Below are 1,153,433 nucleotides of genomic sequence, written 5' to 3'. Positions count from 1 at the left end.
TTCAATCCAGCCTTAGCCAAGAACCCCAAATCACCCCATCCACAGACTCTTCTTGAGACATGCAACCCAGGTTCTGCCTCTCTCTCTGCCTGCACCCTTCCTTGACCTCCCTGTGTGGCCCCCCAAAGGCATGCTATGTACTTCCTCCAGAACCTGTAATAAACTTCTCTATTTCACTTTCTCTTGTGATCTTTTGCAGAACTGTGACTCACCATTGGCACCCTTGGCTCCACTTAACAAATGTTAATTTTAAAAAGTCATAACAAGCCCTTAGTATGTTATTCATAGTTATTTTAAATTCCTGTTCTAATAGTTCCAAAATCTTTATCATATATGACTCAGGTTCTGAGTGTTTGTCTGAGTGCTGTGTTTGTCTCTTCACACTGTGTTTTTTGCCTTTTAGCATACCTTATAGATTGTTGTTGAAGACATGATGTATCAAGTAAAAAGAACAGAGGGAGATAGGCCTTTTGTATGAGATTTTATGTTTTTCTAGCTAGAGGTTAGATTATATTTCCTGTTTGCTGTAGTTGTGGTGTCAGAGACTAAAATTTCCTCTACTGTGCCCTTTTTGTCTCCACTGTTGTCTCTGAGTTTTCCTAGATATTTCTTAAATAGAGTTTGCGGTTTGCAGTTTTTTTTAGCTGCAAAGCCCTGTTATTATACAGGAGGCCTGTTGATGTGTAGGTGAGGTGTAGGGGCAGAGATGTGTTTTCTAGTGCTATGGTTAGGTCTCAGTCTTTTAGTGAGACTGAATTGGATATTTCCCTTCCCCCATGTCAAAAGCTAGAGGGGGCTGGAGTTGGGTATTTCTCTTTCTCTAGGTTGATTAGGTTCAGGTAAAATAGTTTCCCTTATGGGAAAGGAAGGCCTTATTAAGGAAAACAGAGAGCTCTGGGCATATTTCAAAATTGTTATTTTTCTCTTCCCCTTGCTAGAAACAAAAGGGGATTTTTCTCATATCTTAACAGTGAGAATCTGATAGGGATCCTGGAGGTTAAAACTTTCAAAAGTATGGGGGCCCTCCTAAGACTAGCTTAGAGTTAAAAACTCCCAGGGGGCCCAGTCTCAGGAGGGAGGATTTTCTTTTACCTGTAACTCAAGTCAAATTGGTGGGTTGTGGTACAAGTGGTGGGGTTCAAGAGAACGTCTTAGAGAGTTTGAATTGGTGTCTCCTAGCATTTATCCTGACACCAGGACCTGATACCTGACTGTTGGACAGAGGAAACGAAAAGTGCCCACCGAACTGAGAAGGTAGCTTGAGACCAAAAAACGAGTCAGGCAACTCCATATAATCAACAAATCAGTTTATTATAGGGTAACTTACTCACAGGGTGGGATCAGTTGAACAACAAAACAGAAGCATTCACAGTGACACGCCACACCACCAAGGGGCCATTGGAACAGTTCTGTAGTTAATTCTAGGGTATACGGGTACATGCTTGGAAACGGGAAGTGCATGCCTAAGTCAAGATTTATGCATTGTAATTAGGCTCGTGGGCATTAGGAATACGTCAGTGAAGGTCTTCATCATTGTTTGGGGACTAACAGAGCAGAGGCCACCTGGTCCTAATGACTATTAAACAGTATCTGTTAAATACAAAGCCCTTGATGACAGAGAAGTGATTTACCACACAGTACAGTCCTGGGTAAGGTCAGTGGAAGAACAGGAGGAGCTGGACAGGCCCAAGATGGTGTAGTTATGCTAATAGCCGTACACTGACTTACACCTGAAGGGTCTAACAGCAAGAGCTGCTCTAATGACAAAGTCTGGTGCAACAAAACAAATGTGAGTTTTCTGTGCAGCAACTGAAGATTCAGTGGAAGGAAACCAGAGACTAGTCATCATGCAGAAACTCTAGAAGGGGTAGGTGCGAAAAATTAAGAAACTTTACCATGTCCCATGATCCCAAGTTCAGCTGAGATAGGAGAGATTTAACAGGAAGATTGTTTGAAGTCTCTTGATTATTAGACTGGATTAAATCATTTATTACCTGAAACTGACAATAAAAGCTATGAGAGATGGCAGAGATTTCACCTAAGGGGTTGAGGAGTGGTGGTATAAGTTGAGAGAGTAGATTTAAAGGAGCTTTGTTGAGAAAGAATGGAATTACTTTCTGCTCCTATAGAGTCCAGTTAATTCAAGCCAGTTACACTTAAAATAAGGCCATAGAAGGCAAACATGAAGACTTGAATTAAAGTTGATTGTGTTACAGAAGGATCTGGTATACAGGAGCCTTAAGAGTGCTAGATCGTTTACATCTAAGGTGTGAAGTAAAGCCATAGTAGTACTTCTAGATCTACTGTGTATCACTGGGGCCAGTTTTGGGCAGCGGAAATAAGTGCTCCCTTTATGGGATGAGACTGCCAAGCCCTCTTTAAACAGCTGGCTGTTATTTCATTATTCAACATATCTTCCCTTGATACTTCTCTCTCTGACAATTATTGCTGCAGATATAGTATTTTATCTGGGAGAAATTATCGATATAGTTTTTGAGAAAGAGTATCCAGAGGTGTGAAGGATTTTTCTCTGTTTCTTTATCCACCTTCCAATCTGCACCTGAAATTACGTTGGAGATAAATTGACTGATTTCAACCATTGACGGATCACAGAGAACTACATAAGCAATCTCCATGATTGATCTTGTTGACTTAGTACTAGTACTGACTATCTCAAATCCTCTTTGGAGTGACATAGAGACAATTAATTGGCTATATAGCTATATATATCTTACAATGAAAACTTAGAATTTCACAGCTGGAAAGAATAGTTAAGTTCATCTGCCTCCCATCTAACAGAGAAATCAAAGCTATTTCATGTGACTGATGTGGATATTTTGTAAGCAGAGTAGAACAAGAGGAAACTGGCATCAGGACTCTATTTTTTACAACTTCCAAGCCTTGCTTCTTTCTTGGTAGACTTTTTCTTGGACAGTAATTCCCCACACAATGTAAAATAAGACCATGGGTAACTCTAGGCTTGTAATATCCTGCAGTTAGCCATCCAAGAGAAGAGTGTCACTTTCAGAATGATTCCAAAATAAGTCCTAGGGAGAACGTTTGCTTGTCATGGAGTTCATGCCTGGAGCCAGGAGTGGTGTCAGCCCCACACAGACTGTGAGGACTAAAGATGAGAAAGGTGTGCTGATCAAAAAAGATTCTTATTAGATAAAGACGTGTTCACTCCACCAAAAAAAATTTTTATATCTTCTATTTAAAAAAATATTCTTTATCCCCTGCTCACTCTCTTTCCTCCATTGAATTTCTTCAGTGTCTCCCAGAGCCAAGGGGATATGATGGTACCTCCACTGAATAATATCTCCTGCATCTTGGCTTCCAAAAAAATTCCAAAGAATTTCTCAAAAGCTGGAGAAATTCATAGAACTTCAGGGAGTGACAGGACCTTGTATTACACTTGACTTTAATACTCCTGTCGTTGTAGGTTTAGAGATCATTGCAGTGTGGTTTAGTACCAGGTTCATCACTGACAGATCTTGGGATCTTGATAGCATCTTTTTGGGCTTTAGCAGATTGAGTGAAATCAGAGACTCAGAAACTACTTCAAGAACTTTGGCTCACAATTTTTAGACATAGACTGAGTTATAAGCAAACACATGGGAAATCTCTAGGTCATTGAAAATTAAGGCATTATAGACATGAGAAATGATTTTACCTCTCAGATTAAAGTGAGATTGATTGGCCCTTCTGTAGAACCTACATTTTTAAAAGATCTAAATGATAGTCATACATATCATGTGGTGAGGGGTAGACCAATATCAAATATTCTATTCCATTATTCCCATAAGTATACTCATATTGTTAGACAATGTTTCTGGAACTCAAACAACATGGTCCCCAGAATTTAAGCTAGATTCTTATTGGTAACTTTATTATATCAGAAGCCTTTACATACACTTACCACAAGTTTCAAGGGAACTTTTAGTCCTTATTTCTAAAGGAAATTTAAAATGTTTCTGGGGAGGAAAGCAGCATCCAGTTGTCCTTAATGGTAATTATCTAGATTTTCTTGCCTAGACCATGGCACCTTTGCTGTAGAGACATATTTGGTGTCATTTCCCTGTCTTAGGGAAAGGGTTATGAGTAAAGGTCGGTGAGGTCCAGGTGAGTTATATCTTTGTAGGCAAGCAGGAGAGAATAAACTTGAATTCAGGTGTCTTATCAAGGTGGTTCTACCCGTTCGCTGGACATTTGAACCACCTGACTGCTTTTAAAATTACTGACTTCCTCTTCCTTCATTTCCAGCCCAGACCAACTAAATCAGAATTTGGGGACTAGGGAATCTGAAAAGCTTCCCTAGGGATTCTAATGATCTTCCAGGGTGGAAAACCAGGTTTAAGAAATGTACAAAAGCCAGATCTAAAATATGTGTTAAGCTAATTACAATTGAAATTATCAAATAAAGAAGAAAAGATTTGGGCAAGCTTTCTGCTACCATGTATTAAGCATGTAATATATGCATATGTACTATGCTAGATACTTTCTAAAACATATCTGGGAGGTAGAAATAATTATTCTCCTTTTGACAACTGAAGACACTAGGGAACAGCTTAGGTAGGTTGAACAAGATCACATAGCTAGTAGGTGGCAGAGCCAGGATATCTGGTTGATGCTAATGAACCCGTTGAAGGTAGGGACTGTCTTACTCATTTTTCATCTCCTCCACTTTCTACTGCACCCATCTCCAGCCTCTAGCAAAGCATCTGCTCTAGAATAGGGCTTTTGTAGAAGTTCACTTGATTGAATAAAATGGACCGTGAATGTCCTACGTGCATGAAACAGTATATGTATGAAGCAATAGTTTTTTCTCCTATAATCTACTTCAAATACCTCTTCACAATAATCAGCCAAGGCAGCCTATAGTGAGATTGAGTTCTGGTACCTTCCATGTAGCTTAGTGCTTAACATACTATCATACCTGGGATCAGGAAAAAGGCCAGTCAGCTCCAGGTTAGTGAAGGTCTTGAACACTGGCAGAGACAAGAGCACAGCCAGGAACAGTTATCCAAGGAACTGGTGTGTGGAGATGTAGGTTCAGATAGTAGATTCAAGTCTGGAGCTCAGTTCAAGTGTAAGTCATGAGTTAGATGAAGGTCAATGTGAGATAAAGATCTCACTAAGTAGGTGAGAAGCAATTTTTTTTTTAAAAGTATAAATCTTAGGGAATCGGAATTAGGATACCATAATAATCAAGTGTCAGAAGCCAAAGAATTCAGAATTTGTAGCCAATTGCTGGAATCATGAAAACAGTGCAGTGATGCAACAATTGGGGTGCAGGGTGTTGGACACTGGGAAATCAAGTTAACTCAAATTCTACAGATCTTTATCAAGTAACTATTATATGCAAGCCGCTGCAAATTGTAATGAAAATGTAAAGATAAATAAGACACAGACTTTATCCTGAAGGGATAAGAGAAAGGAGTAGAGGGACATAAGAGAAAGGTGTTAATGGGAGTACATATGAGGGAGATAACACCGAAGATTTAGGGGTGTTAAAAGCAGTTATTACAAAATGTTTCATGGAAGAGGTGAAATTAGAAATGTGTCTTGAAGAATGGGTAAGATTTGATAGGCACACTTAGAGGTTAAATGAGAATTTTTTAAAGGTGGATGGACATCTCAGGCCCTGTTATACTAAATTTCACAAACAGGACCTAGATTTTGGAAAATTGATATTGCAAAGTTAGCAGCATGACTGATTTACCTGGGCCATAAGACTATTTTAAATACATATAGAGAATGAATGGGAGGCAAAGGCAAATGGCCAAATTCTTTCTTTGAAGGGGAATGTGCTTTATCCCTGAATCACTGACATATGCTCCAAAACACAGTGCACACCAGGGGCTCAAGAAAGTTTGACAAATTAATTTTTGTCAGAGATTGGAGAACATGTGAGGACATTCATAATTCAATGTTAACTCAAAATCTTTTGGTTATTTAGCCACTGAAAACACTACCAACAAAGCATTTTGGGGAGGGCATTGTATATTTTAGAGAACAAACCCTTCAACATGATGCAAGGAATTCATTCCTTTTCCTGCTTTGTTAGCTTTTGAATGAATTTAGTGTCTAGAGTAACAACTCAGGGAATTGCTTAAGCTTAAGAATTTGGAACTAACATGAGATTTTTTTTTTACACCTGCCTATGACTTTCAGCCAAAAGTCAATTTGTTAGCATTGTAACAACAAAATATTTTCAAACTTACTGTGGTGAAATCCTGATTTACAGTATAAAAAAACTAAATGTTATTTTAATGATTATGAGTTATTTCTTCCAGTGGTATTTTCTTTTAAAAACATTGTTTTTGCATGTCCAAGGTGGATTATCATCATTGTGGGTTCTCAGTCATTACGTTAGCTGTGTGTCAAGAGGCTCTTACCCTTGTACTATAAATATGGACATTTTGTACACCATTTTTCTCTCATATATCGAGATGACTTTTTATATTTCATCATGTCACAGCAATTTCAAAATCGGTAGCAAGCGTTTCATGCGTTACCGTTGAAAAAACAGCAGGAATCTCAGTTTGGTGCCAAATTGCAGCCATTCACTTATTTGCCATTTGGCAAAGGATTTCATCTATTACCATCACACCCTAGCGACTATACTGATTCCCTTTCAATCTCCTAATTCTAAACACCTAGGAAACCTGGGTTACCATAGAAATTACTTTTCCACTTATGTATAATTTAACTCACCTAGGTTATTTTTTCTAAGCAATTCCAAATTTGATCATTGTTAAACTACAATCATGATCTTTCCTATAATGAATTCACACCTCTCGGATTCTACTCTCTGGGTAAAGTTACAGCTTTTATGACCAGATTTGTACAGTAGTACGTTTGAAAAGGTCAGCCACAGAGGGGCTTTTCAGTCTTTGATGTGCATTGTAATCACCGGGAGACCTTGTTCAAATGCAGATTCTGATTTAGTAGATGGAGGGTGGAGCCCGGGATTCTGCATTTCTGACAAGCTTCCAGATAACGCTGATGCTTCTGCCCTCAGATCACACATTGACGAGCAAGGGGAAGAAGAATCTACTTTGTTGTTCTTTAGAAATTTTAAGTGATTTAAATTATTTTAATAATACTTTCTATTTGATGTTTGGAAATATATCAAAGTTTTACACGTTTCTTCTTTCTATTGATCACAAAATAAGTTAATAGAGCAAAGATACATACCGCTATATCAATTGGAGACCTGAGAACAATGCAGCTTAAGTAACATAATAGGAACCGCCAAGTGGTCCTACCTCTTTATCACATTAGCACTTGCAGATCAAGTCAATAAATGTCTTCTTCTTGGAAGTTTAAGAATGGCATTTATCATAGGTATAAACTCTGCTGATATAGTCAGTTCAATGCAGGGATGCAAGAAAGAAATATCTCTAGTAGAGGAAATGTTTATTTCATAAGAATTAAGAATTTTTTTCTTCTGGCCCCTAATTTAAATATAGAATACTGATTTTCATAGCATCAATAATGACGCTGGTGTCCGGCTCCAAAAGTATTCTCCTGATACTAGCTGGTAAAGTGCTATTTCTAAAAAGCTAAAAATATTTTGCAGCACCACCTCTGCAAAAACAGGTAGAAATATAAAGGTATGATTCCTGTCTTTTGGAAGCTGAATAGCTCTTCTCCAAGGAAACACTTATAGAGAGTGAATCAAGGCCCTCTTCTCAGTGTAACTGGAGAGACCCACGTGAAGACAGTGAAACTGACTAACAGGTTTTAAGGGTCTGTCAGTCATGGATGCCTTTGCTGAGACTACAGCATCTAGCTTACCTGCTCCAAATTCTTGCTTTCTGTAACCAAGTCTTCAGTGGTTCGAATTGAAAATATAAACAAGACAATCAAAATAAACAGCTTAGCCTTTGCATCTCCCAGATGGAATAGCAGTAATGATTTTAGATACTACTTCTTCAGTAGCTTAATACCAGTAATGTCATCTCCCATTTGAAATAATGTTCTTGTGGAGTAGACAACTCTAAGGTACATAAAGTGACAGTACCGTGGACTTAAAGTAAATATAGTGGATTATTCCTTAAGGAAACATGGAGTCAAAGGCAGACAAGCCAGGTAGAAAAATCTTTGCTTTAGTTGCACAGTAAGAATAAGGGGCCTTAGGCAAAGCTTCCCTTGCACCCCAGTCCATTCAAAAAAAAATCTTCAACAATCCTTATATCCAAAAGAAAGGTAAAAGGAAAATTTCCACTCACCCATAGCTACATCAGTTTTAAAAGGTTCAAAATTTTGATGAAAGTTCAGTTTTTCATTTTCAGCTGATCAACTTTGCTTCCACAGTGCCCCATCATTTTCTAGTTTCATGCTCAATCTCTCGAAGAGACCTGTATTTGCTTTTTCTCTTCTTTTAACTTTAGAAAAGCTTAGGCTGCATAGAGATGTGACTGTTCACCTTGATGACACCTGTCTTTTGATGGTTCTCCATCACTTAGAGTCCAAATACCATAGAATGGCATAATAGCCTTGTCATTATTTAGTCTGAAGTTTCTATCCTCACCTCAGCCTCGGTTTCTATCACCCTCACCACCTCTTCTTACCCACATTATGGAAGAAACCCTGGCCCTTACACAAGGACAGCAGGGAAGTGAGACGTAGAGGCCATACACATGACATACTCAAGACATCTGTCTCTTTCAAGTCTTCATTCCTAGAAAACCAGCTCTGATCTGTATTTAAAAACTTTAAATAATGTCCCTTCATCTTAGGAAGTGAAGTTTTTTGGAGGGGAACCTATAACCTTAAATATTATTGGAGATTTGAAGGTATAGGTCATTGTTCTCCTTGTAGAACTCACCACTCCTACCAATTTATTTACATCTTTTTCTCTCCATCAAGACCTTGTGCTTCCTACAATCAGATGCATATTATATTCATGTTTATTACAAAAACAACGAGCACAGGATTCAGCAAATAATGTTCTTTAAAAAAAAACCTTTAATGCATAAATGAATATAATACTGTTTCTCCTGGCAGATTTTGTGTACAAGAGTTAGGAATTAATTTGTCATTTTCACTGAAGGTTTGTCAACAATATGTAGATCCCCTTAAAATGTGTTTAAGTTCTGTAGATTTTAGGTGCCTAGTGCCTTGAACCACATGGCATTTTTTTAAGATTGTGAAATACATTCATACATTAGAAGAGAGTATAAAACCTACATGTGTATTTTAAAGAATAATAACTAAGCCAACATCAAAGTAGCCAAAACGCTCATTAAGAAATAAACATTACCAGTAACTTACAAGTCCCTGATCCAGTTGTCTTTGACGGTATATCCTCTCTTCCTATACCTAAGAATAACTACTATCCTCACTGATGTGAGAAAAATTTGGTTGCTTTTTATGATTTAAGCATCTTATGTATGTGCCCCTAACAATGTATTATTTGGTTTTGCTTGCTTTTGAACCTAATATAAATGGAAATATACCATATGAATATTTTAAGTTATATATCTTTCATGCACTCTTATGTTTGTGAAATTCAGCTCTGGTGTTGTTTGTAGCTGTAGTAAATTCATTTTCATTGCTGTATTATGTCATTGAAAGATGATATCCCACTTTATATATTCAATCTACTCTATTGAGATCTATGCTGTTGTGAATGCATATGTATTCTGTATGCATAAATAAGAATTATCTAATTTATTGAAACCTAGTAATAGAATTGGTGGGTCATGGGGCACGTGTATTTCATATTCAGTAAAACCAATTCTTTTATAGAAGTTTTGCAATTTATGATTCATTGAACAATGTATGAAAGTCTCTATTGATTCATGTCTTCTCTGATGTTTGATAATATATAGACGTAAACTTTTTACTTGTTTAGCGGGTGTGATATGGTATTTCATGCTAATTTTTATTTGCATTTCCTTGATTATTACTGAATCTGAGTATATTTTCTCTTGGTTATTGTTTATTCCAATTTCCTCTTCTTTGAAGTACCTATTCAAATATTTTGCCCAATAATCTATTGAACTATTTAAAATTTTCTTCCAGATGTTAGTCATTTCTAAACTATGGTGTGTAAATATATTCTCAAATTTTGTGATTTGACTTTTCACTTCCTATAGAGTGTCTTGATGAGGGAAAAATCTCATTTTTTTATACAGTCACATTTATTAGTCTACATTTTGCTTTTCACAATTAGTATTTTAGTCTATCCAGACTTGATTTTTTGGTTTGGTAAGAGTTAGAAATATAATTTTCTTTTTTCCTCCAATGTATTAGTACCATTTACTGCAGCGTCCATTGCATTTCCCCTCCTTGATTTCCAATAGCATGTCTGTCAAGTAACAAGTGTGCATATATATGGAAATCTGTTTCTGGGCTCTCTGTTTCAGTTTTTCATTGGTCTTCTTGTCTCATAGGATAACTTAACTAGAAAAGAGAGAAGTAGCACATGAAAATGAGGAAAGAGCCACACATATTTTAGAACTAATTTATGGTTGATTGTAATATAAGTATTAGGACTATTTATTTTTTAACACCAAAAGCACCACTTCATAGACTAATTGGGCAGACCTATAAGACAGATTAAACAAGACCACCTATATGATTTGGAGAACCCAGTGAAAAATGGAAATACAAGGCCCCTGGTTAAAAAGTATTAAGAATTTCAAGCAGGTGGTATCAGAGCATTAAACCAAGCATGGGCCCCTTCTGAGTATGGGGCCTGTGAAACTGCACAGATCAGGTATCCTTGATGTCAACCCTGCAGATAAAATATGATGAGCTAGTTCCCTTTTTCTGTGAGAACTAGAACATGATGCAAGAGTAAGCCCCAGATTCTTACAGAAAATCATTTTCAATCAGGAAAAATAGATTATCCAAAAGAAAGTAAAACACCTAGCATGGAATCAGATAGAATTTTTACACTAAATTACATTTAATACTAGTCAATATACCTGTAATGTCAAGGGCTCCTACAACTAACAAGGGGAAGAATTAATCTTTAATTGGTCTGCTTTTATTCCTCATTCTCTAACTACAAGTTTGAACCTCTGACTTTTACACATTCTTATGCTTTTGCTTGACTGCCACACCATATTACACGTAACAGTCTTAGATTCAGTGCCGTAACACACCAAACTGAATATACTCTTTACCTAGTTTCCTGCTGTGTTTACTTTATGATGTCTTAAATAAATGTTGAAAGGAATTTATAGCCCCGCAGTACTTGTTCATGTGGCAAGAATACTTAACTGAAACATTATTTGAATTGGTGCCTGTGGATATATCCTCTTATAACCTCTTATTAGATGTTTTTGTATTTTCTAAAAGAAATAAACTATTTGTATTATTAAAAGTTGGCTCAATTTTATATAGAGTGTATTAAATAATGCCTCTATTATTCAGTATTATCATGGACTCTTGTATTGCATGTAATTACATTTTAAAGAATACCAAAAATTGTAATTTAACCTTTAAAACAACATTTTACCATTCTTTTTCTACATAAAAAAAAATCTTTCTGATCTTTATAATTCACTACCTTGCCTTTCTAAACAGAGTATTTCAAACATTATTGGCCCTTTTCTCTATAGTTTGGTTATATTTATGAGCTTTATTTTGAACATAAATTACTGAGCTAGGTTGTAACATCTCAGTCATCTGTGTATGTAGTTGTTGAACCTAATTTCATTGATTCTTCTGCCCACTGATTCTTGGTTAGATTGTCAACTGCTGCTTGAGCATATTGGTGTGCCTTCGGATTGTAATCTATTCTAATTTGCTTTTCCTAGTATGGTTAGGAAAATGCTTATTAGTTTATTAGAATTCTGTGTCAAATAATTGAGAGGTTTCAAAGAAGCAACCAACCTAGACAGAAGTGCGTGAATTTTAGTAATCGGTCTTTCGACTGATTTTAGATCACTAACCAACCTTCCATTCTTAAAGTTTTGATTCACTGCTCTGCTCTCATGGTGCCTAAGAAAGAACTCTATAGATGCATGTGGTATTGTAATGAGTAGTTAATTCTCAGTATTTGACTTATTCTTAGTTTGCAGACTTCTTATTCCTTTAGTATTTATTATATTTCCTTCCTGCTGCCTGGATTTTTGTAGCTCCTATGCCCAAATGTGTGCCAAATAACTCAAGTAAATTTGTTCATGTGTATGTATAATTACAAGGAAATAGCAGTTATTGTATATCTACCCATGAATGAGCTGATTATTTATCCACATGCAAACATATAAAAACAAGAAAAATTATTACTGTCTTATAGATCATAAAACCAAACCTCAGAGAAGTTATAAAAATTACCCGTGTTTATACATCCATCAAAAACTAACAAAGCACGTGCCAATTGGAGAGGTTCAACAAATATTTCTTAAATAAGTGAACGTTGTTGAATGCATTCAATATCTGGCTTCAAAACACAAGGTATTATCACAACATAAGGGGATGAGCAGGGATGGTGACTTTAGTTGAAAGCAGCTTTGGGATTATCCTTGGTTTTCACTTAATTATGACAACCTTTCTGTGGCAGAGACAGTATCAAAAATGAATTTGCTATGTAGTGAAAATTAAAAGAGGTTCAAAATGAGTCTCAGAGTCGTAATCCACAACCTTCCACAACTATAAGAAAACAAGATAATCCAGGATATTCACCTGTAATTCTGGTTAATATTTACAAATAATCTGTTATAGGCAGTTTTTATAACTGCAGAGCCTCTTAAATTCAGAAATGTTAGTTTTCCCATGCTGAAGACTACTGAATAAGATTGAATGGTTCCTATTAGGATTAACTGATACTTAGAAAGCTTTATTTTATCGAAATGTTTCAAAATAAAGAAACTACAACTTCTTTCCTTGTTTATTGATGGTGACTTTTTTCCTTCCCATTTTATTGAGATATAATTGACACACAACACTGATTAAGTTTAAGGCGTACAGCATAATGATTTGACTTATATATATCATCAAATGATCACCACAATAAGTCTAGTGAACATCCATCATCTCATATAGATACAAAATTAAAGAAATAGAAAAAAAGGTTTTTTTCTTGTGATGAGAACTCTTAGGATTTACTCTCTTAACAACTTTCATTCATAACATGCTGCAGAGTTAATTATAGTAATCATATTGTAACTATTTATCTTATAACTGGAAGTTTGTATCTTTTGACTGCCTTCATCCAATTCCCCCTGCCCTACATACCTGCCTCTGGTAACCAAAAATCTGATCTTTTTTTCTATGTGTTTGTTTGTATGTTTTTGAAGTATAATTGACCTAAAATAACATGTTATTTCCTGGTATAAAACATAGTTATACAATATTCGTATACATTTCAAAATGATCATGAGGATAAATCTAAGTTACCATCTGTCACCATACAAATATATAATTATTGACTATATTCCCCCATGCTGTACATTTCATAAACATGACATTTATTTTGCAACTGGAAGTTTGCACCTCATAATCTCTATCACCTATTTCTCGCTTTCCAAATCCTCCTCCCCTCTGGCAACCACCTGATTCTCCTTTGTATCTATGACTCTGTTTCGGTGTTGTTTTGCTTCATTTCATTCATTGTTTTGTTTTGTTTTGTTTAATTTTATTGTATTTATTTATTTTCATACAGCAGGTTCTTATTAGTCATCTGTTTTATACATATTAGTGTATATATGTCAATCCCAATCTCCCAATTCATCCCACCACCACCACCCCACCCCACCCCCTGTTTTCCCCCCTTGGTGTCCATACATTTATTCTCTACATCTATGTCTCTATTTCTGTCTTGCAAACGGGTTCATCTGTACCATTTTTCTAGATTCCACATATATGTGTTAATATACGATATTTGTTTTTCTCTTTCTGACTTATTTCACGTAGGATGATACACTCTAGGTCTATCCATGTTGTCACAAATGGCAAGATTTCATTCTTTTTATGGCTGAGTAACATTCCACTGTATATACATACCACATCTTCTGGCTTCCATATCTTGGCTATTGTAAATAATGCTGCAGTGAGCATAGGGGTGCCTACATCTTTTCTAATTAATATTTTTGTTTTCTTCAGATACCCAGGAGTGGAATTGTTGGATCATATAGTAGTTTTATTTTTAATTTTTTTGAGGAAACTCCATCCTTTTTTCATAGTGATTGTACCAAATTACATTCCCACAAATAGTGCATGAGGGTTTCCTTTTCTCCACACCCTCACCAACATTTATTATTTGTTGCCTTTTTGATGATGGCCATTCTGACAGGTGATATCTCATTGTGGTTTTGATGTGCATTTCCTTCATGATTAGTGATGTTGAGCACTTTTTCATGTGCCTGTTAGCTATATGTAGGGCTTCTTTGGAAAAATGTCTATTCAGATCTTCAAGTCATTTCTTAAATAGGTTGTTTGGTGTTTTTTGTTTGTTTTGTTTTGTTTTTGATGTTGAGTTGTATGAGTTCTTTGTATATTTTGGATATTAACCCCTTGTTGGACATATCGTTTGCAAATATCTTCTCACATTCAGCAGGCAGCCTTTTCATTTTGTTGATAGTTTCCATCACTGTGCAGAAGCTTTTTGCTTTGATGTAGTCCCATTTGCTTATTTTTGCTTTGGTTTCCATTGCCTGAGGAGACATATCCAAAAAAAAAAACATTGCTGAGACTGATGTGAAAGAGTGCACTGCCTTTGTTTTCTTCTAGGAGTTTTATGGTTTCAGTTCTTACATTTAGGTCTTTAATCCATTTTGAGTTTATTTTTGTTATTTTTGTATATGGTATGAGAACATAGTCCAGTTTGATTTTCTTCCATGTAACTGTCCAGGTTTCTCAACACCATTAATTGAACAGGCTGTCTTTTCCCTGTTGTATACTCTTGCCTCCTTTCTCATAGGCTAATTGCCCATATAAAAGTGGGTTGATTTCTGAGCCCTCAATTCTGTTGCATTGGTCTATGTATCTGTTTTTGTGCCAGTACCATACTGTTTTGATTAGTGTAGCTTTGCAGAATAGTTTGAAGTCAGGAAGCATGTTGCGTCCAGTTTTGTTCTTTTTTCTTAAGATTGTTTTGGCTATTCAGGGTCTTTGTGTTTGCATACAAATTTTAGAATTATTTGTTCTAGTACTGTGAAAAATGCCATTGGTATTTTTTTTTTTTTTTTTTTTATAAATTTATTTATTTTGGGTGTGTTGGGTCTTCGTTTCTGTGCGAGGGCTTTCTCTAGTTGTGGCAAGCGGGGGCCACTCTTCATCGCGGTGCGCGGGCCTCTCACTGTCGCGGCCTCTCTTGTTGCGGAGCACAGGCTCCGGACGCGCAGGCTCAGTAGTTGTGGCTCACGGGCCTAGTTGCTCCGCGGCATGTGGGATCTTCCCAGACCAGGGCTCGAACCCGTGTCACCTGCATTGGCAGGCAGATTCTCAACCACTGCACCACCAGGGAAGCCCGCCATTGGTATTTTGATAGGAATTGCATTGAATCTGTAGATTGCCTTGGGTGGTATGGTGATATAAATAATACTAAATCTTCTAATCCATGAGCACATATTCCATTTGTTTGTGCCGTCTTCATTTTCTCTCATCGATACTTTACAGTTTTCAAACTACAGGCCTTTTATCCTTTACTCCTCAGTTAGATTTATTCCTAGGTATTTTTTGATGCAATTATAATGGAATTGTTTTATTCACTTCTCTTTCTGAGAGTTCATTGTTACTGTGTAGAAACAGATTTTTTGTATATTACTTTTGTATCCTGCAACATTACCAAGTTCATTGATGAGTTCTAGGAAGTTTATGGTGTTATCTTTAGGATTTTCTATGTTTAGTATCATGTCATCTGCAAACAGTAAGAGTTTTACTTCTTCCTTTCCAATTTGGATCCCTTTTATTTCTTCTTCTTTTCTGATTGCTGTGGCTAGGACTTCCAATACTATGTTGAATAAAAGTGGCAAGAGTGGGCATCCTTGTCTTGTTCCTGATCTGGAAGGAAATGTTTTCAGATTTTCACTGTTGAGTATGATGTTATCTGTGGCCTTGTCATATTTAGCCGTTATTATGTTGAGGTATGTTCCCTTATGCTCACTTTATTTAGAGTTTTTATATTTATAAATGGATGTTGAATTTTGTCAAAGGCTTTTTCTGTACCTGTTGAGATGATCATAAGATTTTTATTCTTCAATTTGTGAATGTGATGTTTCACACTGATTGATTTGTGGATATTGAAAAACCCTTGCATCCCTGGGATAAATCACACTTGATCATGGTGTATGATCCTTTTAGTGTATTGTTAAATTTGGTTTCCTAATATTTTGTTGAGGATTTTTGCATCTATGTTCATCAGGGATATTGGCCTATAATTTTCTTTTTTGGTGATTATTTTTCTGGTTTTTGTATGAGGGTGATGCTGGCTTCATAGAGTGAATCTGGAGGGATTCCATCTTCTGCAAGTTTTTGGAATAACTTGAGAAGGATAAGTGTTAACTCTTCTCTAAATGTTTGGTAAAATTCACTTGTGAAATCAACTGGTCCCAGACTTTTGTTTCTTGGGAGTTTTTAAATTACTGATTCAAATTCATTACTGTTCATATTTCCTACTTCTTCCTAATCAAGTCTTGGGAGATTATACATGTCTAGGAATTTATCCATTTCTTCTAGGTTGTCCATTTTATTGGCATATAGTTGTTCTTATTAGTCTCTTATGATCCTTTGTATTTCTGTGCTGTTGGTGTAACTTCTCCTTTTCCATTTCTGATTTAATGATTTGGGCCCTTTCTCTTTTCTCTTGAGGAGTCTGGATAAAGGTTTATCAATTTTGTTTATCTTTTCAAAGAACTAGCTTTTACTTTCATTGATCTTTTAAATTTATTTTTTAGTTTCTATTTCATTTATTTCTGATCTGATATTTCTTTCCTTCTACTAACTTGGTTTGTTAGTTCTTTTTCTAGTTCCTTTAGGTATAAGGTTAGGTTGCTTATTTGAGATTTTTCTCGTTTCCTGTGTTAAGCTTGTATCTCTATAAACTTCCCTCCTGAAACTGCTTTTGCTGCATTCCATATAATTTGGATCATTGTGTTTCTGTTTTCATTGTCTCTAGGTATCTTTTAATTTCCTCTTTGATTTATTCAGTGACCCATTTGTTGTTTAGTAGCATATTGTTTAGCCTCCACATGTTTGTGTTTTTTGCAGTTTTCTTCTTATAGTTAATTTCTAGTCTCATAACATTGTGGCTGGAAAAGATGCTTGATATGATTTCAGTCTTCTTAAATTTACTGAGACTTGTTCTGTGACCTAGGCTTAACTCCCAGTATCCATTGGTTGGGGGTGGGGTGGGGTAGGGGATTGGGCTTGGAGGGAGAGGGGCGCTAGTCTCTGACTGTATGCTGGATCATGGTTCCTCTCAATACAGATGCTCCAGCAGCTCCTCTGTGTTCAATTCCTTTCTTGTACTTCCAAGTTCTTCATTGATTCTGGACTAAGGAATCAGAATTCTCAGGGATTCTTGGAAATTCCCCAAATCATAAGTTAATTTGTATTTTTCATAGAGATTCATCTGAGTGCTTTTAAATGATAATGAGTGACCATAATAATAAGTAGTAAATTATTTTTCTGTGATAGAGTCAAACTAAATTTGCAGAGGTTTGGGGTAAAAGATAGTAATAAACACATAGTTTATTGATTATTATGAATCAATATTATTTTGAGAAGATTATATATTTTAATAACATATAAAAATGATTTTACTAGATATAGACATTTGACATTAAAATATCAAAAGAAGGAAACACAAAATAAAAGTAAATGCTAAATAAATATCAAAGTATTTGAAAGATAACACTACAAATATGTAAAATATTTTAAAATTATTTTCCTTAAAACTAAATTTTAAAACATACAAAGCACTTATAGTTCTATCCATTAGTCTTAATCTTTATTTTGTAACAAATATTACATTTCATAGAAAAATTTCTTTCATTTTGTGACAGTGTTGGTAGAGTGAGTCCAAAAAAATCTTCAAGTTGAACTTTAGGCTATATGTTACTTCATGAAATCTTCTTTCCTTTTTTAATAATGAAAATGTTTTGCTCACTTGCCCTGATTTGGTTTTACCATTGAAATCTATATTGCTTTTGCTGATTCAGATTTTAGATCAGTTACTAATCCTCTGTCTAATATTCTACAACAATATTCTTTTCTTCCCCTTGCATTTCTTCTGTTAAAGTATTTACAAACCACTGTAGCCTATGGAGTATTTTTAAATATTGGAAAAAGTGAGCTAACATTAATGAGTTAACACAATATTCTTATATCCTAACACAGTTAATAGCACTATACAGAATCACGTGTGGAAATTGCCAACTTAAGAACTTATTTTGCTTCCAGAACTGTTATTTCTTGGAACAACAGTCTAAGGATTTATTTAAAGTATACTATGCATATATGTGTATTGATATTTATTTCATTGGCAAGAATGACACACCCTTTGCAGTAGATGGGGTCACAAACACACACTTACAGCATAGCAACAGCCCTTGATTAGATCTTGACTGCTTCACTCCTCTCTGCTCATACCCTAGTTCTGGAAATGTCAATCTTATCCTTCAACTCTGCACCTCAGTGATTCCTCCACTTGCTCCCAACTTGACATCAGTCTATTTCTTCAAACTAGTAAACATCTCTGTGGTGATTATTAAGCTTTAATTCTAGTAGGGGAATTGTAATTCTTTTCCCAACCGATTTTTTCTCTGGATTCAGAAAAACATAAATTTTCCCCAAATTGCTAGAAAAGAATCCCCTGTGGAAACTCTATGTATCACCCTTCATTCTCCCTATCTGGGGTGCCTCCAATCATCAAGGCTCTCAGAATTCCATGGAGTAAATTGGCTCATTCATTACTCCTCTCTGCAGATAATTAGCTTAAACTTTATTCTCCTAAACTGATTATTATTTTCCTTTTGCTTCTCATCTCCCCACATTTTATTGAATCTCTGATCTGCTGTTTTCTTTTTTCTAGTTATTTTTGTTCTTGTGGATTAATATCTTTACGCTAATATCAGTGATATTTGGGGGGTTGAAAAGAGACAAATGTGAGACATGAATCTATCATTTTTACTCATGCCCTTTGTCACCCTTTCTGTGGGTTAACTCAGGGATCCCCAACCCCCAGGCCACAGACCAATACAAGTCTGTGGCCTGTTAGGAACCAGGCCACACAGCAGGAGGTGAGCGGCAGGCAAGCGAGCCAAGCTTCATCTGCCGCTCCCCAGCACTCCCCATCGCTCACATTACTGCCTGATCCATTGCTCGTATTACTGCCTGAACCATTCCCCCCTGCCAGTCCATGGAAAAATTGTCTTCCACGACACTGTTCCCTAATGCCAAACAGGTTGGGGACCGCTGGGTTAACTTACCTACCCACAGCTGATAAGAGAAAACCTTATGTATTACACAACTCTACCCTGTCCCCCACATGTCACAGCTTAGAGAACAAATAATATACTCTAGACACAAGCTGTATCTGTCAGATTCTCTCAGATATTTTAAACTGGTATTAAGTAAAAAATAATCAGCTAGAATAATCTCTAAGGTAGAAATAACTGACCCCTCTTTTTCATGTATCCCCATTTTTTCATTAATTTATTCAGCACTTAATTAATTGAGCACCTTTTATGTACCTAGTTTGTGTAAGTACTATGATTACAAAATGAATGATTCATAGTATCTGCCATCCAGTCTCATCTACAAGATAAACAAGTCAACAAATAATTATCCCATCGTGGCTAACAAGGATATATTTACCAAATGTTTATAACACAGAGACAGAAGTGCTTATCTTCCAGACTGTCAAGAAAGGCTTCACAGAGGACCAGAACATTGAGCTGTGACAGATAAGATGGAGGTGGGCAATACAGGGACAAAATAAAAAATCTAGATGGAGAAAAGAGCATATCAACATCCTAGAGGTGAGAGAGAAAAGGATGTGTTCAGGATGAGCACAAAGTACCACAGGACTGGAGAATAAGGTGTTTGGGTGGATGGTACCATGTTTGTAGATTACAAATGTAGCCTGGAAAAGATAAGGAAGGAGAAGTTTGGTATTTATTCTGAAGACAGGAAATTTTAGGCATGAGAGTGATGTGATTGTATTTGCATTTTTATAAGACAGTAGTGATGTTGTGGGGTTTTTGTGAGCAGCTGAGAGAGGTGCCAGGTTGAAGATTCTAAGAAAGCTCTCACATTAATTCAGCAGAGAGGACACTGGCCCAAAAGTTATAGCTTTTTTTTTAGTGGGGATATCAGAAAAGTAAGTGTAGGTTTCACATTCTCCAAGAAGACTTTCCTGTCCACCCCATAAATCTGGGTGATATCTCGCTCTCTTGTTTTATAACCTCCTTATAATACTCACACTACCAGAATTCCATATTTAGCTTTTAGGCATGTTGAAAGCAATGATGATCTAAGTCTTATTCATACCTGTATATTTAAGGCCTAGTGAGACTATATGGGTACTCAATAAGTATTTATTGAGTAAACGAATAAATGCAAGGTAGCTGTCTGAGACTCCTCAAGCTGTCACTACCCTCTCCTGACTGCTAGGAAATAGGAAGTGGCATATTTACATCAACAACATAAACACCAGAGCATCTCATGAGTGGTAGCCAGACCAGCAGCAGCTGTATCACCTGGGAACTGGTTAGAAATGCAAATTCATGGAAACCACCCAGGCCTATTGAATCAAAAACTCAGGGGTCAGGGGCCCAACAGTTGGTATTTTAACAAGCTCTCCAGGTCATTCTGATGTAAGCTAAAGTTTGAGGACCACTGATGTATACCATTGCAAAAGTATCATATGCCCTTGCAAAGAGATTATGTGCTGTAAGTTCTTTTACTGCACTTGAAATCCTGTCTTGGTGTTCTGTAGCCCCAAGTCTGTAAACAAGGTTCCACAGGACAAGAAGGGTATGAAATGAAGACTTTTATTGTCATTGTCCTGAGTAGAAAACTCAGTAATCAATACTTATCCAGTTATAAAAGATCTACATGCTAATTAACTTTATTTCATGAACAAGTACTCATTGCATGGGACCAACGCAATGACTCTCCTGGGAAGTATAATTGAACCACATCACTCCTTAAGCCGACAGTTCTGACTTGCATTGAATAGATGTGTCAAATCAGACCAGATTGCCACATTGACATTCTATGGACTTTTTTGGTTCAATTCTCTAATAAATGAAAATGTGGCAGTTGCTGTATTAGAATCAGTGATATCTCATCAAAATGTATACTTGATCAATTTTATTTTCATTTCTTTTGATAACTGCCAGAATTCTAGCTCTCTCTGTCAGCCAGGCCAGCAGGATGTCCTAATCTCAATCTGAGTTAAAGTCTTTAAGGAAAATACTGCCAAGATGGTCACAATTTTTTGATTGTGACCAAATGAAAATGATAGTGCTAATAAAGACATGTTATTCTCATTCAAGCAAAGAGTGACAGTAAAAGTCACTCTAGGAGGGCTTATTCAAAAACAATTTCTTTTGCTCACTTTTTTGCATCCGTAGTACTATAATCATTTCTTGTTCTGCTATGTTCCACCTTCACAGTGAATATACATTACATAGCTCAAGCATACTGATTTTCACTTAATGAATCTATAAACCCTATAATTCTTACCCAAAACCTGGTAGTTTAACCTGTCTTTGGAGGAATGATTTAATAACAGAGACATGTAATGAGAGCTCTTATCGCTAAAATGTCACTGTATTTACAAAATATACTACAGGGCACTTACTAATATACTACAAAGTGCTGTCATAAATCATTTAGCCTAGGCTACACTTTAAAACATACATTAATAAAATAGAAATGGTTCAGTATCCTTGGCTTTAAAACATCCATTTTTTTCTAATCTGAAATATTTTGAGCGCTCTCAATTACCACTTCATGTCTTTTCTTTGTTCAATACTCTCTTGTTAATAGTTTTTTACCAAGCACTAGTTTGGGGATAGCTTACTGTACACTTTTACTGTATTTTTAGATAATACTAGTTATATGGGGAGTTAAGGAGAAAAAGAAAGGAAACAACTATATATGGAATAAATGCTACTTATATCAATACTAATAACACTTCCATTGGTCTTTATCAACTATGTGAGAAGAACAGCACATAATCTCACATGCCTAGTATGGGTAGGGTGTTAAGTAGATATTTAACATTCACAAGAAACTTGTAAAGTAGGTATTAAGGGTTCCATTTTGTAGGACAGAAAACTAAGGCATAGATAAGGTAAGTGCCCTACCCCAGGCCTCAGGGCTAACTGGTGACTAAGAAAGGATTGGAACAATAGTCTGCTTGATTCTGAAAGCCATGTAATTCTAATGTGCTGTGCAATCTCTCACTCGTGTCTTGGGTATAGAGAGTGAGGGGTTTACATTTGCCCTTTGAATAAACAGGAGAATGAATAAATGGCCACTTGAGTTGGTGGCAAGAAGACATCCTTCCAGCTTATTTTTTGAGTAGAATCAGGGAACTCTGAGATCTATAACCTCAGAGGAATCATAAAGAGTGTTATGAAAAGAAATCAGAATTTTGACTAAATTTTCCAGAGAAAGAGGGAGAAACTGTTTTTCTATGACATCTTTGAAAATACTGAGAGAAGCAATCACAAGCACTGGCATCGTGAGCCTGGACACTTAACGCTGTGCTCCTTTACTAAGCACTCTCTTTCAACATCCACAGTTTTAGTCCTCAAAGAAGAACACCTAACATTCTAGGGTTGGGGGGTGGGCAGCGAATAACAAATTAGAGAGTGTGACTAAAGCAGTTTCTTTTCTACCTCCATTCTTATCCTGGTTTTTCTTAACAATTACATGAACTTAGATCACCTTAGGCCTTTACTGCAATCAAGCCTTAATAAAATTTTCATTATTAAAGTTGCTTTCCTCAAAAAATAAAGACAACCAGACATTAGCTGCTTCCTGATAAAGGGACAAAACTTCTGAAGCACTCTTGCCAAAAATTAAATCAGGTTTTTATCAAAACTCTAGATTGACCTAACAATATTAAGAAATGTAAGGGATAAAGATACATATTAAGCAATAAATAGGGTACAGTCAGCAAAATGCAGAATATGAGACACTCCGCAGAACAAAAGACCCAATTTCTTCAACAAATAAATTACAAGGAAAAAAAAAAAAGAGATGATGGAGAAACTTTTATATTAAAAAGACAAATCAACCAGTTGCAATGTGTGGACCTTGTTAAGATACTCATAGAAACTTTAAAAGAAATTATAAAAATATTGAGGCAATATTTGATGATATTATGGGCTTGTTAATTCTTTCAGGCATGATCATGAAATATTAGAAATGATTTTGAGTCCTTATTTTTTAGAGATATGTACTGAAATATTTATAGGTGAAGTAATAAGATTTTTGATACTTCCTTCAAAAAAACTCCATGGAATTTATGAGGGAAAAGGTGGAAGTATAGGTAAAATATTACAGGTCATATGGGGATGATTGCTGGAGCTAAGTCATGGGTAGTGTATGAGGGATTCATTATTATTCATTAGTCTCTACTTTTGTATATGCTTGAAATTTTCCATAATAAAGTTTTTAACATTGTTTTATCTACTTTAAAATCAACTTGCTATGTGTTTCACATGAAATAGATAGTGATCTGAGGGAAAAAAGATATTAAAATCTCACCAGAGATAAGATATACAAGTATATGCAATAATTCACAGCAATTTCCTGAGTGAATTCTATTATACTATTTATAATATTTGAAGAAAACTAAGAAAATCATTACTCCAAAGTTATACAGGTCATCCATCATACCAAGTTACTTTTGTTTTGACTGAAATAATATCAACTCAGTGTTACTAACATGGTTATCTTATTTTCAAAAGTATGTTAGGTAAAATTTGATAGGAAAAAATCTTTCAAGGTAGTGGTATTCCATGTGAGGTTGAGGGATTTAGTAATTGGTTCTCTTTAACTAATTATTATAAAACCTTGGTGCAATGGACAGAATTATGGCACCTTGATCTTGAACTTTCCAGCCTCTAGAATACGAGAAAATGAATTTTCATTGTTTAAACCACCCAGTTGACACTACTTGTTAAAGCAGTCTGAGCTAAGACACTTAGTGTACACAAGTGTCACCTGTAGAGATCGTTTAAAAGAAACAAAGACAAAATTTAAAACATATAATTGTACATTCAGACACCTAGGCTCTGCCCAAGTCCCACCCATGCATCTGGAGTTGTAAGAAGCTCACAGGTGACACCAGTGCCCACTGGAGATCGTGTTCATACCAATACTGTGTATGTGTGGGAGAGCTTCCACAACCAAGGGAAAAGCTCTGAGATTTGTGCTATCTCCCTCACCTGTTTCACACTACATTCCCAGACAAGCAACTGGAATGGCACTCATTCCTCTTTGCAAATCAGATGATCAATTTAATAATGTTTAAAGAACTTTCCTAACCAAAGCAGTTAGGAAGCCTAAAATGTTCTCTCTAAATGGAAATAACTGCCGAAGTTTCATGTAGCGCTTTACACACAATGCTTTCTAGCTGCCAACCCTTCAATGGAGCGGAACTGCACTCTTAGCTCATGTACAATTAATTGATAAATTAATGTCCAGAAGCTTAGAATTCCAGAAATTGAATAGAACAGTTAAGCTTTTCAGACACCGAATGGGGATGGGTCTGCTTTTCGTTTTAGTAATATTCACTAATAATTTTCACTCCAGATTAGTTTCCCCACTGAATCAATGGTTCATGAAAGAAACCAGATTTACAAAGTTAGAACTAAAATAACACTGTTCTCCCATATTTTAAAATTGAAAAACAATTCAAACATACAAAAAAATACAAAGGTCAACATAGTGCTAATGTGTTTACTGATTTAAAAAAAATAATGCTAAAATTGACCATACTTAATGAAAACATTTATCTCATGGCTTTATCAAAGTATAATTTTCGTATAATTGAATTAACCGATTTTAAGTATAAATTTAGATGTTTCAACAAATATATACTGTCATGTAATCACCACCACAATCATGATATGAAACATTTCCATCACCCTCAGAAATTTTCTCTCCTTCCTCTTTGCAACCAATGCTCTCCCACCCTCCTAGCTCCTAGCAACCACTGATATGCTTTAAATGAAACAGCAAGCCATGGAAAAGAAAATATTTGCAAAATATATATCTGATAAAGGATTTGTACCTAAAATATATAAAGAACTCTTACAACTCAATAAAACGACCCATGGAGGGGTGGGGGTGGGGAATGAGCAAAAGATTTTAATAAAAACACTTTCCCAAAGAATAGAAGTAGAAAATTAAAGGATACCCAACATCGCTAGTATTAGTCAAATGCCTATTAAGGCCACAATAAGATACCACTACATACATTCTACTGATGATACACTGGCCAGCATCACCCTGATACCAAAACCAGATGAAGACATCACAAAAAAAGGAAATTCCAGGCCAATGTCCCTGATGAACATAGATGCAGAAATCCTCAACAAAATGTTAGCAAGTCAAATTTTACAATACATTAAAAGGATCATACATCATGATCAAGTGAGATTTATCCCAGGGATGCAGGGATGTTCTAATATCTACAATTCAATTGATATGACACAGCACATTAACAAGTTGAAACATAAAAATAATATTATCATCTCAATAGGTACAGAAAAATCTTTTGACAAAATTAAACATCCGTTTATGATAAAACCTCTCAACAAAATGGGTATAGAAGGGACATACCTCAATATATTAAAGGCCTTCTAATGACAAACCCACAGCCAACATCATACTCAATGGTGAAAACCTGAAAACATTTCTTCTAAGATTAAGAACAAAGCATGTATGCCCACTCTCACCACTTTTATTCAACATAGTATGAAAAGTCCTAGCCAGAGGAAACAGACAAGAGAAAGAGATGAAAGGAATCCAAACTGGAAAGGAAGACGTAAAACTTTCTCTTTTTGCAGATAACAAGATTCTATATATAGAAAGTTCCAAACATGCTGCCAAAAAATATTAGAACTAGTAAATGAATTTCAGTGAAGTTGCAAAATACAAAATTAATATACAGAATTCTGATGAGTTTCTATACACTAACAATGAACCTTCAGAAAGAGAAATGAAGAAAACAATCCCATTTACAATTGCATCAAAAAGAATAAAATACCTAGGAATAAATCTAAAAGGAGGTAAAAAATCTGTACTCAGAAAACCATGAGACGTTGACAAAAGAAACTGAAGACAATAGAGACAAATAAAAATATACTGTGCTCAGGGACTGAAACAATTTATATTGTTAAAATGACCATACTACCCAAGGCAATCTACAGATTCAGTGCAGTCCCTATCAAAATAACAATGTCATTTCTGACAGAACTAGAACAAATAATTCTATAAATTTTATGCAAACTCAAAGACCCCAAATAGCGAAAGAAAAACAAAGCTGGCTGAAGGTATCACAGTCCCTGATTCAAATTATACTACAAAGTTTCAGTAATGAAAACATTATGGTACTGGCATAAAACAGATTCATAGATCAATGGAACAGAATAGAGAATCTAGAAATGAACCCACACTTACATGGGCAATTAATCTACGAAAACAGAGGCAAGACTGTACAATGAGGAAAAGACAACATGTTCAATTAACAGTGTTGGGAAAACTGGACAGTTACATGCAAAAGAATAAAACAGGACTACTTTCTTACACCATATACAAAATTAACTCAAAATGGATTAAAGAGTTAAATGTAAGACTGGAAACTATAAAACTCCTAGAAGAAAACATAAGTAGTAAGCTCTTTGACATCAGTCATAGCAATATTTTTTTGGATATGTCTCTTCAGGGAAGGGAAACAAAAGCAAGAATAGACAAGTGAGACTACATCAAACTAAAAAGCTTTTGCACAGTGATAGAAACTATCAACAAATCAAAAACCACATCTACTGAATGGGAGATGATATTTGCAAAGGATATATCCAACAGGGGGTTAATATCCAAAATATTACAAAGAACTCATACAACTCAACATCAAAAAAACAAACAACCTGATTAAAAAATGTGCAGAGGACCTGAACAGACATTTTTCCAAAGAAGACATACAGATGACCAACAGACACATGAAAAGATGCTCAAGGTCATTAATCATCAGGGAAATGCAAATCAAAACCACAATGAGATACCATCTCACACCTGTCAGAATGACTGTTATCAAAAAGACAACAAATGACAAGTGTTTGCAAAGATGTGGAGGAAAGGAACCCTCATGCACTGTTGGTGGGCATGTAAATTGGTGCACCTTCTATGGAAAATAGTATGAAGTTTCCTCAAAAAATTAAAATAGAACTACCATACAATCCAGCAGTTCTACTTCTGGCTATTTTTCCTTATAGAACAAAAACACAAATTTGAAAAGATATGTGTGCCCCTATATTCATTGCAGCATTATTTACAAGAGCCAGGATGTGGAAGCAACCTAAGTGGCCATCGATAGATGAATGGATCAACATGTGACATACATATATATATATATATATAATGCAATATTACTGAGCCATTAAAAAAAAAATGAAATCTTACCACTTGTGACAACATGGATGGGCCTAGAGAGTATTATGCAATGTGTAGTAACAGCTTCCTCCTGTTACCAACCCTACGAGTGCTTTACCATCCCTTGTCAGTTTCTCTTAACCCTTACTCTCAGCTCTGTAAACAGTCCCTTCATTAAACGCTCTTCAGTTACTTCTTTTGAATGTGTCATCTGTTTCCTGCTGGGACCCTGACCAATACAATGGTTTTCAATTTACATATCCACACTTGAGAATTCCTGTTTCATCCTTGCCAATACTTGATATAAACAGATTTCTTCATTTGTGTCAGTTGGATAAGTGTGAAATGAAGACCCAAGATTATCTTAATTTGAATTCCCTGATTAGAATTAGAGCATCTTTTCATGTTTATTTTGGTTATTTAGATCTCTTCCTCAGGGAATTATCTTTTCATCTTTATTGTCCATATCTTATTGCATTGTTTATCCCTTTCTGATTTGTAGAAATTATATATATGTCCTAAAAACTAATGCTGTGTCAGTTATGGGTGTTGCAAATACCTTTTAATACTTTGTGGCTTAAAAGAAAACTTTATTATGATATCTTTCTTAGTGCAGAATTTTTTGAATGGCATCTAATTTATCAATATTTATATATTCATGGTTTTGGCTTGCTTAGGAAGTTTTCCATGCTTCCATATCATTAAATCATCCTCCTCTTATTTTTCTAAATTAAAAAAAATTCATCTTACATGTTTTATGCATCTGGAGTTTACTTTTGTTTACAGTATGTTGATAATAATGTTATTATCTTCCATATGGATAGCCAATTGTTCTAACATCTTTCAACGAATAGACTATTCATTTCTCATTGAGTTGTAATGACACATTTGTCATTCAATAAGATTCTTATGTGCATTAGTCTGTTTCTATGCTCCATATTTTGTCCTACTTTTATATTTGTCTGACACTGCACCAATATCAATGAGTATAAATTATTCTAGCTGTATAGATATTTCATAACAGGAAATTCTATTTCATTTTTCCTTAAATTTTAAAAATTATTTTGGCCATTTATTTTCCTATGTGAATATTACAAGAAGCTGGCTAAATTCTCCAAAAATAAAAATCTGCTAGAACTTTTACAGTGAATAAAAGTTTTAGATTAAAACCAGTGGATCTGACTTCTTTATAATATTGACTCTTGCCATTCTTCCATGATCACTGTATCTGTATGTGTGTGTCTATATATATATACATATGTATGTGTTTGAGGGACAAACAAATATGTGTTTGTCCCTCATTTAGTTCTCAATTTTGAGAACTCTTTCTGTAAAAATTTTGCATGTTTTTTTAGATTTATTCCTGAGTACCTTATAAATTTTTGTTACTATTGAGGATGAGATCATTATATTCTCTAATTGATTGTTCCTGGTACCTAGGAATGCTATGTACCAAAATTTCTATTTTGAGATTTAATTCAGCAAATTGTCTGAACACTTTTATTAGTATTTTGATTCAAATACTTTATTAGATTGATTTTATTTATGTATAATCTTATCATTTGCAACAGCTGTGATTATATTTCATCCTTTGCAATTCTTAAACTTCCACTTTTTTCATTGTTGCTTTATTTTCTTTTCTGATTGCACTTCTACATTCTCTAATAAAATGTTTAATGGTAGGTATAAAAACAGGTATACTCATCCTAACTCCAACTTTAAAGAAAGTGCTTCTAACCTCTCCCCATTAAGTATGATGTTCCTTGTAATATATTCGCAGGTAACTTTTGTGAGGTTATGGAAAATAATTTTTTTACAGACTGCTAAGAATTTGTATCATGAGTTGGAATTGAACTTTTTATGTACTTTTTCTACATCTATTTAATTTATCATTCTTCTTCTTTTTTACTCAATGTCATCTCTCCAATGAATTGTATTAAGATATTAAACTATTCTTTCATTCATTGGGTAAATGTTTCAGTCATTACATTTGATGTACTTATATTTTATTATTTTTGTATCTATGATCATAAATGATATTGGGCCACAATTTTCCTTTCTTACGTTGCCCTACCCATGTTTGGTAATGTATACTTTTGGTTGGGGGGTGAGGAGTATAGGAGTGGCTTACAAGGTTATTTTATTTGTCTTTTTTGTTGTTGTTGTTTGGAATTTTTACTAATAAGAATCTAGATATAGAATTGTTTTAATTTCTCAATCAGGTAAAGTAAAAGGGCTTCATCAAAATGATGATTCATGCTTTTCATTAATTCTGGAAAATTACTTGCCATTACACCATAGATTAGAATACCATCTTTACCACATTTTCTCTCTGCCTTCCTTTTGGAATTCCAATTTTGGTTATTCTCATTCTGGCCCCAATGCCATTTGATATCTCGTATGTGCCATTTCTTTATCTGTATACTGAATTCTAGTTCATTTTTCAGGTCCATTTTCCAATTCACGAATTTTTCCAATCATCTATGTCAAATCTGCTAATTAACACATTCCTTGATGTCATTTCAATGACTTTTGTTCATTTTTTCAATTTCATTTTATTTTTTTTACACAGCAGGTTCTTATTAGTTGTCTACTTTATACATATTAGTGTATATATGTCAATCCCAATCTCCCAATTCATCCCACTACCATCACCACCCCCCACCACTTTCCCCCTTTTGTGTCCATACATTTGTTCTCTACATCCTTGTCTCTATTTCTGCCTTGCAAACCAGTTAATCTGTAACATTCTTCTAGATTCCACATACATGCATTATTATACGATATTTGTTTTTCTCTTTCTGACTTGCTTCACTCTGTACGACAATCTCTAGGTCCATCCACGTCTCCACAAATGACCCAATTTTGTTCCTCTCTATAGCTGAGTAATATTCCTTTGTATATATGTACCACATCTTCTTTATGCATTCGTCTGTTGATGGGCATTTAGGTTGCTTCCATGACCTGGCTATTGTAAATACTGCTACAATGAACATTTGGGTGCATGTGTCTTTTTGAATTATGGTTTTCTCTGGGTATATGCCTAGTAGTGGGATTTCTGGGTCATATGGTAATTCTATTTTTAGTTTTTTAAGGAACCTCCATACTGTTCTCCATAGTGGCTGTATCAATTTACATTCCCACCAAGAGTGCAAGATGGTTCCTTTTCTCCACACCTTCTCCAGCATTTATTGTTTGTAGATTTTTTGATGATGGCCATTCTGATTGGTGTGAGGTGATACCTCATTGTAGTTTTGATTTGCATTTCTCTAATGATTAGTGATGTTGAGCATCCTTTCATGTGTTTGTTGGCAATCTGTATATATTCTTTGGAGAAATGTCTATTTAGGTCTTCTGCCCATTTTTGGATTGAGTTGTTTGTTTTTTAAATATTGTGCTGCATGAGCTGTTTATATATTTTGGAGATTAATACTTTGTCCATTGCTTTGTTTGCAAATATTTTCTCCCATTCTGAGTGTTGTCTTCTCATCTTGTTTATGGTTTCCGTTGATGTGCAAAAGCTTTGATGTTTCATTAGGTCCCATTTGTTTATTTTTGTTTTTATTTCCATTACTCTAGGGGGTAGGTCAAAAAAGATCTTGCTGTGATTTATGCCATAGAGTGTTCTTCCTATGTTTTCCTCTAAGAGTTTTATAGTGTCCAGTCTTACATTTAGGTCTTTAATCCGTTTTGAGTTTATTTTTGTGTATGGTGTTACAGAGTGTTCTAATTTCATTCTTTTACATGTAGCTGTGCAGTTTTGCCAATACCACTTATTAAAGAGACTGTCTTTTCTCCATTGTATATCCTTGCCTCCTTTGTCATAGATTAGTTGACCATAGGTGCATGGGTTTATCTCTGGGCTTTCTATCCTGTTCCATTGATCTGCATTTCTGTTTTTGTGTCAGTACCATACTGACTTGATTATTGTAGCTTTGCAGTATAATCTGAAGTCAGGGAGTCTCATTCCTCCAGCTCAGTTTTTTTTCCCTCAAGATTGCTTTGGCTATTCGGGGTCTTTTGTGTCTCCATACAAATTTTAAGATTTCTTGTTCTAGTTCTGTAAAAAATGCCATTGGTAATTGAATAGGGATTGCACTGAATCCCTATCCCTAGATTCCTTTGGGTAGTATGGTCATTTTCACAATATTGATTCTTCCAATCCAAGAAAATGGTATATCTCTCCATCTGTTTGTGTCATCTTTGATTTCTTTCACCAGTGTCCTGTAGTTTTCTGGGTACAAGTCTTTTACCTCCTTAGGTAGGTTTATTCCTAGGGATTTTATTCTTTTTGTTGCAGTGGTGAATGGGATTGTTTCCTTAATTACTCTTTTTGATCTTTTGTTGTTAGTGTATAGGAATGCCAGATATTTCTGTGCATTGATTTTGCAACCTGCAACTTTCCCAAATTCATTGATTAGCTCCAGTAGTTTTCTGGTGGCATCTTTAGGATTCTCTAAGTATATTATCATGTCATCTGCAAACAGTGACAGTTTTACTTCTTCTTTTTCAATTTGTATTCCTTTTATTTCTTTTTCTTCTCTGATTGCTGTGGCTAGGACTTCCAAAACTATGCTGCATAATAGTGGTGAGAGTGGACATCCTTTTCTTGTTCCTGATCTTAGAGGAAATGGTTTCACTTTTTCACCATTGAGAATGATGTTTGCTGTGGGTTTGTCATATATGACCTTAATTATGTTGAGGTAGGTTCCCTCTATGCCCACTTTCTGGACAGTTTTTGTAATAAATGGGTGTTCAATTTGTCAAAAGCTTTTTCTGCATCTGTTGAGGTGATCATATGGTTTTTATTCTTCAGTCTGTTAATATGGTGTATTACCTTGATTGATTTGTGTCTGTTGAAGAATCCTTGCATCCCTGGATAAACCCCACTTAATCATGGTGTATGATCCTTTTAATGTGTTGCTGGCTTCTGTTTGCTAGTATTTTGTTGAGGATTTTTGCGTAGTGAAATTGGTCTGTAATTTTCTTTTTTTCTAGTGTCTTTGCCTCGTTTTGATATCAGGGTGATTGTGGCCTCACAGAATGAGTTTGGGAGTGTTCTTTCCTCTGCAGTTTTTTGGCAGAGTTTGAGAAGGATGGGTGTTAGCTCTTCTCTGAATGTTAGATAGAATTCACCTGTGAAGCCATCTGGTCCTGGGCTTTTGTTTGTTGGAAGATATTTAATCACAGTTTCAATTTCATTACTTGTGATTAGTCTATTCATATTTTCTATTTCTTCCTGGTTCAGTCTTGGATGGTTATACCTTTATAATAATTTGTCCATTTTTTCCAGGTTTTCCGTTTTATTGGCATAGAGTTGCTTGTAGTAGTCTCTTAGGATGCTTTGTATTTCTGCGGTGTCTGTTGTAACTTCTCTTCTTCATTTCTAATTTTATTGATTTGAGTCCTCTCCCTCTTTTTCTTGATGAGTCTGACTAAAGGTTTATCAATTTTGTTCATCTTCTCATTGAACCAGCTTATAGTTTTATTGATCTTTGCTTCTATTTCATTTATTTCTGCTCTGAACTTTATGATTTCTTCTACTAACTTTGGGTTTTGTTTGTTCTTCTTTCAGTAGTTGATTTAAGTGTAAGGTTAGATTGTTTATTTGAGATTTTTCTTGTTTCTTGAGGTAGGATTTTATTGCTATAAACTTCCCTCTTAGAACTGCTTTTGCTGCATCCCATAGGTTTTGGATCATCGTGTTTTCATTGTCATTTGTCTCTAGGTATTTTCTGATTTCCTCTTTGATTTCTTCAGTGATCTCTTCGTTTTTTAGTAACGTATTGTTTAGTGTCCATGTACTTCTGTTTTTTACATTTCTTCCCTGTATTTAATTTCTAATCTCATAGTGTTGTGGTCAGAAAAGATGCTTGATATGATTTCAATTTTCTTAAATTTACCAAGTTTTGATTTGTGACCCAAGATGTGATCTATCCTGGAGAATGTTCTGTGTGCACTTGAGAAGAAAGTGTAATCTGCTGTTTTCAGATGGAATGTCCTATAAATATCAATTAAATCTATCTGGTCTATTGTGTCATTAAATCTTTTGTTTCCTTATTAATTTTTTGTCTGGATGATCTGTCCATTGGTGTAAGTAAGTTGTTAACATCCCCCACTATTAATGTCTTACTGTCAATTTCCCCTTTTTACAGCTGTTAGCAATTGCCTTATGTACTGAGGTGCTCCTATGTTGGGTGCATATATACTTAATAATTGTTATGTCTTCTTCTTGGATTGACCCCTTGATCATTATGTAGTGTCCTTCCTTATCTCTTGTAACAGTCTTTATTTTAAAGTCTATTTTATCTGACATGAGTATTGCTACTCCAGCTTTCTTTTTATTTCCATTTGCATGGCATATCTTTTTCCATCCCCTCACTTTCAGTCTGTATGTGTCCCTAGGACCACATCTTCTTTATCCATTCATCTCTCGATGGACACTTAGGTTGCTTCCATGTCCTGGCTATTGTAAATGGTGCTGAAATGAACATTGTGGTCCATGTCTCTTTTGGAATTATGGTTTTCTCAGGGTATATGCCCAGTAATGGGATTCCTGGGTCGTATGGTAGTTCTATTTTTAGCTTTTTAAGGAACCTCCATGCTGTTCTCCATGGTGGCTATATCAATTTACATTCCCACCAAGAGTGCAAGAGGGTTCCCTTTTCTCCACACCCTCTCCAGAATTTATTGTTTGTAGATTTTTTGATGATGGCCATTCTGACTGGTGTGAGGTGATACCTCATTGTGGTTTTGATTTGCATTTCTCTAATGATTAATGATGTTGAGCATCTTTCATGTGTTTGTTGGCAATCTGTATGTCTTCTTTGGAGTAATGTCTATTTAGGTCTTCCGCCCACTTTTGGATTGCGTTCTTTGTTTTTCTGATACTGCGGTACATGAGCGGCTTATATATTTTGGAGGTTAATCCTTTGTCAGTTGCTTCATTTACAAATATTTTCTCCCACTCTGAGGATTGTCTTTTCGTCTTGTTTATGGTTTCTTTGCTATGCAAAAGCTTTTACGTTTCATTAGGTCCCATTTGTTTATTTTTGTTTTTATTTCCATTTCTCTAGGAGCTGGTCAAAAAGGATCTTGCTGTGATTTATGTCATAGAGTGTTCTGCCTATGTTTTCCTCTAAGAGTTTTATAGTGTCTGGCAGTACATTTAGGTCTTTAATCCATTTTGAGTTTATTTTAGTGTATGGCATTAGGTAGTGTTCTAATTTCATTCTTTTACATGTAGCTGTCCAGTTTTCCCAGCACCACTTATTGAAGAGGCTGTCTATTCTCCATTGTATATCGTTGCCTCCTTTGTCATGGATTAGTTGACATATGTGCGTGGGTTTATCTCTGGGGTTTGTCTCCCGTTCCATTTATCTATATTTCTGTTTTTGTGACCGTACCATACTGTTTTGATTACTGTAGCTTTGAAGTATAGTCTGAAGTCTGGCAGCCTGATTCTTCCAGCTCCATTTTTCCTTCTCAAGATTGCTTTGGCTATTCAGGGTCTTTTGTGTTTCCATACAAATTGTGAAATTCTTTCTTCTTGTTCTGTGAAAAATGCTATTGGTAGCTTGATAGGGATTGCATTGAATCTGTAGATTGCTTTGGGTAGTATAGTCATTTTCACAGTGTTGATTCTTCCAGTCCAAGAATATGATATATCTCTCCATCTGTTTGTATCGTCTTTAATTTCTTTCCTCAGTATCTTACAGTTTTCTGCATACAGGTCTTTTATCTCCTTAGGTAGGTTTATTCCTAGGTATTTTATTCTTTTTGTTGCAGTGGTAAATGGGAGAGTTTCCTTAATTTCTCTTTCAGATTTTTCATCATTAGTGTATAGGAATGCAAGAAATTTCTGTGCATTAATTTTGTATCCTGCTACTTTACCAAATTCATTGATTAGCACTAGTAGTTTTCTGGTAGCATCCTTAGAATTCTGTATGTATAGTATCATGTCATCTGCAAACTGACAGTTTTACTTCTTCTTTTCTGATTTGGATTCCTTTTATTTCTTTTTATTCTCTGCTGTGGCTAAAACTTCCAAAACTATATTGAATAACAGTGGTGAGAGTGGGCAACCTTGTCTTGTTCCTGATCTTAGAGGAAATGGTTTCAGTTTTTCACCTTTGAAAATGACATTGGCTGTGGGTTTGTCATATATGGCCTTTATTAACTTGAGGTAGGTTCCCTCTATGCCTACTTTCTGCAGTTTTTATCATAAATGGGTGTTGAATTTTGTGAAAAGCTTTTTCTACATTTATTGAGATTATCCTATGGTTTTTCTCCTTCAATTTGTTAATATGGTGTATCACGTTGATTGATTTGCGTATATCGAAGAATCCTTGCATTCCTGGGATAAAGTCCACTTAATCATGTTGTGTGATCCTTTTAATGTGCTGTTGGATTCTGTTTGCTAGTATTTTGTTGAGGATTTTTGCATCTATGTTCATCAGTGGTATTGGCCTATAGTTCTCTTTTGTTTGACATCTTTGTCTGATTGTGGTATCAGGGTGATGGTGTCCTCGTGGAATGAGCTTGGGAGTGTTCCTCCCTCTGCTATATTTTGGAAGAGTTTGAGAAGGATAGGTGTTAGCTCTTCTCTAAATGTTTGATAGAGTTCACCTGTGAAGCCATCTGGTCCTGGAATTTTGTTTGTTGGAAGATTTTTTTTTTAATAAATTTATTTATTTTATTTATTTATTTTTGGCTGCATTGGGTCTTAGTTGCTGTGCGTGGGCTTTTCTCTACTTGTGGCGAGCAGGGTCTATTCTTCATTGCGGTGCGCAGGTTTCTCATTGCGGTGGCTTCTCTTGTTGTGGAGTACGGGCTCTAGGTGCGTGGGCTTCAGTAGTTGTGGCACGTGGGCTCAGTAGTTGTGGCTCACGGGTTCTAGAGCACAGGCTCAGTAGTTGTGGCACACGGGCTTAGTTGCTCCACAGCATGTGGGATCTTCCCAGACCAGGGCTCGAACCTGTGTCCCCTGCATAGGCAGGCAGATTCTTAACCACTGCGCCACCAGGGAAGCCCTGGTGGAAGTTTTTCAGTCATAGTTTCAATTTCAGGGCTTGTGATTGGTCCATTTGTATTATCTTTTTCTTCCTGGTTTAGTCTCGGAAGGTTGTGCTTTTGTAAGAATTTGTCCATTTCTTCCAGGTTGTCCATTTTTCTGCTATATAGTTGCTTGTAGTAATCTCTCATGATCCTTTGTATTTCTATAGTGTCAGTTGTTACTTCTCCTTTTTCATTTCTAATTCTGTTGATTTGAGTCCTCTTCCTTTTTTTCTTGATGAGTCTGGCTAATGGTTTATCAATTTTGTTCATCTTTTCAGTGATTACTTTTATTGATATTTGCTATTGTTTCCTTCATTTATTTCTGATCTGATCTTTATGATTTCTTTCCTTCTGCTAACTCTGGGTTGTTTTCTTTCTTTTTTCTCTAATTACTTTAGGTGTAAGATTAGGTTAATCAATTGAGATTTCTTGTTTCTTGAGATAGGATTGTATTGCTATAAACTTCCCTCTTAGAACTGCTTTTGCTGCATCCCATAGGTTTTGGGTCATCGTGTTTTCATTGTCATTTGTTTCTAGGTATTTTTTGATTTCCTCTTTGATTTCTTCACTGATCTCCTGATTATTTAGTAGTGTATTGTTTAGCCTCCATGTGTTTGTATTTTTTACAGTTTTTTTTCCTGTAATTGATATCTAGTCTCATAGTGGTCAGAAAAGAGACTTGATCCGATTTCAATTTTCTTAAATCTACCGAAGCTTGATTTGTGACCCAAGATGTGATCTATCCCACAGAATGTTCCATGAGCACTTGAGAAGAAAGTATTCTGTTTTTTTGGATGGAATGTCCTATAAATATCAATTAAGCCCATCTGGTCTAATGTGTCTTTTAAAGCTTCTGTTTCCTTATTTATTTTCATTTTGGATGCTCTGTCCATTGGTGAAAGTGAGGTGTTAAAGTCCCCTACTATTATTGTATTACTGTCGATTTCCCCTTTTATGGCTGTTAGCATTTGCCTTATGTATTGAGGTGCTCCTATGTTGGGTGCATAAATATTTATAATTGTTATATCTTCTTGGATTGATCCCTTGATCATTATGTAGTGTCCTTCTTTGTCTCTTCTAATAGTCTTTATTTTAAAGTATATTTTGTCTGACATGAGTATTGCTACTCCAGCTTTCTTTTTATTTCCATTTGCATGGAATATCTTTTTCCATCCCCTCACTTTCATTCTGTATGTGTCCCTAGGTCTGAAGTGGGTCTCTTGTAGACAGCATATATATGGGTCTTGTTTTTGTATCTATTCAGCCAGTCTGTGTCTTTTGGCTGGAGCATTTAATCCATTTACATTTAAGGTAGTTATTGATATGTATGTTCCTATTACCATTTTCTTAATTGTTTTGGGTTTGTATTTGTAGGTCTTTTCCTTGTCTTGTGTTTCCTGCCTAGAGAAGTTCCTTTAGCATTTTTTGTAGAGATGGTCTGGTGGTGCTGAATTCTCTTAACATTTGCTAGTCTGTAAATTTTTAATTTCTCTGTTGAATCTGAATGACATCCTTGCTGGGTAATCTTTGTTGTAGGTTCTCCCCTTTCATCACTTTAAATATGTCCTGCCACTCCCTTCTGGCTTGCAGAGTTTCTGCTGAAAGATCAACTGTTAACCTTTTGGGGATTCCCTTGTATGGTATTTGTTGCTTTTCCCTTGCTGCTTTTAATTTTTTCTTTGTATTTAATTTTTGCTAGTTTGATTAATATGTGTCTTGGTGTGTTTCTCCTTGGGTTTATCCTGTATGGGACTCTCTGCACTTCCTGGATTTGGGTGACTATTTCTTTTCCTATGTTAGGGAAGTTTTCAACTATAATCTCTTCACATATGTTCTCAGACCATTTCTTTTTTCATCTTCTTCTGAGACCCCTATAATTTCAGTGTTGGTGCGTTTAATGTTGTTCCATTCGTTTCTGAGTCTTTCTTCAATTCTTCTCGTTCTGTTTTTTTATTCTGCTCTGCAGCAGGTATTTCCACCAGTCTGTTTTCCAGGTCACTTTTCCATTCTTCTGCCTCAGTTATTCTGCTATTGATTCCTTCTAGAATATTTTTAATTCCACTTATTGTGTTGTTCATCAGTGTTTGTTTGCTCTTTAATTCTTCTAGGTCCTTGTTAAATGTTTCTTGTATTTTCTCCATTCTATTTCCAAGATTTTCAAGCATCTTTACTATCATTATTCTGAATTCTTTTTCAGGTAGACTGCCTATTTCTCTTCATTTGTTTGGTCTGATGGGTTTTTACCTTGCTCCTTCATCCACTGCATATTTCTCTGTCTTCTCGTTTTGTTTAACTTACTGTGTTTGGGTGTTCCTTTTCGCAGGCTGCAAGTTCGTAGTTTCCATTCTTTTGGTGTCTGCCCCCAGTGGGTGAGGTTGGTTCAGTGGCTTGTGTAGTCTTCCTGGTAGAGGGGACTACTGGCTGTGTTCTGGTGAGTGGGGTTGGATCTTGTCATTCTTGTGGGCAGGGCCTCGTCCTGTGGTGTGTTTTGGGGTGTCTGTGAACTTAGTATGATTTTAGGCAGGCTCTCTGCTAATTGGTTTGGTTGTGTTCCTGTCTTGCTAGTTGGTTGGCATGGGGCATCCAGCAGTGAAGCTTGCTGGCCATTCGGCAGAGCTGGGCCTTAGTGTTGAGGCAGAGATCTCTGGGAGAGCTCTCGCAAATTGATATTATGTGGGGCTGGGAGGTCTCTGGTGGTCCAGTGTCCTGGACTCGGCTCTCCCACCTCAGAGACTCAGGCCTGACACCCAGCTGGAGCACCAAGACCCTGTCAGCCACACAGCTCAGAAGAAAAGAAAGGAACAAAAGGAAGAAAAGAAAAAAAATTAAAGAAAATTTTTAAAAAATAAATAATAAAAATTTAAAAATTACAAATTAAATAAATAAAGAGAGCAAACAAACCAATAAGCAAATCCACCAGTGATAACAAGCACTAAAATCTAAAGTAAAATAAACATAAAACTCAGAAATAAATCAGTCACAGACAGCAAACCCCATGTCTACAGTTGCTCCCCAAGTCCACCACCACAATTTTGGGAACATTTGTTGTTTATTCAGGTATTCCACAGATGCAGCATTCATCATGTTTATTGTGGGGATTTAATCTGCTGCTCCTGAGGCTGCATGGAGAAATTTCCCTTTCTCTTCTTTGTTCACACAGCTCCTGTGTTCAGCTTTGGTTTTGGCCCCGCCTCTGTGTGTAGGTCACCGTTAGGTGTCTGTTCCCTGCCCAGACAGGAGGGGGTTAAAGCAGCGGCTGATTAGGGCTCTCTTGCTCTCTCAGGCTGGGGAGAGTGAGGGGTGCGGTCATAATTGGAATGTGTGGCCAGCGGTAGAGGCTGGCGTGACATTGCAACAGCCTGAGGTGCACTGCGTGTTCTCCCGGGGACGTTGTCCCTGGATCACGGGACCCTGGCAGTGGTGGGCTGCATAGGCTCCTGGGGGGTATATGTGGGTAGTGACCTGTGCTCGCACACAGGATTTTTGGTGGCAGCGGCAGCAGCGTTTACATTTCATGCCTGTCTCTGGGCTCTGAGCTTATTGTTGCAGCTTGTGCCCGTCTCTGGAGCTTGCTTAGGCGGTGCTCTGCATTTGCGCACACACAGGAAAGGAATCCCCTCTCCTCACGCACCCCGAAACAATGGTCTCTTGCGTCTTCATCAGGTCCAGACTTTTTCCCAGACTCCCTCCTGGCTAGCTGTGGCGCACTAGCCCCCTTCAGGCTGTGTTCACGCAGCCAACCCCAGTCCTCTCCCTGGGTTCCGACCTCCGAAGCCCGAGCCTCAGCTCCCAGCCCCCGCCCGCCCCAGCGGGGGAGCAGACAAGCCTCTCAGGCTGGTGAGTGCTGGTCGGCACCAATCCTCTGTGTGGGAATCTCTCTGCTTTGCCCTCCGCACCCTCTCCTCCATGGCTGCACTCTCCTCCGTGGCTCTGAAACCTCCCCCCACCCTGGCCCATGTCCACCCGCGAAGGGGCTTCCTAGTGTGTGGAAACCTTTCCTCCTTCAAAGCTCCCTCCCACTGGTGCAGGTCCCATCCCTATTCTTTTGTCTCTGTTTTTTCTTTTTTCTTTTGTCCTACACATGTATGTGGGGAATTTCTTGCCTTTCAGGAGTTCTGAGGTCTTCTGCCAGCATTCAGTAGGTGTTCTATAGGAGTTGTTCCACATGTAGATGTATTGCTGATGTATTTGTGGGGATGAAGGTGATCTCCACGTCTTACTCCTCCGCCATCTTTAAGGTGCACCCTGTTTTTCATTTTTTGAAGTTATTTTTTGAAATTCTGTCTATTCATTTTTCATAATAATCTGTTCTTTGTTTATGACATTTATTCCACTTTCTCCTCCTTATGTTTTCTGTGTCTTCCAAATTGTTAATATGGTTGATTATTATTTCACACAGTTGTGTTTTCCAAGGCGAGCCCATAGGAAAATCTTTATCCGTAGCATTCTCACAGAGTTCTGTTTTGTTTTGTACTACGTTAGGGGTTTTATTCATCACGATTTTTTTGTTTGTTAATTTCATAAATCTGGGGTCTTACACCAGATGCCTTGTGAGTAATGTGAAACTGACTCTGACACTTGTGTTGAACAGCCTTGTTATTTCAACATCTCACATACCCCAGGTGCCTTCCTTGGTTCAGCAGGGATGATCTCTCTAATCCCCTTTCATGGAGAAGGCAGCTGTTCCAAAGTCCTGGCCTTATGAAAAGTCATCACTTCCATTTCCTTCCCTTGCACATGTCCATTGCCATGCCTTTGACCCTGCATGGTAGACAAAATCTCAGGCTGTGGCATTTGGGTCTTTAACTGAGCCTCATATCTCCAAAGCTGCCCCAGTGTAGGTTCATATGCTTACTTCTCAGACTTTGAGTTTCCTCTTTGCTTTTGGCATCTGAAGATCTCCATTGTTCCTTTCAAGATGACATAGGTAGATAGATAGATAGATAGATAGATAGATAGATAGATAGATAGATAGATAATGAATATAACATTATGCAGCATATCTGTGTATTGGAGATATGAACAGTCTACTTTATCCCATCCTGCCATAGTGCTGCCATAGTGCTGGGACCAGATGTATGGAGTGCTTCTGTCCTCAACTGTCTCTCCTAGCTCTTTTCACCTCTAACCTCTGTTAAGCAAACCTAGGCATTTTGATCACTATACACTGTATAGGCAATATGGTGACAGCCCTGGCTAACGATAAGGGCTAGAAAAAACATGCTTACATCTTCTTTCCACAAATTTAGAAGAGATTGTTTCACAACGGAGATCAACACAACTTCACGGTTCTTACTGAATCCTTTGGCACATCCTGTCCTCTCTACTATAGTTAGCAACATACCAACACTTTGCAGTGTCAAGTAGCTTTCTTTGGCTCTGTCCTAAAGCAACCCGAAGCAGGAAGTCCTAGAGTGCTCCTAAAATGGCCTGTAAAATTGTCAGCTATGTTCTGAATACTCTTAGGACCAAGGTTATTTGGCTGAATTTCAAACTGAATTTCAGATTTTAAAATATGTTTCATAAGAAAATAAACAGTTCAGTTTTATTTCAAATCTTTATTTATTTTTATCAAGTACACTCCATTCATCCTAAGCTTGTTCTCTTTTCACTAATTTGCGTTAGAAACCTAACACAGCATAAACTGGCTTTGCTTCAGATGTCTTTGTTTGTCAGTGGGAAAACAGTCATCAGGATATTCAAAGGGCATCACAGTTTTCAGAAGCACCAAAAGGGACCTTTGTGGTGAACTTTAAATTTTCTATAGATTTTTTCCTCAGTGGTTGTAAATATCCTTGAAAAGCCATGTGAATTGTATCACAGTAGTTCAGGGGAAATGTTTGCTTATTTCTCAGCTGAGCTATTTCTATAAACAATTGGTCCCCATGAGAAAGCCAGACTCCCAATGTAGTTGAATAACAGTTTGCTATATTTGCCAAGTTGGAGAGTTTGGCAGTATTATATTCCTCTCTCTTACAGGGATTATTTCTTCCTTCTAACAAAATGAAATTATTTCAGAGTTATATGTAAAATCAACAGCAGGCTTCTCACTTTGGACCTCACAGTTTTAGAGACCTTTGGGTCCTTCCTGTGTCTTTATGATGTTTCTCGGTCCTGTATTTAACACCTACTGAGTTAAAGGTCCATGGCTAAAGTTCACCTGACATAAAAGAATCAGGTGAAAACAGGAGGATGCAAAGGTTCTACTTTGAACATTTTTGCCTATGCATAACACTGTCGATTTTCTTTTTTTCATTGAACAGTACTAGTTTTGTATTTCCTCTCAACGGATGTTTAGGCATATTCAATTTGAAAGCACATAAGATGGTATTTACTAAGTAGTATTTTTAAGAGCAAGACACTAGTTTAGTCACTTTCACAAGCAATGTGTTGTTTAATCTGAGCATACACCTTTTGCAGGAGTGTGAAGGAGACATCAATCCACGCCGTTACTTTTTATGGCCAATACCATTATCTCCTCTCCTATAATCTGTCTGCATTTCTTCTTTGCCTCCCTTCCCTTAATGCTAAAGTCCTCATTCTTACCTTGGTTGGAACACACACATCAAGTGGCTTTGACACTCAGGTGCAATTACCAATGATGCATTTGCCTCGATGCAAATGTCAGAATGTAGCGGCAGAAAGGCAGAAAGGTTACCTCCCCGCACGGCAGGGATAATCACTCTGAGAAGTGCCAGAGCTCTATTCACTCCACGTCCCTTTCGGTTCCAATTCCAGAGAGGTTTCTCGCATCAGTCACCGATCCCTAAATCTGCGTCTCCTGGGACAGTCACACTAATTGGCAAGCCCAGGTTTTGTTTTCTCTAAATGCTCAGGAAAGAAAGTTCCCCAATGGAAATATTAGGTGGGTTTGACTTCGTGGGACCCATTCTTGAAGGGCGTTTACCTCCTGTCTGATAAAGAGCTTCAGTCTTTAGAGCCCGTGGGTCATCTCTGTTGATATCTCAGGGGTTGAAAGTCAGCATTCATTATGAATGTCTGGAATCCCTGTATCTTTCAGTCTCTGAAGATCTCCTCTCTTTTTTGCCTGTCTTTAATTATCCCATTAAGGAGAAGAACAGGTGAGGCCAGAGGCACTTCTGGGGGCTCGGGGAGAGAGCGGGAGACAGGAAAATAGGGAAAGAGGGAGAAGATGAAGAAGGACGGCGTTTCAGCTCTGGTTGTGGTTGCTACTGTGTTCCTCTCTCCAGTTTGAAGAGGAGGCAGGGACGCACTCCTGCTGGCTTTCTCTCCAGCGCAGCTGAGACCTTTATGAAATCACTGCAGAGGCAGGGACGGCAGGCACTATTTTTATCTCCAAATTGATTCAGCTGCAGTGGCTGTGCCTCTGACTTCCTTGCTGCCCGGCCCTCCCCCTCGCAGCGCCCACTCCCTGCTTCCGGCCGATTTGGGGACCTGTCTTCATTCAGCGCCCCCCTCCGCGCCGCTCCTTTCCCTCCCAGCCCGCGGCCGATCGGCCGGGCTGCGCGCGGGCAGGGCTCTGCCGGATGCTGATAGCGGCGGGAGCAGATCGTGCCGCAGGCTCTGACAGCCCTCGGAGGCGCGCGCCGGGCAGCGGAGAGCCACTCGGGCCCCGCCAGCCTCTAATTGTTCACCCTCCAGTTTTCCCCTGCCCTCGAGAACCGAGTTCCACAAAGAAATTTCATCAGTTGGAATGCTGCGCGCCTGAACATTTGCCCAATGCGCCCCATCCGAGGAAGGTCTGGGTTTGCAGACGTTGCTGCTGGGAGGAAAGGACGTTTCCACGCCGGCCTTTTCAGCTTCTCCTCCTCCCCAGGTTGATGGGCTTCAAACGGAAGCTTTTGGAGAAGGAGACTTGCCTGCGGGACTGGGGGAGATTTCCTTGTTTGCGGACGCAAAGGCACAGGGCCGGATGTGCCGTTGGAGGCTGTCTCTCTCCTCCCTCTCCCTGAAATGCTGGGAGCTCTTCCAACACCAGATAGTTCCATTCACATCTGCATCCCCTGTGCCTAGTGAGTAGGGAGGTGGTCCTCAGAAACGTGTCAGAGTGGGACCACTGACTGGGGGTCTTATTTTAAGTACAAAAACTATGATTAGAAAAACAAAAGAACGTGTTCATAGGTCGAGGATAAGGTTGTCTCCGCCACTGCCACTCCTTGGTTAATTATCTAGACTCTCAGACTTGACATGGGTCCTGTGCTGAGCTTGGGGCCTCACAGACAGTGAAGAATCAGTGAAGGTGGGTGGGAGGGCCCGTGGGTTAAGCGAGTGACTGACTCTCATTCAGGGCGAGCAGTGATAGTCTCAGCAAATGTTGGATATGGTGGCCAGTGTCCTAGGGGCAACACCGTGGATCCCACTAGAAGGAGCCTATCACCTAGTAGGGAAGATGGAATATGAACAAGTCCAAAATGCAAGCCTCGATAGAGTTAGATAGAAGGTGAAAAGAAAGATGACAGGTAAGGGTACAAACGCAGGCTTTAAGGATAAGTCAACCTATGTACTAGATAATGATAAATGGGTATTATTTGGACATGAAACAGAAGAACAGTATTTAGGTCTGTGCTATCCAACAGGGCAGCTGCTAGCTGCATGTGGCTACTTAAATTTAAATCAATTAAAATGAAATAGAATAGTTGGTTCCTTAGTCACACTAGCCAATATTCAAGTACCCAACAGCAGCCTATGGCTGGTGGGTACCGTACTGGATAATGCATATCATTTTTATCATTGCAGAAAGTTCTCTTGTAGAGTGCTGCTTCAGAGTAAGAAAGCAACATGAATGAAGGCACAGAGACAGAAAAACCCAGGTTAAGTAAAATGAACACTCAGTATCTTGGAGTGATTGGAGCAATGGATGCATAAAAAGAAGCAATCAGAAATCTAGGGACCAAAGGATACAGGCTACTAAATAGGAGGCTCGGACATTTAAACATATTTTGCTGGTAATAGGTGATCCTTGAAGGTCCCCAAGCAGGGAGGTGACATGATCAGAACTATGTTTCTGGAAGTTACATATAAGGGATGTGCACAAGATAGTTTTGGGTGTTGTGTTTTCTGATTTCTCTATTTACACATCTACTATCTTGTTTAATTCTCAAAACAAGCCTGTGGGTCGGCAGAGCAAGTGGTATAGAAAAAAACTTTCCATGGTCACTGGAGAGATGGAAGAACCATGAAACGGGTCACAAAGAAGCGAAACAAAACAAAGCAAACTCTTATCTATGAAAAACAGCTTTCTTCCTCCACCATGTTGCCCCATAGGCAAACTTCTTCTTGTATCAGGAGCTACTGATATGTTGTAGTCCCTTCTGGGAGGTGAACTACAGTATTAGATACTGATGACCCTGAAGAGGAGGCAAAGGTCATGTGACAAAGTAGCTTCAAATTTGACATAGGAAAGACAAAAATCACAACAACAACAAGTTGTAGCCATTTCAGAGAAAACCATAGGGAGGGTTTACTAGGACCACCAGGGCTGCTGTAGGCTGTGCAAACAGCGCCCCCTGGAGTTGGTCACGCACAGTAGCCCAGATCACCGCCAGCTGGAAGAGAAAAACACTGGGGTCTCATCTAAATGCAGAGAGAAAAGTACAGCCCGAGAACACTATTGAAGATCAAGCATGATTTAAGGATTCCTGAAAAGAAAAACCCTTCTTGGAGATCCTCAAACCATACCTCCTGGGTGACTTTTAACTCAGAGTTTGGGAAGAGCATGGATCAAGTGAGCTCAGAATTGCTTCCTGTTCTCTGTATTCTTGTTGAGTGCCCCTGGGTAAACTAATTAACTTCTCTGACCCTAAATTTTCCCGTCTATAAATCTATAAAGAATTATAACTATTTCTCAGGACTGTTAAGAGGATTCAGTGTGAGCTATATAAACCTTGTACTGAGTGACCAGTATATACAGTTAAAGTTACCTGAGAATAGGTATATGTATTTTAAAATGTACATAAAAGGCAAATGGGCTATTCTGGTTCCAGATCAGGAAACATGAAGAATGTTGATCAAACTGCCATAAAATCTCCATCCCAGGTCCCCAAGAATTATCACCCCTCTTTTGAAAAAACTAGAAATTTTTTCCAGCTCCCTGGTGAGAGACAGTAAATTCTCAGACAGAATATTGCCTGTTTCCCTGCCATCAGTCTAGTTGTGGATGTGAAATACAAGTAGAGCTGGGACTTCTGGGAGAGAGCTTATATGGATTTAGTCAGGAGCAAATCCCAGTGCAAAGGTAAACTTTGATTTTTGTTACTGATATAAACCAGTTGCTTCAGGCCTAAGCTCCTGTCCCCTCCTGCTTTTAATCCTGCGTTCTTTCTAGACCCCAATAAATGGAGTGAATTTTACTGGCTTTCTCATTCCCAATATTTTATTGCCTCTTTTGTCTGCAGTGTATTCCAGGCTTAAATAAGCTGCAGGAAGTTATACGGCAATTTCCTCTTCCGGTGGCACCAGGTAACAATGGCAACATGAAATAGTCCTGACTATTTTTTTCCTCTTAGCTTCTTCTATTTGGGGAAAAGTTTTTCCTCTGATTTTCATCAAAGCAAGTCCTCTCCCAATCTCTTAGACAGCAAAGTAAATGGAAAAAGAACCTTCTTAAACAACCTAAACCAAGACCACTGTTTTAAAAGGTCTTTAAGAAATAAAGAAGATAGTATTTGAAGTAAGAGAAACAAATGCCTTTTGAAGCTTAGAAACTAAATCCCCTGAGAGGTAGGGGTAAGCAGAAGCCTTTTTCCCCCCCCGAAGCACCTCCAGTGCCTCCAAGGGTCTCACTGGCTTAACCCTTTGCTGGCCCACTCTAGCTAAGAAATAAGAAAGAGCCCAGTTAATACTACATTCATCTTCTGCGAGAGGCAGCTGAGAGCTTTGAATGCATTTTTTTCATCATCCTGTTTCTTGCAGCCCCAATTACTCTAGGCGCTTCTGAATTTCTGGCCATTGAAGATTCTTTTTTCAACAGAGCTTGGGTCGTCACTTGAGCAACCTTCCCACCGAGCCTGGGTTGTACGTGGATGAAACAAATGCTTCTTTAGCTTAGTGAATTTTGGAGGGGTGGAAGTACTTTTTCAGGTCCAAATACAACCTGTTTTTAGCATTAAGGGTGAAAAGAAAGGGAAAAGAGAGAGAAGAAAAGAGAAGTTAATTAACCTTTCCATAACTATGTTTCTAGTGTTTTCCTACCATTTTTCAATACACCTTCCTGTACTCTCAGAGAAGCTCCTCCCTCTGAAGGGTGCTGAGTGAGGGAGGCTACCTTGCCTGGGGCAAGAGAATCTGTCTCCCGTGAGCTGAATGTTAGGGTAACGTGGGTCATCACAGCCTAGATCTTTATGCTTCTCTTAAATATCTTGCAGAGAATGCCAGGTAGTACCGAAGTACACAGTCTTTAATGGTGAGGATCTTGGAGGCCCCCAAGTTAAAACAAGGTGTGATTGGGTGATGGATTGCTTATTTTTGACAAGGAGAATTGTTCAGTGAAGCTTCTATGGGAAGGACCTGGGAGAAAATCGAGGAAAAACAAATCAACCAAAAACAAACAAACAAACAAACAAAAAGCATGTTCTTTGCCTGGATACCTTTACCTTAGGAACCTTTGAGCCACACTAATGACTTTAAATGTGAAAAAATGCAGAGGCCTGATTTTAAAACAGTTTTGTTGTTGATTCTTGAGTAGTTAATTTGACCAAATTATATGAATATGGAATGAATTACCAAGTGTTCCTCTTGATTTCTAAGTATATTTCTCCATTGTGCATATGAAAGAAAATTTCAAAACAGCACAAATTAGTAGCAACTTTACTATCTTTCATAAAAAGCAGCCACAGTCCTCTCTGAGCTGGAATACTCCAGCCCAACATTGGTGGCTCTTAACGCTGATGAGAGTCGGCATGTGGTGGGTAACGCCCATAGTCCAAGTTGGTTGTGAGAATTGATGCACTCATATTACACACATATCATGGCCTTAAAGTGGGCTCCTTGCACAAGCAGGAATGTTTGTTACTGGCATGCAGTATTTTTCTGTAGAGGGATAGAAAGTATGCATGTTATAATTTCATAATTATTCTTGTGCTTTCCATGATATAAGTACATTTTCAAAGTATTAGCCATTAAAGACCATTTTTATTCACTTCAACCAAAGAAATCATAAATATGATACAGTAGTCGTAAAAGAGTTAAAAAAGTAATTGGACTTTCATTTCCGCTTCTATAATAGATGGCCTCTAAATACCTTTTTCCACAGAATTTTTATTAGATTAGATTAAATAATGAGATTAAAAAAATATTTTAAATGTATATGAAAATGCCAGTGGTAGGGACAATGTAGGTGCTCAATAAATACGGTTTTGCTTCCTTCCAAGCAGGTTAGAAATATTGCAGCCTCATTAGTGAGATCATTTATTGTGCAAAACAGATATTTCCACAGAGAAAGGCTTTGAATAATGCGAAAGACTCTTCCAGATAGCAGTACAGCCTTAGAATAGATCCTAACTTGGGAAGAGCATAAAGCTCATTCTTTTTCAACAAGGAGAACATCATGTCCATTAACCTTGGGAAGAACTGCATAAAATACTCATGTCTTTGGAGACAGGGATATGTGTGATGGAAATTAAGGACAGAAAGAGGAAGAGCTGTATAATTGATGAGCTCCATGTAACTGAGGCAGAAAAACTGAACTTTGAAACTGGTACTTTGCCCAGTTGCAGACAGGGTTTGCCCAATACGGAAGATTCCTGATGTGAGCATATTAGCATGAACACTAAGGATTGTTACTGTCAATGTGGCAGCCAGCATGTTGAAGTGAATGATGCAGTTCATCAACACTGAATCACAACAGAATAGAAACATGATCCAGCTACCTCTGCCCACAGGTGAGAAAAGATGGTAGCTAATGACAGGGTCAGTCTTGTGAGATAAGTGCATACCTCATTTAATCCCCACAACTTCAGGAGGTAAATATTAGTACCACCATTGCAAAGAGGAAGGAACTGCGGTTATTTAATTTCCCCATTAAGTAGTTGAAGAAGAAACAGGACCTGGGTATTTTTAACTCTGAAGCCCAACCTCTTATACCACACCCTTCCCTATTGTATAGTTTTATCTGGTTTTTATTTCTAAAACACTTAAAATAACTGCAAGTGAATTCTGAGGTTTATAGTATAAGACATTTTATTGTTTCCCAATGAATCCTTCAGTCGTCTCTTGAAAGCCACAAGTGAAAATATCACCTTCGGTTATTTCCAAAGATCTGAATCAAATCTAAGTGGTTCTAAGCTGATCTTTGTCATAGTGTTGAAATGATCTGATTAAACAGAACTTTTTCCTGTCACCAACTTCTTCAAGGTGGTGAAAACAAGTACAAAAAACTAACACAACATTGTAAATCAACTATATTCCAGTAAAAATTTTAAAAAAGAAAAGAAAACCTTCTTCAAAGATGTATAGTGCTTTAAGGCATTGGGTTTTCATTATCACCATCATCATCACCATTATCATCTTCATAATTGCAGTGGACTGAATGTTTGTGTCCCTCCCCAATTCATATGTTGAAATCCTAAACCTCAATGTGATGGTATTAGGTCATGAGGGTGTAGCCTTAATGAATGGGATAAGTACCCTTATAAAAGAGACCCCAAAGAGTTAGCTCTCTTGCCCCTTCTGGCCCTGTGATGATACAACAAGAAGTCAGCAGTCTGCAACCCAGAAGAGAGCTCTCACCAGAAGCTGACCATGCTGGCACCCTGTTATCAGATTTGCAGCCTCCAGAACTATGAGAAATAAATTTCTGTTTTTAATAATCCACCTTGTCTATGATATTCCGTTATAGAAGCCCAGACTGACTCAGACAATGATCATTATTTTTAGTCATTTGAGTGTAAACTGATAAAACAGAGAAAAGCAGGGCTTCTGAGATTAAAGCCAGAGAGGGGCTAGGCAAGGCCTGCCAGCACCCTTCTCTCTCTCTCTCCTGAACTACACTGAGGGGCTCTGAAGAATTTCTATTGTACAGGAGGCCCAGCTGGGAAGTTCCTACTTTAGCTATTCATTTGTGTGTGTGTGTGTGCTATTTTTTAAGAATTGTGGTAGTCTGGTCCATGCTATGAACGTAAAGGTAAGTCAGATGTGGCTCTTGACCCACCAAAGTGAACAATCTAGACATTAAGCTTCAATTTCATAATAAGTAGTGGTCAGCCTTTGTCTGTTATCACTTTTCTATGAAGGCATCATTACCTTACCCTCATATGCATTGCTCCATTTTGGCGCTCCCCTACACATCTGCCTAGAAGATTCAGTGTTGCAATATTTTTAGTGTGTATCCAGCCTGTTCTCTTATGAGTCAAAAGAGTTCGGGTGGGGAGGCTAGCTCTCTCTTCTCCCTTCTCATTTTCCTTTTGCTAATGAAACAGTTTTAAAGTATATTTGCAGTGCTCAGAATATGGATGGAACCAAATGATCAATTCTTTAGAAGTGTACTTAATATTTCTGGGTAGAAAGCTACAGTCATTTCCCAAGTTCTGAATATATAACGTACCGGTACCAGGACAGATCACCCCATGATTTCTGGGCAAGAGACTTATTCCCTAAGTCACCATGCGCCCCACTTGGTGTATACTGAGAGGTTACCGCTCTTGCTGTTTTTTCTTCCCTTGGATCTGTCCGTCAATATCTGACACGACTGCAGCAAGGAACACGGGTCATCTTTGAGCTGCCATAATCCCATCTGACCCTGCCATATGGAGCAGAATATTCTACGGAAACTATTGTACACATAGTGCTTATAATACTAGGCTAACACACTCTCTTAAACCTAGAACACACACACACACCCCACACATACACTCACAGAGTGTGGAACAAGGAAAGAGGAGATGGTGCATCAAAGAAAAGAAAGGGCAAGAATTAAGGTCTCAGTAAGTAGGTCTATTAAAAGTGGAAACGAACAATTAGTATCAACTACATTACTGGGGAAAATAGCATTTATGGCCTAACTGGGAAATCTATCTTTTTTTACTGGTATCTTTCTGGAATGCGCATATATATCTGAATTATTAGAATGCAACTGAGTTAACTTTCATATAGTCTCCTCATTAGCTGGAATTTAGAGAAGATGCCATGACAGGCCCTGATGGGGCATTTGGTGGCTTCCTGTATCATGGAAAGAGCCGATTTCCCTGCAGCTGTGTCTCAAGTTCTCTTTCTCTAGGCTCTAGAGTCAAGCTGCTTAATTTGTATTCTGCACCCTCCACCACTTAGCTGCGTGACTTTGGGCAACTTGTGATTCCCTTGTCTGTAAAATGTGGCTAGTAGTACATACTGCTTACTTTATAGGTTGCTGTGAGGACGAAATGAGTTAATGCGAGTGGCATTCCAGAGCAGTCCCTGCCAAATAGTCACTCTTCTACAATCTTTTCCTTCTCCTTTTCCTCCTCTTCCATCATCATCAACAGCAACAGCATGAATTCTCACTAGCGAACACCTTCCCAACTCCATGGTATACATCTCGTCATTTTCTATTTCCTCTTTTCGTTCCATTTAATTCTCAAAATATCTCACATCAGCAGCCTTCACCAAAGAAATTTTATTTTTCTATTCTTTTTTTTCTTCTCTTCCTTCTTTACACTCTTTCTTTGGGTAATTCCAGTCTCTCCAGCCCTTAAAGAACACATGTATGAGAATAATTTTTCCATTTACATTGCTGAATGTATCTTTCCCTCCAATATCAAGTCCCATAAATCCAACTGCTATTAACTATTTCCTAGATGTAAAGACAAAACCTCAAACCAAATCTACATAAGCTGAACTAACAGTTGATATTACCACGTGCCCTGCCACCCTCCCAGAAGCAGGTCTTCCTGCTCAGACTCTTGCAGTGACATGATCATCTCAATCTTGCACTGCCTGTGCAATCCTCAGAAAGCATTTAGGTTTCCCTCTCACCTCAGACAGTTAAGATACTTCAATTCATCCACACTAGGCCTATGAATTTTCTCAGAATGATTGATCTCAAGTAAGAATTTTTCAAATCATATAATTAATTGAAGTGTTTAGGAGTTGTTCAAAATCTGTTCTCCGTTAGAATTATAGATCTTAGTGCTTGAGGGAATTTGGGCCTTCTGCGATCTATTGTGTATCTTATCAACACCTGTCACTGAACTCAGTGTTGGGGATACAAAGAAATCCAAGACAGACCTTTCCTTCAACCACATGCTGGTTTATTAGGGTTGAAGATCTGCAAGAAAGTTGAGTATACTATTCTGTGCCAAGGTCTAAAATGGCAAATCCTATAGAAACATAAAAAAGAGCAAGCTCAGGGAATCTTAGCCCAACACCTAAACAATATACAAATATTTACGACTTGGACAAATTATAAAGATTTGTGCCGATAACTCAGAGGAAGCATAATTTCCTTATCTCCTCCCTCAGCTTTCAGTGCCTCCACGAAGCAGATTGCAAACACAGTCGCTGAAGTATCTAGTTCTTATCCACCTGAAGTTAAAATTCTCCTTCTTTCTTCCTAAATATGAGTAGCTGTACAGTAGTTAAAAACCTCTCCCTCCAAGCTTGAACCTTCTTTGAGTGTGCACAATTATTCTCTGTTGTTATAGGCTACTTGACTAAGCGGGCTTGGCCTCCTTCACTAAAAGCACTCACTGCATACTTTTGAGAGTGGTTCTGGATTCAGACACAGTTTAAATCACCACATGGTAAAAATAGCCTCTGTGTTCTTCAGATTCAAATCACTCATTCCATTTGAACGTTTAATTTTTTCATCATCTAAACAGTACATTTTATAAACATATTTAATTAACTCCTTTGTCCCACAAACCAACTCTACCTTGTAGAGCCAAAGGTAATTTAGTGTGTGGGTAGTTCTTAATAAGAACCAGGTGTTTCACTTTCTATGAACATTACTCTAGCTTTCTCAGTGTTTTCATAAGGTTTTGGCCATTCATAATATGTCTTGTGCATAACGGAAAAAAATAGAGTTAGACATATCATCATGCCCCCTACTATAGACATATCATCATGCCTACTCCTTATATTTTGATCCTTTAGTGTGAAGTTAAAACACACTATAAATTTCTTTCCTGTAGTGCACAGGGCCACTGTCACCAGAAGTCTTACCTCCTGTTATTTAAAAAATTCTACTTCCAAAGCTCCACTGCACTGAAATTTGATGTTACCATTTTATTCCATTTTGAAAGCCTGTGGTCTTCCTTCAAAAATCAAATTATCCTAATTCACAAAAACATACTTAAGGTCTTACTGTATCAGAGTACTAAACTAGATACTATAATTACCATTTAAAAAAAACCCCGCTGAGTTCTAAACTTCCATAAAATGGCAGGCATGTTTCACAGTTACCCCATCCCATGTTTACCACCATAGCACTAGGCTCACAGAGGGAGTCTTCTACCTTTAGCAAAAAAAGGAGAAATGACATTCTCTTCCTCTCATCTGTTAACTCAAATAAAATTCAGAGATTCCCCTAATACCCAGCAGATAGAGAAATGGTGTTCACTATTGGCATAGGATCTGAGGTGCACAGCACTGATGACAGTCACTATCAACCACACCAGCTGTCCCAGAAGAAGCAGTGTAGCTGGGGTGCCCATTCCATGCCAAGAACTCTGCAATTAGCACCTCTGTTATGTTTAACTAGTGAGGAGGTGGTCTTGGAAGGCACTTATACCACCAACCACCAGAAGAAATCTATCCATGCCATTGAAAGTGAGATAATATTTAAAGATAATTCCAAAGCTCACATTATTCCTAATCCATTGTAAAAAATGCTCACCCTCAAATCTCAAGTTTTGCTCCAATATGTTGCTACTTCTAAACATTTATAGTCAACAGGAGCTGAGTTGCAGTATAATTCCAGGCAAGACCCTTTGTAATGGAGTGTTAATATTTTTCAAAAGAATAATTCTGGGACATTTCCCAGATCAGCATCTGGCTTTTTCATAGCTCCCTATGGAAAGGACTTACAAGGGAAAGCAGTGGAATAATTACATTTATTAACAGTTTATTTTATGCGTGAATTTTTTTGCACGTATGTAAGCAGCCCACACTTTAAGGTACCAATTGGTTCTGTTTTCTTTTATTCGTCCCTGAGTACCTGACATGAATGATAACATCGGGCAATGCACCTCGCCCCGTACACACACACACACACACACACACACACACACAAACACACACACGCACGCACACACACACACACACGCACACTTCATGAGTATTCAATAAGATTCAGTTCCATAATGAATATCTGGAGTTTGTTAGGTGGAAACACATTTTTCCAATACACAAGTTTTTCTTTTGTAATCGAATTGTTTTCAGGAAATGTCACTAGTCACACTAATTTCAAATTAAGAAACAATTAAATAGACAAAACATGGAGAGAGTTAAGCAGCCCAGACATGGAAATAGAAATAACAAGGGGAACAGTAGTTCTTCAGCTCCCCTGAGGTAGCAAAAGGAAAACAAGTGTGACCATGCAGATGATTGCAAAATGTGAGCAATATGCTGTTTTTCTAGGAAGGGGATCTATAAAATTCACTGGATTCTCAATGAAGTCCACTGTCCTGTCTTTTATATTATTCTTTAATAGAAGTTATTAATGAATTTCAGAAGACATCATGAGAATACAGATGATATTGGATTATTTAAACCTAGGTAATAGTAAGCTGCCTTATTTGTTTCAACATAGAATTTATTAAGCTACTGGATCACCTTAATGTGAATTAAATAAGGTCTCCCCTCAGGCAAAGTATACCCTAATAAAGAAGGTATATGTGTATATAGACAAATATAATAGCAAGCATGATGACATAAATGACCTAAGTGGGACAGACATAAACTCTCTAGGAATTCTGAGAGTGCTAGATTGGAATTAGAACAGGGGGGGAAAAATCCATGAAGATGGCATCTAAGCAGAATTTTGAATAATGATTGGGATTTCAGTTGGTAGAAATGATGGGAAATGCAATCCAGTTAAGGAAGATTTAATATCACAGAAGTAAAAAGAAAGAAGTAAATGGGTTTTTTCTCACTGGAGTGTACAGTAATCTTAAAATACAACATGGGGAAGGCAGTTTGGGATAAACCTTATGTAAAAAAATCAGGAGGAAACTTGCTTATATCAAACATAGATAAGCCACTGAAGCATGGGAGAGAAGCAAAAAGATATATTTGTTATAAAGTATAACACCTGAACTGTAAGGATAACGAGTCCTATTATAGGAGATACCATTGTTTTATTACATATGTGGATAATTTTGAAGACAAAAGTTTCAAGGTGAGAGCTGGAAGAGAATTAATTATTCTGTATGAGGGAACAGATGAAAATATAAACTTTCTGGGAAAAAAGATCCAAGAAAAAGATTCAGAGGAGTCAGATTGATGCTGTTTGGGAAAAGGGTCAAAGGAGAAAAACAAATGGTTGAAGAACAGCCAAAGAGAGGTTTAAAAAAGAGAGAGAGACATCTAAGAAGACATTTTTAAGTTGTTCTCTGTAGACCTTGGGTATTGGTCTTTTGTGTGTCTCTCCCATATATAGTACATTCTATAGCAGATACAGAGGAATGCTGGGGTCTATACCCAGAGGGGAGAACTCCTAACAGGATACCTGGAAGCGGAGACCATGAAGAGTGATGATATTTGATGATATGTGTTATCCTAGGGAGGCGGGCATTGACCTTCAGGGCAAGGAGCCTGGATTTCATCCAGCAGATAACAAGGAGCTATTGAAGCTTAGCTTCTTTTGCTTGTTTGTTTTAATCAAATCTATGCTTTAGAAACATACCTCTGTCAGAAATGTACAGAATATCTTGGAAGAGTAGAGGTTGGGAAAGAGAGAAAGGGATGAGAAAACTATGAAATCTGGTTTAGAGGAACTGCTCAACTGAATTAGGACATTGGCAGTAGGAATAGAAATGGAGAGAGAGTTTTGACAAATGTTTGCCACAAAAGCCAAAAGGAATCGGCACACCACGAATTAAAGTGATGTTGAAAAAGGTGACCTCAAAGATCTCCTGGCAAAGAAAACACAAGCTGCTTTCAGTAATCTAATTGTTAGGAATATTATAGTCTTATTTCAAAATTACTTTACAAGTGAACAATTTCATTAATTAAATTAAAAATGAGTATTTTCAGCATGAGATAATAGATACAAAATTTCAAACAAAGAAATTAAGTAAAACCTTGTTATTTTACGTTTGATTGTAAATATCACTATAAGCTCACCATTTTTTTCTTGTAAGTACGTACCTATTTAGCTCTGTCCTCTGAAATTTCCTAGCAGCAATGACAAGTGATAGCAATGAGTGCTCCAGCTCTTTGATTATTGTCTCACAAAATCATCTTCATGTCAATAGGAAACAGAATCCAAATTGAAGTGGTTTCCATTGGTCCAAGATGGGCCCATTTGGCAGCAAGCATCCAAATTCAGAATGTGGAGTATTCTGCAAGACAAGTAGCACATTTTCTCCAACAAATCAATGATATATGGAAAAAGGATCAAGGTGTCATTATAAGATAAAAGACATTTAAGAAACATAATAACTAAATGCAATATATGGGTCTTGCTTAGATCTCATTAGAACAGCCCAGCTGTTCAAACTTATCTTGGATATAATCAGGAAAACATTGGATGGTATTAAGAACGCACTATTCATAATGCTTGCAAATGTCAAATCATTATGTAGTACACCTGAAATTACCATAATATTGTATGTCAACTATATTTCAGTTGAAAAAAAATAAAAAGAATTTGCTCCTAATTCTGTTAGGTGTACTGTTTGGTAGAAAGAAGGAGAAAGAAAAATGTCCTTATAAGTTGAAGATGTAGTCTAAAGTTTGTTTCTGGCGAAATGGTATATCTCATGTTTGCCTTAAAATACTGAAGGAAACAAAATGAAACAAAAGCTGTGGAGATGGGGGGGTTGTGCAGATTGAAATCAGCTTGGCAAAATGTTGAAAATGATTGACATTGAGTGATATGTATGTGCAATTCATTAAACTATTTTCTCTAAATTTTTGTATAGAAATTTCCATAAAATCATGTTTAAAGAAAAGATTACGTGTAGGTTTTACATTACAAAGTAGACTACTTCAATAACCTTGTATCTGGTCTCCTGACCTCATACACATCGCTATTCTATTCATCTCCGAAATTGTCACCATGTTCTCTGTTTTCTTGATCATGTGACTTTTCCGCGTCCATAGATTTCAGTGGTCCCACGTTGCTCATCAAGTTAAGCAGAAACTCACATAGGGCCTGCCATTTAAGGTCCTTTTATTTATTTTGCAAATTGAGATTCATATAACATAAAATTAACCATCTTATCATGAGCAATTCAGTGACATTTAGTACGTTCACAGTGTTGTTCAAACAACATCTCTATCTGGTTCCAAAACATTTTCATCACCCCAAAAGGAAAACTCAAACCCATTAAGGAGTTACTTTAGATTCTTTTTAATCTGGCCAAAACTGGGCAGTTAGCTTTGTCTCTGAATATGGCCAATGCCTTTCTCATTCCCACATTTGCTCACATTGGTTCTTCTCCAATAATGCCTTCCCCAATTACTGTCTTTAAACATAAAACTCATTTAAGGCCCAAACCGAATTCCGCCTCGTTCATGAAGTTTCAACAATGCCATCAGCTGGGCAATCTTCTACCTCCTCTGAATTCCAGCTTTGACACACCTTACAATGATGAAAGGTTGTGCTCATTGATAGAATTTTATTGAACATAGAATTTACATTTCACAGTTTATTATTTCCATGATAATAGAGAAAAAAAACCTCAGGAGAAATTAATATTTTTTTCCCAACCAGTTTTTTGGGCTACTATATCTAAGGGGAAGAAAAACAGAGGAAAACCAGAGCTCACACCTCTGCAATAGATAAATGTTCTGGAAAGAGGCTGACTTCACATTAAATCACAGCATGAGGGAGAAAGGTACCATGACTGCCAATACTGTCAAAGTGTCTGGTACAAGAGAGGGTTCCAAAAGACTTTTCAAAAACAAAATGAAACAAAACGTGTGGTGAGGCTGAAAATAATAATGAGGAAAATCTATGGGTATATATGTTCAGCATTTGAATATCCTCCACAAGGTCATTGCTGGCAAATGCATTTTGGTTGGTTTGGTCTGGCACTCAAACTGTGCGGGAGAGCCAGAGCCTTCCCGACCCACCTGGTTCCACTCCATGGCACCATCAGAGCCTGGCACAGGTGAGGATGAATCACAGAAAGCACACAAGCCTTTAGAGGGAACCGAGTCCAATCTCCTCATCCTGAAGATGAGGAAATGGGGCTCTGAGGAGGGGATATTGACTTTTCCAAATTTATTTAACTGGTCTAAAACCCGTCTTTGAACTTAGATATTCTAGTCCTGATTCCAAGACTCTTTCTGTATCAGGATCTAAGTTATTTATTTATATGTTCATTTATTTTTATTGAGTTTTAATCAACTTGCTTATTTCATTTTTCTAGGCATAGGAGTTTTCTTTAAAAGTTTAGTTTATGGTTATCTCTCTTTTCCTGGAGGAAAACAGACTCATAGACATCATATTTACTTATGTGTTTTTAAAAAAGTAAAAGACACTTTACAGCAATTTGCTATAATTTGCTAAGTACTTTTAGGTCTCTAGACCACATGGCTAACAGAGTAAAGAAGGGGGAAAAAATGAACAGTAAGGTCAACAGAAACACAACTTGCCTTGGGGAATAAGTCCAACGTCTGACTCAGTTTCTGGCTTTCCTGTGATATACACTCAAATAGAGGCCCAGCTCAGCCAAGCTGTGGGCCACAGAGAGTGTCTAAGTTTGCATCCACTGCAATGATCTTTCAATCCTGTATTATACTAATTTGATAGGGCTGCTGTAGCAAAGCACCACAAAGTAGGTGGCTTAAATAACAACAAAAAAATTATTGTCTCACAGCTCTGGAGACTAGAAGTCTGAGATCAAGGTGCTAACAGGGTTAGTTCCTTCTGAGGGCTGTTCCCTCTGTACCATGCCTCTTTCCCAGCTTCTTGTGGTTTTCTGACAATTTTAGGCATTCTTGGCTTGGAGATGCATCACCCCTGTATTAGTATTTATTTCTCACAGTTCCGGAGGCTAGGAAGTCTAAGATCAAGGTGCTGGCTGATTCAGTGTCTGGTAAGAGCTCTCTTCCGGGCTTATAGACAGCCACCTGCTCACTGTGTCCTTACATGATGGAGGGGAGTGGCGGGGGGAGAGACAGAGAGCACTCTGGTATCTCTTCTTATAAGGGCACTGCTCCTATCAGATTAGGGTCCCACCCTTATAACATTATTTGACTTTCATTATCGCCTTATGGACCTTATCTCCAAATACAGTCACATTGGGGGTTAGGACTTCAACATAAGATTTTTGGGAGGACAAATTCAGTTCATAGTAACTCCAATCTCTGCCTTCAGGATCATATGGTGTTTTCCCTGTGCATATCTGTTTCTGTGTCCAAATTTTCCTTTTTTCATAAGGACCCCAGTCCTATCGGATTAGAGCTCCACTTTAATCTTAAAAAATTACATCTACTACAACTCTATTTCCTAATAACGTCACATTCTGTGGTACTATCACAGTAGACTTCAACATTTGAATTTGGGAGGGGATACAGATCAACTCATAACCTGTGTGTTGACCCTTTCCTTGGACCAGGACATCCAACAGTTTAGGTGGTGTCTTAGTTTTTGTTCCTCCATAAACAAATCCCAAGACAAGACTTTGAGTGCAAGCAGTTATTTGGGAAGTACACAAATATGAGCAGAGAAGTGGGGAAATGACTTGAGAAGGATGCATAATTAAGGCAGCTGCCACAGTGGTGACTGGGGAAATCCTATTAATCCCATAAGGAAAATAAAGGAAGCAGAGGTATTCTTCCAGAGAGATAAGGAAGCAGGAGTATTTAAACACCAATTTCCCTGTCTGTCATTGGCTGGAAGCTGCTGTGTCCTTCCTCCTCCTCCTCCTCCCCCTCCCCCTCCTCCTCCTCCTCCTCCTCCTCCTTTTGCTTTAGCCTAGACCAACTATCCCTGGGGAGAATGCATTTACAGGAAAAAAGACACACACCACCATCGTTACCCACTTCTAGTCCTGCTCCCTTTAAATAGTAATCTGAATTTCTGCTAGTCTTCTGTCATATCTGGGAATAACACTTAGAAACATTCACATTAAAAAAGATTTTCTCTCCCATGTCTCACATCTGGTATCAAAAAATCATCCATAGCCTGGCCCCACTCTAGATACTGAGCTATGTTCCCAACTTAGAATCCTACTCTGGAAACTATGCACATCTATCTACATTCTTTATCTGAAACTAAGACAGAAAAACAAACAAGCATAACAGATGTGAAAAAAATTTAGTATCTGCTTGCTTATCATATTTGGCAATCTTAATTTGTATTTATGTCTTATCAGTGAACTCTTGCTAACAGAGATTCCATTTTCCTTTAAAATTATTTTGGCCATAAACTGTGGCTTTTCAGACCATCTCTAAATGTTCCTCAGTTCCTAGAACATTTGGCCCATGTTCATGACTATGATGAAAATAAAACAAAATAATCAACCCTAAACCTTCTAGCAAGCTTTAAAAAGACACACCCAAAAGCACAAAGAAAGACTGAGAATTAACAGCTACTTGGAAATGTCGTTTCCTCAAATTTTTTCATTAGAAATGATGAGGGGGTAAAATTTACAGGTGCTTGAAACTGAAAGTGGCAGATAGGAGGCAGCGGTAAACTGTGTCGACTGCTGCAAGTTTGGGTAAAGTGAAGACAGAGAACTAGCTGTTGGTTTTGGCAAGATGCAAGATATTAGTGACTTTCATAGGAGGTGCTTCCGTGGAATGGTGCAAAGAAAAACTTAAAGTAAATTGGGCAGAAAAGGGAAAGCGAGAAAAGTGGAAACAGTGAATATTGACAAATCTTCTGAATAAATTAACTATTGGGGAGCAGAAAAAAGGAACAATATTTGGAGACGGGTGTGAGGTCAAGGGGAAAAAATATATATATATAATTTTAGGATGAACAATATCATGTCATGTTTTTAAACAAATGGAAATGATCCAATAGAGACTGATGATATTACAGCAGAAAAGGGGATAATTGGGTAAGCAAATTGGGTAGGAAAGGGTAGTAGGGATGTCGTCTCTGATAGGAAGAGAGACCCTAAGAGAAGAGAAAGCTATGTGAACAGACATAAGTGGATTTATGGGTTTGGTGGGAAGATGAGATCGTTTTCATCTGATTGCATCTATTTTACTAACCAAATGCAAGATGAGGTCACCCACTGGTGGGGGAAGAGGAGGGGAAGGGATTAGCGTTTTGAGATGAGAGAGTGTTTTAGTTTCCTAGGGTTGCACGAACATGCTGGGTTGTTCACTTTTGCCTGACACGGCCTCACTCAGTGGCTGCCAATATCAGATAATCCCAAAGACCTTGGGCTTTTGGGTTTCGAATCTCAAACCTTGGGCCTTGCCAAGTACTTTGTCCCCTCTTCCTTGAACACTCCCTACCCTTGTGAGACCCTCTGTGGTTGCTTAAAAGATGGTCCACAAATTCTCCACTTGCCTCCCCTGCTAGAGGCAGAGCTTAATCCCCTCCCCTTGAGATGGGCTGAATTTAGTGACTTAACGCCTGTTGAATATCAAAAGGCAGAATTGATGGGATAACACTTTCAAGATATGCTTATAAAAGGACTTCAAGTGGGACACTGACTCATTGCCTCATAGCAGATAGGTGAGGTTGAAGTTCAGCTCTCCCTTTGTCCAGCTGTCAACTTTCCAGTGGAAGGAGAGTACCAATTCACACAGAGGGTGTCAGGTCAGCTCCCCTCTGGCCCCCACTTCCACCACCAACGGGGCAAACAGAGTGTCAATGAGCCCCAAGCTCCACCTCCCACCACCTCATTCAGCCTTATTGATGCTGGTGAACATGGAGGTTCAGGTGTTTTTCCCTTGAGTTTGGGCTTAGGGTGGGTATTCCCACACCTTTTTTCCATGAATAGACCGCTGTTTCCCCAGTCTGTTGGCAAGAGGAAACAGGATTTTCTGGGAGCTTTTTATGTCTGTGCCTGATGGTAGTGATGGGTTGGTGGCTTCTGAGGCACTCTCTGGGATGTATAGGAGTATATAATGGAACTTGGGGAGCCCACCACCATGTTGTTTTTCTAGTCCTGAGGTCCTGGTCCTAGGCAATCAGCATTCTTTCACCTTTCAGAGACTTCCTCTGCTTGTTACAGTATGTCTAGGCTACTTTGCTGTTGTGAAGGGGAGGAGCTGGGAGGAATAGGGCTACTGCATCTTGGAAGAACTGAAAGAATCCAGTTTTTAATTTTGATCAATGTCCCTCCATGTCCTAAGTTTTGAAAGAGGAAACACAAGGTCTCAGGTTTAAGACTGCAAAGGATGGACTGACAGTGTGGCCAAGTGCAAATGTCAACGAAGATCTGAGGTGATAGTTTTCATTATGTTGTGTTCTGTTTACAGTGGTCCATAGGTTTTGAGTGATTGGTCCCAATCCTATTTTGCCTGTAAGTGCTGTTAATCTTTAGGCACTCTTTTGCAGATTACAAAGGTTTTTCTAGAGCATTTATATGATGTTAGAGCAGACATACCTATATTCTGTAATCTGAATTCATAAAGTATTTATCTTCAACAGGTAAATCTCTCCTCTCTCTTAGCACACTTACTTTAATTATCTGTTATGTATTAGCTTGATTTCCTCTAACAAGATCTCTTTCAAGTAAGAATGTCTGTCATAAGCTACTCAAGGTCAAGTACCACGCTGTAAATTTTTTCTGTTCCTATTTGTGGTCCATCTACAAGTCAGGATGTCACTTGAGAATGCTCCCTCCCAAAGGACAATGTGTTGTCCTATACTTGTCTGTGAAGTAAGATTGAACACTTCGAATATTTTACATAGCATGTAATCACATTTCATTTATCTTAAATACCTTCATGACAATAACCAGTTCAGTGAACTCTGCAGATAAAATACTCCCAAACGCAGTGTTTCCCTCCTTCCACAAATGGCTAAATTTTTTTTTTCATGTTACACCACAACCATGCTGAGTCAATAAAACAGAAACACATTCATACGTAATAATCATGGTTTTCGTTTCTTCCTTTTTGGTTGGATGAAGTGAGTATTTAGTTCACTCTAGGGAAGATGGTCTTGAGGACCCCCTAATCATTACATGTTCTTTTATTTTTAAGTACCTAAATCATTGCCCAGTTTTCTTAAAATAAAACTACTCTGTTCAAAAGGTAACACATTTGATCTCCAGTAGGCACATTCATAAAATGCCTTATATTGATACAGTCCTTTATAAAATATTTTCTCATATCCTTTCATCCTGACCTCCTCAATAGAAATAAAGGTTAAATATGTAGCAGAAAAATTTTTCAATTTTTCAATTAGATTTTTCAATTTTTCAGATGAGGAAATGGAATCTCAGTGAGGTTAAATGACTTGCCCAAATTCCACACTGAGTAAATTATGGTATCAGGAGTTAAACAGGAAGTTCTTGATATCCTTATACATTAAATCATTAGAAGGAAAGAGTATCTTTTACACATGAGCAAACTCAGGTCTGATAGTTTGGGTTATATATGCTCAAACCTTCTCAGGGACAGCGTTCTTGCTGTATTTTATGCAAAATAAATAAATAAATAAAATTTAAAAAAATAAAAGCAAAACCCCTCCTCCACCTCTAAACAAGGTCTCTCATCATTCTCACTTGTGTTTCACATGGCTGAGTTTGCTATTTAGGGAATCATCAGAGTATCATTCCAAACGGAGAAAAATCAGATAAAACCCAGTGTTCCTGGCTACAGTCTGTGTGACTATGAACACAATACTGTACTTACAGTAGGATGCCAGAGTGAATAGAGGTGGCTGCCTTTGAAAGGATGAGCATTCGTCCTGACCTAATAACTATCTAACATTGGGTACAATTATCTTTCTGCAAGTGGCACATTATTATTTGACACGTTAATTGTTGTGTCATTTCTTTCTGAAAGGCGTGTTGGGAGTCTAATACAAACCAGAGGCTTCATGAATTATCCATGTCATATGCTGCAGCACTGATGTACCTTTTTTCAAAATAAAACCAACCCAATCTCATCGCCTGTTTTCAATTACCACCGGCCGATCTGTGCCACTGTGGACCCCGAGAGCTTTCTTCCTGTATCTTGGCATTTCTGATAAACATCAGCCATGGTCCACTTACACACTACAGCTATGAAAGCATTCCTCCTCATAGGCAAACCACAGAGACATATCTTTGGTAGCAGGAGCATTCTTTACAATATAGCTTTTGCCTTGGAATTATTGCACAAGTGTGATAGGTCTCCTTTTTCTGTGTCCGTTCGACCTTGGTTCCACTCTTTTCCAGTAAGGGCTCTCTGGATGGAGAACTCTTCCCAGAGCAAAAAGACCCCAGCAAGCCCCAAACATTCAAGTCTGGATGACCTTCCCTTGCTGCAGCTGCCACTCAGCAGCCTTCAAAGCTGATGGGCTGGCGGCCCTGGGTTTGCCTCTGGGCCTGTCACTTGTCATGTTGTTAGACCGCTGATGGGCTGTCGCTGCCTGCCCGTGAAGCCTGCACTTCCCTCTTCCAACTTGGGCTGCCACTGGATGAAAAAAATCAAGCAGCCTCACAGCCCTTCATCCTCCTCCAGATCCCTTGGTTGAATCAGTCTCGAATAGGAAAACACAACCTTCCCATTGTCCTCCCAAATACACTTGGGTGTGCATATTCCACAACAAATTGCCATTTAAAAAAATCAGAATTAGAAGGCATTTGATGTTCTATACTTTGCTGCTAGTGAATGCCAAGCCACCCTGAAGACTCATCTCTTCTTTTGGTTTTAATTGGGTTCTTTTCTGTTGCTTTCTCAGTTTGCAGCTGACTGACATATACTGCTGCTGACTACCCAGTGAGTTGTTCGGTGAGCTAGAGGTATGATAAATTAAACATGCTGTGTATCACTGAATCCATCTTTGGCTGCCTCATGGTACATTATAATTTGAGAAGACACTATTAAAATAAAATATTAAAGAATAAGTAGAGGGCTTTCCTGGTGGTGCAGTGATTAAGAATCCGCCTGCCAACGCAGGGGACACAGGTTCGAGCCCTGGTCCAGGAAGATCCCATATGCCGCAGAGCAGCTAAGCCCGTGTGCCACAACTACTGAGCCTGCACTCTAGATCCCGCGAGCCACAACTACTGAGCCCACATGCCACAACTACTGAAGCCCGCACGCCTAGAGCCCATGCTCCGCAACAAGAGAAACCACTGCGATGAGAAGCCCACGCACCGCAACAAAGAGTAGCCCCTGCTCACCGCAACTAGAGAAAGCCCACGCGCAGCAACGAAGACCCAAGGCAGACATAAATAAATAAATAGATAGATAGATAGGTAGATAAATAAATTTAAAAAGAAAAAAAAAGGAATAAGCAGAAACAGCCTACTGTTAACATGTCCAATGGCAAGAGAAAATTACAGGTTTTGTTGTATATGCGGCACCATCTGCCTCTTCACCTAGGCTGAGCCTTCGGCTCTCCTAGGGGAAATCGCTGTGGATAAGTTATTCAATTAGAACAGCATTACTGGCCAGCCACCTTGGAGAATTGGGTTGATGATGTTGTGATTAACCTGCTCTACATTCCTTCATGGCTCTGGCAGGCCGCAGTGCATGGCAACTTCCTTAAGTGTTTACTGAGCCCTACAGTAGAGGTGAACAATTGGAATGAAGAATATCAAGGATTCCTGAAAGAAAATCAATTTTGAATGAACTTTTCTTGCTTAGCTACAGCTTCAATATTCTGAGTCATACTGTATTTTTGTGGACTTTCCTTGAAATAAGTGATAGAAGTGGCAGTAGAGAGGAAAGTGAGTTTCATGCTATGCATTTAACCTGTGGCACTGCACAAAATAATTCTTCACGTGAGATTACAAGGTAGAGAAATACTCAGGTGTCCTCAAATAGGATATTAATCTTAGGGATGGGAAAATCTCATAGGAGAATAATACATTTTTTAATAAAGATTTTAGCTACCCTTTAAGAACATTTGTTTTATTAAAAGTAATAATTATTTATGAGTCACTCTCTACCAGGAGGTCAGAGCACTTCCTATACAGATCATGGCATGCAACAAACTTCCTAAATGGGAGATTTGGGGGGTGTTTATTGTCATCTTCAGATCCTGTGGTTTGCAACTGAAGATCTAGTAGTATTCCTTTTGCCTCATCCAGATAGAATATACATACATTATATGTAAATATATTGTGTACGTATGTACATCATGTGTATATATATAATTTTTATATTTTTTAAAATTATAAGTGCCTATTGAAGAAAGTTGGAAATACAGAAAAATATTTAAAAATGAAAATCTAAAATCATTTATTTTCACACTTCTCATAAATATGTATATATACATACACTCTGGTGTGGCAAATATTTCCAAAGTGCTTAAATGCATCTTGGGGTCAATTGGGACCAGATTTTATGATGGCTAAATGAGCAGGAACTCAAATGTGCCCCTCATCACTGGTTCAGATGCTGATGTCTCTGGAAGGTGGCTGTCTGTATTTCAGCTTTTATGAATTATGAGAATTTATAAACTTATATTCTTTGCCCCCTTTTTCCTTGATGTGCTGGCATTTCCAGTCACTCATTTTTAAGACCTTCTTATAATATTAGGACATTAACCCTTTACTGCCAGTGCATGGTTACAGTAAAAAGCAGAGGAACTTTTATTCAGTTGTCTTACTGTTTTTAAACTTTCTATAACAATACACCCTTTTGTACCTGTAGGCAGCCAGGGCCGATAGCTCCCACCATCCTGTCTTTGGTAAGCCATTGTCTATCAGATTCTTGCCATGTAATAGATTTCCCAATATAAGTCATCCTTATATTCCGAGAAATATTTGGAAAACTCTTCTGTATATGCTCTGTTTGAAATTTGGCTGTAGATCTTTTATTTAGAATTATTGCTTCTACATTTATATTAGAAGTTGGTGTATAATTTTTGGAGGGTGAGCAGACGTCATATTTTAGTATCAGGGTTGTATGAACTACATAAAATAAATTAGGTAATTATCCTTTATTTTTTAATATTTATTTAATTTAAAAGTGTGTATGTATTATTCTAAATTCCACAAGCTTAGGAACAGTATACATGGAATGGGAATTATTAATTCCTTGAGAGCTGAAAAGAACTTACCCATTAAACTGTCTGTTTCCTTAATAACCTTTTAATTACATTTCATGTTTTTGGTAGGATTTTTACTCCTTAATAAAGAAAACAAACATTTTACTGACTTTTCAAAAATACTGATAAAGCTTTTTTTACATTTTATTGTCTGTTAGTTGCCCTCATTAGTCCATATTTTATGTACCTTGGTGAATTCTAGTGCTCCAGGATTATATTTTTCAAAATTTTGTCTGCGTTTTTTTTCAGGCTATGAGAACTTTATCATTTTTTTGCGCTTTTCTGTATTCTGATTCACTGGCTTATATTATTATCTTATCTTTATTAATTCCTATTTTGTTTTTTTCTTTAACTTTCCTTCTTTAATTTCTTTGCTTCATGAACATATTTCTTCCTCCATTTCTTAAGTTTTGAAACAATAGGGAATAAACTGGACTGTTAATGGGAGGCAGAATCATTTTCTTTATATTCTATATAATCCAATATTGTTTTAGATATTTCTTTGATGCAATCATTATTCAAGAACTCTTAAATTTCCATAGTTTTCACTTTTTATTTATTAAATTTTGTTATTACTAATTCTGTTATGGCCATTGAAGATCTCAATTTTTGTTTTGGTGTGAAGAAATTTTTGTGGCCTAGTTAATAGTCTTTTTTTTTTTAATGTTCTATGTTTGGTCATAAAGAAATTTTGTTTAAATGCATGTTTTATTAAAAATTATGTTATTTGTCTACACATCTCTGAGTCAAATAAACTGAATTTGCAAATGAAAATCGTCATTTGGCACTCCAGCATGGTTCAGACAAATTTTGCCTTTTTCAAGGACTTTCAGTAGTAATTGAATTGATGCCACATCCCTTTTTATATTTGTACTTGATATAGAAAGACCTTTGTTCAGATCTCTGCTTTGCTACTTACACACTAGCCTGTGACCCTGCAAAAGTCTGACCCCTTAGTTTCCGCATCAGTAAAATGAAGACAATGATGGGACCTACTTGAAGAGGTCTTGTGAGGATTAGATGAGTAAATGAATGTCAAGTGCAACGTGTGCCATTAATGAACACTAAAAAATGTCAGCTCTTCCTATCTGAGGACTTCTGGTGTGGGTTTCTCGTGATTATTTGTGAGACCAAGATGATTCTTTGCTCTGCCTGTTTTGAGGACACCTTTTCATTCTGCTGTCTTGGCTCTCAGTAAAGCCACCTCTACAGTCTGTCCTGCACATTAGCAGCTGGGGGAATTTTATACTATCCCTGCTTTTGATAGAAAGAATAACTGCTATTCTTATAGCACTTATAAGCTGAAATTATATCTCCCAATTCCCTGAAACATGAATTCTTTGACACTTCCTGAGCAAAAGAATGAGAAGAACAGGCAGAGAATTTTACTGCTTGGCCGCTTCACAAATTCTGTCCTGAGCGTGACAGGTCTTCACCTGATATATATCTAATCGATGAAACTTGTAGATAACTATAGAGGTCATTTGTTTGCTTTAGCAATTTTTCACACTGGAAAAATGGACACAAAACATTAGATTATTGCCAAAGCTTCTGATTAACTTACCCTTTGAGCTATGTTATAGAAACATGACTTGCTAGTCAATAAGTAAATGACCACATATTTTGAAACAACTAAACCATTAGGGAATGTTTGAATTGATTTTTTGTAAAATGTATATTTTTAGCGCAAATTTTGACACATATTAATTACTTAGCAATACTTCTTGATTTGTTGATTTCAGTTTGCAGAAGAAACACGGAAAGTCTTCTCTGTAAGCTTTAGAAAAAAGACAGTAATCATACTCTTTATTTTTACTTCGTCCAGTGCAAAAAAGCAACATGACATTACTATCTTCTTACCAAAAGTGCTTACGGTGCAGCTGCCTGTGCAAAGCCCTAAATGTTTTCAATATTCAGAAAGCATTCATCTAACGATTAATGTAGGATCTATAGCATGCTTATTGATGATCATTGTTTGTAGAGATCCTCCTGTTAATGTCACTATGTAGACATGCCAATGAGCAGAAAAGGTCAATATATGACAGTAGTTCTTTTGGCAAAGAGCATTGCCTAAATCTGAAAAGCAAATAATATGAGAGCACTTAAAGTCTTTGTGGGATTACAAAATATGAATGAAGTTTGTGAGTTAGTGAATAAACAGACTATTAGAGATGTCATCTTAAACTCAGTTAACTATCCAATAAGCTCTCATAAAATACTTCTTTCAACATAGTATGAACTTTGAAGCATAACGCAGGTATCATTATCACCTTCATTAATTACATACTTCATAGAACGATGCAAGACCTTTTACTAGACTCTAATAAACTCATCACAGTAATACTGCGAGTTATAGTATTATCTTTACTGTAAAACTAAAAAAGCTAAGTCCACAGAGCTTGTCAATGTGGGAACTGGTTTTTGAATCATGTGTGTGCATATTATATATTCTAATATATATATTAATACACACACAATGTATATACACACACGTGTATATTATACACACACGTGTGTATACTATAATAATATAGTATAAGTGTTCATACTTATACTTTAATAAAAGCAAAAAATGAAAAACTAAACCATAAAATTTAGTAAAAAGTAGATACAGTGTGGAGTGTTGGAACAGAGTGAAGAGGATAGGGATAAGAGCTAGATTTCTGAGCATATGCTTTGTTTATCATCCCTACTGGAACACCCATATCTATGTTCAGTCTAAATCTATTTATAGCTGCTGTTTTAATGACAGCAGAGACTACATCCATTTGAACTACAGCATCCAAGTTGATCAATTATCTTTATGTGGTAGCATGAATAGTATGGCCATTTAAGGGTACACTTGTATAACGATCATCTGTAATGATTTTAGGATGAACACTCAAAGCTCATTCATGGAATACAATTATGGTCTAATATCTTTGGGAAATGGCACATAGAAGAATTTTCCAGAAGTCCTAAAGAATTTCCAGAAGGACTGAGGAAGTTATGTGTAAGAAGGGAAGTATGATATGGGACTATTTGGGTGAGAAGCCAGGCCTGTTGCTCAAGCTTCAACCAGAATAGTTTCACTTCATCGTATGTATTGGCCTTCAGTGTAAGATTTTCTTTATAGAACAGGATCTGCAGCCCATAAAACAGTTTGAAAACTACTGACTTAGAGAAGAAATAAAATATTTTAATTAGAATTATCTCTCATACATTAAATCTACATAAGATTATATATGTTTTATTATTCCACAATATGGATTGCAAAAAAAAAACACAACCCAAATATGATCAATCAAATAAAAAAGGAAATAATGACAAATTCCAAGATGGAGTATAAAAGAATATATGCTTGTACCAAATGTCAACATAGTAGTTGTTGCTGCACATGAAATTGGCTCTAGTCTTCCTAGAGGTCAAAATAAACCAGATAAGTTACATAGCTCTTATTTTGAAAAAGAAAGGGGGAAATAACAGGGGATGCAAAGTGCTTCCTGTACTATATTCAGAAATAAATTTATTGGAAAATTATGTGGAAAGTAAGCAGTGACTTTATCAGTTAGAATCCCCTCAGCTGCAAGTAATGGAAATCCCAACTCGAACTAGCTTAAACAATAATGCTAACCTTGAGAAAAGAAGACCATTTCCAGAATCCCCCAGAAATCTTCTCATCATGTCTCATTGGCCAAAATTGGAGTACTTTTTCTTATATCAGTAAATTCCTGGAAAAGGAGGAAGAATCAACTACCCTAACACTTGTGTATTATAGGGGTAAATACTGTAACAAAACTGACTTCTGTTAGAAAAGAGGAAGGAAGAATGGATACTGTTATAGGCAACCCAACATGACTATGTCAATGATTTAATGGAAAATGTCCTTGTCATTTACCTTTACCGCAATCACCAAGACGTATTTTATATGATCATTTCTCTTGCATCTTTCTAAGGTGTCAGGGGCTCATATGAAAGGACATCTCAGCCAAGGCTAATGAGATTCAAATATGTAGCCTGGTTATTCAACTTTATCCAAGTGAGACTGAACTGAGAATTCCTCAATGAATGAATTGAAAGCATTTCCCTCTAACTAGAGTTTTCTAACCCAAATTAAACTTTTTTTTAATGTTAAAATTATTTTAGGTTACTTCTGTGATAAGAAACTGGGATGCTAGTATTCTGAAAAAGTAGATCCATAAGCATAAGCATGAAAACTAGTCAAAAAGAGGAAAGAGCTGTCAATCAATTATAAAGTTTTCTCACCAGGGGGAAGACCATTTTACTTCTTCACTGTAGGAGTTCCAGTAGGGAAAACCATTTTTACCTGAGAATGCTTCGTTGAATAGGCTCTAAGCAAAGTGCTTGACAGAGACCATAAACTTCCACGCTAGGGAACAGGACAGTGTACTTTTTTCCTGAGTCATTTTCAGAGGATGTGTTACCATAGTAGTGCCACAGCCATAGGGTAATCATGGTAACATCCTTGTGGGCAATTGAAGTTAAGCATCATCACCAGTGAAGGCCAGGATGGCTTATTGGCCCATTATATCTACCGTCTCGGTACCAAATAAATTTTCTAAATATGCAGAATTATTTTCAAGAGATCCATTCACGTTAGGGAATTTCTGTCACAGGATATGCTTATAGTTTTCTTACAGTTATATTTAGCACATCTTATCTGATGACAGATACCAGAATCATTTGTCTTGTAAGGCCACGCTGGTTTCATGCTGTTAAAGCTGTCATTACTTACTAGAGGGGCCCATGTATAAAGTTTATGTAAAAAAAGCAATCAGAACATTAAAGTGTAATTTTAAAAATAAAGGGGAGCAACTGAATCAACACTTGAAGTTATTTTAGAATAACTGGGAATCTGTGTTAATCTCCTGTATCTTGGCCCATAGCCATTTTCTTGTCCACAGAATCAATGACAAGTGAAAAGTTAATGAAAGCTACCAGGGGACTTACATTGATGAATTGTTCAGGATTGTATTCAGCTGCATATTACAGAAATTCGACCAACAATGGCTCAGACAAGTAAAGATTTTTTTTTTTTTTTAATCTCACATAACAAGGAATAAAGTTGAAAGCCATGTAGGACCATACACAAAGAGCCGATAGAGGCTACTGCTATCTCTGGTCATAGAAGACAGAAAGGCAGTTATACTTCCAGGCATCACATCTTTGTTCAACGAAAGAAGGACAAGATAGAGTGGCAAAAATTTACACCAATTTAGTGAGTCTGTGTATGTTTATGTGTAATGCACACTCATACTTATCACCTAAGTTATCAGAAAGCTCCATTTTTCCATGAACACCTCCACTTATATCACACTAGCTCAATCTGGAAAACATGACCACCCTTAGCTTCAAGGGAGTGTAAGAAAAGGAATATTTTAAGCTCAATACATCTCTTCCCTCCAAAAATTAGGGTTCTGTTCATAAGTAAGGGAAAAATGGATATTGGATGGACAATTAGGAGTATCTGCCTCAATTATGCTTTGGAGAGTTCTTTATCATGTTAAAAAGGGCATACTGCCAATGCAGGGGACACGGGTTCGAGCCCTGGTCGGGGAAGATCCTACATGCCGCAGAGCGACTAAGCCCGTGAGCCACAGCTACTGAAACCCATGTGTCTAGAGGCCGTGCTCCACAACAAGAGAAGCTCCCGCAATGAGAAGCCCGCGCACCGCAAGGAAGAGTAGCCCCTGCCCTCCGCAACTAGAGAAAGCCCGCGCGCAGCAACGAAGACCCAACACAGCCAAAATTTTTTTTTAAATCTTTTTTAAATAAATAAGAAGGGCATAACTGTAAATTTTAGAAAAGTTGGACCAAATCCCTACTTACTCTTCACATCATATATTGGACTAAAAAGATATTTATTTATTCACTCAAAAGTCATTATTATATGCAGATTCTGACTAGGCACTGTATTAGATGTTAAGGAGACAAATGAGACACAAACCTGCCCTCAAGGAGCTTACAATTTGGTGGATGAGAGAGAGTGTTAAAAAAAAAAAAAAGTGCAAAGGAGTAAAGGCAACCAGAATACGTTGCCGCCAAATATGCCTTTGACATAAAAATTACTTTGAGCTGAAGGCAATTAAAACTCAGCAAAGCCAGAAAAAACCTCCCCCTTTTCTGCCCAAAGGCAGGATATAAATTCTCTTTTTACTAGAGAGAGACTCTTATCAACCTAGAGACCATCTGCACATAAACCTTCCTGCATTAGTTTTCTTCCCAGTTTGCTGCCTTTGAAAGCCTAAAACTGCTGTCCTTTGACCTGTCATTTCTCTATCAAGTTATTGCCCGTTGTTGAAGATGCTAGGTGAGCTAGAATTTTAAGCCACCTTTTTGAGTTATCTTGGGTTTACTTTTCTCCCACCCGATGTGTGCTACATACAGTAATAAACTGTGTTTTTCTCTTATTAATCTGTCTTCTGGTTAAGAGTCCCAGCTGCAAACCTAAGGTGGGTAGAGGTGGTTTTGCCTCCCTTCAGTGGCTTTTGTCCAGTGACCAGCAGAAAATGTAGGAAAAGTGATGCATTTTACCTGGGGAGACTGGGAATAGGAGTGTCAGGAATGACGTCATGCCAGAGTTAGTCACGAGCAGTATCTTGAAAGGAAGTAGGCATCTGCTAAATAGATTGCCTGGGGTGATATGGAGGAAATTGCACATTTAAATAAGTTTGAGCAAAATCACATAGGACTCAAAGAGCTTAGTGTATTGCACAAAGCTATGAGGGAATATAAAAATTAAACTCAAGTGAAAAGGAAAACACTTGGTGTCATATATTCAATTAACCAAGAAACCATTTTCAAAACAAAATGGTATGAATTCCCAAACTTGCTGCTTAGAGAGGAAGCCCCAGTAAGTCTTAGATTGAATTCTCCTGAGAGTTTAAGTAAAAACGGTGGTTTTGTTTTCCTGTCCACATCCACACAATAGTGCTGAATTAGGTTGCAATAGGGGGGTTCCACACTACTGACCTAGGGGGTAAAGTAGGATCTGTAATTCCATAGTTCCTCTCTCCCAGCTGTATTGCAAAATCCATCACTTCGTCTGGCTCTAAGGGGAGGAATGTCTTTATGGAGTATCTCACAGCATTTTTATTACTCAACATTTCCATTTTCTTGGTCCAACATCTTTTTAGTGGCTAGACCCTGATTTTTTCCAGTGAAATTGAAACTTCCGTGCAATATGGATACCATTGCTGATAAGTGAATCCTTGGAATATCTGGCTAAATGTTTCTCTTTTTTTCTCTTTGCTCAACCACATACTTTTATTTTGGCTGCCATTATAACTTCCAAGCACCATTGTCCTGCCTTCATAATCTCTCGTACTAGAAAATGTAATCTACCCATCAGTCTAGTTGGTGCTTTTATTAAAAAAATCAGTTAGGAAAAAAATCAGTTCTGTTCCCTGGTAGGAAACAGAACTCATCCTCAAAGGTTCATAGAAAGAGATTCTAATAAGTGAACAATGTACAGAAGGGGTGAGCGGGATTAAAAAGCAATGAGATGATGAGGCTTCCAGAGATTAGCAATAGTCATAGCTGTTTTCAGCTGGGTCTGAAAGAACTAGGGAAAGGAAAGGCATTTCCAGAGATCAGTGAGAAAGGCAACTTGGAGGAGACCCCAGGGCAGTAGCTGTGAGTGTGGAGAGACCTGGCACCAAGGAAGGTGGGGGAACAAATGCTTTGATTTTCTTCTCTCCCCTCCCACCATCTTGTGTTGGTTCTTTCCTCTGGCCAACCCCAAGGAAAAACCGGCTGGGCAACTTTCAGGCACAAAGCAGGGAAGGGAGGAAAATAGCTCTGATAGGAGGCAGGGAAAGCAGTAACCAGGAAATCACTCTACGTATCTTTTAGGTTGACAACACTTATTTTTCATATTCCAGAAAACTCCAAGTACCAGATAGGAAATTCCACTAGGCTTCTGGTTAGGATCAGATCTCCTGGCACTTGGGCACTGAAATGATGGGAGGGATTGAGTAACATTTACTTCAACATTTTTTAAAGACTCATTTTTTTTTAACCTGGGTTTGAATTATGGCTCCACTAATTAACTTGGTTGTTACTTTGTCTCTATGAACAGTTTTCCCATTTAACAAATGGGACAAATTCATAGACTTAACAGGAAAAAGATAAATAAAATAATTTACGTTAAGCAGTCATCACAGTGACTATCACATTGCAAGTACTTTGTAAATATTGGCTATTATTGTTAGAAATTATAAACTTGGCTGTTTTAACCAAGTAGCTTAGGATACAGAAATGATACCTACATCATAACATTGTGAGAGTTAAATGAATAAATAAATAAATAAATAGAAAGCACTTGGGGGAAAAAAAGGCCAAAAGCTAGTATTGTTGTTATTATTATTATTATTAAAAATCATACTTTAATAATATATTCATTGACTATACATGTTCTTTTATTTCCTGCTTTTTAAAACATAACAAGAGTACTTTTTTTTTTTTAATAAATTTATTTATTTATTTATTTATTTATTTATGGCTGTGTTGGGTATTCGTTTCTGTGCAAGGGCTTTCTCTAGTTGTGGCAAGCGGGGTCCACTCTTCATCGCGGTGCGCGGGCCTCTCACTGTCGCGGCCTCTCTTGTTGCGGAGCACAGGCTCCAGACGCGCAGGCTCAGTAGTTGTGGCTCACGGGCCCAGCTGCTCCGCGGCATGTGGGATCCTCCCAGACCAGGGCTCGAACCCATGTCCCCTGCATTGGCAGGCAGACTCTCAACCACTGCGCCACCAGGGAAGCCTCCAAGAGTACGTTTTGAAAAGCAGGAGATATAAGAACATGTACAGTATTGTCCCATTTTTATAAAAATTGTATGTCCCATGATACCCAGTGAAGAATTTTAAAGTACTTTAGCAAAAGTTGCTAGCTGTAAGTAGTGGAAATAACACACCACCACTATGGAACATGACTCTGTTTTGGAAAGGGCACCAGGATGGCCATTTAATTTTACACACTTTGGAAAATGACCCTCATCATGGACCAGTCCGTAGATCTTGAGAAACTACCTTGAGGGGATTCTCTGTGATAGAGTGTGGTTGCTGACTTTGGGAACAGTGATGTCTGATGCACATTTAATTATCCACTTTGGCATCATACGTCTCTTACGATATAAAATTTGTCTGCAGCCCTCCTTGGGCTGCAAAAGGAGGCATTGTATCCATTTTTTGAGGTGAGGTCGTCTTAAGAAAGGTGGTGTAGGATTGAGGGCAATGATGAGAACCATGTGACTGTGAACTACAAGGAACTCTACACTGAATAAAGGAAGAGCTTTCTAAACATGAAGAAATTCAGTCCTTTATCTGCTTAAAACATTTATGGTCTATGCCTGAACGTGTACATTAAGTTGAGAAGAATTAAGACTTCAGTGAAAATCATTCATCATCCCGTTGGAGTGATATGTAAAGACTTTAGAAAGATAAAGATTGACAGGCAGACCATAATGGAAGAACATCTAGATTAAACGTCAGCATTCTGAAATACTGAAGACATTGGTTTGATTTTCCAGAGCAAGACGAAGTTGAAAGAAAAATCATGAAAGATGATGTAAATGAATGTTTTTTGCTAGAAATGATATTCACCAATTACATTTTAAACTGCTGCCATTTTTTCCATCTTCATTGTAATCACAAAGTTCAGATGTAATCATGGCTTGCCAGGACCTCCTAAAACCCTTCAATGGCTTCCATCTGCATCTTGAATAAAACTGAAACTTTATGCTCTGACATTAAAAACCCTATCAGGTGTTACTCCTGAATAGTTTGAAATCTCATCTACAAAGCTGCTTACTGACTGTGTTCCAACTGCCCTTGAATATGGGAAGATTCTTCTCCTCTCAGGGACTTCACACTTGTTCTTCCTTCAGACTGGAACACGTTCCTTCAAGATATTTGCGTTGTTGGCTTTTTCTTTTTATTGTGACCTCTATTCAAATGTCACCTCCTCAGAGAGGCTTTTGATGACTCTCATTTCTAAAGTCCTTTAATAGTTTACTTTCCCTGAGGCTTATCTCATTACATGAAATTAGAGCTTTTATTTATTTTTTCTGCTCTTGTGTCTGCCTAGTTGCCCTGGGGAGAATCACTGGAGGTGTAATATCTGGGCAGCTCAGGAGCCCCACTGGGATGGAGAGTTGATTAAAACTGGTTGAGGCTGACCAGATGCCCTCAGACATTCACTATCAGCTCCATATCAACCCCAACGCACCCTTCCCCACCACCTGTAATCCAGGTTTGGTAGCCTACAACCTAAGGGCACTGCCTCTTCTATGTCTGTTTATTTTTAAGAGGCATTACCTGACCAAGAATTAGCAAACAGAATCTTCAGTAGTGGTTCTGTGGCATTTGTATTTCTCTGTGCTAGAGTTCATCCCCTCCCCCTCCTCAGACACACACGGAAAATATAGTGAAGTATGGTACATATATTTAAAATATAAGGGGAGATGTTCAACATATATATGTAGCATATACAATACTATGATATAGTAATATATAATATTTATTTATAATATATAAAAAGAAGTTATTTTTAAAAGAGAACCATGTGGTGGTATGGAGTATAAAAAATAGAATAGGAAAATTACAGAACACAATGGTTGGGAAAAAAGTAGGATGAACCTTCAAGTAGAACAAATTAGAGAGCTGGAATATCAAGTTGGGAAAGTCCCTGATGGCAGAAGGAAAAGAAAAAAAGAGAGTGAAAATAAAATAAAGATGTGGAAGATATACATAGAATTGTCAGATCTAGAAATTAGATGCCCCAGAAGGAGAGTAAAAGAATGGATAGCATGAAATATTTCAAGAAATTCCCAAAATTAAAGGATGAAAGCCCCAAGTTTCAAAGTGCTTATAGAGTGCCAAAAAGAAGGCCCCATACTCAGACACAATACAGTAACATTAAAGAATGTCAAAGCGCAAATTTTAAAGGTTCAAAAGAGAAAGAGTAGATTATCTAAAAAGAACAACAAGATTCATACTGACATCATGCATTTCAACATGAATTCTAGATTAAAAGGACAATGGGGTAATATTTTAGAATAAAATAATTATGAAAATAGAACTAGATGTGCAACCAAATTATCATTTAAATGGGAGGGTATGATAAAATATATTCTGGTAAATAAGTCTGTAAAAAATTTTTTTCACAAGACAACCCACTTTAAAAATGCTCTTGAAGGAAATAATGAAATAAGAAGGGTAATAAATTCTGGAGGTTGTTATAAGAGATATGGGAAATAAGGATGATAAAATACCATCTAATTCCAATGTAAACATTGTTATCAAAGAAAGCTGAGATGAAACAAAAGATAATAAAAAATTTTAAGAATTCAATCAAAATTCCAGACGATATCAAAAAAGGTAGACAGAGACCAAATGAATAAGAAAATATGCTGAAATATAGATTCTATGGAGAGGGATATGTAAGCATTCATAAATTTAAAGAATTAACATGGGTAAATAAACATGAGTGTAGGGCTTATTTTGAAGGTAACTACAATAAAAACAAAGTTTAATATACAACTCTTAAACTAAGAAAACCTTGATTGACCCAATAAAAACCAGAGGAAAAGAAGAAAAAAAGTGTACAACAGTAAAAACAATATGGAAAATATGGCAAAAATAAGTCTTAAAGTTTTTTTTTTAATGTAAAGGGTTCATGATCATCAATTAAAAGACAAAGAATTCGCTTTTTTTCTTTAAGATTTTGCAGTATGTTTTCTGCAAGAGACACACTGAATATGTAAAGGCAAAAAAGGGTTGAAAATGCAAATTTGGAAAAGAGTATTTCAGGTAAATATGAACCAAAAATATCTTGGGTAGCAACCTTAATAGTTGAAAAAGAAAAGTATTTTAAATGGTAAAAAGGGAGGTTATAAACTGGTAAAGGAAAAGAGCAGGAAGATATAATTTTATGAGCATATATATATATATATATATATACATAACAATATAATTTCAAGCTGTATAAAGAAACAACTGACAGAATTTCAGGGAGAAGTTGGTAAATCTCATTAATTATAAATTTAGATTTTAATATACCCTTTGAAACCATAGGTCAAACAGACAAAAAATAAACAGTAATATCAAAGATCTGAACAAATCAGTTAAGTCAGGCTATTGGATAATATAAAACTGTACAGTAAAAATCAGAGATTACACTTATTTTATGCATACACATAGAAAATTAAAATTCCACGTATTAAGCTACAAAGAAAGCTTCATTTTATTCCAAGCATCAGTGTCATGCAAGCTATGTTCTCTGACTATAAATCAGTAATATTAAAAATCAACAACAAAACCATATGATTGAACACTAAAAATCATTTCAAGTAATTACCACTGGATTAAAAAGAAAATTATAAAGGAAACTAAAAAATGCTTAGAACTGAATATCAATGAAAACACTAAAGTACAAAAATTGTAAGACAAAAATTATGCTAAACATTAATTAGAGCAAAAGTTCAACTCTAAATAAATTTATCAGTAGATAAGTAAAAAATAGAAATTGAGCAAGAAAGTAAACTCAAAGAACCAAGAAGAAAGAAAATAATAAAGATATAGTAAAATTAATCAAATAGAGAACAAACAAAAGAATATTAACAAAACCAGTAATTGGTCCTTGGAAAGTTTAGTAACATAAACTTCTGGAAAAAGTAACCAAAAAATGAAAGAATATACAAATAAAAGTATAGAATAAAAATGATGAAATAACTACCAACTAACAGAGCTAGAAAATTAGTGAGAGAATAAGATCAACAACTATTTTTTAAAAAGCAGGTAAAGTGGATAAAAAAGCCAAAATTGAAGTGAGAAGAAATAGCAAACCTGAATAAACCAACAAGCATTAAATAAACCAAATGATTCGCCCCTCACCAAAAGCCTCAAGCCCTTATTGTTTTATAGATAATTCTGCCAACATTTTAGGGAATATTTAGCTCTTATCATGAACAAGCTATTCCAGAAATTAGAAAAAAAACTAATTAAAAAGAATTAGAGTTGCCTAATTTTTGAATCTGATGAAATATTGATTCTAAAAACAGATAAGGAAAATCAAAGAAAATAAATTATAGCCCCATTTTACTTACAAATGCAATAGCAAACATGTTAAATAAAACAGTGATTTTATAAGAAATATTTAAAATACATAATGATCAAGATTAATTATTCCAAAAATGCAAGGATAGTTCAACAGCAGAAATTTTATCAATTGCCATAATAATAACCAAAGGAGAAAAATACAGATTTACCACACTGGATGCATAAAATGATATGATAAAATTCAACATTAATTTATAATTATTAAAAGCATAGAAAATATAGAATAAAATGGAATTTCCCTAAGTTAGTAAAGATTATGTAACAAAAACTTATCACAAATATTTTTAATATAGAAACATTAAGACTGGGAAAGGACAAGAATATCTCTTTCAGCACTACTGTTTGATATGCTACTGGAGATTCTAGCCAGCACTAAAATGAAAAGATGTAAGAAGTGACATAAACTGGTGAAACTATCATTACTTTTAGATTTAAAAACATAGTCCACAAACTATTAGAAATAATAAGATCTCTACAAAGTAACCAACTATAAGATAAACTTTAAAAAACCATTAGCATTTGTCTTTACTGGAAATAAGCTAGAGAATAGATTTAAAAGTACATCATTCACAATAGCAAAGAAAGTATAAAACATCAAAAAATTAGCTCAATTAAAATGTACAGAATCTTTGATAAGTCACTAATAAATTACATATATGCATACTAATGATCCAGCAATCTCATTACTAAGGAATTTATCCTAAATATATCCTCATATACAACAAGCTGTTGTAGCATGTTTATTGCAGCACATCTTTTGTTGACAGGGAATTGCAGTCAAAGTATCCTTCAATGGGGATTAGATGCCACCACGTAGAAAGTTAGAGGCAAGGAGTAAAAATGTACACACAGAAAACCTGGGAATGTTTTAAAAGCATAATTCTGGGTGAAAAAATAAACAACAAAATGAGATTTTTACTGCAGTATCATTTATGTAAACTTAAGTTTCACGCACACAAAATAACAACACATGTTTTACAAGAACACATAAAAACAGAAAGCTGTGTGACAACGTGTTTGAATTGTTGTCTCTTGTGTCTAGGGGTAGGGAAGGGGTGAGTGTGAGGAATGGGGCCAAAAGGAAATAAATAAATTAAAGTGTAACTAAAGTAATAACAAGAAAGTAGTTTGGCACAGACAAATAAAGGTAGAATGCCATAGAACTATAATTAATCCAATCTTTTGCACCTGATACCCAGAAAAATAAGATAACCTCATTCTCTATTTTTAAGTACCTATATTCAGAGCTGCTGTAACAATGGCAGCAAAGGGAAAGTGAAATGGTTAAGGCTGGGCTGCACTGGTTACAGATCCACAAGATAAATGAGGCGAGGAAGCAGCACCATTGGTTCTGTGCTGTGTCCATCTTTCTTGCAGCAGAGCAAACAAGACAGCAACACATTGATTTACAGTAAAAGGGCCTATCTTTGCAACCAGAAGCGTTGGAAACTTTTTTTTTTTCCAATGAGAGCAAATCACTCTTTTAAGGAAGTCACTGAACATCTAAAGAGAGAGGCTTTGAAAAATAAGTTGATGAAATAGGTGGATGCCTTATGTGTCTCCTCAAAGAGCATCATAATTTTCAGCTTTAGCCATTTTTTTAAAGGTAGCCATTTTTCCTACCTTACCTGGTTTAAGTGCAACCCAGGTGATTACAGACTTTATTGGAGACCATCCTGAAATGGGGATTGCTAATGATACCCTATGTTACTAGTCTGAGTTTCCTTAAGGCATAATGAATAATACATAGCATCATTATTATGTCCTAGAAAAAGAAAGGGGGGAGGGGCCTGCTTATAGAGAGATGAAAGTAGGGACTTCAGACTGAATCTCAGAGGTGACTGGCATTTAAGGAAATGAAGGATATCATTTCCTGCAAATGATTCTTGTTTGCTGCCAAATGCCAATTTAGGATTCACATAATACAATGACTGCTTTGCCACTTGAACTCCAAAATGAAATTACCTCTCTGTCTGGGACTTCTTCAACTGCTTTCAGCTACTTTGTTTTGGTTGGCTATCTGAATTTTGTTTTATTCGTACAATCTACCTGGAGAGAAAAATTACTTGCTTTTAGCTTCTGTAGCAGGAACCCAATTTTTAAGCTCAGTGGGAAAAAAGAAAGCATGATAGATTTTGGCAAGGTTTCCAAAGTTACTTGTTTGGAGTCTGAAATGAGGTTATTAATCTCCTGGTAAAGGCATTATATTTATTCCATTAAGGGAAAAATTAAATATTTTTCTGTTTATCTAAGAACCTCCTGGGAATAGAAAGCATAACTTCAAGGAATACAAAATGTGCCAGCAGTGTACTAGGGATAATAAAATGCAACTCTTTGACTTTTATTATCTCCAACATTTTCATTGTTCAATTCAGCTCATGGTCATTGAGGATCTGATATTTCTAGGTACTCTGTGTGATACAAAATATAAATATTTCCTAATTCCTACCCTCAAGTAACGTAAATATCAGAGCTTAGAGAAGAAGATATATACACTACTAATTGTAACGCAATATATAATGCAAAAAATAACACAAAGGAAATCTAAGGAAAGTAACATGGGCAGGATAGAAGAGGGAGGAATTAGCTTCTGAGAAGGGACTCTGGAAATACTCAATGGAGAAAGTGACATTTGAGCAAAGCCCTGAAGGACGTATAGAATTTCACTAGACAGATATGGGAGTGCAAATGTATTCTGGGCAGCAATAGCAATATATACAGGGTAAGGAGTATAGATTGCACATCTGTGAAATAGTGAATACTCTCTATCATTGAAAGTATGGAACAAGTGCGTTTCTCAGGACATGACAGTATAAGACCTGGTTGCGGAAGGCTTGGATTTGATGCAAAAGAAACTGGGTTTACTATGTGGATAACACTCAGGTGCCAGAACCTTCTTGAGCAGGGTAGTGACAGAATGTGACTAATACCTGGGTAAGAGTGTGAAGGATGAATTTCAGGGAAGAGAATGGAGCTGTGGTAATCAGTTCAAAGAATTCACAGAAATCCAAGGAAGAGTACTGAGAATGGGAGGGAAGAAATACCTTCAAGAGGCCTCATGGGTACATCATTTTAACAGGGTTATGGGATGAGATGTATTAACATGCTTTCTTCTCTTAAGTTTGTTTTCATATAACTTTCTCCCTATTCAGCCAGAGGCAGACATATGACTTAGGTATTATTAGGATTGTGATAGTAAGAGTGAAAGAGAAATTAAAAGGTGAAGTTGAGCCCTTAACCATTAAAAGAGAATTTTGACGATAAAGACTAGCTCTGTCACATCAAGACTACTTATGAAAGACAAAGCAAGTGAAACCTGGAAAGGCTGAAACCTTTTTACAAAGAGACTGTTGTGAACTTGAAGGAAGTGCTTTAAACAGGAAGAGATGATATACCTCAACTTGGCAATTTTAAGTACTCACAACACCCGCCTCTCACCCACCACCATCATCAGAATTAGGAAGTTTTGAGCTCAAAAGTGATATTAGAACTCTGTAGGATACAAAGATACTTGTTTACTGCACATTATCAGTCCCCTACATAATCAACAATACTTGCTAACTGATTCAAAGGGGTGAGAGTAAAGGGTAATGAGTCAGAAGGATAAAATACGCAGAGAACGAGACGTGATGGTGAGCCATGAGCCAAGGAATGTGGGCACATCTAGGAACTGGAAAAGAGGAGCCTGACATTGACATAGATTAAGTGATGCCCAGTTCAGTGGCCCTGGCCTGTGACTGGTGTGAAAAACACAGGCAAATTCAGTGACTGCACATCTCTGTACAAGCCCACATCTCAGAGGCACCAGAGATGGGGAGAAAGAAGAGGAAGCCCAAGCAACATCATTGTTATACAAGCATGTGATCAGGGCACAGCTGTGGCACTAGGGCTGCCTAGTGGTCTGGCAGGCCATTATGTATCCAAGAGACAATTCCTGAGCAAGAAGAAGAGAAAAGACTGAATAATGGACTGGGTAAAGGCTTTGGTATCAGTAAAATATTTTTTTTTAAAAAGTAGCATCCATACATCTGAACCTGGGTTAAAGGGAGCACAATGATCCCAGTAAGCAAAGTAGGGAACAAGGTAGAGAAGTGGAACTAATAGGACCCGTTTAGGGCTCTTGACTCTAAAGCACCAATATGTAGCTAGAACTAGGAGTCTGGTTGGGGATCTCCACTGGAGAGTCATCCCATCAAATTGACTATTGAAGCTAGGAGTAAATAAAATTTACTTCCTGTCTTAGTGCAGGCTGCTGGAACAAAATACCATAGACTGGGTGGCTTGAACAACAGATATTTAATTCTCACAGTTTTGGGGTCTGGGAACTCCAAGGTCAAGGTGCCAGCAGATTGAGTTCCTGGTGTTGGCCCACGTTTTGGCTTGCAGATGGCCACCCTCTCGCTGTGTGCTCACAGAACCTCTTCTTTTCACATGTGTGGAGAGAGATTTCTATGTCTTCCTCTTCTTATAAGAGCACTTATCCCATCATGGAGGGCCCCACCCTCATAACCTCATCTACACCTAATTATCTCCCAATGGCCCCAACTCCAAACACCATCACATTGGGAGTTAGTGTTTCAACGTATGAATTTTGGGAGAGACACAAATATTCAACCCATAACACTTGCCCTGGAATAAAGTATAGGGGGAAGAGGAAAAAAGGATGAGAAAATATCTATAAAAACGAACCTTTAAGATGTGTGTGAGGGGAGGGGCAGCAGCCGTTAGGAGAACCTGAGAAGGACTGAGTTGAATCAGTCAGAGAAGGAGGAACAGAATCAGAGTATGCATGAGTGAGGTATGAAAATATCAAAGGGAAAGAGAGCATTGAGCAAGAGGAGGTAGGTATCTGGGCAAAATGCTTCAGAAAAGGTAGCTATGAAAAGGACCAGTAAAGACCACAGAGTGTGGCTTTTAATAATGGTGATATTATTTAATATGCTTTATATCTCAATACTGCCAGATGCTGTCTTAGTTGTTCTTTTTTTAATTACAATATTACACAGGCACCGTAAAAACACTTTATCTAAATCAGCTTTGCCCTCTGGTTCCTTATCTGAAGGATAAAATATAATGCAGGTTTAATCATTCAGCTAGCTTATGAACATGTTAGGAAATTAAATTAACGCTTTTAAGTCAGTGCTGCTCTGGTGACCGAAATAATGGTCTTGAGTCCTGTCCAAGTTAACAAAGCTTCCCAAGTACTTAATTAATGGGCAGATTGAATAGCGTTTGCAACAGGACATTTCCTTGTACTCTAACTTCCTCTCTGGCAGTAAGTTTTCTACAAAGGTATCAATTAGTGACCTGTAATCACTAAATGGATTTCTCGTTCCAGCTTTCACCAAATGACCCCTAAATGCACAATTGCTATAATCAGTCACTATGTTGTGTACATAGTACTTAGGACTGTCTTCGTAAAATATTTGGAAATTATTTGCTTGCTAGCATTATGAATTTGAATTCAGAATCTCCAATTAAAATTTCAAAAAGCATTACTTTACCCTTTTTAAAAAGCCAAACAAACAGGTCAATTGTGGAAGACAATCCAACAGAAGTACTTACAAAATAACCCTATGCTTGTAGCATCAAGTAAAAAGCATTCGTTATTTTAGTTCTTCACATGAACATGAAAAATTTAAACATAAATGTGGTTATATTATCAGTTAATGTTAAAGTAACAAGGAGGCTATATAGTTAGTATCTTGTCTTCAATTATTATTGATTTAAACTGACTATGAACATGTCAGTTTATAATGAGAGGCTTAAAACGATTCCTAAAGATTTCACAGAATATCTATCTAAACATCTTATGGAGTCTTGGTTTCTTTCCACAAAAAATAGCCTAAGAAATGGCTACCGAATGCTTTGTTATTGTTTTGTTCTTTTAAAAGAAGCCAATCCTGTGAGAGAGGATGGCTGACAAGAAATGATAAATCCAGTGTAGCATACCAGTACTTGGGTTATTAGGCAGCAAATGGTCAAGCTTATCATGTGCTTAATTGTAGCTTTTATTAAAGAATGATAAATAATAATAAGTAAAGGCAAGATTGATTTAACTCTTATTTTGTGCTAATATTCTAAGTGTTTGTCATGTAATATTTATTGAGTCTTCACTATACCCCCCTTCAGTAAACACTATCATTATCTATTCTAATAGATACTATACATATCACTATTTTACAGGTTAGGAAAATGAAGCCCAAGAGGTTAAACAAGTTTCCCAAAGTTGTAACACTGTGTTTGGGTTTTTAAATGATAGTTCCTACATTTCTCATCTCTTTAATGTAGCCTCTCTCTTAATATTCTGAAAAAGTTATATGGGAGAACTGATTTCTGTGAACCCATACAGGGTGGGGAAGATATCTCTTCTCCTCCTCCACCCTAAATGTGTTAGCTTTACCTTCATTATTTTTCACTTACTTTGCATCTTTCTATCTTCACTTGCTGATCTCATTTAGGTCCCAGACCAAAGCATGTTGGGTATCATAATTTAAAACAAACAAATGGACCCCTGGGTCCTCTGGAGGGAAAAAGATACATAAGGAGAAGGCTTGCTATCCTGGATATAAGATGGCGGTCAAGAATTTGGAGTGAATTCTAGCTCAGCTGTTGAATAGCTTCTGATAATTGGGAGCTCTTGATCTATTTACTAAATGAAGTGAAGGCAAAAGAAAAATTAGCTCTGAAATATTTTTAAAAATAGAAAACTCAGCATCAGTACTATCTTTCAAGAGTTGTAAATTGATTTGGATAGTCCTTTTTTTTTTAACATCTTTATTGGAGTATAGTTGGATAGTTCTTAAACACAGTACAAATAAAGCAAGATATGGTAAATATTCAGGACACTACAGCATTGCTGTTTTTAAATATTCTCATTTGCCTTTTTCTCCATAAATGATAATTTTATAATTATGAGGTTACCAATTCTACATATTATCTAGATGCTGTAGGAATTAAGTGAGATGGTAGTTCTGAAGGCATTTTGTGCACCCTAGCATATCATAAAAAGTTAAGTTGTTTTACCATAACTTGGTTGAAACAATCCACTATGGCATTAATTCTCAGTTACAGGAATATAGGTGAGGTGCTGTGAAACTACTGCTCTTGTGAGAAACAGAGGTAGAAATTACAAGCTGCTCCACAGTCCACTGAACCATGATCTTGGAGTTCACTTATCACTTAGAAGCTGCATTCTCCCCCTCCTTTCTCTCCCATACCTCTTTTTCTTCCCCTGCTTCTTTCTCTGTCTCTGATTGATTGTTAAGGCTCCAGTGACTTTAATTAGGCTCTTCCTCTGGCATATCTCAGGCTCTAAAATCTAGAGTTGTTAAGCTATTTATTTAGTTATTTAGTTATTTATACACCAATTTTCCCCCCCCATAAAGGGTTAGGAGTCCTAAGAGGTTAAATTATTTGTAAGAGTGTATTTCATTATTCAAATTATATGCATGATAAGCAGTCAGAAAGGCACCACTGCACAGAGACTAATGCCTGCATTAGACCTCAATCCCTACCCTTTTAATAAAAAGAGTGTGCTACTACTTATTGGGGCTTTTTTTAACCTGTCAAACACCATACTAGGTTATTTACTTAATTCTCTCCGTTGAAACTCTCAATAACCCTGCAAAGGAAATTTTACTTTCCCCATTATAGAGATGAGGAACTGAGGCTCAGTAAAATGAAAGTAATTTGCCCCAAATCACACAGCAGCTAACGTACAGGGGCAAGATTCAAACTTAATTCTGGCTGACACCAAAACCATTACATCGCATTAGGGGAATTTTTTATTTGTTTATTTGTTTGTTTTGAACTCATTCACTAAATTTAAACTCCAATGTGCTAATGAGAATAAAGCAACATAGTAATCCTCTTAAGGCTGTATAGAGGATCATTTGGTCTAATTCTCTATATCAGGGGTCTCCACCCCTGGGTCGCGGACCAGTACCAGTCGGCAACCTGTTAGGAACTGGGCCACACAGCAGGAGGTGAGTGGCGAGTGAGCGAGCGAAGCTTTATCTGCCGCTCCCCATCGCTCGCGTTACCACCTGAACTACCCCCTCCACCCATGTTGTTGCAAATGGCAAAATTTCATTCTTTTTTATGGCTCAGTAGTATTCCACTGTAACTGTATACCACATCTTCTTTATTCAGGCATCCATTGATAAGCAACTTAGGTTACTTCCATATCTTACCTTTTGTAAATAGTGCTGCAATGAACATAGGGGTACGTATATCTTTTCAAATTGGTGTTTGGGTTTTTTAAAAAATAAATACCCAGAAGTGGAAGAGGATTAAGAGAATCAAACTCCCAGCTATAAAATAAATAAATCACAGGGTTGTAATATACACAGAGGAACTATAGTCAATAATATTGTAACAACTTTGTATGGTGATGGATGGTAATTGGACTTAGTGTGGTGATTATTTCATGATGTATAAAAATATCAAATCACTATCTTGTATACTTGAAACTAATATAATATTTTATGTCAAGTATAACAATGAAAATAAACAGTGGCTGCACCAATTTACATTCCCACCAACAATGTACTTGTGTTCCCTTTTCTCCACATCCTCACCAACATTTGTTATTCATAGTCTTTTTGTTGATAGCCATTCTGACAGCGTGAGGTGATATCTCATTGTAGTTTTGACTTGCATTTCCCTGATGATCAGTGACGTTTTCATGTGCTTGTTGGCCATCTGTATATCTTCTTTGGAAAAATGTCTATTCAGGTCTTCTGCCTATTTTTTAATCAGGATGTTTGTTATTTTCATAATAAAAAAGAATAAAATTTTGCCACGTACAACAACTTGAATGGACCTGGAGGGTATTATGCTTAGTGAAATAAGTCAGACAGAGAAAGACAAATGCAATATGTTACCACTTATACATGAACGAATATAACAAAACAAACTCATAGATATAGAGAACAAACGAGTGGTGACCAGTGGGGAGAGGGAAGGGGGAGGGGCAAGAAAGGGGTAGGGGAGTAAGAGATACAAACTACTATGTATAAGATAAATAAGATACAAGGATATATACAGAGAATATAGTCAATATTTTATAATAACTTTAAATGGAGTATCGTCTATAAAAATATTGAATCACTATCTTGTACACCTGAAACTAATATAATATTGTAAATCAACTATACCTCAGTACAAAATATAAATTTATAAATAAATAAATATCACTGATTCATCCACCCAAATCTGAGCATTTAACCAAAACCACATATTTGGGGTTTCTTATACACACTTTTCTTCTTCTATCCACTCCTTCCTCAAGCAATGTGATCACAGTACTTAGCCATGGCTTTACTAATTGTCTACTTAATGTCACGTGATGCAGAGGTGTTCTCAGGAACAGGCCCCTCCTCTCCAGCCTTTCCTTCACTGATGATTCTCCGGAGAAACCCTCCACTGGGCATAATGACCTCTGCTGGTGAAGGGCACTTGGAATGAACAATAGCTGAGGAAACCCCACAGAAAATCTAAGCATACAAACTAGGCTATAGTGAGCAATAAGAAAGTATCCGTCTGTTTTGGAAAAGACTGGCTATCTGGTCACCAAATCCATTCCCCCTTCCTCCTGGTAACACATGTAGAATGCATTTCCCAGATTTCCTTAGTTGATTTTTACCATGAGACTGAGTCTTAAGCAGTGGAATGTGGTTAAAAATAGTTTATATTTTTATAAATAGTCACTTCCAGGTGACTCCCATGCAGTTGTCCATGATTTTGCCTCACCAGCTGGCTGGAATGGAGATGACCTTCCAGGGCACATGTTCACTGTGATAGATCCACATAAAGCCAGCAGCCTGGGCCCATGATTTATCACTTCAAGGGAAACCACTCAACACTGGCTGGACTATTACATGAGAAAAATTAAAACTTTAAAATTGTGCTAAGCTACCATAGTGACGGGGCTTATCTACCAGATTCTGGTGTTATCATAATTAATACAAAAATCTGTATCCTGAAGTGAGATGCTTTCATTGCAAAAATCTAAAACATGGGGCATTAGCTCAGTGCTCAGATGTTGGCAGGAAAGTGATGTTGGCAGAGGTTTGGAAAATGGAGATTCATGTTATGTGGGGGCAGAGCATTTGGTAAAGATGCTTCTGCTTTCAGAACAGCCAAACCATGTTGACCCCTTTCTCAGATAGCAATGAAAAATGAAAAAACAATTACGGAATGCACCAGAGAGTGAACAAAAGCAGGTAGATTCTGGAAAGGAGTCAGCACTTGAAAGAAGATAATGGCCTCAAGAAGAATTCTCCATCCTTATTACTTTTAGCCTAACAATAGGTTTCAATGGGTGATGGGTTGAGTCTAAAACACTGATAGAACACCCAGAGTCTTTCTGGGATGAAGAACCAGTGGATAGATTGCAGGTAAACACAGCTGTTGCAAAGTGAGAAAGAACCCTGGAAAGAAGAGATCCTGAGAGATGGAACCTCAAATTCCATGTGTAAACTCTGCCCAAATCTCTGGCCGACCTCGGAACCATATGTATGTGGGGAAGACGTCAAGCAGCATAACCAGTAATTAGAGAATGGAAATCTTATTTTAACTCCTACCCAAGAGATGGAGTTTTCAGTTTGAGTCCAGCACAACTACTATTACAAACAACAACAACAACAAAATCTCGAGATTTGGCAAAGCAATATGATAACATCCAGAGTCTCCACTCAAACCGTTCAAAATATCCAGGATACAACCCCAAAAAACTTTAAATACAAAGAAACAAGGAAATATAACTCATTCTTAAGAGAAAAGACAATCAATAGAGACTTGCCTCTGAGATGACCTACATGTTGGATTTAGCAAAGAAGAATTTAAAAACAGCTATTATAGCTAAGCTCACAAATCTGAAGAAAAAATGCTTGTAATGAGTAAAAGTGTAGAAAATCTCAGCAGATAGATACTATAAAAAGAACCTATGGAAATTCTGGAACTGAAAAAGGGTATCTGAAACTAAAAATGCATGGGATGGGCTTAGCAACAGAATGGAGATGACAGAGTAGTTCGTGAACTTGAAGATAGATCAATACAAATTATTTGATCTGAAAAGCAGAGAAAAGGTAGAAAGAAAATGAAAAGAGTCTTGGGGACCTGTAGAAAAATATTAAAAAGTAGAACATATGTATAATGAGAGTCCCCAGGAGGAGACAAAAAATAGGGCAGAATAAAATATTTGAATAAATCATGGCCAAAATTTTCCTAAATTTTGTAAAAGACAAAATTTTACAGGTGCAAGAAGTTTGAGGAAACCCAAGAAAGATAAACTCACATGTAACCACACTGAGGCCTATCATAGTCAACCTGGTGACCAAAGATAAAGAGAAAATCTTGAAAATCACCGAGAAAAAACGACGCATTACGTACAGGGGAACAACAATTCCAGTGACCTCAAGCTTTTCATCAGAAGCAATGGAATCCAGATGACAATGCAACAACATCTTTAAAATGCTGAAAAAAGCATTGGGGAGAGGAGAGTGGTAAACCTGTTGACCTAGAATCCAGTGAATCCTTCAGGAATGAAGGCAAAATAAAGACATTCTCAGATAAAAGTAAACTAAGAAGAAACATCCAGTAAAATTGTCGCCGATGAAGAAAGGAGGGCAGATCACATGCCTACTCTGCCTGAGACCTAGAAGTGGTGGGAGCCAGAGTAATAGTGTACACCTGCTCTCGTTATATTCTTTCAGCAAAGTATCACACGGAAGATAGAAACTCAGGAGAGGGTTGCCTGGTTTGCAGGCAAAAATGAAAAAGAATAAAGAGAAACCAGAAATTTAAGACCTTTATGGTTAGAGCAGCTAGATGGAATCTAAATGAGTGAGAAATAATATTCTCTTTTGTTAAGCCACTGAGATTTTGATATTTTTCTGTCATAGTAGTAAGATTTATCATAATTAATATGGCAATGGTAAATTTCTTTCATTTGATGAGTGTACATCTCTGTGTGTGGATAAATCAGGATGAAGAGTTTACAGATTCCTGGTTGCTTATGCCACCTAACTCTTTGACACTATTTTATGTTCATTTAGTATTTGTGAGAATGGGGACTTTCTATAATCTTTAAATAATTGTCTTTTCAGATGAATGTTCCTATACCCATTTTTAAATCACCATGGTATATAGAAAACCACAGTTTAATACATGTTGTTGATACAAATATAATAAATAAAAAGAAAACTTAAAATAAGAACAAATAAGTATCTTAAGATGGGCTTTTTATTTCATTATTATCTACAATGTAAATGTTGTTTTCTTACAGACTTGCCTAATGAGATTTAGACTAAAAATGGAGCCCCAACTTTCTAAAGTAGTCATAAAGTGTTGTATTAAAAGCAAAGGAATTAGCTGGTTTGTTGCTACAATTTTCTTCTTCAAATAAATTTATTATTCAAAAATAATTTTTTTAAATAAAATTATCTATTTTTCAACTACAGTGAAAAATCATTTTTATTCCTGAATATTCTTTTCTCTCCTAAGTAATCCAAAGCCCTGGAACTTTGTAAGAAAAATAACTCTTAGAGTCTATACAGAAATTTCTCCAAATAGAAATTTAGTTCATCCTCACTTTTCTGTGAAGTACATAAGCCAGAAAATATTGCTTAGCTAGTTTATAATAGAAGGGAAATATGGCCTCATCACTTAATAGGGCTCTAATTTCTAATTAATCAAATATCATCAGCTGAATGAAAGGTCTGAATTCATGATAGACAGACATGAAATAGTGTTATTTTTCTGTAATGGCCATTCCCAGTCCAGCACCACACAGCTATCATAGCTCTCCAATCAGCTGTAGTATTATTAAGAACTAATCTAGTGCAAAATCTCATTTTCATCTCCTATGATCTCCCCAACTCAAGCTTTGCCCATGCTAGAGGAAATTTCCTGGGGGAGGAAGGTGTAGATGCTCCTCTTATGGTCCTAGCTCCTCCACGGTAGTGGTGAGAAAAACTATGGGAAGAAAGCAGAAAGTCTTTTTCCTTAAACAGAAATGAAATCTGTTGGGTGCTCTTGTTTCAGGTGTTCATTTTAGAGCCCGTCAATGACAGATATGGAATGCTCTCAACATTTTTGTAGAAACCTTGTGAGTTTCCCAGTGTGGGAGATATGACTATGCCATGAATCTCTCTACTCATCACTTTTGGACTACATGCTGCCTAACAGTCCTGGACACTTGTAAAACCCCTGGAATAGATAATAATGTAGGAAGACTTCTGTGTGGGTTGTGGAGGTATGAGGGGGAACCCCTTGCCTCTGATCAAATTTGCAACTAGTTGAACAAACAGGGATTTTCCTAGTGGACCCCAGCTACTGCTGAATGGTGAAACAAAATTTTTATTTGTGTTAAGATGTTTTGATTTGTTATAAACTATTTTTAGAAATTTTTTCAAAACATTATGCCACTGTGCTAAACTAGAAAAATGGGATATTTAAAAGTATTTCCTGTAATGACCAATAAATTCAGAAATATGAATTCATAGAAATTTACAAATAGAAAATCTAATATTTATGTCATTATCAAACATTGAAGAAAGTTATATCTGATACACAGTCTTAGAAGGAATATATTTTGGTATATATGACAATTATGCCTTGATTGCAAAAAAAAGTTGTATACAATACAAAATGTGCTAATATGGTCAATGGTGAATTGCATATTTTATATTAAAAACTTTCAATTTTCAGTCTATAAGTAATAATATTTACTATTTATAGAATACCTTTAAGGGCCAGATTTATAATTCCTTTTTTATTCCATTAATTTGTATTATAATTTTGTGAGGAAAGCATTTCCTGCTTTTTACTGAGGTAATTAAGATTGTAAGGAACTTGTGGTGACATATTCTAAAGAGCAGCTCAATTAGGATTTAAATTCATGTTTTCTGACCTAAAAGCCTGTTCAATTACCACTATCTATCTTATTTGCAGATGAGCTGGACAGACCAGCTTGTTCTGAAATGCGTTTTAGCTCTTTTCACATCAGTTCAGAAAATACATATATATTGAAAGTATTTTGTTCAATATATAACCAAAATATATAAACAGCTATACAACTCAATATCAGAAAAACAACCCAATAAAAAAAATGTGCAGAAACATGAATAGACAAGACATGGCATTGTTACATGAATGTCTTCTTTCCAAAGAAGACATACAGATGGCCAACAGTACATGAAAAGCTGCTCAACATAGATAATCATCAGAGAAATGCAAATTAAAACCACAAAGAGATATCACCTCGCACCTGTCAGAATGGCTGTCATCACAAAGACCATAAATAACAAGTGTTGGTGAGGGATTAAGACATACAAGCTGCTATGTATAAACTAGATAAACAACACAGATATATTTTACAGCACAAAGAAATAAAGCCATTATTTTGTAATAACTTTAAATGGAATATAATCTATAAAAATATTGAATCACTGTGTTGTGCACCTGAAACTAATATAATATTGTAAATCAACTATACTTCAATTAAAAAAATATTTTGCTCAGCTAGGCATGAGGCAAATGAAGAAATTCCTGAGTAGATTGAGTGTGAAATGCTTTACCCCTTTGAGAAAATCTGAGCAGCTCGTCTAAATCTGTGCCTCATTCCCCTATTCGAGAGGTACCCCCATCAGCAACCTGGCGAAATGGAAAGGGCATGGAACTCAGAGCCTGGTGGACCTGGGGATGAATCTTGGCATTGTTACTTACTATTTGCATGACTAGATTCATACCTTACATCATAAATTATATCATTTGTAAAATGGTGTTATGAACACCGACCTTGTTTAAAGGTCAGAAATGGTGTATGTGAATCACCTAGCATAGTGCCTGACACATTACATGGCAGTCCCTCAGTTGTTAGTAATATTATTATTACATTAAGCATGTAATGGTAAGGTTTTGTTGCATAATAAAACATACCCAAACTTAGTTGCAATTTTTTTAATGATTCTGTGAATCAGCTTGGCAGTTCTTTGAGGCCAGCTCATTCAGGATTATTTTGTCCAAGACCGCTTCAGTCACATGTCTGGCAGTTGGCACCTTACTGTTCTGGGCGAACCTCATCTTGGATAATTCATTTCTACTTCATATAGTATCTCATCCTCTAGTTAGTCAACACTTCTTCACATGGGAGTCTCAGGGTTCCAAATAGGAACATGGAAGCAAGCCCCAAAATGCAAACACTTTCTGAGTCTCTGCCTACATCATGTTTGCTAGTGTCTGATTGGCCAAGGCAAATTACCAGACAGATCACAAGGGTCTAGAGTCAGTGTGGGACAGTGCTACCAAAGACATGGATAAAGGGTATGAAATGACTGCTGGACATTTTTACAATCTACCAAAATCCCTAATTATACTAGGGACATAGTATCCCTCTTTGGAGCCCATGGCACGAAACCAATTTGTAAGACTCCCTCATAATTTAACAATTGATGTGCTTAATCCATTTCATTTGGCATGAATACATCTTATTTTCTCAATCCTAATTCTGATTTCCATCAAATAGTTTTATCCTAGGGTTGTAGTACTGTGTGTGTCCTATATACCTACCACGAATTTATTTTGAAAATGAAGTCAATGCACTAATGATTTTTCTATGCAGCTAAATACATAATATCTGACTCTAAAGCCCTATCACATTGATAAGACTTAAAGAATTTTCCTAATATCTGTTGCTTGTGACTATGCTGTGGGCCTCATTGCTATTTGAAGAATGGTGCTCTGGTGCAGTAGACAGCAATTTTGCTCAAACTAAGTAACCCTGTCCTTGACTGCCTTGACTGTACATACTAGAACATTCTCTCAGCTATAGTTTCTCTGCTCTCTGCTGTGATGTTACATTGCTTCAGGCTGCGATTCAGTGAATCCTTCAAACGCATCCTTGGGCGCTCATGCTCAACCAACGTCCGAGAGATTAATCTAAGCTACTTTTCAGTGTACTTTATTCTTCCATCACTCATAATCCTAACACGTTTGAGCTCAGCAAGGGTGAATTTGATTATCTGGCTGCTAAAAGCTTTGTCTACCAAATGTTATGAAGAACAATTTGTGAGAAGTAAGAACAAATTTACCCAAATAACTGAATGGGACATTTATAAGTGTCGCAGTCACATAAATAGGAGTGGACATTTTCACATCACGTAGCTGAAAAACTATAAGGCAACAAATTCTGGACAAAAATCAGCTGTTCCCATCTCTTCAGGGATGCAGTAACATATGAATTTCAGACAATTTAAAAAATAAGATTACCAGATTTCTGGGCATGATGTAGTTTTCCACAGCTCAACTAACAAACGTGGTCTTAAATAAAAAACTGACTTCTTTCTGGAAGATTGCTGCATTATTTATAGTCTATGAAACAAGGATGATTTTCTCTTTCATGTTTGTTTATTTTAAATTTTGAAGCACTTTACTCTGAGCATGACCCAAGCTTCCTCTGTTACATGAGTTGATTTAACTCCTGGTTTGTCCTATTGTGATCATTGCCTCGTCTGGGAATCCCTAGGTTGCTTTGAATCACCAGAGGTCAGTCAAAGGAACTGGTCACAATAGCAATAAAAGGGGAAATATTCTTGAGTTTGTATAACCCATCGGGAGAACTCTCAAGACAAGCCAAAGGTTGTCGCTTTAGTCACAAAAGCTGACCTTCCTCCACCCTTGTGGTCTTCACTGCTGCACCCAGCCTGTCATTGAAGGAAGATGCTTGACTTCACCTTCACTGTGGAATGGTCACACACCTTCATTATACGTGCCGTTTCCACCAGAAAAGCAGATATGAGGCACACTCTTCTTACGAACATTTTAATTCCCTGTGGGACTCCCAAAAGATGGTTTGTTTTGCTCTCAGTTTTTTTAACACAGCCCATTCAAGTCTTAATCCCCTCACCTTGGTACCACACCACCAGCCTTTTCAAAATCCTCGATATCATTTATTCTAAGAGATCCACTAGGTATCCAGGCTAATAGGACTCTTATGGCTGAGGATAGCTGTTCCTAAGTTCCCAATATTATGACGATTAGCTTCTCAAAACTTAAATCCTGCTATGCCATTAAGGGCCAACCTTGTGCCTTACTCACTTTTCTGACCATTAACCTCTAAAACAGTTTTATAGATGAAAATCACTTTTGTTCCTTCAGTAATTATATTCCATTGGATGAGATTTAAAATGAACTCCTTACTTTGTAGTAAAGTAGGGCACACTTGGGGTTCCACTGGACCCCGTCTCTAGATTCTGCTCTGACCTCCCTCCCATGTACATCATTCTCTTTTTCAAATCCTCTCACAACTTTTCCCCATTGTCTTATGTTTTTCTTCCCTCTACTAATTATGGGTTCCTCTCCCTCCAATCCTCTTCTCAGTGACACAGTACTGTTCTCCTTCTGTACAGTAGGAAAGATTTCTCGACAGCATAACCTCACTTTCTGTATGTGAATCTGTGTGTATGCACACATATGGGTGCATGCCTTACTTAGTCCATTCAGGCTGCTATAACAAAAGTGCCATGGACTGGGAGACTTAAACATTTGTTGTTCGGCCTAGGAAGTTCATGATCAAGGCACTGCCAGATTTGGTGTCTGGTGATGATCTGCTTCCTGGTTCATACAGAGCTGTCTTCTCGACATGTCCTCATGTGGCAGAAAGGTCAAGGGAGCTCACTTTGGTCCCTTTTATAAAGGAAGTAATCCAACTCATAAGGACTCTGCCCTCATGCCCTAATCACGTCTCAATGCCCCACCTCCTAACCTCCTACTGAGGGTTAGCATTTCAACATATGAATTTGGAGGGTTACAGACATTCAGTCCATAGCACTGCAGGTGTGCATGTGTGGTGGGAATGGGTATGGTGGGAAGTGGAAATAGTGATGGTGGTGGCCATCAAGGCGGAAATCTATCGCATGGGTTTTGTAAGTGAGTTTATTTAAATATTTTCGCCCAAAGGAATCCATTGGACCTATGTTAGCACAAAATAATGAAGAGGGATTCCTTTCAGACTTAATTCAGAGTCTTTAAACATTTAGTGAAACGTATATTTGCCCTTCCAAGGCTCTTAAATACTGAAATACATAATTTATTCAAATAATGATTACTTAATGTTTTCTGTAAGGTAAGTTTCATATTATCCTGCTCTCATTTGCTATTTTCTCTTCAGCAGCATTCCCTACCTGATCTGTCATGTACCTTTTCAGTGAGGCTCACTGAGGTCATTACAGTGATGAATACAGGAATCTGTACATTTGTACTGCACAGTCCTCGCTGAATTAATGAGAGCCATGCCAGTGGGGCTAAATCAAGCCTGTCATTTCTGAAAGGCTTTGATTTTTGGACATTCATACCAATTATCATGTTTTTGTTGACTAGACAATGAAATATCCAGCATAACATTGGTCAAAATTATTTTTACTGAAGGGAGATGACTCATGTGGACCCAGATGTAGTATTAGTTTTTCAAAGGGTAAAATATTTTATGGAGAAAAAAAATGAAGGGAAAAAACCTTTTAGCTTCCATTGGAAATGAAACATAGCTATACTTTGATTTTTCATTTCATTCAAGCTAGAGTTGGTGGAAGTCAGCAGGGTAGTGCTGGGGACATTCTCCAATTTCCTGGTCTTGTTCTTCAGAAGCATATTAAGCTTTCTAAAACATCAATCAGGAGACAAAGAATTGGTTTTTTGAGGTAAAAACAGAAGGTATTACCTTTTCTCCTTCCTATGTTTCTTCCTCTCCTCCCTACTACCTGCTGTTCTTTTTTTCTCTCCTTCCCCTGTCAGACTCCTTAATGACCACATACACTCTACTTACTGCTACTCTCTGCTTTCATACCAAGGTTCAATACTGAGGTTGCTGTATGGTTATCTGGTCATTCATTCATTTATTCTGTCAGTCAGTTGTTCATCAAACATATGAGTATGTACGATGGATGGGATGTTAGTATCTGATTAGTATTTATGTTCTTTGTATACTTTTATGAAATAAAAGCACAACTACTTTATGATTTGGTAAGCATATAGCAGACACACTACAAAACCATTTTCTACCATGGAAGCTCGCCAAAGATGACAACTATGAAAGCTAGAAGTTAGAAGAAATTAAGTGGAGTTTGAGAAACAAATGGGAATATTGTTTGTTGAGATTAGTTGTCCTTCTTCTCCTGAAACTGGTCTATAAGTTTGCTTCAAGGAAATTCAGTGGGGTCCACAACTTCCAGTTTTATTTCAACTCCTGGTGGGCTTTTTGTGTCATGAGCTTGGCTGATCTGGAAGAGAAAGAGTAAGCTTTCAGATGTCTGAGTAGCCAATTAAGGCAACAAGTCAAAAATGAAAGAGGTACATATCTATTCTTTTTCAGATTCTTTTCCCTTATAGGTTATTACAAAATATTGAGAATAATTCCCTGTTCTATACAGTAGGTCCTTGTTGTTTATCTATTTTATGTATAGTAGTATGTGTATGTTAATCCCAACCTCTTAATTTACCCCTCCCTGCCCTTTCCTCTTTGGTAACCATAAGTTTGTTTTCTATGTCTGTAGGTCTATTTCTGTTTTGAAAATAAGTTCATTTGTATCTTTCTTTTGTTTTAGATTCCACATATAAGTGATATCATATGATATTTGTCTGACTTACTTCACTTAGTATGATAATCTCTAGGTCCATCCATGTTGCTGCAAATGGCATGTAACTGAATCACTGTGCTGTACACCTGAAACTAACACAACATGTAAATCAACTATACATATGCATATATATATTAAAGGAAGAGGTAAGCCTTTAAACATTTGCTCCAGATGGTATAAGCAGGAGTTCAATACTGGACAAAGCACTGTTCCATTTTCCCCCATGGAATGTCACCTCGATCCAGGGTCAGGTGGACCAGCACAGAGGTGAGGTCGTCTCCATGAACAAGGCTCTGGAAGTTTTATGCACTCTGGGGTCATGGGGAGGGTGACAGGGAAGGACTAGGAGTGGAAGAGTAGGTACTGAGTCACAGTGGGGAAGGATTTCAGTTTCTTATTAGAAGTCCTGCTTCCTTCCTACTCCATTCCACTCCAGGAGATCCTAATCTCTTAGATTATCTCTAGCGCTAAATTACCGGTTTAATTCTGTCTTCTCAAGGATAAGTGGCATGGATGGATGGACGCATGTGGCATTAGGAGAGAACGTGCGTTTTGGAATTAGTGCTGCAACCTCAGACAAGTTACTGAATCTCTGTCTCTGTCTCCTCACCCCTACATTGAGGCTAGTCATACTGAACTAATACCTACATAGTAGTGGGGAGTAAAGGAGATAATCAATGTGCCCATCACATCATACTCAGTTATTTAATGGTAGGTTTTGTTCCCCTTCCTTAGTTCCAAGAGTGCCAAGTAAATTTCTATGTGAAAAGTTTCTAGTCATGTATCATGTGTGTAGGTGGCAAAAAAGATATAGGAGAAGAAGGGATAAAGGTATTTGTGATTCAAGTTTTGATTCCAGCCTGAAGATTATGTTCCAGAATTCGGGTTGTGAGGGCTCTCTGGTGATCTTGAGATGATATTTAGAGACTGGATTAGCTGGAAAAGCCTCATGATATCACTAGTAACCTGACTTTAGAAGCTCTAAACGTAGGGTATAACAATGTCCCTATGTGTAAACCAAAATAAAAATACACTAATCTACAAAATAAATGTAGTGAAATATTTTTTCTTATACTTTCTACTTTGATGCTTTTTAAGAAACAATATTAAAGACAAAATTCTTTTGAAAAAATTTGGTTTAGTTTTGCTGGTGGTATATGGGAATTTGCTTATTAGTCTTCTTAATTGGAAATTTAATCAAGAAAAGGCCTAGATCCTTTCCCTTGACTTTTATTTCCCCACACTTCACTATAGCTGCTATGCTTAAAAGTCCACTGTTCAAAACACTTTGGTGCAATTCTAGTTCCAGACAAGACTGAGAAATTGAGTCCTTTCCACTTCTCCCACTGAATGCAAATACAAAATCTTAAAAGAAGTCAAGCAACTATCTGAGGACTCTGAAAAGCAGATGATACCAAATATCCTCACATCCTGAACTGAGGAACAGGAAAGAGAACTCCTGAGAGTCAGAGGGAGTGAAAGAGAATCCCCTGATGGCTTTCTTTTCCTTTATCATTCTCTTGTCCCTGAACCTCCAAGAAATCAGGCAGCCACAGGGCAGCAATAGAGGCTGTATATGAGCATAAAACCCTAAGAGAGCAGAATCTTTTTCTCTGTCCAGAGTACTTACAGTCCCAAGATCACGGGGGAAATGCCTATTGGGTTATTCTCTCTCTCTTCTCCCAACACCTAACCCAGATATGCAGACACAGTCACAGGAAGTATGTGACAGAGGGGAGAAGCAGAAGCCTCAGATATTTGGCCAGAAGAGGTAAAATAGGGATCCTAGGGAACCAGAAAGTATCAAGGAGATCCTGGAGAGGAAAGAGCTCAAGAGATCTCACAAAATGGTGTATAAATTTTCTGGGCTCACTTCTGTATGCTTCAGACCCTAAACAGAATACCAGAGGCTTTAAGAATGGACATATGGGATGGAACACTTCCAAGGCCTCAGACGGGTGTCATATACATGCAGCAGATCCAAATAGCACTGCAAAGACTTTGAAGAATACATTCATATTGAAACCGCAGAACACAGAAAGTAAGCAGTAAAATAAGGAAACAGAGTTATAGCAAGTAATCCAACAAGAGAGATAAATGGAGATAAGAAATAGTACTCAATTAATCAAAAAAATTAAAGGCAAAAATATAGGAAAATAGAGCAAAGAACAGATGGGACAAATAGAAAACAAGTAACAGTTTGGTCGATATAAAACCTACCACATTAGTAATCACATTAATTCTAAATAGATCAATCCCCCAATTAAAAACAAGAAATTGTTAGATTACATTAAAAAGTATGATACAATTTACTGCTATTTCAAATATAAAGACACAAATAGGTTAAAAGTAAAAGGATGGAAAAGAATATACCATGCTAACACTAATCAAAAGAATGCTGCAATAGCTATATTAATATCAGACAAAGTAAATGTCAGAGCAAGAAAAATTTTCAGTGATAAACAGGGTCATTACATAATGATAAAATGGTCCATTCAACTGGAAGACAAAAATAACGAATCCTAACTATGTCTGCATCTAAAAACAGAGCCTCAAAATACATGAAACAAAAACTGATAGAACAGAAAAATAAATAGACTAATTCACAGTTATAACTGGAGATTCCAACACTTCTCTCTCCATAACAGACAAAGTAAATAAAGAGAAAACCAGCAAGGATGTAGAAAAACTGAACATCACCATTGAACAGTTGTATCTAATTGATATTTACAGATCACTCCATTCCACACTGAATACACATTCTTTTCAAGTGCCCATGGAACATTCATCATGATAGTGCATATTAAGCTCATGAAACAAACCTAAATTTCTTTTTTTTTTAGTTTGACTTAAAAATTTTTTTATTGAAATATAATGAACATATAGCATTATATTAATTCCAGGTGTACAACATAATGATTCAATATTTGTATATATTGTGACGTGGTCACCACAATAAGTCTAGTTAACATCCATCATCATACATAGTTAAAAAATATTTTTTTCTTGTGATGAAAACTTTTAAGATCTTTCTTAGCAACTTTCAAACATACAATACAGTATTTTTAACTATGGTTACCATGCTGCACATTACATCCCTATGTGTTATTCATTTTATAATTGGAAGTTTGTACGCTTTGACCCCCATAACCCATGTTGCCCACTGTCCACCTCCTGCTTCTGGAAACCACTCATCTGTTCTCTGTATCTCTGAACTGGTGATTTCTTTCAGAAAGAAAGAAAGGAGAAAAGAAAAGAAAAGAAGGAAAGAAAAGAAAGAAAGAAAGAAAGGGAGGAAGGAAGGAAGGAAATGAAGGGAGGGAGGGAGGAAGGAAGGAAGAAAGAAAGAAAGGAAGGAAGGAAGGAAGAAAGAAAAGGAAGGAAGGAAGAGAGGAGGGAGGGAGGGAATGAGGGAAGGAGGGAGGGAGGAAGGAAGGAAGAAAGAAAGAAAGGAAGGAAGGAAGAGAGGAGGGAGGGAGGGAATGAGGGAAGGAGGGAGGGAGGAAGGAAGGAAAGAAGAAAGGGAGGAGAGAGAGGGAGGGAGGAAGGAAGGGAGGAAGAGAGAGAGAAAGAGAGAGAGAGAGACAAAAAGAGAGAGAGGAAGAAAGGAAGAGAGGAAGGAAGGAAGGAAGAAACTAAATTTCTTTTTAAAGTATTGACATCATGGCGGAAGGTGGGACTACGAAGAAGCATTATGGGGATATTTTGGGGTGGGGGCAATGGAACTGTTCTTTATCCTGATTATGATGGTAGTTCCAGTAACTTATACAAGTGTTAAAACTCATAGACCCCACACACCAAAATATGTCCATTTCACTCAATGTTAACCATAAAAATTAAAATAATTCCATCTTTAACAAGCTGTGGTAGATATTACTAGTACTTAGCAATATCTTATTCTCCTCTCCTTTTGGGCATTATGATAATTCTTCTCCTCTGTGGTTAGACAGTGCCATGTAGACAGTGAGTTGTGAGTGAAGTGATATGTATTATTTCAGGTAAAACATAAAAGATTTGGGGACAGGTCTCCAGATGTTCTGCTGCATATACTGAGAAAGGCTGCATGTTCCAGATGGTGCAGTTTTAACAGAGTGGAGCCTCCATCAGTCTGGGTATCTGAGGGACTACAGACCAGAGTCATTCCCCTCTCCCACCTTGCCAACCCATTAAAAATTTTAAATGAATGTAGAATAAACTGTTGTTATGTTATGCCACTGGGTCACCTTGCCTGATATATAAATTAGTAATGCAAGTTGAGTGCTTCTGTTAACAAGAACCTAAAACATGTCACATTGACCTAGCAGTCATGTGTCAGCAGCAAAGAAAATAATATCAGAGGCTACAATGACAAAACATTAAGTAAAAATGATACTATTATATATAACTCAGAGGGCAGAAAATATATCTAATGTGCTTGTGGCTCTAGAACAGTGGTTCTCAATCAGGGTGATTTTTGCCCCTAAAGGAATATTGACAATGTCTGGAGACCCTTTTGATTGTCACAACTGAGAGTGTGCTAGTGGGTAGAGGCCAGGGATTCTGCTAAATTTCCTACAATGTACATGGCAATCCCCCAACAAAGAATTTTTCAGCCCAAATATTAATGGTGCAGTGGTTGAGAGACTCTGGTCTTAAGGAAGGCATTGACTGGTTGCTACTGCCCATGTTTGTTAAAATATTGCAAAATAAAGAGGAAAAACTTGACCAGGTTACAAGCAAATATGACCAAGAAGAAAGATTCCAGCAATCAGGATTTTGCAATATTGGAAGGCCAAGTGCCTTGAAATCGCAAACAGGAAGAGGTAAAATTGAGAAAGACTCACTAAAATTGAGACTTCCGGTTAGAGATTAGAAAGATTAAAGATTAGACTAAGAGTTTGGCTTTCACACGCCTAATGTTGAGACCTCTTATTGCATAAAAAAGGCACAGGTGAAAAATCAGACTATGGGTATAGCACTTGGTGAAATCTAACAGTGGGTAAAGAGGCTGGAGGGAAAAAAATAAGATTAAGGACAAGCTTTTCTTCAGAAGGCCATTATCTAATACTTAGATACCTAATATTAAGAGAGAAAACGTAAAAATATTTAACAAGTCTGTAGTATATCTCAAAAAGAACTGCACTTGTAGATTCTGGAATTTAGAAGTGGCTGGAATCAAAATAGATTAACTAATAACTTTTGTGATACTTGTAATGCAGAGAAGCTAAGGCCTGGACAAAAACAAACAAAAACAAACCAAAAACAAGAACAACAAAAAGAAAACCAAACAAAACAATCTATGACTCCTTGAATATTTAAAACAACTCTTAGATTCTCAAACTTCCTTGAGCAGAAAGTGGACTGAAAAAGTTGCACAGCCCCCAACGTGGGCATATTACTGAATGCCAACTTCTGAGATGGCCAAGAAGAATAGGGGACAATAAAAAAAAGTGCCACGAAGGCAAAGTCAGGGACCATAGAGTTCAATTGATAAAGGAACCTTCTCAGAGACTAGAATTAGTGCCAAATCACGGAACATTCCTGTTTCTGGAAATATCCTAGAGCAAGAATAAGTATTTTTTGTTCTGAGCAACTAAAATTTCGAGGGTTTGGGGTTTTTTTTTAATGCATCATTCTCACAGCAAAAGCTACCCTTACCTCACCCCCACAGTGCCAGCCCGATAGGATTTCAGAATGTAAAGACCAATGATTGCTATGTGTTTCCTATTCTTCCTTCCCAGGGAGGAGTGTTAATTATGGTTACTCTTTCCCTGTTCTGCTACTATATTGTGTGTGTGTTGAAGTCCATAGGAATGTAGGGGAGCAGCTAACTTGTATTTTTATATCAAAGTCTCCAGACCAAGACAAACCACATTCACACCTAATGTAAGGACTATTGTGAATCACCCAGAAATTGGCTTGAGTTCAATGCTATGTTTGAATGGGACTGAGTTGTCTCAAAGGAGGAGACAGAGGTCTCCTGGAGGAGGTCTTGAGGAAGAGATGATCGTGTTCCACATGTAATAGGAAGAGTCAACTCTATATTTAGTGACTAGAAGCCAGGATCTGATAAACATGTGACTCAGGCTGAAGCACACAAGCACAGGTGTGAGAAATTCATGCACCCTTTTCTCTTGCTGTGATGTCAAAGGGGCTGTGTGTTCCAGGTGGTGTAACCACAGGATGGTGGATTCTCTGATAGTCTGGATCCCTGCGTGACCACATGGAGCAGAGACCTCTCCAACACTGGCCCCTATGAACACAGTATAGACATAGAGCAGCAGTCATGTCCTGACCAGTGTACTCTTCCCCCTTCATTTTAGGGTAATAATCTCTGGTAAACCGAGAATCATCTTGGCCATTCACGCCATGACACCATGAAGGAGAGGGAGCCGATGAAACTAGCATATTGCTGAAATAGAGAAAGAGCCCAGTTCGGTCATCTGAGAGTGACACACACAAATAGCCATTTAAAATGAAGTTATGGTGCCCTCATGCCATAATACTCACTGTTCTGCATACCCGCATATGTAAAAATGTATGGCCTTGCATACACAGCTCATTTCTAAAACCATTTCCACTACAAGCCAACTACAGGTGAGATGTATGGTTATAAAGCCAGAGCTTACAGAGTAATTGTTCCCCACAAAGTAACATGAAGAGAGTAATTCATATGTGCATGCCTCTATTCACCAGTTCAGTTTATGTCCACATTTTAACTTTTAGGTTAAATCCAATACTTACCAGCAAAGCTCTGCTAATAGAAGAGTTTAGTACTTTGCTCTTTAACCTGTGTTAATTCTTCTTCAAGTCAATAGAGTTGGGTGTGAGAGGAGACTGACGATCAGCTCTCTTTCTGGTAAATCTAAGTTTCTACTGGGTTGACATGGGGAAATTTTTTTTTTCCATTTTTCTACTACTGCATCTGAGACTTTATTAGTTTCATTTTGATAGATGGAAAGAAGATGAACAAATCACGAGATTTATTTTTCAGGGCATATTTGATAGAATCAGAGACCTTTTACCCTTCTATCTACTGCCTGGAAAAGCCAAATCAGACCAACATAATATGGTTTGGTCTCCTCAGACTTTGTTAAAGAAGCTAGGTTTGATAGATAAAACTGTATTGGGCTGCTTTTTTTTTCTTTGATGAAACACTAGTCTAAGACAAAGCCATAGATCAAAGGCTACATGAAATATATCTGGTTTTTCTTCATAAAAGATTTTCTGTGATGGTATAGATAATGTATACAGTCTGCATGAAATACATAAAATCTTGGCTATTTAACTCAACAAAGCAGTATCCCTGAAAGATATATCCAATTTCTAAAATGTATTCACTGGGAATAACTATCCCACTGTTGAGAATTGAAAGAACAGGTAACAAAGACATGTGTGAAAACTATATCTCAAAACTGCCTCCTTGTTGTCCCAGAGTTCCAAAGTCAGAGAGTTGGGATTAAAGACCTGTGAGTCTCTACTGGTGGCCTAATAACAGTTTTTCATTGGAAAGTCTAGTAAAATTTGTGGCTACCAGAGTGAGGAACTAAGTGGTTAGGGAATAGAGTAGACAGATTTTTCCTTATCTGTTTATAACTTTGACTTATGAATATATGTAAATATATTATCTAAACAAAAACTAACATTTAAATATTTTTGAATGAATGAAATAAAAGCCAATCAAAATGTATTTGATGTTATTCAGCAGGGCCTTGATTATTGACCAGCATCATGTACAGACCCCTGGACACTTTAGTTCATTCCACACTTACCCTAATCCTCCTGGCTAAACCTTCTTTGGATGAGCAATTCCAGCTAGGTCAGAGTGTGAGGCCCACGGTCTTTCTTCACTCTACCATACCCTCTCTTCTTTCTCACTCCTCTCTCCTCCCCTAATTCTTCTCTCATTCTCTCTTCTCATCTCCACGTGTTCTGTAACACTAAGAGTTCACACTGATTGCCCTTTTTCAAACTTCAAAAAGAGGACAGGAAGGGAAGGGCTGGTGCAAACAGAGGAAGGATGGAGTTGAGGGTGGGTGGAGGAGTTCGGGAAATCAGTCCTCTTCTATTACTTGGCTGTGCTGACCCACTAGCGAGAAGCTTAGAAAGATGGATTTCAAATCAATAAGGAAAACAAACCACTTGACTGCCTCAAAATTGGTCTGTCCACAAGGACAGTGTGTTTTCTTTCATGAGGAACGTGAGCGGAGGCTGGATAAGTTGGCAGGGTGTTGTAAAGGGAACTTAAAGGCGTTCATGTTGGAAATAATGCCCCAGAACTGCTTCCGCTTTGAAATTTAAAGATAATTCTATAATTCTTATGGTATACTTTATCTCTTGTAGAATCCCCTCCTCTATTTTCTCATTGTAACTTGTGGTTCTGATCTAGTCTAAGACTAATATCTCTCTGCTAAATGGAGTGATTAATTAGGAACAGGAATCTCTGACATTAGCCCCATCATCTGTAATTCTCAAAATATGGGATGCTATTCAGAGGTTGCCCATGTCTACACATTTATTGACATATTATAACTGGATTCACCTATCTTTGTGCTTCAAAGAGACTATTCTAAAATGGAATTTATGGGTTTAAAATAATTAATAGCTCCTCTTTATTTGGCCACCAAACACTTGTGCAAAATCAGACTTTCACCACAATTTTTGTACATAATCAGGTGACACTGAAAGAGAAACATTAGCTTATAGCTTCTAAGTTTTAAACTGTATCAAGTTTTTAAAATGTATAGACTATAATTACAAAATTACACTGTAAATCCTTAATTATTTTTCAAAGGAATGAAGACTTTGAAAACTTATCAAATAGCTACAACTAACTTCCCATCAAATTATTCTTGCTGTAGTTGAGTGAATGAAGAAACCGACAAGGAAAATAATTTCTTCCCTTTGCATAAAAAAGAAAATTTATACTTACAGTAGATTACATTTTTAGGCATTTTGATTGTAGACTTTTTCTTTTTATCTTTGTTTTATTTTGTTTTTATTTTTGTTTGTCAGCACGTAATATATATTTGTTGAGTCATATAATCAAAATTATTCCAACTATATCTAAGAAATGCTGCCATATAAATTAGCAGAAAATAGTCTAAATTATACCATACAATAGATAAATTAGGGAAGAATTGTTTTCAGTTTGCAGAAGAATTCTTTTAAACCAAGATTCCTTTAAAGACCAAAATCCCCTATTTCCCTTAAAGTAGAATTCCAACTACTTTCCATTTACATCCAACTTTTCCAGGATACTCTATCATATAAGTTGAAGGATATTGATTGTTTTCATACTAAGATTTTACAGTTACCTGATAGAATTTTTTTCCTATTTTCATGTCCAAACTGAATCTTTTAATATTGTCAGAAATTATCATATACTATAACATCTTAATTTTACACTTGCTGCCAAAGCTGAAATCAAGTGAATAGCTCACATTATCAGAACTTATTCCTATGGGAGAATAAAACTGTTTTTCTTTACCTCTGTAGACCCCAACTGTAACTGGATTCATGTTCATTTGGAGTTAGAACACTTTGGAAATGATGTTACCATGAGGTAAACAGCTCATGGAGGTCTGAACTTTTCAACTTCTTTTGGAAGGAATGGAAGACCAGTAGCCATAACAGGAATCTGACTTGAAAAGAGAGTTTTGGTAGAGATGTTAACAAAGACTTTTTTGATAAAAAATCATCACAAGAATTCTTAAGAAAACCAAATTTTTTACTCCTTTGCATTCATCTTTATCATATTGAAAACTCTAGATACATGTTTTGTATGTCTCAATCTATCTTTTATTTAGGTTAAAAAATGAGGCAGGTTAACTTTTCAAAACAAATGTGCAAACTGCTGGAAAGCATATGTTTCAATTAAACATGACTCAAAGTAGGTTTTTACAACAGTGAGCTGAGTACCAGGGTCATTAAGCATTTTATATTTCCTTTGCTCATTATCCTATAATTCATTGTCCTAGTTGTATGTGCAAATTACTGAATACTGCTTAAAATATTTACATCTTTATCCATTGCTGATTTAATCCACCTTCACTCTTTTGGCTGTATATATGCATAAACTATACTTTTGAGAAAAAATATTTGCTTTATAATCTTACACTAAAAGGAATATATTTCCTTTACAAAATAAATATTTGTTCCCTATTTTTCTGTATTGCCTGTGGAAAAAATTTATACCATAGGTATGCCAAAAAGAGAAGGAGCTGTTAGAAAACAATCTACTCTAAATTAGGATTTCAGTATCTCTATCTTCTGAGCATGAAAACTATTAACATCTACTTTAAGTTTAACTCTTATTTTATATTTATTATTATAGTAGAGTTGGGTTGTGAGGAGTTTAAGTTTTGCACACAATGCAACTTACAACACCATTTTAATCCTCAGAGATCTAAAGACTACATGACATGAAAAGGAAGCAGAAGAATCCTTCTGGTTCATAGATATCTGAAGTCAGTCTGTTAATCTAATCTTGAAGGAAAGCATTCCAGAAATCATGAAGGACCCCTTCCCCGCACCTCGCATTATTCTAGCTGGATCACAAATTGTATATATGACTTGCAACGTTTCGAAAAAAGTTGTGGCCTAAGAATCCACCCCAGTGTTAAATCCCAACTTCAGCAACAAGTAGGTAATGGCATCTCACTTCGCACTTTTGAGTTTCTATTCCCTTCATAGATACTCCTCTTTTATTCTGTGATTTCTCCATCATTTACTAGTTTGTTAGCTTATTTATCTGTCTAACAAACATTCTGTGAACATCTGCTTTGTGCTGAGCTTGGTGAAGGATGTGACCATGGGAATGAATGGCTGAAGAGGGGAGGAGTTGAAGGTCTAGTGTTCAAAAAGCTTAAAATGCTGAACTTATGTAACACAGACTAGCCTGTAAGTGGGCCATTCAAAGTATGGCCCACGAACTGGTCCACAACATGGTAGATATAGAATTTGTAAGTAAGTCTCTGAAACTTTTATAGCAATTTGATTCTGATGTGATCAATGGACTCATCCTGTTGAACGGGGTATAGACCCTTTTGGTGTGGTTGAATTTATGAGGTTGATTACCTGTGACATGAGCTGTGCACTAGTTACACATGGTAGGACTGCATGTGAGATATTTCCAGAAGCACTGGTCTGAAAGAAATACATAACAACTTTCAGACTGCAAAATCTCTTTTACTTTCAATTAATCCATGTTCCCTAATGACTTTTAACAGTTGATCTGATGTGTAGAGATCTGGGGAAACAACACAGAAGGCAAGATACTAACAATTTTTGCCATTTTACCAAATATTAATTTTAGGCAAGTTGGCATAGCTTCCTAGAGCCACTATTATCCCAACTTTCTAGCAAAACTGACAAAATAATAATAACCAAAATTAAAAATCTACTTTATTTTTTTTTAAGATTTTTTTTTTTGATGTGGACCATTTTTGAAATCTTTATTGAATTTGTTACAGTATTGCTTCTGTTTTATGATTTGGTTTTTTGGCCACAAGGCATGTGGGATCTTAGCTCCCTGACCAGGGATCAAACCCACACCCCCTGCATTGGAAGGTGAAGTCTTAACCACTGGACCGCCAGGGAAGTCCCTAAAAATCTACTTTAGATTCAGTGTGTTTTAGACACACTCTAGATCTATGAATGTGCTTATTTTAAAGTGTAATAATCAGTTAGACAAGCCCTAATAAGGCCATACTTTCCCTTGCATTTGGTTTGAAATCAAAAGCTTTGTCTAAAAAGTGTTATCAGGATATTCTTGTTTCAAACATTGACAGGAATCAAATATTTATGGTATTTGTCAACCTTTATTTTTTGAGGACAGAGTTCAAAAATCTTAGATCTTATAAAGGTAAAAATTCTCAAAGGTATCATTTAATCATCATGTTCTTTAATGATCTTAGGTACAAGAACACACAAATGTGGAAAGTATATGTTGTTCAATATGCTTTCCATGTAAAATCTCTGAGATAAAGTAGAAGGTATTTTTTTCATTCCATCAGCAAAACTGTTGAGGGTCTGCTATGTGACAGTTGCTCTAGACAGTCTTGGGGGAAATATACAAAAGATGTTCCTATTCTACAAAAGCTCAATAGTCTCACATGGGAGACAGGCATATATAAATAATGACAACCCCAAATGACAGGTATTGGGTTGACACAAAATGCTATCTACAGGCAGTTCTTGCTTTGCACAGTCATATGGAAGAGTAAAAATGACTGTGCAAGCTGAAATTGTGCAAGGCAATCTCAATAATCAATAGGAAAACATTAAAATTTTTCTGGGGCCCTTACATTTTTTTCTGAAAACATTGAAGCTGTCTTACTGTTGGTTATAAACATATAGGTAATTGAAAAAATAGTAAAACGAACATTTATTTAGTACACTGTAATCTTACATATTAGAAGCTTTGAGAACTAAAGTGTTTCATCTCATTTTAAACAATTGTCAAAGTAGTTTTAACAGTGCTTCCCTTCTTCTCATTGATTCGGAGCGAGGATCTTGTTAATGCTTTGGTCAGTTGCCATATTCCCTCCTAAGTGTGAATCGGCTTCTAACACTTTATCATTTTTGCTGTCAGTGTCATGAAACTTCTTCAAGAATTCCTTTAATGTAATGCTTTTTTTTGCCATTGTCACTTCTTCTGGGACATCTCCATCCTTTGCTCATCACCACTTTCCTCATTTATATTGATCAGTTCACCTTCACTAAATTCCTCTGGCAGTACATCTAGAGTGTCATGAACGGTGGCCGTGTTCAACATTCCTTAGTTAGATATTTCTCCTCTAATTCTATGTGCAATTCAAATTTCATTTCAAGCTTTATCACTTTTTATTTCTTTGCTACACTTTCATTATTGATGACCAATCCCTCTCTCATTATCCATTGTATAAAATGTCATGTGGGTTTATCACTGGGACACAAGGAGACAATGCAAATACATGCTTTACAGTCCATGCAGAACTGAATAAGAGATGTGAAATGACCAATCATGAACAGATTTTAAAAGAAGCACATGACTGGTCACTGATCGTGATACACATATGTTATTTAAGTCGTGATTTGTACACTGAAGAGCTAGCAGAAAAGGTTGTACATTATACAATTAATTACTCATAGTTGATCTACCCTGATAACTAAAATTTGAATTGTGTTGTTGAGGGACTAGTGTTATTTAACTAAACCATAATAATTGAATTCATGCAGAGTGGAATGTTGAAAATCGAGGACTGCCTATACATAAAGACATGGACACCTTAAAAAATAATAAAAGAATAGTGCATCTGGGGATGGCCAGTCAGTCTAGCTGGAACCAAGGTTGTAGAAGGAAAACGGGGGTCATGCAGAATTTGTAAAGATGAGGCTTGAGACAAGATTGTGAAGGTTCTTTGGCATAAAATCCCATGTAACCATTGCTGCCCTGCCTGGAAGGAAACCACTCTTAACTTCATTCCTACCTTACCTAGTTCCTTCCCCATTCTCACCAAAGGTTACCCAGACGTCAAAACTGCAGTCCATGTCACCCTTTCCTTTCATCGTTTTAACCTGGCCCTTCTGCCAGGTCTGAGAATGCCGGCTAACATTTTCTTCTCAGTGCCAACATGTAGCTTTACAGCCAGGTACAGATGATAGCAGAATCCAACCCGGAGCTGTCTCAACTATTTTGTTATGGAAAATTCTTTGCTTTTCCCCCCATGTAGTGAGAATCGCAGATACTAACGATAGGTGTGGTCATCTGAATCTGACTCTGGCCATTGAGAGGAACAGTGAAAAACCCAGTGGACTCAGTCCAGCTGTGTGTTTCAGTTCCTAGTCCGCCAGTTACTTTGCTGGGGCAACTCATTTCACTTCCCTGGGCCTAAGTTTCCATACTGATAAAAAGATCTCACACTTATCAGATATGCTTCTCTAAAGGCTGTGGCTTTCTCTGGTTTATATGTTTTCTCAAAGATGCTATTTCATTTGTAAGCCTGAAACAAGAGAGAAAAAGAGATTACAAAGCCAAATAGAATACATGCTATTAAGAACTGATGAAGGCTCCTTTGAAAGCTATTTTCAGAAGCAATGGCTCTTTCTCCAGAAAAATCTTGAACAGTGTTGGTAGTTTTCCTTTTCCCAAACTGCCAAACAGCTGAGTCTAATCTTCCATACGGTAGTCATGTTCTGCCTTAGTTCTAGATCGTTAGCAAATTCCCTCCAACAAAATATCCCACTTGTATCCTCCCACTACAAAGCCCACTTAGTTCTTTTCACAGAAGAGGACATGCGCACCTAAGTGTCCACTGACAGATGAATGGATAAAGAAGATGTGGCACATCTATACAATGGAATATTACTCAGCCATGAAAGGAAACAAAATTGAGTTATTTGTAGTGAGGTGGATGGACCTAGAGTCTGTCATACAGAGTGAAGTAAGTCAGAAAGAGGAAAACAAATGCCGTATGCTAACACATATATATGGAATCTAAAAGAAAAAAAAAATGGTTCTGAGGAACCTAGGGGAAGGACAGGAATAAAGATGCAGACATAGAGAAAGGACTTGAGGACACGGGGAGGGGGAAGGGTAAGCTGGGACAAAGTGAGAGAGTGGCATGGACATATATACACTACCAAATGTAAAATAGATAGCTAGTGGGAAGCAGGCGCACAGCACAGGGAGATCAGCTCGGTGCTTTGTGACCACCTAGAGGGGCGGGCGGGATAGGGAGGGTGGGAGGGAGCCGCAAGAGGGAGGACATATGGGGATATATGTATATGTATAGCTGATTCACTTTGTTATAAAGCAGAAACTAACACACCATTGTAAAGCAATTATACTCCAATAAAGATGTTAAAAAAAAAAAAAGAGGACATGTGCTATGGACCAAGATTTTTTTTCACCTAGTGTTAAATAGCTTAATTGTGAGGTAAATACATATACACGTGTATTAAAATATATATAAATGGAGCCATCTAAGGCACAGAGGAAAAGAAACAGAAATGATTTGAAATAAAAAAGGATTGAGGTTTTCAGAAGAATGTGAGAGACTAAATTTAAGTAAGTGTGATAAAAATGAGGAGCAAGAATAAAGTTAACTTGGAGCATGTGTAGGAGAGGGAAATTGAAGGTGGAAGTGGTGACATGTGAATAAGGACTAGAGATGTTTATTCAAAAGCTAACTCTGTCTTTGCAATCTCCTAGGTTATTGTACTAGGAGAAAATGTTACCCAGCATTCTCAGACCTGGCAGAAGGGCCAGGTTAAAACAATGAAATGAAAGGGTGACACGGACTGCAGTTTTGATGTCTGGGTTATTAGGAACTGAGGTTGGAACCCAAGAAACAGAAAGCACAAGGCATTATCCTTGACTGTGTCTACATACATGTATAATGAACTTTGAAAATACAAGGGAAAGGAGGTATTTGAAACAAGCAACTTGAGTTGGATGGGTTTAGTAATCCCACAAAATGAGCTAACAATAGCCATGGAACTAAATAGATCTTCTCTTCAAGAGCGAATCTTGATTTGAGGAATTTCTCAAGACTACAGCGACAAAGACAGAATGCAAAGTTTGTTCATTTCCTTTCACTGTATGTTTTTGCACACTTAAGTGGGATAAATGCTGCTTTTCTGTCCTTCACTGAGAAGGTACAGCACTTGAAAATAAGATTGAGTGCCTAAAACAGCAGGAAGTGAAAGAACCACACCTCAAAATAATGTTCTTCCACTGTATTTTTAAAGAAGTTTCCACCTACCCTAATGTCACAGTCATTTTTTCCTGTTTGTCTTCATTTTTTTTTTCAAAGTATGACTTAACTAACAGTGACGCCTGAATTTCAGTAGATCTTGCCAGTTAAAGATTGGCTATACAAAGTAGGAGGGATAAACTAGAGGTCATTACTGTCCTTACTTATCAACAAACCAGATAAACCAAACAAATCAAAAAAATAAAATAAAAACAAGCAATTGGAAAGTTTGGCTTATTCACAGATTGGCAGGGATATTTAGTTTGTTTTTATTCAGGATTTTCTAAAATTTCTCCCTTTTTAATGACCTCTGTACATTAGCATAGAAAAAAGAAAAGGTAGAACTCTGGAAATCTATTAGAATTATGAAAATGCTCTCATTATAAAGTCTTTGGGCTCATGTACAAAATAAACATGTAATCTTACTCCTGAGAAACTATTTTATGGATAATCTCAACTCATTGAAATCTCTCAAGTGGCATGAATGAGACCTACTAAGAGGGACAATGTTGCCTCAGACCCTGCAAAGGTGATTTTTACATGGATATGATAAGAAGTGAATTTCAAAGCTTCAGATCCTCCCAAAAGAGACTCGATTTCTGTTTTGAGAAATAGATCTCATAAAAGAGACCATGAGTTGCAAACAACTGCCTTAGAGTATATCACACAAGTTATGGTGGAGTCTACATTTTGTAGCCCTAATTTTACTATGCAGTTAAAATGTCAGATCACTCAGAAGTGCTGTAATTTGTTGTTGAATAAGATTATGTTATTTGCGTTTTGAGATCATTTCTGTCTAGGTTTCTGTTGAAGCCATGGCAGTTACAATAATTGATCAGTATTTGGTATTGCAAACCATTTCTTTCAGTTCCACATATACATGTCTACTTGAGTTGGCTCAGAAAAAAAAAAAGAAAAGTAGTAGACTGGAAAAAGTCATTAAGGAAGGACAAAATTTACCCATGCATAGGAGATCAATGGCTACAGAAGTGCTATGAAGTCATGGGCATTTTTTTCTTCCTCATGAACTTTCACTTGGTTGGCAAATCTTCTTTTTAAACTTTGTTATTGTCTGGTCATAGAAACTGCTTCAGGATTTCCTATAGCCTGTTTTATCTCCTTTGAGTCCTTTATTATAAGTTTTAATTTGCATAAATCACATTTTAAAAAATTAAAAGATATATGCATTTAAAAAATATAATATTGCTTGTTGTTTCCAAACACTGTATCCCAACCAAGACAGAATTGAAGAAAAGGCTTATCCTTGCAATTCTTTTATTCCCATTTGCTTTTCCTTAAATTTAGCCTCCTCATGTAAGTTGTGGCATATTATTTTACTTATAATTATTTCTTCTATGCCCCTTGAATCATATTACAACATGAATTTCATTTCCCTCACTTGGATTTATGAAGTTCCTTAAGAGCTGAAATTGTGCCTTCTAATTATTTTGTATGATATGTAACCATAAGGTAATAGAATTGATGTTTTTAATTGTATTGAAGAATAACCTTTATGTAGAAGTGTACATAAATCATAAGTGCATAGTGCTCTGAATTTTAAAAATTAAATACATCCATGTAAACAACTATCAAATCAAGAAACAGAACATGACCGGCATCCCCAGAAGTTCTCTTCATACTTCCCTCCATCACTTCACCTCAGCCAAGGGTAACCACTATCCTGACTTCCTAACATCATAGATTAATTTTGCCTGATTTTGAACACTAAATAAATAAAATCATACATTAAGCACTCTTTGTGTCTGGCCCTTTTTGTTGTTTCTCATCATGTTTGTGAGATTCATCCACGTTGTCACATATAGTTTCTGTTCATTAATTATCGTCTCTATATAAGATTCTATTGAGGGAATATACCACAATTTACTTATCCCTTCCATTCTTGACACTGGCATTTGACAAATTCCAGCTCTTGGCTAATATAATTATTGCTGCCAAGAACATCCTTGTACATGTCTTTTGGTGAAAATATATACTCATTTCAGTGGGATATATATTTAGGAGTAGAATTTTTGAGTCATAGGTTATGTATATTTTCAGCTTAATAGATACTACCAAAGAGTTTCCAAATGGCTGTACCAATTCCTACCCCCACAGCAGTATTTGAAAGTTCAGATTGCTCCACATCCTTGTCAACACTTAGATTTGTCTTTTTCCTTCTTAGTCGCTCATGTGAGTATGTAGCGCTATTAGCATAGTGCTTTTAATTTACATTTCCCTCATGAGTTTCTCTCAAAGTTTGGCACCTTTTAATGTGTTTATTGCTATTTCATGTGTCATTATTATTTCATATGTTTATTGGCCATTTTGATGTGCTCTGTTGTGATATGCCTTCAAGACTTTCGTCCACTTTTCTTTTGCGATGTTTAACTCTCATTGATTAATAGGTATCCTTTGTGTATTCTAGATACAGTCTTTTTCAGGTATATGAATTGGAAATATCATATCTCATGATGAGGCTTTTCTTCTCAGTTTGTTAAGGTGTCTTTTTAAAAAATGAAGTTCATAATATTAATATAGTTAAATTTATCCATTTTTTACCTTTAAGAGTTAATACATTTTGTGTTCTATCAAAGAAATCTTTGCCCACTTCAAGGTCTCAAGGATACTCTCCCATGTTTTTATCTGAAAGTCTTTTTATTTTTACCTTTAGATCTGCAATACATCTGGAATTGGTTTTCGTGTATGATGTGAGGTCAAGCTTAATTTTTTTCCAAATGGATGTCAATTGAACCAGCACCACTTATTGAAAGGGCCTTCCAATATACTGTAGTGTCACCTTTGACATCAATCTGGCATCTGTGTATGTGTGGATTATTTCTTAGGAGAAGAGGGTAGTTTCTCTCTTCTATTAATATATTGGTCAGTCTAGTTGTCTATCCTTGAGCCAATACCAACTGTCATAATTAGCTTTCAGTAAGTCTTGATATCTGGTAGGGTAAATCCTCCTACTTTGTTTCTTGAATTGAAATTGACTTAACTATTCTTTGCCTTCCCATTTCCATATAAATATTATTAAAGATTGTCATTTACCACAAACAACTTCCTGAGATTTTAATTGAAATTGTGATGAATCTATACAACAGTTTGAGGAAGTTTGACATCTAAATAATTTTGTCTTCCAATCCATGAGCACGATGTATCTGTTTATTTCAATAATGTTATTTTCAGTGTAGAAATCTTAACTATCTTTCTTAGATTTCTTGCTAGATACTTGATGCTTTTTGAATCTATTGTAGGTGGTATCTTTTAAAATTTTATTTTCATTTTGTTACTGGCATATAAAAATAAAATTGATTTTTTATATTGATCTTTTATTCAGCAACTCAGTTACTAAGTTCTAGTAGTTTGCCTATAAATTGTTTGCATTTTCTACATACACAATTACGTGTTCTGTCAGAAAAAAAAAAGACAACCTACAGTCCTATTTCTCAATTATTTCACCATTTTGGGGGGAGAGAGGATTATGTGTTTGCTTGACTAATTGCTTTGGGTAGAACCTCCAACACACTGTAATAGTAATTATCTTTGGCTGTTCTCAAGCTAAGGGAAAAGCTTTGGATGTTTCACCATTAAGTGTTATGTTTGTGGTAGTTTTTCTTAAACTGATTTTTGAACAAATATTAGATTATGTATCCAAATGAATGTCTATTTCAAAGTGGTTTAGGAGACAATATGTTAACTTCATTACTCAGAATATTTCAGTCTTCTTGTTGGGGCTTGCTACTGGAACATCGTATAAGATACATATAATATTATAGGAGATATAGATACATACACATCAGCATTATTATTAGAAATTTAATGCCTTGCTTTAAATCTCAAAATGAAGGTGACTTCCTTTGTTGTTTTTTCTACCCCTTATATTTCCCATAACTTCTTTCTAAAGTTTTTTAGTTGCTTGTTTTTCAACAAATATGTTTTAATTGATGGCAAATCAACTCTGAGTCCTCCTCTCCTTTTCTAAAACCAAATTTGTAACACTGCTTTATTGTAGTTTACTGTAGCTCCCTCTTCTTTACTTTTCTAGTGCTGAGATTCCAACATCAGGCTCCCTCTATTCACTATATAAGATCTAGTTACCAGCCATAGTCACTGCATACTTTGGGAAAAAAAAAAAAAAACATTGGTTAGGCCCTTTGCCAAACACCACACTTAACCCCCCTGTACACTTTCAATTGCTATGCTTTTGGAAGTCCTGGGGTCTCTGGGAATTCCTGGGCCTTAACTTGGTTACTTCTAACAACAATTTCTTATTCTCAGTGAACTCCCGGTCTCACTCATGTTATTGTTACCCTTGGCAAAGATGGCTAATTGTCCCCCAGTATCCATTTTTACTCATTATTTGAAGTAGAATCCCCTCCTACCAGGTTTCAGCAAGGCACACCATTGGTCAGATAGAGACTACACTTCCCAGTTTCTTTTGTACCCACATGGGACCATTTGACCTAGTTCTGGCCAGTGATATTTAAGAGGAAACAATGTTTGCAACTTCTGAATCATGTCCTTCAAAAAGGAAGCTGTTTGCCTTCTGTTCTCTTTTTCACTTTCTGCTGGTTAGAAGTTCGTAATAATAGAATAGTCAGCTTGGACCCATAAATGCTCACTAACTTGGGTCCCTTGATGGCCTGGTGCAGAGTTGCCTTCCTGACTTGGACTGGTGGTTGACCCGTGGACTGTAAGATGACAGAGAATTGAACTTCTGTTTTATCTAAGCCACTGTGTTTGTGTGTTCTTTGTTACAGAAACTTAGCTTGTATTCTATATTATACCTGTTCTCTTCTCTCTGTGCAATACTGGTTAAGGCATGGAAAAAAGGTCCTTTACATTGATTTTGTGAAAACGCTACTCAATCAGGATGTGATAGAAGTTGATTGAAGATTTGGGGATAACAGCACTAGTCACATTAGACACAGAACAGCTCTGCTGAGAGCCCAATACAGAATATTATATATCACTCTCTGTATGAAAGTATCCAAGTCATACCTGCTGTTATGGACTGAACTGTGTCCCCCAAAGAAATATTGAAGTCTTAACCCCTGGTACCTATGAATGTGACCTTATTTGGAAATAGGATCTTTGCTGATGTAATCAAGGTAAGGTGAGGTCATTGGGGTGGGCCCTAATCCAACATTATTGGTGTTCTTATAGAAGAGGAAAGCACTATGTGGAGATTCAGACACACAAGGGAAACACCATGTGACCACCAAGGCAGGGGTCACAGTGTTATAGCTGAAAGCCAAAGAACACCAAGGATGGCCAAGGATCCTAGAAGTTGGAAAGAGGCAAGGAAATATTCTTCCCTACAGGTTTCAGAGCAAGCATAACCCTACCAATACCTTGATTTTGGACTTCTAGCCTCCAGAACTATGAGACAATAAATTGCTATTGTTTTAGGTCACCCAGTTTGTGATACTTTGCTATGACAGGCCTGGTAAACTAATACACAGCCACAAGAAGTGTCTCCCAGGCCAACTATTTTCTTCCTAATGTCCTTAAGCCTCTCATCAAGATGCCACTCCCGTCTCTCCCCAAAATATTCTGTCTTCCCAACTCCCCAGTGTTCTTCTATAGCAAAGAGAAAACAGAGATTCCAGAATGCCATTTCAGTTTGCATAATTCTGAGACAAAATTTCTAAAGTTTCGTTTATATGAAGTTGCTAACAACAATAAAAAATACCAATTGTATGGTAGCTGTGATTAAGAAAATTTTTAATTTCTCCAAAATATCCCCAAGCATACTTTGGCACATGCTTTTTTTTCTTTACTGGTGCCATTCCTACAATAATGCCAAAATTTCCAAGTTCAGAATAATATGTTTTCATACCCCAGTGAAGTAACCATATGTGTATATATATATATATATATATATATATATATATATATATATATATATATATGATGTAGCCATATATATGTGAGTGTGTATGTGCATATATACACACATATACATATATATACAATAAAATATTTTATATATGTGCTATATATAATATTATATACATATATATTTTATTATATATATTTTACTGTGAAAAAAATCAATTATTTTCAAAACCTAGTATTTGGTATGACTTTGGCTTCCTAAATAAATACACATTTCTTGAGCTGAATAAAGCTGAACTGGATTGAATTGAACCAAATTGAATCAAATTAAATTGTGGAACTATGCTTCACTTATTTGGTGAAGGTGAGCCATAGAATAGAATTAAAAACTTAACTTTAAAAAATATTCTGTTTGGGGGAATTCCCTGGTGGTTCAGTGGTTAGGACTCCACGCTTCCATATATATATATATATATTTTTTTTTTCTGTTTTTATCATGGACACACTGTTATTATTAAATGATCTGTTCATTGCTGTCCTGTTACTTCATCATTGTTCTATGTTAGAATCTTAGCAGCTAAAGATAAGTTTATTTTATTCCCTGGTGATGTCTTTTTTTAGCTACTGACATTGAAGTGATGCATATTATACAGTCTGCTCATCAGAATGAAAGTCAAAGTCCTTCTTGGATATTTTCTGATCTCCAATTTTGTGTAGTTGAGCTAAAGTTACATAGCATCCCTGTGCTGTAAAGTGCTGATTATGTCAATGTCCTGTAATTTTTAAAACAAGTAAGACCAGAACATAGCAGACAGTTGCAGTACTAGAAATGGAATGCTCAGTTATGCAAAAATCAAGTAAATGATATTTTTTCTTCTCACTTCATATTCTGACAAAGCTGGAGACCAACAGCATTTCAGTTCCACTTCGATAGGCTTTGGATCTCTCTACTGTGTAAATAAATATATGTAAACAGGTGTATATATAAATTTAAATATTGTTTACAATTCTCATCTCCCTCTTCCTACCTCTAATCATTCAAAATAATGTTTTCTTATTTATGAGAATATGACTTCCTTAGAGGAAAAATGCCACCAGACTCATTCATAGGCATAATTGTTTAGTAGAAAAAGTTTGTGGTTTGCCCCCTCAATATACACTTTCCATTTGTCCCCTCCCCTTCCATGTGTCTGCTCTTTTGATCAGGACCATCTTCATTGCCTGTAGCCATTTATCACCCTCAACCTGGGTCTGTAACTCAGCACATCCATGTCTTTCTGGACCCTTTCCTTCATCACTTCCACATTTCCATGAAGTTACTTATTTTCTGCTCCATTTTCTTAGGTCCCGAATTTTCTTATCCTTCACAAAATTCTCAAGAGAGTTTTCTACATGCACTTATTTTTTCTGTGTCTCCCACTAACTCTCTAACACATTTCCAGGATAACTTCTTTCTGATCACTTCATTAGAATTGCTCTCATGGAGGCCATTGATGACCTCCATCGCCAAAGTGTAAAAGATATTTTTCAGTCCTTCTAGGGGCTGACATCTCAGGCACACCCAAGATAATCCACTGTTCCCCTTTTCTTTAAACGATCCCTTCCCTTGGCTTTTGTGACCCAACACTGCCCTGATTGAAATGTATCAGGATTCTTTTCTTCTTGTTCTATACTCTCTCTGTGTGATCTTCCTACACTCGTGCCTTCTGTTACATGTAAAATTATACATTCGTACAATGAGATGCCCCATGATGGAGGGAACATGGTATAGCCAGAGACTGGTTGAGTAGAGGGAGATAAGATTATAAAACCAACAGTAGTAATGAGGCTCTAGCATGCTGAGAAATAAGAATAAATTTTTTTATGAAATGATGACAAACAGGAATAGCATCCAAGGTGGGTAAAGAGTAAGGAGATAAAGGAAGAGAAGGAGGAAGTATTGGCAGAGCGGGCAGGAACGGGAATAGTGAGGTAGGGGTTTATGTTACCTTTTCCCTCTCTCTTGCTGTCTCACACACCTTGCCACCAATGAGCTCTAAAAAGAGATAATAATTATAGATAAGGACCAGGAACAGGTAAGCTAGGTAAGTAGGGAACAGTGATAAGGAGCTAAAAGAGGGTGATATGATCTAGGATCTGCAAAAAAAAAGGAGGAAAAGGAACCAAAATCAATTTGTGGAAGCAGCATCTGCAATAGTAACAGGGCATCTCTGCTGGAGTATCCAATTATATGTGAGAAGTACATTGTGTGTTAATTAGGGTAATGCCAGCAGTTGGAACAAATGAATTCCAAAATGTATAATGGCTCACGCACAAGAGAAATTTGTTTCTCATTTATGTAAAGACCAAAACAAGCATTCCCGTCTAAAGGACAGCCCCCTTCAAACAGGGACCCAGGCTTCTTTATATTTTGGCTTCTCCATCTTCAAAACATGGCTTCCAAGTTCGCTGTGCCCATCTGCCTCAAGCCAGCAGAAAACATAAGAGTGTGGAAACTCATGCCTGGGAAGATGTCATGGGCCAGGTGTGGAGGTGGAACACATTTCAGTGACCAAAATTCAGTTACATGGCCGGACCTAACTGCAAGGAAGACTGGGAAATATAATCTGACCACATGCCCAGGAGGGAAAGGAAAACAGCTAATTGAACACCTAGTAAGTCTCTGACACACATTGTAAAATGAGAATGTGTGTGCTTCTGGAAAGAGTGCACTTTAAGTATAATGTGTTCATCAGCGGCCAGTGATTTATTTCCAACCCCCCCAAAATAGTCAGAAGAACCTAAGGGCAAGACGGGAATAAAGATGCAGACCTACTAGAGAATGGACTTGAGGATACGGGGAGGGGGAAGGGTAAGCTGGGAAAAAGTGAGGGAGTGGCATGGACATATATACGCTACCAAATGTAAAATAGCTAGCTAGTGGGAAGCAGCCGCATAGCACAGGGGGATCAGCTCCGTGCTTTGTGACCACCTAGAGGGGTGGGATAGGGAGGGTGGGAGGGAGGGAGACGCAAGAGGGAAGAGATATGGGGACATGTGTGTATGTATAACTGATTGACTTTGTTATAAAGCAGAAACTAACACACCATTGTAAAGCAATTATACTCCAATAAAGATGTTAAAAAAAAAAAAAAAAAAGGAGCAATGGCATGTTGAGATGCTGCAATGAAAATGGGTCCGCCGAGCCCATTTATATATTCTTGAAATTGAGGCACCCAACATAGTTCTGTCTTAAGTCCTAGTACAAAACAGCATGTCACGTTTGATATGTTCCGTGTTATCCATCACACAGCATCATTGTGTATGCAGGGATATTTGGTAGTGTGCTTTTTCTTTGTGTGTTTTCCAATTCCAAGTCCCCCCAAAAAGTCCTTTAACTTCTAAAACAATGGCTCTCCATCCCCAAGATTTTAGACTTCTTTGCACCTCAGAGCCACATCTGTCAAAGGATTAACTGAGAAACAAAGAAAGCACCAGGAATTCATTAGCTCTAGAAAGAAATCACCCGGCCACTTCTTCAGTTGCAAATGCCATCATTCTCCTATGGTGATAGAAGATTATTTGAAACCAGTTTCTTACTAACTGAGATGACAATAAAAACAAGTTAGCCCTGCTGGCTCATTTTCTCTTTTATGTGGATTTTTGGCCATGAGGCGTTAACCTTTCCCAGTAAACACGACATTTTGGAATTCTATATGGTGAAAGCATACAGCAGTTGGTATGCGTTTATTACCAGTGGCATTCATATATTTTTAGATGAGCAATTGACTAGCATGCCCTGCACAGAGAAAGTGTTATTAGAGATATTAGTTGAGTGAATTAGGACTTAGAGTAGCATGGTGTATCTTTCACTGGCTGGGAAATAGATTTGGGGCATTTACTTGTATGTATCTCTAAATGTAGTATAATTCATAAGCAAAGATCTTTGGTACTTTTTTGTATATATCAACTGCACTTACTAAAATAAAGCTGATCTTTCTCAATATGAAAACGTAGAAATAAGGAAAGGGATGGAATTCCAGAAACGAGGAGTTCAATGACAAAGAAAATCAATGCTTACACATTCTAAGAAAGACATCCTTGTCTTTTAATTATTTATTTCTTCATTCAATAAATCTTTCAAGGTCCTATAGAACCTTGTTAATCAAAGTGCAGTCTACAGAGCTGCCACAGGGGCAAACCTTACAGCTTGTTAAAAGTGCACCATCTTAGGGTCCAACTCAGATTTCCTGAATCTGGCATCTAGTGGGTAGAAGCCAAGGATACTGTGAAGCATCCTACAAGGCACAGGACAGTCCCCACAACAAAGAATTATCCTGCCCCAAATGTTAATGGGACACTGGTGAGAAGCCAAACTTTAGCATGTATTAGAATGACATAGAAGGCTTGTTAACATGCAGATTGCTGGGCTCACGCCCAGAGTTTCTGATTATAGGTCTAGGGTGAGGTCTGAGAATTTTGTTTCTAGTAAGCCCCTAGATAATTCTAATGCTGCCACTCCTGAAGCCATACTTTAAAAAACACTGGTATAGAGTGATGGGAGATACTGCTTGGCCCATGGGGGCCTTTTGCTTTAGCCTCCTCATGGCTCTGGAAACTCCTGGCAAGTTAACTAGAGCCTGAGGTGCCTTGATGGTTATAGGTTGACAAGAGAAGCTGAGGGTCGCTTGAGGTGCGGGGGTGGGTGCAGACAGGACTGAGTCAACAGAGAAAATACAGTGCCGTGGTCATTTACAGATGATACCAGATGGCAGCTAAATTCAGAGTCCAGACTGCCTGAAGGGCTTGCTAATTACAAGAGACTTCAGCTGCAGGAAACACCCTAATCACCCCAATGGCAGCTGGGCAGCCCCAGGGAAGGCACGATTGCCAGTAAAAATTTTTGTGTAGTCTAAAGTAGGACTCAAAGGGTAAAAATGACAAGTTCAATTTGGACCATATTTAACAGAGAAGAGAGGGAGAGGGAAGTATATTTATGATGGGGGTGGTAGGGAGTGAACAAGCGGGACAGTTCTGTTCGATAGGAATCAGCACGTAAGATGACAAACAGCTGGAGCCCAGGCTGGGCCCCTGAGAGACCATCCCCCTCACAAACGTCCCAGGTATCCCTGTGCACCACACCCTGTAGGATGGCCATGGCTGGTTCTACAACAAAGACTTGAAGGTGGAATTTGTGGTTCTGACTTACACCTGCTGGATGCCCTCTACTTCTTGTTATTTCTTTCAAAAAAAAATGCTATTGATTTCTCACCCTTTCGGGAGGAAGGAAGACATCTTCTGCTTTGTTGAATCAGCTCACTGCCTTTCTTTGGTTGGCAGCGAGCACTGAGATAATTTTGTTCTACGGGCAGCATTTAGCGAAACCCCAGGACTGTGAATGAGGGAAAAGCAGCAGGGCGGGAACAACTACCCGAGCAGCTGTTTCTGGGCTACACCCCAACTCGGGGTTTGGGCCAACTTCATGATATTCTCCTCTGCTGGAAACTTTAACAAAAGTTCCTTCAAGTGGGAGTAAATTGGAGAAATGCACCTAAAATAAAATTGTTTACAATTTAATATAGTGGGATATGAGATGTTTAAATCGACTTTTTTTGAAATTTGATTTTACAACAGTAACAAAAAAAAAAAGGAGGAATAGAATTCCAAGTGTATTCACATTTGAAAACCACTTCGGACTTTATTTTATGCCTCTCTCTTCTCCCCTGTAATTTTGCAAAGGGTGTACAGAGAGATACAATCCATTTCTGGAGAGAAAATGTTAATAAATAGTCCTTCTCAGTCTCTGGGCCCCTTTCAGTGCATGCCCAATACGGCACAGTCCCAACGGTACAGCCGGGGGCCCCTTTCCTGTCTCTGTCTCATTCTTCTTCCTCTCTGCAATACTGCTGAGATTCTGATCACACCCTTCATCCCAGGAGGGTGGGGATGAAGTTCCTATGCAGCCACCTTGCTTATAGGCTCCCATCTTTCAGATTCTTCATAAACGTGACTCTGCCAATCAAATTAAGCTTTCTCTTGTTAACATGGAGCGGTGAACTCATAGCTCATAGTTACGCTAAAACCCTCCTTTCCTATAATCTTGAAGAGCAGTTTCTGGTCCAGAATGTGGAAGTCGCAACTCTGTCCTAACAACAAGGAGAAAGCTGAACAAACTGAAGAAAACAACTCCTGTTAGATCCATAAAAGAAGTGAGGTCACAGCACAAACCGTTGGCCCCAAATTGGAGAGACTGACAAGCGATGACAGAGAATCACAATTTACTGGCACAGAAACCTCCCTGGGAACCAGAGCAGGGGTATCAGCATGAAGAGAGACTGGGTAGACCCCAGTCTACCAGCCTTTTATTCAGCCACACACCCCCTTTCTGCTTCCTGCCTACTTCCCCACCCCTACTGCAGATAGACTGAGTGTTTCACTCTGGCTACTAAAACTCTGAATTTATAATTTTGGGGTCGATATTAAAGGGCATTCTTTACATGGAAATGGTACTTTGACCAGTGGTTTCCTTTGTAAGACATTCCTAAAAATATAATCATTTCTTCTGTGGGAGCAAACTTTTTTCACTTAGAGACAAAAACTTGGTCCTCAACTGATGGACAAAACAGCATCAAGTTCTCCCATCAAGCCCTTCCTGTAAAACCCCAGGAAGATCTCTATTCGGTGCACAACCAATGCCCATGTTCATATGTTGTTTACCCTGAAAATCACACCATGGGTACCAAAAAAGCTTCCACCTCCTTTGTGGGCATGTGCACATTGTGGAGGTGTCCAGACAACTGGAAACTCAGCAAGTCCTGAATTGCAGCTGCTACCAAACTCAGGTTGCCTTGGAATTTCAGTATTTTGTTAATAAAAACACAGAGCTCACAGTTTTCCATAGGATTTAATTATAAACACATTACACACATATCAATATAGCAAGCTTGAACTTAATTTTTAATAGACACAATGCAATTTTTGTGATAATTATAAAGAGAATTCAGGGTAACTTCTCTATGTTGCCACATGTCTAATGCTGTTAAGCAAAAGTATTGAGCTAAGATGCAACCAATAAAGCTTCAAATTTTAGGCTATGGTTATTTTGCCATTAAGAGATCTAGAAGTATGATCTTACCCTATCCCAAAGGTATGGATACATTTAAAATTCTCCATTCTCTTTATTAAAGATGTTCACTTACCTGCAGTAGGTTTCCTGAGTCCTGGCTCTGGGGCTTACATATTTAAATGTTGTATTATGAATTCAACTCTGTATATTTCCTTTTTCTCCTTAACTAACTCCTTCATACAATCTCCCTCTAATTAGGGGGAAGAACTCATAAAGTTATGCTTAGTTCGAGAACCACATGGAAGGCAGGATAGTGACTCAGAAGAAGCAAAAGGAAGTCATTAATGGTGCCCAGCCAAGTTTGGAGTTCTGAGAATTTATAGTACTTAAATAATGTTCAAGCACATGGGAACATTTCTTTAGAATAAGACGCATAAATCAATTTGTAGCAGCTCAAAAAGTTTTTGTTCTAGTCATCCCCTTGAAATAGAAAAATTTTACCAGACTAATAGGCATAATTTCTGTGAAAGAGAAACTTGCTTTAGAAACTAAGAAGGAAGAGGGAGGCTTTACTAGAAGCACTGATGTCTCAGTATTAACCACTAACCATTTGAAAGTATTTAAGAATTCTTAACAGTAGCTTGGTATATAACAGAGATGAAAAATACTTTCATAAGGCAAAGTGAGATAAAACAGTGGCTGGGTATGGTAATTTTCCCCAGAGGCTTAATTTTCTTACTTTTGTGAATCCAAATCTTTATTGTAGACCATATCCCTGGGTGTATTTGATGTTTGAATCTTTATGGCTAAGGATAATTGACTTAAAAAAAATATGGAATAATTTTGACCTTACACCCACATATGCACATTCACAATTTTGTAGCAAAAATGAGAAGTTTTACCAGAAGTCCGTATATTGCCCATTAAAATGGTAAGGGGAAAAGATAAGAGAGGAAAATGTGTTTTAAATTCAAATCATCCAACAGTGATTCTACCTGGCTTTTTCCTAAGATTTCCCTGTAGTCCCTCAAAGGCTTCCTCTAAACTTCCTCCTCTTCCACCAGGAAGATATGTCAGCTTCCTTCCTTCCTCTCTTGGTTTCTCTTAAAAACTGCTTTTTTTCCCCATTTAACGGCACTTTTGTTTTTTTTAATTGAAGTATAGTTGCTGTACAATATCATATAAGTTACAGGTGTACAATATAGTGATTCACAATTTTTAAGGTTATACTCCATTTATAGTTATTATAAAATAGTGGCTATAGTCCCCATGTTGTACAGTATATCCTGGTAGCGTATTTCATACCTAATAGCTGTACCTCTCACTCCCCTACCCCTATCTTGCCCCTCTTCCCTCTCTTCTCCCCACTGGTAACCACGAGTTGGTTCTCTATATCTGTAAGTATGCTTCTTTTTTATTATATTTACTAGTTTGTTGTATTTTTTAGAGTCCATAGATAAGTGATAGCATACAGTATTTTCTTCCTCTGTCTGACTAATTTCACTCAGCATAATACCCTCCAAGTCCATCCATGTTGTTGCAAGTGGCAAAATTTCATTCTTTTTTTATGGCTGAGTAGCATTCCATTGTGTGTGTGTGTGTGTATCACATGTCTTCATCCATTCATTTGTTGATGGACACTTAGGTTGCTTCCATATCTTGGCAATTATAAATAATGTTGCTATGAACATTGGGGTGCATGTATCTTTTCAAATTATTGGGGTTTTTTTTAGGGTATATGCCCAGGAGTGGAATTGCTGGGTCATATGGTAGTTCGATTTTTAGTTTTTCAAGGACTCTCCATGCTGTTCTCCATAGTGGCTGAACCAATTTACATTCCCACCAACAGTGTAGGAGGGTTTCCTTTTCTCCACGTCCTCGCCAACATTTATTATTTGTGTTCTTTTTGATGACAGCCACTCTGACAGGTGTGAGGTGATATTTCACTGTGGTTTTGCTTTGCATTTCCGTGATTATTAGCAATGCTTTCTTCTTTGACATTTTGCCTCAAGCCCTGGGTAACATGTAATTTTCATTGACATAGAGAAGGGGCACCAAAAAGAGAGCAGATAGAAAAGGGAGGACCACCTGAATGTGTTTCTGCAGCCAGTGCCTCTCTGAAGAGTGCTGGCCTTAAAGATTCAAGCCAATGCTGCCTGAGTACTATGTCTGAGCTAAGCACTCTTCCAGGTGTTTTGTATCGATTCACTTAGCACTCATGAACCTCAAGGAGGTGGGTAACTGTTATTCCTATTTTACAGATGAGGAAACTGAGACACAGAGAGGTTAAATGATGCTTATTAACTAAGGTGCTGTGCCTAGAGATATCTGGAAGTCAGTGATTCCTGAAGCTGACTTCCACAGTTTCATTTTACTTTTTTTCTTTAACTGAGGGAAGAAGAAAAAAAAAAAAGAATGAGAATTCAAGCACATAAATGACTAAAAGGAGATATAGCAAACAAACCTCACACCCCTAACCCACGACAAGAGGGTTTCACACAGTGTAAGAACATCTACCAATTAAAACAAAACAGATGATTTTTATCAGCATTTGTTTTTCTTCAGGATGTACTTCAAACAAATTACCTAGTTCCTGAGCTGCGGGGTCAGTTTCCACATCTATAAAATGAGTATACCAATAAATAATTCCTGCCTGGTCTACCTCCTGGAGTTGCTGAGAATCATGTGAGATAAAGTGTGTAGAGATCTGTCATCACAATGTGGTATAAGTTCTTCTTCCACATTATAAAACATTTCCCCTAGGAAGTTTCAGATTCAGTGTTGATTCAGGGGACTGCCTAGATAAGATTCCTTCATTGTAATAATGATAGCAAATAATTGTGGAGTACTTCCCATGTACCAGACACATCAATGTGTATTAATTTATTTAATTCCCCAATAATCTTATGAGGTAGGTACGATTATCATCCCCACTTTACACATGGGAAAGTGAAGGCATGGATAGGTTACTCTGCCCAGGGTCACATTGCTAAGAAGAAATAGAGCACAGTTCCTCCCCCAAGCATTTAGAGTCTCCACCTAATAGAGATTTCAAGAAGTCCTTAGTACTTGGTAAATTTTTAAATGATAAAATGATAAAATCTCTTATAAACTAGATTATAAATGAGGATAAAATGGAAACCTAATAAATGAGAAACTAAGCTTTTAAGAGTCAGGTGCCATTCTGTAGGCATTTGTTGAATATCTACTTACTGTCAGGAATATAATCATGTGTTCTTCACCTTGAGAAGTTTAAAGTCTAGTAAGAATGATAGACTATTAAATAAATCATATCAATAATATATGACAATACTGTATGTAAGTAAAAAGAATTATACACAGGATGCTTATGGAACACATAAGAAATGGGAGCTCATAAATTAATTCTAAATAGGAATTAGGAATTAGCTTGGTTAACTACGAGAAAGTTTTAGATGAAACTATGTAAAATCATTTGATGTGTAATTTTGAGTTTGATATACTGGGGGGAAAGATGGGGAAGGAAGGGGGAGAGAGAGAGGGAACAAAGGAGGAGGAGGAGGAAGAGGAAGGAGGAAGAAGTGAAACGAGGAGGAAGAGTAATAAGAGGAGGGGGAGTCTTTCAACATTAATTATATTAACCGTGATTTTTTCATAAATGACTTTTATTGAGTTGAGTAACTTTCCTTCCTTTACTAGTTTTTAAGTGCTTTTATCATTAAAGGGTGATGGATTTTGTCACATACTTTTTTTGCATCTATTCAGATGATCCTGTGATTTTTTGTCTTCCTTATTCTATAAATATGGTATATTACATTGATGTTCATATGTTGGACCAGTCTTGCATTCCTGGGATAAATCCCACTTGTCATGGTGCATAATCCTTTTTGTGTGTTGCTGGACTCAGTTTAATCGAATTTTGTTGAGGCTTTTCACATCTACATTTACAAATGCATACTGGTCTGAAGTTTACTTTTCTTCTGATATAATTGTCCAGTTTGGGTATTAGGCTAATGCTGACTTCAGAAAATAATTTAGGAAGTGTTGCCTTCTTTTTCTTGGAAGAATTTGTGATGGATGGGGTTAATTCTTCTTTAAACTGTTGGTAGAATTCACTAGTGAAATTAGCTTTTCTTTCTTTCTTTCTTTGATTATTAATTCAGTCTCTTGTTATAAGTCTACTCAGATTTTCTATTTCTTCTTGAATCAGTTTCAGCAGTTTATGTTTTTCTAAGCATTTGCCTGTTTCATCTAGGTCACATAATTTGTTGACATATAACTGTTCATAATATTCCCTTATAGTTCATTTATTTCTGTAAGGTCAATAATAACGTCTCCCCTTTCATTCATGATGTTAGTCATTTGAGTCATCTATATTTTATTCTTGTTTTTTTTTCTTAGTTTGCCTCATTTATTGTTTTTTTTAAATAACTAAGTTCTGGTTTTATTGATTTTTCTCTTCTCTATTTCAATTATTTTCTTCCTTCTGCTTGTTTGAGTTCTGTTTCTTCTTATTTTTCTGATTTCATTAGATGGAAAGTTAGGTTATTAATTTAACATGTTTCTTTTTTTTAAAATATAGATGTATACAGCTATAAATTTCCCTCTAGGCATCGTTTCTGCTACATTATATGTTTTGGTGTGTTGTATTTTAGTTTTCATTCATCATGTTTTCTAATTTCTCCCGTGATTTATTCTCTGAACCACTGGATGTTTAATTTCCACATATTAGTGAATTACCCAAATTTATTTGTTATTGATGTCTAATTTCATTCCCTTGTGGTTGGATAACATATTTTGTATGATTTCAATAATTTATATTTATTGCATCTGGTTTTATAGCTTAGCACATGGTCTATCCTGAGAGAATATTCCATGGGCATGAGATATTTTCTTAGTGTTTGTGCTGAGGATTACTATTGACATCTTAATTTGTAACAATCTTTTCTGGATTAATAACAACTTAATTTCAATGACACATGAATACTTTGCTCCTATATAGCTCCATTCCTTCCCCCCACCTTTGTGCTATTAGTGTCACACAACTACACCTTTATACATCATGTGTACAACACTCTTTTATAATTAGTCCTTTATGCTATTTTCCTTTTTTTCCTTTAAATCAGGTAGGAGAAGGAAAGTTTTTTAAGCAAGACATACATTTAAATTGTCCTTTATATTTACTTATACAGTTACAGATTTATCAAGGCTCCTTATTTCTTCATTTGGATTCGAGTTACTGTCTAGTGTCTTTTCATATCAACCTGAATTATTTCCTTTAGTATTATTTATAGGGCAGGTCTGTTAACAACCAATTCTCTCTGTTTTTGTTTACATGGGAATGAATATCTTAATTTTTCCTTCTTTTTTGAAGGATCATTTTGCAGGATATATAGAATTATTAGTTGACAGTATTTTTTTCAGCAGTTTTAATATGTCATTGACTGCCTTGTGGCTTTCATAGTTTGCAATGAGAAATTATTTCTTCCTCTTATCAAGGATGACTTATACGTGATGAAATGCATTCTTCTTGCTGCTTTCATTTCTCTCTTTGATGGTGTGATTTTTTTTTTAATTTTTTTAATTTTTAAAATTTTTTGGCTGCGTTGGGTCTTCGTTGCTGTGCGTGGGCTTTCTCTAGTTGGGGCAAGCGGGGGCTACTCTTCGTTGTGGTGCGCGGGCTTCTCATTGTGATGGCTTCTTTTGTTGAGGAGCACAGGCTCTAGGCACGCAAGCTTCAGTAGTTGTGGCCTGCAGGCTCAGTAGTTGTGGCTCGTGGGCTCTAGAGCGCAGGCTCAGTAGTTGTGGTGCATGGGCCTAGTTGCTCCATGGCATGTAGGATCTTCCCAGACCAGGGCTCGAACCCGTGTCCCCTGCATTGGCAGGCAGATTCTTAACCACTGTGCCACCAGGGAAGCCCTGATGGTGTGATTATGATGTATGTAGGTGTATGCATTTCTACAAGTTTATTCTATTTGGGGTTAATTTAGCTTCTTGCATGTGTAGATTAGTATTTTTCATAAAATTTGAGAAATATTTGGCCATTATTTTCTCAAAGATTCTTTTTGCTGCTTTCTCTCTCTTTTCTGGGACTCCCATTATGTATATTTTGATACACTTTATGGTTTTCCACAGGTCTCTGAGATCTGTTTATTTTTATAAACTAATAGATTTTCTTTTTTAGAGTAGTTTTAGGTTTACAGAAAATTGAGTAGAAAGCATAAACACTTTCCATATACCTGTTCATCTTGGCCTCCCACACACAGTTTCTCCTATTAGTACCATCTTGAATTAGTGTGGTACATACATTTGTTACAACTGATAAGCCGATATTGATACATTATTATTAACTAAAGCTTACATTAGAGTTCATTCTTTGAACTGAACATTTTAGGGTTTTAGCAAATGTATAGTGATATGTATCCAGCATTACAGTATCATACAGAATAGTTTCATCTCCCTATTCATCCTCTCTCCTTCTCCCCAGACCACTGGTAACCAATGATTCTTTTACTGTCTCCATAGTTTTGCCTTTTCCAGAGAGTCATATAGTTGGAATCACATAGTACATGTTACGTAACATTTTCAGATTGCCCTTTTTCACTTACCAATGTACATTTAAGATTCCTCCATGTCTTTTGTGGCTTGATAGCTCATTTCTTTTTATTATTGAATGATATTCCATTGTATGGATATACCACTGCTTATTTATCCATCACCTACTGAAGGACATCTTGGTTGCCTCCAAGTTTTTGACAATTATGAATAAAGCTACTATAAATATTAATGTGCATTTTTTTTAACGTGGATGTAGTTTTCAATTTATTTGGATAAATGCCAAGGAGCACCATTGTTGAATTACATGATAACAGTATGTTTAATTTTGTAAGAAACTTCCAAATTGTCTTCCAAATTGTCTTATCATTTTGCAGTCTCCTCAGCAATGAATGAGAGTTCCCATTGCTCCACATCCTCGCCAGCATTTGGTTTTGTGAGTGTTTGGGGGTCATAGCCATTCTTATAGGTATGTAGTGATATCTCGTTGTGTTCATTTGCAATTCCTTAATGACATATGAATTTGAGAATCCTCTCATATGCTCACTCACCATCTGTATCTCTTCCTGGATGAGGAATCTGTTCAGATTCTTTGCCCATTATGTAACTGGGTCATTTGTTATAATTATTGAATTTTAAGTGTTTTTTGTATATTTTGGATACCAGTCCTTTATCATATGTGAATTTTGAAAAGTTTTTCTCAGTCTGTGGCTTACCTTTTATTCTCTTAATGGCATCCCTTTGTAAAAAATATTTATTTATTTATTTGGCTGTGGCGGGTGTTAGTTGCGGCACACGGGATCTTTAGTTGTGGCATGTGGGATCTAGTTCCCTGACCAGCAGTTGAACCCGGGCCACCTGCATTGGGAACACGGAGTCCTAACCACTGGACTAACAGGCAAGTCCCAATGGCATCCTTCATAGAGCAAAAATTTTTTATTTTAATGAAGTCCAACTTCAAAAAAAAAGAACTTACCATTTTTTTTCTTTCATGAATCATGCTTTTGGTGTTGTATCTAAAAGTCCATTTCCAAGTTCAGGGTCACCTAGATTTTCTTTTATGTCATCTTCTAGTTTTATAATTTTGTCTTTTACATTTAGATCCGTGGGTTGTCTCTCCATTCATTTAGATCATCTTTGATTCCTTTCATCGGAGTTTTATAGTTTTCCTCATATAGCTCTTTTACATGTTTTGTTAGATTTGTATCCAAGTGCTTCTCTCTTTTTTGTGTGTGCTAATATAAATGATATTGTGTTTTTTAATTTCAAATTCCAAATGTTCATTGCTGGTATATAAGAAAGCAATTGATTTTTATATATTAATCTCCTATCCTGCAACCTTGCTGTAAATGCTTATTAGTTCCAGGAGGTTTTTTCATTAATTTTGTGACATTTTCTACATAGGTAATTATGTCATCTGCAAACAAAGTTTTATTTCTTCTTTCCCAGTCTGTATACCTTTTATTTCCTTTCCTTATCTTACTGCATTAGCTAGAACTTCCAGTACAATGTTAAATAGGAGTAGCGAGAGGGGACATCATTACCTTTTTCCCAGTCTTAAGAGAGAAAGCATTTATCTTGTCACCATTGAGTCTGGGGTTATCCATAAATTTTTTGTAGATGTTCTTTATCAAGCTGTTTATTTTTTCATTGTTCTTTTTTATTTCTATTCGTTAAACCAGATAATCTCAATTGATCAGACTATCTTCAAGTTCTCTGATGCCTTTTTCTGCCAGGTCAATTCTGCTATTGAACCTCTTTAGTAAATTGTACTTTTCAACTCCAAATTTCTTCTTTAAAGTTTATATCTCTTTATTGATAGTCTCTACTTGGTTAGAAAATCCTGCTCAGAATTTCTTTTAGTTCTTTAGACATTATTTTCTTTTGTTCTTTGAACATATTTATAATAGCTGATTTAAACTGTCTAGTAAGTTTGACATCTGGCCTTCTTAGGAATTGTTTCTATTGATTGCCTTTTTTCCCTGTGTGTGGCTCATACCTTCCTGTTTCTCCAGATGTCTCATAATTTTCTGTTGAAAAATGGACATTTTAATTAATATACTGCAGCAACTCAGCAACAATAAGATTTCCTCTCTTTCCCAGGGTTTGTTGTTGTTGCTGTTTGTTGTCGCTATTGTTGCTGCTGCTGCTTGGTTGTTTAGTGACTTTCCCAAGCTAATTCTCTTAAATTTCTTTTCTTTGACATGTGTGGCCACTGAAGCCTCTGGTCAGTTAGCTTAGTGGTCAGCTAATATTTGGACAGAAATTTTCTTAAATACCTTGATCCATAAGTTTCACAGCCTTTGCTAATGTGTTTTGTATGAGTATTAGAGCACATGTTCTACATGCCTTAATCTTTCATTTATATTTGTGCTAAGCTTCAAGGTCAGCCAGAGGTGAAAGATGGTGATGTCTTAGGTCTTTCCTGGGCACATGCACAGCCCTGTACCTGTGCATGATCTTTTAGCTTCCCAGAATTATATCAGAGCATTTCAAAGCCCCCTTTGGATATTTCACACCCAGATTCTGCCTTAAAGTTTTTTGGTCTGCCTCTTGTTTGCCCAAAATATTATTTCTGCCTCAAGTGCAATACTAAATGATAGCCATTGATTGTTTTCAACAGTTGCCCCACAGTGAGTGAGTTTTGAGTCAGGTCAAATAAAGATGAGCGTTGCAAGTAGGAAATTCCAGGGAAATGCCAAACAGGTCAAATGACAGTTACCTAGGAATGGGGCTTTGAAGGAAGCTCCATCCCCTCCAGTAGCTCCTAATCTGTTGTTTTTCACAGATACATTAGTTGTGACGATACTGGTTTTCATAAGTACTGCAGAGCTGGGTAGAGGGTGTGGGAATATGACACATTTCAATACCGAAAACTTCACTGTTCTTACTGATACTCGGTCATTTTTCTTGAAGAAATGCTCTTCATATTGTTGCAAATTTTTGGTTAATTTTCAGAGTTCTGAAAAAGTTGATCTTGAGAGTTCTGCCGGAGTCCTCATTGCTTTTACAGAGGAGTGGTTTCCAGAGGTTCTTTGTCACCATTTAAAAAAATGCTTTTGCTACCACTGATTCTTACAGTGCAATAGCAGTAGCTTTATTGCCCCAGTAGTGTGGGATAAAAGTGTATGTCCCTGGGGAATATGTGATAGAAACCCCAGAAATGTAGAAAAGGTATGGAATTGGGTCAAGGCACCCAGTGATCCAGGACTGCTTAATCCATGAAAAGGCAACTACTCTCCAAGTATTTGCTCATCTCTGTTTTGTGCATTTACTCTTAGTTTCTAATATAAGTTTATTGTTAAGAATTGTGATCTTATCTCTGCTGAATTAATCAGGAAAGATATTTTCCGCATTCCAGTCGGGTGATCATCAGCCCACAGTTGACTGTGGTGACAGTCAATTCCAGAAAATTCCAGAAGCGAGGATGGACAGACGTGCTACAAACACCCAGGGAGGGCAGACAGGGCAAGCTTGGGGAGTTAGTTCCTTCCTGTGCTGGCTTGTCCTTTATGTTATAATGAGAGAAATAATCTGTACCATTCCTAGAAATAAGCACTGAAATTTTTTTCACAGTAAATATAAACTTTGATTCTATAGTAGTAATTTTCCTCTTTTTTTTTTTACAGAATTTGAAATAAAAACACTATGGGAGGAGTTCTGTTTTAAAGTAACCTATTCTTTGTAAAATTTAAAATTTTTCACAAAGAACATGGACTTCTTGAAGAATTTGCACACAAGAAAATAAGAATAACAGTATAAGACAGTACAGAAAATTAAGGGTAATATAAGGCCAGAGGTCAGAAAGTTCTTTTTAATCTGTTTATTACTCATCTTATATAGGGACCGTCTTTGCTGGACACTGGCTAGAAAGTTGAAAATGCCACAGTTTGTGTTTCAGGAACTCACAGCTTAGCAGGGAAGAAAAATGTACAAACAATTATAATACATCATGAACAGTGCTGATTGCAGAAGTGAGTCTAGGGCAACACAGAGAAGGAGGTAGGAAGTGCTCAGCTTGTGGGCTTAGGGAGAACATCTCACAGAGACACACTTCTCTTTTCTGTCTGGTGGTAGTTTCTCCACGTGAATCTGCCTCTGGCACACAGGGCAGAATTTCAGTCAAGTTAGGTACGGTGCCTTGTTGGACCTCATCGCTTTAAAAGCCCTCCTCAAGGTCTCTATGGCATTTCCCATTCAAGGAGGAAATTTGTATTATAAGAGTTCAGAGAAAAGTAGGATATCCAGTTAGTGTATTATCACCATCTTATTTGCACTGCTTCGGAGCTGTCCTGGTCATGTCAACTCCAGAAATGTTGGGATAACTGGCCATGCACATTCTTTTGAGAGGAAGAACAGAAAGAAAAGAAGATGTACAAAGGAGCATGCCCACCCCTACTCCCACCTTGCATTTCCCTTCCTCTATACCAGCTGTCAGATTTCCAAAATAAAACATTAGGACATTTGGGAACATGATTATTACAGTAATCATTTCTTTACTTTGACCCCATCTTGACATGGTTTTCTCTCTTGGCCTTTGGAAAATATTTTGAAAATGATGTGAGCATAACATGTTTTTTTAAGTATTGAGTCATAAGATTATTTCATTCATTTTAATATCCTTGTTTGGAGAACTCTAGTTTATGCACACTGCAGGAATCTGCAGAGCACACATAAGCCTGTGTAAAGTTTGCCTTTTACTCTTGAACCTCATAATCCCCTCAAGATATTAACATATTTTACATATTGTGTCTTTATCCCATCATCATGCTACCACTCTCTTGTTTGGTGTGAAGGAGTAACGTGCTATAAGGAATTGTAAATTGGCCTAAATTTACCTAAAAGGTGAGGTCCATTCTAGCCCTGAGAGTGAGTGGCACAGTGTACAAAAAGAACAGATACCTGGTTTACAGCATAGGCCTCTTTCTCAGGGACACAGAGACAACATTAGTAAAGGAATCATGATTTTCTCCTGTCACTACAGAATTTGTTAAGAATATCCTCTTTCCTCCAAAAGTAGTAAAGATGGGAGAGAATACCAGGCTAGAGGCTTGTATTTTCCATTCCACTCTCAGTGGAGAGTTTAAGGTTACAATCTGATGAATTGGGATAATTTGAAAGTGGTGTGGAGTTCCCAGGTGGGGAGCTGGGGAGAGAAAAACAGCGGAAACTCACCTTGGCCAGAGTGTGGAAGGGTAGAAGCGGCAGAAGCAAGCCAAGCTCAGCAGGCACACAAAGGGGTTGGGAACAATGTGAGGGAAACCAGAAAAGCAGATCCAGGAGAGACATGTGTAGATCTTTAGATGGCTGAGGCATGTAAGTCTTCACTGGTTGTTTTCCCAAGCCTGTCATGTATAATGGTTAAGTGTCCCATGGCCCAGGACAATCAGCTATGCCTGTGAGGAAAGGTCAGTCTCCTGACCTTGATGTCAATGCAGTTCCCATCAACAGAGCACCTAATATTTCCTTCTTGAAGTCTTTACTTCAGAAAAGTAGTCATCTTTCCTATATTTCTCTTAGAAGAATGGATTACTGGGTTTCCCCCCCACCCCCAGAGCTACAGAAAATGGTTCTGGCTAAGGTACATAAAATGTATTTATTGGGAGAATTTCATGAAACTCACAAATTCAAAAGGAGGTAGGACAACAAGGCTCTAAAAATACCAGAAACCAGGAAAGGTTCAGATGCCTTGTTAGCATGAATTAAATGACAGTACCTTTAGGGCTCCACCGTGGGAAAGAATGTGTTCCAACTGCTTTTGTTCTGTTTAGTTTCTCTGTCCTTGCCTCATCCCACTCAGAGTTTGGAGTCCTGGGAGAGAGAGCGTGGGCAGCATCAGTTGAATGGTGATGCCCATCCCTGCCTGGGGAAGACAGGTGACTTTTTCAGGTAACCCCACCTCACCCACACACAACAGGAAGAGGTCACCCCCTAATGGAATTCATTACTAAAATAAGAAGGAATAGAAGCTGACAGACAAAATATTCACAACAAGAGTCATGGCAACACACTCTCCAGTTTGTTGAATTAAATAGAATTACTTTTCTAACAGTAGGAGAAATTTTTTGGTACGAGTCGGGCTTAAATAAGAGCAGTAGATAGTCGAAAATGTAGTACTGAATCTTATGGTTACCAAAGGGGAAACGTGGAGGGGGAGGGATAAACTGGGTGTTTGGGGTCGACAGATACACACTGCTATATATGAAATAGATGATCAACGGGAAGCTTCCGTATAGAACAGGGAAGAACTCTACACAATATTCTGTAATGACCTATATGGGAAAAGAATCAGAAAAAGAATGGATATATGTATATGTATGAATGAATCATTTGGCTGTACACCTGAAACTAACATAACATTGTAAATCAACTATACTCTAATATAAAATAAAATTTTTAAAAATGTAGTACTGAAAACCAGGACCAACAAAGTTAATGAAAGATAAGCATTAAATGTCAGGTTAAGTGAATTAGCCTGGAAACCCAAGGCAATGGCTCAGGCCAATCAGTGAAGACACAATCTAAGACAAAATAAGGTGAGAGAATGGAGTAACATGTAGAAGACTCTATGTTCATGACCATCTCTGGGGCACCCACTGAAGAAAAGTGATGTTGCCTAAGAAAGGTGGTCTTCTGGATGGAGGGAAAGTTTGAGTTGAAATAAAAGCAAATCCATATAAATAAATAAATAAATAAATAAATAAATAAATAAAAAGGGTAACTCTTTTCTTACAATAGTATTCCAATTAATAAAAATAAAAGAATAATGGGGACTTCCCTGGTGGTCCGGTGGCTAAGACTTCTTCTTCCAATACAGCAGGTGCCCACTCCATCCCTGGTTGGGGAGATAAGATCCCACATGCCTTGGGGCTAAAAAACCAAAACATAAAACAGAAGCAATACTGTAACAAACTCAGTAAAGACTTTAAAAATGGTCCACATCAAAAAATCTTTAATAAATAAATAAAGGACATAGAAAAACCACCATTTGTCCAAAACCATGGACAAATCACTGTTGCAGGTAAGAATCATCTTTGGATGTTAAAATTAGATGGCAAAACTGTGATGATGTAGTATCTCAAATTATCTTCCCACAAGGTACATATTAATTACAAAGGGAAGGTTGTAACTTTACAGTGGAGAACCTTGGCAGATGCCACCTTAACTAAGTGATTGAAGTTAACATCACCACTAATAAGACATATCAAAATCATGTATCTTCTGGTGTGATACACTGGAAAGGGCACAGCATCACTATTGTGATATTCTTGCCAATAACGCAGAACTTCAATTCTACTCAAATTCTACAAAATAACTAGCCAGTAATCTTCAAATTTGTAAGGTACTTTAGACAAAGAAAAAGAGTTATTGAAGTCACCATATTGAAGTCAAAGGAGACATGCCATCTAAATGCAATGTGAGATCCTGGGTTGGATCCTGAAACAGAAAAAAAGATACCAGTGGGACAATTGGCAAATTTCAAAAAAGGTATGCAAATTAGTTAATGGTATTGTATCAATGTTAACTTACTGGTTTGGATAGCTGCACTCTAATTTTATAAGATGTTAACATTTTGGGGAGGTATATGAAAACCCACAAGTATTATTTTTATAACTTTATGTCTAAAATATTTCAAAATAAAAAGTTTAAAGATATTTAGAATAGAAAGAAAAGAAGAGAAAGGGGAGAGTGCTGTTGTTTCTGTAAGTGATACTGCCAACATCACTGCTCTCCAGGTCTGGGTGCCTTAAGTGACCCCACCGAGCTCCATTCACAGCTACACCTGCTGTTATGGACTGAATGTTTATTTCTCCCAAAATTCATGAGCTGAAATCCTTACCTCCAAAGTGATGGTATTAGGAGGTGGGGCCTTTGGGAGGTGAATTAAGTCATGAGGGTGGAGCCCTCATGAATGAGATTAGTGCCCTCATAAAAAAGACATCAGAGAACTCTCTCACCTCCTCCACCATCTGAGCACACAGAAGATAGCTGTCTATGAACCAGGAAACAGGCCCTCAACAGACACCAAATCTGCAGGCACCTTAATCTTGGACTTCTCAGCCTCCAGAACTATGAGAAATAAATTGTTGTTTAAGCCACCCAGTCTATGGTATTTTTGATACAGCAGCCCTGAACAGTGTAAGACACCTACTAAGGCAAACAACCATTCATTCTATGCCTCAGTTTCTAATTGAAACAGCAATTAGCCAAAGAAATGGTATTTTCAAATAAATAAATAAATAAATAAATAAATTTATTCTATTCTATTCTGTTCTGTTCTATTCTATTCTTCTTTCCTGAATTAATGCTCAATTCTAATCTTCCTACATATGCAGAATCAAAGTATGTAAACATGTGGTGTGCAAAATGAATTTCTGCATATGAAACCAAGTCTGTTGTTTTAATTGATTTCCATTGTATGTAATGTACGTGTCCCCATAGAACAAAATTTAGCCTTCAAATGATATGCACAATTGGAGAAAGCTTTGATCAACCTCATGACGGTGGATTGACACAATAACTTGCTTTGATTTCCAATACCTTTCCAATGGAGGAATAGAGAGTCATAATCAGTAAACTAAGTAGCAATCTATATCTCAAGCACTTCTACTCATGGGTTGTCCCCACACAATTTGAATGTGTGCTGTATTTCTTTATGAAATCTTTCTGAATACCACCTCAGAGCCATTGTCAAAATATTATTGGTTATATAATATTCCAAAGTCAAGAGGAATGGTTTCTTAGAGCCCAAGAATACAGTGAAAGGCTTTAACTTAATATGTATGACATATTTGGAAGGAATTTTTTCAATAATATTTTGAATTTATTTTAGGACTTTGATGAGTATGTTGTTTCCCGATGATTGAATATAAAACCATTGAATAGCACCCCAAATGGGGGGAGAGGCTAGTGACAATTGTAGACTGGTAGAATTTGATGAGAATCTGAGATTTAAAAACCAATTCCCAAAGCAATAAAATATCTTTGTTAACGTAAATAATGTTTGCCTGTTACGACCTTTCAGATAGCATGTGCAAACCCACCTTCAGATTACCTCACATGATAGAGTTTTATTTTAAAGGATGCCCAAGGGAGTAAGACAGATTACAAACAGCTGCATAGCCAGGTTTCCAAGACACTAGGATAACTTTCAGAATCCTTCCACAATAACAAAGCTGGGCCTCATGGAGGAAAGAAATGCCGTTCGGAATACAACATGGCTGGAAAGACCTTGCTGTCATTTTATGCTCCCCGTAGCAGGCTTCCTTTATGCACTGCTCAGCATGGTTATTCAGCTACTCTCTGCCGCTGCTTCCTGAGCTCTGACTGCTCCTGAAGAAATAGTTTCTGCTCTGCAATCTGCCACACAATGCTTGCTTATTCACAACATCTGCTACCTCATAATTTCTACTGGATTATCACCGCTTACTACCTTCTCTCTCATCAGGCTCCATTTCTGCATCACTTATGTGTTTGTGTCCCTCTCTGTGTCTTTTATACTAAAACCCCTAAAAGAGAGGATTTTATCAGATTTTCTACTTAATTTTGGGGTCCAGCTCTCATGGTAGGACCCTCATTAAGTCTACTGACTAGTCTACAAATGGTTGGGTTTTAGTTGACATTCATTTCAGGTCTAGTATTTCCAGGTCAGATGGAGCAAGGCATAGTTTCTATACATCTTATGTGTAGAAATCCCAAAGAAGCCAATGTGGGCATGGCAGGTTCTCCTCAGATTCTCGAAAACAGGCTATAAGCACATTGTCTGGCTTACCCATTTGACTTTTCACACCTCTCTGAATCTAGAAAGAAAATACAGCTTTAAGTTTTTATCCGTAAAGTTGGTTCTATTATTGGGATCATCAGCAGGATATGAAACTGCCATATAGGATCTGAATCACCATCAATCATCACTAAACAAAGCAGAGTTAACTGGCTTATGGAGCTATAGAGCTTTTCCTGCTGTGCCCATTAGCACAGCTAACCAGCTCAGCTAACCAGCCCACTGGTTATAACACGTAAACACACCCTCACACCCAAACACAGCCATCACTAGCAAAGTGCATCTGTGATGAATGAGATTCAATCAGCCTTCTGGCCTTCCGGGCTCAAGATAACATTTCTGCTATTGATAGTATCAATTTATAATTTAATTTCAGGTCCTAGCTCTTAAGAGATAAGACTGTTTGCAGAGCTAAAATCTAATCCAGTAGAGGGTATTGGACAGAGTTCCATAAATTCTGATGACCACAAGATAGCCTGATTTCCGTAAAACTCTGCTAGAATACATTTTATAAACCTGAATTTCTAAAACAAGGAATAATGAAAACGGTGACACCAAATTTAATATTTGCTTATCTCATTAACCCAGATGCGTGAACTCACTGATCAGCCTGAATGTACTCTTTTAAAGAAAAAGAAGGAAGAAATCCACTTGTGATCTTTACAAAAGTGCAGGCAAATCAGGCTTCCTCTGAGAGTGGTCAGTGAAAATTGGTCTCATATCTTTATTAGCTTATTATTTGCTTTTCCTTAAGAAGACAACACTTGCTTGTGGTAAAAGTCGCAAACCATACAGAATGATAAACAGAGGTCATTATTAATCGTTGCATATCGGGCTTCTTCTTTGAGGGTCTGCCTCCTGTATATTTATTTCAGGAGATCTGCCGCTGTAAACCCTGTTACCTTCAGCTCTCCTTGACGACGGATGCTCCTTTCTGCTCCGGGATTGATGTAGGCGTAGACTAAGTTATCAGGCAGCTCCTGACCCATCCAAGGAGGATAATTTTATTTCATGTCTGTTTAACCTCTGTCTTGTGCTCTCTAGAAGGCATCAATTCTCTCAGGTGAAGAACACAAATAAAATTTAGAAATGCTCCCTCAGGCTGAGAGGTTAGGAATCATGCCAAGATTTCACTGAATGAAGTCACTCTCTGCATAATCTTCCCTGCTCTGGCCAGCTCTCACAACCGCGTGCTGCCCTTTGATTAGAGGAGTATTAAAGGCAATGGAAAGTCACTCAGAGGTTTGATTGCCAGTCATTTTCTTCTCTTATCCAGTTTCTGTTTTATAGGATAATCCCAAGGTGATCTCTTGTTCTTCCCTTTCTTTTGCCATTTTTCGCACACATGTGTGTGGCAAGTGTGCGTATGAAACCTATGAAACAAGCAACCATAAACAATAAGCATCCCCTCTGTCATTTTCTTTTCCTGAACCACACCCTCCTTCTCTCCTAACAAAGAACTTTTGAGAAATCGCCTTTCTCCTCCTAGTGTGGAGCAAAATCATTAAACAAAAATTATAGGGTGGTTTAGCCAATTTCTCCAGTCTACTGTGAATTCTTCAAAGCTGTTATCCCAGGATGCTGCCTTCATGCTTCTCCCTATTCTAAGCATCTTCCACCAAAGTATGAACAATAGTGAGTCAGTTCATCAAAATGGTCAAAAATGTAGAATTTAGCCCATGAGAATCAGCTTCCATTCTCCCTCCTCGGGACAAGTTTCATCTTTGTTAATCCCACAGCAGTGGATTCCGAAATAATACAAATGTAAGTTCCTTGTAAAATAAATTTATTCTTTGAAGAACTGGATAAGGATAAAGAACATTATTCACACTTTAGATGTAAGTACTTTAAGTCTAAATTGTGTAAAAATAGTCATCATTAATAACAACGACAAAAACAGCCACCTGAGTGGTGGGAAATTTAAAAAATCAGAAACTTTGCTAAGCCTGAATCTTGGCTAGTCTTTTAAAATGCAGATTCATTTTTGCCAGATTGCCAAATGTGTTCTGGAATATCATTGTACTGACATCCATGGAAATTGGCATCTGATCCTGGTTTTATACCTCTTCTTCATTGTGAGTTCCTGAGCAATTTGTTCTCCCTCTTTTCCTATTCCATTAAATGAGACGATTGGTTACATAGATCTCTAACATCCTTTCCTGCTTTCATATCTCATGGACATCAGGGTCGAGCCCTCAACGCCCTCCTCCTACGTATCCATAGGGAAGAACTTCCAAAAAGGATCATTCCAGGCCTCGCCCTCATATCTCTCCTAATTAACGAATTTGGAAGTCCATTCCTGTGTAGGCATCAGCCTAACCCCAAGAAGCATACTTCCTCCATTCTTCTATGCCTTAGGTTTTCCAGTACAGACCTCTGCTGGCAAAGCCTATTGTTTTCTAACTCAGACTATGACTGAGTGAGTAAATTTAATTCTGAGGTAAAGTGTAAGTGTATCTTCACATTCTGCAGAGATTAGGTAATAAAGTGGGTACTTTGATGCTCATTTGCCTGACTCCTATGGTTATCTCTTCATTGCTTCTAAACTTGAGGGGGTAGGAAAGAACCATTATATATTAACTTTCCTGTAAAATTTCAATTAGAGGAACAAAGGCTTGATGGGAACAACTAGAATCCAGGAAGGGATGGAGGGAGGGAGGGAGGACAAGTTGAAAAATATTTGTTGAATGGGTAAACTGATAGACAAGTAAATGAATGCTTCTTATTACTTCTTAACAGAACAATTTTATATAGATGCTTATTTAAATGAAGCAATCTGACATTTACTGGATTGTTGCATGCGAGTGTACATGTTTTGTATTTTTTGTCTGCATGTAAATGTATTTTATTCTGAGCAAATTCCATACACAAAGTACATTTTCAGATTACAATGTATGATAGCACATCAAGGTTTATTTGGAGTTTCTTTTATGCCCAATAAACCCTAGACTGCAAACTCTATAATTATAGAGTTGGAAACCTATTCCTTTCGGTTTTCTTATGCTTAAGATATAGCTTAGCGTTTACATTTCTTTGCTAAAATAAACAGGATGATGATTTGGAGGAGCTTCCCCAGCCCTCTCCTAACTGAGTGCTTGCTGGATGCAGATGCCAATTATCCTGAATTCTGAAACTGATTCAAAGGGAACCTTGACAGGACACTTTGAAAAGGAAGGAAGCTAGTGCTTAGCTGTGTTTGTTTATGAACATGTATCATTTATTTAATGATTAAAATCACAAATACTACTTCAATATTAGCTTTAGTTTTCAAATTAACATGTCTTCTTAAAGATAGAAATTCCTTTATACATTGTCGGTTGGAGTGTAAATTGATACAACCTTTTCTTAGAATAATTTGGCAAAATTTATCAAAAGCTTCAAAAATAGCCACTAACTTTCACCTAGCAACACCTACTTTAGAATTTATACTAAGAAAATCATTATGCCTGTGCACAAAAATTTATGTACAAAAATGATTTCTGTAGGTATTTCTTAGAATAGTAAAATTTCAGAAACTTTTAAAATGTCCAAAAATAGGAGTTTTCTTTTTTTAATAGTAAATCGGTATTTAGGAACACAATATCCTATAAAATTATGGAGCAAAAAGCACCATATATTCTCAAGTTAAGTTTATAGCATAGTGTTACTGAAGGGTTAAAGGTTTTAAAACAAATATATGTTTGTCTATACATATGCCCCTTAAGATGCCAATGTCATTGTTGTTGTTTTTTCAACCTGTATTAGTTGAAGTTAGTTCATACATTTTAGGAGATAACTTTCCATGGGTCTCTTGCATTTCTGCTTATTTTGCAAGTAGAGACACTGACTGCTATTTTTTTCAGACTGTCTTTCCAAGAATGTTTGTATTGTGAACAGCCTTGGAAGATGTAGCGTCTCCTTCTGGAGCAAAGGGTACATTGGTTTACTATCCAGTTTAATAAAGATAGTGTCTCCTCTGAGACAAAGTTCAGACAGGCTATTGTCCGTAAGAAAAGATTCAAGTTCCCTAAGCTCAGTGTCACTCTCCTGTAATACAGCTCACTGTGTTTATGGGTGCCAGTGGGCCCTCTTTGTGTTACCTTGTGGGAATTGGGGCTCAGGAACTAGTTCAAAACATGCTTATACTCTATTGTTGTAATAAACTGTCCTTTATCTCTGACAAGAAGTCTCGTGTCTTCTACCAGCATCTATAAAACTATCGCAGGCTAACTTTGCAGCTTGCAGTTCTTGATAATGTAGGTTGTTTTATCTGTGATTTTTTATACATTGCAATCTTACTACAATAAATATAGATAACTTTAGAACCAGATGTTTAATGTTACTTTTTAAAAGAATCTGAAAGCCAGGTGCAACGTCACAATAACGTGCCAATAATAGCATCAGAGGATGCTGGTCTACATGGCAGGAATAGGGGTGAGGCAGCTAAAGAGACTTTGTCTGTTGGTAAACTTGGACCTTCTGGTGATGGTTTTCGCATGTCGAGAGGCTTGAGGGCTCTGCTTTCAACTTAGAGCCTGTTGAAATCTCAGGCAATCCACTGCCTATTCTTCACGCGGTCCATGGGGCAAGGAACTGTCCCAACAAAATCAGTTGCTCTCTTGGAAAAAATGTCAGCTGCAACGTCTGACAGGGAACAGGTGTTTGGGGCATAGGACCCAGAGTCAAGAGCCTGCTGCCTTTAAATGTAACTGTCAAGTGATCAGCGTCTGCCAGCAAATGGCACTGGGAACAGAGCCCTTCTTTATAGAACAGATGAGACTTTATAGTTGCTGGAGGTTATAAATGTTTGTGAATATGACTGTGCATGCATATGTTCTCTCATCAATATCCACTGGAACACAGAAGTAAAATGTTTATGAAAATGTCTTTATCAGGTGGTAGTTTTACTTCTATAATTTGAAATAAGATGAAATGAATAGAGTGTAATTATCTAAAGATTTCTTTGGCATGTATCTCCACTGTACCTTGGAACTCAGAGGTGGTGGTTTAAGACAAAGAAAACAAAGGAAAGGAAGGGAGGTTCTTCCCTTGCCTCTTAAGCCATTGTGTTATATTCTCAGGAGGAGAAAGGGGAGGGCTGAGTCCATGTCTGATTGATTTCAGGGAATGCAGACTTAGAATAATTAAATTGGGGCTTTCTTTCATTCCTAAAAGAATTTTAAAGTAAGTATTGCTACGTAAGTCCAACCTGTAAGAAGCCCCTTTAGGTAGAAGTTGACTCTCAACCATTAAAAAAGTTAATCCATTATAAATGAGTACAAATAAACCTAATCCAGTTCCCCAGCACACAGTTGCCTCCCATTTACACTTTTAGGATTAGTGTGGATTTCTGAACCAGGCTTTGATTCCCAGTCCTCTTTCTCATGGAACGCTAGAGTCACATAAGTTTCTTTATGACACAGTGGCTATTAGTTCCTTCCACCAACATCCATCATCACTGTCTGCCTTAGTAACAGAACTCCAGTTTTATTCAGGTTGGCAACATGTCCAGGTAAAAGGCTACAGTTCCCAGGTTTTTTGCTTTGTTTTGTCGGTTTGTTTTTTGCAGTTAAATGTGGCTGAGTAACTAATTTCTGGTCAAATAGAAGAAGTACCCTGCAGATTTTCTAGGAACGTTCTTTGAAAGGGAAATAATGCTTCCTCCTCCTCCTCCTCTTTTCTTCCCCCCCCCCCTCCCCTTTTTGCTACCTCATTGTTGCAGGTGGAATTAGAGCAATTATCTTGCTGATGGAAACCAAGGAGGGCAGAAAGATGGCAGGATCCTGGTCTCTAGTGATTTTGTGCTTTCTCCAGACAGTCTCCTCTGAACTATGTTGTTATTGTGGTTGTTTACATAAAAAATAAACCCTGGGTGTAAAGCTACTTCAACAATTCTAACTGAACAAACATTCTAGCTGATACAGATTGTCTGCCCTCAGATTAGACATTTATCACAAACTCTTTGGTGAATGTCTAAAATGGATTTGAATATTTTCAGGTTTTGAAAGAGATAAAGAAATGGTGTAAGAAGATAGAAGAAAAAATCTAGGCACTGAATTAGCAGAAAGGATTACATTGTTTTCAAATTACAGAATTAAAAAGGATTCTACATTGTTCTGTATTTGAAAATAATGGATAAATACATATAAAAAGATTTTCTTCAATATTTCATTCCATTTTACTCATGTAAGAGAGGCATTATAGTGACATGATTTGAAATCAGATGGCTTGGGTTTGTACCTGGTCCCATGTTGCACCAGCCATGTGATAGCAGACAAGTTCCGCTCTCTCTCTGTTTCCCCTTCTTCATCTGAAAATAGCACCTTTTTTTATAGGCTGTTGTGAAGGTTACTTGATTTAATACAGATACATGGCTACAGTGACTGGCATATTTTGTCACCTATAATTATTATATTTATATGACCTGTATACTTTTAAATATTTTTATACATCTTTATTGGAGTATAATTGCTTTACAGTGTTGTGTTAGTTTCTGCTGTACAAAAAGTGAATCAGCTATATGTATACATATATCCCCATATCCCCTCCCTCTTGCGTCTCCCTCCCACCCTCCTTATCTCACCCCTCTAGGTGGTCACAAAGCACCGAGCTGATCTCCCTGTGCTACACACCTCCTTCCCACTAGCTATCTATTTTACATTTGGTAGTGTATATATGTCCATGATACTCTTTCACTATGTCCCAGCCTCCCCTTCCCCCCCTGAGTCCTCAAGTCTGTTCTCAACATCTGCATCTTTATTCCTGCCCTACCACTAGGTTCATTAGTACCATTTTTCTAGATTCCATATATATGTGTTAGCGTATGGTGTTTGTTTTTCTCTTTCTGGCTTACTTCACTCTGTATGACAGTCTCTAGATGCATCCACGTCTCTACAAATGACCCAATATCATTCCTTTTTATGGCTGAGTAATATTCCATTGTATATATGTGCCACATCTTCTTTATCCATTCATCTGTCAATGAACACTTAGGTTGTTTCCATGTCCTGGCTATTGTAAATAGTGCTGCAATGAACATTGTGTTAGAGTGATAATCTTTATTTTATGCCTAGCAAAGTGATAGGGCTCTACAGTTCTACATGATAATTAAAATGAAGTATATGACTTGTTTGTGTTTATGTGTATCTGAGGAGGGTGAAAATCAGAGATGATCACACTGTCAAGAACATGGAAGACATTCTTCTCTCTTTCCCTCTGAACTCCTTCCCCATCTGTCACCAACGATGCCACAAAGTAAATGATAAAGTTGTTCAAATATGTAAGAAGTGGTCCTCCTAAACAGACAACTAAATTTAATTTCTTATGTCTGCATTCAGACCTCAAAATAATAGGATTTGAGATTCCATGGAAAATTCAATCTCACTTGTCTTCTGCTATATTGCTTTGGGTTATGATAGACTCAAGGATTAAATCTGCAGCCTAAATCTTTGAATATATATTAATATTATACAGTTTACTTCAAATTTTTTATTTTTATTTAGGGAAAGTCTTACTCATTTCTAGTCATCTATAGTTATAATACTTGACTCCTTTTTTTTTTAATGGGTAATGTATTCATTATATTTTTGAATAACTAGTTGTGCACAAGACATAAAATATTCTCCAGTGTCTCCCATTGTCTTTATTGGTGACTTTGTTCATTTATATTGTACACGATGGGAGCATAAGATAGATTTGAGTGCCCTTAGTTACCTTTCCTTAGACTCACTCATCCCTCCCTTTCCTCCCTTTATGATGTTGCATTTCTAATTCTTTTCTGCTTTTATTCTCGATTACTTTCTGGTATTTCTTATTCATCTACATTAAGGTTGCATATCCTCAAAATGTATTATTCTGTGGAATTCACCCACAAAAAGGAATTATCTGTTCATCGCCAAATTATGCCCTTTTTATTAGTTCATAATTGAATATTACACCATAATTCCCTTCTGGTCCTCATTCTTACAATTGAGGATAATCACTGATGATTATTTACCTTTTTCTTTTTCTTAACCAGCTGGAAAGATATTTTATATACTGTCTTTAGGAACAGCGAACCAGTTTAGTGTATCAGTCAAAATCACATTTTAATGAAATAATTTCTTATAAAAATGCTTTCTACCACCCCTATCTAATCTGCCTATCTGCAATGCACTCAGTTTCCTTATTTCCAAATCCCTACTTATCAACAGTCTTTGCCTTATCCTGTCACTGTTGACCATTGATCATACTGTTGATATTTCCAAAGATTCCATCTCAAGCCTCTCAGTTTCAGTAGATAATGTTTTCAGAATGGAAAATGTTTTATGAGCTCTCAAACCTAAGCTATGTAGAATCCAGCTCCTTATTCATTATGTCTCAAATCAAAGAAACCAGAGTCACATTCGCAAAGTGAAGAAGCTCTCAGAGACTATATTTCAAGTGACTTCAAAAAGTTGCCATCTCCCAATTATCCTCAGTTAGGATGGACTAAAAAGTTTGAGTCGCTAGATTTCAAAAATGATTTTTAAGTCTTTGGTTTCACTTGTATCGCCCCATAAACACTTTTAACAACATTGCTTATTTGTAGCAGATCTGAACATAGCAAGTTTTCTAAATTTTGTTTTCCTTGCTTCTCTAACATTCTAGTTCTGTTGACCTAATTCTTTTCATAATTTATTATAATTGCCTCTGTTTCTCTCTCTAAGCTGTGCTTATATCATGTTTGTTGTTGTAATCACAAAGTAGGCCATAATTGTACTTCAATAAGTGGTTGTTTGAGGAAAGGAAGGAGTGGATGATGCAGAAACTAATAAAAAGACTAACAAACCTTCAAGTAGATAAGTAGAAGGAAGAAGGGGAGAGGTTATGGTCATGGTCATGGACAATCACCTGCCTATGTCAGGTTATTATATAGACATTCAGTGCTTTCATTTAAAATTAAAATGAGGCACTGACATTTGACTCCTGATAACTTTTTCTAAGACACACTGCCATTCCCCATCCCTTTTTTTGCATTAACGTGTTAATTTTTCTTCCTGCCAAAGCAGTCATTTGAGATAGGAACATTAGTTCATGGGAGCAGAAGTATGTCAATATCACTCTAGAAGGAAAAAAAAGGGCTGTATCCCATACAGAACTGGAAAAAAAAAAAAGGCACGATTTTCATCCCTTTTAAAAACCTCTATCACTTGGAACATTTATTAGAATAACAGTAAGGCTGCCAGGTTTCTCTAGGGCTGTTAGAGATTCAGGCCCATTTTTAATGGGTTTTATTGTATTTAATCCTCACAACAATTGGAATTGTGGAGAAAGGTTAAGAGTGACGTCAATGTGAACACAACAGTATCTCTAATAGAAAATAGGCTTAATTAGGAATAAGTAGATCTGAGCTCTGGTTCCAATTCTGCCACTAACTACCTTGAGGAATTAACTCAAGTGACTTGGCTCCTCTGGGACTTAATTTTCTCATCTATAAAATGAAGGGCTTAGACAGCAAGCTGTAGCTCTAAAATTCTGTGCGTATTTTTATCAAAGAAAATGCATTTCAGCCACTCATTTCAAAGCTAGAATTCTTATTACTAGAGATAGAAATAACACAGAAGGCTTAAGCATCATTGCGGAGGATAAGCTGCCTTCTTTTTACCCTTCTGAAGGTCACTCCCCTTTGCCCACTTGCTTTTGCCCAGAAAAGCGCATCGAGTTCCCTGGTCACGTTTTTACGTAGGAAATAGTTTCTTGCTTCCCTATCTTCTCTTTCCTATTGTTAATGGTCAGTATTTGACTTCCAGATAAGACATTGGAAAGGTAATATCGTGGGATCAACCTACAAAATATAAATTGAAAGGAGGGTGGTAGAAATGTACAATAGCACAGGAAACTAAGAAGAATGTCGTCTGTATACCAGAAACTTTGATGTGTTTAGAAAGGCTTGAAGGAGTCATTGTTAGCCAACTAACATGCCTTGAAAGTTAACAGAGGAGACATGGCAGAATATCCCTATATCCTCTAAACCAGAGAGAGAGGGGAGACCACAGGACAAGTACAAATAATACAGAAATGGTAGCGACTCCTCTCTGAGCTAATGGCCAGACAAGCTGACAATGGGAAAGGTTCTCCTCCAGAGAGGAGTGTTACCTAGAGGCAGGTGAACAGAGCATATTTAAATATTGGAGCAGAGCACTTTTTAAACACCCTTTCTTCTATGCAATACATATGCAAGTGCATATTTTCAGTAATAATCATGAAAGGAAGCAAATTACAATAACGACCAGGAAAAAAGTCATGGATATTGAAAATTCCTTTTAATTAATTTTGTCGTAGTTGTTCCCATAAAAATAAATGTATTAATTAAAAACAAATAAGTATTATAGGTCAGGTAGGGGCAAGATGGCGGAAGAGTAAGACGCGGAGATCACCTTCCTTCCCACAGATACAGTAGAAATACATCTACACGTGGAACTGCTCCTACAGAACACCCACTGAACGCTGGCAGAAGACGTCAGACCTCCCAAAAGGCAAGAAAATCCCCACGTACTTGGGTAGGGTAAAAGAAAAAAGAAATAACAGAGACAAAAGAATAGGGACGGGACCTGCGCCAGTGGGAGGGAGCCGTGAAGGAGGAAAGGTTTCCAGGCACTAGGAAGCCCCTTTGCGGGCAGAGACTGCGGGTGGCAGAGGGGGGAAGCTTCAGAGCCGCGGAGGAGAGCGCAGCCACAGGGGTGCGGAGGGCAAAGCGGAGAGACTCCCTCACAGAGGCTCGGCGCCAACCAGCACTCACCAGCCCGAGAGGCTTGTCTGCTCACCCGCCGGAGCGGGCGGGGGCTGGGAGCTGAGGCTCGGGCTTTGGTGCTAGCTGGGAGGGAGTCCGGGAAAAAGTCTGCAGCTGCCGAAGAGGCAAGAGACTTTTTCTTGCCTCTTTGTTTCGCGGCGCGCAAGGAGAGGGGATTCAGAGCGCTGCCTAAACGAAATCCAGAGACGGGTGCGAGCCGCGGCTATCAGCGCGGATCCCACAGCAACAGGGGCGCAGAGGGAAAAACGGAGAGATTCCCGCACAGAGGCTCAGCGCCGAGCAGCGCTCACCAGCCCGAGAGGCTTGTCTGCTCACCCGCCGGGGCGGGCTGGGCTGGGAGCTGAGGCGCGGGCTTCGGTCAGAGCGCAGGGAGAGGACTGGGGTTGGCGGCGTGAACACAGCCTGAAGGGGTTGGCGTGCCGGCAAGCTGGGAGGGAGCCGGAGAGGAGGTCTGCAGCCACCGAAGAGGCAAGAGACTTTTTCTTGCCTCTTTGATTCGCGGCGGGCAAGGAGAGGGGATTCAGAGCGCCGCCTAGACGAACTCCAGAGGCGGGCGCGAGCCGCGGCTAACAGCGCGGACCCCAGAGGCGGGCGCGAGCCGCGGCCATCAGCGCGGACCCCAGAGACTAGTAGGAGACGCTAAGGCTGCTGCTGCCGCCACCAAGAAGCCTGTGTGCGAGCACAGGTCACTCTCCACACCGCCCCTCCCGGGAGCCGGTGCAGCTCGCCACTGCCAGGCTCCCGTGATCCGGGGACAACTTCCCCGGGAGAACACATGGCGCGCCTCAGGCTGCTGCAACGTCACGAGGCCTCTGACGCCGCAGGCTCGCCCCGCCTCCTCCGTACTGCTCCCTCCCCCGGCCTGAGTGAGCCAGAGCCCTGGAAGCAGCTGCTCCTTTAACCCCGTTCTGTCTGGGCGGGGAACGGACACCCTCAGGCGACATACATGCAGAGGCGGGTCCAAATCCAAAGCTGAACGCTGGGAGCTGTACGAACAAAGAAGAGAAAGGGAAATCTCTCCCAGCAGCCTCAGAAGCAGCAGATTAAAGCTCCACAAACAACTTGATGTGCCTGCATCTGTTGAATACCTGAATAGACAACGAATCATCCCAAATTCAAAAGGTGGACTTTAGGAGCAGGATATATTAATTTCCCCTTTTCCTTTTTTTGTGAGTGTATATGTGTATGCTTCTGGGTGAGATTTTGTCTGTATAGCTTTGCTTTCACCATTAGTCCTAGGGTTAGGTTCGTCCATTTTTTTTTTTTTTTTCTAAAAAAATTTTTTTTTTCCTAATATATGTTTTCTTAATAATTTTTTCCGTATTTTCTATTTTTAGAAATTAAAAAAATTTTTAATAAGTTTTTTCATATTTTTTATTTTAAAAAATTAAAACTTTTTTCTTAATAAATTTTTTTCTTAAAAATTTTTTGCTTATTTTTTTACTATAAAAAATTAATAAATCTATTTTTAAAAATTAAAAAAAAATTTTTTCTGAATACATTTACTCTTAATTTTTTTTTCTTATTTTTTATTATAATAGCTTTATTTTATTTTATTTTATCCTCTTTCTTTTTTTCTATTTTTTTTCTCCCTTATATTCTGAGCTGTGTGGATGAAAGGCTCTTGGTGCTCCAGCCAGGCATCAGGGCTGTGCCTCTGAGGTGGGAGAGCCAACTTCAGGACACTGGTCCACAAGAGACCTACCAGTTCCACGTAATACCAAATGGCAAAAATCTTTCAGAGATCTCCATCTCAACATCAAGAACCAGCTTCACTCAACGACCAGCAAGCTACAGTGCTGGACACCCTATGCCAAACAACTAGCAAGACAGGAACACAGCCCCATCCATTAGCAGGGAGGCTGCCTAAAATCATAAGGCCACAGACACACCAAAACACACCACCAGACGTGGACGTGCCCACCAGAAAGACAAGATTCAACCTCATCCACCAGAACACAGGCAATAGTCCCCTCCACCAGGAAGCCTACACAACCCACTGAACCAACCTTACCCACTGGGGACAGATACCAAAAACAACGGGAACTACGAACCTTCAGCCTGTGAAAAGGAGACCCCAAACACAGTAAGATAAGCAAAATGAGACGACAGAAAAACACACAGCAGATGAAGGAGCAGGGTCAAAACACACCAGACCTAACAAATGAAGAGGAAATAGGTAGTCTACCTGAAAAAGAATTCAGAATAATGATAGTAAGGATGATCCAAAATCTTGGAAATAGAATAGACAAAATGCAAGAAACATTTAACAAGGACGTAGAAGAACTAAAGAGGAACCAAACAACGATGAAAAACACAATAAATGAAATTAAAAATACTCTAGATGGGATCAATAGCAGAATAACTGAGGCAGAAGAAAGGATAAGTGACCTGGAAGATAAAATGGTGGAAATAACTACTGCAGAGCAGGATAAAGAAAAAAGAATGAAAAGAACTGAGGACAGTCTCAGAGACCTCTGGGACAACATTAAACGTACCAACATTCGAATTATAGGGGTCCCAGAAAAAGAAGAGAAAAAGAAAGGGACTGAGAAAATATTTGAAGAGATTATAGTTGAAAACTTCCCTAATATGGGAAAGGAAATAGTTAATCAAGTCCAGGAAGCACAGAGAGTCCCATACAGGAAAAACCCAAGGAGAAACACGCCAAGACACATATTAATCAAACTGTCAAAAATTAAATATAAAGAAAACATATTAAAAGCAGCAAGGGAAAAACAACAAATAACACACAAGGGAATCCCCATAAGGTTAACATCTGATCTTTCAGCAGAAACTCTGCAAGCCAGAAGGGAGTGGCAGGATATACTTAAAGTGATGAAGGAGAAAAACCTACAACCAAGATTACTCTACCCAGCAAGGATCTCATTCAGATGTGATGGAGAAATTAAAACCTTTACAGACAAGCAAAAGCTGAGAGAGTTCAGCACCACCAAACCAGCTTTACAACAAATGCTAAAGGAACTTCTCTAGGCAAGAAACACCAGAGAAGGAAAACACCTACAATAACAAACCCAAAACATTTAAGAAAATGGGAATAGGAACATACATATCGATAATTACCTTGAATGTAAATGCATTAAATGCTCCCACCAAAAGACACAGACTGGCTGAATGGATACAAAAACAAGACCCATATATATGCTGTCTACAAGAGACCCACTTCAGACCTAGAGACACATACAGACTGAAAGTGAGGGGATGGAAAAAGATATTCCATGCAAATGGAAATCAAAAGAAAGCTGGAGTAGCAATTCTCATATCAGACAAAATAGACTTTAAAATAAAGAATATTGTAAGAGACAAAGAAGGACACTATATAATGATCAAGGGATCGATCCAAGAGGAAGGTATAACAATTGTAAATATTTATGCACCCAACATAGGAGCACCTCAATACATAAGGCAAATACTAACAGCCATAAAAGAGGAAATCGACAGCAACACAATCATAGTAGGGGACTTTAACACCCCACTTTCACCAATGGACAGATCATCCAAAATGAAAATAAATAAGGAAACACAAGCTTTAAATGATACATTAAACAAGATGGACTTAATTGATATTTATAGGACATTCCACCCAAAAACAACAGAATACACATTTTTCTCAAGTGCGCATGGAACATTCTCCAGGATAGATCATATCTTGGGTCACAAATCAAGCCTTGGTAAATTTAAGAAAATTGAAATCGTATCAAGTATCTTTTCCGACCACAACGCTATGAGACTAGATATCAATTACAGGAAAAGATCCGTAAAAAATACAAACACATGGAGGCTACACAATACACTACTTAATAACGAAGTGATCACTGAAGAAATCAAAGGGGAAATCAAAAAATACCTAGAAACAAATGACAATGGAGATACGATGACCCAAAACCTATGGGACGCAGCAAAAGCAGTGCTAAGAGGGAAGTTTATAGCAATACAAGCCTACCTCAAGAAACAGGAAACATCTCGAATAAACAACCTAACCTTGCACCTAAAGCAATTAGAGAAAGAAGAAAAAAAAAAACCCAAAGCTAGCAGAAGGAAAGAAATCATAAAGATCAGGTCAGAAATAAATGAAAAAGAAATGAAGGAAACAATAGCAAAAATCAATAAAACTAAAAGCTGGTTCTTTGAGAAGATAAACAAAATTGATAAACCATTAGCCAGACTCATCAAGAGAAAAAGGGAGAAGACTCAAATCAATAGAATTAGAAATGAAAAAGGAGAAGTAACCACTGACACTGCAGAAATACAAAAGATCATGAGAGATTACTACAAGCAACTCTACGCCAATAAAATGGACAACCTGGAAGAAATGGACAGATTCTTAGAAATGCACAAACTGCCGAGACTGAACCAGGAAGAAATAGAAAATATGAACAGACCAATCACAAGCACTGAAATTGAAACTGTGATTAAAAACCTTCCAACAAACAAAAGCCCAGGACCAGATGGCTTCACAGGTGAATTCTATCAAACATTTAGAGACGAGCTAACACCTATCCTTCTCAAACTCTTCCAAAATATTGCAGAGGGAGGAACACTCCCAAACTCATTCTACGAGGCCACCATCACCCTGATACCAAAACCAGACAAAGATGTCACAAAGAAAGAAAACTACAGGCCAATATCACTGATGAACATAGATGCAAAAATCCTCAACAAAATACTCGCAAACAGAATCCAACAGCACATTAAAAGGATCATACACCATGATCAAGTGGGGTTTATCCCAGGAATGCAAGGATTCTTCAATATACGCAAATCAATCAATGTGATACACCATATTAACAAATTGAAGGAGAAAAACCATATGATCATCTCAATAGATGCAGAGAAAGCTTTCGACAAAATTCAACACCCATTTATGATAAAAGCCCTGCAGAAAGTAGGCATAGAGGGAACTTTCCTCAACATAATAAAGGCCATATACGACAAACCCACAGCCAACATTGTCCTCAATGGTGAAAAACTGAAACCATTTCCACTAAGATCAGGAACAAGACAAGGTTGCCCACTCTCACCACTATTATTCAACATAGTTTTGGAAGTGTTAGCCACAGCAATCAGAGAAGACAAAGAAATAAAAGGAATCCAAATCGGAAAAGAAGAAGTAAAGCTGTCACTGTTTGCAGATGACATGATACTATACATAGAGAATCCTAAAGATGCTACCAGAAAACTCCTAGAGCTAATCAATGAATTTGGTAAAGTAGCAGGATACAAAATTAATGCACAGAAATCTCTTGCATTCCTATACACTAATGATGAAAAATCTGAAAGTGAAATTAAGAAAACACTCCCATTTACCACTGCAACAAAAAGGATAGAATATCTAGGAATAAACCTACCTAAGGAGACAAAAGACCTGTATGCAGAAAATTATAAGACACTGATGAAAGAAATTAAAGATGATACAAATAGATGGAGAGATATACCATGTTCTTGGATTGGAAGAATCAACATTGTGAAAATGACTCTACTACCCAAAGCAATCTACAGATTCAATGCAATCCCTATCAAACTACCACTGGCATTTTTCACAGAACTAGAACAAAAAATTTCACAATTTGTATGGAAACACAAAAGATCCCGAATAGCCAAAGCAATCTTGAGAACGAAAAATGGAGCTGGGGGAATCAGGCTCCCTGACTTCAGACTATATTACAAAGCTACAGTAATCAAGACAGTTTGGTACTGGCACAAAAACAGAAATATAGATCAATGGAACAGGATAGAAAGCCCAGAGATAAACCCACGCTCATATGGTCACCTTATCTTTGATAAAGGAGGCAAGCATATACAGTGGAGAAAAGACAGCCTCTTCAATAAGTGGTGCTGGGAAAATTGGACAGATACATGTAAAAGTATGAAATTAGAACACTCCCTGACACCATGCACAAAAATAAACTCAAAATGGATTAAAGACCTAAGTGTAAGACCAGACACTATCAAACTCTTAGAGGAAAACATAGGCAGAACACTCTATGACATACATCACAGCAAGATTCTTTTTGACCCAGCTCCCAGAGAAATGGAAATAAGAACACAAATAAACAAATGGGACCTAATGAAACTTAAAAGCTTTTGCACAGCAAAGGAAACCATAAACAAGATCAAAAGACAACCATCAGAATGGGAGAAAATATTTGCAAATGAAGCAACTGACAAAGGATTAATCTCCAAGATTTACAAGCAGCTCATGCAGCTCAATAACAAAAAAACGAACAACCCAATCCAAAAATGGGCAGAAGACCTAAATAGACATTTCTCCAAAGAAGATATACAGATGGCCTACAGACACATGAAAAAATGCTCAACATCATTAATCATTAGAGAAATGCAAATCAAAACTACAATGAGATATCATCTCACACCGGTCAGAATGGCCCTCATCAAAAAATCTAGAAACAATAAATGCTGGAGAGGGTGTGGAGGAAAGGGAACTCTCTTGCACTGTTGGTGGGAATGTAAATTGATACAGCCACTATGGAGAACAGTATGGAGGTTCCTTAAAAAACTACAAATAGAACTACCATACGATCCAGCAATCCCACTACTGGGCATATACCCTGAGAAAACCATAGTTCAAAAAGAGTCATGTACCAAAATGTTCATTGCAGCTCTATTTACAATAGCCAGGACATGGAAGCAACCTAAATGTCCATCGACAGATGAATGGATAAAGAAGAGGTGGCACATATATACAATGGAATATTACTCAGCCATAAAAAGAAATGAAATGGAGGTATTTGTAATGAGGTGGATGGAGTTAGAGTCTGTCATACACAGTGAAGTAAGTCAGAAAGAGAAAAACAAATACAGTATGCTAACATATATACGGAATCTAAGGGAAAAAAAAGCCATGAAGAACCTAGTGGCAAGACGGGAATAAAGACACAGACCTAGTAGAGAATGGACTTGAGGATATGGGGAGGGGGTGGGGTGAGATGTGACAGGGTGAGAGAGTGGCATGGACATATATACACTACCAAATATAAAATAGATAGCTAGTGGGAAGCAGCCACATAGCACAGGGAGATCAGCTCGGTGCTTTGTGACCACCTAGAGGGGTGGGATGGGGAGGGTGGGAGGGAGGGAGATGCAAGAGGGAAGAGATATGGGAACATATTGTATATGTATAAGTGATTCACTTTGTTATAAAGCAGAAGTTAACACACCATTGTAAGGCAATTATACTTCAATAAAGATGTTTAAAAAAAAAAAAAATAAGTATTATAATACCAGCGGGAAAGTCAATAATGGAGTAATATTGTAAATGGAAATAAAACATAAATCTACATATTGGTCTGTTACAGTAAGGAATAAAAACAGTAACAGGCCTTAACTTCTACAAATTAGAAAATGACATCTTCAAAACTGTTTTTCTTCACATATTCACGTTCATAGACAGTGCAGCCTTGTTGCTATACTTGTTCATAGCTGACCAAAAACTATTCATATTAATTTCAAAAATATTTTTTGAATAAAGCAACTGATATACATATAGGAAAAACCTTAAACATAAAGATAAGTTTTGCAGATAGTTACAAAAGTCTCATTTTACAATAAATTCCAGAACTTGCAATACTGCCTGTGTCTTTGTTTCTTCAAAATCGATCCAAGCAGCTCTCAAATCTCTCTGCAGTCAAAAAATTTCCACTAAAGTAGCTTCACCAGAAAATTCATTACATTCTGTTTCTTCCAGTTTACAATCACTATGCTCACTTGTTCATTTTGTAACTACTATTTAAATGCTGGAATATCCAGTCCCTCAGGAGTTGGAAAACTGCTCCCCAAGCAAGCTTGAATTATTGTGAACCTTTACAAATGTACTTTTCAAACAAGCACATGTAGCTAATCTCTGTGTGTTAAGAGCTGACTATATAATTTGGAGTTCTCTGAATTACCTTCCATAGAGAATATAATGTTTAACCAATGGTAAGTCATTTTAAAATGTACTAATTTGAAGCCCTGCCTATGTTATTAAAACTCAACCATAACTGTGTCAATTGCTTAGAACTTAAACCAACAGATTTTTTAAGAGAGGGGTATTTTATCATTAACATTGTTTAAATTTGCTGGTACATAGGGATAATAAAAAGCATATCAACATCCATCAGTTATTTTGTTGTTTGTGGATTCTCTGCAGTCAATGTACACCCTTATTGCCTGCACTCAAGCTGACCACTCCTATTACCTCAACCTTGGTGCACTTGCAACTTCCAATAGCTAAAAGGCAGCCCAGCATCAGGGCTTCCCCAGAAAGAAGCAAACACTAGAGAACTGAGTTAGTGTTTTGTATCAAGGTTGCTGCAAGAAACAAGGAAATTATTTCTTCAAATATTTATGTCTATCTATATTAAGATATAAAAATAAATTACAGAATAGGAGACCTTGAAGATCACTCTGTGGAAGAGAATGCAAAACCCAAAACCCAACTCTGGTCGGTTAAGAATTTGGTATATGACAAAAATGTCATTTCAAGTTGTTGAGAGAAGGCGAACTATGTGTTGGGGCAGCTGTATAAATATATGTAAAACATATAAATGTGCCTCCTTTCTCATTCCACACACAAAAAATGAAATCTAGACAATCTAAAGAGTTAAATGTGTTAAACACACACACACACACGCACAAAACAGGAAGAAAGTATAGATGAATTTTTATATGCTATTGGACTGAGAAAGGAATTTCAAGGCATAAATCAAAGATAGAAACCACAGGGAGAGAACTGACATTGTCAACCGCATAAAAATTGTTTTTATACTTTAAAACAAACCATAAACAAAATTAAAAGGCAAATGACATCCTGGGAAAAAATATACTGTGTCATGTATGACAGAATAAAAGCTTTCACAAATCAGTAAAAATTATAATAATAATAAGCATTATTATTATTATAGTAGTAATAATCCTGAATGGAAAATGGACAAATAACATGGAAAGGCATTTCACAAAATCAGGAATGTGAATTTTCAAAAAAAAAAAAAAGTTCAACATCATTATATAAAGGAAAATAAGCAAATAAAACAACAATGATGTCGTCAAACTCAGGTTCAGCTGCTTGCCACTCAAAAGCCAGTACTCAAGAGGCAAGTGTTGGTTGGAAAAAGAAAGGCTGCTTTATTCAGGGGGCCAACAACCTGGGGAGAAGGTGGACTTGTGTCCCAAAACCAACTGGGAAGATTCTGCATGACCATGAAAGTTTTTAAAGGGAGAATCACTTGGGGAGGGGGTCAGAGCCTTCCTTATCTTCCACCGTGTGCAGACTTTCTTCTGACTGGTTGGTGGTGAGATAACAGGGTGGTGTTTCAGGAATTTTGTGCTCAGCCTGAAGTTACCATCCTCTACCTGGTTGGGGGCCTTAGTTCCTGCAGAAGAACTCAAAAGCTATTGTTATGCATATTTCTTGAGGAGGAACCAGGACCCTGTCCCAAGGCTGCACTGTTGTTTCTTGACTGCTCCTCCTTTGTTTCTACATTCCCTCCCTTTTTTGATTAGCAACCATTTGAATCTGCCCTTTGGAACTCAGGGAAGGTCAAGGAGGCTGAATGAAGCTTATTTCCTGCAAACTAGAATCGGGAGACACAGAAAGGATTTGTACCTGGACCCCACAGGGTCTTACTCCATTTCAGTGAGGTATTTTACTCTTTATTTGGAATTTGTGTTACTCTCTGTCCAATGTTGATAAAGGATCAGCAAAATGAATATTATTTGATGTAATACAACATATAAATCACCCTTTTGGGTGGTTATATCTGCAGTACAAATCAAAAGCTTTAAAAATGTGCCCTGAGACTCCACTTCTAGGAATGTACACATGGAAATAATTAGAGATGCACACAAGATTTACGTACAAAAGTTTTCATTGCCCTGCTACGTTTAATATGCATACAGAAATCATCTAAATAACCAACTGGAGAAGAATGGTTAAATAAATTACAATGTATCCAGTAACAAAATACCATGCAGTCATTTTAAAAAATCATACTATTGAAGCATATGATTATACTTTTAAATGTTCATAATTTAATGTTAAGTGGAAAAGGCAAGATATAAAACTGTTTATACAAGATAATTTCAATTTTTAATAAACAAGATATTTCCATTTTTAAATAATGGTTATTTCAGGTATTGGGATTATTCGTCCTCTACAATTACCTATTATTTTTCTCCTCTAAAATTACCTGTATTTTCTACATGTTCTACAATGATCATGAAACCGAGCAGGACCCTGTGGGGCCCTCCCAGGCACAGAAGCTTTTCTGTGTCCCCCATTTCTTGCTTGTAGGAAAAAGGGTTCAGCCTCCTAGACCTTCCCTGAGTTCCAAAGGGTAGATTCAACCAGTTATTAATTAGGGGAGTGAGGGAATACGGAAAGAAAAATTAGTGCAGCAATTGGGCAGGTCCTGGTTCCTCTTCCAGAGATGTGCATAACAATCTGATACATATCTCTGAGTTCTTCTATAGGAGCTGGGGGCCCCACTCAAGTGGAGGAAGGTAACTTCAGGCTGAGCACAGGCACGTGGACCCCAGACTAGTTGGAACCAGAAGGCTGATAGAGATTCCTGGAATACCATCCTGTTACCTCCCCACCAACCAATCAGAGGAAGGTCACACACCCTGCAGCCCTCCCCCCAAAATTTGCCTATAAAAACTCTTCCCCGAAAAACATTAGGGGGTTCAGTTCTTTCTGAACGTGAGCCACCCTGCTCTCCCTGCTGGGTCCTGCAGTAAACCTTTCTCCACTCCAGACTCCAACGTTTTGGTTTATTTGGCCTCAGTGCATCAGGCACGTGAACTTGGGTTTGGTAACAATCATATAATACTTTCATAATCTAAAAGAAAACATTGCGGTTATTAGAAGGAAGAAAAGGACTAAACTTGGGATAACGCTGCTGCCTCTGGCTGCCACTCCAACCCCTGCGCTGCAAGGACTTCCTTGCTGATTTTTTTCAGAGGATGGAGGCAGTTTTCCCCAGGTTCTCCTTCCCTCCAGGGCAAAGACATATTTAAAGGCTTGGTTCCCAGTGATTTGTTCACCAAAACATTGTATAGAGAAACATGATTCTCAATCACTCCCCACCAGGGTGCTCCAATTGAGGTAAGAACTTGTTAGGACTTGAATTGTGTCCCCCCCAAAGTTCTATTTTGAAGTCCTAACCCCTAGTACCTCAGAACATGACCTTATTTGAAAATAGGATGGTTGCGGGTGTAATTGGTTAAACTAGGATGAATGAGCCTATACTGGGAGGAGGGTGAGTGGGATTGGGGTGCCCCTTATCCACTATGACTGATATCCTTATAAAAAGGGGAAATTTAGACACAGAGACATGCAGAGAGGGAAGATGAGGTGAACGCACCCAGGAAGAGCACCGTGTGAAGATGAAGGCAGAGAGCAGGGTGATGCTTCTACCAGCCAAAGAAAGCCAAAGAAGCAAGGGCAGAGCATGTTCCTTACAATCCTCAAAAGGAACCAGCCCTGCCAACACCTCAGTCATGGACTTCTAGAATTTTTATTCATTGTCTCCAGAATTGTGAGCAATAAACTTCTGTGGTTTAAGCCACCCAGTTTGCGGTACTTTGTTTTGGCAGCCCTAGGAATCTAATACAGACCCAAGCATTTTGACTTAATCAGGTGTCTGTTTCTCTAAAGGTTGAATACAAACTGGAGGGAAATTATGGTTTTGTCCATGGGGTAATCACTTTACGATCTTTCTGCCTTGGCAAATATAAAGCACAAATCTCACCCTGCAATGGCAAGACCCAAGGTCAAGAGGCTAAATCCCTCTGCAAAATAACATTGAGATGCCCTTCACCAGGGATGGAGTTGTACACTTGCCAATACTTTTCACTGAGAAACGTGCATTTCTCTCTGGTAGCAGGGAAGGGGAGGGGGTGGACTTCCTGTTGGGGAGGAATACGTGGAGGAGTGCCACTTTGGAAGAAAGAAGTACCTGCTGGTACCCAGCCTGGGGAGAAAGGGTGGTCCCTGCTGGGGAGAGTGGGTTGTGGACTGAGAAGGGTTATTTATAGTTTCCAGCTTTGTTCTCCCCGAGTTGCAAAATCTCGTCTGCTTTTCCCAAACCTTCAGGAAAATCTTAAGGATTATGGACTCACTTATCACCGTGGGGAATCAGAGGCCCGGGAATGTAATCTATGGGGGATAGATGGGAAAGGACTGACAGCCTGTTGAGAGAATCCAGTCTCAAGACCACAAGTGGTGACATGCACGAAAGCCATGCTGAGGTCTAGAGACCCTTGGTTCACTAAAGTGGCAGATGGCCGCCAGGACAGATTTGGGAAACATGTCAGTTTTCCCTGGACAATAAAACTGGTAAAAGACTAGACTTCCTGAACACTGGCAGGGTGGTACTTAAACTTTTTTTTTTTTTTTTTAGTCACTTAATTGTTGTGAGACCTTAAAACTGAGCAAGTCTGGGACACACTTCTTTTTTTTTAACTGAAGTATAGTTGACTTACAATATTATAGGATGGGACATACTTCTTTATAACACTATGCCAGGCACCCAGATTTTTCAAAAAGTTCATGCATTCGGCATTTTCTTTTCAACAGCTTTCCATAGATTTGGCCTCAGATCCGCAAAGTTAAAGGAACAATACTATCCCATTAGTATTTCAGACTATAGATTTTATTCTAAAATGTTGCTACATATTAAGAAAAAAATATAAGCTTAACCAAATGATAATAATCAGTATTTGTCTATGCAGTGCTCTCTTTTTTCTCTTTTGGTAAGATAGGTAAATCACAAATAGATTAATGTCTCTATCTCCCCCTGGCTCTAGTCCAATCCACCATAACAACCTCTGATTTAGGCCCCCTGCATCTTCTTTTATTTTCCTTCAATCCACTTTCTTTCCAGAAGTTAAATTAACTAAAAATGCTAGTTTAACTTTGTAACTTCCCGTTTAAAATTCTTTAATACTTTCTCAAGGGAAAAGAAATTTGTCAGGGGCTTGGTGCAGGCTTTATCTCCAGCCTCATCTCCTGCTCTTCCTGGGAATTCTTTTCCCCACTTTGCCTAATTCCTAATTTTTCTTTCAATTTTTAAATTTCATAGCACTTTATCAGGGGAGCCTTTATGATCCCGGATCTAAGTCAGCTGTCTAAATCATACTTTTTAGCTGTCTTCAATTAAAGCTGTACTTTCTAATTATATATTAGTTTGATAATTTATTTGTATAGTATTGATCTTCCCCATTTTTAAATACTATAAAGGCATAGATTGCTTTTCTATTGAGTTGTGCTCTGTCCCAAGGTTCTAACAGAATTTCTGGTCTATTGTAGGTGTATTATAGATGCGTAATAAATACTTGATGAATGAGTAGGTAGATGCCCTTGAAATAGTACTTAAATTGTGTCTTAAAGAAAACACTCAAATATATTAAATTATCTTTTTCAAGGCCAAGATTGTTCTTTTAAGCAAGAGGTGAAATCTGCCTACATTCTTAAAGATGGCAAGTGGAGAAGATCTTCAGGTCTAGAATTTTTCAATTTCTCAGAAGCAAACCTAGTTAATCTTCTCAGCCCATCCACCATTTTGATGAAATAAGAATATCTGGGAATCGATTTTAATGATGTACTTGACTGAAAGGCCCCCAGAATAATTTTTCTCATCCACCCCAAGACCTTGCTTGGACATGATTTTATATTTTGTTCCTCAGCTTTAAGCAAGCATCAGTCTCTCCTTTCAATTTCTTTCCTCCCTGAAAGAAAATATAATCCCTTACCCTGGCTCTAACATCAGTTAGGTATATAACTCCGGCCCCAGTTTCCTCATCTATCAAATGGGAATAACACCCAACTCCCTAACTGACAGAGCTATTTTAAGGATCAAGCGATTAATCATTGAAAATGTAAAAATTCTCATTTTATAACACATAGCAAAATGTTAGGCACAGAACTGTTCCACGAACACTATTGATATGCATAGCTAATAGTTGCATTTCCAAAGAATTTATCTAATGGGTGTCACTGGTGTTTGTATTTGTAAACATACATCTGTCAGTAAGCTTCAACCTATAGCTAATCAGATAAAAAGTCTAAGAATATAGGGAAAAAGAAAAGAAAAAAATACACACCAAGTTTGATTAATAAAATAGAAGCAATGAATTTAAGGTAGAAATACATTACCAGCTCCAGTTTTATGCATTTTATTTCTAAAGTTTATGCAAGTTCCCTTATATACAGTCTTAGTTTTCAATTTTGACAATTTTATTAGCAATACTGAAAGATTTTAAACTGTCATTACATTTAATCTTCTCCCTAAAGCTCCTTGTTTCTTTGGCAGTAAAGACATAAATTGTCATTGCCTATTCCTATTCAACTTTGAAGTATAAAATTCTTTTTGCTTAGCTAACCTAAATCATCCATGTAATGTCGCCCCTTTGGGTAATAATTATACCTGAAATATGCACCTAAGTAGAAGAAAGGAAAACATCTCAATTCCAGCTTCTTTTCATTTTGTTTTATGATAACTGATTTCTGTATTTCTTGGGTGTCCTATTATTCAACAGAAATAAACCTCTCCACCTCCCAGGATATATGTCAGTGATTTACCTAGTCCCCTCCCCTGCACACACACAATTTTAATTTTTAATAAATTATCATAAAGCACATGTTACATGTCATTATTTGACACTGTTATTCTAATAACTATATTTTTAAATAAACTTAAAAACAGCAAAATTAAATTTTAGTAAACTGCACTCTAAATGTGTTGCCAAATGTTCTATATAAATAGTTTCACTTCGGCCCCCATGTCAAAAAAATTTATGTCCTCAAAATATTTTTACTCATTATAATAATAAATTTTTCACATCGTCAATAACCTAGAGAATTAATACTAATAAAGGCATTTTATGATTATTGGGAAAATAGTTCCCCAATGAGCCATAAAAAGAAACTCTAGGTCAGTTTCAAGGTTCTTCTCATTTTTTTTTTTTTAACGTCTTTATTGGAGTATAATTGCTTCACAATGGTGTGTTAGTTTCTGCTGTATAACAAAGTGAATCAGCTATACGTATACATATATCCCCATATCTCCTCCCTCTTGCATCTCCCTCCCACCGTCCCTTTCCCACCCCTCTCGGTGGTCACAAAGCACCGAGCTGATCTCCCTGTGCTATGCGGCTGCTTCCCGGTTCTTCTCATTTTTAAATGAGGATATTAAAGGTATGAGTCTTCTGCAAAATGCTAAAACAAGATTTTGGTTTTGTTTATAGTTGTTTTTGACACTAAAAAGACAAGCAATGAGTTGATTCATCAGGGCAATGTATTTGGTGTTTAAGGTATCCTCTGGTGAGGGGTGCCTCTGGTCAGGTAGCACTGGGTGGGAGTGTAATTTACTATCAGGCTCCTTGTCATTGTGTCACACACACACCCCCCCCCCCACACACGTGTGTCTCTCTCTCTCTCTCTCTCTCTCTCATTAATCAACTTGAATGACAAAATACATAGTCACAACAAGGAACACCCTTTTGTTATATTACCTTTCCTCCCTCAGGTTGCCAGGCTGTATGTGCACTCTCACGGTATCCCCATTATCTGGCTCGACGGAAAGAGACACCTTCATGTGTGTTCACTCAGAGAATGAGATGCCATGCTCCTTTCCAAGAATATAGCTGCTAATGAGAGTCATGGTCTGTGTATACAGATAGGATCAAAATTCTCTTTGGACAATCTCTGTACACTTTTTCTAAGCTTTAAAGCCAACTCAGTGCTTCTGGAACATATCAGTGTTCATATTTGCTAAAATAATACATATCCATTGTAAAAATTTAAGCGTAATACAAAACATACAGAAACAGAAAATGGTCATAATTCTACTACCTAATGGCAAACAATTTTGAAAATTCTCTTGATATATATACTCAGTACAAATATTCAGAGTACAAAATCTCTACTATATATTTTTAAAATAGTATTTCTCATCTCTAGGTAATCATCTTGTCTACTGGCCAAAACCTTATCTTATTCAATTCAATGTAAACTCATTCCCACCAGAGTTTTGGAAGTGAATGAAGTATTTTCTCAGACAAATTAGAATTTTTTCAGTCAATTAGGTTTTCACCCTCTTCTTTATCTCTTGAATTGTATCCAATTTTTGGTTCAGCTCGCAGTACCACACTGCGGGGGACATGGGTCCTCTCCCATATCATCTGTTCACACTACATTTGTTTGTTTACAGTTACTCTTGTTGGTATTTAATGAGATATCCTATATGCCATCCAGTTTCCCTCCCCAAGGCCATGCCTTCTACATCCTCCTCTTTCTAACTGCAAACACTGTTGATTCTCCAGCTCTCAGCAATATCCAACCCTGTTTAAGGGATACGAAAACAATTAATTTGCTATTCTCCTCAAATTCTGTAGAGCTTGCCTGAAACCCTTCTGCCTGGATAAATTCTGCAGTCATTACTACTCAGCATCTTAGGGATCATGCATGACACAGGGCTTCTCTACAAAGCTTACCAACTCCCCAGTCACTCTCTGAAACACAAGACACAGGCACCTTCTGTGTCCTGCACCACCCTGCCCCAAATGTGGTTGGAGGTTCTAGAGCGCTCTGCCCACTAGCAGCTCAGTTCTAGGTTATCTTAGGGGAGTGACAGCTTCTCAGTACAAGTTTCCAAAGTAGAGTTGCATCCTCTCCAGTTTCCTCCCTCCCCCAGTTTGGACAGTACTTACCTAATGTCCAGGGATGGGCTCCTATTATATTTCCAAACTATTAGTTATAGAAGCAACTGGATGTCTTCTGGCTTAGCCTTTTAGAAATACAATATTCTGACCCTTACAGGTCAAAAGCCCTGGCTTTCAAGAATATGTCTCTGCTATGAGTCTCAAGAATGTATTTTGGAACTCAGAAGCCAAGGTACTGACATTTTGTCCTCTGTATTCAATGTAATCTCTCCCCTGAGACACTGCGTGTTAATGAATTAATAGGGGAAAGGTCAGAGCGAAAAAGGGAAATAGATTGTATTGCACAGAGAATTTCAGTTAACATAATAGGATTCTATGTATCTATCTATCTGCCTACTTACCTATTTATCTTTCTAGAGAGTGTTTTTTTTTCTCTAGAGAATTCAGACATGTCCGTTGCTTATTTCTCAGAATTTCACAGTTTTTCCACTTTGTTTGAATCTGTGCTTTAGCAAACACATAATACATTTCTTCTGCCTTCACTATTATTCCATTTTATCTGTGATTAAGTTTATTGGTTACCTTGTTTATGCCCCAAATCATAGAATTCCAGATGAAAATAGGCATTGGTTCAAAGGTAATAAGTTACTATTTTCTGAATAGTAGCATATCAGAATAGATTCTTCTTTTTCTTTTTTTCTTCTTTCTTTTTCTTTTTTCTGGGGGGCAGGGGGTGTGGGAGTGGGTGGAGTGCCTGTAACTCACACTGAGAAAACTACCCAAAAGCTTGAATGTAATATCTGAAGTAAACTTGAACATAAAAACCTCTTAGGCATTTATCAGGAATTTGCAATAAGAATTCTTCAATGTCCCTCAAAACTACTTCTTTCATTCTTACTGCTAGCCCTTTAATTAGTCTAGGTCTCCATAATTGTCATGTAGACCAGGGGTCTACAAACCTTTTCTGTTAAGGGCCAGATAGTAAATATTTCGGTCTTTGCATACTATCTAGCCTCTGTCACAACTACTTCACTCTTCTGGGGTAGGGCAAAAGTCACCATAGAAAATACCAATATATAAGTGAATGAGTACAGTTGTATTCTAGCAAACTTTATTTACGAAAACAAGCGGGAGTCAGAGCCCTGTTTTAAACTATCTAGACCCTATCTAAAAATGTCTTCCCTTTTCAGTTCTGCATTTTGAAAATGTGGTGGGCACAGCTTGCCCTGCTGACATGATATGATTTAAGTATATACCTCCTTCTCAGACTGGTGTTTAAGACCCTCTACAAGATGACTGTTAGAAAGGGAAAGAAAACTAGAACCAAGCAAAAGAAAGTGTTGGGAAAACTGATCTGCCCATAGGTTCTGGTTTTGGCAAGGACAGTTCAAGGAGACTTGTCAAAGGTATAGAAACTTAAGGCATAAACCAGGTCACTATGCCTGCTCACCTTTCTAGGAATATTGGACACCAGAGGGGAAGATCCAGATGGTCATCAAATGCTAGGTGGCCAGGAGGCATCATTTGCAATTTTTTCTCTATACGAAAGACCCTCAGCCAAGAGTACATGGGAACAAGAACAAGCTATATAGCACAGTTCATGAACCAGGCACTTGGCAAGTTTATCATCAATTCACTGTCAAGCCAAAGCTTTGTTTCTAGGCATCTGGATACCACCCAAATGGCTAGAGTTCATGGCAAAGCCAGGGGCTGGATACATAATAAGCCAAAGAACTAGACTGACCAAAGAGTTGGAAGCAAAGAGAAATGCAGTCCTAACTTAGAGCAGACACTGTAAAAATCTATTCAGAAGGATGAAATTGGTTGTGGTACCATAAAGGGAAGGCTACCTGGTGTTGGGTGGGGCCTCCCTGGGAACTGCCTCAATTAGTTAAGTCACTTCCCGGATCTGCTTTCTTCAATAAATGTGTAACCTCCCCTTCTTGACAGTGGTCAGAGAAACAGGTGATGAGAGCCTGAAAGATCATAACTCAAATGCCCCTAAGACTAGGGAAGACACGTAAATCCTGACTTGCAAACGCTGGTTGAGAAATCTAACTGCCAGGCTGAGCAGACTTCTGGTCTCAGCAAGTGTTCAGCTGCAGTCTGGCTTTAAGAGAAATCAAATAATATTAAAGACCACTTTATTAAGTCATCTTGAAAAATCACTCTCATAGACACCAATGATGTTTATCATCTTATGAGCAATTAATGTTTACCGGTAGAAAATAGTAATTGGAAAATCAAATCATAATTAGATGGTAACTAGGTAAGCATGGGATCAGTGCAGGGGTGATTTGATGTATAAATTGTTTAATGACATTAGGCTAAGATAACATAAAATACATCTACTTTGCCATAAAAAATTTTCTTGTTGTGAATGGATCCAGAACATGCTGTGCTCATTGCCTGCAATTCCTTGCATCTCTCTTCATAAGAAGGATGTCTTTCTTGGGAAGGAAGCATTTGAGTTTCAAAGTGAGTATTTAGAAGGCAAACATTCCCTTGACTGTTCTTGCATTAGCATTGTCAAAATTTATCTCCTGTAACTCTTCATTTTCTATATTTCTATAACTGGCCAATCCTGATTTTGAAAGAGATAGTCTTTATTTAAATAAATCTATATGGACAACCACATTAGATCAGGTCCTGTTGGCATGAAAACTATTCTTTACCTTTCCCATGACTTAACTTATCTCTGCTCTGGTCTATTACCTAACATTTTAACTCTCAAGGGATATTCCCTCTAATTCAATTTGCAAGATAGTAAGTCTTCACATGCTGTCAAAGGGAATACCTTGAAATGGAAACTACAAAGGCACCCAAAGGCATCTGGTTGGCAGACATGGACACTTGGGGGCCCAGCTGTTGGAGGCTAGATCAATGAATCTTGTTAAAGTAATTTAATTCCAAGACCCACTACACCAAGATCTACTTCCTGCCTCAATTAGTATTGGCTTAGGAACAGATGTGGAACTAAACCTGGAGGGGTTATTGGTAGGGGGGAGGGTACGTGAGGGTATGGAGGTTGTATGTCAGAAGATTTAGCTTCTGGGCAGCTGGTGAAAGTAGAGACAATGTGACACAGAAGGCCAGCCATAAAGCAGAGTATGAGCTTGAAGTGGGGAGAAGATGACTAATTATTGGCCTAGGTAAGGACAAGGGGAAACTAAGCAATACTCCAGGGAGCTGAGAGCAAGGAATCTGTTCTGAACACAGTTTGGAATATTAGTTACACAGGATGGAAAACAAAAAGGAGAGTGGGAGAATGTAGAAATAAGCACCTATGAACAGACTATTCTGAAGTCCTCAGTTATGGGTTGCTTAACCATGGTCAAGTCACTGATACTCACCAGCTCATTTTTAAAAAATGGGGACAATAAAACTAACTCATGGGGTTATTGAAAGACAGTCCATATAAAGTGCTTATTATAATATATTATTATTATTATTATTAAATCTGACACATGGAATACCGATAAAAACTACTTCCAAAAAAAAAAAAAAAACTACTTCCCTCTTCTCTAGTGTAGGAAATCCTTAACTTGAAATCTGTGGCCCAAGGGAGAATCATAACTGGGTGTCAGGAAGTATGTGAACCCCTTCAAATTGTTTACAGAAATTCAAGTGTGTATGTGCACTTTTCTGAGAAGAGGGTTTATATCTTTCATCTGATTTTCAAGAATGCTCATGACTGGAACAAATGTTGAGAAGCACTGTACTGGTGCACAGTGGTGACAGATGATTTCCACATCTCACTCACTAGTAGGCAAAAATGTGATCCTACCATATGAACAAGCCAGTTTCCCATTGATTCAGTCTGCGTGGGACAATACCTCAGGAAACAGTCCTTTAATTCTGACAGCTGGTTGTGGCAACTGTGCTTTGGAGTGAAGAGTAATCACAGAGCAAAGAATTCTTTGGTTGACTCAATTCCCCACTTAGGTCTGGTTGTGCTTTGGAACTTTTCTCTCCTTTCTGCTTTTTCTTCTATCATTAACTAAATTATCCTCATGACTGGCGCCTGTCCTTCTATTCCGGGATGACGAATGCTACCATACTTGTTCTGGTTCTTCCTGGTCTGAAAGCAAAAAGATAGTCATTGTAACAGAGATCAGAAATAAAGAGATTCCAGAAATATTCTCCTCCTTCTATTCAGATGATCCCTTTTGCCAATACTTATCAACTAGAACATTTTTAGCACCAGAGTGTTGATAGAGGATTATGCCAATAAAATGGATGCTTTCATTTATGATGAAAACAATGATAGAGAATATTCCATATAAGGACAGTTACAACATCTGGATCTACTTGACAAGGTAGAAGTAACATTTAGAAGTATTGAAACGGAGATTTTGCATTAATATAAAATAAAGATCAGGTCTGGTAATAACCCATCTACCATGCTTTGGAATGATGAAATCATTAATTATTCTGTATACACTGTGAAGATAGTGAATTGAGACATAAAATATGTTTTTTGTAAATTAAAAAATAAGTCAAGTCAATATAAGTTCTTTCTTCATCAAGGTTAATCTTTCTAGATAAATAGGAAAACATAGGATTAATAAATATGCAAAGGCTCATAACTCTAGATCCTTTAACATATTCATGAGCCAATTAAGAAAATATGGCTGGTATTGGTGGTGGAAGGTTTGGTTCAAAGAATAATTGGTCTTCTGGCTCATGAGATTATATGCTGAATTCTTTCTCATATATAACTGGCAGATAATTAAGGTCTATTTTATGTCCTTTTTAAAAAATAATTTTGGTGACTATCTATAAAGCAACAACAGAACATTTCTATGGACAAAATAGTGGTTTTTGTAGGTGATTCTCAATACATGAATAAGTACTTAGTGAGTATTGTATTTACAGAGCCATCAATTCCCTTCTAAAGGGGCTGCCCTATTGTGGATTGAGGCATTTGCATTTACATTGCTTTACTTGTCAATCAGTTTTACTCACTGAGCTTTAATGAAGCAAGCTTAGGAACATGAACCAGAGGAAGGAAAATGGCAAAACTTTCATTGCACCTGTTTTAATGGCTCAGAATCATGCATGTTTTAGTTGAAATGTTTTACAGGTAACCTGTACCACTGCTAGCTCAATTTTTCACCTTCAAAACGTTTTAAAAATCAGATTTGATGTAAAGATTATCATCAGTTTACAGATCAGTAAACAAAAGAAGGCCTGGTTAAGTTTGCAGATGATAGGAGCAAAAGGTAGATATGATGAAAACTGACAACAAAAGATAGATGCAAAGAGAGGTAGGATTTCACACAATGTTAAAAAAAAACAGTCTATACATTCCACATTGACAGGGATTGTGTTTAGTTCAATGTGGTATCTCCATTTCTTAGGACTATGTGTGTCATGTAGTAGGCTCTCAAAAATCTAAGTGAGTGAACTTGTGAATGATACAACTCTCTAAAGATGGATCAGACTAATATGCTAATGGAACACTCCAGCAGAGACAGAATAACAAGGTGCTAGGTATGTGGAACAGAGGGCTCAGGTTTCATGTAAGCGTTTAGACTTAAGTGACCTTATTTACAGTTCTACTCAAGTATGAACTTCTATGTCTTAACATAAGAGAAACATGGTGAATAATAGTATCTTTCCCACCTCATTTAAAATAAAAAGCAAAAGCGATATGTTTGTCTACAGAAAGTAAATTCTCAAGTTCCTTTCTGAGCCCTTCTGTAAAGGGCCAGAATAAACTGGAAACACTTCCAGGATCAACTAATAAACAAGAGGTTCGGCAAACATGCTTTATATATCAAATTTGATCACTAAACTCACTTTGATTGAGCATTTAAATTAGCAAGAACCAAACTGAGAGTAATTTTTTCAACTTTCAGGTAGATTGGAGTATTTAGCACAGTCTAATTAAGAGATGTCGGGAGCTAGTCATTATGGGTCACTAGTCACTACTAATCAGAGGCTCTTGAATATATTTGTAGAATTTTTCTACCTCAGTCTTGTACTGGTTTTCTTTCCTTTCCATAAAAATAAAAATCTGAGTTTTTTTAAATTAGTTTGTTTGAAAAGTAAAGTTTTAAACATTTTTCTAAAGAAATCACTTCTTTAGATAGTCAAATAATTTGTGATAAATTGTCAGTTTCAGTGATTGGCTTGAAGCAAGACCATAAATACTCAGCTTGACATCACAAAACATCTGCTCTTTGATTGCAATATGCTACTTTTATGATTTTGTTTCAAGAACCCTGAATTTTATTTACATGTACCAGATTACATCCTATAAAACTTGAAGTGAATGGTTAGCATTAAGACTTGCAAATAATAACAAGATATATGCAGACACGTGTTAATAAATTGGCCTTTATATTCTTCCCTTATGGTGCAATAGTTCATAGTCCCCCAGTAATTCCATGGAAGAGAAGCAAGGATCCAGAGACCTGGAGTCCATTTCAGACATGACTAATTTCATACATACATAAAAGAAGTTAATTATAGAAGAGTTCACTGCTAAGACTAAAAAGTAGGATATATGTGTGAGGGTCATGATGGAATGGGGAGACAGAGCTCTATCTCTTATGAATATTGAGCTACTCAATTCAAGAAAGAAATCGCTTTTTTGGACTGATTTGAGTCATCTTGATATATTAAGAATTCTCTTGCTTTCCATTTTTTGTCTCTTTACCAAAAAACTTATAGTTCCCTCACTACAAACTGATTCCAAGGTTTGACTTCTAAAGTGCTCTTTTCAAAGCTCTCAATTACTTGAAAATCCCTGAATTTTCTAAAATCCCCCATGTGCTACATTTATTTTAAAGGAATTATGTGTACATGCTTTGTTCATTAATCACAAGTTGAGAAGTGTAGGAAAACATAAAATATTAGCAGCTGAAAAGATGCTTCAAAAACTTTACAACTGAGAGTACTGAATAATATATCTGGAAAGGTTGGTGAAATAATGACAAGAGAAAAGCTTGGCTACCATTTTTTTTTTTTTTTTTTTATCCATCAGTGAAATTGGCTGTTCTGTTTAGAAAATATTTCTTGGAAATCTTGTTTTTCATTTAATCTGTTTGATGATGTTTTTCACTGGCAAGCATAAGAAAACAGAACAGTGATGTTTGAAGCCCTTTTCTTGAGGGTTGGGTTAAAAACAGGAAGTGATGCCCAGCATGAGATTAAAGATTCACGCCACTAACACCAACACCTCCCAAGTCAGCCATCAAATGATGAGTTAGAAACTCATAAATGAGGCTAAAATCAAGGCAAATTTTGCAGATTTGTACTCAGTTATGAATATTTTCCAAAGTTCTTGAAGTTGGCTTTTGCAAGAACTTTTCTTAATTCCTTTGAGTACCTGAAAAATATATTTGCATACAGCTCTATATAGGAAGGGTTTAAATAATGCAGGTCTACTTCTCTAATTAAGGTCTTCAAAGCAGTACTCATGGTCAAGTTTAAACTTTCAGGAAGGATTTGCCCCAAATGATTTGACTCACATTAGTATATAAATTACTTGTACCTTAACTAGAAAGTGACTCTCCTAGGAATTATTGAAATGTTCAAAACTTCCTTTATAATGCATAGTTTAGATGAGCAGAATTTTGAGTGGATACCCAGGAAGCTAACCACTTTGATTCATTTTTAATATCACAAACATAAGACACAGATTAATAATGAATAAGGTATTCTATACTTCAGTAAAGTATTTGTTGGCTTCATAATGTTAAAGAGAATGAAGAATAACCCATTCATTTATCTCACCTAACACTGTCTCGCCAAGTAAAATTTTTGTACACAACATTTTATACTTATTTAGAATCTATTAACTGCAAAATATTGAAGGAATTTAACCATCAATAGTGCTGTTAGTGATTATCATAGTTTACATTTTCTGCTTTGAAAACGAGTGCCTAGAAACTTTCCCAACAATCTTAGGTAATGTTTAACCACTATGCTTAACTCTCCTTTGTCAGTTTCATGATGACTTAGCAGGTACTCTAATTGGATGTCTTATTTCAGGATCCCTGGATGGATAATTCCTGTTTAATCATGAAAAAGGCCCTGGGGAAAAAGTAGAACTCCTGTTTACTGTTCTCCATGTGATCAAATGAGGTCTCTGATATTTGTTTATTTTCTGAATTATGCGCAAAACTGCAGTTGTAGAAATAATATCCCACACAATGTATTTCAACTAGTAGTTCTTAAATGCTGAAAATACACCCACACTATTATAATGGCACTGTGAACTATTGCATTTTCACTCCTTTGATAAAATTTTAAGAAAAAATAACAAAAAAATGTGGTTATATTCCCATTCTTGATTCTCCACTCTTTTTAATACACTGATAATCAGTCCAAATGTATTAATTTTTTTACCCATTCAGTAAATTTTTATTAAGACCCATACGTTCCGTGGATTAAATCATTCACCAAAATATTCTTGCAAGTACTCTAAGCTTGGAAGAACTAAGGACAAAGAATATTCCTTGAGTACACACAATACTCATATTAATTCTGTGTGGACACATGGATATCAAATATAACACCTCAAAAATCAACATTTGTTATCAAATTTATTATGAGAGAAAATGAGTGACATTGGAAATAACACCAAAATATTTAATAGTGGAGGTTTCAAAATGGACAACATTGAGAAAGAAATTAAAGATAGCCTCTAATACAGTGATTTCAAAGTAGTAAGCACTTGAAAAAGTCTTTGTTAAACATTACTTGGGCATTCTATAAAATAAGTGAAAACATAGGCACTACATAAACTTTCCTTAAGGAAGACATATTATTAAGATATTTCAGGGAAAAAAATAACAAAGTTCACTATGAATTGGCTTATGAAAAAACAGCTTTAAGATGTTTTTAGTCCAAAATTATGATCTTCTAAATATGCCCCCAAGGCTTTAAAGTATCTGGCTTTAAAGCCAGATTTAGCTTTACCAACGGCCTATTTGCTCCAGAGTCTACCCACTGGTCCAACAAGACCAGTTCTGAATCTTGGTTCCCATTTAAATTTGAAGAAGCCAACTGCAGCAAATGCCAGGAATACCCTCCTAAAAACCTATAAACGTAGGTTAGAATGAGCAGTAGCTTCTTCTGTAGTCAACGTACACAGTTAACCACTCTTTTTGACCTCCAGAAAACATTAAGCAAAGAGGTTCAACCAGAGGCTGATAATAAAAATCTTAAATTGTATAATCTTTTAGTATATTTAAAGTGAGATATACCTTTTAAAGCCTTTTAAGTGTTACTGAACCAAACTTGGGTCCACTTGCCCACACGCAGTAAAGCCAGTATAGTGACACGAGGCTGTAGTGAAGGAAAGTGCAGGGCACCAAGCACGGAGTCCACAGCAGCTAGTGCACAAAACACCTGAACTTCCCAGTGGGAAATGGGGTTTATCCCAGGAATGCAAGGATTCTTCAATATGTGACAATCTATCAATGTGATACACCATATTAACAAATTGAAGGGTAAAAACAATATGATAATCTCAATAGATACAGAAAAAGCTTTTGACAAAATTCAACACCAATTTATGATAAAAACACTCCAGAAAGTAGGCAAAGAGGGAACTTACCTCAACATAATAAAGACCATATATGACAAACACACAGCCAACATCATTCTCAATGGTGAAAAACAGAAACCATTTCCACTAAGATCAGGAACAAGGCAAGGTTGCCACTCTCACCACTATTTTTCAACATAGTTTTGGCAGTTTTAGCCACAGCAATCAGAGAAGAAAAAGAAATAAAAGGAATCCAAATCAGGAAAGAAGAAGTAAGACTGTCACTGTTTACAGATGACATGATAGTAGAGAATCCTAAAGATGCTACCAGAAAACTACTAGAGCTAATAAATGAATTTGGTAAAGTAGCAAGATACAAAATTAATGCACAGAAATCTCTTGCATTCCTATACACTAATGATGAAAACTCTGAAAGTGAAATTAGGGAAACACTCCCATTTACCAGTGCAACAAAAAGAATAAAATACCTAGGAATAAACCTACCTAAGGAGACAAAAGAACTTGTATGCAGAAAACTATAAGACATTGATGAAAGAAATTAAAGAGGATACAAACAGATGTCGAGATATACCATGTTCTTGGATTGGAAGAATCAACTTTGTGAAAATGACTATACTACCCAAAGCAATCTACAGATTCAATGCAATCCCTATCAAACTACCAATGGCATTTGTCACAGAACTAGAAAAAAATTTTCACAATTTGTATGGAAACACAAAAGACCCCGAATAGCCAAAGCAATCTTGAGAAAGAAAAACAGAGCTGGAGGAATCAGGCTCCCTGACTTCAGACTATCTAACAAAGCTACAGTAATCGAGGCAATATGGTACTGGCACAAAAACAGAAATATAGATCAATGGAACAGGATAGAAAGCCCAGAGATAAACCCACGCACATATGGTCACCTTATCTTTGATAAAGGAGGCAAGAATATACAATGGAGAAAAGACAGCCTCTTCAATAAGTGGTGCTGGGAAAACTGGACAGCTACATGTAAGAGAATGAAATTAGAACACTCCCTAACACCATACACAAAAATAAACTCAAAATGGATTAAAGACCTAAATGTAAGGCCAGACACTATAAAACTCTTAGAGGAAAATAGGCAGAACACTATGACATGAATCACAGCAAGATCCATTTTGACCCACCTCCTAGAGAAATGGAAATAAAAATAAATAAATGGGACCTAATGAAACTTAAAAGCTCTTGCGCAGCAAAGGAAACCATAAACAAGACGAAAAGACAACCCTCAGAATGGGAGAAGACATTTGCAAACAAAGAAACTGACAAAGTATTAATCTCCAAAATATACAAGCCGCTCATTCAGCTCAATATCAAAAAAACAAACAACCCAATCCAAAAATGGGCAGAAGACCTAAATAAACATTTCTTCAAAGAAGCTATACAGATAGCCAACAAACACATGAAAGAATGCTCAACATCACTAATCATTAGAGAAATGCAAATCAAAACTACAATGAGGTATCACCTCACACCAGTCAGAATGGCCATCATCAAAAAATCTGCAAACAGTAAATGCTGGAGAGGGTGTGGAGAAAAGGGAACCCTCTTGCACTGTTGGTGGGAATGTAAATTGATACAGCCACTATGGAGAACAGTATGGAAGTTCTTTAAAAAACTAAAAATAGAACTACCATATGACCCAGCAATCCCATTAGTGGGCATATACCCTGAGAAAACCATAATTCAAAAAGAGTCATGTACCACAATGTTCATTGCAGCTCTATTTACCATAACCAGGACATGGAAGCAACCTAAGTGTACATTGACAGGTGAATGGATAAAGAAGATGTGGCACATATATACAGTGGAATATTAGCCATAAAAAGAAAAGAAATTGAGTTATTTGTAGTGAGGTGGATGGACCTAGAGTCTGTCATACAGAGTGAAGTAAGTCAGAAAGAGAAAAACAAATACCATATGCTAACACATACATATGGAATCTGAAAAAAAAAAAAAAGGTTCTGATGAACCTAGGGGCAGGACAGGAATAAAGGCGCAGATGTAGAGAATGGACTTGAGGACCCGGGGTCGGGAGAAGGGTAAGGTGGGACGAAGTGAGAGAGTGGCATGGACTAATATATACTACCAAATGTAGAATAGATAGCTATTGGGAAGCAACTGCATAGCACAGGGAGATCAGCTGGTGCTTTGTGATGACCTAGAGGGGTGGGATAGGGAGGGGGGGAGGGAGACGCAAGAGGGAGGAGATATGGGGATACATGTATATGTATAGCTGATTCACTTTGTTATAAAGCAGAAATTATCACACCATTGTGAAGCAATTATACTCCAATAAAGATATTTAAAATAAATAAATAAATCGATATTCTTCCAAATGGAAAACAAAAGTGTTCTTGATCTTAAAAAACCATAGATTAGAGATAGAAACATAGATTACTTATAGTTATGATATGTACACATTTGTTTTTTATGGAAAATGAACAATAAGATTATATTTGTATCTTCTACTTGTATTCTAAAATTTTATCTCTCAAACTTTTTTCTTTCTATTTTTTAAGTAAAACACATATTCATTTGCTTATTTTTTTTAAATAATGAGCATCCTCCATAACCCATAACTAAGCAGAGAAGCCGGATGCTCTGTTATTTTAGAAGAGCATCCATCAGTTCAATCTATCTCAGCATGAATGATGTGTCCCTCTGTCCAAGAAAACAGAGCTCTGGAAATGCCTAAAAGTTTGCCTTTAAAGGTGGAATTAAGTATACTTGGGATTTTCTATACTTAAGCATAAACTTGAACTTATTATCCAAGTATTCATTCTATGAGTGCCTTCTGTTCTGAGGTTGCCTACAGAAGCAAAAGTCATCCTAATCTGATAACATTCCCTAATAAACTGACACCATTCCCCAGGCGACTCTAGTGTCTAGTGATATATGGGAGCACAGGTCTCTCGCTGATTTGGTGACATCTGATAATATTCAATACTATGCATATCCCTTGCAAATGGAAATTGAAGTTGAAAGGTTACTTAAACATACACAAAGTTGTTGATGAATTAATGTCCGGCAAAATTAGACTAGTCAACAATCAGTCTAGAGAAAATGGAAAGAATGATAGGAAGAGGCAAGAATGATGACTAAAAAAGTACTAAAAGAGACATTTAGGACAATTGATCTTCAGGACTAATGACTCATTTCATGGTTCTAATCCATAAAGATGAAATGAAGAGAATCTGCTTTCATATTATTTTGTCTGAAAAATTATACCAATCAAAATCAAATCTTGATTCATTCTTGGTCGTCCCAAGACAGCATACATAACATTGCATAATACATAGTTTCACTTTTTTAAGATGACATCATAATCAAACTTTTTTTTTCTTGACTATTTACCATGATATTTTGATCTCTTTTAAGCAGTCTCTTTTCTTTAAGATGTCCATTTTTCATATGCTAAAAAGACCATGGGTACATTATTTTATAATATAAACTGTAACAAAAATTAAATTCCCTTCAGGAAAGGGAGAGGGCCTGGAGGTTGAGTTAAACACCAGTGGCCAATAATTTAATCAATCATGCCTACATAACGAAACCTGTATAAAACTCCTAAACAAAAGGGTTCAGAAAGCATCTGGATTGGTGAACACATTGAGGTGCTGGGCGTGTGGCTTATCCAGAAAGGGCATGGGAACTCCATGCCCCTTCCACATACCTTGCCCTCTGCATCTCTTCCATTTGGCTATGTCTGAGTTGCATCCTTTGTAATAAACTGGTAATAGAAAGTAAACTGTTCCTGAGTTCTGTGAGCTCTTCTAGAAAATCATCGAACCTGAGGAGATGATCAGGGAACCCCAAATTTGTAGCTGGTCATCGGAAGTATGGGAGGCCTGGGGCTTGTGATTGTGTCTGAAGTTCAGGCAGTCTTGTGGGACTGAGCTCTTAACATCTGGGATTGCATGCCAGGTAGTTAATGTCAGCACTGAACTGAATCATTGGACAAAGGATGATGTCTAGTGCGTCAGAGAATTAGTCATCGATATAGAAAAAACCCACACATTTGATGTCAGAAGTCTTGTGAATAGGAAAAGTGTTTTCCTTTAATTATGAAAATAGTTCTGACTTTCTAGATTTCTAAATGGGTCCTAGGGACCTCCAGGCTTCCATGAACTGTACTTTGAGAGCCTCCACTCTATCATCATAGCAAAATGCATTGTTTTACAAAACAATACTAGACGATGGTTACACAAATATGGATAGGGAACCTTTTAAAATTTATTTTATTGAAGTATAGTTGATTTACAATGTTGTGTTAATTTCTGCTGTACAGCAAAGTGATTCAATTATACATATATGTGTATATATAGTCTTTTTCATATTCTTTTCCACTGTGATTTATCACGGGATATTGAATATAGTTCCTTGCGCTATACAGTAGGATGTTGTTTGGAATCTTTTCTAAAGAGGAGAATCAGTGTTTGGAGAAGTTCTCTGACTGAAAGCCACACCCTTTCTGAGTTTACAAAATAGGTAAATAGAACCCTGTGCATTTGCAAAGCCCATTCAGAATCCATAGGAACTAAAAAGAGCATTTTCTAAAAGAAAACTTCCTCAAGAATTCCATTTTCTTGAGTAAAGCAGCAGTGGGAAAGGATGGTGGCAGAGGGAGGGAGAAATTAATGTATGTGATCATTATTTTGTAATCAATAGAAATACCATGTTCTCTGCTAAATTTCCTGTCTTGCTCACTATGCTACATGCTTCTTGAAAGCAGGAAATGCTTTTTAATTCCTAGGCCAAATACAATGATTAGTATACAGTCAGGATTCAATAAATGCTGAATAAGTGAATGGACATAAAACAAGCTAAATATACATGCGCTATTGAACAGTGTTTGACTTCAAGGTACGCAAAACAGGAATTGACAGTTAAACTGCAAAACAGAGTTGAAATATTAAAAGATACCAGAGAAAAGGTACACGTAGAAAAATTCAGAGCACTTGGGAATTCATTTCTCCTTTGATTTTTCTTTGCATTTCTTCTCATTCCATGCAATACAGCTTTTCTCCTTTACCTAAAGCTATCTGCTTTTAGCAATTTTGCTAATGGATTTAGTAAAAAAAAAAAAAAAAAAAAAAAAAAAAATATATATATATATATATATATATATATTAGAGCAGAATACATAGATGTCATTCGAGTACAAGGCTCCCCTAGAAGTTCATACCTGCAATTACCCACGTAAGTGAATTGCTGGTTGCAAAGGGGGAAAAGCAGATCTATCTCGTAATAGAAGAATTTGAAGTCTGCACCCTTGGTTTTATGTCTGCTTCTGCCATTTGCACACTGTGTAAACTTGGTTAATAATCCTTTTAGCTCAGTTACCTCATAGATAAAGGCAAATTAACAGTCTGGGTTTTGCTTACTTTAGAAATTTATTAAGAGCAAATTTTAAGGATAATAAAATAAATTATAAAGCCCTAAGCAAACTGAAAGAGTTTTTATCATCTGCTCTACCTAGTTGTCAGTGGGGAAATTTTAGCACACGTCTAGAGCCACTCAACAGGTGGTGGAAGATGAAAGCCACACAGACTACATCTCCCTTCCCACCTGGTCCATGAAGAATAAACTTCAACACTCTCAAGGCACAGGACATTTTGTGCTGGTTTAACCCTGTACCTTCTCTCTCTTGCATTGCCCTGCCATCCAGTAATTCTTTAAGAGAAAGGATGATAGAGAACTCAGGTAAATCCCTGCACATGAGGGGAGGGTTTAGTAAAGGAGGAGAGAGAGAAGATTGTTTCTCACTCTGCGCACCTCATCCTACCTCTGGCACCCACACCGGGACCTTCCCCAAAGGCCAAAGTGTTGGCGATTGATGACTACTCTTTTTCTATGGGCAAAGGTAGGAGTGGGGGAAAGGGAGAGAAAAGAAGCAAATTTCTTCCCTATGCAACTCATTCCATTTCATTTCAAGCAATAGGTAGAAAATAAACATGGGAAAAGTATGCCTTGGACAAAAGACACATCTCATACAAATACTGCCCAAACATAAAAATATTCAACATGGTTTATAAACAACCAAGAGAACAGAATATTCAGGTACTTTTCTAAACTAGCTATGAATAGCCTTATATTATTGAATTATTGATCCCTAAATAAAAACTAATACATTTAGAATATTCACCTGGGAAGAATAATAGAAAAAATATTGATTTTATAGCACACTAATATTTTTGAAACAGTAAAAATATCAAGCTATTCCAAAATCAGCTGTAATGCAATTAAATGTAAAGGTATTTCATTGTACTTCCTAGTATCTGCCATTTATTTGAATGAAAGGTAACACAATCCTCTTGAATTGCTACTCTTCCAGAAAAAAGAAGTGTTAGAGATGATATTCACTCCTAGAAATGATATACTTAACACATTCATGCAAATGATTGTATCTTGAATCAAACATAATAACATAACATAAATACACTATCTAATACAGGTTGAAAGTATGGTCTGAACTTTTCTTAACCATTAAAGCTTTTATGGAGGTGACATGATCTTAGTGGTGAAACTGATGAAATCGCATTTGACATATACTACAAGATAAAAGAAGAATTGAGGCAAACTGGAAATCTGTACCCATTCCCCAAAATTCCACTCTCTAGTAGAGACCTGCGTTTGAGCCCTGCCAGATGTCTGTGCAAGAAGATTATCAGCTCAACAGAAATTCAAAAGAAAAACCAAACTTCAATTTATTGAAGGTTATAGAGCATTGTGACTTACAAATATTTTATTAATATTTAATGTAGTGGCATTAACCATTATATTGTTCTAATCCTTTTTGTCATGGTCCCAATGCAGTTTGGAAAAGAATTTCCAGACAAAAGGCAAAATGTAAAGAAGATAGAATTTATTAGAGGGAAGCATGGCTGCCAGAACAGCGGGCTGACCTTCTAGTGGTCTGGGAGAGTTGAGCCCAAACATGTGCTATTGATCAGTTTTTATAGCCAGGAAACAAACGAATGGTCCAAGGTGAAAATTTCATTTACTGATTGGTCAAGGCACATATGCCTTCCTTCTATAGGGTGGGAGTGGGACAGGGCATATGCCTTTCCTTATTTGGGACAGGTCCCGTTGCCCAGGTGGGGATTGCCCAAGTGGGCTCAGGAATTTCATAACCATCGCAACATGGTAGTGAGGGTGATTAAGAGTCCAGTGGGGGGAGGACCTTCAAGATGGGGGAGGAGTAAGACGTGGAGATAACCTTCCTCCCCACAGATACATCAAAAATACATCTACATGTGGAACCACTCCTACAGAACACCTACTGAAGGCTGGCAGAAGACCTCAGACTTCCCAAAAGCTGTGTGGCTGACAGGGTCTTGGTGCTCCAGCCGGGTGTCAGGCCTGAGGCTCTGACGTGGGAGAGCCGAGTTCAGGACATTGGACCAACAGAGACCTCCCGGCCCCACATAATATCAATTGGCAAGGGCACTCCCAGATATCTCTGTCTCAATGCTAAGACCCAGCTACACTCAACGATCAGCAAGCTCCAGTGCTAGACACCCCATGCCAAACAATTAGCAAGACAGGAACACAACACAACCCATTAGCAGAGAGACTGCCTAAAATAATAATAAGTTCACAGACACACCAAAACACACCACCAGATGTGGTCCTCCCTACCAGAAAGAAAAGATCCAGCCCCACCCACCAGAACACAGTCACCAGTTCCCTCCACCAGGAGGACTACACAACCCACTGAACCAAACTTACCCACTGGGGGCAGACACCAAAAACAATGGGAATTGCGAACCTGCAGCCTGCGAAAAGGAGACCCCAAACACAGTAAGTTAAGCAAAATGAGAACACATAGAAATACACAGCAGATGAAGGAGCAAAGTAAAAACTCACTAGACCAAACAAATGAAGAGGAAATAGGCAGTCTACCTGAAAAAGAATTCAGAATTATGATAGTAAAGATGATCCAAAATCTTGGAAATAGAATGGAGAAAATACAAGAAATGTCTAACAAGGACTTAGAAGAACTAAAAAGCAAACAAACAATGATGAACAACAAAATAAATGAAATTTAAAATTCTCTAGAAGGAATCAATAGCAGAATAACTGAGACAGAAGAACGGATAAGTGACCCGGAACATAAAATAGTGGAAATAACTACAACAGAGCAGAATGAAGAAAAAAGAATCAAAAGAATTGAGGACAGTCTCAGCGACCTCTGGGACAATATGAAATGCACCAACATTCGAATTATGGGGGTCCCAGAAGAAGAAGAGAAAAAGAAAGGGCCTGAGAAAATATTTGAAGAGATTATAATTGAAAACTTCCCTAACATGGGAAAGGAAATAATCAATCAAGTCCAGGAAACACAGACAGTCTCATACAGGATATATCCAAGGAGAAACATGCCAAGACACATATTAATCAAACTCTCAAAAATTAAATACAAAGAAAAAATATTAAAAGCAGCAAGGGAAAACCAACAAAAAGCATACAAGGGAATCCCCATAAGGTTAACAGCTGATCTTTGAGCAGAAACTCTGCAAGCCAGAAGGGAGTGGCAGGACATATTTAAAGTGATGAAAGGGAAAAACCTACAACCAAAATTACTCTACCAAGCAAGGATCTCATTCAGAGTCAATGGATAAATTAAAACCTTTACACACAAGTAAAAGTTAAGAGAATTCAGCACTACCAAACCAGATTTACAACAAATGCTAAAGGAACTCTCCAGGCAGGAAACACGAGAGAAGGAAAAGACCTACAAAAACAAACCCAAAACAATTAAGAAAATGGTAAAAGGAACATACATATCGATAATTACCTTAAATGTAAATGGATTAAATGCTCCAACCAAGAGCCATAGACTGGCTGAATAGATACAAAAACAAGACCCGTATATATGCTGTGTACAAGAGACCCACTTCAGACCTAGGGACACATATAGACTGAAAGTAAGGGGATACAAAAACATATGTCATGCAAATGGAAATTAAAAATAAGCTGGAGTAGCAATTCTCATATCAGACAAAACAGACTTTAAAATAAAGACTATTACAAGAGACAAAGAAGGAAACTAGATAATGTTCAAGGGATCAATCCAAGAAGAAAATATAACAATTGTAAATATTTATGCAACCAACATAGGAGCACCTCAATACATAAGGCAAATGCCAACAGCCATAAAAGGGAAAATCAATGGAAACACAATAATAGTAGGGGACTTTAACACCCCATTTTCACCAATGGACAGATCATCCATAATGAAAATAAATAAGGAAACAAAAGCTTTAAATTACACATTAGACAAGATAGACATAATTGATATTTATAGGATATTCCATCCAAAAACAACAAAATACTCTTTCTTCTCAAGTGCTCATGGAACATTCTCCAGGATAGATCATATCCTGGGTCACAAATCAAGCCTTGGTAAATTTAAGAAAATTGAAATCGTATCAAGTATCATTTCCAACCACAATGCTATGTGACTAGATATCAATTACAGGGGAAAAAACTGTAAAAATACAAACACAAGGAGGCTAAACAATACACTACTAAATAACCAAGAGATCACTGAAGAAATCAAAGAGGAAATCAAAAAATACCTAGAAGCAAATGACAATGAAAACACGATGACCCAAAACCTATGGGATACAGCAAAAGCAGTTCTAAGAAGGAAGTTTATGGCACTATAATCCTACCTCAAGAAACAAGAAAAATCTCAAATAAACAACCTAACCTTACACATAAAGTAATTAGAGAAAGAAGAACAACAACAACCAAAAAAACCCCCAAAGTTAGCAGAAGGAAAAAAATCATAAAGATCAGATCAGAAATAAATGAAAAAGAAATGAAAAAAACAATAACAAACATCAATAAAACTAAAAGCTGGTTCTTTGAAAAGATAAACAAAATTGATAAACCACTAGCCAGACTTATCAAGAAAAAAAGGGAAGAGACTCAAATCAAAAGAATTAGCAATGAAAAAGGAGAAGTAACAACTGACACTGCAGAAATACAAAGGATAGTGAGAGATTACTACAAGCAGCTATATACCAATAAAATGGACAACCTGGAAGAAATGGACAATTCTTAGAAAAGCACAACCTTCCGAGACTGAACCAGGAAGAAACAGAAAATATACACAGACCAGTCACAAGCCCTGAAATTGAAACTGTGATTAAAAATTTTCCAACAAACAAAAGCCCAGGACCAGGTGACTTCACAGGTGAATTCTATCAAACATTTAGAGAAGAGCTAATACCTATCCTTCTCAAACTCTTCCAAAATATAACAGAAGGAGGAACACTCCCCACTCATTCTATGAGACCACCATCACCCTGATACCAAAACCACACAACGATGTCACAAAAAAAGAAAACTACAGGCCAATATCACTGATGAACATAGATGCAAAGATCCTCAACCAAATACTACCAAACAGAATGCAACAGCACATTAAAAGGATCATACACCATGATCAAGTGGGGTTTTGCCCAAGAATGCAAGGATTCTTCAATATATGCAAATCAATCAATGTGATACACCATATTATCAAATTGAAGGATAAAAACCATATAATAATCTCAATAGATGCAGAAAAAGCTTTTAACAGATTCAACACCCATTTATGATACAAACCCTCCAGAAAGTAAGCATAGAGGGAACTTACCTCAACATAATAAAGGCCATATATGACAAACCCACAGCCAAATCATCCTCAGTGGTGAAAAACTGAAACCATTTCCACTAAGATCAGGAACAGGACAAGGTTGCCCACTCTCACCACTATTATTCAACAGAGTTTTGGCAGTTTTAGCCACAGCAATCAGAGAAGAAAAAGAAATAAAAAGAATCCATAGCAGAAAAGAAGAAGCAAAGCTGTCACTGTTTGCAGATGACGTGCTATTATACATAGAGAATCCTAAAGATGCTACCAGAAAACTACTAGAGCTAATCAATGAATTTGGTAAAGTAGCAGGACACAAAATTAATGCACAGAAATCTCTTGCATTCCTATACACTAATGATGAAAAATCTGAAAGAGAAATTAAGGAAACGCTCCCATTTAGCACTGCAACAAAAAGAATAAAATACCTAGGAATAAACCTACCTAAGGAGACAAAAGACCTTGTATGCAGAAAACTATAAGACACTGATGAAAGAAATTAAAGAGGATACAAACAGATGTCGAGATATACCATGTTCTTGGATTGAAAGAATCAACTTTGTGAAAATGACTATACTACCCAAAGCAATCTACAGATTCAGTGCAATGCCTATCAAACAACCAATGGCATTTGTCACAGAACTAGAAAAAAAATTTCACAATTTGTATGGAAACATAAAAGACTGCAAATAGCCAAAGTAATCTTGAGAAGGAAAAATGGAGCTGGAGGACTCAGGCTCCCTGACTTCTGACTATACTACAAAGTTATAGTAATCAAGACAGTATGGTACTGGCACAAAAACAGAAATATAGATCAAGGAAACAGGATAGAAAGCCCAGAGATAAACCCACACACGTATGGTCACCTTATCTTTGATAAAGGAGGCAAGAATATGCAATGGAGAAAAGACAGTCTCTTCAATAAGTGGTGCTGAGAAAACTGGACAGCTACATGTAAAAGAATGAAATTAGAACACTCCATAACACCATACACAAAAATAATCTCAAAATGGATTAAAGACCTAAATGTAAGACCAGACACTATAAAACTCTTAGAGGAAAATAGGCAGAACACTCTATGACACAAATCACAGCAAAATTCTTTTTGACCCACCTCCTAGAGAAATGGAAATAAAAACAAAGATAAACAAATAGGACCTAATGAAACTTAAAAGCTTTGCACAGCAAAGGAAAACATAAACAAGATGAAAAGACAACCTTCAGAATGGGAGAAAATTTTGCAAATGAAGCAGCTGACAAAGGATTAATCTCCAAATATACAAGCAGCTCATGCAGCTCAATATCATAAAAACAAACAACCCAATCTAAAAATGGGCAGAAGACCTAAATAGACATTTCTCCAAAGAAGATATACAAATTGCCAACAAACATATGAAAGGGTGCTCAACATCACTATTCATTAGAGAATTGCAAATCAAAACTACAATGAGGTATCACCTCACATGGGTCAGAATGGCCATCATTAAAAAATCTACAAACAATAAATGCTGGAGAGGGTGTGGAGAAAAGGGAACCCTCTTGCACTGTTGGTGGGAATGTAAATTGATACAGCCAACTATGGAGAACAGTATGGAGGTTCCTTAAAAAACTAAAAATAGAACTACCATACGACCCAGCAATCCCACTACTGGGCATATACCCTGAGAAAACCATAATTCAAAAAGAGTCATGTACTACAATGTTCATTGCAGCTCTATTTACAATACCAGGACATGGAAGCAACCTAAGTGTCCATCGACAGATGAATGGATAAAGAAGATGTGGCACATATATACAATGGAATATTATTCAGCCGTAAAAAGAAACAAAATTGATTTACCTGTAGTGAGGTGGATGGACCTAGAGTCTGTTATACAGAGTGAAGTGAGTTAGAAAGAGAAAAACAAATATCATATGCTAACACTTATATATGGAATCTAAAAAAAAAATGGTTCTGAAGAACCTAGGGGCAGGACAGGAATAAAGATGCAGACGTAGAGAATGGACTGGAGGACACGGGGAGGGGGAAGGGTAAGCTGGGACGAAGTGAGAGAGTGGCATTGACATATATACTCTACCAAATGTAAAATAGATAGCTAGTGGAAAGCAGCCCCATGGCACAGGGAGATCAGCTCGGTGCTTTGTGATGACCTAGAGAGGTGGGATAGAGAGGATGGGAGGGAGACGCAAGAGAGAGGATATATAGGGATATATGTATACATATAGCTGATTCACTTCGTTATATGGCAGAAACTAACACAACATTGTATAGCAATTGTACTCCAGTAAAGACGTTAAAAAAAAAAGAGTGTGGTAGGGGGTGTAGCACTGAAACTTTTTCACTCAGTGTCGTCCTTTGTCCTTGAAGCACCATTGTCCTTAGAACACCTCATTCCCCCCCTCTTTATTTATAGGGCCAATTCCTTGGCCTTATTGGATACCCTGCTCATATCTACCTAACTGCCTAATTCCCCCTCAGGCATTCGGGAACCTCTTTGTTAGGAGAAGGGGCAACGAACTTTCTCTGGCTGCTTCCTGCTGAGTGGGGTCATCGTGGGTCTGGGTTCCCATTGCCTGCTCTCTGTCAGGGTGTATCTAGGGAGGAGTGCGGGCCCCATGGAAAGTGATGGCAACTTGTTCAAGGGTTGTACGAGTGTTGTCTGGCCGGTATTCTTGTTGCTTCACCATTTGGAGGTTTATTTGTTGTATTCTGGAAGAGATAAACTTAACAAGGAGGTTAAAAATACATGGCCCAAAAATTGGTCTGGACCTTGCCGATTGGTTAACCAAAATACAGCAATCCCCCTTGAACATTGCACAGGTCCCTCCCTGATAAGCTGTTAGGAGGTCCTGAGCTCTTCTATTTTGTAAAACCACTTCTGCTAGAGAATTTAGTAGCATGTTAATTTGAGCTGCAAGGTTGGCAATCTGTTGTGTGAGTTCAAGAGAGAGCTGTCGGGCAGTGAAAATAGAGTTTAAGAGTCCTGCATAGCCTTTTCCCATCCCTGTTAGGAGGATCGAGGAACGGCAAGTGGGACCAGAGAAGGAGGTCAGGGCTGAATAAGTAGCCCCTGTGTCAATTAGAAAGGTTATAGTAGCCCCTGCCCCATCCAGGGTTACCCGGAGCTCCTCCGGTCTTATGTGGAACATAGGGGCCTGTAGTTTGAGCCTCGGGCACCTTCAGTCATCTGCATCCAGGAGCCCCAGATCTAGAGTGCAATCTGGTTCTTGCTCCTGATGGTCAAAACCACCGACAGGGGCAATTGGCCTTGACCTCGACCCAGGGGGCCAGTACCCGAAATACCCCAGGTGTTGAGTGATTGTGGAATTGGCCTACCCGGAATTGGCCTACCCACTTGAGGGTGGGAGGGACAACTCCTCTTCCAGTGGCCCTTTTGGCGACAGTAAGGGCATGGGGTATCGGGTGGTGGGGTGCAGCCGTTCCTGACAGTGTGCCCCTGCTGACCGCACTAGTAGCAGGTCAGCGGTGGTTTCTGAGACAGAAGAGGGGCTCCCGTGGGTCCCTGTTGTGGGAGGGACTGAGTAATGGCAAGAGCCATATATTGAGCGTGCCGTTTTAATTTTTCCTCCTCTCAGTTCTCGTCTATTCCTAGAAGTCTCCTCCCTATTGTTGAAGACCTTAAAGTCCACATCAATAGGACAGAAAATGGGGTCTGTGGGCCTTGCTCTAGTTTCTGTAATTTCTGTCTTATGTCTGGGGATGCCTGGCTTATAAAGTGAACTGCAAGTATAGCCTGACCTTCAGGGGTCTCAGGGTCTAGGCTGGTATATTTCCTCATAACCTCTGCTAATCGGGCCTGAAAAAGGGCTGGATTCTCCGAGGGCTCCTGTGTGACTTCTCTGGGTTTATTATAATTGACAGGTTTGATGATTGCCTTTTTCATGCCTTCTAGTAGACAGGTAATCATGTAATTTCTCCTAGTGAGCCCTCCTGCTGGCCCATTTTCATTTGCCGGGTGTCTCCATCCTGGGTCTGCCCGTGGGACTGCCTCTGCCCCCGCTCGGTTCTCATTAGGATTTCGGGCGTGTGCCTCATCTGCCCAGGCCTGAGCCAAGGCCCCGATCCTGGCCATTTCCTCATGAGTGCAGCAGGTAGTTAGGACCACAGGAATATCTGGCCAAGTTAAGTCAAAGGCTATATAGTTAGGGCCTGGAATTCCCTGATGAACATGGAGGGGTCCTGGCTAAAGGAGCCCGGTTCCCCTTGAATATGAGAGAGGTCAGACATGGGGAAGGGGACATGAACTCTGATAGTGCCTAGGTCTCCGTTAGCAACGTCTTGTAGGGGAAGCCTATTGGGACTCGATTCAGAGCGTTGGGCTGCTCGTGACTGAGTGTGGGGAGGGGAGGGAAGCTCTGCTTCCCGATACACAGGTCGGGGTTGGGGAGAAGGTTGAGGAGGAGGCTGGGGAGATCGGGGACGAGAAGGCTCGTCCAGGATACCTGGTGGAGGGGGAGATGGGGAGGGACAAGGTAGTGAAGCTGAAGGAGGAGAGGGGGGTGGACGGGACATTAAAGCGGCAATGGAGAGACACATTCGACAGGAGTCCCTCAGGCTCGGATTCTGACCGAGGGCCATGAAGGCCTGGACATGTGGAACCTCAGAATCCTTTCCTAGTTTCCGATAATAGAGATCAAGATGGAGGATCGTGTTGTAATTTAGCGTGCCATTAAGAGGCCATTGTTCTTGGTCCCCCAGTTTGTATGGGAGCCAAGCCGTATTACAAAAGAAAATGAGCCTCTTCTTTTTGAGATTGTCTGGGTCAAATTCCTTCCAATTCCTGAGAATACAACCAAGAGGTGAGTCTAAGGGAATAGATGTACCTGAACCCATTCTTAGCCTCAGTGCCATAGAATAGGCGTACTGAGAATCACTGATGGGCAGAAAGGCATCCCACTTTGTCTCAGTGACATCTCCGTGTGACTAAGGCACCAGTGAGAACAGTGTGACTAAGGCATCAGTGACCAGAGAGGGGAATTCCCGGAAGCCGGCCGGAAACTGACTCACTATTAGAAGATTCTCAGGGATGGGAAGGAGCTCCCGGGACGATCTAGAGGCGGCGAGGTCCTTTGGAGTCAATCCAAGCCAAGGAGAAAGAAGTAGAAGCGACAGAAAAGAGGACTGAGGATTCCTCCTTCTAAACCTACTGAGGAGGCAGTGGCCAAGGGACTGTGGGCTTTGTGCTTTGCTTCGTCCACGATGTGCCTCATGTTGCACGGAAGTTGTCTTGCTGGGGGCAGACGCTCTAATAACCTTGTCCGTTCAGTGACCCCCTTATCCTTTCACAGGAGTCTTCAAGCGGCAGGCACCCGAATGGCTTTTAAATGCCTGACCCGTGCCCTCACGATACCAATCGGCCCAGTCCTCAGTCAGAAGGAAGACAGAGGGATCCTCACCCATTCTGGGAGGCAGTTACTGGGTTGAAGTGAGCCATGGAGCCTTTGGAACACACCAGGGTGTGGCCCTGACCACAGTTCCTCCATTGCTTCCATGGCAGCTTGCCTGTTCACAGAGGGTCCCAGGGAATGAGGAGAGGAGGTGGGGAAAGAGATCCCCCCGGAGATCCCCGTACGGGCCACCAAATGTCGTGGTCCGAACGCGGGTTGGAAAAGAATTTCCAGACACAAGGCAGAATGTAAAGAAGATAGAATTTATTAGAGGTAAGGGTTGCTGCCAGAACAGCAGGCCGACTTCCTAGTAGTCTGGGAGAGTAGAGCCCGAACATGTGCTATTGATCAGTTTTTATAGCCAGAAAACAAAGGAATGGTCCGAGGCGATAATTTCCATTACTGATTAGTCGAGGCACATATACCTTCCTTCTATAGGGTGGGAGTGGGACAGGACAGTTGCCTTTCCTTATTTGGGAGAGGTCCCATTGCCCAGGTGGGCATCGCCCAGGTGGGCTCAGGAATTTCGTAACCATGGCAACATGGTGGGGAGGGCGATTAAGAGTCTGGCATGGGGTGTAACGCTGACACTTTTTCAGGCGGTGTCGTCCTTTGTCCTTGAAGCACCATTGTCCTTGGAGCACCACACTTTTGACAATACTAAGCTTTGAAAGCAAAAGTCAATCACTCTTTGATTACCAGTAGGAAACTATAGATTGAATTATCTCTAGGTTTAACAATTACAATTTACATCTTTTTGCTACAACTCACATTTCCTATAATAAAATAAAAGCTGATCACATCTCAACAGAAGGCCTTAATGAGTCCTGTGAAGTAAGCAAACACTGACTGTGTACAAGTGAGCTAAACTGAGTAACTACAAACACTTTAATTGGAAGCCATGGACTTCTGCTCCATTAGATCCAGATCACAAGACCAAGACAGCATTGCTCCCTTACTAACAAACTGGGGAAGCGACAAAATCACAGTCTCTTATTTGTTTTAACTCATCACAAAATTGAGTATACAAAGAGACTTAAATGAACAAAATTCCAGAAAGTAACAAATTTTTCACATGGAAGAAAAGACCTGAGTCTACTCTCATCCCTAGAAAAATAGCAGGATGATAAGGTAACCAGCCAAACCATTAGTAAGCATTTCATGGCAGTGTGGACAATCATGACAGATAAAAACTTGAAGGTGGTACAGACACAATACAGGACTACACCCACCTGAAAACTCTTTCCCAGAGATCCGCACTAAGTGGTCCAGGGTTGTATACCACCGTCTAGAGGCAGGCAGGGAAACAAGATGAGAACGACAGCAGACTTCTTGTCAGAGAGTAGTAAGCCAGAAAACAGAACAACATAAAGTACTAGAAGAAAATAACTGGCAACCTAGATTTCTATATCTAGCAGAAATGTCTGTCAAAAAATGAAGGCAAAGAGACTTTTTTTAGAAAAACAAAAGCTGAGAAAATGTGTTGCCAGCAGACCTATAATAAGAGACATGCTAAGGCTAGTTCTTCAAGCTGAAAAAATGCTACCAGATGGAAACTTGGATCCATAGAAAGTAAAGATGAGTGTTAGAAATGGTAAGCATGTGAATAAATAGGAAAGACATTTTTGTCATTTATTAACCTCTTTAAAAGATAATTAAGGGATGAACAGAAAACTCACTAAAAAGTTTTGAAAATGAAGCTTAAATTTGAAAATTTCTTGATCTCACTCAAATTATAGAAATTGAAATATAAACAATACTAAGATATGATTTTTCATATATTAGACTGGCAAAAGTTAAAAAACAAGACAGCACATTCTGTTGGCAAGACTGTGGGGAAACAGACGCTCTCATATGTTGCTCATGGGAAATTGTTTTATCCCTTCGGGAGAAAAATGTGGCAATATTTAACAAAACCACATATGCACTTACCTTTTGACTCAGAAATCCCACTTCTAGGAATCCATTCTAAGACACTCTTCTAACAATATAAAAATACATATGTATGAGGCTATTTATTGCAGTATTATTTGTACAGTTGACCCTTGAACAGGGGGCATAGGGGCACCAACCCCTGTGCAGTTGGACATCTGCACAACTTTACAGTCGACACTCTTATCCAAGGTTCTGCATCTGCAGATTCAACCAACCACAGATCGTGTAGTACTGTGGTGTTTATCAAAAAAAAATCCACCTATAAGTGGACCCATGCAGTTCAAACCCATGTTGTTCAAGGATCAACTGTATTTGTAAAATATTAGAAATAAACCAAATACCCATACATAGGAGAATCGTTGAATAAATCATGATATATTTACATAACAAAGTAGTCTGCAGGTATAAAAGAATAGGGAAGATTCCTCTATAATGATTTGGAGTTTTTCTAGGATACATTGTTAAATGAGAAAAGTGAAATGCAAAGGAGTAGTTGTAGTGTTCTACACTTCATGTAAGAAAGAAGGGACTACTAGCTTGGCTATAATAAAAAAGATGGGGCTTCCCTGGTGGTGCAGTGGTTGAGAATCTGCCTTCCAATGCAGGGGACACGGGTTCGAGCCCTGGTCTGGGAAGATCCCACATGCCGCGGAGCAACTGGGCCCGTGAGCCACAATTACTGAGCCTGCGCCTCTGGAGCCTGTGCTCTGCAACAAGAGAGGCCGCGATAGTGAGAGGCCCGCGCACCGCGATGAAGAGTGGCCCCCGCTTGCCACAACTAGAGAAAGCCCTTGCACAGAAATGAAGACCCAACACAGCCATAAATAAATAAATTAATTTTCAAAAAATACAAGAAAAATCTCCACTCCTTAAAAAAAAAAAAAAAAGATGGATAATTACAAGTTGGCAAATGTGGAAAAATTGAAACCCTTACAACACTGCTGGTGAGAATGTAAAATGCAGTTGGCGTAGTCACTTTGGATAAACAGTCTGGCAGTTCCTCAAAAGGTTAAACATAAAGTCACCAAATGACCCAGCAATTCCGCTACTAGTCATGTATTCAAGAGAAATGAAAACATATCCACACAAAATTTGAATACATATGTTCACAGCAACATGATTTGTAATAGCCCAAAAGTGGAAACAACCTAAATGTCCATCAGCTGATGAATGGATAAATAAAATGTGGTATATCCATACAATGGAATATTTTTCAGCCCTAAAAAGAAATGAAGTACTGATCCATGCATGGACGAACTTTGAAAATATTATGCTAAGTGCAAGAAATTAGTTATCAAAGATCACATAGATTAGTGGTTATCTATGGTTGGGAGTGGGGGAGGATGATGAGTGACTGATAATGGGTACAGGGTTTATTTGGGGGTGATGAAAATGTTCCAAAGTTAATGTGGTGATGGTTGAACAACTGAGTGAATACACTAAAAACCAATGGCATGTACACTTTACGAGTGAATTTTATGGCATGAGAATTATGTGTCAACAAAGCTGTTATATTAAAACAAGAAGGAAAGAAGGGGATATTAGAAACTATACTACATGGGAATTCCAGCAGTCCAGTGGTTAGGACTCCATGCTTCCACCGTAGGGGCCATGGGTTCGTCCCCCGGTGGGGAACTTAGATCCCACATGCCACAAGCATGGCCAAAAAAAAAAAAAAAAGAAAGAAACTGTACGTGTTGTGTTCACTTATGCAAAATAAACACAGGAAGTATAAATCAGGAACTAAAGATATTTGTTAACTACAGTGGGTGGGCGTGAACGAGTGGAAAGAAGAGGGAAATGGGGCTAGAGTAGTGGAGATTAAGAGAGAGCAATATTTCCTAATGATTGATTGATATTATTCTGGATGCAAGCATGAGGTTTCTTGATCAAGGCAGCTTACTATTACTTAGAGTAATAACCATGTCAATTCTAGGGCAACCATCAAACACACACTCAGAGATATAACTTAAAAATCATTACTTAAGAAAAAGTGAGATACTAAAAAGTATATGATTCACTCAAAAGAAAGTAGGATTAGGGAAACTGAGACAAAGAACAAATAGGATATATAAAAACCAAAAGCCAAGGTGGGAGACTTAAATCCAATCATTTCAATGTTACATTAAATGTAAATGAACTAATAGATAGAAATTGTCTGAGTTAGCGGCAGATATTATCTATTGGATTTTTTTAAAATGAAAGCTTATAAAATTACTGTCTTTAAAAACTCATTTTGTGTATACATATAGTGAACATTGTTCAAACTGGGACACTTTTGAGAGTGAAAGGGGGTTCTACTCATAATTATGCCAGAATAGTAGATATAAAAACCAGGACTGATGGTCACTCCGCCTGTAAACAACAGTTGGTGGTTTGGGCTTCTCCAGTCCACAGTGTTTAGATCATAAATACAGAAGGTCAGGATTTGCAAGATTCTTGTCCGTTACCTCCCTTAAGTTTTAAAATTTCCATATTTCTTATTATTCATTTAAAAATACCTATTGAGGGCCTTCTAAAAGCCAGTACCTAATAATTCAGATGTAAATAAGGCCCTGCTGTCTTCCACAGTTTCACTACCAGTGAAGGAGGCAGATCAGCAGCTGGATAAAATCATATATAAATCTGCTGATTAAGTGATATTAAAATGAATATGAACAGCACAGAGCCGAATTTTTCCAGGAAAGTTGTAGAATGTTTCTGAGACTAGGAGACATTTGAGTCTGCATCTTAAAGAATAAATAAAAATGAATAAAAAAGAGTCAGAGAAGGCTATTCCAAAAAGAGAGAATAGCAATCGAAAGGACAGTTATAAGTGGGTCTGGTGTTTTGGTTAATTGTAAAAATTTTAGCAAAGCAATAACATACATCTTAATGAGTTGAAGATTAGAAGAAAAATGATGAGAGATAAATCTGGACAGATCTGGGGAGAAGAGAAAAGTGTTAAGGATATTATAACAGTGTAACAAGTTGGATTTTGGTCCTATAGTTTGGGCAAAGGAAAACAACAGAGCTTTCCTAATCTTATCAGGATTATAAGAGTCCAGGGCCAGGGACAATATGAATTAGGTCAAAAAAAGGTCAAAATAAGGCAGTGATAGTGAAGAGGAGAATAAGAGCCAGATTCCATAGATAGATTTGTAGGGATGAGCAGAGTCAAGGCAGTCAGGCCTATAGCTTGGTAGCTTGAGTGAATTTTGTTACCGTTAAATGGGTTATAGCACCCAAGATAGAACTGATTTTGGAGAGAAAAATTCCATTCTGTAAACGCTGGTAACTCTACAATAGCTGTTAATAAGGGTAGTATGATTAGAACAGGATGTAACCTAACCTGAGATAAGTTTCTGAGCCTGTTCACTCAAAAAATCAGCCAGGAACTGGATGGGTCATGTTCCATTGAAACTGCCCAAGAAAATAGGGTGTATATGCATCATTGTGAATGAGCCTGGGGAGGTTCTGTTAATTTTCTCATATCTCTATTTCTCTTCATTTTCCTTTGCGTTTCTAAATTTTTTGTTTCAAGTAGTATAATGCTATATTATTTTTAATAATAATCATGGCTCCAAGAGCTACAGTGAGAATTGTTCCATTTAACAATTTTAAATGGTGCCTTTTGTCTTCTTTAATGTTTGTTGCTTGAAACAAAGAATGTTATGCTTGTCTTTTCTGTTTGCATTTGTGTAAAAATGCTTTCTTGCCCTTTTATATTAAACTTTTCTATATCATTTGGATTTAAATGCATCCCTTGTAAAACAGCATATAGCTGCATTTTAAATTTTTCTAAGAGTCTTTGCCTTTTAATAACATACAAAGTATAAACTATATTTCTTGAAATAGTGAATACTATCTGCTTATCGTGGTTTTTTTTTTTTTTTTTTTTTTGCATTTTCCAGCTGTTTGCCTAATTTTTTTACTTAGGTTTTCCGCTTTTTTCCAGTTGTATTTAGACTTAATTGACATGTAACATTATATAAGCTTAAGGTGTACATCATAATGATACATGTAAATATCATGAAATGATTACCACAATAAATTCAGTTTAACCATCTGTCACCTCATCATTACAAATTTTTTCTTATGATGAAATGTCTCAGATTTACTCTTTTAGCAACTTCCAAATATAAAATACAGTATTGTCACCATACATAATTACAAAAAAATTTTTTTTCTTATGTTGAGAACTTTTAAAATCTATTCTCTCAGCAACTTTCAAACATGCAATACAGTGTTATTAACTGCAGTCACCATGATGTACAATACGTCATCAGAACTTATTTCTCTTATAGTAACTGGAAGTTTGTACCTCTTGACCACCTTCACCCATTTTCCCAACCACCAACCCTGGTCTCTGGCAACCACCTGTCTGTTCTCTATGAATTTGGGTTTTTTAGATTCCACATGTAAGTGAGAGCATACATTATTTGTCTTTCTCTATCTGACTTATTTCATGTAGCATAATGCCCTCCAGGTTCATCCATGTGCTTTCAAGTGACAGGATTTCCTTCTTTTTTATGGCTGAATAATCTATTTTGTATATATACCAAGTTTTCTTTATCCATTCATCCATGAATAGACACTTAGGTTGTTTTCATGTCCTGGTTATTGTAAATAATGCTACTATGAACACAGAAGTGCAGATATCTCTTTGAGACAGTGATTTTATTTCCTTCAGATATATACCCAGAAGTGGAATTGCTGGATCATATGGTAGTTCCATTTTTAACTTTTTGAGGAAACCCCATACTGTTTTCCCTAATGGTGGTACCAATTGATATTCCCATCAACAGTGAACAAGGATTCCCTTTTCACAACATCCTCACTAGCACCTGTTATCTTGTTTCTTTTTCATGATTGCCATTCTAACAGGTATCAGGTGATATCTCATTGTGGTTTTGATTTGCATTTCTCTGATGATTTAGTGACGTTGAGCTCCTTTTAATATATTTGTTGGCCATTTGAATGTCTTTTTTGGAAAAAATATCTATTCAAGTCCTTCATCCATTTTTTAATTGGATTATTTGGGGTTTTTTGCTATTGAGTTGTATGAGTCCCTTATATATTTTGGATATTAACCCCTTATTAGATATATGATTTGAAAATATTTTCTCCCATTCAGTAGGTTGCTTTTCATTTTGTTGATCGTTTCTTTTGCTGTGCAGAATCTTTTTAGTTTGATGCAACCCCACTTGTTTATTTTTGGTTTTTTCGCTTGTGCTTTAGGTATCATATCCAAAAAATCATTGCCAAGACCAATGTAAAGGAATTTTTCCCAATGTTTTCTTCTAGGAATTTTATGGTTTCAGGTCTTATATTTACATCTTTAATCTATATCAAGTTAATTTTTGTGAGTGGTATAAGATAAGTGTCTAGTTTCATTCTTTTGCATGTGAATATCTAATTTTTCCAGCACCATTTATGAAAGAGACCATCTTTTCCACTGATTATTCTTGACTCCCTTGTCAAATATTAGTCAAAGGTATATGAAAGGTTGATTTCTGGGCTCTTGATCCTGTTCCATTGGTCTATGTGTCTGATTTTATGCCAGTACCATACTGTTTTGGTTACTATAGCTTTGTAATATAGTTTGCATTCAGGAAATGTGAGTTTCCAACTTTGTTCTTCTGTCTCTAGATTGCTGTGGCTAATTAGGGTCTTTTGTGGTTCAAAACAAATTTTAGAATTGCTTTTTCTATTTCTGTGAAAAATGCCATTAGAACCTTGATAGAGGTTGCATTGAATCTGTAGAGTGCTTTGGGTAATATGGACATTTTAACAATATGAGTTCTTCCAATTCACAAACATAGGATATCTTTCCATTTACTTGTGTGTTCTTCATTTGTTCATCAATATCTTATACTTTTTAGTGTACATGTCTTTTAACTCCTTAGTTGAATTTATTCCAATTTATTTTATTTTTTATGCTATTGCAAGTGTGATAGTTTTATTTATGTCATTTTTAGATGATTAATTGTTAGTGTATAGAAATTCAACCAATTTTTGTATATTGATTTTGTACCCTGAAACTTTACTAAACTTGTTTACTGGTTCTAAAATTTTTTGGTGTAGCCTTTAGTATTTTCTATATATAATATCAAGTCATCTGAAAATAATGACAGTTTTATTTCTTCCTTTCTGATTTGGATGCCATTTAATTTTCTTTTCTTGCCTAATTGCTCAGGCTAGGACTTCCACTACTGTGTTGAGTAGGAGTGGTAAGAGTAGAGACTTTTGTCTTTTTCCTGATCTTAGAGGAAAATCTTTCATGCTTTCACCAATGAATATGATGTCAGCTGTGGGCTAGTCTTATATGGCCTTTATTATGTTGAGTATATTCCTTCAGTACCCATTTTGTTTAGAGTTTTTATCATAAATAGGTGCTGAATTTTGTCAGATAATTTTTCCACATCTATTGAGATGATCATATGATTTTTTTCTTTTATTCTTTTATTCTATTAATGTGATGTATCACATTGATTGACTTGCTTACATTGAATCATCCTACTTGATCCTGTTATATAATCCTTTTAATGTGCTGCTGAGGTTCAGTTTCCTAGTATTTTGTTGAGAATTTTTGCATTCATATTCATGAGGGTTATAATTCTCTAGTTTTCTTTTCTTGTATTGTCCTTATTTGGCTTTGGTATCAGGATAATGCTACCCTCATAAAATGAGTTTGAAAGTGTTCCCATCTCATCAGGTTTTTGGAAGAGTTTGAGAATGACTGTCATTAATTCTCCTTTGAATGCTCAGTAAAATTCATCAGTGAAACTATCTAGTTCTGGACTTTTGCTTTTTGGGAGGTTTTTGACTACTGACTCAATATCCTTACTTGTTATTGGCCTGTTCAGATTTTCTGTTTCTTCATAATTCAGTCTTGGTAGGTTGTATGTTTCTAGGAATTTATCTATTTTTCTATTTTATCTATTGTCCTATTTGTTAACATATAGTTATTTGTAGTAGTTTCTTATGATCCTTTATATTTCTGTAATATCACTTGTAATGTCTCCCCTTTCTTTCATAATTTTACTTATTTGGGTCCTCTCTATTTTTTCTTGGTTAATATAGCTAAAGGTTTGTAAATTTTGTTTATCTTTTCAAGGATCATAATCTTAGTTTTTTAAAATCTTTTTATTGTTTTCCTGTTCTCTATTTCATTTATTTCTACTCTGATCTTTATTACTTCCTTTCTTCTGCTAACTTTGGGCTTAGCTTGTTCTTTTTTTCTAGTTCCTTGAGGTGTAAAGTTACGTTGTTTGTTTGAGATCTTTCTTTTTTCTTGATGTATGTATTTAATGCTATAAACATGACTCTTAGAACTGCTTTTGCTGCATCCCATATGCTGTGGTTCCATTTTTGTCTGTCTCAAGATTTTTTTTCCCCTTTTGATTTCTTCTTTGTTCCATTGATTGTTCATCACTGTGTTGTTTAATTTTCATGTATTTGCAAATTTTGCATTTTTCCTCCCACTATTGATTTTTAACTTCATACCATTATGGTTGGAAAAGATACTTGGTTTTATTTAAATCTTCTTAAATATGTTAAGACTTATTTTGTGGTGTAACATTTGATAAATCTTAGGAAAGGTCCCATATTCTAGGCTATACTGAGCTGTAGGCAGCCTTCAAATTTGCTTCCTGGCTCTGGCAGGGCTGTGGAACAGGCTACATGGCTAGTGTGGCTTGTTGGCTGAATCAGGCAATACTGTCCATTGAGCTCTCTGGCCAGACAGGGCTACCAGCTTGGCTCTGTTAATGGGCAGAGCTGATGGCTGGACTCTCTGCTCAGGTGCCACTGCAAGCAGGGATGTAGGATGGGCTCCGCAGCTTCCCAAGTGCTCTGATTAAACTTCATGGTCAGGCAGGAGTGAGGGCCATATTCAGCAGTAGGCATGGCCACAGACCAGCTTCCCTGCTTGGGAAGGGTGGCAGAATAGGCTCCAAGGCCAACATGGCTTGTGGTTGGGGACATGAGTCAGCCAGATCTTTCCACCAAGTTCCAAGACTTGACAAGGCCATTGGCTTTGATCCACAAATGGACAGAGCCATTGGCTGGGTTCTCTGCTCAGATGCTGTTATAAGTGGTGCTACAGGATAGGCTACACAGCTTCTCAGATGCTGTATTTAGGCTTCCTGTTCACATGGGGCTGGAAGCTATATTCAGCAGCAGATGTGGCTTCAAATTTGTTTCCCTTCCCTGGCAGAGCAGTAGAACAGCCTCCAAGGCCAGTAAGTCTCGGCTGGGGACTCAAATCAGGCAGCTCTGCCTACCAAGCTCCCTGGCCAGACAGTGCCACCAGCTCAGGTCTGCAGATGGACAAGGCCACCGTCTGGGCTCTCTGCTAGGTGCTCCTGTGAGGTCAGACCCAAGTTGGTCTCCTGGTAGAATCCCACTAAGCTGGAGGAGCCGGATGTCAACCTTGAGTTCTCTTTTTCCACACTGGAGAAGCCACAGGCCCTGAGGAGCCCCCTCAGTGTGTCACTGTGCCAGCCTGGAAGAGGTGCAATGTGGTTAGAGTGTAGCCATTCTCTTACCCTTCTAATGAGGTCCTTCTTGGTCTCTGTGGTCCAGAGGTATACTTCAGCCTCACCTCCATGTTCTGGGATTTTCCCAATGGTGTCTCATCTATGGGCAGTTGCTAGTTTGTTTTCTTGTGATGGGGATTAAAGTCAGGAATGACTTATGTGACCATTTTGATGATGTAACTCTTTTTTAAATTTAGATTATTGAATATTGTATTTGCTTTCTTCTGGTCCAATGATTTGAAACAAATGTGTTTTACTTTAATTACCCTACTGATAACCTTTAAGTTTTTCTAAAACACTTTTTAACGTAAATTCCTCTATTTATCAGAATCACTAATGAATGAATCCAATATTTCCATTTGTAGGATAAGAGCACATGCAAGTTACATAACCCAGGTTTTAAGGTCTCTATTGGGCCAGCAGTGCTTTTTATACCAGTACTTAGTAAAACTTATTTGATATATTGTTGCTCACTGACAAACAACTTGGCATGAATACAAGAAAAAAATTAAATGTTAATCTGATGTAAGGGGAACATACGTTAAAGAAATGGAAACTTATTGCTTAGAATGAAATCTGTTTAAGAGATACTCAGTGTTGGATTGTTGTTGTTATTCCACTTAATTTCACTAAGGGTATATGGGGTAAGAGCCCATTACTTTCATTCTAACCTAAATTGAGGGCACCAGTAGAGTGACTGCAATTCAATATTCAAATAGCTGGCTTTTCCTGGGGAAAAAAAGGCTCAAGTTGACTTAACAAATTCCATTTACTGAAGGCACATTCTAAGCTTCATTTTCAGCTCAGACTCTAGAAACTGACTTAGTTAATTGAGACAATTAAGAATCACCAAGTGTATAATTGCCCCTTTCATTTTGCTTTGGGAGGAAAGAGAGTGATTTATCTCAGAAAACAAGAGCCTAGGGGCCTGCAAAGAAAGAGAATGAGAACACTTTGTTTAAAGAGAAATATCAGAAAATCTCTTTTATAATCAACTCAAGAGATGATGAGCCTTCACCTTCTCTCTAGGACAATAGAAATGATGGAATGTCTAAAATCGATTGTTCTAAAACTCCTGCAACCTACGATTTCTCAAAGGGAAGGAGCCTGTTCGCCATCTTTATCAGCTGCTACCTTTGGTCAATGTTTAAAACACACACACACACACAGACTCACATGCACACACACACACACATGCACACACACAGTTATAAAAATTTACCAGAATGAATGTAAAAACTAGTGTTGATTTTACTGGGATGTTAAGAATATTAGCACTCAAATCAAAAATGTAAAAAAAAAAAAATTCTGGATTCTAGACTACCTGGAGAAAATTTTAAGGCACTCTTACAATTAGTTAACTGAATACCAATCATGTATATAGATTACATCAATAAAATTGCAAAGATCTCATTTATTGTAAATATCAAATTTGGATACCATTGAGCCTTTGATAATTTTGAGTCTCATATATCACAGCACAAACTCATGCAGATATTTGAAAACATGAACTTTCAATCTTTTATTTATGATTCTATTATTTGAGCATATCATATTTTGTTTATTGTCATTTTAAAATATAGTCCCTTAATTTCCTAAGTGGGTTGACCATGTGAATCTGGAAAAGATGAAGAATCCATCTCAGAATTAGAAATCTTTTATATTTGTTGTGCCTACCTAAAACCAAAGTACAAAATTTAGTCAGATGCTCCACTGTTTTGCCTGCACAAGGCCACCCATCTGGCTGTGAAATCTGCCTGCATCACGTTGTTCCTCTCAAAAGGAATATTTTGCGTGATAAGAATAAAAGGTTATTTTTATCTTCCATATTGAAAACATTGGAATGCCATCTAGTATTTTCTTCTGGCATAAATTTCAATTTTGTTTTAGAAAATTATGAACCATAGAACAGGTTTGATAACATTTGACTCTTGGTTTATTAGACCAAATTAAAATAATTTAAGTAAGGACCAAAAATGATTTTTCCTATGACCACTTTGAGTGTTCCATGCAAACAGTAAATCTGAAAAACTGGCATAAGTATTTGGCTAAGGCTTTTTCTGCCTTGATCTGCCTAGCTCTGCCCTTGTTATGAGAAGAAATATGGGAGATGCCCTGTGTCAAGTTATGAAAAATGACATGAGAAGGGAGAAGAAATTAGATCTATATTAGCTGTGAAGACTGAGGAAAGGAAAGTATGAAATTGGAAAAGGCAAATTTTCTACAGGCCATCTCTCCTGCCAAGTCATCTGTCCTAGTGAAAGGAGACCTTCAAGTGAACTCTTTGAAGGCCTACAGGCAAATTTCTTAGTCTGTTCCTGAGAAATGCTCATCTCCAGAGAAGGCCATATTTAAATTCCTAGATCTATATTCAGCAAATGCTTGATGCAAAAAAATGAAAGGTTGCTGTTAAGCTTTGGTCAGTCTGTCATGACTTTGCTATAGTTCAAGCATCATTTTTAATCTAAGGAGAACTAAAAATGTGTTAGATATCCCCGTAGTCACATGGCACTCCACCACAATTTCTTTTACAGATGTTCCTTCCAAAAATATTAATATAGAACCACTAGATTAATCAATTGGTTTAGCCTTTTCTCTTACCACAAAGGAACACAGAGTTGATAATAACCACGGTCCACCCTAGGTATATAAGGTATACAGGCACCAGGGAGTATAATTTTAGTGTCCTTGAAATCACAGCTCTTGTGCAAGCCTGGAAAATAAGCACAGAGTAAATTCATGTAAAAGTCTTATCTAAAATGCATATATCCTAAGTGTCCATCGACAGATGAATGTATAAAGAAGATGTGGCACACATATACAATGGAATATTACTCAGCCATAAAAAGAAACGAAACTGAGTTATTTATAGTTAGGTGGATGGATCTAGAGTCTGTCATACAGAGTGAAGTAAGTCAGAAAGAGGAAAACAAATACCGTATACTAACACATATACATGGAATCTAAAAAAAAAAGTGGTTCTGAAGAACCTGGGGCAGGACAGGAATAAAGATGCAGACGTAGAGTAAGGACTTGAGGACATGGGGAGGGGGAAGGGTAAGCTGGGACGAAGTGAGAGAGTGGCATGGACATATATACACTACCAAATGTCAAATAGATAGGTAGTGGGAAGCAGCCACATAGCACAGGGAGATCAGCTCGGTGCTTTGTGACCACCTAGAGAGGTGGGATAGGGAGGGTCAGAGGGAGACGCAAGAGGGAGGAGATATGGGGATATATGTATAGGTATAGCTGATTCACTTTGTTATAAAGCAGAAGCTAACACACCTTTGTAAAGCAATTATACTCCAATAAAGATGTTAAAGAAAAAAGTGATGTGAAATAGAGCTTATTAATAGTCAAGTGTAAGAACATATTTTTGGCAAGGTCTCGATTTTCATTTAATTCCTTTTTGAAATCACTGTTTATGTACCTATATGAACAAGAGATTGGACATCTTTGTAAATTTATGTCCTCCTTTTAGGCAAATAGGGGGAGGGCAAAGAGGTTTTGTTTGTTTGTTTGTTTTTAATCTGCTTCTTCACAATTGCCTTAAGCTCCTTATGCCAGAGTGACATATTCTGGGCATATTCTGCTACCCTTCACCATGCAGACTGCTTTCCTACACTCACACCACATCTCTAACATCTTTTGAACGATGAACTCACTGTGTGGTGTCATCTATGCAAAATTAGGAATGTGTGGAGAACTAAGATTTGTTGCATTAAATTAGATTTTTTTTCTTTTATTTGAAGGAGAGTAATACATATTTGAAGGAGAGTAACTTTTGCCAACACTTTAGCAACTATAATTTCTGTACTCCGGGGATTTAAAATTATTTATTTCCAGTTGAAGAGCTTTATTAATTAGAGTAAGTGAACAGTTGTCTGGAACAGCAATTAATGAAGTATATCCAACAGCCATTAAGTACTCTAAGAGAAGGAGATTGACATATTAAGCATCTATCATGGGTCAGTTTTAGACTTGGCATGTTAAACCTTCATCTTAATTAATTCTCACAGCCACCCTGTAAGAGAGATATTTGCCTCCATTTTATAGGACAGGAAACTGAGGCTCAGAAAGGTTAAAGAGCTTGTTCAAGGTCTTGGGTCTAATAAATAATAATCAGTATTGTGGCTTGGGTCTTTCTGACCCTGAAGCTTATGCTCTTTATATGACATAAGGCTGTTTAAATAAAATGGGATTAGGCACACACGTTCTGATAAAAAATAATACATAATGGAATTTTTGAAGGGTGGAATCTAATAGGAGGTAAAGTTTATCCAACATATTTTAATTGAGTCTCTTTTAGAAGTAGTTTAAAAATATAAAAATACCAGAATGTTCAAGAGGCAAAATATATATCAATCTATAGTTTTATTTCTCTTGGTCCAGAATTTTTAACATATTTCTATAATGATATAAATATTATTTTAAATATTCTATTTTTAGCTTTGGAAATACACTGACTGGCTGTTGCTGAACCATTTCTCCTTTCCTCTGGGTACTTAACTAGACTACAATTTGAAGTCACCCTTGTATTTAAATGTGGCCAAAAGACTGAGTTCTTGCCAATGGAATGTGGGCGAACACAATTACCTCATTTCCAGGCAAGGCCCATAAATCCTCCTGGATGGTAACACCCAGTGTACCTTTAGAAGCCACATGTTGAAAATAAAAATGTCTCTGTGAGCCTGGACCCACAAATAATTGTGTAGGTTGAACTTCAACTTTCCACCACTGTACCAGCACCTCTTTATTCAAGTAAGAAGTGAACATCTAGTGTATGAATTAAAGTGACTCTGTGTCCTACTATGCCCAGAACAGGCCCAGTTTACACCACTTGTCCCAGTATATTTGATAAAAGCTCTCCCTTTCATTCTCAAAATGCTTCAGTTTGAATAATAAATATAATCTTTTCAGTATAAGGCCACAGAGACTTACATTTATGATAAATAACATTACCTTAACTTAAATCATTGGTTATGTTTGTTTTTTTAATTAATTTTATATTGGAGTATAGTTGATTTATAATGTTGTGTTAGTTTCTGCTGTACAGCAAAGTGAATCAGTTATACATATACATCTATCCACACTCTTTTAGATTCTTTTCCCATATAGGTCATTACAGAGTACTGAGTAGAGTTCCCTGTGCTATACAGTAGGTTCTTATTAGTTATCTGTTTTATATATAGTAGTGTGTATATGTCAATCCCAATCTCCGAACTTACCCCCCCCCCTTTTCCGCCTTGGTGACCATAAATTTGTTTTCTACATCCATGGCTCTATATCTGTTTTATAAATAAGTTCATTTGTACCATTTTTTTTAGATTCCACATATAAGCAATATCATATAATATTTGTCTTTCTCTGTCTGACTTACTTCACTCAGGTTGACAATCTCTAGGTCCATCCATGTTGCTGCAAATGGCATCATTTCGTTCTTTTTAATGGCTGAGTAATATTTCATTGTCTATATGTCCCACATCTTCTTTATCCATTCATCCATCAATGGACATTTAAGTTGTTGCCATGTCTTGGCCATTGTAAATAGTGCTGCTATGAACACTGGGGTGCATGTATCTTTTCAAATTATGGTTTTCTCCGGATATATGGCCAGGAGTGGGATTGCTAGGTCACATAGTATCTTCACGTTTGTTTTATACTCTTTATTTTCTTTAGCTTATAATAGCTAAGCAGGCTGTTTTCATTTTAAAAGTTTAAAGGAAAGCAAAAGAATACAAAATAAATTGTACTTTGTTTGAATTTCTATATACATTTAAGACTCTGCACCCATTTTGCTGATGTCCGTTTCAGTGAGTACATGTGTGGGTGGAAAGGAAATAATATGTACAATTAAATTCTTGACTGATGTAAGCCTAGGTTTAATGACTGGCACATAGTAATAATCAATTTAGTATTTATTGCTAATGCTATTATTTGTTATTTTTCTATTTTTATTCTATTATTATTTCTAATCAACTGCTGATAAAAAAGGGAATTAATAAGAATATGAATTAATGCAATCCTTTTGAAAAGTAATCTGATAAAATTAGTCAGTTTTACCAATGTGTAAATAATCTCATTTCTAAGAATCTGTCCCCTTAGGTTGAAAATGAGAGATCTACAATTCAGAATAGTTTATGCATGAGGGGGAGACACAGTAGTCTGGTTACCTGAGAATTCAGGAATAAATTTGCTATTGGCACCCCTGCATAAGGGATCAATAAAGTTTGGAAGAGGTCTGTCTTTTTCTGCATCTCAATCCTTCCTCCCTCTGTGTGTTGACCTTATTCTGTAGAGACATTCTACCTACAAGGCCAGGGAGACAGCCACCAAGAATCTAGATCACATCCTCACAGTTCAGCAATTCTAACATATCAATAGTAAGTCTATCCCCCTGATAGTTCTAGCAACAGAGTCTCAGGGAGAACTCCCAATCCTGTGCCCATCTCGGAACTATCCCTGAGCCATGAGAACAGATCATTCTGATTGCCAACTTGATCTGGTTTAATGGGGGTACTTTGTTTGGCCACCTTGATATCCACCATTGTGGTGGTGCTGGTTAGGGGAGGGGGGATGATAGGCTAAATAGCCCCACCAACATCACATTGGGATGGGGAGACGGGGGAGTATTTCCTGAAAAAAAAAAAAAAAGATGGATAGACAGACAAGTCAACAATATATCTCTACAGAATGACAGATATGTAACCAAAGGCATATTTGCCCATTACATTATTACTTATGTTGGTAAAAATCCATAGCAATTTCATATCCAGGAAGAGGAGTATTTAATAATGGTTAGTGATACATCCATAAGATTTAAAATTAGGCAGGTAATAAAATTGTGGCTTTGATAAATAATTAATGATATGGGAAATGTTCATGATATACCATCCTGATGGTTACTCTTATGTGTCAACCTGACTGGGCCACGAGGTACACAGATTTTGATCAAACATTATTCTAGGTGTTTCTGTGAGGATGTTTCTGGATGAGATTAACATTGGAATTGGTAGACTGAGTAAAGCAGATTGCCCTCCCCAATGTAGGTGAGCCTCAACCCTTTGGAGGCCTAACTAGAGCAAAGAGGTGGAGTAAAAGAGAATTCCTTCACTCTCTCTGTAAGGCTGTCTTTGAGCTGGGACATTAGTCTTCTTCTGTCTTCAAGGCAGACTCAGACTTGGACTGAAACTTCTACCATCTGCTCACCTGGCTCTCCAGCTTGCTGCCTCAGCAGATCATGGGACTTCTCAGTCTCCATAACTGTGTCAGCCAATTCCTTATTATAAATGACATTCTGGTTCTGTTTCTCTAATACAGACTAATACAACTATTTTAGTAGGAAGCTCAGGATTTAATAGCAATCTTTCAAAATATCTCACAAACTCATTATTTCATTCATTGTTTCAATAAGCTTAACTTAATTATATGAATAAAATGATTATTATAATCCTCTTTATGATGTGAAGGCAGATTCACACACAATTTTATTTAACATCATTTTAAAAGACAGAACATTAGATGGAGTTTGAAAAATAAACGGTAAGTTAAACAAGAAACTATCCCTGCCAAACAGGAAATCAGAGAGGGGCTAACCTTCCTCTTTCTGTAAGAAAGTTGGATACAAAAAAAAAAAAAAAAAAAAATTGAGGTGAAATGATTGAAATACAATGGAGTAATGTTCAATTTCAGTTCGATAAACATCTGCTGTGTACCTATCCCGTGGGCAGCGCTGTGCTGGGCCCTGAGCGTATAAGGATGATAATGGCTTTGAGGAACACACTATGTCGACATGGAAAATAAATACGTAATTGAAATATACGATGGTAAAGCCAATCACAATGATGTTTAAGGATGCTGAGGAAGCACAGAAGGACTCAGGTTGCTTTAAAAAGCTTGGGTAATCCTTTCTGGAGGATGTAGTACCTGAACTAAGTCTTGAGTACTTGTTGAGGAAGGAGAAGGGGGAATAGAGAGTATTTCACATAAGGGAAAGGGCATAACCAAGACCACTGAGGATTAAAATAACGTATATTGTTTGAGGTGCTAATTCAGTATTTTTGGACTTCAGATGGGAGCCTCAGTGGACATAAAAAGAAAAGTAGGATCCAGCAAATTGCCGACTTTGTATAATACATCAAAGAAATCTCCATATCTGATAGATTATGGAGAACGACTGATAGATTTTAGCGGAGTAGCGGGTTTAGTTAATATTCATTTTAGATATACCATGCTGGTAGCAGTATGGCTGGTAAATTTGAGAAGGGCAAATTTGGAGGCGGCTGGAATGTAGTTAGGATTCAATTACAATATTCCTGGGCTTTATTACTAGGTAGCAATAGCAGGATTAGAGAAGAGGTGACAGAATCAAAATACGGTTGGTATATCATTAACATTTAGGGGTTAACTTTTAATGGAGTGGAGGAGGGAAACAGGAAGGGAGAGAATGGTGAGAAACAGGAAGTAGTTTAAGATGACTCCCAGATGTCTCTATTGGTTGACTAGGTTTATGGCAACATTATGAACTGGCTAATGGAGAAGCAGGATTCTGTTTGAGGATTTGAGTGAGGGAAAAAAATAAGTTTAGTCTCAGATGTAGCAAATTCAAGGAGACTATTGGTCTTCCAGTGTCCAGAAGTTATTTAACATGCAGTTTGATGTTCTAAGGAGAGGTTGGCCGGAGATACATATTGTTAAACTTTCAGTATATGGATTTTAGTTGAACCTCTAAGAGTTCACGTGGAGAGGGCAGTGTAGAGTGGAAATAGTGGAGAGCTTTGGCACCCAGTGAAGAGTGAGAGGAGGGAATAAAAAGAGGATTCCATAGTGGAAACCAAGAAAAATTGTCAGAGAGGTGGAAGGAGAGGCAGGAAAAATTCCTGTAAAAACTATCTAAAAGAGCAGAGAGTTCCAAGAAATAGGTAGTCGCAACAATACTGTGGTCAAACAGCTAACTCTCCATTGAAAAAATGTGTGCTTCCCTTTCCTTAGTAGAAGTTGTACCGGCCACTCAGCCAGGTCTATACAGATCTTCCTCAACTTACCATGGGGTTACATTAACATAAACCCATTTTAAGTTGAAAATATCGGAAGTCAAAAATGCATTTAATACACCTAACCTGCCGAACATCACAGCTTAGCCTAGCTTACCTTAAACATGTTGAGAACACTTACATTAACCTCCAGTTGGGCAAAATCATTTAACACAAAGCCAACTTTATAATGAAGTGTTGAATATCTTAACGTAATTTATTGAATACTGTACTGAAAGTGAAAACCGGAATGGCTGCAAGGGTACAGAATTGTTAGTGTATCCGTTGTTTACCTTCATGACTGTGTGGTTGCCTGGGAGCTGCAGCTCTCCGCCCTGCCCAGCATCACACGAGGGTATCCGACTGCAGATCACCAGCCCGGGAGATCAAAATTCAAAATCTGTGGTACAGTTTCTACCGAACGCGTATCGCTTTCACGTCATTGCAAAGTTGAAAAATCATAAGCCAAGTCATCGTAAGTCAGGGACAGTCTGTAGCGTCATAGGTATAATAAAAGCTGAAAATCGTCCTTTGAATTTGCCTAGGAAATGGTTGAAAACACAGGAAAAATTGAATAGTAGCTAAACAGAGATGCAAAGTCAAGGAAGGTTTTTGTTCTAGTATTAGGACCAGAAGGAGATTTAATCATGTTTTACGGGCTGAGCAGAAGAAGCCGTTATAGGCAGAAAGAGTGTAGAAAGAGAGGGAATCAATCCAGGAGCAAAGGTCACGGAGGAGATCCTAAGGCGGTGACGGGGCGTGGTGACCTTGATCACAAGGATAAATACCTCTTCCTATGACTGTGAAAGGATGATGAACTGTAAAATGATGAATAGATATAGAAGTAGATAAGTCTGAGAAACACTCTAAGATTTCAGTTAAATTATAACCGTAAATAATAAACATCGAGGTTTTACATATTTTGGCAATTAAATGCTCATTATAATACTTTAAAATGTGCAAATCCTGTACTGGTGTCTATACACTGTCATTTCCTACTCACCATTACTGAAAAGGGGACCTTTTACATTTACATTTACATTTCCTCAACTTGCTCATTCTAATTTAATTGTACTTTAAAGGTGATATATAAGATAAAGATCCCTTCCCACAAAACAATATCATCACCATAGATCTAACATCAAATTCTGTCCCTAGAAGAGAATTGCATATTAAGAATAATTCTCTCTAGCTTTGACAGACTTCTTCCCAACTGAGAGCAACATGACAAGGCGATCTGATGATTCATCTCGGTAGTTTGTAACGTTTCTGGCTTACAGATATATTTATCTCTATACAGCCCCACTGTATAGGGGGCTGAATAGGGACTGAATCTGAAATAACCAACACGAAACTAAAAATGTCCCCAAGTGCTGGAAATGATGGAAATGAATGAGGAGATGGAGGACAGGAAGTGAAGGGGGAGGTAGGGAGAAAGAAAAGCAGTGCTCAGTGTCTGTTATATTCAGTTTCTGAAAAAAACACCTATACGTCCCAGTCTAAACCCCCATTTTCACGTATTATTACATTTTCATGATAATGCTTTTTGGTCATTTATAATAAATACGTTTGTGTGATTGGGGTGAAACTTTTTTGTTAAGTGGACAGGATTTATGATCATGAAGCAATTTTATCCTTTCTCAGATGGTCCCTCTAAACCCTCTCTCTGATTTTTTTTTTTTTCTTCCTCAAAGAAATCTCAGGTAGGTTCCAAAGCTTTTCGAGACCCTCTCAGTCACTAGGAAAGTCCCATGTCAGCTAGGAAAATAAGCAGATCAATGAAATAAGGACAAATTCTAACATCCTTCAACCCAAAGCTTTTCCCTGCAGCTCAGGAACCCTTGCCCCACCTCTCCTAAGTCCAGCTCCCTGACCCTCACCAGCCAGCATCACACCAAGCAGGAGAGGGCCCCTGGGGAAACAGCACACTCTTAGGGTGCAGAGGTAGTTGTAACGGGCCATTGATTCCTTCTAGACAGGGGCCACTGTACAGTTTCTCCTCACTTTCATGGAGCACGCTTGTGGGGTATTTCTTAGGGGAGGGGAGGAAGCGTAACCCTGCACCATCTCTCTGGGGTAGATCTTACCCTCCTCAACTGACTTTAGGAACCCCTCTCTCAACCCATGGGGGCATCTGCTGGTCCGCATCACGCTTGTCTTTCAGAGGTCCATCTCCTCCTCCAGGCAGTGTGCTTGAGCTGTTCCATGGGGCCACTGGGCCCACAAGAGAACTCACTCGTCCTTATCCAGCACTTTGGTAGAAGAGAGACTTCTCCCAGAGCAGTACTTTTCTCTTTGCTACCAGACAGGCAGCACAGCCCCCTCTGCAGTCTCTCAGCAGGAGTGAGAGGGCATTCCCCCACTTCCAGGAACATATGTCAATCAAGCCCTCCACGTGGTTCTCTTAAAGCCCTGACAACCGTTCCTATGGAATTCTCATTCTCTCTCTCTCTCTCTTTCACTCTCTCGTTCTCACCCCTTCGTTCTTGATCTCAATTACATCTCCACTGTTTTCTGGGTGGGAGGTGGGTAGTAGTGACAAAGACCCTTTGTTTAACCAAAATTTAGTCAAATTCCTGAGACCTCTCCTAAGCCCATCTGTGCGTTTCCTTCTAAAATCTAGTTATAGAAAGATTTCTTGATACCTGATCTCCCTCCATATCGAACCGGGTTCCTCCCCTCCACCATCTCCCAGATGATGTCTCATCACCCTGGCCTGTCTTCACCAAGAATCCTGTTAGGTCGTTTTAACCAGAACCACTCTTACCCCTGATGTTTTTTTTCTCTTAGTAATTTTCCATCCACTGACCCACACCCTGGTCCCTGGCTATAAATTCCTACTGCCCATGCTGTATTCGGAGTTTCGGAGTTGACCCCAATCTCCCTCTCCCTCTCTCTCTCTCTCTCTCGCTCTCTCTCTCTCTCTCACTCACACACTGTAAAATCCCATTGCTGTGGTCCCTATACCTATCATGATGGTCTTGAATAAAGTCTGTTTTAACATCTGTAACAAGTGTCATGGAATACTTTTTTTCTTTACCAGTAGTTGACACTGCTACTGGCAGAAAGGGTTTTACCGCTGGCATCTGCTACATGTGTGGTCTCTCCCTTCCCTTAAGGATATTGAGTTACATGGTAGTCCTCGCGTCCTTCTCATTTTTGAGAGAGGAAACAAGGACAAAAAGAGTCCCATTACAACATCTTGTACATTATTTCTACCGCCCCCCCCCCACCCAACACCACCCTCCAGACTGAAAGCTCCACGAGGGCAGAGACCTTGTCTGATTGTGCACTATTGTGTTTCTCAGTGCCCAGTACAGTGCCTGGTACATAGTATGTACTCAGTAAATACTTGTTAGATGAATTAATTCTGTTCTATTTATTCATTTCTGAGGGAAAAGAAACACTTTTTTTTAACATGATTGCCCAAAGCCCAGATCAGCAGCAGCAAAGTATGACCTGGCTTTAAGAATCGGAACCTTTTATCGTATATTAACGCATATATGTGGAACCTAGAAAAATGGTACAGATGAACCGGTTTGCAGGGCAGAAATTGAGACACAGATGTAGATAACAAACGTATGGACACTAAGGGGGGAAGTGGCGGCGGGGGGTGGTGGTGGGATAAATTGGGAGACTGGGATTGACATATATACACATATGTATAAAATGGATAACTAATAAGAACCTGTTGTATAAAAAAATTAATTAAATTTTTAAAAAAAGAATCGGAACATTTTATTTCTCTTTGCCACACAATGATAAACCTTTATATTGACTTGCACTAATTAGAGAACTTCTCCATCATTAGCAGGTGCTTACATGAGGTGACTTTGGAAATAACCTAGCTACTCAATTTAAATGACAGAGATTGAGTGACTTGTGCAAAATCTCAAGACCAGCTAGTTCTCGGCAGGGCAGAAGGCAGAACCTAGACTGCTCTCAGTACAGCATTTTGGCATGTTCCTTCCACTAAAATGAGGAAGTCTCCATGCTACCTCATAGAATGCTTGCCAACCAGATCAAGTTAGTTTGTATTTTGAATACAGTTGACAGACCTCACCATTAGTAATTTTCTTGGTATAGTGGAGATGTTTTTAAAATGTATGACTTTCTTATACAATTCTAACCAAACTGGACATATTGATTATTTAGCTAACTGAGCCTGAAGTGTTTGAAAGGGATTTTTTTTTCAAGTCCTTTAAAGTAATTATTTAAGATAGAAATGTGATCATAGGAAAATTGTCTCTATTTTTTAACTTTGCCATCAGTTGTTTTCATTAGCAAAAATGCATTGATTATACATCTAGTAGCATGGAGAGTTTTCTCTCCTTCCACAGAATTCCCGTAGAAGTTATGGCTGGAACTGGAAACCTGCTGTAGCAGTGGTGGGTTATGGCTAGTTTGTGTCTACTGCCAAGCATATTTCTTACCCGCTCTGTTAGATTATAAGCAATATGTCAACAATGTATACAACTTTGTATCATCTCACAGCACCCAGCACAGAATAAATATTCATTAATATATTATTGAATGTATGCATCAAAACTTAAAATTTGTATAGTTTCTCTCTTGGAACTACTGCTTCAACTTTTTAAAGTAGTATTTTGTCAGTATCTTAGAAAATTTAAATTTTAAAAGTGATGAAAAATCCCTAAGAAATTCAGAATTTTCCTTTATAAATAAATTGTCTTTTTTCCAAAATTTACTTCTTTATAACTTTATGGTATTCCTAGACTTACGAATAATGTGCCTGTTACAGGGATTTTTGTCCTTAGTATGACTGCAAATGCACACAATTTTGTTTTGAACTTATGGAGCTCGTCCCAAGTTATTGTCTTGTAACAACTTTCTGAGCTCACACCTCACACCAGTTCTTCCATTCAACAATCCCGGAGGAGCAAAGCATCTAAATGATGTTGAAGGCATTGGCTTTTTTCAGAAATCGCTGGATTTATATCTTCGTTCCTTCTTTTACTGCTTTATAACGTTGACAATTTAAGTAATTTCTCTAAGTCTTAGTTTCCTCTTTGATAAATGGAGATAATAGTAGAACCTATCTCATAGAATACTTATGGTAATAAGCAAAGGGAGGGCTGTAAAACATTGGGCACGTTGCCTGATGCTTAAGTACTCAATAGACTTTTTTAAAATTTTCGGTCACGATTATCAGAATTTAACTAATTTTCATTATACTAACTACATTCTTGATCTAAAGCCAACAAATTGCAAGGGATCATATGCAAATAATTCCATAATGATATTCTGAGCATCACTGTATATAAGTGATGGTGACAGGGGATGAAGGTTATGCAAGTGAAGCTTCTTAAGAATGTATGATTTCATAAGGAAGATTCACATGTGCAACCAAGTACAGGAAGGACAGTTACAGTAATAGTTGTCAAAGTCAAGGTTCTTAGAAATGCTATGGCAGTTCAGAGGAGAAAGTGATCACTGCCTGTTAAGAGATAGTAGGAGACTGGTCCAAACAGGGCTTTGCTAGAGAAGTGGAATGTGAGTTGGGTCTTCAAGGGTGAGTAGGATTTAGGGAGAGAACAATAGGGATAATTGCACTGCCATCTGAGGGAATCCTGGAAGGAGCCTGAAGGAAAACACTGGGAGTGTTTACTGAGCTTCCTTATGTTGGTGGAGTGTGGTGACTGCAGAAAGTAGAAGGGTAGATCGATGGGCAATCAGAGTTCTAAATGTCTTACCAAAGGACCGTGGCCTTTCTTCTGAAGGTAGTTTGAATCTATTGCAGATTTTAGAAGCACGACTCTGGTAGTAGTAGACCAATGGAGGGAGAAAGAAAAATTTAGAGAAATAAACTAGTATTGAAGTTACAACAATAGTACAATTGGAGAACAATGAGGATCAGAACCAAGGCTGTGTCAATGGAAATGGAGAGAAAAGCGAGACTAACAGTGGATTTGGCAGCATGGTTACTACTCAGAAAACTGGCAATTAGACGATAAAGAAATAGTCATTTACCTTGCTCTTCTGTACACACTGTATTTCAGGGTAACCAAATAGCCCTAAATGATGTGAGAATGTTATTTTTTCAGATAGATCGTAGCTAAAATATATGGTAGGATAATATTAATAGAAATTACATTTTGCAACCCTTAATAAAATAATTGATTCAAGCAACAATGATCAGTGGATGAAACCATTAGATGAAATGTCAGTTGGAACTTTCCAATGGAGAGTTCTGGCTGTCCCACTAAAAGTAGAAAACCAGAAATGTGGTTCCTCCTGATATGATGTAACACATAGCCCACAGCTCCCCTGATTAAGTACCCCAGCCAAAAAATTGTGTACCTAAATCTATTTAAATTTCTAGAGCTGCCCTTTATTTATAGAGATTATGGAAGATCCAGGAGCAAATTAAGTGACACCGCAAGAAAGCAAACAGACAAATCTGAAATGTGAGAAATTCTGCAAGACAAGAGTAAATCCAGTATTACTGGATTCAGTTTCAGTAATAAGTCAATTACAGGGGAGAAAAGGGGGAGTGGGAAGAAGGGACTGAGATACATGAAGAGCTAAATCAACCAAATGTGATTTGTAAGCATTGTTTGGATTTTTATTCAAACTAGTCAAATGCAAAAGACATTTTTGAGAAAGTCTGGGAAATTTTTTATGAGTTGGTTACTAAATGATACCAAGAAATAATATTCTTAAGTCAATTACATGTGATAATGGCACTGTGGTTACATATGAAAAGCTTCCCATCTTGTAGAGATGCATACTGAAGTATGCGGGGGTGAAATGGCATGATACCTGGGATTTGCTTTAAGATTCTTCAGTAAAGTAAAGGGAAAAAAAGGAAGGAAGGGAAGGAGGGTAGGAGAGAAGGAAAGAAGGACAGAGGAAGCCTAAATGGGAAAATCTTGATAACGCTGTAATCTAGGCAATGGTTATATTGAGGTTCTTTGTATTTCCTTCTTTTGTGTGTGCTTGCAATTGTGAATACAAAAAAAGAAAAAGAAAACATTTTTTGCTTGTTATATAACTTGATGCTTTACGTTCCATATCTAGGAAAGCAGATGCTGATACTTTTGTTGATCTTGTTTTGCAGAATGTTTTTTCTCATTTCAGTAGTTGTGACACTCTGCACTGAAATACTGACTTCTTAAAATTTATTTTATTGAAGCATAGTCGATTTACAATGTTGTGTTAATTTCTGCTGTACAGCAAAGTGATTCAGCTATTCATATATATACATTCTTTTTCCATATTCTTTTCCATTCTGGTTTATCACAGGATATTGAATATAGTTCCCTGTGCTCTACAGTAGGACCTTGTTGTTTATCCATTCTATATATAATAGTTTGCAACTCCTAATCCCAAGCTCCAAACCCATCCCTCCCCCACCCCACCTCCCCCTTGGCAACCACAAGTCTGTTCTCTGTGTCTGTGAGTCTGTCCCTGTTTTTGTAGGTAAGTTCATTTGTGTCATAGTTTAGATTCCACATATAAGTGATATCATATGGTATTTGTCTTTCTCTCTCTGGCTTACTTCACTTAGTATGACAATCTCTAAGTCCATCCATGTTGCTGCAAATGGCATTATTTCATTCTTTTTTATAGCTGAGTAATATTCCATTGTATATACATACCACATCTTCATTATCCATTCATCTGTTGATGGACATGAAATGCTGTTTTAAGAAATCTTGTTCTCAGCATATATTGACCCTCACTAAGGACAGAGAATTATAGTAGGATGTATTGAAAGTAAGACAAAGTATACAAAAATATGTGGACCTTAAAAATGAATCAACATAGTTACTCCTATATTCACTAAATCAACATTGTCTTGATTTTCATTTTGTTATGGCAAAGGATTGGGTCATTACATCAGTAATGGATTTAGATGCAAGGAAAAACATGATCAGTTTTGCTGCCTACATGACAATTTTAAAAAACTGTGGGCTACAAAATATTTAATTACATCTGATTCCTCTACTGCTTGGTACTCAATCTATGGCAACAATCTAGCATCTTTGAAATGATTATAACAAAAGTGCCGCCACATTTATCTTTGTTGATCTTGGCCATTTTGTGTTCTTAATAAAGGAACAAAATGCATTTTTTTGTATGTTTCAACCATCCGAGTAGTAAATATTTTCTCACAATCCTCAAGTGTGAGATACAGCTAAATTACGCACTAGTTATTTTTCCTTAATATTACCACAAAATAAGCAGAAATTCCAAAGATGATGAATAACCCAAAAATGAAAGCTAATTGTGAGACTTAACATGAGAACATAAGGTATCTTTGAGATAGTTTTCCCAAGTCAATAATTTTTTAAATGCATTCTAATTCAGGTACTTGCAATTGTGAAAATACTGCAGAAATATAACTTGCCAAATGCCTTAGGCAATGATGAAATTAGTCATTCACTCTGGCATCAATCGATAAACCATAGTTGATTTATTAGTCATATATTACCTTATAATTATGCAGTGCTTAACAGCTTACAAAGCACTTTTACATACATTGACCCATTTTTATCTCACAACAGGCCTTAGAGAGGACTCAGATTATTGTGTTCATTTTACAGGAGGAAGTGGCTTCACAGAGGGCTTAGGGACCTGTCTGTGGGTCTACTGCTGGCGGGAGGGGGAACACTGAGACCCAGATTTAGAACCTGCAGCCTAAAGTTCACTCAGTCACATGTGACAGTAGCAGGTTCCCAATATTAGGAACAGTCTCTGACACAGATGGGGCTCTTAAAGGGATCAGAGACACCGTCTCCTCACAAACTCCTAAACTAATTTGTGGATTACAAGCCAAACAAGTGAAATTCTTCATAATAACACAAGACAGGAATTCAGGAGTGGTCCCCAACCAAACCACGATGCATTTCCAAATGAATGAAGGAGAAATACTTACTGACTGAAGCTGTTTTACTGTCAATGTTCTTAACTTCACAAAATATAGGAGGAAGCGGTATATGTAAAGCTTGTTACATTTCTTTCCTTCTTATAAGATACAACTATGGATTCATGAGTGATTATAGTAAGTTATAATTGGCAAGATAAAGTATAAGTAATATACTATGCATTTTGCACTGTATTTTCTCAGTCAGTCAGCAAGACAATCCTGAGGGTATGTTATTGTTATACGTTTTGCTGACAGAGAAGGTGAGTCTTAGATTAAGCAATGTTTCCATGAAAGCATAGTTAGTGAGACTGAAGCCCAGAACTGTTAAATTCTAAAGCCCACATTCCTCACCACATAACTATGCTTTTCCTCCCTTCTCCATCCCTCCCTGCAAATAGTAATAATAGCACCATTCCAAAGGTTTTGCAGAGAGAAAACTTCTTCAAATAAAATGATTCATTGATTTATTCCAGTAACATTTGTACTGAACCTCTTCCTTATGCATAAATATATGTTACATGGTTCCTGCTGTACAAGATTTGCTCCCTATGTGAGAAGACAACACATACAAACACACACACACATCACAGCGCATTACTACTACTACTACTAATAATAATTGCTTCTCGTCACCAAGATCTTACTATGTGTCCAGTTGTTTAAATGCATCCCACGTGGTAATATATTTAATTCTCACAGTCCCATGATAGATCATTCCATTTATCTGATTGAATATTATGTTGACTTGTGTTTCAGGTTACGACTTTCTCATTTCTGAAATGGTATGATAATAGTTCATTTTATAATAAATCTGAACCCAGATTGCCATTTTAAGGAAGCCGTTTTACAGATATTCTTACTTTAAATAATTCCCAACTATGTAGCTTTGTAATTTTCATATCAAATCATTCATTCATTCAATAAATGTTAATGAGTATTTCTATATGTACAGCCTTGGGCTAGTTGCTATTAAGGATACTTAAGTATAACATAAGCAACTCCAAGGAGATTATTATCTAGGAATATAATGATCAAACCAACTTGTGTAGTATCAGAAACGATGCAGCATGTCACTCCTTGCCTTGTTTCTCCTGCATCTGCCTATGACAGTTATTCATGTGGGTGCCCATTAACAACCCCAGAAGGCAGACTCGGCCCTGTTATGTTTCCTAAGATAATCTTAAAGCACCTAAGATGGGCTTCCCTGGTGGCACAGTGGTTAAGAATCTTCCTGCCAAGGCAGGGGACACGAGTTCGAGCCCTGGTCCAGGAAGATCCCACATGCCGCGGGGCAACTAAGCCCGTGCGCCGCGACTATTGAGCCTGTGCTCTAGAGCCCGCGAGCCACAACTACTGAAGCCCGCACACCTAGAGCCGGTGCTCCACAACAAGAGAAGCCACCACAATGAGAAGCCTGCGCACCGTAACGAAGAGTAGCCCCCGCTCCCTGCAACTAAAGAAAGCCTGTGCGCAGCAAAGACCCAATGCAGCCAAAAATAAAATAAATTTATTTAAAAAAAAATAAATAAATAAGCACATAAGATGATGGATACCTCGGCCCCACCATTTGGTGGGTCTTGGTAACCACTTGCATCCTGCATTTACATTTTTTTTTAAGTGACTTCCTTTTTAAAAAATAAATTTATTGATTTATTGATTTATTTTTGGCTGTGTTGGGTCTTCGTTGCTGCCCACGGGCTTTCTCTAGTTGCAGTGAGTGGGGGCTACTCTTCGTTGCAATGCGCGGGCTTCTCATTGCAGTGGCTTCTCTTATTGTGGAGCACGGGCTCTAGGCGCGTGGGCTTCAGTAGTTGTGGCATACGGGCTCAGTAGTTGTGGCGCATGGACTTAGTTGCTCCACGGCATGTGGGATCTTCCCGGACAAGGGCTCAAACCCATGTCCCCTGCATTGTCAGGCAGATTCTTAACCACTGTGCCACCAGGGAAGTCCCCCTGCATTTAAATTTAATGGTCAGTTACGTGTTCATCTGATATTTATTGAGCATCTACTATGTGCCAAGCACGGTACTGGGCCCTGAGAACACAACAGGGGACAAAGCCTTGCCCTCATAGAGGTGGCATTCTGGCATTAGGAAACAGAAAATCAACAAAGAAATACATAATATGACAGCTCTTTAAAATGGCTATGGAGAAAAACAAAGAGGGGAAAGAGAATGAAGTCTTCTCCAATAAGATGAAATTTGAGCAGAGTCTTGAACTAAGTGAAAGAATAAACCATGTGGACATTTGCAGGAAGAGCTTTCCAGGCAAGGTTGTTGTGTGTGCAAAGGCCTTGATGAAAATATGTCCAGCCTGTTTGAGGCTGCAGTTGGGTGAGCAAGAAGGGGAGTGTTCACAGGTGAGGGCAGAGCTGAGCCGGAGCAAAACCATGCGTGTTCACTTCACGTTGCCCCCAAGAGCCCAAATAGAGCCTGGACACACACGCCAGGAAGGAGAACTCGGTGTGCACATAGGCCCCAAATAACCCCGCTAGAATTCGGCTTTGCCTAAATTTTAATTCTGTGGTCTGCCTGCTATCCCCACTCAGAATCGAGCCTCGAAATAGTGAAGTGGACATGAGGGGGTGGAGTAGCTACATTCTAAATGCATGCAAATCATCATCATCATCATCATCCATTATTATTCTTTAAAGTCAGGGACCCATCCTTCAAGACTGCATAGTCTGGATGGAATCTAAATACCCTGCCTAGCTCTTATCATTTCCTTTTTCCTGTATCAAGATGTCCAAAAAGGGGCTCTGCCATGATTAGCAAATCTCCCAGGAAAGCAATACCGCCACCCTTGCCTAGCTCCTGATATACACCTTCCATCCTCCACTCTTTTGGAGGCCTCATATCAACAACATCTGAATTCAGTTGTGAAACTTTTGTTTCCCTTGGACACTGAGCCCAGACTGCCTGATTACCCTCCAGGACTAATATTTTAAGTCCACCAGGTTTCCTTCAAATCCCTCTGGCCTGAGGACCAGGCACTACCGAGTCCTCCCAGGTCATAGCAGAATAAGGCAAGTAGCAAATGGATGGAAGCAGAGTGCAATAAGCAGGCACTCCAGTTTGGGTGATGGTAAGGGCTTTTTGGAGGAAGTGACAGTAGAACTGTCCTTGTCGCTCGGCTACTCCAGCTCCCTCACAGCTGAGACCACTTGTGCCCACACTTCCTTCCCTGACTTGTTCAATAGGTCCTATTCAGTTCTTGACCCGCAATCAATCAAGGCAGGAAATGTGTCAGAAGCCTCCTATTAAATTCCATTGGTTCATGGAATTAAGTCTCACTTGCAGAACTGGAATCAGAAGACTTGCATTTCATCCCCTTCATCCTCCAGCCCTTTCACCTCTAACTGTTCAAATGATTTTGACAAGCCATTCCTTTGATTCAACAGGGATGTCACATGGAAACATTACCAAGACAAGTTCCTCAGTGCCAGCTGTTCCCCATCAGGGAACTATAACTCACCAGGCTGGAAGCAGGAGATACGGCCTCTTTGGTCCTTCATAATGCCTTAGTACAAGTAATGTGAGTCAATGATAGATGGAACCACCAGTAGTGTCTATTCAATGCCCATTCACTGGATAGTATTGAATAACAATATTCAATTTAAACCCATAATATTTATCTGTCTTCTCCCCTATAAGGAACTGTATTTTATTCGTTTTAGTCTTAGTTCCTGATACATAAATGATACTCAGTAAATACCAAATAGATTACTGACTTAATTAATTGATATACAAGCCAGATGAAGGCTATGAGGTGCACAGCTGGAGTGATCTCACAGCTATAGCACTCCCTATTCATCTCTTTCTTGTCCCTGTACTTGGGAATAGACTTCTACCTTGTTTATTCACTGTATCATTAGCCTACTTACCCTACCTGGTAGTTCAGTTCCTTTATAGGACTGGAATTCTACCCTAAAACCAAGCTGGTGACTAGGATTTGAAGGCCAATCAATTTTCAGCCACCATTCTTTCAGAGGATTGAGTCGTATTCCCTGTGTTCCCATCTCTTTAGCAAGCAGGCTTGCTCTATTTCAGATATCTCCCAAATCCACTGCAATCCCACAAGACTTCAAGGTTAAGAGTCACCTGGAGTTTGGGTGGGACTTCCTGCACCTCTGTCTAAACCATACTTTGTCTTTCCATGTCTTTTAGACACTAGGCCTTAGACAATTTCTGCTGTCTCCTTGGTCAGTATCTCTTTCCATCCTGTGCTCTACAAAGTGGATCACTACCAAAACTCAGCATCTTTTTCTCCCCACACTTACTCAGTGCAGAGGAATGAGCACATTCAAGTGAGTCCTTGAAAGATGGACAGTATTTTGTTAGACATATATTTAAAGGTGTTTCAGTAAAAGGGGTAAGCAAGAATATAGAGTCCAAAAAATCCATTTGATTTCTTTTGGGAATGGAGAGTAATCTTGTTTGGAAAATAAGGTTTATTTTAGACATTAGATAGAAATGATTAATGTGACATGAATATTGATGACTATATATAAGCTAAAACCCCCAATGTATGGAAATCTTGCATATTAATTCAAATTACTGTCAAGATGGAACATTGAAACCTAAATATATTAATACATTTTATAAAATAAAGCTATAATATTCTGAGAGTAGAAATGGAGCATCTTTAGATAAGCAAGACATTCACTGGTCAAGAGTTTGGCGATTATGGTTTGGGCATAGGGTGGTGGCTAGTATGAACATGAGAAGGTGCCAAAATATTCAAAGCATGCAAAGCAAAATAGATGAGTTAGGCAAGACCTTCCCCACAGCAGGTGCATCCTCTCTGATATGTTAAGATGCACAGGTAGCTTTGCATCACTGTATCCCTTGCAAATAAATTCAGTCCAGGTTACAGGGCACAAGAATTAGTTAGGCGAGATCTGCGTTCAAATTTTGGCTCCTTTATACACCAGCTGTGGGTCCTTGAGCTGTTCCTATAAGCTCTCTAATATTGTTTTCTCCTTTGTGAATATAATACCTACTTCACAGATTGATAGAAGGATTACATGAAATAATCTAAGTACAAGTGTCCAACACAGTGCCTGGAATATAATAAATGCTTAGCAAAAGTCAGGTTTTTCTCACCCTCTTAAAAGAATTTATTCTTTCATATATCCATGTTCACACTCAGATAGTGATTACATCTACTTTTACTATTGAATAAAGAACTAAAGAGGAGAATTGTAATTGTGATTATACTTTAACCAATTCTATCAACATTAATAAAACTATTAATAACCATATCATCAGTTTTAAAACCTTAAACATCAACATGGTAGGATGAGAAGTAAATGAGAGAAATGGGAAACATGGATGGGATAAAAAAGAGCCTCAGGCAACAAACTCTAAACAAATAAGTTCAAAAAGTTATCAAAATTAGGAGCTTGGGATTAACAGATACACACTAGTATATGTAAAATAGATTAAAAGACAAGGTCCTACTGTATAGCACAGGGAAATATCTTCAATATCTTATAATAACCTGTAATGAAAAAGAATCTGAAAAAGAATATATATATATGTGTGTGAGTGTGTGTGTGTGTGCGTGTAACTGAATCACTTTGCTGTACACCTGGAACTAACGCAACATTGTAAATTAACTATACTTCAATTTTTAAAAAGACTAATATTATCCAGTAGGTCCTTTCTTATTGCTTACACACATATTTTTCTATTTTCACCATTTTCTGGCACGTTTCACGTCCAGTTTCCTTTATGTGTTGAGAACCTGCTCCATACCAGATACTGTGCTAGGGACTCAGGATACCACAGGCAGACAGGGTGAATTCCCTCCCAGTGGTTAAAGAGAGCTATTAAATACCATGGTACATGTAGGAGAGTTATTTACAGGGTGCTATGAGAGCAGAGATAAAGTGGAGCCTGGTTTTGCCTAAGGAATGAAAGATATTTCATAGGTGGGGTGATAACTAAACTGAGCCTTGAAGATTGAGTATGAGTTAGACAGCTAGGCAAGGAGATTTCAGTTACAGTGTGTAACTATTTTTTCTCCTGCTATCATCCACCCAACCATCAATGCTTGTATAAACACATGCACACACACACATACACGCACGCACACAGTCGTGTGTAATCCTTCCTTCCCATTCTCTTACTTCTGCTATTTTCTAGAAATTTAAATTTACTGATGGAGGAAAAGATCTACTAATCAATGACATAATTTAGATCAAATTTTGAGAATTCTTGAAACTTGAAGCAGTAAATGTCATTTAAAAGATGGCAACGTCAGTGGTTCTTGTGAAGTGATTACAGCATCACCAGAAACCACTACCTTTCACATCACACCTACTGAACAGAGACTAAATAAGTGAGTGGATCACAAATGTGGGAGTAAATCAGAATCTTCAAGGAGCCATGAAAATACTCATATATACAAGCATTCCTCTTCCCTCCATCCACATTTCTGAAACCATGTCTTTGCCCAGACCTGTTGAATCAGAATTTCTGGTGATAGAAATTGAGTTTAAGAAACTAAGAAATAAAATTCTCCATATAAATTAACAGCTTTCTTATTAAGATATTTGCACCCGTGTATATTTCCATTTGCATTTTCTTGCTATTATGTAGACATGCCCTTAGAGAATAATGAGTTTTGATTTTTATGAAGGGAAACAATTTTTTTCTTAATATTAATAAATTATTAATGTTCTATAACATCCGAACCACAAGTTGTTAATTTAATGGAATATTGTCAAAGTAATTTTAATTGTATCTAGTTATAAATATTTTGTGTTTATACTTTTGTAAGAAAAATGTCTTTTTTTACATAATTTCTAAGCACAAGTAATTTCTAAAAATTGTTAGAACAGAATTCCCATAGACTACAAATGTTTATTTTTTTCTCTCCTCATTATTAAAACTTGCTGAGTCAAAATACAATAGCTTATTAAAAAAACAATCAATGATAGGTCACATAATTTTGTTGTACAGATGACTATTTTGAAAAAATAAAAAAGAGCAGATTAGAAAGACATTTCATGAAGAAGTGGCTATCCAGCTGGAGATGTAATATAAGGTGAGCTGTTTTGCTATCATTGTTGCTATATAATTTAATTATTTTAGTAAATGATTCTATCATTTCATATCCTGAAGCTTTAGGAAAATAACTTGAGAGGAGTGAGTGAGAATTTCAAACATAGACATGCTTAAATGAATTAATTATGTAGTATTTTGGATTAAGGTGGGATTTTTTTTTTTACCATAAAAAGTATTGCTATCAGTGTATTCGTTTTCTACGGCTGTGTAAAAAATTACAACAAATTTAGTGGCTTAAAAGAGCACACATTTATTGTCTCACAGTTTCTGTGGGCCAGGAGTCCAGGCTTGGCTTAGCTTAGAGTTTCACAAGGCTACAATCAAGGTGCTCACCTGATGTGTTCTCATTTGGAGGCTTGACTGGGGAAGAATTAACTTCCAAGCTCACCCTGGTGGTTGGCAGAATTCATCTCCTTGCAGCTTTATGACTGAGGACCCACTTCTTACAAGCTGTCAGCTAGAAGCCACACTTGAGTCCTGGGGGTCACCACAGTTCCCACCGACGTGATCCTCTCCATAGACAGCTTACAACATAGACATTTGCTTCTGCAAGGCCTGTGGTAGAATCTCTCTCTACAGTCTGCTGAAATGGAATCTAGCATAAAGTAACATAATTATGAAAGTGACATCCTATCATCTTTACCTTACTTGATGGTTTAACACAAGCCTGCCCACACTCAAAGGGAGATTACACAAGCTCAGGGATAAATAGCAATCATCCTAAAGTGTGTCTCCCAAAATTAGAAATTTTGTTGCACATTTTTAATTTACTTATTTATTGTCTTCTCTCTGTCCTGGAATATGTGTGCCTTGACATCAGGAAACTGTCATTAAAGTCATATTAAAAGGAAACTTACTTTGTTATGAATAAAATTTAGCCACAGAATATGTTCAAATATTTGTTTTAAAAATTACTGATAATTAACTACAGACAAACTACAAACAAAAGAGAACATGAGTTATTTCCATATTTTATTAATTTAGTGTGCTTTTAGACATGCTGACTTCAATACTTGCTCTGAGTTTTCTGACTTCATCAATTATCTAGACCTTCTAATAATCAGTCACAAAGAAATATATTTAATAACAGTACTAATTAGGATAAAAGCTAAGAAGATGTAGCAAAGAAGCCAATAATACAGTAATTAAAGTAAGGTAGAAGTTCATTTCTCACACAACAAATTGGCCAGTATAAACTGGCAGGGCACCTTGGTTCCATAAAGTCATTCATGGATCGAGGTTCTTTCTGTCTTCCAACTATGTCATCCCTACAGTATTATCCTTCTCTCCTTGGGCAAAAGAAAAAAAAAAAGGCCAGGGACATACTTATTTTCCAGAAAACAGGAAGGAGGAAAGAGTCTAAGTCCAGGGCAGTAACTTCTGCTCATATCTCATTGCTCAAGCATAGTCACAAGGACAACATAGCTGCAAGAAAACAATGAAGTCTAGATGCTAGCTGTATAGCTGTGAGCCCAGGACAAAGGGAGAAACAGATTATGGGGAACAAAGAGTAACCTGCATTAATAGTAAAACAATTTAACGGAGTTTCTCATTAAGATAACAAATCAACTTCAAATTACAACAGCTCTCTGATAACATGGATTATTGCATCACACCCAGAATGCAAGTGTGAGTCTCCTTTGAAATATATGTATTTACTCACCTACAAAATAGAATTAATATAGATTTTCCTGTGTTTATCTTACAAGGTTGTTGTGATGAATAATCAGAGGCTAGCTTTTTTAAAATATTGCTCTCTTGAGCTTAATAGACTGACTCTAATATAATACTTGCACAAAGTCATTATATAAGGATCACAATTTTCCTTTTTGACCAATAAAAGATTATTTTTCTCTAGAAAATAAAATTAAAATGTTAGCACTCTTCATTTTATATAAAGGTGTAAGAAATTCTCTTTTTGAATATTCATGGCTTTTAATTTTCAAATTCTTCATTTCCCAAATTGTACCTAATTGTGATTTACCAAACTATTACATTCTGGTTTTTACAAGTCCCATTTGGCTTGTTATAGACAGTACAAGCAAAATTCTTTCTCTATACACAAATGTCATCTTGAACAAATTGTCTCCTTTATAATTCTGGAAGAACTAAGCAGAGGTCTTTTTTTTTTTCCCTGAAACAGCAAGTTATTATTTTTTTCAACCTGAATATTTAAACTCCATAAGTCATCTGTACATGTCCTAAATAATAATTATAACTGTAAGATATTGTCTTCTTATGTAGTGACTCTAAAGAGTCTTGATCCCACAGAAAGAGTATGTTCAGGTATAAGAAAGTGCAAAGGCACTGTTTATGAGTGTAGATGAAACATAGTACACATATATCACTGTAACTTTACATTAGCCACAAAGAAAGGGCAAGAGAGATAGAATAAAAATAGGCATTCAGGCACATAATACTTAAAAATCTATCAGTACTGGCCCAGCCCACTGAGTTGAGGTGTCAGCACAGCCATTCCTCACTAGGCATTCTGATCTGAAGTGCCGGGTGTGAGGCCTCTGCATGAAGCACCCTGTGAACAAGTGAAACTAGACAAAGCACAAAGAAAAAGAAAAAAAAAAACAACAACAACAAGGTACAAACCCTCTGAAAAAATGCCTCTGCAACCCTGGCTCTTACGGAGACTGGCATCTTCAGTGGAGTGTCCTATTGAGGAGGACCTTCAAGATGGCAGAGGAGTAAGATGTAGAGATCACCTTCCTCCCCAGAAATGCATCAAAACTATATCTACATGTTTAACTCCTACAGAACACCTACTGAATGCTGGCTGAAGACCTCATACTTCCCAAAGGGAAGAAAATGCCCACGTACTGGGCCATGAGGACTGACAGGGTTTTGGTGCTCCAGCCTGGTGCAAAGCCTGAGCCTCCGAAGTGGGAGAGCTGAGTGCAGGACATTGGACCACCAGAGACCTACCACCCCCACATAATATCAATCAGTGAGAGCTCTCCCAGAGATCTCTGTCTCAATGCTAAGACCCAACTACACCCAACGGCCATAAAGCTCCAGTGCTGGATGCCCCACGCCAAACAACTAGGAAGACAGGAACACAACCACACCATTAGCAGAGAGGCTGCCTAAAATCATACTAAGTTCACAAACACTGCAAAATGCACCACCAGACACATCCCTGCCCAACAGAAAGACAAGATCCAGCCCCACCCACCAGAACACAGGTACCAGTCCCCTCCACAAGAAGCCTACACAAGCCACTGAACCAACCTCACCCACTGGGGGCAGACACCAAAAACAAGACAAATTTTGAACCTGCAGCCTGCAAACAGTAAACCCCAAACACAGTAACTTAAACAAAAATGAGAAGACAGAGAAATATGCAGCAGATGAAGGAACAAGGTAAAAACCCACCAGACCAAACAAATGAAAAGGAAATAGACAGTCTACCTGAAAAAGAATTCAGAGTAATGATAGTAAAGATGATCCAAAATTTTGGAAATAGAATGGAGAAAATACAAGAAACGGTTAACAAGGACCTAGAAGAATTACAGAGCAAACAAACAATGATGAACAACACAATAAATGAAATAAAAAATACTCTAGAAGGAATCAATAGTAGAATAACTGAGGCAGAAAAACGGATAAGTGACCTGAAAGATAAAATAGTGGAAATAACTACCTCAGAGCAGAATAAAGAAAAAAGAATGAAAAGAATTGAGGACAGTCTCAGAGACCTCTGGGACAACATGAAATGCTCCAACATTCTAATTATAGGGGTCCCAGAAGAAAAAGAGAAAAAGAAAGGGTCTGAGAAAAAATTTGAAGAGATTATACTTGAAAATTCCCTTAACATGGGAAAGGAAGTAGTCAAGTCCAGGAAGCACAAACAGTCTGATACAGGATATATCCAAGGAGAAACACACCAAGACACATATTAATCAAGCTATCAAAAATTAAATACAAAGAAAAACTATTAAAAGCAGCAAGGGAAAAGCAACAAATAACATACAAGGGAATCCCCATAGGGTTAAAAGCTGATCTTTGAGCAGAAACTCTGCAAGTGAGAAGGGACTGGCAGGACATATTTAAAATGATTAAAGGGAAAAACCTACAACCAAGATTACTCTACCCAGCAAGGATCTCATTCAGATTCAAGGGAGAAATTAAAACATTTACAGACAAGCAAAGTTTAAGAGAATTCAGCACCACCAAACCAGCTTTACAGCAAATGCTAAAGGAACTTCTCTAGGCAGGAAACACAAGAGAAGGAAAAGACCTACAAAAACAAACCCAAAACAATTAAGAAAATGGTAATCAGAACATACATATCAATAATTACCTTAAATGTAAATGGATTAAATGCTCCAGCCAAAAGACATAGACTGGCTGAATGGATACAAAAACAAGACCCATATATATACTGTCTGCAGGAGACCCATTTCAGCCCTAGGGACACATACGGACTGAAAGTGAGGAGTTAGAAAAGATATTCAATGCAAATGGAAATCAAAAGAAATCTGGAGTACCAATTCTCATATCAGACAAAATAGACTTTAAAATAAAGACTATTACAAGAGACAAAGGACACTACATAATAATCAAAGGAACAATCCAAGAAGAAGAGATAACAATTATAAATATCTATCCACCCAACATATGAGCACCTCAATACATAACGCAAATGCTAACAACCATAAAAGAGGAAATCAACAGTAACACAGTCATAGTAGGGGACTTTAACACCTCACTTTCACCAATGGACAGATCATCCAAAATGAAAATAAATAAGGAAACACAAGCTTTAAATGACACATTAGACAAGATGGAGTTAATTGATACTTATAGGACATTCCATCCAAAAAAAACAGAATATACTTTCTTCTCAAGTGTTCATGGAACATTCTCCAGGATAGATCATATCTTCGGTCACAAATCAAGCCTTGGTAAATTTAAGAAAATGGAAATCATATCAAGTGTCTTTTCCAACCACAATGCTATGAGACTAGATGTCAATTACAGGAAAAAAAACCTGTAAAAATACAAACACAAGGAGGCTAAACAATACACTACTAAATAACCAAGAGATCACTGAAGAAATCAAAGAGGAAATCAAAAAATACCTAGAAACAAATGACAATGAAAACACAACGACCCAAAACCTATGGGATGCAGCAAAAGCAGTTCTAAGAGGGAAGTTTATAGCAATACAATCCTACCTCAAAAAACAAGAAAAATCTCAAGTAAACAACCACCTTACACCTAAGGCAATTAGAGAAAGAATCAAAAAACCCCAAAGTTAGCAGAAGGAAAGAAATCATAAAGATCAGATCAGAAATAAATGAAAAAGAAATGAAGGAAACAATAGCAAAGATCAATAAAACTAACAGCTGGTTCTCTGAGAAGATAAACAAAATTGATAAGCCATTAGCCAGACTCATCAAGAAAAAAAGGGAGAAGACTCAAATCAACAGAATTAGAAATGAAAAAGGAAAAGTAATAACTGACACTACAGAAATACAAAGAATCATGAGGGATTACCACAGGCAACTCTATGCCAATAAAATGGACAACCTGGAAGAAATGGACAAATTCTTAGAAAAGCACAACCTTCCTAGAAAAGCACAACCTTCTGAGACTGAACCAGGAAGAAATGGAAAATATAAACAGACCAATCACAAGTATTTTTTAAAATAATAACTATATATTATATATTCATGAAATGGAAAATAATATACAGAAGTTCAAATGAATAAGTCAGAGCTACATTTAACAACATGTATATATATCATAAACGTATAATGGTAAATAAAAAACCATTATTTTCTGTGGATTCATACATATGCTCTGAAAGTATAATGGCATGCATGGGAATGAAAATCACTACGGTGTTCACGCTGGTTAGGAAGGGTTACACATATCAGCAATCGATACGTGGGATGTTACATGTATTTGTACAAATTTGCTTTCTAAGCTTAAAGGTGTCCAATAATTATTTATTATATCATTTATATGTTCAAAATAATTCATAATTAATTCTGTTCCCACAGACCTGTAGACAAAACTGAAAAATTTCATGCTTTGCTGTAGTTCATGATTAACCAAAGACATTCCACATCAGAGGTGTCCTGACTGGTCACATAGATAAACCACAATAATCTGCAGACATTTTCTGTTTCCAGCCAAAGTTTTTGGCCATCTTATTTTTACTATATTTTAAATAGACTATTTTTAAAAGCTAGTTTGAAAGGTTCCCAACACTTTAGTATCTCCAGATATTCATCATTAAACCCTCCCACCAGAATTATATTTCTAAAATTCAAACTGATCACTTTATTCCCTACCTCACATTCTTCATTCACTTCCCATAACCAAAAGGAACAAACAAGAAAATCATTTGTGTGCTATCATGGCTATGCATCACTTTTCTTTGCCTATGTCTATAGTCCATCTCTCTACCATAGGTATGTCTTGTTTTACTTTCTTCCCCATAATGGCAATGACCTTTTAGCTATGCTAAATTACTCATATTTCATTCAGTGTCTCATGACCTTGAGTGTACTACTCTCCTTGCTGTTTCTCTCACCTTATATTAAGAAACTCTTTATTTAACAAGTTTGACCTCGAATGTCACTCTCCTTTAATCATTATATTGACAGATATTTTTTTCTGTGCTTCCATAACATAGAGTTCAGGTCTTATCGTTGCCTTATCACAATTCATGTTAATTATAAGACCCATGAGTCAGATTGTTATAATTCACATTCCTACCAAGCACAGTTTAAAACACAAAGAATATGCTTAGAAAATGTTTATTAAAATAATAAAGTCAATGATGTGATATCAACATCCAAGGTAGAGATACATCTGCTTACGGTTTCACTTTTCACAGTACTCTCCTGCTCAGTGAACAAAGCAAGCGTGGGTTGTCTAGAAGGATGGCAAGTTTATCCTCTACCCCATAATATCAAAAGAATTACCTTGGCCTTCTCTGCTTCTCCTGCAAGAGGTCCCAGATGCAAGAACATAACAAATGGACAACCTAATTAAGGTCAACTATCAGCTGTATTCAGGACTTATGTGAATGAATTTATTACAAATATCCAGAGTGGGTTAGAGCATTTAGAAAAGGATACCAGTTCTATTTCTACCATTAATTTAGTAGAGGGCAGTTGTCAATTTATCTAAATATTCTAAGTGTTTATCATTGACAGAATGGGGATAGAAATAGCAAATATAAAGACATGTTTTATGTGAATTAATGAATGAATATTTGTATAGCACTAAAAAAAGTGCCCAGTAAATTGTGAGCTTTCAATTAACATTGAGTTTGTTGTTTTCATTGCTGTTATCATTAATAGCCAGTGGTTGGCAGTTGTGCCAGAGAGAGAACAGTCTCTGGGGTGTCTTTTCTCTACTGAGTTTTGTAGGAGCAAAAATGTATTCCAGGAATAAATCCAAATATTATAAATGTATGTTTTAAGTTCATAATGGATAACCTATGAAATGAGGCCTATTATTATTTTTCTCATTTTACCCATGAAGAAACTGAATTATTTGCCCCAAATCATACAGCTAGTTTGGGATTTAAAACTAATCTAGTGGGTTTTATGCCTATGCTCTTGACCACTGTGTTATGCCTCCACTTCTGTTAGTTGGCAACATTTTGTTTTTTGTTTGTTTGGGTTTTTTTTAACACTATTTGAGGAATCATATGTGAGCAGTAGATATACAAATAAAACAAACATTTCCTCACAAGTATTGAAATTGAAACTGTGATTAAAAATCTTCCAACAAACAAAAGCCCATAACCAGATGGCTTCACAGGCGAATTCTATCAAACATTCAGAGAAGAGCTAACACCTATTCTTCTCAAACTATTCCAAAATATACTGCAGGGAGAAACCCTCCCAAACTCATTCTACAAAGCCACCATCACCCTGATACCAAAACCAGACAAAGATGTCACAAAAAAGAAAAGTACAGGCCAATATCACTGGTGAACAAAGATGCAAAAATCTTCAACAAAATACTAGCAAACAGAATCCAACAGCACATTAAAAGGATCATACACCCTGATCAAGTGGGGTTTATCCCAGGAATGCAAGGATTCTTTAATATATGGAAAGCAATCAATGTGATACACCATATTAACAAAGTGAAGGATAAAAACCATATGATCATCTCAATAGATGCAGAAGAAGCTTTTGACAAAATTCAACACCCATTTATGATAAGAACTCTCCAGAAAGTAGTCATAGAGGGAACCTACCTCAACATAATAAAGGCCATATATGACAACCCACAGCCAACATCGTTCTCAATGGTGAAAAACTGAAATCATTTTTTCTAAGATCAGGAACAAGACAAGATTCCCACTCTCACCACTGTTATTCAACATAGTTTTGGAAGTTTTAATCAAAGCAATCAGAGAAGAAAAAGAAATAAAAGGAATCCAAATCGGAAAAGAAGAAGTAAAGCTGTCACTGTTTGCAGATGACATGATAGTATACATAATCATAAAGATGCTACCAGAAAACTATTAGAGTTAATCAATGAATTTGCATTCCTATACAGTAATGATGAAAAATCTGAAACAGAAATTAAGGAAACACTCCCATTTACCACTGCAACAAAAAGAATAAAACACCTAGGAATAAACCTACCTAAGGAGACAAAAGACCTATATGCAGAAAACTATAAGACACTGATGAAAGAAATTAAGGAGGATACAAACAGATGGAGAGATATACCATGTTCTTGGATTGAAAGACTCAACATTGTGAAAATAACTATACTACCCAAAGCAATCTACAGATTCAGTGCAATCCCTATCATACTACCAATGGCATTTGTCACAGAACTAGAACAAAGAATTTCACAATTTTTATGGAAACACAAAAGACCCTGAACAACCAAAGCAATCTTGAGAAAGAAAAATGGAGCTGGAGGAATCAGGCTCCCTGACTTCAGACTATACTACAAAGCTATAGTAATCAAGACAGTACAGTACTCTCACAAAAACAGAAATATAGATCAATGGAACAGGATAGAAAGCCCAGAGATAAACCCATGCATCTATGGTCAACTAATGTATGACAAAGGAGGCAAGGATATACAGTGGAGAAAAGACAGTCTCTTCAGTAAGTGGCGCTGGGAAAACTGGACAGCTGCATGTAAAAGAATGAAATTAGAACACTTCCTAATGCCATACACAAAAATAAACTCAAAATGGATTAAAGACCTTAATGTAAGGCCAGACAGTATAAAACTCTTAGAGGAAAACAAAGGCAGAACACCCTATGACATAAATAACAGCAAGATCCTTTTTGACCTACCACCTAGAGAAATGGAAATAAAAACAAAAACCAAAAAACAAATGGGACCTAATGAAACGTAAAAGCTTTTGCACAGCAAAGGAAACCATAAACAAGACAAAAAGACAACCCTCAGAATGGAAGAAAATTTTGCAAATGAAGCAGCTGACAAAGGATTAATCTCCAAAATATACAAGCAGCTCATGCAGCTCAATATCAAACAAACAACCCAATCCAAAAATGGGCAGAAGACCTAAATTGTCATTTCTCCAAAGAAGATATACAGATTGCCAACAAACACATGAAAGAATACTCAACATCACTAATCATTAGAGAAATGCAAATCAAAACTACAATGAGGTATCATCTCACACTGGTCAGAATGGCCATCATCGAAAATCTACAATCAGTGCTCAAGAGGATGTGGAGAAAAGGGAACCCTCTTGCACTGTTGGTGGGAATGTAAATTGATACAGCCACTATGGAGAACAGTATGGAGGTTCCTTAAAAAACTAAACATAGAACTACCATACGACCCAGCAATCCCACTACTGGGCATATACCCTGAGAAAACCATAATTCAAAAAGGGTCATGTACCACAATGTTCATTGCAGCACTATTTACAGTAGCCAGGACATGGAAGCAACCTAAGTGTCCATCAGCAGATGAATGGATAAAGATGTGGCACAGATATACAATGGAATATTACTCAGCCATAAAAAGAAACAAAATTGAGTTATTTGTAGTGAGGTGATTGGACCTAGAGTCTGTCATACAGAGTGAAGTAAGTCAGAAAGAGAAAAACAAATATCATATGCTAACACATATATATGGAATCTTAAAAAAAAAATGGTTCTGATGAACCTAGGGGCAAGACAGGAATAAAGATGCAGACGTAGAGAATGGACTTGATGACACGGGGAAAGGGAAGGGTAAGCTGGGACGAAGTGAGAGAGTAACATTGGTATATATACACTACCAAATGTAAAATAGATAGCTATTGGGAAGCAGCTGCATAGCACACGGAGATCAGCTTGTTGCTGTGTGAGCACCTAGAAGGGTGGGAAAGGGAGGGTGGGAGGGAGACGCAAGAGGGAGGAGATGTGGGGATATATGTTTATGTATAGCTGATTCACTTTGTTATAAAACAGAAACTTACACAACATTGTAAAGCAATTATACTCCAATGAAGATGTAAAAAAAAAAAAAAAACTATCAGTACCAAATCTAATCCCAAACTCCCCACTCACCAAACACACACACACACCCACGCATATCATGCAATTTGTGTTCTCATCTAGTTCTTTGCTGAAACTAGCTTCCCTGTGGCTTTGTCTTTGGATCCTATGTTCCCCAAGCTAGCTCATATTCATTTTTTAAAATTTTTATTGGAGTATATTTGATTTACAATGTTACGTTAGTTTCTTCTGTAAAGCAAAGTGAATCAGTTATACATATACATGTATCCACTCTTTTTTAGATTCTGTTCCCATATAGGTCACTACAGAATACTGAGTAGAGTTCCCTGTGTTACACGATAGGTCTTTATTAATTATCTATTTTATGTATAGTAGTGTGTATATGTCAGTTCTGTCTCACAAATGCAAACTGTTTCCCATTGTGTTCTCTGCCCTTGTCACTCTCCTTCATTGGTGCCACGTTCAAACCCCTGTTTGCCTCTCTCAGGTCTAGAATACCACTGCCCCTCCTTCAAAAGCAACATCTCTTTTTCAGCTCAAGTGCAACCTCTTTCAAGACGTCCTCCTGAAGTAGTATGAATCACAGTGGCCTCTTCATTTCTTAACCCTGTTTCTCTTAGAGTTGGACCTTCACTGTGCAAAATTTTGTTACATACACTCTTCCGTGTTTGTTGTCCCAACTTGATTAAAAGTGCCTATAGGAGAGGCATTATAATTCATAATTGATCTGTACCTTAACTTCACAGCATCTGCCACAGAACTGGTTGTGTAGCCAGCGCACAAAAAATATGTATTCATTTATTAATGGATTTAGTGGGGTCAAATAACTACATGGGACTGGATATGCCAGATTGATTTTCTTAGCATGAAGTATATGTATTTAAATGTTCAAATTGCTAAACTTCTCCCAAAGGGAAATTTACTAACAGCCTATAGCCTCTTAGCACATTTTAAAAAATCAAGACTCTAAACTCCTCAAGGTTTGATATTTACATAATCATGATAATAGTCCTGACATAGATTTCCTGTGTATTTATTTCTTATAAAGTCACTGAAAGTCATCTCTTTAAGAAGTACCAGGAACACTTTAGTGAAGACTGAATGTTCTTTCTTATTTCAAGAGAGTTCATCATAAATGCTGAGTAGGGGACAGCCTCAAAAATAGCACTACTCAATCTATTTCATTTATATTGCAAAGCATTTGAAAATGGAATATTTTTATGTGCTGAACCAATTTGACTTCTCTGTATGATTTACCATTCATATTTTTTCTTTTTCCTCTCAAGCCTATGATTTCAGTAGTGATTATATACAATGACAAATACGTGAATGAGAGTGGAATGGAATTTGTCATTATTCTTGATAGAAACAGTATGCTACTTCATGAAAATTTGATATTAAAATTCACTCCGTGATAATCATAGGAAGAAACTAAGCTGGCTATCTTGACAATATTCATTAAAATATCTGGAGTAGGTGTTCTCAACTTTTAGGGGTTATTATTTTGTATACTAATTATTTCTCATTTGCACACTGTTTTGCAGTATGTCAACTTTTGTTTACCTCATACCTCCTATCACTAGTACCCAATATGTATGTGTCCCTTAAGTACTTGATGGGAGGAGTTATTGGAGTTTTGTTTTTTTTTTTAAGATTTTTTTGATGTGGACCATTTTTTAATTTATTAATTTATTTATTTATGGCTGTGTTGGGTCTTCATTTCTGTATGAGGGCTTTCTCTAGTTGTGGCAAGCGGGGTCCACTCTTCATCGTGGTGTGCGGGCCTCTCACTATTGCGACCTCTCTTGTTGCGGAGCACAGGCTCCAGATGCGCAGGCTCAGTAGTTGTGGCGTATGGGCCTAGTTGCTCCATGGCATGTGGGATCTTCCCAGACCAGGGCTCGAACCCGTGTCCCCTGCATTGGCAGGCAGATTCTCAACCACTGCGCCACCAGGGAAGCCCAGAGTTATTGGAGTTATGATGTTAGTTTCCAAAAGGAGCAAGAACGAAGATGCCTCTCTATGATAATATCTGGAAGAAAATACTATCCAAGTGAACCAATCATACTCCATCATAAATTTTAATCCCCAATAGGAGAAAGTTAATAGAGGAAGGAAGGGGTTGTAAGCCCCTCTCTATACCCTCCCCACCCAGGGATGCTGGAAGTTCTAAATACCAACACTCAGCAACCCCAGGTCTCAGCCCCTAGAGGAAGTAAAGAAATAGCTCTGTGGCTCAAAGTCATTAAGATAAATGATACGGAGAAGAGATAGGAGGAGCAAAGACAGGGGAAAGGAAACGAGGACACTATGCTGACCAGGGGCCATGGGTCACCCTCCGTTTCCAAACTCAGGAGCCCAATGGACCAGACAGCTGTTTGCAATGCGGCTCACTGGGCTGGCTTCACCACTCACTCAGGGCACCACAGGAACTGAAGAACTCTGGACACCGAGGATGCTTGTCCCCAACTATGGAGGCTCAGACCCACAGCAGGCAAGCAGGAGAGAGGCGGTTGGATTCCGGCACATCTGAGCAGGGAAAACAGAAAAATCAGACAAGCAGAGAGGAGAGAGACCCACAATTACCCAGCCCACCCAAAGACAACCATTGTTAATATATTGAGACATATCTATCTATCTCTGCAGGGAGAGCACAGAGTCCTAACCACTGGACTGCCAGAGAATTCCCAGTCAGCGCTACTCCATGGGAGAGACCCAAGGGCATAAATGCCAGGAAGTGAGAATCACCGGAGACCATCCAGGGCTGGCTACCACTCCCAGGAACTCTGGTCGGAAAGGCCAGGGGTGAGGGCCCTGCACAAACAGCACCCTGTGAGCCAGTGAAACCAGATAAAGCACAAAGGGGAAAAAGAAAAAGGAAAGAGATCTTCACACAAACAGATTCTTACTGGCTGGTGTGAAGAGTCATTCCAAGCCACGTGGCCGACAGGGTCTTGGTGCTCCGGCCTGGTGTCAGGCCTGAGCCTCTGAGGTGGGAGAGCTGAGTTCAGGACATTGGACCACCAGAGACCTCCCAGCCCCATGTGATATCAATTGGCGAGAGCTCTGCCAGAGATCTCCATCTCAACGCTAAGACCCAGCTCCACCCAAGAGCCAGTAAGCTCCAGTGCTGGACGCCCCATGCCAAACAACTAGCAAGACAGGAGCACAACCCCACCCATTAGCAGAGAGGCTGCCTAAAATCATACTAAGTTCACAGACACCGCAAAACACACCAGCAGACACAACCCTGCCCACCAGAAGGACAAAATCCAGCCCCACCCACTAGAACAGAGGCACCTCCACCAGGAAGCCTACACAAGCCACTGAATCAAACTCACCCACTGAGGGCAGACACCAAAAACAATGGGAACTATGAACCTGCAGCCTGTGAACAGAAGACCCCAAACACAGTAAGTTAAGCAAAATAGGAAGACAGAGAAATATGCAGCAGATGAAGGAGCAAGGTAAAAACCCACCAGACCAAACAAATGAAGAGGGAATAGACAGTCTACCTGAAAAAGAATTCAGAGTAATGATAGTAAAGATGACCCAAAATCTTGGAAATAGAATGGAGAAAATACAAGAAATGGTTAACAAGGACCTAGAAGAATTAATGAGCAAACAAACAATGATGAACAACACAATAAATGAAATTTAAAATTCTCTAGAAGGAATCAATAGCAGAATAACTGAGGCAGAAAAACAGATAAGTGACCTGGAAGATAAAATAGTGGACATAACTACCTCAGAGCAGAATAAAGAAAAAAGAATGAAAAGAATTGAGGACAGTCTCAGAGACCTCTGGGACAACATGAAACGCACAAACATTCGAATTATGGGAGTCCCAGAAGAAGAAGAGGAAAAGAAAGAATCTGAGAAAATATTTGAAGAGATTATAGTTGAAAACTTCCCTAACATGGGAAAAGAAATAGACAATCAAGTGGAGGAAGCACAGAGAGTCCCATACAGGATAAATCCAAGGAGAAACAGGCTAAGAAACATATTAATCAAACTCTCAAAAATTAACTACAAAGAAAAAATATTAAAAGCAGCAAGGGAAAAGCATCAAATAACATACAAGGGAATCCCCATAAGGTTAACAGCTGATCTTTGAGCAGAAACTCTACAAGCCAGAAGGGAGTGGCAGGACATATTTAAAGTGATGAAAGGGAAAAACCTACAACCAGAATTACTCTACCCAGCAAGATTCTCATTCAGATTTGACAGAGAAATTAAAACCTTTACAGACAAGTAAAATTTAAGAGAACTCAGCACCACCAAACCAGCTTTACAACAAATGCTAAAGGAACTTCTCTAGGCAGGAAACACAAGAGAAGGAAAAGACCTACAAAAACAAACCCAAAGCAATTAAGAAAATGGTAATAGGAACATACATATTGATAATTACCTTAAATGTAAATGGATTAAATGCTCCAGCCAAAAGACATAGACTGGCTGAATGGATACAAAAACAAGACCCATATATATGCTGACTACAAGAGACTCACTTCAGAACTAGGGACACATACAGACTGAAAGTGAGGGGATGGAAAAAGATATTCCATGCAAATGGAAATCAAAAGAAAGCTGGAGTAGCAATACTCATATCAGATAAAATAGACTTTAAAATAAAGACTATTACAAGAGACAAAGAAGGAAACTACATAATAATCAAAGGATCAATCCAAGAAGAAGATATAACAATTATAAATATTTATCCACCCAACATACGAGCACCTCAATACATAAGGCAAATGCTAACAGCCATAAAAGGGGAAATCCACAGTAACACAATCATAGTAGGGGACTTTAACACCCCACTTTCACCAGTGGACAGATCATCCGAACTGAAAATAAATAAGGAAACACAAGCTTTAAATGACACATTAGACAAGATGGACTTAATTGATATTTATAGGACATTCCATCCAAAAACAACAGAATATACTTTCTTCTCAAGTGCTCATGGAACATTCTCCAGGATAGATCATATCTTGGGTCACAAATCAAGCCCTGGTATATTTAAGAAAATTGAAATCGTATTATGTATCTTTTCCGACCACAACGCAATGAGACTAGATATCAATTACAGGAAAAAAATAGTAAAAAATATGAACACATGGAGGCTAAAAAATACACTGCTAAATAACCAAAAGATCACTGAAGAAATCAAAGAGGAAATCAAAAAATACCTAGAAACAAATGACAAAGAAAACACGACAACCCAAAACCTATGGGATGCAGCAAAAGCAGTTCTAAGAAGGAAGTTTATAGGAATACAGTACTACCTCAAGAAACAAGAAAAATCTCAAGTAAACAACCTAACCTTACACCTAAAGAAATCAGAGAAAGAAGAACAAAAAGACCCCAAAGTTAGCAGAAGGAAAGAAATCATAATGATCAAATCAGAAATAAATGAAAAAGAAGGAAACAACAGCAAAGATCAATCAAACTAAAAGCTGGTTCTTTGAGAGGATAAACAAAACTGATAAACTACTGGCCAGACACATCAAGAAAAAAAAGGAGAAGACTCAAATCAACAGAATTAGAAATGAAAAAGAAGTAAAAACTGACACTGCAGAAATACAAAGAATCATGAGGGAATACTACAAGCAACTATATGCCAATAAAATGGATAACCTGGAAGAAATGAACAGATTCTTAGAAAAGCACAACCTTCTGAGACTGAACCAGGAAGAAATAGAAAATATAAACAGACCAATCACAAGCACTGAAATTGAAACTGTGATTAAAAATCTTCCAACAAACAAAAGCCCATAACCAGATGGCTTCACAGGCGAATTCTATCAAACATTTAGAGAAGAGCTAACACCTATCCTTCTCAAACTCTTCCAAAATATAGCAGAGGGAGGAACACTCCCAACTCATTCTACAAGGCCACCATCACCCTGATACCAAAACCAGACAAAGATGTCACACAAAAAGAAAACTACAGGCCAGTATCACTGATGAACATACATGTAAAATTCCTCAACAAAATACTAACAAACAGAATCCAATATCACATTAAAAGGATCATAGACCATGATCAAGTGGGGTTTATCCCAGGAATGCAAGGATTCTTCAATATACACAAATCAATCAATGTGATACACCATATTAACAAATTGAAGGAGAGAACCATATGATAATCTCAATAGATGCAGAGAAAGCTTTTGAACAAAATTCAACACCCATTTATGATAAAAACCCTCCAGAAAGTAGGCATGGAGGGAACTTACCTCAATATAATACAGGCCATATATTACAAACCCACAGCCAACATCGTCCTCAGTGGTGAAAAACTGACTCCATTTCCTATAAAATCAGGAGCATGACAAGGAGGCACACTCTCTCCACTATTATTCAACATAGTTTTGGAAGTTTTAGCCACAGCAATCAGAGAAGAAAAAGAAATAAAAGGAATCCAAATCAGAAATAAAGAAGTAAAGTTGTCACTGTTTGCAGATGACATTATAGTATACATAGAGAATCATAAAGATGCTACCAGAAAACTACAAGAGCTAATCAATGAATTTGGTAAAGTAGCAGGATACAAAATTAATGCACAGAAATCTCTTGCATTCCTATACACTAATGATGAAAATTCTGAAAGTGAAATTAAGAAAACACTCCCATTTACCACTGCAACAAAAAAGAATAAAATACCTACTAATAAACCTACCTAAGGAGACAAAAGACCTGTATGCAGAAAACTATAAGACACTGATGAAAGAAATTAAAGAGGATACACACAGATGGAGAGATATACCATGTTCTTGGATTGGAAGAATCAACATTGTGAAAATGACTCTACTACCCAAAGCAATCTACAGATTCAGTGCAATCCCTATCAAACTACCAATGGCATTTTTCACAGAACTAGAACAAAAAATTTCACAATTTTTATGGAAACACAAAAGACCCTGAATAGCCAAAGCAATCTTGAGAAAGAAAAATGGAGCTGGAGGAATCAGGCTCCCTGACTTCAGACTATACCTCAATGCTACAGTAATCAAGACAGTATGGTACGGGCACAGAAACAGAAATATAGATCAATGGAACAGGATAGAAAGCCCAGAGATAAACCCATGCACATATGGTCACCGTATCTTTGATAAAGGAGGCAAGAATATACAATGGAAAAAAGACAGCCTCTTCAATAAGTGGTGCTGGAAAAACTTGACAGCTACATGTAAAAGAGTAAAATTAGAACACTTCCTAACACCATACACAAAAATAAACTCAAAATGGATTAAAGACCTAAATGTAAGACCAGACACTATAAAATTCTTAGAGGAAAACATAGGAAGAACACTCTTTGATATAAATCACAGCAAGATCCCTTTTGACCCACCTCCTAGAGAAATGGAAATAAAAACAAAAATAAATAAATGGGACCTAATCAAACTTAAAAGCTTTTGCAGAGCAAAAGAAACCATAAACAAGATGAAAAGACAACCTTCAGAAATGGAGAAAATATTTGCAAATGAAGCAGGTGACAAAGGATTAATCTCCAAAATATACAAGCAGCTCATGCAGCTCAATATCAAAAAAACAAAAACCGAATCCAAAAATGGGCAGAAGACCTAAATAGACATTTCTCCAAAGAAGATATACAGATTGCCAACAAACACATGAAAGGATGCTCAACATCACTAATCATTAGAGAAAGGCAAATCACAACTACAGTGAGGTATCACCTCATACCGGTCAGAATGGCCATCATCAAAAATCTACAAACAATAAATGCTGGAGAGGGTGTGGAGAAAAGGGAACCCTCTTGCACTGTTGGTGGGAATGTAAATTGATACAGCCACTATGGAGAACAGTATGGAGGTTCCTTAAAAAACTAAAAATAGAACTACCATATGACCCAGCAATCCCACTACTGGTCACATACCCTGAGAAAACCATAATTCAAAAAGAGTCACGTACCACAATGTTCATTGCAGCACTATTTACAATAGCCAGGACATGGAAGCAACGTAGGTGTCCATCAACAGATGAATGGATAAACAAGATGTGGCACATACATACAATGGAATATTACTCAGCCATATAAAGAAACGATATTGAGTTATTTGTAGTGAGTTGGATGGACCTACAGTCTGTCATACAGAGTGAAGTAAGTTAGAAAGAGAAAAACAAATACCGTATGCTAACTCATATATATGGATCTAAAAAAACAAAAAAAAGTGGTTCTGCTGAACCTAGTGGCAGGACAGGCATAAAGACGCAGACGTAGAGAATGGACTTGAGGACACAAGGAGGGCTAAGGGTAAGCTGGGATGACATGAGAGAATGGCATGGACACACATACACTACCAAATGTAAAATAGATAGCTAGTGGGAAGCAGCCGCATAGCACAGGGAGACCAGCTTGGTGCTTTGTGACCACCTAGAGGGGTGGGATAAGGAGGGTGGGAGGGAGATGCAAGAGGGAGGGGATTTGGGGATATATGTATACATATAGCTGATTCACTTTGTTATACGGCAGAAATTAGCACAACATTGTAAAGCAATTATACTGCAATAAAGATGTTAAGAAATAAAAAAAGATAAATGATAAAAACCTAAAATGTATTGAGTACTTACTCTGTGTCAGTCACGGCACTAAGTGCTTTGCAGGCATTATCTCCTTTTAACTTCATCACAGACTAATAATGTAGATGTTGTTTTATGTCTATATCGCAGCTGAGGAGCTGAGAGCTACTGAGTCCTGAGGCATTAACCTAGACCCCCCCCAAACTTAGCTTTCCTCTTCCCCAAGAAAATTCCTCTCCACGGGCTCTTATCTTAGCACTTATTCTTCAACATATGTCATGGCCTGTATCCCAACCCCCAATGGCAAATTTCCAAAACCTGCTACTATAACTAGTTAACATAACCTAATTCATTTGTCCACAATCTTATATGTAGCCAGTAGTCTTTTGCATTACCCTTGCTCACCATCTTCCCTTGTGAAAGGTTTATCTTCTTTTTTGTTAACGACAATACATTTTATTTTATTTTATTTTTATTTTTTTGTTAGTAATACAAGGGGTTTTTAAAATTGAAGTATAGTTGATTTACCATGTGTTAATTTCTGCTGTACAGCAAAGTGATTCAGTTATACATATATATACATTCTTTTTTCATATTCTTTTCCATTATGGTTTATCATAGGATTTTAATTATAGTTCCCTGTGCTATACATTAGGACCTTGTTGTTCATCCATCCTATATATAAAAGCTGACATCTGTCAACCCCAATCTCCCACTCCTTCCCTCCCTCTGGTATCTTCTGATAATATACGAACCACTATCAAACATGATCTCCGTCCTAGAAATTTAACTCAGCCTTCTCTTCCCTAATTGAAATGAAACTCCAATGTCTTATTTAACTTTGTCCTTTGTCATAATACAAGCAACCTGCCCATCCCATCTTCAGAACTAAGCTCCAGGTGTTAGTCCAATCTGCTGGACTCACATCCTCATCTTTGTCTCCCACAATGGACTCTTGTGGTATCGCCTGGTCCCTAGTGTCCCCTCTCCCAGGGACCCAGTGAGGTTGGTTCTCCCCCTCTGCTCACTCAGCTTCCATCCTCACAGAGAGGATAGTCACTGCCTCAGTCTGTCAGGGTTTCCTTCTCCCCCAAGAAATAAACTTTCAGAAATCTGTCTGGCTCCAAACCCGATATGGATTATACTTTCAAACTCAATATTCATTTAGCAGAGGTATTATTCTCGAATGGAAGTATGAGTTTGTGCCCCAAATTGTAATATAATTAAAATTATCTTTCAGCATCCTTTGGTGTCCCCCAAATAGATTACATCTAATGAATCAAGCCAGCAGGGTCATCCTTAGGTATGTAGAGCCGTGGGGAGACGTGAACTCAAATTCCTCAGGCTTCCCCTTTTTCACTTTCTTCCTCTATTACATTCCCTCTCCACAAAAGAAAAGTCCAACTGCTGCCAGATTTGGCACCTGAATCAGGTCTGCCCTCCTTGGGCTCTATACTATCACGTAAACTTACTTTCACTTCTTTATTTCACTCAAACAAGCAAACAAATGACTCCTAACTTTTTCTCAATCAGCCTCCTTTGACAAACACATTCCAGTGGCAATTACTTATAACAGCTTCATGTTCCATCCTCCTTGATAACAAATGTATATTTAATGTGCACATTTGGAAAGCAAACCCAACCACATAACCCAAAAGAATATATTGCTGGTTCTGAAGTTTCAGGAAATGTGATAAAAGATAAGTTCAAGTCAGGGAGATTTTCTTTATGTGTCTAAATAAGACCAACTGGAAACAGCTCTGTTGTTCGACCTTGGAGTTATGCTTCCAAATTTCATGAAAAGATACACCATCTTTAGAGAAGAGAAATGATATTTCTTGAGCACTCACTCTATGCCTAAGTATTATGAGTTTTGCATACACAATTTCATTTAATCCCTAATAGCAGTCATTCAACAGGTATTATTATCCCCCATTTTACCGTTGAAGAAATTGGGGCTTGACAAGATTAGTTAGGTCCCACATTTTTCTGCATTAAGTAATAGACCCAGAATTGGAACCCAGGTGTGCCTACCTCCTAACAATGGTCTTTATTCACGCTGCTCAATTTAACCCTGTCCACTGATGGGTATGTTACCTAAATGATTGCTATGTAATCATCACAGATATATCACTGTGTAATATGTTACTTTACGTGGTAAAAGGGACTTTGCAGATGTGATTAAGTGTATGGACCTTGAGATGGGGAGATTATCCTAGATTATCCAGGTGGACCCAGTTTAATCACATGAATCTTAAAAGTGAAGAGCCTTTCCAGGATTTGTTCTGAGGGACAGATGAAGACAAAAGAAGTGTTTAAGGGAGATGCAACATTTCTGGCTTTGAATCTGAAGGAAGATGGGAGTCTAAAGCCAAGGAATGCAGTGGCCTCAAGAAGCTGGAAGGAGGACTTCCCTGGTGGTGCTGTGGTTAAGAATCCTCCTGCCAATGCAGAGGACACAGGTTCTACCCCTGGTCCGGGAAGATCTCACGGGCTGCGGAGCAATTAAGCCCATGCGCCACAACCATTGAGCCCACGTGCTGCAACTACTGAAGCCAGCATGCTGCAACTACTGAGGCCTAGGTGCCTAGAGCCCATGCTCTGCAACAAGAGAAGAAGCCACCGCAATGAGAAGCCCATGCACCACAACGAAGAGTAGCCCCTGCTTGCCACAACTAGAGAAAGCCCATGCACAGCAACGAAGACCCAACACAGCCAAAAAAAAGAAGAAGAAGAAGCTGGAAGAAACAAGGAAATAGATTCTCCCCTAGAGTCTCCAGAAAGGAACATAGTCTTGCTGACACCTTGATTTTAGCTCAGTGTGACCTGTGTCTGACTCCTGAATTTTTGAACTGTAATTCTAGGGAATTTAGGGGTCCTCAGTATAACCTTACCACGATAATTACCTTTTCTTGCAACCAATTGTGTTAGAAGTAGATATTCTTCTATGAGTTGTTACTTTTTCTATGAGTAACAATGGAAAACATATAAGTAGCAGTTAACTATGTTTCAGAATCTTTTCTAAAATCTTTACATTTATTAAATAGTTTTGTCTTCACAGGAACACATAAGGAGATGAGGTAAAGATAATTGATAAAATTGTACCACCAGAGAGTAACAGAGAATAAGAGATCCCAGACAATCTTGGTCTAGAGTTCAAGCTCTATCTGTTCTATTATAATCTCAATAGTATAATAATAATAACAAGAAACACCATTCAGACACTTAGGAACACAATCTCATGCCTGGGAGAAAGGAATATTATTCTTCTCTACTGGATCTCCAGTTTTAACAGTGGAAGATAAAACTAAAGGAAAGAGAAACTTGAAAGAAAAATAAAGACACATGTCTTGGAAGTGAGTTGTCAGATAAGCAATGAGATGATTTTTCCAAGAGCATAAAGCAAGTGTCACAGCTGTGTTTTAAGTTGGGATTTTCACTAGAGTTTGGTCATATGTCTATATAAGAACAATGTCAAATAAAAGCTAGAGAATCACTCATTTTTACAAGGTGACTACTGTGTGCAAGCACTTCTGAGGGATCTAGGATTTACACACCTTTCAATCACAGATAAATACAGAGCAGCTCTCAATGTAGCCAAGAACTGTCTCTTCACGTGGCTTCCTGCCAAAACATGCTCAGCTTCCCTCCTCTGTCTGCTGCCCGCCCAGAGAGAATATGAGGGTTCTGTGGCCTTTTGGGTCTCCTAGTGGAAAATTTCTACAAACTAAGCAGATAGAAAGTTAGCACAAAGTGGACGATTTGCAAACGGACACCATTCCACGCCAAAGGCCCTCAGATTCTAAAAAGCAGCAGACCCCTATGGTGTGAATCTGCTTGCTTCATACCATAAACGGAAACTGTTTTTAAAACCCAAAGGGGTTGTGATGACTGAGCATCAATACGGTTTGTCTTTATCCTTGATGCAAAAATGATAAAAGGAAATGATTTCACACCAGCCAAGGAATGATTTAAAGAAACTCGATGCCGCATCAAAGGGCACCACAAAACACGAAGAGCATCATTTCATTGCTGTTTTAAGCCTGTACATTTGTGGCAATTTTTTACAGCAGCAATACAAAACTAATATAGTGGCTTAATATTTGTAGAACCAATAAATGAATTAATCCACAGGTTGACCTTGTTTTTATAAACTGGACACCCATGTCAAGGATCAAAAGTGCAAAGATTTAACTCTCAGTAGTCTTTTGTGAGTAGCCAGCTTTCCATGGAGTTTGCTAAATTGGGAGTTTATGACTCAGTGAGATTTACATCTATTTAATTTTGTTCTACATTGTATATTTCAAACAATGCTCAAAATATATTTGCCTTTGGGTGGATCTAATCAAAGGATCACAAAGGCCCATGTACTGAGAACTATGAGCTTAATTACACTTGTTTTTACTCTACTTGATCTCAGGGTCATGTAAAATCAAGCTTCAGACCAGGCTGATTGCCTTTGTCCTAAAAGAGGAAACACATTTGTTCTTTAATGGTGTCTAAATGAGTCTAAACACAAGAATAAGCTAGAGAGATAGGAGTATTGAAGATTCTTGACAACACACTCCAGTGGACACAATGATCCTCAGATACAATACACCAGTATCTTACATGCCCTAGAAATGAGAGCTCTTTCCTTGCTGTAAAAGGATAGTCTTTTCTAGACTTGGAAGAGTTTGTTGTCACTTTTGCACATTTATTTCTATTTAACCAGAACACTCTAAGTGAAATAATCATTAAAATTTATTCTGGGGTTCTTAAATATGACTAAAAAGAGTTTTAAAATGCACCATTTTTTAAAACCAAAGGAGCACTTATTTGGCAAGTGCAAAACAACTAAAAATGTAAGAAATCTTATCTGAATTCTCAAAGTCAAAGATCAACAGAGAATAAGAAGGAATAGAACAGAAGAATTTAAAGGAAAAAGTAAAAATCATCCAAGAGACTAAGGGGTATTTTAAAGCACTGTATGAGCTTATTTTTTAAAAAGTCCAAGAAAGTTTATCTTCTGGAATTCCAGGGTCAGAAGTTTAGAAAGAAAGGAAGAAAAGAAAGAAGGTACAGAGAAGGAAGGAAGAGAAGGAAAAGGAAATGAAGGGAAGGAGAAGGAAGGAAACAAAAAGGAGGGGAAGAGAAGGAGGAAGGATTTAGGCAGTTGTATTAAGTAAAATAAAAGATGTCTTACATACTGTTTTTTAAAATCTACCTGGGGCAATTTTCTTCAGGAGAATTGCTACAAAGACTTTTCAATTCACTGTGCTTTAGCGAGTTTAGCACAAAACCTTAATTTATTCTAAAGTTTAACGCCCAATCTTTTTAATACTTCAGCATTTACCACTCTGTATCTATATGACCTATTATCAAGCTGTCTGTAATAATATCGGCTCTATTTAGAGATGATTTCCTTCTTTAGTATCCAAAGTATCGATACCATGCATACATTCCCCCAAATAGGCAGAACCGAATGATTAAGGTCATTGAGGTTTCTCCCGTGGATACTAGAAGGTTACACTGAATGAAAATAAAGCTGATGTTTTTAAGTACAAAGTGGGTACATGGGGAATGATTAAAAAGGAAAGGAGAGTTAACTTTCCTGTGACTAGGACATAGGTAAGGTAGGCAAGTGGCTGTGGTTCTACAAGTGGTGAGAGCCTACGCCGAAGTTAAGAATCTCTGATGAGATAGTATGGCACCTGGGTGCTGAAGGACTGATCACAAAAAGCTGAAGCCTTGGAAAGGATGAAGACCCCCAGGTTCTAAAGAAAGGAGCGACCATGTTGGATCCTGATGGCTATGACTACAGACAAGCTGCAACTCTGCTGAGCCCAAAGGCAGTGCACAACTCTACCCCAGAGTTCGACATCTTACTCTTGGTTATTCATCCATTGTTCTCAGTTGGGGTCTTTTTTTTTTTAACATCTTTATTGGAGTATAACTGCTTTACAATGGTGTGTTAGTTTCTGCTGTATAACAAAGTGAATCAGCTATACATATACATATATCCCCATATCTCCTCCCTCTTGCGTCTCCCTCCCACCCTCCCTATTCCACCCCTCTAGGTGGTCACAAAGCACCGAGCTGATCTCCCTGTGCTATGCGACTGCTTCATTGGGGCCTTCTTGAAGAATATTTCTTAAACCTCAAAATGTCAGTGGTTAAGGATGCTACTAAATCACCCCCCCCGCAACAATCGCTAGCTGAGTCAGGACTCTGCAACCCCAAGCTTGAGAGCTCCCATAAGTGTTACTCCAAGTCCAAACCTCTTCTCCCATCTCCAGTGCTGCCACCCAGGTAACAGTGAAACCCAATGTCAGGGAACCGGAGCATGACCACGGTGCCACTGCAAGATTTCCACAGCATGATGCTCCAGCCATCACATGTTACAGACCTTTATTACGCACACACACCTTTCTCTCAGGATGCATGATGCATCATGGTGGCTGGACTGGAATGGACTTCCCAATCACCTGCCTTGCACTAACACCCAAAACATTTCTCTCCGACACTCAGGTTTGTTGTTCAGTCTAGCTTACTGCATTTAATGCCGTCTTCATTTAACTCTTAGTGGCTTCCATTTTTTTTCTCCCTGAAATTGCATTTCCACTAGGTTCACCCCGACCCATTAGCCAAAACTGCATACGTCCAAACATCAGAGTTCAACGGTGGTGCGGGGTAGTTTCCAGATAGATCCTCAGCCTCCGTGTAAATCAGTGGGTATGTCAGCAGGGTTGGGGGGAGTCCTAAAGTGAAGGTTCATAGAGGTAAAAAAGAGGATCTTGTGGTTCCAGAAGAGTGAATATTAAAAGAAAATAATAGGATTCGAGTGGGTTGCTGAGAGAATGAGTAAGGACAAATTGAAGACAGTAAGTGTAGTAACTCATAAGGAGGTTTGCTGCAAAAGGGAGCTGAGAAAACTTTTGATGAGGCTCTGTTTGCCCCCCTGGATCGCTTTCCCTGATGTGCTGATTTATGTACTGGATTTGCTTTATCAGTTTTTACTATTTCGAGGGACTGGAGGTTATGGTGATCGTTAGTGCAATTTACTAAATATTTCTGGTTCTCCTTCAGAGCACACAGTAGGATTGAGCTTGCTTTCTCCCCATGTGACCTGTTGGAGTGATGTGTGTCACCTCCAGTTGGAAGCTTTAAGAATTAGTACAGGGACTGGTCCAGGGGTTAAGACTCCATGCTTCCATTGCAGGGGGCATGGGTTCAATCCCTGGTTGGGAAACTAAGATCCCGCATGCCGCATGAAGTGGCCCCCCCAAAAAAGAATTAGAGCAGAATTCACTACACTTTTTTCCCACCAAAGAACAGCAAACAACAACCTTCAAAACAGGGTCTGCTCCTTCAGCCTGGGTCCTGGAGTGAGGACGCATGAACCAGGGTCTTCAATCGAGTCCTGACTGGCAAGTCGCGTGCATAAGAAATAAATCTTTGTGGCTGAAAGCCAATAAGATCTCGGATTGTCTTTTACCAGAGCATGACCTAGACTAACTCAACTGACACAAGAATGTATCAAATTTACTTATATTTTTAACAATATATAGAAAACAAAATTTAAAGACTCGATCTGCATTTGTTATCTAAATAAGTCACCTAAAATGAGGTTAACACCATATCTATCCTACCTATTGTAATAAATTACAAATATTACATTCAAATGTTATCTCCTAAAGCTGTGTCATGTTTTATGGATGTTGTATTTCATTAACCTGATTGAATGTAACCCCCATTTAAGTGGCAGTTTTAGGAAAAAAATCATGTTAGTTTCAAAGTACATAATCTTAAGTAAGGATAATAGTAAAATATCACAGTTGGAAATTCCCTGGCGGCCCAGTGGTTAGGACTCGGTGCTTTCACTGCTAGGGCCCGGGTTCAGTCCCTGGTCGGGGAACTGAGATCCCGCAAGCTGCACAAAATGGCTATATACATATATATGTATGTATATGTATGTATATATGTGTGTGTGCATGTGTGTGTGTGTGTGTGTGTGTGTGTGTGTGTATCATAGATTCTGTGTTTTTTTAGCTCCTTTCAGGAACCCCAAGAACACTTGAAAGCCTCTTCTGCCTAAAAAAGACAAGTGGAGTGATCTGTCATGTTTATAATCAGTCACCGAACTGTCACCTTAATCAGAACAGATTCAGATTATGACAATATAAAACTTCCCTGAACCCAGCTTTAAAGAAAAGAAAAAGAGACAATATTGAACATTTTTAGATCATCTTTTAAACACACAGACACAGCCATAATCCTTCACACTGAATAAGAGAAAAATTTTGTCTTTCAGCATGTTATCCATGGACTCATCCTTAATTATGTCAAAGAATGCACACACAGAGACACACACATATCCTTACAAGAATTTCAATAGATTTTCCATTCTCAGCAATGAAATGATGCTCTTCGTGTTTTGTGGTGCCCTTTGATGCGGCATCGAGTTTCTTTAAATCATTCCTTGGCTGGTGTGAAATCATTTCCTTTTATCATTTTTGCATCAAGGATAAAGACAAACCGTATTGATGCTCAGTCATCACAACCCCTTTGGGTTTTAAAAACAGTTTCCGTTTATGGTATGAAGCAAGCAGATTCACACCATAGGGGTCTGCTGCTTTTTAGAATCTGAGGGCCTTTGGCGTGGAATGGTGTCCGTTTGCAAATCGTCCACTTTGTGCTAACTTTCTATCTGCTTAGTTTGTAGAAATTTTCCACTAGGAGACCCAAAAGGCCACAGAACCCTCATATTCTCTCTGGGCGGGCAGCAGACAGAGGAGGGAAGCTGAGCATGTTTTGGCAGGAAGCCACGTGAAGAGACAGTTCTTGGCTACATTGAGAGCTGCTCTGTATTTATCTGTGATTGAAAGGTGTGTAAATCCTAGATCCCTCAGAAGTGCTTGCACACAGTAGTCACCTTGTAAAAATGAGTGATTCTCTAGCTTTTATTTGACATTGTTCTTATATAGACATATGACCAAACTCTAGTGAAAATCCCAACTTAAAACACAGCTGTGACACTTGCTTTATGCTCTTGGAAAAATCATCTCATTGCTTATCTGACAACTCACTTCCAAGACATGTGTCTTTATTTTTCTTTCAAGTTTCTCTTTCCTTTAGTTTTATCTTCCACTGTTAAAACTGGAGATCCAGTAGAGAAGAATAATATTCCTTTCTCCCAGGCATGAGATTGTGTTCCTAAGTGTCTGAATGGTGTTTCTTGTTATTATTATTATACTATTGAGATTATAATAGAACAGATAGAGCTTGAACTCTAGACCAAGATTGTCTGGGATCTCTTATTCTCTGTTACTCTCTGGTGGTACAATTTTATCAATTATCTTTACCTCATCTCCTTATGTGTTCCTGTGAAGACAAAACTATTTAATAAATGTAAAGATTTTAGAAAAGATTCTGAAACATAGTTAACTGCTACTTATATGTTTTCCATTGTTACTCATAGAAAAAGTAACAACTCATAGAAGAATATCTACTTCTAACACAATTGGTTGCAAGAAAAGGTAATTATCGTGGTAAGGTTATACTGAGGACCCCTAAATTCCCTAGAATAAAAGGTTCAATTACAAACCAGCTGAGAGAGAGCCACTACTTCAACAGAGAAGTTAAATAGCACTCCTTCACCCTTATAAATCTTTCCTTATCTAGCTAATAAACACTGATCTTTAATGTCCAGATCAGCTTTCACCACAGTCCTCTGGACATGAGGCCAGTGAAGCTCACTGAAATAAAGCCTATATCTGCATAGCCCCATCTAATCACAATTCTCACAGTGTATGTGAAAGGAGGTCCATAACCACCTCTACGGACCTGTACACACTTGGCAATGCAACAACTCACAGAGTAAAATCAGCAGTTTCTGTGAAGTAAAATGGCATATCAAGTTATTATCGCTGAGCCCTTCAGAGGCCACAGTAAAAAGCAGAATATTGTCATCTTTGGTTCTAAACATCAACCCATTTTATTTTATTTTTTTTTTAATTTTTAATTATTTATTTATTTATTTTTATTTATGGCTGTGTTGGGTCTTAGTTCCTGTGCGAGGGCTTTCTCCAGTTGTGGCAAGCGGGGGCCACTCTTCATCGCAGTGCGCGGGCCTCTCACTATCGCGGCCTCTCTTGTTGTGGAGCTCAGGCTCCAGATGCGCAGGCTCAGTAATTGTGGCTCACGGGCCCAGTTGCTCCGCGGCATGCGGGATCTTCCCAGACCAGGGCTCGAACCCGTGTCCCCTGCATTGGCAGGCGGATTCTTAACCACTGCGCCACCAGGAAAGCCCCCATTTTATTAAGTTATTTATTCATTTATTAAATTACTCAACTAAAAATAAATTAATCAAAGACAAATGTTGAGACTTCCATTTTCACTAGGGAAGAACTCAGTAATTATAATAATCTCTCTCATTGAGGAAACTAAAAATTCAGGATAAAATATTTTTTTGATTTCTCCAAAACAACAAAATCTAACAAGATGGTGAAGAATTTTCTGATCAAAACCCACAGAATTGAGAAACAGAAAGATAAGCTAGGCACGCAAAGTTTCTTTAACCTAAGGTTATTTGTTAATTTGGTGGGGTGGGGGAGGGGAAGATCATCAGAACAGAGTTGCACTTTTGCAGGCTACTGGAGCTGTCAAAGCCTAGGGCCCCAAATCTGGACCTCTGATAAACCAGGCCCCAATTTCAGCCCCAAAAATCTGAAATTGAGAACTGAATGGAGAGATTTTGCATAGGTTAGACATAGCTGAAGAGAGAATTCATGAACTGAAAAATAGATAATAAAGAATTATTCAGAAAGTAAACAAATAGACAATGTAGTGAGCAGAAGGATAGGTCTGAGAGAATGAAATAAAGGCATTATTGAAAGATATACTTAATTCCCAGAGCTAAGGAGAAACATCAATTCACAGAGCCAAGAATCCCAAGAAATCACCCACAGGGTAAATGAAAAGATATCCATATTTAGATACATCATAGAAAAACTGCAGAAAAACAGAGATAATTAATGTCATCTCATCTAATAAGGCAATTACAACATAAGAAGTTATGGGTGAGAGTAGGGTATGTAAGAGACACGTTGCCAGCCTCGTTTTATGGTCTGGTTTTGTTTTGATATTGCACAATTAAACTTTACACACAAACCACTTTTCCTCTGTTTGCTTAAATGCAAAAGAACACTTTCACTTTTACTTAGCTCAGGATACAATAGTGAATCCACAGGGCAAGTCCAGCTTCCCTGGTCTCCCTCAGTTCCACAGTGACACTCAGAGCAGCAAATACAAATCTGAGAAATCTAAGAAGGCCTCATCAGTTCTCAACAATGCAAAAGTATCTCACAGCCCATTTTCATGTCAGCATTGAGAAGGGGGAATCTACAAAAAGACCCCACACACATATAATCATTTCTGAGGGAGACACACAGGTGGCATTTCTACTTAACAAGTAACATCCAATGCATTTCTCTTAACAGGACACATTCAACTTAATAAAGAATACATTCAAAATGCATATAATATTTTTACTCCCAAATAGAAAATGAAAACTAAGTCTTGTAATTCCTTACGTATTAGTACCCAGAAGAATGTTCTACACACAAGAAGCTGATTTATAGTGTAGTTATTGTAGTATAATATGGAGTTTATCATTCTTCTCCAAAACCAATGATTTAATAGGGAGCATCATGTAATGGGCCCAGACAGACTCGAGTTCCAGTGTCAGTCCTGCCATTTATTAGCAGTGTGGTCTTACAAGATTTCATTACCCTCCTCTCTGGGCCTCCATTTCCTTGTCAAGATATTTGTGCAGTAGACAACAGTGGGACTGAGTCTATGACATATACCCCTGACCTACAACCTCAAGGTAATATCTTTCCCCAATTCTATATAATGTTTTCAGTTACTGCCATGTCATGTAATAGACTCTGGAACCAGAATGCTTGGGTCAAAATCCTGGTATTTACACTTATGTGATCATGGGCAAGTTAGTTAAACTCCCTGTGCTTTAGTTTCCTCATCTATAAAATGAAGATGATTATAGCATCTAAATTGTAAGGTTGTTGCAAATGTAAATGAGTAAATATCTGTAAAGTGCTTAGAACAATGCTCGGCACATAGTAGGCACTCAACTATATTACTATTACTATTAACTATAATTATTAGATTGAATGATGAAATTGCCATTCTTTCTTAAGCAAATACTGGCAATTTCATATAGTTCAACATTATATTGTATGACCCTGCCACATGTCTCTTGTGGGTACCTAGCCAAAGCTGAGCTAATGACTCTCTTCCTGGGCATTTTTTTTTGAGTTGGGACCAAGAGAAGAGTAGTTATGCTGAAAGATGTAAAACTCAGGAGCCATTAGCAATAATATTTCCTATCATGTAGAGAAAACCAGTAATAAACAGGAGAGAGAGAGAGAAACTAAAAGTCCACAAGCAGAGCAGCAACGATAGACAGTATCCTGATGGCCTTGAGATCTCATTCTATGAAGCTGTCTGCAAAGCTCAGCTGCAGTCTCACAGCTGGTTTATTCTGAGATGACCCAGCATACTTCCCCCTACAAATTAAGCTTTTGCTTAAACATTTTCAAATAAGGTTTCTCTTTCTTGGAACTAAAGAGCTCCTACAAATATATTGTGTATATAAGCTTAAAATAATCACATCTATCCTGAAGGATTTTGAACTTATTAAAGGAATGGACATAATGTATATGATGATTCACTCAAAGTATCTGACAAGAGAGAAAACATGAATAAATGGTGGCTTTTATTAATTCTATCACTGTAATCTAAATTATCAGGTACACATGTTGTCAAAGACATAGGCCAATACAGAGGGTTAGATTATACCACATAAGATGTAGATGTGATTCAAAACAGTTGGAATAAAATGTTTTGCCTGGCCATTATTTTGTAGAATTTCCAAGAAAGCACATCTCCAAGTTCTAGTTCCATGTAAGTTTTCCAACTTCAAGCTTTCCCAAGTAGATTAATCACATTTTTATTATGAAATGAAGTTCATCCAACCCCAAATTGTGTTTATGTTAAGGCTTTGTTCCAACTCATCTAATCTCCTTTCTTTTTTAAGAGACTTCCGGAGATGGCTGACCTATTACTTACTTCTGGTCTTTGCCTTCATGTTTCATGTTGCCTTCCTCATTGGCCTGACTCCTAACCACTGGCATTCCCTTGGAATTAATAATTGCATTTAGCAAGGTCACTAGATACAAGGCCAATATTATGTTTCAAAGCAATTTTATGTTTCTATAACAGCAACAAGTAAGTATAAAATAAATTTAAGAAATCACATTTATGATAGCAACATGACACATAAAATGTGATAATAAATGTAATTTCAAAAACTAGCACAATCTCTACACAAAGACTACATAACATTTTTAGGAGAAATTAAACAAGACCTAAATAACTTTTCACAATTTGGAACACTGAATCCTCTCCAAATTGATCACTTCAACCCATCTCCAAAAAGAAAGTCCTCAGATTATATTTTATGGAAATGTATAAGCTTCATCTAAATGACCAAGAATAACTGAGATAATCTTAAAGAAGAAAAATGATGGAGGATTTTAAAGGTTTTACAATAAAGCTGTGCTAATTAAGACAGTGTAGTATTAGTGCAAGGATAGAGAAGGTCCAGAAAAGAAATTACAGAAATAGAACAAAAGAGAAAATCCAGAAACAAACCCAGACATATAAGGACACTTGACATAACAAAAATGGTACTGCAAAAAATGATACTGGGAAAGGATGGACTTTTCAGTAAATGATCCTGAGTTAACTGGGTAATCATATGGAATCAACTGAACATTGACTCCTAAATAAGACCATATGCAAAAGTCAATTCCAGATGGATTATTGATCTAAGTGTTAATGGTGAAACCATAAGGCTTCTAGAAACTAATGCAAGAGAATGTCTTCAAAACTTTGCAATAGGCAAAGATTTCCTAAACAGAACTAAAAACTTATTAACATAAATTGAAACTAAGAAATTCTGTTTATCAAAAGAAACCTTCAAGAGATTTTAAGAGATTAGCCACAGATTGGGAGAAAATAGTGTCGGAAACACTTATAAACGAGTGACACTTATGCCAAATATATAAAGAACTCCTCAACAGAAACATGAGCAAAAGTCTAAGACACTTCATGAAAGAGGATATACAAATGGCCAGTAAACATAGAACAACATGCTATTCTCATTAGTCACCAAGAAATGAAAAATAAAAGATGAGATAACACTACACATTCCAAATAAAACCAAATTTAAAGAGCCAAAATTAAGAAGCTTAACAAAACTAAGCGGTACTGAAGATATGGAAGAACTGGAAATTTTGTATACTGCTGGAGGGAATGCAAATTGGAAAAAAAATGTTTTGGAAAACTGTATGACAATAGAGGGAGGTAGGAGGAAACTTTTGAAGTACTGGGACTATGCTGTTTCTTGATCTGTGTGGTGGTTATTCATCAAGCTATAGTCTTGTGATTTGTGCAAATATCACAATGTGCAGTATGTATGTTATACTGCATTGAATATATTTTTTGTTTAGTTTTTTTTTTAAAACTGGCCAAGTTCTTTTCACACATTGATTAGGTATTTTATGGTAAGTTGATGGTAAATTGGATTTTATTTCTTATTTTCAATGACAGTATAATCTCAATGATGAAAATTTGATCTTAAAAAGATACTACAGCCAAATTAGAAAAAAAATGCATATACCAACCATTATAATAGATAATATTACTGCATTTTAACTTCAGCAATGTAATCATCCTCAAAAACTACTTCTACAGGGAACCTCTGAGCAAAGGTAAAAACAGTGAACCAAACATGCTCTCTGATCTCTGAGATAGATCAGTCAACAAATATTTATTGGCTCTTTATCATATATAACATGAGATACTATAAAGAACTCAAAGAAACTTGGACTTGATCTCTTCCTAGGAGGTTTGAAATGTGATGGGGAACAAATTGCACTTAAGTACTTGAAAAAAAGCATTTATTAATCCAATGCATTAAACGATTATACTAAATTGTACAATTTGCCAAGAGAAAGAAAGCCTTGTAGATGGGTCTGGTCAAGGAATACTCTCTGGTGGAGGTAGTTTTAGCACGATTATGATGAATATATTAAGGGTGCATTGAGTGCTGAAGGCTAATGATTAGATAAGGTTGGAATGCTTAAAATTAAGTCATCATTGAATAAATGAATGTTGGATATAGATTGTGTAAGCCTAAGGAGAGTAGGGAACCACTGAAGGCTTTGAGCCAAGAAATGATATGATTTGCTCCTCAAGAAGAAGTTAATCACTCGTTCCTCCCGTAACATGTATCTTAATCTAATTCTGATATGAACTATAGTTTATTCTTCCTATGCTTAATTTGCTCATTAGATAGTAACTAACCCTCTCAAAGTCAAGCATCAATTAACAGTCATCTCTCTTTATCCTAGAACATCCAGATTAGAGCCTTACACATGGTTAGCACTCTATAGTTGTGTGTTGAGTAAGTTAATCAGTCAATACTACAGGTAAAATAAAGATACCCATCAACAAACATATAATAAATCTAGAGTAGTGGCTTTAATGAGTTAATTGTGAGGTTATAAAAATGAAAAGAGGTGATTGGAAAAATTAGAAAAAAGCAAAATAGGTTCCTAGTGAACCTAGGAGAAAAGAAGACTCTGAGTTGTCTGGGGGGAAATCTGCTAGAGAGCTTAGAAGCTGTCAAGAGAGTCACTGCTTGAAGACTTCCTGGCTCCTGAATTGGTAGTGAGTATGAAATGCTTTGTATATTGGGCACCAGCTCCTTTAGCACCAAGTAGGTTGGTATTTATGTACTCTTACCATAACTGTATTTACTTTCTTTTGGAAATTAATAGATAAATCTAGTATTGTAATTAGTTTGGGAAGTCATGAGATGAAACATGCTCTGTAAGAAGAAGCAAATTATATACCTTCAACCATTTAGCTGTTTTCAGCTTCTAATCATTACTACTGAAAATATTCAAAAATAGGCAATAAAAAGAGAAGCATTCATTTTTCTTATAGCTTTTAACCGACTTAATGATCTTTAAAGTGGCTTTTGTTGTATTTAAATGGAGAAGGGTTACTCTGTAGATTTAGCAAAACAGACCTGAGTAAACCTGTCTCCTCGACGATGATCAACTTGCATTTCCTTTTTACTTATCAGTGTCGAAAAGAGCATTAAGTGCGCTAAAGCACAGCACCTAGTATATAGCTAGATAATAGTAGGTATTCAATAAATGTTCATTTTCCTTCAATTATGCTAAACCAGGTAAAACACAAGTTAATACACTATGGATCAGGTAAAGACTTTTTCCATGCAGATGTTTTGCTTTCAAATAGCTCTGACCCTACTAAGCAAATATTATTGTGTATGTCATTAAATTATTATAATAATTAAATTATATTTGTTAATGAAATTAAATAATAATTCAGTTAACTTATTATGACAACTGAATTATCTTTCATAACTTGACATCCAATCCTTCTCATCTTTATCATCTTTAACTTCTTGGAATCTCATATTAAATACATTCCAAATAGATGTACTCTTTTTGGAAAGTCAAATGCATCATCCTTCATTACCAACATCAAAGCAACTACTACAGAAACCTAGTCAGTCTTATAGAACTAAATTAGCAAGGAGAAACCATATAGCTTTGCACCAGGGTTTAAAACTATACCAGATATAATAGGAATCTGATGCAACTCTAGTATCTGTATTACCGTGTAGATAGAATACTGAATCAAATATAAACTTTGTCTTAGTATAATAAAGTTGAGTATGACCAGTTGACTATTGCAGCCAATGTCTAACTGCAGTTACCAAAAAGGGAATCACAGGATATAGTTCCAGCAGAAAACAAACTCTTTCTAGGTTATTGCTTTGGCTCCCGTGGGGCTCAGTGCATTTCCTATAGTCAGTAACTATAAAGTCATAATTGTACAGACTTCTAAATGTCATAAGTCTAATCTGTACCTCATCTAATTAGCCATCCTGTTAAACTACTTTGCTCATTGGTGTTTTGGTATAACTAAATAAATAAACAAACCAACAAACGAGTTATTAGGATAATAAGCTAACATACCTCCTGGTAAATTCTGAGATCATGTATATGCCGTGTTTTCTTCCAGGTCAAGCATTTCTTTGATGTATTTATTTATAATATGTATAGCAAGAGCTGCATTTATTATGTTCACTAAACAAGATAGGCCATGGTCTATTAATATACAGCTTTAAATTACAGATTATTTCTAGTTATTAGTAGGGAAAAGAAGTGTTAGCACTACACTTCCTGCCTGTGTTTATATTAGTGCCTTCTAATATGACTGTCTAATGCCGCGTGAGCTTTGTCTGAGCAGACTGTCAGTTATGTGGGAGGTTTCTTTTTTTTCCACCTCCTCTCTCTCTTTCCTTGATGACTGTTGTTTGATGGATACTGTGTGAGGGAGAATGTGGTGTTTGGTTGATGTGTGGTGGGCAAGGAAAGTACTGCATTCTCAAATAAATGACAGAAATTCCTTCCTGACAGAAGAAGTGAACATTAGAAATGAACTCTCTGAATATATCTGCAGTTGATAAACAGACCACATCATATAAGTAATGCCTTGATTTCTCTATGACGACAAGTGTCCGTTAGTTACCAGTGAGAGATAATCCCGAGGTAAGAACAAATCTCGATTTTATGTGCATCCCTGCTGCTACTGAAACTCAAAGCTCAGAGGATGCTTTCTTCTCTCATGCATGTTGGACCTACAGCTGAAAATAAAATACATGTGTAGTTAACCATATCTGAAAGGTACAACTGTACAGTTTGTGGCACGGTTAGGGAAGCAGGCAAACCTTTCTGGGAAACCTGTGGACTTAGTCTGTAAATAATGCCTGCTTTGAAATATTCATCCTAAAATTAAGGATCATAAGACTTCCTCTACAGGGCATGAATGCCAAGTCAGACTCACAGAGCAAATTTAAATTGCGATGATTGAGTGTCTAAAACATCTTGAGTAATTTTCAATAATACATAGTGTGGCATATATATAACTTTATGAATTACATGATCCTAGAAAGATTAAACGATCATTCATCTGATTCCAAGGTGAGAGGAGAAATTGCAGAAGATGATATTTGGGAATTAACTGCGAAGGGTCTCAAGATCCAGCCTTCCTTGAATTCAAAAAGGAACCTCCTTTTTTCCCCAAGTTCTTTTTCGGTACATTCCAAAGCACCTGGAGCCTTCTAAGATTACGTTTTTTTAACTTTCAAAAACCATGTTTGCCATAGGACAGAGGTGATAGAGTAGTGAAAAAGACAGGAAAGCACTCCCACATTCATACTTGTGTATGAAAGCAATGGAGGTCGCTGGACGATTGGTAACACTGTTCTTTACTAGCCTGGAACTTTCATTCAGAAAACAGAATTTTCATTCAGAAAAGTAAGGTTGGCATACTCAATATTCAGAAAAAAATTAAATTCATGATATTTAGAAAAATCATTTTCCTTTTCAATCAGAAAGATGTTTTGCAGCAATGGGAAAAAATATTTAAGTTGGACTTTTAATAAACTAAACTTTTCAGTCCTAAGGTTGTTTCTTTACTTTTGTTCCAGTTTCAGAATTTTAAATGAAATTGCATAGAGCTCTTAATTCTCTTTCATCAATTTAAAAATCTACCTTGTTTTGTTTTTCCATTAAATAGAACCTTGGTAATCCAGACATCTCCTTGGGTTGATAATTGCCCTTTCTCTTTTCTTCTTTTCCCCAACCTCTTTCTTTCGGGGCTTTTAAAGCATGTACATTCTTGGCCTAATAAGAAGGTTTGTACTTAGAAATTGCCATAAATGCTATGCCTCAGAAATTATCTTTGAACTGCTCAATATCCGTTACAGTTGGAGCCAAGAAACACTGGTTACTAATGTCTTGTGAGTGTTTTCGTATTTTCCTAACTATGTTAGGTTACCTAGAATCTAATTGAAGAATTTTCAGAGAACCTTATTTTACATGACATTACCCTACCTTTGAGATATAATCTAGTGATGTGATCTTCAGTTTTTATTTACTTCTTCAAAGATCCTTTGGCATTTATTAAATTTCAAACCTCTTTTTATTTTGTATAACTAAATTTATTCCTTCCATATTTACACAATCAATGCTTCTGTAACCTCGATTTTTCCTCACTTAAAAAAAATAGATTATTTTGATCTATGTGTAATAACTTATTCCAATGGTTTCTAATCACACTTGAGTTTTGACAATGATTATATTTGATTAATCAATGCATTCCATTGCTTTCCCACCTATATGTGTTTGAATTAAGTCAAATACAATTAATCTTGTTTTGAGACTTTCCACAATACATTTTGACATACCCAGACACACTTGCATGCAAAAGCAGTTCTTCAGAATTTACTGTTTCCAGTGCTAGCCATGCTGTAGCCTGGGTAATATCTTCCAGATTCAAAAATTATATCTGGATTAGAGTTGACTCCCTGTGCATCCCTAGAATTCTTGGAAAACAAAGGTTATGGGCACATAAGAGTTTAGACTAAGAAGAGATTGTACCAAACCCCTCATCTTTCAGAGGAGCAAACTGAGCCCTACGCAGTAAAGGGACATGTCCAAGGTCCAGGTTCCCGTTCACAGGACCAGGAGCCAGAGATTTTGGTAGTGTTCCTTGCCCTGTTTCTGAGTTGAAGACTAACAAGTTAGTCAACTTGTACCATAGCCTCTTTACTTTAAAATGACTGGTTCGTGCCTCTTAGGGAACATGTGTCTCATGAGGACACTTTAAAACAACTTCATTCGCTTAGAGAAAGAAATAACTGAATATGTGCTAATGTAAAGGGTAGGAAAAATGGCAGCTAATTCTTTCTTGCCAATGTTTTGCTAATCTTTTGCTAATTATATAGTTTTGGAGCCTCTGTTTCCTCTTTAGAGAAATGAGACTAACAAGTAATACCTGATTTGTTTTTTGCTGGCATTTACCAGCTATGAAAATAAGTGCACTGTAAAAACATAAAAGCACAAGCTAAACCTGTGATACCAACCATATACAGAATTAAATTATCACATATAAAACTATTCCATATTTCATAATTCCATATGAAAAAATAAACTATCCTATGTGAACTTCTGTAGAATTTTCATTCTAGACTATTCCACATGAATTTCCATATCAACTATATTCACCTTCAAACACACTTCTCCAGAGGCAAAAATATATATGTATGTGAGAGTGTTAGTAGATAGATAGATAGATAGATAGATGATAGATAGATAGATGATAGATAAACATAGATAGATACGCACACATACATATACAGAAAGGAAGACTCTTCAACTTGACCTACACAAACTGTCCTACAAAAAAATTGTGAAATGTTTAGCTGATCTCCAAGATTTGTAGACAAGTATCTTGCATGTTTTATAGATAAATATGATAATTATACTACTACCAGTCATTATGCTTTTTCTCCTAGCCTCGTTTTGCAAATTCAGTAAAACTCCCACTGGAACATGATTCAAAAAGTTCATTCACAAAATGTAGGGTTGCATTATTGTGAGGGTAAGAGTTGTTGGGTTACCTCCATTTTGGTGATATTCACTCGCCCTCCATTTCAGCAGCTCACTCCCCTAACCCACACTCTGCCTAGGAATTATGGACTGAACTGTGTCCCTCCAAAATTTGTATGCTGAAGCTTTAACCCCCAATGTGACTATATTTGGGGATAGGGCTTAAGGAGGTAATTAAGGTTAAATGAGGTCATAAGGGTGGATCCTAATCCAGTAGGACTGGTGTCTTTATAAGAAAAGGAAGAGACACGAAAAATGCCAGCCTACAAAGGAAAGGCCATGGGAGGACTTAGAGGGAAGGTGGCATCTGTAAGCCAAGGAGACAGGTCTCAGGAGAAACCAGCCCTGCGTCAATCTTAGACAGCACCTTGATCTTGGACTTCTAGCCTCCAGAACTATGAGAAATAAATTTCTGTTGTTTAAACCACGTAGTTGGTACACTTGGCGTGACCTTTAAAACCATAAAGTTCAAACTGTTCTTTTACCACAACTACCCATCCTTCCACCTTACCACTTTACAACCCCAATACTCTTCTCTCTAAGCTCAGTGAGAACTCCAGTCCCCAAACACTGATTTTCATCTCATGTTAATCTCTCTAGAGCTGTTCATAAGATAGGTCCAGTCAGTAGGAAGCACCTTTATGCATCAGGTGACAGTTCACAACACATGTTAGTATGTGAACCCCTGTACTAAACTTGTTCTTTCCAGCATTACTAATGATCTCCATATTACAGTCAAACTCATGGGTATTGGTATGATCCTTACTTCACTTGACATCTCTCCAGAATTATCCTCTAGATCACTCCTTCTTCTGGAAGCTCTTCTCTTCCCCATATTTTGTAACACTACTCTTCTCTACGTTTTATTTTTCTTCTGTCTGAACATTTTTTTTCTCTCTTTTCCTTTCTGGACCCCTCCACTCCAGCTGCCCCTTAAATGTCAGTGTTCCCCAGGCTCCCAGTCCGCTCCCTTCTCTTCACATTATTAAATTCACTCTTTCATTGGATGATCTCATCCACGTTCATGGCCTCAACAACAATGCAGATACCCACATCTTCCAGTGTGCAGCCCCATCTTTTATCCTTGATTTCTCTTCTGACCTTTAGATGGAAGTATAATTGTCTTTTCTGTCTAGATATTTCAGGAGCATTCAAATGTAACTTTTGCTAGACTAAACCTAGCATATATCCATGAAATCTTTTTCATCAATCAACAAACAACAATTCATCCATTTATCGGGATCAGAAAGCAATCCACAAATTGCCCTACCTAGAGGTTTCCATTTTCCCTTTGCTCACACTCTCAATCTCTCTCTCTCTCTCACACACACACACACACACACATTTACCACTTGCCAGTACTGTTGAGTCTATCTCCTTAAAATTTCTCATATCTATTTACTTTTCCCCAGCCCCACTACCTGAGTTCAGGTCTTGGTTGTTTCTGTCCTGGACTATTATGCTAGCTGGCCATGCTGGGTACATTTTTTTCCCATCATCTTCCCACCTCAAGATACTTTCTCTCCATTTCTCTACCCTCCTCTATGCCTCAAGAGGCTAACCTCTACTTACTGGAACTCCCAGCTTTCCTCCTCTGTGGCTTCCCATTGCGTTCAGCTTCTGGTAATAGGAATAAGTCAGGAACAGCTTCCTACCATTGTGGTTCCCTGGGTGCTTCACCATCCTTTGTTAATTCCCTTAACCCTGCTCACAGCCCTGTAAACAGTCCCTCAGTAATCTCTCTACAGTTAAGGACTTTGAAAGTGCCATCTCTTTCCTGCCAAGATTCTAACTGAAACTCAGGCTAACTCATATCCCTGGTTCCAGTCTGTTCCCACCCATCCTATGCTACCTCTAGACTAATAGAGCTTAGTCACAAATCCGATGATAGTTCCTCAATGACCTATAGTGATGTTCAAGTTAAAGTCCATATCCCTTGGCTTAGCCCACAAAGCCCTCCATGATTTGATCGTATCTATGATCTAGCCTTATCTTCCACACTGCTCTTTTCTTCCATAATGGAAAACTATATGCTTTTCCTCAAACAAACCATGCTAGTCATTCCTCCTTTTCTTTCCTTTCTGTTTTCTTTTAATAGAATTCTTTCTCTCTCTTCAGCTAGCTAAATTCTATTTTGTAAAAATTCAGCTCAAATGCCCCCTGGGATCTTCCAGTCTTGTTGAGATGCCCATCAATGTGTATATAAATATATATATATAATATATATATATCATATTTTTATCTGACTTCAGTAGTAATTATGGATTAATATTGTCTCCCCCTCCCGCGTATGAAACATCCTGAGGGCAGGGTACGTGACTTCTTTTACCCTGTAGATCCTAGAAAGATTTGATCCAGAAACTTACCTATAACTCAGGCATGTGCCCAGTGACCACACACTCGGTGTTGAAACCCTTGAATGGTATGTCCCTCCCCTTAGTAGAGACAAAATAAGAAAGGGTTCTCTCTCCTTTCTCTCTCTCTCTCCTTTCTGATCACTGTTAAAAATGCTCCTAAATCTCTCAAAACTCTAATCTAGGGCCTTGAATCCTCAGTATTACTCTACATAATGGGAAAATGATCACTAGTTATTCTTCCCAGACCAGAGTCTGAGAAATAATAATAAAGGAATCTCTCTGGAGATCATATTCTCAGCAGCCACTCCTGCTCTTGCAATGGATCGATTAGCCTCCTTCCAAGGAACATGGCTAAGAATGGGAGTCTGGGAGGACTCGGAGGACAATCGCAGCTGAGCAGGCTTTGCACTAGACATGGATTTCCCAGTTCCTCCCTATGGGAATTTTTGTGTGTGTGGATTTGCTTGTCTTTAAGAGACCAGAGAGTCAAGTTCTTCGGAGAGCTGACACGAGATTCTTAAAAAGACAGTCATGGGACTTCCCTGGTGGCGCAGTGTATAGGACTCCAGGCTCCCAATGCAGGGGGCTCGGGTTCGATCCCTGGTCAGGGAACTAGATCGCACATGCATGCCGAGGCTGGGAGTTCGTATGCCGCAACTGAGAAGCCTGCCTGCCGCAACTAAGACCCAGTGCAACCAAATGGATAAATAAATATTAGAAAAAAATAAAAATAAAAAAGACAGTCACACCTGTCATCATCCTGGTCCTTGTTTGTAGTCCTAAATTTAAGAGAAGGAGATAGAGAGACACAGACAGACAAACTGACAGACAAAGAAAGGCAGACAGACAGAGAGGTTGACACTCATTAGTAATGTGATATTATTGTCATTTCCTGAATGACAAATCTAATCGTGAAAATGTTCCTCTTTTTACAAAAACATAACCTTCCTCTACATCAAAAGTTTCTGTCTCAGGCAGTAGAAATGGTTGCAGAGGGGATGCAGGAAGTCTAAACATCGCCCTATTACTTTTTCTCAGTCACCGAAATCTCACATCCTCAAATTACGCACTTGATTTTGGTTTATAAATCACCATGGTAATAAGCACGACACAAATAACTCTTAGAGTTCAATCAGAAAAACACTAATGATGAAAATGAATGATGAAGTAAGGGCTTTGTGCACTAGTTCCAACTACACTGCTCAGAATAAATAAAGCACTTGTGCTTTCTTGAATCTGTGGGTACTGGCCCTTTTTGCCTAGAGAGAATAAGGACAGAAGAAGTAATAGAGAGAAAAATGGATTTACTGAGTCAAACATAGTTTAAAAATAAGAAAGATAGCCTGAAGAGTTAACAGGGGAAATAAGAGCACCTTCAATAAAAATAAGCTAAAGAAAAACAAAAAAAAATTTTTTTAACTTTTAAAAGAAAAACATCTCCCAACAGGTTAGAGTTAAATATAAAATTAGTGACTAAAGTGGAGCCAAACAAGCCTAAGAAATGGTTAATAATGTTTTGTAAGTTCAGTCATGATAGCATTAACTAGGAAAAGTCTGTCTTTCAATATTTTGGCAAAAGCCTGAGAAAGAACCAACAGGGGTTTTCACTCAGCACCTTAAAAGCCTGTCTTTTCCTTGGGGTTTCTGCAGCCAATGAAAGTTTGTCATGATGATGTAATGCTCCTGAGTTGTGTTTCAGCACCGAGTGTGTGGTCACCGGATACCATGCCTGAGATATAGGTAAGTTTCTGGATCAAATCTTTCTTTCCAGCCTGTTCCCCTGCTTAAACTAATTTCAGCAGAGATCATTTGTTTCTCTTCTATTTTGCTATCTCTGAACAATATTTTTAATGTGGGCTAGGGTGATTATAGGATTGTAAAGACAGCTGGTAAACAAAATGATGGGATCTTTGAGTCAATTTTCCTCTGTTATTAGTATGAAGGCTTTTACTCCTCAGCAATTTATCATCACCTCAGAGGGAAAGAGCAGCAAACAGCGTTAATGTTTTATTTGTTAAGGGAATCCTAGTCATTTAACAAACATGTTGTACTAGAAAGATGTTTTCAGGGAGATGGAAAAGATTTCTTTTTAAGGATCCAAACTGAATTTGACTTATATTATTAAGTGAGCCCCATAGAACTGTAAGCAAAGAATAAAGTTTCAATGTTTATTATAAGTAGAGAATATATAGGTCCTGCCCTCCCAAAGTTTAAACCCGAGAGAGAGAGAGAGAGAGAGAGAGAGAGAGAGAGAGGCAGCACACTATTTTTTCTCAATTTTTAATTTTAAAACAATTTAAAAAGAAAAAAAAGCTGAAGGTTAGTGACCTGTAATAGCCTAATAGTTATATGAAGTTAAATGGAGAAAAGTTAACTCTAACTAAATAAGCCAATTCCAATACCTGACTGTGCAGATACTTTTATATGTTAGCACCATTTTAAAATTTGGAATATTTCAAAAATTTGAACTGGGTAACCAGCACAACCAATGAAAATGTAGTTCTTTATTTTCTTTCCATGATACCCTCTGCAAATGTGGAGATTTTAAAAGAACTCTTACTGATACCAGTCAAGCTACGTATGTTCAAATAACGTGAATTACAGAAAACAATTATCCAGATAATTCAAGATTTTTTTTAAAAATTCAAGAGTGCTACTGGGCAAAAAGAGAATGAGTGGGGAGAGAAAGCCCCGGGGAGGGTAGGAGTTTAACAGTGTGTTACGAGAGACACTGATTGAATTATCCAGATAATTAGTCATCTTTCACCTTAACTCTGATCATATAGACACAGACTCTGAGAAGAGCCTCTAAAATAAAAGTGTGGAAAAGAATTATCCTCAGCCATGAGGAATGGCAGAAAATGTTAAGTGTTGTAGAATTTCTTACAGGAAAAATATTTTTTCTTGTTTTGTAGAAACTGATGTCTGATGGGTACTGTTGCATGTTTTCTTTTATTAAAAACTTCTCAACTTTCTAGTCTGAAAGCTACTCTACTTTCAGCTGAGTTTATCAATTACACATCACTTTCCACTGAATTTTCATTCACTTTTCTTCTAAAGAACTTGTCATCTCTCTACCATACTTCCTAAATTGTTCAGAGAGACTCACCCCTTACATTAAATTATCCTCTTCTCTTTTCTTCCATGGTTAACTCATTTTTCTCTCAACTTAATAACTGAAATCCCAAATATTTGTTATTATAAAGTAAACCTTATATAATTTTTAAAATGTATTAATCAGCATAATGTTAAATGACTCATTTTCCTTTTTTAACCATAATTTTCCATATTATTGCTCTGGTACAGTACTTGGTACTGACACGTGGGACTTAATAGATGAAATTCCATACATCAGTAGCATCTTATGCTTTGTTTTCTGCACCATCCGTTCTGAACAGGGAACGAATATGGCAACAAGAAGGGGTACAGAGTCCCGCTCTAGAATTGAGAGAATGAGAGGTGCTTTAGAAGGACTGATGATAGAAGGAGAAAACATTTCCAAGAAAGAGAAACAGAATGGATAAGGTGGAGAATAATGAGAACAACAGGAGATGACCTGGCTTCTGATACAGAATTTATTTGGTTTGGGGGCCTTGGTCTATGCTGAAATCCCAGGCCTTTATCACAGAGCTTTGGTGTGGCAGGCTTAGCTCATCTGACTTGGGCTCCCAAGTCTCCCAGCACCCAGATGGAAGCAGAAAGGGCATCCATGTGGAGTAAAGCAGGCTCATTAGTTGTCAAGTGGGCCTTTGGAGAGGCCCAGAAGGAATCTCCTGGGGTTCTGCTTGATCTAGGGAAACTCTTTGATCCTCACTCTGAGATGTAACCATGCAGAAAAAATCAAGAATTTTTAAACTCTGTCTCATAAGGAAGATATTGCTTCAGGGAAGACTTTAGGATGTGATCTGAGCACAGACAGGGACCAAGAACATGCCCTTGTGATTCATTTTGAGGACAGAGTGGACCTTGGAAAAGACTATCCAGGGTAGATCTCTTTGTGCTCATAAGATCAGAAGGTTTCAGTCCAATTCCAGCATTCCTGGAATCAAAAGGTTTTATCTATTTGAAAGACAGCCTAGAGGATTTGTAAGTTCCCAAACTCCGGTAACTCAGAAAGGAAGTTTTGTTGGGAAAAACCACTAAAACTACCATAGTACTCCACAGTATATAACAAAGTAGGTGCCATTTGATTTTAAGAACTATCTTTTAAAAATACCTTACTTTCTATTTCACCCTAAAAGCATTATTTTTATTTATTTATTTATTTTAATTAATAGCTACTTTATTTATTTATTTTTGGCTGTGTTGGGTCTTTGTTTTGTGCGAGGGCTTTCTCTAGCTGCGGCAAGCGGGGGCCACTCTTCATCGCGGTGCGCGGGCCTCTCACTATCGCGGCCCCTCCCGTTGCAGGGCACAGGCTCCAGACGCGCAGGCTCAGTAGTTGTGGCTCACGGGCCCAGTTGCTCCGCGGCATGTAGGATCTTCCCAGACCAGGGCTCGAACCCGTGCCCCCTGCATTAGCAGGCAGATTCTCAACCACTGCGCCACCAGGGAAGCCCCCAAAAGCATTATTGCATTAAGTAATAGCATCTTCCATAAATAGAAATGGTCTAGGCTTATTTAGTTTTTTACCTTACCCATCTGTACAATGGGGAGGGAGGCACATTGGTGCCACTGTCAGAAGAAAAGAATGATGATAAGCAAGGAGAAAAGGAGTTAGCTATACCTTCCCCGTATGAATATTGGGAGCTAGAGCACTTCCTAAATACATGGAAAATTTAAATGTGGGAGCGTATGTGAGGAGGAAGGATAAAGAATTTAATAGTCATGCTCAATTAGAATTACACAGTGAAGGTCCACGGGGCACCTACCATGTGCCAAGCATGAAATTAGATGCTGAGTACACAAAGAAGACACCTTTTCTATACTCCAAGAGCTTTCAGTTTTCCTTGAATTGTTAAGTGTTAAAGAATAAAATAGTTTTTCATCAAGCACAGAAAAGTAGAAGTGTGTGATAACATGAGGATGGCCATACGTCCCAGTTTGCCAAAGATGGTCCCAGTGTATGCCTCGTGTCCTGGCATAATTATCAACCGCACTTCTGTGCATTTGCAAATGTTCCCTGACTTGTCACTAACAGATGAGGGACCATTAAGAGATTTAAAATATGAGTTAAAGGAGGGGGACCATTAATCCAGGTGAGATATTCGGAGGCCCTGACCCAGGGCAGTGGTCATGGTGATGACCATGGAGGGGAGCAAACAGCATCCATTTCTCCTTCTTTTAGAAGCAGCCTCCCCACCTCCTTTGGGAGACTGTCTCCTGTCCCTTTATGTAAATTAAGGGCACTCTGCTTTCTCCAAGCCAAGGGGTGGCATGAGGCCAGTGAGCCAATGGGACACTCTCTCCTGGAACTCTGCCCCTTGAGCAGAATGAGGAGATGAGAGAAGACCAGTGGTGAGGGGGAGCTTGGAGAGCGTGCAATCTCGCAGCAGTGCACTGACTCAGTCTCCCCATGTGGTTCCTGCTGCAGAGACCCCCAGAATGGCATGGGCCCTGTGGTCTGGGAGTCAGTTTCTTCAGCCTTTCTTTCATTCTGTGAGTTTCCTCATAGCCTTCCAATCAATATCTTTTTGGTTTAAAGTAGCCAGAGTTCGGTCTCTGCTACTCACAACAAATGAATCCACACCCATCCCGGTGTTGTCAAGAGGCTGTACTTACAGCTGGAGGGGAAGAGGGAAGGAAAAGTGATACACTCACTAGCCAGCACTTTTCTTTTTCACTCTGTATCTTAACCATTATGTTTGTAAGTGAATGCCATGCCATAATCTCCCTCTATCACTGTATCCCTGTAAAATGCTCTATCTACTTCATTGCTCATTTTCTATCATCTACGTATATGTACACAAATGGAGTGTGCTTCGTAAAAAAGATAATTGTTAGTATTGAATCTGAAGATCTTGCCTCTGCCACTGAGGGTCCACTAGCCCAGGATTTGTTTCCTTACCTCCTGTGATGGTTCCAGTACTTCCGCAGGGGCTGCAGAAACAAAACGCTAGGATTTCACTTAAAACAAACAAAACTTACTTCTCAAACAGACCTCTTCCTGGAGGTTATTTGTCAATGAAACGAATGCGCATGGGTGACCTGAAGGAAATTTTTATTTTGGCACTGTTCTCCTTTAAACCATTCGAGGCACGGAGTGTTGCCTCTGCGGTTCTAACGTGGCTGGAGGGTGCTGAGCCGTGATCTAACACAGGCAGCGCACACTTGCTTCAGGTAGGGGAACAAATGAAAATTGGGGAGGGCAAGACTACACACTGCGATTGGTTGGATTTTGATGCAGCAAACACTCCAACGTCCTGAAATATGGGATGCAGGATGTCTCCACAGAGGCACTGTGCTACAGTTCTTGAAAGGCAGGCACAAATTTAAACTGGGTTTTGTAAAAACAAATGACATCATTTCTGCATACTCTGAAACGCTGCAGCCCCAGTGGAACATTTTCTCATTTTCCCCTTTGCTCTGTATGTGTCTGACTGCAGGGCTTCAGGTTTTGATGCTGCACATTTCACTGGCTAAATCTTGCAAGGAATAACCTTTCATCACTTGCCTCTAAAAATAATCAAATCCAAGAAGAAAATATAGAGGCATGTAAAAGTTCATTTAAACTCACATTTAATCTCCATGCACTGTTATCTAGAGACATGACAGCACATGGGAAGAATTCTAGGGATTTGAAGGAAACAATAACAAAATGCTGTTTGGGGGACTGTCATCATGGAAATTATGGCACCAATTTATCTTGGATGGCCTTCGTCGTACAGCGTGTGGTGTGGGGACTTGGAGGAGTAGGATTTCCATGTAGGGATTATTCTGAGTTTGCACTGTTAGCTGCAAAAGTAATCAGGGATCTGTTATAGTTACGGTAGTCGGTTAAGAGCTATACTGAAATACTGTTCCTCGTTGTAGAGTTCTACAAAAAAATAAAAGACGTGCAAGTTCAAAAGTTTTTTTTAAAACACAGCAGAGTTAGCTGACTTTCAGAGCGTGGTTTTTTTTTCATCTTCAGAAGCTAGACACCTAGAAATGTAATAGTGAATCATCAACATATCAAAATGCGATGGAAATTTTCTCACCAAGAAAACATTTGTTTAATCACTGTCTTTAGCCAAAGGATGTCCCAGGAAGCTCCCTATTTGTCAATGTCAGTCCTGTAGGAGCAAGTGAATGGGCAAGAACAGTGAGAACCCACCAAGGCTTGAAGCCTACCTGGTTTTCTCAGTTCCATCCCAAAACCCAGACCCTACTGTTCACCTTCCTAAAACCAGTTCCCGCAGCTAATTCTGGAAACTGCTTTTCTTTGTTGAGCAGACTATTAAAATCTTTTTAGTTCAATTTTCTACAATATTATGATGAAATGGAAAACAAGAAATGAATTTCAAAGTACAAAGATGAATTTTATGTTAAAAATTACATTTAGTGACTTCCGAACTGAGGTTTGACACCATATACCCTCAAACTTAACGGTGATTTTTTTAGGAAGTAGGGGCAATATGATGGTTGCCTTTCTCTCTGAAATGAAACCAGCCTAGGGAGAATCTTCAGGAGAAATGTAGAAACAAGTCCATACATACACCCCTGTCCTCCCCCGTGAATATTAATTTTAATCTCTGTTCTCGGTTCTGCATATACTCCCTTTGACCTTCAAAGCCTAGAGGTCATCTTTGAGAACCCCACTCTTATTTATGCCATTATGAATCAAATGATGGCTACTGTGTAGACCCAAATAAAGTCGTATACCAGCAATCAGAAACAATCTCTAACTAGAGTTACATTCACTAGTGAGGAAATGCAATAGACTATCTGATTAAATAAACATTTCTTTATTATTAAGGATGATACCATTTATTTATTTCCATTGCCCTCCTCTTCAAAATTTCCCTCTCATTCTGAAAGAAATTTTTAAAAATATTTTTCTGCATCAGTTTTTCCATTCAACTGAAATTGTTTCCACTTTAGAAAGAAACCCAACTAGGTCTTCTTATGGAACTAAACGTGACTTCCTCTTGCTGTAATTATTTTTCCTACTAGAGATACTTTGTACATATAGGAATTCTGCTTTATTCTTCCCAGTCTGGGAAAAGGAAAAGAAAGAGCTTTCTAGCATTTCTCTCTCTCTTTCTGACCTTCTAGTACCTCTCTTCCTCTTTCTTATTTTGTCTTTCTTTCACCTCCCCTGAACTGCTGGAGCTGAAAACACAGAGCTAGAAACTTAGAGCCATAGTGACTGCTCTTGCCTAAAGTCACCAGAGACTTAAAATTTTTTTAAAAACACTTTTTTTTTAAAGAAGAAGTAGAAAATAGGAAGGACACGACAATTTCTAAGTTCTACTCTCTCTGCTTTGAAGTCCCTCCCTGGCATGCACATGCTATTGGAATTTCCTTTCAAAATATATCTTACTAGCACTTAAAACTGAGAGTTTATAAAAAGGGAGGAAGTATTAGGAGATGTGAAGAAACTTAAATTTAATTTGCTTTTGCTGATAATTTTTGTGTAACCTAAGACAAGTTGATGGTATTTAGAATACAATGGAAATTCTACCACTAATTAAATTTACCCAAATTTTTATAGAAAAGAACCCCATGATGCTGACATCATCATGTATATGTTCTACTCCAGTGTATAAGGCAAGTGAATAAAAAGGTATTGTGAGAGGCATATATGGGGTGCAAGGACAGAAAATCACCAGAGAAGCAAGCACTAGTCAGATGCTATGGCTCTTCTGTTCAGAACTTTCCACGGCTTCCCATCTCTTTCTGAAAAAGCCCAGTGCCCTTGCGAAGGCCTTGATTTCCTTCTGCACTCTGCCCCTCCTTCCTGTCTGACCTCAACTTCTCCCCTCTCCTTCTCATTCCTCAATTCCAGCCACACTAAACTTCTTGTTGTTTATTGGACAGTCCAAACATATGTCAGCTTCAGGACCTTTGTATAAACGAATTCCTGTGCCTGGAGCAATGTTTGTCCAGACAGCCAAGCGCTAGCTCCTGCGTTTCCTTCAGATCTCTGCTCCAATGCCATCTTTTCCATTAGACTTTCCCGGACCACATTATCCGTCAACAGTACTTGCTACTTCCAGTATCTTGATCCCCTGTAGCCTTCTTTGTTTTTCCAGAGCACATATAAACATCTGACATTCTGTGTATTTGTTGATTTGTTTATGATCTACCCTACCCCTTTGGAAGGCAAGCTCCATTAGAGCACGGACTTGGCTTTGTTCTCTGGTGTTGACAATCATGCCCAGCACAGAGAAGGGACTTAGCAAATATTTGTTGAATAAATGAATGAAGAATGAATGAACTTCCAACTTTGAAATACTGAGATAATATCATATTTCTAAGACCTCTTTATTTTTGTGTCTTGGCAGCAAAATCATACTTATCTTTGTTGCTGAAGCTTAAATCAGTGATGTTGGAATCAGACATGTTTAACATTAAAATATAAACTCAGTTTTTTTTCATATTTAAAATTATACATTGAAGTTAGTGACATTTCTTTCTAATATAATCCGCTTTTGTTCCTTCACTGTTATACATATTGCCTTTTCTCTTCTTCCGTTGCTTAAAAACTAAGACAGTATTGCTCGCTGGTCTTTCCAGTAAATTCTCACGCAGTAATTTCCTTGATTATGTGTTTCATTGGGCTCCGGCTCAGAAAGCTCTCCTCCACCTTCTTTTCATTCCTAACGTTCCCTCCATTCCTGTCCGTGTCTCTGAAGCCCTCGAAACTGTGAACTATGAAACTATTCTCTCTCAATTAATTTTTTAAATTTCCTTCTACCTTGGTCCTCGCCTTACCCGCTACATTGCCTTGTCTTTCCCTGCTGGGAACTCTGCTCTTTGGGGTTCCTCTGACTATAATCTTTGGGCAAATACAGTGGACTGAGAGCTCTCATGGAATTGAATTCTCATGAAGCTTTTGAGGAAAGTAATCCCTGATTTCAATGAGTCATGTAAAAGATGGGCTTCAAAACAAGCTGGCTTGTTCCTTTCCTTAATAGTAATAAGTTGAGAAGGAGAAATACGTTAAATAAACAGCTGAAAGTTAACGTAATTTTTATCCTGTGTTTCTGCATTTCTTTTTTTTTGCTTTTTTTAACTCATCAGCATAAAAATGTTTTTTTCTATTTACTTTCCTCTGAATATTTTAATTTCTTGTTTTTAAAATTTTTTAAATTGACGTATAACTGACATACAAAATTATATTAGTTTCATGTGTACAACATAATGATTTCATACTTGTGTAGATTGTGAAACGATCACCACAATAGTCTAGGTAACATTGTCACCGTACATAATTACAAAAATTTTTTTTTCTTATGTTGAGAACTTTCTTAAGCAACTTTCAAACATGCAATACAGTATTATTAACTATAGTCACCATGCTGTATATTACATCCCCAAGACTTATTCATCTTATAACTGGAAGTTTGTACCTTTTGACCCCCTCATCCATTTCTCCCAGCCCCCAACCCAACCTCTGCAATCATTAATCTCTTCTCTGTATCTATGAGCTTAGTATAAAACTCTTTATAGTGTTCTAAACTGCAAAAGAATTTAGGACATTATACTTTTCCATCTTACATAACTTCACAAAGTAACACTTGCCAATAAAATCCTGCCATTTTAGCCTCTCTTCTTTTTCCCTACGCCCAACTCTCACATGGATCTGAATTTGTGTAAAAATATTGCTGAACTTTCTGCAATGATGGAAACGTTCTATATCTGCAGTGTTCGATACACTAACCGCTAGCCACATGTGGATAGAGCATTTAAACATGGCCAGTGCAACTGGGGAACTGAGTTTTTAACTTCCAGAGGCATCTTTAATGAAGATAAATTTCACCACCAAACACGGATATAGTGGATGACACGCAGCCAATTTACAATCTACGTCTCTAGTCACCTGCAAACCCCATATCCTTATCTTCTCTCGGTCACACACTTTATTACTCCCAATAGTTTTCAGGCAAATTTCTTAGGAAAAATAAAACTGCCAAACTACTTTGACAGTCAACCCTCAGGTATCTGTAATGAGAGTGTACATTTATCAATAATAAAATGAAGCCAGGACGTCACATTAACTTTGGGTTTAAAAATCTTGTGCATTGACTCTGCTACTGCAATTGTAGACTGTAGTTAATTTCATTCCTGTTGACCACACTGTACAGGTAGTTATAGGCCATGATTTCCAGATGGCAAAATTCAGAACAGAAAGAGAAAGTGACATCAAGACCTCGAAACGAGACTTCTGAAATATCACAAATTTTTTTTTTTTTTTTGGCAGTGTTGGGTCTTCGTTTCTGTGCGAGGGCTTTCTCTAGTTGTGGCAAGCGGGGGCCACTCTTCATCGCGGTGCACGGGCCTCTCACTATCGCGGCCTCTCTTGTTGCGGAGCACAGGCTCCAGACGCGCAGGCTCAGTAATTGTGGCTCACGGGCCCAGTTGCTCCGCGGCATGTGGGATCTTCCCAGACCAGGGCTCGAACCCGTGTCCCCTGCATTGGCAGGCAGATTCTCAACCACTGCGCCACCAGGGAAGCCCTCACAGATGTTTGATTATATAACATTTAAATTCTCCCATTTTTGTCAATTCACTATTATTACCTATGATATTTTGCCATGAGTTGAAAATTAACAGTGTTCTTTGCAATACCATGGTTTTAAAACATAAAACTTCAGGCTTATCCGAATGAACTCATTCAACTTAAAATGTGTTTATGATACTGTAGAGGATTCATTTGATTCTTAAATTTTCAATCTTTATAATTAGAGAACCCTTCTATATCATGGGTCATACCAAAGTTCTCTTTGTCTTTGCCTCTTTGTGTTTTTACATGGGATATCTTTTTTATTACTCTCTAGACATCAAGTCTGCACTGAGATGCTACAATGGTGCCACACCAGTGAGTAGGAGCTTAGCCCTCAGTCACACAAAATATATTGAAAGTCCAGGGGCAAAAAACACTTCCCCGAGTGCCACAGTGCCTACTCTGCAGATCAGTATTTTTTAGATAACCCCTAAACAAAACAAATCAAAAAGACAGCAACTATACTATCCCAGGAGAGCCATGATAAACATTGACATAAAGATTCTGGAAAGTCCAGTAGCAAAGAAACCTATAGACTATTTTTCAAACTCAGTGCTTTTCTGTGACTTTAACCTTTGAACACTTTATCTTCTCACCTGACATCTCTTAATAGCCTATGGAACTAATGTTCCAGGGAATACACTAGGCCTTAAGGTATTTCTAAGTATCAATTTCCTGTTTCCAAATATTCTGGCTTATTCTAGATCTATGTACATTCAACAGGTTCAGAAACCCTATCAATTCAACAGAATGCCAGGTTAAGAGGTTTCCAAGAGATCGATAAGACCATTAGATAAATAAATAAACTAATAAATAAATAAATAACTTCCACTGGGTATTCCTAGAGTCCACACAGAGAACTTCTCTGACAGTTTACAGTTGCTTTGCCAAGAGGCTTCAAACATATCTGGGATCACAATTGCTCTTCAAGCTACAGATTTGTCATTAATTGTAGATGCAGTTGACTGCATGATTATTGCCTATAAGCAGGCTCTTGTAGACAAGATTTCCTCTATTGAAAATACCTAGAGGGTCTGTTACAAATAGCAGTTCCCCAGACCAGATAACACACAGTAGTTTTTTATGACTTGCCTTAGTTTTAGCTTGATTTCTTTGAGACAGCAGGAAGGAACTCTCGTACATAATTTAGTTTAGAAAATTATCTGTGTGAGGACTGCCTATGAAACTACTGTGTGGTGAAAATGAAAAGTATCTTTGAAAGTCAAAAAGGCATCATTAAAATGGTTTTCCCTCAGGAATAAGACTGCTTAACGGCTTCTTCAAAACAAATAATAAGTGAAAAGGAAAGGATGTACAAGGTGTCCAGATTTTAGAATTTTACAGTTCTGAGCTATGTTTTATCTACCTAATAATTACTATCTCCAAACCACTTAAATATGTGACTCTCGCAGAGAGTGCCTTTATCTGTGTCTAAATTCTTCTCTAGGAAAAATTTCTATCCATGCTTTTAATCTATATTTAAGAAGAAGTTGAAACCAGGCTATGGAAGCAGATTGCATGAGATAGTACTGTGTAGAAGACAAACTGAAGTCAGAAAGACATAGGTTCAAATTCCTACTCTAACAATTGTAAACTGTGTAACCATACAGGATATTTACCTTTTCTGAATGTCAGTTTCTCTATCTGTGAAATGGATATCACAGCACCCTACAACAAAGGATAGTCAAGAGAATCCTATGAGACAGTGTATGTAAAGCATTTAAAATCAGGCCTGGAAAATAGTAAAATATGTTAAAATATGCTAGAAAATGGGGATTATTACTCTAAACTATTATTTTGGTCTAAGAGATCTTTCAGAATTATTTTTTTCTATGTAGTTTCTGGAATATAATATTCAAGCGTCCATTTCTTTAAACTATGTACCACATCGATTCCCTTCCTTTATTAAACAAATGCTCAAGTCACGAAGGATCAGGAGATAAGAGAAAGTCCTGGCCACTGAGAGGTCACCATCGAGTCGAGAGACAGCTGAGGCCCACATCCTGGCAGCGCATCACAGCAAGTGCATAATGGGAGAGGTGTGATCACGGTGCTGTTGGAAGACAGGAAGAGAGTGGCAAGCTCTGCCCAAGTATGCAAGCTCTGCCCAAGTATGCAGGCTCTGTCTTCTTAGGGAAGAAAGAAGAGAAGCTGGACCTTGAAGGACCAAGGGGATTTGCCAGGTGGAGGAATGGGATGGGTCTTTCAGCAGATGCATCGGGAAATGAGATGTTCAGTGGAGCTAGAGAGTGCATATGTGCGGCTTGTAGGCAGTGGAGGAAAGACAGGAAGAAAGAGTTTCAAGAGTGTTCATATAAGGGGCTTAAAAAGCCAAAAATGGTCAGACCGGAAAGAAAAAGGAAAAAATGGTAATTAAGTTACTGAACACCTACTATGGCTGGCACCGTATCAGATACTTCACCTACGACTTTGCATCTAAATCATAGGACGACATTCTGAGATAAGCGATATTCTCTCCATTGTGCAGATGAGGAAAGTGTGGCTCTCAGAAGTTAAGCAAGTTGCTCAAAGTTACAGAAAAAGAAATTGAAGAAATTCGGATTCCAGCCCAGGTTTGTTGAACCACAGAGACGACGCCAACCTCTATTTTAAGCAAGAGGAACCAGTGGGGGGTCTTTAAAAAAGGAAGTGACCTCATCAAAAAAATGTTTTTTGAAAGGAAAGTATGGTGACAGAATATAAGATGATGGACTGGAAAAAGAGAAGGCTGGAGATTAGGAGATTAGGTCGAGGTTATTGCAGTTTTGCAGGGGAAAGATGAGGGAGGTTCCAGCGAGCCAGCTCCTGTGCAGATGGAAAGGAAAGAAACACTTCTTAGAGAGACTCCAAAAGACTTGGGTACCAACTGGATGTGAATATACCTAGAATAAAATCTCTGAGCTTTATGATAGAATGTACGCAAGGGAGAATAGTGAACTGCTTTATTTTAAAACGGTATGTTAATTTGGAAGAGCAGAGTCAAACACGCGGCATTATGTCATCTAAACCCGTCCTATCCAAAGTGTAGTCCACAGGCCAGCACATCACTACACCCAGAAGTTTGTCAGAAATGCCAGATTTCATGCCCTGCTCAGGACCTTTTGAAACAATCTGCATTTTAACAAGATCACCATGTAAAAGCAGCACTAAACTAAAAGATCTAAAATTGAGGGTAATAGAGGAGGAAGGTGTCAGAGAAGAGAGGTAATTTTCTTTAAAAATAGGCTCTAAACCCTGAATTTTGACCATGAATCTATAATCTTTCAAAAGCATTCTGGTTAACAGTGATCTTATTTCCTATTACTTTTATTATGTTAAGAAGTTTCTAGAAGAAGCAGCCACAGGTGCTGACATAGCCAAGATGTAAAAGGCAGATGCTCATTCAATTCAGTATTTTATAAAAGACTGCCAAATCCAAGCTGTAACCAAATGATTAGGTGGCATTTGATTTGCTCATTTGGAATGTCAGCAGGGATAATGCTTACATAAGCTCTGTGCTGTCTTATATTGTCCTTCAGTTACCAGGAAAAGAGAAATCCAAAGAGAGTATATTTTATCATCATGACTGACTGAAAGGGGGGCAGAACGGAAAGATCTTAAAATATTTTCTGAACTTTCAATCCATTCATTCAATACATGTGTGTATTAGAGTGTGTGTCTGTGTGTGTAATGTTGAGAAGGTCTTGAATGCCGTCCTGAATTTATTTTTCTCTCCAACTGTTATGGATCCAAAGTCTGTAGATTGTACCCAATGATTAATGAGAACCAGAGCCAAGACAGATAGGTTCAGTAGAGCCTGGAAGTGAAAAAAAATAATACAACTCAGAAAGGTACACCAGCTAAAATTCTTCACCCAGGATTTGCCCTGGAATCTCTTCTAAACCACTGGCCCAGTGATTTGTACCAGCTTTCTCCCATTCCATCTACCCTGATGAACACTGATATCCTTTGTAAAGAATAATGGGACTATATATTCTCCTTGTCTTATAATTTGATCCTTTAGCTGTGATGGGCAAATTTAAATATTTTGTCTAAAGTTTGTATACAATTTAAACATTGGCAAGTGGCCAATACGATGTTTCCTCTCTGGTCCTTGCATCCTCTTCCCTGTAATGGCAGTATCCTGAAAAGTGTAGGGTTCCATTGCTCTTTTCATCATCACTGTTGTTTGTTAGCAAACTTTTCTGAGAAGTATGATCAAGCACTGTTCTAGGCTCTGGGGCACAGAGGTGACCAAAGCCACTGCTCACACACACCTGACATCCAGGTGAGCAAAACAGATAATGAACAACTGGAAAATACAACCATAAGGTAATGTTTAGTAGTGATAAGTGACAACAAAAAAAGCATAAATGTGGGGTCATGAGGAAGAGAGCAATAGGGATGCTGTTTTAGACAGGGTGTTAAGTCAGATTTCTCTGGGGAGCTGAGACCTGAATAAAGTAAAGAGGTCAGGCTTGGGAGGAGAGGAGTTCCAGGCTAAAGGAGCTGCAAAGGTAAAGACCTTTGGGCGGAAGCGCGTTCGGCATGTTTGGGAAATGGCTAGAAGGTGAACATGGCTGGAGCAGAGGGAGAGGGAAGAAGAGTGAGAGAAAATGTTCAGCCAGATGCTATCATGTAGGTCCTTGAAGGACATTGAAGGTCATAATAGAGTTAAAACAAAAACAAACAGGCAAAAAAAATCTTTCATTTACTGAGAGAGGCACTACACTAATTAGACATATATATGTTAGTCTAATCCTCACGATAATCCTATATATGGGTATCATCATTATCCTTCAAGAAAAATGAGATTTAGAAAGACTAATCAACATGACCAAGGTCAGACAGCTACTGAATGTTGGAGCTGGGATTTGAACCCAGGTCTGTCTGATACCAGAGGCCATTATACTTTCCACAATGCTGTTACGACAGCTGGATCTCTGGAATCAAAATTTACATGCAGTTAATTGATGGAAATACTGTGAAATTCAAGTAAAATAGACATGGCTGTGATCCTTCTAAGTTTAATGAAAGGGTAGAATTATATTCTCTAGTCTTGACCACAATTAAATTTTGTTTTTGGCCACGTTTTTCATGCTCTTAACACAGTAGGATTCTCACTGAATGATCAAAGTCCACAATAATTTTGTACAAGCATTTATTTAAGTTATAAGATAATCAAATCTTTATAACATCTAGTTAACCTCTCATCGGACTCAGCAGACAGTAAGCCATCATACACAGCTGTGAAGACATTTTCATTTCAAAAATATTTGATATTGGGTACTGAATTTGAGAGACGGATGTTCAAAATATGTAGTAGTTTCTACTTCTTCCTAATTTACATCATCATTGCTAATTTGTGCACCTGCTCTTCTAAATTTAATCTCACAATACATATATCCACTCGAGGAGGTCTGTTCTGTATGTACCCACCCTTCCCTGTCTCATTCTCCCAACCAGAACTCTTGTTCTTAGAACTTGTTCCCTCTCTGCCCATTAAAATCTGCCTATTCCTTTCATGCCCTGCCCTTCTCACTGGTGCATTTAATACACTGCCCTGCCTGTGTGATGGATTAACCTTCCTTAAATACATTCTGCTTCAACAACTGGCCATGGGCGGGTGGCTTGACTTTGTCTTCTAAGTCTCTGAGGGCCCATTCATAGATTATGAGACTTTTGGAACAGCAACCTTTATTTCTGGCTTCCCAACCACACTTGTATCTTCTGTTGACCAGAATATTTATTTGACTCTTTCGGTTAGTTGAATAATCCCTAATTCATACAGAGCTGATTTATCTGATTGTCACCTTCCCTACAAAGTAGTGTGGTTTTCAAACCTATTTGCAGGCATTTTCCTCGGAAAAGCCCTAGAATCTGAGTGACCTGGACACACATTTTAACGACACAAAAACCTACTTGATTTTAAAAAATAAAATCCACTTAGGATAAAAATAAGCCAGGTAGGTCTCCTTTCCTCCAATACCTTCTCTCCTACAAACTGCTAAGTTTTAGAGCTAGTTCTTTTTAGGAAGCTCTGCTCCATGGGGCAATAAGTTTTTGTAAGACAAATGGTATAATTTTGTTTTCCATTAGGTCACTGGTGACAAAATTAAGCTTAGTAGCACCTTTCTATGAACACTTCAGTAAAAGTTCTGTTCACGTAGTTCTTTTTTAAGCAAAAAGCAGTCTTTTCTTATGCTGATTTTATACTGAAAATAGACCTGGTGTCAGAGGCCATGTAAATCAGGTATAAATTATAAAAGGTTTTTACTTATTTTCAGGACGACAGTGTTTAAAATACTCTAGGTGCTCCAACAGTTGGTTGACGTGCAGAAGCTGCAGAAATTCTGGGCTTGTAAAGAAACTGCAGTGTCTAAAACTCTTCAGAAGCACTCAGAATGACAGAGCTCTTAACCAATAAAATGTGAGATTCAAGGAAAACATTGTCACAACTCAGCAAATAATAAGGAGCAGGTATAAGTATGACATCATTGAAAAACACTCTCATTGGCGGTTCCTCTGTGTGCAGTTACTGTTCTATTTGTGGAAGCAGCAGCCTTATTCAAATTAACCTTTTCACGCAGAGGGGAGGAGGGAGGTGGTGAGTAAATACGCTGCAGTCCTTTCCGTGAAGGTGGTGTGCTCTCAAATTCACTTTACATTGCCTGTGAGCAGGCAAAATAAAAATAAATTCAGCTGTGGCAGTGTTTCACAGGGATAATAGCTGCTTGAATTAGATCAGGTCAGTGAAAAGGAATGGACTAGAAGCTGTTGCAGAGTTCAAACAAATTTCTGAATTTTCTCTTCCCTTTTATTCCTTCCCCCCACTTATTATTTCTCCGTGTCTCGTTCCTGGACTCAATTGCTACATAGACTAAACTTGGTATCCCTCCAATCAGCCATTCGAGAGAGGGATTTCTTTGAATACTAATACCTCCAGCCTGTGCTGTCTAGCAGACAGTTCAGATTAACAGATAGTTCTCTGGCGTGATAGAAATACTCAGGAGTATGAAGCTGATGAGGTAATTTAGTCACATTTACTGTAGTCAGCGAGGAACTGTCGTTTTCCATCCTATCCCTGTTATATAACATAGGGCCTCCAGCTACCTCTATGATACACAGGAGAGCCCACTCTGTTTTCGACTTGGTTCTTTGCTTTAATTTAGGAGCGCTCCGATGCAGGGGGCAGTTCCTATGTCTGGTCCCAGTCTAGATCGGCTTCTAGTACTTTGTACAACTTTGCTCAAATGAAATGCTTTGTGTCTTTGGCTTTATTTCTTTTACAACTTCAAATTTCAGTTTGACTCTCTCTTGTCATCTGTGAAGACCATTCAGGATACAAACCATGTAAAATTTTGAATCCTGCTTTAGAGTAAACCTGCTTTGGTAATTTCTTGTTTCCGATATTTCTAGTTTCTTCCCTTCCCTTGTCGCCTCTTCCTTCCTACCTCAAAATACCTCTACTTGTCAAGACAAATTTAAAAATGCAAGTGACAAAGGTCTCCAGAAAGTTGACAATCAACCTGTGATCTCTACCACAATATGGGTTGTCACTCTGTTTGGGCACTCTTAACAAAATGCCACAGACTGAGTGGCTTATAAATGGCAGAAATGTATTTCTCACAGTTTGGGAGGCTGGAAGCCTGAGATCAGGGTGAGGTGAGGGACCTCACTCAGTGCAGATTTCTCCTTGTCTCCTCCTTGGGTCCTCACACGGTGGAAGGGGCTAGGGAGCTCTGTGGGTCTCTTTTACAAGGGCACTAATCCCATTCAGGGCCCCACCCTCATGACTTAAGCATCACTCAATGGCCACCTGGGAATACCATCATCTTTGGGGGTTAGGATTTCAACATATGTATTTGGGGGTGGGGGGAGACACAAATATTCAGACCAAACATTAGGCAAAAATGGTTGTATTTCAGGTCAGAAATAAGTTGCTACAGGCAAAGAGCTAGTTCCCACTGCTCCAAACATGCTGCACTATTGCATGTCCTTAAAGAGGTGTTAACCTCTGAGATCTTCCCTTGCTACTCCCCTAAAAATATTAATAATCTTGTCATCAAACGTTAATGACAATGGCACCAGCATGATACCACATGTTACAATCTCATTTGGACTGTCTGTACTTGTTTTGCCTCTGTAACTTACAATTCTTTTACATTTATCTGGGTCTTGTAGCTGTTACTGTGTTCTGAACAAAACTATACAATTTAGAAAATAGTAGCTTGTGTGAGGAAGGTAAGAGCATTCCGATTTCATCACTGCTGAATGAATAATGCAAGAGAAGGTGAACCGAAGGAGCCCTGGGAAGATGGTTGACCCGTGGGGAGCAGGTGTGCGCTGAGGCGAGGGGCGGAAACGAGGCAGGAAGGATGGGGCGTAGACTAAGTCACTGTCACCCTTACGAACTGGTCCTGCCCAAGCCCTGCCAGTTTTCTGCCAGGAACCACTGAGAACTATGGGCTCTTTCACGGGGAGCTGCTGAAATCCCAGGAACCAGGTGTCTGGAGCAGTTTTCAGCACAGCTCTCTGTAGGTCGTTGAAATCCAGCACTCCTGTGTGCCCAGCTTTTCATTTTTTGACTTTTTGCACCTTTCCCTGCCTAATCCCAACCCTTCCTTTGAAAGGAGACCGTTCCACGGCCAACCTTGGCAAACCACTCCAAGAGAGGAGCTCAGAGGTCGCCGGCTTGACCTGGCGCACCTCGCGTCCTCAGCTTACGCCGCCTGAATGCAGCATTGTTCCCGTGCTGAATGAAGTTTTAGAAAATGACTTTCAGATGTTACATTCCCATTCTGGGGCTGTTTTACCCCCTTGCCGTTTATAATCGCGTAAAACTCATCACCTTTGTTTGGCTCTGGACAAAAATGAAAACAACTCATAAAATAGCATCCTAGATGAGAGGAAATGATATCAGCTGGCAATGCTTCACCTTAAGACCACTACCAAATAATTGGATGATTGCCCTTCCACTGTATTTACCTTTTTAGTTTGTCTATTTGCTCCTTTTGCTGTACCTGTCAAATCCACTGGCTTCTTTTAGGCAGTGCCCGCAAGTGACTGTGACCCTCTTTATCTCAACTCTGATCAGAAAGCTGCCTAGTTCTCCTCAGGTTTTTTTCCTCCCGCCGCCCCCCACTTCAAACCAGAAAAGTAGCTGCTGAAAGCAGAACAGTTGCTATGGCAACCTCTTGGCAGCTTCCTCAGTGAGTAACAGTGTTGATTTCCCGAGGAGGCCCGGTGGGAGGGGGTGGAGCTCTGAGGAGGGAAAGGAAGGTTACCGTGCACTTAGTTAATATGCAAAACCACTTTCGCAGTGCTGGATGCGCTGTGAATAAGCGCAAACAAAGCCATGCTTGATCAGCTAACACGGACTTTGCACACTAGTTGATCTGTCCAAGGATGCAGATGTTGGCTCTGAGAGAGATTTTGCCATTGGACAGTAAAGGGCACAAGAGGTAATCCGACAAGAGGTTAAACACTATTTTTGTGATGGTTGGCGAATACGGAAGAAATAAACAGACCTGAGGTGTAATTGCCTTGCTCCTCTTTGCTTTGTTCAAAGAAAAACATAGCAATCTAAATCGCAGGGATGGTGTTTTCTCAGAAAAGCTAACACACTGAAGTTCAAGTTTGCATCAATTAAACTCTATGTAAGATAAACCAATATGTTCAGATATAAGCAAGTATAGCATAATTGGGTTTGTGCTGGAACAAAACATACGGCTCAAGTAGCATCTTTCACCTCGGAGTTTTCAGACAAAGAAGCAGCATATAGTAACTTGGGGCAGGGAGTAGGGGTGGATACTATTGGTTCTCTCCTCTCTCCGGCTCCCCTCTAACTCTGATGCATCCCTGCTTGTTTCCTGGGGGCTGGACAGGTTGGAAATCAACCCCCGAGAGAGTACTACGGTGACTGAGTGCAGTACAGTCCTGGCAAAGGTCACCTGCAGGAGAAATTAGCAGACTGTCTGGGAGCAGGGGAGGCTGATAGCCAGCCCCTTACCTCCTGGCCTGCAGCTTTGCATGTTAAAGAAGAGGTAGGTGGATGGAGCCTGCAGCAGTGAGCTGAGGTCTGCCCAGCAGGTGTCACTAGGGATTTAAAGCTTACCAGGCCTTTTGGGACAAGGCCTAGGAAACAGCCGAGTAATGATTAATGAAGCTTACTTTAAAATATTTTTGAGGGGTGGGATGTGAAACAATTCCAAGGAGTTCTCCTTCCAAGGGACGTTAAAACGATAGCTACAACTTGGTTTAAATGATTTCTGGACCATTCTCTCCAAGGCTCTATCTCCATTTCTGAGCCCCCATTCCAAAAACCAGACATGGCCATAAAACACACTGAATCGAACACAGTGGGGAAATTACACAGGCAAAGCGAAAGCAAGTGCAGAAAATCATTATTATGGGTAGATTCCCGCTTACAAAATCAGCTTCCATGTCCTAACACCATAGATGTTGATTTTGTGAGTCATCTCAGGGTTTAGATCAGAGTTCACTGTAAAAATGCAAATGTCCCCAGGAGTCACTGTATACGTGAGGTCAGTTTGTATTTTATCCATGGTTAATATTTGTTAACAAAGCCATATGAAGACTATCTCTACTTTTGAAAAAACTGCATATAAGATGTTATCCACCTCTTAATTTAGGCAACTAGGAATATGCATATGATCACTTTTTTTTCTAAGAATTAAGAGTGGGGAAAATTTGTCTCCCCTGAATACTTCTTTGCTATTTCCCTCTTTGTCTTTGTCTGCCTGGAAGCTCACTATTACATTTCATCATGAATTTCAGTAGCTTCCCAAGCTTAGATTTTCTTGTATAATTTCTCCTCCATTCATTTTACACTCAAATAATGGCTTCCTACCTTGTTTTAATCAGCTTATAGTCTTAACGTATCTGTACTTTTCACTGTGTATATCAACTCACATCCATTTTGGTGTGACATACCCACTTAGAAAGAAGGGAAGGAGAAGAGTGAGGGAGAGAGGAAAGGGAAGAAATAACACGACTCCGTTATCAACACTCAACATCTTACGATGAACCTGTTAATCACATTCATCTTCAGTTACCTTTTAGAAGGTGGAAAGAGGGAGCTAGAGTCTTGGGGGAGCTGAGCTTGAATGTGCACAGGAGGCTCCCTGTGCCTAAGAAGAAAACTTATGGACTCTGGGCATCTGAATTGGGAGCAGAGGTGTGAACGCACCAAGGAAGTACACCTGCTTCAGGGCTTGGCTGAGCATTATCAGGGAGTGTTTATAATTCTTTTCGAGCACTTTAAAAAGCATCATTATGTGCAGTTTTACTTGCAAGCTAAATGAAGTTTCTGCCAAATAGATATAATCCCACCCATATCACAGATGAGCAAAACTGAGGTTCAAGGAAGTTGTCATGTAGTCCAGGGCATTACGTAACAGAGTCAGGACGAGGAACCAGCCCCCTGCTCACATTTATGCTAACTGATGCTAACTCCAGCCTGGGAAGAATGAAACAAAAGCACAGGACATGCAGGGACATCATGAAGAAACCCTTTGTTTTCTGTTCTTTCTCCTGGGGATGCCCCATCGCACAATATCGCCAAGAAAACTCTCCCACAAATAAAAACACCAGTCTGCAGTTATGCAATTGGAATGGAATTTCATTACCATCTTAGCCAGTCATTATATTTACTTCTGTTTTATGAGGGAAAGAATAAATGACTTTAGCAGTGTTGATGTCTACAGGCCCATTTTCTAACCACAACTCTAACCATTCTCTAACTTAACTGATGTTGTTTTAATGAGAGCTATTGTTATTATGCATTATTAACAAAGGACCACCATTGCTATTAATATCACTTAGGGAAGATTCTATAAAGAGATTTGAGACTGCAGATGCAGTTAACAAGAAGCCAAATTCTCCATGGTGTGAAAAATATCAGGTAGGGCTGGCGACACATGTTTGATCTTATAAAAGTGTTAAGGGGGTGAGAAGTGGATCTCACATGCCCACAAGGAAAACCATGAACCCCAAGAAGATTGATGTATGTGGTAACTTGTCCTCCTCCATAGAGGAGAAAGTTGATGAGTTGAGAGGGACTTTCATAAACCTCTGATCTCATGACCATGACAATGGAATGAATGAATGTAGTATGTCACATTTCAGGGAGTTTGGGCTTGCCTAAAAGGTCATATTCATAATGGGTGAAAATAAACATATTTACACTTTCAAGTAGGGATGTTGGATGTTGGATAATTCTATGACATATTCTAAATATACTGTGAAGCCCATCATTCTCATGGGCTTCATAGTATATCTGAGAGCTGAGACCACAGGAGTGGGGCAAAGGCCCCTTACCCATGTCCTGCCTTCAATCATATTCCCTCTGAAAGGCCCTCCCCTGGCCTCCAAAGCTGCCATTGCTTACCAGGCTCAGAGATACAGGATCACTCTTTTGTTGGGGAGGGATGAATTAGAAGGAACTTCTAATTCCTTCACAGCCAGAAGGAACAGAGCCTCAGTCTCTGAGTCTCTTATCCCGTAAATGGGAAAGGAAGACTGGGCTGTGGTCCCCTCATCTTCAAGGTGAGGATGGAGTTCTGCACGCTAACAAAGGGATGACCTTAGCGGAGTGAGCCAATTGACTCACCATCCTGGGAACTCTGTGTTCCACAAGAAGCATCACACTACTTTACATTTGTTCTCTGAGAAAAGAGGCTTATTCCACAGTGCCTGAGGGTTACATTTGGAATAACAACACTCTCACATCCTCTTCTAAGACTTTTTCTTTCTGAGTCTGTATTAACCATTTGCCAACCCCGGATTTTTTCACCTGGCATTCAGCCTCTTTGTGTGACCAAAAGGCCCAGGTCAGCTGGATGACCCGGGGGCATGAAGGGTAAGTCTATCTGCAACAAGATCATAGGCAGACATGAGCATTTTTAAGGGTTCTGAGAAACTAACAAGACTTTTAGGCATGCTTTAAGATTATATTTTTGCTGAAAGCCTCAGTCTCATTGAAATACCAAGAATCATGTATTTTTACTGGGAATACATAGTCTTTAGCACTTTTAAAGTCTATAATTTAATCTCACATTGATCAAGTGAATATCATTATCCTCATTTTAACAGATATGGAAATAGAGGCACAAGGCTTAAGAGCGGAGAAAGTCATAGAGTAAAAAAAAATGGAAGAATCCAAAATAAAATCCAAATTCCCCTGACTTCTAGCCTAATGCTTGGTCTACTCATTAACATATGCTCTCTTTTTAATTAATAAAAACTCAAAACACCTGTGAAGGAGTGTCTGCATGGAAATGTAGTGTGACTCTTTAGTTTATGCCTCGTCTGGAAGCATTGATTTTTCTAATTTATTAATGCAAGACTCTTGGGTTATTCCATTGGACTTATTTGCATTTTTACTTGTTTTGTTCTTTTCCAAATTATGGCTCAGCAGGTAAAAGCTACAAGGCTTTCACAAAAGTTTTGGATTATGCCAATAATATCTTCCTAGTAGTTTTATTAATCAAAGGAAAACATCTTGTTAATGGTATAATATCCATGAAGTAACCATTGGAAATAGATAGTAAGTATTGAAACAATATAGTCTTGAGTTTTTGGAAGATACTTTCTAGCTGGCTTAGATGATTTACACAGATAGGATTTTTCTGTGCAGGTTGTAGTCTGTGTTTCCTCTGGAATCTCCAGTAGGTTAGGTTGGGAACTAATGTGCATATTGTTAGTTTTTAAGGTAGAAGAACTTTGTGAATTTTAAGTCTTTTTTTGGCCACTTTTAAACTAATGTTCTTGTTAAATCATTATAATACGTCATCAAGAATCAAGCACACTTGTGTTGTGCCGTAATAAACCCTACGAACATACTGAAAGTCAAAATATGAGTGTAGAGACAATCGAATAGGATGTTAGAATTATAAAATACCACATGAATCATACAATCAAAACACACCCAGGAGAGAAACCGTGACCCAGAGAAATTAAGTTCCTCACCCTCAGTCACACAGGATTCAGGAACTGAATTCAAACCATCATGAAGGTCCCCAACCTCTGGGACTCATCCCTGTGTCATTACCCTTCCTACTTATTCTTGGTTCTTCGGTTCATTTCTATTCTTTGGTTCACTTTTTCTCCTCCTCCATGAAGTCATTATTCTCGTATTTCCTTTTCTGCACATGTTGTTGTTCAGTCACCCAGAGATGTCAATTTGTATCACACTGTCTCTCAGAAGAGTCACCTCCATCACACTGAGGTGCCAAGATCTTAACACTGTCACCCTGTAGCCCTAGGGAACCTCGGACCAACATCATGCTTTGCCCAACTCCTGCAGGATGACTCCACAGGAAACACTGACGATAATGTGTGTTAACATGGAGGGAATACAGAGATCCGATTGCCCAGATTCATAAACCACATATACGGCAAACAAAAGCACTGGATTTCAAAGTCTTGCCGCCAAGGCAGCATCTTAATCACATACCACCTGCTTAAATGTGCAGAATCTTAAGGCTGACTTTTCTACTAAGCTGTGAGCTCTGAAGACGAATATTAAACTAGGATTTGGAAAGGAGAGTGTGCTCCTTCATAGAAAAGCACTTTGATTTTAACGTTTAATTATGAAGCTGCCCCACAGAGAAGCTCTGAGCTTGTTGCCATTAGAAACTGAGTCATACTTGCCAGGGCTGTGGTCAAATTGCAAATCCCGCCCTCACCTTCCGCCAGCGTCCTCCAATCATTGACTGACCTTCCTAAGGTTGACTGGGCTGAACTTTGAAACGGTCCCAGGTGTCCAGTGGCTGAGCTGCGCTTCTCAAGGTGCGTGGAAAGGACATTGTTTTGATGGCAGAAGGGAGCCCTCGCTGACAAGAATTTCCAAGGAAAGCTTTCAGTTGCAGAAGCTAGCAGTGCTTAGCAGAAACAGTTTTACATCTGCCTGAAGAAAATATCGACAAAGTTTTCATTTATTTCAGACTGTTGTGAGAGATATTGAATTATTGTGCAGGAAAAAATATTTTCCATGCCCACCAAGAAGATTGCAACAATCTTCCAAAATGGGGAATGTCTTGTAACCAAGCACATAGATCAAAAAGTGATTTATGTGAGCCCCTGAGTTTGTACATATTTTGACACTATTCACTTTTATAGTCTTATTCTATTACCTTGACAGAAGAAAACTCTCATCTGCTTCTAACTTAGAGTCTAGCTAATTTTGTAAATGCATTTACAGTTTTTATATAGTTAAAAGCAGTTTAATGTATTTTGCAACAAAATATATAACCTTGTGCTTATTTTATTCATATTTATCTAAAACAGGAACTGATTTTTTTTTACTAATAACTATATTCATATCCAATATTTAAATACCTTTCATCCCTACTTGTCATGCCAAAATACTTTCATATTCCATATACCTTAATTCTTGTTGTCTCAAGACTTGTTTGTTTGTTTGTTTCCAATTATTAGCACCTTTAATTATTTATTTATTTATTTGGCTGTGTTGGGTCTTCGTTTCTGTGCGAGGGCTTTCTCTAGTTGCGGCAAGCGGGGCCACTCTTCATCGCGGTGCGCGGGCCTCTCACTGTCGCGGCCTCTCTTGTTGCGGAGCACAAGCTCCATACGCGCAGGCTCAGTAGTTGTGGCTCACGGGCCCAGTTGCTCCGCGGCATGTGGGATCTTCCCAGACCAGGGCTCGAACCCGTGTCCCCTGCATTAGCAGGCAGACTCCCAACCACTGCGCCATCAGGGAAGCCCTGTCTCAAGGTTTTGAGGGGAAGAGGGACTAGAATAACTTTTCAACTTTTCCTCTGATGACGGTCACTGCAAAAGTACTTTAGCATCCCAGCGTGGAGGGCAAATAGCACCCCCAGCAAGTGACATTTCTACCTGAACAACTCATGAAGTGTGGTGAGAATTGTGTGTGGACTTCTCCAGAAGAGACTTGGTAAAAAAATAAATACACAGATAAATAAAGAGGAAAGTTGTAAACATCATCCTTTAAAAGGAGAAGGTTAAAAGAAGGAAAACTGGGCAGAAAAATAAAATATAGCAAAATATGGACAGCCAAGAATGGGGGAGGTAGAAGTCTAAGAGAAGCATGACGACCAATTAGTAATAAATTACAGATTTTACTCACTGTCAATTAGTCACGGGAGAGAATACCAGATAGACAAAAAGTAGTGACTATCTGATCTTGGTTTCAGAGAAAGTTAATATGTTCTTGAATTTATTTTCTCTCTTTTTCTCAGTTTTTATGGCTAGAAAATGTGAGTGTGATTTCTATACACAGCTAGATATTTTTCTCAAAAGTCAGTTAGGAAAAAGAGTAGATAGAAGTGTTCACAAAACAGCATTTCCTATGATTCTCTGTTATGTCAGACTGTTAGGTCCGACCCCATCCACTAGGGCACTTTCTACCATCAACTTGCAGAAATCTAGGGAATGTGGCCAGAGATGGTGTTTTGACGCAAGATCCATTTCCTCACTGTGTCTCTTTTGTTAGTTTCTCCCACCACACTCAGAGCCGTGCAGTTTTCGCTACCATGGGATACAATCTATACAGACTTGTAAACTTACAGTGCGCATTTTATTGTACTACAGAGTAATCAGGTAATAGTGCAAGCCCACTTCCCTGACCACACCTTTATTAGCATTCTAAGGAACAGAATTAAGTTAAGCCTGTTTCCAATTGTTTCAGTGACTTCAACATCGAGGGGAGCAGGGAGGAAGCAGTTCATCAGTCTGTCTACCCAGAAAGAACATTAGACCATACCAGGTTTCAGTCCTGGTTCTGGAAACTTGGACTCCTTAACTGCTCTGAGTACCTGTTTCCTCATCTATAAAGGAAAAATGAGAATGACATATAGCTTTGTGAGGATTGGTAATTATTTCTATGACACACGGTAGGAATGTAATAAATGGTAACAATTACTAATCTGCTCATCAACCACGCAGGATCAATTTTAAAAAGATTCTCATGCGCATTTTCAATCCTAGGGGTATCCCGCAGTGGATTGTAGCAAGAAACATTACTGCTAAAATCCATTCCTTGTTCTGTGGTCCACACTGATGACATTCAACCCTTCCACTGTTCTCAGATTAAGATAACATCCTTGTACACATCACTCCTTTCAGAGACTCTCATTTGTTTCCATATATTTGCCCAAGCCTTAGATTCTCTTTACCCATGAGAATTAGTTCAAGCTTCTTAACATGGAATTTAAGGGTCCTTAAAATCTCAGCCCAAACAAGCTTAACAACACTTGACAATGCCCATTATGTACTCTGTGCTCTTTCTCTACTGAGCCCACCGTGAAACAGCCCTCTGATGTATTTCCCTGTGTGATGTGTTTTTGTTCCAGCTAAACTCTCCGACTGTAATGCTATCCACCCTTTTGTTCATTGGTTACGGACCTGATGTTCCCGTCTCTGTGCTTGTTCAGCACTTTGATTGTATTCCTCAAAAAGCACTGGTGTCCAAAGAAAATGTCAACAGAATTTCTACTTATTTCAAACTATTGTGAGAGATACTGAATTATTGTGCAGAAAAAAATATTTTTCTTACCCACCAAAAGTTAGACCACACTCTATCAATGTGAAGAGTTTGTTTCAGAATGTTAGTTAACATTTCTTCCATGCAGAGTCCTAGCCAAGAGCCTAAGCACAAATATATTCCTTTAGATAGAGCTGTCTAGTAGCAACTAAATTAAAGAGCACAGTGGGACTTCCTATCTCCTATTATGGTTTAACAACCTAACACAGTGATGAAAGAAACTCTCCCCAAGGGGAATTTTTTTTTTAATAAATTTATTTATTTATTTATTTATTTTTATTTTTTTTATTTTTTTTAGCTGCATTGGGTCTTCGTTGCTGCACGTGGGCTTTTTCTAGTTGCAGTAAGCAGGGGCTACTCTTTGTTGCAGTGCGCGAGCTTCTCATTGCGGTGGCTTCTCTTTTGCGGAGCATGGGCTCTAGGCATGTGGGCTTCAGTATTTGTGGCATGTGGGCTCAGTAGTTGTGGCTCACGGGCTCTAGAGCACAGGCTCGGTAGTTATGGCGCATATGCTTAGTTGCTCCACGGCATGTGGGGTCTTCCTGGACCAGGGCTCGAACCCATGTCCCCTGCCTTGACAGGCAGATGCTTAACCACTGTGCCACCAGGGAAGTCCCTCCCCGTGGGGATTTTAAGGACATGTATGTCCAAGAGGAAAAGAGTTTAGTCTAGAAGTTGTTTAGGCAGAGAACCCTGACCCACCAATACATGCGAAGTGGCACAAAGGATATGAGCTGTCTTCAGTTTCACCAATCAGTGTTGATACCACCATAGCTTCTTTGGTAGCAGTGGGAAAAGATGTACTGCCCCCTTCTGGAGAAAGCAGCTAAAGTGATCTCCCCACTATAAAAATATAATGATCCAAAGAATAAGCATTCCTACTTAACCATTGTTATAATATAGATATGTAACTTGATATTAAAATGGGATTCTCTATCTCTATTTTGACTGAAGCATGAAAATAATAGATGCTACAATTCAAAGTGAGACTTGAAAAAATTAGGATGGCGGACTTCCCAGTTAGGCATCCGCCTGCCAATGCAGGAGACACAGGTTCGATCCCTGGTCGGGGAAGATCCCACATGCCGCAGAGCAACTAAGCCCATGCGCCACAACTACTGAGCCTGCGCTCTAGAGCCTGCGAGCCACAACTACTGAGCCCGTGTGCTGCAACTACTGAAGCCTGCGCTCCTAGAGCCCGTGCCCCACAACAAGAAGCCACCACAATGAGAAGCCCCCACCTGCCACAACTAGAGAAAGCCCGCACGCAGCAATGAAGACCCAAAGCAACAAAAAATAAATAATAATTTAAATAAATAAAAGGCTAAGTTATGAAGGTTTCATTTTTTAAAAAAGGGCTAAAAAAATTTAGGGTGGCAAAAAAATTAATTTTGCAGCACCTGAGATGACAGCACGTCTTTAAAAAGTTAGGAAGAGTTGAGAAAAGTGAGGAGCATTTTTGGAGAGATCTATATGGGGAGGTGTGGTATTACCCTCTGCCTCAAGTCAAGAGACAGAGTTTTAAAGTGACAATTGGAAGGATTCAATATATGTTCTTATCTGTTTGGGGGATACAGTGGACTGATGCCTGATTCTTGCTTGGAAATCTAAAGTGTAAGAGGTGGGCTGACAAGTTCCTTTGTAGAAGAGTGAAATAGTTGTTGCTGAACTAAGATCAGTATGTAGACCCAGAATTTACTGAAGTAGGGTAGCCAGGATGAGGGGGAACAGTAGGCAATGAGAGCATGAAAGTTTCCATTGGACCAGATGTAGTGAAATAAGCAAAAGAGCAATTATCTGGGGTCATCTTAGGTCTTGACCTAGAAAGCTACCCAAAGTAAGAACAGACTCACCAGAGAGAAACTGGCTGTATCACCAGATTTCTAGGGCTGAGTGAGCAGGAAATAGCCAGCCCGAAGAAAAATAGAAATCCTCAGTTATTGGTTGAGGCAAGGGAAGGGATGCTGGGAAAGTAAGGAAGCTGGAGGAGGGAGAGGTTCCAAAGAACCCATGAGGGACTTCCCTGGCGGTCCAGTAGTTAAGACTTCACCTTCCAATGCAGGGGGTGTGGGTTCGATCCCTGGTCAGGGAGCTAAGATCCCACATGCCTTGCAGCCAAAAAAAAACATAAAAATAGAAGAAGCAATATTGTAACAAATTCAATAACGACTTTAAAAATGGTCCACATCAAAAAAAATCTTTAAACAAAAACAAACAAAGAACCCTTGAGAGCACCTGTAATAGAAAGTACCAGCATTAAGCACCCACCAAGACCAGAGAACGGCACTTCATGACCCATAACAGTAGTCACATAACAGACCTTAAGGATTATCTTGCCCCAACCTCTCTCTTCTCCTACCTTTCTCCCCCGCCAACTCTGATTCTGAAGGAAAAAGAAAATACTATTAATAGGAGGAGGTGGAGAGGTCGAGGTGTAAGGTGGGGAAGGAGAAGCCATCTTCTCTCTATCCCTCAATTTCAGGTGGTCAGAGATGCCTCAACTTCACAGCAAGGCTGAAGTTGTGTGTGACATTCCATAGGACATATTCTAATTACCAAATTGAGAAAGGGTTTTGTGCCCTAAGAGTGGATTTTAGAAGTTATAACGCCTGCCTGATTTTCATCCAGGAAAAAGAGAAGGGCAGGCCCTACAGAGCTTAGTTTAAGGGGCTCCAGGAAAAAAATCACAGTGGCTTCACGATTCCAACCCTCGAGCCATGTTTGTTTTAATATATTATTTTTATATGCCTCTCTGCCCACTTTGGTATCCCTGATGGCAGCTACTCTGTCTTGCACTTGTCATTTTTGTACTCTCAGTACCTAGTCTAGTAACTGGCAGATAGCACTGAGTATTTGCAGGGTAACACAAGGGAGAATATCATGGCTACCTGGGAAGAGATAAAGAGAATTACAAGGGTGTGAATGAGAGAGGAACCACATCCTGTTGGATAGATTAAGACTTCATGGACATGGTCATATATGACATGTAAGATTAATATCATTCCACCAGGTACTCATTTAGACCAACAGAATTCAAGAAAAAATGCAGTAGCAGGAGAAAAAGTATCAAGATGAAGAGATGCAGTTAGCCTTCTATGTTGTAGATGGCAATGTGAAGATATGTATAGTCCCTTTATAGTAAATGAGAACAGAGAGTAAGAGGAGAACCACAATGAGATTGGAGAGGCTGAGGCCATCAGGCTGCTGGCAGGTCCCCAAACAGAAACAGACGAAGCTTATTTTAAGAGAGTAGACTGGGAAACCCACCAGAAGCCCATCAAGGGCACTGCTATGTCCATCGTCCAGAGGATGCTGCCAAATCAGGGGTCAAGTTCAATGAGGAAGGCAATGTCTACCTGAAGTTTATAGAGCAGATTCATTTTCCAGACATAAAAGGACTTGGCTTCTCCAGTCATCAGCTTTGCAAATAAAAGAGAATTAACTCACCCTAAGTGCAGGATTTAAAGGTAAAACCATGAGGACAAAAGACTCAGCTCAAGTATAGAGAAGAAGCCAATGGGAAGAGAATGAAGTGAAAAGATGGGTTTGGCTGTGTCAAACCAACTGGGTTAAATAAGATTGACAGTTATCTATTCTGTATATAGTTTGTTATTACCCCCGAATTCCCTAACTCGATTATAAACTTTTTGTTTTTGTTCATTCAAATGGTTGACTCTAATGTCTTGCTGATATGGATGCTACTTCAGATAAAACGAGAAGGGCAAGGCTGTTTTTCACAGTGGTGAAATCTTTTGAGGTGAAATCAATTCTCCCCATTGATGGAAAGAGAAAGTTATTTCAATGAAGTGACATGATAGAGATCATTGGAATGCCTTTTTTGAGAAGTTGTCTTCTCAAATAATGTTAATTATTTATTAACTTTTTTAATGATTTAAAGAGAATCATTTTATATAAGACTGAGAAAATAGATGAAAAAGTAAAATGTAAAGGCTCTAGAGAGCCAAAAGTCTTTGGGTACCAGGTAGAAACATCATCTACTTTTCATCTTGGATCTGCCCTGGGAAGATGAAACATAGACTCCAAGGTTAGCAGGAAAATATAAATCACTAGAAAAGTCAAGAAATAAAAATGTACTGAATGACTATTTTGTGCTATCTTCTACATAAATTCCCTCATTTAATCTCTGTAAAACCCTCTAAGGGATTATTACTATCATCATACCATTGAGGAAACTAAGACTCAAACAGGTTAAGTAAAATTTTTTTTTAAAATTAATTAACTTATTTATTTATGGCTGTGTTGGGCCTTCGTTTCTGTGTGAGGGCTTTCTCTAGTTGTGGCAAGCAGGGGCCACTCTTCATCGCGGTGCGTGGGCCTCGCACTATCTCGGCCTCTCTTGTTGCGGAGCACAGGCTCCAGACGCGCAGGCTCAGTAATTGTGGCTCACGGGCCCAGTTGCTCCGCGGCATGTGGGATCTTCCCAGACCAGGGCTCGAACCCGTGTCCCCTGCATTGGCAGGCAGAGTCTCAACCACTGCGCCACCAGGGAAGGCCAGGTTAAGTAAATTTTAAGGCAATATAAACAGCAGAACCAAGATTCAAATCTAGAGCCATTGAAAACCAAGACCTTGCTTTTTTTTTTTTTTAGTTCAAATGTAAGCAACAAAGAAAATAGAAAAACACTAGTCCTCCACATAATGATTAATCATGAAAAAATTATTTTTTATAATACTGAAATCAGGTTTAGACAAATAGCAAGGTATCTTAAAAAACTAAAATAAACTTAAGAAATGTGCAAGACCTAGATGTGGCAAATTACAAAGTTTTACTAGAGGACTTTAATGAGTCTTAAATTACTGAAAGACAGTATTGTACAGATTTAAAGTCTTGCTCAAAATAATCTGGGTAGTTAATTCAAACAGCCAAAGCCAATAGATTTTTTTTAACTTGATAACATTAAAGTTTATATGGGAAAAAAACATGCCCAAAAAGAAGCAAGAAAAATTTAAGAAAATACTAATAAAAAGGAATCTGCCCAACTAGATTTTAAATATATGTTAAGGCACAGAAGTAAAACAGTATTGTATTTATGCAAGAAAAAGTCAAGAGACTAAAGCAAACACAATGAAAGTTCCAAGTATATATTAACTCTAAGTACACATAAGAATTTAATAATTTATACAAGTTGCATCAAAGAAACCCCACAAGCTTCTATCTATAGGAAAAAAAAAAAGATTATTCAATAAATAATTTGAAGTCAACTGATGAAACCAGAATGGAATAAAAAATAATTCTGTTAAAATGCAAGTCAAGTCACATGACTTTGGTGCTTAAAACCCCCAATGGTTTCCCATTTCCCCCAGAGTAAAAGATGCATAGTGACCTTGAAGGCACAGGGCCACATGGCCCGTATTTTCTTCCTGACTTCTTTTCTTTTTTCTCTCCCCCCTTTAATCATTCTGCCTCAAACATAGTGACCTTTTTACTGCTCCTCAAACAACACAGAAAGTTTCCAGTTACAAGGTGTTTGCATTTGTGGTTCTCTTCTCCTGGAATTCTTCTCCCCAAAATATGACTATGGCCCCCTCTTCATCCGCTTCAGATCTTTGCTCAGATGTCACCTTCTCCATGATGCTTTCCCTATTTCTCTGAAATTATAAAAGTTCTAAGAAAGAAAATATATGTGAATATTTACATAATCTTGGGGTGTGAATAGCCTCCTTAGCAAGACTCACAAATTACTGGGTAATAAATTTTACTACATAAAAATTAAAAACATCTGCTGGTTCCAAATATGACAAATAGAATAAATAGCAAGCAACAAGTTGAAGAAATATACTCGTAATATGTGCCAACTAAAGGTTAATTTCTTGCCTGTAAAAAATCTGTCACATATGAGAGGAACACCAACGCAAAAATGGGCAGAGGAATGAAAAAGAAAATTCTTACACACACATAATAATAAATTACCAACATACATGAAAAAATATTCCACCTCAATGATAAGAAAGGTGAAAATTAAAATAGTGCGACACTAAAATGTCAAAGATAAAAGGAATGATAATTGGCAAGGGTAAGAAGAAACTTTTGTTTCCTACACAGCCAGTAAATGTAGAAATAAACGCAATCTATCTCAGGAGCAAGTTGGCAATATGAATTTTAGAAAAATTTAAAATGTGCTTACATTTTGACCCAGGACTCTCACTCCTGGAAATTGGTCATAAGGAAATAATTAGGAACAGGTGGAAAGATTTAACTACAAAGATGAAATAAAACAGTAATGTACCACCTTAGAAGGAATAAGGAATGTAAGAGGAGGCAAGGCAATTTTTTTGTTGGTGTTGATGAGGGCAGAGAAAGGGGATCTCTGAGCTGATTACATGTAAATAAGCTTCAGGTCTTTTTTTTTTTCTCTAAGGACCATCTGGAAGTGGCAGCTGTATTGCATCTTCACTAAAGTTAGAAGAGGAAGTAGTGGGCTTAAGCTTTCACATAGGGATTTAGGTTAACTATAAGAAAGTATTTCCTTACAAGAAGATTTGTAAACATCGGTATTGGGTAAGTAGGAGGCGGTATATTCACATTCCCTGGAGGACTTTACCGCAGAAGAGATTTTTGTCAAATTAAGATGATTTTTGGTGTATGCCTACAAGAAGCAGGTTTGATGTTTAAATTCATGTTCAGTCTTCTATTTTTAATGATATTTCAATGTCTGATCGGTCTATTGTTCATTGTGTGGTATGGGTTCATGTTAAAGTAACTGTCACCTCATCTCATTAAAATAATACTTGGAATTACTCCTTATTATCCAAATGAAATAGGCTTCTCAGTAAGAATCAGGGTGGGGTACTCTGTCTTCAACCCACCAGCTGCCATGCATTACATAATCTCAGTAATATTTGAAATCCTTTGGGTGATCTTGGCTTTTCCCAGAAAGCTGTAAGTCTGAAATCAATTTATCAACCCTCTGAAAGGCCAAAATTATTCCAATTTTCAGTTATAGTGGGAATAAGTTTTCCAGTTCACGTAACTTTAAGTTTGTCATTATTGCTGTTATAGTATTTTTACTGAGCACTAATCCCTAAAATTATAACAAATATTAGACACAATTCTATTAGAATATAACGGATTTGGATATAACCATTGGGAAGATCTGATGTAAAGGGAAAATTTCACAAGTATGAAAAACAGATTTGTACATACTCAACAGAAAAACTGGGTATCAAAACCGTTACAGGAATAGGTTAACAGTAAGTCAATTCTAATCATTTTTTAAGCAGTACAGATACATTTACCAAGGAAAAAAATGAGCCTAAGAAGAAAGGAATATAAATTGCTTATGTAGAAAGTAGAAGGGCTATTACTGTATTATTTATAACTTAAAGAATCATGTGTTCATATTTAATAAACTTCAAATATTCTCATTTTTTCAGACAAAATCTGACATCATTTCTCCAGTTGCATCATAGCTATATGCCACAAAATAAGGAATTCTGTGATGACTACCTAGTGATTATTTCTATCTTTAGATTTTTCCAGGCAGGAACGAAAAAACTAAAATGAGCACTATTTGAAATTATACTAGTAGAGCACACCCCTTCCAAAAGGAAAAAGAATACTGCGTTTGTGGTTTCCCAGGCTCATTCGACCCACATTGCTTCATTTATTTTAAAGCAATATATGGTCCTTCCCTACATCCCAACCTTTACAGCTTGTCTATCCTTTTTAAAATTCACTTTTACCTTTATTCCTTGGTGACACCTAGTTTATCTTGCTCAGAAATCCAGGTATGTGGCATATCAAAGTTTTTCTGTCGACATATCAGACCCCTCTCTTGGCTTCAAAAAAATTTTGCTCCTCAAATTGCCTGAATTAAACCTGACAATATTCCTTGAATCATTCACTCTCCCTTCTGGACACACACCTTCATTCTAAATATTTATGATTGAATTTTTCAAAGTATCCTTTATTCCTTTTTTTAAAAAAAATATTCATTCATTCATTTATTTATTTATTTGGCTGCATCGGGTCTTAGTTACAGCATGCAGGATCTTCGGTGAGGCATGCAGGATCTTTCGTTGAGGCGCATGAGCTTCTCTCTAGTTGTGGCATGTGGCTTTTCTCTCTAGTTGTGGTGCGTGGGCTCCAGAGTGGGTGGGCTCTGTAGTTTGCGGCACGCAGACTTTCTCATTGAGGCGCGCGAGCTCAGTAGTTGTGGCGCGTGGGTTTATTTGCCTTGCGACATGTGGGATCTTAGTTCCCTGACCAGGGATCGAACTCGCATCCCCTGCATTGGAAGGTGGATTCTTTACTACTGGACCACCAGGGAAGTCCACATAATATCCTTTATTCCTGCCTCCCAATTGGATAAAGAGTTCCTTTTGTTTCTTCCAACTCTCTACTCGCACCTTCTCTAAATATTCTGCCTTTGTCACTTCCTAGGTCAGTGTTAACCCCCGAACCCTATCCTCCTTTCCAGAGCTTCACACCTAACCCCTGCAATCTTGTCTTCAGGCCCTCATGTGAAGAGATATTTCCTTCTCAAAAACTTTAATATGACAGCTATCTTACTTACAACTTATAACGCTTAAGTTTGACACAGTAGCACTGCGGGTTCTCAATCCACACAATTATTTTTAAGATTTCCTATACTGCCCTCCCAATTTGCTCTTCAATGGAAATCCATAAGATTGACCAGTGGTATGAATCTCCATCAAAGGAACATAAAGGAAGTCTAAATATTATCCTACATGAAGATTTAGCCATTAAACAAGTACTAAATTGAGTATCCATCTATTAATCAGCTGTTCAATTGGTAGAGATATAAAATAAATCCCAGATTAGATAGGAATTTATTAGATAAGAATAATTACAAGTAGCTCATAAAAGGTAGGGAAAACAACACTCTAATTTTCTTTATGACTCTGATTTTTATTTGTGATGATGATGTATGCAGCAAATAAATGAACTACATTCCCAGACCCCCTTGTAGCTAGGGTTGTCAAGGAACATAGTTCTGGCCAATAAGATATAAATGGAACTCAGAGGGCATTCCATAATAGCTTTTTTAAAGGGACTGACTACACTGGCATGAGTTCTTTGCCCCTTGCCCTTTACCATTCTTCCTCGCCAAAATGTTGGTTGCCATGCCCATGGGGGCAAGAGTTATCTTGCAATAATGAGGAAGAGAGCATATATTCTGGGGAAAAGTTAAAAGGAACCTGGATCCCTGATGACATTGTGTATACCATACTTGGCCTGCCTACTACCAGACTTCTTTCACACGAGAGAAAATTTAACCCCTCTGTTTTACGCCATTGTTTTTTAGGTTCTTATGGCCAGCAGTCTAACACATCCTTAACTGATAGAGTTGGTAAAAAGTTTGATATGAAATTTTAAGCAAAGATATTTCAGGAAGTGGCCTAGGAGTAAAATTTAAATTATTATTATGAATGGAGTTCATTAATTATTTTTTCTTCAGAGTTTCTTCTGCTTCACAAGTGTCTGTTCTCTGTGATATGAAAATACAAAATGTTCCTACTATTTTTGGCTTTTTTACTATTTGTTATAAGTCTGCTTAGGGAAGAAAAGAAAATGGAACGATTAGAGGCTTCAGATCAATGTCCAAAGCTTACCCTTAGTTCCTACTAAAGCTTTAATACGGTTTCCCTCTATTACTAATTCTATCTATCAAGATGTTTGATTGCAAACAACAGAAAGGTGTTTTAACTAACCTAAGAAAAGTAGGAATTTACTGGAATCATTTCAGGTGTGCAATATCATGATTTATAAGAAATATATATTTGGTCATCAGATGACTAAAATATATTACCCATGTATATTTGGTGTTCATCCATGGTGCCTGGCTCACAGCTCCAAAAACCCTTGGAATCTCCTAAGTGATGAGAGCAATAAAGATGTCTTTTGTTATGCTAATGAGGTGATTTGGGGACCACACCTAAGGATGGGGACTGGTTGCCAGGAGAACCGACCATATGATTAGAGGATTCAAACTTTCAGCCCCACCCCCCAACCTCTGGAGTTTGAATCAATCGCTAATGTCCAGTGATTCAATCACTCATGCCTATGTAATGAAACCTCCATAAAAACCAAAAAGTACTGTGTTCTGGGAGTTTCTGGTTGGTGAACACGTGGAGATTGGGGAGAATGGTGCACCTGGAGAGATCATGGAAACTCCAAGCCCTTTCGTCATACCTTGCCCTTGAAAGAGACCAGCTTCTCTTTCATCTAGCTGTTCCTGAGTTATATCTTTTTAGAATAAACCAGTAATACAGTAAGTAAAATGTTTCTCTGAGTTCTGACAGGCCACACTAGCAAATTAATCTAATCAAACCCAAAGAGAAAGTTGTGGGAACTTCTGATTTATAGCCAGCTGGTCAGAAGCACAGGTAACAACCTAGGCTTGCAACTGGCATCTGAAGTTCCGGTTGTGGGGGATGGTCATGGAGGGCGGTCTTGTAGGACTGAACCCTTAACCTGTGGAATCTGATGCTATCTCTGAGTAGATAGTATCAGAACTGAGTTGAATTCTTGGACACCCTGCTGGTCTCTAAGGATTGTTTGTTTTTGGTGTAGGGAATTCCCCCTCCTCACACACACTGGAAATTGGTCTCAGAACACCCCGCAAAGGAAATTGACAGGAAAGCTGAATGCAATGAAATTCTGAGCTTAACTGCCCAGAATTAGGTCAAATTTCATGTTAAGGGCACAGTCCACCACAAGACTCCCCTCTCTTCAGACACCAGTCACAAGCTCCAGGGTTCCCAGGCCACCCACATTTCTCCCCATCTGGCTAAAAATTCAGAGGTTCCTATTAATCCCTCAGGTTAGATAATTCACTGGAAAACTCACAGAACTCAGGAAAGTGATATACTACTTACAAATACAATTTTATTTTAAAGAATACAAATCCAGACCAGCCAAATGAACTGATGAATATGGGATCTGTGAAGATCCAAAACACAAAGCTTTCATGTCCTCGGGATGTTTCACACTCCAAGCACATGGCTGTATGATTACCAACCAGGGAAATTTCCTAGAGTTAGAGTGTCCAGGGCTTTTACTGGGGCTTCCTTCCATAAGTGTGATAAGTTGAATCACTGGTCGTGTGATTGAACCAAATCTCCAGCTCCCTTGCCTCTGTGAAGGTCAGGTTGATATCATGTAGCTCAAAGCACCAAACCTCTAATCACATGGTTGGTCTTTCTGGTATGAGGGCCTGATCTATCTCATTAGTGTAAGCCATCTAGGGGTCTACCATCAGTCTCCTCGCTAGTATAAACTATCAAGTGTGGTCTGAAAGGCCAACCATGAATACCAGAGACACTCCATCACTCAGGAAATTCCAAGGGTTTAGAGTTTCCCTCCAAGTAACCAGGACAAAGCCCAGCCAAATTCTATTTTATACAACACTGAGGAAAATCAGGACGTTTTCTTCAGGAAATCAGCAGGAAGCAGGATTCCAGTCAAGACCTCTCCACTGAAATGGCTGTCTTAGGACACACCTGCCACCTCTGCAGACTGCCCTGGAATTCTCCACTGACATTGCCACAGCCAGCACCATATTCACTACACCCCCAACAGCACTAATGACGCCTTCAAAATGAATGAATATGGTCTAGCTCCTTTGCATTATTTCTAGTTTCAAAACTCCTCGATATGAGCCTTTCGCTATCCAAGTTTAGGTCATGTGCACACACCTAGCTCACAGAGAAATAGGAACATTTATCCCATGGGGGCTTCTAAGGTGGAAGTATCTAATCCTTATTTTGAATCTCCAAATAATGAAGGAATCCCCTAACTTAGGAACTTGAGACCGTGGGCAGCAAAAATATGCCAAATATCCCTATACTCCACCTATTTCACTAACTAAAATCCTTATACACCCTTCTTCTCCCCAAAATCTGCTTCTGTAAAATATAATACTATCACTTGTATAATTAAAACACACTTTTCTACTCTTAGAACATGGAGACCATCCAAAGTCCTATTATGTGCAAATCCAACTACATGCCTCAGATCTTTGGGTAGCATCCTTCCTTCTCTAGTTTTGCCTCCATTCCACAGAAATATCCCATATAAATACTGTTCAGCCTCTGGACTAAATATGCCCTATATATAATAGTGGGTACAAATGAGCAGGAAACCAAAGATACATTAGTTAAATATGTAATGTATATATTATATATAGTGCCATATACACATGGAGAGAGAGAGAGCCACTAAGATCATATAAAAGGGACTACAGTCCCTGTTTATGTAAAACCATATCAACAAATATGCCTCTTCCACTACCCACTGCATGTTCTCTTTGCCATCAGCCAGCACAAAAGCTGGTTGAGTAAACTTACCCTAGGATACTTCATACCTTTATTCCTAAGAGTTCTGTGTCTTGGATGATCCTACTGTATAAGACTGAAGCCACCTTTAATCTTTTTTTTACTTCTAGAAATGGCCATACAAAGATCTCCACCCCTACCCTCAGCTTAGTTGGTTCTGTCCACATTCTTTTCTGTCTCCATTGTGAAGTAGCAACTCCATTTTTCCTTCGGTGTCAGGATTAATCACCCCAGACAGCACCATAATCCCTCTTTTCGATATATTCGACTCATGGTGAAGAACCTAAAAGGCCAGTGGCTGTCCCAGCTACCAACTCAAAAGAATCCTTATTACGATGCCTTGTGGGTACATTCATCCCTTGTTTACCAAATCCTCGAAGCCAGAAGTGTTGGAAGTTAGCACAGTTTTCTGGAGTACATTATGAGTAATAATGAGTAATCTTGAGTCACACCAAACGTTCTGTCATTCACTCTTCCCTAGACTCATCTATTCCATCTATGAGATAAATGGGTCCTCATATTGTTCTCCTGAACATTCACTCCGATCTCACACATAAGATCTCCTGGCTGGGACCCAAGGGGAGCCTTCCATAGGCCACGCAACCATTCTACAAATGAGCTGCTTTAGGATGATGGCTACACGATAAAACCAATAATCCCATGAGCAGCAGCACATTGCCTCATTTTACTCACTAAAAACCAATTGTGTGGCCAGAGAAACGTGGAACACAATCTTCTGATGAAGTAAAAGGCGTGTGTTAAGTCCACAATCAATGGTGCTTTCAGAAGTATAACAGGCAAGAAAAGCAAATCCATGTACTGAATGTTTATTGGAAATTGTCCAAAGTAATCAACCTGCCAGGACTTTCACCCATGTCCTAAGCCCTTTGCTCAGCGTGAACAAAGTCTACTGGAAAATGGAGCCCTCCACAATGCCAGCAATAAAATAAGCCTAATGTAGAGAAGTCCCAATTCTTGGTATATTCATTCCTTAAGTGCCGTAATAAATTACCACAAACCTCGTGGTTTACAAAACAAAACTTCATCTCTCACAGTTCAGAGACCAGAAGTTAGAAATCAAGGTGTCAGTAGGTTCTATTCCTTCTGAAATCTCTAAAGGAGACTCCTTCCTTGCCTCTTGTGACTGCAGGTTAACCTTGGCTTGTGACTGTATAACTCCCATCTCTGCCTCTATATTCACATGGCCATCTCTGTGTCTGTGTCTTCTCTCCTCTCTCATAAGGACACTTGTCATTGGATTTAGGATCCACTCAGATAATTCAAGGTAATCTCAGCTCAAGATCCTTAATGTAATTACATCTGCAAAGACCCTTTCTCAAAGCAATCATATTCACAGGTTCTGGGGGTTAGGACAAGGATATATTTCATGGGAGCAACCAACATTCAACCCATTGTAATAAATTCCATCACTATAACCATTGCTACACCACTCATGAGACTACTAAGTCAACACTGAGGAGAAGGAGAGAGGAAGCTGACTGACATTCAGAGAGTAGATCATTGTATCTATTTTGACCTTTTAGAGAGTCTTGATAATCATTTAAATGGTATACTAATATTTTCCCACCTGGATCCATCCCAAATGGTTTAGCTACATACCTCTACCAAAATAGTCTTATTACTTTCAAATTTCTGACCACCTGCTCACACCACTAACCACTAACTATTGGTTTGTGTTATTACTTAACTCAATCCATGACTTTTTCCAGGCAAATTAGACAGGATGTACCTCCCTTTAGAAACACTACTGAAATGAATGGTGCAGTAAGGTAGCATTAGATCCACCTAATATTGGTCCCAGAACACCAGGAAGAAATGAAGAAATGTGTGTGTGTGTGTGTGTGTGTGTGTGTGTGTGTGTATCTGGCTTCTCAAGCTGCTAAGTGGTCGTGGGGACCCCTCCATGAGGTCATTCCCATGGTATTGAGAGAAAGCAACAGTGCAGCAGGAAGACACCTCTGGGGAGGACACACATCCTCCTTGTACAATTTAACTTATGCATTCAAGATTGGCTTGGGTCCATTCCTTATATGGATGTATCCCTGAATGTATATTCCACTTGATGGACTACACTGGGTATGCCTCGCTTTATGATTTGGTGGATAAGCTGATAACCAGTTCATAATGGGAAGCTCAGTTCACAAAATCAGGCATTGAGGCTCTACTGAGATCCAGTAACAATTCAAGAGTTATTTCTCAAAATAGGAATAGTTACTTGCTGAAGAGGCCATAGCTTATATTTCAAAAACAATAATAGGGGTCTTACCTGTGAATTTACTATTGGGGCTCCATAAGGAACCCCAGTCTGCTACAGACTGTTCAAGTTTCATTGGATCTGCTGGGTCCTCTGGGCTGCCTGGTAGAGCCAGTTGCACTGCAGCCTGGACTGATTGCCAGGGGCTGCATTGATCTGAGTTAGTAAGGAAACAACATCTGGAACAGCAGCTGCACTTGGAGGCTTCACCTAATTAAGCTTATGATAATCCGCTCTCATTCTCCAAGACGCATCTGTCTTCCCCATCAGCCTAATTGGAGAGTTAAATGGAGCTGTGATAGAAATGACCACTCCCTGTCTTTCTAGTTGTTGATGGTCACACTAATCTCTGGGATTCCACAGGAATGTGGCATTGCTCTTGGTTTGCTCTTTTAGTGAGGAAGGTGAGATCTAGGTCTTCCATCCTTGGTCCTTCCCTTCGTAATAATTCTTATTCTGAGTCGAGAAGCAACTGTCAATATCAGGCCGTTGCCTAGGATATCTTTTTCCCAGAATACACTCAGGAAATGGAGGGGAAAAGAAGAGGGTGGGTCTGCAGGCCCCGCTGTGCCTACTGTGTGCTGTACTTGGCTCAAGATTCCATTCATCACCTCATCACCAAAAGCTTCCACTCTGACTGTTGAACCACAGTGCCATTTTTCTTTGCCAGGAATGTGTTATTTTGGATCCATTATCCAAAAATAGGTGAAAGGTCTACTTATATTCCTTTCCTCAGAGTATATTTACGCCAGAAAATGACCACAGGTCTAGAAATAGAGATAATGACTGTCTCCCTTTTGGTGAGCTCTATCAAAAGACATGGATTTTTTAACGCAAATTTGTTAGGAACTTTGTGAGTTGCCCATACATTTCCATAGACTCAGTGATCAATAAACCAATGTGAAATACCCATGTGTCTATTAGAGAAAGCACAACTATCTAGCCTCTGGAGGTTAAGTGCCTGACTTGGTTTCTGTACCTGCCCACCTCCACCAAAGAATCTTCCCATCTCTGTTTTAATCAGGCAGATCAGTTCAATATTAGTGTCTCCCAAAAAATATCCTTGAACTACAAGAAAAACCACAATCACACTTTTTAAAGATACCAGTGGTTCCCTCTTCAAAGTATTTCTCAAGGCTTAATAAGGAGAGGGCTTTCTATGCCTATTAAGGGAACACAGAAAGTATGTAGGATTCATATTATAAATCTAGTCTGTTGATTGCTTTCTGTATATTATGGCAAATCATTTATGGCATCTTAACCTTCTTAAGCATAATCACCATTCAGTACAGCTTTCTGTCAGTCAACCTACCTAAGAATTAAAACTAACTTGCCTTCTCAATGAATGCAGATAATTGCACTTATGTTAAAAAAAAAAAAAAATCAGGTTAACCTAAAACTATACTTTTTCTCTCTTTAGCATGTTTGGAATTTAGTCCCATATATTTTCCTCTATGTATGTTATAATATAAATTGCTAAATATATTTATTTCATTTTTATTTTATTTTATTTATTTATCTATCACTAAGGTAAACAACATAGTTGAATGTTCTGAAATCTAACTCTAGTTATCAATTTGAGATGAATATTGGAGAAAAGAGGCTTAGGACCTGAGGAGAACTGGCTCAAACGAGGAAGGACTAGCCCACTAAGACCAAGAAAAGAATCTCCATGAGCTACTTTGGTTGTATCCACGGGCAAAGGAAGCTTAAAGAATCTGGAGTTTGTGGATATTCCAAGCCCTTCAAATCCTCCCATAATTCTTATTTCAATATTCTGGGCCTTACTCTGTCCCATTAAATACTTTAACTTTCCCAGAAGAAACCTGGAGAGAGGGCATATTAAATAATGTGTTAACTTCACAATCCATAGCCAGCCTTTTCCTTTGTTTGTTGGGTACCTCAGCTCTGCAGCTGTAAGAGTCAAAAGATTCTACCAACATCATCAGATAGAGTCTCCTGGGTTTAAGTTGGTGACTTGAGAGTTTCATATTTAATCTTGTTATTCTCTTTTTTCAAAGCCACCTAGTGTGGCTAAAAGCAGCCACTCCCAGCCCCACTTGAATTCTTTCATGTTGTTATGTAACAGCAACAAGTTGATACCCAAAGCCTTATCTTCAATGTGCACTTGATTCCAAGTGACAGCAGGAAAAGGAACTGTTTCACCACTGCTTACCATAATCTGTCACCTTTCTATTGCTGACAAAGACTGCACTTTCACTAATTTTAGCCCAGTTAGGACAGGTAAAAATCCCAGATTTCCTTCTTTTTTCAGAGGTCTGATACAATAATCTACTCCTGGAAACAAATTCCATACCACTCAAGGCTCTTGATTGCCCAGAATACAAATGTACATATTTGTTAATATGTAGTCTTTACATGTTATTTAAAGATGGAGACTTAAATATAGTCTCTTACATGATATTTTGCCCCTTTATCACTTCCTTTATTATCTTTTTTTTCAGATAGCATTCAAAAAAAGCTAGCAGGCTTCTACCCAATCTTGTTTGACTAGTAAGGGCAAATGAAATTGAATGCTTAAGCCAAAGTACTTTTTATTTTAAGATTTAAAAAAATTTTTAGGCTCTGTTTAGAAAATATGTGCATATATATATTAAGGAAATTGAGTCCACAAACAGATAAAATATATAGATGTGAAGACAAAGATATTCTTATGTTCTGTCTATTCTCTAATTGTATATTTTTACCAGGTAAACATAACACATTTCAGAGTAATTTTCCTTGTACAGTGATTATTGATATTATTCTGTTAAACACTAGGTCTTTTCAAAAGCGTCTGTTATTTTAATGCATATTGCTCTAAACTGATTAACTTGTTTTGCATTTTTAAAATTTAGTTTGCTTTGCTCCCATCACCTTTTTTTTTTTTCAGAATTAATGACTGCAAATCTTGTGCTTGCTTTTGCTCCTTGAACTAATTTGTTTTTTTTAGTGTGTCTTAAGACCAATTGGCACACATATCCCAATATTTTTTATCTTTCCAAGCATTCCCTACACATTCAGAATGTGTCTATTTTCAGTAACTTCATTATCCTTCCTAATCACAGGATATATTTCTTCATTGTTTTTCTATCTGAAACCCGATTTTATTACTTAGGCTCTCTCCTGCAATTAATTTACTCTAGTTGAATTGCTGTACTTCATCTGGAGAGAGCAGCATGCCTCTGGTGGTCCAAGTTATCTCTTACCAAAGCATGCAGTATGGGGCCTTGGAGTCATCAAGTTAATTTATTTACAAACATTTGGAAGCTCCTACTGTATGAAGTACATTGCATATAGCACTCCAGAGGGGATACAAGAGAAATAATCTCCACTTTTAATAGATTTGTAAATTCATGAGAAAAACACCCAGAAGAAGTAAGATCAACCCTTCTTTAAAATGTGAATCAGCCCCAAATGGCATAGTTTATTCATACAATGATTCAGCAAATTTTAATCAATGCCTACTATGTACCAGTCCCTGGGCCAGATTCTAGGAATGCAGTAAAATCATGGTACTTGACCTCATGGCCTTTGAAGTGTATCCTGGAAGGCTGGTGGTGAACAGAAATTACAAATCACAAAGGACAAGCATTGAATGATCTGGGAGCAGGCAATATGGAAATTGAATCTAATCACGGGCTCAGAAAAGGCTTCCTTGAATTAATGCTTTTTACACTAAAAAGATTAATAATGTTGGATAGGTAAAGGGGAAGGGGTAGAATACAAGGGCTGAGTGGGTATTGACTAAAGGATTTAGTGCAGAAAAGACCTTTGGAAAGAGATAAGCCCTGAGATAGTATGTAAATCAATCTGAAAAAAAATTTTTTTTAAAGCATTAGCTATGTTCTCTATAAAAAAGTTCTGTGTACTAGGAAGAACACAGATTAATGTAAACCACTGATGACCGTATTCCAAGCCGAAGGAACAGCTTAGCAGAGAATGAAAGGCAAAATTATGTGCATGGATTGGCTTGATCATACAAGGAAAGCTGAGGAGTAACGTGAAATGAGGTTGCACAGAGATGAGGAAAGTCAGCAGAATATCTTCTAGAGCATATTTCCTTCAATATCTAAAGAAATATGCTCTAGAAGATAAATATAAAATAAATGAGAGTTCGAAGAATTAGAGGCTAGAAGGGGAATCCTTGGAACAATGGGAGTATTCTTGCCTGGATTAGGGTAGTACGGCAGATGCTCTTGGTGCCCTGCCCGAATCACTTTGGCATCACCAATCCCGTCTCCACACACACCACCTGCTACCTACCACAAGCATCTGTGACTCTCTGCCCTAGGGCTTTCTCTGGTCACAGGAGCATGCCTGGCCTATCCAGGGTACGGGCCGGACGTTTTGAGGAGTTCATGCTTGTAAGCAGGACAGGATAGCAATGTAGTGCATCAGTACCCCGGTTCTCTCGCTCCAGCAGAGGGGGCAACTCCAGGGCAGGTTGTCCTCAGTCTTCCAGACTGCCAGCAGAAGGGAACACTGAGTACCTTCTGGTAGCTTTCTTCTCTGTGTTACTTCCCCACTCTCCTACAGTCCTCCTGGGATCCCATGCAAATACGCTGCTTGTACCAAATCCTCATCTCATGGCCTGCTTCTGGGAGAACCCAAAATGAGCTGTCAGTTACTGAGGAGGCTGAGGAAGAAGAAGTGTTTGGACATGGTGATAAAGAGATAATCCCTTATTGGGTATCTAACCTATGAATTAGTTGCCCATCCCCATAACCTACAGACAGCTCCATTTTCTCCTAGTAACAAAGATCTTCTAAATCGCACTGTTTATCCACTAAGTGTAGAGTTGTGGATCACCAATGCTAACAGTGACAAAGAGACATGATCCTTAATTTACACAAATTTACAAAAGTATATTGTTTAGTGCTTTACCTAATTCTGTCCCGGTTACTGATCTCAGGTTGTTTTGGTTACCACCCCACAGAGAATGAGTGCCCATGGAACCAGGACATCTCTGCATTAATAAAGACCTAAAAGACACGTAGTTGGAACACTCATTTTACAGGTAAGGCAACTGAGGTGCAGGGAAGAGAAATGTCTTCGGCGAAGTCACGCAGTCGGTGAGTGGAGACCTGTGAATAAGATCTAGTTTCTCTGTCAAGTGCAAGCAGCCCCACAGCTGTCTGCCATTTGGGGGTGTGGGCAGGGGGGAACCTTCAAAAATAATAGGAAACTATTGTTTTAGCATATACAGGGTAACGGACTAGACAAACTGTTTGAAGGCAGTTGTTCTTAGTGCTCATAAAAGAGCAGATTTTAGACACAAAAATGACGATTCATAAAATTCTAAAACTTGTCCTTTTGCCACATATGGTTTTTTTCCCCCTGACTTGAAAGATAATAGAAGTCAATGTGTAAAAGAAGCAGTTCAGTACCCTCAGGTAATGATAAGGTATATCTCTAAGTGACCTGTGTTATTTAATACAAACCAGACTGTTCAACTAAGACAGAGAGTAGCTGTTAGTTACTTCTCAAAACACCACTGACCAGAATTCAGAAATGAAAATCAAAAAGGGAAAGATGGGATCGAGCTGAACGCACCTAGAAAAAGGCAACAGGGCGCAGTGGCAACTGTGGTGCAGTGGTTAAGAATCCACCTGCCAATGCAGGGGACACAGGTTTGATCCCTGGTCCGGAAAGATCCCACATGCCGTGGAGCAACTAAGCCCGTGCGCCACAACTACTGAGCCTGCGCTCTAGAGCCCGCGAGCCACAACTACTGAGCCTGTGTGCCACAACTACTGAAGCCTGCACACCTAGAGCCCGTGCTCCACAACAAGAGAAGCCACCACAATGAGAAGCCCGTGCACCGCAACGAAGAGTAGCTCCCGCTCGCCGCAACTAGAGAAAGCCTGCATGCAACAACGAAGACCCAACGCAGCCAGAAATAAATAAATTTTAAAACAAACAAACAAACAAAAATATATATATAAAAAAAGGCAACAAAGGTACCCAGTGCTGCACTGGAGTCTGATGGGTGTTAATACAGTCGCCCTGTGGAAACTGATTTGGGTCCACAAAATCAGACATATAAGTGCATCATTTTTATTAATCTGTAACCAAAATTGCTTTCCATATGAAGCTCACAGTCTCCCAGGTGACAAAACTTAATTTCCATCCAATTATGACCTTCTGCCAGGGTTGCATCTAAGTTTGTACGGGCAATGGGGGATGGGGTCTGACAAAGTACCAGAGCATCACTGGAAGTGAGTGGCCGGTGAGATTTGGATCTTGGTTATCGGTCCACACATTTTCCTGCATCTGCCTCACACTCACATCAGCCTACACGAGGCCGGCTGGCTTTCTGTGCACATTTGCATCACTCTGGGCATCAAGGGAAAGTGGTCTGCTTTCCTCACACCAGCTGGGGAGTGTGGACCCTGGGGAACTGACGCAGGTCCACCTGCCTGGGCACCACTCGTGACATGTCTTGGGCTCCCGAGCCATGCTGTTTCCCAAGCCCTCCTCGGGGAAGGTGGCACCAGGCTCTGCTCTGTCTCAGGTTTCCAGCCTCTTCCAGATCCTGGGCCTCTGACCAAAGAATACAGGCAGGAGGGTTTCTAGGGAACAATCCAAGCTCTACTACTCTCACCTCCCCCGGGCCACACACCTCCCCCAATCTAGACTCTCTAATTGGGAAAACTAACCCTGAGTGATTAAAACTTCAATCAAATTTTGCCTTATATTTTGAACTTAACTTTTGAAGATCCCAAAAGCCAAACTTTTCACTCTTTTTTTCTCTGTTGTTCGGTGCCTCATGGATCAGTGGCTTGAATAGAGAAAGGATCATGAAATAACAAGTGCTATGGTCAAAAAAGTGAAGAGTAATCACCAATTAATATATAAAACTATGTCTCCAGCGACACTGACACCAGTTTTTATCCTCATTCTGCCTTCTCACGTGTAATATAAAATTTAAAGTGCGATTAAAATTGAGACTGCTGGATGATAGTGAGTCTCTCTGCAAATCCTGGGCCATTTCCAAAACAGTATGGCAACAGTTAGGCAAATCTTGGAAAAAAGCACTCTTCAGAATCTTCCACTGATAAAAGAGAAGCTTAACGCTGATAAACCCACCCCCCCATCCTCCACCCCCACCAGTGAGCAGAAGTGCCAGCTCTGCTCCGCTAATTCCCTGGGAGACTAAAGGCCTCTTGATCCCACCCACTGTGATCTACCCGTTGGGTTGAATGGCCCTTGCTGATTCTTTCAATAGGATTATTTTACTGCACTGACCTTGAATACAGTCTCACCCAGATCCACACTGGTCCTCAACTTTTCATCATTACAAAAAGGTCAGAAGGGCAAGTTTCAGCCTCTTGATTTGTCATGTCCAGGACCCAGAACCATGAAGCAAGGCAGTGGCGGACCTGGGACTAGAGTTCAGGCATCTTCTTAAGTCATGTGTTTGGCGTTTGTTTTGTTTATTCTTCTTCTTGTTTTTAGTCACTGGGCCATGCTGATTCCAGTCTTACTCATTATCAGAGACTTAAGCCAAGTGTACCTTAAACTTGAAACTGTTCATTCTTGACTTCTTGACAAGAACTTGGTAACGTCTCAGTAGATGCTGACATTAGATTGGAACTAAGAAAACTTTATTTGAAATTTATGGAAATACATGTTTCTCCTCAATATACAGCAGCAGTCACTGGATAGAGTTACTTTTCCTGTATATCTAACCATCTTATTTAGCAAGAAATTATTTCTTTTTCTTTTTCTTTTTTTTTTTTTTTGCATAGTGCTTTTGTTTTTTTATATTTATTTTATTGAAGTGTAGTTAACTTACAATGTTGCATTATTTCTGCTGTACATCAAAGTGATTCAGTTATACATACGTATATGTACACTTTTTTTCATATTCTTTTCCATTATGGTTTATCACAAGATAATGAATATATTTCCTGCTGCTATACAATAGGACCTTGTTGTTTATTCATTCTACATATACTAGTTTGCATCTGCTAATCCCAAACCCCCAATCCTTCGCTCCCCTCCCCCCCTCCCCCTTGGCAACCACAAGTCTGTTCTCTATGTCTGGGAGTCTGTTTCTGTTTTGTAGATAAGTTCATTTGTGTCATATTTTAGATTCCACATATAAGTGATATCATATGGTATTTGTCTTTCTCTTTCTAACTTACTTCACTTAGTATGATGATCTCTAAGTCCACCCATGTTGCTGCAAATGGCATTAAAGAAAGTATTTCTTAGAAAATAATTTCTAGACTAGGGGCACAATTTTAATTAAATAGAAGCCTTTCGATATAATAGAAGCTACAAATAATTGCTCTGTGGATGTTCTTCTCTGGTTAAAAATAATTTGATCAAACACCTTCCTGAAATTATATCCATCTGGGGTCTCACAACATCATGCAATTGAAAGCCAAATGCAATTCTGATGAGTAGGCTGCTGCTAAATGATACAACATGAAAAGCTAAATGCCAAATAATTGATGAGCAATTAAAAACTCAACTAGTCTATATTCCTTAAGCAAATGAATATACTTCAAAAACAATGCTGTGATATCTCATTATTAATCTCAAACGTACACTCTAGATCACTCAAGGTACCGAGCAAAGGTTTTTTTCTTTGTGCCCAAACACCCTCCCTTATCAACTTGGAGAAAGGTTCGTTCTCACTTATTAACCTGTATTTACTGAGCACCTACTTGGAATGAGTTACCATGCTAAGCATTATAGGACCTTTAAAGGGATAATAAAAGTGTCCCTTCCTTAAAGTAGTTTACTAGATATTTGTTAAAGAAGATGTGTTTTTAAAATGCTAAATTTCTAAAAATAAGTTCTAGATGTTAGCAAGAGCATCTTGATAGACGCAAAAGCAGCCAACTCTTGCAGGCACCAATCTTCTCTCCTGATGTTCTTCTTCGCTGGCTAACAAACCAGTTGCTGCATTCTGAGTGGAGAAACTGTTCTCCATTTAGCTCGATGGCCCAGTTATGGCTGTCTTATCTTTTCTTTAATTACTCATAGAATAACTGAAGTAAAGCCTGCATATTTGAATGTGGTTAAGTAGCAGTTAAGGGACAACAGAAGACAAAATAAACACACACACGCACACACCATGGCACAAGATCATGTGCCCTGGAATGTATATGTATTTATCTTCAGCTTGGGGGTTTCCTCCCTTCTACTCTTACTCTCTCTTCATCTGGAAGGGGCCACTTTCAAACTTTACCTCCTTGGGAGCCCCCTCAAGGCCTTTTAGAATCAGCAGACAATGAACAGAATGATCATGATTATGAGCTTAGAGGTCAGATAGATATGAGTTCAAATCCCAGTTTGGCTACCGTACCTGCATAGATTTAAACCAGTAGATATGTATTACCTTTTGGACAATAGCATGAAGAATGCCTTCTTCATCGGGTTGTTTTGGGAATTAGAAGAAATAACAAGTACTTAGCACACTGCCCAGCTTAAGTGCACAATACATGGCAAGTATTATCATCATCAAAATAATAATGATCATTTAAAACCCGTAAAAGATAGCAAGACCCAGAGTGAATGGAGTTCCCTCTCTATTTACCTAAAGCCTGACGTCTCAATTTTCATTTTCTGTCTCAGAACCTGCCTCATCCTAACTAACTGGCACCAGCAAAATCCACTCCCATCAAAAAAACTATGCTTGCACTTGGCAATAGCCATATTAACAGGCGTGAAGAGGACAATTCACTCAATAAAATACACCAAACACACAATCATACATGACACGTACATATACTGATCGGAGATAATTTAGTTACAAGTGCATAAAAGGATGAACAATAATTAATGTAAGTGATAGTTCAAGGCTCCAAATGATTAATTAGCAAACATAAAATATATAAACAAAAGAGAGAGAGAAGAGTTGATAAATGTTATGCTTTTGAAGAAGGCTTATTGGTCAAATAAGTTTCAGAAACCCTGATTTTAAAAAGGCAAAAAGTTTATTAGTGCAAGGTTCATCATAATCTATAATAAGCTATGGAGCTTAAATAGTGAATATATAAATCATACTATTTCCCTAATTTATGTATGCAGGACTTTCACAAACATGTCAATCTTTTTCTATGATGGCAGGGATAGTTCAAGAACTTGTTTTCTATGGAACATTGAGAAATATTGGTAAATTCAAAAAAGCATTATTATTCTAGAAGGCAGACAGCTCTGTGGGCTCTAAGAGGCTGGCAAGTTTTAATGGGAAAGAGATTTAATCTCTTTGAAGAATGGATAGGATAAAACATTCGATTCCTATTAAGAGGAAAAATAAATAAACTGATACATAGCTACTTAAATATAGTTTTTACATATTCACTTATTTATATCCTTCCATTTTTATTCACTCATAATTTTAATATCCACAAGGGATTTGAGGTGTCTCCCAGACACACGTTTACACCTCCCTACCACTTCGCTCCCACTTCGAAATAGTCCTTTCCCCTGCGTGATGCACTGCGGTTTACGAATTCTTCATCTGCAGGGTTCCGGAAATATAATGTGCTTAAGACTGATAGGAACTGGGGAAGCAGTCTTGTCAGTAATACTGGTTCTCAGCGCAAATACAGATTCCTGCACTTTTAGCTAGCATCTCAGATGACTCCGGGCAGGTAATGTAAGACTGTGCTTTTTGAGTGTTGTTTTAGATTAATGTTACTTAGAAAAGATATCTAATTACAAATGTTAATCTCTAATCACACTCTAAAAACATAGATATTTCTCTAGAGAGATGATGATACGTAGATAGATGATAGATGGATCCCAAGAGTTTTTTTTAATTGAAGTACGGTTGATGTACAATATTATGTAAGTTATAAGTGTACAATGTAGTGATTCACAGTTTTAAGGGTTTTACTCCATTTATTGTTATTATAAAATATTAGCTATATTCCCTGTCTTATACAATATATCCATGTAGCTTATTTTTTACCTAATAGTTTGTACCTCTTAATCCGTTACCCCTAGATTACCCCTCCCCCCTTCCCTTTTCCCACTGGTAACCACTGGTTTGTTCTTTATATCTGTGAGTCTGCTTCTTTTTTGTAATCTTCACTAGTTTGTTTCATTCTTTAGATTCCGCATATAAGTGATAAAAGTATTTGGATCCAAAGAGTTTTAAAAACAAAAATTATGAATAGGGATAATTTAGACTAGAGATTTCTAATTCTATGCCGGAATGATCTATCCTAGCAAGGAGGTGGATGATTCAAACTTTTAACTTCTTTATTGCAAAGTTAGAAATAAAGAAAGGAAGAAGGGAAAGAAGAAACGAGGGAGGGAGAGGATGGTGAGAAGGAGAGAACAGAGCTGATAGTTGTAGTTAAATATTTCTGATTTTGTTAAGATGGTTAAAAAAGGAAGAATTTACCCTATATAATCATGGTTAGTTATAATAAATAATTTGATTTAGCGCCACTGAATCCAATGCCTGTAGAAAGTAATCGTTAAATCTCATAGAATCTCAGAGGTTTTGTTCCATTAGTTTGAGTAGCCAACCCTTCCTCCTCATTTCCAAATGGAGTCCTGGCACAGTTATATGCTGAAGGTCATGGAAGCAGGGAGTTACAGTGATACAGTCAGTCTTTTATTGTGATGGTTGTGTCCTGGTTGAGTCTAAGAACAGGGGGGAAAGGAGATGTGTCTGAAGCAAAGCCTGGGGTGAGGGATGGACGACATTTCTATGGCAGACCCTGCAGTTGTGAGCAACAGCCCACGTCCTCAGATCTAAAGAGCAGGTGAAGTCAGCTGACCCTGCTGGCAGCCCCATCTGTAGGGTTCTTTGGAGGCAGGAGCCTAACAAGAATCATCCAAGGGTAAAGAAGTTTTGGGTTAATATCTATAAGCCTCTGGAAAATAGCATTAGCGATGCTATTTTTCAATATGATTTATTAACAATTAAGGGATAACAAAAGGGAAATAAACACACACAAAACATGGCACGTTATGGTGTAGCTTGCATGGTCCTTGAGAAAAGGGGCCCCTGCCTGTGTGAATCAGAACCCCCAGCTGTCAATTTCAGCCTATCCCAGCCCCATCCCCCCTCCCACAAAGATCACCTGCCTTGTGTGTTGTCAGCTGTACCCATCTGGGCACCAAGGACTGACTCAGCCTAGCAGAATTAGAAGCTTTCCCCTGCCCACTTGCAAGTGGGGTCTGGAAGCTGTCCATAGCTGTCTTAAGTCATAGAGCCTGGAAGTCAACAGAATCCTCTGGGCCACGAAGAATAATGCTACCTGGCCCTTCAGTTCAAGTTTGCAGTGTGTGATTTCTCTTGACAGTATCTTCCTCATTATGGGGAATCAGGAACCTGATTTTGAACACCAGCCAGCCAATTCAGGAGTTGGACATTTCTTACCTGACAGAGGAGAGTAGGAAGATGGGAGAGGATAGGAGAATTTTAATCCCCAAGGAGAAGGAGGTGGGAAGGCGGAAGCAATGCACTGGGAACTTAGCCAAGCAGACTGTGGTTTCAGGCAGGGGCCCAGTCACAGTGAAGATCTGGATAGTAAAAACCCACACTACAAAAAAAGCAAAAATTAAAAAATCTAAGATGAAGATTGCAAGGAAGCCCTCAGTTTAGTGAGAACTTGGACACCTGGGTAATCTATCTAGATATATCAGACACCAGGCTCAGGTCTATAGTGAAGAAGCGTTCATTAAACTGGTACCTAGGGCAAGGTCATATGGGAAGCAGGTGTGGCTGTATCTAGGAGATGGAGATCCTGGGTACTGTTGAGAAGAACTGATAAGACTGGGACTGACTTTCATTGGTGGTATTAAAACAGCAACACTTTTCATTAATTATTCTTTGAATGTTGACATGTTTTCTCTATCATTCTGGCACATCTTCTGCTCACTGCTTTTTCAGTGTGGTGACTAATGCACATAATGGTTAGAAGAAAAACATAAAACTACGCAATACTGGGTTCATTTTTATTGCAGCCTTGATATTTTTTGAAGTTTGATGGAATAAGACCATCAGTCCCTGGCGTGTTAGGCATAATGAGTGCCTGAAAGACATAACACAGTAATTGAATTGCCAGAGTTCCTGCTCCCAGAAAAGGGCTTAATCTCCTTCACGGGGAAGCCAGCTTTGGCCTGCTTTGCCCTCACCTCTTCTCTAAGGCATTCTTCAGCACTTCCTTTAGTGGTCTCTGATGGTTCTAACCTTTTGCTTTTTCTATATCCACCCCCCTCCTCAGCTTCCCTTCCCTCGTAAGTCCTCCACGGTTCCCTTCTGGGTACCTCCCTCCTTTCACATGCTGGTTCTTGTCTGCATCCCGTCTGCTCACAACCTCGCAGACATCTCTGTGCATGATTTTAAGATCTCTCTGGAATAGTTGGACATTTCTGTCACCAAAATTTCTTACTACCTAAAGCACAAAGAAAACAGATCTACTCCTTTTTCCAGGCACAGAGCTCTGTGTTTTTAAAACTCCTTGTCCTCATCATACTCATTTTTGACAGACTAATCCTACCCCAAATTAGTCAACATTCTCTCTCAAAGCATGGTTTCCTCCATGGATGCATTCACTTATTTATTTATTTTATTGCGATATAATTGAGCTATAACATTATATTAGTTTCAGGTACACAACATAATGATTCATATTTCTACATATTGCAAAATGATCGCAACTATAAGTCTAGTTAACATCCGTCATCATACATAGTTACAATTGTTTTCTCTTTTTGTGATGAGAACTTTAAAGATCTACTCTCTTAGCGACTTTCAAGTATACAATACAGTGTTATTAACTATAGTCATCATGCTGTACATTATGTCCCCAGGACTTATTTATTTTATAACTGGAAGTTTGGTGTATCCATTTGTTTATTGGTTTCATATTCGTTTGGGTCTGACTATCTCTTGCTTTGCCTTGGTGTAATGACCTCTCACTCTTTCCTCCAAACTTACCTCAGTACCTCAGACGTATGGCATTAATATGTCTCAAATATGTCTCATTACCGAGCCCCAGATCCAGTAGCTCCAGCAAGGCTATCGTGATCACAAAGTTTGGAGGCCATTGACTGACCTGATTACCAAAGAGAGAACTTGACCTCACAGGGTGGAACACCTACCCTCTGCCCCTCCCCCAGCCTCAGGGAGACTCTCCCAGTGATGCATCAAGAATGATGAACTTCCAGAAAATATCTACTGACTCCACCTACTCAATCAAGGAATAATTTCAGAATCTCCTCTTTATGATATTCACATCCAAAAAACCAAGGAACCCATAAAGCATTTCCCAGTCAAGTACTCCTCAAAAGAACAGCGAGGAATAAATTTAAGTATTTTCTATGTAGTATTAAAGAAAAAAACTTATCAGAACTTTCAGGTTCCATATGTTTTCCAACTATAATTATGGTTGATGAAAACCAAATTTTTAAAGTAAGAAAGCTTGTTTTTTCCAACTCTCACCTACTGTGTTCAAACTCCTCCTTCTCTGCCCTAACCCCCACCTAAACCCACCCCTGGCCCAAGCTGTTGGGAGAAATCCCTGAGAAGCTTCATGGTCCAGACTCACCTACTCCCAATGCATCAGGCCCAGCTCAATGTTCTCTTTTCAGCAAACATTTATTGTACTGGGGTGGGATTTTGTGTGTGTGTGTGTGTAAGAGAGAGACAGAGAGAGACAGAGAGAAAGAGAGAGAAAGAAATGCCCCTCCTTTCAAAGCATTTACTGTGTAGTAGAAATGCAGGAGTTGACATTTACTGAAGTATCAAATACGTGCTATACACTGTGCTAGTTTATTTACATCCTTTACACCACCTAATCTTTGTAGCTTTTTAATATTATTATTCCCACTTTAGAAATTAAAAATATAAGAACCTGAGACTGAGAAAAACTAAATAACTTCCATCGTCATATAGCAAATTTCAGGAAGTGGTTTTGTTTTGGACCCACGTTTGCCTGGATTTTCTCAAACAGCCCACTTGCCCACCACCATTTCCCATCTTTCGAATTCATCCTCTAGTACCACTATTCCATCAATCCTTCAGCCTCCCTGAATCTGACAGTCCATTGATCCTACCATTTTTTTCACTCTCCCTCACACCTCTTCCTTCCCTCCTTCCCCAGCTTAAAACCCACGGTCAGTCATCATGAACATCCTTAGCACACACCTCCCATTCCTTTGTGGTTTGTCCCCTTTGCATGCTCACTTGGCAAAACCCCAACCCCAATGAGACCCAACCCTCCACCTCCTCTGTGTCTGCTGCCTCCCAGCTGCTTGCTCAAGGCAGGAGAGAAACACGCAACCAAGAGGACTGGTCTCTTGTGAGACAAAGACCTTAAGTCAGCCCTTAATGGCAGGCAATTCTACAATTGTGGCGACGTGTGCCTAAATGACTGGCCAGAACATAAAACTGAATGAGATAAGTTCTACAACTTCGCAAGTGCTTCCTAAGACTAAGCCTAGCTTATACATAGATTACTAATCACTGGCTGAAACTGTATTAATTGATGGGGGCTATTTCTCCTACTTTCCTTAAGCTCTCTTTGTTCTTCCTAGTAACATATGAAGCCTACTTTTCGAATCAATGTCCCCACCTTCACTAAATTTATAAAAAGAGAAACTAAATGGCTACTACAGAAGTGTGAATAGTCTTTCCTGGCCAATGGTGTTGCACACAAATGTCATCAGAAGAAAACAGGCTGGTGGCAACCTGTTTTCCAAGTTGACATTTGGAGGCAACCTGTCCTCACAGCAAGAGCATGTTTACCCTCAGCCTCTCAGGCTCAAAAACCTAATGTTTTCAGGGCACCAAGAGCAAATATAAGCTCTCAGTGTAAACTCACAGTAATCAAACTTGTAAACAGATGTATAAATCCAGAATCCAACTACAAATAGGTCTATTACAAAGTCTGCAACATGGAAATTAGTATAACCACTATTCCTCTGCTATATAGGAAGCCAAATCATAAGCAGGAGTTTGGCTGGTGAGTTTATAATCAAAGGCAGAGAAATTACCTTAACTGAGTGTATGTTGTCATTAGTTTAAGGTACCCAGGGCCTCCAGTGCCACAATACCAATAGCCTTGCCAATAAGACTGGAAGTTCATCATCAGGTGACCCCCACTCCCTCTCCTTGACATAGTGTTTGGATGAACCCTTGTCAGTGTTGGCCTCTGTGATCCTCCTTTTGTAATAATGAAAATATCTCTCGACAGTAACATCAATTCATTCAATCTGGTTACTGTTAAAAGTCTCATAGACCTAAAACCATTCTGCCTACAATAACTTGACATAACTCTGATTTTTCATTCATTGTTTTCATAAGTGAATTCTCAGAGTTCAATTGTATACCATAAATTTAAAAATTCTTGGGAATCCCTTTCTGCGGCCTCCACAGGACATCAGTGAGGGTTCCAGAATAAGTAGGGAGCAAGTAAAACTTGAGGTCAATTTGGGAGATAAGAAAAATCAGGTAGGATGCTTACTATACTTCATCTCCCTTCTTCACCTAGGTACAAAATTGGTACCTCTTGATACTTGCCAGAAAACTGATCACAGAGAAAAATTCAATTAATGGTAGCAAAGATCCCTTCAAATCGCTCATATGTCTCTGATATTTTTTTCATAGTGTTATCATCACAGTGAAATGTTCCTATTTAATCCATGTCATCCTTGTGCACCAGAGAATCTGTAACAGCAAGGAAACGATTTTATATTATATGGGCTTTTCAGTTCAAAGCAATCTAAACTATCTTTATCACCAAGAGCATTTGTGATATCCATTTTACTGCAGTGTAATAAGCAAGATATCAAAGATATTTTCTCTGCTTTGTCTTTTCCGCACTCTCAATTTCTTTTCTTTGAAATCCGGTCAAAAGAACATAGCTTACTGCCTCCAAACTCATTATTAGTACAATAAGATAATTTTCACAGAAAGCAATAGCTATGGATGGAATTCAAACTACTGATGTCTATATGAAGATCATATTTTTCAACTAAAAGAGTCTTTTCTTAAATTAATCACGGAATACCAGTTAATTCCTCTGAGCATTTAGATTTTTTTACCCTAAGTAATTAACTCCTCTGACCCTCCTTAGCAGCGAGTCAGAAGTGCTTTCTCATACTTGCCACACACAGATGCAAATCTCAGCCCCAGCATTCTGACTCCTAAATGGAGACGTGCACGCCTCAGCTGAGACCCCCTTTCTTTGGAGGCTTCCTGCACTTAGACTCCGATTTCGGAAGAAAATGCCACCAAGGTGATCTTCACCATCTGTCCAGCGTTTCTGGGGAGGCATCGTGGGCACATGTTGGAGGGAGGAAGAGTTGATGTTTCCCTCACGTTGGTCTGTGCTATTTTTTCCACCCACAAAGCCAGGAAGCTGCACAAATCTCTGGCAAGCAGCCACTTTCAGTTTTCTCAGAAGCCGAGAGAGTGGTTCCCTGTATTTTAAAAAAGGCAAATGCTGCCTTATTCAACCTCATCATTACTTGGAGAACAATCGCAAAAGAATCCAGCCCACTGCCTTTTATGCCTAAAGAATAAGCCTGGGCGGCATTCTAAATGCTTCCACTTCTCTTTGCCAGAAGACAGAAAAGTCGTGTAGGAAACGGGCTCTCCACCAGGGGAGCCGCCCAGCTGCTGACACTCTGAGTATTAGAACGTGTTATTTCTACTCCATCCTGGAACTCCCAACCGGAATGGGGCCAAACCCTGGTACCAGGTGACCCTCCTAGAAAACGACACCGTTGTCGTCCACTTCAAGCAGGATGCACCATCCACTTATAACAGAAGCAGGTCTGAAATCTCTGACTGTTTCTTCTGCCATCAACGACTGGGGTTCTAGCGCTGATGTTGAAGTGTGGGCATTTGGAGAAGGCAGGCCTGGGTGTGGTGTCAAAGAAAGAGGATTGGGGCACTGACGTGAAAGAGGATTTGAAAAAGAGAACTCTAAGAGCAAGGAAAGAAGTTCCCAAGGGAGGTGAACAGGGTCCAAAACTAAACCTTTTATGCAGAAGTGTCTGGGGAAAAGTTACTGATAATTCCCTTTGCAATGGATCTTAGGTGGTTATTTTTCCACTGATACTTTAAGATACATGGCTGTGATTTTTTTTTAATATTCCACTATTAAGCTTACATTTTAACCTGATCTTCCCAAAATAAAGTTGTCCACTCTTATTTCCAAGAGGCAATTTGTTATTAATTTATTTATTTAAAAAACTGAATTGAGTAACTGCTCTTTGTGAAACACTTTGCTATATGCCATGGTAGATGGGAGACTCATAAAACACTACAGATTTGATTGATATATTGAGATCATTAAAATATGATAAGAAAACTCAACCAGGAATAAGAAAACAGAAGTGAGAAGTGTTCTTAGCACAATCCTTTTTTCTTTGTTAACCTTGACTTCTTAATTTATAAAATAAGAAAATATGTTAGAAGGTCTGTAAATTTGTTTACAGTGTTAACATTCCATCATAGATCTTTCTTTCTTTTCCCTTACTAGCTCTGCTTTCTTTAGGCCCTCTTTTTTTTTTTTTCCTTCCATGAAACACTTTCTCCTTCTGACCCTATATTAGTTCCTTGGGCAATTTCATCAATTCCCATAACTTTGATTTCCACTTATAGACTTATGATTCCCAACTGTAAATAGATAAATGATAGATAAAGGACAGGTAGATAGATAAATGATAGATAGATAGATAGATAGATAGGTAGATAGATAGATAGATAGATATAAAGGAGCAAACTTATCTCCTGGTCTCCAAAACTGATGTTTAGCGTTCTACCAAATGTCTCCAACTGTATGTCCCAAATTCATCTCCAACTTTCATGTGTGAAATTGAAAATCTTCTATTTTTGTATCTATTGCAATAAATAATAATGCTATCTACTCAAATACCAAAACCAAAAACTGAGAATTTTCTTCAATAGTTTGTATCGCCACCCAGTTGGAACCCAGAACAGTCCATTCTTCCTTTTCCATCCCCAAGCCTTCAATCCGTCTCCTGAGCCACCATCAGAGTGACCTTTCCAAATTCCAGTGATGGTAATACACTCCTTTTCTAAGTTTAAAACATTTAACCACAAGTTTGTTGCTACTACTATCTTCTTCAAACCCACCATTGGTTCCCCATCCCCAGGTGTGTTTCTCAATCTGTAATATACAGTCCCCAGGAGTCCTGGCACTGTGCCAGGGGAACTGAACACCTCAGGATAACATCTTCTGGGAAATTCAATTTTACTTGATGGCAAAAAGTTTAAAATATGATTTTAGTATTGAAACCAGTAGAGTACACACACAGTAGAAAGCAAAAATATGAAAGGAGACTTCAAATAAATTTTTTCACTTGCAATGGCCCACTTCAGACTATTCACTAAAAACCTATGGTAGGAGGATATTCTTCTTTCCTCTTTGGAATACTTTGGAACAGACAAAATGTTTGAGAAGTACTGACAATGAAGAATAGAACCAATAAACAACTAGGTCCTACTGTATAGCACAGGGAACTACATTCAATATCCTGTGGTAAACCATAATGGAAAAGAATATGAAAAAGAATGTATATATAACAATCACTTTGCTGTACAGCAGAAATTAACACAACATTGTAAATTAACTATACTTCAATAAAATTTTTTAAAAAAGAATAGAATCAAGACTTCTTCTTGGTATAGCACTTGCAATTCATCTATTATCTCAACAACCCCGTGTTCTTCTCCCACTTCCCTCCCACCCAGGGCTCCAACTATAGCAAGTTACCTTTATCTCAACAGGCTGTGTTGTTTCATGCACAAAGCCATGAGTTAGACAAGGGTATAGAATACGGGAGAACAATGAGTCATTCATGACGGCGTAAGCTTAGGGGTTGGGAGTAGAATGTAATGAGTTTGGAAGAAAGTGGGGAAGAATTATTGGGGCCAGCTTGTGAAGAATATTGTCTCCCACAGTGAGACTTATCTTGTAGGCAATGGGGAGTCCCTGAATGTTTTGAGACAATGTCAGGATCACCTGTCTTTCAGAAGTGAGAGCTCTAAGCTACAGCGCTACCTCTAGTGGTAACATGGTGTATGGCTCAAAGACTGGAGTGGAGAATTTCGGGCAAGAGTCCAAGTGAAAGATAAAATTCTTAACAATCACTGAAGAGTTGACCTGTGGGAATATAAGTGACACTTTTCAGTCTAGGGGTTTGAGGTTAAAAACAAAAAATTCAACCACAACAGGAACCGCGATAATGATTCACTTGGTAAACATCCTGTAGTAGATGTTTCAGATACCCCTATTAGTGAAAGCACTTCAGCTTTTCTAACTCCAACATATATAAATCAAAAACAATGAGACAGATGACAAGGTGTGCCATTTTCAGGCCTCTTTGGCATTGCATGTACATTCTGTTCCCGTTGGTAAGGATGCCCTTATCACCCTGGACCTTATTCCACCTGTGGAACCCTTAACTCTATTGCAAAACCCAGGCCAAAAGATACCCCCTTAAAGAATGCTTTGTCAGTGCCACCCGCTGTGGTTCCATCAGGAGCCTCCATATTTATGTGCCCAAAAGTTCTGTGTCCACGTGGTCCAGATGGCCTCACCTCGCTGTAATACAAGTATGTTTCTGCATGTTCATCTCCACTCTAGACTGTGAGCTCCTTGAGAGTAAGGTCACACCTTCTTCCCCTTTGAATCACCAGCATCCGGCCCTAGGACTGGCACATGTTAGACACAGTTAATCGGATGAGTACATCGAAGAATTAAAACTCAGAAAGAAACTTTGTTACACCTCATATATACATATATATGTCAAAGAAAATGCAAGGATGTGTAAGCTCATTTCAAAATAAATGCCTATCTTACAAGACTAAATGTACCTTCTATGAAATCTCACTGTTCAACAGAGAAATATTTTCTATAAGTAGTAAGATCATTAACAAACATTTTCTATTTGAGGGAAAATTGAGTCACAATAGTGCAAATGTGCAATTTAAGTTGTCTAATTTAATTTTCAAATAACATTCTGAAAAGTAAGCAGAAGAGTTTTAATATTCCTACTCTAGAGATTCAGTAGCTGAGAATCAGAGTGGATGTGTATATCTGAATTTTGCTGCCAACCTTCTCTTTCATATACGCTGTTAAGAAATTTGTACTTAAAACAAAATGCCAGAATAACAATATTTAAGGGGATGAATATAAGTTTGATCTTTTGTCTCTACTTTCATGGATGTGCCTTTCCTGCTCCAAAGGAGAGAAATACTTCCCATAAAAGGATAACTTTTTTTAATTGTAAAAAGGAAATAGAAATAAGTTGTTATTAATAGATGAAGATCTTACCTCACCTGTACTACTTCACAAATATATATAGACAGGGAGGAAGATCAATTATAACAGATGTATGTATTTTGGTCAAAGATGTTTTCTAACTATTTTCCTCTTTATTTCTCCTCTGTCTTTTGTAATTGCAGCCACTGAGATACTACATCACTTCAAGTAATAAATCTAAATCATAACTACTAAACTTTTAAAATGAACATAGGGAAAGGCAGTTTCTATATAACAACTATAACATTTATTGAATACTTCTTGAGCAGAACTGAGATAAACTCTTTACATATGTTATTTAATATAAACAATATTTAATATAAACAATATTCTGGTTTCCCTTACCAGTACCTACTGCAAATAGTTGCATGTGCTTTGTAACATGAATATAATGCCTTGGTGATTTATACCAAGTGTCAAAACAAAGGGAATGAAAGCCTGATTTTTTGCTTTAGTCAACAGGGTTAAAATAGCCTCTATGGCCCTCAAAGCTGAAATGCATCTGCCTTCATGAGTTTGGTGGTAAACACCCCCAGTAACTGTCTCTTTAAAAACCAGGGAAGAAATGGTCATTTAATCCATTTTGGTTTCTTGCATCTAAACTATATTATGTCACATTTGAAGATTTTTTAAATGTGTATACGTGTATTTAAATACATATACATACACTATAATACTCAGGAGAAGACTTGAGAACTACCTCTGTCTCCAATATTACATGCCATAAATGTAAACCTTTTCAGAAATTCCAAGTAAAAGAGACAGACGTTTCAGTTAAAATCCAAAATAGGCATATATATGTGTATATATGTAGGTAAAATCCAAAACAGATATATATATATGACACATATATGTGTGTCTATATACATATATATATAGACATATATATTTGCATTGTATGTATATAATGGTCTTGAGCAGTGAAAAGAAATTTTAGAAAGATACCTCTGAAGCGTTTTTCAGAATTCCAAATAAGAGTGGCAAAACCTGAAAAGCTTAAGTAAACATACTGAATGGTTTTAAAATGTATGTATAGCCAAACAAATTAATGACTTTTCCTTTTTTGCATAATGACTTCTCCTTTCCTCCAGGAACCTTTCTTATTTCTGGCATAATTCTGTTAGCTTTTGAAATCTGTACAGCTTTTAAATGTAGCCTAATACATTAAGGATTGCATAGTATCAGTTATTGGACATTTACAGTGTGACATGCAGTGTTTTATGTGATTTGCCAACAAAATCTCATTTTAATGAGGTAGTTGTTCTTATACATTCTTCACAGATGATGATAATAATGTTCAGGGAAAAATAAATCTACTTGCTTAGGTTCACACAACTTTTATAATTTGCATAGTTCAGATATGAACTCAGATCTTTCCAATTCTAAAACTTCAATTGTTTATTTCTCTGTCTTCAAATAGAATATTCAGCCAGCTGAAGGATCTCAGTATACTTTTTAAAGTCATTTTTAATTGAATATTATCATGTTTTCTCAAACTACAATGTGTAGCTGGAAACAAAGGTATTGCACTTAATTATTACAGATGCCAAATCTGCATGGGCAAAATATGTTTCCAGAAGAACTGCTAACAATAATGCTTTTTCCCATTGCTTACACAATACTCTCCCCAAGGCACTCACGTTCTTCTGGCTGTGGATATGTGAAACAGGCCTCTGCAGGGCCTGTTGCCCACCGCAGGAATACTTCTCAAGGTATGTAGTGAATGGAGCAGGTCAAGGTTGCCAGGCCATGGGATCAGATCGATAGAGGAGCCTTTAACAGGTTGCAGAGTCTTGTGCAAAAAGGTCTTGTCCCACTGATGGCTGTAGCTATTCATGTATTCAGGTATTCATGTGAATACCAAAGGAGTAGCTTCATCAAAGTGTGAGCCTGTGATTTGTTCATTTGTTTGGTTTAATGAGTGATCCTTTGTCTATAAGCCAGGTTCACAGTGGTCCAGTCAAGTACCAGGGAATCAAAACTCCCTAACACTAAGCAGAGGGGCCCTGTTGTGTTTGACAGTGATCTTGGTGAGACTGTGTACTCTGTCATTTAGATCTGCCCCTGGAAAGAGAAAATGTGATTCTATTGCAATTGTTGTCAACCTACCTGGAATGGCACAAATAAAAATTCTGATGTCAGACAGTAGAGGCCTTTCGCTTTAAAAAGTTTTTGAAACAGTGCTGTAAAAATACTTTTGTTTGTGTAGGTTCAGCTATCAGAGGTTAGAAACCCTCAAATCTGGACAGGACACTCTTCTTGGAATGTAAAGGAAATTTCTCAAAAGGTTTTACTGGGCATCTTTTAGAGTCATAGAATTATGTAGAGATGTGAGAGCTTGAATGGGTATGAAGACATAACAGGAACTAGTTTCTTATCACAGTCTAGTTCAAGCCATGGGATAAACTTACATGAGGCAATAAACTATCACGGTCAATTTTTTGTGGCAGAAACTGAAACCGCCAAGTGGATCCATAACAGGGACCCTTTCAAAGAATCATGAATGTCTACTTGACCACCGTTATCAATTTGGAAAGAGTAAAGCTGTTCAGAAATGTATTTCCATATCATCTTAATCTTCTGCACACTTTGGAAATGTAGAGCTTTATTGTTGCTGCTGTCACTGTTATTTTTGTTGCTTAATAAGCCATTCTCTACAAAGCCCATAATGCAATCGACGCTGCCTCCATCCTCCTTTCCACTCTACCCACAACCTCTTCCAATGTTAACATTGGTCTGAAGGAAGATGACTACTTACTAGGTAAAGTAAATTAGTTTATGTTACTCGCAGATCTTATCACATTGTGAATTCATCTAGCACACACAGCTTCTAGCATTTTAACGTCAATTCTTGCTATTATCAATTCACACCAAAAAATTAAATTTCTTTTGAATATTTAATAAGTTAGATGCTTTCTGCCAATTTTTCTCCAGAGTACACAGACCTAATGTAATAATGAAAACCAATAACCAAATCAGATTTCCTAGACAATAGACCATTTTCATTCACAGATTTAAAATTTTTGATTGAGATGATTTGAAAGCATATAATAATAATTTCTATTTCCGAGGTTCTATAGTGAATGATGTGTAATCTGAAGATGGTATGCAGAAAAGGGGCTCTTTGTTAGGAGGGTCCAAGCTGGCTGCCAAGCTTCCATGTCCACTTTACCTGGTTTCCCGTAATTTCAAATCTTGGTCTTCACAGGACATATTTCCAAAAATGACATATATTGTAGAATCACAACTTGGGATAGACAAGCCTGCAGACCCCCAAACCTTTATGCAACATATGACATAACAGGAAAAGCATGCTCTTTGGAGCGACAAGGTTGAGTTCAAGGCCAAGCTTCCAATATGACTGTCCTTATGACCTTAAACAATCCTTTAACCTCTCTGGGTCTCAGTTTATAAGTTTGCCTTACCTCTCTGGATGATGGTTTTGTTTAGCAAATAAAATGATGCAAAGTTAAGAATGAAATAAGGCATTGTTACAAATATCCAAGAGGTTAAGGGAGGTTGTGGCAAGTGATTCACATATTTCTTCCTCCTCTTTCTTCTCTTAGAGTTTAATGCTTAGCAGAATATTTATTGTCTGCTAAATTCCATTGATTAACATCAGAGATTCATAGATAAAGCGACTTGGTCCTTGCCCTGAAGTAGTAACAATGTGACATGACCTGACTTTCATTTACAAGGATCACTCTGGCTGCTGTGTTGAGAATGCATGATAGGGAAGTAAAGGCAGAAGCAGAGATGCCTGGTTTATAGACCCCTGTATCATTTTGGGCAAAAAATGATGCTGCCTTGTGCAAGAGTGGTAGCAGTGGAAGTGGTGAGAGTTCAGATAAGATGAGGGTTGATAACTGCATCTTGGATTTAGCGTGGCAAAAAAAAGAACCAGTATCTTTGTGGCAGAGACAAAGTTCAATCAAAGCAAAGCAACTAAGAGAGGATTACTTAAAAGAGAATGAAAATTTCATAAGCATATTGGAAATATTTGGGAGAGAAGCCAACAGGAGAAGGAAGAGTAAGAGGGAAAAAGCATCAGGTTTAGAAAGTCTTGCTTTGGAGGGCAATGGATAAAGGCCTGACAGACATGAATATGTGGAATGTCCATGAGGCTAGCTCAATGGGGATGTGGTTCCTCTGAATAGAACTCGTCTCAGGTATGAAGGGGAGAAAATCTTCTGTGTTCACCATCACTCATTTTCGTGCAAAACCAGCTGCTGTCCATTTGGTTAGGGGACTAAAATAAACATGGTAGAACTGAAGAGGTCTGAATTGGAGCTAAAAAATCCTAGTTCTCGAATAAGGTCTTTGCCACGTAGTTGAGGAGGTGAAGCATATATAATTATGTTTGTTATGTATTGAGTACCTATTCTGTGTCTGCCACTTTAAACTCTCACAACAAAAACCTAAAAGATAGATGTTATCATCTCATACTAGAGATGAGAAAATTGCGTCTCAGAGAAATTAAATAGCATACTCATCCACCCATCTTCCCACAGTGAGTGACAAAACTAGGACTCTACTCTCTCTCCCTCTCTTTGCATTACACTTTGAAGGGCCGTGGGGACGCATCTTTCAGAAGGTGAAGAGGTAGGATTAGTTGGAAACACAACATGGGGTACACTGGGGAGACAGGACTAAAAGAGTCTATATAAGAAATAAAAATAGAGTTACCATATAATCCTGCAATCCCACTTCTAGGCATATAGCTGGAGAAAACTATAATTTGAAAAGATACATGCACCCCAATGTTCATTGCAGCACTATTTATAATAGCCAAGATATGGAAGCAACCTAAATGTCCATCAACAGATGAATGGATAAAAAAGATGTGGTATATATGTACAACGGAATACTACTCAGCCAAAAAAAAGAATGAAATAATGCCATTTGCAGCAACATGGATGGACCTAGAGATTATCATACTAAGTGAAGTAAGCCAGATAGAGAAAGACAAATATAATATCACTTATATGTGAAACATAAAAAAAAAGATACAAATGAACTTATTTACAAAACAGAAATATATCCACAGACATAGAACAAACTTATGGTTATCAAAGGGGGAAGGACAGGGAAGGTATAAATTAGGAGTTTGGGATTAGTATATACATACTACTATATATAAAATAGACAAACAACAAGGTCCTATACCTTGTTGTATAGGGAACTATACTCAATAGTTTGTAATAACCTATAAGGGAAAAGAATCTGAAAAAGAATACATATATATATATATATATATATATATAACTGAATCACTGTGCCATACAACTGAAACTAACACAACATTGTAAATCAACTATACTTCAATTAAAAAAGAAAAAAAGAAATGAAACTGAATTGGGGTCAGCTGTGGTTTTCAGCCTTCTAGACCAATCTTCAAAGCTTCCTCAGGTTCAGCCACTGGTTGTTAGTGGCTCACAGGCTGCTCTCAGGGACCTATGAAAAAATTGCCAAGTATAAGTTACCTTTTAAGTTTGGAATCTAAAAGAAGTTATTATTTTAGATGACTTTCCAGGTGTTAGTAGGAGTGAATAATTTTATTTAATTAAGACTCTCATCATAGGCTCCTACCTCTTCCAAATTCTCACCCTTTTAAGTCTGACAAGGAACAAAAAATGTTGTTAGCATGCATCACCTTCACCGGTACTTCCCTACTTTTACAAGAAGCTGTGCACACCATGGGCTCAGGAAAACAGAGAATTACTGCCAAGCACAGGTTGGACCTGGGAACCCTGAATATTCAAAACCATGAATAATGAGTCCAGAGGTAGAGGACATTTATTTTTGGCCAGGATTTCACTCTTCAACAATGTATTCTTCAGACCACTTAGGGACATATTGCTTATTATATATTTTTACCTTGGTTCAAAGCCTTTGTTCCTGAAGGCTATCTCCCCTATAATTTCACACAAGGATAATGCAACTTTGATGATAAGATCCAAGAATTCAGGAAGCCAGGAGTATAGCAACTTTATTTTTGCTCAAAATATACTGCCATCCCAACTAGCAACTCTAAAGAAGCTTATTTGTTTCCTTGTTTGTTTTATTTTTTTAAGATGTTACACATTATTACATGTTTTAGCATGTAAAGTTCAGATCATAAGGATTCATTATATTTAACTTTAAATGGCTACATGTACTGAGGGTTCTTAATAATTGATAATGGAAATTTAAATGATATTCAAATTATTCACTAAGTGTGGAACACCACTGTTTGGTTTTCTTCATTTTTCTGGTTGGCCTATTTAAAGAAGACTATGAAAACTGATAAAGTACAAAACATGTGATGTTTACATTGAAAAAATAAACTAAGGGGCACAGAAAAACGAAGACAAATAAACTTTGTGTTAGTTATGAAGTGTCAGATTTGGGGGAACAGTTTTGATTTTGAATATTCTGTTTCACTGTTTCCATTTAAGTCAAATCAGACTGTCATAATATACACCCTAGTTTTAAATTCAGACAATATAGACACCATACTATAAATAAAAAGCGACATAGATCTAGAATCAGACACATTAAATTCTCATTCAACCTCTGCTACTAATTTCTGTGTGACCTTGAAAAGGGAACTTAACATTTCTAAGCTTCATATTTCCTTATCCATGAAGTGGTACAATTGGTCTAGATGACCTCTGAAATCTCATCTTATTCTAAAATCTTATCTATATATAATACTTTATGGGAAAATGATACCTAAATACTATTTCAAGGATTAAAGAAATGTAACCCACTATTTTAGAACATAACATGTCCAGCTTTCACTGGTTTGCTTTTCCAAAATATATTATTTTCATTCCAGTCCAGTTTGTGACTCTTTTTCAAGTTAAGTCTTGAATGTTTCCACTATGTAATATAGTTTCAGAATTTTCAGTACACAGTGCACAAAGTATGACAAAATGCTCTATAGCAAACTGTATAAGAGAAAGATAATATTCCTTAGACATGGATAGTTATGAATTTCGCCCAAGTAGACAGGTAAAATAAACTTAGGGAAAAGAAAACTGACATTTAAAATTGGTAGAGATACAAGTATTTTTGCAGAAATAACATCTTATACTTCCACAGCATCTGTCTTCTTTTCTTTCTTCCAAACACATGAAAAAAGGCATTTCGAGTTACTGATTAACTTCAACATGTTGATCTTTGATTCTGTCTAAGGTCCATGAAAATTGATTAGATTTCCTTCTACCAGAGAGGAAAAACTAAAAAATTGAACACATTTTTTAAAAGATTAGATTCTCTGTTATTCTGATATATCAGCCTAAATCTCATTTGGTTGGACTATATTTTTATTTGTTCCTTTTTCCCAAAGAAATTGGGAATGTCTTAAGAGCTATTTTCTAAATATGACACTGTATTTTATTATCAGAATAAACTATACATTTTTATGGGTTATCCTCTTTCTCTTGATACTTTCCACTTTAGAATGAGAAGGATAGGATTGTGGGGAGTTGATTCTATAACCACTGGGGTTCTTAACTATTGTTAGCCTTGGCTATAGATGAAGATAAAAGGGGAAAAACTTTAAGCAGGGAGTTGCTTTGACTAAAAATGGAAAAACTTTGATCAGGGAATCAAAATGAATATACCAAGTGAAAATCAGTTATCATGTATGACTTTATAATGTTAAAAAGACAAAAATATGAGGGGGTATAGACAATGTCTACCATTATTAGTCAACCACTCTGTAAGAGGCAGCATGGTTCAGTCTGGAGTAATACAGAAGTGGACAAGGCAGCTTTTTTCTCACAATTCATGTGAGATAAACCACAAACACTCATTTAAAGCATAACATGGGTTAGTGCTGTGATAGAGGTACAATGCTCTGTAGGAGTACAGATTGCTGATATTTGAGCCATTCTTGAGATTAAGAGGATTGCAAAAGGTATGAACAGATGGGAAGGGTATTCCAGGAAGAAAGAACAAAAGCACCATTAAGGCTGTGAAGAGAGCCAATTTTGAGGAAAGGCAATTGATTCTACGTAGAAGGCATGGGAAAGAAAAGACTTAAGGAAAGAGTAGCATTGAAAAGGAAGGGCTTTATACTATATGTAATAAGGAGGGGCTTAAAAGATTTTTGAGCGAAAGGATGATGAGACATGATTAGACAAGTACTTAATTAGGACAAATAGTCTGAGAGCAACAGGCAGAAAACCTTGGAGTGGGGAAGACTGCAGGCAAGGAGATATGTTAGGAAACTATTTCACTAGGATTGTGAGTACATTGGGAAACAAACAAATGAATATTTTCGCTTCCCAATCCCTATCAGCCCAGGAGAAAAGTTAGTCTCCTGTGGGTCAGGTATGGTACTAGTTACTGAGTCCAAGCTCTCTCTTACTGCTCACCACACAACAGGCCAATAAATCAAGAGACGAGTTGTTGGGGCAAGGAATAGCGACTTTATTTGGAAAGCTGGCAAACCAAGAAGATGCTGGACTAGTGTCCCAAAGAACCATCTTACCCGAGTTAGAATTCAAGCTTCTTTTATACTGAAAGGGGAAGGGGTGTGTGGCTGGTTGTTTAAAACTTCTTGGTGCCAGAATCCTTTGTTCTTATAGCTGTCCCCATAGATCAGGTCAGGATGTTCCTATAAACCTCCAAAAAGACAAATGTTCTCTGTTCTGCAACTTTTTTTTTTTTTAATTATTATTATTTATTTATTATTTATTTTTGGCTGTGTTGGGTCTTTGTTTCTGTGCGAGGGCTTTCTCTAGTCGCGGCAAGCGGGGACCACTCTTCATCGCGACGCGCAGGCCTGTCTTGTTGCGGAGCACAGGCTCCAGACGCGCAGGCTCAGTAGTTGTGGCTCACAGGCCTAGTTGCTCCGTGGCATGTGGGATCTTCCCAGACCAGGGCTCGAACCCGTGTGCCCTGCATTGGCAAGCGGATTCTCAACCGCTGCTCCACCAGGGAAGCCCTGCAACTTTTTATCTCTAGGTGAATGGAAAATTGTTACACCTTTAAAGGTCAGAGCCTTGAGAATGGGCTATCATGTATATTTCAGGCTAGAGGCAGCATTCTTTTACAAAAGGTGCAGAGCCAGCATGACTAAGCACAGGCAACAGAGCACCAGGGTTAGAGCTAAAGGAATAGATTCAATATGGAGTCAGGTTTGTTCTTCTCAGACACAGAATATCCAGGAATGAAAGTTAGGGTCCCTTCTTCAGTCTAGTTGGAGAGACATGGGTTGATCTTTTTTGTTGTTGTTTTTATCGAAGCCCCTGGCTTTTAGCAATGATCAATTGCTAATGATTTTGTAAAACTCCATCCCTAGTCTTTTGCCCAGTACAGACTCCTATCCCTCATTGTCGAATGGACATGTCCACATAAATGTTCCACAAACTTGTTAATTGGACACATAAGATCAAACTCATCTTCCTCTCTGCTAATCTACTTCTGTTAGTGTCTTTCATTATTCACTCAGTCTTCCAAGCCAAAAATTCCAAAGATATCTATCCAAACCATTAGCAAGTCCTGCCTATTCTTGCTCAGAAACTTCTCTTGAGATTTTTCCCTCCTTTTCTTCCCAAGATACTGCTTTTTCTTCCTTCAGATCTCCATCAACTCTCACCTGGATTATTACGTTGGTTTTCTATCTGATCTTATTGCAGTTTCCTCCTCAAGGCCATCCTCCACACAACTTCCAAAGGTATCTTCCTTTTAAAAAATACATTCCCATCGTTCACCTGCTTAAAATTCCAGATATTTATATGTGCCTGAAAAACAAAATTCAAGCTTCTGATTATGGCGTGAAAGGACACTTTAAATGTGACTGTAATACAACTTTCCAACAGCTAGTCAACATACTCCAAGTTCCAGCCACATTCAATGTATCACTATCTTTGATGAATTGCCACAAAGATTATCCTTCCATGGCCATTGCACATGCAATTTGGTCTGCCTCAAATGTCCCCTTTTTCTCTTCTCAGGCTGGACATCTTTTCATCCTTTAAGAACCATACCAAAACTTAGTTTTTCTTCCCCAACACTGCCTGACAAAATGAGTTTCTGCCTATAACCATAGAGTAAATTGTTTCTACTTTTATTCCTGTTTTATTGTAACTTCACCTGCTTATATATCAGAGCTCTTCCAACAGACAACAAGATTCTCAAGGGATGGGATGGATTTCAATTACCTTTTTATCTCCAGGTCTCAAATTAGCCTGGTAAATGGAATGTGTTCAATAAATGTCTGTTGAATGAATGACTGATTATCACTATCACTATTGAATGTGGTACAAAAAAGTAATTACCCATTAGGAAAAATTACAGTGTAGTCCACGACTACATGCAATACTTCATGGAAAAGAGATAGGAAATAGATCTAATGGAGATTTAGAGATTCATCTACAAGGAATGTTTTGAAAAAACATAACTATATCTTTGTTAACAACATAGCTTTGATAGCAAAGAATCAAATAACACCTTTAAGGTAGGGTGAAATCAAGACTCTGGTTGTGGAGGAGAACTTAGGGATACTCATTCTAGTCCTGGGTATCTTCTTTGTAGAGGTGGTAACTGAAACTTTGGAATAGGATGGGGATATCAAAGCATCAAGTGTAGGGAGAGAAAAGTACATACATAATCCAGGATGATGTTCAAATTCTTCCTGAAGTTGCCACAGTCAAAACATTTCTATTTCTGAAAAATGATTGTAGTGTTATGTTTTAGTTTCTGCTTAATTCTGTTATGTTATGTCATTGATATTCCCTAAGTTGTATGCAATCAAGGAGAAAGCCATTTAGGAGTAAGAATGCTTAGTAAAATTACAACAATATTCATCTTAAATTCAACATGTTCTTCATAATATTTATCCATTGTACTTATTAAGAACTGGTTATATGATAGTTTGAGAGAAAAAAATTTCAGAATCTCACAATGACAAAGTGCTCCCACTCTAGTATAGCTTTTCATGCACTGTGTTCCCATTGACCTAATGGAGATTTAAAACAGACAGTTCCAAGCAGCTACATGCTACAAAGTACTATGGGTCTTATATGTAATGAAACTTGGGAAGAGTTCAAACACTAGGGAAGTGAAGGAAAAAATATTTCCTCTCTTTTGATCTCTATTATTTAGCATCAGTTAATCGCATTGCATGGTAGGATAGATTGGTTGGCTTAACAGTGTGTTGATTTTTCCCACATAGAAAGTTAGAAGATCCTGGATTTTATAGATCTCACTAGCCTGGGCATCAGAAATCCTGGGATCAGGGTTTCTAGGATCTAAGAAACATATTTATATTGTTCATTCCTTTATTCCCAGTAGGTAGCCCAGGGCCTTAAATAAATTCATTTTTGAATGAATAAATGGTCAGACCTCTTATGTTTCTGCAGATGGTCAATAGAAATGTTGATTACATTGTCTTATTTATCAAGTCATTAGTGCACATACATTCTGAATTATTGGGAGTTGCATGAGGTAGGATGACAGTATTTATGGGAACATGATACCACACCTATGACGGATTCCCTCCCTAGGGTGAAAGATCAAAGTTACTGGGGAAGATTTTGTTTCTTAGGGGAAATACACAATAGGAGAGCAGATAGGAGGGGCAGCTAACGTCTCAGTTGTTCGTTACATAAGGTCCTCTTCTGGTAAAGGAATGCTGTTCCTTACTCCACAGATGGTAAACATGGGAAAGTTAAACCAAGAGAAAGTGCAGGTGTACATAATACAGAACTGGTGACTGCTGGTCAAACCCACATGGTTATGGAGGCCCACAGAACAGCCACACTCAACTGGATCCATTGCAGTACGGTTAGCAACATAGAGGCAAAACTCCAAAGCTGAAAGGAAAGCAGGGAAAATTGACAGAGACCGATCTGTTTGGGGGATGTCTTTACATTGAGGCAGCTCAGCATTGACTGCCCAACAGAAAAGGGGTGGAAAATGGCTGCTCTGAGCTTTTTGGACCATAGGGAAGTCCATCTTCTATTCCTATTCCATTCAGGTCATATACACGAGAAGGCCTTACTGGATCCTAGAGACAGTTCAAGATCTTTAGCCCTTAACATAAGAAAATGTCCCTCACCATCATTTGGAAACTGTCTTTGTCGTGTTGGGGAAAAGCTAGAGAGGAGTTCCCAGCCAACTCCAGATTAAATGAATACAAAAGTCTATTAACTATGCTGGGATGCATCAACTGTCACAAGAGCCTAAAGAATTAGGTTAAAGTCCTCAGTAGATTTTGATAGTTCTACCCACAAATTCCCAGATATTACTTGTAGCACCTATGGTTCCATCAACTCCGCACGAAGTCATGCTCTGTAATAGAAGAACCCAACTGTGTATTATTTAAACTATTTACAATACTTTTGTTCACTCATAAAATGCTACCCTTCCTTGCCAATTAAATTAAGCCATTTTAAAATTTGCAAAGCACCACAAAAAAGATCCAGATGTTTAAAGAAATAAAAAGAGTGGGGTATTATGTGCTTGTTGCCTTCATTTCTTGGATTATTTGCTTAAAAATACTTTTTTTGCTTGTTAAATCAACTGGGATTAGCAGTTTCTTCTCTAGGGTTTATAGACCAAGAAAGCTATTTCTAAAAAAAGGAATTAACTTTTGTTAAATTCCACTGTTGATTCATTCTATATTGTTGAGTTCCTAGTCTGTGCCAGGCACTGTGCTAGTTTTGGGAATATGTTCAGAACAAGACCAACATGATCGCTGACTCATAAAACAACATATTTTTCTTTTTAGTTAGTTACAAACAAATTTTACTCTTGTGCAAACTTTATGCAATATTATTTTATTTGGACTATCTAGTGGCTGTATCAATTTACATTCCCACCAACAGTGCAAGAGGATTCCCTTTTCTCCACACCCTCTCCAGCATTTGTTGTTTGTAGATTTTCTGATGATGCCCATTCTAACTGGTGTAAGGTGATACCTCACTGTAGTTTTGATTTGCATTTCTCTAATAATTAGTGATGTTGAGCAGCTTTTCATGTGCTTCTTGGCCATCTGTATGTCTTTTTTGGAGAAATGTCTATTTAGGTCTTCTGCCCATTTTTGGATTGTGTTGTTTGTTTTTTTAATACTGAGCTGCATGAGCTGTTTATATATTTTGGAGATTAATCCTTTGTCTGATGATTCATTTGCAAATATTTTCTCCCATTCTGAGGGTTGTCTTTTTGTCTTGTTTGTGGTTTCCTTTGCTGTGCAAAAGCTTTTAACTTTCATTAGGTCCCACTTGTTTATTTTTGGTTTTATTTCCATTACTCTAAGAGGTGGATCAAAAAGGATCTTGCTGTGATTTATGTCAAAGAGTGTTCTTCCTATGTTTTCCTCTAAGAGTTCTATAGTGCCCGGTCTTATATTTAGGTCTCCTTTGTCATAGATTAGTTGACCATATGTGCGTGGGTTTATCTCTGGGCTTTCTATCCTGTTCCATTGATCTATGTTTCTGTTTTTGTGCCAGTACCATATTGTCTTGATTACTGTAGCTTTGTAGTATAGTCTGAAGTCAGGGAGTCTGATTCCTCCAGCCCAGTTTTTGTCCCTCAAGACTACTTTGGCTATTCGGGGTCTTTTTTGTCTCCATACAAATTCTAAGATTTTTTGTTCTAGTTCTGTAAAAAATGCCATTGGCAATTTGATGGGGATTGCATTGAATCTGTAGATTGCTTTGGGTAGTATAGTCATTTTCACAATATTGATTCTTCCAATCCAAGAACATGGTATATCTCTCCATCTGATGATATCATCTTTAATTTCTTTCATCAGTGTCTTATAGTTTTCTGCATACAGGTCTTTTGTCTCCCTAGGAAGGTTTATTCCTAGGTATTTTATTCTTTTTTTTGCAATGCTAAATGGGAGTGTTTCCTTAATTTCACTTTCAGATTTTTCATCATTAGTGTATAGGAATGCAAGAGACTTCTGTGCATTAATTTTGTATCCTGCAACTTTACCAAACTCATTGATTAGCTCTAGTAGTTTTCTGGTGGCATCTTTAGGATTCTCTATGTATAGTATCATGTCATCTGCAAACAGTGACAGTTTTACTTCTTCTTTTCCAATTTGTATTCCTTTTATTTCTTTTTCTTCTCTGATTGCCATGGCTAGGACTTCCAAAACTATGTTGAATAATAGTGGTGAGAGTGGACATCCTTGTCTTGTTCCTGATCTTGGAGGAAATGCTTTCAGTTTTTCACCATTGAGAATGATGTTTGCTGTGGGTTTGTCATATATGGCCTTTATTATGTTGAAGTACGTTCCCTCTATGCCCACATTCTAGAGAGTTTTTATCATAAATGTGTGTTGAATTTTGTCAAAAGCTTTCTCTGCATCTATTGAGATGATCATATGGTTTTTATTCTTCAATTAGTTAATATGGTGTATCACATTGATTGATTTGCGTATATTGAAGAATCCTTGCATCTCTGGGATAAATCCCACTTGACCATGATGTATGATCCTTTTAATGTGTTGTTGGATTCTGCTTGCTAGTATTTTGTTGAGGATTTTTGCATCTATATTCATCAGTGATATTGGTCTTTAATTTTCCATTTTTGGAGTATCTTTGTCTGGTTTTGGTATCAGGGTGATGGTGGAGGAATGAGTTTGGGAGTGTTCCTTCCTCTGCAATTTTTTGGAAGAGTTTGAGAAGGATGGGTGTTAGCTCTTCTCTAAATGTTTGATAGAATTCACCTGTGAAGCCATCTGGTCCTGACCTTTTGTTTGTTGGAAGATTTTTAATCACAGTTTCAATTTCATTACCTGTGATTGGTCTGTTCATATTTTCTATTTCTTCCTGGTTCAGTCTTGGAAGGTTATACCTTTCTAAGAATTTGTCCATTTCTTCCAGGTTGTCCGTTTTATTGGCATAGAGTTGCTTGTAGTAGTCTCTTAGGATGCTTTGTATTTCTACAGTGTCTGTTGTAACTTCTTCTTTTTCATTTCTAATTTTATTGATTTGAGTCCTCTCCCTCTTTTTCTTGATGTGTCTGGCTAATGGTTTATCAATTTTGTTTATCTTCTCAAAGAACCAGCTTTTAGTTTCATTGATCTTTGCTATTGTTTTCTTTGTTTCTATTTCATTTATTTCTCCTCTGATCTTTATGATTTCTTTCCTTCCACTAACTTTGGGTTTTGTTTGTTCTACTTTCTCTAGTTCCTTTAGGTGTAACGTTAGGTTGTTTATTTGAGATTTTTCTTGTTTCTTGAGGTAGGCTTGTGTAGCTATAAACTTCCCTCTTAGAACTGCTTTTGCTGCATCCCATAGGTTTTGGATCATCGTGTTTTCATTGTCATTTGTCTCTAGGTATTTTTTGATTTCCTCTTTGATTTCTTCAGTGATCTCTTGGTTATTTGGTAATGTATTGTTTAGCCTCCATGTGTTTGTGTTTTTTACGTTTTTTTCCCTGTAATTGATTTCTAATCTCATAGCGTTGTGGTCAGAAAAAATGCTTGATATGATTTCAATTTTCTTAAATTTACCGAGGCTTGATTTGTGACCCAAGATGTGATCTATCCTGGAGAATGTTCCATGCACACTTGAGAAGAAAGTGTAATATGCTGTTTTTGGATGGAATGTCCTATAAATATCAATTAAATCTATCTGGTCTATTGTGTCATTTAAAGCTTGTGTTTCCTTATTAATTTTCTGTCTGGATGATCTGTCCATTGGTGTAAGTGAGGTGTTAAAGTCCCCCACTATTACTGTGTTACTGTCGATTTCCTCTTTTAGAGCTGTTAGCAGTTGCCTTTTGTATTGAGGTGCTCCTATGTTGGGTGCATATATATTTATATTTGTTATATATTCTTCTTGGATTGATCCCTTGATCATTATGTAGTGACCTTCCTTGTCTCTTGTAACATTCTTTATTTTAAAGTCTATTTTGTCTGATATGAGTATTGCTACTCTAGCTTTCTTTTGATTTCCATTTGCATGGAATATCTTTTTCCATCCCCTCACTTTCAGTCTGTATGTGTCCCTAGGTCTGAAGTGGGTCTCTTGTAGACAGCATATATATGGGTCTTGTTTTTGTATCCATTCAGCAAGCCTGTGTCTTTTGGTTGGAGCATTTAATACATTCATGTTTAAGGTAATTATCAATATGTATGTTCCTATGACCATTTTCCCACTTAGAGAAGTTCCTTTAGCATTTGTTGTAGAGCTGGTTTGGTGGTGCTGAATTCTCTTAGCTTTTGCTTGTCTGTAAAGTTTTTGATTTCTCCATGGAATCTGAATGAGATCCTTGCTGGGTAGAGTCATCTTGGTTGTAGGTTCTTCCCTTACATCACTTTAAGTATATCATGCCACTCCCTTCTGGCTTGTAGAGTTTCTGCTGAGAAATCAGCTATTAACCTTATGGGAGTTCCCTTGTATATTGTCATTTTTCCCTTGCTCCTTTCAATAATTTTTCTTTGTCTTTAATTTTTGCCCGTTTGATTACTATGTGTCTCAGTGTGTTTCTCCTTGGGTTGATCCTGTATGGGACTCTCTGTGCTTCCTGGACTTGGGTGGCTATTTCCTTTCCCATGTTAGGGAAGTTTTCAACTGTAATCTCTTCAAATATTTTCTCGGGTCCTTTCTCTCTCTCTTCTTCCCTATAATGCGAATGTTGTTGCATTTAATGTTGTCCCAGAGGTCTCTTAGGCTGTCTTCATTTCTTTTCATTCTTTTTTCTTTATTCTGTTCCGCAGCAGTGAATTCCACCGTTCTGTCTTCCAGGTCACTTATCCGTTCTTCTGCCTCAGTTATTCTGCTACTGATTCCTTCTAGTGTATTTTTCATTTTAGTTATTGTATTGTTTATCTCTGTTTTTTCTTTAATTCTAGATCTTCGTTAAACATTTCTTGCATCTTCTCGATCTTTGCCTCCATTCTTTTTCCGAGGTCCTGGATCATCTTCACTATCATTATTCTGAATTCTTTTTCTGGAAGATTGCCTATCTCCATTTCATTTAGTTGTTTTTCCGGGGTTTTATCTTGTTCCTTCGTCTGGTACATAGCCCTCTGCCTTTTCATCTTGTCTATCTTTCTGTGAATGTGGTTTTTGTTCCACAGGCTACAGGATTGTAGTTCTTCTTGCTTCTGCTCTATCAAATTTTCTATTTGAGTGAATGTTAAATCTCTCCATGTCTATCTGAAATTTTAATGCAATTATAATCAAAACTCCCATATGACTGTTTCAGAATTATCCATTGATTATGAAGTTTTTCTGGAAAATAAGTGGGACAACTAACTAAGCTATTTTGAAAAGGTAGAATAATGGGAGTAGACATGCCCTATGATATCAAAATACAGCACAAAATTCCAGTAATTAAAGATGTGGTAGCAGTGTAGGCCCTGATGACTAGAAATACCTAGGAATAAAGATTCCAGAAACAAATTTGTGTACTCTTTATAAAAGATAGTGGGATTCAGATGTTTACTCTGCTCTTTCCTATGAAAATTACCAAAACATCTGAAAATCAAAACCATAAACTATTAAAAAAAAAAAAAACTAAAAATACAGAGAAAATTTATCCAAACTCAAAGAAAATAGCGAAAGTTAGCTTACTGCCCTCCAAATCTTGGTTAAAGTATAGATTTCTCTAAAAAGAAAATTAGAGTGCCCCAAGGGGCTAGCCAACATTTTTTTTTAATGTAACTACAAGAATTGGGATAGTGGGTGGGGAGGGAGAGAGTGAAGGGCAAATTCTACACTGTCAACTGGTGGGGGTCATAAGAGGATAAAACCTATGTAGAAATACATATGAAATTCTACATAGACAGCCATATCAATTCTCTCTCTACTCTCACCCAACTAACACTGGAAAAATAGCTTTCACGTGTGGGGAGGTAAAGTGGAGAAGGGAATCAGCAGGCAGAATTAATTAAGCACAGAGAAATCACCACATAAATGACCTGTGAGCTATAGGGCTTCACAGTGGAACTTGGTGACCTCCTACCTGTGTGACCTGCCCGTCCTGAAATGTAAGCTCCTGAAGTGGTGAGTGCTGGGGTCCTCAGACAGAGTAGACTGGCAGAAGATTGTTCTGAAACAACAAACGCAAATTGAAGCTGTTTCCCAGTTTCCCAAGATCATGCTCCCCAGAGTTATAGTATTAGCTGATAAAACTGCCTCTTTTCAGTGGTCTGCATCACTAATCATCAGGGAAATTCAAATCAAAACCACAACAAAATATCACTTCATACCTGTTAGAATGGCCATCATCAAAAAAATAAGAGATAACAGGTGTTGGTGAGGATGTGGGAAAAGGGAACCCTCAGGCACTGTTGGTGAGAATGTAAATTGGTGCAGCCACTATGGGAAACAGTGTAGAGGTTCCTCAAAAAATTAAAAATACAACTACCATATGATCCAGCAACCCCATTTCTGGGTATATATCCAAAGGAAATGAAAACAGGATATTGTAGAGATACCTGCAATCCCATGTTCACTGCAACATCATTGTTTACAATAGCCAAAAATATGGAAACAACCTAAATGTCTATCAACAGATGAATGGATAAATAAGATGTGATATATATACATATATGAATATTATTCAGCCATGAGAAGGAAATCCTACTGTTTGTGATAACATGGATGGATCTTGCAGGCATTAGGCCAAGTGCAATAAGCCAGACAGAAAAAGATTAATATTGCATGGTACCACTTATATGTGGAATCCAAAAAAAAAGGTCAAACTCTTAGAAACAGAGAGTAGAAATGTGGTTTCCAGGGACTGAGGGATGGGGAAAATAGGGAGAGTTTGGTAAAAGGGTACAAAGTTTCAGTTATAAGAGGGTTCAGATCTGAGGATCTAATGTATAGCATGATGACTAGAGTCGATAACACTTGTGTAATTGAAATTTGCTAAGAAGGTAGCACTTAAATGTTCTCACAAAAAAAAATAAATGTGTGAGGTGATGGATGTACTAATTAACTAGATGAGGAAATTCTTTACCAATGTATATGTATATCAATTCATCACAGCTTATGCTTTATCTAACAATTTTATTTATCAATTGGACCTCAGCAAAGCTGAAAACAAAACTTCCTCTTTTCAAATCTAATATTGACTCCATTAATAGACCCAAGGCATATAAATGAGACCTAATAACCTGTTACAATATAGAATGTGTTACAAACCATGAGAACTAGAAATATATAAGAAAAAAATGGAGGACTAGGAATGTGTAAGGAAGAATAATTGTGCTAATTTCTTCTTTTTTATGTTAGAGAATTAATGATTTCCTGTAAAGTTTATATGTCAAGGAAATTAGGTTTAAGTAAATTAGTGTTATAGAAGTAACACTAAAGATGACATTACAGGCTGCAGAGTTTCCAAGTGACCCAAAAGGTGGAGGAAAACTAACAAGAAAAAAAACACATAGCCCAAATAATAAAAAAATAAAATCAAAGGAAGCATTAAAAACAGAAAATATAACTTTATATTTTTTTAATGACTATATGTGTTGTATAAGCTTTCAGTGATAGCAGGTTATGCAAATGAGAAAAATTGAGATAAAATATTTTAAAGAATCTTTTAACAAACAGTATTGGAGAGGTGATAGGATAATGACTTGCTTTCTGGACAAATCTAGAATATGAGAATGCAGAGAACTAAGGAAAGTACTCAAAGTCATTTTTCTACACTATAATCAAAATTAATAACAAAGCATGAGTTCACCAGCAACTGAAACATAAGGAAAGAAAGACTTGTTAACCCAGAAGTTTCATCAAAAAAATTACCAGAACAATGCATCGAGAGACAAAAAGTTGGAAAATGCAGAAGAAAAAGATATAAAACTTATAGTGAGAAAGTTCCAGAATAGGAGGAAGTTGAAGCAAATGCAAGACTTAAGAGATAATGACTAAGAAACTTCCAGAACTGATGAAAGATGTTGGATTTAAGAATCAAGTTAAAAAAGAAAAGAAATCCACCCTTGAACACATTTGAGTGAAACACATTTGTGGAAAACCAAAGAGAGAATGCTTGAAAGCAGCCAAGGAAAATAAATAGATTACCTTCAAAGAACAAGTTAGACTGAGAACTGATTTCCCAAGAACAACAATCTTACTCAGAAGACTGTAGAGTATTTCCTTCAATGGACTAATCTGGATTCTGTCCACAGCAGAAATATCATTCAATAATAAATTGAAATAAAGACAATCTCAGAAAGTTAATAGACAAACAGTAAAGAATTTTTTTTTTAATTTTTAGAATAAAATGTACTCACCCATAATTCTCCAATCCTGGGAATTCATCTTAAAGTAATAATAGGACAAACATTAAAAGATACATTTACAAGATGTATATAAATTGTTATTGGTTTCCTTATTTTATCAAAAATATGGAAACAAGTGAAATGTATATTAATAGGGAACTATTGAAATATAATATGATGCATTCATAATTTGCATTAAGATTTCACACATCTTTGTGTATTCACGTGGAAATATAATCTCAGTATTACAATAAGTAGGAAAAAAAGAAAAAAGCATACTATGGAGAAGCAGGTTTCATATGATTCAATATAGGTTAAAAATTATAAATTTCTATTTGTTATAAGTTTACATATCCAGAAAAGTTGAAAAAGGCATATATATATAGTTATTACTCCTGGGGTGTGAAATGCAAGGGAAATTTGTCACATTTTGTTTTATTTGCTTTCTTTACCACCATCATTTTCGTTTAGAAAAACAAAGAACAAAAGCTTTTCAGGAGTATCACATATTTATTGAGACCTTTACTAGAAACATTGCTTTTATGCAGCTAACGGCACGGTATTTTAGAGCTAGCCTTGTTCTTTCGTTTGGGTAGGCCACGATGGTAATAAAGCCTACTCTGAAGTTTGCTTCCTGTGTAGGTCAGTTAGCTCTGCACACAGAACAAAACGACTCTTTTGTGCATTATCCATCAACCAAGGAGCCAGGCTTTCAAGTCCTTACCTTTGTCTCATGGTAAGAGAATTTGTGTGGATGTTACAAACCATAGAAAATGGAAAAACAACTCAAACCATGTGAACCGGGAGTGGGGGGTGGGGCAGTTAGTGTCACTTTCACCTACAAAGAAGGACTCATATCTTCCTTTGATATTCCCAGACCACGGTGTTTCCCAGGTTACAAGTCCAATCAAAACAAAACTGCATTCAGCAAGAAACTCATTTTTTAGAGCTCCCTTTCCATTTGCCTCATTACTTTCTCCCACTTTCTCTGCTCAAGAGGATTTCCCCATTTTTACCATATTCATTCTCATAACAAATGACCTCAAGAAATGGAGGCTGACCTAACCACTCTCCATGGCCTCAGAAAGGAATTCTAATTTTTTTGCATTATGGTGAGGAACACCAACGGCTGGGGGATTCTAATCTCACCATTTTCTGGCCTGCAGTTTTACCCCTCAACTTTACAGCAAGTAAATCCTGGTAACAGTTTTTGGAGGTTTATCTCTTATGAAACCTGACATAGAAACATACAGCTTCATTCCAATCTGAATACATCATTGTCAGCTTATAACCCGAATCATGGAAGGAATTTGAGCAGCTAGTTGGAATGTTTATACTGAATACCTGGAGAGTTGGGCTTATACATTCCAGCACATCATTGTAAATGATGTACTAGGTAAAATTCTAAACAAGTCATTTTAGAATTCTGAGTATTGGTTTGTTTCACTGGAAAGAATACTGAGCATATGGATACATTGTGAGGAGAAACGAGATCTTACTGCATTATCCATGTTCCTTTTGTAACATGTCCTGGGCTTTGTGTTAGCAACTAACAATTTTTCAGTCGTCTTTATTTTATGAAAGGTGTTTTACACTTTTATAACAGTCATACTACCAGTAGTGTTTGTAGGGCAATGTTTTTCTTACAAAACCTATTTTCTAACATTGATATTCTGATAACCAAGAAGAAAAATAAATAAGTTCCCAGAAATTTATGGTTTGGGTTTTTCTCTTAGAAATCCCTGGATATTTCCTAAACGTTTTCTTCTAGGGAATATGGAAGAAATATATGTGGTAAATAAAATCATTGTCAAGGTATGTTTTTCAAATATTCTGATTGCTAGCTAGATAATTAATATAAAGCCATAAATTTCCATAGAAAACTGCTCCAGAGATGAAAGTGCTAAGTGAATTCATTGTCAATCAATCATATTTATTTTTGAAACTCTTCCTCCTGTCAAGGTTGGTTAAGACTTCTTGCTACAGAGGATTTTAATTAGGGTGAACATACATTCTGGCTTCTGGAACAGTCCTGATTGGTTTAAGTCCATTGCCCCTGTGTAACTATTAATAGTGTCCCTTCTCATTTTCAGAAGTTGGAAACAAGAATTACATGATCACTCTATTTTAATAGTTTGATAACCCATTTTTACAGCTTTCCCTTCATTACGTCTCTTGATGTACACTCCTCTGAGAAAATCAAGATAAATGAAGAATGCAGAAGCACTACTACCCACCCTGGTCCTTCGCCTAGCGCATCTGCTGAGGCTCAGTCAGGTCTACCATGTTGCCCAGTTCTCAGGGGTGCCCTTCACACCATGATCTGTATGGCCAGTGGCCCCCACTCCTTTTCTTGGACTTATCCTGTTAGGGGAAACATGTATTTACATGGATACAGCTAAGTTAAATAATTATTAACTCTATATCTCTTTCTTCTTTCTCTATGTGCGACTGTGCCCAAACCCTCAACTCAATCCCATGTGAACAGAGTTTATCATCTCTTTTTAACTAATCTCATTTTCCAAATGAAAAAGCCTTTGCAAATGTCGTGTTAATGGTAGAATCTGGTGTCACATGAAAAAGTCTGGTGTTCATGTTTGGCTATTTTTTATTCTAATTTCAGTCCAAACTAACACTGTTTTGTGTACATAGACTATGTTCCTCCATTCTAGTGATATTTAGTAATCACTTACTTAGGTACAACATTACCTTAAATACATGACTGAATTTCGTTGTATGAGAAAATCTGAATAACATATTTCTATATACACAGTACAACAAGCAAGGTTTAACTACGGTATGCTCTTTCTAGAACACTATATATGGATAAAATAGTGTTAAAAGATGTCCGTATAATGTAATACACAAAGCTTGTAATAAAAATTGTCATGAGTATTTCTAAGTTTATAATTTAAGATAAATAGGGCTTCCCTGGTGGCGCAGTGATTAAGAATCTGCCTGCCAATGCAGGGGACACGGGTTTGATCCCCGGTCCGGGAAGATCCCACATGCCGTGGAGCAACTAAGCCCGTGTGCCACAACTACTGAGCCTACGCTGTAGAGCCCGCGAGCCACAACTACTGAAGCTCGCGTGCCTAGAGCCTGTGCTCCGCAACAAGAGAAACCACCGCAATGAGAAGCTTGCGCACCGCAACGAAGAGTAGCCCCCGCTCGCCGCAACTAGAGAAAGCCCACGTGCAGCAACGAAGACCCAACACAGCCAAAAATAAATATGTTTAAAAAAAATATTTTTAATAAGTAAATAAAATAAATGAACATCTAACTTGTGACCAGTGAAAGAGCAGGCAGGGGCCAGGTTATGTGGTGCCCTCTAGGCACTGTGAAGGAAGGTGGATTTTATTCTAGGTGCCAAGGAAAAGTATTGAACAGTTAAGAGTAAGAAACATAGTTTGACTCACACTATTGGATTCACATGGGCCAAATACATAGCAAGGAGTTCATTTAGGAGGTTGTAGCAGTAATTCTGGCAAAAGAAGGTGGTGGCTTCGACAAAGACATGGAGACGGAAAGTTTTGGAAGAATTGAGATCTATTTTGGAGTGAAAACTGGCAAGACATGCTAATGGATTGGCTGAGAGTGGGGAAACTGTGGAAGGACAGTTTATCTGGCTGTTCCTGAGTTATATTCTTTCATAATAAAGTGATAATCTAGTAAAAAATGGAGTAAAATAAATGAACATCTAAACATCTCACACACACACACACACACACACACACACATCAAAGGCAGAAGCCATAAAGGAAAAGGTTTATATGTTTGACTAAATTGATTTACTTTTTACTTCCAGTTAGACATGGCCAATGGAACAAATGCATTTTTTTTAAATTTATTTATTTATTTACTTTTGTCAGTGTTGGGTCTTCGTTTCTGTGCAAGGGCTTCCTCTAGTTGTGGCAAGCGGGGGCCACTCTTCATCGCGGTGCGCGGGCCTCTCACTGTCGCGGCCTCTCGTTGCAGAGCACAGGCTCCAGACGCGCAGGCTCAGTAGTTGTGGCTCACGGGCCCAGTTGCTCCGCGGCATGTGGGATCTTCCCAGACCAGGGCTCGAACCCGTGTCCCCTGCATTGGCAGGCAGATTCTCAACCACTGCGCCACCAGGGAAGCCCCAACAAATGCATCTTTTAAGTACCCAACCCCCCTGAAAGCAGATTAAATGGATTTTCTTTAAGGTATAAATCCATACATACATAAAAGAGAGAATGACAAGGACTTAAGAGTGTAAAAGAGACCGTAGAGAGAAGGGGAGGGTTCTGCAACAAAATAGCCAGGTCTCCAAGAGCTGGACCCATCAGGCAGCAGGTTCTAACCACAAACACATGTTCAAGGCCTTTCTTAAATATAAAGTTTTGAAGCTTACCTGAAATTTGAGGAAAGCATCTAATTTCATAATAAACAGAGACCCAAACGTACAAAAAGGAACTCAAAGGAAACAAAGATATGATAGGGTTAAAAAAAACATTAAAGGTCCTAAAATTATTATCCTCAGAGTTTTAAGGAAAGGTATTGCAGCCGTGGAATAATTACAAGATACAAAAGAGGAATAATCAGAGAACAATTTTATTTTTATTGTAAAATAAAAATAAGGTTGCTAAAATTAAAAAGTCAACAGAAGTGTAAGAAGATAAAGTGGGGCCCAGAAAGCATAATAAAAAGACAAATATACGAAATATTGGAGCAGAAAAATAAGGTAATTTAAAAAATGGTTTAGGAGATAAAGTACCCAATAACTTGAGTTCAAGAAAGAGACTATATCTGGGGGCAGGGGGGAATAAGAGAGAAAGACATTATCAAAAATTATTTCAAGAAAATGTTTCCAAAATTTTAGAATATGAGTTTGCAAAATGAATCTCAACAAAATAAATTTTAAAATACCCATTTTGATGCGCATCTCCTTGAAATTTCATCCAGAGCACTAGAGATAAGTAAAATACTATAAATGCTATCAGAGAGAAATAAATTTTGAAAAAAGTTTCTGCGATCAGAGTATTACCAGACAACACTACAACCACATTTGAAGCTAGAAGATGATGAAACAATGCCTTCATATTTCTGAAAGAAACTTTTATTAAACCTAAAATTCTGTTCTCAACCAAACTATCAATCTATGTCAAACCAGCAATCAAGTATAACAGTATATTAAAACATTGACAGACATGCAAGCCCTAAAAAAAATTATCTCCCATGCACGTCATTTTAAGAAGTTCCTGGACAATGAGGGCATAAACTAAAATAGAGGAAGAAACCAAATCTTCAAAACAAGGGACTCAGAACAGGAGAAAGGAGAAGTTCCAGGTCAATAGCTTTGCATTAGCTCTGAAGAGAAACTAGTCCATGTTGGAGGAGAAGGATGAAGAGCTCCAGCTTGGATGCTTCCAAAGGGCTGGGGGTAAAAACTGATAAAGCACCAGATGTTTTTGACCATATGGAAACTGGAAACCAAAAGGGTCCTATTGATCAGTTGGAGAGTGTGATATAATGAATGTGATACATATATAAACCTAGGCAAACAAAAATAAAAATAAAAACAAAGGTATTATTAACTCTAGGGAAAACAAAAATTGCACAAGATGGAAAATATAGTTATAATATTTGGCTCAGCTCTGAACAACACTAACATAGTCATAGTAAGATAAATACTGATCATGAATTCAACAAAACTAATTGATCTATGTATATTGAGACAATAGAAAAAAATATGAAATGAGGTAAGAGCTCTAAATCCTCATCTCATAAGAAAAAATATATAATAACTAAAACTGACAAGTTAAGAAACAGCACTATAAAATACAAGAAATTAAATGCCAAAGGAAATAGCCAGAAGGTTTGTGAAAGAGAACACAGGAATAGGAAATTTGGGGCTTGGGGAACTATTTTTCAATATCAGTCTTGTAAAGTTATTTGACTGTTTAAACTACATATGTTTATTACTCAGAAAAAATAAAAACAATATTTCAAATAGAATAGAAACGATTTAAACTTAGAAGGAAGAAAGGAAAGTAGGAGAGAAGGAAGGAGAAGGATGAAAGGAAGGGAGGGTGATTCCATCCATGTATTTCATTATATCAATCAGTTAAAAGAAATAATATGAATGGTCCGTTCTCTAGATGCTGAAAAAAAATTGATAAAATTCTGTACCCATTGCTGATATAAATAAAAGAAGTCTCATAACAAAATAGCTTCCAGAAACCCACAGCAACCACTATGATATTAAAATGACAAACAAATGAGAAGGACAGTTGCTCTCAACACTAAAATTCAGCATTGTACTCACAATCATAGCCAATGCCACAGACAAAGAAATTTTTCATGTTGTCATGAAAAATGGCCATAGTAAATTGTTAAATGGAAAAAAAAGCCTTAGTATGCTCCCATTTATATATGTGTGTGTGTGTGTATGTGTGTGTACATAATATTATAAAGAGATATGAAACAAAATTTAACATAGGTTATCTCTGGGTAGAAGACTTGTAGGTGACTATTAGCTTTTATTTGCTGATATATGTATGCATTTTTTTCTACTATCTCAGTGTTTTCTAAATTTTCTACTATGTGCTACATATAAAAATTATATTTTACACGTACAATTTTTATTAGTACCACCCTCATTTTAATTATAAAGACTTTCTTATTTTATTACTTTCCTGAAAAATATGTTCTTATAACCAATCTCCTTCTTCTCTCTTCCTTCCATGTTTGTTAATAAATAACTTAGGATTGTTACCAAAACATTGAATTAAAATATTTATTTTTACATCACTTCTTTATGTTGTTCTGCACTTTGGAGAAGGATTGATCCTGGGAGTAACTGTAGAATAAGAGAAATTTGTTTTCAGTAGCTCCCTATCACCCCTTTATTTCTGCCTCTCCTACCTCCATTTCAGTTTTCCAGGGTTCTCTTGTACTCCCCACTATTTCCTCTCCCATCCTAACTAAGCAAGACCAATTCTACTAAAGCTATTATAATTTCACGTTTCATTAAGTTTGTTGTGGTTTCCACTTAGTTTTTTAAGTCTCTCATCCCATAGTTGATGCCTCCCAAGGTTCTGACCTGAGCCCTACTTAATCTAATATCAATTGTTCTGAGACTCTGTGCCCATAACATCTCATGCATACCTTGGTTTTAGTACTGAGGAAGTTTTCTCAATGAAACTCCAATAATATACCTAAGCTAAATGATTGATATTGTGCATTCCTTTGTCAGATATGATGGCTGATGTGCAAAGCATGCTAAAATCTCCCAGCTTTCAGCTGTTCTCCAGTATAACAACGAACTTCTGTCCTACCAGTTGAGTTGTATGTTTCCAAAAACTTGATAACATTTCTTCCAAACCAGTCATCTTTGCTATTTTAATTACATAATTAAATTTTATGTTGGAACTAATGAAATACTCTATGAAAAGAGAGTTGTGTTGTGATAACATATGCGAATACTTTTGAAAGACTGGATAAAGTTGAGTTGTTAAAAAATAATACTGTTGAATTAAGTATTAGCAAGATAACTCAAATACTCATTTACAAAACTAATACAACCTCAGGAGGATCTGTGCTCATAACTTTGCATGTTTGTCTAATTTCTCATTCCACTTTAAAAAATACAAACATTAAACCACATACCTTGCATTATGTATATGGTTTATATAAGAAAAATCATGAAAAGAAAAGGCTTTGACATATCAAAAGATCAGTGAATGTAGAATTTTATGTTTTAAATTAAAATATTAAAAGGCACTTTAAAATTCCCTCCTACAAGCACATTTTTATTTGGTTAATAAATCAATTTCTAGACCAAATTGCATTAGATAAAAGAGCTTCAACTGAATATAAAAAATCACTTATTTGTGTATCCACCTCCCCTACTGGAATGTTAGCTCCTTGAGAGCAAATATCACAACATCTTATTATTCTTTGTTCTCTAAGATTAATGAAATGCGTGGGCAATTAATAAATGTTTCCCTCTTAAAATTTTTCAATGGATCTTCCTCAGATGAATACTGTGAAATTTTTTATTTTTACATTCAAGTGTCCCATGAAATTTTTTAACTCCATAACCCAAATTGAAGCCCATAGGCCAACAGTTTTTGCTTGACTTCCTTCAAAAATAAAAAATTTAAAAAGCAGCTATTTATCTGCCTCTCCTCATGTGGTTCTTCTACTTGGAATGCCGTCACCAACTTCAATATCCTATCCAACCCAAACCCTAATGGAGACAATCACCCAGTATGAATGTTTCCTCCCCTTAGATCACTTCCCTGACTCCTTGCAACTGACATGATGGTTGGCTATTTTCATATTTTAGTATTGAAGCACAAGTCATGATAAGTCAGGACCTGTAGAAAATTTGGGGACTGGCTGATGACCTAAACACTGGACTGAGAGAACAGACCAGGCTCCGAGCTAAATACAGAAGTTCAGAGATGCCTGGCAGCGTTATCAGTTAAATCATGTTTCAGACAAGAACCAGCCCCAGATGTCCAAAAATCCCAGAGCATAGCAAAGACGTTCATAAGCTAAGGAACACAATAATGAACCTGGATGGAAGGCTGCCATCATCCCTTGGTTGCCTTGTGAGCTTACAGACCTCACTAGGAACTCAGACCCTGTGCAGGCTACAGGACCATGTAATAGGTGTGACCTCTCTCCTCCCAGCCTTCACTGGGCAGGGTTACGGGCCCAACTTTGGTGCTTAGAGAGCAGTGCAAAAGCCAAATCAAAATAAGCTACACAGGCCTGTGAGCCGGCAGACAAGCCAGGACTTGAAGGTAACATGGACACATAGTGGGATCCCAAGGGAACACTGGATTTCAGGTCTGGAGCCCAACAGAAATAACAATTATTATGAGAGCTCAAAAAACCAACCAGATCACCAGGTCCCATGTCTGGAGTAGTGACTAAAGCATAAACCAGAAAGAATGGGGAACTAAAAAAGAGGCACTGAAGCTATAGATATTACCCTCTGTTAGAAAATGCACAGAAAATGGCTGGATCATACCTTGCATGGAAGGTATCTGTCCTGCCAGATTTTATGACCTTGGAAGAGACGTAGATGGGGAAAATAGCATTGCCTCACAGTTAAAAACACTTTAACTTAGAAATGGCTGATGTTATTTTGTAGTGTAGCTAACCCAGAGATTAATGGGCCAGTCTTCTAAAGTATATTTTAAAATACAGAAGGTTTTAGAACCTTTGAACAGGTTTTGGTGGTAAGCAGTTGGGTGGAGGGAAGCATAATTCTACTGAGCTCAGCACCTTTCAAGAAGTTTCTTGATTCACCAAAATAACTTTTAAAAATTTGTCAGTTACCAAACCAGCAGGTATTAGAACCATGTGTCTGGATTCCTAGAGAAGGTAGTTTCCTGTGACTTGATAAAAACCTAAATCAACCACTTTCAGATTCTTTAGCTATTAGTTAAGAATGGGAAGGCAGTCTTTCTAAACTTATTGCACTAATGTCTTGAGTTTTTTCATTCTCAATTTTAGAATTTTGTCACCCCAAGGAATTTTGTAAAGAATAAATTCTAACGCAATTCTTTTTTTTTTTTTTTTAATTTTATTTATGGCTGTGTTGGGTCTTCGTTTCTCTGCGAGGGCTTTCTCTAGTTGCGGCAAGCGGGGGCCACTCTTCATCGCAGTGCGCGGGCCTCTCACTATCGCGGTCTCTCTTGTTGCGGAGCACAGGCTCCAGACGCGCAGGCTCAGTAGTTGTGGCTCACGGGCCCAGTTGCTCCGCGGCGTGTGGGATCTTCCCAGACCAGGGCTCGAACCCGTGTCCCCCTGCATTGGCAGGCAGATTCTCAACCACTGCGCCACCAGGGAAGCCCGCAATTCTTACGTATGCAGCAAAAACCTACCTTCTTCCACGAAATACTATCTGGTTTGAGGCATGTTTTTAAGAGCTACAAATCAATTTCTCTTATTTAATCAAAGAATTGGAAAAAATGTATCAACACTACAGCTTGGTCCTTATCTTTTTATCTTGGTTTTATTGTATCTGTTGCTTAGTGTTAGTTGCCTCAAATCTTTTTGAACATAGGCAGGTGGCAAATAATAATGTAGTTAATAATTATTGAGCATTTATGTGCAAGAATTTATGCTGGGCACTTTATTTACATTATTAAATCTAATCTATACAAAATTTCATCAAATATGCACTCGTATATCTGCCATTTTGCAAATGAAGAAACGAAGGTCCATGCAGGTTAAGTAACTTGCCCAGGATCACACAGGTAGTAAGAGGTAGAGCTGGGATTTTTAACCCAGGTCTCAAATTTTTAACTTGTACATTTAACCACCGCAGTGCATGTGCGTGTGCATGTGTGTGTGTGTGTGTGTGTGTGTGTGTGTGTGTGCAAGATACTAAAATGTTCTCTCTTTCCTTCATTTCTTTATGAAAAATTTATTTTCTCTCACAGAAGTTTACTGAGTATTTTGTGCACTAGCCAATATACAGGGTATTCAATAGGAGTCAGAAAAGCTTAAAAATCAATCTCAGTGCTCAGAAGCTTATAGTAGATATTAAATATTTTCCAATTAAAATGACAGCTTTTTAGTTGGAAAAAATAAAGAGGACTGAATGTTTAGCCCTCAGAGTTAGCCTAGGAGATTCAGATATCACAGGAAGTAAATTAAGTGGCTCTCACTGCACTTCACAGAGAGTAACTTGAACATTGTAAAGAGCTGAATCCAGTATCTATTGAATACAAATGGGGTTTGTGTCATTATCCTTGGCTGTGGAACATATTTTTAATATGTTTGTCTGTGTGATAAGATTGTAAGTTCCTTAAGTGTTGAGCCTCTTTTTATACTTCCACACTGCCACAAAGCCTGGTGTGCTGTTGTGTCACTCAGGATTGTGTTTAATTAAATTGAGATAGGATCTCTTATCAGTATTTAGTGCATTTTCATGAAATACTTGGGAAATTTCTCATGTTTCTTTCTTTCTTCCACAGCACTTAGGCCACTGCAAAGATAACAAAGCTAGAGTTTGCCCACAATTCTCCTTCCCAAGGCAAAATTAAACTCTGCCCCTTCTCTCTTTCTTAAGGAAGTGTTTCATACACTTTTTTTTATATGACCTTTTTCCTGGATTATAACAGGCCTTTTCCATTACATTGAGAATTACGAATCCAAAAGATTTTCTGACAACCCATTTTGATAAGAAAGTAGACATTTGAAAGATTACTATTTGAATTTCGGGACTCTGCCTTTCAACAAAATGATATATAATCTCCTTACTGTTATACTATCACTACCAAAAATATTAACATTAGAAAAATTCTCAGACAAAATATGCATCTGTTTTTTAAAATATACATTCAATTTTGTAGTGCTTTATTTTTCTTTTTTTGCTAATTACACATGATTGATTGGTGATAGATTGGCCACCAAGAGTTCAAATCCTTGAAGCACCATATTGCAGCACTCTGAATTATCTGTTGGCAAGATTATGTTACAAGGTTTTAGAGCCAATTCTCTCTTGAGATTTCAACGATATACTTTGGACAGATTTTACAGCAAAGAGACAATCTCTTTAATGTATTTGATTCTAATAACCGAAACTTGTAGGATCACATTATTACTGTGAAAATATATATATATATACTATATTGAAATATATACATATTTTTTTCAATGTGTCATACCTCTTGACCTAACCAATGATGGTCTTGAATTTGAACATTCATAATGTCAAAAGAGAATTAACTTCTTTGAACTTAACTAATAGCTGCATTTTTTTCTTTTTCTTTTTCTTTATTCTATAAATTCTTTATCCTGTGTTTTTTGTTCATTGAGCTTAAGGTAAAAAAACATCCGATTTGGGGGTTTGGGGATGGCGAAAGTGGGTGAAAGGTCAAAAGGTACAAACTTCCAGCTGTGAGATAAATAAGTTCTGGGAGCATAATGTACAGCATGGTGACTATAGTTAATGATACTATACTGTATATTGGAAAGTGGCTAAGAGAGAAAATCTTGAAAGTTCTCATCACAAGAAAAAAAGTGTAACTGTATGAGGTAATGAATGTTAACTAAACTTATTGTGGTAATCATTTTGTAATATATACATATATCAAATCATTATGCTGTATACCTTAGACTAATTTAATGTTATATGTCAATTATATCTCAATAAAATTGTAAAAAAAAGAATGTCTAATTCAATGAGGAGTCAAGATCTGTAAATACATCCGACAAACATACTTATAATTCACTTAATCACTTGGAGGACAACAGAGCCGCATAGCAGGGATTATATTTTCTACTTTTCACCATAGGCTCAGATGGCAAAGTGATTGACTTTGAATTAAGAGATCCTTATAAGATAAGAAAAGAACAGTTAAATAAGCATATGCCCTAGTGGTTTGAAAAGTAAACAGGCTGTCACTTGATTTGAGGATGGATGGAAACCTCTTTCTAGCATTTCCTGCGTGACCTGTCCTGAGGCACGAGGACCATTGTACTTCCCTGTCCCATACTGTGTGCTGTGTATGACTTATATAAGGTTTGCAAAGAACAAAAGTTCATTAGTTCGTTATATTATTATTGGCAAAGAGGCAGATGCCAAATGTTTAGAAACTCTTGAAGACTGGCTTTAGATTCTTAACTGTTCTGGGTTTTGTTCTAACGCACAGGGTTAAATGAATGACCAATGTGCTGTGTTGTACTTTGTTTTGTTTTCCGTAATCCTATGCATAGTGAGCCTGCTGTCTCCCAAGAAAAACAAAGTATAGCTTAAACTACCACTTCTTACCCCAGGCTCTTTCATTCTCATTCTAGAATCAACACTTTATACTTTCCTTGTTAGAAAATTAGCAATGCAGCTCCTATCCCTTGGATCGGTGGATGAAGGGAAGAGAGCATGTGTATAGATTACTCAGTTTCCTGTGGGTGAATGCAAACACAAAAAGAAGCGAAGAATAGAGAAGGAAAATACCAGAGTAGCCAGAAACAAATGGGCCACTCAAAAGTGGTTGCCTGGAACGTGGGGAATGAAAGCCTGTGGTAATTGTTTGAAACTGAATAAGCCAATTGTTTGATACTATTTTAAAATATTTAAAAGTTCATAACCTCTAAGTATAGTCAATGTTTTTATAACCAAGATAACCAGAGTAGTGCAAAACCAACACTCCTTCTAAAAACATTTAAAATATAATTATTACAGTTAGTTTATAAAATATGTTGTGTAAAGCATCCATTGTCAATTTTTTAATGTATTCTAAAATAGGAAGTGGCCTCTAATGGGGAATGAAAGCAGGTGAGACCTTCTTTCTTGACAGCTAGATTCTTAGGTTGCATCATGGTTGGGTACCATTACATAAAATTGAAGTTCTGGGTAATGAAATGTATCATAACCAAGAATAGGAAGAAAAGAAAGAGAGAAAATGATCTCTTCAGTATGACTATTTAATTCAGATGTCCTATGAACAAACCTGTATCTTGTGTCATCTCATGTAAGACACTACCTATGAGATAACTAAAAGCCTGATCTACCACATTTGGAAACCATTAATTTCTGGGGACAGAGTTCATATTTGACAGCTCTTTCCCACTACTGTAATATGAAAATCTCTACAGTCTGGAGGAAAGACTCATCCTTTTACAACCACCATGGCCCTTCATCCTTAGTGTAAGCTTCAAATTCAGCTAAGCATGTCCTCACATTCTGAGACCAGAGTTTCAGTCTCTAGAATTGTTTTAATTCTGTTCAGTTCTGCTATAAATGATATAGAGAGAGAACCAAGGCCTTTCTCTCTGTCCACGTGAGGGTCAGGAAAGTTACATGGGCAGGTCAAAGGAAGTTAATCCTTAATCATACATGGTTAGCAAAGCTTTGTGTGTTTGCACGGGTCCAAGAACATGTTTGCTGAGTCAGAGCCAGTCAACATAATCTTTTAGGTAATTTTTTCTTTACTTAGTACACTTGGGTAGAAAGAAGGTCTCACAACTTAGAGCCCACGTGACTGGCTGGACCTCTCAAAAACCTCGGTCTACATGTCGCCTTCCCCAAAAGCCTAGTAAATCTCAGAAATAAAGATTCCAGTTGTCTGAAAGAGTTACTTTTCATTTCACACCATATTTGTTCATAAAGAACTTCATCTGACAACATTTTCTGATGCAGTAAAATCTGCTTGTTGTCTTAATTATGAATTTATTACACTGGCTTAATTTGACAAACTGTATTTACTGTATTCATTCCACTCTGAGTAAATTTGCTGTCAGTCTATGCCCCTCAGGAACTTACCCTCTAGCTAGTGTAGATGACCACTAGGGAAACAACTTTTTAGAATATTTACACAGCAAAATATAACCAAGGACCAAAAAATATAGGGCAGCTATGTCAAGGTCAAGGGAAGTTCACTTTCTAAATATCACAATAAAGGGTAAATGGGAAGATAACTCGATGGTCATTTTCTGTCATCAGCATATGCCCAGTGATTTATTTTAGACTGGCTCTGGCTTTGTAAGAAGCCCAACAATCAAAGGGCTGGAGAGATTCCTGAAGTTTGCAATAGCAGTAATAAACTTTAAAGAAGTTGCTAGCAAGATGCTACAGAGACCAAAGTAGCCCAAATATCCCAAACATGCAGCAATGGTGGTGTAATAATCCACCCAACCACAAATTCCTGAAGTTCCTCCAGATGCCACACAGAAACCTGGGTTTCTGAATCATCCAAGTAATAGCCAGCCTCATACACAAAATAAGATCCTCAACATGTTTTTAAATCTGAAAATTGCTTAAGATTTAGAGAAAAATGGAAGTCATTCAACTTACTCCTCAAAACTACAGAGAATTCACCACAAATGGTAGGGTGAGATTTCTAAAAATCTAAATAATTTTAGCGGGAAGGATTTTGTGGTTGACAGACTTTCAGACTCAAGGGGAAATGAATTGGGAAGAATGATTTTATAATCATTTATAAGAAAACCAAGAAGAGTCCTTACAGGTATTTTTATATTTACTAACAACGTGTTTTTAAAATGATAGCTATCATTTCAATGCTTTCCATGTGCCAGGCACTTTGCATACGTTTTCTTGGTTCTTACAGTGACACCAAGCAACACCCCTATTGTCTGCAGGAAGTTTTAAAACTTGCCCAAAGTCATACATAGAGTAAATAATAAAACTAGAGTTGTATCACTTCAAAGCCCATTCTACAGCAGAGATGATGGGAGCACTGCAAGATTTCATATAATATACTCCCCATAATATCTCCATGCTCTTCTGGAGTTTCTTCCTTAAGCTTTTCAGAAACAACGTCCATGTCGTCTCCATGTCTTCTTTTGAACGTCTTTCTGCATCCAGTCATTCAAGCTTTGCTTCTTCTGAAGCTCCACCTATGTGCTGTTCAAAGTAGAGTCTTCAGGGACTGAATATTGATAAAGCTGTTTTAAAATTGGCAACTGCCTCGTATATTGTTCAGTGGGAATGGCTGGGTGATACTGCAGCTCTCTGCCCCTGTAACCTGAGTGCTGGGTCGGCCCTCTACTTGGCAGTCGAGTTTCTCTGCCATAATTAATGTCATGTGTCCTGTGGGTAGGAGAAGGGTATTTTAAATCTTCTTTGCCAAGGAGAGTCACTTCCTGCTTATACTCCACCAGGCTGAATACAGATTCTCACATTACATAGAATCATAACACTTCCTGTTTTTCACCGTTATACATCTCAATGGCAGCTGCAATTTATCAGCATTACCTTTAATTACCTTATCCTAATAACCAGGTTGCTTGGATCCTAACAGGAATCACAGTGAATCATAAAGGTCTTATTAAAAAACTTTTTGTTAGGGAATTGAGGCTTGATTTTTTACTATGGGTGCTATTAATTTGTAAATCTGAGGAGGGAAAATCTCTCTAAAAAGAAGTAGTGTTCCATCCAAAATTCATTTTGCCACCGTCCTTTTTTTAATGTTAATTGCGGTATTGTTTAAAACAGCATATTATAGAATCTCAACAAATCCTAATGAATCAGAGGATTTATTTCAGTCTAACAATGGCTAAGTACTTTTTTTTTAATTGAAGTATAGTTGCTGTACAATATTATATAAGTTACAGGTATACAGTATAGTGATTCACAACTTTAAAGGTTACACTCCATTTATAGTTACTATAAAATATGGCTATATTCCCCGTGTTGTACAATATATCCTTGTAGTTTATTTTATACCTAATAGTTTGTACCTCTTACTCCCCTACCCCTATATTGCTCCTCCTCCCTTCCCTCTCCCCACTGGTAACCACTAGTTTGTTCTCTATATCTCTGAGTCTGCTTCTTTTTTTGTTATATTCACTAGTTGTATTTTTTAGATTCTACATATAAGTGATATCATACAGTATTTGTCTTTCCCTGTCTGACTTATTTCACTTAGCACAATGCCCTCCAAGTCCATCCATATTGCTGCAAATGGCAAAACCTCATTCTTTTTTATGGCTGAGTAGTATTCCATTGAATATTTATACCATATCTTCTTTATCCATCCATCTGTTGATGGACACTTAGATTGCTTCCATATCTTATTTTTCCACCATCTTTTTGCATCTGGTCTTATTCCAGGGTGGAGAGAGCAGAGGTTCTCAAGCAATAGATTGAAATCTGCAACCGATGAACAATGACTCCCAAGCCAATTATCTCCAGCCAGATCTTGCCCTCAGCTCTAGATTTGCGTTAGTATTTGCAAAGGTATATCATCTCCCAGATACTGCCATGCATTCTTCAAACTAAATATACCGAGAAATAAATGCCAAAATCAACTACCTCTTGGTCTCTTAATAGAACCCCATCAAACCTATTCATGTAAACCAGAAATCTAAGTGTTTAAATCGATCATTAAGTTCTATTCTGTCATTCGCATCTCCTACATAGCTTTCAGTTAAATCCCTTCCTACCTTCTGCCACTTCTTTTGTTGGCAATATCATTACCCAACATGCTAGTCATGCTGCCTGCCACGCCCACACAGACTTTCCCCACCTTGCCTCTTTTATGAAAAGAAGTATTAGCCCCTTTTTTGAACAAGGACTGCCAGTAAATGGACCAGAGCAGACACACCTGTGCCAAGAGTCTAGCGGGTGATTAATGAGGTCACTTAACTCAGAACATTCTGTTCAAAAAGAGGCAGCAGCACCTAGCAGATTAGTTCCTGCCATAATTTGGATGTGGAATATGGGAGGAACTGACCTATCAATAGAAGGAGGAGGGCAGAGCAGACATTGCTGAGTGAAGCCAAGAATTTTGTGTCAGAAGAACAGAGGGAGATGTTGGTCCTTAGAGGTGCTGTATCATAGACAGATTGACGATTGCAAATCTGGCACACAAGAACACGTCAATGAGCACTCATTTGTATTAAGGTAATTAGTCTTTTTATTAAGGAAATAGTTTCTCTGCCTTGCAACCAAAAGAAAGCAGCTAACACAAATAGAGGGGTCAGGAGTATCCCTGCACCCACAGTCCCTTACAGGGGGTGCGGATCTGTTGGTAGGGTTGTGGAAGACTGGACAACCTGTTAAATGGATGGAGGAGCAAGCAATCCACGTGTGGCAAAGGTAAAGTGGATTCTGTCCTGGCCAAAGCAAGGCTTGGTGCTTTTGCTTTGGAGAAATTCCAAGGAAATGGGAAATGCAAGTGAAATTCTTCCTCTCTCTGTATCTTTCTCCTTGTACTGCCCTTTCTAGAAGAATAGGCACCAAGTTGTTAAAAGTGGTTACTTTTGGATGATGGAAATATAAGAGGCTTTTAAGATCTTTCAAGTTACCTGTATTTTTCCCCAACAATGTACATGCTCTGATTTTTGATAAAGAAATAAGAAAGAAAAAATGAAAAAAAAAGAGAAATGAAATTCAAGAATCCCAGAGCTGGATGACTGCCTCTCATACGATTAGACGGTTGCATTGGGAAAGCACATGCTCTGGTCCAAGGTTGCCTGGTTGAAAGCAGATAAAGAAACACAGGGCCACCACATGACTTGGCTTCAGGAAACCCTTTCTATGTGTAACCAGTATTCTGAGACCACTTAAAATCAGATCCAGAACTAATAGTACCCACTGCTGAATTTCAACGTCAAGCTGAATTGTCTGACTTGCCAGGTTTCTATGGTTAAAATTAATGCCCTGATTGGCAAAGACTGTCATACTAGCAATTGGAACCATCTGAGAGGAGCCAACGCAGTCTGGATTTCCCAACTCCCGGGTCCCTTTGAATTATACCTCTGCATTCATCTGCTTCCCCCAAGAGTGGAATGAGGTGCAGGCCAGTCATAAGGATTCAAACACAGCATTAGATCCAGTGGTGTGCTAAATCCGAGTGTGGGAAAAAAAAAAATACTATCAAAAATATTATAGGAGTTGTCTCAGGAGTATGGGGAAGAGCTTCATGAGAATATGTAGAGATGAATTTTACATTTGCTTAACTAAGGGGTACAAAACATTGTCTGAGAAGATCTAGCCAAATTCATTCCAAGCTTGAGATGAGAAAGGAAGGGGATGAAGGGGAAGCAGAGGCAAATGGTTTCACCTCTTCAGGCACATGTGGAGCTCTGTGGTAGGTTGTGACCAACACAGACAGAGGGCTGAAGTAGGCTTGCAGACAACAGATCTTTGGAGGAAATGTGAACTTGGTTGCAGGGTTGTGGAAGACTGAGGAACCTTGGGGACAGTGCCTCCCAAACATTAGGTTGGGATCTGCCATCTATAGTCAATGACTCCTAAGTCAACTATCTCCAGCCAGACTTCTACCCTGAGCAAACTTCTGTGGTTCCAAAGGTTGCTGGGATCAGCTGAGACCCAGCCCGTAACAGTGAAAAGCCAGACCACCAATGGTCCGTGTGAAAAAGGTTTACAAATGATACAGAAGATAGGAATACTTGAATGCTTCTCTATCTTTGTGTCCTACTGAACTGCTCCAAACTAGGCCCCCCATCTGGGCTGGAAGACACACCCTTCTCTGGATCATTAAAAAGAGTATAATAAGAGAAACCACCTTGGCAGTGAAAACTACTTTCCTGATGAGGCTTCAAAGACAGGGAAAGGAGACAGCTATTTTAAAAAACCAAATAGATATTGTGAGTAAATCTGCACTAAATAAAATAGTAGCACCCAAGTAGGTATGGCATTCTGGTGCTGTAGGATGAAGCCTAAATCTCATTTGTCTATGCTTTGAGATCCAGGACTATGAAGAAACCAAATTAAAAGAAAGTTCAATAAAGATCATCCTTGTAGGGAAAAGACTAATATGCAAAACATCTTCTAGAAATTGGAATAAAGAAAATGGGAAGAATGGGCTGTTCCATGGAGAGGGAGAGTGTATAACCACAGAGAGAAGGAGAAACTTTCAATGAGATTGAACTCATGTCACAGACATGAGATTAGCCTGTCTTGATGGTTTCTGTGTTCAGTTTGCCTATTAAGACATCCTCCTTTTTTTAAAAAAACAATCTGAGTGAGTCTGATTTGGACAAACCAAAGATCCAGGCTAGCATCTGTCATTAGGTCTTATGTAAGCTAGTCTTATGTTCTTTTATCTTCAGTCTTTTCCCACTCTACTCTACCTGCTATGTTACTTCTAGAATAATATTCATCAAAAATAAAAATCCAGTCAGGTTATTCTGCCTTCAAACCTGTCTATGACACTCAATATGATCCTGCAGAATTTTCCCGTTCCTACTCTTCACACATCATCACAGAGGCTCTTGGCTCTAGTCACGGAACCATCTCAAATCACTTAAGTGCATCAACTCTATTGCCTTGGTAAACTTAGACCTAGCTTTTCTCCTCTCCTGGCTTCAGTTCCTGCCTGATTCTCCCAGCCATGCTTGGTGCATACTGCATGACACAAGCCTCAGTCCAGAAGATCACTGCCTCCTAGGCCTAGAAATAGATGTTTCCCTTCTTCTGTTCTTCTAAAGCTCCCTTCACTCTTGTTAATGGCACCAATTCCATTGTGTCTTTGTTTACCCTCGTGCTTCTCCCACTGGAATGTAATCTCCTTAAGAGTGGGAAGAATCTCTTTGAATCTGTAAATTATCTTTAAATATCTTGAAATGCCCAGCACTTGGCACAGTTACTAGGATGCTATCATGTTTATTGAAAGAATGACTAGTGATCATTACCTACCAGATGTCCCCAAAAGGCACAGGCAATGTCCTAGACAGAGCTTGGGATTGTTCAGATGAAGTCTCTGTGTGGAGTTCAGGGGCAAGTCACCCCCCTGTCTATTGTATCACATCCTTTTGAGAAGCTCAGTGACTCCTTAAAAGTAGATTAAATTTGACTCCCCTTTCCCAAGGCAGATTCCTGTGATTTGGAAAACTTCCTATCTGACCATTTACTCAGGGCTTTATTGTCAATCAACATGGTCATGACTCTCTTACCTAATTCATTTATTTCATCTAAAATATTGGGCAATGGAAGTGAAGTGCTTGAGCCACCAAGTGTGGAGTAGCTTTGCAGGTCCTGTGCATCCTCATTCTGTTTATGTGTCTATTTTTGAAATGTGACATTTTTTAAAGTTCCCTTTAATATTTCAGTAAGCCTTTATTAAGAGTGTACTATATGCCAGGCATGATTTTTATTTTCACAATTTATTGGGCTTATGGCAGGGCCAATTTACGCACTACCAGTCAGGTGTGAAAGAAATGTAGTTTATTTTCTACACCTAACTTAATTTTGCTCCCAAGCTATTGCACTGCTGGGTACTGAGAGAAAACATGACTGTTGAATGACAGTATATAATCTCTTTGGGGCAGTCATTTGAGAGTAAATCCTCGGTCCTTTTGTTCTCTACCCTCATTCCCAGGATGGTTTGTGAATGTATGGGGGACTTTCAAGGCCACAAGTTACTGGGACAGAAGACACTTTGGGACCACCCCCACAGGTCCCAGGAATGGATGACTTGTGGTCCTCATTGACTTCTACAGTGATTTCTGCCAGTCATGGGATGTCCTATGGGCCCATGGTACTGATGTCTGGGTCTGGTGGAATCATGCGTTGTTCTCATACTGGTTCCATGAGTTATTCTCATACTGGTTGCCTCTCCCTGGCTTTGTGGACCCACCTGAGTGTCAGCCAAGCCCTTCCTCCTGCTCTGGTTTAAGCCATCTATCCTGCAGCCTGTGCAGTGGAGTCTGTTCTTGTTCGCATTGCCAGCTCATGGATTCTCATTCCAGGGACTTTCTATGTCTCCTCCTGACCAAGCACACTTACTTCTGGATTTCTCCCATGGCCCATGCATGTGGAAGGAGTTGGAGGAGAGTGAGGAGTTTGACCTCCAGCCCTCTATCTCACCCCTCGCTCAGCCACTTGTAACATTTCCTTCAGGACATCACTCCTCAAACTATAGTGGATTCCCACCCCTGCCCCCAATCCACAGCAGACCCATATTTTTGTAAAGTGCAATAAAAATCAATTATTAGACAAATAAAATAGTAAAAAGGCACACAATACAAGCCCCAGTTTTTAAAAATAATTAGTTGAGTCAACAGGTATAAAATCAGTTGTCTTAGTCCATCTGGGCTCCTAAAAGAAAAATATTATAGGTTATGTGGCTTATAAACACCAGATATTTATTTCTTACATTTCTGGAGACTGGAAGTCCAAGATTAGGGCGCTAGGAGGGTCAGTTCTGGTGAAAGCCCCCTTCCAGGATGCAGACCTCCAGAATCTCATGTTATCTTCACACGGAGGAAAGCAGAGTGGAAGCAAGTTCTCTCCTGACTCTTCCCAAGGGCACTAACCCCACTCATGAGCTCTCCACCCTCATGACCTGTCTCATCCTAATCACCTCCCAAAGGCCCCACCTCCTAATGCCATCACATTGGGGGATGGGATTTCAACGTATGAATCTGGGGGGACACAAACATTCAGTCCATAACACTAGTCTATCAAATTGGTATAAAAGTTTCTAAATGCTTACTCCCCATTTCAGAACTGATCTCAGTGTGCACTGGAGGCCAGCACCTTCTCAGGACCACACTTTGAGTAGCACAGGCCTAGAATGTGCCATGTTGGGCCAAGAACTTGTCTAAGGTGGTCTTTAGTCTTAGGCAGTGCCCAGGGAAGGGAAGAGCAAGTCCCACTACACCAGAATTTTGCACAGTTTCTCTGTTTTATTTTGCCTAACAGCCTTCAAGCGCCACGCCCAGCTATACTTACTTTCAACATGCCCCAGGGTTTAGCCTCAGGGGTAAGAGAGGACACCTTCTTTCCTGACCCTGGTCCCTCTCAGCATCTGCCTCTCTGACCAGGAGCCTCTCCATTTTCTCCCCTTGCTTTCCATCTGCTTGGGGTTGATAGACAAAACTCTCTGTCTTTGCTTTTGATATGTGACCAGTAGGGATTTTTTTCCCTTCTCTTGTTCTTCTTTCTTTCTTGTTTTCTTTCTCTCTCTGTCTTTTTTTCTTTTTGGCATTCTAGAAAACCCTTTTCAGTCTCTAAAAGGCTCAACCCTCTTGCTGGATTTTTTTTTTAAGTTGGCTTTGGAACTCAAAGCTGATCAATGCCCTCTTTGTTCCAGCTGGTACCCGCCCTCCTTCTGAGAGGACAACTGCCATTGACAAAGTGGGTGGGGAGCCTCGGAGGCAACAAAAAAAAGTACAGGGTATGAAAATATTTCATAAAATGCCTATTACACTGACATCTGGGTGATACAAATAGGAGTAATTAAGAAGGATTTTAAAACTCTTCATCAGATCAACATATACACACTACTATATATAAAATAGATAACTAATAAGGACCTGCTGTATAGCACAGAGAACTCTGCTCAATACTCTGTAATGACCTATATGGGAAAAGAATCTAAAAAAGAGGGGATGTATGTACATGTATAACTGAATCACCTTGCTGTGCAGCAGAAACTAACACAAAATTGTAAATCAACTATACTCCAATAAAAATGTTTTTAAAAAATTTTAAAAAAACTGTTCATCACTGTTATGTGATACCTGATTGATAATTGCATAAAATGATGCTTTCGATGCAAACATTTATACATTCCTTTACTGTACCCTCATCTCACAACAAGACAGGAGGAGTTTTCAGGATACATATCTTTATATGTATGAAACCAAAAATAATAGCACTAGTAGAAAATACAGTAAAAATTGTAAAAGTTATTCAGTGTGTGTGTGTGTGTGTGTGTGTGTGTGTGTGAACAACTGGCAAGAGAATTCGTTTTTAACTGAGGGATCGTTATGCACTCTTGGGATTTTAACTTCACATACAAATTAACCTCTGCTTTACTCTCAGGAAAACTGAGTTGCCCAAAGAAAATTGGATGGTTCCTCCTGGATATTCTTAAATTTCAAAAATTATAATTTTGTAAAGATGCCTGCAAACTTACTTTATAGAATTCAAAATAACCATCAAAAGAAACTAGACAATCTAGACAGTGTTTGTACATTTTTTTCTTCCTATTATCAATTATTTATTATGACCACATAAATAATTCTAGTCATTATTTCTATTTCAATAGCTATTACATACTTGAAAGTGTTGTAAAAAATAAATTCCAGTTTTCTGAGATCTTATCTCTTTAAGACTTAGAGATGAACACAGGTCACATTCATTGTACTATTTGAAATTTTTGCTCAGGGCCTGGAATAGCAAAGAAACCAAATAAATCTTCACCAAATTAATTAATTATTAGAAGTGAAAGCTCACCTTCACCTAACTTCTACTGGAAACACTATCCTTCAATGTGTGCACATTTTAAATTAAACCAACATTTTAAAAGATGTAGGAAACACAATTTTTAAAAAAATTCTAAACAAATGTTGCTACATATATCTACAGTATCTTTCAACAATGGTATTAGTCAGAGTCTAGGTAGGAAAGAGATGGCACAGTCAAGCTGTATATTTGGGGAGAATTTAATTAAGGGATTACTTTCAAGGATGTGGTCTGGATTTAGGGAAACTACAAAACATAGTGCTATACCACAGAGCTAGTTACCAGGAGCATTGTTACCATCCTCAAGCTAAAGAACCCCAGGGGAGCTGAACCCCAAGACGGAGAAAGCTTCATAAACTGATCATCCTCTGAAGACTCCAGCAAAAAATGGAGAAACCAAGCTAAAGAACATAAACATACATTTCTGTTACAGATACAAGTAGCATTTTAAACAACATGAACATTTAGGTTGTTTAAATGTCCATCAACAGATGAATGGATAAAGACGATGTGGTACCTATATACAATGGAATATTACTCAGCCATAAAAAAGAAGGAAATCATACCATTTGCAGCAACATGGACGGACCTAGAGATTATCATACTAAGTGAAGTAAGTCAGAGAAAGACAAATAACATATGACATCACTCATATGTGAAATGTAATTTTAAAAATGATACAAATGAACTAATTTACAAAACAGAAACAGACTTACAGATATCAAACACAAACTTATGGTTACCAAAGGGGAAATGTGGGGGGAGGGATAAATCAGGAGCTTGGGATTAATTTAAACACACTACTATAGATAAGATGGATAACCAGGGACCTATTGTATAGCACAGGGAACTCTACTCAATATTCTGTGATAACCTATATGAGAAAAGAATCTGAAAAAGAATGAATATATGTATAGGTATAACTGAATCATTTTGCTGTACACCAGAAACTAACACAACATTGTAAATCAACTATACTCCAATAAAATTTTAAAAATAGAACAAATATGGAGTTTGTTCTTCTTTCCCACTACTTACTGTCACCTCTCATTGACAATATTGTAAACATTATGTGCCTTTGGATCGAGGGATGCAACCAAGCCAAAGTGATCCCTGCACCCTGCAAGAAAAGAGCCTGGGGAATAAATATCTGTCTTTACTCCCCTTCCCTCTGATGTCCTGCTGAGGGTTCCCACTGGAAAACTCGACCAGGAGTCAGAGGTTAAGGAAGCTGCTACTGTCAGTCAAAGTCCTAGTCTCCAGAGAAGGGTGGAGGAGAACAGAAAGTGAAGATTGAGGGAAAAACACAAGACATCTAACACACTCAGTGTGCTGTCTTGCAATGTACACATGGTTGTGTTTGTGCTCTTTAAAATATTTTGTACCTGATGTGTGCTTAAAAAGTATGAAAGAGCTAACGGAAGGATATAGGCGTACTTATCAAGAGTAACCTAATTTATCTCATTTTCTTTTCATAATACCTGTGGTAACAATAGTAAATCCATTTCTTGAGCTATCGTTAAGTCCCAGGTACCATACATTTTCGGATTGTAGTAGGTCTGTCATGCTTTGTGGTCACCAGCCATAGAAAAATCTCCTTAAATTTATGGACTTTCCCTCTTTGTGAGTCTTGCTTCCCATGGTCAAAACCAGGGCTGAGTTTCCCAGCCTCAGTCATGGAGCCTAGGTTAGGCTAATCAGACTCCTCCAAACAAGCCTGGGTTTGGAAGAGAGCAAAGAGAGAAGGAGACTGCACAGGCCGCCCCGTCCCTGGCGCTCATGTGGTGTCAGGGCACAGAGGCGAGAGGGACAGCGTTCATAGCAGTAAGTATCCTTTGCTCAGCCTTGTAGCATGGACTTCTGGGCCCTCGCCCAAGCCGGGAGTGAATTCAATATTTTTCTTGGCTATGAGGCCGCCATGTCTGATTTTCTGGCCTTTCCAAAGATTCTGTAAACCATCTTTAATAACTTTCTTCTCTACTAAAACTAGCTACATTAAGTTCTGGTTTTTGTAAATGTTTTTTTAAAACATCTGGCGGATACAAATTTTCAAAAACATTTTAATACAGTCTTATGAAATGTTGTTGCCAATAAAGAAACGGGAGCTTGGAAAAGTTAAGATTATACAATTCATAAGCAGCCAAAGGGCTGACCACAGAAATCCACTCCCCGCAGTGGCCTCTTTGCCCCCTGTGCCAGCTAATTCACCTGCAGAGTCAACGACAAACTCCGCAGAAGAAGGCAGTCCTGAAGGAGATGCTTTAGAGAGAGTTGAGGAAAGCAGATAATTATCAGTTGAGAGGCTTTTATAGATCAACTTGTCTATGAAAAAGAAATAAACGAACGAATCATTATTTTTCAATGGAAGTAGGAAAGGAATGTCATCCGGGAGTGACAGCTACCTCAAACTGAAAACATTAGAGTTTCTTTTGTCTGTTTGTTTGTTTGCTTTCCCCTCTCTTTGAGTATCTTAGATGTCATCCCGACTACTTTTGGCCCTTGGAGCATAACATATATTTGGTATCATCTCCATTAATTCAAATTGGCAAAATTGTCCATAAAATTCTGTTCCATTCACTCTGGTCTGGTTCCTGAATTCATGCATGCTTTCTCTGTACACAAAAATCACCCCCTTCACCTGTTTTCACTACTCCTTTTATTTTTTTTAAAAAAAAAGACTTTATTGGCACATTAAAGGGTTACATCGTGTATCACGCAAATTTTTCACATCTTACCTCCTTTATTCTTGTCCTCCCTTCTTTCATCCTTCCTTCCCAGTTTGCCCCCAGTTCTCCAAATTATGTTCCCTTCAGGAAAAAAGAGAAATGAAGTCATTCCCTTACTACAAACATTTATATCCAGACCCATTAAAATGTTCAGCAGAACAAAAGATCATCATCCACTTAACGAAACACATGTCCTCAGAAGGCTAGAACAAAAGTCAAAGAAATCAAGCTGAAGAACACAAACATACATTTCTGTTACAAATACAAGTAGCCTTTTCAACTATTTAATAAGGATGCATTAGCAATCACCAGGATCTTCCCTCAGACAGAAGAGACCAGAAGAAAGGGAGAGAATCAAAATCCTAAGGGCACTGGGGCAAAGGGGGAAGTGGCCGAGATTGGAGGCAATGGGTAAGCTTAAAATCCTGGCTTCCTTCCACATCTTTACTAGCTCTTTAAGAAGAAAGGTTCCTTAAAAGCGTTTTCAATCTGATTCTAACCTAGAAGGCTATCTATGTTGTGTGTGGGTCTGTGGTAACAAAATTTGAGAGGTGACACCAAGTAGTGGGAAATAAACTCCATGTCAACAAAATTGGCTTTCTTTGAAAATATATGTATTTTAAGAATTTTTCAAATTATATGGGGGAGTCCATAGATTTGTCTAGCTGCCCAAAATGTCCATGGCATGAAAATAATCTCGACATTGCAACTTTTTTTAATGAAAGGCATCAAAATGCAGATAATAGCTTTGCCATTGAACTGGCAACTTGGACCCATTTTATAAGTGTGTCAAACTACAGAAATACAAAGTAATGAAACCTAGCTCATGACACATACAAAAACCCACATCATTACCTTGTAATCACATCTCACACTATGTGAAGCCAAAACATAATAAACATTCATAAATCATATTACAGAGCCTCGACACCTTACAAATTCATAATATCTTTTTAACGGAGTCAATGGGGGTTTTAAGATATGCAGAAAGTGATTTTTGTAAAGTAAAACTAGGGGCTGTATTAATACTGGATAGGGAAGATCAGGCATCCTAGACTAGTTTAAACTGTAACTTCCACTCCTGGGAGTTTAACATACTGTGTTTTTTTAAATACATAATGTAGTTTGTAAAAGGAATTGAACTGGAGCAACCAGTCAAAAGCAACATTTGGGGAGGAGAGAGGATACTAACAGATTACTTGGTTTAAGTTTCTTGTAGGTCCAGTGTTGGTAATTTGCTACTGTTTTCCTTTTTCAAAAAGAAAGGATTTTTTTTTGTACACTCATTTTAATAGCAGCAGTATTCACAATAGCCAAAAGGTGGAAGCAACCCAAGTGTTTGTCGACAGATAAATGGATAAATAAAAGATAAAAAGGAGGACAGTTTTTAAAATAAAAAAGAAATTAATAAAATAATTCAAAAGAAAATGACACTGAAAATAAGCAAAGAAGATCTGACAGAGATAATGGGAATCCCTATAAACCACAAAACCAAGTAAAGAGAATCATGCTTAAAATTTTTATTTCAAGGGCTTCCCTGGTGGCGCAGTGGTTAAGAATCTGCCTGCCAATGCAGGGGACGCGGGTTCGAGCCCTGGTCTGGGAAGATCCCACATGCCGCGGAGCAACTAGGCCCGTGAGCCACAACTACTGAGCCTGCGCATCTGGAGCCTGTGCTCCGCAACAAGGGAGGTCGCGATGGTGAGAGGCCCGCGCACTGCGATGAAGAGTGGCCCCCGCTCGCCGCAACTAGAGAAAGCCCTCGCACTGAAACGAAGACCCAACACAGCCAAAAATAAATATAAATAAATAAATAAATTTATTTTTTAAAAAAAAAGAAAAATTATATTTCAAGAAATCTATCCCCCGCCAAAAAAAAAAAAAAAGAATTAAAATGTAGTCAATCTCTAAGGTTCTCTTCTTGATTTGTTCTTCCGCTCTCTGGGGAAGGACACGTTCCTCAAGTGCTCATCAGTTTGCTGCCTTCTGTTTACAAGTCTTAGTTATCAGAAGTTCGAGTGTGTCTGCTGAGGTTTGAAAATGGACAATAAACCGAAAAGCCATGACGTCCAGTCAACACAGGTGATTTGAAGTGAAAGGAGAAAATCTCAAACCTTAACAATTTCTTTCAAAAACTGGAATCATAAAAATTCAAAAGAGAGGATTTAAATCATTTGTTTTTCAGGTGGAACTGGTGAAGATAAAAATTATTATTCCTGGGGGGAGGGTAATATTTTACAGTTTCTATATACCAAATATCTGCCCTCAATGGGCCAGTCTGACACTCAAAGAAGTTCTGTCTCAAGGGTGTTAAGGCATGACCCCCCTGGTGTGAGTCAGGGGCTCTGCACCTCCTAGCCCGTCCTCTACACAGGCCTGTGGACAGAGCTGGGCAGCCCCCCAGTGAGAATTTCTTCAGGGCGATCCCAGGAAACGCCGAGAACACTTGTTTCCTTGTAGCAAGAGACCTTCTGAATCCCAGATGCAGAAACATGTGCCTCTCCTTAATCTGAAAGGAATTCGGCTTTTTGTGAGGCAAGCATCTGCAGCTGGAGAGGCAAGAGCAGAAATGAGCCCCTCCCAGGACGGCATCACGATGCTCGGAGCTAGATTGTTAAACACAAGCGGAAAGAAAACAAATTTAAACCAACCAAAGACAAAGGTTTTCAAAGCTTTGGGTATTTCTCTCCCGTGGCATTACGAGTGGACAAGAAGAAGGAAAATTCTATCTCGTGATAAAGCAACAATAAAGGAACTTCAGAGGCGGCTGAGGCAGATAGGAAATGATAAATCAGCCACCTGTATGCCCAGATGCCAAGCTCTTTGACTCTCCTTGCTAATTCCAAAAGAGAATATACTGCTTGTCACATGCTTCACATAAAATCCTTTGAAAAGGGAATTCATTAGAGAGAGAGCTCACAATATAATGAAGCAGACGTTTATTGCTAAAATGATTGCTGACCTGACTTTTCAGTTATTGTGGTTCACATTAAGATACTCCTGGCTTCTGGGTCAAAAGCATATTGAGGGACTTTTCCGGTGGCACAGTGCTTAAGAATCCGCCTGCCAGTGCAGGGGACACGGGTTCGAGCCCTGGTCTGGGAAGATCCCACATGCCGCGGAGCAACTAAGCCCGCGAGCCACAACTGCTGAGCCCACATGCCACAACTGCTGAGCCCGCATGCCACAGCTACTGAAGCCCACACACCTAGAGCCCATGCTCCACAACAAAGAGAAGCCACCGCAATGAGAAGCCCGTGCACCTCAATGAACAGTAGCCCCTGCTCGCCACAACTAGAGAAAGCCCGTGCACAGCAACGAAGGCCCAACGCAGCCAATAAATAAATAAATTTATTTTTTTTAAAAAAAGCATATTGAGTGTAAAGTAATGGGCAGTGGTGCCGTGTGCTTCCAGAGGTCACATGCAGAGCAACCCCAGACCACGAGAACACATCTGGGAATCCAAACGTAAGTGGAGAAAAGGGTCTTTGAACAGTGAAGAAAACAGTTGTCACAAAGCTCATACCTTTTCTTCTGGAGGTAGGAGAGGGTTGATATGGCCATTGGAACAGTGAATCCCAACTCTGCCATATATATATAGCCTATCAGTAAAATTTAACAGTAAGATGCAAGTAATAATATCTACCACTAAGGTCTCTATAAAGATTTAATCAGATAATGCATACACACATCTACCTGAAACACAGAAGATACTTAATAAATGGGAGCTATTAGAAGTTAGTATTTTGAAGTCTAGGAACCTCTTTCATGCCCTCCTTCAGTTGATAAAATGTTAATTAAGGAACCAGATTAGAAGCCAAGAGGATATTCACGTACACAAAAAGCCACAGCTGAAAGAAATTAAGTAGCCAGAAAAACAATAGAGGCACAGTATTCAGAAACCAGTCCCACTCCTGGCAAAAAGCCTCTAGTCCTCACTACCCTTTAATGTATCACCGCATTAGAGCACAGAATTCATGTCCATTATGATGACAGCTAAACGTCAAAGAACCATTAGAAGGATTAACTTGAATATAAGTTGTACAAGAGGGCAAGAGAAATATGCAATATATTCTTGAATGATTTCTATAAAATTTTTTCAATTAAAAAACCCTATTGCTTCTTCAAGGGATAAATTCCAAATTTATACTAAGATATCTTTTTCACCTATTAGATTTGCAAAGATCAAAAACTTTGGTACAGGGACTTCCCTGGTGGCACAGTGGTTAGGAATCTGCTTGCCAGTGCTGGGGACGGGGGTTCGAGCCCTAGTCGGGGAAGATCCCACATGCCGCAGAGCAACTAAGCCCGTGCGCCACAACTACTGAGCCTGTGCTCGGGAGCCCGCGAGCCACAACTACTGAGCTCGCGCACCACAACTACTGAGCCCGCGAGCCACAACTACTGAAGCCTGAGCACCTAGAGCCTGTGCTCTGCAACAAGAGAAGCCACCACAATGAGAAGTCTGCGCCCCTCAACGAAGAGTAGCCCCTGCTCGCCACAACTAGAGAAAGCCCGCGCACAGCAACAAAGATCCAATGCAGCCAAAAATAAATAAATTAATTAATTAAATTTTTCTTTTAAAGTTTGGTACAGTGCTGTCATGGGTGTAGGTGAAAGAAGCACTTTTAAATATTATTGGTGGGAGTGTGTATTGGTACAACTCCTGTTATTACCTTCCACAGGAAGAATTTGACAATATCTATGAAATTACTAATGCATATACTTTGACTGAAAAATGCTTTAAAATGCATACGGCCAACATACTCTCAAGGATGTGAGTTGATGAATGTGACCACGTTACTCTTTGCAACAATATTTACATACATACAATAGCAAAATATTGGAAATAATGATGTCAATCAGTAGTGTACTAGTTAAATAACTTATGGCACTAAGTGTTTGGTGGAATATTTTGCACACAGTAAGCAAAAAAGAATGTGGAAACTCCTCAGGGACTGGTCAAAAATAATCTCTGATACAACTTGCTAAGGGAAAAAAAGGTGTGAAAAGTATTATAATAGACATTGGTGGGTGGAGAAATATACATGCATATGTTGCTTGTATATTGCTGGAAGGATACACCAGAAGTTAGCAACATTAATTGTACCGGGTATTTGGAGAACTGACGTGGAAGAGGGATTTTTCACTCTTCTGTACCTCTTGAATTTTGAACCATATAAATATACTACCTATTCCAAAACAAAAGCAAAACAACTTTTTGTTTCAATAGTCTTCTGTGTGAACAAGCCTAGAGAAAGAGGATGACTGACATGGAGGATGTTGAAAGGGGGGTGTTGAGTAGGGGTGGTTCCACATACAAGGTCAGGTCCATGGAGTAAGGGAGGTGCAGATGTGTCCGTTGCCATCAACAGAAAGAGAGAGGCATCTCACTGCTGTGAAGAAGAATATGTGTCAAATACAGACATTGTTTAGGAAGGAAAGCTATTGATCTCAGGTGCATTTTTATTGTCCTGTCATTCATCTTACAAAACAAGATGAAAAATTGGTTCTTCAATTTTTTTTCTCTTACAAGTCTACCATTGTCTATAATTCCTTTATGCCCTGAAATATTTTTTTTTTCCAAAATGTGTTCAGTAAAACAATTGTCCAAAAAAAGGATCCACTAGAAAGAGGGTTCCATGATCAAATAGGTTTGGGAAATCCTGAGTATTAGTCTTCATGCTTGGATATTCAGGAAGCACAGATATATTTTCAAAATTATTTATGCAGGAAATTCACTTTTTGCTTTTAAGCTGAATACCTATTAACAGTTCATGGAAAATAATATTCAAAATTCTGGTTTAGAGAAATTGGCCCCTGTTAACTTTTTTTTGACAGGCACGATAATTGAGCCACAATTTCATAGACATATTTTTCTAAAGAAATAATAACGTTTTTCAATTATATTTACAATTTAGTAAAGATTATGGGATTTAGAGCCATAGAACATTCCATTATTGAATTTATCAACTTCATGGTATTTTAAGAAAAGTATTATGATATTGAAGTAATGCAATTCTGATGTAAATTTTCTGTTGTACAGCCTAGTTGATATAATTTTGATCTGTTTTGTTCACCGATGTGTCCTCAACTCCTAGAATAGTGCCTGGCATATAGTAGGGAGTTAATAAGTATTTGTTAGACAAATAAATGACAGCATGAATAGAATACACTAATTAATATACTTAGTAATGCACTAATTATCTAACAATTAAGTACACAAAACCCCAAAACTATGTTAAACCACTTTTTCTCTTCCTATTTTTGTTATTCCAAAGATACTCCCAAACCTTCTGCTACCTCAGAGGGACAGCACTGTAAACATTATGTTTGTTATATAGACTTTTTTTAAAGAAATTATTGTCATTTAGGAAGCTCATTAGAAAGTCACATGTATTGCATTTTGTGGGCAATGTTAAATAACTGTATTTTCTTCTGGCTACACCCCAATCTGCAGGAACTCTCAGCACCTTGGGACTGACCTGGCTTGGGTTCGTCAGTGTCTAAAACCATGAAATGTGTCAGAGTTGGGATCATGTCAAAGTCAGATGGTGCCCAAGCAGCTTAGCATATCACTGTCAGATGTTGGAATGAGGGTTTGCTGAGTCATCCTGGCACCCTTCAGGGAGCAGGAAAATATTATACAACCTCTGTGGCCCCCAGTCATCCCTGGGGCAAATCAAACATGGACAAATTAATTAAGTCATATGTCCATTCAGTCATTCATTAAATATTTACTTACAATCTACTATATTCCCAGTGGAATGCTGGGTATTAAATCGTTCCGTATAAGCTCCCTACTAACAACAAAATCTCATCAGTGGTTACTATGTACCTAGACTTGTGCAAGAATTTTACATGATATCTCATTTAACCTCACAGCAACCCTCTGAGATCACTACTCTGTAAAACCCATTTTACAAATGAGGATAGGAAGGTACACAGAGGTTATATAGTTTGCACATGGCCACAGCTAGTAAGAGATGGCAGGATTTTACCCAGGTTGACTAACTGCTGAGCCTACAGTCTTAATCTCAGCAATAACGGACTCTGCCCTCCCTAGAAGTAAACATATACATCAACGTTGTTTTAATTTTTATTTTATACTGGAGTATAGTTCATTAACAATGTTGTGTTAGTTTCAGGTGTACAGCAACATTTTAACATAAGGGGAACTAAAATTTGTTGAGCATCTTCTATGCGCAGTCCTGTGTTTTACATTTTTTGTATGGTATCTCATTTAATAGACTTACGCATTGAAACAGTAAAGAGCAGAAATTAAGAGGACAAGATTAGTTAGCTAAACTCCTGGGTTCAAATCTCAGCTCTTTCACTTACTGGCTATGTCCTTAAACAACTTCTTTCATCTCTCTGTGCCTCAGTTTCTTCATCTGTAAAAGAGGAAAGTACATACCTTATAGAATCAATATTATTAAATGAGTTAATACATGAAAAAAATACTTAGAACATGTCTGGCTCAAAGTAAGCACTATACTTCTTAACTATTTTTCTTTTATTTTAGGTAAAATGTCATTTAAGTAAACAAATAAAGGCACTTTAAAAAAAATCAAGGCGGGAAATGCGTGGGTTGGTGGAAAACCAAAAGATAATTTCTCTGCTCTACACGCCACCCTGGGATGCTGTGTAGACAATATCCTCAGCTCCGACATCAACTAGATGATATGTCTCTAAACCTCTGGATGCTTTTGGTCTCCACCAAATGCACCCTCCACCATCACCCTTCTGAGAATTTCCAGCCACTTTGCCCCAAGCTGTCTCAGGATCCAGGGATACTGCTTGGTCTTTTGGGGAGGACTCTAGCCCAGGACCCACCTATTCATTCTATCACATCTGAAAATAGGGCTCTGGTTAAGTCTTCATGGTCTCGTATAAATATCTGGGAAAGGAAAGATGGCTAAGGAAGAAAAATTGAACCTACTAAGCTTGAAGTGAAATATTTTACAATTGCCACAGATTAAAATGAACATATGCCAGCAAAAGAAACTGTTTACAAATCTTAAAGCATTGTAGTTTCTTATATATATATCTCAAGGGGAAAAAAACTTTTTTGAAAATATGGTCATTAGGATTGTGTTTCTGAGTTATTTGTTGCGCTCATTTTTTGAAGAGTCTGGTGATCACTGTATGATTGCACACTTGAAAGAAACAGTATCAATTAGTGTGTATAAAAACCTCAGTACTTTAAAGTCCTTCATCAATCATGTCATAGCAACAATCTTAGCTTATCACTTTTCTGATTACAGAACTCCAGGTGACCTACAGCAAATTCAAGAGGTCTTATGAGTCCAAGACATTAGTTTGGCCAGTGTTAGCACCATTTCAAGCTGAAAGCTCCAAGACTATCACTTGACTCTTGCTACCTCTTCCCACTGTTCTCTGCAACAGCTCAAACTTCTTTGGCCCTAAACTAAGCCTGTCAACTCACAATGCATAGTAAGCTGCCATATGAAGTTGATCAAGTCAGAAATAAATATTGTTGACTGACTGAAATATTTACTGATGAACTAGTTACTGCATTTGCCAGCCTCACTCCATCCTTGGTCTCGTTCGTTGTTTTTGAGGCCTCTCTGATTTAAGTTTATTGCTCTAAATTCTGAGACTATTTAGGAACACTGGGGGATGAGAGAGAAAGATCTCAATAAAGAATTTTTTAGTATATAATTGACTGCACAGGAAAAAATATTTATTTTGTTGTATGTAGTTTGTTTCTCAATGTAGCTTAAAAAAAATATTGGCACACATATAGAATCCATTGGGAAACTTGACTCCATCTTGCCTGTCCTAGACTAGAATAGTAAAGATAAACATTACACAGTCGATAAGTTCCTAAGAGCATAGGGCCATATTTATCTACATCACTAGTACCTGATTAAAGAGGCACTTCAGACATACTTTTTTATGATGGTGAAGTGTTTACAACAAATCACTATGTAAAATTTGCACCCACTTTGTACTTCAGTAGTAAAATATCCAATCTTAAATAAATTTAGTAAAGTAAAAAATTACTGTATATTTTAGTCAAATACTGTAGTTTTTCTACATAAAAACTAATTGCAAAGTTAACTATTGTTTAAAAACAGAACCAATAAAAATATTTTTATTTCTAGTTTGGCCTTCTGGTCAACAGTATTCTATCGGTTATTGTGCTACTGACTACTGTGTCTCCCAGCTCCAGTAGATTGTTGCAGCCTTCTGTGAACGCAGCCATTAGCCTACTATGGATCGCACTAAGCTTGCATGCTAATTACAAAGTCTCCAGTAATTATGGTTTATCTCTGCATACTTTTGAACATTTTATAATGGAGAAAATATTTGCTGGGAGAAGTTCTCATCCAAACATTATTTGCAAGAATGCTGCTTACACAGTTCTTTCTCAGTGCATATTACTGTGTTCCATAAATAACAGTGTTAAATATTGCAGCATCCTTGGAAGGTAGTCAAGTGGGAATATATTCATTTTTTTATGGTTTGGAAAAACTAAAACCTTTCCTGATTTACCATATTGAGTTAGCCACGCCCATTTCTGAGCTTTCATAGCAGTTTGTCATCCCTAAAAGAAATCATTATTATTGAAGTACAAAATTTGACATAGAAGCTTTTCTGATAAGATTGTTCTTCAACTAATACGCTTTGTCTCTGAATGAATAAAAGAAATGTACTGTATAAGCCCCTTTTACCACTTAGCCTATTATGTATGTCTGTTATATGTTTGAACAAAATGGAAGAATTATTATATCAGTTGGAATAGTATAGATAATTTAAATATCAGTGTAAGAACTAGAAATAAAATAATTTACTCTCATTTATATTTAACAAGATCTATTAAGTATCTACTACGTATCTGATAAGGCATTGGAGAGATAAAGATGGGAAATTATGGTCTCTGTCTCTATAATCTAGCAAGAGAAGAGCTTCAGAAATAAATGAAAGCAACAATGTAATAGCTGTGATGATACTATGGGCGCATGAGAGGGGGAATGATCCCTCCCTCTTGGGAAGAATCAAGGGTGATGCCAAGATGGGTGACAGCTGATAAGTAACATGTGGATGACTATTATGATTCTGCTATAAGTCAGGCATTGTGCTAAGAACTGCCGGAAATGGGATAGTACAATGGAAAACTTTAATATCTATTCAACAAATGTTTCTACTTTATTCACTGTAACGTAATAAGTTATCATCTCTATTTCAAAAAGTTTATAGTCTAATTTAGGAGACAAGACATATACATCAGTGAGTGTGTTTGTGTGTGTGTGTGTGTGTGTGTGTGCATGGGTGTATGAACACAGAAGTATTTGAGTGTTAAATGAACATAGTGCAAATAAGTGGTAAAGGAGGGAGGGAGCACCATGAACTCAGCTGATCCAGGAAGGATGCAGGGTGATGGCAGAACTTGAGTAGGCCCTGGTCAATGGAAAGGTGGCTATTTTCTCTTTTTTTTTAAGAATTTTTTTTTTTTTTTTTTGGCTGCATTGGGTCTTCGTTGCTGCACGTGGGCTTTCTCTAGTTGCGGCGAGCGGGGGCTACTCTTTGTTGCGGTGCACGGGCTTCTCACCGCGGTGGTTTCTCTTGTTGGGGAGCATGGGCTCTAGGCACACGGGCTTCAGTAGTTGTGGCTCGTGGGCTCCAGAGCACAGGCTCAGTAGTTGTGGCGCAGAGGCTTAGTTGCTCCACGGCATGTGGGATCTTCCCGGACCAGGGCTTGAACCCGTGTCCCCTGCCTTGGCAGGTGGATTCTTAACCACTGCGAAAGTGGCTATTTTCATTGGAGAGAATGCCAAGGCAAAGACCTGGGCACAGGATTATATCACTTAGGATATTTCAAGCGCAAGAAACAGAAACTTAAGACAAATTGGCTTGAGCAGCAAAGGAAATTTGTCCTCAGAGAACTGAAGAGTGAAAAGGTAGGGTAGGCTTTAATGCACTTGGTCCCAGGTCTTTGGCTCATTTCCTTGTGCTTCTCTCAGTTCTGCCATCCTCAATATCCTGCTTTGCTCTAGGCTGGGTTTTCTCAGTGGCAGAAATGGCTACCGTATATCACCAGGCAAAACATTCCAGGCATAATTCCTGAGATTCGTCCTACCTGGGCTGGCTCAGGCCATTCGCTGCTCCTGAATTTGTCCTTGTTCAAGGGGATGGAAGGTGCTGACTAGATTAACACTGGTAGAGTCAGCTTTCCAGGAAACACAAGAATTTTTTGAAGCAGAAATAAGGGGACCGTTGGGGAGTGAGGCATGGATATCAGATAGGCAGTCAATGAGTGGCAGCTACAGCTTGTTCACAGGATGTTTCCTTGACTTTGGGACACATTGTCACCATTCTTTGTGCCATCATTGCCAAGTGCCATGTTCATATGGCTTGGGAACCTGGAACCTGATTACTCGCTTTGTGTCTGATTCCTCTGGTAGAGTAAGAACTTTCTGAGGGCGGTGACCGTAAGTCCTGCTCATCTTTGTATCTCCAGCAGCAAGCAGAGGGTAGGCCCGCAGTAGGCCCTCAATAAATCAGTGCTATTCAATAAATCAATGTACAAAAGAACTTTAATATGGCTTTGGCAGGCACAAAAAGAAAGAGAGACCAAAACTAAGAGCCCGTCGTACACTTGAGGCTTGAGTTGAAAATGGTTTGCTCAAGGGCAGCATTTTCCAAAGTGTGTTCCAAGAAACACGAGTCTCACATGATGTTCCTGGAAAAAGAGTCAGTGGTCAAAACAGTTTGGGAATTACTTCATTCAGATTCCCACCGCTGCCCCAACACGCTTCCTAGGAGGCTTGTCATGTGTATTAAAGAAGTATGACCTACATATTACATCATGTGGAAAAAAAATGCTAATGCATTTAACCAAGCACTTCTCAAACTTATCTGACATATGCCCGTTCCTCGTGCTTCTCCACGTAATGTCTATTAATGTTTGTGGAAGCAGTATCTTGGTTTCTGTAAGGAAGTTTATCACTTGTTTCTTCACAGGAATGCCAAGAACATTTCTTTCCCTGTGCATTCTTACCTGACAGCAAAAAGGAGATGCTCTTCTTAGGTGAACTGTCCATCACAGTTAGAGGGGATTCCTGGCTTCGCTCAGTGGCTGGTGAAGACCGGGAGGGGCTCCCGATCCCAGGCATTCCTTCCCCTCGCCTTCCCCACCAAAAAAGGTAACAGAAAAGCATTCTTCCCCTCACATCCTCACTGAGGTACCAGAAAGTGAAATAAACCCTGCCCCCTCCCCCGGGATTACTGCAGCCTGGGGCAGACCATAATATATACTAGGTTGCTTGAACAGATTCAAACCTAGTGAAACAGTACTACAATTAGCTCAGCCTCTAATTGTGTGCTAACCGTGGACAGAGAAAATAAAATCACCCATGGACAGAAGTGACTGCAGCTTTATGTGTGGGTCTCTAAAAGCGACCCCTTACTAAGAATGCCTAAACTAAACAACTAATACAAGGAAAGGAAGTTCCCCATTCGTGTATTTGCTTATTTCTAAGGCAATGAATTTAGATGATATTTTTTATTGTGGAAAATTTTCAAAAGAATAAAAGCAGAAGGACAAAAAAAAAAAAGCAGAAGGACAGTATTAAAAAAAAAAACCACCTTTGTACTCATCACTCAGCTTGAACAAATATGATATTTGTCAGTTTGTTTTTATTTTTACCCTTCCACCCTTTTTGTTTGTTTCCTACACTATCTTAAAGCAAACTCTGAACATTATGCCATTTCCACTGTAAATTCTTTGTTCTTCATCTATAGATAGATAGATATCATGCCACTATTAAATCTAACATAATTAATAGTAATTTCTTAATATCATCTGATAACTAGTTCAAATTCATGACCCCCAGATTATCTCAAAGATACATTTATACAGTGTGTGTAGTCAAATCAAATCAAGTCCCAAACAAGGCTCTCATTCATTTGGTTGTTATTTCTTATGTCTCATTCTCAATTTTAAGTCCCCTTTGCCCTTTTTTCACCTTTGTCATTATTTTCTACATTTCTTTTCTTTTATGCTAGATGCATTTTTAAGATATTTTTCAGCACTTACCATTCTAACATACGTAGTCAAAGGACATGAAAAAATCAAATAGGTAGATCATCTTTTAAATTGGGGCAGAGAACATACAAAATTAAATGGGCTTTATGTTTTACCCTTTAGGTTGTGAATGTCCCTTATTTATCCTCAGATATTTCTGTGTAGGGGAAAAAAGCAATAAGCTCAGGAAGCATAGTTTCTGAGTAATAGTTATATTTTATGATTTTATATTTATAATTTATAATTAATCATTCCTGGAAGTGAGAGAAAACAATGACCCAAATCTACTCATTCGTGGGATAACAACACCCATTCTTGATGAAATAAGACAAAATCTTGTGTTCTTCTCAAAAGATTTGTCTATATGCATCTCAATTTCTTAATTTATTTTAAATTATTAGAGTTGTTTAACTCATGCATGTTTCAACTTTCCTATGCCATGATTGGGAAGAAACTCAAAAAAAAAAATCTGATAATGATCTTCAGAAACAGGATCCAGCCTTCTTAAGAGTTTTGCCAGTTAGTCACCTTTGTTTCAGAAAAGCTACATGCTAAGTGGGTCACTTCATTGGCAAAGGCAGTCATTTCTGAGGCTTTACTTAGAAGAGATGAGGAAAGAAAGATAAATTGTGAAGAGAATTAGTAACACAATTTTTCAATTGCAAGTATTTCAATTGATTAACTGTCAGACCAAGCATTTCCCTAAACTCAGCAAACCAACTCAATCTGTCTTTTGACATATTCTTTGCAATTTGTTAAGGCTTTTGGCCCAATCGAGAACACCAACCAGCGACTATTAGTTTAGGTTTGATTTGTAGGTTGGAATTATTTTCCATAGAGAAATCTATATATTGCATGATAATTGCACAACCCAGTTAATCAAAATTCTTATAACAACAACAGCAACAAAAAACTCTTATAACATCCAAGGAATGTGCCAGAAAGTCTTAAAAAAGCATACCAATGATTTGTAAAGATATCTTTATTATTTTCTTGCCCATTTGTTGCAACTATGATACTCCTTCATGCTCTGAACTTTTAATAGAATAACTCCCCTGTAAGCCATTCCTTTCTAACAAGGGTAAGAAACTTTCTCCTCCTTTAAGTACAAGCTAATTATATAATCATTCATCATTACCAGATGCTGATTTGGGGGACTTTTTGGAAAAGAGAGGTTGTATACCTTCAGTCTCATTGCTTAGGACGTATTAAAGTAACTATGAGTTAAAAGCTCTGTGCACTCACTGAAACAAAAAAGAGGGATATAGCTGTTGGTTTTCAAGTCATATGGAATACGCTGTTCTCCAGTGTTGATCTTGATAAAGCAACCTCAGTTTCATAAACCACTGAAAAACCAGACTTTAACTAGCTGACAGAAGAACCATGACATCAATATGTCTTTAAATGGAGGTCAGGGAGAAGTTAAATTACTGACCAAATGGGTAAAAGTCTTTCCCCTGACATACAGCCTAATTTTTTAGTACATCTCCAGGCAAGATTGTGTGGCTTCATTCATTTAAATCATTTTGCTTCATACTAAAAGGAGGATGGGTAAGATGTGACATTGGTGCTCAAAAAGGACAGTTATATATAAGTAAGAGCACCTTCCTTGCCACAGTTCTGTTTTCAGAGAAGCCACCATTTCTCCTGCAGGACGGATACAACCAATCAAGTTGAATGTATATATGAGTCACCTTATGATTTTATTCATCTCTGCCAATAGGCATAGCTCTCAGCCTCTGCAGTTGTAATGGCACCTGTTCAAATGGGCTCTCACTACACACATGAGGCTTTCTTGGCTCTCTCTTCCTCATAACCAGAGGCTTATGGGTCATGGAATCTAAAGTCTTTGGCAGGAAGGACCTGAGTGTTAGGTCTGATGGTCCAGGCTGGCAGCCTAGGTTTGCGCTGTGCCCAAAGGAAGGGAGATTCAAAGGACTAGAGAAGTTTGTAGCACATGGAGCATAGTAGACGCTCAATAAATACTACTGACCAGCAACTGACTGTATCTATAATCTCATTTTTTAAGAAAAAGGCAGAGGTTGTATTTTTTAAAGTAAAAGGAAACACTAACTAAAGAGTAACAGATTATGTTCACAACACTGGTGGTGGGGCAAAAATGAGATACCAGTACTTCCAGTGGGTTACTAGTGAGTAAGGTATTGCAGGAAGACTCTGGGACTGGAGACGGTCAAGCGGAAGAACTTCCCCTCACACAGGGGTTGTCCTGGGCTCAGTTTCAACCTATAGATTGGGGTACATATAGGAATGAGAAAACTTTCTTAAAACTAAGGAGATGAACCAGCCTCTACCGATAAATGAAAGAAACACTTTTATAGTGAGATGATCTTTCTTCTGTGACATCTTCATTCAATTTTCTAAAATTTAATACTAACTTGAACCCTCTGTTCTTGTGAGTACCACAAAGAAGCACAAGGAAAACCTCTAATATTTCTAAGGCAGAGATGCTCAAAACAATCAAGGTATAATGATATCACCTCCCTCCCTCATTTTTTTTTTTTTTTTTTTGCACAGCAGGCCAGGTTCAGCCTGCTTGTACAGTGGCAGCACTTGCTCTTGTACTGGGTGCTATTCTAGCAGAGCTTGCTCTCATGCTCTGTGGGTCCCACATTTCTTTGAGAAAGCCTGTCAAAGTTGAGAACATCTTCCTGGAAAATTCCTCTCTCCGCCGACAGACATTCACATAAGATCTCAGGGGGATCCTGGACCCTCCAAGCCCATGCATGGCCTTGAGTTAAGAACCTTTGGATGGGGTAGGTGGTGCCAAAGGGCTTGCTCAGCTCTGCCCTTAGCGGAAAGGCAGTGTGGGGCAGTGGTGAGAGCATGGCTCTAGAGCCTGCAGCTTGGGCTCCAACCCCTGCTCAACCCACCTCCCTTTTCTAGATGCCATGGCAGACACTGCTAAGAGTTGCCCTCTCAAAAGAGTTGCTCTTTTTCCTTGTAAGTGAACACTGATTGTTTTCTGGCTTGCAATGCGTGTAAAGAAAACATTGCTTCTCCCAGTCATACTTCCACCAGGGGACAATGTGATGAAGCAACAGTCCGCTGAGTGGAGCTTTTGGGGAACTCCGCACACAGGGACACAATCGGCCAGAGTACATCCTTTGCCCTTTGATTCTCCTCTTTGACCTTTATGGAATTTGCACCCAACTCTGGTTGGTAGCTCTGAGGTGAAAGCCATACTGTCTAATACTGGCTGTTATAACAACGTATCACAGACTGGGCAGCTTATAAACAGCAGAAATGTTTTACTCACAGTTCTGGAGGCTGGATGTCCAAGATCCTGGTGCCAGCATGGTAGGGTTCTGCTGAGAGCCCTCTTCCAAGTTGCAGACTGCCAACTTGTCGTATCTTCACATGGTGGAAGATGGGAGGAAGCTTTCTCGGGCCTCTTTTAAGGGTGCTAATCCCATTCTTGAGTGCTTTGCCTTCATGACCTAATCACCTCCCAAAGGCCCCACCTCCTAACAGCATCACCTTGGGCATTAGGTTTCAACATATGAATTCTGGGGACACACAAATGTTCAGCCTGTAGCACAGACATTAAGAAAAATTGCAGAGCAGAAAGCCAGAAGGAACTGACAGCCTGGTGGCATTATAAAATGCTATATCATTAGTGATATAACAACTGACTCTAGCTTTCTTATGTTAGAAAATAAAAGTCCTAATGTATTTAAACCTAGGTTTTAGAGGTTTCTCTTGCTCACAGTCAAACACAATCCCCAAGTGTATTTCATTTGTTAATATAATGTACTGCATACATTAGCTCATTAACATTTGACGATCTAAAATCCTCTGGGGTAGGAATTATTATTACAAAACCAAAGTGAATTACCTGGCATCAAATCTGTTAGTTATCTTGAATTTTTCTCTCTCTCTTAAATGATGAATCTGATTTCCCCCCAGGTCTTTCTGGCCTCTCTTCTCCACCTGCACCATCATAGCCTTAGATCAGACTTTCCTCACCTGAACTGCTGCAAAGACCTCTGGATTATTCTCTCTACTTCCAGTCTCATTCATTCATTTACACCTGCAGCAACTCTTTATTAAATGTCAAGTGCAGTAGTAGATGCCAGGGGAAAAAGTAGTGAAGGAGGTGTGGCTCATGTCATTAAACATTTCAGATTCTTCCGACTTACAGTCATCATTGATCCTCCAGAAATGTATATATGATCACATCATTCCCTGTTTAAAATCCTAAAATGACTACCCATAACTTATAGGTAAAATTAAAACTTTATATTTCATGTAAGATCTTTCAGAACCCTGCAACATGCTAACTTTCCAACCTCATCTTACCACCTTCCATCACCTTTTTCTCCCAGGTTCCCTATTTTCAAGTTCACTGAACCGCTTGCTAGGTAATGTATTTAAAGCACCTTACGCAAGGCCAGCAAAAATAGGCACTTAGAAAATGTAGCTTGCTTTCCTCAGCCCTTCCTCAAGAACACCATACGCTTTCACACCTTCTGAATTTGCTTATAATTTTGCCTGAAATTGTTCACCTTGTTCACTTTCCCTCCCAGAAGACTTTCTATTCAGAGTTCAAGATTCAGCTTCAATACTATGAACTCTAAGTGTCCCTGATGATGTGGAGAAACAATCTTGATGCTTAGTACCTTCCTTCCACATCCTAGAACAGGAAAGTCATGAAAAATGTTTAAAGGAGTTACTGATAAGTGCACTTACTTCGCTTCAAATAAATTTGATATTGACCATTGGTAGTAAAGCACTGTTAGATCAAGGAAGATTCTTTAGAGTTGGCTATCGTGGGAAGCTGATTGTATTAGATTCCCAGTAACCCAAAGGTGGCTAAAATGCTCAGCTCTACTATGGTCTGAGGCAATGATATCATCTAATACAGGAAGTGCAACTAATTAATTCTATATTATTAAGTACCTAATGCGTGGACCTCAGTGGAGTTGTTGACAAAGTAGACATTGATACAAAGCAGCAGTTTGGGGGCTTCCCTGGTGGCGCAGTGGTTAAGAATCCGCCTGCCAATGCAGGGGACATGGGTTCAAGCCCTGGTCCGGGAAGATCCCACATGCCGCGGAGCAGCTAAGCCTGTGCGCCACAGCTACTGAAGCCCACGCGCCTAGAGCCCCTGCTCCGCAACAAGAGAAGCCACTGCAATGAGAAGCCCGCGCACCGCATTGAAAAGTAGCCCCCGCTCACCGCAACTAGAGAAAGCCCGTGCGCAGCAATGAAGACCCAACGCAGCCAAAAATAAATAAATAAGATAAATTTATAAAAAAAAAAAAAAAAGAATAAAGCAGCAGTTTGCCTGGAAAGGTGGGGAGGAAAAGGTGTAAGTATAAAGAGGCAAGAGAATGGAGAGTAAGATAAGAGAGTAAATTATCAGGTCCCCGAGTTTAGATTAGATATAGAAGGAAATGAACCTCCAAACAGGCTGACAAAATTGGGAGAAAAAATCTAGAGATTAAGCACCTGAATGTCTGAATACAATCAAAGAATCCATTTAGTGGACGTAATAGGTGAAAATACTAGGAGACAGTGATTCGAAAATAGGAAACAAACTTATGATTAACAGGGGGTAAGGGGGAGGGAGGGACAAATTGGGAGATTGGGATTGAAATATACACACTACTATATATCGAATAGATAACTAATAAGGACCTATTCTATAGCACAGGGAACTCTACTCAATACTCTGTAATGGCCTATATGGGGAAAGAATCTAAAGAAGAGTGGATATATGTATATGTATAACTGACTCACTTTGCTGTACACCTGAAACTAACACAACATTGTAAAGCAACTATGCTCCAGTAAAAATTTTTTCAAAAAAGAGAATGGGAAATCCAAGTTCAAGGTTTCAGTGCCAAAGCAGTCTCTGGGGATGAGCAGTCAAGTGTATAGAGTGGAATGAGATTAGCAGACATTGAGGTGAGGAAGACAAGGCACCATGATGTTAGAACGGTGGGCTTGTCCACATGGACAGCCAAGTCATCTAGAATAATGGCTAGACAAGGGGTGAGGATGAAGAACTTAAGTCAGATGAAAGCTTCTAGATCATCTGTGAGGAAACATAGAGGGTACACAAGCTGAATGGTTTAACCCTCACAGGACAAAGGCTATTTACACAATGATGGGAGAACAATGCTTTCCAGCCATCCTCGGGATTCCCTCCCCTTCCAATCACTCCCACGTATGCACCAAAGCCTAATGCTGAAAAGGAGGAATGATTGGTTTTAGTGAAAACGGCTAAGGGAAATTGTATTCTTGGGAGAAAACCAGGTTTAAATCAAATCAAGAAGGTGTAATGAGTCTTCTGTTGAAGATGATTAAAATGATGGCATTTTTCATCACCATGAAATGAGATTTCTTGAAAATGTAAAATATTGCGAGACAGTTTGATAGTAGTGGGCTGGCCGGGGGAAGGAAACACAGAAAATCAGCAATATAAAAAATGTGAAGAGACCAGATGGCCCGAGGAGTTTCCTTTTTCTACAAGGATGCTGGGTTGTAAGGCACAGTGAATTAGCTGGCATCAAGATTTTAAGGAAACAAGGGGACAGGTGCTTTGAGGGCTGGCTCAGGCTAAGTTTCATGTATGTCCTAGGACAGGTAGAGTAAGCCTTCCATGACCTTTGTTCTGGGTTCATATGTGAACATTGTTGAGAAGTTGTGATGGTGTCTCTATAAGGAAATTCTAACCCAAGTGGTTTAGAACTGAAATCACCTAGGGTCCATATACTTACCTTCCAACGAGAGGGATGACTTAAGCTTTGGAAGGAATATTCTGTGGCCTGGATTGGATCTCATCTTGGGGATGCCCCCGGCAGCATCGATCAGAGATGAAATCCAGGAAAAGGAGAGCCTCACTCTCAGAGACATAAAATGGTCAGAAAATCAACTAATCGTGTGGCTGACACATGAGAAGGACAAAAAAGAACTTGTTGACTGAAATAATATGACTTAATTTAACAGTAAGTTTTAATGCTCTGTTAGAAAATAGAAGCTTTGATAGCACATTTTCAAACTGTTTAAAAGGACAGTGGGAAATACTTCTCATTCTTTCTGGCTACTTTGTATCTGAGCTGCTTCTCTACTTGGGGGAGTTCCCATTTTATGAGTTAGAGGTAGAAACTAATGACAGTTCCTCATTTATCCCAGCCTCCCTTGCAGGTTGAGAGCATGCATGAGACCTAGGCTCAGCCCAAAGAGATGCACCTTCCCAGGCTTTACCCTGGGATCTGGAATGTGGAATAGCAAAGAAGTATTTCTTGTGGCAGGGGCTATGGCAGCAGATTAACCTCCCAAAGTAGTATTCGTAAGTGTGGCAGTGACGGCACTGTGCGCTCCATACTGGTGACATCAGCAGGATGAGCTGCAGGTTGTTTTCACCCAGCCGTTTCTGCATGTGCTTCGTGCCATTGTTCCTGACACATCCTCTCCTCCTGGTCTTGCATGCCCACATGATTCCTACCCACTATTCATTCAGCAAATTCAATTTCTCCTTAAATCAGATAGATTGGGTTTATTATTCTGACAACTAAAAACTCTGACTGATACAGATGTTTGATCCGGAAGTGGGGTACTGAAAGCAACAGAACATAAAATGAGGAATTGGGTAAATGGTGGTGGGGAACCTGACTGGTAAGATAGTAACTCTTTTTATCAGGCTGTGAAGCAATAGGTTAAATTATCCGTTGCTCTTGAACACAGCTCATGGGCCTAGGGAGATTTCTGTATTAGGGGAAATGGTAGGAAGATCCATGGATGCCTTTCAGTGAAGTTCCATGGGAAAGAAACAAGTTAAAACTAAGGATGAACTATCTTAAAGAGGGAAGCAGGAGATTTAGCAACAGCTGGTAAATTTGAGCCAAAAGACAAGTGTAATCTTCCAGACCTGTCTTAAACAATTTTTATAAAGTTGTTTCTGCCTGATGAAGAGAAAAACCCAGATGGCCAAGACTGGATTATGAGTATGGCCTTTCTACCCAAGGTTATTGTTTTAAACTGTCTCAGGGCAGAGGTCATTAATCTGAGGTCTAGGAGGACTGGCATCATGTAGAAGTCCCTGGCATGGAGTCCTGAATTCTCAGGCTCACAATCTATTTCTAGAAAAGATCTTTGGCTGTGTTATTAGCCCATGGAGTTGACTGGAAGCACCTGAATCCTACTGAGTTCTTACAGGAATTGTATTACCAAAGAAAGTCCAAGGTTAATAAACAATGGCTTGTGACTACTCTGTCTCTAAGGCAAATCCCTGAGCTCCTAAACTCCCACCAACAGGATATAGAATAATACACTGTGCAGCCCCCAGTAAGAGCATTTTCCCCAATGTTCATCTCTAACGTCGCTGTAAGGGAGAATTATATTGGTACAGGTAGGGTGACTGCCATAACAAATAGACCCAATATTTGCCATAACAAATAGACCTAATGGAAATTTTATTTCTTTTTATTTTCTTTCACATCTTTATTGGAGTATAAATGCTTTAAAATGTTGTGTTAGTTTCTGCTGTATAACAAAGTGAACCAGTTATATGTATACATATATCTCCATATCCCCTCCCTCTTGAGCCTCGCTCCCACCCTCCCTATCACATCCCTCTAGATTGTCACAAAGCACCCGAGCTGATCTCCCTGTGCTATGCATCAGCTTCCCACTAGCCATGCATTTCACATTTGGTAGTGTATATACGTCAATGCTACTCTCTCACTTCATTCCAGCTTCCGATTCCCCCCACCGCATGCCCTCAAGTCCGTTCTCTACGTCGGCTTCTTTATTCCTGCCCTGCAATAGGTTCATCAGTACCGCTTTTTAGAATTCCATATATATGCATTAGCGTACGGTGTTTGTTTTTCTCTTTCTGACTTACTTCACTCTGTATGACAGACTCTAGGTCCATGCACCTCACTACAAATAACTCAATTTCGTTCCTTTTTATGACTTAGTAATATTCCGTCTTATATATGTGCCACACCTTCTTTATCCAGTCATCTGCTGTTGGACATTTAGGTTGCTTCCATGGCTTGGCTATTGTAAATAGTGCTGCAATGACATTATGGTACATGTATCTTTTTGAATTATGGTTTTCTCAGGGTATATGCTCAGTAGTGGGATTGCTGGGTCATATGGTAGTTCTACTTTTAGGTTTTTAAGTAGCCTCCATACTGTTCTCCATAGTGGCTGTATCAATTTACATTCCCACCAACAGTGCAAGAGGGTTCCCTTTTCTCCACAGCCTCTCCAGAATTTATTGTTTGTAGATTTTTTGATGATGGCCATTCTGACCAGTATGAGGTGATACCTCATTGTGGTTTTGATTTGCATTTCTCTAATGATTAGTGATGTTGAGGATTTTTTCATGCATTTGTTTGCTGTCTGTATGTCTTCTTTGGAGAAATGTCTATTTAGGTCTTCTGCCCATTTTTGGACTGGGTTGTTTGTTTTTATGATATTGAGCTGCATGAGCTACTTGTATATTTTGGAGATTAATCCGGTGCCAGTTGCTTCATTTGAAAATATTTTCTCCCATCCTGAGGGTTGTCTTTTCGTCTTGTTTATAGTTTCCTTTGCTCTGCAAAATCTTTTAAGTATCATTGGGTCCCATTTGTTTATTTTTGTTTTTATTTCCATTTCTCTAGGAGGTGGGTCAAAAAGGACCTTGCTGTGATTTATGTCAAAGATTGTTCTTCCTATGTTTTCCTCTAAGAGTTTGATAGTGTCTGGCCTTACATTTAGGTCTTTAATCCATTTTGAGTTTATTTTTGTCTATGGTGTTAGGGTGTATTCTAATTTCATTCTTTTACATGTAGCTGTCCAGTTTTCCCAGCACCACTTATTAAAGAGGCTGTCTTTTCTCCATTGTATATTCTTGCCTCCTTTGTCAAAGATAAGGTGACCATATGTGTGTGGGTTTATCTCTGGGCTATCTATCCTGTTCCATTGATCTATAGTTCTGTTTCCGTGCCATACCATATGGTGTTGATTACTGTAGCTTTGTAGTATAGTCTGAAGACAGGGAACCTGATTCCTCCAGCTCCGTTTTTCTTTCTCAAGATTGCTTTGGCTATTCAGGGTCCTACTGTTTTCCACACAAATTGTAAAATTTCTTATTCTAGTTCTGTGAAAAATGCTGTTGGTAATTTGATAAGGATTGCATTGAACCTGGAGATTGCTATGGGTAGTATGGTCATTTTCACAATATTGATTCTTCCCATCAAGGAGCATGGTATATGCCTCCATCTGTTTATGTTACCTTTGATTTCTTTCATCGGTGTTTTATAGTTTTCTGAGTATACGTCTTTTGCCTCCTTAGGTAGGTTTATTCCTAGGTATTTTATTCTTTTTGTTGCGATGGTAAATCGGATTGTTTCCTTAATTTCTCTTTCTGATCTTTCGTTGTTAGTGTATAGGAATGCAAGAGATTTCTGTGCATTAATTTTGTATCCTGCAACCTTACCAAATTCATTGCTTAGTTCTACTAGTTTTCTGGTGGCATCTTTAGGATTTTCTATGTATAGTATCATTTCATCAGCAAACAGTAACAGTTTTACTTCTTCTTTTCCAATTTATATTCCTTTTATTTCTTTTACTTCTCTGATTGCTGTAGCTAGGACTTCCAATACTATGTTGAATAATAGTGGCGAGAGTGGACATCCTTGTCTTGTTCCTGATCTTAGAGGAAATGCTTTCAGTTTTTCACCATTGAGAATGATGTTTGCTGTGGGTTTGTCATATATGGCCTTTATTATGTTGAGGTAGGTTCCCTCTATGCCCACTTTCTGGAGAGTTTTTATCATACATGGGTGTTGAATTTGTCAAAAGCTTTTTCTGCATCTATTGAGATGATCGTATGGTTTTTATTCTTTAATTTGTTAATATGGTGTATCACATTGATTGTTTTGCGTATCTTGAAGAATCCTTACATCCCTGGGATAAATCCCACTTGATCATGGTGTATGATCCTTTTAATGTGTTGTTGGATTCTGTTTGCTAGTATTCTGTTGAGGATTTTTGCATCTATGTTCATCAGTGATATTGGTCTATAATTTTCTTTTTTTGTGATATCTTTGTCTGCTTTTGGTATCAGGGTGATGGTGGCCTTGTAGAATGAGTTTGGGAGTGTTCCTCCCTCTGCAATTTTTTGGAAGAGTTTGAGAAGGATGGGTGTTAACTCTTCTCTAAAGGTTTGATAGAGTCTGCCTGCGAAGCCATCTGGTCCTGGATTTTTGTTTGTTGGAAGATTTTTAATTACAGTTTCAATTTCATTATCTGTGATTTGTCTGTTTATATTTTCTAATTCTTCCTGGTTCAGTCTTGGAAGGTTGTACTTTTCCAAGAATGTGTCCATTTCTTCCAGGTTGTCCATTTTATTGGCATATAGTTGCTTGTAATAGTCTCTTATAAACTTTTGTATTTCTGTGGTGTCAGTTGTAATCTCTTTATCTCTTTTTTCATTTCTAATTTTATTGGTTTGAGTGCTCTCCCTTTTTTTCTTGATAAATCTGGCTTAAGGTTTATCAATTTTGTTTATCTTCTCAAAGAACCTGCTTTTAGTTTTATTGATCTTTGTTATTGTTTTCTTTGTTTCTCTTTCATTTATTTCTGCTCTGATCTTTATGATTTCTTTCCGTCTACTAATTTTGGGTTTTCTTTGTTCTTTTTCTAATTGCTTTAGGTATAAGGTTAGATTGTTTATTTGAGATTTTTCTTGTTTCTTGAGGTGAGTTTGAATTGCTATGAAATTCCCTCTTAGAACTGCTTTTGCTGCATCCCATAGGTTTTGGATCATTGTGTTTTCATTATCATTTGTTTCTAGGTATTTTTTAGTTTCCTCTTTTATTTCTTCAGTGATCTCTTGGTTATTCAGCAGCGCACTGTTTAGCCTCCATGTATTTGTGTTTTTTACTCTTTTCTTCCTGTAATTGATTTCTAATCTCATAGCGTTGCGGTCGGAAAAGGTGCTTGATACGATTTCAATTTTCTTAAATTTTCCAAGGTTTGATTTGTGACCCAAAATTTGATCTATTCTGAAGAACGTTTCGTGTGCACTTGAGAAGAAAGTGTGTTCTTCTGCTTTCTGGTGGAATGTCCTAAAAATATCAGTTAAGTCTATCTGGTCTATAGTGTCATTTAAAGCTTGTGTTGCATTATTTATTTTCTGTCTGGATGATCTGTCCATTGGTGTAAGTGGGGTGTTAAAGCCCCCCACTATTATTGTGTTACTGTTGATTTCTCCTTTTATGGCTGTTAACATTTGCCCTATGTATTGAGGTACTCCTTTGTTGGGTGCATAAATATTTATAATTGTTATGTTTTATTCTTGGATTGATCCCTTGATCATTATGTAGTGTCTTTCCTTATCTCTTGTAACAGTCTTTATTTTAAAGTCTATTTTATGTGATATGGGTATTGCTCCTCCAGCTTTCTTGTGATTTCCATTTGCATGGACTATCTTTTTCCATCCCCTCACTCAGTCTGTATGTGTCCCTAGGTCTGAAGTGGGTTTCTTGTAGACAGCATATATAAAGGTCTTCTTTTTCTATCCATTCAGCCAGTCTGTGTCTTTTGGTTGGAGCATTTAATCCATTTACATTCAAGGTGATTATCAATATGTATGTTCCTATTACCATTTTCTTAATTGATTTGAGTTTGTTTTTGTGTGTCTTTTTCTTCTCTTGTGTCTCCCGCTTAGAGAAGTTCCCTCAGCATTTGTTGTAAAGTTGGTTTGGTGGTGCTTGATTCTCTTGGCTTTTGCTTGTCTGTAAAGCTTTTGAATTCTCCCTCGAATTTGAATGAGATCCTTGTTGGGTAGAGTAATCTTGGTTGTAGGTTTTTCCCTTTCATCACTTTAAATATGTCCTGCCATTCCCTCTGGCTTGCAGAGTTTCTGCTGAAAGATCAGCTGTTAACCTTATGGGGATTCCCTTGTATGTTATTTGTTGCTTTTCCCTTGCTGCTTTTAATATTTTTCTTTGTATTTAATTTTTGATAGTTTGATTAATATGTGTCTCAGCATGTTTCTCTTTGGGTTTATCCTGTATGGAACTCTCTGCACTTCCTGGACTTGATTGACTCTTTTCTTTCCCATTTTAGGGAAGTTTTTGACTATAATTTCAAATCTTCAAATATTTTCTCAGACGCTTTCTTTTTCTCTTCTTTTTCTGGGACCCCTATACTTCGAATGTTGGTGCATTTAATGTTGTCCCAGAGGTCTCTGAGACTGTCCTCAATCCTTTTCATTCTTTTTTCTTTTTTCTGCTCCCTGGCAGTTATTTCCACCATTTTATCTTCGAACTCACTTATCCGTTCTTCTGCCTCAGTTTTTCTGCTATTGATTCCTTCTAAAGTATTTTTAATTTCAGTTATTGTGTTGTTCATCACTGTTTGTTTGCTCTTTAGTTCTTCTAGATCCTTGTTAAATGTTTCTTTTATTTTCTCCATTCTCTTTCAGAGATTTTGGATCATCGTTACTATCATTACTCTGAATTTTTTGTCAGGTAGGTTGCATATTTCATCTTCATTTGTTTGGTCTTGTAGGTTTTTACCTTGCTCCTTTGTCTGTAACATATTTTTTTGTCATTTCATTTTTTTGTTGTTGATGGGTGGGGCTGTGTGCCTGTCTGTCTTACTGATTGTAAGTAATGCCTGAGGCATTCAGCACTGGAGTTTTCAGGCAGATGGACAGAGCTGGGTCTTTGTGCTGAGATGATGACCTCCTGGAGGCCTCACTCTAACATTCCCTGGGGTCTGAGGTTCTCTGTTAGTCCAGTGGTTTGGACTCAGAGCTCCCACCACAGGAGCTTGGGCCGAACGTCTGGCCTGGGAATCAAGATCCCACAAGCTGCGTGGTGTGCCAAAAATAAAAATAAAAAAAAGCAAGCAAGAAAAAAAGGAGCAGTACAATAACAAAGAATAAAAAACAAAATAAAATTAGAAAGATAAAAAATATTTTAGGAAAAAAAATATATAATTGAAACAACTGCAACAAGGTAAAATAAAACCATAACAGAAAAAGGAGAAAAAGAAAAAAAAAGGGGAGGGGGGAACAAGCCAAAAGGAGAGAACAATAACAAAGTATAAAGAATAAAATAGGGCTTCCCTGGTGGCGCAGTGGTTGAGAATCTGCCTGCCAATGCAGGGGACACGGGTTCAAGCCCTGGTCTGGGAAGATCCCACATGCCGCAGAGCAGCTAGGCCCGTGAGCCACAATTACTGAGCCTGCGCGTCTGGAGCCTGTGCTCCGCAACAAGAGAAGCCGTGATAGTGAGAGGCCCGCGCATCGCAATGAAGAGTGGCCCCCACTTGCCACAAATGGAGAAAGCCCTCGCACAGAAACGAAGACCCAGCACAGCCATATATAAATAAATAAATAAAAATAAATAATTAAAAAAAAAAAGAATAAAATAAAATTAGAAAAATAAAAGATTTATTAGAAAAAATAAAAATATAAATGAAGCAACAACAATGAATCAACAAGGTAAAACAGAACCCCAATCTAAAAGCAGAAAAAAGAAAAAAAAAAGCCTTGGCTATGGGGGCGGAGTTTAGGTGGGGGTGCAACTTAGGCAGGGATGGGGTTTAGGGTGGGGCGGGACCTAGGCGGGTTGGGGGGTGACGTTTGAGTTCGGGGCAGGGCCTAGGCTCAGGACCCACACAGCCAGAAAAGGCCTTGGGTGGGGGACCTAGGTGGGGCAACGTTCAAGCATGGGGCAGGACCTCTGCTTAGGACCTGCATGGAAGCGGAGAGGCAGCACGTGGAAAGGAGGGCCTCTGGAGTGTGGGGTTCCGGAGTTTGGAGGTAGGACTCTGAGTGAGGGTGTGTGGGTGGGGTTTAGGCCCAGTGCGTTGGAGGGGGTCTCAGAGGGGGTCTCCGAGTGTAGAGGTGGGGTCCTGGGTGGGGGGGTAGGGGCGGGGCTTGGGCTCTGCTCGGCAGGAGGGAGGCTCCAAGGGCACAGGATTAGGCCCAGGAGCCCAACAGGCTCCCTGGTGCCTAAGTGGACAGGGAACGCACTGGCCGCGTTCCCTTCTGTTCCTCTGCACCGCCCCCATCTCCCCCAGGGTCTCCCCCATCACGGCTTGGACCCCTAACAGTGCGTGGGTCTCACTGGGTGTAGGAACTCCTCCCCTCCCCCAGCCACCCCTCAGGGGTGCCGGTCCTGGAGGTCTGGCCTTTACATTTGCTCTCCCTTCCCTCCCTCCCACTCCCTTTGGACCCGCCTGGCTGGAGGGGGCCTAGGTGGGCAAAGGATCAGGCCTGGGATCTCAGCAGGTTGCTGGGGGCCCAAGTGGGCAGGGGAAACCTGGCCATGCTCCCTTTTGATCTTCTGCCCTCCCAATTTCCCCCTTCGGGCGTGGGATCCCTTCCCCTCCCCCAGCTGCCCCTCAGGGGCGCCAGTCCCGTCCCGCCTCCACTTCTCCTTCCCCTTCACTCCCCTCATGCCCCACGTCCTACCCGGTCGCTGGGTGTTCCTCCCGTCCCCTTAGGTGTCCGTGGTCCCCCACTGGTGCTTGGTAGGTGCCCTAGTTGTGCAGAGACACAAATTCCACGTCCTCCTAGCCCACCATCTTGACTCCACCCCCTGGAAATTGTATTTCTTTCTTTTTTTTTGAATTTTATTTTATTTATTTTTTTATACAGCAGGTTCTTATTAGTTATCCATTTTATATATATTACTGTATATATGTCTATCCCAATCTCTCTTCTAGGTGTTTGTTCTTTAATTCTTCTAGGTCTTTGTTAAACATTTCTTGCATCTTCTCGATCTTTGCCTCCATTCTTTTTCCGAGGTCCTGGATCATCTTCACTATCATTATTCTGAATTCTTTTTCTGGCAGGTTTCCTATTTCCACTTCATTTAGTTGTTTTTCTGGGGTTTTATCTTGTTCCTTCATCTGGTACATAGCCCTCTGCCTTTTCATCTTCTCTATCTTTCTGTGAATGTGGTTTTTGTTCCATAGGCTGCAGGATTGTAGTTCTTTGTTGCTTCTGCTGTCTGCTCTCTGGTGGATGAGGCTATATACGAGGCTTGTGCAAGCTTCCTGATGGGAAGAACTGGTGGTGGGTAGAGCTGGGTGTTGCCCTGGTGGGCAGAGCTCAGTAAAACTTTAATCTGTTTGTCTGCTGATGGGTGGGGCTGGGTTCCCTCCCTGTTGGTTGTTTGACCTGAGGCAACCCAACACTGGAGCCTACCGGGCTCTTTGGTGGGGCTAATGGCAGACTCTGGGAGGGCTCACGCCAAGGAGTACTTCTCAGAACTTCTGCTGCCAGTGTCCTTGTCTTCCTGGTGAGTCACAGCCACCCCCCCACCTCTGCAGGATACCCTCCAACACTAGCAGGTAGGTCTGGTTCAGTCTCCTATGGGGGTCACTGCTCCTTCCCCCTGGGTCCCGATGTGCACACTACTTTGTGTGTGCCCTCCAAGAGTGGAGTCTCTTGTTTCTCCCAGTCCTGTCGAAGTCCTGCAATAAAGTCACGCTAGCCTTCAAAATCTGATTCTCTAGAAATTCCTCCTCCCGTTGCCGGACCCCCAGGTTGGGAAGCCTGATGTGGGGCTCAGTAACTTCACTCCAGTGGGTGGACTTCTGTGGTATAATTGTTCTCCAGTTTGTGAGTCACCCACCCAGCAGTTATGGGATTTGATTTTATTGTGATTGCGCCCCTCCTACCATCTCACTGTGGCTTCTCCTTTGTCTTTGGATGTGGGGTAACTTTTTTGGTGAGTTCCAGTGTCTTCCTGTTGATGATTGTTCAGAAGTTAGTTGTGATTCCGGTGCTCTCGCAAGAGGGAGAGTGCGCACGTCCTTCTACTCTGCCATCTTGAACCGATCTATTTAAGTAACAGGACTGAGCAACTGAAGAAGTGGGTGGCACAGCTTTTACCTATGCAGTAATTTGGGGATCCAGGTTGAAAGAGGTTCTACCATATTCAACATCATCTTTTAAGCTTATCTTATCAAGTATCTCCACTTGAGATACTTGATAGTGAGCTAGAAGGAGGAAAAAAAAGACCTGTAATCACACATGCTGGTGGTTTTATGAGCCCAGCCTGGAAGTGATGCATGGCACTTCCACTAATATTCTATGGGCTAGAATGCAGTCTACATGGCTACAACTAAGTGCTAGAAAGGCTGAAAAAGTGTCCTAGTTGTGTGCCCAGGAAGAAGAAGGAGCAGGTGTTGCAGAGCAGCTAACCATCTCTGCCACAACAGAGGAAAGAAAGACCAGTCCTGAGAGTAACACTGGGGCTGTACAATTGGATGACCAAGTACCTCTCTCTACTGCCAGGATAAGAAGACTTGCTACTCTCATTCAGCAGAATGTAAGTGCTAGGGACCAGTGACTGTTGTCAGGTGTTTCTACTCTTTCCTTTTCAGAATTGGAATTGATTTGGTGAGAGGATAAGGGGAGAATTAATTGTATTTTACATTAGGTATTCTAGTGATGAACATTTGTTTTTAGCCATATGTGCACAGACTATGATAGAAGAATAAAAGTCTAGAAATCCCCGATGTAGATTGGGTGTATTGACAGATGAGATTTGGGGCTGTCTCCCATTCAGAATGTAGTGGGTATATTTTATGTAGGTCTGAGCATTTTTTACCAAGTGTGAATGGGACAAAGTGTATATATTTAGCTGATGGTTGGGCAAAGGGTAAACCTGGGGAGGCATTTTTTAAATTGCTAGCCCACTATCAATTCCCCTGTTTCCCCCATTTTTTACAGAGCTAAAATTTTGTTTGGGTAGCCCATTCTCTTCTTCTTTTTTTAAAATATTTATTTATTTGGCTGCTCCGTGTCTTAGTTGCGGCACGCGGGATCTTTGAGTTGCGACATGTGGAATCTTTAGGTGTGGCATGCAAACTCTTCATTGCGGTATGAGGGATCTAGTTCCCTGACAAGAGATCAAACCCGGGCCCCCTGCATTGGGAGCATGGAGTCTTAGCCACTCGACCACCAGGGAAGTCCCTAGCCCATTCTCTTCTTGACTTCAATGAGTCAACTATGGTCATCTCATCCCCTTTTTCTGCAGTACAGCAAAGGATACGTGATGCAATTATAGCCAATGAAACATTAGGAGAAATCTGCTGAATGGCTTCAGAAAAAAATTTTTCATTACTAATAAAAGGAGACTCATGGGGAAAAAGAAGTCTCTTTTTCCATTTGACCTTGTTCTGCATGTGCGCAATACGTGGACCGATGCCAACACTGTGTGACCATGAAGGGAGCTGGACTGAGGCTAAGGCCACAGGAACAGAACAGAGCCAAAAGATGGAAAGAACCTCAGCTGCAATCCCAATGTCTTTAAGCCACTAAACTAACTGGGCTTGGAAACACCTAATAAGAGGCTACAGACTTCTTATTACATAGAACAATGCATTTTCATTAGTGTTTAAGATATTTTTGAGTCAGGTTTTTCTGTTACTTTTAGTTGAAAACTTCCTAACTAATAAGATCCTTTGTGTTATCCAATCCAAACATCTCTCATCATACATGGGGAACCTAAGGTTTAGTGCCTTGTCATAGAAAATACACTGTCTATATCTGGTAAGTGTGTACTTTCCTTTGTAGACAAATATAATCCTGGAAGCACATGTCCGTAAAGAATGTGTGTGTGTGTGCTCATGTGTTTCATGAGGGTGATAAATTTGGATGGGTCCATCTACATTTTCTCAACCAGTTCTCCTTGTAACTGAGAACATGTATTTGATATCCAGTTGACTGGGGTCAATGGTAGAATGCTTGGTTATGAAATGGATTGAAGTTATGTCAGCACAGAACACATTGTCCTGGACCCATTAAGACGCTGGGCTAAACGTCAGAAGTTTATGCTCACTCTGAAAGTAAAAGAAAAAAACTGCATTATAAGCCCTGTAACATGGAAGGAATTGAGAATTCTCCTTCAGGTTCTATTTTACACTCACTCTATTTCTTTTTTTTGAATTTTATTTTATTCATTTTTTTATACAGCAGGTTCTTATTAGTTATCCATTTTATACGTATTAGTGTATATATGCCAATCCCAATCTCACTCTATTTCTTTGGACCAATAAGTAGCAGAAATAAAGCTTTGCAGATGTGGGTGGCTTAACATGGTATTTTAGGATTCAGTGTTTGTGTTGGGGTTTTTTTAGCAGCTGAACATTTCCTATGAATGTTTCTGGAGTTACTGCAGATCATTTTCTTCCCACTCTATTATATTTTACTCCACTTCCACCTTTCAATTATTGTGAATATGTAATGATGAAAATAACTACTATAAAGAATGCATTGACTTTTTATATCTTCTTTCCAACAAAGAGAAAAATTCATGCTGAGCTGCAGGGAGAACAGGGTAGCAGCTGCGGCCATTTCTCAATAGGCAAAGATGTATGGACCATTTGAAAAGAAGCAGTTTGTCCTCCTATTTCAGATGAAATGGGAGGGAATGTGGATAGTAACCATCTTGATGTTCCACAACTGCACCTTCACCCCCATTTTTAACATGGGGGTTCTCCTAACTGAAGGTGTAAAAAGCTGAGAATGACAAAAGCAGTGTTCCTTTGCTTTTCCTTCTTTCTCAGGAGTTAAGGATCTTCAAGAAGGTGATATTGGCAATAGCATGGATTTGCCCAGCCTTGGGCAGACAATGCAATAGTTTTACTCTTTGAGGCAGGGCATTAATTGAGTACAATCTTAGCTCACCTTATTCTCAAGAGATGGATCATTCTGGAAGCAACATGGAATTTGGAATCAGGAGACCCGGGGCAAAGCCCCAGCTTGGCCATGTATGAGCTTAATAACTTTGCTCAGGTAGCTTCACCTATCTCTGAAATTAAGACAATAATAGCCAAATTATTCTTTCATTCATTTCTTTATTTTCTCATATGGATCCTCTTTCAGAACATTTGAAGCAGATTATGAAAAAGTATATGTGCAATAATCACCTGAGGCTGATGAAACAGAAATAGAAAAGCAGAACAAAGAAAAAGGAGAAAGCGTTCTAACACTAAAGATTGATATAATAGCCATAAAGATTCATTACATTAGAATCTGAGGTTCCTAGAAGCCAGGGCATGAAGGGAAAAATGAGGGTACATATACTGGGTTTTCATTAAGGAAAGTGAACGTCAGTTCCTCTGAGGACATACAGCATTTTCCTGGCACTGCATTCTACAAGAAATTGAAACCATATAAGGAAAACAGTGCCAAACTCCCAGGGTTGTTAAGTGCATTAAGTATATATAAAAGCCTTTATAAATTGCAAACTATTATTTAACACTAATTAACACATAAATATTGATTAAACCTACTTCCAGAGATAAGTTGAAAGCAGAGAACAGAGTTTTAACGTCTTACTCTTTTTTAGTGGAAAGAATTTCCATAACATACTCTATACTTTCCTATCTTCCTCTCTTCTAGAGCAGAACACACAGGGCATAATATCACTTTCAGAAGGGATTTGAGAGTTCGTGATTATAAATATCAATGATAGTAATTTGCAGTACATATAGGTATAAATATAGATGTGAGAAAATTATGTGGCATATAGGGATGAATGGAAAGGACTCCACCAATGAGTCTGACACTTGCTTTCTAGGGAAAAAAATCACCAATATTTGTTTGCTTTTAAACAATTTGACTCTCATAAAGGTGGAGTGAAAAATGTGCAGCTGTTGACCCTTTGGGCAGCGTAACACAGCTGCTTTTCTATAAAACTAATTAGAGAACTAAAGCTGAAGCAACTCTAACCTTTGGGCCTTCTCCCCAGTGATTTTCTCCCCCGCAGACAATCTTCACAGTCACTGTGTCTCTTCCTCCTCAATGACATTCAAAGCTTCATTCTTAGTTTCTTGATCACAACTCTATGGTCCAGGAGTGTCTCCTTGTCAGTTCGTCATTCCTCTTTTACCTCATGTACCTAGTTTGAGGATGCAGTGTGTACAAGGAGCATATCTTAGCACTTGAAGAAGTTGTCCAAGGGCAAAGGGTATAGTCTATTCCAAAGCCTGTTGACAATATTAGCAAGACCTAACAGTTGTATATTAGTTTAAAAGCTCACAGAATGCTTCTGTTACTAAACTAAACTTGAGTCCACTCGCCCAAGTGCAATGTACTGACACTGAGTTGTGTGTAGTGAAGGAAAGTGCAGTGTTTATTGTAAGGCGCCAATACAAGCAGAATGGGTAGCTCAGTGGCTCGTGCTCAGAAACCCGAACTCCAGAAAGGGTTTCAGCAAAGCATTTTTAAAAGCCAGGTGAGGGAGGGGCATCGCAGGGTATGTGACCAGCTGGTGCCCAATTCTCTGATTGGTTGGTGGTGAAGTAACAGGGTGGTGTCCCAGAGGTTAACATTATCAATCCTTAGGCTCCAGTAGGTCTGGGAGCTACATACTCATGGTCATCAAGTAGTTAACTTCTTCCATTTGGTGGTGGTTTTAGCATATGTAAAACAACTCAGGAAATGTGTATCAGATACTATTATCTAGACACTTCAGAGAGGAGTTAAAGCAGAGGACTTGGGGGGAGGCGTCTGTCCCAGAAAGCCCGCATAGAACCCTACTCAGTTACACTTCCTTATACATAGTTCCATTCAATCTTCGCAATTTCTCCATTTTGCGGATAGAGTAAGACATATCTGAATTTGAATCTTGTTTCTGCTCCTTATTAGCTATGGGAGCTCTGGCAAACTATTTAATATTTTTATGAATCCATGTCCTCACCTATAAAACAGGAATAAAGACTGAATAAGGTAATATCTGTGACATATCTTCAGAGAGTCAGACATAGAGCAGGTACATAATAATGGAGATTATTATTGTTGTGTTACCTGAACAGAACTCTTGTAGCCACAAAAAATTATAAGTTACATATTAAAATGCTACAATATTCTTGAAAGTCACAGTTGTGTTCTATTAAAATCTTTCCTCAGGTAATATAATTTTCCTAGTAATACTTTGATCCATAGTTTGAATTAATGGACAACACTAGTTTAAAAAGAGTCCCCAAACATAAACCTATTTCTTCAGAGTAAACCATAAAATCTTCTAGGACTCTTCCCATGAAGCTACCAAAAGGTGATGAAATCAGTGAGAAGAATTTCTGTCTAAAGCCAGCATTGGTTTGTGCTCTGTACTCAGTAAATACAAGGCAGCTACAATGCTCCAGGACTATGAATTTTAATCCCTAATATTTTCATATTATAAGAGCCTCAACCATTGGTGCACAAAGATCTTTTCTTATTTGATTCATCCCAGAGACATCAGATTATTTTCTAGGTATCTTCTAGGTTAGAATTACCAAAATAGCCCAACCTCTTCAGGCTGGTAAATTGTTTAAAGGTGATTTATCTGAAAACAAGCCACAGTTATTTTTCAGCAGCCTCCTAATGTGCTGAGTCTTTGTCACTAGTTACTTCCATTTCTAATAGCACACCTCATTCTAAATGGCCAGCCCCGGCCTTGAGAAAGTGCACTAACTGTGGCCACCATGTCTGCTGATATAGCCCAGCTTTTCAGCCAGCACTGGGTCAGACTTGGGGAGCACTTTGATCTTTTCACTGAGAGGCACATGTTCTCTTTGTCAAATATCACCAGTGGCACTATTTCACAAGTTGTTGTGCCCAAGTTGGCATGAGGACTGGACAGGAGTTAAAATTCAGAGTCAGGGTTAGGTGTACACAAGCAAACACAGAGAGCCGAACACGCCGGTGCCAAAAGAGAGTTGTAATACAGGGAGCAATATAAGATACAGAGCCAGAGTCCAGTCCGGGGTCAGAGAGAAGAAACAGGCTGCACAGCAGCTAAAACTGCCATCCCCTTGCTAAAGCTGTTCATATTGGACCACCTTGAAGTATAGTGACTCACATAAAGGGGCCCGCAGTGTCTCACAGACGCCACTTACAGCAGAGATGGTTCAGGATGCAAAGAATTTGAACCACCGTTTCAAAGCCTTGCTATGTTATCAGGTAAATACACCTAAAACTCGTTGGCTTAAGGCCAGCTCAGCCAATGGTAAAGTCACTGATTTGTATATGAAATGAAATATTCATTTCATTTTTGATATAACCATTCCAACCAATTTTGGAAATTTTTGAATTCTAATAATTTTTTTTTTTAATTACTGGTTTTGACTCATTTAAGGATGCTTAGCCAGCTTGTCTAAGCATTCTTTCGCTTTAATGTCATATTTTTAAAACATACTCATGGTAACTTTATAGATGATTCATTAAATGCATCCTTTGTGAGTGTCTTGCATTCCTTAGTGAATACTTTTACCAACTGTATAAATTGATCAAAAGTAGATTAACAAATACCTTGCGTTTGCTCCCTTCTAATGAAGGATTGCTGTTTTGATGATAATAAAGAGAAGATCTGTTATGATTGTATTATGTAGATGTCAGGAACAATGAAGTGCAATGGAGGATTAAATTCAATGGAGAATTAAATTAAATATGAGATTAAGTATAAAATCACAGTACCTGGCATATGTTAGCTACTTTGTTAATACTAGTTCTTTTTAGAGAAATGAGAAATTTATTCTCATTACCAAACTGACTTGGTTGATATTTCATATACCTCAGACTCGCCAAATTTTTGCTAACTTTTCATTTCACGTGAAATACTACTAGTCTTGTTTTTTATGATATGAAGAAGTGTGAAAGTAGATAAAGAAATATTCTTTAAAATCTGTGTGGTTCCAGTTTGTTCTATTTATTTCCCTAACTCCAATTAGAAACAGCCTCTGGGTAAAGGAGCTATTTCCACTTGACCCTGTACTGGTTCCAATGTTCCTAATACTAAACCTCTAACCTTCTGTCTTCTCCCTGCTGGCCTCTGTGAGCAAAAAAGGGAGGTATACCAGATGTTCCAAGGCTTGCCTCTCTCCACAGCATGTGCTGTGGGCAAGGAAGCCAAATCAGTTATGCCCTAATGCATTCTTTGCTTGAGCACCTCTGTGAGGTAGCTGGCCAGAGGAAGAGGCAGAGAATAAAGAGAAAAGAATTAACAAGACACAGGCTCAGAGTGTGTGAATGTGGAAGAAGAAACTGGAATTTATTAGAATGAAAGCATTCAAGGTGAGCAGAGAGAAGGATCGATACATAGTTCTAGTTTGGTGAAAGAAAAAAATATGGCTTTATTTGCCTACATTTGCTTCTGCATAATGACGAAGGCACGACATATCGGCCGCAAATATCTATGAAGAGAAAGAATGGAGAGAATCAAAGTGTACGTTGGGCAGGGGAGCTTGGGCGATATAAATCGGTGAGATAACCTGGGCTTCAGTGGGAGAAGAGCCAACTGTTGGCGCATATATTTGAAAACGGTTAAAGGCATGGAGAAATTCCAGTTAACTGTTGTTAAGTATCAAAAGTGCAGTACTGTGTATTCAATATTAGAACAAAGTCAATGGTGAGTCAGAGTCTAAAGAACAAAACAAATCTGAAAGGTAATTAGTAGACACAGAAAAACGGGGGGAAAATCAGTGCAGAAATAGGATTAAAGATAAAATAAATAATGGAAACAAATGTTAGGGGGAAAATGTATAAAAAGTGACATAAAGAGGACTTAACTACTATATTGGTTTTTCCAACAGAGATAAGCTTTTAGCTTTTAAGAAGAAAGTTTTATACCTTCTCTAGATTTTGCCCATATAGGTCTCTTAGATGTCACAAGTCTCTCTGTTAGTTGTCGACCCAATGGTCATTATGCCTTTCCTACATACTAAGAGAAACACCATTTTGAGTGTCAGAGATCTGATATCAGGCAAGGTAGCATCCTGACTTAGCCCCGGGGAATGAGCCATTATTGGTCTAGGTCATTTATAATAATCTCGTTCCCTTCTGTTAGTGGGTCTGGTCCCAAAGTGGCATGTGAACCAGTTCTGGTCAATGAGACATCAAGGGAAACCTGGTATTTCCCTTCTCACCTCAAAAGTAGTGTACAGGAACTTATCCCTTCCTGTTTGTGATACCAATGTAAAGACATAATGCCTGGAGATGTGGCAGCTATCTTGAAACCATGAGGCTACAAATACAAAAGGATGGCAAAGTAGAAGGGTAGAAAGAGTCAGACTCCTGGTTGATCCCATTTAATAGTTGAGTCTATTTTAGCAACTGCCAACTACCAGATGTGTTACATGCGTAAGCCATAATTTAGCTGGATTTTCTGTTATTTAAACCCAAAAGCATTTAGTATCTCAATCATATCTGGACTGGGCAATCAAGCTATAACCTTCATTGCATCTTTTAGGCTTTAAAAGAACACATTTGTTTAGTAGTTCAGGAAAGTATTTTAATAAGCCATCTCAAATTAACATATTTAAAAATAATTTAGCACATTGTCTTGTTGTCACAGATCCAGAGAACTTAAGCATGACAAGTTGTTCTACCTATTTTCATGTGTTATCACCTTCTACTGGGGATACAAAAAGAAATATACAAGAAAATTGAAATATGAGTAAATTGCAGTGAAAACCTAAGTATAGGAATAAATACAGATAAATAAAATAACATTGCCATGTTGACTCCTGATTAATCAAGTTAACTAAAATTTATTTAAGTATACATAAAGTCTTAGAGAGCAAGAAGGCCATAAATATGCTTTTTTTTTACCTTGGGAACAAAATAGAGGGTTTGAAAGATCTAGCGGTGATCATATCAACTAGACAGCAGCAAGCAGGACTAGAATGTAACCCTTCCTTCAGGCCAAAGCCTTTCTGTTCCATCATACTGGCTTCCAAAGGAGACATAGAAACACTGTCATAATTATTAAAATCTGTTCACTAGAAAGCCATGGCCAGATGTGGCCTCTCCTGAAACGCACCTCTTCTTGGTCTTCAATTCTTTCCTTATTATTTCTTGCTCTTTTTCTTATGCATCATGCTGATATTTCTTCTTTTTTCATTTTTCTTTCTTATTTTTTCCCTATTTTATTTGTTTCTTCTATTCTGATGACCTCAACTTTCCCTTCCCTCTTCTTCTGACTACCCATTCTCATTTTACCTACTTCCTTTCACTCTTATCTCCACTCTTCCACCAAATCCTGGCATCAAGTCCCCTATCCACTCATCCACTTTCTCTTCTGAATATAAACTCATAGGACTTTAGCAGCTCATTTACTTTCCTTGGTTCTTTTAATTTATTTTTGCCTGGTTTCTTTGGTATAATCTAGTTTCATTTGTAAGCCCTTCTTTTACACATGCTTTTAAAAATATAATTCTAACTTCATAATTATTATTTTATTCAGTATATCCTGTCATTTTCCTATGTTAATAGAGCAGTAATAGTCATAAGGACCTGGACCTGGCACTCTAACCGATGCCACTGATGACCTGTAATTCCACACTTGGACCTGCAGACCTCTGCCACGGATGGCAAATAAAGATTGAAAATGCTGACGAGGGTGGTGAGGAGAAGCAAGCAGAATCCAAAGAGGTAAGAGAGCAGTGAGGAAGAGAAATAAAAGAGAAGAGCAAATAAACAGCATTATACCCTACTATTTCAGAGCCCTATTATTTCACATACACACACACACAGGCAAGCTTCCAGGTTGTTAAGATGGACTTCAGGAGGAAGACACAGGGAAACCCAAAATTAAGCATCTGGCTTATTTTACAAACCAGACCTGAAGAGGTCAGTGCTAGGGCTGAAAGAACCTGGGTTAAAGGTTAAAGATAAAGGAGACACTGGTCAAGGTCTCTGCAGCGTTGATCAACCTGTGTTGCCAAACTGGAGGGTTCTTTTGTAGTGTCATTCGTCCACTGTGTTGGAGGAGGAGGAGGACATTGGACAAACAGCAGGGAGAAGGAGAATGTTATGAGATTAACAGATGACTTGAACACATAAATTACATCCTTTAGAAGAAAGGCTCAATGCTCCTAACTTTGCCGTGATTACATGTTTCATTGGTTTGCAATTCTATAGTAGAAAACTCTCTCTTTTGAAAATGGAAGTAATGTCTTTTGCTGCCACTTTCCCCGTGTTCACTCCACCACGGAATTTGTGTACCTTATTATAATTAATTCTACATGATAGGAAAAATATTTTCTTATAAAAGAAGTTGCCAAAATGATAGAAATAAAAACACATTCATTTAAAGTAGAATAATTTAAAATTGTGTCTTCAGCTTACTCAGGGAATGAAAAGAGTTATTTTGAATATTTCTTATGACTCTTCCTGACCCTTGAGTCTTTATCTGTGGGTCCTTTTGGGTGTGTTGTTTGTTTATGTATAAGGAGTGCTTGAAGAAGGAGAGGTGAGGAGAAATGAAAACTAATCTCTATTCAATTGCTAACCAAATAACTACGCAGCCCATATTTCCATGGGCCACCCTTGCCTGGATCTAAAATTGAGGAATATGGTGATGTGTTAGTCTCCTAGGGAGGCTATGACAAATTGCTACAAATCTGGTGGCTTAAAACAATAGAAACTGATTCTCTCACAGTCTGGAGGCCAAAAGTGTTAAATCATGGTGTTGGCAGGGTTGGTTCCTTCTGGAGGTTCTGAGGGAGAGTCGTTCCTTGCCTCTCTTCCAGCTTCTGGTGGCTCCTGGCAACCCTTGGCATTCCTCGGCTTGTAGCTGCCTCACTCCAATCTCTTTCTCTATCTTCACGTGGCTTTCTTCTCCTGTGTCTCTGTGTGTGTCCAAAGCGCACTCTCCTTTCTCTTATAAAGATACCACTTTTCGGATTTAGGGCCCATCCTAAATCCAGGATGATTTCATCTTAGAACTTTAACTAATTACATCTGCAAAGACCCTGTTTCCAAATACAGTCACATTCTGAGGTTCTGAGTGTATATGAATTCGGGGGGGGACACTATACAACCCACTACAGGTTATAACAGCAATTCTTTTTTTTTTTTTTTTTAAACATCTTTATTGAAGTATAATTGCCTTACAATGGTGTGTTAGCTTCTGCTTTATAACAAAGTGAATCAGTTATACATATACAATATGTTCCCATTTCTCTTCCCTCTTGCATCGCCCTCCCTCCCACCCTCCCAGCAATTCTTAAAATATGGCTCAGCACAGACTAACAGATTTGCAAAAACTCCAGTTCAACCACCTTTCCCATATCCTCCTAGTCCAGCTTAATGAAGCCTCACCAGAATGCATCCAAAACACCCTGGAATGTCCCAGACTGACACACTCGCTCCATCCCACAGATGTCTCCCACGTGAGTGACGTGGCGTCCTATTTATCCTGCCACCTGTGGTCCCATCGAGGCTGCTCCCCTGCTCTGCTCTGATGGATGCCTTGGTGAAGAGGGTGAGAAGGAGCTTTTCCGTCCTCATGTTTATCAGAACTTTAAAAATTTCCACAAACAGTGAGCTTTGTGTACTTGCACTTTAGGTTAATTAGAGCTGACCATAACCTGACTGAAATTCAAACATTCTGGGTCAAAAGTTCTCTTGAGTCAACTACTCAGAATTATTCCTCCCACTGACCTCGTCCAGTGTGTCCCCCACTTTCCATGTCCCCCAACTTTCCTACGTTTCTTCCCTTTCCATTCCATATGCGTCTAAGACTAAGGGTGAACCCAGTAACCTGATTTCTCAAGGTGGGGCTGCAGGGAAGGAGCCCAAAGCCTAAGTGTCCCCTCATCATTTTTTATCTCCCTCAGGTTCATTTGGCATTTACATAAAGAGATTTTGTTTGTTCTCTGCTGAGACCTTCCATTAAAAAACAGAAACATCGCTGTAGACAGATTTCCTAGTTCTCTTCTCTCTGCAACAGAGAATATACAAGAATATATCCCACTTGTTTATATTTAGGGAGCATTTAGTTACAAGGTGGTGTAAATAAGATTGGTATGAGAGACCTACCAGCTGGCTATTTTAGACTGAGTTCCATTGTCTGTTAGGGTATCAGTAAGGTCTCCATGGGTCCAGAATTTCATCTTCAGTGTTCAGAAGGAAAATATACACGCAAAGAGTACGGGAACATGTACCATCATGCCATGGTCCTACACTAAAGAAGACACTCTGTTCCTTACATTTTTAAGTTCTGCAATTGGATTTTTTTCCTATTCTTGTTTTTCTTTTTTTTTTTTTTTTAATTTATTTTGTTGAAGTATAATTGATTTACAGTGTTGTGTTAGTTTCTGCTCTACAGCAAGCTGATTCAATTATACATATATACATGCATACATTCTTTTTCATATTCTTTTCCATTATGGTTTTTTACAGGATATGATATCACTTATATGTGGAATCTAAAATATGTGATTTTATCTATGAACTTATCCACGAAAGTGGATGAACTTATCCACGAAACAGACAGACTCACAGATATAGAGAACAGACTGGTTGTCGCCAAGGAAATGGGGGTGGGGGAGGGGTGGACTGGGAGTTTGGGGTCAGCAGATGCGAACAATTATATATAGAATGGATAGACAACAAGTCTTACTGTATAGCACAGGGAACTATATTCAATATCCTGCAATTGGATTATTAATTCTCTCTGCTGAGCTTATTCACATTAATCAAATTGCAAAGCATTGATAAGCCAAAATTCCAATTTATTAACTTACACTGAAAAATGTTACTGCCAGGTAGATTGCAATGCTCACTTTGGTTAGTTAGAGTAGTACCTTCTCAATAGAAATGTGTCCTTGAGAGATAAAATCAAAATTAGAGGATATCTTGGATTATTGAATGAGAGTAAAAGAAATGAATGACCTTAAGGCATATAGCAGCTTGTCTACCTTGGGGTTACAGGGGCCATGCATCAAAACTTCTCAGTTGCTCCAGAGTACGTGCAAGTAATAATGGAATGTATGCCTTATCCGGCTCTCAAGTTTCAGTGTTCTTTACTATTGTGCAAAAGTTTCTGTGACTAAAATTGCACTTAGTGTCAGAATATTCGGCATTATTACATCCATATCTCCCCCCTTGATCTTCAGAACGTTTTTCGTTTTGGGTTTCCTTGATGGGAATTCAGGAAGGTTGCATTGTTATCTTACCTGTGACACTCTCATATGACCCATCTTAATGTGACTTTTCATTTTTGGAAAAATATCCTTTCCGAAAGGCTACACTCATTCCTTTGTGTGAACTGTTGTTATTTTAGTCAGACCGAAGGGTGCACCCTTTTTTGGAATCCGCAGTCCTTTGTGTTTGCCACACAAGGTCTCAAGGACACATGTGGACAAAGTGGTCTCCGACGTACTTAATTCCTAGAAAGAACATGGCCAGTGGGACGTGCAAAGAACTAAGCTTCAAGATATCTGGGTTCTGGTCTCAGCTCTGCCTCGAAGTGCCTGAGACGTAGGAAACTCGTGCCTGTTTCCTCGTATTTAGACATAGAACTGGGGTAGCTCATTTTCCAATCCCTCTGACTAGCACACAATAGGTACCCGTGCTGGTTAATCAACCAATCATCTCTAATAGCTCTTTTAACTCTAAAAATTTTACCAAACCTTGGTGAATTAAAATCCAGATTGGTGAAGGACTTTTTACAAATTTGTTTTTTCTCTAATAGATTTTCATTTATTCATTCAGTGAACATTCATTGCAGGCAAGATTCCTGACCATGGAGAGCTTATTGAAATTAATGTTTTCAAGCTTTTTTCCTCATACTCTACATCCTTCTTTCCCCCACTCAATACTGGATATCCACACATGATCTTCTGTTTTTTCGAATAATCTGATCATCTCTCTTTACAACCAACTCCCTCTCTCCTCCGTGTTTCCCTTTCCCATGATCTCCCCGAGATTTATTTTTCTCAGGGACTCACTTGCTTTGAACTCTTTTTTCCTCAAGAAGTCTGCCGACGGCTTTGTAATCCAAGTTCAGAAGTTTAGGAGTAGCAGATTCTAACCAAAAAGCAGGAGTCTGAGTGAAGGATTCCAGTGGCCTTCCACTTACCTAGTCCCGGAACGTGAATTGCTCACATCTGCAACACTGAAAGGTCACGCAGGATTTTTCATCCTCGTGGAAGATTGCTCCAAGAACTCAGCACCTCCCAGGTCGCCTCCATCTTACACGCCCCCTTGAAAATCCCCTACAGGGTGGCTGGGAAGGAATCCAGCCCAACTTCCTGCGGCCACACATGTGTCTTCACTTATACTCCAGCCCCCGCAGGTCGCCACCCTCCCAAGGACCTCCCAGACCACCCACAGGGCCCTCCCCTGGAGTCCTGAACGTCTCCTCCCTGGCTCTCTCATCTCAGCCATGCCTGAACCTGCACGGTCTGCGTCTGGGCTCCACTTATTTCCGCCAATGTCATTATGAAGATTTTAAAGAGAAACACGATTTTAAATGTCATAACACTTCATATTTGAATAAGAGCAAACCAACAAAGTGCAGCAGAAGCAGCAGCAACTCACACAGCAATGAATACAAGAATGAACCAACGAGGACCTACTACTGTATAGCACAGGGAAATATACTCAATATTTTGTAATAACCCATAAGGGAGAAGAATCTGACAAAAAATAGATATGTATGTATGTGTAACTAAATCACTGTGCTGTACACCTGAAACGAACATAACATTGTAAATCAACTATACTTCAATAAAAATTTTAAAATTTAAAAAATTTAAAAAAAGAATGAAGAGGGGAGAGGCACAGGAAACAAAAAGGGGGCTGTCCCTAGGGCAGGGAAGGGGGTTGATTGTGAGTTTACTTGGTGAGTGCCATCAGAGACAGCAGAGTGTCTACAGACTCAGTAGGCATCTTCCCTCGTGGCAATTAACCAAGACCCAAGACAACCGGAGTCCCCAGATCCCCTGTTTAATGGTTTTCTCTGATCCAAAGAATTGGCCTATTCCAGCATGTTGACCTTCTCGGTCCAGTATTTTAGGGCATGATGAAGATTAATGACAAGACTGGGGTAAAGTTCAGGATTTTGTAATGGAGCCACAAGAAGCTTAAGGGATCAGGCAGAATATGGCCGTAATTTGACTATCTCCAGCAACCCCTGTGAGCGCCTCGTTTGCTCTGTACTGGTACTTGTGTCCACCTTGTTGTGGGCTGCTGCTCTACATTGGGGCGGGGCGAGGTGGTGGTGGGGGAAACACAATCAACTTCCATGCCCTCCCTGACAAAAGTAAAATCAGGGCTACAGGAAACATGTTTTTAAAAATTCAACAATTGTTTCTCTAAGTAATCGGCTCCTGAGCGGTAGAATAATGTGATTTTACAGATGCCTTCAGCCCTGCTCTGGGGCACTTGGCTATAGAATCAGGTAAACCAGTGTTTGATTAGATGAGTTCTGCAAGTTCTCTGCAAGTTCTGCAGGTTTTTTTATGACAAGAAATCTGTCATAAAAAGACAATTGGGGGGAAAAGGGTACATGTATAAGAGTTTTATTACAGCATTTTATATATTTGCAAAATTTGATGGATAAACCAAATATCAATTGATCCATAAATTGTCATGTATACATATCACAGGACACTAGGCAATCATTAAAAGTGTATACCTTTATTCATTGATAAAGAAATCCCCTGTGATTCACTGTTAAATGCACAAAGAAAGTCAAAAAACAACATGTATGATGCCATTTATGATAAGTTTGTACTAACACACCCACCCCACACAGATACAGAAAGATATTAACCAAAATATTGAACACTCCCTGAGATATCCCCAAAGTGGAATTTCAGATGATTTCAAATGTTTTTATTTTTATTTTTCTGTATTCTTTGAATTTTCTACAGTAAAATAAATAGTTTTTTAGGATTGGGGGAAAAAACTTAATTAGCTATCTGTATTTTGAGGATAAGAAAAGGGAAGTATATGGGCTTTAGAATCAGACTGAGGTGATTTCAAATCCTGACTCTCACTTACTTGTTATAGGAACCTGGACAAGTCATTTAACTACACTGAGCCTCACGTGCTTCACTTATATCATTAGTTATTCCTTACCTACCACGAAGGTTGCTTCGGGATAGTATGAGAGAGAGTGGCAAAATGTTTTGAAATACTACCCGATGTATCTTTCTTTTAACTCTTTTTCAATGCTAGAGCCCTTCCGTCACTCAAACTAGATGCGGAAAGCAGAGACTCAGGAAAAAGAGGACATAAAACAAAATAGTGAGAAAAATATGTTGGAATCAGCAGTCACATTTTTGTCTTTAAATTCTAAAATTATTGAAATTTTTAGAAGAGACAAAAGACTTGAAAAGCAAAGTGCCGTTTAAACAATTCCTTTCATGCTTTTTTAATGTTCTCATATTGCAAGTACTACTCTTGAAATGAAATATCTTTAATTTTAAAAGAAAATAGTTGAATCTCGAACTTCCAGACAAATCTCCAAATAAACCAAGTTCAGTTACTTGTCACAGGACACAACACTTCATTCATTCATTCAGCAAATTATTCTTTCCAGGCATTCTTCTAGGCACTGTGAATGTAGTTGTGAGTAAAGCAAACAAAAATTCTGAATTTTTAAAATTTACTTTGAACAATAGGCAATACACTCTTATGATACATACACATATAAAGGGGAAGGTATAGAGCAGAGAGGATGGGAAGAAACTGGAACTGATGTATTGCTGATGGCTGATTCTAAATGGATTCAACTCCTGTGGAAGACAACTTAATATTATGCTGCAAGGTTGAATGTCTGGTACTCTATGACACAGCAATCCCGCTCCCACGTATATTCCCAAGAGAGGTAACTTGCACACATGTATCAGGAGACTTATACAAGATTGTCTGCGGCAAAGATGTTCACAAGAGCAAAAGACGGAAAACAATCCAAATGTTCACAAACAGAAGTATGGATTAATAAAATGAAGTATTTTCGGACAATGATGAAAACAGATAAACCACAACTTACTTTTGAAAGGTAATTGTGGCAGAGGATATTTTTCAAAAATGGCCACAATATTAGTTCTGGCCCCAAATGTTCTTCCAGAACCTTCTCCACCCTCCCCTCCACCTCCCGTTAAGAGGTAGAGTCTGTGTTTTCTCCCTTTGAATTTGGGTGGGTCTTTGTGACTGCCTCGACTCATACAAGACAGAAACTATGTGACTTTTGAGGGCTGGTCATAAAAAGGCAATGTAGTTTCCTCCTGGCCTTTGGAGTCCTAAGCTACTCTGTAAAGAGTCTGATGACCCTACAGCCACCAAGCTGGAGAGACTCCATGGAAAGAATACATAGAGAAGGAGATAGAGGTAGCCTGAGAAGCTGGGCTTGTGTTACCAGCCCAGGCAGCAGGAATGTGAGTGAAGATGTCTCAGAGATGACTCTGGCTCTAGAAATCATTTGACTCCAAACACATAAGAGACCCTGAGCCATGCTTCTCTCAAACTCCTGAGTCCAGAGACAGCATGAGATGTCTGCTTATGTCCATCAACTACAAATGACGTTTGTTGTTTTAAGCCACTGAGTTTTGGAGTGATGCATAAGGATAGACGACCAGAACGATGACAATGGGTGAAAACAAATAAAAAGTCCCAGAAAAGTTCTTACTGTATAATATCATTTTCTTAGTGCTCAAAAATAAGTCAAACAAAACAATAAAACTTTTTAAATAATTGAAAAAATAAATGCAATATCTTTTAGATTTTGATATTTCTGATTTCATTGCAGTAGAATCAGAGAATATTTGTATTATTTCTACTTTTCAAAATTTATTAAGGTTTTCTGTGTAGCATAATAGGTGATCAATTTTTGTGAATGCGACTTGAGCACTTGAACGTGTATTTGCTATTTTCAAGATACAACATTTGATATATACATCTGTAGGTATAAATCAGATCTACCCTACTAATTATACTATTTAAATCTTTTAGTCACTTAATTTTGATCTGTGAGAAAGGTGAATTAAGGACTTGTAGTGCTAGTATGTTTCTGCCTCTTTTGTAATTTTTAAAATTTCTGCTTTATTGCTATTCTGCTTTTGTTTTGGGTGGGGCACAAATATCCATACCTGTATCTCCCCTGTGAATTATAAAACTTCTTAGTTTTATTTAATGCTTATGGGCCTGAAACCCCATAACTGATACTAAGATCATGACTCTTTTGCTTTCTTTAATTTTTGTTTGTTGAAAGGGTGCCCAACTTTTTATTTACAATCCTTTTAAATCAGAATGTTTTAGGTATGGCTCACTCGTAGCATAGCTTTGGCTTTTCTTTGAGATCGGTCTGAAATCCTTCTTCTTTCATAGAGAGTGAAACCTTTTTATATCTATTAATGAGAGATATCCTAGTTCTGTCACTTATTCAGTCAGTTAATATTTTTTGAGTTCTTCTACTCCAGGTATATATAATAGGAGCTGGAAATACAGAAGTGACAGATGATAGATAGATAGATAGATAGATGATAGATAGATAGGTAGATAGATAGAGGCACCATTCTAGGCATCAGAAATGTGAGTGAAGGAGGATTATCTATCTACCATCTTTCTATCTACAATCACTTCTGTATTTCCATTTCCATGTAGCTTGCAATCTAATGGGAGGAGACAGACTAAACATAAATTCATGTTTTCAGTTTTATAGGCTACTTATTTAAACCTTTAACTCTATGGTCTCTATTCTTCATGTCTGTGTGTTTGTGCAGTTCTTCTATTATTTAGAAATGTTGTATTCTTACACTAGCAGAACCTTTATAATTATAACGATATAATATCCTTAGTTTTTCATTTCTTTAGACAGTCCCTATTAACTTTCCATTATGAACAATGATAAAATTAGCATGTTTCCTGTTTCCTCCCTCCTCTCCCTCTTTGTCTCTATTATCTTTTTAAATGTTTAATAGTATGGTTACATGTGCTTATATTTCTATCACTCGATCTGTCAACTTGAAATGACATCTCCTCACTCTCAACTATTATAGACGAAGCAATCAGCAAACTGACTCTAACGCCCATTTTCCCTTTTCCTCTCCAAATTTTTATTAGTTAAATACTTTTTAAACTGTTAGGGCAGATAACCCATATGTCTGTTCTATCACCACGTTCCATCACATTTGGTTTAATCTTTGCCTGTAGTTAAACCAATTCAATGCTTCCTGCCATTGCATCAGCTAAAGTTTCCAAAGTCATCTCCAGGAATTTCATCAAGGAGAGTTAATTAGAACAATATTCCCTGTGTGCCTCATGTTCAAAACAGCCTGGACAGACTTTAGTCTTTATATTCGAAGGATAGTTTGGCTGGATATTTAATTTTTCACTTACACTTCCCTCTGGGAATATTGTAGAAGTATTCAAAATATTGACAGTTTGATGCCCGCTGTTTATCTGCTGGGAAGATTTGCTGTTCTTTTACATATTTTTCTTTCTTAGAATATCTTTTCACGATGCTGTAGCACTTGAGATTTTTGCTGGAGATCATGGAGTCTGGAAGGCTACCCTGGAGGATCTTCCCAGCAGGAACATTTCTTCCCCTGTTCTAGCACAGAGGGAAGCGAATTTCTGCAGTTATAGCTCATCTGTGTGACTGTTTAACTCTACCTTTTCTGTTTATCTGAACCAAAAGGATCTAAAGGACCTCTACTACAGCCCTGCTCACCCCAGTTCCTGACCCCTTCTTCTAAATAAATGAAGTAGTATTTGCACTTTAGGAGAGCCCCTTATCTTCAAGAGGTGGCTCAATCCAAGCTCTGGAATTTTCTGGGCTTCTTGTCTCCACCTCCTCCTGTGACTTTTGGTCATTCTTACATGATTTTGAAGTCAGCAGATTTTAGTGGATTATATGTGTAATTTCATGAAAAATTAAGTTTGCAAGGTCCATTTTTAATGCCTTAGGCTTTTGCCCTTTTCCTAGGAGAAGGGGCAAAAAGCTGACTTATGCAACCCTTTTTTGTGTCAAATATTTCAAAGCACTTTTGGTTTGCCAGAACTGGACTTAATGAGAAAGAAGTGGATTTGTGGGTTCCAAAGATCCAGAGCTTGGCTCACTCAGAGCATAGATTTTATACCATAAACTATACTGTAGAAAACCCATACGATGATTACAGAGCAGGTTCCCTCAACCCAAATGTGATAAGAGAAAAATCAGATGGCTGGAATGAATTGATTTGGAGGAAACATGACTAGATCATACAGAAGCTCTAAGAAGTGCCCAGGACTCTGTCCCAATTTAAAATCTGAATTATGAATAGAGATAGCAGCATAAACTCTATATTCGGGGGAGATTCTCAGAGCAGGACTACGGCTTAGCTTCCCAAGATATAACTTGGGAAGGTGTGTTTTGGAGAAAGTCTCCAACATAGCACCTGAAGAATGGGAAAGAGGGGCTGAAGAGTTTGTCTCTGCAAAAAGTTCCCATGGGCACAGAAGTGGCACAACCAAGAAAGAAGCAAGAAAGAAGCATAGACTCTGAGACTAGAGGCCGTGGAGGAACCACAGGTACCAGTAACAGATGCCACGGCACTACAACAGATCATTCAGGTGAGATACATCTCCTTGGAGGCCAGCGAGTTCAGAAGATATCACTTGGACTGAGCACCTCTCCCCAATGCCAGAATGATGCAAAAGCAACAGCATTCCTCCCAATGCAGATTATCCCAGAAAAGAAGGAAGGAGAGGAAGGGAATATTCAAGTGACTGAATATTTAACTTGATTTGGCCACACAAAAGTTGTAAATGACTGAGTCATCTTGAATTGCTCAGATTATCTTTCTATGACCTTTAAAAGGGGAGCTTTAGAACTGAATTAAGTTCACTTCTAGAAAAATAAATACTATTAGAGATTTGCACCCATAGGTTAGTGAGTGTAAAACTTTAAATCTGTGACATTTGGGGGCTTGCCTGAAATTCCAAGGAACATTCATGTAAGGCATACTTGCACCATGAACCTTAGACAAGAACTGGAGCAAGTCAGGACCATGATGCTGTGAGAGAACTGTATGCAGAAAGCCAAAGTTTGGAGCCCCAAACTGTGATATTAACTGTGACTCGGAAACACCAGCAGAATAAATCTCCTACTCATAGAAGGAAGGCTGATTCTAGGGATACCAGTTCAGGCCATAAATGTGGTGATGGCAGATATTTGAAGAGTTTGACTTTGGAAGAAGAAACAAGCTGTGAGGAGAACTCATAGCTGGTGATGTAGAAGCTCAATAAACTAGGGAGGGGGTTCTTGAGACCTGGAGAGTGGAGACACCATGATATTGCAAAAGCCAAAGATGGATTAGTCAGTGTCTATCATCCGTTTAACCAGATTGCCTGGACACAGTGATGGGAGAGTCACTACTCCCGGGAACCAGTGGGTATCCCAGGAGATTTAGACTGGGGGGGTCCTATACATCATTTCCTATAATCCTAAACAAAGACACCTTAGTTATCCCAGCATCATGATAGCACCTTTTGTAGTACAGACTACCTCAGAGGGGAAAGTGAGCAAAGAGAAATTCTTGGGAAAGCAGTGACGATCTTCCAGTGGAAACAAGTGACAACTTCACCCATGATCCACATGTAACTCAATAATCTCAGAGACTCTGGCGCATATATTATGGGTAAACAAAATTTGAACAGGGACTTAGCTATGATACTCTTAGCAAAATATTTCCCTTCATAGGAATGCAAATACTTATTAAGGGGATAAAAGAAAGAAGATAATATTTTTGAAAATTTAATTAATACAATTTATGTTTGTAGTCATTCTTTTTTTTTTTTTGGATGTTTGTATTTTATTTACATTTCTAGAACTGTTTAAAATACAGAAGAATACAAAGGATTAAACACTAAATACCTATATTCCTATCATCCAGAATTAAAACTTTTTAAAAAAAATTTTAAATTTTATTGTATTTATTTTTTATACAGCAGGTTCTTATTAGTTATCTATTTTATACATATTAGTGTATATATATCAATCCCAATCTTCCAATTCATCCCACTGTAGTCATTCTTAAGTTCTCAATAGTCTCAAGACTTTATTTACTGAATAAATAGTATTCATTGCTTTAGGAGGGGACCAGATCCAATTTAGAACAAAAAAGTCACCATTCCATTTGGTGGTAGAAACTTAAAAATATCTCAAGTAGGCAAGCAAGAGGGTAAATTCAAGAGGGTCAGTGATGTCTAGAAACCCAAGATGGGGGGCAATAGGTTCAGAGGTGAATCCTAGGAGAGAAATAGCTTAGCTTCGCCAGGTAAAGCCCACACACTGAAAATTTTCTAGAGGTTTAAATCCAACATCAAACCAAATGCTGTTAACTAACAGTGGTTGAATAAGATCTCTGAGTTCTTGGGCCTTTGAAGTCCCTGACCTGAGTGTGGTGTGGAGAAGGCCATTGGCAGCTTGCGTTGAGAGAACAGGTGGACCAAAGGACACCTCATGTTTGGAACAAGGAAGATGAAGAAAGCATGGTTTGACAACTGGGGGCCACTGGAGGGAAATGGATCAACAGTGGATATACAGGCACTTAAGTCCAGGCAGGACCAGCTATAGCTTGCTGGACCAAACAAGCACAGAGGATAACACCTGGATCAGATGACTCATCCCTAGGCCAGGACAACATCTTTACCAGTGTCTCCCTCTTTCTGACCCAGGTCTTAGTTCACCCTCTGTCTTGAAACAGAATGAGGGAGAATCACAGATTGACTGATTTGAAGCTTTAAATTGACCACATTGAATTCAGGATATTACTGAGTAAATTTGAATTGGCAACACGAAAATTTCCACCATCAGAGAGACCAGGAATTCTCAAGTTTAAGTAGTTTCAGTTATGGACGAAAGAAAATCATTTTCATATTTAACACCCAGATTTTGTGACTATGTGAAAATTAAACCCAATGTATGTGTTAAGAGTGACAGATATATAGCAAACATTTAATAAATGATAGCTGCTAATAGTTATATTATTACATCTTTCCATTGTTATCTGAAATGTATGCTTTGGTCCTATCAACTTTTAGGTCTTAAGAGACCTCCATAAAAGCAAACATCTTTAAAATGTCCTGTTTATCAGGTGGCACAAAAGTACTGGCAAATAAAATCTTTGGTTCTTAGGGTGGAAATACAATTATGGGAACGGGGTGGAGTAAAAGGCAGAAGGTAAAGACGAACGTCTGAGAGGGGAGCATTCTAGAAATTTTGCCTGGATAGGAAAACAAACTCATCTGGCCCCCAAGTCACACATGAATTATTTGTACCAGGATGACATTTAAATAATTAATAATGAGAAACTTAGCTTAATATTCTTGCCAACCAGCTGTATTGAGAAATCAAAATTTTTTAAATGGCTCGCTAAATCTGGGATCAGAGTAAATGTGTTGGGTGGTCTTGCAGGCTATTTTCAACACATTGTAGGAGCCCAGTGGCCTGCTTTTCTCTCCATTAAAGGACTGTACCACGGCATCTATTTATATTCCAAAGTCAAGCCACCCGCTTTCTTGGAAAATGCTGCCAAAAATGAAACACTGCCATTATGAATTGCCTCTTCTTATGCTTTAAGAGTGCCACCACTTTTCACTTTGTATTTGTTCACCTCATCTTTTTCTTTTCAACATGTATTTTTAAAACACTGCAAATTAATTACAGATTTTTAAATTCCTAATATTTTTGGTTGGTTACATTGATCAGCATATATAAAGGGCTACCTTTATTCTTCATGTTGTAACTCCAAGTCACACTGGTGATAGGTTCCTTCTGTCAAGTTCCTGAATCATGTATTTATAAGTTTCAATCATTTCCTGGTCAGAATTTCTTACTGTTCCTTTGACTTTCTCCTAGGTTTAGGGATTCTCCTTAGTTTGGGGTTTGTATAGTTTTGCCTATTGACTATAAATGCCTAATCACATTTTATCTAGTTAGAATTCCAACTTTAAATGTAAATGATGATATGAAAATGCCCCCAAAATGCCATTTTTTCCTGCTCTCAAGACTTATTTTTCAGAACTATTAATCTTCAGTCTTCAGTCTTCTCTCAGACCCTAAAGCCAATTCTCTCTCCACACTTGTAATCGCCTAAACAAGTTTATATTCATAGAACTAACTGTGAAAAAAAAAAAAAAACCTCACCACCTATTATAAATCCTAAAATTAGTTGTCAGGGATAGAGCAGTACTATTTTATTATATTACAACTGATTAATAATGATACCAGAAATTTTGTCTTTCAATTCATGGAAACAAATCTCTCTTATTTAAAATACTAATGCTCCGTGTATGAGTGTTCATGGATGGTGATATTTGGGTGGGAAGAATTCCTTCAACATGTATTAAGAGGTATTCATTAGTTCGTTCCATAATGAATTCAGTAGATAGTTATTAAGTGCCAACTCTATTCCAGGCACTCTTCTGGGCATTGTGAATACATTAGTGAACAAAATAGACACAGATATCTGTCCTTCCTGAGATTACAACCTAGTGGGGAGGAGAGAAAAAATAAAAAATAAACGAATTAATGTTTACCATTGATGTTGATATATGGAGAGAAATAAAGCAGGGAAGGGAGGTGGAACTGGGTGGGGAAGAAGGACTGTTTTTCAAAAGGTGGTCTAGGAAGGCCTCCGTGACTGGGTGAGCAGACACCAGAGGTGAGAATGCTCACCAGGCACAGATCTCAGGGCAGAGCATACCAGGCAGAGGGGGTAGCAAGTTCATGGTCCTGGGGCAGGGAGGCCTGGTGTGTTCAGGAACAACCAGGAGGCCAGAGTGGGTGGAAAAGTGTGAAGGAGAAAAGTGGGAGATGGGTTTTGGAGAGGCAGCAGGTAGCCCTGACATAACCACTTTGGAAGCCTGTGTGAGGACTTTGCTTATAAAGAGTGAGAGGGGACACCACTGTGAGGGCATTGAGCCAAGGAGTGATAAGATCTGACTTATGTTTTAAGAGGTTCCCTCTGGATAGTGTCCTGAGAAGTGTCTGTAAAGAGGGGAGGATGGAAGCAGAAAGTCCATTTAAGAGGCTTCCGCAATAACCTGGGTGAAAGGTGAAGGGTAGTAACAAAGAGATGGTGGGATAGAACTTGAAAGAAGAATCAATAGGACTTGCTGGCTGATCATACATGAACTCTAAGAGAATGAGTCAAGAACGTTACTAAGTTTTTTTTGTTTTTGTTTTTTTAATTTATTTATTTTTGGCTGTGTTGGGTCTTCGTTTCTGTGAGGACTTTCTCTAGTTGCGGCAAGTGGGGGCCACTATTCATCGCGGTGCGCGGGCCTCTCACTATCGCGGCCTCTCTTGTTGCGGAGCACAGGCTCCAGACGCGCAGGCTCAGTAGTTGTGGCTCATGAGCCCAGTTGCTCCGTGGCATGTGGGATCTTAACAGACCAGAGCTCGAACCCGTGTCCCCTGCATTAGCAGGCAGATTCTCAACCACTGCACCACCAGGGAAGCCCAAGAATGTTATTAAGTTTTTTACCCTAACGACTGGGGAATAGAAGTAATTGCTATCTACTGGGATGAAGAAGGTGACTAGGAATGGTTAGGGTTAGGGTGGGGACAGGTAAGATCTGGAGTTCAGTTTTAGATAAGTTAATTTTAGTTATCCATCATACACATGAGTGTAGCTATAGAATAGAGAGTAGACTATATAAATCTGGAGTGAAGGGCACCTTGAGATATACATTTGAGAATGATCAGCATAGAGAGATGCCATTTAAAGCCATCAAGACTGGATGAGATCACCAAGGGAGTGGGCAGAGCCAGTTGAGAGACTGAACAGTGAAATGTGGGCACTCCAACACGAGGAAACTTGGGAAAACAAAAAAAGAATGAGATAATGTGGTGTTCTGGGAAGCAAGGGAGGAAAATGCTTCAAGGAGGAGAGGGTGTTTTACTATCTCTTTCACTTCTGGTTAGTGTTTGTGTTAAACTTCATCTTCTTGACCTCTCTGTGCCACGTGCTGCTGATAGGTCAAGATGATGCAGACTGAGCATTTACTACCAGATTGAAACACCAGATTTAATTTTTGTTGACCTTAAATGCAGTTTTGGTAGAGCGGTGGGGATCAAAGCCTTAATGGAATTGTTTTCAAGAGAGGATGGGAGAAGAGAGATTGAGTACAGAAAAAAATAGAGCACATCTTGGTGGGCTTTTGTTATAACAAAGAGTAGAGAAAGAGGGTAGGAGCTGGAGGAGACTGCGGGTGGTCAGGAGAATGGTTTTAAAATTCATTTCGAAGACTTGGTAAATTACAGGATGTTGTATGCTAAAGAAATTGATTCAGTGGAGAAGGAAACACTGGTGATGCAGAAGTGAGGAAACAATTATGGCGCAATATACATGAGTGGGTGAGAAGAGAAGGAATTTCATGCTAAAGGGGGAGGAACTGGCTTTAGATATGAGCACCATGGTTTATCCATGGTACCAGGAGGGAAGGTGGAGCTGTAAGAAGATGGGTAGCTGGAGTGTGTAAGCCTATATGTGGAAAATTCATTCCTGAGGGCTTCTGTTTTCTCAGGGAAGTAAGAAGCGAGACTAGCAGTGGAGAGTGAGGATGGAAGAAGAGTATTGAAAGAGGTGAGACAGGATGTGTAAACAGTCAACGGGCCAGGAAATGTCCTAGGGTTGTTGGGCAGGACTTACACCCCAGAGGAGCATTTTGGAACTCAGGTTCCTTGGGAAAATATTCCCAGAGTATTAAAAACATGTTTGAAAACCAGGTGATTAAATATTTTGGAGAACTACTGTAGTTCTACAGTAGTAGAGTTCTACTAGAGTAGACAGGCTCTGTCGGCCCTGTCTTCCAAAGTCACAATGTCAGTTACGAGGTGAAGAGCAACTACAGCATTCTCTTCAAAGAAAGATGTTTAACACTGTATCATCAAAATTTTCCCAAATGTTTGAGGCACAGAACTCTTTGTGTCCCATTACCTACTAGCATCCTTCAGAACAGTGTTCCATGGACTCCAGTTTGGAAAAAATCACTGCCATAACTACAGCATCACCAAGGTGTTCATTAATTCCCCGAGAGAGGCTCTTGCAGTCACTGCTATGCCACCTATAAGGGGCAACATCTGAACCAGATGCAAAACTCAAGAGACTCCAGGTAAACAATTAGGGAAGAGCTCATTAACTTTTTCTGAAGTTCCTCATTCATGACCCCTAATGGGGTATAGAAAGCCTTCAAGGACAATTCAGTCTAATGGGAAGAACAACGTGCTGGGATCCAGGAACTCAAAGCTGAAGTGCATAGTCTGGGCAATTTCAGCAAGAATTCAGCACTCAAGTATCTAAATGTTCACTAGCAAGTTTCCTCCACCAGTTGTGAGTACAGAATACACAGTGATTAAGAAGACTCATCTGCCATCCGTCAAACCAGGGACAAATCTTATTTCCATCTCCTACTAGCTGTGTCACCTTGGAAACAAGTTAATATCCATGGATCTCAGTTTTCTTCTTTGCAAAACAGAGAAGACGATATCACCTACCTCACTGGCTATTATGAGGATTAAATGAGAAAAAAAAACACCTCACTTAGCACATTGAACTTTTACCTGTATATTGTAACAAGCAATAACTGATAGGAAGCACTTTTCTAAATTAAAAGTCTTGTGAAATTGTAAAGCAGCGTTAGTTCTGTATTAACAGTGTGGCAAAGGAAATTAAATTAAGAATGTTTTTAAAAGAAAACATATAAGTGGCTGATTTGGTTCTGAAAAGTATGAAGTCAATGCACTGCTCCTTCCTAATCTGTTTTCTCTTCAGTATTTTGACAAAAGTCTACATCAGAGGTTTATTGAACTTGTACTGCATTATTGCAGAAAGGAATAGCTTTTCTGTTGGGGATAATAATAGTAATAAAATAATATTATTTTAGATTTGTGGTCTAGCATTTCCTTTACAAGCAGGTATTGTTCCTAATGGGAAAATAAAGAATACGAAGGGTTAACTGACTTAGTGAAGGTCAACAAAAAGTCACATTCGGTCCACTCATAGAGCGGCAGGAAAGTCTGTATTTCTGACATATTTATAACTCTATGGTTAAGATGTTTGTTTAATGTTCTCTTTTATTCAAAGGTCTCTGACCATTTAAACCTTTTCCCCCTTTAACTTAGATGTGCTTTGTTAGTTATTAGCGTCCTTTAAGTACCTGCTTCATGCTCACTTTAAGATCTGGACCTACCAATTTTCAAAGACTTCTACTTTGACAAAATTCCAAGATAATTACAGCAATTTTTAAAAACATGTTCTAGTGAAAAATAAAACCTTCCTTTAGATTTGAAATTTCAAAGAATTAGGTTTGCTTGCTTCTTGTAAGAAGATAGTTCTTAGACTTTGTGATACTAAGACTAAAAAATACACTATATTTTGCATATAGGTTTAAAATGTGTTTGAGTATGTTTGCTTTAACCGTGGAACCTGATCCAAGACCAGGCTCAGAAGTAGGAGCTAAAAACCTGAAATCTAGGTTTTATTGTCAAATCCATGGAGGATTGCATATCTCCTTTCTAACTGATACTTCTAGATAAAATGGCAAAATATTTCATTGCTGCTTGATTACATGTTACTAAATAAAAGTGGTATTTATAAGTATCGTTGGGGTGAAATTATATAAATATTTTTATTAGCACATGATTGTAAGAGATACAGATCCCAAATGTAGATGCGCATGAATGACACAAGTCAATACACACACACAAAAAGAGATAGAATTACGAACGGTGTGCGTCTAGATTTTCGCAGCCGACCCAGCCATATGTTTCTTGTCTAGGTGGCTGCTCAGGGAACTCAAGCATGTGGATAACAGTTCTAGCGGCAAGAAGCCATATAAACAATGAACATAACTCAAAATGAAACAAAGAAGCATGCTAATAGCAAATTGTATCATTGTAGAATACTACTCAACCAAACTTTTTTGATGAGTGATAAACGGATAAATGATATAGAATCAAACCAATGAAAAAATAATTAAGTGTTTGATGGAAGAACCACATAGCATTTTGTACTGTAAGATGTGACAGTCCCATTTTCTCTCTCTGATTTTTGTCTACACTTGCCTTCATTGTAACCTCCCCGGAGTCAGCCAGGACAAACACGATGCCTGATACCCAGTGGTTAAATTCTACAAAACATTTTGTTTATTTTGTCACTGTAATAGGAAAGATCTGCTTCCAGCTTCAAAGAAATAAATAATGGAATTTAAATTCTTTTTCTTTTTATGTAACAAATAGAATGTTTACTTTCTGTTAGTTTGTGGGTGGGGTGGGTAGTGTAATAAAGCTATAGAATTTCATTCACATGGGAACGTTTTGATATATTAAGAGTAAGCCTTATGTTTTACCTGATGCTTTTTCTGAGAAAATACAGTCACCCTGCTTAATTCAATGAGAAAAATACTTAATAATTGATGAGGATTTGTGGAGTTGAAAGTTGTAAACAAGACAGTATTTCAATACAACAGCTCTAAAATAACTAAACAGACTTCCTCTGTTGAATTTATTTACCCTTTCTATAGCACCTATCATCTTAATACTTAGGCATAAAAGTACCAGGCATAATGTGAGAATGAAAATATTATGATTCTGTCTAATTTTTCTCTCTCAGTGAGTTAAAATACAGTGTTCAACCATACATTTATTCCCCTTTGTTACACTTAGTTCCTGAGACTAAGGAATTCCTTATATACTACAAATACACAGTGATTGGTGTGAAAGAGAGATGAAGGCATGACACTGTCTGTTAATTCAAAAATCAGTCAGTAGTTTAACTACAAATAGTGTACAAATATGCAGGTATAGTAGCAGTAGCTAATGGCCATGGATTCAATTTTTTCTGTCCTGGTTTCATTCTCATTTTCAAAGAAACTCTCTCTCATGATCTTGTGATAACCAGTTGAGTTCCTGAGACCAATATTTATCTGCTGGGTCTGTTGAGGTTATCAAGCTCTTTCATGTCAACAAGATATATGGAAAGGATTTATATCATAACAATGAATGACAAATTATACAACAAACTTACAATAGTTTTAAAGACAAAGTGATACTAAAGCATCAGATGCCTCAGAGTTTTCATCTATGCAATGGGAATTGTGTTAATACCCAAATATTTGCTGAGTGCCTACTACATTCCAGGCACTTTTCTAACCCAATGGGCTGCAACAGTGAACAGGTGAGAAAAATCCTCTGCTCTTGTGGAATTCTTACTCTAGTGGTGGGGCAGATAGACAGTAAGCAACAAAAATAAAGCAAAATATGTAGTGTATTAGACGGTGCTAAGTGCTGTATAGAGAAAGATAAAAGGAGAGGTGGATCAGAGTGCTCCTGGGGCTTGCAACTTAGTTGCAGTAGTTGGTGATGCTTTCCCCGAGGAGGTAAAAACAGTAGAGGTTCACAGAATTCTTGGTAAGATTGAATGAATTATATGCAAAATGTGTTGAGCAGTGTATGGCACATAGTAAAGGGTTAATAAATGTCAGGTTGAAAAAGAGGGTGTGACACATAGGGTTATTTTGAGGAAGATTTTTGTTTGTTCTGCAGACTTTCCTTTATTGGCCATGGCCATTTTTATCTGGAGTTAAGAATGGAATTGTATTTGACTTTTGCATAAAACGTTCATAAAGCTAATTTGTAAACTGGATAAAAATAAATAACTGGAAGACCTAGGTCTTCATGGATCAGTTATCCACAGTTTGTCCCTGTCTTAAAAAGAGAGAAAGAAGGAGGAAGGAGTGGGGGCATGGCGAGGGAGAAAGGGAAGGGGAGAGGGAGGAGAAGGAAAGAAGGAAGGGAGAAAGGAGAGAAGGAAAGAAAAGCTCTTTAAGAGTCCATCTTAAGAATAAAATTGTTTTAAGGCATACAGTTTAAATTACTTTAACTTTATACGTGACTAACTTGAAAGATGGCTCAGTTAAAACAGATCTAAATCCAAATCTAGGAAAATACTAATCTTTAGTAATTGAATTAATTGGGTTCTAACATTTTGTTGAACTATATAAAATCTATAGAGATCTCATATATTCCTTAAGATTATTTTTCTTGACCAACAACTTTATTATTCTAGAAGGTGACTATATTTAGGTGTATTTTAATAGTAAACAAACAATGAGTTATTTGTATTAAAGAAGTTAACAGTTCTAGCTAATAGAAAAGAAAAATAAATACTCATAGGGCACCCACAATGTGCTAGGCAATTTGGAAGTTACTTTCATTTTTCCATGAAAAAGTTTTGAGGACTTGTGTGTTGGGTGCTGAGTGAGACATTGGTGGGATAACTAAGAAGTGGTCACACACAATTCTTGCCAAGTTTCAGAGAGCTTACAGTCTTGAAGGAGAAGGTATATAAGACCTCATTCGTTCTCCACATCTTTGTAAAGAAGGCGCCATCCCAGTTGTACAGGGAGGAAAACTGAAATCAAGAAAAATTAAGCAAGCTGTCAACGGTCACTCAATCAAGTGATGAAAATCCATAGTCAGTTCAGGACTTTTTGGTTAACAGGTATGAGCTCTTTCGCTGCTGATTCACTAGTATTTGAGTATGAAATACGAATGCAGTTTATATTTACCTTTCCGATTGTGACTTGCTTATCCAACTTTTAAAAATTAATGTTCATTTCTCAAAGACATGTAAATCGATAGAATAGAAAGATGAGCCACAACCAGACTATGTTACTGGGTGAAGCTAAACTGGGATTCACGTTTGCCTTAGGTAAATCACACATGGATTAATCTTAAATTGGCTACATTATGGTTTGTGTACTTTAATGATTTTTTAAAAATCACACTGCGGGGAAAAGTATATGTTAAGAAATATCACAAAGTCTTTTTTTTTTGTCTTTTATGAAACGGTGTCCTTACAGTGACTGTGTCAATAACTTGTCAGCGTATGATATGTTTTTCCTTTTTTAGCTGTCAGCCAGCAAGAATTCAATAGAGAGTCTCAGTAATATAATGGTTTGCAATTTAAAACATTATGCGAAATTAGATAGCAAAAAGGTAGAGACTGTCAGTTGGCTGTCCCAAATTCCATCTAAGATGTTCTCTGTGTCCACTTTCCTGTGATGGATCTCTGGGAAGCCATGTGACCCAATCTTGGCCAATGAGATATAAGCAGATGATATGGGTGAGGCTTTGGGAAAAATTTCTAAAAGGAATAGATCTGGCCTCTATCTTTAGCCTTTCTCCCTCTTCCTACTGTGGAGGGAAAAAAGAGTTACACTTTCAGAAGGCAAGCAGGAAAAGAAAATGGACTTGGAGGCCCTCGGGCACCAGAGAGCAGCTTCACAGCCTTGAGCTCTGGCTGTGTACCTTTGGACTTCTTGCTTCATTGCAAGGGCATTGGGTGGGGTGGGGGTGGGGGAGCAGGGGGAAGGGTATGTATCCTAAGCAGACATTAGTTGGGTTTTCTGTTGTTTGCAGATGAAAGCAAAGCACTACTGATCAGTACCCTGATGTTTCTCCCTCCGTTTCCTCTTCCTTCCCTTTCTCTCCCCTTATTTTCATTTCATGTTATTTTATTCCCATGTTTCTGGCTAGGTTTTACTTCTTTCTTTCTCTCTCTTCTTCTCTATCAGCTATCTAATTTGTTATTTTAGCTTCCAACGTGGTAGAACTAAATATCTATTTAGATGCCTTACAAATTTCTCAAAAGTAAAAACAAGTATGAATTTCATAAAGACACTTTTTTTCTCTTATTACCAGGACTTGAAAATTGAGACAAAGTTTCCTATTTTCTTTCCTTTGTACCCCTTCCCCTAAATACTCAAGTTGTTGAATTTCAGAGTCTGAATTTGTAATGTCAGCTGTTCCAATGTTGATTTCCTATTGTAGACAGACTGGCATCCTCTTAGTCGGGCTGTGGCAACAGCAGTTTGGCTCAGTCCCAGCATCCTGAACACCAATTTCACATGTATATTCCTAGAGTAGAGTTCAATCTCTACTAATCAAACAATTAAAATTCAAGCTATTCTTGTTTACCAACCTAAGGTTTTTTTAAAATTTCAAAACACCACCCAATCTTAGCAAGAACACAGGAAAATAGCACTCTCATATATATGGTGTCATGGTAAACTGGTAAAATACTTTTGAAAAATAATTCAACAGTATGTTTCTAGAATAATAAAAACAAATTCATAAGCTTTGTTTCAGTAACACTATTGAAACTAGGGGAAACTATCTAAAAGTTATTTTTTAAAAGAAAGAAGCCAAGGCGTTTACTCTAATGTAAGTACCATTGCAAACATTTGGAAAACTTCAAATGTGGGAGGGACAGTACCCTAAATAGATAATAGTAAATCACTATGAGGAATAATAATGATATGAAGACTTTATGTCAAATCAAAAATATTAATAATAAAAAACTGCGATGAAAATTTTCCCCCAAGTTGAAAAATAGTAACCCCTGAAGGGACAGGAGAGGGATGCAACTGGGATGACCACAGTGGGTGGCTTAGAAAGTACTGGAAACACTATGTTTCTTAAGTGTGGGAGAGGCCACATGTACCTGATATATACTATTTCACATACATGACACACTTCATGTTATTAAGAAATAAAAATATCCTTTCCATCTTTTAAGTGCAACCTTCTCCACAGTGTTTCCAAACAGATATAACTTTATCCAGAGTATTTTAATTGTACCTCGTGTTATTGTTATTCATTAGTTTTATCTGAGCTCATCTTCATAAGCTTGTAATACTGAGGCTAGTCCCTTGCATTCAGCATGAAATTAAAGTGGTATTCTGTAAACGATCTATACTTTAGCTGAGCTAAATTGTTTCCATGAGGGTACAATTTTCATTTGTACAAATTTAAAAGACAAGGATAACTATAGTTCAAATCTGATATGCCTCAATTTGTTATATTTAAAATTGTAGATTATCTCTATCACAAAATTATAGCTCCAATGTTTGCAACCTAAAAAGTTGCAAAGTGCCATTTTAAAAAACAAATTTGCTGTGAATTTCCTCTCTGATATTGAAGAATTGAATTTTTAGTCAATACAGTATAATTCTAATTCTAATAAAACAAAAAAGTAGTATAATTGATTGGATAATTTTTAAATGATTACATATGATAGGGACAATGAAATTAGGTAAAAATGCTTCAAATCTAATATATTCCTTTATGTAAAAACTTCTAACTTAGAAGAAAGTTGAAGAATGTTGCCAGAATTAATGTTCAGAAGGTATTTGTCAACATATGCCAGAATTTTATTTTCAATATACGTACACAAATGGAAACTCAGGTTTTCTTCTATATTGTATTTAATGATGTCATTCTAATTTTCATAATTGTTTAATAGATTCAACTATAGTGCTCATTAATTCCCTACTATGTGCAAAATAGTGTGAAGGGTGAAAGGAAGGCTAAATAAATGGTTCAGGTGCCACTCTTGTTCACAAAGGGTTATCTGTGATAGGACAGCCAACAATACTTAATGAAAGCAGAAAGGTGTAAGTACCTTAAGAATAAGTGAGGGGGGCTTCCCTGGTGGCGCAGTGGTTGAGAATCTGCCTGCCAATGCAGGGGACACGGGTTTGTGCCCTGGTCTGGGAAGATCCCACATGCCGCGGAGCAACTAGGCCCGTGAGCCACAACTGCTGAGCCTGCGCGTCTGGAGCCTGTGCTCCTCAACAAGAGAGGCCGCGACAGTGAGAGGCCCGCGCACTGCGATGAAGAGTGGCCCCCACTTGCCACAACTAGAGAGAGCCCTCGCACAGAAACGAAGACCCAACACAGCCATAAATAAATAAATAAATAAATAAAATTTAAAAAAAAATAATAATAATAATTAAAAAAAAAAAAAAAGAATAAGTGAGGGAATTAACATTTGCTGGATGCCTGCTCAGGCTAAATATATCTCACGTTGGTCCAAATAAGCGTCCAATAAATGTTAATCCTTCAATATGAGGGAAATATTATTTAAATAGGTAGAACAATTGAGAATCAGAAAAAGGATGAAAAAACCATCTGGTCAGTGGCTGAGGCACTCTTTCCATTATACCAGAAGAAGCTCAAAGAAGGGAAAGATGAGTTTTGGGTGAGGGAATAAGAGATGCATACATGTGTATGTGGTGTCATGGCATCATCTGGTGATGATTCCACAGGAGGAAAAGGAGGGGGACTATTAAGTAAAGGTATCCAGGATGGATGGGGCGTTGTAAGATGTCCACATGTGCTGGGAGGGGAAGTATGAGATATGAAAAGCTAAGTGGGGCCCTTAAGTGTCATCGTATTGTATTGAAACTAATTTGTGCCACTTTGGGTTTCTAAATATAGGTATGCTATAGTCAAGGTTTTGCTGTAGGAGAGGTGGACTGCATTTGAGAGGAGGGGCTAGAAGTTCAGAGCTGGGGTACCAGGAGGGCATGTGGTAGTGGGGGCAGGGGGAGACTTGAATGAAAGTGACTATGCAGGAGCTTGGAAAAGAAGAGACACATCTGAGGATGTGAGGAAGATATTGAAGCTAGAAGGACCAAAAACTGTATTGACTGCAACAAAACAAAGTTATGAAATGTCATTTTCCCCCAATTTCTAGATAGCCCCTCACTCAAATCAAAACATGTTGTTTACCATGTAATCATATAATAACACCAGCTGTTTGCATTTGTAGTAAGGTTTTTAGATGCCTTTCTCATGCAGGAAAATTTCCCTTTGCAGCACATTATTGCCAAAATATGACACAAGGAAAAAAAAAAAAAAAACAGGCATTGAAAACCTAATAGCACATATTCACTTCAGGCCCTAGGAAAAATCAAGGTTATATTTTTACATTTATTTAAAGCACCAGGAATCACCTTTCATTTTCACTTCTAGTCAGTTCTAGTCTTTCAACACAGCTTTTACTTCTGAAAATGGACTTCATCCCCCCTCCCACCCCCCCCCCCCCCAAATTATACTAGTGTTAAATCATCCATGCAATCTTTGGCATCATGCAGCCAATGGCTTAAGAACTTTACATGTACATAGATATTGAAGAGAGTCTTTACCTTAGAGAAATCAGGCTATGGGACAGGTAATACTCTTAATACTGTAAAAGAGTTCCTGTCACTGACACAAATTTTTCAAAGAGTATCACAACTGGTGAAGTATAAGAAGATCTGGCAAAAAATTTCTGGGTAGGTAACATTTACATTAACAACTTAACATCTCTAGTTGTAAATTTAGCTGTATATTTACATTGAATTAGGTATATTATTTGCTTCGAGGGTGCATGTGTATGGTTTTTTTTTTTTTTCTTCTGGCCAACATGTTAGGGAAAAGAAATCCAACGTGTGTCCTGTTTATGTATATAAGAATGTCAGAATACAAACCTTCATCCTCTTTATTTTATTTTTAAAATTAATTAATTTATTTATTTTTGGCTGTGTTGGGTCTTCCTTTCTGTGCGAGGGCTTTCTCTAGTTGCGGCAAGCGGGGGCCACTCTTCATCGCGGTGCGCGGGCCTCTCACTATCGCGGCCTCTCTTGTTGCGGAGCACAGGCTCCAGACGTGCAGGCTCAGTAGTTGTGGCTCACGGGCCTAGTTGCTCCGCGGCATGTGGGATCTTCCCAGACCAGGGCTCAGAACCCGCGTCCCCTGCATTGGCAGGCGGATTCTTAACCACTGCGCCACCAGGGAAGCCCAAACCTTCATCCTCTTTAATTCATTCTTCTGGTATTTGCAATAATAAAGACTAAATAAATGAAGTATATAAACTTAGGAAAACAGGTCATTATCTTTGACCCAAATCATCTTGCTTTTAAACAGAACTATAGTATCATATAGAATTAGATTTGACAGATACTTTCAACGCTGAAATTTTATGATTCTGTAATTTCAACACACTCTTTTATGCAGACAGAATTATGCGTTCTTGGTAAAATAACTTTGCCATCTTGACTTTTTCTGCTTTTTCACAGCCCTGTATACACATGGAAGTAGAAGAGAAAGGACTAAACATAAAAGATGTGCACATACTTTTGCCAGGGTATGTGGACTTTTTCCTACCTCCTTCCAGCTGTTCACACCTTAGTTTGTTTAAATCCAAGTTCTATGCAGAGATAGAATTATACGAACTGAATTGGAAATGTATGCCTGTACACAGACACACACTCACATATAATTGTCTCCAGTATCCTAAGTGCCAATAATACCCTGCTTCTTTATTCTCTTACTGTTTTTGCCCTTCCACATCCATCCCCAGCTCACACAATGAAGTGATTCTCTCTCTTAAACCTTTTCCTGTTTCTATCTGGGGAGTTGCCTTAATTTAACATTTCTATTCTTTCTTATGTCAACAATTTAACAAAATCTGCTAGTATTTTTTTTTTTCCTAATACTTGATATACTTCTCTCTTTTAACCACACTATACAGTTTCTAGATATCAACCTTGACCTATCTCTATTTTCCTTATCCCTCTGGAATGGATTCTTGTACTTTGTTTTCTTTTTTTTTAATAAATTTATTTATTTTTGGCTGCGTTGGGTCTTCATTGCTGCATGCAGGCTTTCTCTAGTTGCAGCGAGCGGGGCTACTCTGTGTCGGTGCGCGGGCTTCTCATCGTGGTGGCTTCTCTTGCTGCGGAACACGGGCTCTAGGCGAGCGGGCTCAGTAGTTGTGGCTCCCAGGCTCTACAGCACAGGCTCAGTGGTTGTGGCATACGGGCTTAGTCGCTCCGCAGCACGTGGTATCTTCCCGGACCAGGACTGGAACCCGTGTCCCCTGCATTTGGAGGCGGATTCTTAACCACTGAGCCACCAGGGAAGCCCCGTACTTTGTTTTCTATCTTTCATCATTCTATTAACATGCCTATGGCTGGAGCCACAGGAAGGAGGTGCAGTCTGGAATACGTTTCCACGTGCAGAAGCACTTGCTCTAGAATATATTTATGGTAAGTCCGCCACTCAGCTCTCTCTGAGAAAGAGCTGTTAGTACAAGAACTGCCACGATGACATCATGTCTTATAGCATCCTTCCACTCTTAACAGTTAAACTCACTTCTTTCACTCCCTGCCCCACCTAGAGGAAAACTTTACAGTTTCCAGTAGAGGCAAGTTTTTCGTTTAAATGCTGTGCATCTGTTGATGTTCTACGGTTTTTCAAACTTGTCTTTTCATGTTGTTTTTATCCAGAGGTAGAGGAATGTAAAGGGCTGTTTACCCGGCGCCCAGGATCAGGCCAGGGGGTGGGGTCCGGGGCTGCTTTCCCCGGAAGAGACCCCACCCCATGGAGGGCCCCTCAGCCCCCAGTTTCCATCTTCCTTTGGGCTTCCTAATTCCCTTGCCGCACCCACGTCTTCGGATGTGGGCTTCCATCGCCTTCCCGCTCGCGCTGCTTTCCTAGTCTAAGGATACTTCGCTTAAGGAGTGGGGCACAATTTTCGGCCACCTTCACTTATTTGTTCTTCGACACCCTAACACCAGGACAGACCCCCTCCTCTTAATCCTGATTTCTCAGGCGCAGGCCCACTGATTCATCCCGTCAGGACTAGAAGTGGGCTGTGCTCCGGTCTGGACCACCTTGCCCATCTTCCTCACCTACAGAACGTGGCAGGAGGTAGACAGCACGCCAGGCAGTGCGCTGCCTTTGTTTTCATTCATAACGCACACCGGGCCTCTAGAAGTGTTTGGAAAATGCCACAGAAAATGTAGAACATGGCTTTTCCTGGCTAGAACTCGTCCCTTCACTCATTTCCCGTTTCTCGGCCTCTGCCTCCTTTTTCTTCCCACCCTACTTCGTGCCACACTTGCGAATCTCTCTTCCCTTAATGTAAACTTCCTTTTCGCGGCCTTCCCACGGCCGGGGCGGTTTCCCACGAGGGGCGGGCTCAGGGGCGCCGCGCCGGGGTGTCCGGCGGCCTGGGCGCCCCAGCGCGCTCACGCAGCTTTGCAAGAAAGTGGCGCAAGCGATCGCCACCTCGGCCCGCCGCGCCCGGCCCGCCCGCTCCCAGCCCTGCGCGCCGGCTTCCGCCCCCGCCGACCCTCCAGCGCCGCGCTGACCCCGCGCCCTCGGGGCCACCGCGGGAACGCCGGGCCGCACGGGCTGCCTCTTCCCCCTCCCGCCCCAGAATCGCGCCGATCCGCTCCCCCGGGCGCGGAGGCGGGGAGGGAGGGGCCCCCGGGAAGGGCGTGAAGGACGCGGCTCCTGGCCGCCCGCATCTCGGGGCGCAGAGCGGGGCGGGGCGGGGCGGGGCGGGGCGGGGCGGGGGGTGGTGCCTGACTTCCCTCTCCAGCCTCTCCTCGCTCCGGGTCTGCAGCTCCTGCTTCCTGCCCCTCCCGCCCGCAAGTCCGCCCGCCTGCCTAAATTCCGAGCGAGGGCGGACGCCCCTTCTCCCCGGGCTCCCGAGCCGGCCGCGCGGCTCCGCCTCGCCCCCATTCATCCCGCCAAGGTGAACCGCTGGGAGGGAGGACGCCCCCGCCTAGCCCGCAACGTGCGTCGCTCCAGAACCCAAACAATGCTTCCCCCGCCTTCCGCGTGCGGCCCTCCGCCCAGCCCAGCCTCGCACGCAACCCCGCGCGCAGGGCACCGCCTGCCCGGGCCGGGACCCCATTGTTGCCCGGCGCGGGTGATGCCCGGCGTCCGGGGGCGGTCCCCGCGAGCGGTCCCGCAGCGTCCGCCGGCCGCCGGAGCCGGCTCCGCCCACACCTTTCCAAGTTAGCTGGTGGGTGAGCCGCGGGGACGGCTCGGGCCCCCGGCCCCCTCCCTGCACGCTTCCACCCGGGCGGGAGGGGAGGGTAGAGGAGCGGCGGGGGCTGTGGGCCGAGCGGGCTCCGCGCTTTATTTGTCTCCGAATTCCCCTCCTAAGGCTGCCTAGCGCGCTGACACAAAAGAGGGGACTTTCTCGCGTCTCCGCGCGAGTCCTCTCCAGACGAGTTGAAATCGGGGGTTCCTCCCGCCGCGAGGCCCCGCCGGCACCCCTCTCCCCGCGGCTCCCAAAGCGGCGTTGGCCATGTGTAGGTTATTTTGGGTGCCGCAGCAAGGTGGTGCAGGTGATCGGGAAGCTCCGCCGCGGCCGAGGCCGGGGGGCGGGGGCAGGGGTGGGGCGGGGTGGAGGTTCCGCGGACCCACCCCCCAGCCGGCGGCCCGGGCGCCGAGGCGAGGGCCGGGCAGTGGGTGTTGCCTTCTACCTCTGCGAGCGGGGAGGGGTTAGTTTCCCACAGGGGATTTCAACCATCACACTCAGAGCCCGCCTCCTAATCCTCGGGCGGAGCGGCTCGGGGGCCCCATTTTATGGCAATAAAGCGACTTAGCGCCTGCTGAGCGAGCCCCTCCCCGCCGCCGCCCCCGCCCTCGGCCCCACCCCGGGGCTCGCCCGCAGCGGCGGGGCTTTGTTTCGGGGGAGGAGGACCCGGAGCTCTTTTGTTTGGGGGTTTGGTGTTTTCACCTCCCCCCCACCCCGCTCCCCCAACCCTCCCCCCCTCCGCGCTTCTCCGGTTTCCTGAGCTGCGGGCTGCAAGGGAGGAGAAGCGGCGTCTTGCAACCCCCTCGGCTGGGCCCCGGGGTAATTCGATGCGGGCCTGGCGAGGCTCCCCCCGCTAGACCCGGGCTCGCGTCTCGGCAGCCTCCACCCACCGGCCCACCCTACATTTAGCGCATCATGTGATCCGGGTAAGTCATTTGCAAGTACAACAGTTCCCTGGGTTGCCCCCCATTCATTTCCTGAGAACTGCAGAGAGCAGCTGAGAGGCTCTGCCCGTGCGTGTGCGTGTGCGAGTGTGCGTGTGAGTGTGCGCGGGTGACGCCGTGTGTGTGTGTGTGTGTGTGTGTGTGTGTGAGTGTGCGCGCGCGCGCGCGCGTGTGAGAGCGAGAGAGAAAGGGAGAGAGAGAGGGGGACTCTGTGTGAGGGAAAGAAAACAATTTCTCCTGCTCTGCAGCTTCTGTTCAGGTCTGTGCCGATTCCGTTTCTTATCAAAATAAACAACCCCCTCCTCTTTTTTTTTTTTGTGCCATCCCAGATCAGACCGTAGTCTCTTAACATGTTTTATTTTCCTTCTGTCATCTGCTCAAGTTAAATCATTTTGGTTGGTCTGTGTTCGTAAAGGGGGAAAGTGTTGGGAAGCGGGAGGGGGGCCGAGGGAGGGCGATGCTACTGCAGAGCAAGTAGCGTCGGTTGGATTCGTGGAGAAGAAAGAAGGAGGTTTCTCTCCCCCCCCCGCAATTTTTTTTAAAAAAGAACTTATCAAGTAGCGTGAATTAAGCAAATGTTTTTCTACCCCTAGTGGAATTGTTGGTTGCAGTGCTTGCCTGACAGTTGCCAAGGATGAGAAATAAAACACCAGGGCTGAATTGGGGGGGGGGGGCGCTTGTGGAAGTAGTGTGCCCCCAGGAATAGAGCGAGTTGGGTGAAGAGCTGCCGCACCGGGCCTTGTGGGCTTGGGTGTGCACTGGAGAGAGCGGAGGGGAAGGGGTTAAGGCGGAGATGACACTGCTGGCATGAATAGTGGTCCTGGTGCTACATTCATTATTGTCTCTGGTCGTAATGATGTGTAACTGTCACTTGCTACAGTGCCTGGTCCATGGAAGTAGCCAGGGACTGGCCCGTGGCTGTTATTTTCAATTACGGGGGGCCTGACCGGAGTTGACAAGGGGCAACTTTGCAGGGCCACCCGGGCCGGGAAGCCCGCGGGGCCGGCCTGGGAGCCACTTCTTGCCTTAAGAGGCTCGCTCCGAGGACTCGGACTTGACCTCCGCGACATTAGTTGGTGTTCGCGTTAGATGCTTCCCTACGGGGAGAATCAATCCTGCTTTTGTTGGGTGGAGAACTGCCTATTAGAACTTTGAAAACTTTTATCTTTGGGGAGAAGGGTGGGGTGCACTCAACAGTTCTGTTTCGAAGTGCATTTGAGGCAAATGCTTGGAAAAAGTACCAATTCCTTTGTTATATGCCCTGCAGCTTCCCAACCCCCTTCACCCTGCGCTTCGAGTTTTGCATACTTTAATAGTAACAGCCTTTATTCAGCTGATAAAAGCTGACTGTGTTGAGTTAAAGAGTATTAGTACAACGGAATGTGTAATCTGGATAAACAGTTTGTGTGGTTAGTATTGTCGGCTCTCTAATTTAACTGTACAGATGGTTTAAGTGTCGTGCTGTATGGATTGTTTTAAGCGATTCCACTGGCCAATAGAATCCTCAGCCGAGCACTCGGATATTTTATTTTAAATCAGCTCTAATATTCTCTCAGTTTCCCTGTAACACCAGGGAGAGGGGCAGCTCTATTTACGTTTAGTGCGTGTGCATCTAGTGGTTTCGGTAGACATCTGCCAATCAACGCACGTCATTCTGCAAATCCACCTAGACGCCTTCATGCCCTTTTCTTACTGGAGGATAGAGTTGTTTAGATAAGTTAACGCTTTGAAATAAATTTGGAGGCTTTTAACGGGCAGCAGATTGTGATGGGGAATAGGAGTGGTCACTTTGAAGGGTGGGTGTATTCCATCTTCTAAGAAATGCTCTATGGAATTGGCATTCAGTAAAAACAATGACCCCTCACCTTAAAAAAAAAAAAAAAAAGCCTGATTGTGCTATTTGCAGACCTCATTCAGATGTTGTTTACATTTTTAAAAACCACATAGAAATTGGTTGTGATAAAGGGGTATACTTTTAGGCTAGAAAATGTTTAACTTTAGAAGCTTAGAAATAGGTTGTTGAAGGACAAACATTCGGTTGCATAAGTTACATCTTTATGGCTGCAGCCTGGTCAGTTAGAGTAGGTTAAGCTCCTCCGAGTTGGGGAGAGAGGGTTTTGAACATACAAGAATTGACAGAAATTTGTAATGTAGTCAGGGAAGAGGTTTGTTATTTTTACCTTCTAATTCATAACTATTATGAAATATACTTACGCTGGTAAAAGTTGGGATGCTTTCACATGAAATTTTAATCATTTATGCACTAAAACTACTATAGCTGTGTGAGGTAAAGAAACATCCTTGAGGGGTTTCTGTTTATTTTTGAAGTGCTTCAGTTATTTATCTATTACTTAGTAATGCATATTTAAAAGAAACTTCTGTCAGCTAAACTTTATTTTGGAATGCGTTGAATTACTATTTACTGAATGAAAATTGTTGCGCTAATGGGCCCTTAATATTTTTTTTTTCCTCCAGAAAATTCCTTTTCCACAACTGAATGTCATTTGGGAGAAAATTGGTCCTGGTATAGCATTTGAGACCTTGACCTTAGCAACTCTTGGCTGGCGCTTGTTTACTACAGCTGCAGCCTATGTGTGTACAGAAGGGGAGGGACTGCGAAGAGTGGTGCGCTCTCTCTCCCCAGACCAAGGGAAAAACAAATCAGGATGCTTGACGGTCATTCCGAAGAAGCACCCATCAGGCATGTAATAGCATTGGTGTTCTGGTCGTTTTAAAAAAAATCTATGTCCCTCCGGGATTACTTTCCGGCCTCCTGGGAAAGGTAAACATGCACTTCAACAGACTCAGAATGAGTTTTAGATGTCATATCATGAAGCAGGCTGCTATCAACGTAATGAAATAATTTGCTCTTAAATATAGGTGTGTTTTCTATCCCCACAAAGATGACATAAGTGCTTAGGCCTCTAGGCCCATATGAGGGCATTTTGAACTCAAGCCAGTGTTGGTTAATCTAGAGTATTGAGTAACTTGACCAGCGAGGTGATGTTGTTAACTAGTCGAACATATAAACGTCTTGGGTATTTTCATCATGGTACAAAATGGAAAGTGTGGAATTTCATATTTCTGCGAATTACTATGAGACTAATCACATTAAATTGGGGGCGTCAAATGGTTTGTTTTCTTTATATTGTGAGAGTAACAGTCCTCTTAGGGTCAACTTCATAAATCTAGCTATAGGTGATCTGTGTACTAATACAAAGTTTGTATTCTGCAAAACTAGAAGTGGCACAAAGTTATTTGAAAAGTTATTCTTTTTTTGGATAAATAAGTTTCCTCGCTTGTGCTTCCATGTTGATTAATGAACAAGAGCTCAAAATCTCCAAAGAGTTTTATTCAGAATCAACGCCATGGTTATCTTTTTCTTTTAGAAAACAACTTTCATTTTTGTAAATAACTCCTAAAATAGATGGCAGTGGCTCACCTTTGTCATTTACATTTTGAAAATACCGTGTGGTACTGGAGTGGAAATATCTGTATTTTTGCCCAGTGTTCGTTTATTTTCCATTTTAAAATTCACGTTTATTTATTTTTTCAGCCTACACATTATGCACGCCTTTCAGTCTTAAGTATGGACAAAATGTAAGGGTGAAAATATTCAGATTAAATCCCTGGCAACACCCTATAACCACAGCCTTAAGTCATCCACCGCCACCAGGGCTCCCCAAATCAAAAGGCAAGTAAACAGATGGACCTCCCCTGTGCCCAGAAGGGCAACAGCCTTAGGCTCTGTGAGACCTGCTTGGTTTCTAGATCCCAACCCCTTCCAGAGAACTGTCTGACTTCAGCTGGCCAGAATCCATTGTCAGGCCCTAGAGCAGCGAAACCCCATCTGATGTCAGCTTTTGAGTTCTTGCGGTAGGGAACACATGCTGTGGATTAAATGGTTACTTTCTCTATATATTCTCAGTAATTATGTTACAAAAGGATTTTTCGCTTTGGGGTGTTTATTGTCATCAAAGTGGCTACTTGAGTAGTTCTGTTGCTCCATGAAAATTTGTTTTGGTCTGGCAGTAGATTATAGGATATTCAGTCAAAGAATTCTGCTCTGGCACGGGCTTTCCTCCTGTCTTTTTTTCCAACTCAAAGTCATACTTTTAATTTTGTGGCTAATTGAATGGTATATATTTTTGAATTTTTACTAAAAGCATAGTAATTGGACTGGTCCAAACAGTGTTGCTTTTTAGGTACGGATGCAGTAGCAGAAAGCCCTTGCTGCTGTATTCCGACGTGGAAGACGAGTGGAAAAACTACAGAGCTTTGGGGTAGTTTTCCCACCCCCATCAGAGGCCGTAGAAGCTGCCACTATCACAAATTGTTGGCCTCCACAGCCAGGAATTGTGTTTCACGTGCTACATTCACCGTGCTTAACAGTATATATGGCTTTTCACAATAATTACTGGCATGATGTGTATGTATATACCATATATAAAAATATAGCCACTATTTTAGGTATGTACATATATATGTGTACATACATAGTATTTATATTTATGAATGTGAGTTTTTATATTCTCTACCTGTATAGGTACATACCCCATACATAAACCGTGTACGTTATGACCACGAATTATGGTAAAAAGCCCCCTTCCCACTTGCATAAAAAAGGAGAAGAACAGGCAGAGTTTGTTTTTTCAAATTCTATGTTTAGTAATACCGTTTTCACTTTAGTTTAACAAGCAGACTTAAAACATGAAAACAACCCTGCCCCAAAGAAAACAAACCAACAGACTTAAATGACAACCAAGGTAAATGATTGTAAAAAATGAAATAAATAACTGTAAAGAAAACCTTCATTCATTTCATAATCGGGTGTCTGCTAAGATTATACATCCTGGAATCAGGACTGATTTAAGCAGAGATGTTGCAGTTTGAGCCTGGCTCTCTTGCTTACTAACTCTGGATGACCTTTGTTAAATTTCTTCACTCCTCTGAGTCTGTGAAATGGGAAAAATCATATGCAGTTTACAGGGCTGTGGTGAGGGTAAGATGAAATAATGTAGGTAAAAATCACTTTGTAAAACTGTAAAGTATTGGTGTGGCAACTGATTTGACAGGAAAACCACTACCTCCCCATCCCCCCACCCCCTGCCCTAAAAGGGATGAACTTTCCAGCCTCTCAAAGTGAGCATATAAATTACGCTTATGGAGAAGGAATTTCCGAGTGTGGGTAGAAAACTCCTGGCAGTCAAAGGTCATGAATTCCATTCCTGTCTCACCAGAGATTTGCTCTATGACCTTGAGATCAAGTCACTCTTAAAAAAAGTTTTTATGTAGCTGTTATAAAAGTTACTGACTGTTAACATTTATATAATGCAGGTGAAGTATCTGAGCTTTTCCAAAGAAAAATACATGAAAATACAGTTTCCATGATCATTTATAGAAAATAGAAAATAAAGATCAGCAAGGATTATTTAGATTATAAACCTCCAGGCTACTTCTTCAGTGAGTCAACTGAAACCTCTATCGACTGGTCATTGAAAATGCCCTTAATGTTTTTTTTTATGGAATCATTAAATTTGTGCTGTTGTACTATAATTTAGAACAGCCTATTGAACTTCAAATCCCTAGTTAAGCCAAGATTCTGTTGATTAAGTTATGTCTGATTTATGGTTTAGTCTCTTGGTTAGACTCAGATGTTGCTGCAGTATAACACGTGAACAATAAAGGAAGGTAGATGATGGGGATCTTAAATGGATATTTGAAAATTTATTGCACACATTTTTTTATATGCACACATTTCCCGCCGTGTACATTTTTTAAACACACACACATTTGTGAGAAAATTAAGAACAATAATAGTTTACATAATTTCTCCCCAGCTACATTTTCTCCAGTTAAGAAACAATTGTTTTTCACACTGCACACTGCTATGCTTGCAGTAGCAAAGAAACAGACTCAAGCTAGCTCATCAATATAACTCTTTCCGTGTCACACATACACCTTGCCTACCTCCTATTCATGTTACAACTGTCACTGTAAACATCACCTTCTGTGGGACTCTTATTTACCATCCCTTGCTTGAAGAATACACCAGGTTCCAGCCTGTAATCTATGGCCCCATAGCACACGATGTTCCTTCTGGTGTAATTGCTTGTTGATTTGTCTTGTCCCTTCCCAATAATAAGCCCCTTGAGAGCAGGAAATGAATCTTCTTCATAGTTACTTTCATGGCTTCTAACATAGTGGTTGATCATATAGTGCTAAAATACTTACTGAAGGAACAAATTGAGGAGTACAGTCCATATGACTATCCTTTCAGTGGCTAAGTGCCAAATATCATGGTCATTTCCCCTTGCCTTTTCATCTCTAGTCAATATATTCATGTCTATTAACCATTCCACAATTCACTACATTTTCCTGAAAATTTTTTTCTCCTTGCCACATGAAACCTTGCAGTGGAGTTAAATACTACTGGATTTGAAACCTTAAGCTACCCAGTTTTTAGCCGTCTAACTGGGCAAGTTGCTTCTGCAAGTCTTAGTTTACTCATTGGTAAATAAAAACAAAAACAAGAACAAATAATGTCAACATTGCAGAACGTTTTTGAGGATCAGAATTGTGGTAATGCCTGCAAAGCATCCGGTATATAGAACCTTGTACATACTTAGTTCTCAGTAAATATTAGTCTGCTCAAAAGGTACAAACTTCCAGTTATAAGATAAATAAGTACTAGGGATGTAACATACAACACGATAAATATAATTAATACTGCTGTATGTTATATAGGAGAGTTAAGAGAGTAAATCCTAAGAGTTCTCATCACAAGGAAAAAATTTCTTTTTCTTATGTTTTTGTATCCATATGAGATGTTGGATGTTTACTAAATTTACTGTGGTAGTCATTTCATGGTGTATGTTATACTTTAAACTTACACAGTGCTGTATATCAGTTATATCTCAATAAAACTGGAAGAAAAAAACTTTCATCTCTTCCAGTATATTGATGCCTCTCTTAAAAGCAGCCACTGAGAATGAATAGCAGCAACAAAACAATTACTATTTATTGTGCAGCTACTATAATACAGAAATTAGGCACTGTGCTTTTCATTTCTTAGCTTATTTATTTACTGTAAAGATTTTTTTGGGATGTGGACCATTTTTTTAAGTCTTTATTGAATTTGTTACAATATTGCTTCTGGTTTATGTTTTTGGTGTTTTGGCTGAGAGGCATGTGGGATCTTAGCTCCCCGACCAGGGATCGAACCCACACCCCCTGCGTTGGAAGGCGAAGTCTTAACCACTGGACTGCCAGGGAAGTCCCTTAGGTTATTTAATATGTACTATTTAGTAAACAGGCATGTCTAGTTGACTTTCAAATAATTGACACTTTGAATACTCTATGTGGAGACCGCCGAAATACCTTTTGTACACTGGATTTTGACTTATGGACGTCATCAGTTCATGAATGAATGCATTTTTTTAAGCTCTTGTAAGATGGGGCCACGTAACAGTCTTTCCCCTCCCCCCAACCCTGATTCTGCCATTTTTGATAATAATTTTGAAAATTATTTGTGAATTTTACTGTTTTTTTGCCTTTCATTAACAAACTGAGTAGAAAAAGGGGAGAATGAAAATCTTGATTCTGGTTTTGAGAAACAGGGCTTATTATCCAGTTGAGACAAAGAAATCATTAGGTGTGCTGAAAACTGGTGAATCTTTATTGAAAGTGCTTAGTGGAGGTAAGCTAATGAATTGTAAAAAATAATAAGATGACAGAACATACAAAATGCTGTATACATCTGTTGTTTTTTTTTTTTTTTTAATGAAAGCTTCTTTATTTATTTATTTTATTTATTTTTGGCTGCGTTGGGTCTTCGCTTCTGTGCGAGGGCTTTCTCTAGTTGTGGCAAGCGGGGGCCACTCTTCATCGCGGTGTGCGGGCCTCTCACTATCGCGGCCTCTCTTGTTGCGGAGCACAGGCTCCAGACGCGCAGGCTCAGTAGCTGTGGCTCACGGGCCCAGTCGCTCCGCGGCATGTGGGATCTTCCCAGACCACGGCTCGAACCCGTGTCCCCTGCATTGACAGGCAGACTCCCAACCACTGCGCCACCAGGGAAGCCCCTATACATCTGTTTTTAATGACACTAATAGATTGTGTATAATTACAGATTTTGTAATATTCCTTTGTCTCTGGGAATGGGTATCCTTTAAAATGTAAGTCTAGTCCCTTGACTTACACATATTTGAGTTTTGTACAAGTTTGTTGGAGTGCATTATATATTAGAAACATGAGATTCCTTCCTCCCTTCCTTTATTAAATATTCATTGAGTACATGTGTATATTATGGTTTCTATTTTATAGATGTGGAAACTGATTTTCACAGAGTAATGCCATCATTATCAATAACCAGTTAGCTTTAAAGCAAAGATTTGAAGACTGGAAAACCTTTGAACTGTCCTCTGTGTTACTCTTACCTCCCTTCAGCATTAAATATGCTATTCCAGTTAGTCTTATCGTAGATAATTAGAGCAAAAGAATGGGGGTATTGTACAAATAAATATTGTCTTTAGAGGCTGTTTTATTTGTAGATTATATTGATATACATTTACTAGAATACCTTTACTAGAATATTTACTTCAGTGTAGAAGCCAATTCTGTGTTTAAGAGACTTAATCCAAAAAATTATTTTAGGAGGCAGCTGCTACAGGATGTTCCATAATGTTAATAGTAGACCAATAAATTCTGGCCAGTATGCATTCTGTTTGATAAAGCGATTAAAGTCAGAGACATAATAAAATTAATAAAAAATATTATCTATATAAAAAATGCCTTACTTTCTCATTGGACTTATGCTTATTTAGCTCCTACCATGTATCTGGAATTGTATATGAAAATGGGTAGGACATCACCAATGAGCTGAAAATCAAGTAGGAGAGGTAAGACTTCTGTAGAAAATTATAATTCAAAGTAATTTGTGATACATGCATCAAGTGCTATAAGATGCTTAAACAAAAGGCAGGGGAGAAAAATTGCTCCTAGCTGGGATATCAAAGGTTTCAAGGTTTCAGTGGATAGGTGGCACAAATCCTTCATGGAAAAAGTTTTACGTTTTATAGAAAAGAAACAGCAAACCTGTAAGTGGAAGAGAGCAAATTAAAAACAGCTATTTTGGCATCTGTGGTGATTTCACACCTCTTTTTCTGTTATCTTTTAGAGCTGATGGCTTTATGGTGTTTTGGCAAACTTCTATCATTTGCTGTATCACCAGAAAATTTTCTTTTCCAAAAATAGATCCCAGGATATGCTTGGCTAGTAGGGCACACAGTGTTACAGTGAACTTAGAGAAGGTTTATTTGGATAAACAAAAATAATGATGGTTGATTAATAAAAATTTAAAAGTACACTTTATATGAAGTTATCTAATAAAATTTTTGCATATTGCTGAAGAGGTTTGATATATGTTTTATTTATAAATGTTGGGAATTTTAGCCTTGACCAAAAGCCTTTACATATAGGAATAAAATCTTTTTTTTTCTATGTAAGAACAATGGAAGGGAAAACTTGAAAACTGATCAGTTTTACAGAAGGTCAGAGTCAGTTGAAGGGATATTTAGAAAGGAACTTTACAGTAGAGTGGTTGAATATTTAAAGAGTGATATCCTCTGGAATGTGCATTAGCTGTTCTGCTGTAGGTATAAATACAGGACACTTAAGCAAACACACGAAATACTTCATTTTGAGAGATTGTATAATAAGAAACAAATGAACTCTTAATGAGTCTATAAAGAGCATTGATGGTATTTTTATTGTCCACTGAACTTTCTGTTGAGTATATTGGGACTATACCAAGGCTCCAGACTGAAGCAGTTGTGTTTTATGTATAAGTAGCTTTGTAATTAAGACAGTTTAGAATACTTGAGAAGTAGGGGCCAGCAAAAAAAGAATTTCTTAGTGCTTGGTGGTTTACAGAGTGGTTTTAGTTTCATCCTGACAATCCTATAAGGTAGATTGGACACAGTGAAGGTAAAATAACTAGAAGGTAGCCAAGTCAAAACTAGAACCTTGATTTCCAACCCCAGTAAAATAATTTGTTCCCATTTCATTCCACTGCTGTCTTCCTAACTTTCATTTAGTCTTAATAAGCCAACATTTTGAAAGTCCACATTGCACAAAAGAGGTGCTGCTCAGTGAATATTATTGGATGAATTCTTATCTCCTTCCAAAACGTACTTTAAAGGGGTATATAAAACCCCAAATATAACAGCTTGGAGAGATCAACCCAATTAATCCTAGAAGAGACTGTGCAATTGGAATGCATCCATACTTTGAAGAAAATTAGGGAGATACTTCATCACTTGGCACATAGCAGGGCTTATATTAGGTGCTGAGAATACTAAGATAAATAGAACATGGGCTTTGTCCCAACGTATAGGCAGATTGGGGAAAAAGCAGCACAGTTAAGCCCAAAGGAAGGGCCATGCTAGTGTATTCTGCTTCAGTTTATTTTCTTCATATAGATCTTTTATGTGTCTAAAAATAATACACTAGATATTCTTAGATTTATGTTATAGTCTCTTTTAAGTACTTTCAGTCTTACTGGAAAACCTTTTTCCATTTAAACGTGGTTTTCTAAGTGTTTTCTCTTTCAAAAATGTATATTGCACATTTACTGTACATAAAATGTGTATATACATTTTAAAGGTATTATTTAATGTTTACAACCAACTCAAAGCTAGATATTTATAATATTTACATGTGAATTTATTCTTAACCTTTATGACTTAGTTTTTCAAAGGATTACCACTTAAGATCTATAGGAAATAAGCTGTGTTTTGCAGAAACTCACTTGTTGGGCAGGGTTTACAAATCTCTCTCTCTGATAAAAGTAGGTACACCTGTGTGGAGACTTTAAACTTGATTTTATAGTGAACTCCTTTCTCTTTTTTTTTTAACGGCTTCCCTTCTTCCTCTAGCCAACAATAGCATTATATTCCCTCATAACCCTCATCATAACTATCAGTATTATGTGTCTTAATATTTTTTCTCCATATCCATAAGTGTTATAGATGCATCTGCACACACGGTTTTTTGATCACGTTTACAAAAATGAGATTTTTTTTTGGAGACTCTTTTTTTTTTTCATTTCGTCCTGCCTAAGGGAAATCCTTCCGCTTAGCTGCAACAACTCTAATCCATTAAAAACAAAACTGTTGCATATATTGCAAGGTATGGTTTATAGTCTTAACTGTTAACTTACTGATGGGCAATACTTTGTTTCCAGGTTTTGCTACGAAAACCAATATTGTAATAAATATCTTTATATTACAGACTTGTGGGATCGATCACCACCAGGGTGGCGTTATTGATTCAGAATGTTGCCACCAGCAATGCAGGGCAATACCCTTTCCCTTAAACTCCATCAGCAATAGATGACACTTTTCTAGTATGATAGTTGTGTAGGGGTATCTCATTGTTAACTTCAGTTATTATTTCATGACTTCTAGTGACCTGGAGCGTCTTTTCCTGTGTTTGTAGGTAAATTGCTATTCTTCTAAGTGTTGCCCTTTATTCTTTGTTCATTTTTCTATTTGGTTATTATCCTTTTGTGAGAGTTATTTATATATTACAGCTATTAACCATTTGCCTGATGCCTGCATTGCAGATAATTTTTTCAAAAACTAATCTTTGGTCTCTTGTCTGTTTAAGAAGTATCTTTTGATATGTTAACATTTAAATTTTAAAAAATTTTTATTTATTTATTTTTGGCTTTGTTGGGTCTTTGTTGTTGCGTGCGGGCTTTCTCTAGTTGCGGCGAGCGGAGGCTACTCTTCCTTGTGCTGTGCAGGCTTCTCATTGCGGTGGCTTCTCTTGTTGCGGAGCACGGGCTCTAGGTGCGTGGGCTTCAGTAGTTGTGGCACGTGGGCTCAGTAGTTGTGGCACACGGGCTTAGTTGCTCCGTGGCATGTGGGATCTTCCCGGACCAGGGCTCGAAACTGTGTCCCCTGCATTGGCAGGTGGGTTCTTAACCACTGCACTACCAGGGAAGTCCCTAAAATTTTAAATTTTAATATAATCAATTTTTTTCCTCTCTGTTTCTCTGGCTTACTGTTTTTGTTTTACGTTTTTAAAAGACTTTCTCCATTGATAAAATAGACATGTAATGTCCTATACTTAGATTTAATTTTTCTTTCCACTTTGATCTTATCTTTAGTCCATTTGGAATTTTTAGTTGTATATGTGGTATGAGAGGGGAGGGAGGGGGTCCACTTTTACTTACTTTCAGATGCATATCCAGTCCATTGTATCAGAACCATTTTTAAGGTAATGTATCCCTTTCCCAGTAAATGTAAATTACACAGTTGTTTTCATATATCCTATGATAGTACTGGGTTTTTTTTTTTAACATCTTTATTGGAGTATAATTGCTTTACAATGGTGTGTTAGTTGCTGATGTATAACAAAGTGAGTCAGCTATATGTATACATATATCCCCATATCTCCTCCTTCTTGCGTCTCCCTCCCACCCTCCCTATCCCACCCCTCTAGGTGGACACAAAGCACCGAGCTGATCTCCCTGTGCTATGCGGCTGCTTCCCACTAGCTATCTATTTTACACTTGGTAGTGTATATATGTCCATGCCACTCTCTCACTTCGTCCCAGCTTACCCTTCCCCCTCCCCATGTCCTCAAGTCCATTCTCTACGTCTGCGTCTTTATTCTTGTCCTGCCCCTAGGTTCTTCAGAACCTTTTTTTTTTTTTTTTTTTAGATTCCATATATATGTGTTAACATATGGTATTTGCTTTTCTCTTTCTGACTTACTTCACTCTGTATGACAGTCTCTAGGTCCATCCACCTCACTACAAATAGCGTAATTTCGTTTCTTTTTATGGCTGAGTAATATTCCATTGTCTATATGTGTCACATCTTCTAGTACTGGGTTTTTTTTCTTTTAAAACTGATTTTCTTAGATATTCTCAGACATACAACTAGGGTTCATATCTTAGGAATATTGTATTCATTGTTCACCTCCCCTGGGCAAAAGATACATAAAAACCCTATTGTGATTTTAATTGCACTAAATTTATGTATAATCTGGGGACAATTAATATTTTAATGTTATCTCTATTTCTAATGTTATTTCATTTTATCATCCCAATTCAAAAATATGGTTGTCTTTTCATTTGTTCAATCTTATTTTTTATACTTCAAATAGATTTTAATATATTTTTGTAATGATTGTTTCCTCTTTAATTAAATTTAATTCTAAGTACATTATAGATTTTTGGCTATTTTATATCTATTGGGATAATATAATTTCTTGTTTTAGTTTGTTGATACAGTGAATTAATTGCACTGCTTAAGTTTTGAACGTTGTACCAGACATTCCTTATTCCTTGTATAAGCCTTACTTGGTCTTGATGCATTATCTTATTATGTATAGCTATATTTGATTTTCTAATATTTTGTTACGAATTTTTTAAAAGTTAGCTTTTATTCTTGTAATGTCTTTATCTGATTTTTCTTTCAGGGTATTTGTAGCCTCCGAAAATAACTTGGGAAGTGTTCTGTCCTGTTCTTTTTTTGGGATACTTTGTGTAGAATTGGTATTTTTTCTCCCTTGGAAGTGTGGAAGAATTCACCAGAGAATTCATGTGGATTTAGAGGCTTATTTTTCTTTCTAGGAAGGTTTTCAATTTATTTAATGCATATAGGGCTATTTAGGTTATAAATTAATTTTTGAGTGAACCTTCTTAGTTTGTGATTTTGAAGGAATTTGGCTTTTTATATGTTATAGAATTTATTGGCATAAGGTTGTTCATATTACCTTATTCTTTTAATATTTGTAGGATGTGCACTGATAACACTTTATTACTGATTTTGGTGACTTGTGACTTTCTATTTTTGTCTTGATCAGTTTGGCTAGAGGTTTATCAATTTTATTGATGTTTTGAAAGAACCAGCTTTTGGTTTTGTTAATTTTTTCCTCTAGTATTTTACTTTTTTCTAATTCATTGATTCCTGATCCTTATTATTTTCTTCTTTCTTCTTGTTATAGGTTTACTTTTTCTTTTTGTAGTTTCTTAAGATGCGAACTTAAAATATTGGTTTGAGACCTTTTTTTCTTATGTAATGTATGTAATGCTATAAATTTTACTCTGAGCTCTGTTATTTTACATTTTTATTCAGTTCAAAAGATTTTCTAATATCCATTGTGATTTCTTCTTTGATCTTGGATTATTTAGAATTATGTATTTTAATATTCAAATACTTGGGCATTTTGAGATATACTTCTGATATTGGTTTCTAGTTTAATTCCATGGTTTTCAGGGTATGTATGATTTTGGGTTTTTAAAAATTTGCTGAGATTTGTTTTATAGCTCAGAATGTGGTCAGTATTGGTGAAGATTACATGTACAATTGAAAACAGTGGATCCTGCATTGTTGGGTAGAGCAGTCTATATGTATATTAGACCTATATCCTACAATTGTCAGTTTGGAAAGTTGGTTAATGTTCTTCAAGTCTTCTACATTGTTAACTGATTTTTTTTTGTCTCCTTGTTCTGAAGGTTTTTGGGAGAGCGGGGTTTAAGTATTTAAATTCAATTGCGAATTATTCTAATTCTCTTTTCAGTTCTATCAGCTTTTGTTTATGTATTTTGAAGCACTGTTATTAGGTGCAAACAAATTTAGGATTGTTATGTTTTCTCCATGAATTGACTCATACATCATCATGTAGTATCCCCCTTTTTCTCGTGTAGACAACGTATAATTGGGTGTTACTGTTTTTAATACAATCTTACTATCTCCAACTTTTACTTGGAATCATTTGATCATTTACATTAAACATTTTGATGTGATTAGGTTTCTATCTACTAACTTGCTATTTGTTTTCTATTTGTCTCATATATTCTTTGCTATTATTTTCCTGAGTCTTGCCTTCTTTGGGCTTGATTATTTTTTAATATTCTATTTTATCTTCACTTTTGGCTTATTAATTACAGCTCTTTGTTTTATATTTTTAGTGGTTACTCTAGGGTTTACAATATACATCATTAACTTCTCACACTTCCTGTATGATGTCAGAATTTTACAATGGTATACTGGTGTTTTTTCCTCTCACTTTGCTTATGCTATTTTCTTAATATATTTTACTTATACATGTTATAAACCATAATTTCCTAGATACTATTTTTGCTTTAAAGAGTCAATTACATATATATACATATATGTATATTTTTTTTTTGTGTGTGTGTTTACTGATGTCTTTTCTAGTTCCAGCGTTTTTTATTTGTTTGTTCTAAGTTTCTATCTAGTATCATGTTACTTTTGCCTGAAGAAATTTCTTTCGTATTTCTTGTAGAGCAGGTCTGCTGGCAATGACTGTTCTCAGCTCTTGCTTGTCTGAAAAAGTCTATCTGCCTTTGCTTCTGAAATATTTTATTTGGGTTTTGAATTCTAGGCTGACAGTTTTCTCCCCATTACTTTAAAGATATTGCTCTATTATCCCATAGCTTACATAGTTTCTGAGAGATGTCTTTTAGTATTCTGATTTTTGTTCTTCTATAAGTAATATTTCTCTTTTTCTCTGGCTGCCTTCAGGATTTTTTTTTGAACTTTTTTTTTTACCTTTGGCTGTGAAGTGCATAGGTGTGTTATCATTTGTAATTGTCCTGCTTGGGGTTCTCTAAGCTTCTTTGATCTGTAGCTTATTGTCCTTCCTAATTTTTCACCCATTATCTTTTTGAATATTTCTTCTGCTTCCTTTCTGCTGCTTCTTGTGGACTATTTTGACAAGTACATTAGTCTAACTGATACTGTTTCATAGGTCTTGGATTCTCTGCACTCCCCCCTTCAGTTTTCAGTCAGAATAATTTCTATTGATCTGTCCTCAAATTTACTAATTCTTCCTGTTGTGTCTAGTCTTTTGTAAGCTCAGTGAAGGCATTCTTCATCTTTGAGATAAAGTAATTTGTCTAGTATTTTCATAGAACTTAAAAAAATTTTCCACATCTTTGCTGAATTTTTGTTTATTCATGTTGTCTATCTTTTTCTCTAGATTTTTAAGCATCTTAATTACAAAGTCTCTATATGATAGTTTCAACATCTCTGCCATCTCAGGATCTGATTATGTTGATAGCTTTATCCCTTGACATTGGGTATCTTTTCTTGCTTTGTTTTGGTGTCTTGTAATTTTTGATTGGCTGCATGACATTATGTAAAAGAATAGTACATAGTGAGATAAAAAGTTATTATGCTAAGACGTGGACGTGCCTCTAATTCTGCAAGGTGTTAGTGTCTGTCGAGGGGGGTAAATGAATCAGTTTGTTCAGTATATGTGCTGAGTTACTGCTTTGTCATTGCTAGTGAAGTGTCATATCACCAGAGACTTCAAGTTCCTCCAGGAATGCATTGTTTTACCTGGAGACTTCTGTGAGACCTGGAGTGTCACAGAATTTTTCTTCTCAGTGTTCCTGCTATACCCTCAACTTTCCGCTACTCCTGAACTCCAGTGACACAAGGGACCCCTTTCTGTGCTTTTTGCGTCTATCTTGGAAGTAGTTTGGGTGAAGTTGTGGATGGATGAGTGTGTGGGGTCTCAGTTTCCCTACACCAGATGCAGTTTTAGGCTGGCCTGGATGACTAAGTCTGAGCTGGCACTTTGTCAGCATGTCTGTCCCTTTCTCTTGTGGTAGCCAAACTGCCTTGTGTCAATGGTAGGCTTTTGTGCCAGTGAGTTTTCTATTCTTACATCAGTATGGCTGATGTCTTATTTGTATCGCTGTAGAATTGTGGGCCTCAGTGAGTTTCTTGCCTTACCCCAGGAGCAGATGAGTTTTACCTAGTGTTCAGTGCAGGGCAGTTGTGTTCATGACTTTTGTTTCTCACTCAGCGGCTGCTATCCTTTGAACCTCGGAAGAGGGCTAGGCAGAGGGTCTCTCTCTCTCTCTCTCCCAGTGGCAGATAACTTCTTCTCCTCCTCTAGCACAGTCCACCTTTGCCTGGAGGGAGCAGGAGTATTTACTGTCCCTTTCTCTGTGGCAGATGGCTTTTGCTTCATTTGATGTTAGAGTCTTGGATGAAGCCAGTTTTTATGCTTGTCCCCCAGTGGTAGCTGATCCCTACCTGCATGCCAACATTTCCAAGAGTAGCTCTCTTAGGTCTCCTGTTCTTTTTCTAGTCTTTTGTCTTAACACCTGGAGGAGGATTATGCAGAAGAGTAGGTGAGTGGCTGTGGCGTGTCCTTGCATCTGGGGCTTCCTGGGATACTAAGTGACTTTGCTAGCCCACATTTAGCTTTTAAAAATTTATTACAATTTTAGTGGTTTTATATTGCTTAAAAATTAAAAGAAAAATTTTAATTGTAGTAAAAATAAAAACACCTAACATAAAATTTACCGTCTTAACTATTTTTGAACTCACAGTTCAGTCATGTCAACTGTATTCACATTGTTGTGCTTCACATCTCAAACTTTTTCATCTTGCACAACTGAAACTCTGTACCCACTGAACAGCACCTTTCCATTACCCCCTCTCCTGGGACCCTGGCAACCACCCTTCTGTTTTGTGTTTCTTATCCGCTCTTCTGACTGTTCACTCTTTTTCCATTATCATGGCCAAAGGCAATTCCTATTTCTCTATGAAGGGTCAGTCCTATGAACCGGAACCTAGTTCACCTGGTTGCCTTGTGACTTAAACTTTTTGGTCTCAAAAACATTATGAATTTGTAGGGTATTCATCTTACATAAGTTATTTTCTTTCTATATCTGCTTAGCTTAAATGTGCTTAGATTTCATTCTTTTCTTTTCCTCTGGTAATACCTGTTGGACTGTGTGTGTGTGTGTGTGTGTGTGTGTGTGTGTATAATCTACTGATGGAAAATTTTTTTTCTCCTTTAGTTGACTGTTATCAAGCATTGGAGGATTTGCTAGTAGTGAACTATCCTTGCATTAGGAGCAAACCCTTTTAAAAAAATAATTTATTACTTTTTATAACTTTGCTTGATTCTATTTGATAACTTGGAAAGATATTTAGAATATGTACATCTGTATTCACAAGTGAGATTGGTCTATAATATTTTTCTTGGTGCTGAATCAGATTTTTGTATAATAATTTTGGTGGATACATAAATTAACTTAGAAAGTATTCATGTCTTTCCTTGCTCTGTAATTGGAACTGTCTCTTAAAGGCTAATACTCAGGTGTGAACCACTGCATCATAGTTGTTTTTTTTTTTTTATGTTACCCCAGTGGTACGTATGTAATCTTCTTTCCAATTTCGTCTGTATATCTGTCCATTAAAGTTTTCAGCTTCTTTTCGGATCAAGTTTTGGCTAGGAAATATTCCATTTGCTTTTTAAAATTATTTATTTTATATTGGAATATAATTGACATGTATTACATTGTATTAGTTTCAGGTGATTTGTGAAATGATTACCACAGTAAGCTTAGTTTACATCTGTCACCACACATAGTTAAAATCGCTTTTTTCTTGTGAAGAGAACTTTTAAGATCTACTCTCTTAGCAACATTCAAATAATCTGATACCTTACTGTTAACTGTAGTCAGCTTTACATTACATCCTCAGGACTTACTTATTCTATAACTGGAAGGCTGTACTTTCTGACCACTTTCACCCATTTTGCCCACCCCCATACTCAACCTCTGGCAACCACCAGTCTCTTCTCTGTATCTGTGATCTCTGGATATCTGTATGTACCCATTTGCTTTATAGGCTTTTAAATTTGTTACCTTGGGATAACATGTATTATAGTATTCCCTATGCATAATTACATTTCTGCTGTAACACACTTTTTTCTTATTCCCAATATTGTCTTTTTTTTTTAAACTGTTCTTTCCATAAATGGTCCATGTGTTGCTTTGCTGTTTTATTATTTTTCTTTTATAAAAATTCTTTTGGTTTTTTTAAATCATTTCTACTCTGTTTTTTCCTTGTTTTCTTTTTCATGACTTTTTGCTTATATTTTTTCAATTCTCTGTCCTCATCTATTTCTTTTTGCTTTGTCTTTTTTTCAAAAAAAAAGAAAAAAACCTTTAACTATGAAGGCATTGACATTAGAAATATTGTTCTGAATATATCCTTTGCTATATTCTATGTGTTTTTATTGAGGAATTACTCCCCTTTTCATTGTTTTTAGATAGTTGGTAATTTTATTTCTTCTTTGAATCAAGAATTTCTAGGAATGTGTTTTTAAATTTCTGATTATTATTTTTAGGTTTTCAATTTTGTATTTCCATCTAAATTTTGATTTACATTCAGAGATTGTAATCTGTAAAACATTCTCATTTTTAAATCACTAACATTTTTTTTTAGTCTAAGTATATGATTTATTTTTATAAATATTCCCTAGAGATTTGAATAACAGTATCTTCTCTATTGAGGAATGTGATTTTCTATTTTTCATCTGCTAAATTATTTGTTGATTTGTTTTAAATTATTTTATGTTCTAACTTATATCTGTTCTGTTAAATTTGATTAATTCAAAAAGTGTGGTGTATTGAGTTTTACATTCTAATCATATTTTTACATCTTCATTAAACTTAAAATTTATTTTTTGTTATTTTAAATTGTTGTGAAATATAAGTGACATAAAACTTAACCATTCCTCTCCCCATAGCCCTTGGCAATCACCACCATACTTTCTGGTGTTTTGAGTTTGACTATTTTAGATACCTCATATAACTAGCATCATATATTATTTGTCTTTTTGTGTCTGGCTTATTTCAATTAGCATGATGTTCTCAACGTTTATCTATATTATAGCATGTGTCAAGATTTCTTCTTTTGAGATTGAATAATATTACGTCGTATGTATGCTACATGAACATGGATGTTTGAATGTCTTTTGAGTCCCTGCTTTAAATTCTTTGGGGTATATAAATGGAAGTGGAATTACAGTATATTGTTGTAATTCTTCGTTTAATTTTTTGAGGACTTGCTATACCATTTACCACAGTAGCTACACCACTTCGCATTTTCATCAGCAGTGCAAAAGGGGTCCAGTTTCTCTGAATCCTGGCTAATACTTGTTATTTTCCGGACTTTAAAAAAAAGCCATTCTGATGGGTTTGAAGTAGCATCTCATTGTGGTTGTCATTTGAGTTTCTGTAATAATTAGTGACGTTGAGCATCTTTTCATGTGCTTACTGACCATTTGTGTATCTTTGGAGGAATGTCTAAGTCATTTGCCCATTTTTTAGTTGGATTTTTGTTGTTGTTGAATTGTAGGTGTTCTTTGTATATTCTGGGTACAAACCTCTTATCAAATACATGATTTGCAAATATTTTTCTACCATTCTGTGGGTTGCCTTTTCACTCTGTTGATAGTATCCTTTTGATACACAGAAGCTCTCAGTTTTGCTTTAGTGCAGTTTATCTGTTTTTTCTTTTGTCGGCTATGCTTTTGGTGTCATATCCAAGAAATCATTGGCAAATCCATTATCATGCAGCTTTTCTCTTGTGTTTTATTTTAAGTTTTATAATTTTATGTCTTCATTAAATTTTGGTAGATTTGCTTGTATATTTACCTGTGTATTGTTAGGGATATATAACTCCATGACTCTTTTTAAAATTATCCTTCTTTTTTGTATTGAATGCCTTTAAAATTAAATTCATCCTAGACTGATGTTAATACTGCCATTCCTGTTTTTCTTTTTGAGAAAGACTTTAAATACATCTGATTTTACTGTACTAAATGACTTATTCTGTCATTAACTTTTACTTTTTAATTTGTTTTGTTTTATAATATAAAGTAGTGTTTTTTTCAGCATTTTGTTTTTTCTTTTACCCATTTTATTATCTCAGCTTTTTAATAGTCACATTAACATAATAACTGTCCCTGTGTTTTTCCTAATTATGATTTTTTTATTCATTTCTTCATACTTTTGTGAATTTAATCAAATTGATATTTATAGTCTTTTATTTCCTACATGACCCCCATCAATTTGGAAGATATGCTTCACTGTGCTGTTTGACTACTAGTATTCCAACCCCAACTTCATGTTTATAGCTCGTGTAGTGCTTGTGTAGTGCTGATGTGTGAGAAAGAAAATGCACCATTTCCTTAAGACAACTCTGTTTGACAAAAATTTTTTTTTTTTTTTGGTAATGTACTGCCATTGCCAGAACATTTTAGTAACTGGTATACAAATCTCTGGTGTCTACAGTGTGAAGGGCCCCCTCTTAGATGTGATACCATTGGTTGCCTGTTGCTTGCTGTGGTAAGAGTTAGGAAATAACTTTTCCACTACGTCTTACAGCAAGGTGCTTGCCATTTTTCTTAAAGTCTCTCCTTTGTGAGTTTTCATTATATTGGCACCCTGATATCGTGGAGTACTAGGGATGTTTTATTCTAAGGTTAGGAGTCTATGGACACATTGTACTGCTAGTACTATTTTCATAATTTGCTAGAGGTTTCTATTTTAAGAGTACTTCATTGATCTCTTCAAACCTTGGGCAGAAAAATTACTTTAGCCCTAATTTATTTTTAAAAAGATTTGAGATTGTTATCCCAGTTTCTAACCTTAACTTGGAAATCATAACAATCTTTGATCTCCATATAGTTAAAATATTTTCTGAAAAGTCTTGTTGTGAAATCATAAACTGTGTACTGGGAACAATCACAGTCATGAAAATCAACTAATTCTCACTGAGTATGTATAATGCGCATGGGGTTGTGTTTAGATCTTGCCTTAGTTTGGTTGGGCTGCCTTAACAAAATGCTGCAGACTCAGTAGCTTAAGCAACACAGATTCATTTCCTCACGGTTCTGGGTACTGACAGTCCCAGACCAGGGTTGGTCTGTAGTGAGGACTTTCCTCCTGGCTTGCAGATGGCCATCTTCTCCCTGTGTCCTCACATGACAGAGACAGTGTGCACTGGTGTCTCTTCTTATAAGGACACCAGCTCTATTGGATTAGAGCCCTACCTTATTTAACCGTATCACCTCCTCATAGGCCATATCTCCAAATACAGTCACATTGGGGGTTAGGCTTCAACAAAAACATTTTGGGCAGACACACACATTCTGTCCATAACAGACCAAATGCCTAAATTCTTGAAAAATAAGGCTTTAACTCTTGGGTAAGTTTCCTATCAGAGTGAGTTGTTAATAGTTTGACTTTCAACCACGCAAGTAAAATTACACATTCATGTCCTTATATAAATAATTTGAAGAGATCAAAACCTCACCCAGAGAAGGTCTTTGTAAAATTACCATGTGAACAAGTATGTTGGTTTGTGAGAAAGGATATATAACTGGGTGTTTTTCCTCAAAATAAAGATATGGTCTCCAAAGATTTGTTGTTGGCCCTATGTAGAGTAATTCTTAGGGATCAGCAAGAAAATACTGCTTCGGCTTCTGGCTGTACCTCAGTGGTTGCTTTTCAAGCAGGGCATTAGCGAAGAAGGGAACAAAGTAAAGGCTATTCTTTATCCATTTTTCCTCTTTTTGGGAAGATGTTTATTTCATTTGGATCTAAGGCAAGAAAACACGTATTTACTGAATGCCTACTGCAGTGGGTTGAACGGTGGCTCTCAAAAAGATTTGTCCATTTCTGAATTTGTCAAACATGTGAATGTTACCTTATTTGGAAGAAGAGTTTTTGCAGATGCACTCAAGTTAAGGACCTTGAGATGAGGTCATTCTGGATTACCTGGGTGAGCCCTAAATCCCATAAGTGTCCTTACAAGAGTCAGAAGAGAGGAAGGCAGTATGAAGACAGAGGCAGGTATTGGAGGGATGCTGCCACAAGCCAAGAAACACCATGTAATGCCAACAGCCACCAGAAGCTTGAAGAGGCAAGGAATAGATTCTCTTCCAGAGCCTTCTGAGTGGTGTGGCCCTGTCACCACCTTAATTTTGGACTTCCGGCCTCCAGAAGTGTGAGAGCGGAATTTCGGTGTTAGCCACCAAGTTTGTGGTAATTTGTTAGGGCAGCTTCAGGAAACTAATCCCTACCCCATCCCCCTGCCACGGGGAAGGCATTCTGCTAAATGCTAGAGGTGCAGAATTGAGCAAGACAAGGTCCTTGTCACTAAGAAATCAACGTTTTTTGAAATGTAAACAAGAACCTAGTAAAACATTACAATAAATTGTGTAGTAGAAGTTTGTACAGGGTGTACTGAGAGCATTGAAGGGTACAGCTAACTTTGCTAATTTGGAGAGTTTGGAGATTCATTGAGGATGAAACTTTCCATCTGAGTTTGAATGAGGAGTAAGAGTGTGCCTGGAAGAAAGGGGATGAGGGAGGCACGTGTGGGAAATATCATGTCCTGCTCCTTTAACCTCCATCTGGGGGACAAGCACCCCATCTGCAAGCTCAGTATTTTCAAGTATTGAGAGGAGAGCTGTTTCTTGAAGTGACATTGTCAACTTGAAGCTGCCGGGCTCAAGTAGTTTGTCTCTGTGATAAATGTAAAAGATATTTAAGAAAATCAGTCCCTTTGGCAGCTCAGAGAGGAGTATGAAGTCAGTGCCCTACGTGTCCTGAGGCCACAGTTATAAAGACTTTCTATGCTCTGTGAATGGGGGTCTGCAAACTTTTGCATCAAGAGCCAGAAAGTAAATATTCTAGACTTTGTTGGCCATGTAAGGTGTCTGGGGGTGTGTGTGTATATATGTGTATATATACTTATTTTTCCAAACACACACACACACATATATATATGTATGTTTACAGCCATTGTGTGTGTGTGTGTGTGTGTGTGTGTGTAGATATAAAATAACCCTTTAAAAATGTAAAAATTATTTTTGGGGAGCAGGCCTTACAAAAACAGGCCATGGGTTCTGTTTGGTCTGCTGACTCTTGTTCTATGATATAACAATATCTTAAATTAGGGGTCTTTTTTTCTTTCAAAAGGAGAGCCAAGTGTTTCTGCTATGAAGAACAGATATTAAATATGAACAGCTTAAAATCTGAGCCAAGGTATGATTGATTGAACTTTATAGCTTTCTAACCTCAAACAAAGATTGAAGGAGTGTAGAAACGGCCAGATAAATGCTTAAGTTTTATTTAATATCTTTGCCTTTTTTTTTTTTATAAATGGAACCTGAAAAGTATATATTTCAAAGATCCGAAAAGAAGAGGAAGCATGCCATCTTGATGATTTCTTTAATAATACCACTTTAAAAGACTACATTTCTGTTTAGTAACTGACAGCACTTTTAAAAGACCATTTCTTTTTCGTGGCACAGATGTTTCTCTATGTGAGATGTATTGTACTTTTCAAGATGCTTCAACAAGGTTGTGTTCTTTAGGATGAATGATTAAATGGACATTTCAGATCATCTTGTGAAAGGACTTTATTATTAGATTGTCTTCTCTTTTTTCACTCACAGCTCCTGAAACATCCCAAACAAAGTGCTTTTATCTTTAGAAGCTATCAACAAATTATTGTTTTAAATTCTTTCAAGGTAAGCTGGTATAGCTACCTCAGAGATGACTTATTTTTAGTTCCAACAAAACTGTTGCAAATTAGGTGTTATAAAAACATTATACTGAGCTTAAAATGAAAAGAATATTAAGGATATTTCAAAAGCTGTCTTACAGCTCAGACTTTCTTTCAGACTGTAGTACAGTTCCCATTTGTTCTTCTTTCGCCCACTGAGTACATAGAATTCAATTGGATCAATACAAATTTCTAAAGCAAAAGGTAATTCTGGATACAAATTATAGAAATCAATTTCAAATACAGCATTAGAATACTTAGTAGTCAGTCTTATGCTTCATGTGGTATTCATATCCTGTTTCTAGGGTACAAACCCCTCCCCTACCAACACCACCAAGTCCTAACCTCAGTCTCCTTCTTCTTTTAGCCATTATCTCTCACCCTTTCCTTCTTGCAGAGGAGAATACCAAGTCAGTTAAATTCAGACCAACTGTGATGTAGTTGGGGAAATCTGGCAAAAAGAATTAGAATCCTATTTCTTCCAGGGCCTGTTTAGTTATTTACACCCACTCATCTGTAAAACGGGGACAGCGTTTATTCTGCATTTGTTGAGAGGATTACAGAAGCTGTGTGCAAAGTTTCATCACAGTGCTTGGCACAGATATGGCCAATAGATAGTAGTACATATTATTCTTAGACAATGTTCTACTCTCCAATCTAGAGGAAGAGAGAGAGAACACATTGAATAACTTGTAATGTTAAAGCTGTGAGAAGAACTGTAGTAGAGGGAAGTAATGGTAATTCCTTCTAGAGGTTCTAAGAAGCTCTGTAGAGGGATGGTCTATGAGCCACACCTTGTTGGGTGGGTTGCTTTGAATGGGTGGAGGGAGAGGAAAGGGCTGTCTAGACACAGGAAGCAGCTTGAGCTCAGGGTGAGGCAGGAAGTGCTGGGTGTGTATAGGGCTGAGGTCCACTGTGGCTGATTTAGCCCACAGCAATGCTTTCTTTGGAAATATACAATGCTTTCAAAAATTTAAGCCAACAGAGTAACCTGAGAGATTTCACTTAAATCTACATTTCCAATTTTTCTTGAAAAATTTGTTTACAGCTGTTGGTTGAAGCTTATCACCATTTCTTAGCCTCACATTGTTTTAATTAATATACTTTAGCATTTTAATATAGCTCAAATCTTCTTCCATTATTGTCACAAATGTCTTGGTTACTATTGCTGCTTTATTCAGTGTGTTCTGGTAGGCAATCTCTGTTGGCTTGGATTGATATTTTTGTCATGTTAAGGAAGCATTCTTTTCTTTCTTCACTAAGAATTATCATTAAGAATAGACTTTGAATGTTATCAAGTGTTTTGGGGCATGTTATACTATGATTTTTCTTTTTGACATGTTGATGCTTTGCATTATAGTATGTTTCTTTTCTATAGTAAATTAGTAAGTGTCCCATGTTTTTCTGTACTCTAGAGCATCAGAATGATCTTTGCTTTTAAAAGTTACTGTAAACTATATTACTACCTATTCTTTAAATGTTGAGAAACTTCATGTTTGTATCTATCTTTTTAAAATAATTATTTGTTTTTTTTCCCCCCTGCAACCCCACTGAATTGGATCTGTAGTTATTGATTCAGTCAGATTTCCTACTTCTTTTTTTTTTTTTTTTTTTAGTATTTATTTATTTATTTGGCTGCGCCGGGTCTTATTGTGGCATGCAGGATCTTTTAGTTGCGGCATTCAGGCTCTTAGTTGTAGCATGTGGGATCTAGTTCCCTGACCAGGGATCGAACCTGGGCCCCCTACGTTGGGAGCTCGGAGTCTTAACTACTGGACTGCCAGGGAAGTCCCCTTACTTCTTTTAACTCAATATTGATTAATAGCCTTGGTTACCTCCGAAATTTAGTAGCATAAATTTAAGCGTTAATATATTAAAAAAGTTTTTACTTGGTAGTTAAAAGCAATTCTTAATTGCATGATTTTTATATCTTATATCTTTGAAATAAACTAGTTTATGATTTATTCTTTTTTAATTTTTTCTTCCTGTTTTATTGAGGTGTAACTAGCATACAGCACTGTGTAAGTTTAAGGTGTACAGCATAATGATTTGACTTACATATATTATCACGTGATCACTACAAGTTTAGTGAACATCGTTTCGTGTACATACAAATATTTCCTTGTAACGAGAACTCTTAGGATTTATTCTCTTAACTTTCATATATAACATACAGCAGTGTTAATTAATCATGTTGTACATTGCACACCTAATACATACTTATCCTATAACTGGAAGTTTGTACCCTTTGATCACCTTCATCCAAATCCCCCTCTCTTCTCCTCTTATCTCTTTTTCCATGAATTTGTTTGTTTTGAAGTATAATTGACCTACAACACTATGTTAGTTTCTGGTGCACAACACAGTAATTTGATATTTATGTACATTACAAAGTGATCACCATGGTAAGTCTAGTTTCCATCTGTCACCATACAAAGACATTACAGTACTATTGACTGTATTCCTCATGCTGTACATTTCATCTGTGTGACTCATTTATAACTGGAAGTTTGTATCTCTTAGGTGACCACCTGTTCTATTAATCTGTTTCTGTTTTATTATATTTGTTCATTTGTTTTTTAGACTCCACATGTAAGTAAAGTCATATGGTATTTCTCTTTCTCTGGCTTATTTCACTTAGCATACTACCTTCTAGGTCCGTCCTTGTCACAAATGACAAGGTTTCATTCTTTTTTATGGCTGAGTAATATTCCATTTTATATATATCTTCTTTACCCATCCATCTATCAATGAGCACTTAGGTTGCTTCCATATCTTGGCTGTTGTAAATAATGCTGCTGTGAACATAGGGGTCCATGTATCTTTTTGAATCAGTGTTTTTGTTTTCTTTGGAAAAATATCCAGAGGTGGAATTGCTAGATCACATGAGAGTTCTATTTTTAATTTTTTTTTTTTAACATCTTTATTGGAGTATAATTGCTTTACAATGGTGTGTTAGTTTCTGCTTTATAACAGAGTGAATCAGTTATACATATACATATGTTCCCATATCTCTTCCCTCTTGTGTCTCCCTTCCTCCCACCCTCCCTATCCCACCCCTCTAGGTGGTCACAAACAACCGAGCTGATCTCCCTGTGCTATGCGGCTGCTTCCCACTTATTTTTAATTTTTTGAGGAAACTCTGTACTGTTTTCCATAGTGGCTACACCAATTTACGTTCCCACCAACAGTGCACAAGGGTTCAATTTTCTCCACATCCTCCTAACACTTGTTTTTTGTTGTCTTTTTGATAGTAGCCTTTCTGACAGGTGTGGGGTGATGTCTCATTGTAGTTTGGATTTGCATTTTCCTGACGATTAGTGATGTTGAACATCTTTTCATGTGTCTTTTGGCTGTCTTTATGTCTTCCTTGGAAAAATGTCTGTTCAGGTTCTCTGACCATTTTCTAATTGGGATTTTTTTTTTTTTTTATGTTGAGTTGTATGAGTTTCTTTGTATATTTTGGATATTAACCCCTCATCAGATATATCATTTGCAGATATCTTCTCCCATTCAGTAGGTGGCCTTTTAATTTTGTTGATAGTTTCCTTCACTGTGCAAAAGCTTTTTAGTTTGATAACTCATTTTACCATTAAAAAAAACATTCAAGTTTAGTACATTTTTTTCTGTTTTCTGTTGCATTTTCTAATTGGTTATTTCCAAGTGTTTGGATTTTACATTTAGTTATTTTTTAGTTAGAAAATCTGATTTACAATTTCTGCATTTTGGTATTTATTTAAAATTCTTTGTCATGGTGTATATGATTAATTTAGGTAAAATTTCTCTATATATTAAAAACAGAGTGTATTTACTGAGTATAAAATTTGATGTAAATATGCTAACTTTTGTCTTTTGCTCTTGAAGAGTTCTGCTTAGCTTCTTGAAGAAAGATAATATGTAAATGAACATTATTTAGAGTTTCTCAGAGTCGTAGAGCAATTGGAGTCAGTAGGAATTTGGTGAAAAAGTTGATCCCAAGAGATCCTAAGGAAGCCAAAATGACCTAGACATGGACAAATTATTATTGCTATTGCAGAGAATATAAATATATATATGTATTTTCAAGGCGATGAGGGACATACTTTAAAGAGCCTTTTTTTTTGATCTTTATAGAGTATTATGTATCTATAATACATTCAGTTTCTTAGGTGAATAATGCCATGTGTGGGCATCTTCACTTTGGTTCTTTCTCTTTGCTCCTGTTCTGTAGGTGCACCATGCTTCAAGTACAGGGCAAGTCTTAATGTCTTAGTGTTACTTGATTTCTTGTTTCTGATATGTGGTTTATTTCTCTAAGCTGCTTCTTATTCTTTAAATTGAGATACGTATACACACACACACGCACACACACACATATATATAATATATATATATACCCAGAGACCTTAAATTGAGATATATATACACACACACACATACATACATATATATAATATACATATACCTAGAGACTTTATACTTAAACAAGTAGAACATAAAACGATCTAAAAAGTGATGAGTTAACATTTCTTTTTACTCTTATTTCTGTAGTGATATGATTATCTTGAAATTCAGCTTATTACTTTATTTTAGCATAGTAACACTGTGATTTCAAATTTTGATTGGGAAGTTTGAAGAAAAATTTAACAGGGACTCTACCCAGGATATTTGCTCTTAGAAATTGAATCCTTAATACACGTGTGTCCCATAGAGGCGGCTTTATTCCTTTTTCCTTTGAGCTGTTTTGAAGTGGAACTAACTCCCTTGACAAGGCTTTACTATCATAATACAGAGGAAGAATAGGAAAGACTTTCTTGAATTGTTTGACTTGGCTGTATTTTGTGGTTAGTGGGAGATAGATTTGAGTTGCTAAACACCTTGCTATCTTTACAGACAGAGAAAAATACCTAACAATACTTGGGTTGGAGCTGGCGTCTAAAATCTGTTTCACATAACACAATCATTTATTTTCTAGGCAGTTACATTTTTTGAATATAATTTAATTTATGGTCTTGATGACCCAGTGAAAAAATGCACAATTTCTATCAGCAGTTTTGTTGGGTTGATTTTGGTTCTCCAGAAAATGTCACTATTTTCTGAATGTGAATGTTTTGAAAGATTTTGAACATTTGATAATTAAAAAAACAATTTATGTCTTGAAATGTAGTATTGAGTAGGAGAAATGGGAGTTCAATTATAAAGTGCCCTAAATTAGTCTGTTTTATTATGTTAGAAGCCATTAATTTCCCCTTGTAGTGAAGTATAATCACGATTTCACCAGTATTTAAAATAATAAATGAACTTTTCAGATAATTATGTGAAAATTCTATTTTAAGTATTTGAATTCAATTTTAATATCTAAGATGTCCAATTTAAAACAGAAATTGGTCCAGACAGCTGTTGAAATACCTGTATTGTCAAAACAGTCCTAAATATCAGTTTCGATAGATACCGGTTTACAGGTCTGCAAGCATTTCCTGTCTACAGGTAAAGCACAGATGAAGCGTTTAATAGCTAGGAAGCACCAAATGTGATTATGAAATATAATTGACTGTGAGTGCCTTGAGGACAGGGACAATGCTTTATAAATAGCCTTGAATTCCCAGTAACTGGGGTACAAGCTACATAGAGTAGAGGCTCAACCAAGTGTGTAAAATTCAATTACATCATTTCTTTTTAAAGCTGACAAGAAATTACTATCTCGTAACCACCTTAATTTTATTACAATAAGAGATGATGCTGAGAGCATCAGCCTCTGGGCTTGAGTCTCTCTTTTTTTCCCTCCTCTACACACTTTCTCCTTACACGTAGTATGGAAGTCATTTTCCCCGCCTTTCTCTTTGCAAAAGCCTTCTTCCTCTTTTCCTTTGGAGATCATTAGGCACAATGTGTATTAGTTTTTCTCCTTTTATTGTCAGTGCTTGAATATTGCATTATTTGAACAAGCACTTCATCCTTTCATGGAAAAAGTCCTTCAGAAGCTCTGTTTCTGTTAACACATTCAGGTTGGAAGCCAAGTAATGCTGTCTTCACTTGTACACTGATGAGAGAAGACGAGAATTCAGCCCCTGCATTCCATTCCATATGAATTTACTCTTTACCAAAGATCCTTTTCCTTTCTTTTCTAACTTCTCTTCCCCTTTCTTGCCTTCTCAGTAATTTTTTTTTTTTTTTTTTTTTGCTTTGTGGGTAAACCTTCAGTAATGTCGAATTATTCTCTGTGTATTGTATGATGTTTCTAATTAAACTATTTCAAATATAATAATGACGTGATTTTATTGTTCTTAGCTTTGCTTCCCCTTTTCCCTTCATTGATCAGATTGATATTTTCAAAAATTTTGAAGAGCCTGTGATAAAGTTAGAGATAATTAGGAACAAAACTCAATTCTGTTGGGGATACAAAACTCAGGTAGTTGTATTTCTAGAAAATACTTGTCTCTTGAGAATTCTGAAGTGGCTAAATAAGTCACTATTTTCCTTTGACAGTTATCTCCTGCTCTTTCTTATAGACCATCGAACTGCATAGTTTTGTCTTCAACTTTCTTTTTTTTTTTTTTTTAAATTAATTAATTAATTAATTTATTTTTGGCTGTGTTGGGTCTTCGTTTCTGTGCGAGGGCTTTCTCTAGTTGCGGCAAGCGGGGGCCACTCTTCATCGCGATGCGCGGGCCTCTCACTATCGCGGCCTCTCTTGTTGCGGAGCACAGGCTCCAGACGCGCAGGCTCAGTAGTTGTGGCTCACGGGCCCAGTTGCTCCGCGGCATGTGGGATCTTCCCAGACCAGGGCTCGAACCCGTGTCCCCTGTATTGGCAGGCGGATTCTCAACCACTGCGCCACCAGGGAAGCCCTGTCTTCAACTTTCTTAAGAGATTTATAAATACAGTCATCCAGTAAACCTTGTATTTATTTAGTGAAAGAACAGATCTCTCTTATCAGCACTGAAATAATCATTGACTTATGCTGTGCTTGGCCCTGATGGTGTGCTAAATTTCACGGTGACCCAACCTGCTCTGAACTGTGCAGCTTATGGTCTTAAAAAAAAAGACAATAAATAATTTCAGAAATTAATTAAATTAATAAAAGTGGCTGAAGAGCTATAGAGGAAAAGTATACAGAGCTACTGTGGAACCTATATGGAGTGTAAAGGGGGACCTAACCTACTTTAGTAGTGTTTACTCATCGAGTTTAAAATATGAGAGCCTATCTACTCCATATTTTATCTCCCAGTCACCGTGGTTTCTTATGGCTATTCTATTTCACATTGCCGGTCTGTTGCTTCCTAAACTAAATCTAATGAATTTAGAAGTTAATAGATTTAATTAGTAGCACTAATGGACTTATATACTAAACTAGGAAAATGTTTTCTTCTTAGAACATGTTGACTCCTGAAGTTGTATACTAGCTTTACTATATTATGTTTTCACTCTGTGAGACTGGGAAAATGGTGGTGTCATGAACAGAAATAAGGAGAAGCTGAGAGAAAGGTAGGGGGCTGGAGATAAACACAGTAAAAACCATATCTGACTTGACCAGCAAAGTGGGGTTCTGGTCATTCAAAACATCGGGTACATGGTTTCATTGAAACCATATGATATTGACCAAGCATTTAATCTTTAATGATTCAGAGGTCACACAAGTCAAGAAATTTTGGTATCTTACTCATCTTTATGAATTTCAATTTATGTAAATGTGCAGAGATATCATTTTGTAAAGTTACAGTTGAATGAATGTGGTATAACACAGAGCATGAGTTTAATCATTCACTGAATATCTCTACCTGTCCACAGAGGAATAATGATGCAGTACTCAAAACTGTCTAGAAACAAAGTGTACAAATCATTGAAGTAATGTATTAAAAATATATTCAACTGTGATGACTCACAAGCCCAAAAAACACCTTATCTGGGAAATTTCCTTATCTGTATATGTCTCTTTATTTTTGTATGATGTGTGTGTGTGTATGTGTATTTGAATAACAGGATAAAATCAATTTTATGACCCAATTTTAGAAAGGTAATTACTCCACTGGGAAAATTGTTCTCACCGTTCTTGTATTAAATTAACCTTTTAGGATCTATTATAGTGTCATATTTTAACTAATAACTTCACCAACCTCTAACAGAACTTCTATCGTCGTCTCTAAATCACAATGTAAACTGTGATGCTATGATAAAGTATGTCTCGTGTTGTGTTGATGAGTTATTTGTGTAATCATTGTACTTTATAGTATCATACCAGATTAAGCCTTTTGAAATTAGGCAGAATTGAATTATGGCTCATCAGTACATATTCATAGTGATTTTGAAGTTGTCTTTTTCCTTTTGGATCATTTCAGTGACAATGAAACATTTCCTTAATTGTGATTATTTTTTTCCCTCAAAAGGATCTATAAAGTCAAATACAAATAACACTTATAACTTAGCCAAATAATACCTCTAATTCAAGGTTGGACTTTGCTCTTCAGAATTCTCTGAGGGGTGTACTTGGGCCACTTTGGAGATTGTTTCTTGTTAGTGACAGTTTTGATCAGCTGGTCATGTGAGTGTATGTCGGATTTCCCTTCCAAAGTCACCATTCCCCTCTGTGTAATTGATTAGCGCTGTCAAGGGAGGTAATCTGAGATTACACCAGGGTCCTTTCCCTCATCAAAGCACCATCCACCAGGCTTGTTCTCCATTGACGGCTCTGCCTGAATCAGCCAACACAGTGATAGTTGCCAAATGGTGATTTTCGTTTTCTGTCATTCGTTCTACTGGTAATCTCCTTTATGGAGGAGCTTTCCCTTCTTCCTCATTTATTTATTTTTTTTAATGTGTCACAGATTTCTAGTTTATTCAGGGCATTACGATTCACTATTCTCCTTATTTATTTTGATGCTCATATTGTCCCAGATTTGGCAAATGGGGACCCCTTTAAAGTAGCTTATGTGTCTTTTGACACGTCCTCATCAATCTTGGAGCAATTCCTTATTTTGTGACAGAATAAGCTGTTCCAGGCTCATCTTGCCCTTTCCCTGCCCCATCCTTGCAATACGCTGGATCTCTTCAGGTGACCGTGGTTCCTTTTCTGTATGGTGTTCAGAAACTAAGATCTGGGCCCTCCCAACAGACGCTAGGAAACATGTCCGTGTGTGCACATATGCAAGCATTTTTACACCCATATACACACCCATAAACACTTCATCTATAGCTATGCGTACATCTGTGCGTGTATATATATATATATATATATATATATATATATATATATATATATATTTAAAACTAAGTTCGTAATTATACTTCCAATTCTAAACCAACGTGTCTTTCTAGCCGTTGCCCTTTCTATGTTTGTAAATACCTGCTCCAGCAGTGAGAAGCCTGGCCCTGCTTAGCCTGAGCATACGCCCTTATTTGCTCAATCATTTTACCTGTTTTCTCTATCGACTCTCTGTCACATCGTGTGCTGTCTCCTTACTGTCCACCTCCACTGCCCTGTGTCCTTAGTCACCAGTGGATAGCTGCCAGCATGCATCAGCTGCTCCCCTCTGCCCTGGGCTTTCCGGGTGCTCGGGGCCAGCGGGCATGCTCACTGGCATGTACCATCTTCTCTCCCCACCCCTGCAGCTCTCCATGTCCTTGGGTGCTTCTGGGCAAACAACGCAGTAATATCTTATGGTCAGCTTTGTACCATTTCAGCACCTTTAGCACTGTTGTTAGAATGTGTTTTCAAAGAAATTTCCAGTTTAAATCAACACTTTTTTTTTTTTTTTTCCCCAATGAAGACTTACCCTGTGTGAGGCACCACGCTGGGTGTATTACAAGAATGAAGATAGACACAGTCTCCACCCATTATGAGACCATGACTAGCGGGTGAAACAGCTGAATTAAATATGATGAATTTTACAAAAAGGGAAGAACGAATGTTGTGGATGTACATTGAACGTGCCTCCCTGGTACCCTGTATTAGTGTCTTCTTTCTCCTCCAAGATTGACTGAATGGATTATTTGGTATTTGTGGTGTGAATATGATATGTGGCCAGGCTAGAGGAAAGGCTTGGAGAGTCGCAGACTCTGGGTATGAGACCAGCTCCTTGGTTGGATGGTCTTTCATAGTCTTCCTCTCTTGGTCAGAGGAAAGGCTATTTTTATGACTCATTTTCTGCTTGGTGGGAGGGTACTAGCTGATGTTTCTGAGGCAGGTAAGATTTGTATTGTAAAAGGTTTGTATGCTTATGGGGCTTGACCCAGTGCAAAGAGATTTCTCTAAAGCCATTTATAGAATAATAATTAGGAATATAAGTCCAACAGTAGAAAAAGTCATAAAGATACCCTTTCCTAACCTTAGAAAGTAAACACCTGTTAATGAAACTTCACTCATTTGTGTTGTAAAACAAGGCCTGTAGCATATAACATGTTGTCTTTAAGGATTTGAAACTATTCAGTGTCCCATGTGAACTTGTTTACTTGTTCACTTAAATATAAACCTTTTTACATTTTGAACATAATTGCTTAATAATAGTTCAGTGCTACATAAACAAGCTAGCAAAATATTTTCTAAAAATTGTTCAGCCTATGATGAAGACTCCTTGCGTAAAAATTTGAAAACGAAGGTTACCAAGGTCTGATTTATATAATGGCTCTTTCCTGTGGTATTGACTAAATATCTGGGAAGTATGCATTCCTGCCTTATGGCAAAATCCATGTATGAGGTTTGATACGGCCATTCATTATTCAGTATACAGCTCTCCAGGGCATGAGGCCTAAAGAGTAATGGAAGCTTAAAGGAGCTTTAAATCATCTGTCTTCTGTAGATAAAGGTAAAGTGACTTGTACTAGGTTATAGAGCTTGAGTGCAGTAAAGCCAGGGGCCCAGACAGAAATTTAGCTCTCATGGCTCTAAGTCAAAATCTATGCCTGAGATTTTAGTGCTTCTGGATTTGGTGGTGATGGTAGTGGTGATAATAATAGTAACAATGAATTTCATCATCATAACAATTTAACATTTATATTTTTATAAATAACTATATAAATATATTATAAAAATAAATTACATAAATAATTATATATTATATAATTATTTAAGAATAATTATAATAATTATTATTTGATTAGCCTAACAGTTTGTAACACCAAGCTTTTGCCAGAAGGTAAGCAATACCGATGGTTAGTAATTAGCTGGACCATTTTTAGCACTTAATTAAAATGGGAGCAATGTTCGCTTGTCAATGTTTAATTTCAAGAATCTGATCAGTGAGTTCCGCTTTATCTGTGAGTGATAAGCTGAAAATCTGAATTGTCTTTGGTATTATGGCTGAAATGGTTACATTGCTGGGATCAGGATTTCTGGGCTATTAGGAGGTGAATGGTACAGAGCGAAATATAGAGCTGTGGTGTCTATCATTTGGTAGCAGATGCTGAATGTGGCCTATGAAAGTTAGTTTAGCTAGTTGTTTCCATTTCTTAGTTTCTTTTTTGGATTTTTATGTATTTTAAAAGGGAGAGAAAAGAACATTGAATTTTGAATATCTGTGTGGTGGGCCAGTAGATGCACCTCTAAGTCAAAAGGAGTATTTCAAAAAAGTATTTGGAGGAGCATTTTGTAGAGTTGGGGCTCGTAGTATGGAAAAATAAATACTAAGTTGCTGCTTTAGAGAAAAGTTGCTTTGCAATTGCAGACATTTAAATCATCCAAGCACATGAATATATGTATAACATTTTAAAGTATGCTGTGTGGTTAAATGTTTGGAAAAATACTTAAAAATGTGTTAAAAATGTTGGGATATAGTGTCTGAATCTTGTTAAGCAGCAAATCTCAGCAGCATATGTAGTGTTTGGATCTTTGGGCCAGGGTTGTGATGCCTTACACATTACTGTGATTTAATAATGGCTTTTAGAAATTTGAAACTCTTTAAACAAGCTCTACAGACGTGTTTAAAACTCATTTATGTTGTGACTTGTGCCTTAGTTTTCCTCCTGTGTTTGGTTGTTGATTAAAGAAAAAAGTCCAGGTACTGTGGACCCAGCAAAGATGTACAATAAATACTAACCATATTCTCAGGGCTAAAAAGTTCATTTGCCGATGTTGTAGAAGTGATACTCCATTGTACCTTCTGTAAATGCCTTGTCTCCCTGTAAACCCTTTAAAAGGAGAAAAAAAGAAAGCCACCCCCCCCCCCCAAAAAAAAATCACACCCTTATTTTACAATAGCATAAAGACTTTGAGAAACTACCAGTTTTGCCATCTTTGAATATAGCACTTGGAGACTCTTCAGAGACAAAATTGTTTCTGAACTTGGTATTTTGTATTCATTTTAAACCTAATTAATATCACCACAATATGAGCTAGGTATTTTTCCTTTTTTAAGAGTTAGAAACCATAGTTCAGAGTAGTGAAGTAACTTACCCAGGGAAAGAGATTTGGAATTTGAACTCAGAAATGTCTGACCCAGTGTTTCTAATAAATCCAGGTTTTAAACATTTTTTGTCTCGCCTTTCACGTAATGAGTTAAGCTAAATGCCACAAACTGTGTTGGGCACTTACTGAACTAGATCATAAACCGCTTTCCAGCTTTTTGGAGCTCTCTGGGCAGACTTTTCTTCTGTTTGTTCTTCCATCCACCCCAGGAGAAGAAGCAGGCTGGGAAAGTGATATTCTAGCTCTCTTGTCATTTCATTGTGATTTCTTTGATACTGGAAGGTCATTTTTTTCTTCTAATAGGCAGTAACCACATATGTGAGCCGAGGATAAAAGGGAAATGACACTGGTAGAGTTTCCTTGCCTTAGGTTAACCTGCTGAGTTTCCTAGGAAACAGACATGATTTACAAATATTGATTTGAAAAAGCTTGGAGGAAATCCTAGGCCATTGTTTCTGCCTTTAAAATAGTTTTTCTGAAGAGAGCAAGTTAAATAATTGAATCTTTAGTGATCACATTTTATGGAGACTGCATCTTGCATAATAGGTGATTCTGTGAAATTTGCGTTGAGGCTTGTGATTGTAATCTTTGCTGCCTGTGTGGTTTCTTTGTTGGAGAAATGGGGGACCTTTTTTTTTTTTCCTGTAGCTGAGTACACTCTAGTCAGTCACCCTTTGATTTTCTGAGCACTGTGCTGAGTGCCAGTGTGAAAGGGGCAGTGGGTACAAAGGAAGGTAAACATAATTTAAGATGCAGCTTAGCGTTTAATTAGAATGATGAACGCTCGTAGTCTGTCTTACGGCAGGCACACTTTTGGAGTTGTTTGAACTTGGTACCTTTCTGTACCACCAATTCAGATGAAAACCTTTTGAGTTTTATAATTAAAAGGGGAAGAAGAAAACCTCCAGAAACAGCCTCTGAGCACTTGTCAGCAAATTGACATAACTGAAAGGAACTGCTCAGGATGTGTGTGTAAAAGTTGAGCCTCTTCAGACCAAAAGAGCGAGCTCATGACATGATGGAAGATGGTAGGAATCCGGGTGGGGAAACCACTACCTTCATTAGAGGATTTCATGAAGGTGTGAGAGATACCAGGTGTGTGTGTGTGTGTGTGTGTGTGTGTGTGTGGGTGTGTGTGTTGGGGGGGAACTGTGTGTCCTTGATGGTATCACGATACCATGCTGAAGACAACCCAACACACCCAGTGCGATTCTGGAATCAGATATGAGGATTGGCAGAGGTCATCCCTGTAACTCGTGTTCAAAATGGTAACCCCAAGTCACTATGAATAGTTTTAAGTTTTCAGTACATTCTTTGTAAGGAATTGGAAATATGTAACGCAGCTTATAAACATGTCTTTTAAAAACTACAATAAAAAATAATGGCACTGAAAATGTTCACTGTGACAAAAATGCAGTCATCTCGGAGGACTTATTCCTTGAGGAGTCTAGATAATTGAAGTTTCACTGAATGCAGTCATAACCCCCTGACACTTCTAATCTGAAATCCCACCTGGGGTTTTCAGTCACATCTCAAGGAAAATATGGATTTGAAAAAAGGGAAATGAACTGATTTTTGTTCTACCTGGGGATTTGAAAAATGTGAACTTTTCAGGCTGGAATATGATCAGAGCCTATAAAATGCCGACTTAATTGATCAAATCTCAGCAATCTGTAATAGAACTGAGTTTTCCTCTGAAATCTGAAAGATATTGAAGTATAAAACCAATGAAAGGAAATAATACTGTACACAGTGAGTAGAGTAATCGTAGAGTGTATTACTTACGCGGGGTATTTAACGCTGAAAGCAGGTAGCTTCAGAAATGCTTAAAAAATGTAGGCAAATCAGTAGAACAGTAGATCTAAAAGCTTTTCTGGTTGTGGGAAAAAACATGTTTACTGAGTCAGTCCTATGTGCCAGCCCTGTGCTTCCTTCTGAGGATTCCTGCCCCAGTCCTTTCCCCTCAGCAGTGCACATCTGATGAAGGAGGTGACCCACGTGATCTGTAAGGGAAAGTGCAGAGCGCTGGGGAGGCCAGTTGTGCTCGGATCATTTCTTCCCCGCCACAAAGACACGTGCATTTGCTTTTTAATTTATTTTTTTATTTATGACTGTGTTGAGTCTTCGTTTCTGTGCGAGGGCTTTCTCTAGTTGCGGCAAGTGGGGGCCACTCTTCATCGCGGTGCGCGGGCCTCTCACCATCGCGGCCTCTCTTGTTGCAGAGCACAGGCTCCAGACGCGCAGGCTCAGTAATTGTGGCTCACGGGCCCAGTTGCTCCGTGGCATGTGGGATCTTCCCAGACCAGGGCTCGAACCCGCGTCCCCTGCATTGGCAGGCAGATTCTCAACCACTGCGCCACCAGGGAAGCCCGCATTTGCTTTTTAAAGCCAGGAGCTGTAGTTTTTTAAATCCGTGTATTTTAGAGTTATTAATAATAAAACCAGTGTCCTTTACTTTCCCAGCCCTCAAGGGATTAAAGTATAAATAATTTGAATAGACAAGATTTTAAACTTTTTCTGCTGTGTATGTATGTATTTGTGTGTGTATGACAGATATTTATTAGTATACACATGTAAGAGATGTGTCTAAAATATATAAAATTATATACATCAGAATCTGTAAAACATACCGATTTAAATTTTTGAATACGTGTTTGTGTAACTTAAATATGGACTATCCCCTAGCTTTTTTTAAAAATTGTTTTTCACTGGTACACCTAGAGTACTTTGAAATATTTGGGAAAACTAGTTCTTCCCTAAGGAAGGAATGACTTTCATATGTTTTTACTTGATAACTTATGTTGAAACAGAGTGGTTTAAATAGTGAATTGCTATTTAAACCAAAGTAATGCTCCTTTATGTTAATTTGTATTTTTCTTTATTTTACTTATCTAGAGAAATGGGTCTGAGGCAAATAGTCCCTCTCACTGTATATAATTTTTACAGTCATTTCTTGACACTCTGTGTGTGTGTGTGTGTGTGTGTGTGTGTGTGTGTATTTATATATACATGTATATAGCATATGATGATATATTTTCGAAAACCTTAGAATTACAACTTTAGATCTGGGATTCTTTGAAAATTAATGTAGTCTAATTCTTTAAAGTTATTTGTAAGCAAATGATAATGATTATATTATGGTGATTTATAGTTTACAAAGTTCTTTTTCATTAAATGGAGCTCCAGCTTTGCCTAAATCTATGACCTCTGTATTTTAATTTCTTTATTCTTTGTGTCATGTTATTTTGGACATTAGTGTCAGCAAAGATGACTAAAAAAAGAACAAGGGAATTTCCATGGAAAGTGGGAGACTTTTTCGATTTGTGTAAGGGTCCATGTCAAATATATTGATTAATAAAATGGGAAGTAGTTGTAAGAGCTAAGGGACACTGGGTCTGATTTCTTCATACAGGTGGTGGAAAGAAGAGGAAAGACCTGTTTTTGATAGCGGAAGGGCAGGAGTGTGGGAAAAGTGAAGAAAATAATTGAATGTTTTCTTAAAGAAAAAGTAGGAGACAAGTGACCTTTTTTTTCCCAAGTTTTGGGTTTACTGCCCCCAGTCTGTCCCCAAAGATGATTTAGCCACCTATAAAGATGTCCATGGTGACTTTTTTGTACCTCAGTAGAGCAAATGAAACAGCCATTACCATTCCTACCACTATCTAGTTTAATCTTTCGCAGATGCTTAACTCGGGGTGGTGGTGGATTATGAAGCACTACTTTGCAGTCAGTGAGGGAACTTTTCGAGGAAGGCAGCAACATGGTGAAAATAATGCGAAAAGCTTAATCTGAGCAGCATGCAGATTGGGTTTAATGAGGAGAAACGAGAATCAAGGAGACTAGGTAGAAAGTGAAAATTCTGGTCTAGAGTGAAATAAGGGAGTTTTGGAATGCAAGAAATAGGTAGAATTAAGAGCATTTCATGAAGGGTGTTTCGACTCCTGAGAATACAAATGAAGAGAAAGAGAGGGAGAGAGGAAAGAGGATTCTGAAGTTTCAGCTTTGGGTGATTGGGAGATGCCATTCACATGGGGAGATTGTGGGAGAGCTGATCTGGAGTTAGATTCTGAGCTCAGTAATGGTCAGATTATGTATGAGCTGATGGTAGGAATTTGAGTGGACCTGTGCTCACATGGTTAGAATTCTGGAACTGGAGCTCAGGTAAGATCTTTGAGCTGGAAAAAGTTTGGAGCGTAGAGTTCTGAGTGAAGCTTTGAGACATGATTCAGTACACTAGGGGGAAACATAGTTTGCCTTTCTTCAAAAATAGCTGTTTCAGCACTTGCCTCTAAGATTATATTTCTGCTCCACTTAGCCACTAGCATTTCCTAACTCTGTGATTTAGTCAATTAAGATGTGTTTGATTAGAGTAAAGAAAATGAACTCAAACTGCCTTTGATAATAAAGGAGACTTTGGTCTGATCATAGAAAGTCCAGAGGGAGGTAGGTCTTCAGGATTAGTTTGGTTTAATGTCTCAGCAGGATCATCAAGGATGTATCCAGTTTCTTTCTGTCTTTCTGTGTCAGCTTTAACGTCATTCTGGCTCTTGCTGAAGTGTGCAGGAGTGAGAAGGAAGGTATCTGGTTTTTCACTTGGAGAATAGAAGAAGTTGGCTCCTGGCAGCTCTCTCAGGTGAGGAATCTTCTTTCTCAGATGCCACTTGTGACAAAGATACTGTAATTCACCGTGACCATGGGATGTTTTCTTTCATTCATTCAGATAGTCTTTAATTTCTTTCAATAGTATTTTCTGGTTTTCAGAGTGTAGGTTTTGTACTTCTTTTGTTAAATTTATTCTTAAGTATTTTATTATTTTTGATGCAATCGTAAATAGAATTGTGTTCTTTTTTAACTGAGGTATAATTGACATAACACTATATTAGTTTCAGATTTACAGCACAATGATTTGATATTCGTATGTATTGTAAAATGATCACCACAGTAAGTCTAAACATCCATCACCACACATAGTTACAAAATTTTTTTTCCCTTGTGATGAGAACTTTGAAGGTTTACTCTCTTAGCGACTTTCAAATGTGCAGTACAGTGTTATTAACTACCAGTAGACATGTTTTTTTAAATTCATTTTAGGATTGTTCATGCAAGTATATAGAAACACAGTAGATTTTTGTATAATGATTTTTGTATCCTGCAACCTTGCTGAGCTCATTTATTCTAATTTTTAAAATGAATTCTTTAGGAATTTTTATATACAGGGTCATGTAATCTGTGAATAGAGTTAGTTTTACCGCTTTCTTTCCAATCTGAATGGCTTTCATTTCTTTTTCTTGCCTAATTACTCTGGCTAGAACTTACAGTACAGTGTTGAAGAGAAGTAGCAAGAGCAGACTTTCTTGTCTTCTTCCTGATTCGGGGGAAAGCGTCTAGTCTTTCGCCATTAAGTATGATGTAATTTGTGTGTGTGTGTGTGTGTGTGTGTGTGTGTGTGTGTGTGTTTTGTAGCTGCCTTTTAGCATGTGAAGAAGTTCTCTTCTATTCCTAGTTTGTTGAGTTTTTATCATGAAAGGGGATTGGATTTTGTCAGATGCTTTTACTGTGTTTAGTGATATGATCATGTGTTTTTTGGGTTTTTTTAGTATTTTGATGTGGTGTTATTACATTAATTGATTTTCATATATCAAACCAACCTTGCATACCTGGGATAAATCCCACTTGTCATGATATGTAATTCTTTTTCTATGTTGCTGGATTTTGTTTGCTTGTATTTTGTTGTTGATTTTGTATTCATATGCATAAAACATACCAGCCTATAGCTTTCTTGTGATGTCTTTGTTGGAAATAATTCATTTTTAAATGCCTAGTTTAGATTAGCTGGAATTTTTAACATGTCATTGATGACTAATACTTCTTTATGGGCTTATTTAAGTGCTCACATTAAATAAAATGGCATATGAATTAGTCTCTATTATCATATTTTGAAGTTTTTTTTTTTTTAGGATTGGAAAGGGAGCACAGTAGCACCTATTTTTACAGTGGAATGACAGAATTTATTGTACTCATTAACCTAGTGTGTTTTCTCTCCACAGTTTATTTATTTATTTATTTTTTTGTTTGGTGGAAGTGTTTTTTGATTGTGTGTGTGTTTATAGGACTCGTTTACCCCATCATTTACCTGAGTGTGTGTGTGTGTGTTTATAGGACTCATTTACCCCATCATTTACCTGAAAAGCAATGAATATATTATATTATGAATAAGATAAAGTTAATTTTATGGAGATTAAGCTTGGATTTGTATTTAGGGTTTTATTGCTTTTTTTGATGATTAGAACATGAGAATTTTACAAATGATAATTGCACAGTTGCACTGCAGGTAGCAGAATTAATTTATTGCACAGGTTTCTTATTTCTTAGGAGCTTGGAACACAGTACAGTTGTTTATAATACAGTCCAAAAAATTAAAGCTTATTGTCTTCAAACATCCCCATATGCGTGCAAGTTTGTTTGTTTAATCATGATTCCTTGTGAGTGATTTTGACACTTTAAAATGCTTTCACTTTTGTCATCCTATCTGGCCATCATCAAAACCTTGTAAAAATGGTAGAGTTAATATTGTAATCTGAACTTGTCAGACAAACAAGTTCAGTCATTTAGAGATCTTAAGGTTGCAGATCTATGTAGTGGCATTAGAAACACAGTAACCTAGATGTTCAGAATCCCAGCCATATACTCTTTTTGATAAACCAAATCATCTGCATAAAAGTACCATCTAATGACCATCTCTGATTTCTGAATGGCCCTCGTCTTTTTCTTTTTGTTCTTGGTGTGCTAGAACGGAAAGAAAGCCACAGTCAACAATGTCACCAGCGCAGTAGTTTCTATGGTAGATTAAATTCCTCTGAAGGATGGTATTTATCCTTAGTGGAATTTCTGAGCAGATGATTTACTAAGTAGTAAGAGTTGCTTGGCCTTTCGGCCTGATCTCACCATCTTTTGTGGAGTTTTTAGCAGATTCCTATTTCTTAGGGTCCCCTGATGTTGAGAGAGAGAGAGAGCAGGACCATACTTTGTCCCCAGTCCGTAACACCCCCTCCTCCAATCACTCATCCCTGTGAAGTTGCTAAGAATAAGAGCATATTGGTAAAACCACCCTGGATCATGCCCTCGTGAGTGCTCTCCTGCTTGAGGATGCACCTGGGTGCTCCTTTTCTGCTCATTAACTCTTTGTGTATTTGGTGGGGCTTCCTTGATAGCCCAGGTCTGGCTTCTTCCTCTGTGCAATGCACTGAGGAACACCAATTCAGTATGTGTTAGTACCTTACACTTTACAGAGATTCTCATTTAATGCTAACAATGGAAGAACTTTCTGTCTCTAATTTACAAATAAAAAACCCCTGAGGCTCAGGACCTTTAATGACAGGACCAGAAGCGGGTACAAACTGGGGCTAGGAACCTGACTTCTCTCAGATTATAAGCTTCCTGAGAACAGGGAGTACATTTTAATCAGTGTTACAGCCCTAGCACTCAGCATGTATCTTGGCTCATACTTGGATCCCCCAGATAGGTGTTGTATAAATGTTGAGCCCCCGCTCCATACTGTGTGGCTCCCCCCAACTCTGCTATTGTGAGATTGCTTATGCAGAAGATTCTAGACTCTTTACAGGGAACCTGAGGCTCTCTTCTTAGGGCCCAGGGACATCAGCTGCTTTCAGAAGTGAGAAAATCCTGCCAAGATTTTTTTTTTTTTGAAGCCATTCTGCTGTCTTGTCTCTGACCTACATAACTTCTGACAGAGGACCTGTGTCAACATTCACATCACGTGCTCTTGCTGGTGGCCAAGCTTCTGTGCCTTGTGCTACTGATGGCAGAATTCATAGAGCTGCTGCTTTGGATCTGAACTTGCATGTTGGGCCAGGCTTTCTGTTACTTACTCAACAAGTTGTGTTGTCAGAATTAACTCCAAGTGCGGTTGTTGCCAGAAACGTCATAGTTCTTCTCTAGCATCCTCAGGGGCACATACGTAGAATGTTCTAGACAGTGTATGTTTTGGAAGATACAGGAGAGAGGTATAATGGGTTTACGTCTTTAAAACAAAAGATGACCTGCTGGCAGGTGATCGTCAACCTCTCTCTGTGCTTAAAATATCAGTGATTTGTTTAGCTTATTTTTTGTTAAACAAAAACTGGTTTTTAAAATTTAAAGCACTTTTACATTTAAATAAAATATTAAAAGCTCAGTATAGTTTTCATAATTTTAATTCATAAAAAAATAGAAAGCAGGCCGAAAGTAAAATTTAACCTGAAATCTACTGCAGCTTTTCCTCATTGAGGCTAATCATCCACTGCAGGTATGGTTTTAGCAGGCACTGACAATCCCTATTCCAGTACAGATACTTGGCCTTTTGCTTGGAAAATGCATGGGATTGCGGGGTTTCTCAGGGTTGGTTCCACTGACAGTTTGCCCCAGACTTAACGAGAAGTATGTGTTCAAATGCAGAGTCCCGGGCCTAACCCCACATGACTAAATCAGAACTTTTTGGATGTGAGGCCCAGGAATGGGCATTTTTACGAGCTCCCCGTTGATTGTGGCGAGCTCTGAAGTTAGAAGCTGGCTGGCTAGTAGATGGCAGCAACGGATCAGAGTCACGGAGATCTTGGATTTAGTCGCTGCAACATTTAAGGCTGCTGCCATATCTGTATGTGGAAATAGGCATGATGTAGTTACCTGAAGGAGGTGCGGGGATCCAGCGAACTCAGTGTCTGGTCCACAGCAAGTGCTTAAGAAATTCTGGGCAGGGCGGGCACAGCCATGCTCGTTACTGTTGTCATTGCACCCAAATGACATGATAGCTGCTAGGGCTCATCGTCCCCCAAGCAAGGCTGTGAGAGTGTTAGCAGAAGAATAACTTTGGAGAGTCATGAAGTGAACGCCAGACCCACGGCCCGTTTTTACAAGGAGCGTTATTGCTGCACGGCCACCCTGTTTGTTTAAGTATCGTCCGTGGCCGCGGTGGACCCTTTGGCTTACACAGCCAATGATATTTACTCTCTGGCTCTTGACAGGGGAAGTTCGCTGACTCCCGCTCTCCTCTCTGGGAATGTGGTTTTTCCGTGGAAGCTTCAGTGACGTTCATCCGTGGTGCAGAAGCAGTCAGGCCTTGTGATAAGAGTGCTGGTGGCAGCGGCCAGTGTTCCTGTCCGGGCTCAGTGCTCCCACCACACCTGCTGCTTCGCGTCTTTACGCAGCGCCAGCCCTTCTTCGGGCCTTTCTACCACCGCCTTCTCACTCGGCCTCAAAAGCAGTGAAGGGGTCCTGGACCATTTCAGCACCCGGGAAGCTGGCTGCCTGAATGCTTTCAAGACCGCCCGGGACTCAGGTGTTAAGAGTCCCCACAAATAGCAACGTGGGAAGGGGAACCAGTTTCCAGAGAACATGCAGTCGGAGTCATGTGCCCTGGTGGGCCTTCTCACTGCCAAGTTTGAGTTTACATTGAATTCTGGAAACGCGTTATCATTCATCTCCTACCCTTTCTACGTTAGAAACCACAGCCAAGCCCAACTATCAGATGAGAAAAAACAATCCAAAATTGACGGAAAGCTGTAGAAGGATATTATTACGGAAACAATTGCAGTCTCATTCTCTAAACCTAAAAGTCCAAGTGAAGATACAATTGTTGAAATTTGTGGTTATATTTCACAAATTAAGGTCACCGCCTAGAACTTCTGTTCAGCAAGTATGGTATCAGGCTCAAGCGTACGCGCGACAATTAATTTACAACATTTTGATATTTTCCAGCAGGTTTTTTTTTTTTTTAATTTATTTATTCATTTTTGACTGCAATGGGTCTTCCTTGCTGCGTGCGGGCTTTCTCCAGTTGCGTCGAGCAGGGGCTACTCTTCATTGTGGTGCGCAGACTTCTCATTGCAGTGGCTTCTCTTGTTGCAGAGCACGGGCTCTAGGCACCCAGGCTTCGGTGGTTGTGGCACTCAGGCTCAGTAGCTGTGGCTCTCAGGCCCTAGAGCGTAGGCTCAGTAGTTGTGGCATATGGGCTTAGTTGCTCAGCAGCATGTGGGATCTTCCCGGACCAGGGTTCGAACCCATGTCCCCTGCATTGGCAGGTGGATTCTTAACCACTGTGGGGAAGTCCCAGCAGGTTTAATAACAGGAATATCTCATTTTTCCAAAAGTCCAAGTTCCATCCTTCTTGCTGGAGCCTCTAACGTTGTCCTGGGCTTTAGTTGGGAAAGAACCTCTGCACTGTGATTTTTACATTTATTCCTTAGCATAGTTCCTCATGCCCCTTGGGGCAGATGATGAGGTATCTCCATTTTTGCCTGTGTTTATGATAGTAAGACAGACATCTCTTAGTCGTCAGTAAAAATGTTTGGAGAGATTGAGAAATTAGAATGCTATTCTGTGTTCATGTGGGTTTGATTATAGGTGCTTTTCGCTTATATTTCTACTTCTTTGGTGTTTTGTGTCTTTCTCTGTGTGTGTCTCATTCCTCCTTTACTTGGTCCCCTAACTCCATTCTTCCTTTTGTCCTTTAACTAGTCATGATAGGTATGTATCCCTTGGGTCTTGCTTCTCTAACTAGTCATGATATATAGTATACCCCTTGGGTCCAGTGTTTATGAAGTATAACTAGCATAGCATTAAATGTTTCTCTTAAGAAAAAAAAAAAAGCTTCCTGCCAAACTGTAATTAAAAGTCTTTTTATGTGTCTCTTGATTAATATTTTTATTCGCTCACAGACTCTCTAATAAGGAGAGTTCCCGTCCCCTGTTTTCTTGGCCTCTTTATGTTGCTGGCTCCGGGTGTTTGATTGCTTGATGGAGCCGATAAAATTCCCCTGATGTTTCCTACTCACTCTAAATTTGGAATACACCTACAGTATTCTTTTAGGCCTTATTGTTTCCTAGACCATCTATTTAAATACAGTCCTAAAGCTTAAACGGAACACTGTTATTGTGGCTAAGAATAATATGTGTAATGGAGCAGTAGATTAGATTTCATTACCATCCTCATAACCACGCAAAAGCCAGCGCTGCCACAAAGCACTCAGTAAGTTGTCGTGATTATTAAATTTTGCCAGTACCATGGTAAGTTTATAATGGTTACTTGCAGTGATTGGTGAGTGGACTGGAGGGAAGAACTTGGCCTTTAAATCCAATGGGGCCTCTCTAAAACCCTGATGTTTGAAGCAGAAGCAGAGGTATCCATAAGGACAATAGTCAAGGGGAAATCTGTTGCCCATCACTGAACAGAAAACAGTATCATCTGATGCATGGTTTTGCTGCATCTGAGGCAGAGCAAGGAGCTTTTAGTGTATTGTGTTGTATTGAGACTTCTATGAACTTGAGAACGTTTGCAGCCCTTTCATAGGGAGTGACTGACTTGACGCTCTTATTTCAATTTCCTTTTATTGTTTATCAGAAAAGCTTTCTATTTGTTTCAGAATCCCAGATTTTAATTGGATTTTGAGACATAACATCAAATTCATCAAGTGAATGGAATATAAATTATTTTTTAATAGTGAACCTTCTGTACTGGTTCTGTGACATTAAAATACACGATTCTGTCATTTGAATTATTCTGTTACACTTTATGATCCTGTGCTTATGTTCTTGCTTTTCCTCAGCTTAAAATTCCCATCTGCTACTTCCCTCCGCACTCTATTCCCTCTTCTAACTATTCCAACTTTCAAAACCTGATTCCTAGTTCATATGCCATCTGTTCCGAGAACCTGTCCTGCTTTCCAAAGTCAAAAGTGAATGATTTCTTTTGTTTGCATTTTAATTTTTGTACTTTCTGTATGTCAGAAAGAGGCATTTTGCCTAGACTTCTATTTCACAGCTATTTTGTTAGTTTTCACTGATAGGTATCATATCAGGCATATGAAATTACCATTATTCAACTATTTTTGTGCTACAAAACATCAAGTTAATAAGGTCAAACCTCATACGTATTTCATCGTGAACTGCACAAACTTTTGAAAATAAATGATGATCTGAGTTACTTAAAACACATCTTGGACTTGGATTTACATATCTCTCTGTTCTAGAGCACTTGCTGAGTTATGGACGTGACAAATGTATTCAAGAAATGTTTGTTGAAATGAAATCAATTGGACTGTCTAAATTATCATTACTTTTTATAAACAGCTAATAATTGATTTAGAAATGAGACCTGTTCTGTGAGCCACACCCTTTTAATGCCAGCATATACAGGAGTCCACTGTATACTTTGGTGTCCATTGTCCAAACCATTACAGTATTGTCACACACGTAAAGTTAAACTTCTTGTCTCAGTCACTGTTACTTATGTTTTAGTTTTATATTGTTACCTTGGTTGAAATATTTTTCTTTCCTTTGCCTATACTTGTCTTATTTTGCTTTATTTAATGCAAAAATAAGAATTCTTTTATTTTCTAATGTTCCTCTCTGAAAATTTTTTGCCCACCTAACTCTTGGCTGAAGGTCTGTCCGTGTCCCCCTCCTCAGAAAATCCTCCCTGGCTTGCTTTATTTAGCCATGGGGAAAAAAAAAATCCTTTCCTTCCTTTGAAATATTTTTGTGCTTGCTAAAGGTCCAGTTAAATCACAGGAGATAAAAGTTGTACTGACAGCCTTGGACATTCTCTGTCGTTTGCCAGAAATAGCAAACTAGATACTCATCTTGTACAAAAATATGTGCATGTTCATCCTTACTAAAAACATCTTGTATTTGGTAGAGGGGTAGAAGTCTAAGGCAGATCGTAGTGTGGAATCTTGGGCTGGGGCCCATGAGGTGGGGTTGGAGGGGAAGAAAGGATGGTGCTGAACAAATGGAGAAAATTATGCTTTTTTTCTTTATTGACGGATTCGTTAGTTTAATAACATCTCTTTCTTAGCTACTTGCGATACAGGGTGATTTCCTCAAGACATTTCTGTTTTAGCTCACTTACGCTTTTTTCCTAACTAGAAGAAATTTTACATGAGAAAAGGTGATTCTGGAGTTGGAAAGAAAGCTCCATCTGTAAATATATTGAAATATTTTACAGCATCATGCATAAATACAGTTTTGTGAATTTCTTTTGTTCTGGTATCAACAGTTTTTCCATATTATACTTTTAGTTAGGGTAAAAATTCTGATTGGCTCTTTTACAAGCTCTTGAGGCATGTGTAGACATTTTTCATTTTTAGACAGATCCCAGTAGTTGAGGTTGCTGGAACATGAGATTCTATAATCTATATAGTTGAAATTAGTATAACAAATAAGGTGGCTTATTCTCTGATAGGAGTGGAGTAAGGGAACAGATTATTGTAAATGCGTAGAAGGAGGCTTTCCATGCCTGTATATATGTATGTGTTTCTGTTGTTTCAATGAATAATTCAGTAACACGCACTAGATCTTGTTGAGCATGGATTGTAAACTCAGGGGTCTACCTGAGTATATCAGTGTATGTCCTATGCCTAGGACGGTGCCTTGCACATGGCAAATCCATAATTATTACCTGTTGAGTGAATGGTTGAGTTGATAAATAAAATACCTACTTGCTTAATACCATGTGATGAGCTCTAAGGAACATAGAAAAAAACATATTAAACATGGTCCTTAAGGTTGTAATTTAGAAGTAGAGACAAAAATCGGTGCATTCATGGAGAGTGATTTGTACTGAAATCTATAGTACTTACAAAGTAATTTTTTTAATAAAAAAGGAGATGAGGCAACCGTAGAGATAGTGTCATTTACTAATGACCAAATACCTATTTTGCACTATTTATTGTGCTAAGTGGTTTACATATATCATCCCAGTGAATCTTCATAATAAATCTGTGATTATTATTCCTGTTATTCCTCCATGACATAATCAAGGTTCAGTATCTTTCTCAAATCACCTAGCAGTTAAGTGGCAGAGCTAAGTTGTGAGACCTATTTTGTCTGCCTATTTTACTGCTTTGCTGTATAATTGCTTTTCTAGTTTTCTAGAACTGTCTGGACCAGAATTGGCCCACGATGGTAGTTGGGTACCAGGAGTTCTCTGGACTCCACAGATGCAAAAGAAGACTTGGGGCTCTTCCTAAACCAAAAGTGTAAAGCAGATACTGCTGTCAGTGGGACCTGGGCTCCACCCATTGGCATCAGTGCAGTGATGGGGAGAGGGACTTGAAGGGACTGCCTTCGTCTCTTCTGTCATAAGTATCAGTATTAAAATTTATCCATTTTTAGTGACGTTTGTAAGAAAATCAATTTCCATTATAAGAAATAACTTTACATACACCTATAAACATTTGTTAAAAACAAACTGAAGGTTCAACATGGCTGCCATTGTCTTTGAGTTACTTTCGGTTAGGAAACTGATACAATTGATAGATCTCTGTCTGCTGGTTTTGGTCTCTCACTTGGGGAGCTTTTTACACATACTAGTATTTTAACCCAATCTCCGGAAAACCTATCAGTAGGTTTGTGATGGGGATCAGGAAGTCTATGGATTGATTACTTTTTAAAAACCATCTAACCATTTTTGAACATGCAGTTCAGTAGTGTATATTCACATTGTCTGTGCAACAGATACCCAGAACTTTATTGTACAAAACTGAAACTATATCCATTAAAACAACTCCCAATTTCTTCCTCTTCTTAGGCCCTGGTAACCAGCAGTCTATTTTCTGTTTCTATGAATTTACCTATTTTAGATTCTTCATATAAGTGAAATATACAGCATTTGTCTTTTTGTCACTGGCTTATTTCACTTAGCATAATGTCTTCAAGCTTCACCCATGTCGTAGCATGTGATAGGATTTCCTTTTTAAGGCTGAATAATATTCCATTGTATGTATATACCACATTTTGTGTATCTGTTCACCTGTCACTGTACATTTGGGGAGCTTTGACTTCTTGACTGTTGTAAATAGTGCTGCCATGATCACAGGTGTGCGACCATCTCTTTGAGACCCTGTTTTCAATCCTTTTAGATATATACCCAGCAGTAAGATTGCTGGATCATATGGTAGTTCTTTTTTAATTTTGTGAGGAAATGTCATACTGTTTTCCATATCAGTTGCACCATTTTACACATTTTATATTTCTACTAACAGTGCAGGGTTTCAGTTTCTCTGTATCTTCACCAAAACTTAATTTTATTTTATTTTTTGGGTTTTTTTTGTTTTTGTTTTTTTTTTTTGGATTGTGGCCTTCCCACTGGGTATGAAGTGTCAGAAAATCTTTTAAAAGCCCACTGGTGATTCTGATGGTAGATTAAATGTGTAAACCACTATCTGAGCACATCTTTGTGTTGTAGAGACTACAATAGTGCCAGCTTCAGGAATCAGTGTATAGAACTTTATCTTTAGTCCAGTGAGAGATGACTCAATGTTTTTTCAAAAATAGAAGTTTTTCAGGAAAAGTTACCTTATCAAGTTAGCTAATTGGCTGGGTTGAATTTAGGTACTTCCTAGCTTAAGATTTTTATTGTCTTGTGATTTTGTTTTGCATACTGTTTTTTTCTTGTGGAGATATATTTTATTATTATTTTTAATTGTGATAAAATACACATAAAATTTACCATCTTACCATCTTTTAATTGTTTAGATCAGTGGCATTAAGGATATTCAGATTTTGTGCAGTTATCACCGCCATCTTCAGAACTTTTTTCATCTTTCAAAACTAAAGCTTTGTACCCTTAAACAAGAATTCTCTGTTCCCTCCTCCTTCCAGCCCCTGGCAACTACCATTCTACTTTCTGTTGATGAGTTTGACTACCCTAGGTGTCTCATATAAATGAAATCATAACAGTTTTTTGTGACTGGCCTATTTCAAATTTAAAAAAATTTGAAAATATTTTGTTGCAACATTTTAAAAATGTTTATTTAATTAACCTTTATTGAGTCCTTTGGGAATAGAATGCCATGTATCTGCACATTCCCTCCCCCAAGAGCCTCCTCACACACCTTGTTACATCTCTGAAGGCAACTTAACATTGTATACTAGTTTAATTGACAGAGGTTTTGTTTCTTGCACATAAAATAATGGTACATTTTGCAATTGATGGGAACTTGTTTTCGATGATGGTAGGGTAGGTGATTTCCGTAAGGTAAAATGATTACCTAGAAAACATTCATTTAGGGATGCCCTTACGGTTCCCAGTAAATGTTTTAATTTAACTAAAGAACAGAAGAGCTATCTGGCATCATTAATCAGCACATTCGAATCATTACTCTGAATGATTATGCTTCATTTATTTTGTGTCAGAATGTTTTCCACACAATAATAGAGAATAAAAGTGCATCATTAATTACAGTAGAGTAGCTCACACATGTGTGTGTATATGTATTTCCATATCGTCTCACAATGAGGGAAATTTAATGTAAGAAATAATCCTTACCAGAGTTGAAGATTCAATTAAATAATATTACATTTAGGACCATTTATAATTATGCCTTATAAAAGTTTTCAGTAATGCTTGAAAAAGTTTGTAGAAACATTTCCATATACTTGTGTCTTCTATTTCTAAATGACAAGTATTTTTAATAATAATGTTCCTTCCAGCTCTTTCCCTTTCCCATAGCTGTCTGGACTCTTGTCAGAAAACCACAAAACAAACACACAAAACCCACTTGCAGTATATAATTGCACTATTATAAAAACACACAGTATTGTCCTAGGTTCAAAAGGCAGATGAAGGAAGTCAGCCCCTAGTTTGTTTCATCAGCTGCACTTACTTTCCAGAGTAGAGGACTTAATTTATAGTTCAAAAACCTCTTAAAAGACATATGTCTCTCTTTTAGAGATGAGAAGATACATAGACAAGAAAAACTTAAGTAGTTTAAGTGATGCTACAGGAAAAAGGGGGTGGAGAACAAAGTTTGAAAGGTTCTTGGAGAAAGTTACAGTCTCTCTCTGAACTCTGTCCTCTCTCTTTTTGTAAGAAAGCCAAAATAATTTCAACACTCTTTTTTTAAGCACCAAACAGTTTTCTAATGTTTTCTTAAATATTGCTTTAGCTTATTCTTACAAGGAATTTCTGATGTATAATGTTTAAGGAAATTTTGAGTAATTTGTCCAAGAATACTCACCCTAGTCAGAGCTAGGATTTGCGACCTCTGACTCTTAGGACCATTTCATTTCCACCGCATCACACTTAGTGATTCACTAATAACTTCATCACGCTTTGTTCCCTGCTCCCTCCCTAATTATATCATTTATTTCAGTATTTTAATGTTAACTTTTATAGTTAAAAATTTTTGCTGTAGGCTGTGAGTTTGAAAAGCTGTTGAAGCCAAAATTCTTCCAGTATGGAATGTACCTATGATTTTAGGAGAATATGAAAAAGAAACTAAGATTTATACTGGTATTTTGTGGAATACCTATAGTCTGTATACAACTATGAAAAAATTCATTTTTCATGTAGCTAAGAAAATAAACCTGCTTAAAAAATTTCTCTTTTTTAACAGCTTTCTTGAGATATAATTCACATGCCATATAATTCACCTATTTAAAGGATACAACTCAGTGGTTTTTAGCATATTCACAGAGTTGTACAACAATAACCACAATCAATTTTAGAACATAGAATACCTACTTTTAAAAGTAGAAGTGTTCAGGGACATCCAGGTGGTTTTCAGTTTTTGGCTATTATGAATAGAGCTGCTTTAAAAGAAAAAGTATAGGCAATTTTAACAAAATAATCTTTAAATTAATGTCAGAATCGTATGTTTGAAAACCTTTAATTATATTGTAATTATTTCTCAGCTATTTAGAGACATTTTGTGCCAGTGTGCTGAGCTGAAAAACTTAAAAAAAAATTTTTTTTTTTTTTGGTTATATCAGTGACTTAGTGTTTCTCTGTTCCTGTTTTTGTAAGTTTTTGGTCAGGAAGGTGAAGTGAACGATGTTTGCTTAAACAAATGACTTTCATGTATTACTGTAGGAGCTATAAACATACACATGGTTAGATTTCTGTTTTAGCTTATCAAGTTCACAGTGGATCGCAGGCAGAACATTTTATATAGCATTATTTATCAGGCAGTAGTTCTCAATCTAATGCAGATTAGGACCACATGAGTATTTAAAAATACCAGCACCTTTATCTCCTCCTCAGAGATTGTAATTTAATTGATAAATGTAATTCAGCATGGGACCCAAGTGCCAGGAGCTGGCCAATTTCAGGTTTCCTATATGATTCTCCTGTACGGCCAGGATTAAAAACCTGTTTTAGATTCTTGCTGTCAAAAACATTATTTGAAAATATTTTACCTGTTGTCTGTCTGAAGCCTAAGAAAAAGAACTGATTAAATCAAGGCTAGATTAGAAAGTAGGAGAGGGAACCCTAAGTAAATCACTAGGCAGCACCCCTGAAGCTCATTTCCCATACTGTTGGTCTTTCCATCCTCCGTACTTAGCAAATGCCTGCTCTGTAGAAGTTCCTTCCTTCTTTTCTTCCTTCCTTCGACATTTATTAAGTGCCTACTGTCTGTTCCAGCGCTCTTTTATACCCTGAGGATATAAATACAATTTGGAGTCCTTCTTACATTTGAGTTGGCAGAAGCTGCATGATAAATATTTGTTGAGTTGAATAGAATCACAGCTGAGCGCTCTTGGCGTGCTGTTGTGCAGTGCCTCAGATCCTTTGTAGAAATTATGCCTTTTCGATATCCAGGAACATTCCAAGCATCGTTTGTCATTTCCTCATTTGTCTGCTCAGGGACACCCCACATCTAGCCAGGCTTGAGTCATCAGGATAGAGTTGGTTAGGATGAGTAATTTAGGTCTCACTTCTCCATGTATCACAAACACTTGGGTCCCACCAGCAACTGAGTTTTGGGGAAGCTCAATGTCAAGTTAGATGACGGAGACGGGGAACACGGACTGGGGGTTGTAAATGAGAGAAGTCTGTCCCTGGAGGACTTGGTCTTAGAAACCAGGCTTCCATTCAGCCCCATGGCACATTTTCTTTTCTGAGAGCAGGGGAGGAGGAGGCATGGTGTGTTTCTGTAGGAGTTTATACATTCTGACTGGGTTGATCGTCTCTCCTGTGCTCCCCTACAGTTGCTTGACTATTTTAGCGTTGACTTTACTTACGGAAAAAAAGAGAGCTTAGAACAAAATAGTAAAATGTCCATGTGTGTGCGTGTGAGCCCAGCGCGCACACACACACACACACGCACATACATACATACATATATTTAAGAGTGAGAAAACAGAAGCAGATGGGGCAATAGTTTGTTTTGTTTTGTTTTTCTAAGCAGTGATTTTTTTTTTAACTCAGTTATTTTTAGCTTTTCCAGCCTTTCAGCATATAGCAAATACCTTCTGAATAAGAGTAAGTGGGTGTGTGTTGCTGGCTTTTGTATCTTGCTGTGGTGCTCCTGATGGAAATATAACACAGGGGAAGAAAGAAAGATCGCAAGGTTTAACAAGGCTTTCCTCCTGGTTGAGTCTTTGCTGCCACTATTGGCATTATTAAATTTATATATGCAATAGTGAATAATAATATCTAGAGTCATAGCATGTCCCATGTTTTTAGGAAAATATTTTAATAAATACATTCTGCTTTTACTTTGTAAATGAAACATTTAGTTGTTGAGGTTTTTTTCCCTCACACTGCATTCCCCCCTCAACTCCTACACTTTTTATTGGGGCCGTTTGACTTGTTTATTTTGTTTTGCAAAGAATTTATTCTCTGGACACGTGTGGATTGGCATGTGCCTTTTAAAGACTTTTGTTTGTTGGGGAGCTAGACGTATACCAAAGGAGCTTCTGTGTGGCCACCATTCAAACAAAGCTTCCTAATTTCAGTGTCATTGAGTCAGCAGCTGGTGCAGCTGAATTCAGAGGAGCAAGCATAGTTATTGACTGTTTTCTCTAAAAACAGCCTGAACAAAGCATTTCCTTAAGCAACGCTGAGCAGGATCTGGAACTTCCTATGCCTCAAAAAAGTCTTAGAAAGGTTTGCGGAAGTGCAGAGGTCAACGTTACTGCATGTAATTCCTCTCCTCCACCCCCGATCCATGGTAATTGACTCCTTTAAAAAAAATCTCGTATTTTAAAATCATAGGATCAGCATCTGTAAGCAAAAAACAAACAGAAAAACAAGAAATAATCAGTTAAGTACATGGTCATATCAGCTAGATAATCGTTAGTAATGCCAGAGGAGTGTAAAACACAAACGCTGGTTAATTTAAGAAGAAAGTTTCGAAAATTGTAGCTTAACGTTGTACTGATTTTGTGCTATTTTTACATATGTTATTTTTTTTCTTGTAGATAGTTAAGGGGAGTAATCTTTTATATAATTTGTATTTCTTCTGTAGAGATCTTTGAAATGGTATAGATCAGGAGTTGGCAAGAATTCATTTATACATTTTATTTTTAAATTTTAAAAATACATTTATTTATTTATTTTTGGCTGCATTGGGTCTTCGTTGCTGCGCGCGGGCTTTCTTTAGTTGCGGCGAGCGGGGGCTACTCTTCGTTGTGGTGCGCGGGCTTCTCATTGCGGTGGCTTCTCTTGTTGCAGAGCATGGGCTCTAGATGTGTGGGCTTCAGTAGTTGTGGCACTTGGGCTCACTAGTTGTGGCTCGCGGGCTCTACGGCGCAGGCTCAGTAGTTGTGGTGCACAGGCTTAGTTGCTCTGCGGCATGTGGGATCTTCCGGACAGGGATCATACCCATGTCCCCTGCACTGGCAGGTGGATTCCTAACCACTGTGCCACCGGGGAAGACCCATTCATACATTTTAAAAAATAATCATGCTTTCATTAATTTTTCTTTTTAGTGAGTATCTACCATATAGCAGACACTCTGTTAAGTACTCATAGGGACAAAAGAAATGCATGATAATATGCAAACAGTTAAGTAATAATAAAGGTGGAATATAATTTGGGGAGAAGGTAAGTGACATAGATCTGCTTTCATTTGTTTTATTTCCAGATACATTTGTATTTTCAGGTAAAAATTTTTTTTTTTTGTAGCAATAACTTAAGGGTTCATAAGGAGGTTTGAATACTATCCCTGCTGTCTGTACTTTTGTGATCTAAGTGTCTATGAGATATTGCCTGCTTGTTCCAGGGGGAAGGAAGATTAGGAAATGTTATTAGATTACATTGTGTTTTACGTTTTTCTGGTAACACATGTAGAACTTCTCATTCTTTTCCATTGGCATCGATTTAGAATAAAAATCATTGTATAGGGTCAGACTCATGGCCAATCAAGGAGGGTCATGTTTCTGGGTTGCCCCTTAAAATAGTCCACTGACATCTTAATTTCTTTAAACTACTACTTGGTTCCGTTGAATCCATTTTAGTTTTCTATTCATTTTTTTTTTAACTTAATAAAATTTAGTCTCACAGATTAAGGAATTATTTTATGTAGGTTTACTGCCTGCTTTACAAAATAATGACTTTCTCTTTCCTGAATCTTATGTATATTTCTCTCAGGTTTTAATGAGGTAGACCTGAGTGTACTGAGGCCAGGGTTAGATGGACAGGTTGTGTTATAAAATCATACCATGGGGGCAGGTATGATTCCATAGATTATTTGGCTTTTTCTAGACCAAGACACCACGTTATTTTTATATGGCCCTCCCACATTCTCATGATCATTAAATTGTGAGTAGGTATCGCCTTTAACATGCATTATTTAGTAAGGTCTGGTGGTTAACACTGTGAAGAGCATCACAGCTCTGTAAAGGTAATGTTGTATGCTTTATTTTTAGTTCTATTTGGGTCATGTTTAAATTTTAAAAATATTTTTGTGAGTTAAGAGTGTCCTAGAGAGATACCTTCGAGTTGTTTCATAGTGCCTTTGGGCACATTTGCTAAGTTTATTTATAACTTGCCACCCATGATGCTATTAACATCTAAAACTGATTTTTTTTTTTTTCTCCTCATGAAATGAATTATCGGGGAAATGTTACAGACCCGCTTCCAGAGTCTCAGGAGGGCCCCTGCATTGCACACAGGGGGCGTTTAAGACTTTGTTGCCTTCCTTTCTCATTCCTTTTTCCCAAACAATGCCACTCTCACCCTCATAGGTAATGTCTGTGTCACCGAGACAGTAGGTCTCTGTGTGAATAACTTTCTCAGCTTTTCACTTGATCAATTTGTGGGCTTACCACAGCCTAGCCGTTCCTTCCTTCCCATTCTGAAACAGACGAGTTCTTTGAATTGGGGGTGTCCTGACGTCGGTCCTCTTAGAATCTGGGTCCTTCCTGGCTTTTGTGAAGTCGGGCCCCTCACCTTGTCTCCCATGACTGTTTTCATCTCCTCCTCCGTTTATGAAAATCTCTCAGGTTATATCATCTTAAAAAAAACCAACTTCTTCCTTTATGTTGTTCCATTCTCTAAGAAGTACCTTCACTTTCTCTTTCACTTCAGTTGAGGGAATGTTTCTTAAAAGAGCTCTTTTCCACTTCTTGATCTTCACACGCCAACTCAAGACCCTTGAGCTTATGTACCTGCTACCAGGCTCAAACTTCCTTTGCTAATGGTCTCGTAACTGCTAAATACAGTGGTGTCATAGTGATCTTATTTGACCTTGCTTTTGCAGTTGATGTGGCGGATTGCTTGCTTCTTTAATTCCCTTCTGTTGGCTCCCATATCATTCCCAAGCTCTTGCTTCTTCCTTTCTGTTACTTCTAAGACTCCTGTATGGGTTTATCTTTTTCTTCTTGCCTCTGAAGTTGGAATTTGGAAGCGTTTCATCTTTCTCCCTCCTTTCTATATTTGCCCTCCCTGAATGTGTCCAGTTATTTCTAGCCAGCTTTTAATTAAATATCTCCCTTTGGTTATATAGTAGCATTTCAGACTCATCATGTCTACAGCTACATTCTTTATTTGTTCCTTTAGAATCCTGCATTTCCCGTTTTTATTTATTTTTTTAAATTAATTTTTATTGCAGTATAGTTGCTTTGCAATGTTGTGTTAGTTTCTACTGTACAGCAGAGTGAATCAGCTATGTGTATACATATATCCCCTCTTCTTTTGGATTACCTTCCCATTTGGGTCACCACAGAGCACTGAGTAGAGTTCCCTGTGCTATACAGTACGTTCTGAGTAGTTATCTGTTTCATACTTAATAGTGTATATATGTCAATCTCATTCTCCAAGTTCATCCCCCCTCCCCTCCCCCCGTATCCATACATCCGTTTTCTACGTCTGTGTCTCTATTTCTGCTTTGCAAATTCCTGTTTTATTAATGAATCTTTGACCACCAGGTGCTACATCCATCCCTCAACCTGGGAACCATACTTGACTCACCACTTACGTCTCTCATCCGTCACCAAATCAGGCTGATTTTACCTCCTCAATATTGTTCTTCTGTTGTTTTATTTTTTTTTAATAGGCTGTTTTCATAACCTACTGTCATACCTGGTCTCTTTCTGTATTACCTCCATCCATTTGCTAAACTGGAAAGATACTTTGCTAACATACAAGTATGATGGTGTCATTCTTTTGTTTAACATGTAATGATTCCCCATAATTTATAGTCTGAAACTTAAGTAACTTTGTCCCTCTTGACACGGCTCCCACCCTCCCTTTCCAACCTTTCCACAGTTTGGGAACTTTCGGTGTCTGGGACCCATGGTGCTCCCTCATGCGGCTCTGCTTTGGCACACGGGCTCTGTCTGCATGTGCCTGAACTCACACAGCTATAGCCTCACTGACACTATCAACACACCCTACTGCTCTTCAGACAAAGCTGTTTTCTTTTCGACGCTTCATGTTTATTTTCAGTGCTTGGTATAATGGATAGCTATTCTTTGTTAACACATCCATCTACCCCATTAAATCGTGACTTATTGAAGGGCTGAAACCTCCTTCTTCATTGTATCCACAGTCCCTGTTATACTGCCTGGCACATAGTAGGCATACCGATAAGTACAGTAGAGCTTTCTCAACAAAAGAAGTAAGAATCAATAGTTGGTCAGTTAGTCAGGAAAGTTATTAAAATAGAGAAACATAGAAATGATGTATACATATCTTAAATATTTTAAACATAAAACCTACAAATGCATTTTTTGGCAACCCTTTGATATATGGCCAAGACTTTTTCTTCCAGTTTCAATTCACAGATGGGATTCAGTATTATCTTTCATACCAAAACCAATAGTGGATTATTTGTTATTTCCAATTTGTTTATTTTTAGAGTGAAACTAAAAACCTTAGAAACACTTTTGAAGATATTTTTGATTTATTTTTCTCATTGTACAATTATGATTGCACATGCCTTATTCAGTGGCAGCTTTAAAAATTAGTATTTTATTACGGTCTAGTCTTTGAAAATCTTGAAAGCGTTCAACGTATTTTTCATAGAAACAGATATTGTGCTTCTTTTCGTACTCCAGTTTCACTGCTTTAAGTCATATATCATTGAATAAAAATCACATTATTATAATAAAGTATAACTGCTTGAACAGGTTTAGGGTCAAAACTACTCTTACTACAGATATGGCTCAGCTGATGGCAGCAGAGGCCCTTGCTCTGCTCAGGAAGGAGGCTGTTGGTTGGGAACATTCCAGGTGCATCAGTCAATATGATTTACAAAGGGAGTGGAGATCATTGGTTCATCTGGACAGTTGGTTAAGTGGAAGTTGGTTAAAAGCATTCTACCATGTTTGTCAGATTGATGCTAAAAGATGTTATCACTGTTACTTGGCGTTTTGGTAACTAAGAGAGCTGGATAGAAACCTACCTGCTTTCGTGTGCACTCTCTCCTCTACGTCATTTATAAAAATGTTAAATAAGACCACGGTGAGCACCTGTCTCCTGGACGTCCTCACGTTTTGTACGTCTGTTTCTCTGTCATTTGTCTCCTGCTTTAACCATGGCAAAATGTAATTTTTAAAACTGCTCTTTGGTTTGTTCCAGTCTGTTGGTTGCTCTCAAGTAGAATGAGTGCTCAGCAATATTCTACCATTAATTCTTGTTTGTTTTTGTCCCTCAACATGTTGTTTTCTTCACTATTTAAAAGGGCTTCATTTTGAAAATTCTGCTTCGTCATCATCGTTAGCAACTGCGTCCTTCTGTCCGGTGGCCTGTCGTAACTAGACTTTTACATTTGAGCCAACAGTTTACAAACTTCACGTTGAATCTTTAACTCCGTGATAATGCCGATCGAATTTTTGTTACATCTTGTTTAATAATTAGGTTTAGACCCGCCCTCGAACTAATGACTCTTTGATTTAGGTCCTGCAAGCCTATCTGTTTCAAAAGAAAAGTTGGTATTTGCAATATTCTTAATACTTTTCCCGATAAAGACCAAGGAAACAGTTATTCAGTTTCTCTCTTTCTGTCTCTCATCTAAAGTACATGCTTTGCAGAAAATCTTACTTTACTTCCTGAGGTTTTATCTTTTTAAGCAACATTTTTTTTTATTGGCTTTGGAGGACTTTGTAAGGTTACTGTCAAATTCTTTCTTGGCAGGCCTGATTAGTAGTTTGTCCTTGACCCTCTAATCTTTGAGGGTTTCCCTATATTCCTTGATAGGGCTCTCATTTCGGTTTTTGAAAAGCAGTTAGCTATATATGTCGCCTCCAACCCTGTCCCTGTCCCCTAAGCCTCTACCCAGGACCTAATCGTTTTGATCCTTGGCAGATGTTTATCTTGAGCTATGGGTAAGGTCTTTAAAATGGTCTTCAAAGTACCTAGGTTTATTTTCTTTAAGCTGCGTGTATCCTTTTTAGGAATAATGCCCCATTTTTAAGAGTTGGCTAGTGACCTGTTACAGCTGTCTTCCAAGGCTGGAGTGATGATGCTTTTTTTTTTTTTTTTTTAATTTTATTGAAGTATAGATGGCTTACAATGTTGTGTTAATTTCTGCTCTACAGCAAAGTGATAGTTATACATACATATATATATATATATATATATATATATATATATATATATATATATATTCTTTTCCATTATGGTTTATCACAAGATATTGAATATAGTTCCCTGTGCTACACAGTAGGACTTTGTTGTTTATCCATCCTATATATACTAGTTTGCATCTGCTAATCCCAAACTCCCAATCCTTCCCTCCTCCTCCTTGGCAACTACAAGTCTGTTTTCTATGTCTGTGAGTCTGTTTCTGTTTCGTAGATAGGTTCATTTGTGTCATATTTTAGATTGCACATATAAGTGATATCATACGGTATTTGTCTTTCTCTTTCTGACGTACTTTGTATGATAATCTCTGTTTTGGCAGGACTCCTTCCCAGTCTTTGATATTCAATGTTAGGTGAAACTCTCCTGCCTGACACCCAGAGATGTACACTCATATTGCATTACCATTATTCTTGGTGTTTTCTTTTCATTATCTTATTTAAAACTCTGAGACTGTTATCTAAAAGGATCATAAAAGTAGGACCTGATAGTTGACTATACAGACTCTTTCAGTATAATGTATATATGAGTTGGAAATGGCTATATTTCATAATAAAGGAAAATTATTTATGGATAAAGAAAAGCATGCTAGACTATTAGAACAAGTAGCTTGAGAAAGCAAGTGTTTCAAATATTCACCATCTGCTTCAGTAGACTTTTTGAGAATAATAGAGTACAGTCTAAAACCCACACACACAGGTGTTTCCATTTCCTCTTTACGTAAGTCTCACCTTCTCAGTATCACCTCTGTGTCCACTGGCCTTACTAGAGTGTGGATGTGGATGGACCGTGTCATCCACAGCAGCTCACATTTCCTGTTGATGCACCTACCTGCTCCTGTAGCACTTCCAGTCTCCTTTAAAGTGTCCCCTAATCCTTCTGTGTCTGGGTGCCCAGGGACATCTTATATGTACTGATGAGTTATTCCATCCGCTGGTTACCATGAAGAGTCTTCTCCATTTTGGTCTCTTGCTTGCTCACATCCTCTTTTCCTAAAATCCCTGAGAGGGCCTCATCATTGCTGGTTATAAGTCTTGTAAGAAAGAAGTCTAATTCTGTATGTCTAGAGACATCATTCACAGCTCTCTAGATTGTCAGCCTTTGAACATAAGGGAGAATGTCCTTTCAGGTAGCTGGGGTCCTAAGCCATGTTGATCATGTATTTCCTTCATGTCACTCCTAACACTGCTTTAGGGCTTAGAAACTGGGAATTTGTCTTGAAGCAGGTACATGTAATACTGTTCTTTGTTGCTGGTTGCTGTGCCTACCCATTCCTTACCCCATATGATGGATAACTACACAAACAATACGAATATCCTCATCCTCCAGCCAAGAAACAAAAGTCTTCATGCAAATGGATAGGTATGGGCTCAGGGAATTTCCACGTCATCATATTTACCTAGATACACCTCTTCCTTTCAAGTTAGGAACTCCTATAGAGGTAAATAGGGTCCAGGTAAATTACGACGTAGTATCAGTTACAGTAACTTTGAAATCATTACATGAGTGTCTGTTTCACATTTGAACTCACATTGAAAAATATGTATTTTAAATATGAACATGGTTTACTGCTTTAAATTTTAGTGTGTCTGTCTATATGCCAATATGTAAGTGTGTGAATATAAATAACATACACAGTATTACAAGGTGTGTGTGTGTGCACGGCACAAAGTAGTATGATACATGTGAGTAAGTTGTATGTACAGATCAAACAGTAGTGTGATTGATGCACATATGTGTATGTGTGTGTGTATGCATATGAATCAAATGTGTAAGAGTCAAATAGAGTAGTGTCATGTATATGTGTGTATGTGTATATATGAGTCCAACACAGTGGTATAATGTGTGTGTGTGTGTGTGTGTGTGTGTGTGTGTGTGTGTGAATCAGACACAGAGTAATGTGTGTGTGTAAGAATCAGGGGCAGGCAAGCATGATACGTATGTGTGCATATGTATCTTTGTATAAGATTCAGACACATCGTACTATAAAGTAAGTGTGTGTGTGAGAATCAGAGTAGTATAATTGGAAAAACACAGGATAAATAAAATTTATGATGATTCCAAAATGATAACACCTGCATGACTTTGTGTAAATCACACAACCTTTCTAGGCACGGTTTAGGCGAGATTTTTACTAGATCTAACTGCAATCTTATATGGTTCTAAAATTTGATGGTTAGTGCAGTCACTATCTGAAACTACTTAGCCTGTTCCATCATTGTGTGAGTTATTCTATATATAATGACATTTATAACTGACCTTTCTGCATTCAGAATCTCTGTTGTATCATTGTTTATTAACTTCTGTGGGAGAGAGACATGATAACTCTAATTTCACGGTTATTTTTCTGAACTATGCCCAAAATGGCCCCTGGTTTTATAATTAAGGGAATCCAACACTTCCTTGGATGTACTGTCAAAACCACATTTTCTAAATCCTTGCATTAACATAAAGAAAATGTTGCAGCAATCTGTCTCATCTTGTTAAGGCTACCTGGCTATTTAATAGCTAACTAAAAGGATTGAGTGAGTGAAAGCCTTGAAGGCAGTATTCATCTTTGTAGGCAGTACATAGATAGCCCTTGCCACATGCTACATAGTCAGCATATATTTATGGAATGAACAAATTATATGATAAAATACATTTAAATAATTCATTGTTATCTATGTGCCCATGTGTTTTCTCAAGATTCCTTTGCAATGTTTTGCTTGGAGATGGTGGAGAAGGGTGGTTTCCTGCCATCATGGTTGCAAGATGGCAGTACTATTTAGATGCTCTTGATAACTGTGACAGACAGGGTGCGGAATTGAGGGATGGTGGGAGTAGAATGTAACTGCTTTTCTTTTTCTCTCTTTTGGGAACAGTTATTGCACCCCTTTTAGAGGAACCATCTTAAATCAGTGAACCACTGATGTAAGTAGATCTGTGTCCATAAAATCATATGGGAGCTTTTCCTCTGGGCATAAATCTTGTGTCTATAGGGCACTGAAGCAGTTAATATAAATGCTCTCTTTTGGAATCAAAGTTCAGTGCGGACATAGCACTGAGTTACGGTACCGGAATGTCAGACAGTCCTACTTTTCTCTTAGAATATTCTCTTACTGCAAAAGGGAAGTGAGAAACTCTATAAGGGAAAATTATAAACAATAAAAGAAAATTTGGTAATCTAATACAAAAGAACACCCTTTTCATTGCATGAAATGCCTTGTCCTTTTTTTTTTTTAATTTCAAAAATCCATTTGAGCATTCATCACTAAAGCTTGCTGTGATGGCAAAAAAAATGCCTTTTAGAGGCCCTTAGTCAGCTTCGGCTGATTAGGTGTAGTGGTAATTAATTCTTACTTTGATACCTTGTCAGCCTTCTTATTTGTAGAAAAGGAGTAAACATGAGAAATCGGACTTTAAAAAAATGTGGGTGATTATTAGTTACCGCAAATGTTCTTCAGGAAGCTGTTTGGCCCTGAAATGAATGAAATGAGAACATGTTATATGAGGTTGGTTTCCCAAGCAGTTTTGATGTTCTTAAAGTTTTAGCATAAGAAATACTAATAGCCTCTGGATGTTTCATATTGGCTATCGGTTAGCTCTTTACCTTCAGGCCTTCTTAGAGCATTTTGAGATTTTGGCGTTAGGTGTGTGCTGACTCTAACCTCAGCAAGAAGACTTCTTCCAGAGTCAAAATGAAACTAAATATTCATATTAGAGGGTGGTGGGGAAAGAAACACTGCCTTCCTCTCAGGAGCAGACAGACTGCATGTGAGTTCTGCCAACTGGCCTGTTGGTGAGCATTAGTGAAGTCATCAGGCCAGAGCTATTTTCATACACTGACATGGTACTCCAAGGCAGCTGGAGGTGCTGCATAGAGGAAGCTCTGAGAGAGAGGTTTGCAGAAGCAGAAAATTTCCCTGCTGACTGACAGCATCCCCATTTCACACCGGCTGGGACTCCGACATCTCCAGGAAGCATGAGGGCTTGTGTAACAGCCCAGGCAGAAGGAGGACGGGGAGCGTTTCTAGCCTTTGCAGGTTATGTGAAGCGATGTCTCAATATCCAGGTGCCAGGATTGTCCAAAAGAATAGGTGGCCCTGGGTAAGGAAGATGGTGCTGGTGGAAAGCTGGAGATGAAATCTTTTGTTTATAGAGCAGCAAGACAGATTCCTTTTCCTCTCCTTTCCTTCCTTCCTTCCTTCCTTCCTTCCTTCCTTCCTTCTCTCTCTCTCTTTCTCTTTCTCTCTCTCTCTCTCCCTCTGCCCCCCCCTTCTTTCTTTCTCAAAAAGGTCAGAAATGCAAAGGCTGCCCTTTTTGCTGGCACAGTCCTGTAGGAGATTATGAGCAAAGTAAAGGAAGTGGGACGTGCATCATGTATAATTTATCAGCATATTGAAAACAAGTTGAATACTATGCTGGACAGTAAATGGCCTCAGAACAGCCCCAATGTGGGAGAAAATACTGTTCAGTTGTATTTCTTAAACGCTTAAGCAAAAGATCTATCACTTGGAAACAGTTTTTTTGTGTAACCTGAACTGCATTTTAATGTTTGGATTCTGAACTCTGCCTTGTGGGCTCTGTCGCTAAAGATCCTTCAGAAAAGCATAAATGAATATTTGATTAGAAAATCATCTACCGGATGCCGTTTTAACCACTTCCGAAATGATCTAAAAGTGTACACAGAGCTCTAGCCCTTCAGAGACTTAGAAAAAGTCCAGGGACATCAACCAAATGGAGATAAATTTAGAGATAATGAGATACTAAGCCTGAGCGTGAGAAATTCGCTCCTTTTCAGCTTCAGTGATGCAAGTATTTTCAATTCAGAAAGCAAGAGGTGTCCTCTGATAAGTAGTTTCCTACAATAGGAGTGAATCAAAGCAGATACTCTTTAGCATGAGTGCACTCAGGGGTCATGGCTGTGCAAGCTGCCATGATTCAGCCCTGTTGAGCAATGGGACGTCAGAGACAGAAAGCTGCCTTGTTTATTAGAAGTAGGGTAACCACAGTCTCAGGCAAGTGAGGAAGGTTTTGCTGGCACTTTCATTCTGAATAGCAAGCCCTAGTGCAAGGAAAAAAAAAAAAAAGCCAGAGTGTTCGGTATAGGTGTTTATATACTACTAAAGCTTACAGAGCTCTTGTTTACGTCTTAATTTTTTTAATTCAAAAGCACAGTCCTTACATTTCTTATTCAGTAACGGTTAACAGTTTAGCAAAGCTCTCATGTAAGTCAAGGACGACAGTGCATGGCCTGGATTTCTACAATACTTTACGAATTCGAAGTTAGTGAAACCTTTGTTTAGCTGGGTGCTTCCTTCAAACTATTCCAGAAGACATGTATTCAGAGATTTCCATCATGTTTCAGCAGGAAAAAGATCATTATTGCCTTAGAATTTCTGGGAAGGTCGAGGAGGGTTTGCAGAGTAATTTTCTATTATTTGGTAGAATTGGGGCCATCCTTTGGAACAGTTTCAATTACAGGTGAAGAAACTTGGACCCCAAAGTGTCTTCCTTACCTGAAATCTCGTAATCTAGGAAGTATTAATGGAAATTAGATGAATGAGTCTAATTGAGGGTTACTTTATGTTCAATATTAGACTTGCTATTTGGGTGGAAAATTAAGAAAAACTGTAATATGCTTATATTAAAGCTTTCCTGGCTATAATTTATTCTTTCTCTGGTACTTAGAAGGAACTTGAGAATCACGAAATTTGGTATAGTTTTTAAAAGCCAGGCTTGAAATCTAACTTCCCCCTTATTGCTGGGACCTTGGGCAAGTGACTTATATTTGAGGCCTCAGTTTCCTCATTTGTAAGATGAACTTAATAAAAGAACCTACCGAAAAGGATTGTTGTGACATTTTGAAAGAACAAATCTGAAATGCCTTAGTGTGGTGTCTGGTATGTAGAAAGAGCAAAATAAATCTGGCCTGTTCGGAAGATGACTAATAATGTTATTTTGTTCTACAATACCTCAAGGCCCTCGTTTGAGGGATTCATTTTCATTTCCGTCTGAGTATTGGACCCCACGAGGGACCAAGGTCTACATTTGCTCTCACCCCTGTATACTGGAAAATAATTTTCTTTCTGGTGGGCTGAAATGAATGCTCTATCAGTAATAAAGTTCAAGACATTAAAACCTGTGAATAGGGGTCAGTGAACATTTCAGAGTAGGTTGTAGGAACACCCCCAAGTTCACAATGGCAGGTTTCATTCACGGTCATCTTATATATTAAGATCTCGTCTTTTTTGCTTCCACTTCTTACTCTTGACTGTATATGGGTATGCATTTTTATATGTGATTTTTGCATATATTATTTAAATGATGATGGTAAAGTTATGAGAGATTTCTTTGTACCTGTTCTATGGATGAGAAAACTGAGGCCCTGAGAAACTAGTGAAGAAGTGGTTGCATTAACTCTGTTTCACTTTTTGTTTTTCTCTCCCCGTGTGTCTCCATCTCTCTCTTCATCCGATTCTTCTCCTCACCCTACATTCTTGGCTTCCTTCCTTTTCACCCTTCATCTTATTCTTCTCCCTTTGTATTTTATTTTATTTTGCCTCATTTTAGTTTTCTCTTGTTTTGTCTTTCCTCATTTCTCTTCTGTATGACAGAAACAACTTTTAAGAGTTGCTGTCTCTAGTGATTTTTGAATTTTATACCCATTTTTAAAGGAGAGAATACATTTTCTTTTAAAGCTGTTAAATTAAGTTGCACTTTGTGGCCAGCAGTTTAACTCGCCTCCCCTGCGTGTCCATGACTAGCTGACAGGAAAAGTAGTTTGTTATTCTTGTTTAAGAGATGGAGGCGACTCATAGATACATATCTTGAAAACTTTCTTTTTCATTGACAGCCAATTCTACTTATCCTAAGAGTGCTCTGGTTTTATAAATTTTTTTTTTTTTTTTTTTTTTTTTAGAAATTCACGTTCTTTTATTTATTTATTTATTTATGACTGTGTTGAGTCTTCGTTTCTGTGCGAGGGCTTTCTCTAGTTGCGGCAAGCGGGGACCACTCTTCATCGCGGTGCGCGGGCCTCTCACCATCGCGGCCTCTCTTGTTGCGGAGCACAGGCTCCAGACGCGCAGGCTCAGTAATTGTGGCTCACGGGCCCAGTTGCTCCGTGGCATGTGGGACCTTCCCAGACCAGGGCTCGAACCCGTGTCCCCTGCATTGGCAGGCAGACTCTCAACCACTGCGCCACCAGGGAAGCCCAGTGCTCTGGTTTTAAAAGGCATCATATAGTAGCTACCATTCTGATTGCTTTAAATCTGTCTTCTCAGAGTACAAAACCTGCTGTAACCTGTTCTTTGAGAGTCCAGTGAATTTAGCTGGACCCTTTTCAAAAGTGACGGGTGGAGGTCAGAGCTCCCTCCCGGGCTGTGGGGCTGGGCAGAGGCTAGGGACAGCTGGCCCCAGCCCTGTCTCTGTCTCACTGTCTCTAACTTGTATCCTGTTGCACTTTGTACCTCTTCACACAAGCACTCAACCCCTTGCCCTTGCTTTTTCCTTTTTATCCGAAGACCATGTAGAATTAGCTTTATGAAGATAAGGGAAACTGAAAAGTCAGACCTCCAGAAACAAAAAAAAAGCTTGGAATTGAATACTAGACCATATTTTAAAAGTTCCCTTGTCAGGATCCAACAACTTGTGCCTGGCCACCCATCATTCACCTTGACCCTCCTTCTCTCGTCCCTTAATGGCTCCCAGTAAGTTAAAAAAATAATTCTGAGCTCTTATGTTATGCAGAGCACTACACCTTTCCCTGACCCTGGTGCCCAGTTCTGAATCTCCTTTTGCTTATCTATAGAATCATTAACAATTTCTAACTCCAAATCTTTGCTTTCCCCTTTCTCTTAGAGGCCTCACAATGGAAGGGGAAGTAGGCAGATTTTTTCCCATTGAGTTGAATTTCATCCCCCTTCCCTCCCAAAGAAGGCAGACATGGCTTTTATTTTTCCAGTCCTCTTTTACATGTAGAATTAAAGCCAAAACAGATTATGTTAATCTTGGCTTTTTGGTTGAGTAGATTTTGGATGAGTTGAAGTTTACTGTAACTTTGAAAAACGTTTTTCAGTTTGACAGTATCGTCGGGTAACACAGTCTTCATTTTCACAGATTACTTTTCTGAGCCTATTTGCAGACCAAAGCATGACAAATACACAAATAAGTTTCACTTCTTTTCTCTGCATAGGAAACTCTTCATGTTAAGTAGGATTCTTATACACTCAGAGGGATATACTGCATAATTTTATACCTAGTGCCATATAAGTTGGATTTCTTATTCATCACACACCATATGCAGTGTTATTAATCTTTACTGTAAGTAGAATGACAAGTGAGCAATAAAAGCAGGGCTTAAAAAACTACCAACAAACATACAGGAAAAAAAAATCCCCTAACAGATGCTTCAGAAAGAAGTGACAGTCAGTGAAATTTGGGTTACATGTATGTTGCATAACTGATGCCCTGGTGTGTACCCTCAATATGGTCCATGGTTTTCACTTCAAATCCTTGCTTGGGCTCCATTCTTTTCTCCATTTTTCCCTCCATCTCCCTCTTTTCCTTCCTCTCCCATACTTCCCACACCTCTTAACTCCTGTTAAAAACATCTTCTCTGGGTGGGAACCGCTTGCCCCTTTCCTCTTCCTTCCCACTCTTCAGGCAGGTGTTGCATTTGTCTCTATCCATGGTCCCAAGCATGCCCGTCATCTGTATCTATGGTCCCAAGCATGCCCATCTTCTGTATCTATGGTCCCAAGCATGCCCATCATCTGTATCTATGGTCCCAGGCATGCCCATCATCTGTATCTATGGTCCCAGGCATGCCCATCATCTGTATCTGTGGTCCCAGGCATGCCCATCATCTGTATCTATGGTCCCAGGCATGCCCATCATCTGTATCTGTGGTCCCAGGCATGCCCATCATCTGTATCTATGGTCCCAAGCATGTCCATCATCTGTATCCATGGTCCCAAGCATGCCCATCATCTGTATCTATGGTCCCAAGCATGTCCATCATCTGTATCTATGGTCCCAAGCATGCCCATCATCTGTATCCATGGTCCCAAGCATGTCCATCATCTGTATCCGTGGTCCCAAGCATGCCCATCATCTGTATCTATGGTCCCAAGCATGTCCATCATCTGTATCTATGGTCCCAAGCATGTCCATCATCTGTATCTATGGTCCCAAGCATGTCCATCATCTGTATCTATGGTCCCAAGCATGCCCATCATCTGTATCTATGGTCCCAAGCATGTCCATCATCTGTATCTATGGTCCCAAGCATGTCCATCATCTGTATCTATGGTCCCAAGCATGCCCATCATCTGTATCTATGGTCCCAAGCATGCCCATCATCTGTATCTATGGTCCCAAGCATGCCCATCATCTGTATCTATGGTCCCAAGCATGTCCATCATCTGTATCCGTGGTCCCAAGCATGTCCATCATCTGTATCTATGGTCCCAAGCATGCCCATCATCTGTATCTATGGTCCCAAGCATGCCCATCATCTGTATCTATGGTCCCAAGCATGCCCATCATCTGTATCTATGGTCCCAAGCATGCCCATCATCTGTATCTATGGTCCCAAGCATGTCCATCATCTGTATCTATGGTCCCAAGCATGCCCATCATCTGTATCTATGGTCCCAAGCATGCCCATCATCTGTATCTATGGTCCCAAGCATGTCCATCATCTGTATCTATGGTCCCAAGCATGCCCATCATCTGTATCCATGGTCCCAAGCATGTCCATCATCTGTATCCGTGGTCCCAAGCATGTCCATCATCTGTATCTATGGTCCCAAGCATGCCCATCATCTGTATCTATGGTCCCAAGCATGTCCATCATCTGTATCCGTGGTCCCAAGCATGTCCATCATCTGTATCTATGGTCCCAAGCATGCCCATCATCTGTATCTATGGTCCCAAGCATGCCCATCATCTGTATCTATGGTCCCAAGCATGTCCATCATCTGTATCTATGGTCCCAAGCATGCCCATCATCTGTATCTATGGTCCCAAGCATGCCCATCATCTGTATCTATGGTCCCAAGCATGTCCATCATCTGTATCTATGGTCCCAAGCATGCCCATCATCTGTATCCATGGTCCCAAGCATGTCCATCATCTGTATCCGTGGTCCCAAGCATGTCCATCATCTGTATCTATGGTCCCAAGCATGCCCATCATCTGTATCTATGGTCCCAAGCATGCCCGTCATCTGTATCTATGGTCCCAAGCATGTCCATCATCTGTATCTATGGTCCCAAGCATGTCCATCATCTGTATCCGTGGTCCCAAGCATGCCCATCATCTGTATCTATGGTCCCAAGCATGCCCATCATCTGTATCTATGGTCCCAGGAATGCCCATCATCTGTATCTATGGTCCCAGGAATGCCCATCATCTGTATCTATGGTCCCAAGCATGCCCATCTTCCCTGCGGTGGGTTGAGAATAGCTTTTAAAGTGGTTGGGCCCCACTCACGCTCGATGCTTCCTGTCCCTGTGTCCTCTGCCTTCCTTGCCCATCTGTACAATCCCCTGTTGCTCTTGGGGTGGTGGTTTTGGCTATTGTTATTCATGCCTGCTTTGCCAACTGCACGTTGGACTCATTCCTGGGCCTTACCCTGCCGCCGTTTATCCTGGTCCTGGGCTTGGTGCTTTATAGCCCTTGCTTCCTGGCCGCCTGCTGCCTGGAGCAACTGTGTTTGGGGAAGATTTATGCTGTTGTTTTTCTTCTGTCACCATTGCTTATCCATACCCTCCTACGTTAAATGAAAACCCCTCTTTGGATGCATCTTGACTGTTTCATGCGCTGGGCCACAGCGGGCTCTGCCTGCAAAGAAGTTAAGACCTGCCCAAAGGCTGAGGGGCCTTGTAATATTACCATGGGAAGTAGGTTAAAGAATCTTGATTGTGCCTACAGTCTGTTTTCGAACTCTGGAGATGAGCATCATATGTGCACAGTGGTATAGAACCACACTTAACTGGGGCAGCAAGCCTTGTTGCTTTCTGTTACATCTTGTTAAGAACCAAGAAAGTAAAATTTACAAGGATCCTCAGATACTTTAATGGCAAAGTAAATGCCTTGCATTGATTTGTTATTGTGGCCCATTAGCACAAACATCATGTATGTTTTTCTTCTAATAAATTGCTTTGCAGCCAGGGTTTTGCTTTTTAAAGCCATTTAAGTGAATGGAATGGATTTGAGAAGTAGGAGTCTAAATTTCCAACTTGCTTGATGCTAAGACTGCAGAGCATTTTGGTGAGAGAGTAAGGGGCAGAATTTGACTTACTAAAACTTCCAGTTAACTTTTCTTTGGTAGTTTTCTTGACATGACTTTTCTGGTGATTTTTATTTTTTTTCTAATTTTTTATTTATTATTATTATTTTTAACATCTTTATTGAAGTATAATTGCTTTACAATGGTGTGTTAGTTTCTGCTGTATAACAAAGCGAATCAGCTATACGTATACATATATTCCCATATCCCCTCCCTCCTGTGTCTCCCTCCCACCCTCCTATCTCTTGGTGGACACAAAGCACCGAGCTTATCTCCCTGTCCTATGCAGCTGCTTCCTACTAGCTATCTATTTTACATTTGGTAGTGTATATATGTCCATGCCACTCTCTCACTTCGTCCCAGTTTACCCTTCCCCCCTCCCCGTGTCCTCAAGTCCATTCTCTATGTCTGCATCTTTATTCCTGTCCTGCCCCTAGGTTCATCAGAACCATTTTTTTTTTTTTTTTTTAGATTCCATATATATGTGTTAGCATACGGTATTTGTTTTTCTCTTTCTGACTTACTTCACTCTGTATGACAGACTCTAGGTCCATCCACCTCACTACAAATAACTCAATTTCGTTCCTTTTTATGGCTGAGTAATATTCCATTGTATATATGTGCCACATCTTCTTTATCCATTCATCTGTCGATGGACACTTAGGTTGTTAAGATGTCCTGGCTATTGTAAATAGAGCTGCAGTGAACATTACGGTGCATGTGTCTTTTTGAATTATGGTTTTCTCAGGGTATGTGCCCAGTAGTGGGATTGCTGGGTCATATGGTAGCTCTATTTTTAGTTTCTGAAGGAACCTCCATACTGTTCTCCATAGTGGCTGTATCAGTTTACATTCCCACCAACAGTGCAAGAGGGTTCCCTTTTCTCCACCCCCTCTCCAGCATTTATTGTTTGTAGATATTTTGATGATGGCCATTCTGACCGGTGTGAGGTGATACCTCATTGTAGTTTTGATTTGCACTTCTCTAATGATTAGTGATGTTGAGCATCCTTTCATGTGTTTGTTGGCAGTCTGTATATCTTCTTTGGAGAAATGTCTATTTAGGTCTTCTGCCCATTTTTGGATTGGGTTGTTTGTTTTTTTGATATTGAGCTGCATGAGCTACTTGTAAATTTTGGAGATTAATCCTTTGTCAGTTGCTTCATTTGCAAATATTTTCTCGCATTCTGAGGGTTGTCTTTTTGTCTTGTTTATGGTTTCCTTTGCTGTGCAAAAGCTTTTAAGTTCCATTAGGTCCCGTTTGTTTATTTTTGTTTTTATTTCCATTTCTCTAGGAGGTGGGTCAAAAAGGATCTTGCTGTGATTTATGTCATAGAGTGTTCTGCCTATGTTTTCCTCTGAGAGTTTTATAGTGTCTGGCCTTACATTTAGGTCTTTAATCCATTTTGAGTTTATTTTTGTGTATGGTGTTAGGAAGTGTTCTAATTTCATTCTTTTACCTGTAGCTCTCCAGTTTTCCCAGCATCTGGTGCTTTTTAAATATTTAGTAATGTCATCAGTGGTTGCTTTCCTGGGGCATGAGAAGTTTTGTTCACTGTTATCCATCTTGCTAGATGCTCTTGAGCAAGAAATTTAACTTCTCTTTCCCTGCCCGTAAGATTTTAATTATTATAATTTTTCCCCACTTTTTTTTTATAGGGATGTCATGATGCTTTGGAGTAGAGGTCATGCGTAAATACAAAGTACAGTATAATGGATTTTTATTATTTTCTTTAAAGTCAATCTTTGCTCACTAATTTTTAATTAGGATAGTGATGCCTTGAAGATGTTTAAGCTCGTGAGTCATTTTTCTTAATAAGATAATAGGCATATTCCTTTTGCTTTTGTTTTTTTATTAAAAAATTTTTTACTTTCTATTGGCGTATAGTTGATTTACAGTGTTGTGTTAGTTTCAGGTGAACAGCAAAGTGATTCACTTATACGTATGCATATATCTATTCTTTTTTAGATTCTTTTCCCATATAGGTTACTAGAGTGTTGAGTAGAGTTTCCTGTGCTGTGCAGTAGGTCCTCGTGTATTCCTTTTGTTTTTACTTTGGGAAATGAGGAACAAGCAGTTCTGTCAAGAATGGGAAGTACTGTACAGTGTCCAGAAAATGAAAACCCCTGAGTTAATGTAGTCGGTAAAATACGTAGGCACACTATTATGTTCAGAACACCAAAAAATTACATGAACAGTGAGGCAGCGCAGCCGCGAGAATGGCCCTGGGCTCTGATCTTGAAGTTGTCTCTCATTAGCTCTGTGCTGCCGGGTAAGTCATGAGGTATTTTCTCATTTGCAAAATGAGTCATTTCAATTTGCCAACCCCAAAGTTCCCTTGTGTTCTGTCATCTTAAAACCAAGTATCCACTTCCCTGCCTTTCCCTGCTTGCTTCTCCCATCCGTGTCAGGTCTTGGACTTGGCCCCTCCAAGGGAGCTGATGCAGACCTCAGTGAGCTGAGTCTCTGTGGCACTAAAGTTGCTGATGAAAAAACTTCAGCTCCTGACAACAAGGCCCTCAACTTGTGTTTTTGTTTTTTTTGTTTTTTTTTTTTTTGTATTCTGTATCATGTATAAATTATTTCTGGCTAAAGCGTCTAGAAGTGTAAATGATCGCTCTGAGTTAGTTGCTTTGACTTCTTTTTATGAATTGTCCTAGCTGTTTTGCCTAGCCTGGCGGTTGCAAGTCTTTGGAGTTAGGGATGGACTTTCTGTGTTTGGTTTTTAACCCCCTTGGGTCTAAGAATTTTGGTGCTGTGAGTTGTCTGAAATACATGTTGAAGATAGGAGCAGTTTTAAATTTAACATATCTTAATCCTATTTTATATGATGGAATACATGGAAAAGTTTACTGGGATTGGGATATCATATAAGAAATTATAAGTTAAATTACTTTTTTTTTTTTTGGAAGTTTTGAATTTTATTTTAATTTTTTTATACAGCAGGTTCTTATTAGTTATCTATTTTATACATATTAGTGTATATATGCCAATCCCAATCTCCCAATTCATCACACCCCACCCCACCCCAGAACTAATAAGCCTTTAAATGTTCCTAAAAATACTCTGTAGTCACTAGTCCCACAAAATGAGTTTGTCTCCCGTTTCTCAGTGGAATCTCTAGTCCCCTTTACCCTTCTGAAGAGTCACAATGATATGCCAAAAGATTTTCTCCTTTTCCTCTACCTCATCTTCCTTCTTGACAATGTAATAATATAATTTTAAAGCAATCTTTTTAGCATTTTCTCATCCAAAGAGGTTCATGGAATAATTTAAGTTTTCACGCATTCATTCTATACTTATTGAACATCTGCAGTGTGTGAAGTCCAGTACCCACGTAGGGAAACTCCACTGTTTATAAAGCATTGTTCTGGCTGTTTTGAAGCCAGTGGGGGCAGTGTGTTGAATGGTGAACAGCTCTAGCCTCTGACTGCTTGGCTTTTCATCCTGCTCCACTGCTTGTGTGACTTTGGCCAGTCTTTACCTTCTCTCTATGCTGGTTTCCTCCTCTATGAAACAGGCATGTTAACTCTGTCTCACAGGGTTGCTGAGTGTTAAATGAATTCATACATGGAAAGGACTTAATATGGTGCCTGACACATGATAATCCTTATTGTTTATTATTATATTACTATCATTCATTAACAGTAGTAGTGGTACTGTTGAAAGTGGTAGGTGGTATTTCTTGCCATCATGATTCTTGCAGTTTCATGGGAAGTTGAGAATTCTATTATAAGGAATATGTATTAAGTATAAATTATGTTTGGAATACAGTTTTTCACCACAAATGGCAAATGACATTTTTCTCTATAAATATTATATTTAATAGAATTAGGTTAGATAATAACCTACTTTGATACATAGTTCATCCTTAATTATTTTAGATATTTCAGTTTATAATAGCAAGTATCTGAACATGCTCATTGTAAACATATGGACAAAAAAAAAATCTAGATAATAGAGTTTCCTGAAACAATGGCTTTCTGCTGATGAGGTGTAAGTTAATATGCATGTGCTTTAAAAATTATTGCTGGTATGTCTGTGGTGGATGGAGAGCACAGGGCAGCTGGGAAGACTGCAAAGATTTTAGAGGGAAAGCAGAGATGATGAGGAGAGGCCTAGCAGCTGAGGAGTGGAGTATTTTGGAAATTTGAGGAAGAAATGAGCAGATTATATGCAAGGGAGAGAACGCTAGTTGCCCTGCAGCTTTTCCTCTCAGCTGTGGTAATGAGAGAAAAGGACAGACACCAGGAAGGGTGACATTTTCTAGAAGGGATTATGTTTGATTCTTCTTGATTCTTTTCTCATGGCTGTGGGTGGCCTATTCACGTCCAAGGGACACTGCCTTTAAAATTTAGGGAACTGAAATATAATGGAAACTTGCTTCGGGGAAAGAATTCTCCCATTTGAATTGTGTGTGCTGTGATCCAGGCCAAGATGATGGGGTGTGATGTTGGGCGGGGTAGGTAGCCTGCTTCCTTGGCTATTCATGTGACACTCAGCTTTGATAAATGGACCCTTTGTGATTTCCTTTCCATGGAGTGTCAGAAAACTTATTTTCAGTAGAAGTAGTCTTCTCAAGGGGGGGGACTAGTAGAAAACTTACAAAAATCACAACAGTTGATTCAAAACTGTAATTCTCAGAATTATCTACTGGGCAGCAAGTGGGTACCACGAGACTGTGTGTCTATGGCACTGTATCCCAGAGATCGGCACACTGTATACCACATTTGTGATGCCACATAAGGGCCACTTTAAATTTGGACCGTCTTCCAGTTTCTGGGCTTAAAAGCAACCTGACATTTATAGAAAATTTTCTAGTTTAATTCTCACAGTTACTCTAAGAAGAAGTTACAGTATCTTCCTTTTTTATGCATAAGGAAAATGAGGCATAGAAGGTAAAATATTTATTTTAGGCCATATACCTAGAAGATTTGGGAGCCGGACTTGAAATCCATGTCTTCTGATTCTAAATCCTCTTTTTCTTTTGTACTTGACACCACTTATATTTCTCTCTACTTCATCCCAATTCTGTCCGTCTTTCTGTCTTTGGGGGTGGGGTTTAGTGTTGAGCAGTGATGGCGTTTTTTAAAAAAATTATTTATTTATTTTTGTCTGTGTTGGGTCTTCGTTTCTGTGCGAGGGCTTTCTCCAGTTGCGGCAAGTGGGGACCACTCCATCGCGGTGCGCGGGCCTCTCACTGTCGCAGCCTCTCTTGTTGCGGAGCACAGGCTCCAGACGCGCAGGCTCAGCAATTGTGGCTCACGGGCCTAGTTGCTCCGCAGCATGTGGGATCTTCCCAGACCAGGGCTCGAACCCGTGTCCCCTGCACTGGCAGGCAGATTCTCAACCACTGCGCCACCAGGGAAGCCCCAGTGATGGTGTTTTTGATCCTCTGCTGTATACACAGTTGAGTCCATCGTGCTTTACCTCCCTTATTGACACCTGGAAGGCTCCTCTCCTGTTTCAGTCATTTCACTTCCTTTGTCTTTGACCCCCTCTCGCACTCCTCTTCCCCTGGTCACGCCCTGCTCCTCACTACCAGCCAAGCACACATTCCGATGTGGCGTATGTCCCTAGATGTGCAGGAGCCCTTGCAGCGTTGTCAGTGGTGTTTGTGAGTGTGTGTGGTTGATCTTCATACATGGTTCTATGTTATAAAACTCATTTCTCTTTTTTACGGTTCTCACCCAACACTGTATTTTTAAGTTATATCTAATTTGCTATCAGTTCTTACTTCTGCATAGTATTCTGTAACGTTCACCTACTATATTTTACTTCTCCATTCCCTAGTGTATACCTCCATGCCTTCAACTCCCATTACTACAGTGTTGCCTTCAGCGTTTCCAAACATGTGTCTTTAAGACGAGTGATCAGATAGGGCTTAAACATACTTAATTTCACTAATTACTGCCATATTTTTATTTTATTTTTTCCATAATGGCTCTGCGAGTTTAAACATGCACCAGCTGTGTGTCAAATTTTCCCTTGTTCCAAATCACTGCAAAAACTTGATATTATTCTCCTTTCTCATTCTACACCATTCCGATATGAAGTAATAGGTTGTTGTTCTGATGTGTATTTCCTTGATTTCTAGTGAGTTTTAACCTCTCTCCTACTCTCCCTGACTCATTGTACTATCCTTTGCCTTTTTATGGAAACTCATGCTCATTAACTCTTCTTGGACTGTTGAAATATCGTTCTCACTGGCGCCTCTGCCTCTCATTCCCCAGTGCCCCTTGCTCGGCACTGCCCGATTCATCCCCCTAAATGTGCCACATGGATCCTCTACCCCAGATCTCTTTCTTTTTTTTTTTTTTTTTTTTAATTTTTATTTATTTATTTATTTTAAATTTATGGCTATGTTGGCTCTTCGTTTCTGTGCGAGGGCTTTCTCCAGCTGCGGCAAGTGGGGGCCACTCTTCATCGCTGCGCGCGGGCCTCTCACCATCGCGGCCTCTCCCGTTGCGGAGCACAGGCTCCAGACACGCAGGCTCAGTAATTGTGGCTCACGGGCCCAGCCGCTCCGCGGCATGTGGGATCCTCCCAGACCAGGGCTCGAACCCGTGTTCCCCGCACTAGCAGGCAGATTCTCAACCACTGCGCCACCAGGGAAGCCCTACCCCAGATCTCTTAATGGCTTTACATCCTCTGTGTATGAGGTCAGCTCTTCTTCTGTGAATTGCCCGCCCCCATCTGCCCTCACCACCACAATGTGGTTGGTCCATGGTGTTTTCTTAGTCTTGGCTCCTACAGCCCCCCATGACCCCTGACTCATGGTAGGGTCTCCTCACTGTGCGTTACTCCACGCGGAACGCCCTCCCGCATCTGTCCGGGATCCTCATTTTGTTTCTTAGTTTTCATTAAAATTTTGTTTGCACATAGCTTAAACAGTCTGATTGACCAACGCAGCTGGGTAAGAAGCAGCAGCAAGTCTTTGCTTGTTTTCTTCACCCTGTCTTTCTGTCCTCTGAGGAACTACTCTCTTTGTTTCCCTTAGTGTTAGCCCTTACCTGCCGACTTCCCAGTGTGTAATACAGGATTGAGCCCTTTTCCTCTCCACACCCCCCTGCCTGCCCCCACCAAACCCACAGCTTTGCAGTCTCTCCAGTGTAGTTGTGTCAGCTTTGGTTCAATCCACATTAAGTGTTTACGTAATTAAACCTTTGGAGACGCTACTCGAAGTTGTGCCGGGCTCAGCGTTTACTCTTCCTTTCTTATAAATTTTGTCTGATTTTTTGTTTGTTTACTGAGTTTTGAATATTCTTATCGTTGCTCCAATCCCCAAGTTGTCTGATTCTCCTCTCTGTGCGTTTAGATTCCTGGGGTGTTGTGTCAGATCCTTCTTCTTGGGGCCTGTAGTGCTGCCCTGCCTCGTGCACAGCTCGGGTCCTGGGGCCCCATAGTTGTCAGTTCTTTCCTCTCTCTTGAGCCCTCTGTTCCCTTATCTCATGGTTCCTCCTCCTTTGTTTACCTCCTTCTTTGCTGTGCATCTCCTCCTTCCTGAGAAGGGTCCTTGTAGGAGATGTAAATTTTTGACATCTAACATACCTTTACTTTTATATTTCATTGACAGTGTAGTTGGGTCTGGAATCCAGGGTTGGACATGATTTTCCTTTGGGATTTTGAAGGCATTCCTCCATTCCAGCTTCTGTTTGGATGCCGTCATGATTCCCTGTACTTTCATTGATGACCTTTCCTCCCCCCGCCCCCCTTGCTTTTTTCTCTCTCTCTGGAGTCTTGGAGAAGTGTCTTCCTGTTGCAAGGGTTCTGAATTTCTCAATGATGTGCCTTTGTGTGATCGGTTTTCATCAAATTTTGCAGGTTCTATCATTTGCAGCTGGTTTTATAGTTCTGTCAACTTTTCAACCCTTGTTTTAGGGAAATTTCTTTTTTCAAATGCAGAAATCCCTTGTTGTCCAATTTGATTCATTTACTGAGTTCAGATAGCAAGCAACCAGATCGGAACGTGTCAGAGGATCCAGGAATAGTGTTTCCTCCAGAGAGTACTACCTCAAAATTTATTTTCATCATCTATTCAGTTCAGGCAACAAGAGTTTGGGGAGCAGGAGGGTTGTGTTTGTTTGATGCTGTCCTCATCTCCATTTTCTGTTTTCTCTTTAAGTCCCATATTCCCACATTGAACATCCTGGACTTCAATTCCAATTTTCTTCAATTCCAGTTACTGTTTTGCTCCTCTTTTGTGTTTTGTTCTGCTTTCTGAAAGAGCGTGTCATCCTCATCTTCCCATCCTTTTATTTCATTTTTCTACTGTCACATTTTTAATTTCTAAAAATCACTTGTTCTTATAGCAATCCTTTGTTAATGACGTCCTCTTGTTTTTTGAATGCATTTATAATCTCTGTAATCTCTGGCTGGAGCACTCAACAGCTTCCTGGAAGCTCTGTACTGGAATGTGGGCTTCTCAGCAGAGTCACCTCACTGGGCTACTACTTGTGGAGCCCCTGATGGCAGGAAATATCTGTAGGCTTGATTCTAGGACCAATCAGGTTCTCAGAGAAAGAGCTTCCAGACTCCTGCCTACAGGTATAGGCCAGGCAAGCCATTTGCAGCCTGACTGGGAAGAAAACTGGGCATGACACCTCAGCAGTCTGCTCCCCCCTCACTCTGTTCTCCGTATGATTCCCTCACTCACACGGTGTCCCCGGACTTCCAGTAGAAGCCCCATGTTTTCCTCTATCCGAGAGTAAACCACTGGTCTTCTAGGATTGGGGAGGGCGGTCATCTGTGTTCAATAAGGTAGGGCATCCGGAGATCTAAATAATTCTTAGAGGGATTGTCAGCCGATTTCCCTTGATACAGCTAAATTTTACCCCCTTTTCTAGAGTCGAGTGGAGCTGACAGCCTCCCAGATCCTGGAAGGTTTTGTCGGGTAAGTGAGATTGCGTCTCAGTTTTCCTCACAATTGGCTTAGCTTCTTTCAGCTTTCTAGGGTCTGCTAAATCATTTACCTTTCTTCCATCTGCTTTTTGCCTTTCCAAAAAAATTTTTTTTGCCGTGATTGACTCATCTCACATCCTATGCCAAAAGAAAAATCTATTACCTCTCATTTTATTTGAGTAGAGGAGAGAGTGAAAGTCAATGTGTATGATCAATCTGCTCTTTCTTAATCCAAAAGTCATATTCTTGTTGGCCACTTTTGTTTCCCTTTCTGTCAGTCATGTATCCATATGTTTTAGCAGATTTTTCTGTTGAGTTTCTTGTCTTTTTCTTTGTAGAATTTCTTTATATATTGTAGTTTTAATTCCTTATTGAATTTGTATCCTTATGTTAACCACTTGGGCCACATGATAAAGCTCCACTCTCAAAATTTTGATTTTCTAAAATGTGAAATTAGATGTTCATATTGCTGGATTCTAAGTGTGTGTCATTGTTGTGTGGGATTCCCAAAATGTAAGTACTGCGGTGATTTAATGCCTTAAAGTTTCTTGCTCTTAAATTACAGTCATTGAAAGAATGCCTATTACGTAGTACGTGATTTGTATAAGTTGCCTCGGTTGGAAATTGTAGACACCCAGATTGGCAGGGGCTGATTGTCCCCAAATCTCTGTTCTTTCCTTCTTCTATGACAATAGAATTTTTAGTTGTGTGCATGACTGCCCAGGAGAAAGGTGACTGACATTTTCTAGCCTCTAAATGTGGCCGAGTAGGTTCCAGCCCGTAAGAACTTCCTGTAAGTGGCTGCTACGGACCCACCTGTGAAGTCACCTAGTGCATTCCCTTTCCCTCACATCTTCCTCCCTTCTTCCTTTCTGTGTGTGGCATGTGACGCAATGGCAGGAGGTCTGGCTGTCGGATTAAACTCAGAGGGGGTTAGGCTCTAGGAATGGTGGTGCCGTGAGCTGGAATGTGCATGGTTCTGTAAGACTTGGGGGAGCAGAACTTCCATACCAGCCCTTGACCCTGCATTCTGAATGCGAGAGATAGAAACTGCGGTCGTGTCTAAGCCACTGTCCTTTTAAGTTTGCTGACACTTGCAGCTAAACCCAATCTTAACTGATACACCACCTCAAGCTTGCTTAACCAAAAACAGGTTTATGGCTTATTGGCTTACGGAATGGGTCCATCCAAGAGGTGAAGCTGTTTTTAAGTCCTGCCCCATGCAGCAGTTTAAATTATGTCGTTAGTACTCAACTTTCTCTGTTCACTTCTCAGGTTTGTCGCTTCTGCTTGCTTTATTCTCAGCCTGTTCAAGTGTGATAGCTGAATGGCTGCTGGTTGCCTCTCTCATAAAGACATTTATATTCTCAGAGAAAGAGCAAGCACTTCTTCTGATAACTTAACAGTTGTCCCTGTCACCTGTTCCCTAAACCAATCAGAGGTGACCAGGGGGAGAATGCTCAGATCAGTTAGGCCAGGGTCACGTGCCCATTCCTGGGCTCCAGGCGGAGGGACAGCCGTACCCAAACACACGGACTAAGCAGAATTTCTCTAGGATGAAGCAGGGCTGGTTCCGAGAAGATGCTGGGAAGATAAATATTACATATGTCTAGCTGCGTTATGTATAATTAAGCTTCATATTGCTGTGATTTAAAAAAATATGTATGTTAATTTCTTGCTTTTTCTGTTTTTCAGTAGTCCTTTCCAAACAATGCAGTGAATGTTAAAATGAATGATTTTATTCATTAGGCAAATCGATGACAGTAAAGAAATAAAAAATGAAATGAGTGATGTAGTAAGGAAGTACAAAGTATTCTTTGCCTATATGGAATACAGTAGTAAGATGATCAGATGAAAATATCTGTGGTAAAACAAATCATAATAATGTTTTCTAAATAGAGGTCATTTCTATTAGTGATAATTAAGCATTCCTTATTAGGGTGGTTACCCTATATCTGAGCAGACTGCCTTAACTGTAGTCAAGAAACAACCTTATATGATTCAATTCCAGTTTGTAATCTTTGCAAGTAACTCTTCTTTTTCTCCTGTGAGCCTCTCGAAAGGCCCCACGCAGTGCCACAGCTGACTCCAGTTTCTTTTTATCAGGTGGAAAAAACAAATCTCTAAGAGCCCCTCAAAATGAAACGGAATATGTTGTTTCTTTTGGAAAACAAATGGAAAAGTATAATTTTTAAAACATGTTTTAAGACTACAGGTGTTGTAGCTTGTGAACAAACTAAATACTTCTATAAACTTTTTTTTTATGGCTTTATTGAGGTATGATACACATAAAAAAACTGCATGTATTTAATGTATATAATACGATGAGTTTGAACATCTGTGTACACTCATAATACCGTTATCATAATCAAGGTAGTAAACATATCCATCGCCTCCCAAGAGTTTTTGTCTCTTCGCTTATTTTTTTAATGGTTAAGAACACTTAAAATGAGATGTACCCTCTTAACATATTTTTTTTTTTCTTTTTCTTTTTGGCTGTGTTGGGTCTTCGTTGCTGTGTGCGGGCTTTCTCTAGTTGCGGCGAGCGGGGGCTACTCTTTGTTGCGGTGTGCGGGCTTCTCATTGCGGTGGCTTCTCTTGTTGCGGAGCACAGGCTCTAGGCGCACGGGCTCAGTAGTTGTGGCTCGCAGGCTCAGTAGTTGTGGCACATGGACTTAGTTGCTCTGTGGCATGTGGGATCTTCCCGGACCAGGGATTGAACCTGGGTCCCCTGCTTTGGCAGTTGGATTTTTAACCACTGTGCCACCAGGGAAGTCCCTTAACATATTTTTAAGTGCACAGCACGATGTTGTTAACTATAGGTACTCTGTTGCACATCAGATCTCTAGAACTTGCTCATCTTGTATTACTGTAACTTTATATCCATTGAACAATAACTCCCCTTCCATAAACTTTAAAAAAACTCAGCCTTGCGTAGAAGGTTAGTCAGGCATTTTAAAAAATAAACTTTATTTTTTGAAAAACTTTAGATTTACAGAAAAAAATGTGATGATAGTACAGAGAGTTCTCGTATACCCACGCCCAGTTTCCCCTGTTACACTTTACATTTCTATGGTATGTTTATTACAATTAGTGAATCAATATGGATACGTTATTATAAGTTCATACCTGATTCCCATCTTTTCAGTTTTTATCCACTGTCCTTTTCCTGTTCTAGGATCCCATCCAGCTCCCCATGCTACATTTTGGGGTCATGCGTCTTTGGCCTCTCGCGGCTGTGGCAGTTTGTGAGACATTCCTCATATTTGATGACCTTAACAGTTTGCGGAGTACTGGTCAAATATTTTGTAGAGTGAGTCTCAATTGGTATTTGTCTGATGTCCTTCTCATGGTTAGTCTGGGGTTGTACCTCTTTAAGAGGAGGATCACAGAGCTAAAGTGCCATTGTCATGACATGAGATCAACAGTATATGCTGTCAGAATGATTTATCACTGTTGATGCTGACCTTGGTTACCTGGCTGAGATAGGGTTGGTCAGGTTTCTCCACTGTAAAGTTATCCTCTTTCCTTCTTTCCTTATGGTTACTCCTTGGAAGGAAGTCGCCCTGTGTTCCCTACACTTGAAGAGTGGGGAGTTGTGCACTTCCTCCTTGAGGGAGAAGTGTACGCAAAGATTATTTGGACTTCTTCAACTCATGAGATTTGTCTGTTATCCCTTATTTATCTGTCTATCGTTTGTCTATTTGTCTATTTTTATCTATCTATCTAAACACATATTAATATAGACTCATGGTTATTTTATACTTTTGGGTTATAATCTAATACTACTTAATTTTGTTACTCAGATTGTTCTAGCGTTGGCATTGGGGACTCTTTTAGTTGGTCCTTGTACCCCTTTGACAAACCCCCTTATTGTGTTTTTGTGTGGTTTGTTTGTTTGTTTGTTTTAGCCGTGCCACACAGCTTGTGGGACCTTAAGTTCCCTTACCAGGGATTGAACCCGGGCCCTCTGCAGTGAAAGCGTGGAGTCCTAACCACTGGACGGCCAGGGAATTCCCTGTTCTTTTTTTCTTTTTTTTTTTTCTCTTGTCTTTTCTTCCCTTTACCCTTGCCTTTCCCTCTCCCTCCTCTTCTTCCTTACTTTCTGTCACTACAGATGCTACATACTCATTTTATATAGCTCCTGCCTCCGTCCTAGAATCAGCCATTTCTCCAAGGAGACCTGGTTCCTGTTATTAGAGAATGATACTAGAAACCAAGATCTGGGTACACGGTGTGCTTGTTGCTGCCGGGGCGTTTTTATTATCCCATTTTACAGATGTAGAGTTGGAGATCCCAAATAAAAATGGTGGCAATGGAAGAGGGTAGAAGTAGTTGTGGTCACATTGTGGAATAAGAGGCCTTGTTTCTGGGTAGTTTTTCTTCCATTCCTCTGCAGTTGGGAACTAATAGGTTTTTCTCTCTCACTGATGTTTTTGTGAGGTGGTTTATTTTCCTGGGCCCTCTCATGAGTCATTTATCTAAGGGCAAAGTGTAAGAGGGTTTTTATTAATGTTCTGACTGGAGGAGTTTATTCATTTATTGACCACATCATTTTTTTTTTTTTTTTTTTTTTTGCAGTTTGCCAAAAAGGTATAAAATGAAAGATGATCTGCTCAAGAGTGTTGTTTATTGTTTCTGACAATAAGACTAGAATCCTTACAGGGTTATTGGGAAACATGGAACCCTTTAGGAGTGTTTAATGGATATAATGCTCTCTCACTCTCTTCTTTCAACCTAAACAGCAGTTGCTCTGAGGACTTGCTTAATGTATTATAACTAGATCCATAGCCCAATTTTTACATTTCTGTCTTTATTGAAAACATAAACATTATCTGGAGTAGAGAAATGCAAACCTTCCTCAAGGAACTCTTAACTTAGAGAAAAATTTAAGCCCACTTAGTCTGTCTTTGTACAGCACATACTACTTTTGTCCCTTTTCGTTAATTAATTAATCAGTGCTCTTTAGAAATGGGAGAGTGGTAGCTTTAACTGGTTGTCCTGGCCAAGGACCAGGATACTTCTGTAATCTGGATTTACTGTATTTTAGTAAAATATCAAGAAACACTGAAGCCATTATGAAGGCAGAGAGTGTACACAGAGTCATGCACACACAGAGTTTCATTTCCATTTTTCCATGAGGCCTTCTGTGTGTCTGTTAGGAAGTTGGAGTGAGTTCTTTTGTCTCAGTTTCCTTACTGCTGTGTTAGCCCGGACAGAATGGCCCTCCATCAGGCCACAATGAATTATCTTGTCCTTGTCCTCCTTCCCCATACCCATACTTAGTCATCACTAAACATATTCTATTCATTCTGTTCTTTTGAAGCATGTGAATGCATTAATTTTTGATGTTTGAAATGGTTTAATTTGTCAAAGGGTGAGGTACTTAATTTTATTTTCCTTCTGGCCATTAGGGGACTAATTAGAAGAGCTTGAGCAGTGCTAGACCCCCATTTCATGCAACCTTTCAAGTTTACAGACTTAATGAAAAAATAATATTTCACGAAGGGAATCTCAGTTTAACCTTGTGGAGAGGCTTTTCAGTCAATTAGTCAGACATTGCTTATCATGCATGGAATCTTATTTATACCTTTCTTCTTCTTTTTTCTTTTTTTTTTTTGTATTTGGATGATCTTGAGAAAGATCCTGATGAGTCTTTGCTGCTTTCTTGACACTCTGATTCCTATTTTACTCAGTTTCTCCCTACTTCGTTGTGTCTCCTGGGATGTCTGGGTACTAGAAAATCCCTGCCCATAGAGAGCATTGTGCTGTCTCGGTTTTAATTTGTGCCTCAGTTAATGCTTTTCTCATGTTCATTTAAATGCTTTATGAGTTTCTGTTCTCTGAAGCATAGATCTTAACTGTTTGATTGAATGACACGTTGCAAATATTTAATGCTTCATATTTATGAGGTCCTTCTGAATTATTTTATTACCCTTTTGGACATACTTATCAGGTCTTACTTAATTGATGTTAAGACTTGGCAATCCATTAAGGCTTCTTCAGTCAATTCAAACTCAGGCTGTAACTAGGATTCCTGTAGCCCTAACTCCTGCAGTGTTCAACATAGCTGAATCAAAACAGAGATCCTGTTCTGGGTTTGCTTCTTTTTTTAGCAGTCTTTAGGACCCTCTGACCTTTTGATATCATTGTTACAGTAAAAAGCATGGGATATTGCCTGGCCCGGGGAGACACTACCAGGTCAGATCCATTTTCAGGATTGGGTCCTTATGCTGTTAATTGCACTTGAGATCTTATCTATTAAGAATCAGCCAGTAGATAATCTCATTCTAAATATTTAAGTAAATTATTAATAAATTATATACATTCCAGAAAATAGCAGTAGCAAACACTTATATACTGTAGCACTTATTTAGCATATACATGTTTTATATGAAGGAGGTACTATGTCATAATCTTTATTTTGCAGATGATGAAATTATGGCACAGGTAATTTATATACTTTGAATGCATTCACACAATAACAAGGCAAGATTGGACCAAGGCATTCTGACTCCAGAGACTGCTATAAAAACTTGACTGTCCTGCCCTGAGGTCTGCCCCCTCCTTGGGGGTGGGGGCAGGTGGGGAGGGAGAGAAAGAGGGGGAGAGAGAGAGAGAGAGGGTGTGTGTGTGTGTGTGTGTGTGTGTAATTCAGAGGTCTGGGGGAATTTTATTGCCATATCTTTGATGTTGGATTCCTTTTTCATGAAGTTGAGCCGTGGGTGTTGGTGATTTTGATAATGAGTTTTAGGAAATCGCAGTTCCTGAGATCACTGGAACTGCTGGAGTTCCTGCCTCCCCACTCATCAACATTTTAGCCCCATTTACACAATGCTTGCATTTGAGAAGAAGCCAGCATTTTAACACGAATGGTCAAGGTCAGTTCCATTTGATAAATATTTATCAGTCATCTCCTGTGCACAGTGTTCACAGGATACGTCCTTGCACTGGGTGGGACAAGGCAAGCCTTACCCCTACAGAAAATACGTCCATAATAAATACTCAGGTGAGTAACTGCATTGCAAGGCATATGAATGGTACAAGGTATCGTGAGGGTTCAGAGATGGTAAAGAATTAGGACATAATTTCTTTGAGGAAGTGGCTTTCGAGCTAAGTTGTGAGAAGGGACTTTTGTCAGAGATATTTGAGGTGGAGGGAACCCGGTGATCAGTGGTGTTCAGGAGGAAGGGTGTGCGCGAGTAGTCGCGTGTGGTTGTTGGGTCACATGTGTACGAGGTGGGGAATAATTCTGTGGTTTGGGGTCGTAATGTGAATTTTATTTAATGTGTACGAGGTGGGGAATAAGTCTGTGGTTTGGGGTCATAATGTGAATTTTATTTAATGTGTACGAGGTGGGGAATAATTCTGTGGTTTGGGGTCATAATGTGAATTTTATTTAATGTGTACGAGGTGGGGAATAATTCTGTGGTTTGGGGTCATAATGTGAATTTCATTTAACGCCACTCTGGATGATTGTTGTGGCAGTGAGAATGGAAGAGAAGGGATCAATTTGAGAGTCATTCTCAGGACCCATAGGACTTGACAACTAATAGAATGGAAAAGATCTGGGTGGAGGAAGGGGGGTTCAGGATGGTGTCAAGCTTTTAAGTCAAGCAGGCCTGAGAGGGTGGATGGAGATAGAAGAGCTGGTTTTCATTTTAGCCTGCTTGCTGAGGCAAGGATTATTTCGATAGTCGGTATAAACATTTTTTGATCACCTCAGCTGTTGAAAACCTGGGTCATACGACCTAATATTGTTTAAAGGGAGAGGGGACAGCTCCGTAAAGGAATTGTGGAGAAAATACCTCTTCCTGACAACAGCTTTGTTGTGTAGCGCATTCACTGTTTCTGAATGAGGTATTCTAAGAGTCTCTTGTTCGATCTTAAGTGGCTTGAAAATAAGGGAGAGACGCTGTAGGCATACTGACGTCGGCACTGAGTTTATAGTACTGGAGTCCACTTCATTCCTGAGACTGTTCTTGGCTTGATGGAGGCTCCAGAGGTCTAGAGGTCTCTGGAATCCTGTGTGCCAGTCTAGGATGTTCAGTGCAGCCACTTGGAGCATCCGTGTTTTTTCAGGAGTGGTGGGCGGTCTGCACACACAGCCCTGGGTCTCACGCACAGGCTACGGAGAGCATACCTTCCTCTCTTCCTTGTAGATGCTCTCCGTGATGGCACGAATCCTGTCTGCTTTGGATGGCTGTTGCATTTTGGCACTTGGTTCCATGTCGGATACATGATAGAATCAGAAAAATGCAAGTGAAGAGATATGAGTTGTTCCCATAGTCTGTGGCAGATTAAGTTTTCAAGCATGGTATTCTGATGGCCCTTCATTAGGGAAAGTGTGAGCTAAGGAACCTATATGTCTGACTTACCATTTGTGTATTTCAGTATGTGATACCTGTGGTTGAATTATTTCAACCAGAATATCTGTTTAACACTATACTCAATTTTGACATTCATGAGTTTTTTTCCCGCCTGCAAGAGTGTCTTGGTTTTTATTGGCCCACTATACTTATGAATATATTTTTGATCAGCTGATAAGGGTCCACAAAACAAAGATAAATAACCCTTTCTGGATTCTTATCGAGGTTGCATTGAATTGATAATGACATGTTTTTGGAGAGAAATGACATCTTCAAAATAAAAAAATATTTTCAGTCTCATAACTTGGTATCTTTAATCATTTATTTAGGTCTATTTAATGTCTTGTGATAATTTTTTTTAGATAAGAAGTATTTTATTTAATGGAAACAGTAAAAATTCTGTAACATAGTAAGTCTTATTAATTTTGCCTGCATATCATTTTTTCTAGTTTTATTGAGATATAATTGACATACATCACTGTGTAAGTTCCGGTACAGCATAATGGTCTGACTTTACATATATTGTGAAATGATTACTGCTGTAAGTTTCGTTAGCATCCATCAACTCATGGATACAATAGAAAGAAATAGCAAAAAGAAGAGAGAAGAAGAAAGTTTTTTTCCTTGTGATGAGAACTCTTAGGGTTTGGTCTTCTGAGTTTGGTTATTTTTTTTTTTTTAATTAGTATTTATTAATTAATTAATTTGTTTTTGGCTGTGTTGGGTCTTCGTTTCTGTGCGAGGGCTTTCTCTAGTTGCGGCGAGTGGGGGCCGCTCTTCATCGCGGTGCGCGGGCCTCTCACTGTCGCGGCCTCTCTTGTTGCCGAGCACAGGCTCCAGACGCGCAGGCTCGGTAATTGTGGCTCACGGGCCCAGCCGCTCCGCGGCATGTGGGATCTTCCCAGACCAGGGCTCGAACCCGCGTCCCCTGCATTGGCAGGCAGATTCTCAACCACTGCGCCACCAGGGAAGCCCCTGAGTTTGGTTTTTGAACAAGCCATACTGCGTACTTTATACAGTGACTGTAAGATACTGTTTTATATTGATTTTTCGGACGATAGGTCATGTGTGAAAGTTTCGGGGCAGTGCAGGTGGTGCGGTGTGTAAGTCAGGAGTTTTGTGTAGTCAGCATTTGCCATCTTTGCTTCTGCCTGCTTGAGTCCAGTGATCATCCAAGCTGAGGCTAGAGAGATTGGTAGAATTTCCATCTTTCTCTTAATTGTGTTCAGTTTTTGAAAGCTAATATTGGTCCTTTATTATTTTCTCCTATTTCCAAAAGTAAGATTTTTTGTAGTAAATCTTTAATAAGGCCAAAGCACAATAATGGCATTATTTCTTTATTTAAAATTTTTTTACAGAATTATGTTTTCTTGTGTAGCGTTTTCCAGATACAATATCAGAAGTATGAGGGAACCCAAGGATTTGATTAGGCCAACTTATGAGAGGGACTGATAAAGTTAAGGTACTAACATATTGTTAATGGAAAATCAGAATCAGGGAGGAAGTACCTCTTAAATAAAAGATCATATTGATTTAAAGTGAAATTATTTGCTTTTACAAAACTTTTCCAGGAAAGCACATAACATGCAAAGTGAATCCATAGCTGCGTTTTAAAGAATAGCAACTTCTATTCCAAGTTAATATTCTTTCTTTATCACCCCTCAGTTTTACATGTTTTAAACTAAGCTGTAAATTTAATTTGAATAATTTTAACATTTCCAAAGACATATCTCAAAAAAGCAATTTAAAGGAAACATTGACATTTTGAAGTCAAACACAACCCCCTTTCTTATGAAAGCAGTCAGCTTATTTTAACTGAACATTTATTTGCTCTTAAGATAGAAATACCTTTAGCAGCAACTTGTCTCCAGGGTTGAGATTTTTTAATGATGTGAACCTTACGTTAATATGACCGTTTTATTCTGGTCGTACGTAGTCATTTATTTTGTGAATGGAGTGGTGATTGGCAAATACATTTGCTTTCATGTAAAGCTTGACTATGACACGTACCAATTGCAGACCCTTACTTGATCTCTGCGTGTAGAGTACCGTTGTACCTTCTCTTCCCTCCATACCTTGCTTTCCTGGTGGATGACCAGGCTGTGAGTTTCTCAAGATCAAAGGTGATATCATTTCTGTGTCGATAGCCCCAGCATGTGCAACAGTGCCAGGCAATAGTATGTGCTTAATAAACGTGGATTGAAAGAATATGACTAAATGTATGTCTGTATGTATAGCAAACAGTGTTTGCTACTGACAGGTTTTCTTTCTGAAAAATTTATTTTTAAATAATGATAGGTTCATAGGAATTCTCCCGGGTCTTGTACAAAGCAGATCTTGTATCCCTTTACCCAGTTTCCCTCGGTGGTAACGTTTTGCCTGACTGTAGTACAAAATCAAAACCAAGACATCGGTCCAATCTGCAAAGCTTGTTCAGATTTCACTAGTTTTACATGCAGTCATTTGTGTGTGCTTGTGTGTATAGTTCTGTGCAGTTTTGTCACATGTGTAGATTTATTTAACTGCTATCACAGGCACAAGGCTTCCTTGTGCTACCCTTTTATTGTTCACCTCCCCACCCCCATGAAACAGGTTTTTAATAGTGCTGACTCTGCTTTGCATTCACGTATGCATTAACTATGGCACGTACAAGAATTACGTTTCTGTTCAAGAAAAGGGAGCAGCAGTGATAGCATTCGTGATTGTTCCCTGGTCTGTAGGTCACCTCTCACCCACGAACAGTTTACATCTTTCCTATTTTAAAGAAACATTACCTTCAAGTTGGCTTCCCCAAAGTAAGGAATCATCAACATTATCATCACGGGAGTCTACTCCCATTTGTTGCAATTTAGAGACCGCGTGGTATATTCATTATCCAGAAAATGCGTGAGGTTGCAAAACATAAATCGAATGCTAAAAATGGGGATCCACAGTGTTAATGAGTTAGATATTGACAAGTGAATCTTAGGAAATGATCTTGAGGGCGAAAAACTGATGCAGGCTCATGTGCCCTGAATGGGTGTGTCCAGTGGGTTTTAGTTGGTGTGACCACGGATTCCTTGTGCATGATGGAGGCTGTAAGGTTGGATGCATGCAGTAGGCTTAGTGGGTCTAAATGTGCGACTTTCTGTGTTGAAAGGGAATCTGTCCCTTGGGGTGAATATAGCAGGCTGGGTCGCAGATATGACCACCCATGTTTATATAAGTACGGAGGAAACTTTTGGTGTAGAAGGGAAAAAACAGATGCTTGTGGACGTTTTTCCTTTAGGAAGTAGTTTGAAATTTTGAAAATGAATCTCTTTTACTCTCATATCCTAAAGATACTTTTGTATCTCGTGTCTGGGTATGAGAGAGAAGGCAGTGTTTCTCTTCCTTCCCTCGCCTGCTTATTCTCTCGCATTTCATTATGCTGGAAGGCAAAGTGGTGGAAGTGGCTTGGGAGTTTCATCACTGGCAGTGAAAGGACCCTCCGCGGCTGACTCTGCTTCTTGCCTTTCTTCCTTCTCCAGCCTCTCCCTGGACCACCTGCTGGGCCAGGAGCTATTGTGAAAGACCTGTTTTGTAAAGAAAAGCCTCCAGGTGACACTCCCCAGATCTGGGATCAGAAAAGTCCTGCCACCTCCTCAGGGTGAAAAACCTGCAACCTGTCTTGGGCACACTGAGCCCCTGTTGGGCGTGGAATGTGGGTTTGGGTGTGGAATGTGGGTTTGGGCGTGTACTCTGAGCGGATCTGGGAGACTGAAGGTGGGTGTGGGGATACCACGTCCGGGTTAGTGTTTGGCTAAGCCTTTAAAAATAGCTTGTTTTTCGTTTTTTTGGAGTATAACCTCCCTGTTCCAGTGTATTAACCATCCATTTTAAATTCTTACATGAGGTGCTGTGTGAAGTTTAAAAGAAAGCCTTTATCTTTGAGGAGCTAACAGTCTCTTCAGAGGATTTATCTACTAGTTGGGAGAAAAAAGAGATTTACGAGGAATGCAAAATAATAGGCCACGGACTATTTTAAGTTCTGAGAGAATACATTGGTAACCTGATGGAAGTGGTCTGGGTGCAATCTGTGAAGACTTAGAGAAGGGGCGTTTCCAGACAGTTCATAAGGAGTGGATGACTGCTGGGCATTGACGAAGGGGGCCCTTGGAGAGGAAGGGGGCCCTCGGAGAGGCAGGGGGCGGGGATGCGGCTAATATGTGCACTGGTGTGGAGGTGAGCAGGTGTCCTGGGTTCAGGTCCTGCCACTTGCTGGACTTGTTAATTCAAGTTGAGTTCCTTCGCTGACTATAACATCCCTGCCGTCGACTGAAAAAAAAAATATGCACAACCTAAAAGTTAAGACTTATATTTTGTTTGGTGGACAAAACTGAGGACCTGACCCCAGGATACAGCATCTCAGATAACTCTGAGGGACTGCTCCCAAGAGGCAAGGAGGGGAGCCAGGGTGTATAGGAGTTTTTGCAGCAGAGACCAGATAGTCGGAACATCAAAAGATTACTGTTAATTAAAGAAAACCAGCTGTCTCAAGTTAAAGAATTTAGCATTTTTCTATGTATGAGAAGATGCAAGAGCCTGGGCTCACTGAAGTCATTCCTTTGCTATGCACCTCAGCTGTCTGTCGCCAGTATCCTGTACTTTCTCATCCTGAGTCCCCTGAGGGTGGGTGCATCGTCAGGGGTGGCTGCAGCATTTGACTGCTAGGTGGCGGGCATCCTGTTTCTATCCTGAGTTCTCTCAAGGCTCACTGTTGTTGGGGACACTGTATGTGATGGCTTGATGGCTGCAACATCCTTTGTTTATTGATATGGCAGGCAGTATTTTTCATTCATACTGTCCTAAAGTTGTGAGTACTAAATAATGTTTACAAAAAAGCTGTCAGTCTTAGAAATCAAAGGTTTTTTATTTCTTTTGTATATGCTTTAAAACTGCAGAGCGTTGGAAAGTACACTGGTATTTACCTATATTTAAGAGCATGAAATGGTACTGAAATAACCCAATTCAGCAGATCACTTTAGGATGAAATATGTTTTCCCCTTTCAACCCGTCAGGAATGAATTTTTAGAATGATTAAGCTCCTCTTCAGCTTTTCTAAATATGTGTGAGGGAAAGATGGATTACTTCCGAAGAAGGACTGTGGAAGGACAGCTTTTTTGTTTGGCTTCAGTCTGACTTTATATTTTTCCTAGAAAAACAAATGCCAACAAACAAGACAAAAAGCTATATGGAACTAAAGCTAAAGGAACTTCCCTTCCTCCCTTGAGGACCTGTTTATATGCCAGCTACTGCAGTGGGGGTCAAAAATCCTCATCATCTCTGCCATGATTCAAGTCATCAAATTAATAAAAATAAATGTTATCATTTCCAACCGACCTCTACTGTAGGATAGAGGGAAGAATCCTGAGTGCTTTATAACAGGCACCTGTGAGGCCGCTCTCCCTGAGGAAGTAATTTGAGTACAGATGTGAAGTAAGCTGTGGGATCAACAAGCCTGGAAAGCAGAACAGAGGTATATGGATTGAGATAAAAATTAATTGCTAAAAATATGAAGCCACTGTATATGACTTGCCTTTTTATAATATTCTGCTCCGGAAGCTTAGATAAAGCCGCTTCTATATCATCCTTAATACAGTGGTTTGGCTAAGCATTATGCTTTGTCCAACCTGAGATATTTTCAGAAATAATTCTCTAAGATTTCAAATACATCTTCCTAATACTTTGCTTCATAAAACTGAGTCAGAGTAACGTATAAAAGGTACTAAAGTAAGATTTAGATGAATACTTTTATAAATCTGTATGGGTGAAGAATTTCTAAAGGATGACACTGAATCCAGAAATCATAAATTGGAAATAGATGGGTATATTTGACTCAAAAAATTAAACACATCTTTATAATAAAAATTTGGTGAATTGAAATGACAGATTAAAATGTGGGAAAAAAACTATCTGAGATATATATAGCAGTGAAAATTCATATTTTTAAGGGAAGAAATCTCTTAACCAGCATAAGGCAACTGCCCCAGTATAAAGGTGGGAAAAGATTTGAACCAGGGATTTTACAGAAGAAGACATACACATGACCAGTGAACTGATGAATTCATGGTTAGTCTCATCGATAGTCCAAGAAGTTCAAATTAGAACCATTTTTTTCTGCTGTCAGATTGGGTAAGATTAAAAAGATGACCATACCGGGATTTCCCTGGTGGTTGGTCCAGTGGCTAAGACTCCATGCTCCCAGTGCAGGGGTCCTGGGTTTGATCCCTGGTCAGGGAACTAGATCCCACATGCTGCAACTAAGAGTTCGCATGCTGCAACTAAGACCCGGTGCAGCCAAATAAATAAATATTAAAAAAAAAAAAAAAAGAAAAGAAAAAGATGACCGTACCAAACGCTGGGGAGGAAGTGGTAAATACTCATGCATGTGCATTGATGAAGCATGTGTAAACGTGTACTTTTCTGTGGAAATATGTATAAACATTTAAAATGTGAGTACCCTTTGGACCAGAAATTTTACTTCTAGGAATTTATTCCAAAAATGCGATTATGAATATGTGCAAAGATCTGGCTACAATCATGTTCACCAGAGTATGATTATCATTAAAAATTATGAAGCAATCAAAACGTCAAATAGAGATAGTTAAACAAATATGGTACATTGATAGAAGAAGCACTAAGCTGCTGTTAAAAACAACATATTTTTGAATTTATTGATAGGGAAATTTGTCAGTGAAGTGTTGTCAACTGAAGGAAGCAGATTACAAAGTGGCATTTATGTCAAGGATATATAGTAATGTTGAAAATGTGCTGTATGTTAGATCCTTTGCTAAGTGCTTTACATTGATTATCTTCTTTAATAGCCACAACGTTCCTCCTACTAAATATTAGTGGCCCCATTTTACAGATTAACAGACAGAAGCATCAGGAAGATAAATAGCTCAAGGTTGCAGCAGTAGGAGGTATAGAGCCAGGATTTAATGAGTAGCTTCTGGAATTAAACTTTTGTGTATGTGTAAGCATATATGAAAGGGCACAGCAAATATGGTAACAGTGCTTCCTATTTGTTACTAGTATGTCAAGAGATTTAAATTTTCTTGTTTATACCTTTAGGCATTCTCTGAGGATTTTAGAATATGCACATTGTACTTTTCTAATCAGAAAAGCGAAGCTATTTTTATTTTTTAATGTTTGTATTATAAGTAGCAGTTTTTAGATTTTTAAAAGGGTAGGTACACTAGCTCTAATTTGTATACAATGTGGGTCAACTTTTACTTTAAGAGGAAGAGTTATAGTTGGCGTTTTTCATAACACCCATGGGACATTGCATATTAGGAAATTAGTAAATGATGTTTTCTGTGGTACTTTTTAGGGTAGATACAACCAAAATTGAGTCTTAAAGAATAAAAACAATTGAACATTGGACACATTTATCAGTTTAAAATTTTAAGTACTATTTTGAAAAATCAAAAAAAGAAAAGAGTTCATATAAAGGTAATTTTATTTTTATCAACAAGCCGTTAAGTATTTACTGAATATGGAGAATTTCCAGGAATAAAGAAGAAGTGTAAGATGCAGAAGTAACAATCTAGTTGTAGACACAAAACGTCAGAAACAGATAATCTGTATGTATTTAAAACAGTATGTTATCAGGCGGTTAAATGATAAACTTCAGATGAAAATACGGAAATAAAACTGAGTCATGAGGGGTAGGGTTGTATATAAGTATATACTTGTATATAAAGTACTATAAAAGTACTATACAAGTATGCTTATAAAGTGTAAGATAGATAGGGTTGGATAATAATCATGTGTAATAGGGAAGGTACGTGGAGAAAGTAAGGATTGGGTTGACACTGAACGCTAGATGGGTGGCAGGTAGCCTGAGCAAGTGGTCAAAGCCAGAGTGAGCAGGGTGGGAGCAGGCGTTTAGTTCAGTAATGGTTGGCAGGAGGTGGGAAGTAAAGTAAGGCGAGGGCAGATTATAGAGAGATTCCAGTGTGAAGCATTTATGTAGAAAGTTTGACAGATTAAAAAAAAAACATTCGAGGCTGTCTACAGGCTTAATTATAATAGTTTTCCAAAAGTTTCTCTTCAGTTTGATAGATTTATTAAAGGAAGGTCCTTTAATCAAGAAGAGTCCGTGCCTGGGACTTCCCTTGTGGCGCAGTGGTTGAGAATCCGCCTGGCCAGTGCAGGGGACACGGGTTCGAGCCCGGGTCCGGCAAGATCCCACATGCCGCAAAGCAACTAAGCCCGTGCGCCACAACGACTGCGCTTGCGCTTTAGAGCCCGGGAGCCACAACTGCTGAGCCCGCGAGCCACAGTTACTGAAGCCCGCGCACCTAGAGCCCGTGCTCCTCAACAAGAGAAGCCACCGCAATGAGAAGCTCACGCACCGCAACGAAGAGTAGTCCCTGCTCGCCGCAACTAGAGAAAGCCCACGCGCAGCAGCGAAGACCCAATGCAGCCATAAATAAATAGATAGATATAGAGAGAGAGATAGAAGAGTCCATGCCTAACAGATTTGGAAGTTCCTGTTATACACCACAGGGTTTCATTTTCAGTTTTCAAACTGTGCTTTTATGCTATATTAACATCCATGGATATTGCATGAGAAGTAGTGTAGCTGATCAGTCTGATTGGAGCTCTTGTAAGTAGCGTTCTTAATTAAGAAACTCTGGTTGGATGGGGCTTTAGATGTCATTTAGTTTGACTTCTCACCTCAGTAAAGAGATTTCTTCTATGATAATCCCCAAAGGGGATTATTTCTAACTATTTGTTTAAAATGAATAGAAAGAGGAAGATGAAGACGTGTTTGATGCTTAGGCCAAAATTTGAAGTAGCCTGTTTTATCTGTTGAAACATATATTTATAACTGAAGAAAAATTTAAAAGCACACACCACATGTTTCTTTTTAGAAGATTTATACTTGGAAAGGATCATGTAGAATACTGAATTACCAGTTAAGTAATTTAATCTTTGAAATGCTTTTTTTAAAAAAATTAATTAATTACTTTTATTTAGTTTTTGGCTGCTTTGGGTCTTTGTTGCTGCACGTGGGCTTTCTCTAGTTGCGGCGAGCGGGGGCTACTCTTCGTTGCAGTGCCCTGGATTCTTATTGTGGTGACTTCTCTTGTTGCGGAGCACAGGCTCTAGGCGTGCGGGCTTCAGTAGTTGTGGCACGCAGGCTCAGTAGTTGTGGCTCGCGGGCTCTAGAGCGCAGGCTCAGTAGCTGTGGCGCACGGGCTTAGTTGCTCCGCAGCATGTGGGATCTTCCCGGACAGGCGGATTCTTAACCACTGCACCACCAGGGAAGTCCCTGAAATGCTTTTTAAAAAACCATTTAATCTTTTATTGCAACGTGAAAGAGCATCTTTAAATCTCTTAAATTGATCTGGCAAATTGAATATTGTTTTTTGTCAGTGACTTCATAAATATTTTAGTTAGCTTTCTCAAGTAACAAATGAAATGTCACTTGATCTTTTGGTGTGACTATAATGTATTAAGTATATCATGTTTATATTCTATAGATATTAACTATTTTATTTTCTTGTCTTACAGTGTACTCTTTATAATACTGGACACGTAGCTTATTAAGGGTGTATACAAGAAGTATTCACTTCCAGTTTGATAAAAGATCAATTTCTTTGTTAGTAATAATTTAAATCAAGTTGTTTGTATTTAGTAATAAATTAACAAATGCTTGTGTGCCTCACACAAATACTAGATTATTACCAGTAACACATACATCCTCTAAGTAAAAAAGAGACCTATGATGATAGTTTTTCATAAACCTAGAATTAAGATTAATCCAGTTCTTTGTACCTGAGATACACCCCCATCAAACTAAGTTGTATACTCTCCTTGATATTCAGTATACAGTGTATTGTAGGTATAGCTGGTCATTTAGAACAAAGTAGAAGACACCTTCTCTGTATTTGTTGAATGTAAATTTTATGTACCAAGCCATTCAAACAAAAGAAACTACAGGAATTGATTTTAAATCAAAGATAATATCATATACAATAGCATTGCTAGACTGATTGAATAAATAAGGAGAATTAGTTAAGAAAGACATTATGGAGAAAGGGAACAAGAATTTGAAAGAGCATAAATATGGGCATTAGTGGACCAAGGCAGGTTTACATACAGAAGGAGTGGTGAATTGTTGGAGTCTATGAACCCATCAAGACTTGGACTGTTTACCTAATCTTTACATTTACAGGATACAGCATAGTGCCTTGTACATACTGGTGCTCAGTTCTTTTCTTCTTCTCCGTCATCTCCTCCTCCTCTACTTCCTCCTCCTCCTTCTTATTAAATATAGTGCCTTTGAGATATCAAAAAGGGTAGAAAGTAGATTTTAACAACTTGCAGTATAATTTGGCGGTTCAGAATTCAGTTTGGAATTGGAGAGATGGAAGTTGACTCCTGCCTTAATTACTTGCTCCCATTTTGTGATGTTGAGCAAGTTACAAGTTACCTTCAAGTTACAGTTTCCTCAACTGTAAAGTGGTAAAGAGTACCTAACCACAAGTTCCTAACTTGTGATTTTAGTGAGATAAATCTTGCAAGCCTTTAGCACTGTGTTAGCTTAAATGTTAACCTTAAATAAAAGAGATGTGGGATACGGCAGAATGCTACTTTTGTGGTTTGCATTAACATATAAATGTATTCTTTATGGCCTGCCATAAGCTTCTAAGACGTGATGCTTAGTGGCTTGACTATTGTCTGTAGAATATGATTATTTTCTTTTTAAATTATGTTGGTTGGATATGGGCCAGAATTAGGGAGGGTGTGGGCAGTGAGCAAATGATGGCCAGGTTTTGTTCTGGAACAGTGGAGCTGTTCAAACTTTTTGTCCCTTCCCCACGTAGGTGTTTAAAAATTTTGTTAAGGCCCAATAAAGTAGGGTGCGAGATCACTGTGCTAATGCAAGGAATTGGTATTTCCCTGGGCCAGAGGTCGACATGAGTAAATACAGAGTCTGAAGCAGGGAGAGGAAAAGAGAGGCAGTGACATAGGAGGGAAGTCACCCAGTGCTGGGCAGGGCCCTGCCCACTCCTCCCCAGCTCTTGCTTTTCTGATCTCTTAATGCTTTTTCCCAAGAGGCAGCCCTTCTATCTCCAGTAGACTCTGTCGTCAGACATCTTCTCTTTCGTTTCCTGTTTTCCAATAAACCCTCTACCCTACGGGGTAAAGCAGAGCATGCGCTCCCCTCCCCCAGCTCTCAGCCCTGGCTCTGCGTCATTCTCTGGGATGTCCACATCTCCGAGGGCGTCCTGACTTTCATGTTTGCCTGTCAACTTACTCAGGTAATTCAAGACAGGTGATGACTTAAAACGATTTAAATGAAATATAAAAGAGCTACTGTGTAATTTTATGAAGAAAATTCATGTCATAAGAAAATACAGAATTTCAGATACCTTAAGACCCATGTGAGGGTGAATCATGTTCTCCCGGCAGTAGCAACTCACTCTCCTTTCCCCATGGCCTTTCACTTGGCCCTGGTTCTGCACTTAGCCATGGTCTAGAGGTAAGAGTTGATAAGGCAGTGCCTTTAGGAGATTACATTATAGAACTTAACTCAGAGGGAACCAGACATGTTGTTTAGGAAGGAGGTAACTGTTCAGGAGATGATTGAAGAGGCTGTTAATATTGGAATGCAAGGCTCCTTCTAGAGGCTGGGAATTACCTGGTGTTTAGAATAAGACATGCTTAGAAAAATGCATGAGAACAAATTGGAAGAGTGATACTGGGTGCCCTAGATGCCCAAACCTGTTCACAGATCTTCCTAAATACTTACCTTAGAAATCATGAGTGACTTAGATGCCAAAGGAAAAAGTTAAAAACATATCTGATCCAGTGTATTCTGGCAAATTGTTCCCGGTGTAGCTAAGTCTGACCTAAAGAGTAATATGATCAGGAAACATGCCTGTATTAATTTTGTGATCTTAAAGATAAAATTTCTATTTAGTTGGAAACATTTAATAGGAAACTTGTTGAAAATAAAGGAGATGACTAACCATGATGGATGAAGTTTTCTTATCGTATAGTTGAGGAGTTCTTCTATTTTAAGAAGAATAGATAAAAACACCTGAGGAAAAAGCAAATCTAGTGGGATTATATAAAGAAATAGAAGTAAAAGTGCTGCTTTTATATGGTTTATACATTTTTTTCTTTTAAAGTCGTTTAGAAAGCATGCAATAAAGGATCAGAACATGGTTCAGGTCCTAGATCTACTTTTTATTGTTGATTGGACGTCCTCCAGATAAACTTGGCCAAGTTATATTTCCTACTTAAGCTTCAGTTTCCTCATCTGTGAAATGCATTTACTAAACTTGTCTAGTTGGTAGTGTTGTACTGAGTGTGAAATGATAACTATGTAGAACATCTGGCAGGGTGTCTGGAAATTAGTACTCAGTGAGTGATGACTATTTTTTTTTTTTTGCAACTTGAAGTTTCGTATGTAGGGGACTTACTGTACTTAAAAAGAAATAAAAGAAGATCCATTATAGTTTTTTTTTTTTAATTTTTTTTTATTGGGGTCTAGTTGTTTTACAATGTTGTGTCAGTTTCTACTGTACAGCGAAGTGGAGTTCCCTGTGCTATACAGCAGGTTCTTATTAGTTATCTATTTTATATGTATTAGTGTATATGTGTCAATCCCAATCTCCCAATTCCTCCCACCCCCCCCGAGTGATAACTATTAATAATAATAAAAAGCGATAATCGCAAATTCCTTTTTTTTACGTTATACGTTATTGCTGGTTGTTTCTCTAGAGTATTGTAATTGGTCATATCATGTATGTCCTTTTTAAACAGACTGAAAAGCCTCTTTTTCTTTATTTCTCTCTTATAGTGTAATCTTTCCATAATGATGTGATTCTCTTACCTTCTTTTTCTTACACACTAAAATTTTCTGCAGTACCTAGCAAAATTCTTTTTGGTAATCCTGTTAACACGAAGACTAATTGAACATTTTGAATCTTGAAGTGTTTTCCACTTAAGAGCCATGTTTATTGTATTATTCATCATGTTAAGACAAATTGTAGGAGTGACCTTGTTAATCTTTATAGTCTTTTCAATAAATACTGCTATTTGAAATCTGTTTATTAATATTTAAAAATAGTATTAGGAAATATACTTACAAAAATATATAGTGTATGTAGTTTTTTAAAAAAAACATTATGAAGGTGTGTCAGTAATGCAAAGGTAAGGTAGGGAAGAAACCTTAGACCACCACACCACATTTATTCAACAAATACTTTTGTGTATTTTACTAATTCTTCATGTGCAGGTCATTTTTACGTAGTATTGCTCTTTTCCCCATCTTTCTTAAACGTAGTTTATATTGGTAGCATAATAGTTCATTACATTGTTTTACCATAATTAAATCGGCCATTTCCTTGTGATGAACTGGAAAAGAACTGGAACTGTTTTTGGGTTACAAATGGTGTTTCAATGAGCCTCTTATTTATTTGTTATTTATAACTTTATATTATTTATTTATTTTTGGCTGCATCAGGTCTCAGTTGCGGCACGTGGGATCTTCGTTGAGGCATGCGGGCTTCTCTCTATTTGTGGTGCACAGGCTTCAGGGCACACGGGCTCTGTAGCTGTGGTGCGTGGGTTCCAGAGCACGTGGGCTCTGTAGGTTGGGGCACACGGGCTCTCTAGTTGAGTCGCACAAGCTCAGTAGTTGTGGTGTGCAGGCTTAGTTGCCCTGCGGCATGTGGGATCTTAGTTCTCTGACCAGGGATGGAACTTGCATCACCTGCATTGGAAGGCGGATTCTTTACCACTGTACCACCAGGGAAGTCCCCCTCAATGAGCCTTTTATATGTGTAGTTTTCCTTCTTTTGTTTTTTACCCCCTCCCTTCCTCCCTCCCTTCCCTTTTTTTTAGGGGGTAGGATTAATTCAGGAATATTATTACTGGGTCACAGATTATTAACTATTGATATTTTGACTCTTAAAACATGAGTGCCTTTCAGAGGGTTCTGGTAGTTGGTATTGCCAGAGGCAGTGTACGAGTAAGATGGTTCTACCATTTTCTAACAATGAATATAATAGGTGTTTGTTTTAAATTGGCTAATTTAATTGATGCTTAGTGATATTTCACAGTTTCTTATTTCTTTACAAGGGGCAAAAGTGACCTTGTTGACATGTACTTACTTTCTGATTTAAGACAAGACATCTGGTCATGTCTTGCAGTTTTCTGGAATTAGTTGTATAGTTGTAATAAAGCACATCTTGCTGGAACTAATTTAAAGAAAAACTCTTTAATGCAACTTGTTGACTTTTATATGATGAATTTGTATGCTCACAGTTGAAACTACTTATAGGAAAAGTCTTTGAAGTTAAAAACAGTACTTAAAAAAATGTTTTTCCGGTTCATAGATCGAATTACTGATGATTTGACTTAATGAAACATTTGCTGTGACCTCTTTCTGTCTGCAGTCCCAGTCACTAAATGTAGGATTGGAAACCACTGTTTTGGTTTCATGGGTGGTTAAAAATAGCCTCAGGGGATCCTTATCTTGAGTTTTGCTCTTCAGGCCAACTACTTACTTTTCTTAGCTTGCTGTCTTTCACCTGATTTGGAGGAGGACCGATCTTAGTATTTACTCACAGTACCCTCCCACGCCCCTCCGCTCCCCTCCCCACAGCAGCTTGGATGAATAGACCTAAAGGGGCAAGGGAATGTCGTGAGATGTATAATTGGAAGGAAATTAAAAAAAAAAAAAAAGAAAGGAGGAAAGGGTGAGAACAAAAGAGGAGGACAGGGGAAGAAACTTAGAAGGGAGAAAGACCTGGACATATGGAAGGGAATAGATTTGAATTTTCATTACCTTCAAATTTCTTCACCAATTCCTCTGTAAGCCTTATGATAGGCTCAGTTGATTTGTATTTTTGGTCAAACTAATTCTGCATCTCTTTCCCTTGCTCTTTTTTCTTTACTTTTCAGATTCTTTGCTTTATTTTTAAGAAATGCACAATCTGAGTCTCTGGTTCTTTCTGCCCTGTTGTCAGTGCACCTACAGCCCTGCCTCCGTGTGAATTTGCACTTCAGGGGAACTGTTTCCTGTCAGAAACCAAAGGCAGGCCCCTGACATTTCTGGGTGGCGATTCACACAGGAAAGGACCTGAGAAGTTTCACAGGGCACATGACTTCATGGTGGGACGAACTGATCAACTTGGTGCACAAATGGGTCCCTTCTTTCCCATACCTTTTGGCCTCCCAGGGGTCTGAGGTTAGAGTGGCTAGAAAAGTTAAAAACTGATGTAACCATGTTCCAGAATATAAATTATGGAAGGTTAGATTTGATGTTTAAATTCACTTGGATTGAAATCAAGGTGAATGATACTGATATTTGATTCCAAAATAAAGTGATTTTTTTTTGGTGTGGTAGTAAAATTTGCATAACATAAAATTTACCTTTTTAATCATTTAAAAAACGTGTGACTTATTTGACAGAGTTATAGCTTTTCACACTGTGCAAAGAACTCTTCTAAATGTAGGAAATTCAAAGATGAACAGAACCTGATTCTTGTCTTCAAACAGCAGAAGTAGAGTTAAATCCATATAGTTTCAGATAACTGTATCTAACTTGGAAATATGTGTATGCATATGTAAGCTACAAAGATGAAAACCATTCCTTCCCTATTTTATGAATAGAAGAACCTCTAAATAGCACTTCATTTTTATTTTTTGATTGTGGTAAAGTATACGTGACAATAAAATTGACCTTTTAGCCATTTTAAGTGGATAGTTCAAGGTGATTTTTATTCACTGTATAATTTAAGCATCAGGGGGAATTATATAAAGTTTTATGACAGAAGCATAATGCTAAAAAAGAAGTTGATTTGCAAATCTTTTACTTTTTTTTGGAATTAAAATAACTGATTTTCTTTCCCCTTCCGCCTTTCTTCATTTTTTACACATATATTTTGGTAGCTGAATTATTGCCAAGTTATTTTAGACCTGTTTTTCCTCTAATGTGGAGATTTTTTTTTTATTCCCCATCAAGGTCTAAAAGAAAAGATAATTTTTTCATGGGATGGGTTTGCAATCCATGTGCAGTTATTTACAATAATTTTATAATAATAAAACTATGAAATCGATAATTTTGGATGTGTTTCTCTTGCCATGAATTATGTTTATTAATAAAGTTAAGCTTTGAGTAAGGTCACCTAAAAGACAGCTGTTTTTCTGGGTAAACCTTAGAAAGTCTAAATTATTTGAGGAAGGTAACCTTTGCATTATCCAAATAATATTTTCTTTGTATCATAAGGACGCTAGAGGTGTGATTATTTACGGTAGTAATCAAGTTAGATGCCTGACATATCTACTTGGTTTCTTCATTTAGCTGTATCTACAGTCATTTGGTTATCTTATCGGATCAGTCTACTGCATTTCATTTTGCTTTATTGATTGATATAATCTCTATTATTTTGTATTTATGACAGTGACTGTTTATATAAAGGCAGAGCATAAACTTTTATGATTGTGAATTCCCTTTTGTATCTTTCATGCTCAGTGTATGTTAGTAAATTATTATTATGGGCTAGCTAGACCTATGACAGTGAAGCATCAGAGCCTTTGCATCTACTTAGATTGATTTTATAAAACTGTAAAAAAAATGAAATGTCCACCATGTATAATTTACTAATGTTCATAGCTAAATTAGTAGCACAATTAAGAACCTTTAAATCGACTTTGAAGCTACAGCGGTAGTTGGGGCATCAGATGTATTTGGACACTTCACCTGAGTGGATTAGCAACTCTTCTCAGAAGGTAGAAGTAGTTGGGAAGGAATGACATTTGCATAAAGGCACTTCCTTTTGCCACCTTTGGAATTTTTTTTTTTTAGAAGTATGGTTTAATCTTACTCCTTTATTAAACCACTTTAAGCTTCTTTTCAAGTATCACAGCCAAACTGAAGGATTTATTTCCTTGCCTGTTTTTTAAAACAGTGCTGTCAAACAGAGTAAAAAAAGGCAAGCAGTAGAGATACAGCCCCCTTGTGTTTTCAGTTTATTTGCATTTGTTCATGACTTCTAAGGTATTCTACATTCCCAAAGGAGTTTGCTTGCTCTGTTATATATAAATTGTTACCTGAAAGGGTCTGTAAGAGATCAAAGTAAATGTCAGCCTAGTAAATAGAAGAGATTTTTTTTTTTCTCTCTGAGCTACATTATAAAGGGAGATTTCTTTTGCCTTATTTTTGTTTAGAACTTAATGTAGTTAGGAAAACAGTGAGTTATTAAAGTTTGAAAAACGTCATGAATCTCAAATATTTGAAATCTGTTGAAAGCAAAAAACAATCAATAAAAATTTATTTGATTACTTGGAGTTTCTCCTCATTTCCTACATTTTAGAGAGATTTTGCTTTTTTCTTCCTTAATGTTGAAAAACAAAATTTGGCTGAAATAAATGATTCTGCCCATCTCCCTTAAAATAGTATTTAAATGAACAGTACTAACTTGTTTATATTGTCAGTTAATTTATAGGATGCTTAAGGCCAAAAAAGATGACCAGGGACCAAACTAATTTGTGTCCATGGGCTAATGATTTTCATCAAAAAGTTTTTGCAGTACATGTATTGATTATACCTTCTCACTCTCCTTTTCTCTCTCTTGGCAGAAGTCCAACTGATGGCTGCTAATAGCATCATGGGGGCTCTTCTTAGTGTATCACAGAGAAGTTTTCGAGCATGACAAAATGACCCATATATTCTTTGATTTCTTTGGTTATTGGAAACAGAATGTCTGTGATAACTATTGCTAGTGAGGACGATTAATATATAAACCATTTGATGGATAACCAAAGTGCTGAATCATGGAAAGTTTATTATTTTGCTGGATATTTGTTAGAGTATGAAGTTGGAATTCAGAAAGTATTGTCCCTGAAACATGATTGGGTATGTGCTTGTTAGAGGTGGTTAATTCTACAAAGCACATTTCATCTATAATGCCTGCCTGATAAGAATGTACTACTTCCATTATAACTCTATATATGACAGTGTATCTCTTGGGAATTGTTTGAATTCTCATATCCATTTTTAGGAACATTGCTGTAACTCTGACAACAGAAATAAGGAAAGTTATACGTCACAGGCAACTTGGTATTTCAAAGGCTGCAAGTTGGAAGGGGTTCCATTGCACTGGTGGTGATAAACTCTTGGGGCTTGGAACCCCTTTCCAGGTTATCTTTTAGGGACACTCTTAACTCTAGCTCTGTTTCACACACCTCTTTATTTTCTTCGACATTCCCAGAGACTTGGCTGATCTACTACCTGTTTGCAAGCAACACCTGATGCTTCTGACCAGAGTTGCTGTTTTTTCCCCCTTCTTTCCTGCTGTGCTGGGTTGATTGGTGTTCTCCTAAAAAATTCATGTCCTTCGTGGGACCTCAGAATGTGACTTATTTGGAAATAGAACTGTTGCAGATGTAATTAACTAAGAAGCGGTCATACAGGAGTAGGGTGGGCCCTTAATGCAATATGACTGGTATCCTTAGAAGAGATATAGAGACACAGACACACAGGGGGAACACCATGTACCGAGGGAAGCAAAGATTGAGGTGATGAGTCTTCAAGCCAAGGAGCACCAAGGGTTGCTGGCAACACCAGAAACTAAGAGGAAGGCACGGGACAGATTCTCCCCTACAGCCTTCAGAGAGAGAGCATGGCCCTTTCGATACCTCTAGCCTCCAGAACTGAGAGACAATAAGTATCTATTATTATAAGCCACCTAGCCCTAGGAAACCCATAAACCTGCCAATAAGCTGCAAAGAATAGTCTCCGAGTTTCTCAACTGCAGGTCTGTTTTTGAGACAAGTGCTTAAGTAATTTTAAAGTTCCGTAAGGGTTACTCCTACTGGAAATGGGACAAAAGTAGAATATAAAATAGGGAAACTTATAATAGTTCAAGGAATTCCAAAAACAAAGCTGAGGATCTCTAGCTGGAAGAGCATTACTTTCAACCGCAGCTTTAGCTCAGTATCTTGTGGGAAAGTGTTTCCATGCCTCAGAGATTCTAATTTAGTTGGCTTAGGGTGGGGCTCTGGCATCTGTATGTTTAAGCTTCCCAAGGGAATCTGGGAACATGCGGCTTGCGGTGAGAATCAAGAGCATAGAGCTTGGAGCATAGAGTAAGAACCATTCTGTCTAGAGCAGCGGTTCTCAGCCTTGGTTGCACCCTGGAATCACCTGGGTGACTTTGAAGACCCACTGATGTCTGAGCACGGACCCCAGAGATTCTCTGGTCATTGGTCAGGGATTCCGATGGCTCAGAGGGACTTTAAAAGCTCCTAATGTATTCTGATGTGCAGCCAAAGTTGAGAAATACTGGTCTGAAGGTCTTTTTATCCGAGTGAATAGCAGGGATACTTATTTAAAAAATTTTGAGATTATGGTGATGATGATTTTTGTTATGCAATGGATAGGCTTAGATTAACGTTAACTTTCAAGAAGACAGAAACAAATTTAGTATCTGATTCTTCCTCACAATGCAAGATTTCCCAGACATCTCTGATAAAGGAGGCCAATGAATTATGTGCTGGAAGGATTGGAATGGTCCCTGCTGGCTGCATCTTGGTTAGGGTGGGGCTTGGTGTTTTTTAGATTGACTCTTCTCTCTACCATTGCTTTTTCTGCTGTTTGAAAACCTGCTTTGGACCCACATTAAAAGAGATGAGGATGAAAGTGTAGAGTTGAAAAAGTATGGAAGATACTTTTATCTAGTATCTAGTACTGATATTTAATCTAGCTAGGGAATGATTTTCTTTTGTGACATAGAAACGTGTGCATATAACGAATCCCATTCTTTTTTCTGAAATTCTGTTCATAGTGAATGTTCCCATTGTATCAAGTGATGGTTTCATGAGAGGGCATTCCTCCTGATCTTGTGGTGCCCCTTTTACTGCGCAGACTTGACAAGTGGGTTGTGCCTTTACTGTTACGGACTGAGAGCTGGTTAATACCTCTGATGCTTCCTAGTGGCTTATTTCTAGTATTTCATTGTTGCCATTTCTTACACAGGGATGGTATATTTAAAATATCTAGGAAGACGTAAAAACGACAAATTTAACCTGGGTCTGTTTCATGTTGAAGGCTCAGAATGAATGCTTCCGTGTGGACTTCTCATTTTGTGCTGGTTTCCTTGTCAAGCTTGCATGCTTTGCTATTTCCCAGTGACCTTAACTATGTTCCTTTTTGTGTTATTTGTTTCTAAACTCCACTGCTGCTCTCACAGCTGCTCTTCAGCCACTGGAAGCCTGTGGTCTGAGCCAGCGCTACCATGAAGGAGACCTCATTACTGGTGAAATTCTTTGAGGTTGCTTTCTGTGATGTATACTTGATGGCTAATTCTTGAAAGTAATAATAGTCAGAGCTCTCTGAAGTTCTTGTATGTCTACTAAGCACTCTTGTATTATTGTGTTTAATTTTCATGTGAATTTTTTGAGGAACATGTGAGTACTTCTGTTTTATTGGTAGGAGACTGTCACTGAGCATGGTAATTTGGATCTAACCAGGTATACTGATAAATAGCTTTCTGAATAAAAGCTCTGATTTGTTACCTTTGCTGATTTCCTTGATATAAATGTACTGACCATGATGAATTCCAAGCTACAAGAGTGTAGTCACAGGGTTGTGCAGAGATGTACACAGTCAGCTCTCATGTGCCTGCATGAGCCAGCTCCAACTCTTCTCTGGCTCTTACACCAAAGCTAATGTTTCTATTGTGTTTTCTGTTCTCCCTCCCTCCCTTCCTTTCTTCCTTCTCTCCTTCCCTCCTTCCCTTTCTTTCTCTCTCCTTGCTCCCCCCAAGACAGTTATTTTACAGAATCTCCTGTATCACTATCTCAAGAATATCATGTCGTGTTTGTAGCTTCTTCTATTAAGAGTTTCTTAGAGACATGGAATTATCATCAAATGTCAAGGTCCAGGACCCTTATTGCCTTAAATTGAAGTCGAATTAATAGGATTTATTATATTAAGTTGTCTCTTTATTATTCTTGATAAGAAAAGTGTTTGAGCATGCTATCAAGTGAAATGCCTGTTCATTCCAGATGTGAGCAGCAATGTTATGAACTTATCAGTAACAGATCAAACTGATTTTATTCATGACACCAACCGTTCTTTTTGAGTTTGACTCAAAACGATTTTTTCTTTCCATGCCTCCTTTTCCTCTGCATAGCCTTTACCTGAAACCACTTTTTCTCCAGGATAAGATTTGCCTGACACAGCTAATGTAGGAGCAGACTTGGAAGGGTTCTGGATCTCAGTGGTCATGAAAACCCATGAGAAAAATCAGGCATCTTTCTTCATAATTGCAAAGGAAATGGCCGGTGTTAAAATCTCCTTCCCATTGCATATTTTGATGGAAAGTCTAAACACTTGTCTAATCTCTTTCCCCTTGTCAATTTCTACCTGATTATTAATCTCAGAAAACACGTGTCTTAGACGTTCCATTTATCCTGTCTCTGGCTGTAACACTGACTTCCTTAAAAACTGGAGTGCATTCTAAATCATTGCATTTTTGTCAAATGCCCTGCCCTTGCCGAGACCTCGAGTTGGATGTATTAGGCGTTCGTGAAGTGCTGCTGCCATCTCTTTAGGATTTGCCCTGTAGTGATTACGGTGGTACCCATCTTCTTTCTTCAGCAGAGCTGTGGTAGGCGGATGGGAGTAGAGAGTGCTTGAATCCATCACTAGTGTGGACTGCTTGCTTTTTCTTCATTACTTGACTGTACAGAAGTTGCTTTAGTCCATGAGTCCTGTGTAATTTGAAAAAAAAATTGTTAAACAAAATTTCTGAAATTGCTTCTTGAAGTTTTATCTATGCATGAAAAAATACTTTAGCGAATATAAATACGAGGCTTGTAAAGTCTCCTTTATAACTAAATTCTGAGTAAGAATGGCCTCGCTTTAAAGGCAGGCTGCATTTTTCTTTTCCATCATGTCAGACCCCTTGAAGACATGGCCACAGGCCATGGGATTTCCCATTCAACAGAATGTCATTTTATATTTGATCCCCAAAGAATTTGCAATTGTTGAGATTTTATGACTGTCTGACACTTGTATTTAATGTGCAGGCCACGCCACTGAGTGATAAGAGCAGATGGGCATGGGGACCGTAGGCGGAGTTTATGTTACTATAGTATTACAGAGGACTGTGAAAGAAAACCCCAGAGGTTTCCAGTGTGGTTTGCAGTAAGGGTAATTTATTTTGCTTTTGTTGAGGAAATAAATAGTTAATGGAGTAGATTTTATCTTCTTAAATATTAAAATTGGAAGCGTTTTCCACAAGAAAAAGAAATTTCCCAGAAAAGAAAAAAATTTATTTCTCAGTCTGGTTACAAGAAGAGATGCAAAGTGAAATCGACGATCTGTTTCCTACTTTTATTTAAACATACAGATCTTTGATTGCAAGGGACTTCTAAGTTAAAAAGACCTATTACAAGTAAGCTTCTTGACAGTGAAATCTGATTTTCTATGCGAACACCGTGAATGGAAACTGCTTTCTCTCTGTGATAGTTCTACAATAATTGTACTGATTTATGAGGAATATATTTGTTATCCAAAGAGAGTTATGTCGAAACGGAATTAAATTCAAATACTTTAGAGCCAAAGAAACTCTAGGTTTGAAGTCTTCATGTGGAGAGTTAATAGTATGGGAATGGAAATACATACACTTTATGTAATTTCTATTAGTTGAATAAAGCATGCCTGACATTCGTTGTTTGATTTCATCAGTAAAAAATAAAAACATGTTGTAGCCTTTCAAAGTAACAGGTCACCTATGACAAGACTAGGATGTTGCCTAAGAATTTGAATATTATGGAGTTAGACATAATTTTTAATGAAACAGAAATGAAATGTCTGGTAAAAACTACATGTGTGAATGTTTTGAACAGTGACTCCATCCCGAAGGTGAATTTGCCTTGTTGAAATTGTATGTGTGGATCTATTTTGTATAACTGTTCAACAGTGGTGAACTCCCTCTTAGGGCATTTCTGCATCTTAGGTCATGTCTGCAGGAGATAATTAGCTGTGTGCTATGCATAAGAAAGCAGGATACCTGGAGAGAGTGGGGAAGTGAGGTGGAGAGATCCTGGAAAATTTTTAGTGAGCAAGGGTTTGAAATGAAGAATTCATTGTTTAGCAACATAATTACTGATTTAAAATTGCATTGAAGTTTTTTTTCCTTCTTGGGGATGTTGCCTTTATGCTTTTTCTTTAACTGAAAAAACAAAAAGTAGTAAAAACAATAATTATAAGGACTTTCAAAAGTTTTCTCACGACTCTGGTTGTTCCAACCCTAATTTCTCACCTCTTTTTTTTTTTTTCTTTTTTAACATCTTTATTAGAGTATAATTGCTGTCAGTTTCTGATTTATAACAAAGTGAATCAGTTATACATATACATATGTCACCATATCTCTTCCCTCTTGCATCTCCCTCCCTACCACCCTCCCTAGCCCACCCCTCTAGGTGGTCACAAAGCACCGAGCTGATCTACCCGTGCTATGCGGCTGCTTGCAACTAGCTATCTATTTTACGTTTGGTAGTGTATATATGTCCATGCCACTCTCTCACTTTGTCCCAGCTTACCCTTCCCCCTCCCTGTGTCCTCAAGTCCATTCTCTAGTAGGTCTGTGTCTTTATTCCCGTCTTGCCCCTAGGTTCTTCTGACCATTTTCTTTCCTTCCTTCTTTTTTTTTAGATTCCATATATATGTGTTAGCATACAGTATTTGTTTTTCTCTTTCTGACTTACTTCACTCTGTATGACAGTCTCTAGGTCCATCCACCTCACTACAAATAACTCAGTTTCGTTCCTTTTTATGGCTGAGTAATATTCCATTGTCTATATGTGCCACATCTTCTTTATCCATTCATCTGTTGATGGACACTTAGGTTGCTTCCATGTCCTGGCTATTGTAAATAGAGCTGCAATGAACATTTTGGTACATGACTCTTTTTGAATTATGGTTTTCTCAGGGTATATGCACAGTAGTGGGATTGCTGGGTCCTATGGTAGTTCTATTTTCAGTTTTTTAAGGAAGCTCCATACTGTTCTCCATAGTGGCTGTATCAATTTACATTCCCACCAACAGTGCAAGAGGGTTCCCTTTTCTCCACACCCTCTCCAGCATTTATTGTTTGTAGATTTTTGATGATGGCCATTCTGACTGGTGTGAGATGAAATCTCATTGTAGTTTTGATTTGCATTTCTCTAATGATTAGTGATGTTGAGCATCCTTTCATGTGTTTGTTGGCAGTCTGTATATCTTCTTTGGAGAAATGTCTATTTAGGTCTTCTGCCCATTTTTGGATTGGGTTGTTTGTTTTTTTGATATTGAGCTGCATGAGTTGCTTGTATGTTTTGGAGATTAATCCGCTGTCAGTTGCTTCATTTGCAAATATTTTCTCCCATTCTGATGGTTGTCTTTTCGTCATTTTTATGGTTTCCTTTGCTGTGCAAAAGCTTTTAAGTTTCATTAGGTCCCATTTGTTTATTTTTGTTTTAATTTCCATTTCTGTAGGAGGTGGGTCAAAAAGGATCTTGCTGTTATTTATGTCATAGAGTGTTCTGCCTATGTTTTCCTCTAATAGTTTGATGGTATCTGGCCTTACATTTAGGTCTTTAATCCATTTTGAGCTTATTTTTGTGTATGGTGTAAGGGAGTGTTCTAATTTCATTCTTTAACATGTAGCTGTCCAGTTTTCCCAGCACCACTTATTGAAGAGGCTGTCTTTTCTCCACTGTATATTCTTGCCTCCTTGATCAAAGAAAAGGTAACCATATGTGCGTGGGTTTATCTCTGGGCTTTCTAACCTGTTCCATTGATCTATATTTCTGTTTTTGTGCCAGTACCATATTGTCTTAATGACTGTAGGTTTGTAGTATAGTCTGAAGTCAGGGAGCCTGATTCCTCCAGCTCCGTTTTTCTTTCTCAAGATTACTTTGGCTATTTGGGGTCTTTTGTGTTTCCATACAAATTGTGAAATTTTTTGTTCTAGTTCTGTGAAAAATGCCAGTGGTAGTTTGATAGGGATTGCATTGAATCTGTAGATTGCTTTGGGTAGTAGAGTCATTTTCACAATGTTGATTCTTCCAATCCAAGAACATGGTATATCTCTCCATCTATTTGTATCATCTTTAATTTCTTTCATCAGTGTCTTATAATTTTCTGCATACAGGTCTTTTGTCTCCTTAGGTAGGTTTATTCCTAGATATTCTATCCTTTTTGTTGCAGTGGTAAATGGGAGTGTTTTCTTAATTTCACTTTCAGATTTTTCATCATTAGTGTATAGGAATGCAAGAGATTTCTGTGCATTAATTTTGTATCCTGCTACTTTACCAAATTCATTGATTAGCTCTAGTAGTTTTCTGGTAGCATCTAGGATTCTCTATGTATAGTATCATTTCATCTGCAAACAGTGACAGCTTTACTTCTTCTTTTCCAATTTGGATTCATTTTATTTCTTTTTCTTCTCTGATTGCTGTGGCTAACACTTCCAAAACTATGTTGAATAATAGTGGTGAGAGTGGGCAACCTTGTCTTGTTTCTGATCTTAGTGGAAATGGTTTCAGTTTTTCACCATTGAGGATGATGTTGGCTGTGGGTTTGTCATATATGGCCTTTATTATGTTGAGGAAAGTTCCCTCTATGCCTACTTTCTGGAGGGTTTTTATCATAAATGGGTGTTGAATTTTGTCGAAAGCTTTCTCTGCATCTATTGAGATGATCATATGGTTTTTCTCCTTCAATTTGTTAATATGGTGTATCATGTTGATTGATTTGCATATATTGAAGAATCCTTGCATTCCTGGGATAAATCATAGTGTATGATCATAGTGTATGATCCTTTTAATGTGCTGTTTGATTCTGTTTGCTAGTATTTTGTTGAGGATTTTTGCATCTGTGTTCATCAGTGATATTGGCCTGTAGTTTTCTTTCTTTGTGACATCTTTGTCTGGTTTTGGTATCAGAGTGATGGTGGCCTCGTAGAATGCGTTTGGGAGTGTTCCTCCCTCTGCTATATTTTGGAAGAGTTTGGGAAGGATAGGTGTTAGCTCTTCTCTAAATGTTTGATAGAATTCTCCTATGAAGCCATCTGGTCCTGGGCTTTTGTTTGTTGGAAGATTTTTAATCACAGTTTCAATTTAAGTGCTTGTGATTGGTCTGTTCATATTTTCTATTTCTTCCTGATTCAGTCGTGGCAGGTTGTGCATTTCTAAGAATTTGTCCATTTCTTCCAGGTTGTCCATTTTATTGGCATATAGTTGCTTGTAGTAATCTCTCATGATCCTTTGTATTTCTGCAGTGTCAGTTGTTACTTCTCCTTTTTCATTTCTAATTCTGTTGATTTGAGTCTTCTCCCTTTTTTTCTTGATGAGTCTGGCTAATGGTTTATCAATTTTGTTTATCTTCTCAAAGAACCATCTTTTAGTTTTATTGATCTTTGCTATCATTTCCTTCATTTCTTTTTCATTTATTTCTGATCTTATCTTTATGATTTCTTTCCTTCTGCTAACTTTGGGGTTTTTTTGTTCTTCTTTCTCTAATTGCTTTAGGTGTACGGTTAGGTTGTTTATTTGAGATGTTTCTTGTTTCTTAAGGTAGGCTTGTATAGCTATAAACTTCCCTCTTAGAACTGCTTTTGCTGCATCCCATAGGTTTTCGGTTGTTGTGTTTTCATTGTCATTTGTTTCTAGGTATTTTTTGATTTCCTCTTTGATTTCTTCAGTGATCTCTTGGTTATTAAGTAGTGTGTTGTTTAGCCTCCATGTGTTTGTATTTCTTACAGATTTTTTCCTATAATTGATATCTAGTCTCATAGCGTTGTAGTTGGAAAAGATACTTGATACGATTTCAATTTTCTTAAATTTACCAAGGCTTGATTTGTGACCCAAGATATGATCTATCCTGGAGAATGTTCCATGAGCACTTGAGAAGAATGTGTATTCTGTCGTTTTTGGGTGGAATGTCCTATAAATATCAGTTAAGTCTATCTGGTTTAATGTATCATTTAAAGCTCATGTTTCCTTATTTATTTTCATTTTGGATGATCTGTCCATTGGTGAAAGTGGGGTGTTAAAGTCCCCTACTATGATTGTGTTACTGTCGATTTCCCCTTTTATGGCTGTTAGCATTTGCCTTATGTATTGAGGTGCTCCTATGTTGGGTGCATAAATATTTACAATTGTTATATCTTCTTCTTGGATTGATCCCTTGATCATTATGTAGTGTCCTTCTTTGTCTCTTGTAATAGTCTTTGTTTTAATGTCTATTTTGTCTGATATGAGAATTGCTACTCCAGCTTTCTTTTGATTTCCATTTGCATGGAATAAATTTTTCCATCCCCTCACTTTCAGTCTGTATGTGTCCCTAGGTCTGAAGTGGGTCTTCTGTTGACAGCATATATACGGGTCTTGTTTTTGTATCCATTCAGCCAGTCTGTGTCTTTTGGTGGGAGCATTTAATCCATTTACATTTAAGGTAATTAACGATATGTATGTTCCTATTACCATTTTCTTAAATGTTTTGGGTTTATTATTGTAGGTCTTTTCCTTCTCTTGTGTTTCCGACTTAGAGAAGTTCCTTTAGCATTTGTTGTAAAGCTGGTTTGGTGGTGCTGAATTCTATTACCTTTTGCTTGTCTGTAAAGGTTTTAATTTCTTCCTCAAATCTGAATGAGATCCTTGCTGGGTAGAGTAATCTTGGTTGTAGGTTTTTCTCTTTCATCACTTTAAATATGTCCTGCCACTCCCTCCTGGCTTGCAGAGTTTCTGCTGAAAGATCAGCTGTTAACCCTATGGGGATTCCCTTATGTGTTACTTGTTGTGTTTCCCTTGCTGCTTTTAATGTTTATTCTTTGTATTTAATTTTTGATAGTTTGATTAATTTATGTCTTGTCGTGTTTCTCCTTGGATTTATCCTGTATGGGACTCTCTGTGCTTCCTGGACTTCATTAACTATTTCCTTTCCCATATTAGGGAAGTTTTCAACTATAATCTCTACAAATATTTTCTCAGTCTCTTTCTTTTTCTATTCTTCTTCTGGGACCCCTGTAATCGAATGTTGGTGTGTTTAATGTTGTCCCAGAGTTCTCTGAGACTGTCCTCAATTCTTTTCATTCTTTTTTCTTTATTCTGCTCTGCAGTAGTTATTTCCACTATTTTATCTTCCAGGTCACTTATCCGTTCTTCTGCCTCAGTTATTCTGCTATTGATCCCTTCTAGAGAATTTTTAATTTCATTTATTGTGTTGTTCATCATTGTTTGTTTGCTCTTTAGTTCTTCTAGGTCCTTGTTAAACGTTTCTTGTATTTTTCCATTCTATTTCCAAGATTTTGTATCATCTTTACTATCATTATTCTGAATTCTTTTTTAGGTAGACTGCCTATTTTCTCCTCATTTGTTCGGTGGTGGGGTTTTGCCTTGCTCCTTCATCTGCTGTACGTTTCTCTGTCTTCTCATTTTTCTTAAGTTACTGTGTTTGGGGTCTACTTTTCGTAGGCTGCAGGTTCGTAGTTTCCGTTGTTTTTTGTGTCTGTCCCCAGTGGTTAAGGTTGGTTCAGTGGGTTGTGTAGGCTTTCTGGTGGAGGGGACTAGTGCCTGTGTTCTGGTGGATGAGGCTGGATCTTTTCTTTCTGGTGGGCAGGTCCACGTCTGGTGGTGTGTTTTGGGGTGTCTGTGGCCTTATTATGATTTTAGGCAGCCTCTGTGCTAATGGATGGGGTTGTGTTCTTGTCTTGCTAGTTGTTTGGCATAGGCTCTCCAGCACTGGAGCTTGCTGGTCATTGAGTGGAGCTGGGTCTTGGCATTGAGATGGAGATCTCTGGGAGACTTTCACCATTTGATATTACATGGAGCTGGGAGGTCTCTTGTGGAGCAGTGTCCTGAAGTTGGCTCTCCCACCTCAGAGGCACAGCCCTGATGCCTGGCTGGAGCACCAAGAGCCTGTCATCCACACGGCTCAGAATAAAAGGGAGAAAAAGAAGAAAGAAAGAAAGAAGATAAAATAAAATAAAATAATTAAAATAAAAAATAAAAAAATATTATTAAGAAAAAAAAATGGACAGACAGAACTCTGGCACAAGTGGTTAAAGCAAAGCTATACAGACAAAATCACACACAGAAGCATACACATACACACTCACAAAAGGAGGAAAAGGGAAAGAAATATATATATTTTTGCTCCCAAGTCCACCTCCTCAATTTGGGATGATTCATTGTCTATTCAGGTATTCCACAGATGCAGGTACATCAAGTTGATTGTGGAGATTTAATCTGCTGCTTCTGAGGCTGCTGGGAGAGATTTCCCTTTGTCTTCTTTGTTGGCACAGCTCCTGGGGTTCAGCTTTGGATTTGGACCCGCCTCTGCCTGTAGGTCGCCTGAGGGCGTCTGTTCTTTGCTCAGACAGGACGGCGTTAAAGGAGCAGCTGCTTTGGGGGCTCTGGCTCACTCAGGCCGGGGGGAGGGAGGGGTACGGAGGAGGCGGGGTGAGCCTGCGGCGGCAGAGACTGGCGTGACGTTGCAGATGCCTGAGGTGCGCAGTTTGGTCTCCCGGGGAAGTTGTCCCCGGATCACGGGACCCTGGCTGTGGCGGGCTGCACAGGCTCCCAGGAGGGGCAGTGTGGGGAGTGACCTGTGCTGGCACACAGGCTTCTTGGTGGCGGCAGCAACAGCCTTAGCGTCTCATGCCCGTCTCTGGGGTCTGAGCTGATAGCCGCGACTTGTGCCCGTCTCTGGAGGTCCTTTAAGTGACGTTCTTAATCCCCTCTCCTCGCGCACCAGGAAACAAAGAGGCAAGAAAGTCTCTTGCCTCTTCGGCAGCTCCAGACCTTTTCCCGGACTCCCTCCCGGCTAGCTGTGGTGCACTAACCCCTTCAGGCTGTGTTCATGCCGCCAACCCCAGTCCTCTCCCTGGGATCCGACCGAAGCCCGAGCCTCAGCTCCCAGCCCCGCCCGCCCCGGCGGGTGAGCAGACAAGCCTCTCGGGCTGGTGAGTGCTGGTCGGCACCGATCCTCTGTGCGGGAGTCTCTCCGCTTTGCCCTCCGCCCCCCTGTGGCTGCGCTCTCCTCCGCGGCTCCGAAGCTTCCCCCCTCCGCCACACGCAGTCTCCACCCGCGAAGGGGCTTCCTAGTGTGTGGAATCCTTTCCTCCTTCACGGCTCCCTCCCACTGGTGCAGGTCCCGTCCCTATTCTTTTGTCCCTATTTTTTCTTTTTTCTTTTGCCCTACCCAGGTACGTGGGGAGTTTCTTGCTTTTTGGGAAGTCTGAGGTCTTCTGCCAGCGTTCAGCAGGTGTTCTGTAGGAGTTGTTCCACATGTAGATATATTTCTGATGTATTTGTGGGGAGGAACGTGATCTCCGCATTTTGCTCTTCCGCCATCTTGAAGCTCCCTCTCACCTTCTCTTATAGATAGTGTTCTGGTAGGTAGCATGGAGCGGTCAGGCACCTCTGAATAATCTGGTGCCCCCTGCACTCTCCCAGTCTGTACAGAGTCGGCAGTGCCCATGGCTCTGGACCTGTCTGCTCTGATGCTTTCTTACCCCCTCTTGCTTCATCCCTGAGGGTGGCCAATGGTTCATATGCCCGGACCTCTGCTTTTCTGTGTCTTTTCACTGCCCTTTGCCAGTTACTTTCAATTCAGACCATTTGACAGCTATGTCTTGCTATAAATATAAGTACATGGAGGATGTGTGTATCATTTCTATCTCTTGACAGTTGCCAACTTATCTCAGGAAAACCGCTTTCCTTCTTTTTCTTCCATTTGTAATAAAAAGATCATGACCCCATTTCAGCTGTTCCATCCCTTTTTATGGCCATGTTAAAGCTGTGTATACATAGTCTATATTTAGCAAATAGGTTAAAATAGAATTTCCCAATAAAGAGAAGAGTTAGAAATAAGACCAAGATGAGATCTCAAATAGAATCAAGTGACTGGTCAGGCTTAGAGGATTTCAGACTTCCTGGAGTTGTGTGAATCATCTCTGTTGACTTTTTTTTTTTTAAGGTTGAATGCATTTATTTATTCATTTATTTTTAGCTCACCGTTTCACCAGAGTGCAGTTCACATGCAGAACAGTGCACGTACCGCTGGTGTACAAATGGGTGAACTCCCACAAAGTGAACATAACACACTTCACAACCACTCAGACCAAGTCATGAAACATGACCAGCAGCTGTCCACTCACCAGTCGGCTGCTGTCTCACCTCCATCACCGTAGATGACTGTCTGTCCCTGATGCTACACAATACACGTGCCCTTTAGGGTCTGGATTCTTTTGTGCAACATTATGTTTTGAAAAAAATGTTTTTAATTGAAGTACAGTGCTGTACAGTATTATATAAGTTACAGGTGTGCATTATAGTGATGCACAATTTTTAAAGGTTATACTCCATTTATAGTTATTATAAAATATTGGCTATATTCTCTGTGCTGTACAGTATGTCCTTGTAGCTTATTTATTTTATACATGCTAGTTTATACCTCTGAATCCTGAGCCCTCCCTAGCCCTCCCCTGTCTCTCCACCCTCCTTTCTCCTCAGTGGTAACCACTAGTTTGTTCTCGGTATCTGTGAGTCTGCTTCCTTTTGGCTGTCTTCAGTAGTTTGTTGTACTTTTTAGATTCCACGTATAAGTGACATCATACAGTATTTGTCTCAACATTATGTTTTTAGATTCATTCCTATTGTTCTTTTTTTCATTGCTATATAATATTCTGTTATAGGAATTTATCAGAAACCTTCCACAGACTTACTTATCCATTTTACTGTTGATGGACATCTTGGTTGTTTCCAGTTTTCAGCTGTTAGGAATATATTGCTATGAATATTCTTGTGAATGCCTTTTGGCGCGTGTATGTACATATTTCTACATCGCATAGTAGTAGGAATGGAATTGCTGAGTCTTCAGGAATGTATTTTCATTTTAGTAGATACTGCCAAACAGTTTTCCTTAGTGACTATACCAATTTAGACTTTATGAAAGTTCCAGATGCCCCATATCTCACTACTGTGTATTTTCTCACTCTCTTTTTGCCATTCTGATGGATGTGTGTTGATGTCTTAGAGGTGACTTTAATATACGTTTTCCTAATGATTAATGACGGTGCATACCTTTCATATGTTAATGGCCATTTGGCCGTCTTTGGGGAAAAACTTGTCCACGTTTTTTCGGTCCATTAAAAAAACTGGCTTACCTGTCTTTTCCGTTTTTGTTCATTTCTAAAATTGAACCATATCCTAAATCCAGTGTGACTTTTGGTGGGGAGGGTGAGGATCATGGAAAGGTTATTCAGGTAGAAATATGTACGTGTTCATTCATTTAACAAAAGGTTTATTGAAGATCTCTTATATTTTATACCTTTACAATAGTATAAAGGTAGTGTCTGCCTTTGCAGTCTAGTGGGGTATTAAGGCACGTCAAAGACATCAGGAAGACTGAGGGTTAAGTGCTTTGCTAATTAGGGACAAGGAGAAAGCCCAATGAGAAAGCATAAGCAGGGCACATAATAGGCTCAGAGATTTTAAGAAAAGACTTCCCATGACAGAAGAAAGGGACCCAAAATGTAGATGAAAAATAGGAGTTAGCCAGATGAAAATGAAGATGGGGAATAGTGTTTTAGGTGGAAGAAGCAAAATCATATTTGAGAAATGGCAGTGCCTGTGGAGAGGAAGGATGTGTTTGCATGTAGATAGGGGGGATGTTGAAATAAGTATTCATTGATTTATTTAATTATTGTTTGCTGAGCACCTCTCATGAGCCAAACCCTGTGTAAGTTGCAAGGACACGAGGGTGGATAAAATTATTAACCACAACAATGATAGTATCTAATATTTCCTGAGTGCTTCCTGTGCTGGGCACTGTGCTAAGCTCTGTACCTGCGTTATTTCATTGAACTCCCGTAGCCGTTCTGTGGCATAGGCACAGCTGTTATTCCTGTTTTATATTTGAGAAAACAGGGTCCTACAGAGCTTAAATAACTTCAGTAAACCTAGAAAGCCTCTATGCCCACTGAAAATAAATCTGTTGGCGACTTCAGAAATTGCACAAAGAACTACACATACCAATTGTAATTGCATTGGAGGGTCACAGTAACAATAAGTTAGATATGGGTCTGTATATGATAACCAGAGTAGATTATAAGAATAAGCATTTTTTAGTGTTTTTTAAAAATTATAGGTATATAATACTATATGTATATTATATGTACTATACTAATACTATATATAAATTATTGTGTATAAAATATTTCTATCCACTTATGATAATAAACAGGTAATAAACTATACTACCTGAGAGCACAGACTCTGGAGTGGAAATCCTTGGTTTGATTCCTTGGTTTGATTCCTGACTCTGCCATTTATTATTAAACTAAGCATGGCAGACTCTTAACCTGTGTGCTTCACTTGGAAAAATATTGTTTTAAATCCCTACTATTAATATATTCATTTCAAAATTTGGTGGTCCTGTGAGGAAAAATATTCAAATTTGCCTTTGGTCTTTTTCTTGAAAGTTTCAATGTGTTGCACGCTAACAAAAAAAATCATTTGCCAACAGAGACCTTGTAAAGTACATTAGTTTGGGGACTGCAGACAATTTTTGGATTGAACTGAAGGCACTGAACATAGAAGGTTATAATTGAAATGTCAGCAAATATGGCTTTAACAATTCTAATTGATGCTCTTGGAATATTAAATATACCTGTTAAATACATTTTTCCTTTTCAGTATATAAATTTTAATATGCATCCCCTATCGCTGCAGCCTATTTTCTATATCAGTAGTCCCCTGTGGCAACTTTATCTTTGAATACAAACTATTCTTGTTCAATATTTGAGTAATGATAATGAGTTTTATTCGGTAAATAACAGCCTTAGGTACTCTAAACTACAGCCCAGCGTAACTTTACCCTTTGCAAGAACTACAAATATTTTTTATTTGTTTTGTATTTTTCATTTGTTTTATAAAATGTTTTATATTCCAAATAACCATTTTAATGTTTTATTCATTACACTAAACAAATGCAGAACACACGAAGAAAACTGTTGATGAATGTAGAATGGGTAAATCTGTTGTATTTGTGGGGTGCCCCCTCTCCACTGGGCTGGCAAACCTGAGCTGCTGAAAGGCAGTGTTCCAGGAGCCTTCTAGAACATTTTGACAATATGAATTATATTTGAATTAGCAATCTAAGTGGCCCAGAGCTGATACAAACTCCAAACTGTGGAAGAATCCTTGAAAAATCTTATTTTGTTCAGAGCTCGTTTAAGGGGTTCGTGTCCCCTCTGAGGGTTGCCCAGTAGTTTACTTTTCAAACTTTTCCTCAGAAAGGGAAAATCATTCCAGGTGTGTGGTTGAAAGTAGCCTGCTGCAAGCAGTGAATTTATTCTGACTCTCTTATTTTACATTAAATCGTGATTTTTGAACTGTGCTCATAATATACTCAGTTTGTTTCTAATACAGTTTCTCCAAAAAAAATCTGAAAGTGAAATTGATGCTTCCGTTAGAAATACCATGTTTATTATGTGAATTTATGTTCTTCCTGGCACACCGATGCAAAGGCCCAGATAAATCAAGGGTGTCCATAGTTTGTAGTTTCCTTGGCCTCCTAGATGTTTTGAATCTGAAGGTCAGGCCAGTGCAGTACATATCATGAACTGATTGATGTGTGGATGGTGTTTTGTTTGTTTTTTGTCAGTATAGCAGTACTGTGTTTATAAATTAGGAGATCTCGTAAATGGGTATAGAGGCTTCATTTCATTTGAATATAGCTACGCGGGAACCACTGTCACCAGTTGGGGACCAGCGGCCCTCTGCAGAGAGGACATCCCTTCTCTGTCCCGCTTCCAGCCTTCTTTTGGGTGGCTCCACTGTTTCAGCCTCTTGGCTCCTGGGAGCATGGAGATTTGTAGCTCCCTCAGTAAATGAGCCCAGAGCTGCCCAGCTGATGTGCTGGGGGTTGGTTCCAGGTGTGTTGAGATACTGATTTCCTTAAACAGTTGAGGATGCCCTGAAAAGGGTTGGGAAGCACTGAGTTAGCCTTCGGTAACTTCATGTGTGGCCTGGCACCTCCACCCCTAAGATCCCCCAAGGGTTGTGGGTTCCGGGAGTTTTTTCACAGGAGGGCCTCTCTGTGTTTATACCACCGTGTGGAGAATGGTCAACTCTTAAAGACCTTCTGCAGAATTAGAAGAAATAAATGCATGTGCTCTTTGCCAAGTAGATCCTCTCTCTCAAGTCAAAGGTTTTATTGCCAGTGAACCAGTGTCTTCTGAGTCTAGCCCTGCTCACGTTGCCTGGTACCACACTTACTCATAAAGTTAGCATCTGGCGGGAACTGACCCCCCAGGGATATTTGGTAGAAATCATACGATTGAAAACATGACTTCACACGTAACTCCATGAAAAAAATGAGGGTTGGTATGAGTTATAATATTGTGATTGTTTTTTAGGTACTGCTACTTGTCAATAAAAGCGCTGGAAAAATTTCTTAAATGTACAATGAAGTCTTTCACCACTTTTACACATTATGAAAACGAGAAACTCTGTTAAACAAATTTGTTTACTCAGAAGAATGCCTAAGGAGAAACATAAAGAGCAACATTGAGACACAGAATGGATGAAAATGTTATTGTCAGTAGTTTTGACATTTAGAAATTGCGGAGGATTGTTTGGCCTGAGTTTCCAAATGATGCTGTAACATAATATACTTGGCTGTGTTCAGTTTAATGATGTATATATTGTCCATTGTATTTCCCATCAGCAGCAGAGTGGATGTGTGATGCAGAATACGTTACATTTTATTTTATCAATTTAAATACAGCTATGCTTCAGGACATAAAGTGGATGTTGGGTTGTATTTCTGGTCCTCTGGGAGTCTTTTAGTTTTAATAGGCTATGAGGATTAGGGAAAGCCCTCGACACTTGAATTCAGGCATGGCTGTGCGTGAATGACTGTGCTTTTGGAAGATACACACAACACTTTTGAGATCACTTTGCAGAGTTTTCAAAGATCTGAAGATTGATAATCTGGTGAGATAAAAATCGGGTACCAGCAAGCATCAAATACATTCTTCACAATTATAGCTTTCCAAGGAGCTGAAGACCGTGCTCAATTAACAGTACATGTTGGGATGTATTCACATCCAGATACATTAAATGCTAGATTAAACACGAAAACATATCTTTGGGGAATTCAGTGGAAGACAAGTCATTAAGGTCTCTATAAAATACAGTTAGAGGCCAAGAAAATTCCCAGTGTGTTGTACAAGGCTTTGAAATGTAGGACCTTGACCGGTGGTGCTTAATAGAAATATAATGCGAGCTGCTTCAGTAATTGTAGAGTTCCTGATTGCCATGCTAGAACGTAAAAAGAAATAGGTGAAATTAATTTTAATAATATATTTTAGTTAACCCAGTATATCCAAAGTATTGCCATTTCAATACATAATATAAAATGATAAATGAAGTCTTTTAAATTATGCTTTTTGGTAAAAGGTCTTCAAAATCTGGTGTGTATGTCACACTTGCAGAGCAGCTTGATTTGGACCAGTCACGTTTCAGGTGCTCAGCAGCTACAACTGGTGGCTACTGGAGTAACCACTAGGAGTCCGTGACTTTTAGTTTCTTCAGTACTGTGGGTAGAGATTTTATGCTGTCCCGGTGAATGTTTTCATGGTAATTATAAACAAAATTCTGAAATCGGTGCTTGCTGGAACCTGGAGTCCTCCTTTATTTTTAACTTGACGAGGGATTTAGTTGGAAAGAGGAGGAAGGAGGAGAAGGAGTTGTTGATCTGTGAATGAGTGATTAAAGTTCATAGGAAAGAGATCAAGGTGTGGATTTCCGAGTAATTACAGGGATAAGATGGATGACATTAGAGAGGCAGTAAAAGAGAGGCTGTAGAAGTTATTGGAAATCAACGTCTACGTCTGGAATAGGTATAATATTAAGTTGTTAAGTTTTAGAAGATGGAGCCAAATAATCTCCATAAACAGGAATTCTGGATGATGGATTTTCGGAACGATCTTTACTTCTGTGGGTTTTAGTTTATTTGGGTCATATGACTATGAAAAATTGTAAACCCATCTCCTGTTGCCTTGTTCCCTGTAGAAGAAGAGTATGGGATACTCATTCATGCATGTTTTCTGGAAATCTGGTTGTCTTTAGTAACTCTTTTTTCTTAAATTAGTATCATTTAATAATACAGGATACCCAGAGAGGTTCATGTGGCTTTTTTTCTGATCTCCTTCTGGCTCCAGCAGATTCTGTGGCTTAGTAGTGTTGCTTAGTTCTGCGTTTCAAAACCAAAGTAGTACTTATAATTATGAAAAGTAATAATTTAATAATAACTACTCTTTTTATCGAGTGCCTTCTGCAAATTGCACTTCTTAGATTCTCTAGACGTAACAGACATGCTGCAAGGTAGGCATTATTTTAGCCATTCTTGTGGATGTTGAAAACCTGAATTCTAGAGAGATTGTGATCGGGCCATGGCCATTTAACTTGGAAATAGAAAAGCTGAGTTTTGAATTCAGGTCTCTAGGACGTTAAATGTCATCCAGCTCTGAAGAACTCCGCAGTTACTGTTCATGGTCTTGTAAAAATGGGAGGGTTAACTTTCCAGTAACTTCTGAGGCTCCTGGGACTTCTGGTTTTATGGGGGAGTGTTCTTGCATAATACCTCTGAGAAAAGCTACATTAAAAGCAAAATGCATTGGCAAAAGGAGCTCTGATGTCCTTGGTTTAATATAGACCCCGTTCCGTCCACAGAACATGCATGGAGAAATGCTGCCCAAGTGTAGCAATAGCAACACTGGGGCCATCAGTGGCTCTTGATCATAATTGAGAATGGGAACAGCAGTCTCTTCAATGGCTGCCCGGATCCACAAAGTGAGTGTTGCAGAGCCTGAAAGCTGGCCACATCTGTACCTGGATAAATTTGTCCTGGCATAGCGCTTTCATCAAGCTCGCACCTCAGGAGCTTCTAGTGAGGGGCACTGTGGTGTGAGGAAAAGAGTATGGACTTTGGAATCAGACAGAAGAGTGTTCAAATCCCCACTGTGCAGTTCAGTAGCCATGAAGCTTTCTTCACTGGTAAAGTGGAGGTTAATATCACTCCTTCGTGGTGAGGACTACCTAAGATAATGTGTATGAAGTACCTGCGACACTGCCTGGCGCATACCTGTTATATAGAGTACATTTTTGCTGCTGAGATACTGTTGGAAGTAATATATTCCTTTAGTTTACACAAAACAATGTCACAGATATGTTTCTGAGCATTCCAAGTGGCCATGGTAAAACCCTAGGGAAAGAAATTACTTATAGTCACAGATGAACACTACTGTAATGCAGTGCTTCACGGAACTGTGCTTAGGAAAGAAATTCTCCCTCCTCACCGTTGGAATTGTTCAAGGCCACCTCCAGAGGATCGTTCAGCTATTGGTGTGTCCACGGGCTCAGCTTTGGAAATAGTGAAAATATTTCACTTCATGGTCCCCTCTTTACCTCCTAAGCATTTCTCTTCAGAGTGCCACATAGTAAAGAGATGTGGTGTGCTAAGTTACCATTGACCTATTAGTCATCCATGATATTCTGCCAGGTTAGGAGCCAGTGGGAAGGAGAAGTTTTGATAAATTTCACTGAGTTCATCAATTCAGAGATAGAACTCAAACTCTGTTGACCAATATTAATGTATTCCAGCTCATAGCATATGCCTTGTAGACTTGTGCATTTTTTTTTCAACAACAGCTGTTTATTCCACTTTAAAAGAATTTCAGAGAATTGGACTCTCCAAATAATTCCTGTGTTCTAATATAAATACCTTCTTTTACAGTATGAACTCAATAAATTGCATTCCATAAGTTATTTTTGGTGACTTCGTATGATTCTTTTCTTTCTCATTTTTTGTGCATTTTTAAAATAGAGGATTTGTAGATTCCACAACTTTATAAGTGAAAGGAAACTTGAAGACGTTTCAGCTCCTTAATTTCATAGATAAGGGAGCCAAGGCCCAGATCGGTTAGCTAATCACTAGCACACGGTAGATAATGGTAGTATTGCCGTATACCGTAGTATTGTTTACTCTATCTAATGTGACACGAATCTCACCAAATAATGTTTAGTGGTCAGCTACAGGAATTCAGCATATTGCTAAGAACCATAGAAACTCCAAACAAAATGCATCGTACAGTTTGCTTGCATTAAAAACTGATGCTGGGTAGAAAGGGTTGTTCAAGAGAGTTGGAGCACTAGATGTGTTTCAAGTTGCTTGCCCTTCTGTAATCGAGAGTAGCTCGTGTAGCCGCCTCTTGATAACTGATTGGTCCATGGGTGATAGCTAGCTTTGGAGTGACTCATGCATACACTGGACACCATTCTATAATATCTATGTGGAAAAAAAAGTAGAGCAAGATTTTAGCAAGAGTTTAGGCTTAGAGATGCTCATTTGAGAGGTAATAATCAAATCTCTGGTGGGTGAACTTCCTAAGAGATGAAAGCCCATTGTAAAATTAAGGAGAGTTTTGGAAGATACCCCTCTGTAGGGAGGTAGACTATTTAAAAGGCATCCAATGGTAATAGAGAGACTGGAGAAAAGAATCAGAGACCTCATTGAAATGGGGGAGGGGAATTTTCTTTTAAGGTGCAGGTTATCTATAATGCTAAATATACATCTGTCATCAAAGAGACCATTTCACGGTCCGGGGAGGTGGATCACTGTAGAGTTAATGAGTTGTGATCACATGTCTGAGGAAGGATAGAAATTGTTCTGTAGTTACCTGAAGTTACATGTAGTAGTAGAGCTGGCTGACTGTTAGCATTGAGACAGAGATTATCTGAATATTTTGAAGGTAGGAGAGAAGATGCATATGCTGGAGAAGAGTACAGAATGAGAACCCAGATGTGGTGAGGGAACTTTAAAGCCCCTCAACCAAATAAAACACCTTTAAAAAGGATAGCTAGGGTAGGCCTATATGTCATAAAGTATTTTATGAACCTGAAGGTGGAAGCATGTTGAAGTTTGACGCTTGTGAGCAAAATTTAAATAAATGTTCATTATGTAAATTAGCAACCAGCAACCTGTATGATGAAAGAAATGAATATATTTTGGACAAAGGCTGGCATCCATAAAGCAAATAGTATGTGGCTTGCTCTTGTGTGACACTTGTGTTCACTTAGATGCTGGTTGAATGCTCTTTTCAAATTCAAGTTGAACAGCAGACTCACGTGCATACTTCATAGCCCTCTTCTTGATTACTAGCAAGTTGTCATCTATCAATACTTGGTTCTCATGAACTGAAATGCAGTTATTTTCATTCTCCAGACCATGGCTTTCTGCGGAGGTGAAGTATGTGTCAGACCTCAACACCTGGTTTTACCAATGTTTTTTTAGCAGGCCCAGTAGTTTCCCAAATAACAGCATGCCACCTCCAGCCTTTTGTTAATCTTAAAATACATGATATATGGGGTGTATTTAGCCATCCTTTTGGGAATAAAGTTAAAGAATTTAAAAGACTGTCCTTTTAAAATCAGACGTTTTTTGACATTATATTTAAATTAAAGTGTAAAAATACTTGCCCATGCATATTGGGGATATTTTTAAGGTAGGAGAGAAGATACGTATGCTGGAGAGGAGTACAGATGAGAACCCAGATGTGGTGAGGGAACTTTAAAGCCCCTCAACGAAATAAAATACCTTTAAAAAGGAGAGCTAGGGTAGGCCTGTATGTCATAAAGCATTTTATGAACCTGAAAGTTGAAGCATGTTGAAGATAGTATACATACTATCTATGGGCATATTTTCATTGCTTTGTATTTGATTAATTAATATTTTGAAATATTTGATCCATGAGGGTCAGAAATGTCAGAAATACCTTCCATCATGGAACATAGCACAGTTCATGAGAAAGCACTTTTAAAGTCATTTTTTTCCATAGAATTAGCTTCTTTAAATCATATTTTAATGTTCTTGGTTTAGCATATATAATATAAATCCCTTTATACTGTAAGACAGATGGGCACCTAAGACACTAGAAGTTATGCTTTCAGGATTGTTTTGATTATTTGAAATGGACCTTCTCTCCACATTACAGACTTCTATATTAGAGCCCCTCGTTGGGTGACATGGGCTGGCTGGTGTAGGTATGCCGATTCTTAGGACGCTCGGTCATATATGTGTGTGTAAATTTTATGTGTCTGTACATATATGTGTGAGTGTTCTCAGACTCAGATTTAAATGTACTCATTCCTAGTACATCCCCTTTCCCTGAAATGTCTTTTCTTCCTCACTTTTCAAGACTCAGCTTTGTTTCACCTTGCTGTGGGTTCCCTCAACTTCCTGCTGTACTTTATTCTTTTCACCAGACCTCCTATGATGTTATTAGTTCTTCAACTTGATATAAGTTAGAGGATATGGACTTTAATTACAGTTACTTTCATTTTAAAATGTGGGTATTCATTCTAGGTCATTAGAATAGCTATGCCTTGTACATGCATTTATTAACTAATATATATAATAACACCTAGTTCATGTTAAACGTATGGTAAACATTCAATAGATGGTATCTATTATTGTTATAATTATTTTACTTATTTATGTTTGTCTCGCCTTTGTTGTCTGTGAGCTTCTTTAAATTAGGCATTGTGGCATATAATTTGTAATGCCCTCAATTTCTGGCATATAGGTGATTCACAGATGAATTAATAACAATATATGTACCATGTAATAAATGTCAGTGGACCTTCATCAATTAACTGCTTGGATTGTACTTGAGTTGAGGTCCAGTTTCAGTATTTTTCAGTTTTTCAAGTGGTCTTCTTGATCCTTCTGAACAAGAATCAACCTAATATATCATTTGTCATTCTCAGCAAAATAGTATTTTGATATTTTGGTATTAATTAATTATGAGAGAAGCATACGGTTATGGAATACATTTGACAGTCTACTAATTTGCTTATCATTGAGAAATACTTATTGATTATGTGCTTGCTATGACAGCCAGCTATCTGTTATGGACCAGATTATGAACTACATGGGGCAATGATTATGATGTCTGAATATGCACACTAGATTAATGAGTTCAGCTGGTCAAAACTATCGTTCAGTAAGGCAAGATTTTCATTAAAAATATCAAATAAACCCTCTTGTTTCTGTATCATTATGTCAAAATGTCACTGAAACGAATCTATTTACTTCATTGATCCATCTTTCAAATTCTATTTTAAAATCTGCCTGTGTTAAAACTTCTTTGCATCCAGATACGTGAAGAGATTGAACATAAAAGTATCCTAAAAATACCTCGTCTGATGTTTTCTAATTCTTGTTAAATATTTCGAGATTGCAAATTTCATTTAAATGTCAACTGTAATTGTGTGCCATTTGTTTTTCTACTCAGGGTTTACAGTTTGATGGAATGTTTTCCCCACGATTTAATAAATATTTGTTTTATTTCACATGAATTAACTCAAAACTGGATAAGAGCAACATATTTTAATCGACTATTGTTATGATGGACTAGAAAATAAATTTACTCCCTACGCAAACAGTTTACTATGCATTTGAGTGGGATTTATCTTGCTTAACATTGGCAAGCTAAACATAGAAAGCAATAATTAATAGGAAAGCCAAATATGTATACTGAATGAGGCACTTATTTATTTATATTTTTAATAAATTTATTTATTTATTTTTGGCTGCGTTGGGTCTTTGTTGCTGCGTGTGGGCTTTCTCTGGTTGCGGCGAGCGGGGACCACTCTTTCTTGCGGTGCGCGGGCTTCTCATTGCAGTGGCTTCTCTTGTTGTGGAGCACAGGCTCTGGGTGTGCAGGCTTCAGTAGTTGTGGCTTGTGGGCTCAGTAGTTGTGGCTCGCGGGCTCTAGAGCACAGGCTCGGTAGTTGTGGCGCAGGGGCTTGGTTGCTCCGCGGCATGTGGGATCTTCCCGGACCAGGGCTCGAACCCACGTCCCCTGAATTGGCGGACGGGTTCTCAACCACTGTGCCACCAGGGCAGCCCGAGGCATTTATTTTTCTTGACTATGTCATAGCTCTTTAGTGTATAAAATTTTAATTACCCAATAATATATACACCCAGCTAAGTTCAGATAATACCCATTGAAGTAAAGTAGTGAAGAAGTTCTTAGGCTGTGTGAATTATGCGTTTATAAGTGGTACCAAATGTGTGTTTACCATGGTTTTATTTTCATTTGTTTTCAAAACTTGAAGTTTGCTTTTCTATGTGTAAATCACACAACCACATTATATTTATAGAAAGTGCTGGGAAGTGAACTGGAGATAAATAAGTATCTGGGTACCCTGTTACTCCTCTTATCCTACCAGCCTCTTAAAAACTCCAAAGTTTTTTTTAACATCTTTGGCATGATGGTTTAAGACACATCCTGACAGAGAGGGTTAGGGGAAGGATGTTAGGGTCCCCCACGTGGCAATGCAGACTAGTGTGTGGCCAAGTTACTTTTGGCAGAACGTAGTGTTATATACAGTAGCTTTCCATGCAAGTACAAATTGCACATGCTCATATTTGTGTTGCAATCTGAATCACATAAATTAGACATACGAAGACAAGATTGAATCATCTTGTCAGTCCTTTGCAATACAAATCAGATTTTTGACTACGCAGTCCCAGTAAAATGGCAATTACACTGCAAGACGAGCATAGCATACATTACTTTTCAAACCATTCTATTGAGCACAATATGTGTAAAAGAAAGGCTTAATTCATTTGCTATGGTTGCTTTCTTTTAAGGGTTTATTTGTTCTCTGTCTGCGCAGAATGATGGGGTGTAACGGAAGCCGCAAACAGATTGAGAGAGTAATTTCCACGTCAGTGTGCTTTGGCTCTGCCTCCTCCCTCAGAGAATACGTGGTTTATTCAGAGAACTCTGTTCTTAAGTGATTGTGCAAAGCACACCTTACTCCATGTGGGACCTTAGTTCTTCAAGTTTGCTCTTTCTGTATTGTCTGTTTTTCTTAATAGTGAAGAATTCCTGGATGGAAACATAATTTCAGAGAAACATAGAGCTGGAGATAGGGAAGAACAATTTTGTAAATGGAGAATTTTCAAATGATTTGTATGTAACTTACAGAATTCCAAGGGGATTATTATGGGATATGAGTTATTAATGACCTTGAATTCCCTTTCTCCTATTTCTGTTAGCTGTTGCATCATTGAACTCTCTTAATGGGCGCATTATAGACACTGTACTGTGACACCCTAGAGTGGAGATCCTGTTGTCTTTGTATTCCCAGGATCTTCCTGTAAGAGACACACTCTCATGGTTGAAGGTGGTATGGAGGAAGTGTAACTTGGGCCAGAGTAGGTCATTGCTGGTTCCTAGTTCTCGGGAAAGTTTAAGTGGAAGTAGGAGATTGGACACTTGATTATACATGTAGGGAGTAGGGGCGGGACTGACATTTGCTGAGTAACTAGTATGTGCCAGGTAGTGTGGTAGATACATTGTCTACATTCTCCTTTTCAGTGCACCGCACAGGGTTTTATGTTACCAGTTTAATAAATTCGGGAAAGGGAGTACATAAGGTGAAGCAACCTGCCCCAAGTTATATGACCCCACATGTTAAAGCTGGTGTTCATTCTGTCTGGCGTTCATGCCTGTATCTTTTTCGTGACCATCAGTACCACCTTTCTTATGGGAGTGGAACATACCATTCATTCATGTGAGGTCCCAATTCTGGGCATAAAAGCGTCCTTGGCGTTTCCATATCATCATTTGGATTGCCTGCCGAGTAAAGGAGGGGGGTGGAACTTGGTGCCTGGGTTTTTGTCTCAAGGAAAGGAAGTAATGCTACAAAGTAGGTGTGTAATTATAAAATATGTCCAGGAAATAATCTACATTGAGGCTTTTTGTGCTTTTCTTTTGCATTCATCAGATCTTTGCTATGATGTTCTTGTATTAATAAATTTAATACAAATTGGGTTCCTTTTTTTCAGGATAATGCTTTCTCTATGGATTCTGCCTACCCTAGTTGAAGTGATTTCTATTAAAAGTGTGAAAATTCTGAAGTGGGATACAAAGAAGAATTATCACTCTTTAATCTTTATTCACGAGTCATGAAAATTTTATGTATTTCATATGTAGATGTTATTTAGATTATAGAGCCATATATACTCAAAATGGAAAATAAAGAGCTATCCTTTTCTATTTATTGTGAGAGGCATATCTAAAATCACATATTCATATAGGTATAATTTCCTGACTACCTGTGGCCTGTATTTAAAAATACCTGAACATTAGTTTGCTTCTCTACAGAGAATGATGTGTGTGCCATGGAAATCCGTGTGTCTTTTCTCAGCAGTAAGATGTCTCATGCTGTACAGGTTCAGAAGAGATACTGTAGGTGTCACCTGTCACCTAGCAACAGGCTTACTGCTTTGTGTCTTTAGTGTCTCTTTTCATTTTAAGTCAAAATAGTTATGAAAATGTAGCGCTTAGATTTGCATTTATCTCCTGAAATATTTAGATTAACCTTCAAACATTTTTAGTTCCCAAGATAACTCACCACGACAGATGAAACAGAAATAACTTTCAACAAAAAAAGGCAACTTATATATCAGAAACCTTGATACAGAGTAAGGCCAACATGGATCCTGTTACATAATATCTCAGACTGAAATGCACAGGCCTGCCTGTGAGTTCCCTAATCAGCTTTTAAAAGTTGTGGTAACTGAACTGAATAGGTATATTACACCTTTATTACTTGGCTTTTTTTTAAAAATCAGCACTTGAAAACACAAGATCACAACGAATGAAGTAGTGATTTGTAAAGTTGAATCCAGAAGACGGAATTCCAAATGGGATTGCTCTACCGGCATCAGGATTAAGTTATTTGAAACAGAGCAAACTAAATTACCTGTGGGCAGAGTGGTATGCCCTGACTAGTCAGATGTCTGTAAACACTTTTAAAATGTGTTTCTGTGTCTCTGCTTAAAGATACATAAAGGGATTATCAGAGGAACCAGCAACAAGTGTACTCATGGGTCCTGAAGTATTTTGAATGTGTTAAACACTAGCCTTTAAAGATTGAGAACATAATAGATCATTTAAGATGTGATGAAGAGCCAGCAGCCTGTTACTAGAGGGTAATGTAATGCCTGTACTCTGAGGTAGTTATTCCGAAGTAACTCCTTATTCATTAAGGAGGATAGCATCCACTTTCATTCTGGCCAAGGTCATTTCTGTTATCCAGGATACTCTCTTTGAATTCTTATGGAAGCTGGCTGACCAAGTGGAAATTTTAGGGAAGAAAACAAGAGTTGGAAAGTGAAGAATTTGGACAATCATTCTCTATTGCTTATAGCTACTGAAGAGAGAAACAGGTGTAAGTAGAATTTCTCCAGACTCTCCACTAAAAGAAAAACCAGTATTTACCAGTGGTTCCAGGTAGCAATATTTTTGTTTAAAAGTAAATCTAAAATTCTTTCTAAAATACAACATTTTATGCCTTTTGTTATTTCTCATGTTTTTCATATTGGAATAAGTGACTACCTAACCCTTTGCTTTTCTTCACCTGACAATTGAGAATCATTTTTGGAGCCAGGAAAGTGAGGACCAGAACACGTGTGATGAGTTTTTTGATGAGGACAGTGCCCTTTAAAACTTTGGTACTTAGGGAAGATTTACTGGATAATTTCACAAACCTATTTGGCAGAGTTAAATAATCTTTTAATTAGGAAATTGATGAGATAATAACTGTTATTGGAAATGTGCCAGTTTCCTATTTTATATCATGGTTTGGTTTTGATGGGGATTTGGGGAACAACCCAAAGGTCCCTTAGCATGAATAAAATTGGAGCTTCATCTGTTCTATCTTGTGGTCTTAATTTGGGGAAATTCTGTTGTTTTCCTATTTAATATCTGTCCATTGATTAAAGAGTGATAATTCTTACGTGTGCTTACGTATATGTTAGTGCAGATTGTTGTGTAGACATTACTTCAGTTAGGGTATGTGGGGTAGGTGAAACAGGTATTATCCCTGCTTCTGTGGAGAAGGAAGTTGGGCCTCAGAGAGGTTGATTGAGGTTTTTAAGGTCACACAGCCAGTAGATGACAGAGGTGAAACTAGGGACAGGTCTTCTCAATCCTAAACTGTGTCTTCGTTTTCTGTGGGGTGGGTGCTACAGAGCAAAAGATGACCTTGAGTGCTCTTTGAACAGCTTCAATTGAATGGAAAACAGAAGTTAGCATTATACCAAGCTGTCCCCAGGTTTAAAACATACTGAGGTGTACATTTAAATTATAGGTAGTTACAGAGATATACTACAAAGAGCCGTCCACTAACATTTGGGACTAACTCAGGGGTTTTAAAAGGACCCCACCATTATCTGACTTGTTACCTTGCATAGGAAATTAACCTCTGATCGTCATTGTCAAATGGATCTTAAAATGTTCTTGTGCTCAACTGACAGAACTGCTTTCAGAACAATGATAATAATATCATTAGAATACTTGGTAAATCCCCAAATGCTGTAAAAATGTGTGATGTTGTGTTATGTATAGTTCACAAAATTTAATGTTTATTGTGGTCTGTAGCTTAATTGCATCAAAAAATACAAATTATATAATTAAGGCCCTAGTTACTTGGTTAAGAAATATCCACACAATTGATATGAAGGGGAGTTTATTTTTCTTTTGTTTCTTATCATTAGCTTCTCTTATTCATTTGACAAACCTTTATTTTATCTCCTAAAGTTTGCTGGGCAATGGGCTGTATATTGGGCAATAGATGGTAGTAGAACTAGGTTAGCAGGTACAGCTTCTTGTGGGAATATAAATTGATGTAGTCTGTATAACAAGCAATTTGGGTAATATATTTTGAAAGAGTGAAAAAAGTTCATATTATTATGATCCAGTAATTATACTTATATAACTATATTCTAAGGCAATAATTAAAGGTGCAGATAGGGCAGCTAAGTACAGTGGTGTAGGATGTGGATGCTTGGCTGAGGGGTGAGTGGTGGAAATCTACACTAGGCTTCCCTGGCCAGGCCCCACCTCCTGATTAGAGTCTGTCTGTGTCTTCCCAGAGAGGGCATCCTTTCTAGTTGTCCAAAGGCATCCTCCAGGCCAGCAGAGGTCCTTGTGTCCAAGATTTACGTAGAAGGATGTGTGTTATCAGTAATAGTAAAAAATCATAAACTAGTAGACAAAAATGAGGGAGTAAATAATACTGTATCCCTACAATGGAGTATTATGTATTTAGGGAGAAGCATTCATAAGTTGAATGTCATGTAAAAATTCTCATGGTTTATTAAAGTGTGAAAAAAAATTATAGAACCAGAATGTAAGATTGAAACCAGTTTTGAAGTACCTGGTACATTCTGCTGAGAAGTGGGAACTGATGGATTGAGATATATTTTGAAGAATAGAAAGGACAAGACGTATTTTGATAACAACATGGTGTTTTAGATGACTTTTTAGTTCTTTCAAGGGGTACCCTATTATGGTTTCATAACGTAAAATAGAGGAATTATCCTCTGAACTTCAAGAGAATATTTCGCCACTGTCATATTAAAATACTGCATTTATGTTCCATTGCTTCTTAGTGGCATTTCTAGTAGTGGTGAAAGCTGTACTATATATTAGGGGTTGTGTTTTGAGTCATAAGAGGCATATCTATATCAGTATAGACATAGAGATGGAAGGAGGGAGGGATGGAGGGAGGGAGAGTCATTGACTGACTGATCAATCGTTTGGGTTAAAACTGGAATAAAATGAAAAGACCACTTCATCTTACAGGCCAAGCCCATGGAACACGTACCTTCTGGTACATTTCATTTAAGGCTTTATGAGTGAGTGAACTCTTTTTTCTGTTCAAATGTATGGAAACACGTACAAAGGAGACTTGGCTGGATACTGCCTGTGTAGACATTGGCACAGAATGGGCGCTGCTAAGGACTCCAAGGCGTGTCCCCTCTTGAGTGTAATTCCAAATGAAAAAAAAAAAAAAAAAAGTCAACTGTGCCTAATAAGCTGGCTTAACTGAATGCCAAAGAAAATTCGCCTCATGAAATGGAAATTCTGAAGCAAGTTACATAATACTGAGAGAGACTAAATAGGAGGACTTTTAAGATCTATCCAAATGGGGCAAATGGTGTATTGTAATCAGAACTCTCCAATCCAGCAATATCTAATTCTATTTGGTGAGATCCAAATGGTGTTGGGGGTTTGGAAGCTTTTAGAAATCACATAAATATTTACTTGGTATTTGTTTAATTTTTAAGGAGTGACATATCTTAGATCAGTTTTTAAAAAGTTACTTGGGTATTGGCTGACATGGAACCACCCAAGAGTATTCGTGTTAGTTGTTCTGCACATTTGTATCAACTGTAAAGAGGGAAAACAGCATTCCTTTAACAATCTCTTAGTTGCTAAGAATAATAGAGCCAACTGCTCCAGCCGGAACATTTGTGACTTCTCTTTCTTATATTAAATTTACTTCTAAAGCAGTTTCTGCCGTTTTCTCCCCAGCCTTCTCTCCCGGTTGCATGCCTTTCTTTTTCTCCCCTCCCTCCCTTATCTTTATACAGATTTTCATATCTTGTGCCCAGGATCTGTCATAGTGTCATAGCTGGAGTTTCTGCCTCTGTTTCTTCATTTCTCCATTCTGCCCTTTACATGACTGCTAAAGAGGAAGCAAAGACCAAAACTGTTCACCAGCTATTATTGTTATTGTGTCACTCCACTAATCAAGAGCTTCAAAAATTGCAGAATGAAGGTTTTCTTTTTCTTTCCTCCAGTGGAAGAATGTTACCAACATGTGGAACTTTTTTCTCATTTTTAAAAATTGAAGTATACTTGATGTACAATATTAGATAAGTTACAGGTGTACAATGTAGTGATTCACAATTTTTAAAGGTTACAATCCATTTATAGTTACAACATACTGGCTATACTCCCTGCGTTCTACAACATATCCTTGTAGCTTATTTTATACATAATAGTTTGTACCTCTTACTCCCCTACTCCTACGTTGCCTCTCCCCACTTCCCTCTCCCCACTGGTAACCACTAGTTTGTTCTCTTTATCTGCGAGTCTGCTGCTTTTTTGTTATCTTCACTAGGTTGTTGTATTATTTAGATTCCACATGTAAGTGATATCATACAGTCTTTCTCTGTCTGATTTATTTCACTTAGCATAATAGCCTCCAAGTCCATCCATGTTGTTACAAATGACAAAATTCCATTCTTTATGGCTGAGTAGTATTCCATTGTATATGTATACCACATCTTCTTTATCCATTCATCTGTTGGACACTTAGGTTGCTTCCATATCTTAGCAATTGTAAATAATGCTGCTATGAACATTGGGGTTCATGTATCTTTTTGAATTAGTGTTTTTCTTTATTTTTCAGATATATATCCAGGAGTGGAATTACTGGGTCATATGGTAGTTCTATTTTTAGTTTTTTGGGGAAACTCCATGCTGTTTTCCACGGTGGCTGCACCAGTTGACATTCCCACCAACAGTGTACGAGGGTTCCCTTTTCTCCACATCCTTGCCAACATTTGTTATTTGTGTTCTTTTTGATGATAGTCATTCTGACAGGTGTGAGGTGATATTTCATTGTGGTTTTGATTTGCATTTCTCTGATGATTAGCGATGTTGAGCATCTTTTCATGTGTTTGTTGGCCATCTGCATGTCCTCTTAGGAAAAATGTCTATTCAGATCTTCTGCCCATTTTTTAATTGGGTTATTTTTTGATGTTGAGTTGTATGAGATGTTTATATATTTTGGATATTAACCCTTTATTGGTTCTAATTATTTGTTTTTTGTGTGTGTGCTTTTCTTGCAGGATCAATGTGACTCTGGAAACAAATGGATGAATGAATATCCATATGAAGAGGAAAACAAAGGTTGGTTAGTCAGACTGTATAATCGCAGTGGCAGTCCTATTTTGAACATTAATTTTGGGCAGTTATTCTCATTAGAGCACTTCTTTGTCTGTGAGACAGAGGTCACAGGTTAGAGACATCTATCTATAAAGTGTAATTTTTGTTTTTAAACCCTTAAATATAAAAAAAAATTATGAAGAGGCAACCCTTCTTTGTGCAAGTCTAGCTGTCGTCAGTTTCCGGAACTGAAGCTGGTTTAAGAATCAACTTTCAGATGATAATTAAAAAATGGAAAACCACTTGATACAACTGATCACTGGAACACACACAAAAAAAGCCAGATTTTGTTTAATATATATCAATTCCTACCACAAGCATAATCCTAATCCTAGTGCTGTATGGCATATGATTGCTGTCAAATGCTGTCCTCTTTGCACCTGCAGTCTTGGCTTTCATCAAGGGCATAGGATGATTATGAAAGGCTTTTAACTTTGGTTTTTCGCAGAAAAGTACTGGTGTAAATTAGAGGGTAAAAAAATCCTGGGAATTTCAACAGTAATCAAGTGCTGGCTATCACTTTGTAGTATTTATTTGAACTTTTTGTGTACTTCATACTGGTCATAATATAAACATCATAAATTAATACTAAGAAAATGACAATATGTTAAACCATCTCTATTTCATAAAGCCTAGTACAGAGGCATGTGCCTCATAACTCTTTATATAGCTGCACAACACATACAGTTTCATATTTTCCTTCCCCCATTGCTCCTGCTATCTTCAAATAAATGTACATCATGTCTTTTTCTGCCAGCCCACCTTCACAGATACTTACAAATGATTTTCCAGATTATATCTTTCACTTGAAATTGCCTTCTTCCAATTCCGCATCCATTCATGATAAAGAGTCTTAACAAGTTAGGCCTAGAAGGAACATATCTCAACATAATAAAGGCCATATGTGACAAGCCCACAGCTAATATACTCATTGGTGAAAGTATGAAAGCTTTTCCTCTAAGATCGAGAACAAGACAAGAGTGTCCACTCTCACCACTTCTTTTCAACATAGTACTGGAAGTCCTAGCTAGAGCAATCATGAAAGAAAAAGAAAAGTTGTCAGAATTGCAGAGGAAGATGTAAAATTGTCTTTATTTGCAGATGGCATGATTTTATATATAGAAAATTTTAAAGACTCAACCCAAAAAACTGATAGATATGATTAATGAATTCAGTAAAGTTGCAAGATACAAAATCAACATAACAAAAATCAGTAGCGTTTCTATACCCTAACAACAAAGTTTCTGAAAAAGGAATAAATTGATTCAATTTACAATAGCATCAAACACAGTAAAATACTTAGGAATAAATTTAAGGAGATGAAAAGGAATAAATTTTAGGAGATCTCTATGCTGAAAACCACAGGACATTGATGAAAGAAATTGAAGAAAACACAAATAAATGGAGAGGTACCTCATGTTCATGGATTGGAAGAATTAATACTGTTACAATGTTAATATGACTGAAAGCCATCTATAGATTCAGTGCAATCCATATCAAGATTCCAATTATGTATTTTACAGAAGTAGGAAAAAACATTTCTAAAATTTATATGGAACCACAAACGACCTTGAATAGTCAAAGAAATCCTGAGAAACAAAAAACGGGAGATGTCACATCAGACTTTCTGATTTCAAGCTATACTATAAAGTTATAGTCATCAAAACAGTATGGTACTGGTAGAAAAAAAACCAACAAATAGACCAATGGAACAGAATCGAGAGCCCAGAAATAAACCCAAACATATATGGTCAACTAATATTTGACAAGGAGCCAAGAATACTCAATGGAGAAAAGACAGTCTCTTCAATAAATCGTACCGGGATAATTGGATATACATGTATGAAAGAATGAAATTGGACCCATATCTTACACCACTTACAAAACTTAAGTCAACATAGATTAAAGACTTAAATGTAAGACCTGATACCATGAAACTCCTACAAGAAAGTACAGGAACAAAGCTTCTTGACATAGGTCTTGGTAATGATGTTTCAGATATGACACCTAAAGTACAAGCAACAAAATAAAAAGTAAACGAGTGGGACTTCATCAAGTTAAAAAGTTTCTTTACAGCAAAGGAAACCATCAACAAAATGAAAAGACAACCTACAGAATGGGAAAAAAATATTTGCAAACTGTGTATCTGATAAGGGGTTAATATCCCCAAATAGAAGGTGCTCGTACTACTCAATAGCAAAACCCCCCAAATAACGGAATAAAATAATGGTCCTAAGTCTGAATAGACATTTCTCCAAAGAAGATATCTGAAAGGCCAGGAACATAAAAAGATGCTCAATATCACTAGTCATCAGAGAAATGACATATTACCTCACGCTTGTTAGAATGGCCACAATTAAAAAGATAAGAGATAATGCTGACATGGATGTGGAGAAAAGGCAATCCTTGTGCACTGGTTGGTGGGATTGTAAATTGGTGCAGCCACTATGGAAAACGTTATGGAAGATCCTCAAAAAATTAAAAACAGAACTACCATATGATCCAGGAGTTCCACTTCTGGGAGTATATCCAAAGGTAATGAAAACACTAACTTGAAGAGATACCTGTACCCCCATGATCATTGCAGCATTATTTCTAGTAGCCAAGACATGGAAACAACCTGTCTGTCAACAGATGAAAAGATAAATAAGATGTGGTATATATACACAGTGGAGTATTATTCAGTCATAAAAAATGAGGAACTCCTACCATTTGTGACAACGTGGATGGACCTTGAAGGCATTATACTAAGTGAAATAAAGACAAAGGCAAATACTGTATGATTTTACATGTATGTGGAATCTAAAAAAAAAAAAAAAAAAGCCTTTTTTCCTTGCTAAAATTTCTCCTTCGTAGTATTTGTTTCTGGAAAATTTTTAGCCCTCTAGAGGGAGTTTTGATTCAGAGATGATGATAATAAGGTAGATTTTTGGATAATGTTCTTTTTTATGATCTCAGTATTACCTATATGGGTGCATTTACTTTGTGAGAATTAATTGTACTGTGTACTTATTTGTATGTGGATTAGTGGTGTGCTAGTAAACTGGCTCTAGGGCATGGGGTGGGGAGGCCTGATCTGTAATATTTGTCAATTCCCATGGTGTAAATATTCCCACTACGGCTGGTTTCAATGGTTTAACAAAGAGCTTGCAAGATTCCTTAAAATTTAACAATTGGCTCTCATGAGCTGGAGGTGAGCTAGCTCCAGCAAACCACTGATAATTTCATGTATAATGTAACGTTAAACAATTTTCTATACTCCTTAAGACAAATAGGGCAAATGTAGTAAATTCAAATTTTCCTGACTCATCGCTGTGTAAACATGGAAACCTTCACTCATTATCATGCAGAAAGCACTTATCCCTTTTCTTATGTATGATGTTGATCTTATATTTATGTTTTTGTTCAGTTGTAATTAAATTTTTACGTTTGAATGGATCAGTGTCAGCTTTGTAAGTTTATACATTTTGACGGTGTCATTGCTCTGTAACTAATTTTATGACAACTGAAGATTATCGCAAAGAGAATCTTTGTGTTAATACTTACCCTGAGGATAGACTGAAAATATTATCTTGATTAAGTATAATACATTATGTGTGATTCATTCTAAATGATCGTGCCTCATAGCTCATAATTCATGAGTTCAGAAGTCTTTATAGAGGAAGGAGCAGTGAGTATTTCACTTAATGTGTTTGTCCCAATGAATTATGTTTTTCTTCTTGCTGTTCCTTATATTTCTCAATCTGTGTTTTCAGTTATAGATGCCTTAGAACAAAGAGTACATTGATGCTTGTTTTTAAACCTGCTTGAATCAGGTGGTGTTAGTTTTAATAAGGTCTGATTCAGAGAGAAAATTGCAGTTTGGAAATTTATCTTTTCTATATTTCACGTATATTCCCAAGGTCAGTTTTAAGATGACGTTTTTAAAATGTCAGCAGTGAGTGCAACATTGCCACTGTCTACATAATTGAAAAGGGATTTGAATATGGCTCTTAAAACTATTTTGTACATTTCCAGTTTGCCAGCGGTGATAAAATCTTGCCAAGAGCCACAGAATATCATGCTATGTCTTTCTCTAATGTTCTAATATTTAAACAGCCTAAATAGCATTTGTAAAATTTCTTTTGTGGCCATATCCATAGTCTTACTTTCAGGTGCTGTCTTCATCTCCTCTTTCAACCAGTCAATCAATCAATTAATCAATAATATATAAATACAATATATACATATATATTTATATCAAAATATATGTGTGTGTGTATATATTCACATTAAGTTCTTTACTCAGTTTTTAAGTTCTCTCTTTTACTCCATTTCATTGCACTTGAATTTGTCACTTTACCATTTGCCATTAGATAACATTAAATAAATTCTAAAAAGATCCCAGTTATCCATTATTTTCTGTTCACATATATCAGCATAAAACCTTGTCTATGTGCTCTTTAACATATTTTAGCAGTTGCTCTCATTGTGAATGTGTGTGGACCTGACTCCACAAACCTGGCTTTGCTCCATTGTTTTCCAGCCATTTCAGTGTGTTTCCCAAGTGCTCTCAACAGCTGGTTTAGAGCAGGTGTCCAAAACATATGCATGCGTATACATTAGTCCAGCTTATCAGAGTTCATGTTCAGACTTTTGCTCTGTGACTACCTCTGATGAACAGCTGCTTAAACCATTCAGCGTTAACAGTGGGTAAGTTTTCCTTTTTGGATTTGGAAAGCAAGAGGACAATAGCAGGCCTTTCTCGGAAAGCTTTAATTCCCTACAGAAAAAAAGCTTGCTTCATAGCGATGGGCATATATAGGGTGGTTACTTTAAATTTCTTTTCCATGAAGTTTCAAGGCTCTTTCTTCACACAAGGTAGAAAGACTAATAGCAACAATCCAGCCTTTCTTTCATTTTGAGCTAAGTAGTTACAGTTGTTGAGAAAGCCCCAGTTGATGTAAGTGAAATACATTGTCAGCGCTAGGCCACTATATATTTATGCAGAGTAGCTGCCTGGGCAGTAAACATGGAATCACAAAAAGTCAAGTCTTTGCTCTGCAATTCTCTGCCTGTATGATCTTGGACCAGTGACTTCTTTCTGAATTTTAATTTTCTCAAGTGCCAAGTGGAACTAATTACACCTGTCCTACCTATTTCAAGAGTTGTTATGGGGTGAAAGAAAATACGACATATTTATTAAAGTAATTCAGAGCCGTAGAGTTCTAAAAGTATGGGTCCTGCTTGCTACTATTATTTATACAGCATAAGACAGAGATTCATGACTTTGTTGTATGACGTCACATCACAAGGTCAAGTATTTTCAGAATTGGAAGTGCCCACAAAGGTCATTGACTCTAATCTGTGCTTGGTACACGGCTGTCTTTCCATAGGAGTTGGTTACTTTAGCGCTGTATCTTGAGTACTCCTTGGAATTTCCTACTGCATGTGGCAGTTCATCCTGTTTCCAGGCATATCTAGTTATATTAAAAGTTATTCCTTTTGTTGAGCCTAATCAGTAGATTTGATAATGATCCAAACTAGTAGGTGTATAGCACATTTATTAAAATTTAGTCCTGCATGAGGTCATTCTTCTGTCAAGTTCCGTCACCCTTGGGTGTCTGATTTCTTAGACCTGGGATACGAGAACAAAATGATATACAGGGATTTGAGAAAGATTATGCAGTTATTGAAGTAGAATAATGGCTTTATTCTTTGAAAAGATGATGCATTGCTCATTTTAAAACATTAAAGCATGCAAAGTCCCATCACCTCCCTGTCTCACACCTATTAGCATTTGGTGAGCATTATTTGCAGCATCTCTGTGTATGTATATACAAGTAAAGAGAGATGGTTTTACAAAAATAGGATCATATTTATACTTTGTATTTCTAATATAGAGTTATGTTTGTTTGCTTCTGATGCAATGGAAGAAATAGAAGCTGAGTTTAAACCAAAGGAATTTATTATTTTCAAGTTAACGTCCTTTTACCAAAGTGATGCTATCATTTGAGAGTTAAGAGAAAAAGAAAATAAAAAACTTTGAGTTCTGATAATTCTGTGTTTTTTTTTTAATGACTGAATTTAACTTCAAACAACATCTTTTGACTTGTTGCTATGAAAGATGGGTAAATTAATGACATTTCTAACTCTTTTTCCCTCTTCTTGTTTTACTATCTTCTTAAAACTTAGGTTATTAACATTTATTTTCTGATTGTTAACTGTAATTATCAAAGCCAATTAGTATTAATTCTTATTTTTCTCAGAAATATGGAAACACTACTTTACTGTCATCTGGTATTTGGTGTCACTGTGAAGGCTGAAGCAAACTGGTCTTTGCACTTGTTCTTGTCTTGCTTTTTGTTCAGATGTCCGTGGACTATTTTTAGTAAGCTAGAAGTTCAGTAACTTCATCAGTTTTGCTTCTTGGTTTTTATCATTCTGTATCAGTTTTACTTGGATCCTGCCATTCAACTCGGAGAAGTAGACTCTGTTTTTATGTCTTCAGATTTAAATATTATATTTAAGGTGTCTTTTCTATTTGTTCTCTTGTTTAGTAACCCTGAAGATAGGTATAATGTTTCTCCTTGGTTTTTTGTATCTGTGGTCTTCACCTTTAACGTTTTTATTTCACTTAACTGTGCTTTCCCATTCAACATTTTTTTCTTACTATCTTTTCAGTCAAATTCTTTGTTATTTTTTAGTTCCTGGAGTTAATTATCATCTCTGTAGTATTTCATAACTCTGTCCACTTACTTTCATCTGTTTCACATATCCTGTACTTTATCATTTGAGCCCTGTACTTTCCTGAATATTATTTTCTTTTAACGCAAGACCCTTTTGTTTGAACTGTTATTATTTTTGAGTCTGTGAAGTGGTGTTATTTATCCAAATTCTTCATCTGTTTCCTTGGGTAATTCTTCCTGTGGTGTTTGTTCTTCACTGGCCTCTTGCTTACATTATTCTCTGGCTTTTAATATTTGCTGCTTTCATGCACAGTTCCCTTGTGGCCTCTCTCTGGTTTTTACCCATCTTTGAATGGGGCCGGTAGTTTCCAGTATGGCAGGTAGTATTGTGGACAGGGGCACCAACAGTTTTGGGCATGTGCTAGATGAGTCCAAATCTTTGTCTTGCGTTTCTTATTTCAGATACTCTAAATAAAGGTGTTACTTCCAGAGTCCTCCCTCAATTGCCCTTGTACAGCAGAGCCTCTGGGGACAAAGGCTCCTGTACTTCTGGCACTTCAGTGACCCCCTGGATGATGGAGCTAGACTCTAGAAAATGCTGCATCTGTGTGTTTACTCCCTTAGCACCACTTTCTCTGCTTTCACTGGATAGGCCTTTCATCGCTGTGATTCTCACTTTTAGGAAATTGCTCCAGGTCTGAGGAGGTATGTATCCGCTCCCCGAGGACTCCGAGATTTCACAGTCTTTGATGAGTATATTTTGATTGGCAGTCTGAGTTTCTGACTTTTTACTTTCACTTAAGATGGAGTTTTTCTCTGTTTTTTTTTTTTTTTTTCCCTAAATTGGCTTTAAAAGTTTTCAGTGAGTTTTAAAGGAAGGGTATAAAAATGCCTTCACATCACCGTTTTTAATAGGTAGTATTTTAGGTACATTTAAGGGACCCATGGAGACTGTTGAACTTGCTGACGTGTTTAAGAGCTTGGCTCTATATGCAGGGCTCCTGGCTTTCAATCCCAGCTCTGCCAGGGCTTCACCTGCTTCTGTAGCTCATTGTCACACCAGTGCTATGTGGATGACGATGATGATGATAGTAATGTCCATAAAGTTGTCATGTAAGTTAAGTGAGTAAAATGCTAAAGCGTTCCCATAGTGTCTGGTAGTTACTAAGTGCTCGTTAAAATAGCCATTTCATTATTTTAAGTCATGTTAATTATGTCCATTTGGCTTTAGGAAAATCTGCTGTTCAGGCCAGTAATTGTATCTATATTGTTTCCTTGGACTGAAGATACTGCTGGAACATACCTGCATACCAGGGGATACCGGGTCTCTGACTTAATATGTCAGCTTCCAGTTTCAGGATCTGACTGGGGACTTCTAAGTTGTTGCTCTGTATTGATAAGAAATAGATACCTCTGGCTTTCTCTTGGAGGAAATAAAATCCTTGCACTCACTGGATATGCTCTAGTGGTTGGTACACATGTTATTCGTTTCCCTCACAGAATGTTGACAGCTTATTTTGTATTAGGCAAGGTTCTCCAGAGAAACAGAACTAATAGGATATATATATATATATATATATGCATACACACATATATATGTGTTTGTATATATATACATATATATATGATGTATGTGATTTATTGTAAAAATTGGCTCATGTGATTATGGAGACTGAGAAGTCCCATGATCTGCCATCTGTAAGCTGGAGACCTGGGAGATCCAGTGGTGTAGTTCCAATCCAAATCCAAAGGCCTGAGAACCAGGGGAGCCGGTGATGTGAATCCAAGCCCAGGAGAAGGCCAGTGTCCCAGCTTAAGCAGGTAAGAAAGGACTAATCCTCCCTTTCTCCACTTTTTGTTCTACTCAGACCCTCAACAGATTGGACGATGGCCACCCACACTGGGGAGGGCCATGCTTTACTGAGTCCACTGATTCCAATGCCAATCTCATCTAGAAACACCTCCCAGACACACTCAGAAATAATGTTTAATGTGGGCACCCTGTGGCCCAGTCAAGTTGATACATTAAATTAATCATGACACCTATGCTGTAGTCTGATTGAATCGAGTAATCATATACTTAGAGTATGTTATTTGTTAGACACAGGCCTACAGAGACAAATTATATTTAGACCCTGTTTTCAAGGCTTCATCATCTCAGGGACAGGCAAATGAGTTACTACTATTTGATATGATTAGTGCTACAATATATTTAATGAAACCTAGGGAGCTGGTGATGGCTTCACTTGTGAAGTGACCTTTGACCTGGGCCTTGAATGATGGTGTCACATTTTCTGGAAGAAATAGGAGTAAAAGTCACAATTTTTTTGTTCAAAAAAAATTCTAAGTAAACACAAAAGTATATTTTCTTTCTCTTGGGCACAAAAGTGCCCTGCAAAATTTCCTTTTGGAGTTAAGGATAAATGTAATATTCAGTGATACCATTAAATATTTCAGCTAAAATCTATTGAGGCTCGTTTATGTGTCCAAATGATTTTCTCTTTGCTTCCCCCTCTGTCTCTCTCCCGTTTTATGTCTCTCTCTCTCTGTCTCACATGCTCTGGTGTACTTTTGTGTTTTCTCTCTCATTTTCATTCTCTGGCCGTTTGATTATAGTGGATCTTCAGCTAAGCTTTATGTCATCCTATTTAGAGTACATTACCAAAGTAGTTTATATAATGTGTTTTACCAGAAATTTTCAGGAGTGATCATAAAAATGATACGAGCATCTTTTAAACATAACCATTTTAGTTAACCAGTTTTGATTTAATGAGAACATCAGTATTAAAGCAACGTAGTGATTGATTATTAAAAGCATTTGTTGAAATATAATATCTAGCTGGTTAATTTTGTTATTATCAACATCTGTGCATTAAAAAAAAAATTGCAACCTCTTTCCCCTCTCTCCAGTTGATGTTAGCTGAGAATTAATCTCTTACTGTTCTCTAAAGAGACTTTTGTTTAATAAAATCATGAATAATTATTGACTCAACAATGAGTATGATCCTTTACCTTATAGTTTAGTCCTTAGTATACCTTAAGGCCTAATGGAAGTAAGACTCACAAATATTCCAATTTAAGAATCAGTGGGTTATTCATATTCAGCATGCTTTTCTTCCTGGAGCTAGGGTTGGTTCAGAGGAACAGAACCATGGGAATGGTAGAGAATATGGAATTTAGTATCAGGATTCGACCTCATCCGATTTTAGGAGCTAGTTAGGCAAGGTAGGTGTGGTTGTTGCCTCTGTATTTTGGGTGCCAGGCCTGAAGTCAGCAGGGCACGCAGTCAGGAAGGAAGGGTGGCAGGAGGTGCTGGAGAGCAGGGGTGAACGGAAGCTGTGAGGGTGAGCTGAGTCCACCAGACTCCTCACTGCTCACCAGCCTCCGACCTCGCGGATGCTGCGGACTGCAGGGGAAGCTGGTGCCTTCTCTGAGTCAGAAGTCTCTCGTGTGAGAATCAGATAAGCTGCTGGAGATCTTGTGGGACCGTTCTACCCCTGAGCCAGCATGGTGTGCAAGACAGAGCGACAGCGGGCATGAGCTGCACCCGCCCCTGAGCCCTGCGTTGAGCTTCTGAGTGTGGTGAGATCATGAGGGCTGCTGCACTTCTGCCTTCTCAGTCTCCCCACGGCGTCCCTTATAACCCGGGAGCTGTGGAACCCTGCAGGGAGGACAGTGCTGGGCAATGCAGACGGAGCTCAGCTGAGCTGTGACGGTTCATGCCCAGCACTGAGTCCCACGTTGCCCGTTCTCTCCATTTTCCTGCAGGAGTCTCCTTCCTCACCCCTCCCTCCACCTGAGTATTGTACGTCATGTGCCTTTTCTGATTCATGCCCTCTTTCCTTGATGCTTCCATTCCTGTCCGAGGACCGGAAGCACCGTCTCTGGGACCCAGGCTTGTAGTGGAGATGATGTCCCGCGCAGAGAAGTCTCTGGACAACCACCTGCCTGGATTCACTGTTTTGGAGCCCTGCTCATCTCTTGAGGAACAGCAGGATCGTTTGTGGCCTCATGTGGTACTTGACTAGTTTTTGGTGTCCGTAGTAGCTGAGATCACTCTGCTTCCTGGATTTTGACTGTCCGTCTATAATGTAGTAGAACGGTCAGGCTCAGGCCAGGGCCGTGTGGCCGTGGGGAGCTTTGAGAGCATAGGAAGATCAAACATAGCATGAGAAGAGGGGAGATTCTGATTTTCTGCATGGTGGAAATAGGTGGGTCATCCGGATGTTAGGGGCTTATCCAGGTAGTAAAGTTCAGAGTAAAATTATGAGCAAGAATGAGATTGAGAGATTATATCCAGAGTAAGAACGAATGATGCCAGGGCCAGCGTACGTTAGAGGTGAGGTTGACAGGCTGTAACTGAACAGGATCGCTGGAGAGCAGCTACCGAGGAGGCGTGTGTAAATTCACACTGGGTTCCGGACAGGAGGTGCTAATACTGGAGGGGAGGATTGGGGGCTGGGGGGGGGGGAGCGTTAGAGGGCAAAGGTTAACACCAGCGGGACTGCTGAAGTAGGAGCATGCTGGCACAAAGAAAGGTGGGGCCTGTGCAACAGGCTGGAAGGGCACGTGGCTCGTTATCTCACAAGTCAACTCTCCTGTGCTGGGAGGTTTCCCGGAGGTCTGTGTTGAGCCCTGGTGCAGGACCAGGAAATCCTGTACGATGGGCCTTCCTGGAACAGAGGTAAAGGAGAGCATTTGGAGAGGTGGGTGAAGGTAGACAGGGAGAGGGTATTAGCTCTTTCCTGGGTTCGGGGGGAAAAAGAAGAAAAGCTTTTGAAGGTAACCTGCCTTCAGTTCCCAGAATTCCATCCGTAACCCCAGAAAGGACTTGACTCTGCTTTGTGATTTAGAGTAAATTCAGAAATAGCATTCTAATCAGATAGAGAGTAAGAACAATTAGGTTGCTAAAAAAAAAAGTTCAGATACTGGTAGAATATACCAGTTTATATTTTTACATTTACATGGTGTGTGTGTGTGTGTGTGTGTGTGTGTGTGTGTGTAAGAGAGAGAGAGGTTGATTGATTCTAGTTTATGGGTAAACGCTTGCTAGATTTTTCTGAGTTTTAATTACTTTTTAAATTTAATTACTCCATTCCTTTTAAATTGAATTGCAGATCGAATTCACAGTCCTTAAACACCAGGATCACATGAATTGAGACACTTTACCTGGTTATTCCCTTTGTGGACTCAGTTCTTTCCAGTGGTGACTACTTTTCACGGAGATTAATGTTGCCAACCTATAGATATGAAGGACAGAGTATCTTATTTATGCTTGTAAACTCTTCTCTCCTCCAGAATATACTCATTCTAAAAAGGAGAAAATGATGGAAATAGGTGGGTGTCTGGCTTCTGGCTAGATATGTTATTTCCATCCGTGACAACCTTTATCATTCTCTGAGATCCTGAGGGACTTGTGTAAGGTTGCACTGCAGTTAGTAGAACGGCATACATTTAATCTTTGTTTCGTAACATTTGTTTGTACATTATTTCTAAAAGTGCCATTTAGAAAGGCCCCAGTAGAGAAATAATTGTGGAGGAGCTACTTGTGAAGATATTTGTGTGGGAGGAGGAGAGGTTGAGTGATTACAGGTAGAGGAGAGTAAGCAGAATTTATTGTTTAAAGCAACTAAATGATTTCCATTTATAATTTCTTCTGGTTCTACTCTAGGACATTTATGCATCTGAAATGCTTGCTTGTATAACTAGGTAATCATTGTATCCCCACCTCACTTCTTAATTCTCCTCATAGAGTTTGGAGAAAACGGAGATATCAGATATTCAGAGGTGGCCGGGGCATGCAGTTTGGCAGTTCCCCAGCCCACTTCTGGCCAGCTTGGTGTAAATAATCAAGGGGCGGCAAAGAGAGAAAAGGCCAAGAGATTTCTGTGTTGCAACTCAGTGTGAATTGAGGTCTCTTCCCCGGTTCTAATCAATTATGCAACAGCATTTATTTTTTGTTCTGCCAGAAACAATATACATTGTTGTAATGTAAGAATTTAATTACAGTGGAGAAGTCTCTAGTGCTTTTTGAATGAGAAATTAAGTCTCCATCTTACTTTGCCTCTAACTGTGAAACAGATGCTACTAAAGCCCCAGCAGAAACTGCTGGTAACGTTAGTTGCTCTTTCCATGTTGAAATATGTTGACCGGGTGAGAGGGGAGACTAAATGGGACCAGTGGGTTAGAGAATTGTTATTCTTTTGATGTTGGCTCAGTCTTGTTCAGTAGTTCAGGATACAGGGTCTGTGCTTCAAAGGGATGATGTTACTGCTGCTCTCAAGAGAAGCTTCTTGGACTTCCCTGGTGGCACAGTGGTTAAGAATCCGCCTGCCAATGCAGGGGACACGGGTTCAAGCCCTGGTCCAGGAAGATCCCACATGCCGTGGAGCAACTAAGCCCGTGCGCCACAGCTACTGAGCCTGCGCTCTAGAGCCCGCGAGCCACAACTACTGAGCCCGTGTGCCACAACTACTGAGGCTGCACACCTAGAGCCCTTGCTCCACCACAGGAGAAGCCACCTCAGTGGGAAGTTCGCGCACCGCAACGAAGAGTAGCCCCCGATCACCACAACTAGAGAAAGCCTGTGCGCAGCAACGAAGACCCAATGCAGCCCAAAATAAATAAATATAATAAATAAATTTAGAAAAAAAGAAATGAAATTAAAAAAAAAAAAAGAGAGCAGCTTCTTTTCAGACTCACAGATGCAGAGAACAAATTAGTGCTTACCAGTGGGCGGGGGGCGGGACAGTACAGGGATGGGGGAGTGGGAGGTACAAACGATTGGATGTAAGATAGGCCCAAGGATGTATTTACAACATGAGGAATATAGCCAATGTTTTATAATAACTGTAAATGGAAAGTAACCTTTAAAATTATATAAAAATTTTTAAAATTAAAAAATAAAAATAAATTTAAAAAAGTAGCTGTTTTCTAGATTTTTCTTCTCAAGCAATGCTGAAAATTTCAAACATATCTTAGAAATGCAGAAATTTGGAGTTGGATGTTTCTATAAGAAATATCTCATTCAAGTGGATTAATGTAAATAGGAGGAAAAAATCAATAAAAATGTAGCAATTTGCTCAAGGTTACATAGCCCATTATAGAGGGGGAGGTTTGGGAGAAAGGAAGGCATAAAGGGAACGTGGTTACTTGTAGTTCACAGATTTTTAAAACTCAGTTTAAGCAAGTCGGTTTAACTTTTGCCTATTTTTGATTTTAAAGCAAAATGGATGGATATCTTTTTAATGGACGTTTGAATAAACGGATGGATGGAGGATGAATGAGGGCAAAAGAAAGAGAATGAGAGAGAAAATGAGTCTGATCTCTCACTTTTTCCTTCTTTGAAAAAAGTGTTAAAGAGTGTCATCATGTGATCATGTGTGATGGAAGAGAGAGAAAGATGAGGCCCTGAAAAGTTGGCAAATGGGTCACACAAAACCTGAAACACTGAAAATTTATTAAGGTTGACTTTTCCAGTAAGTGGAAAAGTGGTTGAGGGAAAAGGTCTGGTTTACAGGAGCTAACTATGTGGAAAATGGCAAGGCAGGATTTTCCTAAACAGTTACCCTACACAACTATGCTGATGACATGGCAAAAATATTCTGAATTTACTGCTCAGACTATGGTTAAATAAAATAACAAATATGAAGAGGGTACTTTCCTATACTAAATATTTATGATTGTTAGTCTGTGCATCTGTGATAGCCCCAAAATTTTGTATTAATGCATCTAGCAACATGATTTTTTTTTTTAATGGATAATATGCTTTTTTTTTTTTCCCCCCCCCAGTTTGGTAAGTTGAGTGTTCTGAGGATTTCCCCTCTACTCTTTTTCTTATGCTTTGGTGTTGCAAATTAAGTTTTGATTCTAAAATAATTGCTTGTTTTGTGTGATGACTATGTAGTCTTAATAAAGCAAATTCTAGCTAATAGTCATTTTATTTCAGAATCAATAACTTTGAAAATTCTTATTTAATCAATTTAAACAATGTGTTTCTAGTTGAAAGAGTAGGGATAGATGCTTTCTTGAAGTTATTAAGTTTTTGGTAGATGTAAAAGAATATATGTGATGGATGTATGTGTAAGTTATAAGACATAATGATAATGAGAAACCCAACTTAAGAAATAGAATGTTTCCAATATTTTTAAAGACCCCTTTTAGTCCCAGGCATGAGCATTATCCTGCATTTTTTATTGTATTTTCCTTGCTTTTTATAATGCTTGTCATCATACATAAGTACGTATTCAGGAACTATATATTGTTTACTTTTACTTGTCTTGGGACATCAGATGAGTAGTGCTATACTCTTTTCCTTTGTAACTTGCTTTTCTTACTCAAATTTTGTTTTTTGATATTCATCCACATTGATACATGTAGGTAAAATTATTCATTTCCACAACTGAATAGAACTATATTATATGACCATACTGTAATTTATCCATTCTTCAGCAATAGACATTTTTATTCTTTCTAGCTTTTTTGCTATTTTAAACAATACTGCTGTGTACAGTCACTTAAATGTGTCCTGGTGCACAAGTAGAAGGGTTTCTCTGGAGTATATCTCTAGGGGTAGAATTGCTGGATTGTAGAGTATGCACATTTTCAACTATACTAGATAATGCCCAGTTGCTTTCCCATATTGTTGCAGCACTTAAATAGCACTGTTTGATAGTTCCATTTCTCCACATCCTGACTGACTCTTGGTTTCTGCTGACATTTAGAGTTTTGTCAGTCAGGTGTGTGTTAAATAGTGTTTCCTTGTGGCCTTAGTTGCACTTTTCTATTACTAATGGTTTATATGTTTACTGGTTATTTGAGTTTCATCTGTGGAATTCCTTTTCATGTGTTTTTGCCTATTTTTCTACTGAATGGTAGTCAATTTTTTTCTCGCCTTGGAGTAGATATTCAGCGCTGATTAAATATGTTGAAAATATTTTCTCCAAGATTGTGGACCTTCTTTTCACTTTTATAGTATTGCTTTAATTTTTGATTTGGCTGAATATATATTTATTATATGGTTAGTGTTTTTCTATGCACTCTGTCATGATAATTTTATATAGGATGTTTGTATCTACTAAGTGAGATTGGCCTGTAGTTTTCTTTTCTTATAATATTCTGACTGGGTTTTGGTATCAATGTTAGAATCTTTTTTCTCTATTCTTTGAGAGCATGTGAATAACTAGAATAATCTTATGTTTACATATTTGGTAGAACTCACTTGTAAAGCTATTTGGGACTAGAGTTTTCTTTGTGGGTAAAACTTGAACTTGAAATTCATTTCCTTTAGTGGTAATAAGACTATTTAGGTTTTCAGTTTCTTCTTCAGTCAGTTTTGGTAAGTTGTATATTCTATAAAGTTGTTTGTTTATTTTAAGTTTTCAAATTTATTGGCATAAAGATTTTAATAGTTTGCCAGAACTGCCATTACAAAGGACCATAGACTGGACGGCTTAAACAACAGAAATTTATTTTCTTACATTCTGGAGGCTAGAAGTAAGGTGTTGATGGAGTAGATTTTTTCTGAGACCTTTTTCCTTTGCTCATAGATGGCTTTCTTCTCCCTGTGCCTTCACGTGGTCTTTCCTCTGTGTACCAGTCATATTGGATTAAAACCTACCCATTTGACCTCATTTTACCTTAACTACCTCTGTAAAGGCTCTATCTCCAAATACAGTCACTTTCTGAGATACTGGGACTTCAACATAAGAAATCTATGGGGGACACAATTCAGCCCATAGCAAGGATGTTCACAGTTGTCCATTAATTATATCTTTAATCTTGGTCTATCTGTACTTATGTCTCTCTTTTCATTTTATTTGTTTCAAAATGATTATTTTTATGTTTTTTACTTCTCTTTTTATTTCCTTTGGTAAGTCTTGCCAGGGATTTGTCAATTTTATAGTCTTTTCAAAGAGCTCCTTTTGTTGTTGTTGTTTCCTTCTACTGTATTTTTGTTTTTTATGTATTCTTAGTTTTTATTTGTCTTTAATTTTCTCTTGAGTTTCTTCTCATAGTTGTTGTCTGATAAATTTAGTTACTGAACTAATTAATTTTTAACTTTATACTCTAAGGATTTTAGTATATAATTTCTCTCTAAACACAGCATTAACTGTATTTCATGAGTTTTGGTATGAAGTATTTTCTATATCATTTAGACCTATTTATTTTCTGTATTTCACTATAATTCTTTTCTGAGAGTCTTGAGTTATTTACAGATCTTCTTTGACTTATGATGAGATTATGTCCTGATAAACCCATAATAAGTTGAAAATATCCTCGGGAATTCCCTGGCGGTCCAGTGGTTAGGACTCTGTGCTTCCACTGCAGGGGGCACAGGTTCGATCCCTCGTCAGGGAACTAAGGTCCCACAAGCCAAGTGGCGTGGCCAAAAAAGAAAAAAAAAATATCATAAGTCAAAAATGCACTTAATATATCAATACCTAACTAACCAAACATCATAGCTTAGCCTAGGCTACCTTAAATGTACCCAGAACACTTAACGTTTTACCCACCTGGGCACAAACATGCCCACGTTGGGTAAAATCATCTAACACAAAGTCTGTTTTATGATAAAGTGTCAAATGTCTCATGTAATTTATTGAACACTGTTACTGAAAGTGAAAAACAGAATGGTTGTCTGGGTACAGAAAGCTTGTGTGTTGATTGTTTACCCTCCTGTTTATGTGGTTGACTGGGAGCTGCGATGGCTGCCAGTGCCCAACATCACCAGAGTATCATACTGCACATCACTAACCTGGGAAAAGATCAAGATTCAGAATTCAAAGTACAGTTTCTAGAGAATGCATATTGCTTTTACACCATTCATAAAGTTGAAAACTCGCAAGTTGAACCATTGTAAGCTGGGGACCCTCTGTAGAAGTTTTAATTTCCAAATGTACTTTTAGTTAATTTTAAATTACCAAACATTAGCTTCATTGTGTTATATTTATAGCATGTTTTCTGCTTGATATTAATTATTTATAGTATTACTGTATGGCCTACTTCAAGGACAATTTTTGTAAATGCTTTGGATTTGGAAAGAATGTATGTTCTCTTATTGTTATGTATATCGCTTTATATTTGCCCAGTAGATAAAGCTTTTTAATTATTTTGCTCAAAATCTTTGTAGCCTTACTGATTTTTGCTTGGCTAATCTATCCATGGCTGAAAGAATGGGTTATAATCTCCATTTCTTGGCTAATCTATCCATGACTGAAAGAATGAGTTAAAAATCATGACTGTCTTAGTTTCTTGTTATTTCTATAAATTTTGGCTGTGTATATTTTGAATTATGCTAATAGATGCATACTCATTTAGAATTTTTTAATACTCTTAGGAAATACGTCCTGTGTCTCATTACTTAGTCATTTTCCTTTCCTTTCATAATGCATTTTGTCTGTATGCTTCTTTTGTCTGAATTTACATACTCCAGCTACTTAGTTATTACTGTCTTTCAGCATTGTGAGGACATTATTCCATTTCACTTTAAATGCAGTCAGAGTCTTTGAAAGATTGCAAGCAGGAGGTTCATATGGTCAAGAGTTCTGAGAAAATGGCATGGGCTTCTGTATGGAAAAGGCATTGGAAGGTTGCAAAAACCTGGAGTTGGGCTATTATCGGGCAGCATGAGATGGTGGTGGCTTGGCCTGGAGTCTTAGCACCTGAGATGGAGATAAAGAGAATGTATATGATTCAGAGGGAGAATTAATTGACAGATGTTGGTGATGGATGTCAAGGGTGATGTGAAAGAGAATGTATGAATGATGGAGCTTCAGTTTCTACCTTGAGCAACTCATTCCTTGAAATTATCATTTTTCAATTTTAAAGTAGTAGAGGAGCGTTCTCCTTCAATTCATTTTTGTACATGTTCCGTTTATTTTTCAAAAAAAATGTTGAGGGTCTCTGAAGAATAATTTTCATCCTTGCTGCTTTAGAAAGAATAAAAACAAGCCTATTCGTGTATGGGGATGCTATGAAAGAGCTTTCTGTCTAGTCCTATTTATTAATTCCTTAACTTTTTTTTTGATGACTCAGTGTGTGCCAGGCACAGTGCCAGTTTTTCGGGGCTTGCGGTGGTAAATACGATAAGTATAGTGTGTGTCTGTGCTGAGTTTCGTAGTAAATGCAGACCAGCACAGAGTCATGTATCAACACAATGTGGGAGGAGCTTTGGTGAGAGAAGTGTTTGGTTCTGCGACAGCACGTGGCAGGGATACCCACCTAGATATGGTCCAGTAAGTATGGTGAAGATTTTCAAATGAAAATGAAGCTTAGACTAAAAGAGACCTAAAGATGGGTAGGGGCACACCAGAGAAAATTTAAGAACTTTGGAGAAAGAACATAGGCGAGAAGGAGATTATGACAAAGTTGAGGAACTGTTAAAAAAAAAAAAAAAGAAAATCATTAGGATTTGAGAGTAGAGTGCCAAGAGATATAGTACCTGTTTGAGGGAAGGAGGACTCAAATTATGTTAGTGTCTTATAACTTAAAAGTTTTGTATTTATTGTGAAAACAGCAAGGAGCTTGTGAAGAGGTTTAGGAAAGAAATTGACATGACCAGCTTTGCGTTTTAGTGAACTCTTGAGTATATAAAAAAGGATTGGGTTGGGAAATAAGGGTGGATCACCGGATAAAGGACTGATGATGATACTCTCTTCAACTGGCTTTAGGCTTGGCTGTGGAGGTGGAGAAAAATGGCTAGATTTGGAGGATATTTAGGAGATAAAGTGATAGATTTAGTTATTCAGTGTATGTGATGTTGAAGAAATGAAGAAAGTCAGAAATGGTAGCAAGATGGGGCTTGGGTCACTGGGTGGATTGTGCTACTGGGAGGATCAGGTTTGCAAAATATGATGAGATCTTTTAAACTTTTGAGATTGGAACGTCCTGGGAGAAATCCAAAGGGATTTTCCAGTGGGTATATTTGGGCCTGTTGCTCAGGAGAGAGTTCTGGGCTAGGAACTTAGGAAGTCAGTGATATATATATATATATATATTTTTTTTTTTTTTTTTTTTTTTTTGAGAGTGGGTCAAATGGTAGGGGGGTTCATTGTACACTTTTTTTTTTTTTTTAAGAGATTGGAGTTTATTTATTTATTTATTTTTGGCTGTGTTGGGTCTTTGTTTCTGTGCGAGGGCTTTCTCTAGTTGCGGCGAGCGGGGGCCACTCTTCATCGCTGTGCGCTGGCCTCTCACTATCGCGGCCTCTCGTTGCGGAGCACAGGCTCCAGACGCGCAGGCTCAGTAGTTGTGGCTCACGGGCCTAGTTGCTCCCCGGCATGTGGGATCTTCCCAGACCAGGGCTCGAACCCGTGTCCCCTGCATTGGCAGGCAGATTCTCAACCACTGCGCCACCAGGGAAGCCTGAAGTCAGTGATATATTGATGGCGCTTGAAGCGGTTGGAGTGAATGAGATCAGCCAAGTAATGTTTATGGAAAGAGAAGAGAAAAGTGGGAGGGTCAGCATGGAGAGAATTGATATAAAACAAGTACAAAGGGTATAATGTAATAATATGATGAAATGCAGTAAGAAGATGGGATTTTAAAGGGAGTAGTTGCTAACTGTTAGGAGAACAGGAAAGTCTTCAAGTGAGATGATCATTGAAGAATGATGGCTAATACTGAATAATTGTGAAAGAGAATGATTCAACCAGAAGGAGTTATACAAGCAATCACACAGAGGGAGAAAAAAAGAGCATAACTTTAGAAACCAAAGAATAATTTAGTTTAGGACAGAACAGAAAGGTCAGTTGGGGCCATTTTGTAAAATATCTAATGCATTATAATGTTAGAGTATAGTTCAGGGTATTTGAATGAATTCCATTAGTGTGCCTTGTAAAAATGTCTGTCTCTTATTTATTTTATTAACCATGAGGTCACAGTTAACAGTTTGTAGGTGTTTTTTATTCTTAATGTATTTCCCCTTGATGTGATTAATTGAAATTCTTTAGAGATGCTTTTTGAAAATCTGTTTCTTTTTTAAAAGAAGTACTCAGGTTGTATTTAAGGAAATTTATTAACACTGAATTCACTCATCTGATTTCACTCATTATGTTATATAAGTAAGCATGCATTAATTATTAAACTCTAGTGTTTAGAGGAAAAAAAAGTGGTTGAAATGATGAAAGGTAATTTTAGACATACTATGTTGGCGGGTCTCAAATAGTAACAAAAAATTGAGGGTGAATAAGTGGGATAAATTTTGTCTTTCCAAACTTTCTGTATACATTTTTATTAGGACTTCTGGAGTTATAAGTATACTTTTGAATTACATACTAGATATGTAGGTAATTGGAATTTTAGATTTTTGGATGAAAACACTTGTTTTATTAATGGAAGAAATAATATTTTTAATGAGTATACAGTGATAATGTTGCAGTTGAAAATTCAGTTCTTAAGCGTCAAGATTGCCTTTTACTGAATCAATTGAGCAATTAGCAAATTTTATTGACTGTGTAGAGCTCTCTACCTGAGCCTCTGGAAAAGTAGGACACCTGTACTGTGTTCTTAAAAGTTCATCAACTAGTTAAGCAGCAAAAGATTTAAATCAGTTAAATTAGTTTGATGTTCATCCTGGTCCTTTTCCATGGCTTTTTCATCCTGAGTTGTTTCTTTTAATTTATCTCTTGGTCGACTAGCTTTCATTGTCAAGTAATTTTAAGAAAATATCGTAACATCCTGCATTCCCTAAGATATTTTATGTTTGAGCACATTAAACAGCTGCTTTTATACCCTAAGGTCACATTGATTTAATAAAAGAATTGGATCATACTTTCCCTCAGAACTTTGTAAAACTTGAGTGCCGAAGTAGTCCTTTTGCCATAGCATCTGTGTTAATAACTTGTTTGGCTAGATTCTATTATTGAATAGTTTATTTTATGAAGGACTCATGGATGCTGTGCTCCCTGACTTCTTGCATGTTTCAGTATGTTTCTTTTATATTCAAAGGATATTTTGCTTTGTTATAAAATTTTGGGGTCCTACTAAGAAATCTGTAGACATGGCTTCTTTGTCTTCCAGCATTGAGTGTTCCTCCTATAGAACAGTGAGGCTAGTCTGACCTCCTCACCACACCATGGGAGTGAATTGCTCTTTTCTGCCTGAACACCTGCAGAACTTTCTTTCTTTATCTCGAAGTTCAGTGACTCAAGGATATAATTCTTTTGGATCGTTCTGTATCAATTTTTAACTGTTATTGCAATCTGTTCTTCCTTCGTGTTATGGAAAATTCATGCTATCATTACTTGAAATATTTCTCTAACTAGTTTTTGGGGTCTTTTCTACAGAGTCAGCAGTTTTCAGTTTGTTTTTCATGCTTCTTATCTTTTCTCCATTAAAAAAAATGTATTTGTCTTTCTCCTCTGTATTCTTTGGAATTAAGTCCTTTTTAAAAAAATCAATAATTCAATTTTTAGCCATATCTTCTCATTTCTAGCCATGTCACGTCATTCCCTTGCTGTTTTTATTTTATTAGTACTGAATTGATAAATTTTTGATCTTTTGTTTGTTTTGATGGCTCTGCAACATCTTTTTAATTTCTATTATTTCATCATTTCATCTTTGATCCCCTCTTCACTGATAATCCTTTAAAAAAATCCTGCTATAATGGGAAGCTTTTTGTTTTTAGGTTGTGTTTTCTTTTGGAATGAGTGCTTTTTCCCTCCTTTCCTTCCTTTCCTCTCTTTCTCTCCCATTCTTTCCTTTTTTACTTCCTTTATCCTATGATTTGTTTACATATTTCCTGTTTTGCTTCATCTTGTCATGTAAGCAGATAGTCTGTTTGCTGAGATGCAGTGTTGGTGAATCTCTCTTTCCTTCTTTCCTTCTGTGGTTGAGACCTATCTATTTTCCGTTGGTTGCTACGTATTGAGAATTAGTTGTCCCTTTCGTTTTGCTCTAATTCCAGGTGAGGAGTGGGATGGCCTTATTGTGGGGAATGAAAGAAGGGAAGGGCTTGGCAGTGTGAGCTGTGTCAAAATGGTCTGTGACTTCTCTCCCCAGATGGCCATGCGTGTACAATGATGCCCTTCAAAGGAGATCTCAGATATAATACTTCCTTACGAAAGCATGCAAACTATTTCTGCACCTTTCAGCTAAGGGGCACGGAGCTAGTCTTTAGGGAGCGTGGTGGTGTTTTGTTTCATCCTGTGGCTTTCCTCTTTACACGTATGAGCCCTGTTGCCTACATCTTTGTTTATTCAAGAGCTGAAAATCTCTCCACAGGGTAATTATTTTAAGTATTTAAGATTACTTTGGGCCCTGTAGGAACATCATCAGCTTTAAATAACAATGTCATCTTATACATTTTCTAGAGCAAAACATCTTCAGAAATACTGAAAGGGCTTTGCATTTCTCCTGTATGTTTTGCTGTTGCACCATTTCCTGTTGCCAACATAGAAACGACTTACTCTAAAGTGCGTATCATTTTAAATTATCAGCTTGTTAGGCATCCTGGTTTTCTGTCATTCTTGGCGTTTCAACTTAAAATGAAGTATTTATAAAATAGGCACATAAGCTGTATCAAATCATTATGTCCGGCACCTCGTAGAAACAAACTCTTTACTTCAGTGTATTTATCTCAAGGAAAGGGAATGATCCTTTTCTGGTGCTGACATAAATCCATTCTCACACGGGCAAAACACAATCTCCAGTGTGCTCCTGGTGATTCATTAAGTCTTTGGAGTGCAGAAGGGCAGTGGTGGGTCACACTAGGGTGAGATTTTAGCCGGGAGTCTGTCACCTCCTATCGATCTACTAGTTATTTGTTTCATTTATGTTGGAAGATGCTCCACTGCAGCTGTGATTACTGTGAATTCCATATGAGTCATACAAGATGAGAAAATAAACTGAAATGTATACAGTTTACCAAAAAAAAAAAAAAAGGAAGTCAAGCTTCATGTGCAGTTTATTATGGTTACGTTTAAATGCAATTGATGTTATACTCCCTTCTATTGAGATGGCCCGTAAGGAAATTATTTGTCATATGTCATAAAGATTGACTATCTGTGACTTGAGGAACCACCAGGCTGTTCTAATGATTATTACTAATCAATCGTATTGATAATATTATTGATTGGATTAATTATAGGGAATCAAACTTTGAAGACTATTTTAAAGACTGTCCATACTTCTTTAAAGGTACATTCACAATGAAACTGTATCAGGATAATGGGGAAAGTTTCATTTATTGTCAGTGTTTCTTCATCCCGATTACTCAAAACTCAGTGTTAGAACAGTCATAAACTCTCAAGCTATAATTATGTTATCTTTAACACATTGCTGTGATTTTACGTACTCAGGCATTTAAAATTTTTTTCTCTTCTTTTTCTCAGAGTAAAGATTTCAGAATTTTAAAGTTTTCTTTGGCATCATAACTTTGCATCATTCTTTTCCCGAAAGTATTTTTGTACCATTAACTTTGATTTAATAAACATTTATTGATTGCATAATACCAAAAAATATGATTGATTTGGCCAGTGGAGTTGTGCAACCAGTTAATTTGTGAGTGCGAAAGTAGCAAACAGACAAAAAAAACTTTTAAAACTCCTATCAGTTCAGCTAGGAAAAAAATCTGTTAGCTGTATTTATTCGTAGTTCATATTGCCACCACGAACGTATGTCATCAGTAGTTATACACAAAATCTAGAAAATTGGTGGTGATGAAACCTATTTAGCCACTGTTAATGAAGAAGAAGTTTCTTTGTTTTGAGTCTCAGGAGAAACAGTCATCATGCATTTCTTAATCTGAGGCCTTAAAGGAATCATCTTCATAGTTTACAGTTTAGTAACTTTTTCTGTCTTAGAGCATATCATCATATAGGTGGAACTAACCTGGAAAGGGTGCTCTAGCCCAGATAAATTATATATGCATCACAGTGTTGCCTAAGAACTGGGTTCAATAGTTCTCCGGTCTCTTATGGTATATTATTGTGTCTTTATGGAGTTTGGCAGCTTATCAGAGCCTCTGTCTAGCTTTTGGTTCCAGAGTTTTATTTTGTTAAGGAAGTGTATGGATTGCATTATGTCTCTCCCCCAAATTATTAACTTCAGTATAAGAACCCTTAAATGTGTTTGTAATTGATTGCTTATAAAAAAGATCCAGCAAGTGAAGGGTTTAATTTATAATGCTTATTAACTTCTTGACTCCCTGCTTGATTTTATCTTTTTTTGGCATCTATTTTTATTGATATATTACATATTTCAAAAAACAGCCCAGTTTTTTATCCTTTGCCAAGTTCTGGTAACTTTCTCATTTTGTGATATTAATGTTTATAAATTTTTACCATTTGCAGTTGGTATAAACTTAACTTTGAAAACCACTAACAACTCTTCTGTTTTTCATGGACGCCCTCCCACAGTTGACATTAACATTTTTTCTGCAGCTTATGAAATTTTGTTTAAAAAACATTCCCTGCCCTTCTGCTACTTCTAGCCTTTGATTTAACCCACTAAAAATGGGTACTTTTGACAGCATCTGTACTGGGAAATGATTTCCAAATAAAACATTTGTTAGAACACACAAACGATTTATTTAGGTACATCTCAGAGCGTAAATATTCGCTTCAGCTGCCAGTATGTGCTTTATTGGCTAATGTTTCTGCAGTGTTTCCACATTTTTATAGGCTGGCGGCCAAGTTGTCCAACAGTCTGGTACCTCTCAGGGAGTGGAAGTGGGTGTGTCTATGGGGAGTTGGTGGCACTAGAATGCTCTTTTGTGTAGCCAGTTGGCATACGTTAGAACCAGCAGAAGTTGACCAGAAGGAACCTGGAAGCATCTATCTATAACCTGGAAGCATATAAATACTAATGAGCTTCCTCTACCTGTCCAAAGTGGCTTGAGGAAGCCTGCTTAGATCCCCTGTGACGTTGATCCAAGGAAATCAGAACTCTTAGAGCAACTTGTTCAGTCATGTTGGATCTAAAGTAGTTAAAACATTTAGTACAACTGAGATCTAATATGTCATTTTTGTACAAAGATATATTATGGTAAAAAATACTTCTGTAGTGCTCTGTGGTTTATAAAGTGCACTGTCATGTGTTTTCTCATTTGATCAGCCAAAAAAAACTTGTGAAGTAGATGGTGTTATACCCATTTTACAGATACGAAATCAGTCACACAAGCTGGAAATGCTGACATTGTGGGTTTAAATCCTTGTCACTGGATCCCATCTTCTGTGTTCTGTCACTGTGCTACACAGGAAATAAGGGTTGGCCAATGGAAGATGGACTGAGCTAGTGTAATACAAGATTGCGTCAAATAGATATCAAATTAAGGACCCAAGAATGCTGCTTGTACCACCAACCTCCGGTGGTCAATTGGCAACAAGGTGTTTGTTGATCATAACTAAGCACTATGGGATTTGTAAAGTTTTGATTAGATGAGATCTAAAACTATAAGTAGGTCTCTATACGATAAGAACAAAAACTGGATGAGTGAGGATGCAGATTTGTATCTATCTAATAGATAGACATAAATAATATGTTTTCTGGGTGTGTGTGTCTTTACTGCATTAAAAGGAAGAAGATTTGATATAATCCCATGAGGAAAGTTTTGAGAATGGCATATTGTTAGTTAACTGGGATGGGTGGAAGAGCTTCTGTCCCGTGTATGCGCTGAGTGCTTTCTATGGATGTGCTTGGTGTCAAGCGATATGCCGGGTACTGGGGGTACAAAGATGATGAATACATAGGGTTGAGGAAATGACTCCTTCACTTTGGTAGATGCTGTGGACTGAAATGTCTCCCCCAGATCCACGTGTTGAAGACCTAATCCCAGTGTGACAGTATTTTCAGCTGGGGTCTTTAGAAGTGAAGTAGATTGTGAGGGTTGAACCCTCATGACGAATTAGTGCCCTTGGAAGAAGAGATGTGACAGATGAGCAATCTCTCTTCCCGTGTGCGGACACAGCCAGAAGATGGCCATTTGCAAGCTGAGAAGGGAGGCCTCACCAGGAACCAAATAGACCAGCACTTTGATCTTAGACTTCTCAACCCCCAAAACTATGAGAAATAAGTTTCTGTTGTTTAGGTCAACCAGTCTGTGATATTTTGTTGTAGCAGCCTGTGCTGACTAATACAACAGAGTTAGAACACTCTTTATAGACCCACATTTGAACAAGGGCTTGAAGGATGAGTAAAAGTTCTGTTACCAAATGAGGAAGAAAGATATTCCTCCCAGGATATAAACTAAGTGTGGGCATGTCCTAATGTGTGGAAGGGAATGTAAAAAATTCTAGTGGTTGTATGTTGTTGGGAGGATTGGAGGAGAAGTTAGAAGCTAAGCTGGGGCCTGTTTGCCAGCTGTCCTCTCGAATGTAGGATGTACTGGAGGCCATTGCACATAACATCCAGTCTAGTGGCTTTTACCCCTTTTTTATACTTCTGTATCTTCATATGTTCAATTTACTGCAGGCAGTATAAAATGTCATTATTCACAGTAGTTGTCTATGATATGTTTTAGAACCTCTGAGAAGATAGGTTTTGTATTCTGATCCTTCATCATTTTGGATCCATATTTTTTGACTATCATGTCTCCTCCCTCTTTTTTTCCTACACATGCGCGCGTATGTGTGTGCACGTGTGCACACACACACACACACACACGTTCACACACAATGTGAGGCCAAACTCAGCAGCAGCCTAGTATTTCCCTTGGATTAGTATCATTTAGCTCCAATATGGCAGAAAAAATTGAGAATAGGTGTCATGAACAATAAGAAGATATATATATATATGCATGTTAAGTTGATGGTTTTTCTACATATGTGTGTATGTATACATATGTAAAAAGTCAACTGTATGTTTTATAGAAATATAATTCATTGCTGATCTATACATAGACTGGAAGGGAAACTGTTGGTAGCTGAGAAGGCAGTTAGGGGCTATTTAATAATCATTAAGAGATGATGACCTGAATTAAGCCTGCAACAGTAGAGTTAGTAAGCATGGGTGGTGTAGAGAGGTCTTTCAGAGGTGGCATCAGTACAATTTTGTAATTGATCATGAAGTCAGAAAAAGTGGGCTCCTAGATTTCTCATTTGGTGCATGTTGATGTTATTAACATGAATAGAGAATAATGGAGAAGAAAGTAGGTTTTTGAAAGTATGAGGTAGGGAGAGAAATAAGTGAGATGAGGAGCCTTTATAAACTTCCTTGGGCACTTTTTAACTTATGGCAATCCAAGTAGAGGTTATGATAGGGAATAGGGATCTAGAACTCAGGAGGAGGTGGGAGCTGGAGATGGGTCACGCATATAGAGATGGAATGATGGCGGTGAGCATGACTTGGATTACTCAGGGAAAAATGTGTAGAAGGAGAAAGAGATACAGACTGAGGTATGGGTTTTTCAGGCTCCTGATGGTGACACTGAAGTGTATAATAGAAATCATGTGCGAGGGACTCCTGAAAGATAAAAGATGAATAAATTACTTTCCCTTGAGTTTGCAGAAATATCCTTCACATTTGCACTTTATTTTATATTAAGTGTTTTCACAAAGCCATCTTTTAGAAAGCTTCTTAAGTAATTCTGTCATCCAAACACATAAGGCAAAGAAAGTCTCAGAACTGAGTACTCATTTTGCAGTTAGTTTACTGACAGGCACAGATGATGACATGTACAGATTCTGCTCTTGGGTGACCTGAAAAAGAGCCCTCTCAAATAATCAGTTATTTGCATTGAGAATACTAGGCCAAGTAGAGACATACAGAAGTATAGTGGCGTATCATTGGTAGGGTCTTAGTTATACAGAAACCACAGCTGTACTAGACCCCACCAACTACTGGGAATTATATAGTAAGACATCTGAGAAGACAACTAGACATTACAAGGTATATTCACTTTGCTTATGTGAGAGTATATTGCACGCTTAAGTATCTGTATTACTTTCCATCTAACTTTAACTGGCTTATTTTTTAAAAATATAAAACAAATGAGAAGCAGCCAGTTTGCATTAAGCATTTTAGCAAGAAAAGGACTGAAAGAGTTACCTAGTTAAATTTCCTCATCTTACTTAGGCCCAAAGATGTTAAGTGATGTATCCAAGGTCATTTAGCTAAATAATAACCTAAATCAACTTAACTCTTAGTCTGATATTCTTTCTGTTCTACCATAGGGCAGAAGGAGCATTCATTTTTACTAAAAAAAATAATATTGAGAAGTAAAAGCCTGACAGACTATAAAATGCAGATACAAGGACTCAAGGAGCACAGGAGTTTCAGGTCATTTAGTGTAGACACACTTCAGTGGGCCCTGAAGTTATCTCTTTGTGCAGCATTGCATAGTCATTGAGGTTCATAGTTATTGGTCTGAGTCATCGAGAAAATGTTATGTCCCTTATTACCTTCTACGTAAAATATATTAGGAATATTTCCATCCCAAGTAGTTAGTATTTTTTCCTTTTAAATTTGAAGTTAAAAGAGATACACTCTCGCCCATCCAGAAAACGAAACTCTCTAGCACACAGTATTCTAAGAATGCTGTGTAAGGGAGGCTTATTGATGAAGGGATAGATCTCTCTTGCATTGTGCTCGCTCTCTCATTAAAATGACAAGATTTACACGTTTGGTGCAGAGAGTAAAATACCTTGAAGAGTGCATGACCTTATTTAGAACTGAAGCCTTCGAATATTTAGAGGGAGGAGGGATCTCTGTTAGGTGCCTTGTTTACCAAGCTCATGGTTTAAGGCTTATCCTGGGCAGGAGGCATGAGAACCTCAGGAGAAGGTCCTGCCCCCCTGCCCCCCACCTGAGTTTGTCTTACAAACTCCCATCACACATTAATTACCTCATTCTTCTGTCCTTGAATAGCACCATGCTTGAGTTGTGTTATGTGGCTGTGTATTGCAGTCTTGGCCGAGTCTTTCATCTTGACATTTCTGTGGCTCTCTCATTGATTCAAACTCATTTTCTCAGTTTTGGCGACCAGCATAACCCTATTTTAACTGGTCATTCTTGGTTCAACCCTTCCGCCTTTGGCTGTCAACCACTCCACCTTCTACCCCTTTCACTAGTCTAGGAAACTGCTTCCCGAGACAAAAATGCATTTAATTATGGGCTTGGGAAATGTTACATTTGTCTTCATAGAAAGTTATCAGAAAACAAAATTAGTGGCCTTTCTCAGCCGAGGAGCTTGTCAGAATTGATCATTTTTATTTGTCTTTAACCATATCCTGGCATTTATTTTGGTCATTATTTATAATATTTTTGTCTGTAAAACTTAGAGGTAAACACACATTAAGATTTTAAATAGCGCTATCATTTTCTTTGTCTCAGTTTGGCATATATGAGTGGCTGAAATTAGAATGAAATTAATGTCGAAAAGTCAGAAGTTATTTGTGCATTGCCGAATGTTAGCTAACATTTTACTGTACTTCCTGAGTAAAGGGCTGACAAGTGGCTGGGTGTGTAAATTCAAGGTCATTGGGTGTCAGTGCTGGGTGTAAGACCTTAGGGGTTAAGTTCCCTTGAACAGGGTAAAGGATTGTGGAGGATCGGGGGCATTTTATGGAATGGGCTACTTTGTGTGTCACTGAGTGCAAATTGTATTTTGGCTCAATCCTTTTGCACATGGAGGCGCAAGAGGCCACAGAGGTTAGGCCTGCATTCAAGCTGTCCTCAAATGAAAGTTGGCTACCCTTTTCTTACAAATCCCCAAGGAAAAGAGATTCCATGACCTTGGTTGACTGCACATTTCAGAGCTTCTCAATCACACTTGTAAGGAGTTCTTCCTAAAGCCCATTCCTAATCCTTCCTCTTTCAGTTTCTTTTCTCTGGCATATTACAAAAAAAAAAAAATCTTTTACTGTTTTTTGTCCCCCCCCTTTAGTTTGTCTTTATCGAAACAATACATACTCTTTATGTACTCATTAGAGAAATAGCAGAAAACGTAAAAAGAAATCAGAGACAAGAAAAGTAAACCTACATAGTTTTCATTACACTTGGAATGAGATAACTTCTTATATGCTATTTGTATATTGATTTTTATACTTAAGAATATGTAGTACAAACCTTTGTGTGTCAGTGGGCATATTTTTACATCTTTTGAAATGACCCTTTATGGTATTTTATTTTACAGCTCTATGATAATTTATTTAACCACTATCCTATTTTTGGACATTTAGTTTGCTTCCAAGACTTAGTAATTACAAATAGCAGAGAAATAAATATTCTTTTGCACGCTCTTAATTATTACCTTAGGATGAATTCCAAGAGTTAGAATTGCTAGAGCGAAAGGCATATGCATTTTATGGCTTTTAATATTTTCTGCCAAATTGCCCTGTAGCTAGCAGCCCCACCCACTAGATTATGAGAGTAGCCTGCTCTTAATTAATTTACATTGCAGCTGTATCTCAAGAACTTGGAAAAGCTAGTTTGCTGGCCTGAGACGGTCATTTTCTAGGTTGAAGAGCAGGCTATAATAGGTGCTCAATAACCGTCATCCTTTTTTTCTACTGAAATTCCTGTCACCTCGTGCCTTTTGGTTAGAGTGGGAAATTTTAATATATTCATTCTATTTTAAAAAGGAAAGATGAGTAGTAAAAAGGGAATGGGAGTTTTGGAGCAATGTGCAGTCGTGTGCGTGAATGGTCTCTGCATTTCCTACCCTAGGGACGTTGAATTAGCTTCCAGAATGTACCTTTGTGGATTGTGGGCGGTGGGATCATAAACAGCCACGTAGATATGAGTGCAAGGTCTCCGAATGGGTGACACCTAGGATTCCCATCTATCCCATCCCGATCTGAAAACCCGATCAGTCTGTCTCTGTATAGGACTGAAACGGAGGCAATTAGAGACTGGAAGCTCTGTATATGTTAGAAAAATCAGGCTAATATACAATTTCCAAATTTTGTGGAAGAACAAAGAAGTGGCCTATCAAAAATAAATTGTGCTTTTAAAATACAGTATTTCTTATGGAGACTGTATTAAAATACTGTCCCCTAAGGAATCTTTCATCTGAAGTAAATATGTTAGAAATTAATTTTCTTAGGAAATGGACTTTTAATGGTGGCAACATTTATCTATGTAGATATCTGTAATATCTTCAATATTAAACTGTAAAGATGTTGATGGTGCTTTGATTCATAGCACTACTTTCTTAAATTAAAAAAGTTATTCTTTTACTGAGGTATAGTTGCTGTACAATATTATATAAGTTACAGGTATACAGTATAGTGATTCACAATTTTTAAAGGTTATATTCCATATATAGTTATTATAAAATAGCGGCTGTATTCCCCGTATTATATACAATGTATCCTAATAGTTTATATCTGTTACTTCCCTACCCCTCTGTTGCCCCTCCCCCACTGGTAACCACTAGTTTGCTCTTATATCTGTGAGTCTCGTAGCACTGTTCCTTATTATTGTTTTGTCTATAACCTAGCCATGCTGAGGGTATTTGATCCTAAGGCAAAGCCTTTCAACTAGTATGGTATCAAGTCACACTGGTGTGCCACAGATCAGTTACAGGTATCCATCCCTTGAGCGTTTGAGACTATCTGCCAAGGCCAGCCTTTCCTGATTAACCCACTGTGCGGTAGAGCCATGAATTGTTCTTTGTATTCCGTAATGTAAAAACAGTTGGGAAGCGCTGCTTTATAGTGTTTTGACTTTTGGCTCCCTTGGAACAATATATTCTAGGTTCAGATCAGCACAGATGTGTCTGAGCATCCTTAGTCAGTCTCCTATAGATTACTCTGATACCATTTGGGGGAGAATTGAGGGATCCAAAAATTTCTGAGGTATTCACTAGAACTAGAGTAGAGCGAGAGTTACCTAAGATTCTCATAGAGTGATGCTGAAATTCAAGAGGTAGTGTTGGTATCTTCAGTGCCCTTTGCCCTGGAAAAATGACCTAGATAAGCTTAGTTTTGCAGTCCTGTGTTCTGTGAACTGTACTACAAACAGTGGGAGTTGCAGAGATAATCAGTCATGGTTAAGAGCTATTGAGGAGCTTACCATTGCACAGACCTTCTTCTTAATGTCCATATTTGTACTTCCTTGCAGACTGTGTATCCCTGCATCCTTGGCTGTAATTTTTGTAGGTGTGAACAAGTACTGAATACTTAGGTTTGCTCTTAAAAGTTGTACCATAGCACAGATCACGTTCTCATTGTCTAAGTTTTGAATGGAAGATTCTGAATCATATAAAATTAGACGTTAGGCATTTGTAACAATACTTTAGGAAGGACCTTTCAGCTCTTTCAGCCATATTTGTTGGCTTCACTGGTAATAAATTATAAAAATAGGCCCATAAGTTGAACCTTGGACTCTTTTTTTCTGCATTTTATTTTATTTTTTTTATACAGCAGTCTCTTATTAGTTATCCATTTTATACATATTAGTGTATATATGTCAATCCCAATCTCCCAATTCATCACACCACCACCCCCCCGACCCCGCTTTCACCCTGTGGTATCCATACGTTTGTTCTCTACATCTGTGTCTCTATTTCTGCCTTTCAAACCGGTTCATCTGAACCACTTTTCTAGATTCCATATATATGGGTTAATATATGATATTTGTTTTTCTCTTTCTGACTTACTTCACTCTGTATGACAGTCTCTATGTCTATCCACGTCTCTACAAATGACCCAATTTCGTTCCTTTTTATGGCTGAGTAATATTCCATTGTATATACATACCACATCTTCTTTATCCATTCGTCTGTCGATGGGCATTTAGGTTGCTTCCATGACCTGGCTATTGTAAATAGTGCTGCAGTGAACATTACGGTGCATGTGTCTTTTTGAATTATGGTTTTCTCTGGGTATATGCCCAGTAGTGGGATTTCTGGGTTATACGGTAATTCTATTTTTAATTTCTTAAGGAACCTCCATACTATTCTCCATAGTGGCTGTATCAACTTACATTCCCACCAGCAGTGCAGGAGGGTTCCCTTTTCTCCGCACCCTCTCCAGCATTTGTTGTTTGTAGATTTTCTGACGATGGCCATTCTGACTGGTGTGAGTTGATACCTCATTGTGGTTTTGATTTTCATTTCTCTAATAATTACTGATGTTGAGCAGCTTTTCATGTGCCTTTTGGCCATCTGTATGTCTTCTTTGGAGAAATGTCCATTTAGGTCTTCTGCCCATTTTTGGATTGGGTTTTTTTTTAGTATTGAGCTGCATGAGCTGTTTATATATTTTGGAGATTAATCCTTTGTTGATTCGTTTGCAAATATTTTCTCCCATTCTGAGGGTTGTCTTTTCATCTTGTTTATGTTTTCCTTTGCTGTGGAAAAGCTTTTAACTTTCATTAGGTCCCATTTGTTTATTTTCATTTTTATTTCCATTTCTCTAGGAGGTGGGTCAAAAAAATCTTGCTGTGATTTATGTCAAAGAGTGTTCTTCCTATGTTTTCCTCTAAGGGTTTTATAGTGTGCGGTCGTACCTCTAGGTCTTTAATCCATTTTGAGTTTATTTTTGTGTGTGGTATTAGGAAGGGCTCTAATTTCATTCTTTTACATGTAGCTGTCCAGTTTTCCCAGCACCACTTATTGAAGAGACTGTCTTTTCTCCATTGTGTATCCTTGGCTCCTTTGTCATAGATTAGTTGACCATAGGTGCGTGGGTTTATCTCTGGGCTTTCTATCCTGTTCCATTGATCTATGTTTCTGTTTTTGTGCTAGTACCATACTGTCTTGATTACTGTAGCTTTGTAGTATAGTCTGAAGTCAGGGCGTCTGATTCCTCCAGCTCCGTTTTTTTCCCTCAAGACTGCTTTGGCTATTTGAGGTCTTTCATGTCTCCATACAAATTTTAAGATTTTTTGTTCTAGTTCTGTAAAAAATGCCATTGGTAAATTGATAGGGATTGCATTGAATCTGTAGATTGCTTTGGGTAGTATAGTCAGTTTCACAATACTGATTCTTCCAATCCAAAAGCATGGTATATCTCTCCATCTGTTTGTGTCATCTTTGATTTCTTTCATCAGTGTCTTATAGTTTTCTGGGTACAGACAGGTCTTCTATCTCCTTAGGTAGGTTTATTCCTGGTATTTTATTCTTTTTGTCACAATGGTGAATGGGATTGTTTTCTTCATTTCTATTTCTGATCTATCGTCTTTAGTGTATAGGAATGCAAGAGATTTCTGTGCATTAATTTTGTATCCTGCAACTTTACCAGATTCATTCATTAGCTCTAGTAGTTTTCTGGTGGCTTATTTAGGATTCTCTATGTATAGTATCATGTCATCTGCAAGCAGTGACATTTTACTTCTTTTTCAATTTGTATTCCTTTTATTTCATTTTCTTCTGTAATTGCCGTGGCTAGGACTTCCAAAACTATGTTAAATGATAGTGGCGAGAGTGGATATCCTTGTCTCATTCTTGATCTTAGAGGAAATGCTTTCAGTTTTTCACCATTGAGAATGATGTTTGCTGTGGGTTTGTCGTATATGGCCTTTATTATGTTGAGTTAGGTACCCTCTGTGCCCACTTTCTGGAGAGTTTTTATCATAAATGGATGTTGAATTTTGTTAGAAGTTTTTTCTGCATCTATTGAGATGATGATATGGTTTTTATTCTTCAGTTTGTTATTATGGTGTATCACATTGATTGATTTGCGTATATTGAAGAATCCTTGCATCTCTGGGATAAATCTGTCTTGATCATGTTGTATGATCCTTTTAATGTATTGTTGGATTCTGTTTGCTGGTATTTTGTTGAGGATTTTTGCATCTGTATTCATCAGTGATATTGGTTTGCAATTTTCTTTTTTTTGTAGTATCTTTGTCTGGTTTTGGTATTAGGGTGATGGTGGCCTTGTAGAATGAGCTTGGCAGTGTTCCTTACTTTGCAGTTTTTTGGAAGACTTTGAGAAGGGTGGGTGTTAGATCTTCTCTAAACGTTTGATAGAATTCGCCTGTGAAGCCATCTGGTCCTGGACTTTTGTTTGTTGGAAGATTTTTAATCACAGTTTCAATTTCATTACTTGTGATTGGTCTGTTTATATTTTCTGTTTCTTCCTGGTTCAGTCTTGGAAGGTTATACCTTTCTAAGAATTTGTCCATTTCTTCCAGGTTTCCATTTTATTGGCATAGAGTTGCTTGTAGTAGTCTCTTAGGATGCTTTGTATTTCTGCAGTGTCCGTTGTAACTTTTTCTTTTTCATTTCTAATTTTATTGATTTGTGTCCTCTCCCCTCCCTCTTTTTCTTAATGAGTCTGGCTAATGGCTTATCAATTTCATTTATCTTCTCAAAGAACCAGCTTTTAGTTTTATTGATCTTTGCTATTGTTTTCTTTGTTTCTGTTTCATTTATTTCTGCTCTGATCTTTATTATTTCTTCCCTTCTATTAACTTTGGGTTTTGTTTGTTCTTCTTTCTCTAGTTCCTTTAGGTGTAAGATTAGATTGTTTATTTGTGATTTTTCTTGTTTCTTGACGTAGACTTGTATTGCTATAAACTTCCCTCTTAGAACTGCCTTTGCTGCATCCCATAGGTTTTGGATCGTTCTGTTTTCGTTGTCGTTTGTCTCTAGGTATGTTTTGATTTCCTCTTTGATTTTTTCAGTGATCTCTTGGTTATTTAGTAACGTATTGTTTATCCTCCATGTGTTTGTCTTTTGTACATTTTTTTCCCTGTAATTGATTTCTAATCTCATGGTGTTCTGGTCAGAAAAGATGCTTGATATGATTTCAGTTTTCTTAAATTTACTGAGGCTTGATTTGTGACCCAAGATCTGATCTATCCTAGAGAATGTTCCGTGCGCACTGAGAAGAAAGTGTAGTTTGCTGTTTTTGGATGAAATGTCTTATAAATATCAATTAAATCTCTCTGGTTTCTTGTGTCATTTGAAGCTTGTGTTTCCTTATTAGTTTTCTGTCTGGATCATCTGTCCATTGGTGTGAGGTGTTAAAGTCCACCACTATTATTGTGTTACTGATTTCCTCTTTCATAGCTGTTAGCAGTTGCCTTGTGCCTTGAGGTGCTCCTATGTTGGGTGCATATATATTCATAATAGTTATATCTTCTTCTTGGATTGATCCCTTGATCATTATGTAGTGTCCTTCCTTGTGTCTTGTAACGTTCTTTATTTTAAAGTGTATTTTGTCTGACATGAGTATTGCTACTCCAGTTTTCTTTTGATTTCCATTTGCATGGACTTTCTTTTTCCAGCCCCTCACTTTCAGTCTGTATGTGTCCTTAGGTCTGAAATGGGTCTCTTGTAGACAGCATATATATGGGTCTTGTTTTTGTATCCATTCAGCGAGCCTGTGTCTTTTGGTTGGAGCATTTAATACATTCACATTTTAGGTAATTATCAATATGTATGTACCTAATACCATTTTCTTAATTGTTTTGCGTTTGTTTTTGCAGGTCCTTTTCTTCTTTTGTGTTTCCCACTTAGAAACGTTCTTTTAACATTTGTTGTAGCTGGGTTGGTGGTGCTGAATTCTCTTAGCTTGTGCTTTTCTGTAAAACTTTTGATTTCTCTGTAGAATCTGAATGAGATCCTTGCTGGGTAATCTTGGTTGTAGGTCCTTCTCTTTCATCAGTTTAAATATATCATGCTGCTCCCTTCTGGCTTGTAGAGTTTCTGCTGAGAAGTGAGCAGTTAACCTTATGGGAGTCCCCTTGTATGTTATTTGTCGTTCTTCCCTTGTTGCTTTTAATAATTTTTCTTTGTCTTTAATTTTTGTCAGTTTGATTACTATGTGTCTTGGCGTGTTTCTCCTTGGGTTTATCCTGCCTGGGACTCTCTGAGCTTCCTGGACTTGGGTGGCTATTTCCTTTCCCATGTTAGGGAAGTTTTCGACGATAGTCTCTTCAGATATTTTCTTTGGTCCTTTCTCTCTTTCTTCTCCTTCTGGGACCCCTATAATGTGAAGGTTGGTGCCTTTAATGTTGTCCCAGAGGTCTCTTAGGTTGTGTTCATTTTTTTTTCATTCTTTTTTCATGGCAGTGAATTCCACCATTCTGTCTTTCAGATCACTTATCCATTCTTCTGCCTCAGTTATTCTGCTATTGATTCCTTCTAGCGTACTTTTCATTTCAGTTATTGTATTTTTCATCTCTGTTTGTTAGTTCTTTAATTCTTCTAGGTCTTTGTTAGACATTTCTTGCATCTTCTCGATCTTTGCCTCAATTCTTTTTCCGAGGTTCTGGATAACCTTCACTATCATTTTTCTGAATTCTTTTTCTGGAAGGTTGCCTATCTCCACTTCATTTAGTTGTTTTTCTGGGGTTTTATCTTGTTCCTTCATCTGGTACATAGCCCTCTGCCTTTTCATCTTGTCTATCTTTCTGTGAATGTGGTTTTTGTTCCACAGGCTGCAGGATTGTAGTTCTTCTTGCTTCTTCTGTCTGCCTTGTGGTGGATGAGGATATCTAAGTGGCTTGTGCAAGCTTCCTGATGGGAGGGACTGGTGTTGGGTAGAGCTGGGTGTTGCTGTGGTGGACAGAGCTCAGTCAAACTTTAATGCACTTGTCTGCTGATGGGGTGGGTGGAGCTGAGTTCCCTCCCTGTTGGTTGTTTGGCCTGAGGCAGCCCAGCACTGGAGGCTACAGTCTCTTTGGTGGGGCTAATGGTGGACTCCGGGAGCGCTCATGCCAAGGAGTACTTCCCAGAACTTCTGCTGCCAGTGTCCTTGTCCCTGCAGTGAGCCATAGACACCCCCCGCCTCTGCAGGAGACCCTCCAACACTAGCAGGTAGGTCTGCCTCAGTCTCCTATGGGGTCACTGTCCCTTCCCCCTGGGTCCTTATGCGCACACTGCTTTGTGTGTACCCTACAAGAGTGGAATCTCTGTTTCCCCCAGGCCTGTTGAAGTCCTACAATCAAATCCCGCTAGCCTTCAACGTCTGATTCTCTGGGAATTCCTCCTCCCGTTGCTGGAACCCCAGGTTGGGGAGCCTGATGTGGGGCTCAGAACCTTCACTCCAGTGCATGGACTTCTGTGGTATAAGTGTTCTACAGTTTTTGAGTCACCCACCCAGCGGTTATGGGATTTGATTTTATTGTGATTGTGCCCCTCCTACCAACTCATTGTGGCTTCTCCTTTGTCTTTGGCTGTGGGTATCGCTTTTGGTGAGTTCCAGTGTCTTCCTGTTGATGATTGTTAAGGAGTTATTTGTGATTCCGGATGCACTCGCAGGAGGGAGTGAGCGCGTGTCCTTCTACTCCGCCATCTTGAACCAGTCGCACCTCAGGCTCTATTACTACTTGAGTTTCCATCCTAATCACAGAGTGCGATGTTTTCCTCCCATCTCTGATTGCGGACCGGGATCTTCTTGCCAGTTTTCCTGGATGTTACCCCTTACCAAGCAAGGAACCAGATTTTAGCATCTGTGTGGTACCTGGATTCTTTTTTAAAAAGTAATAGCTTGAAGAAATGTAAGCTTAGTATGCTCTATCAAATGAGTATGTTTAGATAACTATTTTTACCATTTCTATATTGTTTCTGCTTTGGCAGCTTATTTTCTGCCAAAATAATTGAAACTTGCCCAATCAGGTATTTTAAAATGAAAAATATCTCTTGGTGCTTATTGTATTATACCAAGGACTAAATCATCACAAAACTTTTCCATATAGAGAAATAGAGTTATTTTGTTGAACTCTTTTTAAAATTAAAGGATAATTGGTAGAAAGAAACATTCTAACCATAAGCTCTTTTTAAAAAACTTTATTTATTTTAATTTATTTTTGCCTGCATTGGGTCTTTGTTGCTGCGTGCGGACTTTTCCTAGTTGCGGTGAGCGGGGGCTACTCTTTGTTGAGGTGCACGGGCTTTTCATTGCGGTGGCTTCTCTTGTTGCAGAGCACAGGCTCTAGGCATGCAGGCTTCAGTAGTTGTAGCATGTGGGCTTAGTAGTTGTGGCTCGTGGGCTCTAGAGCGCAGGCTCAGTAGTTGTGGTACACGGGCTTAGTTGCTCCATGGCATGTGGGATCCTCCCAGGCCAGGGCTCGAACCCATGTTCCCTGCATTGGCAGGCAGATTCTTAACCACTGCGCCACCAGGGAAGCCCAGAAAGAAGCATTCTAAAAACATTGTTGAGTGACCTGTCCTATTTGCTAGAAGTAGTAAGACTTACTACCTAAAAGTATTTTTTTCATGTTTATGTAATGCGTTCAAGAATTGGAAACAGATTGAAGAGTTAAGGTTAGTCAAGGCAGAGTGTTGTGACTCAAAATCTCCAGTTGTTTTTCCCCCTGGACATTCTTCAGGGACATGCAAATCAAAGTCATATATATAAATAACAGATATAACTTATATACAAACACACTCAGACATACATATACTTATTATCTTCTGGCATAATAATGACAATTTTATTGCTTTATTCAACTGCATTTTAGTCTTATATATAACAAATACACTGGATAACAAATTTCTTCACTGCCGGGAGAAAAATGATTAAATGCAGATTGATATATTTGCCCCACATTGCCTCATATTTCAGATGATTAACCAATCCCTTCTATTGGTCTTGACAAAATGTGTTTATAATTAATGTAAAGTAATAGACTAGCATTTGAATCACTGTTATAAGTATGCTTAACTGATATAGAATAGTATGGGAGACTGGTCTATTTCTTCACACCTCTTATGATAGTACCTTGCAACTTCTGATAGTTTTATAGACTAGGTAGTAATGGTTGCCTTTAGGAATCATTATTCTTTTCCTATGTATAAATATTATTTCTGATGTCCTCTGAATGAAGTAAGAAATGCGTGTTTGAGTTGCCCATTTATTTTTTAACTGCTTTTTGTGACCACTTTAAAGAATGTATTCTTTTTTAATTAAAAAATGGAATTTGTGATTAAACATACAGCAGAGAATTGTTTTTATTTAATAAACTTATTTTTAGAGCCATTTTAGATTCACAGCAAAACTGAGCAGAAAGTGTAGAGTTCCTGTGTACCCCCTGTCCCCACTCATGCACAACCCACACCACAAGGTATATTTGTTACAATAGATGAACCTACACTGACACATCATCATAACCCAAAGTCCACAGTTTACATTAGAGTTTGCTTTTGGTGCTGTAAATCCTGTGGGTTTGGACAAATGTATAAGTGCCATGTGCTCACCATTGTAGTATCATATAGCAATAGAATAGTTTCATTGCCCTAAAAATCCTTTATGTTCTCCCTGTTCATTCCTCCCTCCCCCTTAACTCCTAGCAACCAGTTATCTTTTTGCTGTCTCTGTAGTTTTACCTTTTCTGGAATACTATATAGTTGGAATCATGCAGTATATAGCCTTTTCAGATAGCTTTCTTTCACTCAGTAATATGCATTTAAGTTTCTTCTATGTCTTTTCATGGCCTGTTAGCTCTTTTTAGTGCTGTTTAATATTCCATTGTTTGGATATAGCACAATTTATTTATTCACCTACTGAAGGACATCTTGGTTGCTTTTAAGTTTTGTCAGTTATGAGTATAACACTACTATAGACATCCGTGTGTAGGTTTTTGTATGGACCTAAATTTTTAATTCATTTAGGTGAATACCAAGGATTGTGATTGTGGATACTATAGTAAAAGTATATTTTGTTTTGTAAGAAATCCCTAAACTATCTTCTAAAGTGGCTGTACCACTTTGCATTCCAAACAGCAATGTATCAGAGTTCTGTTGCCACACATTCTTTCCAGCATTTGATGTTGTCAGTGTTTTGGATTTTGGCCATTCTAATAGGTGTGTAGTGGTATCTCATTGTTTCAATTTGCATTTCTCTAATGATATATGATATTGAACATCTTTTCATATGCTTAATTGCCATCTGTATATCTTCTTTGGTGAGGTGTCTGTTAAGGTCTTTCACCCATTTTTTAAGCAGGTTGTGTATTTTCTTATTGTTGAGTTTTAAGAATTCTTTGTATATTTTGGGTAACAGTCTTATATCAGATGTGTTTTTTGCAAGTACTTTCTCCTATTCTGTGGTTTCTCCTCTCATTCCCTTGAATGAAACTTAATGAAGTCCAGCTTATGAATTATTTCTTTAATGGGTCGTGCCTTTGGTGTTATATCTGTAAAGTTATCTCCATACCCAGTGTCATCTAGGTTTTCTCCTATCCTATCTTCTAGGAGTTTTATAGTTGGGTATTTTATATTTAGGTCTGTGATACATTTTGAGTTAATTTTTTGTGAAGGGTGTAAGGTCTGTATCTAGGGTCATTTTTTTTTTTTTTTTTACATGTGGATGTCCAGTTTTCTAGTAGTGTTTGTTGAAAATACTTTGTTTTCTCTGCTCAGTTGTCTTGCCTTGCTTTTCTGTCAAAGATAAGTTGACTGTATTTATGTGGGTCTATTTTTATGCTCTCTATTCTGTTCCATTGATCTACTTGTCTGTTCTTTTGCCAATACCACCGTTTCTTGATTACTGAAGCTTTATAGTAAGTCTTGAAGTTGGGTCCTGTCAGTCCTCTGACTTCGTTCTTCTCCTTCAATATTGAGTTAGCTCTTCTAGATCTTTTGCCTATCCATATAAATCTAGAGTCAGTTTGTCGATACCCACAAAATAATTTGCTAGAAGCTTGATTAGGATTGGGTTGAATCTAAAGATCAAGTGGGAAAAACTGGTATGTTGACAATATTAAGTGTTCCTATCCATGAATATGGGGCATTTCTCCCATTTATTTAGTGCTTTGATTTCTTTCGTCAGAGTTTTGTGGTTTTCTTCATGTAGACCTTGTACATCTTTTGTTAGATTTATATCTGTGTTTAATTTTGGGGAGCACTAATGTAAATGATAATATGTTTTAAAATTCAAATTGACTTGTTTATTGCTGGTATATAGGAAAATGATTGACTTTTGTATATTAACCTTGTATCTTGCAACCTTGTAATAATTGTTCATTAGTTTCAGGAGTATTTGATTGATTCTTTGGAATTTCTACATGTAATTTACGAGCAATGATAGCTTTATTTCTTTCCAGTCTGTATACCTTTTATTTCCCTTTCTTATCTTTACTAGATCATGAGCTAGGATTTCCAGTATGATGTTGAAGAGCAGTGGTGAGAGTTGACATTCTTGCCTAGTTCCTAATCTTAGTGCAAAGCTTCTGATGTCTCATCATTAAGTATGATGTTAGGTATAGGTTACTTGTAGATATTTGTATAAGTCAGGGTCCTCCAGAGAAATAGAACCAGTAGGATACATATCTAGCTAAGAAGATTTATTATGAGAATTGTCTCAGACAATAATGGAGGCTGAGATATGCCACAATATGCCATCTGCAAGCTGGAGAACCAGGGAAACTGTTGATATAATTCAGTCCACGTCTGAAGGCCTGAGAACCAGGGGAGCTGATGGTGTTAAATCCTGGAGACCAAAGGTCGAATAACGAGGATCTCTGATGTCTCAGAGCAGGAGAAGATGGATGTCCCAAATGAAGGAGAGAGAGAGAGAATTTGCCCTTCCTCTGCATTTTTGTTCTGTTTGGACCCTCAATGGATTGGTTGATGCCTGCCGACATAGGTGAGGGTGGATCTTCTTTACTCAGTCTACTGATTCAAATGCTGATCTCTTCTGGAAACATCCTCATGGGCATACCTAGAAATAATGTTTTACCAGCCATCTAGGCATGCTTTTTAGTCGAGTCAAGATGACACATAAAATTGACCATCACAATGTTCTTTGTCAGGTTGAGGAAGTCCCCCTCTAATCCTAGTTTACAGAGAGTTTTTATCATGAATGAGTATTAGATTTTGTGAAATGCTATTTTTGCATGTATTGGTATGATGATGTGATTTTTTTCTACTTTAGCTTGTTGATGTGAGGGATTGTTTTCATTGATTTTCTAGTTTTGAATCAGCCTTACATACCTTGGATAAATCCACTTGTCTGTGGTGTATAATTCTTTTTATACGTTGTTGCATTCATTTTGCTAATGTTCTGTTGAGAATTTTGACAGCTGTGTTTATTAGAGAGATTGGTCTGTAGTTTTCTTGAAATGTTGTTGTCTGGTTTTGGTAATATGGTAATACTGGCCTCAGTGAGTTAGGAAGCCTTCCCTCTGATTCTGTCTTCTGGAAGAGGATAGAAAATTGGTATAATTTCTTCTTTAAATACTTGGTAGAATTCACCAGTGTACTTATCTGGACCTGGTACTTTAAGTTTTGTAAGGATAACTATTAGGTATAAAATAAGCTACAAGGAAACATTGTACAACACAGGGAATATAGCCAATATTTTATAGTAACTATAAATGTTTTATAGCTTTATAATAATATAAATTATTAAAATTAATTAAAATATTAAATTAAAAATTTTAATTATAAATTATATAGTTTTATAATAACTATAAATAACTATAATAACTATAACTACACCTTTAAAAACTGTGCAATCACCTGTAACATATAATATATATGGCAATATACTTAAATAAAAACAAAAACCAAAACAAACAAAAAAAACAGCAAAAAATTTTTTTCTTTAATGGATACAGGCCTATTCATATTGTCTGTATCTTCTTGTGTGGGTTTTGGCAGATAGTATCTTTCAAGGTAGTGATCTATTTCATCTAGGTTATCAAATATGCGAGTATAGAATTGTTCATAATATTCTTTTATTCTTTTGTCGTCCATGGGATCTCTTTTCTTCTGATATTATTAATTTGAGTCTTCTCTCTTTTTCCCCTTAGTTAGCCTGGCTAGAGGCTTACCAATTTTATTCATCTTTTCAAAAACCAGCTTTTGGTTTTGTTGATTTTCTCTATTGATTTCCTGTTTTCAATTTCATTAATTTCTGCTCTAATATTTATTATTTCTTTTCTTCTGCTTACTTTGGATTTAATTAGCTTTTCTTTTAGTTTCCTAAGGTAGAATGTTCGATTATTGATTCTTTATATTTCTTTTTTTATAATACATTCAGTGCTATAAATGTCCCTCTAAGTACTTCTTTTGCAACATCTGACAAGTTTTAATAAGTTGTATTTTCATTGTCATTTAGTTCAAAATGTTTTAAAATTTCTCTTGAGATTTCTTTTTTGACTCATTTGCTGTTTAGAAGTGTGTTATTTTGAATTCCCAGCTATCTTTCTGTTACTGATTTCTAGTTTAGTTCCAATGTGGTCTGAGAGTAGACATTGTAAGATTTCTTTTTTAGAAACTAATTAAGGTGTATTTTATGGCCCAGGATATGGTGTATTTTGGTGAATGATCCATGGGAGCTTGAAAAGGATGTGTAATCTACTGTTTTTGGATAAAGCAGGCTATAGTATGAATTATATCCAGTTTATTGATGGTGCTGTTGAGTTCAGCTATGTCCTTACTGATTTTCTGTTTGCTGGATCTGTTCATTTCTGATACAGAGATGTAAAGTCTCCAACTGTAATGGTGGATTCATTTATTTCTCCTCGAAGTTTTATCTATGTTTTTGTCTTGCATATTTTGACGTTTTGTTAGACAAATACATGTTAAGGGTTGTTATGTCTTCTTGGAGTATTGACCCCTTTATCATTGTATAATGTCCTTCTTTATCCCTGATAACTTTCCTTGCTTTGAAGTCTGATCTGCTTGAAATCATATAGCTACTTATGCTTTCTTCTGATTAATGTTAGTATGGTATATCTTCCTCTATCCCTTTACTTCTAACCTATATGTCTTTATATTTAAACTGGGTTTCCTATAGACAACATATAGTTGGGTCTTATTTTTTTGATCCACTATGACAAACTCTGTCTTAATTGGTGTATTTATATTATTAATGTGTAAAGTAATTATTTCAGTTGGATTAATATCCACCATATTTGTTATTATTTTATTTATTGCCATTGTTCTTTGTTTTTGTCTTTCACACTTTTTCTACCTTTTGTGGTTTTAACTGAACATTTTATATAATTCTGTTTTCTCTCCTTTCTTAGTATATTGGTTATATCTCTTTTTTTACTTTTTTTAGTAGTTGCCCTAGAGTTTGCAATATACATTGATGACTAATCCATGTCCACTTTTAAATAACACTGTCCTGTGTCATGGATAATGCAAAGTACCTTATAATAAAAAAAATATTTCTGATTCCTCTCTCCTTTGTCTGCCCATAAAAGGCATTCCTCATTTCTGTTACAGTGTTTTTGATCACTTGTATTTCTTTTTGAGTCTTTCTCAGCATTTCCATTTCTCTACTTACATTACTCATCTGTTCTTCCATGTGTCTACTTTTAAAATTGAAGTTCTTAGCATATTAATTGTAGTTTTTAAAATTCCTGGTCTGGTTATTTCAACATTCCTGCCACATCTGACTCTGGTTCTGATGTTTGTTCAGTCTCTTCAAACTGTGTTTTTTGCCTGTTAGTATGCCTTGTAATTTTTTGTTGAAAGGTAGACATGAGATACTGGATAAAATGAACTAGAGTTAATAGGCTGTTAGTAGTTTAGTGGTAAGGTATAGTCCTTTGGTCAGGTCTTAGTCTTTTGGAGAGCCTGTGCCTCTCAGCTGTGTAATTCACCAGTGCTTCTGAGTCCTCCCCATCCCCTTACATGGGACAGGATGGCTAGAGGGGGCTGGAGTTGTGTATTCCCCTCCCTGCAGGTAGGTTAGGTGCTTATAAGACCCAGCAGGTTAGGCTTTGGTAAGAGTTTCTCCTAAAGGAAGTTCTTGTTAAGAAGAATTTAGTGCTCAACATGTTTTTCAAATGGAAATCCTCCCCCTGATGGAAGTATTAGAGGATTTTTCTCCAATATTCACTGTAAGGACATGGTACAACTCCCAGAGAATAAAACTCAAAAAGTGTGGGGACACCCTATAAATGGAGTTTTTAATTGTCAGGTTTGTCTATCCTGAGCCTCCACTAATTCTTCAATTACAGTTCAGGTTTCTCTACCCGAGCACTGCTTCCCAAAGAGGTTTTGGTTCAGGGGCTTTTGCTCTGGCAAGTTGGGGTTCTCTGCATCCTCTTGTCTTTCCAGTTTTTGGAACAGCAGTTTGCTTTATGACCTTACTTCTCTGATGGGTCTAACAAAAGTTGTGGTGTCTATTTATTCAGCTTTTTACTTGTTGTCATGATGGGTTGATGACTTTAAGCTTCTTACATGGTGGACCGGAAAATGAAAGTCCCTGAGGTTATTTTTAGTTCTTCCAAAACTGCGTTGTTTAGAACCTAGTTCTTTTATTTCTTTTCCTCATAACTCTCTAGGAATTTTCTCAAATAACAATTCCAACATTGTTATGTAATCAGAGAATGTGGCCTTAACATTTAAAGGTCCAGGGAAGTGGGAGATCTACACAAAGGCCAGAGAGTATAGTAGTTTGTGGTTATTATAAGATAGAGTATTTTGTTTAAAAACCTGACAAGTATAAATCTTTTCGCTCCAGTACTTTTTCAGACAAGAACAGAAAGGATTGATTTTTCCATAAGACTAAAATCTTTTAAAATACACTCACCGACTGCTCGATGTAGTGGAAAAAACAAAAGTATTTGGCACATAGTTTCCTTTTTCAGGATGCTAAGTTCTTAGCTCAAGATAGTAGTATAATGTGCCCATTATTTTTTTTTTGTGGATTCTAATAGAACTTAAAAAAGATTATAGATTTTGCAAATTAGATAGCAATGTATCATAGCTCTTTGCATAATAAAAATATTTGCAAATCACAGTTGATAGCCTACTTGAAGCAATATAACAGAATTCAGTGAGTCAATTACAAATATAACTTAGACAATAAGTTCCTTTCAATTTCACCTACATATTTTTTTAGATTTGTAGTAGTTAAATTTTAACTGCAACATAAATATACATGCAGCTCTGTGTGTGTGTGCACTTTCCTTGTTAGAAAATTGATATGACTTTTTTATACTTTATGAAAGTTAATCTGGATTAAAAACTGATTTCTCCCATCTGTTTTTCTTTTAACCTGTTTGGCTCTTTTTAACCTCAAAATTTGAATGCCCAATTATTTCTTTTAATTACACAGATAATATATGAAATTCATAAAAAGTGAGAAAATTTGTCAAAACATGTGAAGAAAATCCATGTCTTGTCAGGTCCAGTTTTGAAATGTATATATCCTTTTAGCTCTCCCTCCTCCCTCTCTCCCTCCCTCCCATTCTTCCTTCCTTCCCCCCACCCCACTTTTCTCTCTGTCTATCTCTCTGTTATAAGCATTGTTTTTAAAGGAACAGGAACATATTCTGCTGTCATTTTTTTTTGCTTAATTATGATCATTCATCTACCTTAAGACAGAAAGCTGCATATCATAAATTTAATGAATAAATATTATTCACTGGTTTGTATGTCCCATAATCCATTCAACCAATTACCTGTGGTTTGGCATTTAGATTGATTCCTTTTGGTTCTTTTAATACTATAAGCAGGACACTGTTGTACATGCCTAAGTATGTGCTTGTTCAGTTATTTTCTTAGAATAGCATTTTCTGTTAATTTCATTATTTTTACCAGGATACTAGTAGGCCTTGATGTTTCTCTTCCATTTGTGTATCTCCAGCTTTTTTTAGTTGAGTAGGCTTTCAAGTTAATGTTAAAAGAAAAACCTACATTTTGCAGTATCTGAGGCTGTTGTTCCAGTAATTTCGTGCGTTCCAAAGGTGGTTATGGGTCATCATGGTTCGATCTTTAGGAATAAACCATGTAGTTATGAGCAAGATAAACTTTACCTTTTTTTTTTTTGTCCTTTTAAAATCTAGCAGAGATATTTTTGTTTTTAAAGATAGCATTTATCTGATATTGTGTTGAAAAATACTGTGCCTAAAATAAATCTCTTTATTTTTAATCCAAATAACCATACATGCTCATTATATATTATGTAAATTTATTATATATATTATACATATAGTACATAATCATATACATGTGTTATATATAGACACATATAGAATATGTAACCATATGTAATATGTAACCATATATAATACTTAAACTGCTTTATAAGTCACTTTTAATTCTTATGTACTAATATACTTAATTTATTATTTTTCCCTTATTTGACCCTTTTTGCTTAAAATGAAGTCAAATTTTCTAAGGCTTCCTTGTGACCTTAAATTTTATCTACCATCAGAGATCAGGGAAGTTTTCCCTCTGATCTGGCTGAGTTTAAGTTAGTTAAGCCTTAGACTTGGTTAGGGGAATATTTCCCCTCTGTCCCAAGATGTCTCTGACAACAGAGTAGAAGAAGGGTGTAGCAAGACTGTCACTTATTGGACAAAGACTAATGGGAACTGAGAGTAAAGGCTGGCTGTGATGGCTAATGGTTCTGGTAGCACGGTTCATGAAAGGTTTCTAGCCTGAGAAGCAGGGTTGATTATGAAGTCATTCCTTGAGGGACAGTTCATTAAGCAGAGTAAGATTTTCCTGTTCCCTCCCTCCCTCCCTCTTTCCCTCCCTCCCTCCCTCCCTCTCTCCCTCTCTCCCTCCCTCCCTCCCTCCTTTCCTTCCTTCCTTTTTTTGGGAAGGGGTGTATGGAGATCAGAGATACTGTATTTGGTTTGGATTTGTAAATCATGGCCTACTCAAGGAATGTCCAGTTGGAGATGTTGACCAGTCAGTTGGAATATAGTCTTAAGTAAAAGAAGTCAGAGCTGAAAATACAAAATTGGGTCCCAGCAATTAGTTGCTGCCATTTGGTTGACCGATTATATCACCTGCCCCTTTTTCAATGGAGACACAACTGTAGGTGGGTGAATTCTTCATTTTACGGGGATGACTCCTGCGCTGAAGAATTTTAGCATCCCCGAGCATTAAAGGCCAGTGACACTCCTCCATTTCTGTGACATTCAAAACTTCTCACTTCTCTACCCACCCTGCCCCTACCCCAGTTCCCAAAAGGATTGGGTAGAAGCTGGAGGGAAGATCATGATCCCAGTAGAGGTTGAGGTCTATTGAAGTGATGGCATAGAACGACTTTGTCCAGTAGACATGGAATGAAATCCATATGTGTAGTTCTGAATTTTCTAGTAGACACATTAAAAATTAAAAAAATAACTTTAATAATATACTTTATTTATCCCAATGTAACCAAAATATCATTTCAACCTGTAATCAATTAACAGTTAATGAGATGTTCTGCATTCTCTTTTTCATACGAAGTTTTCCACATCCAGTGTGTATCTTATACATAAAGTACCTCTAAATTTGGACTAGTCACATTTCAGCTGCTCCATAGCTGCATATAGCTAGTGGCTACCCAGGCACCATAGGTGTAGACTGTGTGTATCCTAATGGAAGTGAATTTGTGGTTTGCCTTTCCAGCATGTTCTCCCACCTTCTAAAAAGAAGTCCTTCTTTTATTCCTGTGACTCTGAATCAGCAGTGAGATGCTCTAAGAACCTACTAGCCCTCACAGATTTTCATTTTTTCATGAGAAGGCACCCTTCCTCTTCTTCTTTAGCAGGGACATTGTGGCAGTTTAATTTACATAACCTGGGTTATGATTTAAATTTGTTTGGTCCAGTATAACTAGATGGAACTAACTCCTGTAGTTCCACAAGGGTGTATTGAATTCTGTTACTTAAAAGGTAACATTACTAACACAACTGAGAAAATATAGACAGGTTTATATTTCAGTTCATAATTGTGAAATACTTTGTTCTTGATAGAGGGGTCAGTCCTGGTTTCCATGAGAAAAGCCACGTATCTGTCATCCAGCAAATTAGATACAGCGCCAAGAATGAAAACTTTATCTTCTGGTTTCTTATTGAAAGTTAAGTCAGCATATTCATTTAGGTGATTCCAGTTTCTTACTTTGGGGGTTTTCTAGGCTAATTTGGTAGATACTCACTGGCCATGTCTAGGAATAGGGTGAGAGATCTCCCTTGAGTTGCTATATTAATGTTGAAATCCCTATAGGTTTCTTTCAGTTGCCGTAGATTGAACTAATGAGCAAATTCTTGCAGCTCCTTTCTGGAATTTTTGCCCTTGTTTAGTGGGAAAATTTGGATATGCAGAAAGAGGAGAAGAAATTCGAACAAAATAGTAAAGCCATCTTGTAAAATGTTTCTCATTTCCCAGTTAGGTGTATTTTAAGGTAAACTATAAATATTCTTTATAATCAGATATTATTTTCTTTTAATATTCAGGTTGTATCTATACGCTTGGGCAATATAATTCAACAGAAAATTAAGATTCTTTTCCAATGAGTTCATAATATCAATAATTATAAAATAGTGCTTCTTAGATGGGGCACCCTCCTTTGCCTCTCCTTCCTCTCCCCCTCTCCCTTGACATTTGGCCATTTCTCATGGTTTTTTTTTCTTTGCTGCACCGTGCAGCATGTAGGATCTTACTTCCCTAACCAGGGATCAAACCCGCGTTTCCCTGCATTGGAAGCCCCGGAGTCTTACCGCTGGATCACCAGGGAAGCCCCTGATGGCATTTTGGATTGCCACAACTATGAGGGTGAAGGAATGTTCCTGGGATCTAGTGGTAGAAGGCAGGGATGCTGCAGAATATCCTACAATGTAGAGGACAAGCCCCCAGAACAAACAACTATCTGGTCTAAATGTTGTAGTACAGATGTTGAAAAGCCCTGGTCTAAAAGAATACCGGAGTTAAGACAATGGACTTCCTTAACAGAACCTATTTCCTCTCTCTATGAGCAGCATTTAATTTAGACATATTGACTATGAAGTAGCAGAAAAAGGTAATAGAAACTTCCTGGATACAGTAAGTTATACAGGTTGAAAATTACACTGTTTCTGGTTTTATGGGGCAGGTTTATTAAGAGGCTGGAGGAAGTAACAAAGCCTGAGTAAATGCCGTGTAGTTATTTAATTCCTTAATAAAAAGTGTGCTTCAGATTTCTGTTGAATAAATTGTCCTTTCTGAATTGCATTGCGACGCATTTTAGAATTTTAGAAGTACCGTATATGGGAAAAAAATAGCTCTAGATTTAATTTTTCTACACACACACACACACACACACACACACACACCCCTTATAGAAATTCTAAGAAGCCGTAAGGATGGTTGATAAAATGAGGGAGGTGCAGAGATGGGGGAAAGGCATTCAGGGTGACAGCAGCATGGGTAATGGCATGGAGGTGTTAATATCACTGGCATTGTATTGCCCTGAATACAGACAGATTTTAAACTTTTATCCCCTTGGATTTATTTTACCTCCTATGTAGTTCTTCTGGTTTCCTCAAATAATTTTGCAAGTTTTCCACAGCTCAAATAACAGGGCACTCTGTAGGTATCTTCTCCTACAGAGAATATGTTGTAGTAGTGAATATCTTTCTTTAAAACAGTGTATTTCTGGGTAATCATGTGAAGGGGAACCATAGAAGAGGCTTTGAGCACTGCATCAAATAATATTTGATTGCTAGGAAGGGCTATCAGACACTTCACGGTGTGCCCGGCAGTCGGAGAATATTAACTGTCCTAGAGGTGTCCTTGGAGAGGTGAGCTGGGTCTTTGTTATTGGTGTTCATCCTCACAGTTTTAAACAGATAAAATAGTTCACTGTTGCCATGCATCATGAGAAATATATGTTAATTGTGTTAGATCAGTCTTCTATCAATTCCTTTCATTAGTATTTTTATCAAATCTACCATTTCCATTCTACTTATATAATAGTTCATATAGAGAAATCTCACACATAAAACCAAGAGGGTTCTGCAAAGAGTCAAAAATCAGATTAGGACATCCATTCTTAAAAGTAAGTTTAGTAGAATGCGTGAAATAGTATAACCCTTACTACTATTAATTAAAATGACTTAATATTAACAATTAATAGAAAATACTTTGTGCTAAAGTATCTTATGTGCATGATCTCATCGAATCCGTAAAATAATTCTGTGAAATAGAATGTTATCTGCATTTTACAGATAAGAAAACTGAAACCATGAGAAGGTCATAACCCAGGAAATCTGTTCATTGGGCCCATGTTCTGGGCAATATTCTATTCTAACTTACACTTCTATATAGTCATGAAAGTGTACAGAAAAAAAAGCATAGACTTGGAAGGTAGAATGCTTTTAAAAAGGTAAAAGGTAAAGTAGTCAGAATTCTTGGAGATGGTATTGGATAAAATGAAAGTAGATGTGTAATAGCATTGCCAATCAAAATGTCAAATTAGTACAGGATTTGGATTATACGTAAAATTTAATTATTACAACTAAAGACATCATTTGGGGAATCTGGAGAGATCACAGCTAGAGGTGGGTATACTTGGAAGCTGACAGATTACATTTTGGGTTGAGCCAATGCATTTGGCCATTTGGCAGCCAACTACTAATGTCTTTCTCCACTGCAGTCCCAGGACCCAGAGTGCTGAGGAAGAAAGAGAGGGGAAAGGCCATTCCAGTGATGTGTCTTACATGATTTTCCTGGCAGTGCAAACGATTGCACCTTTGTATTTTTGATATAGTCTTTTTAAAGCACTTTTGTTACACCTTTTAATAATAAGACAAACACTACCTAGCGCTTTTACATGCTTTGACAATCCTTCTTAGATGAAATAAACTGTAAAGGTCATTTGTTCTAGCTTTACTTTTTCAAAACATACATTAAAAACCAGTATCATGCCTAGGGTTTTCAAGGAATGTGATATTTTATATTTGTTACAAAATCTTAACTAAATAATATGTATAAAATAAGAAGGCATTGAATATAAGACCTAGTTTACCAGTTTATATATTTTTCTGGCCACTGAGGAGACCCATGAAGTTGATCTTTTCTTTTTGTTTTCATTAGAATAGTTCTAACTAAAAAAAAAGTTAACTTGGATTTTTATTTCTCCTCAAAATTTTTTTGTGTATTCCCAACTCTTCAGTGCTATTTCTTCAGGCTGTACAGGAGACAGATATTCAACAGCTCGTGTTTGAATAAGATAATCCATTTTGGGTTTGATAAGGAGCCACTTGACATCATTGTAGGTCAGGAAAGGTGGAAATATAGGTCAATAGTCATTTCCTTTGTTTCCTACAGAAAATAAATGACTTAATTTTTGATAGTAATCTTCATTGTCTCCAGGTACAGAGGACCGGTGATGTTATTTCATTACATATTCCATTCAGTGTTCTGCATATTTTTTTCATTACTCTCCAAATGACTTTTCATAAAGGGAAACAGCGGTGAATATGTTAATGTACAGTACTCTTAAACTCGTACTTTGGCAAATATTTATTTTGTTTCAAGTTTTGATAACCGTGAAAGTCTGTAAAATGATAAATCCGGGGATAAATGATCGTGAAGGCAGAGTTAATTCTTGTCTTGAAAATGCAGCTAATAAGATGACTTCTTTATATAGTTTTTTTCCTTATTTCAACCAAACCTGTGTTTCCAAGTTTGAATAAATTTGTCTCTATTAGTATCTGTTAGAATATTCGAACGTACTCAGCTTGAGAGAAATTTTCTTCGATGCATAACAGATCCTGAGTAAGCAAAAATGTATTGAAATTAAACAATATACCGAAATATTCATGTATCCCAGAGTGCAATAGATCCTTTACGGGATACTGGAGGAATATATGACACGTTTGGCTTTTCCTGCTGGGCTTCCTGCCTCAAGCTTCATGTACAATGTAGAAAATCAGTGCCATCCTTGACACTCCTCTCAGCTCTTACCCCACACTTCCTCCTTCTTGTCGGTCATCAAAAGCTGTTCATTCTTCCTGTGTACTCTCTCTCAAATAATTTTCCTCCTCTTTATTCCCACTGCCACTGTTTTGGGTCAAGCTCTCACCAGCTCTCCCCTGAGTTGTTGCAGTAGCCTGTGAACTGGTGGCTCTTCCCTTCTGCATCAAATTCTATCTGTTTATAAGCCGTCTTCCAAAGCAAGTCCAGTGCTAGCTTTCTAAACACAAAGCTTAAACACATTATGCTTTTGCTTCATGATGCCCCATCACCTGCTGTGTGATACCCAAACACATTTCTTTCCCATTTACCTCAAGTTTTCTTGGATCAGGGAGTCTTTCTCTCTTATTCACTTGGGCCCCTAGCAACTAGCCCATTGCAGGCATTAAAGAAACATTTTTGAATGAATAAATGAATTACCATAACCTATAAGACCTTTTGCCACCTAACACCAAGTTACTTATATGGTCTCATCTCCAGTTTCTCCTCCAATAAATCCTGTGTTCCAGCCACATGAAATCCTTTATTATTGTTCACAAATATGGAGAATTTCATTGCCCTACGATTTTGCTTATGCTCTTCTGCCCGTCTGTTTCTCAACAATCACCTGGGTCAGGTGAACCCAGGGAATGAACTGATTTTAGATCTATTTACATTTATTCTTTTCATCAGCCCAACAAACATCTACTGAGCACATACTATGTGTTAGACACAGTTATAAGTTTGGGGATAGGGACTTATGAACAAAAAGACAATGTCATGGCCCTCCTGGAACTTACATTCTAGTGTAATAACAGATAAAGAATTTGTCAGGTAGTGATGAATACAAGGGTGGAATCGAATATACAGAGGCCTGGAGGAGAGAGCGTTTTTGACATGGTTGAGATGTACCCTGGGCAGAATGGTGGAAAACAGGGTTGGGTAACTGGTTAGAGGCACATTGGATAAATAGAGGTACCCACTATAGGACAGAGTAAAGACTTCAGAATGACCTTAACACCATCTCCCTTCAGTGTGTCTGTGATCAGCCTGCCCTTGCCTTGCTGCTCCCACTTCATCCCTGGTTCCCAGCCTTTTGCTATAACAGGAGCTTGAAGCACACTAGCCAGAGTGGCTTGGACAGTTCTGGGCTCATCCAACTTTGCAGCCAATGTCAGAGTACCCAGCAGTTGAGAATCTCTATCCCAGGTAGCAATGGAAAATAGGTATTAACCCCAGAATTAGACTGCCGATCATTTTCATAACCTTGGGCAGATTACTTAATCTCTCTGAACCTGAACTTTCTTGTCTAAAATGGACATAGTAAAAAAGAAAAGAATGAAACTCTATAAAAGTTTCCCTGTTTTGTTCACTGACGTTTCCTAAATAGCGAGACAGTGCCTGGTACTCAGTAAGTATTTTTTGAATGAATGAATGATATAACAAATGTAAAGCCCATGAAACAACACTTGGTATGTAAGTGTTTAGTAAATGGTAGTTATTATCATTGTTTGTATGTGGTTATATATATATTGTTATTATAATTGTTATATAATTATTTTTAAAATTTTGAGACCCCGTGGTCATATTGTGGTTGTATTGCAAGTGTAATTGTCCATGTGTGGGTCCTGTGTACTGCATCGGCCTTTCTGCCCAGCCTCATGGTGCCTGGTTTTTGTGCCCATGTGTGTGCCTGGGCTCGGGCAAATGGCTAGCTCTCTGATTCTCGTCTGCGTCTGTTACCCGGTTCTGGCTTCTCCTGGGGCTAGGCACTCAGAATTAGTTTCTGCTAGCCCTGCTCCCTTCAGAGAATCTTGTTTCTGGCTTCCTTTTCCAGGACTGAACTCACTTCCCTCTTTTCTTTCTCATCCTTTTTTTTGGGGGGGAAGTGGGAGCTATAATTGACATATACTGTTAATAGAGTCACCATTCTGTACATTACATCCCCATGACTTATTTATTTCATAAATGGAAATCTGTACCTTTTGACCACCTTCACTCACTACACACACACACCCCTCTGGCAATCACCAATCTATTCTCTGTATCTATGAGCTCTCGAGCTCTCTCTCTTTTTTTTTTTTAGTATTTGTGTGTGTGTGTGTGTGTGTGTGTGTGTGTGTGTGTGTGTGTATGCATTTAAGATCTTACATCTAAGCAAGATGTGGTATTTGTCTTTCTTTGTCTGACTTATTTCACTTAGCATAACGCCCTCAGGGTCCATCCATGTTTTTGCAGATGGCAAGACTTCCTTCTTTTTTATGACTGAATAATTCCCTTATCTTTACCTGACTTCAAGACCACTTGTTAGCCCATCCTGATACCTGTTCCTACACATTTGATCTTCCCCTGGGCTGTTAATATCTGCCCAGCTGAGCTGAAGTTTTGTGTTCCCTCTCTAGGGTTTGGTGGGTGGTCAATTGGCACATCTCTTGCCATGATATTTTCCTGGCTTTCGACCTGGTTTCTGTTTTCCAGTCCTGGCTCTGCCCATTACCTCCCGTAGTGCCTCGTGGTTCATGAATGTGGCGCAGATAGATGAGATGACTGCCATAGCAGAGACCCGTCACTGCATGTTTAAGGAGAAATTTGATCAACTCATGACCCCCAAGTGTGTGCAGCTCTTCAGAATATGAATGACAAAATAACTTTTATTACAACCTGTATGAATGCTGGGGTGGAAGACTTCTTTAGAAGCTCAGTTGACATTTCTAAAAATATTAGTGTAAATGATCCATTGTTGTGGTAATTTAGCGCTTTACCAACATAGAAAACAATGATTCTTGCTATCAGGAAAATATAAGTTGCCGCATTGCATGTGCAGTTTTACCAGTTCTTATGAAAGACACAATTCCATGTTTCGATGTGAGGTGATTATGGAAGGGTTTTGTTTTTGAGACTGATGACAGATATTTCAGAATAATGTGTATATGGATCATTGAAACCACTGAAGGGGATTTAAGTTCCAAGTCCTGGTAGGTCTATAGTTTGGATCCTAGTTCTCCCAGTAAAATATGATCATCAATGTGATATCCACTCTCCCGTGCTGCAAAGCAAGGGAAGATGAAAGCCTGGGCCAGAATGGCAAAGTCAACATTTGAACAGATATTTATTTTGTACCATCGGAGGTACTTTAATGATGCATATGCCCTCTACAAAATTGACTTACCAGTGTGAGGGTATGTGAGTTTAGAAAAATATAATTTTACACTTAATCTAAGCAATTATAAATTGAATGTGAGGCCCGAATGTATCTCTTTTGAGTACAAAAGGTCGAAGATGAAGTTCCTGTATCATCCAAGTACTTGAAACTATTGTGAAAATATTGAATGAGCCATCAAGGATATGAATATTTTCAAAAGACTGGGTAGCAGATGAGATTACCATAGATTTTTCTGGATGTTGAACTCAGGATGGGACTGACTTGCTAAATTAATTACGAGATGTTTCTAGGATAGGAATGTATAATCTTATCAAGCTAAGGAAATATGTTGAAAGATTGATTTAAAGGAAAAAAAAAAAGTGAAATAGCTTTGAAACCAGGGGCTTATTTGATCTCGTATTGTTATTCCCCAAACTGTTGATACTCACCTGTGACCAGAAGTTGCGCATTCCTTTCAGTGACTAAATCAGTTCAGCCCTGAGAGGAGCCATCGACTGAGATTCCAGAGCTCCTCTGCTGGGGCCTTCAATAAGGGGCTCATGTATTTTTCCACGTTGATTTAGGGAGCGCACAGAGGAAGATGGAGAGAGAAGGAGAGGGAGAGGAAGGGAGAGAGGGGTGTAGTGGTTGGGAGCTTAGCTTGGGCTCAGGCTCCTTTGGTTTGGAATCGAGCTGCACCACTTACTAATCGTGTGACCTTGGACAGTTTAACCTCCTTGTGTCTCAGATGCCTCATCTTCGGATAATAAAGCCTTGACCTCTTGGGTTGCTGTAAGGACTAAATGAGTACACGTCTCTTAGCACAGGGTCTAGTCCATAGTAAATATGCAAATAGCAGGTGTTGTTATTATGTTTGTTAGCAAGATAATAATAAAATGGTAGTTGTGTTATGCTACCTATTGTTGCGTAACAATAGATAATGGAAACTGTTGGCTGGGCATAACTCTAATCTCTTAGGTGTGTCGATCCTTCGGAAGAGCAGGGATTCACTCATTCTTTTGCATTTCCGCACAAATTTGGGGGTAGTATAAAACACTTATGTTTTCTCTGAAGAAAGGACCTATTGCTTGAACTGGCATACAGGCTTGGAAAACAATTGTTATTTTTGTTGGTTTTTATTGTTGTTATGGTAGAAGTGAGTCAAGAAAGGGGAGAGATTGACTTCTCTATAAAGTGGTTTTTAAGCAAAAGACGAATTTCCTTATAATCTGATTCTTCTGCTTTTTCTGTAGGAAAAAGTACTCAGAGGATGATACTTTTAACCAGTTGGTATGCCTGCATTATAACCCGTGAAGAGTCTTTTCTGAACATGCCTTAATCAACTTGATGCAGTGAATCCTGAATTGCTTCTCATATGTCCCTTTGATCACTGTTGAACATAACACGGGTGTAGGGGTGAGGGCAATTCATATTTTTCATTACCTGTAGCCAAACATGGAGATTCAAGATGGAAACATGTTTAAGTGAATATGTCCTGTATCTTGAGAAATCAGAACAAATCCCAGTAGATATTTTTGGCTTATGAAGGGAAGCCTTGTTGAAAAATTTGGTCTGTTGAATGTCGACTAGCTGGCTCTTGATTACCCCAGCTGTGCAAAGTGGATGACGCACAGTCTGGAGGAGGGAGAGGAAAGAGACCTGCATTCTGGGAGTAGGAGGGCGGATTGTAGTAGTTGCCCTGGAAAGTCACCCCTGTTCTATGTTTTTATGAGAGAGGATCATTGAGCATCAGTCCTTTAACTTCCTGCAGGTTCCATTCAGAATATTGTGAGATGCTAGGATTGATGACAGTTGTGTTTACATGTAGATGTATTTCTGATGTATTTGTGGGGAGGAAGGTGATCTCCACGTCTTACTCTTCCGCCAACTTGAAGGTCTCTTGACAGTTGTGTTTATACTGCTTTTGACTGGGAGAGCTACCGTCAGCTGTACTGCTGTGTTGCCAAATCTTATTTGGGAAATAGGAATATCCAGAGTACCATTCTCATCCAGTGCACATGTAATTGGTCAACAGCCAGCTAATAAATCTGATGATAAATTTGGCTGTAATTGATTGATACAATTTACTCATATGAAATAAGTAACATAGGTGTATAGATATGTGTGCATGAATATAAACACATATACATAAATTATATAGGGTTGTATAATATCAAAATATTTGTTATAACATAAAGAGTACCATGTTACTAAAATTGATGACTAATCTTATTTACCTCTTGGGAATCAATTGAGCTATTGGATTCCCCAGCAAATGCGTTTTGATCAAGATCACGACAAGATACGTTTGACAGCAATTTCAAATTATCAGAGTTTATTACATATTTAAAGTCTGAAGTCAGTTGAGATTGTATGTATCTGATTTTTAGCTTAGAGAGATAAATCTATCGATATTTTGTTCCAAGGACTACGTCCTCAATGCTGTACAATTACCATGTGTTCTGTAAAAACCACACACCTTCTTGGATGGTCTGGAATATGGTGTGATGCTCGACCCTTCTCTTTATGCTAAACAAGGTCAGAATCAGGGATGCAGAGATTAATACGCTTCATGTATATACAGTATAACTTTCAGGCATATGTACCGATCGAATCTGCGCTAGTTGCAAGAGTTTAATAATTAAGGATTGGGTTCCTTAGCTGTGAACATTGTTATTTATGGTGTTTATTATGGCTGTGCTGCGCTGATCCTGGAAAAATCAGGGAAAGAGAAATATTTGCCCGGCAAACTTCATTTCTTAAAAAAATGCTTGAAAATCTGTTTAATTATTTCACTTTTACATGAAACTGAAGTATAACCCTGTCTTTAACACATCTAGAATTATTCCAATACAACAACAACAAAAATTATAATGAAAACAGTGATACTTAAATATACTAAATAGAATGTGAACCCAGTCAGCTTTTTATGATTTATCCGTTTTTAACTTCAAAGACTCTGGTTAGCTTGCATTTTTTTTTTTTTTTTAAATGAATGGGTTGATCACAGCCAGCGAGGAAAACGGCTGAAGTCTATCAGCTGTAAATTGGTACAAAGCACTAAAAGGGACATTAGTCTCTAATCAGATTCTAACAGTTCATTAAACCTGCCTTTCCAGAATCGCTCTTTGTCTTTTCCCCTCCTTTGCAAGGCATCTTCTTCCCTTTCCATCTGGGCAAGACCTCCTCCGGGGTAGGAAGCATATCAACTCATCCTTCATTGTCTACCAACCAAACAGCCTACGGGAGGCTTTGTTAGGGTGGATTCCATGCTGCTGTGAAAGGCCCGGCAGTTGAGGGCTGCTGGCAGCAGGAAGGCTTTCCTGAGGTTGGGAGGTGGCAGACCAAGCTGGCTGCTTCCAAGCATGGAAGCAAGTGACACATTGGGATTTGAGGTCCATGCCTGATATGTAAACAACCCACCAGCCTCCGTGAAAGGATTTTAAGCTTGGAACAAATGCACTGAGCTCACCAGTAATACCATAGTTCCTTCTGTCCTAAGCTATTAGGATGCAAAAATCCCCCCAAAATATGGACAGGTCAAAAGCAAACATGTAAAAACAATGTTGTATCCTGCCAGTTTCAATAATATTGTACATTTCTAAGAGAGGAACATGACAGTAATTTTTCTTCTTTTTATTACCCAACAGACTAGGTAGCATGGGATTTCTAAATGCTCATTAGTTAGCTGTAGCGTAAATTTGCTTTTTCTTCTTGCCGTTGATTTCTCTGAGCAAATATTTGTGATAAAAAGCCCCATACATTTTATTTCTCAGAGTATTTTTCTTAAACAAAAAGGAGAGTCAAGAAATGGGAGAAATAATTAGAGCTTCACTATACTGCACTCTGTTGGTATTATTTGGTAATAAAAACGTTTAATTTATGATGTGTTGAAGTGAGAGTTGTTTTTATTTAACTCTCTGTTGGGGAGAAGAGCAACTCTATGAATGGCGAAAACCTGAAGGTTTAGAAGTGATATCAACCTTTGTCACCATGTAGGCAAAACATTTAGAAATGTCTCTCTTTTTCTTTTAATAAGACCACCTTAGTGTCATGTGGTTACATTCTATAACAGCAAAGACACTATTCTAAAAACTCAGTCAAACTCTGTCATTGTAATTTCTTGGTTTAGTCGGTATTTGAGGGTAAAGTTGGCATTCTCAACATATTTTAAAACATGAGCCTGATTTTGGCCTGAAGCAAACACTGATGTGTGGCTTTCTGACTCCCGTCCTAGGTTGTTGCCTTCAGAAAATCCCCGAAGCTGTGGAAATTAGTCAAAAAATAACCCTGATTTAATCTTTTTATAGATGTTTGAAATTCTATTGAGCCACAATAGAAGTAAGGTTTTCCCTTCGAGAGGTGTTAAATGGAGCCAAACATATACCAGAACAGAAAACAAATTGTTGTTTATTCTTTGATTATAACTTCAGCTTAAGAATTCACCCTTAATCCAAGATTTATGTTAGTTGTTTTTAAAGGAGATGTTTGCGGTTGAAAGGTAGAAATTTTCATTTGATCAGATATACCATGATACCGAATTCACTGTCGAGCATTATAGTATCTTGTATTTAAAATTATTTCGACTTTGGCAGTAATATGAGAGTATATAAATTATTTTGATCTGTCTTTTCCTTTCTGGATTTCTGTATACAGTTCAACCTCCAGAGCTAAGGAAGAAAGAAACTTGCCTTGTATTTCCTTCCACGATTGCAAGTGTGATGAGTTATTCCGGCCCCGTATAAATTAATGTAAGGTTGCCTTACTCCAGTTTATTACCGTCTGACCTCCAACCCAGGGGTCATAGAATCAGACTGATTAATTCAAGTTCTTGGTCATTATTTCAAATGAAAGTTCAGAATGGGGGGATAATTGGTTATGCTGATATTCTCATTTAATTATACTCTATTGTTAAAAAATTAGGTTAGCAGTACTAAATGTACTACATACAATGAAGGCAGACTCTACCAGCTGTCCTCTTCTGAACGCTTTATAGCTGAATTTCCCTCTCTCTCTTTTTTATTCTCAGAATATCAACACCTTTGAGAACAGAATGTTAATGCTTGATGGGATGCCGGCAGTCAGAGTCAAAACAGAGCTTTTGGAATCTGAACAAGGGGTAAGCAGAAGTTTCTGACGATGCCCCACCCCCTTCTCTTTAAGAGAGTGGAGTGTTTACCTCCAGAGTGTTCTAAGGTTTGCAGAACACTTCTGATTTTTCACTTGCTTCAGCTTTTCTCTCTTGAGTAAAAATCATCTGAGACCATGGTTGATTCTCACCCATTTGCAGCCTCAAATATTACTAACTTAGAAAAGATAACTTCTTGAATTTACGAAGGCATAGTGACCAGACGGCTTTATTTAAATTGGTGAATGTTTTGGAAAGCTAGTTCAAATCCAACTCACAGAGGAAGTATTAAAAAAATAAGATGAGACTATAACCTCAATGTCAAGATAGTTTGGTTCTTACTAAGTTAGGAAATTACAGAGTACAGTTATGGGAATGTTACTGTTTTTGGATGGATTTCTCTTTTGACATTTGTTTTTACCCTTTTTTATAGATGATGAAATTTAGGTCAGTGAGTTTGAAAAGCACATAAAAGCAAAAGAAAGCTTATTGAGCAATAAGGTAGCCAAATTGACAGTTTATGGCTACTGAAAGTGTAAAGACTTAAGAGCATAGCTAGATTTTTTAAAAAAGGATGTGGGTGATTTTATAATTGTTAACATCTATAGCTTCACTAGTAAAAATCATAATCAGTGCGACGTGATCCCTTGCAGCATTGGCTGACCACCTTTTGTATTTAAGGGAGAAAGCACTGCCTATCTGTCTTACTAAACCAGCATCACAGAGGCAAGTACACGTGACTGCAAAAAGGACATCTATTAAATACATATTTAATCTTAATCTTATTTGTGTATCCCTTATTCAAAAAAACCAAAACAAAACATTAGCAGCGTTTTGAAATTGAGCAATCAGATTTAAGTGTTAATAAACTCTCACTCTTAACAACAATCAGTACGCATGAGTTCTTCTGGGACCCCATTCAAGAGGTTAGGATACTGATGTACCAAAATTATTTTGTAATGAGGACACTCGAGGGCAGGGATCTCGGTGGTTGCATTTAGAGGGTTCTCCAGTAACGTCCCCATTGCTGAGCACTCTGTGGCAGGGTGTATGGCATCTTGTAATATATTTCTCTTCCGTGTAGGTCAGTGTCTGAAACAGACCCCCATCACGTAGAACATATCATTTCATCTCTATGTTCAGCGTAGACTGTGGTAGCTCTGAAATGCACATTGTGGAGTATGTCAACCGAAAACATAACCCCACAGTCTACGTGACATAATGACTGATTCACAGAGATTTAACCCCAGACTTAGGCAGTAGAGCATCATGAAAGAAAAGACTATGTGTTGGTTATTAATAATTGCTTATTCGTTGTAGACAAACCTTCAGAAAAAGTCATGTGTTCACCTGGATTTTCTAGCCTGACACTCATCAAGTTAAACTCTATATCCCCCAAACTAAGTAGTTCTTTACCTTTGTTTTTTTAACCAAACCACAGAAGGATGTGTTTTATTTCTTAGGAGTTCTGTTTTCTTAATCTAAATGCATTAGCATCAGTTTAATAAAATAAATTCCTACGTACCCCGTGTTTAAGTTTAACAAAACATACAGACTGTAACATCTTATTTGGAGAAGGCAGCCTGATGGAAAAGTGAAAACGGTATATTTCACAATGTCGCTTTTATTTCACAGTATGTTCTTCAACTTAAATAACAGTAAATCTGTTCAAGTCATACATGTTGGAGGGAGGCAAAAAAGTACAGAAAACCAGTCAGAATGTGTTACCTGGGCTACTAGGCAAAGCCAGGATAGTGCATTGTTGTCACCAGTCCTGGGAATCTTTAAGAACATCTAGGTACGTCTCTCTCCTTTACTATCATTTTTCAGTTTTAAGGTAAGGTTTGCATGAAAGATTTAAGTATACAAAAAATGAAAGCCAATATTCCCAGGGGTTTTACAGTTTGAATAAGAAACTCATGTCACATTATTTATAGAAAGTATTTTTCTGTCCTCAAATAGGGACAGGAAAAATTGTAGGTTCTAGGTTTTACTTAATGCCTGTTCATTAAAATCAGTTTTCTTCCTTGTGAATGGAGCTGATGTTGGTATTTTAACCCTAATTTAGAATGTGTATGTTGGAGGGGAATAGAAACTTCATTTACTCTTTTCCTTAGTCTCGTATATACTTTTCTTAAGTATATGACACGCAAACTTTTGTTCTCTTTTACAGCAAAGCTTTAAGAGAAGCAGACCACAGTGTTTAATGAAATGTATTATGATTTAACTATTTATAGAATACAATTAATTTGTACTTAGTCATTTGTAATAATTTAAATCAACTCTCCTTTAAACAGCTGAAATCTTGAATTTTAGTGAACTTTATTTTTGGTCCCTTTACTGGAGTTTTTCATTGGGGATGATGGGATGGGTGATAATACTGTGTAATTGCAGAATCTCAGAACTACTTTTAGATAAGGAGTGCTAGAATTCTGAAGATTTCTTGATTTCCATCTTACGGAACTCTTTCCTCATTGAGTACTAAAGGCTGGTTGAAGTTTGATTCTTCATAAGAAAATGTGAACATATTGGTGACATTAAAATCATCACATGTGTGATTATGGGCTTTTGAAAAAGATGAGATGTTACAGTGAACAAAACATTGTAGAAATGTATCTGTGCATCACAACAATGAATGGGAAAGCCTGAAGCTTGTGCATTAGTGGGATTCTGTAATCACTCTGGAAACCTAGTTTTGAGACTCTTCCATCAGCGTTAAGGGGAAAAACAGTTAGTCTGCCTTTCAGGCTACAAGGCAGTATTGTAAAGATCTGCTACTTTACATGGACCTCCTGTCTCAGGGCACCATGAAGGCATCTGCTCCTCTCTTTCTTGTCATAAATAGTCCCTTAGGTCTTCGGCTGTCAGCTGGTCTCTGCATGTGCCCCCTCTTCTCCAAGGAATTCAGGACTGGATGAGCACATTTCAGAGCTTAAAGAAAGACTGTGGAACAGGTCGAGGTTGGCCACTCTGCTTTCTCTTCTCTGAAAACTTCTGGTTGCCTTGCCTCATCCCCTTAATAGTTTTGTGGTGTGTGTATGTGGTCCCATCTCTTTAATCAGATTATAAGCTCTCAGAGGGCAAGAACTATTCCTTGTGTTTTTCTCGTAGTTCCTGGCACGTGGTAAGTGCTCAGAAAATATGTGCTTTATTAAACCTGTCCAGGCATTATAACTGGCATGGTGTAAAATATGAAACCAGTCAATAGCTACTTCTAAACCTGCTCTGTCTACCTCATAGGGTTGTTGTGAACATAAAAATAAGAATTGGAAATATTGGAAATAATAGATTCCCTTTGGTGGCAGTCTTCATCTTGTAGCCATGTGAACTGGATAGAGAAGAGTGGCTAATTCAGACCGTCTCTGTGTGCCTGACTTCTGTTTGGAACCCTTAGTTTTGTGGTATTGAAGTTGATCATTATTGCAGTCTCCTGAAATGTGACTTAAGTTTTCTTCAGCCTTCTTGCTAATACAGCGCATGCTACTACGTGGTCCATGGCAAGGTCATGTGCTCTGGTGATATACTTCAGGGGCACAGCATGGAGTGGTGGAGTGACTTTGTCTGTGACCTTTGGTGCTTGTGTCCTGCTGTTATAAGAGCTTCCCAAATGCGCTCTCAGCCTTTGGATGTTCTAAGGTGTTGTTAAACCCAGGACTAAAACAGGAAGAGGAATGCCAGAATTTGTAAACCCCAGAGATAAGGCGGTGTGCAGAGAATAGGCACCACCTCAAAGACATAAAACGTGGTTTTATTCCCGGCCCTGCATCTCCCTAGCTGGAACGGCATTGGAAAGGAGCTGCCCATCTCCAGGCCTCTATGTCTTCATCTGTGCAGTGGGGATGTTAGAGACGAGACCTTCCAAATTCAGTCTGACGGTCTTTGATTCTGGTAACAGGCATGGAGTGAGAGAAGGCATTTCCCATGATGAGTCTAAAAGTGATACTGCAATGAAACTGCCTGTGTGTGGAAGTAGAAATGCACAGACTTTAAAGTGAGACAGACCTGAGTTAAGATGCTTCCTCAGCCGTCTCTGTCCCCCTATTCCTCCTCATCTGGGAAGTGAAGTGAACCATCCAGCCTCACAAGGGCCTGACTGCACGTGGTGGGTGCTCAAGAAATGTTCTCCTTTTGAGGAAAAATAGGATTATAAAGGGGCCCCATTGCTTCACTTTCCATTGCTGCAGTTCTCATAGGTACTTAGTAGAGGTTTCAACATCTGCATTAATTTATAATCCTAAGAGAGGACTTCAGGTAAATCTTAAATCTTAAGCTTTGTTTTTTTATTTAATTTTTATTTAAGCGTATCTGGAGAAATGTTGCAAATTCTGATTAGATTTTATCATGTAAAAAAATAGAATGATGAAGCCAGAAATCAGTTATTATTTTAACACAGAAGTGATACCGCTTGGTGTGATAATGCTATTTGGCCATAATTTTTAAAAAAGGAGTCTGAGTTCGCATACTTTAAAGACTTGTTGGTATATTTCCAGATGAAATAACTCGATGTCTGGGACGTGCGTGCTGCAAAATAAAAGGGGAGGGTGGAATGGATGGGGATGGAGATGCAGTAAGATCGGTCATGGTTCCATCATTACTGAAGCTGGATGATGGGTGCAAGGGGGCTTGTTTAACTATTCTGCCTAATCTCATATATGTTTGAAATTATTTAAAGTAAAACAGCTCTCTCAATAAAAATATGAAAAATACATAGGCGTCAGAGGGAGACGGGAAAGAATCATTCCTCACTCAGTCACCCTCGCTCTTCGTGTTCTAAGGCCTGAGGGGTCTGCCGCAGGGATGGAGCGGACCTGAGTTCCTCCTCCAACCACGAGGGTGTTGGAGCCCTTGGTTTCTCCTCCTCTCTCTCCTCTTGTAGAAGCAGGTGCAGTCCTGATCCGCGGGCTTGTAGGCAGAGGGAAGTGGCAATAGCATGGCTGAGAGAGAGAAGGAGAAGGGATGTTCTGCCCGTTTTAAGTGTTCCGAGCAGTTGGTAATTGGGTGATAAAAGACCCCTCTGTGTGACACTGTGGGAGACGGCCTAAGGTCACTTTACCACAGCCCGGGAGCTGGGGAGGGGACAGGTATGGCAGCGGATAGGTATGGTTCCATGGCTTCCTAGCAGAAAATATCAGCCCTGGTCGGACCAGAGATCTCTGAGCGCTCTAATTTTAGAGGTAGGACAAAAGAGAATAATGGTTCTTTCCCCTGGAGGCTTGCAGTGCTTTTGCAAACCGTTCAGTAGGACGTTCATAGCAAGGTGTTGAAGACATTTCTGTATCAAGGAGAACTAGCGCCGTTAAGGCGACTGTATTGTCACGTCCTCAAGAGCAGAGCTGATGCTTTTTGTTTCTCGTTATTCCTCATCCTCCCAGCGCAGGGAGCTGATGCTTAGGCAGAGCTCAGCAAAGAGCGATCAATTCAGATGCTGTTTATTGTAAGTGGGAGCCAGTGTCAACGGCAGAATTGAGATTTCGAGGCAGGTGCCGTTTTGGAAAAGCCGCCAATCCTTAGGTTTGATAAACAAAGAGAAACAGGTGCAAGTGTTGTGGCTGAACCTACATATGTGCTATGCAGTGCTGATTGGAGACCGGCAGTTACATTAAAATTCAGTGGCTTTAGAGAAAAAAACTCCACAACGCGTCTACCGTCTTTTCCCTCACTAAACCACTATGTTTAACTTAACATAAAAGATTTAATATACATGAGTGTGTCAAGGCTTAGTAAGACAGTGTTACTTTAATGACTATCAGAAGAGAACGAGAAGACATTATAAAAATGCCACTTGCGTTTCCCTTCCACAGCGCCTCATTATTACCTCCCCCCCCCCCCCCACTGTGGGAACAGGGGCCAGCATAGCTAGTAAATCGGTAGAATTATCTTAGACATATGATGTTGCTTATCACTTAATATTCTCTGATGACCCACTGCTTGAGATCTTTTGATCTGTAGTCCAATCTTTGCATGTCACTACCTGGCTTCAAAGAAAAGCATACGCAGAAGCTATGTTATTGCTAATATAAGAAGACCATTATTTTTTTTTAAAGCAGGAAAAAATATCTGCACTTGCAAAACTCATATTTTAGGGAAGGGTTGTCCTCCTCTGTAGAAGCAGAGTTGGACTGATTTTAATAATGTCAGAATGGCCAGTAAATGTATTAATAGAAAGAATTGAAAATCAATGAGCTGTGATAGTAATTACAGATAGTACCCAAGGGAAATATAGCAGGCAGCAAGATCCTTTCCCTCGGGCCCTGCCCTGGGCAAAGCTATGAAGCTGATAATTCTGCCCTCCTTCTTTCCCATTAGCAATGTACTTTCTCCTTCAACTTTATTCCCTTCCGCCTGCCATCCAGACACCCTTGACCCTCTGTGCAGTGGTAGTTCTTGGTATCCACAGATGACCAGTTCTAACTGCAGTCGTATTCATTGAGGCGAATGTGAAATGCTATTCTTTCCAAGCATTATTTGCATTTGCACGGGGTCAGTGCTTTGTAAAAAGGAACACTTTTTGAAGAAATTTCATGCTCTGAGTAATTTGGGAATTTTGATTTGGGGGAAATGAACCTTTCCAAAATATTTCAGCTTATGAATGATTGTGTTCTCCTTCATGTACTAGTCTCTGTAGTAGAATCAGGCAAAAAAAATCTGGAGCATGAGGTGTATATTTCTCTATATCTAGGTGTGTTTTCTTATACTAATATTTATATACTGATTCATAGTCTGTAAAGTGCCTCACAAAAATGTCTTGTTTAGCCCTTGGAGGACTTTTTGCTCCTGACTGTGAGGGATTAACTGCTGGTGGGTAAAAACCTCCCACCATAAACACTAGAAAACCAGACAAAATACATGAAATGTTTTTCACATATTGGGCAACAGGCAGTTAAGGGCTGTGATCCCTGGGACGTGGGACGAGAAAGGGGGTGATTCTAGTATTGCCTCAACCTCCTGCCTGGAGGCAAACAGGTGGGGCGGACCCAGAGAGGGTCTAACAGTCACACCGAGCTAGGCAGGCAGGGTTCGGCATTTGGAGAGGTCAAGGCAACTAATTTTTAAAGAGAACAATAACAGAGAGGACGGGGTTGTACAAAGAGAGGGCTCTGGGGATCTTCAAACTGGTCCCTTTAAGGGTTTTGCTAAGTAATGATCTGCCTGTGTGAGGAGGAAGGCAAGGAAAGAACAAGGATGGCAATGGGTGGAACGATTCTTGGATTTCACATAAAATTCACAAAAACCATATGGGAGAGACCTCTTCATACATGGGCATTTGGTAGAGGTCTCAGAAGGGCCACAGCTTAGTAATGGGGCTGAATTAGTTCCGTGATAGTCTGGTCTGGACCTTTCCATGACAGAAAGGATCAGACTGATCTGCAAGGTACTTAGTTGTGCCAGAACAAAATCCAGCAGTCTCAAAGGAAGACAGATCTAGCCTTCAATAATGTAAAAGTAACAATGTCTTGGCATTTGATCAAAATTGATCATATAGAAAAAAAGTTTAAAAAACTGAACAGAGTCTCAGTGACCTATGGAACAATCCCAAGTTTTCTAATATATGTACAATTGGACTCTCAGGAGGAGGGGAGGGCCAGAAAAAATACTTGAACAAAGAAATGGCTGGACATGATCCAAATGTGATGAAAACTATAAACCCACAAATCCAAGTTCAGCCCTAAGCAAAAGAAATCATGCCAAAGCATATAATAATCAAATTGCTGAAAACAGGTAATGAAGAGTAGTCTTAACAGCAGCCGGGGGAGAAGGAGGAAATATACCTGACCTACAGGGGAACAAAAATCAGACTTCTTATCAGACACCATTCAGGGCAGAAGAAAGAACTTCCTTAGGTAGCAGTAAAAGGACACTAGATAGGAATTTGGATCAACACAAGGAAATGAAGAGCACTCAAAATGGCAAATACCTAGGCAAATATAAAAGATTAAAAAAAATTTAGGGGAAAATTGCTTAAAGCAAACATAATAACAATGCATTATAACATATATTGAAGGAAAATGAGTAACAACAGTAGCACAGAAATGGGAGGATGGAAGGAAGGATACTGTTGTGTGTGTGTGAAGAGTTGTGGTATCATTTGAAGGTAGTCTGTGTTAAGTTAAAGGTGTAACACTGTAAATCCTAGAGCAACCCCCCTACACACACACACACCCACCCACAAAAGAAAACAACCAGATAGTAGCTAATAAATCAATGGTAGAGATGAATTGGAAACATTTGAAAAGGTACTCAACGTTATTTAAAAGAGAGCAAGAAAAGAGGAAAAATGAACAAAGAACAGATAGGAGAAATAGAAAACAAATAGCAAGGTAGTGCATTTAAACACAACACCTTGATTATTGTGTGAAATGCAAATGGTTGAAGCACTTCATCTAAAAAACAGATTGTCAGATTGGAACTAAAAGTAAGACCCAACTACACGCTATCTACAGAAAACTCCCTTTAAAGATACAGATAGGGTAAAAGTAAAAAGAATCAAGAGTAGTCGAAATTATGAAACGGAAAATGGAATGGTGGTTGTGGGGTGTTAGGTGGAGGCGGACCTGGGGAGTAGTTTGATGAGGAGAGAGTTTCCGTTTTGTGAGATGAAAAAACTGTAGAGCTCTGTTACAACAACAGTGTGAATGCAGTTGACACTACTGAACTGCACATATAAAAATGGTTAAGAGGGTAAATTTTATAGTAGGTATTCATTACCACAATGAAAAATAAAAAAAACATTTAAAACCCCAGGGAGCTGTTGTTTACAATTGTCCAAGAGACAGTTTAGTATGGATTACTGAACTGAATGGCTGAAGGAGAACTTCAGCAGAAATTGCTTCAGGTAGTTCAAATGGGAAGGGACTTTTTAAAAAATCTGTTTGTTATAGCAGCAGCTACGTGTGAGTAAATGGCCCTAGTTTTACTTAAAACGGCCACTTCTTAAATGAAGGTTGGCTTTGACAACACCCTTCTTCTGACCCTGGAGGAAGAAGTTTTATATGAAAAGTGAGGTTACACTTGAGGAACCAGGCAGGGGTTATGAGTGCCAAGCCTCTGAGCTCCGTATCTGTGTTCCGCATCCGCAGATTCAAGCAAGGTGGACCATGTAGTGTTTACTGTTGAAAACAGTTGATGCGGAAGAGGACTCATGTTGTTCCAGAATCAGCTGTGTCTGTGTTTAGTCATCACAGACCTATTGATTGCCGGTCCTGTCGATCATCCAGATCAGAAACATAATTCTTATGTCTGGTAACATTTTTATCATTGAAAAATTCAAATATATAAAAAACCCATCAAGAAGAAAATAAAAGGCATGATCACACTACCTTGAAATAAAAGCTGGAGGGGGGGGGGAAACATCACATTTGAAATAATTGAAAATATTAAAACTGGTTGGATATCTGATTATATTAAAAATGACTTAACTTTTTTGGATTTGAAAAAAAAAAAGCTGTTAATAGTTTAGAATTTTTTCTTCCAGGAAATTAATAATTCTGTAATAGACATTCTTTTATACAAACAAAAAGTAAAAGGATAGGAAAAGAAGTATCATGTATACACCAAATAATAACAAAAAAACAAAACTGCAATGCCTGTATTATTATTAGAGAAAATAGACTTAGGGACAAGGGGAACCAGAGATAAAATAAAACATCTCATAAGATAAGAGAGTCAATTCATTAAGAGGACATAACAGTACAAGTTGCTTTTTTACCTTAGTAAACCCTTGAGTCAATATAATATTATCCCTATTAGTCATTAAAATTGCAGAGATATTGTATGTCCAAGGTCACATCACCAGTAAGTAACAGGCATGTAACTGGAGTTCATGTATTCTGAATCAGAATCTTTTCATATTGCAAGCTGTCTTTGATAGTATTATAACTAGTCATCACATTGGAAATGATCTGATTTCAAATAATTTCCACTACAATATTAATGTTTAAGAAAAATTTTAGATCTTATGAAAAGTTTTAATTCAGTACTCCAATAAATGCAGATTTACCAACAGAGGTTCAATACCCAGTGCACACAGTAGCATGAAATAAATATGAACTCTTGGAATCTCTCTTTTACCTTAATTATGTAGGATTAAAAAATATTTTACTACTTACTGTATGTTTGTTTTAATATAAAATAATGTTTTCAAAAATTTAATAGTAGGTAAAAATGTGCAAAAATATTCCCTGCTCATCACATTGGCAAAATTTTATTTCACTGTGTGTCTATCAATTTTAGAAATCAACAAATTGAGCAGAGCTGACAGCACATATTAGATGCACCTTCTAGAAAGCTCTGTCTCTCTGTCATAGTATTTTGAGAACCCAGAATTTCATAAATATGTAACATCAGGATGTCAACAGTTATTCTTTTTTCATTGCTCTACAAATTATGTCAGAGTCGTCGCTGAGGAAAATATATACTTTGCTACCAAGGCACATTCGACCTGGTGATAATTTTGATCAATTTAGCGTCTTGCTGAATGGTCGTGTCTGTGGCCTGTGGAGAAATGAATTTGTCTGTAATCTGCTGGTCAGTCCTTTTTCTTCTCAAGGGCATAATGTCATAAGATTTTCTTAATGAAGAAATATGTACTTCTCGTCAGTCGTAAATGAACGGTGAAGTTCAGATGACTCATGGTCCCCATGACCAATTCTATTTCCAACTTTCCAAGTTTAATTTCACTGTTATGCTCTTGTCATAACTAATTATATCTTTTTCAATAAAGCCATGCGCCTAATGATTGAGATTATTTAGTCTTAAAGCCTATATCTACTAAACAAGACAATCTTACTGTTCTTTACAATCAAGATAAAGAATGTACTGTTCTTAGGTTCGTTTTTTAAAGACCTCGGTTATATACTTTTTAACTTTCAGATTGAAAGAAATTAATACAACTGTGGGTTTAAAATCTGCACCCGCCCTTGGCTAAGTCAGTTATAACAAGGTAGTAGAATAAGTCTCTTGGGTCACTTCAAGTGATAAATTTCATATAAAGATGAGTATTCAAACCATTTACAAATGAATCATCAGTATATTACTCTATTTACTGAAAAAAATAAAGAGGCAAAGTGTTTGAGGTGAAGTATTTTCTGTGAACAATGCAGTGGCTACTGGCACTTTTTAGGGACCTGACAGTCTGGACATTATTTTCCCGCCCATACACATGACCTTCTCAGGTATAAGATCATATATTTTTTTCCCCCAGTGAATATTGTACTTACTAAAAATTTATATATTTTGCTGAAAATTTCTTCAGTCTTTACCATGAACTATTTTGTAAAGGAACGTGATTTTCATACCCATCATCATTATTAATATGGTAAATAAATACCAATGATATGGCAAAACTCTTAATGTCTATTGTTTTATCAAGTCATAAAATAGATGTAGAGACAGTTACCTCTTTCCATTCACCTTGCGTGACTGTATACTCTCAATTTGCTCTCATTTCCCTCCCACCAAATTTTATTTGCCACAGTGACTTCTGATTTCCACGTTGACATTCCATAAATATGTAAAAGTGGAGATTTTGCCTTTGTCCTCTTTGGATTCTTGTTCTTGGGGTACATTCACATTTCTATGCAGTGTTTTTGAATGACTGAAATGTTTCTGAGAAGGATGTGAAACATTTTCCTATATTTAAATTCAGGTGTAATAAAGGGTATAGAGTTCAGCTGGGTTAATGAAATTATATACATAATGCTTAGCATAGTACACTGTGTATTAAGTAATCAATAAAAAGCAACTGCTCTTGGAATTGTTATTTAGTCTGAATTTCTCCTTAATTTCATTATGTAAAGTACATTGCATATGTAAATTAAAATACATGTTCATTTATTCACATGGATTTTGGTGATACTCCAAAGTCACACTGTTTCATATGACTCCATTATCAATTAAAAAATGGTACTGTCAATTTATGTTTACACAATAGAAATAATATATATTGTGTTATTAACACCTGCCTTTATGCATAATTCGCATTTAAAAATAAATCTTTAGTTCGGTATTCTTGAATTTTACTCTGAAATACTATATCTTATTGTATGCAGCTAACTTTCCTTAAGCATAAAGAACAAGAAACAATTGTTACTGTAGAAAGCACTTGAAATTTTATTCAGAAGCATATGTGGCCATGACAGTTAAAGGAGTAGTGGTTTAAAAATAACTTTCTGTTTTGTAAAACAAAACTGAACTCTTTTCTAGTGAATATTTATAAAGTATTTTATTTCAAACTCCTATTTCCACAAAGACAAAGTTATATCGCCACCATTCAAAATCTCCATTGTCTTGGAAAATGTTTCTTCTACAAAAGTATAGGAGAACTAGATAAGAGGCAAAAATAGTACATGCTATGTAATGTGACCAGTTTCCTAAATTAGTATCTTTTGCTTTTTCTTATAGGAAAAATGATACATATTGTTACGCTATAACATTCTGAAATCACTGGGGAAAAAAGTCACCAAGTAGTTGATATTATTAGTTTTTGAATCACATGAGTTATTGTCTTTATGCCTTGTGAAATGTCTTGCTATTATAAGAGACCTATGGCCTTTGTTAGAAAAGAGTAAATTGTTCCCAAATGAAATGAAGTTATACCTACATGATCTGACTCTCCTTTATGTAGCTGACATTATTCACGAAAACTTCTCAGCCTGCCCATTATCAGAATGTGTAGTGGCCCTTTGTGACTGCCTGACATCTTTTGTTTATCATCTTGACTTTCTGTTAGCTTCCTGTATTGTGATTCCAATTCCCCTGATAGAATCTTTAAAAATAGCAAAACCAAAACCAAAACACCCTGCAGTTCCTAGACTGTCTTGCAGCTAGGACTTGTTGCCAGTGAGTTGCACCACCCACTAGAGGGACACAAGAAGGGGGCAGTGCAAGGCTGGTGCTCTTTGGGTGAGTGCAGTGGCAAGAATTTCCGGCTTTTGGGGGAGGTTGTAACAGACTTTTTGGCATCAGATGCTGGAGGACAGTAGTCGTGGAATTTTCACTGGAGTACACCTGAGGTGTGGTTGGGCTTTCTTCCACCCACATTGTTCCTGGCTATGTAGTATTTAAGCCTGGTTCTCTGACGTACCAAGAAATTTTCTGAACTGATATTTTAAAAAATATATTTCTCTCCACTGAAACTACTCCGAGTGGGTTCTGTTTACAGCTGATACAATGAGGTCTACTCACTTTCCTGCTTAAATATTTTGGGACTTACCTCAGTGACCCTCCATGGTTAAGTGTGTGGGCTCTAGAGCCAGACTGGCTGTCCTTATGTCCTGTCTCTAACATTTTTTCTGTGACCTGAGCAAGCTACTTAATCTCTGTCTTATTTTCTTCGTCTGTAAAATGGGGATTATAAGAGTACCTACCTACTGGAGTTTTGGGGAAGATAAAGGAGTTAATGTATATTATATCCATTTGCTGCCAGCTGTTGCTTCAACCTAATACTCTCTCTGTTCCTGTAGTTTGTTTAGGTCATCGTTATCCTCCAAGTCCCAGGACAAAAATCTCTCTTCCATAAAGCATTCCCATTGATCTCTCTCTTCTCTGCACTTTTATTGAATCTGTCTGTAGTCACTACCCACCCAATTTAGCACTTAATTGAGCTCAAATTGCATGATGCATATTAACTCTCAGCTTGATTTCAAGCACATTTATTTGTTAATTCAGTCTCAGAACAATCATTTATGTTGCTGGTTGTTTGGGATCAAGGTATATAGCCTGACTTCAAAGAGCCCCCTGGTTTATTAGGAAGATGATCCTAGTATTAAATTTCACCAAAAGACTAGTTGTGGAGGGTGCCATTTACGGGTACTCCTGAGGGCCTGGTCCTTTATATCATCTCGTCTCACATTCCTGGTTGTCCCACAGTGATCATCTCCACTTCACCAGCGAGGGCAGAGTAAAAGAAGTATAATTCATCCCTTTGTTTGGACAACAGAACTTTGTTACTTGTACTGTGAAGGAAGGATGCTGGTGTAGTACTGATTTTTGGGGTGGTCCATGCTCTTTGGGACTCTTCCACTCTTAGCTGACCTACTGGCTTCACTCCTTCTCTTCCTCACCTTCTCATTTATGTTATTCCCCACTTTTGCTGTGGTACTGAATTTTCAAGCCTGTTTGGCTGTGCCAGAATTCATTGAGATAAATTTGGAATTATCGATACTTGTTCACATAAATGCTGTGTTATAGTTAAGTGGCTAGACGTTTGAGTTTCATGCTTCACACCCTTTCAGATTCTTTATGGCATTTCATTTATCCAGTATGATTTCATTATAATTCTGTGTAACGCTTTGGGAATCATCTATGGGATTGCTTTGGGCCCATTATTTTTATGGACCCAGGGTGTTGCTCTGTCATGTTCTCATTTGGAGTCTTAAAATGGTGTGAGTGTGATTCTAGAGACGCTCCTTTTTACTGAAATCATACAGTCCTATAGATGTGCAGTGAATTTAGCCTGATTCTGCCTAGCTACAATTACTTGGGTAATTCAAGCAGAGAAACCACATACGCTTGAAACCGAACCATTTGTTTTGTCTTTCACGAGTTAGAGTGATTTAGTCTGATTAGTTTTGCAAAATAAGTTACCCTTCTGCAACACCTTTGGTTCTCAGTTATTTATTTATACATTCACTAAAAAAAATACTGGGGGAGGGCACTGAGTAGATATACCTGGGAGAACCCTGAAAATATGAAGTTAATGTGTAAATATCAAGTTTTAGGAGATGACACTTTGTTATGTACTGATGTACTTTGCTGTTTAACGAGCTGGTCATGCTATCCCTGGGTACCCGTCCACATCTGTGAATGTCCTTTTCATGCTTCAGAGCAGTTTCCTGTGCATTATACCTTGATGTCTGTATCAATTCAGTGAGAAGGTCAAATAGGAAGAGCTTTGCAATCACCATTTTTCACAATGGAAAACTGAGAAATTAAGTTGGTACTCAGGAGCAGTGTGGTTTGTTAATCCCAAGGGATGGCCAGAGATTGCAGGGTTCTTGTGTGACACTAATGGTGAGATTGTGAGCCGCGTTGAATTGGTGGGAGGTTACGTCAGTCTCTGGATTCAGAAAGCTAGGGCACGGAAGGCAGCATTTTTCAAAGTGTGGTCTGCTGCCCATGGCTTCAAAGTCTCCTGCATTCCTACCCCAGACCTACCAAATCAGAATCTCTGGAAATAGGAAAAAAACAATCTGGGTGTTCAGCAGATTCCCCAGGTGATTGTCATGCTTTTTTTATAGCCTTTAGAGAACCGCTGATACAGAGTGAGGTAATAGGGTCTCTGGTTCATTAGGCTACTTGTGACCATGACTTCTGAGGTGCTACCGTCTAAATCACAGAACCCCCCTTTGTCTTGGAGCGAAGGAAGGCCTCAGATGGTTGCTGTGACCCTCTGGGAAAGTCTGCCTGGCCGATGTACTGGGTTTGTTGGAGAAGCCAGTGGGTGTTGCAGTCTGGAGGCAGCTTAGGAATTTTTAATACCTGAAATTGATTAGTGGATGCATGTAAACTCTGAATGGCACAAATGATTCCTGTAAAACTCAGTGAGGGTTGTGCGGACGTTGCATAAGAAGTATAGTGAGCAGGATACGGATAGTTCTGGGCCCACTTTCTCCAGCAGCCTTTGAGCTCCTGTGGAGCCCAGTGAATTCCCATTGTCAGGTTCCAGCACTGTATTTTCAAGTTCTAAGCCAATTACCGTTGAATTGTGAGCAATGTACTTAACTCTGTCTTTGAAGAAGTAGTTCACATTTCAGGCATTGACATTTTATTTTACATCTTCTCTACTAAGAGAGTGAATGACTCATTTGGAAGTTAAAAAATATTTGAACTTTTTAAAATATTGATTTTATAAGTGCCATAACTTAGAAGAGGAGGCATGAAAATTGGCATTTAAATGATGTCTCCAAAGATTCCACCTCTTTTGTACGGAAAGAGACTCGCTATTGGAGTGAAGCCGCGGTGTCAGATTCCGAATTCACCCCTGAGAGCCCGGTGGTGGGGGCTGCAGAGGCTGAGGGGCTTCGCATAAAGCCGCCCTGCAGCGGGGCCAGGGGTGAATATCCACTCTGTGCTCTCCGGGCCAGTCAGGAGCTCCAGCACATGATTTTTCTAGGGTAAATTTTTCTAATTGCTCATCTGAATAGGTGTCTTTTTCTGATATTTTTTTTTTCAAACAACAAAGGGCTTTGGGGTTCGCCGAAGTCTTGCACAGTACTTATGATAATGCATGAAGTAGGTTCTTGACAGATGTTTATTTTGTTTTATTTTATTGAGCCTGGCTAGAAGTCTGAGATTCTGTGTTTATGTTCCTGTGACACGGTTTTCGAGGTTTTGCTGTGTAGAATCCTGATTCTGTCACCTCTGACACGGATGGTCCAAGCTTGGCTGTAAGAAGAGATGGATCCATCCCCCTGACCTGAACAAATAAATGAACAAATTTTATCAAATCTTAAAAGACCCATGTCACACTATTCCCCTCTCTCCCTTTCCCTCTCATTTTCTAAAATCCAGTCTCTGATGTCCCTTTGGCAGTGCAGTTTATCTGCCTTTGTCACTCCTTAGCAATCAGAGATGAGTGTAGGTGACAGTTGAATGTTAGCATGACAATCAACACAAGTACCCCAGTGCCTGTTTTTTTAAGTTGACGTTTTATTTTTTTAAGGTGGAAAATAACTGTCTCATAAATATTGCGTGTGTGTATGTGTGTGTGTGTGTGTGTGAGAGAGAGAGAGGGAGGGAGTGCAAGCAAGAGAGAGACAGAGAAGTCTACGACACCTTAGCTAAAGGAAAGGAGAATAATGACATTTATTTAAATAATGATGGTTTCAGAAAAATCTGCCAGAACTACTGAGAACATGGTAGTTTTAACTTTTCTGAATAATAGAAATAATATTAATAGTAATAGCTTAATTCTCTATTTTCCTTTTTCTTTTAATACCTGGCAGGTGACTTTTTGTTTAGCCGCAGTAGAACAACCCTGACTTGTGAACACTCTTTGGAGATGTGTGATAACTGGTGAACTATTTCTCTTGTTGGCAAAACAGCAGCAGTCACTTATAATTTCTATCACTGGTATTAAGCCTGGCTGAAATAATCTTGAGGTGAGAACAGTACTGCTGTTGTCTGGAGTTAGTTTTTAGGAAAATTAGAATCATTGAAGAAAAACCTGGCAAAGCCTTTGTTAATCAAACGTCTCAAAACTTTTTACACAGTAGGCTACCTTCTTGATTTTTCTGGGTCTTTGCCATGGATACGGAGATGTTAAGCTCATCTTCAGTCCTGTAGTGAACTTGAAATACACAAATGATCTATTTATGACACCAGGAGAGTATATGTAGGTTTTCCAGCATAGCCCATTGAAGAGGGAGGAAAGAAAAAGGCAAACACAGCTTTGACCCTCAATTCATATGTAAAATCTTTAAGGCAAAGACAAGAATCAAGTAATTTTCAGTATATATAGAATATGAAGATTTTACTCCTTGGAGGTAATGTCAATATAAATGGAAAACAATTCAGTTGAAACTAGACAATAAATTCATTCAGTTAAATGGAAAGTAGGTGCCAGAAAACATCATCCAATAGTAGAAATTAGATTATTTGTTCTGCTCGAAGCATAGGACTTCCCTATGAAAGAAAAGAGATTTTGTGTAATGTTATTTATTGGTCCTGCAAGCGCACAATAGCACATCCACAGATTCCGAAGCTCCTGTTTTCTTTATAACTTTTGGGTGTGATAATAGAGTTTTAATATTTCTTTTGATCCATATCAGATGAAGAGGATTCTTCCTTTTACCTGAAAGCAGGGTACGGAAGATAACTGAAATAATTTCAAAAGACATGGTATCCAGAAAGCTTACCACATGGCTTTTCAATACGTGTGCTATTTATTTACTCCATAAGGGAGGTACTTTTAAAATACTTGAGTTACTCTGACACTAATCAAGCTAAAAAAAAATTGAGTTTATCTTAGGAGATATTATTGAATTGACAGGGCAGGTGAGACCAGTGTTTATTAACAGATATTTGTTTTAGTCTTTTAACGTGTATGATTACATTTGATTCTTACAGTGGCATCTTCAGTTGAGGAAATCAAGTCTCCGAATGTATTAAGTGTCCCATCTAGCATCAAATCTTAGAGGTGTTCTTTCAACTATACACAGAAAATGAAAAAGTGCTATCTTAAGTGTATTCTCTGATAGACATGTAAGATAGGGAAACATAATGTGTAAGTATTCATTGCCTCCCCTTTTTGCCAGCTTCTTTTATGTTGTGGGCCTTTGTTATACAAAATCTGGATAAGCAGAGAAAGAGGACTTTTGGGGGTGTGGGTAGAACAGATAGAACAGGGAAACCAGCAGGCTTTCATTTATTCTGGAAAGGTCAGAGCATTGTTGCTGAGGGAGAGAATAATTGATTTTGAAAGCGTGCGCGGAGATCAGGGTAGGGAGATGGCGCATAAGAGCCAAGAAGAAAGCTTTGGTGAGTTTGGATAGAGAGTTAAAAAGTAGTGGGCAGGGAGGGATAGATCTGCCAAGCGTTTCATTTTTTGAAAATGGAGGAAAGGGCATTTTGCTAGTTTGTGTATTATGATCACATTTTAACTTTTAATTTTTTGTCCAGAGACTTGACTACGCATCTAAATTGTTTATTGAATATCGGATTGGAATTTCCTTAAAGAACAGATTGCCATGCCTGGCCCATGCAGTAGCTCACCTCCACATGGGTTACAATGTATATTTAAAAGTAAATGCACACATGTCCACACCCACACTCATGCACACTACATATATACATGTATGTATATAGTTACACATATGTAAATATATGTTATATATTTATGCATACACACAGAAAATACAAATATATATGCGTACATATTTGTATATGTATTGATTTATTGAATATTTATATAACTTATAGTTATTTTACACATCACATAAATAAATTCGTATGCACGAGCACCAGATTCTTCTCACAGTATTGGCAGTGTTGTATTGTTTAGAACAGGCTTTTCAACCTACTTTACATTTTTCCAAATTGGAAGGGGAAGAGGTGCCAACATTGGAGCCCCTGATAGGAGATGGAGAAGAAGATCCTGGCAGTGAAAACCCTCAGTGGAATCTGGGGTAACTGCTGATGCTGGCTGGACTTCCTTTCTTGCCATATAGTGAGAAAATTTAGGGGAGAAAGGTTTGTAAGAGATAAAGCATTGATAGCAGCAATCAGCTTGGATGTCTCTCAGATGAAGTTTGAGAATCTAAGGATACAACAAAGTCAGTTGGCGGGCAACCCTGATGTACTAGAACACGCCTCATATGAGGAATGAAAACATTTGCTTTTCAACATGGCAAATCCTTGGGGAGTTATTTTGCTTTTCATGGTGTATTGAGTATAATACCCAGAATTCTGGATGCATTCAAATGGGATGCTAAGGCTTAATTCATGACAGCATGGTGTATTATGTTAATATCGATAGTGTAGTTAGAAATTGAAGATTAGTAAAATGCAACAATAAAATAAGCAGGATCATTTGACCCATTAAGACAAATGGCAGAGTAATGTAGCCTATTTTTATTTGTTGAGGGAATTTTAAATGTTTATGCAATGTAGGCAAAAAAAAAAAAAGGTTCATTTAGTTTTCTATCTATGCTGTTCTATTGATGGATTTAGGATTTAGAGAAAGACAGCTTTCTTCCGTATGTCAAGATAAGCAAAGTCAACAGAGAAAATCCACGTTGCCTCTTGCAGTCTAGAGAGATCATACCCTTGAGTCGTCATGAGAGAGTCAGTGCTAGGTCTTGCTGTCGCAGTCAAAATTCTATCATGGGGGTCAGCAGATTTTCTGGGGTATTGATCCCATTTGTGGATAACCATTCTAGAAATGTTCATGACAATTCTTGAGTGCCTCAAATTTTAGTTAGGAGCTCCCTGCATTAGAATTCTTGAAGAAACACCAGGACTTATTCTTTGAGTTCTGTTATCAGTTTTGAGGGTTTTAAAAGCAACCGTTTGGCATCTGGGGGCCTCCTTCAGCCTGGGCTGCACTCCTGGGGTAGGTAACAAGGACTTCCGTTGGCTCTCGAAGCCCAGGGTAAGACCTGCTCTGTGAGTTACTACCCACAGTTTGATCGCAGGGCACCCATTTTACTTGTGGCATTTGGCGGGTGTTCTCCAGAATCTGACTGGTTTTCAGAAGAGTCAAGTCGACCATCCATTCAGAGGTAATGGCGTGTTTCAGACCTTCAGGACTTTGGCAGCATAACTCAAAACAGAGGAGTTAAGAGTAAATTAGGCAACATTAAAGAGTCTAATAGGAGTAGGGTTTAAAGCACATCAGTGGAAAAGCTCAGTAGCAAATAGGGTTCCCTTAACAATTCTGAGGTCTGGCAGGAGAAATCCAGTGTCTAGCCAAACTCAGGATCAGGTGGTAGGAAACAAGTCCTTGATGAATAATTCTTTTACTGGCAGTCTTTCTTTTTTTCTGGTTTTGATTGTTAAGTAGCTCTCTAAAGGTTCTCTTTGCATTGGGTAAAGGGCTTAAATCTGAACAAACTTGGATGCTATGTAGTTCATATCATAGGGTCTGTGTTTATTTCTTTTGTTATCAAGTATTAAAATGTGTCAAGTATTGGGACTTCCCTGGCAGTCCAGTGGTTAAGATTTTGCCTTCCAGTGTAGAGGGTACGGGTTTGATTTACTGGTGGAGGAGCTCAGATCCCATGTGGCCAAAAAACCGAAACATAAAAAGAAAACAGAAGCAATATTTTAACAGATTCAATAAAGACTTTAAAAATGGTCCGCATCAAAAAAATCTTTTAAAAAAATGTATCAAGTATTAAAAGTATTAATATAGTCCTGTGTAAGAACTCTTGTATAGTACAAGGGGATGAGATGAGAAATGTGCCTTAAGTTGGTAGACATTTATGTAGTTCATCTACATCATAGAGGGGAGAATTGGGCTTTTCTAGGAGCAATTTAAAAGAGAGAGCAGTAGAAATACTGTAGACTGAATGTAGACATTCCAGTGATGGAATCTCAGGGTAGAAACCTATTGCCATGGAAACAAAGATTTGAGTAGGAGTAAGAAGAGGTAAGGATTGCAGAGGGAAGTATATGTGGAAAAAATGAAGGAAGGAAAAATAAGTTTTCAGTTTAACTCACTTATCATTGTTTGCCGAGTCAGCACTCCCTTTTGTACTGCCCGCCTGGTCCTTTTCACTCACAGTCTTGTGTGTAAAATATATATATACGTGTATATGTTTAACTAGACTAAACACTTAAAGATTAACTGCTCTTTAACTAGACTCAGCTTTTTTACTAGACTCCGCTTTTTAACTAGACTAAGCCCTTAAAGACGTAAATAGAGGTCAGGAATGATGTCTTTCTCATTTCTTGCTGTGCCTTCACAATGGAAAAGCTCAACAAATGTTTGATCACTATTTTTCATTTAATTTCCATGTAAAAGTGCCCTCTGATCACCAGTTGTGTATAAGGCATTGTCTTAGGTGCTGTAGGCACACCAAGTACATAATACATAACCTCTGATATAAAGAGAGTTTATAATCAGAAAACAGAATGAGGTTGCAGCAGGAAGAAGAATATTAGCTAATGTGTATTTATTACTGATGTGCTAGATTTAGCACTTTACATATATTATTTCATTCAATTCTTCTGGTAAACCTGAGGGTTAGATACTATTATCCTCTTCTTCCTTAAACAAACTGAGTCTCAAGAAAGATATGCCAATCATTGTGATAACTACAAGTAGATGGCAGGGTTCACCTTGGTGCCTGGTGTAAACCAAAGCCAGGCTCTTAAATATACCTCTGTGGTGCCATCATATATGTATGTGATAAGCAGTATGGGCAAGTGCAAATATATGGGTTTTAAAAACTATTAAGAGATTTCTGAGCATGGAGTGATTATTTCTAGTTTAGAAGATCTGGAAAAGCTCCAAAGTGATGACAACTGATATACACCAGGAAGAAGTTAGTGCAGGCATGAGAGGAATCAGTCTCAGTAGCGGGAACAGCGTCAAGAAGGGTGTTGAAATTTATTAGTATAAATGTCTGCCTCCGAGTACGCATGATATGTGCCAACTGTTTTAGTATCTCTTATAAAAAATAATCATTTTTCTAGCATATAAAGTGGACACTAAGAAAATGGAGTGTTCTCCCAAGTCAGGGCCAGTCAGACACTTGGTACGCAACACATACTGGACCTCGGATGGTATATGTTTGGTGATGCTTACTCAAATTTGGACAGTAGTTAGTTACAGAGTTTCATTTAAAGACATGATTGTTGTTTGACTTAGCTGGGTACAGTAGTGGCCCAGGGAATACCAGTGTTCACCTTCCTACCTTCAAAATAATTGTTTACAACATTTTATTGCCTTGAAAGTGTTTTATACCTGTTAATTGGGAGCAGATGAAGTTAACAATTGAATAAAAACAGTTATATCACTGTAAGATCTCAAAGCCAGTCGTAGAGTACTGAGAGCAAGATGCAGACATTCTGCTTCCTTATGTCCCATTTCTTTGTTAAATATTAATACATTAATTTATACGACCACAGTCAGCCACTGACACTTCTGCTTCATCTCCCCATACATCAGAGTTACGTGACAGTACTTAAGCCTTCATTTACAAAGTAACTTGCACATTCTGGCTAATTCATCAAAACACTTCCTAATGGTTCTCATTTAAATATTAGGATTGCTATTTTATAGGCAGAGAATAGGCGGCAAAGACATGGACAGTCTTTATTTACATTGAGTATAAAACATTATACCTAGAATGTTTCGTTCAACATAATGACATTAATTGCATTCTGGATTTTTAAAATTTTGGGGTTCTGCAATGGTTGAAGGGTCGTTTATTGCAGAGGAGACAGTCTGTTGTGGCTTTTCTGCCATAGGCAGCTAGAGATATTTACTAGATTTGACAGCTCTGGTCCTTGTGGTCTATGTCAGTTCTGGAATTAAATAAGTCCATGGTTTAATTAGTTGTTATTTCTCTGAGTTACTATAAAAAATAGTAGCCATTATGTTAGATTATTAACTTTTTAAAGCCTTTTTTTGTGTAAGTAACAGATCGTCACCAAATTGGAATACTATTTATTTGTCTGTTTCACACGGGATTTATACTTCTTAGTTATCACAGTCACATCACTCCAAACATCATCTAAAAAAAAATCTATGCAGATCAGCAAGAACAGATGAAACCGTAAAACCTCATGCTTTAGACGTAATAGGAAGACAGAACACTACAGACTTCAAATTATCTTCAGTAGGAAGGTAAACACCAATGTCTAGAAAAGATATTTCTTATTTCCCTTCTCAAGCCTTTGTGAAGGACTGGGTTTTTCGTCACATTATACAGAGAAGCGAAGATGTAATTGAGCTACAGTCAACTCTCAAGAGAGAAAATCAGTCCTAAATTCAAAAACACTGAACAAGCGGCCTGGGTAGCTCAGTGCACTGAGTGCAGGGAAAGGATTTAAAATGCCTGTGACCCATGCCAGCAGTCTTGGAAAGGCAACACATCTGGGGAGAAGGAGCGGGAGGCTGAATAATGGCCCCTCAAGATATCCATGTCAGAATCCTTGGAACCTTTGAATTTTACCGTGTTTTCTAAAAAAGGGACTTTGTAGATATGATTACATTAAGGATTATGCGATGGGGAGATTATCGTGGATTATCTGGGAGGGGCCCTAAGTGACGGCATGAGTACTCTTATTAGAGGGAGGCAGGATGGGTTGTGACCACGGAAGAGAAGGCAATGTGAGGACATGGACCTGGAGTGATGCCCACACAGGCCCAGGAACACTGGCAACCACCAGAAGCTGGAGCGCTAAGAATAAATTCTCACCTAGAGCCTCCCCCAAAGCAACCAGCTCTGCTGACACCTTGATATTAGCTACATATGACTTATTTTAAACTTCTGGATTCCGGAACTATAAGAGAATATAAATTTCTGTTATTTTTATACCATTAAATTTCTGGTAATTTGTTATAGCATCAAAAGGAAACGAATACAGAGATGAAATGGGAAATTTGCCTTTGAGAACTCCCTGGTGAAAAGCATGAAGAGCAGAGGGGAATTTCGGCTCCTGAAAGACACAACACACCAGAAAGTAGATGTAAAGCACACAGCTCCCACAGCCCATCATCTGCACAAACCATTTCTTGGAGAAATGTTTGTATGTTTTACAGTGTACACGTTTTGTACAGTTTGTGCAAATTAAAGTACATTTTTGCTACACTAACAGAAGAGGGCACTCTTAATCTAAAATTGTATTAATCACTACAAACTACCACCATCGTTCATGAAATGGAATTATAAACAGTCTTCAGAACTATTCTAAGATGAAAACAAATTGAGAATCAGAACCTGTTAGTTGATGAAAATTCCCCTCATAGTGCCAGCCATAAAGTAGGAGAAGACTGTAACACAGCACTGCAAACTGAATTAAATATTCCTAAACAATTATTTGGGACTATAAGGGGGGAAACCTTTATGTCAAAACTTTAAGCACAGAAATGGACTAAAAACAGGAAGAAGTGAAACACAACTTAATTGAACCTAGGAAAGAAACAGAAATAGGTAAAATCATAAGCAATATTGTAAAGACTAAGTTATAAGATGCTCAAGGTGGGGAATGGATTAATATAGGAAAACTTAATAAGGAACATTGACGACATAGGCAAATAACTAAGAGAATGAAAATAAGATAAGGGTAAAATTAGTCTCACAGAAAGTTGTTGAAATAGACAGGCAGAGAAGACCTAGCCTATGGATAGAGAAGAGAAGCAAAGCAGTGACACAGAACTAACATTTAAACTATAACCCAAAAAAACTTTCGTGAATTAAAAGATGACCTGAAGGTACACATACTGGAAGGGATTTCCAAGTGACTAGGAAAATTGACAAAAAATGATCAACTCTTATATATTTCCTAGTAAAAGTAGTGAACTTTAAAGCAAATAATCTTATAATCTATAACAGGGGTTGGCAAACTACATTTAATGGCCAGTTTTTATGTAGAATTCAAGCTAAGAACTACCGTGTGTATTTTCAAAGGGTTACAAAACAAAAATATGTGACAGATAACATATGTGGCCCACAATGCGTAGAAGAATTTATTACTTGTTTCCTCACAGAAAATGCTTGCTGACTTCTGGCCTACAGGCAAAAACGAACAAATAAAAAATCAACCAAATAATTCAGAAGTAATTAGGAGGGCATCAGACATCTCCAAAGAACATGCAAAAAGTAGCAGCAATTCAAGAAATTCAAGTGTGAATTCAGAGTGTGAACCATGAGTTTTATATCCAGCCAAGCTCTTCATCAAGTATAAAGCTATAGAAAAACTGTTCTAAACATGCAAAAGCTCAAGGACTTCAGCATCCAGTGAGCTCTTCTTGAAATGTTAAGAGAATGAGTTTTGGCAACCAAGAGATGACTGGGAAAATTTTGGCAAAATGATGTGAGAGTGAACATTTATATTTACTTGTAGTTCTAAGCCTGAAAAAAAAGGTGAGTCCATGAGTGGGAGAATAATACATAGATGTTCTGATAATGTTGAAGGAAAGCATTCATTAAATTTGAACATGGACTGTGGATTAGATGCAATTATTGACTTTGATAATTAGATTATGGTTATGTAAGAGTGTACTCATTCTTAGTGTATACATGCTGACATGTTAAGGCTAAAGGGGCAGTATATCTGAAACTTACTCTGAAATGTTCAGGAAAAAATGGATATGTTTTTACACACGTATGTAATTGTGTGTGTACGTACCTGTATACACATTTATGTGCGTGTATGTCTGCAAATGCTTTTAGATAGATATAAATATATAAAGAGATGGATGGTTAAGCAAATGGGTATAGTCATGCACAAATGCATGTAAAAAGAGTGACGTTTTTAAACCCAGCTTGAAGGGTATATGGGACTTTTTTTGTATCTTGTAATTTTCATGTAAGTTTAAAATTATTCCAAAGAAAAATGTACCCAAAAAAACGACACAGAGGGGGTCATAAGAGAGTGTGCTCTCATAGCCTTGTGTAATGTCTCCTGCATTTTTTTCCCCTGGAAGAAAGAACAGGAAAGTGGAGGCCTTTCTCTGTGGCGTCCGCCAACCTTATTCTGGTTTTCTGGTCTCACACTTAAGAGTCAAAAGCCAGCCAGAGAATTTAGCTATTTTGATATTTATAACTTTGTAGATGCTCATTTCTTTTTGGAGGAAAAAAATTCATTTGCTCGTTCAACGTATGTTTATTGGGTGCACTATTCTAAGTGCATTGGAGGTAGGAGTTAGTGAAAATGTCTCATTTTAGTGAAACTCCTAAGCCTGAAACATACCCTACAACCCTCCAGCAGTGAGGGTCTGTACCACCGGGCTTAAGGTCCCAGAGGATGAGTGGATGGGTCTTCTCGTGGCTGCCAGGACTCTCGGGAGGATGAGCTGCCCGGGAAAAGTGGGCTTGTGAGAGGTGGACCAAGGAGGACACAGCCAGGGCTTTGTGCTGGTGGGTCTAAGAAAGTCATCACAGCCGGGGTGCAAGAGAAAGACCTTCAATGGGAAACCCAAGGGATGAGGAACAGCTATCAGACGTAAGTCAGAAATGGGATTTAAAGTTGGTCGAAGTAAAGTGGTTTGGGATACTCCCTGGGAAAATCAAGGTCCGTGGGCCATTTGTTGATGTTGGCAAGAACAAGCTAGTCGGCTTACAGACCCAGGGCTGGGCTGGCCAGGGACCAGCAAAGATGAAAAATCAATTCATTTAATTCCTAGAGATGCAGTGCAAATGGTTTCTTACAAAACACTTGACTGTGCTCATCCTTTTTAACTGACATTTTTCTTTCAACAAGAAAAATACTTGTAAAGCTGTTTCAGATGCCATTATAGTGTGTATTGCCGTGTTTAGAAGTTTGGCATATACTGCTTATATTGTATCATTTTTAAAGTGCTATAGTTAATACAAGAACAGATGAAAATATGCCAGTGGTAATATTAATTTATACGTAAAAGTGCTTTTAAAATATAAATACATTTTAGCAACGTGTGTTTTATTTGGAAGGTATGAAAAGCTTCTTTTGTTTTTGTGTGTGCTAAGTGCAAATCTGCCCTTTTGGTCACCACCAGCATCAGTGCTTGCTTTTTTTTTTTTTTTTTAAGATTTATTGATTGATTGATTGATTGATTGCTATGTTGGGTCTTCGTTTCTGTGCGAGGGCTTTCTCTAGTTGTGGCAAGCGGGGGCCACTCTTCATCGCGGTGCGCGGGCCTCTCACTGTCGCGGCCTCTCTTGTTGCGGAGCACAGGCTCCAGACGCGCAGGCTCAGTAGTTGTGGCTCACGGGCCCAGTTGCTCCGCGGCATGTGGGATCCTCCCAGACCAGGGCTTGAACCCGTGTCCCCTGCATTGGCAGGCAGATTCTCAACTACTGCGCCACCAGGGAAGCCCCCAGTGCTTGCTTTTATTGGCTGAGCCATCCAGTTGCGTTCCATCACAGAGGGTGAAAATCCACTGACGGTCACTTATGTCAGTGGAAGGAAAGGGTTCTCGAATTCGCGCTTAGACTCGCGCAGTGCTGCTTCTGCTGGTCTGCCTGCTTATCAACAGAACAGACAGCCAGGCTGGGCAGAATGCAGACTATGACTTACACGTGGTGATTAAAATGATGGCAAATCTGAGGAATAGCCCGGGTCCCTGTAGCTGGGCTGTGGCTCCCAAGTGCTGCATCAGCTGGTTTTTTTCCTAGAATTGCATCTAAGGATTTTCTCGAAGGAAGCCCTAAAATTACCTGCTAAATTCTAAATTGAGGGTTACGTGATGCAGGAGCCGAAGGGGATATAAAGAGAGGAAAGCATAGGATAATGCAAGATAGGAGTGGTTCAACCATGCAGCAAATACTCTGAGCCTAGTACTAAGTTCAGTCCTGGGGGTGCAATGGTGAGAAACAGTCAGTGTGAGTTCAGAGCCGACAGACAGTCGTTGGGGAAATCAGGGGTGTGTCACAGATTTGTTTGTTAGGCTTGGGGGAAACAGAAGCTCAGCCCAAAACCCAGCCTGGGAAGAGATTAGGTGAGGTTACATGGAGAAGGTAACTCGGAGATGAGTTTGAAAGGTACGTTAATGACATGAAGAAGTGTGGGGAAAGAGAGTCAAGAGAGAGAGAGAATGTTACAAGCCAAGAGGAGGAAGCATAAGGCTGCATGCCGTGAGTGAGGGCAGTGTACGTAGCTTGCAGTATAGGAGGAACATAACACACTGAAGAAAGAGAAGAAAGATTGACTTAAGAAAGACATGTGGTATACGTCAGATTGCCACAAACTCTGTGTCTTCAAGTAGCAGAAATGGATTCTCTCACACCTTTGGGGAAGTCCAAAATTAAGTGTTGGGAGAGCCATGGCTCCTCCATCTGAAACCTGTACGGGAGAGTCCTTTCTCACTTCTTTTAGCTTTTGGTGTTTGCCAACAATCCTTGTTGGTCCTTGGCCGTTAGATGCGTTACCCCAATCCCGGTCTCCTTTTGTATTTCTGTCTCTGTGTCTCTTCTTCTCTGAAGGACCCCTGTCATACTCGACTAAGGTCTCACCCTACTCCAGTACTACTTCATCTTAACTAGTTACATCTGGAACAACCCTATCTCCAAATAAGGTCACAGTCTGAGGTTCTGGACGTTAGGACTTAAACATATCATTTTGGAGGACACAGTTCACCCAGAGCAGTATCCACAAAGGAGTGTTCAGGTTTCTGTTTTCTCCTGGGAGTTGCTTAAAGGAAGGCCACTCAGTGGGAACCTACACCTGTGGCCTGATAAACTGTGGTGATTTTTTTAAACAACATATGGAGGACAAATAAGCAAACTTTGACGTAATGAACTTAGAAAAAGAACAGTAACCATTAAATGAGCTCTAGTAGCCCTTGTTAAGTAAACAATCGGTAGCATTTTTCTGAGAAGGTATTTTAGAACCTACCTTCTGTGAGCTATTGTGAAGGAGCAATAAGTAGTTAGGCCTTTAGCAGAGCCTTACCTGGGGCAAAACAAAACAAACCCCAAACCACAAAACCCTGGACACATCCTACCCTAAATCATTGTACCTTATAGAAGCATAAAAGGAGCAGAAACATTGGAGAAAACCATGGGGCCTCTGGCCTACAAAACAGTTTTATTTAAAAGGTTATGTTTGCTTTGAAATAAACAGAGTCATAGAATGAAAGCACAAAGACACAGTGTACATTTCTGTGGTTCAGAATACAGGGAATGTAAGTTTTGGCCTAATGTTTGTACTGTTTCTCATCTGAATATTTTTCTTATTTCTGTAACTCCTGATATATTTATTCTAGGTACATTAATTAATTCTTTGATTAGAACAAGTGAATATATATCCTCTGCTTTATAGAAATTTGTGCATTTTTCAGGAACATGTCTTTTCTGTGAACTTAAAAACCACTGTTCTATGTTTCTCTGTTGCTGACTGTAGGAACGTGTTTGGCCGTTAATCTCCCGGGTGCATGGGCAGTATTGAGGTTTTGAATTGCACTGAATTGTATCTTTAAAGATTATCCTGAAATTCCACTAAATTTATATTATTAGATGGGGCCATTACTTCATATCATCTTTTTTTTAATAGATCTTTACTGCAGTATAATTGCTTCACATTACTGTGTTAGTTTCTCTTGTACAACAAAGTGAATCAGCCATATGCATACATATATTCCCATAGCCCCTCCCTCTTGACCTTATGAACAAAAGCTGAAATAGCTTCCTAATGTGACTTTTTCATTTTAATAAACCAAGAGATTTTTAAAAATTGTTTTCATTCACTCACATACTACCATACCTTATCCTCTTGTCTCTGATAATTATTGTAAGGTTATTTTTTTTAAGAGTCATGAGTTTGAATTCATTACTATATAGCTCAGTATTCGCATTAGCTAAAAATTTTGTGGCTAAGATTCAAGTTGCCTTAATACAAGTAGCAGAATAATCTGTAGCTTTAGTTTATTATATAATGTTACATTCATGTTTAGATTACAAAATTTTGTCCAATATATTTAGGTGTTTTGTCTGTTAGAACACATGAGGACTGAAAAAGCAAGATTAAATCTGCTTTTATTTCTATCAAATGTTCAACCTTTAAATATAGAGCAAATACATAAATGCCAAAAGCTATAGAATGTTACAGTAGTTGTAAAACGCCCCCCCCCCAATTTTTTTTGGAGAGTATTAAATAGATTGTTTGTATTAATGTGGAGTGAACATGGATAGTTCCTAAAAGCAGAGCGTGCTCAGAAGCTGGGCAGGGTGCAGGAGACCTAGTACAAATGAGGAATCAAAAGCCTTGGTATTTAATACCAGCCCTACACCTAACATGCTGCAAGCTCTGAGCTCTTGATTACCCTTTTATAACAGGGGCTAATAATTGCTCTTCTCTTCATATTGCTGAGCCATTGGATGCATCCAAAAAAATTAAGGTTGGAAATTATTGTTAATTGAAAAATTTATAAATTATAAGGAACTGTACCACTCTAGGGTGATGGGGTACAAAATAACCTAATGGTAAAGCTTATTGGAATAGTAGATCAAGGAAAAACCAAAGCCTTTTTTGATTTCAGCAATTTAAGAAAATGGTAAAGGAATCTTCCATTAAGTTATTTAGATAAGATGGGAAAATGTGGACTGAATGAGAGTAACGCAGAGTAGATTCATAGGCAGTGAAATGTCAATATTCAGAGATTTTTTTTTTTTAAACACACTTAAGTCATGTCTAGGACATAATGGATGTTCACTTAACGTGTAGATTGATGGTGAACGGCTGGCTGGATATCACAACTCTTAAAATTTCTTTGACTTTGCGCTGGAAATGCTACACATGTCCTATTAGGGCGACAAGCTTTGAGAAAATGGAATCTCTTTAGATGCAAGTGGTCAGGATGGTGAGAGATTTGAAGTCATCCCACATAAACATAACTGAGGTAACAAAGAGAGATTTAGCCCACAGAGCAAGAGACATAGGAGGAGACTCAGTAGACTTTCAGATTTTTGAAAGTTTATTATAGATGATGTATATGTAATTAAATTTAGTTCCGAAGGTGGTGTTAGTAAAAACCAGAAGTTATAGGAAGTCAGGGTTGATATATATGAGGAAGCAAGAGCTTAGTAACAAGTAGAATTGTTTGAAAAATGAGATCCTCTTTCTGATGAGTGCTTTGTGCCCTGTCAACTGGTAGTGTGGGAACAGAATTTAGTTGAATACTTTGCACAGATTTTACTTGGGGTTTCTTGGTCTGGGAAGGTTGATCTTTATCTTCCAAAGATTTTGTAAATCCATGAAAGATCTCACGTATAAGTCATGGGTCTTAGGAAGACCCTAAGGAAGGGTAGGAAGTTGTAGGAAGTTGAGATGAAATAATTGTGGGGGAAACAGGTGCTTGATTTTAGGTAAGTTAATTAAGTTTGGGGGGATGATGGCATAATGCAATGAAGATTTCATGAAGAGAACCCATCCTTATGAACATTAAAAATTTTTCTGATGTTTAATCTGAAGAAAAATGTATTACACAACCACAAAGATTTATTTTATTATATATTGAGAGTTAAAATGATCAGAATCACTTTTAGTGCAGTATTTCAGGATGTTCCCTGCTTTTATGTATGTATTACGAGGATATAATGAAAAGGAGACAATACAATGTAAGATCAGCTACTAAATTAATTGGGAATTAAATCTCTGGAATTGACATTTTCTTGTTAACACAAATTAGTAATGGCAAGAGTACAGGAACTAATGTTTGTAGAAATTCTTGGACTTGGGCACAAATATGCTGATTTTACTCTGAAATGTGTATTTTTAAAGCTATTGTACTGTTACTTACCCAGGGTACTAATTTAGCAATGGAATGATTAACCATGATGGTAACATTTCAACAGAGTCTCACGAAAATTAAAAAAGGTCATTGCTGCCTCAGATTTCAGTGGGGCAGAAAAAACCAAAAACCTTTCACTTGCACAAGTAAAACAATAATTTGAAAGTTAAGAGGTAACTGAAGAACAAGAGTAATGGTAAACTGCAGATTAAATATGAGTAATGAAAGGATTCTTTCTAAAAAAGGAAAAAACACTTCAATACCTCTAAAATTGTATATGATTTTTTTTGTTTGTTTATGATATTGCATTAAATAGATAGAGCAGCTTGGCCAAAAAGTGCGTTTGGGTTTTTCTGTATGCTGATATGGAAAAAACCCAAACAAACTTTTTGGCCAATCCAACAGTAGCCATATAAACTAAACAGATATGCAGGTTAAATTGAATTGACAATTCAGGAATCTATAAAATTCAAATTAATATCCCATCTATGATGGATGATGATTTTTTGCTGAGTGTGTAAATTGCCGTCAATGTGAATGGCTTCTGACTGCTGAAGCACGGGTTTTTTGAGTCTGGCAATCCTGATCTACTGAGTTCTGTGTCTTCTTGCTATGTTTCTCAGTTGGAACTACCGGATAACCATCATTATGACTCCCAGCGCTGCCATTTCGTCTAAGCTTGAGTCACAGGCATCACTACTAAGTCCACCTCCATTCCTTTTCCACTGCATTAGCCCAGGATGTTAGAGTTGTATCTTAGAGTGTTGCTATTACAATGTTAAACACAGGTACAAATGCAGACACTGAAATCACATGATGGCCCGGATCCAGAATATAGTTATATTAATTTTTAAGATGGTCACTGAAATGAAGTGACAGAATTTCTTAGGGATAGCTAGCATTTCTGACATTGTTGTGTCCTGTGGCCTGTTTGGACCTAAATTTCACAGTGAGCTAATGGAATCAAAATTAAATAAATTGAGTTTGTAATTTTAAAAATACACATGAGAAAATACCTTTCCATCTCTTAGTGAAGTTGATAAAGTTAAATAGTGCATTATTCTGTTCTCTAATGAAAATTGCATTTGCTATATATCGAATGATCCAAGGAAACAGAACTCAGAGATTTGGGGGAATTGATTGTTACATAAGTCAGCCTATACATCACAGAAAACAAATTTGTTGCATCAGTGTTAGGAGGAAGTATAGGGTAGTAGGTTTTATTAATGACCCTTAATAGCTATAATTAACATGTAGAACCTTTGAACCTGATTGGCTTTTTTTTCCCTGAAGTCTGTGGTTGAGATTATTTTGATTGCTTATTTCTGATCTATTGAGTATGCATTTGTAGCCTTGTCTTTGCCTATAACTGCTACCCAGAAGTTTACTTTAAGGTTGTTGATTGCCATTAAAAAGTATTTGGTTATGGTCCTCCTTGATGCAGACAACTTTCTTATATTCTCTTGTGTATCTTTAGCTTGGTTTTGTTGCAGACTAAGCGCAAGAGCAGAGGAAAAATTTGAAACTTCTGGGGCATTAACTTTCCCACATGCCTATTTATTAAAATTCAGTTGATCTACCTATTTGAAAATGGACTTGATATGTGGATAGGGAAGCTTTCAGAAAAAAATTACACAGTCCTATTGAATTTGCTTTTAGATTCAAACCCTGTTATTCTTCATAGTAATATGAATTTCTTAAAAGATGGCCAGATTTTTATTCTTTTAGTATATTTTCAAATATCATGTCAAATTTATAATCCCTTTTATTTTCCTTGTACTGTTGAACTTACAGGCTTATCGTGTATTTGTGGGATGCCATAATTAATAAGACTTTAGACACTGTGGTTAATTTTAGTGTTTATTGCCCATCTCCTGAGGTGAAGATCACTTTGTCACTGTCTCAGCATGTTCTGGCACACACCAGTGTCACACACAGACAGCATCTTTATTAATAAAAAAAAATGGTACTGCTTTAACAATTAAGCTATCAATTAGACATAGACCAAGTGAGATGATATCTTCTATTAGATCACATCACATAAAAACTCTCGGTAGCACATATAAAAAAGTATAATGTCTTGATTTGTGGGCTAACTTTTTTGTTAAAAAATTACAAAGAAAAATTTTCAGTGACACATGCAGAGGAAGTGATCTGAATAAAGCAACTGTATCCTTTCAGGATAAACTAATGAAGACTGTACCGATGGATGCCTTTGTGATTCTCCAAAAGAAACGGCATAAAAAAAAAAAAAAGAACTAAACCCAACTCAGGGTCATATTGCTGGACAGCACTTATTTTTAGTCTTTTTAGTAAGACTTTCACTAATCTTAGTTATATCATCATCTCGTTGAAACTAACAGAAGGCTATTGATGGATTGGATCTTGAGTACTTTGAGAATAAAAGGATAGAAAGAAAGAAGCTTTAATATTCTTGATTTAACAATGAATCATTACTGTGTGCTGAGAACGTTTCTTCATTGTTTGTGTAAAGAACATTTTAGAATGTATTGTGTGGCCACTGTGCTAAATAAAGTGACACCGAAAGTAATACCATAATGAAGTGTCGGAAAGCTCCCTGGCTTTGGAGTTACGTTTGCTTCCTGGGAGCCCTGTGAAGCACGTCTGTGAACTTGGGCAAATCATTTAATCTTCCTGAACTTTGGTATCTGCTTCGGTAAAGATGGCAAGACACTCTTCTTCCACCTCCTCCCTTGGTAGTATTTTAGAAATAATTGAGAGAACAGATGTCAAAGGGCCTCATCTAATGCCAGGAATCTCGAATTAAACAAATTGTGTATGTAAAGTGACCAAGAAATAGAATACCTACCTCAAAGTAGTTGAGCATTAAAACTTTTTGTACCCCTCTCTGCTGTTTCTGAATCTCTTACCCTTCTAACACACATCTCCATGCCTTCCCTTCTTACCTGCTCCCTGTGATATACACCATAAGCATTTGGGGACAGTAAAAGTCCAAGTAATTATATTTTTGTAATTTTACTTTTTAAACTATCCTCCATATTTAGTTAAGATTTTGTGTTTAAGTGGCCCTAAAAATAAGCACATTAAAATATAAGCAATAGAGATGACTAAATTCTGTCTCGTTCCTCTGGTCCCAAATGGTATACTGTGGATTTCCACTGAAAGTTATTTACAGATAAGTGAAATGATCGTGTACCTTTAAGCCATTAATATGCCTCAGGGAAGTTCATTTGATTCTTTTAAAAACAACCTTTAAAATAATTAATTAAACAGTATTCCAGGCTCCCCACCCTGAATTAATGATTCCTAAAATGTTTTTCATGTTTGGGTTGACATGATGAGATTTATTTCCCCATTTCGAGGCAGCTGCTGATACCTTTTCTTTCAGGAGCCACTGACCCCAGAGCTTAGAATGAAGAGAAGGGATACGGAGAATTCTTTGCTGAATTATTGCTTTGCTGCATTATGGAGGTTTTCAACTGAACCAAGGGAACAAGAACCCATTAATCAGGGACTGCTGTCATGGAGAAGATTTGTGTTCTCCATTTTGGGGAATGTTTTAGAACTAAGGACCACATATTATTTATAACCATCAGCACAGGGTAAATTATGCTCTAATTTGGGCTAATATATGCCCCCAACCCACCCCAACACGTGTGCATGCACGCATGCACACACACACACACACACACACACACACACACATACACATGCACACACACCATTAATAGCAGGCTAATGTGAAGGTGATGTTTCATGCTGAGGACAGGGTGGCTTGAAGATATTTCTATGGCAACAGAAAGACCCCTACAGATATCTGTCTTCTAAACTTGATGCTGTTTATCAGAGGCTGCCTGTTTCACAGACTGTAATTATCATTAGGTAGAGAAAGGTTGTTGAACGTGGGTGGACTGCTTGACTGAGGCTTTCTGACTGATTTACTTAGCATAGCTTTGAAAAATTTCAAAGGAATATTAAGAACCTGAGATCATTGTGCTCCTTGTCTCTGGAGGTGAAGCCATAGCTAATTATAGGATGTTTGCTGAATGTGGATGAAGTTTTTGAACCGACAACATAAATAGCAACACAAAAGCACAATTAAGAGTGATGGGTAGGGGGCTTCCTTGATGGCGCAGTGGTTGAGAATCTGCCTGCCAATGCAGGGGACACGGGTTCGAGCCCTGGTCTGGGAAGAGTCCACATGCCGCGGAGCAACTGGGCCCGTGAGCCACAACTACTGAGCCTGCGCATCTGGAGGCTGTGCTCCACAACAAGAGAGGCCGCGACAGTGAGGGGCCCGCGCACCGCGATGAAGAGTGGCCCCCGCTCGCCACAACTAGAGAAAGCCCTCGCACAGAAACGAAGACCCAACACAGCCAAAAGTAATAAATAAATAAATAAATAAAATTAAAAAAAAAAAACTGATGGGTCTATGTTAAATGATTTTAGTGTGTATGCAGTTACACTGTTTAGAGAAGTCTATTATTTCTTCACTTCAATCAAAATGGCCATTGAATTAATCAAGTTGTCATTGGAGTGTTTTTCCAGGGCTAACAGTCTATGATTCCGAATTTATCTTCTGTTTTTACAACTGGGACTCAGAACTTCCAAGATTTTTCTTGGTTCTTGGCATACAATTTAAAGCAGATGGGCCAACAAGAATCCCACTCTGATTGGGATGTGTGTGAAGTGTTTAGTATGCCTGAATTTATAGCCATGAGCAGTATACCGAGTAAGCCAATACAATGTTTTTACAAAAGGAAAAACATGTAGAAATTTGGCTAATTTTGGCAACACAATTGAATGTTTTCACTTTTTTTCAAGCATGAGATTTCAGTTGTAGTGTTGCAAAAACCAGTTTCTTACTATGTATGATTAGTTTTTTGGAAGTTAAAAACTATAGTTTTCAATTACAGTTTGAGTCCTTAGTCTATGTACTTAGTGAGATTTTTCATGAGTAATAGTGTAGTTGCATAAGACTTTATTTGGAAATCATGTAATCATCCCATTAAGACGTAGAACTCTGAATGAATTTCACTGAGGTTTGCATCATTCGATAATGTATTAAATTGAAAAAATGTATTAAAAGGCTTAAGATAGGTTCTCGTATTTTGTAAACACCTATTTTGATAGTTACTGTAACTAGCAGTTAATAAAACTTATTGAAGGTAGAGGTGGTTAGGAACAGAATAATTTGTCTATTAGGTATTATGGAATAGCTTTAAAAAATTTTGTCCTTAATATTTAGTCTAATTAGGTGCCAGTTCTACTCTAGCAAATTGTTGTCTCATTTGGATGGTTTTTCTCGTATGATGACTGAGCTCGCTCATCAGTTTATTGAAAAATCTGAATTTGGTAAAGTATAAACTTGAAATTTTATATTTTTCCTGCGTCTTTAGAAGTTCCCATTTGTATCCCTTAATTGACATCTCATCTCAAATGTTTTCTGTACCTTATTAGTGACTTTCGGTCATTTAAAGAAAAACTTTCAGTCCAGCTTCATACTTCAACCTCATATCCAACTGTAAGCTCTTGTGCAGATGGCTCAGAGGAGGGAAGGAAATTCTGTTTTTGGTTTTGTTTTTTAACTTCATCTTCTTATTCCTCAACTTGGAATGTGTCTCATGGAGTGGGGAGGAGGGTAGTGTTGGTTTCTGGGTCATTTTCCTCCCCTTCTAATAGGTGAGAATGGGAGGTGAGAGGGGAGAGAAAACAGTAATGAGAGACACTCTACAGTTTGATCTGGCTTGATCTAGTTCTTTACCACTGGTGGCCTCAGTGATATGGAATAGATGGCATTCACTTTTATTTCACCTTCTCAGAGGACCTGTCAAAGCAGGGCAGCCATGTTTCCTTTCAGTCTTCCAGTGGTCCATGCCTCCATCCCCCCTCTCTGGGCAGGGTGCCCCTCGCTGGTAGCCTCCTGGGCAGCCCCATAGTATGGTTCCCTAATGGGGGACATCCGATGCTACTAGCATGATCTTTTCTCACCCACCTCCCTCAATTGTTGCCATCAGAAGCATACCTTATGGCTGTTTTCTCTTGCAGTTGCCTTTCATTGCTAAACATTCTTTTGAGTTACAAGCCCAAATTCCTTCTGCAATATCCCTTAGTTCATGGGACTCTCACCTATTACAATGCCAAAAGGTGGGAGTGTAGGCTGTGTGCTCATTCCTCCACCCTTCACTACCTGTTGGTCTCTAATTTCTCTTTTCACACTTTTGGATAGGTAGAAGGATAATAAGTGTATTGCCGAAGTGCATGTCCAGCCAAGGGTTGAGATATAAAATTTCCACTTCTTATGAGTATTATATTCATAATAGACTTGGTCGCTGTCCATCCCATTCACCTTTGGTTGGGGTAAGCTCCTAATCCCCCTCGTCCCCTGTCCCGACAGCCAGGCAGAGGACACCTGATTCCACAGTTCTCTCCTTTTCCTCCCTAGTCTCTTTCTTAAGGACTTCAGAAGTGGGCCAGACTTGGATGATGGTCATGAGTAGCAGAGCTTTTTTCAGCTACAATTTTAAAAGTCCCGAGGGAATTGTCTGGTGCTAGATATTTATGACCATCTTTAAATATTAAGTGGTTTATCTCTCTGTCTTCAGTTTCGTGTTAGTGGACAAATGGAGGACAATTGAGAAGAGCCTACAAGTCTCCTGCAATAAGGTTTTCTTTAAGAAGGAAAGGGAGAGGGGGGCGGTTAAAATATGTATTGCTGCCCTTCGTATCTGAAATTATCAACCTGAAGATCACTTTCTAAGATAGGTTAATTTACTTCTTGAACATTGTTTTAGGAGTTTATTGTGTGTCAGGCAGAGAAAGATTTTAGTTAAGAGAAAGAGAAAAGCTTTAATAGGAAGCTGACATTAAGGAGGGTTGCTTAGCCCAGAATTTTGGAGGTTGTTCTCTCTCCTGCAGGAAGTGAAATCTAAGTAAATGATTAAAGGAGATGTAGGGATTAGGCACGTGACAGGAGCAAGGGAAAAAAGTGTTCCCTGACAGGCATAATAACTATCTTTACAAGGTCCCAGAATGAAGAGAGGACTTTCAACTTTGAGGTCCTGAAGGTCTAGAATATGCAGTACTTATAGGCCAAGTAGGGACTGATTGGAGTGGTCTTACATGACTGTAGAGAAATAAACAGAAACCAGATCATGAGAATTTTTTTAAAAGGTATCCTAAGCGGGCTTCCCTGGTGACGCAGTGGTTAAGAATCCGCCTGCCAATGCAGGGGACCCGGGTTCGAGCCCTGGTCTGGGAAGATCCCACCTGCCGCGGAGCCACTAAGCCCGTGCACCACAACTACTGAGCCCAAGTGCCACAACTACTGAAGTCCGCATGCCTAGAGCCTGTGCTCCACACCAAGAGAAGCCACGACAATGAGAAGCCCATGCACCACAACGAAGAGTAGCTCACCGCAACTAGAGAAAGCCCATGCACAGCAACGAGGACCCAACGCAGCCAAAATTAAATTAAAAAAAAAAAAAGTATCCTAAGAGAATTGGAGAACTAGTGAAACATTTTAAGTGTGGGCGTGGCATCATGAGATTTGTATTTTAGAAGGACCACTGTTATGTTGTGTTCAACGGTTTGAAGAGGGCATGAGGAATGCAGGTAGATCAGTTAAAAAGCCATTGCAGTGATCCATGTAGGATATGATTGATGGTGGCCTGGAATAGAGTGGGGTAGCTGGTGTGAAAAGAAATAGACAAATTAGAGAGCCGTTTGGCATGTGAAGTTGTCAGCATTTGAAGACCGATGGCAAGTAGGGGTTGAAGAAGAGGAAGGAGTCAAGAAGAAGGTACCAGTGTCTGTCCTGAGATGCCAGGTAGTTTGATATTGATCTATCCTGGGATAGAGGACGCTGGTGGAAGGAAGACCTGATCAGGATGAAGAAGATGATGGGTTGAGTTTTATACATCAACAGGGTCTGAAGTGCCCAAAGGCCAAAAATATGGAGATGTCAGGTAGGCATTTGAGATATCAGGAGGTATTTGGCCTGCAAAGGCGGATTGTGTTTGGAATGCTGAATTCATTACCTAAGCTGTTAGCTCATTCAAAATAAGAGTAAGCAGACTCTGCTCTATCCTTGAGTTGCAGTGCTTGGGTTAGCAAACTCAACTTTTTAATTTGAGGCTGTTTTTCCCCCCATGAAAATGATTTATTAAATGTTTTCAATATGCTATAAATTTTATATTCCCTCTTTCTACCATAACTCGAAAATTTTAAGGTGATTTTTGCCATGGGAACCAAATTTAGAGCACAAGTGTGAGTGTACATAATGTGGCTACCATGTCCAAGATGGAAGTGCTGGACCTGGGACTTCCCTGGTGGTGCAGTGGTTAAGAATCCACCTGCCAATGCAGGGGACATGGATTTGAGCCCTGCTCTGGGAAGATCCCACATGCCGCAGAGCAACTAAGCCCATTCGCCACAACTACTGAGCCCAAGTGCCACAACTACTGAAGCCTGCGTGCCTAGAGCCTGTGCTCCGCAACAAGAGAAGCCACCGCAATGAGAAGCCCGCACACCGCAACGACGAGGAGCCCCCACTGGCTGCAACTAGAGAAAGCCCGCGCACAGCAATGAAGACCCAACATAGCCAAAAATAAATAAACAAATAAATTTTTTTTAAAAAGTGCTGAACCTAAAAGTAACCATTAGTTTTGCAGGCCTGTTGCCTGGTTGAGACTGGATATGAAATATGACAAAAACCTTTGCCCAGGAAAAGAACTGTTAGTATTATGAGTTTAGAATTTTTAGCATGATAAAACACAGAAATAATAAAGCACAAGTCTTCAATATTCCAGGCTCTCATTCTCTTGGAGGAGACCAACTGTTAGCCGTTATATTACAGCAGAAAACCTGAGTCCATCACTTAGCGCTCATACATATGGATTTAATGAATCTCTATCAACAAAAATAATTTTTAAGTTTTAGGGTAAAGAACAAAACATGAAGAGAATTGCTAATTCTGGAGAAGAAAGCCTAGATTTAGAGAATAGATGTTAAAACACTTCAAGGAAGAAGTGAATTAGGTGGGGATGAAAACTCAGACCTAGTTTGTGCTCCTCGGATGATTTTTATTTTTATATGAGCTACTCCTTCATAGTTGAAGCTGAATATGCCACACTGTTACTGTTAGCTTGTTACTGTGTCCTGGGGAAAGACTTAGAGGCTCCCCGACCCTGTAGCTCACTTCAGTGGTCACCCTCAGCATACTGCTGGCACATAGTGGACATTCAGAAAGTATTCATTCCCTTCCCTCACAATTTGCATTGCTTTTGGGAAAAAAACATAGTTTTCAGTATGAGTTTGATTTCATCAGAAACTTTCTTATCCAAAGATTTAAAATCAGTTAATTGGGGCTTCCCTGCTGGCACAGTGGTTAAGAATCCTCCTGCCAATGCAGGGGACACGGGTTCGAGCCCTGGTCCAGGGAAGATCCCACATGCCACGGAGCAACTAAGCCTGTGCACCACAGCCACTGAGCCTGCGCTCTAGAGCCTGCGAGCCACAACTACTGAGCCCACATGCCACAACTACTGAGCCCACGTGCCACAACTACTGAAGCTCGTGTGCCTAGAGCCCATGCTCTGCAACAAGAGAAGCCACCACAATGAGAAGCCCGTGCACCGCAACGAAGAATAGCCCCTGCTCACTGCAACAAGAGAAAACCCGCGCGCAGCAACAAAGACCCAACACAGCCAAAAATAAATAATAAATAAATTAATTAATTAAATAAAATCAGTTAATTGGGAACTCTTTGTTCGACTTAACTTACTATCTGAGTTATAATGAACATAAAAGAGGCAGCGTGTCTTGCTTTATAACAGATAATTTGGATATCAGCTTCTTCTGAATGTGAAGCATGCTTGGGACAGGATTCCTCAAAAACTCATCTTCTGTTTTAGCCACTTTGTTTTCTTCCCATCTGTAGGACCTGTGGTGGTTTCTCTTTGACCTGTTCATTATGATCAAACTTCCGATCTAGGGCAGCAAAACTTAAACCTAATATCAAACTACCTAACTGTCCATTCCTTCCATTCCAGTGAGGTCAGTCCTTTGTTGTTCCCCATCATTCGTTCCTCCTGGTGTATCCCCTACCCTCCTCTGTGCCCTAGGTGCTGCTATCCACTCTTCGACATGTGGCTCGTAATTCACTCTGTAACCTTCTCTACGATGTCAGCATTGCTAACCACCCACTATGAAGATATTAGAATGGCTGGCATAGATCAAAGCCCCTCATTTCCTTTTCTGATGTTTCAAGTCTTAAATATAATTTCATATGGGAAAAGTTCTACCCAAACTAAATGGACAAGAGGAAAATTATGGTAAGTGAAAAATATTATGTTACCTGGTTGGCAGGCTGAGATCTTAGCCTAAGACTACTAGATACTTCTGTATACTCTTGGAAAAAATTACTTAACTCTCTGGGCTTTAGGTGATTGGTTTCTTTGTTTTCACTGTTTCTAAGTTCTTTAGCAGTTCTAAGATCTATAAAAATAAATTCCTTTATGACACGGAAGTTAGGCCTTACGTAAGCTCAGCCGTCTAGAATCTGGCAACTGGATAAAAACAAGGATTTGGCGGAAAAGAAGTTTCTTGTTTTCCACCCATGATAAAACTAGTGAAGAAGTGTTGAACCACAGATATAATCACAGCTCAGACTGTGATTGTGTGGTTCCTGAACAGAGGAATAACCACAGAGAAAGAAATACTTTTGTTAGCTGGCTTTTTTATAACGCCAAGACATTTTGTGTATAAGCCGAGAAATGTAGGAGGTTTAAGAGGAAAAAGAAGATAGAATGAATAAAAAGGAAATCTGTTGTTAAATATGAAGAACTATTACTCTGTAATCGTCTCAATAAATTCTGACATTTAATAGAATTCAACTGCCATTCCTTAGAAAAATACTAAAAAATAAAACTTAATAGGTATTTCTTCTAACCAGCAGTCAACAAAATAAAACTTAATAGGTATTTCTTCTAACCAATAGTCAACAGTATATTTAACGGAAAAAACCAAGAGTTTCCATTAAAATCAGAAAAGAAGCAACCTTTTAACACAATCATCATTATTTTGTTTTAGAAAATCTACTCAGTGTGTACCTGGAACACAAATAAAAAGAGTAAGCACTAGACAAACTAAGATAAAAACATTATTTCGAGAGAGTGTGATTGAACACCTCAAATTAGAGGAAAAGGTGGTTAAGTTAGGATTAAATAGCTTGAGTTTAGTAAAGTAAGGGTGCTAAAGTAAATAGCATATCTATGCTTCATTAATAACTAAATTAAAAATATAATGGCATTCATGGTGGCAACTTATTATGAACTACCTAGAGATAAATTGTATTGATGGAAGAATGAAAAAGGCAGTGAGACTGGGGGAGTCGAGAGTCTCTTTGATCCCCAGGCTGTACTCTCTGTATACTCATGGGCATCATTTCATTGTCCTTGTGACTGAGCACATGTTATACAGCGCATGTGTGTGCTGGTGTGCATGTGTATGTATGTCTGTGGTTTGTGGACATCTGGAAAGTGAAACGTTTTGTAGACTAATTAATCGTTAAGTAATCATTACTGAAGTCTCAGTGTCTCTTTGCATTATCCATTCTCTTGCAAGCTGTGTTTTCCAAATTCCCTTACCCACTGGCTTGTCAAGAAGTTCAGCTAGTGGGAAGCATTAGCAGACAACTATGAAGGTTAAAGGAATGGGGAAAACCAGGGTTATAGCTCTCTTCCTAGCCATTTTCCAGGGGCTGTGTCTCTTGTACCCAGCTCCTCAGGCAGCCCTCGCTGTGGATCTAGCTCCCTTTGGATGGAGCCAGCCAGCCTCGATTCTTATAACATCCTCTCTGACCTTTGTCTTTCCAGTTCTAGAGATGAGAGGGCCTTTTTGGGGTTTTGCTGTTGCTGTTACTTCACTGTTCCCCTTTTGGCTTCTCAGCTCTGTTGTCACCTGTGTTAAATTTCCTCTGTTTGAATATCCAGCATGGCACCTGTTTCTTGACTGGGTCCTGATTTAGAGAAGCACAAGGTTTTTCTTCCTCCCTTCCTCCCTCCTTCCCTCCCTCCCTTCAAAAAATCTATATAGAACAATATCTGGCACATAGTAAACACTCAATATTGTTTATTGAACATATTCTAAAACAATGAGGCTGAGGAAAAATGATCAAATTATTTTCAGATATTCAGTCAACTAAAGCTAATGAAAAGATCTGCATCACTCACATAATTAAATTAGATCACATGGATTGTGCTTATTTAGTCATTAGAGAAGAGATTGGAAGGTGCCCGTCTCTCTGACCCAGTGCTAATTGGAAGAGTAATGCAGAGGTGTGGGTCATGGATTTTTTGAAGAGTGCCTTTTCAAAATATGATGTTAGGGCATCAGGTTTGGGGCTGATAAGCAGTTAGCAAAACAGGAAATGGCTAGGGTTTTTTTGTTTTTGTCTTTATTTCCAAAGTTTTCTTTCTGAACACAGTATATTATCATCTGAACATTTACATTGCCAGCAAAGTGGTTGATTTTAATTATCCCTTTATTTTTATTTTAACAAAAGTGATATATTCTTGTGATAAAAAAAATTCACAGAAGGTTGTGGCTAAAAAGTAGTAGCTTCATCCCACTCATCTCCATCCCTACAAATGTAGCCAAGGTGAATGGTGCATTGTAACCACCATACAGTGGTCTCTGCATATACTAAGAATATGCAAATTGCATTTGCAAGGTATACTGTTTTACAGCTTCTTTTCTTTACTAAAGAGAATAACTTAGACATCTCTCTCTAGCAATCCAGAACTCTTTGCCTTTCATTTTAACAGCTGCATAGTGCTCTGTTATATGGATGTAGCCCAGTTTAATTGTCAGATTCCTTATTGGTTGGCATTGGATTTTTGGCAGTGGCTTCTACCCTTAGCAGATAGGCAACTTTTAACAAAATAAGAAGAGTTGGACTTTTTTTTTTTTGTCCATATTCTCATAATGTTCCTGTTTTATATAAACATCTGCGAGAATTGATAAAAACCATAGTAGCTGTGAAATTTCTACAGCTGTCAAATACACCTGAATATATATGTGGACCTTTGATTCTGGCATCTTTTAAAATCTTCACTAAAAGTTTTTTATTACTTGAGAAGAGGAATACTGTTGTATTGCTGTAAGGAGTTAGAGGTCATCCTGAAGAAGTGAGATCACTATTTCTTAATAGTTTTACTCTCTTTGCTTCCATTGTTGTCCTGTTATTTTCATGGGTTATTACAGAGTAATGTTTAGATTACAAAATATTTCAGAAGAGATTGCTGCTGATGAAGAAGAATTTTTAGATTTAAAATAAGGCCTCTGTAAAAGATTCAAATCCAAATCTTTGAATTTATAAGTTAATACCATTAAAACAACAAACTGGGGTGATAAGATAAATTCTTGTCACAAAGTTACTTCCTGTAGTAATATAGAAATAACATTGTGAATGAATGCTATTGACGAAACAGCCATACACAGCAGTAGCGAGGAAGGTTGGTGACTACTTGGGAAATTATATTACTTTGGCTTTTGAATCAGTATTTTAATTCAGTAATTCAATATTTTAACTTTCTGTTGGAAGATAATCATATTATATTGATTAGGAGTTTGTACACGACTACTCTGCCTTACTAATAAGAAAGATATAAATGATCTACAAATGCAAGCTTATCAGCAGAAACTTGTTTAGAAATAAAAATTATAAGAAAACTGTAGAGTGTGTCAATTTCTGTGCAACAACTACATCTTTAGAAGAAGACATAAATTGATGTAGGCTCTGCCCAGAAAAGATCGTAATATCTCCATATTGGTTAAGAAGGCAAGGAAATGCATAATTATCTTAGAAATGTTTTTTCCAAAACCAGCTTTGATCATAACTATTTAGAAAGTATACTTGTCCAGAACTCATTATTCCCCATGATTCTTGAAAACTATATTTCTGGACCTTCATTTAATTTTTGTTTCATTTTTAGGGCAGAAGTAATTCAGTTACTGAATGCATTAATATTAAAAATATTATTGAAAGAGTGACCTTTATTTGTCCCAACTGTAATGCATTCAGCTGTTCAGAGGAGAGGAGACGGTTCTTACTCTAGGTCATTCTAGACACATGGGATTTTTGTCCTTATATAGCAGCCATGTGAGAGGCAATCTACATTTCTGAAATATATGAAAATATATTTTAAATAACATTTGATTTTTAATATAAAAATGTAAATTTTTTGACCGAAGTTTTTTCTTGTGGTCTTTTCTAACTTCGCCATACTCATGAAAATTTATTTGTACATATGTGCGTATCTCCTAAAAAAAGCAGAATGCCGTAGCACAATATTTTCTGCTTTCAGCTTTCTATTGTAAATACTTCTGGTTTTTTTTTTGTTTTTGTCCTTTCAATTTCTTTCCTTATTCAGATGAAAAGAAGTGTTGGAATAGCCTAGGAAAATTCATTCCATATTTTGAGGTTTCAGCTAAAAAGTTGGAATTCAGATTCTTTGAGACGTTTACAGAGGTTTTAAGCACTTTCCAATAAATGTGTATTTTTGTTTGTTTCCATCTTCAACATTTACATTGTCTTTAAAAGTATAAAGTAATTAGTTTCTTTTAAATTCTTTATATAGAACAGACCATTGGATTGTACATGGTTAAAGTCTATTGAAGTGTGTATCTGTTAATTTTTTAAAGCTCTCACTAGAAAATTAAAATTTGTTCCCCTTTAGTCATCATTGTTTCAAATTATACAAAAACAACTCCACTTACAAGTATGTAAAGTGATTTTTAAAAATAACACTTAATGAGATAAAAAGGATTATTTTCCCTTATGGGAAAATCCTCACATCAAATGAATAGATTTTTGCTTTTTTTTTATGGTAAGAGTATTTGGGATTTCTGATCAGAAAGTTTAAGCAAACACAAAGAACCTTTATAAGGTTAATTTCTCATTCCTTGGTAGAAAGAGGCATTTTGGGTGATAATTCTTTGAATTATCGCCCAAAGTAAGGCTTGTAAAATTCATGACCCTTAACACTTACATGAGGCAGAAGATAAAGAATACAGTTTAGTGGGTGGGAATGAGTCAAAGGAATTTATCATTACTTATCTGATAATAAACTACAAATAACACTAGATACTATCCTACTATGGATATGTTTAGTTTAAAGACAATATCCTTGTGTGTCCTCTGCTTCAAATATATTTAAGGTCAATATACATGTGACAAATCAAATTATATCTTAAGAATATTCTTAATTTAGTCTCATAAACCATTACTTAGAGGAAATCTTGTAAAAAGTAGGCCCAGAAATTCACTGTTTTAATTAATTCTTTACTCTTTTTATTTGAAAAAAATTCAAAACCTATCTTGTACTTGAAAGATATTCTCACAACTTACTATTTGAAAATGTGATTATATTTAGTTCCTTTTATCTTGCAATATTCTACACAAAAGTAGAAGCACAGTGATATTTTGCTTAAATTTTTAAAAAAATTATTTACCCAACTTTTCTAGATTTTTTTTTTACTATATAAACCCCTTATTTTACATTATTCTTGCTCATACATTTAAATGTATAAAATGCTTCAGAAACTTAGTGATACTCTTAGGTTCTCTTAGATGAAAACTAGTCTTTCAAAACTGGATTTCTAAATGCGTGTATATATTTATTTTTTTAACAAGAGGAAAATGAATAAATTTATTAACATGTATACTTTGTGTATATATGGGAGATACCTAGGGAAAATGAGTAAATTCCTTTTTTTTTTAGATTTAAACCACATATCTGTCATTGGATTTTCTATAGATATGCTTTAGTAATCAAGCATTAAAATCATAGTACTTGGGACTTTCTATATTTTTTTCTATATCATATCATCTGCAGATAGTGACAGTTCTACTTCTTCCTTTCTAATTTGTATTATTTACATTTCTTTTTATCTGATTGCTGTAGCTAGGACTTCCAAAACTACACTGAATAAAAGTGGTGAGAGTGGACATCCTTGTCTTATTCCTAATCTTAGAGGAAATACTTTTCAGCATTTCACCACTGAGTATGATGTTGGCTATGGGTTTGTCATAGATGACCTTTATTATGTTGAGGTGTGTTTCTTCTATACCCACTTTGTTGAGACTTCTTAACATAAATGGATGCTGAATTTTGTCAAAAGATTTTGCTGTATCTATTGAGATGATTATATGATTTTTATTCTTCCATTTGTTAATGTGGTATATCACATTGATTGATTTGTGGATATCCTTACATACCTGGAATAAATCCCACTTGATCATGGTATATGATCCTTTTTGTGTATTTTAAATTTTGGTTTGCTAGTATTTTATTGAGGATTTTTGCATCTATGTTCATCAGGGATACTGACCTGTAATTTTCTTTTCTTGCAGTGTCCTTGTCTGGTTTTGGTATCAGGGTAATGTTAAAGGCCTCATAGAAAGAGTTTGGTAGCATTTTTTCCTTTTCAATTTTTGGGAATAGTTTTTTGGGAATAGACTCTTCTGTAAATGTTTGGTGGAATTTACCTGTGAAGCTGTCTGGTCCTGATTTTTGTTCACTGGGAGTTTTTGGATTGCTGATTCTGTTTAATTACTAGTGATCAATCTGTTCAGATTTTCTGTTTCTTCCTGATTCAGTCTTGGAAGATTGTATGTTTCTAGGAATTAGTTCATTTCTTCTAGGTAGAAAGAAGCATTTTTGGGGTGATAATTTTTTGAATTACAGCCCAAAGGGAATGTAAATTTGTATAGCCACTATGGAAAACAGTATGGAGGTTTCCTCAAAAAATTAAAAATAGAACTACCGTACAATCCAGCAATTCTACTTGTGGGTATTTTTCCAAAGAAAACAAAAACACTAATTTTAAAAGATACTTGCACCCCTATGTTCATTACAGCATTATTCACAATAGCCAAGAAGTGGAAGCAACCTAAGTGCCCACTGATAGATGAATGGATAAAGAAGATGTGGTATATATATACAATGGAATATTAGCCATAAAAAAGAACGAAATCTTGCCATTTGTGACAACATGGACGGACCTAAAGGGTATTTTGCCGACTGAAATAAGTCAGCCAGAGAAAGACAAATACCATATGATTTTACTTATAGTTGGAATCTAAACAAAAACAAAAACAAAGGATCAAACATAACAAAACAGAAACAGAGTCTTAGAGACAAAGAACACACAGGTGGTTGCCAGAGAGGAAGGGGTTTGGGCGGGAGTGAGTGAATTAGGTGAGGGAAATTAAAAGGTATTAACTTCCAGTTACAAAATAAATGAGTGACGGGTATGAAATGTACAGTGTGGGGAATATAGTCAATAATTATATAATATCTATGCATGGTGACAGATGGTAACTAGATTTATCGTGGGGGTCATTTTTAATGTATAGAAATAATCGAATCACTATGTTGCACACGAGGAACTAATGTAGTGTTGTAGGTCAGTTGTACTTCAAACAAACAAGCTTGTAGAAAAAGAGATCAGATTTGTGGTTACCAGAGACAGGAGTCGGGGGGAGAGAAAATTGGATGAAGGCAATCAAAAGATACAAATTTCCAGTTATAAGATAAATAACTACTAGGTGGGCAGTGCATAACATGATTAATATATTTAACACTGTTGTATGTTATTTGTAGAAGTTAAGAGAGTAAATCCTGAGTTCTCATCACAAGGAAAAATATATTTTTTCTTTTTCATTTATTTTGTATCTATACGAGATGATGGATGTTGACTAAATTTACTGGGATAGTCATTTCATGATGTGTGCAAGTCGAATCATTACGCTGTACACCTTAAACTTACATAATAGTACCTCAATTATATCTCAATAAAACTTGAAGAAAAAAAATCCTACTACATGGTCATTGAGAAAAACAAAGCATGATTGCCTGGATTCTAAATTTATATGGTGGGAAATTGAAGGTAACCTCTCAGATTTCCAGTTTCTCAATGTGTGTAGTGAACGTAATAATTCTCACACTGTAGATGTTAAGAGCTATTATACGGCTTGTGTGCCTACCCAGGTGTTCAATGACACTATTATCACTGCTTCTTAGTGTAATTTGAACTTTAGACTCATAATGCCATAAGTCACTGTAAAAGGAGGGAAAGGAGGAAGGAAAGAAGGAAGGAAGGAAAGGAGATTTGACTCGAATACATATCATATGTGCATAGGTATGCGCATTTATATGCATATATATTTTATACATAAATGTAGCTTCTGCCTATCCTACAGCATTCTGTGCCTTTACCCAACCCTCCAACTCCTTTCTAAAAGTAGGGGAGAGGTGCATACATTTGGATTTCATTAGACACTAGAATGAAAGAAGACTCATGATATGAAAAGATTCTGGCAGTTCTAAGTAAATCAGTCTGGATCTAAAATAATCTGTGAAGACCCATTAGCTTGCATGATCAATGTGGTTCCTATCCTGCAGGAGATTTATAGGAACGCAATTCTAGAATTTTTAGTGGTTTCTTAGATGTTGACCATATTTTCTCAGTGACTCTTCCAAATGCAGTGCAGCCTGCACAGTTAAGCTCTTTGAAGATAAAGGAAGATTACAAAGCATGACAGACAGTAGCAAAGAATCAAGTTTTGAGTCTCCCAAGTCCCCTAAAATCTGAGGAGGTTTCTTACTTTTCAAATGACATTTCATTCTTGTAAGAAAGGTTCATAGGCATAAAAACACTGATTTTCTGTAGAATGATGGTTTCTTTCTTGACAATTTCAGTAAGATATGCGCTTATCTCTTTTCCGTTCTCCTTTTTTTTGGACAATTACTTACCATATTGTTTTGAAGAAATTGAAGCACAATAACCTTCTCTTTTTAACTAACACAGATGAAAGACAAAGAGTTTTCATGAAATAATGAAGGATGGAATTATGCATGCTGAGATTTGTCGTTAGATCTTGCTGCTCTTCAGAGCACTAATGTCCCCACCAAAAGCCTTCATAATTAAAAGACAGTCAATGATTTAACAAAACTTTTATAATGAAGATATTAAAAGAGGTAACCTAAATTCATTTGAGTCTAAATTATTTTCATCTAAAAATTATAAGGATTTTTTATCAGATATTTAAATATCATGATCAATAATCAGTGTTTCTCTTATAAATAAAGCAAACTTAGAAATGGCCATCATAGTCTCATGTATTCAGTCACTTCTTGTCATGCAGTCCTTTATCTTGGTTTCCCTAAGAAAGCTCATTCAGGATTCTTTGTTTTTTTTTTAATTCATGGGGATAATATTTGACCAACTTCAGATAAATGTTTATTTGGAGCTTACAAAAATTTTAAAGGTGGTTTAGATGAATAGATGGATAAGAAGTTTTTTTTTAAGAAAACAATTTAAAGAAAATGAACTTTTTAAAGAAAATGGTACTTTTATTAGCTTTGCTGTCTTTAATTTTTTAATATTATTTATTGTATTTATGGATGGCTTGAGCAGTATATCTAGATTAGACTATGTAGATTAAAATTGGGCAGTTATGCTTACTCAGCACATATGTCACTAGTTTCTATTTTTGAAGATATTTGGTGTTTCCAATGATGATAAACTGTGAGAGTGTGTGTGATCAGAGCTAGTGAGTGAGCAGTTTTGATCTGACTATACATTAACAACAATTATACTTTAATTTTTTTAAACATTTTGGTATTTTTGACATATCCAATAGATTTGATTCTCTGTCTTGTGAGATGGCTATGCCCTTTTACAAAAAGAGCCCTTGCTGTGTGCCACATTGCTACTTCCTAGTTAACTTTGTTATTTGGTTATTACTGAAGTAGCACAGATTTTTTTGTCACTGAGCACAGATTTCATGCAGAATTAAAGGATGTCCTGGATGGCAGCTGGAGAGAATCAGAGAGATTCTGTGTGTTCCATGCTCATGAATAAAACTGGCTTCTCTACTTAACTAGTAGGAATGGCAAACCTCTGGTATACAAAATATCAGTGGGCATATTGTGGGTAAATGGCATCTGGAGGTTAGAATTTCAGGGTTCCATCTTTGTGGCACTCTCCTAGATTTGTGCCAGCTGACCTTTGCTGTCCATTTTTGGAACCTACCTATGTGATGTCCCTGCAGAACCTCCACCACCAGCATTCACCTAAATGGTGGGTTCCATAGTGCACCTTCCTTATCTCAGTAGGGAGCACCAATCTTCATCAGGTTTCTGAAGCCAAAGCCATAGGAGCCAAAGCCATCCTTGCTATCCTTCATTCCTGCATCCTCCACATTCAATTCATAACTTCTAAATATGCCTTTTATCTGAATTCATCTCCACCTCCCCAAATGCTCACCCCAGCTACACTAATAACCTCCTAACAGGTTTCTCTAACTTCCATTCCTGCCCCTGTCAACCCATTCTCCACATAGCAGATTTCTCTTCCCAACTTAAAACCTTTCAGCATCGTTTCATTTCCCTAACAATAAGACCTATTTTTCATTCACAGCTTAAGGCTCTTGCTTGTCCTCCTTTCTAGACTTCTCTTTCTCTAGGTATCTGCCTAGCTCACTCCTCCTTCTCTTATTTCAAGTCTTGATTCAGATGGCCACTGTCACTAAACCCTTCCATTACCACCTGTTTAAAAGTGCAGCTGCTTCATTGGGTGAAGAGTGGTAGGGATGGGTGGTAATGAAAGCAAACGTGAATGCAAGAAGACAAGTTTGCAGACTTCTGTAATAGTCAAGACTAGATGGTGGTGACTTGGAGTAGGTTTGTGGTATTAGAGATAAAGTAGCGTAAACCAATTTGCGATGTATTTGGAGGTTTAGTTAAAAGATCCCACATACGGATTGGATTTTGGAGCTGACGAAAGGCAGAGGAATCGAGGTTAACCCCTTAGTTTTGTCTTGAGCTACTAGGTAGATGTTGATGCTATACAGTGGCAGGGGGAAAGACTAGATTAGGAGATGTCTTTTGCAGAAGAGAGAAACTGAGTCACATTTAGATGCTAAGTGAAGATTTCAGGAACACCACTGGCTATGAGAATCTGTATTTTGAGGTGAAGGTTTCATAGTGATCGACATATTGATGTAAGAGATTACCTAGAAGATTGTAAATAGAATAGAAGGTACAGGACTGGGCCCCGAGGAATTTTAGTACTGAAAGTTTGCGCACTCTAAGTGGAGCCAGCAAAGAAGCCTAAGAAGACTGCCAGTGATATAGGCAGAAAACCAGAAAAGTGTGCCCCAGAGGTCAAAAGAAGCAGGTACTTAATGACGAGGTGATTGCTCAGCAGTGTTGAATGTTACTGAAACATCAAAGAAGATGAAAATAAACAAGTAAATAATAGATCGGCAGCAAGGTCATGGGTGGTCTTGATAAGAGAATTCTTAGCGGCCAATGTTGTGGCTACTGGTCCCATGTGGCTTTTTAAGTTTAAATGTACATTAATTCAAATGAAATAAAATTAAATATTCCTTAGTCACACTAATCATATTTCATGTATATAATAGCCACAGGGGGCTAGTAGCTACCATACTGGACACTGTACCTATCTAGCGTAGCTATCTAGCGTTTCCATCGTTGCAGAAAGTTCTGTTGGATACTGCCAGTCTAGAAGGCAAGTGCAGCTCTGAGTGAGCATGTCCTCTTTTGGCCTGGCAGACTCCTCTCCCTGTGAGGAAGGGTGTGGCCAGAGAAAGACGAGAGCAGGGTCCTTGAGGCACTGGATCCCGTATACCTGGTCTTACCTAAGGGGATAGCGCCCAGTAGAGTAGTGAAGATGAAAGCGTGATTGGAGTGGTCCAGAAGAGTTGAAGAAGTGCAGACAGGCTGGTAGATCTCTCTGGTTTAGGAGACAGTGGAAGTGATTACCGCAGATCTTTTCTTTTATTGACTGTGTTACACTGCTTTGTGCAGTCGCACTCCTGGGAGGTCAAGGACACCTCAGGAGGTGATTGCGAAGCATGTTGTCTGGGAAAATTTAATTCCGTAGACAGTACTTCATGCTAGGCTGAAGATGAATAAAACTCAGATCCACAAAGGAGTATTGATATGCCCTTCAACTGAGGGAGGAGAAAAATACAAGTACGGTTGTGTTTTAGACATACTGACATATTGAATCCTCAGAACAACTTTAGGAGGCAGGTATTGTTAATATCCTTGTTATCCAGATGAGAAAAGAGTTCCATTTTATTCTGACAAATGAGATTGATAGGAAGTCAACTGAGGTCCTCTTCTGTAGATCTCTGAAAACCAAGTAGGGGACTTAACTTTTAACATAGTGTACAAAAAAGACTTCGTTTTCTCAGCTGTATTAAATTTGGGGAAGTTGCCCCAGAAAGGCTATTGCTTTCTCTCATAACTTATATCTGTAATTAAGTTGGCTGTCATTCCATTTTATCAGTTTGTCCTTTATAGTAGAATAGCTAGTCACTGTGGTACAGGAATGTGGTTTATCTCACACATTGTCATATAGCACATGCCCAAATTGTAACTTTTCTAACAAAAATTAACACTTTGTTAAAATATGAGTTAATTATTTTATCAACTGTCTGTCAGAGGCAAATGTCCTACCTTTTGTCACATTGTGCCTTACAATGGGATTTGCTATGTGCATGCCTGTTTTTCAGACTGGGTTATAAGTTCCTTGAGGTAAAAATGGGTTTGTATTTGTTTTACCCTGGAGTGCCCTGCTCAAAGCTTTGCAGATAATTAGATGTTGAATAGATGCAGGTTAGGTTGAATTAAGTACTATGTTACTTCTGTTGAATCAGTTTCCGAGCAGAATTATTTCCTATTCTCTTTCCTTTTGTGCTTGAGCTTATGGTGCCCTTCCCTGTCACATCTCTCCAATGTACAATAAAAGAAAAATCCCTAACTATACTACCTTGTCGTCTTCCCCACTGAATGTCATCCTGTTTATGTAATTAGCAAGTTATCAATGTGGCAAGGACATTTAAATTTATACGTCTTCTAGAGCACAGGGGTCCCCAACCCCTGCTCTAGAACCGGGCCGCACAGCAGGAGGTGAGAGAGCGAAACTTCGTCTGTATCTACAGCCACTCCCCATTGCTCGCATTACAGCCTGAGCTCCGCCTCCTGTCAGATCAGCGGCAGCATTAGATTCTCATAGGAGCATGAACCCTACCATGAACTGCGCATGTGAGGGATCTAGGTTGCTCGCTCCTTAGGAGAATCTACTGCCTGATGATTGGAGGTGGAGCTGAGTCGGTGATGCTAGCGCTGGGGAGTGGCTGCAAATACAGATTATCATTAGCAGAGAGGTTTGACTGCACAGAGACCATAATAAATCGATTGCTTGCAGATGCATATCAAAACACTCTCAGTGAGCGGCAAGTGAAAACAGGCTCAGGGCTCCCACTGGTTGTGCATTATGGTGAGTTGTATAATTATTTCATTATATATTACAATGTAATAATAATAGAAATAAAGTACACAATAAATGTAATGTGCTTGAATTATCCCGAAACCATCCCCCTTCAAACCCCGGTCTGTGGAAAAATTGTCTTCCACGAAACCGGTCCCTGGTGCCAAAAAGGTTGGGGACCGCTGTTCTAGAGGACTGTGCCACATATTCGTAAGGCTTATACGATAAAAACTGGTGTTCTGTCTTTTTCAACAAAGAGAAACTTTTCAAACTTTGATAGAATCACTCATTCTTTTCTCATGGAAGTAACTTAGTTTTTAATGAATTTACTGCTTTTCTCATTAAAGTTGCTTATTTATAAAAAAAGATGTGTAATAAGGCATAATTTAATTTTATTTAATACCTAACAACAAACTTCAGAATGTGTAAAAATAAGGAGGCAATATAATGTAGATATTAGCCATAGTAATTACTTGGGAAAGGGTCTTTTTTTTTTTTTTTTTAGAGAAGGTATTCTTAATTTAGCAGTCATGCACAAAATTACTGGGCTAATAAATTTCTTATTCAGGGATAATTGTTTTCATTTCACAGACGACAGTTTACAAAGGCACCAATGTGACAATTCAGTGAAAAGCAAAATGAAGAATGAGTATGACTCCATCCATAAATGCTGTTTGCCGGGCATGAGATAGTTCCCTAAGCCAGTCTATACGTGATCCTGATATTTGTCTCCTTTGATAGTTTGCTTTATTGTATGTAATGATGGACTCTGTTAATGTATATTAACTTGTACTGCTTCTGGTTTGAAATAATTGCAGTTGTTTTAAAATGCTTATAAGACAAAATATCAGACGTTAGCAGCATTTATTTTGGGTTTTAGTATTGGCTCTTACGGTTGAAACACTATAATTTTTATTTGAGTCCCTTCTTAGCAGTAAAATATGGGCTGATGGAATATGATTACATAAGTATCCTTTTTTTTTTCAACATCTTTATTGGAGTATAATTGCTTTACAATGGTGTGTTAGTTTCTGTTTTATAACAAAGTGAATCAGCTATACATATACATATATCCCCATATCTCTTCCCTCTTGCATCTCCCTCCCTCCCACCCTCCCTATTCCACCCTTCTAGGTGGTCACAAAGCACGGAGCTGATCTCCCTGTGCTATGCGGCTGCTTCCCACTAGCTATCTATTTTACGTTTGGTAGTGTATATATGTCCGTGCCACTCTCTCACTTTGTCCCAGCTTACCCTTCCCCCTCCCCATATCCTCAAGTCCATTCTCTAGTAGGTCTGCATCTTTATTCCTGTCTTGCCACTAGGTTCTTCATGACCATTTTTCTTTTTTTTTTTTTTAGATTCCATATATATGTGTTAGCATACGGTATTTATTTTTCTCTTTCTGACTTACTTCACTCTGTATGACAGTCTCTAGGTCCATCGACCTCACTACAAACAACTCAGTTTCGTTCCTTTTTATGGCTGAATAATATTCCATTGTATATATGTGCCACATCTTCTTTATCCATTCATCTGTTGATGGACACTTAGGTTGCTTCCATGTCCTGGCTATTGTAAATAGTGCTGCAATGAACATTTTGGCACATGACTCTTTTTGAATTATGGTTTTCTCAGGGTATATGCCCAGTAGTGGGATTGCTGGGTCGTAGGGTAGTTCTATTTTTAGTTTTTTATGGAACCTCCATACTGTTCTCCATAGTGGCTGTATCAATTTACATTCCCACCAACAGTGCAAGACGGTTCCCTTTTCTCCACACTCTCTCCAGCATTTATTGTTTGTAGATTTTTTGATGATGGCCATTCTGACCGGTGTGAGATGATATCTCATTGTAGTTTTGATTTGCATTTCTCTAATGATTAATGATGTTGAGCATTCGTTCATGTGTCTATTGGCAATCTGTATATCTTCTTTGGAGAAATGTCTGTTTAGGTCTTCTGCCCATTTTTGGATTGGATTCTTTGTTTTTTTGTTATTGAGCTGCATGAGCTGCTTGTAAATTTTGGAGATTAATCGTTTGTCAGTTGCTTCATTTGCAAATATTTTCTCCCATTCTGAGGGTTGTCTTTTGGTCTTCTTTATGGTTTCCTTTGCTGTGCAAAAGCTTTTAAGTTTCATTAGGTCCCATTTGTTTCTTTTTGTTTTTATTTCCATTTCTCTAGGAGGTGGGTCAAAAAGGATCTTGCTGTGATTTATGTCATAGAGTGTTCTGCCTATGTTTTCCTCTAAGAGTTTGATGGTGTCTGGCCTTACATTTAAGTCTTTAATCCATTTTGAGTTTATTTTTGTGTATGGTGTTAGGGAGTGTTCTAATTTCATTCTTTTACATGTAGCTGTCCAGTTTTCCCAGCACCACTTATTGAAGAGGCTGTCTTTTCTCCATTGTATATTCTTGCCTCCTTTATCAAAGATAAGGTGACCATATGTGCGTGGGTTTATCTCTGGGCTTTCTATCCTGTTCCACTGATCTATATTTCTGTTTCTGTGCCAGTACCATACTGTCTTGATTACTGTAGCTTTGTAGTATAGTCTGAAGTCAGGGAGCCTGATTCCTCCAGCTCCGTTTTTCTTTCTCAAGATTGCTTTGGCTATTCGAGGTCTTTTGTGTTTCCATACAAATTGTGAAATTTTTTGTTCTAGTTCTGTGAAAAATGCCATTGGTAGTTTGATAGGGATTGCATTGAATCTGTAGATTGCTTTGGGTAGTAGAGTCATTTCCACAATGTTGATTCTTCCAATCCAAGAACATGGTATATCTCTCCATCTATTTGTATCATCTTTAATTTCTTTCATCAGTGTCTTATAATTTTCTGCATACAGGTCTTTTGTCTCCTTAGGTAGGTTAATTCCTAGATATTTTATTCTTTTTGTTGCATTGGTAAATGGGAGTGTTTTCTTAATTTCACTTTCAGATTTTTCTTCATTAGTGTATAGGAATGCAAGAGATTTCTGTGCATTAATTTTGTATCCTGCTACTTTACCAAATTCATTGATTAGCTCTAGTAGTTTTCTGGTAGCATCTTTAGGATTCTCTATGTATAGTATCATGTCATCTGCAAACAGTGACAGCTTTACTTCTTTTCGGATTTGTATTCCTTTTATTTCTTTTTCTTCTCTGTTTGCTGTGGCTAAAACTTCCAAAACTGTGTTGAATAATAGTGGTGAGAGTGGGCAACCTTGTCTTGTTCCTGATCTTAGTGGAAATGGTTTCAGTTGTTCACCACTGAGGACGATGTTGGCTGTGGGTTTGTCATATATGGCCTTTATTATGTTGAGGAAAGTTCCCTCTGTGCCTACTTTCTGGAGGGTTTTTATCATAAATGGGTGTTGAATTTTGTCAAAAGCTTTCTCTGCATCTATTGAGATGATCATATGATTTTTTTCCTTCAATTTGTTAATATGGTGTATCACGTTGATTGATTGGCGTATATTGAAGAATCCTTGCATTCCTGGGATAAACCCCACTTGATCATAGTGTATGATCCTTTTAATGTGCTGTTGGATTCTGTTTGCTAGTATTTTGTGGAGGATTTTTGCATCTGTGTTCATCAGTGGTATTGGCCTGTAGTTTTCTTTCTTTGTGACATCTTTGTCTGGTTTTGGTATCAGAGTGATGGGGGCCTCGCAGAATGAGTTTGGGAGTGTTCCTCCCTCTGCTATATTTTGGAAGAGTTTGAGAAGGATAGGTTTTAGCTGTTCTCTAAATGTTTGGTAGAATTCGCCTGTGAAGCCATCTGGTCCTGGGCTTTTGTTTGTTGGAAGATTTTTAATCACAGTTTCAATTTCAGTGCTTGTGACTGGTCTGTTCGTAAGTATCCTTTGTCAGTAAAACAAAAATTCAAAGTTTATAAGATTGTTTTGCACTTGATATTCCTCATACAGGCTGTACTTTGAAAATTAAAGTTTTATTTGTTAGTGATTTACATATATCTTCATGCTTACTCATGAAATTCATGCACTTGTTTTAAAATTCAGAATTATTTAAATCCACATCTATTTGGTATAATTAATTAAAATCTAAGCACAAATTTATTTCCCTATTTTAGTATATTCTGTATGTGAGTATATTCTGTGTGACTATAATTTGGATAAAATTTAAAAATGACCCTAATGAAAATGACATTGGAAGATATGGTTCTGAGACAGTGTAGTGTGTTTGTGTATATATAAGAATATTGTTCAGTCATAAAAAAAGGAAATCCTGCTATTTGTGACTATGTGGATGCAGCTTGGGGGCATTATGTTAAATGAAATAAGTCAGACAGAGAAAGACAAATACTGTGTGATCTTACTTATATGTAGAATTTAAAAAACCAAACTCATAGATAAAGAGAACAGATTGGTGGCGTGTGTGTGTGTGTGTGTGTGCACGTGCGCGTAGTGGGTGAAGGTGGTGAAAAAGGTACAAACTTCCTGTTAGAAGATAAATAAGTTCTGGGGATGTAATATACAGCATGGTGACTGTGGTTAACAATACTGTATTGTATATTGGAATGCTGCTAATAGAGTAGATCTTAAACGCTCATATCAGAAGGAAAAAAAAATTGTAGCTGTGTGAGGTGATGTTTGTTAACTAAGCTTATTGTGGTGATCTTTTTGCAGTATATGTAATACATATTTAAAATCATTACCTTGTACACCTAAAACTAATACAGTATTGTATGTCAATTATATCTCAATAAAACTGGGAAAAAAATAGAGTTCTGAAAACTCCAAAAAGGGTAGGTCCTTCAAACGTTAAAGAACAGGAGCTTTTAAACTTCAAGCTTTATCTGCAGTGGTCAGTATTTCTAATGCCTGTGATTGATGTGTAGGCAGCAAAAATCGGAAAGGCTTTATTCCTGTCTTGCCCCTAGGTTCTTCATTACCTTTTTTTTTTTTTTTTTCTTAGATTCCATATATATGTGTTAGCGTACGGTATTTGTTTTTCTCTTTCTGACTTACTTCACTCTGTGTGACAGACTCTAGGTCCATCCACCTCACTACAAATAACTCAGTTTCATTCCTTTTTATGGCTGAGTAATATTCCATTGTATATATGTGCCACATCTTCTTTATCCATTCATCTGTTGATGGACACTTAGGTTGCTTCCATGTCCTGGCTATTGTAAATAGAGCTGCAATGAACATTTTGGTACATGACTCTATTTGAACTAGAGAATGGACTTGAGGACAAGGGGAGGGGAAGGGTAAGCTGTGACAAAGTGAGAGAGTGGCATGGACATATATACACTACCAAATGTAAGACAGATAGCTAGTGGGAAGCAGCTGCATAGCACAGGGAGATCAGCTCGGTGCTTTGTGACCACCTAGAGGGGTGGGATAGGGAGGGTGGGAGGGATGGAGACACAAGAGGGAAGAGATATGGGAACATATGTATATGTATAACTGATTCACTTTATTATTTAAGAGAAACTAACATACCATTGTAAAGCAATTATACTCCAATAAAGATGTTAAAAAAAAAGAAAATTAATGACATTCATATGAAATATAAATATATAAACATATTAAAAAACCCAGTTAATTTTTGGAACATCCTAAAAAAAAAAAAAAAAAATCGGAAAGGCTGACCAAGTAAACGACAAGGAGAGTGAAGCAGCTGCTAGTCAAGCAGAACACGCCCTCACTTTACCTTTAAAAATGTAATGAGGGCAAGATTAAATGAACCAACAAAACATTCCATAAGCGCTTAGTTTTTAATTTTTATTCACTTTTTGGACAAAGCCATAAATCATGCTGATTATTTAAAGTTATACTGATGAAAAAGACCTGGTTACCTGACTTATTTTTATAATGAATTTTATTAGTGTCATATAAGCAACATAATGCCACATTACTCGAGTTAAGATTTCATTCCACTCCTCCATTAGCATGACAGTAAAAAATGCGAGTAGAAAATTCATGATCTTGTGCCAGGACCAGTTTTCTAAAGTTACTAATGAACTGGAATGGCAAAGCTGGTGTGGACGCTTGTTTTAAGTTTGTCAGTCTAAACTAGGTCTTGTATGCAGTGGATTCTTTTTAGCTCTATCTATAAACAACATAGTTTGCTTTTTAAAAAAATCATAAAGGAAAAGCACCACGGTGTGCCAAAAGCAAACAAACAACAACCCACCTATCCAATGTCTACAGAGGAGGAAAAGTTTATATGAGAGCAAAACTCTGTTTGAAAAACTTTTCATATGGGACAGTAGTTCTGTGCCAAAGCTTAGAAAATGAAATTCCCTCGACCTTGCCAAACTATAATTATACCTGTATTACCCTGTTTTTGTATTAAATATTTTATTTCCTTAGATTTATAAATTAGGAGAACTTTGACTAGATCTTGGCTGTTTTGTGTGTGTGAATAAGTTGGTTGAAATTTTTTTACCTCTCATACTAAATATAAGAAAGTAATGTTCCTTGCTAAATAGATGAAAGCAGTTATTTTACCGCTTTAAGATTTTAGGAAAGTTTAAAGAAAAAATGTTACTTTAAGTGTTTTTTATCTTCTATAAAAAAATAACACTTACTGATTCTATGTTGGTGCCAAAATACAGACATCAAAATGAAATCTATGGCTTTGTAAATAATGATTTATAAATCTGAGTTATAAATATGGAATTGTTTCCGCTAATTTGGCCTTCATTTCCAAAACTGTGTCCCCTTAATTTCTATTTAGTTTTGCTTGGCAATGACTCCTGAAATGTGATTTTTGTTTCGTTGTCTCTAGAGAGCATGTTTAGGAATTAATGACCGTAAACAGGTATATAAAAGAGTTCTAATCTGTCTTGAGCATTAACATTTTTAGGTGTCAGGCTTGCTAAAAGTTGGGTACATGCTTTATTTTTTTTTTTTCTTTTTTTTACATGCTTTATTTTTTAACAGAATAATAATATAACATCAAGTTTACTCTTTGTAAAAGCAGTAGGTCTTTATAGATTTTTTTCTTTAAGTAGGTCAAGGTGTAGTTTTGCATTCCATAATAGTTCAAGTAATTGTACTAGGTTTCTGACTTAAGAAAAACACCCATTTAGAACACAGCCAAGAATCTGGAATTTAGAAAAATTATCTTTGGAAGAGCAGCCCTGTTCATGCACCTGTAGAAAAAAAAAATCCCATAGATCCTTAAAAGCCTATTAATTCTAATTTTAGATACCAGTTTTACCCCGTGTTTGTTTTGTTTTCCAGCTCTAAAAGTAGTTTTAAAGCAACAAATTAGGAAGGGAATGGTTGAGTCAAGGCTAGAGGCATCTGGAAGCCACTGAATATGACAGAGGAACCTTCATCACAGGTTGGAAGCAATTCCTCATAAGGACCAAAGACCCTACAGATACATTTTATAGGAATAATCCTTTATAAACATTTTTCCTAAACTTACGGCATATGACAAATTTACCATGCTGACTTGTAGGATGAGGCAGTAAAGTGAATGTGAATTTCTTTCTGGCCCATTTAACTCTCTCTCAGTCTGGGTCTAATGCCAACCACATAAGTTGAATATTTGTTCATTTGGAGAAGAAATGCAAAGTCCACAAAACATTTCCTGTTCTCAGCCATCTGATATTTAATCAGGGTGGCAAGGATATAAATGATGAAAATCAAGAAAGCTATGTGTGAAGTTCCAGGTACGCGTTAGTCGATAGGGACCTGAGAGGAGGACTGTTAGCATGTTGGACGGTGAGGAGCCTTCTGTTAGAGAGATGGCCTGAGTTAAGTCCTAAAGGAGACATGGACTTAGCCAGGCAGAGGAGGTGGAGAACGCTGCTCCAGGCAGCAAAATTAGCACTGACTGTCACTGAGAACCAGAGGAACAGGATTTATTTGAGTAGTACCCTAAGTCTTGAGGAGCTTCTGGTGAAGTGAGTCAGAGCAGGGGTCAGCAAACTCTTTCTGTAAAGGGCCAAATAGTAAACATTTTAGACTGTGCCAATCTTACAGACCGTATGATCTGATGCAGTGGCTCCTTAGAGAGTATGTAAATGAGTGGGCATGGCTGTCTGTGTTCTATGATGACAGTTTCAAAAATTGTCATGTTGGATTTGGCCCTAAGGCTCCAGCTTGCCAGACCGCTGGTGTAGAGGTTGTGTAAGCGCCACAACCCTCTACTGCTTTGAGTAATTTTCTTGTTGCTTTTATTAATATCTTCATAAGATTGGTCTTTATGGCATAGTGTAGATAGAATTAAGGAAAAGTTTTATATACTTCCTCTTTAAAACTTTTTTTTTTTCCCCTTGTGTTTTAAGTACTGTAGTTTTACTGTGTGTTTTAGTATCTGATATTTGCTTTCCATTCTGGAGATTCTAACATTTATTAGCATACTTACATATAGTAATTGCTCACAGTGTCTCATTACCTTCATATCTTTTGTTCTGTTTTCTTTTTGTTTCTTAAGTTTGTGTCGCACTGAAAGTGTCACAGTAGAAGAGGAGCAGAAAACACTTTGAATATCCAAGGGTCATAGACATAGGCTTTACAAAGCAATAACATTGGAGCTCGCCCTTGAGGGATAAGTATAATTTTGCCAAGCAGTGAAAAAAAAGAAACGATATTTTGGGCATGAGAAATAGCATCAGCAGAAATAAAAAGTCGTGAAAGGCAGTGCAGTACTCAGTGAACATCACGTAGTCCAGAACATCAGAAAACCTGGAGGATATAGACCTATCCTCTGTTTTAAAGTATCTTAATTGACCGTCTTAGTCGTTTGGGTTTTTCCTGCAGCCTGTGGAAAGTTCTTGCCCTTCTGCAGAGTCTGTTTTCCCTCTCACAGCCAAAATGATTGCTTTTAAATGTAAATCAGATGGTTTCACACCTCTGGTCAAAGACTTTCCTAACTCAAAAAATAAAACAAGAGCTCTTTACCATCTCCTAAAAGATCCTACATGACCTGACTCCTTACTCCCCTGTATGAACTCATTTTCTCCCATGTTTCCTGCTCTACCTCCACGGGCCTCCTTGAGCTCTCTCAAATGTACCCAGCACACTGCCAGCTCATAGATCCTCTGGAGCACTCTTCTCAAGGATGTCTCCCTTATTTCATCCGGGTTTCAGATCCAATCTCACTTCATCAGACAAGCCTTCTGTGAACACCCAATCTAAGTAGAAGCTTCTTCCATGAAACTGTCTGGCCTCTTCTCTTGTCTCTTTCTTGATAGAAAATCTCTTAAAAACTTAACTCCGATGTCACTGTGGAAGTGGGACTGCAAAATAGTTGAAGACCTTGGCTGAGGAATTAGGAGAAAAATGTAACACAGAGGAAATTCTGGATATTCCAGGCCAGAAATACTTTTAAGTAATTAATAGAAGTTTTGCACCTTCTTTACCAGTTCTTCATTCCTCTTTTAATTTTGCCTTCTTAGAACAGCTCCCAAAGCATGTCAAAATGAGAAAGTCTATTTTTAGGTGAGAAACATCAAATTTCTAAGGTTAAATTTTATGTCTGTGTGGCCTCTATAGGAAAATGTAAAAAGAACTTCCCCTTTTTATTAGCCTCTGTATAATTTTATGTCATTATTCATATAGAATGTAATTTTCTCTTGTGAATAGAAATAGTACATAATTTAATTAAATTTACTTTGAGTTTATGCTTTTCCAAAACCAGCTATAAAGTCAGTGTTACTCTTATAATCCATGAAGAGTCTAAGATTCATGAGAGATATCCATTAGCACCTTTTCAAATTTGAAGGTCAAGAGAAAATGCCAGTAGTGTTATTACTATATTATGAGGTTCTTTATGACAGCTAAAATACTAAGAAAAGTACAACTAAATTACATGTAATAAGGATTTATTAACTAGATACACATCTTTCTGAGATAAAAATACTCCAGATCCAGGAAAGGATACATCAAAAAACTATTTTATATCAACTGAGCTGTTACATGTTCCATACGAGGCTCCCTGACTTTTTCTGGGGCACAGGATAAGGTGTGAGAATTCTTTAGGGAGAAGTGAATAAACACAGGAGTATTCGTAGTCATTCCTGGTTAACAGCTTAGCCAACTTTTTCTCTCCTCTCCCCTCCCCTCCCCTCCCCTCCCCTCCTCCTTGCCCTGTGGCTTGTGGGATCTTAGTTCCATGACCAGGGATTGAACCCAGGCCCTCAGCAGTGAGAGCACAGAGTACTAACCACTGGACCACCAGGGAATTCCCAAACTCTTTCCTTTTTTAATCTTTATCTCTATTCACATATCAAACAGTGAACCATGATGGGGAAATGTTTGAGGGAGAATATGTCAGCAGTGTATCACTGAGCATGAAGTAGTAATTTTTTTCCAATTTTATAGCCTAAAGTACATAATTATGCCTAAAGAAAAGTACTCTGGTCATTTTAGTTGTATGCAAGTGTTGCTCTGATGGCCTATTTAACTCTCTCAGGTGAGATTTAATGTGCTGGGTCACCTGGATTTTATATTTGGCATGCACTTTATTCAAAATATGGGACATAACTTAGCATTATACGAAATTGTATTACTTATGATGGTACAGGTTGTAGTAATAAAACAAATCTCCAAGAGCAATGAAGGAAACAACTTTAAAAAAAACATGATTAATGAAAATGATTTGATATTTTGGTCTTTATAGACAATGATACTTCCAATAGTATGGAGGAGTAAATACTCTGCAAAGTCATCCTACTGCAAAACAATTGGAGAAGAGAAAAAATAGGGGAGATTTTTCAGGTCCTTCCACCATTCCTAGTAGTTCCCTTCCCGGTCAACACAATGACACACACATACACACGCACACTAAAATATCAAAAGATCATAATTGGAATTACCCTGGGAACAATATCAGTATTAGACTAGGGCTGACTGAGATCAAGAAACAAATAGAATTGTTAAAAATAAGAAGTATAATTGACTCAGTGGATAAACTACAATGTCAAAACTGAAGAAAAGACAAAGAAATTCATAAAAATAGCAAGAAAAAGATATCACTTACAAAGGAAATACCAATAGAGACATCCAACTTCTCGGTATCAACAATGGCAGCTAGAAGACAGTGGGATAGTATTTTCAAAATGCTGAGAGAACATGTCAACATAAAGTTGTGTTATCACTCACTATAATTCTGTGAAATATCTTCCAAAAATATGAGCAAAACTCAGGACATTTTTGAGTGAACAAAAACCAAGAACCTAAAGTAAAGGACTTCCTAAAGTATTCAACTAAAAGATTCTGACATATTAATACTTGAGGAAGAAATAGAATGATCCCAAAAGGATGATCTGAAATCTAAAAAGGAATGATAACCAAAGAAGTTGGTGAACATTACATAAATTTACACACACATTTTCTTCTTGAGATACTACTACTAATATTTAATTTGTAGGATTTTTATATAATGACAGAACTGAAATGTTGGACTATCATAACATTTAAGTTTAGAGAGGATATTGGGAATTAGTTTCCTAAGGTCCTTATGTTATATCTCTATGACACTGTTAATTATGTTTGGTAAAAATTCAAGAGTAACTACTAAAAGAATAGAAGTACAGTACATAATTTCCAAACCCAGTAGAATGGAAAAAAATGTATAAGACAAGAAGCAAACAAAAAAGTATAGGCATCTTTCTTTTCCTATGTGTTTTTTTAACATCAGAAATAATAAAAAATAGGTAAGAATGGCAGAACAAATGGAAAGCCAAAAGTAAGATGATAAAAATAATGCCACATATCACTAGTCATAATAAATGTAAATGAATGTGATAAGCTGCATTCTGGCCAACCTCCAAGTTTTCCTGTCTGCCCCACCCAAGGGTGCATGGTAATCCAACCTCCAGAAAAGGACTTGACTAGCTGAAATCTTGATTTTAGCCTATGAGACCCTGTGCAGAGCACCCAGCTAAAATGTGCTAGATTCTTGACCCACAAAAACCGTGAGATAATAAATTTGTGTTGTTTTGAGCCACTAAGTTTGCAGTAATTTGTTATTCAGCAATAGAACACTAATACACTGGACTAAGCATGAAAGCCAAAAGATGGAGATTGTTAGTTTGATTTTAAAAGTGTAATTATATATGGTTTACAAGAGAAATACCTAAACATAAAAACATATAAAGATTAAAAGTATGGAGGAGAGAGGAGAAGATGGCGGAAGAGTAAGACACGGAGATCACCTTCCTCCCCACAGATACATCAGAAATACATCTACACGTGGAACTGCTCCTATGGAACACCCACTGAAAGCTGGCAGAAGACCTCAAACCTCCCAAAAGGCAAGAAACTCCCCCACGTACCTGGGTAGGGCAAAAGAAAAAAGAAATAACAGAAACAAAAGAATAGGGACAGGACCTGCACCAGTGGGAGGGAGCTGTGAAGGAGGAAAGGTTTCCACACACTAGGAAGCCCCTTCATGGGCAGAGACTGCGGGTGGCGGAGGGGGGAAGCTTTGGAGCCACGGAGGAGAGCGCAGCCACGGGGGTGCGGAGGGCAAAGCGGAGAGATTCCTGCACAGAGGATTGGTGCCGACCAGCACTCACCAGCCTGAGAGGCTTGTCTGCTCACCCCCTGGGGCGGGCGGGGCTGGGAGCTGAGGCTCGGGCTTCGGAGGTCGGATCGCAGGGAGAGGACTGGGGTTGGCGGCGTGAACACAGCCTGAAGGGGGCTAGTGCGCCACAGCTAGCCGGGAGGAAGTCCGGGAAAAAGGTCTGGAGCTGCCAAAGAGGCAAGAGACTTTTTCTTCCCTCTTTGTTTCCTGGTGCGCGAGGGGAGGGGATTCAGAGCACTGCCTAAACGAGCTCCAGAGACGGCTGCGACCCGCGGCTATCAGCGCGGATCCCAGAGACGGGCATGGGATGCTAAGGCTGCTGCTGCCGCCACCAAGAAGCCTGTGTGCGAGCACAGTTCACTCTCCACACCTCCCCTCCCGGGAGCCTGTGCAGGCCGCCACTGCCAGGCTCCCGTGATGCAGGGACAACTTTTCAGGGAGAATGCACGGCGTGCCTCAGGCTGGTGCAATGTCACGCCAGCCTCTGCTGCCGCAGGCTCGCCCCGCCTCCTCCGTACCCTCCCTCCCCCTGGCCTGAGTGAGCCAGAGCCCCCGAATCAGCGGCTCCTTTAAACCCGTCCTGTCTGAGCAAAGAACAGACACCCTCAGGTGTCCTACACGCAGAGGCGGGTCCAAATCCAAAGCTGAACCCCGGGAGCTTTGTGAACAAAGAAGAGAAAGGGAAATTTCTCCCAGCAGCCTCAGAAGCAGCGGATTAAAGCTCCACAATCAGCTTGATGTACCCTGCATCTGTGGAATACCTGAACAGACAACAAATCATCCCAAATTGAGGAGGTGGACTTTTGAAGCAAGATATATTATTTTTCCCCCTTTTCCTCTTTTTGTGAATGTATATGTGTATGCTTCTGTGTGAGATTTTGTCTGTATAGCTTTGCTTTCACCATTTGTCCTACTGTTCTGTCCGTCCGTTTTTTTTTTTACTTAAAAAAATTTTTTTTCTTAATAATTATTTTTATTTTTTATTTTAATAACTTTATTTTATTTTATCTTACTTTATTTTATATTATTTTATCCTCTTTCTTTCTTTCTTTCTATTTTTTCTCCCTTTTATTCTGAGCTGTGTGGATGAAAGGCTCTTGGTGCTCCAGCCAGGCATCAGGGCTGTGCCTCTGAGGTGGGAGAGCCAACTTCAGGACACTGGTCCACAAGAGACCTCCCAGCTCCACGTAATATCGAACAGCGAAAATCTCCCAGAGATCTTCGTCTCAACACCAAGACCCAACTTCACTCAACGACCAGCAAGCTACAGTGCTGGACAGTGTATGTGAGACAATTAACAAGACAGGAACACAGCCCCATCCATTAGCAGAGAGGCTGCCTAAAATCATAAGGCCACAGACACCCCAAAACACATCACCAGACGTGGACCTGCCCACCAGAAAGCCAAGATCCAGCCTCATCCACCAGAACACAGGCACTAGTCCCCTCCACCAGGAAGCCTACACAACCCACTGAACCAACCTTAGCCACTGGGGACAGACACCAAAAACAACAGGAACTACGAACCTGCGGCCTACGAAAAGGAGACCCTAAACACAGTAAGGTAAGCAAAATGAGAAGACAGAAAAACACACAGCAGATGAAGGAGCAAGGTAAAAACACACCAGGCCTAACAAATGAAGAGGAAATAGGCACTCTACCTGAAAAAGAATTCAGAATAATGATAGTAAAGATGATCCAAAATCTTGGAAATAGAATAGACAAAATGCAAGAAACATTTAAGAAGGACCTAGAAGAACTAAAGAAACAAGCAACGATGAACAACACAGTAAATAAAATTAAAAATACTTTAGAAGGGATCAATGGCAGAATAACTGAGGCAGAAGAACGGATAAGTGACCTGGAAGATAAAATAGTGGAAATAACAACTGCAGAGCAGAATAAAGAAAAAAGAATGAAAAGAACTGAGGACAGTCTCAGAGACCTGGGACAAGATTAAACGCACCGACATTCGAATTATAGGTGTTCCAGAATAAGAAGAGAAAAAGAAAGGGACTGAGAAAATATTTGAAGAGATTATAGTTGAAAACTTCCCTAATATGGGAAAGGAAATAGTTAATCAAGTCCTGGAAGCACAGAGAGTCCCATACAGGATAAATCCAAGGAGAAACACTCCAAGACACATATTAATCAAACTATCAAAAATTAAATATAAAGAAAACATATTAAAAGCAGCAAGGGAAAAACAACAAATAACACACAACGGAATCCCCATAAGGTTAACAGCTGATCTTTCAGCAGAAACTCTGCAAGCCAGAAGGGAGCGGCAGGACATATTTAAAGTGATGAAAGAGAAAAACCTACAACCAAGATTACTCTACCCAGCAAGGATCTCATTCAGATTTGAGGGAGAAATTAAAACCTTTACAGACAAGCAAAAGGTAATAGAATTCAGCACCACCAAACCAGCTTTACAACAAATGCTAAAGGAACTTCTCTAAGTCGGAAACACAAGAGAAGGAAAAGACCTACAATAATAAACCCAAAACATTTAAGAAAATGGGAATAGGAACATACATATCGATAATTACCTTAAATGTAAATGGATTAAATGCTCCCACCAAAAGACACAGACTGGCTGAATGGATACAAAAACAAGACCCGTATATATGCTGTATATAAGAGACCCACTTCAGACCTAGGGACACATACAGACTGAAAGTGAGGGGATGAAAAAAGATATTCCATGCAAATGGAAATCAAAAGAAAGCTGGAGTAGCAATTCTCATATCAGACAAAATAGACTTTAAAATAAAGACTATTACAAGACACAAAGAAGGACACTACATAATGATCAAGGGATCGATCCAAGAAGAAGGTATAACAATTGTAAATATTTATGCACCCAACATAGGAGCACCTCAATACATAAGGCAAATACTAACAACCATAAAAGGGGAAATAGACAGTAACACAATCATAGTAGGGGACTTTAACACCCCACTTTCACCAATGAACAGATCATCCAAAATGAAAATAAATAAGGAAACACAAGCTTTAAATGATACATTAAACAAGATGGACTTAATTGATATTTATAGGATATTCCACCCAAAAACAACAGAATACACATTTTTCTCAAGTGCTCATGGAACATTCTCCAGGATAGATCATATCTTGGGTCACAAATTAAGCATCGGTAAATTTAAGAAAATTGAAATCATATCAAATATCTTTTCTGACCACAACGCTATGAGACTAGATATCAATTACAGGAAAAGATCTGTAAGAAATACAAACACGTGGAGACTAAACAGTACACTACTTAATAACGAAGTGATCACTGAAGAAATCAAAGGGGAAATCAAAATATACCTAGAAACAATTGACAATGGAGACACGACGACCCAAAACCTATGGGATGCAGCAAAAGCAGTTCTAAGAGGGAAGTTTATAGCAATACAGTCCTACCTTAAGAAACAGGAAACATCTCAAATAAACAACCTACCCTTACACCTAAAGCAATTAGAGAAAGAAGAACAAAAAAACCCCAAAGTTAGCAGAAGGAAAGAAATCATAAATATAAGATCAGAAATAAATGAAAACGAAATGAAGGAAACGATAGCAAAGATCAATAAAACTGAAAGCTGGTTCTTTGAGAAGATAAACAAAATTGATAAACCATTAGCCAGACTCATCAAGAAAAATAGGGAGAAGACTCAAATCAATAAAATTAGAAATGAAAAAGGAGCAGTAACAGTTGACACTGCAGAAATACAGACGATCACGAGAGATTACTACAAGCAACTCTATGCCAATAAAATGGACAACCTGGAAGAAATGGACAAATTCTTAGAAATGCACAACCTGCCAAGACTGAACCAGGAAGAAATAGAAAATATGAACAGACCAATCACAAGCACTGAAATTGAAACTGTGATTAAAAATCTTCCAACAAACAAAAGCCCAGGACCAGATGGCTTCATAGGAGAATTCTATCAAACATTTAGAGAAGAGCTAATACCTATCCTTCTCAAACTCTTCCAAAATATAGCAGAGGGAGGAACACTCCCAACTCATTCTATGAGGCCACCATCACTCTGATACCAAAACCAGACAAAGATGTCACAAAGAAAGAAAAGTACAGGCCAATATCACTGATCAACACAGATGCAAAAATCCTCCACAAAATACTAGCAAACAGAATCCAACAGCACATTAAAAGGATCATACACTATGATCTAGTGGGGTTTATCCCAGGAATGCAAGGATTCTTCAATATATGCAAATCAATCAACATGATACACCATATTAACAAACTGAAGGAGAAAAACCATATGATCATCTCAATAGATGCAGAGAAAGCTTTCGACAAAATTCAACACCCATTTATGATAAAAACCCTCCAGAAAGTAGGCACAGAGGGAACTTTCCTCAACATAATAAAGGCCATATATGACAAACCCACAGCCAACATCGTCCTCAGTGGTGAACAACTGAAACCATTTCCACTAAGATCAGGAACAAGACAAGGTTGCCCACTCTCACCACTATTATTCAACATAGTCTTGGAAGTTTTAGCCACAGCAGTCAGAGAAGAAAAATAAATAAAAGGAATCCAAATCGGAAAAGAAGAAGTAAATCTGTCACTGTTTGCAGATGACATGATACTATAAACAGAGAATCCTAAAGATGCTACCAGAAAACTACTAGAGCTAATCATTGAATCTGGTAAAGTAGCAGGATACAAAATTAATGCACAGAAATCTCTTGCATTCCTATACACTAATGATGAAAAATCTGAAAGTGAAATTAAGACAACACTCCTATTTACCACTGCAACAAAAAGAATAAAATATCTAGGAATAAACCTACCTAAGGAGACAAAAGACCTGTATGCAGAAAATTATAAGACACTGATGAAAGAAATTAAAGATGATACAAATAGATAGAGAGATATACCATGTTCTTGGATTGGAAATGTCAACATTGTGAAAATGACTCTACTACCCAAAGCAATCTACAGATTCAATGCAATCCCTATCAAACTACCACTGGCATTTTTCACAGGACTAGAACAAAAAATTTCACAATTTGTATGGAAACATAAATGACCCCGAATAGCCAAAACAATCTTGAGAACAAAAAATGGAGCTGGAGAAATCAGGCTCCCTGACTTCAGACTATACTACAAAGCTACAGTAATCAAGACAGTATGGTACTGGCACAAAAACAGAAATATAGATCAATGGAACAGGATAGAAAGCCCAGAGATAAATGCACGCACATATGGTCACCTTATCTTTGATAAAGGAGGCAAGAATATACAGTGGAGAAAAGACAGCCTCTTCAATAAGTGGTGCTGGGAAAACTGGACAGCTACATGAAAAGTATGAAATTAGAACACTCCCTAATACCATACACAAAAATAAACTCAAAATGGATTAAAGACTTAAATGTAAGGCCAGACACTATCAAACTCTTACAGCAGAACATAGGCAGAACACTCTATGACATAAATCACAGCAAGATCCTTTTTGACCCAGCTCCTAGAGAAATGGAAATATAAACAAAAATAAACAACTGGGACCTAATGAAACTTAAAATCTTTTGCACAGCAAAGGAAACCATAAAGAAGACCAAAAGACAACCCTCAGAATGGGAGAAAATACTTGCAAATGAAGCAACTGACAAACGATTAATCTCCAAAATTTACAAGCAGCTCATGCAGCTCAATAACAAAAAAACAAACAACCCAATCCAAAAATGGGCAGACGACCTAAATAGACATTTCTCCAAAGATATACAGATTGCCAACAAACACATGAAAGAATGTTCAACATCATTAATCATTAGAGAAATGCAAATCAAAACTACAGTGAGACATCATCTCACATTGGTCAGAATGTCCATCATCAAAAAATCTAGAACCAATAAATGCTCGAGAGGGTGTGGTGAAAAGGGAACCCTCTTGCACTGTTGGTGGGAATGTAAATTGATACAGCCACTATGGAGAACAGTATCGAGGTTCCTTAAAAAACTCAGAATAGAACTACCCTACGACCCAGCAATCCCACTACTGGGCATATACCCTGAGAAAACCATAATTCAAAAAGAGTGATGTACCAAAATTTTCACTGCAGCTCTATTTGCAATAGCCAGGACATGGAAGCAACCTAAGTGTCCATCAAGAGATGAATGGATAAAGAAGATGTGGCACATATATACAATGGAATATTACTCAGCCATAAAAAGAAACGAAGTTGAGTTATTTGTAGTGAAGTGGATGGAGTTAGAGTCTGTCATACAGAGTGAAGTATGTCAGAAAGAGAAAAACAAATACCGTATGCTAACACATATATTTGGAATCTAAGGGGAAAAAAAAAAAAGGTCATGAAGAACCTAGTGGCAAGACGGGAATAAAGACACAGACCTACTAGAGAATGGACTTGAGGATATGGGGAGGGGGAAGGGTAAGCTTTGACAAAGTGAGAGAGTGACACGGACATATATACAGTACCAAACGTAAAATAGATAGCTAGTGGGAAGCAGCCGCATAGCACAGGGAGATCAGCTCCGTGCTTTGTGACCACCTATAGTGGTGGGATAGGGAGTGTGGGAGCGAGGGAGATGCAAGAGGGAAGAGATATGGGAACATATGTATATGTATAACTGATTCACTTTGTTATAAAGCAGAAACTAACTCACCATTGTAAAGCAGTTATACTCCAATAAAGATGTTAAAAAAAAATGTAAAGGAATGATGACAAGTTTACCATGGAAGTGTATCCATTTTATTTTTGATCATTCAGACTTAAGTGCAGAAAATATAATTAGGTAGTGATAGAGTTTCACTACATATATTACATGTTATCAGGATTATATAACAATTATAAACTTGTAAGCCGCTAAAAAAAGTAGCACGAAAACATAAAGCAAAATTGATTTAAACATAAAAAATGGAAAGTTCTCATACAGAGGGAGATTTTAGTATACCTTTGTCAATTATTTTCATGTCCGTCAGAAAAAACTAGTAAAGATAATGATGCATTCTAAAGCATAATTCATAAGGTAAGTAGAATAGAATATATAGATCCTTTCATCAATAATTTAGAAAATAAGCATTCTTTCAAAATTTTCAAAATTGTAAAAATGTAGAACAAACAATGCCATAAAAGCAAGCCTCGTCAGAGTTCTGAAATTCCTATCACACAGCCCACATCTTCTGACCACTGCATTTAATTAGCAGTCAATAATGTAAAAAAAATTGAAATTTAACATCTTTATAAATAACTCATGAATCAGGCAAATTATAATGGAAATTTTAAAAATAATTAGTATTGTATGATAATGAAAATACTATATATCAAAATTTGTAGGATGCTATAAAACGGGTACTTATAACCTTAAAAGAGAATAAAGGCATATATTAGACAAGAAACTAATTATGGATGTTCGTTTTCTTATGGTTCATATAAATTTTATATTTATTTATTATGCCTACCTATGTTAAATGCATTATTTTGCATATTTCAAATATTATAAAAATAAATCTACTGATACAGTTCTTTTTTTAATATTGAGTGGTCTTCTAATTTGGCAATAATTACTGTGTTCTCTTCTAATAAGTGTTATTTTGCAGATGATATATGAAAAATTAAGATGACCAGTGTTGAAACAGAGATGACCAGTGCTGTTGAAACAGTGTAGTAAACAACATTTAAGCTGCTCTTAATCATTTTTTATTTTATATCTCATCACTGAAATTCCTACTTAAAATCTGATATTTAGCAATGACTAGATATTTGCAACATAATAAGGACAAGGAGCTATCGTTCTTAAAATTTCTCTTTAGATAATATCTAATGCAAAGGATAGTGTTTGTAAGTTCTTACTTAAAAGAAAGCTTTCACTGAAATCTTCATTATCACTTGATAATAAAGAAAATAAAACAATATAATTACTAAGTTGTGACAGTCAATTGTCCCACGTCTCTTAGTTCTGATGACTTGAACTGGTAATGGTTTCACTTGAGGGAGGCCATTGCCAAGTTGGTGAGTGGTGTAATAGGATGTCCTTGTCTGCTTCCCAAGCCTGTACAAGTACTTACTTCACTTTGGTATAAAGTCAGTGCCCTGTGCTAAAGAAAATACAAGTTCATTATTGGACATGTTTTAATTCAGAATAGACTGACATTGCTGCAGTTACATTTTCCTAAATAACTGAATTTGTCAGTATTGAATTTTATTGTAAAAAGGGCATCATGTCATTTATTTTATGTGACATTATGGCTTCTAGTAAGATTGACTAATTGATTTATAATTTATTCTGATTTACTGTAGTGCATAATTGCTTAAACTTATTGAACAGGCATCAAATGTTTCACAGGGGATGTTTCACCTCTTTTCTCTTTCAATAATCTGAATGATTTACCTTCATAGAACTGCCTATTTTCCCCATAAAAAGCAATATATCTAGTGTCCATAAAAGTCCCAAGGTCAGATATTCAGAGAATTCATAAATAACCTTATCTGAAATCATCACAGTGTGAGCAAAGCTCAGTAATAAAAATTCAGAACTGCTACTTCCTTAATAAGTCGTCCGCAGCTCCGGAGGCTGCACTTGACCTCATCAGAATTCTCCCCAGTGAACAGTCCTCAACCTTGCCTTTTCCACTTCTATAGTAACCTTTCTAACCAAGTTCACTTGTATTCATTTGCATTTTTAATGAATTATTTGCTTCAATGCCTTCTTTTGAGTGGTGCCATATGTTTACTGCTCTCATTATAAATTCTGAATGCCTTCTTAATTTAAATGCTATAGTAGAGCTTTTGAAAACATCATCAATGTGAATTATTTTTAGATATTTTGAAACATATTAATACATATTACTGATATTTCATAACCCTACTTTTTTTCCTCTGAGAATTATTAAAGAGTATTAAATCTTTTCATTTCACGTATTTTTACTTGGAGCAGAAATAAAACACATTCAAGTTCATGTATTATTATAATTTTTTAAATAGTTCACTAAAGAGTTTAGGCTGAGCAAAATTTTTTAGAAAAATCCACAGAAACAAATATGGACATAGGGAAAGAATAATAAAGTTGGGTTTTAATAGCTCATTTCCCAGTGCTTTGATTACATAATATACTTTTTTGGGGGAACTTACGATGTAAGTTGATTTTAAGCTGTGTTATATATAAGTTGCATGTTGTTTCTAGAAGTAAAAACACAACAGTCATACCAAAAGTAAAGTAAAAGAAAATTTGACAAACAATATTTTGAGCAGCGTCATCTATTTAAAATTAGGCTAATGATAAAATGATAGAAATCTCAGACCACATTTAATAAAGCTTTCTTAGGAAGCCTCTCTTCTCAGTGTCTGACAGATGATTCTCTTGGCTCATTTCATGTTTAGGCTTATCCTCCCTTTTATTTATTTTTGGAGGTTAAATCTACTAAAGTGATTTCTCTGACTATTTATTGAAGTTCTTACTTAATAGGGAAGCAGAGATGAGAGCAAACCAGGTCAAATTGATCATTGATTAGGTTGTTTTAACAGGCTATTATCAAATGGCCAAGGCTAATAAAATCACTCATTTAGATCAGTTGCTGAATTCGTTGTAATGTTCTATGGTAAAATTAGGTGATTAGTTTTTCACCTTTGATTTTAATGTGGTTCAGCTTATATTTGTTATTACCCATGTGCAAACTTGACGTAAATGAAAGTATAAACACACAAACTTGACATAATGAAAGTCTTGCTTTAGGCTTAAAACCGTGAAAATATGGTCGGTGCAGTGGTCAATTCTCAGTGACCAAAGGAGATACCAAGAGAGAAATAAGCAAATGGGATAAAGGAAAGCATATAACAGCACCAGCCTCATTCCACTCATTTATTCAGCAAACATTCCAGATATTGGGGACATATCAGTGAAGGAAGTAAAAATCTCTACTCTCATGAAGGTTCAGTCATTTCTTCTGATTATTTTGGTTCCCACAGCTGAGCCTTGAGACCTCTCCTCCTAAAAGCTTGACTCTGTTTTCCTGATTGTTTCAAGAATGTATCAGACAATACTTAACTTCCCTCTTTTCCTCATTCCATTTACCTCTCCCGTACCCACTTATGAGGATGTCTTAGCCAAGTGAGATATCAAAACTCTTTAAGAACAGGTAGAACAATGATTGATCAGTCAAAAAGGGTTCTGGCTGTAAAGAACCAAATACTGTACTAATCCAGAGCTTGGCAAGATCCAGCAATGGCTGGTGGCTTCCTAGGTGTTCCCAGATTTAATCCCCTTTCTTCTAATCAGTAGAGTCTGACCCCCATTCCCTGTTCTGTTTTGGACAGTGGCCAGGTTCCTGGCAGAGTGCATCTCTGCAGTCCCAATTCTAGCATGATTGCCTGCCCGCCTTACATCTGTCCTCAGGTAAGGACGGCGGAGTCTCGTAATCCATAAACTGTCTGCAGACCCTTAAGTTCAAAATACTGAATGAAACTTAACAGTTTTTCATTTTTCATTTCTATTTTTGTGTTTATGTATGTCATTATACTGAAAGGGATTTGAAGACCTAAGTGAGAAATGTTGGCCACTAAATGAGTTTATACAGGGTGAAGGTGAGTGGTGCCGACATAAGGTGTGTAGATTAAATTTTGCAATGTATTTGTAGTGTGAATGGCCAGACATAAAATCTGGACCAAAAAATGCCATCATTTACCGCACATAGGACTTGTTCGAATCGTTTCCCTTTCTATAGGGTACAGGACCTAAGTACGTAGTCTTCCACACTTAGGGAAATAGCTTACGGGGAGAATTGAAAGTTTCTCTGGGAAATTTTGCTTTGACTCAAGCCCTGATGAAATCCATTCCATGGATTTTTCCTCATTCCCTTTAAAAGCTGAACCCTACAAAAATGTAAACTTCCACTGTACCAAATAGGGGATGTATTTTTTAACTGATATAATTAGCCTCTTCAGGCAGATAGAGCAATGAAAAATATAGACTCATTCTGTCTTTTATTCATTTGACAAATATTTATTGAATGTAGTCCCACACTGCAAGGACTCAACAGTCTTCTAAGAGGGACATATACATGGGCAGATAATTTTAATACAGCATGGTAGGTGGAAAAATTGGTTGGACACAAGAAGAAAGCTCCTAATAGGACTAGAGTGAGTTTCAGAGAAAGCTTCCTGGAAGAGGGGACATCTGAATTTCATCTTAAAGATGTCTAGAAGTTAGGGAAAAGTTGAGGGTGGAGAAAAAGTGGTTGGGAGAGAATTGTGTACTTCCTTTCAGAGGTAACAGAATGTGTGAAGGGGCCCAGAATTTTCAATAATGTGAGGAAACTCCATGCACTTTGAGACAGAGAGAGTGGAGGGATATGAGAGGTGGGTGTGGGACTATCAAAGATTATCATTTATGCTGTGTTAAAGAGCCTAGAATGCATATGCTTTGTGATGGGTAACTGCATTTTACACCTTCCTTTACATTTCTTATCTATATTCATATATTCTTTTCTAATCTCCTAACAGGTGTGCAGACTATAACATAGGAAATGGTAACCACTCTAGGAATTGAGTGGAATTTCAAGCAGCCAGGAATTTAATGTAGAGAATTAGATGTTTATGTAATCCATTGAAGAGAGGGAGGGGTTGAAGGTGGGTTTGCCTCTCTACCACTGATTTCAGGACACACCATCATAGCTGTAAAGCAGAGACTGGGAAGCTTCTGGTATTGCCATTACTGCTGTGGACATAAATACTTCTCACACAAATTATTCAACCCTACCACGTGGAACGTTGTTGTCAGCGGCCACCCCAGCCAGAAGATGACCTCCAGCTCACTTCTGACTTCTAATACTTGCATGAGGGCATCTCACTGGCAGAATCTAGAACCTTACTATATAAGAGAGTTTGATGTTCCACCCCTGTGTTTCAGGGAGATATAAGTGAGCAGTAGTAATAGATGATAAGCAAAATCTAACCACATCAAATACAATATTCTGTTTTGTACTTGTTTATATAATGTGTAAAATGCTGAATATGGTTTTTCCCTGACCCCGTAAAGAATCTACCTTTAGTATGAAGGTGACCAGAAAGGAAATAAAAAGGTTATCAACAAGGGAGTGAAAAGAAGTCTGGAGAAGAAAAGACTGGCTAGGATAGGGGGGGGAGAAAGTACATTTGACAGACCAAAAAATGGCAAGGTTTAGAGGGAAACCTTCTTTGTAGCTAATTTTAGGTGGTTTTCAGTGAACATCCCTTCACACTAATTTCTACTTTAACCTTATGTTTTTCTCTGCTGAAGCCTCCTCAGAGCTCTGAAGGCAAATGTTCTGACATTATGCATTTCATAAAGCTGAATGGTCATATAGGCATGAGGACAAAGGATCACTTTAAGATTGTGTTTAAGACCGCTGATCTACACACACACACACACACACACACACACACACACACACACACACACACACACACCTAGCTACCTTTAAGTACTTTTGAGAATATCTTTCCTCTATACCAGAATAAAAAGCAAGCTGTGGACTTCAAAATGGGAAATATTTGAAAAGTGATGACTGTAGAGTGGAACCAAATTTGTGTTGACATGTGTTTTACAATGTTATTATAAAATCAATGATATAATGTGTAAATTGTTTAACTCGTATAAGTAAAATATTATTGGAGTGTAGTGTTAGGACATCTGGTAAATCTCTGACTTGGCTACAGTTATAGGAAAAGGAAGCAATGAGGTGAAACTGATGATGCTCTGATTAGGTTCTGAATAAAAAGGGATGTCAAAAAGATGGCAACCTGGGGAGCATGGAAATTGATATTGAATTTTGTAAACGTTGGAAAAGAAATACTGGACATGGTAGTGGGGGGAGAACGTAGGAAAGCTGGAGTTTTAGAGTGCTGCAAACAGCAAAAAAAAGTTACTCTGGTTCAAAATAAATGAGAAGTTCTATGACTCATAGAGTAATCAGTGTGGCTCTACTAGGAGCTTTTTTATTTCAGTTATAAAAGATAAGTTAGTCAGGGACAGGGAAGAGATGGAACTGTTCAATACTTGTTCCATCAAAGAAGAATTCTCTAACTTTTAGAAAGGGAAGGACCAGTTTTCTTCAGAGGAAATTGAAGTCTTCAATGGAAGATAAATTGTTAAGAGACTGTCTGCTTTGTCATGAAGTCCATTCCTTCATTTAATGACTGTTAATGAGTACCTATAAGGACAAGGTGCCAGGAACTATGTTAAGTGCTGAATACATTACATATATGTATACTGATAAATCTTACCCATGTAATTGCAGGATGATTATGGAAAATCTAAGAAAAGTTGAGGAGAAGTTGGACAGAGGATTGGACAGATATTTCTTTTATAATTTTCAAAATGTAAAATTAAACTCTGGAAAGATGTACTGCTATATTTGTTGAAATTGATGTTGTATTATTAAACACATAGTTTAGGTTGGTGTTTAGAAAGAATATTGATATCCATATAAACTTAAATGGATTTCCTGAGAAATCACATCAAATGTTATTTTTCACATTTTTGACATTGGAAAAATGCCATCAGTGTAGTTGGGTTTGATTTCAGCAAGGCATCCTCTTTTTCTTGTAATTGTTTTTGATGGACATGTGCAGAAAAAATACTCTGAATAATAGTGTATCAAGGTAGCAACTTTATTCTTCAGACAATTCACACGTAACGTTTTATGGATTATTGTTGACCTGCAGTGAGGTCTAATCTAAGGACTTAGCTCTTTCATTTATTTTTCTAGGTATGTTTCTTCTTTTAAATTTGATATATAACATACACACAGAAAAGTTCACAAATTACAAGTGTGCTGTTTGTGAAATTCTCACAAAGTGACACAGACACGTAACTACCACCCAGATCAAAAAAGAGGAATTTATGTGTCCCATTCGCGTTGCATCACAGTCACTACCCAATTTCAAAATAATGACTATCTTGGCTTCTAAAGCTATAGCTTAGTTTTGCCTGTTCTTGAATTTTGTTAGGTTTTCATCACAAGTATACCAACCTCATAATAACATTTAAAATGTGTTCCTTTTTTTTAATTCTGGAAGATTTTGCATGTGATTTGGGTTATTTTTAAATTATTTCATCATAATATCTTTGAAATAATTCATGAAGCAAAATCTGGGCCTAGAGTTTTGAAGTCAGAAGGTTAAATCAATTTCTCAAATAGATATAAGATACTTTGATTTTCCATTTTTTTGGTGTCAGTTTTGGTAAATTGTACTTATTAAATAATTTCTCTATTTTATCAGAATTTTTAAATCTGTTAGCATAAATCTGTTCTTAACATTCTCTTAATTATGTTTTTAATTGAGACATCCCCATTTCTTAATCCTGATATTGGTAATGACTACCTTTTCTCTCTTTTTTTCTTTAACAGTTTTACTGTGAGTTTATTAGTTTATTGGTCTATTGAAATAACAGGTTTAGGGTTTTGTTTAGGTTCTCTGTTGTGCATTTGTTTTCTATTTAATTAATTCTATTATCCTAAATGTTTTCTTCCTATCCTTTATTTAAGATAAATTTGCTTTCTTTTTCTAACTTCTTTAGATAGATATTTAGATCACTGATTATCAACCTTTCTTCTTTTGTAATTATGTTTTAGCATAAGTTTTCATCTAATCACACCTTTAGCTATATGCCACAGATTTCACATATCATATTTTTATTCTTATTTGAATCAAATTATTTTCTATTTTTTGTGATAGTTTTTCAACCCACGGTCTGACTTTAAGATGTACTGCTTAATTTCTTAGTGTTTTGGAATTTTCTAGGTATCTTTTTATAATTGATACCTAACCTAATTCTGCTGTGGTCGGAGAACATATGCTGAATAATTTTCACTCTTTGGATTTATTAAGACTTAGTTTACAGCTTACCCTGTGGTCAAATTCTGGTAAAAGGTTCAGAGTATTTGAAAAGCACTGTTTATTGGGGAGATACCAGGTATATTGTTGTAAACAGATCAACTAAGGTAGGTTTGTTAATTGTGTTGTTTTTTTTTTTTTTTCCCATCTTCTATACTTTTGGCTCCCTGTTTATCAGCTATTAAGAGAGGTGTGCTAAGATCTCACACTATAATTATGGATTTGTCTATTTCTCATTTTTAGCCCTTTATGTTTTTAAGGCTGTTTTCAGGTGGTTATAAATTGAGAACAATTATATGTATTCCTGTTTGTGAGGTCATTTTGTCAAAATGAAATGTCCCTCTTATAGTAATTATTTGAGTTTACAGTGTACTTTTTCTGGTATTCATATAGCTATGTGAGTCTGTTTTCATTCTTTCAGTTTCAACTTCTATATTCTTATATTCAAGATTTTTCAGGTTTAAGGTATTAACAAAATCTAAAATATTAAAAGATTTTAAAGCCATAAAAAACTAGACTACTTAATTGCAGAATGTAGAATCTTTTACATGTAAATATAATCTTATTGTATGTTTTTTGTTACCTTTGTTCTGTTACCTTTCCACTTCATCTTGGGGAATTATTTACAATCTGATATAATTTGTGTGTATTTGTAGGAAAAGTGTAAATCAGTGTTTTCTCTTAAGACCCCACCCCCTTTTCATATGGTATTGCTTAGGTTCTATCTCATCTACTGACCAGGGAAAGTATCAAAAAATGTTCCAGCATATTAAAACTCAAATCTAATAATTTAATCTAGCTAACCAGTAAAGTATAGCTAATGAAAGAAATCAATTCCTAATTGAAATAAAGGGGAAAGGGATAATGCCATCTACATGTCACCTTTCTGCAAATCAGGATATCTGCCATATCCTTTATACAATTAAGGAGTTATCATATAAGCTGGAATTACTGTTTAGAGTTACACTAGCAAGAAATTATCCAGCACCATTTTATGCAAACCAAGAGAAGGATTTTTTTATTCTTCAGTTATCTTAACCTATAATTCTGTGATGTGTAACACAGCTTTAATGAAAATAATGTAGAATTGATATTATCAGTATCATTTAATCCAGTTTCACAATCTCTTATCTGTTAAAAGTTAGGAAAATTTAACATTAAAAAAAACTCCTTTAGGGCTTCCCTGGTGGCACAGTGGTTAAGAATCTGCCTGCCATTGCAGGAGACACGGGTTCAAGCCCTGGTCCGTGAAGATCTCATGTGCTGCGGAGCAACTAAGCCCGTGTGCCACAGCTACTGAGCCTGTGTGCCTAGAGCCCATGCTCCACAACAAGAGAAGCCACCGCAATGAGAAGCCCGCGCACCGCAATGAAGAGTAGCCCCCGCTCACCACAGCTAGAGAAAGCCCATGTGCAACAATGAAGACCCAATGCAGCCAAAAATAAATAAAATAAATAAGTTTTTTTAAAAATTAAAAAAAAACTCATTTAGAATTAAAATCTGGACTAAACCAATGTGCAGATATTTATAGTCCTTATTTCTAACTCGATGTAAATGCTCTTTTGCTTTACTGCAGAAATATTAATATGTCTGAGAATGCAGTTCCACTCCGAACCCTCTTGGCGATGTGCTATTACCTTCCTAAAATCCTAAAAGTTTTAACGTATATGGCCCCAAGGGTTGAAAACAAGAAATTGTGTGTTTCTAGTATTTTCCAGTTGGTTTTGGTAGTTATATCATAAGTATGTCCAACTGTCTTCAGAAGATTATGAACAAATTTCAACATTTGACCCTATAGTGTGCTAATATAATTTATTGAATAATCAAGGCAGTGTCATTTTATGGAAGCTAAACTGTTACAGACTATCAGATATAGTCATCTCTAGTTTTAGCACTAGAGTAAAATAGATAAAAATAATAGCTACAGCAAAAAATACAACCACAATTTTAATTGAGTACTTTGTGTCAGGCAGTGTACATTCAATAATTTAATCTTCAGAACTCCTTTCAAATGTAGGTAGAAATATTAGCACCATTCGTAAGTGAGGAACTGCAGTTTAGCAGGTAAGCAACTTGCTTTGTGGTCACAGAACTGGGGCAGAGCCAGGGCACAAACCTAAGTCTATTAGTGTTTATAGCCCATGCCCTTCACACCTCTGCTATAGTGTTATAATATATCCTTTTTAATTAATCATATAAGGCATTTAATAAATATGAAATGTAATTTCACAACCAACTCTTGATTATCTTCATGTCAATTACCTATGGAAAAAACATGCAAATAGCAAATCAACTTCCTTTTGTCATTCAGAATGTATCTGGGATCCTCCCTTCTGCTGACAGTTGGCTTGTGCTCAAGAAATACAAATGAATTTTAATATGAGCCTGAGAAAAAGAATATAATTATGGTGGTAAATCTGCTGGAATCATATAATGAATTTAAAACCCAACATAAATGCTTTTTGGATTATCTGTCATTTGGGATTAGTTATACTGCGATCCCTTATAAGACGGTAGATAATTGAACATGGGCTATTTTACTGCAGCTGAAGGTCCTGATGCTAAGGAGAAAATGAACTATGTAAATGTGAGTTTGCTTATTTATTTAATAATGTGCTTGAGATTTCATCACAGGAATCATTTAAAGCCAGAAACACAGAGTAACTTTATCTCATGGGAATTAAAGTTCTCTTATTTAAATCAAAGAAGTGATTAATATGCCTGATTCTTTTCTTTTTCATCTGTATTCAGTAATCATAATTGAACAATGTACAGTTGTTTTGTTAGAGATATAAGGAAACCAATGAAGGAAAAACAATTCTGTTAATACATGTTTGTGAAGTCCACGAAAGCTTTTACTTAACCTTTTTAGCCCCTTCTTTATGAAACGTAGTCATCTTTAAATTGTATGAAAATAAAGGAAAATGTTCTATGGCACTGATTACAGTGATTTCAGTCTTTCCTGATCTGCTGGAGGCATACAGCATAGAATCAGACGTGGAGATCAGTGATGCATTACAGTCGAGGCAATGGATTTTGTTGTCAGGGATCACTCAAAATTGTGTCTTGACGTTGCCACTTACCAGTGTAGAGCCACTGGCACATTTCTTAACCTCTCCAAGTCTCTATTTTCTATCTGAAAAGTGTGATTAGTAATAGTTTCCTATATTGGGATGTGAGGATTAAATGGATATATCACAATGCGTGTACACGTGTCGGTAAGTGTTAGATACATGCCATTTCACCTTTAAATGTGGTGAAGATGATTCAGGTTTGAGGCCTAGACAGAGTAGCCATCCTTTGGCTGATACCAGAAGCCTCAGTAGAAAGGCAGATGCTTAATGGAGCTCAGCTCATCAACCGTACTTGTTACCTCAGCTCTCTGACCCAACCCCAGTCCCCCTTGACTTTTACACAAAACAAATATATCTGCCTTCTATTTATGCACCTAAGCACAAATATGAGAGGTAAACAGTAAATACTTATAAAATCAAGGCATGTGAACACACACACATACACACACATCTGCATATATAGATCATAAACTCCTCAAGTTATTTTTTGTGCACATTCTCACTACACACACAACACATACACACACACACACACACACACACGTAACCCTCCTGTAATTTTTAAGTGTACCGTATGGTAAAAGTCACAAGAATGTATGCATGTTAACTAACATTCATATTAATATATAAACCATACCCACTTGCCCACAGAGATGCATCTACTGATGTTTTAACTGTATAGACGGATTTACCTGATTAATACATATGGAGGAAGTTGAGGAGGGAAAAATGAGAGGAAAATAATCTAAATTTTTTTTAAAAAGGAAAAAATAGGACGGTAGAAGGAAAAAGATAGAAGGAAAGGGATGGTAGTTCAGTGCATGGTTTCTCAACCTCAGCCCTATTGATCTTTCGTCTTTGTTGTAGAGAAGGGCCTGTCACCCTTGCCCTCAGTTGTGATAATCAAAAATGTCTTCAGACATTCAGTGCTGTGTCCCCTGGGAGAAAAATTACCCAGGCTGAGAACTGCGCCCTTAGCTGTAAGAAAGAATGTCAGATATGCAGATGAAATTGTTCTTTTGTGAGAGGAATTAATAAAATGGCAATCAGTCAATTAAATTCTTTTTAAATGAAGGAATGGGCAGATGGAAACTTACAATGCTAATTTTTATGTTACCGTTAATAAGTATATTTACTGTTTGTTAAGTTTCATAGATTTATTGAATTTTAGAATTAGTAAGGGCTTCAGAGAGCAACTGGGGGCTTGTTCCAGGGACTCTGATGGGTGCTGGGTGACAAAAGAGTTTAATAAAGTGGTGTCTTGCGTGGGCTCACAGCCTGGTTAGAGAAAAGACACACAGGCCTAGAGTGCTTTGGAAGCATAGAAGAGTTGTGTCTCATCAGGACAGGTAGACTCTGGTAAAGGTCGAGGTGGTAACAGACATGTGACTGTGCAAAAGCATAATCAAAGTCATTTTCAATTAGAAATTAAAGGAAGAGAGATGATGAGTAAGCTGTCTGCATAAAATAGAACCTCTACTAAAACTCAAGCAAGCACTCGTTTTACAAAACCGTTTTGCCTCTCGCTTAGTGTTCCATTTACCAAATTTACACTTTATTACACTACTTTTATCAAGGAACATGCATCATTGGCCAAAAATGAAGCTTTTTTTTTTTTTTTTTCATTTCTGAGCGTCTGGTTTACAAGAAAAGGAACAAAAGAAGTTAAATAGATGGTGAGCTGGTTGGTTTTCACTACATTTCTCATGTATTGCTTACAAATCTAATTAGGCTTTGGTTTTTCCATTTTATTCCCCCATCTTTTCTCATTTCTTTCAAACTTACATCACATACAGTTTGGCCAGAGCACCAAATGCAAGATGCTGTTCCTAAGAATGATGTTTCTCGTTGTGGTTATCCTAAAACTTAATGTGAAAACAAATAGGAAATAAACATGAAATAGACATTATCATGTGGGTTACTGATACCTGCCTCGTGCCCTTCAATTTGCTGTGTGCTAGTTATGTTGGGAAAGTGAGTTGGTGCCCACCAGACAGCTATCCAAGCAGCACTCATTTTTATATTCTTTTCAGTTTAATATTGCCAGATACTAATTTCACATGAACTGCAAGAAAATATTTCTCAAAGGCACAGGTTCTCACTCTTTTTCCATCTTTCAGGGCTGATGAGGGCAGCATGGGGGATAAGTTCAGTCTTAGGAATCACTCTTAGGTTTAGATCACAGATCCATATTACACTGTGGCCCTGGACAGTTCTTTCAAATTCTGGGAGATGACATTTCTTTATTTATAAAACTGGAGGAGAAAATTCTACCAGATAATGTTGTAGTAAATATTAAGTATATTTACTTTTCCTGTATTTTAAAAATCAATCATTATTATTCAATTAATTAGTATTGAATTAACTAATTTATGCTTGCAAGTTCTCTGTAATACTTATTTTAATGTTTAACTTGTTGATTTAAAGAGCACAGTTTTGTTTTCTCAAATTCATTTAAAATGTCCTCCATTCTTTATAGCACAAGGTTGAATGAAACATTCCCCATTGTTCATACCGTTTCATGTTTTCTAAATGTCACTAAAGAAGTGGTGAAACTCTCATTAAAGCTCTGGGGGACTGGGGTGGGGGAAGAGTTGCTTCTATCACGGTCAAGATTAAAATCCTTTTGCAGTATCCTCAGATTTATCAGTGTTGTACTGATTATACAGTAGTGGTGACTAAATACTTATTGCGTGAAAGCTTTTCATCAGAAACATACAAAGCTTTGTAGTACCTGTACATTGTTATGTGATTGTTGACATTAGCTTCTCAAGTATGAGAATGTTTTCCTAGTAAACTGTGGTGCGGAAGCTTGAGGTTTCCAGAAGAATTCATAGTTTTAACCCACTAGGGTTACTACAATTGCATACTTTTAGTTACCAGTTACATTTAACTCTTTTCTTAGTTTAATTGCAAGGTATATAGGTAGATACGTTAATTTATGTAGAATAACCATGCCAACAATCTAGGACTGATAGTAGTAACACCCTTGGCAAATTGAGATTTTAGGAGAATTTGCTGTTTTCTTCTAATAACAGTATATTATAGTGATTTGCTTCTAATAACATTACGGTTCACTAGAATCTTGGAAAAGCCAGATTGAAAATTATAAAACACCTCCATTCACTTTCTAGGTTTTTTTCTTTAAAATATGTTTTGTACACTACTCATTTTTATCTTTCTGAAAATGTAACTTGTTTCTTTTTATTTTAAAAGTAGCGGGACCTCCCTGGTGACCCAGTGGTTAAGACTTCACCTTCCAATGCAGGGGGTGCAGGTTCGATCCCTGGTCAGGGAGCTAAGAGCCCACATGCCTCACGGCCAAAAAATCAAAACATAAAACAAAAGCGATATTGTGACAAATTCAGTAAAGACTTTAAAAATGTTCCACATCAAAAAAATCTTTAAAAAAAAGAAAAAGTAGTAGATTCACTGTAGAAAATATGGAAAACAGGAAAGAAGTAAAAAAGGAAACATGGATCACCCACAAATTCACCAAATGGAGAAGTTATTATTACCATTCTGGAGTATTTTTTCTAGCCTTTTTTTAATTATTTTCACGTGTAAAAATATTTTGGTGGAACAAAGTTAAACTCACTTATTATACACAGTTTTATATCCTAACGTTTTTAAACTTAACATTACATAGATAATAGTTCCCCATGCCACTGAGTATTGTTTCTCAAACTTGGCTTATCATTGTAGTCGCATGTGATGCTTTTTAAACTATTGGTGCCTATGCCATATCCCAGACCTATTTCATCTCTGGCCTGTGTACCTTTAAAATGTTCCATGTATGATTCTGGTTCATAGTTAGGGTTAAAATCATTGTTCCAAATTTTATTCTGTTTTTATGACCACTTTGTTGTTTCTAACTTTTATTCCTGTAAATGAGGCAAAGTTAAATATTTGTGTATACAGCTTTGTCAAATCCCAAATTGCCCTCTATGTCTAAAGGCAAGTCCCTGTGTTAAGTTATGCCCTGTATCCCAGAAGGAAAGTTTTATAACCAACTTGAATATATGAACTCGTAGATAATTTAATTTTAATAGCTGTAATATTTTAATATACTAATTAGTTGCAAAACAAATTCAAAATCACATTTTATGTAAAATGTACTTATTTGCATAAAATTGAAATGGTTGATACATATGTCATCTTCCCAACAGAATGACCATCTTTTGAAAGCTTCTTGCAGGGCCGACACTTGAAATTATGAGGTCATTTCACAGGAATCATGACTAAATCTGAGTTAACATTCCTTGACTTTTTTTTTTTAAGCATATTCTCTTTGGTGATTTCTAAAAGTCAACACTGGTGTTGATTGAGAATTTGCTTTTCAAAATAGCATTTTGTTTTTCAAAATAAAATGATTAGGGATAGACTTTGAATAGATGTATTTACATATATATGGAGAGGGGAGAGAGGGAAGAAGAGAGAGAGGGAGATGGCAGTGCCCTAGATTCTTTTTTTAAAAAAATTTTATTGGAGTATAGTTGATTTATAATGTCGTGAAAGTTTCAGCTGGACAGCATAGTAATTCAGTTATACATACACATATATTCATTCTTTTTCAGATTCTTTTCCAATATAGGTTATTACAGAATATTGAGTAGAGTTCCCTGTGCTATACAATAGGTCCTGGTTGGTTAATCTGTTTTAGAGATAGTAGAGTGTGTATGTTAATCCCAAACTCCTAATTTATCCCTCCCCACCTTTCCCCTTTGGTAACCGTAAGTTTTGCTTTTGAAATCTGTGAGTCTATTTCTGTTTTGTAAATAAGTTCATTTGTATCATTCTTAAAAATGTTATTACTTGTTTTAAGGTATTTTAAGACTCTTGAGACACAGCTCACCAGCATTCCTGAAAGTGTGTATCCATTTACACTGCTGTCCTGCAGCATAATAAAGTGTCTGTTTTACTACAAGCTTGTCAGCATTACTAGTATCATTTTTTAAATCTTTATTTCTTAGAATTCTGTGTCCCAGCCAGGAGGAGTACTGAGCTATTTGCCCTGTCACTGTAAATCATAGCTGATTAGCAGGAGTCTTGTCTGGCTGGCAAGTCCTCTTTTTCAATCAGATCAGTTGTTCTGCCTTCCTGTTCCTGCCTTTGTCTTCCCTGAGGCTCTAGCCTGCCCCTTCTCCCCTTTTGCTCAGACGCTCATCTCGATGGGTAAAATCAACAGGGGCTCGATTTGTACAGTTAATTCTACACCTAAACGTATTAATTACGTACGCCTATGTGTGCCTTGTGGCAGTTGCACCTTAACAGGGGACCACTTTAAAAAACCTTTAGACAGTTTCACCCTCTCAGATCCTTAGAAAGACCTACGTGCATCTATACCCCATTTACCAGCAAGCCAAAAGATGAAGCTAAAAGAGTTGGTTTGCATGAGGGCATTTTGCTGATTTGTAGGGGGCTGGGATGGAATTAAATCCACTGCTTGTGAACAAGTTCTGGAGCATGTAAACACTATTGCTTTTCTACTTCTGCCACATTCCCATGGTAGCTCCCTGTGATTCCAGGGGTAGGTGAGAAAAGGTGGATTTCTCTCAACTTTGCTACTTGTCTTGTTTTGGCTTGGTCGTTGATCTCTCTTTAAAGGCATTTTCTATGAGTAGAGAAGCATATACAGGCTTCTCTGTACTACTTGCTTGCTTTAAATATCCAAAAAGTAAAACCTACATTTTGCAAATATACCTCCCTTTACATAAAAAGATTGCATTATTGCTTTATATGTTTGTAATATGGTAGGGTTTCCAGTTGTATCATTTGGGTATCTCAGCCTCTCTGAGGTCATTTTCTAGTCTCTGAAATTTGATGTATTCCAGTACTATGAAAAATACCATTATAAAAATAACTCTTTATGGTGAATATTTTGTGAAATCGAAAGCACAGTCCATCTGGTAGCAGACAAGATTAATCTGTCTGAGAATGGTAAACATTATGGCATATTTTAAAATATGTAACTAGCACAGAACATTTGCCTCAGGCGCTTGACTAAGACTGTGGCTTAGGGTGAAGATTCAAATGAACTTTTTATCCCTAAAAGTCTGTAAGACATGTTCCTGTCACATATAGTGAAACTTTAATATCTTACATCAGTCACTGAATAATAATACCAATTTAAAACCAAAAGAAGAAAAAACTTAACTATGATGTAGTCAAGATAAGTCTATAGCAGTTACCTCTTAAAAAAAATTTGCAAGTGTTATGATAATAGTTTTGGTTTATGAATTTTGCAAAGAATTATAAACAAAATAATAGATAAAATTGAATCTTAATCAGTAGCACTAATGTTACATTCAAGTTAATTTAAAATCATTAGGGGACTTTACTTTTTTAGTAGAGATTTATACTTTCAGAATAACTTGGCAGATTGTACTTAAGAATTCCATATAGCCACCCTACCCCCCCCTTCGCAGTCTCCCCTGTTATTAAAGTCTTGCATTAGTGTAATACTTTGTTAGATTTAATGATTTAATGAACTTATATTGATACATTATTGTTAAGTATCGTCCATAGTTTACATTAAGGTTCATTCTTTGTGTTGTACACTTCTGTGGGTTTTGATACATGCATAGTGACATGTAACCACCATTGCAGTAACATACGGAAGAGTTTCACTGCCCTAAAAATCCCCTGTGCTTCTCTTTTTCATCCCTCCCCTCCCTTCCCCCAAACCCCTGGCAACCACTGATCTTTTTTACTGTCTTTATAGTTTTGCCTTTTCCAAAATGTCGTATAGTTGGATTCATAAAATTTATTTTTAAGACATATTTGCATGCTTTTGTGAAGTTCAGTTTGACAGTAATTATAAGAAAATAGGAACAAAACTAACTTCTTATACTTCCTTTTTGGACATTTATTGTTGTGACACTATTTTGTTATCTCATTTGACCAGGTAAGTGGGATTTAAGTGGCTTAATATCTTGAGCACAAATATTCTCATCTAACAAATGCGTTTGAGTCTTCAATGATTATGTTATGTAGTAGAACACAATATTAATTTACATGTAACACATTATATCCATGTTCAAACGAGTTTGTTAGTCTTTTCGTTGGTTAGGAATGTCTGCTATTAATTTTTTAAATGCACAAATAGAAATGCCTCTGTCCTCTACCACCCTGTAGGAGAATCCTCCCCACCTCAGGTATGACCCTAACTTTACAACATGTAAGTGCCAAACCAGAATTTCAGATGTGCAGTCAACTGTTAACATAAATTGATTGCTTTGGGTAAATAATATGATTCATGAAAGCCCTGGGAAATAAATAGGTCATGGAAAAATATAATAACTAGGAAGTAAGGAAAATTTAGGATAAATTTAAATGCCTGTATTGAATCCTTTTAGAAGGCTGGCATTTTCAATTTGAATGTGAAAGCATAAAAACATAAATGTAAAAGCACGAAGAGTCCATTATGTTATGCATATGTTCTGAATTTTCTTAAGGAATCAATCATTTCTTAAACCAGCATTTGAGAGATTGAGATAAAGCAGTTGAATTAAATATTCATTGAAATATCTTCCTCTTTAACTCATTCAGTACTTTTGAAACCAAGTTCCAGATTGTAAACGTAGGATATTTCTACTTGTTGCCTTTTATTCTCTCATCCGTACTTTTAGAAAAATTACAATTTGTTTTTCCTTTTTTGAGTGTACTTTGCTTTAATTTTTTCTTGGTCAGGTTTACAAATTCACACTTTTACAGCAGTTGTAGTTAAGAGTTTGCTCTTAACATGAAGAATAAAGAAGAAAAATCACTAGGCTTGAAAGAAAGGTGAATGATGACCACCAGGGCCCATGCGAGACAAATTTTGAAAAATAGGCCTTCCTTTTTAGTAAAATAACACAATAGAGAGGAAAGCGAAGTACTTGTTTCTTCACAAATTGATGTTTGGTGCCTTTCACACTTTGAGCAAAAATGACCAGTCAGAGTTGAGCAGGTTGCTTGCTTGAACCATGGTGCTCATATTTTTAAATTTTCATTTACTAATGTGGAAAACTAAGACATGTACCTATTGTGCATTTCATGTACAAAGAGGAATTCTACTCTTTAAATAAAGTGTATTTGCATTTAAAATAATGCAGTATAACAAAAGCTCAATGATAATAGGATATGGAGTCATAGTTTATTACTTTTTTTTTTTTAATTTATTTTTATTTTTGGCTGTGTTGGGTCTTCGTTTCTGTGCGAGGGCTTTCTCTAGTTGCGGCGAGCGGGGGTCACTCTTCATCGCGGTGCGCGGGCCTCTCACTGTCGCGGCCTCTCTTGTTGCAGAGCACAGGCTCCAGACGCGCAGGCTCAGTAGTTGTGGCTCACGGGCCCAGTTGCTCCGCGGCATGTGGGATCTTCCCAGACCAGGGCTCGAACCCGTGTCCCCTGTATTGGCAGGCAGATTCTCAACCACTGCGCCACCAGGGAAGCCCAGTTTATTCCTTTTTTTACATGAAGTGCACAGTAAGTTTCTTTAAGCACCTCTCATAGAAAGTGCACATTCAACTACTCACCAAGTCAGTGAAACTTACATAAACTAAATTTCTACCGAGACACAAGAAACAAAGCTCTACTATTTCATCTCATGATAAGACTGTTGAAGAATAGCCAACATCCCCAAACAATTATTTTAATATATTTATGTATTATTGTCATAATGGATACCAACTGAACTATGGATTGATAGGCGATATTTATATAGTGGAATTAACAAATCAGACTAGTCAATTAAAATGTATTCCGTCACCTATTACATGCTCATCCTGTGGGCCAATCTAATTAAGCTAAAAAAAAATAGAGAAAAAAAAATTTGAATAATGTCAAATGACTGTCTTGTGCATTTTAAGAGAGGATGTGTTTGTTTAAAATTTTATGGGGAACCTGAAAATGCTTACAATATTTCTGCATGTTCAGCTTACTTTTGTAACATATATCTGTTTGGTTGTTTAGCAAACACTGCCCCTCTACAGTGGCTGTATTATGTGATCCTGCCTCAGAATATATCTTATGCTGAGTTCATGGAGCTATAGTAATAGATCAGGTTCTGTTTGGAATTTTTGCTCTAAAAGGGGAAGCTCATTTGCTTCTGTCCCACAATTCTCAGTATTACTTAAAAGCACTTAATGACCTAAATTCAATCTTTACAACAATTGTGTGAGTTTGGAATTAATATTACTCTTTTATAGGTGGCTAAACGCAGACCTAGAGAATTTTAATGATGGTACCATGACTGTACAGCTAATAAGTAACAGGGCAGGTCATGAATTCAAGTCTTTTGTGTCCAAATCAAATTTTCTGTCTCTAATAACCACATAACAGGTTATAAAGCGGATTCTTATAAACCGTGAAGCCATGAGCTATGTAACAGTAGGCAAGTCACTCTACAATCTTGTAAACGCTGCCATGAAATGATTTCTCAAAAAACTTTTATAAAGTTGAAAAGATAAAATTAAACATAATCTTTTTATGCTTTAAATGCTGTTTGCTGGCCTGCTGGCTCCCTGGCATTTAAAGATGAAACAGCTTATAAATCTTGGATAACATTTAGCAGAATATTACCCAAGTGGTCCTCAACCAAATGTAAGAGTCTCTGGAGGGCTTTCCAAAGATGAGGTGGTGTCCATATATTTTTTTTCTCTTTTTAAGATTACCAGGTGATCAAAATACATGACAAGCCTTAAAAACCCATATTCACTTGAGGACTGTTATAAGATTCAGCTGATGGCAATGGCTGACTGTAGGAAACACATCAGGCACTCTGAGTACTCACACAGAGAAAGTTTTAGATACATTTTTGCATTTATTCAACAAAATGTCTACAGCTGAAGTTACATTTTAAAACGTTTATTCAGGAAAAAGATGATCTCATTAGACCAGCTCACATGTAATCCCCAGATCACTGAAGGGAATACGTTCACTAGAATATTGTGCATTATATTTTATTGAGTGGATTATTTTGAATCAAACTGGCTTTCAGACTTTTGAAGAAATATTATTATGCAGCAGTATAATCCTACTTATATTTATCTTTAGGTTTTTCACACACCTTTTTTTAATGAAGTATATTGTTACATTTACCTTGTCAGACTTTTGTGTGTGTTTATGCATTTATTTCTTAAGGTATGAAAGGCTGAAAAATTACTTTATTGCGGACCCCCTCCAAGAAATATTATATCATCTCTTGGAAAATGAAATTAATTACTCTCATTCTCTTTGACAAAAATGCAGCATGCCCTTCAGTCTTCACATCCTTAGAAGGAATTCTGTTTCTGTTGATAATATTAAATATAGTTTAAGTGTTTGATCATCTTTTCCACCTCAGGGTCATCAACAGCAAAAATTCAGCTAAAGTCACTGCTCCCAGGCAAAAATCTTGATGGGCTTTTATTTAAAACAAACAAACAACAAAACAACAGCAGTGCTTAGCGGATGCTGCTGTGAGCCGTCCGTCAATGTTGTATCAAGAATTGAGTAGTTGGGGCTTCCCTAGTGGCGCAGTGGTTGAGAATCCGCCTGCCAATACAGGGGACACGGGTTCGAGCCCTGGTGTGGGAAGATCCCACATGCCGCGGAGCAACTGGGCTTGTGAGCCACAAATACTGAGCCTGCGCGTCTGGAGCCTGTGCTCCGCAACAAGAGAGGCCGCGATAGTGAGAGGCCCGCGCACCGCGATGAAGAGTGGCCCCCGCTTGCCACAACTGGAGAAAGCCCTCGCACAGAAACGAAGACCCAACACAGCCAATAAATAAATAAATAAATAAATAATAAAAGTGTTTTTAAAAAAAAAAAAGAGTAGTTAGTGACCAAGGGCAGAATTTTAGTATGAAATCCTTTCTTTGTTCTTTTTACAAAATTTTCTTGTCCTAATTGTGCATAAAACATTTCTTTGTGATATCTGGTCTTTTCAGTGTCCCTGCCTCTTAGAGGCTGTTTCCTGGTAACATAGCCATATCTTTTCTCACTTTCTCAAATCTGTGTAGTCCTTTTATTTAATTTCTAACTGCTCTAAGTGCTGCTTGTTTGGTGTTTTCCCATGGTTTCCCCAGCTTTCCTTCTCTCTCTTGGCTGCTCTCCCATTGCTACACGTTTATGGATTCATATCTCGGAACCAATGTGTTTCCATTTTCCACTCTCCAAAAGCCAAGAAATGAATTCTAATAATGATTTCAGGATCAAGCCTTTCAGGTCTTTTCTTTTTCCTAAAAGGAGGAGGAAGCATATACCTCAACTCTTTGGGAAACATATTTATGCAGTATTGCTGGTCTTACGTGTACGTATGTGCAGCTTGAAGCTGGAATTATGGATGGTTTACTGGCCACATTATCACAGTAGAAGTGATTGGTATGGGCTATGAGAATATATTAGGTCAACACTGTAAATGGTTGAATGGTATGATCAGGGTTTTGTCCTCTTTATACTGATGAGGCATTGTTTTTGGATATGCTGGCTGCATTTCAACTGCTACGTATGAAATAGGAACCAGCATGTGCGTCTGTGATGTTTACACTTATAAATTCATGCATAACATGTCTAACGTTCCCAAATAAGATACGTCTGTTGTCCAAAGGTTTGGTTGATCCTTCCTAATTTTTATGAGCACTTTCTGTATTTTGGTTTGAGCTCATGCAAAAGCTATATAGTTCTCAAGTATTTGAAAGCACCTAGGGGCTCTTAGTATTTGGTCTTCCTAGCTTTCTGGTATATACAGCAGAATTACAAGAAGAGTGCTCTTCCTCTATTGTTGTAAAACAGCTTAAGGAGTAAAATTTTTTTTTACTGAGGGATTAAGCAGATACCTACAAAGTATGGACTCGTGTTCATAATCTACAGAAGTCTTAAGCAGTTTGCAAAGCTCAGTGAAGCTTGATGCCTCAGAAGCCATCTATTTACAAATAAGCTCCATGTTTACCTCCTGTATTGTCAAGCACTCTTTCATTTACTTTATGAAATGTTTCTACAACAATGAATTGCACCTCAGCCTTTGGTTTATAAACCTATGTTAGAACCTTGTGTCTAAGTATAATTAGGAAGAAAAAAATTCGTGATGGAAATAGTCACTATTTCCAAAATTAGAATTTTGGAGAGAAATTAAGGCTATATTTGAAAGCAAACTATGATAATTTGTGCTTAATGACATATTTTATAATTTTAATGACAAACCAACTGGGATATTTTATGAAAACAGCCTCAACAAAGAATTTCTATGTGGGTATGACATACTAATAAAAAACATCCTACATTGTTCTACAGAGAAATTAAATGATAATACTGGGTACAGACTGAAATAGTGTTCTAGTTAGAAGAGTAGATAATGCTAATAGGTTTTTATAAAAGTTGCTCTGTTTATGGTGTTTCTTTTCTTTTGTTTCTTAATATCTGAGAATATCTAAATTCTTATTTCTCAATTTCAGCACATGAAATGAAACCTTGTCATTTAGAATTTTATGCAGTAGATATTTTGGATGCTTCATTTTGATATTTTCTAATTCTTTTCTTTTGGTGGGTAAGTAACCATGTTAGCCTAGAAGCAAAAAAAACAAACAAACAATAAAATATCAACCCATTTTCCTGTTTAGTTGATCTGGTACCATTGTTTAGCTTATTTTCTTTCTTTTCTCATTGTTGCTAAATAAAATGCCCTTGCACTATTGTATTTTCTGAATGGAGCTATAATTTATATTCTATAAAGAAAGATTTGAAGAAGCATGTTTTGTTCCTTTAAGTGTATGCTCAAGCTTTGAGGGGACTAGCAAACCAAAATCTTTTATTAAACAAAGAATGAAATGAACCAATTTAATATAATTTTAGGCATTGTTGTTCTCATACCATAGTGAAGCTGAAAAAAAAAAGTTTTGGTCTTCATATAATAGAACAATAATGTCTACGTTAGGCTGGTCAAATTAGATATAACCAAAAATAATCTTTTGTAGTCTAACTCTCTGTTAAGGCTAGACGGACACCTGCTAATTTGGGGGCCATTTTAGGCCTTGGAAATAGACATTTAGTAACTATTTCTTGAATTTATGAGTGAATAGGTATAAAAATAAATTATATTCATGCTCAGTAATAACACACTGAGCCCATTAGTCTGGGTGGAATCTTGGATTTTTTATTATTATTTATTATTAAATTTTGCTCCTTAAATCTTGAAAGCATGAAAACAAACTTGGACAAAATTATTATCATTGTCTTAAATTACACAGCACAAGCATAGGCAACTTAAGATTTACAGAATAAGCTTTTCCTAAAATTATTTCCTAAAAATGTCTGTTGTATTTCTGTATATTATTTTGAGAAAAACTTTTTCATTGCTGTGAGCTCAGTTATAATCCAGTTATTAGAAATGGTTTGTATTCAGTAATTTAGCAAGCGGGTGTGGGAGGTTAGAGAATTTTATGCCCTGTTTTAATGCTCAAAATGAGAATGGTATGATGGCTCTTGCACCAAATATGAAAGTTGAAATGTCGTGGTGAGTTTCCCCCGTGTTGTTGCCAGGTAATATTATGCCTGCAGATTTATTAGAGTGTTGAGTAAAGGGTTGGAATCATGAAATTGTAGAATTTTAGAGCTGGAAAGGCTATTTAAGCTTATCTAATCAAAATTCCCATTAGTTTATAACCAAGGAAACTGAGACTCTTAAGTGCAGTGATGGGTCAGACAAACAGAGCGAATGTTTTTAATTGAAGAGGTTGTATTTATGCTGTCTTAAGATAATATTTTGCATTCTGAACTGGTCTTTCAGAAGATTTTATGTAAAATCGCTGTTCATTTTTAGGTTCCTGTGGCTTCTTTTCTCCTCCGTAGTGTACTTCCCTGGATTTCGACAATGATGTCTGTCGCTCTCCCAGTCGTCTTACTCTGTTGTGCTTTTGTACTCTCCACTTTAATTATGACGACTGTCCGAGCAGTTCTTCAGATATTTGGAGAGCGAATTAATGTTCTGTAGCAATAAGAGAAAAATTAAAAAACATTCAAGTCATCAATCATACCTCTATTTTTCTCCCCACAGTCTCCAAACGTCCACAACTACCCCGATATGGAAGCTGTTCCCCTGTTGCTAAATAATGTGAAAGGGGAACCCCCGGAGGACCCGTTATGCGTAGATCACTTCCAGACACAAACTGAGCCAGTGGACTTGTCCATCAACAAAGCCAGGACGTCCCCCACAGCCGTTTCCTCCTCCCCCGTTTCCATGACAGCGTCCGCCTCCTCCCCGTCTTCAACTTCAACCTCTTCGTCGTCTTCTAGTCGTCCAGCCTCATCCCCAACTGTTATAACATCAGTATCTTCAGCATCATCTTCGTCAACGGTATTAACTCCAGGGCCCCTTGTTGCCTCCGCCTCTGGTGTGGGAGGCCAGCAGTTTTTGCACATTATCCATCCCGTTCCGCCTTCAAGTCCCATGAATTTACAGTCTAACAAACTGAGTCACGTTCACCGCATCCCCGTGGTGGTCCAGTCGGTGCCTGTTGTCTACACAGCTGTGCGGTCACCTGGAAATGTGAACAACACTATCGTCGTACCACTTTTGGAGGATGGGAGAAGCCATGGCAAAGGTAAGAGACACAAGCAAGCCTTGATTTATTTCAGCAGTAACTCTTCATTTATTCAGTGAGCGGACCCTAAGTCGTAGGCAAACACACTACATCCAAGGAAGTTCTGTGCAGAACGGCACAGAGGAGACAGCAGATCCACTGCTGAGTAGAGCACAGTTTAGTAGAAACTAACCTCATATTTATATAGGTATATGCTTCAGTATTACTTAGTCCATATTTCTATGTATCAAGTCATTTAATGTCAGAATTCAAATACCTAACTTTGCAAAATATTTTTACCTTCAAGTGCTCAGATAGAAAGTTCAATCTATAGTCAGCGTAACTGCTTGTGAGATGTAAATGTGTAAATCCCTCGTAGAGGTTAACCACTGTGAAATTTTTAAAAAGTGTGTCAGGATGTTTCTTCTTTCAGTTGTTCAGACTGGAACTTAACTTGTCTGGCAATAATATAAAATTCCATGAAGTTCCAGTGGTTGGAACCTGATCGATCATTCACTTTTGAGTAATTTGTAAATTAAGTTGCCATTAAAGTAATTCTAAAGTTAGGTGTTTGGCTACAAATGTGTTATGTAGTTTGAGTTCTTATCTTCATACAAGTCTAAGTTATTATTTTAAATAGCAGGAAGCCTCCATATGATAGAAATCATTCAAAATGCAGTATTAATATTTCCTTCTGGGGGTTAGAAGACAGAAAGATACTTTGTTATATGACTGTATGTAATAATACCAAGTTAATTATGTATGATAGACAGCTGATCATGAAGTTATTTTTCTTCTTCTAATTTCTTTTTGCTTCATTTTTAAATAGAAGGAATTGTAATAATATCATGGTGTTGATTTTTCTTCCCTTTCTATGAATCTAAAAACATAAGCCACCCTTCTATAGAGATGTAAAATGCCTATAATCATCAACTCATATGTGTGTATTTTGTCTTCAGAGCCTAGAAATGACGATGGATTAAGACTTAGAGTGCATTACTTTTTGCTTTGATACCATATTACTTCCGAGGCCCATAATTAAAATATGATGGGTGAATACATAAAACACTGCCTTCGTGTAAAATACTAGTAAACATAGTTGTTTTGGTTCTTGTATAAGGTAGGATTCAGTGCATAGGAATAACATTTGGTCGTGAACTTGGAGAAATTTTTGCAAACATACATTACAAAATTGTGCATTCATCTTTTGCAAGTTACTATTTTATCTGCTGTGAGTTTCTTCATAGCACATGACAAATTTCATCTTCCCAGTTTTACCACGTGAAAAATCTTGTGCTTTACAGCAGTCAGAGGTTTAAACTGCAAACTTGAGATCCAGACGCTCTGCTTACCTGACAACCTTTTTTTTTCTTTTTTTTTTCTTTTTTTTTTGTGCTTTTATGGGCAAAGGCCAGGAAGTAGTCCCACCACCATCTTTGTGAGCAGGTAGAAGAAAAAGAAGTGAGTCTTTACATAGATTTTTCTTGAGTCAAACCTTCTTTGATATTACTAATACTTCTGATCCAAATGAGCTAATTGATTTGAATAATAATAACATAACTAAAGGCCACATTAGGTATTTATTTTCTTTTATAATTTACAGATGTGCTTTAAATTTTTTAAGAATTAGAAATTAACAACTAGAAAAATTATAACCTCGTGTATTACATTATATATGTGTATATGTGTACACCATAGAACCCAATCTTTTTGCAATAACACTTATGAAAAATATTGCTTTTATTGTGAAGGCGATTGATAAGGATTTTAACACTGTTCATGACCTGTTTTTATAATTTTCATGCTCTAATGAAGGAAACAAAAGAGATATCTCTTTTATTTGCCATTATTTTATGGGAGAGATTACTTTTATTTAAAGTTTACTGCCAAAATTTAATTTTCTGGAAAATTTATCTTTGCAGAAGAACTGTGTTAAGTAAGACTCATGCTGTAATTTGTTCTCTACATGAGTATATTTGTTAGTTTCATGCAGTGTTTTCTATTCAGTAGTTTCCTCATATCAAGAGTAAACATTTATATAACCATAAACACACTAAACTATAATGTGGATGTTAACAGCATGAGATTTGTGGTCAAGGTTGTATGGGTTAGAATCCTAGTTCCCTCACTTCCAGCTTTGGACTGGGCAGTAACTGGGCAAAGTTATTTAATTTCACTAATCTTCATTTTCTTCAGTGATAAAATGGGAATAACAGTATATATCTTGGAAGATTATTGGGAAGATAAAGTAAGAGCTTATGTGTAGATGTCTAGCACTGATCAACTATCAATAAATGTTTGCAGTTATTTATCATTATTATATCCCCCCAAAAAAAAATACCTGAAGCAATAATGTTCAGAAATTTTTTCTCTGTCGTATAAAAACAGAAAGTTGGAGGAAAAAAGACTTATTGAATTTAAAAGTGAAAAACTGCTTCCAAGAAGTTGGTATAGAAATGCTTCTCAAAGTTGTTACAACAAATTATAAGGGATGAGAGTTTAGGATGAGAAATTGTCTGGAAAATCTCATACTTTCTATGTTTATTAATTTATATTAAGTTTTTATAATCCTCACATTCTACAGATATTGCTACAGCATTTTATAAGTTTTTTTAATTATTTAATTGATTAATTAGATGATGGTAAAATTATCTAGTGGAGGAGGCCTGCCTATCTCACAGAATGAATAAAGGAGAGGGCATTTCAGTGATTCCTCACGTCTTTATTTTGCACATATGCACTGGGCACTGGGCCAGCAATGCAATGACTGGGTGATAAAGGGAGCCCTATTTCCATTCTCAAATAGGACTTGTATATCTGGTATGGATGAGCAAAAGAAAATACAGTAGGGGAGTTGGTTTTTCAAAATGCTACTAATAAAAATACAAAACTAACTCATATAAATGTAGGTGATTGTACTAGCTAATTACCTTTAAAGTTGGTATAACATATCTGGTCTGTGGTAGAGAAATAGATTACCTTACATGACACTACACAAGGGACTGTGAATGAATACATCTGTATCTAAAATAACATGAATTGAGTCATTTGTCCATTCAAGTATTTATTGAGCATCTCTTATGGATCAGGCATTTTACGGGCACCAGAGACATAGTGTTGAGCAAAACAGATGCTGTTTCTATCTGAGTGCTTGTAGTCTACTGGGAGATTTTGACATCAAACAGAAAAATCGTACAATTAACTGAAAACTGTGGACAGAGTTGGGTTAAAATGTAGACCAGCCATGGATGTGCCTAGGGCAAAGAGTTTAATTATAACTGCAGAGAGAGAAAGTTGTATATGACAGAAGTATTTTCATACAGGGTGTTATATGTGGTTGGAAAAAATGTTTTTGCTGAGATGCTCAGAAAGGGGTGATCGGGGCTTGGGAGTGTGGTGGGCTGGAACTTCCGCACGGTATGCTCGGATGTGAAAAAGCATTCTAATGAGGAGAGAACTCCAGCCTATCCAGTATTTATGGAATATGGTCTAAAGGAATGGCAAGTCGTCAGCTAGCCCAGGGCACCAACAGATCTCAGTTGGGTCTTGAATGTAATCTGTGATAGGAAGGAAAATGGCATGATGTTCTGGAAGGCACAGTAAACACAGTGTAGACTAGAGCCATCAGAGGGGTGCTGTCAGAGAAGGTTTCCAGAGGAGGACATTTTTCTGCTTGATACAGGACAAAGTAGCAGTTAGCCCCTCGAAGTGATAGTGCTGGGGGGTAGAAGGCTCTCCACAGAACCTGAGACCTGTTATTTATAAACAAGACCCTAAAGTGATGATTTGACCTTGTAAAGGAATTTCAGTTCAGCCTGGGGAAGTTTTTGGTAGATTTCCCAGGAGATTTTCATTAGTTTTTACAGATATTTAGCAGAAGGAAGCATAGAAGGTCAAAACAAATCACAAGCAAAGTTGTTCTTCGTTTGTTATTGCCTTGATGGAAAAGTAGGCACTTTTTTGGTTCTCTTTTCCTTCCTTCCTTTTGATCCACTGTTAAGGTGAGGGAAAGAGTGTTTAAGAGAATGCAAGTGAAGAGAGCGTTTCACAGAGGGACTCATCAAATGTATCAAAAGCTTCTAAGGGGCCAAACAAAATGAGGACTAAGAATGGAGCATTTTGGGAGGATGGAGTTTACTGGTGACACTGTGTCAGTGGAGTGGTGGGGACAAAGGGCGGACTGAAGTGAGTTCATGTTCAGATGGGACGTGAGGCAGGGGCGACAAAGTCTAGACAACTCTTTGGAGTAGTTTTGCTGGAAGAGTTTTGGAGGAATGGCATGATAGCTGGAGAGGCATTTACGCTCTCAAGGGAGAATTTTAAAAGAGGCAGAAAGTATAGCATATTTGTATTCTGTCAAGAATAATCCAGTAGACAGTTGAAAATGGGTAATTCTAGAGAGGGAAGAATTACAGAAGCAAAATTGTTAATTGCACATTAGTTGCATGTATAATTTTGTGGAAGTAACCTGCATCTTGCAGTAATTAACCCAAATTCTAAAGACAATTTATTAGATTGACACAAGTTTTAGGAAAAAAGATACATAATGGAAAAGGAAAGAAAATGCAAAAAACAGCAGATAATGATCTAGGATTGACAATGAAAAGCAAACAGGAGTTCAGCAAAATGTGGGTTCCACTGAGAATTATAAAAACGATACCAGCATTAATATGAATATAAGATCAAACGTTTCTCATTCACCACTTACTGGAATGTACAGAATAATTAAAAGAAAAAGGTAACCCCCAAATAATTTGTTGTTTAAAGACATTTGTATAATTGAATATTAATAGATATTACATTTCAGAAACGCAGAACACTTAAAGAGCAAGGCCATAGCCAGTCTGTGACCATCCAACTAAAGAGCTAAAAAAAAAAAAAAAAAAAAGGATTTACTTTCTCCCTCCCATATGTGAGCTAGTCCTTTCTCCATGTAGCTAAAGGAACAGGTAATATCACCTTGATGCCCAGGAACGAGGCTCGAGCAAAGGTGTGATTGACCGGTGGCTTTGAAAAAGCCAGAACTGAAAAGCCAGCTGGGTATTTCACTGTTGCCCAGTTTTCTTCCCTGACCACTATTGCATCCTTCTTTGCTACGTTATATAGATGGTCTGTTGGTCTGTCTTCTCCCCCTTTCCCCATATTGTCTTCTCCTTAGCCACCCAAACCCACTGGATGTCCCCGTGGCTGTAAAAAAGGAGATTGCCCAGCAGAAAAAGCTCAGCTCGTTTCCTATGCAACCACATTCTTTTTCCTGAAAATGCAACCCTGGCAGCCCAGCCTACCAGAAGTTTTACAAAACATATTTCTTGCATCAAGACTTTTTCTTATAATGATGTCATACTTGAAAAATAACTCATTATGGGTCATAAGTGCATTATTCCTGACTTCAAATATTTACAGGATAAGATCCTTGAGTTTAAAGTACTTTTTCCCCCAGATGTCTGACGAGAGCCTGTTGTTACTGCTGTTAAGAAACCAGCAGCCATTTGGGCATGTCATTTCTTTCGTCATCTCCCTTAATGAAAGCGTGTTATTTTTCTATTATTTTTAGATGAAGTGAGGAATCTTCCAAAACTATACCTTATTCCCATAGCACTGGTTCAGGAATTTCAAAGGGCCGTGGCTGTGAGCAAATCTGAAATACTCAAACCCTATTTCTTCCTACAGGCTTTTGCTTTTCTCAGCAGCCCACAGAAAGAAGCCACAAGTGTATTTTTAGTCCTAGGCCATTTATACTTGTGAAGGGAAATCTGGTCATTGCAGTGATTGCTGCAGAGCTGGTTGGAGGTTATGACTGTAGCTCCTGACCATCTAATGCAACTGCAGTTTTGCTCCCATGAAACTCTCCATTTCAGATCTCTTTGTGTCGCCAGTTTTCTTCTGCTGTCAGCTTTCCCAACGTTGATGTTTGTGGTATCTCATTTCAGGTCCAGGTTCATTTTGTTACAGACTTGCTTCTCCTGTCTACCTTACACATGACTGTCCTCTTTTAGTTCACCATTCAATGGATTCCTGGTATCATCTGTCCATAGGACCAGAATAGTCCAGGGCAGCTGACTTATGCTCATGTATATGGTTGTCTTGGCTTCTTGAGTGATTGAACTACCACAGCTTCCTTTGGTAAATGTATTCTACTTATGCTTAATTAAGTATGATAACTACTAGATACAGATTCCTATTTTAAATCTAAATTTAATGTTTATTGACAAACCATCTAGTTACTCAATCTTTTATTGTTAATTTTTTAATGTTGCTTATTGGGAAGCAGGAATGGATGGTTGCTGAATTTTGGCTTATTATTCTTGAATTTAGATTTTGATAGGACTTGAGTGTTTTATTACTGTCATTATAAGACAGGAACATGTCAAATAGAAAGGCAGCCAATTTTTATGAAAAACTGAATTTTAAATAGCAGGTCAGAATATTTTATATAGAAACGTTGGTCATTTGTTGTTTGGTTTTACCTGATTTTCAACAAGGAGTAGAAACTTATCTGTATTTTTTCACTTCTGGGCGCCCATAGGAAGTTGAATGGATTCCATCAAAAAAATGGCTTCTTATATGCTCTTGTTTATCTGAAATACCCACAATCTGTCGACTCCCCTGTTTTGTCTGGCATAGACTGGGTTAGGTCTAAAATTTGATGATAATAACTGTCTTGAGAGAGGAGACAGAAATTGTATGTACTGTTCTAAGAGAATTAGCAGAAAAGAGAAAACTGTAAATGTAAACTGTAAAATGTCAAGGAATGAGTTTGGCTTTTCCCCCACACAGTTAAATAGTAAATAAAATTACAAAGGGGAAAAGAAGAGAAAAAAGTATGGCCTGCAGAGGCGATCCACATTAAGAGAGAGGTGATACTTCATTCAGAGATAGATATTATGTAAGGAAGCAAAGATAATAGACAGGAGACAAACCCATTCAATAGATAAAGTAGCTAAAGCAAGGGGTTACCAAAGTGGAATTTGTGTCCATTCTGTTATTAAGTGATACCTAGCACACCATTTTAATTTGTTAGGTCAAGTGCCTCCTAGGATAAAGTGGTCTAATTTATATTTAAATAGATAGATGCTTAAATGTGATATATTACTAGTATTTAGTCTAAGGTTAGTTTCTATGTTCATTTTTCACCACACTTGAAAAGTTTTCTCTGATAATATTTAACACATTGAACATTAACATACTGGATCTTGAAATATAATATCTTTCCTTTCCTCTATAGTTTCCTTTTTTAAGAACAACTTTTTTCTCTCCTGAAGTCATGTTCTATTTAAATATAAAGCTTCTAATTTCAAATAGTACAGGTGCTGTTATGCTGCAAGGAAATTCTTATTTTACATATCAGATTGCAGATATTTATAGGATTCTTTTGATGATGTTTGGACTTATATACTCATTGCAAGAAACCTTTGGTTATTGGATGGATATATCTATATATAGAGAGATATAGATATCTATCCTTATCTGGATATATCTATATAGATACAGTTATTTTTTGCAAATGGGCATTTTACCTAGTGACTCTTAAGACCTGGAAAGAACAAATGAAAGAAGGAAGAATATAAGATCCAAAAGGGAAACTTGGTCTTAGAATCCTTGCCAGCACTGTTTTAAATTGGCTTTTTAATTATTTATAACCCTCTGGCTGTCGTTTCTGTCTCCCGATTTTTTCTCACTCCCTCAACAATAATTCTTTTTCTATTCCAAGCTCTGTTACTATTTTCTCAGCCCCTTCTCTCTGCCCGTTCTCCATTGTTAATGGAGAATTTGATTAACTGTTCTTCCACTTTGTGTTCTTTACAAAAGAACAAATGGATATTTGTCTTTCTTTCTAATAAATAAAAGAAGAGCTACCAATTTACAGAATAATCATCACGTACTCCATCTTTCCTCCAGCCACCTTCATGTGGGGAGAATGCTACTTTGATCATTGGCCAGTTGTATGTGTTTTTCATGACCAGGTGTCTTCACCATCGTTTTTCTTCATTTTATCAACAAATGTTTTATGGACCAGTTATATGGCCAGAAATGTCACTATGGCGATTTTTAAAATAACTTCTCTTAAAAGCCTGCTTTTTAGTGTACAATACACTAAAATGATACTGTTCACACTGTGAGTCGTTTTCCTGTTGATGAATCTTGAAATCAGTTTATTAGCTTATAATCAGCATTTTAAAGAAATTAAATAGGATGGAATTGATTAAGAAATATGGGAGTATCACCCAAATAAGTATTATATCATGAAACTTTTACTTCCATACATGCAAATGCAGTACTGTGTGTGTCTGTATACTGTCTGTGTACTGAGTCATATTGAAATATGTATTTCTTACTGTAGTTCCTGTCTAAAAAGTTTGAACGAGACTACATGGAGTTCCGTCACCTTTAATTCAGATTCTTCCCTCTTCCTTTCTCTTTTTTTCCATCTCCCTCTCGAATACCCTTCTTGATTCCACCTTCTTTTCTTTACCCTCGCACTCTCCCATCTCCCCTCCCTTTCTGTCTTCTTTCTTCTCCCAGGTGTCCTTCTCCATCTCCCTCCACCCTTCACCATTCTACCTTTTCTTGAAGCTTGATTCTTCTTCCTCTTCTATAGGTAACCAAATCACCTATCCCAGAAGTGATGTATTATGGAACTAAGCAACCTATATTGAAAATGATAGCCTTTGTACTGCCATCTAGTGGTGGAATTTTAAAATAATGTGAACGGAAAGAGTTGGAGGAACTCTATGGAATCAAGTTATTTCTTCTGTGATTGCTCTCGGGTTTTCCCAGCTGGTTTAGGGTTGTCAGGGAGTGCAGTGAATATGCTCTTTTAAAGTGAAACTTGAACATGAATTTGAAACCTAACTTATCTACTTTGTTTTAAGAAGCATCCCTTCTACTCACTTGTCCTACTTCCCATCCTGCACATTTGTATGTGACTTCTGTTTAGTAGAAGTAAAATGCTACTTTCTATGTATCTGTGCTTAGTTCTTTTTGTAACTGTGGATTGTGTTTGTTGGGTTAGTGGACGCACGTATATGCCGACTTGTGAACTATTAAGTTTTATTGAATGTCATAGAGAAAAAATAAAAAGAGAGTTATGTCTGGGACAGCAGGACTGCAGGAAGACAGAAAATAGGAGAATTTGGTGAAACTGATAACTGGGAGTAGCCCTTGGAGAATTCATCAGAGAACTGCCTTCTCAACAGCTAGGGACTTAGGAAAAGCTCAGCAGAAATGGAGTAGAATTCGAAAGATATTCCCATGGTATATGGGTTTCTCAGTTTCTCAGTGCGAGAAAGACCTAGTGGGACTGGGGTGACCTACAATAAGAATAAACTTTTCTGTTGACAAGAACTGTAGTTGCTTATATAATGCAGTATATATTATTATAAATCCTCACTCACAGGATAAAATAGGCTGACATCTCCCAAAATCCATCTGGGCCTCATTAGCTACAATTTTTCCAACACATTGCGTTGTGCCTGACACTAGTCAATGTTCAGTAAATACTTAGTGAATGAACAAATGAATTAATTAATGTAGGTGCAGTGTTTTATATGAGGTGCTCAGTTAGAATGCCATGGCCAGTGCTGGTCTCTAGTCCTAAACTCTAAACATAAAAGGAACCCTTCCCTGTATGGTGAGGTAGAAGAAGCAACAACATAAAGTGGAAACCAGCAGGGTTCCTCATATCCCCACAGTGTGGATCCTACCACCCCTCCCCGCCAGGCTGTTGCCATTCCACTGAATATGTCTCATGTCTCAGCCAGCATTTCCATGGATTTTCATGATGACAACTATCCCTTTATCCATGTAGTTTCTTTTCCTGGACGGCCTTTTCTTTCTCTGGAAAAAGACCTGGTTCAGATGCCTTCTTTTCTAGAAAGACACATACCAAATTGTATTACAATTTATGCCATACATATACACCTACACATAGATATACATATATGTAAAATATATTCTCTTGGCTCAATATATTTGGCTCAAATATATTATATATAATATAAAACTTTATTATAATGGTATCTATATCATGGCCTTACTGCTTTGTCCAGTGTCTGGCACACAATGAACAATAAATGTTTGCAGAATGAATGAATATCATTCCCAGAGCTGTTACTCTCTTATGTCAGTGGGCCATCTGTAATTCCCTGGTGTTTTTGAGTATATTGTTTCTTCTGTTTCCCAAGTTTGTTTTATTTCATTGCATTTAATATTGAAGAATAATATTTGGTGGTACATTATAGATGCTTGATATGATTTAGGTTTTAATGTTTTCTGGAGTTGAACCCCTGTGGGTGAGACATATTCTTATGGCTTCTGAACAGTCTTAATGAAAAGATATTGCTGTATGAAAATTACAGCCAGTTCTTATTTATTGTTTTACTCTCAGGTAAAATAGTTTACCTGTGAAACTAGGATAAATAATGGCTTTGATTGGATCTAGGCAATTAATAGAGTCTGTGAGGTTTCTTATGTAATAGTAATGCCAATTTCATTTCCCAGTCAGGGTGAAACAAATTACACCTCCTATCCCATTGCAGTTAACTGTGTCAGCATCACACTACCATTAAAATCTCAATAAAATCTGAAAACTGTGGAGTATGGATAATCCCACTATAAATTGTAATAAAAATTACCCCTCCAGACTCTGTATTCTCTCCATGAAGTTCATAGACAGTGTCTCTTTGTACATGAAGTTTTATGAAATAAATCAACCAGTTCTCCTGTCCTTACCAGATAGCAAGCTGTTTTGATTTAAAAGCTGTTAACGGTACAATCAGTTTTTGGTGTTTGCAGTGCATTTTAAAAACATAAGTTTCATCTAACAAACCTTGAGTAGAAGGAAAATGCTACTTTTATTTGCACTATGCACCGAATGTCTCTTTGTGAGAAAGAATAAATGACATTTTTACCATGGTGGGGCCCGTTTGTTGCAGCCATAAAACAAAGATTTCGTTTCTTTCCACCAATCTCTAATTTTAAAGGTATATTAAGCAAACCCAAGCACAAATCTAAAACAGCTATGCTGAATTGCTTCAAATTTTCTGCGTTTAGAAGGAATTGTCAATTTCATGATTGCATTTTTGTCTCATCTGTGCTAAATCCAAGAGCTGCCTAATCATCTCTGGTGTGGCCTTTGTTAGGAGTAGATGTTTTGTCAGTCCTCTATAAACACAGAGCCCTTTAAAACAGAGGAAACCCTCCAGAGACTTAGGTTGTAAATCTGCAAAGAACATGAATTAGACTCTGGAGGAAGTCATATGTTATAATAAAGGTAAAGTAGGTAGCATTTGACGTGAAAGTTAAAGAAGCATAAGGCTTTGCTACTTGGAGTAGGCAGAAGTATTCCAGCCAAGGAAAAGAGTGAACAGTGAGGACAGAGAATGAAGGGTACGTAAAGAATGAAGAATAGTGGAGCTTTACTGAATCTTAGGCTATAAGGCGCGTGCGCGCACACACACACACACACACACACACACACACACACGGCATAGGGTATAACATATACATTGCATACGTGAATATACTATGAATTACTTATAGGGGAGGACCTGAGATTCTCCTTCTCTGAAAGAGAAAGACTTTTTAACTCTTAGTTTAGATGTACTTCTTACATCCTTTGTGAATATGACTCTTCCTGCTGTGTGTAGAGAGGAAATAGTGAATAAAAATGGCAAAAGAAAAATATAGGAGAGGTATATTTCTCAATTTTTATTTTTATAACTCATGTCCCCTGAAATGTTGTCTCAATAGATTTTTTTATGTATTCCCAATAGCCACAAAAACTGTAGCATTTCACTTTCTGTAGTTTTCCTTAGGAAAAGAAGTTACTGATTTTGCATTACCAATCTACAGATGCTCGAAACCCTCTGAGATTCTCATCTGCCAACCCCCCTGTCCAAATAGGAAATTCCCTTCATCTGTAGGTGGACTAAGGGCAAAAGAGTGGCAGCTAACAAAGGAGGTGTCAAAATTATTATTAAGATAAGAACTTGAAAAATCACAGCAAGGTCTTTTGGGATTGCAGTAAATAGGCTTACACAGCTCTTTAGTCCTTGGAGGTAATACTTTATTACAGCATAATAATTGCTTTTGAAATAATGACCATTAGTAATGAAGGAAATGCTGAATTATGGTTAGTCTATTTGAAGTAGGAGACAAAGTATGTAATAAATCTTGTATTTACTAAAAATCATTTAAATAATTAACCTTTATTGAACGCTTATATGTTCTTTGTGCTTTACATATATCAATCATCTTTAAGTCTTACAGTATAACCAGTGTATAGGTATTATTGCCTGTCTTTTACAGATAAGAAAACTGAGACTCATGTACCTTCCTCTACTTCTTATAAGGTCACAGCTTATTAGTGATAGAGCCTTGAATAAAATCACAACTTTTTAATACTTTTGCCATACTTTGCCATAATTAAAAAGGCATGCCTTAGTTATCTGGAGAATTTGTCAATATTAAATACCCCAATTTCATATTTTTTCAAATTAGGTACATTGTATTTTTAAATCATTTTATTTTTGTCAAGGTGTAAAATGTTACATATGAAATTATCTATATATAAAATCAAGTATGGGCCTCCCTGGTGGCGCAGTGGTTGAGAATCTGCCTGCCAATGCAGGGGACACGGGTTCGAGCCCTGGTCTGGGAGGATCCCACGTGCCGCGGAGCAACTAGGCCCGTGAGCCACAACTACTGAGCCTGCGCGTCTGGAGCCTGTGCTCCGCAACAAGAGAGGCCGCAATAGTGAGAGGCCAGCGCACCGCGATGAAGAGTGGCCCCAGCTTGCCGCAACTAGAGAAAGCCCTCGCACAGAAACGAAGACCCAACACAGCCAAAAATAAAATAAATAAAAATTAAAAACAAAACAAAAATAAAAAAACAGACAATGCTATACACTCTTAAACTTTAAAAAAATAAAAATAAAAAAAATAAAATCAAGTATGTATATGAATTGCATGAGGTAATTCCATGTTGCTAAATATTGACATTATGGTACCATTATGTACTTCCATTTTCTCCAGCATCTCGCAGCATTGAAAACAACAGCCTCAAGCTATAGGTTAACATTTCCTAGGTGCAGGGCAATTTTGTCAAAGTGTGGTTCACTGAGTTTCAGAGATCGACATCTGTGTCATTTTTCGACATATCTGGTTCCTGCCTGGAGCTCTCGTGAGCAGGGAATTGGTTAGACAGACATATACAACACAGCTGTGACTGTTCTGTCTTGCCTCGCTCTGGTAGTGGTTATTTTCTGAAAAACACAAGGGGAAACTACAAAATAAAGATACAGCCAGCGTTTATTAGTATCGTTATAATTATATTTATTTTTCTTAGATTAATGAGTTCAATAAAATTCTGAGCACTAGCCAATAGCTAATAATCATTACAACATTACAGCTTTAGAATTATCCTAGCTTATGTAGCAGATGTTCCAAAATGCCTTCTTTTGAATTGGAAAATAAATTCCATAAAATGTGTGTTTGGTTAACAGAGAATAGCTTCAAAGTAAGATCTGACATTTTCCAGTTTTTGTGTCAGTTTCTCTTCAGAGTCTCATATACTATATTTCTGTGTTTCTGTATCAATAGTTCTCTTACTGTTTTATGAAGTTTAGCAGAGAGTAAAATATCTTGTATGCTTTCCAAAATTGATTGGTATCATGATACGTGCTAGCAAGTAGATATTAAATATTTTCCAGCATATTCTCGAAGTCATGGTTGTCATGGAACATGACCCATTTCTCATCTAACAAATGGGCACTAACTGGTGAGCCCTTGCTTCCTGGCATCGTTGTGCCCATTGGTATGATCTACAGTAATCAAGGTACTATATACATCCAATTTATTGCCTCATTATTTACCTTGCAAGTAGGACAACTTATTAACAGGCCCCTTTATTTCCTTCCTTGGCCAGTTGTGATCATTCTTCATGTTAATCACCACAATAAGCCCCTCACACTTAAAAAGTAAACCCTTTTTCAGCTGTAACTTAAACTAGTTTTACCTATAGAATTTTGCATGATCTGATATAAGTGGAAAGTTACAACTTTTTCAGTTCATAAGTCTAAATAAGCCACTGAATGGTTTATAGTGATCTTTCAGTGTCATGCTCTGTATTTTTAATTATAATTATGGTAAACACTGAGACTAGAGTTATGCTTAATCAGCAGGAGTAAGCTGTCACACTCAGACTCTACTTGTTAACACTACTTATTCCATACCTCATTCCAGAGACCATATAAGGAATATTGGCCATGTTATTACTATTCAGCCAGTGGGTGGTTTATTTAGAGGGGCTTTGCATATTTGTAAGGTACAGGGTGCAGTGGTCATCTCTTATCTGGGCATGTTAGAATGCATTCAAAGAAGAGCTTGGAACTGTACCTTATTTAAGCATGTATATATAGATATAAATACATGAGACGTATGTATGTATATATATTCATATTATAAAATGATACCACCTAGAAACTGTTGTATTTAATACTTTGTAAACTAAATGAAATTAGTTGACTCATTATATAAACTTCTTGAATTTTTTTCCCTATATTGTACCATTTAAATAAGGGGAAAAGTCTTCATATTTTTGAATTATTGAATGAATATGATGAGTATAAAAACCATTTATTTTCTTTCTTGCTTTCTTTTTCTTTTACCAAAACTAAATAAATTTGAACTACCGGATTAAAATTTTAAAAAAATATTTAATTCTTATTTGTTTACACTTTTGCCTTACCCAGGAATTATCCAATGTATTCCTTTCTGTTCACTTACTCATTTGATTAATGCACATTTATGATTCAGCCACAAGTTCAATGCACAGACAATGCCCACAAGAAGTGCATAGTCAAGTGGATGAAGGAGACAAGCATAGTGAGACAAGTGCTGTAATACAGATAAGTGTAGACTCACAGTGATATATCATAAAGGAGCACGAAGCTGGGGGGTTGGAAGGGGGTGGTCATGACTTCAGGAGAAGGGTGTTTCTCAGAGGAAAGTGTTACTTATATTATCCACATAAATGAGGAAGGAAAGGCAATTAAAAAAAAAAGATGCAACGTCCTGGAAATATGAAAGAGCATACTGCGTCCTGGTAGGTAGGGAGATTATACAAGTAGATAGGTTGGTATGGTTCAAGTGAAGGGTGTTTGTCAGAAATGGAAATGGGGTTCCAGGAGTATCCATGGATCTGGTCATCACAGCCCTGGTATGCCAAACTAAAGACTCTGTATTTACCAAACACCTATTAGGGAGACAGACTTGTAAGTAGATGGGAGTAACATTGGTAATTTTCAAATTTGTGGATGAAGGACTGAAATAGTGACAATAAAGGAAAGGAGAAAAGTTAGGAGGCTATCTTGGGAAGCCACGTAAGAATTCCCAAAGGCCATTGCGGAGGCAGTATGAATTGGACATCTGATGGACAGAACTCATTGCCCAAATGGATGTCAAGGATGAAGGAAAAAATAAATCTAGGCTAGTTCCCAGGTTCTTGTTTTGGCAATGTTGAGAAAATTCTTCAGTGGAACAATATATGAATTGAAAGATTGTACTGAGAATTTTACCCAGAAAACAAGGCAAAGTAAAAAAAAATTGACAAAAATATAAAAGAAAAGTTAAGGGCATGAATTGAAGTGTTCCAACATTTATCTAAAAGGACTTCTATAAAATAGGAATAGATAGAATACGATATTCAAAAAAGCAGTGTTCAGAGGAAGATCTGAGAATTTTGGAGAATTAAGGGATGACATGAATCCTAGACTATAGACAAGTCAGTAAAAATAAATCCACATCTAGACACATAGCAGGGAAACTGTCAAGCATGAGTCATAAAGAAAATCTCAAAAGCTTTTCTACAAAGGAATTAAAGAATGACAGAGGGTGTCAACAAAAACAAATGCTGGAAAGCAATGCCGTAGTCTCTTCAAAGCACCGGGTGAGGGATCCTAGAATTCTGTTCTCAGCAAAAGTCAATTCAACTGACAGTAAAATGAAGAAAATTTTCAAACATATATTGACTAAGTTTACCACCCACACAAATATGCTGAAAGAAGTAAAGGATATGTTTTTGAAAGAAGAAAAAAACCTGAAAGGGAAGGTGAGCTTAGAACTGGTTTTAAAAATATAGATGAATATCTGCATAAAGAGATATATTTTAATTAACTCCCTAACACTGAAACATGAACCAGAATTTTGGACTATAATGAAAAAGAACTTGGGGAAGGTGGGAATGTTCACTGGGCTGAGTCCTTCTTGTGTTTGGGAGAAGAGATACATGGAATGACTTGAGCAGAATTTTAAATGAAAAGACTATAAATAAATCTCAAATGTAATGTGAAATTGTAGAATATGATATTATATATGGTTTTTATAGAGCAAAACTGCATTGGTGGTTGTTCCTTGATACATACAGAGTTAAAGCATTAAAATTTATATACACTAGGACACTATGGAAGAGGGAAACAAAATAGGGGAAAAAATGCAAAGAGGCAACTCTGTGATATTTTACTTTTTTTAATGATCTGAAAGAAATACTGTGAATGTTGAGATTTTTTTAATCTTTTGGGAGATTAAATAGGTGATTATCATATATGTGTGTGGAATTTCTTAAAAATGGCATCAAAGAAAAGCTGTAAATAATTTAACTCAATTTTATAAGCAAGTGTATGAGAGAGCAACTGTTGGGTCATATGTGACATGTCTCTTCCTATTTTATCTTCCTTTTTTTTAAAATTTTTTCTGTTGTTTTTTTTTTTTTTTTTTTAAAGGGAAGAACTATTTTTATTTTATTTATTTATTTATTTATTATTTATGGCTGTGTTGGGTCTTCGTTTCTGTGCGAGGGCTCTCTCCAGTTGTGGCAAGCGGGGGCCACTCTTCATCGCGGTGCGCGGGCCTCTCACCATCGCGGCCTCTCCCGTTGCGGAGCACAGGCTCCAGACGCGCAGGCTCAGCAGTTGTGGCTCACGGGCCCAGTTGCTCCGCGGCATGTGGGATCCTCCCAGACCAGGGCTCGAACCCGTGTCCCCTGCATTGGCAGGCAGATTCTCAACCACTGCGCCACCAGGGAAGCCCCTGTTTTTTTTTTTTTAACATCTTTATTGGAGTGTAATTGCTTTACAATGGTGTGTTAGTTTCTGCTGTATAACAAAGTGAATCAGCTATATGTATACATATATCCCCATATCCCCTCCCTCTTGCGTCTCCCTCCCACCCTCCCTATCACACCCCTCTAGGTGGTCACAAAGCACCAAACTGATCTCCCTGTGCTATGCAGCTGCTTCCGACTAGCTATCTATTTTACATTTGGTAGTGTATATATGTCAATGCTACTCTCTCACTTCGTCCCAGCTTACCCTTCCACCACCCCCCCCCCCCGTGTCCTCAAGTCCATTCTCTACGTCTGCATCTTTATCCTTTATTCCTTTATTCATTAGAACCATTTTTTTTTTTTTAGATTCCATATATATGTGTTAGCATACGGTGTTTGTTTTTCTCTTTCTGAATTACTTCAGTCTGTATGACAGACTATTTTTAGTGAGGTCCATCCACCTCACTACAAATAACTCAGTTTTGTTTCTTTTTATGGCCAATATTCCATTGTCTACATGTGCCACATCTTCTTTATCCATTCATCTGTTCATGGGCATTTAGGTTGCTTCCATGTCCTGGCTATTGTAAATAGTGCTGAAGTGAACATTGGGGTGTATGTGTCTTTTTGAATTATGGTTTTCTCAGGGTATATGCCCAGTAGTGGGATTGCTGGCTCGTATGGTAGTTCTACTTTTAGTTTTTTAAGGAACCTGCATACTGTTCTCCATAGTGGCTGTATCAATTTACATTCCCACCAACAGTGTGAGAGGGTTCCCTTCTCTCCACACCCTCTCCAGTATTTATCGTTTGTAGATTTTTTGATGATGGCCATTCTGACCGGTGTGAGGTGATACCTCATTGTGGTTTTGATTTGCATTTCTCTAATTATTAGTGATACTGAGCATCCTTTCATGTGTTTGTTGGCAATCTGTATATCTTCTTTGCAGAAATGTCTATTTAGGTCTTCAGCCCATTTTTGGATTAGGTTGTTTCTTTTTTTGATATTGAGCTGCATGAGTGGCTTGTATATTTTGGAGATTAATACTTTGTCAGTTGCTTTGTTTGCAAATGTCTTCTCCCATTCTGAGGGTTGTCTTTTCGTCTTGTTTATGGTTTCCTTTGCTGTGCAAAAGCTTTTAAGTTTCATTAGGGCCCATTTGTTTATTTTTGTTTTTATTTCTATTTCTCTAGGAGGTGGGTCAAAAAGGATCTTGCTGTGATTTTTATGTCAAAGATGGTTGGATGGGAGAGACAATGGGAGGAAACAGTTTTCAGGATTTGAAGTGGTTGAAGGAGAAAAAAGGAATAACAATACCGAATAATTGCTTTGGTCCTTGACATCTTACTTAATTGGTAGTGTGAATGGGGTAGACACAGAGGAAGAGCTCTATTTTTAGCATACTAATGTGCATGGATTATAATGAGCCATCCGGGCTTCTCAGATCTCTGCTTGGCCTCAGGGCGAGCTAATGCTTAGTGCTGAGGAGGTGACTTTGGCAACTTTGGTGAAGGAAATCAGGGTACATGACATTCAGAATGCATACTGTTAGAGCATTATACATTTTAGAAGTCATCCAAACATAAATGTCAGTAGTTCTTACCAAAAAGAAAAATCTATTTTTCTTTATTACCATATTCAAAGAAAACAATATCAAATATTTGTGTTTGTTTAACATCTAAGCATACTGACCTCAAGCACGACACAATCTACCAGACATTGGCTTGGGAAAGTCCGAGACCTTACCCTCCGCGATAGCCCTTATCTTCTTCTCTTCACAGAACCGAGATGGGCTTTCGTAAAGAAGTTAGTGTAAACCCAGTTGAAAGTTAAGAAAGCTAAAAAGACAAGTGTATGCCTTTTACGCCCTCTCCCAATATAGCGTGTATTAATTAGCATATATTGTTTCACCTGGCCTGTCTCTAGGTAGAATTATGAGTTTGACCTTGTTCTTGGAGTCATTTCTGGAGAGAGCGCCCCCTGCCTGTATGGGCTCCTTCCCTGACCATGTTTGAGGGTAGAGTCCCCGCGCTCAGGAAGGGGTCTGTGCACATGAGCCCCAAAGTAGTGGTTGTACCCGAAGACAAAGGAAGTTATGATTCCATTTCCAGGTGGTAGGGATCTCAGTGGCATTCTCAGAGACTAGGTAATTTATCATCCCCAAGGGGGGCTTTTAGGCAAAGCATCAAAATAACATCTTTTTAAAAACAAACAAACCCCCCAAACAGAGAATGCATGCTTCTTAGGGATTGAGGGGAACTAATAGAATTGTCCTTTCTTCTAAAAGCATATCAAACATAGAATTGATATGGAAAACACCTTTAATCCAGTTTTGCAGAGCAAATATTTCTCTTTGGAGTTTGCATAAAATGAGGATGTGAGCAAACACATCCTTCAGCCTAGGTTGAAACAGAGGAAGAAAATGTAACAATACTTGCTTTTTGGCCCAAAGATATTTACAGGTCATTTTCGGGTAGTTATTCATCCCAGGTTAGGATGAAGCCAAACAATGCACTGCAAAGAGAAGAGTTAGCACCGACTTTTGCCATCATAAAAAAAATTATATTTCGGGATTTTAACACAGTAGACCCTGGCATTGACAGGTAGAACATCTAAGATGTTGGCTTTTCACAAGTATCCCTAGAAGTCTGTTATGTAGTACCTATATTTTGCTAAGTCACAAGTTAAAACTTTTTCTAACAAGTCACGTGAACATGGGAGTCAGTTCATGCCTGAGCCTCCAAACTACAGGACTCATTTCAGCAATGCTTTGTGCTCTCTACCTGTGGCCCACACAGTAACGCTAGTGAGTTGCTGGGGGGAGAGGCGTGTGTGTGGGTATGTGGGTAAATTGCTAAATGAGAAAGAAAACTTTAATAAAATTGTTTAAAATATGATGGGAAGGTGTGCACAAGAGATACATAACTCTGGATGGAAATGTATTACAGGGTATGTGGACAAGTGTGCCCATTCCCAAAACCAAGGGTGGAGAGAATTTTAAGAAGAGGGTGGAAGTGAAAGTGAAGAGGCATAACCAATGGTCTTGAAAGCTGCAGAGAGATCCAACAGCGTGTGTCTGTAATTTACAAATTTGAGGATTTTTAATAGTCTTGGAACAAATCTTCAAGAATTCCAAAGGTCTACTGTATGTCTAATAGGATGAATTAAGTCACTATTACATATCATGACTTACTTTTAATCTGGCAGGTTTAAGTATATTGTAAAATGAGGCGCAGAAAGCAAACCATTTGAAGAGGGGTTAGAGCAATAGTAACATTGATTCGAAACATGCGATGGTACTTTTATGTGCCAACTTTTTTAACCATTTTACTTTGAAACTAGCAAAGAATCTTTCTTTGTAAGTGTAAGTCATTTCCATGCCAACTAACTATACAGAGCTTAGTTGATATAGAAACAGAACTATTAAGTTCAAGGTAGATTTTCTGCCATTTCTGAAGTATTTCTTTTCTTATATCTAAGCACCTTATATTTAAATCGAGGATCATGATTTAGTGGTATTAAAATCATTATAGCAGATCTCGATCTGTTTCTTGCAAGGTTCAATTGTACCCAGGTGACGAACCAGAAAACACAGAGCGGAAAGACCAACTAAGTGAAATAAGAAAAGTGAATTAAAATGCCACGGATTAATGCCTAAAATCATCTTCTTTGTGCCTTATGGATGAAAATGAGTTTGATGATCTCATTATGCACCATATGTACTCACCACAAATTCACTTTATTATTAAGTATTCTAAATCATCTCTGACTAAAGTAGATTCAGTTTTGAATAAATCAATTGGAGCTGGTTAGGTTGGGTTTTGAGCAGTTGTAATGAATTGAGAAAATGGAAAGGTAGTGGGAAATAGTGGTATAGTGGTATCTCAGAGGACTCCTAGAGTTCAGGGTTCTTGGCTGACTCTGGAGAGTTACATAAGGTTAGTGTAAGTATAGGGTAAAACCCCACTTATTAATGGAAAATTTTATGAATTCTTTTTAATCACAAAAGCCCTTTGTGCGCTAAGGCATACTTCCAGTGAACACAAGACAATTGTAAATCTCTATTCATTTTCTTTTTGTAAGTAAGAAAAGTAGTTTTAGTCATGATTCTTTAGAAAATGAAACCCTAGTTGCTGTTGTGATAATCTCAACAAGCATTAATTTTAAGCTGTATTTTAAAGCATTGAATTCCTTTATTGCAGTTTCCAAGCAGTAACTCATATTATAGAAATGATAGGTATGTTGATGTATTTAAAATATTTTCCTGAAAGGAAAGAAAAGCCTGTTAAATGTAATTTAGCTTAAAAAGTGAAGAAAAACTGAGAACATTTTCATTCCCATGTTATCCTGTGATCTATACAAACCAAAAAATATATAGAATTATCTAAGACTTCATAGAGGAATAGGAATTTAATGATTGTGACTTTCCCCCCACAAATGTTAATATTAGAATATAAGCCAGAATGTAATTTTTAAAATAAAATGTGAAATATACACTTTTATCATTATACTGCGGAATCTTTTGCCAGCTGGGAACCACTGTGATCATTTCAAGTAGAGATCTGCATTTATTACCATCATCTTCATCAGTAAATGTTACTTTTGACTGTGTACAAGGGAATGTAATCAATATGGTCTCTCCTTTCAAGAAGTAGATGGAATAAAAAAGGATGTAAAATAAATACATGCTTAAGTATAATTCAAAATGGGAAGTGCAAGAGTGCCATGAAAATATTTAAGTACAAAATATGGGTATTTTTTAAAAAGGAAAGTTTACATTTTTTTAGAAAATGAAAAGAAGGTTGATGAAGGAAGGTTTTTTGTTGACTGAATTGTGGGTAGAAGGGAATACCCATATGTAGCTGGATTCAGGGGCTTTGCAGATAAGACACATAAGCGTTCCAAATGAAAAATGAAATTGTAGAATGGTTAGTGGGCACTGCTGAACCTTATTTGTTGACGTGGTGGGGAAAATTCAAGGCTTTCAAATGAAGAGTGATTTGAGGAAAGTCCTGCATTCATTTAATTACTATAGAAATACTATAGAAGACAAATGTATGTAGCAGTACTTTGAGGGAGTTTATTGAGTTTATTATGAAAAGAAAGGAAGGGGCTCCAGAAAAATTGTGGGGTAAAAGCAGTAGCAATTAGCAGCTGGTTGAATGAAGGGGACACACATGAGATGATGAGAGCTCTGAACCTGGGTGACCAGGAGAATGATGGGTCTTTCCATTGAGACTTGAAAGAAGAATAGGACTGGAGTTTGAAATGACTTTCCGACAGTCAGGTGAAGTAGGATGCTGGAAATATAAATGTAAATAAACTGGGGTTTAGGGCAGAGGTTAGAGACGGGAACATGAATTTGGTGTTCATCTCCCCTGAGATAGTAATTGAAATTGTAGAAATTGTGGAATTGTCTGGAATTGCTGAGAAGGTCACCAATAAAGAGAGGCAGAAATAAGAAGGTAGGTAGTGGAGTCTGAAGGGGAAACTAACATTTAGGTATATACAGAGAGAGGAGATGAAGAAGGTAAGAGGGAGAGAGACCCAAGAGAATTAAACAGTCTACAGCAGAGTCAGCAAATGCTTTCACCAAAAGGCCAGGTGGTATTTTACGGTGAGCCATATGGTTTCTGTGACAACTACTCAACTCTGCCATTTGAGCCCTAAAACGGCCAGAGACCAAATCATGAGCATGATGGAATAAAACTTTATTTATAAAAGCAGGTGGCAAGCCTCAGTGTGCCCACCCCTGAAATCAAGGGAGGAGAGAGATTTAACAAGAGGCTGCAAGTGAAAATGAAGAGAGATAACCAACAGTCTTGAAAGGTGCAGAGAGGTCCGATGGCATTATCACTGAGAAGGGGACCTTGCACTAGGGAATTATAAGAACATTATGAGGTTATTTTTTAATATAATGGGGGCAGAAGCCATAACACCGACAAATGTGCAGAGAGGAATTGGGAAAAAAATGAGTAAGTTGCGTATTGTATCTGCAGAGTACCAACATCCCAGGATTTGCATAATTGATTGGATTTTTAAATCTCCATTGGGGGTTATCTAAACAATCACAGTTACTACTGTGTAGAGGCATAGTCACATTAGCAGTAACAAAAGTAAAGAAAGTAAGAAACAGGGCACAGTGGAAACATCAGTAAGTAGAGTGTGACCCAGGAGAGCTGGTTCTGATCTTGGAGTCCACCGGGCTTTGAGTCAAGCTTTATTTACTTACACGTTTTTCTCTCATCATCTATCTTGATATGCTAGAAAAATCAAGTATGTATTTGAGCAACTGATACTCTGAAACCAAATGAGGTGAGAACATCAGTTGTACAAATGTGTTATGAAAAGCCTGCTTCATAGCCCTGCAGGTAATAAAGTTCTACCTAATTTTTAATTGACTATGTGCGGCCAGCATGAGGTGACCAAAGAGAGAAAAGCTAGTGCAGTTTTTAGGGAATATTAATATCACTGATGATTGTCCTGCAGGTATCTCCATCTGGATCTCCCCCTGTGCTTGTATAGCCAGGGTTATTCTGATCAAATGACACAACTTAGATCCTGTCATCCTTTTACTTAATCTTTCCCAGTGGCTTCCTTTCCCACCCAGAAACAAAACTCAGAATCCTTCCACTGGCCATCAAGGCCTTCATGCCCACCCTCCTCTGTCTGACCTCATGCACTTTGCTCTCCGTTGTCTCAGCTCCAGCTATAACCTCCTTGTAGGTCCTCAGGCACGTAAAACCTGCTCCCACCTCAGAGCCTTTGCACCTATTGTTTGTTCTGCCTGGAATATCCCACCCCCATCCACCGAAATAAATAAGCCGCATCTGCAAGCCTCCCTCAGCTCCCCCAGGTCCTGGCTCAGGTGTCACCTTCTCCGTGAGACCTTCCTGGCCACCCTGTCTGAAATTGTCCACCTGCCTCTCAGCGACCCCCTACCCTCCCTTCCCTGTTTTATTTTCTCCATGGCACTTACTGTCTAACAGAGGATGTGGTTTTCTTATTTATTGATTTTTGTTATCTCTCTCTCCCCCCCTGGCCCCAGTACGAAACCAGGAATTTTTATCTACCTTATTCTCTCCTTTCTCCCCAACACTCAGAAGAGTGCTTGGTACCTCATAGGTACCCAATAAATATCTGTTGACTGAATACAAATCTTCCTTGACTTAAGATGGGGTTACATCCCGATGAACCCACCATAAGCTGAAGATATCTTAAGTCAAAAATGCATTTAATGCACCTTACCTTCTGGACATCATGGCTTAACCTCGCCTGCCTTAAACGTGCTGAGAGCACTTGTTAGCTTTCAGTTGGGCAGAATCATGTAACACAAAGCCTACTTTATGATAAAGTGTTGAACATCTCATGTAGTTTGTTGAATACTGTACTGCAAGTGAAAACCAGGATGGTTGTAAGTGTACCGGTCGTGAAGAGTTGTGATTGGGTGGCCGACCGGGAGCTGGGGCGCACTGCCCTGCACAGAATCATGACAGAGTCTGGCAGGGCATGTTGCTAGCCCGGGAAAAGAGCAGAGTTCAAAGTGCAGTTTCTAATGAATGCATATCGCTTTCACTCCATTGTAAAGTCGAAAAATCGTAACTCAAACCATCTTAAGTATGGAATGTTTGGATTAAAAGAAGTAGTGGTTTTAGGTATTGTTCAATATATATTCTCTAGTAGTATTTTCAGTTTAGGTGCATTTAAAAAGAAAAATGCTTGATTTGAATAAGTCCAGGGGAAGATGAGGGTTTTGTAAATAGTATTATATCGATATAAGGGAAGGCTGAAGGAGTACTAAACTTACTGCCAGGGTGAAACAGAATGATGACTGACTGCTAAGTGCCAGGCAGGGTACTTAAACACTTTGCATATATTATCTCATTTACTGCTCACAGCAGCAGTGGCAGGGGAAGAAAACTGAGGGTTAGTGGTGGGCAATCAATTACCCAAGGCCAGATGGCTGTAAATGACAAGTGGCGGGGCCAGAAGTCTCACCCATGCTCTCTGAAGCCAGAGCCATGTTTTTATTCTAAAAAAACCTCTGTGACTGTCATTTTTGGAGCATTCCTACGTTGAAAGTGCTGAAGGAGGACTCTTCTACTCTGGGATGCTAGGAATTCTCCCCCCCTATACATTCATTTTCCATTCCCCCCCCCCCAATCCTCCCACTGCCCTTGTTTCTAGGGAAGCAGCGGCCCTCCTGGAAACCAAGGTTTCTGTAACTGGGGCACGCTTCAGGCCTTGGCAGGGTGAGCAATGAGGGCATCTGCAGGTCGCAGGCAGCCTGACAGTGACCGACAGGGGAAGAGAAAGGCTGGCAGCACTGCAGCTGCCCACCCGACAGCCTCACCCCGCTTCCGTCCACGTGCACCCCTCTCCCCTCCAGCCCTGATGGGCGGAGGTGAAGGCGACTGAATGCATTCCTTCTGGTTAGGAAACGTTAGTCTGTAAATTTCCATGTGGGTTCAAAGATGATTGTATTATACATAGTAAATATGGTGACTTAACGGGAAAGCTTCCTTTCCTTTAAGAATAGCTGAATGGACCAGTTCCTTCCCAAGGAAGTTAGAAGAGCACCTAGCCTGAGGTGACGGAGGTGAGAATGGACGTTGATGCCACCGTGTCTGTGTCAATCCACTGTTACGTGGGGGGGAAAGTAAAGTTTACATGTTTCATGTGAGTTCTAGAAAGGCAAACATAGGAAGTGTAGCTTTGGGTGATCACGTACCTGGGAGTTCTGCCCATCTGAGCCTCCTGTGAACTATGAACTTGGGTAGAAAAGCTTTGTTCACTAGAGCAATAATGCCAACTCATGGCCCCTTTTCCCATGGAAGCCTGTATGAGGCACAGTCAAGGATCAAAGAAGACGCTTCTAAAGACAAAATACCTGTAAATACATTTTGCACATTTTGGATTAAGAAGTAAATAATGTAAAATAACATGTGGCATTTATTTTCCTTTATTGTATTAATAGCCCACTTAAATATATGCCACTGAAGGCCAGATTACCTCTTGGGAGGGAAATAGAGAGGAATGTGATAGGCTGACTATCATTGTAGCAGAGGTTTCTCCACATCGTTGCCCGGAAATTACTGGAAGGAGCTGGGAGAGTGGCTGGTATTGAAACCGTGCATCTCAGGTTGGGACTTGAACCCATGTGGCTGGGACTCGAACCCGGCCAAAACCCACAGTCTTCCAACTGAGATCACACACCTGGTGTCAGGACTTAATGAAGCTCAGGTTCTTTTTTTTTTTTTTTAATTTAATTTATTTTATTTTATTTATTTTATTTTTGGCTGCATTGGGTCTTTGCTGCTGCACAAGGCTTTCTCTAGCTGCGGCAAGCGGGGGCTACTCTTTGTTGCGGTGTGCGGGCTTCTCACTGTGGCGGCCCCTCCTGTTGCGGAGCACAGGCTCTAGGCGTGCGGGCTTCAGCAGTTGCAGCACACGGGCTCAGTAGTTGTGGCTTGCGGGCTCTAGAGCGCAGGCTCAGTAGTTGTGGCACATGGGCCCAGCTGCTCTGCAGCATGTGGGATCCTCCTGGACCAGGGCTCAAACCCGTGTCCCCTGCATTGGCAGGCGGATTCTTAACCACTGCACCACCAGGGAAGCCTGAAGCTCAGGTTCTTGATGTCTCATCGCAGAAAGAATTCAGCGAGAGACAAAGTGATGGGCAAGAAGTGGATTTATTTAGAGAGAAGCACACTCCACAGACAGAGTGTGGGCCATCTCAGAAGGTGAGAAAGGCACCAGGGTATGGGGGTTGTCAGTATTTATAGGAGTGGGTAATTTCATAGGCTAATGAGTGGGAGGAGTATTCCAGCTATTTTGGGATGGGGCAGAGATTTCTAGGAATTGGGCCACTGCCCACTTTTTGATCCTTATGGATCCTTGGAACTGTCATGGCGCCTGTGGGTGCATCATTTACCTTGCTGATGTGTTCCAGTGAGTGTATAGTGAGGCTCAAGGTCTAGTGGAAGTCGACTTGTCTGCCATCTTGGACCCATTTGGTTCTAATCCGTTGATGTCATGTCCTCGGGCTGTGTCATTCTTTCAAAGGCTGTGCCCTGCCCCCCTTCCCTTTTGTGTCAGTACATTGATTTTTGTATTGCTGTGTGACAAATCACTCCCAAATTTAGTAGATTAAAATAGCAACTATTTTATTTACTCACAGTTCTGTGAGTCAAAAATTTGGAATGGGTTTAGCCGGGCTGTTCTCACGCTAGTCAGTCCTATGAACGTGGTCATCTGGTGGCTGGAATGTGTCCGCTCAGTCTAAAGTGACTTCAAGCCATCGAGCCAAGGCCAGAGTCACGGTGGGAAGGAGCCCCACAAGAGCATGGCTACAGGGAGACAAGATTCATCGGGATGATCTTTACAATAACATTGACTATAGGTGGGTGTTTGAAAGGGTAGATAGGTTCAACTTCAGGTGTTGGGGGTTCTGCAGTTATCTTCCCAAGATTGACATGGAGTGAAGTTCACACCGTGTTCCCCAGTACCTCCACCTCGGGGATGACACTTCCACCAGCAATGAGCTGGGGTACCCACCAGTGTCTGATCCCTTTTTCATTTAAGAGGAATAAAATCTCAAATGTAAATTCTTTTCAGATGCTTATAGTTCTCTGGCTGCTCTCTTACTTCGGGAAATAGGTATGTTTTTGGTTTTGGTGCCCAAGTAACTTTTCTGTTTTCTCTGCATGGGCACCCCAAAGAATTGGTGTTCCCTAAATGAGCTGAGAAAACTCAAAGACTAATGGAGGTTAACTAGGATAAATGTCCCTACCCCACATTTAATAAAAATAGAGTGGAATTATGCGAGTATGTAGATAAGCTAATCATCTGACCTAATCAGCAATGCACATTTTAAGAAGCTTTTCTAATTACTTCCTCGACTTGGCTGAAGGTACGGGTAAAAAGAGTTTCCCAGCATGACGGCAGCAGATGTATTTCATAATATTTATTGAAACTATTGGAAAGAAATCCTCAATTATAATGTTCCTGAAAAGTACATCAAAAAAGACATCATATTTAACATATTTTAAACTTTCATTAAGATAGAACATAACATAATTTAGATGATCAACTCTCACACCAGTTACTTGGAATCTCTCATACAGCGAGACTAACTTTCACAGCCAAATTGCTTATTGGTTAACTGCCTGTGTCTTCCTTGAGTTGTATTACTTACCTATGAGAGCTCTAGTTGGCTTGCTCAAAATGGGACCAAAATATTCTCTTTTCTCTGGCTATTTGTTAATTTGATATCTTGGCAAAGGAGTCTTCGTGCATGGTGTTTCAGGAACTTTAAATGTTAAATTGTTGATGTTTACAGGTGTACGTAACACCACACAGTATGAGATTTGGAAGCCTAGATAGGTCTATTACTCATTTTCTTGGTTGAATTTGAGCGGTTGTGAACGATTGTTAAATGAATCATTTCACAGTGAGATGGGCCCAGAGGAAACTTATCTATGAATTCCTGGTTGAAATGCCTGTATCATCTCTGTGTCTTGGGCTCCTTGAGTGCTGGTTGTTCATCTTTACCTTCCATTCTGTGAGCTGCTCAGTATCTTTCCAGTACATTCGTTTAATATAAGTTAGCCCGAGCCAGTTTCTGTTGCCTGTAGCCAAAATAAATCTTAAATGGTCTGATGCCTTCAGTGCCTTTGGAATGACTGAATACTTAAGTAGCTTTCTGTTATTGCATAATTGTGGAACTGGTTACTTTCCTCTACAAAGAGTTTCTCCAACATCCCTCTCCTAAGAAATCTCTAGAGATCAGCTGGAAAAGAAAGTCTTTGTCCCACCATGTGGTAAAAAGACAACATTCAAGGACTCTTAATGAGCGTCACTGCATAATTCATTCCTGGCATTGGAGTGAGTGAGTGCTGTATTGGTGGAAGTTACGAGTGCTGAGTCACATGACAGTGAATTGTTTTATTTGAGGATAGAACCAGAAAAGATGGATAATCGAATGTGTGATTTAATTTCGTTGCTAGTGACTTTGAAACTGGAACATAGTTATGCAATTGAAAGTCATCAGATGTAACACCGTTACGTCCAAACTCTTAAATCTCTAGGTCAAAGTTTCTCAGCCTGGTGCTATTGACATTTTAGACTGGTTCATTCTTTGTCATGGGGCACTGACTGTCCTGTGTTTTGTAGGATGTCTAGCAGCATCCTTGGCTTCTGCCTTCTGGGTACCAGTAGCATTCCCCCTTCCTTCAAGTTATGACAGATCAGTGTGTCTCTAGACATTGCCAGATGTCTTTTGGGGGAGGCAAATTTGTCATCAGCAAAGGACCACTGCTTTAGATTAGTTTCATGATTTTCTCTTTAATTTAGCCAACATTTACCAAACACTTCCACTATTCAAAGTACATTTTCGTGTTGAGACTTACAGGCAGGATGTATGTCAAGTACACTCACGCCCTAGGTTCAACAGATATTCGCTCCTTCCTAACCAAGTTTAGTTAGAAATATATCAGAACTCTCTAGGTATAGTTTTTCTATTCATATGGTAAGTATTAGGTAGAATCATGAGAAATTGTCTTTTGTGGTTTAAAAAATGGGAAAATATCAGCATTTTCCTGTGGCTCTACCTAATGTCTGATGCACAGTAACAACAAGAAAAAAAATGATTTGAGAAAAAAAAAATGAAACTGTAAATGTACCCGAATGTCATTGTAACCACGATTTTAAGTGTATTTTGCTTTTCTTTACAGCTAGAGGTGGTTTCAGGAATCTTTTGTAGGCAGCTTGGAAGAGCAGGCTGAGGGAGCCGGCTGAGGGTTGAAGTCATATATTTTAGCAATGCAATTATGTAGCTAGCGCAGTACTTTTAATTTAGAAGGTGTGCTTCTTCCGTGCCTGAGGTGAGAGGGCTGATGGAAATCCTAGGCAGTGGTTGCTAAAGCTGTTCATAAAGAGAAGGAGGTGGAAATGAAATCTATTTTTAAAAATATACATTAATACATTAAATGTTGATGGTAATCCTCTCGTTTAAAAGGATCTGATGGTCCCAATCAACAGGAGTCAGAACATCAGGCTATTTCCTGCTTCGGCAAGTTTGCAGTGGGAGGAGGATATTATCTAGAAAATGCATTTTTGGAAAATGAGATCAGCATAGAGATGAAAGGCACTTTCTAGCACATGTAAACACAGTTAAAATGCTACTACTTCAGTCCTTTTCCTGCACTCAGCTCTCCACTTAGAGCAACAATGAACTGTGGGCAAGGATTCACTGTAGTATGAAGAATACCTAAACCTTTATGTTAGTCTTGTAAACCTTGTTGTTCTTTAAGCTTCTGATGGGAGCTATAAGCAAATAAAACCTTCTCTCCCTCCTGCTCTCCACCTTCCAGGGAAAGCGCTAATGTGCAGCGAAATGGCCAGAACTCTGGCAGCAGAAGCCAGAAGAAGCCAGAGGGTAGAACAGTAACTCATGAGCTACCTAATCAGCTTCTGACCACTCAGAAGCTGGTAATGTTGTGGATTTTACAGTTTCTATTCCATAATCATCCCCTGAAACTACCGAGAGCTGACGGAGGTTTTATAAATCAGGTGAACGAGGGAAAAGAGTCAGTGCGTGCTCAGTCCATAAAATACGTCGCCTTTCACGAATTCCTGGGATTTCTGGAGAATTCCATGTGTGTGATAGACACAGAAGAGACATTCCGTGCTTGATGTTGGTCCAGGACAAGGTTACCTTTCTGCACACTAATTTTAATTCATTATATATGCCTTTTTTTCCCAGCACAAATGGACCCCCGAGGCCTATCTCCCAGACAAAGTAAAAGTGACAGTGATGATGATGACCTGCCAAATGTGACCTTAGATAGCGTTAATGAAACTGGATCTACGGCCCTTTCCATAGCCAGAGCAGTACAAGAGTAAGTATCACCTTCTCAGGATGAAATAAGAATTGCCAAGGTGTTCAATGGATACTGGAAACAGCAGCACCTCCTGCTCCCCAGACATGTCATTCTAGCTCTGAACGGGCACACGTGTTGGCACCTTTCCATTCAGCCTTGTGTTCTTTGGGAGGAGATTAGGGGAAACGTGGAGTGTTTTACGTAGTTGAAAATTTGTATTTTGAATAGAAATGAGACTTCTTTTTTTAAGACTTCCCGCCCCTTCTCCTTAACTCTGAAAAAAAAAAAAAATTGTTCTTTTCGAGTGTCACTATCTAATTCTCATCATGGTTTTCATTATTCATGTAGAACAGTCGAGAGAAGTAAAATATGACAGGCGGTATTATCTTGTGTTGATAGGAAAGTACAGAACAGCTTTTTTGAAATTTAAAATTTGGAAGATACTGTGTTACCCCTTTGAAAAATTCAAATCATGTGTAATTTTTAAAGGGATCGTTTCTCACTCCTTTAACTGTAACACAGGGTTAGAGTTTAACCCTTTTTCATTGAAAATAGCTGCTTTTTCATCGTCAATTCTGTGTCTAGAATTGCACCTGTGACTAGTCTATGTATTTTTTCTCTAGCGTAATTTTTAATAACATAATTTTAAAGAAGAGGAAGATTTAAATTAAGCCACTATTGCTGCCAACACAAAAGTTAATTAACACTTTACTTAAAATGATCTTAGTTACCTCCCATATATTAATTCTTTTTTCCCAGGTATTGACTAAATATCTACTCTGTTTCATGAATTAGGCCTTGAAATTAAAAAAAAAAAAAAGGGCATTTTAGAATTTAAAGCCTATGTGTGTGTATATGTGAGGGTGTATAAAATGAATAATATATCTCTATGATAAATAGGTACTAGGTATATTATATATTAGAGGAAACAGGATATGGCAAATCTAATGAAATTGCAGTCAGAAAGATTTGGATTCAAGTTCACATTCAGTCACTTAATAGCCACGTGACATCTGGCAAGGTAACTAACCACTCTGAGATGTTTCTTCATCTGTAGTAAGAAAGAATACGTACCTTACAGGACCATTGTGAGGGTGTGATACAGTTACAAGGCATGAAAATTGAATTGCAAAGTTTTGACAGATGAGAGCCTCAGGGTGAAATTAATATTATTATTAGTGGTAGTAGTAACAATAATGGTAATAGTGTGTAGTATAAGTACATGACAACTAGGAAATATAAATATTGCAAGTGTCATTATGCTGATTTTGCAAATGAAGATACTGAGGATGAGAGAAGTTCAGTGTCTTCTCCAGAGTCATATAATAAGTGGTGACGAGACAAAGTTTAGGACTTCTGACTCCCAAAACATATCTTTTTCTCAAGAGTGCCTGTAATGTCTGTTACCAGTCATATTCTTCCACTTGAACATGTATAAAAACACTTTTTTCTCTCATTTGTTCCAATAACTGGTTGTAGTAACTTAGTTTCTCCAAAGCCAATGTTAACCTGAAGCGTTGGATCAGAAGGGTGGCTGAAATGATATTTAAGTGCTGGCGTGCCCGGTCACTTCATCACCAGTTCAGTGATCAGCCCAGTGATTGCGGTTTTGTGGGAGCTAAATCTTAAGATCAAGGATTCCATGTTCTCACCTGCAAAATTAGACTAAATGATGACAAGGTTCAATTCTGAGATGAATCATAAGTTTCATAGACATTTTAATCACACTGTTTTCCTGCACCATATAATATATACATAATTTGTGTGTGTGTGTTATAGATATGTGTGTTTCTGTAAGTTTGGCACTGTGATTACTAAAATCTAAGTTACGCTTACTCCATTTCGGGCTTATAGAGCAAATCATGGTATTAACGTCTTAAACATAACCATTTTTTGTGCTTTTGATATTATGTGCTGAGACTATAACAGTGTATTTTAATATGAAACTTTTAATAGCAACCTTAGGAACTGGAGCTTCATTTTCAACATAACCTCTCCGATCTGCTTTGTGAAAACATTTGTAAGCCCCACAATATTTTGTTCTGACTGTGCATACGCCTGCCTTTATTACTATTACAAAAGTTGCATGTGTATCTAGGCAAGTGCCAGATTCATTATTCATGTAAGTGTTTTCATTAAATGATTAGTAAAGAATACTGAGCTGTCACTTGGGAAGCACTAGAATGCCAGGACCCATCAATAGTTAATTAACCATCATTCAAGAAGGAGTATGTGTGTGTAAACGCTGAGAAGTGCTAAGATGAAGAGAAAAGAATGTTCTGCAGAGACCTCTTAAATATAGGTGTATTTCAAAACTTAAAACAATATGTTGAGGAAAATTTTATTCTGGGACAAATAAGTATATAGTCCTTGTTAGAGAATTTTTTAAAAAATCTGTACTTAGGTTTACCCAAAGTTAACTTTCGGTGGATATGTCTTCCTGCTCTTAATTTCTCTGATTTTTAATGCATGTCTCTGTTTCACTATTAATTTCCCTTTCCTCTTTTTTCTGTTTGCCTTTGGATCTTGATGGCTTCTATTAACTCAAAAGCTGTCCAACAAACAAAAAAATTCCAGTATACTATGATCAATAAAATAATGCTTCAAATCATAAGAGGATTGAACATCATCTTGGCATGTACGAGATGAGAGGATTTCAAAACACATCCATGCATCTGTTTCTGGCACTTGCAGAACTTTGAGTTAGGTGAGAAGGATGTCTGCAGGTAGAGAGGTGGTAAAATCAAGGGTTTATGTGCAATAGAGGCAGCACATTTTAGAAGCCCTGGGCAACCGAAACATGTCTCTCCAATTAAAGCCATGGTTTAGGAGGGGTTTGAAGGCATGCCTCTTATCTCATTGGCCACCAGTGCAGTGTCAAGGAAGAAAGCGGGAAGATGAGAAAGGAAGATATTAGGAAAGACTGACACTAGAGAGGGACGAAACTGCCTTTTCCTCGGCTAGCCCTTCAAACAAGATCCTAACCCACAAGGTGACTCTCTCCAACTGAATCTCTTCTTTGTCTCCTTTCCCATTCGGGTTCATAGCCTTGCCTCATGCCATAGTTTGAATTTTTAATTTGGTGGCTTACTTTGCTGGCATTATTATATTTACATAGCATAAACCTTAATATGCTAATAAATGCTGTTTTTAAATATTTGGTATTATGCATTTTACTGGTTTTTAAAATGAACGTTTATTAAATCTTCAGTTCAAGAAATTTTCCTTTGATTTGAAATGCAGAAGTTGTTAGCCAAAATTGCACCTCTCCCCACCCCAATATATAATATTTAGATATTCTTGTCTTTGAATAAAAAGGAACAATGCTTGGTGGCTAGAGCTGCAACCTAAGTCGACTTCCATTTAAATCGATTTTTATAGCAAGGCTCCTGAGCTGTCCTTGAACTGATCATTGCAACTATTTTCTTTGATTCACTTGCTTCTCGTTTATCAGCTCAGCCTCAGTGAATTCAGATAAATGGGAAGAACCAGCCATAGCGAGGCCTACAGACAGGCTCTACCCTTCTTGTATTTCAACTGTAGAGATACTGTCTGAGCCAGAGACAATGTATTCAAGTAATTCTGACAAAGCCAACTTCCAGCAATTCATAGAACATCTGTTTTGCTTAGGTCTGGGTTTTTTTTTTTTTTCCTCTGATGCTATAATAGGATCATTACCCTTAACTACTTGACAAACATAATTATGAAATAAGTGTTTGGAAAAAGAGGTACAGGCACACGATTAGAGCAAATTATTATAATTAACTCTAACCCTAGGCAAAACAATGATATTTTTTAAATAGGTAAAATTTGGCTCTCTTACCCAGAGCCTCTAATTTCTGTACCCCTTTTTCTTCTTTTTTCTCTAACTCTAAACCTTCCTACTCCTCATTTGTTGATGCTGGTAGAATAATCAACTTCTTTCAAAGTAAAGTGTAAATGAATAAGAATATCTGAAAGAGCGCCCTCCTCAGAGGAATTAGTGTTTAACCAGGAACAAGCCTTAAACTGAAAGAATAAAGATCTAGACCTGATACTTTCAGTAAGAGTGAAGTGGGAAAGGGTGGAGTAGAGAGTGGGGGAAGCCGATGAAGATTTTAAGGAGATGGACCAGCTTTCCTCAGGGTCAGTTTTCGCAGAATTGGTAAATGCATGTGATTGTTTACCTCACACCATATCTGAGTTCTCTGCCCTCTCTGATCTTGATTGTAACTGTCAGAGTGGAAAAGAAGCAACATACATTAGTAGCATTAGTAGCTTTTTGCTTTGGTTAGTATCCCTAAAATTTGAACCTGTTAAAAGGATATTCTTTTTAAATAGTTCCTGTCAATTACATTTAAGCTAATTAAAACACTGACTTCCTCCCCCTGTTTTTATTATATTGCCTGTGTCAAGTGCCCTTCTTCTTAAAGGAAAACAATTTGTGAATTCTGGAAATGAAGAGTCTAATCTTTATTTGCACTTAGATGCTCTTTGCAAGAACAGATACGGTAGCAAGTTGGATATCCTATTCCTTCAGATTCTGCTGCTGGCTCAAACATCATGGTTTTTAATTTAGAAGGTTGCATCTGATGATCAGAGAAGGGTCAGAAATCTTGGAGGTTTTTCGGTTTGGGGTTTTTGTGGGTGTTTTTCATTTTCCTTATTTTAAAATTCTTGATCCTTATTTCTGAATCTCCTCATATATAACTTTGTTAATGTCTTTTAAATTACAGTAGAGAACAGTCCTAGAGATAAGGAAGAAAGAGAAAACAAAACTGTTACTGACTGACTTCTTTCAGGCAGATTCTGTGAGAACTTACATAGTTTTCATTTAATTTGCCCTATGCTCCTGTTTGTTTGTTTGTTTTTTTTTTTAATTATTTATTTATTGGCTGTGTTGGGTCTTCCTTTCTGTGCGAGGGCTTTCTCTAGTTGCGGCAAGCGGGGGCCACTCTTCATCGCGGTGCGCGGGCCTCTCACTATCGCGGCCTCTCTTGTTGCGGAGCACAGGCTCCAGACGCGCAGGCTCAGTAGTTGTGGCTCACGGGCCCAGTTGCTCCGCGGCATGTGGGATCTTCCCAGACCAGGGCTCGAACCCGCATCCCCTGCATTGGCAGGCAAATTCTCAACCACTGCGCCACCAGGGAAGCCCCTATGCTCCTGTTTTTATGCACAAATAAACGGAAGCCCAGAGAGGTTTACTCTATCCCCAGAGGTCCTATAGCTGATAATTTGCGGAGCTCATATTGAAATCAAAGTTTGTCTGACTATAAACCCATATTCCTTTATGAAGGCAGCTCTTGTTTTTATGTTGTGGCTTTAATATCTCTAAACCATAACTATCTAAAATTAGCAAAGTTTTTTGAGACCTGAATCCCAATGAGAATATAACTTTTATGAAATAATTTCAGATTTTTTTCATCTTTAAACTTGCTGTCACTTTAAATATAATCTGACTTAGGGGGAGATAATTCTATCAGATGCCTTCTCAGAAATGGTTCTTAAAAAGGTGTTCCACTTCTGTATATCACACACAACATTATATTGATATGTGAAGAAATAAAGTACAAATACATTAGAGCGTTCTTTCTATAAACTTCACTGTTGCTATTATTTTGGGAAATTATTGTTTCAGTGTATTCATATGTGCTGACATTCCCAAAATGAGCATCCTTTTTAGAATTGCTTTCTGTCAATCTATAAAAGGAAATGTTTGTCCAAGGGTTGAAATGGTACTGTGTCATCTAATTTTGCAGCCCTTGACTGAAAGATTTGAGGGTATTTGGATCATGCCTCTTCCCTTGTCTGCTGATTAGAACGAACCCAGCTGAGCTGATTGTGCCCAGAGAAGAAGCCAGAGAGCTCAGTATGTCAGACAATTTCAGGGTTTTTTTTCTTTTAAATCTTTCCCAGATTCTTGTCTCATTAAAAGAAGCTATACTTTTATTTAATAAGCCTAATGTGTTTGGGACACCTTCAAATCCCCACTTCATGCCTTAACAAAGAAATAGCTTTGATTCAGTTCTGTACGTGGAAGTCTAGCTCTCTAATAGACTAATAATAGACATCATGGCTGATGGGTAAATCCTAGAGGCGTTCGCTGTCTTGCCAAGGAGATAAACGCTTTTACGTTGCTCTTCTTCTAAAGGAGGTCAGAAAAAGCTCCTGATTTGATGTGAATGAACATAGGTAGAGTCTAAAGTGTATACTTAGCCTGCATCAACCCAACATTCTTGCAATACTAAAAAAAAATATATAATGATCACTGAGTAACTCAGTCCCTGGGTATTTAATAGCCAGATGAAGACTGTACACCCATACACAGTCACTTTTATCGCTTTGATGGGACCGTGTTGGTCCCGCTTTCGTTTAAAGAAAGTCTGATCAGTTTTTGATAATAATTTGATATTTGAACTGTTTTGTGAATTAGCAAATTAAGTCATGTCTGTATTTGGTGAATAATTAATTCGTTTATTCAGCCCTGTGCTAACATGCTGGGGATACAGGATGAATGATTCATAGAACCTTACCACAGGGAGCTCAGAATCAACATATATGAGGTGAATTAAATCCCAATGGGATAAAAGCATGAAAGGCTGCAGTGAGGAAAGGGGGGAAGGTCACGTAGCTCAGTCTGGAGTAGAGGAGAGCGTTGACATGCGGTAGGGATGTGTGAGTTCGTAGTAACTGGTGCGGAAGTGAGTCTGGCGGAGAGCTGGGAGATGCAGCTGCTTGGGGAGGTGGGTAGGGACCCGATCAGGAAGGATGAATTTATTCTGTAGACAATGGGGAGACATCAGTAGGTTTTAAATGGCAATGGCGTCATCAGCTTTGTGTTTTCCAGATTTCAGTCTCAAGGAAGCTGGGTATGATGGTGCAGGTTGAACACTGTACATCCCAAAGGGTGCCATTTATATGAGTAGTGCTGCCTAGCTGTCCACAGCTTCCACAGTTAGACACAGGAGCTTGTGGTGTATATATATATATATATATATATATATATATATATATATATATATATAAATCTTTATATATATGTATCTGTATGTATATGTACAAATACATACACACATATGTATATGTATAGACACCCCTGTGTCCATACATGTCAGACTCTCCAGTATATTAAGCTGTTCAGAGGGTAGATAACATGTTCTAGTCTTACGTGTATCTCCAGGGCTGCTAGCACAGTGCCTGGCCAGGTACTTTTTTAAACACTAGAACAGCATTGAATAAAATAGACAAAATCACTGATTTCATGGTGCTTATATTCCAGTGGAGGAGGTGGGAGGGAAACAGACAGTAAGCATATGGTACCTCTGAAGAAGGTAAGTGCTTTGGAGGTGAGGGAGACAGGGTGTGGGTGCTGAGTGGGCTGGAATGGTAGACAGCATTTACTCTTTCACGTAAGGCATTTAAAGAACTCTGATAAGATTGTATGTTAGGAGAGACCTAAAGAGGCATGAGGTCAAGTCCCCAGGATATCTAAAGGAACAGCCCTCCAGGCAGAGGGAATAACAAGTGCAGAGACCTTAAGGCCAGGAATATTCTAGAATGAATAAACAAACTCACTGACCAATAGAGAACTTTAATTTTACAGAAGAAACTGAGCTCTATTGATGCCAAGTAATGATGCTACCATTACATCCCTAGGGAGAGGGATTCAGGACTGAATCTCTTTATCCACTCATACTTTTCCCCCTATGCTGTGATACAAGTTCTTTTTTTTTTCCTAAGGGAATCTGCAGTTATTTAACCCACACAAGAATCAATAAACAAAAACAAAAAATAAATGCAAAACAAAATTTTTCTTTCAAAATTTCTTTCAAAGAAGTACTTCTTTTGGGCCTGGGTTCTTGAAATATAATTTTGTATCCCCTGATGAGTCAAAAATATTTATTATCCTAGAAAGTTTTTTTTTCATATATTGTTACTGTATCTTCTAGGATACAGAAACATTCATACTTTTTCCCTAAAAATGATGCAACTGTCTTTCCAAGTGAGAGCTTACCCTCAGAATTTTTTATGCATGAATCTTTTTGATCATTAAAAAGTAAAATAAAATAAAAGGCACCAGAATTCCCTGGCAGTCCAGTGGTTAGGACTCCGCACTTTCACTGTTGAGAGCCCGGGTTCAATCCCTGGTCAGGGAACTAAAATCCCACAAGCCACGTGGCACGGCCAAAGAGAGAGAGAGAAAAAAAAAAGAATACAAGTAATACAATTTGTTCTAGAAATGCCAGAAAATACGAAAACAAACAAAACAAACAAAAAAGAGCAAAGAAAATAAAAGGCACCATATATGAAAGCTACTACACAGGTGTTGCTGTTTTGAGAGTGATTTATATCTCGTCTCTTTGGTAGACATTTGATACTCCATGCATAATGCTAAACAGTGAGTTTGACCTTCCCCCTCCCCAACTGAATTGAACATCATTTTTCGATATACTACAGATATAAACAGATTATTTGTTTAGCCTTCCTAACCACTTGGAAATTATTGTTAACTGAGTGTTGATTTGTTTTTCAAACTGCCATGCCTCATTCTAATGTGGATTTATTACTTCTAGGTGATCAATTTAAAAATAGATAGAAATCAAACTTTTTAAAGCCAAACTTTTGTTTTTATATTTATTTTTAAAGTAGGGGATTCCAAAGCTACATCATAGATAGAATGAAGAGCCACTTTTGTTTGAGAGTGGCTACTTATTTTTGCTACTTCTATATTTTAAAAAATTTTAGTGCTAGTAATTACTGAGATGACTCATAATTTAAAATAAAGTGGTATTTCATGTGGTCATACAGTATACTCCAAACTGATTGCCAGTATTAATTTGCTGTCAATTGCTTGACATACTTCTCTGTGTGAGATCTTTGTGTAGCTTTTTTCTTTCTATATGTTCTACCTGTAATTGCATTGCAAATTTATGTATACCATTTATATTTCTCATCCATATATTCTTAATGAGTGTAACTAGTGAGTATAGGTAAGTCATTTCTCATGCATTTTTGATGTGTGTTGACATAGATACTCAACGGTGATGTTGAAATATTAATGTTTCGCTACAAGTTCCCAGAACTATTCATCACTCTTTCATTTATTAATATAGTCAGAGAGAGTACATATGATAGAAAACCATACTGTAATATATTTGAAATTAACTCAATTCACCAGGATATAATCTCTTCCATTTGCAGTCAAATGCTCTAGACACTGTCTCTTCTTATTACTCTTCATGAGTTATTGCCATTGTACCATAATTTTCCTTCACTTTATAGCACTCTCCCACACTTGAATCTCATTGAATATGTTTACTTACATGTGTCAAAGGAAAGTAGAAAATTGAAGGATACGTTTTCATGGAGAACCTGCTGCTATAAAGAAAAATCTGACATAGATAGAAAAAGATAGCTTGGATCAGAGTGAATCTTATCAGGTTGACATTTTACCATGATTTTGTGCCATCTACTTTCACAGTCACAAAGTTGAGGGTTGCCCTCGGTTGAAATCTAGTACATCACACATTATGGCTTATCCTAAAAGTTAAATCCCAAACCATGTGCAGTTAGTGTAGTAAAAATGCCAGCAAATTTCTGGGTACAATTTTGGATCTTTTTTGTTAATTTGAATAAAGTTCTATCTATTTACCTACCTATCTACGTATCCTTTCAAATATCGATTAATGTTACTTTTGGTTGCAAATAACAATAAATGTTACAAGAGAACTTAAACATGGAATTATTTTTCTGGTATAACAAGAAGTCTGGAGTAAGCAGGACAGGCTGATGGAGTGTCCTAAGGTTTCTTCTCTCTTCTTGTTTTGTTGTCCTTCAGTTGTGGCTTTCCAATGGTTATATGAAGTCAACTGCATCTCCAGGTATCCCGCCCTTATAATAGTCAGAAGAGAAGGAGTAAAAGCAAAACAAACTAACCAGAAGAACATAGCAACCAACTGTGTCACTTTTAAAAAGCTTTCCCAGGACACCCACCATGTGATTTCTGCTCATATCTCATTGACCAAAACTAATTTACATGTTCCCAATTATTGGAGTATGGCTAAGGAAAAGAAAAACATGGACAGGACTGATTCAATTAATCAGTAATGTCTGCCACCAAATATTAATTTAATACCTAAGAAAAATATGGCACCACCCCAAATTCAATATCAAGGTGTGTTTTTTTTTTTTTCCTAATCATATGTTGCTGCTATAATGCTGTGTAGCCAGTCATTCCAGAACTCAGTGGCATACCGTCATAAAACATTTACTTCTCTTCCATGTATCAGCTGGTCATTTGGAGCAGGTCTGCAGGTTCTTGGAGCAGTACTGTTTACTCATTTTTCTTAACCCAAAGGACAGCCCAGGACATGTATATCTCACAGCAGTGGCTAGAGCATAAGAGGACAAGCCCTATAGTACAAACAAATTTTAAGCCTTTGCTCACGTCATTCATCTACTAGCATCCCATTGGCCAAAGCAAGGCACATGACCAAGCCCAGCATCAGTGGGGTGGGGAAATATATTCCTCCCATGGAGATGCAAAGCTTTAGGAGAGTGATGACTAGTGTACTAATATTTCGGGGAAAAAATGGCTGTTGTTTCTAGAAGCAATTGAAATTAATTTACCTGTTTTTGAAATCTTATTTTCTAAGTTTTAGCAAATTTTAGTCATGTTCTCATGAAATTTCTAGATGGCCCTGGTAGATCTCATAAATTCTTCTTTCTATATCTACTTAATGATGTATGTTTTAAAATTAATAACAAGTACATTTATTGAGTCTTGATATCTGGATTTCATAGGGTAAGCTCTTATCTCCAGGGCTTATACTCTCAGAAGTGTTTTATTTTGCCAAGTGTAATAGAGTGGTATTACAAAAGATGTAGCACTTAGCAAGAAGCTGATTCTAGCTGAATAAGCAAAATCTGTGAAATGTAGTTATGTTCAGTCTCTAAACTCAAATTAACATTGATTAACCTCTTATGGTGCACAAAATGACAAAAAAAATTAACATTAGCTAATGTGTCTATTCCCCTGATTTCTGGAATTAGATAGCTGTGGACTAAGAGAGTGACAAAATACAAAACATAAAATTGAAACTGTTACACAGATAAGAGAAGATAAAATCTTTGAGCTAAAATTTCACGACCTTTCAGCAAAAAGTGTTTGGGTCTTCATTTCTACATCCCTTCTCCATTTTGTTCTGTATATGTAATTACTGTTACAAGTGATAGAAAACATGGAATTGGTTCTTGTAGTTTCCATTTTCTAATGCAAATATAAAACTTATTTTAAATTGTACATTTAGAGAAACTTTTCCTAGTATATAATAGTAAAGTGCAAACAAGGAAATTGATTAGAAAAAATAAATGTCTCTCTTAAAATCAAGAAATTAGAATATCTTCTTGTCTACTTGGGTAGATTACACTGTGGGGTTAAGATATTAATTTTTCACTGTAGCTTTTTATGAGGCTTATTATTCAAGTAAAGTCAGTAGACCAGTAAAGGTTTTACTGGATATGAGAATATCCAGCAAAAGTATTGTCAAGAAAACAAACAAAGTAATTGTTGAATTAAAAGCATGTAATCTCTTCATAGACTAAAATCAACCTGGTTTTCTAAAAATATATTTATAGCCTTGGCTTTTTACTCCTACATTTTTACCCAAGCTTCCAGATTGACAGCTACTTTGAAAACAAATGAGGAGTTTCATAAATCTTGCCATGTGTATCTTTAAAAGATCAAGATTATCCTAGTGTTTTAAAAGGGATTGCATGATAAATTATTAGTCATGAAAATGAGTAACAAGTTGGTCACATGCCCAAAAAACTCAGGAAGACAATATCGGAAGTTATTGAAATAGTTCAGACACGAGCACCTCTGGGCCTGGGCCAGGGCTCCAGTGGTGGCTTTTGAACCAGTAACAATAACCCTAAGTGTTGTATTAAAAATATAGTGCTTTATAAGTCTCAGTTTATTTTTATTATGTATCTCACCATGTTCCTAATGTAGCAGTGGATGAATTATCTCATCTTACAGATGAGGACAGTATAACTCAGGAAAGTTAAGTACTTAGTAGGCATCATAAAACTAATAAGTAGTGATACTAATGATGCCCGATCAGATATATTTCACAGCACATGTTAAAAGTGCTCCTTCCTGCATTCTGTCTTGAAGGGAAAGGATTTATGATTTATGTTTTATAGGAATAATTGACAGTTTTAGTGATAACTAGACTCTAAAGGATAAGATAAAGGCAAAAGGAATGGCCATGCCTTTGAACTGAATAATGTAATTGAGTAGAGTGGGTGGAGTTTGATAAAATGGTGAAACATACAAACGGAACCATCCTGTTGGAATTTTGAGATCTAGAACTGGAACCGATTAGAGAAGGCTGGAAATGTAGAGAGGCAGTCATTGGCATAAGAATGATTATTGAGGTTTATTTTTTCTTTTTGAGGTATTATTTACATACAATAAAACACACATATTTTAAAAATACGTTCAACAAATATCATATATTAACGCATATATGTGGAACCTAGAAAAATGGTACAGATGAACCGGTTTGCAGGGCAGAAATAGAGACACAGATGCAGAGAACAAACGTATGGACACCAAGGGGGGAAAGTGGCCAGGGGGTGGTCGTGGTGATTACTTGGGAGATTGGGATTGACATAAATACACTAATATGTATAAAATGGATAACTAATAACCTGCTGTATAAAAAAGTAAATAAAATAAAATTCAAAAAATAAAATACAGTTCAAAGGGTTTAACAATTGTATATACAGTTGCCTCTTGATATCCATGGGGACTGTGTTCCAGGACCCACGTGGATACGAAAATCCGAGGATGCTCAAGTCCCTTATAAAAATGGCTTAGTATTTGCATATAACATACACAACATCCTCCCTTATACTTACTTTAAATCATCTCTAGATTGCGTATAGTACTAACACAATGTAAATGTTATGTAAATAGTTGTAAATACAATGTAAATGTTATGTAAATAGTTACCAGCTCCTGGCACATTCAAGTTTTGCTTTTTGGAACTTTATGGAAAAAAAAAATTTTTTTTTCAATCCACGATTGGTTGAATCCACAAATGCAGAACCCTTGGATGGGGTGGGCATGGGGCCGGGGTTGGGTCTGTGGGGGAGTGGGGGCGACTGTACTCATACACCTGCAACTTTTTTTTTTTTTTTTTTAATTAATGTTAGAGTAGAAGTATGTGTATGAGATGGGTAGAGAGAAATGGTGTGGGGGGGCATGAATATGCCCTGCTTAACTAGCTTTATTTTATTTTATTTTTTTAATTTATTTATTTTTGGCTGCATTGGGTCTTCGTTGCTGCGCTTGGGCTTTCTCTAGTTGCGGCGAGCTGGGGCTACTCCTCATTGCGGTGCGCGGGCTTCTCATTGCCGTGACTTCTCTTGTGGAGCACGGGCTCTAGGCGCGTGGGCTTCAGTAGTTGTGCTGAGTCAAGATACAGAACGTTTCCATCGCCTAAAAAGTTACCTTCGCCCCCTGCACCCACCAATAAATTCAGTACCTCCCCCTAACCCCCAGCCAACCACTTTCTGATGTCTGTCTATGGAGTAGTTCTAGACCTTCATTTATGGAATCGTATACTATGTATTCTTTGGTTTCAGTCTTCTTTCACTCAACATGATGTTTTTGAGATTCTTGCATGTTGTTGCATTGCTAAGTAGTACTCCATTACTTGGATGTAATATAATTTGTTTATTCTTTCACTCATTGATGAGCATTTGGGTTGTTTCCAGTTTGGGTTTATTATATTAGGGCTGTATGAACATTCTGTGCAACTCTTCTGTGGACATGTTTTCATTTCTCTTAGGTAGCTACCTAGAAGAGGAATTGCGGGGTCAAGGGAACATGTATGTTTATCTTTGTAAGAAACTACCCAACCGTTTTCCAAAGTAGCTGTATCCTTTTAGATTCCCGCCAGCAGTGTGCAGGAGTTCCAGTCAGTCCACATCTCCAGCTACCTTCGCTATTCATAGTCCTTTTTTAAGGCATTCTCTTGGTTACTTAATCTTTAAAATAAGATCTATTCAGTCCTTCTCAATGAAGAACAAGATGCCAAGGACCAGTTTTGGAGGAAGACCCGTGGTGAGGAGACAGATAAAGAAAGTTACACGGACAGAAGGGCTAAGAGAAGCATCAAGAAAATAAGGAGGAGTGATTTTCAGCCAGATCCTGTCCCTTTGAGGTTTCAGGAGAGTGAAAAATGAGAACTCTAATCAATTTAGCAAAAAATGAACTAGAGACAGTACAGATCTCATTGAGTTGCGGAAAGGACTTATAAGCCTGGATGCAGCAAGTTAATAGGAAGGAATCGTGAGTGCTGAAGGAGAAGGAGTCTAAGATTCGAGGAAGCAAATGTGTACACGTAACTGTGAGGGAGATGAGAAAAATGACAGCCAGAGGAGTGATGTTCATTTCTGTAGACTAGAGATCAACCCAGAGTGAAAAGAAAGCTTGGGACAGTTATTCAAATAACTGTGTTTGGGGGAAAAAAAAAAAAACTTAATTACAACTTGTTTTTGTCTGAATATATAAATTTGATTATCTGTTAACTATCTGGAGAAGTCAATGTAGGTAGCAATTATGAATTTTTATCCATTCAAAATATACTTATTAAAGAAAGGCCCAGCAAATGCCATAGTCATTTGTATCTCCCCCTCTCTATTTTCACTCTGGGTACATCTTTGTCTTCTTATCCACATGAACTTTGAAATTCTTCCTCTGATCTCTTAACTTCAAACGTGAATAAGTATTTGTAAGCTTTAAACCCCAAATGAGGTTGGGTCTTGGTTTATTCCAATGAGAAAATAAGGAGCTTTTCTTTTAGTAATAGCTCTTCCATTTGCTAACTCCATAATATTTTATAACTCTCCAACCTTCCCATTTCTTATCCATTAAAGATAGAGAGAGTCTCAAGTATTTTCCAGATTTCTGTGCTTATAAAATGCCCAGGAACTATAGTTACCTCTTTATATTACATAACTAAAATTATAAAGCCAAAGTTGCAGGTAAATATTACTGATTCATCCAGATACTCCTACCAGATCATTTGAATGACTGTTTATTGTTGTATATTGTTCTACTTAATGAGACGACAGACATCAGAAGGGGATTACTTCCTTCTTACACTTCATGCATTCAGTGCTTATTGAACGCTTGCCATGTGTAAAGACCTCACCCTCAGCTTCGTGAAGGAGACAAGTAGAGAATGTCATCTCTAACATGCCAAGAGTGGTTTCGTTTTCTGTCCACCACAATATCTAGGATATTTGTAGTCAAAGAAAATTTCCAGTGAACTTAAGTTCCTCCACGCATTGCAGTAATTTCTGTTATCTTTCATGGAAGCTCACATTTCTTGAGCATCGAATATATGCCAAAAATCACCAGTCATTGGGGAAGGTCTGCATGGGTCAGGCAAACCCATCTTTATCACAGGGGAAAAAAAAGATTCAAGATTGTTTCACATGTCTTCCCAATTTAGGGGGGAAAAAAGTGTCAGTACTTCCTTTTTAGCAAATCCGATGCTTGTAAAACCCAGTTGTTGCTGATTTTAAAACCAGTTTAAGAGGGAGGAGATAATGGGGGGGATATATGTATATGTATAGCTGATTCGCTTTGTTATAAAGCAGAAACTAACACACCATTGTAAAGCAATTACACTCCAATAAAGATGTTAAAAAAAAATTACTTGAATTTAAGTAATCAAGTAAGAGTTTGGAATTTAGAGTTTTAGACTTGAAACTTCAATAAGATTTAATGTAATGATAATAGATGATTTATACGAGATCCAATAAAAAAATGTCAAGAACCTGCTTTACATATGAAACATATTAATCACGAAGACAATAGTTGTCTAGGAAAGGAGTCCTAAGCCAGGAAATTCATTCCCATTGTCTCCAAGCTTATTCACTGCTCTTGCGGGCTAAGGAAAGGAGTTGTGAGCTATAAACTCTTCGAATGAGAAAATATGCATCTGGTGTCAGAAAAGTTCCTTTGATGATGCTTTTCAAGATGACACCTATAGAATGCTAGATTTTAAATGCTTAAGGTTCATTTTAATGAAAGTCAATAAACTTTAAAATTGCAATTATAATACAATCATGTATAAGAGTTGCCAAACAACTTTTTTTTTACAAACTTGGAGCCTATAATTGCATTACTATGTACTGCCATACTATCTTATTTTAGGGGCAGATTGCAAAACAGATTTCCTGCCGTCTCTGTTCATATGTTTAAAAATCCTGTAAATGCAATTCTTGAGGTGCTGAATGCAGGAACTCAGCACAGTGCTTGTACTGTAGTAAAACCTCAATAAATGTTAGTTGTTGCTGCTTCTCGTTATGACCCTTTTTATCATACATTGCTAGTTATAAAGGTTGTCACTTTGCACGAATTCTTTTCAAATTCATGTCTACAGATGTCCACTCACATAAAATTGCACAGCTGAGTACATTACTAAAGCACACATGTGCCAGGCTCAATTTAAATGTCAGGCAAAGTCAGGCACATGTGTTCAACATGTGACTTCACCATGGCTTAGCAGTCATTTGTATCAAGTGAATCTTTATAGCATGTGTGGCCAAGATAATATATTAGGAATCATTTTGGTTCTTATTTTCTAACTCTAATAATAATGATAAACAATATACACTTTCATTAGACATTTTTCTAACTAACTTAAAAACAAAAGTTTCCTTTACTGTTTTTCAGGCTTCTGGGTCATTGTTTTATTATTAAGATGTGACATGTACATTGTTAAGTATACAAATCTTAAGTGTACAGCTCAGTGATTAATACACTCATGTGACCTTCGTAGAGATCAAAATATAGAATATTTCAAATACCTCAGAAGGTTCCTTTATATCCTTCCACTCAGTACAAATTTAAATTATTCAGGTACTTCTCCACCCAGTGAAAATCGACATTATTCTAATGGCAGAGGATTTGGAGATTGCAGAATGGCCTGTTAAACAGTCTGACCATTTTTAACTATGAATTTCAGTGGTTCCAGATTCTTTTAGACTCACTCGCTGAAACGAAATACAAGGTCATTTGGATGCTGCCACTAATCGTAGAAAAACCCTCACATTTTAGTATTTATATTAAAACACATAGTTGTTCTTTTCATATCCATTTTGTAATAATTATTAAGAATTTCTGTTCATAAAATAAGTTTATTATAGCTACATATTGCTTTTGTTTCTTTTACGCTTTGAGATTCTGTGTTCAATTTCATTGTAAAAAGGCTTCTTGTAGCAGTTTTCATCTAAGATGTGGATACAAATTGATGGGTTAGGACTCACTGGTATATTGTAATCGGTTCAAAGAGTGGAGTTGCAGCTAACTGAAAATATCATTTAACCTGCTGTCGGTACCATAGCCATAATGAGCGACCTTCAAAATCTGGGTTTATTTGTGTCTATTTTCTGGTGTCTGTTTGACTGTGTATATAAACATGAGAATTACATGTCTGACTATTGGGGGAAAAGCAGTTAAAAACAGCTGATTTAGGCCGGTGGCTTGCCATATTTAGTGCATTCTACAGACCAGGATAGCACATTGTGGGGAATAATTTTTGAGACTACTCCAGCATGATGCCAGTGAACTGGATTCCTGTTTTGACGATTGTATTCTTTGGCCCCCAGGGATCATAATCCCAGAACAGAAGCCATGACAACAAGGCCGAATACTGTATTTCTTTACTTATTCCCTTTCCCATTTCAAAAGAAATTTTGCCATAATTTATACAAATGTACCTAGTATAGTGTAATTGAAAAATTACCAACTGGGCTAACAAATCAACATATGGAAAAATAGTGCAACAACAGTTAGATAAAGCTAGGGAACTGTTAATACCTAGATACGCAGAGCATGAGATCCTGCATAATAAATACAGGTAGGATGCTGGTGTCATCCATATATACTTAAAGGTCACTTCTATAATAAGGCTTTATTCTAGGAGAATAGCCACAAAAGTATTGCTTTTAAAGAAGACAATGATTTTTTTTGACCTGACAACTTATCTGGAATGACAAACAGGTAATGTGGCAGAAGAAAAGTGGCAATTCAATGAGGAAGAATGACAAACTGCATTGAAATTCTGCTACAGTATTATTTATAGAAAAATGCTTTCAACTGCATCATTAGATAATAGTGCAATAATGATTTTTAGCTTTTACTATGTCTAAGTAGTCACATGAATATATACTTTTACTACTAAATCTGGTAAACATTTCTACTCTCTGTCTTTATCAAATGTATAGACTGCACATATCTATTCACTCTGATTATCATATTTTGAGTCCATTTAACTTTCAGATAACTTTAAGAAAATGAAAGAAGTCCTAGGAAGCTTTTTTAGGGATCTTGAGAGGAATGCAAAAGAATTTTTTTTGTAATGTATTTCTGGTGAGTTTGAAATGCAGAACATGTCTTCCAAGGGTTAGTTCCCCCTATTATCAAAAATTTCAAGATCAGAATAGATAATGTTCCATTCACTCAATGTGTTACTTTTATTTCCTGGAAGGATAGGAGGGACTTTCATGGAAGCAGGAGTATGATTTGTGGAAGCCCAGAGTTGTGAGTCCTTGGTCCTGAATTTCACTTCCCCCTCTGTGTTCTGCTGGCCCTGTTTGCAGGTTCCCCAGCCTCAGCACTCACTCCCATCTGCAGAATGGAGATGAGGAGACCTCCTCCTTCCTCTCCTATTAGACCACGAGGAGGGAAACACCAGGATTAGCTGGAGAGTTCTTGCAGCTTCTTTGTAAACTTGTTCCTAAATGTGCTGTGGCATCCCCAGAAAATTCTCTAAGGATGCTTTCTAAGCACTATTTTGACTCCAGGACCATGCCCAGCCCTGCATGTAGTAGATAGGATGCAATATAAAATAAAAGTCTATGTATCTCTATTAATTGGTTTTGAGTGCCACCCTAGAGAGTCTTGACTTTTATTGCTGCAAAGTAGTGTCAGCATGGGTCACTTCACAAAATACTTGATCATTGGAAGGATTAACTTCCATTCTAAGCACAAAACAGTGTAATTTTAAAAAGAAATTACAAAAATAAATATATAACAAATGTATTGTCCAGAGCAGACTGATGTGGGTTTTGACTTACATTTTAAAATAAATTATAATAAGAATAGTATGTTTACTGTTTGGTCTAGTATTTTAAGGGAAAGGACTATATATAATAAAGACTGAACAATTAATAAAAGAAACATAAGGATGACCTGTAAAAGTCAGAAACAAATACATTTAAAACCAGTTTTTGTAAGCAACTATGGATTGCTGAGATGTTTAGTTTATGAAATAAAATGTAAAAGCTGAGTACCATTATGTAAACAGTGAATTGAAAAGAGGGCAAGAAAAGAATGTGTTCTGAGCAGTGGTCCTGAGACAGGCACACCACATCTCTTATCTGTTTTCATTCCCACAGCTACAGAAAATAGGTGTTAATATTCCCACTTAAGCAGTGAAGAACCAAAAGTCAAATGAATGTAGGTAACTTGCACACGATCACAGGGAGTGTATTTTGGAACTAGGGTCCAACCTAGCTATGTCTGACTCTGAAGCCTTCCTTGTCATTACATTGGGGAAGAACGAGGGCGTCCTTAGTCCCTGTGTGGCCAGAGCCCCACTCTGGGCAAATTGTATGGTCTTATACTCACCATTGGGGGTGAGGGGGATCTCCAAATTGCTTTCTGGCTCTGAGTTCTGTCCGGGTAGTAGAAAAAAGAAACGTTTAGAATTGGTGCTCATTTCTTACTGACTGGTACCATGGTGACCGTGGTGACACCCAGCAAGTCCCCGAATGCCATAGGGTGCTTATTTACAGAATGCAGATATAGTAATGCCTGTGTTCCTGCCACAGGCTTTTGTGAGGATCGAATGAGACAGCAGTGTTTTGTGAACTCTAAGGCACTTCCCAAATGGAGAGTATCACTGATCCAGCACTCATGGCCCCGCTTAAAGACCAATGGATGAAAATATTTGTAGGAAAACAAAGGTGCACAAACCTTCCCTTATGGGATGCGATTTATGAGACCATTATGTGTCCCCAAGAGCATTTATACTCTTAACTCACCAGAGTAGAACGAAACTTTATTCTCAGTAGTTTTGAGTTTTATTAATGACTCAAACTGTTACAATTCGGAAAAAAAGTGGAGTCTCTTAATAGCTTTCAGAAGTAACAATAAACTATTTTGAAATGTATACAGAACTCAGCAGTTTGCTGAGCTGACAGATATATAGGACTCAAGGCAGGAAAACTAGTCAGTTTTCACTAGACTATGACTTTTATTCATATCCTAATTAGCAGAATGTGTAGGTGCAAGTTTCACACTTCATAAGAAAATGAATTGCAGAGAACTCCATTTGCCCAGCTGTTTACTTAATTTGAAAGTTAATATGTAAAGTTGAAATGTTCTGAAACAAAAATGCAAAAAGAGATGAAAGCAATTTCATTTTAAACATAACTAGAAAGCAGTCATGTAAACAAAGGGAACGTGACATGTGTTTGATATAAGAGCAGAGAAGTGGTTTCTGCATGCCCCGTGAAGAGCTGTCCTTTACAGACTTGTTCTTAGCAGTCACTGGGAACCACCCTGTATTACTGAACTGAAGGTTTGCTCCTGAAACAAATCTGCTTTCAGATGCATTTGACGTGTGGGTATACTTGTCATTTTCTATAGGCCATCATTTTACCTCTTCACTGACTTCCTGAATGACAAATGAATGTGGAGAAAGGAACAAAAAGACCCTCCTAAAAGGATGACAAATTTGGGTTGAACTAGAATTACCCACTCAAATTCAGTTGCTTTGAAACCCAAGATTTGGAATAAGTTATGTATGAGTTCTTTAAGGAAATAAAATTATGTGCATTTGCCAAATTTAATATGGTGATAATTTTACAAGGGAAAAGTATTATAAAAAAACTAATAGATAAACAACAAACTACAATTTGCATATTAAGAGTAAGTTAACATAAGCGAAGAATCAGTCAAAGAAGAGCATCTTATTCAGCAAGGAGACTTAACAAGAGAACCCTGAGAGATTTAGTCAGTAATTATTTTTTAAAATAAAATATATGTGGGCTACTATGGGGAGGACTAACATATCAGGTGACATCCTCTCAAACTTTGAGATTATTTTTCCCCAGGTTCTTCTTGCCCTGCCTGTTCTTCTCTTTTCCCTGACTTTTCAATTTTCAAACGTTAGGCTACTTCTGTGTCTTGCAAACTAGAAGATTTAAATTGTCACAGTAATCATGACTCTTGTAATAAAGAAAATGTGCTATGATGTACCTTATTTTTATTATTTCTGGCTAAAAAACAAAAGATTTCATTGAATGGTCTCCCAGTCAAATCATTGTATACTTCAGAACAGAAGTGTTTGTTCTAAGATGAAATGCATGCATTCTGGAGTCAAATGCTTGGGTTCCAATCCCAGAAGTGCCGTGTATTGGCACTAAGATCTTGGCAAGTTACTTAATTTCTCTTGGTGGCACTGTGTTTTTTTCATCTTTAAAACATGTAAAGTATCTAAATCTTGAGGTGGTTGAGTGGATTAAATAAAACATCGCTTGTAACGTCGTGCTCAGCATAGAGAGTGGCAAATAGTAAGTGCTCAAGAAATGTTCCTTTGAAAAAATAATTTCCTGATTATTCAGTTGGTAGTTGGATAAAATATCTATTGAGCACCATCTTTTCTCTAACTCCATGACCCTGGACAAGCTATATAACTTCCCAGAACTTGTTTCTGTTTCAGCATCCATTAAATGAACAAGGTTGTCACATGGTGGGTGTCCAGGGATGGGACATAAAAAGTGCCTACAACAGCACCTGGCTGTAGTAGGTGCTCAATAAATTAGCTATTTAGTTGTTATTATGGATGATATAATGTAGGTTCCTCATGAATGAATATTAGGGAAATCTTATGAACTTGTATAAGAAGATTATCAAGAATATACAAAGCCATAAGTGAAAAATATATAGCCTGGCAATATAATATCCTGTCTGTCTAGAGCAGGCGGAAGAGAAAAATCACTCCCACATGAGGTGGTCAAGGAGGGCTTCAAGGAAGAGGTGGGGCTTATTCTGTGCTTTGAAAGTTAGCTAGAGTTTATGTCAGAGTCAGGGAGAAAGGCATTTCCAGTAAATGAAATGGGGTAAGCCCTATAACAAAAAAACAGAAGCCTAGACGGAAAGGTTCTTATAGAAAGTCACGTGAAATAGTACTAGTGGGTGAGGGCCAGAATATCAAGGTCTTTAATGTGATGGTAAGGAGTTAGGGCTTCATACTATAGACATTAGGGACCCCTTTGATGGTTACTGAACTGAGGGTTGATAAAATGAGGAGAGTGGTTTAGGAAAGTGTTTCAGGCTTTTTAGTTGCTGATAATAGACTCCATTCTAACAACTTATGGTGAAAGGGAGTTATTAAGTGATACATCAACAGAGCAACCAGAGGGCACTTCTAGCAAAATACCTCCAGTACTCCCCACCCACCACTTGCACCTTTAAAGTGGACCTGGATCCTGCCAGGATCTCCTCCCAGCTGGCCTAGAAGAACTTAAGCCTCTGCTGTCAGCCTTGTCGGAGACAAGGGTCTCTGCCCAGGGTTGCTTCCTTAAATTGCTCACATCTGCCTTGTTCGGGGGCTTGGTGGAAACAGCTCACACACAGAAATGTAGTGACAAGGGCCTCTGGGAAATGTCGCTTTTTGCTTTCTAGACTCTCTTCTTTAGGAAGTCAAACAACAAGAGGCTGGCACAGTGCTGAGTGAGCCAACGTCCGTATCTGCCCAGATAGCTCATCTCGTAGCAGGATGTCACATGGATTGGCAGGGACAGAGATTGATGCATGACATCCAGTGGAAACAAATGTGCAAAGTGTAAGATAATAACCACCTTCCTCATTTAGAGGGGTTGCAAGAACATAGAAAATAAAGGCCAGTTGAGACAGTTCAGGATCAATCAACAACGGTTATTGGCTATAAGGGGTAAGAAAGAAGAGATCAACAATACCTACACAGCTCTGAACTCTGGTAACTTGAAAAACACTCATTTTACTAATAAAACTATGGGTGGAGAATTGGTAATGGAGAGAAGATAAATGCTGAGTTTGTATTAATAGTGAGATATACAAGTGGACAGATCTAATAAAGAGTTGGAAATGCACAATTAGAATTTGGGCAAGATTAGAACTACGAATGTAACTGTGAGAGATACCAGCATGATGTACCTTAATGAAGTCTATGGAAACTAAGCAGAGAAGCAGGAGAGAAGGAGCAAAAGAAGGTGATGGGGACGTGTCAGAGGTGTCATGAGACGTGACCGTCAAAAGAAGTGCAAGTTTCTGTTGATGGGAATGTAAATTGGTGCAGCCGCTGTGGAAAACAGTATGGAGGTTTCTCAAGAAACTAAAAATAGAACTAGCATATGATCCAGCAGTTCCACTCCTGAGTATATAATGAAAAAAATGAAAACACTAATTCAAAAAGATACATGCACCTCTATGTTCAGAGCAGCATTATTTACAATAGCCAAGATGTGGAAGCAGCTGAAGTGTCCATCGACAGATGAATGGATAAAGAAGATGTGGTATATATACAATGGAATACTACCCAGCCATAAAAAAAGAATGAAGTTTTCCATTTGCGGCAACATGGATGGACTTAGAGGGCATTATGCTGAGTGAAACGTCAGAGAAGGATAAATACCGTATGATATCACTTTATATGGAATCTAAAAGCTAGTGAATATAACAAAAAAGAAGCAGACTTGCAGATATAGAGAACAAACTAGTGGTTACCATGGGGGGGTGGGCAACATAGGGGTGGGGATTAAGAGGTACAAACTATTGTGTATAAAATAAGCTACAAGAATATATTGTACAACACGGAGAATATAGCCAGTATTTTATAATAATATAAATGGAGTATAACCTTTAACAAAAAGAAAAGAGAAGTGCAGGTTTCAGGCCTGGCGTGAGGGAAGTGAGGGCTGGAAGTAATTAGCCAGGCTAATTACTAAAGTGAATTTATACTGACTGAAAACCAATTCCAAAGTAGTGGAGGTAGAAGCCAGATCACAAGAGGTTAAAAAAAAAAAAGTAATGCCTAAGAACTAGGGTCAGATGTTAGCCACTTGTTGCAGAGGATAAGTTGTAATGAAGCAGCAGAAGTTGTGTTTTTTTCACCCTCTTTTTATTTAATAGAAAGCCTATTCTGAGTATTCTTGAGGTTCAGGGGAAAAAAGGTAATACAGACGTACTTCATTCCGTTGTGCTTCGCTGTATCGTGCTCCACAGATACTGCGATTTTACAGACTGAAGGTTTGTGCCAGCCTGACTCAAGCATGTCTGTTGGTGCCATTTTTCTAACAGCATTTGCTCGCTTTTGCCTGTATCACATTTTGGTAATTCTCACAATATTTCAGACTTTTTCATTATTATTGTTATGGTGATCTGTGGTCAGTGATCTTTTATGTTGCTATTGCAAAAAGATTACCACTCAAGACTCAGATGACGGTCTGCGTTTTTTAGCAATAAAGTATTTTGTAATTAAGGTATGTACATTGTGTTTCAGACATAATAAAATTGCACACTTAATCGACTACAGTATAGTGTAAACATAACTTTTATATGTACTGGGAAACTCCAAAATTTGTGTCACTCGCTTTATTGCAATATGAAGAACAGAATGGCATAATTGAATTTAAGACTGTGCAAATATATTTCCAAACTGTGTACTTGTGGATTAATTCATGGTCAAGGTGAAAAAAAATAAGTAGGGTGTATACAGGCTCTTATGTGACTTACAACTGGCATTCCGCAGTAATTCACATTGGCAAAATAGAAATATTCTCTTTGAAGGCCTTGAACCCTTATGTTGGTAATGCTGTTACCTAAAAAAAAAGCGTAATTTAATCCATCCATGATTTGCTTCCCGTGGTGTGAATGAATCAAACGGGGGAGCAAGCGTGTGTTTAGCATAATGATACATGTCTGAGCAGAAGAGAATCTCAGGATCCCTGCTATTCAGCACTACTCAGCATACAGAAAGCAGTAAATCAGTCCAACTGACTGTCCTGTTTTGCTCTGCCCAGATTGATGCTGCTTTTATAAACACAGCCACAATTTGGAGATGACTTAGCAAATTAGAGCCCCTGACACCACTACAGTAAACTTTCTTGACTCTCATGACAGCCATTCCTCTGATATGCAGTCAACACCAAATTTGAATATGGATAAACTCAGAAGAAACTAAAGTCACCTCACAGCCACTGGGTCATACTTCCTAATCAGCAGAGAATTTGTCTAGTTAGTTTCACATTCAATTTCCAAAATACCGTTACTCTGGGATTCTAACAGAATGCCGTCTATCTACTACAGCTATACTGATTTGAATCTGTCTTGCTATATTTAACAGGTTGTTGCAATACTCTGGTGACTTTTTATTCAAAAATTAAGCTTTTACATTTCTTCATGATAAATTTCCCTAATTATGGACAATTTGAGAGCTGGCTCTTTTGAGATAGTCTTTCTTGTTGTCTCCTAGCATTTAGACTGTACCTAATACCCAGAGACATAGCATCCTCTTATTATTGCCCTTGCTTCAGAGGAAAGTGAGACACAGAGACATGGGGCAGCCCTGAGCAGACATCAACACTGCAATGTGGGCCTCTCCTTGGGAAGGTCAAGATCGTCACGGTAGCTAAGACTTGTCCAGCACGTGCTGTGCTCCAAGCATTGTTCTGAGTGAGAGGATGTAATTACCCTCACTCTAAAGATGGGAGAACTGAGATAGATAGATATCTAAAAGATTAGATATCTTATCCATAGACCAAACAACCAGTAAGTGCTAGTGGTTGAACCCAGGCAACCTGGTCCAGAGTCCGTACTCTGAACCATGCGCTATGTAACCCTGCTATGAAATTTCTGTGATGTTTGAACTCTTGAGCCTGGAACGTTTTTCAGGGCAGGAGCAATATTTTATGCATTTGTACATCACCAATGTCTAGCACAAGGCCTGACAAACAATAGAAACTAAGAAATTCTTTCAATTCGTTAATTATTATTTTCGAATGTTGAATTGTCATTTTATCCCTTGTACAACTGGCTGAATCATATTGCTTGCTTTCTCAGATCTCCAGGGCAGGAATGCAAGAGTGAAACCATCAGCTGATTCTATTTCAATTTTATCAATTCTTTTTTTTTTTTTTTAAATCATGGTAGTTCTGTTTCACTGTTTTTTAATATGCAGTTTTTAGGCCCATATACTTTGTGTGGTATTGTTTAGTACATGTATGGAATTTTTTTTTTTCTAGGTTGGTTCTTCTCATTTCTGCAGATTTTGCAGGGACTCTATAAAAACTCTTGCTTTCTTTTATTCAAAGCAAAAATAATGCTAAATAGTAAGGATGCATTTGTGAGCAGTTTCCAGACCCAGCCTATTTTGCATAACACCTGTATTTAATCAGGGACTACAAATTTAAGCAAACTGCTCTAATCATATTTTGTAAATTCAGTTTGTCTTGATTATTTAAAAGACTATCAGGATTGGTAGATTTAAATATGGGTTAATTCTGTTTAATGGCCATTCATGCTTCCACATTTTCTAATAAGGAGATTGAGGGAAAATAGCCCCCCAAAATTTTGCAGAATTTTTAAAAGGTCGTTTAACTTACAGACTTCAAAAATCACAATTTCACTTTTTGACAACGGTGTTATGTGCATTATTCTCATGTTTGGCCAGACCACATGGGAAATTTAAGTACTATGAAAGCGCAATATAAAATTGTTTTAAATACACACACACACACACACACACACATATAAAAATTATATGTTGTTTTCCAAACAGCAACCAATTATCCAATCCTCTGACACCAGCAGTGTGTCCAACAATTCAGTTCAATTCTGACACTAATTACCCTCAGCTAGCAAAGACCCACAGGTCAAGGACTCAGTCCTATAGGACTGCCCCCCTTTAGATGCCAGCCACATATGGGGTCCCCAGGCTGTCTGTTCAACTACAAATCTGAGGGTTCCTAAGATCCCCTCTCAAGCTCAAAAATTCATTAGGATGATTCACAGAACTTAGAAAAGTGCTTTACTCATGATTACCAGTGTATTATAACAGAGGCAACTCAGGAACAGTGAAATGAAAGAGATGCAAAGGGCAGGGTATGAGGGAGAGGGGTACGGAGCTACCATGTCCCCTCCAGGCACACCACCCTGCTTACACACTGTTGTGTTCACCAGCCTGGTAGCTCTCTGAATCCCATCATTTAGGGGCTTTTATGGCGGTTTCATTACGTAAGCATGACTGCTGAAATTGTTGGCCATTGGTGACTGAAACTCAATCCCCAACCCCTCTCCCCTCCATGGGGGTAGGTCTGAAAGTTCTGACCCTCTCATCATTGCTTGGTCTTCCTGGTGACCAGCCCTCCTGCAGAAGCCACCTGGGAGCCCGACCCTGAGTCACCTCATTACCATAAACTCAGTTGTAGTCAAAAGGGGCTTGTGAGGAATAACAAGAGACACGCTATCACTTAGGAAATGGCAAGGGTTTTAGGAGCTCTGTTCAAGCACCTGGGGCAAAGACCAAATATATATCTTTTCTTATACCAGGTATATGTGGACCACTGTACGTATTATAAGCAATATTTTGAGGTTAGATGGTCACTTAAAGAGTTCAGACTACTTCATGACTACTTATAAACATATCTCAATTTCAAGCAGCATTGTTTGGTAAACACAAAACTATAAGCAAGAAAATTTTGCAATATGTTCTACTATTCTAGCTGTTCTCCACTTGACATGTTTTTAAAAAATAGAGTTACTTCTTTGCTCATAAAATAAACAGAGTGGGACATTGTTTAAGAGCGTGGCGTGGAGTCTCTGCGGCTTGGACTTGAGTTTCAACACTGTTGTGTGACCCTGGGCTAGGTATATCACAGCTCTCTAAGCTTGCCTTTTCCTTACTACAAAGTGGGAATGATGATATCTATGTCATGGGCTGCCGTGTGGAGAAGTGAAACTGTCCAGTAAAACTCTGACCACGTACCCAGTTCACGGTAAGCTCACTTTTCAGAAAATCTTTGTGTATGTGTCGCTGTGTATGTGGCAGGGACACTTTTTTTTCCATTGTGCTTTCTTCCTAACATACAGAATGATAGCTTCCCTTTTCTTAAGAGAAAAAGAAAACACAAATGACTTTTTTTGGTCCCAACTGGCTGTTCCAGCTATTTCTCTTCTTTCATGGGAAAGCGTCTCAAACAGAAGTTGTTTTCCAATATTCTTTCATCCCCATTTTTTAAACTTTTTAAAATAAGCTTAATTTTTTTTTTACAGAAGTTTTATGTTCATGGCAAAATTGAGTGAAAAGAATGAGAGTTCCCGTATACTCCCTGTACCCCCAACCTCCTCCGCTATTGACATCCCACACCAGAGTGGTCCATTTGTTACAACTGATGAACCTATACTGATACATCGTCATCACCCAAAGTCCATAGTTTACATTCATGCTTGCTGTTGTACATTCTATGGATTTTGACAAATGTATAATGATATGTATCCCCCATTGTAGTATCACGCAGAATAATTTTACTGCCCTAAAGTCCTCTGTGCTCTGCCTATTCATCCATTCCTCCCTCCCCCCTGCAACCACTAATCTTTTTAGTGTCTCCATAGTTCTGCCTTTTCCAGAATGTCATATTGTTGGCATCATACCGTTTGTAGCCTTTTTAGATTGGTTTCTTTCTCTTGGTAAGATGCACTTAAAGTTCATCCATGTGTTTTCATGGCTTGATAGTTCATTTCTTATTAACACTGAGTAATATTCCACAGTCTGGATGTACCACAGTTTATTTACCCACTCACCTACTAAAGGGCATCTTGATTGTTTCCAAGTTTTGGTAATTATCAATAAAGCTGCTATAAACAACAGTGTGCAGGTTTTTGTGTGGACATATATTCTCTCTCTTTTTTAAAAATTTTTAATGGAGTACAGTTGATTTACAAGGTTGTGTTAGTTTCTGCTGTACAGCAAAGTGAATCAGTTATACATACACATATATCCACTCATTTTTACATTCATTTCCCATATAGGTCATTACAGAGTATTGAGTGGAGTTCCCTGTGCTATACAGTAGGTCCTTACTAGTTATCTATTTTATATATAGTAGTGTGTACACGTCAATCCCAGTCTCCCAATTTAGCCTTCCGCCCTTACCCCTCTGGTAACCATAAGTTTGTTTCTTATATCTGTGACTCTATTTCTGTTTTGTAAATAAATTCATTTTTACCATTTTTTTAGATTCCACATACAGGCAATATCATATGATATTTGTCTTTCTTGGTCTGACTTATTTCACTCATTATGACAATCTCTGGGTCCATCCGTGTTGCTGCAAATGGACCTAATTAAACTAAAAGCTTTTGCACAGCAAAGGAAGCCATAAACGAAGCAAAAAGACAACCCACAGAATGGGAGAAGATATTTGCAAACAAAGCAATTGGCAAGGAATTAATCTCCAAAATATACAAACAGTTCATGCAGCTCAATATCGTAAAGACAAACAATCCAATAAAAAAATGGGCGGAAGATCTAAATAGACATTTCTCCAAAGAAGACACACAGGTGGCCAAAAAGCACATGAAAAGATGCTCAACACCACTAATTACTAGAGAAATGCAAATCAAAACTACAATGAGGTATCACCTCACACCAGTCAGAATGGCCATCATCAAAAAAATCTACAATCAAAAAATACTGGAGAGGGTGTGGAGAAAAGGCAACTCTCCTACACTGTTGGTGGGAATGTAAATTGGTACGGCCACCATGGAGAACACTCTGGAGGTTCCTTAAAAAACTAAAAATAGAGCTACCATATGATCCAGCAATCCCACTCCTGGGCATATATCCAGAGAAAACCATAATTCAAAAAGACACATGCACCCCAGTGTTCGTTGCAGTACTATTTACAATCGCCAAGACATGGAAGCAACCTAAATGCCCATGGACAGAGGAATGGATAAAGAAGATGTGGTACATATATACAATGGAATATTAGTCATAAAAAAGAATGAAATAATGCCATTTGCAGCAACATGGATGGACCTAGAGATCGTTATCCCCATTTTGAGGCTTTAACACTGTAGAGACTGACGCTCACTCCTTCTATAGCTTTACCAAGAAAACTATTCTTCGGGTGGTTACCTGTTGACCATGTAATGGGCCTTTCCCAGTTCCCACTCTCATTCCTTTTAGACAATTTGACAAAGTGGCTGTGTTTACTTCTCACAGGATCTTTTTATATTAGTTTCCCTCTTATCTGTCTTAGTCCTTCTAACTCCTTGATTCTTCCTTTTCCTCTTGCCCTCAGCCGTAAGATATCTCAGAGTCAGTGCCTCCGAACTCCTCTGCCTTTGTAGTTTTCCTTTAGAAATCTCACCCACTTTTTCAGCTACCGTTTTCTGCACTATGTTTATGAAAATCGGATCCATTCCTGCAAGTCTGCCCTCCAGCTGCCTAAAAACCATGTTTCCCACCATTCCTCTAGTCTCTCAAAACTCGAGTCTTGCCTTTACCTTCCTTTATCCAGTGTCAACAGATCATATGGATACTTCTTGTTATCGCATCAGTTCTTTTCTCCCTATTCCCTCAGGACCTCTTTGGGTTTGACTTCTGTCCCTTTATATCTGAACGTTGCAACATCATCCAGATTATCTTCATATTAGTCATCTGTGCACCACGGACAGATGAATTCTTATGTGATACCATTTCTCCTGTGAAATGAAATCTTCCATCAGTTTTGCACTTTCTAGGGAGAAAAATCCCAAAACATCTATCACCAGTCATCAAACACATTCCACCTTCTGGTCTGCACTCCTTTGCATGAACTCCTGCTTCTGCCTAAGGTAACCACATGCTCTTCTCCTCTCCCACCTCTTTCTATTTGTTCCTCTTTTATCCTCACCTGCACACCTGCACGCCTGGGGGCTTCTCCACGCCTGCTCAGGAGATGTAGACTGGGAGACCCGGCCCCATCTCATACCCTTAGCTTGAAGTGATTTTTCTCTCCGTTGCCCGCTTGAAGTAATCAGTGCTTCCATTTTTTCATCATCTACTGTCTTGCGCCAACTCTTCTGTTTGGAGAACGGACATTCTTAATCTTATGTTATGATTTAACCTTTCTGAGGCGATTGTATACTCACCCAGTTGAACTACAGTCTGTTTTTAAGGTCAGAGGCCATATCTTGGATTACTTTAATATCACCTAAATTGGTTGGCAGGTGCACAGTGCTTAATACACTTTAATCAATTCTTTCCTCCTTATCCTTTTTTTCAATCACAGTAATGGTTGGGTGCTTCATAAGCAACCAGAACAATGATGTTGAGATCTGTATCAAATTCAGAAATAACCAAAATAACAAAACTAGCTGTGCTTAGGTTTGCCTATTTTATTAATATAATAATATCCCATAGGTGTTTCTGCAGGAAAACTCTGTAACCTCTTGGGTCAGTGCTACATGAAGCAGTGGAAAGAAAATACCAGTGGCTGGCGGTGGGAGAGGAGGGAATGGTGAATGTGAATGCAATTAATGTAAATGATGGTGTTCAATTGTAGAAGGCCTAGTGCATTTTGGAAGTGCTTATATGGTGGGTGCATTGCTCTTTGTCCAATTCTGTTGGTAAGTGGGTGTGTGATATTTCATATATTCCTTGCCAGTCTCCACAAGCACCTTTAGCCCTGTGGGTACTGATTGATGTGTTTGGCAGCTCTTGGCCTGCGATGCTAAGTTCTAAAATAAAGTGTCTCTGCATAAGTCAGTAAGTCATTTCCTGGCTCTTTTGCCTTAAAGTCCTCCAAGCTTCTTGGCCGTCAGTTTTGGCAGTGAAAGGACAGCCTCTACAGCTGTCTACAGATCAGACTGCTCTCTGATTCAGTACTGAGTCCATCTCTTGGATACCATTCCTTTTGATTTATTTGGTGTCTACTTAAAGACAAATCAGGCTTTATACACACATACAAATCCATAAATTCATTTCTTTTAAACACATTATTAAAATAGAGATAACAGTTACATTTAATTACCAGGTTGAAGTTTCTCTAGCATTTGAAGTTTTACTCTAAGGGAAATGTAAGCTACATTTTCTCCTTAGCAATTGCTTATCACCTTTGGGGTCTACTTTACGCCATTTTCATTATGCCTGTGAACCAAACGATGTAAAATTTTGTCCTACTCAAAGGAAAAATGGTGCAACCCAGTGAGCTGTAACCCCTTCTTGAGAGAACGCTGAATTGTAATAGGTCCAATTTGGGGTGACAGAATGCCCATATTACATACTTTAACTTTGCCTCTTTTTTCAGCCTAAATGAGGCATCTCAAAATTAATGCAGCCACAGGCAGTAAAAGCATTTGAAGTAATTCTTCCAATACTCCAGTTCCTCCACAGAGCACACCAAATAAAAGGCATTAGCAGTGTGACTAATAGAATAACTACCAATCAGAATGTCTGTCAATTCATGAAATTTTCAGCGCCATGCATACTAACAACTAGATCAAAGTATTTCAGTTCACATATTGAAAGTTGGGAACCTTAACACACCATATACTGAATGCTGAAGAATAATATGTCAGACTTATGCAGATGCAAAATGAAGTGAAAAATTGAAGCAACTATCAGTGTAGCTCAGGTCAGAGCAGGCATGTGGAATCTATATTACCTGGATAAATGTCAGTTCCACGATATAGGTTGTTGCTCTGTAGACATGATCTAAATTCCCCCCCCATAGCATTATTTTTATTAACCTTTTATTTTTTTAATTTTTATTATTTTTTAAAATTTATTTATTTTTGGCTGTGTTGGGTCTTCGTTCTTTCACACAGGCTTTCTCTTGTTGCGTGAGAGGGGGCTACTCTTGGTTGTGGTGCGCGAGCTTCTCCTTGCAGCGGCTTCTCTTGTTGCAGAGCATGGGCTCTAGGTGCGCGGGCTTCAGTAGTTGTGGCACATGGGCTTCAGTAGTTGTGGCTCGCGGGCTCTAGAGCACAGGCTCAGTAGTTGTGGCGCATGGGCTTAGTTGCTCTGCGGCATGTGGGATCTTCCCGGACCAGGGCTCCAACCCGTGTTCCCGGCATTGGCAGGCGGATTCTTAACCACTGCGCCACCAGGGAAGCCCTTTGTTAACCTTTTAAAATGACTTCATCTTTTTTTCTTCTACTCCTTTCTACCACTTCTTAGCACACCTGTTATTAGTAATTCTCTACCCAGTGCATGGAAAAGATGATGGTGAAAGCATTAGAATTGTTGATTGATGAGTTTAATTACTAAAAAAAGTGTGAGAGAGAATGTACACACACAGATATACTCATATTTATAAACTTATAAAATGAATGCTAGCAACAATAACTAACTGTTGAAAAGCATGAAATAAAACAGGGAAAAAGGAGTTCCTAGAAGATCTGCATTGCTTATATTCTTATCCCAGCAAAGAAATAGCACTTTAAAACTGTTTTATTTTTAAATAATTTTAGTCTTAAATAATTTTAATATTTAAAAGTTGCAAAAATACTATAAAGAGTTCACAGATCCCTTTCACTCAGCTTCTGTATGGTTTATATCTTAAATAATAATAGTACAGTTGTCCAAACCAAAAAATTATTATTGGTTCAACACTAGTAATTGAACTGTGGACCTCATTTGAATTTCACCAGTGTCTCCACAGTGTCCACTAATTTTCCACGAATTTCTCCAGAGATGAGGAAGTGATAGACACATCTGTTTTGGCATCCTGGCCCTGGATGGGTCCTGTGCTCAGACTGTGCTGGGCATGGGCTGATGCAGGGTCCAAAGAACCCATCTCCTGTGGGACCCAGGAGACAACACCCAGGCCCATTCCATTTTCATTCACCTTCTCTTCCACTTTATATTTTATCATATAAATACATATTAAATATAAAAGTAAATGCATATTAAATCTGTGTATAAAATTATTATGTACATTCACTTATTTATCTTTCCAGATTATTGCAAGAACAAATCTCAGGGAAAATAAAAAGGCTACTATAACTAGTTCTCATCATCTCCTTCTCTTTAAAGAGCAATATTTAATTGTATCAGATGAAGGGTTCAATACGGGGCATATAGTGGAGAGCTAAGGAGAAAATCATTTCTGCTTCTCACTGAATGATTGCATCTGTATATAACCACAAGCCTGATGAGAAGAATAAATGCAGAGAATAATGAGTCTGTAGTATGGACATGATGTAGGTTGGTGAGTCAAGGAAGGTGCCCTGAGAGGCACTCTTTGAGCTGAGAGCTGAGGATGAGTAAGAGTTAACCAGATGAAGGGGGCAGAGGGCTTGTTGGGGGTTCTATAGAAAAGGAAGAACATAAGCAAAGGCACCAAAACTGAAAGGAGACCAGGGTGATGGGATCACAGAAAGCACAGATATTGTTAGAAAGTGAAGCTAGAGAGGTAGGCAGGGGCCCGATTGTAGGCATTTAGGCTATGTTGAGATCTGGGTCTATTTGAAGAGCAATGAAAAGCCACTAGAGGGATAACAGAGTGAGGAAAAAACAGGTTTGCCTCTTAAAAAGATCACTATGGTGCTAGTGTAAAAAATGGATTGGGGGAGGAAGTTTAGGGAGTAGTGCTGGTAGGAGAGAAGAGTGGGTTAAAATAGATTGATGGCTGTGGAAAGGAAAAGTGGGTAGGATATAGCAGACAGGCCTCAAAATGGGTTGGATGTGGGGAGAGAGGTTCAGTCAAACTTGATTCCTGGGCTGCTGGGTTCTTTGACGCTATTGTGGTTGGTGCCATTTACTTCCCAAGGTAATACTGAAGGAGAAGCAGATTATTTTTGGCTTTTCTGGCATTGAGGGAAGGGTAGAGAAGATCAAGTCTCTTAATCTTGGTCGTGAGATCACATGAGCCTAAATTGAGTCATGAAACTCAACTTCCCATCCATATGTGGGGAATCTCCAGGGTTCCCTGTTATTACATAATCTCCTGCCCCTCCAGACCTGCCAGCCCTTGGCACCCTGAACAATTTGTAGTTTTGCTATGGCTATTTCTACCCTTCCATGCCTCTTCATATCTTTGGATGCCCCTTTCCTCTTCCATAGCTGAAAACTTTTCCTTTAAAACTTACCATATTTATAATCCAAGGAAAACGTCTGTGTCTGCTCCAAAACTTAATTCTGATGCCCTTTTTATCTGCTCCCATGGCCAGCTATCACACTGCACCCTGATGGCCAATCATTTGTCTAAACTCTTGCCGTGCTGTACGCTTCCTGATGTCAGGAATCACGTTTTAATAGATGTAATATCCTCTCCCCTAACACAGTTCACCATGCTTAAGAGCCTAGAACAGTGTCTGGCATAATAGGTGCTCAAGTAATATTTGAATTCATGAGTAAATACTAGGTATGCAATAAATGTTGCTTAAATTAAAAATATACATGAAGTATATACATTGCTTTGTCCAGTAGAGGAAAGATTGATATTTTCCACAACTGACTATCCCGATTACTGATTCCTTTTCAGACATTCATTTCTTGATCTGTGTTCTACACCTGCCTTAACATTCTAGCTCAGCTTTCCCCAATTTTTCTAAGAAACTCTCCCTTCCAGGCATATCTTTTTATTCACCTCACACCTTCAATTCACGCTTCTCTTCTTGGAGTATCTTCCTACCGTCATTCACTTCTGATGATGACATTTTTACTTTTCCTTCATACCCGGCCTAAAGGTCTTCTCCTCAAAACCTTCTCTGTTATTTTACAGTTTGAATTAATTCTAACCTCTTCTTCCCTCCAATAAAACTTGAAATCCCTTTTAATTTTCCTACCCTATTTTATGGTAGTTGCTCCCTCTTTATTTCAACTAGACTGCAAGCTGCCTGAGGGCAGAGATCCTGTCTTAGCCCACAGTGCAAGACTTCATGGGTAGTAGCTGTTAAGGGAAATGTGTTGGATTTAGTTAACATTGATCAATTATTGAAGCTCTAGGTGCTCTGGAGGTGCTCAGTAAAATAGCTCAGATTTGTAAATCTAAAATGTTTTATCCTTTTTCTACATCTCATTGCTTAACAAGTATTTATTATATGCCTACTCTGTATCATACATTTTGCTAAGCTCTGAGGATGCAGTGGTGACTTAGACATAGCCATTGCCACCCATCCTAGAAGTTCTGGTCTAGTAGGGAAATAGGGCTAATGCTCCAACAGTTATTTATTGGGTGCCCACTTTGTGGCAGGTAAAGGAGTTAATGACAGTGAGTGAAAAGAGAAAAGCTCCCTTGTCCCCTTAGAGCATATCATCTACTTGGAGAGGCAGACAAAATAAACTAAACGTATAAACAACTGTAATCTTTAGTTAATGTGTGCTAAGTATCCTGGGCTGTGAGAATTTGGAGCAAGTTGGCCTAGACATAGAGGTTGGGGACGGCTTCTTAGAGTTGAGCATCCGCTAACCAGGCGACAAGGGAAGAAGGAGAATCTTCAGTGTCACTGCCACAGAGAGAGCAAGTGGGGATGCTGGGAGATGAACCTGGCATTAATTAATGTGATGTAATTATACCAACCAAATGTTCCCTTTTTAGAATTTCTCATTCTGTTGATGTGTAGCAGAAATTCATGTTTTTCCTTTCAAAGCACTATATTTTTAACAAAATTTATACTGTTAAAGTTAACTGTGAAGAAATGATCACATTAATTCTGTATGATGTTTAAATTCAGCCTACTCTTCTGAAAATAACATCAATGGCTCTGCAAAGAGAGAATTAAATACAATGGGAGGAAAAAAGAACTCTTAGAAAATATATGGCATTCCTAATGGTCATCTAATCACTGACTTGATGAAAACTGAGAATAAAAAGGGCCCACTTAGTTTAAATACTGGAGTCATGCTTATATTTTTATTTGGTCAAGTGTAGTGTGTATGTGTGTGTGTGTGTGTGTGTATTATGATAAAAACATCCAAACCAACCTGAATAATCATGAGAACTTGTATTCAGTACAACTGTGTGTCAGAAGGCAGCAATACCAAGAATTACTTTAAAATTATCTTTCATGTGATTCTACATAGGAAAATTCTGAATCTTAAGAATAATCATGGAGTTTTTTAGAGATTAATCTTTTCTTCCCCAAATATAGTAAACTGAGTTGTTAAAGTGTGTATTTTGTCAAATAATTGGATCAATTTATGGATGAAAGTATGGGCTACTCATTTTATCACATAACAGAAAACAGTGGATTTAAGGATAGGAAATATGTATATATAATAATTTCTTATTATCTTGTAATGAAAATCTCTAATCTTACTAGATGAGTAATTTGTTACAATAAATATTTTATTGGTCTTTGAAATAATAATTTATTCTGATTTTTCTCACTTAAGCAGCCTCTCTAACCTATGGGGCATGAGAGCATGAAATGGCTCAAATATTATTTCAGGGCTGCACCTGGGTGAATGATGGTGCCGGTTTTGAGCCTGGGAAGATAAGAAAAGGAACACCTTTTATTTTTTAAGGGAAAGGTTGGTCGGGGCTGAAAACCCTGAGTCTGTGTTGATATGGGGCTAGGGCTGGAGACAGAAATCTGAGAGTCATTGTTATATGGATGGTATCTAAGGCCTGTGGATGGGACGAAATCATCAAGGGGGTGAGGGGAGCTATTTTGGAGATTCCTTCATCTAGGGAGTGAGCTGAAACAGGGCAGAGAAAGGTCATGGGAAAAATGATCCCCAGGCCATACCAATATTTAGAGCTCAAAAGAATGAGAGGAAGAGGCTTAGGCAAAGGAAAAAAAGAAGAGGAGTAAGAAGGAGGGAAAAATGTCACTGATGCCGAGTAGAGAAAGTTTTTCAAGGATGGAGTGATCAGTTCTGTGAGTCACTGTGGAGAATTTAAGAAGATAAGGACTGAGACTTAACCAGTAGATTTGAAAACATGGAGGCTGTTGATGACCGTGACATCGATGGTTTCATCAGACACGTGTGGTCCCGAACTGGACTGGTTTGGGTTCTAGAAAAAAATGGGAAGTGAGGAGGTGGATTCATTTTACCATCAAAAACTTAACATGTGTTATATATTATGTGTTTAAATGGTAACACAAATAACGTGGAATTTTCATAAAGAGTTAAAGGGAGAACAAAGTATATGACTGTGGCTCTGTTTCTGGTGAGTCCCCGAAGGCTTAATATTTAGCCTGGTGCCAATTTTAGGCCAGGAAAACCAGTACATTCGCTTTGCATCTACTTATACTATAGAATGTTCGGTTGGGCTTAAACGAATGCGAAGTCTCGTTAAGGCCCCTGGTGCTAATTCACTTTATTGCATCCTCTGGGGTAGTGAGGAGGGAATATACATGAGTTTATAAGTATTGGATGATAATCTGGAGGAAGACAGGTCAGACATGCCTGTGTCCAAGTTCTGAGTTTGCTTTTTTCCGTGCAACTCTGGCAACTTACCTAACTCTTCTAAACCTATTTTTCTCAAAGGGAAAATGTGGATACTAATGATATGAGGAGAAAATAAGATAATGTGGCTAAAGAACTAAGCATGGTGTCTGGAACCTAATAGAGGCTTAGTAATGGGGATGACTTTATTCCTATGATTACTGACTTGTTCTTGAATGGGATACAGCTGAAATACTATCCAATTTAGTAAACAGAAGATAGGTCTTCTAATAAAGAAGACAAAATGAGGTGCCAGAGAGGAAGTCATACCTTAGAAACCACAGTATTTGGTTCATGTTACTCTATGGCTGTTTATTTCTCTTTGCTATTTCCTCGCCTTTAGTGACGTCATATCAGCATAGTAGTCAAGACTGCAGGCTCTGTAGAGCACATTTATCTCAACCCCCTGGAATTAACTGGATATTCCAGTTCCATCTTCCCCATCCTTTCCAATCCAATCGGCACTGCTAATGATAATAGCTAACATGTATTAACTGCTTCCTGGGTACCAAGCACTGTTCCAAACACTTTAAAACTATGAACTCATTTAAATCTCACAGACCTAGGAGGTGGCCACTATCATTGCCTCCATCTGTGCAGAAATGAGAAAACAGAAGGGCAGACAGGTTAAGTAACTTGCCCTAAGATGACACTGTTGGTAAAATGGTGGAGCCGGAATTCAATCCCAGGCAGCTACACAGTTTGTACTATTTACCGCTTCATCCTGATTCCACTGGGGGCTGTAAGATTGGATTTAAATTGTCACAGCTTTTCTGCGGGGGGGATAGTAAAAAGGTAGGATGGGCGCCCTTCCCAGCAGTTCATCCGTGATCAATAATCTGCGTTTGGGGATCGGGATTTCACATCCCGCCGCCAGCCACCAGCCATTCGGGTAGGTTCAGGAAAACATTGAAAAACAGACCGGTCATATTCCCTTGATTAACTATAAATGTTAGTCATTAAAATACAAGATTGGAGGGTCGGGTCCTTTAGTGCTTATACCCAAAGAAGGAAGAATCATTTCTGTATGAAGGTATCTAAAAAGTTCTCACATGCTAAGCAGAAAAGCTAAATTAAGCCTTGTGTTGGGTAAAATTATAAACATGCTGTCTGCCTCAGATGAGTAAGTGTATATAAATAGAACAGTTGGTGTACATGGCCTTAATGTTATAGCTTCCTTTTTTCTGTGTAATGTAAATTACCAAATGCGAGCATTTCCATCTGACCTAAACTGTCAGTCTCAGAAGAGCACATTGTAGGATTGAATACATGTTATACAACAACCAAGATTGCCCTTTTCTTCAGCCTGGTGATTTTTTTTTTTTCTTCTTTCCATATCCAGCAGTTAGTACTGAGGCCTGAAACCCTTACTTACAGAACAAAGTGGCTTAGCAGTAATCGAGCCTGTGTGAGGCTAAGAGAAGAATAATGAACACTCCCTGCAAGCTTCCTGCCTAGATGCAGGTGCAGGAATCAGGAGGTCATGAATAATGCATGACATGCAGATTAGATGGTGGTTTCTCCTACTGGGGTTTTGACTTTGCTACCTGCCTAGCTGCTATATGTGGAAAGAAGGTAGACGAAGGCAAAAAGTGTCACAATTTAAAGACAGAGCTCACAGAAACACTGCATATTCTTTTGCAGAAATGAAATTGGGGAGTAGCTGAAAGGCAAACCTTTACGGTCTACTTTATCAGATAAAGTAAGCTCCAGGTTATCAATTTACTCACTTTGGGAAGGGAAAAAACCTTTCTTATTTTACCATTTCAAGAAAGCTTATAATTATTTGGTCATACACACACAATCAGGAATTCTTTGAAGACTGTTAAACAATTACAGAAATTATCCACTTACAATATTTGATCTATGGATCAATGAAGTTTTGCTAAAAGATACAATTACTTAGAGAATATTGTAATTATAGGTTAAACAGACCCGTTTTTTCCCACTGATATATGCAGTGAGAAGCATCAGTACTTCTATATCATCAAACTTCACCTGGTGGAATTATCATGATGACTAGAAATAGGGTTAAGGAGGAAGCAACATGAGGTAAACATTTAAAGGATGCAGAGCGAATTAAAGAACTGCGAGTATGTGGGTTATTACTCCTTCACATTTTATTTAGGCAGTAGGAGTCTGACACCCCAGGGGGTATGTAGGCAAGGTTCAAGAGGATTTCCTGCATTTTCCCTTAGGTCAGGGAACTTTAACTGGAGAGACAGTTTTTGGCTCACAATTCCATTTTGATGACTTTGATTCAAACAGACAGACTGAAAGAAAAAAGAAAGCAAAAAAAAAAATGAGTACTGCTACCTTGTGTATAATTCTTACACATTTTTATTGCGTGTTTGTTCTCTCTCTCCCCAATTTGGGGTACTGGAATATGAGCTGGCTTTCATTTCTAGCTGAGTCTGTCATTTCCGATAGGCCCCCCTGTGGCCAGATGCCAGGACCAACAGGTGATCCTTGTAGCTGCAAAACAGCAGGAAGTGGGCCGTGCTTGAATGAGACAGTTCACCAGAGGGGCTGTCTGGCCTCTCTCCATCTTTCTGCATAATTAACAACCCCTCCCCCATACGGAGCAGAAAATCTGGGCTGAGCAGCTCAGCTGCAGAATCCATTGAGAAGTGCTGTGAGGAAAAGAATGTTAATAAGGGATGTTGGAAGAAATAAGCCTTCTGAGTGCAAAGTGCAGCCTGGCTCTGGGTTTACAGAAAGACTGCATTTTGCCCTTCTGAGGGGCTAGAACTGTACTGTCCGTTTTGAAATGATTCTCACTCGCTTAACAACTATGGAGAACTGGGATTCTAATCAACCTTGGGGCTCTTGGTTCTAACTGGACTTTAAGACCAATTTAAAATCCCCATTTTGTTTCTTGTCTTGTAAATAGAATAATGTCTGAGACATAAAGGGTAAAGATAACACAAGCTTAACGACTGCCTAGATCTCACAAGTACCTAGTAAAGATAGGTACTTTACTAGGAAGCAGGAAGGTGTCCACAAGGACAGGAAGTAGAGCAAATTGTGCTGCCGGTAAGTGGCCCACAAAGAGGTGGTGGTTCATGGAGGTTCAGCAGCTAGCTCCTGATTGGAAGATATTAGCAGTTCCTAGAAATTTCAACTATTTCCAGTGGATGACTCCAACCCTGGAAGCTTGTAAAACAATATAGTCTTTACTACCTTTTCCCCATAATTTAGCTAAAGGTTTGAAATGACTTTGTTTTCTTTAAAGCCCGGCTGGAGAATATCACATCTAGAAGACCTTCCTCCTAGAAATAACTATTCACCTATCCTTTCTCCTCCATTCCCACAGATTCTGTGCCTGGACATTTGGATGAAGTTATTGTAGGGGAGGGAAAAAAATTTTTTTTCCTCTACCCTCTCATGTTCGGGCTCTGGGGGCCTGCAAATTAAACTGACAAAAGATAGATTAGCAAGAGGAATAAAAATCGAAACAGTTTATTTATACATAAAACATGCATGCATACATGCATGCAGGAATACTCAGTGGTGAGTAACTTAAAGGGGTGGTTAAAATTTGAAGCTTATATACCGTTTTAACAAAGGGTAATAAATTGTAGAGAAGTGCCTTGTCAAAAGAAAAGGGGGTCTGGACGTTTAGGGGGGCTAAATTTTAGGAAGGTGACTAGGAAATGTATGGGGGAAACTAATGGTAAATAAGGGTTGTTTATGTCAGCTCATCTCAATACCATTTTTGGTGATAAGAGTTGTACATTGTACTCCGCTTCCTGGTATGGGGTGGGGGAGGGAACGCCTTTAAAAATGAAAATTTCCTTTACAAAAGGGAAATGTATGCCCTCCTTTTAGGCATATAAAGGGAAGGTAGAGAGCTCCTCCTCCTGTTTCTGTTTGTGGCTGCCTTCAAATTAAAATAATCCTTATGCCTCAGTAGCATATTTTGGGGTGGCGTATACTGATCCCCTTCATTATCTTGCTTTTCAGGGCTTTAAATCTGGAAGTTGACTGAGGGAGTGTATACTTAGACTGTCTCTTCGTGTCCTCCTTATGGAAACAGGTAGCAGAAAGGGCTCACCGAGGGCCAGCACCAGACCTTACATTACCTTTATGCACTCCTAAACCTGGCAAGGATTAGGTAGGCAGCAGTAACTTTTTGTTGGACTGAATGAATGAATCAGCTTACTAAAACTGGTCCTGTTTTTGGGGGGGTCTTCACAGTCAACATTGTGACAAACACTTTTTATGTTAAAAGTGGTGCAGAAGGAAAGAGAGAGACTGACTGCTGGTCTGTAGGCATAGGAATTTAACTGCATCCATTTACTAAGAGGTGCTCAAGTTCTGGGGCATTTTATATTAAGCAAATCTAAAAGAGATCATTTATAAGCCAGATCACTTTTTATTTGTTCATTTATAATCAGGAAAATGCTTTTTCAATGACTGGATTACTCTCATCTCCTACAGGGTACATCCGTCCCCAGTATCAAGGGTCCGGGGAAATCGAATGAATAATCAGAAGTTTGCTTGGTGAGTATACAGTCTAGGTGATGAGAATTTATAAGTCTTATGGGAATTTTTAATAGGACTGTGTTAAAAGAGAATTATTCCTGCTTTCTCTGTAGAGAATTCATTTCTACTGACTGAACTACATTATTTCTCTTTCCTTTGGAAAATTCTAAACAAACACGAATAGAGTTCCTTTCCAGCCAAAGCCTCTTCACTCACCAAAAACTGAGTGCAACATTTTTTTCCTAACAGATATGGCATGTTTCCAAGGATTATCAACTGTTACATTTTTAAAGAATGTTTCCCATTTTTAGAAGACACTTTTTAAGTAAGATTTAGACAACAACTCGGATTTTTCTCAGGTACCAGCTTCTACTTCCCATGAAGATTTTCATAGTAAATTAATCTATTAATTATGATGATTACTGTTTAGATGCCCTTTTTCTGACCTTAGCCTTAAATATTAAGGGATTTGTTTTTTAATTTGGGGAATACAAAGATCTTCTTTCACTGACTAGTTCTTTTTTTTGTTTGTTTTTTTACATCGTTATTGGAGTATAATTGCTTTACAATGGTATGTTAGTTTCTGCTGTATAACAAAGTGAATCAGCTATACATATACATATATCCCCATATCTCCTCCCTCTTGCGTCTCCCTCCCACCCTCCGTATCCCACCCCTCTAGGTGGACTGACTAGTTCTTGAACAAAAATAGAGATGGAGCTTATCAGATATGACCTGAAGAGTTATTTCAACCACAGAACATTGATTACTGATTCCTTAAAGAGGGAATTTAAAGTGTTTCACAAATGTTTCATATGAAACAAACGAACAAAAATCAATGTAGATTTAAAATCTATATTTGTTTACGTTACTCCATTCTCCAAAATTAACCTTTCCACACATAGTGTATCTTCAAAAAAAGGAAGGAAGGAGCAAAGGAAGGGAGGGAGGGAAGTAGGGAAAAGAAAAAAGAAAAAGAAAGAACTGATCTGTGTACTGTCTTACTTCAAAGGTGAATGGACATTTACAGGTCTCCATTCTTTTACTTCATTGAATTGCACTTAGAATGGGATTTTGATTAAAAACTATGGCATTTTTTTTTTTAGGTATGGGAAGATGATTACCAAAGATTGAGCTTCCAAATTAATTTTACTCCTAAATTGGGATTATTTTTAGACACAAAATAATGATTCTTTGAATTTGAATAGTGCCTAATCAGCTTGCCTCCCTTCCCCCATTAAATCTAATTAACCCTCACAGTAGCTTGGTGATGTTAAATATTATGCTTTTCTTTTTCACAGAGTGGGAAATGGAGTACAGAGGAAACAGCCATTTGCTTACACACTCCCTAAAAGCTGGGGCACCCCTCATGGTTTCTCACAGTCACTAAAGCATACCGTTCCCTGTCAAACCTGGAAAGCTGAGAGGATAATAATGCTGGTTGCCATTACATAAAAAGAAAGGGAGAAATCAGGCCCTTTTTTGACTGCACGGAACTGATATGCCTTCTTAGTCCAAAGCATATTGTGCTAAAGAAACTTTATTACAAATAGAGAATATGAACTGTTCAAGTGAGTGACATAAGCTAATGGGTAGAGTACCACGTTGTCAGGTATGAAATCCAGTTTCTACACCTTATTTCTCAGTGGCTAAATGTGGAACACCGAGTACATAACACATTTTCTTTCCTTCACTTTTCCTTTCTGGAGTATTAGAATAACAATAACTTGTTCCTACATAATTCATAGCACAGTATTTGGTTAGTAAGTTTAAACCACTTTTATCTCCAGAGAAGTAATCCATGAAAAACAAAAGGGATCTTTACTACTAGGCTTGAGAAAATTCAATATTTATTTATTCAGCAACATTTATTTACACTCTCAGGCACTAGATTACAAAGATAAATAAAATATGCTTTATGTCTTTACGGGGCTCACTGTCTTGTAGGAGAGGGGCATGTGTGATGTCTCACATATATAATATAAATATTACATCATACAAATAATGTATAATAAAATGTGGATAATGCTCTAAGAGATACATTCATAGTATGATGTTCAGAGGAGAATGTAATCAGCTCTGTTTAAGACTAGTTTGGGAGTGAGCAGTTGGGAAGGGGAAAAGTATAGAGGAAAGAAGAGGGTTGTCAGAAAACCCATCCCCAAGAAGAAGGTTTTTGAGTAAAGACCCAGAATTAATAGGAAAAGCAGAGGGTTGACACAGCACTTCCTTTATTGATTGAAACACATATACAAAGACCTGGAGACATTTCTAAATTATTGGGTCATGAGTTTAGTTAAAAATCCTATTGCATATGCTACCTTGAATTTTTTCTTACATAAATACTATGAGGCTGGTGTATGGAAATAAATCACCCAGCTGGGAAGAAGCCCAGTGAATCACGCAGCATCTACATCTACTTAAGTGATAAACTCTTGCTATTTCTTTGTGAAGTATTGGCTCTGAAAATCCAGAAGTTTTAAATACTCACGCTAGCCATGGATATGAAAGTGATAGTTGCTCTCCGCAAAATAGAAGTTTGGGATAGTTTATAGAATTAGATGGCAAGTTCAGCACTAAGTTGGTTCCGGCTTGAGTTAGATCCGCAGACATTATATGTGAGTGATGTTGGGTGATTCTGTGAAGCCAGCAAGTGGTGCAATCAGTTAAAAAATACTGTTCATCACATAAAGCATTAAACCTCAGTGAAAGATGAAAAAGCTTGAACTTGTAAGTTATGCCTAGGAAATGCATGACGGTTGTAAATGTCAACAGCTGTGGTTGAACTATCAAACCACTGTTTATTATTGAGTAAAAGTGGCTTAAAATTGTAAATAGTGTTTTTCTTTGCACGATGTCAGTACAAGAGGCAGCATCGGTCCACTGGCCTCATTCCTGTGGCCGCATTTCCTTTGGAGCTGAAGAAAGGTGTGGAAAAGAATGTCTGTTCAAGACAAACAAACCTGCTGCAATGGAAAGAAAATGTGGTTAAAAAAATATACATAATCAGGAAGGAGCTGAAAGCACCAGACTGTAAAGGGTCCAATGACAGATGTTAGGATAGAGGCAGGTCTGTTATAACTATCTGCTAACTTTTAGGATTAAGAAATGGCAGGAAGAACCTCTTGCAAGATCTATTAGCACCCCAGTAGAGAACACGAGCTCACCGGACAACTCATTGATATTCAGTTAATCAGAGGTAGCAATCCAGACCAGACGTAAACTCTATCAGAATGGCTCTCCCCTGACTGCCATCCCGCTCTAGTAATACTTGTTGATTTGAGGATTGATGAAGCCTTTGAGGTTCAGCACATGAACTTCATTCTCTATGTCAAGTGTCACGGCTCTCCTCTTCCACACCTTCCTTTGTTCCAATGTGAACCTTTTCAAGAGCATTTGGTATTTTTTCTTACATATGATAATGACAGGAAAAAAAAAATATTTTGCTCCATGGTGGGGGCAAATGGGGGCAAATGGGGCAAGTCTTATTAGAGCGTTGAATGTACAGATAGGCTTTTCTTCTTCACAGATCTTTTTGCTTGAAGCTCTTGTATTCTGATACCAAACCCACAGAGAGTGGCTGTTTCCAAGTCGTCTTTCAGCTCTTTTATTCCTGAAGCTATTCTAGAAATCTGGAACCTGTGTTTGGTGTGTAGGTTGAACCAGGACAGGGAGGGGCTCGGTGGGGAATATCTCTGAACTGAACGTCGAAGTTGATTTAAGGCTCCAAGCTTGCCAGGATCAGTGGGAGGATTCCAAAAACATGCACGTAGTATATGCTCATTTATAGCTTTTCGTTCTTCTCTTTATTTCTCTTTCCATCCTGCTCCAGTCCCAGAGTTTTCAAAGACTTGGGTGTGTATGGTTGTTTGATGATGGTGTAGTCATGGTTGTACTCTGCACCCAAAGCATCCACGTAGGGCTATTATGTGACAGAGGTATGTGTCACATAATAGACACTGTGGGCTATTTATACGATAATGGAGAAAATTAGGCATTGTGAATAGGAATTGCCATTAGTAACATAGGATTAATTTTCCCTAACCAACCGGATGCTGCCACCACCAGTCTCAGTCATGATTCCTTTCTTACCAACATGCCTGAGATGTTATGTAGCTGTCTATAAAAGAAGCTCCAGTTTTAATAGCGTATCCATGCAAATTATGACACATTCTGGGTGTGAATCACATTTCACATTTGGAAGTGAAAAAATCCTGTGCCACCAATTTTGGGGAGGGCAGGAAGAGCCTTTGCACGCTTTGATGTTTTATTGTTTGATATGCTGTGCTACCATGAACTTAAATATTTACATGCATATAGTTGCAAATGTTAGACATGACTTCATCGAGACTTTTTGAAGGATATAAGCAGTATGGATTTTTGTCATAAAAATAAGGACATTCCTTCTTGTTTAAACTTTTTGCCTTAATAGAGGAAGGTGCTCAAGTTGTTGATACTGGAAACCTTTCAGAAAGCTCAGGTAGAACTAACCCATGTTCTACATGTCCAAATGCAGTAGTTATCAACTGTGGGGCTGAAAAGGAGCTGTAAGCATTATCAAGTTCAGTTCAACCTCTCACTTTTACAAACGTAGAAATGGAGGTCCAAAGACAGACATGTGTTCCAGGTCAGATGTGGGCATAAAACCAGTTCGCTGCACTCCTGTCCAGTCAGCTTTCTGCTACGTGGCAGTTAGTTACCTGTAGGCAGAGCAAGAGAAATGCTAAAGATTAAATCAGATGGATGTTTAATTCATTACAAGCTAAGCAGAAGGCTTTTGTCTGGGAAATTCCCATGAGATTGATGTGCCGGGGGAGAGAAAGAAGGAGGAGAGAGAGGCCTGATAAAGACATTGCTTTCCATTCCAATATGTAGCAGTTGCTCCCTGCCAAAATGTTTACTCATCATCCTGCAGATCCTTGCATGCTCATTATTTATAGATAATATTGACTATGTTATTTTAATTACCAGAGCATTTCACTGCTTCTTGACTTACGGGGCAAAAATTATGATACTGTGTCTGAACTTTAATATGTGAAAATTCCAGTTCCCAGGGTGCCTGCCTGGCCTTCATTTTTTTTTTTTTTTTAATCCATACGTGTTGGCAAATAAGTGACAGCAGGTTGCCTTTAGATTTAGTTTGGAAGCATGGTCTCTCCAGTGTTTGATAACAGATTGAGAAAATGGGCCGTGGTTTATATAATCATAAACCGGTTTGCGAGTTCTCTGTATCCTGAATTACAATGAAAAGTACTTCCACAGTGTTGCCACATTTAAAATCCCTCCAAATCCATATCTTTTCTTATGTTATAATCCAGTGTCAGCTAGTAAGTTCGTTACTTCCACCACCTCCTCAAATTTAGCTTGGTGACAATTATGTATACTTTAAACCTGTATGCTGTCTTTCAGATTGCCCTTCTTAACGACCTTTGGTCTAATTTTCAATTCTCTATTACCCAGAATTTCAGCAAGAACGGTCGATAAAAGTGTTTCACATTCCTGTAATATCAGCTGATTTTTGTGTCTAGTATTACTTCAATCACAATAAAGATGATTTGGGGAAAAAAGTTAAAGTAAGTTATTTTCTACAATTATTTTCTAACTGTGGGAGAATTAAGGCCATAAGATCATGCTGAGCTAAAAGGTCACCACTTCTGAGACATTTTTCTATTAAAAGTTCATTAGTAATTTGTTTTTACCAACCCGCCGCTCAGGACCATATTAGCGTCTTATTGGGCACGTCAATACATTTCTTGTTATTTGTGGCATCTTCTCAGCACTGTAGCTAGGTGTGGTACTATTGTGTATTAAAACATCTCTGTTGTTTTAACTAAGTTTAGCATGACCAAGAAATATTAGTTCAGTATTCAAAAGGACTTGTTTGGAAAAATCTAAAAATACACAGAGACTTAACAACATACTTCTGTGTAATACAGGGGTCAAAGAAGAAATTTCAAGAGAAATTTAAAAATACTTTTAACTACAGTTGACCCTTGAACAAGCAGGGGTTAGGGGCACTGACCCTGTGTAGTTGAAAGTCTGTGTATAACTTTACAGTCAGCCCTCCATATCCGTGCTTCCCCATACACGGGTTCAACCAACCTCTGATCGTGTAGTACTGTACTACATACTTATTGAAAAAAATCTGCATATACGTGGACCCACACAGTTCAAACCTGTGTTGTTTAAGTGTCAGCTGTAAATGAAAATGAAAACACAACTTATCAAAATTTGTAGGTTGCATCAAAAAGCAGTGCTTAGGAGGAAATTTATTGCACTGAAAGCATATGTTAGAAAAGAAGGATCTAAAGTCAGTAATCTTTTTATTTTATTTTATTTTATTTTTTTATACAGCAGGTTCTTATTAGTCATCCATTTTATACATATTAGTGTATACATGTCAATCCCAATCTCCCAATTCATCACACCACCACCCCCCTGCCACTTTCCCCCCTTGGTGTCCATACGTTTGTTCTCTACGTCTGTGTCTCTATAAAATCAATAATCTTTAAGTTTTTAACCTTAGGACACCAGAAAAAGAAGAGCAAATTAAATCCAAAGTAAGCAGAAGAAAAGAAAAAAACAAAATGACTTGTTTGTAATTCTGGGATTTGTAGCATATTTTTTCATATAATTGTTGTTACTTAGCTTGGTTTTATATAGCTTAAGGGTATTTAAAATCCACACAATCAGGAATCATGATTTTACTGGGAAAGCTACTTAAACTACAGCTTTTTATAGTTTTAAAGTGTGCAGTGTGCATTACCCTCCATCACAATCCCCTCCCTGTTAAACTTGTTCAGATGTAGACCTTTAAAATAATGGTTGTGTTGTAATGAAACAGGCAGAATAAGGGGATTTAGGGAGTCACTAATGAATAATGCAAGGAAAAAACTGTCCCAATATGAAAAAAATGATGTACCTACTGTTAGCACCAGTACAAGTTCTGTTATAATTAATGTATGAAATTAAAACAACGAAAGATCTTATTTTATATATCTCTAGAGGAGCCTCCGTCTTTCTTAGTCTTTTACAGTATTTTTCAGTGGATATTTTTGGGCTAAAGAATTAGCTAACCAAAGCTGACTTCTAAATATATATATTTGAAAGAATAATGACTTAATATTAGGACCCAATCAAAAATCCTAATGTGTTCTTGAATGTGCTGGGAATACCACTCAGGATCATAAATCTCAAGAGAATGCTTGGGGTACCGGCAGTTTTGTTTTGATTTGGGTTTTTCAGTCATATTTCCAATATAATCTTTCTAGCCATGGAGATTTATCTGTATACACACGGACAGTGAACCAGCAAATTTAAAATTAAATAATATATCCTCATCTTACTATAATTCTTCTCAGCTGACCCCTAGATTTGCATAAAGTTTAACAATTTCCTTCAAATTGGCTATTTGTTACATTTCTTAGTACAGTACTAGATGACCTAAGGAAGGACCAATATCCTCATATTTCTTTTAATCGGTTCTAAGAGAGCAGTAGATAGCATGTGACCTATTTACCCCCCAATTAAAACCAACCCATATCCCACGGGTTTTAGCCCCAGCTGCTGCACATAAACCCTCAGCTAATCAGTAGCAGGAGAGTTGAGGACCCTGCAGGAATCCACTGTCTGTAGCCATTACCTCTGCCTCAATTTTCATTCAGTTTAGTCTCCTTTATCAGGTGAGTTTCTTTTGTTGGAAGTAATGGAAACTGAGTCTGTTTAACTTAAGCCAAAGGTAATTTTGTCGAAGGACGTGAGGTGGGTTACGGGAGTCAAAGGAAAAAAAGAGGAGCTGGGCCTCAGGAAACACAGGGGGCAGGACAGCACCCCGAAGCAAGATTGAAGAAGCAGGTGCCGGCCCAGAACGAGGGGAGCTGACTCGTTTCCCAGCTCCTCGATCTCAGTCAAGGAGGTCAGAGTCTGATCAGCCCCAGCCTGGCGCAGGTGCCCAGCCCTTGGCCGAGGTGGGGAGGGTACCTACCTTGGTTAACAGTCCTGTTACGACCACACGTAAGGAGGAGTGTCCCAAAGGAAGAGGGGCTGCTGGTACCAAACGGTGATGGGAAAGAAGATGCGTCATAAACCAGCACCGTCCGCTTGCCCTGTTATCCAGTAAACTAGAAGCGACCAGTACAGGCGGTTACTGAACTTCACTGTTATGCCTTGGAGGCAGTCTTATATTTTGGATGATGAAGGCACCCCTGCAATTAGTAACTAGAATAAGTGGCTTCTCTCCGGCCTCACTCTTAAATGTTCAAAGCACAAGAAGAGTGTTTAGTCAAAATAGACTTCATTCTTGAGACTTAACAGTTTTTGATCCTAATCCCCTCAAACTCTCCATTTTCCCAGAAATCCTGCTTTAAATCATGTATTTTAAAAAGCATCTTTTAAAACCAGACACACTGGGACTTCCCTGGCTGTCCTGTGGTTAAGATTCTAAGCTTCCACTGCAGGGGACGTGGGTTTAATCCCTGGTCAGGGAACTAAGATCCCGCGTGACACGAGGCGCGGCCAACAAAGTAAAAAATAAACAAATAAAACCAAACACACTTAAGGGCTTCCCTGGTGGCACAGTGGTTAAGAATCCGCCTGCCAATGCAGGGGACAACGGGTTCGATCCCTAGTCCGGGAAGATCACACATGCCGCGGAGCAACTAAGTCCGTGCGCCACAACTACTGAGCCTGCGCTCTAGAGCCCACGAGCCACAACTACTAAAGCCCATGCACCTAGAGCCCGCGCTCCACAACAAGAGAAGCCACCGCAATGAGAAGCCTGCGCACCGCAACAAAGAGTAACCCCTGCTCGCCGCAACTAAAGAAAGCCCGTACGCAGCAAGAAAGACCCAACTCAGCCATAAATAAGTAAATTAATAAATTTATGAAAAAAACAGTTATTGTGAAAAGATATAAAATAGAGGAGCCTCCTATGAAATGAATAGGACTTGAAGTCTGCAGGCTTGGGTTCTAGTATAAATTTGTCACTTACACTAAATTGATCTTTCTTCTCCTTTCACCCCAGTATTTCTGTTGAGTGAGTGAATGAATGGTGTTTGACCCAAACTATTCACATTCGGTCTTGGGAAGAGTGCAACAGAGATAATACTCGTCATAGTATCACCTTGAAAGAAAGTGCTTCATAAACCCTAGATATTAGCCCACAATTGAATGTCAAGTTCACATAAAAGGCATCTTTTTCTACCACCTGGGTGATTTTTTTGACATGCCCGGCAGTTATTATAATCTCAAATGAGGCTATAAGTTACTTCGACTCTCCTGGGTCCTTCTTAACTGTAACAGTTTAGAATCCTGAGCAGGTGAGTATAGGTAGGTAGGACTGTGATTTGATACATTAGGTGAATACATGCTCCAGGAAGGACAGGTGTTACATCCGAGCAGAAATGATAGCTTTTTAGGTTACAGATGGAGCCAGTTTACTTCAGTTTCTGTGAAGGCCAAATAAACAGAAGGGTAACACTCTGTATGTTACTAATTCTGTGTGACTAGTAAATATTCTCTTCCACCCTATATTTGGAATGCCTTCATACATAAGACATATTGGGTTATATCCTTTAGAAAGCAGTGATTTAAATTACCCATAGGATTAAATTAATGTTCTTGTAAAATAGAAATCTCTCCAATTCCATCTATTTTCCCATTCCTCTACTCATTGCCTTCTTTCCTTAGAGGACTGTAAAGAAGAAGAAACATTGCTTTCCTTAGAGTTTGTAGTTGATAGGTCTGGAGAAAGAAAGAAAATAGCTTTCTATTATTTTTCACTTTAGACCTGAATTATTTCGTACTTTTTTATTTTTTTAATATCTTTATTGGAGTATAATTGCTTTACAATGGTGTGTTAGTTTCTGCTGTATAACAAAGTGAATCAGCTATATGTATACATATATCCCCATATCTCCTCCCTCTTGCATCTCCCTCCCACCCTCCCTATCCCGCCCCTCTAGGTGGTCACAAAGCACCAAGCTGATCTCCCTGTGCTATGCGGCTGCTTCCCACTAGCTACCTATTTTACACTTGGTAGTGTATATATGTCCATGCCACTCTCTCACTTCTTCCCAGCTTACCCTTTCCCCTCCCTGTGTCCTCAAGTCCATTCTCTACGTCTGCATCTTTATCCCTGTCTTGCCCCTAGGTTCTTCAGAACCTTTCTTTTTTTAGATTCCATATATATATATGTGTTAGCATACGGTATTTGTTTTTCTTATTTCGTACTCTTTGAAGAACCCTATAGCTTAACCGAAAGAATGGACTGATTTCTTACAGTGCAAGTGGCTTACAGTAATCTTCCCCAAACTTTACAGGCTGTGAGGTGTTTTTCTGAGAAAGAGAGGTGTGGAATTGTATTGAAGGTAGGAAGCAAAGGCCAAAGGCGAGGGTGTTGAGAACAGAAGGAAGTTGCTGCCACCTAGAGGTAGAAGTTGGTAAATGGAGGGTGTACTGTGAAAGCTCATGGAGTGATCTTGAGAGGAGACTTTGAAGTAGAATCATCATGTAGCTGAAATGCTGCCAGTTGACTCAGTCTCTGCCTCTAAGTGGGACTAGACTCATTCTCTCCCCTTCCCGTTGGTACTGCGCCAATATTTCCTATGAGATTTTGCTGACCCTCGTGTGTTTTTCTATTTTTGTGGACAATAGCCTTGTTATTGATCATGAAACCGTCTGTTAAGTGTTTGGAAGTCATTGGAAGTCCTCTGTACCATGCAATCTCAATTATTTGGAGGAGTCCTTATTATCTTGGCTAATAACGAATGTCTTTTCCATAATCCATGCCATGTATTTCAAATATTACCTTGGGAGCTCCTTGAAGACTACATTTTCATTGAATTTTGTGTCTGACGCTCTCCTGTGTGTCAAGAAAGCTCAGGTAGCAGGGAGACCGTTGAGATGGGAGCAGAGAGCCCCAGGAATACCATTGAGAGGAAGGGACCCGGAGATTCCCCTGAGTTATGCCAAAACCTACAACCAATGCAGCACCAGCCTCAAGAATAATATACAATGTAGCCCATTTTCGTTTTGGTTATTAGAAACTCGTTGTACATAGCAGTGACAATTTTTTTTGTCTTGCCAGGACATTTTTAATGGAAAATCCTCCCTCATAAAGAAGCCTAGGCAACCAGGAATGTTGTGCTGCCACACTTGGCTGGCGATTCTCTCTTTCCAGGACGGCCATATTGCACAAACCCAGGGGGCACTCTTCACATTGTAGCCTATGTGGAGGGTACCTCCTGGGGCGCTAAAGCAAAGCATATTGGCATGGAAAGGTGAGAAGAGACGAAGAGAATATCTGTGTGAGTTTATACATCAGCCCCTCTTCTCCTCTCCTGAATGGGAGACTTGTTTGAATGTTGTGGATCATTGTGATGATGGTTTTCGGGGGGGAAAAAAGGCTTCAGAAAAGACCAGAAGACATCAGCAAGACCTTTTAGAAAATGAGGATAGGAAGCAGAGTGGTCCTGTGTTGCTTGTTTATTTTAAACCCAACTGCTGCCCTAGAACGCATTAGCTGAATCTCTTTTCTGCCTACCTGCCTGGTGGGCCTTTACGTACTTGCTTGCCATTTTTGTTCTTTTTCTTAGCTTGAATTTTATTTTAAGTTACCATTTAAGTATTTACATTCTACGTCACTTGCAAACCTGATCACTTTTGAAACTGCCAGAGGTTTTGTGAGTTTTTTGTTTTGTACTCAATAACATCATCACTTTTCTAGAATATTTGTGTTCATTCATTTGTTCCCTTATTCAGTGAAATTATGGCACCTGCAATGATCTGGCCACTTTTCAGCACTCTGGGGACACTGTATTTAATAAGACAAACGGGCCTGTGATCTCACAGAGCTTACCGTGGAGTCGAGTAAGATAGATAACTAACAAATGTCTGGAGGTGATAAGTGCTCTGATGAAAGTGTAACGGGGGGATGATCGGAGACGAAAGCCAGCCCAGGGGCTTGGTCAGAGAAAAACCTCTTGAAAGAAGGAGACACACAAGCTGGAAGAGGCATGAAAAGGAGCCAGCTGGGGGAAATGGCCCAGGTGCTCGAAACAACTCACACAGAGGCCCTAGGATGGGAACACATTTGGAAAATTCAAGGAATATAAAAAAGTGAGTATGGAGCAGGTGAAACAAGGTAAGGGCGGAGAGCTTGGCTGGGACAGAAGCCTGCAGCCTGTGGTCTGAGTGTAACGGGACCACGGGAGGAGAATGAAATGACCAGATATGTGTATATTTGCAAGGCTCACTCTGGCTACTCTGTGGAGAAAGGATTATTAAGATTGATGAGCCGTACGTACCCACAGGTAAATCAGACAGAAACTATCACGGTACCCCTGAAGGGAGCCTGCCGTGTCCTCAGCGTGCAAACTTACAGCTGTGAGTTTCTGTCCCTTTCTTTTGCCCCACCTCTGTATGCTATCAACAACCCATCATAAAATGATGCCACCTGCCCCGGTATATGTCCAGCCCAGGGCTGCTTGGTGAGACACTCAACCTCAACTAAATAAATAGATCTTAATACCCAAAGGCGTCTTTTCCCAAAACACCAAGTACCCTGACCCCTTTCTTCCATGAAAAGACTTAGCACTGGAAAAGAATCTATTTGCTCAGCTCCTCCAGGCCCAGTTTTCTTCCTCTTCTCCACCCACACAGTCACCCAAGCCAGAAGCCTCACAGTAACTTCAACTCTGTCAAAACCAACATCTATTTGATCACCCAGTCTAGCATTCCTCTTTCTAAATATTTCTTGGCTGTGTTGGCTCTTCTTCGTCCCATCTCTTGCCTGAAGTATTAACCTGAGCTCCTAATGGTCTCCTTGGATTCTGATTCTTTCTACTCCCTGCTGTATGCAGTCTTCACTATGCCTACAATGATGTTTGTAAAGTGCAAAGGGGATTGCTCTTCTGTACAGCTCTGCCAGTACCTTGCCATCGTTTACATGTCCAGAGCCCTTAGAGCAACTTATGAGACCCTTTGCAAGATGACTCTTTTCCTCCTTTTCCACTTCGCTTTCCCTAAATGTTTCCCATCAGCCTTGGACCCTACGTTCCAGCCACACTGAACTTATGTTTTTCAAAACACCTTGATCACAAAAGAAACTCATTCCGAAAGACTCAGATTAAGAAATCTCTTCTGTGCAAAGTCTTCCCTACAGTCTCCCATCCCAGCAGCCTCTTCTTCCCCCCTGATCCAATGCCCCTGTATGAACCGAATTACCATCCTTATCATTTGGTTTACTCTCCTTATTTGTTTGCCTGTGTGTAATGATCTTCCCACCTTTTCATCTGCAGATGGCAAACCCTCCGTTGTGAGGACCATCATTTCCTGGCTTCCCTCACAGTACATGGGACAGTCAGCCCAGGGCATATTGATCAGTGAAATGAGTAATCTCAACATCCTTGTATTATCTGTAGGAAAACTGAGGCCCAGAGAGTTTAAAGAATGTTGTCCAAGTTGGCACAGCGAATTTGAGCTGGGATTAGACCTTCTGTCTCCTGACTTTGATGGTTTCCCTTCCACTTTTTCATGGCTGTTTCCTATTCCTTATTCAGTATTTTTTAAAAAGTAGAAATACTCAGATTCAGAGAGCAACAAGAATTTTTTTCATGTTAGAAACATCTTTAGACATTACGTACATCATCTCTACCGTTTCTCTGCTTATTATTATACTCAACAAAATATTTGAAGGATAATCGTAGAATACTGACCTGAATTTCAGAGATTGGGGGCCTCGTCTGTCACTCTCTTAATTTTCTGATCTGGGGCAAGATTGAGTCCCTCATGCCTGCTCTTGCCTATATATTTCAGAGACATGATATGAAAATAAATAGAAGAGATTTTTGTAGGAAAGGACTTCATGCTCTGGAAGGCAAGATGCTCCAAAATGCCTTGGTGGTATTTTTTGGTCACTGTTCACTTTTCTCTTAAATGTAACCTCCTTTTTTGGTACTTTAAAAATACATATATTTGACAGCTTTCCATTTCTCTTTTTGTTTCCACAATCATGTAGTTTTATAAAGGATTAAGATTCCAATTGTTACCTCCACCTGGATTAAGATTCCAATTGTTACCTCCACCTGACTTTTCCATTTACACCCTTCCCTCTGATCTACTTGATTCTGAATTTAATTATTAGGCTTACATTAACACCCTGTCTCTTTGCTTTCTTCCCGCCTAGTAGTTCTTCATGGCTGAGTGAAAAAAGCTTGATTAATAAAAGCTTGCCCTTTTATATTTCCTTGTAATTAGTCCAATAAAAAGGGGTCACCTCCTGGTTGGGCTTTGTGTGGGTAATTTTTTTAAATTCTTTGTCCTTTGGGTGTGCTAATTCCATGGCTTTTTGTTTCTTGTGTATACTGATGGATTTGAAAATCAAGCTTCTGGTTTTTATTGCCACACCTTCAAAGACACAGACACCCACAAACATCACAACTCTGGAAATAGGATTTGGAACAAGATTTAAATAGTGGCTCTGTGGTTTAACAGGATTAAGGCATGGGACATTGTCAGATGAACAAAGAATAAATATCTTTTCTCTTTTTAATCGATTAGCTAACTCAACAGGTCCTGCATTTTAAGTGGCACTGTGCAAGAATATCAAATCCATGTTGGTGTGAAGAGTTAAATCATTTATCTTCCCAAGGGCTAAGAAGCTGGACCTCCCCAGGATCATAGCAGTTGTGGACCCATGGTCCCAGAGCACACACCAGAAAGGGCCTCCTAATGATAATAAGGGAGGATCATTTACTCTTTAGGAAATGTCCATCAAAGCAAATCTAGGGGTGTAATTGGCCACAGAGGGAGATGGGGCCTCGGAAGTACTGAATGTAGATTTCTATTCTCCAGTAATTTTTTAAGGCCTTTAAAATTGACCTGGGGTGAATAAATGTACAAATAAAAATCCAAGCAACTCAATGGAGAAAAGCACAGGCTTTGAGATCAGGGGCTGCTAGTTCAGATCGTGTCCTCTGCATTTATTGGTTGTTTGGCCTTAAGCGAGTCATCAAATTCCTCACCACCGTTTTCCTCAGGGGTAAAAATATAACAAAAATATCTCTTTCCTAGAGCTCAGCAGGTTAAAATTTAAATGTGTGGATTCAGGTTAAAGATCCAGCTGGAGCAGGATCATGTGTGTTAGTTATTATTTTTATCAAAATGCCAGCTCCTGATTATCTCCTCCCTCAAAAACAATCGTCTGAACATCTGTGTCTGACTCTGCCTTCTGTGTGGGTTATGTACTACCCCCTGACAAAGGGAACCTGATACAGAATTAGAAATGGGCCCTGAAATCAATAATTTGCTCTCTGGCATGCCTGGTTATATTGCTGGTAAATAATTCATCCTTTGGTGGTAGAAGGTAGGTCTCCAAAGTGATTCTCCACAAACTCCTCATTTTTAACACTTCTCTCCAAACGGACACAGTGAAGTCTGATTTCCTCAGGAAATGGACTGTGTACTTGGTTAAACCACCTTTCAGTGATATTTTACATTCTTAAGCTTTTTATAGTTTTACGCATTTTCATACATATCATTCCATTTTTCTTCGTAACAATTCTGGGAGATATCTTAAAAGATATTACTATCTTAATCTTTAAAATGAAGAAGGGCAGAACAGAGTGGGGATTAAAACATCAGTCTACTTATTTTCATGTTACGGTTACCACATACTAACTCTGTAACCTTAAGGCAAATTTTTTAATATCTCTGTGCCTCAGTTTCCTAATCTATAAAATGGGACTTGCTATCAATCCTTGTGCCGTGGTTATTGTGAGGACTAAATGTACTAATAATACCTAGAAAACTGTAAGAACAGTGTTTGGCAGACTCAATAAATATTGACTATTAGTATTTTAAGGGAAGGCAAACCTAATTTATGCAGGACCACAGCTAATATATAGCTAGCATTAGTTATCTCATTAATGTCTAGAAAGTATTTTGACCCTCTTAGAGATAACAAAATGGAAACATAGGTTAACTGATCCCAATATGATACACTCAGCTGACCTCAGTATTTCCACTACATCCCTCCTGTTCACTCCTCTTCCTTTACCTCCTTTTTTTTTTTTTTAATATTTATTTACTTGTTTGGTTGTGCTGGGTCTTAGTTGCGGCTCACGGGCTCCTTAGTTGTGGCATGTGAACTCTTAGTAGCAGCATGCATGTGGAATCTAGTTCCCTGACCAGGGATCGAACCCAGGTCCCCTGCATTGGGAGAGCAGAGTCTTAGCCACTGCGCCACAAGGGAAGTCCCCTTTTACCTCCTTTTTAAATGTTCATGTTTTCCAAAGTTCCATCTCATTTTGCATAATCTTTCTTAATGATAACAGCCTTCTCCACAGTTTAAGACCCCACCCTTTTGCCAGTGACAGCTTGGATTAACCACTTCCTCCTCTGTGTGCCCACCAAGTCTTTCTGTCACAGCCCTTGAGAGTGTGTGTGTGTGTGTGTGTGTGTGCGCACGCACGCGTGCGCACCTCTCCCTTTTAGACTCTAAGTCTCCAGTACCTTACAAAAGGTCTGGCCCATACATAGCAGGCACTCTGGAAATCTTAGAAGGAAGAAAAAAAGGGATGGGGCATGGTTTTAAACTGAAGTGTTCTAATCCTCCTAGAATACTTTCCAGAATATTCTGGAATGTTTTAAGAGTTTTTCCGAGACTTGCTCAATTAAAATAATCTGCTTATCAGAAGTCTGACTTATCTTGAGTACATACTCTGTGCTAGTCACTGTGTGAATCCCAGGACTATAAAGGTATCCTCAAGGAATGTCTCTTTGGGGGAGATTTCAGACTCTCAAGAATGAGTTAGCAAAATTACGTTGTTGCTGTGTGTTGATGGTCTTTTGTAAAAATCATGTCTGCGCCTCAGCAATTTAACATATTTAGATATTGCATCATGTGTTGGCCCTGGGCGTCAGCACTGTTTGAGCTAGTGGAATTCATGCATAGAAATTATTTGCATTTTTTCATTTCATTTAAAAGTTTTTTAAAAAGTGTCTCCATTGTCTCCGTTTCCTAGTGTGGTTTACCATGTTTGTAAACTGAAAAATAATTGAACTAACACAGTTCCATCACTGTTTGCCCACATGCAGATATACACACTCCTGATTGTGGTAATGCAGTATTTTTGTTTGTGGGTTTTATCTGTGCATCTTTGCCAGCCTGATACTACTCTACTGTATTGACATTGGAATGTCATTAGAATGCTGATTTCTCTCTGGGTTTAAAGACCCATTTTGAAGGTGTCAGGCATTCAGTAATAGACTTTTGCCTGGTGTATAGACTGCCTGCGTTACCTACGTAGTCGGACATTACTATCCTTGAAACGTAAAAATGATGCATCATTTATCTCATGACCACTAATGTTGTTCCGCTGTTATTGATTCAGTTGTGTAGTGGCATGCCCTTGACTTGCATGCTTTCAAACTGTTGGGTATCTTGAAAATAGCATTAAGTGAAAGCAGAATCATGGCTGTTATTGCCCGGCGTTGTCTGAAACAGCATTTGCTTTTACAAGTCGGTGCTTATCAGTAGATCGGGAGGCCTCTGATTGTGGAGATTGTAGATGTGAAGCACAGGTGTTGACAAAGGAGCATTTCCTTCTCTTCTTGCACTTGGTACTTCGGCTTAGTGTGTGAAATATAGTAATTCTTGCATGCGATACTTTCATAAAATATGGAACCACTCATCGTCACAATCTGGACATAATATGCCCTTTGTTAGATACATGTTGGGGATAATAATAATTACAGTTAATATGTATCAATATGCATGATTAGGATTAGATTGGTCGGAGTATGTCCTTCAGCGCTCATTCCAGTTGACCTGAATGTCACATGATTTAGTCACTGGAAGAGGAAAACCAAAGCCTGCTCCCTGGCTCCTGACCCGGACCCCTTCATGGTGAGCTCCTTCACACCGTCACGATTTTAGTCACAATGAGGCAAGAGTAGTGACTTTCCTGCATGAAACATATCCTTTAAACGAACGTGCATTTGCAATGTGCATTCTTTTATGTCCCCAGGGGCTCAAGAACACATGTCCAAAAATAACTCCATACTGCAGATGATTTATGGTAATGAGCCATATTTTTAAAATGAATACAAATGTAGTAACCGCAACTTCTCCTAACTACAGAATGAGTAAAATGTTTATTCTCATTGATAAATAATAGCTGTCATTTTAAGCATTCCTAAAAGTGACTGATTCTATTATCAGGCCTTGGTCCAAAGGATGTAGCCGGCTAAAGCTAGAAGGCTCTGCAGATGCCTCTAGGTGCAGCTGTCATCTCTGGATTTAACACCAGGATGCAGAAACATCAGCATTCTTCTTTTTTTTTAAGTAATTTATTTTATTGAAGTCTAGTTGATTTTCAATGTTGTATTAATTTCTGCTGTACAGCAAAGTGATTCAGTTATACATATATATGTTCTTTTTCATATTCTTTTCTATTATGGTTTATCAGAGTATATTGAATATAGTTCCCTGTGCTATACAGTAGGACCTTGTTATTTTTCCATTCTGTATGTGATAGTTTGCATCTGCTAATCCCAAACTCCCGATCCTTCCCTCCCCCACCCCCCTCCCCCTTGGAAACCACAAGTCTGTTCTCTATATCTAGGAGTCTGTTTCTGTTACATAGATAAGTTCATTAGTGTCATATTTTAGATTCCACATATAAGTGACATCATATGGTGTTTGCTTTTCTCTGTCTGACTTACTTCACTTAGTATGATAATCTCTGGGTCCATCCATGTTGCTGCAAATGGCATCATTTCATTCTTTTTTATGACTGAGTAATATTCCATTACACACACACACACACACACACACACACACACACCACATCTTCTTTTTTCCACTCATCTGTTGATGGACATTTAGGTTGTTTCCGTGTCTTGCCTATTGTAAATAGTGCTGCGGTGAACATAGGGGTGCATGTATCTTTTTGAATAGTAGTTTTGTCTGGATGTATGCCCAGGAGTGGGATGTCAGCATTCTTTATTTCTGAAACACTAGCCTTCGTTGAAGGTAAACCTCAACCAGCTACATTCAGGAAATAACAAACTCTAATCGTGTAGAGGGACACACGCACACATTCACATATATGTGTATATCCATACCTGTATGTATATCGATCTCACCCTGCAGTTTTATTTCTTAATATCCTGGTACAGATTTTGCATGTGTTGAGCGTCCTGTCGTCACGCTAGCCTTAAGCAGCACATGCTGCTGTACTTTCCATTCTTGCATTGCTCTTCGGAGCCTACACACCTGCTCCTGCAGCCCTGGGGCGTTATAGCAGTTCTTCCTGTGTTCCCTGCTCCGGTGTAACTCCCATTGCTGCCGCCACTCCTCCCCATACCGGACCAGCTCCCGTGTAGCTGACTCAGGCTCCAGGTGGTCCAGCACAAAGACCCCCGTCACCGGGTCTCCTCTCCTACCACTGATTTGCCAAAAAGGGTTTTATAAAAACTTGTCTTGAGAAGATCCCTACTGGAGGGGGCCTATGCTTATCCTTTTAAATCCTTTTTCACCCATTCTCTCATGGAAAGCTCACAGTCAACCTTTGGGACATTTACATTCGGTATCACTGACCACATTTTGTCAGTGATGAAATTAAGGGTCCAAAATAGAGATTCAGTGATTTGTTCTCTGTAACAAGCCACTGTGGAACAGAGCCGACACATTGAGATCTCAGTCCAAATTTAGCACTGGATCTCCTAACCCAGGCTGCCCAGAGTCAGCTGGAATTCTTATTTGTGGAAGGGGAATTTCAAAGCAGACACACCAGCTCTATTTTATTTCAGTACAAAGATGCCACAGATCTTGGCATTTGGCTTTGTTTGAAGTATGGAAAAATATTTCGTAGAAAGGGGAAAGATGAGCTTCCAGATAAACATGAGAGGTCACTGAAGTTCTTGAAACGGATTTTCAAAACCTTTTTAAAGGTATAGATTAGTTTTCTCTCTGAAATGCTTGACATACCTCCTGCCTCAAGGAACTAGGGAATTATAAGAACTCTCGATGTACTCTATAGTCGTCTGATTTTTCTCCTTTTTTTTGGACACCATAACTTCCTAGAAACCACCATCATGGTTTTTCTCATCAACACAATGGGACTTTAAAACTAAGGTGATTATTCTGAAATTATTCGTGGTTCCGAAGCACACTGTTACCAAAACGATTTTTAAGATGTACTTCTTGGATCAACTTTTTCTAAATAGAAATAAATGCACACAAACCTATGCATATAACAACATACATATCTCTTGGTAGTTTTTTAGAAGCCATTTCAAAAGAAGTTTCCATTTAACTTTAATGGAATGAGAAAACATTTCTTCTAGTACTTCTCCCCCGCCACCCCGCTTGATTTCTAAAAATATTCAACTTGTTAAATAATCGTATAGTAAGTCTTTTGGCAAAGCTAAACTCTCGGGTGCTTTCTGGATCTTAGAGGGCTATTTTAAGGAACATAGCATTGATCAGACAACAGAATTTAAGACTCTGCATAAGAAGAGTTGATCCTGCAGGAAGTCAGGATAAACCCCTTCCGCCAATATTCGGCAAGAGGGAGTAGTAGTAACAGCACGTGCAGTACTTAGGTAATTCATAGATGAATATACATCCTCCAAATTTGCTCATATTCTTTTTTTTAATGTCTGTCTATCTATCTGTCTATCTTGGCTACGCCGAGTCTTAATTGCGGCACGCAGCGTCTTCTTTGCCACGTGCGAGATCTTCATTGTGGCATGCAGGATCCTTTAGTTGCGGCATGTGGGATCTAGTTCCCTGACCAGGGATCCAACCCGGGCCCCCTGCATTGGGAGCGCAGAGTCTTAACCACCAGGGAAGTCCCCAAATTTGCTCATATTCTAAGCTCAGATTTTGGAAATGGAGTGTAGCCAGAGCTGAAGAAATCAAGGCTGATGTCCTCAACCCATCTGAAATGTAACAGGCTACTTCCTGCCTCCTTCTAGCAACTTTTCTTGTAAGTGGAGAAACTAATGGAAAGATGTGGGATTTTCTTATGTAAGAGAATGAAAGACCAGAGGAGTGTTGGGACTCAAGGCTAACTTTTTTCTTTATGCTCAGGAGAACATGACTTTACTATGGCTCTCCCAGACTTAAGGCGGCGATGGAAAGAAGTGAGAAACAGTCACTCCTTTGAGGAGGGGGAAGCTGAGCCATTTCAGTCCCTCACAGGGAGAGGTGACTATTGTTTCTTCTGGATGAACTGTTTTCTTAAGGGAAAAGCAGGTTGGAATCCTGAGCTCTCATTTGAAAGTATACGCGCTGCCGTTTCATACCCTCAGTGCTAAGAGGGTTGATGTTACTCACATTCTACTGTTTGACCTCTTTAAGGTTGTTTAATCTGCCTAAGCTTTATTTTACTCATCTGTAAAATGGGAGCGATAATGCCATCATCTTAGAGTATTGGAAGAACTAAATAAAATTATACACGTAAAAGAATTAACAAAGCATCCGGCAAACCTTAATTTGTTCTATCAGTGTTAGCTATTGTGAGCTATTATGATTTGAATACACAAAAGTTCAGCGAAAGGAAAATTCCTATTTGTGATGCTCTAAGTAGAAACTAAAATCCATATACTCTCTGTCTTTTGAGCTCAGGTTTGACTGGAGTAAAGCTAGCAAGTAATTTCAGAGATTTGGTTCCGTTCTTAAAATTTTCTGCTTTTCCAAGTGAAAAATTGTGCATGTTCCACAGAATACCTTAAATATTCAGGAATCTTCCCTGAGTCTAATGACTGTAGCAAGAATCTGAAATAATAAGCACTATCCTTTGCTTCTGTCACTTTTTTTTTGCTTCTCTTATACCTCTAAATATCCAGCCTTTTATTAAATTGACCCTGTTGGCTCTGCTCAAAAGGCACAAAATGAGAGAACCGTCAGCAGGTTGGGCTTGAAACTCACCATGTCAATAGGCTTTCCAGCCACTTTTCAGAGGTCAGTGTGTGTGGCAGCAGGAACAGTGAAGGCTCTCGTCCCTTGGTGGCCTGGGGTAGCTGTGCAGCAGGTGACAGAAGGGGACCGTCACAACCCCACTTGCTGCTGAACCCCCAGAACTCAGAGCTGTGCTCACACATAGTAGGTGCTCAGGAAACGTTTGTGAAATACTGAAGAAGTGACTGATCTCACAATGACATCTTGAGATTTTTTCCAAAGCAACTAAACTGTATTTTTTAAAACTTTAAAACTGAACTTCATATGGAATATTTAGAGAGAGAAGAGTGGTAATTGGTTAGTATAAACTTATTTTCTGTAAATTTAGATTTCTTTTTTTTAAATTGAAGTATCGTTGATTTACAAAGTTGCATTAGTTTCTGGTGTACAACAAAGCGATTCAGTTTTATATGTATATACATATATATTCTTGTTCATATTCTTTTCCATTATAGTTTATTACAAGATACTGAATATAGTTCCCTGTGCTATACAGTAGAACCTTATTGTTTATCTATTTTATATATAGTAGTTTGGATCTGCTAATCCCAGACTCCAAATTTATTCCTCTCCTACTTTCCCCTTTGGGCCTATTGGCCATCTGTGTGTCTTTGGAGAAATGTCTGATTTCTTGTTTTAAAGTCAACCACTGAGAACAATGAACTTGTTGAAATTCATCACTGGAGGGACAAAGGTGAGAGTTTTAGTCTTATTCTATGAGCCTTACATACTTGAAATTAAAATAATTCAAAACAGTGACACTGAAGCTCTGCAGGTTCCATGGTACATGGTTTAAGACAACTGTCGTGGAGCTAAGAGAGGATGTGGCACTGGCCTAAGGATTATGAGAAGAACTGTGATCCAGGGGATCACAATAGAGGTCTTTGCTCTTACTCCTTGTAAATCTGAAGGCAAGATTCTTATCCCACAAGGAAACCGGAGTTTACGGCTTTGAAACCCCAGCTATGTCTGGCCAACCCAAAGCTTTTGTGGGTCTTGGGAGCACTGTCGGTGCACCCCACTCCTGTGGGCAGGGACCAACCCTGATAGGCTCTCTCGTGCTTGGGAGGCATCGTGGGTCCATGGCAGAGCACACCTGAGCTTTTGTCACTCTCCTTCTGTGCTCGACTTAACTGTGCTTTGCTTTTTCTCTCCTCTAAGATGCAGGAAAGTTTCTGTTCCATGGAAACATTGTCAGGATGAACTGGAACTTTAAAAATGAATAAAACATTTTTTAGAGGAAGTTAAACTGCTCCAAGGAAAGATGCTTTAGGAACGGAAGGAGTTATTATAAACTTTTTAAAAAATGGGTATGTCAAAATGCTCTTAGCACTTTGAGGAGAATGTGTCCCATTTTACTCCTTATGTTTTTGCCTTTGCTCCTGGAATTTTTAGGCCTGTCTTCTGGATGCGTAGATCACATTGGGGGGCGGGGCGGGGGGAGGGCTTTTCATACATGAGTTGCACTGTCTGTCAGTGCAAGACTGCTCTGTTGTTTCTCCTGATTTTCCTCAAAGTCTCCCCGACGCTGGTAGACTGACACTTAGATATATGCCAGAGCACAAAATGCTTTCACCTCGGGACACGTAGAGGGTGTATCAAGAATGCTTTCCCTGATTCCTGCTTCTTGAGATAAAAGAACATATGGCAAAGAAAATCTTAACTAGTTGCTCTGAAACAATAAATCAAGAATTGAACTCATTTAAGCAAACTAAAGGATACATGACATGGCTAGTTCTAAATCATCTTCCATGATGAGGCTTAAGCGGGTTTACCCTGCAGCGCTCAACTGTGATTCACTCTCTCCTCCTGTAACTATTTCTGGGAACGCTTCTTGGTACTTGGACAGCATGCAAACAGGTCACAGGCTGTAGCTCACAGAGTCCACAAAATTGAATAATTCTACAAGGGCTATGCCCTTGCAGCCCAACAGATCAGCTCTGAAAAAATAGCTGAGTGCATATTCCTGTGCACCTTACCGATTTTTAATTATCACACCTCACAAGGTGATATGTTTCTGCTAAAAGGAAAAATTATTATTTGGATTTGAAAACTAGAGAGCTCACTTAAAAAATACAATTATCCAAGAATGTGCTAACCCCAGGTAAATTTACAAATGTTTTGATCATTGTCAAAGAGAGTGTAATATGTTTTCTGATTATTTATCATTATCTCTATGTAAATGTGAGAATGATTCAGAAATTATTAATAGTCCGCAGTGGTGCAAAAGTCTTTTGAGAATATCAGATAGCAATAATGAAAGGAGGCATAAGTGGTGTGTTCATTTCCCCAACCTCTGCCCCTGAGCACTTTGAACTTTCTTAGAGACTTGAAACTTCTTACTTTTTTTATTGACTTTATGCCTTCACTTCTACATCCTACATGGGTTATGTGACATACATTTTGTTACTTTTAATTGAGATATAATTGACATATATTAGGTGTTGGTTTGATACATTTACATATTGCAGGATGACTACCACCTTAACACTGACACCGCCATCACATTCCATAACTATCTTTTCTCTTTTTGCGTGAGAACAATTCAGATCTAGTCTCTTAGCAACTTCGAAGTTTCTAATACAGTATCGTTGACTGTATTGACCTGTGTTTTTCTAACTGAAGTTTGTTTGCGCACTTTTGTAATTGTCTTTGAGGTTAACAACAATACTTAATACATTCCCAGCCCAAAATTAGGGGACAGAGTGAGGTAAGATTTATTGAGGCTACCCCAGTAGCGAAGGCTAACCAAGTAGTAGGCACTGTCTTAAATGCCTTACATGTATGAATTTATTTACTCCTTATAACAACCCTGTAAGTCTGCTTATTTGTCCCATTTTATAGAAAAGAAACGGAGGCATTGAGGCCTTGGCCACAGCTGTACAGTTAGATGAATGAGACTGGGTGATCTGTCTCCGTACGGCCCCAAACACTTAACCACAGACCTTCTCCCATAAGGGATGGCCAACAGACCAGAGTTGACAAATGATATAATCATAAGTGAAAGCTTCATGAAATCATCTTGGCTATGTTTATCATGGTCTTTTCAGCTATGCAGCCCTTTAAGGGTAATCTTACACCCTGGTTAACTCCCTCAGCACTCGTAGATTCTGTTTTAATCACTCCATAGCTGCTTACATTTGGTCTTTTGTTGTTGTTTTTTCATAAACATAATGCACATTGACTTACCCATATTTTAAGTTCTAAAGATCGGAGACAATGTCTTTTATTATTTGTCTGTTTTCCACAAGAAAAGACATGGAAAAACAAGGATAGAGTAAGCACTGAAAAATGCATACTGAATGAGGTGGATTTAAGAAAGTTAAATAATTTGGTTTTTATTAAGCTATTTTTTACATCTGCCAAAATGTGTAATCTTCAGATAACTTGGTATCATTGGTTTTCAGTCACATATTAATGCCAACATGCATTTGGCCAATTTGGTCATCTTCTGAGAGACTCACAGAGATTTCTCCAGAGAAGATGCTTAATACATTCTCACTGATAATATACATATTCTTTAACTAACTTCTTGCTGAAAAAAACAAAAACAAAAACAAAAAACCCAGGTTCCAGATAAAGCTAAATGAGACAGTTGCAGATATTTCCACAAATGCCTAATATTCATGCACAGAATTAGGAAAAGTCAAAGCCTTGCTATTTCTACATTAAAGTATATTTTTATTACCCAATAAACAAGGAAAATTAAGCTGGTAATTAGTATGAACTTTGTATCTGATTCACAGATGTCTTCTGATAACTCATATTTAATCCTGCAATGTCATTGCCAGTAATACATTGAATACTTATTAGGTTTATAGGTACATCGTCTTTTTGAAGGGTCTCAGAAGTTGCCCTCAGGTAATCTAGATAGGAGTCAAAAGAAAAAATACATTGCGTTGTTTGGAAACTAGGATAAGAAATCTTAGAAACCAGTGAAACATAATCCTTTTTGTTAGAACATGAATTTAATCTTAGAAGTTAGTATGTAATGAAGAGAACTAAAAAATCAAACAGATAATGTTTCATCTATTGCTCTAAAATTTTTTTGAGAAATGAAAGCTAGAAACTCTAAATGTCATATGCTGGAGTATAGCTATTAATATGTAATTTTCCCCTGGGAAGCCCTTCTGTTTTAGTCAGTCACTCTCTTCATAATAAGCATCAACACTTTATTTTTCTGCTTTACTTTCTCTTTGAATGAATCCAAACTTGCACCAATGATGTCAAACATGTTTGAACAGTGGATCACAACATACCAGTTAATCCTGCACGGCAACAACCCATCTGATAACCAGACCCTATATTGTTCTTCGGAAGCCGTAATACACATCACGTGGAGATTTGCACCTTCCCTGTAACATAAGCACCACTAACACTTAGTAATATATGAAGTTTCTGCTTGACAATGTGATCTTTAACATACAGGCACTTATATCACCTGGTACTATGTAAACCTGTGGAAACTATGAGATAATGAGAGAAATCTTAAAATGGTGAATTTTCTAGTGTTTGAATCGTTTTACTGACTCTTGAAGTCAGACAGTCTTAAAGTATTATAGTTTATATTGGCAGCTGGAAGAATCAAATATTTATTATATTAATAATTAACTCTCTGAGTTAGGAGGAATAGATTGTAATTCACAGAAACTCCAGGCTTTCTGGAGACATTATCCTTAATTAATATCTCTAGATTATGAAACAGTTCTCACACTACACATCCATTTTCCCTATAAATGAGTTGCATTTTGTAGGTTTTGATGGCTGAAAGTAGGTCCTTGAATGGAGGATCCAGGGGACGTGTTAGGGGCAACTAAGGAATTTCAGTTAGTAGGGCTTAAGTAGACTAGCAGGCTAGTAGACTTGTCTTGATACATGCGTGCTTAGAAGCATGCATCATGTACAGGATAGCTTTGGGAAGAGAGGAGGTGTTTTTTAAGTAGCACCACTGGTGGTTATTAAGATGGGAGTAGAACTTCACGGGGGAGGGACCCAAAAAACTCAGTGCATACAGGCCAAAGACAAGTAATTTGTCTTAGCATTCAAAATCTTTACCAAGACTGCCTACCCATCCTTACCTCTTACTATGCATCCCTACCTCACCCTTAGTCTCAGTTTTCCCATCTGTTAAATGGGGATAGTAGTGTTCATCTCATAGGGTTGTTCTGAAAATTAAACAGATAATCCATACATAGTACAGGGCTTGGCATCATTTATTAAGTGCTCAGTAAATATCAGCCAGCATTCTTCTTCTTCTTCCACTCCTCCAGAAGTAAACTCTGAATTTCTAGTAGACTGCTTTACCCACGTTTGACCAAATACCCCTCATTCCTTTTTATCCCTGGGCCAGTGCTCAGGTGATTCATCCTGTCTGGAGTGTGACCCTCTCCACTTCACCCTACGCCTCCCTTCTCGAATTCCCACTCAAAGTCAGGGTCCTGCTCAAATCTCACTTTTCCCAGGATGGCGTCCTAACCACCACAGCCCCCAGGGGTGGCTCCCATCTCTGAATTCCTCTAATGGCCACGAACGAACAGTCTTTGGAACACCAATTTGTTGTCCCTTATATTGTCGGGTGTCTTTTAAGTTATATGTATAGATATATGCCTTGTCATACCACTTACTAAGGAGCATGTGCCTTAAAGTAGAGATTGTGGGGTCTGATGCTCTTGGGCCCCCAAATCGCTGAGTAGGAGGTCTTGCAGAGTGGCCTGGTGGAATAAGTAATCAGCTTTGGAGCCAGACAGCGCCTGGTCGGGATTCCTGGCCTGCCACTTCCTTGCCATGTGATCTTGGGCAGTTTACCTTTCCTGAGCCTTAATTTTCTCTTCTGTAAAGTGCAGATACCCTATAGAATTTTTTGAAAATTAGTAATAATATGTATCAAGCACCTAGCACAGTTCTGGCACAAGTAAATGCTTAATGATATTGTTGTTATTATACAGAATATATATCAGTAGATACTTCTTAACTGATCAATAGAGAATAGCAAATACCCACCCTTCTCCCCACCCCCAAAAGAGGAAAAGACATATATGTTTGAAATTTCAAAGAATATTTTGCCATTTCTAAGGAAAATAACAAAACAAGTGGATTAAGCTTCTTTATCTTAAATATCCCAAAGTATTAAACCTGTGTGAACATATAACCACGCATTCCTTCAATAATTAATGCCACGATTTGTATGGCACTGTTCTAGGCACTTCAGATGGAAAAGTGATTAAGAAAAATCTAAAAGATACAACAAACTAGTGAATATAACAAAAAAGAAACAGACTCACACATATAGAGAACACACTAGTGGTGACCAGTGGGGAGAGGGAAGGGGGGAGGGGCAAGATGGGGGCAGGGGAGTAAGAGGTACAACTACTAGGTATAAAATAAGCTACAAGGATATATTGTAGAACACAGGGAATGTAGCCAATATTTTATAACTATAAATGGAGTATAACCTTTAAAAATTGGGAATCACTATACTGTACACCTGTGACTTACATAATATTGTACAGCAGCTATACATCAATTTTGTAAGTCTTTAATTAAAAAAAAGAGAAAAAGTCCCCAACCACATCTCTGCTGAGAGAGATGGATGATGGACAGATAAATATACTATATAACGTTAGGAGTGATAAGCGACACAAAGCAAAATAAAGCAATAGACAGAGGGTGTGGGGAAAGGGGGTGGGAGGGGACATGTATGTCCTCTCTGAAGAAGTGACATTTGATTAGAGCCGTGAATTCAGTGAGGCCAGAAGCCATATGGTGAGAAATAGTTCTAGGCAGAGGAATAGCAAGAGTGAAGGCCCTGAGTTGAAATGAGTTTGACACATTCCAAGAACAGTTAGAAGGCCACTGTGGCTGGAGTAGAGTGAGCTGGAGAAGGAATGATAAGGTCTGAGAGTTCCTAGGGGGCCTTGTGGATGACAATAAAGACTTCGGGCTTTGTTTTCAGTGAAATGGGAAACCGCTGGCGTTTTGATAGGGCACTGTTTCTTTATTAAGAAGACTATGAGAGAACATTTCACAGCCATTAGGATGGCTTTTATTTAAAAAAAAAAAAAATCAGGTGTTAGTGAGGATGTTGAGAAATTGGAATCCTTGTGTATTGTTGATGGGAACGTAAAATGATGCAGCCGCTGTGGAAAACGGTCTGGCAGTTCCTCAGAAGTTAAACAGAGAGTTACCCTATGACCCAGCAACTCCATTTCTGGGTATATACCACCCAACAAATTGAAGACAGGGATACACGTACACTGGTGTTCACAGCAGCAATATTCACAATAGCCGAAAGGTGGAAACAACCCAAATGCCCATCAGTGGATGAAAGGATATACAAACTGTGGTAACTACATGCAGTGGAATATTATTTGGCCTTAAAAAGTGATGAAATGCTGTTACATGCTACCGAGTAAATGAATCTTGAAAACACTATGCTAAGTGAAATAAGCCAGACACAAAAGGACAAATATTGTATGATTCCACTTATATGAGATACCTAGTTTAGGCAAATTCATAGAGACAGAAAGTACAGTAGAAGTTACCAGGGACTGAGGGGCCAGGAGGATGGGTTACTGTTATATACTGGGAGCAGAGTTTCTATTTAGGGTATTGAAAAAGTTCTGGAAATGGATAGCGGTGATGGTTGTACAACAGTGTGAATGTACTTAATGCCGCTGAATTGTACACTTAAAAGTAGTTAAAGAGTAAATTTTATGCTACATGTATTTACCATAATAAAAAACAAACAAAAAAGACTATGGGGGGAAAGGGTGTGGAAGCAGAAATTCCAGTTAGATGCTGTGGCAGTAAGCCAGATAAATACATGGCTGTGGAGATGGTGAGAAGTATTCAAATTCAGGATGCATGTTGAAAGTAGAGCCAGTAGGACCTTGCTGACAGGTTGTAAATGGAAGAGGATAATCACAAAAGACTCGTAGTTTTGTTCTAAGCCACCAGGAAAACAGTGGTCATTTCCTGAGATAGAGAACACTGGGAAAGGAGCGAGTTTGGGGGAAAATATCACGTATTCACCTTTCAACATGTTAAATTAGATGTCTAATTGACCCATGAGTGGAAGTTCAAGATGTATGAGTCTGGAGCTCAGGGAAGAGAGCCTGCAGAAATAAAAATGGATGGGTGACATGCAAAAAGATGGTCTATGCAGCACACTCTATGAAGCATGGGGGTGAATGTGATCACCCAAGGAGTTGAAAGAGAAGTGGTCAGAGGCCTGAGCTCAGGGACCCTCCGGCATTCAGAGGCACATACATGTGAGATGCTTTTCATTAATATTAGCAGGTTTCTGTTAAGCACCTCCTCTACCAGGCACTGTTGTAGGTGACTGGGACAGCACTGCCTAAAATAAGGCAGCCCCGCCCCCGCTAATATTATCTATTGCTCTTGGGCGAGTTACGTAACTTGACTGAACTCCAGATTCCTCATCTGTAAAATGGGCTTAATCATTGAGGTTCACACAAAGCGAAACAACAGTAACTTGAAACATTTCCTGATTATCCACCTGTTTATGCAAGGTGTTTTATTTTCATAACGCTAATTCATCTTATAACCCTGTAAGGTAGGTATAAAGTTTAGGGAAGCTGATAAATTTTTCTAAGACACAGCTAAAAATTCATTTTCATTGGCAAGATTCTTACTCGGGTAGTTCTGAACTCACATCTTTCAGTCCATCCAATATTTCAAGCCATTCTAATATGTAAAATACTCAGCAAGCTGCCTGAGGCGATAGTAAGTGCTTCAAAATATGTTTCTTTCGTCCCTTCTTTGTCCTCCCCTCCACTTAAGTGAGTCTCTTTGAAGTCCTGAAAAACAAACTCCTATAATTAAAGCCAATCAGAAAAGCAGTCACTTAGGTCATCAATATGTAAACTGCCAACTATAAATTTAATAATATCCCTAAACGAATTTAATGAATGTTAATTGATTGAATAAACAAAAACTGTGCATTTGTAGTCTAATTTTCTCTACAAAGTACCTGGCCTTTAGAATTTACAGACTGGACAGCACTTAATGAAATCCCATTACTATTAAATTAATTTTATGAGCTTTCTTTTATAAACTGCATTCAAGATATCCCTGAAAATACTACCTTAACTTAGTTTATACTACCCTTTTAAATTATTGCTTGTCTGGCAAATGAAAAGAAAGTGCCACTCTGCTGTCTTTTTTTTAATGATCCTTATTTATTTATGTTTTTGGCCACACTGCTTGGCTTGTGGGATCTTAGTTCCCCGAACAGGGATCGAACCCGGGCCCTTGGCAATGAAAGTGTGGAGCCCTAACCACCGCCAGGGAATCCCCTCTGCTGTTTTTTTAAACATAAATCTATTGTTTATATGTAGATTAATTTTAATCGTTAGTGCCTCCTATCTTGCCACTCTTCCTGGGGACTCTAGGATGGTTCAGGACATTATTATTATCCTGGTCACCCAGGCTAAGCTGCTGGGGTCATTCCTCCCTCTCCCGTATCTGCCATCATCCAGTCAGTTACCAAGAACTGACAGATCTGCTTCTGAAATGTCTTCTAATTGGTCCCCTCTGATTCAGATTTAAAGACAGTACTTTGGTTCGGCTTAGAATCCACTGCTTAGATGATGGCAGTAAATAGCTCTCTAACTGATAAAGGCTGATTCACTAATGAATCCTATTTTTATAAGCCAGAATTTTCCTCCTAAAACTAAAAAAAAAAAAAAAATCCTGACACTTCCAGGACCTACAAAATACAGTTCATTATAAGGGAACACTCAAAGCCCGTGGTATCTGGCTCTGGTCATCCTCTTCTTGTCTCTTCTGCTTTTTCTTTACCACTCACACATTATTTTAAGACCCACAAGTCAGTGTCCTACATTAAGCTTGCCCTGATCTTCTCAGAATTAGACACTTTCTCCCTTTACTCCCATAGCGCTTTATTATTCCTCTCTTTATCACATATCATTTCTACGGCTTTTATAATTATGATTCACATACATAAGTTGGAGCAATTTTTTATTATCTTAACAGCTGGCACCAAGTTCCTGCAGGAAAAACTCCTTTGGTGTAGAAAATGTGCTTTTAGGAATGCTTGGAGGTAGACTGACAACTGAACCCCACTCCTACTTCCCGGCCAAGGACTTGGATGTAACCTTAGCCCCAGGGTTTTTAGTAGGGGAAATCTGCCCTGCATGTGCCAAGGGAAGGAGTTTGTTGTTTTTCTCTTGAATAAAGATGAGATGGGGGTAGAAGAAACTAGAGATGAGATGAAGGAGAGAGAGAGTGCCAGCAAGATGTACACTTGCCTGAGGTTGGAGGGGACCAGTGAGCAGCACAAAAGTAGCCAGAAGCATTTTATAAATACAGGAACACTAGGAAGAGAAAAACAAAGCTCCAGGAGTGCCTCAACGTTGATAGTAAAAAGGGCTACTGAACTCAGATGAGCATTTGTGGTTGTTCTTGATGTGAAGATTGAAGAAGGTGCTGATTTTTACATCCGGATTAATGATAGAGGCCAAGATAGCCCTGAGAATATAAACCTCCCAGAAATTTACATACATCTTTTGGGAGTGAGGGTTGGACTTCCACATGTCATATAATTGGTAAATATTTGAGTCCTTTGTCACCTGTCTGAGTCAGATAAATATCCAAATCCTACACCTCACCAGATTATAAACTCTCTCAGGATACTTTTGTGTGCCCACTTGCTTTCCTATGGTGAACCCACAGAAAATATTTGTTGTTTTATTTGATTGAATAAGTAGTGTTAAGATGAAAAATACCTATACACCTGACTGCTATTTATTTAAACTCTCATCTTATGGATTTTCTCAGCAGGAAAAACCCAAGTAAAAAAATATCAACAGTGCAAATGATATTTAATCATCAATGAATATGGTGCACGAGACTTAGTATTGTCATCTTGATATATTATAGGTTTTCCATCTTACTCTAGGACTGATGTGATGTAGGAGGAAGTGTAAACTGGAGGTCTTAAGTCTATCATTTCCTAGGCATTTAACCATTCTGAGCATCTATTTTCTCCACTGTTTCTCAGCTCTTAGACTGCCAATAACAACATCTACTCTGCCAAGCTTTCTGTAATTTTTGTGATGATCTTCTAAGTTTATGTATGGTGATATAAAAGTCATTCTTATGCCATCTGCAGTATTTGATAGTACACAGTAAGTTTACTATAAACAGCAGAGTACACATTGAGAGGCTACCAATCATATCTAATAATACTCTGGTCCTGAGAGCTGTGGACAGCGTTTTACCAATAATGGAGAAGAGTGAAGTTAGGAAAGTAAGTGATATTTACATGATGCTTGAAAGCTTGCAAAGTTTTTATCTAACCCTTCTTCTTACGTGGAGAAAGATGGGCCAGGGCTGTACTCTTGGTGGATAGTCTGGCTCCGAGATTTTAGTGATATAGGAAGTTCTAGGTGAGAAGTTCTAGGCAAATAGCATAGAAATGGCAGAAACATCAGCTCCATAGAAGCAGGCTAAGAGCAAAACTGAGGTTGGAAAGAAAGTGTAAGTATCAGCAAATAGGAACTTAGTAAGGAATGGCTCTTGGTATAAACATGGTTTCATGGAACCCAAGGTAAAGAAGGAGCTCAAGGGCTGCCCTGGTGGCGCAGTGGTTGAGAATCTGCCTGCCAATGCAGGGGACACAGGTTCGAGCCCTGGTCTGGGAAGATCCCACATGCCGCGGAGCAGCTGGGCCCATGAGCCACAATTACTGAGCCTGCGCGTCTGGAGCCTGTGCTCCGCAACATGAGAGGCCGCGATAGTGAGAGGCCCGCGCACCGCGATGAAGAGTGGCCCCCGCTTGCCACAACTAGAGAAAGCCCTTGCACAGAAACGAAGACCCAACACAGCCATAAAAATAAATAAAAATAAAATAAAATAAAAAGAAGAAGCTCAAAACGCTTCTCAACCTCTTCTATGAGACCATCATTCCCCTGATACCAAAACCAGATAAAGACGAAAGAAAACTACACAATATCCCTTATGAATATAGGCTCAAGAGCCCTTAACAAAATACAAGCAAACTGAATCTAGCCACATATACGGAAGATTATATACCATGACCAAGAAGGATTTAACCCAGGAATGAGGCTGGTTTGACACATGAAAATCAATCAATATAATACATTATATTAATAGACTTAAACACAAGACCACATGATTATCTCAATTGATGCAGAAAAGGCATTTGATGAAATTCAACATCTTTTCATGATAAAAACACTCAGCAAACTAGGCATAGAAGGGAATTTCTTTAATCTTATAAAGAACATCTCTGAAAAACCCGTATCTAACATCCTTAATGGGTGACTGAATAGTTTTTCTAAGATCAAGAGCAAGACAAGGATGTTTATACTCACCAATTTCTTTCAACATTCTAGCCAGGGCAATTAAGAAAAAGAAATAAATCCAGATTGGAACAGAAGTAGTAAAATTATCTCTATTTGCAGTTGACATGATCTTGTATATAGAAAACACGAATCCCTTCAAAAACTGTTAGAACTAATAAATGAGTTCAGCATGGTTGCTGGGCATAAGATCAATATACAAAAATCAACTATTTCTATCCACTAACAATGAACTATCTGAAAACAAAATTCAGAAAATAACTCCAACACAACATTGTAAATCAACTATACTTCAATGAAAAAGAAAATTCCATTTACAATAACATGAAAAAAAAGAAAAATGCCTTGGAATAAATGTAGCCAAAGCAGTACAAGATTGGAACACTAAACACTATAAAGCATTATTTTTAAAACAATTAACTCTTAAAAGAAAAGACATTCCATGTTCATAGCTTGAAAGACTTATTGCTGTGTAAAATGGTAGCATTCCACAAAATGGGAAATAAATCAATGTAATTTCTATCTGAATTCCAACTGCAGTTTCTTTTGAGGAAATTGACAAACTGATCCTAAAATTCATATGGAAGTAATCTTGAAAAAACAACCTTGAAAAAAAGAATAAATTTGAAGGACTAACACTTTGCAATTTTAAAATTTACCTCAATACTATAAAGTCAAGACAGTGTGGTACTAGGCCAGGTATGCACATATCGATCAATGGAATAGAAATGAGAGTCTAGAAATAAATCCTTACATTTATGGTCAATTGCTTTCTTCACAAAGTTGCCAAGACAATTCAATGAAGAAAGAATCTTTTTCACAAACAATGTTGGAATAACTGTGTATCCACATGTAAAAGAATGATATTAGACTCCTTCCTTTTTTTTTTATACCATACACAAACTCAAAATAGATCATAGATCTAAATGTAAGAGCTAAATCTGTAAAGATCTTAGGAGAAAGCTATAGGAGTAAATCTTTGAGCCTGAGGTTAGCTAAAGCCTTCTTAGATATAACAGTAACACACATACAACTAAATAAATATTAAATTGGACCTAACCAAAATTTAAAACTTTTGTGCTTTAAGGATACAAGAAAATGAAAAGACAACCCATGGATTGGGAGAAAATATTGGAAAATTTTATATCCGATATGGGACTTGTATCCAGAATATATAGAAATTTTATAACTCAACAATAAAAGGACAACACAATTTATAAATAGGCAAAGTATTTGAATAGACATTTCTCCAAAGAAGATATACAAATGGCCTATGAGCATATGAAAAGATTCCCAACTTCATTAGTCATTAGGGAAATTGCAAATCAAAACCACAATGAGATACCACCTTACATGCACTAAGATGGCTAAAATAAAAAAGACAGACATAATGTGTTGGTGAGGATAAAAAGAAATTACAAGTTTCTCACAGTGCTGGTGAAATTATAAAATGGTGTAGCCACTTTGAAGAACAGTTTGAAAATTCCTCAAATATTAAATATAGAGTTACCATATCATCTAGTAATTCTGCTCCTAGGTATATGCCTGAGAGAATTTAAAATATATGTCCACACAAAAACTTGTACAGATATTCATAGCAGCATTATTCTTAATAATCAAAAAGTGGAATCAACCCAAATGTCTGTCAACTAATGAATAAAATGTGATGTATCTGTTTAATGGAATATTATTCATCCATTAAAAAGAATGAAGTATTAATCATTTCATGATGTACATAAATCATTATTCTGTACACCTTAAACTTACACAGTGCTGCATGTCAATTATATTTAAATAAAACTGGAAGAAAACAAAGGAATGAAGTATTGATGCATGCTACAACATGGATAAACCTTAAGGACTTTATGCTTAAGTGAATGAAGCCAGACCCAAAAAGCCACATATTTTATGATTCTACTTCTATTAAATATCCAGACTAGCCAAATTCATAAAGACAGAAAGTTGGATTAGTAGTTGCCAGGAGCTGGGAGGAGGGGGTGTGTGGAATGACGGTTAAAGAGTATGGAGTTTCCTTTTGGGGTGATGAAAATATTTTGAAACTAGATAGAGAAGATGGTTCCACAGCATTGTGAATATAATGAATGCTACTGAATCGTACACTTTATAGGGTGATTTTATGGTGAATTATATTTTAATAAAGTTATTATTAACCAAAAAAAGGAAGAAGGAGCCCAAGGCTAAGAAGTCTTGGCAGTATATTGGACATTGAGTCAGGTCTGCATTACTCTAGGTTAATCTTCCTGACAGCTCCACATTTGAAATATGAGAATCTGAAAATCCAAAAGATTAAATGTCTAAGATACCATAACTAATAAATTATAATAAGGTATAATTCATGCATAGATTTCAGATTACAGTCTATGCTTTTCTCTAGGGACCACAACAAAAAATAGGATTCTTGTTTTCTTTTTTTTCTTAAAAATAATAATATGAACTTATTGATCACAAAACTTTAATTTAGAAGTCTGCATATTAAAATGCAGATTCAAATTTCACATGTTTTTCTCCATTTTTAAGATCAGCATGTTCTGTTTTTTTTGTTTTGTTTTGTTTTCCTTGTGTACCACGAGTACTTGACCTAGTTCAGAAAGAACTTTATGAGACATACATTTAAGAATGACTTTATAAAATTAAAACTATATTCTTTTGGGTTGGGCGTTGTATAAGTAAAGTGGAGAATAAACACACCAGATCCTAGGCTATTGTGGCTGAGTTTCCTGGTAGCCAAAGCAAAAAAGTAAATAGGGTGGGGATTTTACTTCTAACTATCTGATGAAAAATATATATATATACATCAGTGTTACCAAGCACATTTTCTTCCATACCAAATAAAAATTATAACATAGCTCTTTCTCTCTTTCTCCAACGTCATTGGAGAGTGAAAGAGTCCTAGCTTGAGGGGTCGGGAAACAGTGTCTGGTTCCACCTCTGCTACTGTTTAGCTGTATGGGCTTGGCATAGGTTAGTTTAATTAATTTTCTGAGCCTTGGTTTCCTCATCTTCTAAATGTCTTTCAAATATGAATTTGGGTCACATTAATATACCTTCTAACTTTTCCAACATTAATTTGGCAAAGTATTCAAAGATTAAGTTGAGTTTTCAAGACGGAAAAAACAGGTAAAATATTCCCTCTGTTAGATGGGAAGATTTTTGGTTTTCTCCAAAATTCAAATACAGCCACATTTTATGGTAGGAGAAATGTCTATTTGTGGCGCCAGATAGCCCTTTTGGTCAACAAAAACTCAAGTGGGACATTACTAATGAGTTCTACTTGGCCTTGTTTTTTTTTTTTTAATTTTAGATGTTTTTCCAAAAATTCAAGTGAATGGTAAGCAAATTATTTCAGATAATAGTCACTTTTAGGTAAGAATGGCTAATGATATATATTTTTTTGAATTTTTGAATTTTATTTATTGTTTTATACAGCAGATTCTTATTAGTTATCCATTTTATACATATTAGTGTATATATGTCAATCCCAGTCTCCCAATTCATCCCACCACACATCCCCTCCACCACTTTCCCCCCTTGTTGTCCATACATTTGTTTTCTACATCTTTGTCTCTATTTCTGCCCTGCAAACTGGTTCATCTGTACCATTTTTCTAGGTTCCATATATATATATGCATTAATATACGATACTTGTTTTTCTCCTTCTGACTTACTTCACTCAGCATGACACTCTAGATCCATCCACGTCTCTACAAATGACCCAATTTCGTTCCTTTTTATGGCCGAGTAATATTCCATTGTATATATGTACCATATCTTCTTAATCCATTCGTCTGTCAATGGGCATTTAGGTTGCCTCCATGACCTGGCTATTGTAAATAGTGCTTCAATGAACATTGGGGTGCATGTGTCTTTTTGAATTATGGTTTTCTCTGGGTATATGCCCAGTGTAGGATTGCTGGGTCATATAGTAATTCTATTTTTAGTTTTTAAGGAACCTCCACACTGTTCTCCATAGTGGCTGTATCAATTTACATTCCCACCAACAGTGCAAGAGGGTTCCCTTTTCTCCACACCCTCTCCAGCACTTATTGTTTGTAGATTTTCTGATGATGCCCATTCTAACTGGTGTGAGGTGATACCTCACTGTAGTTTTGATTTGCATTTCTCTAATAATTAGTGATGTTGAGCATCTTTTCATGTGCTTCTTGGCCATCTGTATGTCTTCTTTGGAGAAATGTCTATTTAGGTCTTCTGCCCATTTTTGGATTGGGTTGTTTGTTTTTATAATATTGAGCTGCATGAGCTGTTTATATATTTTGGAGATTAATCCTTTGTCCATTGATTCGTTTGCAAATATTTTCTCCCATTCTGAGGGTTGTCTTTTCATCTTGTTTGTAGTTTCCTTTGCTTTGCAAAAGCTTTGAAGTTTCATTAGGTCCCATTTGTTTATTTTTGTTTTTATTTCCATTACCCTAGGAGGTGGATCAAAAAAGATCTTGCTGTGGTTTATGTCAAAGAGAATTCTTCCTATGTTTTCCTCTAAGAGTTTTATAGTGTCCGGTCTTCCATGTAGGTCTCTATTCCATTTTGAGTTTATTTTTATGTATGTGTTAGGGAGTGTTCTAATTTCATTCTTTTACATGTAGCTGTCCAGTTTTCCCAGCACCACTTATTGAAGAGACTGTCTTTTCTCCATTGTATATCCTTGCCTCCTTTGTCATAGATTAGTTGACCATTGGTGTGTGGGTTTATCTCTGGGCTTTCTATCTTGTTCCATTGATCTATATTTCTGTTTTTGTGCCAGTACCATATTGTCTTGATTACTGTAGCTTTGTAGTATATTCTGAAGTCAGGGAGTCTGATTCCTCCAGCTCAGTTTTTTTCCCTCAAGACTGCTTTGGCTATTCAGGGTCTTGTGTCTCCATACAAATTTTAAGATTTTTTGATCTAGTTCTGTAAAAAATGCCATTGATAATTTGATAGGGACTGCACTGAATCTTTAGATTGCTTTGGGTAGTATAGTCATTTTCACAATATTGATTCTTCCAATCTAAGAACATGGTATATCTCTCCATCTGTTTATATCATCTCTATTTTCTTTCATTAATGTCTTATAGTTTTCTGCATACAGGTTTTTTGTCTTTCTAGGTAGGTTTATTTCTAGGTATTTTATTCTTTTTGTTGCAGTAGTAAATGGGAGTGTTCCCTTAATTTCTCTTTCAGATTTTTCATCATTAGTGTATAGGAATGCAAGAGATTTCTGTGCATTCATTTTGTATCCTGCAACTTTACCAAATTCATTGATTAGCACTAGTAGTTTTCTGGTGGCATCTTTAGGATTCTCTATGTATAGTATCATGTCATCAGCAAACAGTGACAGTTTTACTTCTTCTTTTCCAATTTGTATTCCTTTTATTTCTTTTTCTTCTCTGATTGCCGTAGCTAGGACTTCCAAAACTATGTTGAATAATAGTGGTGAGAGTGGACATCCTTGTCTTGTTCCTGATCTTAGAGGAAATGCTTTCAGTTTTTCACCACTGAGAATGATGTTTGCTGTGGGTTTGTCGTATATGGCCTTTATTATGTTGAGGTAGGTTCCCTCTATGCCCACTTTCTGGAGGGTTTTTGTCATAAATGGGTGTTGAATTTTGTCAAAAGCTTTTTCTGCATCTATTGAGATGATCATGTGGTTTTTATTCTTCACTTTGTTAATATGGTGTATCACATTGATTGATTTGCATATATTGAAGAATCCTTGCATCCCTGGGATAAATCCCACTTGATCATGGTGTATGATCCTTTTAATGTGTTGTTGGATACTGTTTGCTACTATTTTGCTGAGGATTTTTACATCTATATTCATCCGTGTTATTTATCTGTAATTTTCTTTTTTTGTGGTATCTTTGTCTGGTTTTGGTATCAGGGTGATGGTGGCCTCATAGAATGAATTTGAGAGTGTTCCTTCCTCTGCAATTTTTTGGAAGAGTTTGAGAGGGATGGGTGTTAGCTCTTCTCTAAATGTTTGATAGAATTCACCTGTGAAGCCATCTGTTCCTGGACTTTTGTTTGTTGGAAGATTTTTAATCACAATTTCAATTTCATTACTTGTGATTTTTCTCTTCATATTTTCTATTGCTTCCTGGTTCAGTCTTGGAAGGTTATACCTTTCTAAGAATTTGTCCATTTTTTCCAGGTTGTCCATTTTATTGGCATAGAGTTGCTTGTAGTATTCTCTTAGGATGCTTTGTATTTCTGCGGTGTCTGTTGTAACGTCTCCTTTTTCATTTCTAATTTTATTGAATTCTATCCCTCTTTTTCTTGATAAGTCTGGCTAATGGTTTATCAATTTTGTTTATCTTCTCACAGAACCAGCTTTTAGTTTTATTGATCTTTGCTATTGTTTTCTTTGTTCTGTTTCATTTATTTCTGCTCTGATCTTTATGATTTCTTCCCTTCTATTAATTTTGGGTTTTGTTTGTTCTTCTTTCTCTAGTTCCTTTAGGTGTAAGTTTAGATTGTTTATTTGTGATTTTTCTTGTTTCTTGAGGTAGACTTGTATTGCTATAAACTTCCCTCTTAGAACTGCTTTTGCTGCATCCCATAGGTTTTGGATCGTCCGGTTTTCATTGTCGTTTCTCTCTAGGTATTTTTCTGATTTCCTTTGATTTCTTCAGTGATCTCTTGGTTATTTAATAATGTATTGTTTAGCCTCCATGTGTTTGTGTTTTTTATGCTATTTTTTCCCCTGTAATTTATTTCTAATCTCATAACGTTGTGGTCGGAAAAGATGCTTGATATGATTTCAGTTTTCTTAAAATTACCCAGGCTTGACTTGTGACCCAAGATGTGATCTATCCTGGGGAATGTGCCATGTGCACTTGAGAAAAAAGTGTAATCTGCTGTTTTCGGATGGCATGTCCTATAAATATCAATTAAATCTATCTGGTCTATTGTGTCATTTAAAGCTTCTGTTTCCTTATTAATTTTCTGTTTGGATGATCTGTCCATTGATGTAAGTGAGGTGTTAAAGTCCCCCACTATTATTGTGTTACTGTTGATTTCCTCTTTTATAGCTCTTACCAGTTCCCTTATGTATTGAGGTGCTCCTATGTTGGGTGCATATATATTTATAATTGTTATATCTTCTTCTTGGATTGATCCCTTGATCATTATGTAGTGTCCTTCCTTGTCTCTTGTAACATTCTTTATTTTAAAGTCTATTTTATCTGATATGAGTATAGCTACTCCAGCTTTCTTTTGATTTCCATTTGCATGGGATATCTTTTTCCATCCCCTCACTTTCAGTCTGTATGTGTCCCTAGGTCTGAAGTGGGTCTCTTGTAGACAGCATATATGTGGGTCTTGTTTTTGTATCCATTCAGAAAGCTTGTGTCTTTTGGTTGGAGCATTTAATCCATTCACGTTTAAGGTAATTATCGATATGTATGTTCCTATGACCATTTTCTTAATTGTTTTGGGTTTGTTTTTGTAGGTCCTTTTCTTCTCTTGTGTTTCCCACTTAGAGAAGTTCCTTTAGCATTTGTTGTAGAGCTGGTTTGGTGGTGCTGAATTCTCTTAGCTTTTGCTTGTCTGTAAAGCTTTTGATTTCTGTGTCGAATCTGAATGAGATCCTTGCCGGGTAGAGTAATCTTGGTTGTAGGTTCTTCCCTTTCATCACTTTAAGTATATCATGCCACTCCCTTCTGGCTTGTAGAGTTTCTGCTGAGAAATCAGCTGTTAACCTTATGGGAGTTCCCTTGTATGTTATTTGTTGTTTTTCCCTTGTTGCTTTCAATAATTTTTCTTTGTCTTTAATTTTTGTCAGTTTGATTACCGTGTGTCTTGGCGTGTTTCTCCTTGGGTTTATCCTGCCTGGGACTCTCTGCACTTCCTGCACTTGGGTGGCTATTTCCTTTCCCATGTTAGGGAAGTTTTCAACTATAATCTGTTCAAATATGTTCTCTGGTCCTTTCTCTCTCTCTTCTCCTTCTGGAACCCCATAATGTGAATGTTGTGTTTAATGTTGTTCCAGAGGTTTCTTAGGCTGTCTTCATTTCTTTTCATTCTTTCTTCTGTATTCTGTTCCGTGGCAGTGAATTCCACCTTTCTGTCTTCCAGGTCACTTATCCGTTCTTCTGCCTCAGTTATTCTGCTGTTGATTCCTTCTAGGGTATTTTTCATTTCAGTTATTGTATTGTTCATCTCTGTTTGTTTGTTCTTTAATTCTTCTAGGTGTTTGTTCTTTAATTCTTCTAGGTCTTTTTTAAACATTTCTTGCATCTTCTCGATCTTTGCCTCCATTCTTTTTCTGAGGTCCTGGATCATCTTCACTATCATGATTCTGAATTCTTTTTCTGGAAGGTTTCCTATCTCCACTTCATTTAGTTGTTTTTCTGGGGTTTTATCTTGTTCCTTCATCTGGTACATAGCCCTCTGCCTTTTCATCTTGTCTATCTTTCTGTGATTGTGGTTTTTGTTCCACAGGCTGCAGGATTGTAGTTCTTCTTGCTTCTGCTGTCTGCCCTCTGGTGGATGAGGCTATCTAAGAGGCTTGTGCAAGCTTCCTGATGAGAGGGACTGGTGGTGGGTAGAGCTGGCTGTTGCTCTGGTGGGCAGAGCTCAGTAAAACTTTAATCCACTTGTCTGCTGATGGGTGGGGCTGGGTCCCCTCCCTGCTGGTTGTTTGGCCTGAGGCAACCGAACACTGGAGCCTACCTGGACTCTTTCATGGGGCTGATGGCGGACTCTGGGAGGGCTCACGCCAAGGAATACTTCCCAGAACTTCTGCTGCCCGTGTCCTTGTCCTCATGGTGAGCCACAGCCACCCCCTGCCTCTGCAGGAGACCCTCCAACACTAGCAGGTAGGTCTGGTTCAGTCTCCATTGGGGTCACTGCTCCTTCCCCTGGGTCCCAGTTCACACACTACTTTGTGTGTGCCCTCCAAGAGTGGAATCTCTGTTTCTGCCAGTCCTGTCGAAGTCCTGCAATAAAGTCCTGCTAGCCTTCAAAGTCTGATTCTTTAGGAATTCCACCTCCTGTTGCCAGGCCCCCAGATTGGGAAGCCTGACGTGGGGCTCAGAACCTTCACTCCAGTGGGTGGACTTCTGTGGTGTAAGTGTTCTCCAGTTTGTGAGTCACCCACCCAACAGTTACGGGATTTGATTTTATTGTGATTGCGCCCCTCCTACTGTCTCACTGTGGCGTCTCCTTTGTCTTTGGATGGGGGCTATCTTTTTTGGTGAGTTCCAGTATCTTCCTGTCGATGATTGTTCAGCAGTTAGTTGTGATTCCGGTGCTCTCACAAGAGGGAATGAGCACACGTCCTTCTACTCCGCCATCTTGAACCAATCTGGCCTTGTTATTTATATATACCTGTATGAGCAATTAAAAACTGTTTCAATAATTTATGTAAGTACCAGATAGTTAACTGATATAATTTCAGTGCTCTTTAATAAAACAAATCTCTAGTGGAACATAGACCTGGTTAATGACAAGCGTAAAATAGATGGAAGCTGTGTGGATGGTCATGTAAAAAGTTTATTTATGGTTCCTTTACAGTATCTCATTAGAACTGTATATTTGGAACCAATTATATATGTTTTAATATTTAAGACACAGAGTCTTATTATATACTGTCCTTGCCTAGGGTATATCCAAACAACTACCTTAAGACTGAATCTGCCTTATAAGAAGATCCTCCTGATATGGAAAAATTAACCTGTTTATATCAAATTCTGCCCTAGAGCAGTGTTATGGTGAGACTCCAGTGTGTGCCCTTGGGAATGTCCTCATGGGGCAGACTGTGTTTCCCAAGTTCCTTTCTCTCTTCCTTTCTCATCACCCTTTCCAGCACCTACTGATATGCCAGCTTCTGGAGAGGCATGCATGTGACCACATCTTCATTCTTGAGGAGTTTAAAGTTTATCTTTAATGAAATAAGGAGAACTTATTTTTCTAACTTAGCGCAATTCTAGAGGGTCTCAAAATCAGAGGGGTTGAAGGGCCACACCAATAAGATAAATGCATAGTGCTGTCCTTATAAGGCAACAGGGAGTTGTAGGACTCGTGCCAACCTGGGGAGGACAGCACCTGCCTTAAAGGCATTCTGATTAATTAATCCTGTTCAGACCTAGAAAGTATTTTTTTTAGGTTTAAATGATCCATCAAGCTATATCTCCTGGCATGAAACATAATTTAAACCCCAATGTTTCCTGAAGAAATTCTGTGGAAACGTTCTTCTGAATATTTCAGTAAGTTATATGTCTTCTGTTCCATGTCCAGTGTAATTCAGAAATCCACCCTTGTGGGAATTCCCTGGCATCCAATGGTTAGGACTCCGTGCTTTCACTGCTGTGGACCCAGGTTTGATCCCTGGTTGGGGAACTAAGATCCCACAAGCCATGAGGTGCAGCCAAAAAAGAAAAAAAAAGAAATTCGCACTTGTTTCAGGACCCTTGTTCCATTCGGCATTATGAATTGATTTTATGGGGAAAAGTCTTTACAATGCCTACAGTGTTCCCCCAAAAGAAAATTTTGAATAGATATTGCATATCTGAAATGGATCTTCTTTGTTAACAAATAATCCTCTCTCAACTTATAATATCAATTCATCATAAAAGTTTGATAGTATAAGCAATCACAGCAAATGCCATTAATGATTCATTTTTGTCTGTTTATCTATTTTACTTTTTGCTTACACAGCTTATGATTTTACTTACTTGCTAAAATATGATGAATCAGGAAAACAGCAGAGCCTGTAACAGTTCTGAGTATTTTAATGGTCCTAGATAGTAATGAAAAATACTTAGTAGCAGCTGTTATTTTTAAGGAAAATCATGATATACTATGAATCTATCTGCAGACCCACCTAAAACTTCGTTGGTAAACCCATTATATTTTAATTAGTAGGAGATTTCATTTATTAGAATAATAATTAGAAATACACTTGGACACATTCTGTTCATATGAAAAAGTGTCAAATTCTAGTGGAATGTATGCCAGGAGTGAGCTTTGGGACATGTTTCAGCAAATGTATTACTCTTGATTTATACATTTTGTGAAATGGATTTATTTTTATTGAATCCAGATTTGAATGTAAAGTGGTGTATAATGTTTTAGTCACAGCTTCTGGAGAGATTGGCAACTACTAATCTTACAATTTCAAATCTGCTCAAAAGTAGTTTTCTGTAGGAAACTATGGGCAGGAATGAAAGAGGTGAATCTGTGAATCAGTGAATCTGTGCTGCCTTGGAATGTAGCTTCTGGGGACCAGAGGGTGAATGTATCTAACGCCTTTTCCCCAATTCATGTCATAGAAAAGGCACTGACATGGTTTAATGGAAGCTAGATAGAGTCTGTGATAGTATGGAAGAGAAATATAAAGATTCCTGCTTCTGAGAGCCATCTGCTGGCTAAGAGAAAGCCTGCAAAAAACCCACAAATGTCTGGCTTGTCCACGTGAATAGAATCTCAATTACTGAGATTTATGTAACTCTGGTTTAACTGAAATTCTCATCAACTCTTTTTTTGGCATGTGGCCTCGATATTGTTTTTTGTATCTTTATTGGAGTGTAACTGCTTTACAATGGTGTGTTAGTTTCTGCTGTACAACAAAGTGAATCAGCTATATGTATACATATATCCCCTTATCCCCTCCCTCTTGAGCCTCCCTCCCACCCTCCCCATCCCACCCCTCTAGGTCTTCACAAAGCATCGAGAGCTGATCTCCCTTGCTATGCAGCAGGTTCCCACTAGCCATCCATTTTAATTTGGAAGTGTATATATGTCAGTGCTACTCTCTCACTTCGTCCCAGCTTCCCCATCCCCCGCTGCATCCTCAAGTCCATTCTCTGCATCTGCGTCTTTATTTCTGCCCTGCCACTAGGTTCATCAGTACCGTTTTTTTAGATTCCATATATATGCATTAGCATATGGTATTTGTTTTTCTCTTTCTGACTTACTTCACTCTGTATGACAGACTCTAGGTCCATCCACCTCATTACAAATAACTCAATTTCATTCCTTTTTATGGCTGAGTAGTATTCCATTGTATATATATGCCACATCTTCTTTATCCATTCATCTGTCGATGGACACTTAGGTTGCTTCCATGTCCTGGCTATTGTAAATAGTGCTGCAATGAACATTGTGGTACATGTAGCTTTTTGAATTATGTTTTTTTCAGGGTATATGCCCAGTAGTGGGATTGCTTGGTCATATGGTAATTCTATTTTTAGTTTTTTAAGGAACCTCCATACTGTTCTCCATAGTGGTTGTATCAATTTACCTTCCCACCACCAGTGCAGGAAGGTTCCCTTTTCTCCACACCCTCTCCAGCATTTATTGTTTCTAGATTTTTTGATGGTGTGGCCTCGATATTTCATTCTCAACGTGGTGTTTGATTTACTAACAAGGAAGTAGTTCTTGCTTCCGTCTCTTCTGTGGCAGAAGCTGATTCAGAATTCCCGTAGGTGATATTTATGTCCTATTGAAAACGATTTTAAAGCAAACTTTGGAAAACAGTACAAAATATTCTCTTAAAACTGAATGTTCCCCCTTCCCTTAAGGTAACTCTGTCATGCAACCAACTCTAAATGCTTTTTGGTACAATTGTAAATAAACTAAAATTTAGTTTTTTACAGGGAAGGAACTAGTTCTGTGGTCTTGATGGTCAAGGAAGACTTAATAGCATACCGCTGCCAAACTCAGTCTTCTAAAAACATGTCCCTGGAAGGAAATATATATTTTACAACAACCTTAACACAGTATTTTTTAAGTTAGATTAATAGTAAGTAATTATACTGAGTACCTCTACTGGTAGTATTAATAAAACAGTTTACCTTAAAATTCTCAAGAGAAAAGTATATTATAGCAGGCTACATTTAAGAATGCTTTTATGAGCTGTTGTTTTCTATAATAGGATTAGAGGGGAAATTTAAATGATACAGATTATTTTGTTGCTTTTTCATATTGTGTTATATGCTGGTTTATATTCCTGTTTACCTGAGTCAATAGAACATATTAACTAGTATTGGGTTCTGGAGTCAATCCACCACTTGGGTTCAAATCCTGGTGTGGTCACCAACTTTGTTTTGGCCTAGGTCTTAACCTCTCTTTGCCTCAGTTTCCTCATCTGTAAACTAGAGGTACTAATAATATTGACCTCCGAGAGTTGCTTTGAAGCTTAAAGCATTTAGAGCAGTGCCTGGCGCATGGTAAGCATTCTGTAAATGTCAGCCGTCATGGTTATCGTCAGCCATCCTCCTTGGCGTTCTGTTGAGATGATGTGAATTTGCTGAAGCACCTTCTATCCCTCTGTTTTCTGCTCTTGTTTTAAAATTTAGGATGTGTGTGTCCTCCCTTCCCAGCCTTAAACGAATGTCCTGGCTTTTTTTTTGCTAACTCCTATAGAAACTCCAATTTCAGTGAAGGGTGTCTCATCACACTCAGGTCACACGTGACAAATGGCCTTTTATTACGTGCTGATTACAGTTAACCTTCATTTCTTTCATGGCAGCCGTGTGGTGCCTTCTATTTAAATAGAGCTGTTCCTGGATATGACTTTTCGAGCCTCTCTGGGTTTATTTCTAATTTAACTTGCCATTCCAAGTGGGACTATTGTGTAAGTGAAGGAGTGATGCACTCATTTGTTTTCTCTACATCTAATTCTTACAACGCAGTGCCTGTGAGGCCCCCTCGGGCATTCATTCACTTTTCTAAATGGTGGAACCTTCTGGGGAAGGGAGTGGGCCTTTAGTTATTGTTCTTTTGAACTGCACGGATATGTTTATTAGTGCAGTGTCTGGGAATACACTAGCAACTCTTTTACCCTGACCATTTTCATCGTACCGGGCTTATTACCAAGGATTATTGGAAGAATCCTCTGCTGGCGTAGGCAGTAGTTTCTTGCGCATTTCCATTCTTCAGAACAAGGCCAACTTTTGAAACACACAAGTCAGTGTGCGTGCGTTTGAGGATACCTGAAGTGCTTTGGAAACAAAGGGCACATGGCTTTCAGAAAGCATAGGAAGGGTAGAATAGAAACACCCAACATGTAATTATAGCTGTTCTGTTACCAAATACCGTGCTTTTGAGCCCCAGAGTGAGACGGGACAGGATGAGTTAGAATCATTCCTTCACCCTTTCGCGCTCACCTAGATGCTTACCTAGGATCAAAGGGAAGCTTTTTCTTTCATTCACCAGCATCTTGTACGTGTTCAGAGGGATCTCAGCAGTCTCCCACTGAGAATTTTAATTGTAAGCCATGCTTTAGAATGCCATTCTCTTGAACTTAGAGCAAAGAACCAAGACACTTATATGTACATGTGGTTTTTTATTTTTTTAAACTTTTTTTTTTTTTAATAAATTTATTTGTTTTTGGCTGCGTTGGGTCTTCATTGCTGCAAGCGGGCTTTCTCTAGTTGTAGCGAGCAGGGGCTACTCTTCGTTGCGGTGCACGGGCTTCTCATTGCAGTGGCTTCTCTTGTTGCGGAGCATGGGCTCTAGGCACGCAGGCTTCAGTAGTTGTGGCGCACGCGCTCAGTAGTTGTGGCTTGCAGGCTCTAGGTGCGCGGGCTTCAGTAGTTGCAGCACACGGGCTTAGTTGCTCCGCGGCATGTGGGATCTTCCCGGACCAGGGCTCGAACCCGTGTCCCCTGCATTGGCAGGCAGATTCTTAACCACTGCACCACCAGGGAAGCCCTGTACGTGTGGTTTTAATGGTTACCCAGAATCCCAGATATTCAGTAGCCACTTTGTATACTATAGCGTTTAAAACATGAAATTTAGGGAAATGAGAGTAAGAGTGGGAATTGAGTGACCATTATTGGAAGATTTGCAGTCAAAGGATCCTCGTAAGGATTAATTAACCAATTAAAGATTCACTAATTAGTTGATTATATTAAATTAAAAATTAGGTATACCTGACTTAATACACTCTTCCATTCATCCATCTATTCATTCATTCTATTTAGCAAACATTTCTTATATGCCCACAATGTTCTAGGCTCCAGAGACACAAAAATACTTGGTACCAGCACCGTGACTATCAGATTTCCTGCCATGGACTTGGCGTGGCCAAACACCCAACCCACAATTGTCTTCCACCTGCAGTGCCCCCTAACTGTAGGATCATGCCGTGGGCCCCAGTACAGCAGCAGTCCTTTGTGGAGTTGGGTTGTCCTCTCCTCTTCCTGTGTTCTTTAAGCTCTTCTGCACTTTTTATTCTTTTTCACTTCAGCCCCACTTACCTTCCTGCCTTTCCACAAAGAGATCAAATAAGTTCTGAAAGGTACAGGCTAGCCTAAGGTTCTTTGATGTCTTCTGAGGATGTCTGTACCATTTAAAAAGGGGAACCAGGGAAAATTTTACCCACTGAATATCATTTTAAAGCTAGTTTTTGCTGGATCCAGCTATTCATTGCACATACCTTTTTAAAAACTATTTTTATCATCATCATCATCTTTACACGAATACCTTTAGGTGGTTGTTCTTCATAATGTCCTAAAACATTTCACTTTAAAATGAGGAAAACCAGGGTATGAAGTTTTGTAGAACATTAAGGCCATCCACCTAACCTGTCTTCATTTAATATAAATTCAGAAATCTGAATGCAGTAATTTTATACCATTCTATAGCCCTTGCTTTCCCTTCTTTGCCTGCCATATAGTTCAGTAGTTGATTGACTATATAGCAGCATTACTTCAGTCCCTTAAAGACCTACTTAGTAGTTACTTAGTTTTTTATTTCAGATTTATTTTTCACTCTTCTCTGTATACATGTATACATAGCAAGATAAATAGCTAAAGTCAACTATGGGCAAACAATATGTGTGTGTGATTATGCTTAGTTACATTTAGTCTTCTGCATATTAGTGTGTAGAAATTATTGTACAAAACAAAGGGTTCTTATTATAGACTTTAAGTTATAATTTGAAGGAAACAAATGCCATATCATATTCTCAATTTAAAAGATGTCAAACATACCACAACGTGAAAGTTTCCATTTTTGAGGGCTCCCAGTGACAAGATCCATATTTGTTTTTATGACTAGATATTCAAGAAGTGAATTACTGTTGCCCTATTATCACACACACAGTCTTAATTATTTGCAAAGATCACAGCCTATGCCAGAACATACCTTGTTAGGAGTGACCAAAGCTGTTCTCTCATGGGCAAACCTGTCACACTATTTTGACTCTTTTCACAATAGTCTCCAATCCCTACAACTGAGTCAATGGTGTGGAAAACCACAAATCCGTATTGAGTGATAAGAAGGCTGAAAAAGTGGCTTAGCCGTCCCATATGTTCTTTCCTTCAACTACTAGAAACCTTGCACAAAACTGTTTAAGATACTAGTAGATAAACATCATTTATATTTGATCTTATCTAATAATATGAAGCTTTGGCTACTGAATCTGTTATTTGTACAAGTGAAAAGATGCACTGAAAACCTAAAAGGCACGTACATGGAAGGAGACATTCAAAACATGTTCACTGGAGCAATGTTACAGTGAAATATTAGAAATAACTTATATGTCCATCACCTAGGAAATGGATTTTAAAATGCTGGGATGATATTCTTTGGACTACTCCCGTATTTCATCTGAGTCAAGTATCAACCAACTACAGCCCATGGATCAATTACAGCCCACTGTTTGTTTTGTAAATAAAGTTTTATGGGAACATAGCCATACTCATTTGTTTATATATTTATCTATAGCTACTTTCATGCTACAATTGCAGGGTTGATTTGTTACAACATAGACTGTATGACTCTCAGTCAAAATAAAATATTCACTATCTAGCCCTTTACAGAAACAATTTACCAACTCCTGATCTAGGTTAAAACACCATCTATTGTAAAATACACCATTACTTTATATACCACTAAGAAAGAAAAAAAAATATGTCAAACTATGACAAGCTGTCAAATGTCAGAAGCATCCTGCTTTTAGAGACATTAAAATATTAAAATATTCATCTTAGAATCAATGAACTGTGGTATATAGCATTTCAAGTAAACAATACAGTGTATCAATATGAACAGATCTCAGACCCTCGGTGTCGAGTAAACAAAAGTCAAGTGTAGGACAATTTGCAGAATGATGTGAACAGCATATTATTTATATGTCTCTTAAAAAACACCAAACAATATAATGAGTTTCCATGAATGCAGATATATATCAGTGAGCATGATTTAAAAGAATTGGAAGAATTTAAAGAAAGCTGATGATAGAGGTTTTCCCTGGGAGGAGAAGGGACCAGGATAATGATAGAAGGAGGGAGGGGTATCTTTATCTGTTGTGTTCAGGTTTTCCAAGGATTGATTTATTAATAGAAAAGAATTTTAAAAAGCATCAAAGCATGGAAAACCTGGAAAAAAGTAATGTCAAAGTATTAATAGTGGTAAATTTTTTATAGTAGGAATATGGGTGATTTCTTTTTTTTAGTGTATTTCACTGTAATTTTCAAGAACTTCATGAATAACTAAAGAAGATGAGTCATGTTCTTCATTTCTATCTCAATCAAAAGAGATTAAGGTTGGAAGAAGTACATGTTAATCAGTTACCTGACATTACAAACTAATCCTGTTTTTCTACTGTGGCATTAAGGTTAAACAATGTACAAGTCAGGGCCAAATTTCATAGTTAAAACTTTTTTTCATAATGTGGTACAGCTAATCTTTCAATACAGTGAACTTTATTCCTCACCGTGAAAAACCACCAACGAGAAAAGTCAAATGTCAGGTGCATTTTACAGAACTGAAAAAGCTTGTCATGAGTCATGTTATTGATGTACTGATGTCATTTCTTTCAACCCGACCTTACTTGTTTTGAAATTACGTTGTGATTTTACACGATTTTATATGTTATCACATGCAATTCAGACCCTCATGTTACTTATTAAATGCATTCATTTTGTCATTTGTCTATGGCAGATCTTCCTAAAATATTCTCTGTAAGTGTCTTCACAAGTTCAAAACTTTGAGGGATAGTTTTAACACCGCCAGATTATTTCTTTTGATGATGGGGATCTACTCACTCACCACTGCTTTCATTTAGTTTTTGTTTTTGTCATTTTGTTGTTATTTTAAGCATGTCTTTCTCTCCCTAGGAGTGTTTCATCAAAAATAGGTCTAGCTGCCTGCCTTCAAGATTAAGAAATGAAATGTGTCCCAGAAGGTGACAGCGGGAAATGTGGACATGGGACCTTGAGTCTGTATGAAGCTGCAGTCTATGAGCCTCAGGTCTCATGGCACTGGAACCAAACAGAGTGCTGTATTGCTCACCATTTAAATCTACTTTTTCTTTTTCCAGTTCAATCTCACCATTTAGTATTGAGAGCACAAGACGCCAGAGAAGGTCTGAATCCCCAGACTCCAGAAAACGGCGTATCCACAGATGTGATTTTGAGGGATGCAACAAAGTGTACACAAAAAGTTCTCACCTGAAGGCTCATCGAAGGACACATACAGGTACAGCCCTGCAGGGCTTCTCACCTGAGGGTCACTGAGAGTCCAGAAAGGGCCAGCTGCTTGGCTTTGGAGCCATGAGTGTGCTGGAATGTTCTGTGCTCACCCAGCATATGTGCATCCTATGTTCCTTTCTGAGTGGAGTACATTCCCTCTCTCAGTTGAAAAAAGGCCTAAGTCTTCGTGAAGTTTAGCAAGCAAAGAAGTATTTCTTCTGTGTCTTGAGGACTTTTAAAATAATAGTATGAACACAGTGGTCTAGCCTTTTTCATAATCAGCGTTGCCGCTTAATCGTTGTCTAGTTATTGGGTTTTAAAATGTCCACATAACATACCAAACAAGCTGAACAAAATCATTCTCTTAAAGTTATCGTTTTCACCACCACTTAGATCATGTTTTTCTCCCCTTGATCTCATCCCCCAAATAACCAAACAGATAAACCTCCCCACCAAAAAATGAAATAAGATTGACATATACATAGCACTGTGAAAAGTTTAAAACAATACTTCCACATCATTCCATTTGATTCTTACTGGTATTTTTTTGTATAAGGAGAGGATTTTGCGTATTCACAGTTTGCAAAGAAGGAAATTGAGATCACAAGTGATTCACTGACTTTGTCACCATCCATTCACCCATGCATCTACCCAGGAGAGAAGCCAGTGACTCTTCACTTAGCTCTGTACCCACCCCACCCATCCTCTACCCTGTGTGTCCCTCACCTGGCATCCCCTGGCTTCCTTGGCTTCTGGATCCCATTGGGTACCATCAGTGGGAGGCTCTGGAAAGAGACCAAAGGTGGAAGGAGGGACCCCCAATTACAGAACCTTTTTGTCAGAAAAGTGACTGGTGACTGGAATGTGTGAACCTCAAAGAAGCAGAGAGAAGAGAGAAATTCATTCACACGCATTCCTGGTAGCAACGTGCTATAGAGCCAGTAACTATCCTCGACAGGAATCGGCCTCCAGCACCTGCCTCTATCTGGGAGCTTCACGTGTAACAGACTCCTGTGGGGCTGCGTAAATCGTGCTCCCATCTCAGATACATTAAGATAACCACACTGTATAAACTGTTTCTCAGCTGAGGTAGCAAAATCATTTAAATCGTCATTCTTTGCCATTTATTGAGTCATGTTCTTATATCAGATTATTTGAAAGCTGCTTTACAGAGACTTTCATGACTCTGATCGTTAAGATGGGATATCTTTTTGTGTGTGTGATGAAGTTATAGCACGGGATGCTTGCCTGAAGTCAGAAAAGCTTTATAGAATCTGGAGTTTACTTCTGCTTATCTAATACATTAATACTATTACTATTTCTAAGGTAATTCAACACAGTGTGCAAACCGTCACTTCCATCTTTCCTCCCTGTTCCCACTCCTTATCCCTTTTCTACTTAATTCCAGATTCTTTCCTCTCCATTGATCCAGAGCTTTCCCAGGAGAGGTTTTCATCTATTTCTTCGGCACTATTTTTGAATCAATTTTCTTTCTTTCTTTTTTTTTTTTGGATCTGAAAAATTAAGCCATGTAATATTTAAGTTAAGTTTTTATTGAAGTTAGTTGATTTACAATGTTGTGTTAGTTTCAGGTGTACAGCAAAGTGATTCCGTTTTACATACACATATATCTTTTTTTTTTTTCAGATTCTTTTCCCTTAAAGGTTATTACAAAATATTGAGTATAGTTCCCTTGCTATATAGTAGGTCCTTGTTGGTTATCTATCTTATATAGAATAGTGTGTCTTCGATTTTCTCATTAAGGCCAAGAATGCGTATAAAGACATGAAAGTTGAATAAGCATGTTTCACCCTATCAGTAGACAGTGAATACAAATCAGAGGAGTAAGTATGATCAGCTCATATTACTGACTTCTTATGGGAGCATTTCAGTTAAAGAAAAAAAAGAATGACCTTTCTTCAGTGAATCCTCGTATATTTTGAGTTACTCCTATTTTCCTTGAACTTTCCAAAATACTTATTATCCCCGTTTTCACACAGGCACCCTCTATTTCATTTATGCAGGTGATGAACAGTGAAAGAGAGGAAAAGGTTTAATGAGGTACTATTAAAGGATTTAATGTTATGGCATGATAGGATTGCATCTTATAGGTTTTAATATAGATTGTGAAAGTGGGGGAGATGTGATGTGTGCGTTATAATTCAAAGCAATATAAACCTTTAGTGCTGAAGCAGAAGTAATTAGTTTGGCTTATTAATAAGATGAAATCATCGACTCCTAGGGTCCGAATGGACCTTATATGTCACCAAGTCTAGTTCATTTCCTAGTTAGAGGGATCCTTGGGTGTCATCTTTCACAGAGAACCAGTCCCTATACTATGCAGTATTCTGCACACTTAGCATATTTTTTCTTTCATTTGATCCACACAATAACCAGTGTCATTATCTCCTTGGTATGAGCGTGACTCCCGGTCAAGTCTTATTTCCCATCTCTCCTTAAATGCCTCACGTGACAGAGAGCTTTTTCTTGTGCAAGACAAGTTGGGTGACATTTCTGAGGGCAGAGTCCTCGTCTCTTACAGCATTGAATTGTCTCGTATGGCGTTGTTTGGCTCCCGTTGTCTCGTTGTCCAAGGGAATCGCTCCAGCCATCACAGTGTAAATTTCACTTCCGGGACCCTGGTGCTCCTCTCAGCACTGTCATGGACCACTCGTATCTTCATCTCTCCAAGCCAGACACCCGCAGTTCTCTCAGCCACGTTTTCCTAGGTATATGCCAACATATCACAGTATCTTTTAAAGTTTTCACACCACAAATTGAGGGAAGAGCTCTTGTTAATGGACATCTCTTAATGGATGTAAAGATAATGTTAAGTCTTTTAGCAGTTGACTCTGTTAAGTCACCTAAATCAAAAACTGCTGAAAACTGGATCTTCCCACACCCTGTACCTATAACGGATTTCTTTTCAACTTAAACATGCAGTGTTGTATTTGTCATTGAACCTGTCCCTCAGATGATGGGTCCCTAAACCCTTGGGAATAGTGGGTTTCCCGTCACTGAGGTGTTTTGCCCCAGGCTAGATGACCTCTTGTGGGAGATACAGGACAGAGTCATTACTATGAGGGCTGCACATACCCTTTCAAGTCTGGGAAATAATTATACTGCATCCATTTTATTGACTTGGGCTCATTATTCTAATAAATTGAAAAGATTTTGGAGCTCTCCCTGCCCACCTTGCTTTTACTTTTTTAGCATTCTCCTTCAGCTTCTCCATTTTTCCAAGTACTGAGTAGAACATGTTCAAGGAAAAAGCCCTGAGATGTGATGTTGGAGACTTCCATCCAAGTGGGTCTTAATTTATTAACTTATAGCTAAGAATCCATTTAGTTGTCCTACTCCAATCCATGTTTCTTGATCTCACAGCTGCATCCAAAAGTCCTTGTGAAATTCCTGCTCCAAACCCAGATATGCCAACTTCATCCATCCACTTAGCAGAGAAACACTTACTCTGCTCAAGGCAGAGTCTCCTAAACTACCAGTCAAATAAGAGTACTTTTAAAAAGAAAGAATGAAATTTGCTTGATTTGCTGCCACTGGTTCAAAGTGAGCCCATACTGGTTTCTGATTTATAATTACATGCAAGATTTCATAACTTCGGGTTCAAAGTAAAATCAACACTAGTTCTATAGGGATTCAGGTTGACTTGCTTTGATTTTAATAAATATCTTCTTAGCCTTACCTTTGCTTCAGGCATATTGAGTAAGTTATTTGTGTGTGACCAGTAATAATGAATGTGAAGTTTGGGATTATAACAGATGACTTATGAGAACTACACACGCGATGGGAGGTGAGCAAGGGGCAACAGACACTTTCTTTGAGAAAGTCACGTTAATTCTACCTTTAACACTTGATCTTTTGTGCTTTATTAGTACATGATCAGTCATCTGTTTAGGACTTATACGTACAGTAAATTAAACATATTTGTAGGAGCGTGAAAGAGGATCATTTTCTATGTATTAACAAGGAATTTAGAGTACAAAAAAAAAAGACATGCTGAAGAGTACCTTTTAAAAATAATTAAATATCGTTTCATAAATGTGCAGTTTAGATAATAACATAAAGATTTGACCAAATCTTTTTAAATGCCTACTAACACCTGTCTGTGGTAAGTTGTTTAAGTCACGTTCAATAGAAGGAAAAAAATATATCTCGGTCATTGCATCCACCCCTTTTGTCAGCAGGTACGTTTTTCCTACTCACTGGTCTAAATTGTGTGTTTCCTCTGCATGAAGCAGTGTGCAGTGTATTTAAATGAATATGCAGTGTATTGAAATTAAAGGTCATTTAAATCTCTGCTAAACATAACTACCATGTATTAATACAATGAGTTTCCCTCACTTTAAGAATTTCATTACTTATTAAGTGATCTAAATATGAATTTTAGAAAAAAATGGTTTTATGAGTTTGGTATTGCTGTTTAGAATTCTTATTACTTTCTAAATCTGTATGCCATTGTGTTTTCTAAAATGCGGTTCAAGCAAATAACACTCAGGCACCAGTGATTCTTACAACCACTAGATGGCGCACTACAACCAGATGTTGGGTCTAGTCTAAGAGGGTCCAAGGAAGAGTCAGCTAGAACCCTCTAGTGGTACGTTTGACACGGCGTGATGATCACTGCTCTGCAGAATATTATAATTTAATGATGAACAAGGAAACGGCAAGATAAAGATTTAAAACCAGATTTTTAAAAAAGTAGTTTTGACCTATAAAAATGTTGTCTCAGATGAATCTGAATTTGAAAATTTCAACTTGGTATCCTGCTCTCTAATAAATCTGAGGCTCATTTAGCCAATCTTGTCTAATATTCATTTGAATTCATGTGAAAACGATACACCAAAGTTTTAAAAATTAGTAAATATAGAGCAGCGACATTTCTTATCTGTCTGGCTTTAGCAAAAATAATTCATATCTGAATTTTGCACATCAAGGAAGTTAACTCATATGGATGCTTTAAAAATTTTAACCAATTTTGATTTAAACGTCTCTAAAATATGTCCTTCCCTACCTTTACAAATGAAAGAAATGATGTATTATTTAGCCCTTCCCTTGAGGAATGAAGACTTTGTAACTAATATCATGAGCTATAATTAATATCAGATAATGACTATGCGTGTGCCCGCACACGCACACACACACACCCCAGTCCAAAATGCTTGTGGATTCCATGCTTCTTCACTTTCTTTCTTGTCTCATTACTTCTCATTGCTATTCCTATATTTCTTGCTTTTAATTTGACATCTTATTTTATTGAATGAGATTCTGAAATGATTTGATGATATCCTACAAAGAAAATCATGAGCTATGTGACAGCTGTGCATTTTGGTGGCCTTTTGTTCACAATTCTTGGGGTTGCTAGATCTTACCTTCAGGCGATGGGGTGCTGCTTATACTTTCACATCTATCTTCATTAATTAAGTAACTCATTCCTTATAAAGCTCCACGTCAGACCCTCTGTCTAGATTCATTGTTAGATAAAGCATAGGGCTTAGTGATGCCAGGATAATGAATCACTTAAGAACAAACTGACGTTTTTCAGGTAAAAATCCTCTGCAAATAAGCTCTTTGCGGATCTTGGCCAGAGAGCTCACAGATACGCTCCATATTGGTAACTGCGAAGAAATAGGAAGGTATCATAGAAAAAGCACTAAATTTGAAGTCAGGCGACAGAAATTTGTCTTTGGCCCCTAACTGGCTTGTGCGCTTAGACAAGCTACTTAACTCTGTGTATCTCAGGTTTTGTATTTTTTTAACTTTGAACATAAATATAGCAAATTGTTGCATAATTACCACAGGGGGCCTCATTTTTATATCCCCAGTGAATACAGTGACTAACACATTGTAAGGACCCAATCATTATTTGTTGAATTGAAATTGTGTATGTCTGGATATTGACGTGGTTATATATTATTAATATGAGCAGTAGATTCAAGGCAAAAAAGTTTAGATAATTTAATATATCCTCATCACAATCAGCTGTAATTATATTATCTCTTTACTTCAGACTCAACTAATTTAATATTTATATAATGCAGAAAAAAGTTGAAGTAAAAGTATTATTTAATCAGCCCTTTGTCATCATTTTTATAATGATAGTATAAATAATCTTTTCAGGAACGTATTTTAAATACTTAGTAAAACGTAGTCTTTTATTTGAAAGGACCTATTCATAGACAAATTCAACAAGACAGATATTTATTGAGCATCTTCCATGTCTAAGGCTCTATAGATTTTTCTTGAAAAAGGCAGAAAGAGGCAGAACTCCCATCTTCAGTGAACTTGTCCATAAGTATACTAGGTAAGATCCATTGAACAGTCACAACGAAGGCCAAGTATACAAAGTCTTATAATAAAGATACAAGTAGAATAACAAAAGAACACCATGGGAGTTGTCTGTTATGGCCAGGGAATTTGGGGACACCTTTCTAAGCTGGGCGTGCAAGACCCTTCTCATCTGACTCCTGTTCATCCGTCAAACCTCGTTTGCTGACCCCATCCCAATTTCCCCCATTCCCCACCCACACAAATGAACCAACTTCCAAACATGCCCAGCTGTATGGAGCTCATTGGTACGTTCTTGCCCTTACCTGAAATGGCCTGCCTGGGCACCTCCATTTTTCCTTCTTGAGTTGGTAAACTCCTATTTATTTTTGGAAACTGCCTCAGTGTCACCTTGTCTGTGAAGCTCTCTGACCACCCTCCTTCCCTAGGCAGGTAGAATTTTTTCCTCCGTGACCCTGGAACACTTGGACATTTCCTTGTTGCAGCAGCACAGTGGGCAGAGAGGATCTTTTTTTTGTTTGTTTTTTGGTTTTTGGGGGGTTTTTTTGGGCCGTGCTGTGTGACTTGCGGGATCCTAGTTCCCTGACCGGGGATCAAACCTGGGCCCCCTGCAGTGGAAGCATGGAGTCCTAACCACTGGACCCCCAGGGAATTCCCAGTCTTTCTTGAAAGTCAACTTTGCTTTGTTAGAAAGCCAGTGAGAAGACAAGGACCAGGAGCATTAATAATTAAACTGGAGGTAGCAGGACATAAGACAGGGAAACAGAGCAGTAGAAGTTGGTACTGGTGAAAGGTGGTGAAACTCTAAAAAGAGGCAGACCATCTTCATGGAGATGAACTGGAGAGGACATTTGGAAGGCAGAACTGGCAAATGTAATAATCGGGTTGGGGCAGGTAGAGAGTAACCGATAGGAAAGAGTCCAAGAAATCTCGCCAACTGGAGAGATGTATGACTTGATACCTGAGTAGATGGGCTTGTCTTCTTTCCAGATATCAAAATAGAAGGAGGAACATGTCTCGTCTAAGTGGTAGATGCTGAATAACGTTTTGGTCACGTGGGGTTGCTTTCGGGCTGCCAACTGGAAATGTTGTCTCCCCTTCCATGGTGCTTGGGAGAGAGACTGAGGTGTAGACACTTGGGAATCTTTCCCTTATAAGTTGTGGTAGAAGCTGTGGAAACCAAGGAGAACCTATGCAAGTGAGAAGATGTCAAAGCCCAAATCTCAGTAAACATTTATGTCAGCGGTCCCCAGCCTTCTTGGCACCAGGGACTGGTTTCGTGGAAGATAATTTTTCCACGGACCAGGGCGGGGGATGGTTTGGGGATGATTCAAGCGCATTACACTTATTGTGCACTTTATTTCTATCATTATTACATTGTAATATATAATGAAATAATTATGCAACTGACCATAATGCCGACAGGAGGCGGGGCTCAGGCGGTAATGTGGGGGACGGGGAGCGGCTCTAAATACAGAGGAAGCTTTGCTCGCTCTCCCACCACCCGCCTCCTGCTGTGCGGCCCGGTTCCTAACAGGCCACGGACCGGTACTGTTTGGGATTTGGGGACCCCTGATTTATGTGACGCCTTAAAGGAAGGCGTCTACAAAAGAAACTGAGGAAAAGGTAACCAGAAACAGGAAGATAAACGTTGTCCCTACATAGAAATATAAACTCAGCCACGTAGAGTATTATCCTTAGACCTTGAACTTTTTACTTCCAGTAAAGTACATTTTTAGTATAGGGTATTTTTAACTTCATTTACATTTGATTTCTAGAGGAGAGGGGCTGGCCTCCGGGTTAACACAGTGTTTGTCTTGTAAGTACTAGTTCATATTCTCTCAGTCTGCTTGGCCAGTTCTGACTGGATATCCTGGTTTATGAAAGCAGTGATTTAAGGTGTTGAGAGGCATTGCAGGGTAGTGGTTAGGATTGTGACCTTGGGTGTCAGGCTCCCTGGGTTGAAATCCTCCCTCCATCCACCACACACTAACTCTGGGTGAAGTGGGGTTGGTTACAGCAACTACAGTTAGGGTCGAAGTTAAATGAGTTCAGATCCATAAAACTCTTAGAGCTAAGCGTGGTAGATGGAAGACGCTATATGCTGTAGCAAATATTATTTTCATCAAAGAAATCCATTATATAATTGCATGAAAAAAAAGACCCACTTGGTCTTGTTTACACGTAATGAAAAAGAGAATTAATTCAGTTCCGACAGTTCCATAGGGCAGATACTAACATACTGATCACTTGTTTGATTGAATTGACAAGACCAAACGGATCAAACAGATTATAGAATAGATTGGTCTACTTGGCCTATAAAGGAGTTTTATACTTAAAACGTTAGAGAAAATCAGGATAGGCATCCATTTTACCTGCAAATCTTAATTCCTTCCTTAAAAGTAACAAATAGGATTTATTTTTAACTTTATGTTATTTATATTTCTTAGCAGAAACAGAAAAACCTTGAATTTCATAACTATAGAATTCAGTATCCTTTATTGAGCCCCTATCATTTGCCAGGCACATGGCACGTGTATTTCTTAGTTTCACAGTGGAGGCAGTGTTCCCATTTTACAGACGGGGAACAGAGTTTCAGAAAGCTTAACTCTCTAGCCTGAGATCCAGTCGCAGATTGGAGACTGAGCCTCATTTGACCGTGCATTCCACTTGATTTCAAAGCCTGTGCTGTCTTCTGCCCCCTTACCACCAGCAAGAAGGAAGGGAGCCTTGTCTACCCCTGGACAAGTCAAGGGCCTTGTAATCTCAGCTCTAGGTTTCTGTTTCCTCATTTTCAAAGGACCTAATTTCCTTCCAGATCTAAAATTCTGTGAACTTTTATGAACTAATGTAACAGAAACCAGAAAACGAGATAGGAATCTTGATTCTGGGTTTTTTTCTCCCCTCATATGCAAATACCATTCCTCAAGTGAAACAGATTGTCACAGCAAATATGTTGAGCCTTGAGTGTAATGAAGCTCATTTGTCAGTGTCTGGGGCCCCCTGACTTTATAAAAGTTAAACAGGGACACATTTCAGAAATGCACTTCTGAACTGAAGAAAATGCCTATGTTTCCTGTTGCCAAAGGTGTTTTTTTTTTTTTTCGGTTGCTTGAGAAAATAATAGAGAGAAGCTGGTGTGAGGACATGGGCGTTTTGTTTGACCGGGAGCTTTTGCAAACTGCACATTCCTTTTCTGGTGTTACTCACACGTCATTTTAATATGAAAGGGCACCTGTCTTTTGTCTCAGGACACATTTACCTTTCAGCGTTTCAGATGGTGAAATGGGAGGTACCCGAAAAAGTTATTTTTGTTTCGTGGGTTTTGGGAATCCATTCAATACCTGATGTTTTCTTTAGACTTTATTATGCCTTCTGCTGGGTAAATGTCATGGAAATGCACTGAGTGACTCTTAATCCTTTTCTTTAACCAAAATTGAAAGAGACAGCAGTTCTCATAATAAATCAGTTTGTTCACTGTTTCAAGAAAAAAAACCCTGATGAGAGTTTTCATTTTCCCATTTCTATTCATTAATTAGAATACTAGAATACTATTTAAATAATGCCTGTGAATACACACACATACACACACACACGCACACACACACACACACACGGGCCAGTGTGCATATAAAACTGTTTCTAACATGAACCCCAAATGAGGAGTTAAAAAGAGTGTTTTCGAACAAAAATTAACAAACCCTCTTTTTTTGGTATGTTCTCTTTTTTTTTTTTAATTTATTTATTTATTTTTGGGTGTGTTGGGTCTTCGTTTCTGTGCGAGGGCTTTCTCTAGTTGCGGCGAGTGGGGGCCACTCTTCATCGCGGTGCACGGGCCTCTCACTGTCACGGCCTCTTGTTGTGGAGCACAGGCTCCAGACGCTCAGGCTCAGTAGTTGTGGCTCACGGGCCCATTTGCTCCGCGGCATGTGGGATCTTCCCAGACCAGGGCTCGAACCCGTGTCCCCTGCATTGGCAGGCAGATTCTCAACCACTGCGCCACCAGGGAAGCCCTGTTATGTTCTCTTTTTAATCTTTACGGGACTCTTTCACTTTAAAAGAATAGGAGGGCTTGCTATTAGTTTCAGTTAACATTTTTCTTTTTCAGAGGTTTCATAGTTTAGTTCAGGTTTTATAAAGAACTGAAAGAGGACAGATTGTGCTGAAAAATGGTCAAAAGGTGGAAGTGGCTTACAGGTTTTTCATGGGACATAGAGACCTTCACTTCAGAATTGAAAGTCTAAAAGTTAATAACTACACCCCAAGGTGAGTGTAGTGTTAAGCTACCCATTACCCAGCTCAGGTCCTTTGATTTTTCCCTATACATTAGCAACTTGATGTCTCGACTTAATCACTTACTAAGACTTATTGGTAAGGACATATACCACACCATTCCCTATCATTTTATTATTTCACAGGATTAATATAAGAAAAATCAAAGGTGATCTGATGGTGGAGTCAAAATTTCTGATTATTTTGAAAAATATTTAAATACATTTTCAAAGACTCTGCTACTGAGGACTCTAAGTGTATTTGTGGGTTAGACCAAAAAAAAAAAAAAAAAAAAAAAAAAAAGGTGGGCATGCTTTTTTTTATTTTTAGCTTATTTCTAGTGAAAACAGTGTTGAATAACACATTTGCAGAATTCTAATTCAAATGAGTTTAAGGACCATTCACTATTCCTGAAGAAATCACTGGAAATAGTGTTTACTGTCACCCCCATTCAGCCTGACACAGAACAGCTGTGCACAATAGCCGCACAGACCCTGGGAGATGTTTGACTCCTATTAGTGTCCAAACGAACTCTTTCCATAGGAAAATGTTCATGGAAAATTCACCTACTGTTCTGTCCCCACCACTGACTTTTTTAACTTTCAAGTGAGCTTTCTGTTTTCTAGCAAGATTTAAAGGAAAGAAGGGGGGAATGGAGGAAGGATTCTGTCTGTTCTTTATTATATCCTTTCAGGGCTCATTTATACATATTACAGTGTACCTTACAAATTTATTTATCATCTTAATTACTTTTTTTTTTTTAATCAGTCATCATTTTTAAACACATCAGGGTATACATGTCTATCCCAAACGCCCAATTCAGCACACCACCATCCCCACCCCACTGCGGTTTTCCCCCCTTGGTGTCCATACGTTTGTTCTCTACATCTCTGTCTAACTTCTGCCCTGCAAACCGGTTCATCTGTACCATTTTTCTAGGTTCCACATACATGCATTAATATACGATATTTGTTTTTCTCTTTCTGACTTACTTCACTCAGCATGACACTCTCTAGATCCATCCACGTCTCTACAAATGACTCAATTTCGTTCCTTTTTATGGCTGAGTAATATTCCATTTTATATATGTACCACAACTTCTTTATCCATTCGTCTGTTGATGGGCATTTAGGTTGCTTCCATGACCTGGCTATTGTAAATAGTGCTGCAATGAACATTAGGTTGCATGTGTGTTTTTGAATTACGGTTTTCTCTGTGTATATGCCCAGTAGTGGGATTGCTGGATCATATGGTAATTCTATTTTTAGTTTTTTAAGGAACCTCCATATTGTTCTCCATAGTGGCTGTATCAATTTACATTCCCACCAACAGTGCAAGAGAGTTCCCTTTTCTCCACACCCTCTCCAGCATTTGTTGTTTGTAGATTTTCTGATGATACCCATTCTAACTGGTGTGAGGTGATACCTCATTGTAGTTTTGATTTGCATTTCTCTAATAATTAGTGATGTTGAGCATCTTTTCATGTGCTTCGTGGCCATCTGTATGTCTTCTTTGGAGAAATGTTTATTTAGGTCTTCTGCTCATTTTTGGAGTGAGTTGTTTGTTTCTTTAATATTGAGCTGAATGAGCTGTTTATATATTTTGGAGATTAATCCTTTGTCCGTTGATTCGTTTGCAAATATTTTCTCCCATTCTGAGGGTTGTCTTTTCGTCTTGTTTATGGTTTCCTTTGCTGTGCAAAAGCTTTGAAGTTTCATTAGCTCCCATTTGTTTATTTTTCTTTTTATTTCCATTACTCCAGGAGGTGCATCAAAAAAGATCTTGCTGTGATTTATGTCAAAGAGTGTTCTTCCTATGTTTTCCTCTAAGAGTTTTATAGTGTCTGGTCTTACATTTAGGTCTCGAATCCATTTTGAGTTTATTTTTGTGTATGGTGTTAGGGAGTACTCTAATTTCATTCTTTTACATGTAGCTGTCCAGTTTTCCCAGCACCACTTATTGAAGAGACTGTCTTTTCTCCATTGTATATCTTTGCCTCCTTTGTCATAGATTAGTTGACCATAGGTAGGTGGGTTTATCTCTGGGCTTTCTATCTTGTTCTATTGATCTATGTTTCTATTTTTGTGCCAGTACCATATTGTCTTGATTACTGTAGCTTTGTAGTATAGTCTGAAGTCAGGGAGTCTGATTCCTCCAGCTCCGTTTTTTTCCCTCAAGACTGCTTTGGCTATTTGGGGTCTTTTGTGTCTCCATACAAATTTTAAGATGATTTGTTCTAGTTCTGTAAAAAATGCCATTGGTAATTTGATAGGGATTGCATTGAATCTGTAGATTGCTTTGGGTAGTATAGTCATTTTCACAATATTGATTCTTCCAATCCAAGAACATGGTATATCTCTCCATCTGTTGGTGTCGTCTTTAATTTCTTTCATCAGTGTCTTATAGTTTTCTGCATACAGGTCTTTTGTCTCCCTAGGTAGGTTTATTTCTAGGTATTTTATTCTTTTTGTTGCAGTGGTAAATGGGAGTGTTTCCTTAATTTCTTTTTCAGATTTTTCATCATTAGTGTATAGGAATGCAAGAGATTTCTGTGCATTAATTTTGTATCCTGCAACTTTACCAAATTCATTGATTAGCTCTAGTAGTTTTCTGGTGGCATTTTTAGGATTCTCTGTGTATAGTATCATGTCATCTGCAAACAGTGACAGTTTTACTTCTTCTTTTCCAATTTGTATTCCTTTTATTTCTTTTTCTTCTCTGATTGCCGTGGCTAGGACTTCCAAAACTATGTTGAATAATAGTGGTGAGAGTGGACATCCTTGTCTCATTCCTGATCTTAGAGGAAATGCTTTCAGTTTTTCACCATTGAGAATGATGTTTGCTGTGGGTTTGTCGTATATGGCCTTTATTATGTTGAGGTAGGTTCCCTCTATGCCCACTTTCTGGAGAGTTTTTATCATAAGTGGGTGTTGAATTTTGTCAAAAGCTTTTTCTGCATCTATTGAGATGATCATGCGGTTTTTATTCTTCAATTTGTTAATATGGTGTATCACATTGATTGATTTGCGTGTATTGAAGAATCCTTGCATCCCTGGGATGAATCCCACTTGATCGTGGTGTATGATCCTTTTAATGTGTTGTTGGATTCTGTTTGCTAGTATTTTGTTGAGGATTTTTGCATCTATATTCATCAGTGATATTGGTCTGTAATTTTCTTTTTTAGTAGTATCTTTGTCTGGTTTTGGTATCAGGCTGATGGTGGCCTCATAGAATGAGTTTGGGAGTGTTCCTTCCTCTGGAATTTTTTGGAAGAGTTTGAGAAGGATGGGTGTTAGCTCTTCTCTAAATGTTTGATAGAATTCACCTGTGAAGCCATCTGGTCCTGGACTTCTGTTTGTTGGAAGATTTTTAATCACAGTTTCAATTTCATTACTTGTGATTGGTCTGTTCATATTTTCTGTTTCTTCCTGGTTCAGTCTTGGAAGGTTATACCTTTCTAAGAATTTGTCCATTTCTCCCAGGTTGTCCGTTTTATTGGCATAGAGTTGCTTGTAGTAGTCTCTTAGGATGCTTTGTATTTCTGCAGTGTCTGTTGTAACTTCTCCTTTTTCATTTCTAATTTTATTGATTTGAGTCCTCTCCCTCTTTTTCTTGATGAGTCTGGCTAATGGCTTATCAATTTTATTTATCTTCTCAAAGAACCAGCTTTTAGTTTTATTGATCTTTGCTATTGTTTTCTTTGTTTCTATTTCATTTATTTCTGCTCTGATCTTTATGATTTCTTTCCTTCTGCTAACTTTGGGTTTTGTTTGTTCTTCTTTCTCTAGTTCCTTTAGGTGTAAGGTTAGATTATTTACTTGAGATTTTTCTTGTTTCTTTAGGTAGGCTTGTATAGCTATAAACTTCCCTCTTAGAACTGCTTTTGCTGCATCCCATAGGTTTTGGATCGTCGTGTTTTCATTGTCATTTGTCTCTAGGTATATTTTGATTTCCTCTTTGATTTCTTCAGTGATCTCTTGGTTATTTAGTAAAGTATTGTTTAGCCTCCATGTGTTTGTGTTTTTTACGTTTTTTTCCCTGTAATTCATTTCTAATCTCATAGCATTGTGGTCAGAAAAGATGCTTGATATGATTTCAACTTTCTTAAATTTACTGAGGCTTGATTTGTGACCCAAGATGTGATCTATCCTGGAGAGTGTGCTGTGCACACTTGGGAAGAAAGTGTAATCTGCTGTTTTTGGATGGAATGTCCTATAAATATCAATTAAATCTATCTGGTCTATTGTGTCATTTAAAGCTTGTGTTTCCTTATTTATTTTCATTTTGGATGATCTGTCCATTGGTGTAAGTGAGGTGTTAAAGTCCCCCACTATTATTGTGTTACTGTCGATTTCCCCTTTTATGGCTGTTAGTATTTGCCTTATGTATTGAGGTGCTCCTATGTTGGGTGCATATATATTTATAATTGTTATATCTTCTTCTTGGATTGATCCCTTGATCATTATGTAGTGTCCGTCCTTGTCTCTTGTAACATTCTTTATTTTAAAGTCTATTTTATCTGATATGAGTATAGCTACTCCAGCTTTTTTTTGACTTCCATTTGCATGGAATATCTTTTTCCATCCCCTCACTTTCAGTCTGTATGTGTCCCTAGGTCTGAAGTGGGTCTCTTGTAGACAGCATATATGTGGGTCTTGTTTTTGTATCCATTCAGCAAGCCTGTGTCTTTTGGTTGGAGCATTTAATCCATTCACGTTTAAGGTAATTATCGATATGTATGTTCCTATGACCATTTTCTTAATTGTTTTGGGTTTGTTTTTGTAGGTCCTTTTCTTCTCTTGTGTTTCCCACTTAGAGAAGTTCCTTTAGCATTTGTTGTAGAGCTGGTTTGGTGGTGCTGAATTCTCTTAGCTTTTGTCTGTAAAGCTTTTGATTTCTCCATCAAATCTAAATGAGATCCTTGCCAGGTAGAGTAATCTTGGTTGTAGGTTCTTCCCTTCCATCACTTTAAGTATATCATGCCACTCCCTTCTGGCTTGTAGAGTTTCTGCTGAGAAATCAGCTGTTAACCTTATGGGAGTTCCCTTGTATGTTATTTGTCATTTTTCCCTTGCTGCTTTCAATAATTTTTCTTTGTCTTTAATTTTTGCCAATTTGATTACTGTGTGTCTCGGCGTGTTTCTCCTTGGGTTTATCCTATATGGGACTCTCTGCGCTTCCTGGACTTGGGTGGCTATTTCCTTTCCCATGTTAGGGAAGTTTTCGACTATAATCTCTTCAAATATTTTCTCTGGTCCTTTCTGTCTCTCTTCTCCTTCTGGGACCCCTATAATGCGAATGTTGTTGTGTTTAATGTTGTCCCAGAGGTCTCTTAGGCTGTCTTCATTTCTTTTCGTTCTTTTTTCTTTAGTCTGTTCTGCAGCAGTGAATTCCACCATTCTGTCTTCCAGTTCACTTATCCGTTCTTCTGCCTCAGTTATTCTGCTATTGATTCCTTCTAGTGTAGTTTTCATTTCAGTTATTGTATTGGTCATCTCTGTTTGTTTGTTCTTTAATTCTTCCAGGTCTTTGTTAAACATTTCTTGCATCTTCTCGATCTTTGCCTCCATTCTTATTCCAAGGTCCTGAATCATCTTCACTATCGTTATTCTGAATTCTTTTTCTGGAAGGTTGCCTATCTCCACTTAATTTAGTCGTTTTTCTGGGGTTTTATCTTGTTCCTTCATCTGGTATATAGCCCTCTGCCTTTTCATCCTGTCTATCTTTCTGTGAATGTGGTTTTTGTTCCACAGGTTGCAGGATTGTAGTTTTTCTTGCTTCTGCTGTCTGCCCTCTGGTGGTTGAGGCTATCTAAGAGGCTTGATGGGAGGCTCTGGTGGTGGGTAGAGCTGACTGTTGCTGTGGCGGTCAGAGCCCAGTAAAACTTTAATCCACTTGACTGTTGATGGGTGGGGCTGGGTTCCCTCCCTGTTGGTTGTTTGGCCTGAGGCAACCCAACACTGGAGCCTACCTGGGCTCTCTGGTGGGGCTAATGACAGACTCTGGGAGGACTCATGCCAAAGAGTACTTTCCAGAACTTCTGCTGCCAGTGTCCTTGTCCCCATGGTGAAACAGAGCCACCCCCCACCTCTGCAGGATACCCTCCAACACTAGCAGGTAGGTCTGGTTCAGTCTCCCCCGGGGTCACTGCTCCTTCCCCTGGGTCCCGATGCGCACACTATTTTGTGTGTGCCCGCCAAGAGTGGAGTCTCTGTTTCCCCCAGTCCTGTCGAAGTCCTGCAATCAAATCCCGGTAGCCTTCAAAGTCCGATTCTCTAGGAATTCCTCCTCCCGTTGCCGGACCCCCAGGTTCAGAAGCCGGACGTGGGGCTCAGAACCTTCACTCCAGTGGGTGGACTTCTGTGGTATAAGTGTTCGCCAGTCTGTGAGTCACCCACCCAGCAGTTATGGGATTTGATTTTACTGTGATTGCGCCCCTCCTACCGTCTCATTGTGGCTTCTCCTTTGTCTTTGGATGTGGGGTGTCTTTTTTGGTGAGTTCCAGTGTCTTCCTGTCGATGACTGTCCAGCAGCTAGTTGTGATTCTGGTGTTCTTGCAAGAGGGAGTGAGAGCATGTCCTTCTACTCCGCCATCTTGGTTCCTCTCCCATCTTAATTAGTTTTTACTCACATCATGAAGTTAGTGTCTCTTATCTTAATTTGTTTATAAGATTGTACCCTTTAAATAGCTTCAAAGCACAAGCATAAAATATAACGTGCAGTTTTAACATAATGTAGTAGCCACTAGCATTGTTCTTGTATCCAAACTTAATTAGTCCAGTGAGAGAACTTATTGACTTTTTTTAATGAAATGCTAGGCACTAGGAAACCGAGGTCCGTCTTGAGGGAGGGGCAAGCCTGCTCTCTGCCTGGTCCAAGCAGCCATCTCATCTCCATAGATTGGAGCCACCCCCATAGCTCAGCCTCTAGCTGCGAAGAGAGATTTGAAGATCTTATTTTCTTTTTTTCCCCTCTTCTTTTTTCTGAGTATGGAGAGAGAATACCCAAACTCTGGTTTTATTCGTGAGGAAATGGGGGCAAGAAATATTATACAAGAAATATTTGGGGATATTAAAAAGAAAGCATATATTTTTGTAAGAAAAGCTTCAAGGAAAACTCATCTATGACTCAGATAATTAAGTTGATTATTTTCTGATATAGATCCTCCCTCCCCCCACCCCCTAGATGAGAATGTGTTCATTCTTTTTTATGTGCCTTCATTAATCACTTAGCCCCTAATGGTTTATAAGCTTATATATCATTTTCACTGGTTTTACTCATGAAGTAGGGACGTATCTGCATCTTGCATTTTGGAGGCACTTACTGTACCTGATTTCACCTCACAGAATACTTTTTTCAGGTTCTGCACTGAGTTTCCTGCTGCACATTTGTTGGGCCCACAGAAATCCTTGCCATAGTTGTTGCTTTCTCTGCCTCTCCCCCTTTAAGATATCCACCTTAGAAATGATGCCAAACATCTGAGCTCCTCTTTCCTGATCCTTCCTTCCTTATGTCCTCCTCCTCAGACTCAGTAGAATTAATCGTAGCTCATTGCTGAGCATGGTGGCCATGGTAACACAACCGTATTGAAAGGGTGGGTTGGGATGGAGTAGGGCAGGATCGGGCTCCATCACTGTAGAATCAGTGCTCTTTTGGTTATCAGGTAAAGTGTATAGAGACCTTCCTGACCCCTCTCACCCTCATAGCGAAGGCCTTACTCATTATTGTGCTTTTATAATGAGCAGAGGAGATCCTGAAGACTTTTAAAACCCTGACTGAATTGGGTGAGCCTTTTCAGAGAAGCCCTTATTTCTCCTTGTCTAGAACTCTCTATTTAAAGCATCGGACATGAAATATCACGTGTATTCATTACCAAGAGGACAGTTAGAATTTTAATCGAGGAGCCTGAGTTAAGAATAAGTGATTATCTTATAGCCAAAATACTCCCTCAACCACCCATCCCAAACTAACACGGTGTGTTATATATCCTGCTTAAGTTAACATAATCAGGAAGCCTGCCAAAAGCTGAGGTGCCCATCCCTTACGTCAAGAGTCGGCCAGCCTTCTATAGTAAATGTTTTAGGTATTGCAGGCCATACATTCTCTATTGCAGTGCTCAATGCCTCCATCCCTGGAAAACAGCCATAAACAATATGCAAACAAATGAGTGTGGCTGTGTTCCAATAAAGACTTATTTATGGCCACTAAAATTTGAATTTCATGAGAAGTATATACTTTTCACATGCCACGAGAGAGCCCTCTTTTGGGTTTTTTTTTTCCCAACCATTTAAAAGTGTGAAAACTACTCTTAGCTTGCAGCTTGCACAGAAAACAAACCACAGACTAGATTTGGCCTGGGGGCCACAGTTTACCACCCCTGCTATAGATTTTCAAGTGAAAAGGGCACAACTACCATTATTAAACAGCCAAAGTGAAAGTACAAGTATGTCTATTATAATTTGGAGGAAGAAATTGGAGAATATTAAGTGCCAAAATTGGGTGTACAAGGAAATTCAGAGAACCCCTGAGACAACAGGCCATCCCTATGGTGGCCATACCAGCCTCCAGCATCCTTCTTGAGGTGAGACTGAAGCCCTGTCCCCTTCTATTGCCTCTCTTTACTTACGGGCCCATCCCAGCTATGGAGCCCCTTCCTGTCTCTCCATCTGCAATGCCAAGGTGAGGGTCCAGCAGCTTTTCTAACCCCAGTCATACTCAGATGACACTTCCCCACCAAGATAGAAACAGATGTCCTCCTAACACACAACTGAGCAATGCTTTTCCCCAATTAAGAAAATCTTTTATTTTTTCCTTCTTAGGCCTATACTCTCTGTGGCTGGTTCCTTAGTAACACAGGAGATAACTAGGAGATACCTGTTGGTGACAAGGAGTCAACTGGCTGAGCTCAGTGCCCCAAAGATGGACGTGTTTTTGAAGATATGATTTATATCAAGCTCAGCTTATTAAAACCCATGCTCATGTTGTAAATTTCAAGAAAAAAAACATATGGTGATGACACGTAAATAAAAGCATTTTAACAGTTGCCGTGGATATACTGTATAGTGGATTGCCATTCTTTTTAAGTTAGGGGTTTTGCTGATTTTTTTAAATTTCTGTTAAATTCTGATCAGTAGACACCTGTAAATGCAGATTTTTGTCTCCATAGGACATCCAGAATGAGTCGGAAGTTGAGGTTTTGGATTAATCCAGTCAGTAGGCATCTACCTGACAGGAGCCCTTTCAGAGTAACCTGGAGCTTTCTGTGGGCCACAGTTAGTGCATCAGTGTTTCTAGATTTAATTGGGCTGTACTATTCACTCACTTCTGTGAAAGGGCCACTTGATCCTAAAAGGACCTCTATAGTTAACGTTTATTTAACAGTTGAACAAAAACTGCTGGGTCTGGTTCAGTCTAGTTTTCCCGTCACTTGTACATCTCATTTACAGGGCTTAGTAGTTTCCTGTGTACATGCCTTTGTGTGAGCATGTGCTGCAGTTTTATTAATTTATTCAAACACTGTTTGGCACATACTTTTAAGCTCTGAGGATAGTGAAATAGTAGAGGCGTGATTCTTGATCTCTGCGTATTCAGAAACTGGGAGAGGGGAAAGACATCTAGACAAAATCTGTATCATCTATTGTGGTAGGCGACTTAATAGAAATAGGAGTTGAATAATTTGAAAGTATCTAAGAAGGTGGAATCAATGTTGTCTAAGGATGTGACAGAGTTTAGATGGGGAAAGAATTATCCACTCCCCTAGAACACAGTGAAAAGCACTGCATTTGGAACCAAACACATCTATGTACTGGCCTCAGGCAAGTTACTTTACTCCATTGAACCTCAGGTTTCTCATCTGTAAAGTGGATTTAACAAAACTCACTTTGCACCTCTCATTGGGATCAGCAAATAGCTCCTTTCCCTGTCTTGGGCCCTTTGGCCAGACACCAAGTGTGGCTAAGCAGCATTTCGTTGGCTACTGGATGGAAGCGGCAGAGGAAAGATCAGTTCTTGTGGGGTTGCATGAGGACAGTGCTTCCATTCTGAATGAGAGCCAGGAAAAAGCACACCTAGGTCAACTATTGTCCCATTCCCCCAGGGAGCTCTTTTGGACAATGGATAGCATATCTTTTCCCAGCAAAGCCTTTGCATATTTTACTGTCCTTACGAGTTGACTGAGGGATCTGGTCAAATTACATACTTCTTCAGACAGTTTTTTACTGTGGGTTTCAACACTAGGACCAACTTGATGATTCCTTAGGGCTTGCCCTAATTCTTAAATCACTGAAGGAGATATTGAAACTTGCACTATTAAGGTATCTAGGATTCTTTCCCAGTAGACAAACTAACAGTAGATGTTTATAAATAATAAGTACTTAATACCTAATTTCTGGGGGTGGTAGAGTGCTTACCTTTTAAAGAAATTTTGTGTGACTGATAAAAGGACATTGTACCCTAAAATAGCCTTTAAACATCTAAGCGATACACTTTTTGGAGGAATATTGCAACAAAACATATAAATCACTACCCTTTATAATTCTTTGTGAGTTTTAGCCCTCGAACCACGTCAACCTAGGTAGAGCTCCCTAACACGCCTTTCCAGTCTACCATGGTGATTATATCCAGTAGCCATCAGTCTATGCCTTTTGATATTTTGACTGCAAAGTAACTTACCCATAACTGAGGACGCAAGTGTTAACTAACCTGCCCAGTGTCACAGCAGGAGAGACGAAATTGAAACCCCACCTGTCTGACCCAACAGCAGCTGGTGGGGTGATTAGGTTTCCCGACAAAGGATTACCAAATGGAAACTCCATCGAGAACAGTCATTTCCCCAAATATCATGTTGGGATGGTTTTTTCTGGAGAAATGATGGAGCACCAAAGCGTGTGTCCCTTTGTTTCTTCCAGGAGAGAAGCCCTACAAGTGTACCTGGGAAGGCTGCACCTGGAAATTCGCTCGTTCGGATGAACTGACGAGGCATTACCGCAAACACACGGGAGTGAAGCCATTCAAGTGCGCAGACTGTGATCGCAGCTTTTCCCGGTCAGATCACTTGGCACTGCACCGCCGGAGGCATATGCTGGTGTGAGGAAGGCTACCTGTCCAGCTAAGCGTAAGAGCTGGATCTCTTAGCGGCACCCAATTCAGCAGGGCTGAATCCCCTTCACAGTGTTAACACAAAAGGGCATCACCATCCCACGATGTCTGAAAGCAGAGCAGGAAAAAAGAAGTAGTAACACTTCTCCTTTCGGTCTGAAGGTAACCCCCATCATGACTACACGAGAAACAACTTCACGCTGGCCTGGGAGATCGGTGACACAAATGCTGAAGAGACAGGCATTGTTTTCCGTGCTGTGTCCTCTGCCATTTCGAGATGTTTGTAGTTTGTACATTTTCTGAGCTGTCAGACGTTTTGTTATTGATACTTTAAAGGTCATCTACCACAAATTGATGGCTAGAGCAAGACCTTGTAAATTTGAATTATTCTCCCATCATCCCACCCCTGAGCCCGTTTTTACAAAAGTTTGAGTTACTGTCTAAGTAAGATAGAACCCACTTCCAATCTGTTACCAGCAAGCAGCCTGAAAGTAGAAAAGAAGAAGCTGTTGGAGAGGTTCCATTACCTGAAAAGAAAGGAGTGCTCAGGCAGCCCTTTGCAATAGTGATGGCCGCCACTAGATATCACCCGCAACTTGTCATTCTGCCATCCATGCCCTGGAGAAAACCAACATTGATTCTTTCATTTGTTTGTTGTTGATCGTTTTTGTTTTGTTCTGCTTCTGTTTTGTTCATCTGTTCGAGCAGAGGGGCAGCGACATTTCAGTTGGAGTCTAGTCCCGGTGTCTGCCCCGGCATGGACGGGCACAGAGCCGTTCTGTAGTTGAATAGGAAGAGCCTGTCTAAAAAAACTACTGCCCCACTTCAAATTCAGTGTTCTGTCACCTAGGCATCAACTCTTCCTGCCCCTAGTATTTGATTACAAGGAATCGGGGGGAGGGGGGGAAACTTTCTTAGACACACTGGCACCAAGGTAAGAGGTGGGGCTGACCAGGCAAAGTCAGTGAACATGAAAAAATCAGACAAAGCAGAGATGGAAATAATGCGCCTCTTGAGGAGAAAAGCAATAACGAATAAAAGGACTTGCCTACAATAACTTCACTGAGGACTCATGTTACCAATTTTCATACTTACTAAAGGGATTGGAAAAAACACCCCAGCATTTTAGACGTCTTGGTTACATTTGCAGCACTGAGGTAATCTTTCTGCTGTTTGTTGTTCTGCTTGGTTGAGGACCACAATTAAAGATTATGCTCCCCCTTTTCTTGTTTGAAAACAGTTATTTGGTGACTAGAAAGGCCACGGAGGCATAGCAGGGAATTAACTCTTGGGTGAATGGGTCAGTTCTTGGAACCAAGTCAGTGGGAAAGGAATGCTCCCCAAGGAAAGCCTGACATGGTGCTAGTTTCCTCCCTTGGAGAGCCAAGGATAAGTGACTCTCCACTAGGTTCTTCTCTACAGATTTCATTTTCTAAACTGTATGAGCACCCAGTGGTTCTGCTATGGCATCTGCAGGGATATTGAACCCAACCATTGTGTGCTGAGGGTGAGAGGAAATTATAGTCCCGTCAGCCCCCAAAAATTATGAGCCTTTTTTGCAACTAGCAAAGTCTATAGTACACAAAGCAATACATCACCAACGAGCATTCTTTCAGAAAAATTATCATATTTTTTCCCCACTAAAAGCTGGGTTTTTTCAGCTTTCTGTGGCTAAGGGGCTTGGTGAGGATTTTTTGTCATTGTTGTTGTTGGTTGTTGTTATTAAGATTTTTTTATAGCTTAGATATAAGAAGTTGCCAGCATAGACCTTTGCAATATATTTTAATTACAAATACTTGATTTGGAGAATTGCACAAATCAACCTCGCAATATTACTAGCTCATTTTTAAAGGTGTGAACATTCTGAAATAATTTCTGGTTCTAGAATTATCCGTTTTAGGATTATCTTCTAATTCAGATAATCTTATTTTGGTGAAGCAAAAACTATAAACATTGAAAAAGGATGATTTGTGTTGGATGGCATTAAAAGGAATTTTTTTTTTTTTTTTTTTTTTTATGTTCAAGCAACAGCATAATGATTTTCAGGTCAAATTCTATCTTCAAAAATATGTGCTCTACATTTCCTGCCAGGTCTGAAAAATTCATTGGCAGTTTCCCTCCAACAAGGGCTGCAATTCTATGGATAAATAGCTTCTTTAGCTACAACAGTGTACTACCCACCAAGCACTGGGTTTTTGTGGGGTTTTTTTAACCAACTGGAAAGTTTTTTATCTGTGCTGTATGCAACTCCTACTTCTCATTGCCTGTGACTATTTTGAATAGAAAGGCCAACGTTGGTTACTGGTCAGTGGCAAAGAACACAGAGCATGACGAACACAGAGCATGGTGAACACAGCTGTGCAGCCCTCTATGCTAGTCCTGGAACCAAGTTGGCAGATAGTAGGTGAATCACTGAGGTGAAGGGCAGACTTGAGTTAATTCTGCCTGCTCTCGTAAGAAGGGCCAATCCTGTTTTCTGCTGAGAGACCTTGAGAGCATTACAGGTAGAAATGGTTTTTAGAATTCATAGAACTGACAGGCAGTGGGAGCCTCCTGAGTGACAGCTCGATTTAAATTTAGCACAGAATGAAATGAGCTGCTCCTCTGTAATAACGTAGGAAAAATTCAGGGACGTGAGCTTGTCTGCTCACCCCCTGAAAGTGGCAACCCAACTGAGACAGTAAGTTTACTGATAGAACCTGTCAGCATTATGCCATTTCCCCCTTTTGATGTACTGATACTTCTAAGGAGGGATCCAAGCACAAATAGTGAATGAGTTGCTGATCTAGTCGCAGGACTGAAATTTACCTGGGGCTTGTCTTGGGACATAACAAATTCTCCTTGGTGAATTTTCTACAGGTGTTTCCCTGTGGAAAGGAAGGTGGTTTGGGAGAGAAGGAATTACATTTTTAAGTAAGAATATCTTCAGGCATGGAAAAGCCTACTCTATTTTATTTTATGTCCATTCTAGACTCTTTTTAAAAGCACATTAGATGATTAACAACAGAAAAGGAGTAGAATCCAAAGGACTTCTCAGTTGTTCTCTAACTAGAAGCATTCTTTGGTTTCAAATTTGAAGCTATTCAGTTTGCAGCTGGGCGTATGTGCATGTTTGGGAACTTAGACACAGGTAGCTGCAATGGCTTGAGAAGCTACAGTTGACCTGTCTCTTTGCATTGTAGAGGTTGATTTCAAGGAAGTTAATGTTATTTGAAAAGTTAAAAGTTACAGACTTTGAGGTTTCAATAGATTCCCTCCTTGTATCCTGATCTTAGGTTGTTTGGGAGAAGAGTCACACTTCCCCATCCACTTCCAGCCCCATCCCATCAATTGTGTGTGGACTTTGAGGAGCCTGATTGATAACTTGTCTTAAGTTCTATTAAGGCATTTAGACTGAAATTCCTAATGGCTTTACCATAAAATTTATACCGTTGCCTGGCATTACTTTTACAAAACACTATAGGACATTTATTTTCAAAGGCAGTTGAACATAAACCACATTTTTTTAAAAAAAGAGCACTTTTTATTCACTTATAGTTTAAGTGGAAAATAGGAAGAGGAATGTCGGGGGGGAAAAACTTGCAAAATGCTACAGTGTTTACAAATGCCAGTTCTAGATGATTGAAAAGGCCATTCTCATTATGGTTGAAATTTGGAATAGCTTATACAAAGATTGTGTTCATTTTTATACAGTTGTTTTAATTTCAAATTGCCATCTGTGTTTTAAACATAAATATAATTCTGCACTTTGAAATCAGTTCATTAGAATGATACCATGTATATGGATAAAGATGCAGTATTCCTTATTCTGTACTTTATTATACTTATCAAAGCTGCAATTGAATAAATCTGGTAAGGTGAGGCCTTCAAATGTATTAATACGCCTTTGTTACATTGTTACAACTGCTTAGAAATGTAGCCATGATGTTGTTATAAAGGTGTCTTAACATTTACAGTAAGGATTGACAGAATTTAAGCAGTGTTAAGAATACCAGCATTCATTATATGTTGAGTTACAATCTTTGTGTAAGGGATTGAACGTGAGATAACTCTTATGAATCATAATAGGCCCAGGAAGCCTTAATACTCTTAGTCCATAATCCAATCTCAGATTTTGCTCCTTACTAATTAATGCCTATAAATTTAGGAGGTAAATGTATTCTACAACTTCACTGATCAGATCTCTCCCTTCCACTTTTCTGAGGTAGCGCATCTCGTGAAAACAATCTTTCAACTTGATTTGGTTTCGTTTAGAAAAGGGGTTTGGTAAACCATGTCTTCCATATCACATTTCTCCTTATCTCTACACTGCCTTCCACTTAACATGTACAGGCCCCCCGACAGATGCACACCTGTATACATACCTATATATGCAGCAGCCACGGGGCTAATAAATATCAACAGAGAACTTTTTTAAAAGAATGAATTTGTAATAATCCATGCTGTCTAGAAAATGTAAGTTATTTACCTTACTAGGGAATCAGCTTATAATGCTATATATGACTTTGCCTGCATTTTATAGTTAAGAAGTGTACATAAAAGTTTAAAATGCTATATTTTCACAGTTTCATTATAGAATAATGTCTGTTTAGCAACCCATGTCCATTGGTACTTTAAATATGCTAAATACTGTGCAACTGCAATAGAAATTCAGATTTTCGTAAGAAAATGAAACAGGAGGATACTGCATCTTAAAGAAATAGAGTGAAGATATTTTACTGTATTCGTAACGTGTGATAGTGGAAAAAGTATTTTCAAACTCACAAATTTTACAGAGGTTGTAAATAGTTTGATGAAGTATGTTGGGAAAAAGAGCTTCTAGTTTTCATCACAATAAAAAAAAAAGAAAACTTGTTCAGATATGCCTTGTGTATCTTACACACGATTAGTGATATTGCCATGGGAACTCTGTTCTGCTTTGTCAGAGCACAGCCCTTGTGCTTCCTGACAAAATGGAGTGGCCACTTGTCTCAATTTAGCCAGGATGGTTTAGAACGCAATGAAGTCATTTTAAGTTGCAGCCAACTGATTCCAAACTCAAAAGGTCTTTGCCTGAAAAGAGAAAAACAGCTGCAAAGGATTTTACTTGTGCTAAAATAGAAGCATCTAGCAATTATTCTCTTTTCTCAGTTACTTTCCTCCTCCATGAAGTAGTTCTCTATCAAAAGAAACAAACACCCTCTACAGGTGTTTATTCTTGTTGAATCCCAGAGGGAATACTTTTAGCAGTAGCTACCTGTTGACAAGGTGAGTGCTATGGGTATGGCCACATGTGAAATGAATCTGTACTGGCAGTAGGAATAAGCTAATGCCAATTTTCAGAAATGAATTAAAAGCTGAAAGTGCCTGTCAATAAACATTATGACCAATGAGATATTCCTATACTTTTACACAGCAATAATTCTTCATCAGACTGGGTTTTCCCTCCACCTTTGTGAACACATGCACACAGAGTAAATATATGCACACAGTAAATTGAATCTGTTCACATACCCCCTCAAAAATTATTTGGTGTGTTTTAAATATACCTAATCTTGTTTACGTTAACATTTCTTAATTTAATCTTTCTAAACTACGGAACGTCAGAATGCAAATCTGAACTTTATGATTATCTCCAATCTATACTCTGGCACACGGCATTTATAATTTTGAGATGAAAACTTCACTGTGATTTGCCCCAATCTTATGAAGCACTTGTGTGTGGCTCAAAAAGTTTTGCTCGGTTAAGAAAAGCCAATTTATTTAGAGCAAAACACTAGAGATATTTGTTTGTTTTCCTTTATTTTATTCACTAATATCAACTGCACAAATCCATCTTTACATTTCTTCATATCCTTTTCCCCTAATATTTCCTGTTATCATGTAAGAACCATTTTGGAGTGAATATTGACACCATCATTTCTCCCCAAAAAGCCTACAAAGGTATGACTGACATTTAGTAAGCCTAATCGTTGACTAAGCTTTACAGTTAGTCCTGGAAATGACCAGATTTACATTCAGAACTTCACAATATTTTCCTATCATTATCTCACTGCTAAAAGTGGAGTCGTGAATAGAAATATATGAGGAGATGATATGAATAGACAAGAGCCCTGGAAATTCACCGGCCTCACCATCTCAGAGCACAAATCCACCCAAACAACCTATTGAGAGGTATCAGTAAAATTATATTCTTTCAGAGCCAAACATTTGGTAAGAGCAGTTTTAAAAGTATAACTGTGATTAAACACTCAGGCTTTAGACAGTGAAGACTACCACAATGGGCACTGTTCTCCAGAACCAGATCACAGGCCTAGAAAACCATCTCCCGTTTCCTCCTCTGCATTTCAGAAAAAAAGGGAAAGAAGGAAATATGCCAGGATAGGGTATAAAATATCCATTTAAGTGTCAAAGGAAAGCTGCTGGGTTCCATAATCTCACTGAAGGCAAGTCTTCTGAGCGGGCTGTTTTCTGCAAGTTGTCTGAAAGAACTAAAAGAACTTGAAAGGTCAAAAGTTCAGCAAACCATGAAAAGAATAGCTATTCTTTAGTAAACCCTTACTACGTGCCAAGCACTATGCTAGGCAATTTTTAGACATATTACCTCTAATCTGTACAACAGTGCTAGATTTTATGGGTGGAAAGCTGAGACACAGAGAAGGTGGCTAAGTTGTCCACAAACAGAAATAGTGAGCGACAGAGTGGGAATGTGACATTACCTTTCTCTGGCTCTGACGCCTGTATTCTTCCCAGTGCGCCACAGCACGTGTGTTCCCAGAAGCCACCTTTCCATATCTAACTCTTAAGTAGTTTTATTATGGATGTGTGTCATCGTATTTTCCGAATAAGATAATAGGGACATGATACAGCACGTGATTTAACAGTGGTACATCATATTTGAAATCAGTCTTCTCCTGGGAAGTCACACATGGAGGATTATTATAAACAAACAGTACCAGCCAGCTGTCTCCCTGAACTTGTCACTCGCCTCTTAAAATGTTTGGCCTGGAGATCCCGAAATCATCAAAACCCTTCCCTACTTTGTAGCATTTTCGACAGAGCAGGTTTTCTTGATTCTGCATATTTCTTTGTAGGTTTACTAAAAGGCTTTCCACCTGTATAGACCTTCTAGAGTATGTTTAAGTTACATTTGAAATGTTCACCTCCATGGAACTAGTCGTTAATAACAGAGCCCACTCTTGGCGGTGGTGAATGGGGAGACCATGTTGAACATTCAGATGATGAGCAAGAAGAGAGAACGGAAAATTCCTTTTCAGATTTCTCACCTAACAGTACCACCTTGGAATGTTTTCAGTAGCCTTATAAATAATTTGTTTGTAGTATTGTTGTTAGTTTAATTGAATTTTACGTAGGAAGCTGTCCAACCTCAGAGAAATGACCCCGACCCCCCTTTTCTATGTAGAACAAGGTCTCTGACAGTATTGATTTATGGAAGTACTAATGGACTTAGAAGACATTAAGAGAATGTCATTTCTCATGGTGTTTCTTTTTCTGAAAATGAATCTCCTGAATTATGATCTTTTTCCATGTTACTTGGCTGAGGGAAGAGATAAAACCTGTATAAACAAATTCCCTTCCATGCTGAAAGCAAGTGTTCTGTGTGCACACAACCCACTGTGGAAAGGGACTTTCTCCTCAGTTAATTGGGTTTCATAAGCAATAATTTCTCAACAACAAGACCACAACTTAAAGTGAGTTGAGAAGAGGTGAATAGTGAAAATAGTCACATCGGTACTTTTTCCTTCTGGATTACTTCTCTAGAAATTTTAAATGTTTGAGGCAACACTCTGCCCTTTGTGCAAAGCAAGAACCAACGAATGGACTCCTTGCGTGAATTATTATATCTTGCTTTTTCCAAGCGAGGGTGAAGAGGAGGGTAGAATTTGGGTCAAATTCTAGTCAAAATGCTCAAGTAATCAAAAAGTAGGATATTTTAGGGACATACCAACATCTTCCCTTTCTGCTAATTTCGTACCCCTAAGATATAGCATAAAACATTATAGGAAATGCTTTTGTCCTCCTTGTGTTTGCCCTGCTAGTTTTCCCATAACAGAATTTTGTAATTACATCCAGACTACAGGATATATTTCGTCCCTCAGACTTGATTACATTGGATGGGTATTGTTGAACTGGGGCACTGGTGCCTATATTCAAGGCTCTTTCCTATCAACTTGTCTGTCCACACTTTGTTGTGTTTAAAACTTCATTTTAAAAAATTACCATCACCGCCCCCGACCCATGGAATGGTGGCTGTATTCTTTTGTTCATGTCTGTGTGGGACACATTGCATCACGTGGCAAACCAACTCCCCGTGGATGTGAGATAACTACTTACAAAACCAGCTTGAAAACATCGTCTTCTGTATTATGTCATCCTGTATCATAATGCAATTATGTGTATCATAACATGCTCATTTAAAAAAAAAAAAAAGAGAAACCAGCAAATTCATGTTTGTCCATAGAAGAATGTACTCAGAACTTTGTGTTGTGAAACGATGAGAACAGACCACGTTTAAGATACCCACCTGCCACTTAAAATGACTTAGTTATAATTAGTAGTAGTCTAGACGTTGCTCTTGGTGTGTGGGATTCAATTCAAACGTCATCTTTTGAATAAATCTCTTGGTGGTATTTGAAAAAACACATGAGAATAAAGAAAAATATCATCTTTGGCCAAATCAAGCAGGCATCTTTTTCCTTTTCCTTGACACTTAGCTCATTATACATGGTGATTGGATTACAAGAGCTGTGTAAAAATACAAAAACATCCTTTCGTTTACAAAACAGTTATTCTAGGCTTGAAGCCTCTGAACAGCAAATTGAATAGATGTGCTGCGTCTGATTCACTTTACAGGTGTAATTTTACAAAAGGCTCCTGGGTCTCTGACCCTAGAGAGTTAGAATGCCCAGAGGAGGTCCTCCGAATTAAAGGATAAACCCGCCCCGCCCCCAAATAATGCTGGCAAGCAAATGTGTTAATTTCTTAAATCTTCATTTGGTTTTCTGTTCAGAGTTTTAATTGCAAATGAATTTATTTCTCCAGCTTATCTAAAGATCTAATTTCCCAATAGTTTCCTCTGCATTTATATACTCTGTAGTGTTTAGGCAACCCCTGTTATAAGTTTATTAATATTATGTAAGTGTTGTTCTTGTATTTATGTATAGTGTATGTATTGTAAATATACTCAGAGCTTTTTTCCTTTTACTGTAAAATGGTGATTTTTTTTTTTTTTTTTTTTTTTTTTTGCCCTATGATAACGTAAAGGGAGACCCTCCTAATGAGATTCTCTCAGAGGATGATTATTCCAGTCTATTCTCAGAGATGTAAATGAACAAGTGTTATCGTTTTTAATGGTGTCTCAGACATATTCTGTTGGTGCATTGCTTTTCTGTATTCAACTTTCCTATGAATTGAGCTGTGAACCGAAATAGAGTTTAAACCTTTAACTGTATGCATTTGTATAATTATCTGAATGAAGGCATGAAGGTTAAATAAAGCATTTTGTATGGAACGAAACTCCCTAATTATTACTAAGGCTGATCCAGACACTTTGGAAATCATAGTTATTAACCATTCTAATTAAACCATTGTTATGAAAAGTTTTACCATTTGTGTATAGTAATTTAAAACACTGAACAAGATAGCCTCTATACTAAAAAATGAACAGGGTTTTATTTCATAACAACCAGGACCTAAAGAGGGATTCCTAACAATATTTTAATGAATGTAAAACTAAAAAGTGGTCCAGAAATATGAAGTGATATGAAAAAAAGATATTTTTCAGAGCCTAAAATTAAATCTCTGTAATTGAATGAATTATAATATTTTTCAGACTTTGTGGATCATTTAAATGTAGAATGATCCATCTAACACAGGCCAACGCTAGTTTATTTCTGTACATTTTTTAAGAAAACAATTATAAGGCTTTTGAAAATAAGACCATTAATGAGTAGACTATCTTTTAAATAATTGCTAAAAAAGCACTTGAAAAATCTAAGTACAGTAAGTCCCCTACATACGAACGAGTTCTGTTCCACGAGCACGTTCGTAAATCTAATTTGTTCTTGAGTCCAACAAAGTTAGCCTAGGTACCCAACTAACACAATCAGCTATATAGTACTGTACTGTAATAGATTTATAATACCAAACAAACACAACAAATAAAACATTTTTAATCTTACAGTACAGTACCCTGAAAAGTACAGTAGTACCAGCTATATCACCGCTGCTTTTACGCTTGCTTCCGGAGATCCTGGGTTTGGAATAAAGATACTGTACTACTGTACTCTATTCAGTACTGTACAGTAAAGTACACAAAAGTACAACCACTTGTAGAGAATGCACACACGTGTCAACGTACGCCAGACACGGTGATTCGACATGCGAACGCATGTTCACATCTTTGAAAGTTCACAACTTAAAGGTTCATATGTAGGGGACTTACTGTATCCTCCTATTAGTGTCCTTCAATTGGAGACCTACTAGAAAAATCCATTCAACAATGAGAATGGTAGTAAATGCTACTAACGATTATATAAGAAGATGATAATTAAAACAAAATTTGAGTACTTCCTAGATGCCAGGCAGTGTTCTAAGTATTATATTTGCTCCCTTTATTCATTACAAAAATCCTGAGTTAGGTTCTGTTATTATCCTAATTTTACAGAGGTAAAAGTAAAGTAATGAGTTCAGGCAACTTTCCCAGTCAGTCTGGTTCCAGGACTGGTGTCTTAGGCTACTGAAGGGTTACGAGTTAAGGGGATGGAGAAAGGATGGAAGGTGGGGAGCAGGGGGTCCAGGTGGTAGAGAGAATAAGTAGTGATGAATATCATAGAAATGTTCGACAAATACCTTTGATTATGTATGTACAAATAAATAAAAATAAATCCAATAAATGCTATTCTTCATACTTGGCAAACTGTAGTGTAGTTTAATAACTCATAAGAATCAGAGATTGAAATTGATTTTGACTCACTTTATTCCTGACTCAAATCCATTTGTAAATGAACTTTGAGTTCTGTGAAATCACCAGGTGCCACTCAGAGACGCTGTGCAAGGAGAGCCATGAGGGCTGCACATCACGCTGCACTCCATCCAGGCCGCTCCTTCCATGTAGGTTGGAAGGCTCAGTGCACTGTATATTTGACTTTCCCAAACCTGGTTGCTTTGAGCATCTGAAGGGGTCCTAAGGGAGTGATTCCTCTCCCAGGGCGAGCTTCCTTGGCACTTTCATGGTGATCACAACACCAACTCTACAGAAGAAATCACTCACTAAATGATGATAAGATTCTTTGACACCTGAGGCAACAAACTGTAAGTACATTTTTTACTAAACTATTTATGAGTATTTTAGTCGTGCCATTTTAGAAATAATCCACTCAGGCAAAAGCCAATAAATTAGGATAGTCTATCTTGTTTAACACTCTGGTGAAGCATGGTAGTAACTTGTAAGGCTGAACCTAATTCATTCAGTTACTTCATTTTTGGATGTGACTTTGTAACAAAGTGGGAACTTGGACATTAGATTTACATGTCTTTGGCCTGATTTCCTGAGGCCACACAAGCAGCTAAGCCAGCTCTACAGCTTTGTTCTTGTTTGTTTTCCAGTCTGCCTTAGGAAACTTTGTCATGAGCATAGACCAATGAAGCAAATCTCATGGAATAGATCACCCGATACTATTCTACGTTCAAGGTAATGTATTTGTCAGTGTTTCTTCTACCAAGTGATTCCTGGATACTTCAACAATAGGTGGAATTATATGGGTGCTAGATAATTCTGAAACTTCCTCAGTTCTTACATTTATTCTGGATGTTTTGCCTAGCTGAGATTTCTAATCTGAACATTGATGGTTTCACTGTTTCTGTTTCTCTCCACGTTAATGACTACAAAGCAACAGCATGAAAGAGTTAAAAGTATAGAAGTAACAATGTGATTAAGATTAGAATACCTTGGAGCTTTATTAAAAAAGAAAAATATTTCAGTGCTAAAACAAAATTATACTCCCTAAAAAATTGTTTCAGTCCCAAAAGGCCACTGATGGTTTTCATACCATATAGTACATTGTCTTCCCACCAAAGTTGCATGATTTCCTTCAACACAATGAGTTCTTTGTGCTTTGTCCGAGTGCTGCCTGGATTTAATCTATTTCTCTCCCAGCAGTGTAATAAGTATAATTTACATCACTTCCTGTTTAGTCTAAATTCACCAATGAACACCTACACAGCCCATACACTTGAATGATTGTCTATTTCTAAAATAAAATACATTTTCCTTATACAGGAACAACTTTTACGTGATCTTTCTCTTTTACAGTTTCACTGTGGTAAATTCGTGTGTGTGTGTGTGTGTGTGTGTGTGTAACTCAGTTTTATGAGGCCATGATAATATCAACAACATCAGACTTAAGCAGGTATGCTAAAAACAGGTTCACTCAGGGAATGCTCCAGAATTGCTTAAAAATATGTATAGCCACCATGATGCCCCCTTTTATTAGAGCTACAGTTTACATGCATACATTGTAATCCATTACCTTGGAGAGGATTGCAGGGCACTGTAAGTCTGTGCCATGAGCTATTGTGATGTCCAGATCCCTTAGAGCTTTCAGACTGTACCAAAGACTCAGGTCAGTTCAAACATCTCAAGGGCAGCCTTGCTGTGCCCCAGACTCCTCTGAGCTCTTCAGCTTGACCAGAGACCAATTCATGAGGTAGATGTGGTCATGAAGGGTTAGCATAATTGATCATCCTCAGGGCCCTGAAAGCTTACATTAGTACGGACTGTACATTCCATTGCTGAACCCTGCCTCACCTTTCATGGCTAATTTGGAGCCACTGCTTTGTAATATGTACAGCATGAATCCACGCGGTCACTTGGGCATTGATGTTGATTCTTTTGTAATATATATATATATATATATATATATATATATATATATATATATATATATAAAACAATATTTTGTAACTTAAGTGAGAACTTAAATTATATTTGCTGTATCTAAAACATAGGAGAATGGTTAGGAGATTTCATACAGTTTATTTATTCAGCCACCCATAACAAGTCAATGTTATTATGGTTGTTAGTAAAAAGTTTTACATGCATAAAATAAAGCACACATTTGAGTTATTACTCCGTGTAGGTATTATACTAATCAATATGGGATATAAAAATTGTACCTTAGACATGATCCCTGACTGAAACTAGGTTACAACCTATTGGAGTAGATAAATACACAGTTTCTATAGTATAAAATATAAATGGATAAGTACCACCAGAACTGGCTAAGGTGTTGTGAAAGGTTAAATGCAGAGAGAATAGCTTCTGTAACACAGGTAATCAGCGGGGCTTCCATGTCCCCTGAGATCTCTCTTGCATTCAGTTGCTCAGATCCCTAATTCCATGCCCAGTGAAAGACCAAAAAGCCCTTCCCAGGATTTCCGTGAACTTTGAGGGCATGTGCAGCCCCCGGGGGGTAAAGGAGGCAAGGCTGCTCGCATCATCACAATCACCTCATTCTCTTGGTTTATGGATCATTTCAAGGTCTAAAGCGTGCTGTCTCTGTTTTCTGACCTGTCAGCTTCTTCTTTGATTTACTACACACATGCACGTGTGCATGCACACACACACACGTGTAAATTATACATTCATTTGTTTGCACACTGAAGTTTTGTGATCCATTAGTGGCAATGAAATCCATTTACTGGGTCAAGATGAAAATTTTCAAAAATTAAATAAAGAATAGAATGGGATGGTATAGGACAGGATGGAATGGGGTGGAATGGAATGCAAGAAAAGGGAAGAGAAGAAAGAGAGGAGATGAAGCGTAGCTTTTATTTCAGTTATGTACACAAGAGCATGCATGTGACAAGGCACAAGGTAAAAAATAAAGTTTGAAAGCCTCTAGTTGACTGGTCTCTCTCTCTCTTTTTCTCCTGCCCAACATCTCCCATGGCAAATCCAGGTGCGCTAATTTCTCACACTGAGCAATTTATCCATTGTGGTGGTTAATTTTATGTGTCAACTTGGCTGGGCCATGGTGCCTAGATATTTGGTCAAACATTATTGAGGCTGTTTCTGTGAGGTGTTTTTTGGATGAGATTAACAGTTAAATAAGCAGACTTTGAGTAAAGCAGATTAACCTCCATAATGTGGATGGGCCTCTTTCAATCAGCTAAAGGCCTTAATAAAACAAAGACTGTCCCTAAGAAAGAAGGAATTCTGCCAGCAAACGCGTTTACACTTGAACTGCAACTTTTCCCTGACTCTCTAGCTTGCCAGCCCACCCCCGTCAGATTTTGGATTCACCAAACTTCTACAATCCTTTCATCAGTGTCTTTTCTGACTACAGGTCTTTTACCTCCTTGGTTAGATTTATTCCTAGGCATTTTACTCTTTCTGATGCAACTGTAAATGGGGTTGTTTTCTTAATTTCTCTTTCCGGTAGTTCACTGTTGGTGTATAGAAGCACAACAGATTCCTGTATATTAATTTTGTATCCTGCAACTTTACTGAATTCATTTATTAGTTCTAATGGGTTTTTTTAATATAAATTTATTTATTTATCTTTGGCTGTGTTGGGTCTTCATTGCTGTGCACGGACTTTTTCTAGTTGCGGCGAGCGGGGGCTACTCTTTGTTGCGGTGTGCGGGCTTCTTATTGCAGTGGGTTCTCTTGTCGCAGAGCATGGGCTCTAGGCACACGGGCTTCAGTAGTTGTGTCACACGGGTTTCAGTAGTTGTGGCTCGCGGGCTTTAGAGCTCAGTAGTTGTGGTGTATGGGCTTAGTTGCTCCGCAGCATGTGGGATCTTCCCGGACCAGGGCTTGAACACTTGTCCCCTGCATTGGCAGGCAGATTCTTAACCACTGCGCCACCAGGGATGTCCCTCTAATGGTTTTTTTGATGGTGTCTTTCTATATATACTATCATGTCATCTGCAAATAGTGACAGTTTTATTTCTTCTTTTCTAATTTGAATTCCTTTTATTTCTTTTTCTCGTCTGATTGCTGTGGCTAGGACTTCCAATACTATATTGAGTACAATGAGTGAGAGTGGGCATCTTTGTCTTATTACTAATATTAGAGGAAATGCTTTCAGCTTTTCACCATCAAGTATGATGTTGTCTGTAAGTCTGTCATAATTGGCCTTTATTATGTTGAGGTATGTTCCCTCTGTGCTCACTTTGTTGAGAGTTTTTATCATAAATGGATGTTGAATTTTATCAAAAGCTTTTTCTACATCTATTGAGATGATCATATGATTTTTATTCTTCAGTTTGTTAACGTGGTATGGTGTAGCACATTTATTGATTTGCAGTTATTGAAACATCCTTGTATCCCTGGGATAAATCCCACTTGATCATGGTGTGTGATACTTTTAATGTGTTGTTGGATTAGGTTTGCTAATATTTTGTTGAGGATTTTTGCATCTATGTTCATCAGTGTTATTGGTCTGTAATTTCCTTTTTTGTGATATCTTTGCTGGTTTTAGTATCAGGGTGATGATACCTTGTAGAATGAGTTCAAAGGCAATACTTCCTCTGAATTTTTTAGAATAGTTTGAGAAAGATAGGTGATAACTCTTCTGTAAATGTTTGATTGAATTCACCTGTCAAGCCATCTGGTCCTGGACTTTTGCTTTGGAGGAGTTTTTTTTTTTTAAATTAGTGATTCAATTTCATTGCTGGTAATTAGTCTGTTCATATTTTATATTTCTTCCTGGCTCAGTCTTGGAAGATTGTACATTTCTAAGAATTTGTTCGTATCTTCTAGGTTGTCCATTTTATTGGCATATATTTGTTCACAGCAATCACTTTTGATCCTTTGTATTTCTGTGATGTTGGTTGTACCTTTTCCTTTTTCATTTCTGATTTTATTGATTTGGGCCCTCTCTTTTTTTCTTGATGAGTCTAGCTAAAGGTTATCTATTTTGTTTATCTTCTCAAAGAAACTTGCTCTTAGTTTCATTGATCTTTTCTATTCTTTTTTTAGTTTCTATTTCATTTATTTCTGTTCTGACCGTTATAATTTCTTTCCTTTTACTAACTGGGTTTTATTTGTTCTTCTTTTTCTTGTTCCTTTAGGTATAAAGTTAGGTTGTTTACAGTCCTAAAGACTTTTGAATGTGATAATTTGTTTTCTTATAATCATTCCTATCTAGTAGGGTTATAGCCCTTACCAATATTAAAGTGATTATGTGGACACACAAATCTAAGGCAGTGATTCTCGACTGAGGACAATTTTTTCCCCCACATGACATTTAGCAATGACTGGAGACACTTCTGATTATCACAACTGGGAGTGAAGATGCTATTGGCAACTAGTGATTAGAATCCCAGAATGCTACTAAACATCCTACAATGTTCAGGACAGTCCCCCATAACAAAGAATTCTGTCCAAACTCTCAGTAGTACCAAGTTTGAACAACTCTGGTCCAAGGTCATGTCATAGTTATTAGGTTCCCATAAGCAACCAACATTGTCTACTCTAGTCTGCAGAAATGGCAGGATGAGCCATAAACAAAGGATTTCATGGATAAATGGCATTTGGAAGATGGTGAACCCCTGCGCTCTTTGTTCCAGAAATAGTCTTACATCTGTACTTGAATAGATCTACATTCCTATCTCAAACTTGTGTGCCTGTGTACAGAGCTTCATTTTCTGTGTGTCAATTTGGTGAATTCTAATGTACTCATTACTCCCCCTATATAATATTCCCCAAGTCTGTTATCTATCCATCCAGGAAGTGACTGACATTTCCTTTTGTGCCTTTAACACACGTCAAATACTGTACTTTTAATACTGTAAGTAGCTGATTATGTATCTTCTTCTTTGCTAGACTGTGAGCTGTTTGAAAGTAGAAATTGTGCCTTATTGATTTTTGGGTCTCAAAGCTTGGAACGTGGTAAGCACTCGATAAATATTTGATGGCTACATAAATGATCCAGTTTACAAATAGGATTTTAATGAGGGAATAGAAACAGTAAAATTGAAAGTGTATTTTTGAACTAGATCATAGAGGACCATAAAGGCTAAATTGTGGACTTTGGCTTTTATTATTTAGGCAATAGGGAGTAATATTATTATTCCTAAAAATGAATGTTTTGATAAATTTTTTGAAAATTAGATCATATTTTAAATGCACTCCCTTACCCACACTTCCGCACACACAAATATATTGGGTTTTCCATTAAAGAAGGAGCATAATAAAATAACTGATAATTTAAAACTTATTCACATGTCAAAATTAGCATCAGTGGAGGCTTATCAAATTGTATTCTGTAATCTTTCACTGGAATTTATATGTATATATATATATATATATATGTATGTATGCTTATGGGCTTATGGTAAAGTATAAGTATAAAATTATAAAGTATAAAATTCCTTTTTTCAAAAATTAGAAAATAGAATTTTATCAACTCACCAAGCACTTTATAGGAAGAGAATATTTTGAAATTTTCAAATATTGTGAAAATTACAAGGTGCCAATTTACCTAAAAGTTTCTGCTCAGACTCTCTGCCAGTGCCCACGCTTATTAGCATCTGATTACCTTTTCATCATTTCAATCCACAGAGTCTTATGACAATAAAAAAAAAAGTCTTTTAATTCTGTGACTTTAATACTTTTGCATCTTTCCAAAGAAATCCTTTAAGAAAACGCACGTTCGGTAAGCCCTAAATTGATACCATACCTCATGTATGAGTCTCTGTTTAGAAATAGCTTTCACTTGATCATTTGATTAGGGTTGGGTTTTAAAAACGTATTATATAATAAAGAATTTTGAAACTCGGAATGACAGCTGGTATACAGAATTCACTGCAATCAAAAAATAAATTGTTTTCTTCAAGTGAAAAAAAATGCGTTGACTATAATGCTTTTGCTGAGCAGGTAGAACTGTAGCTGAGAAACAATTTTCTAGTCAGAAATGTTGTTTTCCTTCAAGTCATAGCATTCAAGTGGCTTGGTAGCTTGCCCCTGTGACAGTAGATAACTCAGGAGCATGAAGGCCCGAGCATACACAATACTTCCTCATAGCCAGGGCAAGTAGGAACAGGCCACCTCTTCACATTGTTAATGGATGTTTTCTTTCTTCTTCCAATATTAATGTATTTTGTGCTAACATTGTCATTTCCTGTCTTTTGTGAAAGATTCTGTAATATTAGAATCATTCAGCCCAGATGGGGTCTAAAAATTTTGCATTTCCTTTTTTAAAAATTCATTTTCTACACTGATGTGGCTGTCTTTATTCACATAAAACCATAACCATAGTCCCTTTTCTAATGATATATAACTATGATATATTTATTTACCAACATGCTGACTGTATCATATAAAGTATTTAATTTGATTTTGTGCCTATGCAGTGAATTGCTAATCAGGGACTAGTTATTTTCCACCATAACCCTGGAGAGCTACTATTTTAACATTTTCTTGACCTTTAGTTGTAGAGACTGATTTATGAAAATTTTGTCACCCATGCAGGGGAGATGGGTGGCATTTTCTATGGATCTCTAACTGGTGGAAGGTGCATCTCTCTATCAAGACCTTTAAGACATCAAAGATGACAAAGGAAACCTTTTGACTCCTTTTCACTGCTTAATCTCTTGGCATTCTGTGTATATAAAGACTATCACTGGACAGAAAGCAGTAATAAAATCCAGAAGTAGATAAAAGCACAAACAGTGAAACCAAGGTATTTGTAAAGCTCTATAAATCTGCTAACCAGAAATTGCAGTTTAATCTTTACATACAGTGAAGTCTCAAGGTTAACGGCTCCGTAAAACTTCACATAGGCACTGGTGTTTGGCATCTCTTCACGTCCTTATCAACTAAAGGACCCTCCCATCATATTTCTTAGAGTCCTACTTCTTTTGAATGTATTATCAATGAAAGATTCCTCTACCTTAGATTGAAAATAATGCCATTGGCTGTTGGGATCAATTCACAAATAGGACATGTTTGATATAAATGTAAAGACTGAGATTGGCCTCAGTCGGTTGTTGATAAATGGTGTAATGATGGCATTTTCGATTCCATGATGAGAAAAAAAAACACTTCCTACCAAAATTGGATGAATTCTTCTCCATTTGTGCCAGAGGATCTAGGTAGAAGTTTGGAACTGTGAGTGTTTTGAGGACAGAGGTTAAGAAAGAAGCTTTTGATAAAATATACTGGTGGAGCTACGACCTTAGTCTTTGTTACAGAAGGTTGAAGGTTTTTTTTAAATTTATTTTATTGAAGTGGAGTTGATTTACAATGTTGTGTTTACTTCTGCTGTACAGCAAAGTGATTCAGTTATACATATATACACACTCCTTTTCATATTCTTTTCCATTATGGTTTGTCACAGGATATTGAATCCAGCTCCCTGTGCTACACAGTAGGACCTTGTTGTCTATCCATTCTATATATAATAGTTTGCATCTGGTAACCCCAAACTCCCAATCCATCCCTCTCCCTCCCCCCCTCCCCCTTGGCAACCACAAGTCTGTTCTCTGTCTGTGAGTCTGTTTCTGTTTTGTAGATAAGTTCATTTGTGTCATAGAGGTTGAAGATATTTAAAATATTGGCACGGTGGAAAGAGTATTCGTGTTAAGGTCAGATGGGAGTGTTTTTAGATATTGGTTATTCAGTTTACCGGCAGAGTGATGCCTGCAAACTCCTTGCCTAAGGAGACACATCTTAACACTGGGGGTAAAGTAAACACCGCCTTCTCGGGTGTTGTGAGGTATAAACAGGATCACATATACAAAATGACAGTGCAGAGCCTGCCCAAAGTCAGCCTTTGTTGTCATTCCCCGTTCCTCAAGTTCATAAAGGGAAAAGATTTCCACTTCACTCCACAGGAAGGAAAGTTCAGCAAGATTGACTCCAGCCATTCTCCACCCCTCTGTGTTTCCTCCCCAGAGGAGTGGGAGTAACTTATCTGTCTTGTGAACTTTAAAAGAGCGAACACACGGTGGCTCAGTCCCTCTCCCTCTCTCAGGATACCCTGCCCTTAGAACGCCCATGTTGTCAATCAGACCCACAGCAAAGATCCCTTTATCATTATCATTGTCTTCTGCAGAGTTTGGGGCCATCTCCCTGCGATCTCCAGGAAGGTAAAGGTGATATTTTATTTTGTGAGTGCGGGCTTGAAATGTTGCAACAAAGGAGATCACAGCTACTTAAGTATGAAAGAGTATCTGCCTTAAGCATACACAGATTATTAGCTACTTTATTTGGGGGTCAGCTAAAAATACGCCTTCTAGCCCACCTCCTCAGTAAATATATTCTCTACCTATGCACTTGGTGTTTGAAATTACCCATTAGACTTCATTTATTTCCCTAAGGCTTCTAATCACTTACCAAATAAGCGTGAAGAGCAAAAGTGGTGGCCTTATCAACAGTCACACCTTAATATTAATGAGTCTGGAGATGTATTTACAAGAGCAGGTTTAGATTAAGAAGGAGAATGAAGTTAGTACAAACACCTCCCTCGTGTGATTGTGTGCTTTTTGTGGTGGTCATTGTGGTTGCTTGCGGTGGCTGGGAGTTACAGAAGTGGCAAGGGGTAAAGAGAGAATTGTGCAGAGGTTCATGAAGGAGAGACAAGAGCCCTGGAAAATAATCTTTTTCTGGCTTATAATTTTGCTCAGGGTGAGTCTGCCTAAGATGTAAAGGACGTGTCACTCATCTGCTTAGTCCCTGTTGAGTAGGAGGATTTGTCAAAATACACTTTCATGCACTGGAGTCCATGCCATCTAATACCCAGGTGGATTATTCCATCCAACACACAGATGGGAAAATGTTTAGAAAAACAGTTTTCTACAAATTACTTCACTGAAGGTATGTCTCTTATTTGAGAGTTCTGGGCAAATCAAATCTGATTTGATAGTTTTCACTACTCAGTCTGCTATTTGATTGCAAACTGCTATCAAATGCCTTTTTTTTTTTTTTTTAAACAAAAGAGCAAATGGAAGGAAGACTAGAAATACAAAAGCATAGGTTAGGAGAACTGTACTTTTTTTTTCTGTAAACTCCTGTTCTTTTTTCTAGGAGAATTGAATGTCCCTCAGGGGAGTGGTTGAGAACTGGTCAAAGCAGCAAAAGGATTATTAAAAACTTTTTTTTAAAAACTGCTAATATCTTGCCAGGAATATTTACATTAGAAATATTACATCACAAAACAGATTTCAGATTATATATAAATGAGAATAAAGTCATATTTATGAGTTTATGAATACATTCATTCAGTGTCCTTTTTAACTTCCTTAACACTCAGTGTCTGTCATTTGGGAAACACAGTTTTTTTTTTCCATCCTTGAACAGATTGTTCAGTGTGATAATATTAATAAGCTGAAATTCAGTGGGATGAATTTTCATGCTGTAGAGCTGTAGAAAAATTTTTCAGGTATGTCAAACATTTATTCAGCGTACAAAATCCAATACCCCCAAACGCCTCTTCTCTGTATTTAAAAAAAAAGAGGTTGAGTTGTACAATGAATAAAGAAAATACACACACATACTCAAAACATTTTTTTTCTGAAGAAACAAAAAAAAATCACATTATGGAGGAAAACTCAGGATTTGACAAGGCTGAATAACCCAGACTTGGTGATCAGCCCTGTGGCTTGCTAGCCATGTGAGTCTTAGGCAGGTAAATCAGGCTTGCTGATCTTCAGATTCTTTATCTGCAAAATGGGGATAACATGTAGTAACAACTTCATAGGATGCTAGATCATTTAAATAAAATACGATATCTGAAGTTTGGGTTCTGCTTATTTTCACCTCACTCTACTGATCCCCTTTTACCCACTATATCCACACAAAAGTACCTCTCTGTGGCTCTAATGAAAGCTGAGGGCACTATTTAGGGTATTGTTTTTGTTAGTATTGTTGCTTGCCTCATTGAAATGTCTGATTTTTTTATTTGCAATATGAGAAGCCATGTCTTGTTTAGAGACAATGGATGTTTAAGAAAATATTGAAATAAGTTGGTATGTACACACTTGGCAAAACTTCCCGTCCCTCTCTTGTTTTAGATTGGTTCCTGATTTTTACCAGTGACCTTTTATTCAACGTAAGAGTGAATAAGCCCTGGACTTTCCCAGATTAAAGATACACATAAACCTGGAAGCAGCTACCACAAAATATCACTGTGTAAACATGATAAAATGCAGAAGTAGATCATTTACATTCAATGAGCAACAAGGTATTTGCAGGAATTAGCTGCCCTTGACCAGCCCAATTCTGTCCATACAGATTATGCTTTCACTTTATTGATGCCTATAAATAAACATTTCTTGTCTAAATATGCCCTGGTTCAGCATTTAACACACGTAGGGCTATATTTTATAGCTGTGGGTTACACAGCTCAACCTCCAGGTAAATTGTGATTCCTTTCCTCCTACATAGTCTGGCGTCTGCTGTGAAGGTCTGCATTTCTGGGACTTTCAGTTAGAATCATAATCTGTTGCTTGTGGGCCAGTCATCCACAAATAAGCCCTCCCATCCTTCTGTTCCTTTGGGCCATCTTTTGGGGGTTTTCATTACTTTTTCTTGAATTTTTATTGGAGTATAGTTGCTTTACAGTGTTGTGTTAGTTTCTACTGTACAGCAAAGTGAATCAGCTATACGTATACATATATCCCCTCTTTTTTGGATTTTCTTCTCATTTAGGTCACCACAGAGCATTGAGCAGAGTTCCCTGTGCTATACAGTAGGTTCTCATTAGTTATCTATTCTATACATAGTATCAGTAGTGTATATATATCAACCCCCATCTCCCAATTCATCCCACCTCAACCCCCTTCATGGGAGTTTTCATTACTTTGTAAGGCAGCTATTGTTCGGGAGAAAGAAGTAATATCCATAAGAGGATATTTGTGAGGATGGCAGGGAAGGAGTAGGTGTGGAAACAGTTTCTGGTTTTGCCCCTGGGTAATCAAGAGTTCAATATAAAATGCAAAGATTCTGAAGAGACCAAGCTTATATTTGAAAAATAGCTTGGTCAGCAAAGATGGCACCAAACTCTACCCACAAGTCTAAATGGAATTTAGAAATACCCTCTTAACTCTTAGCTCCCACTCATGGAGCACTTATTATGTACCAGGTATTGTGCTATGTGCCTGAAAAATGTTGTCTCATTTAAGCTTTCCATATCCCTGTGAGGCAAACATTACCCATCTTAGAGGTAAAGACCGTAAGGCTTAAAGAAGGCAAGCAGCTGCCCAGAGACACACCATGAGTAAGTGGCCAAGCTGGAATTTTCTGCCCCCAACCCAGCTCTTAATCACATCGATGCTATATATAGTCATCATGGTAATCCAGTCTTAGTCAAAATCCACATCCCAGACCCAGTGAAAAATAACTAATTTTACACAATGTCCAGACCTCATTCAGCAGTAAATCGATGGTGTTAACCAAGTTTCCCTAGTTTTATTTTCCACTAGTTTTCCTACATCTATAACATTTTCTATTTGGAGGCTTTTAAATGGAAAGAGTTCCTTTAAGAAGTAATTATAAAAATTCTATAAATATTGTTTTGAAGAGCTATGACCATCACCAAGGAAGTTGAAGACAAAAGTCCTGCCTTAATGCGTATTATTCAACAAATGCTTATTGAGCACCCATTTTTGTGCAGGTCTTGTTAAACACAGGAATGAAACAGTGTCTATGGCTGAGTTACTGCACTCAGAATGACTGTTAATTCCATGAGGAAGATAGGTCAGAAGAAACAAAGTAGACTACCGTGTGAGAATTGCTCTGGCTGCCACGTAAGTATACGGCCGGAGCACTTAATCCAAACTTGGCCATCAGGGAAATCTTCCTGCAAGAGGTGATACCTGCACTGAGTTGTAAAAGACCTATACAAGTCAGTCAGGTAAAGAATGGAAAGGTGAGATGGGAGAAACAAGTGATCTGGTTCAGCAAAAAAGAAAGTTTTGTGGTTTTGGAGAAACAGCAGAGGTAGTTCAGTATGGTTAGAGTGTAGCTCAGTGGTCTCAAATTTGCTGAAAATTAGAGTCACCTGGGGAGCTTTGAAAACTCCCCAGTGGCCAGGTTGTACTCCATATCTATTACGTCAGGATTCTCTGGGCGTGTCACGCAGACATCAGTAAGTTGTAAAGCTCTTTAAGTGATTTCAACGTGCAGCCAAGCTTAGGAAACAGTAGTGTAGACCAAAAGTTCTCAAAGAGTGGTCTAGAGACAGACAGTATCAGCATCACCTAAAAATACAAATCCTATGCATGGTATTGGAGAAGTGACAGAGTCATTAAAACACATATTGCTGGGAATACCACCCCCAGAGTTTCTGATTCAGTGGGTCTGGGGGCCTGAGCATTGGTATTGCTAATAGGTTCCCAGGGGATATTGATCCTGATGCTGCTGGCCTGGGAGCTGCACTTTGAGAACCACTGGTCAAAGACAGTGCTTCTCAAACTCTCTTGTGCATATGGTCACCTAGGAAAATTATTAAATTGAAAATTTTGACTCAGTAGGTCTAGGGTAGGACCTAAAGTTCCCTATTTCTAACCAATTCTCTGGTTATACCAATGCTGCTGGTCCTCAGATGACACACTGGGTGTAAGAAGACAGATAAGAAGAGGTGAAGCTGGAAAGGTAATTAGGGACTAGGTCATGAAGAGCCTTATAATGTTTAGGATGATTTCATATCAGCTTTAGAAAAGTAAGTCATAGTATGTTCATGGTTGGTTGGTTTCTTCCATCATTTTGCTTTGTCTTCCACAGTATCAACTTTAGCCTGTTAAGACAGCAGCCAAGAGTAATCAAGGTTATATTCTCTTATTGTTTACCTCAATATGGGAAGAGAGAACTCTCCAATTTGTGGAATAAAACTTCCTCACTTCAGTCTTAGAGTGGACCAACTTAGTCACCATATCCACAGCTCCATCAATAAATGTCACCAGTGGAATGTCCATCATCAATTATCTCAGCCCTGGGTTCCAAAATCCATTATTGGCAAGGAGGATGGGATCATCATGACTGGCTAGACTAAGCAAGATCTGCCTCTGAAGCAAATGTCAGTTCCTAAAATTATTTTGCTGCATAGTAGGAGGATAGGATTGGGAATGGATGGGGTCAATCACAATTAGTACTACAAACCATGAATGCCTTGCTAAAGTATTTTTTTCTGCAGACTTTCAGGAATCACTGAAAAATTTTAAGTAGAAAGGTCACAACATCAGATGTGCCTTTGAACAAGAACACTGGATTTTGGAGGTAAATAACTTGTAGTGTAGTGCAAGAAAGCCAATGAGGAAGATATTGCATTCATCAAAAGTTAATGGTGGCTTCATCTTAGGTCATAGTAGGGCAAATGGAAGAGTCTAAGAGACTAGGTAATAACTTGCTGTGGGTTAGGGAAACAGAGGACTTGAAAGCCACTCACATGTTTCTGGTTTTGATAAGGAACATATGAAGAGGAGAAGGTTTTGGCTTGGGATAGTGGAAGAGGGAGGGGGTTGGATCAAGGAGTAAGGTGGGTGGAAGATGATAGGTTTAGTTTTAAGCATATCATTTCAAGTGCCAAGAAGACGTCCAGATAAAATTGCCCAAAAGCAGTTTGAACTACCTGTATAGGTCTGGACCTCAACGGAAAGGACAGGGCTGAAGATATAGAATCAGGAATCTCTATTTGGCCAAAAAGTTCGTTCAGGTTTTCCCATAATGTCTTGCGGAAAAACCTGAATGAACTTTTCAGCCAACCCAATAGATGGTGGTGTAGAGTATGAAGAGAGGTCAAGATAGAGCCATAGGGGAATTGGGGAATCCTGACATTCAAGGGGAGGACAGAAAAACAGATGTTTATAAACGAGACTGAGAAAGATCAGATTGATTATCAGACAGACCACAGAAGAATGCAGTGTTGCAGACTCTAATGTTCATGGTAGACACAAAAGTTCATGGTAGAGATTGCTCCAAAAGTGCAGGAAAGTGTTCAGGGAATTAAGCTGCCACAGGCTAATTAGATAATATATATCGGAGTGTATGGACTTAGAGCAGAGATGAAGAATGAATGATTTGAGGTGGTGGGGTTAGCAGGTGTAGACAATCCTTCCATGACAATCATCTGTGAAGGGCTGTAACTAAAGGGGAACTTGGGATTTTTTTTTCTTTGTTATTGTTAAGGAGAAATCAAACTTATAACAATCGTTATACTGGTTGCAATTTTGTCCAGGAGCTGACTCATACCAGCTCTTGAGAGAGGATTGAGTTCATCACTTCCCAACTCTATGTTAAGAAACATCACATTGGTAGCTTGAAATTTGTTATAGTGGGATACATACACCCCAGAAATTGACAAATGCTCCAAATCAATGCTTCTTCCCCCTGGAGTGCCAGTTAAATATTTACTAGCATGCTACTGCCTTTAGTTAAATTTTAGAAGCTACAATGGATTTTTTCATGTTTTTGGCTGCTCAGCATCTAAACTCCCCTTGCTGTTTGGGGAGTTTCTGATTTCAAAAGTTCTGGTGAAGAACAGAACCCATTTTCCACTTCCAAAGCTGAAAAGATCCATGCCCCTGGCAGCCAGGATTAGAACACATGACACTCCTTTCTGGACTTTAATTCTGAAGAAAGTGATATGAATTTAAAAAAAAAAAAAAAAAAAAAAAAGGACAGTGAAATCCATATGAAAGAGGAAAAGTCTAAGAATAGTCAATTCCAATTATAAAAAAGAACAACTTAACAGAAGCTGTGGAGCTGGAAACTGAACTTAGGTGGTTATCACTCAAACCCCACAAGTTTTAAAAACTAGCAACACACTTGGAGAAGATACTTTGCACATATAGAAAAAAGATTATTACACAGAATATATTTTGAACCTCACCTATAAATCGATAAGAAAAAGACAAATCATCACCAGAAAAATAGACAAGAGATATGAGCAGGTAATTTACAGAAGAACCAGAATGGAAAAATACACAAAAAGATGATCCAACTTGCTAGTAATTGGGATAGATCAAAATAAAAATAATTTGAAATCCAATTTTATACTCGGGTTGGCAAAAATGAAAAAGTCTGGCAATACCACATGGTAGCAAGCAAGAAGAAAAAAAATATTACCACACTAATAGGATAGAAAATAGGTACAGTTACATTGGGAAGTAATTGTGCAATATGTAATAAAGTGTAAAGTGTGCATACCTTCCTACCCAGATTTTCTACTTCTCATTCTAAAGGTGTAGTTCTCAACTGAAAGCTGCTCATTAGAATTATCTGCAAGGTTTTTAAGAAACAGGCTTGGAGATCTTATCTTAATAAGTCTGGAATATGACCCTTGAGGACCATTGTCCCAGAGAAACGGTCACACTTGTGTGCAAGGAGACAGGGAAATGTTTATAAAGGCAAAAATTTGGTAACAAACGAAATGGCTATCAACAAGGGAATGTCTAAATACAATGTGACATATGTGTTTGTAAATGTAATAAAGGTGTATATACGTGTACAGAGACACACAGACACACACATCAGAGAAAAGAAAGCTGAAGCATGTGTCCTTGTTAATAGAAAAATGCAAATGTAACAGAGAAGAACAAACTTGACTCCACATTGCATCTATTTCTTTAGCTCTAAGCCCTGTGCTCTGTTGCCTGTGCTTAGTCACGCTGGCTCTGCACCTTTTGTAAAAGAATGTTGCCTCTAGCCTGAAATATACATGATAGCCCATACTCAAGGCTCTGACCTTTAAAGGTATAACACTTTTCCATTCACATAGAGATAAATAGTTGCAGAACAGAGAATGACATTTGTCTTGTTGGAGGTTTACAGGAACATGATGAACAGGCCTACATAGACAGCTGCAAGAACAAAGGATTCCAGCACCAAGAAGTTTGCAGCAACCAGCCACACCCTCTCCCCTTTTAGTATAAAAGAAGCCTAAATTCTACCTCAGGTAACGTGGTTCTTTGGGACACTAGTCCACCTTCTTCTCAGTCTGCTGGCTTTCTGAATAACGTCACTATTGTTTTCCCCAAGAACTTGTATCTTGATTTATTGGCCTGTCAGACGGCAAGCAGTATGAGCTTGGACTTGGTAATAGAAAGATCCAGGAGAGATGGAAGGTGTATAAGAGAAGGATTGACTGATGCAGCCAGGTAAGTCCCTGATGAGGGAGGATCCAAGAACTTCTTTGGAGGATGGAGCCAAAAAAACAGGAGGAGGACTTGGTCTTCAGAAGGCTTAGTTAAGTAAGAGGAGAGGATCTCTTCTACTTGACAAAAGTAAAGGAGTCAAGAATGAAGATCTGCACTCATCTATCCATTCCTCTCCCAACAGCCATTCATGAAGTGCCTGACGGTAAGTGTGCAGTGAAGCTTTGGGAAGTGAACTTGAAGTTCAGAATCTTAATAAGTCTGGGATATGACCCAGAATCAAGTGAACTTGATTCTGCCTGGAAATTGAAGGGATGGTCTATTTTCTCAGTGAAGCAGATAAATCATCTGCTGAGGGGTGGAGAGTTAGGCAGTAAGGCAGTTAGTAACTGTATTTCTAGAATGCGGAAATGTTTTAAATAATCTTTATTGTTTTTCAATTTACTTGTTGGTTAATCCAGTAGGAGTGTTTTCATTTTTAGAATTAACCTTCTGTTTCTAATTTTTCCAAGTCCAGAGCCAAGTTTTTAAAAAAATTTTCTCTGGTTTTTGTTTTTTTTTTTTACTTAAGCAATTGACATTTTATAAACTATTGAAAGGACAATCATTTACAAATGAATCCATTTCTGCATGTGGCTTATCACATCAGAGACAGATCTTTGAATAACGCTATTCAACTAGACTTTATAATCCTAATACAAGGACTTCACAATTATTTGTGGATAAAAATAAATTTATTTTTGGAACATTATTGATATTTTCAGCTTTATTGGCATTTAAAAATTGAACCAAATCAATTGAACGTAAGTCAGAGGCAGAGTCAAGTTGAGAAGCTGCACTTCCTGATTAGAAATTGAGGCCACACATCTTTTCCCAAGGGCATACACAAAGGTTTGAGCTCTCTGAATAGGCCAGCCAGCAGCATATGGATAGAATGTAATAAACAAAAGAACCAATAATGTGACTGCAGTTTTTGAAGGCTTCCAAAAAGAGCAATTGAACTAATTTTGGCATTAGCTATTTCACAAGAAAAGAAACTATGAGAAAATGGAGATCTAAAAATGTTCTTTCACTGGAGACCTATTATCAATTGCACATACAGTTATTGAAGTTGCTCTTACATTCTACACCTGCAGCATTGTGTGAGATAATTATTTTATTCTTTGCTCATTAGAACAAGCAGACCTCCCAGAAAGTAATGTGCATTCTTATTTTTTTTAATGGATTTATGGACTCAAAGTATTGAATACCAAATTTTCTGTGGGTTACTAAAAAGGCACAGAGGGATTCTAGAACAGACTGGTTGTCAGAGTCCAGGCGCCTTGTATCCAAGGAAATGGACTTAATTTAATCCAGGTGACTGGCTATTCAACACAATCTTTTCTTAATTAGTGGTACCTTGACCTCTTCTTGTGGAGTCCCCTTCATGATCTACATTTCTTGCAACTAACTAGTCTTATTTTCCCACATGACTTCCCACAGTTTAATTGTCATAGAAAATCTTTTTGTTTTTTCTAATTCCTTCAATTTGAAGTATATCCAAGTAACTAAGAAGAGGCAACTGTTCTTTGCACTAGTTTTGTGGAGGTAATTTTTTTCCCCAAAAATGAAAATTGTGAAAGGCAATTCTTGGATCCTCAAGAATCTTAGCAGCAACACTAGTGATAACAGATATTTAAATAGGGATATGTTTTCCATTTCAAGTGTGGGAAGCAAAATTCTAAGAGAGCCCCAAGATTCTTCACTCTAAGTATGTACATTATCCCAGTTATTCAGCCAAACAATAATCTAGGGTACTGCTCTGAAGGGATTTTGTAGATATAAAAAAGTCCCCAATCAGTTGACTTTAAATTAGGGAGATTATCCCGCGCCTAACTTTACCAGGTGAGCCCTTAAAGAAGTCAGAGTGATTCTCCTGTCGGTCTTGAAGAAGCAAACTGGCATCATACGGAGAGGGCTTTGTGGCACGGAACTGTGGGGGCTCTAGTTGCTGAATGCCTCAGTCCTAGACCTACAAGGAACCTAATTCTGTCAATAACCAGTGAGCGTGGAAGAGGACCCAGAGCCTCAGATAGGATCAGAGCCCTGGCTGACACCTTGATTTCAGCCTGGGGAGACCCTGAGCAAGGACCCAGCTAAACCATTCCCACACTGTTAACTCTCCAACACTGTGAGGTAAAAATTTTGTGTTGTTTTAAGCCACTAAGGGTTTAGGGTTTCCACAGAAAACTAATACGCTAAGGGAGTGCTGATCTAGCTTCTTGACTTGAAGGTAGAATATTAACTTTTTACTTGTCTTCTAGTTTGTAGAGCATGGGGATCCAGCTTCTGTATGAAATACAGTTTTAGAGAGTGTAACTTCCAGTTGTTATTGGCATAATCCTGTCAAATGCCCGAGTGAGAGAAGTGGTAGAGAAGATAATCTAAAACAGAATTCTCCACCTTTTTTGACCCTCATGCACTTGCTGGATGAAGCTCACCTTAATGATACTCTCCCATGACTGTATCCTGTTTAATTCCCATTCACAGACTGTAACTATATCCCCTTCTCTCCACGGTTGACAAAGCAAATGATTGAAAGTGACACTATAATAGTGATAATCATGAATCCACTCTGATTTATTTTAAAAAGCAATTTGCTTTCAATATTTGGAACTTTAGCTACTAATACACTTGTGACAAACCTCACTACTAGTGTTTCTTCATCAAAGAGGAAAGCGTCTTCCTTTTCTTCCCCTCCCCTTCCCCTCCCCCTCCGCCTCCTCCTTCTTTTTCTTCAGATTCAGTGAAGACTGATTGAGAATTTATTGTGTGAAAGATAGTGTAATTATTATAAAATCAGCTTCTTATGTCTGCTACTCCAAAGTAATTCTATTAATTGGATCAAGAAGATCTGTGATTACCAAGTCTTCTTCCACCTATCAGCCCCTGACTATACCTTCCTTAACTTTCTAGTAAGTACCATACTGTTTTGATTACTGTAGCTTTGTAATATATTTTGAAATCAGGAAGTGTGATATCTCCAGCTTTGTTCTTCTTGTTCAAAATTGCTTTGCTATTCAGGTTTTTTTTTTTTTTTTTTTTGTGGTTCAGATGAATTTTGGATTTCTTTTTCTATTTCTGTAAAAAATACCATTAAACATTTGATAAGGATTGCATGCAATCTGTAGAACACTTTGGATAGTATGGACATGTTAACTATATTAATTTTTCCAATCCATGAATATGGGATATCTTTCCATTTTTGTGTCTTTTTAAATTTCTTTCGTCAATACCTTATAGTTTTCATCTATAAGGGTCACCTATATAGTTTTCTCCTTCTGAAAGACCACAAAGTCTCTCACCTTCCTGGTTAAGTTTATTCTTAAGTATTTTCAGAGATTATTGAAAAGGGAAGAAAGCTAGTCATAACCTCTTCATAGTTTTCTTGTAAAACCAGAGTTGAAAATGGATGGAGTAAGGATATCAGAATAATCTCAGAGTTCAGGCTGCAACCAGAGGATCAGTTTAAGTGCAGTGTTGTCTTGACAGGTCCTAGACAGCAACAGGACACTAGGTGCCTAGGAAAGGTCATCTAGCAGAGACTCAGGAAGTAGAGGTGTGTGCTTACTCTATGCAGCTGCTTAGCATTTAAAGTCCACTACAGAGCTGGAAGGAACACACGTTGGGTTAGGAAAGATGAAACCTGGCTGGAAGGGACACGGTTTTCATGGATATGAAAAATCGCTGGATAAAAGTGCTAACAAAAGATCAAGATGAAAAAAAAATTAATTACATGGGACTGAGTGAACTGATGAGGATGATTATAATTTTTGTGACTTTCTGTTTGAATTAAAAAAAAAAAATCCCACAAGGACTCAGAGGCAAAGAATATACAAATCAATTTTCACTGCAAAGTAAAGGAGCTGTTACAGTGGAGGATTACTGGACTGAATGTCAATATTATGACATAGCATGAGTGTGTTTCGTGTTTGGTAATTGCAATCATTGTTACTTTTGTTGTGGTCATCCATTTACAATGCTTGGTGTCAGTCTATTTATCTCTTGTAAAAATAAAATACAGTGTGTGTGTGTGTGAAAAAAAAAAAAAAGAAAAATCGCTGGATAAAACACAGTCCACAACCCACCCACCATTGTCCGCACTGACTGATGAAGTTGCCAATCAAGTGGTGGTCTTTGGAGCTGGCAGACACCTGAAGAAAGTCATTTTTTAAAGCAAGGATCATGGGTCCACAAGCCTCAACTCACTCCATGAATGTCACTGGACCTAAGCTCTGGTTTGAGTGGGTTTCTCAGGAGACTCTGCCCCCTACAGGGTTTTTGAGAAAAACAAGGCATGGCCCTTTACAGTAGGGGTTGAGCTAGGACAGAGCTCACCTACTGTATATGTGTGGCCAGGACAGATTGCAGGGATATGGCATTGATGAAGTGGGAGGTGTTGGGTGGGGAGAGAAGGGAATGGTCCTGGCTGGAGAAGTGTGGCAGAGACTAGGGAAGGGGCATGCTGATTGAGAGAAGTACTACCAGGCCAAGTGAACGGGATGTGGTTCTGGTGGGAAGGGAGTGACCATGGACTAACACAGGGCCCAACCAGCAAAGTGGCCTTGGAGGGAAAGGAATGGTGGGTGAGGGAGGAGACGAGGTTAGAACAGAGTGTATTTGCCAAGACCCAATGGGTAGAGGCGTGGCCTTGTGGAAGGAGTGTGGTGGGTTGGAGGGGGCATGGTTACAATGGAGCACAAGGAGTAAGGCCCAGGGGACATGGGTATTCAGAGGACCCAGTCTGGCCACAGGAGAGTAATATGAGGTAGGGAGCATACCGTAAGGAACAAAAAGAACTTTGCCTGGGAGATTGTGGCAGAATCAAGGCAAAGCACAGAGGATTGGTCTGGAAAAGAAAAGCACGGTATACAGGGGAGAAGGAATGTGTCCCGCCAGAAAACACATGGCCCTGTGGAGCCAAGAGACATGGCCTCATAAAGTTGGGTGTGGCCATAAAGAAGCACGGGGGCATGACTGGCAGTGGCCACGCCCAGAGGGGAGTAGAATTAAGGACATGAGGGAGCACTAAGGAGCATGGTCCAGAGGGAGTGCGGGGGTGGGCATAGCCATAACTGAGGGGATATGGCTCCTACCGGAGCAGGAGAAGCACAGAAGTCCATTAATTTATATCCAGCACAATTCCTTGTCTCTCCTCAAAGCCCCTCCTTCTTCCATAATTCTTTGTTCTTATTGACAGTTCTCCCCCACAAGTCTCTGTTCTCTTCCACAGTTCTCTCTTTTCTCAAAGCCTCTGTTTTCTCCCATAATTCCAGGTCTCAACTACAATTCTCAGCAGCTATGACGGAGCACTGGATATGGCCATGGATGACCACTATGTGTGGCCCCAGTAGGAGTCGTGGGACAGGAGGGGGAGGGTCATGAAGGTGCAAAGGTGGCTTGGCTTTGGAAGGAGGGGCTTGACTCAGACATACTGTGATGGCAGTGACCAGAAGTGACGGGGGTGGACCCTGTGGGAAACGCTGGTAGAAGAGCAGCTGTGAATTACTTCTCTCTCCCCACATTATCTTCTTTCCCGTAATTCCCTCTACCATAATTTTCTGTTCTCATCCACATTTCTTTCTCCCACAGTGCTTTGTGGGCACCCATATTCCTCTGTGCTCTCCCACGATCCTCCATGTTCTCCCACATTTCTCTTTTCTCCCCCAGAATTCTCCATTCTCTCCCCAAATGCTCTGTTCTCTCCCACAGTGCTCCATTCTCTCCCTAAATTCTCTGTCTGACCCAGGATTCTCTGTTTTCTCCCACAATTATCTGTGGTGCCTCAGTAGGGGGAGTGGCTTATGATGCTTCACTAGTGACCCTGAATGGGAAGTGTGACCATTGGAAGCCTAGGGTGGCCTTAGTGGGAGAGGTAGGTATGCATCATTTGGGGGCATGATGGTCAATGAAGGAGCTAAGGTGGTGTGGCCAGTGCAGGAGAAGCAGGTCAAAGTGCCCAAAGCTAAAAGGTTCTCACTCAGGAATGTATCCTTCCTCCCTCCCTTCCTTCCTTCTAAAGTGTACCCTTTTTGTATTTGCTCTAGAAAGGCTACACAGTTGAAGCAATATGATCACTTCCATATTTAATGTAATTGGGCCCAGAGTTTACAGAGGAATTGAGGTTATTCTTCAAATCAGCTATACAGAACTGCTTCTGTATTTGTTGGGAATACTGTTGCTGAAGGCAATTATTCTTTCTCTCAACAAATACTTATTGAAGGAATCTCTGTGCCAGACACTGGGCTAAGGGCTAGGGACAAACTGATGAATAAGACACACCCTCTTCCTCAAGAAAGTATGACGTGGTATATAGCACAAGTTTTAACAAAGGCACAGATTCAGCCTGGGAATCTCAGAGATGTTTGAGCTGTCTTGGAGAAGCAGTATTAACGAGGAAGACTTGAGGGGGAGGTGAGGAGTGAGAAATAATAAAAGGAATTGGGACCGCAGAGCATGAAGAAATAGAGCTGGTGACTAACCGGGGACTGGCAAGGAGTCAGTATGGCTGGAAAATGGGGGAAGCCTAGTGGTGTTGGTGGGAAATGAGACTCCAGACATGTTTAGAGGACTGTGGTCTTCAAGATAATGGGAAGCCATTGAAAAACTATTCAGGAGCTCGACACAATCATACCTGAGTTTTAGAAAGGTCATTCCTACAAAAGTGTAGAGGATAGGTAGGAGGGGGTAAGACTGGATTCAGAGAAACTGGTTATAAGATGAGCCCAACAGTATATTGTAGGAAATGATGGGATCTTGAACTAAGACAGTAATTAATATTTTGAAGAAGAGAGATATTTAAGAGATTTAGAGTATCCTTCATTGTCCCCTATATAAAATGTTAGAAAATTTCTTGTCTGCCCTGAGTTGGAAAGGGCATGGATTTTAGAATCAGATAATCCTCAGTTTAAATCTCAGCTCTCCACATATTAGCTGAGTAGAGAAATATCTCAAGTCTTCAAGTTCCTTATCCATAAAATGGGAATAGCAATATCTAGCTCACAAAGCTGTAAACATTAGTAAACATATATAAAGTGCTAGCATATAACTCGAATTTTGTGGTTGACCTTCTTTATGTTACTCACATATTTTAGTCTTTTTCTTTAGATTGCAGGAAGTTCAGAGTTAAATATAATACTAATCAACAGAAATCCTATTACACCTCATGACAGCATATATGCTTTCACTATCTTCTAATATTTCTATTATATTAACTTTATTGAATATTTAGTCCTTTACTGTAAACAATCTTATGTTCCTTTTGGAAAAAAAGGTGAATAAGAAATAGGTAGATGGATGGATAGACAAATGGATGAATGGATGGATGCATGGATGGATCTATGGAAGTCGATCAGTATAACCTTGACCTTGATTATAAACCAACCCCAAATTTAGTGGTTTAAAAGCACAACCCTTTTTTAGCTCACAATTCAATGGGTCAGCTGGAATGACTTCAGCTGGGACAGCTCATTTTTGTTCCATTTGATATTAGCTAGAGTCAATCACGCTTTGTTGTCAGTTGGAAGCCAATGACCTCACTCACATTTTCGGTTGCCTGTTGGCTATTGGCAGGGACAAAGAAGGTAACTGAGCTAGCCTAGGTTGTAGGGTTCTCGAGAGCAGTGTAACAGGGCTACTTGCACTGAAAGCACTTTTTAGTTCCCTTCATCACATTTGCTAATGTGACACTGACCAAAGCAAGTACCATGGACAATTCCAGACTCAAGGACCAGAGAAACTAAACTCTACTTTTGATGGGAGGAGCTCAAAGTCATATCGCAAATGGATGGGAAGAAGTTGTGGCCATTTTTTTGTAATCTACCACCGCCTGGGCTAGCTTAGTCTCTTTCATATGGTAATTGTTTCAGAGTTCTTTGACTAAGTTTCCACGGCTATAATGCAATAATCCTTTACCATTCACATCCTTGCTATTTGAGGATTTCCAGCTCCCTGTAAAGTCCTGAGGGTGCATCCTGGGGGTCCCCCAAAGAGTGTCTCATTATTCTCAGTTGCTTCCTACCTGAAGATATTTTCCCTTTTGCACCAGCCTCCTTTCCCCTCATTGGATATCCCAGACCTACCAGATGCTGCTCTCCTCATGGGCATTTCATCTGCTTGCTAATCTAGCTCCTTTATCACTGGTGCAGCAGAGTCTTTCAGGCATAAAGCTACCCAGTGTCTTGTGGCACTGCTGGGAGAAGGCCATCCTTCCCTTTTCACAATTCCACTCTTGGTTAGTGGAATACGAAGTGTCTCCTAGTGTTTTGAGAACACACTTGTACATTTTCCATATGGCCTGCCTCCCGTTCCCACCAATCACAGTTCCACTGGTTGTAGAGGTGTTGTGAGGGACACTGAATCAGAAGACGAATCCAAGTTTATAATCAATTCATCTTCAGGATGCCCCAACCAGTGACTAAATCTTGTTCACCTGACTCCTTCCTTCATTGTGAGGTTTTTTTTTTTCCCCCCCTAAGACTCCTTGGGACAATATCACCAGTTCAATGAACATAGACATGTCTGAATCTCAGATAAGTGCTATTATTATCCCCAATTTGTAGATGGGGAAACTGAGGCTTAGAAGGAAATTCAGAAAATTGCCCTTGGTCTCATAGCAAGTACATAGCACAGCTGGGATTTGAACTCAGGCGCTCTGACTCCAAATCTCATTCACTTAGTAGCCTCACTGTAGTCTGTCCCCTAAATGTAAATTATTCCACTACATATACATTTCAGCATTTCTGCTTAAAATTTAGGTGTTGTGAATACAATGCACAAGAGCTGTTATTTCTTTCTGCTAAAAGAGGACAATTGAAGCCAACCTGAGTAAAGACAGGAAAGTTTCTCCTTTTAGGAGAAATTCCAGTGTAGTCATGGTAGTAAGATTTTAGCTGTCTGGTTTGTGGCTCTGTATTTTGCAATATAATATAGTATTGTACTTTTAAGTATGCTACTCTGTGAAGCCATGGACATGATGGCTTTGCCAGAGAAGAAAGAGAAGAAAAAGGAACTGTAGTAGAAACAGAAAAAGGAACTACTCAGGACATCCCTCCAAATTTCAAGGGTGTCGTGGTGTGATAAAAAGAGCAAGAAACAGGCATTCAGATTGTCATGGGTTCCCAAACCGATTTCCCCTTTACCAGCTGTGATGTTGAGCAAATAATGTAAACCTCATTTTTCTCTACTGAAAAAAAAGGGTTACATCACCTCCCATATAATGTTGTGAGTGTTAAATAAGTTAATGCATGCAAAGCATCTTAGCCAAGTAGCTGGCCCAGAAATATGTTCACTTAAGAAACTGCATCTACTATTATAAACTTTAAACCTTTTGAAACAAGGTAGAAAAATCAGTAATTATTATAATAACAAGTAAAACTGAAACGTTTCCAGCCAACAAACAAACACAGCTTTTGTTCAGTATCAGTTCTCTTATAGTCAACATGTTCTTAGTCTGTTTCTTATATCCTTTGCCATGTTTTTTTCCAATCCTGGCTCCATGGATGGGTTAGTTCTCATTTGCCCTAAGATCAGTAGACTTATTCTTTTTACTTTCCCTTTTCTTTTCTTTTTCTTCAAATATTATCCCATAATGTCCTTCTTTGCCAGGGCAGGGGTGTGACTTTGCACTGGTTCTTGAAGAATTTCAACAGGTAGAGAATGCAACAAATCTGACCATCTATGATATTTGCAAAGACTAGTGAGCAGCTTGGTGTGTCTGGAACCCAGCATATTACTGGGGCAATTTCTTGTAAAGGGAATTAGAGGGAAAGTGATAGAGCGCTATGAATCCCAAAGTAAGAAATGCAGATTTTACTGTAGGCAGTAGAGGCTTTTGAAGGTCTCTGAAGAGGCAAATGACATTTCAGATCAGTATAATAGGAAGATAACTGTGACACCAGTATACAATTAGATAAAAGTGAATAATGGATTCAAGTGAGCAGAGACTGGAAGTGGGGAGATCATTTAAGATCATTTAGAGTCATGGCAAGAACCCTGAAAAGCTATGAAGATGACCTGACCCAAGGCAGAACAGTGGGAATGAGAAGATAGGATAAGGTCCAAGAGGCATTTGCCTAGCTGAATCCGCATTTGTTCAATATAAAGTGTCCACTCCATGGCAATAACTGTTCTAGGTACCAAAGACACAAAGTGAACACAGTTACCAAAGGTCATGCCTCGGGGGAAACTTTAGGTGTGATGAATGTGCTGCAGAATAATATAGCTGGGAAGGAAAAAGGGAGCCCTGGGTGAGAGCCGTTGTCTCAGAGAGAGAACTCAGTGGGGGTCTTTAATACAGTGACACAAAGAGTCCATGATGGAGCAAGCTTGGGGACCCAGCAGGGAGATCTTTCCAGGAAGAGTAGCCAGCAGGCACCAAGTCAGGAGCTTCAGTGTGAATTCTTAGACCAACAAAATGGTTAGACTCTGGAACAGGGAGCAAGAGGGTGAAAGCAGTAGGAGATAAGCAAGCAGGGGTGTCTAGAGGGCTAGTTCTTGGAGGTCATTTAAAAGATCTCTTGGCTTTTACTCTGAGTACGATGGAAGCTGTTTTGCATGTTTTGTGATTCATTTACTACTAATTAACTTAGCCATACTTAGGCATGTAACTGAAACCTTTCTGCACCTCAATTTCCTCATCTTTAAAATGGGTCAAAGAACTGTAAGCCATATGTGGTTGGTGTGAGCATTAAATGACTGTTGAAAGGCACTTGAGTGTTGACCAGGTATGTGGATTGAATGGGTGGGAGAGTGACCTTTCTGGTCAACACAACTAGATCATGGTGATATTTTCTGGAAACATAGGAAGAGAGCCAGACTGGTGAACAAGGTGCTGTGTGACATCCTGGTGGTTGTCCTGGTGTGGCTGGTTCTATAGGTGTGGACTCCGGAAAGAGGTGTTGCCTGGAGACATGGATTTCAGAGAAGGAAGGTGGAGAAGTAGGGTAGTCACTACATTTTTACATAAGTTGCTCTTAAGCCTTCAAAACTCTTTCGTCTACTACTGCCACACATTGTCATTGTCTCCTAATGTTGAAGGAGAGTCTCATTAAACTATACAACAATTCTGTAATCATCATTCTTAATCCTCCTTCTCCTGGTGCAGGCACACAAACCTCCTTCTAACCGTTTGCCTTTAACTCGAGATGTCATGAAACAGGTGTCCAGTGGAGACCTGACACCAGAAAAGGCTAGACGGCCTTGCCCTCTTTTCTACAACAACTTCCAAGTTCAGAATGGAACACACCTGCACACACACCCCTTCCACTATTAGGTACTTTTCCCATTTGTTTGTTTCTGCTTTCCCGATTCTTTTTGTGTCTTCTTCCCTTTTAAATTATATGTCCAGGCTATATACACATCCTCACATCCTCCATTTTTCCATTTGCAATATTATTATCACTCACTTTGATGGATTTACCTAGATTTAACTGATTCCTCATCTCACTGGTCACTGTCATTCAAATACACACCCATATGTATTTAAACATTATGCATAATGACATCACCTGCCAAAGATGCAAGGGGGTGGTGTCCATGAGAGAAGCCCTTTCTTTTCTTTTCTTTTCCTTTCCTTCCCTTCCCTTCCCTTCCCTTTCCTTTCCTTTCCATTCCTTTCCTTCTTTCCTCTCCTCCCCTCTCCTCTCCTTTCCTCCTTTCCTTTCCTTTCCCAAGCAGTGTCCTTAGAATTGAAACAAAGCAGGACCCTGTAGGGCACTGCCGGGTACAGATCCTTTCCATGTCCCCCGTTTTCTGTTTGTAGGAAATAGGCTTCATTCAGTCCCCTTGACCTTCCCTGAGTTCCAAAGGGCAAATTCAAACAGTTGCTAATCAGAAAAGGGAGGAAATGCAGAAACACAGAGGAGCAGTCAAGAAAAAATAAATAGTACAGTGATAAAGCAGGGTCCTGGTTCCTCCTCAAAGGATATATATATATAACAATATCTTTGAGCTCTTCTGCAGGAACTAAGGCCCCCCCTCAGATGGAGGATGGTAAAGTCAGGCTGAGCACAAGATTCCTGCAACACCGCCCTGCTACCTCACCACCAAACAATCAGAAGAAAACCTGCACACAGTGGAAGATAATGAAGACTCTGACTCCCTCCCCAAATGATTAACTTACCCCTTTCTCCCTTTAAAAACTTTCATGGTGGGGCAGAATCTTTGGAGTTGCTTATTGGACATGAGTCCACCTTCTCCCCAGGTTGCCAGCCTCCTGAATAAAGCAAACTTTCCTTTCCAACCAACACTTTTCTCTCAAGTATTGGCTTTCGAACATCAAGTTTGGTAACAGAATGGCTCTGGGAGGATCCATGGAGCCCAGAGTTAGGAGCTGAGAGGGCCACCTTGTGCACTCCTGCATTTCTTACTCTGAGAAGGGAGATGCCACACCCACTGCCATGTCTAACATCCCCCGTACTCCTGCAGCTTTAAACCCTCTACATGGAAAACCTCAGTTTGCCTTCTTGCTTGAACCATATTATTCCCCACACCTTTCTTATTTAAGCAGATCCCATGATTTTCCCTAAGCCTCCATCCCTTAAAGTCACATGTCACATGATTTTGTAACCAATATCTATCTGTTTCTATTATCTTCCTTCTGTCTTTTTTCTAACCCTCACCCCCTTACATGAGGAGACTGGTAATTTCCATCTTTTTTCCATTGCAGTTGAAAAGAACTGTTGAAGGTGTGGGCAGGCAGGCAACCCTTCAGAAGGAATTCAGCCATGGTGTCAGCCAACCCAGGAACCTGCTCTTCTGCTGGAATTTCTGCTCCCAGATCATTTGCTTTCTCTGGTCTGGGTGACTTTGTACCTGGTTGAATACTGTGAACCACTTTCCTCCACCCCAAGCGTGCCTTAACCTTCCCCCATTTTTGTTGGGCTAACTCCTCCTTGTCCTCAGGTTTTGTAACCTCTGCTTTTGTTGGTAAGTATAACACCCATTTCTCCCCAAGGCTACGATAGGTGCTTCTGTCTGTGTGTGCAGATCAATGTGTGTGTGTGTGTGTGTGTGTGTGTGTGTGTACATATCCTGCATAGTTGCCCAATATTGTATGGCCATTGTCCTGGGGCTTTTCTGCCTTCCCATTTAGATTGTGAGCCCTGCTGAGGTCACTTCAGTCTCACTGACACCAGTATTGAGCCTGAGCGGATTCTGAAAAGATGCTTATTAAATGAATATGTGCATTTCTTCATTCTTTCATCGTCATGCTAACATTAAATAAGATGCTGTATATTACTTTACCCACATAAAACCTTTTTTTATTCTCACTTTTACCTTCTCTTGATGTCTTTTCTCCCTCCTAAAATCATTTCTTAAAAGATTATCTATTATATGAAATTTCTCCTTCAGTGTCACCAGAATCTATTTTTATAGCATCACCCTTTTTCTTTTTTCTTGCATACTTCGAAGTGTTTTGAGGTTTGCCTTTATTTTTACCTGTATCAATCATCTTACCATCCTGAGACTAGTATCCTCAAGCAGAATAGCAAGTTGTCTCAAAATCATTAAGCTTTTTTCTGACTACATATCCTCATCAAGACAGTCTATGGGATTCCCATTTCCTCACCCTACCCAACTTTATTTTAGAACTAGCCACCGTTTCAGATGGATGTTTTTTATATCTATCAAGTGTGTTGGGACTAAAAAAGTAAAAAGTTGAAAACTACTCAATACTATATAAATATGTTTCAACTGAACTTTGATTTTATTTATGAGTGATTATGAAATGAATCACAACTCAGATTTGCAAGAGAAAAAAGGATTTATTTACCTTAAGTCTAATACAAGTTCCTTTTTACCAGGAAAGTGGGAAATCAATTGCAATTTCTCTGGGGTTCCAACCTCTTTTTTTCCAGAATTGGGCTTTGGGTCCTCTGACATCATTCCTTCATTATTCATTCAAGAAATATTTATTTAGCTCTTACTGTGTGATAGGCAGTGTTTCAGGCTCTGGGATATAGCAGTGAACAAAACAAAGTTTCTGCTTTCATAGAAACAAATATACACATACATATGTATGTAAGTAAACATATGTGTAGGTACTGTTAAGTGGAGATACATGCTATGAAGAAAAATAGCATGGGGTGTATGGGGACAGGAAATCCTAGGTGGGAGCTACTATTTAAGATAGGTTAGTCAAAACAGGGCTTTCTGATATGGTGATATTTGAGCCCTAGGAAAGGGCGAGTACTCAGAAGGAATAAGTATAGATATGCAAATAGAAAGGGAAGGGAAGATAAGACTGATCCCTGGGGCTTTCCAGATGGAATAGAAAAGGAGTATCAGTAAAGAAGACTAAGAATAGGTTCAGGAGGTAGCAGGAGAACCAGGAGATGTGGAAAGCAAGAAACCCAGTGAAGAAAGTGCCTCAAGAAGAGGGGGCCAACAAGCTGTAATCAGTGCTTCTGGTAGTATGAGTGAGATGAGGAGTGAGCACTGACTACCTGTGGAAGGCTGTCCTCTCTGAGCTGGCACTTGCCCCCTCTGGCCCTCTACCACCGGTTTATACAGGTCCCTTTCCATTGGGTTCAACCTTTTCCACCTGCTCTGTGAGCCACATTGGTGCTCCAGGAACCAACCTACTTCACTGAAGCCATACTCAGGTATGGGGTCCAATGAGGCTAAGACCCTAACTACTGTCAGGGAGGAAGAAATTTTCCTCTACTCTTCTAGGTCCTTCTAGCTGGTCTAAGAATTAAACTGACATGAGACAGATTGACAGGAGGAAATCAAACAAAAGTTTTAGAGCAACTGTACTTGCGAGAGACCAGGAAAACTGAGTATCTCACCAAAATGGCCGAAGCCCTCAATTTAAATACCATCTTCAACTAAAGACAAAAGATGTTGGGGTAGATGTTCTGTTATCCTTTAATCCTTGTCTGAATTCAAGGGGCTGCCAGTCCCAAACCAGGGACTTCACAGGGGAGGAAGGACTCTGGGAACAAGCCCTCTATCTAAATTCTTTTAGGCAGTTAGGGAGGAAGGTCAAAGGTTCTTCCTGAGTCTTGGGCCTTAACATGCCAAAGAAACACGTTTTGGGGTGGCAAATTTTGCTCCCTTATACTACTTAGACACAGGAGGAAGCTATTTCTTCAGGAGGATCCTAAGACATCTTCTGGAGTAAGTGTATAAGATGGAACACAGGTTTCTTCTTCTCTAGGTTTTCTAAAACCCATTCAGAAGACTCTGCTGTCCCCACCTTCATGTTCCTCAAGATGAGAAGGAGTGAACCTCAGGGTCCTTTTCAGAGACCAACCAGCACCTAAATTCTTCTCCTTTGACTTCCAATTCTACATATTTCCTACAATGCAGGAAGTCTTTATTTAGTGGAAGAATGATGGGTGGAGACTTGTTACGTATTCTCTCTTCTACATTGTCTAAACTCTGAATTCTTTCAGGTTCCCTCAGGACCTATACTTTTACTCAAAACTTGCTGCTAATAACCATTCCCTGATGTGAGAAGCTTAGCATGGCAGCCCCTTGAATTCAGAGAAGGATTAAAGGATAACAGAAAATACCAAGGTGAGTCTTATTTTTGTCCCAATTTCTTTACCTTTGTATTTTTTACTGTAGGTTTCTTTATTTATTTTACTTGCAGTTAGCAACATGTGTTTTGACTCTGGAGAAAGGGAAGTGATCTCTGCCATCTTCTTCCTTTAATCCTCCCCGAAGGAGGAGCAATTTTGATTTGGGTCTGTCTGCTCCCAAGGTGCTGAGTGAAAGATATCTTCTAAGGGACAAGCATCACCAGACACATCCACATGGCCATCTTCTGTCTGTTTCTTCCTGTTAAGGGCCTGGCTGCTCCCTCAGGGGAGGATGTAGGATCTTGGGATCTTGTTTCAGTTCTGGCTATCCTTTCATGTTTTCTCTTCCTCTAGCTTGGTAGCCAAAGACTCTCAGGCCAACTTGTTTGTGAACACCACAACTAAACAGGCTTTTTTTATTCCACTTTATTTTTGTTGTTGCTGTTTATTTTCTTTCCGATTTCAATTTTCCCTGTTACTGGCAGAATGACATGATTCTAGCCTTTCCTTCCATTGTAGGGGTAGAGCTGAGTTTTGGCTTTGGAATAGGGGGCAGAGTGAAGAGAACAAAATAGTCCTTGTGGTCTTCTTTAAACCAAAACTTTTTATTTTTTAAGTTTTATTCAGACATAATTCACATAACATAAAATTCACCATTTGAAAGTGTACAATGCAGTGGTTTTTAGTATATTTACTATGTTAAAGAACCATCATCACCATCTAATTCCAGAACATTTCCATCACCCTGAAAGAAAGCTCTTACCCGCTAGCAGTCACTTCCCAATTTCCCCTCCCTCAGTCCCTGGTAATCCCTCATCTACTTTATGTCCCTATGGATTTGTCTGTTCTGGGCATTTCATATAAATGGAATCATATATATATGGCCTTTTGTGTCTGCTTTCTTTTACTTAGGTAATGTTTATGTTTTATTCATTTAGGAAAAAGGAGACTTCTACATGGTTCCGTACAGCTCATTAGAAGTTGAGATTGGCATTCACAACCCCAGACTCAGCATATCATTGTAGAATACTGTACCTTTCATTGCCTTGTTTGCCATTGTTCCATCAATATCAGGGGATCTGTAGCCAAAGCTGGCTGGGCCCACTGGCTATCTGGGCATTCTAGGACACCTTGGCCATAATACCTACTAACAGTATCCAAAGGATATGAGTATCCCATTTTCATAGAAACAACTCGCTTCATGCCTCCTGTGGAAAACATAACTTATAAGAGGAGCGAAAGTACATATCCTCTGAATATTTTCTTGTTGTGTATTTTATTTGTCCTATTCTAATAGGATTTCCTCATCATCCTAAATCTTGGCCAAGTCTTTCAGTATTAATGGTAAATTAGTATAATTATATGATTGGAAAGTACAGTCATTACTACCTCACATTTTATATAACCTTGATTTCTCCTTATACTTAAAACTTTCCAACAATACCGGATCACTTATATATGAAATGTGCTGTGTGTGAGTGTGTGTGTGTGTGTGTGTGTGTGTGTTTGTGTGTGCAAGTGTGTTCCATTCTGAACTTATGCAGTATACATTATTGATCTCAGACACATCTGGTCACATGTGGCAAGCTGGTGGGAAAATCCATGCAAGAAAAATGTCTCCTTAGATGGAAGCATGAGGTACATCCTGAGACAGATGTTAGCCATGGACTTGGTCTTGTAAGAATGCTCCTGGTGGCCAAACGCAGGCATATCCATGCTTCCTGGCAGTGGGCAACCCGACCCGTGGCACAGGAAGTGTTGCCAGCATCACTGGCAGTTCTGAGAGCACCAGATGGCCAGCTGTGCTCCCCAGGTGGGCATGGGCAGCCGTGAGAATTGTGAACCCAACTCAAGCAACTCCTCTCTGCTTGTAGTGTTGAGAGGACCAGTAGCTGACATCACTGGGAGCAGGAAAGAAGAAATCGGTGGATACCACACGGTAGATAAGAAGACTTATTAGTGAGCCCACAGGAGACACCCTTGGAGACTCTTCATAATAATTGAAGGTGATCTTGAGGGGGCCCCATGATAGTATGTGACTAGGAAAGGCAAAGAAAAATTATCAGTCTGATCTCATTTTTACCCCAGGACTGATGCACTTAAAAAACACTGATCAGTTTTATAAACAAGAGAGAGAGAAAAAAAAAAAAATATATATATATATATATAATATATATGATATTCATACATATGTAAATAATAAAATTATATTATATATAGTGATTGTTTAAACTCACAGGCTACTTTTTTATTCTTTCCAACCAGGGGCCTAATCAAGTTCCAAAAAATCACTCAAAAGGGCAACAACTCAAATAAATGGAGAAGTCTAATCTTACTCAACAGTTTCCTATTTAGCAGTGTTTCCTAAAAACTATTTCCTATTTCCCATTCTCTTTTCTCCCTCCCATCATTTTTTTTTTTAAATATGAAAGTGCTATTTTTTTTTCTGAGCAGAGAACTAGCAAATCTAGAACTTTTCTCAAACGTACTTTTTTTTTTTTTTTAACTTTGGGTTTATTTATTTATTTAGTTAGTTAGTTAGTTTTGGCTGTGTTGGGTCTTCGTTTCTGTGCAAGGGCTTTCTCTAGTTGCGGCAAGTGGGGGCCACTCTTCATCGCGGTGCGCGGGCCTCTCACTGTCGCGGCCTCTCTTGTTGCGGAGCACAGGCTCCAGACGCGCAGGCTCAGTAGTTGTGGCTCACGGGCCCAGTTGCTCCGCGGCATGTCGGATCTTCCCAGACCAGGGCTCGAACCCGTGTCCCCTGCATTGGCAGGCAGACTACCAACCACTGTGCCACCAGGGAAGCCCCCCCTCCCATCATTTTAAGAGACAATGTCCGATAGGGAAAAACAGTTAGAGAAAGCTAAGGGGCTCTATTACTTACCGGCTGGTGATCTGAGACAAGTTAATTAATGTCTCTGAACCTCAGAGTCTTTGTATGTAAAAAGAGGGATAAAATACCACCTACCTGTTGATATGTGGAGAGGCTCAACTGGATTCGGATCCATAAAGTGAGTAGGAAAATGCCTTGCATGGTGGGCTCTCAGTCAATGGTAGTTCTCTGCATTTTCTCGCTGCCGTGGTCTGGGCCCCTTGAGGAGACCACCCTGGATGGTGTTGAAAAGGCAAGTCCTGGCAGAGGGCTCTCCAAGGAAGCCCATGGCAGCCAGTGCCACGAGCACACTTCTCTCTGGGAGCGCCATCAGCTCCTGCCTCTGAGTGCCATCCATTTGCTGACTTCCTTGCCTCTTCTTCAGATGCCATTTAGCCTTGGACTTCTTCCAGCCAGTAGAATAGGCAAGGTCTCCCCAGGCTCACGCAGAACTGGGCAGCCTCTGGCACCTCTGCGTCACTCTCTCTGCCACAATCCTCTGACCAGGCAGGGCCAGTTCCCCCGCCCCCCCCCCCCACTCCTGACTCATCCCCAGGTTCCACTTCCTACACCAGTAGCTAAGGACCACCAAGGATAAAGCATCACCATTGGACTTTCCTTCTCCTCTTACGTATTCTGCCCTCCCCCCTCCTTTCCCACATCCCTCCTCAATTTATTCCTTTTTTCCATTTTCTAGGTTCTATTTTGAGGTTGATGAGGGAGAAAATAAAGCTCAAGAACAATGGATCCCATTGTCTCAGTATTTCCAGAAATGACCAATTAGTATCAACTCTGCCAAACTGAAAATCATCATAGTTTTTGGCACTCACCGAAGTTTATGTAGACAACACTAAACAATTTTACCCTTGCATGAGAAGAGATCCCAAGATCATTCCTAAGGGAAAATCTGACCTCAACATCAGACATCCCGTGACCATCTCCTGGGAAGGTGCTTCACTCCTTATCTGAATGTGGAGTCAAGTCAGTTGTATGGACTTGCTCACACGTGCCCCTCATTGTATGGCTCGAGTTCGACCCATAAGGGGTCTCCCTTCATCCAGGAGCTAGGAGCTAGTCCGTGTCATGTAGTAGTTAAAAGCCCAGCTGTGGCACCAGGCTCCTGAGATTTCAAGCTATTGGTGATAGGTAAATCTAATAAAATCTTAGTTTTCTGATATGTAAAGTAGGTAGAATAGCAGTTATTAACTCATAAATTTGTATGAGACTTATGTGCTACAATCAAGACCTGGAACATAGTAAGTGTTCAAGAGTGTAAGCTAGTATTACTGTTGTTGTTGATAAGTTTCTAAGATGAGGCTAGAGAACTTAACTTTGGGCTGACTGTTTTAAGCTAAACTGAGGGAAGTAAAAATATGTACATAATAAGTAAAGAAGATACATAAAGACGATTGTTTGAGACAGTGGTCCTCAAACTTTCATGTACTTTAGAATCACTGGAAGCCTTGTGAAGATACAGATTTCTGGCCTTCACTCCCAGAATTTCTGTCAGTAGGTCTGGGGTGGGGAAAGAAAATTTGCATTTCTAACCAGTTGTTGCTGATGTTATGGTCTACGGGCCATACTTTGAGCAGCACAAATTTAGGGTATTTCTCTTTTAGAAAAGTAATATGGTTTTTTATCAATGGTTGATACAAAACATGGCCACATGTTTCTATAATTTTTCTTCTGAGAAAGCAGTGTTGAGGTGTGGCTTACCGGCTTTCAATGCCCTGTATAAACACCCATGTTAGGTTGAGGCTTCACTCAACAGTCTTACGAATTGAGCATCTGTGATGTGCCAGGTACTGTCCTAGAAATACATCAGTGGGTAAAACAGACACTCTCTCTGCCCTCATGGGGGCTAATGGCCTCCGGGGGTGATAGGCATTCAGCAAATAATTCATGGATGCAAAATTACATTTACTATTGAGTGAAAAAAAGCTTTCATTCTCATTTCAACTCTGTGAAATAATACAAATATTATGGTTCTATTTAGAGCTGAGAAAAAAAGTACAGAATCAAGTAATTTAAGTGCTGGCATTGCCCTTAGAAATCACTTTTTAAAACTCTTATTGCAAATGGAGTTAAAGAACTTCCTCAAAGTGACAGGGGTAATTGGCATCAACACTAGAATTAGACTTTTATTTGAATTTTCTTTTCATACCGTCTGAAAACGGAAAACATGGCCTTGGTGTTTTATAGCACATATACTATATACAACATACCAACTATGGTAGTAAGAGTGAAATAATAACAAGGGAGCTATCAGGCAACATAAAGAGACTTTCTGCAGCACTGATTTAGAGCTTTATGTGGTATTTATAATTTCACTCCTACTTCTCTTGGTGGCCTAGAAGCCAGCCATTATTCTTTCATTATTTACTTGGTGGATGTTTTTCTCTTTGAATTTTTGGAACACATTCTCAAAAGGACACTTGACCATGTCTGATGGATTACTATGTCATTTATTTTTTAAATTGGAAATTTTGTTTAAATCAGTCCACAATTTCTAAAAACAAATCACTTTTCAGATATTCATAAAAATATAATTCTTTTGTAAAACGCCTCTCAGCCAGGTAGTCGTTGAGGTTGTTAAATTTTTTCCCATTTGAAACTAAAAAGTTCATAGAAAGTAAACAAGAAATATTGCTACTAATTAGAACACATTAAAAAAGAGTGATGAGAAGCTTATACATATTGAAGCTCACACATTTTAGGGAATTAAACTTTTAAGTTACATCAGACAAATCCATTACATAAACTTATTTTAGCTATGGAAATCAGATATTAGCTTCCATTAAATCTTTCCGAACCTGGTTACAAGGGATTCTACTTCTAAGTATTGCAAAGAGGCGGGAGTGGGGTGTAAATCATGGCGCCCTACGTTACTTACCGTGAACACATGATCACAGAGTTTTAAAGGCACAGAACTAGATACAAACTTTAGAAAATATCAGTTAAAGTAACATTTCTAGAGTCAGAAGAGAACATGTAAAATTGTCTTTTCTTACTCTCATTATATGGATGAAGAAACCAAGTCTCAGAGAGGAAATGGCCTTTCTGTGATCTTGCGGGCAAACTTCCAATCTTCTGATTCCCTGTCTGGTGCTTTTCTCTGAACTATGGCAGTGACATAGTGCTTTGAAAGTATTATGACATCCCTTCCCCCTCCCCCATTCCTTGGCTGTTCCTTTAGCCTAGGCAAGTTGGAAATTTCTTACACAGTGTCCACAGAGAGAAGAAATCACAGTCAAAAAAGTCTATTCCTGGTTTTGGGGTTTCATAAGCCTAGATCCTGGAACAATGCATAATGCTTTGGAGCAATGCATATGGATGTGAAGAGCAAAGCTTCTTGCCCCAGGCTAGATAAAGATTATCTGGGATGAGGAAGGAAAAGTTCAAAAAGTAGATGCAGAGAGCTTAGACATGGTTGGTTTCTGAGAAGGGACCATGTGACCTGCTTTTCTTTAACCAAACACCTAGTGGGAGAGGGTGCCATGGAAACCCAAGATGCAGTTGGAAGGTTCAAGTATCCCAAAGCAGGTCTGAGTCCTCAGCCACCGGACAGGGAGCAAGTTTCCAGCAGCTCTGGCTTTCATGGCTGGGATGCAGAAGCAGCGCGGGCAGACAGGCCCCAAACAGCCTCAGTGAGCTCTGCGTCCTACTCTTCGTCACAACACCAATGAACTGAACCTCTGCACCCAAGAGGGATGGACATGACACAAGAGTGGGAGAGTCGGAGGGGTCTGAGGTTGTGAATGAGGAGGGATGCAGCAGTAACCTGCAGGGATAGTTGATGACCAGAAGCAAGGCTGAGACCAGGGTGCCTCATGGATGCCAGGGTGGATGTTGTCCCCTCTCCAGCCCTTCCCATGCCTCAACACCCTGTAAGTCACCCTAAATTTAGGCCTAATCCTGGGGAAGCAGAGAGTAGGTGAAGGTGGGGGACAGGGAGGAGACCACATGATATAGACTGAGATCAAATTTCCAACCATTTGGCCAAATGGGAAATAGAAATGAACATTAAGTTCAGTTACAACAAAATAGGGAAATTTCTTGTCACCAAAGAGTTTGTGGGTGACTTTTTTTGCCCACTATAAATATTACTGCTTACTTGGCATGAGTGTAGTTTCCCCAAATGGCAAAAGAGTTTCTTTTCTGAATTCAAATTAGAAAGTAATTTAATCCAATTATTTGACATGTAAAATGCCCTTAAATAACATTTTAGGAAACATGGCAACTCCTCTTTTAAATGAAAAAGTGTTGTGAAGAACAATTTATGTCTTAAAACATTTTAATGTAAAACTTGTGTTGGTATTTCATTTTGGACTTGAACACCAACTCAGCCCCCATACATTCCCCTCTTACATCCTGTCTCAGAAAGTTTCCAGAAACTCTGCTGCACTGAGGGCCTCTCAACAAGACCTCCCAGCTTCCTTTGGGAAACACCCCCAGCCCGGTCTCAGCAGAGTACATGATCATTTTATTATTTGATCCAAATTGTCTTTCTTACTTTGCAATGTTATTGTTATTTACACATTTCAGCTGTTCCCATATTTGTTCCTGAAGTGCATGCAGTTAACTTTCAGCTAACATTTACACATACCCTTGAGGGTTACCTCTGGTTTCTTGTCTTTTTTCAAAAAGGCACTGTGGGTCCAGCTCCCTTTTCTTGTATGGGTGTGTCAGGAAGGGGAAGGCTCTGAAGGTCAAAGTTCAGGCTTTGGAGCCCCTCTAGGCTCTATCACCTACTGGCTTTAGGTCTTTAAGCAAACCTCCTTATGCCTTAATTTTGTCATTTATAAAATGAAGATAATGATAGTTTCTACCTCATAGAGTTGCGAGAATTCAATGTAAAATACTTAGTGCAATTTCTGGCAAATAGTGTTCAAAAAATGTCAACTATTACTATTATGTGACCTGAAACAAGGAATTTGCCACATCTGCCCCCCCCCCCATTTTCTTCCTCCCTTTGTGCTATTTTATTCCCTAATAAATGCTTGGTGAATGTATTCTAAAAGAACCATTTGCTTTCACTTTTCGGTTCTATAAAATTTAATTAAACCAATGGTCAGACATCATGGTAATGAGACAAGACAATGAATAAGGCGCTGTGTTCTTCATCTTAGAGCGTAAGAGAGACAACTCAGAACATCACATTCGCACATGTTGACTGGGATGTTATCTGGGAAGGGGCACTGGAGAGCCATTGAAGGCTTCCTAGAGGGGGCAACCACTGAGCTGAATCCTGAGAGTGTGAGAGTGTGTGAGAGTCAGCTAGGGGAAGAATAATGCGCAGGTCTTTCCAGTCAGTGGGAAGAGCCTGGAACAGGGAGAAACAGCATGAAAACATGGTGTGTGGGGGAAAAAAACCAAAACAGCCTTGGCATTTGCAGGGATCAGGGCAAGAGTGCAAACGGCGGCCGCATACCTTATGTCTATTTAGAAGTTATAAACCAAGCTAACAAACTGCTATATAAAATAAGTTTTATCCTCCTATCTTGACAAATATACCTTCATAACATTCTAGAAGGCCGGGTTGTAAGTTGGAATATTGGAACTTATTGGAATTCCAGGCTAGAAATGTGATGTTGAGGAGAGAGTCAGCCCCTAGCCCATGGCCCACCTTCCTCTTTTCTCATTCCTGGTTCCAACACCCACCTCCCTTTCTTTGGCAGTAATGCTAACATTTGCCCTTTGGCCAGCCCACCTCAGACCTGCCCAGGTCATGGTCTATCCTTCAGAGCCTAAAGTCAGGGAAGAGAACAATACAGGTGCTGGAAGGGCTTTGGGTTATTTGTTCAGGGAATTCGGGAGACCAGTAGCATGGTCTGCAAGGAGGAAGCATGGCCTCCGAGTGAGTGCCTCCCCTAAATACATGGACATCAACTGTGAAGAGGACCAGGTAACACCAGAACCGTGCGCCCTAAAGAACAGAGGTCTTAGAACGGATACCCTGTGTGTCCAGATCTAAGAGTGATACCAAAGAGAAATCAAATTCTCCATTATGAGAGCATAAAGACTAAGGCAAAGAGTGGGGTAAGAGGCTGGAAGGAGTAGATAAGAGTCATGCCATGGATGTCTTTGTATTCCATGGAGGCTGAACTTGAATCTGTTGGCTTAGTAGAAATATTGAAAGATTTTGTGAAAAGAAATGTCATAGTCACATTTTTTAAAAAATTATTGGCTACAATTTGGAGGACGCATTGAGTTTTAAGAGAAAATAAGACAGAGGTAGAAGGGCCAGTTTGGGAACAGTTCAGTTGAAAGATAAAGCTGAATTTTATGGAGATGAGAAGATGGGTCAATATGTGTTTTGGAGGTAAAATTGGTAGCAAATGTCCTTTGTACATGGGGTGGGAGAGTGTGAGGGGTGGAAGTCAGGGAGAACTAGAGCAGGGGTCCCCAACCCCTGGGCCTCGGACCGGTACCAGTCAGTGGCCTGTTAGGAACCGGGCCACACAGCAGGAGGTGAGAGCTGGGCAAGCAAGTGAAGCTTCATCTGCCGCTCCCCATCACTCGAATTACCGCCTGAATCATCCTCTCCCCGACCCCCATCCGTGGAAAAACTGTCTTCCACGGAACTGGTCCCTGGTGCCAAAAATGTTGGGGACAGCTGAACCAAAGGATGACTCCCATGTTTTGGCTCAGTGACTGTGTGTTGATTTTTTTTATTGTTGTCACAACAAATCACCACAAATTTAGTAGTTTAAAACAACACCCATTTATTATCTCCAAGTGCATCTCAGCTGGGTCCCCTGCTTAGAGTCCAATAAGACTGGATTCCATTCTCTTCTGAAAGATTCAAGGATGAATCTGCTTTCAAACTCGTTCAGGCCATGGGTTAAATTCCGTTCCTTGAGGTTGTAGCACTGAGGACCCCATTTCCTTGCTGTCTGTCAGCCAGGTGCTGGTCTTTGCTCCTAGAGGCTGCCCGAATTCCTTCTCATGCTTTCCATACAGACTTCTCCAGCAACAGCAGTCAGAGTTCCTCACACTTCGAATCTCTCCAGCATCCCTTTTTCTTGCCATCTCTCTGCTGCATTTCTCTTCTACTTTCCTCTTCTGTAAACAGAAGAAATAATTCTCTACTTTTAAGGACTCATGGGATTGGAGTGAGCCCACCCTGGTAATCTAGGATAATCTCCCCACCTTAAGGTCCTTAACCTTAATCACCTCTGTAAAGTCCTGTCATGGAACTCGATCTATTCACAGGTTCCAGGGGGGCCTGAAGATGGGGAGGGGGTGATATTTAAGGAGGCTGTTCTGTCTGCCACAGGCTGTTAAAATGCTTCTGGAATTATTCAGTCTAACCAACCTGCTCATTCCACAGATGCCCCTTGTCTAAGGCCAATCAGCTTGTTGGTGGCAGAAGTTGGGTGAAAAATCCAGCCTTCCTGATTTCTAGTGCAGGCAATCCATGACCACGCTATCTAGTAGCCCCTGACCCTACCTCCCCGACATCACTCAATTGTTCTCTATCAAATCACCTTGTTTTTTCCTTCATTGACTCCATGAGACCCTCAAATAATGTTACCAGTTTATTATTTATGGGTTGTCTTCTCTCACAAGTATTTCAGCTTCCAATTGAGCTACAAGTCTAAAATAGGGATTTTGCCTGGTTTGTTCACCATTGAAGCTCCAGTGCTGCAAATAGTGTTTGGTTCACAGTAAGTGTCAAGAGGTCATCTAATCCACCACCTCCCTTAAATTACAAGTATATGAAAACCATCCATAACATCAACTGAGTAGCTGTTTCTTAAATAGCCTCCAAAAAATAAGGTTCCTTACTAAAATCCCCAAATTTCACAACTATTAATCAAGTACATTCTCTCTAAGGCTTAGCCTTTCTTTTTTTGCATTATTTCTTAAACTGCATTGACTTAATTATCCTTCAGTGAACAGAGTAACATCAAAATAACTTATATCCTCCATTCTTTTTCAGGCTTCCATGGGAGATGAGAGCTATAAAGTTAATTTTTATTCACTAGGATTTTTTTTTAAAGGATTGACTGCACAGCCTTCTAAGTTACATCTCATTGATGAGACCTCAAAGTGAACACAGTGTTTTAATGAAGTCCTAATTAACGGTGTGTGTACTGGGTATGTGCCTTCTCCTTCCTGTATATGACATTCCTCAAGAAACACAGCATTTTCTTTCCAATCTCCTACTCTTTTGGGGGGTCTCCTGTGACTTATAAACTAAGAGTGCCAACTGAAGTGAGTTCTAAGTGCATTTAGGTAGGAATTAATTTAAAATAAACTCCAGGAGCATTAAAACAATCGGTTGGTCAGTATCTCCTTCAATATCTGATCGTGGTGGTCCATGTTTTCCTTGTGTACAGGCCAATTTTTAAATCTCCAATTTTTAAATGCAAGTTGTCTACCTTTGACATCCGACACATTTCTGATTTTCTTTTAGTGGGCGTGCACTCAGACATGGAAACTCATTTTATCACAGAAATATACACAGCTTCATGTAGGGCGGGGTCCCATTACTGAGGAGCTGCTGGGGGACAGCAAACATGGGGCAGTGACACTGGAGTTTGCTGGTGGTGTCCCTGGAACCTCTGTGGTCTTAATGGACCTCTCCAAGGAGAGTTTCACAAGCAGAGTTTAGATTCAAGTTGGTTTCTTTTGTTTTTTAATTAACTGTGTTTTTATACATTGAAGAGTTGTTGATTTACAATGTCGTGTTAGTTTCAGGTGAACAGCAAAGTGATTCAGTTACATATATATATGAATATATATGTATTCTTTTTTCAGATTATTTTCCCTTATAGGTTACTACAAAATTTTGAGTAGAGTTCCCTGTGCTATGCAGTAGGTCCTTGTTGGTTATCTATTTTATATATAGTAGTGTGTATATGTTAATCCCAAACTCTTAATTTATCCCTCCCCACCTCTTTCCCCTTTGGTAACCATAAGTTTGTTTTCTATATCTGTGGGTCTATTTCTGTTTTGTATATAAGTTCATTTGTATCATTATTTTTTTAAGGTTCTACATATAAGCGATATCATACGATGTTTGTCTGGATTACTTCACTGAGTATGATAATCTCTAGGTCCATTCATGTTGGGGCAAATGGCATTATTTCATCCTTTTTTATGGCTGCGTAATATTCTATTATATATATATATATATATATATATATATATCATATCTTTATCCATTCATCTGTCAATGGACATTTAAGTTGCTTCCATGTCTTGGTTATTGTAAGTAGTGCTGCAAAGAACTTTCAGGCTTGTCTGTGTCTCTCATTCCGGGATACAGATCTTTTCTTCTTCATCTAGCTCCAAATTTCTTTCTTATAGCTTCACATTCTGTAGAGGTGCCTTGCTGCTATGTACTATTAAAGACAATGCTAAAAAAGCAAGCAAAGTCTGGCTTGCCATTAGTAAACTATGGAGATGATAGTTCACAGATCCATATAATGGTGACTCTGTTTAGGAATAAGGTACAGAGGAAAGGGATATGGGTATCACAGCAACATCTACCACGCTATGGTCCTATCCCACTGCTGTTGCTGCTATACTTTCAGATGTCCCCTTAGTGTGGATTGCCACCACAATAGAAACAGATGTAAATGTTGATTCATTCTCACTTTTCACATGACATTAATTTAGACTTTATTAGGTTACACAATTTTTGAAAATATGAGCTTGTTACAATTTCTTTAATCCTTGTGTTGATCCTTTGAGTGACAAGATGCCCTGGTTATAAAACATAGATCATAGTATGACCCAAAATATAAAGAAATCTGTGCCTTATTGTGTAAATATTCTGAATTCTCCATACTCCATTTCTATGGAAGATTCTGATTCAAAAGACATACAAAAAAGTATATTAATTCTTTTCCTAAATCCTTTACATTTTTTGGGGGGAAGTTAGTGAAGCTTTTCCTACATTTTGTATATTGTCGAACTGTTTTTACTTGGAAGTTTTGCTTTTGTTCAATACTTACAGCTCATTGTAACTTACGCCAAGACTGACTTTCTTTTTATGCATCTTCAGGGCTATGTGCTCAGATCTGGAATGGTGCTTGTTATCAAAAATACCCCTTAGGAAAGTCTCATATATGGTTGCTTTGTAAATAATATTATCCCCTTCAAAACCAGGTTCTTTTCATTGGCTAGACAAAATATACACAAGAAAATGCCTGTGCATCCTTTTTGTACCAACAATGGGCTAGTTTCTTAAATGCATAATAAATCACAATCCCTAACCTCCCCAGAATGTGTCTAAGGAGACAAGCTGGGTAAACTTATAGACACAGAAACACATCATAAAACTCCCTTGAACTACAATTTAGCATATTACCAGTTATATGTCACTATTTCTTATTGCTATACTTTTTTTCTATAGCTCATGGCTCTCTTATACCCTCATGCCTTAACAGAGAGTCTGGAGTTAATTAGATTCTATTTAAATAGCTGTTGAAATCTGGAGAATTGGGTAAACAGAGAAAAATATTTTTTACCCTGTTAATAAAAAAGTTGAGACAATGTTCCTCTTTCTGAATCAATTCATACTCCAGTAGTGCTTTCAAAACTTTTAAAAACATAAGATAATTAAATTATTAGAAAGTCAAAAAAAAACCTGTACAGTTATAGGAATCATCTTCCAAGAAGGGTAAATATGTGTTGATATGCTTTGTATAAAAAAGAGAAATACTTATTTCAAATAATTGCATTAAAACAAATGACTGAAAGAGTAAACCCTGCATCTAGTGCTCTCATGTGATTCTGAAAACTTACACATGAAAATAAGCAGCTTTATTTTATTTTTTTTTAAAGATTTTTTCGATGTGGACCATTTTTAAAAAGTCTTTCTTGAATTTGTTACAGTATTGCCTCTGCTTTATGTTTTGGTTTTTAGGCCGTGAGGCATGTGGGATCCTAGCTCCCTGACCAGGGGTCAAACCCGCACCCCCGGTATTGGAAAGCGAAGTCCCAACCGCTGGACCACCAGGGAAGTCCCTGAAAATGAGCAGCTTTAAAAATGGAAAGGCCTGAAGAGGGAAGAGTTGGGGCTGGATCTTGGGAAATAGGAGTTAATTAGATTCTCTCTTCTGGTCATCGCCGATAGCTACGGATGGTCAGGAGATGGGAGAACGTGATACGGTATCAACTGAAAAAGATGCACAACTTAAAAGTTGAGAATTATGTTTTGTGCAGAGGATTCTCGGAGGACTTTAGCCTGTAAGACAGCCTCGCGGATACCTCTGCGGGACTCCTCAGAAGAGGTAAGGGAGGAGCCAAGATGTATAGGAGTTTTGCCCAAAAAACCAGGTAGTCAGAATATCAAAAGATGACTGTTCATTAAAGAAAACCAGACATCTCATTATGAATTTAGGGCTTTTCTATGCATGGAAAGATGCAAGAGTCTGGGCTCATTGAAATCATTCCTTTGACATGCACCTTAACTATCTAGGCCAGTAGCCTGCTTTTCTCCATCCTGAGTCCCCTCAGGGTGCACAGTCAGGGCGGCTGCAGTGACTGCCAGCTTGATGTCTGAGAAACTTCCTTTGTTTACTGTTCTGATAGGTGACATTTTCCATCCACAATAGATTCTAAGACCTGGTCAATTGAGTCCTGTGGGCTTTAGCACCTGGTCTGTGAGCCCTTCCCATCTAAATCTGAACATATTTCTATCCCTCCTAAGGCATTTAGCAGGCCTTATATGCCAGAGTTCATAAAGCCAACAACCTAATGGGCACAATCCGTAACAGTAACAACATTAAGAATGAATAAAAAAGGACACTGAGATTATGGGCTATCAGTATGATCGTGACTGTTAGTGTATATCGCTCATGTGAATGTTGAGGTTATTGGGTTGTTTGACATGGTTTTTCATGTGGGATATACAAGGGTCAGTCCTCACCCATCAGAATCAGGAGTGGATCTCATATGAAAGATAAGGTTATTCTTTCTGTCCATCACCAGGGGGAGATGGATCTCCAGAGAGGACACACGACCGAGAAAGTGAATATCAGGTAAGTGAGAGAAGTCACATTTTGGGGGATTTAGGAATCTATGACTGGGTTCCCACTACTAGGAAATCTCTGCCCTTTAGCAACTATGGCTCCTCGGATCCTGGAATAAAAATAGACTGAGATTTTTCTGGGTTGAAGACTCTCAGGAGATTTTGTTGACTTAATTATACCTTTGTGCATTCTAGGAGTAGGCCATGGGTGTGTCAAAAATACTTCTAAAGGGTTCCTCTTATCTCTCTTACTCACCTGCTTCTCATGCTCACATGGGCATACACGTGTGTGCAAAAAAAAAAAAAAAGAAAAATAACTCTTCACTTATTTTAGCATTTTCCAATAGTCTCTCAGTTCCTCACTTACCCAGTCACCATTGTAGCACACATCCCATAATAAGCAGCGTGTGTTATCAGCAGAGATAACAGTGTGATATTTACCACCAATTTGGCCTCAGAAATCTTATCTTTTTTCTTGTGAGCTTTCAGAATCTTATTACAGAGAACACAGTCTTTGATCAGTGAAAATATTTCCAGATAAATCTGCTCCTGAATATCTTTGTACTAAAGGTGTCTCCTGGATTCTTCCTCGTGTCCCACATCAGTAGATCAGATGAAGATCAAAATTACATTTATCTTACATGCTGACTAGGCAAAATGTGAAGGCCAAGGTTCTAAGGGAAGAGGGGTTACAGTTTATCACTGTTCCAAAGATAAGCACGGCGGTGTGGAAACCAGTGGTTACAGGGCCGGATCTGGAGAACGGAAGGGAGAGAAACCAGTTCAGATCTTCCTGCCTAAGCAGCAGATCAGCAGGGCCCCTCCAAGTACAGTAGACACCCACCTCAGCGCTGCTTCAGGGTGTGGAAGCATGTCGACCACTGTAGCAATGGGACTCAGGACTTGTGGGGAGGGAATCCACGCAAGATGTCCCTTTCCTTCCTGGGGTATCCTGCATAGCTCTCAGCTAGGAGAGCAATTCAATAACACTTGTTCTAGTGTCTGGAGCCAGTCACTCTGCATTTATTTCTCTTGTTCTCAGTTTTTAGCGGGTTAGTTCTCAACCCAGCCCGAATATCAGGATTAAATGCCAAGTGAGATGCTTCATAAGCCTCCACAGTCCTAGGCCCCTAGACTACAGGCCTGCTATATCTCATTTTCTGTAAATCTGAGATTAAATTCTGTTATGAATTGTGTTTCTTCTCCAAAAAGAAAAAAAAAAAAAAAAGGATATGTTGGTGCTGTAATTCTCAGTACTTCGGAATGTGACCTTATTTAGAGAGAGGGTCTTCCCAGAGGTAATCAAGTTAAAATGAGGTCATTAGAGTGGGCCCTAATCCCATATGTTGTGAGACAATAAGTTTCTGTTGTTTAAGCCCCCCAGTTTATGGTCTGTTGTTACAGCAGCCCTAGGAAACGAATACAAATTCCATTTACGCTTTGTCTCTATAGCTGACTTGGTTCTAAGCCGAGGAAAAATGTATGATCATAAGTGCAGTCTATTTCCGTAGAAATCAGGAACAACTCCTGGATCCCCACATCCAACACCCCAGGGACTTTTTCCTTCTTGTGTATAAGGTAAAATTGCACACCAGGCACCGGGGAACTACTCATTGGATCCCTTGTTTGTCTTGAATAGGCATATTCTGAGGAGTCCTGGATTTCTCTCGTTACTTTCATTTTCTAGCTAAGTATCAATATATTCAGAAAATGATTTGATTCCTCTGAATCTTAGTTTTCCTGCCTAAAAGAGGGTTAAAGTTCCTTCCTCTAGGTATTCATTTGGTTTCAATCAAAAGGTGAGTGTAATATGCCTTCCACATACCAGGAACTCAACGCATGTACTTTTGTTTCCCTTCTGTTCTACTTTCCCCATCGACCAAATTTAATGAGCACTCAAAACATAAACGCCTCTTTGTGACTCAAACTCCTCTTCTATGAATGAAGATTATAATAGAACATACTTCGCCTTTGTAGGGTGTTTGCATGGATGAGATGATTGATTACGTGTTAAGCGTGTAGCCCTGGAGCACCTGTTTGCTGTTAGCTGGTACCATCCCTCTTATGGCTATAAGCATTAGCTCCCAGTGGGAACAACAGCTTCCATTCAATGACATAACCGTTCATCTGAGAATAAAAATGCCGACAGGCAAAATCTAACACATGAAATAAATTAACAATTAAATAAATGAATGATTACTTCTTTAGATGGTTTTAACCTTTACCAATTCATTCAGGTAACCTTTATTTTTCTGTGTGAGGCACTGAACCCAGTACATCGTGCCTATTCAAGATAAATGAGGGATCCAATATCCCGCCTTAGCGCCCTCCTGAGTTCCCTCTATGCAATTTCACCTCATACAGAAGGAGAAGGAAAAAATCCCGTGTGATGCATGAGGGGATCCAGGAGTTGTTCCTGATTTCTATGGAAGTAGACTTTGCTTATGATCATAAATTTCTCCCCAGTTTGGAACCAAGTTTGCTCCAGAGGTGAAGCACCAGTGCCCAAAGCAAGACCCTCGAAATTAAGCCCCAAGTTAGGTTTCAGGTATTTCTCTTAGAAAGTAAATAAAATGTAAACATCATATGTCAAATGTCAATGCTTCCAAGTAAAATATTTTTCTTCTTGATTCAATTCTATTAAATGGTGTGGTTCAGAAGTGTTCACGTGATTATACTAATTTCCATAATAAAATTGAAATGGGAGAGATAAAAAATGATCTTGAATAAAGAAGAAATAGGGGAGAAAAGCCTCAACAGGTTTAATCTCAGGTATAACTACATATGCAAAGTTACATGGCCTTGAAGAAATACTCCAGAAAAAGTGAAGAAAAACTCACTTTTGCTTCAGATAATCTAAATACTAATCAGAATATCTAGATAATTAACTCATTTCTCCATTTTATGTTTACATCTATCTTATATTTAGACAGGCATCAATATAGTAAGTAGGAAAGCTTTTCCTAAGTAAATCAAAGAATGCTGCCCACACAATCATGAATGAGTATCATTGCCAAGGGTTGAAAGTCCCTCATGGGCAGCGTTATTTAGGTAGTCCTATCACCATGGGGACGTTAGAATGGAGAACAGTGGGCATCTTGTAAGATCCTTAGGTGAGGGAATGAACCTTGCCAATGCCTCTGCAAAGGAAAACATTTAGCATTCTGCTTACTCAGGTCAATCGTGGACACAACAGAGTTTTATTCCTTTTTAAAGTCTAAAGGCAGCTTCTGTGTTTGAGATCTTCCATACATCACCCAGTAACCTCAACATAGACTTTGCTTCCTCATGGAAACTTCTCCTCAGGTTACAAAGTACACGAAAACAAGAGGGAGGGTGCTGGGGGGGTGGCGGAGAATTCCACTCTCTAGTTGGTTCACTTGTATAATTTCAACAACAGTGACATTGATCAGATTTACTCCTATGGGAAAGTTACAGGAGATGGAATTATTGGCCAGTGGTAAATGTGGACTTCCGCATCTCTATTTTGGGAATAAATACTCTTTAAGAAATCGTTGAAGTGAATGATTAACACACACGTATTGCCAAACAACAAGACGGAAGATTTGCAGACCTGGCCAGAGGAACTTCCCATCTCCTGGCTCAGCTTAAAGTGGGCAGGAGCCGCCTCCAAGTCCCACAATGCATATTTCCCCCACGGAGCTCCAGAGTGAGGCATTTCTGGTTGACCTGAGGTTTCTACTAGTACTCTAAAGGGAAACAATGCTTAACTATTTGTCTGGATTTGTCTCTGATTTTTTAAAAGAGCGATTTCATTCCAGCTAAGGGAGCATTTTCCAGCATATTAAACAAAATGGGGGCAAATTGGATGTAAAACTCTGGCAAGAACTCATATAATTTTACTATGTGAACTTCTTTATGCAATATTTTCTTTACCAAAATTTTCTTCTGCACTAGAACATAAGTTGAGAAACAACGTGAGAATGATGAAGCTGAGCCTAGAAAAAATGTAATTAGACACAATGATGTCAATTTAGAAACAATATTTTAAATAAAATTAAATCAATCTTGAGGCTCTCCTTACAGACTTCATGTGTAGCTGCAATATGGATCCTTCTAGTGGCCTGAGACTGGGTGGAGCTTCACGCTGCAGGCTTTGGAGGCAGACAGCGGGAGTTGGAAACTCAACTCTGTCACTCTTGGTCTATGATCATGAGGTATTTAACCTCTTGGGGCATCATTTTCCTCATCCGTAAATCTGACAACAAAAGCGCCTCCCACCTGGGGTTGAGAGTATTAAATGAGATGATGCCTGTAAAGGACTTAGGACAGTGCTTGTTAAATAAGAGGTATGAAATAAATATTAGCTTATATTATTCAAAAATATAGGAAACAAGTCTACTGAGAATGTTATTGACTTCTAATAGAAATGTGAAATGTAACTAACTTTGGGAGTATATATGTATATATCTAGCCAGTGATGATCTTTGCACTTAGGACTCAGCAAATCTAGACAGGTCTGCAAGATAACAGAGGAGAGCCCTTTAAAGCTGAGTGAAGGACTAAAAGGAATCCTATGAAAAGACTCATCCTAAGTAATAGAGAATGACTCAAGGACACAGGGCTGATGTTGGAGCGGGAAAAGAGACTGTGAGAACCACGCATGTCTGCCACTAAGATATTTGACCTAGCTCCTAAAGAATACTTGACCAAAAGGCATGGTGTGGCAATAAAAAGGACACAAAATCAAATAAAACAAAACAGAATAAGTGGAAAGGAATTTATTAAAATTTGCTTGGAATGTTAAGAGTGCAAAGTGGCAACCCTGGTCCAGCAGCATTAGCATGACGAAAGACGTTGCCAGGGGCTCTGGAAGATAAAGACAGCCTTACAGAGAAATCCAAGTCCTGGACATGAATAGCTTAAGGACAGACACTGCAGACAGCTGTAGTGTGGACATGATCAGTGGGCACTGATGAAGGATTATTCTACGGACATGGGCAACATAACTGATGTAGTCAGTGGCAGTAGCGTTAAAGGATATTCTACAGGGACCCAGAGCAGGCTATCATCTGGCCAAAAAAAAAGAAAGGAACTGGCTGAGCACAGGTGAAACCACCCTGGCGATTCAGAATTGTCTGTGCCAATTGCTACAACGAACCCTAGAAAAGGCACTCTTCCACGCAGGCAGATACCTCTGGTCCAACTTCGGATGCTCATCCAGTAGAAACTTTGGATGTCTGTTCCCACCAAGACCACCTACCCTAAACAATTTAAGGAGTCCGGGAAGGAGTCCTAATTGGAAATATTTACAACAAGCAAATACTTCTAATTTTAAATATTCTCATAATGCTATAATTGAACATTTCACTTAGAGCTAAAAGTTTGCAGCCCCTGCATAAATGAGCTCCTTCGTCTCTGACCCAGGAGTCGCATGCCTTTTGTCAGCATTCATGAAGCTCTGGTAGGCTAACGTGTAAACATGATAACGTCTCAAACCTTTTATAGTCCTTGATAATGTTCAAGATCCTTACCATTAGGGAGACACAAATTAAAACACAACGTTACCACTACGTATCTATTAGAATGGCTGAAGTAAAAAAAAAAGCAAGCACTGGCAAGGATGCAGAACAACTGGAACTGGTGGAAATACAAAAATGGAACAACTGCCTTGGAAAACTGTTTGCATTTCTTATAAAGCTAAACATACATATGACCTAGGAATGCCACCCATAGGCATATATCCTAAAGACATCAAATCTTATGGTCACACAGAAACCTGCACACCAATTTGTTTTAGCTGTTCTAGTCATAATTGCCCCAAATTTTAAAGTCCAAATGTTTTTCAGTGGCTTCAATAGATAAACATGTGTGGTACAGCCATACAATGGAATACCATACGGCAATTCAAAAGGAATGAACTATAGAAACACAGAACAAGTTGGATGAATCTCAGAGGCATTAAGCTTGAGTGAAAGAAGCAAGTCTCAAAAGATTACATACTGTATGATTCCATTTATATGACATTCTCCCAAAGACAAAACTATAGGAAGAGAGAATAGATCGGTGATTGACAAGGGTTAAGGATGTGGGGAAATTATGACTATAAATGGGTAATATGAAGGGGTTTTTTGGGGGTGATGGAACTATCCTGTATACCGATCGTGGTAGAGATTCCATGAATCTATCCATGTGTTAAGATTCATACAATGGCATAAAACACTTTTACTGTACATTATTTTAAAAAATAAAATTTTAAAATTTCACTACAATTCTCACCAATGTAATCCTACCCACCATCTCATAAGTTTTGAAACAATGTATAATTTTTTGACAAATAATTAATGTGTAGTAAAATGCACAGATCTTAATTGTATAGGCCAGCAAGTTTTGACAAACAAAACAGATGTATAACTTTCGGCATACAATTCTAAATGTTTCTTTTGAGAAACATACCTTTTTTAAAAAAGTTATTTTTTACTGAAGTATAGTCGAATTACAGTGTTGTGTTAATTACCGCTGTACAGCACAGTGACTCAGTTATACATATATATACATTCTTTTTCATATTATTTTCCATTATGGTTTATCACAGGATATTGAATATAGTTCCCTGTGCTATACAGTAGGACTTTGTTGTTTATCCATTCTATATATATACCAGTTCAGAGAAACATGTGTTTTTATTGTCATTTTCTCACCATAAATGCTTTGATAGCACATCTCAGTGATGCTATGACATTATATTTTCTTCTTATTTTATCTGTTTGTCCTATATACTCTATCATTTACTCAAGAGCAAAAGGCAATAACTTAACAGTTTCAGTTAGTTCATCTCATCTGAATGAATACTTTAAGGTAGTATTTTACATTTTCTGTGTCATCCATAATAAGACTCTACATTTTAATTACTTTTAACGCTATAAATATATCCACATTATATTAGTTTATAGAAAGTTTCAGAGGTTGCACTAAAACTTTAAAAACTCAGTGTTCAGCATAGAGATTGTTCCGCCTGCTGTAATGAAGTATAATAAAACATAGTAAAGAGCCTTTTTTAATATAAATACATGGCAAAAAAGAAAAATTTAAAACATAGTTTATCTTTTTATATATCTATGACTCTTTCAAATATATTGATAAAACATTATTAAGTTTTTTAACCAACACAATTATGAGAATGCACATAAATTTTCTAATCAATAACTTGCAGCATGATAATACCTAAAGCATGACCAAAAAGAAAAAAAAAATGTCTAATTCAATGACCAAGAGAGTCATAAGTAAACACTGGAGCTTATTTTAGCCAGACTCAAATGAATTCATAGTCGGAGAAAAGGGTAATCAAATAGCTTTAAAAGAACATAAATAGCTATAATAAATTTTATTTAAAGACAATGAGAACTAAATAGGAGCCCATTCAAATAGGCACAACTCTTTTAAATTTCTTTCACGTTTTAACCGTGAAGAAATCTAGTGACAAGACCAAACCTGTTCTTTAACCAGTCAAACAAGTAAAAAATATGATCGATACTGTAAAGAGAAAACCTAACCCCAGCAATTTTGGCTTTGAGAGTGAAGGCGATTCTTGGGTAACAAGCAGGGAATCTCTTTGATCAATGGTCTAACACTTCCCAGCGTCTAATCCAGCACTTTCTGAGATCTCGCATTAACCTGAGCAGTTGACCTGCCTATTCACTTTTTCTTTCCAGATTCAGAATGGGCTGAAAAATAATGAGTGTCCCAGGAAGAGCTTCTGGCAGGCATTTCCAAAGGTGCAGCCTCTCCTTAGTCTACTAGGAGAATAATATAATTCAGACCTGCTTCTGGCTTTTTATTTTTAATTTAATACCAAAATAATCAGTTGTACATACAAAATGGAGTTTTTCTATACCTGCATGAGCCTGGTTCAATCAGATTCTGTGAGAGGGGTGGCTTTCCTAGTCTGCCCCCTTCCCTCCCCAGAACCCTGACACCAGTTGGATGAGGTGCACCTCACCTGTCAGGCTTCTACTTTAATAATACTGGGAGAAGTTCCTTTATCTCAAGACTTTATAAATAGAACAAAAGTGGGTAGTTTGACTGAATGAACCTCTCATACAGGATCAACTATACAGCACACTAAGCCATTAACCTAAGTATTAGCATCTTTCAAACAAATTACAAATCACATACAGGGCTGTTCTTGTTTTAACCCTTATCCCTCTTTTAGGAATTGGTGCATAGGTGCTGAAGCAAGGATGACTAAGAGAAAAGTCTTTGTTCTGTTCCTGTCCTGACCCTCTTCATTTTCAGCCATCCTGTTTTTATGACATGCATTAATCATCTTCTGGGGACTATATTGTTTAATTTACCATACTGATCCTTTATCAGCACTTCCCTTTTAATGGCAGAATGTATCAGGTCCTTGACTGCAAATAACCAAGGTTCAAAGTTCAGATTTTCTGCTCACCAGCTGTGTGAAATGTAAAAAATAAACCTCTCTGTGCCTCAGTTTACTTGTCTGTAACATGGAGATAGTAATATCTGTCTTATGGGACAGATTATTGAAGGGATTAAATGGGTTGGTACGTATAAGAGGTTATAACAGTCCGGTTTAGCATGGGCACTATATACATTTTAGCTGTTTATTCACCAAATTGTGAACCACCTAAAGCCTATTGATAACCAGAGGTCTGGATAGCATGGGCCCACGGAGGAAAACATGTAAAAGAAAAAAGGAAAAGGGGGATGGAATAGAACTCTTTGGCTCAAGTTTTAACTCCTGTGGGATTTCTTTTCTGTGAAGAAATTCTTTTGTGGGTGTAAAGATGTTTCTGAACTCTCTTACCTCCGCACAAAAGTGTGTCCTCGGTGCCTAAAACAAGGCTGAATATAAAATGGACACTCAGTAGATGTTTCTGGAACAAAAGTTACTGATAATATGGGTGGGATATGGACCATGGGAACAATTCTCCTATCCTTAGGCCTGGCTCTAATTTCTTTCTATAATCTGGGGAATGTGAAACTCAATAGTCGAGATCAAATTAAAAGTTCGGAGAACACTTTTGGAAGTCTTGGAGGGGCAGGGGCCTGCGGACAGAGGTGTAATTCCAACAATTTGACCAAATGTGAATGTCATAAGCAGCAATCAACACAGGACCCAGCTTGAGAGGCTGTTGACATTCTGTGTAATTACCGCAAGTGCACCCTGGGTAGCCCACGTTATTGTAAACTGCATTTCCAACACTGTATGTCATTAAATTAAAACAACCAAAAAAAAGCAATGAAGTTATAGCCATTAGCACAGCTGAATTGGAACTCCTAGAAAATGTCAAGGAGATCTTAATTGTACTTTATATAATGGTCTCCTAGGCTAATAAGATATGATCTAAAACCATTAGGTATGAGAAGGTAAACATTTTAAGAGCACTTTTTTTGCCAAAAGGCTCTTCATCTCTATTTGACAACTCTCGCTCGGCCTTGAAGTAAAGCATTGCAGTGTTCTGAAAGAACAGATATTGTTTGTGACAGAGGCCGTAGGGCCCTGTGGTGTTGGAGAGTACTCAAAGATAATGTATACAGAGCAAAGCTGTCTATAAATCTGATTCTTAAGTCACCCATCACCGTTCCCCACCTCCCACCCTGGCAGAAGGGTGGGCAGGTATGCTCTAAAAGCTATTCCCCTGTCACGTATCATGCAATTCTCAAATGCTGGGAAACACCCATTATTCTGACAAGCTTCAGAACACATAAATCTATTTAACCTTATAAATGACTGAGATTCATTCTCTCAAGGTCGGAATCTTGCCAACAAAGAGCCATATATCCGTGTCTTGTTTTTTTCAATGAGCTTCTGAGCTAAGACAGTGGATCCTTGAATCTCTGTAGCTGTCAGAGATTTTATGGAGTCTCTGCTCGTGATTATTGATAGAAGTCACCAGCGATCAAATCTACAGGTCAATGTGACTCTGCCCCTTGAACTCCAAAGTCTTGTCTTCTATTGATATTTCTGGTTCAAGGAGCACACGCTTTACCTTAGTTCATCTTTTTCATTGATTTCATGTTAAAATAACATGAAGAAATGTCATCTGCTCATCACCAAGACTTATGTGTAGGTAAGAGGTAGGCTACCTTCTACCTAACTTACCACTCTGTTAACAAAAGGGACTAGCTGTTGACTACCCCTAAAGAGGGAAATATGTGAGCAAGAAGAACCAAAAATTAATATATGTTTGAATTTTACAAGTGTGTCCAGTTAAAATTCACTACGTGAAAATCCAATTACCAAGGTAGAACTTGACTTAGTTACTCCGGTTCGAAACTGTGAGTGGTTACAATTTGCAATTTGGTTCTGTTTGTAAACACAGCTTAGAAATTATTGTTCAGACATGAGGGTTTTGGTTCCAGTTTGTCTCAGTCTTGTGTGTGTTCTGGCAAACAACCTAATGCTTCTTTATACCTTTGTTTCTCTATTTGTCCAGGGGAGAACATTACCACTAAGTGAAATTTGTATAGTGCTTTGGGACACCTGCACAAATTGTGCCATTTCAAATGGATATTAAGATGGTCTTTGTTTAATCTACTGCAAAAACAGAATAATACTGTCTTTAATGCTGGTTGGCTCGTGTTTACTAAAGTGCGTTTGTTTCATTAAACATTAGCCTTTCAGGATTAGATGTTACATGAAACGGCCTACTTTTGTCAAATACATTTATGAAACCCTAAGGTAAACAAAGTTAAACAAAGGCCTTGCTACAGGACTTCTCAGAGCCTTTAATATGCTAATGAGAAATATGAATCTCCTAGATGGGTATGGCATGTGGTGTTCCCCAAACTTATTAAACAATAGTATTTTGGTGGAGAGAGCTTTTCTTTGGGGGTCAGAGAGAAGCTTTTGTGAAATGCTTGGCAGAAGAATAAGTGCCATGAATAAGTGCAATTCAAAAAATGTTAAAGAGGAAGCACAGTGTTGAAAAGCATCTCTGTTCTTTTAATATCATAATAGAAGCTGCCTTAGTTGACATGCACTTAACTCACAGATCAGCTTTTCATGACTGTAAAACATACTGGTTGAATCATATTGAATTGCTGGTTTTGCAGGTCATAAAATGATGGAACACCAGCATTTTCAAGTATTTCTACCTAATATCAATGACCCTGGTAGATTGAACCATGAGGCTACTGGGCTACATTCTAGTATGTCTGCAAACTTCTGCTCCCATCAGTTGAATTATGTTGACCAGAATCAACTGTATTTGTTCCTAAACATTTTATGATAGTTGTGCTTATTCCTGTAATTGCATAATTTAATTAGATATTATGTAAACCCATAGAATATGAATATGAGTATAAAAAGAAAGTTGGTGGATTCTGTGAAAACTAGATTGAATGCTTTGTCAGTACTCATGGTGAGATTTAAAAATTGCTTTTAACTGAGGCTTAGGTGAGATATTCTAAAAGTTTGGGGAGGGAAATCTTAAAGTTGTAGAGTGTGTTGCACTTTAAGTGATTTTTAATTCTCACTGTACATCAAAGAAACTGAAAGTGGAAATTTAGTATGATATGTTTTGGGCATGGTTTATGGGAAGAAAGAATCAGAATTCCTATCAGAAGACCTATACTCAAAGAAGTGACTTTGATCCTATGTCAAAAGATTGATGAATATAGAGGGATTATATCCAAATATTTTAATAATTGGTATGGTTTTGACACTGATCAATCAGAATAAATGTCTGTCATAATCAGAAAGGAATCTCAAACTTAAACAATTACACATGCTGGCTGAATGTCAGCTGTGCCTACAAATGTTTTAGGTTAAAATATAACATTTTCATAGTTTACATCATTTTAAAACAATTCCTTGTTTTAGACAAGTATTTTGATTAGCCAGCCAAATGCTACTCCTGGTTGACTCAAGAGAAGACTTCTCTTGCATTACTACTGCTGTCGACAGTAAGAGGAACTAGTCTAATACAAGGTACTTTCTACATACGTCATTCCCTTTAATGATCAGGAACTGAAGAAAAGAAGGTTGGCTCCTGTGAGCAAACGTCCTGGAAGAAGCAGGTGAAGGATTTAGAAATCAGAATTTAATGATAGAAATCATTTCCTTGTTAATCATTTGGTGAATGGAAAAGGTCACAAAAAGGAAAAAAAAAAAAAAAGATTTGGAACCAGGATTCCAGGTTTGGGTAGAACAATCAGAATATGTGCTGCCAGAGGCATTTCCTGACAGGGATGAGTACTCAGTTGGAGGAAGTTGGGGAAAATGGGGGGTAATTGTACTAAGTGACTGTCCCTGTGTCCCTCACATTCTAATCGTTATTAATGCACGAGGGTAGATGGAGGGCTGTCTAGGCACATCTCAGAACCACCATCCTGCAGCTTAACCAGTACAATATGAGGCTCAGAAATCAGGATTGAATCCAGACACAAAGAAGAAAAATACCACAACGAACTCTCTCAACTGACAAAAACGTAAGAAGGTCTATCCATAACTATCCATTTTTAATTAGCTGGAAATAATATAGTTGAGAGAAATTCCAGTGTTCTTTGAGGCAGTAAAACAAGTATAAAAATAATGATTTTGTTAAATAAAAAATATTATGGTTATGTCAAGGCTTTATTTTTCTTTTCTTTTTTTTTTAAATTGAAAGCTCTTGAAGCATGATGAATTTTTAATTAATTAATTAATTATTTTATTTTTGGCTGTGTTGGGTCTTCGTTTCTGTGCGAGGGCTTTCTCTAGTTGCGGCGAGCGGGGGCCACCCTTCATCGCGGTGCGCGGGCCTCTCACTATCGTGGCCTCACCTGTTGCGGAGCACAGGCTCCAGACGCGCAGGCTCAGTAGTTGTGGCACACGGGCCTAGCCGCTCCGTGGCATGTGGGATCCTCCCAGACCAGGGCTTGAACCTGCGTCCCCTGCACTGGCAGGCAGACTCTCAACCACTGCGCCACCAGGGAAGCCCAGGCTTTATTTTTCTTTAATTGCACTCCTTTGAAATCAGTCATCTCTTCTTTTGAAATATCAGTTACTGTTAACCTGTGTCTGGAGAAAATCTGTGAGTTAGAAGCTACTATTGCCATCTGCAAGTGGCTACTGACATTGTCACTTAGTATTGAATACCTAGCTGTGTACTGGGATCATCTGGGGGCTTTCGACGAGTACTGACACCAGGGGCCACTCCCAGAGATTCTGAATCAAGTGGTCTGACATGCTGCTGAGGCATCGGATTTTAAAAGCTTCCCACCTCAAGTGTTGTCTGTGGACCAGCTGTGTTCACCTGGAAATCAGATCCCATCCTAGACCCACAGAGAATCTGAACCTGCACTTTCACAGGACTCCACGTGAATTGGTGGCATATGAAAGTGGGAAAATCTAGAAGACTGTTTCTCAAAGCATTGTCAGAGAACCTCCATTAGAAGCACCTGAGGTATTTATTTCTTTTGTTTAATAAAATGCAGATTGTTTGGCCCCAGTTTAGCTCCTGAATGAAGATCTCTGCGGGAGAGGGAGGGTTTTGGTTGGGGGAGGGACAGTTGGGGTGGGATGTGAGCCTGAGGAAACAAAGCTTAACAATCACCCAGTAAGGACTTTTATGAGTGTCTAAACGGAGAGCCATCTGGTGGGGGAAACAGGGAGAGGTTTGCAAAGGGTACACGTTTTCAGCTGTTAAGATGAATAAGATCTGAGCATTTATTGTAAAACGTGGTGACTATAGTTGATAACATTGTATTGTATGATTGAAATTTGTCGAGAGATTAGAATTTAAATGTTCTCACCAAATAAAAAGGATAACTGTGTGGGGTGATGGAGGTGTAAATTAACTGGTTGGGGAAAGTCCTTTTATAATGTATATTTATATCAAATCATCACATTGCTCACTTTATATATCTTAACAGCTTTGTCAATTATACCTTAAGAAAGCTGAAAAAAGTAATAAGTAAACTGAGAGCCAGCATTTTGGAGAATATGTCTTGAGACTTTCTGATAATGCTGATGTCTGGATCTGAAAGGCCGTGGAAGGGGTTGGGAGCAGGACAGAGAGTACCCACTGTATTAATAAGTACAGGCCCTCAGTCGTGAAGCAGCCGCCTCTGCTTTTCCAAAGTTTCAAATAATACTATAAGAAGAAGATGTTCAGAGCATCAGTTCTTGGGGAATTTGTGTCTACTCTTTCTAGGAACAAGTCAGATTTCAGGGGATAATCGAAGATGCTCCCTTACCTTTCTTTAAGCACCAACAGTTAGCTGAGGTTTGGGATCAGTTCCAATGCTTTTGTTCCTCGTCAGAATTTAAAATAGCCATTCTCAGAAATAAAGTTTGTGGTCAGAGACCCAAGAACCTCTTGTAGAAATGATTGACACACACTTGTCTAAACATTTTTTTTCTACTCATACCCCAATTAAGTAAGTTCTGGCTGTGTTTCTAAATACAGAACAAGGAGCACCATTCTATGACAGCTACTCTTACACAACCGCGGAGGTAGCGTGAATCACACAACAGCTCTGGCAAAGAACCATTCTATGCAGTGCAAGTCTTAGATAGCATAGTATTGGCTTTTCACACGGGTGTTAATATTGTCTCCCAATATTATATACTGTCTCCCAGACTAAAAAGAATTCTACTGTAGCCTTTATTTATTCTAGTAATTCAGGTGCATATATATCAGCTCATGGTCATTATCATGGGTCTAGGCAGGACCTTATTTTGTTTTTGTATTAGTTTGCTAGGGCTGCCATAACTAAGTACTACAAATTTGGTGACAACAGAAATTTATTGTCTCGCAATTCTGGAGACCAAAAGTCTGAAAACAAGATGTTAGCAGGGTCATGTTCTTTCTGAAGGCTCTAGGTGAAGACCCTTCTGTCTCTTCCTAGGTTCTGATGGTGACTGGCAATCCTTGGCATTTCTTGTCTGTAGAGGCATTGTTACAATCTCTCTGTGTATCTTCACATTGTCTTCCCTCTGTGTCTCTCTGTGTCCCTTCTTATAAGAACATCAGTCATATTGGATTAAGGGCCCAGCATACTTCAGTATGGCCTCATCTTAACTAATTACATCAGCCACGATCCTATTTCCAAATAAACTCACATACTGAGGTCCAGGAAGGACATGAATTTGGAGGGGTACTATTCAACCCAGTTCAGTTTGGTGTTATTTTTGTTTCATTATTTATTATTGTTTTTCTCCTTTCTCCTCCCTCCCATTCTCTTCCATCCCTATTGATGGCAATATTTAATTATATTTTATACATATCCCTCTCCCATTCCACTTTCCTTCTTTAGATAAGTATGCCTCCTTGAAAATGTGGTGTTAAATTTATACCAACGGAGTCTTTAAAAGGAAATAAATGGAGTTGTGCTGTAAACCTCAGTCTGTTTCATATTTATTTTGCTCATTATTTTATGTCTGTGACCTTCCATGTTGATATCCATTTAGTTAATTTCTTCTCATTGCTCCATATTCCATCATCAGCAAATACCATGGATAAGCATACAGACCCTTAGTGATAGACATCTAGGTTACTTCCAACTCTTTGCTGCCACAAACCATCATATATTGCAATCATCACTCTCATCTGCATCTCCTGTGGGCTTAAGGAGAAGTCTCTGGGACATATGCCAGAAGTAGGATTCCCCTGCTGTATTAGCATTGGTGTTAGCATATTTAACCTCACTGGATTCTAACAGAGTGCTATGCGAAATGGCAGTACCAACTCACAGTCTCAGCAGCAATGGCTGAGAATTTCCATTCTCTTCTTTACCTATAACCAAATTCAACTTTCTAAATTGTGTCCATCTGATTGTGAAAAGGGGTATCTCACAGTTTTTTTAACGTACAGTCCTCCAGTTACTAGTGAGGTTAAGCCAGTCAGCATTCCTTTCTCTGAATTGCTCATTTTTATCCTCTCCCCATTTTTCTATGGGATACTTTGCCTTCCTCTTGCTAATTTTCAGGAGCCCTTTATATACTCTACACATAATCCCCTCCCTCCTTTTCAGATATCTCTTGCTCCCCGTGAACTTTGCCTATACACTCCCTCCTTGAGCAGAAATCTTTAATTTTGCTGCAACCAAATCCACTAGTTCTCCTTTTGGTTTGGTCTTTGAGATCTTGTTTCAAAACATCCTCTTCATCTCCCCCACCCACTATCATGAAAATATTCTCTGACATTTAGTTTTTTCAGGTTTGAGTTTTCCATTCACATTTATATATTTATAATTAAATTTGATTTAAGCTATTTAAAACCCTTCTATGACTTTCATATTATTCAGAATAGAGTTTAAAATTCTTCTCATAGTGTGTTTCCTCTTGAAAATTCCCCAGAATTTTCTAACTCATCTCTCAATGCTTCCATCTCTTCACATCTTAATTCGCTGAATTGCTCACATGCCTCTAAGCTTGCTACACATTCTCTAACCCTCTGGATTTTGCATGTGTTTTTCTCTTGGCCTGGCATACTCTCACCACAGCTTTACTGAACTGATTCCCACTAGTCCCTCAGGGCTGGGCTCAGACGTCCCCTCTTTCAGGAAGTCTTCCTAGACTCCAGGTCAGTATTAGACAGGCCCCTATGTGCTATCCATCTCTGGTCATATCATATCACACTAAAATGTAACTATCTGGATACCTGTCTGTTTCTACCACTAGATTATAAGTGATTTGGGAGAATAGATGGGGTCTTAATTATGTGCAGACTTACATGGACTTATGTCCACAGTGCCTAACCTATTGCTTGGCAGATAGAAGGAAATAATAAATAATTATAGAGTTAAAGAGTGTATAGTTTCCTGACTCAGAAAATTTGACTCATGTTTCCTCTATGGACAGAACTGCCTTCTTACTTTAGAGTATATTCATGAGCAGATAAAAGTTTGCTCTAAGTCATCTTTCCTGGTATAATAAATATATTACCGGGAATTCCTTGGTGATTCCATGGTTATGACTTGGTGCTTTCACTGATGTGGGCCCGGGTTCGATCTCTGGTTGGGGAATTAAGATCTCACAAGGCACCTGGCGCGACCAAAAAAAAAAAAAATGTATATATATATATATATATATATAGATAGATAGATAGATAGATATAGATAGATAGATAACCTTAAGGCTCTTAAATAATTCTCCTTTTCTCCCCTCAGCACTCCTTCGTTCCTAGTGTCTTGACCATCTACCAAGAACCATACAAAAGGTACAATCTTCCAGTTATAAAATAAGTAATCCTAGGGATGTAATGTATAGCATGGTGACTACAGTTAATAATACTGTATTGAATAATTGCTAAGAGAGTAGATCTTAAAAGTTCTCATTACAAGAAAAAAAATTGGTAACTGTGGTGATGGATGTGAACGAAACTGATCGTGGTGGTCATTTAGTAAAATATACAAATATTGAATCATTATGTTGTACACCTGAAACTAATATAATGTTATAAGTCAATTATATCTCAATTTTTTAAAAAAAGAGACTATTCAGTTTCTGCCATAATGTAGGGAAACTTTTCTTCCTACCTGTGGTAGCTTGACCGTGAGGCTCACTGCCCTAAGAAAAAAGAAGTATTGACAATAAAAGGAGTTCTGAGCACTCAGGAGGAGGAGGTGGAAATCCCATACCCTCTCTTCCAAGAGGGAGTGAGAAAAGGTGGGGCAGAGATAGAGGAGATAAGTAGTCAATGGCCAATGCTTTGTCCTTGGGGCCAAAATCTTGCAGAGTGTATTAATCTATAGCTATGTAACAAATTAGCCCCAAACTTGGTGACTTAAAACAACAAACTTTTATTTCCATGAGTTAGGAATCTGGGCCTTCCTTTGCTGGGTCCTCTGGCTCCAGGTCAAGGTGCTGGTCGAGGGTCAGTCATCTGAAGGTTCAGCTGAGGGAGGATCCACTTCCAGGCTCACATACATGGTTGTCCTAGGATACAAGGGATTTGTATTGGGTGTGTGTGTGTGTGTGTGTGTGTGTGTGTGTGTAGGTGCAGGCTGTAGTATTCACTGGGAAAGTCAAAGTAGCCCTCATTGAGAAGATGAAACTTAAGCAAAGAAGTAAGGGAGATGAGGGAGTGCCAAGGACGTATCTGGGGAAAGTACATTTTAGGCAGAGGAAACAACTAAGGCTTAAAGACAAGAGTCATTATAAATGTATATATTTAAATTTATATATTTGTATTTTTATAACTATATATAAGACAGCAGTCATTTATATACATACATGTGTGTGTATGTATGTGTATATATGTGTGCGTGTATATATGCAGCCATTGAACATGCTCTAACCCACAAACAATTGTGATTTATTGGGTCTAGTGTTAGAAATGTCCTTCTGTATACAAGGCATACAGAAAGGCAAACATGGAATAGCAAATCTTTCTAAAGTCTCAGTAATGACAATGGGTTGTTTAAAATATAGAAGTGTGTATTTCAATGAAGAATAATATAGACTGTGATACCAAACTTGGAGGGAAAATGTCTTAGTCAGAATAGGCTAGGTAAGTCTGCATTAACAACAAATCTTGAAATCTCAGTGGCTTATTGCAAAAAAAGAAAAACAAAATTCTTCTTCATACAAAAGGATGCTTCCATCCCACCAGGACAGGTCCCTTCAAATAATGGCTCAGCGATGGAGGCGGTTTCCATTTTATGGTTCTACCATCTTGATATGGAGCGTCTACGAACTTTCCAGAGCAGGCAAAAAGAGAGTACTTGGAAAACTCACAATATTTTAATCCTTGTCCTAGAAGTGACTCCTGTTACTTATGCTTAAGCTCATTGGCCAGAACTAGTCACGTGTCCCAACTTAACCACGAGGGACATTGAAAAATGCATTCTTTCTGTGTGCTCAGGATAAGGGAAAGGCATGGGCATAGTGAAAAAAGCATTGTCTCTGATAGAGAAGAGAATAAATCAGACAGTGTTTGAGTTCGTAGCACTGCTGGGCAGGTTAACCTTAAGTCCTGAATGGAAATAATTCTAACCAGCTTTCAAGAGATAGGTTTTGAAATAAAAGTGTTTTTTTTCCTTTGTTTTGTTATTTAACTTTCTAGGTTTCTTGCTTCCTTCTTCCTCTAATTCTAATGAAGTCTTTTGGCCATTGATGGCTCATTTTCCTTCCTCCCAAAGGTACTGAGCACACAATCCACAATCAACAAATTCACAAACTTATTGACTGAAGGGACAAAAAAATTTTAAACTCAATCAATCCTGACACTTGTTAGTTTTATTAAAGATTTGATGAGGAAAGAGATAAAAGAATAAATGAGTAGAAAGTTCCTCTAACAACCAACGACTTAATTTATTCATCTTTCATCCTCCCCCAAAGTAGCCATAATTAAGGGTTGATGATGTCATCACCTATAATAATAACCTCGATTTGTATCTTCCTTTCAACTTTGCAGAGTGTACTACATCTATTATCTCACTATATCCTCACACCTGTGAAGACAGCAAAGCAGGCATTATCCCTATTTTGCAGATTAGAGAATTAAAACGCAGCAATGTTAAGTGAGCTGCCTGAGATCCAAGACAGGTCCTGATGTTGTCACCGGAAACCAGGTCGCCTCCCTTCCTGGGCTATGCTTTTCCCCCACTAGAACATAGAGGTGTCTGCAAATGGTGATTCATAGAGGCAAGAGAACGTCTCCTTTTTAACCTTCTACACGGAGAAATCCAAGCTGGCCATAATAATGTAATGAGAGCATAATTTTAAAAAACTGCATCCCAGTGCATGCCATTCTATAAACTGTTCTGGATGTGAGTGGAATATAAGGTTTAGGAAAGTTTTCCTCTTAAGGACCAGATAGTGAATGTTTTAGGTTTTGCAGTCATATGCTCTCTGTTGTATATTCTTCTTCATTATTTTTTTACTCTAGTTTTAAAATGTAAAAAGTCTTTCAGCTCACAGACTGTTCACAAAGAGGCCATGGGATTTGTCCCACAGTCACTGTGACTATTTGTCCACAGAAGGTTCACAGCGACCACGCAACTGACAACTGCACTGTAAACTTGCTGTCGTTGCCTAGGGTGACCTGCTGGGCAGTTTTCTTTAAGGTCACGAATTACCCACTTTTAGGTGAGATAAGCCACTTTTTCTCTGAGTTTCTTGCTCTGCCAGGTGACATGCAGTGTGTCCCTTCTGGGGCATTGCTTGATCTGTGACCTGGTTTTGTGAACTATGTTTTGAGCTCCCCTCGCAGTTGGGGGCCATGGGCCGTGATGTTCCCTTCCTTCTCTAGAGAGCTGAACTTCTGCTGCACGTTTGCTTATTTTGGGCATCTCCAAAGTGCCCCTCCCACCTCATTTTATAAACTTGTGCCTTATTTATCCTCTTCATTGTCTCTTGTGAAAGCCAAAGAGGGTGAAGTTTGGGGTATCAGGAGGTTAGTCAAGGGCATTGACATAACCCAGGTGATCATTAGAGGCCAGAGAGCCTTTTAGAATTCACTAATCTCAGGCGATCTAGGCATGCCTGCCTGCATGAACTGCATTAATGCTCAAATGCTCTGCTATGGAAATCAATCATTTTTTATACATGTCTCCTAATGATTTTTTTTTCTTTTTTTTTTTTCTCCTAATGATTTAAAAATTTTTTTTATTTTTTTTTTAAAAAAGAATATTTTATGGACTAGATTATGGGCTTTCTTGGTAAATATTTTGTGTGAACTTTATTTTTTTTTAACATCTTTATTGGAGTATTATTGCTTTACAGTGGTGTGTTAGTTTCTGCTGTATATAAAAGTGAATCAACTGTACGTATACATATATCCCCATATCCCCTCCCTCTTGCGTCTCCCTCCCAGCCTCCCTATCCCACCCCTCTAGGTGGTCACAAAGCACCAAGCTGATCTCCCTGTGCTATGTGGCTGCTTCCCACTAGCTATCTATTTTACATTTGGTAGTGTATATATTTCCATGCCACTCTCTCACTTCGTCCCAGCTTCCTAATGATTTTTAAATTTTGGCTAATTTTTTTTCTAGGCAGAACATGCTTTGTTCATTCAACAGAAGTCTTCAATCCACCGTCAGTCAGGCACTGTATTCGCTGCTGGGGCACAAAGAGAATTGAAACGTGGTATCAAGGAGCTTACATCTTTGAAAGAAATAGAGGCATACGTGGGCTGTTAAAATACAGAATAAGTACAAACATAGAGCTTTGCACGGGGAGCCACAGGAACATGGAAAGAGTCTTAATTCTTCATGGGGAAGAAACAGCTAGGGAAGATGTCAGAAAGGAAGTGATGTCTGAGCTGAGTAGAAGAGAGAATGAGAGAAATGGTCAAGACAGAGGGGATAACGTGTACAGAGGTGTGACAGAGAATGATGAGATCGGGAACTATCTAGAGCATAATGTGCCTTGTGCATGTGGTGTCTGTGAAGGAGGGATGGCTGGTCAGGTACAAAAGTAGAGATGTGTCAGAATGTACTCCATGCTCCTGTGAAAAGTTTGTTAATCCTGAAGGCAATGGTGAGCAATTGCGGCAAAACAGTGGCACCATAAGGTGTGTGGTTTTGAAAGCCCTCTTCGGCTGTGATGTGGAGGTCCAGCTGATGAAATCTAAGTCTGTAGCGGGAGGTAATTACAGTTGTCCAGCAAAAGATGGTCAATGTCAGTGTTATGGCAATAACCAAGGGGGTGGCGAAAGGGCACAGGTTCAAGAGATGATTAGGAAACAACAGCACTTGGTGACTGATTGTGAGTGTGAAATAGGGAAAGATCCAGAACAATCCCCAGGTTAATGGCTTGGAAACTGGGAAACGATGCTGTAATCCAACAACACTGGAAACACTGAGAGGAACAAGAAGGAAATTAGGAGGCCAGATGATTCATTCCATTTTAGACATGCCAGATCCAAAAATCCTCTGGGATGTGCAAGTGGGGATGCTCAACATACAGTAGGAAAAACTGGTGTGAAGGTCAGGGAGAGTGGCTCGGCTGGATATATTTGGGAAACGTCAGTAACTAGTTGTTGGCTGAGGCCAGGGGTTTAGATGTGATTGTCCAAGGACAATTTGGAGCTTGAGAAATAAACAGGAACAAGAATAAAACACCGAGGAGCCTCAGCTTCTTAAGATGCAAGAAGAGCCTGCAATAGCATTAGGGGATCCGGAAGGAAGGGTTAGAGAGAGAGGAATGTAATTGGAACTGTGTGCCATTACGGAAGGCAGGATTGGAGAGAGTTTGAATCTAGTGAGATAAGGATAAAAAAAACATTGATTTTATGTAGAAAACAAGAAGTCACTTATTGAAAACAATCCAGTAAAGTGCTTGGTAGTAGGAGCGAGATTAGAGTGATTTGACTAGTGACTTGACTATTAAAGGAGATAATATTGGATGTAAAGTCTGTAAAAACACCTTACTGTAAAGAGGTATGCGAATGTAGAGGAGACTTTATTAATGTATAATTAATACATTAATAAATGGACTTGGAACTATTCTTTGAAATAATTAATCCCTCTATATTTAATTTCTATGCCTCAGAGATAATAGACCATAGACAATAGAAGCAATAGATTCATGATAGAAGCTACAACAACCCCTTTTCCTCAACAGAAATCCTCTCTACAACTCTATCCATCCTCTGCAGGAAACTCATTACCTTAAAAACACTCCTGTCCTTTTACTGAATAACTCTAATTATTAGAGACCCTATCAGGATTTTCTGTTTTTTATGTCCTGGGGGCCCTTCGCAGACCTGGAAGTTTGAAGAGCAAGAAACCATATCCTTGGCTATCCTTTACTTGCCCTTTTCAAAGTTTATCACATAGGCCCTTTGTGATTTCAAGGGTTTGGGAATCCTTCTGCTAGTGACAAAGAAAGAAACATGATTGAAAACAACAACAACAAACATGGGATATTTTCAAAGCTTCAGAAGTCTTAGAATTAAGATCTTTGGTTGATGAGTGAGGTATTAAGTGGACCTCATCCCTCTAGGCCTATATCGGGGCTCGCTAAGTCACTTCTTTCATATCTCTTCCTCCTAATTCCATGTCCTCATGTTCTTCATGACCTTTCTACCAGGAGGACTCAAAGGTAACGTCAAGCTAGGTCTAGAGGCCTCCCTTTGTAATGTCTCTGAGAACACACAGGCTAAGTGACCCCCATTCCATTGACCTCACGCCTCAAAGAAATGATCACCTTTGTGTATTACCTCACAGTTGTTTCCCTTGTAGAGCTGAAATACAGATCTTCATTCTAAAATACAAATACTTTCCATCCTTCCCAGTTTAATCTCATTTGTTAATTTGACAATCTTATATTCTTCTGTAAGTCTATAGACCAGAGCAGGACCAAGGAAAAAGGCCTGTGGTGCGAAAGGGGAGACCATGTTTCCATATCATATTCAATTCACTAATGTGTTTTAGGAAAAGTCATTCTCAAGTTATGGACCTACCTCAATATTTGATAATTCAGTTTCCATTTTATCGTGTTCATGAGGTATTGTGAGAAATACTTTGCTGAGTCTCAGATACATTATGATGAAAAGATGGTGTGAAGATTACAAGTATGGGATCTGAAGCCAGATATGCTGGTTTTGAACCTGGTGCTTTCATTTACTAGCTTTGGGACCTTGTGCTAGTTACTTAACCTCTCTTTGCCTCAGATTTCTTATCTATAAAATGAGGGTAATATTAATATCTCATGGGATTTTCTTATAGAGTTTTCATGAGGATTAGATAAAAATAATCCACATAAAGCATTTAACTGTGTCTGATAGATAGTAAGTATTCAATAAATATTAGCTTTTTAAAATGCAAAATGGTAGCTCTCCAGTGGGGCAGGGGGAGAATATTGAATAAGCAATATCTCCATGTGGGTGATGGGAACAGAGACTATACTTTGGAAAAATGCTATAGTTGATTCTAACATACCACTCCTTCATCATGGTGAAGAATAAGTGGTATTTAGTTTTCTTCTTTTCAGCTGTATTGTCATTAAAATGAAAAGAAATCTGACTTAATCTGTATGGGCTGAATTGTATCCCCTGAAATTCATCTATTGAAGTTCTAACCCCCCAGTGCCTGAAAACATGACTGTATTCGGACATGGGATCTTAAAGAGGTAATTCAGTTAAAATGAGGTAATTAAGGTAGACCCCGATTAATACAATGGGTATCCTTAGAAGAAGAGGAAATTTGAACACTGACCAGTATGGAGGGTGGACCATATGAAGACACAGGGAGAAGACAGCCATTTGTTAGCCAAAGAGAGAGTTCTCAGAAGAAACCAACCCTGCTAAACCTTGATTTCAGATTTCTAGGCTCTAGAATTGTGAGGAAAAAAAGTTCTTGTTCTTGACTTATCACCCAGTATATGGTACTTTGTTATGGTAGCCCTAGCAAACTAATCCATAATCTAATAGAAACATTGATTTCATTCTGGGGCTAGGGCATTTTAAAGGGTATCCAATGTTGGGAGCAACCAACATTTCTTATGGATGCTTCCAGAAATATTCTATATACATTCATATATATCCTTTCTCCTCTCCCCTCCTTTTTTACCCAAATAGTATCATCATATGAATTCTATCCTATACTATTATCCTTTCTTTATAAGAATGCCACAATTTCTTTGCTGGGAATTTCCTTTCCTCATCGAGTCATCTCCCCAACTGAATTCTCTGATTTGGGGATCAGAAGTTTCTTTTCTCTCAGTTTTAAAAACTATCCTTTAATAGTCTATAGTGTACACATAACTTGGCGTAGTATGGTGACATATTGCTTTTCCCTCTAACCATCAATGGAAGAAGAAAAGACATTGCCATCCTTGGTAGCAAGAAACACCTTTTGGTTCTTGCAGACCGAATGTAAGATCTGGTTTTGTACAGAGGTTGTGTTTTAATGTTTTCATAAAAGGCAACATGGTGCAATGGAAGAGGTCATGCTTTGGAGTCAGCCAGACTTAAGACCCGGCTCAGCAGCTCTTAAACTGACTCTGACCAAGTTCCTGACCTCACCTCACTGAGTCTCTATTTCCACATTGAAAAGTGAAACTAACAAATAACTACCTTATAATGTATTTAGAGTGCCTAGTATATCATACTTGCTTTACAAGTGTTGATCCTCTTTGTTTTAATGCTATTTTACATGTATTACATTTATATTTTCTCACTCTTCTTTTTTATAATATTCATTGAGCAAATTCCAAATCATTATCAATAAACATTTTGTGTTTATCTATTGTTTAGGGGGTCTGATCTAGATGGTAAAGATACAAGGAGGGAAAGATACGCCTCTCTTGCTACAAGGGGATTATTACCTAATTGAGGAGGAAAACATATCCAAAAACAGTAAGTGGCAGAACCTGGCAGTCATGTTCTGTACTTAGACTAGGAATGAAATAATTTAATGATAAAAATAGAAAGAATAGACTTTTACATGAAGGAATCACGTGAAACCACACTAAATACAAAATGCTGTATTACAATATCTAGTGCTGTTATTCCAAAATTTTGAGTAGCTTAATATTTAGAAGAGAAGGCAATAAACAGAAAATCAATGTAATTAAAACAAAAATTCCTACTTATTTTTATTTTATTTTTCTTAAATGAGGATTATACTCTAAAGATTGTTATACTGGGATAAAATTAATTTCCTTTCAAAAAGAACTTAAACTACTGCATTTTTATTCTGCTATATAGAATATAGGAAAGTTACTATAGATACAGCTTAAATTTGGAGACTTTGTTCCCTCTCACTTGAATTCAATGTAGTAAATACGAAACATAATTAGATGAACAGTTAATGGAAATTCATTTCTTGTTGACACAGCTACATTTCTGTAAACTCTTTCTCATTATAGGAGTTATTTGTCCAGGGTCTTAAAAAAAACAAAAAACAGCTGACGACTAAGACAGTACTTACTAAAACAGGAACTAAATAAACCTGCCTTAACCGCATTCATGACATCATTCAATTGAATGATACTGAATGAAACCTGGAACACAAGAGCCCAAATCTCTGAATGTAGCGGGATAATCAGAGTAGAGAATTTATTGTGGGGTGATTCAATTGCATCAGAGAAATAATGATCCACCCTTTAATTACTTTCCTTTGTAGTGAGCTTAGATCAGTATCAATGGTTTGTTTTATTCAAGCTCCTTTATTTTTCCTCCTTAAAAAAGACATTATGTGACTATGCAAGTACAAGAACTAAGAGAAACTCAGAAGCATTTGGCAGGAAAGGTAGAAAGCATGATAAAAGTGACACACATTTGGTCTTCGCAAAGACTTGTGCTGTGGCAAAAACTTAACAGGTCATCCAGAATAAGAGTCATAATAAGATCATCATCTTTAGTCTAATTTTTATTGAAGTGTGGGAAAATCATGATGAATATATGAAAATGGAAAAATTTGAGATCATGTACAGATTGGCATTTTTAACTGAATTTTCAGCGTGTCCCTTTGAATGCAGTTATCCAGTAGAGTAGCTTAATTAGTTGCCACTGTTAATCCTTCTCTGGCTTCTCATTGTTGGTGCCAAGTGTTATTACTATTATTGTTGTTTTATTTTTTGCCAAGGAAAATGAGGAAATGGATATTAGCTTTTTAAAAACAAAGGATGCTCCAGAAGCAAACCTGTGTTCTCATCCCATGCCAAGTTGGAAAGGACATATGGATGTGAAAGCAAACATCCTTTGAGGGTGGCCTGTGTTGAGGGCACATTGTGATCTGCTAGGGACGTTGCACCTGGTTCCCAACACTGATGCCACAGACAAATAAAACCGCCTACTTGGGTGTGGCACCAGACTGAGGCAAGGGCTCCTTTAAATTAGATTCCTCTGAATGGGAAAATTTGTACATGACTTGAAGGACAATGCAGAAACAGCCTAGGTATTCATACCAATGCGATCATGGACATAATTCCTCAGTGGGATGGCAGGAAAAGTGTCACAGACCTTCTTTAAGGAATTGTGTCTCTGCACCGGGGGCGGGCGGGGGCACTCTGTCACCCACGGTGGTGAAGTTGCTTTGAAAAGAGTTATGCTGCCATGTTGCTGGGTCGTGTTGTCCCATCTCATCCCCACCAATGGTAAATTTACACAGGGAATTTCTCTTGTGATTTTGTAGCCTCACTTTTTTCAATCCATTGGTAGGTAGTGTGATAAAGAATTATGAACATGGGCTTGAGGGGCAGGCAGTTTGGGTTTGAGTCCTGACTTTGATGCTTTTTGATTCTGTTCCTCAGTTTCCTCAACACTGCCTTTCTCTTTATATTGTTATGAAGACTAAATAAGATAATTCTGCCAAAAGTGGTAGAATGCAAACTGGCACATATTAAGTGCTCAGTAAATATAGGCATTTTTATTGTTATTGGTATATAACAATGACTATACATCATGTTTCATTTAAATGTTCAGAAAGTGGGGTATTTTGTGAATGATCAAGAATCATACAGAAAGTTCTTTTTTTTTTTTTCCAGAAAGTTCTTTTTATCAAAATTCTTATAAATATTATCCAGATCCTTATAAAAATGTACTCATAACATCTCCTAAGACTACTACAGTAAAAATAATGTAATCTCTGATGATAATTTTACAATGCCTCAGGATAGCATTCTGAACATGATTGATTATTATAAAGAACTGAAAAAAACTATGGGAATTTGGAATCAATCATGCATTGATGCAAATAATCCCCTCGAGGATTTTTTGAAATTTTAATATTATCTTTTGTGAGGTTTTTTTTCCCATTCAATTTGCCTTTAGAAGCAGAAAACAAGATACAAATCCAATTGGATGGTTCCAGTTAGTTGGTTATAGCTAATTGAAATTTCACTGTACTTCTCAAATGATTCATACTTTCTTACATATTCACATCCTTTTTATATGGCTTTTAAGTACATTTCTCAAAAACTGACATTTCAAGTTGTGCTTGTTTGTGTATAAACTTCTATACAAAAGATGTATGCTTATAAGGCATAGCCAAGATATATGTATTCAGAAATTTAAATACTTTATTTGATAAGCAAGAAAGAATAAAATTAAATAAATTAAAATTTCAACCCAAGAAGCTATGAATGTAGCTACAAAATAAATCCAAAGAAAGCAGGGAAAAAGAATTCATAAATGTTAAAGCAGAAAATAATAATAAGTTAGAAATAAATAGGATTTGTAAATAATAAGATCAGTTTCAGTGAAAAGTATAGACGAAGTCTGGCTGTTTTAATCAAGAAAACCAGAAAAACTCATAAATACACAGCATTGTAAGAAAGATGATATAACCATAGACCCATAGGAAATTAAAAATTATAAAAGAACACTCTTCACAATCCTTTGCTAATCTATTTGAAAAACTTGATGAAGTATTCAATTATTCCAGGAAATATATAAATTTTAAAAATGGAAGCATGGGGCTTCCCTGGTGGCACAGTGGTTGGGAGTCTGTCTGCCAATGCAGGGGACACGGGTTCAAGCCCTGGTCTGGGAGGATCCCACAGGCCGCGGAGCGACTGGGCCCGTGAGCCACAATTACTGAGCCTGCGCGTCTGGAGCCTGTGCTCCGCAGCGGGAGAGGCCGCGACAGTGAGAGGCCCACGCACCGCGATGAAGAGTGGCCCCCGCTTGCCGCAACTAGAGAAAGCCCTCACACAGAGATGAAGACCCAACACAGCCATAAATAAGTGAATAAATAAAAAAAAAACAAAAACAAAACAAAACAAAAAAACAAAAAAAAAACCCCATAGAGATTTCAGCATAGAAAACAAAGCATAAGAATTCATCAATATTCAAGATCTTACCTTGCTACATAAAATATCAAAATTAAAAAAAAAAAAAAAAAAGGAAGCATGGAAAATTCAAAACAGCAGCAAAGGAACAAATAACCACGAAAAGAAATCAACAAAGTTGTCAGAGAATTGCTCTTTTTCCTGTACTTCTCCATAGGTGATATGATAAATTTCTGGAAAATCTTTCTAGCATAAATTATGTTTATGTTAACAAAGCTATTACAGAGCACATAAAAGTACGGACATGGTAGTTCATTCATTATGTGCAGCTAGCATAACCTGACAAAGATAGCAAGCAGAAATAAGATTATAGGATACAAAGTCACATTTTTTTCTGAGTCCCAAATGCTTGGAATGTAAGTAGTAGGGAATCAGAAATTTTTGAACAAATAAATGAATTTATTTTTAACTTTGCCTTGTTGAATATTTCAATTATTCATCTCTTTTTGATGCACATACACCCATAAAAGGAGTAGGTTACATACAGATATTGAAGATTCCTCAGAATTCTCATTCTCCAAAACATATTCACTGTTCTTGAAGACGTTTTATTTTTCTCAAGCAAGCACATGACCTTAGGATGTATTTCCTTCTTTGTTCAGTCTTCCAGTTTCTCAAGACCAAACTGCATCCACTAAGTCTTAAAAGTGGCCAGAGATCTTCCTTAATCTCCCTTTTGTCAACTTTCTTCTCTTCACTGGTGTAGCCCTTTTTCCTTCCCTGCCTGTCAAGTTCTGTGGTGGCTTCATTTCCTGTCTTTTAGGAAAGCGTAGACTGCACAGTGGCTCTTGCCTATGTAGTTTACTTTTCATCAAAGACTCAAGTGTCTACAGTTGCCAGCATGAAGGAAAACTTAAATCCTTTCCCCCTTTTTCTCCATATTCTTTCCCTCTATTTTGCCATGTACTTTATCTGGGCCAGAGTGTCCCTTCCTGTTTCCAGTGGATCCTAAAAGTGCCTTTCTAACTATTCAGCTCCAAAACTTGCCCTTCTCTCCCTTACAACCATATTTCACATTCTTGTTATCATATGTAATCAGAATACATGAGCAATACTCTCAATTTCTCTCTTGAATATTGAGAAGAAAAAATCAATAGGAGTCATTTGATTGGATCAAGCACACATCTATTCTACATGAAATTCATTGCTGCAGAGGGAAAGGTAAAAGGCAACGTGCATGAAAAATGGCTGAATTTTCTTTCTCTTTTTAAAGAGGATCTTGCTGGAGAATATTTGCCTTAGGCAACAGGCTATGAAGGTTACTATCCCTGGAGTTTGAAGAGCCAATATAATCACAGACTACAATCATTCAGCAAATCCAGGCACCATAGTCCAAAGAGCTGCTGTTTCCAGTTTCTTTATTTTTCATAAAAAATATGGTCAGAGATTTATTTTACTAAACAGCTTCTGAAATAGAAATAAAGAAATCTTTCAAATTTGATTCTGATTCTTTGCTTAGTCTGCGATTAAAGCACTCCAAAAGGGGCATTGCTGTTGTTCCTAGATTTCTTCTTAAGTCAGGTTGTCATTATAAAACAAATCAATTGGGTCAAAGGATATTAAATACAAAAAAACCCAGAAAGATTGTGAGAGACTTGCCAAGTGGTTAGACTGCCTACAAAGTAGCAAAAGTACAACTATGCTTAGCATGAACGTGCCGGCTTCTTAGATAGTTAAAATTTGAAAATATGTTTCTGAAAAATGAGTCTGGGGGTAAGTTACACTAACTAAACGTTTAAAACATGTGTGTTAATTAGAGAATAGAGATTCATTGTAATTGAAGAGTTGTGGTTATACCTAAGAACAAAGATCAGAGGCACAGATGAATTTCATACCTATTTAAACCCTAGAAATCAAGTGAGACCCAACATAGTAACTGAACACTCCTCTCTTATATGCTGGTTGTTTTTTTTTTTTCATAACTTTTGGGGCTTCTTAGAAATTGGGGAGGTTGCTGCTCTTTGGCTTTGTTTCAGGAGTGATACTATTTAAAAAAATTCTTTCTTAGGTGCCAGCAATGTTCAAAAGAAGCCTTCAGACTCAACAGATTTCCAGTTTGTTCTCGAATGGAGAAGAAAAGGACTGTTCTCTTGATTTTAATATAAGGTCACAAGAGCAGCCATTGCCCACTCACCACCTTATATTTATCCTGCACTCTTTTCCCCAAGGCTACCTCAAGGCTGAGATGCTGCGGGCAGAGTCTCCATGCTGACATAAGCTCTAACTTGGAGATTCTGAGGTTCTAACTCCACCAATTTTTTTAATCAGAAAATTCACTTTTTACCCCAATATGATGTTAAGTAGAAAATGTGGACTGACCTCCTTCTCTCTTAAGTAAAACCCACCCTGAAAGAGAGCCATAGGGAAGAAGTCCTCTCCAGCCACCCCTCTCTGTGATTCTCCTTAGTCACTCCCATTGGCTCCACTTACAGATCCTGTGGCCGCTCTTCCCCTCTGTGTGGGCTCCTTTGAGTAATGGTTGATAAAAGCACTTTCTTTTAGCCAATCTTCTGTGGAGTTGCCCCTGTTTCTCACATCCTTGTTTGGCCAAGAGCTGCTGAAACCCTCTGTGAGGATTACCCCATCACATGAAGAGAGCCATCGTTGCTCTGCTGAGCCCACAAGGACCACATAATTCTTAGGAAGAATGTCCACAGTCTTATAAAGTTGCTCAGAGAAGCAAATCTACAGGGTGTTGCAAGATATCACACCATTAACAGCTATCTTTACCCATTTATGATTCTCAGTGGCAGGTCATAGATTCCCTAACTCTCTTTTGTCGTGGGTGAGTTTTGTACTCCCTAAGGATCTCCCTCTAAGGGCGAGGCAAGGGAGAACCCTTCATTTCCTCTTAGAAGTGGTGGACCTCAGGTGACTAGAGTATTTTGCAAACAAAGCACATTCCTCTTCAGACGTTCTGCCATAGGGCACAGGAGCAACAAGTACTCGAAGCCTAAGAAAATCAGCAGGTATCCAGAGTTCCACAGAATCGGTATGCAAAATACATTCTTTACATGCTATGACACCACTTTGTACCCATGCACGCATGTACCCTGCGATGTTTGTCTCTGTGTGTATGTGTAAACAGAAAATATTTACTGTTCAAATCTATATGAGCGTGTGTGTATGTTGTGATAAATTCCTCAGAAACACTGTTTACTCGTTCTCTCTCTCCCTCATTACAGTTCTAACTAGATCCCAAAATTGAGTCCAAGGTTTACATCTGAGGTCTAAGGCACAAGCAGGGTAGTAAATAGGAAATATGGAGACAAGAAGCCTCAGAGTCTACAGAAAAAGCACTGGGCTGAGCTTTGAAAAGAGGTTTAACATCTGCTGTGTCATGGATATTATTCTGACTTTGATGATTTGGTTTGCTTATCTAGAAAATAGAAATGATGACAAATATCCAGTGGGGCCATAAATGTACTTGAACTACACTCCAATGTGTAGAGAAAATCCCAATCATCCCTCCCCCAACCGCCTCCCCCTTGGCAACCACAAGTGTTCTCTTGATTTTTTCCTGTAACTGATCTGATTTCCTTCAAAAGTCCCCATAATATTACGTAGTGATATGATATTATAGACCAATTCAGTAAGTGTTTCTAATTCAATAATTTAAACAGTCTCACTAGAAAAATTCTGTCTCATTCAGACAAAATGCATAGACTCTCTTTTTCTGACCTCTCCTCGGTGGTTGGGACACATAGGAAAGTAGGTTCGAGTGACCTCCTGGTGGTAAAGGGGAGATCAGGATCTCAGTTGCTCTGGGCTATGCCTGGACTAGAGACAGATGTTGCCTGACTGGTCTTTTCTGTGTGTCCCTGCATAGTCTGGGGATGTCTACCGTTTACTCTTTCTTTTTTTGCTTTCTTTTTTAAATTGAAGTATAGTTGATTTACAGTGTGTTAATTTCTGCTGTACAGCAAAGTGATTCAGTTATACATATATATACATTCTTTTTTTATATTCTTTTCCATTATGGTTTATCATAGGATATTGAATATAGTTCTCTGTGCTATAGTGTAGGACCTTGTTGTTTATCCTTTCTATATATAATAGCTTGAGTCTGCTAACCCCAAAATCCCAATCATCCCTCCCCCCAACCGCCTCCCCCTTGACAACCACAAGTCTGTTCTCTATGTCTGTGATTCTGTTTCTGTTTCATAGATAGGTTCATTTGTGTCATATTTTAGATTCCACATATGATACCATATGGTATTTGTCTTTCTCTTTTTGACTCACTTCATTTAGTATGATAATCTCTAGTTGCATCCATGTTGCTGATAATGGTATTATTTCATTCTTTTTTATGGCCGAGTAATATTCCATTGTATATATGTATCACATCTTCTTTATCCATTCCTCTATTGATGGACATTTAGGTTGTTTCCATGTCTCGGCTATTGTGACTAATGCTTCTATGAACATAAGGGTGCATGTATCTTTTTGAATTATAGTTTTGTCTGGATGTATGCCCAGGAGTGGGATTGCTGAATCATATGGTAATTCCATCTTTAGTTTTCTGAGGAACCTCCATACTGTTTTCGGTAGCGGTTGTACCAACTTACATTTGGAGGTGTCTGCTATTGAGGTTTGATGCTGGTGTAACTTGTAGGCTGGTTTCTTGATTTGACAGGTTTGACACAAATCTTTAAAAACTGGCTCCCCTCACCTCCTTTGTGGTATGTTTGGGACTTCAAACTTATCCTCCAAACCTGTCAACTTTCTAACTCTTGGCTTTGGTACCACTTTGCTCCCCACTCCTCCCTTACCCAGAGTAACTCCAACCATAGTTCTCCATCTCAAATCTCACCCCTATCCCCACTCTGAGATCACATGAGAACTCTGGGGTTCTGAATATACCACTTGGGACTTGAGCCTGACTTGTGTGTGTGCAAGGTCTCTCCCTGCACACCCTACAGTGCTGTACCCCAAGATGGCAAATATAGCCTACAAGAAGATTTCCTCTAAGAATCCTAAGTGGGAAGCTTGGCAGAAGCCCTTCTGCCATGAGTGACTTCAAGTGCTTTTTCTACCTTTTGAACTTCAGTCAAGTGAGGCGGATCAGGACAGTTTGACTCTCACTCTGTTTCTTCTTACTCTCTCCACTTTTCTCACAATATTTGTACTTGAAGAGGAGAGTATACCTCTCCCTCCTCCTGTAATGACAATTAAACCTAAACAGGTAAGCTCAAAATAATACAAGCTAGAAAGGCCCTGATTAGTTTAAGTAATCTTGAGAAAGAATAACAAAGCTAGAGGCTTTCTGATTTCACACTATATTACAAAGTTACAGTAATCAAAACAGTATGGTACTGGAATAAAAGCCAGACATATAGACCAATGAAACAGAAGAGAGAGCTCAGAAATAAACACATGCATATGCAGCCAACTGATCTTTAACTGAGGTGACAAGAAAACACAATGGAGAAAAGATAGTCTCTTCAATAAATGGTTGGGAAAACTGGATACCCACATGCAAAAGAATGAAATTGGACCCTTATCATACACCACACACAAAAATTAACTTGAAATGGATTAAAGACTTAAATGCAAAATCTGAACCATAAAACTCCTACAAAAACAAAACAAAACAAACAAACGAACAAAAAACCATAGGGAAAAAGCTCCTTGACATTGGTCTTGGCAATGATTTTTTGGATATAACACCAAAAGCACAGGCAACAAAAGCAAAAATAAACAAGTGGAACTATATCAAACCAAAAAGCTTCTGTACAGCAAAGGGAACAATCAACAAAGTGAAAAGGCAGCCTATGGAATGGGAGAAAATATTTGCAAACTACATATCCAATAAGGAGTGATATCCAAAATATACAAGTAAACACATGCATATACAGTCAACTGATCTTCAAGTAACTCTTACAATTTAAGAGCCAAAAAAATCAGATAACCCCATTTTTAAAATGGGCAAAGGACCTGAAAAACAATTTTTTGAAGAAGATAAACAAATGGCCAACAGGCAAATGAAAAGGTGCTCAACATTACTAATCATCAGGGAAATGCAAATCAAAGCCACAATGAGATATCACCTCACAACTGTTAGGATGGCTATTACCAAAAAGACAAGAGATAACAAGTTGATGAGAATATGGAGAAAAGGAAACCCTGGTACACTGTTGGTAGGAATGTAAATTGGTACAGACACTATGGAAAAACCTAAGTATGGAGGTTCCTCAAAAAATTAAAAATAGTACAACCATATAATCCTGCAATCCCACATCTGGGTATATATCCAAAGGTGTTAGTATCTCAAAGAGATATCTGCACTCCTGTGTTCATTGCAGCATTCTTCACAATATCCAAGACATGGAAACAACCTAAGTGTGCATTGGCAAATGGGTAAAGAAACTGTGGTAGGTACATGCAGTGGAATATTATTATGCCATAAAAAAAGAAGGAAATCCTGCCATTCGTGGCAACATGGGTGAACCTGGAGGATGTTATGCTAAGTGAAATAAGCATGGAAAGACACAGAAAGGCAAACTCTTTATGGTGTCACTTTTGTGTGGAACCTAAAAAAGTCAAGCTTATAGAACCAGATAGATCCTTGAATGGCGGTTGCCAAGGGCTTGAGGGAAGGGGTAGTAGCGGAAGATGGGGAAATGTTGGCCAAAGAGTACACATTTTCCCTTATAAGATGAATAAGTTCTGGTGATCTAATGTATAAGATGATGATTACAGTTTATAATAATAAATTGTATACTTGATATTTGCCAAAAGAGGAAAATTTAAATGTTCTCACCAACACACACACACACACACACACACACACACACACACATACACCTGCAAACACACAAGGTAACAATGTGAGGTGATGGATGTGTTCATTAACTTGATTGTGGTAATCATTTTACAATGTGTATGTATATTAAACCATGATGTTGTCCATGTTAAATACTTATAATTTTTTTTGTTAATTACACCTCAGTAAAGCTGGGAAAAAAGAAGCTTATTTCTTAGGCATGTAGGTTCCAGAGTGGTGTTGGGGTGGAGGTAAGACAGAGTTTCAGTTTTCTATTGATGCATAATAATTTACCTCTAAATTTAGCAGCTTAGAACAATATTTGTATTTATTATACTTCATGATGGTAAATTCAAAATTTAGGAAAGGCTCTGCTGGGCAGTTCCTCTCTGCTCTGCATGATATCAGCTGGGGCAGCTCAACTGGGGCTGGAGGATAGCCTTCCAGGAAAATTTACACATATGGCTGGCAAGTTGAAACTTGTTTTTAGGGGTCTCTCTACAGGGCTCCTTAGGCTTCCTAAAAATGTGGTGCCTAGGTTCCAAGAACCCTCGATGGGAGTTCAAGGCAATCACAGAATGACACTTCATTCTGCTGAACAAGCAAGTCAATAAGGTTAGCCTAGATTTCAAAGGAGTGGAGGAATAAACTCTATTTGTTGTTGGGAAAAGGCATGTACATATGGGTAGGGAAGGAACTGATGGTGGTCATCTTGGAAATAAGCTACCATATGCTCCACGCAGTCATTCAGGGATTCAGGCATGGCAGTTGCTTTGCCATGTAGCTCCCAAAGTTATCTTGGGAGTTTCCTACTTACAAGAAATCTAAAAGAAAGAAGGAGCCCACGTGGGACACTTTTTAACCTGGCCTGGAAGTGGCACCCAGCACTTCAACTTATATTCCATTGGTTAAATGATCATACCTGAGTGCAAGGAAACCTCAGAATGTAGCCTCTCTGTGGACCCAGGAAAAAGAAGGGAACAGAGTTATTGATGGGCAAGGGTCACCATACACACTGTAATCAGGTCAGCCAGGCATAGCCATTAATGTAGTATGTAAGAGGAGCTGAGATAATTTAGAAAAGTCTATCTTTCTTGGCAGTGACTGGCTTTCAAGCCCATTTTCTCACTGTGAGTTTTTTAAAAACTATTTTAACTAAAGTTGAGTGCTTATACTGAGGTGGCCTACCTCAATGGATGGGGAAATCTATAGCAACAAGATTTACAGGGTATGGAAATGCATCTGAAATGACTTAAATTTTTCCTTTCTTCATCATGTATGTTTTATATAAGGGTGTCTTAAAACTAAAAAAAAATGCACTGTTTATAACTGCACACACCAAAATGTTGTTGGTTTGAAAAAATGTAGAATGAAATATTTATTTAAAAACTTGGTTTGCTCTTGAGTAACAATAGTAGAACCATCTCCAAATGCTCCTGAGACATCCTAGGAGATAGGGCAGCCATCATATTCACCTTTGCATCCCTCTCTCCCTCCCCACAATATTGCTTATTTATACAACAAATATTTATTGAGCACCTACTATATTCTAGGTACTTTTTTACTGGGAATCCATTAGGAATGACCAACTCCCTTTGTTTATGGAGGCTACATTCTATTGTGGGACTTATATTCTGGTGGGCTTACATTCCAGTATCTAGCCCAGTGTTCAAATTCATAAATACTTGTAGAATGAGAAGGAACTGTACTATTATAAATTATAAAAGGCAAGATGATTTTAGGCTCTTTAAACTTCTTTAAAAAAAAGAGGAGCATGTCAAATCTGATAAAATTAAATTTGTGTCAAATCTGATAAAATTAAATTTGTTTAAAAGAAAAGCAAAAACACTTAAAACTTACTAATTATGTATTTACTACTTATGCACAAAGTATTGCTATAATGAATAGCTATCAGAATTGTGAAAATAACCCCTAATTGAGCATTTTCTTACTTAGTACTCAATAACAAATTATGATCTGGGAGATTGAGATTGACATATATACACTAATATGTATAAAATAGATAACTAATAAGAACCTGCTGTATAAAAATAAATAAATAAAATTAAATTAAAAAAAATTATAATTGTTAACAAAAAGTAGAGGTACCACTGAAGTGAATACAAACATATTCTAGAAATAAATATTTACAATTTTTTTAATTTAAAAAAGGTAAAATGTAGCCTTCAAAGTTATTTTGGTAATTTATAAAATTTCCAGGGAAAGTGTTAAAAGCTTTGTGTACTTAATTGCACCTATGGTTGTAACTGCTTTCGTAATCAAGAAATTATTTTAAATAACATGGGAATACCAGTCAAGTTGATGAACAACAATAATAGAATCAGCACATAACTCTTTATAGGGCACTTTCTAATCTATTCCATACATTCATACGCATCTTCTCATTTTATTTAGCCATTTATTGATTTTTTAAGAAATGTAAGGCAACTGTAAACAAATTTGAACTCAGAAAATATTAAGAGATTTACAGATTGAACGATGGAAAATGAACGGTTAGAAAATGAGCATTGGGAACACTCAGTATTATTCCATTGCTGAATTACCATGTCACCTTGAGCAGGTTCTTTAACTGTCTCCTCCTTAATCATTTACCCTCGGTTAGATGGGAAAACTTCCTCCATGGTTTTATAAAGATTAGATAATAACTATAAAGTAATATCTGGAAAAAAGCTCTTGGCAGAGGTGTAGCAGGGATAGATAATAGTTTATCATTAACTAGCAAAATGGAGTCAAAATACCCAAGTCATGGGAAGCAGTAATTAAATTGAGCGTAATAGGTGTGTATCTGTAAATATTAGGATGAATAAAGAGAATGTGATGTGTAACACTGGCCCAAACTTCTTCATGCCACAAAGACATCTCCTATTTAAACCTACCACACAAGTCCTGTGGCAGTCATAGGGTAAGAAGAGATTTGAATATAGGCTTTTCAAGCATAAGCATTTAAACTTCTTTGGGAAACAGATTAATTGAATGCACTTAATGGAAAATGGAAGGTTTATTAAAGAGTTACTCCTCCTACTTCCAGCCAGTATTTCCAAGACCAACCAATAGGCAGGAAAGGAGGTGTTGAGAACAATGCACAGTGGGGATACTGCTCTTCAGCTCTGGAAAATTTGTCTCTGTAGTCGGTAAGTCTCCAGTGTGATTTTCCAATAGCACTCATTGAAGGAAGAGTAGCTACCTTGAAGGAGATGAGATCATTGGATCAGAAACAAGCTGGGGACATCTGACCTGAAAGTGAATTTTAGATTAGGGAGTAAGACTATAGATTAGCTCACTTAAGAGCCAACTAGGAAGTCTTGATTGGAAAAATGAAGACATGATATTATTATAGGGCCAGTATATTAATTGGCCTTTATATTTACTCCAAAAGAATCCCAACAAAAACATGGTATTATCCCAAGAAGCCAGAATCCTGGTATGGTTGGTGGATACAGGTGTGTACTGTAGGTGTGTTTTATGAATATTCCATGTGATTGTGTTTTTATGTAAAGATATTGGCTCATTTCCCTATTAAAGGAAGTCTACTGTGAACTCTTTTGTAAAGAGTAGAAACTTTTGGTAAGGAAAGAATTACCTGCCAATTGACTCTTTTAAGTGTTATATTTGTCTAAGATGTCGTACACGTTAATGAGTAGTAAGACGCTCTCTATGTAGGCAAATTTAATCAATAAGTATCTATATGAACACCTATTACATTGTAAGGCTTTGTTTTTGATGCAGAAAGCACAGAAGAATGAATCAGACATCACTTCTCATTGAGCTCACAATTTAATGGAGAAGATAGTCTCTGTGCAATTAATTGTATGAGATGGAACATAATACTGTATAAATTATATTTTTTTGAAAAAAATGTAGAATTACGAAGAGAATGCTAACTGGGTAGATGTGAGAAATATTTCATGGAGTAGGTAAAATTTGAGGTGGACTTTAGAAAAAGAGTAAGATCTTTAATAGGTAGAAGAAGGAAGAAAGGGTATTCAAGACAAAACAAAAAACAGCACCGGCCAAGCCAAGTGGTCTGAGAGCCTATTGTGTCTTCTAAACTCAAGGAGTGGTGCAGTGTGGCTAGATTAAAAAACTCTGTGATGGGGAGTATGAAGTCAGGGGTGTGTACACCACGATAAGGTTGTTACTTCCCTTTATTACTTAGATAATGGAGGATCTTTAAATGCTCTTGCCCATAGGAATGGAATCATTAGATTTGTGTTCTTAAAAGAATTAAATGGCAGTGTGGTGAATGAATTGCAAAGTAGAAAGTTTTGAACATAGTAAATAAAGTATTTATTAGTTTAATTGGATAATGTATATGAAAACTTCAAGTAAATTTATAAAGAACAAAACTAAATGTTAATTGCTCTTATTATTATATTTTTAAATTTAATTTTTATTTTATATTGGAGTATAGTTGATTTACAATGTTGTATTAGTTTCAGGCATACAGCAAAGTGATTCAGTTATACATATACATATACCTATTCTTTTCCCATAAAGCTTATTACAGAATATTGAGTAGAGTTCCCTGTGCTATGCAGTAGGTCCTTATTAGTTATCTATTGTATATATAATAGTGTGTGTATGTCAGTCCCAAACTCCCAATTTATCCTTCCACCCCGCATTTCCCCTTTGGTAACCATAAGTTTGTTTTCGAAGTCTGTGAGTCTATTTCCGTTTTGTGAATAAGTTCATTTGTATCTTTATTTTTAGATTCCACATATAAGTGATATCATATGATATTTGTCTTTCTCAAATTGCTTTTATTATTATTATGGTCCAGGAAAACAAAGATGAGTACCTAAACCATGGAAGTGTCAAAGGCAATGGGAAACAGCAAATATTTGAGACATTTTAGAGATGACAATAGTAGTAAAAAAAGTGAACATTTATTGAGCAGGTACTATGTTCCAGGTACTTTTTAAAGTGCATTGCATGCATTACTTTATTTAATCCTTACAATCCTTTAGGAGGCGTCAACTATTTTGAAGTCTGGTAATGGGCAAAGAAAGATTAAGTAACTTGCCCAGATCTCACAACTGGTTAAGTGGTGAAGCCAGGTAGTAAACTGAAGCAGTCTCACTTTAGATATACTCCTAGGTGTAACTATAGAAGGAGGTGATGAATTTTATGCAGAGGTTAAAGGACAGGATGAGTCAAAAATGATCAATAGTGGCAGTTTTCAACGTATCTTTTGTAAACACGAGTTTTTTCAGAATGTTAATAGATGTTGTATACGAAAGGGGTCCCATATCAAATAGAATACTAAGATAAACAAGGTAAATATGTTTTCTACTGCAGGAAGTGTAAGAGCTTTTAGAAGCTTAATTTTCATTGTGAATCTCCAAGAAATTATGATATAGTATGTACAATTTCCCAGACTTAGTTGACCATAGGTCTTTTTTAATTTAAGCTTTTTGGGGATTAGTGTTCCTGGAACACAATTTGGAAAATGCTGATGTAGCGGTCCTACTTTGGGCACCAGATGTAGGAGCAACGGTATTGTGGATAAAAAGGTAAATTTGATTTGGACATCTTGAGTGTTAGGTGCCTGATGGGAAGATGCATAATAGAAGGTTATAGATTTGGATCTTGAGAGATAGGTCAGGATTGGCGATGTAGACATGCAAATCCCTCACATGTGGGGGGCAACGAGGACTTGAACTTAGTGGCAATGGCCGAGCTCACTAAGGGGAAAAGTGAAAGAGAAGACCAAGGAATACATTTTGGGTGCTGCCTATGTGTGATGACAGTTTGTGCAGGACTCAATTGATGTTTAGTTGCTATTTAAATTTGAACATATTTTGTTAAATTACTTTTAGTGGTTTGTTAAATTTCAGCATACCCATATGTATAATTTAAGCCATAGGTATTCTTTTAATAACCATGTTTCTTCAGTACAACTGACCAAGCAGGAACACTGAATTTCTTAATTTATAAAAACATTAACCTGGTTGATCTCTTTCTCCTTGGGAGAGATGGTCTTTAATTTGGACAAAGTATAACTCAACTGTAAGTGCAACGATGTGGACCTATGCTTAGCATTCCATATGTCACGTGTCCCCATGACTGTCTTATATAAATTTAAGGAAGGACTATTATTTCTTAAATTTGAGTACAGTCTTGAATTTTAAACATGAGGTCTCCTATTAATTTAATCCATGGCAACAAAGATTCCCTCCAACCAAAAAGTTCCAGGAGGATCTATTTTAGAAGCAACATCTGTGAACCATTCTAAAGGCTTGCAATAAAAAAAAAAAAAAATCATATAATATCTGACCAGAAACAACAAAAGCCAAATTGGATTCCTCCCTGGAAAATGAACTTCAAATTATGTTTTAAACCTACAGACTTTTAAGGGAAAAGGTTAAAAAAATCGTATTTAATTCATTTAAAAACAAGTAGTTTCAGGCAAATACACTATTGAATCTTTGATTTCAACATGTTGAGAATGTGTTTTCAGTGTCAAGGCCAAGTTAACCTAAAAAGAGATAGAATTAAGGAGAAAGAAGTTTAGCTAGATTTTTTTCACTCCTCTGACCCTTCCCCAGTTCATCTCATACACTGTTTTGCTAAATGAACATAGGTCTTGGTCCTGCAGTTTCTCTGCTTGAAAAATCTCAATGGTTTTCCATCACACAGACAGTGAAGTCCAAATCCCTTAGACAGACATCCAGGTTCTGGAGGCCCAGGCCTTTGTGTGGCTTCCTGGTCTGATCTCTTAGAGCTCTACCTCTTACCTGGAAGATTCCAGCCAATTATACTGCTTGTTTACTACATACAAACACTGCACTCCTCCTTTTGCTCCTTTAAGTATGTTGTTTTCCTTTCTTAGATTACTCCTTCATCTCACCATCTCCAACTAAAGGTAAATCTCTTCTTCTCTTGTTTCCTACGTTGTTTCATGTAGACTTCTAGCACACAACCACTTTCCAACTTATATTATCGCTAATAGGAAGTCCAAGTGAGACGATCCATGTGACCTTGGGGATCCGCCAGACGCTGGTTTCAACACATCTGTTTGTCTTATTAGCTAAATGGCCTTTGGCAAGTCTCTGAACCTGGCTGATCCTCAATTTCCTTATCTGTAAAATGGAGATAAAATGTTATGTGTAAGTTTCTTCAGAACTCTGCCTGGCACACAGACGTTAAAACACATTCATTCCATTTAAATAGTTCTTCATTCTATTTTTACTTTCTGAGTGCATACATATCAGCTCCATTTAAAGACTAGAGAATCAGTGAAAAATTACTTATTTCATTAGGTTGTTAAAGAATAAAAGAGATAATGTATTAAAATGCATAGTATATTTCCCGGCACAGAGTAACCATAATAAATGGCAGCTCTACGATCACTATTATTGTTTAGGTGTATAAACTTCAGTAAGTAGGGGCTTGTGTGCAATTCATCCTTGAATGTCTGTCAGTGCTTAGGAAATAGTTGATGCTCAACTATTATTCCTGGAATGTATACTTCTGTATTGTTAGGATCAAGTCTGTGAAGTAAGAAATCATGATTTGAGCAAACCCCAAGATAGGTCCCCTTGGTAGGTTCTATTTTTAAAAGAACTGGTGAATAGGCATTTGATTCAATTTGGTACCCACTTCAACACCCAAAAGCATAAAGAGCAGAACTCAGGAGAAAAAATAAATTTTTGATTTCCTTTTTAAAAAATGTGTGATAACCAACAAGGACCTACTGTATAGCACAGGGAACTATACTCAATATTTTGTAATAACCTACAAGGGAAAAGAATATGAAAAAAATTGTTATATATGTATGTATAACTGAATAACTTTGCTGCTTACCTGAAACTAACACAGCACTGAAAATCAACTATAATTCAATAAAAAATAAAAATAAATTGTGATTTAAAAAAAGCACACATAACATAAAATTTACCGTCTTAACCATTTAAAAAGTCTACAGTGCAGTAGTGCTAAGTATATTCATTATCGTTGTGAAGCGTATCTCCAGAACTTTTTCTTCTGACAAATCTGAAACTCTATACCTGGTAAACAACTCTCCTTTTCCCCTTCCCCCTAATCCCTGATAATCACCATTCTACTTTATGTTTCTAAGGAGAAAACATTTTTTTAAGGAAAGAAAAGAGAAGAATTCTATCATGAGTACCTCATCCATTGATTATCAGAGGAGGTGGAAAAATAAGGAAAATAATACAGAGAGATGTCCCTAGCACAGCAAACCTGTCACATGCTAAGTTAATGAGACTGAAACTTGGAGCAGGTTGGTTCTTGGCTGGGAAGCCAGGGAGGAATAGCAAGTCCTGTCTGGGAAGCAAGAGGTGGAGTAGTCCAGCAAGGCCAGAATCACTTTTCTGAAAGTTAGAACAGAGACAGGCCAAGAGCTGATTTAGGGCAGGTACCAGAACTACAATCTGAGGGCAAACATGAGACACCAACAAGAAGACAGAGAGGAAATGAGAGAAGGGAAAAGCAAAATACTTAATTCCTATGGGTGAGTCTGACTGTGTTGGTCATCTTTCAAAGGGCCTCTTGGACAATGTTGAGCGGGGTTTCATAACACCAGCTCCAGCTTGATGAAGGAGGGGTCACTTCCCACCTCTCTACCCTGACTAATTACTGTTTTTAAGAACTGAGGCTCATAAATATTTTACCCAATTTCACTGGTATAAATATATTTTTTGGAGAAGTGGGAGAGAAGTGTTGAAAAAAAAAGAACCAACGAGGATTTGTCTGGGTCCCACCCACTTTCAAATAGGCCTGCTGGGGAATGATAGTGCTTAAGGAAAAAAGAAAAACAACCCAAAACATCTAAACTAAAAATCATGAGTCCTAGATATTTTTCTAGTTCCACCTAGTCTTTTTATATATGACCTTTGGCTGGTCCAATCTACTAGCCTTTGGCTCCCCTTAGGATCAATTTCCTTGGGATTTTCAAGGACTTTGAATGTCATGTTAAGTCACTGAATGAAACCAGATATTTTCTTGCCCTTGTCTGGTGACTACTTTAGTGTTTTGATTCTCAAAATTGTTCTGTGATCATATTAAATGTTAACACTCCATGGTTCACATATCTGAAAATCGAGGTTAACCCCAAAGGACAATACAAAATGAACTTTAATCATTTTAATAAATGATTTAGCCGCTGTAAAATCAATTCCTTGACCATAAGATACTGAAGGACAAACTTCCTTCTTTGTTCATGCCTATCTTCCTCAGAATTCCATGGTAGACCATGTGGGCCTAGAGGACAGTAGAAGTCTGGAGGTGATGACTGGCTGAGAAGACAGATGGAATATTCCCATTCTTTCTGCAGTGAATGGGCTATGCCAACACAACGGTGAATAGATACATGCAGTCCTTTTGTTCTTGGACCTTGCACTCGGATGTGGGATAAGGGAGCTTGTATTCTAATGTGAAATAAGTATTAAACTAGTAATCCAGAAAAGAAACAAAATGGTGACCACATGAGAAGCTCTAGGAGGTAATAAATAGCAATGGTGATATACAATAAGGACAGAGATCTTTAGAGAAGTGTCTTGAACCTCTTCTTCCTCCGTCTTTGCCTAGAGTCCTCACTTCCTTGTCCCCTATGCTTTAATTTTCTATTGCTGATGTAACAAATTACAACAAGTTTATTGACTTAACACAAGTTGATTACTTTACAGTTTTGTAAGACAGAATTCCAACATGGGTCTCACTGAAGTAAAAGCAAGGTTTCAGAATAGCTACATCCCTTCCAGGTGTTCTAGGAGAGAATCCATTTCTTTGCCTTTTCCAGGTTCTAAAGGGCCCAGATATTCCTTAGCTCGTGGCCCCCTTCATCCTCCTTCAAGGCCAACAATGTAGCATCTCTCTGACCCTGCTTCCATTGTCACAAGCCTTTCTCTTATCACAGCTGTGAAAGGCTCTCCATTTTTTTAAGGACTCATGTGATTAGATGGGGCCCACCTGCATAATCCAGAACGATCTCTCCATCTCAAGATCTTTAACTTAAGCACATCTGCAATATCACTTTTGCCTTGTAAGTTTACATATTCACAGGTTCTGAGGATTAGGACAATCTTTGGGAGTTATTATTCTGTCTCCTGCACCAAGGTATCTAGAGCTCTCAGGTTCCTTATAGGATAAAGTCTGTCATTCCAGCAAAACTCTCATTCCCTCAGCTGTTGGCTAAGGGAATTATGGAGAAAGTAGTGAAATAAATTCACACTAAGGTTGTAATAGCTGACAGTCTATAGTTTCTTGTGGCACTGGATTATAAACCTTTTAAAAAAATTCTAGCAGATCGAATATCTGGCTGTAGAAGAAGATATATATATATATAGATAGATACTTTTTGATTTCAACTAGATTGTTCTCTTTGAAGTAGACCTATCTACTCCAAAGACACAGAAGGGAGGGAACATCTTCATAGACTTTGCTCTGCTGCAGGGAATGGGCAGGAATTACTTTGCTTTCTCTTCCTTTCTCTTCTCAATCAATTTTGTTTGGAGCTGAGATCCAACCAAAGTTGGTAGGAGCCTGGTTTTAGCATCCAAATGACTGGAGCTAACTCCCTCATGAGAGGAAGAGTTTAAAATAAGGAAATCATGCATGAAATGGAAATACCTGTTTTACCAATACCCAGTGTTGAGTTCATCAACTTTACAGACCCTCTGATTCTTGATAATTTGTCCTGTAGAAGCAGGGATAGCTCACTATCCCTGTCAAGAGGCTGAGGGCAAATTTCTAGTATATCACACACCTTTTCTTCAATTTCAGTTTCCTTACTACTTTTCCCCCCACATCAGGAATCATCTACAGCCCATCTCAACACCTAACTCAGTGTTTGGTCCATAGTACATGCACAATTAATATTGGTTGAATAAATGAATGATTTCTTGTCTAGGTCACTAAGCTGTGATTACTGTGTGGCAACAGGTACCATTTATTGAACACCTACTCACTCTACCAGGTCAGCTTTCACATATTTTCTAGGTCTCCACATATTTTATGCCTTTCATCTTCCCAACAATCTATGAGGTGGTCTTATTGTCTCTAAAAAAGTCAGGGATTTTAAAAATTTTGCCCAGGATTACACAGCTAGCTTATAAGTAAAGGAGCCAGGACTCAAAGTAAGGTCTGTCTGACCCCCTAAGCCCATTGTTCTTTAGGACTTTATACTGCTGTCCTCTTCCCCACCATCCTGGTCCTGTGATCCAACCAGGATCAGCCTAGCTAGCAAATCTCCAGTCTCAGCTTCATAATAGTGGGGTGGGGAGGAGAGAGCTAAGTGCCAGAAGTGGTCCTGGGCATAATTGTGAGCAAGACTGGTTTTGGAGTCCACCAACCCTCTCACACTATCTTTGCTTAATAGTTTTAATAGTACTATAACAATTGTGTGTAGTATTCATTATGGGGCAGATCAATATTTTTGGCAGTTTTGTTTACTCTCTTTATAGATACCTGGCCTTTTCATTTTTGCTCATATGTAAGATTGTCTCCTCAAAGCACACAAATTTTAGTAAAACCTTTAGAGGGGAAACAATGGCCAAGTTTTATAACTGGGTCCTGCTTGGACTGGCCTTTTAGATGCCCTACACTATCACTCACTACAGCTCTCCCACCCTCCGCTATATAAAATTTAGAATGTTTTTAAAAATCCATAAACTGTAAGAAAAAAGACCAAAAAAGAAAAAAATTCTGATTCTTGGGGTGTCTATTTTGAAATTCTTTTTGAAATATTATTTTAAAAAATAGTTCTTCTGAGTAATTAGATGTATTCTCAGAGCAGCAATAAAATGAAATTCTCATGTCTCAGGAAAAAATAATTAATTAATTAATTTAAAAAATAGTTCTGCTTTGCTGGTGCTCCCAGCACATGATAATAGTGACTACCAGGCAATCCCACCCTGGGCTTTGCTGTTTTTCGTTATTTGTTTTTGTTTGTCTTTTGTTATCCAGAGGAAAACTGAGAGAAAGCTGGGGGTCAAGTGCTCTAGGCAAATCCAGAGATTTCTTGAGATTGCTTGGGGTTGCTTCAATGTCTTTTTCCTGTTCATACCATGTGTTCATGTTCTTTCTTTGCTCAGAAAAGCTAAGTTTGTATGTCACAGTAGATCATTTTCCTTTATGTCTTTAGTATTTTTTTTAAGCTAAGGGGAAAACTGTCCCTAGTGAGGATCTATGTGAATTTTTCTTCCTTGGATTTTCCGTCAGTAGATTTGTAAAAATCCCTTTTCCATAGAGTCTTTTGATGAATAGACTGTTGTAAAAAACTACCAAGTGACTTACGATTGTAAATGACTATTCAAACGCCAAGAAATAATTCAGTCATGCTCATCTTTTACGTGCAAATTTTGTTATTTGTTGCAGGAGTGGAAATCCATAGTCATATGAGACCATTTCAGTTATGTATTTAGGGATCCCAAGAGGATGCCTTGGATAGAAACCAATATTTGTTTCAACAGCAGTTTCTGAGATTCTCTTAGATACCAAGAACTGTTAGGTACTGAGGATACAAAATGAAATGATTCTCCAAATCAATCAGCCAGGATATCGTTTCCCTCCAAACTACAGGCTAATTATTGACCTTTAATTTCTTGAAACGCGTATAAATAATTACAACTTTCATAAGCACACATGAGAATCCAGTTATTTGTGTAATTGCCTTGTTTTTTTTTTGAATTTTATTTATTTATTTTTATGCAGCAGGTTCTTGTTAGTTATCTATTTTACACACATCAGTGTATACATGTCAATCCCAATCTCCCAATTCATCAGATCCCCCGCCACGCTTTCCCCCTTTGGTGTCCATACGTTTGTTCTCTACATCTGTGTCGCTATTTCTGCCTTGCAAACCGGTTCATCTGTACCATTTTTCTAGATCCCACATATATGCTTTGATATACAGTGTTTGTTTTTCTCTTTCTGACTTACTTCACTCTGTTTGAACCCTTTAGGTATAGAGTTCTGGTGAGAGTTTCTGTATTCCTAACTAAGCCAGTATTAACTATAAAATAATCAAAAACATAGCTATAAAAACTACATTGGGCTAATTCATGGTAATCTCTGGGGTGTTATCTGAAACATTATCTCCTACACAAAAAAGAAAATAAAGATCTGTTTGCCAAGAGAGGAGGAAGCTTGGATGTTCGTGGAGCACAGACCCCCATCTGGATGATGTTGTTGTTCTATTACATGCATCTGCTGGGCTTCCTGTTAGGATGGTGGCCTACATATTGTCATGAAATAAGTAGAAAGGTTTTAGAAGAGTGTGTGCTAGAAGAGCTCAAGAATAAGGTTGAGGAAGAAGAGAGCCTAGGGAAATTGGTGGAGACACAGGTACATACCCAGAAACTGGAGAATATGGTAGGGAGAGGTAGTAGAGGTTAGAAAATGGGGATGAGAAGTAAGGGAAAAAAAGATAGAGAATAATGAAACAGAGTGAAAATGCCAGGAAAGATTTATACAGATGAGAATGAGAGGAGAAAAAGGACTGTAGATAGAGGGAAAAAAGAGAAAGGAAAGACGTTTAACAGTAGAAGACAGAAGCTTTGAGAGAGAGAGTGAAATGCTCACTACATTCTCCCCCACTGTTCGATTCTGGGATTAGATGTCTGTTGCTGCCACAGCCCACGGATAGCACTAGTCATGGGCCTGTTGATAAAGGGACAGTCTCAATCCTGAACAAGAGGACTGTCTCTCAGCCATGTCTGTGAGCCAAGCAGAAAGGCTAGGTTCCACCAGCTGTCCGGGAAGCCCTACTGCCATCTTAGCCTTGACCTATGGCTTCGTTTGGGAAGCATAAGGAATGGGACAGGGTTCTCTAGGCTAGTGGGGTTGAGGCTAAGGTGGACCATGCCTAGCTAGAAGCTCCTGTGCTCCTCATCAGGTATAAAGCCAGCCCCATGCAAAGGAGTGGATAATCTTCACCTTCTGTGACTACTCTTTCTTTCAGAGCAGGAGTAGAGAGAGTGCTTGGCAGATCCAAGCAGGAGAGTGAACAGAAGCAAAGGGAACTTTATAATTTAATTGGCCACCAAGACACTTCCCTGACTAATAAAAATCTCCCACTGAAAATTTTGCCTGAAGAGTGTTGCATGTTATCTTATCCTTAGTTTGCTAAGAGTATTCATCAGATCAGAAGTTGCTAAATGTTATCCATTTTTTTCTACATGTATTAAGATAATCATATATTTTTATTCTTTTAATCTGTGAATGTAGTGAAATGTATTTAAATAAGTGTATTGCTAGATTTTGGCTTACTCTATTTAAAAGAAAGTTTACACTTATGAGGACAGAGGAGACAAACGTATAATTTTTTTCTAATATTACCTTTTTCTGATTAAAGGACCAAGTTTTACATGAGACCATACAAAGTATCGGGAGCTTTTGCTCTTATAGTGTTCCCTGGATGTGATATGGATGATCTGATTCATGAATGTTTGGTGTAACTCATAAAATGGTCAGGAGAGTCCTTGGTGTGTATGTGTGTGTGTGTGTGTGTGTGTGTGTGTGTTGAGGTGCATACTATTCAAGTGTATTACTTATTCTTAAGTGAGTTTTGATAAGCTATGTTTTTTTTCCAGGAAATTGTCCATTCCTTCAAATATGTAGATTTATCAACACAAAATTATTGATAGTATTTTCTTATTATTTTCTACCAAGTTTGCATTTGCAGATATACTTCACTTTTTTTACTTCCAATATTGTTTGTTATTTCTTTTCTCCTTTTTATTCTTGAGATGTCTCACCAAATATTTGTTTACTTTATTAACATTTCAGAGAATAAGCTATCGATTTGGTTGTTTTTCTCTAAGGCATTAAAGTAATTTCTGCTCTTTTTGTTTCTTCTCTTCCTTTTTTTCCTTTGGGTTTTACCCAGTTGTATTTTTTTCTAACTTCTTGAGTTGACCATTTGGCTCATTAATTTTCATTCTATATATATTTAAAATTAAACTTTTCTTTCATTATTTCTTTAGTTTCTTCCCACACATTTTTTTTTTTTAAATTTTTACACTTTATTTATTTATTTATTTTTTGGCTGTGTTGGGTCTTCGTTTCTGTGCGTGGGCTTTCTCTAGTTGCGGCGAGTGGGGGCCGCTCTTCATCACAGTGCGCGGGCCTCTCACTGTCGCAGCCTCTCTTGTTGCGGAGCACAGGCTCCAAACGCGCAGGCTCAGTACTTGTGGCTCACGGGCCTAGTTGCTCCACGGCATGTGGGATCTTCCCAGACCAGGGCTTGAACCCATGTCCCCTGCATTGGCAGGCAGGTTCTCAACCACTGCGCCACCAAGGAAGCCCTCTTCCCACAAATTTTGATATGTAATTTTTTTATATTTCTGTTCTAAGTATTTTCTCATTTACATTATGATTACTTATATTTATTTATGTTATATGTATTAATTTCCAAATGTATGAGATGTTTTTCAGATTATATTTATTAATGATTTATAATTAAATTGTATTGTAATTGTATTTCTGGGTGAGAGAAAACATAGTCACCCAGAGCATGTCATGATTTCCACTTTGGATGAGGCTGAAATGCTGGCTGTTGTTTCTGTTTGGTTTTAGTTCAATCACTATACATTTCTGAAAAGAAAGAGGTGAACCCTGTATTCTTCTCAGGGAATTGTCGAAGAATTGAGGATGTTAAGGTGACATGGTAAAACCTCTATAGAAAAATCACTCCTTTTGGGTTACCTCCCTCTTTTCACTTCTCATGCTAATCAGGATCAGCCACTAACCTGGTTACAATTTTTTAAACATTCATCTTTCCACGCTAAATTCAGGGTAGTAAAAGCTAGATGAAAAGCTGATTTTCCGTTTTAAGCAAGCAAAAGAAATTCCCTTCAGGCTGTACATTACACTGTCAGTGTTTGTGAAAGGGTGCTATTCACAGGGTCAGTTGGTGAGAAAAAAAAGTGCCCTCAATTTTTCAGCAACTACTTAAAAATGGACATAACTTGATTTGTAGGCCATGAGGGCTGAAGGCTCTAAAGAAGGACCATTTAGTTTGGAAAAAAACAAAAACCTATTTATATTTTCCTTCCCCACAAAGGAAACATTCTATAGTCACCTAGCTGGGCAGGAATTTGCAAGAAAATTGGCAAAGTTTTTGTTTTGTTTTGTTTTAGTGCTGGAAGGAATTTTAGAGATCAGCCAAGGCTATTGTTTAACAAATGAGGAAACTGAGTCCTAGGAGGTTTAGAAGTTTGTCCACGATCACACCCCTTGTTCCTGGAAAAGCTGGAAATGGAATCCAGTATTCCGCCTCCCTCACTTCAAGGCTTGATTTGAATGCTCTTTGTAAAGCTTCTAACTGAAGATGTGAAGATGTCTTTTTTCCACAGCTCAACATATAGCTTGTAAATATCCCGATGAGCCATAAAACTTGGCAGAGCTGAGAATCCTGCAAAAGAGTAGGAGGTGGGAATTTTCCATACTTCTTGGATTATCAAAGGCTGAAATTAATGACATGTGCTATTGCTAGAGATCCTCAGATCCTGGCAATGTGATGTGAAATGTTTCCATTTTTTGTTAGAACACGAAGAAGGCTTCTTTACTCAGTGGGAGCAAATATCAGATATGGTGTAAGATCAACACATGAGCCCTCAACAGCCAGTACAGATAAGATTGAAGCCTATGGAAACAACATCCAATAATGACAAAATTCAACAAAATGTATAAATCAGAGTGTATGCTGATGGAGGCATAGGAAATATCAAGCCTACTTATTCTTAGCCATTTAAGACCATCTTTTTAGACATGATAAAAGCCTGTAGGATATTCTGCTCCAGCTGTTCAGTTCATGACCTTTATTCTGGGCTATGGCTGGACCATAGCCTGTGACAGAGGGAAGAAAAGAGGCTGAGGGTCAGGCAGAGGGCGGGCTGTATCAGGCTTCATACATCATGCTGAGAGCATTCGAGAACCATGAAGCAAGGAAAAGCCACTAAGGGTTGCAAGTTAGAGAAGTAATTTAGTTAGATTTGAATTTTAAAGCAGTCACTCTGGCAGAAGTGTGGGTAATCAATTAGCGGTATGCAAGAATAGAGGCAGGAAGGGACTTCCCTGGTGGTCCAGTGGTTAAGACTTCGCCTTCCAATGCAGGGGGTGTGGGTTTGATCCCTGGTTGGGGAGCTAAGATCCCACATGCCTCATGGCCAAAAAACCAAAACATAAAACAGAAGCAATATTGTAGCAGATTCAATAAAGACTTTAAAAATGGTCCACGTCAAAAAAAAACCTTAAAAAAAAAAAAGAAAAGGAACAGAGGCAGGAAAATCAGTTAGGAAAATATTAAAATTCTCCAAAATAAAATGAGAAGGGTCTGAACTGAAGCCTGGGAGTGAGGATGGAATGGAAAAGACAGATTTAGGAAAGGTTAAGGAGGTGAAGATTTGAACATGAGAGATGAGCGAGGAGGTGAGTCTCAGAAACCCAAGTCTGGCCCTGGGTTACTTAGTGTGTGGACATACTATTCACCAAGCTAAGAAAGATGGCAGAAGCATGTTTGGGAGGACAAATATGGGTTGATTTTCAGACATGTTGAGTTTTACTTACTTTGGTCTACAATGATGATGGAGAAGAAACCGGTCCAGTGGTCTGCATTTGAGAATGCTGAGCACATACGTGGGTGCCATGGAGGAAAGATGAGTTTCCAAGTGAGAACACACAGAGGGAAGAGAGCCCAGGACAGAGCTCTAGCAGACAGTGACACTGAAGGGGAGGACAGGCAATGAAATCCACTATAGGACCATAAGGACTGAGGCCTTACATGCTGGGCTAAGGAATTAGAAGGAGTATCCCCAAACAGTGAGGATGGGTAGTTCAAGGGCAGAGGTAGTGAGAATAATAAACTCAGTGAAGGTGGTGAGAACAATAAGGCATCAGGGAACACTCAGCTGATGTTGAAGACCAGAAATCTGTAATGGCAAGGAGAAATTGAATACAGTTGATATAAAAGATGTGTGTGTGGGCTTCCTTGGTGGCGCAGTGGTTAAGAATCCGCCTGCTAATGCAGGGGACACAGGTTCAAGCCCTGGTCTGGGAAGATCCCACATGCCACAGAGCAACAAAGCCCGTGCGCCACAACTACTGAGCCTGTGCTCTAGAGCCTGTGAGCCACAACTACTGAGCCCGTGAGCCACAACTACTGAAGCCCAAGTGCCTAGAGCCCGTGCTCCACAACAAGAGAAGCTACCACAATGAGAAGCCCATGCACTGCAATGAAGAGTAGCCCCTGCTTGCCACAACTAGAGAAAGCTTGCGCACAGCAACAAAGACACAAAGCAACCAAAAATAAAAATAAATAAAATAAATAAATTTATTTAAAAAAAACAAATCTTTAAAAAAAAAAAAGATGTGTGTGAGAGAGACAGAGAGAAAGAATGGACGAATGAATGAATGAATGAATCCTTGTCCCAAGTACCAAATTCACCCTTGTAGTAATTGGAATAACTGTTTTTGTCAGATAGAGTCCCTCTTTCCCATGCACGAGGCTAAATCAACACTAACCACTTCTTAACTGTACAGTTATTTTATTAGTAACCAAAATCACTATTATCTCATTCTGAAAACATCATAATATAATGAGGTGTTCTACTGAGTGAACTGAGAGCCATGCTGATTCCAGCAACTCAGTTACACACCGTTTACCACTCCGGGTTACTCCACAGACAGCAAAGTGATTCAATGAATATTGCTGTTCATCTAGAGTCAGTTTCACAGAGGGATCTTCCCTTGATCTTAATGTCATATCTTGGCGTTGTATCGTTTCTAAAGCTTCTGACCATTCTGTCTGGGCAGGAATTGCTCTGGAGGGTGAGGGATGGAAGCAGGAAGGGCAGCTTATGCTACCAGCACTACTGCATCACATCTGGGGAGGTATCGGGGGGCACTTTCCATCCTTCCAAGCATGTCCACTTTTCTGTTTTCTCTTGTTTTTAATCTCTGTCTTCTGATTCTCTTCCCCTCCAATATAATTTTCCCCTCATTCTTCTCCTTCAATTATATCTTTGCCTACCTGTTACACTTTGTGTTGCAAAAAGACACTAGACTTGCAAACTAAATGATCTCCTGGAATCATGATTCTTCCTCTTTGATGATGGCTTCTCTTCCTGAGATCTCACTGAGATGGACCTCACAGTGAGAAATAAACATCTCTCAGTTTCATGCATAATTTGGGAATGTACAGCCTCCCTTTTAAGGCTCTGCTCAGACAGGACTGCCGTACATAACCCTCTCATGATGACTCATCCTTTCATCCGATGAGTTTCCACCACTTTAAACACACAAAGATAACAGTGTGTGCACACAGAATTGCTATACAGGGATCTATTTCAAGTGGGGAAGGGTATCTCTCGATGCTCATTACGTCAGAAAATAGAAGCTTTTTTTGAAGAGATAACTATTGTCATCAAAAAATATTAACCATAAATTAGTTAGATCTTGGCTCATATATAGTTCTGGCATATAGTAGACACAAGACAGATATCTGTGAGATGATGAATAAATGATGATTTAGGTCATTACTATTAGAAATACGTATTAAATTAAGTTCATATCAAATGCATATTAAAGTTACTTTATAGAACATGTCAGGTCTCCAAAGTATTTATTTTATCTTTTCGTATACTCTTAGGGAAAGCTGGGTGCTCTGTGAGATTATTTGTTGCCTCAGTCCACAGTAATTCTTTTTAGAAATGTTGAAGATATTAATTCAGTGCCTTAAACCTGTGTATAGTTCATGGACTTCTCTGCAGTCTTTTACCCAGATAGGGGTGTAGCTTGGAATTTCAGTTTATTACACTGAGTTCTTAGCTGTGACTCCCCTCTTACCTCTAAAACACAACCCCAAAGTCACATAAACTCATCATGTATCCCCAGGACACAACTTAGCATGTGTTTGTTTATGAATTGATCTGTAATAAGCCCACAGGAGCCCAGCAGTACAAAATTTGAAATAAATAACACCCAGGGCCAAGAGTGGTCCACAAAAATGAACTTCACCCCACTATTTTCATAAACCTCCAACCCCCGCCTGCTGACTGCAAATCTCTTTCAGCTTCAGGAGAGCCAGATGTTCTTCACCCTGTGTACTCAAAACCATCACTTTGAGTGCCGGGAAAGTGAAAAGGGAACATCAGTGACCACTGCCAAGGGCGCTCCACCAGGATCCAGAAGCCTGGGAATTCTACCCTGGAGAAAGAAAGCAGGAGTTTCCCAGCCAGATTTCACCTCCCACCGCGGGAGGTTGTTTTTAATTGTTCTTTGAAGAGTCTTTCCAAGTTGTTTAAAGCCTTTTCCGCCCACTCAGGCAGGTTTTGCTGGGCTCCTGGAGCAGCCGTGGTTTCTTCCCTGCTCTCCATCACAGGTGCTGAAATTTTGGGCAGAGTTCCCATTTTCCACTCTCTCTTCAACGGACAGTACCCGACAGACTACTGATGCGGTGGTGATGGCTGAGATCTTTTCCATGGCAAGCTTTTAGCAATTCACTTATCATTTTCAACATATCCCTGGGGAATTTTTGTAAATGACATCCTTTCCCTTTTTTTTATCAGTAATGAGCATACTTTAAACAGCTTTTGAGGAAGTGTGTCCATTTATGTTAGTGAAATATCAACCAAAGGAACCATTCTGACACAAAGTGATGACTGGCCCAGGAAGCTATCATTTCTCACCCTTTTATTTAAATCAATCATAGTTCAAAAGCTAGAACTGGTACCTAGCACTGTGGTAAGGACCTAGCATACATTGACTCATTTAATCCCACAACAATCCTATGATGCCTTTGCTTATCCCCATTTTTCAGATAGGGAAACTGAGGTTCACATACATAGAAATTGGCAGGGCTGGGATGTCTCTCCAAATCGAAGTCCTATAGTCTTGTACCACCATGCCCTATATCTTCCCAGAATTCTACAGTAGAACGTAGAAGAGCTCCCAAGGAGCATCACCCATGGATATGAATAATTAAAAATGCAAATTATTCATTTGAATAATGAATAAACCATTTATTTAGATTACCAGTTGAGTTTTGAAGTTTATGTACATATTCATTGAAGATAAAAATTGGTGGACCTCTACTCAATATTCTGTGAAAACCTATATGAGAAAAGAAACTGAAAAAGAATGAGTATATGAATAGTAACTGAATTACTTTGCTGTACACCTGAAACCAACACAACATTGTAAATCAACTATACTCCAATAAAATTTTTTTAAAAAATTGGTTTGGCTGCAGGAGAAAATCTATTTATTTCTCTACTTTAACTTTGATTTTTGAAATAAGTTCAGACTTAAAAAAGTGGCAAAGACAGTACACAAAATTCCTGTATACCTTACTCACAGCTTTCCCAAATATTAACATCTTACCTAACAAGGGTACAGTTAGCAAAATCAAGAAATTAACATTGACAATGATACTATTAACTAATCTACAGATCTTATCCATTTTCACCAATTGTCCCACTAATGTCCTTTTTCAGACCCAAGATCCAGGTTCTCAAATTGCATTTAGCTGTCATGGTTTCTCAGTCTCCTACAATCTGAAACAGTCCTCAGTCTTTCTTTGTCTTTTATGATCTTGATACTTTTGAATAGTACTGGCCAATATGGTAGAATGATCCTCAGTTTGAGTGTGTCTGATATTTTCTCATGATTCATTTACTAATGATTCTCATTAGTATTTTTGGCAGCAATCCTACAGAAATGATGTTGTGCCCTTCTCAGTGCATAATATCAGGAGGCACATGATATTGATAGGTCTCATTATCGGTCATGTTAACCTTGATCACTTGGTTTAAGTGGTGTCTGCCATATGTCCTCACGCTAAAGTTGCTATTTTTCCCTTTGCAATTAAAAAGTATCTATTCTCTAAATTTAAACTCTCTTGCACTCATTTATGGTTATATCATTTAATCTCTTTGGGCCCCAGTGTCCTCATGTATTAAGTGGAATTAGTAGTCACTGCTCTGCATATCCATCAGTGTGGCCGTGAGGCACAAACAACATAAGATATGCAAAAGGACATTGTCAGTTATGGAGAGGTATATGAATACAACAAACTAAAATATTGAATCAATTATAGAATGAGAAGCCACAGGCTGACAGATTGCTCAGCATTCACATTATATTCTTTCAGACTTCCAATGAAATCAGTTAAAAGGGAGATTTAGGAATTAGTCTGCAGTGATCCATGCAAGGGAATTTCTTAGCTGTGACTTATTCTCCTAGACCTCCCAGAAGAGGCCAAATCTTCTTTGAGATTTCTAGGGTTTCTGCTGATCTAAGTAAAATTCCCTGGACCTCACATTTAAATTAATGAACAGAGGGACTTCCCTGGTGGTCCAGTGGTTAAGACTTCGCCTTCCATTGCAGGGGGTGCAGGTTTGATCACTGGTCGGGGAGCTAAGATCCCACATGCCTTGTGACCAAACAACCAAAACATAAAAGAGAAGCAATATTGTAACAAATTCAATAAAGACTTTAAAAAATAAAAAATTAATTAATAAACGTAAAGGAGAAATCACAGTATGTATTGCGATTTGGGATTACCCGCCACAATGTACCATTGTGATTTCTCTTTAATTTTACAAATGTAGCAAGCATATCCTGATTCATTAACACAGGAGTACAAAGCAGTCATATTCTTTTATTTTTCCAGTTAGTATCCACGTGACTAGTTAGTGGGAAGTCTAGCATCTCACTCTTGAGACTTCCCCTGGAAAGCCTTCCCCTCCCACACGTGTTCAGACCCTTTTTAAGTTTAAGAGCTCAAGCCTTACTCAGTACCATGGGGGAAAGAGTTTGATCCAGCATGACTGTTCTGCTTTTTGCTACCACTGAATGTCATTGTTCAAAACCAACCCTCTACCATGCCGTGGAATTATGTCCATCCTGCAATGATACCTTATACCTAAACCAAAAAGCATCACATGTTCAAATGCTCAGGCTTTGCTCCAAAACCACAACAGTGTGCCAGCATAGCTAGATCTTACATGCATGCCAATCTCAGCTACATTTTTTTTTTCTAAAATAGCCTTATTCTGGTATATGCCAAGGGTAACCACGCATATCCTTTTTTTTTTTTTTTTTTTTTTTTAATGCTTCTCTTTGAAGAATCCTGATGTGCTTCTTGCAAAATTTGGTCTACCTGTCCTGGTCCAAGAGGTGAAGAGGGCTGGGGGCCCTTTTTCTCAAAAAATCCCTAGGTTCCTTCTACAATTTATCAGACTTCTCTCTAGTGACCAAAGATGGCAATTAAGAGGTGTGGTGAGGAGCTAGCCTTGGTCAGGACACAAAGAATTCCCATTATACCCTTCACCCAGGTGAAGACTGCCCAGTAGTCATCTTATACTTATTTATGTAAGGAAATCATTCAAGAAATTCCAGAAAATGGTCTGTTACATGATGATTTACTATGATCACCAGGAGAGAAGAAGGAAGCAGTCTCTTGTACTTACTACACAAATATGTATAATTAAATGCTTAAGCCTCAGATACATATAAATATAAAATAAGATCGTATTTCCATTTAAAGTTTCGAAAATGATAGTTTGGGTCCTACCTATTCGTTTACCATAAATTAGTCAACTTCAAAGTGTCCTTGAGCTCTTTCTGAGAGGGGACACTGCTTTTTCCTTCCAGCAAAGAAGAGACCAGGTGGTAACTTCTAATCAGTCTTCATTGAAAGTTTATGGAAAATAGAAGGGACTGTCCACATACAGAATGAATTACAAGTTACACATGGATGTGCTCAGAGCCCTCAACCTCAAAGCCAGGATGACATTCTTCAGGGAGTTCCTAAATGATAACCTTTTACCTTCCTCCCTGTCAGCTGCCATCTGGAAAAGGACAGCCAGCCACCCTTCAACAGGGGTGCCCTCTAGCATGACTGCTTTACTTGGATTCCATGAGGTTTCAGAGAGAGGAGAAAAGACCCTAGTACCTCTCCCAAACCTCACAGTCTAAAGCCCACAAGCCTGAGTTCTTACTTGCTGCCTCAAGATTTGCCCCTTCCCAGGGTGATGGACAGCAGGTCATCCGCTACTTTTAGGGGAAACCACAACTCCCACCATTAGGAGTATGGTCTGGTCCTATGGACTCAACCTGACCCATATATGGCACTGCAACTTTAATTTGTTTTCCCAAATCTGGCTTATTCAGTCTTCAATAGACACCAATCTTTTCTTCCAGGTTGCATACCACCGAACCCCATGAGATTCTTGACTCCTCCAAGGTAAGGTATTTCCTTATTTGAAGCCATTCTTCACTGAAATGGCTCCAACTTTCCTTGAGGAGCGCGTGGGGAGAAAGGGATCTTCAGACAAGAAATCATTCTTCAAGGCCACTCAATAATAAATATGCCAGAAGAGTCTAATTCAGCACAGAAAAAACCAAACATTGGCCTCTAGGTAGCAACTGCTAAAACGTACTTTAACCAAATTTACATTAAACAGAGAACTTAACTTCTCAGATTGAAACATCTAAATTTAATTTATTTCACTATATTCAAATTTCCCTTTAAAAAGTAGGAGAAAGTTCTGCTTTATCTTTTACATAACAAAAAATGCCTATTATGCGGTTTCTCCCAGTTTGCTATATCAATATGAGCCTCTATCTCTAAAGGTAGAACATAGATTGCAACTTTTAAATGATAGTCTTCCGCCACGTGTACATTTATTAAGATTTGTTTTTTTTAATTTTAGTCACAGGACTGAATTTCACATGGAAAGAGAGTAAAGCAGGACCTTCCTCTGGCCTCTGACTCAGCATAGCCACCGTCACTCATGCATTGGTTTAAGCTGCTCCCTGTCTTGTTGACTACCAGGGAGCGCTGTGGTCTCCACTCTCTACCCAGGGTCATTAGGCACAGAGAAGCCTCCTCTCTGTCCCCCCCGAACCTACAGATAAGGAGGTTCAGAAGGGAGTCCAGCATGGTCAGAGCCTACAGCAAAGCAGAGGAGATGGGAATTCTAATACACCTTAACTTTCTTCACTGTGATCTGAAAGGGTGGCTAATGACCTCTATGCCTCTATGATATCTTTTTTTTTTTTTTTTTTTTTGGCTGTGCCCCGTGGCATGCAGGATCTTAGTTCCCTGATCATGGATTGAACCTGTGCCCCCTGCAGTGGAAGCACGGAGTCTTAACCACTGGACCCCCAGGGAAGTCCTCTAAGATATCTTCAAACTCTGAAGTTCTATGACACTATAATATCCTTAGTGATGTTTCACATGACTTTGACAATTGTGAAGAAAACATGAGGAAGCCAGGCTTTTTGACTTTTTTGGGCACTGCTCTTATACAAAAAACTGGCCGTGGGAAGGTTGCCACGGCTTTACCAAACCTAGGACAGGATAACACATCGGCACAGTGCACGTATGTAGGGCTCTAGGGAGCAACTGAAATTTGAACTACATCGCAATCATCTTCTGCACCTTTAGATCTCTGAGAAGCTTAACGTACTGTTAAAGGTAGTTCACTTTGATATAATTAATAAGCCATGTTTTCTTTTTCATCATGGAATTTAAAACTTGATGCAATAATTTACCAAGTATTGGGCTCTGATAAGATTACATCTCCAAAATCATACTCTACATTAAGAAGAAAGTTTAGCATATTTAACATACCATTTCCCTGCCTTAAAGAAAAAAAAACTGCACTTACATTTCAGAAAAGCTGAGGAAAAGATTCTTCCTCTTTCAGATGACCATTTTATATCTGGAATAAATTATTGCATTGGAAGAAAAGTTACATCGTTAAGACAGACAATTACGTCTGGGACAAAAGTATGACTTGTCTTCCATATTTACAAATATGGAATAAAAGTGAGGTAGATGTCCTCCCTATTCTCTGGTTTTATGATGCGCATTCCTTTTGGGGGAATTTGCTAAAATGCTGTTGTCCGCTTCTGGAAGGCTGTCTTTCCACCACTCTGCCTGAGTCCATCCTTCCATAAACAGCTCCAGTGTTACTTTATTCATTGAAACTCCACCAACTCAACTCTCACACATCGGTTCATTATTCTGTGAACTTCTATCATGCTAAATTCAGTACCAGGTAATTTAGCAGTATATTGCTCTTTTGACTTCCATTAATTTGCTCTTATCAACTCAATTATAAACCTGAAACTCAGGATTGAATCTTCCGCCTCTTTGTATAACTCACAGCACCTCACACAGTGCTAGCAATGGAAGGAATGTAGTAAAAATATTTGATCGACTCAGGCAGAAGGTGATATTTACACAGATATGCTAAGACACATATGTCTTTTGCCATAATATGGCTATACTAATACCAGACCAATTTAGCATGAGGGAGAGGAGGAACAGATGGAAACTTAAAATTCCCTATCAGCAATCAGAAAGCTAATTAGCTGGCAAAGTACTGTATTTGTTTTGTTTTGTTTTGTTTCCAGAGAGTTCTTGTACTGCTGCTTAAGCTAGCCAAGACCTGCTCAGAAATCTTAGGTCCATTTTGGAGGCTTTAGGTTTATTTGTAGGTCTTCAGGTCACTGTTGAAATGTGTTTTTAGCCTGGGTCTAAATACTGAGTTCTTCTTTTGGTCCCAACTAATGATGGGCACAGGGGACAGAGAAGTAAGCAGTGTTCAGAATTTCTTAAAAATGTATTAGGCCAGGAGGACCTGCTGGTATTACTGTGGGCTTTCTGGCTTGAGCCAATCCCAAAGCTTTAAAGGAGTAATTGTGGAAACCAGAGACCAGGCTGTAGCCCGTAAGGCAAATTCAGGAGCATCTGAAAAAAATAAAGGGGTTTGGTAGCCTTCTAGAATCTAGACTGAGGCTAGAGTGCTCTGATAAGCTAGATTTCCTTCCTCAAATGGCATCTCCATGTGAGCAAGGCTTTATGTTAAGACACTGCTGAAGTACCAAGACAGTCTAGAAAATGAATTAGGCTGGTAGCTGCATATGAACTACTAAAAGTCATGCAGATAGTATAGATTGTATATCTTTATGATGAGTTTTCTAGTATTTTCTGATATTTGAAAAATATCACACTAGGAGATGCTATGAAAGAAATGTTGTCATAATTGGGTTGTAAACCCATTCCTAAAATTATCACCATGCTCCTGTTTCAATTTACTACCCTATTATCTGGCCTTTAAAGACATGAAACATGAAAATTATTTCAGCCATCCACCTCATAACAGCACTGCTTTCAATAAGATCATCTTTGTGTTTTCAATGTAAATGACTCAAACCAGAAAAGATCTTTCTTTCAGAAGATTTCCATATAGTACTAGTAGTTTGTTCCTGTTTCATGTTTTATACATAAGGCTGTTGCATAAAAAATTTTTTTCTGTCAACTGAAAAAGTTCAATAGGAAATTAAAGACTTATTTTTCTTTAGAGAGAAAACTGTATGACAGTTTTTATAAATAAATACGCAAATGCACTTCCCATTGCCAAGATTTTCCAAAGAAAGCTTCAGTTTGCTCAAACAATAGGCTAACTACTGGATCTTCCAGCTACAGGAACTTGTGGTCTTTGGTAAATATTAGCAGAACAGGCTTATTCACAAAGGCTGCACACCTGACCATCTGATCTCAGACACAATGTACCCTCAACACTTCTGGGAAAGACCAGCCTGAATTTTCTTATGGGTTGGACATAATGAAAATGAACAGAGGTTGCATTTGTATGTCGACATTTCCACCAGTAACTAGTTTAGTGAACTCCGTTCATTAGCAATGCACAGTGGAAAACTACTAATAAGGAAAGAAATTAAAATTTTTCATATGCATTCATAATGTAAGCAGATAATTATTACTGTAATCAGTGATTTCATCTACTTTGCAATAATGCTTCCCCAAAAGGCTAATTATATATGACTCTTTGGCCGTGTGCTTATCAATCAGGGCTAATTATTTCTCTCTTTATTACTGAAAACCATGCTATATCTCTTGCAATGAAACAAATCTTATATTTTCAATTTGTTTCTCATATTTATGTGTGACTGGTTAATGTGTCCAATGTATACTAAAATCTTTGATATTTACCATCAAAGAAGAGCGAGAATATGTACTGTCTTCCTAAGGACAAATTATAGTGATTGCAAAGATTTGACCAATCTTTTTCTGCTCTGTGTTTTGAAACACAGCTGAGAGCTATTACCAAACCTTTTATGCCAGCTATAGTGAAGATGAGGAATAATATTTCTTAAGCATCCACCCGGAGAAGTGAGAGCAGATTGCTTTAATAGAACATACATAAATTTGTGTCCTTGCTGTCCAGTAGGTTTCACATGACTATCTTTATATTTTATTATTTCTCTTAGCCGTATGTACTTTCCACCATCCACATTTATCATTTATGAGCATATCTTTCTTGATTTGTAAAATGAAGATATCATCCAGGAATGGCTCTTTGGCAAAGAAATAAACCCAATGAATGTGTGACTGGCAGGCTTGTTCAGATATACTCTCAGGGGCTTCCCTGGTGGCGCCGTGGTTGAGAATCTGCCTGCTAATGCAGGGGACACGGGTTCGAGCCCTGGTCTGGGAAGATCCCACATGCCGCGGAGCAACTAGGCCAGTGAGCCACAACTACTGAGCCTGCGCGTCTGGAGCCTGTGCTCCGCAACAAGAGAGGCAGCGATAGTGAGAGGCCTGCGCACCGCGATGAAGAGTGGCCCCCGCTTGCCGCAACTAGAGAAAGCCCTCGCACAGAAATGAAGACCCAACACAGCCAAAAATAAATTAAAAAAAAAAAAATCCTACCTGAAATTAAAAAAAAATATATGTATATATATATATACTCTCAGTACGTTACAAATTCAAGTGACATTTTCTGCATATGTCCAACATTGCGAGAACCGTAACATCCAGACTTGCTCATGGTTTTTCTTTGGGCTATCCAAATAAGAAAACAAGTCTGTAAATTCCAGACAGTAAGGCTGAAAGCAGTGTAAGGAAGTGTGATTCAGGTCAATGAGGTAATTGAAGAAATGTCATGACAACCAAAATTAAAATGAGCAGCCTCGCATTTGCATGTGCCAGCTGCTTCTCAGGAAATGTTTCTGGCTGCTTTTTGTTCCTATTAGACAGGATAATGTGGCTGCAAATTACCTCCAAATGAAAGGGAATTGACTCACCCTCAGCAGATATTGTCAGAGCGAACAAACCCTGGAAGGATGACTTTCAAAGGAATAAACTCAGAATCGAGCAAAACACATACAGGCGAGCACACATACACACACAAGTATTTTTATTAATTTTTCTCTCCTGTTTCTGCTGTGATGATGCCTGGAGATCATTTTAAAACTTTCAAAATAAAAAGTTCCTTTCAACCTCATACCATTCAAAGTTGCCTCATGACTTGCTTATACACAGTCCTGTGCAAGGTGGTTCTGAAGGCCTTGGCTTCCTCCTAGTATGACTCAAAAATCTCCTCAGGAGGACAGTAGTGCAATTGGAAGGGACCTTCCCTGCATCAGGTCATGGGCTTCACAGACTTGAAAAGTAGGTGCGTAATACCACCATGAACCCTTCCACTGAGTCTTCTATAAATACAATACATAGAAATAGACATCTTGTCCTTTGTATGCTTTTGCTCCTGTGCTTCACAGATTTGGAGGGCAACTGCTGTGAGGTCTGTGTGCCCCATGTCCCAGGGAGCTGAGCAATGGGGCATTACCCTCTAGAAGATATTTATACACGTGACTTTCTAGGTGAATCCCTAAGACTCACAGTGACGTGGGAATCACTTTCTTCCGTCAATTGTTGGCATCTCCCTTGGCCATTCATCAGCTCAAAGCAAATTAAGTTGTCATGCAGTTGACACAGTTTCCTCCTTGCCTGTTGCAATTGCTGAGCCAAGCAGAGTGGATTGGCATCTTTACTGTCTTGGTGGCACAAAGCCTCACAATAGTGGAACAACTATTCATCAGTGCAAAAAATGTTCCAGAAGATACTTGCTCTGTTCAATACACTTGTACATTTATTCTGGAATGTAGAAGAATATAAAAATAAATGATTCATCTAATCTCTCATTTTGTTAAATGTAAGACAGTGATTTCAAGTCAGAAATGACAAATTCTCCTGAAAGTGCTAGGGAAAATTATTCTTAATACCTCTATCTTGTTAAGTTACCATAGTAATAAAATCTCATTCTACGAAGGTAACTTTCTCAACAGGTCAGAGCTTGAAATTCTATGTTGTAAACTTCTAAATACAAAGGAAGGCATACGTTTATTTACTGGAGTTCGAACTTTAGAGATCTGACAGCTTTGAGGACTTTAAAAGATACTGAATCAATTGCTATAAAAGAAAAAAACTCTTGACAATTTAATTGGTATAGTATTACAACTGAAGAGACTATTTGGTGATTTATGAAGGGCATGTTTATGATCTGGGTTTGGGAATTTTTGCATGAAAGGTGAATTTGTGCTCAGAATGTTCGCATCTTCAAAGACCCATGAGTTTGACTGTGGGTACGTGTAGCATTTGGTTTGGAAACATATGAAAGAAACACTGCTGTTCCTTAAGAATGTGATTTAACTGTCAATTTACTTGGATACACTGATTTACTGTTTTAAGTTATTTTATAATGTACTATGTATATACGTCTGCATTGGACGCATCTATCTCCAAGATTTAGAAGCTCCTGGAGAGTTGAGATTATCTTCATGTAACTGTCACAATTAGTACACACCAAAGGCAACCAGGCTTTTAACTTTTTCTAATGCTGAGTTGCTTCATCCAGTGACATCTCCTCAATTCCGTTTGATCTCAAGTGTATTGCGAACTGAATAAAGAAAAGACTGAATGAATGAAGTCAAACGTAGCAAAGATGATGCTTCTGGAACGGCTACTTAGTTCATCCTCATTAAAGAAAAAAATACCAAAAAAAGAGAGAAAACATGATCCCTAACATCAAGAAGTGCAAACTAGTTGGAGAAGATAAATATACAGATCTGATTTATCTAGAGACTAATTGCAAAGCAGTCTGTGACAAGTGTGAGATTGTTTAGTGTACACTGAGCTTGCAGTTGTTAGAGAGCTGGTGAGCAGATAGCCATCAGCCCTGGGCAAGTGGTGACTTTTTTCATCTCCTCTAGGGTCCTTCCTTCCATTTCAGCTCTCCTCTTACTGGGAACTTGCTCTCCAGGAGCCCCATCACTGGTTGAACCGATATGAGGGAGACTTATGGGATCCAAGCCTTTTCTCTGTATCCCCTTTGGAACCTGGAACCAAAATGTGTTTTATTTCCTCTGAAACCAAAGTATCAACTATGACATAATAAAATAAAAATTTATGGAAAGACATCTATAATGAACAAAATATCAAAATTTTATATAAGGCCAGGATCAGTACAGTATGACTGATTTTTTCTTTTGCCTCAAGCTAATGTGGCTTGGTATGATAAGGTCCTAATCCTGTCTTTCAAAAATTTTTTTATTTTGTTTATAATGGCTTTTCTTGCATTAATTTTAACTTTGCAAAAAAAGTATTTCATTAAAATATTTATCTTGATTATTGAGATTTTTTAGTGCTTCCTTAAATTTTTTTATTGAAATATAGTTGCTGTACAATGTTATATAATTTACAGGTTATATTCCATTTATAGTTATTATAAAATCGTGGCTATATTCCCCATGTTGTACAATCTAACCTTGTAGCTTATTTTATACATAATAGTTTGTACCTCTTAATCCCCACCCCTATATTTTCTCTCCCCCCTTCCCTCTCCCCACTGGTAACCACTAGTTTGTTGTCTATATCTGAGTCTGCTTCTTTTTTTTGCTGTATTTACTAGTTTGTTGTATTCTTTAGATTCTACGTTTAAGTGATATCATACAGTATTTATCTTCCTCTCTCTGATTTATTTCACTTAGCATAATGCCCTCCAAGTCCATCCATGTTGTTGCAAATGGCAAAATTTCATTCTTTTATTTGGCCGAGTAGTATTCTGCTGTATATTTATACCATATCTTTTTTATCCATTCATCTGTTGAAGGACACCTAGGTTGCTTCCTTATCTTGACAATTGTACATAATGCTGCTATGAACATTGGGGTGCATGTATCTTTTCAAATTAGTTTTTTTGTTTGTTTGGTTTTTTCAGCTATATACCCAGGAATGGAATTACTGGATCACATAGTAACTCTATTTTTAGTTTTTTGAGAACCCTTTGTACTGTTTTCCACAGAGGCTGCACCAATTTACATTTCCACCAACACTGTAGGAGGGTTCTCTTTTCTCCACAGCCTCGTGCACATTTGTTATCTGTGTTCTTTTTGATGATAGCTATTCTGACAGGCGTGAGGTGACATTTCATTGTGGTTTTGATTTGCATTTCCCTGATAATTAGCGATGTTGAGCATCTTTTCATGTGCTTGTTGGCTGTCTGCATGTCCTCTTTGGAAAAATGTCTATTCAGGTCTTCAGCCCATTTTGTAATCCAGTTGTTTGTTCTTTTGATGTTGAGTTGTATGAGCTGTTTATATATTTTGGATACTAACCCCTTATTGGTCATATCATTTGCAAATATTTTCTCCCATTCAGTAGGCTGTCTTTTCATTTTGTCAACGGTTTCTTTTGCTGTGCTTTTAAGTTTAATTAGGTACCATCTGTTTATTTTTGCTTGTATCTCCTTTGCTTTAGAAGAATGATCCAAAAAAATACGTTACGATTTATGTCAAAGAGTGTTCTGCTTACGTTTTCCTCTAGGAGTTTTATGGTTTCTAGTCTTACATTTAGGTCTTTAATCCATTTTGAGTTTATTTTTGTATATGGTGTTAGATATGTTCTAATTTCTTTCTGCTGCATGTAGCTGTTCAGTTTTCCCAGCATCACTTATGGAAGAGACCGTCTTTTCTCCATTGTATATTCTTACCTCCTTTGTCATAGACTAGTTGACCATAAGTGTGTAAGTTTATTTCTTGGATGTCCCCTTAAATTTTGCGCCTGAGGTCAGTGACTCATTCACCTTACCCTAGCTAAGTCCAGTCCTGCTACAGGGTCATTGATGATTAAGGGGTAAAGAGGGAAGGAAAATTTGTGTGGGAGGTCTACATGAAGAATATACTTTCCAATTATGTCAGAATGTCATAATTAAGCTTTGCTGGAATGAAACATTAGTAAAAAGCCAGAAGGAAGATAATAGATCAATTACACACTTGGGTATCCTCATAGCCACAAGAGGGCATCAATTAAAATTTTGAGAGAATATGCACTCCAAGAGAGTACGGAAAGAAAAGGACAGAGGACAAAGGACTCATCTGAGAATTACTGTTAGTTCTAAATGACAGATTTTTCTCTAGTGGATTATCACTTTCACAGTATAACACATATTCTAAAACAGTGCTTCTGAAACTTAACACATGCCTCTGAATCACCTGAAGGGCTTGTTGAAATGCAGATTACTGGGCTTCCAGGACTCTACTTCAGTAGATTTGGGGTAGGGGCTGAGAATTTACATATCTAGCAGGTTCCCAGGAGGCGCTGATACTTTTAGTCCAAGGCCCATAACTTGAGAAGTGGTTAAGTGGTGGGCTAGAATAAACAGAACTTTACAAGAGTGGTTTGTTTAAAAATTTATGTAGTAAAATCCCCTATAGAGAAAACAAATTCTATTATTTCCTACTAACTATAAACTCTTCAGGAAGAATCAAGAGAATCATTCTCCCATTCCTCCTAGACGAGACAAGTAGCAACAAATAAGGCTAGTTGGAGAAAGATAATAGAGAATGGTAGGGCTTGTAAACTGGAGATGACATGTTCAGTCTAAAGGTATTGAAGTTCAATTAAAACAAAGTAAATCACTATGGAAGACAAACAATTTGTACCTCTGACATCTGGACCCAACAAGAATATTAAACTGATCTTCTGAGAAAGAAAGGTGTTCAGAGTCTTGGTGATTTAAAATTTGATAAGGGGAGCAACCAAGTTCCTGAAAAATTGGTTTGATTCTTGCTTCTGAGGTGGGTAAGAGTATCAGTTTGGACAAGAGACATAGATCAGAGCCCGTTAAAATGCAGCCCCTTAAAAAAAAAAATACAGCCCCTTGCAGCTGGAAAGACTGAAAACTAAGCCCAGTGATCCTGGGAGCTTTGGTGAAGGCCCTCAAGTCCCTCATGGATGGAACAATTGGGGCTGCCTGACAGCTGCCCATATTTGAACAAACCACTAAAACATGGGCTATAGCAGCCATAAGCACACAAAACTTGAGGAATGATGCTGCCCTCTATTTTTCTCTACCCCACAAATCTTGAGGTCCTTCTATAGCCCAAGGCAAGAGAAAGGAGAACTGAAAATCACTGAGTTTGGACTTAGCAGAAATGGTGGAAAATAAAAAGCTCAATTTGTCTTTAATGTGATTTAGCAAAATGCAGAAATGTGACATTTCTTGGATTCCAACTGTCTTAAGGCAACTCATACTTTTTTCAGTCAGAGGAGACAATTTGATAGCAGACCAACCCAATCTGGGGCACTTGCTTGACCACTGTTGGTTCACAGAGTAATATATGGAGCCCATATGTCTCTCCCTAACATAAGAATTTGCTGAGAAGCAATCAGCTCCAGTTTTGCTTCCTTCAGCGTGAATGACGTGTTACAACCTGTTTTTTCACATCAAAACCAGTGAGTCAGCTGAGAATTATATAACAGTTTGAAGCATGCCAAGCAAGTTACCAGCAAGAAACATGTCTCACGGTTAGACATGGGTGCCTGATTGGGTCTCAGTGTAAATAAGCTTCTGCACAGGCTGCTTGAGCTCCATTTCTAGCCTTACAAATTGTGGAATAAGGAGACATGCATGGGATGATAAAATGGCCAATAAACCAAACTAATTCAGCAGAAGCAGAAACTCAGAACGAGAGATATGGGTAAGCAGTAAGCCATCTCCACCTTCTAGAACATGGGTCTGCAAACTATGCCCTTGGGCCAAATCTGGACGCCACCTGTTTCTTTGAATAAAGTTTTATTGGAACACAGCCACAAGCATTTGTTTACATTGTGTCTATGGCTGCTTCAATGGCAGAGTTGAGTTACGTGACAGAATGTATGGCCTACAAGGCTGAAAATATTTACTCTCTGGCTCTTTACAGAAAAAATTTGCTGACTCCTGCTCTATGAAAAAGAGAACTCAGAGTCTCTCAATTCACTAAGTTCACCTGGAATATTGTCCAACTAATTTTATTTACATCTCAAAGGACAACGTACCTCAGTGATATTTGGTCACAGTAATATATGTGAACAAATTTGATAGAAAACATCAATATCCTTAATCTAGTGACATATGACATATAGTCCCATCTGATGGTGACTTTCAGTCTGTTTTTCAGGCTCCAACTTTAATAATTGATCCTAAATTTCAGATCTTCCTATTCCTTTAGTTGGATTGCAAGCTGGCAGAATTATTGCCATGATCTGCCCATAAATGTCCCATAAGGTAACAAGTTACTTTCTGGCCTTTCCTGACATTACTCTGTGTAGGTAAAATGAAGAAATTGGCATGTTTGTTCTCCCAGCTGCATGCCCTTTCTTTCCTTTGAAAGATCTCATCAGTTGCAACAGCCTAGTGTCCTCAGATTCTCTTCCTATCAAAACCTGCCCTCACAAGAAAACATAATAAACTCACTCACAGTAAAATACAAATAATGTATAACAATACAAGATCAGCTTTCCAGAGGTATCAAAGTTCCTAGATGCATCAGCAAGTTAAGTGGTAAGCAAATTTTTCTTTCATTCTCTCTTTTTGAGGTCAGGATATAAAGAAAAAAATAACACCAAGTAAGCTAGTAGCTTCTTCCACTAAGAGCTAGTTCCTCTGTGCTTAATCTATAACCCAAGAACCTCTACATCAAAATCACCCAGGATACTTAATGAAAATGCAGATCTTGAAGCCAAATTCTGGACCGACTAAATCAAAATATCTGAAGATAAGTCACTGGAATCTTTATTTCAACAAGCACAATTTCCTCTTCATGATTTTAATGTTGAGTAAAGTTTGAAAACTCTTGCACTATAATGTGTGCAATTATTCTGCCCACTGGACTCATATCTTGATGAGTAGTAATGGTAGGCTGGAGATGCTCCAGGACCTGACTTGCTCAGTCTGATTGGCCACTTAATGGTCTTCTGACTTACAGGTGAGCTGATGAATTTCTTACACTACAAGGGCTCTCTCTATTGGGGGCTGGTGTAATGTTGCAGAGTGTAAAATGTACATTGATTATTTATTTTCACATTAACTGCACAGAACAATGATATGAGGTAATCATTAGTATGTTTCAGGAAAGTGACCCAGTTTCCTTCATTGTAAAATGGGAATTTTTTTAACAAAGCCTGTTTCAAAATGTAGTGAGAATTGAGATAATGCACTTGAAGTGCATAGCATGCAGGAAATGGTTAATAATGTCAAAACTTACTGTTGCTAATTTTATATAACATGAGAAAATTAAAGCTCAGTAGTTTTATTCAATAGGTCTGTTACACAACTTGTAAGATGCCAAGAAGAAGATTTGGAACCCAATACTTTTTGGAGTCAGTTTTTCTTTTACCCAGAGGTTGATTTCCCATTTATCATGAAACTCATACTGAGTTTCAGAGTCCCTCATTTGCATGGACCCATTCCAAGACTCTAAGATGGACCCAGAAAGGCAGTATGTTCACAGAGCCAAAATTTTTATAACATTTGCAAAAGTTAGATAATTTAATCGCAATTGGTATAGAAAACTGTTTCTTTCCAGTTCTATTCTGTCATGCTTTTTCTCTTTTTGTTGGCATTGAAGTGGCTACAGGCATTTACAGCTAAAAGAAAATTGAGTTGGGGATAATTTCAGCTTGGATTTTGTGGGATGTTTTTACGTGGTTTGTAATCACTTCTGTATATAGTTACATTATTACTACCAGGCTCAATGTATAATTGACTTCAATAAATAACCTTACTGACTATTTTTCCAGTCTTCATAGTATCATGAAACGATGGTATCTAGACCAGAGCTTATATTTTATGATGGTGCACCTGAGTACCCAGCACCAAGCACTGAAGGCATATGCATAGTGGAAGTGAAATTAGTTATGAATTATACAGCACCAGAAGCTAGTCTGTGGCAAAACCTTACAGACAGCAGAAAAGTAACATTATAAACAGAGGCTTCTGTTCTCACCAAAGTTTAGGCAAAACAGAAGTTGTCTCTTGTCAGGAATATACTCAAACATATAGTGTATGCAATTATAAATGTTCCATAGTTTTTTTCCCCCTTTTCTCCCTTTTTTGGTGGAATTGCACAAAATAGAATTTATCAGAATTCCTCAATTTGTAAATCACTAAAATGTAGCAGTTCTAAAAACCAGTGAGTACAAACTGTTTGTAAATCACACATTTATACATCCCTCCCCCAAATATTATAGAATATATGACTAGACCTATAACAAATTGAGAAATTGAATTAGTAACTAAACACCTTTCTTCAAAGTAAAGTCCAAGTCCAGAAGACTTCACTGGTGAATTTTCTCAAATGTTTAAGTAAGAAACAATACCAATCCTACTCAAATTCCTTTGGAAAATAGAGAAGGAAGGAACACTTACTAACTCATTCTATGAAGTCAGTAGTACCCTGATGTCAAAGCCAGACAAAAACACTCCATGAAATGAAAACTATGTGCCTCATAGTTAATGTCCCTCATGAAAAAGGATGCAAAAGTCTTCAACAAAATATTAGTAAATAAAATCCAACCACATATAAAAAAGGATTATGCATTTTTACCGAGGAATGCAAGCTTGGTTTAACATCTGGAAATTGATCAGTATAATATATAATATTACCGGGATAAAAGACAAACCTATGTGATCATCTCAATAGATGCAGCAAAACATTTGACAAGTTCCAACACCTATTCATGATAAAAGCTCTCAACAAATGGGGACTAGAAGGGAATTTTTGCAACCTGTTAATGGAATTAAAAACAAAACAGAATGGCCATCATCAAAAAGTCTACAGATAATAAATGTTGGAGAAGGTGTGGAGAAAAGGTGGGAATGTAAATTGGTGCAGCCATTATGGAGAACAGTATGGAGGTTCCTTATAAAAAACTAAAAATAGAGTTACCATATGAACCAGTTATTCCACTTCTGGGCATGTATCCAGAGAAAACTCGAAAAGATACATAAACCCCAATGTTCATAGCAGCACTATTTACAATAGCCAAGTCATGGAAGCAACCTAAGTGTCCACTGACAGATGAATGGATAAAGAAGATGTGGTGTATACATATAATGGAATATTACTCAGCCATAAAAAGAATGAAATAATGCCATTTGCAGTGAAATGGGTGGACCTGGAGATTATCATATTAAGTGAAGTAAGTCAGGCAGAGAAAGACAATTATCATATGCTATCACTTATATGTGGAATCTAAAAAAAATTACAGAAATGAGCTTATTTTTAAAACAGAAATAGACTCACAGACATAGAAAACAAACTTATGGTTAACAAAGGGGAAAGAAGGAGGAAGGATAAATTTGGAATTCAGGATTAACAGATACAGACTACTATGTATAAAATAGATAAACAACAAGGACCTAGAATATAGCACAGGTAACTATATTCAACTATATTCAATATCTTTTAATAACCTATATTGGAAAAGAATCTGAAAAATTATATATGTATAATTATATATATGTATATATATAAATGAATCACTTTGCTGTATACCTGTAACATTGTAAATCAAGTATAAAAAAAAAAAAACAGAGCAAGAAAACTTGTCACTAACATCATAGTGGTAAAAGATTGAGTGCTTTCTCCCTAAGAAAAGGAACAAGTAAGAATGTTCACTCTCAAAACTTCTATCAAACATTGTACTGGAGCCTCTAGTCAGTGCAATAATGCAGGAGTTAAAAATTAAGGGCATACAAACTGGAAAAAAAAGAAAGTAAAATTGTCTTTATTGACAGACAATACGATCCTATATGTAGAAAATCATAAATATATTTTTTTAAAAACCTGCTATAACTAATAAGCAAGTTTAGCAAGGTTATAAGAAACAAGATCAATAAATTTAAAAAATCAACTGTATAAAGTACAATCAATGCACAATCAGAAAATAAAATTAAGAAAACAATTCCAATCACAATAGTATCAAAAACAATAAGACAATAAAGAATAAATTTAACAAAACAAGGGCAAACGGGCCTGAGAGAACTTTCTGGGTTGATGGAAATTTTTAGAAACATGTTGTACAACTATATACATTTACTAAAAATCACCAAACTGTGAACTCGCAATGATAAATTTTATGGTATGTTAACTATGCCTCAATAACGCTGATTAAAAATGTATAGACAGAAAAAAGTATCTATCTATTCTCATAAGAAATAGAAATATCTTTCTTTTCTCATAAAAATTATAAAATTGTCACACGATGAGGCAAAGATTGTGCAGCAAAAATGCAGGGGAAAGTGTTTTAGAGGTTTGTTAGTCAATGAATAAATAAATAGATGTTTTGTCTGAACTTTGTGGTATTTTTCAGCATTAAAAATGTTTTTCTCGGGGCTTCCCTGGTGGTGCAGTGGTTGAGAATCTGCCTGCCAATGCAGGGGATACGGGTTGGAGCCCTGGGCTGGGAAGATCCCACATGCCGCGGAGCAACTAGGCCCGTGCGTCACAGCTACTGAGCCTGCGCGTCTGGAGCCTGTGCTCCGCAACAAGAGAGGCCGCGACAGTGAGAGGCCCGCGCACCGCGATGAAGAGTGGCCCCCACTTGCCGCAACTAGAGAAAGCCCTCACACAGAAACGAAGACTCAACACAGCCAAAAATAAATAAATAAATAAATAAAATTAAAAAAAAAAAAAAAAGACTAGCATGGATTTAAAAAAAAATGTTTTTCTCTAGATAAATGTTTGTCTTATATTTTTAATTTATAATTTGTATTGCTATTCTTTTTTTACTATAAATTTATTTATTTATTTTTGGCTGCGTTGGGTCTTCGTTGCTGTGCGCGGGCTTTCTCTAGTTGCGGCGAGCGGGGGCTACTCTTCGTTGCGGTGCATGGGCTTCTCATTGCGGTGGCTTCTCTTATTGCAGAGCACGGGCTCTAGGTTTGCAGGCTTCAGTAGTTGTGGCTCAAAGTCTCAGTAGTTGTGGCTCTCAGGCTCAGTAGCTCTGTGGCAAGTGGGATCCTCCCGGACCAGGGATCGAACCCGTGTCCCCTGCATCGGCAGGCGGACTCTCAACCACAGTGCCACCAGGGAAGTCTCTGTATTGCTTTTCTTAAAGGGGGCCCTAAAATTGTGTAATTTTGAGTTTTAAAAAATCCACTTCTGCTCCTATTCCTGTTCCCTAGTCCCTTTCTCTACAGGGAACCACTTTCACTGGTTTATTATATAGGCATAGCTCAGAGATAGTGTGGGTTCAGTTCCAGACCACCACAATAAAATGAATATCACAATAAAGCAAGTCACATAAAAAATGTTGTTTCCTGGTGCATATAAAAGTTATGCTTACACTGTACTATAATCTATTGTGTGCTGTAGCATTGCATCTAAAAAATGTATATACCTTAATTTAAAAATACTTCATGGCTGAAAAGTACTAACCATCATCTGAGCCTTCAGCAAGTTATAATCTTTTTGCTGGTGGAGGTTCTTGCCTTGACGTTGATGGCTGCTGACTGATCAGAGGGCTGGTTGCTGAAGGCTGGAGAGGCTGTGGAAATTTCTGAAATAAAACAACAATGAAGCTTGCCTCATTGATTGACTCTTCCTTTCTTAAGTGATTTCTCTGTAGCATGCAATGTTGTTTGATAGCATTTTACTACAGTAGAGCGTCTTTCAAGATTGGAGACAATCCTCTCAAACCCTGCTACTGCTTTATCAACTAAGTCTATGTAATATTCTTAATTCTTTGCTGTCATTTCAGTAACCTTCACAGCATCTTCACTAGTTTCCATTGCAAGAAACCACTTTCTTTGCTCATCCATAAGAAGCAACTCCTCATCCATCAAAGTTTTATCATGTGATTGCAGCAATGCAGTCACATCTTCAGGCCCCACTTCCAGTTCTCTTGCTATTTCCATCTCATCTGCAGTTACTTCCTCCACTGAAACCTTGATCCCCTTAAAATCACCCATGAGGGTTGGAATCAACTCCTTCCAAACTCCTGTTAATGTTGGTATTTTGACCTCTTCCCATGAATCATGAATGTTCTTAATGGCATCTAGAATGGTGAATCCTTTCCAGAAGGTTTTCAGTTTATTTTGCCCAGATCCATCAGAAGAATCGGTATATATGGCAGCTATAGCCTTATGAAATGTATTTCTTAAATAATAGGACTTGAAAGTCAAACTTAATTCTTAATCCATGGGCTGCAGAATGGATGTCGTGTTAGCAGGGATGAAAACAACGTTAATCTCATACATCTCCACCAGAGCTCTTGGGTGACCAGGTGCCTTGTCAATGAGCAGTAATATTTTGAAAGAAATCTTTTTTCTCCTGAGCGGTAGGTCTCAACAGTGGGCTTAAAATATTCAGTAAACCATGCTGTAAGCAGACGTACTGTCACCCAGGCTTTGATGTTCCATTAACAGAGCAAAGGCAGAGTAGATTTAGCATAATTCTGAAGGGCCCTAGGATTTTCAGAATGATAAATGAACATTGGCTTCAACTTCAGGTTACCAGCTGCATTAGCCCCTAACAAGAGACTCAGCCTGTCCTCTGAAGGAGTCATTGACTTCTCCTCTCTAGCTATGAAAGCTCTTCCAATATAAAGCTGTTTCATCTGCACCGAAAATCTGTCGTTTAGTGTAGCCAACATCATTAATTATCTGAGCTAGATCTTCTGGATAACTTGCTGCAGCTCCTATATCAGCACTTGCTGCTTCACCTTGCAGTTTTATGTTATGGAGATGGCTCCTTTCCTTAAACCTCATAAGCCAACCTCTGCTAGCTTCAAACTTTTTTTCTGCAGCTTCCTCACCTCTCTCAGACCCCATAGAATTGAAGAGAGTTAGGGCTTTGCTCCAGATAAGGCTTTGGTTTAAGGGAATGTTGTGGCTGGTTTGATCTATACCAACCGCTAAAGCTTTCTTCATATCAGCAGTAAGGCTGTTTTGCTTTCTTATCACTTGTGTGTGCACTGGAGTAGCACTTTTAATTTCCTTCAGGAACTTTTCCTTTGCATCTAAAACTTGGCTAATTGTTCAGCAGAAGAGGGGGAGCTTTTGGCCTGTCTCAGTTTTTGACATGCCTTCCTCACTAAGCTGAATTATTTCTAGCTTTTGATTTAAAGTGAGAGACATGTGACTCTTCCTTTCACTTGAACACTTAAGAGACCACTGTAGGGTTATCAACTAGCCTAATTTCAATATTGTTGTGTCTCAGGGAATAGAGAGGCCCAAGCAGAGGGAAAGAGATGGGGAAGAGCTGGTGGGTAGAGCACTCAGAACACACACAACATTCACCAGTTAAGTTTACGGTCTTATATGGGCATGATTCATGGTGCCTCAAAACAATTACAATAGTAACATCAAAAATCACTGATCACAGATCACCATAATAAATATAATAACAATGAGAAAGGTTGAATATTGTGAAAATTACCAAAATGTGATGCAGGGACACAAAGTGAGCGAATGTTGTTGGAAAAATGGTACAGATAGACTTGCTCAATGCAGGGTTGCCACAAACTCAATTTGGAAAAAACATAATATCTGTGAAGCACAATAAAGCAATGTGCAATAAAATGAGGTATGATGGTGTAGCCTTCTGAAGATAATCTAATTACTAAATAACATAATCTAATTTAATAATAATAACATAATAGACAATTTAGCATGACTAAGGGCCAGGCTGTGCTCTAAGGACTTTCCATTTATTAAACCACTTAATCCTTACAGCGATTTTATGAGGCAGTTGCTATTCTTACCCCATTTTACAGATGAGGACGCTGAGACAACAGAAAGTATAGTAACTTTCCCATAGTGAGTTTTAAACCCGGGCCATCTAGCTGCAGTTTTTACTCCTAATTACCACTCAAAATTGTCTCTCAATACATAATAATTGTTTTTTTTGGGGGGGGGCGGCTGGTGAGAGGGCAGTGGGAATGGTCTAAAGCATAGGTACAAAGAGCTGGGTTTTACACATGCTGTACACACTTTTCTATATTGCTCTTTTATGTCTCAACAATATGTCTTGGGCCCAGCACAAAATGGAAAAGTGAGGCTCCTTCTTCAAAAATTATTAAGAATTTCAAGAAGGCGACAGCAGAGTATTAAATCAAGCATAGGGTTCCTTTAAACCCATGCCCATGAAGTCAGCCCTCCATGAACCCAGTACTTTTGCCTCTAGTTCTTGTCTTGATTATAGCTGCTTTCCACCGACTGATCATCAGCTGGTCATAGAACTAAGAGGTGCCACCTCTGTGCCACAATCTAGGGACATGTCAACTGTTCTGTTGTGACTGTCAACTTATGAAGGGAGAGGCATCAAGCGTGCCCATGCAGCTCCTGCTATCGACTAAAAGGGAAAAAGAGAGTCTGGTTGCAGAAATATATGGATAGAGATCTAGAGATTAGAAATCTGTAGTCTGGAGTTACCTTGCCTCTTATCTTTTGCTTTATTTTTAGCAAGGTAATTTGGGTCACTGATATTGATGAGATCAACAGAGCTAGCACTAAATTCTTCCCCTCTGCCTGTTTCTCCCTACATCCGAACCAAAATTTTTCCCAGCCTGTACTTGTGGGTAAAACTTATCAAGCCATTTTACCCAAATGACACTGAAAAATTGGATTGCTAGACTCTTTGCAGCATTTCATATCATTCGGATTTTTCCTTTCCTTGGTAGGGAAAAGCAGGAATCACCCAAAGAGCTTCGGCTCATCTGACTGCCACTGATAAGATCAGGAAAGTTCGCTGAGTGAAGACCCTCCAGACATGTTTCTGACCTGTTGATGGAAGGTTTGTTTTGGCCTCATTTCTTCTGCCTTTCCCAGCTGATACCTATGGTGACCTAAGGAATTAGAGGCACTGACCAGACAAAGAACATCCAATTCAGAGTCATCCAAAAAGGTACAGGCAAGAGAAAAAGAGCCGAGAGGAAAATTTCCAGAACATTTCCATTTAGAAGCACGATGAAACTTGTTGACTAAGGTAGCCACGTTATCTAGGGCATGCATTTGACAATCTGGCACAGGTGACGAAACTGACAAACACACACAAGAAACTAGCACAACATTATCTGTAAATTGGTTGTGATTGAATACTTCATGTCATCAAGGGAATAGAGGCAATGAAAGAAAAGCCTTATTTCTCTGCAAAGAAAGGAATTTCTGTCAGAAAGAGACTAGGAAATAAAAGAGAAAAATGTCTTAAGAGAGATCACTACGCATTCTATAAAGTACATGTTGTAAAATGAAAAGGGAAAAGCAGCTTGATTCTGAAACTCTATTCAGTGTAATTTTGTGTAAACTGTTCTCTAAAGAGAGAGACTGAACCCTAATCAACCGGCATCTTCTTCCAGATGGCTCTAAGTGTGCCTTCATCTGTTTTTTAAGAGAGGGTGGGTATGATTCCTTACTATAAGGAAAGGCACATATTGAGACTCGATCAAAGGATTTTTCCAATACATATTTATAACTTAGCACTCTCAGAATGGTTTGTAAGGGTTTTCCCTTTCCCTATCTCTGCCTGGCATTTGTTGGCTCATGACTGCTCGGATGATGACATGCTTCAGTTGAATTCTGATTCTTAAGCGGCTGCCAAGTCCATGATGTTTTTTTCCCCAGGACCCTTAATCAATACTTGTTGAATGAATGAAAATAAAGAGACTGCATCCCCATATCCAATGGCATACCGGTTGACAAAGTAGTAACTGCAGGAGGAAGACCAGGTTGGCATCTTCAACTGAAGGCAAGGAGCCTGAGTTACATCCTTTCTTACGCAGAACAGAATGATGTGAACACGGCTGCAGGATTTTGATCCTATGGCACTTCCAGCTTCATGAGAAATTTCAGCAGTTTTTTAAATAAACACAGTAACAGAGCTTTACCTAAAACAATGCCACTGTGCCAACAATGAAGTCGAAATTGCTGAAGAGAGTCTGGGAGAAAGAATTCTTGGGAAAAGATTCCTAGTCATTGCAATTATTCACTCATTTGTTTGCTTATTCATCAAAGTAACTACTATGTCTCAGCTATTGTGCTAAGTTCCTGAGGATATGCAGGTAAATAAGGTAACATATCCTGCTTGCCCTCAAGTTGACAATCTAGTAGGAATATTTCAATTATAATAGCTTAATGAGGGTTATGATGCCACAGCATGTTATGGGAGCAAATTTTGAAGGATACTTAATCAGACTTGGAGAGTTGTAAAGTATTTCCAGAGAAGAGACACAAAAGCATAGACCTAAAAAATGAGTATGGCTTAGCCAGGCAAAAGTGGGGAAGGATCTTTCAGTAGAAGGGAACAGCATTTGCAAAAGGTCAAAGGCAAGTCCGGGGAGAGGCATGCTGGGAACTAAAGGAAGTTCATGACGATTGGTGGTTGAGCTGGGGCTGAGGATGAGAGAGGGGAGGATTGGATTGGAAGGGTGGAGAGGACAGCAAGAAAGCACCTGTCCTTTTTTATACTTGGATAGGGATCTACATTTAATTGAATTAAAATCTACAAACTCGGACTATGCTAAAGGGTGCCAGAAGTACAAGACTCAGTTTGGAAATTGTCTCTGCTCTCAAGGAGCTTGAGTCAGTAACAAATTCTCAGGATCCAGGATCTCTGTCAAATCAGAGAACAGATAATCCATGAGATGGGAGATGTCCCACAATGATACTGAGCGTTGGTTTGTGAAGGAAAAATAATCTCATTCTTTCACGTGTAGATTTTAGATGTGATTTGAGGGTGTGTATATGTAGATGTTTAAAACATACCAAGAGAAATTCTCAAATTCCCTACAATCTGCCAACATTAAGAAATGAAGGTTAGCACAGGGAACTATACTTAATGTCTTGTAATCACCTATAATGGAAAAGAATCTGAAAAAGAATATATATATGTATATGCATACATATATATATCAATATATAACTGAATCACTTTGCTGTACACTTGAAACTAACACAGCATTGTAACTTAACTATACTTCAATTAAAAATAGAATAAAATGAAGAAATGAAGGTGAGCTAAATTTGTAATGTATATAAATGTCAAATCACTATGCTATACACCAGAGACTAATATAATATTGTACATCAACTATACACCAATAAAAAGGAAAAAGAAAAAGAATCTATGATGCTACTGAGAGGGAAAATAAATGAAGACAATCTAAAGAAACTGGGAATCAAAATCATCTCTTTTGAATTCTAGAAATATTGAGATGAGGGAAATTCTGTCACAGATGAAAATTACAGTGTGTGCTTTCTGATGCAATAGCAGCAGGTAGAACTTAGAAACTTAGAGAAAGAATTGACCTCAAAGTTTCCTATCTTTCAGTAGAAGTTTGAAAAATCTGAATTCCATCTGATTTTGTAAGATAATTACAGAGAATCATTTTCTCCTCAAAGTTAATAGGTTTGACTAATACATACTCTAAAGACTCTTCTAGGACTTTTGGAAAGTTCTCAGAAGACATTTGCAATTTTGGCGATGTGGAAATAAAGGCAGTGCCTATTTTAAAGTCATGGATATTTAAACGAATATGCTGAAACTAACACTAAATGCCAGGCTACTCATCAGCATGCAGAAACACTGGTGGTATTTAATAATATTTTCTTCTTAGTATAATTTTGGTAGGATGATCATAGGCTTTTTGACAAGTTCCTTTCTGGACTCCAGTCAGGTAGCCTCCAATTCCAGTCTTAATCAGAGTTGGGATTTGTTGATCTCCAGAATATGAGAGCTACACAGCCAATTATAACTAAACAAACAAGCTAATTACATTAATAACTTGGAAAACCAATAATCTAGACAGTGGTTCCCAGTCTCTGATCAGAAGACTCCTGGAGCTAGTGCAAACACATTTCAAATCCATGTGTTCCCCAAGCAATGTCTCTACATTATACACCTAATCTTATGCAAAAATTCATGCCATCTCTTAACAATATATTCCAATAGTATTATGTTTTAATAAACAGAAAGCATTTAAACGTTACTAAATTTACGACAGTCTTTTGTCATATGTTCTCAAGCAACGTATTCTAAAAGTACAACTATGAGATAACTTAAAATGTTTTTACCTTAAGAAAGAACCCTCAGTCTGCAGAACAGAAGGCCTTTTGAGTTTTTTCTGCAAGTGAGTTATTTTTCTGTCGTTCTAATTCACAGGCCACTCATAAGCATATTATATACAACATTGCAAATAAATAGTTGAAGGATATAATTAAGCCCAGCAGAAGTTTAGCTGGTCTGAGTAATGTGCCTATGTGCCGTCCTCCACCTACACAGAGTCCCACAGAAGTCTTAGGGCTGTTCAAAAAAGGAGAACATATTACTTTATCTGCTAAGAAGTGCAAAACTATATCTTAATCTCAATGGCAGCAACTTTCCTTAGTCTAATTTATCAGGTAATGTTATCACTTTTTCCACTGCATGATGCTTTCATGCTGTTTTTAAAGATGGAATTATTCATGTGACTCATCGCAAGCTATCTCAAATCTTTTTGGAGGTAGGTGAGGCATGAATAATAACAAACTAACTTGTAACATTGTACTAGAAATAGATTTCATTATAAAGGCAGAGTTCTTAAAAGCTTCGTTTTTTTCTGAATAATGTGTCCCACTGGGATGCAATCTTTGTCAGAATGAGGAACTTTTCCATGCCAGGCAAATAAAGTTAGCTCAACAATTGTTGACCATTTCATATGTGCTGCTTGGTCCTAGGAAACGAAGACAAACTAGAATCACGTGTCATATTCTTACTCCATATTCACGCAGAACATTGTGGAGGTGGGCAGGAGGCGTCTTTGGTGGCTACGTCACAATCTGGCTTTTGTCTGAAGTGCTACAGAAGCAGAGAAAAGAGAGCAGTTCTTATGGCACTTGAGGAAGTAGAGAGTGAACCAAGAAAGTTTTGCTTCATCAGAGAGACATTTGAGATGTCTAGGAGGATGAGCTGAATTTTACCCCGCAGAGAAGAGTGGGACGTCACTCCAGGGAAAGGAATCAGGATGCACAAAGGCACACTCCCAGCTTTCCTTCTACCCCTCTCTCTGTTTTATTAGCTCTTCCTCCCTGACCCATTCCTAAATAACGGGGGTTACTCAGAACTCTAGCCTGGGCCACTTATCATCTCACACTACACACGAATCTTAAGCAATTTCATCCACGCCCAGGGATGGCTTGATTCCCATCTTTACGTTGATGACAACTAAATATGTATCTCCAGCCCAGATCTGTCTGCTTAACTCCAGACGAATATAAGCAAAGCCTTCGCAACATCTCTCCTTTGGCAGCTCACAGATCTCTCAAACTCAACACGTTCAGAACTGAATTCGTCTCCTCATACCCGTCCTGCTGCAATTTTCCCGTTTCAGTTACTGGCATTACGATCCCTCAGGCGCTCACACCAAAAACCTGGGTGCCATCCATGACTCCTCCCTTTTTCTCACCCACAGGCTCCATCCAATACGTTGCCAAGTTCCGTCAAGACAGTCTCTGAAGTAGTTCATGAATGTATCTCCTTGCTCTGTCCTTATTGCTTCTACCTTACTCTTATGTCCCGAATTATGTCCTTAATCTCTATGTCCTCCATTACTGAGTAGGAACTAGCCAGCAGAAGGGGAGGTGGAGGGGGTAGCATGCATTTGGGGTACAGTGGAAATGGTGCAGGCAGGAACAGAGGCTCATGGCTAAGGAATGGCACCAGGTTGGACTTGATGTTTTTTGTTGTCGGCAGTTACAGTGGGTCAAGCTCTCTGAAAACTCCCAAGTAAGAATACCACACGGTGCTCCTCTGCTGGGGGGTTTATCAGCAGTGCTCTTAGCAAGTTCATTTGTCTGAGGTTAAAATGATGCTCTCTGTGGTCACAAAACCAAGAATATTGCTGGAGGCTCCCAATGGGTAGGAGGTGAGGTCCTCTGCTCCTGGTTTTGAACTCCAGGAGGGGACCTTACGACAAATATGTGAGGCTCTTGTCTCAAGGACTCAACCAAAACTGTATTAAGTTAATGAATGAATGAACAAACCATATTTGCTCATTTGAGAACTGTTGGTTTATAGTTTGGGTCCATTTATCTTCGTGTTGAATGAACTTGTAAAAGTGTATCTTATAATAAAAAGGGTAACCCTATTTTTGTCACATTTGCTGCAAAAAAATTTTTCCTAGATTTGTGTATGTGTGTATTTGTGTCAGCAAACTTGTCTACACGTTCTTTTTCTTTCACTTCCAGACACAGGACTCCTTGCTGCTTTGGTATATGCCCTGAGTCCTTGGAAGTCCCTAAATGGACCAGGGCAAGAGAGATCCTGCCCAGAAGGGCACTCTGGATCAGAGGAAGACATGTTTCAAGACGAAATACTGTAATTTAGGCAGGGATTTTCACTTGAACGTGAAACAATTCCACATTTTAAAACATGTTTTTTCAAACACAACATGCACTCAGTTAACTGAATGTTTGGAATCAGTTTTTAGTATAACTCATTTCACTTGAGTATGTCTATTTTCAGAATGGCCATTGTGCCAAGGACAATTTGATCAAGTGACTTCCCCTAAGTGTTTTGGCAATCCACCCTGAGGACACACTGCCAGTTATCAAAAGCACAATCAAGTTCAGGAGAACTGAAGCTGAAGCACACGGGGCCGACGCCACTGGACTTTGAAAATGGACCCCAGTGTGCTAAACGAACCCTGTCTAATATCCGTCTGGATCCTCTCACTCACTTAAAATAGGTATTTTATTATTATTATTAATCACAGTAAAGAATTTAAATGGTACAGAAGGTGGAAAAGAAAACTAATTTCCTACTCTAGTTCCCCAACACTCCCCATTACAATCTACATATTGTTCTGCTCCTTGTTTTTTTACTTAATAATATATGTTTTATATATTGATGACATATAACAATAAGATGTATATATAGCTAATTTTTATATCGTTAAATACTACAACATATTGGTAAGCCTCTAGCAAATATAAGAAGAGAGCACAAAAGCAAGGGAATGTATCAGCGAAGGAACTCTAAATAGAAAGAAAACATAAAGAATTTTAATTTTGTGGCACTCAGCTCCATAAAACTAGATCGAGTTGAAAGAGGAAATAAATGGATGATTTCCCAAGAAGCTTGTAGATAATTTGTAAGGCTGCCATGAGACCATGGACTCAGACATCATTTTAAGTACAGGGTGCACTAAGCCCAAGCAGGTCCAGCTGACCTACTTAACAGAGTCACCCACGCTTACCTAATGCGATATTACACCTCCAGTAAACTCATTGTGCTGTGTCTAATAAGCGCCTAGCACTCAATATATTCTTGTAGAATGAAGGAATCCACTATGCAGAGTGAACCAGCAAGCAGCCTCAAGAGCTTCCTCCCTGAGACACTGTCCTCTTTGGGGACACCTCCCACACCTCCTGTTACAGCCACCGTCTGCAAGTGAGATGTTAAAACTTTAATTTAGCCCTCCTGTCATTAGGATTAGAGACAGGTTCTGATTTAGTAGGAGCTTAGTCAGGATTAAGCTAACTAAGGATTTAGCAGGATTTAGTTGACTATCCTTATGCTCTCCTGCCCAAATTGACTGCAGGTAATTAAATCTATCCTGGTTACATCAGAACTCCATGGGTTATAAATTTTCTCCTTGATAATTGATATTAACATCCCTTTGGAAGTGGGGGGGGCGTCGTATAAGGACAGTGAAGCCCTTTGACTTTGATTTGGGATCAGGTCATTAAATGGATCCTCTCCTCGTGCAGATATCTAAGTCAGAAATATTTATTTTTGCATTGAATTTTAGTTTTGATATAGTCCTTAAGGTAGCTCCTAATTTTTTTCACATGACAGAGTAAATATTGTTTCTATTGTCTTAAGATACTTAAGATGACGATTAACTCAGTGTGAGGCTTTTTTTGCTGGGAAGGAGAGGGGGGGCACATGGTACCTAGCAAAAGGACCCTCAGTTTATTGGGGGTGTGAATAAACAAGAATGAAGGTAGGAACTGGATTTCACTGGCTGAGAAAGAGTTTCATCAGATAAGGCAGGAAAAAAATGGGATCATTACTCTGGTCAGAGCTCCACATCAGTAAAAACAAAAGAGAAAAAGCATGTTCATCTCACTATTTCAAGGAGAGAAGTAGCCCTCTCTAAGTTTTATTATGTGGTTTAATTGATAGAGAGAACTGGAAATCAAGACATCTTGGTTCTGTTCCCATAATTTGAATGCTTTCATGCTGCTCTTTCTGACTTGATCAAAATATCCTCCATGTGCAGGGGTTTAAGAGCACAGCCCTGTAACCACCATTAGAGAACAAGCAATTCAAGTAAGTCATTACACTTTAAGTACTTCTTAATTCAGAAATAAAGGAACTAAATGCGGGCAGGAGATTGAAAAGTCCATAATGATATCAGCTTAAATGTGGCTTCCGGAGTTATGTTGTAAAAAATCTGCAGTGTTCTCTTATTCAACAGCTACTTGGAAAATTGGGACCCACAGCACATAAGAAAATGCTGCTTATCATTGCCCAAGACCTGCTCCAGGAGCAGCTAATTTTACCCCATTTCCTTCTCTCTTGCCCTTGCCACCATGTCTGAAGTACCTGAGAAAGGGAGGGTTCTCCAGTATCAGATCATCAGACATCTCCAACTACAACCTTGACCTCTAATGTCTTCAGGTCACTTAGATCTGCAATAACTAGAGAAGTGGTCCTCAGCTCTGGCTATATATTAAGATCCCTTGAGGCAGTTAAAAAATTACTGTTGCTCAGATCCTAATCCAGACCTGTTAAATCAGAATCACTGGGATTAGAGGCTAGTTATTAGTATTTTTTAAATTTCCGTATGGAATTCTAATGTGCAGCAGGAAGAGAGATTGGGTCCTGCCAAGAGGGATCAAGAGACATCCCCAAGCTCTCGACCCCAAGCTTTGCTTCTGAGACAGCAAGTGTCCAGGAGTGTGGAACCAGCCCTGCAGGGATTTCTGGCTTCTTGGGGAAGCCTGGCTTGATGTTATGAATTTGAGGCCAGACTGAATGTAGAGACAAGTCCTACTTTATCTCTTCCCTTTTCCCAAGACTGGGATGGAAAGAAATAGTTACCTCCAGACTCCCCTACATCAAAAGTCAAAACCAAGTGGCAGGGTGGAGGCCTAAGAAATGTCTTAGAAAAACCACAGTTTAGCATCAACCATTTAATTTCAGATTAGTTCTTATAGATAGGATTCTCTGTGCTCGGCAACTTTCACATCTCATTTCACTGGGACATGAACCTCTTTGAGCTGGGGTTAGTAACCCATTTTACAGATGAGGAAACAGAGACCATTCAGAGCGCTTCAGTAATCAATATAAAATCACCCTTCTAGGAAGTGGCCAAATCAAGATTTAAGCTCCAGTCTTTCAGATTCTGAGGCCCATTTTTCCTACCAGCCTGCACAGTGGCCCTCACCATCCTGCCACGTTGCCGGTGAGCAGTCAGCAGCAGCTGTGAGAAGGAGGCCACCTGCTTTGTGACAGGTTGACACTATGACATTATGACCACTGTCTCCATTTTTGAGCACAGAGCTGGGCTTTCAGATACTCTGATGTTTTTAGCCCCAAAGTAAACCTCTCAGGACAATTTGAGAAGGCATAAAAGAAACACCTCTCACCCAACTCAGACTTAGGTTTTTGCAAATTCAGCTCCCTGGGCCAATATATATGCTCTCAAACTGGTGACTCTTTTCTTCCTGAACCTGGGAAGAAAGGGAGGGATTCCAGGGAGAGAGGGGAGGGAAGCTCATGAGATTCTCTGGCACAGAAAAACTGCTTCCCTATACTCTACTCCCTGAAAAATGGAATAAATAAGGAAAGAGAGTCCCGGAGAGTTTGTGAGGAAATTAAGAATACCTACTGTTTCTCTGTGGGTTCCAATAATTAAAGATTGATTTATGGTCACAAACTCTAAAACGGATGGAGTTAAACTTTATTCTCATCTTAATCTGAGTTACTTTAATTATCGGAGAATGGAAGTTTTAACTGGGGCCAATAGAGGGATGATTTCAGAATGGTGGCGAGCCTGGGTAAGATGTGCAGGACAGCCAGGACATGAAGTAATTGCAGGGAAAGATGAAAAATAATACATTTTTCTCTTTGATACATTTTTAAGACAAATAAGCATAATTGCAGATACGCAGCTGCCAGATTTGTGTTTCATACCTCAAATAGCTTTGATCATTACATGGGGGAATGTTTAAAAGTCCAGTGACCATGTCTGTTAGAATTTCATTCAATATTTATAGCACTGAATAAAATCGATTCAGTACTTATAGTACTATAATAGAATAGAACTGATCAAGATGGGAGAGAAAACAAATCTAGACTGCTCTGTAACCTGCCTGGCCTGCTCAGTTAGGGTTTGGATTCCAACTGGTGTGCTGCAAAATTAGGAGGCTTAGCCCTTGGGCAGCCAGGTAAGGTCAGAGGTGGCCCAAGTCCTTGAGTAAGTCACTTGTAGCATAGAGGATCCTCAGCTATGTTTCAAATACTCTTAAGTTTGTGATACAAACATTCTTATTTTCTAGGAGTAACATCATGTGAAAAATATTTGGAAGCCCTCTAGACAGGAACCTAGAGCTAATGTAAAATTGAAGATTTCTACTGCACGTGGCCCAACCCAGAGTTAAAGTATGTAGATTTGTGAGGGCAGCTTAGATCCCAGTTTCCCCAGCATTCAGTTTATGCCCCCAGCCCCAAAGTGAAGAAACCCTGCTGCTCTATTCAACCAGACATTCCCCAGGAGGAGAAATACGCATGTGTAAGTCCCAACCTTTCCCCAGTATTTCTACCGGCAGGCAAGAAAGGGCGGCCATACAAAATCCATGGAATTTCTACGTTCAACACCATACCCATGGAATATTCAATATTCATGAAGTCTCTATATTTAATAGGTGAATAACAAATGCTATTGTATCTTATTTTTAAGATTTGATCTGAAAGAAAACAGAGAAAATCTAAATACTTTTGAAAGCAGAGTATGTTCTAGGGGGGAAATATACATACATATATATATATATAAAACTCAAATATATATCATATATTTGGCAATAAATATATATATTTGCCAATTACATATATATACATTTGACAATTAAGATAAGTACAAATATTTGAGATTTTCAAATATTTGAAGAAATAAAATGCCTTTGAATGTTCACCCTATTACATACCCTGGCAAATAAACATAAAGGCAACTATTTAAGTATAAGCATCAGGGCCTATGGTGAGTAGAAAGCATGACATTCCAGGATTACAATGATAATTCTACTTTTACAAAATTGAACCATATGGCATTGTTAGCTCTAAGTGCCTTTCCTTTGGAGGTTATATAAAAGACTGACGGTATATTGAATGACCTTTAATTATTCAGTTTCCTTCTAAGGATACTGATCTGTATTCTAGCTCCAACTGGATCAGAGACGAAGTAAGAGAAACTCAAAGAGGAGAGTGGCAGGAGGAACAAATAGTTGAAACACACAAGCACCTGATCTGTTTCCTTCGGACAATTCCTTGCAGTCTTTAAGGCATATATATATTCATCTTCCCTCCCATCCCTTTCGAAATTAGCAAGTCTAACAATAACACCAGATGTCAATGGCAAACTAGAATTTTAAATTTCGAAGGGCTCTGAATGCTGCCGCTAAGAAGCAGGTAGCAACTGGAGAGCAGAGTATCATTTTCCGAAAACATAACCCACCTCCTGCACACAAACTTTGGGCTTTGCAACAGGAGGTGAGCGACATGTCAGCCTGGGAGCTGCGTCTGCGACTGCTTTCTACGCAAGGTGGATGTGAGGGTAGGTCAGCGTTTCTGAAACCCAGCATCCTGGCACGGTGAGCGCTGCCCTGGGGCCTCACGTAAGTGTCAAGAAGGGTTCTCCGTTCTCTCCAGAAAGTATGAGCTATAGGCTCAACCAAGTACAAAGAACATCTTGATTTAACAAGGAGCTGCTAAGGCAGACTGTCATATTCAACATTGAGAACCACGGCCTGATCAGCCAGCACGAAACCCCCTGGTTCCACCAGAGGTCTGTTGTGAAGCTGGCCGAACCTCCTTGTTGCATAAGCCCAACTTCACACACTGGCATTTACACCAGGGGGGATTCTACCCCACCTTCCACAAAACAACAAAAAAAGCATTCTTAAATGTGGGAGGTACTGCCGGAGATGTTTCTAAGACCAGGGACAGATGGTAAAGAAAGGCAAGTTTGGAATTTATGGAGTGGCTGCATTAGAGCAATGTTTTCAAGTTCAACCTAAGGTCAGTAGAGTTTGCTAGATATGAGAAACATGGAAATAAATGTTCTTTCTCTTTTCCAAGTGATTTGAGGAAAATATTCACTCTGAGAAAGCACTTCCTTATGCTTCTCGAGATGAAAAGAAGGTTTCTATTTATGTAGTATCCAAATGTCCTGGTGAGAAGCAAAACTTATTTGTCAAAGACACTGAACTTACCCACCCAACTTGACTCATCCACAGTCTCAGATGTACTTACGCAGTCCAGAATCTTTAAAAAGGAAAATCACGTATTTTGTTGCTGTTTCTTCCCAGATAGTACTTATTCTGACTTTTTTTTCTCCTTCACTATGTTCCTTTTAAAAGCTTTTCGGTTTATTACTAACTTCCCCTTTTTCAGGCTCCGTTGTACAATATGGTGTGTGTGTTGGCTTGTAATTTTGGAGCTGAATTTATGGGCCTGCCATAGTTCAAAAGATATTCTATTTTTGTTTGTTTTATTTTTGCCTGGGCTTGATATGTTTTATGAGGTTCTGTCCTATAGTACAGGCATTCATAGCTGGCATAACCAAAATTCTATCTCTTATTTAATATTTCTTCAAAGTTTCAAACTGAAGTCTTTTCTTTTGTGTGATGCTGGAGCTTGCTGTGCTTTTTTTTTTTTTTTTTTTTAATACCTGGAAACATTTCCTTCCACATCAGAAACTTAAGTTTGCAAGAAATCCCTTTGGGAGTCTTTAAATGTGTATCTGGAGGGCAGAGAGGAGAGACAGCCAGCATTGGACCTTCTGTCCACTGAGCCCCAGAGTCTCTCTGTACAGCTGTAGGGGACAGGATGAGGTTGGCCTGGGGAGACAGAGGGTCTGGTTCTCTCCCTCTGCTGCACTTACCTGCCTGATTTCCTCTTTTTGCTCAAGTGAGGTGCTGCCTCATTGCTCCCATTAGTAAACAGACTGTTCTTTCTATGCTTCTCACTTTCACAGTAAAAAATGAGCCAGGCTGCTCGTACTGGGATATCTTATACAGGCTGACTTGATCCGCCAAAGAAAATTTGAAAACAGGACAAAACTTTCAAGAGGTTTGGAGAAACACAGGACAGCTGAGAATGATGGGTGCCTGCATCAGCCCATGGAATAAACATCCTCACAAACCACTCCACCCAAAGGAAGCTATAAAAATCTTAATGGTTCCTCAGGAGACCTTAGATCTAGCCTGGCTCTGCTTCTAACTAGCTATACGACTCTGCACAAGTGGCTTCTCCAGGACTAGTTTTCAGATAAGCCAGAGACGAAAGGAACAAGGCATCTTCAAGCCCAACTTTTACTCTTTCTAGTGTGTAAAAGGGAGGTCGGAGTAGTCAAGTGACCTGCCAAGTTCATGGTTAGTCAGACACAGGTCTCCTGACTATCAATAAAAAAAATTTTATTTTCGTTGCATCATACAGGTCCTCTCACCTGTACAACTTGAGTGTGTGTTGGGTAGGGGGTGGGTGACAATTGCTAATGTTTCTGGAAGTTTTCACGCTCCACAAGTCCATGACTGCAGGAAGCTGGGTTCAGGGCATGTAGGAAACAGGTTCAGAGCAACGATTTCTCATTCCTCTGTCTTTTCTTCCTTTGTCTCCTCCTTCCCCCAACCTCATCTCTCCACACCACATCACTAATTTCTTTTCTCTCCCTATGTCCCTTCTGTTCAGGATTCTGAGTTTGGAATCAGGAGTTAGAGTGTATTTTGCATAGTTTTATTTCTTTTGGAGAAAAAGTACCAGAAATAACAAATTGGTAAATAAAAATTATGTCTCTTCAAAGAGAAAGTATTTCCAACAATGTTTTTAGAGAGATGGAATTGGAGGGAAAAAAAGATTTTGTTTTATATTTTGGGTTTCAGAGTCTTAACCATTTTTATAAAAGGGCACCAGAGAGAGAAGTTAGGATGCCAGCTTCTGGAAAAATGCAGCATTCTAATTCAAGTGTTGGCTGAGAAAAAGATAAAGCAGGGAGTACTCATTGTGCTAATGGGAAAAAGATGAATGACACCTAAATGGGTTTTCTTTGCATCACAGACCATGGTTAAGTGTTTTACATGCATTTGTCACTGCTATTAATGTAATCACATAAAACTTTCTCTTGTTCTCAAGTGCTTTTAAAGTGAGCTATGTGAGCTTTTGATTCTGTAAGGTTTTCCTTCTCTTTCAAAATTAGCAAAGGTAATACGTAAGCCCTGGAACTTTTTTTTTTTTTCCACGCAAGAGCAGAAGTAAAGAAAAGAGTATGGTAGTTCTTTGGGTAAATTGGGAAGTGAGGGCGTTACCTTTCAAGGGCTGTTCCCCGTAATTGTAATAAAAATATCCTCAGAGGATCATAAAGGATATTGAGAGTATTTTCTGTATTACATAATATTAATGCTGGGTCATCTACACAGGCCTTCTGCGTAAATATTCTCTCCCTACTGCGTTTTCCTTCTGACTCAGGAGCTCGCAGCTTTCTTAAGGAGGCACCTCAAATCCCAGTGGCACCCCGCCCAGCAGGGGACCATTGGGATGGGGACAGGGTAGTCATAGGCCTTGCTGCGTTGCTGGTTTCTGAGGCCCATGAAGTTACAACTAGGGTGGGCTTTTTGCAGGATAGTGAAAAACTCTTCCCTGACCCTTCACTGCCTCCCTGTTCCAACACTCAGGAGTGGAAAGGGGACCTGCCTCCTTTTTTCCTTCAACCAGAAAGACCTGGATTTGCAATTTGTCTTTGTCATTTCCTGTCATGGTGGCCTTGAGCAAATTATTTACTCTCTGGAAGCCTCAAGGCCTCATATAACACCCACTTTACAGGGCTCCACGAGGTGACGCATGGAGAGCACCGAACACCTGAGATCACTCACTGATTCATGTTTGCTTTGTCCACCATTCTATCAAAGGGCCATGAAGTTACCAAAACTGCCATTGAAAGCCCTTCAGACTTTCTTACCCTGTCAGAGTCCAGAAGAAGCCAGCTCATTTTTGTTCTATTTTGTTTTAACTTAATAAATTTTTTTAAAATATAAATTAATTAATAGAATTTATTATTTTTTTAAAGCAGTTTTAGGCATACAGAAAAGCTGAGCAGAAAGTACAGAGAGATCTCATTTATTCTCCACTCCACCCACACTCCCCAAAGTTTCTCCTGCTATTAACAACTTGCATTACTCTGGTATATTTGTTGCAGTTAATGAGCCAATATTGATATATTATTCTTCACTAAATTGCATGGTTTACATTAGGGTTCATTCTTCTTTTTGTACATTCTCTGGGTTGGGACAAATGTATGATGACATGTATTCACCATTGCAGGATAGATAGCAATAATTTCACTTTCCTAAAACTCCTCTGTGCTCTGTCTTTTCATTCCTCCTTCCCTTCCTCTGAATTCCTAGCAAACTTTTACTGTCTTATAGTCTTTTCCAGAATTTCATATAGTTGGAATCATACAGTATGTAGCCTTTTCAGATTGGCTTCTTACACTAAGTAATATGCATTTAAGGTTCCTCCATGTCTTTTCGTGGCTTGATAGCTCATTTCTTTTTATTGCTGAATAATTTTCCATGGTGTGGCGATACCACAGACTGTTTATAGAGTCCCCTACTGAAGGACATCTTAGTTGCTTCCAAATTTTGGCAGTTCAGTTCCAAATGAACTGACCGGCTATCAACATTTGTGTGTGGGTTTTTGTAGGGACATAAGGTTTCAATTCATTTGGGTAAATACCAAGGAGGACAGTTGCTAGATGGTATGATAAGAGTATGTTTAGTTTTGTAAGAAACCACCAAACTGTCTTCCAAAGTGGCTGTACCATTTTGCATTCTCACCAGCATTTTTTAAATGCCGAACAATTCTTTGGATGAAAGGGCACATTCCTATTACGAGTCACAAACGTTTTCAAGTCTCTGTATTTTGTTTGCATCCAAAAGTTGGGGCTATCTGAATTTCTAAAAGACTCAAACTTTCATTCCAAAGGCTCCCTACATCTGAAAGTTATTTCTTCCTATTACAAAGAGTGTAATGACCCACATGGGAAAAAATTTGTTACAGGCATGATAGCTCAAAACTTTATCAAAAGAGCAAATTAGATAATTTTGTTTTTTAAAAATCTGAAATCCAACATATACTAAAATATGGCAGATCTTTCAAAAAATATGGGAACGATAAAACCAATGAGGAAAAAAAATTCCACTGAAATGAGGCTGCAGTATGGGTCAACCTAACAAGATATCAAAGAAGAAAAAAGAAAAGAGATGTTGTTTATGGAGCCAAAGTTACATTTTACTTATTTGGATTATTTTAAGATCTGATATTTACATGTTCATTATTACAGCTTACTGTGACCCTAAGCCAAAAGTACACCACAAGAATTGTCTAAATTTTCATGACCTTTTCATGACATAGGTTAAGATAAAGAGAGTCAGAGAGGAAGGGAAAAGGGAATTGAATATTGAGTGTTTGGGGGCTTTATTCTTGAAAGGAGAGCAAATATCTTTGAGAGATTTTTCCAAATGTTGACTAACAGTTGCTAGACTGCAGTGGATTGGCTTTGCTTAAAAACTCCATGGCTCCTCATATGAAACCTTGCCTGGAGACATCTTAATTTATGGTTGGTCAAGTAAGACCCAGGCGAACCTTTTGGTGGATGTCCAGTTAGTGAATAGGTCTGTAATTTGGGAAGAGTAATGAATTGCTGTTGTAAAAAAATAGTCAAGTACCCTCTGAGTCAGACAGCGAGGGTGTCTACTTTGCTGATTGTGAAATCAAATGTATCGAGGTAAGACTAGAATAAGGAACAGTTGACACACCAGTGGGTACGGTGGCCATTGAGCAGACTCCATGAAAGAAGAGAGGCCTTGGAGGTCTCAGGGCAGCTGCAATAAAGGAGGAGGTGTGGTCACTACGCTGCCAGAGAAGAACCCAGTGCCAGCATGGTTTCTCCATTGATCTTCCATAGCCCTTCCTCAAGTGATACCCTTGCCTGCTCCCTACTGGCATTTCCTAACCAGACAAGTCTTCCAAAGGCCCTTTGACCTGAGAGAGGACAAGAGATGCCATCCAGTCAGGGCCACAGTTGGGGGAAAACTAGTGGACTGCAAGTTTAAACAGAAGCAGATTTGACAAAGCAACATATGTTGGGGCAAAGGCAAACATGGGATAAAAAGCCAAGAACTAGATCTGAGAAGGTGGAGATGGAGAAGTAGGATGAAAAAGCAAGAAGATCAGTTATATTTAATCTGTTCATACCTAACAGATGATTAAAACAGAGTAACTTGTCATTCTTAGTGTGTGTGCAGGCTCCAAAGTATCACAAATATTGATGGGTAGAAACGGAATTGTAAATTTTTAACACCTATCTACTTGAGATAATGTTTCTAGGTAGTTAGAGGAAGAGAATAAAAATCATGCTAGGCTGGGTCTGTTCCCAGCTTTGGAACTTGGCAGCTTTTTCTGAGTTTCACTCAAGTTCTCAGGTCAAAGGAATCAAGTAGAAGAGGTATTCATGTAAACACGCTGTGTTTTTCTGTGAGTAACAGACCTACTCCAGTTATTTATTTTAGATTTGCAAAAATGTTCTCATCCCAGTAGCTTCAGGGCACAGGACAATATAAAAATTGAGACTCAGAGAAAATTTCTGTATTTCAGCCTTAAATGATAGCTTCTTCCTGACCCTCTGAAAAGATTAAATATCCTGATAGAGAGTTTACATTATTCCCTAATTACTGATACATTTTTTAATGTCTTAGGACAAAAATTAAAGAATAGTCTCATCAGTAGGGGATGATATCTTTTTTAATGACCCACAGTAGATGATAATGTAGAATCTAAAAATTTTTACCCTATACTTTTTCTCAAACACTTTTACAGAGGTTGTGATGTCTCATCCATCATCTTCATAGTTTTGATGTGTGCTCATTCTACAGAGCTTTTCATTGACTGCATCTATTGATGAGTTAGGCATGGAAAAACGAATCCAATACACTAGACTCAGGAGAGCTGCACTTTGGTTTGTTTCATTTAGAAGGAGGGACCTCTGTGGTTAGTCATTCAAATATATTATGCATAAAAGAATTTGCATTAGAACTCTGCATTGCTTCTCTTTGAGAAATGGAAATCTATGAGTGAAGTAATGCATCACAGGTAAACTTTAGAAGGTTAACATTTTGGCCTTTCCAGATGTCATCACTGTCCTATTTTCTTTAAGTTAATAGTTTTCAAATATTTGCTTCTAGTATTGTAAAATTAAGATTTTGATGACTCATTTAGGATGTGCTAGAGACAATTCACATATCCTTAGGGGCACCTGTGGTATACAATTCACAGTACTGGAGTTATTTAAAGTTAAATAGTAAAATATGGAATAAAATATTTTATCTCTTTGGTCAAATAATTTATCACTTTGGAGAAAAAATATTAGCACAAAAAACAGCTTAAGAATAATTTTAAGGCAGTACTTAAACACATACAAAATAATATAGTGTGGTCTCCAGACTGTGGAGAGATGTTAGAAACAGAATTAAAAAGAAACCAGATCGATTGGGTTAAGTCATGATGACTTCCTGGAATACCTCAAGTTTGACCCAGATTTTAATGGTTAGGTAGAAAAGGGGAGGCATTACAAGCATAAGGAAGGGCATATTAAGGCAAGAAGGACTTAGCAAGTCTAGGACATGAAATTCCCAAGTTAATTAGACAAAGGGAATGTACATGACATGAATAGGAAAAATGGACATAGCTAATGAACTCTTTAAATGTATTTGAAATTTTGTTTTAGGATTAAATTTTCTCCTTGTATTAGTTAGGACTTTTAGGTTCAAATCATATAAATCAACTTGACATAGCTAAGTTTAAAAAGGGATTTATTATATGGATACTGGGGAAAAAGTATTATGGGCATTCACAGTATGCCAGAAAGGGGATAGTCATAAAGCCCTCAACTCCCTGCCAATGTTTTCTTACCATCTTTCTGCTTCTCTTTCTCTCGCTCTGTCTTTCCAAACTACTTTTTTGCTCCCTGATCTATGTGGCAGAAAACATGACCCAGTGTTTACATCTTCTTTCAGCAGCCTAGATTGAGGTAGGATTCTCTTGGACTCCATTCAAAATTGCAAAGAAAAGGAGTTTGATAGGCTCAGATGATTTCAGGTGCCAACACCTGGACCAGTAAAACTGAAGTCTGTAGGATATTTCATAATAGCTGTCAGAAGCCTGCTTCTCCTGTGACTGAGTGGATGAAGGTAAAGGATGAATCCCAGAGAAGGGAGGTCAGATAACACAATATGGGTCCACCATATTTATATATCTAACTTCCCCTTCTTAAGTCCACTGGATTCATACTTACGAAATATTTTATGAGTTAGGCTGCGCTAATGGAAGACATGCCATCCTGCAAATGCAGACTATATTTTCAGGCTTCCTGTGTCCCACTCATGCCAGTAAGACAGAATTGAGGTAGCTTGAGAGCTGAAATTGGAGAATAAGGGTTTGCGGGTTCTAAGAGCTTTCCATAATGAGGAATCCTCAGTCATCTCTACTGTCTTTACTGAACAACAAATTTACCATTTGATCAAGTCAGGTAGACTTAAATACAGTTGCATTTTTTTAGCTTTATTGAGATAGAATTGACATACAAAGAATTGCATGTATTTAATGTATATATCTTGATGAGTCTGGACATGTGTATACATCTGTGATACCATCACCACAACCTAGGTCCTGAGCATTCATCATCTCATCACAAAATTTCTTTGTGTTCTTTTGTGTTGTTATTGTTGTTGGGTTTTTTGTTTTGTTAAGAACACTTAACATGAGATCTCTTGTCTTAGTGTATTTTTAAGTGCACGAGGAGGGGTGGCCAAGATGGCGGAATAAGAAGACCCTGAACCCACCTCCTCCCATAGACACACTAATTACAACTATTTATGGAGCAACTATATGAGAACTACCTGAAGTCTAGCAGAAAAGATTTTTCCACAACTAAAGATGTAAAGAAGGAACCACAACACAGGTTCCTGTGGAGGTTCTAGGTGGAGCAGAGTAGGAGACCCCCAAATGGGAGGCTAATCACAATTACAGAACTTCTCTGCAAGGAACCCACATTGGGGTTCTTAGATCAGGGATCCTGCACTGGGAAGACGAGGTCTAGACATTTGCCTTTGAAGCCCACTGAGGCTTGCATGTGGGAGAGGCAGGGGGCTGTAGGAAACAGAGACTCCACTCTTAAAGGGTGCATGCAAATACTCACACACTCCTAGTACCAGTGCAGAGGCAGTAATTTGAAAGGACCCTGGATCAGACCCACTTGCTGATCTTGGAGAGCCTCCCAGAGAGGCCATGGGCAACTGGGACTCTGCCTGAAGATGGAGCTGCTGGCAGCAGCCGTTTTGAGGAGTTCATTCTGCCACAAGGACACTAACAAGGGCCATTTTGGAGTCCTCCCTCTAGCCAATTAGCACCAGGGATTTACCCACCCACCAGTAGGCCAGCACCAACCCCAGGCCCCCCACAGCCTCTATAACTGGCCACCCTGACCCAGCCCCACCTAACAGTAGGCCAAGACCAGCCCCAGGTTCCTGCCGGGCCTCACGGCCAGCCACCTTGGGACATGGCCCCAGCCACCGGTGGACTAGCAGCCTCAAAAGAAGGAAGGGCCTGGAAGCCAACTGGCCCAGGGGCCAGCCCTGCCTACCAGGGTACCCAGAGTAGTCAGCCCTACCGTAACAGAAAGGCCAATGCAGCCCACATAGGAGGCACCCCTAGAGCATATAGCTCTGGTGACCAGAGTGCAGTATGCTGCTTGGCCCTATAAGATGTCTCTTACATAAGGCCACTTCTCCAAGACTGGGAAACATAACTGACCTACTTAATACATAGAAATAAACACAGAGAATTAGGGAAAATGAGGAGACAGAGGAATATGTTCCAAACAAAGGAACACTTAAAAACCCAGAAGAACTAAGTGAAATGGAGATAGGCAATCTACTTGATAAAAAGTTCAAGGTGGACTTCCCTGGTGGCTCAGTGGTTAAGAATCTGCCTGCCAATGCAGGGGACACGGGTTCGAGCCCTGCTCCGGGAAGATTCCACATGCCGCAGAGCAACTAACCGTGCGCCACAACTACAGAGCCTGCACGCTAGAGCCCATGAGCCACAACTACTGAGCCTGCGTGCCACAACTATTGAAGCCCACATGCCTAGAGCCCGTGCTCTGCAACAAGAGAAGCCACCGCAATGAGAAGCCCGCACACAACAACAAAGAGTAGCCCCTGCTCACCGCAACTAGAGAAAGCCCACACACAGTAATGAAGACCCAAAGCAGACATAAATAAATAATAAACAAACAAACAAATAAATAAATAAATTTATATTAAAAAAAAAGAGTTCAAGGTAATGATTATAAAAATACTCAAAATACTCAATGAACTCAGAAAAAGAATGGATGAACACAATAAGTTTAACAAACAGTTAGAAAATACAAAGAAGAACTAAATAGAACTAAAGAATACAAAAATGAAATAAAAAATAGGCTAGAATGAATCAACAGTAAATTAGATGATACAGAAGAACAGATCAGTGAACTGCAAGACCAAGTGGTGGAATCCAAATTGGAAAGGAAAAATTAAAAATGTCACTATTTGCAGATGACATGATACTCTATACAGAAAATCCTGAAGACACCATCAAAAAAGCCATTAGAACTAATAAATGAATTCAGTAAAATTTCAGGATACAAAATTAATGTACAGAAATCTGTTAAGTTTCTCTAGCTTGTCAATGAACTATCAGAAAGAGAAGTTAATAAAACAATCCCATTTACAATTGCATCAAAAAGAATAAAATGCCTAGGAATAAATCTAACACAGGACATAAAAGACCTGTACTTGGAAAAGACACTGATGAAATAAAATGAAGGCTATAGAAGCAAAGGGAAAGATACACAAAACAAGTGGATTGGAAGAATTAATATTGTTTAAAAAGACTGTACTACCCAAGGCAATCTACAAATTCATTGCAATCCTTATCAAAATACTAATGGTGTTTTTCACAGAACTAGAATAAATAATTCTAAAATTTGTTTGGAAACACATAAACCCCTGAATAACCAAAGCAATCTTGAGAAAGAAGAGCGAAGCAGGAGGTATCATGCTCTCTGATTTTAAACTATACTATCAAATTATAGTAATCTAAGTAGTGTAGTATTGGCACAGTACTATATTTACATAGATTAATGGGACAGAATAAAGAGCCCAGAAATGAACCCATACTTATGTGGTCAATTAATCATTGACAAAGAAGACAAGAATATACAATGGGGAAAAGACAGTCTCTTCAATAAATGGTGTTGGAAAAACTAGGCAGATACATGCCAAAGAATCAAATTGGACTACTTTCTCACACCGTATACAAACAAAAACTCAAAATGGATTAAAGACTTAAATGTAAGACCTGAAACTATAAAACTCCTAGAAGAAAGCGTAGGCAGTAAGCTCTTTGACATCAGTCTAGCATTTTTTTCTTTTTGATATGTCTCCTCAGGTATGGGAAACAAAAGCAAAAATAAAGAAATAAGACTACATCAAACTAAAATGTTTTTGCACAGTGAAGGAAACTATTAAGAAAATGAAAAGGCAGCCTACTGAATTGGAGAAGATATTTGCAAGCAATGTATCTGCTAAGGGATTAATATCCAAAATATACAATGAACTCATACAACACAACATCAAACAAACAAACAACCTGCTTACAAAATAGACGAAGGGAACTGAATAGACATTTTTCCAAAGAAGACATACAGTTCACCAACAGGAACATGAAAAGATACTCAACATCACTAATCATCAGGAAAATGCAAATCAAAACCACAATGAGATGTCACCTCACGCCTGTCAGAATGGCTATTATAAAAAAGACAGCAAATAACAAGTATTGTCAACTATGGAAAAAAGGAAACCCTCACGCACTGTTTGTGCAATTATAACTTGGTGCAGCCACTATGGAAAACAGTACTGAGGTTCCTCAAAAATTTTAAAATAGAACTTTCATATGATCCAGCAATTTCTTTTCTGGGTATTTACCCAAAGAAAACAAAAATACTAATTTGAAAAGATATATGAACTCCAATGTTCATTGCAGCATTATTTACAGTAGACAAGATATGGAAGTAACCTAAGTGTCGAAAAACAGGCAAATGGTTAAAGATGTGTTATATATATACAATGGAGTATTACTCAGCCATAAAAGAAAATGAACTCTTGCCATTTGTGATAACATGGGTGGATCTAGTGTGTATCACGCTAAGTGAAATAAGTCAGAGAAAGACAAATACCACATGCTCTCACTTGTGGAGTCTAAAAAACAAAACAAACAGAACAAAATGAAAACAGACTCATAGATACAGAAAACAAATGAGTAGTTGCCAGAAGGAAGGAGGTTAATGGTGGGGAAATAGGGAAAGGGAATTAAGAAGTACAGACCTCCAGTTATATAATAAATAAGTCACAGGGATGTAATATACAGCATAAGGAATAGGGACAATAATATTGTAAATACTTTGTATGCAGACAATGGTTACTAGACTAATTGTGGTGACCATTTCATAATGTATATAAATGTCAAATCATTATGTAGTACACCTGAAACTAACATAATATTGTACATCAACTATATTTCAATAAAAAATAAAGTACAGGGCTTCCCTGGTGGGGCAGTGGTTGAGAATCTGCCTGCCAATGCAGGGGACACGGGTTCGAGCCCTGGTCTGGGAAGATCCCACATGCCGCGGAGCAGCTAGGCCCGTGAGCCACAGCTACTGAGCCTGTGCGTCTGGAGCTTGTGCTCCGCAACAAGAGAGGCCGCGATAGTGAGACGCCCGTGCACTGTGATGAAGAGTGGCCCCCGCTTGCTGCAACTGGAGAAAGCCCTCGCACAGAAATGAAGACCCAACACAGCCAAAAATAAACAAATAAAAAAAATAAAAATTAAAAAAAAAAAATAAAGTACACAAAATCTTACTGTTAACTATACAGTTGAATGTTTTTATAGATCCTGGATATAAAGGGGAAAATAGGCCCACCATGAAAAACAAATTTAAAAGTTGTTGTATTAGCTAAGATTCAGAAGATGTTAAATGTTCCACTCAGATGTTTTACTCTGGAATGTGTTCTTGATTTATAGCAGAAACTATCCTTTTTTTAAAAATGAAAGTGAAATACAATTTGCCATTCTCATAAATATTTTTCTTGGCATGTCCATTATTACTTATTTTTATGAAACTTAAGAATTTCAACTAAATTAACCTAGTTACATGCAGGTTTTTTTTTTTTTTAATTTATTTTTGGCTGTGTTGGATCTTCGTTGCTGCACACGGGCTTTCTCTAGTTGCAGTGAGCGGGGGCTACTCTTCGTTGCGGTACACAGGCTTCTTATTGCAGTGGCTTCTCTTGTTGCGGAGCATGGGCTCTAGGTGCATGGACTTCAGTAGTTGCAGCACGCAGGCTCATTAGTTGCGGTGCGTGGGCTCAAGGGCACACGGGCTTCAGTAGTTGCGGCACGTGGGCTCAGTAGTTGTGGCTCACGGGCTCTAGAGTGCAGGCTCAGTAGTTGTGGCACACGGGCTTAGTTGCTCCTCATCATGTGGGATCTTCCTGGACCAGGGCTCGAACCCTTGTCCCGTGCATTGGCAGGCAGATATTTAACCACTGCGCCACCTGGGAAGTTCCACATGCAGGTTTCTTTTTGCCATGAAAACTTCTTTGCCACTATCAATAGAAAATCCACTGAATGGGCTAAATATTATGTCCTGTCAATGAACACTATGTGAATTCATTTTCTCACTATGCCTGGAAGTCTACAGGCAAGGTACTGAAATGTTTGACATTGTGGATATCAGTACAGTCAGCCCAAGATAAAACTGATTTCTAAAAATCAAGCCAGCAAAGAATAGGTTCATAAGCCATAAGTCACCTGCTCTGCTTTCAGCACTGGACTCTACTGGCTCAGAGCTGCTCTTGAAATGTACGTGTAGGTCACTGATATACCAGAATACAAGAAGATCAAAGTGCAATGATACGTTCTATTGCTTTGGGATCTATCTTGAATTGGAGTTGTGCAGTATTATATTAAAAATTTCAGCCTCAAGAAATAATTTAATTCAGAGAACATTAGGATTCATTTTATCATTATCTGTTCCTCCTATGAAAGAGAAATAAAACAATAAAATTGCATGATGGCTCTCTGGTTGTTGCTTTATTTCAACAAAGGAGATAATATGGGCACTAAGTTAATGGGCTGAGGGAAAACTTTGTAGGACATTATGCTACATATGTCATAGAAAGTCTTTACTATGTCTTAAAATAGACTCTGTTAATCAACATCATCACTGGTTTGTTCAAAATAAAATAGGTTAATTTCCAGTGATTTTTCCCAACCCCTAGCAAGGTCTTGGGCTTGAGACCAACTTGGAACTGTTCTTCAGGAAGGCTAAGATGTAAAAGGAGTACTTCTGAGAGCCTAGGTCTTACTCTGGAAGTTCTCGAATATTATACAAAACTAAGAAAGAAAGACAAGAGGAAAGAAGACAGAGAAGCTGAGGTTTCAAATTGAAACAGGCTGGGTTGTGTATCAATCTGAAGGCACAAAAATGGGCAGCAAGCCTGTGGCCTCAGGGTGGCAGAGAGAGCAGAGTAAGGAGAAAGCCTTAGGACGTAGGCTCCGTGGAGGAAGAAACTCATCATGTGCTTTGCCCCGTGCCTAGAATAATGCCTGGATGTTATATTGAATAGATGCTCAATTCATATTGATTAAATAATAAATGGTTGGCTGAATAAAGGAATTCACAAAAGGTGAACCTGTACAATCCAGTACACAAAATAGATGTCCCTTTCACATCACCTTCACTGTGTGCTGCATTAAATGGCTTTTAAAAGTATCTGACTAAACCACAGTGGAAACGTGTTCCTAAAAGGAGTAAATGCAAGAAGTTACGCTGTGCAAAAGGCCTTCCCCTTCGCATTTCATTGTAATCGTTCTCTCCATTATTATCATAGTAATTAAGCTCACATTAAGTATAGCATCTGTCTTTTTCCTCTGCTGCTTAAGCATACCATGTTTTTTCTTTTTTATTAAGAAAAACTCCAGAAATAATACCAAGTAAAATTGAATGTATAATATTAAGAATAATATTTTCCATCTACTATTTTCTAGACTTGGAAAATGTGCTATTGGCAAGATCAAACTCCTTCCCCTAATATTTGACATTCTCTACACTTACCTGACCCCACTTTATGAACTCAGTCTCCTGTCTTCCCATGTATCCATCACCCCAATTAAACTGACCTTCTCTCTTGTCTCATGCCATTTTGTTTCCCAGATTTTGGTTATGTTTAATCCCCATATCGAGGTACTATCCCCCTTTCCTATGACTTCTCTTCTTGCTTTTCAAGTTCTAGTTCTCGTTCAAGTTGTAATGCTCCTTAAACTTTTATCTGCTTAGTTATTTTTCACAAAGTTTTGATTGCATTTATAATTTTTAGAACAAAGTCTGTGTTTTAGGTACTCTGCATAGGTTTTTCATGATAGGCATTTGATAAATATTGGTGATTTTTCTTTTTCTGGCTGTAGTTTTCCGAGTCAGTATTAATTTACATTTAAAGGCAACATTTAAAGGCAACCATAGCCTAAAACACTAGATAGAATGCCATGAGTAGGTGATATGCCACACTCTTTACATGAGCACAATTATGTGATACAGTCTTCTCCAACCTTCTGAATTAGGAGCATATGAATATGATTTGCAGCCAATGAGTTTAGTTTTTTCCAATGTAGAATATCATTATTTCTTAATTTCATCAGTCTTGTATTTTTCTTTGATTTCTCTTTCTGCCCAATGATTAGTATATTAGTCACAACAGGTCAGAAATAAGTCTTTACTTGAGTTTATGAACTTTACAATGACTTTTTCAGAAGCAACATCTGGCTATAAGACGGACTTTACCGACAGCTGCAGTGGACGCTGGGCAAGTGACAGCAGGTTATCATGAGTTCAAGCTGCTGTAGGGCTCTGCTTGTACTGTGATGTCCTCTTCTGCAGTTGTCTCCTGCTCTTCTTTGTCCTTCTGATAAACTCTAAGCCATTCCTCTAATGACGATGGCTTACAATTAGAAAACACTCTCTTTGGCCAGATGTTGTCCTATGCCCCCCAAATTTAACATTATGGCACCCATTGATAAAAGATGATTAATAGTTATAATTTATTAAGAATGTATGCTTCTGGCTTTTGGTAATAGCAGAGTAGCATATACCAAAACAGTCCTCCTGCCATTGGCAATTATAAACTCTGGACAAACTGTAAAACACAACAGCTTGAGGTACTAAGGAGCAACCCAAAGGAGGCAGACAATGGAGGCCATATGATCCTTGAAATAAGGGTAGCAAACTGGTTCAGATATATACTTGTCTGGCTTTTTTTAGGGCAATCCCCAGTCCATGTAGCATATGGGATCTAGAACTCAATCAGAGAGTAGAACTCCTTCTGTGATGAGAAGTCAAAAGTCAGAATTCAGGGCCGCCAGAGTAGCTGGGAATTGAAGGCAGAAATTCTGCAAATGAAGCAATCACCTCAAATCTGCACTCCAACTCTTAGCTAATGCCTGAACTGTACAAATGAGAAGCAAGAGTATAACGTTTCCAGTGGAAATCAAATGCAGGAAGGCTGAAAGAGCAGAACAGAGATTTCAACATCTGCCTAGTTCTGAGGGGACAGGACTTGACATTCAAGTCCTAGTAAATTAACGGGGATTGGCGAACAGCTTGAACTTTCTATTAAAACCCCAGAAGGGCTACACATTAGAGTAAGAATCACATCTCAGAACTAACTGAAATAGATCCATCCCAACAAAGCTCAGAATTAGAACCAAATATTGACACAATCACAGTGATCTACCAGTAATTTAACTGCCTGCTAAAAAAAGACCCTCTATACCCTTCAGAGGAAGCTGCAGAATACAGAATCTCTATAACGTATCATCATGCACAATGCCCAATATAAACTTTTAACTTATTTAACGTGCATAAAAACTAAATAATTATTAAAAATTATTAAACACAGGAAAATGTGACCCATAGTCAAGAAAGATGTCAATAGAAACAGACCTACAGATAGCTCTGATGCTGAAATTGGTAGTCAGAGCTTTAAAATAATGATGATAAATATATTAACGGATCTTCAGGAAAATGGATGAAGAGATAGATAATTTCAGGAGGGATGTGGAAACTCTGATAAAAAAACAAATGCTACACTTAGAATTTTAAAAAGATAATATCTGGAATTTTATAAGCATTGTTGGGATCAACAGCAGATTGAGGAATGCAGAATAAAGGATCAGAAAACTAGAAGAGAGATGAATAAAAATTCTTAAAACTGAAGCAAAGATTACTTGATCGGTAAGGGAAACAAATATCTTTAGCCCTAGGAAACAAACCCTAAATTAAAAGGAAGACAGTAATGTACATTACGTGATTATTTTCTATAATTCTAGGGATTAGTAATGTACTAACATGGGCCATTGAACTAATTAACAAGTGTTAAATAAGTTATTTGCAAAAAATTTTTTAAATAAACAAATAGGGCTTCCCTGGTGGCGCAGTGGTTGAGAATCTGCCTGCCAATGCAGGGGACACGGGTTCGAGCCCTGGTCTGGGAAGATCCCACATGCCGCGGAGCGACTGGGCCCGTGAGCCACAACTACTGAGCCTGCGCGTCTGGAGCCTGTGCTCCGCAACAAGAGAGGCCGCGATAGTGAGAGGCCCGCGCACTGTGATGAAGAGTGGCCCCTGCTTGCCACAACTAGAGAAAGCCCTCGCACAGCAACGAAGACCCAACACAGCCATAAATAAATAAAAATAAATAAATTTAAATAAACAAATAAAACTGAAGCACAGAGAGCAAAAGATTGAAAAAATTGAGCAGAACTTTAATGTTATGTGACAGCATCAAGTGGTCAAAGACACATGTCCTTAGAGTCTTTGAAGGAAAGAAGAGGGAGATGAGGGAGAAAAAAATATCTGAAGGAATATAGGGCAAAAATTTTCCAAATTTGATGAAAAAAATTAACAAAGAGATTTTAAAAATTCACGAAAATCCCAAATAGAATAAATTGTACACCTAGGCATATTTGCTGAAAACCAAAGATATGGTCTTAAAAACAGCCAGAAAAACAGACAAATTACATACACAGAAACAACAAAAAGATACATTTGACTAGTTATTTGAAACAAAGGAAGCTGGAAATAATGGAATGACATCTTTAAAGTACTGAAAAAAAATTAAAAACCTGTAAATTTACAATTCTGTACTCTATAAAAGTATCCTTCAAAAATGGAGGCAAAATAAAGAAAATGTTATGAAATGAAAATCGGTGCAGCCGCTATGGAAAAGAGTATGGAGGTTTCTCAAAAATTAAAAATAGAACTACGATATAATCCAACAATCCCATATCTGGGTATATATCCAAAGGAAATGCAAACAGGATATCAAAGAGATGTCTGCACTCCCATGTTCACTGCAGCATTATTCACAATAGCCAAGATATGGAAACAACTTAAGTGTTCATCAACGGATGAATGGATAAAGAAGATGTGTGATAAACATATATAATGGAATATAATTCAGACATGTGAAAAAAGGAAATTGTGCCATGGATGGATCTTGAGGGTATTCTGCTAAGTGAAATAAGCCAGACAAAAGATAAATACTGCATGGTGTCAAATATATGTGGAATCTAAAAAATAGTCAAACTCTTAGAAACAGAGTAGAAAAGTATTTGCCAAGGCCTGGAGGGTAGAGGAAATAGAGAGAGGTTGGTAAAAGGATCCAAACATTCAGGACTTCCCTGGTGGTGCAGTGGTTAAGAATCTGCCTACTAATGCAGGGACACGGGTTCGAGCCCTGGTCTGGGAAGATCCCACATGCCGTGGAGCAACTATGCCCATGTGCCACAACTACCGAGCCTGCGCTCTACAGCTCACGGGCCACAACTACTGAGCCTGCGTGCCACATCTACTGAAGACCACGTGCCTAGATCCCGTGCTCCGCAAAAGAGAAGCCACTGCAATGAGAAACCCGTGCAACAAAGAGTAACCCACGCTCACCGCAACTAGAGAAAACTTGCACGCAGCAACAAAGACCCAATGCAGCCAAAAATTAATTAATTAATTAATTATTTTAAAAAAAGAGAGAGAGAGAGAAATATCAGACGGAGATTTAGAATTATAGGAAGGAATGAGAATACCAGAAATATAAATTTGTGGATCAATATAAGAGATTATTTTTGCTCCTTTTCTAATTGTCTAATAGACAATTGACTGTTAAAACCAAAAATACTAATTTCTAGGTTATAAATTTCTGAGAGCTTACTTAGTACGAAGCACCATCTTGAGTGTTATACACATGCTAATTTCTATAATCCACACAATAACCTAACAAGAGGAGAAAAGTGTAGGAACTTGACCAAGGTTACAGTTAGTAGGCATTTAACATTGTAATGGTTAAAATATGGGTTCTGGAATTAATAAACCTGGATTCAAATGCTGTCTTTCCATTTACCAGCTGAGTGTACCTGGAAACTTTACTTCATGCACATTTAAAACAAAATTAATTATGTTTATTTTTTTATACAGCAGGTTCTTATTAGTTATCTATTTTATACATATTAGTGTATATATGTCAATCCCAATCTCCCAATTCATTCCACCCCCCTGCCCCCCACCCCGCTTTTCCCCCTTGGTGTCCATACTTTTGTTCTCTACATCTGTGTCTCTATTTCTGCCTTGCAAACTGGTTCCTCTGTACCATTTTTCTAGATTCCACATATATGTGTTAATATATGATATTTGTTTTTCTCTTTCTGACTTACTTCACTCTGTATTACAGTCTCTAGGTCCATCCACATCTCTACAAATGACCCAATTTCAAACATTTTTATGGCTGACTAATATTCCATTATACATATATACCACACCTTCTTTATCCATTCTTCTGTCGATGGGCATTTAGGTTGCTTCCATGACCTGGCTATTATAAATAGTGCTTCAATGAACATTGGGGTGCATGTGTCTTTTTGAACTATGGTTTTCTCTGGGTATATGCCCAGTAGTGGGATCGCTGGGTCATATGGTAATTCTATTTTTAGTTTCTTAAGGAACCTCCATACTGTTCTCCATAGTGGCTGTATCAATTTACATTCCCACCAACAGTGCAAGAGGGTTCCCTTTTCTCCACACCCTCTCCAGCACTTATTGTTTCTAGATTTTTTGTTGATGGCCATTCTGACTGGTGTGAGATGATATCTCATTGTAGTTTTGATTTGCATTTCTCTAATGATTAACGACGTTGAGCATTCTTTCATGTGTTTGCTGGCAATATGTATATCTTCTTTGGAGAAATGTCTATTTAGGTCTTCTGCCCATATTTGGATTGGGTTGTTTGTTTTTTTGTTATTGAGCTGCATGAGCTGCTTGTAAATTTTGGAGATTAATCCTTTGTCAGTTGCTTCATTTGCAAATATTTTCTCCCATTCTGAGGGTTGTCTTTTCGTCTTGTTTCTGGTTTCCTTTGCTGTGCAAAAGCTTTTAAGTTTCATTAGGTCCCATTTGTTTATTTTTGTTTTTATTTCCATTTCTCAAGGAGCTGGGTCAAAAAGGATCTTGCTGTGATTTATGTCATAGAGTGTCCTGCCTATGTTTTCCTCTAACAGTTTGATAGTGTCTGGCCTTACATTTAGGTCTTTAATCCATTTTGAGTTTATTTTTGTGTACGGTGTTAGGGAGTGTTCTAATTTCATTCTTTTACATGTAGCTGTCCAGTTTTCCCAGCACCACTTATTGAAGAGGCTGTCTTTTCTCCACTGTATATGCTTGCCTCCTTTATCAAAGATAAGGTGACCATATGTGCATGGGTTTATCTCTGGGCTTTCTATCCTGTTCCATTGATCTATATTTCTGTTTTTGTGCCAGTACCATACTGTCTTGATTATTGTAGCTTTGTAGTATAGTCTGAAGTCAGGGAGACTGATTCCTCCAGCTCCATTTTTTGTTCTCAAGATTGCTTTGGCTATTAGGGGTCTTTTGTGTTTCTATACAAATTGTGAAATTTTTTATTCTAGTTCTGTGAAAAATGCCAGTGGTAGTTTGATAGGGATTGCATTGAAACTGTAGATTGCTTTGGGTAGTATAGTCATGCTCACAATGTTGATTCTTCCAATCTAAGAATGTGGTATATCTCTCCATCTATTTGTATCATCTTTAATTTCTTTCATCAGTGTCTTATAATTTTCTGCATACAGGTCTTTTGTCTCCTTAGGTAGGTTTATTCCTAGATATTGTATTCTTTTTGTTGCAATGGTAAATGGAAGTGTTTTTTTAATTTCACTTTCAGATTTTTCATCATTAGTGTATAGGAATGCAAGAGACTTCTGGGCATTAATTTTGAATCCTGCTACTTTACCAAATTCATTGATTAACTCTAGTAGTTTTCTGGTAGCATCTTTAGGATCTTCTATGTGTAGTATCATGTCATCTGCAAACAGTGACAGTTTTACTTCTTCTTTTCCAATTTGGATTCCTTTTATTTCTTTTTCTTCTCTGATTGCTGTGGCTAACACTTCCAAAACTATGTTGAATAATAGTGGTGAGAGTGGGCAACCTTGTCTTGTTCCTGATCTTAGTGGAAATGGTTTCAATTTTTCACCATTGAGGATGATGCTGGCTGTGGGTTTGTCATATATGGCCTTTATTATGTTGAGGAAAGTTCCCTCTATGCCTACTTTCTGCAGGGCTTTTATCATAAATGGATGTTGAATTTTGTCGAAAGCTTTCTCTGCATCTATTGAGATGATCATATGGTTTTTCTCCTTCAATTTGTTAATATGGTGTATCACGTTGATTGATTTGCGTATATTGAAGAATCCTTGCATTCCTGGAATAAACCGCACTTGATCATGGTGTATGATCCTTTTAATGTGCTGTTGGATTCTGTTTGCTAGTATTTTGTTAAGGATTTTTGCATCATGTTCATCAGTGATATTGGCCTGTAGTTTTCTTTCTTTGTGACATCTTTGTCTGGTTTTGGTATCAGGGTGATGCTGGCCTTGTAGAATGAGTTGGGGAGTGTTCCTCCCTCTGCAATATTTTGGAAGAGCTTGAGAAGGATGGGTGTTAGCTCTTCTCTAAATGTTTTATAGAATTCGCCTGTGAAGGCATCTGGTCCTGGGCTTTTGTTTGTTGGAAGATTTTTAATCACAGTTTCAACTTCAGTGCTTGTGATTGGTCTGTTCATATTTTCTATTTCTTCCTGGTTCAGTCTCAGAAGGTTGTGCATTTCTAAGATTTTGTCCATTTCTTCCAGGTTGTCCATTTTATTGGCATAGAGTTGCTTGTAGTAATCTCTCATGATCGTTTGTATTTCTGCAGTGTCAATTGTTACTTCTTTTTCATTTCTAATTCTATTGATTTGAGTCTTCTCCCTTTTTTTCTTGATGAGTCCGGCTAATGGTTTATCAATTTTGTTTATCTTCTCAGAGAACCAGCTTTTAGTTGTATTGATCTTTGCTATCATTTCCTTCATTTCTACTTCATTTATTTCTGATCTTATCTTTATGATTTCTTTCTTTCTGCTAACTTTGGGGGTTTTTTGTTCTTCTTTCTCTAATTGCTTTAGATGCAAGGTTAGGTTGTTTATTTGAGATGTTTCCTGTTTCTTAAGGTAGGATTGTATTGCTATAAACTTCCCTCTTAGAACTGCTTTTGCTGCATCCCATAGGTTTTGGGTCGTTGTGTCTCCATTGTCATTTGTTTCTAGGTATTTTTTGATTTCCCCTTTGATTTCTTCAGTGATCACTTCTTTATTAAGTAGTGTATTGTTTAGCCTCCATGTGTTTGTATTTCCTACAGATCTTTTCCTGTAATTGATATCTAGTCTCATAGCGTTGTGGTTGGAAAAGGTACTTGATACGATTTCAATTTTCTTAAATTTACCAAGGCTTGATTTGTGACCCAAGATATGATCTATCCTGGAGAATGTTCCATGAGCACTTGAGAAAAATGTGTATTCTGTTGTTTTTGGGTGGAATGTCCTATAAATATCAATTAAGTCCATCCTGCTTAATGCATCATTTAAAGTTTGTGTTTCCTTATTTATTTTCATTTTGGATTATCTGTCCATTGGTGAAACTGGGGTGTTAAAGTCCCCTACTATGATTGTGTTACTGTCGATTTCCCCTTTTATGGCTGTTAGTATTTGCCTTATGTATTAAGGTGCTCCTATGTTGGGTGCATAAATATTTACAATTGTTATATCTTCTTCTTGGATTGATCCCTTGACCATTATGTAGTGTTCTTCTTTGTCTCTTGTAATAGTCTTTGTTTTAAAGTCTATTTTGTCTGATAAGAGAATTGCTACTCCAGCTTTCTTTTCATTTCCATTTGCATGGAATATCTTTTTCCATCCCCTCACTTTCAGTCTGTATGTGTCCCTAGGTTTGAAGTGGGTCTCTTGTAGACAGCATATGTACGGGTCTTGTTTTTGTATCCATTCAGCCAGTCTGTGTCTTTTGGTGGGAGCATTTAATCCATTCACATTTAAGGTAATTATCGATGTGTATGTTCCTATTCCCATTTTCTTAATTGTTTTGGGTTTTTTATTGTAGGTATTTTCCTTCTCTTGTGTTTCCTGCCTAGAAAAGTTCCTTTAGCATTTGTTGTAAAGCTGGTTTGGTGGTGCTGAACTCTCTCAGCTTTTGCTTGTCTGTAAAGGTTTTAATTTGTCCATCAAATCTGAATGAGATCCTTGCTGGGTAGAGTAATCTTGGTTGTAGGTTTTTCTCCTTCATCACTTTAAATATGTCCTGCCGCTCCCTTCTGGCTTGCAGAGTTTCTGCTGAAAGTTCAGCTGTTAACCTTATGGGGATTCCCTTGTGTGTTATTTGTTGTTTTTCCCTTGCTGCTTTTAATATGTTTTCTTTATAATTAATTTTTGATAGTTTGATTAATATGTGTCTTGGCGTGTTTCTCCTTGGATTTATCCTGTATGGGACTCTCTGTGCTTCCAGGACTTGATTAACTATTTCCTTTCCCATATTAGGGAAGTTTTCAACTATAATCTCTTCAAATATCTTCTCAGTCCCTTTCTTTTTCTCTTCTTCTTCTGAAACCCCTATAATTCGAATGTTGGTGCATTTAATGTTGTCCCAGAGGTCTCTGAGACTGTCCTCAGTTCTTTTCATTCTTTTTTCTTTATTCTGCTCTGCAGTAGTTATTTCCACTATTTTATCTTCCAGGTCACTTCTCCATTCTTCTGCCTCCGTTATTCTGCTATTGATCCCTTCTAGAGTATTTTTAATTTCATTTATTATGTTGTTCATCGTTGCTTGGTTCCTCTTTAGTTCTTCTATGTCCTTGTTAAATGTTTCTTGCATTTTGTCTATTCTATTTCCAAGATTTTGGATCATCTTTACTGTCATTATCCTGAATTCTTTTTCAGGTAGACTGCCTATTTCCTCTTCATTTGTTAGGTCTGGTGTGTTTTTACCTTGCTCCTTCATCTGCCGTGTGTTTTTCTGTCTTCTCATTTTGCTTATCTTACTGTGTTTGGGGTCTCCTTTTTGCAGGCTGCAGGTTCGTAGTTCCTGTTGTTTTTGGTATCTGTCCCCAGTGGCTAAGGTTGGTTCAGTGGGTTGTGTAGGCTTCCTGGTGGAGGGGACTAGTGCCTGTGTTCTGGTGGATGAGGCTGGACCTTGTCTTTCTGGTGGGCAGGTCCACGTGTTGTGGTGTGTTTGGGGGTGTCTGTGGCCTTATTATGATTTTAGGCAGCCTCTCTGCTAATGGATGGGGCTGTGTTCCTGTCTTGCTAGTTGTTTGGCACAGGGTGTCCAGCACTGTAGCTTGCTGGTCATTGAGTGAAGCTGGGTCTTGGTGTTGAGATGGAGATCTCTGGGAGATTTTTGCCATTTGGTATTATGTGGAGCTGGGAGGTCTCTTGTGGACCAGTGTCCTGAAGTTGGCTCTCCCACCTCAGAGGCACAGCCCTGATGCCTGGCTGGAGCACCAAGAGCCTGTCATCCACACGGCTCAGAATAAAAGGGAGGAAAAATAGAAAGAAAGAAAGAAAGAAAGAAAGAAAGAAAGAAAGAGGATAAAATAAAATAAAATAAAAAGTAAGATAAAATAAAATAAAGTTATTAAAATAAAAAATAAAAAATAATTATTATGGAAAAAAAAATTTTTTAAGTAAAAAAAAAACACACAAAAAATGGACGGACAGAACCCTGGGACAAATGGTGAAAGCAAAGCTATACAGACAAAATCTCACACAGAAGCATACACATACACACTCACAAAAAGAGGGAAAGGGGAAAAAATAATATATCCTGCTCCCAAAGTCCACCTCCTCATTTTGGGATGATTCGTTGTCCATTCAGGTATTCCACAGATGCAGGTACATCAAGTTGATTGTGGAGATTTAATCCGCTGCTTCTGAGGCTGCTGGGACAGATTTCCCTTTCTCTTCTCTGTTCGCACAGCTCCTGGGGATCAGCTTTGGATTTGGCCCTGCCTCTGCGTGTAGGTCACCTGAGGGCGTCTGTTCCCCGCCCAGACAGGACGGGGTTAAAGGAGCAGCTGCTTCGGGGGCTGTGGCTCACCCAGGCCGCGGGGAGGGAGGGGTACAGAGGAGGCGGGGCGAGCCTGCGGCGTCAGAGGCCGGCGTGACGTAGCACCAGCCTGAGGCGTGCCGTGCGTTCTCCCGGGGAAGTTGTCCCCGGATCACGGGAGCCTGGCAGTGGCGGGCTGCACAGGCTCCCGGGAGGGGTGGCGTGGAGAGTGACCTGCGCTCGCACACAGGCTTTTTGGTGGCGGCAGCAGCAGCCTTAGCGTCTCATGCCCGTCTCTGGAGTCCGCGCTGATAACCGCGGCTCGCGCCCGTCTCTGGAGCTCGTTTAGGCGGCGCTCTGAATCCCCTCTCCTTGCACGCTGCAAAACAAAGAGGCAAGGAAAAGTCTCTTGCCTCTTCGGCAGCTCCAGACCTTTTCCCGGACTCCCTCCCGGCTAGCTGTGGCGCACTAACCCCTTCAGGCTGTGTTCACGCCGCCAGCCCCAGTCCTCTCCCTGCGATCCGACCGAAGCCCGAGCCTCAGCTCCCAGCCCCGCCCGCCCCGGTGGCTGAGCAGACAAGCCTCTCGGGCTGGTGAGTGCTGCTCGGCGCCGAGCCTCCGTGCGGGAGTCTCTCCGCTTTGCCCTCCGCACCCCTGTGGCTGTGCTCTCCTCTGCAGCTCCGAAGCTTCCCCCCTACGCCACCTGCAGTCTCCGCCCGCGAAGGGACTTCCTAGTGTGAGGAAACCTTTCCTCCTTCACGGCTCCCTCCCGCTGGTGCAGGTCCTGTCCCTATTCTTTTGTCTCTGTTATTTCTTTTTTCTTTTGCCCTACCCAGGTACGTGGGGAGTTTCTTGTCTTTTGGGAGGTCTGACGTCTTCTGCCAGCGTTCAGTGGGTGTTCTGTAGGAACAGTTCCACGTGTAGATGTGTTTCTGATGTATCTGTGGGAAGGAAGGTGATCTCCGCGTCTTACTCTTCCGCCATCTTCTCCTCTCTCCTGGAGTGTACTTTTAAAGGAAGAATGAGAAAGAAAGAAAGAGAAAGCAACATTTTGGTAGGAAAATCTTTCTGTCCCTTCCAGTGTGGATAGAAAGCACTGATATTGCTGCAAGTGTGAGTCTGAATGTTCTACTTAGTTCATCTTGCTGTGAACAGAACTAGAAAACTCAAGACAGTGTCATAAACTCTGGCTTATCCACTGTAGAGTGGGCTTCAGGGTGAAACCTAAAAATGAATGAATCTTCCTTGCCTTTTTTTTTAAAGTAATAAAGAAAAATCAAGCAACATCCTAGGATGAGAGTTAAATGATATGCAACATTTTAACAGAGATTTGAAGACCTGGAAGATGGACAATGGCAAGTTCAGCCTGCTAATGGCTCACACCTGTGGCTGAGGACAGTACGTGCTCCTTGCTTGATTCTCAGTGTGAGAGGAGCTTGATTGGAAATCCTGATGACTTGAAAGATCACCTTCCTCCCTGGGCATGTTTCTCACCTGTTATGATTCACCCTGAACTGGACTCTCTAGACCCCAGGACAGGGACCCCCTTGCAACCTCGTCCCCTTCCTGTGCCTCCCAGCCCACACCCGGATCTGAGGAACTGCAGGAAGAGAGCTCTGTCTTGAAAAATCCTCACTTTTGGTAAGGCCTGATGACCTTCGAAGTCTGTCCAGTTAGTTGTCTCATTGGCTATCAAGCTTTAATCTCTCTTTGGTTGGATTTTGACTAAAGCTGAGATCTTTAAAAATATATGTTCAAGTGGTTAGGAGTGTGCTAAGTATTTGGGTACATTCTTACAAATATAATGGGTAATGACAATAATGATTAATCTGCTAAGGAAAATGTGGAATAATTTTTATTTGCTCTCAGTATAACTGTCTGATGTTAGGATTTGGCATTTCCTTGTGGGAACCCAATTACGGTGATGTGCTGCCAAGATAAAGGAAGCAGGAAATAAGTACCACACCCCAGTAAGACTATATGGAGGCTTTAAAAAACATTTTAAAAAATAGCTTGTCTGCTGACAGGATCAATTGAACTTAAGGAATATTTCCTAACCCTACTGCCATGAGGTGTTAGTTTCCAAATTTCTGTGACTATTATTCTGATAGTAGTGCCATTTCTCTCTTTTGGGATTTCCTGAATCCTGTTCCTGGCTCTGCTGTGGGAGGGGAGATAGTTTCAATGAGTCCCACCAAGCTGGTTTGAATCAGGGTCACAACTGTGTAAAGAGCTCCAGTCCTTGCCTTTCTGCACACTTCCCTAGAAAAGCGTCTCTTATTTGGTACTTGTGATTTTCTTTCAGTACTCTCTTAGCACTACGACAAGAAGGGATTTTCTCTTTTTGCCAAAACATCACTTATAATTTTGAGGTGATGTCCCTGTTAAAGTCACAATTACTAGTCTCTAAACTGGTAGAGAAATGATATCCTGAATCTCAACGGATAGTAACCCATCCTCTAACATATGCAAATCACAGATATAGGTCAAGGGGAAAAATTATTTCTGAACTTCCCATTACCAGTGGGAATGGGAATATATCCCATTCCCTTGAGAGAGAGAGAGAGAGAGAGAGATAGATATATATATATATAATACATATATACACATATATATGTATATATATATCATATATACATATATATACGTATATATGTATATATGATATCTATCTATCTATCTATCTATATATATATATATACCAAAATTATATTCTAAAATTCTGGAAGGTCTCCAAGGATTGCTTTCGAGCTTCCTATTCTCAGGTGTACACCTTTGTAACTGTAACAGATCTAAAAGTACTAGGTAATTTGAATGCTGGTTACCCAAGGAAGGCACATATCTTTTTTTGATCAAAACTTGTTATAATTTTGTGAATAGAGTGAGAAAAGATGTCACAGAATTCTGATAAAATGGGAGAAGGAAGTGGAACAAAGGGGTTAAATATAATTCTCTTATATAAATATAAATGAAGGTCTATCTTTTCTATTGGGCCTTGATAGTAAGTCAGTATCATGCAGGGTCCTGTTTTGCTAAACTGGACAAAACATCTAGGTCAGCATAGAGCCTCTCCTGTGGATGCTCCGTGAATGTATTCACTCACTAGATACTTTGAACACACATTATATGTGAAGGTGTAGGGAATACAGAGATAAAAGTGATAGGGTCTTTGTCCCCAATAAAAACTTAAAAATCTATCAAAGTTGTAGATAAAAAAAGTTGTAAATAACGATAATAAGGTTGTTTTTTGTTTTTAATAAATTTATTTATTTATTTATTTTTGGCTGCGTTGGGTCTTGCTGCGCGCGGGCTCTCTCTAGTTGCAGCGAGCAGGGGTTACTCTTCCTAGAGGTGCGCGGGCTTCTCACTGTGGTGGCTTCTCGTGTTGTGGAGCACAGGCTCTAGGTGCACAGGCTTCAGTAGTTGTGGCATGCAGGCTCAGTAGTTGTGACTCGCGGGCTCTAGAGCGCAGGCTCAGTAGTTGTGGCGCACGGGCTTAGTAGCTCCACGGCATGTGGGACCTTCCCAGACCAGGGCTTGAACCCATGTCCCCTGTATTGGCAGGCAGATTCTTAACCACTGCACCACCAGGGAAGTCCCGACAGTAAGGTTTTGATTACAACACAGTACCAAGTCTGAGCCCTGCCTCAACTTTCATAAGCTAGTCCTTCATAGAAATGCATTAATCAGGCAATATTGTTTGGAGGTAGAATTTTCAGGGCCAATGTTCCTAGACCTCAGCTCCCACAGGAGGCTTTGGTTTGGGCTTCTTTCTGGTTACAGACACACCGAGGCAGGTCTCCTTAGTGAGGATATCAACGTTACGTATAATCAGTGCCACTATGGTTATGCTCAGCAGTGTGTCATTAGCACTCATCAGACTGTGTTCCTATGAACAGTTTCATAGTAATCAGGGTTCTGTTACTACTCGTCATCTCAATGGGGCTCTGAGAGGCAAGACTGCTGTGACAGTGGGGTACAAGAGACATAGCTACATAAGAAGTGGCTTAAACTGGCTACCACAGCAGATGGCTATTTGGGGAGATGAAACAAGCAGGGCTGTAATCTGTTTTAGGAAAAGATTATTATTTTTTAGTCCATTATAACCTGCAAAACTACTGTGGCTGAGTAAATATCACACAACCATCAATTCTGGAAGGCTGTTGTAATTCTGTTTGGTTAAATGTGTTGGCAAAGCAGATGTAACAGGTAGCCAAGGAGACCCACTCCATAGACAGAATAAATAACATTTATTTTTGCTGGAAAAGATACATAATATTATATTGTAATTATAGGTCTTTAATCACCCCAGAAAAAATTTTAGATGCTGTTGGAGAGAAGACAAGGGCAATCTTCAGGTTCTTTTAAAGAGCAAGACAGCATGTAGCCTGAAGATCATGGGGTTTGGATTCAGAAAGTGGTTCTGTTTCATCCCAACATTGTGACCTTAAGCAAGCTACTAAACCTCATTTTATTCATCTGTAAAATGGAGCTAATGGTATCTTACAGGTTTTTTATAAGGGTTAAAGATAATATATGTAGAATGACTAACTACAGTTATTATCTGCTTACTCACACCCAGGTATACTAGCTAGTATTCATTAGCTATTACTGTTTTTTATATTAACTGTATACGAACTACATTCTAATCCAGTCAGTTCCTATCCCAAGGCTTACAAACATACATAATCATCAAAAACAAGAAAAGACACTAAAAAAAAAACAAAAACAAAACCCATAAACACTGGCTTTAAGCATCTTTTCAGGTGAAGGTATCTTCCTATAAACCTTCCATGTTTATTCTTTTTTTAGGCTGCCATTCCTCAACCTCAAGAGAGAATGGAAGGAAGGAAGAAAGGAGGGAAGGAAGGAGGGAGGAAGGGAGAAAGGAAGGGAGAAAGAAAGAAAGAAAGGAAGGAAGGAAGGAAGGAAAGAAAGAAGGGGGAGGAAGGAAGGAAGAAGGAAGGAAGAAAGAGAAAGAAAGAAAGAAAGAAAGAAAGAAAGAAAGGAAGAAAGGAAGAAAGAGGAAGGAAAGAAACTCTATCTTTTTGGGAGTGAAGACTAAGAAGCCTTAAATTCAATGAGAGATAGTCAGATTAAAGAGTTTGTTATGGAATATATCTCTTCCTTTTTTAAGATATCAGAGTATTTAGAGATCTATCTAAATAAGCAATCTCAAGAAGAGTTTATATTCAATTATGACAATATTCTCATGTGATATTTTATAATATTTCTCTAAATGGGGTAGTCTTTGCCCTGGTTTGCCTGGGACACTTCTAGTCTATTCTTGTTATTCTGGCTTAATCATTAACAGTCTCAACCAGCCTTTCACTCTTAAAGGTATCCTAGTTTGGACAATAAGTACAGTCATCTTATGCAAAGCATTTTATACTTGAATTTTCCCGGGAACTCAGGTTAGATGACATACAATAGAAGGTATTGAATATTTTACCTACAACCTGTGTAAATTATACAAATTGGTACCTAGACTGCGAAATGTTTTCACAGGAAATTTTCAAGGTAAAATTTTATTATTGAGTCATAATATAGCAAAAGAGATGAAGCAAAAAAGAAAGATTTATAGGATTGAGAGGACCAAAGCAAATTGAAATCTATACCAGGTCACTAGTGACCAGGGCAATAGGGAGAACTTGGACATAAAGTGTGTTTTTGCCATGCCCTGGACGTTTTGAAAGCTCCTTCCAAAAGTGATAAGAAAGATGAGAGGTATTTATTTGAATTGACTACAAAGTGATTTTTAAAAATCTAAATACTATGAAATTTTTTTTCAAAATTTAGTTCATTTTTTGAGCATTTTGAATCCCCAAATCTTATACTTTGGAGATGAATTCATTGCACAGAATTAAAGAATAATGTGACATGTAAAATATCCAGTGTCTAGACTGCTCTTCCTTTTCCCTCCCATCATGTCTCTTTACAGTGTATCTACAAAATTTATAATATTTCCAAGAAGGAGAGGAAAACTGGGATTATGCTTTGCCTGATAAAAACTGAGATTTCTGGATTAATTCTAGAAAAAATTTTTTGAGAAAACTCAAATCTATTATTTTTTATAACTTAAATAAGCTATGGAAATAGTAACTAAGTTAATTTAAACATTAGTTTATGAAGTGTGAATATACTAATTTTTGTTAGATGTCAGTGTATCACCTTAGATTTTAAATACTGTGCTTTTCAATATTATTTATTTACCCAGGCTTACCACTACTGAACTTATTACTCAACAAGAAAAACAAAATGGATATCTTGGCATGGAACAAAGACAGATGGAAAGAACAGATAGTTCTCAATGTCAAATACCAGATATAGGTTACTTTAAGTCTAACGAGTTCTAGGAAATTATAATCACAAAGTAATTGTGAAATACAGATTTTTTGGTCTTTCATCAACTTGCCATAAGTAAATCCCCATAAGAAAAAATTTCTGTAAAGTCTGTGCTTAAAAGATATTCAACCTGAATCTGCTAATAACCCAGAGACCTTTCTGTCATTAATCTATTAATATTTTCTATTGCTGTGTATAAAGAGGTTAGTGCATATTTCTTTTTTTTTTAAATTTTTATTTATTTATTTATTTATTTTATTTTTAGCTGTGTTGGGTCTTCGTTTCTGTGCGAGGGCTTTCTCTTGTTGCAGCGAGCGGGGGCCACTCTTCCTCGCACTGCGCGGGCCTCTCACTATCGCGGCCTCTCTTGTTGCGGAGCACAGGCTCCAGATGCGCAGGCTCAGTAATTGTGGCTCACGGGCCTAGTTGCTCTGCGGCATGTGGGATCTTCCCAGACCAGTGCTCGAACCCGTGTCCCCTGCATTGGCAGGCAGATTCTCAACCACTGCGCCACCAGGGAAGCCCTTCTTTTTTTTTAATTGAACTATATTTGATTTACAATATTGTGTTAGTTTCAGGTATGCAGCTTCAGATTCTTTTCCATTATAGGTTATTGCAAGATATTGAATATAGTTCCCTGTGCTATGCAGTAAATCCTTGTTGTTTATCTATTTCATTTATAGCAGTGTATATCTGTTAATCCCATATTCCTAATTTATTCCTGCCCCCTCCCTTTCCCTTTTGGCAACCATAAGTTTGTTTTCTATGTCTGTTAGAAGGCCTTTGTGAAAATGACACCTAAAGGCAGAAATCATTACGAAAAAGATTTCTAGATTTGACTACATAAGAATGAAATTTTCTACAGAACAAAACCCATCATAAACAAAATCTAGTGACAGAATATGTAAAATACGTGGTGGACAGAAATTTTCTTCTGTTTTCTCGCAAATCAACAAAATTGTCTCCCACAGAAAAATGGGCAAAGATTTGAAAAGAGAATTTACATCATAAGACACACAAAAAACAAATAAAAAAAGATATTCAAACATTTTTTTCAATATAACGATTTATTTACAAAGACCTTGCTTTGATTGTGAACAAATGTGTGCAAATAGTTGGATGTAATTTTGTTAACTATTTAGTATCGGGAAGCAATGCACTCCATCAAGGCAGTGGAGTTGTTCCCTTTAGGAACAACTTCTACTTGAATTTACAATTAAGTAATGGGAACTAGGAACGAAATTATTTCTTTAAATCAAAGGTCACTTCTGTCATTCTTCTGTAACAGTTACAGTGAGCCCATAGTCTATCCGAATTAAGGCTCCCTGAACCCGGGAAAAGTCTGGATTCCAGGCAGTGGCTGGGATGAAGTTCCCAGAGCTGGAGTTCCTGTGGGGTATTGTCTATCCTATGTCAGGGCAGGACTGGGTGATCAACCTCAACAGCTCTCATTTTCTACTCCCTCTGCTGTAAAAGGCTGGCTAATGTGTAGAGTCATTGGGCATCCATAAGGGGACATTGGGTTGACAGCAGATACAAAGGTTGCCTCTTCCAGCGTCCATTCCGATCACCTCTAGCTTACTCCTGTGCTATACATAGTCTGGAAAGCTAAATTACGTTTCTTGGTGTCCTTTGCAGCTAGGGTGCTAGAATGTAATGCGGTTCTGGTTCGAGCTAGAGGATCACTTACGGGAGTCCCTGAGTTGGAAGTGAGCAACGTGAGGCAGCAGCTATGTGCAGGGGGATGAGATCTTCTGGCAGATGCATCTGGTTCTTCTGGGGCTGCTGTGGCAGTTTCAGGCATCCAGTTCCTAATTTCACAAGTGCCAAAGACTAGGAAGCGGCAGCCATGGTGCTTCTGTTAGAAGCCTACTAAGCCAGTGGTTTCACTGATTAAGTAACAATGAAAGAAAGAAAAGAAAATCAAATTAAGTAACAATGCGATAGAATGCTTTCACCTAGAAGACTGAGAAAGGATGTTTAGAGTGAGAATGTCTCTAACTGATGAGGATCAAGGAAACAAGTCACTTTTATACATTGTTGGGGAACATGTACGTCAGTAAAACTTTGCTAGAGAGAATATGACAACATGTATTAAAGGCCTTAGTGATGTACAAGTCATTTCACATAGAGATTACCCTTCTAAGGATTATTCCTTAGGAATTGTTTGGAGAAAAGCACAGGGTATTATATATAAAGATACCTGTCACAGGGATTCACACATCGGCAGAAAATAGAAAAAGTCAACGGTCTATCAATACTGAATTAGTTAAATAAATAGGGTATATTATAGATGGGACAATATTCATTCATTTAGGATGTAAATTTATATTTATTGATATAGAAAAGGCTGATACACATTTTTATTTCATTCTTTATTTCACTACTAAAGTCTTTTAATTATTTGTCATTTCTTTTTTTATTGAAGTATAGTTACTTTACAATTTTGTGTTAGTCTCAAGTGTACAGCAAAGTGATTCAGTTATACACATATATATATTATTTTTCAGATTCTTTTCCATTGTAGGTTATTACAAGATATTGAGTATAGTTCCCTGTGCTATAAGTAGGTCCTTAATTGTTTACCTATTTTTTATATAGTAGTGTGTGTATGTTAATCCCAAACTCCTAATTTATCTCCCACTATATACCCTTTGGTAACTATAAGTTTGTTTTCTATGTCTGTGAGTCTACTTCTGTTCTGTAAATAAGTTCATTTGTATCATTTTTTCAGATTCCATGTATAAGTGATATCGTATGGTATTTATCTTTCTCTATCTGACTTACTTTCACTTAATATGATAATCTCTAGGTCCATCCATGTTGCTGCAGGTGGCATTATTTCATTCTTTTTTATGGCTAAGTAATGTTCCATTGTGTATACATACCACATTTTCTTTGTCCATTCATCTGTCAATGGACATTTATGTTGCTTCCATGTCTTGGCTATTGTAAATAATGTTGCTATGAATATTGGGGTGCATGTACCTTTTCGAATTAGTTTTCTCCAGATATATGCCCAGGAGTGGGACTGCAGGATCATATGGTAACTCTATTTTTAGTTTTTTGAGGAACCTCCATACTGTTCTCCGCAATGGCTGTACCAATTTACATTCCCACCAACAGTGTAAGAAGGTTCCTTACAAAAAGGCAAATATACATTTAACTCTAAAAAGTTAGTTACAAAAAGAATGCTTACAGTAGGATCCCATTTTTTTTTCACACACACACACACACTGTATTTTATTTTTACAAGAGATAAATAGACTGACACCAAGCATTGTACATGGATGACCACAACAAAAGCAACAATGATTGCAATTACCAAACATGAAACACACTCATACTATGTCATAATATTGACATTCAGTCCAGTAATCCTCCACTGTAACAGCTCCTTTACTTTGCAGTGAAAATTGATTTGTATATTCTTTGCCTCTGAGTCCTTGTTGGATTTTTTTTTTTTAATTCAGACAGAAAGTCACAAAAATTATACTCATCCTCATCAGTTCACTCAGTCCCATGTAATTAATTTCTTTTTCATCTTGATCTTTTGTTAGCACTTTTATGAGTTCATCAGTTTTTCATTAGAGTTCTGAAAATGCTTATTCATTCAGTTCAGCAGTACACTCAGTTACCAGAAACCTGTACTTGTCAGAGTCTTTTCCATGAATTTCTTGAAGATGAAACCCTTTTATAGGAACATATTTGCAAAAGCATCAGAGTACACCCAGAACTGTCTGTAAATGACAAAAGACTTAAAAATGACCACAGTTAAAGATTTAATGAAAGTTCATAATAATGCAGTTGACAAGAAAATTAGTTATTTCTGAGATATACATTTTAAAGTAATAATTAGGATTATGACTTATAACATTATACCAGAACATATAAGATTTTTAGAAATTTCATGTAATGTCTGAAACATTTATATTAACATATTTCCATACAAATAACCCAATGAAAGTTTAGTATTAGTTGTTTTGTTTGTTTGTTTGTTTGTTTATACTGCAGGTTCTTATTAGTCATCAATTTTATACACATCAGTGTATACATGTCAATCCCAATCGCCCAATTCAGCACACCACCATCCCCACCCCACCGCAGTTTTCCCCCCTTGGTGTCCATATGTCCGTTCTCTACATCTGTGTCTCAACTTCTGCCCTGCAAACTGGCTCATCTGTACCATTTTTCTAGGTTCTACATACATGCGTTAATATACGATATTTGTTTTTCTCTTTCTGACTTACTTCACTCTGTATGACAGTCTCTAGATCCATCCATGTCTCAACAAATGACTCAATTTCGTTCCTTTTTATGGCTGAGTAATATTCCATTGTATATATGTACCACAACTTCTTTATCCATTCATCTGTCAATGAGCATTTAGGTTGCTTCCATGACCTGGCTATTGTAAATAGTACTGCAATGAACATTGGGGTGCATGTGTCTTTTTGAATTACGGTTTTTTCTGGGTATATGCAGGTTCCTTACAAAAAGGCAAATATACATTTAATTCTAAAAAGTTAGTTACAAAAAGAATGTTTACAGTAGGATTCCATTTTTAAAAAAGAATATACATCAAAATTGTATCAGCAGTCATCTTTCAGTGATAGGATTATGTAGAATTTTATTTTCTCCTTTATATGGGATTGTATTTCCTAAATTATTTACGTTCATCATAAAAACAATAAAGGAATATTTCCCCCCACTTCCTTATTATGAAGGGGGAAATGTCATGGTAAGTAATTTCTGACCATTTTTCTATTAGGTGGGTGTGAAATTGAATTCTCTGTCCAGAAAACAGTCATATTTATATGACTATTGAAAATCTAAATGGAAAATGCGCTTCATACGTGAAACATTCAATGATAATGGAAATTTCTACAGATGGAGGTTGTGACCTTTGCAAAAAGAAAGGTCACATGAAATGAAAAGTTACATATGTTATGGTGAAAACGGCTTTGTGAGCAGGGCACTCCATTTGGAAGGGAGATTTCTTAATACCGCATAGTTGTGATTCTGAAGGTTGGCATCTCTTGATTTTACTCTCTGCCCCATTTCTTCTTACTCACCAGCACAAAGTGAGCCAGATCTTGGGAACCAAGAGAAAGGGTAATTGGAGGGAATTGGGAGAGAAGGAAATGGTGACAACAATGAGAAAACCTTCCTGGCAACAGCTCAGAGAACAATGGTATCAGGCTTATAAATATGGTGCTAATTTTATCTATAGATATCACAAAAATGAGCCCAAATCCCTCCTCTCCTGCTTCATGCACAAATTTCAAGTCAAAATTTAGCCCAGAGGGGAAAAACTGAACCAAATTAATACATGTACCTAGCTAAATCCCTCACAAAGGGGTCTTCAGTGTTTCTACTCAGCATAAGAACATAACTCCTGGCTCTTCTACTGAAATGATTCATGAAAAAAAAGCTTAATATATTTTCATAAGAAGCAAGTCAATGTGTCAGAAAAATATGATTGTCCTCATCCAGTTTAACTTTTAACCTCAATAAATAAGCAAGAGAAGTTTGCAACCTGAACCTTTCTTAGCAGTGAATGTTTCTCTTCCTTCTTACTCCTGAAGAGTTTTTCTTTTTTATCCTGGGGATAAAGAGATATTATAATTCATCAAAATTTCATCCCTACAGGAATCTGGACACCCCCAAAAAATAAGCTAGTGAAAGAAATTATGAAACTTTCTTTCACAAATATTTTTTTTAAAAAAAGAGGCAGACACCCATTTGGATACAACCTGGGGTAAGAGCAAAGAATTAATGCAAGGCCCTGTGGAAGGCTTTCTCTACCATGAAGGGGAGCAATGGGCTGGGGGTCAAGACACAGCACTGGTCCTGAGCAAGTCCTTTTACTGCCCCAGACCCTATAAGAAATGAAGAACACTTTGCTGGTTGCCAGAGGTAGGGACGGGTGAAATGGGGGAAGGTGGTCAAAAGGTACAAACTTCCAGTTCCAAGATAAATACATCCTGGGGATGTAATTTACAGCAGCGTGACTATAGCTAACACTGCTGTATGGTATATTTGAAAGCTGTTAAGAGAGTAGATCTTAAAAGTTCTAATCACAAGAAAAAAGAAAATTTGCAATTATGTGTAGTGACAGGTGTGAACTAGAATTACTGTGGTGATCATTTTGCAATATCTACATATCATGCTTACACCTGAAACCAAGATACTATGTCAATTATATCTCAATTTTTAAAAATGACATTGACATAAAAAATGGGTAGACTAAACAGTTTTATTTGTGCCTTGTAGTTCTAAAATCTGATTACTTGTAATAGACTACTGGGAGGGAAAATGTACAAACCAACATGTACAATATGATCCCATTTTTGTAAGATAAAGCAGAAACACAGTAATAACACAAAAACTTAAGGCAAAGGCTGGAGTGAACTTTAACCCAAATAATACAAATTGTAGCCTTTTATAACTCTTCATCCAAGTCAGTACTATAATATTCCAAGTAGTGACTTCTCCCAACCTGAGGTTCGATTTTTTACTCTTCTAATGATGTCATTTGATGAACAGCTTTTAATTTTAATGCAGACTCATTTATTGTTTTTCCCCTTTAGCACTTGCTCTGTACTGCTTAAGAAATCTTTGCCTACACCAAGACATGACGCGACCAGTGGCTTACTTTTATCTTTATCTTTTTGTCTCAAGTCATTCCACCAGTGGACCAAGGGAAGTGCTATACCCCAGGGAAAGTTTCATAAAGGGGGCATGCCTTGCTGTAAAATGGAACTTCCATGGAGGAAGTCAAGGAGAAAGCTTAACAATCTGTGTTTCACTTGGTCCCTGTAAGTCCCCTGGGAAGTTGATTCTCTCTGTCTTTCTGGTAGGCCCTAAATCTCATGATGCGTCATTGGCAAATTCCCTTGTTTTGACAACCATTTCTCTAAGCTCTCGACCCTTCAACTAACTGAAACTATCTGTTGTCCCATTCATCCTTCCAGGCAAGAGTGAATCGAGATTTTTTTGAGTCCTGAAATGTATACAGTTTGTGGAGCCCTTTTAAAGAAAAGAAAATAAAGTCACAAAATCCTGGGGCAATACATGTAAAAATAACAAATAGAAAATGCCTACAGCTGCCCTAGGAGGGGCCAGTACAAGCGAGGGGTTGTGTCCACAGGTCACAACTTCCTCCATAGCCTTCTCAGGATGAGGCAGTTCTGTCTCATACATCTATGCCCACAAGATCCTGGCGTTGGGGTACAGTGCTAGTTTTAAGTCATTTCTTTTCCTTCTGTTATCAAAAGCCCCCACTCCTTTGACATTTATGCCTTCAGACCACTCACCTACTTTTTCTCCCTGTTTTTATTACTAACCTCCCTTTGGCCACTTACCTTCTATTACTGAGGGTTTTAGCTCACTTAAGACTGTTCTTCACCTCCTCTGTCACTTAACATCCACGAAGATGATCTGTCCAACGCCATAGTCCCCCATCTTTTAAAGCTGCTGCTCTGATCCCATGTCTCCCTCTGGCCATCACTACGCCTTCTGGTCTCCTTCCCAGTAAATCACGCACGAGAGCTTTCTGTAGTTACTGCCCTCACTTCCTCACCCCCAGTTCTATCCTCAGCCCTCTTCAAACAGAAGAAAGTGATCTTCTCAAATCAATGATGAATCTCATGTTTCCAAAAAGCAGTAATAATCCTTCTTTCTCTTCATCTTACTTGTCATCTGAGCAGTTGTCCACTCCCTCCTAAAAAAACAAAAGCATTGGGCTTCCCTGGTGGCACGGTGGTTGAGAATCTGCCTTCCAATGCAGGGGACACGGGTTCGAGCCCTGGTCTGGGAAGATCCCACATGCCATGGAGCAACTAAGCCCGTGAGCCACAATTACTGAGCCTGCGCGTCTGGAACCTGTGCTCCGCAACAAGAAAGGCCGCGATAGTGAGAGGCCCACACACCGCGATGAAGAGTGGCCCCCGCTCGCCGCAACTAGAGAAATCCCTCGCACAGAAACGAAGACCCACCACAGCTAAAAATTAAATAAATAAATAAATAAATAAAAATTTTTTAAAAAAGCATTATTTATTTTTTCACTTTTCATAACACCACACTTTCCTTGTTTTCTCCTACCTCCTGGGCCACTTAGTCTCACATTCTCCTTTGGAGACTCCTCCCCCACTGATTAATCTCTAAATATGGGAGAACTCCAGTCTCAATCCTGATTACTGAACGTTATCCTCTTCTCCATCTGCATTCACTACTGAAGTGATTTCCTCCAATTACATGGCTCTAAATGCCACTTACAAGCACGTGATTCCAAAATGTGTATCTCCACCATTTCCTCTTCTTAAATCTCCGGATGTGTATCTATCTGTATTCGTTTCTTAGGTCTGCTGTAACAAGGTACTACAAATTGGGTAGCTTAAACAACAGAAATTTATTATCTCATGGTTCTGGAGGCTAGAAGTCCAAAATCAAGATGCCAGCAGGGTTGGTTCCTTCTGAGGGTTGTGAGGAATAATCTGTTCCGTTTCTCTCTCGTATCTTCTGGTAACTTCAGACATTCTTTGGCATGTATATGGAATTCTTCCTGTGTCTTCACGTTGTCTTCCCTCTATGTGTGTCTCTCTCTGTGTCCAAATTCCCCCTTTTTATAAGGCCTCATTCATACTGAATTAAGACCCACACTAATAACCTCATCTTATCTTGATCATCTACAAAGACCCTATTTCCAAATAAGGTCACATTTGTAAGTACTGGGGGTTATGACTTCATTGTACTTTAGGGGGACCCAATTCAACCCAGAACACCATCTAACTTCTTCCCTGACACTCCTCTTGGATGGGAATGTCAAACCTAACATGCACAAAACAGAAATCTTGATTGATGCTTTCACCAACTGAGTTTTTCTTTAGGCTTATTTACTTTAACAAGTGGTACCACCATGTACCATCTAAGGTGTCATCCTTGATGATTCTCTTTTCCTCATGCCCCACAGTCAATACCTCAGTAAATTAAGTCAGTTTCATTGTATTACATACTGAATCTCTTCGCTTCTTTCTCCACCACTACCACTGTGATCCAAGCCACTATAATTTCTCACCTGGACCAGGGAAATAGCCATCTCTTTCCATTCTTGCCTCACTACAATGTAGTCTCCACTCTGCCACAAGAAACTTTTGCCTTAAGTTTTGTTTATTTTTGGTCACAGTAATATATACACAGAGTTGAAAAATATATGATAATATTTTAAAACTTCAGTGAAAATCAGCAGTTCCTTAGCTCATCCCTTCTTACCTTATATTTCCTTGTTTCTTCTGGTGTTTGGTTCCACATTTCTAAGTAATATGATTGCTGTTTCGTGACTTGTGTATTTAGATATTATCTATCAGCTTCCTTTTATGTTTGATGAACACTTAGCTTTCCTATACCACCATTCCCCACTTCTCATTCTCCATTTCCCATAGTAATACTATTATTAGTATTTTTATTTACAATTTTCTTATTAGACAACTTATCAGAGTTTTCATTATTTTGTTTGTTTAAATATATATTAATTCTAAAGCTAGGTAGTTTCCTTTTTAGACACATTTTGTGTTTTGCTTGTAGAGATAATTTTGTTGAGACTTTGCATGACTTACATATCTGAAAAAAATTTTATTTTATCCTCAAACTTGATGATAATTTGGCCTGGGAGAAAATTTTAAGTTGAAAATAACTTTCTTTGGTACTTTGTAAGCATTCCTCCATTGCCTTTTGTCAGTAGCATTGTTACTACTGAAAAGTTGAATGGTGTGTTTAATGTTGTTCTTTTGTAACCTGTTTATTTTCTCTCTAGAAGCTTCTAGAAGCCTCTCTACCATGATGCTCTTATATGTCATGATGGTCCGCCTTGAAATAGGTCTTTTTTATTTATTCTTCTCGGAATTTTGTAAACCTTTCAATCTAAAGATTCATGTCCTCAAATTGGAGGAAATGATCTTGTGTTATTTCTTTCATTATATCTTCTTCTGTCTTTTCTTAGTCTCTGAAACAGCCTGAGTTAAATGTTAGACACCCTGATCCCCCAAGTCTTGTCTTTCTTTTTTTCCCATCATTTTGTTTCTAGTTCCACTTTTTTGAAGATTTTCTTCAACTTTATTTTCCAACTATTTTCTTGTATTTTTCATTTCATCTAAACTTTTTTTCTTTATTGGTTCCTTTTTTTAGTTTCCTAATCCCGGGTTAGATATGCAATATCTTATCTTCCTAATGATATTAAAGACAGAAATAATTATGCTACTCTTTGATTTACCTCTGTTTCCTCCAGGATTTTCTTTTCTATTTGTTTTTATCTCTTTTTTATTGGAGAGATAAATTGGGGGTTTTTCTCAAATGTCTTATTTTATTATCTCCTAGTTAATATTTAATAGTGCTTGGAAAATATATCTAGCCCATGATCAGGACTGATCAAGTGGTGGGCTTCAATGTGAGTTTAATAGTCAGGGAATTGTGTGAAAGTGTGTTCTTTAGGACTTTTCAGTATCTTCTGAGAAAAATTTCCTTGAGTTTCTTGCCTGTGGAGTATAGAAGAACATTCATGCAACAGGCAAATAAAAGGGGATGAGAACTACCCTAATCAGTTTTCAGACTTTAGATTAATCTTCTGTTTTTATCCCCAAGCTGCACATATGTGTCCTTCACTCTGCCATGTTCCACTCAAGTTCAAATTCTCCATAGAATATATGCTCCTTTTCTTGCCATAGAGGACATCACCTTAATGCAGGGCTCAACATGGGCATCTGGAGATTAACAGCTTCATGTGTAAACTTTCATCCAATCCATCTATTTCCAGACCTTTGCTTCACACTGCTCTCCATAGGACCGCATGACCTCAAGTCCTGGGCAATAAGAATTGACTCACCCCTCTTTGGTATTCTCTGCACATACTTTAGGTTATAATTACCTACCTCTATCTGAGTCAGTTACCATTCCTCTGTCCATCTGCTTCCATTTTCCAAAATATGTGGTAATACTTTAGCTCCTGGTGTCTCTTCTCCTTTTATCATTGTTCTTAAAGTATTATGCCTTTTTTCTTCCTTTACTATTATTTCAGCAAAGTCTTTGGAATAAAAAGAAAAAACTGCTTGTGGCCAGCCATTAGTCCTTAACATCATTAACCAAAATAATGATTTGCCGTTTAAAATTCCCCAATGGATTTTTATGACATTAAGAATAAAATTCAAATATATCATCATGACCTTCAAGGCCCCATGTGATCTGGTCCTGTATGTCTTTCTACCCTATCACTACCTTTCTCCCTTCACTTACTACACTCCAGCCACTTTGACCTCCTTCCGGTTGTTTAAAGGATTTGTCCTCAAATCCTCACAGGGCTTGTTTCTTTCTTATTCAGATCTCATCTCCATATCACCTCTTCTGAGAAACCTTCCTGACTTTCCAAAGTACTGCCCCCTCAGGATACTTTACTATATAAATTTATTTATTTTTTTAGAGTATTTTTCACTGGCTGTAATTATCTCATACATTTATGTGTTAACCAGTTTATTGCTTGTATCCTCCCCACCAGAATGTCAGCTTCATAAGTGCAAAGGCTTTATCAAGCTTGCTCACTGCAGTGTCTCTAGTGCATGACATCCCGTAGATAATAAATATTTACTGAATTATAAATACTAGAATGTTTCTGTCTTCATATACCAAGCTGGGCAAAATATACTTATTTCTTCTAGTACAAGAAAGGAATTTTGGAGAACCTTAGAAGAATTTATTCTAGAAGATTTCCTCTAAACTACAAGGAGAAAACCAGAGATGCAGGTCAGGGGTCCAGTATTTGGAAAAAGAACCAGGTTAGTGTGTGTCATGTAAACCAAGGGAGAAGTGAGTAGACAGAACTACGAAACACTGCTAATGTGTCAAGGATATAATTCTGAGAACAGATCTACAGATTCAGTGATTTTAAGAAAATAATTTCAATGGTGAGGTGAAGGTAGGAGACATAATTTGGAGAGTTAAGGTGAAGGTTGGGGTGAGCCTGGGGGTACAGGGGACTCAGATATAATACGCTATTAGTCATTCAAAATCATTAGCAGGGAAGGGAAGGAAAGAGGGTAAGTCAGGGTGAGAGAATTGTGATCATAAATTTAGAGTGATGTCAGTCTGCTCTGTTCTGTAATTCTCTCTAGCCCCACTCACCTGTCCTGGCTAGATATTTTCTGGTGGGAAGAAAATTTTCCTTTCTCATTGCAGCCTCCTTTAATGCTTATTGCTTCTCTCTGTGTATCTTTATCCATCCTTTCCTATCTCCTTCTCCCTGTCTCCTCTCTCTCCACCCCTCCTTTTTCCCATTGCTGGTTTCTTTGTGCTTCCTGTCTTCAGCTCTATGTCTGCAGATGCTTCTATAAGTCAGTGGTTCTCCAAGGGTGGGCCCCAGACAAGCAGCATTAGCATCACCTGAGAACCTCTTAGAAAGGCAGGCAGTGGGTCTCACCCCAAACCTGCTGCATAAGAAACTCTGAGAGTGGAACCCAGCTATGTATTAACAAGCCCTAAGCTGATTTTGATGCATGTTAAAATTTGATAACCACTGCCATAAGCTACATCTTAATTTCTGAGCCTTCTTTGAAGTTCAAGGTCTGACTACATCTTAATTTCTGAGCCTTCTTCGAAGTTCAAGGTCTGGCAGTGTCTGTGAGCCAAACATGGCTCCCTGGGCATGAGTTCCTGCTACTATCCCAGACTCCCAACTCTTCTTTTCCCAGCAGATTCACTGCTTGTCATTCCTCATTTGAAATTGTTTCAAATACCTTCACCATTCTAATTGGACTTTTTAGCATATTGAGTTTTTCTAAATCCTTTTTATAATAAAATTAGTTTAAATAAATAATTTTAACATTGTGTATTTGGCCTGGCCAGTACAAATTTATTCACTATTATTTGCATCTTCTCTTGTGCAAATCAACTTTGCCAATTAAGCTATTTAGATCTTTGTGTTTTTATAAATATTAAAGCTCTTTATACATTGGAGGTATGAATTCTATTAATCTGTTAATATTTTATCACAAATATTTTCTTGTTCCACTGGTTTCTAAAGTTTTATGTTTTTAATTATAATGAAGCTTAAAAGTCAATACTATAATATGCAATAAATTATAGACAAATGTGTGACTTTGCCTCTGTAATATTTTACATTGTTCAATAATTAGAAAATTGTCATTGCCACGGAGTCAAAATAAATTTTATCTTGTGGATTCTAGTGTTTTTCCATGGCTTAAGAAAACATGTAGCACTTTCCTCAGTTCATTTTGACTTACGGTATAAAATACCATAAAGCTAATTATACCCAAAATACTTATAAGTTAATGATTACTTTCCCAACTGCTTTATTAAACTTCATTTTTCAGAGGCAGTAGAGTGTAAAGGTTAAGATATGGCTCTGGAGCCCAGTGGCCTGGATTTAATATTAGCTGCAGCTCTAGCTGATCTTGAGAAACTTACTTTAACTTTCAGCTCCTTCATCCCTAATGAGGTCATCAGTTCACTGAGACAATGAAATCAGTAAGTTCAGCATCCAGCACATAGTAAGTGATCAGTAAATGTTAGCTATGTGACATTTCAAAATTCATTAGATTCCCTTTCGGCCTCTTTTACTGTGCCATTAACATATATGCCTATTTTTGTACCATTATATTATTTTAATTATTGTGATTTCCAGATATAGGCTGTTTTAGAGTGGTCTTGCTTATTAACTCCCTTTTTCAGAAAATCATATATAAAATATACATGTTATACCTGACTGGCTTGACCAAGAGGCAAAGGAGCTTTGTAGGCAGAACACAAGGTGACTTGAAAGAGGAAATAAAGAAGAGTTTGAAAGATGCCCGTCCAGTCATGTGGGCCTGGGCAGGTGGGCAAAATGAATGTGATGCTTTGATAGAGGAAACAGCCTTGGGACAGAGTAGGGTTTTAGACGGGAGAAGAAGAGGAAGAAAGGTTAGTGTAGGAGGTGTTACAGGAGAGAATCTGTGTGAGAAGAAAACAAAGAGGCAAGAAAAGCAAAGAAGAGGGGAACAGTTAAGTCATGTGAGAGGGCACTGCACTGCCCAATCTACACTGCCCAAACTGCTCCAGTTATCTCTGTGCCTGGAAATAGAGTCAACTACATCCCTCAGCACTCAGTAAGTAGGCTTTGCTCACACACAGCCAAAGACATGAGAGCAAGACAGTGAAATGTGAATCTCCACATTTAGTGCTAAGCTATCATCTATTTTACTTAAGTGTTTGAATGCAGAGTTACTGATTTTTTTTTATTGGCTGGATATTCTAGATATTACTTTCTGCTCTAAAACTTTGGAACCACTATTTATTGGTGCCTCCAAATATTTCTCAGTGTATATTTACATGAATTTTTAAAATCATTTATATCCTCTCCAACTTCTCTAAATCCTCTTGACCATTATTTCAGCAGGCTCAATCATTTTGGCCTTATTCCACATTTGAAATTATGGTTTGTGTTTCCTGATAGATTTCTCTCCAATTGCATTTTGACTCCTAACTTTTGCTTTACATTACCTAAGAGCACACGGTGTTACCTTCAGAGAGGGTAGATGCATATTTCATTGGAAAGCTATGCTGGGTCTGGTCCCGTGAGTTTGCCTTAAAGCCCATCTCTGCCACTTAAAGTAATCCAGTATGCACCTTGGTAATTGAAATCCTTCCGTTACCGTCACTCCAGCCCATTTAAATACTTCTCTTTCAGACAGAGTTCCATCAGGAGTTGAGCCAAATGATTTGGGAAAGATGTAGGCATTTCCAACAAGAAAGTTTTTGGCTGCCCACCAAAAAGCTGGTCGGTGCGCATAACTCCAAGTCAACTCTCTTCTCTGCAAAGTTTCCATTTATATAGAGCACTGTCAATCCTGCTCTTCATTCTTGCGGAACACTTGGGACTTGGGTTGAACGATGCTCATGGTGGCAACCACCGAGAGAAGGTTACCTTAGGTTTCTTCATTGTTTGATGTTTTGCTACAAAAAAAAAAAAAAAAAAAAAAAAAAAAAAAAAAAACCCCAATTGCTTCTTGTCCTCAGTTGTAAATCAAAGCTTTTCACATCATGTGAAGATCATGTCTTTTTAAATATCTTGAACCTCATAGACACAATTTTCACTTGAGTGCAATCTCACCCCATATTACAAGTTTGAAAAGAAAAGGTTTTGGGTATTAACAAAACCAGCAAATTTCCAGGCTAAAGCATCAATAATGCCTTTTTAATGTGCTTAAACAGATGTATATTCTGTACTTATGTACGAATGCAGCTGAACCACAGCAGGTGAACTAAATAATTCAATGGAATGCATAGAGAAAACTAACAATTCCATATTCTAATAACTGTTCTATGAAAAGCTTTTCATTTAGCTCTCAAAACTGCCTCATAAATCGACACTTGGATAATGCAATGAAGTTATATTTAACTCTAGAATTCTCACATGCCAGCTTTCAAATATGCTTCTTAGTAAATGTCCTTTTGGGGGCTCATTATGACTATTCCTGTCTTCCCTCAAAACAAACCTCTTATGCATGTTCATTTCCCTTCTTTCCTTGACTTCTGGCTGTCAGATTTACACCTCTTCCAATCCATGTTATCTTGGCCTGGAGTAGCAATATCACACCCAAGGACAGGGAGCCCGAGCTCGACAGATGTTTCCAGAGAGTACCTAGCAAATGTTTTCATACAAGATCAATCCACTCAAGCAACGGCCCACAGTAGTACTTCAGAGGTGGTTTATAATGAGCTACTGGAAGAATTCTTAATAAATCACTGATCGAAATCCAACTTCGCTGAAATGCAGAGAAGGTACATACAGCCAAGTCACACAGACAGGTATCCCCCAGTGCCAGCCCAGGGATTTGGGATGAGAGGCATGAGGCTGTATTGCTCCTTGGCAAAGGGTAAAAGTTATGCAACAAATAGGCTTGCCGTACATGAAGATACAGTTGTAGCAGTCATCACAGCTTCTGTGCCCAGTGAGGATCTAGTTCAAAATCCTTCTGAAAATGCATTCATTTCTGAGTCCAGATCCTGCCCCCCCAAACATACACCTTTATTGAAACACACACACAAAAAACCAAAACAGAGGGTACCAAAATGCCTCAAGTGCTCTTGATTTTACCAGAAAGATATGTGGCAGTAGATGCATATTCTGTACATAAATTGAAGAAATGGGACATGTTACCTATTTTTCTGATGCCTTGCATGAGCATTAACATCTATATTAAAATAACCCTTTAGTCTTTAGAAAAATAGAGGTTTAAATGCTAAAACTATGAGTTTCATGTTCCTGAAGGCTCTAACATTTAAAAAGTTAGCATTTTTAGTTCAGCTCATGATAGGTAACAAAATATGTTCTTATTGTATATAATATAACGTAGAGGTGTGTGTGCACATGTGTGTGGAGAGAGAGAGAAATGGGTCTGAGCTTATACACAACATTAATGGTCACAGAAAAGTCCAACATTCTCAGGTGTAACACTAACAAAGATTCATTTCGTGGCTTTGACAAGTTATTTAATTTTTTGTTGCTCTGTCACAAGTTGGAAACCCTAATACTAACTAATATCTTTCCGAGTGCATGTTCTCTAATTTAGTTTTAAACATTTCTGAAAATATGATTCCAACAAATTTCTTCACATCTCAACAGGACAATGGTAGGCAAAGCATGAGACAAAATGCAAAAAGCAAGCAGTAGGCTCAAGCACTTGGGTCCAAGAGAATAATTTTGTCAGTGTAGTCCATGAACAGAATCCCTTTCAATGTTAAAATCTTTATGAACTTGTGGTATTTATGGGCCCAGAGCCCAAATAAATGGAATACATCAAAGTGGAAAATTGTATCCAGTGAAACCAGATCCTTATAAAAGGAGGCCAGTGTCCTGGGGCTTAGTCCCTTGGGCTTTTTCCACCACAAGACCCAAGCAGCAACCATCTTCACAGAGCCCTTGGGGCAGCTCCACATCAAGGATTTGGTGCTTGGGAAGCAGATGAGTAGGCTCAACTCTGCTAAGAGTTCCAGAATAATCTGCCACTCCTGTGAATTCAGGTTTCTTAGAACCCAGTGTGAAAGATTAGCTATTAATCTCTTTTACTTTAGATTTTGCTAATCAAACTTAGTTTTTTGGCATTATTTAGAGAAATCATGTCTTTCCAAGGAAGTTCATTCCCAAAGTGATTAAAACACATTCTTAAGACTTAAAAAAGAAATTCCTAATTTTAGAAGGAAACTTGTTCTATGACCTATGGAAATACTTAAATCTCAATTCCCAGAGGATGAACTGCCTTCTTCTTCTTTTTGGCAGTTTTATGTAGAGAATGAAATACTGTGTTTGATCATTACACATGAGCATTATTCATGAAGGAAAAAACCTCACATTATTTTTTTCCTTTATTCTGTCTTTTTATTCCAGGGTTGAACCCTAACACTGAGATGGGAGTTTTGCAATCTCCCTCAACAAAAATTACTTCAGGGAAAATTTGGAAAGATCATTACAAAAATTGACCCTTTCTCAGAAAACTGAAATAAAATGAAAATAGAAAGCAAAACTATTCAGGTCAGGGCAGGAAACACTTGGGAATACTTTTCAAAGGATAATTCTGATTTGGGTATGAGGAATTGGCACCAACATGGATCAAGTGTAGAAGTGGCACCAAAATCAAGACTCCATCAGTCAGGTGCACTGAATAGTCAGGGGCAGAACAATAGCCTTCTCTCCAGTGCTTCATCTGGTCCACAACACCATCCTACAGGAGAGAGGAATGCATTGTAAATATCCTTCCCCATTCATTCACTTACTCATTTATTTTTTATTCATTTTCCACATAGAGATTAATTTAACAAGGGCTAAGCCAGGCCCTTCATTGTGTGGTTCAGATACAGAGATGAATACAACGAGATAGTCTTCATCTTTAATGCGTGCACAACCTAGATTAGGAGGCATATAAGTCATCACAGTACGGGTGAGTACAATAAGAAAGGCACAGAGTTATAAAACAGGTGAAAAGAGGGTCGCTGGATTCAAAGGGAAAAAATGGAGGCATTTGAACCAAGTCCTGAAGATTGAATTGGGGTGAACGGACAGACTGAGTTGGGTAGGATGAGATTCTAAATAGTGGAAACACATGGGCATGAAACTGTGATATGTGACGTGAATGATCGTAGCATTCATTATGGCCGGAGAATGGGCTTTTATTAGGGTGTGGAAGAGATGCAGCTGTGGAAGTGGACAAAGTCCATATTCTAAAGGGATTTCTATGCCATTCTAAATGGTTTTCACTTGTTACTGAAGGTAATAGTGGGCCCAAGAACAATATGAAGCAAAGAAATGGCATGATCAAACATAATTTTTTTAGCTTTTCATTCTTTAATTTTTTCACTTTTATTTATTATGTATTTTAACATGTAACAATTACCTAATAATGCATAATATAGTTTTAAATATATTTTAAATTTTTGATTAATTTTTGAATTTGAATTTTTAAATTTAGTACATTCACATTTTTAAAAATCAAAACAATCAACAAGGTATACAATGCATTATCTCATATCCATCCCGTTTGGAAACATTCATCCCAAATGCCTTTATCAAACAGATAGCCACTTTTATTAGTTGCTTGCAAACACAAATAAATATAAATATATATTCTTATTTTCCTCCTTTCTTACATTAAACTTAACATCTATGCTCAGATCTGCACCTAACTTCTTTTTTTTTTTTTTTTTAAAGTGAAAGCAGGTTTATTTAGAGAGGTAACACACTTCACAGAGTTTGGGCCATCTCAGAAGGTGAGAGCGGCCTCAAGGTGTATGGATGATTAGTTTTTATGGACTGGGTAATTTCACAGGTTAACAAGTGGCAGGAATATTCTAACTATCTTGGAGAAGGAGTGGGGATTTCCAGGAATTGGGGCACCACCCACTTTTTGGCCTTTTATGGTCGGCCTCAGAACTGTCATGGCACCTGTGGGTGTGTCCTTTAGCGTATGCTAATATATTACAATGAGTGTATAATGAGGCTCAAGGTCTATTGGCAGTCAAATCTTCTGCCATCTTGGGCCTAGTAGGTTCTAACCGGTTTTCGTGGTATCCTGTTTTGTTTTGTTTTTTTTAACATCTTTATTGGAGTATAATTGCTTTACAATGATGTGTTAGCTTCTGCTTTATAACAAAGTGAATCAGTTATACATATACATATGTTCCCATATCTCTTCCCTCTTGCATCTCCCTCCCTCCCACCCTCCCTATCCCACCCCTCTAGGCGGTCACAAAGCACCGAGCTGATCTCCCTGTGCTATGCGGCTGCTTCCCACTAGGTATCTGTTTTACATTTGGTAGTGTATATATGTCCATGCCACTCTCTCACCCTGTCACATCTTACCCCCCCCCATATCCTCCTTCTTTTTAACTTAATAATATAGCTCGGAGATTTTTCCATATCAATACATAAAAAGCTTCCTCGGTCTTTTTTAACTGCCTAGCATTTAAAAAGGAGTACTCTCATTGCAATGTAAAAGAAAATAGAAGGAAATGGAAAACTGCAGAAATCTAAGCAAGAAATGATAAGATCCTTGAAAATTGATATATCTAGAAACTGGAGAAATACCAAGAAGACAGAATCAACAAATTAGGAAGATAAGTTGGGGAGGGGGTAAGATCAAGATAAGAATTAGGATGTGAGGGCGATCTGGCTGCGACATCTGTCACCCCATTGATCGCCAGGGTTGATTCGGCTGATCTGGCTGGCTAGGCGGGTGTCCCCTTCCTCCCTCACCGCTCCATGTGCGTCCCTCCCGAAGCTGCGCGCTCGGTCGAAGAGGACGACCTTCCCCGATAGAGGAGGACCGTTCTTCGGTCAAGGGTATACGAGTAGCTGCGCTCCCCTGCTAGAACCTCCAAACAAGCTCTCAAGGTCCATTTGTAGGAGAACGTAGGGTAGTCAAGCTTCCAAGACTCCAGACACATCCAAACGAGGCGCTGCACGTGGCAGTCTGCCTTTAGAAAAAAAAAAAAAGATAAGAATTAGACATACTCTAGGATTCTGACAAATGGTGAAGCCATGTCAGATGATGAAACACTTACAGAGAGAAGGAAGTCACTAGAGGAGCAGGTTGGGGTAGGCAGGACTGCAGAGAGGATGAGTTGAGTTTTTGCCATGTAGAATTCATGTATCCCCTTGGAGATGTTAGGTAGTAAGTATGGAGCTCAGGAGAGAGGTGAGAGATGGAGAGTTTGGAATCACTGGAATATAGTAAATAATTAAAACCCTGGATATGGATAAAATCATCTAGCAAGAATATGGAACAAGAAAATAAAAGCAGGTGAAGATAGTATCCCCTACATTTAAGAGGTAGTTGGAGGATGAGAAATAACTACTACCTGACATTAGAGATTAGAATAGCTTTTGCCAAACCCTGTCCTGTGGAGGTGGTACACACACACACACACACACACACACACACAGCGTGCCCTGGTCAGAAATCTTGGAGATTCATAGTATGCATTACCATATTAAAGGCTCGTAACATCCTTAGAGCTCATTTTTGGAAAATACAGTATCCAAGTATTTAGATAAGAACTGGAAAATTCTGCCTTTAGCACTAGAGAAGATGACCTCAGCCCTGGGCTCTGTGCTTTTGAGGACCCTGCCTTGGCTCTTGCCTAACTGTTTCCTTTCCCATAGAATGAAAAGTCTATGGAACTAGGAGTATATTTCCACCAGGAGGCTGTCCAACCCCTACCCCTACATGTAGACCATGCTCTAGGTATCTGGAATCCCAGAATTTGCTGCCCTCATGGCCCTAAATCTGCAACCAGGGCTGTGTCGCCCTTTACCTGGTCTTGCCTCCTGAGGACAGTGTATCCACCCCCTGGTGTACATGTCAGTAGGCTCAACTTGTGGTCAAGAAGTGACTGGGGAGTGTGGAAAAGCTTGGAGGGGTGAGCTGATGTAGCCACACAAACATGAATAAGAATCCTCATGATGTGGGTGGAGCTGGGGGTCGGAGGAGGAAGCTGACAGACCAAGGGCCAAAGGCTGGGGCCGGCTTTCCTCACCCCACCTCATGACCCAAAGGGTCTGAGAATTCCAAAGTCAAACTAGCCTTCCAGAGCATTGTGAATGTAGATGTATCAAGTTGGAAGATGGCATATGTTTAATTTAGCAATGTGTTAGCTTGATTTACAGCTTGCAAATATTTAGACATATGGCATATGGGCCTCTATTTGTATTCTTGAGCTGGTTCCACATAGTTTATGGGCTGGTCTGGGAAGGAATAACAAGAGGACAGGACAATTGACAGCCAGTGAGGAAAGGTGGAGTAACCCTTATAGGAAATAAACATTTTTAAACAAGTTTGAGGAAAAGTTGGTTATTCAGTCAACAGCACATGTTCTCATTCCTAGGGCCATGGGTCCTGCCTTAGCTTCTTTAATCTTTATAACCTTTGAGTTTACAAATGAGCGAATTGAGATGCTGAGTGATCAGTCATGTGCCCAAGTTCACACAGTTTGTAATTGCTGGAGATTATTACTCGGGACTCCCAACTCCCAAACCAGCGTCATCTCCACCATATTCTGCTGCTTCAAAACTGGAGAATGCCAATATCTTTTTCTTTTACAAAATAAAAAGAAACATCCCACTGAGACAAATGTATGGTCTTCAACCCATAGTACATTTGAAATTCATGATGCAGTCTTGGAAAGTAATCTGTTGTGTTGTCTTTAGGCATCGTCTACTAAAGTATGTCCAGTTTAGAAATAAGCAACCATGCTCTGTCACTTCTTAGATACAATTCTCTCACCAAAAAACATACCCATTAGTGTATCATGAAAATCACTGTTTAACATTGACGTTATGGATTAGCATTTGATAACTTATTACTACAATCATTCAGCTTAGTACATATTTAGAAAAAAGAAAAACATATATATTATATATGTCTATATTACCTAGACTAAATATATTACATACATCTATATGGCATTAATACATAGACCCAAGAAAACCTAAAAATATACAACATAAAACTTAGTATTATGTATTTATACCAGAAAAGGGTTATTTTGGTGCCATCTCGAGTTAGAAATGTTAATGACAAATTTTTAAATACCTTGTATAAATAAGAAACGATCCACTAAAAATAGGTTTATAGTTTTTTAAGAGTTTATAGATCATATTTCAGAAAACAAAGTGCCTGCACTCAAGTTGATTCCTAAGTAAATCCTTGATTTGGCTGGATTAGAGAATGAGACCCCTATCTACTTGGTTGCTCCTGGGATGATTCTTTTTTGAAAAAGTCTGAAAATGGAAAAAGTTACTTAATAAAAAATTAAGGAAAAATTATGTAATACAAATTACAGGGGAATTAGCTGATAGAAAAAAAGGAGTTTCCAGAAGTTAAACATTTAATGCAGATAGTCACTCATCCTCCTCCAGTTCACTCCTTTCACTGCCTCTGCAGAATTAGAAAAATAGACATAATCTATCCTAGATATCCCTGTGTGCGCTAGGAGACAAGCCTCATAACTGTCACAGATTATTTAGGACCACAGAAGCAGAAGCCCAATGTATCTTGGACTTGCCTGGGGACCAAGATCCCCTGGGAAAGATCTTGAAACTCTGACCATACTTGGGTTCAGGGTTAGACTGATGTATGAGAAACTGCCTCTTACCCTCCAGGGAGGAAAAAATCTGACCTTGGATGTAAACAGAACGTTATTGACTCCCATACCTGATGCCAGAGAGTCTAGGATGGTGTGTGGTCACCACTAACCCAGCGCCCCTCATCCCTGGAGCTCCTGAGTGATGTAGATGAAAGGATTGTGTCACTGGGACCCAAGCCACTCTGCTGTGGGAGCCTGCCATGAAAGACCTGGTCATACACAGTGTGAGAGTCATTAGTCCAGAGAGAGAGGCAGCAATGGCACAATGTCCAAAAGCAGCAAAGTGACCATGAGAGGATGTGGAATAACAGCCATAGCCTCCAGCATTGGAGGGTCCCATGTTCGTCTCCCTCATGGGACTTCGAGGGCAAAAGACTTGTCTAACGCCAACAAGGTGGTGCAGGGGACACGTGACTTACATACGGCACTCCTAAAACTTCTGAGAGATAGTTAGAGAAGGGAACCTGTGGAAAAGTCAGGCTCTGTCTAGTATCAGTAGGTGAGAACAGAGCATCAAGATGTGGGCATTTACTGCAAATAGGATCATATATGCACCAACTGGAGAAGCCGGGAACACACATAAAACTACATAATAGGCAATATATGTATTACACAATATACATACAGGCATATTACATAATATACATACTATTACAGTGCATCTTTGGCATTTGACCTCATTATTCAAATGGAAATTATAATTTCTCTTGAAATGTGTCTTTTATTTAATTTCAATGCCACTTGAAGGTAGATACATGCTACGTGTTCCCATAAGATATTCATCAACATATTAATAAGTGATTGCCACATGTCAGGCACTATACATAGGACTGGTTGAGCAGGTCAGATATGATCTTTACTCTCACGCACCTTATAATCAAGAGCCACTTCAAATGCAATTATCACTCGGAATGTTTCATTAAAATCCCAAGTTTTAAGCATATTCATTTCTGCCTGTTTATTTCTTACAAGTAAGAGGAAATACTTCTTCAACCTAAGTGTCCATCAACAGATGAATGGATAAAGAAGATGTGGTATACACACACACACACACACACACACACACACACACAATGGAATACTACTCAGTCATAAAAACAAAGAATGATCAAATTCTGCCATTTGCAGCAATGTGGATGGACTTGGAGGGCATTGTGCTAAGTGAAATAAGTCAGACAAAAAGAGACAAATACTGTATGATGTCACTTATATGTGGAATCAAAAAAAAATACAACCAAAAAGCAAATAAAACAAAAAAGAAGCAGACTCACAGATATAGAGAAGAAACTAGTGGTTACCAGTGGGGAGATGGAAGTGGGGAAGGGACAATAGAGAAGTAGGGGGAAAAAAGGAGTTATTATGGGATTATATGAAATCATGTACATGAAACTTTTGAGAATTGTAAAGTACTATAGAATTTAAAGAATCATTCAATAAAAAAAAGTTTTTTAAAGAGGAAATACTTCCCGATTTCATTGTAGCAAAACACACCACATCAAGTGGTAAGAACAGGGTTGGCTTTGTGGGCGTGTGATCTGTGCCCAGGATCCACACTTAGAAGGGCCCTGTGATTGATTTAAAAGTTCTGCTCTCACCATCTTAAAATGTGTAATAATTTTTGAGCAAGGAGACTCCACATTTTCATGTTGCACCAGGCCCTTCAAATTAGGTAGCCAGTTTGGGGTGAGCAAAGTTTTCCTGCTCTGTGCATAGATAGTGTGCTGCTCCATGGGTAAAGGGTTCATGGGTAGGGTTGCCAGGTTTAACAAATAAACATAGAGACACCCGGTTTTAGTGTAAGCCCCCAATATTTCATGGAATCCATCCAGTATTGCAGAGAATATACTTATACTAAAAAATTATCCATGGTCTACATAAAATTCAAATTTATATAACTAAAAACAGTTGTCTAGGCTCAAAAAGATAACTGACAGATAGCCTTGAGCAGAAGATTTTCGTCATCCGTGATTAGAAAGTAATCAGTCATTTTAGCACATTATTTACTTTTGGAAAGACAAAGCGAACTTTCTTGTGCAGGAATCACCATTTTCCAGCATATTTAGTAGATAAATTGCCCATTCATCCTCTGGTTACAGAATATTTGTGTTCAATTTTGCGCTTTTTTTAAAAAACATATATTCAATCTTTTGCATAAATGCAGGGAATCCACAGGCTCTGTCTCGGACTTTTTGTCTGTTTGTTTTCTTTTTTCCTGCTCACCCTTTGCAATTTCCTCCCTTCTCATAGATTCAACTAACACTTAGACACTAGTGTGTTGGAGCCAACTTGTGCCAGCTCAGACCTGACTGTTAGCATCACTTCCCAATTCCACATGCAATGGCCTCATGTAGGGATGGAAAATCAGCAAACACTACAAATCCAGTAACCCCCTGTCCCCATCCCATATCTGGTTATTCAACACTTAACAGGATGTCGCTGCCTATACCCAGTATTCAAGGCCTTATTCAACCTGGTTCCAACCTATCCTGCTGCTTAATCTTCCAACTACTCCTTTGTATCTGTCTTCAACTCTAATCAAATGAGACAACACTGTGTTCTCCCAATGGCCATAAACCATCCTACCACTCTGCCTTTGTTCATGCTGCACTCTTCACCTCCTCCATGATGCCTTCAATACTTCCCCAACCTTGCGTTCTAAACTTCTGTCCCAGGGCCTTTTGTTTGACATTTTTCACATTCTAACTTGCATCACAGTTATTTATACACTTGTCTTTTCTTCTTTACAAAGTCAAAAGTATATGTCAAAACATGAGCCAGGAGGACGTTCAAGGCGGCGGAGGAGTAAGACGTGGAGATCACCTTCCTCCCCACAAATACATCAAAAATACATCTACATGTGGAACAACACCTACAGTACACCTCCTGTAGGTGTCAGAAGACCTCAGACTTCCCAAAAGGCAAGAAACTCTCCACGTACCTGGCTCTGTGGCAGACAGGGTCTTGGTGCTTCAGCTGGGTGTCAGGCCTGAGCCTCTGAGGTGGGAGAGCTGAGTTCAGGACATTGGACCACCAGAGACCTCCAGGTCCCAAGTAATATCAGTTGGCAAGAGCTCTCCAGAGATCTCCGTCTCAACGCTAAGAACCAGCTCCACTCAACAACGCAAGCTCCAGTGCTGGACACCCCATGCCAAACAACTAGCAAGACAGGAACACAACCCCACCCCTTATCAGAGAGGCTGCCTAAAATCATAATAAGTTCACAGACACCCCAAAACACATCACCAGACACAGTCCTGCCCACCAGAAAGACAAGATCCAGCCTCATCCACCAGAACACAGGCACAAGTCCCCTCCACCAGGAAACCTACACAACCCACTGAACCAACCTTACCCACTGGGGGCAGACAATAAAAACAACAGGAACTACAAACATTCAGCCTGCAAAAAGGAGACTTCAAACACAGTAAGTTAAGCAAAATGAGAGGACAGAAAAATACACAGCAGATGAAGGAGCAAGGTAAAAACCTATCAGACCAAATAAATGAAGAGGAAATAGGCAGTCTACCTGAAAAAGAATTCAGAATAATGATAGTAAAGATGATCCAAAATCATGGAAATAGGATGGAGAAAATACAAGAAACGTTTAACAAGGACCTAAAAGAACTAAAGAGCAAACAAACAATGATGAACAACACAATAAATGAAATTAAAAATTCTCTAGAAGGAATCAATAGCAGAATAACTGAGGCAGAAGAACGGATAAGTGACCTGGAAGATAAAATAGTGGAAATAACCACCACACAGCCGAATAAAGATAAAAGAATGAACAGAATTGAGGACAGTCTCAGAGACCTCTGGGACAACATTAAACATACCAATATTCGAATTGTAGGAGTCCCAGAAGAAGAAGAGAATAAGAAAGGGACTGAAAAGTATTTGAAGATATTATAGTTGAAAAATTCCCTAATATGGGAAAGGAAATAGTCAATCAAGTCCAGGAAGAGCAGAGAGTCCCATACAAGATAAATCCAAGGAGAAACACGCCAAGACACATATTAATCAAGCTATCAAAAATTAAATACAAAGAAAAAATATTAAAAGCAGCAAGGGAACAACAACAAATAACATACAAGGGAATTCCCATAAGGTTAACAGCTGATCTTTCAGCAGAAACTCTGCAAGCCAGAAGGGAGCGGCAGGACATATTTAAAGTGATGGAGGGGAAAAACCTACAACCAAGATTACTTTACCCAGCAAGGATCTCATTCAGATTCGATGGAGTAATTAAAACCTTTACAGACAAGCAAAAGCTAAGAGAATTCAGCACCACCAAACCAGCTTTACAACAAAGGCTAAAGGAATTTCTCTAGGCAGGAAACACAAGAGAAGGAAAACACCTACAATAACAAACCCAAAACAATTAAGAAAATGGTAATAGGAACATACATATCAATAATTACCTTAAATATGAATGGATTAAATGCTCCACCCAAAAGACATAGACTGGCTGAATGGATACAAAAACAAGACCCGTATATATGCTGTCTACAAGAGACCCACTTCAGACATAGGGACACATACAGACTGAAAGTGAGGGGATGGAAAAATTTATTCCATGCAAATGGAAATCAAAAGAAAGCTGGACAGGAAATTCTCATATCTATTTATGCACCCAGTATAGGAACACCTCAATATGTAAGGAAAATGCTAACAGCCATAAAAGGGGAAATTGATAATAACACAATAAAATAGAGGACTTTGACACCCCACTTTCACCAATGGACAGATCAACCAAAATGAAAATAAATAAGGAAACACAAGCTTTAAATGATACATTAAAAAAGATGGACTTAACTGATATTTACAGGACATTCCACCCAAAAACAACAGAAAACACTTTCTTCTCAAGTGCTCATGGAACATTCTCCAGGATATGTCATATCTTGGGTCAAAAATCAAGCCTTGGTAAATTTAAGAAAATTGAAATCATATCAAGTATGTTTTCCAACCACAACGCGATGAGACTAGATATCAATTACAGGAAAAAAAAACTGTAAAAAATACAAACACATGGAGACTAAACAATATTCTACTAAATAACCAAAAGATCACTGAAGAAATCAAAGAGGAAATAAAAAAATACCTAGAAACAAATGACAATGAAAACACAACGGCCCAGAACCTATGGGCTGCAGCAAAAGCAGTTCTAAGAGGAAAGTTTATAGCAATACAATCCTACCTTAAGAAACAAGAAAAATCTCAAATAAACAACCTAACTTTACACCTAAAGCAACTAGAGAAAGAAGAACAAAGAAACCTCAAAGTTAGCAGAAGGAAAGAAATCATAAAGATCAGATCAGAAATAAATGGAAAAGAAATGAAGGAAACGATAACAAAGCTCAATAAAATTAAAAGCTGGTTCTTTGAGAAGATAAACAAAACTGATAAACCATTAGCCAGACTCATCAAGAAAAAAAGGGAGAAGACTCAAATCAATAGAATTAGAAATGAAAAAGGAGAAGTAACAACTGACACTGCAGAGATACAAAAGATCATGAGAGATTACTACAACTAACTATATGCCAATAAAATGGACAACCTAGAAGAAATGGATAATTTCTTAGAAAAGCACAACCTTCCAAGACTGAACCAGGAAGAAATAGAAAATATGAACAGACCAATCACAAGCACTGAAATTGAAATTGTGATTAAAAATCTTCCAACAAAGAAAAGCACAGGACCAGATGCCTTCACAGGTGAATTCTATCAAACATTTAGAGAAGAGCTAACACCTATCCTTCTCAAACTCTTCCAAAATATAGCAGAGGGAGGAACACTCCCAAACTCATTCTACGAGGCCACCATCACCCTGATACCAAAACCAGACAGAGATGTCACGAAAAAAGAGAAAACTACAGGCCAATATCCCTAATGAACATAGATGCAAAAATCCTCAACAAAATACTAGCAAACAGAATCCAACCACACATTAAAAGGATCATACACTATGATTAAGTGGGGTTTATCCCAGAAATGCAAGGATTCTTCATTATATGCAAATCAATCAATGTGATACACCATATTAACAAACTGAAGCATAAAAACCATATGATAATCTCAACAGATGCAGAAAAACTTTCGACAAAATTCAACACCCATTTATGAAAAAACCTCTCCAGAAAGTAGGCATAGAGGGAATCTAACTCAACATAATAAAGGTCATATATGACAAACTCACACCCAAAATGATTCTCAATGGTGAAAAACTGAAACCATTTCCACTAAGATCAGGAACAAGACAAGGTTGCCCACTCTCACCACTAATTTTCAACATAGTTTTGGAAGTTTTAGCCACAGCAATCAGAGAAGAAAAAGGAATAAATGGAATCCAAATTGGAAAAGAAGAAGTAAAACTGTCTCTGTTTGCAGTGACATGATACTATACATAGAGAGTCCTAAAAATGCTACCAGAAAACTTCTAGAGCTAATCAATGAATTTGGTAAAGTAGCAGGATGCAAAATTAATGCACAGAAATCTCTTGCATTCCTATACACTAATGATGAAAAATCTGAAAAAGAAATTAAGGAAACACTCCCATTTACCATTGCAACAAAAAGAATAAAACCTAGGAATAAACCTACCTAAGGATGTAAAAGACCTGTATGCAGAAAACTATAAGACACTGATGAAAGAAATTAAAGATGATACAAACAGATGGAGAGATATACCATGTTCTTTGATTGGAAGAATCAACCTTGTGAAAATGACTATTCTACCCAAAGCAATCTACAGATTCAGTGCAATCCCTATCAAACTACCAATGGCATTTTTCACAGAACTAGAACAAAAAATTTCACAATTTGTATGGAAACACAAAAGACCCCGAATAGCCAAAGCAATCTTGAGAAAGAAAAACAGAGCTGAAGGAATCAGACTCCCGGACTTCAGGCTATACTACAAAGCTACAGTAATGAAGAGAGTATGGTACTGGCACAAAAACAGAAATCTAGTTCAATGGAACAGGATAGAAAGCCCAGAGGTAAACGCACGCACATATGGTCACCTTATCTTTGATAAAGGAGGTAAGAATATACAATGGAGAAAAGACAGCCTCTTCAATAAGTGGTGCTGGGAAAACTGGACAGCTACATGTAAAAGAATGAAATTAGAACACTCCCTAACACCATACACAAAAATAAACTCAATATTGATTAAAGACCTAAATGCAAGGCCAAACACTTTAAAACTCTTGGAGGAAAACATAGGCAGAACACTCTACATAAATCACAGCAAGATCCTTTTTGACCCAGCTCCTAGAGAAATGGAAATAAAAACACAAATAAACAAATGGGACCTAATGAAACTTAACAGCTTTTGCACAGCAAAGGAAAACATAAACAAGACAAAAAGACAACCCTCAGAATGGGAGAAAATATTTGCAAATGAAGCAACTGACAAAGGATTGATTCCAAAATTTACAAGCAGCTCATGCAGCTCAATATCAAAAAAACAAACAACCCAATCCAAAAATGAGCAGAAGACCTAAATAGACATTTCTCCAAAGAAGATATACAGGTTGCCAACAAACACATGAATGAATGGTCAACCTCATTAGTCATTAGAGAAATGCAAATCAAAACTACAATGCGATATCATCTCACCCCTGTCAGAATGGCCATCATTAAAAAATCTACAAACAATAAATGCTGGAGAGGGTGTGGGGAAAAGGGAACCCTCTTGCACTGTTGGTGGGAATGTAAATTGATACAGCCACTATGGAGAACAGTATGGAAGTTCCTTAAAAAACTAAAAATAGAACTACCCTACGACCCAGCAATCCCACTACTGGGCATATACCCTGAGAAAACTATAATTCAAAGAGAGTCATGTACCACAGTGTTCATTGCAGCTCTATTTACAATAGCCAGGACGTGGAAGCAACCTAAGTGTCTATCGACAGATGAATGGATAAAGAAGATGTGGCATATCTATACAATGGAATATTACTCAGCCGTAAAAGAAACGAAATTGAGTTATTTGTAGTGAGGTAGATGAAACTAGAGTCTGTCATACAGAGTGAAGTAAGTCAGAAAGAGAAAAACAAATACCCTATGGTAACACATATATATGGAATCTTAAAAAAAAAAAGAAAATTGTTCTGAAGAACCTAGGGGCAGGACAGGGATAAAGACGCAGACCTAGAGAATGGACTTGAGGACACGGGGAGGGGGAAGGGTAAGCTGGGACGAAGTGAGAGAGTGGCATGGACATATATACACTACCAAATATAAAATAGGCAGCTAGTGGGAAACAACTGCATAGCACAGGGAGATCAGCTCAGTGCTTTGTGTCCACCTAGAGGCGTGGGATAGGGAGGGTGGGAGGGAGATGAAAGAGGGAGGGGATATGGGGATATATGTATACGTATAGCTGATTCACTTTGTTATACAGCAGCAGCAAATACAACAATGTAAAGTAATTATACTCCAATAAAGATGTTTAAAAAATAAATAGAATAAAATGCTAAAAAAAAAAGAAAGCCACCCCTATAAATTTAAACCAGTAAAATTACCAAGGAATCTAGCAGTTCCCCTTATCTTTAAAGGCGTGACTTCAGAAATAAACTCCTAAGAAATAAAAACCAAAAACAGAAACAAACCATGAGCCAAGTCTGGTTTGTTTTTGGTCTATTTGTTTTTTAAAGATAATCCTGCTCTAGCCCACTAACTTAAATAATCCAGGCATCTAATACAGGTTCTTCAATCACTGGATTTATTCAAACAGAAAAGAATTCAGACCTTATAGAGTGTCTTTATAGCGTTAGAAAATAATTTGTCTCAGAGCAATTGATTTTGAATCATTTTGACTGCATAAGTCTTTGAGAGAGAGGCCAGCATATTCTAATAAAGCTATGCCTTGGTTTTACTGAGAACCAAGCATTTTGTTTTTTAATGGCAATGGCAATAGAAGAATCCTTTTAAGCTGGAAATAAAGTTGTTACCTATTCTTGGTAGATCATAGCTAACACATCACATTGAAATTGCTTCAACAAATATTGAGTCCCTCCTTTATGGAAGATGCAATATTATGTGCTACACCTCATAAAATACTTTGAATTGCCAGAAAATGGAAACCCTTCCTCAATTTTTGTGTGCTAATGGCGTTGAAAACAAAGAGGGTGATTCATGTAGAGCAATCCATATTAAAATTTAAAATGCATTAAAATTAAATAAAGGGCATACTTCAAGAGCACATATAATTTACATTTGGGTAATAAGAGAATAGATACTTCCTTTTCAGAATTTTCCCTTGGTATTCCATGAGCAATGTCAACTATTGATGTCTTCAGCTTATAAATGTAGTGCAGTCATAGAAACAGAATTTTAAAATCCATTTGCCTGGCCTCATTCACTCCAAAAAAAAAAAAAAAGTCTCTATTGTATGCTTCTTTATCTACTTCCTGATAGTTTCTCTCATTTAATTTTACTGGTACCAATCGTGGTTGGGGTGTGTTTGTGTGTGTGTGTGTGTGTGTGTGTGTGAGCTAGGAAATGCAGAGCAGAGCAATGTAGTAATTCGTGATCTGTTACACTCTCATATTACACGCACACAAGAGGATTGCATTAAGATATGGAACATTCCACAAAGTCAATGAGATTCAATGAAATTTCATGGAAGTTGTGTGTGTGATAACATTGGAAACCTAGAATTTCTTCCAAGCTGATACGTTCACACCATGTTGAGAGCAGTTCTCAGGCTGGGATCTATATTTTTGCAGTCCTATTGGACCAGTCTTTTAAGCTACAACCCTGATTCAGGTGGAAGGATGCAGGAGACATGGCCTTCAGGGGAAATTTACTCTGCAATTTCTCAGCAAGGCTGGACTCTGTTCAGTAATTATCCTTGCTCCGGGGAGATCTTTGTTCTTGACAATTCTCCAGGGAAGGGATGTGGGTGGAGCAACCCCCCTCTTCAACCCCTAGGTTTGCCTAGTGACTTGGAGTCACTGGAGTGTGCCCAGCTTGCTTGGGGAAAGAATATCAACCCTGGCATGAGTCCCCCGGAATAGCAGTAGGACAGCCCTTTTCAAATCCTATCCCTGTCGGCCTGCCTCATTTTCCATTGGCCTGAGAGAACTTTCAAATATCTGCCTTGGGAAGATAGGTGTACTAATAATGCCAGAGCCACCCCATACAGCACCTTTGTGCAGATATGAAAAAGGCACCCTTCTGGGCAGATGTAACCTCACCTCAGGGTGCAGGACCCAGTGAGCAGAGTGCAATGGATTCCCTGCGCCCCCCTACAATTACCTTCCCCACTGGCTGCCCTTATGCAGGGCACAGCTTACGTACACAATAGCTATGACTTTCACTCTTCACTTGCTGTTGTCACTTCAAATATTATGAACAAAACAGCAACCATCAGGATTTTCAAGCTTAAAATTTACCATTTTCAGCAGCACCTTGATGACATGCCATTAAGTGAGACTCGCTGATAATAAACGCCCTGATTACAGCCCTGGCTTTCCACTTTACCATATCCTGTCTGATTCAGACACATCATTACCAAGGTTATAAGCAGACGTATCAAAGATAAAGCCTTACTTTAAGATGAGTCTTGCAGTGGTTTATCTGTGAGACGTCATAAAATTTCTCTATATTGTCAGATTATTTTAAATCTGTCTTAGGTGACTTCATATTACAACCTCTATCTGTTCTAATCATCAGGTCATTAAATAACCTTGCAAAAGAATTGTTAATGTATTCTAACATAATTCTAGAGAATTTCCCTTGAGGTCCATGGTGGTTATAAGAAGTAAAAAAAAGAGTTAACTTAGCAGCATGCTAGGAATATATTCCTTTTCAGCTACGCCAGCAACATAAGCCACTCCCTTTTTTAAAAAAAAATTTTATTTTATATTGTAGTATAGTTGATTAACAATATTTGTTAGTTTCAGGTGTACAGCAAAGTGATTCAGTTACACATATACAAGTGTCTATTCTTTTTCAAATTTTTTTCCCATTTAGGTTATTACAGAATATTAAGCAGAGTTCCCTGTGCTCTACAGTAGGTCCTTGTTGGTTATCTATTTTAAATATAGTAGCTTGTACACTCCCTTTTATCTGTGGGAGAAGAGTCCTTTGCAGGGGCTACCCTGAAGGCACAAGGCCCAGAGAAACTCATCTCCTTGGAGGCAGGGGACTCTCTCACACAAAAGGGAAAAAAAAAGAACACAAATATCTTGCTGCTGACCAGAGAGGGTTCAATAAGCAGCAGAGAAGTGAAAATAGATAAGATCCCTGCCATCTCTGGGCTGACCCTCAGCACTGTACCTGGAATAGCATAGGCCCTCAATGAATACTTGCTGAATACTTGAACTGGGGGTCTACTGCACAGTGACCTTGTGACATATGTCACCATCCAAGGACTCAGTTCCTTCAGATGTGGAAAGTCACTCCAGAGTTTTAGCTCAGGTTCAATACACGCCGTGAGATTCCCAGATGCCTGGTGCTATTTTAAAAATTCCCAAATGAGTTCTATTTTTTCTATATATTTGACACAAGGGAAATGCCTGTGATCGCATTGCCTCACTGCATAAGCATATCCTGACAGGTTTTAAAAAAAATTAATAGCTATTTAATTTACCAAGAATGTTGCTGTGATTAAGGACATGTTGGTTCCAATGGATTAAGGGAGCTCATCACATTTTATAAACTGCCAACATGTAGTGACACTTTCCTCTTGAGGATGAGTTTCATCAAATTGAAATGCTGGTTTCTGGTTTATAATTCAATCCATTTCACTGACTCACAGAGGGTGGAGTAAAATGACAAAGTTCTTTGGTCCTTCAGTCAGAGTTTTTCATATTACCGGGTGATTATGCATTTACCTTTTTACCACATGAGGCGCTAGGTAGAACCACGGTCAATACTTACCACCCTGCAGCTGACTTTTATGTATTGTAGAACTGCCCTCAGATAAACATGTCAGATCAGAGGAAACAAATAAAGCATAAGACTGTCATTAAACCGAGGAGTGTTGGAAGGACAAGGAGGGAGAAAATACCATGGCCATGCCAGCTAGAACGCTGTCCAAAAGGAGGCGCCAGCAACTCTTCACCCCCAGGTACACGACATACTAGCTACCGTTACTGCCTTCGTAAAGGGATGCAAAACACTGGCCAGACACAGCATAACAAAGTGCATATTGTACGTATAAGGACGTAGGAATATAAATACAGAAAACCAAGTGCTTTCGCTGTTGAAAGAAGAAATTAACTCATTTGTGCAGACAAGTTTCTGAACTGGTTAATTAGATTCAGACTTTAGCCTTCCCCCCCCCTCTCCTACACCCCTACTTTGTTTGGAATCAGTGATTTCTTATACTCTAGACCAAGAGGGCTCATACAGCTGTGGAAGTGTGTTCAGGAAAGGATTCAGAGAACACAGGGATTGTGTGACAGGTGGGAATTCTATAAAGACGTACAAGGACTTAACTAAATTATAAACTCTCTGTAGTACTTTTGTGATTGTTAATTGTTTTGGTTTCTTTTTGTTTGTTTTTTCTTCTCATTTAATTGAGATATAATTGACACACAGCACTGTATAAGTTTGAGGTGTAGCATAATGATTTGACTTATTTATATCACGAAGTGATGATCACAAGAAGTTTAGTGAATATCCATCCTCTCGTACAGATGCAAAATTAAAGAAACAGAAAAAAATTTTTTTTCCTTGTAGTGAGAATTCTTAAGATTTACTCTTAACAACGTTCATATATAACGTACAGCAGTGTTAATTGTATTTATCCTGTTGTACATTACATCCCTAGTACTTACTTATAACTGGCAGTTTGTACCTTTTGACTACCTCCATCCAATTCCCACTCCCCCAACTCCCATCTGTAGTGTCTTTTGTATTTAATATACGTTCTTTTCTAGTTAAGCCCATTCAAAATAGAAAGAGTTTGATTTTGAATAGATTGCTGATTTAATGTGTGGACATATTTACAAACCAAGTATAGCCGGTTGTGGAGCGTCTGTGTCAATAGAAGAGAATGGTAGTGTAATGACAGAAGATGAAGGCCTTAAAAGGATCCTGTGTATTTCTCCTTGAAAAGTGTTTCTGGGTTTACGTTTAATTAGATATGTCTGAATTCTGGGCATTTGAAATACTTCAAACAAAATAATGAAGCTCCAGTTCTGACAAAGGGGACGGACCAGCCATCTTCCTCATTCCACTGACTGCACACCTCCTCCCAGCCCCTCAAACTATACAGGAAGCTGCCTGTAGGTGCATCATGTGCATTAGCCTGAGAAAAAGCAAACGAGAAAGTGGCCATGGACAACTGACCTGCAGATAATTACAACTTGATTGTCTCCTTCGATGCATATAAAAAAGAATTACACACACACCACAACAAGAGCATTCTCTTCTTCAGAGGCAAAGTCCTCCTCCGACCTTGTCTTTTGCACCCTGGGAGTGGAAGATCAAGACAAATGTAACCTCTACTATGACTTTCTCCTACCTTAGTTATTCTAACTTAAGCTCTCTTGCCGACATTCACCTGAAGAGCAACAGAATATTAAAGTGACAGGTCTGCGATATTTATGCTTCATTTTGATTTTCCTTAATCCTAAAGGAGGCTACTACAGAATTTTAGAACCCAATAGCTCTGTGAAGATATTGAGTACAAATCTAGTCACTGTGTCCATTATTGCAAAGCAGCGTTTCTCAAGCCCTTTCATGCAGAATACTGGTTCTAAGAGGTGTTAACAGATCTACCATGAAGTCAAGTATTTCTAACCAAGTAAGTTTGGAAGCTTTGCCTTCTGGATGACCTTCTTGAAATTTCTCGATGAACTCATAACAAAGGCTCATGAAAATACTATTATAAAGAAAATTCTTCTTTGTTGAACCAATGGTTTTCCAAACTTCTTTGACAATAAAAGTTTTGAGAAACACCTACAAGCATCTTGTAGAATGAAAGTCAACAAAGCATATGTTTGGAAAATACTATTGTTTAAAGAACAACAGGAGTGGAGCAACTATTAGGTGTATGTAAAGGAACAAAACCCATACAAAAAACAGAATGTTTTAATAATATGTTAGTATTTTGTGGTGAAAAAAACTTCTTACAAGTCACTAGAAGAGTGCATCTATGAGCAAGTCATATTATGGTTATAGTTTTAGATGAAAATGGAATATACAAATGTATCTTCATATACTTTATTGGTTGCCCATTTACTCTTTTCTTAGAATGATAATATGATAACAATAGTTTTCCTTTTTAAAATATTATTTGGATTTACCATATTGAGTATAAACTGCACTTTAAAAATTCAGAAATTACAATGCTGAGTTTCATTTGTGAAGCTGTGAATTTCATACCAGGCCAAGTTTTTTTCTTCATTTATTTTCATTCTGTGACCTATTAAAATAGTTGAGATTGCAAAAAAAAGCACTTTTCTTCCAGATTCTCATGATTGAAATATAGGTGTTTCATGAGCATATTTTCCTAAAATCTTTTGGAGTTTGAAATTTTCACAGGCTTTCCACCACAGAATCATGCTTACTTCATTTAGCATACACATGCTGAAGTATCAGTAGGTCATTTGCAGCTCTTATCAAGAGGAACTAAGGGGCTACACACTTGAAACACAATGCCCTGGTTACCACGACAAAATGTTGGATCTGTGCTTACCTTTATCCTGAGCATGGAAACTTTCCTCTCCAGGATGAGCCCTTCTCACCTGCCTCATTCCTGGTTTATTACACACGTGGGGAGAGAACTCTGCTTCCCTTTCCTCTGCTGTGTATTCCTGGTCCCTAGTCCTGGCCTGGGCTCCTCTGATCCTGTTTATCCTTCAGAGACCCATCCCTGGGCTCCAGCATTCACTGTCAGCAATTCTCATACGAGTCCTCTTACAGATGGCCCTAGTCAGCTCATTCATCTCCAGCCAGAGCTTCCTTCTCACGCTTCTTGCAACTACAGTGTCTAGAATCACAAGTCCAGCAATAAATAATAATATTATCAGGGGTCAATTTCAAAGAAGGATTGACTTTGAAAAGGTGATGGATAAACTAAACGACAGGGGCTAGAGCCTAAGGCGGGGGTAGGATACCTAGTCTTATCTGTCAACTCCTCTAACCTTTCTGAGAATCACTGATGCATCATCGATGTATATATATTTTTTTTTTAATTTTTTTATTTTATTTTATTTATTTTTTTTTTATGGCTGTGTTGGGTCTTCGTTTTTGTGAGAGGGCTTTCTCTAGTTGTGGCAAGCGGGGGCCACTCTTCATCGCGGTGCGCAGGCCTCTCACTATCGCGGCCTCTCTTGTTGCGGAGCACAGGCTCCAGACGCGCAGGCTCAGTAGTTGTGGCACACGGGCCTAGTTGCTCCGTGGCATGTGGGATCTTCCCAGACCAGGGCTTGAACCCGTGTTCCCTGCATTGGCAGGCAGATTCTCGACCACTGCACCACCAGGGAAGCCCCATCGATGTATATTTTAATTTGTCTTTCCTTAGCAACCATCTCTTATTTGGCATCTGCCCACCATGACACATTTTACCTGGAGATTTTGGTAAAAATACCCGACAGAAGAGGACTCAACTCAATTTCCCCTTTCTCATTTCTCCTTCTTACTACTTCTATCAGGGCTTCTTCCTGACCATGGGGTTCAAATGCTTTGCTTAGTCTAGTGGCATTCAAAGTTGGTCTGGGAAACCCTGGGACGGGGGAACCAAGACTCTTTCAGGGAGTCCATGAGGTCAAAACTATTTTCATCATATTAAGATGATAGTTATTAGCTGACTTTTCTCTCACATGCTTTTATGAGTGCACACATTTCTATCAATAGAAATCTCTGATATTAAGAAGCAGTTGTCCGGGTTCAATTAATGGAAGTTGCCAGACAATGTGCTACATAATTTCATATATACAAGTATTTAATTGTTACTGCAACACTAGGAGACAGATACTATGTCAGCTCTGCCAATAAGTACACTGAGATTCAGAGAAGTGAATTTATACATCTGTGGCCTGCACAGCCCTATACTCCCCATAGCCAGAATTTGAACCTAGATTTTTCTCCGGTGGTTTGACCTCTACAACTCTACGGTAACATTTGCCTGAATAATTCCATTATTTCCCTTTTAAGAAAGGGCTAGCACCTATACAAACAACTTTCTCTTTAGATTGTGTGATAATGAGGTTTGAGTCTTTCCAGGTAGGGAATTGAATGTGATGCTCTATTTGACTGTCTGTAGATGCAATAATTTTCTACTAATTTGTATGTGAGCCATCAATTAGAATACTATCTTCTTTTGAGCAGAAAGATTTTGTTTTTCAGAAAGTCAGAATCTCCAAGACTGACTGCCCTCAAAAATATGAGTTCTACGCTGTGATGCTGGTTATCTGACGTGATATGCACAAGTGCAGGATGTCTCTGGATGAGCTTTGTTTTACGTGGTCTTTGACATTTTAAGAAAGATTGGCAGGACTGTCATTTCCTATTACACTTGTAAATGCAACCAGAGGACACTGAACAATGAGCCACCCAAAAAATAAATAAAATTTCAAAAGTGCTGTCTGAGCATCTCAGTAAGATCAAAGAGGCCAGTGGTATTTTTGCTGGGCTTGTGTTTTATGATATCAGAGTATTTCTGACTTATTGATCATTCTCTGGACCTGCCAATCAGCCAATATGGGTCAGATGTTGCTAAGACCAAAAAAAATAAAAAATAAAAAGTAGTTACTGATTACATGGCACCAACCAATTGATAAAATCCGTTTCATCTGCTCAGTTGCCAGGCTGCCATTGACTTTACAGTTGTGTGTATTAGCTTGTTCATTAGCCCTTTAATTAGTTTTTTTCTGCCTGTGTAATTAGTCTTTTATTATGGTCGTGATGAGAGCAAATGTTCTTTGCCCCTTGCTTCTGCTGACAGTAAAATCTGCTGTATAGATGTTTTTAGTCAGGCATTATACCTGTCTCCCATGACATGGTTCCCTTTAACAAGAAACATGTAGAAAAGGCTTTCGACCATATAAAAATGGCTAACTTGAAAATCTCTTTTCTAAAAATGTGAAAACTGACTCTGACTCCATTTGAATAACTCACTGTATGGCCTTCATAAGAAAGTTCACTGGGGCCCATTGTTTGGGATATTATTGACTTAACATTCATTAAAAGACTCATAAAAACGTACTTCCTGCATGTTCAGGGCATAATGTTTAAGCTGTAAATATGGCAATATGGGTGTAAATATTGGCTTAAAAATCTTCTTTGAGTCATTTATTTCCTTTATCTTATTGTCTCAAAATCGGCATTCTCTTCTGTTTAGCCTGGCCCTTTCCCAGTCTCCAAATGTGCTTTCTGAATTCCCAGTGGCAGTTTTGTTGGGATTCTTCCCGAAAGAGTCAGGGGGCACTAAACTAGGATAATTTTTGTTCTCACTCTGTTCCAGACACTCCGTAGCGGCTGAACATGAAGACGGCACTCCACTGGGATGACCTTTGATTCTTGGCAGAGGACAGAGATTTCACTGAGGGAATTCACTCTGCTTGAGGAGTCTCGAGTGTTTGTTGAGATCTCTGTGGAGACAAACACTCAGAGGGGCTTTGTGGAACAGTCCAGAAATAATTGAGGAGGCCAGGAGACTCCTACCCCCTCCACAAAAAATGTCAGGTTACACTTTCTTTTCAGGACTCCCTAATTGATGCCCTTGTATAAATAACTGCTATTTCCCAGCACTTTCTCTTTTCCCTTTTACTGAGAAAGATACAAAAGTCAACCGAATCAAGACATAAATTCATTTTTACAGCTGAATAAGCTTTGTCCTTGGTTGTTTTAAAATTGAAATAAATGGGAAAATATTTGTTAGAGAATAATAAACACACCCAGGTATTTGCTGCTCTTCTCGGGCTGGGCTGAGATTGAAGAGGCTCGGTGAGACCACCTGTGTTTCTTGGTGCAAGCCCAGCAGAGCTTCAGAATTTGTATAGTTGGATTCAATCCAGCGACCTGGCTACACTCTTGGATCTCTTACTCAACATGAGGCATCAAGATCACTGGAAACTTTAACAAAAACATCAACAACTAGAAGAGCCAGTTAGCCTATGGTTTGACCCCCAGCCTGCACACCCTCCCATCAATCTATCTCTAATCTTCTGGGAAATTAGTTCAACCTTCAAGGCAGGAGAAGGAGCAACCTGAGGGTACAGCTGCTCCATCTCCCATAGGAGATGAAGAATCTACAATCACCCCAAAGCACACATCTAGATGGTTGCTTTTCCATCTGCTTTCCACTTGGCTGAATGGATGCCTCCATAATAACTCTGAAAGCATCAAAGGAAAAGCAGCACACTCTGTGGCATTCCATGATGGAATCCAATAAAAGAAACATAACTCAAAATCGTTTCAGAAGCAATGAATAAATTGCTACTTAGAAGCAGCTCCTCAAGGAAGCTTGCTCTTCTGCCCAATAATGTAAAACCATCCTGAGAACAGTAGCTGGGGAGAAAGGAAAAAGATAATAAATTTTATTTTCCACTTGTCCTTCTGGTATATTTCAAAATAATTTGGATACTTTCTGAAGTAGCTGTTTTGGATGTTTTTGTTCATGTTCCCAAAGGTCTACTTAGTTTAACTACCTTTATCTAAAAAAGATGGTAAAATGGCCGTATTAACTTTAATAGTAGGAAGAGTGGGCTATGGATAGAGTTAGGATCACTGCTGAGTCAGCCAGCCTCGGTCTCAGGACCTAGTCTTCCAGTACCTACTGGTGTGACCTTGGACAGGTAAGTTAACCCCTTTCAGCCTCGAAGTTCTCACAAAGTTTCTCACACAAAATGAAAAGATAGGGGGCTTCCCTGGTGGCGCAGTGGTTGAGAATCCGCCTGCCAATGTAGGGGACACGGGTTCGAGCCCTGGTCTGGGAAGATCCCACATGCCGCGGAGCAACTAGGCCCGTGAGCCACAACTACTGATCCTGCGCATCTGGAGCCTGTGCTCTGCAACAAGAGAGGCCGCGACAGTGAGAGGCCCGCGCGCCGCGATGAAGAGTGGCCCCCGCTTGCTGCAACTAGAGAAAGCCCTCGCACAGAAACGAAGACCCAACACAGCCATAAATAAATAAATAAACAAACAAACAAACCCCCCCCAAAAATGAAAAGATAGGATAAAGATTCTAGTTTCCCACAGTGTGTTTCATGAACACACTGAGTTAGTAGGTATTATGTGAAGAAAGATTTTTACTTTTATTTATGTTTTAGAAATGCTGTATTAAACAAAGTTAAATGGAGTTTTGTGACGGGATGGGCCACATCTTTTAATATACTAATTACTGTCATAAATCGGAGGGTGGGACTTCCCTGGTGGCGCAGTGGTTAAGAATCTGCCTGCCAATTCAGGGGGCACGGGTTCGAGCCCTGGTCTGGGAAGATCACACATGCCATGGAGCAACTAAGCCTGTGCGCCACAACTACTGAGCCTGCGTGCCACAACTACTGAGCCTGCGTGCCACAGCTACTGAAGCCTGTGCACCTAGAGTCCGTGCTCCGCAACAAGAGAAGCCACCAAATTGAGAAGCCTGTACGCCGTAGCGAAGAGTAGCCCCCGCTTGCCACAACTAGAGAAAGTCTGCGTGCAGCAACGAAGACCCAACTCAGCCAAAAAATAAATAAATAAATAAATGTTCCTTTAAATAAATAAATAAATAAATAAATAAATAAATTGGAGGGAAGATTATGATATGTAGCAATATCTAAACTTATTTGACTACGGGGCTCTTATTCATAAAACATTATTAGAATAGTATAATCTAAGGTGGTCTCCAACTCTAAAGTTCCATTTTTCAATCTGAAGTAGCTAATTGCAAATTGGCATGTATACAAAGGTCATCATCACAACCAAGATTACTCATCATTGAATGATGTACTTCACAGGTGGACGTGTGGGAACACAGAACAGAGCAGGCAAATATAAAGTCCTACCTCAGTGGGAGGGTTTTCCTATTCTCCACCTCATCTCCTCACTCTTGTGGGGCTGATCTCTCTGCACACATGGCCTTGGTCAGGGAGATAAACCTCCAGACTTATCATAATGTAAACTGGTATTACTCATGGCACCCTATTATTCTCCTTACTTTCTCTACAGGGCAAGCAGTTGACAAGGTCTATTTCTCTACTCAACATTATACCCACCACACATATGTCATTTCTCTTCCAGAAAACAAAATAAATTTTATCTGCAAATATTTTAAAGCAATAACCTCAATTACAGTCTTATACTTTAACTAGAATGGTTTCCTCAATCTAATATTCACGTATGACTGACCCATGCTCATGAATTTTATTAGTTTCTTTCTCTTTATTGTGATTATAACTTAGCATCACAGGTTAGGAAAGCAAAAATGATAATAAATGTGAGTAATTAAATTGCCTTTCTAGTGACAATTCTGTTAGTGTGTTTTCGTATCTCCGTTGTCTTCTTTTCCCAGATTGTAAAAAGTATAAAAGCGATCAGTGATTATTTTATGTGTATGATAAAGAATATTAGGTTAATTAAAATTTTAACTAGATTAATATTTTAATTATAAATTTAAACATAAAGTTATAAAAATAAATGATAAGCATGTTTCCCTGTCAACAATTATTCCTCTACTTCACTTTAATGATTAAATCCATGTTTGGTTATGCTAAAACTTATTTAACGCATGGTGGCCATGAAAATGCTCCTCTCAAATCTCCTGTTGCATGGAGTGTAATTGACTGATGGCTTCAGCTGCTGTTCTCTGAATCTACCAATAAATCTGAACAAATGTCACATTTCCCATGAGCATTCCTGAGAGACACAGTACTTCTTTGATAGGCAACTTTGGCTAGAGGACTCTCTATCAAGCTTGCCAAAACTGTTCAACTGAGCTACTAAAACCCACCCAGACTTCCTTCCTTCCCTCTCTCTTTCACAGGGGTGAGTCCTGCATTGTGGCCTGATGGCTCTTCCTCCTCATTTTCCCTCACTGGCATTTACCCTATTAAATCTCTTGTATCACTAATTTTACCTTGGCTTCTGGCTTTTAGAAGATCAGAGCTAACATGAACCAATTCCCTATTTTTGGACATTGAGTTTATTTCAAGGTTTTTGAATCCGTTTTTAATAAATAGCATTGCAATGAAATTTCTTGTAAGATCTGGCCATTATTAATTAATTCTGTAGGATATAATCTTAGAGGTGTAATTGTGGGTGGCACAGAAAGTAAAATTTTAGGACTTTTGAAAATATACTTGAAAAATTGCCCTCCAGAAGTTATTCCAATTTACATAACCAAAGCCAATTACTTTTTTCCTTTGGATTGTTTATACTTTTTCTTGGTGACCTGTAAGTGAGTTTTGCATATTAAAGGCAATAAACTTAGTGAAATAAATTTAAATGTTAACAGTTATTGACATAAATAGTTCCGAGTTAAATAACCACATTAAGTGAATTCCACCTACTGTAATAAAACTTAAACCTCACCCCACATTCATGGGTACACACACAAATTCACAATATCTGGAAAATATTGTACATGGCATTATTAAATTGAGCAAAGCAAAGATTTGTCTTCCGGAAGAATTTCTATGGAGCCAATAATATTAAGAATTGCTGGTAAATCATCTTGGTGAGCAGCTAACAGAATCTGGCAGAGATAGCAGAGGAATTTTGTGTGGGCATGTGCATTAGTTTACTTTCCAAAATAATCCCATCTGGATGCATGAGAAATGTTCTATCTGTTTCAGCTCATTAGGAGACAAGGTTCAAGCAAACATGCTCATTGATTTAACATGCTGGATCCCCGAGAAATGAGTCACTCCTTGCAATTTTCTTCACCAAGTTTGGGATGGAAGATGACCCACATGCATTTTCTGAGTGGCCCATCAGTTTATAGCTTAGAAAACCATATTTTATTGGCTGTCTCTAAATTGGGCACCCAAAGCAATTTGACACTTGCGGAGTGGGAGAGAATGAATGGTCTCAAGCTTAACTCTTATTTTAATTGATTCTTTAACCATTGGGGTCAAAGAGACATTACTAATTTTAAGTAAAATAGTCCTGTACAAAGACATCTCATAGAACCCTTAGTTTATTATACTGAATCTCAACATAAAAATAGGCTTTAAAAATGTAGTTTAAGTATGTAGTTTAGAAGCTGTACCATTTTTCCCATGTAAACAATGTTTATTTCCTGTTCATTTCTATAGACCACTACTGACCAAGTCTTGGATTCCCAAGTGAATAATAAAAATCTTACTAAGCCTTTAATGGACTGTACAGGAGCTGTGAGGAGTTACAAAAAAGACACGATTCCCCACCCTTAGGGTTTCCCTGGCTAGTAAAAACAGAAATGAAAATGCCTGAAAACCATTTAGGTCCATTTAAAAGCTCCAAAGTATCAACTTACTTTTAAGGGGCAGTAATAGAGAAAGGGAGCTTAACATTTGCATTACTGACTTGAGCAGAACAAAAGAAATGAAACCGTGGGCTTATTAGAAGGACCAGTGAAAGATGTGGCCCTTCAGAATATTACATCTTCATTTTCTTGAAAAATGCTTGCTATTTTAATTTTTCAGCATATCTCTTGAAACAATAATCTATGATGATTAGTGTGTTAGTATTTTTAAAACAGGTCACTCCATTTGACTCTGACTTCTATACCTTAACAGTAAATAAGAAGGTATGTGGTTGTGCGTGTGTGTGTGTGTGTGTGTGTGTGTGATCATTTTAATTCTGTGGTGTATACTGTAGTTAGACTTCTTTTCAGCACTGGGATAATGACACTAATGGCTTTATTTGATTTTTTTAAATTTATTTATTTTTAAATTATTTATTTATTTTTGGCTGCGTTGGGTCTTCATCGCTGCACACGGACTTTCTCCAGTCGTGCCGAGCGGGGGCTCCTCTTCGTTGCGGTGTGTGGGCTTCTTTCTCAGTGCGGTGGCTTCTCCTGTTGCGGAGCATGGGCTCTAGGTGTGCAGGCTTCAGGAGCTGCAGCACGGGGGCTCAGTAGTTGTGGCACACGGACTTAGTTGCTCCGCAGCATGTGGGATCTTCCCGGACCAGGGATCAAACCCATGTCCCCTGCACTGGCAGGCGGATTCTTAACCACTGCGCCACCAGGGAACGTCCCTTAGCAACTTTTAAATCAATTGTATGAAATAAATCCGTAAGCAAAACCACCCGAAATAGCGTGAATAATGTAAAAGTTTATATTTTTATATAATCAACAAAACCACTTATACTGAGATTTTTTTTAGGACCAAGTGATTTAAAATAATGTTTTCTCTATTTAAATTACAATGACAGAAATGCATCTGTTTTTATCAAAGCCAAAGAAGTTGACTAACTGAGGACAAATGCAGGGCCCCAGCTGCCTGTTTGACAATTTTAATTGTCCCTCAAATTTGGATTGAATGAATTACTGTTCTCTTTCTGTCCTAAACTGTTAAATTGTTATTTTCAGCATGCAAAGTTAAAGACTGTCATATGTGTTCCAAAAATGAGTACATCTCAGAAGAAGGAAGAGTTCCTGCGTGTTATGGCTGAGTACTGGCCACCCAAAGATGCCCATGTCCTAATCCCCAGAGCTATGACTGTGTTATATGACATGTCAAAGGGGAATGAAACTTGCAGATGAAGTTAAAGCTGCTAATCTGTTGACCTTAAAATAATGAAACCATCCTGGATTGTCTGGGTGGGTCCAATGTAATCACAAGGGTCCTTAAATGGGGAAAAGGGAAGCGAAAGAGTCAGATCCAAAGAGAGGTCATCCTGAGAAAGACTCGATTGGCCATTGTTGGCTTTGATGATCGAAGGGGCCCACGAGCCAAAGAATGTGATTAGCTGAGAAAGGCAAAAAAATCGATCCTCCTCTAGGACTTCACGAAAAGAAAGCAGCCAAGCCCACACTTTGATTTCAGTCCAGTGAAAGCCCTATCAAACATCTGATCTCCGGAACCGTGAGATAATAAATTTGTATTGTTTTAAGCCACTAAATTTGAAGTCATTTGTTACAGGAAGATAATATACTATGTGGTCAGTCAGTCAGTCATTTTGGATTTTCAAAGGTCAAGGTGTGTGTATGTCTATGTGTGTATTATATGCATATATATGTATAATATATATACACATGCACATGCATTAGATTTTGTGTGTTATTAAATCTGAGTTTTTAAACATGATGATAGGCTAAACTCTCTAAATTCAGATAAAGTTCTCATAGATGTCTATTTAGGGGAATATAACTCAGTAGTGATACAAAAGTACTTGGAAAATCCTAAATCTTAAAAAGTAACTCACTTCTATAAACTTTGCCGAGAGCTATATAACTAGAGACTCATCTCTGGGGAAAATAAAGTCTGATTCCTCCAGACTGAGTGTTCTAGGAAGGAAGCTACCAGAGGATATCCTCCATGAAAGGAACAAAGAAGACCTCGTATCCAGGAAGGAAAGGATGAAACACAAGAGGGACAGAAGGAAATCCTCAGGATTATAGTGAAGAGAGATTCCTAGGCTGACAGGGGAGCACCAGAAGTGGGGAGGCTGATCCATACTAGAGAGGTCAATCATCTCCAGGGGAGACGTCTTCCAAAAGTGAAACTCATAAAATAACAGACGCACTAAAGTCACACATTTGGGCTTGAATGAATAACAATGATTAATTCCATAGGAAACCAAACAGTAGTGCAGAAAAGGAACAGCAATTACATTATACTATAGAATTCAGCTGCCAATGTTTTCACAATCTCAATAATGCAACCCTGAAGAATGAACTAACCAATGTTACAATATAACTATAGTAGGAGAATGGGGGACAGGAGATGGTTTGTGTGTTGGTTGATGTGGTGTGAAAGAGACCTAAGTCCTTATTTTCCAAAGTGTGAAGTCAAGAAGTAAAGCCTAAGTACATAAGTAATGTCTCTAACTTCAAAATGAAGAAGTAGCGAGATAAGTATGTTCTTTAGCCGTTTGGAGGTAAATACCAAAATAACCAGTTATGTGAGTTGAAAAGTGGTTTCCACTGAGGAAATGGAATAGAGCAGAGGGGCACTGAGCTGCTGTGCATCTCAACAAGCCTCATACAACTACACCATACTTTAAACTATGTGCATGTTTACCTTGTATTCAACATATAGCCGAAAACAAGATCAGTGAACAGTATGTTTTAATAGGAACCTACACCTCCCACCTCTGCTGAGCCCAAATCCTGGGTTGATGTTTTTATTGATACAAATTAGCCCTCAGGCCTAGTTATCCCAGTGAATTCACCATGGGATAAAGAGGTCTGAAGGTTAACATTTTGTAAAGAAAATCATTAAACACATCCCATCCACTTCCTCCCTCTGAGACTGACACCCATTGGAACATACACTCAAAAGTCAGATGGGAATCCACATAGCTTGTATGTTAAGTTGTAAGCCTGGACTGGAAAATAAGATTTGCCTTTTTTTTTAGAGAAGAGGCTTCTTTCAAATTTCCCAGAAATCTAGACTTAGAATCCCCTGTGGGGACAACCGTGAAGCAGCACATCCAAGTCTGCAGACGGGGTGCTCCCATCAGGTCCCAAAGCTCAGGTGGGCCGCCAACCTGCCCTTACGTAGTGGGCACTGGGCCCTGAGCCACGTGTGTCTTTCATGAGAGGGACGGGAGTAGTACAGTATGTGCCCACCTCCAGGGAGACTAGAAGTTCTTGCCTTAAGAGGTTATAATAAAGGGAACAGGAGAAAGGGGTCTTTCTAATTTAGAGAACTAGAGAGGGCCAGTAACTGCTATCAATCAGTCAACAGATAGTTATGGAGTTAATGCCCTACACCAGACATTGGATGCCAAGCTCACTACAGTTCTCGTGCTTTGCAAACTCTGACTTAGCAAAACTCACTGATTCCTAGCCCCCTACCAACTTACATCTTTTTCCATTCTCCGTCTCCCTGTTTCTTATCTTTGCTTTTGGGATGTTTCTCTCCTTTTCTTCCATTTTCAAATCAGGGTGCAATATCTATTTGATACATTTCTAAAAGCAACACAAAATTAAAATAACAGCCAAACATTGAAAATATAAGCTAGCAGCAAGAAAGCAAGCAGGTGCATTTTATATTATGTTACAGCTTCATGGTATTGCACTATTTTGCAGCCAGCAACAAAGCAAACAGATAAAAATTTTCTCTGCTGGTCCTAAAATATCTTTTATGCCTTTTAGAATCTTTAAAATAGAAGAAAGATCCTTCTTAAGAAATCATTTCCTTCCCATAAATCAGAGACAAAATTATTTCATAAAATAAATCTTCTGCTTCCCTATCATTATGATATATTATATAAATCTGGAAGAAAAGAAAATGAAATGTTGCCTGCATCAAGGTGAGCTGCCTGAGGAAGCAGGAATAGCCCTCCATGTATCCTCCTTGGCTGATGCACATACACCACATTCTGGAAAATAGGCAGGTGCACTGGGAGAAACTGAAGGGGGCCAGAGTCTAGTTAGGCAAGAAATGAGATTCCAGAAGTAAAATATATAGAAAGCAAGAATAAGCAGCAAAAGTGAAAAGAACTCAAACACACTTCACTTTGAATTCTCCCCTAGGACACAGTAGTGCAGAGCTAAAGTAACCCAGTGCATTTGAAGCAGATTAAGGAAAACAGATTAAGGAAAGTGGCTACCACTTCTTGAGTGCCCACCATATACCAGATCCTATGAGATGTTGTCTTGAACCCTTAAGAGAACCTTGCTAGGCAGGCATTTCTATCCCCTTTCACCAATGAAGACTGAGGCTCGAGCTGGTTAAACAACTTGTCCAAGGTCACCTTACTGTTACCTACCATAGCTGGGGTCCAAACCTTGACCCATCAGATAGATAGATCCAAAGCCATCCCTCTCTCCACCATTCCAAACTGCCTGTCAGTGTGTTAAATGGACATTCCAAAAATGTTTGTCAAACTAATGAATAAATGCAAGAAGTGGGTTCAGGAAAAAAGGACTCCAAAATATGAGATTACAAGCATTAGAAAGAGGATGTAAATATGCATGACTTGAGTAAGACGTTTGAGTTTTTTTAAGAATGTACATCTGGAAGTGAGATTTAGTTGATGGATAGAAAAAGAAAGAGGAGGTCTATGAGTAAAGAAAAGTTGTTGGAGAGAAACAACTATTTATTTTAAAGAATAAGGACCCTGGGGCAGTAATGGAAGCCATCATAGGAATGTTGAAGGCCAACAGAAAATAATATTAATAGGAATTTTGAAAGAAAAAACAATAACCATCATGGCAGCAAAAACATAGATTAATTGTTATGTCAATTCTACTTCTTATTTCAATGATGTAATGCTAGAGAATAAATGTGGCTACTAATTAACCCAAAACTATATAAGATTCTCATATTCATTGAACTTCATAAGAGCAAGCAGTAGAATACATATTTCAGCGTCTTAAGTGAATTTAACAAATGATAGTGATACTTCTCTCTGGGGATATTAGGTACTAATAACATTGCTTATTCATGTAAGTGCCAAATGCTTTTTTAAGTCTTAAGTTCTACTTAAATTAAGACTACCCATAAATTCTATGCTATGACACTAAGTTCTACAGGTTAATCATATATCTTAGGTTGTTTCCTTGTTACCAGTTGTACTTGTCTCTAGTTGGGTCTTTTTTTGCTTAAAAAAGGCCTGATCACTCTTACTAGATTCATTGCCTTCTTTAATTAACTGACTGTTAAATCTACTGCATTATCAATTCTACCATCTCCCCTGTGCCCAAAACCATCTTTGGCACTGCATTCCTTAAATAGAATAAGGGATTATTCACCAAAAATATGGTGTAGGAAAAATATGGGATTTCCATTCCCTTTCCAATAATTTGCCTTTTCTACTGAGTATCCTCTTCCTCTTCTATCACCCCTAACACCAGACCACCACAGTCATTATCACCTCAGTCATCATCACAGCCAAGTCCTCCACAAGTATATTCTTTGGCAATACTCATGACTGTGAGGCTTTAACATCACTCCAAGTATATACTGAGCCCTCAATAAAGCAGTCTGTCAAACATGGTCCCTGTCTTCCAGAAGGAGTTTAACTCTCTCCAGCCTTATTCTCCACTTCTTTTCTTCAAATTTCTTCCATTCAAACTGGCCTACTTGTCGTTCCCCTTCTGTAACTTGGCCCCATCTCCTTATATTTGTGTGGACTCTTCTACTGAAGGGGCTGTCCCTTCCCAAGTCATCAGGGTCAGTGCAAATGCCACAGCCTCCAAGAAACCTCTGTTCTCCTCTCTGTAATTTCTATCTCTTCTAAACCTCCTTACTGTACATCCTTACGGTTATTTATCAATCTATTATTCTAATATCTTGTCTTTCATACAGTAGAACTTGTTTGTTGATGGGATGGATGAATGAATGAATTTATAGTGTTGGTCTCAGTTTAGCTTGCAAGAGTTACACGTCTTTCTTCTCCACTGGGATGGGAACAGAGGTCTTGGTATGCATGTTTATGTCCTCCTGGCACCTTTTAGAGTAAATCCCACAAAATAGGCACTCACTGCATATCTACTAATTCAAAATAAAGATAATATTCTGACAGAGACTAAGTGAGTGACTGCTGTGGAAAAGATAAAGTATGAGAGTATTGTTATAGCAGCAGCAGTGTTAAAGAATATGGAAATGCCTTTTAAGATCTAACTGACCAATTGCCCTGACCTTCCCACTTAACATGGTATTCTAAACTCAACTAAGAAAAAGTAAAGCGTTCCCATAGTTATGGAGGGGAGATTAATGCGTCTTGGTTCTGGGATGAGGAAGAGGTTATATCCCTTCACTCCTCATTTAGTGATGCTCTAAACTGGTCTGAGAGATGTGGCATAAGAACAGCTGTCTACAGAATTTGAGTGTTTTCCTTCAAAAAAAAAAAAACTCTGATGAAAAAAATGCCAGTGTAGTAGGCAGATTGTTGAGAAAAGCTTGGTATAGGAATCTAGAAACGTGGCTTCTATTTCAGGCTCTGCCACAGACAGGATATGCCAGAAGTATGTAGTGAAACTTGTGAAGCAGTGTCCTTAAAGAGATATAGCATGCTACTCTCCTCTCCTTTTTTCATACTTGCTAGCAGGAATGCTTTTATGATGGCTGGAGCTAGAGCAGCCATCTTGGATCTTTCGGTGATCTTGGAAATGAAACATAAGAGCAAAACAGACAGAGCATAGATCCTACCTTGACTTTGATGTGAGAGAGAAGTAAATTTGACAGACAAATAAATTTCTATCTTGTTTGAACAAAAAAAAGAAAAAGAAAAGAAAGAAAAAGAAAAAGAACAGCTACCTAGATCCTTGTTCTCTCCTGTTCTCTGTGCCTTCCTGGGATCAATAGGCCGGCAAGGAGTAATGGAGAAGCAGTTGTCTGCCCTGGTAGGCACAAAGTGTTCAGTGCCTAATGGTCCCAGTGTCTTTAAATGGCCTTAACGTCTATGGAGTGGGAAGAAGTACATAGTGCCATGGAAAGAAATTGATCTGAAGAATCAGACCAATCTCAATTTGAATCCTGGATCCAATCCTTTCTAAAAGTCACTCTACTTCTTGGAATCTCAGCTTTCTCTTCTCAAAAAGAGAGGGGGAGAACATCTTCTACCTCATGAGACCATTAGAAGGATTTGAGGATAAGTAGATAGATGGATAGAAAGACAGACGTTCCCTAGTATGGCACCTAGCATTTCAGAAAAAAAAGGCATAGTGCTTTCAACTTTGTTGGGAAACTTCATTGGAATGGATCCCATATTTACCGAATTTAGAACCTAAAGTAATTTGAGATCTTAAACAAATACTGAGACGGGTGTAGATACATCAGAGGTCTGAGACTACCCAGGCAATTGTGTTAACATTAGGTAAATCAGAGATCAGGGCAGTAAATATTTATAGCAAATACAAGCAATGGAAAGCTCTACTGTGTCTTAGAGGTGAAGAGTGACTCATGTGTTGCTGCATGTTCAGGCAAATTGGAGTTGAGGAAGAAATCGCTTTTTTGTCTAGTTACTCAGCAAGGCTTTGGGAAAGAGGTGAGAATAGGGGAAGAAAGGGGCCTAGGTTAGCTAAGACTAGGTGGCATTTCCAGGAATAAGGATTAAAAGGGAATGAGGAGTTGATTATTAACTCATCTAAAAAGACAACTCGCAGGGACTATAAAGTCGAAAGAAAATAAGAAACACCTGAGTTTCTTTTCCTGCTGTGTGCTTGCACAATCTCATTCTATCATTTTCTCATTCATTCATTCATCTATTTGATGAGTTAACAGGTATTTAGTAGGGACTATGTGCTAGGAGATGAGTGCTGAGAATGAAATAGAGAGCGCTGTGGACCTCACAGTGCAGTGGGGTAAACAATCTCTTGAGTGTATAATTGTAAAAACATAGATATATGCTATAAGAAAACCCTCAGTTCAAGCCTGCGTATAATAAGGGATTTGGCTAGGTAATTATGTGTCTCTTCCATCTCCAAATCTATGTTTGTGAGTGATAAAACTCACTATGCCAATTTGCACTTTGCAATTTGGCAAAGGTCATCAAACACAGAACATTGCCCGTTTCCAACGTTCAGCACATCTGATGTCCCTGAAGGGCTGGCTATTATCTGTGCAGGCACTTGTATGTATACTTGCCTCCGCAGGCCTGCAGACCTAATCACACGCACACATGCCTGGGAGTGGCACAAAGCACTCAGGGAAAAGTGGACATTAGAAAATTATCTTGGGAAATTATCATGGGATTAAGGTCATGCATTAAGGTCAAAATGCAAATAACTGCATCGAGTATTTGCCTGTTTTTATAACAATACTAAGATTGTATAAAATGTAGTCCTTTAGGGACTACATTTTTAATCTTTTTCTGTCCAGTGGTTTTCCTTTAACTCTATGAAATAGATTTTCATATGTTTTAAACGTAAAAACCATGAGTTCTTGTGATTTTTTTAAAAAAATCTCAAGTAACTCAAAGCTGTTTAAATGCTAAAACTACAAGTGTCTCTCCCTTCTTGGTTTTGAGTCACTCATCTCAGATGTATTAGTCACATTCCTTAAGGCTGAACCTCATTTTATTAATTTCTAAAAACTTCTCTTTATGTAAGGGTGTTTGGAATTCTACAAGAGCCTTAGAACAAGATCAGTCTATTCTTAACGTAACAAATTATACGGTTTCTATGTGAACATTACCCTTCTTCATTCAGAGTCAGAGAGCATGAGAGTTGAGATGACTCATGGTTTCCCGACACTGGTGGAACTAGTTTACTTCTACAGACCCTTAAATACTGTCAGAGATGAACTCAATTCTTCCCAAGTGCAAGCAACTTTTGGAAGATCACATTCTAGATAAGCAATATATCATTAATATTATACAACCTCAGTAGAAGTTTAGCAATAGAATTATATCAGTCAAAATCAGAAAAGGAGCTGAGAAAGCCATTTTGCTAACCCCCAGTGTTGTCCTCAGACAAGTCAATATTTAAATTTCTTACATGGATGTTTATACATCAAAGCAGCTTGGTGATGTTCATTTTGGTGAGATATATCAACACCTTGATGTTACAAGCGAACATGTAGAGACATATTTCAAATCACAAAGGAAGTCACAGATAGATGCACCAAAAGCATGCCAATACTCAGACCTCCTGTAAAGCTCAGGAAGCCAGGCTGCATTTCTCTACTTTACTGAATCATTGCCACTTTTCTCAGCACTTTCAAATTCTAAACTATCCTCTGTGTTCTTCTATTTTTAAAAGACCCTAGGTGTCAGAACCATGATCCAACATATCTCAATATTTGCATATGTAAAAGTAGAATGAGTACATAGGGTGATAGGAAGAAAATATAGTTTATAGGCCAATAAAACTGTGTTAGGACTGCGCTATGTCTATTTCTTAACTTTCCTCCACCCAAATTTCTTCATCTGTTTTTAAAAAAGATAATGAGGTCTATATCACAGGGATTTAAGAAGATTAAAAAGATAATACATTTAACGTGTTACTCCACACATGTTAGTTACCATCCTCTTCCCTTCTTAAAAACTTAATGGTGTTTTTCTCCACAAAGAAGATTGAATAAGAATATACTTAACATTTTTGCCAGAAATTAGGATGAACATATACACACTACTATATATAAAATAGATAACCAACAAGGACCTACCATATAGCACAGGGAACTATGCTCAATATTTTGTAATAACCTTTATGGGAAAAGAATCTGAAAAAGAATATCACTTTGCTGTACACCTGAAGCTAACACAACATTGGAAATCAACTATACTTCAATTTTTTTTAAAATTAGAAAAAAAACCATTTTTTCCTAGAAAATCAAAAGAAAAGATAATTTTCCAAAGAAAATAATCACCAAATTACTAATGAAGTGTCTAGATCAAAGATCACCTGTTAGTATGGAGGTTACCATACTAAATTCATCAAACTAAACTTGGAATTCACCCTATAGCAAATACCCCCAACACTGCCCCTGGTGGAGACAATCCAGATTCTGTTGCAAGTTCATGGCTTCTGGCCATTGAAGCTAAGAGGACAGGTCATGGTGACAGGATGAGCTTTCTCCCACAGTCACCTCTAGCTCGCGGCATCCTCCCCAACCTCCTAGGCTTAGGCAGGATGGAGGCAAAGTCCAGGACTTAGTAACAGTGACAGTGGTGTCATCTTCTTCAAATCCTTTCTGAAAGGAGGGAGTGTATAAACGTAGAAATAAACAAATTGAAGAACTGGGAGGCAACCATAGAGTATTAGGAAAAGTGGAAAGAGTGTGGGTTTTAGAGTCAGATATGCTCTCTGCCACTTCTTAGCTCTGTGCTCTCCAGTGAGATTTTGAGCTTCCAGATCCTCAGTTTCCTCATTGTCATATGGAGCAATAATATCTGCTAAAGATGGTTATTCTTTAGCAGGATGAAAAAATATAGTGTATATAAAAATGACTTGGCCAGGTTTCCAGAACCTGGGCTACTCTATAGAAATCAGTGTTCTTCCAATGTGCAGAGATACACCAACCTCAAAAGAGGATTTGCTCAGACAAGTAAGTCAGAAAGAGAAAGAAAAATATCATAGGTTATCGCTTATATGTAGAATCTTAAAAAATGATACAAATGAACTTATTTACAAAACAGAAATAGACTCACAGACATAGAAAACAAACTTATGGTTACCAAAGGGGGAAGGGAGGTGGGGACTTTGGGACTGACAGATACACACTACTATAAATAAACTAGATAAACAACAAGGTCCTAATGTATAGCACAGGGAACTATATTCAATATGTTATAATAACCTATAATAGGAAAGAATCTGAAAAGAAGATATAGATATATATAGATATGTATATTTCTCTATATGTATATCTGAATCACTTGCTGTACACCTGAAACTAACACAACATTGTAAATCAACTATACTTCAATTAAAAATAAAAAAGATTTGCTGTATTTGAAAAAGTACAAGGGGAAGATAGAAATTTAAAGGTTTCATACAACAAAATTATTAAAGAACCAGTAGTAGTAGTAATAAGTTGAAAAAATGGTCAAGGAGTTAACTCACCAGCCTAAGACTGATTCAGATTTAGAAAGTGCAGGAAATATGATATTTTCAATAATGCCATGAAGAAAGAGGATATGAGACTTAAGGAAAGGTAAAGAACTTCATCCTTTAATAAACTGATTTAGATTTCACAGTAAGCAATCCAAGACAAAGTACAGAAAATTGGAAGATTCATGTATTCAGTTAGCCCTTTAATACCAGCAATTACCTAGTTAAAATTCTTTAAAATAACATTTATAGTGTTTTTTTTCTGATAATAAGTAGGAAAAAACCTCACTTTTGAAAATTTATGTAAAGAAGAGTATAAACAAGAAAATGAAAAACATCAAATGCATCTAGAGATATATGATTCATTGGTCCACTTGTTTATTTACTCAACAAATAAGCCAGACACCAGTCTAAGTAATGGAGATCCAATAGTGAGCAAAAAAAAGTCACCATGTCTCAGAGGGCTTCCATTCTACTCGGGAGAAAGAGGGTGAACAAGGAAAGTATAAATAAAGCATTCGGTGGTAAGTGATATTCTAAAAGATTGTCTAAGGAGGTAGGGGCGAGGAAATATTAAGGCTGGGGTGTCTTTTAACATGAGTGATCACATGGGGAGATGACATGTAGGCAAAGCCCTAAGGAAGTGATGGCATCAGCCACGTAGAGCATTCCAGGTGGGGTCAGAGGAGGTGGAAAGGCCCAGAGGAAAGGGAGGGTGTTTGGTGGGTATTAAGAACACAAGGAGCTAGTGTGGCTGAAACCATAAGTTTGAGAAAAGTGGTAGAGAATGAATTCAGAGAGAGAGCAGAAATGCCCATCAGGAAGGCCTTTACAGGTCAATACATAGACCTGGCTTTTATTCTGAAGGCTTTGGGCAGAGGAGTGACAAGATCGGACATATTTTAAAGGCTCACTCTGGCTGTTATATGGAGAAAAGAGAATGGAGGTCAGAAGGGCTGGTACAAGGACCTCAGTGAAGAGACCTCTGCAGTGATCCAGCCAGGGGGCCTGAGCCAGAGAAGAAGCTGGTGATGGTGCAAAGTGATCAGATTCCAGATAGCCTGAAAGGACAGGTGAATGGATTTCCTGTTGGATTGGTTGTGGGTATAAGAGAAAAAGAGAAAGAAGTTGAGGAAAGATCCCAGATATTTGACCTGAATAATTGGAGGATGGAATTTCCCTTTACTGAGATGAGGAAGACTAGAAGAGGAGCAGATTCAGGGATTCATGTCTGAGAATAAAAACATTTGGTTATAGACAGGTCAAGTTTCAGATACCTATTGAGCACTCATGTGGAGATGTCTGAAAGATATCACTGATAACGTATAATGATATATACGTTAATGAGGTGAGATCATATACCCTATTCAGTTCTGTAATATCGTAGGAGTACTTTTCCTAACTTTCAGTGTTCTTTGAGAATATTATTTTTAAACTTCATTGGTAGAGTGGAATATTCATTCATCTATTTTCACACATTCATTTCACATTTATTATTATTATATGTAATGCTTTGATAAAAATCCTTGTCAACCTCACTATTTCCATAGCAGACTCTTTGACTCTTATAGAGTCAGAGACTGTGAAAACTTTTAAAACTCTTGACACATATTAAGTTACATTCCCAAAAGTTTATGCCAATTTACACTCTCACTCTTAGGTCTAAACCTGCTTATTTGACTGTACTTTTGACCAAATAGGAGATTATCATTTCCAAGTTTTTCTAATTCTATAGTAAAAATTATCTATCAGCGTTTAACTTACATTTATCTGATGTTTAGTGAATATGAACATTTCTTCATAAGTTTATATACCTTTTGAATTTTTCTTTTGTAAATTATACATTCATATCCTTTGAATTGATCACTCTTGAAGTTAACAGTTAACACTGAAATAATGATGACTAATAATAGTAGTAGCTAACACAAATTGTATGTGCCAAAACGTGCGCTAAACAACTGATGTGTATTAATCTTCATGACCGTATTATTAATACTATGTTTACAGATGAGAACATTTAGAATTTAAGTTTAGGATTTAAGCCTTGAGTTCCAGAGCTAGTCAGTGCTTGAGCTGAAATTTCAACTCCCACCCCTGCCGACTCCAGAACCCACCAAAAGTAATCATATTTAGTAATTTGAGAAGAGAACAAGCTCAGAGCCCATAGAAAAATGTGAAAGGTAAGATCTGGATTTACTCTGGTAAGAATTTACCAGGACAGATAAATGCAGTGCAGAAATGTTATTTTAGCAATTCAACTACTCTACTTAATTGAGTATCTGTTAGGGGCAAAGGTTCACAAAAGATGCTGGGGAAATGCAAAGGAGTGCTTGACAAGCTCATTTCTAGAATGGTAACACTAAGCCTGTCATCCCAAATAGGGCTGACCTATTTTCAGATGGAAAGTTCTCCTGGTTTTGAATTTACCTGAATTATATATAATCTTTAATTTCTACATTTTAAAAAGAAATGTTAGAAGGGAAATATCGGGTGCTTAAAAAGATGCTTTGAGGGGATAATTTATTTTCCTTATAGTAGATGTCCTCAAGAAAGAAAAAAAATTACTTAGAACTAGACTTAATTTTTTTCCTAATGTCATAAAATATTTTTAGAGGACAGTGAGGTCCCTTCCCTCCTTTCACAACCAGCCTCTGACTTCCTTGTTTGTAACTTCATAGGCAGATTTTTATTCCCCCCAAATGCATAGTGAACCATGATCCCGCCCAGGACAGCTTCAGCTTCATTAGGATGAATTCCTAATGCAACTCTTGCATTTCAGGATCAAAGTTTCACTCTAAGTAAGTAGGTGGTTGTGCCTGTGGCAGTGAATCAGGGACAACTTCTCAATAAGGAAGAATAGACTGAGGGATTAGGAAAGATCCCTGAAGGTTGTACAAGGTCTTTGCCAAAACCCTGGGAAGACTCCATTGTCTCCAGGCCATGAGCAACGAGGTAGAGCCAAGACAAGTAGCTCTCAGAGTGAAAACAAACCAGAAAACTACAATCCTGAAAACGTACATGGCTTATAAAATTAACTAATATAATGTTAACACATTCCTGTACTGATCATCAAAACCTTTAGGAGACATGGATATAGTCCTTGAAAAGTTAAAAGTGATAAGGACAAAGGCAGGCCTGAAGTAAAGCAGAAACTTGGTTACAGCCCTGAAGGCACGTCAGGAGTGTCCTTGAGAGATCCCACTTTGTGCTTGGGAAGAAAATGGACATGAATGGTGTCATATGCTTTAAGGCCTGCTGGGCTCATGCCTCCTCCAATTTTCAAAAGAATATGTGTTTTTAAGAGACAAGTGGATCTCAATAAAGCTGTTAAGGAAAAAAAAAGCCTTCTGAGAACTCTTCTATTCAACTATAAATTTATGGAAGTTAAATAATAATCATTATTATAAAAATAGTTACCATTTGATAAACCTTACTATGTACCAGGCATCATGCTAAACATTTCACGTGGGTTATCTTCTTTAATATTCATTCATAACACTTTGAGGTAAAAACTATTCTTATCTCCATTTCACAGGATAGACATCAAGTAATGTGCTCCAAATGACAGAGCTAGTAAATGGTAGAGTTGAGATGCAAACCCAGATCTGCCTCCTAGCAAAGAGCAAGTGCTCAATCATTATGCTGACTTTCTCCTCTGAATGAGGGAAGAATAGTTTTGCTATAATTATATTTTATAGTAAACTATAGTATGTGCTATAGATATTTTAATATATACCTGTTTCCTCACTCCTGTCCTGCCTCATTTTATTAGTCATATTTTCTCCTGGCCTCAGTTTTCTTATTTATTAATCTATTTGCTTCTATTTAATAGTTCTTTTAAATCCTAAAGAGAGAGCATAGACAAATAAATGAAATAAACAATATACACATATGTAAACATATACATACTGTGCTTTAAAGTTGAAAGATTTAACAAACTCAAAAAAAAAAAAAAAGACCAAATACATTCATTGCCAAGTGCAAAACTAGCTGTGAAGCAAAATGCCTTGAGTACTTAATAACGTATTCTAAATTTCGATATTGAGCAAAGATAGGTAGTAAAGCATATAGCATACCTAAAATTGTATTACCAGTAACTTTTATTACCACAGTAGAATCGATTCCTCCATTTTGAAATTCTGAAGGCATTAACTAGGGCAACCTCTGTGAAAGCTCTTCAGTCAGGAAAAATGATTAAGACCTTTACTATACATCTATTCACATGCACCCCTGAGAGCAGAGTGCCCACTCACCATGATTAGTTAGTGGGTCAGCCTGAATCATCAGAAAGAATGCACCTGACTGAATCACCAATTTTATTTCCTGTAGCACCTGGTTTTCCTTGGACCACTGCCATTCACAAACCTCCCCAGCCAAGGTCTGTTTAGCTTATGAACCCTGATAAGGACACGACCAGAAGTAGTGTGGTAGTGCGATTCACTAGAGTACTGGTCCAAGAGTCAGGAAATCCATTGCTATCTGAAACCAACACATGAATGTCTATACAGTTTTATGATGTATGGCGACAGACGTTCCCAGTCATCTAGACAAGGTCATTCTATTGAATCACTGGAAAGCACGCAGGGAAACTGCTAATACATGTCCAAGTAAATACTGGGGCTGTTATATTTCAAAATGACTGAGGGACAAAGTGTCTGATAGATGTGCCCCCTGAACTTGTGAGTCATCCATCATACCAGCGTTCTGGCAAGAGAAGGCTCCTATACTTGCTGGACAGCCCAAGAGCCTCTCAGAGCCTCCTTTTCCCAAGTCTTGACCCAGTCTCCTCACTTCCACCCTCTAGGACTAGTGAGGGAGCTCTCATCTGTAAAAGCCTAAGAAGAATAGTCACTTGAATGAAATTTTTTTATGGTATCTATTCTTTTTCAGATTCTTTTCCATTATAGGTTATTAAAAGATATTGAATATAGTTCCCTGTGCTATACAGTAGGAACTTGTTGTTTATCTATTTTATATATAGTGGTGTGTATCTGTTAATCCCAAATTCCTAATTTGTCTCTCCCCTCCTGTCCCCTTTGGTAGCCGTAAGTTTGTTTTCTATGTCTGTGAGTCTATTTCTGTTTTGTAAACAAGTTCATTTGTATCACTTTTTTAAGATTCCACATATAAGTAATATGATATGATACTTGTCTTTCTGTGTCTGACTTACATGAATGAAAATATTTTTCAATCGTATTTTTGTTTCAGCTTGAGGAAGGCAAGTAATGAGAGAGAGAGAGAGAGAGAGAGAAATTGCTAAAACCACTACCTGTTTGCATTTACCTTAGTGAATACACCATGAGACCTATAGATTCAGATCACTAATATCAGCATGCCAACAGTCCAGCCATTTCTCTTGAGTAGATTTACATTAATTCAGTTCTTACAGACTGTTCCATAAATCATTTACAATGAAAAATTTAACTGTTGTGAAAATCGGACATTGAGCTGGCAGATCAATACGCTTTCTCCAGTAGTCAAGCCATGTGCGAAGCCGAATCCTCTGAAGGGTGCTACTGGGCTTGCATGGAATCAGACCACGAGGACTGAGAGAATCTTAAGTTGCAGGAAAC

General features: G+C 38.2%; 1 protein-coding gene across 7 annotated transcripts; it reads left to right on the top strand.

The window, feature by feature from the left end:
- The first annotated feature begins 456,865 nt into the window (after nucleotides 1-456,865).
- KLF12 (KLF transcription factor 12) lies at nucleotides 456,866-912,520 on the top strand. Of its 7 annotated transcripts, XM_059902661.1 has the most exons (10): nucleotides 457,709-458,143; nucleotides 540,902-540,948; nucleotides 600,168-600,228; nucleotides 662,186-662,280; nucleotides 662,559-662,648; nucleotides 762,347-762,893; nucleotides 793,738-793,873; nucleotides 836,800-836,862; nucleotides 889,475-889,632; nucleotides 911,108-912,520. In XM_059902661.1, the coding sequence occupies exons 5-10, from the start codon at nucleotides 662,583-662,585 to the stop codon at nucleotides 911,287-911,289; spliced, it is 1,152 nt and encodes a 383-aa protein (XP_059758644.1). In that variant the 5' UTR covers nucleotides 457,709-458,143; nucleotides 540,902-540,948; nucleotides 600,168-600,228; nucleotides 662,186-662,280; nucleotides 662,559-662,582; the 3' UTR covers nucleotides 911,290-912,520. The 7 variants fall into 7 exon arrangements, with proteins under 7 accessions (XP_059758642.1, XP_059758645.1, XP_059758644.1 ...); XM_059902655.1 differs by lacking the exon at nucleotides 662,186-662,280; XM_059902659.1 differs by lacking the exons at nucleotides 457,709-458,143; nucleotides 540,902-540,948; nucleotides 662,186-662,280 and adding an exon at nucleotides 456,866-456,923.
- Nucleotides 912,521-1,153,433: the final 240,913 nt, after the last annotated feature.

The sequence above is a fragment of the Balaenoptera ricei genome, chromosome 18 (genome assembly GCF_028023285.1).
Source record: "Balaenoptera ricei isolate mBalRic1 chromosome 18, mBalRic1.hap2, whole genome shotgun sequence".
NCBI lineage: Eukaryota > Metazoa > Chordata > Mammalia > Artiodactyla > Balaenopteridae > Balaenoptera > Balaenoptera ricei.
The sequence above is the reverse complement of the archived record's forward strand: the minus strand, read 5'-3'. Positions and strand labels throughout refer to the sequence as shown.

What these genes read in the sequence shown, in the direction of transcription:
- KLF12 (XM_059902659.1), top strand. Translation starts at nt 600,199, where the DNA reads ATGAATATCCATATGAAGAGGAAAACAAAG. An exon ending in TGGGAGAAGCCATGGCAAAG is followed by an intron (nt 762,894 to 793,737) that starts GTAAGAGACACA and finishes TTTTTTTCCCAG; the next exon opens with CACAAATGGACCCCCGAGGC. An exon ending in AATAATCAGAAGTTTGCTTG is followed by an intron (nt 836,863 to 889,474) that starts GTGAGTATACAG and finishes TTCTTTTTCCAG; the next exon opens with TTCAATCTCACCATTTAGTA.